Source organism: Mobula birostris, chromosome 4 (assembly GCF_030028105.1).
Source record: "Mobula birostris isolate sMobBir1 chromosome 4, sMobBir1.hap1, whole genome shotgun sequence".
NCBI classification, from domain to species: Eukaryota; Metazoa; Chordata; class Chondrichthyes; order Myliobatiformes; family Myliobatidae; genus Mobula; species Mobula birostris.
In genome coordinates, this window is record NC_092373.1 from 69,659,033 (window position 1) to 70,734,446 (window position 1,075,414).

Genomic DNA, 1,075,414 nt, shown 5'->3' on the forward strand with positions numbered 1-1,075,414 from the left:
TCTGTACCTACTCCCACGCACCTTAAAACTGTGCCCTCTTGTGCTAGCCATTTCAGCCCTGGGGAAAAACCTCTGACTATCCACACGATCAATGCCTCTCATCATCTTATACACCTCTATCAGGTCACCTCATCCTCCGTCGCTCCAAGTAGAAAAGACTGACTTCACTCAACCTATTCTCATAAGCCATGCTCGCCAATCCAGGACACATCCTTAGGGAGGCTCAGCAATCTCCTCCCTCACCTCCCACAGTAGCCTGGGGTATATCTCATCTGGTCCTGGTGACTTATCCAACTTGATGCTTTCCAAAAGCTCCAGCACATCCTCTTTCTTAATATCTACATGCTCAAGCTTTTCAGTGTGCTGTAAGTCATCCCTTCAATCACCAAGGTCCTTTTCCGTAGTGAATACTGAAGCAAAGTACTCACTAAGTACCTCTGCTATCTCCTCCCGTTTCATACACACTTTCCCACTGTCACACTTGATTGGCCTTATTCTCTCACGTTTTATCCTCTTGCTCTTCACATACTTGTAGAATACCTTGGGGATTTCCTTAATCCTGTTCGCCAAGGCCTTCCTGCTAGCCTTATAATCTTCTAGATCTTTATCAGTATCTAGTTTTTTTGAACCTTTCCTAAGTTCTTCTTTTCTTCTTGACTAGACTTACAGCAGCCTTTGCACACCACAGTTCCTGTACCTTACCCTCCTTTCCTTGACTGATTGGAACGTACCTATGCAGACTTCCACGCATATATCCCCTGGACATTTGCCACATTTCTTCTGTACATTTTCCTGAGAAAGTCTGTTCCCAATTTATGCTTCCAAGCTCCTCTTTGATAGCCTCATATTTCTCCTTACTCCATTTAAACGCTTTCCTAACTTGTCTGTTCCTATCCCTCTCCAATGCTATGGTAATGATAGAATTGTGTTCACCATCTTCAAAATGCTCTCCCACTGAGAGATCTGACACCTGACCAGGTTCTGGCACTTGAAGTAACCATTCCTGTCCCTGAGCCATCCAAGTCTCTGTAATGGCCACAACATCATAGCTCCAACTACTGATCCACGCTATAAGCTCATCCACTTTGTTCATAATACTCCTTGCATTAAAATAGACACATCTCAAACCATCGGTCTGAGCGCGTCCCTTTTGCATTGTCTCCAAGCTTTCTCTATTTGTGAGCCAACTGCCTCTTCCTCTGTCTCTTCAGTTTGGTTCCTACCCCCCAGCAATCCTGGTTTAAGCTCTCCCCAATAGCCTTAGCAAACCTCCCCACCTGGATATTGGTCCCAGCAATTCAAGTGCAACCCGTCCTTTTTGTACAGGTCAGACCTGCCTCAAAAGAAGTCCCAATGATCCAGAAATCTGAATCCCTGCCCCCTGCTCCAATCCCTCAGCCATGCATTTATCCTTCACCTCACTCTATACAATGCAGATTTTTTACATGCCTGTTCTTTTAATGCAGGCATCACTCCCAGTTTGTACTCCCTATGTAAGACATAAACCACAGTGTTCAGTGGCTGTGACCCTCAGCAGAGTCACAATTTTAGAAGTGACTAATACAGGTTAAAACTAGACTCATTGCATAAAGCCAACCTACATTTCTTTATGGGTAGGGACAGGGTGGGACATTCGAGGATAGTACCACGTTATGGAACATTGGTCCTGATCCTGCACTCAAAGAATAGCATGCAGAGAAAAAAGATGTACCTTTGTGCATCGGGTGGGCATAGAACGAGCAAACCTCCAGAAGCAGAAACAGAGAGAAGATGCAGTATGTGCAGAGCTGATTGCATGAGCTTTGACTCCTTACAGGAGATGATTACAAGTACAATGATCTTACCTCTATGATCAATGTCAGTGAATGTATCTTCAGAGGTCATAACCTCGCCCCAGTGATAACTTCAGTGTATGTGAAAAAGTCAATAAATACAAGTGACAAGAGTAATCACTAAAAAGTCAGGAGAACAGCCGAGCCAAAACATTTCATCACTGTGGATGTAACTGCTACTGGGTGATAGTCACTGAGGAAGATTACCACATTCTTCTTAGGCACCAGCACTATTGAAATAGGTGGGTAATATAACACATACCTGGCCATGCCAGCTTCCGGGGTTTAGACACTTTAACTCTCTGGTATTTGGATAGTTGGCATGGCCCCTTTGAAGACTCAGGGTCAACCCACTAAATGGCGGCCATGTTTTGGTGCCAGGATTTTAATATTTAAAGAGCATCTGAGCTGAGGTTCGGTGCTCAATCACCAGCTCAACTTTGAATTCTTGTCCGGAGTCTGCTTTAGAATCCTATCTTTGTTTCAGTCTCAGATTGTGTCTCGATTCTAGTCTCGGATGCTCCAGCACTTGGGTCCTTACTATCCTCGCCTAGGCCTCTCATCACAGTATGACTGAGTCTCACATGGACACAGCAGGGTATCAGAGGCAGCCACAGTGAGAAAATTTCAAGGCAGCGCCAGGAGATACATGGCCTCCATATCACCATGCACCAACTGCCAATAGGAGGAAGCCAATTGTTGGTCCCTCTGCAGAGTCAGTCCATCCTGTGATTGCGGGAAGAGATTTGGTGGTGACCTGGACTCTTATCATGGCTTCCTCACTCAGTGATTATTAGCGTTTGAGCTCCAGATGTCCCAGTTCTCTACAGAGCTTGGGAAGGTGTCTTTCATGATCTCTCTCCTGAACAGGAGTGCCCTGGCCTGGGCCACCATGCATTGCAAGCAGAAGTTGGAGATCTGCTTGGATTTGGAGGCATTCACAGCCACCATGAAGATGGTGTTTCATATCCGGCTGCAGCAAACAGAGCCTCGGACTGTCTAACAAAGGTGTGTTAGGGCAGTCAGTCAGCAGCCGACTACACTATTGAGTTTCAGACTTTGGCCGAGCAGAGTGGCTGGAACAGGGAAGCCTGGGCCACTCTATGCCACTACAGACTCTGAGGCGAACTAAAGGGATTCCTTGCCTTGTGAAAGCTGGTAGAGGACTCAGAGGCTCTGCTCAAGCAGTTCAACCTGGTGGATCGGAAGTGGCATACCCCAGGAGGTCGAAGGCGGCTACCCTGAGCTTGGCCTCAAAGCATCGTAGTTCCACTTCCCGACCTTGGACAATGACGAACCCATCTGTTGCTCAAGATCCTGTCAAGCCCCTGCACAGGACTCTCCACTGATGAGAGGTCCCGGCTTAGAGCCAAGACTGCTCCTGTTACTGTGGGTCACCTACAGGCCGGATACCCGAAGCTGCAGCTGAAGGAAGAACTGCTGGGATTATCCAGAATGGGGAGGACTGTGACGATAGCAGCCACTACTCCCAAAACTGCTGATTCTGGTGTCATGCTGAAGGCGGAGATCTCCTGGGGAAAAACCGGTGAGGGGTGAATGCTTTTGTGGACTCTGGGGCAGCTGGTAATTTCCTGGACTTGGGAACCTCCTGTTGGCTCCAGATACTGCTGCAGGTGTTGAGGCAGCCGATGCCTACAACAGCCCTGGATGGTCATCCTCATGTTTCTGGTCGGATCCAGAAGTATACATCGGTTTTGTAGATAGAGGAACATGTGGAGGACACTTGTTTCTATATCCTTGCTTCTCCTCACATACCCCTGATCCTCGGGCACCCTTGGCTGTCCCAGCATAACTCGTCTGTGAACTGGAAGGAAGGGAGGATCATTGCATGGTCCAGTCAATGCAAGAGGGAATGTTTTTGGCTTGGTGTTCTGACCCTTAGACTCTCCTGAAATCAGTGGATGACGAGGAGGCAGACTTTTGTTCGGGGTAATCTGGAGCCTTTAGGAGACCCAGTCCTGACTCCAAGGGCAAACAAGCCAGATAGCTGAAATTGTCCCTCACCAGGTCTTCAGGATCCATGGACATGGTTTTGGATAGTGGCCCTCAATTCGTGTCACATTTTTGGAGGTGTACTGGAGGAACAGAGAATCCTTCCTCTGGGTTTCACCCACTGTCCAATGGCTAGACGGTATGGATGAACCAGGATATGGAACAAATTCTAAGATGCCTGGCCTTAGTAAAAACATATCAGTGGTGTGACCATTTGAGGAGAGCAGAGGTCACCCACAACACTTTACAGCATTCTGCTCATGGGACATCCCCGTTGAATTGCCAGTTTGGGTATTCTCCACCACTTTTCCCTGAGCAGGAGGCCAAGGTTGGGGTTCCTGTGGTCAAAGATCTCGGCCAACTCTGCAAGGAAAAATTGTCTAGGGTAAGGGAGATTTTGTCAGCCTTTACTCAGAAGGTTGAAATAAAGGCTAACCACAAGAGAAGACAGGAGCCAGCTTTGCAGCCTGGGCAACAGGTCTGGCTGTCTACTCAGGCAGTTGGCACCCAAGTTCATTGGACCCTTCAAGGTTCCAAAGTAAGTAAACCTGAAGGCTTACACCTTGCAGCTCCCCAAGACCTTCAAGATCAATTCCACCTTCCACATTTCCAAATTAAAACCTGCGAACACCAGTCCATTACCTCCATGACCATCAGTCCCACTACCACCCAGGATTGGTGATGGGGAACAGGTCTTCACCATAAAAAGAATGTTGAATTCGCAAACTGTTTCGGGTGTTCAGCAGTACCTTGTGGACTGGGAAGGATTCAGACCCAAGGAACGGTGCTGGATTTCTGAAAGGGACGTCTTGGATCTGGTTCTACAAGCAGCCAGGATCATCAGGAGTTGGCTGTCGGTGAGGGGGTCCTGTTACAACATGCACCCAACCATGCCAGCCTCCGGAATTTAGACGCTCTAACTCTCTGGAATATGGATAGCTGGCGTAGACCCTTTAAAGATTCAGGCCCACCCTGCTGCTTGGCAGCCATGTTTTGGCACAAGGATTTTAATATTTAAAGAGCACCTGAACTGAAGTTCAGTGCTCAATTGTCAACTTAACTTTGGATTCTCATCTAGTGTCTAGTTTAGAAGCCTGTCTTCATTTCAGTCTTGTATCATTTCTCAGTTCTATTAACCATCCTTGCCTTGGTATCTCACCACAAGTGGGTACCTCAGACTGCCGAAATGAGAGGTTAAAGATCTCAGTGAACACTCCAGCCAGTTGATCAGCACAGGTACTTCATCTGGACCTGTTGATGGTGTGAGTTTATCCTCGTGAAAGATGCTCTCACATCTGCCTCAGACTGAAATCACAGGATCATCAGAGGCAACACACATCAAGGTTGCTGGTAAACACAGCAGGCCAGGCAGCATCTCTAGGAGGAGGTACAGTTGACGTTTCGGGCCGAGACCCTTCGTCAGGACTAATTGAAGGAAGAGCTAGTAAGAGATTTGAAAGTCGGTGTGGGGGGGGGAAGATCCAAAATGATAGGAGAAGACAGGAGGGGGAGGGATGGAGCCAAGAGCTGGACAGGTGATTGGCTAAAGGGATACGAGAGGATCATGGGACAGGAGGCCCAGGGAGAAAGAAAAGGGGGAGGGGGGGAAACCCAGAGGATGGGCAAGGGGTATAGTCAGAGGGACAGAGGGAGAAAAAGGAGAGTGAGAGAAAGAATGTGTGTATAGAAATAAATAATGGATGGGGTACGAGGGGGAGGTGGGGCATCAGAGGCTGTGGGATTTTGTGATGGCTCCTCCATGCTTTCATGGTCAAAGTGAGCATAGAAGGCATTGAGCACAACTGGAAGTGAAGCCCTTTTGTCAGCTATGTCACTGAATTTCACTTTATAAGGTGTGATAGCATTCAAGCCCTGCCACAGCTGTCAAGTATCCTTCTATTGATTCAAGTTTACAGTACAGCAACTCGAAATGGAACGTCTGTGGTGACCTAGGAATGCAGCTTAGATACAACAAGTACTGTTGTTTCATTTGTCAATGGGACAGCCTTGCTAAACAATTTCATTACCTAAAAAGGATTGTCCACTCCAAAAGCAGTTGGTTCCAGGGCAGAAAAGTATGGCAGATAAGCCACTTGTAGTCCCAACAAAATATTTTTGCCACTTCAGAGAAAACTGGGGCTTATGAAAATTTTATGAAAGCAATAAACAAGGAAGATGAAACTTTTGACATTTGAGACAGATGTTTCCCAGAATTACTAATGCCAAGATAATGGAAGGCACATTTTGTTGGTCCACAAATCAAACCTGCCATCAATGACAGGCAATTTGAAGAAATTCTGGTGGGACCGGAGAAAATCACGTGAAAGGTTGTTGAAAATTTTCTTTGCATCTACAGAGCACCAAAAAATGTGCAGCTGGTTGACAACATGCTTCAAACATACAAAACCATGAGGTAACCATGTCATTAAAGATTCATTTTATGCATTCCCATTTAGACTTCTTCCCTGCAAATCATGGCATTGTCAGTGAGGAGCAAGGTGAAGTTTCACCACAACATTTGATAAGTGTGTAACGCTCAGGTCTATTGGCTCATGTTTGTCTAGGAGAAACCCCGTCCGCCCGCCAAACCATGTCTCACGTTTGCGTAGTTGCTGCGTAAGGCACACTGGTACAAACTCACACATAAAATATCAGACAGCACACAATGTACAATTTACAGATTACACTTTATAAATCTTACTGGAACTATGTAATTAATAGAGATACAGGTTTCCCCCGCCACCCGAAGGTAGAGCATTCCTATGAAACGTTTTGTAAGCCAAAATGTCATAAAGCGAAGAAGCAATTACCATTTATTTATATGGGAAAAATTTGTGAGCGTTCGCAGACCCAAAAATAACCTACCAAATCATGCCAAATAACACATAAAACCTAACAGTAACATATAGTAAAAGCAGGAATGATATGATAAATACACAGCTGATATAAAGTAGAAATAATGTACGTACAGTGTAGTATCACTTACTGGAATTGGGACAACGCCGAGCACACTGATGATGGTGTGTTAGACTGAGTCATAGGAGTTTGGGTGGTGCAGTGGCCCCCACCCTCCAGGCCGCCAACTGATACATTGCCGCGAAGCACACAGGGGTCCAACGGTAGCCGGGAGGCACACAGCACATCTTTAAGAAAAAAAGCCAAAATAAACAAGCTAATTAATTAGGTGCCGCCCGGCACGTAATTGTCGGCCCAGATCAGTGCCGATTTTCGATTGCATCGTCTCTGATCTGGGCCGACAATTACGTGTCGGGCGGCACCTAATTAACTAGCATGTGTATTTCGTTTTTTTTCTTAAAGATGTGCTGTGTGCCTCCCGGCTACCGCTGCATTCTCCGCGAATCATGGGGTGATGGGACACTGGGGTGTCATCTCATCGTCGTCTGTTTCCATTACAGCAGGCGGCTCATCTTCTCCTATGACTGCCCGCGTTGATGTCGAAGGTCGAGGTTCGTCGTCTGCTGTGGCTGATGTGGAAGGCTTGTTTGACTGCTGAGCCTCACGCATTTTTCCATCATACAGTTCTTTGTAAGCACTCAAACCATCCTGCAAATATCCTCTAAACTGATGTACCCTTTCAAAATTAAAGCCGTACTTTATCATTACTCATTCGGTTTCGATGGTTATCCTTTCCTCTTCCAATTGCATCAGCTCTTCATCTATTAGTTCTTGGTCATGGGATGCCAAAACCTCTTCAACATCATCTTCGTCAACTTCCACAAGCCAAACTCACTTTGCCCTTACTTCGTTCACCACGATCAAAACGCTTAATTGTGTCTAGTTTTACGCTAAATGTAACACCCTTACAAGCTCTTTTAAGCTTTTCCGATACCTTAGAACTCATCTTGCAAACGGCTGCTCACAGGCATGTGTTAAAGCAATGCCGGCGAGAATTCAGTTCCGAATCCAGAGGAGAGCGGCTGCTCAGGGCGCGCGCTGATTTTCCCTGCGCACTGCTTTTTTTTGTAACAGTGAAAACACCTTCTGAAAGCGAAAACAGGGTACTAATGTAGGACTTTCATAACAGTGAGGTTTCGTAAAGTGAGTGTTTGAAAAGCGGGGGACATCTGTACAAATATAAAAGGAAAGTAAAAGGCGCCAAAGTTATCAGACTTCTTTTCAATATTTTTATTGATATACAATTTGCATGAATACAAATACAAAATTCATAAGGATGCGAGTAAATAATATGAATTACATTACATTTAAATCACAGTAATATGATCACAGTATCCCATATTCCAAATCAACCATGTAGAAAAAAGATTGAATTATGAAATGAAATAAAATAAAATAATTGTATTTTATTAAAAATATCTACCCCCACTACCAAAATGAGCTAGTAGGTAAAAAAAAAGAAGAAAGAAAAATACCTTACCATATGATATAATAATAATAATGGCTCAGATCCATACTTCAATAACAGTTCAAAGATTATGAAAATAATTCAGAAAGGGTCCCCATAACATTAAAAAATCATGTTTAGAATCAGAATTCAGACAACGAATCTTCTCTAGATCAATGTACAACATAACGTCAGATAGCCATTGAACATGAGTGGGCGGGCGGCCTCCTTCCATTTGAGCAAGGTCGCTCTCCTGGCCATAAGAGACATAAAGGCCAATACCCGCAAATTGGATGGCTTCAATTTTGTAGCACTATCCTCAACAATATCAAACATGGCAGTCAGAGGATTGGGCTTAAAACTGACATTGAAGAGTACAGAAAAAGTTTGAAACCGCAAACACAAGGAAATCTGAAGATGCTGGAATGTCAAGCAGCACTCATAAAAATTGCTGGTGAACACATCTTTCCAAAATTTTTCAAGGTTCGGACATGTCCAAAACATATGAATTAGTGAGCCACTCCATTAGTACAAATATCACAGTAAGGGGAAATATCTGCATAGAAGCAAGAGAGCTTGTCTTTAGACATATGAACTCTATATACTACTTTGAATTGTAATAAAGAATGACGAGCACATAATGATGAAGAATTAATCAATTTTAAAATAATCTTCCAGCTCTCTTCAGATATGAAAATCTGTAAATCCTTTTCCCAGTCTCCTTTAATTTTATCTAAAGAGGCCTTTTTCAGTCCTAACAGTAGACCATAAATGTAAGATATTGAACTGTTATCAAAGGGTTTCAGATTAAAAATTGTATCTATTATATTCTTATCTGGACGTGTAGGAAATGTATGTAATTGAGATCTGAAAAAATTTCTGATCTGTAAGTATCGAAAATAGTCAGTATTGGAAAGGTTAAATTTCATTGAAAGTTGCACAAAAGAAGAGAGATTCCCTCCACCAAATAAATCCTGAAATCGTTTAATACCCAATCTATCCCATTCTTTAAAAGATAAGTCAATTAAGGATGGTTTAAAAAAACAATTAGAAAAGATGGGACTTGAGAGGGAGAATCTCAATAAACCAAAATGTTTTCTAAACTATAACCAAATCCTCAAAGTATGTTTGACCACCACATTGTCAGTTAGTTTATTTAAAGATAAAGGAAGCGAGGATCCAAGTAAAGAAATAATGGATAATTTCATAACAGAGTTGACTTCCAAAGAAACCCATATAGGGCAATTCTCATGGTTAACGTAATAATATCCAGAATGTAATATTTTGTATATTAACTGCCCAATAACATAACCAAAACTTGCGAAAGGCAAAGTCTCTGTTCTGTTTGGTTTTTTGAAGGTGAGCTGTATTTATACGAGGTTTTCTATTCTTCCATATATAGGAAGAAAGAATTGAATCCAAAGAGTCAAAAAAAATTTGGAATAAAAACAGGCACAACTTGAAAGAGGTATATAAATTTAGGTAAGATATTTATTTTAATAGAATTAATTCAGCCAATCAGTGACAAAGAGTAGGTGACCAATTAGAGTGTTTTTTTAACATAATTCATTAAACTTTAAAAATTTTCCTTAAATAAATCTTTATAATTCTTAGTCATTGTTACTCCTAAATACATAAATTGTTTTCTTAAAATTTTAAAAGGATGGTTAATATCAGTTGGTATTAAATTGTTTAAAGGAAACTGTTCACTGTTATGTAAATTTAATTTATATCCTGAGAACTGACTAAAATTAGTCAGTAAATGGAACACAAGTGGTAAGGAGGTTGTAAGATTAGATATAAAAAGCAATAAGTCGTCGGCATAGAGCGACACTTTATAAATAGTACCTCTCCTTAAAATACCAATAATCTCTTTAGACGCTCGAAAAGCAATTGCTAAGGGTTCTAATACCAAATCAAAAAGCAGAGGGCTCAAAGGGCAACCTTGTCTAGTTCCACATTGGAGTTTAAAGGGTTTAGAATTCTGAAAATTAGTAAGAACTAGTAAGTTCTTACTTATTAGATAAAGTAATTTAATCCAATGAATAAAATTAGGTCTAAAATTAAATTTTTCTAAGAATGTAAATAGATAGTTCCATTCAACTCTGTCTGCATCCAAAGGTATCACACATTCCGATATTTCCTTAGATGGAGAGTGCATAACATTTATCAAATGCTGTATATTAAAGTGGGAATATTGATTTTTAATAAATCCTGTCTGATCATCCAAAACTATGGAAGATAGAATATTTTCAAGTCTGCGAGCCAACACTTTAGATAAAATTTTAGTATCAAAATTGAGAAAAGAGATAGGTCTATACTAAGAACATTCAGTAGGATTCTTATTCTTTTTGAGAATGAGTGAAATGGAAGCTTCGTAAAAAGACTGCGGTAATCTCCCTACCTTAAAGGAATCTGTAAAGGTACAACAAAGTGTGGTATAAGCAAGGAGGGAAAAGCCTTATAAAACTCTCCAGAGAATCCATCGGGTCCTGGGGATTTCCCAGAATGCAATTCTCGAATAGCCTGAGCAATTTCCTCCTGGGAAATGGGTTGATCCAAAAGCTACGATCATCTATCAAAAGATTAGGAATATTTAATTGATCTAAAAAATTATTCATTGCAATATTATCATTAACAGAGTCAGAACTATATAATTTAGAATAAAATTCCCTAGAAGTGTCATTAATTTCAAGGTGGTCAGTTGTCGTGTCCCCATTAATTTTACGTATTTCTTTAATTTGCCGCTTGGCTATAAATGGCTTCACTTGGTTAGCCAGTAGCTTACCAGTTTTACCTCCATGGATATAAAATTGACTTCTATCTTTTAAAAGTTGGCTTTCAAATGGATATGTTAAAAGAAGATCATATTTAGTTTTAGTTTCAATATATCCCTTACGTGTTTCAGGATCGGGTACCGAAGCATACTTATAGTCCAGTTGTTTTAACTGATTAGCTAGTTCATTTCTCTCTGTGTTAACTTTTTTAATGATGTTTGCAGTATAAGAAATAATTTGACCCCAGATGTATGCTTTAAAAGTATCCCATGTAATAAGACTAGATATTTCTTCCAATGTATTTTCTTCAAAAAAAAATTTGATTCTCCATAAATTTTTAAAAGTCCTCATCAGATTACAGAGTTAAATTAAATCGCCAAAGTCTACTCATTGGGATAGGACCAGGAAGATGTAAGATAGAAGTACAGGAGAGTGGTCAGAAATAGCAATCTCTTTATATTCGATTGATCGAACCAATGGAATCATTTGACTGTCAGTAAAAAAATAATCAGTCCTGGTATAAGAATGATGAGCATGAGAGAAAAAAGAATACTCCCTGTCCGTCGGATGGAGAAAACGCCAAGCATCAACTATACCACATTTAGTTAGAAAGGATTGGATAAACAAAGCTGATTTATTAAGTGTGGCTAGTTTGACAGACAAGCAATCTAACACTGGATCTAACCAGCAGTTAAAATCTCCTCCCATCACAAGAGAGTAAGTACACAAATCTGGCAAAAATGAAAATAGACATGCAAAAAATACTGGATCGTCTACGTTGGGTGCATATACGTTAGCAAAAACAATCAATTTACTGTCTAAGCTCCCTGATACAATAACAAAGCGACCATTAGGGTTCGAAACAACTGAACAAAGGAAACTGTATTTTCTACAAAAATCGAAACTCCACATGATTTTGCATTAAACAAAGAATGGAATTGCATATCTTTCCACCAAGTTAAAAAAAACGTAAGCTATCACAGCTGTGTATATGCGTTTCTTGCGAGAAAATAATGGGTGCTTTTAATTTTTTAATATAAGCAAACACTTTGTTCCGTTTAATGGGGTGATTCAGCTCTTTTACATTCAAACTAAATAAGCTAATTTTTCGAACCATTTTAAATACCAATCAACATGTAATTAAAAGATCTGCCCATAAGTTATTAAAACTAGAAAGCAAACCGTAAGGTAAGGTAATCAAACAAGCAATCATATAATCAACCCAGCAGAGCTCCCAGAGAGAAATAGGCCCTACCCCCTCCCCCAGCCAAAGCGGGAAAGCTGACCAATAGGCAGTCAGCGAGCTAAGAACTAAGTTCCCTCCCCAAAAAATCCTGTTGACAAAAACTCCGGTCCTACAAGGTCATTATGTCCCTACCAAGACACAACATAAAATGAAAAATAACTCAGTATTCAAAAATATAAAAGGATCAGTTTAAACAAATTCAAAGAAAGCTGTATTAAAATAAAGCCTCAGAAAAGGATACAATAAAAAAGTATCAAAAAAAACCAAAAGACAATATATGAACAGCCAAAACGTAAGCTTATTGAAACCTTATTTCAAATTCATATTAACAGAAGAAAAAAATGATCAAATAAGAAATATAACAGTTTTAGACTTCATCCTTCAGAAACTCTTTTGCTTCTTCAACCGACTTTATTCTTTTTCGCAATCCGTTCTTCAAAACAATACTCAGACGGGTGGGAAACCAAAGGGATGGTTTATATCCTTTATTGTAAAATTCAAATATAACTTCTTTATATTTCAGGCAATCATCCAAAACTTCAGGTGAATAGTCTTCCGCAAATCTAACCTTATAACTTTGGAAATAGATCATTCCTTGTCGATGGGTCTGGTGAATTAAAAGGTCGTTAATACGAAATTCATAAAAACTTAGAATGACTGATCTGGGTCTTGCCGCTGCCGACAATGGCTTCGAAGTCAGCGAGCAATACACTCGATCGAGCTTCGGCTCGGAAGTGAATAAAGCAGGGAATAGCTGTTTCAGAAAGTTTGCAAAAAACTTCGTAGGGTCAGCACCTTCAGTTGATTCTTCAAGATCCAGGATTCGCAAGTTATTTCTCCTATTTCTATTTTCTAGACTGATAATCCTTTTCACCATTTTATCATTGGATAAAGATAACTCTCTGCAATTTAATTGTATCATCAACGTCCTCTTCAAGTGTCAGCAGCTGCACAATATGTTCCTGAATTTGGTGCTCATGCTCAGATAAAGTTTGTTGATTTGTATCCAATTTTCCATTAAGTCATTGAAACTCCTCAGAAAATTCTGATTTTTGCCGTTTAAGCAAGTTATTGATTGAATCCATAGTGACTGGGGATTTGTCTTCTGTTTCTCTTTCTTTTGCAGAAGCTTTTGTTCTTTTCCCAGCCATAGCAGAGCAGTATTAAAGTATTATAATAAGGTTTCAAAATAAAAGACTGGTAGGAGACAATTAAGTAAACAGGGTAGGAGCGATCTAAAATGATGTTACTCCATCAGCTGCCAACAGAGCTCTGATCAGACTTCTACCACTTCGTGCACAACAGTTGGAGCTCAATTAACGAGGTCTTCTTACCACCATTCGATCTACTCCGACCTCCTCGACCCGCCGTCTGGGACCAACCACGGTGGTCGACCAGAGTGTGTCCAGCATGTCCTTCCCCTTCGGTTCTCCTCCCGAAAAGTCCACACACTGACTCAGGTTCCCACACATACAGATAGAATAACATAGCTTCCATTGGTTAGTTCCTTTGTTATCTATAACTATAACCCAAACATTTCAGCTACAGAGAACATTATCTCATAGTTAACATCACAAAGAAGCCATTTCATTATAACACTTCAGGGAAGTCATTTTATAATTAGCAGTTAACTGTTAACATTACAGTTAATATTACTGAGAACCCTACAAATGGTATCAGGGCAATTGGAATCCATCAATAATGGCTGATTATTGGTCAACACTTAAGCAAGAAGCCTCAGACACGGATTACAAATGAAAATCTTCAAAAAAATATTTTTAGCTTAGTTGAATTATTGCAAAGAAAGGAAATTATAGGCCAATTAGTCTGATCTCAGTGTTGGGAAGATGTTGGAGTCGATTATTAAGGATGAGGTCTTAGGGTAGCTGGAGGCACATGATAAAATAAGCCGTAGTCAACAAAGTTTCCTCAAAGGAAAATCTTGCCTGATGAATCTGTTGGAATTCTTTAAAGAAATAACTAGCAGGATAGACAAAGGAAAATCAGTTGATGTTGTGAACTTGATTTTCAGAAGGCCTTTGACAAGGTGCTACTCATGAGGTTGCTTAACAAGCTACAAGTGCATGGCATTAAGGAAAGATTCTAGCATGGATAAAGCAGAAGCTGATTGGCAGGAGGCAAAGAGTGGGAATAAAGGAAGCCTTTTCTGGCTGACTGCCGATGACTGGTAGTATTCCACAGGGGTCTCTGTTGGGACCGATACATTTTACGTTATATGTCAATGATCTAGATGATGGAATTGATGGCAATGTTGCAAAGGTTGCAAAGTTTGCAGATGATATGAAGGTAAGTGGAAGGGCAGGTAGTTTTGAGGAAATAGGGAGGCTAGAGAAGGACTTAGACAGATTAGGAGAATGGGCAAAGAAGTGGCAGATGGAATACAGTGTCGGGAAGTGTATGGTCATGCACTTTGATAGAAGAAATGAAAGGGTTGACTATTTTCTAAATGGAAAGAGTGTACAAAAATCTGATGCGCAAAGATAGTTAGGAGTCCTTGTGCAGTATTCTCTGAAGGTTAATTTGCAGATTGAGACTGTGGTAAGGAAGGCAATGCAATGTTAGCATTCATTTCAAGAGGGCAGAATATAAAAGCAAAGATGTAATGTTGAGAATTTATACAGCACCAGCGAGGCCTCACTTGAAGTACTGTGAGCAGTTTTGGGCCCATTATCTTTGAAAAGATGTGCCGAAACTGGAGAGGATTCAAAGGAGGTTCACAAAAATGATTCCAGGATTAAATGGCTTGTCGTATGAAGAGTGTTTGATGGCTCTGGGCCTATATCCATGGGAATTTTGATGATTGAAGGGTGACCTCATTGAAATCTATCAAATGGTGAAAGGCCTTGACAGAGTGGATGTGGCAAGGATGTTCCCTATGGTGGGAGAGTCTAAAACCAGAGGACACAGCCTGAGAATAGAGGGCCGTCCTTTTAGAACGGAGATAAGGAGGAAATTCTTTAGACAGAGGGTGATGAATCTGTGGAACTCCTTGCCACAGACACCTGTGGAGGCCACGACTCTATGTACGTTTAAAGTAGAGATTAATAAAGTCTTGATTGTTCATGGCATGAAGGGATATGTGGGAAAACAAGAGATTGGGCTGAGAAGAAAAATGGATCAACCATGATGGAATAGCAGGGCAAACTCGATGGGACAAAAGGCCTAAATTTTCCCCTGTATTTTATAGTCTTATGGTCAAATCATCAGCACCTTTACATACTGGAACACATTATATTCAATAAAAGTTAATTTCCTGTTTTGCCAAATTCCTATGTGGTACAAGTAGGCTGAAATTATGTTTGTATTCAGCTTCAAGCTGTTTGTCATATTCACAAAATAATTCTGAGGATCCGACACTTTTGAAAAGAATTGATGTGCAAAGAATGTAGTTGGAAGTCTAGCTTACTCAAGAACAATACTTTGATCCCTACAAGATTTAGCTGCTATTTTAAAAAGCTGAACTTGGCAGAAAAGGTCCCATGCCCTGGACAGTGAATATTGAATAAATGAGAAATGTCATATTTTTAAACAGTCACCTTAAATACTAAGTTCTTCATACAGAAAAAGGGTCTCAGCCCAAAACATCAACTATTTACTCTTTTCCACAGATGGTGCCTGGCCTGCTGAATTCCTCCAGCATTTTGTGCGTGAAACTCTCTCTACATTCATTATGTCAGAAAACCCAGGATCTCATACATTTCTATGGCCCTCTGTCATTCTTCTAAACTCCACAGACACAAATCTAAATTGTCCAACATTTTATCATAAGTCAACCTGCCCTTTCAGTTTCGTAAATCTTCTCTGAGCTGCTTCCAAAACATTTACATCCTCCATAAATAAGATAAACACTATACACAGAACTCCAGATCTGGACTCACCAACCCTTTCTATAAATGAAGCTTAACCTCCCCATCTGTACATTGAGATCTCCAAGCAGTAAAAAGCACCATATGTTATTTTTCAGATCACTTGCTGTATGTTTGTGCATACTAGCTTTTTCTGCATCATGAGCCAAGAAACCAAGATCCCTCTGCCTTCCTGTGCTCTATAATTTCTCACCATTGAGTTAATATGTTTCATGATTATATTTTGCTTACCGGTATGGAGAATTTTACACCTTACCATATTATATTCCACTTTCCAGATTTTAGTTCATTCCACTTCCCTTTGTAACCACCTTTTCTTCTTCACAACTGCTTTCCCTTCTTATTTCTAAGTCATCAGTAAATATTGCTCCGTAGAGGGTGCAGAGCTATGATGATGTAATGGGCTATGGTGGATAAGCTAAGTGACTATCTATATGGTGCCAAGTTTGAGATGGGGACAGACAACAATGCATTAACTTATTTCCTGACCTTGGTAAAATTGGATGCCACAGGCCATCGGTAGTTGTCTGCCTATGACTTCAGCCTGAAGTACTGGCCAGGGAGTTGGAACTTGGACGCCGATGTGTTGTTCCAATGTGCACATGAAGGGCTGGACAGGGACAGAGAGTGGATGAGCGTTCCTGCCCCGGGAGTGAAAGCCATGTGCCAGTTTTCCATCACAGGGAAGGCACGGGAAAGGCAAGGGCAAAACTGAGCGGAAGATCATTTGGGAGCTTCAGATGACACCATTCCACAAGCTCACTGCAACCCGACTGCTCTGAAGACAAAGCAGTTGCCAGAATTGAGCCCTGGAGAAGTGGCAGCTGCTCAGTGAGATTGGTACTGTTTGGTCAGCGGTTGTGAAAGGGATCATGGCACAAGCAGACAAGTTGAAACACTCTGTGGTGTCCCTACTATTGAGAGAATAGCCCAGATTGGAGTTGAGGAACCAGATCTGTGTTGCCCTTAAGGCATTTATTTGACTTTGTTGGTTCTAGGTTTTAAATAATTTGTTTATACAGGTGTCCCCAGCTTTTCAAATGTTCGCTTTACGAAACCTCACTGTTACGAAGGACCTACATTAGTACCCTGTTTTCGCTAACAGAAGGTGTTTTCACTGTTACGAAAAAAGCAGCGTGCGAAAAAATCAGCGCGCGATAAAAGGCAGCACGCGCCCCGAGCAGCCGCTTTCCCATGGATTCGGAACGGCATTCTCGCCGGCATTGCTTAAACATGTGCCGGTGAGCAGCCGTTTGCAAGATGAGTTCTATGGTATCAGAAGAGCCTGAAAGAGCTTGTAAGGATGTTACACTTAGCGTAAAACTAGCATAATTAAGCGTTTCGATCATGGTGAATGAAGTAAGGACTAAGTGAGTTTGGCTTGTGGAAGCTGACGAACGTGATGTTGAAGAGGTTTTGGCATCCCATGACCAAGAACTGATAGATGAAGAGCTGATGCAATTGGAAGAGGAAAGGATAACAATCAAAACCGAATGAGTACAGGTTTCCCCCACCATCCGAAGGTGAGCGTTCCTATGAAATGGTTCGTAAGCCGAATTGTCATATAGCGAAGAAGGAATTACCATTTATTTATATGGGAAAATTTTGTGAGCGTTCACAGACCCAAAAATAACCTACCAAATCATGCCAAATAACACATAGAACCAAAAATAACAATACATATAGTAAAAGCAAGAATGATATGATAAATACACAGCCTATATAAAGTAGAAATACTTTCCCACAATCATTACTGCACTGTTCTCCGTAGCGAAAATCTCACGCAAGCGCTGTCGGCAGAAAATCTCACGCAAGCTTTGTTGGCAAAAACACGGCGCAAGTGCTCTCCAGTAACCTTTAAGCTAAGAAGCTGCCAAATCATATCAAATAACACGTAAAAATACATAGCCGATATAAAGTAGAAATAATGTATGTACAGTGTAGTATCACTTACCGGAATCGGGATAGCGCCGAGCACTCTGATGATGGTGTGTTAGACTGAGTCGTCGCAGGTTGGGGTGGTGCAGTGGCCCCCACGCTCCGGGCCACCAACCGATACCGATCCACGAAACATTCAGGGGTGCAGCAGTACACGGTACATCTTTAAGAAAAAAGCCGGAACAAACATGCTAATTAATTAGGTGCCACCCGGCACGTAATTGTCGGTCCAGATCAGTGCCGATTTCCAATTGCATCGTCTCTGATCTGGGCCAAAAATTATGTGTCGGGCGGCACCTAATTAATTAGCATGTTTATTTCGTTTTTTTTCTTAAAGATGTGCTGTGTGCCTCCCGGCTACTGCTGCATTCTCCGCGAATCAGTATCTGTCCGTGGCCTGGGGGTTGAGGTGGTGGGACACTGGACTGTCATCTCGTCATCGTCTGCTTCCATTAGAGTAGGCAGCTCATCTCCTTCTATCTGCCTGCCTTGATGTCGAAGGTTGAGGTTCGTCGTCCTCTGTGGCTGATGTGGAAGGCTTGCTTGACTGCTGAGCCTTGCACATTTTCCTATCACACAGTTCTTTATAAGGACTCAAACCATCTTGCAACATAGTCGCAGCTGCCCTGATCACCGGAGACTGCGGCCCGGATGGGGTCTATGGGTTACCTTGTCAGCATTTTCCAGCAGAGTGGGCTACACACAAGCAAGATTGTGGTCGAGTAGAGATAAACCCAGGTAAAATAGAGGAGGGTCTGTATAAACCCCCTAAGCAGGACCCTATAGAAACTGACACACTGACTGCTGTTCAGGGTATAGCGAAGGAACTAAAACACCAGGGAATACTCAGAGAGACCGCAGACACTCCAGAACATAAAGTTTTCCCAGTTCCTCCAAGGGCAGACATTACTGTGAAGAAGGCAGCAAAGGAACAAGAGGCAACTGAAATTGCAAGTGTGCAGGAGGAAATGACAGAAGCCAGCTTAGTAAAATTATATGAAGAGGTAGAGGCAGAAGAGAAAGAAAAATAGAGGAGAAAAGGAGCAAAGGAGGGACCAGGTGGGTGCTGGACACACAGGGAGGAAAGAGTTGCAGTGGCCCCACCCTGTATTAGACAGATACTACTGAAGTTATATCATGGGGCGATGCATCGGGGAAGGAAGAGCATGATCACAACCCTCCGGCAGGACTGGTAGTGACCAGGGATGGGTGGGGATGTTGAGAAATTCTGCCACCATTGTATCATTTGTGCCCAGCATAACCCTGCTAAAGGCAGAAAGCTACAGCTGGCAAATCAGCCTCGGCCGAGGGGACCCTGGGAAAACATCCAGATAGACTTCACAGGGCCCCTGTCAAAAAGCAGGGGGAAAAGTTACTGTCTAGTAATTATGGATCACTTCACCCGGTGGGTAGAGGCTTTCCCAACAAGGGACTGCACAGCCCGCACCGCTGCATGGATCCTAGTTCAGGAAATCCTCCCAAGGTGGGGAACCCCAGTTCAGGTGGATTCAGATCTGGGAGCACATTTCACAGGGAAAGTGTTGAAGGAAATGCGTCGACTGTGAGGGATTCGACAATGGTTCCACATACCCTACCACCCCCAGGGTTCAGGGATGTTAGAAAGGATGAACCGAACAATCAAGAATGCGTTAGCCAAAGCTATAGCTGAGACAGGAAAGATATGGGTTGATGTATTACCAGAAATCCTGATGAGACTGCGCGCAACCCCGAACCGCAAGTTGGGTCTCAGCCCCTACAGAGTATTGATGAGGCAAGCAATGCGACTCCCGTATAGGGTAATTACGGGTTGCAGGGAACCTGGGGCTTACAGGGATAGAATGACCCATTATGTGAAAGACCTTTGTAACCAACTTAAAAGTGTTGAAGGATCGAGCGAAACAACAGCAGTGAATCGCTGATCAGAGAGAGCCAGAGGAAAAGGGGACAGTCCTTACACAGCCTGGCGACCAAGTCATGGTGAGGGTGATGCCAGAAAGGCTGAGTTTTGCCCCCGAGGGAATAGGACCACAGACGGTACTATTAACCAATGATACGTGTGTCTGGTACAGACTCGGCGAGGCAACCAGTGGAAATACTGGATTCAGGTTAAAGCATACAACTCACCCTCTTGTTGCTCCCACAGACAGATCAGGGGATCAAGTTTACCCAGTAACCATGTAATTACAGAGAACCTAAGAGAGGAACACCAGCCAGCCATGCCAGACCTGACCACAGCTGATGAAAACACCCGGAGAAAATGCAAAGGCAGAAAACGCAAAGAACATGGCAGAATGCACTGAGAACGTGTTGGAAAACCATGAATAGCCTGCTAAACTGTGATGATGATGGCATTCTGTAAAGAAGGCTGGTGCTGAAGGTAGATGATTAATTTTATAGCATAGTATAGAAATTTATTGGGAAACAGATGGGGAGGAATTTTTGAGTTAAAGCAGATATGGCAAGTTCCACCACTTCGATGGCATTTCAGACTGCACACGGCATCTGGAAGCAGTCACCCCTAGTCTGAGGAGCTGGGCCCTTTTCAGCAGTTGGATCAGTGATCAACCAAACAGTTCGGAAGGGGGTGCCACAGGAGAGAGGTACTTGCAGACATTTACATAGGGGCCGCCCCAACCACTTTCTGTACATCGATGAGAAGGCCCATGGGTGCTCCTGGAAGGAGAGTTTCAGCGACCAGAGGATAAAGGGCTGAAGACAAAAGAATGTGATTAAGCTGCAGTCAGCCTGCAGGGAAAGAGTGACAGGCACACGAAAGGAGCCGCATTTCTAAAGACTTGGAACAGCCTCTCTGTTTAACATTTGGTAGGTAATGCTAGAATAGATGGAGGTACATAAAACTGGCGGGGGGAATTTCGAGACAGGGCATTTTTGCGGCCCTATTTGAGCAGATCCTCCTAGGTTGGCTTTCCTGATACAAATTTAATATTTGTCCAGGAGGGCCAAGAGGAGGAACTGTTAGAGTGAGTTTTTTTGGGTAGATGATTCATTTACACTTAAATGACTTTGGCCACCAGACTTCTATTTGACAAAGTACTGTGGATTGAGTCCACAACAATGTGCTTCCTAAAAAGATGTGAACACCAGATGCTTCTGGCACCGTAGTTTGACCAGATGCTGTAGTTTCGAAGACAGTATTATCTATACTTTATAAATATTAATTGTCTTCTATGTTAGCACATAAAATGCCTAATAAATGTATTGTGGATTTAACTTGCATTCCTAAAGGCTGTGGATACCAACCCAGACATGTTGGTGTCGGAAGGAAAGGTTGAAGTTAGGAGGTGTGATGTTTTGTATGTAACTTCAAAAGGCAGCATTGTCTATGCATTGTCTATAACTTTTTAAGTAGCAATTGCCTTTGTGTTTAGCATATAAATATTGAGCTTACATTGGGCTAGCAGACCTTTCTACCAAATGCGTCTCTGTCCGTATGATACCCGCTGTACCTTGTTGTGTCGAATAAAGAAGCTGCTTTGTATCTACCAGTGACTCTGTCTCTCCGGTGATTTCATCCACCCTACAACAACGACCTGTCAAGATTTTCCATTTGAACCACCTTCTACCTCTGGGACAAAAGGTGCTTGTTGACCTAGAGCCTGACCTCGAACTTACACATAGTAAGAGGACTCTACAGTGACGTGGGGAGACTAAAGGACCAGCAGCAGGGAAGATTAGACCGGCCTCCGATTTGGAGGATGAGGAGATGAGGGTGTGGTATATGTTGCCTTTCTCTAACTCCCAACTAATTGAGGAAGAGATTCCCAACCCTTCTCACACTGAGATATGTGAAATGGGGTGGGGGGGGGGACTAGCAGTGGACAGGCTGGTGTGGACAGGCTGCAGCTGGACCATGAAGAGGGGTTAGGCTCTAAAGTATGTGGGAATGAAGTTGAGCTCAGCCAAGTGGCAGAGTGACCTGAGTTGCCAGGAGGCACAAGTAGAAGACAGGGGGAAGTCTCGTCATGTCGACCAGAAGTATCCCAAGGAGTGTCTGAAACTGAAGACGTAGATGATGGGATAAGGATGTATCAAAGAGTCAGGAGACCCCCAGATAGGCTGGACAATGTAGCCCCGGGGGAACAGAGAATTACAACTGTCCCCTAGTGAGATATGTCACTATTATTTACAAATGGATTAAAGGTTCTGACATCACAAAATTCCTTTAAAAACAGTGTTATTAATGATGTGATGACAAATTATTTACCAGTCATGAGGACATGACTATTTGTGGTGAGGGGGGACTGTGTTATGCCCTGGTTCATATTTTTACTGTTACGCTGTAGGTATTTCATTTAGCTGTTCTGTAAGAGCAGTCTGTTCTGCTGTCAGCTTTTTGTGTTATTGTTGAAGATAAGGGATGATGAGGAATGTGTGCCATTCAATTAGGGTGGTAGAATTAGGGGGAGGTTTTCTTGGTGAGGGATGCTAAGGTTGGTCTTGGGGGTTTTGTTTGGTTCGGCGGGAGATGAACAGGTCGTAGGATACGACCCAGTGGGAGCCCATTTGTCCGAGTTGGATTGCGAGTGACATTCGGAAGGTGGTGTGTGCTTTCACGCTGACCAAGGGCCCAGCGTCGGTGTGACAAAGGAGTTCAAGATGAGCTCCAACTTTTGCCCATTTGACTGTTTAATTAAAATGGGCCCTATTCTTTTTGTTTTTCTTCACTAACTCTATAGTTAAGTTCAAATTCATAAATATAATTCCTTTAATCGCAAGCAGTGTGCTGTCTGTTATTTTGTGGCACTGAGTTGTAATAGGGTAGCAAATTACACAGCATCCACACAAACCAGGGTTTGGGGCGGAAGAGCCGTCTCAACCTCACGGGATTGGTGGGACCAAAGAGTGTTTCCCTAGACTTACGCAGCCAAGGAAATCAGAGAGTTTCATATATATGTAGAAACTCCTACTATGCATTTTAAATTTCCTAGTAGGCATTATTTCTAATTTATATCTCCTAAGCAGGAAACTAAACATTTTTCATTAGCAAAACATTTAAGGAAATGAAAAAGTATCAGGAGGAGCAAGACAGATGGCATCCTAAGCTTTTATAAAATTTTGCCTGATAGCTGAAAGCCAGATGGAGACAGCGATTGTTTAAAGTCAGACCGTTAAACGGCCAGAGGCTAGAAGAGCAGAATATTTTGAAATTAGCCAAAGATTGAGACATCAGCTGTGGAAAGCGAAACAGTATTAATACTTTGGCATGATGAACTTTCATCAGAACAGGACCATAAGATATGAGAGCAGAATTAGGCCATTCAGCCCATTGAGTCTCCTCCACCATTCTATCATTGTTGGTCCATTATCCCTCTCAACCTCATCTCCTGCTTTCTCCCCATAACATTTGACACCTTTACTAATGAAGAAACTATTAACCTCTGCTTTAAATGTAGCCAGTGACTTGGCCTCCATAGCCATCCATGGCATTGGTGATGGATAATCACTGCCCAGGTCTGGGGCGGCGGGGGGGGGGGGGGGTTCCTTTTTGCCAAGCTCAGCTTTTCGGCAGCAGTTGACACTTCTAGAGATCAATGAGTCGTTTTTGAGTAACATAAACTTCCTATCAATATTCTTTGGTCAGCTTCTTGTTATAAACAGGAACCATTCTTCAGTTCTTAATGTAAATTTCAATCAATAACAGCCAAAAGTTAACAAGACAGACCTACAAACAAATGGCACTGTCTATAGAGCACAGACTACTGGCCCACAGCACCGGGATTACTGCTCAAGAGCTGCAGTGTAAGACAATGAGTTTACCTTAATTGGGCTGGTATCAAATCGGACAACACTGATTTGGGCAGGGTTAAGATGGCACTGAGAGGCTGCCTCTTTGAGCTCATCTGCAGCAACAGCTTAAATTTCTCTCTTTAATGTCTCTTTTTTTTCCCAAGGTGGTTGGGGTTCTATTGAGGTTCTGATCTGCGAGCGTCGCTCAAACTGTGGTTTATTTATGCTGGGTGAGTTCTCGTTCCCGAAACTCATTGGCTGACCGTTTTCTGACATTCTCCAGGCATGGCTTGGAAGATGGTGCCTCTGGGTGTGACCCTGTGCATACCTGATTCCAGGTCAGTTTTGCCAACTGAGGCAGCGAGAGAGATGGAACATCAGGAATTCACTGCGGCGGGTGTATGGATTGAGATCATTGTAGTCGAGCAGTTGCAAACTCTCTCTCTCTTTCTCTCGATGGAAGGAAGGTCTGCTGCCAATTCTCGGGTCAGGAATCTCAGCATAAAAAGTGTCATTGCAGACTGTAACACCGTAACAGCGACTGTTAGTCTCCCCTTTCATTGTAAAAGTGTGAAATTGGGTGATATCTCTCTGTCCCTTGTTAGTGAGAGAGAGAGAGACAGTTAGTTAGTTAGTTTGTGGCATGTTGAACTGTCAGGTAAACAGGAGTTTTTGTTGACTGCTGATCATGGTCTCTCCTTAAGTGCTTTGCTACTGCTGGATGGGTGGTGGGTGCAGATGCTTTTTGCTGAAACAGGCAGAAGTTGATGCTTTGATGTTTGCTATTGATTGTGCGGGGGAGAGGAGAGGGGATTTGGGGTTCTGACGTTTTCTGTCATTCATTCTTTTGGGCTTTTTTTTGTGGATGTGTGCAAAGACAAAAATCACATGTGTGTGATAGAATCATTTAGTACATCAAAGAGCTGATCTATTAATAATTGCAAGATTTGTGTACTCACAGTCAGCATTCACAGCATTAATCTTGAGTGTCAGGGATATCTGTCCCCAGAAGTTTTTAGATCATCTATATGAAAAGTTAATCTGAAAAAAAATCACATGCATCTGAAGTCGCCAAGTGGCAAAAAAATAGTGTAAATATGACAAAGCAGTCAGGCTTGTAAGGAAAGGTCAAGAAACATCAAGAAGAATGACAGAAAGATGAGGTGAACTAGAATCCATTCCTCTGCCTTTGATCTTTGAAATGGACTCATTCATCTGCAACTTGTTAGTATGTCATTTTAGCTTATAGGAATTGTACCTGTGTTTTGGAAATCCTTTGTGTTTTAGAAATCATTTGCAATTTGAAAATCTTTTATGTTTTTTTTTGGACTTCCGGGTCATCAAGGGAATGGCGGCGTAAGGAAAAGGTCTCTCGACAAAAAAGAAGGTAAACTGCCCCAAAATCGAATTTAGATAAATACTTAATATTGCATAACTATATTAATAAAAGGGGCAAGGATGATGTCTAAGAACAAGATTAAAAAGTCCGCTCCGAAGGCTGATAAACATAAAGAGACGCAGAAAGGCGACGGGCCTAGCTCCCCCACGGCAAGCCAGGACGGAGATAATGAGGGGGAATCGGTGACTCTGTCTTTGATTCTCAGAGAGATTCGCGAGTTCCGACAAGATAACAGCAAACAGCTGGAATATATTAAAGGAGAAATAGTAAAAACTAACTCGCGGATAGATGAAGCCGAAGTGAGGATTGTTGGAATTGAAGAGAAGCTACAAAACACAGAGGAGGTGATAGCAGAAATGCTGAAGCTACAAGACCAGCTCCAGTGGAAACTAATAGATCAAGAAGGCTGCTCGAGAAGGGAAAATGTGAGGATCTACGGAGTTCCCGAAGGAACCGAAGGTAAACCCGGATTGATGATTCCCTTCGTGGAGAAGCTGCTTAGAGAGAACCTTGATATACCGGCCGCAAAAGACCTACAGATAGAAAGGGCTCACCGCGCGTTGGCACCACAGCCCCCGGCAGGCGCCCAGCCCAGATCAATTCTAGTCAGATTTCTCAGCTACAGAACGAAGGAAGAGGTGCTTAAAAGGACATGGCAAAATAAAGGTTTCATGTGGAACAACTGTAAAATCAGTTTAGACCACGACTACGCACCGGGGATTCTTGCCAGACAGAAGGAATATACGGAAACACGGAGAGTCCTGAAGGAAAACAACATCAGATTCCAGACCCTGTATCCAGCTCGGCTGAGAATCTTTTATGACGAAGGGACAAAAACTTACGCTACGGTGGAGGAGGCAACGTTGGACCTGGCGGACCGGGGACTACCTATTAAAGTTATCACCCAACCGGAGTCGCTACTGGAGAGGGTTCGGCAGAAGTCGTGGCAGTCAGTGAGGCGAGGACGCTCCACTCGAACCAGAGTGTCAAACTACAAGGAAAAGCTGCAAATATTCAAACACGAATGTACAGAGAATACAGATTAATTAAGAGAAATGACTGAAAAGAGTAAATCGGACTTAAAAGTAAAATGAAAACCGGTAACTGAAAATAAACTAGGCGGAATAACTTGAATGATAGCAATTTGGTTGAGACATAAATAGGAGAAAATTCTCTATGATTATTCAAACTGCAGGGCCCTCTAACACAGGGTGAAGATAGAGGTTATCCCTCTGAACTGAGGCGGGTCGGTGCTCAGGCCTCACTGTGGGAAGTCGGGAAAACTTTTCAAATGTTACACATTCAAAAATGTCTAGGGTGTGGTTATATGTCTTGGTTTACTGTTGAGAAGGGATTGCTTACTGTTTGGTTAGAAAAGGAGAGTGTTTTTTTTTCTACTAGAGAAAAATGCAAACTGAATTGGTAAAAATAATTTCCTATAATGTTAATGGAGTTTTGAATCCAATTGAAAGAAATAAGATTATGTCTAAATTGAAAAAAGAGAGGGCACAAATAGCTTTCCTCCAGGAAACACATATGAGCCAATCCGAACATGGAAAATTAAAAAGAATGGGCTTTAAGCATGTATTTTATTCATCATATAAATTGAGTCACAAAAAAGGGGTAGCTACTTTAATATCAAGTACTCTTAATTATGAACATATTTCAGAGACTAGAGACAAAGAAGGACGGTTTGTAAAAATCACAGGAAGAATAGAAGGTACAGAAATAACATTGCTGAATGTTTATGCTCCTCCAGGTTGTGAATGGTCATTTTATAGACACATTTTTGACCTAATGGTCAGTTCTCAAGGGGTAGTAATTTGTGGAGGGGATTTTAATATTAGATTAAATCCTATATTAGATTCTTCAAGAATAGTTACTCAGAATAAACCTCTGACTCGGAAAGTGAATTCATTGATGGAGGAGTTGGGAATTATAGATGTCTGGAGGGAATTACACCCTACTAGTAAAGATTATACATATTACTCTTTCCCTCATTCAGCCTATTCAAGGATAGACTATTTCTTTATCTTTAATACAGATAGACTCAGGATAAAAAACTGTATTATTGCAACAATTGATCTGTCGGATCATAGCCCAGTCTCTATGTCTCTAATCCTGGAAAGGAAAATGAGGAAAACACTATGGAGGCTAAACTCACATATACTCAATAACCCGAAAGTAATGGAGAGATTAAGGGGAGAAATCAAAGAATATCTAGACCTTAATGACACGGGAGAAACATCACCAGTGATTTTATGGGATACATTGAAAACTGTACTGAGAGGGAAAATTATTTCCATTACTACTCACATGAAAAAAATCAATGCACAAAAATTAGCAGACCTTCAAGGAAAATTAAAACAACTTCAAGTTGTAGATAGCAACAAAAGTAATTCAAATCGAAAACAGGAAATTAGGAAATTGCAAAGTGAAATTGACGATATTTATACGTTGGAAACTCAAAGAAACTTTCTTTACCTGAGACAAAAGAATTATGAAGTAGGAGGTAAATCAGCTAGATTATTAGCATATAAATTACGAAAACAACAAGCAGACAATACAATTCATAAAATAAAGAATCCAAAGACAAAGCTTGTGGAGAGTACAATAGGGAAAATTCAAGAGAGTTTTGAAACATATTATCGAGAGCTGTACTCCCAACCCCGGGCCCCCAATGAGCCCTATATAGACAGTGTATTGAATTTTTTAGATCTACCTAAACTTACAGATTTACAAAATGAAAGTTCATTAGAACCAGTAACTGTCAAAGAACTGAACGTGGCCATCTCTAGGTTAAAGGCTGGAAAGTCCCCGGGTTCTGATGGGTTTACCTCAGAGTGGTACAAGTCCCTGAAGACACAGTTAGCCCCATTACTACTTAACACCTTTAATTGGATCTTGCAGAGAGGAGAAACTCCACCTTCCTGAAGAGAAGCGATTATTTCAGTTATGCCTAAAGAGGGTAAAGATAAACTAGAATGTGGCAATTATTGGCCAATTAGTGTTCTTAATTTAGATTACAAACTATTTACATCTATATTAGCGCGCAGATTGGAAAAGCTTTTACCTGGCCTAATCCACTTAGACCAGACTGGATTTATTCAACGAAGACAAACACAGGACAACATAAGGAGAACTCTGCACATATTAGAACAGGTTAATAAGAACGAGACAGAGACAATGGTAGTAGGATTGGACGCTGAGAAAGCTTTTGATTCGGTTAGTTGGGCATTCCTATATAGAGTGTTAGGAAGATTCGGCTTTCAAGAAAGGTTTATTAAAGTAATTCAGACTCTATATGACAGCCCTACAGCCCGAATTAAGATAAATGGGGACCTCTCTGACTCCTTCATCTTAGAGAGAGGCACTAGACAGGGATGCCCAATTTCTCCTCTCCTTTTTGCGCTATATATTGAACCACTTGCCCAACTAATAAGACAGAACGAGATCGTAAAAGGTATCAAGGTGGCAGGGATTGAACAGAAAGTGGCGTTATTCGCAGATGATGTTTTGGTCTATCTGAGTGAACCAGAAAAATCATTTATAGGATTGTTTACACTGTTGGATGACTTTGGGAAAATATCAGGTTATAAAATAAATGTAAAGAAAACGCAGGTTATGTCCCTTTCATCTTGCTGATCATTGAATTAAGGCTAACTGGATTCCCTTCTTAAAGAGTGGATTGACATTTGCAATTTTCCCAGCTTCTGGAGCTATTCCAGAATCTAGTGATTTTTGAAATATCACTAGTAATGTTTCCACAATCTCTTCAGCTATCTCTTTCAATAACCCTGGGGTGTAGTCCATCTGGTCCAGGTGACTTATCTTCCTCCAGACGTTGCAATTGGCACAGATACTTCTTAAATTTATGAGAATATATGCCTTCATAGTCTTCTGGAACAGTGTGTTTCAGACTTCAACCATTCTCAGAGTGTAAAATAAATCCTCCTTTCTAAGCCTCTCACTGCTCACTTAAGCCTATGCTCATGCATCTTCCACATCACTGTGAGGGAATGTTTCTTACTACGTCCTCCGTAATTGCTTCTCAGAGTTTTGTACACCTCTGTCAGGACCCCCCCCCCCAGCCTCCCCTGCTTCACAGAAAACAAACTCAGGCTACCCAGTCCCTCCAGGCAACACTCTGGCAAGTCTTTAAATGGATTAAGTGTATTACATATGAATGCACGGAGTATAAGAAATAAAGTGGATGAGCTTGAGACTCAGTTGGAAATTGGCAAGTATGATGTTGTGGGAATAACAGAGGCACGGCTGCAAGAGGACCAGGGCTGGGAAATGAATATTCTGGGATATACATCCTATCAAAGGACAGACAGGTTGGCAGAGGGGTGGGGTCGCTCTGTTGGTGAGGAATGAAGTTCAGTCACTTGCGAGGGGGGACATAGAATCAGGAGATGTAAAGTCAGTATGGATAGAACTGAGAAACTGTAAGGGCAAAAAGACCCTAATGGGAGTTATCTACAGGCCCCCAAACAGTAGCCTGGATATAGGGTGCAAGTTAAATCAAGAGTTAAAACTGGCATGTCCCAAAGGTAATACTACAGTTGTTATGGGGGATTTCAAAATGCAGGCAGACTGTGAAAATCAGGTTGGTACTGGACCCCAAGAAAGGGAGCTTGTGGAATGCCTCAGAGATGGATTCTTAGAGCAGCTTATATTAGAGCCTACCAGGGAGAAGGCAATTCTGGATTTAGTGTTGTGTAATGAGCCAGATTTGATAAGGGAACTCGAGGTAAAGGAGCCATTCGGAGGCCATGACCATTATATGATAAGTTTTAATCTACAATTTGAGAGGGAGAAGAGAAAATTGGAAGTGTCAGTATTACAGTTGAACAAAGGGGACTATGGACACATGAGGGAGGAGCTGGCCAAAGTTGACTGGAAAGACACCCTAGCAGGGATGACAGTGGAGCAACAATGGCAGGTATTTTTGGGAATAATACAGAAGGTGCAAGATCAGTTCATTCCAAAGAGGAAAAAAGATCCTAAGGGGAGTAAGAGGCGACCGTGGATGAAAAGGGAAGTCAAGGACAGTATAAAAATAAAAGAGAGGAAGTATAACATAACAAGGATGAGCAGGAAGCCAGAGGATTGGGAGATTTTTAAGCAGCAACAGAAGATAACTAAAAAGGCAATACGGGGGGAAAAGATGAGGTATGAAAGTAAACTAGCCAAGAAGATAAAGGAGGATAGTTAAAGCTTCTTTAGGTATGTGAAGAGGAAAAAATTAGTTAAGACCGAAGTCGGGCCCTTGAAGAGAGAAACGGGTGAAATTATTATGGGGAACAAGGAAATGGCAGACGAGCTGAACGGGTACTTTGGATCTGTCTTCACTAGGGAAGACACAAACAATTTCCCAGATGTAATAGTGACCAGAGGACTTAGGGTAATGGAGGAACTGAAGGAAATTCGCATCAGGCACAAAATGGTGTTGGATAAACTGATGGGACTGAAAGCTGATAAATCCCCAGGGCCTGATGGTCTGCATCCCAGGGTACTTAAGGAGGTAGCTCGAGAAATCGTGGACGCATTGGTAATCATTTTCCAATGTTCTATAGATTCAGGATCAGTTCCTGCAGATTGGAGGGTAGCTAATGTTATCCCACTTTTTAAGAAAGGAGGGAGAGAGAAAGCAGGTAATTATAGACCAGTTAGTCTGACATCGGTGGTGGGGAAGATGCTGGAATCAATTATAAAAGATGAAATAGCGGCATATTTGGATAGCAGTAGCAGGATAGGTCCGAGTCAGCATGGATTTATGAAGGGGAAATCATGCTTGACTAATCTTCTGGAATTTTTTGAGTACGTCACTATGAAAATGGACATGAGAAAGTCAGTAGATGTAGTGTACATGGACTTACAGAAAGCCTTTGATAAGGTCCCACATAGGAGGTTAGTGGGCAAAATTAGAGCACGTGGTATTGGGGGTAGGGTACTGACATGGATAGAAAATTGGTTGGCAGACAGGAAACAAAGAGTACGGATTAACGGGTCCTTTTCAGAATGGCAGGCAGTGACTAGTGGGTTACTGCAAGGCTCGGTGCTGGGACCGCAGCTATTTACAATAGACATTAAGGATTTAAATGAAGGGATTAAAAGTAACATTAGCAAATTTGCAGATGACACAAAGCTGGGTGACAGTGTGAAATGTGAGGAGGATATTATGAGAATGCAGGGTGACTTGGACAGGTTGGGTAAGTGGGCAGATGCAGTTTAATGTAGATAAATGTGAGGTTATCCATTTTGGTGGCAAGAACAGGAAGGCAGATTACTATCTGAATGGTGTCAAGTTAGGAGAAGGGGAAGTACAACGAGATCTAGGTGTCCTTGTTCATTAGTCACTGAAAGTAAGCATACAGGTACAGCAGGCAGTGAAGAAAGCTAATGGCATGTTGGCCTTCATAACAAGGGGAGTTAAGTACAGGAGCAAAGAGGTCCTTCTGCAGTTGTACAGGGCCCTGGTGAGACCCCACCTGGAGTATTGTGTGCAGTTTTGGTCTCCAAATTTGAGGAAGGACATTCTTGCTATGGAGGGAGTGCAATATAGGTTCACTGGTTAATTCCAGGGATGGCAGAATATGTTATAAATTGAAAGATTGGAGCGACTGGGCTTGTATACACTGGAATTTAGAAGGATGAGAGGGGATCTGATTGAAACATATAAGATTATTAAGGGATTGGACATGCTAGAAACATTGGTAGGAAACATGTTCCCAATGTTGGGGGAATCCAGAACCAGAGGCCACAGTTTAAGAATAAGGGGTAGACCATTTAGAATGGAGTTGAGGAAAAACTTTTTCACATCAAGGGTTGTGGATCTGTGGAATGCTCTGCCTCAGAAGGCAGTGGAGGCCAATTCTCTGAATTCTTTCAAGAAAGAGTTAGATAGAACTCTTAAAGATAGCGGAGTCAAGGGATATGGGGAGAAGGCAGGAACAGGGTACTGATTGTGGATGATCAGCCATGATCACAGTGAATGGCGGTGCTGGCTCAAAGGGCCAAATGGCCTACTCCTGCACCTATTGTCTATTGTCTCCTCTGTACCCTCTCTTGTGTAATCACTTCCTTCCTATAGCATGTCAAATGGAAATGCACCAATATTCCAGCTGTGGCCTAACTAATATTTTATAAATTTATAGCAAGGCTTCCCTGCTCTTATGTTCTATGTCTTGCTAAAGAAGAAAACCATCCCATATACCTTCATCACCACCCTATCTGTTTTCCCATGTTCGGGAATCCTTCAACTTTTACACCTAGGCCCCTTTGTTCTTTAATACTCCCTTGGGCCCTAACCTTCATGATGTATATCCTACTATTATTTGACCCTTTAAACTGCATCAGCTCACACTTTTCAGTATTGAAAACAGTGCAGAAGTAAAAGATTAGCTATGTTCTTTTCGAATGACTGTGCTGAATAGATCACTTCTTCCATTTAATATTATCATGTTGCTCCTCTTTTTCCTGACGTTTCATATTCCTTGTGATTTGAATATTTTAGGTCTCTTTATGAATTGCATAAAGATAGTATGTTACATTAAAGACAGTGTATGAATTGCGTGCTGAGTGTTTATTATTTTGCAAGATATCCACATTTCTGTATGATTGCATTGAAAATCAAAATGACACGGATTATTAAAGTCTGAAAATTTAAAAGTAGCATTGTGGACTTGAATTAAAATGCCTCGAAGTTTTTTAATGGAATAAATGAATTCAATTCTATTTGAGGAACCACACAGCTAATCAACAACTACCTCATCCCTATCTGAAACAGGTAGTACCACAGCAAGTTATGTTAAAGGAAGAGTTTGCAAAGACTTTGATAAGAAAACATACAGCCCTGCACAATGAGGTCAAAACTGAAAACATAATGACTACAGAGGCAGAGTTTCAGCAACTGACATAGATTCATTAGGTATGGGCAATGGGGTTTCAGTGGTCCCAATAGCTTTTCAGTTGACTAATCAGTTTTCCATTTGCACTGCTCCCTTCATAGTAGGACTCAATTATGAATGAAACAGACATTTTATGACAATCTAATAATAAAAGAATTGACAATCTATAATCATGTTATCAATGCAGAACTTAATAAAATGATCGTACCCTACAGTTTTCTACAAATGCACAGTAGTAACAAATGTTTCTAATCACTAAAAGCTAATTAAGGTGCATACTGGCTGGAATATCCGTTTTCAACATCTGGAAGTTACACTGCAATGGACTATGGAAGCATTAAGCTCTCTATAGATTTCTTAAGAGTATTTGACAAATCTCAATGACAAGCTTCTTACAACTCTCACCTAATTTGGTTGCTGTATCTATACTATGCCCCAGATACTGACAAAACTGACAATTCAATGCAAATGAAGAGCAAAGCAAATGGGCTTTGGACAGGATTACTTCATGCTATAAATTCAACTATTATTTGCCCTTGGATCTGTAAATCTAAGTTATCACCCAATAAGCCTTCGGTATCTCAGAATTTTAGCTAATTAATAAATTCACTGTTATATAATATAAATCATTAGTGTAGTGTTGTGATGCTGAAAATGTCTTGGCTCATTGTATTCCTGATGCTTCTATCCTTCTTTAGAAGTCTCTTTGTCTCTCTTGGGACTGGTCTCTTCTTAGTTGGGAAATTCTCTATATTTGTTCTCTTTTTGATATAATTGTTAGAAGAAAAAGATGATTGGGAGGAGTGTGTAACCTGAGAAGCAAGAGTAACATGACAGCAAACCAAATCCTTTCACAGATACAGAATCCGAAGTGCTTAAATTGGAGGAATGTAGTGTGATGGATTTTCACTTCTTGGCCTGTGGGCCCCTTGGTATTTCGCAAAGCTTGCTTTCTAAACGCAGCAGTCACCACCTGTAAGTTAAAACATATGTAAGTAAACTTCCAACTAAAAGTTTGTTTAAACTTTTGGTCATAAATAGGGCTGAGTGATCGGGCTAAGATGGGGTAGTTGGTTTACAGAGATAGTGTGTAGTCAGATTGCTAGCAAAGTGAGTCTGATGACTGGACAAAATTGCATTGAACAGAATGGGCTGCAATGTAAAAGGGGGATCAAATTGAAAATGGCGATGAATACAGCACTGGGGCTGCTATAATTGAATGACACATTGTACAGAATAAAGTAGATGAACTTGGAGCATAGTTAAAGATTGGCAGGTATGACATTGTGGGCATCACTGAATCATGGGTGAAAAAAAGATTATAGCTGGCAGCTTAATCTCCAAGAATACACATTATATTGAAAGGACAGGCAGTTGTTGACTTCAGAAGGAGTAGCGGACCGCATGACCCAATCTACATCGGTGGTGTGCAAGTGAAAACAGGTCAAAAGCTTTAAGTTCCTCGGGGTCAATATCACAAATGACCTGACTTGTTCCAACCAAGCAGAGTTCACTGCCAGGAAGGCCCACCAGCGCCTTTACTTCCTGAGAAAACTAAAGAAATTTGGCCTGTCCCTTAAAACCCTCACTAATTTTTATAGATGCACCGTAGAAAGCATTCTTCTAGGGTGTATCACAACCTAGTATGGAAGCTGTCCTGTCTAAGACCGAAAAAAGCTGCAGAAGATCGTGAACACGGCGCAGCACATCACACAAACCAATCTTCCATCCTTGGACTCACTTTATACGGCACGCTGTCAGAGCAGTGCTGCCAGGATAATCAAGGACACGGCCCACCCAGCCAACACACTTTTCGTCCCTCTTCCCTTCGGGAGAAGGCTCAGGAGCTTGAAGACTCATACGGCCAGATTTGGGAACAGCTTCTTTCCAACAGTGATAAAGCTGCTGAATGGATCCTGACCCGGATCTGGGCCGTACCCTCCAAATATCCGGACCCGCCTCTTGTTTTTTTTGCACTACCTTACTTTCCATTTTTCTATTTTATATTTATGATTTATAATTTAAATTTTTCATATTTACTAAATTTTACTATTCTTAATATTTAATATTTGTATCCCTGGGAGTGAGAAGCGCAGAATCAAATATCGCTGTGATGATTGTACGTTCTAGTATCAATTGTTTGGCGACAATAAAGTTTAAGTATAAAGTATGCCAAGGGGGTGATGTGGCTCTGTTGGTAAAAAAACAAAATCAAATCATTAGAAAGAGGTAGGATAAGATCAGAAAGTGTAGAATCGTTATGGGTACAGCTAAGAAACTGCAAGTGTAAAAAGACACTGATGGGTGTTGAATGCAGTCCTCCAAACAGTAGTATAGATGTAATCTACAAATTACAATAGGAGGTAGAAAATACATGTCAAAAGGTAATGTTATGATGGTCATGGGGGATTTCAGTAAGCAGATAGATTGGGAAAATCAGGTTGGTGCTGGATCCCAAGAGCGGAAATCTGTAGAATGCCTGAGTTGACTTTTTAGAGCAACTTGTGGTTGATCTTACTAGGGGATCAGCTATTCTAGATTGGGTGTTGTGCAATGAACCAGAACTGATTAGAGAGTTTAAGGTAAAGGAACCCTTAGGAGAGTTATCATGATGTGATCGAATTCTCCCTGAAATTTGAGAAGGAGAAGGAAAAGCTATCAGTTTTACACTACGGTAAAAGGAATTACAAAGGCACAAGAAAGGAGCAGGCCAAAATTGATTGGAAGGGAACACTAGCAGGGAGGAAAGGAAAGCAGAGCAGCAATTGCTGGAATTTCTGGGAGCAATTCGGAAGGTGAAGGATAGATACATCCCAAAGAAGAAGTATTCTGAATGCATCATGAAGCAAACATAGCTGACGAGGGAAGTCAACATAAAAGCCAAAGACAGGGCATATAATAAAGCAAAAATTACTAAGCATTAGAAGATTGAGAAGCTTTTAAAAACTAGAAGAAGGCAACTAAAAAAATCACTAAGAAGGAAAAGGTGGAATACAAAGGTAAGCTAGCTAATAATATTAAAGAGGATAGAAAAAAATTCTTCAGATATATAAAGTGTAAAATCTTTAAGGCCTTCTGATGGGGGAATAGAAGTGTATAGGAACTGAACATCCATTGTAAAAATGAGGCGGTCAGGGAATTGAAAGTTAGTGAGGAAGTCAAGAGCATGTAGGTTCGAAGGAACTGAACCAAGGGGGACAGAATGGAGTAAAGGTATGAGGATGTGAGTTCAGTAGCACAATGCTATGCCTCAAATTACTTAACCCAAACAGAACAGAAATTTACTACTTTAGAACAATCTTACAATGGTATTCTGTACACTTATTGCGGTAAGGCTATTGTAAGGGGACAAAGCAATTATGATACAAACAGCTTGTGGCTTTGAAAAGTGATGGCAAATTATTTTACAATATAACACCTTAAAGTGGAAATACGTTCCTAAGAGCTGTGAGTTACAACCCTTGCCTGTCATAGAAGATGCAGGACCATCTTCTCCAGGACCACATGAATAAGAAAAATAATGATCATGTTAATAGGATTATGTTATAGACAACCCAACAGTTTGCAGGATTTAAAAGATAAATTTGTAGAGAGATCACAGACTGTTGCAAGAAACAAAAGGTTGTGGTAGTAGGTGATATTAACTTTCCACATATTGACTGGGACTCCCATACTGTAAAAGGGCTGGATGGGAAAGAGTTTGTCAGATATGTTCAGTAAAGTTTCCTTAATCACTACAGAGAAGTCTCAACTAGAGCGAGTGTGATACAAGATCTCCCATTAGGGAATGACACAGGGTAAGTGACAGAAGTTTGTGTAGAGGAACACTTTGCATCTAGTGATCATAATGCCATTAGTTTCAATGTAATTATGGACAAGGATAGGTCTGGTCCTCAGGCTGTTATTCTAAATTGGAGAAAGGTCAATTTTGATGGCATCAGAAAGATTTTGGCATGTGCCAGCCACTGATTGTAAGGAGTTTTTACATTCTCCCTGCAACTGTGTGAATTTTTTCCAGGTGTTCTGGTTTTCTCCCACAGTCCAAGCACTTATCAGTTGGTAGGTTATTTGGTGATTGGAAATTGTCCTGTGATTAGGTTAGGGTTAAATCTGGGGTTGCTGGACAGCGTGGCTTAAAGGACCAGAAGGGCCTATTCTGTGCAGCATCTTAATAATAAAGAAATAAAAGTGTGGATTGGGACAGACTGTAAGTGGGAGGCCTACATAAGTGAAATTTTGAGTGCACACAGTTTTTAATTTCCTGTCAGAATGAAAGGCAAGGTTAACAGGTTTAGTGAACCTTGGTCTTTGGGAGCTATTGAGGCCCTGGTTAAGAAAAAGAAGAAGGTACAGAGCAGGTATAAACAGGCAGGAACAAATGAGGTACTTAAGGAGTATAAAACACAAGAGAACGCTTCAGCAGGAAATCAGGAGGACTAAAATAAGACTTGAGGTTGCTCTAGCTGACAAGGTGAAGCAGAATCCTAAGGGATTCTACAGAGATATTAAGAGCAAAAGGATAGCAAGGGACAAAATTGGTCCTCAGGAAGATCAGAGTGGTAATCTATTTCTGGAGCTGAAAGAGGTGGGGGAGAAATCATTGATTTTTTGCATCTGTATTTACTCAGGAGATGACACAGAGTCTATAGAATTGAGGCAATGACGCAGCAAGGTTTTGGACACTATGCAGATTACAGAGGAGGGGATGTTTGCTGTCTTGAGGCAAATTAGGCTCGGTAAGTTTATTTATTTGTTTATTTAGAGACGTGTAACGCAGAGCAGTCTCTTCTTGCCTCGCTGCCCAGCAATCCGCTAATTTCAATCCTAGTCTAATCACAGGACAATTTGCAATGAACAATGAACCTACCAACCAGTACATCTTTGGACTGTGGGAGGAAAGCGGAGCATCCAGAGGAAACCCATGGGGTCCCAGGGAGAATGTACACATTCCTTACAGGCAGTGGTAGGAATTGAACCCAGGTCACTGGTACTGTAAGGCGTTGTGCTAACTAGTACAATACCGTGCCACTCCAGCACCTGACAACCTGTTCCCCTGGAACCTGTGATAGGCTAATACAAAACGTAGGGACCAAAGCAGATATATTTAAAACATTGTTAGCCACAGGTGAGGTGCCAGAGGATTGGAGGATAGCTCATGTCTTCCTTTGATTAAGAAATGCTGGAAATAGGAAAGCCATAGGAAAGTATTTTAAGGGACTGGCTACATAAATATTTGTGTAGACATGGACTGATTTGGTCAGCCAATATGGCTTTGTGTGTGGGAGGTTGTGTCTAACCAATCTTATAGTATTTTTTCAAAGAAGTTATCAGGAAAGATGATGAAGACAAGGCAGTGGATATTGTCTACGTGCACTTTAACAAGATCTCACATGGGAGGTGGTCGAGAAGGTTCAGTTGCTTGGCATTCAAGGTGAGGTAGTAAATAGGATTGGACATTGTTTCACAGGAGAAGCTAGAGTGGCAGTAGATGGTTGCTTCTCTGACTGGAGGCATGTGACTAGTGGTGTGCCACATTCATCACTGCTGGGTTTTAATGCTGTTTATCAATGATCTGGATGCTGATGTGGTGAACTGAATCAGCAAGTTTGCTGATGACACCAAGATTGAGGATGTAGTGGACAGCGAGGAGGACTTTTAAAGATTGCAGTGGGATCTGGACCAGCTGGGAAAATAGGCTGAAGAATGGCAGATGGAATTTAATACAGACAAGTGTGAGGTGTTGCACCTTGGGACTACAAACAGGCAGGTCTTTCATGGTGAGCAGTTGTTGCACTGAGGAGTGCAGGAGAACAGAGGCATCTGAGAAAACAGATCCATAATTTCTTGAAGGTGATGTCACAGGTAGATAGATCGTAAAGAAAACTTTTGGCACATTGGCCTTCATAAATCAAAGTATTGAGAACAAGAGTTGGGATGTTATGTTGAAATTGTTTAAGGAATTGGTGAGGCCTAATTTGGAGTATTGTGTGTAGCTTTGGCCACCTACCTACAGGAAAGACATAAATGAGATTGAAAGAATGCAGATAAAATTGATAAGGTTGTTGCAAAAGGTTGAATAGATGGGACTTAATAGGTCCTATAGGGGTGAGTGGGATCTGGGATCAGCCATGATGGAATGGCGGAGTACACTCGATGGGCTGAATAGTCTAATTCTGCTCCTATTTCTTATGATCTTATGGACTTTATTTCCTAGAATGTAGAAGGGGAGATTTAATAGAGGTATACAAAATTATGAGGGGTAGACATTGGATAAATGCAAACAGGCTTTTTTCATTGAGGTTGGGTAAGAGAACAACTAGAGGTCATGGGTTACGAGTGAAAGATAATGCTTAAGGGCAACATGAAGGAGAGCTTCTTCACTCAGAGGGTGGTGAGAGTGTGGAACGAGCTGTCAGTGCAAGTGGTGGTGTGGGTTTAATTTCAACATTTAAGAGAAATTTGGATAGATACACGGAGGAGAGGGGTGTGGAGGGCTGTGGTCCTGGTGGAAGTTGATGAGACTAGACAGATTACTGGTCTGGCATGGACTAGATGGGCCGTAGAGCTTACTTCTGTGCTGTATTGTTCTATGACTCTATGACTACGTGCCCTAATATAGCATGACATCCTTCAGAGAACTAGTTTCAAAAATCCATTCAGAATGAATAATTAATTCAATTATATTCCCTGCTCCTGATTATAAAAGAAAATTATGATCAGAAAGGGAATTCAAACCACATTAATTGCAAGTACATCCTTTAGGGAATCATACTGCTCAATTTGCAGAGGCTAAAGCCCTAGAATTATGTCGAAAGCAAGTAAATGCAATAAAACCAGTCTTGATATGTACTGACTGAAATTAATGTTAGGAATGCGGTAGAAAGAGATCTTCCATCTGGTAAACTGCTTCTGCAATTGTCCACGTGGAAGAACATTTATGAATTATTATTGACTAGACCATTAGTAGAGGTGTTACATGTCCTGGGACTTGCTGCAGGCCACTTACACAGCCATGGTAATAAACAAGTAAAACAAGCTGCTGGGATGGACCTTACTACGGTAAGGGAGGCCAGGGTTTTGGTAGTAACTAAGTAACAAATAAGAAATAACCAGGATGATGTTTTATGAATTCTCTTTGATACTATTTCCAAAGGCTTTCCAACACAGTACAAATATGAAGCTGATGGTGAAGGCCAGGTTTAGGTATGCTGCTCTAAAAATACATCCTGCCCACAAACAGGACACGCTGATTCAAGAAGGCCAACAAGATTTGGATATAATCATGATGGCAGACAAGCTGCTCATGTGAAATTAGCTATGTTATATTTGTGACCTTACATATTGAATGATTGTAAGCAATTCACTGCAAATAGTAAAGACTATCTGGCCCCTTTACAAAAGAACAGTCACAAGACAACCTCCTATGAGACAAACAAAACCATCTGCACCAATGCAGGTGTGGAACTTAATTATATAGACCTATTTCTGGCATCCTGAGGCAACCTAGTTTATTGGAAACTGAGTTAGTATATTCTTGTGATAATTGATCTTTGTCTGGGATTACACATGGTTGGTCTCCACAACTTCTTGTAGTGCAACCACAACTGGCATAGCACTCCAAAACTCAATATTCCCATATGCTGGCACTCCTTCCTGTCCACATGCTGACCAAGGATCTTCTTTCAGTGGAAAAGGCTTTCAAAACTTGTGTGAACGATCAGGCGTACAAGTGGAGTAGACCACTCCATTCTAGACCCAATTAAGTAGCATGATGGAGCGAAGGAATCGAGAGATTTGGAGGCCTGGCAAATCTGGTCTACTTTAGAGGCAAAGTAGGCTACACTTGTTCCTGAAGTTCCAATTGTGAAAATAGAAGTACAGAAGAATGCCACATTTTATTTCTTAATGTAAAATGTCCACCAACGGTAAATACACCCCTAATCACTAACTCAGGCTGGCCATCATGTACACTCAATACAACTTTCCTCAAGGAATTGAGAGAGTTTATGGCAATTTAAAAGAAAGCTAGACAGTTTGGAGGCCACAGAAAGGGGACTGGATCCAAGAAAAATAATTCCAACCCCAGTTTCCATCCTAAATGGAAACTTCTTGGCTCATTACCCAGGTTATAAATGACAGAAACGGTAATAGAGACTGGAAGAAAAAACAAGACTGTAAATAAAATTGTCACAATAGATCACATCAAATCTTTCCCAGCAGGATTTATCCCCCTCCCCAGAATGAGTGAAACCCTTATATTAGACTGGTACATGGGTCCACCATGGAACTCCTACACCCCTATAGAAGGGAGGGGGGTGGCTCCGGAGGGTTCCTGTCCTGTGGAAGATGTCCTGCCTCGTCCCTGTGCCGAAGACGCTGTGCCCCAGCGGCCTCAATGACTACAGATCGGTGGCATTGACCTCCCACATCATGAAGACCCTGGAGAGACTTATTCTGGAGCTGCTCCAGCCTATGGTCAGGCCACACTTAGATCCCCTCCAGTTCGCCTACCAGCCCCGACTAGGAGTTGAGGATGCCATTGTCTACCTGCTGAACCGTGTCTACGCCCACCTGGACAAGCCAGCGAGCACTGTGAGGGTCATGTTTTTTGACTTCTCCAGTGCGTTCAACACCATCCGCCCTGCTCTGCTGGGGGAGAAGCTGACAGCGATGCAGGTGGATGCTTCCCTGGTGTCATGGGTTCTTGATTACCTGACTGGCAGACCACAGTACGTGTGCTTGCAACACTGTGTGTCTGACAGAGTGATCAGCAGCACTGGGGCTCCACAGGGGACTGTCTTGTCTCCCTTTCTCTTCACCATTTACACCTCGGACTTCAACTACTGCACAGAGTCTTGTCATCTTCAGAAGTTTTCTGATGACTCTGCCATAGTTGGATGCATCAGCAAGGGAGATGAGGCTGAGTACAGGGCTACGGTAGGAAACTTTGTCACATGGTGGGTGCAGAATTATCTGCAGCTTAATGTGAAAAAGACTAAGGAGCTGGTGGTAGACCTGAGGAGAGCTAAAGTACCAGTGACCCCTGTTTCCATCCAGGGGGTCAGCATGGACATGGTGGAGGATTAAAAAATACCTGGGGATACGAATTGACAATAAACTGGACTGGTCAAAGAACACTGAGGCTGTCTACAAGAAGGGTCAGAGCCGTCTGGAGGAATCTAAGGTGGGGGCTTATATGGGAGGCAGGGTTTGAGGGTCGGCACAACATTGTGGGCTGAAGGGCCTGTACTGTGCTGTACTATTCTATGTTCTATGTTCTATGTCTCTAGTTCCTGAGGAGACTGAGGTCCTTTAACATCTGCCGGACAATGCTGAGGATGTTCTACTAGTCTGTGGTGGCCAGTGCGATCATGTTTGCTGTTGTGCGCTGGGGCAGCAGGCTGAGGGTAGCAGACACCAACAGAATCAACAAACTCATTCGTAAGGCCAGTGATGTTGTGGGGATGGAACTAGACCCTCTGACGGTGGTGTTTGAAAAGAGGATGCTGTCCAATTTGCATGCCATCTTGGACAATGTCTCCCATCCACTACATAATGTACTGGCTGGGCACAGGAGTACATTCAGCCAGAGACTCATTCCACTGAGATGCAACACAGAGTGTCATAGGAAGTCATTCCTGCCTGTGGCCATCAAACTTTACAACTCCTCCCTTGGAAGGTCTGACACCCTGAGCCGATAGGCTGGTCCTGAACTTATTTCCTGGCATAATTTACATATTACTATTTAATTATTTATGGTGCAACTGTAATGAAAACCAATTTCCCCCGGGATCAATAAAATATGACTATGACTATGACTATGGTAGTGTGGTCTAATTACAAGACAAAACATGTTTAGATATAAAAAGCAACAAGAAAATTCCTGTTCACTTGAGGAAGAACTCATGGATACATTGCCAAGAATGCATTGTTGTTTTCAGAGTAAGACAAACTCCAGGAAGAAATGTTGCTTTTAGACCATAAGACCATAGGATATAGGAACAGAATTAAGCTATTTGGCCCATCGAGTCTGCTTCGTCATTTCAAAATGGCTGGTTTAATATTCCTCTCAACCTCAATCTCCTGCCTTCTCCCTGTATCCCTTCATGTCCTGACCAATCAAGAATCTATCAAACTCTGTCTTAAATATACATAAAGACTAGGCCTCCACAGCTGCTACCAGCAACAATTCCAAAGATTCACTACTTTCTGGCGAAAGAAATTCCTACTCATCTATATTATAAAAGGACATCCTTCTATTCTGAGGCTGCGTCCTTTGGCCTTTCACTCTCCTACATAGAGAAGCATCCTCTCCATATCCAATCTATCAAGGTCTTGAATCATTTGATGGGTTTCAATGAGGTCATCCCCCATTCTTCTGAATTCCAATGAATACAGGCCTGGAGTCATCAAATGTTCTTCATATGACAAGCCATTCAATCCTGGAATCATTTTTGTGAACTTCCTTTGAATATCCTTTCTAAGATAAGGAACACAAAACTGCTCACAATACTCCAATTGGTACCTCACTAGTGCTTTATAAAGTATCAACATTACATCATTCCTTTTATATTCTAGTCCTCTTGAAATGAACGCTAACATCATATTTGCTTTCCTCACCACAGTCTCATCCTGTAAATTAACCTTGAAGGAATCCTGCACAAGGACTCCAAGTCCCTTTGCACCTCAGTTTTTTGTATTTTCTCTCCATTTAGAAAATAGTTAATCCTTTCATGTCTTCTACAAAAGTGCATGTCGACACTATACTCCATCTGCCATTTCTTTGCCCATTCTCCTACATTGTCTGTCCTTCTGTAGCCTCTCTACCTCCTCAAATCTACCTGCTCCTCCCCCATCTTCATATCGTCTGCAAACTTTGCTTCAAAGTCATCAATTCCAACATCCAATTCATTGACATATGATGTAAAAAGAATTAGTCCAACACAAGCCCTTGTGGAACTAGTCACTGGCAGCCAACCAGCCAGAAAAAGCTCCTTTTATTCCCACTTTTTGCCTCCTGCCAATTAGACACTGTTTTATCCATGCTAGAATCTTTCCTGTAATACCATGGGCTTGTAGCTTGTTAAACAACCTCAGGGTGGTACTTTGTAAAAGGCCTTCTGAAGATCCAAGTACACAACATCAACTGATTCTCCATTTTCTACCTGCTTGTTATTTCTTCAAAGAATTCTACCAGATTTGTCAGCCTGGATTTTCTCTTGAGGAAACCATGCTAACTATGGCCTATTGTATCATGTGCCTCCAAGTACCTTGAGACCTCATCCTTAATAATAACTGACTCCAACATCTTCCCAACCACTGGCTGAATGACTGGCTTATGGTTTCCTTTCTTCTGTCTCTCTCCCTTCTTGAAGAGTGAGTGACATTTGAAATTTTCCAGTCTACTGGAACCATTCAAGAATCTAGTGATTCATGAAAGATCATTACCAATGCCTCCACAATCTCTTTAGCCACCTCTTTAGAAACTTGGACTATACATCATCTGGTCCAGATCTTTTTACCTTCAGACCTTTCAGTTTCCCAAGAACCTTCTCTCTATTAATGGTAACTTCATACACTTTATGATCCCTGACATCTGGAACTTCCATTATATTGCCAGTGTCTTCCACAGAGAAGACCGATACAAGATACTTCAATTCATCAGCCATTTTGTTGCCTTCCATTACTACATCTCCAGCATAATTTTTTAGGCTTCCAATATCCACCCTCACCTCATTTACACTTTATGTATCTGAAGAAATTTCTGGTATCCTCTTTAATATTTTTGGCTCGTTTACTTTTGTATTCCATCCTTACCTTCTTAATGATTTTTTTTAGTTGTCTTCTGTTGGTTTTCAAAATCTTCCCAATCCTCTAACTTTGCACTAATTTTAGCTCTATTATATACCCTGTTTGGTTTTTGCCGTATTTTACTTTTCGTATGTGTGCTTATAATAATATTGTTCACTTCTGCCTTACTTAACATTTGCTTTTTCACAGATGAAGTTTCATTTACTAAGATAATTGTCTCATCTAGCTCGGACACCCCTAGTACTTAATGACTCAGTGAATATTAGATTAAAGGGATCTGTAAATAATGATGACTCTAAGTATCACTGAATTGCCCCTACCTCTTGGTCCTATGTGAACTAATACGTTGAAACCCTTAGTCCTTGCCTCTGGTAAAGCGAATGTTTCTGTTCACATATACATTCACTCTGACATCATTGCAGATAAAATGTACATAGACACGTTGGAAGGCACCTGCAGAAATGATTAATAGTATCCTAGCAAAATGGAAAGATTCTAGCCTAGATATTGAAGGTAGACTAATGGAGGAGTCCCTTGACACAGATCCTTCTGCACTCGAGGAAAAGTAGACACTGTCATGTCATTGAATGATCCCACTCATGGAAACAGGACATTGAAATCAATAGACTAGAACATTATGAAAAACCTAATTTTTAATAAGGACTTCTACATTAGACAGATATCTTATTGCACTTTCCCTTTATGGCCAACATATATAACATATTTACTATGAAGATGTTACATGTTCCATCTCTCAAATTATGGCCACTATTCCATCCATTGTTCAATGTCAATTTAACAGGACAATTATGTGTTTTTCTGGGTTATGTTCTAAATGGGTCAATGAAGCCTTGATCTGGTTTTTGCTTGAGAAGATAAGATGGAAAGATGCATTGAAGCAGAAGCGAAGATAAAATGTGTTTTTTTTTTCTCCCTGGTCAACTAAAGCTGATAACTCCAAGCAATACATACAACATGCTGAAGGAACTCAGCAGGCCAGGCAGCATCTACGGAAAAGAGTGCAGTCAAAGTTTGGGGCTGAGCTCCTTCAGCAGAACTGGGGGAGAAAAATGAGGAGTAGCGTTAAAAGGTGGGGGTAGGGCAGGAAGAAACACAAAGCAATAGGTGAAACCAGGAGAGGGAGGGATGAAGTAAAGAGCTGAGGAGTTGATTGGTGAAAAAGATACAGGTCTGGAGAAGGTGGAATCTAATAGGAGAGGACAGGAGACCATGGAAAAAAGAAAAGGGGACAGGAGCACCAGAGGGAGGTGATGAGCAGGCATGGAGATAAGGTGAGAGAGGGAAAAGGGGATGGGGAATGTTGAAGGAGGGGATAATTACTGGAAGTTTGAGAAATCAATGTTCAAGCCATCAGGTTGGAGGCTCCCCAGACTGAATGTAAGGTGTTGTTCCTCATCACGACAGTAGAGCAGGCTATAGATAGACATATCGGAATGGGAATGGGAAGTGGAATTAAAATGGGTGGCCACTGGGAGATCGCGCTATTTATGGTGGACGGTGAAGCAGTCTCCCAATCTACATCGGGTCTCACTGATATATGTACAGGAGGCCACACTGGGAGCACCAGACACAGTATATAACCCCAACAGACTCTCAGGTGAAGTGTCACCTCAGCTGGAAGGACTGTTTGGGGCCCTGAATGGTCGTGAGGGAGGAGGTGTAGGAGCAGGTGTAGCACTTCTTTCATTTGCAAGGGTAAGTGCCAGGAGGGAGATCAGTGGGGAGGGACAAATGGACAAGTGAGTCATGTAGGGAATGATCCCTGTGGAAAGCAGAAAGCAGGGGAAAGGGAAAGATATGCTTGGTTGTTGGTTCCCATTGCAGATGGCAGAAGTTGTCGAGGATTATGTGCTGGACGCGGAGGCTGGTGGGGTGGTAGCTGAGGACAGGAGGAAACCTCTCCTGATAAGGTGGCGAGAGAATAGGGTGAGAGCAGACATGTATGAAATAGAAGAGATGATGTTGAGGTCAGAGTTGATGGTGGAGGAAGGAAAGCCCCTTTTTTTGAAGAAGGATATCTCCTTCATTCTGGAATGAAAAACCTCATCCTGCGAGCAGATGCAGCAGAGTCGGAGGAATTGAGAGAAGGGGATGGTGTTTTTACAAGTAACAGGGTGGGAGGAGGTATAGTCCAGGTAGCTGTTAAAGTTTCTGGGTTTATAATAGACATCAGGAGATATGCTCTCTCCAAAGACAGTGACAGAGAGATCTAGTAAGGGGAGAGAGGTATCGGAAATGGACCAGGTAAATTTGAGGGTGGGGGAAGTTGGAGGCAAAGTGGATGAAGTTGATGAGTTCTGTAAGGGTGCAGGAAGCAGCACCAATGCAGTTATCGATGTAGCATAGGAAAAGTGGAGGACAGCCACCAGTGTAGGTTTGGAAGCACCTCCTCCCTCACTACCACTCAGGGCACCAAACAAATGACTCTTGGAAGAATTTGACAATTTAATCCATGTTGCATATTTCAAAATAGAAATGCAGGTCCAGTTTTAAGGAACAATTTATGATGAATGCAACAAAGAATGCTCTAGAAGAACCTGATGTTCCTAAACAATAGTTAGAAGAAACTCAGTTGAATTAAAACAATATTCTCTATACATTTTTAGAGTAAATGATACAATCAGACGAGTACGGCATCTCCTTTCACAAGTTTCCTTTGCAGACCCATACCAAGCTCCTACCGGGCTTAACACTGCAGATGAAACAATAGCCAAGACCTTTTCAGCTGTTGCAACTTAAAGCTCCACAGCAGCTAATACAGTTGCTGGTGAATTGGTAAACTAGGCCATTGGAATTAATTGTTTTTGTAGTACTCTTGCTGTCGAGACATTGAGGTCTACAAGGATGGAAGTTTGGTGACTTCTGTTTTTTGTATAATGGCTCCACTTGGAAGACTCCCATACCTAACCTGCACTACTATGAATTATCTCTCATATAACCGCTTTGCCGTACATTGCCTCCTACTCGCCCCTTTACCCATTCTTTTTTGACTGTTTTGTTGTACGTTGCCTCATTCTCATCTCTTTATCAGGTTCGTCCTTAAACCTGGAAGAGTGAAGAGCAGGGACTGCTCCGATCATGCTGTCCTTGCTCCTCTACTTTTCCTAGTCATGATTGCTAATGTTGCATGTGAGTATTTTCATTCTTGCTCATCCTGAGGGGTGTTGGAATGTGTCCATTAAGAATAATTTGTCTAATAACACAATCCCACAGAAAGACAACAATCACTTATCTAATTGGTTTTTACATATTTAGTTTCTAACATGAGTAATGTTTTATTATCGTGGTTCTGAAGATTTTATATAACGTTCTTCGTAAATATGTTGTTTACTTCTAATGATGGCATTATACTATCATAGTTTATAGCTTTGACTTTTAAAGCCAACCTGTCTTACTATTTTTTTTTGTGTTTTATTATACAATGAAGGACTTACCAGGAGGATAGAGATGGCTACCCCAGTGGAAAGCTATTCTCCTGTTAACCTTTTTACCTGTTCTGTTATGATTTCTTTGAAAATGGTGATGTATTCCTAGGACTTCAGAGGCTTACTAAGTGTTACATGGTTCCAAGGTAGAACTGTTTGAATGTATTTTACTCACAATTTGTGTATGAACAGATATTGTATATCTGGCACTCCTGCAATGCAACAAATAGGACCACAAAGCCTGCTAATATTGCTATTTGTGTTATATTTACTGTTAGTTACTGGAACAATTATATATATGGTTGATAAAATCCCATGCTTAGTTTTCTGGGAAAATACAAAAGTTGGGAAGATATGTCAATTCTTCTCAGTTAGGTGCAATCCTTAACAAAGTAAACAGACAGTTAGACCAAGAGTTCAGAATCACTAAAGAGGAAGAAACTTATGCAGGTGGTATGGTTGGTATCAGACTGTTAGGTTACAGCACACCAATAGGTACTCACTCCCTTGTGAAGGACTTTACCAATCCTTATGTTCTGATATCTGTTATGCTTTGTAACCCCATAACATAAAACTAATTAAAAGCAAAAACACAGAAACATGTCTCATTTCATTTTTACTTTAACACACATAGGACCTGGTAGTATCATGATGTATGCAATTGGCTTATTTTTACTTATAACCTGTAATGAATTATTTAAATGAACAGGAATGCTTTATCAAACAATATATTTACAAGAGCGTCTTGATGAAGGGTCTCGGCCCAAAACATCAACTGTACTCTTTTCCATAGATGCTACCTGGCCTGTTAAGTTCCTCCAGCATTTTGTGCGTGTTGCCAATATGTTTACAATATTACTCAAATACCACTGAAATATTAAATACAAAACACTCCTCCCTGCTTAACTATAAACTCCAACTCAATATAGAATGCATCTCAACAATATACATACACAGTTTACTATTGAATTCAAATTCTTGACAGACATCCACAGCATAGTAAATTCTAAATTGTCCCATTCAGGCCTAAAGATTTAATTGCAGTGGAGGCTTTCTTACTCTTGTGAAATACTGTCTTTCCTGACAAGGAATTTCACTTTGCTTGGCATGTGATACTTCTGGTTGTTAGACAATCTCAGGTGCTGGGGGCTCCTGCATAGTGATTGTAGGGATTGACCTGGGGACTGCAGGAGGTGGTTCTGACAGCTCTAGACACTGCTTTTCCAACAATTGATGCTCCACTCTTCAACTATTTGATGTGTTGTCTCCAGATGATACCAGATGCAATCTCCACTGTAGAGAAGAGGTCCAGTTCTGTTCTTAATTTTGCTCAGTACCCACTTTTGATCTCCTCTGTGGTCTCTCACCAGGACTGCTTGTCCAGGATTGAAACATCAAACCACCCTTCCCCCTTGTTTGAGGAGCCTTCAATTTGTCTCAGCTGTTTGCCCTGCATTCTCCTTCTGAGACTGGGTTTGAGGAGATCCAAGTGTGAATGCAAGGAACAACCAAGGAACAGCATAGATGATGCGTTGTTGGTTGTGGAATGTACTGCATTGTAATATGCAAGGAGGAAATTGGCAAGCTTCTGATTCAATGTCAATGCAGTATGTTCTGTTGACACTGTTCACAATGCATTCTTTAGATGCTGGATAAACCTTTCTGCCAACCCATTTATAGCTTGATGGCATGGTGCAGATGTAATAGGTCTTATTACAATTATTTTCAGGAATGACTGAAACTGTTTCGTAACAAACTTGGTCCATTGTTGCGAAGTGTTCTGGATACTAGTCCTTGAGAAGAGGCTTCTTAACACATCAGTGTGCAAGGCTCTAGTGGAGGTTACTGAGAATACTTATGTCCACTTTGTAGCTGCATCCACTACTACCAAGAAATTTGTGCCCATAAATGGCCTGACAAAATTGGCATGAATCCTTTGCCAGGGCAATGCAGACCATTCCCAGGGATGTAGAGGTGCTCTTCTTGGCATCTTCTGGACGTGTTGTATCCCAGCAGTACATGGCAAGTCACATTGAGCCAGCATTGTGGGGTTCCGAGTTACTGAACCAATTGACTGGAGATCCATCCACCATTTTCATCCCACATCCACTGCAAAAGAGTCAACTGAAAGCAAGTTAAGAAAGGTACTGGATGATACCACAGCAGTGCTTATGGATGGCACTGGAAAACACAAATATATCAAGGGTAAAGTTGTCTTAAATGCAAATCCCATACCCAATTTTTGCAAAGTCTGTCCGGCTACTTTATCCAGCCTGTGAGCGAGGTTGCATGAACATGAAGGCTGAAGGAATTCATACCAAGGTTCAGTGGAGCCCATGGCCAATGTCAGTGGACGCAATAACCAAGAAGAATAGGTCTGTCAGGATCTGTGGTGATTTTAAAAGTCACCATCAATTTAGTACTGAAAGCAGATCAATAATCCTCTGCCCAGGACAGAGGATGTCTTTGCAAATCTTTCTAAAGGGAAACACTTCAGCAAAACAGACTTAGCTGAGGCTTCCCTACAGATGGAGATGGAAGGGTGCAAAGCTTTTCTCACCATGAACACTCACATAAGGTTTTATTGCTATAATAGGATTATTTTTGGAGCAACATCAGCACCTGCACTCTGGCAGAAAGCTGTGGGCCGGTTGCTGCAAGGTTGCCCAGGCCTTCAGTATAACCCGGATGACATCATTGTTACATGTACCGATGACAAGGTCACCTTCAAAATCTCAAGACAATGTAAAAAAAGTGTAAAAGAAGATTATGGGCTTAGAGCACAATGTTTCAAGTGTGAATTCTTTAATGCAAGCATCACTTAATGTGGTCACAATGACACAGAAGAATTACACAAGTGTGATGAGAAAATTCAAGCAGTGGTGGATGTCCCAAAGCCAAAGGACACGTCACAGTTTTGTCAATGACTATAATAGGTTAGTGCCATTGCACCAGTGAATTTGTCCTTTTTCTGCTTTTTTTAAAAAAAACTTAATCATCTCGGTTGCCTTTACTAAAGAGACACATGTTGTGCTGCATCTTTTTAACTTGAACCGCTCGCTGTACTTCATTAGCTAGGTAGTTATCTTGTGTTCATTTAAATCTTACTCATCACTACTGATATGCTTTGTAACTCCAGAACAAAGCGAATTAAAAGTGAAAACACAGCTGGAAACAATGTGTCTAGTTTTGTTTTTACTTTAAGAGAGGCAAGCCTGTGTGATGTGGTAGCGTCATGACATATGCAATTCACTTCTATTTACATATAAACCATAATGAATTATTTAAATGAACAAGAATGCTTAATCAAACAATGTATTTACAATGGCACACAGATATTAAATACAAAACATCTTTTTCTAGGTAGCCTGGAATTAAAGGTTTAGGCATAACCCTCAGCAGGAGAACTATATTTTTCCTTACTTTTGTAGATAATTCATTTTTACATATATTATTATATTGTGAAATCATATAATTGATAGATATAATTTTCTGTAACTAAATTATAAGATTACTAAGCCTTAGGCAAAAAAGGCAGCAATGCACAATCAGTAATTTGTTTAGAAGACTTGTTTTCAGGAAAGCTGAGCAAAATCATGAACTTTCTTGAAAGAAATATGAACACCCCATGAAAGAAAGGAACTATCTTCAGCTTATTGAGAGACATTGCCAGTTCGCCTGATGAACTAATGGCGACAGAGAGTGATTCGAACTTGCATTAAGGAAATGGCAAGAACTGTTTTGGGGAAGAAGATTTTAAAGATGTACTAATAATGATTTGTAATATAGACATTGACATGTCATTGTCGTGTCTTTATGGAAAATTATAATGGTGATATTCCCATGAGGTGTGGAAATGTGTGCAGTTGAGACTGAGGAAATGAGCACTGTAAAGAGAAAGTCATACAGAAACTCCTACAGGGAGAAGTGCTCAATGAGTTCTTTGAGCATCTGATCAGTGGGCCCCGTTCGAGCACTGGTAAACCTACAGAAACAGATGGAAGAGAAATAGTCTGTTCCCAAGATGACTTTTGGCAGGAGTCTTGATCTCAAAGCTGTTGTCCATAGGAAGAAGCTTGGTTATAAATCTTAACTTAGCAAGAGAGGTGTGTGATGGATATTCACTTCTTGGCCAGTGGGCCCCTTGGATTTTGTAAAGATCATTTTCTAAGCACAGTAGCTGCCACTTGTAAGATAACATGGTTGTAAGTAAACTTCCAAATAATGGTTTCTTTAACTTCTGATCATACACAAATGGGAGTCAGTCTTCAGTTTTTAAAATGTTAATGGAAAGCATTAATTGTAATCAGTTTGAAGTCAAAACTAAGTATTGTCATTAGAGTAGCTTTGTGTATGCTCTGTCTATAGTACCAAATGCTAGCTCACAACACCTGCTTTATTGCTGCTCAAGAGTAGTGTATAAGACAATGGGTTGTTTAATTTGGCTTTTATAAACAGACAATCTGACTATAATTTGCCTAGTTCAAAGAAGCTTGCGGACCAGATAGATAATATTGTTTAGTATATCAAATAAGTGATCTATTAATGTCAAGGAAGTTTGCTTTACAGCATTAGCTTGTAACTATGCCTTCATAATTATTTCAGACCATTTGCATTAAAAATGGCTTTCGAGGGAACATTTTATGTGTGTGAAGTCACCCAAGTGGAAAGAAAAGGTATAAATATAGACAGCAGTTCAGGCTTATTAGCAATGTGTAAGGAACATCAAAAAGCAATGGAAGAATCATGAGGTGAACTAGGGAACATTCCTCTGGCTTTGATTTCTGTGACAGATGATTTATTTGTCTGCAACTCGTTGGTTCAGCATGTTTCTTTAGTATAGAAATTATGCCTGTGTTTTGGAAATCCTTTATGCTTTGTGTATTGGAAATCCTTTCTGGTTTGTGTTTTAACAATGAGTTGTGATTTGGAGATGTTTAAGATAGAAATCCTCTGTGTGATTTAAATGTGTTTTAAGAGTGCTGTTTCGATGTAAATGTGTATTGCTGAAAATAAATGAACTGCGTTTTAAACTACTTTGTTAGTTGGAAATATCTTCTCATTGGTAGAAAAAGGAGACCCACTGCTCAAATAGTGGGTACTGGCAGCTAAAATCTCCATGGAGAATAATGGGAAGCGAACTGGTCTTTGAAGATAGGGTAGTTAGAGAATAATCTCCCTTTAATGAGAGTGCTTGTGGCTATTTACTATATCTGATAGGGCATAAGGTCTTTATTTGAGTTTAGGACTTCATGGTCAGCAAACACAGTACTATCAGAGGAGTTTCTTGCTGTCACCACACTTGCTATCTGCTGCACATCACCAGAGGGACTTTGCCATACTTTCATGTAATTCAAATCTCTGCACGCATTTTCCTTCTCCTGACAGGAGCTTTGAAATCTTTGCCCCACTGTCAACAGTCTATCTTTTTTGTAATTTGCTCAGCTGAATTGTTCTTTAACTCCTGTAACACGAAGAATGCATTTGTGATTATAACCATTGCAGTAGACTTTGTACTCTAGACTCCATACAGGTATATCTGATATGATGATTGCAATGCTTTCATGAACTCTGACAATTTATTGATAATGGAGTGAAGCAAGCATGAAATAGCTTATCTAAGATAACAGGCATTATCAGATTTCCTATAAACATTTCTATATAATCAAAAATTGAAAAATACAAAAACAGTAATTAAATTTTATCATCTTATCAGTAATCTCAAAGACCATAAACAAATAAATGAAGTTAATGACATGAAGAGCCATCACCTAATATCATGGATGGTCTGGTTTCCATATTACAAAAAATAAATCCAGGCTTTGGAGAAGACAAATAAAAAAGCTTGCAAGGATGATACCAGAGTAGAGAAGGATTACAACTATTAGAGAAGATGGGGCATTCCAGGACGTGTTACTTTGAGGAATAGATGGCCGAGAGGAGACTTGATGAACAGGGATATTTGTGGAGAAAGCATTTCTCCTTCCTGAATAATTCAAATCTAAAATTTGGGCATTAAAAGGTAGATAGTAGCTAAAATCTAGTAATATGCATCATAAAAAGTTCAAAAGAAACACTCTATCCAGAAAGTAACTGTTGTCGTTCCTTTTTATTTATTCATTTTCAGGATCAGAGTGTCAATAAGAAACCCATTACTACTGCAAATGCAGAATTTCCCTTCAGAAACTGATAGTGAGCCATCTTCTTGAACTACTGCAATCTTTCTGATGAACATGGTAGGGGATGGAATTGCAGGACTTGCTGAGGAAAGTGTGTGACTTGGAGGGGAATCTGCAAGGGGGCATGTTCTCAAAGGTCTGGTGCCTTTGTCCTTTTTGGTGGGGGAAGTCACAGTTTCGGAAAATGCTCTGAGATCCTAGATGACTAATTACTGTTGATTTTATAGCTGGTACACACTTCAGTTACTGAGAGCCAGTGGTGGGGGAATGAATGTTTGGAATAGTGAGTAGAGTTCAGACAAGTGGGCTACTTTGTTCTGGATCATGTCAAACTTCTTGGATGTTGTTAGATGAGCATTCATTTTTCTTTGCGGAGATAGAAAGATTTTGGAGTGTAATGGAAAATATACCAAAGCATGGAATATCTAGGCCAATAGTATGAATGCTGGATTAATCAGACTAAATTATTCAAGTGTTCAGGAGATGTGGCAATAAGCATACAATCACAACAAAGTAACTTAAGTCTAATTTATTATCATAAAATAGCACAAATAAACTACATAAAATACTTCATAGCAAGTCACAAAGTTTTCCTGGGTCATAGTTTCTTCATCACTTGATTATTGCTGTTGGGGGACACTGATTTCTGACTCATGAAACGACCCCTGAAACCCCAGAACTGATTGTGATCCCATTCTGGGTGAAGTCCAAAGAAAATTCAAAAAGTAGCCCAAAATATCTACAAGCTTCAAGAGTACAGACACGGACAATTCTTTGTTTTTGTCCATCAGCACAGTCTGGTTTCTTTTATTCAAACGACACATGTCTATTAGGACAGTATTCAGCATACCCTCATATCAATTACACATCTTTATGGTTACTTCTCATCATCTTGTAGCCCACAACAATCCTTAATCTCTCAGTATCTGGACAGATAATATTCCTTGGACTTACAAAGTACATTAATGTTTACATATAAACAATCAACCCGAGAAGAAAGAATCCATCAATCCAACTAACAAATATTCTGTGTTTACTTACCAACAGCAATTTAGTCTCTAACAGACCTAGAAACTTCTTGTGCTAGGAGTCAGAAAGAGCTAAATTGTCATTCAACCTGACAGACATTCATTCATTATTTACAGATCTCGTATGCTACAAATGCAATCAAAGTAAAGCTACACAGGTGTATTTGGGTTAAAGGAATAGAAGAACTTACTTAATGATTCATAAGTCAGTTAGAAAAAGGCTGATATGGTGTACATAAACAGTCAGAATCAGAATCTGACTCAGGTTTATTATCACTTCCTAATAATTTATTATCACTTACTATATTATATGCTCCCTTTTGTTTTATGCTGTTTTTAACTTCTCTTGTCGGCCATAGTTGTTTCATCCTTCCTTTAGAATATCTCTTCATTTTTGAATTGTATCTTTCCTGTGGCTTCCGAATTGCTTCCAGAAACTCCAGCCATTGCTGTTTTGCCATCATACCCACTAGTGTCCCCTTCCAATCAACTTTCCAGCTTTCCTCTCATGCTAGCTTCTCTCTTGCCTCAAATTCCCTTTACTGCACTGTAATACTGATACATCTAATTTCATTTTCTCCTTCAGAAAATGCATAGTGAATTCTATCATATTATGATCACTGTCTCCTTTGCTGTTCCTTTACTGTAAACTCCTGAATCAAATCAAGATAATTGCATAACACCCAGTTAAGATTTGCTGTTCCCGTAGTAGGGCTCTGAAAAGCCAACTTGAAAGCATTCTACAAATTTGACATCTTCTGATCATATGTCAACTCTTCCTAAGGATTTGATTTCATTTTTACCAGCAATGCCACTCCATCTCCATTGCCCACCTGCCCATCTTGTTGATACAATATGTACCCTGGATGTTAAGCTCTCAACTGTGATCTTCTTTCAGCTGTGACTCAGTGATGTCCACAACATCACACCTGCCAAACTAACTTTGCTACAAGGTCTAACCTTATACAGTATACAGTGCCCATTCAAATATAACACCTTAAGTAATGTAGTCATCACCCTTTTCAATTCTGCCACCCCGTTAGATCTTAACTCATCCCACTGACTGCAATTTTGCTCTATCATCAGCCTGCCCTTCCTCACAGTATCATTGCATACTGCATCTATTAATATATCAACTGCCCCATCCTCAGCCCTATTACTCTAGTTCCCATCCCCCTGACAAATTAGTTTGAACCCTCTCCAACCCCAGCAGACCTGCCCACAAGAATATGGGTTCCCCTCATGTATTGTGTTTAGGTGTAACCTGTCCTTTCTGTACATATCACATATCCCCAAGATCTAATGATCCAAAAACCTGAAACCCTGCCCCCTGCATCAATTCATCAGCCATGCATTCATCTGCGAAATTATCCTTTTCTTACCCTCACTGATACACAGCACAGCAGCAATCCAGAGATAACAACCCTGGAGATTCTGCATTTCAGCTTTCTACCTAACTTCCTATATTTTCTTTTCAGGACCTCCTTCCTTTTCCTGCCTATGTCGTTGGTGCCAACATTTACCGGGATTTCCAGCTGTTCACTATCCCCACTTAGAATGCTGTGGACCCAATCCGAGACATCCCTGACCCTGCTATCTGGGAGGCAACATATCATCTTAGTGTCTCTTTCACATCCAAAGAATCTGCTGCTTGCTCCTCTAATTATGGAACCCCCAACACCACCACACTCCTCTCTCTCCTTCCCTTCCGAGCCACAGAAACAGACTCGTGACATACATCAAGTTGCTGTGGCTTTGCCCTGATAGATCGTCCCTCCTAATGGAATTCAAGGTGGTATACTTATTATTGAGGGGAACTCTACACTGGCTGACTATTCCCTTTCATAGTCATAGTCACACTTTATTGATCCCGGGGGAAATTGGTTTTCGTTACTGTTGCACCATAAATAATTAAATAGTAATAAAACCATAAATAGTTAAATAATAATATGTAAATTATGCCAGGAAATAAGTCCAGGACCAGCCTATTGGCTCAGGGTGTCTGACCTTCCAAGGGAGGAGTTGTAATGTTTGATGGCCACAGGCAGGAATGACTTCCTATGACGCTCAGTGTTGCATCTCAGTAGAATGAGTCTCTGGCTGAATGTACTCCTGTGCCCAACCAGTACATTATGTAGTGGATGGGAGACATTGTCCAAGTTGGCATGCAACTTGGACAGCATCCTCTTTTCAGACACCACTGTCAGAGAGTCCAGTTCCATCCCCACAACATCACTGGCCTTACGAATGAATTTGTTGATTCTGTTGGTGTCTGCTGCCCTCAACCTGCTGCCCCAGCACACAACAGCAAACATGATCGCACTGGCCACCACAGACTCGTAGAACATCCTCAGCATCGTCCAGCAGATGTTAAAGGACCTCAGTCTCCTCAAAAAATAGGGACGGCTCTGACCCTTCTTGTAAACAGCCTCAGTGTTCTTTGACCATCCAGTTTATTGTCAATTTGTATCCCCAGGTATTTGTAAATCCTCCACCATGTCCACACTGACCCCCTGGATGGAAACAGGGGTCACCGGTACCTTAGCTCTCCTCAGGTCTACCACCAGCTCCTTAGTCTTTTTCACATTAAGCTGCAGATAATTCTGCTCACACCATGTGACAAGTTTCCTACCGTAGCCCTGTACTCAGCCTCATCTCCCTTGCTGATGCATCCAACTATGGCAGAGTCATCAGAAAACTTCTGAAGATGACAAGACTCTGTGCAGTAGTTGAAGTCTGAGGTGTAAATGGTGAAGAGAAAGGGAGACAAGACAGTCCTGTGTGGAGCTCCAGTGCTGCTGATCACTCTGTCAGACACAGTGTTGCAAGCACACGTACTGTGGTCTGCCAGTCAGGTAATCAAGAATCCATGACACCAGGAAAGCATCCACCTGCATCGCTGTCAGCTTCTCCCCCAGCAGAGCAGGGTGGATGGTGTTGAGCGCACTGGAGAAGTCAAAAAACATGACTCTCACAGTGCTCGCTGGCTTGTCCAGGTGGGCGTAGCAGGTAGACGATGGCATCCTCAACTCCTAGTCGGGGCTGGTAGGCGAACTGGAGGGGATCTACGTGTGGCCTGACCATAGGCCGGAGCAGCTCCAAAACAAGTCTCTCCAGGGTCTTCATGATGTGGGAGGTCAATGCCACCGGTCTCCTGATAGTCATCCAGGTACCAGCCTCCTGCAACTTAGGAGTAGCTATCTCTCTGTAGTTCCTATCTATCACCTCCTTATTTTCCCGTGTAAGCCGAAGGTCATCCAGCTGCAGCTCAGAGTACTTCGTGCAGATACAGTTATCAGGGAGATTGGAGGTTTCACAATGTTCCCACATCTTACACAAGGAAGATACCACTAACTCTGGACCCATTTTCAGTGCACTAGCTATGTACTAACAGAGAAAAAAAACTCACTAGAAACTTAGAGCTTCCACCTGTGCTACCGAAGCTCATTCTCACACAAGTCTGTTGGCCAAACCCTGACTACTCTAACACCGCCCACTCACACAATGGCCACTCCCACAGTGGCTGGTCCACTTACACCTCACTTCTTTTTGTTGGTCCCTTTTGAGTGCCTAACAGATCGCCATGATTGAAGTCCACTGTGAAGTCCCGAAAGCACTTGAGCTCTTCATTAAGCCTCACACTTCATCAGCAACAAACAAACTCTCACACTGATTGCACCCCATCAAAAATTTAGATGTATCAATACGTTGGGCCCAGGATAGATCCTCAGAGAAGTCGACAACCAGGAACTTTAAACTGCTCACCCTTTCCACTTCTTTTCCCTCAATGAGGACTAGTGTGTGTTCTGTTGACTTCTCCTTTCTGAAGTCCACAATCAATTCCTTAGTCTTCCTGACATTGAGTGTAAGGTGGTTGCTGCAACATCTCTCAACCAGCTTATCTATCTCACTCCAGTATGCCTCCTCATCACCATCTGAAAATCTGAATTAGCTGTTCCTAAAACACGGGTCTTCAACCTCCTGTACTTCACCCTGATGGCAGTAATGAGAAGAGGGCATGTCCTGAATGGTGATGGACCTTACTGCAGCCTTCTTTAGGTGCAGCCTCTTGAAAACATCCTTGTTGGTGGGGAGGCTTGTGTCTATGATAGAGGTGGCTGTGGTCACAATCTTCTGGAGCCTCTTTCAGTCCTATACATATCAGGTAACGATGCAATCAGTCAGGATGCTCTCCACGGTATATCTGTAAAAAATTTGCTAGAAACTTTGACATAACAAACCTTCTCAAATTCCTCATTAAGCAGAACGGCAATCATGTCTTCTTTATGATTGCATTAATGTGTTGAGACTAAAATAGGTTTCCTGAAATGTTGATGCCCAGGAACTTGAAGCTTATCAGCCTCGATCTCCTTAAATTCATAATGAAATGAGATTGGATCAATCAAGGCAAATGTCCTGTTCCTCTGATATAACCTTTAGGCCATCTTATTAAATGACTAAATTACTATGCTCGTATTTATTGACATGCAAAGCTGAAGTCAATAGCAATCATGGGGCAAATGCTCCTTTAGCTGAGAAAGCTCTGAAAAAGTTTACCAAAATAAACAACAAACAGTGAACAGTATTTTCACAGCTGGACCTTCCCCTATTCACCACTTTGACTATACAAATCTCTCTCAATTGGATTCCAATCCAATCACTGTCAAATATGATATGCTTAGACCGCTCCACAGATTGGAAATTCTAATTCAGATACAGATTCAAATTTATTTGTCTTGTGTGCATCAAAATACACTGTACAGTGAAATGTGTCAATTGTATTAACAACCAACATATTCAAGAATGTGCTGTTGGCAGTCCATAAGTGACATTATACACTTTGGTGCCAACATAGCATGCCCACAAAATCCAGCAGAACACAAGCATTGAATACAGCAACAACAACAGTGCAAGACAACAAATGCAAAAAAATCCCCTTCCCACTTTCTCAACTACCCACCCACACACACACTGATAAGCTTCTAACCCCAGGACAGGCTGCCTCTGGGCCTCCAGTCCATGGCCCCAGACACTGACTCACCGATCTTGGATTTGATCTTCAGGCCTCGACCCCAAGATCTACCAATCATGGGATGACCACCAGACGGCATGGACCTCCGGCCCCGGTGACTTTGGAGTGAGGAGCATCACCAATCCTCATGACTCCTGCCTGTACAAAAATCTGACCCAGGGCAAGTTTGTCAACAGACTGCATGGTCCACAAATATCTGCTCAGCAAATCCAAACAACAAGGTGTTCGCCAACCCAGACTATGCCGATGAAGGTAATCTGGTAGATATGTTGCTTGAAGACATGATGAAAATTTAATGAAAATTTCCCCTTTGGCCTATATGTAAATTCAGTTAAAGCCTGACAACTTAACTGAAAAACAGATACATAGCAAAATGTCAAAGTGGTAAAGTCATTCACTTCCCTTGGCTGTAACCTACAGCATATAGTAAGGCAGAAATTGATAAAAATGAATATCAGTTGCGTGTGGCTGCATTGAAAACTTGAATCAATACATCTTGTGATCTAGTTTCACCACAGCAACAAAGATCAGCATGTACAACATGCACATCCTTTTGGCTTTGTTGTTCAAGGTCCAGGTCAACGATAGTGCCTCTGAGCAGAAATCTGTATACTTTCAACTTATAGTGTCTGTGACAAATAAAGCAGATTCACTTCAAAGAGCACGTCACCAAAACAGAATTTCATCAGCAAATACTGTGTCTGGCAGTGTCTGGAACAGTCAGGGATTTGGACACAATGTCTGATGATCACCCCAGAGCCCTGTACAGCGTTACCATAATCCTGCCATACAATTGGAGCTACCCACAGGGCAATATATAGTTAATATGGGCACACGCAATTGAGGCTGCCTCCACAACACTGTACTGCGAAGAAAGAGTTGCCTGACTCTATTGGGAATGCTATGCTGTGGAATCATACTGGGCAGGAAGGAAGATAAGACAAGACAATAAGACAAGCTTTGGTTATTCCACAAGACATTGGAACCTTGATGCCATTCGGCCTCAGATTCCACCATTTGATTATGGCTGATCCACTTCCCTCTCAACGCAATTCATCTGCGTTCTCCCTATAATCTTCCATGCCCTGACTTCAAAAACCTGTTAACGACTGCCTTAAATACCCTCAATACTTCACAGATGCCTATGATAAAACAAATTCTACATATTCACCACGATCTAGTTAAAGATATTCTTCCTCATCTCTGTTCTAAATGGCCATCCCTTTATTCTGAGGTTATGCTCTCTGGTCCTAGCCTTCTCCACTATAGGAAACATCCTCTCCTCATATTCTTTTGAGGTCTTTCAACATTTGATAGGTTTCAATGAGATCTCCCCCCCCCCCCCCATTCTTCTAAATTCCGGCAAGTACAGGCCCAACGTGGCCAAATTCTCCTCATATGATTTCCTTATTCAGCCTTTCAATCCCAGAACCATTTTTGTAAAAATCCTTTGAACCCTCTCCAATGTCTGCACACCTTTTCCTAGATAAGGAGCCCCAAACCGTCTCACCAGTACCTTAAAGCCTTAGCATTCCATCTTTGTTTTTAAATTCTAGGCCTCTCTAGCATACATTTGTCTTGCTCACCACTGACTCAACCTGCAAGTTAACCTTCAAGGACTATCAAGTCCCTTTGAACTTCAGATTTTTTAATTTTCTCTCTGCTTAGAAAATAGTATAAGCTTTTATTCCTACCACCAAAGTGCATGACCATACACTTCCTGATACTCTGTCCAACTGCTATTTCTTTGCCCATTCTCCTTCTGTAGCCTCCCTGCTTCAGCATGACTTGCCCCACCATCTGGCGTACTGCTAGTGTCATCCACTGTGAAGACTGATGCAAGATACTTATTCAGTTTATCCGCTATTTCCTTGTCCCCCATTACCACCTCTCCAGCATCATGTTCCAGCAGTCAATATGTACTCTCACCTCTCTTTTACTCTTTATATATCTGAAAAATATTATTGGCATCCTCTTTGATATTACTGGCTGGCATACCATCATATTTCATCTTTTTGCTCCTCATGGAATTTTTAGTTGCCTTCTGTTGGTTTTAAAAACTTCCCAATCCTTTAACTTCCCACTAATTTTTGCTCTATTATATGCCCTCTGGATTTATGTTGGCTTTGACTTCCATTGTCAGCCACGGTCATGTCATCCTACCTTTAGAATACTTCTTTGGGATGTATCTGTCCTGCAACTACTGAATTGTTCCCAGAAATGGCAGCTATTGCTGCTGTGCCATCATCCCTAGCAGTGTTCACTTCCAATCAACTTTGGCCAACTCCTCTCTCATACCTCTGTAATCCCCTTACTCCACTGCAATACAGATACACCAGACATTAACTCCTCCCTCTCAAACTGCCAGGTGAACTCTATCATATTACAATTATGGCTCCTAAAGGTTCCTTTACCTTAAGCTCCCTATTCAAATCTGGTTCATTACTAGACTGGGTGTTCTGTATAAATGATCCCCAAGAGGGCTTAACCACAAGCTGCTCTAAAAAAACCATCTCACAGACAATCTCCAAATTCTCTCTTGGGATCCAAAATCAGCACAACCTGATTTTTCCAATCTACATACATACTGAAATTCCCCATGACTATTGTAACCTATTTTAAATTGTATCCCACATCCTGGCTACTATTCAGGGGTCTGTACCATCGGCCCTTCTTATCTGTGGGGGATTGGTTCCCGGACCCCCTGCTGATACCAAAAAATGCGGATGCTCAAGTCCATTATACAAAATGGCGTAGTATTTTCATATAACCTACACACACCTTCCTGTATATGTTACAAGGAGGGCTTTGATGGCAGACCCAAGTGCAAGACACAGACACTGAAGTACTAGGAACAGGACAAGGTTTATCAAGAAAGCAAGGGGAGTCAGGAAGAAATGATGCTGGATATGGACACAGGCCCTGGACGAGACAAGGACACCGGGCCAGGGCTAGGACTAAGATTAGGAAAGCGGGACCAGGACAAAGAACTTGGAACTGGGAGCCTGGGCTAGGACTCTGAGCCAGAGATGGGACAGGGTCCCAGAACCTGGGTCTTGACTCAGGCTCAGACCCCAGATCTAGGCGAGGACAAGACGTGGCTACAGCACTGGATGTGGCTAGGCTACAGGACTGGGCGTGGAACTCTGCACAGGATGAGAACACAAAGCCGTGGCTTGGGCTGGGCGAGGTTCTGGAACATGGCTTGGGCTGGGCAAGGGAACCTCCAGCACAGGATGTGGCTCTTGAGCTAGATTTGGCTTGGCTCTTGGACTCGGCTTGGTTAGGCCCTAGGGTGCAGGGCCAGGACCCTTCCTAGGACACAGGGCCGGGTGGACTGGACGAGGTGGACTGGATGAGGGAAACTGGAACTTGGAACACAGGAACACAGAACTCAGAGCTGGGATCCCTCCTTGGGAACAGGACTTAGGGCCACTGCTTTACACAGAGTCAGGATCCCTCCTTGGGAACAGGACCCAGGGCCGGAACTCTTCTTTGACACGGACACTAAACACAGGGACACAAAGAGATAGTCCTAAACTCAGTAATAGATAGTTCCTTATCTTGGCGTGGCAAGGCTCTGGTCTCACTCCGGCTGTTGAACTTGATGGGGATGTAGGCGAGGCTTCAGAAGGAAAGGGAAGGGAGCAGTCCAGCCAGGATCCTTGGTTTGCAGAGATATTTATGTGCCAGCACAAAATGAGAATCAGGTGCCTCAATTAAGGCACCCAATGGAACAAGGGAAAACAGGAAACCCTAGAATAAGGATCGATGAACCGGACCATGAACCAGAATGCGGATTTCACAGAGCAGACCATGGCAGTATACTTTAAGTTATCTCCAGATTACTTATAATACCTAATACAATGTAAATGCTATGTAAATAGTTGTAATACTGTATTATTTAGGGAATAATGACAAGAAAAAATGCTCAAACAATGAGTACTGGAAAGAGAACTTGCGGGTTTTCCCGATTCGTGGTTGGTTGAATCTGCGCATGCGGAACCCACGGATAAGGAGGGCCGACTGTATATAACTCCCATCTTTTTAACCTTGCAGTTTATTGACTCTACCCACAGCAATTCTATACCTTCCAATCCTACGTCACGTCTGTCTAAGGATTTGATTTTTTTTTTACCAATCGAGCCATGCCACCCCTGCCTACCCACCTGTCCATTCAATACAATGTGTATGCAGTACATGGATGTTAAGCTCCCAACTATGATCTTTTCTCAGCCACAACTCAGTGATGCCCACAGTGTCATACCTGCCAATCTCTAACTGCACTACAAGATCAACTACCTTATCATGCATACTGCGTGCATTCAAATATAACACCTTCAATCCTGCATTCATCACATTATTCAATTTTGTCCCCTTGTTACACTGCAACTAATTCCACTGACTATAATTTTGCACCATCTCACTACACACTGCCTAGAATCATAGAATCATAGAAAACCTACAGCACAATTCAGGACCTTTGGCCCACAAAGTTGTGCCAGACATGTCCCTACCTTAGAAATTACTAGGCTTACCTATAGTCCTCTATTTTTCTAAGCTCCATGTACCTATCCAAAAGTTTCTTAAAAGACGCTATCATTTCCACCACCGTTGCCAACAGCCCATTCCACACACTCACCACTCTGAGTAAAAAACTTACCCTTGACATCTCCTCTGTACCTACTCCCCAGCACCTTAAACCTGTGTCCTCTTGTGGCAACCACTTCGGCCCTGGGAAAAAGCCTCTCACTATCCACACGATCAATGTCTCTTATCATCTTATTCACCTCTGTCAGGACACCTCTCATCCTCCGTTGCTCCAAAGAGAAAAGGCCGAGTTCACTCAACCCATTCTCATGAGGCATGCTCCCCAATCCAGGCAACATCCTTGTAAATCTCCTCTGCACCCTTCTATGGCTTCCACATCCTTCCTGTAGTGAGGCGACCAGAACTGAGCACAGTACTCCAAGTGGGGTCTGACCAGGGTCCTATATAGCTACAACATTACCTCTTGGCTCCTAAATTCAATTCTACGATTGATGAAGGCCAATACACCGTACACCTTCTTAACCACAGAGTCAACCGGTGCAGCTGCTTTGAGTGTCCTATGGACTTGGACCCCAAGATCCCTCTGATCCTCCACACTGCCAAGAGTCTTACCATTAATACTATATTCTGCCATCATATTTAACCTACCAAAATGAACAACTCGACACTTATCTGGGTTGAACTCCATCTGCCACTTCTCAGCCCAGTTTTGCATCCTATCAATGTCCCACTGTAACCTCTGACAGCCCTCCACACTATCCACCATACCTCCAACCTTTGTGTCATCAGCAAACTTACTAACTCATCCCTCCACTTCCTCATCCAGGTCATCTATAAAAATCACAAAGAGTAAGGGTCCTAGAACAGATCCCTGAGGCACTCCACTGGTGACTGTCCTCCATGCAGGATATGACCCATCTACAACCACTCTGCCTTCTGTGCAGAAGCCATCTGGATCCACAAAACAATGTCCTCTTGGATCCCATGCCTCCTTATTTATTCAATAAGCTTTGCATGGGGTACCTTGTCATATATCTTGCTGAAATCCATATACACCACATCTACTGCTCTTCCTTCATCAATATGCTTAGTCACATCCTCAAAAAATTCAATCTGGCTCGTAAGGCATGACCTGCCCTTGATAAAGCCATGCTGACTATTCCTTATCATATTATACTTCTCCAAATGTTCATAATTCCTGCCTCTGAGGATCTTCTCCATCAACTTATCAACCACTGAAGTAAGACTCACTGGTCTATAATTTCCTGGGCTCCCTTTCTTAAATAAAGGAGCAACATCCACAACCCTCCAATCCTCCAGGACCTCTCCCATCCCCATTGATGATGCAAAGATCATCGCCAAAGGCTCAGCAATCTCCTCCCTTGTCTCCCACGGGAGCCTGGGGTACATCTCATCCGGTCCCGGCAACTTATCCAACTTGATGCTTTCCAAAAGCTCCAGCACATCCGCTTTCTTAATATCTACATGCTCTAACTTTTCAGTCTGCTGCAAGTCATCACTACAATCACCAAGATCCTTTTCCATAGTGAATACTGAAGTATTCATTAAGTACCTCTGCTATTTCCTCTGGTTCCATATGTACTTTCCCTCTGTCACACTTGATAGGTTCTATTCTCTCACATCTTATCAGTGCCTCTGCATGTATACCAACTGTCCCATCCTCATCCCTATCACTCAGTTTCCCATCTGCCTGCCAAATTAGTTTATACCCTTCCCAACAGTTCTATCAAACCACAATGATATTGGTTCCCCCTCGAATACAGTGTAACAGAAAGCTTTTGTAAAGGTCATACCTTCCCCAGAAGAGATACCAATGATCCAGAAATCTGAAATCCTGTCCCCTACACCATTTCCTTAGCCATACGTTCATCTGCCAAGTCATCCTACTCTTACCCTCACTGGTGCATGGCAGAGGCAGCAATCCGGAGATAACTACCCTGCCACTCCTGCTTTTCAGCTTTCTACCTAGCTCCCTAAATTTCCTCTTCGGAACCATCTCCCTTTTCCTACCTATGTCTTTGTGATAAAATATGTACCAAGACTTATTGCCTTTCGTCCATTGTTTAAGAAGGGCACCAAGGACAAACAAGGAAATTAAAGGCCAATAAACCTCATATCAGCGTTAAGGAAATTATTGGAGAAGTTTCTAAGGATAAGATTTACTCTCATCTAGAAAAGTATAGATTTATTATTGATTTTTGGTGGCTCAGGCATGAGGAGTGTGTTGGAATCAGAGCCCTATGGAAGTCAGGTGAGAGAAGATAAGAGAAGAGAATTTGGATAAGGGCACTCTTTCTGGGCTGCATAGGCATGGAAAGTATCAGCTGCAAATAAAAGCAGGGGAGGCTCAAGTGGAGTGGCTATTGTAGGAGTGGCCATTGCTAGAGTGCATCAGTGATAGAAGATGAAGGCTTTGGCATGAACAGGCGGAGACATGGTTAAGAAGAGGCAAGCCTTTTTCTTTTTGGCACAGAGTAGTCAGGATGTAATGTTCCTCCTGTCAAACGTGGGAATTCAGGACACTTGACGGTTTCCCTGATGACTACATCTGCGGGAAGCGCACTCAACTGACCAGATCAAGGAGTTGGAACTGGAGTCAGATGTATTCAGGATCATTCAGGAGGTGGAAGATATTATAGTTAAGATTTTTGAAGAAGTGGTCACACCCAGAGTACAGGCTTTAGACATTAGCTGGGTGACCACCAGGAGAGGCAAGGGAAGTAAGAAGTCAGAGCAGGGTTCACCTGTGGCCATTACCCTCAGCAAAAAGTATATCCCTTTGGATACTATTGGGAGGGGGGGGGATGACCCATCAGCTCACGACAGAAGCTGCCAGGCTAATGACACCGTGGCCAACTCTAAGGCTCAACAGGGAAGGGTAAAATCAGGCAGTGTGGCAGTTATAGAGGTCTCAAGAGTTAAGGGGACAGAAAGGAGATTATGTGGCTGCAAAAGAAACACCAGCATGGTCTGTTGTCTCCTGGGTGCTGGGATCCATGATATATCAGAGCAACTGCAGGATATTCTCAAAGAGGAGGGTACCAAGCAGAGATACAGCCAGTGGTCCATATTGGCAGAAAAGGGGAAGAGGTCCTACACAGTGAGCATATAGATTTAGGGAAGAGACTGAAGAGAAGGACATCCATGGTTGTAAATTCTAGCTTTCTCCCTGTGCCATGGGCTGATAGCACAGATGAATGAGTGGCCACAGAAATGGTGAAAGGGGCAGGGTTTCAAGTTCTTGGATCACTGGAACTTTTTCTGGGGAGGGGGTGACCTGTACGAAAGGGACAGGTTGCACCTGAACTGGAGAGGAACCAATATCATGGCCGTGAGGTTTGCTGATACGACTCAGGAGAGTTTAAACTAGTCTTGCAGGGGGCTGGGAACTGGAGCCCCGGGTCAGTAATGGAAGGATCAGATGTCAAAGAATTTATTGAAAGGCAAAATTGAAATAACAGGTATAATGGGTCAGATAATTTGAAGTGTGTATATTTTAACGCTAGGAGTGTCATGGGTAAGGATAATGAACTTAAAGCATAGATCAGTACATGGAACTATGATGTTATGGCCATTACTGAGACTTGGTTGAAAGACGGGCAGGAATGGGAGATTAATGTACCATGTTTTTGAAGTTTGAGAAAAGATGGAGGAGGGAGGTTGCATTTTTAATCAGGGACAATATCACTGCTACACTCAGAGGAGACGTAATGGAGGGATTAGACACTGAGTCAATTTGGGTGGAACTCAGGAATAGGAAGGATGCAATCACACTGATGGGGTTGTACTAAAGATCCCCGTGTCATGGGGGGGGGGTCACTGGGAGTGGACCCAAATGCAAGGCACAGACACTGAAGAACTAGGAACAGGACTCAACTAGAGAGCTGGGACAAGAACACAGACTTGGGCTAGGAAATTGGCTAGGCAAGTGGGACCAGGACAAGGAACTGGGAACTAGGAGCCTGGGCTTGGACTCCGAGCCAGTGACTGGACAAGGACCCAGAACCTGGGTCTTGACTTGGGCTCAGACCCCAGAACTAGGTGAGGACACAATGTGGCTACAAGACTGGACAAGGCTTGGGTTCTTCAAGGAGAGGACATGACAAGGCTTGGGTTCTTCAAGACATGGCTACAGGACTGGACATGGCTTGTGTTCATCGAGGCAAGGCATGACAAGGCTTGGGTTCAGACACCGAGCCAGAGACTGGACAAGGACCCAGAACCTGGGTCTTGACTCAGGCTCAGACTCCAAAACTAGACAAAGACATGACATGGTCTTGGGAGACAGGAACCTCAGAACACAAAGCCAGATGCCTTGGCCTGGTCTTGGGGAGGACAGGAACACAGAGCCTTGGTCTAGAGCACAGGAACACAGAGCCTTGGACTTGAGAGATAGGAACACAGGGACATGGAACACAGAGCCAGGACCCCTCCTTGGGACCAGGACTTGGGACCAGAGCTCTACACAGAGTGCTGAACACAACAAGATGATTTCCAAGACTAGGTAGCAGCAAACAGCCAGACCTACCTAGCAAAGGCGTGGACACAGAGACAGTTCCAACTTAACAATAGACAGTTCCTTATCTTGACACAGTAAGGCTTCATTCTCACTCCAGTGGTTGAACTTGACAAGGTTACAGGCAGAAAGTGACAGGAAGGGAACAGTCCAGCAAATGAAGTTGAGCCAAGGAGCTATTTATGTAGCCAGCCCAAAATGTGAATCAGGTGCCTCAATTAGAGCACCCAACAGAACAAGGGAAAACCGAAAAACCTGGAATAAGGAACAATGGACCGGACCGTGAACCGGAATGCGGACTTCACGGACCGGATCATGACACCCTGATATCCACAGGAACATTGAGGAGCAGATATGTCATCAGATTAAGGAAATGTGTAAAAATAATAGGGTTGTTGTCATGGGGGATTTCATTTTCTCAAATAAACTGCTCCCCAACTTTTCCTTCGGTACATTGACGACTACATTGGTGCTGCTTCCTGCACCCATGCTGAGCTCGTCAATTTCATCGACTTTACTTCAAACTTCCACCCAGCCCTCAAATTCACTTGGTCTATCTCGGACACTTCTCTCCCCTTTCTCGATCTCTCGGTCTCCATCTCTGGAGACAGACTGTCCACTGACAGCTTCTACAAGCCCACTGACTTTCATAACTACCTTGACTATACCTCTTCCCACCCCACCACATGCAAAAATGCCATTCCCTAAACCCAGTTCCTCCATCTCCGCCGTATCTGCTCCCAGTATGAGGCTTTCCGTTCCAGGACATCTCAAATGTCCTCTTTCTTTAAGGATCGTGGTTTCCCTTCTGTCGTCATCAATGATGCCCTCAACTGCATCTCCTCCATTTCCCACACTTCGGCAATCACCCCATCCTCCCACCACCACCACAGGGACAGAGTTCTCCTTGTCCTTACCTACCACCCCACCAGCCTCTGGATCCAGCACATTATCCTTCGCAACTTCCGCCACCTTCAACAGGACCCCACCACTAAGCACACCTTTCCCTCTCCAACCCTCTTCACTTTCCGCAGGGATCGGTCCCTCCGCAACTCCCTGATCCACACGTCCCTCCCCACGGATCTCCCATCCGGCACTTATCCCTGTAAGCGTAAGTGCTACACCTGTCCTCCCTACACCTCCTCTCTTGCCACCACTCAGGGCCCCAAACAGTCCTTCCAAGTGAGGCAACACTTCACTTGTGAATCTATTGGGGTCATCTATTGCATCCGGTGCTCCCGCTGCAGCCTCCTCTACATCGGAGAAACCAGCCGCAGATTGGGGGACTGCTTCGCCGAGCACCTCCTCTCCATCCGCCACAACAGACAGGATCTCCCAGTAGCCAGCCACTTCAACTTTGCTTCCCATTCCCATTCGGTTATGTCCATACATGGCCTCCTCTACTGCCATGATGAGGCTAAACTCAGGTCGGAGGAACAACACCTCATATACCGTCTAGGTAGTCTCCAGCCCTTTGACATGAACATAGAGTTCTCCAACTTCTGGTAATTCCCTCCCTCTCCCTTCCTATGTCACTCTGCCTCCTCCCCCAGCTGCCCATCACCTCCCTCATGGTACCGCCTCCTTCTACTACCCATTGTGTTTTTCCCTATTCCTTCCTCACCTTTCCTGCCTATCCCCTCCCTGCTTCCCCTCCCTCACCCCTTTATCTTTCCCCTTACTGGTTTTTCATCTGGAACCTACCAGACTTCTCCTTCCCACCCTCCCCCCACCTTCTTTATAGGGGCTCTGCCCCTTCCCTCTACAGCCCTGACGAAGAGTTCCGGCCCGAAACGTCGACCCATCATTTCCACGGATGCTGCCCGAACTGCTGAGCTCCTCCAGCGTGTTGTAAGTGTTGAATAAACAGGAATCTTCTTTGTGTAAGGGGTTTAGATGGAGCTAAATTTGTTAAGTGAGTCCAGTAAGATTTTTTAAATCAATATGTGGATAGTCCAACGAAAGGAGGGGCCGTACTGGACCCGGTGCTGGATAATGAGCTTGCCCAGGTTCACTAACCTTTCAGTGGGTGAACAGTTAGGGAATAGTGACCACAACTCCTTAACTTTCAGGATAGCTGTTGATAAAGATAGGTGTGGTCCTTGTGGGAGTGTTTTAAATTGAAAAGGGCAAATTACAAGGGCATTAGGCAGGAACTAACAACCGTTAAACACCTTTTGCAAGTCCACATCAGACATGTGGAGAGTGTTTAAAGCTCAATTGCACAGAGTACAGGAAAGATCTGCTCCTGTTAGAAGAAAGGACAGGGATGGAAAGATAAGAGAACCTTGGACATCCAGAGAGGTGATGAATTTAGTCAGGAAGGAAAAGGAAAAGTATGTAAAGCTTCAGAATTTAGGATCAAATGAAGCACACGAGGAGTATAAAGAAGCCAGAAAAGAATAAAAGAGGGGAATTATGAAAGCCAAGAGGGTCCATGAAAAGTTCTTTGCTAGTTGGATTAAGGTAAATCCCAAAGCAGTCTATACATACATCAAGAGCAGGAGGATAACTAGGGAGCGGGTGCAACCAGTCAAGGATAAAGGGGGCAACTTTTGCTTGGATACAGAGAATGTGAGTGAGGTACTTAATGAAAACAAGGAAAAGGATGTGGAGGATCAGGAGATCAGTGCTTAGGGGTTTTCAGCCTCCTAATGAGTGTTAAGGTGGGTAAGTCCCCAGGATCTGATGGGATTTATCCAATATTATTGAAGGAGGCAAGAAACAAGATTGCTGGACTCCTGATCAGTATCTTTATGCCCTCTCTATCCACTGGCAAGGTCCTGGAAGACTGGTGAGTGGCTAATATTGTACCTCTATTTCAGAAGGGAACAAGGGGAAATCCTGGGAACTGTAGACCAGTGAGTCTCACATCAGTTGTAGAGATACCGCTGGCGAAAATTCTTAGGGATTGGATATATTCACATTTGGAGACTCACAGCCTAATTAGGGAGAGCCAGCATGGCTTTCTACATGGCAGGTCATACCTCACCAACATGATTGAGTTTTTTGACAAGGTGGTGGGAGGGATTGATGAGGGTAGGGCAGTGGATGTTGTCTTCATAGATTTTAGTTAGGCATTTGATGAAGTCCCTCATGGGAGGCTAATCCAGAAGATGCATGGGATACATGATGAATTAGCGGTTTGGATCAGAACTGGCTTGTGCATAGAAGACAGAGGGTAGTGGTTGAAAGGACTTATTTGAGCTGGAGATCTGTAATTAGTGGAGTTCCACAGGGATCTGTTCTGGGACCTCTGCTGTTTATAATGTATATAAAGGACCTGGGTGAAAATGTAGATGCATGGGTTAGCAATTTTTTTTTATTTAAAAGAATTAAATTTGTGGATGATACCAAGATTGGTGGAGCTGGGGATAGTGTAGAAGACTAACAAAGAATACAACGTGCTATAGATCAATTGCAGATAAGGGCTGAGAACTGGCAGATGGAGTTTAACCCAGACAAATGTGAGGTGCTACACCTCGGTACGGAAAATACAAGGAGACAGTACACTGTTAGGGGCAAGTACCTTCACAGTGTTGCTGAGCAGAGAGATCTTGGGATCCAAGTTCATAGCACCTTGAAAGTAGCTACACAGATCGGTAAGGTCATTCAGAGTGCTTATGGAATGCTTATTTTTATTAATCAAAGCACTGAGTTCTAAAGTCAGGAGGTTATATTGCATCTTTATAAAACTCTAATAAGGCCACATCTGGAGTATTGCACACAGTTCCGGTCACCCCACTATAGGAAGGATGTTGAGGCTTTGGAGAGGATGTAGAAGAGTTTACCAGGATTCTGCTTGGTTTAGAGGACATTTGCTATCACAAGAGGCCGGAAAAACTTGAGTTAATTTCTCTGGAATATCAGAAGCTGAGGTGAGCTCGGGTTTGCAAGATTAGTAGAGTCCTAGATAGAGTGGACAGAGAGTGTCTGTTTCCAAGGTTTGAAATGTCTAATAGCAGAAAGCATGCATTAAAAGTGAGAGAGGGCAGGTTCAAGGGGGATATGAGGGGTACACTTTTTACTCAGAGTTGTGGATGCCTGAAACATGCTGCCTGGTACAGTGGTAAAGGCAAATATATGAGAGGCTTTTAAGAGATATTTGCATAAGCACATCGATATAAGGAAGATGCAGGGCTATGGACATGGTGTGGGTAGGAGGAGTTAGCGTTTGGGTGTTTTTGACTCGCTTTTTAGCTGGTTCGGCAAAATGCTGTAGTCAAGTGGACTTTTCCTGTGCTGCACTCTTCTGTGTTCTGTATTCTGTGTTCAGATAGTCAGCATAGCTCTATGCAGGGAAGGTCTTATAAATTGATTGAATTTTTTTGTGGAGGTAATGAAGATGATTGATGAAGATAGGGTAATGAATGTTGTTTACATGGGCTCTAGTAAAGCATTCAAAAGTGTCCTTCATGGCAGCCTGATTCAAAATATTGATGCTCGTGTGAGCAATGGAGCCTTACCAGATGTACTCTTGAATGCTTTGGCCGCAAAAGACAGAGGGTAGTGGTGGAGGTCTGTAACTAGAGGCATTCTGCAGGGATTAGTGCTCTATGTTTATTTTTGTAATAAAATGATTTGGATGAAAGCGCAGGTGGGTTGATTAGTAAGTTTGTAGATAACAGGAAATTCGGTGGATTTACAGAGAGTGAGTAAGGTTGTTGAATTTAAAGTATGGGCAGAGAAATGGCAGATGGAGTCTAATCTTCCATGCTGTATGAGTTTGTGACTCTATTACTCGATTGACAAATTGAGATGTTTCACTTTGGGAGGTCAAATATAAGAGGAAGTGTAGAGTAGATAACGTTAATGCAGAGAGATTATAGGTGCAATTTCGTAGCTCCTTGAAAGTAGCAACATAAATAGGTAGGCTGATTAAGATTCCACAGTTTCACTACTCTCTGTCTGAAATAAATTCCTCCTTACCTCTGTTCTAAAGATCGCCCCTCAATTTTGAGGCTGTGCCCTCTAGTTCTGCACACCCCCACCATAGGAAACATCCTCTCCACATTCACCTTATCTAGTCCTTTCAACATTTGGTAAGTTTCAATGAGATCCCCCCTGCATTCTTCGAAATTCCAGTGAGTACAAGCCCAAAACTGCTGAATGCACTTCATACGTTAATTCATGGCATCATACTTGTGAACCTCCTCTGGACTCTCTCCAATGACAGCACATCCTTTCTGAGATAGGGAACCCAAAACTGTTGACAATACCCCAAGTGTGGCCTAACTAGTCTCTTACAAAGCCTCAGCATTAATTGCTTGTTTTTATATTCTATTCCCCTTGAAATGAATGCCTACATTGCATTTGTCTTCTTTATCACAGAGGCAACTTGTAAATTAACTTTCTGGGAGTCTTGCACGAGGACCTTTAAGTCCCTTTGAACCTCTGATGTTTGAATTTTCCCATCATTTAGATAACAGTCTGCACTTTTGTTTCTCTTACCAAAATGCATGATCATACATTTCCCAACACTATATTCCATCTGCTACTTTTTTGCCCATTCTTCCAAATTGTCTTAGTCCTTCTGCAATTATATTGCTTTCTCAGCACTACTTATCTTTATATCATCTGCAACATGTTCCAAGGCACTTCACAGAAACTTTATTAAGGAGATTTGACTTTAGCTTACATAAGAAGATATTAGAACAGGTTACAAAGTCTTGGCAGAGAGGTAGGCATTAAGGAGTGTGGTGGAGGAAAAATCAACATACACAAAATTGGAGCAAAACTCATCAGGTCAGGTAGTATCTACGGAGGAAAATAGATAGTCAACAACTTGAGATCGTTCAAGACTGGAAAAGAAGAGAGCAGTAGCCAGAATAAAAGGGGAGGGGGAAGGGCAGGAGGACAAGCTGGCAGGCAATAGGTCATCCAGGCGGGGGTGCGGGGGAGGTAGGCAAGAAGTTGGGTGGAAAATAGAAAGGCAATGATATGAGCAGCTGTAAGGTGATTAGTGAGAGAGGTAAATGGCAGAAGAAGAAGGAATCTGATTGGATAAGACAGTAAACCAAGGAAAGGAGGTACGGAACCAAAGGCAAGGAGGTGAAGGTTATGGGCAGGTTGTGAGGGCAGGAAAGGGGAAAGAGATGGAATAATAGGTCCATGGGGATAAGAGAAAACAGTAGGGGGAAAAGAGGGAAGTCTCTACCTCCAGAGACAGGGTATCTACCTACATCCTTTACAAACCCACTGGTCCCACTGTTACTTTGCCAATACCTCTTCCCACCCTGTCACTTACAAAGATTCTATTTCTTTCTCTCAGTTTCTTCATCTCCATCGCTCTTGATATCATGATGGAACTTTCCATTCTAGCACATCTAAGATAAGCTGTTTTTTTTCAGAAAGTGGTGTTTCCCCTCTCCTGCTACCAATGCTGCTATCAACTTCATCTCCTCCATTTCTTGCATGTTTGTCCTCTCACCATTCCTTTCTCCCTCACATTACTGGGATAAGATTCCCATAGATGCTGCCTGACCTGCTGAGTTCCTCCAGTATTTTGTCTATATTGATAAGGTTCCCACGTTCCCATCTACCACCTCACTAACCTCCGCATCCAACTCATCATTCTCAGCAAGTTCCGCCATTTCCAATGGGGTTCCACTACTAAGCACATTTTCCCCTCCCCTTCCCTCTCTGCTTTTTGCAGGTAGTGTTCTCTCCATGACTCTCTCATCCTTCCGCATCGATCACTCTCCAGTCATTTATCCCTGCAACCATACTAACTGTCACACTTGCCCCTACACCTGCTCCCTCGCCACTATTCAGGGCTCCAAACAGTTCTTCCAGATGAGGCAGTGTTTCATATGCAAAGCCATTGGTGTAATTTATTGTATTCGGTGCTTCTAGTGTGGCCCCCTCGACATCAATGAGACTTGACGCAGATTGGGAGAGTGCTTTGTGAAGCACTTTCATCCCATCAGCTGCAAACTGCAGTCTCTCACAGTGGCCAAACATTTTAATTCCACTTCTCATTCCTGCACTGACTAGTCTGTCTACATCTTCCTCCAGATGCATGTTGGAATAAGAGGCCATATTCTCTTTCAATAGTCTCCAAACTGATGGCATCAACATCAATTTCTCTAATTTCCAGTAATCATTCCCCTCTAGATCCACTGTGCCCTCCCCTCCTCACCCCACCCCTGGCACCACCATTTTTCCGAATCCCTGTTTTCCTGAATGCATCTGCACATTCACCTGTGTCTCTGTGGAGGAAGATCTGAGATCAGAGTTTCTGTACTTAAGACACTTGGCACTGAAAGCCACCCAAGATGGAGTACTTAAGGACTACTGAAAGGCTGGATGTGGAGAAGTGTAGATATCTGAGATGACTCTAGGCCTGAGTTGATTGCAGATGCAGGGAATGGTAAGTCTATCGGAAGAGATGAAACCAAGAGAGAGTAATCTAAAAATAGAAGCTTTGCTTAACTGTCACCCAATGAAAGTCATTAAACAAACAGCTGATGATTAAACAAGAAATACAAATTAGGACACGGGCAATCACCTGAAATTTATGGCAGATACAATGAGGAAAGCTAGCAAGAAGTTCATTGCAACAGGTCATTCTAGAAATACTTGATGAGTACATTATCTAGGCAAGAGCAGAGATGTGTGAAATAATAGAGATGGTCTAACTGAAAGTGTAAACACAAGAGATCTTCTGGAAATCCAGAGCAACACACACAAAAAGCTGGAGGAACTCAGCAGGTCAAACAGCATCTATGGAGAGACACAAACAGTGAAAAATTTGGGCTATAACCTTTCAGCCCAAAGCATCTAATGTTTATTCCTCTCCATAGATGCAGCCTGGACTGCTGAGTTCCTCCAGCACTGTGTGTGTGTGTGTGTGTGTGTGTGTGTGTGTGTGTGTGTGTTGTACCTGAAGATTTTCTCTTGTTTGTTATGCATAAGTGGACCTGGGAGTAAGCAGGAACTGATGCTTTGTCATTGGATGATTTTGTTGTAAGACTGCATATAGATGAGAAATGGAATTTGGTCAAGGATAGATTCTGGAGGGATACCGTAGCCACATAAGTACAAGTGAATCTAAAGATATAATTGGATAGATAAAGTATTGCACTAAGCAGATACTGTACCACACAGCAAGACAACATAGGGAGTCAGCATTTTTGTAAAATATATCAGCACCTATCAGGCATGGTTCCATTAAAATAATGATCTGCAAGAATAATCCACAATAAATCCATTCACGGAAGAATTACAGACCTGTGAGCCTCACACTTGTTATTTTGAAATTCCTTGCATCCATAATTAAGGACTGAATATCTTGAAGCTTTTCAGCTGCACTCTGAGATCCAGCATGAAGTTTTAAGGGTAAGTGACAGGTGACAATCCTGATTGATTCTTAAAAAAAATATATGTGAAGATTTTTGATTAAATACTTCAGAAGAGATTATCAGCTAAATTTGCTTATAAATCTGTAGGGAAATTATTGACATGTTTCAAAAATTGGCTGAGTGATGTTACGTACCCCGTAACTGGGTTGCCAAACCAGCAGAAATGGATCATTCAGTTGGAGTCTGGATTACTAGAACTAAGAAAGTTTTATTAAAGAAACAAGCAACACAGTACTCTAATCAAAAGGGTAATGAATGCAACAGTTCAGCAATGATAAACATACATGTACACAGAATTAAGATAACAGGATCAATCAAGCTCTATCGTTGTCTAGGGCTAAATGACCAGTTTCAAAGTGACGCAAAGTTCAGTTCAATTTAGTTCAGTTCTGTTCGCAGACAGTGGGGGGAAGGAGAGAGAGAGCAAAACGAATGAATATTCAAAACGGCTTCCACACAGACCTTCGATATTCTTCGCAGTCAGCTTTCGTGCGAGCCCTTTGTGATGTCATCTGAGGTCACCGACCATGACCCCTCCGTTTCCAGATACGATCGTTTCTCTGCGGTGAACCTGGCACCCAGGCAAGGGCGGACACACACCAGGTCCCCGCCGATCGTGCCTTTCCACCCTGTGCGTCTATGGCCTGGTCCCGCGATCAGCCGTCCAAAACTTCCCACCGACTTGTGGGAGACGCACCGCTTCCAGGGTCTTGTTACCTTGGGTGTCGTGTGTGTCCCGCCTTAGCGAACCTGTCCCTTTTTATCCCCCTGCTGGAGTATCACCTGTCCATCACTTCAAACAGTTCAGGGTTCAAAGGGGGAGCCGATCTTGACAGCTCTCCTTCCGTTACTCTCATCCGTCCCTTCATTAACATCTCCAAATGCTGCGCCATTGTTTTCCTTCTCTCTCTCTCTCCTGAAGACAGGTGGCAGACCAACTGCTGATCCCACTGGTGCCAGCACAGGACAGCTAACATCTTAATCTATGTGTATTCTCGTCACAGTGACAAAAGACAAAAATTAATGATAACTGTCAATTATTTTAATTAACAACATATGACAATTGACCTCCCAATGGAACCTGTAGTATGGGCTCATCTAATCACCATATTTATTAATGACCTGGATGATGAGTTAGAGAATCCATAAATAAGTTTGCTAATGATGAAAGACAGAAATAGAAGATGAATACATAAATATATGGGTTGATATCAATGTCTTTGTTTTGCCTTCTCCATAATTACTTCCATCTCATTTGTTGACTCCCTATTTTCTGTTGAGATATTGATAGTATCCTCTTTGCTTATAAAAGCAAAGTGCTAACTAAATATTTCTGCCTTGCTTTTGCCTCTATGCATAAATTACTTTCTTGACCCTAAGTAGTCCTCAATTGCCTTAATTAATATTTACATGCCTATAGAAGGCTTATGTATTTCCTGCTTATATTAGCCATGACTTATTCACACATTCACTCTTTGCTTATCAATTTCCTTTTCACCTTTACTTTCAGCTTACTATAGTCATCCTGATTCTCAGCTGAATTATTCATAAGATATGCATTTTAACTATCCATTTCTTGGCATCACCACATTCTCTACCATGTTTGTCATTCAGAGAGCTCATGTTTTCTTTTCCCATTTCACCTTGGGATGCTCCATTATCAACTCATTGAAGCTAGCCCTCCTCCAATAAAGATTGACTCTTCTTCTTCTACTTTATAGTCTAAACATTACAGTATGAAGATTACTGTTCCTCACTGACATTTGGTCCACATGGGCAATTTCATTTTCCAGGACACTAAGCAATGTCTCCTTCCTTGTTAAGCTAAAATATACTGATTAAAGAGGTTCTGCTGACCACTCTTCAGGAATTCCTCCCATTCATTTCTGTTGACCATAGCAATATCATATCAACACCGGGGTAATTGAAGTTCCAGTCTTTATGATTTCCCTGCTGATGTGCCCCTCTTTCTTGTGAGCTCTAGGACACCCCTAGTTATGTGTTTCTAACTTCTTATTATCAGTCAGCTTGATTTGTCCTTGTCCAAATTAGGAGAGTTACGTTCTGTAACTTTACTAGTACTTCACCCCACCTCCGTTAGTCTTCCCTGTGTTTTCTGAACATCTGGTATTCATTAATATACTCTACATAGTCATTCCTGCCTGTTTTTAAACCATGTTTCAGCTATTTCTTGTTTTCATGAGGAATAATCTCATTTGTGGTGTCCCCAGTGGGATATAGATGGCCAGTCATAGTTTCCATCTTGAGTTCCGACTGCATGGATTTAATGGTCAGCCAATGAGAATCAAGAAAGGAAGAACTCACGGGATGCTATTCTTTTTGAGATATTCCTGTTATGTATACAACATCACAAACAGACAGCACAATCAATAATCCTCCTGATCCAGGGCTGAGTGCAGCATTAATGAATGAATCACTTTCAATGTCAGTGAGCAGTCAATAGATAGAGCTATGTTGCTAGATTCAAATGCATACAGAAGTAAACAACTTGAGTTTGAACATGATGATTTCAATTTAGATTTAGAGAAATGCTACCTATTTACAATCTAATTATTAGTCATTAACCTGACAATAATGTACACCTTTAAAATTGCTGTAGCCTATCAAGTTGATAGGTTTACTTCACTTTAATCCCTTATGTTACTGCCAAAAATATGACTCAACAATTGCCTATGATTTGAATTCTATTATTTTCCAGTATCATTATTGGCTTTGCATCTTCTTCAAAAGGAGGTGATATTGAATCCTTACACGCGTCCACTGTGTTACATTATGAATGAATTATAGATATTATGTCATAGCAATTTAGGGCTGACTTCTGTAGTTTCTCCCTCATCATGTAAGGTAAAATAATCATTCACACCAGGATGCATCACCAAGGAAATAGTCTTTGTAAGTTTAACCTGTGTTTCCAGACAGAATAAAAACTATTTGTCCTCTGCCATCATTGTGAAGAACTTAAATCAAGATGAGTCAGTTCAAAACCATCATCTAGCCATTAAGGTTCACATATTTGGCTATTGTAATTTGCTACATTTTGTTCTTGACAGTTGACTTAATATAAAAGAAACCAGCGCTACAAGGTATGCTGCTAAGCAAATAAATCAAACTTCTGATTTTATATCAGTCTCCACTATTTGAGTAAAAGCCATCCATCATCAAATTATGAATGACAGATTTTGCTATCAACTAGAAGAAGTGTACAACTTCACCCCATTAAGCAACTCCATTCATATTTGTTCAATCTGGCAGGACCATCTACTATCTTGCATGATGGTTAGATAATTCAATGAATCATATAATCATTCTAACGCAGAAGGAGACCTTCGTTTTGTAAAAGCAATCACAATGCAATAAAACTTCAATAATTTGACTGCTGTATTCTTTGACAATGCCAGCCCTGCAGAATTTTCAGACAGTTGAATATTATTTCCATTCATATTCCAACACACTTTTAGTTTACTCATTTTAGCTGTTAAAACTATTATAATATTTTTTCTGGTAAATCAGCTTAATTTAAAGGGAGGGCGGAAATAGAATCCCAGTGATTCTGAAGTTACAAGGGACAATAGGTAACCTGGCCTTGGTGAGACACATCATGAAACACTGGGATATCAGAAAAAAATACAATTACTGAAGTTTTACTGTAAACACAATCTTTTGCTCTTTTTCCCTTCCCCTTCATTTCTTCTTCAAGTGTTAATGATTTCTGATGTGGGAGATGCATGGATCCTGGGGCCTGTTAGTATACCCCCACACTGAATATCCCTCCCAATGCCCAAGAAAAACACATTGTAATAGATCAATCAAACTTACCTGATAGGGATTGATGCTTGAGAATTTCTGATATGTGAGAGAATGCAAAGAAAACATCTTGCTCCCAACTTTGGACCTACTGTGTGATTTATGCACACAATACCCAGGACTACACATTGCAATGATATTTCCTCACAATCTTTGTAAAACTTTGTAAAACCAGAAGATAGCACCACTTCAATGCACATTTTTATGTTAAACACTTTTTGGCCTATTTTTGACATATATGCAGTTACATAATCATTTAGAGATTGATTTGTATACATTTTCACAACCCAAACGTAGGAAATTTCATTATTCAAAAAAGCAATAGTAATCAAAGTACTGTTTTTTGTTATAATAATCAATCTGTTGTAGGAGTTCAATGGGTTGAGTTTGTTGCTCCAAATTACAGCATTTGCAGTCCCTTGTGTGACATGGTTTTAGTTCTTGTTTTCTGCTCATACACAAGAAAATGTCAGCAGCTTTCTGCAAAACTCAGGACCAATGGAAGTAAAGGGAATATTTACGTTATTGAGTGGTGAAGAGTCCAAGGCCTTGTATTTCACAAAAAAAAACAAATGTAACATGAAGAAAAACTGTTTGACTTTGGTAATTAAGTAATTAGGATCTGAAGCACTTCTGAAATCACAATGACAGAGGCTTGAGAAAGAACCTTCTGCCATTGACCAAAATGAGAGAAACTTTAACCAGGCTGAACACACATGTTCATCATTGGATTTATATTCATTAAAAATGTAAAGTTGACCAGGAGCAAGATCCAACCCATCAATTTCTATTTAAATTGAGCACGTTTTAAATTCCATCCTTAAATCTTCCTGTCTGACAGTCTCTCTTTACTCTTTTACAATGCCTTCTTGTAAGCTGCCTCTGACCATACTTCGGTTATCTGTCCCTCCATTTCAGTTGCTCGATGTAAAACTTTGGTATAACTGTTGTAAGACTACATGGGATACTTTCTAGGATAATGATGGAAAATAACTATATGCTCCTTTTAGAATATTGAATGTCATGTGAAGCTGAGTGTTCCAATTGTTCAACAATATCTGATGAAATGGCAATGTTGGACAGCTGAGTTGGAGGCCTACATGAGACATATTCATCCTACCAAATTCCAAAATGTAATATTTTTTGGTAATTTTGATCGAAAAATTGGAGCTATTCTTTATCATATCCTATAAATGTTCCCAGTGTAAGCTACAACTAGGTAAATACCTCAGCAAACTTGTAATGTTGGCTGAAATCTTTCACAGTCTCTAATGTTTTTGACTCCATCAGTAGAAGTAAAATATGCTACTGAAGAAAACTTGATTTGAATTTCTTGATTCCCTGCCTCTGATAATAGACTGGCCAAAATACAAATTATCTTTGCTTTCGGTTTTCTACTTTACTATCTGGTGTGGCACCTTGTGTCACAAGGTAATGTGCAGATGAGAATGCAATTGATGGCATAGTGTATTGTGGGGAAACTTGCAATTCTAGCAAAAAGATGCACTGTTTCTGGTAAGAGGAAAAAATGTTGTTTGTTCTCTTTGAATATTGACCTATTCAATGCAACAGTGATAGCAAACTGGAATATTGTAAATAGTGTCTGCTCAGGCCTGAGTGAAACCCAATGCATACAAAGCGTATTTATAAAAGGCATCAACAGAAGCCTGATAGTGTTTTTCATCTGAAATGTTAACTCTATTTTTCACTATCCAGAGATCCTGCTAGACATTTTGAATATTTCTTGTATTTTCTGGTTATATTTTAAATTTACAGCATCTACATTTTACTTACCGAGACAGCCACTGGCACTGAGGTTAATTTCCTGATGTGAGGTTCAGTTTAGACATAGCTCTACTGATCTACTCCACTTGCAGGCAGCAGAATTCAGTGAAGATGTTATTAAAGAAGTGTAAATACTGTGCTTCACTGAGGCTCATGATGGACAATTCTTCTCTAAGTAATCTATTCAAAAACTAGGACCCCACTTTGAACTATTATAACCCCTCCCATCCCCATCACACTGACCCTCTGCCTTCCAGCTGCTTATTGTGTCTATCCTCCCAGTACTTCTCCAAAAAAACCTTACTAATGCATATAAGTCTGAGAGAATTGATTTGTACAGATGCCTTGATGTTGGCCCAATTTCCTTCAGTAATTGATACAATACTCCTCTTAGACCTGCAACAACCTGAAACAACTGCTACAAGCTCTAAAGAATTATAACCACAGTGGGAACAAAGCAACTAGTGTCTATCCATTGGATAACATAAATTCCTTAAGTTGTGCTGGTGAGCAGATCCTTCCTGCTGCTGAATGTCACAGCAGGGAAGGTTAAGTGAGTTCATTAGCTAGAGCATTGAGTTCGAAAATGGTAGTGACAGTGCCAGATCAGTGTTGCATTCTGAATAACACTGTGATCTATCGAGTATGCTTCTAATGGGTATATATTGTTAGTGTGTATGTTAATGCGTTCACATAATGTGTCTTCTGGTGCTATTTCACCACAAGCTAGTTCATACAACAGGTGCCAGTGTTGTTAATTTCTTTTTACTAATCACCCATTGTTATCCAGATAGAAGATACATAAAATCATGAGGCCTCAAGAAAAAGAAATTATTACAATTTTCATGCTTGTGGAAACTTCAATGGACTGTCAAATTTGATCACATCTGTCAGAATATTTAAGCAAGGGATTCAGAATGGGTTATTGCTTTCCAAAAGCCTTTTTCAACTGTGATACAAGCAAGAACATTTCTTGATCTAGGTCCAAGCTACCAAAACTATTAACTGTATTAACACTAAATTCTCTACTTCTTCAGAGATGTTACTTATACATATAATTACAAGTTATTTAAAACATGCTAGGAGAAGAATCCTTTAAGCGGACCACAACCTTGTCATAGGGTTTGGAGGCTTGAATGACCTGGAGAGCTATGCTGGCTGGAGTAAGAGCCTTGTGCTTTGGCTCTAGGTAGGGTCACCCATGTCAAACAGGCCAAATGGTGGAGGCCAGACTAAGATTGGTCCATTGGTCCTCCAGGTTTGGGGGTTCAGCTCAGGGCTAACAACACTGACTGGTCAAAAGAATTGTTACAGAAACAGCAATGAAAAATCCTTCCATATCTGTGTGCAACGGCATGGACAGACAGAGACAGAGGACTTTCATTGCTGCCTTAAATACCAGCGGTGTAACTGGAAGTAAATAAGTAAGGAGAAAAATCTCAGAAGATAACCCCCATCATAGAAAAAAAAGTGAACTAATGACTCTGCCTTTGATCAGTTTCTATGTCCTAAGCCATGATTAGATGTTCACCATTTATTTTAGTCTATAATTAAGCAGTATCAAAGACAAAATATTTTAGATGCTAGTAGTGCAGAAAATAAACAGAAGATGCCAATAATACTTAGCAGGATAGGCAGTAACTGTAAAAAGACTAACGGAATTATACAGTTGATCTTGTCACTAAATGTCATCAGTTCCATGGTGAATTATATCCTATTAAGTGGCAATGTGTTCAAGATTACTGTGTATGTGCATGCAATTGCAGAGGTCATATGCTTGTTGACAGATTTCAGCTGGTTAATCTATCAGCACACTCCTTTGCTGGTCTCCACACGGAGGCTAATGTCAGAAAACAAATTCACTAAGATCTCCCAGCACTTAGTCAAGGGAATCAGATCACAGTCCCTGTGCCAGGCTAAACTTAGTGCAGCATCCCTAAGCCCATTAATTACAATGAAGATTTTATCCTGTGAGGAGGAAAGATAAGTTATATTTTAATCATTTATGTGTGCAGTAGTGCTTTTTTTTAATTATTTAAGTGTTTTAAAAGATTTTATATTGCTAAAGCAATATTTTTAGAGAAGTAATGTCTTCTTTCAATTTTAATAGATTTGATTGCCTCTGGCACTCCATTGGGTGCCATGAAAGCATAGCGGTTAGTGCCTTGCTATTGCAGCTCAGAGCCTTCTGTAGTTCAGAGCTCAATTCCAGCACCATCCTGCAAGGGATTTGTACAGCACATTCTTCCCAGAGAATGTGTAGGTTTCCCCCAGGTACTCCGGTTTCCTCTCACAGTCTAATCACGTACCGGTTAGTAGATTCACTGGTCATTGTAAACTGTCCTGTGATTAGGCTAGGGTTAATTTGGGGTTGCTATGACACTGTCTCAAAGTGCTGTAAGGGCATACTCCACACTGCATTGCTAGATTAAAACAAATAAACAACTGACAGATTGCAGAGATGGTGGTGGGGAGAGGAGGGCATGGGAGCATTGTTTTGTCATCTGTCTTAGACTTTTTCATCAGTTTTTGGGAAGGGCATATTCTGATGAATAGACCTTTAAACTTCCCTCAATTTCCCTAGCTTACCTCTTACCCTTGGCATGTTTTAAAATGTATGATTTAATTACCAATCGTTATCTAGTAGCCTTGCTTTGACTCTTTTTCAGTTCCCCTTTGTACTTTATACAATTTTACTGGATATTAACAAAATCTTGCTCCTAATATTTGCCATACTAAATTAGGGGACTAACCTATCCCCTAAAACCCTCACTAATTTTTATAGCTGCACCGTAGAAAGCATTCTTCTAGGGTGCATCACAACCTGGTATGGAAGTTGTCCTGTCCAAGACTGGAAGGAGCTGCAGAAGATCGTGAACACAGCCCAGCACATCACACAAACCAATCTTCCGTCCTTGGACTCACTTTACACTGCACGCTGTTGGAGCAGTGCTGCCAGGATAATCAAGGACATGACCCACCCAGCCAACACACTTTTCGTCCCTCTTCCCTCCGGGAGAAGGCTCAGGAGCTTGAAGACTCGTACGGCCAGATTTGGGAACAGCTTCTTTCCAACTGTGATAAAACTGTTGAACGGATCCTGACCCGGATCTGGGCCGTACCCTCCAAATATCCGGACCTGCCTCTCAGTTTTTTTTGCACTACCTTACTTTCCCTTTTCTATTTTCTATTTATGATTTATAATTTAAATTTTTACTATTTACTATCGATTTGTACTCCAGGGAGCGCGAAGCGCGGAATCAAATATCGCTGTGATGATTGTACGCTCTAGTATCAATTGTTTGGCGACAATAAAGTAAAGTGAAGTAAAGTACTCTTCTTTCTGTAACACACTACTTGCAATTTCTTTGTAATTAACAATGCACTAACTTGACATCGCAATTCAGAGGCAGTCAAGCCCATTACATTAACTGCTTCTATGGTCAGGGACAAGAGGGTGTGACTGTGAGTGAGGCAGGTAAGGGGATGCAAGAGGTAGTGCTGGAGGAGAACCTGCCCTTGAATTTGTCCGATAGTTCTATGATTTTTGCTCCCTGTGCAGGTAAAACTGGTAGCTGTAAGAATAATGAGCAGCCTAACTATGACATTGTGGTTAAGGGAGTCAATTAAGAGGGAGGAGAGAAGAGAAATGTAGTTGCAATTGAGAAAAAGACTTAACTCTTTGTCATGGGGATTAAGAGTCCCAAAGGCTGTGTTACTTGCTTAGTGCTTGGGTTTGGAGTGTCTTATATGACTTGCAGAGGAATTTGGAGTGAGAGGGGAAAGATAAACACGAGTGTCCTGTGGGGGGCGGGGGGGGTTGTTAGCTTATTCTGGTTATCCTGATAACTGAAAGTTATTTCCGTTGTGATTGGTTAGAAATTGCAACTGCTTTTATAATTAGATAGCAGCCTGGCATCACTTTCAAATATCCTGGGTATGTAGAGAATAAGTGTGGGAAGTTCTGTCTCTCTTCTTTTGTTTAAAGCAGGGGTGCACATGACCATTTGGAAGGTATGCTCTGCATACACTTTTAACTACGTATGTTTGTTGAATATTCAGCTTCGTAGTTTCTGTAACTTGGGGAACATGGATGTTTGGTTGTATTAAATGTTTGTAAATAAATGACTAATATATTTATTTGAAGTCAGTGCATTTTCTATCACTTGCAAGGAGACAGGTAGCTGGGTGACCGTCAGGAGAAGGAAGGGGAATAGACAGAATGAGCAGAGCATCCCTGTGGCCATTCCCATCAATAATAAGTATACCGTTTTGGATACTGTTGGTGGGGACGACCTACCAGGGACAAGTTGCAGTGGTTGCGTCTCTGGCACCGAGACTGCACCCTCAGCTCAGAAGGGAAGGAGGGAAAACAGGAGAGCAGTAGTGATAAGGGATTCGATAGTTAGGGGAACAGATAAGAGGATCTGTGGAAGAGATCGAGAATCCCGGATAAGCTTTAGTATTTAGTTCTTTTTTCTTTTTCTTTTGGGGGTTTTTCTTTGTTTATGTATATATTTTTTCTTTTTATTTCTTTTTTCTCTTTACAACTAATTTCATTATGAGTTTGGAAGTCTATTATACCTATGTTACTTAAAATCTTTTTTGTATATGTTTATTAAGATTATTCCAATCTCTTTGTATCAACATTGTTATTGTGTTTATAATTTTGAAAACTAATAAAAAGATTTAAAAAGAAAGAAGGAGAATCCCGGATGGTCTGTTGCCTCCCTGGTGCCAGGGTCCGCGATATCTTGGACCGAGTTCTTGGTATTCTCAAGAGGGAAGGTAAGCAGCCAGATGTCGTGATCCATGTAGGGACCAATGACATGAATAGGAAGTAGGAGGAAGTCTTGCAAAGAGAGTTTAGGGAGTTAGGTGCAAAGTTGAAGGACAGGGCCTCCAGGGTTGCAATCTCAGGATTGCTACCAGTGCCACGTGCTAGTGAGGCTAGAAATAGGAAGATAATGCAGCTAAATACGTGGCTAAGGAGATGGTGCAGGAGGGTGGGCTTCATGTTTCTGGACAATTGGGATTTGTTCCAGGGAAGGTGGGACCTGTTCTGACAGGATGGGTAGCACCTGAACTAGAGGGGGACTAGCATCCTTGCGGGGAAGTTTGCTAGTGCTGCTTCGGGGGGTTTAAACTAGATTTGCAGTGGGCGGGGAGCCAGAGTGTTAGAGCAGATAGTGAGATGGAGGAGGATAAAGGTCATGAGAGAACTGCAAGTATAGTACATGGAGTAAAGCCAGATCTAACATATAAGGAGGCTTTGAGGAAAGGGAAGCAGAATAAAGGGTGCAAAGGTAGTAAGGTAGAAAGGCTAAAGTGTGTGTACTTCAATGCAAGAAGCATCAGGAACAAAGGTGATGAACTGAGAGCTTGGATACATACATGGAATTATGATGTAGTGGCCATGACAGAGACTTGGCTGGCACCAGGGCAGGAATGGATTCTCAATATTCCTGGATTTTAGTGATTTAAAAGGGATAGAGAGGGGGGAAAAGGGGAGGAGGGGTGGCATTACTGGTCAGGGATACTATTACAGCTACAGGAAGGGTGGGTAATGTAGCAGGATCCTCTTTTGAGTCAGTGTGGGTAATGTAGCAGGATCCTCTTTTGAGTCAGTGTGGGTAGAAGTCAGGAACCGGAAGGGAGCAGTTACTCTGTTGGGAGTATTCTATAGGCCCCCTGGTAGCAGAGATACCGAGGAGCAGATTGGGAGGCAGATTTTGGAAAGGTGCAAAAATAACAGGGTTGTTATCATGGGTGATTTTAACTTCCCTGATATTGATTGGCACCTGATTAGTTCCAAGGGTTTAGATGGGGCAGAATTTGTTAAGTGTATCCAGGATGGAATCCTGTCACAGTATGTTGACAGGCCGACTAGGGAAAATGCTACACTAGATCTAGTATTAGGTAACAAACTGGTTCAGGACACGGTCACAGATCTCTCAGTGGGTGAGCATCTGGGGCACAGTGACCACCGCTCCCTGGCCTTTAGCACTATCATGGAAAAGGATAGAATCAGAGAGGACAGGAAAATTTTTAATTGGGGAAGGGCAAATTATCAGGCAATAAGGCTAGAACTTGCGGGTGTGAATTGGGATGATGTTTTTGCAGGGAAATGTACTATGGACATGTGGTCGATGTTTAGGGATCTTTTCCAGGATGTTAGGGATAAATTTGTCCCAGTGAGGAAGATAAAGAATTGTAGGGTAAAGGAACCATGGGTGACAAGTGAGGTGGAGAATCTAGTCAGGTGGAAGAAGGCAGCATACATGAGGTTTAGGAAGCCAGGATCAGATGGGTCTATTGAGGAATATAGGGTAGTAAGAAAGAAGCTTAAGAAGGTGCTGAGGAGAACAAGAAGGGGGCATGAGAAGGCCTTGGTGAGTAGGATAAAGGAAAATCCCAAGGCATTCTTCAATTATGTGAAGAACAAAAGGATGACAGGAGTGAAGATAGGACCGATTAGGGATAAAGGTGGGAAGATGTGCCTGGAGGCTGTGGAAGTGAGCGAGGTCCTCAATGAATACTTCTGTTCAATATTCACCAATGAGAGGGAACTTGATGATGGTGAGGACAATATGAGTGAGGTTGATGTTCTGGAGCATGTTGATATTAAGGGAGAGGAGGTGTTGGAGTTGTTAAAATACATTAGGACAGATAAGTCCCTGGGGCCTGACGGAATATTCCCCAGGCTGCTCCACGAGGCGAGGGAAGAGATTGCTGAGCCTCTGGCTAGGACCTTTATGTCCTCGTTGTCCACAGGAATGGTACCGGAGGATTGGAGGAAGGCGAATGTTGTCCCCTTGTTCGAAAAAGCTAGTTGGGATAGTCTGAGTAATTATAGACCAGTGAGTCTTACGTCTGTGGTGGGAAAGCTGTTGGAAAAGATTCATAGAGATAGGCTCTATGGGCATTTAGAGAAACATGGTCTGATCAGGGACAGTCAGCATGGTTTTGTGAAGGACAGACCATGTCTAGCAAGCCTGATAGAGTTCTTTGAGGAGGTGACCAGGCATATAGATGAGGGTAGTGCAGTGGATGTGATCTATATGGATTTGAGTAAGACATTTGAAAAGGTTCCACATGGTAGGCTTATTCAGAAAGTCAGAAGGCATGGGATCCAGGGAAGTTTGGCCAGGTGGATTCAGAATTGGCTTGCCTGCAGAAGGCAGAGGGTCATGGTGGAGGGAGTACATTCAGATTGGAGGATTGTGACTAGTGGTGTCGCATAAGGATCTGTTCTGGGACCTCTACTTTTCGTGATTTTTATTAACAACCTGGATGTGGGGGTAGAAGGGGGGGTTGGCAAGTTTGCAGATGACACGAAGGTTGGTGGTGTTGTAGATAGTGTAGAGGATTGTCAAAGATTCCAGAGAGACATTGATAAGATGCAGAAGTGGGCTGAGAAGTGGCGGATGGAGTTCAACCCAGAGAGCTTTGACACTTTGGAAGGACAAACTCCAAGGCAGAGTACAAAGTAAATGGCAAGATACTTGGAAGTGTGGAGGTGCAGAGGGATCTGGAGGTACAAGTGCACAGATCCCTGAAAGTTGCCTAACAGGTAGATAGGGTAGTTAAGAAAGCTTATGGGGTGTTAGCTTTCAGAAGTCGAGGGATAGAGTTTAAGAGTCATGGGGTAATGATGCAGCTCTATAAAACTCTGGTTAGGCCACACTTGGAGTATTGTGTCCAGTTCTAGTCGCCTCACTATAGGAAGGATGTGGAAGCATTGGAAAGGGTACAGAGGAGATTTTACAGGATGCTGCCTGGTTTAGAGAGTATGCATTATGATTAGGGATTAAGGGAGCTAGGGCTTTACTCTCCGGAGAGTAGGAAGATGAGAGGAGACATAATAGAGGTATACAAGATATTAAGAGGAATAGATAGAGTGGACAACCAGCGCCACTTCCCTAGGACACCACTGCTCAGTACAAGAAGACATAGCTCTAAGTTAAGGAGGAAGTTCAAGGGGGATATTAGAGGAAGGGTTTTTACTCAGAGAGTGGTTGGTGCATGGAATGCACTGCCTGAGTCAGTAGTGGAGGCAGATACACTAGTGAAATTTAAGAGACTACTAGACAGGTATATGGAGGAGTCTAAGGTGGGGGCTTATATGGGAGGCAGGGTTTAGGGGTTGGCACAACATTGTGGGCCAAAGGGCCTGTACTGTGCTGTACCGTTCTATGTTCTATGTTCTATCGACAAACCTGATTCAATATTACATTTGGTGCTGCTTTGAGCAGGATCTGGATTTTTGAGTAAAAATGCATTTCTTTAAAAGGTTTTTTTGGAAAGATAGGAGCCTCCGTTTGGGAGATACAGAATCTCAGGTTAGACAGATAACAGTGAGGGCTTTGGAAGTCTCGCTATAAACCTACTGATGGTTTATGGAATGCCAGACCTGTTAGATTTTGCCAGGGTTGAAATAGGACATCAAATTGTTTTCATGCATAAATCGTTGGGTTTTCCCAGGAGAAAGAGTAGTCATCAGGATGCTTTCTGGGTGCTTGCAGCAGTTATAGGACATCAGTATAAAACAATAACGAGTCTTAGGAATGAATGGAAAATCTCAGTCAGCATAATATTATGCTGAGAGATTCACTATTGATGGCTCAGAGTAGGGCTTCAAAGATAGAGGATATGAATATGCAGATAGCTTGTCAACTAATGAAGCTGCAGCACTTAGATGCTGCACGACAAATTGGTTGGCAGCCCTCCCCTGTTAAAGTTTGAGCCATGATGAGGTGGGCCAGTGATTCTGCTGTGGGGCTGGGGGAAGAGGATGTCTGGCTGGATATTGAAAAGAGGGAGAGAGGATAGTGCAGACCCCTCAGTTTAATCCTTGAAATTATAGCTCTCTCCCTCATTTTGTGTTTTGTGTTCAAATCTGTTACTTAGTTTCTTGTGTTTATTTAGTTAGTTACTTTGTTTTTTGTTTTTTTTTGTTATTCTGTTACATGTCTATTGTGTCTTAATCTGTTGCTTTGTTGCTTGTTTCCCAATGCAATCGGATTTAGGGATGACTCACTTTTCATACTGCCCATGTGAAATTTGAGTTGAAATTTGGTAGAAATTTAGGCAATGTTATTCCAAATATGAGATGCTCATAATTCAGAGAGAATTGAGTATTTGGGGAATAATTCCAGTAGTTCTGTTCTTTCTTTGTTTTCAAAATATCTAGTGATTAATCAAGGACAAATGCATTTGTATCTCACTGCATTACAGAATGGCTAAGTGGCAGATGCTGACTTGTGGTGGGAGATCCTGTGATACATCCCTGGGGATATCATTTGAATTTGCACTGTGTTGCCCTTAAGGCATTTATTTGACTTTGTTGGGTCTACGCTTTAAATGATTTGTTTATAACTATTTTCTAGTTAAAGTTAAAGGTTGATAATTATGTTACAGATTAACAAAGGTAAATTCATTGTCTATGGTATATCGCGGTGTGTGATGACGTCACCTCCAGTTTTGCCGCGTCTTATGTGTAACCTCCGGTTCCGAGAAGGTGACAAGGTGGGTGCCATGCGTGCAGCATGATCCTGAAGAGCTCCATTTCTACCCACAAAGAAACGTAATAGAAGCAACACCGTAAGTTCCTATGAAAGTATTTGAAGTAAAAATATTAATGCAGTTTCTGTTAAGGAAGCGGCAGTTGGGGTGGCGCACGTGCCGGCTTTTCAATTTCAAATGCGGGGTCAGCTCAAGCCCGATGGTGGTTTGACGGGACCCCCCCCTCGCCCGCTACTCGGGCGGCTGGAGACACTCACTAAAAGAAGAGAGCGCGCGCGGTTTCCAGAATGAAACAGATGCTGTATATGTTTGTATTTTTTTATCAACAGTTTTCACCATACAGTGTTAATGTGGAAGAGTGAACAGTAAATGGTTAACCTTACTACGACTCTTGTCTTCATCGGCTCTGGTTTAACTTGGTGTTTAGTCAGAGTTTCAACACACTGCACGAGAACACTACATGAACATTGGACTATGTCAGATTTCTGAATTTGTATGAGGACTTCCTTCTATGTCATGGAGGAGATGCCACTGATATTGATCCCTTTGATGATATCCAACTTTTTGGGTTTGGGCATTCTGTTTAGGGGAGCTGGGAGGGAGTAGTATATTCTAGTCAACCACAACAAACTGTATGTTAACAGATTTAAGGGATTTTAGCCTTAATAGCCCCAGTGGATCAAGTGTTTTCAGGGCCGGTATTTCCCTACTTACCATTTGTTTAATTGGAAGGTGGAGAATATTTGTGATTTCCCCACCTGATAGAGAGTGTTGGTGTAGATGACATGTTGAGTACAGGTACAATGTGCAAGGTGGATGGCAAGTGTGAGTAGAAACAGTATCTTGAATGGTTGTCTCTATGTCAAATGGGGTTGTAAAAGTGAGCATATGTTGGACACTGAATGGCACTTACTGGATATGTAGTACCTAATCCGTGGTTTCCACAGGGTGGTGCAGTTGACATGTGGTGCCATACATATGCCACCCCAGTGCCCTAGAAGAACACCTCACTCATGCTCATTGGTCAAAGGAAGAAAGATTTTTAATTATAGCATTTCTCAACACGGTATGGCCAGATTGTCACAGGAACTGATTTTAATAGCCTTGGATAACCTGCTCACAAAAGAAGGTGGCAATTGTACTGTTATTGACCAAGAATACTGCAACTAAAGTTCTGATGTGTCAGGTAACACCATGCACCTGGTTGATTTTATCTCAGAATCAGTGTATAAGTTTAACTGGAGGACCAGCTCATACACTATTACACTCCGGGGTGGGACTGGTGGCTTTTTGGGGCACATGGAGGCTAGTAGACTACTGGGAGATGATGACTGGGTTTACAATATTGTACTTTTGTGTTTTATATGTAACTTAGGGAGTTTGCAAGAGTCATACTAGTCTGAGGGATTTTTGCAACTTTCGAGGGGTGCAGTGTCCTGTGGGGGGGGGTGGGGGTCATGGCTCATTCTGCTTATTGAAAGTCACTTACATCGTGTTTGGTAAGTTTAGTTGCCTGGTGTTCAGTTTCAAGTATCCTAGGTACATAGAAAGCACATATGGGAGGTTCTGTCTCTCTTCTTTTGTATAAGGCAAGTGGTACACATAACCATTGAAAGGTATGCTTTGTATACATTTTAGCTATGTATGTTTGTTGAATATTCAGCTTTTAGTGTCTATTACTCTCCACAACTTTTGTCATCTTCAAAGGGATCCTACCAACAGAAATATCTTATATGAATAGTTACGTGAACAGAAAATCTAAGCAGAGAGACATGCTAAAGTGAAGTACAGAAGTTTCACAGCAGGAGAGAGAGAGTACTTGTCTGGAATTACATCTTCTGAACAACGTGGATACCTGTGAAGGTGGTGGCACAAAGTGGTCCTGTGTTGTACGCACCAGGAACTAGTAACGCCTTCTGGAGAAGGCACGTTGATCAGCTGTCGCCCACTTCTGAGGCTACTGAAAACCAACACAAACTCACCAGGCTAGATCTCGTTGTAGAAATGGAACTTGATTCTGAGACAACAACGACAGAACCTCCATTAAGACAAAATGACACAATCAGTGCTTCCCCATCACCCGTACTTTCTGAACTGTCCCCTACTGAAAATGCAGTATCCAAGCTAAGATCTATACATACACCACCCAGAGATAGCCTCACAGGAACATGGAGCAGAATGAATCCTAGGGTTTTGTGTGGGAATACAGGCAGTCTACCTCCCTCTCCGTAGCTTAGAAAAATTATTTTTGTTTTTGGTTGAGTTTGATAATTACTCTATTGAATGTTAAGAGTTCAGCAGCTCATCTGTGTATGGGAATGGGGAAAATATTTTAAAATAAAGGGGAGGGATATGTTATGTACTCATGCATATTTTGACCCTTACGGATTGCTGTTGAGCTTCCTTGTATGTTATGTACCGAATGTAATGTGAAAGGGCATTCTGGGGAGATGACTTACAGGCAAAATAAACAGCAGTACATTTGTTCCTTACCTCTCTGAATGCTTGAAAATAATGCTGGAGAGGTAGTAATGGGAAATAATGAAATGGCGGTTGGACTAAATAAGTATTTTGGATTAGTCTTAACTGTGGAATACACTAGCAGTATACCAGAAATTCAAGAGAGCAAGATCAGAAATGATTGTAGTGGCTACTAGTGAGGGGAAGGTCCTTGGGAAGCTAGAAGGTCTGAAGCTGGATAAGTCGATAAGTCACCTGTACCAGATGGATCACAAATGCAGGGTTCTGAAAGAGTAACTGAGAGATTGTGGAGGTGTCAGTCGTGATCTTTCAAGAGTCACTAAATTCCAGAATGTTTCCAGAGGACTGGAAAAATCATAAATATTAATCCACTCTTAAGAAGGGCAAGATGTGAAAGACATGAATTTATAGGTAAGTTAACCCAATTTAGTAGTTGGTTATATTTTACAGTCCAGTTTTGGGGCACCTGGAGGCACAAGGTAAAATATTTTGAAGTCAGCTTGGCTTCCTTCAAGGGAATCTTGTCTGACAGATCTGTTGGAATTCTTTCAAGATGTAGCAAGCATGTCAGACAAAGAAGTGTCAGTGGATGTAGTTTATTTGTATTTTCAGAAGTCCTTTGGCCTCACATTAACTACTAAACAAGATAGAAGCCCATGGTATTAAGGGAAAGGTAGTATCATAGACTGAATATTGGCTGATGGACAGAAGGCAATGAATGGGGGCTTTTCACTTGTCTTCCAATAACTAATGGTTTTCCATGAGGATCCGTGTTGGGACCACTACCTTTTATGTTATATGTTAATGATTTGGGTGACAAAACCGATGGCTTCAGGTAGTACAAAGATATTTGGAGGGGTAGGTAGTATTGAGGAATCAGGGAGTCTGCAGAAGGACTTGGGTAGGTTGGGAAAATGGCCGGAGAAGTGGCGGATGGAGTATAGTGTAGAAAAGTAAATGGTCATGTACCATGGTAGAAGCAACAGAGGCAGAAATTACTGTATTTTATAAATAGAGAGAGAGTTATGAAATCAGCGGTGCAGAGTTGGAATATTGAGAGCAGTTTTGAAACCCATATCTGAGGAAGAATGTGCTGGCTTTGAAGAGGGACAAGACAAAGTTTATGAGAATGATGCTAGAGATGAGAGGGTTAACGTATGTAACACCCTGGGAAAGGTTTCACTGCTAATGCAATTATTTTTCTGTAGAAGCAATGTTTGGATTATGGTTAAAGATAACGGGTGCTTTGGAATGTGAGCCATCCAATGAGGGGAATGTATTTCGTGCTGTGCTCCTGACACTGGGGTGATCTGCGTCTTTGGTGGGAGATGAAGGGAGAAGCTGCCAGAGGGAGAGGTCATAGTACTCAACCTGGAGTGGTGCCATTATCCGACGAAGGCCAGGGAGATCGAAGGAGGATCGGTGAAGGGAAAACTGTGAGCTCCAACTTGTGCACATTAGACTGTTTCATTAAAATGGGCCCTTTTCTTTTTTTACTTTTTCTTTACAAATTCTCTAGACAAATTAATAATTATAGATGTAAATCGTGTAATTGTGTATAGTGTACTGTGTATGGTGTGGTGTCTGCTATTTCATGGTACTGATTTGTAACAGGGGAACAAATCACACAGCATCTAGCCAACCTCACCTCAATCTCACATGTTTGGTAGGCCCAGAGATTGTCTTCCCTAGACTTATGCAGCCGACAGAACCGGAGTGTTTCACATATAAGGATTATTTGATGTTTCTAGGCTTAACAGGATTGAAACCTACTAAATATGATACACTTGGGCAGAGTGGATGTGGACAGGATACTTCCAGTAGTGGGAGAGTCTAGAGCCAGTGGGCCTAGCCTCAGAATAAAAGGTTGTTGCTTTAGAACAGAGATGAGGAGGAATATATTTAGCTAGAAGGTGGTGAATCTGTGGAATTCATTGCCACAGAAGGCCGAACGGGATATCATTAGGTTTCCTTAAAGTGGGGGTTGATAAGTTCTTGATTAGTAAGGATGTCAAAGGTTATGAGGAGAATAGGGTTGAGAAGGAAAAACAAATCAGCCATAATCAAATGGAGGAGCAAATTTGATGGGATGAATGACCTAATTTTGCTCCTACGTTTTATGATCTAAACTTTAGACGTTTGCTTTTACTTGTTGAAGAAGTTTACTTACTTCGTATCTGAACTCTCTCTTCCCTGAAAGCCCATCCTGCAATCACTATCTTCCGTCTATCTCTGCTACAAAACTCTTAAATAATGTTTGTTCTAATTTCCTGTGTTTACTTCAAATATTTTCCGGCTTCCAAAGGGACATCCAAATTAGGGGCAGGGGTAGGCGGCCTGGAGAATAGAAGGTGGGAACTTGAAAAAGTAATCTTTGCTCTGCCTAGGAGAGGGAGAGAAGGGCTACGGGAAATAGATGAGATGATACCAAGGGAGCCATACATCATGTGGAAAAAAATGCTAGAAACATTTGGCAGGTCGCCAGTGGAAACAAAATAAATAGTAAATAGGAATAGATCACGGAAAAATGTTAACAGGCTACATTTAAAGGCAGTATATGTATGTCAAAATGTTCACAGTAAGTGCAAGAATGTGATGGAAAAGTGACATAAAGGGCTATAAATGGTTATGATCTACTTGCTTTTAGAGAAATGTGGCTGTAGCGTGACCAAATCTGGGGACCAAATGTTCTAAGATTACATATTTAAGCAATACAGGCAAAAAATGGATGAGGAGGTAATGTACTAGAGACCTTTTAATGAAGGAGTTGCATGAAGATGATATAGTAAGGGTCTTGGAATATCAGAAAATGATATAGAATTGTACTGTGGTTGATGTGATGGAGGTAAGAGACAGTATGGAGCAGAAAACTTTATGAGGAGCTGTCTATGGGTTCCTTAATGGTAATTATGATGCAGGACACAATATAAATATCATGTAATGGGATAATGTCGTAATCATGAGAGACCTTAATTCACCAATAAACTAGCCAAGTCAAGCTCATTCTAATGATGCAGGGATGAATTCTTGGTATGAACATGAGATCAAATCCTAGGTGAGAATGTTAATGAACTGACTAGGAAAGATACGGTTTTAGACCATAAGGCACAAGAGCCGAATTAGGTGATCTGGTCCATCGAGTCTGCTCCGCCACTCAATCATGGCTAATCTTTTTTTCTTCTCCTCCTCAACCCCAGTTCCCGGCCTTCTCCCTGTAACCTTTAATACCATGTCCAATAAAGAACCTATCAATCTCTGCCTTAAATACACCCAATGATCTGGCCTCCACAAATGCATGTGGCAACAAATTCCACAAATTCACTACACTTTAGCTAAAGAAATTTTTCTGCATCTCTGTTCTGAAAGGGCGCCTCTCTAACCTGAGGCTGTGCCCTCTTGCCCTAGACTTCTCCACAATGGAAAACATCCTTTCCACATCTACTCTGTCTAGGCCTTTCAACATTTGAAAGGTTTCAATAAGATTCCCCCTCGTCCTTCCGAATTCCAGCAAGTACAGACACAGAGCCATCAAACTTTCCTCATATGGTAACCCTTTCATTCCTGGAATCATCCTTGTGAACCTTCTCCAAAGCCAGCACATCTTTTCTAAGATGAAGGGCCCAAAACTGTTCACAATACTCAAGGTGAGGCCTCACCAGTGCCTTATAAAGCCTCAGCATCACATCTTTGCTCTTGTATTCTAGACCTCCTGAAATGAATGTGGAAAGCGGCCAGTGCGTGAGTGGGCCAGTGAAGGAGTGAAGCTTTGAGGCTTTGACTTGAGAGGCTTCGACGAGAAGAGGCGGAGGACAAGCTAGCTCGCAGTTAGTCTTTACAATGCCTCCTGAGACGGTGATGTGCCTCTCTTGTGAGATGTGGTAGTCTTGGGGGAACGCCTCTCTCCCACAGAGTCACATCTGCCAGAAGTGCATACGGCTGGGTGATCTGGAAGACCATGTAAGGAATTTGGAGCAGCAGCTGGATGACCTTCCACTTATAAGGGAGAATGAGGCAGTCATAGATGAGAGCTACAGGAAGGTAGTCACACCTAGGCTGTTGGAAGCAGGTCGTTGGTTGACAGTCAGAGGGGGGAAAGCGAAGGCAAGCAGACAGGTAGTGCAGAGCACCCCTGTAGCCATTCCCCTAAATAATAAGTTTACCGTCCTGGATACTGTTCGCGGGGACGACCGACCAGGTGTGAGCCACGGTGGCAGGGCCTCCGGCACTGAGTCTGACCCTGTGGTGCAGAAGGGTGGGACAGAGGAGAGGAGAGCTGTCATCATTGGAGACTCTATAGTCAGGGAAGCAGACAGGAGATTTTGTGGACGTGAGAAGGACACTCGCATGGTTTGTTGCCTCCCGGGTGCCAGGGTCTGGGATGTCTCTGGCCGGGTGCACGATGTCCTGGTACAAGAGGGAAAGCAGCCAGAACTCCTGATACATGTTGGTACCAATGACATAGGTAGGAAGAGGGATGAGGTCCTGAAGTGTGAGTTTCGGGAACTAGGCAGAAGGCTGAAGAACAGGACCTCAGGGGTGGCGTTCTCAGGATTGCTGCCAGTGCTACGTGACAGAGATGGTAAGAATTGGAGGAGATGGCAGTTGAATGCGTGGCTGAGGAGTTGGTGCAGGGAGCAGGGTTTTAGATTTTTAGATCATTGGGATCTCTTCTGGGGAAGGTGGGACCTGTACAGATTGGATGCGTTGCACCTGAACTCGAGGGGGAGCAATATCCTTGCAGGTAGGTTTGCTAGCATGGTTCAGGATGGTTTAAACTAATTTGCAAGGGTGATGGGACCCGGAGCGATAGAGTAGTGAAAGAAGTGCATGGAGTAAAACCAGATCTAACATATAGAGAGGCTTTGAGGAAAGAGAAGCAGAATAAACAGTGTAAAGGTAGTAAGGTAGAAGGGCTGAAATGTGTGTACCTCAATGCAAGAAGCATCAGGAACAAAGGTGATGCACTGAGAGCTTGGACACATACATGGAATTATGATGTAGTGGTCATTACAGAGACTTGGCTGGCACCAGGGCAGGAATGGATTCTCAATATTCCTGGATTTCAGTGCTTTAAAAGGGATAGAGAGGGTGGAAAAAGGGGAGGAGGGGTGGTATTACTGGTCAGGGATACTATTACAGCTACAGAAAGGGTGGGTAATGTAGCAGGATCCTCTTTTGAGTCAGTATGGGTGGAAGTCAGGAACAGGAAGGGAGCAGTTACTCTATTGGGGGTATTCTATAGACCCCCTGGTAGCAGCAGAGAAACAAAGGAGCAAATTGGGAGGCAGATTTTGGAAAGGTGCAAAAATAACAAGGTTGTTATCATGGGTGACTTTAACTGCCCTGATATTGATTGGTACCTGATTAGTTCCAAGGGTTTAGATGGAGCAGAGTTTGTTAAGTGTGTCCAGGACGGATTCCTGTCACGGTATGTGGACAGGCTGACTGGGGGAATGCCATACTAGATCTAGTACTAGGTAATGAACCGGGTCAGGGCACAGATCTCTCAGTGGGTGAGCATCTGGGGGACAGTGACCACCGCTCCCTGGCCTTTAGCATTATCATGGAAAAGGATAGAATCAGAGAGGACAGGAAAATTTTTAATTGGGGAAGGGCAAATTATCAGGCAATAAGGCTAGAACTTGCGGGTGTGAATTGGGATGATGTTTTTGCAGGGAAATGTACTATGGACATGTGGTCGATGTTTAGAGATCTCTTGCAGGATGTTAGGGATAAATTTGTTCTGGTGTGGAAGATAAAGAATGGTAGGGTGAAGGAACCATGGGTGACAGGTGAGGTGGAAAATCTAGTCAGGTGGAAGAAGGCAGCATACATGAGGTTTTGGAAGCAAGGATCAGATGAATCTATTGAGGAATATAGGGAACCAAGAAAGGAGCTTAAGAAGGGGCTGAGAAGAGCAAGAAGGGGGCATGAGAAGGTCTTGGTGAGTAGGGTAAAGGAAAACCCCAAGGCATTTTTCAATTATATGAAGAACAGAAGGATGACAAGAGTGAAGGTAGAACCAATTAGAGATAAAGGTGGTAAGGTGTGCCTGGAGGCTGTGGAAGTGAGCGAGGTCCTCAATGAATACTTCTCTTCAGTATTCACCAATGAGAGGGAACTTGATGATGGTGAGGACAATATGAGTGAGGTTGATTCTCTGGAGCATGTTGATATTAAGGAAGAGGAGATGTTGGATTTGTTAAAATACATTCAGACAGAAAAGTCCCTGGGGCCTGACGGAATATTCCCCAGGCTGCTCGATGAGGCGAGGGAAGAGATTGCTGAGCCTCTGGCTAGGATCTTTATGTCCTCGTTGTCCAAGGGAATAGTACCGGAGGATTGGAGGGAGGCAAATGTTGTCCCCTTGTTCAAAAAAGGTAGTAAGGATAATCCGGGTAATTACAGACCAGTGAGCCTTACGTCTATGGTGGGAAAGCTGTTGGAAAAGATTCTTAGAGATAGGCTCTATGGAAATTTAGAGAAACATGGTCTGATCAGGGACAGTCAGCATGGCTTTGTGAAGGGCAGATCATGTCTAACAAGCCTGATAGAGTTCTTTGAGGAGGTGACCAGGCATATAGATGAGGGCAGTGCAGTAGATGTGATCTATATGGATTCTAGTAAGGCATTTGACAAGGATCCACACAGTAGGCTTATTCAGAAAGTCAGAAGGCATGGGATCCAGGGAAATTTGGCCAGGTGGATTCAGAATTGGCTTGCCTGCAGAAGGCAGAGTGTCGTGGTGGAGGGAGTACATTCAGATTGGAGGATTATGACTAGTGGTGTCCCACAAGGATCTGTGCTGGGACCTCTACTTTTCATGATTTTTATTAACAACCTGGAAGTGGGGGTAGAGAGGTGGGTTGGCAAGTTTGCAGACTACACAAAGGTTGGTGGTGTTGTAGATAGAGTAGAGGATTGTCAAGGATTGCAGAGAGACATTGATAAGATGCAGAAGTGGGCTGAGAAGTGGCAGGTGGAGTTCAACCCGGAGAAGTGTGAGGTGGTACACTTTGGAAGGACAAACTCCAAGGCAGAGTCCAAAGTAAATGGCTGGATACTTGGTAGTGTGGAGGAGCAGGGGGATCTGAGGGCACATGTTCACAGATCCCTCAAAGTTGCTTCACAGGTAGATAGGGTAGTTAAGAAAGCTCTTGGGGTGTTAGCTTTCATAAGTCAAGGGATAGAGTTTAAGAGTCACGATGTAATGATGCAGCTCTATAAAACTCTGGTTAGGCCACACTTGGAGTACTGTGTCCAGTTCTGGTTGCCTCACTATAGGAAGGATGTGGAAACATTGGAAAGGGTACAGAGGAGATTTACCAGGATGCTGCCTGGTTTAGAGAGTATGCATTATGATCAGAGATTAAGGGAGCTAGTGCTTTACTCTTTGGAGAGAAGGAGAATGAGAGGAGACATGATAGAGGTGTACAAGATAATAAGAGGAATAGATAGAGTTGTCATGTGTGATGCCAAGCAGAGCTGCAAGACAGATGATGCTAATGAGAGAGATAACGTAAGGTAATGGAGAAACATTCAAAATGTTAATAAAAGAGAAGAGAGAGATTAACGAGAAAGAAACACAATTCCGACGTTGGCGTCTGCGACAGGCTATTTGCTTTGAACCTGAACTGTTTGAAGTTTGTTGGGCAGGTGATACCCCAGCAGGGGGATAAAAATAGCAGGTTTGTTAAGGCACGGGATACACACACCTCGAGACCCTGAAAAGAGCAGTGTGCCCCGTAAGGTGGTGGGAGTTTGGAGGACCAGTTGACGGGAATCGGTCAGAGGCTCACAGGGTGTAAAGGTGCGATCGGTGGGAACCTGGTGTGTGTCCGCCCTTGCCTGTGTGCCGGGTTCACCACGGAAGAACGATCGCATCTGGAATGGAGGGGTCACAGTCAGTGACCACAGCTGGATCAGAAGGCATCGAAAAGGTTTGCTTGAAACCAACTGCATCTCTCACTCTCTCTCTCTCTCTCCCCCCGACGGTACAACAACAGCGATTACTTCGAACTGCACTAGACTGAACTGAACTCTGCTTCACTTAAGACTGATCATTTTACCCGTCGACTGCAATAGAGCTTGGTTAATTCCTATTAACCTATTTCTGTGTATATGTGTATACTATCATTGCTAACCTATTACGGTTATATCCTTGCGATTAGTGTACTGTATTACTTATTTCTTTAAAAAAACTTTATTAGTCCCTAGTAATCACAGACTCCAACACGTGTTCCATTTCTGCTGGTTTGACAACCCAGTTACGGGGTACGTAACATAAGTCCGGGCATTTGAACACCAAAATTGGGACTAATAAATTGATTGGGTTAAAATTCCCGAAAGAAAAAAAGGGGCAAACAGCAGAAATGGAGATTGAGGAATTTCCAAAGGCGCCAACCTTGGAGGCATTAGAGGATGCCAGGAAATCAGAATTGGCGACTGTTGCAAAACGGTTGAATCTTTTTAAGGAGAAGCTGACAATAAGGAGAATGGAGATGCACAGAGCTATTGTTGAGCGTTATGTATCTAAAGGTGTGTTTCCCCACAGGGTGCTGGAGATGAGCAAACCTGGTGGAGCAGCAGTGCAGCTGCAGATGGAAAAATTAAGGCTCGAACATGAGTTCGGAATGAAGCAGTTAGAACGGGAAGAGAGAGTAAAGCAATTAAAACGAGAAGAAGGAGAGAAGGAAAGGGAGTTTGAGCTGGAGAAGTTAAGGATGGCACTAGAGAGGGGCCAAATGCCGGACCAAGGTGGAGGGTTCAGGGCGACCCAGGAGGTTAGGTTGGTTCCCCCATTTGAGGAGGCCGATGTTGATCGGTACTTTCTACATTTCGAAAAAGTCGCCGCAAGTCAGGACTGGCCAAGGGATAAGTGGGCTGTTTTGCTTCAGAGCGTGCTTAAGGGGAAGGCTCAGCTAGCTTACTCAGCATTGTCAGCAGAAGATGCCCAGAGGTATGATGTGGTGAAAGAGGCTATACTCAGGATTTATGAGTTGGTCCCGGAGGCATACCGGCAAAGGTTCCGGAATGTGAGGAAGCAGTGGGGCTGCACGTATTTAGAGTTTGCCCGTGAGATGCAGATGTATTGTGAGCGTTGGTGCACCTCGAAAGGGGTCAGTGGGGATTATGACAGACTGCTACAGCTAATACTGATTGAGCAGTTTAAAGGTTGTGTCCCTGAAGGTATGAGGCCCTATCTAGATGAGAAAGAGGCAGAAACCTTAGCCGCAACTGCTAAGTTAGCGAATGAGTACGTGTTAACTCACAAAGCAAAGTTTACTCCGAGTAACAGCTACCAGAAGGGTAGTCGAGAGGGCGGAGAAAGTCCGCCGGCAAAGCCAGATAGTAAGCCGAGGACTAGTGAGAAGGATAAGGAAGACAGGAAGCAGTTTGGTAGGAAGTCTCCTGGGGTTGTATGCTATAATTGTGGGAAAGCTGGTCACATTGCATCCAGGTGCTTTGCCCCAAAGAAGGAGACGGGGAAAGGAAAAACGACGAATCCGACTGGCTGTATTGAGTCGGGAAACAAACTGCTAGGGGAGAAGAGGTCTGATAGAATTCAGGAAGGGTGCGAGAAGTTTATTTTGGCCGGATTGGTGTCGGTGAAGGAGGGGTCAACCCCAGTTCCAGTACGGATCTGGAGAGACACTGGGGCTTGTCGGTCATTGATCTTAAGGAGGGTGTTAGACTTTAGTGCAGAGACCGAGACTGGGGAGGTCAGTGTGATAAAAGGCATTGGGAAAGGGACTGAAGCAGTACCTTTGCACCAGATACATCTGAAAAGTGACTTGGTCTCCGGACCGGTCACGATAGGGGTGAGGCCCGAATTACCGATAGAAGACGTGGAGGTCTTACTCGGTTATGACCTTGCAGGTGGAGATGTGTACCCAGCAGTAAAGCTGATGAGCAAGCCTGCCAGGACTGAGGACCCGTCCATGGACTCACAGGTTTATCCCGTTTGCGCGGTAACTCGACGCATGTTGAGAAAGGCTGCTGAAGCGAATGTGGATTTAGCTGAGACGTTTTTACTAGCCTTGTACCAGGAGGGGTTAGAAAGTGAGAAGAAGGAGCATAATGGAGCGGAAGGAAGTGAGGGATTTGAGGTAGATTTATCATTAGCAAGGAAGGAATTTATACAGGCACAGGAACGAGACGAGGAGCTAATGGTTTTGACGGAGACAGCTCTCTCCGAAGCAGAATTAAAAAGGGAGCAAGTGGGCTATTATGTGAAGGAGGGAGTACTAATGAGGAAATGGAGACCAAGTCCCGTGCCTGCAGATGAGGAATTGGGGGTGGTGCACCATGTGGTAGTGCCGAAAATTTATAGGGGCGAGATGTTTAACCTGGCCCACAAGATACCCCTCGGTGGACATTTTGGGGTGTGGAAGACAATCGATAGAATTATGAAAGAGTTCTACAGGCCGAACATGAGGAAGGATATTGTTGACTATTGTAGGTGATGTCATTTATGTCAGGTGGCAGGAAAGCCACATCAGGTCCTGCCTAAAGCACCCCTTCGATCAATACCCGCCTTCGGGGAACCTTTTTCCCGAATAATTGTGGATTTTGTCGGTCCCCTGCCCAGGACTGCAAGTGGGCGAGAGTACGTGATGACTATTATGTGCACCGCTACCAGGTTTCCGGAGGCGGTGCCCCTGGCAGGCATCAAGACTCCCGCAGTGGTAAAGGCACTTGTGAAATTTTTCACTACGGTGGGGCTGCCCAGGGAAATCCAGTCAGATCAGGGGAGAGTCTTCACATCTCACACATTCTGACGGATGTTGGATGAGATGGGAGCAAAGCAGGTTTTGGCCTCCGCGTACCACCCGAGTCCCAAGGGGCGTTGGAACGATTCCACGCAACATTAAAGACTATGATTAAAATTTACTGTCAAGAGAACGCTAGAGACTGGGATGATGCCGTGCCTCTCTTGTTATTTGCCATAAGGGACACGGTTCAGGAATCATTGGGGTTCAGCCCATTCGAGCTCGTCTTCGGTCATCGGCCCAGAGGACCCCTGACTCTACTGAAAGAGCAATGGTCCAGTCTGACAGTACAAATCAATATGATTGATTATGTTTTAAAATTTCGTGAGTGGCTTAAAAGGATCTGTGACTTTACCAAAGAAAATCTACAAAACTCCCAAACAAAAATGAAACAGTGGCATGATAGACGTGCCCACGAACAAGTGTTTCAAGTGGGCGATAGGGTCTTAGTTCTGTTTCCAGTGGTAACCAACCGCCTCCAGGCAAGATTCCATGGTCCGTACAAAGTGATTAAAAAGATAGACTATTTGAATTATGCTATTGAAATGCCGGACAGACGTAAGCTGACCCAATTAGTGCATATTAATATGTTAAAAGCTTACCACAATAAGAAAGCAAAACTAGTCGGTGTTATCACAAAAATAAATGAGGCTGGGGTGCCAAATGATAAGGGGAAAACCCATCTTGAAAAGTTAAATATGGTGCCGAGCAGATTGGAGAACTCTATGTTTTGGCCAACTTTGCTGATAAGGTCTCTCACTTCATCCCTGAACAGAGCAAGCCACTGATAAAGCTAATTAACCGGCATGCAGATGTATGTCCAGATGTCCCGAGGCGATGCAAGGAGATGGTACATGATGTCGTTGTTACATCAGATCAGCCTATTAAGCAACACCCCTATGGGATGAACTTGGAGAAGGGCAAGCTAGTGGAGAAAGAAATTGAACACATGCTAGCCACAGGTATTATTAGGCCATCCAAATCGGAATGGGCTTCTTCCTGTGTGGTTGTCCCGAAACCCGATGGGAGCATACAATTCTGTACAGATTACAGAAAGGTGAACGCCATCACAAAAACTGATGCTTACCCCATCCCAAGGGTAGACGATTGCATCGATAAAGTGGGGAGAGCTAAGTACATCACAAAGATCGATTTGCTGAAAGGGTACTGGTGTGTTCCTTTAACTGACTGGGCTAGAGAAATCTCAGCATTTGTCACTCCATCCGGGTTATACGAGTACAACGTCTTACCTTTTGGCATAAAGAACACCCCAGGGACCTTCCAAAGGATGATTAATTCAGTGTTAAAAGGGTTAAAGAAGCGTATATTGATGATTTAGTGGTCTGGAGTGACACGTGGGAGGAGCACATTGTGGCAGTAGAGAAACTGTTTAAATGGCTGTCTGAAGCCAACCTGACAGTGAACCTCGCGAAAAGTGAGTTCGGCGACGCTAAGGTCACTTATCTGGGGTATGTGGTAGGACAGGGGCAGCTGGCAGCGATGCAGGCTAAGGTGCAGGCTATCTCTGAAGTTCCCATCCCGACGGACAAGAGAGCCCTGAGAAGGTTCTTGGGGATGGTGGGGTACTATCGGAAGTTTTGCAAAAGCTTTGCGGATATTACCCTCCCTCTTACTAAGCTCTTGCCGAAGAATGAGAAGTTTGTGTGGAACGACCTTTGTCAACAAGCCTTCGAGAGTCTGAAGGTGATACTGTGTCACCACCCTGTATTGAATGTGCCTGACTTTTCAAAACCCTTCTCCCTAGCAACAGATGTTAGCGACGAAATGGCAGGGGCGGTGCTGTTGCGGACAGACAAAGAGGAATTTGAACACCCGGTGGCTTATTTTTCTAAGAAGTTTAATGTCCATCAGAGAAATTATTCCACTGTGGAGAAGGAATTATTGGCAATCATTCTGGCATTACTACATTTTGAGGTTTATATTTGTCCGGCATGGAAACCACTGATAGTTTACACTGATCACAATCCATTAGTGTTTTTGGCCACAATGAAGGATAAAAATAAACGCTTGTTAAGTTGGAGCCTGGTATTACAGGAATTTGATATTAAGATAAAACATATAAAAGGAACTGAAAAATTTGATTGCTGATTGCCTGTCCAGATGTTAAAACTTAAAATTCTCTGTATTAGCCGAATAGCTGATGACTACCTGTAAATTAGCGTGTATCTTATAATGTGCATTCATGCCCATAATTTTTACGCCGGTAAAAATCCTTTTAAGGGTTGGGGTGTCATATGTGATGCCAAGCAGAGCTGCAGGACGGATGATGCTAATGAGAGAGATAATGGAAGACAATGGAGAAACATTCAAAATGCTAATAAGAGAGAAGACAGAGAATAACGAGAAAGAGACATAATTCTGATGTTGGCGTCTGCGACAGACCGTTTGCTTTGAACCTGAACTGTTTGAAGTTTGATGGACAGGTGATACCCCAGCAGGGGGATAAAAATAGCAGGTTTACTAAGGTACGGGACACACATGCCTTGAGACCCTGAAGAGAGCAATGTGCCCCACAAGGTAGTGGGAGTTTGGAGGACCGGTTTGCGGGAATCGGTCAGAGGCTCACAGGATGTAAAGGTGCGATCGGTGGGAACCTGGTGTGTGTCCACCCTTGCCTGGGTGCCGGGTTCACCACAGAAGAACGATCACATCCGGAACGGAAGGGTCACAGTCAGTGACCACAGCTGGATCAGAAGGCATCGAAAAGGTTTGCCTGAAACCAACTGCATCTCTCACTCTCTCTCTCTCTCTCCCCGACAGTACAACAACAGCGATTACTTCGAACTGCACTAGACTGAACTGAACTCTGCTTCACTTAAGACTGATCACTTTACCCCTAGACTGCAATAGAGCTTGGTTGATTCCTATTACCCTATTTCTGTGTATATGTGTATACTATCATTGCTAACCTGTTACATTTATATCCTTGCGATTAGTGTACTGTATTACTTATTTCTTTAATAAAACTTTATTAGTTCCTAGTTATCACAGACTCCAACACGTGTTCCATTTCTGCTGGTTTGGCAACCCAGTTACGGGGTACGTAACAGGGTGGATAGCCAGCGACTCTTCCCCAGTGCACCACTGCTCAATACAAGAGGACGTGGCTTTAAGGTAAGGGGTGGGAAGTTCAAGGGGGATATTAGAGGAAGGTTTTTTACTCAGGGAGTGGTTGGTGCATGGAATGCATTGCCTGAGTCAGTGGTGGAAGCAGATACACTCGTGAAGTTTAAGAGACTATTAGATAGGTATATGGAGGAATTTAAGGTGGCGGGGTTATATGGGAGGCAGGGTTTGAGGGTCAGCACAACATCATGGGCCGAAGGGCCTGTAATGTGCTGTACTATTCTATGTTCTATGTTCTATGTTCTAACATGGCATTTGCCTTCTTCACTGCCGATCAACTTGAAGTTAACCTTTAGGGTATTCTGCACAAGGGCTCCCAAGTCCCTTTGCATCTCAGAATTTTGGATTTTCCTCCTGTTTAGTAAATAGTCTGCACATTTATTTTTACTACCAGAGTGCATGACCATGCATGTTTTTTCCAATATTGTATTTCATTTGCTGCTTTCTTGCCCATTCTCCAAATCTGTCTAAGTCCTTCTGCATCCTACCTGTTTCCTCAACACGACCTGCCCCTCCATCAATCTTTGTGTCATCTGCAAACTTGGCAAAAAAGCCATCTATCCATCATCTAAATCATTTATATACAGCATAAAAAGATGTGGTCCCAACATCGACCCCTGCGAAACACCACTACTCACTGGCAGCCAACCAGAAAAAGATCCTTTTATTCCCGCCTGCTGCCTCCTACCAATCAGCCAATACTCTAACCATGTTACTAACTTTCCTGTAATACCATGGGCTCTTAGTTTGGTAAGCAGCCTCATGTGTGGCACCTTGTCAAAGGCCTTCTGAAAGTCCAAATATACAACATCCACTGCATCCCTTTTATCTATCCTACCTGTAATCGCCTCTCAGAATTCCAATATATTTGTCAGGCAGGATTATCCTTGAAGAAACCATGCTGACTTTGTACTATCTTGTCCTGTGTCACCAAGCACCCCATAACTATTAACTCTAACATCTTCAAACCACTGAGGTCAAGATAACTTGTCTATAATTTCCTTTCTGCTGCTTTCCTCCTTTCTTAAAGATTGGAGTGACGTTTGCATGTTTTAAATTTAATACTGTAGAAAAAGAAGGGATTAACTAATTGAAATTAATTATCAAAATAGAATGAAACTTTGATTGAAAGTAAAGTAGTGTGATGATATCCCGAGTTATTCATTATGGACTGTGCTTTTAAAAAGAGAGAGAGAGAGCATGCAGCTGTACAGCACAAACAACTTGTTGCTGAGAGAGAGAGGGGCAAGGACTGCTCACAGTTTGTTTGGGATTTTTGCAAGGACACTGCCAGCTTCTGAGTTCCTACAGAGAGAGAAGGGAGGAGCTACTTGATGGACAGCTGGTGTTCAGCACAACAGTATTTAAACCAGTGTAATTGCTTGTTCACAGGACATGCATACGCACTAAGGTGTGGTGAAGTTACCACTACCCTGTTCAGGTGCCCACGAGTGTGGGACTGAGGATCGATTATGAGGTATCGATCTGTGATTATTAGTGTGTGAAAGAGCGACCCTGTGGAGTCTACAGTGTGTCTAACCTTTGCCTGGGTTGGTAGACTATCACTTGAAGATGGTGCTCCTAAGTTGGTTAAGTTTGGCTAACTTGGAAGTTTCGGAGGACAACGGGAAGAATTGACAGCATTAGCTTACTCGGACAACCACAACACCTCTCTCTCCATCACTACTCAACTCAGTACCATGAAGTGAACTGATTTCATTTACTCATCATCGTAAGACTGTATCCATTTATCTCCTAAGCTTGAAGAAGCTTAGCTTTTATATATTTCCATACTTATATATACAATCACTGCTAACCTGTTTGATATATCTGAATTAATATTACTGTATTGCGTAGTTACTAATAAACGAGCATTAATTAACAGCAATACCAGACTCCAAAGTATTTTCCATTTCTGCTGTTCTTTAACCCGTTACGGGGTACGTAACAGTAGAGATTCAATATTCAAAAGAAGCAATGAAGGATGGAAGTAGTTTGGCTTTAGTAGACCAGGAAGATACAGAATTCCATATGAGTAGGAAGAGACAATCTATTCCCTCAAGCCTTCTCCACTATTCAGTAGGATCATGACTGGTCTGGCATTCTTAGATCAAATTTCCCGCCTTTCCCACCTAACCCTTGATTTGCTTACATATTGGAAACCTGCCTATCCCAACATTCAATATATCTGAGAAAATCTGCATCCACAGCACTCCAAGACAAAGTGTTCCAATGACTCACAAACCTCTGAGGTAAGAAATTGTTGTTCTTCTTAGTTTTAAATGGTACCTCCTTATTGTGGGACCATGCACTCTAGTTCCTGGTCCTCTCATAAGAAGAAACATTCTCTCAGAGGTTAAGGGAAATTAATAAACTGAAGGGGCTGAAATTTGAAATTGAAACAGAAAATGCTAGCGTCACATCTAAGTGACAAAAAAGCCATCTGTCCCCTAATTATTGAATCTCTGACTCTCAATTTTCTCTCATTGTTGTTGGTCTACAACAGCTGATATACTAAAAGTGTCAGATTCTTGGGTATGGTTGCACTTTTCTGAGTATAAAGATTAAAAATTAGCAGTGAGCAATATAACACATACAAAGTGCTGGAGGATCTCAGCAGGTCAGGCAACATCTATGGAGGGGCATGACCAGTCAACATTTCAGGCCAAGGCACTTCATGAGAACTCAGGTCTTGGTCTGAAACATTCTCCATTCCTATTCCTTCACAGATGCTGCCTAACCTGCTGATTCCCTCCAGCATTTTGCATGTGTCGATGCAGATTTCCAACATCTTCAGACTCTCTTCTGTTTCTAATGAACAATGCTAGGGCATATTCTAAAGATGTGGTATATAACAATTATTAATTTCAACAGCAACCAGTCTTCAGATCTGAATGTGGACTGTAGATTGAATTCAAAATGCAGATATGTACAGTGGTCTTCCAGGAGCTGTAGATTGGGGTTGATTGCACACCAGGAAACATACATTCACTTGAGATGTCTGGATATGCATGAATGCAGCTGGAGAGACAATGCTTATAAACATTAAATCTAGGGTGTCTGGAAAGTGGATGTGAGGATGGAGGTGTTGTTAAATTATAGTTAATTCAAAGGAAGCATTGTGGATATATTGTAACTGTAGAATTGTTCTGCTGTTACCTTTGACCTTTAGTATATAAACAAATATCAAGTAATGTTGGGTCAGGCCAGCCTCTTCTTCTAAAAGTATCTTGAGTATAATGCCTGCTGCTTGGTTAGCTGAATGAAGATTGCTATATCCACCAGCTTCAGTGTCTCTCCGGTGACTTCATTCACAGTCACAACTAGCAACATAGGGTATTTGCCTTCCCGCTGCTTCTAATTACCTTTTCCCTCCCAGTCTGTGAACTCTGAAGCTGCCGTAGGTGTGCCTTCCTGACCAGAAAGTCCTCAGCTTCAGAAGTGAGCCACTGTGACTCCAGAGAGAAGCAAGATGGAAAATACTATGCAATGCTGTACTGTGGAATAAATAAAGATGCCTGAGTAAGTAGGTTTCTGGCCAAATATGTGATGTGAATACGTAAAATGTTTGAGGAACTCAGCATTAGGCAGTATCCGTAGAAAAGAGTAAATATTGACGTTTTGGGCCGAGATCTCTCATCAGGACAGATGAAGGGTCTTGGCCCAGAACATCAACTGTTTCCTCTTTTCCAAGATCCTGCCTGGCCTGCTGAGTTCCTCCAGACTTTTGTGCGTGTTGCATGGATTTCCAGTATCTGCAGATTTTCTCTTGTTTGTACTGATGCAAATAATGAAGCTGGTTGAGAGTAAGCTTTACATTGTATATTGAGCTGACAGTGCGAAATAAACCAGCACAGATGCACATGGGGATAACTCATTGGCCTCAAGGGCAGAGAAATGTACCAGATCATAAAGCCCTCAAGTGAGACCCTAAAGAATGCATTAAATGCATTACAAGCACATTGCTACCTACTCAGAAATTAATCAGTAGACTGTTGTTTCTTTTCTACAATCAGGATGTGAAAATTTTCTGATACTTCTTTAACAGAGCTAAGGCTGTGAGCAAAGACCTGCAGCTTTGCAAATTTGTGGAACAATCTTACTTGAGATCAATTTTTTTTGTATTGTGATCAAGAAGCCTTAGTTCCCCTGTCTCAGCTGGCACTGCCACCAACTGTGCTTTGTGTTCAGCCTTGCCACAGACATTTCCTTCATTCTCTCCATTTCTCTCACTTTCTGCAACTTAATTTTTATTTTTGATCTCTAACAGTTTCCATTTCTAATGAAAGTTCATTGATCTGAAATCTTAACTCAGTTTCTATCTCTACACATACTGCCTGACATGTGGCTATTTTCTATTTTTATTTCAGATTTCCAGGATCGGTAGGCTTTTGAATTTCAAATGAGACCTTAGCTCTGCTTTTCATTCCATACCTATGCTGACCTTTTCCAGCCTTTCCTGTTTTAAAATAAATATTTTTGATGAGAACCATGTTGAGTAAAAGTAAGAATGATGTTCCTGAAGTTCCTGAGTGCTGGTAGGAACTGAGAGACTGTTATGCAGGAAGCCTGGTACAAGGGGCAGAAGCAGACAGCAAGCTCAGTTACATCTGATCTAGCCTCTGACTTTGCTTCTCCCTCTAAAATCACTGCCTCATCACCTAAGTAATTCCAGCAATTTATTTCAGATTTCCTGTTCCTTCAGAATTCCTTAATAAAATAAGAGCTGGAAAATGCGAAGAAAGCATCACATCTTTAATTGGACTCACACCACTTGCCTGAGCAAAAATTAAATTCAATGTCAGAATTCTTTCATTAGGTACGAGCAGGGATGTGTGCAGAGACCTTTACTTCTATTTCCCTCCTTCTTCCTTTCTTAAGAGCCAGCTGCATAAAATAAGCGAAGTTCTTGTTTTATTGACTATGTTCCTGAGCTATTTTTCCGGCTGGTCAGAAAAAAAAACAATTGGTTGTACTTACTGTTTTTGTTGTGAATTATTATAATGCCAAATCGTCTTACCTAGTATTAAATGTTTAATAATCATGCCACCTCAGCATAAAATTAGAAATCCAGAAGTCTTAAAATGACTTTTCCTTCCCGAGTTCTCTTATGTAATGTTTAATCCCTCTTGTCTTGAAAGAAAAAAGATTTTTTTTCTCTCTGAGAGTTCTGATGGAGCTTTCCTCTGAGGAAAAGCCAGAGAAAGAAGTGTTTGCCTTAGGCAAATAAGGATGAATCTGAGTCTTGGTGATGCATTATTGACAGCAAAACATTAAAGATAATACGCTGTCTCTTTGGAAACAACCACTGGGAGCTAAAGATTGAAGGTTCCTAATGTAATGCTTTTATTCTACATGATGTGCAATACAAATACATTTACTGTAATTTAAATCACTGTTCATTCTCTAAGGACAAACACTTTTATCGTGATACCACAGCACATATTCAGTGATGCCGGGCATAGAAATGCCACATATAAGAACCACTTAAGTCCACATTCAACTGTTCACTTTCTCTTGAAAATTTGGTGGCAGACCTGGTCATTGCACGTTAGTTCCTGCAAGGAAAGAAAAATAAATCAAAATACAATTATTCCACATGACTAAAATAGCGAATTCACAGGACCAGGGTTGGCTCTGATGATGCCAGACAGCCTCAAATACCACACGATAGATTTCCATCTGAGCAAGGTATTGTTTTGACTTCTGGTGCAAATGCAATATGTTCCTTAAGGGGAGAACAATAAGTAGAGGAAAATCCAAAGATAAAGTATAACCTACAAAAGAAAATTTGCAGAATTAGTTTTAGCACACAGTTTGGGAAATTGGCTAAACAAGGAGACAAGAAGTTCTAATTGAAGACTGGGTGGAACAAAATTTAGGAGTGTGGGGTGGGGGGGTAAAGTATCAGGAGGGCTCAGAAGAGTCATGAGTGGGATTTGTGCGACTCTAAGCAGCCGAGGCAAGGTTGCTTTCTGGGACCTAAAGAAATGCCTCTACTGCTTCAAAAATGTAAAGTAATCACTGACATTTTTGGACTGATGACCCTGGCCAGAGATTACCCCATTCAGTCTGTGGCCCCATCACTAGGGTCCAATGTGGTTAAAAGAACGGAACTCCTTCAGTCTCAGAAAAATTTGTTTGGTCAGTTGAAAAAGTGGTGTTCGAGTAAGGCTGAAATAGTACAATGGGAAATTAACTATATTTACCACTTATATTTTAAGTCCCTGCCCGATTTTTGTTAGGAAGTGTTTTTTTTCACTTTCGCACTTACCACTTCATTACCATGGACACAGGCCATTCTCATCTTGCAAGCCCTTTTAATAAATACATCAAAGCCCACCATGCCATCCCACAGTTAAAATCTGCAAGCAATTGCCACACCATTTATGGGCACATAAGCCAGCTGCAGAACAAATTTGGCTGCTGTCCTCCAGTAAAATACTTTGATAAAACTCATTTTTGTATTCTTCTCATAGCCCACGTGTCCCATTCATCTGTCATACAGCCACCAAATGATACGTCGATTAATGCTAAAATTACAATGATCTTATACTATCATTTTAGTGACATGTAATAAAGAAAGTATCCAAAAGAGCTCTTATGGCTGGACTGAAATATATATTACACCAGTTTAATTCTATTAATCTGAATTTTTATATTAAAGTCACCCTTGTGCCACAGAAGAAATTCACTTCAGCTTCTACGAGTGTTTGACATGAAGCAGTAGGGGGTGCTGGTAAGAAGGTGGTAAGAATGGTTGGTAAGGATATCCAGGCAAAACTAGCAGGGCTGTTTATTTTACATTACAAGTTTCTTCACTGTTCTTAGAATATGGTGTTGGGTTTCCAGATGAAACCATGTTTGCCAAGTGATCCACTGTTGTGTCAACTGCAATCAAGTCTAAATGAAATTCATAGTCCCAACAAACACTTACTTAACTAATGATATAGAGGGGCTGCATCAAAAAAGAAGCAGAAAGCAGAACTGCAGCATTGCGTTCTTTACATACACGTGCAGGCAACAACACATTGTGACACCCTGCTGTGTTCTATACTCAAACTAGAAGCTTGGGACGTTAACATGAAAGCAATTATTCATACAGATTTCATCAAATTATCAGTTTTTATTGTCAATTAGATCCCAGATTTCACTTAAATAATAATTAATCACATTACTGGCACAGCTTAAATGAGGGCACAGTGTGACCTACCAGGTGCAGTTCATCACCCTCAATCCAGTGCTTCCAGCCTCTGTTGGGCTTCTCACCCTTCTGAACGCAGACCAGCTTGTCCCCATCCCATTGCACCAGTGTCTGCAGAAAAACACATACACTTGTTAAGGACTATTGACCAATGAACTCAATTGCTTACTATAACTGGGCAATCCAAGCCAGATAGGCCAGGGTTTAAAATGAACCAGATAATCTCAGATGGATTAATACAATTGACCACTTTCTTCCTGGGGATCAGCCAGGTTGTCTGTTCCTGCCTGGTTGGTATCCTTCAGTGCAACCAAGCACCTAATCATTGGTGAGGATTTAAACAGAATCAGATCTGATGTCCTCCATTCAAGTAGTCCTTGATCATTCATGTAACTCCCTCTGATACTTTGGCTATTTAGATGGAGACACAGCACTCATAAGACCATATCTCATCATCCCTAGAGCAAAGCCCAAGAAATTATTTTCCAGAATATTCAGATTTCTGAATGATACAAAACTAATCTAATTCAATCCATTATTAATTTGGCTCAGGGTTTCATTTACTGCAGTACTGCTAAAAATTATGCACACATGTATTCAACATAGCTTTACTTGGTCAGAAAAATCCATGTCAATTTCTAGATACAGGTATTGATATATAAAATATTGGTAATGATCAAATCATTGAATATGTTTGGAATTAGTTTTGTCATCCCCATTAAAAAGCCGAGAGGTAATGTTACAGCTATATAGACCCTGGTCAGAACCCACTTGGGGTCCTGTGCTCAGTTCTGGTCACCTCACTACAGGAAGGATATAGAAAATATAGAAAGGGTGCAAAGGAGATTTACAAGGACGTTGCCTGGATTGGGGAGCATGCCTTATGTGAGCTTGACCTTTTTTACTTGGAGCGACGGAGGATGAGAGCTGACCTGATAGAGGTGTATAAGATGATAAGAGGCATTGACCGTGTGGATTAGAAACATAGAAAACCTACAGCACAATACAGGCCCTTCAGCCCACGAAGCTGTGCTGCACATGTCCTTACCTTAGAAATTACCTAGGGTTACCCATAGCCCTCTATTTTTCTAAGCTCCATGTACCTATCCAGGAGACTCTATTGTATCTGCCTCCACCACTCTCGCCAGCAGCCCATTCCATACACTCATCACTCTCTGTGTAAAAAAACTTACCCCTGACAACTCCTCTGTACCTACTTCCAAGCACCTTAAAACTGTACTCTTTAGTGCTAGCCATTTCAGCCCTGGGAAAAAGCCTCTGACTATCCACACGATCAATGCCTTTCAAGCACAGAAATGGAATATCAAAAGCACCGTATTGACCAAATTACTCTATCAAAGTAATATGTCATTTGCACTGGGTACATACATACTGAAGGGAAAAGATCGTAACTACTTACATTAGTAGAAAACATTAAAAAAATTAAAGAAGTATAAGGTGATATGAATTCTGCATTAGTCATTAGCAGACTCTTGCAGAGTTTGTCTTCTGGAGTTTTATGCGTGGATCCTGAAAAGCAACTATAACCAGTGCTGATGTTCCCATTGTGGCAATGGGAGCCTGCCATAAATAGGCATGGCATGTATGAAAACTAAACACTCCTGGAATAATCTGGGAACATTTATATTTCATTATCAAGGGATAAGTGCTCTGTTGGGAATTTTACCTCATATGGAGTTGAAGTCTGGAAAATTTTTTCAATTTCTCAGCTGACATTTGTTTGGTTTTCAATACTTATCTAAAATTGGTAAATTGGTTTACTATTGCCTCATGTAATGAGGCACAGTGAAAAACTTCATTTTGCATGCATTCATACAGATAATTTCATCACTTCGGTATATTGAGACGGTAGAGATAAAATAATAACAGAATGCAAAATAAAGTGTTCCAGTTACAGAGATATTGCAAGTCAGACAGACAATAGGGTGTAAGGCCATGACAAGGTAGATTGCAAGGTCCATAAGACCAAAAGATATAGCAGCAGAATTAGGCCATTCGGCCCATGGAGTCTGCTTCTCCATTCTATCATTGCTGATTTATTACCCCTCTCAACCTCACTCTTCTGCCTTCTCCACGTAACCTTTGATGCCCTGTAAAATCAAGAAGCTATCAACCTCCTCCTTTAATATAGCCAATTATTTGGCCAGCACAACTGTCTGTGGCAATGAATACCACAGATTCACCACCCTATGGCTAAAGAAATTTTTCCTCATCTCTTTTCAAAATGGATGACCCTGAATTCTGAGGCTGTGCCTTCTGGTCCTAGACTACCCCACTGTTGGAAACATTCTCTCCACATCCACTCTATCTAGGTCTTTCAGTATTTGATAGGTTTCAATGAGATCCTCCCTCATTACTCTGAACTCTAGCAAGTATAGTCCCAGAGCTCCTTGTATGTTAACCCTTTCACTCATGAGATTAATCCTTGTGAGCATGCTCTCCAATGCCAGCACATCTTTTCTTAGATTATTGGCCCAAACTGCTCACAATACTCCATACTGTCTAACCAATGCCTTATAAAGCCTCAGCATTACATCCTTGCTTGAAGGGCGTCCATTTAGAACAGAGATGAGGTCAAGAATTCATTCTTATCATTTTCTATTTGGGGAATGACATGATGGCCAAGCAATATCCTCACACAACTCCAAAGAAACGTACAATTAAAAATAGGCTTAATCTGACAATGTCTGGACCTCGACTGACTTCTAACAGATTTCTGACAGGATTTTCAACAACTGTAGAAGTTACGAGAGTATTTAAACCAATCCAGGTTCCCATAAATTTTGCTGTTTAAAGTATGACCTTGACCTTGCATCTGTGGCATCCTCAAGCACATGTGATGGAACTGCTTTGTCCGTGTAGCTCACAATCATGATCAATATTAGCTCAGAGGCAATAGGATCATTTCAGTTTGCTACTGGTCTCTGCCATATTTGACTAGTGCACACTACTGCTTTCAGGATGTTATCCAAGCTCCATACTCAAACAGAGAAGGCAAGTGGTGGAGCAGGCACAGGGATTTCCCACCACAGTAATCTATTCAAAATTCAGGCATTGATTGAATGCATTTATAGAGTATTACTAAATATTCTAGACTAAACTCCCTGACAACTTCCTCTCAAAAGCACATGATATCTCCAAAACCCCCTTCACAAACAATGTGCCTCATATGGGCACTGTTCTTCTCTAAGAAAATACAAAAATGCCAGAAATGCTTAGCAGTTCTGGTGCAACCATGGAAAGAGAAGCTGAAACATTAACTTCAACCCGTCCTCTTTCCAGAGATAATGCCCAACCCACTAAATATTTCCAAAATTTCCTGATTTTGTTTCAGATTTCCAGCAGGTTTTTGTTTGAATTTTCATTTTGCAGTCGCTCTCCACAGAAGGACTGACTTTGAATGGTCACTCTCCTCATCGCTGACGGAGGATACTTCTGAAATTCTGAGATTTATGCAATACTTGGTGTGAACTGTAGTCTCCTTCAGTTTTCCATGTTTTCTTTCTTGTTGCCGATTGGTGGGTTAGGGGTTCGGGGTTTGAGGATCTGATGGTCCTTGTTCCCATTTTCTGAGTGGGCAACAAGTTCGTTTTTTTGTTTGAGGGAAGGTTTGGGGATTTAGGGTCTGATGCTTTTTCCGTATGGGTGATCTGTTAGTTTTTGTGTGCAAGAAAGTGTATTGGGGGTTTGATGTTCTTGTCACTGTTTATTTTTGCACGGGAGTGGGTTGAGGGTGTTGGGGGTTTGGGGTTTGATGTTCGAGCTGATGTTTTCCAGGTGAGCAATCTGTCATTATTTGTGTGAGGGAGGGGTTGGGAGGTTTGGGGTTTGAAAGTTTTTTGTTTCTTTTTCTTTTTGTGTGGGGTTGATGTCTTTTCCTTTCTTTCAATGACTTCCATGGCTATCTGGAGAAGACAAATCTCAGAGTTGTATTCTGCATACATGCATTGATATAGAATGAACCTTTAAAACTTTGAACCTTTCTCCAGCCAAAGAGCTTCCTTTGATATTCTGGGAACACTTTCCCTTCCTACCTGTGTACCTGTAGCAACCATTCTTAAAATGGTACAATTTCCTAATAATCAGAATTTGAAATATCAGGATGTCTCATTAAAGTTTGTTTGATACAGCAACAGCTGCAGGTATAAGTGCTGGCCCTAATAAGATCTTGCAAAGAATAATTCCCATATTGTCTGGGGAATGCAATACATCAGTGTTACATGAGGACGCTGTTCTGGAAACCAGCCAGTTGAAATCCTCATTGGAAATTGAAAACAAATTTCTAGGAATTAATTTGGACACTCCACAGTACAAAGAGTTGATTGAAAGATAAATTAGTGGCAGCCTGGAAACTGGCCATGCAACTTTTCTTTTAGTTTCATGGTGGTAGGCCAAGCAAATTAAGTGCAGAATGCAGCAAGAAAAACACAGAGCCATGGAAATATCTCTGTGAAAAAGAAATTGACATGCACTTACCTTTACCACTCTATTATCTAATCCTTTCGTGTGTTCCTCAAATTCTTCTCCAATTTTGAAATCCACATTGTAGTTTCTGAATGTACTTAGAGTTTTAGTGAAAAAGCTGTCTCCTTCCTGCTTGATTTCTTTTGTTTGAGTGAGATGAATTGCAATCTTTCTGGTGGCAAAATCTACGTCTGCATTGAGGAGAGGAGAGTCAATTCAGTATGAAAATTCTGAAGAGTTTTTGTTACAGTTTAATTCAAGCTCATTGTCTGCTTGAAATGTTATTGCTTGTTATCAGGATGAAGCATTTATATCTGAGCTTTAAACCTAGTGATGGCATTATATACAAATAGGAATGGCATTTCAGGCCTGCAGAGCTAAGTTTTTTTCCCCTGAGGGAAGTGATTAAGATTGCATTTTGTGAGAACATTATTATACAGTTGAGGTCCCTTCAGCATAATGTGACAGTTACAGCTGGAAAATTGCAGCCAATATTTGTTTCAATTTATCTGTGAGCTTTTCGATAGGAAGCATTTTTGCCCAGCCTGACACTATGATCGGTTCCATGAATGTCTATACCATGAAATTTACAGAGAAGTGGTTGTGTTTAAGGCCTTAGCTGATATTACATTGAAGAGTGTCACCAGCAGATGTCAGACATTTGGCAATAATGAAAAAAACAACTATCTTAAATGCTGAAGGTTGTTATTCAATCATACTTGGTAGTCTAATTGAAGACTATAATAATTGGGAATCTTGTGCCTCTCGGCTATAATTATGATTGTGTGCAACTGTCTACTAATTAACCTACTGCTGTTGGTACAGCAGAACTGGAAACATGCTGTGCTGATTGACATTTGAACTGCAGGAATATATAAACATAACAAAATAAAAATTGTTACCCTGAATCCATACAATGAAATTTACCTGATGGCCAAGATGTTCTAATAAAAAATATCCCCAAAACTCAGTTGCTTCTGAAATCCATTTTCAAACCACTTGGTTTAAAAGAAGTTAAAAACTCAAAAATATTTTTATTAAATAAAACAAATAAAACTGATAAATTATTACAAAACCAAAGTCCAAGCTATATTAGATATTAAGATTAAAGTATATGCTGCATATATTGAAAGCAGATTATCAAAGTCTTTAGTCTTGTCCATAATTGTTTTAAATCTAGAGTTTTATTTTTCATTGAAATTTTATTTTGATCTAATCAACGTTTTGTGTCAGTTGATTATATTTTGGTAATGCGCGATGCTTTAAGGAATGAACAATTAGGTAAGAATAAAGAATCCTACCTCAGCTTGTCATTTCTTATTAGGAAATTCTATGGCAAGTCTATCTCACAGCAGAATAAATCATGATCACTTCTGGTTCAGTTGTCAGTAAAATAAAAAGCACAGAAATCCATTGCCTAATTACTGAGCAAAGGCTCTCCAGACATTGCCCTTCACATCAATGCCATTGCTGTAATTTTCAATGCTTGCTTTAAATACACAGTAAAATATTATTGTCTCACAGTGTTTCCTCATGCAAAATTGGTTGATTCTTTCTCTTTGTATATTTAGCTTCATGATGAAAAGATTTACTCAGTGAACTAATGGGCAGAAATATAATTTACTGGCTAGAAGCAGGAGGGCTTTTGGGTACAGGAGATATGAAATTCTCTTTAATTTTTTTCAGAATTAATTCAGCCATATCCATTAATATATAATTTCCAAGTTCCTAGACTGATTAGGTTAAGCATGCAGCACAACAATGCAAGCAATCCTATTTCAGACCTACAATTTGATGTCTTGCTGCAAAGCATTATATTCAAAGGACACTGAAGCTGACTGCACCTGAAAGGAAGAGAGAGGACTAGACAGCAAATAAGCTAACTCTGTTCCATGATTCAGTGATTCTGGATATTGTCATGCTATGAGATATAAGACCCCTCAGGCAGTGTTTTTTCTTCTCTTTTGATAGTAACTTGTCAGTAGGCACAGAAGGCTGCTTTATGAATGTACTCCCTGCTTCTGAACCCAGCACTGCAAGCAGTTTATTGACTTTATCAGATCAGGAAAGGTAATTGTTGTGTATTTAATATTTCAGTAAGATTTGAGTAGTTTTGTATATATATTGTTAGATTAAGCATGTTTGTTCAGTTAAATAATACATTATGAGTTATATGTATAAATATGTGAATTGCATACATCATCACGCAACCACGTGATACGTGCACACATCACCTAAAGTAAACCTGGTTAGACCCACATTTTGGATTCCTTTGAATTAGTTTAATGTGTTGAACTTAAAAAAAACCTAACAGTAATCACAGCAACCAGTCACCTACATCTACTGTGTGCACAACCCCTCTCCTCACACCCTGCTCTTTTAAATCTAGTCCGGCACATGGCTCCTCGCATTCACTTACTTTGTTAATTGCTAATCACTCTTTATTGATGCACTTGGTCACATCTGCCATTGCTCGGTGACATTTGACTTCATCACTACATAATCTTTTGATTCTTCCTCATAATCGTCATCAACAAATATCCTGCATTACACTCAGCTTATGCACGTGCTCACTTAATATCAATTCCATCTTCACTGGGATAACAGCTTCAGCCATTTGATGTCCCACTGCTAGCAGCAGTTTACTGTTTTCAGAGAAGTTTGAAAGAACCATGAAATGGTGATGATGAGCGTGGAATTAGCACTCTGATCAATGTCTCTCAGATCCTTTCTCACCAGTTACCCTCTCCCCGCTCAGTCAGAATCCCACATCCTGGTGAGTATCTTGAGACCCTGCACAGCTGCATTGGCTGTTTCAGGTCAAAACCCTGCATCAGGTTGCTGTTGATGTTGATCATCGTCATCAAATGCCTGCTGCACTGCTGGCACTTACAGTAGCAATGAAGATCCTCCACCTCTGTCTGTCCTGAGCCATCTTCTCTATTGTGCCCAGGTGTGGTTCAAGGTCCTCATTTCTGCCTCTACAGTACAGCGCCAGGTTGTCTTTGGAATTCTGCCTTTCCTTCAGGGGTCCAATGAAGTACTGCCATGAAGATGGAGTTGTCCTCTCTTCTCATATCTTAGCAGTGTTCAGAGCTTCCTTCATCATGCCAATAGCTTCCTCTTGGTTTTCACCACTGTCAGTCATACAAATCCTGGTGGAGACTCAGGAACACTGTCACACAAATATAGGATTCTTCATTGTTGTTTCTGTGACAATTTTTTTCTTTTAATCATTCAGGGTTGTTAGCTGAACCCCAGAACCTGGAGGGCCAGTGGACACTTCTTAGTCTGGCCTCTACCCTTTGACCTGTTTGACGTGGGTGACCCTACCAAGAGTCAAAGCACAAGGCCCTGACTCCAGACAACACAGCTGCCAGGTAATTGAGGCAGGCAACTCTCCAAATCCTGTGACCAGGCTGTGGTCCTCTTGGAAGCGTTCTTAATGAGCAACTACTATAATGGAATTGCTTGGGTATTTCATAACTGCAGTGTTATCGGCTTAGGTTTCAGCAAGTTCATAGGTTATTTCCAGTACTCAACATGTTATCAGCTTTTGTGGATACAAATTCCCACCTGTTCCAAAAAATAGCCAACCAGCCCTTAAAATCCTAACCCCACCATACGTACTATAGTTCTTTCCAACCAGGTACTTTATGGTGATGTAATCTTCAGCTAAGCTGCAGTGATGATTTATCACTGCTGCATAGTCTTCTCATTTTGACATTTGAAACAGTGACTTCCATTTGTCACCAGCACTGTCCACTTCAGTACACTAATAAATTTACCTCTGACCATGAGGTGCTGGGATAGTTCCTTAAATTGGTGGAGAAATTGGTGATGATTCAGCACAGTGATATTGTTGTCACAGTGCTGATTGAGGATTGATTAAAGAATGCAAAGAAAATGAGATCAAAGGCACCTCATGATTTAATCTTCTTTCTCTACTCCCTTAAGGTCATTGAATCTTTATTGGTGTACAGTTCCAGATAAATACTAAAGGCTTTCTTCATTCTGTCTGTGTAAATACTTTTTCAATCGTATTTCGTGAAAACTTAAGAAATAAAAGTAGGATTAGGCAGTCCTGCCCCTTGTGTCTGACTTTTCATTTAGTGAAATCTTTTGACTAGGTGTTAATTTCATGCACAAAATCTTTTTTCCTTTGCTGGAGAGGCAGGAATAGGAGCCAACAAAAACAGTGGACGAACTTAACAAGTATTCTGTGTCAGTCTTCACTGTGGAAGATGCCAGCAGTGTGCCAGAAATTCAAGAGTTTCAAGGGACAGAAGTGAGTGTAGTTGTTATTACCAAGGAGAAGGTGCTTGGGAAGCTGAACAGTCTGAAGGTAGATAAGTCTACAGCCCAAGGTTCTGAAAAAGATAAATGAAGAGTTTGTGGAGGCATCAGTAATAAACTGTCAAGAATCATTTGATTCTGTAATTGTTCCGGAGGACTGGAAAATTGTAAATGTCACTTCACTCTAGCGGCTTTTCTTTGCCACACATTGAGGCTGCTTCACAAACTACAAGTCCATGGTATTACAGGAAAGATTCTAGCATGGAAAAAGAAGTGTCTGATTGGCAGGAGGTAAAGAGTGGGTATAAAGAGAGCTTTTTCTGGTGACTAGTGATGTTCCACAGGAGTCTCTATTGGGACCGATTCCTTTTACATTATATGACAATGATTTGGATCATGGGATTGATAGGTTTGTTGCAAAGTTTGTTAAAGAGGACTAGAATGTAAAAGCAAGGATGCAATGTTGAAACTTTATAAGGAACTGTTGAGGCCTCACTTGGAGTACTGTGAGCAGTTCTGTTCTCATTATCTTAGAAAGAATGTGCTGAAAATCCTGGAGAGGGTTCAAAGGAGGTTCATGAAATAATTCCAGGATTAAACAGCTTGCCATATGAAGAGCATTTGATGGTTCTAGGCCTGTATTTACTGGAATTCAGAAGAATGAGGGTTGACCTCATTGAAACCTATCGAATGGTGAAAAGTCTTGATGCAGTGGATGTGGCGAGGATATCCAGAGGATTTTCAGAAGGTCTTTGTCAAAGTGCCACACGTGAGACTACTTAACAAGATATAAGCTGATGGTATTACAGGGAAGATACTAGCATGGATAGAAGACTGGCTGACCAACAAGAGACAAAGACTGAGAATAAAGGAGGCATTTCTAGTTGACTGCCAGTGATTAGTGGTGCTTTGCAGTGGTCAGTGTTGGGGCAATTTCTTTTCAAATATTATGTTAATGACCTGGATGAAAAGAATGATGGCATTGTAGCCAGGTCTGCAGATGATACAATTACAGGTGAAGGGGCAGGTAGTGTTGCAAAAGCAGGAAGTCTGTAGACAGATTAGGAGAGTTGGAAAAGAAGTGGCAGATAGAATATTGTTGTGGAAGTGTATGGTCATGCACTTTGGTGGAAGGAATAAGCATAGGCTGTTTTCTAAATGAGGAGAAGATTCAGAAATCAGAGGTGAAAGGGGACTTGGGAGTCCTCAGGCATGATTACATAGAAACATAGAAAACCTTCAGCGCAATACAGGCCCTTTGGCCCACAAAGCTGTTCCGAACATGTCCTTACCTTAGAAATTACCTAGGATTACCCATAGCCCTCTATTTTTCTGAGCTCCATGTACCTGTCCAGGAGTCTCTTAAAAGACCCTACCGTATCTGCCTCCATCACCATTGCCGGCAGCCCATTCCACGCACTCACCACTCTCTGCGGAAAAAAGTACCCTTGACATCTCCTCTGTACCAACTTCCAAGCACCTTAAAACTGTGCCCTCTCATGCTAGCCATTTCAGCCCTAGGAAAAAGCGTCTAATTATCCACGTGATCAATACCTCTCATCATCTTATACACCTTTATCAGGTCACCTCTCGTCCTCCGTCACTCCAAAGAAAAAAGGCAGAGTTCACACAACCTATTCTCATAAGGCATGCTCCCCAATCCAGGCAACATCCTTGTAAACCTCCTCTGCACCCTTTCTATGGTTTCCATATCCTTCCTGTAGTGAGGCGACCAGAACTGAGCACAATACTCCAAGTGGGGTCTGACCAGGGTCCTATATAGCTGCAGCACTACCTCTTGAATCTTTAACTCAATCCCATGATTGATGAAGGCCAATACATCATATGCCTTCTTAACCACAGAGTCAACCTGGTAAGGCTAACATTACCTGACGGTTAACTTGCAGGCTGAGTCAGTGGTAGGGAAGGCAAAAGCAATGTTAGCACTCATTTTGAGAGGATTAGAATATAAAAACAAGGATGTAATGCTGAGGCTTTATAATGCATCTGTTAGACTGCACTTGGAGTACTTTGAGCTGTTTTGGGCCCCTTATCAAAGAAAGGATGTGCAGGCCTTGGAGAGGGTTCAGAGGAGGTTCATGAGAATGATATCAGGAATGAATGGGTTAACATATGAGGAGTGTTTGGTGTACAGGCTCTGAGCCTGTACTTGCTGGAGTATAGAAGAATGAGGGGAGAATTAGATTAGATTATGAGGACACGCGGTCCTCTTTTATTGTCATTTTGTAATGCATGAATTAAAAAATGATACAATGTTCCTCCGGTGTGATATCACAGAAAACACAAGACAGACCAAGACTGAAAAACTGACAAAAACCACATAATTATAACATATAGTTACAACAGTGCAAGCAATACCGTAACTTGATGAAGAACAGGCCATGGGCACGGTAAAAAAAAATTCAAAGTCTCTCGAAAGTCCCATCATCTCGCACAGACGGGCGAAGGAAGAAAACTCTCTTCCTGCCATGAGCTTCCAGCGCCGCAAACTTGCCGATGCAGCATCCTGGAAGCACCCGACCACAGTCCGACTCTGAGTCATCCAAAAACTTCGAGCCTCCGACCAGCCCTCCGACACCGAGCACTGAGCACCATCTCTGCCAAGTGCTTCAACCTCAGCCCCGGCTGCCAGCAACAGGAAAAGCCAAGGATTTGGGGCCTTCCCTCCAGAGATTCTCGATCGCACAGTAGCAGCGGCAGCGGACCGGGCATTTCAGAAGTTTCTCCAGATGTTCCTCCGTGCTTCTCACATCTGTCTCCATCAAATCAGAATTGTGCATAGCCCCTATTTAACAAATATGATATCGTTTCATCGGAGGAGCCGTGTGCGCTGCGTCGCGCAGCCATCTTCTCCCCCGCCATTTCATGAAACCTATCAAATTTTGGAACACCTAGATAACGTAGACATGGAGCGGATGTTTCTTATAGTGGGGGAGTCAAGGACAAGTAGGTACAGCCTTAGTATAGAAGTATGTCCCTTTAAAACAGAGATGATGAGGAATTTCTTTATCCAGATGGAGGTGAATCTGTGGAATTCATTGCCACTGATGGTTACGCGGGCCAAGTCATTGGATATATTTAAAACAGAGTTTGATAGGTTCTTGATTATTCTGGGTATCAAATGTTACAGGGAGAAGGCAGGAGGAATAATAAATCAGCCATGATGTAGCCATGGTGGAGCAGGCTCATTCGGCTAAATGGCCTAATTCTGCTCCAATGTCTTATGACCTGATTCACTTAATATACCTAAGTTAATATTTAGTGAACCCACTTTTTGGATGGAGATAATCATGTCAGGTTATCCATTCAGAATAATTTGTTATAGAGATGTATCCTATCCTGTTGTTATGGAGTACATGTATCCTGTTCTTCCCTTCTTTAACCTGGTAAATATATAAGGACAAAATAGTAAACAAGCATCTTTCTGTAAAGCACATTATCACAAAACGTTGTGCATCTAATGGGAGTTTTACAGATCCTAGCAGTAACAATCATAGCAATAAATACTTGCATTTTTAAGAAAAAAAAATTAAGAAATAATTTGCTGATGACATAACTGCTGATGGAAAAATCTCCGATTGTGACATGGAGGACTGAGATAGATTGGCTGGTTAAGTAGTATTGCAAAAATAACTTTGCACTTAACGTCAGTAAGACGAATCAACTATGGACTTCAGGAAGGGCAAGTTGAGAGAACACATACCAGTTTCATTGAGGAGTCAGCATCGGAAAGGGTGAGCAGTTTCAAGTTCCTGGGTGTCAACAGCTCAGAGGATCAACCCTGGGCTCAACATATTGATACAATCACAAAGAAGGCAGACCAGCAGCTCTGCTTTGTTAGGAATTGGAGGAGAGTTGGTATGGCACCAACGCCTACAGACGCAAATTTCTACAGACACACCAAGGAGAGCATTCTGACTGGTTGCATCACCACCTGGTAAGGGGGCGCCAATTCACAGGATCTGTAAAAAAGCTGCAGAATTTTCAGGCTGAGCCATCATGGACACTAGTACCCCTCCATCAAGGACATCTTCGGAAAGTGATGCTTCTAGAAGGTAGCATCCACCATGAAGATCCCTTACCATGTGGGATTTGCTCTCTTTTCATTGCTACTATCAGAGAACAGGTACAGGAGCCTAAGGGGAGATATTCAACATTTTGAGAAAGCTTTTTCCTTTACGCTGTTAGATTTCTGAATAGTCCATGAACTTCTGAGCACTACCTCTCTCCTTCACTGTCATTTTGCACTATATATATTTTTTATTATATATTATCATTGTAAATTTAAATTTTTTTTAATGTATTACGCACTACTGCCACCGCAAAACATTCTCCTCGTGACCACGTGTATTTCCTCCGGGTACTCCAGTTTTCTCCCACAGTCCAAAGACGTAAAGGTTGGTAGGTTAATTGGTCATTGTAAATTGTCCTGTGATTAGGCTAGGGTTAAATCCGGGGTTGTGGAGCAGTGTAGCTCAAAGAGACAGAATAAAATATGAATTCATGACATATCTCAGTGATAATAAAGCTGACTCTGAGTCTGATTCTGCCATTCAACATTAAAAATACACCCTCCAAAGGTAAGTAATCGAAATACTCTGATCCTTAAAAGAATGACAATTTGTGAAATGTACTTTACTGGGGTAAATTGTTAAGCTCTGTTCTGAGTTCATTACCCCTCAGTAGATGATTAGCATTCAGCTTCCTGCTGTTATTAACAGTGTTAGTTAGCCTATTTATCAATACAAGGACTTGCACGCTTAACATTTTGCTAGCATTGAGAAAGGCAGAGGAGAGCAAAGCAAAATAAAGGGAGGAAAGGCTGAAGCAAAATCTCTGGAATAAAGAACTTTAGTTGTGGAAATCAATCTGCTACAATTTACAAACAGAACAAAATATAACAGTGAAAGAAAAAAAATATTCCACTCAAAATTCCAGCTTCTGCAGATTTTCTCATGTCTATGATCTCTATGGCCTTTATATCTACCAATAATACCCACAGGATGATTTTTACCTTTAAGGATCTGAGTGGTTAAACAGAGTTTGAAGGACAATTTTTCACAGAAATCTTGAATTTTCACAGAAAGCAAATTAAGAAATGTTGTTAAAATAAGATGATGCCAGGTCTACCATAGATCTGGCATTTTCAGCATTTTCATTGATTTTTTCCTAATTACTTCAATTTCCAGAAGAAAAATAGCTAAAAAGATGAAGTTATTCATCATTTCTGCCCGACTCCTTCTGTAATTGAATGAAATTCTGTATTACCAAAAGAAGTCACAGTTTGTGCTTTGTTGTTATTGCCATACTGTCTACTTACATTGTCTCGGATATCTTTATCTTCAACAGGGCAAAGATCTATATAAGATTCAGGGCAAAGAAAATACGGATATTCACATCTCCACGTTTATCTGGACATCACCTTCTTCATTTTCTGAGAAAACCGAGTCACAGCATTTGATCTATTCAACCTCCTAATCTTTGAGCAACTTGAATACAGGATATATCCAATGTGTATCATATTTTTAAAGGGAAATATAACAAAAACTGAAGTGCCAGAGTGAAATTTGGATCAGTTATGACAACTTTGAAAGAAAACAGTGTACTGTAGTTGGGTGATTTCTACACAACCACAAGGTATAGAAGGCTGGGCACTCTTTGCACAGGTGGACAAAATCACAAGTATGGGTGCTTGGAGGTCATTTATTTTATACTGCATTCAGTGTTGAATTTTACTTCTATAAATTTTCCTGAGCTTTATTTCGACCAAGAGATGCATCTTCTCGATGGAACTGATGCTGAACTGGTTCCATATATAGCATATTGTACACATGCCAACATTTAAGGCCTGACTTACACTGATTGCTAAACTGGTGAGAAAATGACCTCATTTAACTGAAGGACACTTAGTAAGCAGATTGGGTGGTCAACATGTATCATTAATCAGAACTCACAGCTGCTAAATTGTAGCTCAATGTTCCAATTAGTATCTTCTTTTAATCTTTTATGGCTGAACATACTTTAGCAGCTGGAAGAACATGACTCCATCCTTTTCCCCTCCAGCACTATTTAGATGTTATTTGTCCGTCAATTTCCAATGCCTAGTGTTCCAATTTGACAACATACTTTTAACTGATTATGTAAGTTCCAAAAAGGACTGAAGTGAAGAATTTGAACTCTATTTCAAGAGTCATGCTCAACACAGACATGCATGCATTAATAGGTATTCCTTTCATATTAGACTCCTTCTTTGTATGACATTTACCTCTTCCACCTATCATCTTCCACATCTCTCCCCTTTCCCCTCCACCCACCTTCCCCCTCACTTGGTTTTACCTATCACCGCCAGCTTGTAATTCCAATCCCTACCCTCCACCTTCTTATTCTGGCTCTTCCTCCTTCCTTTCCAGTCCTACTGAAGGGTCTCAACCTGAAATTTTGATTGTTCATTTTCCTCCATTGATACTGCCTGACCTGCAGAGTTCCTCCAGCATTTTCTGTGTATTGCTTAATAGGTATTAATTCCTTTTGATGTAGAGTAATCTGGGAGACTTGGTAGAATGCATGCAGGTAAAGACAATGTTTCTATAAGTTTCTGGGAAATTTCTAAAATATCAAAAGCAATAGAGCTTTCAGTTTAAGATGGTGATACCAAACCTGTGTGACAGCTCATTGGTAGTTCAAAAGGCAAGAAATTTGACTATATTACTAATAAGACCTTTTCTGAAGTAAATTGTAGTAAATTAGCACCGCAAACAATGAAGAGGTGAGCGAAGGTGAAGTGAATTCAAGGATGAACCATGCTGGTACGTTGCAGAATCAATGCAGATGGAGTGAGCCATTTAGAGAGGAGAAGTCGAGGCAGAGGAGCTCTGATGCACGTGTAACTGGCCTGAGTGCGAGGTTGAATCGCTCTGAGTGACGAGCCAATTTAGAGAAATCGAGAGCGCTTCGGGCTGGATGGCAAAATCTGGGCCTGGACAACATGTTTTAGGCCCGAAGCCTTTCGCTGCAATGGTGCCTGGATCCTAGTGTGAGGTACGATGCACTGTTTGGACAATTTAAACAACCTTCTAGAAAGACAGGGCTTCAGGATCGGAGGTGAGAGCCGAATTTGCTCGCTCTCCTGTGATGTTCACTCCTTTCTCCATGGCGCTGAGACTATGAAGACTGCCCCTGGCTGCTGAACTCTGTACCCCCTAATGTGATGGACTGATACCAAGGCTTTGAGCCTACTCTGGGCTGCACCAGGGTTTGGATCTATGGACTCATTTGGTTGGGAATGTTGATGCTTGCTTCTATTGTTTGCATGATTTGTGTAGGCAAGAATAAAATTTCTAAAATGCAGTGAGTCCATTTCACTAGCCCAAGATTTAACATTGCCAAAGTTGATAGCTTATTGAATAACAATAAATATTCTTTAGTGAAATCAAGGAAATGCCAGTGATATTTAAATGCATAAAATGCAATGGGGGACTATTAGTGACCAAGAAGGAAATCTGTACATGATGACAGAAAACAGGTGCATGACTCTAAGTTCTGTGCTCCAACCATCTTCAAGAGGTATAGATGATGCAGACATTGCACCTAAGGTATAAATATAAAATGCAGGTATCACAGATGTAAAGGGAGGAAATAATAATGAGCTCTGTGAAATTAAATGTTTTTTTCATTTAGTTTATTCATTTTCCAGGATGAAAATGCCAATGGCAAAACCAACATTTATTGTCCATCTTTAACTATGCTTGCAACAACTTTTTATATTGTTCTGTTCCAAAAACATAGGAGTTAGCATTCCACAAAACAGTTTTTAGGCAATCTCAGAGACCATCATATTTCTGTGGACCCAGGGTCAGACATAGTCTAGATTAGCTGAGGACAGCTTTCTCAAGTAATGACTTTTGATGAATCAAATGATTTTTCTTAACCTCAATCCAGTAATTCCCAGTCATCAGCTAGCCAATGCTGTTATTTAAAAGAAAAGCTCCCAATCATTTTTAAATGAGTTTAAGATTCCATTGTTGCTAGGGTGGGATTTGAACTTTCAGCTCTGAATAGTTAGTCCACACCTTTGAGTTACAATCCAGTAATTTAGCCACCTCATGATGAAATTGTAATTTATGGATGAGAGGTTAATAGAAATAAAAATATGGTAGACATCTAGCCAGCATTCTAGAGGACTGACACAAGTCAGGAAAGTGCAAAATTTCTCTCCACTTGCAGAAATGGATGCAGTGTCAACAAAATCCAAGACAAAAGCTTCTCACTTTTAATGGAACCTCATCTGCCATCTTAAACATTAATTCCCTTCACCACTAGTGAGTCAGTGTGTACCATGCATAGATCCACTACATTTGCTTTCTTCTGCCTTGTGACCTGTACAAAGGCAGCCCTTTGGGAACACCATCACTTGCAGATTCCCCTCCAAGTGACACACCCTTTATCTGTATGTGATACTTGAATTGTTGTTAAGTGTGTGACCTATTAGTAGTCCTGCATCCATGACCTCAAGTTTGGCTCCTGCCTTGAGCCATTCTGTTTTATCCTCCCGCTGCCTTGTATTTACCTGTCTGACATGCCTTCTGGTTTCCTGTCAATGAACGACAGTTCACATTCTTTATCTTCTTCACCAAAGTGCCAGCTTAGAGCAATAAAACCCTCTCTCTCCCAAGATGTGCCTTTCTTTGATGGCTCTCAGTATGATTTCCACGATATATTCCACCCTTTTTAGGAAATGCAGGTTGTTTTAAAAAGTACTATTAGCCACCCAACAGCTGTTTAGTACACAATATTAATGTAAACAAGCAGCCAACATGAACTTCTGATTCTGCTGCCTTTGTCATCAATAGGCAGGAATTAAGTGCATCACTATTTCCAATTTCAGGTGCTACACCCCATGATTCACAAGGTGAAGACAAAGTGTAACTGATCCAGATGGGAAAAAAAAGATTCTCCAGGAAATTGAAGTGTTACAATTGTCCTCAGTAATCAGGTACGAAGAGGCAAAAGTGAAGCAAGATTTCCATTTCAGATGTTCTTGCTAAAAATAAGCGAATAAAGACTTTCCCTGATCAAATCACTAAAACTCTTAATAGTGTAGAAGCAGAGAAGGTATAGCTGGTAGGCACAGAACCACACTCAAAGAGGGGTAGGCACAGAACCACACTCAAAGAGGGATCAGTTCTTCTGGCTAATCTGAAGGGAATAAATTGGTAAGAAGATACTTCTTTGACTGGAATACAAATCACTATCTTTGAAGGCTGTGTGGATTAAATTTTAAAATTAAGATTCAATTAATATGTTTTTTTATGCATGAGCAAACCACTCTTAATCCAGTAAATAAAATGCTGAGAAAATCAATGATAGCAGTTACCCTATTGCTTTGATTTTCCTGGCAGAGATATTGTGCTCATTTCAATACTAGTTGCTCTTGGACCTCCAAGATGAAATACAATGCATTCAAATTTAACTTGATGCCAATTTCAACCACACATGCCTTGTGGAATAGGTTTGCAGCAGCATTAGTTCAGATGGACTTCACTCCCTTTTGGCTGTAAATGATGCCAAGTCTTCTTTCAAAATCATGTTTTTCAGCGTGGATTCCTCTGGCTTTAATTAAAAAAAGTAAAGCAGTAATATTTCAACTACATGCAAATCAAAGAAACACAAGTACCCCAGCTTCTCTGCAGCTGAAACCTTAATCAATGATATTATTTTCTTTTAAATGTACTCCTCTGATCACCTTCCCATCTGATACATTCCATAAACTCAAAATCATCCAAAGTTTTGATGATACTTCCTAAAGTCACACCAAATTTCACGCACCATTCGACTCTTTGCTTAATGACATAACGCAATGGATCGATTGTAAAATTCACCTCCATGTTTGGAAATCTTTTTAATGGCCTCACCTCTCTCTGTCTCTGTAATCTTCAACAACCATGCAAGCGTTCAGATCTGAGAACTCCTCCAGTTCTTGCACATCCTTGGTATTAATTACATCATCGACACTTGCCAAGTCCCCCTGGTGAAGTTTTTCTTCTCTCTGCCTTCAAGATACTCCTTAAATCTTATCTCTTTGGCCACTTTTGGTCACATCTTCTGAATGGAGTCAGTATTAAATTTTATCTCATAATATCACTGTGAGATTTTTGAGCTGTTTTACTGCATTAAAAGTAAGTACTGAATCCAAGTTGCTCTTTGTTATAAATAAACTGAATAAATGGTAAAGTGCCTCATTTTAAGAAGAGAATCAATAGCAATTGGGACAAGACAGATTGGATGGATTATTGTTATTCTTAAATCAACACCAACTCTGATTTAAAGTGCTAAGAGCTACACTGATGTAAGTACCACAATTTATTGAGGGCTAAACAAGATAATACTGTGTTAGATATGGAAACATGCAATTCCAAATGTCTCCCCGTCATTCCAAGTGTATCTTGTGATTTAGTGAATTCTGTTATTCCTAAATGTATCTATTTATCTTGTTGATTGTTCAGACCATGTATACAAGCTCATTGACCAATTTATTAGATAGACCTGTACATATACAAGTATCTAATCAGCCAATTGTGTGGCAGCAACTCAAAGCATAAAAGCATGCAGATATAGTCAAGAGGTTTAGTTGATGCTCCGACCAAACATCAGAATGGGGAAGGAATGTGATCTAAATGGTTTTGACCATAGAATGTTGTTGGTGGTTTGAGTATCTCAAAAATTGCTGATCTCCTGGGAGTTTCACACACAACACTCTCTAGAGTTTATGGAGAATAGTGCCAAAAACAAAAAACAACAAAACAAAACAAAGTCCAGTGAGCAGCAGTTCTGTGGGTGAAAACCTTGTTAATGAGAGGTCAGAGGAGAATGGCCAAACAGATTGAAGCTGACATGAAGGCAGCAGTAACACAAATAACCATATGTTACAACAGTGGTGTGCAGAGAGCCACTATGAATGTGCAACACTTTGAATCTTGAATGGATGGGCTACAGCAGCAGAAAACCACAAACATACACTCAGAGGCCACTTTATTAGGTACAGAATAAAGAGGCTACTGAGCGTATAAGTTGTATCATTAAATTTCCAGGAATCTAACTTCAAAAGAATTAAGTGTTAAATATTGGTGTTGAGAAATGTTGTGATTAATAAAATAGCCACTGATTCTGCAGAGGTACAGTTGACTTTAGCTTCATATTTATAAGAGATTTTTTTTCAGCTTGCACAGTGTCAATATTGCGAATAGTCCAACGCTGCAAACTTTCAGCCATGTGCCAGCAACTTATCATGATTTTTGATCTTGAGAATCTATGCAAGGTAACTAACAATGTGGTAGTTATAATCAGCATTTTTCCTCCGTTATTAAAAACAGTTCAAACTAAAGGTTTACTGACATGAGTGTCCTTGACAGCTCCTCTACTTCAGGATTCGGTGTGGAGAGTATCCTGACTGGTTGCATCACAGCCTGGTATGGAAACACCAATGCCCAGGAACAGAAAAGTTTACAAAAAGTAGTTGATACAGCACAGTCCATCATAAGCAAAGCCCTCATCATCAGTGAGCATGGTTACAGGGAGTGCAGCCACAAGAAATCAGCATCCATCAACAAGGACCCTCTCTCCACCCCCCTCCACCCAACCATCCAGGCCATGATTTTTTTCTGGCTGCTGCCATTAGGAGGAAGGTACAGGAGCCTCAGAACCCACACCACCAGGATCAGGAACAGTTACTACCCTTCAACCATCAGGCTCCTGAGCCAGTGTGGATAGCTTCACTCACCCCAGCACTGAACTGTCTCCACAAGCTGTAGGTTCACTTTCAAGAACTCTACAACTCACGTTCCAGTATTATTTATTTACATTTTTAAATTTACTATTTGCCTGATCTATCCTCTTTTGCACATTGGTTGGCAGTCAGTCTTTGTTATGTATGATCTTTCATGAATTCTATTGTAAATTTTTTTATTTTCCTGTGAATGCCTGAAAGAAAATAAATCTTGGTGACATATATGTATATTGTTAAGACATTTACTTTAAACTTTGAACTTTGATTTTTCATTGGTTTACATACTGTGTGAGTGAGGCTTACACATAGAGGGTATTCTTTAAGAGGTGGATAGATTTGCTATCTTGAGTGCTATCAGCCCCAATGGTAAAAACTGCTTCAACATTTACACATTTTTTTTGCATATCACCAAGTGTAGGAATAAACCAGGAATGTCAAATGAATCAGGAATGAGCATAATTAAGCAAAGTTTTAGAATGACTTTTTTTTTATTTTTCCTTGAAAACTACTTAAAATATTTGAGATAGCTTGGTAGTGTTTAATTTCAAATGGCTGAAAATAGGTGCAGTGAAAAAATAACTGTACTGATGTTCATTGGAATTTATCCACTTAAATTTGTGATGTATTTAGTTCCAATTCCCAATTGTGAACCCCCAAAATTGATTAAATTTACCTTCAAAAATTGTTGGCTAGTTTTTCCCCATTTTGGTGAGTGAAAGTGTGGCCTACATGAATCCATTGGCAGTTGGCTGTGGAGATTGCAATGGCCTCATTGATCCTATAAGACATCTTTGGCAGCAAGTTGTAAACTTAAAGTATTCTCTCCATGAAAGACACAACAACTATACAAGAGACTGCTGTGGAGAGAAGAGAAAAAAGAAACAGAACTGGCTGGTGGGCATAAGTCTGATCTATTTTTTAAAATAATATTTTGTTCATAAAATTTTGAAATACAATAAAACTGAGATGGTCCAACACCCTCAGGACTTTCATGTCCTGGACAAGCAGATATTCCAGACTGTTGGATATCACTTCAACATCTACTCAAACACACTTTTAATTTACTTCTATTTTGATGTTATACAGTTGTAGAATGAATGTTCAGGCTTAGCAGATTAGTTTAAGGGGAGCATGGTAATGAAGTCCAGTGAATCTGAAAGGTACATGGAAATGAAGCCCAATAAGTTTCAAAGGAGAGTGGGAATGGGAACCCAGGAATGAAGGAACCATGGCTATCAAGACATGGGAAACAGAACTAGGTGACCAGATATTAATCAATCCAGATTTCCAAACAATAAGATGATGAATTATCAGGATGTGTAATGCATTTCATACATTTTCATATATCAGCATTTTCAGTACAAGCCATGTCATTCCACTGACATAAGCCGTCAGCATGCTATTGATTTTTCCTTTACAGACACCATGTTTCAGTGTGTTCCTCAGCATGTGGTCCGGGAATTTGGAAATGTTTTGATGTGGACTGATGCATAAACAACAAGATTCAGGCAGTCCAGAGGGTGCTTTGAGCTGACAATGCTGTTATTTATCACACTATGCACCCTGGTGCTACACATCTCTGCATGATGAACCTCCACAATAAACACTGCACCATTTCCAGATCAATGTTCCAGAAAGAGATAGCTGGCTATCTCATTCCCACATTGCTATTCTAAGGGCAGCGGGAAGAGCAACAAGACTCTGGCTGTACATGAAAGATCCGATGAGGAAGACCGATCTCATCATCAGTCAAACAGATCGTAAGTTCTTTCATTGATGTTTCAAAGGAGGTTCAGGAAAATGATTCCAGGATTAAATGACTTGTCATATGAAGAGTGTTTGATGGCTCTGGGCCTATATTCACTAGAATTCAAAAGAATGAGCGGTAACCTCATTGAAATCTATCGAATACTGAAAGGCCTTGATAGAGTGCATGTGGACACAGCCTCAGATAGAGGGGCACTCTTTTAAGATAGAGATGACAAGGAATTTCTGTAGCTGGAGGATGGTGAATCTGCAGAATTCTGTTGCCACAGGCTGCTGTGGAGGCCAAGTCTTTATGTATATTTGAAGCGGAGGTTGATAGGTTCTTGATTGGTCAGAGCATGAAACGATATGGGGAGAAGGTAGGAGATTGGGGCTGAGAAGAAAATTACATCAGCTATGATGAAATGGCGGAGCAGACTCAATGGACTGAATGGCCCAATTCAGCTCTAATATCTTGTCGTCTTATGATGTATTCTACTTCCAGCTTAAAATGGTGCTACCGAAGATGTACAACAGCTCACTGGTAAATCAGAAGGCAAGACATTTGACTAAAAACATTACTTATAACATCTTTCTTGAAGCAAACTGTGGTGAACTATTGCCGCAGACAGTGAGGAGGCAGGTGGAGGCGAGGTTGGTTTGAGGGATGAGCCGTGCTGGGGTATTGCAAGGTGCAACATGTTTGAGCCACAGGCAGAGATAGAACTTGGAACACATCTGGAGATGGAGTGAGCAATTTGGAGAGGAGTGGATGCGGAAGAATTTCAATGCCCATTCACCTAACCTGGTTGTGGGGTTGTATCTTTCCAAGCACCGAGCCAATTTGGTGAACTCAAGAACAGCTTCAGGCTGGGCAGCTCAGGTGTATCAGGGTGCCTGGATCCGAGTCCTGGAACGTGGCACTACTTGGTGCTTGAACAATTTAAATACCTGCACAGATAGACTGGAAGTCTGAGTGTCGGGTATGAAGGCGACGTTCGGGCTGATTTCGCTTGCTCTCCCACAAAAGTTTATTCCTTTCTCATCGGTGCCAAGGCTGTGAACTGATCTGGCTGCTGTGCATTGCTGCTCCACTGGTACGAAAAATGGCAACTGAAGCTTGACCTGGGCCTACTGTGGCTGCTCTGGAATACAGTCTGGTTTGGGATGCTGTTGGCTTGCTTGTATTGTTTGCATGATGCGTGTTTCTCTCTCTCTCTCTCTCTCTCTCTTTCTCTGCGCAGTGGTTTTTGGTCTTTTTTTAATTGGGTTATTAGAGTTTCTTGCTTTGTAGTTGCCAATAAGCAGTCACATTTTAAGGTGTATAATTTTTCCATTCTTTGATAATAAATGTGCTTTGAATTTGAATTCAATTGAAATGACTTTGACAATCTATTTGGAGAACTATCCAACTATCTCCTTTTCATGCGGGTCTCAAGCATCCTGTACAAAGCATGGCCTGATTTCCTTGTAGAGAAAGGGTGCTTCTGCACAAGGGTCAGGTGGAGCAGTGCAAACCTTCATTGGCAATGCTGCCTGACCCATCTCTCACTGCACCTCAGCACATGTTGGTATTTGTGAACCCAGACTGTGTCCCAGAGCAGCCAGAGTAGGCCCAGGTCAAGCTTCAGTCACCATTTTTCATACCAGTGTAGCACAACATGAATCGAGCACACACACACGGACATCCAGCAGGACAATGGCCACAATGGGTGCATTTCTTCCTTCCTCACCCTCCACCTCTTTTCTGTAGATGTGCATATATTGTCTCAGGCAACATGATCCATTTTCCATTACTAGGTTAGATGCGAGATAGATCCGATAGCAGCAACAGCATGATGGGGCACACAACCATTACATCAGCAATGCTGATGTCCAGATTCCTTCTCATAACTGAGATGAAGCATCACTTTCACAATCCCCAGACCTGATTCACCCTGGATATACCATCCTCTAGCTAATTAGTCCTGTCTCCTCTAAACAGTATCCTGGCACCTGATTTGATGGTGAAGAGAACAAGGAACATCTCTAAAGAGCAGAGATGCAATTGTATCCCTAAGAAAAAAGGTAAGAGATAGACACAAGATTACACCATTCAGCTCTTCGACCCTGGTTCACCATTCAACAAGATCATGGCTGAACTCCAGCTCCATAGCTTTTTTCCTGCATGTTAGACATATTCATTGATTCTTCTAATATCCAGAAACCCATCAGTCTTAATTTTCATTGCAGTCAATAACTACTTCTTCACACCACTCTGAGGCTAGATCTTGAGTCAGTTTACCATGTATATCCAGACGGTTATGATCCAATGAGAATGCTTTGTACCGTTAATAGTTGACCAATGAGATCATAGTATGTAATGACGTCCTTTAGAACTTTAGTCTAGCATGGTAGTGCAGCAATTAGCATAATGCTGTTACCACATCATTGACCAGGGTTCAATTCCTGCCACTACCTGTGAGCAGTTTGTATGTTTTCCCTATGATCACATAGGTTCCTCTGTGAGCTTTGGTTTCCTGCCACATTCCAAAGATGTACAGGTTAGTAAGTTTATTAGCCATTTGGGTGTAATTGGGTGGTGAGGGCTCATGGGAAGGAAGGGCCTGTTACTTTGCTGTATCTCAATAAAATACAATGGAATGGATTCAGTTCTCCAGAGGTGTACTAATGGTACAGCCTTGCATGGTAGCAGCCTGCAAAGGCGATGCACCAATTGCAATTTCAGTGTTTTTGTTCTTATATTTATTTACTCCTGAGTAATTTATTGACAAACAATTGAGTTTATTTCCAAAGTAGCAGGCTATTTGTTGAATTTTATACTCGGTTTTCTTTAAATTCAATTCTGCTTTAGTAGCAGCTGCACAATCTCCTCTGTTTCCAAAGTTTGGTTATGTTAGCCTTGGTATATAGTTTTGTTCTACATGGCAGGTGCTGCTGTACAACAGGTTTAACACTACTCTGTGGGACTGAATTGCAAGACACGGATGCACCACAAGGATGCATGTTTAGCCCCCTGGTCTACTTGCTTTACACCTATAACTGTATGGCTAAGTACAGTTCCAATGGCATTTCTAAGTTTGCAGCTGCAACCACCATTTTTGGCCAAATCAAAGATAGTGATGAATTGACGTATAGGAGGGAGATTGAAAATCTGCTGGGATGTTGCCACAACAACAAACTCTCACTCAATGGCAGCAAGCCCAAAGAGCAGATAATTGACTACAGGAGGAAGAAACTGGAGGATCGTGAGCCAGTCTCTTATTAGGATATTGGCAGTGCAGAGGGTCAGGAACTTTAAAATCCTTGGTGTTATCATATCAGGGGTTCTTTCCTGGGACCAGAACATAAGTACCTTCACAAACAAGGCATGATAGCCCTCTAATTTCTTAGACGTTTGTGCAGATTTGGTATTGACAAGGTATAGCCAGGTATGGAAACTCCAAAGCCCAAGAACGGAAAAGTCTCCGAAGACTGGTGGATACAACCCCATTTCATCACAGACGAAGCTCTCCTCACCATTGGGCACATCTACAAGGAGCACTGTCACAAAAAAAGCAGCATCCATCATCCAGGCCATGCTCTATTCTTGTTGCTGCCATCAGGGAGGAGCCTTAGGCCTCAAACCTCCAGGTTCAGGAGCAGTTATTGCTCTTCAACCATCAAGCTCCTGAACCAGTGTGGACTCTACAACTCATGTTCTCAGTATTATTCGTTTATTTATGTATTTATTACAGTTTTCCTTCTTTTGCTCAGGGGTTGTTTTTGTTTGTGAGTAAGTTTTCATTGTCTCTATCATATTTTTGTTCTACTGTGAATGCCTGCAAGAAATGAATCTCAAAGTAGTATATGGTGATGTATACGTAATTTGATAATTAATTAACCTTGAACTTTGGACTTTTATTTTCTTATTCAGTATCATCTACCAATGCTAACATTGAACTTCTATTTGTTTCTTTCCCTTGCACTTACTCCAATTACTCCAATTACTGTATGGAGTGTCTGTTGTCTATCCATCCTGATAGTTCAATGTGTAAGAGACCTACACCTAATTCACTAAAAAAAAAATGAAGATATCCCTCAGATCAAGCAAATCTGCAAGTCAAAATGTACTAATATTATAATGTACAGTTCAATCCATTAAGGAGAGCTGCATTGCAGCTGGTTTAAAATAAATAAAGCATATATAAGTAAATTGCCTGACAGTGTACTCTTAAGTTGTTTCAATGACAATATTCATCAGTAGATGCTGCAACTTCAATACTCTTTCACTGCATGTTCTTTATAAAGTATAGTGCTAGTTATTTGTACGATTGTCATTTGAAATGCACTATTATCCAGAGAGAGTGAAACTCACATGCCTTATTAAGTGACTAAATTACTTGGTTTGCTGTATTCGTCTTGAAAGAAACAGGTTTCTGGAAAACCACAGAGAACTACAGGGTAGAATTGTGTTGACATTGTCAGTTGGAAACATGCATAGGATAAATCAGAAATAAATGACTGATTATAAATTCTGATTTAAATTAATGCCATCCTGCTTTGAAGTTTGACATTTTTTCTTCTGGAGCATGTACTTCAGAGCAGTGGGAATCATACAGCCAGCAGCAACCCCAGAATAATTTATCAGACTTGCTAACACTCTCTGCTAGGGAAGCATTTATTTCATTTAATAAGCTTGCTGGCCAGCCTTAGCAAATTCAGCAATTTATTCATATCTTAAGGTACAATAGCTCAAAAATCTCACTAAAGGTTTTGTCCTAAGTCTTTCCCAGCCACATTCGCTGAAATCATCTGTGATTAAAGTGAATGTCTTACTTGCCTAGGAAGGACAGCAGACGTTCATCAGAGTAAATGTTATTCATTATTTTACTAAATCAATAGCGAATTCTGACAGCTCTGGGATGGAGTTATAGTCATAAAATTTCCTTGAACGTCAAGAAGGTCTTCAATAGGTCCCTCACCTAGAAAACACGGTAATTCTGTGGCATAAGGCCGTAATTTTTTCATTAAGTGATTGGGTAGAATTAGTGGAATGATAAACAGACCTACCATTTGCTCTGCTGTTGCCTGACTTGCTGGCATTTTCTGTTTTTGTTTCAGATTTCTCACTTCTGTTGTTTGTCAAGAATTTCATGTTAAGTGATTATTTGAAAATGGGCAGTTATAGAGTAACTAATGAAGTTATGGGATGAGGTGAAATTGGTGGGTGTAGAGCAGTCATCATGTGGGGAATGGTTATAAAGTTGGGGCAATGGTACCTAGCTGCTCCTCTAGGCCTATAACTAAGACCAAAAGACTTTAGATGTAGGAGCAGAATTAGGCCATTCACTCATAAATTCTGTTCTGCCATTCTCTGCATACCACTAGCTCCTGTGAAAAATGTAACCGAGGATGCACCAGGTTATTCTGTGTATAATCATGAGCTTTGGGTCTATGTGTAACTCACATTCCCACTATTCCACAAATGGATCAATGTCATCAGGACTAGTCTCAAGATACTAAAAATGACTCCCTAAACTCCTTTTCTGTACTTGTTTATATTCTGACCTATGACTTAACTCTTTGTTCATGCTTTTGGATACTCTTTCTAATATTTCTTCCATTGTCTCCTTACCAATTTTCATCTGATTATTTCTGTATGGATAACTCCAGGTCATTTTGTCTACATGAAGTAAAAGGCTTCTTTAGGGGGAGGGGGAGACGTGGCTTTATTGGTAAGAAATGATATTAAATCATTAGAAAGAGGTGATATAGGATCGGAAGGTGCAGAATCTTTATGGGTTGAGCTAAGGAATAGCAGGGGTAAGAGGACCTTGATGGCAGTTATTTATAGGCCTCCAAACAGCTGCAGGGATGTGGACTACAAATTACAACTGGAAATAGAAAAGGCTTGTCAGGAGGGCAGTGTTATGATAATTGTGGGGGATTTTAACATGCGAGTAGATTGGAAAAATCAGGTCGGCACTGGATCTCAAGAGAGAGAATTTGTAGAATGTCTGCAAGATGGCTTTTTAGAACAGCTTGTTGTTGAGCCCACTAGGGGATCAGCTGTACTGGATTGGGTATTGTGTAATGAACCGGAGGTGATTGGAGAGATTGAGGTGAAGAAACCCTTAGGAGGCAGTGATCATAACATGATTGAGTTCACTGTGAAATTAGAAAAAGAGAAGCCGAAATCTGATGTGTCGGTGTTTCAGTGGAGTAAAGGAAACTACAGTGGCATGAGAGAGGAACTGGCCAAAGTTGACTGGATAGAGACACTGGCGGGAAAGACGGCAGAGCAGCAGTGGCTGGAGTTTATGCGAGAAATGAGGAATGTGCAAGACAGGTATATTCCAAAAAAGAAGAAATTTTCGAGTGGAAAAAGGATGCAACCGTGGTTGACAAGAGAAGTCAAAGCCAAAGTTAAAGCTAAGGAGAGGGCATACAAGGAAGCAAAAATTAGTGGGAAGACAGAGGATTGGGAAGTCTTTAAAACTTTACAAAAGGAAACCAAGAAGGTCATTAAGAGAGAAAAGATTAACTATGAAAGGAAACTAGCAAATAATATCGAAGAGGATACTAAAAGCTTTTTCAAGTATATAAAGAGTAAAAGACAGGTGAGAGTAGATATAGGACCGATAGAAAATGATACTGGAGAAATTGTAATGGGAGATGAGGAGATGGCAGAGGAACTGAACAAGTATTTTGCATCAGTCTTCACTGAGGAAGACAGCAGGATACCGGACACTCAAGGGTGGCAGGGAAGAGAAGTGTGCGCAGTCACAATTACGACAGAGAAAGTACTCAGGAAGCTGAATAGGCTAAAGGTCGATAAATCTCCTGGACCAGATGGAATGCACCCTCGTGTTCTGAAGGAAGTAGCTGTGGGCATTGCGGAGGCATTAACGATGATCTTTCAAAAGTCGATAGATTTTGGCATGGTTCCGGAGGACTGGAAGATTGCAAATGTCACTCCGCTATTTAAGAAGGGGGCAAGGAAGCAAAAAGGAAATTATAGACCTGTTAGCTTGATGTCGGTGGTTGGGAAGTTGTTGGAGTCGATTGTCAAGGATGAGGTTACAGAGTACCTGGAGGCATACGACAAGATAGGCAGAACTCAGCATGGATTCCTTAAAGGAAAATCCTGCCTGACAAACCTATTACAATTTTTTGAGGAAATTACCAGTAGGCTAGACAAGGGAGATGCAGTGGATGTTGTATATTTGGATTTTCAGAAGGCCTTTGACAAGGTGCCACACATGAGGCTGCTTAACAAGATAAGAGCCCATGGAATTACAGGAAAGTTACATACGTGGATAGAGCATTGGCTGATTGGCAGGAAGCAGAGAGTGGGAATAAAGGGATCCTATTCTGGTTGGCTGCCGGTTACCAGTGGTGTTCCACAGGGATCAGTGTTGGGGCCGCTTCTTTTTACATTGTACATCAACGATTTGGATTATGGAATAGAGGGCTTTGTGGCTAAGTTTGCTGACAATACGAAGATAGGTGGAGGGGCCGGTAGTGCTGAGGAAATGGAGAGTCTGCAGAGAGTCTTGGATAGATTGGAAGAATGGGCAAAGAAGTGGCAAATGAAATACAATGTTGGGAAGTGTATGGTTATGCACTTTGGCAGAAAAAATAAACGAGCAGACTATTATTTAAATGGGGAAAGAATTCAAAGTTCTGAGATGCAACGGGACTTGGGAGTCGTCATACAGGATTCCCTTAAAGTTAACCTCCAGGTTGAGTCAGTAGTGAAGAAGGCGAATGCAATGTTGGCATTCGTTTCTAGAGGAATAGAGTATAGGAGCAGGGATGTGATGAGGCTCTATAAGGCACTGGTGAGACCTCACTTGGAGTACTGTGGGCAGTTTTGGTCTCCTTATTTAAGAAAGGATGTGCTGACGTTGGAGAGGGTACAGAGAAGATTCACTAGAATGATTCCGGGAATGAGAGGGTTAACATATGAGGAACGTTTGTCTGCTCTTGGACTGTATTCCTTGGAGTTTAGAAGAATGAGGGGAGACCTCATAGAAACATTTCGAATGTTAAAAGGCATGGACAGAGTGGATGTGGCAAAGTTGTTTCCCATGATGGGGGAGTCTAGTACGAGAGGGCATGACTTCAGGATTGAAGGGTGCCCTTTCAGAACAGAAATGCGAAAAAATTTTTTTAGTCAGAGGGTGGTGAATCTATGGAATTTGTTGCCACGGGCAGCAGTGGAGGCCAAGTCATTAGGTGTCTTTAAGGCAGAGATTGATAGGTATCTGAGTAGCCAGGGCATCAAAGGTTATGGTGAGAAGGCGGGGCAGTGGGACTAAATAGGATAAAATGGATCAGCTCATGATAAAATGGCGGAGCAGACTCGATGGGCCGAATGGCCTACTTCTGCTCCTTTGCCTTATGGTCTTATCGTCTTTAGTGGCCAAATTATAAGTGTTGGTTTAACATGGTGGGTTACAGTTGACTCTAACAACACATTTTGCACTTAAAAATAGATACTAGCTCATATTATTTAGACCCGTCTGGCTGAAATATAGGTTCATTAAGGTTCCCATAACCATGTACTCATCACATTGAATACTTAATGCCCAGCTCATTTATAAGTGGAAGGAGTACTTTTAATCTAGTTGGGGAGGCACTTCGATATGGATGTGGAATGTTGCCATGCTTGGCCACAGCAATTCTTCGCAAGTTTAACACCTAGCAGTTTCTTTTCTTGCTTATATTTGGGCTGTCCAAGCTCTATAGATATCTACTCAAGACTGGGTCTCCCAAAAGTAATTTTATCTCCTCTATAAACCTTAGATGTTCAGATATTTGATCAGGTGCCCATTCAATTGGCACAAAAACAGAAAATATTTCCCTGTTTTACATTCACTTAACATATTGCTGCTCTGTAAGTGTGGGTTCTCTCTGTTGGTAGTGGATAGAACCCACAATATGGCAATGAGACGATATCCGGTGTACCTTATCCTGACGCACCAGAGTGGAAGTGATTGAGTAAAATGGGTTACTTCACTCATGTTTCATTTCTAAGATGCCCCCAATATAGTTGTATGCTGGATGCAAAGATCTTTCATATATTTTCCATATTGCTATGACTTAATTATGACCTTATTTGCGAGATTATTATTAATGCAGTTTAATATGAAATTCCCTTCTCACTATTAAGTGGATAATGATTGCAAAAACTTGTGACCTGCCACTGATTGTTCAAATTTGCCCTTTAATCAGCAATTTAGGCACAGTTCACTTTAGTCTGTGCAAGACTTCCCTGGATGGAAAGATTCTCATTAAACAAGAATTTTTTTTGTAGATTAAGTGAAATCACCCTCTTTTACTTTTGAACAGATTTCCCTGGCTACTGTTCATTGTGCTACATTTCAAATTGCAACTTATATAATGTTAATTTTCATATTAATGAGAAGGTCAAATTAGTATTTTATGAGGAATAAAGGGAAATGACATTAATGGGGGAAAAAATTAAACATATTCTTAATATTTGCTCTCAGAAGTCACTCAACCTTGCAGCGGTACAATAAACTTCAAAGTAATCTGGCTAATGAAGGAAGCCAATCCAATATTTGTTCGCTTCCATGAGTGACCATAGCAAAGGATTAGGGTTCAAGGCCATACTTCATTTTGGCAACTCAATACTGGGATATTCAAACTGTAGTCATTATGGATGTGACACTGGAATAGGAAAACACTCATCTCCACCTTGATCCCATGCTTCCCACAGATCTCAACCAAATGACATGGGAATGAGACATAACATGAGACCTGATGTGTTAAGTTGTGTGCTAACTCAACTCTAAAAATGCTATGGAAAAAAAATAGGCATCTTTATGCAATAAAAATAAAAGAATTGTATATGCTGGAAAAATAAAATGAAAACAAAATTGCTGGAACCACTCAGTACATTGGACTAGATTGGTGGAAAGAGATGCAAAGTCAATGCTTCATGTTGAAAAAAGTTCATCAGAAGTCATGAAAAATCTTCATTGTTTCCACTTCTGACAAGGCACTTTCAACCTGAAATCTTATCTCTGTTTCTCTTTCCATTGATGCTGTATGGCCAGCTGAATGGCTCTAACTGGGTAAATGTTCATGCAAAAGCTCAGAAAAATGTCTTTAAACCACTTGTGTGGTGTTAGATTAAATTGCTATGACATTACATGATATTAATAACATTGTGAACTTTCCCATCAGTGCAATTATAGTTATGACACTGAGATAATGAGTCTACGTATCACATGAGAAAAGAAGCAAGTTATGGATCATAAAAATAGGATCCATTGATTAATCATGAATAGATCTTGACAATTATGGGCTCGTCTTTCAACCATTGATTAAATAAAGACAGAATTGTTGTTTTGTTATACTGTATCTTTATTGGGAAGATATGTGGCAAATAAAACATTTTGGAAAATTTTTTGTTCATGTATTTTCAATCCTTATAAGTTGAAATCAGGTTGAGAACTCCTTTACTAGCTAGCAACTTGTCACTGTTGACACAAATTATCACACCTCCACATACATGCAGTCTTCACAGACTTCTCCTGTGAAATAGGTCTGCTGCCACTAGAGCTTCTAAAAGGCTTAGCATGCTCATAGTATAATGTACATTACAGCAGGGGAGAAATGAGCGTGGAGAAAAGGAACTCACCATGTCCCTTTTCAAATGATGATCTGATTCCACTTCTGCTCAATGTTCATCGCAGACAAAAGATGAAAAAGTACGATCGATTTACTTATAAATATACATTTGATTGAGCAATTTATTGTCATTAGAGAACATTTAGGAGATGAAGCAGTAGTTAGTGAATACTTTTTGCATTGTAACTATAATGTCAAGTCTATCAATACAACTTGGCTCCCTGTTTGAAATCAGTTAATCCAAAGAGATAAGCAATGCAAAATGGGACATTTTAGTCAATAGAAGCATTGTGTGTATTCAGAACAAATTCTCTTCTCAAATTAGCATAGGTTAACACTTTTAATTTACCTTAAATACATAAACAGAACAAAATTTAAAACAGCTTATTTTCATAATGGGAAACTGATAGAATTATTTGCATTCAGCACACACAAAATGCTGGAGGAATTCAACAGTGGTCTCAGCCCAAAACATCGACTGTACTTTTTCCCATAGATGCCACCTGGCCTATGAGTTCTCCCAACATTTGTGTGCGTTGCTTGGATTTCCAGCATCTGCAGATTTTCTCTTGTTTGTGATTGGAACATTTGCATTTGTATTCTGATGGGTTAGGATGAACATTGACTAATCAACTTAGACATGTTACAAGATTGACATGAAGTTGAATGTTTAGGCCAAAAATCTGCAAAAACAACCTAAAGTGGTGCCTTAAAGCAGACACAGTCTTGAATTGATGACTGTTCAAGTTTAGAATCAGAAATAGGTTTAATATCAATGGCACATATTTGTGAAATTCGCTGTTTGGCAACGACACTACAATGCAATATATAATAAAAAGTGTGAATTATAACGAATATATATATATATAAAGAAAATTGAATTAAGTAATTAGTACAAAAAGAGAGGGTAAAATATTGAAGTAGTCTTCATGGATTCATTATCTATTCAGAAATCTGATGGAGGAGGGGAAGAAGAAGAAGAATTTTGAGTGTGTGTCTTCAAGCTCCTGTACCTCCTCCTTAGCAATGAGAAGAGGGAATGTCCTGGATCAGGGGTCCCTAACCTTTTTTGCACTGCGGACCGGTTTAATATTGACAATATTCTTGCGGACTGGCCGACCCGGGGGGGGTGGGGTGGGGGCGGATAGGGTTGCCAACACACAAGAGTAGCAGTCAAATACGTTTTGTTTATCCTGAAAGACTACAATGACCATGAAGCCTTGCGCGGGCACCAGTGCGCATGCACATCGTGACCTGCTGATTTTTCTCCCTGCAAATTCTTTTTGGTGATTCTGTTCGGGAGGGGGGGGGATGTTAGTCATGACCAGAATATAAGTGATAAGTGGCTAATACACTCAATTTTGTTTCTAAAAGGGTTTATCTAACCAATTTAATATTAAACACACAGCGCATATTTTCCTCGCATGAATATAGTGATAAATCAATTATCAGGGGAGGACAGGGGAGCTTGAAGTAAGTGTTGAACGAACTTCCAGTAGAAGTGGCAGAAGCAGGTTCGATATTATCATTTAAAGAAAAATTGGATAGGTATATGGACGGGAAAGGAATGGAAGGTTATGGGCTGAGTGCAGGTCAGCGGGACTAGGCGAGAGTAGCGTTCGGCACGGACTAGAAGGATAGAGATGGCCTGTTTCCGTGCTGTAATTGTTGTATGGTTATATAAGTAAGTCAATAGCATCATAACATTTTAAGTAACGTTTGGATATTAAACACACAGCGCATATTTGGACTGGTATGTATTCCCTCAACTTCTCTTTACCTAAAGTCCACTATCAATTCCTAGGTCTTACCGATGTTGAAGGTAAGGTTTTTGCTGGAACACCATCAGCTGATCTATCTTGTTCCTGTGTTGTATGCCTCCTCGTCACCACCTGAAGTTCTGCCTGCAGTAGCTGTGTCATTGTTAAATATATTGATAGCATTTGAGCTGTGCCTAGCTAGACATTTGTGGGTGCAGAGAGAGTAGAGGAGTGGACTAAGCAAGCCTCCCTGAGGTTAATGCTATATCATGCAAAACAATAGTTACAGATCTTCAGTAACCAACAAATACATAATAACTTCACTTCAGTAAATTAGATGAAGTTAAAACTGGATCCACATAATGGGGGCACGGTATTGATAGTAGTCTTTTCAGGTTACTCAGGCCAGGACTCCCAGATTATTTTGTATTTCATTAATTTAATTATACTGTAAGAATTTCTCCTTATTTAAAAAGTGTTAACATTATATTTGTACCTTCAGCAGATTAAACACGCCATCACTTGCAAAATGTTTAGCTCAGCATTAATTTTTCCTTATCTACCATACCCTGAAGCTTTATACTTCAGCCTCAATTCTCAAGCATAATGTACGTATCTATCTACAGACAAGAGAAAATCTGTAGATGCTGGAAATCCAAGCAGCACATACAAAATGCTGGAGGAACTCAGCAGACAAGGTCGCATCTATGGAAAAGAGTACAGTCGACATTTAGGGCCAAGACCCTTCAGCAGAACTGGAGAAAAGAAGATGAGGAGTAGATTTAAAAGGTGAGGGGATAGGGCTATCTAACTACCTTGCCACAGATCCATTTCTTAAATATCATCACATCCAACTCCCCAGCTTTATTGCAGGCACACACGCAATTTCTCTGACCTCAAAATAATAATCTTCCCTTTTCCCCTCATTTTCATCAGGATCACGTTCTTCCCCTTCAAGCAGAAATTACTTGTAGTCTGAACTCAAGCAGCAGTGAAAAGGAAAGCATATTCTCACTTCGCAGAGGGCTGTGTACGGATTTGTTTACCAAATGCTAAGAATTGAGCTATATTTATTTGGTGTTGAGTTAATTTTTTGTCAGAATATCTTTTACTTTGCTGGAAAACACGGAAAGCAATGTACACCAGCATGTTTCAACAAACAGTAAGTGATATAAATAATATATAGATGCATAATCTCAAATCCAATTTAAACCCTAACAAACATATTACAGAAACCAAATAACATACCTGCTATTACGTGTGTTACCTTTCAAAATCACAAACCATTATCCCTCCACTATCAAATGCAAAAACTAAGGGAACTTTTATTATAGGCATTAAGTAAAGTTGGTGTCAGACATCACTTATATTCACATGCAGGTCCTGGGTTATTCTGCTCCTGCTTTATAATAGCTTATATCTTACAGTTCCATTATTGCATGCATATATCTTATGCAAAAAAATAAAAAAGTCATTGCCAATAAATGATTATAGAGCAGTTAAAACTTACCCAGAGCTTTCATGTAACCTTCAAAATTCTTATTTTCTGTCATCTCCCATGTACCATTGTAATCTGCAGGCATTTTGGCAGTATTCCTCCAAAAAAAGAGATTCAAGGAAAAGAAAATTTTCAGAGGATCTATCTGTAAACTATAGTATGTGCTCTTGCTCTTATATTGTTCATAGTTTTATCATGAAAGTCCATAGTTCAACAGATTAGATAATATTATCACATAAAAAAGCAAAACGACTTTTACCTGTTGCATAATCTCTTTTAGTTTTTGATTAAATAGCAAATTGATTAACTAGCCCTACTAACAAAGGCAGACCTAAAAATTAAATCTGAAGAGTTGTTCTGTTTTCAGCAGTTAGGATTTGTAATGGTTCTATGAGGAAAGACTACAACTTAAGAGACTCCTAACATTGCACACTGAAGGTCTGGAAGCTGTGTAAAACTCTCTCAGACTTTGCTCATGGAATGTTGATGACAAATAAATTAGGCTGACATAATGTAAATCTTGTCAGCAGGTACAAATAAATGTCTTGCACCATGAAAGGTGACGTTTGAATCCACTGTGTCATGTATTTGCAAATTTTGTTTTAAAAAAAACTTTTCTGGATAAGAAAATACAATCCAGTGCTGTATTTACAACTTAGCAGAGGCTCTTTATTTAAGGACAAGAAAATTCATCCTCCTTTTCTTGAACAGCAGGCAGCACACAACTAATGAATTGGCCAAGTTATCAAGCTTTTCTTGAGCTCAGAGACTGAGGATAAGACACGAATCAAGATGAATGTGAAGAAGAAAGGCAGCCACATCAGAAAGTGACAGGGGTCTTTTAATTTTGTGGTGGCTAGCTGTACCTGCCATCTATCAGCTGCTGCACTGGAACTGCAGAGTGGCATTTGTTGGGGAGAATGTACCCACTGAATCCTGGGCTCCTCAGTCCTCCTATTACCAGAGAGGGCAATTACAACATGCGGGTGAGACAAGTGGGAACTGTGGAAGCAGCCTTCAGGTTCCTCAAGAGGAGTTTCAGGTGATCAGTCAGATCAAGGAACATCCTGTAGTACACTTTAGAGAGACTTTACTGTACTGCAGTCTCCACATTTTCAACAATTGTAAGGGCCAGCACTTGACTGTTACTTGGCAGCACTGGAGAAATTGGCAGAAGAAGAGAAAAGCAGGCACACTCTGTTAAAGGCACACTCTGAGGTGCTGATAGGACATGCCTATGTAACCTGGGAATACACTCTATGGAACATAGGCCCAATGAGACAAACACTGCCCAAGTCTGATAAGACCTTTCCAGTATTCAGATTTGGCAACTTGTCACAAACCATCCAAGATGCCCCAACAATTTCTTCTTTGAAAATAAACAACATCACTAAAGCCTAGCCCGCACAGTTAGCTTCCTGCGTGCCTGCAATGAGTGGGAAACTACCCGAATCTGACAATAAAATATCTTATCTGTGATATCACAGGATGTGTCCTTCCGACCAATGCTTTCACCTTTCCTCTATGAGAGCAGTTTGAAACACACAGGGCGAAGCATCACATGTGGCTGACAGCAGCAGCCTCTGTCACCAGCTCTCACTTCTTTCCAACATGTGTGCAAAGTGGCATCCTCAAAGCCACTGCTAGCATTGGAACAACCTCCATGTCTACAGCATAAAGTAAAACACTGCAACCAACTCACTGTTTTACAACTTCAAGGTGAATTACAAGCATATGTCATTTCTGATTCAGAAATATGCATTGGCGTATAAGGTTAATGACAGGATTCTTTGCAGTGTGGAGGATCAGAGTGAACTTGGGATCTACATCCACAGATCTCTCAAAGTTGACGGGCAAATTGATAAAGTGTTGAAGAATATTGGCTTTCATTGGAGGGGGGGGGAGTTGAGTCCAAGAGCTACAAGCTAACATTATAGGTCTATAAATCTCTGCTTAGACTGCACCTGGGTATCGTGTTCAGATCTGGTTTCCTCATTATAGGAAGGATGTGGAAACTTTAGAGAAAATGTAGAGGAGATTTGCCAAAATATTGCCTGGATTAACAAACATGTCTTAAATGAGAAAACGTTGAGTAAGCTTAGACATTTCTAATTGGAGCAGAAGAAGATGAGTAGTGACTTGAAAGAGGTGGATATGTTGATAAGAAGCAATGATGGAGTGGACAGCCAGAGACTTCTCCCCAGGATGGAACTGGCTAATAAAAGAGGACATAATTTTAAAGTGATTGGTGGGAAGTACCGGGACAATGTCAGAGATAGTTTTTTTTTACAGAGTAGTAGGTGTGTGGAATGCCCTGCCAGGTCTCATGGTAGAGGCAGATGCATTAGGGACATTTAAGAGACAATTAAAAAGGCACATGGATTAAATAAAAAGTGAAGGGTTTCGTAGAAGGGAAGTATCAGATTGATCTTAGAGTAGGTTGACAACATCATGGGCTGGAGGGTTTGTACCATGTTGTACTGAGGAATGACTCAAGCAGTTCTGGGTACAGCTTCAGATAACTCATCATCAGTAGCTGGCTGAGTAGTGCTGAGGTGAAGGAGGTCGGGAGTAGGGAAGTTTAACTGCAACGAGGACTGAGCGTGCACTACTTGTGTCTTTAACTGTCGAGCAAGATCTTGAAATTCCAACCTAAAGCCTTTCTTCCACTATATTTTGTTTTCTCACTTTGACACTCCTTGAAACATATACTTTTGACCAAGTTTACGATCTTCTGGTTTTGGTAATGCTCCTGTGAATATCCTTGGAAGATTTTACAATGCTGACGGTGCACTATCAATGCAAGTAGATGTGGAAGGATGTATGAAATTTTCTGTTCTCCAATCCTTTGGTTACACCTTCCCTCCCAATTCTGGCGAGTCGAAGAGAATTGGAGGAAATCGACTGGTAGTTATTTTGATGAGGAGGGCTTCATTAATCTGTTCAAAAGTACACTAAAGACTTAGATCTACTGCAGGTATTCCTTGAGGAAGCTGCAGAGAGGAGTGAACATATTGGCAATAACTGGCTCAACAGGTTTTGTTGCCGAAGATTGCAAAAGACTGCACCTTCATGGCTAAAAGTAAACTGAGTCCAGGTTCACCTTTGATTTAAACCCTATGGGTTGAATACAGCTTCCACCAGCAACTCCCACATACCCCTCCCCTCCCTCCTCTACTGCTGTTCTTCCTGAATGTTGAGGCTAGTGTTGGCCTTTGAGTGTCTCACTCTCGTCATCCAATCTAAAGTGGCTATAATGGCACTTGCAATAAGTTCTTCGTGCTTAGTCATGGTACATAAAACAAAAACACACCAGAATGAACAATCTGGAAGCTAGAACTTCTCCCAGCAGACTAAACAGCAGAACTGCTCTCATATCCTTATTGTTCACTATACTGGCTCTTTAATTAATCCTTCCAGAGTCTTTGAAACTAACGTAAGCTCAGTTTTATATACAGCAAGTGCACTATTGTAATTTTGAATTCCTGTCACACTACAGACCTGATGGCAACATTGTGCTCAAAATTTGCATGTATTCCAGAGGGCTGTACATTGGTTCTGTTGGGCATCCTGGTTGATTAAACAAAGATCCAAACAGAAAATGAAAGTCAGCAGGAAATCTGTGGGAACAAAAGCTAAATACTCAGAAGCAATTTTTGTAGCAGTTCCAGCTCCATGCTTGTTGGTTCAACTGGGTGAAACTCACGCTTTTAGAACTGCTTGTTTCAATATAAAGACAGTAAACGTATTCATCTTGAGCATATGAATTGATTTTTGTTTCTTATTGGGCGCTCTTGCTTTATGTGCAATAAATCTGCCCTCTTCAATTTGATTTTCTCGTGAAGTATTGCATGAAAAACTGGTCTACAAACATCTGTATTAACTAAAAAGTTGTACCACGTGGTTAATTCCTTGAGCTCAATATATCCAGAGATTTCTTTAATTCCTAGGAAACTTTTAAACTATAAAAGTTAAATTAGAATTTGTTGGGAAAAATTGATAACCAGAGATCAAATTGAAGATCAATTTGCAACATCATGACAAAATCTTGTTTACCAATTCCATAGAGACTATGGTGCAATGCGAGAATTCCATTTATGTAAGCATTGATTTTACTCTTGAAACAGCTTATATATCTTACTCCCATTTTGGGCTATTTACATGTAGACATTACAACGCTATCAACATATCAATTTGTTGTTCTCAATGTGACATATTTTGCTGATGCAATAAAAATTTTAGCAGCAATAAGCCATACTATACTTTAAACCTCCTCTACCATGAATGCCATTCGAGCTTTTCAACATTAACACACTTTTCTGCCATATTCCCATGTACCTTGTTTACACCTAGTGCTCTCAGTTGTAAACCCAGTAACAAAGCATCCCAGGTGGAGCTTCCCAAAAATTTACAAGACCCCAAGTAAATAAGTTTTGCCTCATTTTGGTCCTGGTTTTAACTTAATAGGCTTATGGATAGGCACAACCAGAGATCGTTAACGTCATTGAGTGAATATGCATCATTGAGGTTATGTGAGGACTTCAGAAAGGGTAAGTCAAGAAAACACGAAAGATTCTGGCAGAGGGATCAGAAGTAGAGTCTCGGAGTGAGATATACCAGCTAGTGGCGTGGTGTCACAGCAACATCCTTGCACTCAACGTCAGAAAAACCAAAGAGCTGATAGTAGACTTCAGAAAGAGTAAGACAAGGGAAAACACACCAATCCTCATGGAGGGATCAGAATTGGAGAGAGTGAGCAATTTCAAGTTTCAAAGTGTTAATATATTTGAGGACCTAATCTGGCCCCAACATATCAATGCAGCTATAAAAAAGGCAAGGCAGCGGTTATATTTCATAAGGAGTTTGAGGAAATTTGGTATGTCACCTAAAACCATCGAAAATTTCTGCAGATGTACCATGGAGAGCATTCTTAACAGCTGTATTACTGTCTGGTATGGAGGTTATTGCACAGGATCAAAGTAAACTGCAGAGAGTTTTGAAATTAGTCACTTCCATCATGGGTACTAGACTCCATAGTATCCAAAGACATCTTCAAAGACCGGTGCCTCAAAATAGAGGCTCATCCTTAAGAATCCGTACCACCCAAGACATGACCTCTTCACGTTGTTACTATTGGAGAGGAGGTACAGAAACCTGAAGGCACATACTTAGCATCCAGGAACAGCTTCTTCCCCTTTGCCATCAGATTTCTGAATGGACATAGGAACCACAAACACTACCTCATTATTTATTTTATTTCTGTATTTGTACTACTTATTTAATGTAACTACTTGATATACTTATATATTCTTACTGTAATTCACAGTTTTTTCTATATTATCAAGTATTGCATTGTACTGTTGCTGCAAAGTTAACAAATTTCATGACAAAAGCCGACGATATTAAACCCAATTCCAACAACCTTTCATTTTCTTGCTTTTCAAGAAGCTTAAACAATGACAGTTTCAAGGAGTGGAAACATACACTGTATCCTTATTTTTAAACAATTCTTCAGTTCTAGATTCCCATACAAGACAATGAATTCTTTCCACATCCACCATGTCAAGACCCTCGGAATATTATAGGTTTCAGTCAAGTAAATTTTGATTTTTCAGGACTCCAGCACAGACAATCCAGGCCTTTCCAATCATTTTTTTTTGACATAACCCATTCATTCCATGTTTTAGTTGAATAAATATGTTTCCAGCTTATTTATTTAAATAAAGAGACGAATAGTCATATGCCATATTCCAGTTGAGCTCTTACCAGTATGCTATACAACTGCAGTATAACCTACCAATTTTTGTATTTAATTCTCCTTGCAACATAAATAAAATTCTATTAGATTTCTTAATTTTTTTTGCTGTACTGAAAAGGTCCTTTTGCAATACTATTTCAAAGAGAGGCTGCCATGTGATTTGCAGATTTCTGTATATGGGATCATTGGTAAGCTTCTAACTACAATATAAAGAAGGATACAGTTTTGCAACATCAAAGATAATATCTAGTTCCTGGAACAGTGTTTGGTAATCAAAAGAAAAGAAACTGGGGTAGTTTCCATGACCTGCTACCAATATAAATCAGGAGTTAGTGAGGATGAGAAGAGTGTAGAAGCAAAAAGAAAATATAGAGGCTCCCTTGATTTGGATTACTTTGATCATTGCCAACTGAAGATAAGAAATTTTGACATAGCCGCATTGCCAACAGTGGTAGAAAAACAAAGCTAAAGTTCAGTTCAACAAAAACGACTGCAGTAAATATGTAACTTCTATGGACTTTAAACCAAGCAGTATTGAGTTCTGCCCTTAATCCTTGCATAAATTAGTAAGACATTTTTTTTGTGATAGTTTTATACAGGGTTTTGGAGAAAGCAACTTCAATAAATTAATTTAAGACAATTACTTGTAGTTTGGGTTCACTACAAACCCCATCACATTGAAACAGATCCGTCAAAACACTTGATCAATTCACTTAATATCACTTACTGTTTTCCGAAAGTTATTATCAAATGGGATTAATAATTGACTACAGATAAATGTGCAGATCTGGTTTAAGCATAAAATTTCAATGCACTAAACCATTTACTGTCATTATATACAATTCCCATTTCATCAGATTACTTCAATATGCAATTCCAATCAAAGAATAAAGTGTTCCCTGGTTATTCACAATTTCAGATTTTAATTGACTAGAACCAAGTTTACCATTCATGCAGGTCAGACCAGATTTAATTTTATGTCTCCTGTCAATAGTAGGTCCCTGCAAATCCATTCAGTGGGTTCAGTGTGGATTTAGTGCTACTGCAGGATAGTTTCATTCAGATTTAATCTTCTACCAGTAGACTTCAATTTGCTTCAATGCATTACTGAACTTCTTCGCAATGTTACTTCACGTGTGCCACAGTTTTATTGCCAGCAATGTTGGAAAGCAAGTAATTCCAAACTATTAATTCACTCTTGGGATCGACATGATGTGATGTGGTTTGCAAGTAAGATTTTTGTTACTCCTGTGCGTACATGTACTTGTGCCTATGACATTAAACTCAACCTTGACCTTGACAGAATAAAGACCTTGCATCGTTTCTGCCCTGGATTTACTTTTACTAGAATTTACCAAAATAAAATGCTCATTTGAAAAGACAAAAGCATGCATTGTGTTGAAAGCTTATTACTAACATTTTCCCTGCAAGGCTGGTGACATTTTGTTCTACTCCTGGTCTCTTCTATATTTGTACATAATACAATATAATAACCTTGTTTTTCCTTCTGAGACCACAATTAACATAATGTTTTGTGGTGGATTATAAAATTGGTGGCTTGAAGCATACAGCATTTGGCAGTGATCATAAAATGCAAATGCAATGAAGGTTTTCGAAGAGCTGCCTATAGAAAGATGAACTTTTATGATTCAGTTGGATTAAGGCACAATTCCATATATTAGTTGTCTATAAATGACTAAGAGTAATTCTGAGCAAATATTATACTACCTTGATATAGATGGTAGCAACATTCAATAAGTTCAAAATTCAGGTGCTGAACTAATGCTATTGAAATATGCTGACCAGTAACATACAGTATATTTAATCACAATGTATTTATCTTGTAAGGTTAAAGTCACAGAAATAGGGGAAATCCAGCTGTAAGGATAAAGTGCACTGCATTGGCACATAGGGGTGAAGATCATCTTTCCCAATAATGTAATTCTAGTAAATGATCTACATTAACTGGAACAGAGTGAGGAGAACTACACCAAGATATAGGAAAAATATTGAATGCGATAGAAAAGGAAGCATATAAAAAAGTGACAGAAATATAGAAAAGAAGATGAAAGAAAATAACGAAAGGACATACAGCACAGAAAAATAGCTGCAACTGCAAACTTCTGAGCTGGTTGCTGTAAGTGAACTACTAGCTATAGAAGGACAAAATTAGATTCAAAATACATACAGTGCTAAGTCATCAAACAAAGAGAAATACTGTAGGAAATGACTCTACTGATACAAAAATTTATTTGAGTGGTTTGTACTCAATATCTCATTTTTTGTAACATTTGAACAGGTATAAGATTATTGTTTCCACTGACAATATCAACAGACTTAGCCTTTAGAATTTAGGTCTCTGAGGTGTTGAGGTCTCTGGCTTAAGGCAATATCTCCTCTTTCATTTTTGCCTCTGGTCAAGTTCTTCATTCCACTTTCTTAAAGACTTGTTTACTTTTGACACCTTCAACGTGTAGCTCCTGGAAGGAAAACAGAGCAGGAGAGAAAATAAAAAGGTTAAATTAATTGAGGCACAAGAGACTACAGAAGCTGGGATCTGGAACAACGAACAAAATGCCAGAGGAACTCGGCAAATCAGGCAACATCTGTGGAGGGGAACAGACTGTCAAATTTTTGGGTCAGTCCATATGATGAGTCTCAACCTGAAATGTCAGCTGATCATTTTTCTCCAGAGATGCTGTCTGACCCACTGAGTTCCTCCAGCATTTTGTTTGCTGCTGCAGCTGAATTCATTGATTTATTTGAGGATTTATAAAGCATATTTGGAAGATCTTTCAATATAGAATATTGCAGATGCTTTTTAATTACATTATTTTAGGCTGTTTCATAAGCGCCCAAGAGAATGAACTCATTGCCTGATGCCCTTATGAAGAGAATTCAGGATCCATAATTTGTGCAAAGATCAAAGTAAATGTATTATCAGAGTATAGATATGTCATGCTGAGATTCATTTGCTTGCAGGCATTCACAGTAGAACATGGAGGTACAATAGATTCAATGAAAACTTACACATAAACAAGGACTGACTAACTATCAATGTGCAAACAGACAAACTGTGAAAATACAAACCAACAAACAAACACATAAATAAATATTGAGAACATGAATTCTAGAGTCCTTGAAAATTAGTCCATAGATTGTGGAATCTGTTCAAGTTGAGCTGAATGAATTTATTCATGCTGGTTCAGAGGTCTGTTGGTTGAAGGGTAATAACTGTTCCTGAACTTCCTGGTGTGGGACCCAAGGCTCCTGTACCTCCTTCCCAATGACAGCAACGAGAAGAAAGCATTGCCTGGATGGTGGGGGTCTTTGATGATGGGTGATGCTTCCTTGCACAGCACAACTTGTAGATGTGCTCAGTGATGAGAAGAGCTTTTCCTGTGATGGATTGGGCTGTATCCACCACATTTTGTAAGTTTTCTCGTTCCTGAGCATTGGTATTTCTACACCAGGCTGTGATGCATTGAAATCCATTGTTAGTAGCAAATAGAGTAGTGAAAACAGAAAGTGAGTGGGGGCTTTGACAAATGACTTAATGAGGGAACAATATGATAATAATAGAATCTGGTTATATTTAGACAGTTCAAGTGGGTCATAGTTTTGTTTCTAGCTCTCTGCTTAATAATTTAATTACAACAAGCCTTATTTCCCTTTCCCCTGAGATGAGGAAAAAGAAAGAAGATATAATGAGGCTGTGTACTTGCTCCTAATCTGAACCCAGTTATTCTGGGATACTACATCTACAGGCACTTTGTGAACAAAGATTTAGTCTCAAATCATGTAAATTTTGAAGCTAATTAAGAACTCCTTGATATGGCATCTTATAAATGTCAGAATTATCTACTGGTGTTAGGGACAGAGCAGAAAATGGGAAAAAAATTAAATGCATTTTGCAATATCAAACATAAAGGTCAATAAAATGTTTATGGATACAAATATTAAAATAATATATCTGGCTCCAGTTTTAGTTTCAGTCATGATTTAGATGAATGGATAATGAGATGAACTGGATATTCATCTGCTGCTCCAGAAATAACATCTGATCTTATTCATGATCCTTTCACTGAATCTAATTTGAAAAAAATTGTAAGAAATCACTTAGGTCATCCTACTGTCACTGTACTCTTCAACAATATATAAACTTTCCGGCGCAGCCCTCCGGTGAAAAATGATATCGTATCCGTTAAATAGGGGCCGTGGAAAATTCTGATTTGATGGAGACAGACGTGAAAGCACAGAGGAACATCTGGAGAAATTTCTGAAACACCAGTCGCTGCTGTTGTTACTGCACGGTCGGGAATCTTCCGGAAGGAAGGCCTCAAAATCCCCGGCTTTGACTGCTGTTGGCGACCGAGATTGAGGTCGAATTGTTCGGACAGAGATGGCGCTCAGTACTTGGTGCCGGAGAGCTGATCGGAGGCTCGAAGTTTTCGGATGACTCAGATTCGGACTGTGGTCGGGCATGGCAGGGAGAGTTTTTCTTCCTTCTCCCATCTGCGTGAGATGTGGAACATTTGAGAGGCTTTGAACTTTTTACTGTGCTCATGGACTTCTTCATCAAGTTATGGTATTGTTGCACTGTTGTAACTATATGTTATTATTATGTGCCTTTGTTAGTTTTTTCAGTCTTGGTCTGTCTTGTGTTTTGTGATATCACACCGGAGGAAATACTGTATCATTTCTTAATGCATTCATTACTAAATGACAATAAAAGAGGACTGCGTGTCTTCATAATCATAATCTAATATTCAACTTGCTTAGATTAATTTTCAGGATCTGAAAACTGTTGCCAAGGCCAACGTTTTATTTCCACTCCCTATTTGCCTTTGAGACTTCTCAACAGAACTATTTGCCTTTCGGACTTGTAACACTCAGTTATATTGGCTCGTATTTATCTCGGGGAAACTCCGCCTGCCTGGTCTCCCGGTTGTGTCAGTTGCTGTACAACTGCCACCGAATTCAGCTTCAAATTTCAATCATCAGCCAGTACACATTGTACGTTTTACCAATTACACTTTATAGATATTACTAAGTCTATGAGATTAATATTAGTTCAATACAAAAGAAGGAATGGAAAAGGCGCCAGACTTATCAAAGTTCAATTTCTTCGTGCGCACTTTGGAGCTCGGGTACCTCTTCGGGACCACCCGGACCCCATCGACTCGCAGCTGGGGGCCACCTGGAGTGATTGACCTGGGCCGCCCCACACGTCCGTCGTCCTCACGGTCTCTCCTCTGACTCCCTACCAAAAGCCCCTGGTTCCCAGTCATATGAGACAGCATATCACCCCAAGAAATAATGACATGGACACCCATTGGCTGATAGTACGCCTGCTTCGGTTATAACCCAAGCAAATTGCTAGCTGGAGACTTTCTCAACATTTAACATAACATAGAAGCCATTTTAATTCACATACACTGCAGTTTAAAAGATTCACATAACAAAGAAGCCATTTAAATTTTAACATAACAAAGGAGAAATCCTGTACAGACTTCTTAGCAGAAAGGCCACAGTCAGTTTGTGTGAGCAGCAACATTACACTGAGCACTGCCACTCCCAGGGTCTGTGTGCTCTGCCCATTGCTGTTCAGGCTGCTGATGCATGACTGTGTCACAGGATTCAGGCCAATCATGTCATCAAGTTTGTGGATGACACAACATTGGCATCAACAACGATGATGAACTGGAGTACAGCGAGGAAGTGGAGCGACTGGCGGATTGGTGTGAGAAGAACAACATGGAGAAAACCAAAGAAATCATTTTGGACTTCAGGAAGTTGCAAGCGAACCATCCCCTCTGCAAATACATGACTCCTCCGTAGAGAGAGTTAAATGCACCAAGTTCCTGAGAGTTCATATCAATGATAACTTCACCTGGTCCCTCAAAAACACTTCCCTGAACAAGAAGGTGCAGCAGCACCTCCATTTCCACAGGAGATTGAGGCAAGCAAGGCACCCCCACCCCAGCCCCCCATCTTGACTGAATTTTACAGGAGCACTATTGAGAATGTCCTGACAAACTTCATCTCCATCTGGCTTGGGAGCAGCCAAGCATAGAACCGGAAGTCCCTACAAGGGAATGTGAGAATGGCTCCCTGCCATCCATCGGGGACATTTATCAGGAGTGCTGCACACCCAGTGCCATTTGTATAATCAAGGAACCCATCCATCCAGCCAGCATCCCCTTTGACTTTCTACCATCAGGCAGGAGACCACAATGCATGAAAACGAGAGCAGTCTCTTCCCTCAGGTCATTAGGATTCTGAACTCCCTGCCCATCGCATTTGAAGTGTCACCAGTTAATCTGTTCTGTACCTTACAATATTTAATTTATGCACTTTACTATGTACATTTATGTGTAATTCATTTTTAGATTTTATCCTTACTTTCCTAAGCTATTGTGTTATGTGCACTACTGTGCTTTACACCCTGGTTTGGAGAAACATGCCTCATTTGACAATATGCATGTATATAATTAAATGATAATAAACTTGATTCGCGAAGGTGGACATCTTGAACCACTGTAGTTTTCTGCTGGAAGTATTCCCACAATACCTCTGGGAGCTGCACGATTTAGCCTCAACAATAATGAAAAACTGACAATATACAAATCTAGTCAGGGAGGTGAATAACTAGGAGGAAACTACAAGGTGATGGTGTTCTTATGTGCTTGTTGTCCTCGACCTCACCCCAGCATCACCCAGCCTCTCACCTGCTTTTGTAGCCATGGTAATTTTGTGCCTGCTCTAGATGAGTTTCTGTTCAGTAGTATCCTACATAAGATACTGATGAACCATTAAATATTGAGGGTGCGTGGTTAGATTGTCTCTTGACAGAAGTAGTAATTTTGGTGGCATGAGAATTACTTGCTTCTAATTAGCTTGTGTTTGCACAGGTCTCTGAGGAATTCTGAATGGAATGGAATCATCAATAAATATCTAAACGTCCCCACTCCTGAGTTCCTGATGAGGCAGATGAGGATGTTTGGCGGAAGACACTGTCCTGAGAAAGCACTGAGAGATATCCCTGGCAGAGACGATTGATCTCATACAACCACAACCATCTTCCTCTGTTCGGATTCAGATTCAGATTAATTTATTTATCACATGTACATTGAAACATACAATGTTTGTGTTAACAACCAACATAAGCTAAGGATGTGCTGTGGGCAGCTGCAAGTGTCACCACACATTCTGGCACCAACTGAATATGGCCACAATATTCAGCAGAGTAACAGCAGCAAAAAAGCCCATTCCCACCCTGCCATCTACCCTCCCCCTCGATCACACACACAGGCAGTTCTCTAACCCAGTACAGGCCACCTCTGGCACCTTTATTATGCAAGCATTGACTCCAGCCATTTGAATGTTTTTTTCCTTTTATATCTGTTGATCTACTGTGTTCCTTCTCCACAATTCCATCCACCTATTTTACTTGAGAGCTGCATAGTCAGGCAAACACAATATTGTGGATGAGGCTTAATAAGAGACTGAACATGTAGATGTAAAGGAGGACCATTCTAGCTTTAGATAAGTGACCATGCTCCTTACTAAAAGTTGGTTCAAATTCAGCAGTGGGAGTTGTTGGTAGTTTTCTTATCAGAAGTAATGATTAATTTTAACTGCTGATTCAGGGAGTTTAGGACAAGTGGGTGCAGTTAAAGTTGCCGTTTCATGCTTTTTTTTCAAGGTCCCATTAATCTCAGGGGTTTCTAAACTAGGCTATGTTTAAGATTACAACTTGTTCAAAAACATTTGACCATATGCCAGGTCCAAGACATTTCTCTTGGACTGACTAATATATGAAGACAAAAATACTTATTTTCTGCATCATTAACAGCCATTATGATGTATTAATGTGATTAGAATTCTATATCAATCTTAAATTCCTGTTGAAAGATTATAAAAATTGAAATATAAAAATGGCTTTATTTGTAATATTTAGTGTTGACAGACAAGATAACTGTTCCCTTTACTGGCAATGAAGAATTCATGTAATAACTTTTAGTCTCTAAACGTAAAAGGGAAAATGATCTGTCCATTATTTTACTGCAGCTCTGAACACTAACAAGGTTATTTTATAGTTGAGAGTGCTATATTCAAAATTGTAACATTTCAAACTCTTTGAAAATACAAATAGTCTGCAAATATCAATTAGTTGCCTACCAGGTGTAGCTCATCACCCTCTATCCAGTGAGTCCAACCGCGACCTTCTTTCTCTCCTTTTTGTACACACACAAGTCTATCTCCATCCCAATTCACAGTAGTCTAAGAAAATAAAATCAAAGGCATGGAATAAAAATAAGATAGGTTTCACATTGAGATGATTCAAATGCTGGTGGAAAAAGAGACATTTTTCCTCATTAATTTATTCCATAATGGATTCTGCATGCATTTATATCACTAATTACAAAATCATGAATCATAATCTGCTGAAGTACCCAATATTTTAATTCAGTTAATAATCAAACAACATTTTCGCAATGTTAAAACAGCTACAGTGGAACTCCAGTAATGAATGAATCATGAGTTGCAAATAGTATGAATCTTGAAAAATTAATTAGGTACTTAAATACACCCTTTGTTATAAGCAGTCATTTGTAAATATTTTCCAGATGTTCTTAACTTTATCTGGATTTTCTACCTTTTATCTCATTCCAACAACAAAGCAGATTTTAATGATACTTAAACAATCATTATCATGGAATGTAACATTCTGAGTTCCATTGAAATTCAATTTCCACACAACTCAAATGCTTATAATTGTAAGAGGCAGGTGAACAAAAGCTTTTTACCCAACCATATGACTGTAGAACTTAGGGCCAGCATTATCAATTTAAAAAGAGGGATTTGGTTGATACAATCTACAAAGTAAATCTCTTCATAACCTGGTGGCGGTAGATATATAGGTCAGATGTTCTAACTAAAGGTCAACACCTGAAATGTTACACGAGGAAATCTGCAGATGCTGGAAATTCAAGCAACACACACAAAAAATTCTGGTGGAAAGCAGAAGGCCAAGCAGCATCTATATGTAGGAAGAGGTACAGTCGACATTTTGGGCCGGGGCCTTTTGTCAGGACTAACTGAAAGAAGAGATAGAAAGAGATTTAAAAGTAAGAGGGGGAGGAGGAGATCCGAAGTGATAGGAGAAGACAGGAGGGGAAGGGTGGATCTAAGAGCTGGAAAGTTGATTGGCAAAAGGAATACCAGGCTGGAGAAAGGAGAGGATGATGGGACGGGAAGCAGAAGCTGGGGAGAGAGGAGCCCGGAGGGTGGAGAGCAGGCAAGGAGTTATAGTGAGAGGGACAGAGGGAGAAAAAAAAGAGAGAGAGAGAAAAAGGGTAAAAATATATATATTAAATAAATAAATAAGGGATGGGGTGTGAAGGGGAGGAGGGGCATCAACGGAAGTTAGAGAAGTCAATATTCATGCCATCAGGTCGGAGGCTACCCAGACGGAATATAAGGTGTTGTTACTCCAACCTGAGTGTGGCTTCATCTTAGTCATAGTCATAGTCATACTTTATTCATCCCGGGGGAAATTGATTTTCATTACAGTTGCACCATAAATAATAAATAGTAATAGAACCATAGATAGTTTAATAGTAATATGTAAATTATGCCAGTAAATTATGAAATAAGTCCAGGACCAGCCTATTGGCTCAGGGTGTCTGACCCTCCAAGGGAGGAGTTGTAAAGTATGATGGCCACAGGCAGGAATGACTTCCTATGACGCTCTGTGTTGCACCTCGGGGGAATGAGTCTCTGGCTGAATGTACTCCTGTGCCCACCCAGTACATTATATAGTGGATGGGAGACATTGTCCAAGATGGCATGCAACTTGAACAGCATCCTCTTTTCAGACACCACCGTGAGAGAGTTCAGTTCCATCTCCACAACATCACTGGCCTTACGAATGAATTTGTTGATTCTGCTGGTGTCTACTACCCTCAGCCTGCTGTCCAAGCACACAACAGCAAAAATGATAGCACTGGCCACCACAGACTCGTAGAACAGCCTCAGCATCGTCCGGCAGATGTTAAAGGACCTCAGTCTCCTCAGGAAATAGAGACAGCTCTGTCCCTTCTTGTAGACAGCCTCAGTGTTCTTTGACCAGTCCAGCTTATTGTCAATTCGTATCCCCAGGTATTTGTAATCCTCCACCATGTCCACACTGACCCCCTGGATGGAAACAGGGGTCACCAGTACCTTAGCTCTCCTCAGGTCTACCACCAGCTCCTTAGTCTTTTTCACATTAAGCTGCAGATAATTCTGCTCACACCATGTGATAAAGTTTCCTACAGTAGCCCTGTACTCAGTCTCATCTCCCTTGCTGATGCATCCAACTAGGGCAGTCATCAGAAAACTTCTGAAGATGACAAGACTCTGTGCAGTAGTTGAAGTCTGAGGTGTAAATGGTGAAGAGAAAGGGAGACAAGACAGTTCCCTGTGGAGCCCCAGTGCTGCTGATCACTCTGTCAGACACACAATGTTGCAAGCACATGTACTGTGGTCTGCCAGTCAGGTAATCAAGAATCCATGACACCAGGGAAGCGTCCACCTGCATTGCTGTCAGCTTCTCCCCTCCTCTACTTGACAGTAGAGGAGGCCGTGAATAGACATATCAAAATGGGAATGGGACGTGGAAGAACGGTGCGGCCTTCTATATATTGGCGAGACCCGATGCAGGCTGGGAGACCTTATCACTGAACACCTACGCTCTGTCTGCCAGAGAAAGCAAGATCTCCCAGTGGCCACACATTCTAATTCCATGTCCCATTCCCATTCTGATATGTCTATCCATGGCCTCCTCTACTGTAAAGATGAAGCCACACAAAGGCTGGAGGAACAACACCTTCTATTCCGTCTGGGTCGCTTCCAACCTGATGGCATAAATATTGACCTCTAACTTCAGTTAATACCCCTTCTCCCCTTTACACTCCATCCCTTATTTATTTATTTAATATATTTTTAATTTTTCCCCCTTCTTTTTCTCTCCTTTTCTCCCTCTGTCCCTCTCACTATAACTCCTTGCCTGCTCTCCACCCTCCGGGCTCCCCTCCCCCCTTCTCTCTCTCCCCATGCTTCCCGTCCCAAGATCCTCTCCCTTCTCCAGTCTGGTATCCCTTTTCAGCTTAGATCCACCCCTCTCCTCCTATCATTTTGGGGACTCTCCCCCTCTGCCTCCTACTTTCAAATCTCTTACTATCTCTTCTCTCAGTTAGTCCTGGCGAAGGGTCCCGGCCCGAAACATCGACTGTACCTCTTCCTATAGATGCTGCCTGGCCTGTTGTGTTCCACCTGAAGTGTCAACTTAGTTCCTTTTTTCATGGGCACCGCTTAGATGTTGAATGTTTTAGAATGTGTTCTGTGTTTTTAATTTCTAATATCCTTTTGATATTTTTCCAGACTTTCAAGTACTTTTTGAATAGTTGAAGCGTTCCTGTGGGAGGGAAGAAAAAATCCCTTCTTAATGCAAACTCAGATTTCAAGAAATGTTCAAAGTCTGAAATTAAAGGGATAGACTGATAAGACACAAGAAAGTTGTAAGCTTCGTCGGCTCATTGTGGGTACTACCCTCCCCACCATCCAGGACATCTTCAAGGAGCAATGCCTCAAAAAGTTGGCATCCATCATTAAGGACCCTCATCACCTTGGACATCCCTCTTCTCATTGCTGCCATCAGGGAGGAGGTACAGGAGGTACAGGAGCCTGAAAGCACACACTCAACAATTCAGAAACAGCTTCTTCCTCTCTGTCATATGACTTCTGAATGGACATTGAACCCATGAAATCTACCTCACTGTTGTTTTTCACTACTTAATTAATTTAACACACACACACACATATATACATATTACTGTAATTCACAGTTTTTATTATTATTTATTGCAATATACTGCTGCCACATAACAACAAATTTCATCACCTATGCCAGTTATATTAAACCTGATTCTGATTTTGACTGGAATAGAAATAGGTATTTAACGCAGTTGCAGGAAAGGAATATTTGTCCATAACGAGTCACAGTTCCTTGGGGGAATATCTATAAACAATGTGAAATATGTCTCGCTTCAGCACAACCTCACTGAATCTGAGGACTTTTCATCTTAATGCTGACTGACCTCCAGAAATGAAAAACATCTAAAATCATCTGTGCCAGAAGGGTGATTTATTAGCATTGTTTGTATGCCAAATTCAGCATCTACAATTCATTACAATCAATGGACCAAAATTTCAAGTAAAATACAACACGTATACATTACCATATTTATTAAATATTGAGGGCAAATGACAGCCCCGGGTTGCCTCACTGCCCAGCATCCTACAACTTAATGAGAACCAGCATCACCTAATCAATTTTAAAATACAAGCTAAGTTAAAAGCTATTACACAGTACTTTCACACATAACAAATCCAACAACAGTAACTGATATTAGTTGATAAATTATTAACTTAGTGAAATGACAGCAGTATTCCGTCACCAGTTCAGGCACACACGTACAGTTACAATTGTAACCATCGGCTTACAGGAGCTTATATGAAATTAAAAAATACTGCAGTTGCTGGAAATGATAGATATACGCAGCAACCCAGGTAACAAAAAAAAACAGAGATAATTTTCCAGGCTGAAGAACCTTTGTCAGAATTACACAATGCCTTTCACACTCTTACCGATTCCACCACTTTATTTCTGGAGTCACTTCTGTAATGCAGAAAAAAAATTGCAACTAATTTTCATACAACAAGTTTCTCCTAACAGCAATGAAACAAACAATCCCTTGAACTGCTGTAACTTTATCAGTTAAATGTAGGTGAGGACACTGGCCTTTGAAAACTGCCAGTGGACATTTTAAGTGTACATTTGTGAGAAGATTCAGTTCAGATGTAGTGACAGTACAGCACACAGTCAGGACTATACAGGAGTGCCATATGATGGGCTGAATGGCCTAACTCTGCTTCTATGTCTATGGTCTTAAGGGACATTATGCTGTATGCTTAAGCTCTTTCACTCTTCATCTTTAAACAACTGTATACACTACTTTTCTGAAAGTTTGTTGATAACAGCAGAATATGAGAAAAAGGACACCAGAGGCCTAATGAATGGTCTCAGCCCAAAATGTCGACTGTTCATCTTCCTTCATAGGTGGTTCCTCCAGCAGTTTGTGTGTGTACCTCTAAGATCTGAATGTGCAGGGTGGCTCCATAATGAAGCTAAGAACTGGGAAATGCAGAACCAGAACAGTGTACAGGGGGCATAAATTAATTTACAAGTTGGGCACTAACACAAAATGGAGACAAATAGAGCTTATATTAAGTAAGTGAGAAAAAATAAATATTCATTTTTAAAAAATTTGACATTTCCAAATTTCCAGTAATGAGCAGCTGGAGGAAGCATTAGAGGCAAGTACTATAGTATCATTTAAAAAGCACTTGGATAGTGCATGCAGGGGTGAGGCTTAGAGTTATATGGACCAAATGCATGAAAATGGGACTAGATAGATAGGAACCATTGTCGACAGAGATTCAATGGACCAAAGGGCCTGTATCCATGCTGAATTGCTCTATAATTCTGAGCAATTTGAAAACTTTATGACTGAAACTCAATATCCAAATTCCAGTGCCAAAGGCATAGATTGGCATACATTAACATGAATCATGGTGTGAAAGAGGACATAAAGGAATCATTACACATCATAAATCATTACATTGAATTTTATACATATCTATCCATCAAATAAAATTCTCATATAATTACAAGCTTGTCTAGGAACTTGTTAACAGTAGAATGCAGACTTTTCAGATATTTCTATTTAACTTTGCACCTGCCCTTGTTTAAAACATCAGTACTATTTGCACATAGTCATTATTGCCAAAAATTAGAAATGTAATCAGAAACAAAAAAGTAAAAGGCAACATGTTGGAAAAATTTATCAAGTCGTGTAGTACATGTGGAAGAATATACAGTTACTGCTTTGGATCAGGAACCTTTATCAAAACTTTATCTGAGAAGCCCTCTGTAGGTTAGAGTCAAACATGGATATTGTGTCCTCACTGTCTACATTCAGCCAATACACAAACCAAGTCAGTGTGAAGGAACATCAAAGACCAATATGGTTTGGTACCAGCAATGTCACAGGAGCTGCCAGTCAGCGCTGAACTCAAATGGCTCTGCTTTTGGGACTCCAGCTCTGGATATTTTCTTGGAGTTACACCCAAAGCCTTCTCCTTGAGTGGGCATAGCCACAAGGCAGTGTAAGTTTGAGATCAGAATTTTTCTTCTCCTAGATGAGCTACCAACCATGGCTAAAAAGTGCCATCTGCCTGAAGCGACTGGTTTTAATGCACCAGTAACCTACCTTTGTCCCTTCTCCTTTCAGTGGAAATGGCTCCACTGAGCTTTGTAGATAAACCACACATGAAGGTCAGGAGCTGGACTATGTAGTCAAAGGCTATCTGAGATGCATACCATTTAATAGGCAGTGGAAGCTTATCCCCACTGACATCTCCCACCTCCCACCCCTGGCTATGACAGACTTATGGAACCAAAACTCTATCTACTCTATCAATTTCTCTCATTCTTTAACCTTAACTTTCTAAATTTCAAGGAGAAAAAGAAAAACCGAGTTGGTGCAATCTCATACTTTAAATCTTGGAGTCCAGGACCTATCATGTTGTTTTCTCTTTGATCTAGCCTTTCTATTATGTGATGCCTTTTCTGAAAGTAAATTTTCTACTTTTCCATGATATTTTCATAAACGTAGCTTGTTCCTTCCTTTTCTTTGAGGGCACTGTTTTCAGCTTTACGTTGATTAAAGACAAATATGAATTGTCATTTATTTTTGTGGGTGAACTCAATGTCTCTTCCCCCAGTAAAATGTATTTTCTACGGTTTTGCCCATTTATTTAAAAAAATTACAATATTTTGCTTTCATCTGCTCTCATTGAGGTCCCTCTTTGTATATTTAGTAAACTTAGCACCTTAATTCATCATCTGAATTGTTTGTCAATGAGGTGATTCTACAGCTCCAGTTTGAGGAACTATCCATCTTTTGCTATTTTCTAATTCCTACACCAGCTAATTTCCTAATTAGTTCAATTTGTTCTTATTTCAAAATATTTTCAGTTCATTTGATTCTTTATTGGCATCACTGAATTCCTTCTGGAAATTCATGAAAATAATTCCCATAAGTATACCTTCTTCATGACCTTGGTTACATCTCAAAAAAAAATTCTATCTAAGCATGACTTACTCTTTATAAATCCTTCTGATCAGATGACATTCACGCAACACACATCAAAGTTGCTGGTGAACGCAGCAGGCCAGGCAGCATCTCTAGGAAGAGGTACAGTCGACGATTCGGGCCGAGACCCTTCATCAGGACATTCACCCTTATTTACAGGATCTCTTATTTTTCAAACAGCAAATGTTAAGCTAACAGATCTATAACTCTTTTGTTACTCTCTCTCATCTTTGTTAAATAGTTGAGGGAAATGCATTTTTCCAATCTTAGGGCATGATTACTGAATTGATGCAACATTTAAGGACTTAGGTAAGGTATTTGCAGTATTGAAACCTGTTTCCTTTAAAATTCTGAGATTAAAACTCTCTGGCCTTGGGACTTGTTATCTTTCAGAGACTCCATTTTCTTCATTTGCTTATATTACTTGGTGAGTTCTCATCCCTGATTCAATATCAATTTCCTTTTCTTCTTCTGTAAATAATATTGCAAAGTGACTCGACATGTCTCTTATTTGCTTATTTTCAATATGATATTATCATAATTTTTTTGCAATTTATATGCCTTTAATTTTAGTTTAAACCATCTTTGGTTGTTTTGGATGCAAGTAAAAGTTCTTTCCTAAGGAACCTAATTTGATTCCAAATTACATAAAATTCTTTCAAGAACTCCCACTAATACTCTGTTAAATTGCCCATCAGCCATTTTTCCCAGTTTCCAGCAGGTCATCTCAGTTGAAGTTATCTCTGTGCAGAACTTACGTTAGCTAATGTTCACCATTTTCTCTTTTGAATGCAATATGGAATCTGATCATATTACTCTTTGATAAATGTTTTGCTTCATTAACTTGTTAGCAATATTTGTCTCATTATTCATTGTTAAATCAAATATTGCCTGTCACTCTAACTGTTTTTACAGAAAATTATGCTGAACATCCAACACACCAATGTGAGCTAGTCAGAACATCCCAAACCACACGAAGGTTTAAGTCCCTAAATATAATGATTCCAACTTGTGATATGCCCCCTTAATTCCAACAGTAATACATCCTGCCACTTCAAACTTCTGCCAAGGGTTCCAGTTACAACTTGCATTTTTCTATTTCTTAGTTCCATCATCGTATGCTTAGCTCTCAATATATCTTTTTTGTTGAAGTTGAAGGTATCTTTAATGATTAAAATACTCATTATTCCTCTCTGTTTTCCTTTCTTTGTTTCCCAGTGTTTCCCAGGCTCTGACCTAGTTTTAGCTGTATCTGATAAAAGCTACAAAGCCACATAGTTAAATCTGTGCTAGTAATTATTTCTGTTTCTTATCATATACATGCTAAACCCATTCTAGTATTTGCCACTCACATATGTCTTACTTCTTCTTATTTAATTCCTTTAAAGTATCCCCTTATTTAAAGATAGGATTGTGCTCATGCAATAGTTAATCCTGCTGTATCCAACGCTGACTCTAACCTCAGATTTTGTTGTTGAATGTTCTTTCCATCAGTGCATTTCTGTCAGATGCTCTGGTTTCCTCCTACATCCCAAACATGTGTGGATAGATTATTTTGCTGCTTTACATGATCCCTTGATGTAGATTGATGGTAAAAGGAATCAAAGGTGAGTTGACGGGCATGTGCAATGGAGGGTATTGTAAAGGGTTAATCTTTATGCTTGTTGAATGTCTCAGCAGCACAGTGGCCTTGAATGTAACAGAACTGGCTTTGATTTCTACTGTGGGAACAGCATGAAAATTAGCTCAACACAGAGATGGGGCTTGGGTAGAGTGGTAACAAGTGATGAAAGGTTCTAATTCGGTGGGTTGAGATGGTGCTATGTATTGGCTCACCTACTGCAGCATTTCATGTCAGTGGAAAGAGTATCAGGGGGCTTGGGCTAGTTCTTCAAGGCCCCATTGGTAGGATGGTCATGAACAGTGCTGTGGATCAGGAGGTGTGCTTCAATGAGGGGGCCGGTGCATGCTTGGATAGGTATTTTAATGCTTGCTCTTGTCTGTCCTTATAAATGTAGTTTTGTAGTTCTAAGTAGATAATTGGTGCTGGGAGTTTTTCTGTCTCATCAAGATCGATCCGAGAATCTATTGTTTTAATAAAACAGAGAGATATAGGGAGGCTATGAAAAGCAATTGAATTAATGGAATTACTCCTCTGGGAGCCATCATGGAACCACAGGGCCAAATGGCCTCTCCTATGTCAAAAAATCCTCTTTCAGTTTTCCCCTCTTCTCCAGAGATTCGAACAAAATGTTATTGTCTACATGGCACTAATTGGCCAGTGCTTAATTCTCACAACCATTCTAATATTTATTCACAACAATTAGCTGCAAATCCATCCTGATCAGGAGCTTAACAAGATCCTCTTAGACCATGTGATACCATGATTGCACAATGCTTACCATACATTTGCGATCGTCTATTCCAGATAAATCCTCAGGAAACTCCTTGCCAATATCGAATTCCATGATATAATTACGAAGGCTGCTGATGGTTTTAATGACCATGTGGTCTCCCTTATGAATAATATCTTTGTCTGCTTTCAGCAGTACTGCAATTTTTCTCAAAGCAATGTTTACATCTGTAGCCAAAGAAAACATTGTTTGTATTGAACCAGAACAAGATGGACACTCTTCTTCCTTTCTTCTCTGTGTATTATTCATAATGCAAGGTGAAAATTAATTTAACATGAAAAGATTAATTAACTCTCAATGAATATTCTCGCATATTATATTTTATCTGGACTTAATGCAATCACATTCGACTGTACTGTATCGCTGGCCAGCAGTGTAATAATGACTGAAATATCCACTTCATATAAATATCAGGATCTAAGATCCAGCATTGCTATTAACTTAATGTTCTGCACTCCTTTAGAGCCATAGAGTCTTAGAGTAATATAACATGGAAACAGATCCTGTAGCCCAAATGGTTCTGGCCGATTACAGCATCCTCCTGGCTAACCCTAGTTGCCCACATTCATTCCTTAACTCTCCAAGCCCCTCTCCTCCAAAAGGCTATAGGACCTGTAGCCTAAACAAAAGGCTCTTAAATGTTGTAATTGTGCCTGCCTCAAACACTTCCTCTGGCACCTGTTCCAAGTACTCACTGTCTTCTGGGTGAAGAAGTTGCCTCTCAGGATTCTTTAAGTCTCTCCCCTCTCGTTTTGTACCTAGATGTCTTTCCAATGCCTTTCCTATGTCTTTTATACAACTCTCCAGGTGTGGCCTCACAATTTATATAACTGCAATATAACATCCCAGCTCCTAAAACTAATGCCCTGACTGATGAAGACCAGCATGCTGAAAGCTTTCTTTACACCCTGACTTCTTGCACAGCTGCCTTCACCCAACTGTGCACTCGTACTCCTCTACCACAACACTCATTAGTGTACTACCATTCACCATACAAGTCCGACTCTGGCTTTACTGTCCAAAATACATCAACTCACACTCACCTCAGTTGAAATCCATTTGCCATTCCTCAGCCCAAGTCCCTCACCAATCACAATCTCTTTGCAATTCATTGTAACCTGCCTCACTATCAACAACATCCCCTAATTTAGTATCCTCAGCAAACTTGCTAATTGTATTAAGTAAATTCACATTCAAATCATTTACATAAATAATTTAAAAAGAGATCCCAACACTAACCTCTGTATCACCCCACTAGTTATAGGTTTCCAGTCATAGAATTGACACTCAATCATCAATCCCTGTTTCCTATCATTAAGCCAATTCTGAATCCCATGTAATCTAAATTTCCAGATCAGCCTGCTATGTGAGACCTTGTCAAAGGCCTTACATATACCACATAGAAAATATCCACTGCCTTACCTTCAACTATCCCTCAGTTACTTCTTTTGAAAACTTCAATAGATTCACCAAACGTGGCCACCCATGGGCAAAACCGCGCTGATTATTCTGACCATCCAAGTGATGGTAGATTTCATCCCCCAGAATTCCCCCCAATAAGTTACCTACACTTGGAATCAGGCTCACCGACGTATAGTTCCCTGTCCTATCCTTGCTACACTCCTCGCACAATGGAACACAGAGCCACTTTCTAGTCTTCTGGAGCTTTGCTGGTGATTAACGATGAAGCAGAACTCTCTGCAAGTGCCTCCACAATTTCTTCCCTGGCTCGTGTAAGATCCAGGCATAGACTTGTTTAGGGCCTGAGAGTGTGCCCACCTTAATGCCCTTCAATACTACAAATATCTCTTTCCTTATAATATGCACATGATCCAAGACCTCGCTATCTATTACCCTCATTTATTTGGTATCCCTGTTAGTTTTTTTTGTAAATAAAGAGAAGAAATAAACAATAGAAGTCTCAGCTATCTCCTGTGGCTCCATACATGGGTAACCCTGATGGCCCTTAAGAGGACCTGGTCTCTCCTTGGTCATCTTTTTACTGTTAATATAACTGAAGAACTTGTTGGAATTATCTTTAACTCTGCCCGTCAAATCTATCTCATACCATTTTTTTCCTCTTGATTTACCTCATAAGCCTGATCTTAAATATTCTATATTCGTTGAGGGATTTATTTGTATCCAGCTGCCTATATTCAATATATGCTTTCAATTTTTTACCTTAACAGAGTCTCAATATCTCTCATCAGCCAGTGTTCCTGAATTAACATTGTAATTTCACTACCTTGGTCTGTTTTAAAAACACTCTACGAACAATGAAATAGTTTTAATTGGTTTAACAAGACTTTTATGAAATGCCATCAAAAACCTCCTTCTCAAAATATAAACCTCATTTAAACTGGCAATTACGGGTGCTCACATAATGAACAAGCTTGCACATTATTGAAAAATTACAATGATTTCAAATGAATCAAATTATTAATTCTAAAAGGATCAATTTAATCTACCAAGTACAAAACTTCAAACTTCTGGCTAAAATTTTTACCTAGTGCTTTCAGGTATTCCTCAAAATTCTCATTTGCTATCATTTTCCAGTATCCGCTGAAATCAATTGGCATTTCCAACTCCTTAGAAACAGACGGCAGTCTAAGTTAGACTTCAGTTTGCAAGCCCGTCTCTGTGTTCAAAAACTTGCAGCAACTGTTATCACTGACCTATATTAGTTTGTTTAAGAATGAGAGCTGTTTGATCCGATTATTTGAAAAACGCGAGAATGAATGCTCAGGACAGGCTAAGAAATCTCTTTAGCTGAAATCAATTGCATTTATTAAATAACTTCTTTTTATGGTCCTCATATTTTAAAACAAACTGAGTTCACACTTTGATTACCTACCTCCACTCCCCTTGAAAGTGGAAGGTTTTAACTGTTATTTAATGAAGGATTCCAGATGGCCTGCAAAATCATAAAAGTGCGATACAACAACAAAACAAAATGAGAGCCAATCTAAGGTATTTCTGTTGAGTTGGCAGGCTCTTCCATTTCACTGTCAACAAGTCTAATTTAGGTACATTAAGCATATTTCCATTAATTTACATGTTAATTTCTGATGGTAATTTTCATGGAGAAAAGGGGGATTTGAACAATTTGTCCTCTTTACTCACAGTTTTGATTGTAAAGTTAACTAACCTGAAATGGAGCTCAGATTGTAAATTAGCAAGTTGCAAAGTGTTGCCCAATTTGCATACTCTAATTTATAATTTTCTTTCTAAAATATGCAAATTATGGTAATATTATGGAAATAGGTTTTGCTTTGTTTAACTTATAAGGAGCCTTCATTTTAAAACTTCTCATCTACAGCACCTCGATATTATCAGACTGACAAAAAGAAATTGTCAAAGTTTTTTTCCTCTTAATAACTCAAGCCTCATTTGTTATACCTTGACAAATCTTTACTGCATTCTTTGTCCATTGATCTTACTCAGAAGGCCCACAATGAACAAATTAACACAGAAATCAGAAGCAGTCACTCAAATCCTTGAGCTTGTCCTGCTTTTGAAATGGATCATAGACAATCAGTAATAATAATGACATCTATCCATGATCCTTAAAACCATTATGAAGTTTTAATATTTCCAGTTTTAGTATTTTCAACAGAACATTTTGCACCAATACAGCATTGCACACAATACAAATGCAGATACACATGTCTTGTTTTTAATTATTAGACCTACAGATTGATATTGAGGGTAAATTTAAGCAGAACAGAAAATTATCGACAGTGAGTCTTACTTCAGTGGTTGCTAAGTTGATGGAGAAGATCCTGAGAGGCAGGATTTATGAGCATTTGGAGAGGCATAATATGATTAGGAATAGTCAGCATGGCTTTGTCAAAGGCAGGTCATGCCTTACGAGCCTGATTGAATTTTTTGAGGATGTGACTAAACACATTGATGAAGGTAGAGTCATAGATGTAGTGTATATGGATTTCAGCAAGGCATTTGATAAGGTACCCCATGCAAGGCTTATTGAGAAAGTAAGGAGGCATGGGATCCAAGGGGACAATACTTTGTGGATCCAGAACTGGCTTGCCCACAGAAGGCAAAGAGTGGTTGTAGACTGGTCATATTCTGCATGGAGGTCGGTGACCAGTGGTGTGCCTTAGGGATCTGTTCTGGGATTCCTACTCTTTGTGATTTTTATAAATGACCTGAATGAAGAAGTGGAGGGATGGGTTATTAAATTTGCTGATGACACAAAGGTTGGGGGTGTTGTGGATAGTGTGGAGGGCTGTCAGAGGTTACAGCGAGACATTGATAGGATGCAAAACTGGTCTGAGAAGTGGCAGATGGAGTTCAACCCAGATAAGTGTGAGGTAGTTCATTTTGGTAGGTCAAGTATGATAGCAGAATATAGTATTAATGGTAAGACTCTTGGCAGTGTGGAGGATCAGAGGGATCTTGGGGTCCGAATCCATAGGACACTCAAAGCTGCAGCGCAGGTTGATTCTGTGGTTAAGAAGGCATATGGTGCATTGGCCTTCATCAACCCTGGGATTGAGTTTAAGAGCTGAGAGGTACTGTTGCAGTTATATAGGACCCTGGTCAGTCCCCACTTGGAGTACTGTGTTCAGTTCTGGCTACAGGAAGGACATGGAAACCATAGAAAGGGTGCAGAGGAGATCTACAAGGATGTTGCCTGGATTGGGCAGCATGCCCTATGAGAATAGGTTGAGTAAACTTGGCCTTTTCTCCTTGGAGCGACGGAGGATGAGAGGTGACCTGATAGAGGTATACAAGGTAATGAGGGACATTGATCGTGTGGCTAGTCAGAGGCTTTTTCCCAGGGCTGAAATGGTTGCCACAAGAGGACATAGGTTTAAGGTGCTGGGGAGTGGGTACAGAGGAGATGTCAGGGGTAAGTTTTTTTAGGCAGAGAGTGGTGAGTGTGTGGAATGGGCTGCTGGCAGCAGCGGTGGCGGCAGAGACGATAGGGTGTTTTAAGAGACTCCTGGATAGGTGCATGGAGCTTTGAAAAATAGAGGGCTATGGGTAAGCCTAGGTAGTTCTACAGTAAGGACATGTTAGGCACAACTTTACGGGCCAAAGGGCCTGTGTTGTGCTGTAGGCTTTCTATGTTTCTATGTTTCTAATTGGGGCTTAAATTGTGAAAACCATTTTTACAAATTTGCTCCTCAATGCCTTGATCTGCATTTTTGCTGATATTACACATCTGTTAGCTAGCAACCTAATTTACCTGAGGAGCTGAGGAAATATACATTAATGTATTCAGGTTTCTTGGCAGGACTGTACACAAACAGTAGCTAATGTAAGTGAAAGGACTGAGGCAACTTGCCAGGTGACCGACCTTTCAGTGGGTGAACAATGAGGGAATTGTAATCACAACTTCTTAAGTTTTAAGATACAGTAGCTATAATAAGGGCAAGTATGGACCTTGCAGGAGTGTCTTAAATTGGATCAGGGCAAATTGTGAGAGCATTAGGCAGGAACTAGGATTAATTGGTGACAGCTTGTTATGTTTGTGGTACTAGGAAGTCGGGTGGCCGTGAATAACACACACGAGAGATGGAGAGATGAGGGCCAAATGAGCCGTTGTTTATTTTGTTTGCAGATTCATCTACTCAGAATGCCCTTTCACATTACGTTCAATACATATCACACAGGAAAGTTTGACAGCAAACCTTAAGGGTCAAAATATTCATGAATACGTAACACGGGTGCTTTAGTGGAAGGTGTTAGAAGTCTAACTACACAGAGTAGAGGACAGTAATGTTCCCTTCAGAAGGAGGGACAAGGATGGCAAGGTAAGAGAATCTTGGGTATCAACTTTGGTGGTGAATTCAGTCAAGAAGGAAAAGGAAAATTATGTAAGGCTTAGGAAACTAAAATCAAGCAGAACCCTTAAGGATCGTAAAGAAGCCAAAAAGGAACTCTAGAAAATAATTAGGAAACCCAGGAAAGTCCAGGAAATGTCCTTGGCAAGTAGGATTATAGAGAATTCCAGGGCATTCTATACATACAAGAAGAGCAAGAGGATGACCAGGGAGAGATTGGGGCCACTGAAAGATAAAGGAAGGAGCATTTGCTTGGACATGAAGGATGTTGGTGAGGTTTTAATGAGTACTTTACAACAGTATTTACCATGAAGAAGGACGTGGAGGACCGGGAGATAAGCGCCTAGTATATTAATATGCTAGGGCATTTTGAGATAAAGAGGAGGTATTTTGGGGTCTCTTTAAAGAGCATTAAGGTGGATACATCCCCAGGGTCTGATGCTATATATACCAGGTTATTCAGAGATGCAAGAGAAGAAACTGCTGAGGCCTTGACCAATATCTTTGTGTCCTCCCTAGCCACAGGTGAATAGCTAATGTTGGTCCATTATTCAAGAAGGGAACCAGGGATAACCCTGGAAACCAAAGACCAGTGACTCTCACATCAGTAATAGGAAGTTGCTTGGAAACAATTTTAGGGATAGCATTTATGAATATTTGGAAAATCATGGCCTAATAATGGAGAGCTAACATGGCTTTGCACAAGGCAAGTTGTGTCTTACTAACTTTATTGAATTCTAGGACATTAGCTGTTTGTGATGTATGTAAATAACTGGGATGAAAATATAGATGGGTAGGTTAGTAAGTCTGCAGATGATATGAAGATTGGTGGTGTTTTTGGATCATGTAGAAGCCTGGTAAAGGATACAATTGGATATATACCAGTTGGAGATATGGGTAGAGAAAAGGCAGATGGAATTTAACTTGGCCAAATGTGAAGTGTTGCACCTTGATAGGTCAAGTGTGAAGAGACAGTACACTGTTAAGGGCAAGATCCTTAACAGTGGTGATGAGCAGAGGGATCATAGGGGCCAAGTTCATAGCTCACTGAAAATGTCTGCACAGGTAGATATGGTGGCGAAAAAAGCATATGGCATGCTTACCTTTACTATCATGCTTACCTGGCCATCAAACTTTACAACTCCTCTCTTGGAGGGTCAGACACCCTGAGCCAATAGGCTGGTTCTGGACTTATTACATAATTTACTGACATAACTTACATATTCTATTTAACTATTTATGGTTCTATTACTATTTATTATTTATGGTGCAACTGTAACGAAAACCAGTTTCCCCCGGGATCAATAAAGTATGACTATGACTATGACTATGACTACGACTACTAGTCGAGGCATTGAGTTCAAATGTCAGAAAGTTATTTTGCAGTTTTAAAAAACACTAGTTAGGCTGCATCTGGAAAATTGTATACATTTCTGGTCACCCCACTATAAGAAGGATGTCAAAGATTTAGAGAGAGTGCAGAGGAGGTTTACCAGGATTTTTCCTGGATCAGAGAACTTGTGCTATAATGAGAGGTTGGACAAACTTAGGTCATTTTCTCTGAAGTGGCAAAGGCTGAGGGGAGATCAGGTAGAGGTCTATAAGGTTATTAGAGGCACAGATAGAGTACACAGACAATATCTGTACCAAAAGTTGAAATAACTAATACCAGAGGTCATGCACTTAAGGTGAAGGGGTTATTTCAAAGGAGATGTGAGGAGTAAGTTTTTCTTTAAAATACAGGGAGTGGTGGGTGACTGGAATGTGCTGCTTGGGATGGTGGTAGAAGTAGAGACTTTAAGTAACTTTTAGATAAACACATGAATGTAAGGAATATTGTGTAGATATGGACATTGTGTAGGCAGAAGTGATTAGATTAGTTAGTCATAGATAGATAGATACTTTATTTGTTCCCAAAGGAAATTACGATATCACAGTTGTAATAAAAGTGCACAGATATAAAGTATTAGAAGAGAAGTAAGAAAGAATAAAAAATATGTTACCACAAACAGTCTAACAGGAAGGGAGTCATCACTTCCCCGCTATAGATTGACTCATTATAGAGCCTGATGGCAGTGGGTAAGAATGACCTTATATAATGCTTTTTGGAGCTGTGCCGTTGTCTTAGTCTATTACTAAAAGTTCAGCCAAGGTGGCATGCGGAGGATGAGAAACATTATCCAGAATTACCAAGGTTTTTTGTGGGGTCCTTTGTTCTACCACAGCCTCCAGTGTGTCCAGTTTGACTCCTATAACAGTGCCAGCCTTTTTAATCAGTTTATTGAGCCCATTGGCATTACCTGTGTTGATGCACTTGCCCCAGCACACCAAGGATTACATACTTAATTGATTCAGCACAACATTGTGTGTCAAAGCAACACACACAAAATGCTGGAGGAACTCAGCAGGCCAGGTAGCATCTATGGAAAAGAGCAAACCATCAATGTTTTGGGCCGAGGCTCTTCATCAGGAGGTCCAATTAAATAAGTTCCTCCAGCATTTTTTGAGTATTACTTTGATATACAGCATCGGCAGATTTTCTCTGGCCATCAAGTTATTGTGAAATTACCCTGGAGGGCAGTTTGAATAGGACTCCATCCAGAAAGTTCAATCATTGTGTGTAAATCCATATATGATTTTGCTGTTGGGTGATCTCTGCAAAAGTAGTCATTTACACTGACACTCCTCCATTTTCAACGCTTTCAAAGTGGTCTTGGTCTGTGAGGATTCAGGGCAATTGGAAGCCATATCTCACTATGCCCAACTGTATTCTCTCTTTTTGTCATTTTGTTATTTTGCCATTTTTTGCACTGTCAATGTTTTTCTAAAAGTTTTTCACCCCTGGCACATCAGAAACAGCTTTGCACTGAATGTGCTATTGTGGCCTGCCGTCTGATTTTTAAAGTCCTCACCTTCAGAAAGGCACACGACCATCATCAAAACCCATAATGCGACATGAACACAACATGAAAACAATTATAATAATTATCCAGACTAAAAATCCAGAAGTTGCAACCTTTAGCAAAATCAAAGATACCCCTGTCAAATACTTGTAGTGAGTGAGTAGAGCAGAGGATGTTGGAAACAATGAAGTCAGAACCTGTAGAAATGACAATTGAAGAAGCTTGGACAATGGCAAATTCTTCCCTATACAAGAGGCTGACATAAGAAGGAGAGAAGGGGTCAGTCCCACAAGAGTCCTCTGGGAGCCACATTCTTACATCTGCCTGTTCAAAGAGTCAGCAGGTCACCTCCAGCCAGTGTATAACCACACACACTGTTAGAAATGAAGGCATTATTGTTGCAAACTTTTTATTCAAGAGATCATTTGAGGGGGCAGTGACTAATGCCTCATAGTTGGAATTTACAGCTGGATACATGAGAATTGCACTAGGTAGCACAGACATGCAGATCTGGCCTGACTTCTGGCTTGACAAAAGATGAGTGAGTAACAAATAACACCCTCATAGTGCTCAAGAGCTTCAATGTCAACCTAGAGTCTTTAATCAATTGAAAAGTCTATCATTCCCTTAATATGCAGATACTGTGTGAGCATTCAAACGGTCAATTTATGCGTATGGAACCAATTATGACTTTTTTATCCTAAGGCATTTTGGTGTTGTGAAATTGCTGCTAATTACAAAATGCTGCATTATTGAAGGACACGGGTGTCCATACCCAAGCAAAATTAGCATGGAAACAAGTTATTAAGAAGACAAAAGGAATGTTAGCCTTTGTTTATAGAAACAAATAAAACTGGAGCTATTGGAAAATGAAACAAAAGTGGAAAATGCTGGAAGAACTCATGCAGGCAGGTAGCATCTGTGGTAAGAGAAACCAGTTCACGCTAGAGGTCAGGGATCCCACCTCATAACTCAAATGAGGATGTCTTGTACATGGCTCTGATGAAACTACAATTGGACAACGTTAACTGCTGCAGTTTTAGTTTCCTATTTAGAGAGGAATAAACTTTGCCTTTTAGGTAGTTCAGAGAAAGTTCAATCTGAAATACAGGTTGTGCTGTGTGAAAAGTTTGCACCGTTGGGCAAATACTCTAAATATGAACTTCTGAGAGCCTTGATAGGACAGATACCAAGACTTGTGAAGGAATTAAGCACTTAGGAATGCATCTTTGGAATAAAGACTGTTCATTAAGGAGGAAGCTCTTCTCTCAGGGATATGAATCTTTGGAATTCTCTAACCCAGAGAGTTTGGAAACTGAATAATTATATTCATGGCCACAAAAGGGTGAATTTTGGATCAGATTTTGGAGTCAAGATCAATGGAAAATAGGCAATGAATTGGATCTGCAACTGAGATTAGACTAACCATTATGTTATTGAATGGGTGACAAAATTCAACAGGTCATTTGCCCTGCTCCTGCTATTTCTGATGTCATACTCTTATATTTCACCAAAGCAGGGGGAGAGGTGAGGGAGTAGGGAGTGGTAATCAGATCCTTAGGATATAGGATTGGAAAAGTCCTTGTGGACAGTGTTAAGAAACTACAAGGGTAAAAAGATCCTGATGGGCATTATATACAGGCTTCCAAATAGCAACCCAGATGTGGGATACAAATTACTATGGGAGATAGAAAGGGCATGTAAAATGGGCAATCTAATGTCAGAAATGGGGGAAATTCAATAAGCAGGTAGATTGGAAAAATCATGTTGGTGCTGACCCCAAAAGACGAGATTTGTAGAATGTCTATGGTGTTCTTTAGCCTGTTATTATCATTTCACTTGAGTTAATAAAGAGGTCCTTTTCTGATGCTTGGGTATATGGATTTGGTTGGTGGTTTGATGTCTTTTTTTTATGGAAGCTTGTATGGCGCATAGCTCTGGGTTTGTGCTCCAAATGGTTTTTTTCCCCCCTTTTTCAGTTATTAGGGGTTTTTATCTGTTTTAGTTAGTAGGGGTTCTTTTTTTCTTTCTTTCCTTTTTTCCAAACAAAAAGCTTTAATACTTTGTTTTTTGATTATTATTGATATACTGGTCAGCCTGGTTAATAGTATTACTCTTGTTCTACATATGGATATGTTATCTTGATTATTTTGATGTATTTTTCTCTGTTGTTGATTTTCAATAATAATTAATAAAAAGATTTTTTTTTAAAAGAATGTCTGTGAAGTGAATTTTGAGAGTAGCCTGTGGTTGAACCCGTTAGGCAAATAGCAATTCTAGATTGGGTGTTGTGAAATGAACCAGATTTGATTAGGGAGCTGAAGTTAAAGGAACTCTTAGGAGGCAGTGATTATACTATGATAGAATTAACCATACAGTTTGTGAAGGAAAAGATAAAATCAGATATATCAGTATTACACTGGAGTAAAGGGAATTACAGGGGCATGAATGAGGATTTGATTGGAAGGGGAAACTAGCAGGAATGATGGCAGAACTGCAATGGCTGGAGTTTCACAGAGCAATTGAGAAGGTGCAGGATAGAGACATCCCAGAAATGAAGAAGTATTGTAAAATGCGATTGAGGAAACCGTGGCTGACAAGTGAGGTCAAAGACAGTATAAAAGCAAAAGAAAGAGCATATAATATAGCAAAAATTAGTGGGAAGGTGTGGGAAGCTTTAAAAACCAACAGAAGGCAACTAAATAGCCATGAAGAGAGAAAAGATGAAATACGGAAGTAAGCTAGGCAATAATATCAAAGAGGATACCAAAAGTTTTTTTTTCAAATATATAAAGAATAAAAAAGAGACAGGTGTAGATATCAGACCTCTGGAAAATGATGCTGGAACAGTAGCAATTGGGGACAAAGAAATGGCAGATAAACCTGATAAGTATTTTGTATTAGTCTTTACAATGGAAGACTCTAGCAGTATACCAGAAATTCAAGAGAGTCAAGAGGCAGAAGTGAGTGTTGCTGCTATTTGTAAAGAGAAAGTGTACAGGAAGCTGAAATGTCTAAAGGCACCAGAAGGACTACACCCCAGAGTTCTGAAAAAGGTAACTGAAGAGATTGTGGAGGCACTAGTAATAATCTTTCACAAATCCAGAGGACTGGAAAATTGAAAATGCCACTCAACTCTTTAAGAAAGGAGTGAGGCAGAAGAAAGGAAATAATAGGCCATTTAGCCTGACTTCAGTGGTTGGGAAGATATTGAAATCCATTATTAAAGTTGAGGTTTTGGGGTAACTGAAGGCACATGATAAAGTAGGCTAAAGTCAGCATGGTTTCCCTAAGGGGAAATCTTGCCTGATAAATCTGTTGGAATTCATTGATAGAGTAACAGACAAGATAGACAAATACGAGTCAGTGAAATTTAACTTGGATTTTCAGAAGGTCTTTGACAAGGTGCCACATAAGAGGCTGCTTAACAAGTTATGAGCCTATGGTATTACAGGAAAGATGGCAGCGTGGATAGGATATTGACTAACTGGCAGGTAGCTAACAGTGAGATTAAAGGGAGCTTTTTCTGGTTGGCTATCAGTGGTGTTCCACAGGTCAGTTGGGACTGCTTCTTTACACATTCTATGTCAATGATTTGAATGATAGACTCGATGGCCTTGTGGCAAGATTTTCAGACAATATGAAGATAGATGGAGAGGCTATAGCACTGAGGAAGCAGGGATCTGCAGAAAGAATTGGACAGATTGGGAGATAGAATATGGTCATGCACTTTGGTAGAAGGAATAAAGGCACAGACTATTTTCTAAATGGGGAGAAAATTCAAAAATCACTGGTGCAAAGGAACTTGGAAGTCCTTATGCAGGATTTCCTAAATGTTACCTTGCAGGTTAAGTTGGTGGTAAGGATGGCAAATGCAATGTTAGCACACATTTAGAGTGCTAACATGGAGTATAAGAGCAAGGATGTAATGCTGAGGCTTTATAAGGCATTGATCAGACCGCACGGAGTATTATGAGCAGTTTTGAGCCCTATCAAATATTGAAAGTTCAGGATGGATGGATGTTGGGGGAATATTTCCTATAGTGAGTGAGTCTAGGACCAGAGGCACAGTCTCAGATTGGAGGGATGTCCAATTAGAACAGAGATAAGGAGGAATTTATTTAGCCCGATGATAGTGAATCTGCGGAATTTATTGTCACACGTAACTGGAAACCCAAGTCAATGAATATACTTAAAGCGAGGGTTGATAGTTTCTTGATTGGTCTAAGCATCAACAGGAGAATGGGGTTAAGAAGGATAATAAATCAACCAGAATGGAATAGCACAGCAAACTTGATGGGCCGAATGGCATAGTTCTACTCTTATGTCTTATGATCTAAATAATTAAACACGCAATGAGTAGTAGAGGTTTGGAAATTTTAAAAAAACATATAGAAATATTCTACATTTTCAAAAGTTCTGACAATCAGTGAAGTTGGTGTAGTGAGCTGTCTATGATCCAGTATATCTTTTCTTTTAATGGCCCTTTTCCCCATGAAGCTATTGCATCAAGGTTTTGTCACTCTGCATGTGTTGTTATTAACAGATGGAGACAACTTCTTTATGCAAGGTTTAGAGGCATCTTAAGCAAATATCACTACTAATCATAAATTCTTTTGCAGTTAGATAATCTCTCTGAATGCCATCAAATAGGACGTCTAGAAGCATAAAAAAGAAAAGACAATATATTTCTGAATCTCATGGTCAAATCCATAGTGCAAGTAACTGTATTTTCCAGCCTCACTGATCCATAGCTTAAAGCAGTCTAGAATTTAGACAAACACAGGAGTGGTTGCATCACATTTGCTCTGCTGCTTTTCTTTCTATCCATTTCTCTTGTAGTCAGTATTGAGACAAAACTCTCTAATTGGACCCAATAGATTTTAATAGACTGCCCAGATAAAAAACAGATAAGAAATTTGAATTAAAATGCAATGTAGTTTCTTCAACACCTTCATGACATTGCTTTTTATCATGAATAACAATGTATTTGTTGACCTCACAAATTAAATTATTTTATGATAATTACTGTATCTCTTTCATCATTTAGCATTCACTATCATGCTGCTCTGGGATTTTGGTAGCTGTAAGATTTAATTAATATTCTTCTTCCTTTCTGCAGTATAAATATTGTGCTCTGCAGTGTACTCATTGACATTTTCTCGGAGCAGATATTCTACACTATCTCCTTTCTGCAAAGCACGGTGTGCTTCACTATGTAAATGTCGTGTTTATATTTAAAGATGTTTTCAGATTCATAAGTAAATCCCTATAGGTCTATATCCCTGCAGCTAATACAAACCAGAGCAAATTTCTCAATGGTTTCTTCAATGTGTTCATCCTTCCACAGATTAGAAATGTGAAACATTTTTGAAACATCTGCTCCACAAAGTAATTTAAACCTTGTACAGCTACAGGCAGATAAGCACAATATTCAACTCAAAAACGAATGTGTCAAATGTGTGTGATGAAAAGCTTTATCTGGAAGCCAATCTGTTAAAGGCTGATAAGCAGGTTCTATTACAACACATTATATTATACAACACTATGAAACAAATAAAAGCAATGACTAATGTACGGTATGTGGTTAATGATTTCACCAAGGCTTCCCGGGAGCTGACTTATCACAATGTTCTCAATGTGCAACGATTCCTTAAGAGATCAATTAACGAAGAACTTGACGTGATTTCTTGGGTGGGTTACTTAAGTTGTGGAGTGGGTCATTTCCACAGAAGTGTGTCCCCTGTCCACCTGGTCTCCTCAGCTGCGTTGGGCATTTCTGCCAAAAATATCAGTGTAAAATAGCAAAGCCGCCTATCTGTATTGTCTGGCACATTGCAAATAAAGTGAATAAGCCATCTAACCTATCTTCCGTCAATTGTGTCAAAAAAGCATCAAATTTTTGAGCCCCTGCAGCACCTCATATGACCAGAGGCAATAGAAGGCCAGGTACCTTTGAAGGAGCAGCACACATCAAAGTTGCTGGTGAATGCAGCAGGCCAAGCAGTATCTCTAGGAAGAGGTGCAGTCGACATTTCAGGCCGAGACCCTTCGTCAGAAGGGTCCTGACGAAGGGTCTCGGCCTGAAACGTCAACTGCACCTCTTCCTAGAGATGCTGCCTGACCTGCTGCGTTCACCAGCAACTTTGATATGTGTTGCTTGAATTTCCAGCATCTGCAGAATTCCTGTTGTTTGCGTTTTGAAGGAGCAGTGCTGGATTCAATTGAGAACCTTCTAATTTCAATCCTTCCTGAAGAATTTTGCAAAGTAGCAGAGAGGCTGCTAGCCAAAGTACACTACAGCACACTGCTGCTCTGTTGGATCCTATCCTACAGAAATTGCTCTGGCCCTGTAGTCTGCTGAGGTTAATGGAGTTTCTTCAACTCTGAAAATTCCCACAGAAAAGAGATGCTGGTGCATGAGTGAATTAGATGGGTGAGAAAGATGTCAGGATTAATCCATTCAGTGTTGTACAACTGAGTTAGATGGAGGTACTTTCTCAGCCAATTCAGATTGTGTTATCATATTAAGAGATTGTGGGTATCTTCTAATTCAACTCTATATACCTGTTCTTGACTTATATCACCTAATAGATTGGTAAAAAAGACACTACAACAACAACCAGTGTATGCAGAAAACAAATAAAACAGTTATTCACTTTTGGAAGATTACAGAAATCATAATGGAAGTCTTTCATCTTTTGAAAATTTAAATACACCAAAGTCCCAACCAGTGAAACACTTTATTTATGTAAAGACTATGACACTGAAAACTTCAGATCTCTTTCTCAGTGTTAGAAATGACAAACTTTGTAACTAGAATGAAGACATATTCACATTAGCCTCTGTAATATATTCACTTGATTCAACAGTGACTAAAGGGACTGCTGCTGGTGAGTCCAAAAGAACCATTTTGATCCAGGTACATATCCTTGAAATTGTAATTATTATTGATTGAGCATCACATACATCCTCAGCAAAAGCTTTTTAATTTCATCCATCACCTGCCTGATTTTCCTTCATCCTGGAATATCTGAACCTCATCCTATTGTGCTCCCACCAAGTATTTGCCTGTCATCCATAGCTCATGATTTTTTCCCCAAATTGATGTTCACACTTCAAGCACAAGGTTAAGGACAAATATTATTTATACCCCATGCGAAACATGGGCTTCACGGATGGTAAAATATCGAACTAGTTGTTCAGGATTGTATCCCTTCACCATATCTAAGTCAAGAGTAGAAGTGGACTAAGCCTTGGTTTGGATGCTCCAGTTCTGATCATTTTTCCATTGCCACTTCCATTATTTCACTTTTTTACACCCTCCCCACTGTTCCTGATCCACTGTGTACTTTTGAATGATACTGCATCTTCAAAACCTAGAAATGATTACAGAAGCTAGACTAATGACAGGTTTTGGCCCAAAACATCAACTGTAAATGAATGGCAACCAGGGAAAAAAAATCATGGTTCAGCAGAGAGTAGAACATAAAATAGCAGCAGAAACACTGCACAAAAACTGTTCTTCAGCCCAGTCAGCCCAAATTCATATATATGTATATTCAAGTCAGGTCTCCTCCCATAGTTTCTTATTAAATTCATCATTATAATTCTCCATTCCAGTCTGATATTTTACTTATCTTGCTTACTTTTAAATAAATTTATGTGATTCACCAGAACCACCACTTGGACATCAGAAAAATGAAGTCATTCTCAGCATGAAGGAAATGGTGTCCTGATATGCACTGGACATGACTGAGCTCAACTGTGCATGAGCAAGCACCTTTATCTGTTGGCATACTATTGTAGCGGTGTGCTACACACAGTGCTAAAATAACCACACGTAGTCAGTGAGTTGGAATTGCGATGAGAGAGATTTGTTCAAACTTCGCAGCCTGCTTTAAAGCCTTCCCGTTCCCGCCCTCCCTGGGTGGGACTGCTGTGTGGAATGCATATTCCCAGACCCTTCCCGCGTGCGGGATTTTCCCCCTGCTGGTGAAGATGTCCGGGCGCCCTTTTTGGGGCCGGCCCTCTGCCTGCGCACGCCGTTTCGTGAGCCGGGTCGTGTGTGCTAGAAAGTGGGTCGCCACACTATAGTTTAGGAGCAATACGGTGATCTTCACAACCCGTGTATTAAGTATTGATAGCATTCTGATAAAAATTTTAACATGTAACACACAAATACTACTTGTTATGTGATGGATAAAGCCCAGAGAAAGATTTAGAAATTTCATCAAAACCTTTCATAATGTCATATATCTCGATTACATCACTATCTGCTACTTTCCTTTTCAACAGAAAAGCATCCCAATCTGCTTATCTATTTCTCAAAAAGTTATAACCTCACATTTCCTGCATCATCCACATGAATCTTCTTTACATCCTCTTGAACAGATTGAAGAAACTGCATCATATTGTTACTTAAGAAATGCCTGTGTAGAAAATTTCATGATGATTTCCACATAGAGATTTTCAATAAGAGATCTTCACAGTACGTTCTAATATAAAATTGTTGTTTGATTTTTTTCTCTCCCAGGTTGAAATCAAAATTGACCATATGAAGCATGTGGGTCAAGGAAATACAACCATCAAGCTATGCAGTGTTAGTGTGTTAGCTCTTAAAAATTCCTCAAGAAGGTACAGCTAAAATAATTGCTTACAATGCACTTTGTCTTAACACTATCTCAAACACGTTATAAACTAAATTATGGTTTGGAGCAATTGCTGTTTGTTACACAGCATTCTGCACAATCAATACACCCATAAAATGAATAAACAGATCAGGAAGGAGCACAGTGCTGGGCCAAAATTTATTCTTCTTCAGATAATCCAACAGAATTGTGAATGTTCACTTGAGCCAGTAAATTTCTCCTGGATTACAAACTCATCTAAACGAAAAAGTACTTTATAAGACTGGAAAGGCAGCTCAACGTATAAACACAGGTTCTAGGGAAATAAATAAAAGCAGGAAATGCTGGAAACTGTAGCAGATGAGCAACTAGTGAGGCAGTCTTAGATCTTAAATGTTAACTTTTTCTATTTCCACAGTTTCTGCCTGATCTGCTAGTTGTTTCATAATCTTCTGATTGCATTTCAAGTTTTCATAATCTGCAGTTGTTCCAGCTTTTGTTCTAGAGTCACGCCCGTCCTTCTTTTAGAGGTTGGTGGGGGTGGAAGTGAGTGAGAGAGGCAGAGAGAGGGAAAGGAGTATGAGAGATAGAAAGAGAGAGACGAAGACAGAGAGAAAAAGAAGAATCCTATTTAATATTCAAGCAAGGTACCCAGAGTGAAGGAAGGAGAACTAAAGAGAAGGACACTCTACTTATCCATGGATAACTACCTGACAGCAAACTCATGCTCACTGCTCAGACAAGGAATATCCATGACATTAAATGTGCTGTCTGTGCAGGAAAGGAGAAATGACAAAAGGTACTGGAGGCACAAAAAAGGAAACATTTGAGATTTCATCCATAGGAAATCCTGTGGTGAAAATAATTTGGAAATGATACATCAACAAACAATTTGCCAAAGCAAGTCACAGTTGACTGAACCTGTGGAAGGAAAGGAATTGACGATGTTTTGGGTCACAATGCTACATCAGGATTGAGAGTCGAGAGTTGAGATGACCACAGCTCCACCCCTGCTCCCCTCCACTCCCCTACCTGGTACAATCTGCCTGTTATTTTTCTATGAGGTTTGAGGTTGCATAAGCAGTTATTTGCGGAAGAGATATACAACAGATTTAAAAAGTGAGTGGGCCCCATTGAAACTTTCTGTAGAGTTTGAGATCTCATGGGTTATTAAGCAATTAGCAAGGTCCAGTAGAAAGATGTTAGGTTTAAGCAGAGCAACCATTGTCACAGTGGGCCTGGGTAGGACGGTGGGTGAGTGGGTAGGTTCCTACGTCCATCTCTCCCTTCCTTCCTTCCTATTAGCAGCAGCAATGACAATCAAAATAATGAAGTGGTCCTCTTCTGGGATGTGGGAAGACAGTGAGGCCTTCCGTATCCCTGATGACTACACCTGCGAGAAGTACATCCAGCTTCTTACAAACTGTTAGGAACTGGATGACCTTCAGCTCATTTGGAAAATAGAGGGGCTGATTTACAGGAAATAGAGAGAGGTAGTTAAACTTAAGGTGCATTGCACAGGTAACTGGGTGACTGTCATGAGAAGGAAAGAGGATAAGCAGCTGGTTCAGGGCACCCTGTGGCCACAACACGTGATAACAAGTATATTGTTCTGGATATTATTGGGGTGGGTAGAAAGCCTAGCAGAGGAAAGCCACAGCAGTCGGGTCTCTGGCACTGAATCTGTCTCTGTGACACAGGAGGTAAGGGGAGAAAAGAGGTGAGAATTATTGATGAGGGATTCATTGGTTAGGGGAAAAGACAGGAGGTTCTGTGACGAGAATGAGATTGCCAGATGATGTGTTGCCTCCTGGGTGCCAGACTCAGGAACTTCTTGGATTGAGTCCACGGCATCCTTAAGTAGGAGGGCGAGCATCCAAAGGTCATGGTTGATGACGGTATCAATGACAATGACAGGAAGTGATGAGGTCCTGAAAAGTGAGTTCAGGGAATTAAGAGCTAAGTTAACGGACAGGACATCCAGGGTTGTGATTTCAGGATTGTTCCCTATGCCACATGTCAGTGAGGCTAGGAATAGGAAGATAACACAGTTTATGACGTGACTAAGGAGATTGTGTAGGTGGGAGGGCTTTAGATGTTTGGATCATTGGTCTCCCTCCTTCCAGGGAAGATGGGATGTACAAAAGGGATAGTTCGTACCTGAACTGAAGAGGAGCTAAGTCCTTAGGTAGGTTTGCTAATGCTGCTCTGGGGTTGGGGGGGGGGTGCACGAGGTTTGGGAGGGTGGGTGGTTCAACTACTGTTGCAAGTGGAAGGAATCCAGAGTGCCAGGGAAGACAGTGGAGTACTTGTGGAGAAGGATATTGCTAAGCCTACGTAGAAAGACAGGAAGTGAAAGGTTGAACATTGTGCATCTTTTTCAATGGAGGAGTATAGTAGGCAAAGCAGATGTGCTCAGAACATTGATAAGCACGTGGATGTATGATATTGTAACCATTAGTTAGACTTGATGGCAGGAGGGGCAATTCTGGCAGCTCAATGTTCAGGAGTTCCTTTGTTTTAGATAGATGGGAAGGGTTGGTATTATTCATCAGGGAAAAATTCATGGCAGTACTCAGACAGGACAGACTAGAGAGCCCATCTACTGAGGCTATATGGGTGGACCTGAGAAATGGGAAAGAAATGATCACTGTCAGTGGGATTTAAAGGAGCAGGTTTCTGGAGAGATAGCAGGCAGATGCAAGATAAAAAGGTTGTAATAGTAAGTGATTTTAACTTTCCAAATATTGACTGGAACTCCCAGACTTGAAAAGGACTGAATTGCATTTAGTTTGTCAAATGTCTTCAAGAAAGTTTCCTTAAAAACATAGAGAGGTTCCAAATAGAGAGAGTTCCATCAGGAAATCTAATCACTTGGCTGTCCTCCTCCTACCTGCATAAAGGCAGAGGCTAAACAATGAGGCTCCAGAAGTAAGGACAACAAAAAGGGGATTGCAGGAAGCCGAGGAGTGGCTATGGTATTGCTTCTAGTCAGTGGACTGGACCATGTTCAAGAACTCATTAAAAAGGATCTGAATGAAGATACCACGGTTGTCATGGACATTATAAAAATGAGTAAGTCCCCACAAAATCATTCAGAGTCCGCCTTAACCAGAATCCCTGGATGAACCATGAGATCCACAACCTGCTGAGGTCAAGATCAGTGGCATTTAGGTCTGATGACCAAGTTAAATATAAGAGGTCCTAATACGATCTCCAGAAAGGCATCTCATATGTGAAGTTGCAATTCGGCACCAAACTTGAATTACTGAAGGATTCTCAACACCTGTGGTCGGATTTAAGTAACATCCTACAAAGTAAAACCAAGCAACACAGGTGACAACAAGTTTTTGCTCCCAGCTGAGCTCAAAGCCTTTTATGCTCACTTTAACCACCAAAAGTCTGAGGCAACTTCATGCACTCCCACAGTCCCGATGACCCTATGATTTCAGTCTCTGAGGCCGATGTGAGAGCATCCTTCAGGAGAGTGGACCCACAGAAAGAATCTGGCCCAGACAGGGTGCCTGGCCGAGTGAGAAAGATCTGTGCTGATCAACTGGCTGGAGTGTGCCAACCTCTTGACTCAGCAATCTGAAGTACCCACCTGCTTCAGGAAGACTTCAATTAAACCAGTGCCTATGAGGAACATGGTAACCTGCCTCAGTGACTATTGTCAGTAGCACTTACATCCACTGTGATGAAACGCCTTGAGAGGATTGTTATGAAACATATCAACTCCTGCCCGAGAAGTGACTTGGAACCACTTCAATTTGCCTACTGCCACCACAGGTCAATCGCAGGTACCATTTCATTGGCTCTTCACTCAATCCTGGGATTGTACGTGGCCTATCAGCGGTGCCAACAGAGCTCTAGCAGGAGGCATTTCTCGCAAGTCGGCGGCGTTTATTTAAAAAGAGAGCTTCGGGAGCGATTGTTCATTGTATGTGGCCTATCAGTGGTGTCAACAGAGCTCTACGAACTAAATAAAAGTACAGAAGGGATAAGCGGAGCAGCCATTGTCGGGGCAAGCATTGTACATGAGTAGACCAGTGGCCAGAGTAGAAGCAACAGGCTTTGGCTCAAAGGAGGCTTCAGCTCGGAAGAGGCGTCGGCTCTGTGTGAAGCGTCTGTAAAGGTTTCCTTTTTGTTTTTCTCCCCCTCTCTTACTGAACCAGTTAAGTGGCTGCAGTGTGCTCTTCATACAGGATGTTGGAGAACTGGGAGACCCAGAGTCTCCTGGGGAACTACAAAAGTGTGAAGTGCATCCGGCTGCAGCTCCCTGAAGACCATGTTAGGGATCTGAAGCAATAACTGGATGACCTTTGGCTTGTACAGGAGAGCGAGGATATAATTGATCAAAGTTACAGGGAAGTAGTCACCCCAAAGGTGCGGGATGCAAGTAGCTCGGTGACCATCAGGAGAAATGGAAATAGACAGTTAGAGCAGAGCACCCCTGCGGCCATTCCCTTCAAATATAAGTATACCGCTTTGGATACTTATGTGGGGGATGACCTCCCAGGAGAACGCCACAGCACAGGTTACAGGCACTGCACATGGGTCCATGGTGCAGAAGGGAAAGAGAGAGAAGGGAGTGGTAGTGATAGAGGACTCGGTAGTGAGAGGAACAGACAGGAGATACTGTGGACGTGAACGGGACAGCAGGATGGTATGTTGCCTCCCAAGTGCCAGGGTCACGGTTGCCTCAGATCATGTCCACAACATTTTGGAGAAGGAAAGGGAGCAGCCAGGCGTCTTGGTACATATTTGTACAAATGACATAGGAAGGAAATGCAATGAGGTCTTAAAAAGAAAATTTAGAGAGCTAGGTAGAAAGCTGAGAAGCAGGACCTCCCAGGTAGCATTTTTGGATTGCTGCCTATGCCATGCGCCAGTGAGGGTAGAAACTGGATGATTTGGCAGATAAATGCGTGGCTGAGAAGCTGGTGCAGGGAGCAGGGCTTCAGGTTCTTAGATCATTGGGATCTCTTCTGGGGGAGATATGACCTGTTCAAAAGTCACGGATTGCACCTGAACCCGAGGGGGCCAATATTCTCACGGGCAGGTTTGTTAGAGCTGTTGGGAAGGGTTTAAACTAACTTGGCGGTGGGGGGGGGGGGTGGGAGCTAGAGCGAAGGGACTCAAGATAGGACGGATGGTAAAAAAGAAGTAAAGGTAGCATGCAGTCAGATTGTCAGGAAGGGCGGGCAGGTGATGGGACTTAGTTGCAGCCAACAGGCTGAGTATCAAATCATTAGGGATGCAGAGTCAGAAAGAATAGCAAATATGGTACTCAAGGTGTTGTATCTAAATGCACGTAGTATAAGAAATAAGGTGGATGATCTTGTTACAATATTACAGATCGCCAGGTATGATGCTGTGGCCATCACTGAATCGTGGCTGAAGGATGGTTGTAGTTGGGAGCTGAATGTCCTAAGTTACACGTTACATCAGAGGGATAGGAAGGTAGGCAGAGGGGGTGGTGTGGCTCTACTGGAAAAGAATGGCATCAAATCAGTAGAAAGATGTGACATAGGATCAGAAGATATTGAATCCTTGTGAGTTGAGTTAAGAAACTGCAAGGGTAAAAGGACGTTGATGGCAGTTATATACAGGCCTCCCAACAGAAGCTGGGAGATTGACCACAGGTTACAGCAGGAAATAGAAAAGGCGAGTCAAAAGGTCAATTTTATGATAGTTATGGGAGATTTTAACATGCTGGTTGATTAGGAAAATCAGGCTGGTAATGGATCTCAAGAGAGTGAGTTTGTTGAATGCCAAAGAGATAACTTTTTGGAGTAGTTTGTTGTTGAGTCTACTAGGGGATCAGCTATACTGGAGTGGGTGTTATGTAATGCACCGGAGGTGATTCGGGAGCTTAAGGTAAAAGAACCCTTAGGCATCAGTGATCACAATATAATTGTGTTCAACTTGAAATTTGATAGGGAGAAAGTAAAGTCTGACATAGCAGTATTTCAGTGGAGTAAGGGAAATTACAGTGGTATGAGAGAGGAGCTGGCCAAAGTAAATTGGAAGGAGCTGCTGGCAGGAATGTCAGCAGAGCAGCAATGTGTGTGTTTTTGGGAAAAATAAGAAAGATGCAGGGCATGTGTATTCCAAAAATATAGAACTACACAAATGGTTAAATTGTACAACCGTGGCTGACCAGGGAAATCAAAGCTATTGTAAAAGCAAACGAAAAGGCATTGAACAAAGCAAAAATTAGTGGGAAGATAGAGGATTGGGAAGTTTTAAAAACCTTCAGAGAACAACTAAAAATATTATTAGAAGGGAAAAGATGAAATGTGAGAGCAAGCTAGCAAATAATACCAAAGTGGGTAGTAAAAGTTTTCCAAGTATGTTAAAAATAAGAGAGAAATGAGAGTGGATATAGGACCACTAGAAAATGAGACAGGAGAAATAATAACTGGGGACAAGGAGATCGCTGATGAACTAAATGAGTATTTTGCGTCATTCTTCACTGTGGAAGACACAGGCAGTGTGCCTGATGTTGTAGTGTGTGAAGGAAGGGAAGTGGGTGCAGTTACTGTTACAAGAGAAAAGATGCTCAAAAAGCTGAAAGACATAAATGTGTTTAAGTCACCCAGACCAGAGGAACTGCATCCTAGGGTTCTGAAAGAGGTAGTGTTGGAGACTGTGGCAGCATTAGAAATGATCTTTCAAATATTATTGGACTCTGGCATGGTGCCAGAAGACTGGAAAATTGTCAATCTTACTCCACTCTCTAAGAAAGGAGGAAGGCAGCAGAAAGGAAATTATAGACCAGTTAGCCTGATCTCAGTGGTTGGGAAGATGTTGGAGTCAATTGTTTAGAATGAGGTGATGGAGTACTTGGTGACACAGGACAAAATAGTGCAAAGTCGGCATGGTTTTCTTCAGGGAAAATCCTGCCTGACAAACCCGTAGGAATTCTTTGAGAAGATTACAAGTAGGATAGATAAAAGGGATGCAGTGGATGTTGTATATTTGGATTTTCAGAAGGCCTTCGACAAGGTGCCACACATAAGGCTGCTTACCAAGTTAAGAGCCCATGGTATTACAGGAACATTACGAACATTGGCTGATTGGCAGGAGGCAGCGAGTGAGAATAAAAGGATCTTTTTCTCATTGGTTGCCAGTGACTAGTGGTGTTCCCCAGGGGTCGGTGTTGGGACCATTTCTTTTTATGCTGTATATGAATGATTCAGATAATGGAATAGATGGCTTTGATGCCAAGTTTACAGATGATACGAAGATTGGTGGAGGGGCAGGTAGTGTTGAGGAAACAGGTAGGATACAGAAGGATTTAGACGGATTAGGAGAATAAGCAAGAAAATAGCAAACGAAATACAATGTTGGAAAATGTATGGTCATGCACTTTTTTAGTAGAAAAAAAGGACTGTTTTGTAAACAGGGAGAAAATCCAGGCATCTCAGATGCAGAGGGATTTGGGAGTCCTTGTGCAGAACACCTTGAAGGTTAACTTGCATGTTGAGTCAATGGTGGGGAAGGCAAATGCCATGTTAGCATTCATTTCAAGAGGTCTAGAATACAAGAGCAAGGATGTGAAGCTGAGGATTTGTAAGGCACAAGTGAGGCCCCACTTTAAGTATTGTGAACAGTTTTGGGTCCCTCATCTTAGGAGAGAAATCCTGGCATTGCAGAGGATCCAGAGGAGGTTCACAGGGATAATTCCAGGAATGAAAGGGTTATCATACGAGGAACATTTGATGGCTCTGGGTTTGTACTTGCTGGAATTCAGAAGGATGGGGGAGGGATCTCATTTAAACCTTTTGAATGTTAAAAGGCCTAGACAGAGTTGGTGTGGAAAGGATATTTCCCATGGTGGGAGAGTCTAAGGCAAGAGGGCACAGCCTCAGGATAGAATGGCGCCCTTCCAAAACAGCGATGAGGAGAAATTTCTATAGCCAGAGGGTGGTGAATTTGTGGAATTTGTTGCCACATGCAGCTGTGGAGGCCCGGTCTTCGGGTGTATTTAAGGCAGAGATTGATAGGCTGTTGTTTGGACATGGCATCAAAGGTTAGGAGGGAAAGTCCGGGAAGTGGGGTTGAGAAGGGGATAAGAAAAAAGGATCGGCCATGATTGAATGGCAGAGCAGACTCGATGGGCCAGATGGCCATTCTGCTCCTATGTCTTGTGATTTTATGGACATCTGGATGGCAAAGATGTTGTCAAACCGTTACATTGACTAGAGCTCAGCATTCGATACCGCCATGCCCTCAAAACTAATCAATATGCTTCAAGACCTAGGCCTCAATGTCTCCTTGTGCAATTGGATCCTTGATTTCCTCACTTGCAGACCCCAGTCAGTTTGGATTGGCAACAACCTCTCCTCCACGATCTCCGTCAGCACAGGTACACCGCAAGGCTGTGAGCTTAGCCCCTGCCCTACTCACAATGATGACTGTGAGACTAAGCACAGCTCCAATGCCATACTTAAGTTTACTGATGACACCACTGTCGTTGGCTGAATCAAAGGTGAATCAGCACATAGGTGGGAGATTGAAAGTCTGGCTGAGTGGTGCCAGAAAAACAACCTCTCACTCAGTGTCAGCATAATCCAGCAGATGATTATTGACTTCAGAGGAGGATGCCAGAGGTCCATGAGCCAGTACTTTTTGGAAGATCAGAGGTGGAGAGGGTCAGCAACTTTAAATTCCTTGGCGTTATCATTTCAGAGGATCTATTCTGGCTTCTGCATGTAAGTGCCATTATGAAGAAAGCACAACAGCACTTCTGCTTTCTTAGAAGTTTGAGAAGATTCACCATGTTATCTAAAACTTTGACAAACTTCTGTAGTTGTGTGATGGAGTGCATATTCAGTGGCTGCATCACGGCCTGGTATGGGAACAACAATACCCTTGTACAGCCCAGTCCATCACAGGTTAAGCCCTCCCCACCATTGAGCTCAACTATATGGAGCAACCTTGCAGGAAAGCAGCATCCATCATCAAGCACTCCCACCATCCAAGCCATGTTCTCTTCTCACTGCTGCCATCAGGAAGAAGGTACAGGATCCTAAGGACCTACACCACCTGGCTCAAGAACAGTTATTACCCCTCAGCCATTTTGAACCAGAGGGGAAAACTTCACTCAACTTCATCCATTGTGGGTAAATTTTTGGTGAGTATTCTAAGTGACTGGATATATACAAGTATTTGGATACACAGGGCTTGATTAGGAACAGTCAACAAGGCTTTATGTGCAATGGATTGTGTCTAAACTAGCATATAAAGTTTTTTCTAGGAGTTTACCAGGAACGTTGATGGAGGAAGGGCAGTGGACATTTCTACATGGACTTCAGCAAGGCTTCTGATGATTTCCCACATGGGAGGCTTGTCCAGAAGGTTTAGTCACCTGGCATTCAGGATGATGTGGTAAATTGGATTCAATATTGGCTTAGTAGGAGAAGACAGAGAGTGGTAGTAGATAGTTGCTTCTCTGGTTGGAAGTGTGTGACTAGTTGTGTGCCAGAGATCAATGCTGGATCTGTTGCTGTTTATCATCTACATTAATGATTTGGATGTTAATGATGTCATAAACTGCAATAGCAAATTTATGGATGACACCATGATTGGAAGAATAGTGCAGAGCAAGAAAGCTTATCAAAGCTTGTAGCAGGACCTGGACCTGCTGGTGAAATTGGCAGAAAATGGTAGATTGAATTTATTGCAGACTAATGTGAGATGTTGCACTTTGTGAGGACAAGCCAGGGTAGGACTTATGTAGTGAATGGTAGGGCACTGAGGAGCGCAGTAGAATAGTGGGATATGGGAGTACAGATCCATAAGACCTTAAAAGTGGAATCACAAGTAGATAGAGTCATAAAGAAGAGCTTTTGACACTTTGGCCTTTACAAATCAGAGTACTGAGTACAGGAGTTCTACTGTTATGTCGAAGTTGTAAGGCAAAATTTGGAGTATTGTGTGCAATTTTGGACATTACATGCAGATGAGTACAAAGAAAGTTTGAAAGTATTTTGTCGGGACCTGATGGCCTGAGTTATATGGAAATGTTGAATAGGTTAGGACCTTATTCCCTAAAGCATTGGTGAATGAGGGGAGATTTGGAAGAGATGTACAAAATTATGAGGAGTATAGATAGGATAAATGCAAGCAGGCTTTTTGCACTAAGATTGGGTGAGAGTAGAACTAGAGGTCATAGATAAAGTGAAATGTGAAATATTTAAAAGGAATATGAGGGGAAACTTCTTCACTCGGAGGATGGTGTGAGTGTGGAACGAGCTGCCAGTGGAATAGTAAGTGTCTGAGCTAAAGCTAACATGATTTGATGAGTTAGTTTAAATAACTGAAATAGTTTTCTAAGGTTTACATCTCTTTGATTATCTCAATGTTTAGCAGCAAAACTAAATGTCAATTTACTAAAGAGCAGTGAACCTGTAACGTCTTTGGATATGCAGAAGATTAGATTGTTGAGGAAATCAATTCCAGTGGTTTCTAATGGACCATTCTAATAAGATAATATAACGAGCCTTGCGCTGATTTCATTTAACTTCTCTACAATATGTTTAGTTCACTATTTGTCTTGTATATATGGAAGATAATTAGGTGAAAGTTATGGTTGCTACCTATGTTTGATCAAGTGACAGCTGGTGGTGGTATAGATAGTAAGGAAATTTGACTAAGACTACAAACATGATATGAACTGCATTTATTTTAATGCAATAAATCTGATAGGGAAGGTAGAGGATCGCAGGGCATGGATTGGTATGTGGGACTGTAATATTATGGCTGAGGGAAGACAGGATTGGCAGCTCAATGTTCCAGATTACAGATGCTACAGGCATGATGGAAGTGGAAATACGTGAGAAAGGAAAGTCACGTGTTTGAATAGGGAGAACATCACAGCAGCACTTAGGGAGGACATTCTTAGTTGTGTGTCCAGTGAAGGTATATGGGTGGAACTTGGAAATAAGAAGGCAATAACCACTTTAAAGGGATTGTATTGCAGACCTCCCAGTAGTTTATGGAAATTAGAGCAGGGAAAAGATTGATGATTTTTTATTGTAATTGATTTCTATTTCTTCATATTAACTAGGACCGCTTTAGTACAAAGGGCTTGGGTGGCTTGGCACTTGTAAAATGTGTCCAAGAAAGTTTTCTTAAACAATGCATAGATTACCCTAGAGGAGTCTGAACTGAATCTCATTTTGGAAGTTGAGGCAGGCCAAGTGTCTAAAGTGTCAGTTGAGTAACCATTTGGGACCAATGACTGTAATTCTATTAATTTTAAAATAGTTGTGGAAAAAGAAAGAAATGGTCCAAAAAGTTCTAAATTAGAGCAAGATAAACTTTTAAAACACTAGATTTGCAGCAAAGATTGATTGGGGAAGACTGTTAGCAGGTGAAGGAACATCTATAAAGTGGAAGGCTTTTAAAAGTTAGATAGGGAGAACTTAGGGCTAGAGTCCTCGAGCTAGACTGAAGGTCAAGGCAGCAGAATTTAGGGATATGAGGATAATAAGGAATATTGAGGCATTGCTAAAAAGAGGCATATGTCAGGCATCTGTAACTAGAATCAAACAAATCTCTTGAAGAGTATAAGAGATATAGAAGTACTCTTCAGAAAAGAATCAGATGAGCAAGAAGGGGACATAAGATAGCTTTGGCCAATAAAATGAAAGAGAATTCTAAGATATTCTTCATGTAAAGAGCAAAAGGGGAACTAGAGAGAGAGTTAAAGATCAATGTGCTCATTATCATGTGGAGTTACAGGACATGGAGGAGTTGTTAAATAATTGTTAATAAATAATTATTTTTATCTGCATTTACTATTGGGAAGGTCATGTGGGCTAAGGAATGAAGGAAATGGATTAATGGTGTATTGGAATATGCCCACATTACAAAAAAAAAAAAGGAGGTGCTGGTGGTTCTGAGGCATATTAAGGTGGATAAATCCCCAGACCCTGACTGTCTATTCGAGGAAAGAAATTGCAGGCACCCTGGCAGGGATTTTTGCATCATCCCTACTCATAAGTGAGGCACCAGACGACAAGAGGATGGCAGGTGTTGTGCCCTCTTTAGACATCTGTAAGGACAAGTCAGGGAATCAAACACCAGTCAGGGGAAAGTTACTGGAGAGGATCCTTAGGGATAAGATCTACTAGTATTCGGAAAGGAAGGAGTGATTATTGTCAGCGTGGTTTTGTGCATAAGGAATCATGTCTCACAAATTTGAGTTGAGGTTTTTGAAGAAGCAATGAAGAGGAGTAACAAAAGAAGGGCAGTTGACTTTGTCTGTATGGACATTAACATTATCTTTGACAAGGTCCTACATGGTAGACTAGTTGAACGGTTAGTTCAGAAGAGTTCCAGGGTGAACTTGTCAACTGAATACAAAATTGGCTTAGTGGAAATAGTTATAGGGTAGTAATGGAGGACTGTTTTTCAGATTATTACCAGTGAAATGTGGCAGGAATCAGTGCTAAGTCCACTATTGCTTATCAGCTAAATTAACAGTTTGGTTGACACTGTTGTTCGTGGATGACATCAAATTGGTGGTGTAGTGGAAAGCAAAGAAATTTATCTAAGATTACAACAGTATGTAGATTAACTGAGGAAGTGGGCCAAGGATACAACTCATTTGGTATTGCATTTTAATCAGTTAAATCAGGGCAGGACTTAAACAGAAAATGGTAGAAATCATTGGTGAGATGACAATTGATGGAGGCAGACACTCTCACAACATTTAAGAAGCATCAAGATAAAAACTTCAATCACTGGGTACAGAATGGACCAAATTTGGGAATATGGGATTGGTTTTGATGGAGGAGGTGGGCCAATGAGTTCAATTCTGTACTCCATGATTTTGTAACTCTACTTCAGTCTGTATATTATACAAGGTGCTAATACTCAGAAACATCATTTTAAGATTATATTTTCCCACATTATGTGCAAAAACATCTAACTTCACAATGTTGATCTATTGCATCATTAGACCTGCTAACCAGTACGTCTTTGGAATGAGGGAGGAAACTGGAACCTCCAGAGGAAACCCATGTCTACCCCTCATTTCTTCTGATGAGCAAGGACCGATGAGCCAAACTCTCCTCAGCCAAGAGACATTTCACAGCACAGAATGGATCCCAACCATCAAGAAGACCCTAACACACTTAAAAAACTATTGAAATAATGCTATCCAATTGTAAAATTAGATTAGAACACCATGATAGTGTAGGAGTTAGCACGATGCTGATACAGCTCAGGACATTGGAGTTCAGTGTTCAGTCTGTAAGGATTTTGTAAATCCACCCCATAAACATGTGGGCTTCTTTCAGATGCTTCAGTTTCCAAAGGCACATTGGTTAACAGGTTAATTGGTCATTGTAAATTGGCCTGTGATTAGGTTAGGGATAAATAAGTATGTTGCTGGATGGTGCGGCCCATCGGGCCGTAAGGGTCAGTTCCACGTTGTATCTCAAAATACAAACGTAAAATAAATAAAAAATAAATGGAAACAATTAATAGTGGCCAGCCATAAAAAGGAGAACTGACTTGAAGGATTGAGAGACATGTTCTTATTTTCTCTTCAACTAAAAATACTTTAAAAGTAAAATGAAATAAAATATGTCAAGCACTTAGCTGCACTTTGAATATTTTCCATGGGCTGCCATCATACACCTGCCCTGGTATAAAGCAGCTGGCTAGGCTCAAGGTGCACTGAGTTGCATTTCAAATATTTTCCATGGAGTTGCCATCATACACCTGCCCTGGTATAAGCAGCTGGCTCGACTCATCTGCACATCTAGCAAGAAAGTTGCCACTTTCTGAACTCCTGCGCCTCTCAGATACATGTGGACATTGAGGGACTAATGGCTGTTAGTTCTCTTTGGAACCACAGGCCATTTGGCAACACAACTTGAACTATGACAGTATTGTCACAAAACAAAGTAAGTGAAGCTCATGTCAATAAAGCAATGGATCTAGCTGCTGGCTAGGTTCCCTGTTCTGATCATTTACTTTTCCTTTACAAAACTGCAAACTGCAAAGACAGCTGACTTTTAAAACTGATTTGCTAATGTGCTGTAAATACAGAAGTTAATCTCCGGCCAACTCTGGCAATTCAACTGCAACATGATCTTTTTCTCAGTTATGAATAAAGTACAGAAAATGAGCTTGGGAATCAAAGCACTCGAATGCAGAAGTGTGTGACCTGGAAAGTAATTCACTCCTCACGTGAATACAGATGGAATACAGTGTCGGGAAATGTATGGTCATGCACTTTGGTAGATGGATCAAAAGCAGAGATTTGTTTCTAAATGGACAGAAAATTCAAAAATTTGTTGTGCTAAGGGACAAATCCTTGTGCAGGATTCCCTGAAGGTTAACTTGCACGTTGAGTTAATTGTCAGGAAAGTAAGTGCAATGTTAGCATTCATTCTGAGAGAACTAAAATATCAAGTCTAGTCTAGTTTATTGTCAGTTAATTACATACATGAATATAACGTATATAATGTATATAGAAATGAGACGTTTCTTCAAACCAGGGTATAAAGCACATAACTCACATAACACATGATAACTTATGAAGGTAATGGTACAGATAAATCATACATAAAGAACAAATTAAAGTGCATTATAATGAACGGAACAGAAGTGACACTTTGAATACTATGCAGCCGGGAGTTCAGAAACCTAACGGCCTGGGGGAGGAGGGAGGTCATCCTGACCGTTCTTGTTCTTATGCATCGTAGTCTCCTGCCTGATGGTCAAAAGTCAAAGAGGATGCTGGATGGATGGGTGCAATCCTTAATAATACTAAGACTCTGTGTATGCAGTGCTCCTGATAAATATCCCTGATGGATGGTAGGATGGCCCTTATGAATCTCTTCACTGTTCTCACAGTCCTTTGTAGGGACTTCTGGTCCGATGCTTGACTGCTCTCATACCAGATGGAGATGCAACTTGTCAGGATGCTCTCAATGGTGCTCCTGTATAACACAGTTAAGATGGGGGGTGGAAGCTTTGCTTGCTTCATTCTTCTTAGGAAGTAGAGGATATAAGAGCATGGATGTAATACTGAGGCCTTTTAAGATGCTGGTGAGGCTTCACTTGGAGTATTTTGAGCAGTTCTGAACCCTTTATTTAAAAAAAGGATGCGCTGAAATTGGAGGGGGTTCAGAAGAGATTCACAAGCATGATCCCAGAAATGAATGGGTTATCGTATGAAGAGCCATTTTGAGTTGCCATCTAGACCAGTGACGGTGTGGGCTCTTTTCTGATTTCCCTTTGGATCATCTCTGCCATAATAGGGAGAGTTTCGACTTGCAATAGGGAGAATACATGAAGAGGAGCATCCTCTTTTGTAAATTTTTCAGATCTTTCTTTTTCCACGGAACAATCCATCAGCATTTCCATGATTAGTTGTTCTTGTGAATTCAATCTGTCCTCTAAGAAACAGAGTCCATCTCTGCAGTTATGCTGCTACTGTTAGAGGAACACCCTTCTGTGGATCGAAAATGGACATTAGTGGTTGATGATCAGTAATGAGGGCAAACTCACTCTCAAAAAGTACAGGTTGAAATATTTTACACCCCGAATCAGACTCCAGTCCTCTTTGTCGATATGTGCATATTTTTTCTCTGCAGCAGTTGGAGAACATGATGCAAAGACTTTAGGGCATTCACTTCTATCACTCATAATATGTGATATGACCACACCTATATCATAAGGTAAAACATCACAGGCAAGCTTCACTGGGAGAAATGGATCAAAATGTGTGTGTACAGTGTCTGGTACCACCATTTCCTTAGACTTTTAGAAATCTACCTCCTACTGCTTTGTCCATTGCCATTTCTTCCCAATATGTAATAATGAGTTCAAGCAGTGGAGTACAGATTTGGCGGGAACCTTTTATAGTAATTAACAAATCTTATAAAGGACTGCAACTGTGACATGTCCTTTGGCCTTGGAGCATCCATCACTGCTTGAACTTTCTCAGCATACTTGTGTAAAGCTTGTGCGTCAATGGTGTGACCACAGTTTAAAGCATTCACACTTGTTGTGTTGTGCTCTGAGCCAATAATCTTACAATCTTTTTTAACACTGACTTGAGATTTTGAAGATGTTCTTTGTCATCCTTACTGGTAACAATGATGACATCCAGGTAACACTGAGTGCCTGGGCAGCCTTACAACACTTGGTCCATAGTTTTCTGCCAGAGTGCAGGTGCAGATGCAATTCCAAAAACAAGCTTATTATACCAATACGGCCCTTTGTGAGTGTTTATGGTGAGAAACACTTTGGGATTCTTCTTCCATCTCCATCTGTAAGCAGGGCTCAGCTAAGTCCACTTTGCTGAAGTGTTTCCCTCTAGAACAGTTTGTAAAGACATCCTCTATCCTGGGTAAAGGAATTGATCTACTTTCAGTACTGGGTTGATGGTGACTTTAAAATCACCAATTTGTAAAACTTAGCTGTGGCATTTTCATTTAACACTATTCTCCCCATGATATATTTGAGTTTTCCAATGCCATCCCTGAACATTTTTGTAGCATCATCCAGTACCTTTCTTAATTCATGACTGTGATGATTTGTAACTCCAAAACATAAAACTAATCAAAATGTTAGTTTGATTAGTTGGGAAACTTCTTTTTTACTTTTAGTGAGGCACACGCCTATTACATGGTGGCATGATGCCAATCATGTACTTATACATATAATCTGTAATGTGTTATGTAAACAACAAGAATGCTTAATCAAACAATATATTTAAAATATTACTCAAATATTAATTACTGAAATGTTAAATACACAATAATAACCAATCAAATCTTCTCTCCAAATAGGAACAGTTACACTTTGCCATTTCTAGTTTCAACATTCCTTTGTCCTATTCCAATTTATTTCAAATGTTTTGAAATGGCTATATGATCATTTTAAAATTATTTTGTTTTTAATGTTTAAATTATGCTTCTGAGTTTTTCTTAAGTAATAACAAAGAAATGACTACAGACGGCTATAATTTGCCCTCTAATTAAAGGCTAAGAATCCACATGGCTAGATTAAAAGATCCTAGACTCGTGAAAATTTACAAGTATTAAACTTCTCAATTGCTAAGTAAAAAGAGAATACGTACAAAGAAAAAGAGCAAACATATAAAACTTATGGAAAACACAACAAAATAAGAACCATGGTAACTGGTTTTAGCTTAATAAAACCTGTGACAAGAAGAAACATGGCAACTGAATCAAAGACAGTCAAGTTCTAAAGATAAGGCCAAACTAATATTTTATCAACATAAAGAAATGAATGCACTGATTGAAGATAGAGTGTCAAGGACAGGAAAACAGAAAGGTAAGAAATATAAATGTTATTTTTCTGGCCTATCATGGGAATCGTAGTCATAGTCAAATGATTGCAGCTCTGATACATACGTTGTTCTGAGACATTCTTAGGAATAAAATGGAACAAAATAAAAGAAATGATACTAGACGTAAATGAAATGAAATCTGTAATGACTTTCTAAGATGGATATCCAAATAAGAAATGATCCAATAATAAAATGTGACAATGTTTATTTTGGATCATTTTGTATCACTCTTGAAAATCGATTGGGTATTTCTGGATTAAAATCATCCTTATGCCTTTACCCAATTTCCTGATCAGGATGCATGGAAAGACATTATTTCCAGAACAATGCTCATTTCTATGAAGCATTGCAAGGGGAATATGGACCATGCTGCCTAAGGTTTGACCATTTTTGGGCAATGCTTGGACAACTTGGCCTTCCCATGGTAGCACTGGATGGAAATATCTAGCAGCCAAGTTAACAACTAACCTTCACACCACAGAAAGTGGACACTATTTTCCCTATTCTACTAATACACCACAAACCACACAGATCCCAGTTCCAAATTTCCAGTCTTGTGATTGTATGTCACAGGCTTGTCATTGCTCCCATCTGAAAAGCAAGCTTGATTCCTCCTTTGAAATCCACCAAATAAGCAAACTTCTCCAGACACCACAAGAGAACCAGCTGACAACGTGGTGCTGAAATGAACATCGTCTCTTCAATGATCTTAGCTTCAGGTGGTATTACAGTTTTCAATAATGGGTCAGAGATCTAACAATCACTGGGCTCATGAAAACATTCTTTGTGAACTTTCATTTGTAAGGATCATTAACATTAATCGATTGAGGATACATGTTGCTGTTTGTCCCTGTTATCAAAGAGAGTGTTAATACTCTTTGACAGATAGCTGCTATTCATAGACATTGGGTCAAACCTAGCTGAAGACGCATTCAGTTTTAAGGCCAGCTTTTCCTCTGGAAGGACAGTGTAGTGGTACTTCTAATAGCATTGTCATAAACACTGAAAACAATGTCAAGTAGTGATGGCTCACTCACCTCCTGCTAAATTCTAGTTGACAGCATTGTCATTCAGGCGCAGGCAGCTGGGTCACTGCTAAAGATCATTCTTGGTAGAAGATATCAGGTATGGCAGCATAATTATTAAGTTACTGGACCAGTACGTAGAGGCTTAAATAATTCAGCTGAAGACATGACCTGGAATCCAACCAATAGTAATAACAGATCAACATTTTTTAAATTCTTCTTCTATTGACTTCAGTGACGATCATGATAAATTTTGCTGTGCTGATTCCTGATCCTGTAATCAATTCCAGTTGTAGAACCCCCTCAGGTTCTCTATGGTCTGCAGCATAGGCTTTTGTGTTCCCCATTTCCTTTATTTCATTCAAGATAGCCATTGATTTGGACTTCTAACCCCAAACAAAGGAATTCCCCCATTATTGTATTCATTCTCCTCCATCCTCAAGGCAGCCCTTAAAATCTAATTTTTTCTGATCTTGCTGTTGGCACCTTCTTCCCATTTTAAATTTGCTCCTGTGAGGAACTTTGGTGACAGCTTTGCAAAAATGTACCTAGAAATTATCTTAACATTTCTAATCCAATTATATACACCAGAGTGCTTTGACATTATTTTCTGTGGACGTACATGCTTTGGCATTTGCCACAGGCAAATTTACTTGGCTGCTTTCTTACTTGCCAAGTGGTGAGTATTCAACTTTTCAAATCTCTTTCTGCTGATTAGTGAGCCCAAGACACAATTTATATCACTCAACAGCTTATGGACAAGTACCATTCACAAACCAAAAATTATTGACTCCTTCATAGAACATAGAACAATACAGCACACAAACAGGTCTTCTGGCCTGCAATATTGTGTCAATTCAATTAAATTAGTAATCAAAAGGCCAACTAAACTAATCTCTTCAGCTACACAATGTCCATATTGTCACAAACTCCGTGACGGGTTGAAAAGGACCAGCAGAAATGGAGCACACCTGGAGTCTGGTTTACTATGAAATGAGAGTATATTTATTACTACTATGAATTAATGTCATTAAACCGAATAATACAATACAGGTTATAAACTATTTTTAATATATATATATCCATAAATGTGTGTGTGGATACAAAAAAAAATAATAGTTCAGGAGGTAGATATCAGTCTTACGGTGTCAGGAAAGTTTAAACAGTTCAGTTCACTTTGTGTTGCATCGAGTTGAATTGATGGAGAGAGAGAGAGTTAATTGAGTTGATGTTCAAGTTGGCAGCTTTAGTTGTTCCTGCTTCCGAAGTATTCAGAGTCATTTCGTGTGACCCCCACACAGACAGAGATGGACAGAGCCCCTTCTAGGGAATGGTCTACTAACCCACGGCATGGGTTCACCACCAGCAGACCCCCACAGGCAAGCTCTTACCTGCACTGGTAATCACGGGTCAAAATTAATCGGTCCGTGGCCTCCACCCTCGTGGTGGTCTTAAACTCCACCAGTGGTTTCTCCGGGTAGCTTCCCCAGTTCTCGCATGTCGTGTCTCCTCTGTCGTTATCAGACCGAAGGATCAACTTTTTATAATCCATCCAAAATTCCAGCGTCCGTTAGCTCAACTGCACTGAGCTGTTACCATGGTGACTTCCCAGCTCGTGTCTCAGCTCGCGTCATACTCTCTCTCTCTTTTAATGCCTCCTTGTTCATTAGACTGCTGAACTTTCTAGCAGATTCTCACCTGCGTGACAATATCCATCCATTTCCTATCTAAACACTACTTAAAAGTCTCTAATGTATCTGCTTCACCAACCACCACGGGCATTCCAGGCACCCACAACTCTGTGTAAACAAACTTGCCTCGCCCATCTCCTTCTAGCTTACCTCCCCTCACTTTAAATGCATACCCTCTGGTATTAGACATTTCAACCCTGGGAAAAAAGTTGCTGTCTGCCCACTCAATTTATGCCTATCATAATCTTATAAACCTTCGTTAGACCTTTCCTCAGGCTCTGCCACTCCAGATAAAACAACCCAAGTTTGCCCAAACTCACACTATTGTATGTGCCCTCTAAACCAGGCAGCATCCTGGGAAAACTCTTCTGCACCCTCTCCAAAGCCTCAACATCCTTCCTGTATGCAATACTCCAGATGCAGCCTAACTAGAGCTTTATAAAGCAGCAACATAATCTCTTGACTTTTAAACTCAACACCCCAACTAATATGCCATATGCCTTCTTGGCTACCCTAGCAAACTGCGTAGCCATTTTCAGGGAGCTATGAACTTGGACCCCAAGATCCCTCTGCTCATCAACACTGATAAGGATCTTGCCCTTATGTAATGTCTCTTCACATTAAACCTACTAAGGTGTGCCACTTCACATTTAGCTGGGTTAAACACCATCTGCCCTTTCTCTGCCCATATCTGCAATTGATCTATATCTCACAGTCTTCTTAGCTATCAGCAATAACACCAGTCTTTGTATCATTCGCATACTTACTAACCCACCTATCTATATTTTCATCCAGATCATTTATATACGTCACAAACAGCAGACATCCTATTAAAGATCCCTGCAGAACACCAATAACTACAGACCTTCAGCTAGGATAAGTCCCATCAACCACTAACCTTTGTCTTCTGAATCCAAACAACCAGTTCACCACAGATAACATGCACCTCAATCTTCTGGATGAGCCTCCCATGAAGGACCTTGTCCAACACCTTACTAAAATCAATGTATATAATATCCACAGCTGTACTTTGATCAATCATTTTCATCAGCTCGTCAAAAATCTCGATCAAGTTAGTAAGACATGATTTCCCTCACATAAAGCCAAGCTGGCTCTCCCTAATTAGGGCATGGTTTTCCAAATGCTCATAAATCCTATCGCTAAGAATTCTCTCCAGTAACTTCCCGACCACAGATGTGAGACTCACTGATCTGTAGTTTCTTGGATTACCCCTGGTTCCCTTTTTTATTAATGGAACAACATTAGCTACTCTCTAGTACTCTGGGACCTCACTTCTGGCTTGAGAAGACTTGATAACCTCACAACTTATCCACCATAATACTCTTTAAGAGACCCAATACTATCTCCTCCTTTACCTAAAAATGCCCTAGCATAGCCATATGCTCAGCACTGATCTTCCTATCCTCTACATCCTTCTGCTCGGTAAATACTGATGTAAACTACTCATTAAGGACCACACATACATCCTATGCATCCAAGCCAATTTTCTCCCTTTATCCTTAGGTGGTCCTTCCCTCTCCCTAGTTCTGCTCTTGCTCTTGTTGTATGTATCAAATTCCTTGGGATTCACTTTAAACCTACTTGCTAAGGACTTGACATGGCTCCTCCTGGCTTTCCTAATTTCCTTCTTGAATTCCTTCCTGACTTCTTTATAATCCTGAAGGGCTCTGTTTGATTCTAGCTTCCTAAGCTTTACATACTTTTCCGTTTTCTTCTTGACTAAATTCATCACCTCTCTCGATTCTGTTACCTTGCCATCCTTGTCATTTCTGTGCAGTTGGTCCTTAAGCACCCTCCAAATAGTAGATATAGACTTCTCCAAAACAGCTGTTCCCAATTAATTCTCCCCAGTTTCTATTAATACTCTTGTAGTTTACCCTGCTCCAATTTAATACTCCTCTGCAAGGTCCATACTTACTCTTCTCTATAGCTATCTTACAACTTAAGGATTTGTGGTCACTATTCCTAACTGCTCACTCGTTGAATGGTCCGCGAACCTGGCCAGGCTCACTTCACAATGCCAGATCCAGTACAGTCCCTCTTTTTGTTGGACTATCTACATATTGATTTAAGAAAACCTAACAAATTCTACCCCATCTATGCCTCTTGCACTAAGAAGATCCCAGTTTATATTATGGAAGTTGATGTCCTCCATGACAACAAAGCTTATTACACCTTTACTTAATCTGACTGCATTCTATCCCTCAATGTCTTGGTGCTATTAGGAGATCTGTAGTACAATCCCATTAGAGTGATTACACCTTTCCTATTTTTAAGTTATAACTATATAGACTCAGTGGACAAGCCTTCCAATTATGTCCCCTCGGAGTGCAGCTGCGATATTGTCCCTGATAAGTAGTGTAATCCCCCCACCCCTTTTGATTTCCTCTATCTTTTCTAAAGCATCAAAACCTTGGGACATTAAGCACCCATTCCTCTCTCTCTCTCTCTCTCTCTCTCTCTCTCTCAATTAAGTCTATATAATGGCCACAACATCATAGTTTCACATATTGATCCATGCACCAAATTCATCATCTTTACCCATAATACTCCTATCATTAAAATACATACACTTCACACTGTCTATCCCATCATATCTGTTACTTTGCTCCTGCCTGTTTTTACTGGCACTGGCAGCTACTTTCCTCCCCATCCTTCCACTTTCTGGCCTGGTGCTCTGCTTCCCATCCCCCTGCCAATCCAGTTTAAGACTTCCTGATTAGCACAATTGATCCTCTTGGCCAGGATATTGCCTCCCCTCTAGCTTCTCTTCAATAGCAGCTCTGTTTTGAAGTGTTATAATTTGATATGTTAATTGTACAAAAAACCTTGAGAAGTGTTGATGAACATTTCAGATGATAATTACAACATTTTCTTGAGCAGAAGTCAACACAGTCAATATGAAATAGACTAAGCACATGTTGAACTCAGATTAACCAAAAGGTAAGAGACAGGCCACTAATTGTTGAGCACATAGTGTAAAGATTTGCTGTATGGTTTAGATTCAGTAAAGCAGTAGACTGAGTACAACAGTAGAAAAATTAGTCTGCTTTAAATTATTTATTATTCATCATTATTTATTGAAAACTTTATTCTTCAGTGAAAAGCCAGTCAGTAAATGGGCTACATATGTCTTTGCGATTGAGCTTGAAGACAGAATCAGGACTGCTTTTTATTTGAATAGACAAAGTAATTCAAAACATTTGGGAGGCAAGTAATATTTTAGTAGCAAGGATTATCATGAAATGGAAAATGGAGAGATATTAATTTCAAATATTAGGAACATTTATGTTTTAACCGATTCCACTGACTTACCACAATGCATCTTACATTATTAACTAGACTACATATGGTTAGAAAAGCACTATAGATGAAAATTTAAAAATAGGCTGGAAAATTGAACAGGCAGTAAAACTCAACATAGTTTGAATAATTGAAAGCAGAGAACAGTGTGGTTATTTGCTGAAGCTTGTCATCTACACTGGAAGGAACATTAACCTGCTGCAGAAATTCATTCAAGTTAGCTGAAGCTTCAAGACAAATGTAAGCAAAAGACACAATCTGCAATTTGTCTCCACAAAGTCTATGTCTTGATGATACAAAGTACCAATTGCTGCACGATCGTACTGTATAGCAATTGTACAATTGGTATCAGCCATCGTATCAGGAATGACAGAAAAAATGATGGCAGTGCATATCGGATGCATGCAGACCTTCGTATCAACATTAGGCAACGGTGATTTAACACCAAGGCAAAATGGACTGTGCGCGCCAGCTATTCCGCTTGTAAAAACAACCCATTGTTTGGTAGTATCAGCAAAGGTGACATCATCCTCACTTGCTTATTTGAGACTGGTTGAAATAAAGTATGAGTTAGCCTTTTGCTCGACATTGGATGTTCTGTTGATCTAAACTGGTGGATTTTTCAGAATGAGTACACATGAGTATTGAACCTGACCTCAGGTACTGTCTGTGTGCAACTTTGCATATTCTCCCCATGGTTGCATGGATTTTATCCAGATTCCCTGGTTTTCTCCCACATCCCAAAGCCCTTGCAGATTGGTAGGTTAAATAGCTATTGTAAGTAGTTCCTAACGCGTATGGTGAATGGTACAATCTGTTTGAAGCTGTTCTGAATATGGCGAGAATGATCCGCTTTTATGCTGTCTATTGTGAATCTGCAAAAGGCGGCTGAAATTGAGGAAAGTGAGGGCAAAGTTCTGTTGGGTTATAGCCCAGAAAATTGAATAAAAGTGTGAAAACGTGCATAGCAGTGGTGTTATTCAGCATGGGGATTTAGAGAGTATTTCTATCTTCCATTCAACTCAGTATGGTGCCAAGAATGAGGGGATGATACTTTACTATGGTGGTGCTGATGGATTCATGTTAAATGTGGCTGCCACAGACTAGGGCTTGAACTGCATTGCCAATGATTGCAGAGGCCAGAACACTGTCAGGATGGCACTGCACACTGTTGCATGGAATGGTGGGGGTGAGAGGGGATGATAAATGTTTGTCACAGTGGAAGAGAAGAAATCAATTTTTTGCCTTGGAGTCTGCAGGTAGTTTGCTAACCTTTTGTTGCCCAGTGTTACCGATTGCACTCACGTTTTGTATATTTGAACACACAACTTCAAACAGATGCAATTACTTCTACTTCTTAACATGGTCAACAACATAACCACAGTATTAAAATGGTCACTGTTCAGTACCCTACCATGAGCAGCAATAGAGTATTTTGACCAATTTAATGTGTGCCTCATCTTTGAGTCACTACACCAGGCCAAAAGGATGGTTAGTGTCAGACAAAGGCTGACTTTGTGTCTGCCTGCTCTCCTCTCTAGTGAAAAAGCCTCATGTAAAAACAGCATGTGGGCTACAGCAAAAGCAGTGCTACCATTTGCATCTGCCTTTCTACAAAGTAAAAGAAATTTCTATTGCTTGGATTGCCATGTGGTGCCTTGAAGAATACAAAGGAGTGAATTTTCCTTTCTCATGGCGTCCTTTTGCAGCCTGCCAAGAGTGAGAATTCAACTCAGGAGCCAACAGTTGTAGATGGAGCATAAAGGGGAACTTGGTGATGGAGGGCTTGGATTGGAAGAAAGAGATGGCAGTATATTGAAGGAAAGGAAGAAGAGAGGAGACAACATTCGGATCATCTTTTTGGCCAGGCTGTCACAGACTGACAGATTGCACTGCCATTTCAAGGATCATTTTCCTTTCCTCTGCAGCTGATCACTTTGGTATCCATGCCCACAATGGTAAATTAAAAACCAAATCTCCTTTCTAATGTATCAGCTAGCTACTTGTGTGCCAGTCTTCTGCATGTCACTATCTGTTCTACAGTCTCTTTTCAGAACAATTGTAAAAGGTCATTGAATTTGTTGTAACAGTACATCCACATCTTAGCTTTGTGAACTGAGTACAGCTGCAATCTCCCCTCAGAGAGTAGAGTGTAGGATAGGAGAAAGAATGTAAGAACCCTTTTCTCCTCACCACATTGTCTACTAAAGAATCCAGTGTTGCATCAGAAATCTGGATGAGCCATAATCATAACAAGTTCCCAAAGCTCCAATGACTGTGCTAAACAATACATCCTCAAACGTAGCAGGCAGATATTGATCAGTGCTGTCTAACTTCAATTACAGCGAGCCACACATAAAACTGATCTCACTCAAGAATCTCAGGTAACACAGTTAGTATTGACAGATTACTTAAATCAAAGACACGAACACTATGTGCATCCTGTAAAGCCATAAAACATAGCAGCAGAATTAGGCCATTTGGCCCGTTGACTCAACCTGCAAGCTAATCTTTATGGAATCCTGCACTAGGATTCCCAAGTCCATTGGCACTTCCAATTCCTGCTCCCAATTTAGAAAATAGCTGACTCCTTTATTCCTTCTACTAAGCACATGACCATACATTGCATTCCATCTGCTATTTTGTTCCCCATTCTCTTAATCTGAGTAAGTCCTTCTGCAGACTCCCAGCTTCCTCATTACTACCTGCCCCTCCACCTATCTTTGTATCATCTGCAGATTTGACCACAGATCCTGCATCTGTGCTCACTCATTCCCATGTGGAAATAATTCAGCAATCTGGCGAACAAGAGGTGTTACAATGTACTATCTCCGAGTTGTCGGAGATTTTGCAGCATTTCACTATTAGCAATGGAAACATGAGTGCTCATCCCTGTGAGTTCAGGAAAATACTACTTAGTGTTTTTAAGTACAGTAACAGAATTTCCTTAATGTGGACATTAATGTTTCTGCAATGTTTTTGCTCTCACTGCTCTGGATAGGGAACAGCAATTTGTACTTCGGGACCACCTTGTCAGAAGTTGTAAAAGCACAGATTTATTGATAAGGATTTGTGAAATTAAATATCTTTAATGGATATTTTCCTCCTTTTCCATTGTTTTAAAATCATATTGCAGTTTTTCTTCTCCATTTACTTACATAAATTTATATTCTCTTGTTTTCCTTTTCCTAATCTTTAAATCTCCAAATCTCTTTTTCAAAATTCAAAGTATATTTATTATCAAAATATATATACATTATACAGCCTTGAAGTTCGTCTTCTTACAGGCAGCCGCAAAACAAAGAAACCTAAAGAACCCTTTTTAAAAAAGACCAACAAAGACGCAAAGTGCAGAGAAAAGAACACGAATCGTGCAAACAGTAAAAGTAAGCAAATAGCATTCAGAACTGAAGTTTACCAAGGAGAACCTGTCCACAAACACAAAGCCACAGCTTCAGTTTAGCGCAGACTAGGGTAAAAGTTGCAGAGCAGCGAGCTGAACTGGCCCATCCCTCACCTCCGGCTCCGGCACACTGACCTTTTCAATCTGGCCTGGCGCTGAAATTTTCATCTATATACCAGATGCCCTTTTATTTCTATCAGCATGGACTTTTAGCAGCTTATGCTTTGATACCTTTTTGATTTGTAGAAGAAAATAAATCAACTCACAAGGCAAGGTCAAGCAAACCTGAGCTCATGTTTGCTCAGAGAAAAAAATATCAATATTCCATTCAAAATGTGTTAAATGTAGTTCTAATCAGTGTGGGCACATGGTCAAGTGGTTAAGGAATTCGACTAGCGACCTGAAGGTCGTTAGTTCGAGCCCCAGCTGAGGCAGCATGCTGTGTCCTTGAGCAAGGCACTTAACCACAGTGCTCTGCGACAACACTGGTGCCAAGCTGTATCGGCCCTTGCCTTCCCTTGGACAACATCGGTGTCGTGGAGAGGGGAGACTTGCAGCATGGGCGACTGCCAGTCTTGCATACAACCTTGCCCAGGCCTGCGCACTGGAGAATGAAGACTTTCCAGGCTCAGATCCATGGTCTCGCAAGACTAACAGATGCCTTTTTTCAATCAGTAGAAAACTAAACTGTTACAACCAGGTCTTGCACCAGTGATTTTAGCATGCACTTCAGTGTGAAAAGGGAGACACATGTTTCTACTTCTCATTGAATAATGTCAGCTACTGCTTTATCAATTATTAATTTTGACATCTGATATTGATAGCCTTACTTTAATCAAAGATATTAACTAATATGGTGCAAAGTACATGCATGTACAATTAGGTCACAAATCAGAAATCATACAATGTCAGTGGCCACCATTTGTATTCCATTCATGCAAGTCTGGTCTGAAAAAATGAAGTCTTCAGTGTATGTTTAAATTGGGTAACTATTCTTGTTACTTGTGTAACTCATCCTCATTGGGACTCAACACACCTTTCTGCATTTTGATCTTGGACTTCTTGACGGAAAGACCCAGTCAGAGCAAACTGGCAACTACACCTCAACTCCATCATACTGAGCACTGGTGCCCCCAAGGATGTGTACTCAGCCTGCCACTGTTCACACTGCTGACTCAGGACTGCACTGCCAGATCCAGCTCAAAAGGTATCATCAAGTTTGAAGGTGGTACTACAGTGGTTGACCTCAACAGCAACAATGAGAGAAGGTAGATAGGCTTTTCAAATGGTGTGAGAAAAACTGAGTCTCAACATGGACGAGACAAGAGAGATGATCAGTCTCCATTGCACATCAAGGGCTCTGCCCTGGAGAGAGTGAGGAGCACAAATTTCCTTGGCACGCAGATAACAGATATCTATCCTAGACCTACCCCTTTCAATTAGGCAAGAAGGCACAACATAATTCTTAATAGAGGCTTTGTACTCCACACAGAATTCTATCAACAAGCACATCAAAATGAACCCAGTTTACATCCCACTTCAGTGTCAAGTCGCTAATCCAGAGTCAAGAGTCATTTCACACCTGATTACACGCATCAATCAATGAGGACAACGTTAATCCTACATGACGGTCGACTAACTCAGCCTGGACAACAATTATCACCTAATTGGCTTTTAATGAACCAATCACGGATTACATAATCGGTAACCAACAGAAATGGCACATATACCCACACACACAAAAACAGACTAATCACAGGATGCATAAAAGACAAACAATTACCAATATTTCATTCGAAGTTGCACTAATGATGTTGCCTAGCTGGGTAACGAAAAATCTGCAAGCTAACAAACCAGTTCAGCGAGCTACTCAACAACAGCAATGTCTACAGTTTCTGGGGAGACTGAGACATGCAAGACCCCCCACCCCCATTCTAACCACTTTCTACAGGAGCACCACTGACAGTGTGTTCTGTCTGGTTGCATCATCGTGTGGTATGGAAGCTGCAAGGCATCAGACTGCAAGACCCTACAGAGGACAATAAAAACTGGCAAGAGGTTCACCGGGGTTTCCCTCCCCCTTATTTGTGACATTTACCGTGAGTGTTGTATACGGCAGGCCTGAAGCTTTGTTGAGGACCCCTGTCACAATATCCTTGACCCACTACCATTAGGAAGGAGGTACAGGAGCATCAAGACTAGGAGTACCAGACTGGGCAACAGCTTCTTCTGTCAGGCTGTGAGACTAATGAATACACTGCCATCACCGAAATCTTGTCACTAGAATAGCGAGCTATTTACATTTCTGTTTACTATTTTACTGTTAACCTATGCTGCACACTATATGCACTTTGAATTATATTTCATTAACTTATTTGTGGTAATATTTTGTTTTATGTGTTGTATGTGATATATGTTTTGTCAATGCATTGTGACCTGGAGGAAATTTGTTATGTTTGGTTGTACAAAAGTCTGAGGCACACATATATAGCTGGGGTGCTTAAGACTTTGCACAGTACTGTAGTAATGTTATGTATTGCACTGTAATACTGCTGCAAAAAAAAAAATAAATTTCATGACATATGTGACTGATGATAAACCTGATTCAGATATGGGTCACTATTGTGGAATGAGAGTGGAAGGGGCCTGGGAGAGGTGAATCATGGCTGAGAAAAGGGGAAGGGAGAGGAGTGGGAGCGGGAAGGAAGAGACACATTTGGTAATGATTAATAAACTAATTGTTTGGAATCGAATGACCTTGCCTAATGTCTCAAGGTTGGGTGTGTCTGCAACTGCGCCACCCCCTGTCCGTGGTACTTCCTCTCTACCACCTGGCCCACACCCATCGTGTGGCACTCCACCCTCACTAGTCCCAACATCCTTTGCTCCTGCCAGATTTACAAACTCACTCTCCGTTCCACATCGACAAATACAGTACTGTGCAAAAATCTTAGGCACCCTAGCTATGTACATATATGTGCCTCAGACCTTAGCACAGTACGAGGTGTGCCGTCAGATGACAATAAACTTGAACTTGAACAAATAATAGTTCCTATCATTGACTTGGGTGGATCTGTCAATGACTGGTAAATACAATTTCCACCATTCCCATTCAAAATGTGATCATTAACAAGTAGCAGAAAATGGAGAACTAAAAAAACTCTGTCTTTAGGAAACTGATTCTGTTCCGGTTTCTCATGGAAGTTTTACCACCTTTCCCCTCTGAACATGGCTCCCTCTAGTTTTCTCATTCACACCAATTGCTTGATGCTCACTGGCAATCACACCTGAATACCTTAGTAACATAACATATTAGTAACCAAACTGAAACCTCAGTCAAATGGGTATTTACCCTTTCCAGTCCTGATAAAGGGTCTCGGCCCAAAACATTGACTGTTTACTCTTTTCCATAGATGCTGCCTGGCCTGCTGAGCTCCTCCAGCATTTTGTGTGTGTCACATTTACTTTTTTTTGTGTTTGGTTCAGCGAGGGGGGTGCCCTTACAGTTTTCATTTGTGAAAATCACATATTTCGTTTTCCATTCAAGAAATGCATCAACTTTTAGTTTCAACAAAACTGTTATAAATTGTTTTTATTATAACAGTTGATTTCAACTAAATCAACTGTTATAATAAAAACAATAACAAACTGGTTCTGGGTTGACTTCCATTATTCCTGCAACAATATATTTTATTTCCTTCCTATCATTTCTGACATCTTTTGTTTTTAATCTTCATTTCTTACTTACTTTACCAATTTTAACAAAAAAAACCCCAAGCCTACTAATAAGCTTGATTTACACTTTTGTCAAATTATCTTTATTTAGAATGCTAGTGGAAACAAAACTAATTTTCTGTTCTGCATTTCATTAATAATAACAAAAGCCTGGATTTTATGACCAGGGGCTCATTGCCCATACTTACCCACTCATCCAAATATAGTTCAGCACATCTTGGGCCAGAGTGCCTGTTCTTGTGCTATACTGTCCACTCCGGCAAAGCCCTCAGTTGCAGCAGGACCTTCGAAGACATAATGGAGTGAAAGTCCACAGAACACTTCAGGAAGTCTTTTAGCAACTGGTAATGTCCAGCTCCAACTCTGACATTTAGAAACATTTTACAACTAAAATACAAGAGCAGTTTTTGAAAAATTCAAAAACATCAAATGATTCAGAAATAATTAAAATGGAACTTAATTTATTTTCTTTTCTATCCTATAACCCTGCATCGCCAATGGAATCAATGGCTTGCAGATCTTGCACTAGGCCCAACCTTGCAGAAGATCTGAGCACACATTTCCCAATGTCATTACTGGAAATCTCAAAGAGATCCAGCTCCGTCATCGGCTTCACAGGGAGTGCAGGCAGCACATGGACTGCCAGCAGTCAGCCATAAGTTTTATAACTTCCCTTTAGTGCAGCAATGCTAAAGCTGATTGGCACTTAAGGGAGTGCATATTGCCAGCAAAATCCAAACCAATTTATCTATTACCTTTCCAAAATGGACTTAGAACAAAGAACAGTACAACAAGCCCTTTCACCCACAATATCTGTGCTAAACATAAGGTATATATAGGAGCAGAATTAGGCCATGTGGCCCAACATGTCTGCTTCATCATTTCATCATGGCTGATCGATTTTCCCTCTCAGCCCCAGTCTCCTGCCTTCTCCCTATATCCCTTCATGCCCTGACCAATCAAGAATTTAACAGCCTCTGTCTTAAATATACCCAATGACTCGGCCTCCACATCCGCATGTGACAATGAATTCCCCAGATTCACTATTCTCTGGCTAAAGATAATGCCAAATTAAACTAAAGTTCTTCTTGTCTGCATGTAATTCATATCCCTCCATCCCTGCATATTCATATGCCTATCTAAAAGCCTCTTATTGTATCTGCTTCCATTACAGTTCAAGGTGCTTGCTACTCTGTGAAAAAAACTTGCTCTCCACACCTTCTTTAAATGTTCTCCTTTCACCTCAAATGCATGTCTTCTAGACTAAGTTACTAACACTCCACTTATGCAAAAGCCTAGTTTTATTTCTTTTAATTATATGTAGAATTTATGTCATACTGTTCAGGTCTAGCTTAAAAAAAAACATTATTCCATGATTAATTTAATTCATGGGGAAATTTTCTCTTTATACATCATATGATGTCCTATTCATAAGCAGAAAATATCTATGGGAATAAGCCGTGGTAATATACACTTACAACATAGTAAATCATCCCAAGTCACCAAAGTAGAAAAATATGCAACAGAATAAAATTCTGGGCAGGTGACAAAAGGACTGGTCTCAGAGGGTTTTTGTGGAATGTTTTCAAGGATGGAGGGAATTCCAGAGTTTAGATCATGGACGCGATTAGTGGGGTAATTAAAATGTTCAGGCTTATTTTCAGTTTTTATTTGACACTGTCAGAATTCTATTTTTCTGATGACAAGCAGCAGATTACTCTAATGATAATTCTAATACTCTCTTTTGTTTGCAAACAGTGTCATCAGTTAAACAAAGTGATAAAGCCTTTGGCTAATTATGGAAGCAACTATATTTCTCTTCGCCTCCGAAGAATTCTGATTTAAATGGCTTGCTCTCTTGGTGCACTGCCAAAGTAAAGCATCCGACAGATATCTCAAGGCTGCACGCGATTGATTATTCACACCTTCCGTTGCACTGCTCGTGTCACTGCTTGTTTCAAATTCTCCCTGTGCCATGGAAACTGGAATAACCTGCCCCTAAGCTTTCCTGCTTGGTACTAATTCAGCAATTCTTTGAACCTCTGAACCAATAAAACTTTAATTTGCATTTGGATCAAAACTTGGTTCTGCAGTTCCAGTTTTCTCATTCAAAATGAAAAAGCAGCTCATAAAATATAATCACTAAACACAAGCAAATGTGTTTATCACCTCATTCAAAGGCCAGGATTCCAATCTAGTGTCTGAACCAACACCACCAGCCGGGGAAAAAAAAGTTTACTCAGCTTAACAGTACATTAATAGTCAGAAAGTCAATAAACAAATCATAAAACATTTAAATCCTAGCTCCATATGGAACATCATGTTTATCGTATGCGCAGAGGTGGATTCATTGTGGCACTACAGTCGAAATTTAACTGCCATTTTTAAAATGGCAATGCAGCAATGCTGGAAATGTTACAACAGCCAAATTTCCATTCTATAATCGTACAGTCCTGATCCAGAAACAAAAACATTCCAATTACACGAGTGCTCATTAATGAACATAATTAAATGTCACTCTTGAATAAAGCATCACCTCAGTTTTTTTAATACTTTATTTTCAAAATTTTCAAAACAAACAATGAAGTCAACAAGAACATACCATGAGAGCCATAAGAAATCAGCTGGGGGGGAAATTGCTCATCCGTCCCCGGACTCATCCAGGTAGGCAAGAAATGGATCCCAGTTAGTCAAAATTTTTTAATTGAATTGGTTATCAAGAACCTAAGTTTCTCCATCTGTATGACTGAGATCATATCAGCCATCCATCTCTGAAAGGAAGGGGGAGAAGGTGATTTCCATTCCCTCAAGATAAGTTTTTGGCAACAATCATCCCCAGCATCAGAGACTGTAGTGTGGCTGCAGGGAAACAATCAGTAGATTGCGAGCAGCCAAATCTAGTGAGACCAGCTTCCAAGGGGAAGGATCTTTTATAGGCCTTTGAGTACCACCCTCAGTTTTAAGGTGTTGCTATTGGAATGAGTCAATGAAGTCAACATTCTTCCAGAACTATAATTTTCTCCCAGATTAGGTGGTGAGTTTCTGATGCTGCTGGACAACGCACATAAAAAAAGGCTCTGAATTCATATAAAACCTTTCACAATCTCAGACCATTTAAACCATGAAAGACGGATGCAGAGCAGTGGTTCAACATTATCCTCCACAGGAGAAAAAACATTGGAGATAAAGTAACACTAGACTAATTCAAGTCAATCAGAACATATAACATAGAACAGTACAGGGTCCTCGGCCCACGATGTTATGCAAACCTATTTACATACTGCAAGATAAATCTAACCCTTCCCTCCCACACTGTCCTCCAGTTTACTTTCATCTACTTGCCTATCTAAGCCTCTTGAATGTCCCCAATGTAACTGCCTCTACAACACCCAATGGCAGTGCATTTCATGCACTCACCACTCTGTGTAAAAAATGTATCTCTCACATCTCCTTATTCTTTTCTTCAATCACCTTAGAATTATGCCTTCTCATCTTAGCCATTTCCAGCCTGAGGAAAAGATTCTGGCTGTCCTCTCCATCTTTGCCTCTTAACTTATACATCCTTATCAAGTTACCTCTCATCCTCTTTCACTCCGAAGAGAAAAAGCATATCTCTGTCAACCTTTCCCCATAAGACATGCTTTCTAATCCAGACAGCATCTCGATAAGTCTCCATTGCACTCTCTCTAAAGCTTCCACATCTTTCCTATAATGAGGCCAACAGCATTGAACACAATACTGCAGGTGTGGTCTAAATAGGGTTCTATAGAGCTATAATATTAACTCTCACTCTTGAACACAGTCCCCCAACTAATGAAGGCCAACAGTCCTTATGCCTTCTTAATCACCCTATCAACTTGTATGGCAACTTTGAAAGTTCTTGGCAAGGACCCCAAGATCCCTCCTCCACACTACAAAAAATTCTGCTATTAACTCTGTACTCTGTCTTCAAGTTTAACCTTACGAAGTGTATCACTCTACACTTTACTGGATTGAACTCCATCTGCCACTTCTCAGCCCAGCTCTGCATCCTATCAATGTCTGTGGATGCTTTTGACAACCTTCTACACAGTCGACAGCACCACCAACCTTTGTATCATCTGCAAACTCACTAACCCATACTTCTACTTCCTGATCCAAGTGATTTTTAAAAGCCAAAAAGATCATCCTACCATCCTTTCCCTGCCTCAATGAGATAAACCAATTCAGAACCGCATGCAAACAAACCCTAAAAAGCGTTCAGATGTGTATTTCCCTAAGTACATCTGTTCCCAATTTATGGTCCCAAGTTCCAGCCTAATAACATTATAAATCACCAACCTCCATTAAATAATTTTCTATACCATTTGCACCTATACCTGTCTAAGGCTGTGGAAAAGGTTAGGGTCACTAAAATGCTCACACTGTGGCAAGAATGGCTTGAACCCAAATTCTGGAGTTTCTGAGGCTAGGATTGAGACAGGGTTTCAAACTGGATCAAGAATCTGAGCACAAAACAAACACTAGACAAAATCATGAGTAGGCTTATGGTTGAACACCGACCCTCGGTTCAGGTGCTCCTTAAATACTCAATGCTTGGCACCCAAAACATGGTTGCCAATTAGCGGGACTGTTCTGAATATTTAAAGGGGCCGCACCAGCTATTGGTACTCCGGGGATTTAGAGTGTCTAAACCTCGGAAACTGGCACGGATGGGTGTGTGTCATAACAGGAACTCCTCCTCTATGGCTGACTCCTGATGGCCCTGGCTCCTCAGAAAGATGATGATTGAGTCGTGGATGAGAGTCAGATCCAAGATGCCCCTTTCAGGAACGCAGCACTTCTCCTCCGGTCTCAATCTTTCTCAGTCCACAAGATATTGCCAAACACCTCAAATAGTATGCGAGTCCAAAATTCTTCTCAGAGTGAAAACAGTCTATTCCCCATCAACAAACCTGGGTGTCAGGGGGGCTGATGATGGGCTAATGGGCTGGTGTTCACAGGCTTTAACCTGGTAAATGGAAAGTGGGATTGACCTTGTGGGTTTTGGGGAGCTGCAGGGTTAGGCCATTGGGTTTACTTTCCTGAGAATCCTGAAGAGTCTAATAAATTTTGGCACCAATTTCCTGGGCTCCACTCAGACAGGCAAATCCTGAGTCGACAGCCAAACCTGTTGCCCAGGCTGCAAAACTGGTCCCTGTCTTCTCTTTCAGGTAGCCTTTATTTCAGCCTTTCGGGTAGAGGCTAACAAAGTCTCCCTTGCCCTAGTCCATCTCTCCCTGCGACATCGGACACAATCTTCAGCCGCAGGTACCCTAACCTCTGCCTCATGCTCAGGGATGAGTGGTGGAGAACACCCAAACTGGCATTCAAAAGGAGACATCCCATGTGCCCAATGCCATAACGTGTTGTGGGCGATCTCTGCCCACATCAAATGGCTGTGCCACTCGTCCAGAATTCCACAGGCCAGGCTTTCCATATATTGGTTCACCTGCTCCGTCTGGCTGTTGGACTGCAGGTGGAACCTAAAGGAAAGACTTGCTGTTGCCCCAATCAGCTTGCAAAACTCTCTCCAGAAATGTGATGCAAATTGCGGACAGCTATCCGACGAAACATCCGCTGGAAAACCATGGATCCTGAATACCTGCTGCAGGACAATCTCAGCTGACTCCTCCACAAATGGAAGTCTGCCCAAGGCGATGTATTTACAGGCCTTCAAAAACTGACCCACAATTACCACAATAACAGTCTATCCCTTGGAAGGAGGAGTCCAGGGAGATGTGAGTCCATGGTCTTTCTGGAACAGGCAGTGGGTGAAGGAGCCCTTGAGGGTGTGTGCAGGGGTCCTTGTTCCGGGCACACATCTCGCATGCCTACACATATTGACAGACCCTCCTCGCCATTCCAGGCCACCAGTATCTTCTCTTATTGAACTCGAGGGTTCTGGCAATCCCTGAGTGAGATGTCAATCTTGGTGCATGTCCCCATTGAAGAAACTGAGACTGGATAGGACTAGGAATGAACAGACTACCCAAAGGGTTGTTCTGAGGAATCTCCCCTTGTACCTAGGCATTGCAAACAAGTGTGTTGATCCCCCAATAAACTGGCGCTATCACCTTGGCTTGGGGCAAAATGATGGTAGGCTGCTTTTCTCGTTCCGGTTCGTCAAACTGACAGGACAAGGCATCTGACTTCTGGTTCTTAGATCCTAGTCAATAAGTCAGGATGAAATTAAAATGGTTAAAGAAAAGAGAACACCTGGCCTGCCTGGAATTTAGTCTCTTGGTCTCCTGAATATAAGCCAAGTTCTTATCGTCTGTCCATATGATAAAAGGGTTCTTGGCCCCCTTGAGCCAGTGACACCATTCCTCCAGAGTCAGCTTGGCCACGAGAGTTCTCTATTCTCAATGTCATAATTCACCTCTAACAGAGATAGTCTCCTGGAAAAGAACACCCACGGGTACAGTCTATTGTCCGAAGGTGTCCATCGAGACAACACTGCACCCACTACTACATCCAAGGCGTCCACTTCCACGACGAAGGGAAGGTCTGGGTTAGGTGTAACCAAAATGGGGGCTGCCATAAACTTCTGTCTGAGCTCTGCAAAAGCAGCCTCCGCCTTGGTAGTCCAAACACAAGGGCCCGTGGATTCCTTGGTTAATGCCATCAGCAGAGTCGCTCCTGAGCTGAAGTTCTTGATAAACCTTTGATAAAAGTTGACAAACCCCAGAAATCAATGGAGTTGCTTCACACCAGATGGTTGTGACCAATCTCCGACTGCTTGGGTCTTAATAGGGTCCATTGTGAGATTACCTTTAGAAATGATGCAGCCTAAAAAAAGAAATAGTGGTTACGTGGAATTTGGACTTCTCCAGCTTGATGTAAATTCCATGATCAAGAAGCCTCTTTAGGATGTCTCTTATGTGAGCAATGAGGATATTAGGATGTCATCCAAGTAAACAAAGGCATACTTATGGACAGCATCCTGGAGCTCATCATTTATAAAGGCCTGGAAAACTGCTGGCACGTTCAAAAGTGTGAAGGACTTGACCATGTACTCATAGTGTCCTGACAGTGTGTTGAATGCCATCTTCCACTCATCACCCTCCTTTATGTAAACCTGGTTGTATGCATTCTGCAAGTCTAGCTTCGAAAATATGCTTGCCCCTTGGAGAATCTTGAATGTTCAAGAGTGGAAAGGGGAAACAATTCTTGACCATTACGCGATTCAGCCTTGTATATTCAATGCAAGGCCGCGGACCCCCATTCTTCTATATGAAAAAGAAACCAGCACCAGCTGGGGAGGTTGATGCCGAATGAATCCCAGGGCAAGAGGCTTCTAAATATACTCTCACTTCTTTCTGGGCCTGAGAGCACGAATAATTGACCCCACGGAGGACAGGTACCTGGCAGTAGATCTATTGCATGGTCGTTGGATCAGTGCCATGGAAGAGTCAAGACCTTTCCCATACTGAAAACCTCTTCCGAACCCTTGCAGACAGAAGAGATTTCTATTGGCTTGTGTGCTGCAATTACCCCTGAACCTTCCTCTGAGGATGATTCCTGAGACTCCGTTGGTAGCGGGAGGTGCTTCGCCTGATCCCAGAGCCTCCTCCATAGGTCCACAAGAGTCTTTAGTGAAAACAGAAGCCAAATCACAGTCCAAGTTCTCGACCCCCTCTTCAAACATTGGCAGTGAGCTGCAACAAATGGTCCTTCTGCTCCTGGGACCAGGTTCCAAGGATATCCATTTTGGAACCTTCCCCTTGGATGGTACCTGGCAACTGGAGCCCTTTGGCTTATTCACTAGAGCTCCACACTGCTTAGGCACCTCCTTGGTTTACTCTTGATCTCGAGATCTCATTTCAGCGCACTCCTGACTGGATCAGGACTCGTACAAGCCTATTGGCTGGAGCCAGCTTGTCTTCCCTTGAAGGTAGGACTGAGATTCCTGAAGGCTCCAGGTTACCCTGAGCGGAAGTCTGTCCCCTCGTTGGCTGTTGATCTTGGGAGAGTCTGGGGGGGTGGGTCAGAATACCAAGCCAAAAACAAACCCTCTTACAATTGCTGGGCCAAGCAGTGATTCTCCCTTCCCTCCAGTCCAGAGATGGATTATGCTGAGACAGCCAAAGGTACCCAGGGTTCTGGGGTATGAGTGGAGAGTCAATAATGTAGAAACTAATGTCTTCCACATGATCCCCTATCCTCATCTGCATCACCTCAGTCTGTTGCTGGATCTGACTGGAAACTAGCGGACGACTGTCCAAGACACTTGTGGGCAAGGACCGACTCAACTCTTGCAGCTGTATGTTGAACTGACAGGCAGTTCCTCTATCCAGAAAATTACCCACTGCCCCAGAGTCCACAATAGCCTTCAGCTGCCTCAGGTTCTTAGCCCAGGTAAACACTGCCTTGAGCACAAAACCAGATTCCATGGGGTTGGGAGTAGTGGCTGCTACTGTCACAGTCCACACAACATTGGACAGTCTCAGCTGTTCCCTAGGTGGCTGCAGCTTTGGACACTCGGCCTGCAGGTAGCCTGTTTCCCCACAGTGAAAGCAGCAGTTTTGACTCTGGCACTGGACCTCTGATCAACAGAGTCTAGTGCAACTGATCTGCATTGGTTCAACTGGATCTTGAGCAGGTGACAGGCTGATCATGGTCCTAAGTTGGGGAGTGGAACAATGATGCATTGAGTCCGGACTCAGGCTGGCCATCCTCAACCTCATAATGTAGTCCCACTGACACTCTGCCAGATGATTATTGAGATGGATGGAATGGTTGATGAGAACCTTTAAGTTCTCTTCTAGCTCTCCCAAGGCGAGGGCATCCTTCAGTTTATCTTGGAGCCTGTGGCAATATAGCACAGCCTTCCCGTTCCAACCATTTACCTGGGCCAAGGTCCGAAATTCAATCACATGACCACCACCCATCCTCCTCGTCGAACCTTCGTCCGATCTGAGGCTCAGCTTGCTCCAGCGGGGTAATGAAACACGTCCCTCATGGTGGCCATGATTCCTCCAAGTCCAAGCAAATCTCCAACCTGCGTTTGCAATGAAAGCCACTCTTCTGTGCTCCAATGGGAACCAGCATGGCTGGAGCTCAAACTCTAGGGAGCACTGGATGACAAAGCCGTGGCAGGAACCCAAATTACCGTCGAGTCTCCAGGGTTGGAAGATGTACTGGCTCCAGAGTGGGACAAGCTGGTTCTCCCAAATGACTCTGGACTCCTCCTTGCAAAAGTTGACCAACTGTTACCTGGAGATCATATATCTCCAGGCTCTGTCAGAAAATACCTTTGCTGTGGCAGGTGAAAGGCTCTGATACCCCACTGGATCCATACTGGGCTCAATCGTACTGAGAGGAGTCCTTGATGAGAATGTCTTGGACTCAGATGCTGGAGTATCCTAGGCTAGGGTTGAGACATGGTTTCAAACTGGACCAAGTAAACACTAGACAAAATCACAAGTGGGCTTACAATTGAGCACCGAACCTCAGTTCAGGAGCTCCTTAAATGCTCAATCCTTGGTGCCCAAAACATGATTTCCATTTAGCAGGGCTGTCCTGATTCTTTAAAGGAGCCATGCCAGCTATCTGTTCTCCGAAGGGTTAGAGCATCTAAAGCTGTAACACATGCACCAAGAGATCTGTCAACTGACTGGGTTTATCGCCTAGCATCAGATCGAATATGACCTCTCCTCCAGTTGGCTTGTCTATATATTGTGACAGGAATCTTTCCCAGACACATCTAACAAATTCCTTTTGCACCCAAAATCTGTCAATCAATATTAGGGAAGTTGAAGTCACCTATGACAATAGCCCTGTAATTTATATACCTTTCCAAGATCTGCCACCCAGTCTGCTCCATTTGTGCCTATTGCTATTCAGGGGTCTATAGAATATTCCCAATAGAGAAATTGCTCCCTTCCTGTTTCTGATTTTCACCCACACTCTCAGTAAATGATCCCTCTATGAAATTCTCCCTTTCTGCAGCTGTGAGACTGCCCCTTGTTAGCAATGCCATACCCCCACCTTTCACCTCTTGCTCTGACCCTCTTGAAACATCAAAACTCCAGAACATCCAGCAGTCATTCCTGCCATTCTGATAGCCAAGTCTCTTCAATGGGCAGACTTCATTGTACCATGTACTGATCTATGCTCTAAATTCAACACAATTGTTCCTAATACTCATTAGAATAGACACATTTCAACCAAACCAGCTGACTGCAATTACTGTCTATTATTCCTCAGTCTCTCTAAACATTGCATCTACCTTTATACCTATTGCTCCATCCTCTAATTGAATCCTCTCATTCCCATTTATCTGCCAATCTAGTTTAAACCTGCCCCAATGAACCTAGCAAACCTACCCACAAGGACATTGGTCCTCCTTAAGTTAGGGCATAATCTATCAATTTTGTGAAGGTTATACCTTCCACAGAAGAGATTCCAATGATCCAAAAATCTGAAACCTTGTGTAAGAGGGTTCTTCTTTTCTGTTACTGTGTAGGCTAATTTAAGTGGCTTCTTTGTTATGTTACAATTGAAATGGCTTCTTTGTTATGTTAACTGCTGAGAAAGTCCTCCCGCTAGTAGTTTGTTTGGATTATGTTATTGATAAAAGAAGGAACGAACCAATTGGGATAGATGTTATTCTTTCTGTATGTCTGTAAGTTATTGTGATGCGTGGGTTTTTGGGCAGAAGGTGCGAGAGAGAGAGTGAGGATGGACAAGGTGCTGTGAGTTGGCTAACGGGGTCGGACCCCGAGCAGAAGTCCGAGGCCCAGGGTGTTTGGCGAGGAAAGGAGAGGAGACAGACTCGTGTGGAACGTCTGGTCGACCACCGTTGTTGGCCCCAGGCAGCAGGTTGGGGTGGTCCGAGGGGATCACAGGGTGAAGAAGGAGGGTCCCGAGCTCCAACTGTTTGTGCATGAAGAGATTGAACTTTGATAAGTGTGGCGCCTTTTATTTTCCTTCTATATTTTATCTCTATTAGTTATATAGTTCCAGTAATATCTATAAACTGTAATTCATTTAATCGTATTTGGCGTATTGTCTGTTATTTGGGCGGGGAGGGGTACATCACACAGCATCCACACAAACTAATTACCCAGTTTATCTGGGCCGAGGGCTGTTTCCCTAGATGACAGCGAGCTGAGCGACCCTGAGGCTGGCTGGGGGGCTACATTTGGGGGCTTTTGTCCGGGATTGGATTCAGTGGTCCCCTGCATCAATTCTTCAGCCACACATTCATCTGCCATATCATCTTATTCTTACCCTCAAAGGCACATGGCACAGGCAGCAATCCAGAGATTACTGCCCTTGAGGTCCTGCTTTTTAGTTTCTGCCCTAGCTTCCTATAATCACTCTACAAGTCTTCATCCCTTTTCCCACCTATGTCATTGATACCGATGTGTATCATGACTTCTGGCTGCTCACCCTTTGCCTTAAGATTGCTGTGGACCCAATATGAGATGCACCTGGCCCTGGCATCTGGGAGTCTCTTTCATGCTCACTGAATCTCTTGTCTGTTCCTCTAACTAGCCATAATACCATAAGACATAAAAGAGGAGTTACACTATTCAGCCCATCGAGTCTGCTTTGCCTTTCTATCATGGCTGATTTATTATCCTTCTCCACCCTATTCTCTTGCCTTCTCCACATATTCTTTGATACCCTTACTAATCAAGAACCTACCAAACTCCATTTTAAATATACCTCATGAGTTGGCCCTTACAGCCTCTGTGGCGATGAGTTTCACAGATTCACCACTATCTGATTAAAGAAATTCCTCCTTACCTGTGTTCTAAACGTATGTCCTTCTATTTTTGAGGCTGTACCCGCTGGTCATAGAATTCCCCCACTAAAGGAAATATCCTCTCCACGTCCAGTCTATCTAGGCCTTTCAATATTTGATAGGTTTCAATGAGATCCCCTCCTCATCCTTCTAAACTTCAGCAAGTACAGGTTCAGAGCCATCAAATACTCTTACGTTATTCCTTTCGTTCTTGGGATCATTCTTCTGAACCTCCTCTGGACCCTCTCCAATGCCAGCACATACTTTCTAAGAAAAGGAGCCCAAGTGTGGCCTGAGCAATGCCTTATAAAACCATTACATTACATCCTTGATTTTATATTCTCGTCCTCGTGGAGTGAATGGTAATATTGTATTTGTCCTCCTTACCACTGACTCAATCTGCAAATTAACTTTTGGAGAATCCTGCATGAGGACTCCCAAATCCACTTGCACCTTTGATTTCTGAATTTGTTCTCTGTTTAGAAAATAGTCTAGGCCCTTAATTCTTCTACCAAAGTGCATGACCATTCAATTCCCGACATTGTATTCCATCTGCCACTTCTTTGTCCATACTACTGATCAGTCTATATCCTTCTGCAAACTCCCAGCTTCCTCATCACTACCTGCCCCTCCACCTATCTTTATATCATCTGCAAACCTTGCCATAAAGCCACCAATTCCATCTTTCACATCATTGAACTATAACGTGAAAAGATGTTGTTCCAATGCCGACCCTTGTGCAACACCACTAGTCAATTGGAAAAGCCCTCCTTTATTCCCATTTTTTGCTTCCTGCCAGTCAGCTAATCTCTTGTCCATGCCTGGATCCTTCCTGTAAAACCATGGGTCCTTGCAACACACACAAAATTGCTGGAGGAACTCAGCAGGCCAGGCAGCATCTATGGAAAAAAGTACAGTCGATATTTTGGGCCGAGACCCTTCAGCAGGACAAAAGAAAAAAAAAGATGAGGAGTAGATTTAAAGGGTGGGGGAGGGGAGAGAGAGAAACACAAGGTGGTAGGTGAAACTGGGAAGGGGGAGAGGTGAAGTAAAGAGCTGGGATGTAGATTGGTGAAAAAGATCCAAGGCTGGAGAAGGGGGAGAGCGATAGGAGAGAACAGGAGGCCATGGAAGAAAGAAAAGGGGGAGGAGCACCAGAGAGAGGCGATGGGCAGGCAGGAGAAATGGTGAGAGAGGGAAAAGGGGATACAGAATGGTGAAGGAGAGGGCAGGGGGAATTACCGGAAGTTAGAGAAATCGATGTTCATGCCATCAGGTTGGAGGCTATCCAGACGGAATGTAATGTGTTGTTCCACCAACTTGAGTGTGGCCTCATCGCGACAGTAGAGGAGGCCATGGACAGACATATCAGAATAGGCCTTGGAAGTGGAATTAAAATGGGTGGTCACTGGGAAATACTGCTTCCTCTGGCAGACAGAGCGTAGGTGCTCAGCAAAATGATCTCCGAATCCATGTTGGGTCTCACCGATGTACAGGAAGCCACACCGGGAGCACCGGACACAGTATATAGGCCCAACAAACTCACAGGTGAGAAGTCACCTCACCTGGAAGAACTGTTTGGGACCCTGATTGGTAGAGAGGAAGGAACCATGATTTCCTTTCTTGTCTAGCAGCCTCATATGCAGCACCTTGTGAAAGGCCTTCTAAAAATCCAAGTAAACAACATCCTCTACTCTACCTATACTGCATGTTATTTCCTCAAAGAATTCCAACAGATTAGTCAGTCAAGGTATCTTTGTCAGGAACCCACGCTGATTTCAGCATTTTTTATCATGTGCCTCCTTAATAATGGACATCAACATCTTACAAACCACTGAAGTCAGGCTGACTGGCGGATAAATTTCTGTCTTTTGCCTCCCCCTTTCTTAAAAAGACTGTAATGACATCTGCAATTTTTGGTCTTCTGGATCAATTTCAGAACCTTGCATTTGTAATCTTGTTTCATCCATGACTCAGTGATGCCCATAATGTTACACCTGTCAATTTATAACTGCGCTACAAGATCAACTTCCTTATTCTGTATACTGCATGCATTCAAATATAACACTTTCAATCCTGCATTCATCAACCTTTTCAATTTTGCCTCCATGTTACCATCAAATGACATTCTTATCACGTTTGGAACTGTTCAAAATTTATTCTGGACACTTTTGTAACCTCTCCTACATTCCCTTATTAGTATCACCTTTCCTTTCTCCTCCCTTCTCTTCTGAGCCACAGAGCCATACTCAGTGGCAGGAACCTGGTATGACATTCATATCAACAGTCTCCAAAGTGGTACACTTGTTCTTGAGTGGAATAGACACAGGGGTACTCTGCACTGATTGCCTATTTTCATCCCCTCTTCTGACAGTCACCCAGTTAATAGCTTCCTCCTGTAGCTCTTCTCTATCAACTCCACATTCTCCCAGATAATCCGTAGGTGATTCATTTCCAGCTCTAGATCCCTAAAATGGTTTGCAACAAGTTGCAACCTGATATACTTTTTACTGATGCAGCATTTAGGAACACTGGAGATCTCCCAGATCTTCCACATCATGCAAAAGGGCCACACCACTGCCTTTGGATTTGTTCATGGTTCTCCAGCTGGGCACTAATAAAGAAAGAAACAGAAACTTGCAGGCTCTTCTTGCTGAAGCCTCTTGAGCCAAAGCCTCATTTTCCCACTCTAATTCTGTCTGCTCACTCTATGGCCACTCTGCCTAAACCTAACTTCATTTTGTTGACTCCAGTAAATTATCTAATAACCCAAATTACAAACTATGTTGAGGATTTCATGGCACTGGAATACCACACAGCAGGAAAAGGGATACAAGATATAGAAAATGAAGTATAAGGGGTGAATTTCAAAAATAAATCTAAATTTTCTCCCCTCACATCACAGAAGTTGGTAATCCTAAATGTTAATATTTTAAGGACAACAAGCATTTTGCCCAAGTTGACATCCAAGGCCAACTGTTAAATCTACACTAACAGAACCATAATCAAATCTTTAATGCTGCATTTTATATTTCTTAGCCACCAGTTCCATGTCTTTCTCCCTAAACCATATACGTCTGAACTAGGTCCTTCACAACCTTGTTATTAAATATTCTGTAATGATGGGCTCCAAACTCATGTCTGCTTCATCACAAAGACTATCTCCTCCATGACATAACCCAAGTTCACACTTCACTGCTGCTGGAAACCTCAGCCACGACTTTGTCATCCCTTGGTTTGTTCCACAGTCACTCTCTCACCCTCATTAATATTTCTTTGTCATTAACTTGAGATCATACAACGTCCTCCTTACCATGCACTGCCTTGAGTTTCCCATACTCTGTCTCACACAAAATCCCATTCATTCATCATTGTTTTACTTTCTGACCTTCAATGACAACATGTAGGGCAACATAATATTCTTAAATTCTCCTCTTTATTTTCTGTTCCTTTCCTAGGGTTGTCCTCTATTACCGTAAACAAGAATCCTCCATAATTTCTGCTCTCCTCCTATTCTGGCTTCTTAAAACTCCTGCTCCCCAACCCTAATACAATCCCTAGTAGCAGCAGGAGTTTACTTCTAGGGATTGTGCTTTCCTAATGAAGGATAAACCATTGTATAATTCCCTTCCTATATACTGTACGTCCTCTCTCCCTTTCAGTCTCTCATTTTCTTATGGACATTTTTAAACCTTTCTCCTTGCCAAGATTTTTGCTCATTTTCCCATTATGCATAATGCATATGGTGTCAACCTTGTTAACATTCCTGTGAAAAGACTTGGAATATCTTAGTACATAGAAAGCACTATATATACTAGAGCCAGTCATTGCTCTGTCTAGGGTGCAATTTCAAGGAAGTGAAATTATAGGCATATGAGAGAGAATAAAAATAAGTGGGGGTGGTGGGACTGATAGGCATGCTCTGAAATTTTCCATAGACCTATTGGGCAAAATGGCCTCTTCCTATGTTGTAAGAAAACACGAGGATATGAAAAAAATGTGAGGTTGACTTTCCATGTGCCATTAATTAGGCTAACACTTGTGGATTAATTCAATTTCTGAAGACAAAGAAAGGATAATGAGCCTTGAAAGGATGTAATACAGAGAACCAAAGATAGTTATAAAGATACGCTATGTAATTGATCTTCTTACAGTGAAGCATGGGAGATCGAGGGGAGAATCCAATAAAATGAAGGTCATCACTTTAAGACAGAGCAAGATGTTAGATAACCTCATCCTCACAAAGGCTTCATAGAACATATATTACAATAAAACCAATAACTATTTGAAAAGTGTAAAACAAAATCACATTAGTATGTGATAAAAACATCATTCAAGGATACTGGGATACATAGGTTAAGGATACATAGGCCAGAGGAGGTAGTACATATTAGCAGATCATAGTCATGGACATTCAGCACAGAAATAGGCCTTGCGCCCGCCCCCCATGCTCATGCTAGCCATCAGGCACCCACGTATGCCAATCCTATTTTTCCTCTTGCACCTTCAACAATGGTATAAACACACACAAGCACAGAGAACCTTTACACTGTGAGTAGTTTACAGTAGCCAATTAAGCTAACAACCAGCTCATCTTCAGCATTGAGAAGGAATCTAGTGAACCCTGGAAAGATCCATTGTTTGCAGGGAAATGTGCAACCTCCAGATAGACAGTGCCTAGGGTCAGGATCGAGTCCATGTCTCTGGAGCGGTGAGGCAGCACCACTAATTGTGATGTTGCTTTGCTGTCCATACTGCCACTTCTATGGTTTCATTGTCTAGATTAACAGGTGCATTACACTTTGAAAATGCCCAGGAAGGGCTCGAAGAAACTATTTTGTGAAACCGGTTACTCATGGTTTTCAAGTACAGGTCGACCTTCACTAATCCGACTATCTCTAATCAAGTTCCTTCAATAATCTGGCACTGATTATGCTTAATGTGTTCCTTCTGTAATTCGGCATTTTCACTAATCCGGCACTCTTCAGGTCCCAGTGGTGCCGGATTAGTGAAGGTCGACCTATACTAGTATTTTATACACTACTTTTATTATAATTTAATTTTAAGTTTAGATTTTGTATTATGTTTGTACAACAGAAAAGCTCAGAAAATTTCAAAATAACAACTGCTTAAGACTCATCACTGCAATGCACTGTAGTAACTACTACAAATGTCAACAACAGATGCTTGAATCAAGTATGTACATAACATTAGAATGAGCAAGCCATTATATGCTGAGATCTACGTAAAATTGCTATTCAGCCCTGTCGGAGTTTCTACACTGTATCAGACTTACAGGTCTGAATGTTAATATTCAGTTGTTAAATTTCAGAGACTGTCACCTTTTTTAATTTGCTTCTCCCTTTATAAAATTAAAGTACAATCTGTCATAATGCATATAAATTAATCTGGAAGAGTCAAAATATATACTAGAAAGTGGAAATGCATATCATTGTAAAGTTGTTGATAAATGAAGTATAACTGCTACTTTCTGAGATCTCATGCAATAATGTCCTATACTATTTTATTGTAGATTGATCTGTAACTCAATCAGCTAATTGAAAGCACAGCACAATTCCAAAATAAAACAGGGTGAAGTGTGAACTTTACCTCAATGTTATAAAAACCTCCACTCACCTAAGGTTCTGCTATTATCAGTTCAGACATCTCCAAAGCACACTAAGCCATCACAATATAATACTTCACTCCCACCAATCCTTTCTTCCCATATCTGTCAATTACTGGGGAAAATATGCCCCTAATGACTTAGCAGACCACTGAAGTCATGAAATTGAGTTTGTGCCATGCATTGAATGTGTCCCCAAAACTTAGAATCACTTAGCTTTTAGTTGATTAATTCTCTGAGTGTGCTTTATGATGAAGCAAGTTTTCATATTTTAATTTTGTTCATCTCATCCATCTTTGTAGCAGTATGAAAGAGTAAGTATTATTTTCAGCCCATTTAGCACTTCTGAAGTTCTTCTGAGAAGTATTGTTTTATAAAGGCAGTAGCATTGCAGTAAGTAAATCACAATTGGGACACATACATCCAAGACATCCAAACTCCATCACTGAAATCATAACCTTTTGAAGATGTCTCATCTGATAAGTAATAAATAGAAACGTGGACATCATAATAATCCTTGACCTCATTCGACTTTACCCATCTAACCTGATCTCACTACTTAGGTAATTTCCTTTTGTGTTTTACCATCATGATGATATCAAAAAGGCCATGAGGTACCGTAAGTGATACTGCAGAAAGGAAACATAACTCATTGCTCATTTGGTGATTCCAAGACTATGGTTTTATTTCATTGATCCTTCTATACGTTGCATAAGATGGAGAAAAACCCCAAATCCAGCACAACTTTGGTCTCAACTGTTCTATACTGTTAGATATGAGACTTAAGAGAATTGCAGGAATGCAATCTCTCATACTGTGCTTGTTTCCACATGCAATATTTCTCTTCTTTACCAAGAAGAAAGGCAAATAATTCTGTACATTTCCTTAAATTCAGCTGCATGCACAGCTCAGGGGAATTTACTCATATATTTTCCATAGCATTTACTTCAGGATTTTTTATTTTATTATTTTTTATTTATTTAGAAATGCGGTGTGGCACAGGCTCTTCCAGCCAAACCAGCCACACAGCCCAGCAATCCACCTAGAACAAACAAGAGAAAACCTGCAGAGGCTGGAAATCCGAGCAACACACACAAAATGCTGGAGGAACTCAGCAGGCCAGGCAACATCTATGGAAAAGAGTATAGTCAAAGATTTAGGCCAAGACCTTTCCTCAAGACTGGAGAGAAAAATGATGAAGAATGAGAATTAGAAGGTGGGGGGAGGGGAGTAAGAAATAGAAGGTGATTTGTGAAACCGGGAGGGAGGAGGGGTGAAGTAAAGAACTGAGAAGTTGATTGGTGGAAAAGATACAAGTCTGGAGAAGGGGGAATCTAATAGGAGAGGACAGAAGGCCATCGAACTTCCAGTATTGATGAACCACACCCCTCCCTTCACCATTTGCATTGCCTTTTCCCTCTCTCACCTTATCTCCTTGCCTGCACTCTCTGATGCTTCTCCCCCTTTTGTCATAAGACGGTGGCTGGGCACAGACCCAAGTGCAAGACACAGACACTGAAGTACTAGGGACAGGACTAGGATACAGGGCGATGGCAAGGACATCAATTGTACTCTTTCCCATACATGTTTCCTGGCCTGCTGAGCTTTTCCAGCATATTGCGTGTATTACTGAACCCTAGCATAGTCACAGGACAATTTACTATGACCAATTAACCAACTAACCAATACGTCTCTGGACTGTAAAATGAAACTGATGCACACAGAGGAAACCCGCACGCTTCACGGGAAGGACATATGAATTTCTTACAGATAGAGTCAGAATTGAAATCCAAACTCCAACGTTCAAGCTGTAACAATGTCGGGCTAACCACTATGCTACTGTGGTGTCCATATTCTATTGAAAAATTGTAAGCATGCTCCTGCTGTCTAGCACCCATCCCCTGTCAATTTGCTCATACATCTTGAATGAAACTGAAGATCTCACACATAAGGAATGTGTCTACAAACTGACATACCAGCACAAACACAGCTTGCGGACAAGAATGCACATGAAATATCCATCCTAATTAATGTTTTATTTTTCATTTTTTTCAGGGAACCATTTTAAAAATGTGCCTCCATATGGGCAGTCATGTAAACATGTAAATTTATCTAAATTAAACCTGGTTCACTGAAAGTACAAATAAATCACAACTGTATTTGAATAAAATTTCCCCTCTATTTAAACTGTAAAAGTGTAGGTCCTGATTCAGTATCAACCATCACACTTGAGGTTGGGAACATAACAATGAGTCAAAAAGAGCAAATTTATCTTCTTGCGCTGTTGAGTATTGCCATTAAATGTAAATATCACAACATGATTGCTTTACCTTTTGGACAGGAACAGTACTGCATATTGACTCCACTTATTGAAAATGAAAAACCAACCAAGTGTAACTTTGCCATTAACATTAAAAACAAAACAATCAATAGAATGGGGAAAAATCTACTAAAAAGCAGAAACCAACCATCAGTGCATGAGCAATAAATACTTAAATGTTAAAATCAAATCATCAAATTGTGAATTATGAGAGAAGAAGTTCATTATCATTGCTAGTTTCTCATTTCTTCACACCGAGCTTTCAATATGATCCTGCAGGTAAGTCAGAGTAGCCTGGTGTTCAAGGCATATCCCAACTGATGCACTGCAGAAAATATCTCAAGATTTCATCATGATGCTTCATAGAACACAAGCTAAAAAAAAAGGTGCTGGGAGTGAATACAAAATCAGAAAATGCAGGAAATTCATAGCAGTCTGCAGCTATGAAAGAAAAAGAAATCAGTCAATATTTTGTATATAACATCATCTTCTCACTATCTTTTTATCCAATTCTATTGGGAAAAAATCCTATCATTCAGTTTTGAGTTCTGACAGTGTTAGATCTAAATCATCTGTCTGTTTCTTATCTTTATAAATGTTTGCTGACCTGTTGTGCATTTATTATGCTTCATGCTTTTGTGAAAAGTGAATGGCTAGTTCAAAGAAAAGTCATTTTTATCCATCACTGAACTCATGTTGCAGGATATGAACTAGACAGCTCCCTACTGCTGATCACTTGGTTATGAATTGCACACTTGGGTAAAGTAACTTATTAAAATCGGTCGGCAAGTGCTTAGGGCTGGAAATCACTAGTGAAATATAATACTTGTACCTCTGGCTTCACATTATTTTTGAACCAAAGGGGAAAAAAACATTTTACTGCCTTCATGTACGACAGCAGTAGATAATAGTTTTCAAGTGGCCTTTGCTCTGGTGATTACAGACAGTTCCATCATTACATTGATAATGAACAGCACAGACTGGTTAGTTATGCTTGATGTGATATTTTGCTTCTATCTTTATGACCATGTTCATGTTGTAATGCTGTATAACTGAAGCATTCAAAAGATGGACATTGCAAAAACTGTTCTCTGGAGATTACACAGTGTAACCAGGGAGGGACTGGCTACATTATAAGATTCTCATGGGTATAGAAAGGAGAATGTTTAAGAAAAATAAACTATGGATGATTCACAAGGGACTTAGAGATATACACCAATTCTCCTTATCGCTAGTTTGTCATGAAAGCAATACTCCATCACAAAACAAATTCAATATTCTTTGCTAGGTATCTTTTCATCAACCTCCAAGGTTACCTGAAGTTCCCTGTTTGTGTTATCAATGCACAGAGAAAAACAACAGCTTTATGCCTCCTTAATTACAAAAATTGTGATAATGTTGCTGCCATTAATGTGGACACCATAAAGCATCTATATTCATATTTACTTCCCTATTTCTATATGTCTGTCCAAAGAAATGTAAGATTTATCAGGTAGTGAACACAAAAATTTGTTTTATAAATAGGTCATAGTTCAGGTTCCGAGAAGTCAGAAACATTCTCTTCAGCATCCAACTACAACTTTTGGGCCACAGTCATCATTTTGGTGCACAAGGTTAATTTAACATCATGAAAAGTACCAGAAAATTGCATTTTTCCCCAAAGTCATGGTTTAAATCATTGATAATGAAACTGCAATAAAAATTCTCTTCTGGCTGTAAAGAGTTGCATTCCCCAGTCGCTATTGAACTGTAGCCGATGGATGTTCTGAAGATTGTGATGATTTTTCATTTGCAGATCCTTGTATGATAGAATACAAGAATAAAGGTCTTGACAGAGGCTTGTATTCTGTGGCTGGATTGTGGCAAAACATCTCCAACGTTACTATCATTAGACTTGAAAGCAATTGCAATTTCTGGAGTTTGCATATGGTTAATTGGACATTAAAATTCAGAAGCTGAATTCACAGGGTGCATCATTTGAAGTCCTCACAAAATGAAATTAATTAAATTGTAACTTTCTGAGCTATTTTTGTATAAACCCTTTAAATACAAGTCCTTTAGAAAGAAGCACAATTGAAATTTTTATAGTGTACTCAGCCATTGTTACAGCTGAACATCTCACCAGCTCTCCAAAGCTGATCTTATGTAGTCCAATTACCTGAAGATAAATTTTTCAAAGTTTCTGTTGAAAATAATTGAATTTTTAAAAAAAATCAATGAGTTTTCAGTTTCTATCTGAATCTCATGTGTGGTTCCATTTTATTAAATTTCTTCTTAGATAATTAAAGATGCTCACTTTTCGATATGACTGCTGCTTAACCTGATTGATATCATCACTGCTGTTTGATGCTGACTCCGATGAAGGGAAAATCCAAGATTGTCATTGAGTGTCATGTTGGAGTCAAAGGATTCCTGAATATTTCAATGAAAGTGAGCCTTGCTAGTCAGGTAAATTGGGCTAGTTGGGTGGAGATTATATCAGGATGAGAGGCAAAAAGGCTTAAGTATTTGTCACATCCTATATTTTAAGTTACTTTAAAATTGGACAGATTCGGATTTGAACTCACATCTCTGAATTGTTAGCCCATTTCTCATTCAGTACCATAACCACTGCAGAACTGCTGTAACCCATGTAATACCACTTATGTAATGCCATCTCTGTCGGACACTACCTTAACCCTCTATATTGCCCAGCTATTTCCTTACATCTGTATTATCATTCCATCAGTCCCAATCCCAGTGGAAACCACCTCCACACCTTCATGCCTTCAACCGTCCAAGCATCAAGTGTCAAGGACTCACCTTACCGACCCCTGGAATCCCCTAGAAAAAGATAAATCACCTCATCCAGGACACCAATGTCAGACCCTTATCTCATATTCCCCCAGATCACCGAACAACACAGTTGTGGGATGTCAATTTAACTTCATAATGGAACTTTGCTGCTTGATGCTAATATCTCAGGAATATGCAAGCCAGATCAGCTAATTCTGTAATAAGTACATAAACTAGTCCTCTGCAGAGCCTGAAATCATTATTCAAAGTTTATGATAGGAAGCGTTACAAAGAAGCAAAGAAGCATTTTTTGATAGTTAAATAGGTTGACATAATGGTATCAATCCTCCATTTACAAAGATTCAGAAGCTGGTCAATGTACAAAATATTACCAATCTTCGACATTATGGTAACATTTTCACTTTACGTTTGGCATGTACAGCCCTACAAAACACAAAGGTAGGGTAAGTTACCACTGCACAAAGGGTGCAGAATTAAAATGGACATTCATGTCAAATGGTAAACATGGGGATTAGATTGATATTTACGCTGGTGATGTGAATTACAGGTGTCCCCCGCTTTTCGAACGTTCACTTTACGAAACCTCACTGTTACAAAAGACCTACATTAGTTACCTGTTTTCACTGTTACGAAAAAAGACAGCGCGTGAAAAAAAAATCAGCACGCGATAAAAGGCAGCGCACGCCCCGAGCGCCGCTCTCCCCCGGATTCGGAACTGCATTCTAGCCACCATTGCTTAAACACATGTCTGTGAGCAGCCGTTAGCAAGATGAGTTCTAAGGTATCGGAAAAGCCTAAAAGAACTCGTAAAGGTGTTACACTTAGCGTAAAACTAGACATAATTAAGCATTTCGATCTTGGTGAACGAAGTAAGGACAAAGTGAGTTTGGCTTGTGGAAGCTGACGAAAATGATGTTGAAGAGGTTTTGGCATGCCATGGCCTAGAACTGATTGATGAAGAACTGATGCAATTGGAAGAGGAAAGGATAACAATCGAAACCGAACGCAGTAGCGAACTGACCAAAAGTGACTGCGTGAGATTTTCGCTGCAATGACAAAGTACGACTTTAATTTTGAAAGAGTACATCGGTTTAGGGCATATTTGCAATATAGTTTGAGTGCTTACAAAGAACTGTATGATAGAAAAACGCGCGAGGCTCAGTAGGCAAGCAAGCCTTCCACGTCAGACAACGAACCTCGACCTTCAACATCAAGGTGGGCAGTCATCGGAGAAGATGAGCTGACTGCCCTAATGGAAACAGATGACAATGAGATGACACCCCAGTGTCCAACCACCCCAACCCCCAGGCCGCAGACAGATACCGATTCGTGGAGAATGCAGCGGTAGCCAGGAGGCACACAGCACATCTTTAAGAAAAAAGCCAAAATAAATATGCTAATTAATTGGGTGCCACCTGGCACGTAATTTTCGGCCCAGATCAAAGGCGATTGCTGATTGCATCGCCTCTGATCTGGGCCGACTATTATGTGCTGGGCGGCACCTAATTAATTAGTATGCTTATTTCGGCTTTTTTCTTAAAGATGTGCTGGATGCCTCCCGGCTACCGCTGTACCCCTGCATGCTTCGCTGATAGGTATCGGTTTGCTGCCCGGAGGGTGGGGGCCACTGCACCACCCCAACCTGCGACAACTCACCCTAACACACCATCAGTGTGCTCTGTGCTGTCTTCCAGATTCCAGCAAGTGATACTACATTGTACATACATTATTTCTACTTTATATAGGCTATGTATTTTTTCATGTTATTTGGTATGATTTGGCAGCTTCATAGCTTAAAGGTTACAGGAGAGAGTGTTTCTGCCGAGAGCGCTTGCGTGAGATTTTCTGCCGATGGCGCTTGTGCCGTGTTTTTGTGGAGAGCACTTGCCTGAGATTTTCACTATGGAGAACAGTTCAGGATGATTGTGGAAAAGTATTTCTACTTTATATAGGCTGTGTAATTATCATATCATTCCTGCTTTTACTATATGTTACTGTTATTTTGGGTTTTATGTGTTATTTGGCATGACTTGGTAGGTTATTTTTGGGTCTCCGACTTTCCCATATAAATAAATGGTAATTGCTTCTTCGCTTTACGACATTCTGGCTTACCAACCATTTCATAGGAACGCTCTACCTTCGGATGGTGAGGGAAACCTGTAATAATGTTGCATTAAACATGTTGGAATTCCCAAAGGGCAACTACTTTCTTTACAGAAAAATAATTTATCATATATTATAGTAACTCTGCTTCGATGGAACTCCAGGGTTCACTGCTGTGTAGCATCCCCATTTCTAATTCTTTTGTGGGGTTGGCGGGGGGAACAACTGCATAAAGTCAGCATTGCTAATAATTTTTTTTAGAAATTGGAATTATGAAATTTGGAAAGACGATGATTCAAGTGCAGAAAGAAAATGGTCAGAAAGTGATTAATAGTCCAACTAGAAATATTGGCTTACCAGCTATCTGGAGAGTAGAAGCGTAGATGGACAGTGATTTAGAACTTTTCAGTTTTCAAGGTGAATTCCTGGGAAAGAGAATGACAAATTCATACTTCCGAAATCTATACCTACAATGATTGTTCACCTTTTGAAAAATAAACGCCGTTATGTTATAATATGATTTTTGTAATGTTTTGTTAATTCTCATAATTTTCAGGTTTTATCTCCCCTTCAGTATGTAAAACTTAGACTTAATAAATAAATATATTTTTAAAATGCTGATAAACAGAAAACTTGAATAATATCAATGAAATATCAAAGTACTGGGAATGGCAAGCCTTAGATCATGTCTACACAATAAAACCTTAGATCATGTCTACACAAATGTGGCTGACACTTACAAAGCCACTACTCTTCCCCATCTGGGACAGTCTGACCATCTTTCATTGTTTCTGCTTCCCAAGTATAGCCCGGTCATTAAACGTGTGAAACCCACAATGAAGACTATTAAGATCTGGCTGGAGGGTGCTGACTCTGCTCTTCAGCACCAATTCCAGCACACAGACTGGAGTGTGTTTGCTGCCCATGCCACTACAGACTCTCAGATTAACATTCATTTATACACCAACTCTGTCCTTGAGCACATCAATGAGTGTGTAGATCGAGTGACAGCACAAAAACAAAAAAAGTTTTCCCTAATCAGAAACCATGGATGAACAGAGAAGTTCACCTCCTGCTCAAAGCCAGAGATTCAGCCTTCAGGTCTGGAGACTGGGTGGCTTACAGCACAGCCAGGTCCAACCTGAAGAGAGAAATCTCTCAGGCTAAACACATATGCAAACAGAGAGTCGAGGCGCATTTCAACTCCTCGGAACCCCGGCACATGTGGCATGGCATACAGGTCATTACAGACTTCAAAGCACCTAGTACTGTGCCCCCTTCCAGCTCTGCTTCCCTCCTTAATGAGCTCAGTTACTTCTACACTCGCTTTGACCGAGAGAACAAGGAGGCCACCCTCCCACCTGGTGAACTGCCTCTCTCACTTTCCACCTCTGATGTTTGCGCCACCCTGAGCAGGGTGAATGTACGGAAGGCAGCTGGTCCGGATGGACTACCTGGCCGTGTGCTCAGGGTCTGTGCAGGGCAGTTGGCCGGGATCTTCACGGACATTTTTAATCTGTCCCTGTCCCAGGGTGTTGTCCCCACAAGCTTCAAGATTGCCACCATCGTGCCAGTGCCAAAGCATTCCACTGCCACGGGCCTGAATGACTTCCGCCCAGTTGCACTCACCCCCATCATTGCAAGGTGCTTTGAGAGACTGGTTCTATCACATCTGAAATTCTGTCTGCCCACTACCCCAGACCCCCATCAATTTGCCTATCACACCAACAGGTCAACAGAGGATGCCATCTCCACGGCACTTCACTCTGCCCTGACCTGCCTGGACAGCCCCAAGCCTTATGTCAGAATGTTGTTCATTGACTTTAGTTCGGCATTCAATACTGTGATCCCCTCCAAGCTGATCGCCAAACTTCACCAGCTTGGTATCAGCTCACCCTCTGCAATTGGACCATGGACTTTCTGACTAACAGATCCCAATCAGTTAAGTTAGACAACCTCTCTGTCATAAGGGAGGTGCTGGGAGCGGACCCAAATGCAAGACACAGACACTGAAGTACTAGGAACAGGACTAGTTTTGTCAAGCAAGCAAGGGAAGTGGGGAAGAAACGATGCTGGACAAGACACAGGCCCTGGACGAGGCTAGGATACAGGGCCTGGGCTAGGACTAGACTAGGAAAGTGGGATCTGGACGAGGAACTAGGAACGTGGAACCCGGACAAGGACACTGAGCCAGAGACTGGACGGGGACCCGGAACCTGGGTCTTGACTCGGGCTCAGATCCTGGATCTAGGCGAGGAAAAGACATGGCTACAGGACGAGGAGTGGCAACAGGACTGGACGTGAGACTCCTGGACGGGACGAGGGAACCCCAGCACAGGACGAGGGAACCCCAGCACCAGGCTGGGCGAGGCACACGGACAGGATGATAAGACGAAGCCTTGACTTGGTCGAGGGAAACAGGAATGCAGGGCTTTGGTCGAGGGAGAACAGGAGTGCAGAGCCCTGGTCGAGGGAGAACAGGAACGCAGAGCCCTGCTCGAGGGAGAACAGGAACATGGAACACAGAGCCGGGACCCCCCTTGGGACATGGGGCCGGGGCTCTACGCAGAGTCACGACCCCTCATAGGGAGCAGGACGTAGGGCCATGACTTATACACAGAACACTGAGAGACAGATCTCCACTCAAGGTAGCAGCAAACAGCTGGACCTACCTAGCGAAGGCGTGGACACAGAGATAGTTCTCAACTCAAGGTAGCGGCAAATGGCCAGACCTACCTAGCGAAGGCATGGACACACAGAGACAGTTCCAAACAATGAAAAACAGTTCCTTACCTAGACACAGCAAGGCTCCGGTCTTGCTCCAGCAGTAGAACTTGACAGCGATACAGGCGAGGACACAGGCAAAAGTAAGAGGCGAGGCTTCAGGCAAAGGTAGCAGGCGAGACTACAGATGGAAGGGGAGGGAACAGTCCAGCAACTGAAGTTGAACCCAGGAGCTATTTATGTAGCCAGCCCAAAATGAGAATCATGTGCTTCAATTTAGACACCCAACAGAACAAGGGAAAACTGGAAAAACTGGAATAAGGATCGATGGACCAGTCTGTGAACCGGAATGCAGACTTCACGGACTGGACCATGACACTTTCCTTTTCCACTCTCACCCTGAACACCAGCATGCCTCAAGGCTGTGTGCTAAGCCCTCTTCTGTACTCCCTTTTCACCTATGACTGCGTTCCTGAACATGGTTCTAACTCCATAATCAAGTTTGCAGACGACACCACAGTGTTTGGCCTATTCAGAGGGGATGACGAGACGGCACCTGGCCGCGTGGTGTGCCAACAACAACCTGGCCCTTAACACCCAGAAGACCAAGGAGATCATTGTGGTCTTCAGGCGTGCTAGGAGCCACACTCACGTCCCCATCTACATCATCGGAGCTGTAGTGGAGCATGTATCAAGCTTAAAATTCCTCGGTGTTCACATTTCCGAGGATCATACCTGGTCCCTGAACTCTTCCATCCTGATCAAAATGACGCAACAGCTCCTTTATTTCCTGTGGAGCATCAAGAAAGCTCACCTCTGTCCCAGGATACTGACGGACTTTTACCGCTGTACCATTGAGAGCATGCTCACCAACTGCATCTCAGTGTGGTACAACGATTGTCCCGTATCGGACCGCAAAGCACTCCAGTGTGTGGTGAAAACTGCCCAGCAGATTATCGGCACCCAATTGCCCACCATTGAGAACATCTACCATAAATGCTGCCTGGGCAGGGCAAAAAGCATTATCAGGGATGCATCTCACCCTCACCATGGACCTTTTACTCTCCTCCCATCTGGTAGGCACTACAGGAGCCTCTGCCCTTCTTCCCTGAGGCTGTGACCCTGCTGAACCTCACATTACAGCACTAAGCAGTATTGCACCCATATTGTACTGTCTCAGTACTTTTATATTTGTGTGCTGTAGCACTTACTTTTTATTAGCAGTTATTTTGTAAATAACACTATTCTTTGCATTTCTGGTTAGATGCTAACTGCATTTCATTGGCTTTGTATCTGTACTCAGCACAATGACAATAAAGTTGAATCTAATCTAATCTAATCTAAATATCCATAGGGAATAAATGCTACCTTCTTACCATAGTATTATTCTGATGCTATCATTAGCAAAATACACCTGAAAGGTTGTTCAGCTATCCACTGAACGCCCAGTGGAATTAAAGTTTAAAGATGATTGTTTTACATCAAACAGATAAAGTAATTGGGTGCACTACATCAGAATCATTACAACAAACAAACTGAGAGGTAAATCGGAACACCTTTTCTTAATGATTGAAGGATAATCCAACAGAGACTTGTAAGATTATGACAGGTTTTAAAAAACACAGTACAGATACAGAAACTTTGGCATGAATTAATTGGGTCAAATGTTTGTACAATGCAAATGATTTGATTGGGTTTAAACCACTTCATCTTTTAAGGGATTAAATGGCAATTAATACCTAAAAGGTAGTAATTTGGACTGCAGCATTATTCTTTTAAATAGCTCAAGCTTGAGAAAAAGTTTACAGGTTTAGAAATGGTGCAAGGAGGAAAGTTAACAGAAACATGACAAAACTGAAGCAGGAAAATGGGAGGCACTGAATTGCAGTGTGTTCAAATAGTACATCTGATCACTGATAAAACTCCATTGATTTCCCACACATAAGATTTTAAAACTGATGATCATATTTGGAGAAAGCCTTCCGCAACATCTTGAGGAGCAGTGAAGGATGAGCATGAACTTTGCTAGTGGCACTTTCATCACTGGAAGATTAAAAATATAAACTAACAGTATTTTCATTGTTTTCGTCTACATTGGGATCATTATTTCCAGGTGGAAAGATCAGTTCAACTAATGAAATATTCAACTTTTTTGCTAAAGACCTTTTAAAAATTATTTTCCAATTAAAGTCACAATGAATAAGAATTAAATACCAATGATACCTATCAACACCTGATCTTCTTTTCCATTGACCAATGGAAATGTGTTAATAGAAAACTGAGCCTTTCAATTCTACATATCAGCCAGGAATACATTTAAACTCTGCAATAATGCTCATGATAAAAGATGGCACACCCTCACTTCACATTTGGGATATACTGTAGGTCTGATCCAGTTGTCAAATGAAACAAACAAACACTGTGGAACAGATCAACACACACAAAGTGCTGAAGGAACACAACAGGTCAGAGAGCATCTATGAAAATGAGTAAACAGTCAATGTTTTGGGCTGAGACCCTTCATCAATTAGAGGTCTAATGAAGGGTCTCAGTCTGAAATGTTGACTTTTTGTTCATTTCCACAGTTGATGCCTGACCTGCTGATTTCCTTCAGCATTTTGTGCATGTTGCTCTGGGTCTCCAGCATCTGCAGAATCTCTCATGCTGCGAACAGGTTTTACAGTATAATTAGGTCATCTTAGACTTATTGTAACCGACTCTTTGCAATATCATGTGTTGACCATTTACAATCATAGTTTGCTAATTAAGCTTCTTCAGTTGAAAATTTAACATGAACATATGTGCATTACACTCAGTCTTCCAACTAATAAGATCTTTCCATAAAATTCGGCCCTGGGAATTAATGCATGTACCAGCCAGGATCATGTACTTTTAGTCACTCATAAGTTATTAATTGCTTCCTTTTTTGAAAGTTAAATTAATTGCAAGCATCCTGATGAGAAATTCAATGGGTACCAGTATTCTGAGCTTGGCAGCCAAATACAACTTTACAGATCAAAAAAAATCTCTCTGTTGACATCATTTCTTGCCATTACATACTATACATTGGTGAGATATTTCCCATTTATTATGAGCCTTGGGTGGTATTTCATAATGTGAGACAATAGACAAATCGGGACAGTAATCCGCCTTTCCTGAAGAACACAGGTGAATAAATTGGATTATTACAAAAATTTAAAACTTCACTATGTTTTTGTTGCTAAATTACTAATGATTACTAGTAATTACTAATAATTACTAGTTTTTTTCACAATTGGTCATAATGGGGTTCAAACCCACAGCCACTGATTGTACAAGTCCCAGACCCTAACTACTCACTGCCATACCCTATATATGACAGGTAGTTTCAGGGTGTTCTGGACTGTAGCAGATCTTGGAAATCATGTTGAAGACATGATCTTTGTCGTTGTTAAGAAGCCCAAATAAAACCATTCAGTATAAAAGAAAGATGTGGAATCAGCACATAAAACAGCCCTGCATCATTAATAATCGTAGAACAGCTGGAATAGCCATATTCCTTTGACATGACAGTAATGGCACATGAATCGGAGAATGTGAAGAGATCTTTACTATCATCCTGTACTATACTCAAACTGAGAAGGACTGATAGCCTGCATACAAAATGCAGCACAGCATTAGTCTCTTCTGAGCTGTCATCTCTCATCAGACAAATACTAACTTACAATAGGTCATGAAATAATCAGTTAATTGTCATCTACTCAACACCCTCTGATTAAGGAGCACTCTCATTCAGTTTTCTCACATCCATATTCATTTTAAAAGCAACATCACTTTCAATTGAATCTTCTTGGAATGACATAAGAGAGGTTCAATATTTCATTTTGCCTTGCGGCCATTTTAAAACCACATCTATTACAGTATCACTTAAAGTTGCAACAACCCTTACCCTTTTGACGAAGATGATCACTGGCAAGTTCGAATGTGTGAATATGTGTATGTGGTGGTGTTGAAGAAGTCACCAGTGAGCAACACAACTAGAGTTCTGTTAATCATTTTAGCAAGCAAACCTGTAGTGGATTCACCATCATTAGAATTAAAGCTTAAAGGAAAGAAAATAGAGTAATTGAATTAATAGGGTGTACTTAATCCAAGTGGTTCTCAAGATGATTCAGAGGATGAAATTTAACATAGGAAGACATGCAAAATAAGAAAAAGTACACAGCAAGTTTAGGATAAAATTGAAAATATCTGCAGATAGGGTGGTGTGAATGTAAAACTGGGTAAAGCAGATTATAATGATATCACCTGTAGTGGTGATAGGTAATGGAGATGTTATTGTTCTTGAGTGTTTTTAAATTCTGCAGAGATCAAAGCATTTATTTACAATTCTAGAATTCAGATTGTAAATATTAGTTATACATTCTTTTCAAATAGTCGTCAAATCTTGCCTTAAGCATGCAATTGTGCTCGTTTCCAGTCCCCTTTCCTTAGCCAAGATTCCCAAGATCATTACAGACATGTGTTTAACAACTTCCCTAAGCACCTCTACCTGGGCTGTGATGCTCAATATATATAACTCACAGCAAAAGCAGAATGAGAATCAGGTTTATTATCACTGCGTGTTGTGAAATTTGTTAGCTTAGCAGCAGCAGTTCAATGCAATACATGATACAGAAGGGAAAAAATCAATCAATCAATTACAGTATATATCTATTAAATAGATTAAAAATCATGCAAAAACAGAAATAATAGATATTAAGACAGTAAGGTAGTATTCATGGGTTCAATGTCCATTTTGGAATCGATGGCAGAGGGGAAGAAGCAGTTCCTGAATCGCTGAATGTATACCTTCAGGCTTCTGAACATCCTACCTGATGGTAACAGTGAGAAAAGGGCATACCCTGAGTGCTGGGGGTCCTTAATGAACGCTGCCTTTCTGAGACACTGCTCCTTAAAGATGTGATTTATGGATTTGGTAGGATGAGGGGATTTGCTGGTTTCTGTGACACCTCACCTGATTTGTTGATGGTAGCTTGAGTTGGTGGTCTTAGTTTTGGGCACGAGCAAAGTTTGAGTATGAGAGCTGATGGGAGTGTTAGGAGGAAGCTGATGTAATATTGTATTTGGAGGTTAACTGGGAATTCAAGAATGTGCCTTTGGGTTGAGATTGTTTTGTTGTCTTGGGGAAGTCATGTCTGGAATGAAGGGAAAACGTGTGCTGGTTAAAGTGGGGGAGGGTGGGAAGCAACAGAGACATGAGTCAGTTTTGTGGGCTGGGTTTTGTGAAGGGGAGAACATTTGAAACTTGTTCATGGTACTTAATCTAAAACTGTCAGTGTTTTTTTATGTATTCGCTTTGTAGAACCCATAGAACTGAGCAGCCTATAGAACCCACTAAAGGCGTATATGATCCCATTATCAATCTTTTCAAGTTCCTTTACATTGTAACAGGGGTTCCCAACCTTTTTTACGCCATGGACCCCTATCATTAACTGAGGGGTCTGTGGACCCCTGATTTAGAGTAATCTGAGCAAGTTCAGAGAAATCAACATATTATTGGCTACTGAAATAACTCTTTTTTTAATGATTGGTAAAGGGAAGCTGTATCTTTATATAAGTCCCAAACCACCACCCTCATTCTTGAGACTAGGTTACCAATATTAATATGAATCAGAATCGAAATCAGAGTCAGAATCAGATTTATTATCATCGGCATGCGTCGTGAAATTTGTTAACTTAGTAGCAGTGGTTCAATGCAATACATAATAGAGAAGAAAAAATAAAAATAATAATCAAAAATAAATAAATAACAGTATATGTATATTGAACAGATAAAAAAAATTGTGCAAGAACAGAAATAATATATATTAAAAAGAAGTGAGGTAGTGTTCACTAGATCAATGTCCATTTATGAATTGGATGGCGGAGGGGAAGAAGCTGTTCCTGAATCGCTGAGTGTGTGCCTTCAGGCTTCTGTACCTCCTGCTTGATGGTAACAGTGAGAAAAGGGCATGCCTGAGTGCTAGAGGTCCTTAATAATGGACGCTGCCTTTCTGAGAAACCACTCCCTAAAGATGTCTTGGGTACTTCGTAGGCTAGTGATCATGATGGAGCCAACTAAAATTATGACCCTCTGCAGCTTCTTTCGGTCCTGTGCAGTAGGCCACCAAACCAGACAGTGATGCAGCTTGTCAGAATGCTCTCCACGGTACATCTATAGAAGTTTTTGAGTGTTTTTGTTGACATACCAAATCTCTTCAAACTCCTAATGAAGTATAGATGCTGTCTTGCCTTCTTTGTCCTGCATCAAAATGTTGGGACCAGGTTAGGTCCTCAGATATCTTGACACACAGGAACTTGAAGCTGCTCACTCTCTCCACTTCTGATCCCTCTATGAGGAGTGGTATGTGTTCCTTCGTCTTACCCTTCCTGAACTCCACAATCAGCCCTTTCGTCCTACTGATGTTACATGCAAGGTTGTTGCTGTGATACCCCTCCATTAGTTGGCATATCTCGCTCCTGTACACCCTCTCGTCTCCATATGAGATTCTACCAACAATTGTTGTATCATCAGCAAATTTATAGGTGGTATTTGAGCTATGCCTAGCCACACAGTCCTGTGTATACAGAGAGTAAAGCAGTGGGCTAAGCACACACCCCTGAGGTGCACTAGTGTTGGTCGTCAGCGAAGAGGAGATATTATCACCAATTCGCACAGTTTGTGGTCTTCTGGTTGGGAAGTCGAAGATGCAATTGCAGAGGGAGGTACAGAGGACCAGGTTCTATAAATTATCAATCAGGATTGTGGGAATGACAGTGTTAAATGCTGAGCAATAGAAGATGAACAGCATCCTGACATAGGTGTTTGCATTGTCCAGATGGTCTAAGGCATCTCCACCACGCGGAGAGCCATTGAGATTGCGTCTGCCGTTGACCTATTGTGGTGATAGGCAAAATGCAGTGGTTCAGGTCCTTGCTGAGGCATGAGTTCAGTCTGGTCATGACCAAACCTCTCAAAGCATTTCATCACTGTACAAGTGAATGCTACTGGGTGATAGTCATTCAGGCAGCTCACATCAATCTTCTTAGGCACTATTCATTCCAAAAAAAAGTCTCTTTAATGTTCTTCATAATTTCATCCATTTTGACAAAGGTATTCTGAGATGCACTATTTAAAACCATCTAATAACAAAAACAAGATATCATATAAATTTTAAAGACCAGCAGAGTGCAATGTAAGAATGGTGTCCCAGGAGTGCCCCATGATAGGCACTTCTGGGATAACATGGCCTAATTTTTCCACAAGAAATAACTACAATTGATGCAAGCATGATAGGGAAAAGATCAGTCGAATTTCCACAGTGACAAGAGGAAAGGTTGTTAAGGCATTTTTTTCCACAGTGATGTGAGGAGAGGTTGTAAAGGTATTTCTTTCTGGGGAAAAGTACATTCGCCGTCACTAAAATAAACTACACTATGCATTCCAATTTATGCTATGTGTAGTTAAAGCAATTCAGGGAGCAGCTTCCTCTCAGCCAAGCACCACAGGGGGAAGAAGTGGAGGAGGCAGAGGGTGAAAGTAGTGGTCATTGTAGGGGAACACTTGTGCAATACAACCTCAACTGTTTAGCGAAGAGGATTGCTGAGATTTTGTTTTATTCATGTTTTCAGCGACTGTTTCAGCAGGTGGACTAAAAGTCCTCTTGGTGCTGCCAAAATCACTCTCTGTTGCTAAAAATGTGACATCCTTGCTGCCAGTCAGAATTAGCCAACTTCAAGCCCCGAGGCACAGTAGCGTAGCGGTTAGTGTCAAACTTTCCAGCTCCAGCAATTGGGGTTCAATGTCCGCTGCTGTCTGTAATTCTCCCTGCAACCACATGGGTTTCCTCCCACATTCCAAAGACCAGTGGGTTAGTGTTAGTGAGTTGTGGCCATGTTATTTTGGCACTGGAAGCATGAGAACACGCAGCTGCCCCCAGCACATCCTCAGACTGTGTTGGTTGTTGACACAAACAACATATTTCATTGTATTCTTTGGCATTTCAATGTACTGAACATATGACAAATACAGCTAATCTTAGATGTTAATTTTAATGACTCCTCCCTTGCTGTTTGAGCTTATAAATGTATTGTTATGCCTCTCACGCTCACTTTTGGCTTTCAAGTTTGTGTGTTCAAGTCTCACCTCCGAGACTCAAACATAATGGAAGCTGATATTTCATTGCATGATTGAGAGAGTGCTGCAATGCCAGAGGTGCTGTCATTCATATGAAATATTAAAGTGAATTCTTGTCCTTTCTCAAGGGAAATTTAAAATCCCATGACACTGCTTGTAAAAGAGCATGAACATTCTCCTTGGCACTATAGCCAATATTAATCCTTAAATCATTCTCACCAAAAAGAAATGTTATCTAATTTCTTCAGTGTTTTTTGTTGCTTTCCCCCATTACAACAATGCTAGCACATTAGATGTGTTCTGTCGCTGCAAAGAGTTAAATGAAGAGTACTTCATCTTTTGGCTATTTTACTGAGGTGTATATAAGACCATAAGACCATAAGACAAAGGAGCAGAAGTCGGCCATTCGGCCCATCCCACTCCCCCGCCTTCTCACCATAACCTTTGATGCCCTGGCTACTCGGATACCTATCAATCTCTGCCTTAAATACACCCAATGACTTGGCCTCCACTACTGCCCGTGGCAACAAATTCCATAGATTCACCACCCTCTGACTAAAAAAATTTCTTCGCATTTCTGTTCTGAATGGGCGCTCTTCAATGCTTAAAGTCATGCCCTCTCGTACTAGACTCCCCCATCATGGAAAACAACTTTGCAATATCCACTCTGTCCATGCCTTTCAACATTCAAAATGTTTCTATGAGGTCTCCCCTCATTCTTCTAAACTCCAAGGAATACCGTCCAAGAGTGGACAAACGTCCCTCATATGTTAACCCTCTCATTCCCGGAATCATTCTAGTGAATCTTCTCTGTACCCTCTCCAACGTCAGCACATCCTTTCTTAAATAAGGAGACCAAAACTGCCCACAGTACTCCAAGTGAAGTCTCACCAGCGCCTTATAGAGCCTCAACATCACATCCCTGCTCCTATACTCTATTCCTCCAGAAATGAATGCCAACATTGCATTTGCCTTCTTCACTACTGAATCAACCTGGTGGTTATATGCCAGAAATGATCCTTTATCTTTTGAGTTCTTTTAACTGGCATAAATTGGTATGAAAAGACATTCTCAGTAGTTCTGGTTCTGAATTAGACAAGTAATCCTTATGTTCACATGACATGCTTGAGAAATGGCAGATGGAGTTTAACCCAGATAAATGTGAGGTGTTGCAATTTACAAGGGCAAGATCCTTAACAGTGTTGCTGAGCAGAGAGATCTTGGAATCCAAGTTCATAGCTCCTTGAAAGTGGCTCCACAAGTCGATAAGGTGGTTAAGAAGAATTATGGAATGCTTGCTTTTATCTGTTGAGGCATTGAGCTCTAAAGTCAGGAGGGAATACTGCAACTTTATAAAATTCTGGCCAGGCTTCATCTGGAGTATTGCATACAGTTCTGATCACCCACTACAGGAAGGATGTTGAGGCTTTGGAGGGGGTGCAGAAGAGTTTATCAGGATGCTGCCTTTTTTGGAGGGTGAGTGTTATCATGAGAGGCTGGACAAACTTGGGTTGCTTTCTCTGGAGACTGAGGGGAAATCTGATAGAGGTTTACAAGATTATGAGAGGCATAGATAGAGTGGACAGAGAGTATCTATTTCCTAGGGCTGAATTGTCTCATACCAGAGGGCATGCATTGAAGGGTGAGGGGGTAGGTTTAAAGGGGATGTGAGGGGTTAGTTTTTTACTCAGAGAGTGATGGGTGCTTGGAATGCGCTGCCTGGTGTGGTGGTAGAAGCAAATACATTAGAGCCTTTTAAGAGATGCTTGGATAGGCACATGGACATCAGGAAGATGGAGGGATATGGATATTGTGTAGGTCAGAGGGATTAGTGTTTGGGTGTTTTTGATTTGCTTTTTAGCTGGTTTGGCCCACATAGTGGGCAGAATAGCCTGTTCCTGTACTGTACTCGTCGATACTCTATGCTCATTCTGCCAGTCACCCACGTCCAAGGAACAACTATTAATGGCCAGCTAAACGAACAATCTTCCATAAGATTGTAACCAACAGCTGTTTATAAATGTAAACACAACTTCACTTTGTCCTTCAGCTCCTTATAAAAGACAACAGCATTTTTGCTTTCAGTGCTGTTGTTTATATCCACTAGCCATTTTTGCAGAAGAATTAAAAACATTTCCAAGAAAGAAGGAAAGAAATATTGAGTTGGGATAAAAATATGTTCTGATATAATGCCAAATATTGTAACAGCATTAACTGGGAAAAAATGTAAAATCTACATGGTCATTTACATAGGGGGCACAGTGATACAAATTGGAGAGTTGTTGTTTCACTGTGCCAGTGTCCTCAGTTCCATCCTGATCTCTTGTGCTGTCTGTATGCATGTTGTCCCAATGACCATAAAGGTTTCCTCTGAATAATCTAATTTTCTCCAAAATCTCAAGAACATCTGGTTTGGTAGGATAACCAACCATTGTGAATCATACCTAGTAAGTGTTAGATTCTGTGTAGAGTTGATCGGGGATTTGGAGAAAATTGACCTCAGGGAAAATCAGCAGGAAAACAGGATTTCTTTGAATTTACATTAACTCAAATGGCAGAATGGCCTTCTATATTGTAAGGAAGTTTGGGAATTGAATAACAAGAAAGACAAGTCATATATTCGAAGTGTTATAATTATTCTAGGGCATGCAGTTAGGTATTTTTCAAAACAGCAAGATGACAGATTGACAAGGAAAGTGGCTGGTTAATCAATGTTGAACAGTTCTGACTAAGGGAGCAATGTTAATTGTGACAATTAATCACCTGGAATTAGAACTCATCACCTAGGCTGTATCAAAAAGTCCTGGTGGATCATCTTGTCCAACAAAACAATCCCAAGGTCAGACCCAAGGCAAGAATTCTTAACCTACAACAAATGAAATGGTTAAGGCGTTCTGAAGCTAAATTTTCTCTCTAGAGACAAGTGATTGAACATGGACTGTGGGTGAGATTAGATTTCCAGTTTTGTCTCCCCTGATGTGAGTCCTGTTCTACACTACATTTAATAAGCTGCCAAATTCAGCTGGGCTCATGTTTTAGTTCAGTGTTATTACAGTATCAGACATAAGCAAATGTAACAAGAAAGAAATGAAGGCCACGAAAGGATGATTGTAAACATCATTCTGAAATCCATTGCTCCACTAGTTTAACAAACACATTTTATTTAAACTGGTTCAGATGTGAGCTAATCTTGCAGTATGAACTTCCAAAAGGAATCAATAAATGTTCATCTACTTTTCCCACAGGATAATTTCAAAGTTTATGAGAAATTGCTGCTATTATCAAAGGACTTACAGTTACTTTTCTGTTTCATTTGTAACTGACACTGGTAGCTCAGATGCATGAGGTCTGGGAGCCAGAAGGTCTTTTGCTTTGAATATGAGATCTCTGAGGACCTAACCTGGTCCCAACATATTGATGCAACTGTAAAGAAGGTAAGATAACGACTATACTCCATCTCACCAGAATCTTAAACCTACCTCCCACACCAACCATCTTCGAGCTGCCCAAACCACAAGCTCCTACATGCCCTGCCTTCCTTCAGTCACCAGTTGAAAATGCAGTCCACCAACTGTTCAGCTCTAATCCATACTCCTCTGCACACGAACCAGCTACACCCCTCAAGCCCAATCCACCTTTTCTCCCACAACCTCATGCTTTAGCAGCATAGCCCCACCAACCACTTCCTACCTATTCTAGTTCACCGATTCCTGTTTGCCCACCAGCATCCCCAGCTCCATCCCATCACTCTCCACCCACAGCTCCCTTTATCCTTCTCATGGACCCACCAATTCACTGACCTTTGCTGCATATTTCCCCTTATCGCACCTAACCCTTCCTTCCTGGGCACCGGCAAAGCTACCTTTCCTTCCTTTCTGGGTTGCCAGTGCCTCCTAAAACTTCCAGATGCCCTCCAACATCCTTCTCACTCCCCTCACACCTGTCCCTCCACACATTCCCTCCTCCTCCATCTCCCTTCCCCTTCACCCCTTCCCTTCCCGCTTTCCCCTCATACCTCAACCTCTCTCCCCTCCCCACTCCCTTACATCTCTCCCCGCTTCCCCTTGCCACCCTTCTTCCCTTCCCAGAAGCCACCCATCACTTCTCCTCTCCCATACCTGCCCTATCACCTTTCCCTCCTAGACATTTTCTCCTCACCACCCTCCACCCCAGGATACTCTCCATCTACCCTCAGCATTCTTCCTCAGCCCTCTGCTGGTGAGGTAGTAATGGGGGATAAAGAAAAAGCAGATGAATTTGATGGGTATTTTGCATCTGTCTTCGCTGTGGAAGACACTAGCAGTGTGCCAGAAGTCCATAAGTGTCAGGGAGCAGGAGTGAGTGCCATTGCTATTACAAAGGAAAAAGTGCTAGGCAAACTCAAAGGTCTTAATGTGGACAGGTCACCTGGGCCGAATGGACTACATCCCAGAGTCCTGACAGAGGTTGCTGAAGAGGTAGCGGATGTATTGATCATGATCTTTCAAGAATCACTTGATTCTGGCATGGTCCCAAAGGAACGGAAGATTGTAAATGTCACTCCACTCTTTAAGAAGGGAGGAAGTCAAAAAAAAAGGAAATTATAGGCTAGTTTGCCTAACCTCAGTGGTTGGGGAAGTGTTGGAGTTATAAAATAATCCAAGAGTTTTAATGAGTCAGAAATTGGTTGCAAAATGAAGGAGGCCCATTTGGCTCATCAACTCCATACCTGATCCATGTTAAAGCAACCCAGCTTTATTCTTTTATTTCAGATACATTTATAACTCCTTTCAATTGCTCAATTGAACTAACTCCTATGGCATGTTTCAGACATCACCCATTTGCAAGTGAGCAAAAGGAGCACTGGTAATAGAGTGCCTGGGAGCAAAACTTGCATGGGAAATGAAGTTCCACCGAGTTTGAAAGGTGTGGAAACAGAGTTACTTTGAATTTAAATGGAGTAGAGAAGGCAGTCCCAGTGAGCAAATGTGGGATGGGAACACAGTTCCGTTCAGTTTAAAGGCAGTGTGGGAAAATGAACATCACTGAAAATGGAAATAAAGTAACATTGAATTTAAAATGGCCATGAAAATGTCATAGGCTTTATTTGGGAGTGAGGGAGCAAGGGAAATGCAATCCCCGTGAGTAAAGGAAGTGCAGGAAAACAAGTCCCTTTTCGCAATGCTGGAAAAAGCATTGCTGATGAATAAACAGAGAGCAGAAAAGAAATTTGCTATGATAAAACACAGCCCTTGGTCAGAAAAAGAAGCGCACCAAGCAAAAAGTTGGTGAATTTAAATGAGTTATCGAATCAGATTTGCCATTTTTTTTAATTTATTGAGATTCAGTGCGGAATAGGCTCTTCCAGGTCTTCAAGCAATGCCGTCCAGCATTCCCCCGACATAATCCTAGTTTAATCATGGAGCAACTTACAATGACAAATTAACCTACCAACCGATAGGCCTTTGGACTTTGGTAGGAAGCCAGGGACCCTGGAGTAAAACCCATACAACTCAGACTCAGAATCAGAACCTGGTGTTATATCACCGGCATATGATGTAAAATTTGTTAACTTTACTGCAGCAGTGCAATGAAATACATGACAAAAAAATATAGTGAAAAAACATAATTACAGCATGCATGTATGAGGAGTGATTGATAAGTTCGTGGCCTAAGGTAGAAGGAGTCAATTTTAGAAAACCTAGCACATTTGTTTTTCAACATAGTCCCCTCCTACATTTACACATTTAGTCCAGCAGTTGTGGAGCATATGGATCTTGGACCTCCAGAAAGTGTCCACAGCAGGGGTGATTGATAAGTTTGTGGCCTATGGTAGAAGGAGATGAGTTATACAGCTTTCATTACATGCACATGCAGTTCAACTCTTTGAGTGATAATGCAGAAAGTTTGAAGTTAATAACTCATCTCCTTCTACATTAGGCCACGAACTTATCAATCACCCCTGATGATTTTGACATATCAACAGTTGGTCTTGTCTCGCTGAGAATTCTGGAAACATAGGGTTACCATGAGCTGGCCATCATTGCATGGTGATTTCATAGACTTTTGACAATGTCGGGTCATTCCTTGTTTCCCTTTGTATTTCAGAATTTGTTGCTGGCAATTGGTCCATCAATGCATTGTGGAACACTTCTGTTGGTCACAGTATGAAGACTTTTCTTCTTCAGTTGACAATAGTGGAAGGCGTGACAAGCCATCAGCATTTATGTGTTGTTTGGTACCTTTGAACTCTATGTCATAAGAATGGACTCCTTGGAATACTGCCTAACATTGTAACCAGGTAGTAGCCATCACTGGAATCCGATTCCTGAGGCTGATGATCTGTCATTAGCGTAAATTTTTGTCTGTAGAGGTAGTGGTCAAACTTCAATATTCCCAGTACTATACTAAGGGCCTCACAGTCAATCTATGCATAGTTATATTCTGTGCTCGTCAGTGATCTTGAAGTAAATGCAATCGGAAATTCAGATCCACCTCTCATAATGTGTGACAACATGTCTCCAAAGCCATAAGGGGACGCATTGTATGTCAGTCTGATGGGCAGCGATTGGTCATAATGGGTGAGAAGTTCATCAAATGTTATTAGTCTCTTTGCTTCCTTGAATGATTTTTCACATCTTTCTGAGCATTCCCACTTTGTTCCTGTCTGTAACAGTGCATTCACTGGATGCAGCACTGTCGCAAAGTTTAGGAAAATCCAGTGGTAGAAGTTTCCAAAGCCAAAGTATGATCTGAGTTGTGACACATTTTCCAGTTTGGGTAGCACTGCTTCAATCTTCTGTTGTGTTTGAAGTAAGCTATGCTTGTCAATGATATGTCCACAACATTTCTCTCTCTTTGCATGCAGACCATATTCACTTAGCCTGGTCAGCACTTTACCAAGGTTCGGGAGGTGCTCTTCATCATTTTTGCCAGTCAAGATGATGTCATCAAGGTAACATTGTGCTCCTCAGATATCTTCGAGCACTTGGTCCATTTCTGTTTGCAAAATTGCTGGAGTTTGTCTGACGCTAAAGATTGTACTGGTACAGTCCACTGTGAGTATTGATTGTGAGGAACTTCCTGCTTGACTCCTCAATCTCCATTTGCAGATACGCTTATGACAAGTCAATCTTTGAAAACCCCTCCCCACCTGCCCAAGATGCAAAATTGTCTTCGATTCATGGCAGGGGATAATGCACAGTATGTAACACCAGCTCACTTTGAAATCCCCACATATGCGAATGGCTCCAGCCTTCCCTTTCTTGATCTCTGGAACATTGGGTACAGCCCAATTGATCCATTTAACTTTGGAGAGAATTCCAGATGCCTCCAAGCTCTGTAGTTCAGCATTCACTTTAGGATGTAGTGTATAAGGCACTGGATGGGCTTTGTTGGAATTTTGGTGTTGCTTCTTCATTCAATTCAATTCTGGCCTTCATGCCTTTGAGTTTACCAATCCCCTTCTCAAACACCTTCTCATTAGCATTAAGCAGCTGTGCCAGTCTCTGGTTAGTGCTACCTTTTGGGCTGCCATTGCCTGTTGATGCCACACCAGGTGCTTTGATTGAGTGCCAGTCTAGTTGGATTTTTTCTCAACCATTCACGTCCAAAAAGTGCTGGCCTTCCACTATACAATACTTAACGTTCTAATTACTGTGTTTGGCCTCCATACATTACATTCACCTTCAGCTTGCTATTGGGGGACACTTTTTCACCTGTGTAGGTTTTTAGCATCACTGAGGTCTTCTCTAATGGTACGGTATCTTAGAAAACAGTCTGTTGTAGTCAGCCTCGGGAATTACAGACAAAGCTGACCCTGTATCCAGCTCCATTTTCAGTTGTACACCAGACACACATACTGTGATCTGCTCCTGTAATACTATGCTGTTCTAAGCATGACAGTTTGCCTTTGTCAGACTCTATATGGGAGGCAGGGTTTGAGAGTCGGCACAACATTGTGGGCTGAAGGCCCTGTACTGTGCTGTACTGTTCTATGTTCTATGTTCTATGTTGTCTGAAGCTGTCTTACATTTGATAACTTTATACATTTGCTTAGTTTTGTGCTTGAGACTTTTCACTCAATTGTGCTTTTTGTCTGCATTACATATTCTCTCTATGTGACCTTGTCCGTGACATGTTTTGCAGACTGTTTCCTTCGACCAACAGTCACTTATTTTCCACACCAATAACATCTTTTGCTTTTTGCACCATTCAGGCACATTTTGTGCATTTCACATTCTAACCTCCTTTTCTGTAGTTCTGCTGCATTCTCTAACAATATTGATGGGGTGGTAAATTGGATTACATAGAAACATAGAAACATAGAAAATAGGTGCAGGAGTAGGCCATTCGGCCCTTCAAGCCTGCACCGCCATTTATTATGATCATGGCTGATCATCCAACTCAGAACCCTGCACCAGCCTTCCCTCCATACCCCCTGACCCCCGTAGCCACAAGGGCCATATCTAACTCCCTCTTAAATATAGCCAAAGAACTGGCCTCAACTGTTTCCTGTGGCAGAGAATTCCACAGATTCACCACTCTCTGTGTGAAGAAGTTTTTCCTAATCTCGGTCCTAAAAGGCTTCCCCTTTATCCTCAAACTGTGACCCCTCGTTCTGGACTTCCCCAACATCGGGAACAATCTTCCTGCATCTAGCCTGTCCAATCCCTTTAGGATTTTATACGTTTCAATCAGATCCCCCCTCAATCTTCTAAATTCCAACGAGTACAAGCCCAGTTCATCCAGTCTTTCTTCATATGAAAGTCCTGCCATCCCAGGAATCAATCTGGTGAACCTTCTTTGTACTCCCTCTATGGCAAGGATGTCTTTCCTCAGATTAGGGGACCAAAACTGCACACAATACTCCAGGTGTGGTCTCACCAAGGCATTGTACAACTGCAGTAGTACCTCCCTGCTCCTGTACTCGAATCCTCTCGCTATAAATGCCAGCATACCATTCGCCTTTTTCACCGCCTGCTGTACCTGCATGCCCACTTTCAATGACTGGTGTATAATGACACCCAGATCTCGTTGCACCTCCCCTTTTCCTAATCGGCCACCATTCAGATAATAATCTATTTTCCTATTTTTGCCACCAAAGTGAATAACTTCACATTTATCCACATTAAATTGCATCTGCCATGAATTTGCCCACTCACCCAACCTATCCAAGTCACTCTGCATCCTCTTAGCATCCTCCTCACAGCTAACACTGCCACCCAGCTTCGTGTCATCCGCAAACTTGGAGATGCTGCATTTAATTCCCTCATCCAAGTCATTAATATATATTGTAAACAATTGGGGTCCCAGCACTGAGCCTTGCGGTACCCCACTAGTCACTGCCTGCCATTCTGAAAAGGTCCCGTTTATTCCCACTCTTTGCTTCTTGTCTGCTAACCAATTCTCCACCCACACCAATACCTTACCCCCAATACCGTGTGCTTTAAGTTTGCACACTAATCTCCTGTGTGGGACCTTGTCAAAAGCCTTTTGAAAATCCAAATATACCACATCCACTGGCTCTCCCCTATCCACTCTACTAGTTACATCCTCAAAAAATTCTATGAGATTCGTCAGACATGATTTTCCTTTCACAAATCCATGCTGACTTTGTCCGATGATTTCACCGCTTTCCAAATGTGCTGTTATCACATCTTTGATAACTGACTCCAGCAGTTTCCCCACCACTGACGTTAGGCTAACCGGTCTATATTTCCCCGGTTTCTCTCTCCCTCTTTTTTCAAAAAGTGGGGTTACATTAGCCACCCTCTAATCCTCAGGAACTAGTCCAGAATCTAACGAGTTTTGAAAAATTATCACTAATGCATCCACTATTTCTTGGGCTACTTCCTTAAGCACTCTGGGATGCAGACCATCTGGCCCTGGGGATTTATCTGCCTTCAATCCCTTCAATTTACCTAACACCACTTCCCTACTACCTACTAACATGTATTTCACTCAGTTCCTCCATCTCACTGGACCCTCTGTCCCCTACTATTTCTGGAAGATTATTTATGTCCTCCTTAGTGAAGACAGAAAGTAATTATTCAATTGGTCTGCCATGTCCTTGCTCCCCATAATTAGTAAGTATACAGATGATACTAAGATAGGTGGAGTTGTGGAAAATGAAGTAGGTTTTCAAAGCTTGCAGAGAGATTTAGGCCAGTTAGAAGAGTGGGCTGAAAGATGGCAGATGGAGTTTATTGCTGATAAATGTGAGGTACTACATTTTGGTAGGACTAATCAAAATAGGACATACATGGCAAATGGTAGGGCATTGAAGAATGCAGTAGAACAGAGGGATCTAGGAATAATAGTGCATAGTTCCCTGAAGGTGGAATCTCATGTGGATAGTGTGGTGAAAAAAGCTTTTGGTATGCTGGCCTTTATAAATCAGAGCATTGAGTATAGGAGCTGGAATGTAATGTTGAAATTGTACAAGGCATTGGTGAGGCCAAATTTGGAGTATTGTGTACAGTTTTGGTCACCGAATTATAGGAAAGATTTCAACAAAATAGAGAGAGTACAGAGAAGATTTACTAGAATGTTACCTAGGTTTCATCACCTAAGTTACAGAGAAAGGTTGAACAAGTTGGGTCTTTATTCTTTGGAATGTAGAAAGTTGAGGAGGGACGTGATAGAGGTATTTAAAATTATGAGGAGGATAGATAGAGTTGATGTGGGTAGGCTTTTTCCATTGAGAATAGGGGAGATTCAAACAAGAGGACATGAGTTGAGAGTTAAAGGGCAAAAGTTTAGGGGTAACATGAGGGGGAACTTCTTTACTCAGAGAGCGGTAACTGTGTGGAACGAGCTTCCAGCAGAAGTGGTTGAGACAGGTTCAATGTTGTTGTTTAAAGTTAAATTGGACGGCTAGATGGACAGGAAAGGAATGGAGGGTTATGGGCTGAGTGCAGGTCAGTGGGACTAGGTGAGAGTAAGAGTTCGGCACGGACTAGAAGGGCTGAGATGGCCTATTTCTGTGCTGTAATTGTTATATGGTTATATGGTTAACGTTGAAATAGTCAATGCCTGTTCTAAGGTTATGTCTCTTTCTGCCAGTAGCTTCATTTAAGTGCCTTAACGATGCATACCACAAACTAACATGTCCCTTAATGCATCAGAAAGTCCATCTCTAATGTCACAGCACTAGCAAAATTTGCACAGTTCTGCAATTATTCAGAAAGGCCTTCATCTTTTGTCTGGTCCCTTTTGTAAAATCTAAATCTCTCAGCTATTACCGATGGTTTAAGGCTTAAGTGATTCTGGAAAATTGTAACAATTTCATCAAATGTCTTGCTTGCTGGCTTTTCAGGTGTTACTAAGTTGTGTAAGAGACGGTACGTTCTTGGTCCCATTAAGCTAAGAAGTGTGGGGGCTTTCTTTTGCTCCTCCACATTGTTTGCATTACAATACAGTTCAATCCTCTCTATATAAAGACTCCCAAACTTCACTAATGCTATCAAATTCATCAACTTTCCTGACTGAAGCCATTGTCACATTACTTTCACTTTAAATTCAGCGTGCCTTTCACTGTTAGTCACGGGTCCTTCAAGTTTCTTGTGCTGTTTAACTCTTGCTGGTTTGTCCCGTAATTGTCAATGTAGTTTGTGATACTTTCTGACTTTCAGGCTCGTACTCATCGTTAATTTGTTGTATCTGTACACAACTATACACATATTAAGTAAAAGCAGACATTGCAGTGAGAGAGAGAGAACAATGCACATGCATGGACAACAGGTCAATGAGTAGGGCTAAGGAATAGATTCATACATTACATCACCTGTACTGTAAAGCATTGTGCTAATTGCTACATTACCATACTGCTGCTTAAAGAAATGCAAAAAAAACATGCAAAGAAATGCAGAAAAGTCCCAATGAGTGAAGGTATTTGGTTGAAATAAGATATGAACAATGCTTTTTAAAAAAAAACTTAATTTGAGGTAAGCAAAACAAAAATTTAATCCTGATAGTTGTTTAAGTACATTCTTTAACTGTTAATTGAATTAATCCAAGTAAGTAAAGACATGGCAGGGCTCATTGGAACCAGGCAATGGGCATTCCATACCTTGAGAGAGTGTTGGAGATGCAGGACGTGCCATCAGCTGGAAAAGCTCAAAATCTTGATTTTGGAGCTTGAGAAGCAGCTGGTATTACTGTGGTCCACCTGTGAGACAAAATGATGTGCGAATAGGAAGTAGTTGCTCTGCATTTCAAAAGAATGTAGACAGAGAGGGAGCATGTGACCTGACTATCAAGGAAGATCTGGCAGGTAGTACAGGAGGCCCTTGTGGGCACCTTGCTGTCTAACCAGTATCAAAGAGAAAATGCAGTCAGAGTTGAGTCCATTGCACTACAATTGTTTCAGCAGTGTAGGAGGAAAGGAGAAAGGTTACGGAGGACAATATTTATGGGAGATTCCACTTTAGGAGGAGGAGAACTGGTAGGTAGTTTCTGTGCTTGTGTATGTGACTCTGGAAAATCTACTGCCTATCTACAGTTGAAGATATCACCAGGTACTGCTGTAAACTTTGAAGTAAGTGATGAGCAAAGGGCCATTCTCTAAATTGAAAGCAATGACAAAGGTAGAAAAAAAAGAGATAAGATCTTGCAGACAGATTTTAAAATTTGGCAGAGAAAATAATAAGTAGGATCTCACCATATTACTCCCTCCAAGGATAACATATGGCTTCAGAAATGCTCCAGAAATCCTGGAAGACAGGGATCATTTCTGGGGCAGGAAGGAGCTCTGCGGGCTGACTAAATTGTACTCCAACAGAATTGGCATCTATATTTTGATGGGGAGTTGTGCCAGTATTGTGGAGAGAAGTTTGAACTAATTTGATCGAGGTAGGTAGAGGAAGATGGAATTGAAAAAGGAGAGCAGGCATAAAAAGGATTGGGAAAGATAAGTACACCAGAATATTTTTGTATATGTAGGATTCAGCCAAGATATCATAGGAAATCCATTTCAGGTTTACAGAAAGTGTATTTAAATCTAAGAAACATTTAACAAGGTTGATAACTCAAAAAAACCATCTGAAATTATTATTATGTTCTGGCTAAAAAAAAGAGACCTGCCTAAAAAAAGGGTTGGAATGTTTTTTAAGCATGCAGGACAAAGATTCTAGGGAAAGAGAGGAAATTATAGAAAGGTGTGGTAGCAATGATTAAAACGAATATCACAGTAGCAGAACAGGGAGATGTACTGCAAAGATTTAGGACATAAACTTCTTAGAACAGAGACAAAAAAAAATCGGGATGTGATTATACAACTGGGGCTAATGTATACAGTGCCAAGCAGTGGGAAAGATATTAGAACATAGAACATAGAACATGGAATAGTACAGCACAGTACAGGCCCTTCAGCCCACAATGTTGTGCCGACCCTTAAACCCTGCCTCCCATATAACCTGCCACCTTAAATTCCTCCATATACCTGTCCAGTAGACTCTTAAATTTAACTAGTGTACCTGCCTCCACCACTGACTCAGGCAGTGCATTCCACACACCAACCACTCTCTGAGTAAAAAACCTTCCTCTAATATCCCCCTTGAACTTCCCACCCCTTACCTTAAAGCCATGTCCTCTTGTACTGAGCAGTGGTGCCCTGGGGAAGAAGTGCTGGCTATCCACTCTATCTATTCCTCTTAATATCTTGTATACCTCTATCATGTCTCCTCTCATCCTCCCTCTCTCCAAAGAGTAAAGCCCTAGCTCCCTTAATCTCTGATCATAATGCATACTCTCTAAACCAGGCAGCATCCTGGTAAATCTCCTCTGTGCCCTTTCCAATGCTTCCACATCCTTCCTATAGTGAGGTGACCAGAACTGGACACAGTACTCCAAGTGTGGCCTAACCAGAGTTTTATAGAGCTGCATCACTACCTCGCGACTCTTAAACTCTATCCCTCGACTTATGAAAGCTAACACCCCATAAGCTTTCTTAATTACCCTATCTACCTGTGAGGCAACTTTCAGGGATCTGTGGATATGTACCCCCAGATCCCTCTGCTCCTCCACACTACCAATTATCCTGCCATTTACTTTTTACTCTGCCTTGGAGTTTGTCCTTCCAATGTGTACCACCTCACACTTATCCAGGTTGAACTCCATCTGCCACTTCTCAGCCCACTTCTGCATCCTATCAATGTCTCTCTGCAATCTTCGACAATCCTCTACACTATCTACAACACCACCAACCTTCGTGTCATCGGCAAACTTGCCAACCCACCCTTCTACCCCCACATCCAGGTCGTTAATAAAAATCACGAAAAGTAGAGGTTCCAGAACCGATCCTTGTGGGACACCACTAGTCACAACCCTCCAATCTGAATGTACTCCCTCCACCACCACCCTCTGCTCTCTGCAGGCAAGTCAATTCTGAATCCACCTTGCCAAACTTCCCTGGATCCCATGCCTTCTGATTTTCTGAATAAGCCTATTGTGTGGAACCTTGTCAAATGCCTTACCAAAATCTATGTAGATCATATCCACTGCACTAACCTCATCTATATGCCTGGTCACCTCCTCAAAGAACTCTATCAGACTTGTTAGACATGATCTGCCCTTCACAAAGCCATGCTGATTGTCCCTGATCAGACCATGATTCTCTAAATGCCCATAGATCCTATCTCTAAGAATCTTTTCCAACAGCTTTCCCACCACAGATGTAAGGCTCACTGGTCTATAATTACCTGGACTATCCCTATTACCTTTTTTGAACAAGGGGACAACATTCGCCTCCCTCCAGTCCTCCGGTACCATTCCCGTGGACAACGAGGACATAAGGATCCTAGCCAGAGGCTCAGCAATCTCTTCCCTCGCCTTGTGGAGCAGCCTGGGGAATATTCCGTCAGGCCCCGGGGACTTATCTGTCCTAATGTATTTTAACAACTCCAGCACCTCCTCTCCCTGAATATCAACATGCTCCAGATCATCAACCTCACACATATTGTCCTCATCGTCATCAAGTTCCCATCATCACCGTCATCGTGAGGAACAGTTTTGCAGGGAAATGATGTTGTTGTGCAAAAAGTCATATCGTGCTGGTGGGAGATTTTAACCATCTAAAAAGCGACGAGAAGGCATAGAAGGATGAGAGTTTCTGAAGTACATTTAAAAGAACCTTCTTGATCAGTGTATTTTGGACGTGATCAGGATGGAGGCATTGCAGGCCTTGGTTATAAGAGATGAGCCTGGCCAATTAGTTCTGACAAAAGGTCATCAACCCAATATATTGGTTGTTTCTCTTTGCACAGTTGCTGTGTGGCCTGTTGAGATTTTCCAGTTTTTTTCTTTTGTTGTTTCATATTTCCAGCATCTGCAGTCTCTTTTTAAAATTTCTGAAGAGATTATGGACCAGACCCCATCATGTTCAGTTTCCCATTAAATTCTGTGCCTGCTACAGGATGGCAAAGGCAGAAGTAAAACTACTTAGACATAGATGTCATTCAGAATCACTTTTCAGCTATTTCAACACTATTATTTATTTTTCTTTTTGATGTGCAATATTTCATCATTTCTACATTACATTTAAATTCCAATTATGCAGCTGGCTAACTGTTTAACCTATTCTTTAGTTTCTCAATGGCCCCATTTGATTTCACTGCACCTATAGATCAGTAAAATTTGAAAGTCTAGATGTCCATTACCTCCAAAATCTAAATTAGGTATAAATTGTTGGCCAGAAGAAACTACAGTCTGATCAAGGACAGGGGAAGCAGACGAGCCAGTTGCCTTTGTTTTCCCTCATTTTGTGGACTCTATTCTTGCTCTTGGATAATCTAATCAGAGCAACTGAATGTGGACACAGGGAGCTTCAGGTAATGATCTGCTAAACATGAAACCACTCTCAAACAAGTGGCCACTTGTTATATAAAGGGCTTGGACTCCGGGCTGATTCTTGACTCTGGGATGATCTAATCAGAGCAATAAACCTGAGACCATTCTCAGAAGTATAGCTACTTGTTATGTAAAATGGCAGACCTGCCAAAGAAGCAATCTGTAATCTCGTTAGCCTCTGTCTGTGTTGCCTCATTTAACTGGTCTGGACCAGTCAGAATGCAAAGGCACAAATACACAATGCTAGGTGGGAAGAGCCATGAAACAATGTTGGTTGTAGCCCTGTACAATGACCATTTAAGAAGGTGACCCAGGTAGGAACAGTATATGTCTCAGGAGCTCCAAATATGCAGGAGAAATAACTCTCCAGCAGCTAGAGGTCAACTATCGCAGATAAGGCAGACACGTGGAGATCGAGACTACGAGAAATGCCTGGCCAGCGTGGACTCCTTTCCCAGGTAACACCTCTTCTCTTCATTGACTCCTCCTGGAGGGACAGTGATTCTAGTAGGGTGCACACGGAGACATTTCGTGAACCCACGTGCTTTTAGCTGAAACAATAAAAGTTACTTACGGTAAATACAGATTCTCTGTACTTCTGTACATTATTACAAGGGGTGATTCTTGTAACAGAATTGGTGTCCCTGGGTGGACTTGAGGATAAATCTCTTTGTTCCGTGAGAGGCTCGAGTCAGACCACATGGGTGAGGTACAGAGAGATCTGGGGCTGGGTAGTTAGTGGTCAATGACCCAGGATGAAGAATTCAGGAAATTTTGCAAGACCAAAGGACTTGGATTGTTTTGATTGGAAGGGATACCTTCAGAAATACGTGTTGGGGAAGTGGCCACAACATGAGCAGTTTGTCAGTCACCCTGGTTGTGAAGGGAAGATTGCTGGTGATGCCCTGTGGTAAATCTGTCAAAGGAAGCTGTCAAGCAGGAAGTTTAACCGATCACAAAAACCAGTAGCAGATGGTTGTTTAATTGAGGATTTGATAGAATTATGACAAAATGCTAAGGCAGAACGACATAGATTAGAATTAGAAAACGAACATCGGCAAAAAGCTGACGCCGAGAGGGATAGGTTACAACAGGAAATCATAGAATATCGGCAAAAAGCTGATGCCGAGAGGGATAGGTTACAACAGGAAATCATAGAATATCGGCAAAAAGCTGACGCTGAGGGGGATAGGTTACAACAGGAAATCATAGAATATCGGCAAAAAGCTGACGCCGAGAGGGATAGGTTACAACAGGAAATCATAGAATATTGGCAAAAAGCTGATGCCGAGAGGGATAGGTTACAACAGGAAATCATAGAATATTGGCAAAAAGCTGACGCCGAGCAAGGTAGGTTACAACAGGAAATGCTAGAATATCAGCATAACGCAGAAGCCGAGCGAGATAGGTTAGGAGAACACAGAGGGCTCCAAAAGGAGGTAGAAACCTTTAGAGAAAGGGTTACTAATTTACAGGGTCAGAGAGGTGTGGACTTGATGCATATGAACCAGTTTCAGCTGAAGTGTGAGAAATTACTTAAAGAGTAAAGTAAACTAGACGAAGCAGCCGAACTAGCGAAGGCTGAAGTGGAAGCATTAAGGAAATAGTGCAGTGATGGCTATGATTATGATTCAGAAATCAGCACAGGAAAGGACGAGTAACATTGGCAATCATGCAGAGTGTTCAAAGCAGACACAAAAGCTGCAGGACCAATTTGCTACACAGCGAGGAATAATATGTGCTTTTTGATCTGAAAAAGGGGTGGAAGGTGAATATGGTGACATTGATTGGCATGATTTAGCAGATAAAGCTATTACATATGGTTATGGTAATTATGAAGCACCATTTCCCGGAGTAATTCCGACCGACACCCAACCAGCGGAAGCCGGTGCTACCGTCTGCACGATTGACACCCCCAGTTACTATCAGAGAGTGGGGGGCCGGGGGAGCAGATCAAAATCAGAATATAACACACACATCGTTCGGCGTACAGCAGCTTAGATATATTGTTCGGGATATCGGGGCTCAGAGACGACCCTCAAGAGCTTTTCCAAGCAACTAGTCATCAGAGAATAATACATGGCCTACGACTCTGAGGAAAGGAAACTGATTATGTGTTTACACCCAAATACACACTCAGCTTTTCCAGATATACAATGACATGGTGGGGAAACAAGTGAGGAACTGAAAAACACAATAATGACTGTAATGGGAGTTAACAGAGGGACCCAGTAGACGCGCTAGCCAAATATTAGCAGAGGAGATGTGAACATCCAACTGCATTTGCATCCTGATTATGGACTGTGTTCCAAGAGGTTTATGGGACACCATTTAGGACCAGAGGCATCAAATAGATGATTGAGGACACTGGTATCTCACTGTACCGATGAATCTAAAATGGCACTGGAAATGTTTGATTCTTCTGATCCCACACATACTGAGGCATGGGTACTGAGGAGAATGAGTAGGGAGTGTGGGAAAAGGAGGTACAAAGACCATCTGAACTCTTTAATGGGAAGGTGATGTCTACTAAAAGTCAGGCACCTGCCTGGAGGAATGAGGGAGGGGACCCGCCCTGAGGGCCTCCCTGCCACTCCGTCAAGGGGCAAGGCAGGGCAGAGGAAATGGAACAGGGCCAGGAACAGTGAGAACTGACGGTGGAGTAATTAAATGCTATAACTGTGGTCAGCAGGGGTGCAGTGAGAGAGAGTGTCCAAACCTAAGATGAGAAAGAGCAGAGCAATGTGGTTTGTCCGTGGAGGGGTCAGAAAGAGGAAGCCCATAAAATAACATGGTGGAGACACCACCATCCAGGGAATTATACCCTGAGCTTCAGCGACAGTGTCAGGCCTCAGCAACTTGGGTGTGTGACTCAAGGTGGGATGAAACCAGAAGACCTCTAGCGAGTGGTAGGGTCAGAGGCCCTACCTGTTACCTCTTTATGGGATACTGGAGGATCCCGAACCGCCGTCAACACTACTACTATAAATAACATAAATTGGGAGACACAAGATAAAATTATCCGAAGTGGATTCACAGGACATTCACAAGTGGGACATGTGAGTGTACCATTGGAAGTTAGAATAGGAGGCAAGACTGTGCCTGTCTGTAAATGGAGTAGCAGCAGTTTTTGTGCTGCTCCCAGTTTTGTTCCTTTCCCCAGTTTAAACTTCAAATTTAAAATTTTTATTTGCTGATTCTTGACAGGGAACAACCTGCCTACGTCTGCGAGGAGTGGGAAGAACTTGTCTGAACCTAGCGATAAAGATAATGGGAAAGGAAAGATGCAAAAAGAAAGATCTGATGAAATGCCACCACGGGCTGAAGATATGGTTCGGACACTGAATTCAATTAAAGATCAGAACAGGTCAATTAAGGACCAACCGGAAAAGAATAGTAATGAAATGAAGTAATTTCTGGGAAAACTTAAAGACCTGGAAACTCAAGTCATTACACACGAAGAGGAATTGAAGATAACTAAGCAAAAATTGTTTGAAACTACAACTCGTTTGGAAAGATATCGAAATAAGATTATAGACCTGGAAACTAGTCTCGCCGAAGCAATACATGAATTGTTGGGCTGCAAGAAGGAGCCGAAGATGGAGATTTAACTGCTTACTTTGGTAAGCTTTTTCATACCCTCTTTCCTACCATATTATCACAGCCGCCTACTATAGGAAGAGTGCACAGAGCTTTTACTTCAAAATCTAAAGATCCAAATAAACCAAGGTCTGTCTTGGTTTGTTTTCATCACTTTAAAATTAAAGATCAAATAATGTGACAGGCAAGAAAACAGAGAGTTTTTAGATTTAAGGAATCTGAGCTCCGGTTTTATGAGGATTATCCGAAGGAGGTAATGGGACAAAGATCAAAATTTGCTCTGGTAACGAAACAGGCATATGATAAGAAACTGTTCCCTTCCTTGCGTTACCCAACAAGAATTAAAGTTTTTCCTCCTAATTCTCCTCCTCGTACATTTTTTGAACCTAAAGTTGCACTGGCAGTTGTTCAAACTATACCTGCTGCAGCTGCTGAATGAACTGTCTTGGAAGGCTGCTTGGTTATCTGTATATTATTGGCATTTCGGAAAGAAGATTTATGATGATTACTTGGACACTTCATTGAGAGACGATTAGAACAAGATAAGGGGATTTGTTCATTATTGCGTATCATTGGTTTTTTTGGAAAGAAGATTTATGGTTCAAGTATGACTGTTTAAATGGTTATTCGGACATTCAACTGAGAAAAAGAAGATAAAGGGACTTGTTCCTTTAACCTTGTATCTGGTTTGATTTTTTTTTTGTTTCTTTCTTAATTAACTAATTGATAGTTTTTCCTACTAATGGGGCTATATATATATAAAATTTTCAAAAATACCAACTAGTAATATTGTATAAGTAATTGAACCCTCCCCTAAATACATATTATAATTATGTGGTTTTGTCAGTTTTTTCAGTCTTGGTCTGTCCTGTGTTTTGTGATATCACATCGGAGGAAATATTGTATCATTTCTTAATGCATGCATTACTAAATGACAATAAAAGAGGACTATGTGTCTTCATAATCTAAATCCCTTAAAAAAAGCTTTAAGTTTGGTTATAAGACGCTATAATAAAGCAGAAAAAAGTTGATAGCATATAACCCAACTAAATTTTCAAAAATACTAACTAGTAATATTGTATAAGTAATTGAACCCTCCCCTAAATATATATATTTATATATATAAAACAGACTAAAGTAGAATTATATAAGATTTCAAAACAAATTAAAGATAATATTTATGCAATCTCCCTTAACATTTATTTATTCAAACAAATGGTGGAACTTCAATCACAATATAATCTATTATTGACTCATCCTATTGAAAGCTACTTTTATATGTTTGGAGATAAAAATAACAAACTGCTTGCATCTCAGTTAAAAACGACCAGAGCCAAAAGGCAAAGTTCGAAAATCTGTAAGAAAGATAGTACCCTGGCTTGGGAATATGAAGAAATTAATAAGATTTTTCAAGATTTTTATACTGAACTTTATAAATCTCAATGTCCAGTAGATTCTTCTAAAATGAATGCTTTCTTACAAAAGATTGCCTTTCCTAAAACTTCTGTTGAGGATCAAAAAACTTTGATGCCCAAACTGCTGAAGCCGAAATTCATAAAGCTATTTTTTCAATACAGTCTGGTAAGGCCCCTGGACTTGATGGCTATCCTGTAGAATTTTATAAAAAATTTGGAAAATTGCTTTGTCCATATATGTTGGAATGTTTAAGGATTCTTTTGTGAAAGGTGATTTACCTTCTACTTTTTATGAGTTTTCTATTTCTTTAATTCTTAAAAGGATAAAGATCCTACTGAATGTGTCTCATATAGACCTATTTCATTATTGAATGTCGATGCTAAGATTCTGTCAAAGATAATAGCCAATTTGTTGGAGAATATTTTGGGTAAAATTATTTTTAAAGTTCAAACAGGCTTTATAAAGGCTCGTTATTCTTTTTCAAATGTTCGGAGATTATTTAACATTATATATTCGTCCTCTTTTAAAACTCCACAATGCGTTGTCTCTTTGGATGCTGAAAAAGCATTCAATCAAGTCGAATGGAAATATTTATTTAATTTTTTAGAGAAATTTAGCTTTAGTGTTAATTTTAATGATTGGATTAGAATGATATATAAGACCCCTATGCTACTGTTATTACTAATAACAGTAGATTCCCTTTTTTCAGCTTTCTCGGGGGACAAGACAAGGCTGTCTATTAAGTACTTTGTTATTTAATTTAATATTAGAACTCCTTGCTATTGCTGTTTGTGAAGCTAAAGATATTTTGGGGTTTTTGTGAATGAGACCATTCATAAGATTTCTCTTCATGCTGATGATTTACTGGTTTATATATCCAATCCCGAGGAATCTATTCCTGCCTTGCTAAAATTATTTAATGAATTTGGAGATTTTTCAGGATATAAAATAAATTTTAGTAAAAGTGAACTGTTTCCTTTAAATGAATCTGTTTCTATATATGATAATACTCCTTTCAAAGTCACGGATTCCTTTAGGTATTTAGGTGTTATAATCACTAAAAATATAAGGACCTTTATAAAGCTAATTTTTTTCCCTTGGTAGATTCTATGAAGTATTTATTTAGTAGATGGAACCCACTTACACTTGCTGGTCACATCCGTATAGTAGAAATGATGATTTTACCAACATTTTTATATTTATTTCAGAATATCCCTGTTTTTCTGACTAAGAAGTTTTTTGATCGGAGTGGTTCTATTATTTTATCTTATATTTGGAATAATAAAAGACCAAGAATTAGTAAATGTCACTTACAAATGTTGAAAAAGGATGGAGGTCTCGCTTTGCCTAATTTAAGAATGTATTACTGGGCTGTTAATGTGCGAGATATGTCCTTTTGGTTACACTGAGTTGATAAGAACGAACGGCCAATTTGGGTAGATTTGGAATTGAAAGCTGTGAAACAGTTTTATCTAGCCTCGTTATTGGGAGCTGCTTTACCTATACAATTAGCTAAAGTTGCTAATTTAAATTTATACCCTGTGATTAAGCATTCTTTACAAACTTGGCTCCAGTTCCATAATTTTTTTAATCTTCAAAAATTTAAACTTTGTAGTTTAATCTATCAAAATTACTTTTTTAAGCCTTCTTTGAGTGATCCATTTTTTTTACTTTGGAAAAATAAAGGTATTAACTCTTTTCTGGATTTATTTAAAGAAGATAGACTGATGTCTTTTGAACAATTAGTTGATAATTATTCTCTTTCATACCACACTTTTTACAATACCTTCAAGTTAGACATTTCTTACAAAAATATTGAAGTAATTTTCCTCACATATTGGATGCTGACCTGTTAGATACTATTACGAGTATGAACCTTTTGATGAAGGGATCCATTGGAAGAATTCATAATTTAATATTATAATAGATAGGCGTCCTTTCTTTAAGATTAAACAAGATTGGGAAAAGGAACTTAATTTGAATTTTATGACGGAAGACTGGACACGGATTCTGAAGTTGGTTAACTCTTCTTCGATGTGTGCTAGTCATTCACTGATTCAATTTAAAATTGTACATTGTTACTATTTGACGAAGGAGAAATTGTCTAAAATATTCCCTAATGTTGATAGTTGTTGCGATAGATGTAAAACTGAGACAGCTACACTGACACACATGTTTTGGTCCTGTTCTATACTGAAACAGTTCTGGAAGTCAGATTTTTCTACAATTTCTAAAGCACTTAAAATTAATTTACAACCTAACAAATTAACTGTGCTTTTTGGAATAATTCCTCAAAATATCCACGTATATCTTTGTCTGACCAACATGTTATTGCATTTGTTACGTTAATAGCTAGGAGGACCATTTTATTGAAGTGGAAGGACACATCGGCTCCTATTTTGTCACAATGGTTCTCTCAAGTGAGCAATGTCTTAGTTCAGAGAAAATTAGAAGTCAAACTTTTGAACCTATGTTTGATTTTGAGAAAAGATGAGGTTCATTTGCTCATTACTATCATTTGAGTTAATTGATAGATTTCTTCCATGATCTAGTTGTAAATTTTTGGTATCTTTTTCTTGCTGAAAGTTTGATGTTTAACTTTAGAAGCTTCTTGTATGATGCATGGCTCTGGGGTTGAACAGCTAATGGTTTTTTTCCTCACTTTTTCTTGCTTAGTAGTGTTTTTTTTTGTCACGAAAATTTTTTCAATCTTTGAAACAATGTTTTTTTTTCTTGAGATATTGTAAGTGTTGCCTACTTCGATGTACTCTTGTTAATTTTAGATAATAATAAGAAGAAGATTTGAAAAGAAAGGAAGTTAGAATAGGAGACATAGCATTGAAACATTCGATAGTGTTGGTGGAATTGCCCAGGGAGCAGGAACATATACTGAGGAGTGATTATATATCCAAAGCAGGGCTTTATTTTGACCGAGTTAATCGTATGATTTGGCAGATGCCAACTGGCATGAATAACATACACCACATGCAGATCCCAGTAAGAGAATATCAGGATAGAATATGCACAATGGGTGAAATGTGGATAAAATCAGAGGAGATGAGCAATGATCAGAAGGTGCAGCAAATTATTGCACAGAACTCATGGGCATTTGCAAGGCACAAGCACAAGCATGACTGCGGAAAGATGGCTGGTAGTGTATGCATACAAGGTCCAGACCCCAAACCACAGAAGCAATATGAGTTTCCCAAACAGGCAGAGGAAGATGTAGGTAAGGTAATACAGAGTTTGGAATAACAAGGGGTACTGAGGCTAGTAGTCTCCACTTACAACTCACCCATGTGGCCAATGAGGAAACCAGATAGTAGTTGGAGGTTGACAATAGACTACCGAGAGCTGAATAAAGTAATTCTGTTAACAGCCCCAACTATCGCAACTAACCCAGAGACAGTGGTCAAGCAGAATGAAAGAGTGCAATGGTTCACAGTTTTAGACATAAATAATGGATTTTGATCTATCCCACTAGGGCAAGAATGTCAATACAAATTTGCTTTTACCTTTCAGGGACAGCAGTATACATGGACTGCCCTACCACAGGGGTTCCATAATTCCCCATCTATATTTCACCAATGCTTAGGTGAAGAGTTAAAACGGTTTTCAAAACCTGAGTGCTTGGTACAATATGTAGATGATCTAGTCCTGCAGACTGAAACCAAACAGGAACATTATCAGCTATTGACAGAACTGTTGCAACTATTACTTGCATTGGAACTAAAGGTAAACCCTAAAAAAGCACAGGTGATGAAACAAGAAGTTAGTTATTTGGGAATGATCTTGACTCTGGGAAAAAGAGAAATTGATAAGCAAAGAGCAGAATTGGTTATGAAACTGCCTATTTCCTGAGACCTGAAAGGGCTGAGGTCCTTGCTGGGACTGGTAGGATAATGTAGAGATCACATTGATGGGTTTTCCACTAAAGCCGCTCCTCTAATGGAGTTACTGAAAAAGAATGTGGCGTGGGGATGGAAATCAGAACACACCCGGGCCATCACAGCTCTGAAGCAAGCGTTGGCCACTAGGCCTGCTCTAAAAACCCCAAATCCAAATGAACCATTCCCACTGGAGGTGACAACAACTGATACCACCCTCTCAGCAGTGCTCTTACAGCAGACGCATGGGAAGTTAAGACCAGTAGCGTATGCACCACTTATGCTCTCACCAGTAGAACAGGGGTATGTGAAAAACACTTGCATAGCGGTTTTCTGGGTGGTACAACATTTCGCCTACATAGTGGGACTTAGTCCATTTACAACACTGACAGAACACACCCCCATGCAATTACTGTTACGTGGAAGGATTAAAGATGGTTCTGTAAGCCAAAACAGAATTGCTAGATGGACATTACTGCTGCAAGGAAGAAATATTAGTACAAATGCGAGTAAACACTACCTCAATGTTAGCCGATAACCCAAGGATCCATTTGTATCAAAAGAAAAAGGAGGCTGTGGAAGCAGATCAGATAAAGTAGTGACTAGGAACAAAGAAACAAAGCAAAAAGAAAACCCTTGCTTTAAATTTTTTGTGGATGGACCCTCAGCAGTATAGGATGGTGAGAGGAGGACTGGGTGTGGCATATATAAGTAGAGGATGAACATGGCCAGGAAAGGTATAGTATAGCTTTAAAGTTACCCAAAACCATGAGTGCACATGCAGCAGAATTGGCAGCTGTAGCATATGTGGTTAGCCACCCAGAAAGTTTTCCGCCAGGGTCAGTCATGCACTCTGATAGTATGTATGTTTGTCACAGCCTTACAGGACATTTGCCTCTGTGGAAGACCAGAGGGTTCGTTTCAGCTGACGGGAAGCCCCTCCCATCTGCTGCTTTATTACAATATATATTTGAAGAAGCAAAGGGAAAAGAAGCCCACTCTAAATTATCTCCTGAGGGAAATAGAAAGGCTGACAAATTGACGAAGCAAGGTGCTTTATTTGGGCAGGAATGACAGCCACAGATTGGGGAGGTTGGGAGGCAGAAAGAACAACAGGTTAAGGTTATGGATTTAGCAGAGGAGCAGAAGAAGGATGAAGAGTTTAAAAAATTGATAGAAGGTGCAGGGTCTGAAATATGCGAAGAGCACAAGGGAGTCAAAGATGTCGAAGATGGAGTTGTCCTTCATGAAGGAGAACTTGTGGTTTCAGAGGGAGGATGAAACCAGATGATCCATTGGTACCATGATCTATGGATGATGTGGAACATTATGTCAAAAATTGCTTGATTTGCACACAATATAATCCTAATAGAAATGTAAAGAAAGGAGCCCTTTGACACACCAGACCAGTGGAAGGGCCTTGGAGTAAATTACAGATAGACTATGTTGGTCCCTTACCGCCCACCCCAGGAGGGTACAAGTATATTCTGGTAGTAATAGATACCTTTACGAAGTGGCTGGAAGCTTTCCCGGCTAAGACAAACACAGCAAAGCCCACTACAAAAATCTTATTGGAAAGGATATTCACTTGCTGGGGACTGCCCCATTATAACAAATCAGATCAAGACACACATTTCAGAGCCCAGATAAAAAAAAATATCATGGCACTTTTAGAGATCAAGCAGAGATTTCATATACCCTATAGAACACAGTCCAGTGGAATTTGGGAAGGATGAATCGAAAACTAAATAAAAGATTGCAGAAATGGTGCAACAACATGGAACGACATAGTAAGTAGTTTTGCTTTATGTCTTGATGAGGATAAGAAATGCAGTGGCATCTTCAACTGGTTACACCCTGTATGAACTCATGACCGGAAGGGACATGAGAGGGTTGGAGGAGTTGTCAGGATTAGATTTGTCAGAACCCAAAATCGATGGGATTGTGTCAGAAAAGTGGGTACAACAATTGGTAGAGACTGTTTAGGTTTTTGAGGTATTGTTTTTCCCTTTTTCATGATTTTTTTAGATATATTTTCTTGTTTTGTATATTACATCTGTATCCTGTATGATTGGGAGATTTAATACTTATGTGTCAACTGGGCTTATATTTAACTATGTTAACTATAACAATGTATTCCAAATAACTTTGTATCAATATTATGGTATGTTTATTATTATGAAACTAATAAAAAAGTTTGAAAAAGAACAATTGGTAGAGACAATGAACGAGCCCAGGTATGTGGCAGGCCACCAAACAGGAAAGAAAAAGCGACAGAGTAAAGCCTATTTTGACTCAACAGTCAGTCCCATAGAATTAAGCCCAGGACAAAGAGTGATGATTAGAAAACAGCTATCCACCTCATTTTTAAATCCAAGGTTTGCAGAGCCCTATGAAATTATAGACAAAGTAAGTCCTGCAGTGTACAAAGTACTGACTTCTTCAGATAAAAGTTAGTGGTACCATATCAACCAGCTTAAATTGGTGGGGGAAAAACAGGAATGTTATCACCATTGGCACATAACAATTGATGTACATGATAGCCCTGATATGGGAGACTCGAGGATGGAAACAATTTTTCCAAGAAGAAGGGAACAGATCCTCTCAAGGGGGTGATTTTCAGTACCCTCATCCTGAGAATCAGGGAAGTTTTGTCAAAAAAAAATCAAAGGAAAAGGAAGATAAGCCAGTGCTTGTCCCTCCTATCCTGAAATGAAACTGGGTGAGAAAAGATGGACGGCCTGAGTCCAAAGACATTTGGGAACCTAGACTAGGTGGGTTAGAAAAACAGATAGAAAATATGGACTTAAGATCATTTAAGATCTAAAATGGAAACAAGAGCAGATATTACCCTTGCGTGTTACAGACTTAATTCAACATGAAGAGAATGATGTATTTTGTAGCGATGGAATTTACCATGACTGGGCCATGGTAACTCTTGTTCCAGAGCCAGCACAGTGGACAAATGTGTCAACAGTAATATCATTGCTTGGAAACCACTCCGTGAGGGAACAAAAACATATCTTCACAACGGACGTGGGTAATATGGTCCAACAAAGAATAAATGGAAGACTGATATTTGTATTATATACAGTAGTGAAGGAGAACTTCAAGATCCAACACACTGATGCAGATGTATATCTGATTTGCCATCAGTTCCTCACTTGACTGCAGACTGGAGATGTGTTGTGGAGGAGGCAAAGGAGATCATTCATCAATGGACTAAACACACTAAAGTTAATAAAACACACGCTGGTAATGCAAATGAAATATTGAGTGACCCAGGCTTTTGCAGTAAGTTTTTGAATTGGGGGACAAATGTTCAAGTACATCCATGGGTAAAAATAGTATCACATGCTGCTGTAGTAGTAAATTTATGTACCCTGATAATTGTATTGCTCAATGTATATCAACTGAAAAGATGAAAGGCTGAAATAATGGAAAAATTCAAGGATAATGCTTTCATGAAACAGCAGATTGTTCATATAAATTGGGTGAATTTAGTTAGTAAATGTTAATACTTTTATAGAATGTAAGTGTTGCACACCTAATGGGGTTCCATGGCAGTCTTATGGGCAGTCAACTGAATGAGAGGACGATAATGATCCTAAGATAAATATGTTTGGATCAAGAGGAGGGAGATGTTGGCTAGAAGAAACTACTGAATGATCAAGGACAGGGGAAGCAGACAAACCAGTTATCTTTGTTTCCCTCCATTTTGTAGACTCTAAACTGATTCTTGCTCTTGGATAAGCTAATCAGAGCAACTGAATGTGGACACAGGGAGCTTCAGGTAATGATCTGCTAAACGTGAAAACATTCTCAAACAAGCGGCCATCTGTTATGTAAAGGGCATGGACTCTGAACTGATTCTTGACTCTAGGATGATCTAATCAGAGCAATAAACCTGAGACCATTCTCAGAGGGGTAGCAACTTGTTATGAAAAAATGGCAGACCTACCAAAGAAGCAATCTGTAATCTCATTAGACTCTGTCTGAGTTGCCTCATTTAACTGGTTTGGACCAGTTAGAGTGTAAAGGTACAAATGCACAAGGCGGGGCTGTGCAGAGCCATGAAAAACGTTGGTTGTAGCCCTGTACAATAACTAGTAAGAAGGTAACCCAGGTCGGTCGGGTGACCTTGAGCCAATGGGATGGAGATCCAACGGCTCAATTGATGAAGAACAGTATAAGACACAGGAGCTCCAAATATGCAGAGGTGATACCTCTCCAGCAACTAGAGACTGCCCACCGCAGATAGGGAGGACCCCACAGAGACGTGGAGATCAGGACCCCAATGACACATGGAGATCGGGGCCAGCGCAATACCTTTTCTCTTCATTGACTGTTCATGGAGTGTCAGGGTTTCTAGCAGGGAGCACATAGGGAAATAAGAGTGTGAACCCATGTGCTTCTTAGTTGAAATAATAGGAGTTACTTGTCGGTAAATACGGATTCTCTGTACCTCACTGATCATTATTACAAGGGGCGATTCGTGTAACAAAATCAAAAACAGTAGAGATCCCCACCCTGGGGCACCAAATCATGTCATTGTTACTCTGACCAGGATATCTGTTTATCTATCTTTGACTTATTTTTGAAAATTCATACGATGGCCTTTAGTTCTTACAGTTTAATTAGTAATCATTCATGTGGAACTTTAATAAATGGCTTTTGAAAGGCTGTATGTTGACTGCTGTTAACTAGATTGTTGTACAGATAAACCTCAGGTTTATTTTAATCAGCGGAATGGCAGTGAAACCAATTGATACATGGAAACCTGTTTCTCCCTTGTCATCTTTTCCAAGAAAGCAGCATATGCCTAATTCAGTGCTGTTGCACATTGACTCATTATTGTCAGTGCCCTTGCAATTTCCTCTTTTAATCTCTCGCTAGATTCTGGAAGTAAAAACAACAACATTTTTGATACATTTAAAGCATATGTTACTTTGCATTAATCCCCAGCATTTTTAAATTTTTTAATATTTTGGCATACTTACACTTTTTACTGTCAGTTCTCCCACTATACAGTACCATAAGAATATCTTCCATTACATTTCCCCTCTGCACATTGGTTTATTTTCAGGTCTCATGGCCTTTGATAGCATGTTCTTGAAAATAATTTCGAATACCACAAGACACAAAAGGAGAACGTTTGATTTATCACGCCTATCCTAGCTCTTTGCTAGAATTATTTGGTCTCCACGTAAATCTATGCAAATTCTTCGTCCTTATTTCAAACTCCTTTTGGAATTGGAATTGCTTTATTACTGTCACACACACCAAAGTACAGGGAAAAGCTCATCTTGCAAACTGTTCATACAGATCAATTCATTACACAGTGTTTCAAGGTAATACAAGAGAAAACAAAACTGAATGAAGAACAAAGTGCAACAGAAATAAAAAGCGCAGTGCAGGTAGAAAATAAGGTAGATTGTGTGGTCAAGAGTTCGTCTTATTTTACTAAGGAATCATTCCATAGGGGGTGGAACTTAGGAGATGATGGCACTTAAGGGCGACTCCTTTGTTTGCATCTTTGGAAACAGCTCTATTTCTATCTTTAATACCTTCTTTTTTCTTTCAGGGTTCTTTTGAAGACTCTGACCTGGAGTTACCCACTGACCGGTTCTTTGCGGGAATGGGACCCACTCTTGGGGGCTCACGACTGGCTGCTATTCGATATACCAAGGACATGGTCTAGAAGATTGGTGTGCCTTCAGGGTTCTGTGATTCTGTGGCTCTGGAGGTGGGCGGACTCAAGGTCGGTGCCTCTGCAGGAAATCGGTGTGTCATGGGAGACAGAAGGTCAAAAGCAGCAAGCTAGCTGCTGGCTGTGCGCCCAGAGACCTGAGGTCTTTGGGCACAGAGCTCAGAAAAAGCGATGCGTTGGACTTTTGACATCGTAAATCAGTGAGTTGTTTGTTATGTCTCCCCTCTCACTGCGAAATGGAGACATTTCTTTTTCCCTTATTAAAGAGGAAGAGAGCCTGTGGTATGTTGAATTACCGGGTGAACAATGTAGTCTTTGGGGTACTGCAAGTCTGTGTCTTTATTGATGCTTTGCTGCACGCTTGAGTACTTGGTGGGGGGGGGGGGTGCCAATGCTTTTTTTGCTGGTGGGGCAGGTGGGGATTGTTGCTTTGCTGCAGCTTACTCATGGGAGGGGGGAGCTGGGGGGGGGGACTTTGGGGTTCAAATATTTAACTGTCATTCATTCTTAAGGGCACTCCTCTGTATTCGTGGATGGTTGCAAAGAAAAAGAATTTCAGGATGTATATTATACACATTTCTCTGACATTATGTGTACCTCTGAAACCAATAGTCTTATAACAGCAGTGTAAAATCTGTCCTTGAGCCTGCTTTCAGACTTGAATATTCTGCCTAATGGCAGGGGGGAGAAGAGAGTATGCCCAGGGTGGATGGGGTCTTTGATTATGCTGGCTGCTTTACTGAGACAGCAAGAAGTATAGACAAGAGCCCATAGAGGGGAGTTAGTATTCTGTGATGTGCTGAGCTGTGTTCCAGGGTCTCTGCAGTCTCTAGCAGTCACATGAAAAGCAGTGGCCATTCCAAGCTACTATGCATCCAAACAGAATGCTTTCTACGGTACATTGATAAAAATTGGTAAAGGTCAATGGGAACATGCCAAATTTCTTTAACTTCTTGAGGAAGTAGAGGCATTGATAAGCTTTCTTGGTCATGGGTATCTACATTTGAAAGTTACTGTTGGAAGTGCTTTCGTTCACAATGTACAGACTCGCTTTCAAGAACTTTTTATAACCCATGCTGTCAGTATTATTTTTATTTGCAGTTTGTCCTCTTTTGCGCAATGGTTGTCTGTCAGTCTTTGTCTGCTTATGTATAGTTTTTCATAAAATTCAATTGTATTTCCTTTTTTCTCTAAATGCCTGCAATAAAATGAATCTCAAGGTAGTATATGATAGCTTATATGTACTTTGATAATAAATTTAATTTGAACTTTGACCATCTTCAAGAAGCACATTCCTAGCCATATACAAATTGTTTCCTAATGCTTCCTCTGATTCCTGTGTGAATCTTCTTGAATCTGTGGTAACACATCTTTCAACCACTGCATATGGTTTCTATTTAATTATGCTATTAAAAATCCAACTTTATTTTGAATACCTCTTTCAAATTTCCAGCTAATTTACTCTGCTTTCAGGACATCAACCCAGCATCTCCAGTCATTCCACATAATTTATCTCAGGTACTATTCCAATAAATTGTTTTTCTAAATAAGAATACAGGAAATAAAGAATAAATAATAATAAAGAATATTAAGTAAAGAATATAAGAAAAACAGGCAATCTGACCTATCAAGCTTGCTCCGTCAGTCAATAAGATCATAGCTGATCTGGCCGTGGACTCATTTCCACCTTTCCCCTATACAATGCAAAAATTCTATCTGTGTCTTACATACAAAGTACATGTTGTTAATGAGATAGCCTCTACTACTACCCTAGGCAAAGAATTCCACAGCTTCATCACTCACTGGAAAACGCAATTTCACTCATCTCCATGCTAAGTCTAAACTTTGGAATCTTGAAGTCATGTCTCCTAGTTTGAAAAACATCTACCAGTGGAAACAAGCTTTCCCTCTTCTCCCTTATCTATCCTTTTCATAATTTGATCTGTTTCTATAAGATCCCATTCTTCTGAATTCCCCAAGTGTAGTCTCAGGTGACTCAATATCTCCTCATATGCTAACCCTGTCATCTCCGGAATTAACTTGGTGAAATTCCGCTACACCACCACCAAGGCCAGGTATCTTCTCTCAGGTAAGGAGACCAGAACTGCACGCAATACTCCAGGTGCTTCCTCACCAGTACCTTCTACAATTACAGTATAACCTCCCTGCTCTTAAATTTAATATGTCTAGGAATGAAGGCCAATGTACCATTTGCCTTCTTGATATTCTGTTACACTTGCAAACCAAACCAAACTTTTGCAATTCATACACAAGCACTCCCAAGTCCCTCTGTACCATAGCATGCTGCAATCTTTCACTATTTAAATAATAATCTGATGTTTAATTTTTCTTTCCAAAGTGGATGACCTCACATTCACTAACATTGTACTCATTGGCCAGACCCTTGCCCAGTCACTTAACCTATCTATATCTGCCTGCAGATTATCTGTATCCTCTGCACAATTTGTTTTTGCATTCAATTTAATATCATCAGTAAACTTAGATATGCTGCTCTCTGTCCCCTCTTGTAAATTATTAATGCAGGCTGCGAACCATTTCAGACCACCTCTGATCCCTACTGGACTCTGCTCAAAACTGATTGCAACCGGAGAAACACCAACTCTTTGCCCTCTACAAATTAACCAATCCTCTATCCCTGCTAATGCATTATCCCTGACTCCATGCACCTTTATCTGAAGGACTATTCTTTTTTGTAGCACCTCACTGAATGCCTTCTGGAAATCCAAGTAAACAACATCCATCTGGTTTCCTTTATCCACTCTGCTCATTATGTCCTCAAAGAACTCCAGGAAGTTTGTCAAGCAGGACCTAACTTCCTGAATCCACATCATGGCTGCCTGATGGAACCACTTCCATCCAGATATCTCACTATTTCTTCCATAATGATAGCTTCAAGCTCACAACAGGTATTAAGTTAACTGGTCTATTGTTACCTGCCTTTTGTCTACATCTATTACATTTTTTTAAAAAAGTGGTATGATATTTTCTGTCTTTTAATCCACCACAGCTAGCTCAGAGTTTGGAGAAATTTGGCAAATGATCACACACACCTCCACTATCATTTCTGCCATTTCTTTCAGTACCCTAGAATGCATCCTATCAGGTCTACTTTAGACCTTTTAGTTTCCTTAACTCTTCTTCTTTAGTGATATCAAAGTCTTCATCTCCTATTGAACCAGTAATATTTCTCTTTGGCATGTTAGATGTGTCCTCCACCATAAAAACTGACATAAAATACTCATTCAAGGCCATGGCCATATTTTCAGTAATTTCCCTTACTGATCTTCCAAGGCACCCTTTTATACTTTATATAATTATAAAACCTTTTATCATAATTTTTTATTTGTGTTACTTTTTTCATAATCTATCTTCCCGTCCCTTATTCCTTGCATTGTGGTTCTTTATTGTTTTCTAAGGTTTTCCCAGTTTCCCACTAATCTTGGTAACTTTGCATGCACAAACTTTTAGTTTGATGCCTTCCTTTACTTCCTTTGTTATCCAAGGCTGGCTCTCCATACTTTTACATTCTGGAATATACTTTGTTGGGTACACTGTGAAAAATTTCTTTGAAAATCTTCCACTGTTCCACAACTGTCCCATCATTTAGATTGTGTTCTTGGTCTACGTTAGCCAACTCCTTCCTCATTCTGTTTTAGTCTCCTTTGTTTAAGCATACTGGTTTTAGATCAAACTATTGCACCCTCTACTTGTATGAGAAATTTAATCAAACTGGGATGACTCCATCCAAGAGGATCTCTAATAACTAGATTGCTTATTTTGCCTGTCTCATTGCACAGTACCAGATCTAACATGGTAGCTTCCCTTGTACATTCAGTAACTGTGATATATATCCATTCCTTGGTTTTCTGCTAAGCTTGCTTTCCAAATAGCAGCTGCCATTTGCAAGGTGACAAACAGATCTAAGTAACTTCCAAATAACATTTTGCTTGGTTTCTGGTCATAAAAGGAAGCCGATCTTCAGTTCTTAAAATGTAAATAAAGAGCAGTAATCAGCTCGAAGTTAGACCATAAGAGCATAAGATATAGGAGCAGAATTAGGCCATTTGGCCCATCGAGTCTGGTCTGCCATTCAATCATAGCCGATCCTTTTTTTTTCTCCTCCTCAACCCCAGTTCCTGCTTCTCCCTGTAACCTTCGATGCCATGTCTAATCAAGAACCTATCAATCTCTGCCTTAAATACACCCAATGACCTGGCCTCCACAGCTGCGTGTGGCATCAAATTCCACAAATTCACCATCCTTTAGCTAAAGACATTTCTCCACATGTCTGTTTTGAAAAGGCGTCCCTCTATCCTGAGGCTGTGACCTCTTGTCCTAGACTCTCCTACCATGGGAAACATCCTTTCCATATCTATTCTGTCTAGGCCTTTCAACATTTGAAAGGTTTCAATGAGATCCCTCCTCATCTTTCTGATTTCCAGTGAGTACAGACCCAGAGCCATCAAACGTTCCTCGTATGATAACCTTTCATTCCTGGAACCTTCTTTGGACCCTCTCCAATGTCAGCACATTTTTTATAAGATGAGGGACCCAAACTTTTCACTATATTCAAGGTGTGGCTTCACCAGTGCCTTATAAAACCTCAGCATCACATCCTTGCTCTTGTATTCTAGACCTCTTGAAATTAATGCTAACATGGCATTTGCCTTCCTCACCACCAACTCAACCTGCAAGTTAACCTTTAGGCTATTCTGTGTAAGGACTCCCAAGTCTCTCTGCATCTCAGATTCCTGGATTTTCTCCCTGTGTACAAAATAGTCCACACATTTATTTCTACTACCAAAGTGCATGTCTATATATTTTCCAACATTTCACTTGCTACTAGCATGCACATTCTCCTAATCTGTCTAAGTCCTTCTGCATCTTACCTGTTCCTTCAACACTACCTGCCCCTCCACCAATCTTCGTTATTATCAAGGCCCTCTATTCCATCATCTAAATCATTGATATACAGCATAAAAAGAAGTGGTCCCAACACAGACCCCTGCAGAACACCACTAGTCACTGGCAGCCAACCAGAAAAGGATCCTTTTGTTCCCACTCACTGCCTCCTACCAATAAGCCAATGTTTTTAACTTTCCTGTACACCATGGCTATTAATTTCATATGTAGCCTCATGTGTGGCACCTTGTCAAAGGCCTTCTGAAAGTCCAAATATACAACATCCACTACATCCCTTTTATCTATCCTTCTTGTAATCTCCTCAAAGTATTTCAACAGGTTTGTCAGGCAGGATTATCCCTAAAGAAAACCATGCTGACTTTGTACTATCTTGTCCTGTGTCACCAAGTACTCCATCACCTCAATCTTAACATTTAACTCTAACATCTTCCCACTGAGGTCAGGCTAACTGGTTTATAATTTCCTTTCTGCTGCCTTCCTCCTTTCTTAAAGAGTGGAGTGACATTTGCAATTTTCTAGTCCTCTGGCATCTTGCCAGAGTCCAGTGATTTTTGAAAGATCATTTCTAATGCCAGTACAATCTTTAACACTATGTCTTTCAGAATCCTAAGTTAAAAACACAGCTTTGCAACAAAGCTGTTTTGAAGATGCTCTATCTTTGTAGAAGCAAATGCCTAATACTGCACCTGCTTTACTGCTGGAAATATTGTAGTAGAAGACTATGGTTGTTCAGTTATGTTGTTTCAAACAGACAAGCTGACTCTTAAGTTGCTTAGTTCAAGGAAGTTTGCAGAAAAGATGGATTATATCATTTAGCATATCAATAACTGATGTGTTTATAGTTGACACTCATAGAAGTTATATTTAAAGCATTAATGGTAGCTAGCTAAGATCTTTATCTCCAAAAATGCTTTTAGACTACTTGTGCTAAAAGGATATCTGAGGAAATATCTTATATGTATGAAGTCACACAAGTGGTAGAAAAAGTGTATAAATGTAGAGAGCATTTCAGGATTATTAGGAATCAGGTTAGGAACATCAAGAACAATAGAAGAAATACAGGGTGAACAAGAAACTATTCCTCCAGCTTTAATTTCTGAGACAGGCAATTTGTTTGTCTACGACTTTTGGATGTGTCTTTTTAGATTACAGGGATTGTACCCATGTTTTGGAAATCCTTTGCATTTAAAAATGCTTTGTATTTTGAAAATGCATTGAGTTTTTGAAATGGTTTGTGTTTTGGAATTGATTTGTGTTTTGGAAAGTGTTTGTAATTTGGAAATGTTTTATAATGTTTCAAGATTCAAGATAATGATTTAATGATTCAAAATAAGATAGAAATCTGATGAGAATTCAGAAATGTTTAAGGTAGAAATGCTCTGAGTTTTAAATATGACTTTTGTTTTCCTTTACTACCATTCCTAATCTCTACCCAGATGGATTCAACATTCTGCTCCTTTGATCCTATATCGTCTCTCATTATCATCTGATCTTGGAACTGTGATTGACAGTTCCATTGATGTTCAAGAAGGATGAGGCCACTTGCTCCAGTCCATGTCAGTATTCATGTTTGACTCAAGCCTTCTGTCATTGCACAGCTAAATGTGTTGCAGACCATATTTGGAGTATCACATTTTGATATGGGCAATTTTAGGTTTATATCAGTGTAATGAAATTTGGCATTGGAGAGGAACCAAATGATCCAGAATGATGCCAGGGATGAAAGGGTTAATGTATGAGGAGCACTGATGGCTCTAGACCTGTACTTGTTGTAGTTTAGAAGGTTGAGGGGTGTGGGGAATATCATTGAAACCTACCTAATATTGAAAGGCCTGGATAAAGTGGACCTGGAGAAGATGTTTCTAGTTTCCAGTTATGGGAGAGTCAGTGACCAGAGGGTACAGCCTCAGAATAAAACGATGACTCTTTGGAACAGAGATGAGCAGGAAGGAGTTGCTTGAGCCAGTGGGTGGTGAATCAGTGGAATTCATTGCCACAGGAGGCTGTAATGGCCAAGTTTTGGGTGGATCTATTTAAACTGAAGGTTGATTGATAGGTTCTTGATTGGTAAGGATGTTAAAGCTTATGAGGAGAAGACAGGAGAATAGGGTTGAAATGAATTACTGAATTAATGATTGAATAGTGGGTCAGTTTAGATGGGCCAAATGGCATAATTCTGCTTCTAGGTCTTATGGAGTTGAATCTATCAGCCTAACTCTTGAATCCTTTTTCTACTTTGTACTTGTCCAGCTTTTGCCTAAGCACATCTATACTCCTTGCTTCAACTACTCCCCATAACAGCAATTCCAAAGTTTTTGGGTAATGAACTTTTGCTGCATTACCAATTAACGTTTGTAATGACTGTCTTATGTTGATGATCTCTGGAAACATTAGCTCTATATTAAGTCCATCAAAACTTTATCCTCTACTTCAAAGTGTATCTTCAAAAAGAAGCTCAGCTCTCCCAGATAAGGCGCAGATTTATGTGTACCTCTTATTAGCCCAGGAAGGGCATAGGAACAATTTGTCACTCTATTCTGCTGCTGGTCAGCAGGAGGAGTTCAACAGCAGAGCTTAGTCATGATGGGAGCCCTCAACATTTTGCCATTAAAAGTAGTTTATTAATCCCATGACAATCCCATGGGTTTGGAAATTGGTCATACTTATCTTCATTACTCTAAGTTTGCTGATGATTAATTGGGTGAGTCCACATTCTGGATGAAGGTTCTTAGCCTGGACATTAGGATGGAAAAGGTACTTGCCTTTTACCTACATTATTTTAATATTTTAAGTTATTTCCCATTGTTTTGAGATTTTAATTCTATTACTTACTTTGGAATTACTTAAAACAATCGTAATCCTTTTCACATGTCATTGAGTATCAGGCATTTAAAAACTGTAAGTAAAAAGTATCTCTCACTGGGCTTTCCCGGCAATGGCTCTCAGACTATTCCAGTGTCAGGATCTCAGCAAAATATTGCCTGAAGTCTACTCACAAGTGAAGCTTTGCTGCCTCTCCCCGCACATCAGTAGGTATGGAGAATCTCTCAATTGGCCCTGCACATTCATTCAAGGCAAGTGTGGGGAAATCAGAAGTTCAAAGTAAATTTATCATCAAAGTATATATATGTCAGTATATACTACCTTGAGATTCATTTTTCTGAAGGCACTTACAATAGAACAAAGAAACACAATAGAACTAATGAAAAACTACACACAAAGACTGATGAAACAACCAATGTGAGAAAGAAGACAAATTGTCCAAGTAGAATAGAATAATATTAATAAACTAATTAGTAAATAAATAATACTGAGAACATGAATTGTAGAGTCTTTGAAAGTGAACCCATAGGTTGTGGAATCAGTTCAGAGTTGAGGTGAGTGAAGCTATCCACACTGGTTCAGAAGCCTGATGGTTGAAGGGTAATAACTGTTCCTGAACCTGGTGGAGTGGAACCTAAGGCTCCTGTACCTCCTTTCTGAAGGCAGCAGCGAGAAGCTAGCATGACTTTGAAGGTGAAGGGTCCTTTATGATGAATGCTCCTTATAGATGAGCTCAGTGGAGGGGAGGTCAAATTGTGGATCAAATGAAGTTTGACCCAATATCTCTTTGTAATTTTGTTCATCTACCCTCACTACTTTAGTTGCCGTTTATCTCTAAGCAAGGAGCAAACCTGGATATGTAGCTTTACCTGCAATCATTCTAGCTGTAAATAATGGAGAAAATAACTAGATACAGCCTGTCTGATTGTTTATTATCCCTTCTCTTTATCTACAGCCCTCAACCAGTGCCTCATCAGGTCACGGCATCAGAATCAGAATCAGAATAAGATGTAATATCACTGGTATATGTTGTGAAATTTGTTGCCTTTGTGGCAATAGTACAATGCAAGACTTAGAGAAAAATAATATGAATTACAATAAGTATATATGTATTAAATAGTTAAAATAAATATGTAGTGCAAAATAAAAAATAAAAATTAAGTAGTAAAGTAGTGTTAATGTCCATTCAGAAATCGGATGGCAGAGGGGAAGAAGCTGTTCCTGAATCGCTGAGTGTGTGTCTTCTCACTTCTGTACCTCCTTCCTCATGGTAGCAATGAAAACAGGGCATGTCCTGGGTGATCGGGCATACTAAATCTCCTGAAGCTCATAAAGAAATATAGCTACTGTCGAATCCATGAGATCTTATTGAATATCTTCCCAATCCACACAAGCAGCAGCCTTATATTTTAGGCCCTACTAAGTCAATTATATAACACCGTACCTCTAAACTGAAGCTGATTTTCTCTGATTAACCAAACATTTCACTCATGTTGGCCATTCTATCTGTAAATATTGACTATAGTAATTTCCCAGAGTAGACATCAAGCTAATGGATTCATAAATCTGACTTTCATCACTTATATTCTTTAGGTAGCAGTAAGATATGTGCAATATAATAAATGACTTCAATTGAATGAATTTCATAGGCAGAATAATATTTTACTACCACTAAATAAGCATTCTAGTACCATAGTATGCATCACATGTATCAACGCTCATGCTGAGCAACTCGGCTTGTTGGGTTGAGTAGAATGAACTCTTTTCTTAAAATAAATTTCCTTCCCTTGAGTATTCTTTAAAGTACATTTGGTCTCTGCCTTCTGTTTATATCATAGTTGGTGTTTATTTTTAGCGTATTAAATTGGATAACATTTTAAAGCACAGGCATAGAGATTACAGCCTGTACTATTGATTAAAATGCAGTAATGTCTCTAACTTTTACTTGGCTTCTCATTTCAATGATTGCGACAGACAATTTTTGCTTTGTTTTCTACTTATTGTTTGCACGTATCAGTGCACCAAATATTATGCACCGTTACATATTTCAAGCAGATTAAACAGATTAGCTTTATTTGTCAGATATACATCGAAACATACAGTGAAATGTGTAATTTTCATCCAATCAAATCGAGTATTGTGCTGTGCAGCTCACAAGAGTGGTTACGTTTCCCATGCCAACATAGCAGTCCTCACACTCACTAATCCTAATCTGCATGTCTGTGAAATATGGGATGAAAGTGCAGCACCTGGAGGAAACTCGACACGGTCGCGGGGAGAAGATACAAACTCCTGACAGACAGTGCCGGGAATCAAAGCACAATCAATAATCACTGGCTTATTTATTTATTTAAATGAATAAATACATCTATTTAAAACTAGCTAGACATCTTAAAGGGAAGATGGAGTATGGGGAGACATATGCTATTGAGCAGGGATTCTCAACCTGGGGTGCATGGACCCATCAGTTAATGGTAGGGGTCCATGGCATTAAAATGTTTGCAAACCCCTGCTGTAGACTCTGAAGTACTAGTGGCACTCAAGATGCAAATACAGAGGTCATTAAGAGACAGCAGGCAAAATTAATCTCAGGAATATAGCACTAACAATCTGGATAGAATAGCCAAGGTCATTATATCTCAAGTGCCACATTTTATGAATAAAGACACCAATCTCAGTCTGAACTATTCCCTGCATAAAAACATGTATATTTTCTCAGGGAACTCTATTAACTGAGATTATACTCAATATTTATGAGACTTGCTTGTACGTTGCACTCCTGGTACTGCTGCACGACATCTCAAATCACAACAGCCCTATCATCCAAATGTACTGAATGCACAGCATTCACTGGCACGCTTACTACCTACAGAAAAAGCAGGTGCACAGTAGGATAATGCAGGAATTAATGAAGTGGGTGGAGAACAAGTCTGAATGCATTTAACCATAGATGCCTCAGCACCTGCTGTAGGGGTGAGGAACGTTGCTGACATAAGTATGCAATTATTAAAAATTGTGACAAAAACAAGGAGAAATGCTTCAGGTATCAGACTTGCAAATGGTTGTTGTCTATAAATAATGCTGGTTAGGAATCTTTGTGCCATTTAATATTGGCTGTGCAAGCTTAAGGATAGGACTGTGAGGGCATAGAGTTCACACCTTTTGACCCTGCATTCTATTTTGTCTGTGATCAGGCTAATTTTTCCTATCTCCCTCACATATCCATTTAACTGATTTGGGATCACTATTTAATGATCATCATACGCCTTTTTACTTGATTCATGAAGAATTTGAACCATCAATCTTTTTTTCCCAAAAATGCTCTCTGTTAGTATTATTTTGACAACTAATTGTCAGCTATTTCATAAGATTTTTAATTTAATCATTTCACAAATATTGGAAAGCTATTAATATTTGTATTTCTCATCCTTGAGAGTCAATGCAGTGTGGCAGAAATGTTTGTAGAAATTCTAAATCACTGAGTTACAGATGAACAACATGTAATGTGCGCTTCCTGTCTATCCTTTATTTATTTACTGTTATCTTCTTTAGCTTCAGTTCACCATTCTTTACCTACTCTTTCCAACTTGTACATTATCCTGATCAAGAATCCTCTGCAGCCATCATTTCCCTGTGACCTACATACTGTGAACAAGCTGTTCCCTGTGGCATTCAGGCTCATTTTTCTTCTTTCAGAATTATGTTTCCTTCTGTGGCATTAAACGGTGAATAGAATCAATTTATTGCAAGAATCTCATGGATATTCTTTGTGCATTTCTTAGAAATCTTTTTTCTTCTCTGTGATATGTACAATCAGTGCAATAACCCTTGTTTCCTCCCTACGAAGAATTTAAACAATAGCTTGGCATGGTGGAGTCTTGCCCTATTTCCCAGTGTTTTTAAAAGTCTACAGCTTATTGACTTATCATTGCTTTTTCATCACAAGCTCGAATATCACCAGCAAACTGATTCATATTTTTGGATATAGTAAGTACCTTTATTTAATGCCAAATGCTTTATTTTAATGCAAACATTTTATTTTAAAATGCTTTATTTTGAACAATACATTGCATGTACGTAGCAACATTAAGTTTAGGAAACTAAAAGGTGAAAGACTTCAGGAATGGCCTGAATTGGTGGATAGCTAACCCCTCAGAGAGGCTGCATGCAAATTAGAAATGCGGAAGGGCAGAGGATAGATACAGTATTTGGGAATGGGTATGGTGTTCACCAGATCTAATTGTGTGGGAGGAAGAAGACGAACATGTCAAGAGAAACACTTTCTACAAATAAGGTTCCACCACCAGACATATCTTCTCCTTTTTCAGCATTTCGTTCTTGATTCTCAGGTCTTCCATTCTGTCCCTAACAACCTCTCTCCATCTAATGGCACATTCCTGCACAAATGCACAAGATGCAGCACCTATCCTTTCACTTCCTCCTCTTGCATTATCCAGGGACCTAGAACAGTCTTCCCAGGTGAAGCAGCAACTCCCTTGCACTTCTTTCAATTTTGTATACTGCATTCAGTCCCTTCGATGTGGTTTCTCCTATGCTGGAGAACCCAGCTTCCAATGTGGCCACAGTTTTAAGAGACATCTGTGTTCAATCTGCAGGGATCACTCTGAATATCCGGTTGCTTGCTATTTTAAATCTCCATCCCATTCCCACTTTGACCAGTCTGTTTGCTGATATGAGACCAAGTGCAAGTTTGGAGAACAACAGCTCACCTTCCTTCTGGGCATGTTACTGATTTCTGAACTCAACATGGAACTCCACAGTTTCAGATAACTCTCTTTCTCTCAAGATTAAAAATAGCTTCATCCATATGTTATATTGTCTCAGTTCTCCTATATATTTATTACAGCCTGATTCGCTGCAAATGTTTTACAGACCACATTTTGCAATATTTTCCATTTCATTGCCTGGATCATCACTGTGAATGCTGCTATCAACTACAAGTCAACTACAAACCAATCCTGGCCTCAGCATTTCACAGATGATCCCTATATCCTACCCATTGCTCCCTATCATACACTCCCCACAACCCCACCCCACTTTCTCTGCACTTAAAACTAATTTGTCTTTCTCTTTTTTCCACTTCTGATGAAGGTTATTCAATTGGAAATGCTGGGGGGTGGAAGGAATTTGAGTCTTTCCCTTCCTTTTGTGTAACCAATGGAGGCTTCATCATCATGAATTTCCACTCAAAGATCGCTGATTGTCTCTCCTCTCCCTTCTTGTTTTCTGTCCTTCATGCAGCCTTCCATATGTAAAAGGGAGCCAAGAAACCAATAAGGTTAGCTTTTGATTAGGAAACTTGTTTAAAGTCAAATAGAGTAGAACCTTATGATGTTTCTGGAAATCCCCTCATCTGCAGGGCCCGTTTTCTCCAGTTAAATATTTTCTATAGTATTATGTCATTGTCTATGCTGCTCAGTTTTCAACTTACCTGCTTCAACTAAATATTCAACCGTAGAAAAGTGCATTCCAATTGGAAAGTTACTATTACATTTATAATAAATGTTGCTCATGGATAAAGATTGGCAGACTGAAAAAAATATGTTTAGGTTCCAAAATGTCAATATCAGTTCATTCAGCTTATTAATCTCTCAAAGAAAGGTCATTGTATTTGATTGACTGCCTGTGTGCAGATCTCTCTTTCCAGTATGCAACCAAAGAATTTTGATTTAATAAGTGATTGAATCAATAGCAGTTTAATAATTTCTGATTTGAAGCAAATGTACAGATTGTTTCCGAAGAAACAAAGAGCCAAAAGTTGTAACATACCTGAAATAATATATTAAAACATTGCTGACCAGGGGACCACCTCCAGTTTTTTTGCAAGGTTATGAACAGAATATTCTGTTTTGTACGAGGCCTGAGGTGAAGTGTGCACTTGAACAAGGTTTATATGCATAACCACCTGCAGGTCCTACCATTAGAAAGAGTGGAGCTTACTGTGTGGTGAGATAATGCAGAGAGGGAAGATTGAAGCGAAGTCAGTAGATGAAGTTTGGAGATGGGGATAGGAAATTGAGGGGAGAGAGGGAGAATTGGGGAAAGAAAGAGGATAATTTAGGGAGAGAAAAATGGGATTGAGAGGAAAGGGAAAGATGATTTGGTATGGGGGTAAAGGGGATTTGAGGAAGATTGAGGGACAAGAGTCAAGAAAGAGAGGAGTGGAGGAAAGAGGGAGTGAAAGGATTGGGGAAAGAAAAAATGAGAGGAGGAGGAGAGAAGGATTGAGGAAAGGTTTGAAAAATGAGTAGTTGAGAGTGAGAAGGGATGATAGAGGGATTATGGAAAGGTGTGGATTAGTGAAGATCATAGTCGAGCTTATTGTCATATGCACAAGTACATGCGCCTGCACAGGTATAAGAAAAATTACTTGCAGTAGCGTCACAGGCACATGGAGTCAGATACACAACATCCACAAGAAAAGCAAAATTAAACAGTTACCAGAAAGAGTACAATTAGAAAAACAGAAAAACAAACACTGTTCTAGTGCAAAGAGATCATGGTGTTGCAAATGTGTAGTAATCAGGGTTTTGCCAGTTGATTCAAGAAATGAATGGTAGAAGGGAAGCTGCTGTTCTTGAACCATCAGTACCTCTTGCCTGATGATAGCTGTGCATAGATGGCATGGCCCAGATGCAGGGGATCTTTAGTAAATTTTGCCTCCTTGAGGGAGAAAAGGTGGGAAAACAGAAAGGAAGGTAGGATTGGAGCGGTTGAGAGAGACAGCCAGACAGACAATAAGTGGGAGAGGGAATATTGGGAAGAAGAGGAAATAAGTGGAATGACGCATAGTGAGAGGATTGAGGGGGTAGAGATAGGCAAAGAGAGGATAAAGAGTTAGTGTGTAAGATGATCATGGTGGGAACACCACCAGGTATCAATCAGTGATAGAGAAAATGGCTATTAGAGAATGTTTGAATGGGGGGGTGAAATTAGGAGTAGGGGAAATCAGAATCAGGGATGATTTAGGGAGAGAAAACATGGGATTGGGAGGAAAGGGAAAGGTGATTTGGTATGGGGGTAAAGGGGATTTGAGGAAGATTGAGGGACAGGAGTCAAGAAAGAGAGGAATGGAGGAAAGAGGGATTGAAAGGATTGGGGAACCATAGAACCATAGAACACTACAGTACAGAAAATAGGCCATTTGGCCCTTCTAGTCTGTGCCAAAACATTATTCCACTATCCCATTGACCTGCACCCAGTCCATAACCCTCCTGACCTCTCCCATCCATGTACCTATCTAATTTATTCTTAAAACTTAAGAGTTAGCCCACATTTACCACGTCAGATGGCAACTCATTCCACACTCTCTGAATGAAGAAGTTCCCCCTAATGCTCCCCCTAAACCTTTCCCCTTTCACCCTAGCCATGTCCTCTCTAAGTCAAAATGATCAAGCATCATGTTTGAATGACATGAAGGCAGCCCTCAAATCTCTGGTTCAGGACTGCCTCACAATGGGAGGGCTGTGTTTATTTTACAGATCTCAACTGGATAGTAAGTTTTTGTGGGTAACGTTATAAGAAGCACTGATAAGCATTTAATATCCCTGAGTTCTCACAGCAGGCTCCATTGGTATTCCCATGAAGTCCATGGAGATCCCCAGACAAAAATCCAGAACTGTGTTACCAGCATGCTCACAATCAATAGAGATTTGGATGAAATTCTATCCGGTAGTTCATAAAGGAATGAAGCTTTATCTTAGAATTTTCAGGCCTGATTATTTGAGTAACACTCTGTTTGAGTATTAATTCATATTAAACAAATATAAGCCTGATGCATGTCATTGTGTAAGTATTAGTAAGGATAAGTTTTTTTACTAATGGGCATCAAAGAACCGATACTCTTATAATGGGTATATTTTATGCAAGAACGACTGTACTACCTTAGCTGTTTGGTAATTTTCTAGTTAAACTCATCCCAATCTGTTGTTGTATTTCAGTTTCCCTCAGGCAAACTCTTTGATATATTTCAGTTTCTATGATTTTGCTACACATACTTTATCATTTTCTATAAATTTTTGAGGATTAAGTAACTCATGAGAAAAGGGGATACAAGATGGAAAAATGGAAACCAAAATCAGAGCTCAATAAAATAAATTGATTAAGTTTTCATATGCATAGAGTATATACATATATGAATAAGTAAATAGGAGTTATTCTGGCTGGAGGTCTGTGACGTGGCATTCTGCAGGGGGCCATACTGGGACCTCTGCTGTTCATATATATAAATTGTTGTGTATTTAATATATCAATATATATTTGAATAATATTGTAAATACTGAACATTGTTTGACTAAGCATTCTTTATTGTTTAAATGATTATGGCTATATGTACTAAGTATGTGAATTGCTTACATCATGAGGCTACCATGTAATATGTGTGTACCTCACTTAACGTAAAAACAAACTTAGACTTACATTTCACAATCCTATGTTTCTTTCAATTGGTTTAAAGTTTTGGAGTTACAAAACAGTGACAGCGAGGTATCTTTGAAATGAACCTGAGACAACTTCCTACCTGTCAATTGCAGAAAGACACAGTCAGGTATGAAACAGCAGCACAGCACATATTTTTTCGGGAATGGACAAGAGACTGTTGAGTCAAAAAGAGGCAGAAAATGGAAGAATTTATGAGTTCACAAACAGCGGGTATCAAATAATAATAAATGTAAAATAAGGAGCAGAAATGGCTGGTTACATCAAAATGATTGACACCACAGATAAATGGATATTTATAGAAAATGGATTGAACAGTATTTTAAAGTAAATGGAATAGCCAATGAGAAAGAAGTAACAATTTTGCTGAGAGCATTGGATTAAAGGCATACAGTTCACTTAGAAGTTTGACCACTCCTACCAAATCGGCCAAAATGAACTTTGCTGATTTTGGGAGAGTAATGCAGGATCGTCTAGAACCAAAACCATTGTCGATTGTGCAATGAATTAGGTTTCACAAGTAGAATCAATAGGAAGAGAAGTCCAATTTAGTGTATGTGTTGCTGAATTGAGGAAGTTGTTTGAGCATTGTCAGTTCAGTAGTGGGCTTAATGATGCACTTAGACATCATTTAGTTTGTGGAATCTGACAGGGAAGCATTCAAAAAACAGCTGCTAATTGAAGCACAACTTACATTTAAAATAACAGTTGAAATAGCTGTATCAATGGAAACACAGACACGATAGAGTTGCAGTCAGGAGTGAAAGAGAGCATGAACTAAATTGCAACATCTAAATGTAAACCAGTCAGGCTGAACAAATTGTGTTACTGTTGCAGCAGGGGCTCTCATATATCAGACCAATGCATGTTTAAAGGTGAATCTCACAAAAAAATGCACTGAAACAGGACACACACAAAGGGTATGTCAGGCAGACAAAAATAAATAGACTGCATAGGGAAGGTAAAAAATCAAGTTGAAGTTTCAAAAGGAGCACTAATCTGAATACTGTTGATGAAATACCCAATAATGATAAGAGTGACACAGTACTGTGCAGCCTTAATTGGATTGATTGATCCATCCTCCGATCCTCCATTTGCATGCCACATCCCCTGCAATAGTCAATTGAAAGTGAATTAGGAAAGGTACTGGATAACATTGGAATACTCAAATATATCAAGGGTTAAATAGTGTTAAATGAAAATGTCTAACCTAATTTTTTCAAAGCCCATCCGGTTCCTTATAACATCTGTGATAAAGTAGTCTGTGCGCTGGATCACATGGTGGCTAAAGGATTTCTTTCCAAAGTTGAGTGAAGTCCACGGGCAATGCCCGTGGTCTCAGTAGCCAAGAAGAATGAATCTGTCAGGATCGGTGGTGATTTTAAGATCACCATCAATCTACACTGAAAGTAGATCAATACCCTCTACCCAGGATAGTGGATATCTTCAAAAACCTCTCTGGAAGAAAACACTTCAGCAAACTTGATTTAGCTGAGGCCTGTATACGGGTGGAAATTGAAGAGGAGTCCAAAGTGTTTCTCATCATAAACACTCACAAGGGACTTTATCGCTATAATAGGTTTATTTTTGGAGTAGCATCTGCACCTGCACTCTGGCAGAAATCTATGGACCAGGTGCTGCAAAGCTGCCCAGGCATTCAGAGTTACCTGGATGACATTATTGTTACCAGTAAGGAAGACAAAGAACATCTCTAAAATCTCAAGACAGCATTAAAAAGATTAGAAGATTATGAGAGCTCAACAGAACAAGCATGGATTGTTTAATCCAGGCATTACTTACTGTGGTCCCACCATCAACTCACAAGAATTACACGTGTGTTGAGAAGGTTCAGGCAGTGGTGGATGCCCCAAGTTCAAAGGACGTGTCACAGTTGCAGTCCTTTACAGGATTTGCTAATTACTATAAAAAGGTTCTTGCCAAATCTGCCCCTTGAATTCATTACTACAAATCGTGAAGAAATAACAATGGGCAAAGCAATGTGAGGTGGCTGTCAAAAAGGTAAAGGAAATGGTGATGTTGGACACTGTACTCACACATGATAATCCACATCATCCAGAGAAGCTTGCCTGTGATGCCTCACCTTATGGTATAGGTGCAGTCATGGCACACGTTATCAGTGATGGAAATGAACACCCCATAGTTTTGCATTACATTCCCTTACTGCTGTGGAGAAAAATTACACACAGGTTGATAGAGTCGTTGAGTCTGGTTTGTGGTGTAACTAGTACTTGTATAGGACAGAAGTTATCCTCATTTCTGATCATCAACCACTTGTTAAATCCACAGAAGTGTGTCCATCAATAACAGCAACATGAATGCAGAGATGGACTCTGTTTCTTGGAGGACACAATTACAAGATTGAGTTTAAGTGTTTGACTAATCATAGAAATACTGATGGATTGTCACATTTACCAAAGGAAAAGGAAATTACTGAAAAATTTCCAAAAGAGGATACTTTTCTTGATGTATTTCCATAACACAAGTCGAATATCTCCTTATTAGGGCAGAGATGATCCAGAGGCAAAGCAGAAGAGTCCCCATACTATCACATATTTACATGGCCGCCCAAAATGGCTGGTATATGCAACAGAATCTCCTGCTCCCTGATTTCTGCCTTGCCCTTCATTGTGGTTGCCTTATGTGGGGATTGAGTGTTCTTGTACCTCCCAAACTGAGATCTAAACTGTTGAAGGAACTACATGCCGGTCAGCTAGGCTTGGTTAAAATGAAAGTGTTGGCTCATAGCTATGCCTGGTGGCTTGGGACAGATCAGCAGATCAAGCAGCTTGCCATGCACTGTGTGGGATGTGAACATGTCCAGAAGTTGCCAAGAGCTCTCCATCCATGTGAATAGCCTGCATTGCCCTGGAAGGGACTTCATGTGGATTTTGCCTGATTATTGATGGGCACAAGTTTCTTGGTAGTAGTAGATGCAGCTGCAAAATGGCCAGAGGTGTCCCCAATAGCCTCCACAAGAGCCTCACACACTGTTGATGTGCTCAGAAACCTCTTTGTAATTTCTGGTGTTGCAGAACACTTTGTCAGTAACTATAAACACAGTTTGTGACAGAACAGTTTCAGTCATTCCTGAAAAAGAATGGAATAAGGCATATTACATCTACACCATATCACCCAGCTACAAACGGCTTGGTAGAAAGGCTTGTCCAGAGTTTGAAGAACACAGTGCAAGCAATGTCAGCAGAACACACTACATTAACACTAAAGCAGAAATTCACCAATTTCTTCCTTGCCTATCGTAACGTAGCACGCTCCATAACCAACCACTCATCAGCTATACTGTTCGTGGGTCACCTCTTGGGTTCACACTTGGATCTCCTCAAACCCAATCCCAGAGGGAGTAAACAGGACAGACAGCTGAGACAAATTGAGGGTTTCTCAAACAAGGAGTTTCGGTGTTTCATTCCTGGATAAGCAGTCCTGGCAAGGGATTACAGGTGTGATCAAAAGAGAATACTTGGAAAGATTAAGGACAGAAATGGAACATTCTCCTACACAGTGAAAATTGCGTCTGATATTATCTGGAGATGACACATTGATCAGTTGAAGAGAGCAGTGGCCATTGCTAGAGAAAAAAGTTGCCAGAACTGTGAAAAGCACTTCCTGCAGTCTCAGAGTCACTCCTACAACCACCACGGAGGAAGCCACAGAACCTGAGATTGTTTCACAGCCAGAAGTTTCACCCGTCAAGCCCGTGATTCCCCCTTGTCATGAAAGATGTTATCCCACAAGAGTAAGAAAGCCTCTACAATGATTAAATCTTTGGGCCTGAATGGGACAATTACAAAATTTACTATGCTGTGGATGTCTCTATTGTATTTGTATTATATAGTATACTGTATATAAGTTGAAATGCATACTATATTTTGTTGGAGTTTATGGCTGAGTAAGGAGATTTGTGTATTTAATATATCAGTAATATTTAAGTAATATTGTGAACACTGTAGATTGTTTAATTAAGCATTTTTAATTGCTTAAATGATTCATTATGGCTATATGTACTAAATATGTGATTTGCCTACATCATGACTCTATTAGACTCACATTTTGGACTCTCATCTTTTGCTTTCAATTTGTTTACGGTTTTAGAGTTGAAATAACCTTTGCTTGCTTTTGTTGTTCAAAGATTGGAGCTCAAGTGTTGCAGCTTTACAAGACTCTAGTTAGGCCGCATCTGGAGTATTGCGTTCAGTCCTGGTTACTCCATTATAGGAAGAAGGTGGACACCAACTGTTATTTCCTGTGCTCCAGAGAGAAGAAATGTTGTGGAAAGAAGAGATCCAGAATTGTGAACCCAGAACTAGGGATTGCTGTGTGAATCATCTAAACAGAGTAGTAAGCATTTTGGTGAGAATGAGAACCAGGATCTAAAGTGATGAATGTGCACAGTAACCGAGGGCAACACCACATGAATAAGCAACTAATCAAAATATTTCAGCAGATCTATTGATAATAAAATTAACAAATGACATATTTTTAATGTTAAGAGGTTCAATTTGTATTAAATGAAATTTCAGAGGAAGTTTTATTTATATAATAAACAGGACAAGGTTAAACCCACTGAATGAGATCTGATAAATATATGGACTTAATCAAAATGAAAGAGCAAATGAGCCTAGTTGCCTGGCTGAAATACCTGAATTGTTACTTGTTCTGGATAACTACATAAATGGTGTTTTCACATTTCTTAAACACTGGCTCAGGGCACCTGTGGTGGAAGAATAGCTGGATTTATTGCAGGATTTATGGAGGAATCAAGATTTGCTGGAGAGCTTGTTCCAAATAACAGTCATGAGCTATTACAGAGAATTCAGAAAAAAATGCATTTGGCTGTTTGCTACAATAGGAAGAGTCAATAAGGTAGAAATTAGTCAAGAATTCACTGAAAAGAAAAGTTATGTAAACCTGTATCATACCTTGGTTAGATGACATTTCATATATCAATGGTAAATTCATTCTTGGTCTCTATATTACAAGAGGGATATAGAGATGCTGGAGAGGACACAGAAAAAAATTACAAGGGATGTCTGAAATGAGAGATTACGTACAACAGGAAGTAATGAAGAGATTGAGTCCCTTAATTTCCTTGAGAAAAAAAAAACCTAGTGCCTTTACAATTGGGAATTTAATGGACTCCATGCAAAAAGAATGTTTCCACTTTTGGGAAATAGAAATACTAGAGCCACTGAGGAATTCAAAAGGGAATTCAGAACATGTTTTTTTTAATACAAAGTATGGTGAGAATGTTAAATTTGCTACCAAAAGAATGGGTAAAGCAAAGAGCATAGATACATTTAAGGAGAGGTTGGAGGCAAATGAGAAAGAAGGGAATAGAGGATTATGCTGATGGAATTAAATGAGGAATGACAGCAGGAGACTATTTAAATGCTGGCTTCGGCTGGTTAGATTCTGCAAGTTCTTGTGAAGTAACGTTCTATCATTTCTTTATTCAATTATTCAGAAATTCTGATGATTCTGTATTTGCCTCACTGGATGCACTCATTCTACACACCATTTAAAACATTGGCGACCTGGTTCTTGCATTTTCTTTAAACTCAGGAGGGTGCACATTCCCTTTACATTCCCTTTACATTCCTGTGATGGCCTAGGCTGTATCCACTACTGCAAAAATATAAAGGTAAGCATAAATAGTTGGACCAAAGAGAAATGTACAGATTCTCTCCTAAGGCTTATTTCTAGGGTTTCTGCTCCTTTTGATATTAATAATCTGGCCTTAAGTTTGAAAACGTGGGCACTTGGCCAAGTGGTTAAGGCATTGGACTAGCGATCTGAAGGTCGTGAGCTCAATCCCCAGCCAAGGCAGCGTGTTGTGTCCTTGAGCAAAGCACTTAACCACACAGTGTTCTGCGACCACACTGGTGCCAAGCTGTATCGGCCCTTGCCCTTCCCTTGGACAACATCGGTGCCGTGGAGAGGGGAGACTTGCAGCATGGGCAACTGCTGGTCTTCCATACAAGTTTGCCCAGGCCTGCGCCCTGCAGAGTGAAGACTTTCCAGGTGCAGATCCATGGCCTCGCAAGACCAACGGATGTCTTAAATTAAAAAGTTTGAAAATAACATGAAATTTGTAATTATGGAAATTCTAGGAAGTTTAGTGAAAAACTTCTGTAGGACATATGGTATTGTGAAATAGCAGATGTACAACAGATGAAACTGAGTAAACCAAAGAGATTTATTTTTGTAAGAAAACAGAAGCATTTTTAAATAAGTGATCTTATTTTCAAAAATTCATATGAACAGAGATCAGTGGGTGCATATATACTGTCTTAAATGTGCCAGGCCGAGTTCATAATATCTATGGAACCTTTGCCTTTATTAATAGAACTAAAGAATACAGGAAGTACTCATGATACTTTTATAAATTAACTGCAGTCTGGTGACCAGTCCTGCATGTCACACATTGATGAGACTTAGCGTGGTAGTATAACACTTAGTATTGCTGCTTCACACCTCTAAGGATACAAATTCGGTTCTGATCATGAATGCTGGAGTTTGCGTGTTACCAAGTGGGTTTCTGCAGGGTGCTCTGATCCCCTTCCACATTCCAAAGATGTTGGTGAGTTAACTAATGACTGATTTCCCCATCATGTAGAAAACTATCAAAGAGAAGCAAAAATGGAAGTTGGCAGGCAGGTGAGAAAGGACAAAGATGCAGGTCCACAGAGGAATAAAAGAAGGGGGTGGGGGTGGGGGTGATGGGATTGCTCTGCTTGGAGCCAGCAAACATTTAAAAGGCTGAAGAGCCATTTTCAGTATCATGATAGATTTGTGACACATGATAGCTCAGGACGTGGAAAAAGGTGCAGTAGAGGTTACCAGAGAAGTTCCAGCAACAAGAACCTTTATTTAAGTGGGAAAAAACAACACAAATTGTGACAGTTCTTAAAGAGGGGAAAGAATGCTTTAAATAGGAGGTTTCGAAATCTTGAATTGGATTGATAGAGAAATGAAGATAAAAGTTTTACCAGTGATTAAAGAGTTGTTTAACCAGTGATTGAAGGATCCATGAGGGGGAAAATGATGCATTACATTGCTGTGATCTGGACTATGTTAGAAGCAGATTCAAAAATTACTACATTAAAAAGAAATGCAAGGCCATGGAAAAGAGCTGGAGAGTAGAACAATGGATATTCACAAAACTAGAACCAGTATAATGGACCTAATGTCCTCTTCCTGCACTCCATTAAACGTAAGCATAGAATCAATAAGAAAGTAATGGTATTTTCTCGCTAAGAGTTGGAGAGGCACCCAGAATCAGATATTATTGATGCCTATAGGTGAATAATATTTGCCTTATTTAATTAAGTAGATGTTATCTAGCTCAGGGCATTATCTAAATGAGCAGTGATTCTAATTGTTTAGATAGAATCACCTGCTGCAGAATTTCCATCCAAGCTTTTTGCTGACTTAATCACCAGATAAACTTAATACCAGTAGTAGTCCTTAACCAACTGTTTGTTTCATAAGAAGTAGCTTTTTTTTACGTTCTTCTGGCAATTAACACTGGATTTGACTGCCATTAAAAGTCAGAAGAAGAAGACAATGACAGCTTAGCAAATCAGAAGCTAAGGGGTTGGTGGGGTTAAGAATTAGGGGATTATGGCAAGACCTGGGATAATGGGTACAAGGAGAAACACCTTTACAGAATACACAAAACTGTTTGATGGAAGAAGGGTGTAAAACAAGAAGGAAAGGAATCTTCTTGACTTGCCTTAGAATTGAGCATACTATGCTTAATTATTCCTATATCTTGTTGGAAAATATCACTGTGCATTGTGTAGGTTTTGTCATCATTATGAAAGAATTGAACACATTCTATTACAGTGTGAAGCATATAAGGTTGAAAGAAATCAAATGCATGCTTCACTACTGTCTTTGGGGGTTGATAGTTTTCACTTAAGAACTTTATTAAGTTACAGGAGTGACTTTGATTGAATTCATGATATTGTCTTTCACTATTTACAATCTATTGGGCTTTTTGGGGTTATTTAGTTTTCATTTGCTAAAGAACCAGTAAGGGTTTTATTTCCTAACTCTCTACACCACACTCCAGTCCAGTGGCAGTAATGCACCTTTAAGTTGGACTGCCAACCACCATTAAAAGTCAGAAGAAGAAGAAGACGACCACTGGATTCCGTGAGATTCCTGTGCACTTATGGCAATCTGACACTATACGCAGCCAGCATTATGTTGGCTCACTTCTACCGAGAACGGTTAGAAAGGAGGCAGAAAGTGGCTGCTGAAATCCAGAGCATCAAGTGATTCTCAGTACTTCAGAAAATGTGGGGAAGGAAGTTCCCTGATGGTTCTTGTGGTAGGGTAGAAAGGGAAAGGAACAATGGGATAATTTTTTTCAAGGGGATTGAATGAACCTGCACTGCGCACTCCAAAGCTGATCACTATTGCATTCATCACTGGATTTAAATAAACATTCCTAACTATAAAATCTTTATTATATTTATGTTGGCACTGCTGACAAGGGCAGCATTGATTGCTTATCCCTAATTCCCTTGAGAAAATGATGATGATTTTCCTCACTGCATCTTTGTATTTCTTTTGGGATAGGATCTTCCGTAGCATAGTACCCAGTAGAACCTGTGGTGAGTAACCTCTAGTGATGCATTTCCAAATCAGAGTAACGTGCAGTAATGTTGCTGCCCTTGTCCTTACCTAGTGGAAGTGTTCACAGAACTTGAAGATGATGTTGGAATATTTATGATGAGTAAAAACATTGCATGTGTAGGAAGTACATTGTCTAGTCACTGTATCCAATGTTTGGAGAGAATGAACAGTTATTGTAATTGATGGGGTGTCCATCAAATCAACTGCTTTGTGTGGTATGGTAAACAGATTCTTAAAAATTGGTGCTGCTGCACTCATCGTGGCAAGTAGAGAGTGTTCCTTCATACTCCAACATTGCAGATGGTGGAGAGGCCATGGTGTGTGATTTGATTAGCCACTTGTCACAGGATACTTAGCCCCTGATCTCTAGTTATAGTTAGAGTATTGAGTTTCTAGTGAATGTTGACCCCATACTTGGCTTAATCTTTCACATGGTGTACTGTAGCTTTATCTCATCCTTTTTATGTTTGTCTAGTGCATATCACAGCAAGCTCTTCTCCATGACTCACAGCGGCGGGAGGCACTTGCTGATCCATGAGGTTACACAATTTGGTGGTGTAGATTGCATTTGTTTTTGGTGGTTCACTGCCTTTTTGATACATCATTTTCAACTGCTGGGTCTGTTCGGAACCTACCCCATTTAGTACATTTGTAGTATCATTAATGTGAAAATGAGTCCTTGTCTTTACAAGGTCAGCATAGGCATGATGGGCCAAAGGGCCTGTTTCTTTGCTGCATGATAAAGACTCTACAGCTGTCACTTCTCCAAAGACATTGTGAACAAGTTTAGTCAAACCATGTGTAGCTGTCACAGTTTGAGCCTAGCTTGAGTTATAGCAGCTGCAAAATTCAACCCCAGCCTAAAATCGTGGAGTCATAGAAGTACAGACCTTCGACCACCAAGCCCACATCAACTACTAACCATCAACCCCATTCTGTATCCTTTCACATTCTTATCAGTTTTACCCAGAATCCACCCATGCAATACAGCAACTTGCAACAGCCTATTAATCTACCATCCCACATCTTTGGGATGTGTGAGAAAACCAGAGCATTTGGAGGAAGCCCACACAGTCATAAGGAAAACGTAAAAACTCCACACGAACAACATCTGACATCATCATTGAACCCAAGTTTTTAGCACTGCGAAGAGGCTCTATCAGCTCTGCCATTGTACTGTCCTAGTTTGAACAAAACCTTTCTGAAGTAAAAGCTTTTTTACGATGTTTAACCAAACATTTTTTTGAAATGGGTAGAATGTTGTAGCTGATATTATGTATCCAAAACATTCTATATTCTTGAAGGCAGAGTCAACCTGTTGCACGAAGTGACTGAGGAGAACCCAACTGCAGGACACAAGCACAGAGACTTGACACAGAGATGGATTTGGACATGACTTGGACTCGGAACTTGACTTGGACTCGACTTGGAACGCGGAACCAGGACTTGGTCTTGACTTGGAACTTGGAACCAGGACCTGGACTTGACTTGGAACTCGGAACCAGTACCCGGACTTGACTTGGAACTTGGAACCAGGACTGGAACGCGGAACCTGGAACTGGAACACGGAACAACAACACCAAACAAAGACAGACGATTCAGATCTTGGCTCAGAGGAGTGGCAAACAGCCAGCAATCCTCAGCTAGACACGAAGAGACAGAATTCTCAACTTGGAATAGCGGCAAACGGCCGGACCTACTCAGCTGGGAATGAGCTGACTAAACCAACCAATGACTGACAATACAAATCTTGACATGGAGTAGCTCATGAAGCACCAAACGACCAGCAATAAATTAGCTGGAAACGAAGAGACAGAATTCCCGACTCAGAGTAGCGGCAAACGGCCGGACTTACTCAGGTGGAAATGAGACGACAGAAACCAAACAATGACAGCCCATTCTATCTAGATATGGAGAAGCTCATGAAAATGGTCCCTTACTCTTGGCGGCTCGGAAGATGGTCCCTTATTCTTGGCAGCTCAGAGTGGCGACAATCAGCCAACAAATCTCAGCTGAACATGAAAACAACAGAATTCACATCTTAGCTCGGAGTAGCAGCAAAAGAGCTGGCAAGTGACTGAAATTGACTGAATTCACTAAGCAGCCACAAGCACCAAAGCAACTAGAGTCCACGATTCTCGGCTGCTCTGGGATAAGCATAGCCGCACTGGCTACGGTGATGAACCAGCTGTGAGTAGCTGTAAGCCGGAGTCTTTATGCTGCAGGTTTGAATGAGGATCAGATGCCCTAATCAGGAGCCCAGTGGAACACGAGGAAGAGGAAATTAACTGAAATGAGTAGTTAACGGACCGGACCATGACACAACCCTGGGGAAAGACAATTGGTTGCTCTCCATGCAATTTGAATCCAGTGGTTGTAGAAATGTAAGCGGAAACACCAGCATCTCCATTCACAGATCTCCCTCTCCCAGCGCAGAGTGCCCTCCTGCTTCAAACATCCACCATTGTTCCTATACCTAAAAAGACCAAGGTAACACGTCTGAACGACTGACATCCTGTCGCACTCACCTGAATAATAAGCAAATGCTTTGAAAGGCTGGTCAAAAACTACATCTGCAGCATGCTACCACTCACGCTTGGACCCCCTACAATTCGCTTACCAAAACAGCTGATCGACAGATGATGCAATAGCCACAGCTCTTCACACTGTCTTCACACCTGGAGAAGAGGGATGCTTATGTGAGAATGCTATTCTTGGTCTACAGTTCAGCATTCAACACCAGAATTCCGTCCAGGCTTGACAAGAAGCTCAGAGACCTCAGCCTTCACCCTGACTTGTGTAACTGGATCCTAGACTTCCTGTCAGATCACCAGCAGGTGGTAACAGTGGGGTCCCTCACCTCTGCCCCTCTGACCCTCAACACAGGTGCCCCTCAGTGCAGTGTCCTAAGCCCCTACTTTACTCTCTGTATATCCATAACAGTGTCGCCACCCACAGTTCCAATCTGCTAATTAAATTTGCTGATGATACTACACTAATTGGCCTAATCTCAAATAATAATGAGGCAATTTATAGAGAAGAAGTCATCAACCTGACACAGTGGTGTCAAAAAAACAACCTCTCCCACAACGTCGCAAAAATAAAGGATCTGGTTGTGGACTACAGGAAGAATGGACTCAGGTTAACCTCTATAGACATCAATGGATCTGGGGTTGAAAGGGTGAACAACTTTAAGTTCCTCGGCATAGACATAACTGAGGATCTCACGTGGTCAGTACATATCGGCTATGTGGTGATAATGACACAACAGCGCCTCTTTCATCTCAGACGGTTGAAGAAGTTTGGTATGGGCCTCCAAATCCCAAGAACTTACTACAGGAGCACAATTGAGAGCATCCTGGCTGACAGCATCACTGCCTGGTATGGGAACTGTACTTCCCTCAATCGCAGGATTCTGCAGAGAGAGGTATTTGTATTTCTGTATAATATTGATTGTCCTGTTGTACATAATCTTTATTATAAGTTACTATAAACTGTACTTCGCTCATTTCGACAGAGACGTAACATAAAGATTTTTACTCCATGTATCTGAAGGATGTAAGTAATAAAATCAATTAAGTTCAATAATCAATAAAAAGCAATAAAAATTATGTTTGATCAAGATCATTAGCAGAGGTATAGAGAACCAGGAAAGAACAACTTGATATAAAGTCAAATGAACACGGAGTTAAAATTAACGTGTCTCACACATATTTTTAACTAGTCACCATAACATCACAGAAAACTATTTGTTTTGTTGAGATAGGAACAGAAACTGAGGTTATATTTGTGATTTAATGAAAGTGGAATGAGGACCTCGACTGAAGTAAGAACAGGGTTGATTTTGAAAAGTAGCTGGAATTATAATAAGTATTATATAATAATATCACTAACCTGATAATGAATCTAGATATTTCATTTTAAAATAAGTAATGTAAAACATTGCTGCACCATAAGTTAACAAATTTCACAACGTATGCCAACGATATTAAACCTGATTCTGATTCTTATTTCCTGCATTTCCAGAACATCTGCAATCATAGTGTGAGTAGTCAGCTTATATAGTCACTTAAGACGATATATGCCTTAAGTGCTCCAAAATTTAGTCCACAGCATGTATGCAGATTTCTGATAAATTGCACCAGACATTATATTGGTGAGGGTGGTTTTAGGAAGGAGGAGTGGGAGCAGAGTAAATATGTGTCAGAAATATGCAGAGCAGGATAATGAGATCAATCTCTACATATTGATGAATTAAGACAATGCTGTAGATCAGTATTCCACTACTGCCCTCACTTGAGCTCTCATGGGAGAGCTTACACTAATCAGCAGGAAAGAAACACCCATTAGTGATTCCTGGGGAGCTGCTGATTGTTTGTTTCTGTAGCTAGCACAATTTTATAAGTGTTTCTCCGATTCTGTGAAATTGCTAAAATCTATGTGGAGTCTATAATGAAATGACTTTTTGCTGACTTCAAAGACTTCATGAAGGAGATCAAGCTGTCGAAAAAGAGAAGTGGACAGGAAAAAATCGTAGATGACAACATTTGTTTAGGATCTCAAAAAGCCATTCACCCAATTCAGTCTCAATAGGGAAAAAAAGACAAGATTACACTCAATGTGACCCATCCCTTCTGCTTGCCCCCTGTGCTATCCCATGCCACACACTATCCTTCAAATAGCTCTGAAGTTCTCTGTGACCTCTAGGCCATTGCTGCATGAGCAGTCAATGTTTCATGAGGTTCTATCTCTAGTGCGTCCCCAGAAGTCATTGACAGATCTACTTATCAATGGCATTTAAATCAATTCAATTGGAAAAGAGAAAACCTGATAAAATAAGTACATTAAAGTATGCTGAATTACTTTAACTTAATTAACAATATAAATATGTAGAGAAATAAACTTCTAACTATGTTTAACAACATCTTTTGAATGAAGCAGCCTCATTTGATGTATTATATCTTGCCCACAGCTCTGAACTTTATAGAATGTTTCTGGACTGAACCGAGAGTCTTGGGCAGAACAAGAAGTCAGCAACATAATCTGAACCCAGTGTAGGAAACATCTGCCTTCAGTAAGTATGCATTCTCAGTTATAACTGCTATCTGCTGCACCCACAACTGTAACTTTAGAACAGGGCAAAGATTGTCAAGTAGATTGTGGCAAATGAACTGCTATATACGGTACCTTACTCATTTTAGGCTAGAAGAAGAGATGTAAAGGGGACCTTTGGAATAAGTTTTCAACTCAGAAGTCAGTGGGTGTATGGAACAAGCTGTCAGCAAAAGTGGTAGAAGTGGGTACCCTTACATATGGAGCCCGAGGAAGTGGACAATGTACTAAACAAGTGATTGCATCGGTATTTGCTAAGGAGAAGAACATAGAATATAGTGAGATCAGGGAGGAGTATACTGATATTCCAGACCATGCTTTTTTTTAACCAGGAGGATGTATTAGGTCTCTTGAAGAAGATGGAGACATCCAAGTCCCAAGAACCCAATGGTATCTGTCCCAGATTATTGGAAAAGGCAAGAGAGGCGATTGCTGGGGCTTTGTATCCTCTTAAGCCAAAGGTAAAGTCCCAACTAGTATTGCTTCACTGTTTAAAATTCAAAGTAAACGTTATTATCAACGTACATATATATCAACATATACAAACCTGAGATGCATTTTCTTGTGGGCATACTCAATAAATCTAGAGAATAATAACCATAACAGCATCAATGATGGGCAACTGAAGTTATCCCCTTTGGTTCAAGAGCCTGATGGTTGAGTGGCCGTAACTGTTCCTGGTGGTGTGAGCCCTATGGTTCCTGTACCTTCTTCCTGATGGAAGCAGTAAGAAAACAGCATGTCCTGGGTGGTGGGAGTTCTTGATGATAGATGCTGCCTTCCTGTGACAGTGTTTTATGTAGATGTGCTCAGTGGTAGAGAGGGCTTTATCCGTGATGTACTGGGCCATATTCACTACTTTTTGTAGGATTTTCCATTCAAGGCTTTGATACTGCTATACCAGATTATAATACAGTATTTGTACTATATATCCTGATAAGATACACTCTTTAGCCCAGGCAGCATCCTCTTCAGCACCCTCTCTAAAGCTTCCCTTTCCTTCCTCTAATGAGTTGGCTAGAACTGATCACAATATTCCAAGTATAGTCTAACCAGAGCAACTTTGAGGGCTCCAATGTTGTAGACTCCCAACTCCCTCTGTTCCTTCCATACTGCTAAGAATCCTGCCATTAACCTTATACTGTGCCTTCGAATTCAACCCTCCAAAGCAATTACTTCACACTTTTCTGGAATGAATTCTATCTTCCACTTCTCAGCCCAGCTCTGCATCCTGTCAATGTTCTACTGGAACCTACAACAACCTTCCACATTATCCATAATTCCAGCAACCTTCATGTCATCTGCAAACTTACTAACCCACATTTCCACTTCCTCATCCAAGTCATTTCTAAAATTCGCAAAGACCAGTGGTCCCAGAACAGATCCCTGTGGAACACCACTGGTCACTAATCTCCAGGTAGTATACAGTTTATCTACAACTCTGGGTTCTATGAGCAAACCAATTCAGTATCCACACATCCAAGTTTCCTGGACCCCATGCTTCCTGATGTCTGAATGAGCCAATGAAAGAAACTTATCAAACACCTTATTAAAATCCATATACACCACATCCTCTACCTTCATCAATGTGCTTTGTCACATCCTCAAAGAATCCATTCAGGCTCATGAGGCATGACCTGCCCCTCACAAAGACATGTTGACTTTCACTCATTAAACTATGCTTCTCTAAACGCTTGTAAATTATGTCCCTGAGACTCTTCTTCAATAACTTGCCCAGCAGTGAAGTAAGACTCACTGGTCTATAATACCCAAAGTTAACCTCACTCCGTTTCTTGAACAAAAGAATAACATTTGCTAACCTCCAATCATCTGGATCTACTCCTGTAGTCAGCGAGGAGATGAGGATCATCACCAAAGGCACAGCAATTTCTTCCCTTGCTTTGCAGGGTGACCTGGGGTATATGTCATCCAGCCCCAAGGACTTACCTATACTAATATATGTAAGATGCCATTGTGATGTCTTTCTTTTGCAGCTTCATTTCAATTCCCAGAGCAAACTTACCATGTCGCAAGTTATTCCATCAAGTGTCATTTGGTAGCATCTGCACTGACCAGCCATCTAAATCCTGAACTACCAGACTGGATCTACAAAACATAGTGAGAGAGCCAATGCACAGAAAGACAATGTTGACCTCATCCTCTTCAATTTACCTTTTTTCAGTAATTTTGGTCCTAAAATTTACTGATATGGAACGCTACATCACAGAAACAGGCCTGTCAGCTCATGCCAAAAGGTTTTCTGTCTAGTCCCTTCTACCTGCACCCAGACCATAACCCTCCATACCTCTCCTATCCAAAACTATCTTAAATGTTGCATTTGAACCTGCATCCACCTCTTTTCACTGGCAATTCATCCTACACTCATACCACCCTCTAAGTGAAGAAGTTCTCTCACCTTTCACCGTACACCTAGTTTCTGTCTCATCCGACTTCAGTGTGAAAAACATGCCTGCATTTACCATGTTTATACTTTTGTCTGTTTCTCTAAGATGTCCCCTTACTTTCCCACATGCTACCTATGTATTCTCAAAAATGACTTTCCATATTGAAGATAACCTCAGCATGTTTGTGTGGCATGATTACTGTGCTAAATGGGATATATTCAGTACAGACTTGTCAACTCAAAACAGCTCCAGTGGCAGCATCAAAATCATACATATATAAACAATCTGTTCACTCGCTCCATTATTACTATTGAGCCAGAGGGTCAATCTCGTAAGTGTAGAAGGACATGTCAGCAAGTGCATCAGCCTTACATAAGAATGAGGTGTCAATGTGACAAAGATGTGATACATATGCATGCTAAAAAGTATAAGCGCTGTGCACTCAGCAGAGTTCAGTGACCTGGCAACCAACAGATTAAATCAAAACTCTGCAGTCTAGTCATGAATGGTGTTAGACAGATATACAGCTAAAGAGAAGAGAAACCTCAAACAAGAACATCCCAATCCTCAATGATGGTGAAGCTCAGCATATAAAAAAGGCAAAGACAAGAGTGAAACACCTATAATTATCTTCAGCTAGATATATTGAATGGAGAATCTATCTCAGGCACTTTCAAAATGTCCTCTTTCACATAAGTCAGTTTTGCAGTTCATTTAATTTACAGTAACTGAGAGCAGAAATAACTGAGTGTACAAGATATAGCAAAAGCCATACTAGTACCTTCAGCAAAAGGAAAAGCTATGAAATCTAGCCATCAATGTGGAAGACTGCCCAGGTATCTACTTGTTCACAAGCAGTATACATACAATTACCACCTGTCAGTGTACTCTCAATCATCAGCAAAATGATGACAGTATTCAAAGTTCAAAGTAAGTTTATTATCAAAGTACATATGTCACCATATACCACCCTGAGACTCATTTTCTTGCAGGCATTCACAGTACAACAATGAAATACAATAGAAAATGAAAAACTACACACAAAGACTGACAACCAACTAACGTGCAAAAGAAGGCAAGCTGTGCAAATACAAATAATAATAATAAATAGCAAGCACATAAATAGTACTGAGAACATCAGTTGTAGAATCCTTGGATGCAAGTACATACGTTGTGAAATAATTTTGGTGTTGAGATGAGTGAACTTAACCATGCTGATTCAGGAGCCTGATGCTTGAAGGGTAATAACTGTTCCTGAACTTGTGGTGTGGGACCCAGGCCTCCCATTGTCCCATTCAGGCCTTCCTGATGACAGCAGCAAGCAGAGAGCATGGCTTGGATGGTGGGGTTGGGCTCCTTGATGATGGATGCTGCTCCACGGAGGGGAGGGTTTCTCCTGTGATGGAGTGGACTGTATCCACCAGTTTTTGTAGGATTTTCAATTCTTGGGCTTTTCTTGCCAAGAATGAGTGTTTTCTTGCCAAGATGCAACCAGTCTTGACACTCTCCACTGTGCATCTATAGAAGTTTGTTAAAGTTTTAGATGACATACCAGATCTCCACAAACTTCTAAGAAAGTTGAGGCACTGCTATTCCTTCTTTGTCCAACACTTATGTGCTGGTCCCAGGACAGATCCTCTGAAGTGAATTTAAAGTTACTGACTTTCTCCACCTCTGATCCCCTAATGAGGGCTAGATTATAGAGATTCTTCAGATTCTTCCTCCTGTGGTCAATAATCAACTCTTTTGTTTTCCTGACATAGAATGAGAGGTTGTTGTTATGGCACCACCTAACCAGACTTCCAATCCCTCTCCTACAGTGGTTGATTCATCACCACTTTTGATTTGGCCAACAACAGTGGTGTTGTCTACAAACTTAAATATAGCATTAGAACTGTACCGAGCTTCACAGTCATAAGTATAAAGCAAGAAAAGCTGGGGACTAAGCACACAGTCCTGTAGTACTCCTGTGCTGATGGTTATTGCAGCAGAGATGTTGTTGTCAATCTGAACTGACTGTGATCTGCAAATGAGGAAATCAAGGATCTAGTTACACAAGGAGGTTTTGAGGGCTAAGTCTTGGAGCTTATTCATGAATTTAGAGGGGATGCTAATGTTGAATGCTGAGCTGTAGTTAATGAAAAGCATCCTGATGTATGCATCTTCACAAACCAGATGTTCCAAAGCTGAATGAAGAGCCAATGAAATGGCATGTGATTTTGACCTGTTGTGAAGGTAGACAAATTCACATCTCAGGCAGGGGTTGATAGCTGGTGAGTTGTTGGTTGTGGGAGGTTCTGCTTTGCAATATGCAAGGAGGAAATTGGCAAAATACTGTTTCAGTGTCAGTGTAGTGTGTTCTGCTGACATTGCTTGCGGTGTGAACTTCAGATTCTGGAAAAACATTACTGCCAAGCCATTTGTGGCTCAGTATACAGTGCAAATGTAATATGTCTTCTTCTATTCATTTTCAGTAATGGCTGAAACTGTTCTGCAACAAACTGTCGTCCATTGTCACTGTCTAAGTGTTCTGGAACGCCAGTCCTTGAGAAAAGACTTCTCAGCATGTCAGCAGTGTGCATGGCTTTAGGGGATGCTATTAGGAACACGTTTGGCTATTTTGTAGCTGCATTCACTACTACCAAGAAATTATTGCCCATGAATGGCCCAGCAAAATCCACATGTATCTTCTGCCAAGGCAAAGCAGGCTATTCCCAAGGATAGAGAGGTGCTGCTCTTGGTATCTTCTGGAGAAGTTGGTATCCCAATCAGTGCATTACAAGCTGCTTGATCTGTTGGTCTGTCCCAGGACACCAGACAGCACATCAAGCCAATGCTTTCATGTTGACCAAACCTAGGTGGCCATCATGTAGCTCCTCCAACACTTTAGCTCTCAGCTTGAATGTTACAACAACTCTCAATTCCCACCAAGGCAATTCCCATCAAGGGCAAGTTTATTCCGGTGTTGATAAAAATGGGGGAAACTGGAATTTCTGCTTCACAGTTCAGCCATTTTGGGTTGCCACGTCGAACTCAGACAATGTGAGGATCTTTTTTGGCTTCCTTTTACATTATCTCTGCCATAATAGGGAAACTTTCAATTTGAATTAGGGAGAATATGTCAAGAGGAGTGTCCACTTTTATAAAATTTTCTGGCATTTCCTTTTCCAAAGGTACACAGAACAATCCATCAACATTTTCATGATTTGATGAATTCATAACATTCATGAATTTGGTCTTGTAACTGTGCCCTCCAAGAAACAGAGCCCATCTCTGCATTTGTGCTGCTGCTGTTAGTCAAGCACCCTTCTGTGGATTCAAAATGGGCACCAGTGGCAGATGACCAGTAATGAAGGAAAACACTCTCCCATACAGGTACTGGTAGAAATGTTTTACAGCCTAAACCAGACTCAAGGCCTCTATGTCAATCTGAGTGTAAACTTCTTTACAGTGGTAAAGGGAACATGATGGAAAGACTATCATTTGATTCTAAGTTTTGGAATTCACTGGCCAACTGCACTGCAGAACTATTTTCATCTCAAAACAGTGGCTTACCTAAAAGGTGGCCCTTTGAAAACTACACTGTCCACTTGTTAAAATCTTCTTTCTAACGGCTGGCACAGGCTCAGTCTTACTTATAAATCTGAAATCGAATTTCAGTTGGGACACTGCTCAACAATTTGGGCTGTATGATACATGTTGGCTTCACTCCTGCTGACACCTCATAAATGCACAACAAAAATATTGGGTTTTGTTTCGAGCTCACAGACTAAAATAGATGTTTTAGTAATAAAACAATTTGCTCATCAAGAATGACTTTCTCATGCAATATTATCCTTAAAATACAAAATTAATAAAACAAAATTTACACTTTTGCTTAATACTACATGTATTTTATAAATGCAGCATGATATTAATATTAAGTGAAACTTTATTCATAATTGTGTTACCTATAAGGTCTATCAAAGCAATATTTATTTTCTAATTTGACTAGAATATCTGAAACAATGCATAGAATTCTGCATTAGAGTAGAAAATGTTGGAAACACTTTAATGTCCGGCAGCATCTGAGGAAATAGGACTAATGTTTTAGGTCAGAGACCCAAATCAGAATTGACAAAAGAGAGAAAACACAGTTGCAGAAAGGATAAGGTTTGGTATGGGAAGGACAAGAAGATCTCTGCAGGGTGAGGCATGGGTGGCTACACCAATAGGAATTTGAAGAATTCTTGGATTGTTAGGTTAATGAGGATAGTTACAGAGAATGAATGCAAATGAAGAAACTTACAAAAGCTATGAAATACAGAGGTGTGAGAATTGTCCTGCAGGTCAGAGTATAATAATATAGAGAGAAATAGTGACTTAATAATCCAATCGGATGTACCACTGCAGAACAAGCCAGTTATTATAGAGCTACTGTACATCCTAAGATTTTTTGTATCCTGGAAAAATGTGAAAAACAATATTCCTATTACTTTATGTTTTCATTTGTCAATTCCGTTGCTCTTCAGCATGGTTCTTCCTCCATGCTCTTCCCATATCTGCCAATGCTTATATGGTCTTAAGAATACAGAATCTTATTTTTTTTATTACATGTAAGTACTGAAAACTATAACTTTAATTGGCTTTAAATTTAATTACTTTTGAATGAACCTCAATTCATTAGTATTTTTGATTACAGAAAAAATTTTAACAATGTCCCCAATTTCAAAAAAAGAACATTGTTTTGCCAATTCAGAAACCATTTAAGGATGTGAAGGTCAGTGTTAGTTGGTCAAAAGTTTTTTTTTATATTAACTTCCAGTTTTAAGCCTACAATACTAGATGGATTTCATGGCTTGTATTTGAAGTAGTTTATATAAAAAAAGAGAAGAGTTGCTTCAAATAATTGCAATTGGCCAATGAGTCTAATAATTCTTCTTCAAGCCATAAATTACTTAATGATCTTTTACAAAAAAGTTGGAAATTGGCAATAGCAATTTGTAATTGGCTGCAATTGCACATTTAGTAAATTTGAGTAGACTTTGCAATCAGTGTACATTAAGTGAGATAGAAACAACATATGTCTTTCCTTATGTATTTGGCATTTTTCACTCAAATACTTTTGCAAAAAACTATATTTAATTTAATGTTTAGAGTGATCTCATTAACTGCTTTAAGTGATCATCGGCTTATTTTAAAACTGACTTTTTATTTTAAGAATTTATATCCTGTGAGATTTTTATGTGTTTGTGGAGAAGGTTGAGTTTTTACATTGTTATACATTATATTGAAAGATGGTTAGTGACGAGATTGTATCAAGGTCTTGGCATCTGTCTGGGGTTGCATATGAAGGTTTTGTTTGTACCTTGCCCAAGTCATCTTGTGCCACTGAATATGCCTTGCTCAAACATGGCCTTTTCTTGGCATGTTCTGCCCTCAATATACCCAGTTTCTTTCATTTGCTGGTGCGGGATATTAAGGGCAGATATTTGAAAGTGCGAGAGATCCGGGGCAGAGAAAGGGCCACGTGCCACAGATATAAGAGAATGTGTACTAGCATAAATGGTTACAACAGGAATTCTGCAGATGCTGGAAATTCAAGCAACACACATCAAAGTTGCTGGTGAACCTCTTCCTACAGATGCTGCTTGGCCTGCTGCATTCACCAGCAACTTTGATGTGTGTAGCATAAATGGTTATTGGTCTGAAATTGGTGGTGTGGAGGTGGGAAATAATGGGGTGCAGTGTCTTGGGGAGTTATTGAGTATGGAGATTGAAGGGCTGAGAGTATGTTGGCTGAGGATTTGAAAATGAGAAAAGAAGATTCAGGTAAGAAAACTAGTTACTGTACATGAATGAGATTCCCGATGCATAGACTCTAATTATGAATGTCATTCATTTAGAACAGAGATAAGAAAAAATTCCTTTAGCCAAGAGGTGGTGAACCAGTGGAATTTGTTGCCACAGTTGGCTGTGCAGGCCAAGTCATTGAATATACTTAAGGCGGAGGTTTATGGGTCATTGAGAAATCAGGGCATCAAAATTATGGGAAGAAGGCAAAAGAATGGGTTTGAAAGAGATCATAAATCAGCAATGTTGAGCAGACCTGGAGGAGCAAATGTCCTAATTCTGCTCATATGTCTTATGTCTTATGTCCTATTTAAAGCTCACAGTAAATCCTCTAAGTCATACTCAGAAATGCATTATACAGTGTTAGACATGATTATGCATGTTGGAATCACCTATGCATAAAGCCTAGAGTGATGGAGGTCCCTGAATGAAAATATAAGCTTTTATACAGCTTACTCAAAGACCCTGATTTTTATTGGTATATTGTTTTTCAATAAAATTACAATGCCTAACATTGCAAAACACTCTAGTTTTTAGGCCTTTGAAAGTATGAAGTTTGCTTCTGTCTTGAAGCATGATATTTTGGGAGAGTCTTATTCCTAAGCACTGGTTCCCTGGTTATGGTTTCCTGATGGTGAAGCTGATAACTTGGGAGACTTATCACATTTTGCGTTTTCAGTTGAGCCAAGTTCATGTACTCTGAGCAATACACACAAAACGTTGGAGGAACTCAGCAGGTCAGGAAGCATCTATGGAGGGGAATAAGCAGTTAACATTTTGGGTTGAGACCCTTCATCAGGACCGGAAAGGAAGGCGGCAGAAGCCAGAATAAGAATCTGAGCCATCTTGCTGACAGAAAGAGCCAGTGAAATCTTGTCAAAGTCACAGAGAATGTGATAATGAGGCTGTGAATGGGCAGCATCTGAACCATATTGATGTGGCAGGCTTGGAATATATATATCTCTCACAATTGGTAAAGTTTTGGTACTGAATAATTAGTGAATGCAAGTTAGATAGAATCTTATCTTTCTAATGCCAAAGTGTACATATTCCTTAATTAATTCACTTAAAAGCTTGATTCAATTATTCAATTCCTTTTACTTTGTCTCAATTTTCATTCCTGCTTCTTTACAGTTTTATAAATGTTGTTATTTTTCTGGCAAAGAAAATCATCAGATATTCAATCACAGAGGTTATAGCAGCTAAGAACAATATTGGCCTCCAGCTAAAGCAGATTCTGTGCCAGATCTGAGGAGATACAAGGAATATGGTACCATTGTTTTAATCTAAGTCAACAGCTGTGATGCTGAGATGCATCCTTGGCTGTGCTGAGACACATCATCGGTGATGTCTTGGGTCTCTCAATATCAAACGTGCTCACCCAGGCAACACAGCCAGAGTTGGTCAGGCCCTGATTTGTGTCCCAGTAGCACTGGTTCACAGGACACAACTTTTCATCCATAGCCATCTGGAGGCTAGCTGTGCAGCCTCTGCGATAGTCCTGATGGCTCTTTTCTTCGCATTCCCTGTAATGCCAAGGAGAGAGTAGATTCTGCACAGCAAACACCCCACGTCAATAGGCTCAGTTCATACCCTCCATCCCTGTCTACAGCACTGCTCTACCAGCTGCTGGTATTTGGCTTTCTTACATTCAAAAGTCTCCTCAATCAGGTCTACCCAAGCCTCAGTAGGAATTCTGGTCATCTTTTTTTAAAAAAATAGGTCACTCATTAGTTTTTTACATATTCTCGAATCCTTCCAAGGTTTTCTTTAGATGTTTTAAATATGTTAAAGAGACGTTAAAATATTTTGGCATGTTTTAGCTTGTTTAATTTTTAAAATGTTTTTGAATGTCTTAATAACATTAAGAAATATTTGAAGCATTTGAATAAGTTTTAATATTTTGATATTTGTGGCTGATTCTGGGGGTGTGACTTAGACAAATGCAAATCTCATTTTATAGGTATAAATAGTTTGGGTCATTTCATAAACTGTTCCTTACAACTCTGAAGGACCTTAAATGAGAAATATGTATAATCAGCTTGGCATTTCCACAGCTTCTCATGGGAAGATTGCAAATAGTCAAGATGGTTTTGTTTTTTCACAGGTGAAAGCCATCTGTTTGCTGTTGCCTGCAAAAGGTGCCATTTTCTGAACATTATAATAAAGTTCATCACAACTTGAAATCAAAATGGCTAGTGATTTTTTTTTCAAAGGGAACATTAACCAACATGAGCCCATCTTCAGAAACTAATCTGGCTTGTCACAAACCACTTGCAATATTTTGCATTTTGCCAATAGTTAAAGTCCAGTAAACTGCAGTCGATGAATTTTTCAGCGCTCCATCTGTGTCGAGTCATAGTAGCATTATAGCACAGAAGGAAGCCATCTGGCCCATCATATCTGCTTCGATCTCTACCTAGTGGCCTTTTCTCTGTTGCCTTACAAATTTTTCTTCACTCTACATATATTTATGTAATTATCTCTTGAAAATAATGTTTGGACCTGCCTCTACTACACATGCATTACAGATTCAAATCACAAACTACATCAAAAAGTTTTTTTTTTCCTCATGTCACTTTTAATTCTCTTCTCCTTTATTTTATACCTGTAACCTCTTATCTTTGACACTCCACCGAAGGGAACAATCTTACATTATCTACTCTGTTCAGATCCGTCATAATTTTATATTCTTCAACCAAGTGTTGCCTCAGCTCCAAAAATGTTGTCCAGCCTCTATAATCCACCTTTTTAAATGTTGTCTCTCTTCTCTGGAACCATGCTTGTAAATCTTTTCTGCACCTTGTCAATACCTTCACATCCTTCCTATAATGTTGCGACTAGAATTTAACACAGTATTCCATTTGAGGCCAAACCATTTCTTTTTGTAAATGAAGATCCAGCATAACCTCCCTTCTTTTATAATTCATGCCTCTATTGATAAAGCTCAGTATTAGTTACTTACTGCCAGTTACACCAATGGTGCTTAGGGGAGCAAGGAAGGTCCTCCATATCTGTCTGTCCTTGGCTGTCTTCCCTATTGTGCATAACATGTGGCTGGGGCCCTCATTTCTGCCTTTATGGAACAGTGCCAAGTAGTCTTTGGTCTCCTGCGTTTCCTCTTTCCTCTGCCCTTTAGGGACCAGTGAAGTACTGTTCTGATGATGGAGTTGGCCTCTCCTCATCACGTGCCCAATCCATCACCAATTTTTCCACATTATGATTGTAGCCATGTCCTCAGAGTCAGAATCAGAATCAGCATCAAGCTTATGTCATGAAACTTGTTAACTTTCCAGGAGTAGTACAATGTAATACATGATTTTATAGGGAAAAATCTGTGAATTACAGTAAGTACATACATGTATATCAAATAGTTAAATAAGTAGTGTAAAAACATAAATAAAAAATAGTGAACAGCAGGGAAGGGTCTCGGCCTGAAACGTCGTCTGTACCTCCTCCTAGAGATGCTGCCTGGCCTGCTGCGTTCACCAGCAACTTTGATGTGTGTTGCATAAAAAATAGTGAGGTAGTGTTCATGGGTTCAATGTCCTTTCAGAAATTGGATGGCAGAGGGAAAAAAGCTGTTCCTGAATCATAGAGTGTGTGCCTTCAGGCTTCTGTACCTCCTTCCTGATGGTAACAGTGAGAAGAGAGCTGACTAATTTTACAACTCTCTGCAGCTTACTTTAATCCTGTCCAGTAGCACACCTCTCCACCCCTGCCAGTAGCGGACAATGATGCAGCAAGTCAGAATGCTCTCCATGGTAGATCTGCAGAAATATTTTAGTGTTTTAGATGACATCACAAATCTCGTCAAACTCCTAACAAGATATAGCCGGTGTCTTGCCTTCTTTATAGCTGCATTGATTTGTTGGATCAGGTTAGGTCCTCAGAGATATTAACAACCAAGAACTTGAAATTGCTCACTCTCGCCACTTCTGCTTCCTCTATAAGGATTGGTGTGTTCACTCGTTTTACCCTTTCTGAAGTCCACAATCAGCTCTTTGGTCTTACTGATGTAGAGTGCAAGATTGTTGCTGTGACACCACTCAACTAGCTGGTTTATCTTTCTCCTGTATGCCCTCTCCTCACCATCTGATGTTCTGCCAACAATGTTTATATCATCAGCAAGTTTACAGATAGCACTTAAGGCTGCGTTTGGAGATTTTTCTTGGCCAGAAGATACGGAGGATCTTCCGGAGGCTTGTGATGCGAAATGACAACAGCTTGGCAAGGTCGCTCTCTGTCGTACACCAGCATTCTGAGTGTGGACAGAACACAGCTCTGGTACAGCTTCACCTTGTTGTGGATGCTGTACTAGATTAATCCCCATATGTTGCTCATTGTTCTGAAGATGTTTCAAGCTTTGCTGAGTCTGCACTGGATGTCACTCTTAGACCTGCCATCCTGCCGAATGATGCTGCCCAGACAGGTAAATCTACCAGAACTGGGTAAGCTGACTCAGTATGCCTTGACAGGAGGAGGAGACTCTGCTTTGAAGGTCATGGTCTCAGTCCTTCTCTGCTGACTCTGAATCCTACCCATCCAACAAAGGTACACAGGTGTTGAGTTTTCTCTTGCATGTGCTGATGCGTAAGTGATAGTAATGCAAGGTCATCATCAAAGTCAAGGTCTTCTAAAGTAGAGAATAGAGTCCACCTAATGCCTCTCTGCTTATCAATCACTAGGTTAAACAATATTACCAACATCACACAGCCTTGCCTGGCTCCTGTCTTGACTTCAAAGCTCAAGTTGCTGTCTCTAACTGTGCAAGTGAAGTTAGCATAGAAACTATGGACGAGCCGGAAGATTTTGGAAGGGATCTCCTATGATCTGAGAATTCGTCAGAGGCTTTCCCTGTGGCTGTTATAAAAAGCCTTTTCAAATTCCATGAAATTTACATACAGTTGTCTCTGCCACTCTGTGCACTGCCCTATGATGTGAAGATGTGGTCATCACAGCCTCTGTTCTTCCTGAAGCCAGCCTGCTCCTTCCTCAAGCACATATCAACAGCATTTGTATTCCATTGGACAATGACTTTGGCAAGAATCTTGCTGGACACTAACAGAAGTGTGAGGCCACACCAGTTGTTGCCATCACTTAGCACTCCTTTCTTGGGGATCCTAACAATGACTCCCTTTGTCTATTCCTTTGGTATTTGTGTCTGTTTCCATATCATAGTAAACAGTGGTTTCAGGATGGCTGCTGCAAATTTTGGTTCAACTTTGAACAGTTCAGCATTCAAACTGTTCTGGAGTTTTGCTGTTCCTTAGTGATTTGATTTAATCACAGCAACAATCTCTTCATTCTTGTGTTAAAGTCAAGGTTCTCTCGTATTAGGTTCTTCATCTGGTTGTGTTCTCCAAAATATTGCTCACAGGATTAATGGATCTGGCCTGTAACTTTCTACATACCAATTTTGAAATCTTGTTTACATTTCCCTGGCTACTTTCATTGGCAGCTTCTTCAATCTGAACTGCAAGGTCTTCCATGTAGACTCTCTTATCTTTTCTGATGATTCTCTTCACTTTCTTGTCAGCTTTATAATATCCTATTTGCAGTTTCACCTTAAGCACATTGAATTTGCCTCTAGTACTTCCTTCTTAGTTTTACACTTTTCTAAAGCTGTCCATGTTTCCCCCTGTATCCATTCTTTATTCTTCTTTCCAGCTCTATATTCTAGACAAGTCTTGCTGCTCTACTTAAAGACTGAGGTATTGTGTCGATCTTGTTGACTGACACATCCTCTTCAAAGTCTTGCAAGGCCTAAAATCTATTCTTAAGCTGAATGTAAATGCAGATCTCATACTGGTGGCTTTGAGATACTCAATATCAAAACATCTTTGCACATGCACTCTAATCTTAGTGCTTCTCAACTTCGTTTTCACCACTGCAACAAGAAGGAGATGATCACTCCTGTAACCTCAATATAGTGAATGTTTAACTGCTTCTCATGTTGCCTTGGAACTTTCAGTGATCCACAGCAGAGCCATCTCATTCACAGTTCACTCAACCCAGGAACACCTGGACAGCAAAAATGCATACATCAGGACACTCTTTATCAACAACAGCTCGGCATTCAATACCATCATTCCCTCAAAACAAATCAATGAGCTTCAAAACATTGGCCTCAATACTTCCTTGTGCAATTAAATCCTTGATTCCTCACTTGCAGACCCCAGTCAGTTTGGATTGGCAACAATATCTGCTTCACAATCTCCATTAACACAGGTGCACCTCATGGCTGTGTGCTTAATCCCCTGCTCTACTTTACACTTACGACTGTGTGGCTAAGCACAGCTTCAATGCCATATTTAAGTTTGCAGATGACACCACTGTCTTAGGCCAAATCAAACGTGATGAATCAGCATATAGGAGGGAGATTGAAAGTTAAGCTGAGAGGTGCTGTAACGACAAGCTCTCACTCAATGCCAGCCAGATCAAGGAGCTGATTACAGACTTCGGGAGAAGGAAACCAGAGGTCCATGATCAGAGGGTCAGCAACTTTAAATTCTTGGATGTTATTATTTGGGAGGATCTGTCCTGGGCTCAGCACATACCGGTAAGTGTAATTGTGAAGAAAGCAAAGTAACTCCTCTACTTCCTTAGGAGTATGCGGCAATTCGGCATGACATCAAAAATATTGACAAACTTTTATAGACAGATAGTGGAGAGTATATTGACTGGCTGCATCACAGCATGGTATAGAAACACCAATGCCCTTGAGTGGAAAATCCTACAAAAAGTAGTGGACACTGCCCAGTCCATCACGGGTAAAGCCCTCCCAACCATAGAGTACATCCACATAAAAAGCTGTCGTGAGAATGCAGCAATAATCATCAAGGGCCCGTCACCCAGGTCGTGCTCTCCTCTTGCTGCTGCAATCAGAAAGAAGGTATAAGAGACATATACCACCAGCTTCAAGAACAGTTATTACTCTACCACCATCAGGGTCTTGAGCCAAAGTGGGGGGATAACTTCACTAACCTTCAAATGACCCATCGTTGAAATGTTCCCTCAACCTATGGATTCACTTTCAGAGTCTCTTCATCTCATGTTCTCAATATTTATTTTTTATTTATTTACTATTATTGATATTTTTCTTTTTGTATTTGCACAGTTTGTTGTCTTCTGCACTCTAGTTCTACATCCTAGTTGAGTGGTCATCATTGATTCCAATATGGTTATTATTCTACAGATTTACTCAGCATGCTCATAAGAAAAGGAATCTCAGGATTGTATGTGATGATGTATATGTACTTTGATAATACTGTAAATTCATTCTGAACTTTATACGTGAATACCACCAGACTCCTCTGATCAAGCACCCTTTTAGGGCAGAGTTCTTTATGCTCTGTTGTGTCTCCCCATTCTTCCCACTAAAATGCATCATGTTACGTTTCTATGCATCAATTTATTCTACTAGTTTGTACAAAACTCTATTGTTACAGACACTAGCTCAAAAAAAGGAGAGCATTTTTTCTTCAGCAGTTTGATCGAGGCACGACTGCGCAGGCGTGTGGACGTCAGTGAGTTAGACCAGCGAGAAGAGTTTAAAAACAAGACAGCCTTATAGAGTGGGTGACAGATTAAAGGGAGTCAGGAGGGCCTTGGCTCAACGGGGCCTCGGCAATAATGCGTCAAGGCGAGGTAAGTTACTTGTGAAGAATAGGAATAGGAAGTATGTCTGCGAGGCCGGTGGGTGTCGGATGTGGGATGGCTGGGAGACTCCCACTCTCCCGGACTACCACATTTGCACCAGGTGCGTCGAGCTGGAGCTCCTTAGGGACCGGGTTAGGGAACCTTCGTCTGGTCAGGGAAAGTGAGGAGGTGATAGAGAGGAGCTATAGGCAAGTAGTCACACCAGAGCCTCTGGAGACAGGTAAGTGGGTAACAGTCAGGACAGGGAAGAGCAAGAGTCAGATACTAGAGAGTACCCCTGCGGTTGTCCCCCTTAACAATAATTACTCCTGTTTGGGTACTGTTGTGGGGGATTGGGGGGGAGCCTACCTGGGGGAAGAGACAGTGGCCGTGCCTCTGGCACAGAGTCTGGCCCTGTGGCTCAGAAAGGTAGGGAAAGGAAGGGGATGGCAGCAGTGATAGGGAACTCTATAGTTAAGGGGTCAGACAGGCGATTCTGTGGACGCAAGGAAGAAACACAAATGGTAGTTTGCTTCCCAGGTGCCAGGATCTAGGATGTTTCTGATCACGTCCACGATATCCTGAAGCGAGAAGGTGAACAACTAGAGGTCGTGGTACATACTGGTACCAACGATACAGGTAGGAAAATGGAAGAGGTCCTGAAAACAGACTACAGGGAGTTAGGGAAGAAGCTGAGAAGCAGGACCATAAAGATAGTCATCTCAGGATTACTGCCTGTGCCACGCAACAGTGGGTATAGGAATAGAAGGAGGTGGAGGATAAATGCGTGGCTGAGAGTTTGGAGCAGAAGGCAGGGATTCAGATTTCTGGATCATTGGGACCTCTTTTGGGGCAGGCGTGACTTGTACAATAAGGACGGGTTGCGCTTGAATCTGAGGGGGACCAAAATCCTGGCAGGGAGTTTGCTAAGGCTAGTGGGGAGAGTTTGAACTATACTTGCTTGGGGGTGGAACCAAACTGAAGAGACGGAGGAAGGGGTGGTTGGCTCACAAATAGAGAAAGCTTGAGGGCAGTGTTAGAGGGAAAATAGGGAGGTGATAGAGAAGGGATGTGCTCAGACTGATGTTTGAGATGTTTCTATTTTAATGCAAGGAGTATCATGAATAAAGTTGATGAGCTTAGAGTGTGGATCAGTACTTGGAGCTATGATGTTGTGGCCATTACAGAGACATGGATGGCTCAGGGGCAGGAATGGTTACACAGAGTGCCAGGCTTTAGATGTTTCAGAAAGGACAAGGAGGGAGGTAAAAGAGGTGGGGCACTGGTGATCAGAGATAGTGTCACGGCTGCAAAAAAGGAGGAAGACATGGAGGGATTGTCTACTGAGTCTCTGTGGGTGGAAGTTAGAAACAGGAAGGGGTCAATAACTCTACAGGGTGTTTTTCTATAGACCACCCAATTGTGACAGGAACATCAAGGAGCAGGTAGGGAGACAGATTCTGGAATGGTGCAATAATAACAGGGTTGTCGCGATGGGAGATTTTAATTTCTCCAATATTGGTTGGCATCTACCTAGAGCAAAGGGTTTAGATGGGGTGGGGTTTGTTAGGTGTGTTCAAGAAGGTTTCCTGACACAATATATAGATAAGCCTATAGGAGGACAGGCCGTACTTGATCTGGTATTGGGAAATGAACCTGGTCAGGTGTCAGGTCTCTCAGTGGGAGAGCATTTTGGAGATAGTGAACACAATTCTATCTCCTTTACTATAGCATTGGAGAGGGATAAGAGCAGACAAGTTAGGAAAACACTTAATTGGAGTAAGGGGAAATATGAAGCTATCAGGCAGGAACTTGGGAGCAAATGTTCTCAGGGAAGTGTATGGCAGAAATGTGCAAATGTTCAGGGGATATTTGCATTGCATTCTGCATAGGTATGTTCCAATGAGACAGGGAAAGGATGGTAGGGTACAGGAACCATGGTGTACAAAGACTGTTGAAAATCTAGTCAAGAAGAAAAGAAAAGCTTATGAAAGTTTCAAAGAACTAGGTAATGATAGAGATCTAGAAAATTATAAGGCCAGCAGGAAGGAGCTTAAGAGTGAAATTAGGAGAGCCAGAAGGGGCCATGAGAAGGCCTTGGTAGACAGGATTAAGGAAAACCCCAAGGCATTCCATAAGTATATGAAGAGCAAAAGGATAAGATGTAAGAGAATAGGATCAATCAAGTGTGACAGTGGAAGAGTGTGTATGGAACTGGAAGAGACAGCGGGGGTACTTAATAAATACTTTGCTTCAGTATTCACTACAGTAAAGGATCTTGGGGATTGTAGGGATGACTTACAGCGGGTTGAAAAGTTTGAGCATATAGACATTAGGAAAGAGGATGTGCTGGATCTTTTGGAAAGCATCAAGTTGGATAAGTCACCGGGACCGGATGAGATGTACCCCAGGCTACTGTGGGAGACGAGGGAGGAGATTGATGAGCCTCTGGCAATGATCTTTGCACCAACAATGGGGACAGGAGAGGTTCTGGAGGATTGGAGGGTTGCAGATGTTGTTCCCTTATTCAAGAAAGGGAGTAGAGATAGCCCAGGAAATTATAGCCTGGTGAGTCTTACTTCAATGGTTGGTAAGTTGATGGACAAGATCCTGGGAGGCAGGATTTATGAACATTTGGAGAAGCATAATGATTAGGAATAGTCAGCATGGCTTTGTCAAAGGCAGGTCATGCCTTAAGAGCCTGTCTGAATTTTCTGAGGATGTGACTAAACACATTGATTGAAGTAGAACAGCAGATGTAGTGTATATGGATTTCAGCAAGACATTTGATAAGGTACCCCATGCAAGGCTTATTGAGAAAATAAGGAGGCATGGGATCCAAGGGGACATTGTTTTGTGGACCCAGAATTGTCTTGCCCACAGAAGGCCAAGAGTGGTCGTAGATGGGTCATATTCTGCATAGAGGTCAGTGACCAGTGGTGTGCCTCAGGGATCTGTTCTGGGAACCCTTCTCTATGTGATTTTTATAAATGACCTGGATGAGGAAGTGGAGGGATGGGTTAGTAAATTTGCTGATGACACATAGGTTGGGGGTGTTGTGGATAGTGTGGTGGGCTGTCAGAGGTTACAGCAGGACATCGATAGGATGCAAAACTCGGCTAAGAAGTGGCAGATGGAGTTCAACTCAGATAAGTGTGAGGTGGTTCATTTTGGTAGGTCAAATATGATGGCAGAATATAGTATTAATGGTAGGACCCTTGGCAGTGTGGAGGATCAGAGGGATCTTGGGGTCTGAGTCCACAGGGCACTCAAAGCTGCTTATGAGAATAGGTTGAGTGAACTTGGCCTTTTCTCCTTCAAGTGACGGAGGATGAGAAGTGACCTGATAGAGGTGTACAAGATGATGAGTGGCATTGATAGTGTGATAGTGTGGCTAGTTAGGCTTGTTCCCAGGCCTGAAATGGCTAACATGAGATGGCACAGTTTTAAGGTGCTTGGAAGTAGGTACAGAGGAGATGTCAGGCATAAGTTTTTTTTATGTAGGGAGTGGTGAGTGTGTGGAATTGGCTGCCGGCAACAGTGGTGGATGCAGGTACAATATAGTCTTTTAAGAGACTCTTGGATAGGTACATGGAGCTTAGAAAAATAGAGGGCTATGGTAACCCTAGACAATTCTAAAGTAGGTACATGTTTGGCACAGCATTGTGGGCCAAAGGGCCTGTATTGGGCTGTAGGTTTTCTATTTTTCTATGTTTCTGACTAAGCTTTTTATAACAATTTTTGGCCACTAATGCATGGAGAGATGTACTGAAACAGTATGAAAATGAGAGAAAAGCAACTTTTGTCATACGGGGGTGGCTGGGACTGGACCCAAGTGCACGACACAGACACTGAAGTACTAGGGACAGGACTAGGATCAGGACTAGGATATAGGGTGAGGGCTAGGACATGGACATGAAAACCGGGAACCCAGAACAGGACTGGACAAGAGAGCTAGAAGCCCGGGCTTGGACTCCGAGCCAGAGACTGGACAAGGACCCAGAACATGGGTCTTGCCTCTGGCTCAGATCCCTGAACTAGGCAAGGACCTGACTAGGCTGGCAGGCAGGACGAGGCTGGAGTCTTCAGGCTTGAGACCAGAGACTTGAGGCTTGGGGTCTTAAAGCTTGGCTTGAGGCTCGGCTCGGCTAGAGACTTGAGGCTTGGCTCAGCTAGAGACTTGAGACTCGGCTCGACTAGAGACTTGAGACTCGGCTCGACTAGAGACTTGAGGTCTTGCAGCTCCTCTTGGGCAGGGCGCAGATCTCCACCCGACGGAGACAAGGGACTGGAAGGGACAGAACCCACCACAGTGTAACGGCAATCTGGCCTGACTTGCCTGATGAAGGCAAGGGACAGGAAGGGACAGGGCCCACCACAGGGTAATGACAATCTGGCCTGACTTACCCGATGGAGGCAAGGGACAGGAAGGGACATAGATACAGGGTGGCTCCAAGACAAGACTTCAGGCGAGGTGAGAGTTACTGGCAAAACAAGGCAAGGCTTCAGGCAATGCGAGCGAGACAAGAACTTCAGGTAAGACAAGAGTTACCGGTAAGACAAGGCAAGGCTTCAGGTGAGGAAACAGAAGGCAGGGGAAGGGATACGAGGAGCAAGGACAAGAACAATCCAGCAGCCACTCCCTGGTCTCTGAAAGTATTTATGCAGCCAGCCCCAACGAGCATCAGCTGCCTCAATTAGTGCTCACAGGAACAGAAACAGGGTAGGCAGGAAAACCTGGAGCAAGGGTCAATGGACTGGACCGTGAACCGGAATGCGGACTTCACGGACCGGACCATGACAACTTTATGCTCGGTTTGTGTTATTTGAGGAAGTATCTATAGTTTTGGGCATGGAAATTTGGCTTTTCATAGCATTCACAACTCAAAGTTAAGCTACAGCATTAAACTGTAGAAGCAGGTAACATGCTATCCTTAGTCCTTTTACCGGAAATTTCAGTTGCAGCTTGTTACCTAGTTGAAAGTAGTTACATGAGGATTGAAGCTAAACCTTATTCTGGACAACCCGTTTTCTCAACCCATCCTAGTTTCTCCACCTGCTCAATCCTAAGAAAATTTGTAACCTATAATATGTTCATTTCTATATTTTTCTTCTTTCACATTCTGTAGTTATTACATCTGAGGGTATTTGTTAAGTGGTTTAAGATCAATGCAGAGGTACAGTTATTTTTCTTTCAACACAATATGATAGTGTCAATGTAAGTGTAGTATTTTTCAAGAAGTGGTGATGTTCCTTTTCAGTTTGAGAGAGTATTTTTAGTGATTTCTGCTCAAGAAGTGTCTTAAGATCAAATTGTTAATGAGATCATCCTCCAATTGTGTACTTTGCTTAAGCAGCTTGTTCGGTTTGGGGTACATAGTTCAGGAAAGATACAGTGGATTTGGAAGGTTTTTAAATTTACAAAACAATTATTGCATTTAAATTATTAACTTAACAGGTCAAGTTGCATAAATCTGCTGGACTTTCCTTGAATATGAATGATTAAATATGATGTGATTGGTATGTAAATAGTAGTAAAGCAGGATCAGCAAGTTCAGAATCAGAATCAGGTTTATATCACTGGCATGTTTTGTGAAATTTGTTAACTTATTACTTTGTTAATCTGTTTTACACAGAGAAGGAATATACTCCAATAGGGATATCAATCTGTAATGAGGGGAGAAAATCTTAATATTAGAGAAGTAGCAAACAGGAGCACAGCCCCATTTTACTAATCCCTTGATTCTAGGTTTCCCATTCTGAAGTATCATCTTCATTGCATGCATCCCTTGGAAATATAAACCTAGTCTACTCTAAGTGTTTCTTTATAGGACAAAATCCTTATCCCCAGAATCAGTCAGGTGCACCATTAAGCATATCCTTATTTAGGTTAAGGAAATTAAAACTATACTTTGGAGATAGTTTCACTTAGGCCCAATCTAACTGGTCGTAGAGCAGCTTTTAAAAAGTTAAATAAAGGATGAATTTGCATCTCAACATGATTCAGTACAAAACACTTAGATTCAAAAATATAATAGTTTGATAGTTTTTGATGCAACAATTAAAATTAGCTTGATAATGCAAAGAACAACACTAAAAATGTAATATTGCTATTAGCAATCTAGACCCTTGCCACTGAGATTATTTGTGTGTATCCCATAACAGTGACATGTTGGCATCTAGCCAGATGTTCCCAGTCTCCCCTACAGGGATCACTTAATGTTCACTTTTTCCACTTGAATCCTAAATCAAAATTATTTTCTCTGTATTATACATGCAAATGAAATCCTTGTGCATGGTTACTGATGGATGACTGATGTATTGCTCATTGATGTTTGTGGTCTCCATTTAATCATTTATTAATGAAATGATATTTCAGAAAAGATAAAGCAGATGTAGTATTATAATATCACTGTTGTGACGATGAGAAGTTATTAGTCATTGCCAACAATTTGGGATTGTTACTTTGCTCCATACAGATGGTGAAAACATGTTCAAAATTTGCAACAGAAGCTAGCAGTCTGAAATCTGACAGATATTTAAAATATACTTTGGAGAAGCTCTTGCAACACTACGGATAGATAGACCAGTGTTTGAAGCAGACTTAAAAAAAAACTCCATCATATTCACACATATTGATGAAATTGATTAAAATGTGTGTTCTGAAATGCCTTTAGTAGAGAATTGCTTGCTTCTCTACTGAATGCCTTCTGTAGAGAAGCAAGCAGTTTCCCAAGCAGAGCCTATAATTTCATGGGAAATTGAACAAGGAAAGAGAATGCAAAGAATTAATGATCAAAAGAACTGTCAATTTTAATTAATGACCGTAACTTGATCAAATGAGACAAGCAGAGAGGATAGGACAGACATTAATTTTGTGCTAACGTGCGAGAAGGGCTGCATGTTGGGTTTAAAGATGTGCACTCACTTGTGAGAAAATCTTTTGGGAAAATAGACAAGTCTTAAAATCCCATCTTAGGACAACCTGTCTTGCTTACAGTATGTCTTTTTGCAAATTGATCCAGTAATGAGACAAAAGGGGTAAATTATGCTCATAGTGTAAGGAAACTGAACAAGAAGAGACAAGTGCATCGTAATTGCACTTGCCTAGAAAATGTACTTTACTTTTTTTTGGTACACTAATAAAGTGTTAATTGTTGTATCAATGTTAAATCAGGTCTAAGCAAAGATATGATGAAGATAGCAGCAATCAAGAAAGATGGGATTTTAGTATGATATTTATCAGTAGTCATAGGTTATGACCTTCTAATAATATAATGATAATCTTCTAATTTATTGCAGTTGCTGCCATTTGATCTGCCAGAACAGGAAGGTTTGTGGATCTTGGGTAGGAGGTAGAAACGGGAAATGTGGGGTGTGGGAACTATAAGGTTGGTAGCAGTGGATGGGAGATCCCCTGAGCAGATAAAGTCGGTGATGGTGTGGGAGACAATGGCCTGGTGCTCCTTAGAGGGGTCACGATCGAGGGGTAAGTAAGAGGAGGTATCGGCGAGTTGTCGCTGTGTCCCGGCAAGGTAGGGGTCAGTGCGCCAGGCTACAACAGCACCCCCTTTATCCGCAGGTTTTATAGTAAAGTTAGGATTAGTGTGGAAGGAGTGGAGAGCAGAGCGTTCGGAAGGAGTAAGGTTGGAATGGGAACAAGGTGCGATGAAGTCGAGACGGTTGATGTCCCATCTCCTATCCACTGCTACCAACCTTATAGTTTCCACACCCCACACTTCCCGTTTCTACCTCCTACCCAAGATCCACAAACCTGCCTATCCTGGCAGACCTATTGTCTCAGCTTGCTCCTGCCCCACCAAACTCATTTCTGCATACCTCGACACGGTTTTATCCCCCCTTGTTCAATCCCTTCCGACCTATGTTCGTGACATTTCTCACGCTCTTAAACTTTTCGATGATTTTAAGTTTCCTGGCCCCCACCACTTTATTTTCACCATGGATGTCCAGTCCCTAAATACTTCCATCCCCCATCAGGAAGGTCTCAAAGCTCTCCGCTTCTTTTTGGATTGCAGACCTAACCAGTTCTACCACCACTCTGCCACCACTCTGCTCCGTCTAGCGGAATTAGTCCTTACTCTTAATAATTTCTCCTTTGGCTCCTCCCACTTCCTCCAAACTAAAGGTGTAGCTATGGGCACCTGTATGGGTCCTAGCTATGCCTGCCTTTTTGCTGGCTTTGTGGAACAATCTATGTTCCAAACCTATACTGGTATCCGTCCCCCACTTTTCCTTTGCTACATCGATGACTGCATTGGTGCTGCTTCCTGCATGCATGCCGAGCTCGTTGACTTCATTAACTTTGCCTCCAACTTTCACCCTGCCCTCAAGTTTACCTGGTCCATTTCTGACACCTCCATCTCCTTTCTAGATCTTTCTGTCTCTATCTCTGGAGACAGCTTATCTACTGATGTCTACTATAAGCCTACTGACTCTTGCAGCTAGTTGGACTATTCCGCTTCTCACCCTGTCTCTTGCAAAAATGCCATCCCCTTCTCGCAATTCCTCCGTCTCTGCCACATCTGCTCTCAGGATGAGGCGTTTCATTCCAGGACGAGAGAGATGTCCTCATTTTTTAAAGAAAGGGACTTCCCTTCCTCCACCATCAACTCTGCTCTCAAATGCATCTCCCCCATTTCACGCACATCTGCTCTCACTCCATCCTCCTGCCACCCCACTAGAAATAGGGTTCCCCTTGTCCTCACCTACCACCCCACCAGCCTCCGGGTCCAACATATTATTCTCCGTAACTTCCGCCACCTCCAACAGGATCCCACCACCAAGCACATCTATTCCTCCCCCCAACTCTCTGCTTTCCACAGGGTTCGTTCCCTACGCGACTCCCTTGTCCACTCGTTCCCCCCCATCCCTCCCCACCGATCTCCCTCCTGGCACTTATCCTTGTAAATGGAACAAGTGCTACACATGCCCTTACACTTCCTCCCTTACCACCATTCAGGGCCCCAGACAGTCCTTCCAGGTGAGACAACGCTTCACCTGTGAGTCGGCTGGGGTGCTCCCGGTGTGGCCTTCTATATATCGGGGAGACCCAACGCAGACTGGGAGATAGTTTCGCTGAACACCTACGCTCTGTCCGCCAGAGAAAGCAGGATCTCCCAGTGGCCACACATTTTAATTCCACGTCCCATTCCCATTCTGATATGTCTATTCACGGCCTCCTCTACTGTAAAGATGAAGCCACACTCAGGTTGGAGGAACAACACCTTATATTCTGTCTGGGTATCCTCCAACCTGATGGCATGAACAATGACTTTTCAAACTTCTGCTAATGCCCCACCTCCCCCTCGTACCCCATCCGTTATTTATTTATATACACATATTCTTTTTTTCTCTGTTCTTTTTCTCCCTTTGTCCCTCTCACTATACCCCTTTCCCATCCTCTGGGTTTCCCCCCCTCCCCCTTTTCTTTCTCCCTGGGCCTCCTGTCCCATGATCCTCTCATATCCCTTTCACCAATCACCTGTCCAGCTCTTGGCTCCATCCCTCCCCGTCCTGTCTTCTCCTATCATTTTGGATCTCCCCTCCCCCTCCCACTTTCAAATCTCTTAATAGCTCTTCTTTCAGTTAGTCCTGACGAAGGGTTTCGGCCCGAAATGTCGACTGTACCTCTTCCTAGAGATGCTGCCTGGCCTGCTGCGTTCACCAGCAACTTTGATGTGTGTTGCTTGATTCTCCAAAATCTGTTAACTTGAGCAATGTGTGGGCACCTTGCAGGATCTGAACATTTTTCTTGGATGTTTGAGCTTGGGAGCTGTCCCAGTCTGAGCCAGGTAACACAATGGAATCTAGATGGAGGTTGCTCTCCTCTTGTAACTTTCTGTTTATGCGTTGTTCATTAACACTATTAGATGCATTTAAAATATTAGGAAAAAGGCCAGAGGACCTCATGTGTATTTTAACCAGAAGTGCCCAGACCAATTTAGTGATTGGTGCAATTTCGTCTGGACATGATTCAAAACATGATTCATACTAGGTTATATGGATATTGAAATACGCAACTCAAGAAAATCATTGCCATGCAACTTAATTCTGAGGCAATAATGTCAAAATTTTAAAAATGTATAAAAACGTAATGTTGCAGGTCTTCCATTGGTTGGATAGACACTGCAACTCACTGGTTGCCTGCCCTTAAACAAGACTTTCTTCCAGCATGTTCCAGGGTGCAGGCATCCTCATGGTGTTACATTTAGACCAATCTGCAAAATCCAATATTCTGGGAAGATTGATCTTTCATTCTCGCTGCCTGTCAAAATTCTGAATTAATCCTAAATCACTATTAAAGATTTTAATATTCACAATAAAAAGAAATGGCTTTTAAAAGATTGGTTTAATTATTGATTTGTACAATTGTAATATAACTTCCCAACTCTTGTACTCAATGCTTGGGCCAATGATGGCAAGTGTAACAAATACCTTCCTTACCATTTTCCTGTACAGTATTCCCATTTTCAGGGAACTATATATTTGTACCTCTAGGTCTCTCTGTTCAACAAATTTCCCCAGGCCCCTGCCTTTCAACTTTTATTCTCTATACATTACAACTAAATCAATATACTGTAAGTAGCAACTACAAACTACTTCAGGCTACATCTTAAATCATCTTTAAAAAAATTGTTTTCCTTTTATTCCAGCCCATTTCTGCCTGCTCTTTATTGTTCTGGTATTCTATATTAACAGTATATCACTAAAATTCTGCATGACTGTTATTTATCTGCACAGTTAAAGGGCAGATCTTCAGGGTTGTGATCTCAGGATTGCTTACCACGCCACATGTTTGTGGGCCAGAAGTAGGAAGACAGTTTAACAGCTGGCTAAGGAGTTGGTGTAAGAGGGAGGGCATAAGAATTTTGGATCATTTAGCTCTCTTCCAGGACTGAAGTTGGGACCAGTACAGAAGAGATGGTATGCCCCTGAACTGCAGGGGGACTAATATCCTAGTGAGAAGGTTTGCTGATGCTGCACAGTGGGGTTTAAATTAGAGTCGTAGGGGGATGGGAACCTGAGTGCCCAAACAATTATTGGAGAGATTGAGGAGACAGATTTTGGTAAGACCTTAGAGAAAGTTAGGAATCAAAAGGTTGAGCATTATACAACCGGTGTCCTGAGCTGTATATATTTCAATGCAAGAAGTATCGTAGGAAAGACAGATGAGCTCAGGGCATGGATCAACATCTGGAATTATGACATAGTGAGACTTAATTGCAAGACAGACAGAACTAACAGCTCAATATTAGAACATAGAACATCGAAAACCTACAGCACAATACAGGCCCTTTGGTCCATGATGCCGTGCCAAACATGTATTTATTTTAGAAATTACCTCGGGTTGCCCACAGCCCTCTATTTTTCTAAGCTCCATGTACCTATCCAAGAATCTCTTAAAAGACACTATGGTATCCACCTCCACCACTGTTGCTGGCAGCCCATTCCACGCACTCACCACCCTCTGTGTGAAAATCTGCCCCTGACATCTCCTCTGTACTTACTTCCAAGCACTTTAAAACTGTGCCCTCTTGTGGTAGCCATCTTGGCCCTAGGAAAAAGCCTCTGACTATCCACACGACCAATGCCTCTCCTATTCCGGGTTTCCATTGTTTTAGATGTGACAGAGAGGGAGTGATTTAAGGAGGATGGGTGGCATTACTAGTCGGGGAAAATATCACAGCAGTGCTCAGACAGTACAGACTGGAGAACTCGTCTATTGGGACATTATAAGTGGAACTGAGAAAAAAGGAAGATATGTCCATGTTAATAGGGCTATATTACATACCATCCAACGGTCCTAGGGATCTAGAGGAACAAATTTGTCGAGAGATCGCTGACTGCTGCAAGAAACATAAGGTTGTTATAGCAGATGATTTTAACTTTCCACATATGAACTGGGAATCCCATACTGTAAAAGGACTAGAGGGGATAGAGTTTGTCAAATGTTTTTGGGAAAGTTTCCTTCATCAGTATGTTGAAGTCTCAATGAGAGAATGTGCAATACGGGATCTGCTATTAGGGAACAAGGCAGCACCACCTGACAGAAGTTAGTGTAGGGGAACACTTTACATCCATGTTGCACCAAGCGAATGAAGTGAACCCAAGTGCAGGACACAGGCAAGGAGATTCAGTTAGGATGCTTACATGGACGTGAATGTTGAACAGCAAACAGGAGGAATCTGGACACGGAGCCTTGACACGGAGAGATGGAGTTTCATAGGTAGATCTTGATACTGGAGCAAAACTTAGAACACACGGTCCTAAGTGGCTGGGAAACGTTAATCACCACACAGGCGAAACCAACCATGAAGGCGGAAGACGTGATGAACAAGGAGGTCAGCTGTCTCACTGCAGGGAGTTTGGGAAGGGCTACGAAGAGCACAGCTTTGGAGAAGCAGTCCACCACAGTGAGTACGGCAGTGTTCCCATGTGAAGGGGGTAGTCCAGTGACGAAATCCAGAGTAATGTGAGGCCAAGGGCGACCAGGGACAGGTAGGGGACAAAGCAACCCAGCAGGTGGTTGATGGGAGGCTTTTCCGCGAGCACAAACAGAACAGGCAGAGACACAGGAGCGAGTGTCAGCATCCACGGAGGGCCACTAGAAATGTCTCTTCAGAAAGGACAGAGTCCGATCGATTCCGGGATGGCAGGCGAAACGAGAAGTATGCCCTCACTGGAGAACGTGAGACCGAACAGAGTCAGGCACAAAGAGGCGATTGGGAGGTCCATTGCCTGGATCAGTTTGAGTCCGTTGGCTTCTTTGACTATGGATACGATCTCCTAGGTGAGGACAGCCACCACACAGGATGGTGGAAGGATGTTCTCGGGGTTGCAAAGGCCCTCCTCAGAGATGTATTGATGGGAGAGAGCATTGGGCTTCCCGTTCTTAGACCAGGACAATAGGTGAGTGTGAATCTGAAACGGCCAAAAGAAAATGCCCAATGGGCTTGGCAGGAATTCAGGTGTTTAGCGGTTTTGACGTATGCCAGGTTCTTATGGTCCATCCAGACGATGAATGGATGTTCAGTTACCTCCACTCCTCCTAGGCAAGTTTGACGGCCAGCAACTCCCGGTTCCCAACGTTGTAGTTCCTTTCGGCGGGGGATAGACGGCGAGAGAAGAAGGCGCAGGGATGGAGCTTTTGGTTTGGGATGGAGCATTGGGAGACAATCGCTCCCATCCCAGAGCTGGAGGCGTCAACTTCCACAATGAATTGGGGAGAGGGGTCAGGTTGGACCAGGATGGGAGCGGAAGTGAAACATCTCTTCAGCTCCGAGAAGGCTGAGTCTGCTTCGGGAGTCCAGTGAAAAAGGGTCACAGGAGACGTGAGTCGAGTAAGGGGTGCTGCCAGCCGGCTGTAATCCCTGATGAAGCGACGGTAGGAGTTTGTGAACTCCAGAAATCGCTGGAGTTGTTTGAGCGCCGTGGGTTTTAGCCACTCCGTCACCGCCCAGATCTTTTCGGGATCCGCTCTCGCCTGCCCACTCTCAATGATGTACCTCAGGAAACTGACAGAACGGACATAAAACACACTTCTCTGCCCTAACGAAGGGCTTGTTCTCCAAAAGCCTCTGCAGAAGCTGACGGACATGGTGGGTGTGTTCCTGAAGACTGCGGGAGAAGATTAAGATGTCATCCAAATAAACAAAAATGAAACGACTAATAAAATCCCTAAGGACATCGTTTATCAGGGCTTGGAAGACGGCAGAAGCATTTGTGAGACCGAATAGCATGACCAGGGATTTGAAGTGACCAAGAGGGGTGTTAAAAGCTGTTTTCCACTCATCTCCTTCCCTTATCCTAACCAGGTGGTAGGCACTTTGTAGGTCCAATTTAGAGAAAATTGTGGCTCTGTGAAGGGGTTCAAAAGCAGAGTTGATAAGGGGCAGGGGATGCTTATTCTTTATGGTGATGCTGTTCAGGCCCCGATAGTCAGTGCAGGGGCACAGTGAGCCGTCTTTCTTCCCCACAAAGAAGAAACCTGCACCTACAGGGGAAGATGAGGGTTGGATAATGCCCGCTGCAAGAGAGTCATTAAGGTAAGCCTCCATTGCTTCCCTTTCTGGCCGGGACAGGTTATACAGCCGACTGGTGGGTAGAGGGGCTCCGTGGAGAAGGTCAACTGCACAATCATAAGGGCAGTGTGAGGGCAGGGAAAGAGCCCGTTGTTTGATAAACACTTCTCCCAGATCATGGTACTCTGCTGGAACCTTGGATAAGTCGGGGGTTTCAGCGGCAGACAAGATCGCAGTGACTTTCACAGGGGAAAGGGCCGATTGTAAACAAGCGGAGTGACAGAATAGACTCCAGCTGACTATCTTCCTGGTGGACCAGTCAATGTGGGGATTATGGCGGCTTAACCAGGGGTACCCAAGAACTATAGGAGCTTGAGGAGAGAAAATTAGGTTAAATCGTACCTGTTCCCTATGGTTCCTGGAGAGAATAGGAGACAGGTGTGGTGTGCAGTGTGTGACTCGGGCCAGGAGTCTACCATCCAGTGCCCGGGCTTCCAGAGGGGTACTCAACGGCTCCTGAGGAATTCCAGACCAGGAAGCTATGTTTTCACCCAAAAGGTTTCCCTCAGCGCCAGAGTCCACTACAGCTGACAGAGGCAGGGACTGTTGGTTGTAACGTAAAGTAGCTGGGATCTGCATTGGGGTTCAGGGGATGAAAGGGAATGTTGTCTGGCTCACCAGGGTCCCCCTCTCTACTGGTGAGCCTTCCCTTTTGGCCAAAGGGGACAGGTGGCACGGAAGTGGCCGGATTGGCCACAATATAGACTTTCACCTGCTCTCAATCTCCAGAGTAGCTCTTTGGGAGAAAGACAGTTCCATCCAGGCTGCATGGGTTCCTCTCCTGGCGCGGTGGAAATGGCCAGGCTGGGAGCTATTCTAGGAGCAGGAGGAGAAGAGAGGTTTGTGCTAGTGGGAGACGGTTATGAGTGCCATGGAGTGGCCAAAGGTGGTGGATGACCAGTTCTTTCCCTGTAGCATTCTCAAAGACAATTGTCCAACCTGGTGGCTAGGGAGATCAAGGAATCCAGGCTGTCGGTGTCGTCTCTTACCGCCAACTCGTCTTTCACCATGTCACTGAGACCATCCCAAAATACCCCTTGGAGTGCCTCATCGTTCCACCCTGAGTCAGCCACTAACGTCCGAAACTTCACGGAATACTCAACAACACTGCGTGAGCCCTGGCGGAGAGTGAGTAAGCGCTTAGTAGCATCTTCACCATGGACAGGGTGTCCAAAGATCTCTCTCATTTCTGTGATAAAGGTGGGGAAAGAAGAGCAGATCTCTGGTTGACTATCCCAAACAGCTGTAGCCCACACTAAGGCATGTCCCCGCAACAACCCCATGATATAAGCAATCTTTGACCTATCCGTGGAGTACGTGGATAACTGCTGTTCGAACACCAAGGAGCATTGCAGAAGGAAGATCTGACATTTCCCCAAATCCCCAGCATAGTGTTCTGGTTCAGGTACTTGTGGCTCTCTTGGCAGGGGTGTTGCTGACACATAGGGGGTTGCCGCTACAGGCTGTCTGGGCTGGTAAGACAGAGTTCCAGGAGCGTATGGGGTAAAATGAGTGGATACACAGTCCACCTGATCACCGATCTTCATTACGTTAGCAGACAGGGAATGGAGGTTCTCCATTACATCCCGGAGAAGTTGATCATGCAGACCTAGTAGGAAGCCCTGGCTGGCGAGGGCTTGTTGAAGGGTATTTGTGTCTGCTGGGTCCATTGTGGCCAGATCGTTCTGCTTCAGTGAGTGAATGAAGTGAACCCAAGTGCAGGACACAGGCACGGAACAGCAAACAAGAGGGATCTAGACATGGAGAATTGACACGGAGAGATGGAGTTTCATAGGTAGACCTTGAAACTGGAGCAAAACTTAGAACACATGGTCCTAAGTGGCCGGGAAACATTAATCACCACATAGGCAAAACCAATGATCTGGCGACTAGTGGTTGTAATGCCGGGGTTCTTATGCTGCAGTTGTTGATGGAAACCAGGTGTGTCATCATTAAGGAGAATTAGAAGCAAATAGGAAATTAATGGTTGGAACCGTGGCACAATCAAAGGAAATTAGGAGAAAGATAGTGAGTTAACAATCGGGACCATGACACACCCAGTGACCACAATGCCATTATTTTCAAAGTTAATACTGTATGCAAAAAGATAGGTCTGGTCTGCAGGTTGAGATTCTAAACTGAAGAAAGCCAACTTTGATCTGGCGAGTGTAGAATAGGACAGGCTGTTTTCTGGCAAAGGTGTACTTATAAGTAGGAGGCTTTCAAATGTAAAATTTTGAGAGTATGGGCCTGTCATAATAAAAGGTAAAGATAACCAGTGTAGAGAACCTTGTTTTGAAAAGATATTGAGGCCCTGGTTAAGAGAAAAAAGGAGGTGTACATGCAGGAATGACATAGGGACATTGTACATAGGGACAAATGAGTTGTTTACGGAATATAAGAAAAGCAATCAGGAGGGCTAAGAGAAGGCATGAAGTTGCTCAAGCCAACAAGGGAAAGGAGAATCCTAAGGGGTTTTAAATATACGCTAAAAGAAAATGATTACAAGGGACAAAGTTAGTCCTCCAGAAGATCAGAACGGTAATTCATATGTGTAGCCAAAACAGATGCCGGAGATCTTAAATTATTTGCATCTGTATTTAGCCAGGAGACATACACAGAATCTATAGAAGTGAGACAAAGTGGTATCGATTTCATGGACCCTGTACAGATTACAGAGGAAATGTTTGCTATCCTAAGGCTAGTTAAGGTGGATAAATCCCCAGGGACTGACACGGTGTTCCGTCGGTCCCAAGTGCAGAAATTTCCGGGGTACCAGCAGAAATATTTTAGTCATCCTTAGCAACAGCAGAGGTACTGGAGGATTGAAGGATAGCCAATGTTGGGCTGCTGGTTTAAAAAAGCTCTAAATATAAACCAAGAAATATAGGCCAGTGAGTCTGCCATCAGTTGTGGGAAAGTTATTGGAGGGTCTCCAAGTGACTGGATATACAAGTATTTGGATACACATAGACTGATTAAGAATAGTAAATATGGCTTTGTGCATGGTAGGTTATGTCTAAACAAACTTATATAGTTTTTTGAGGCAGTTACCAGGAGAGTGAATGAAGTCAAGGTAGTGGATGTTGTCTACATGGACTTTAGCAAGGCATTTGACAAGGCCCCGCTTGGGAGGTTGGTCAAGAAGGTTCAGTTGCTCAACTTTCAAGATGAAGTAGTAAATTGGATCAGACATTGGCATTATGGGAGAAGCCAGAGAGTGACAGCTGATAGTTACCCTTCCGACTGGAGACCTGTGACTAACGGTGAGCCGCTGGGATCGATACTGGGCCCTTTGTTGTTTATCAACTATATCAGCGATCTGAATGATAACGTGATTAACTGGATCTGCAAATCTGTGGATGACACCAGGATTGGGAATGTAGTAGACAGCAAGAAGGGCTATCATGGCTTGCGGAGGGATCTGCATTAGCTGAAAAAATAGGCTGAAAAATGGCAGATGGAATTTAATGCAGACAAGTGCAAGGTTTTGCACTTCAGTAGGCTCAATCAGGGTAGGACTTACACAGTGAACAGTGAACTGAGGAGTGTGGAAGAACAAAGGGAATATAGGTCCATAATTTATTGTAAGTGGCGTTATAGGTAGACATTCGTGAGGCCTAATTTGGAGCATTGTATGCAGTTTTTGTTCAACTACCTACAGGAAAGATGTAAACAAGGTTGAAAGAGTACAGAGGAAATTTAAAAATATGTTGCCAGGTCTAAAGCACCTGAGTTATAAGGAAAGATTGAATAGGTTAGAACTGTATTCTTTAAAATGTAGAAGATTGAGAGGAGATTTGATAGAGGTGTACAAAATTATGAGTGGTACTGATAAGGTAAATGCAAGCAGGTTTTTTCCACTGAGGTTGGATGGGACTACAGTCAGAGGTCATGGGTTAAGGGTGAAAGGTGAAAAGTGTAAGGGGAATGAGGGAAAGCTTCTTCATTCAGAGGACCATAAGAGTGTGGAATGAGCTTCCAGCACAATTGGTGCGTGTGAGCTCAATTTCAAAGTTTAAGAAAAGTTTGGATATGTTCATGGATGGAGGGCTATGGTCCCGGTACAGGTCAATGGCAGTAATGGTTTTGGCATGGACTAGATGGGCAAAATGGCCTGTTTCTACGTTGTACTTCTCTATGGCTCCATGATATAGAGGTTTGTTAATGGAAAAAGTATGCTTTACTCATGTAAATCAAAAAATTCAACTCATAATCCATCATATTCCTCACTCCACTAAGCCATGAAACCAAGGTTATAAAAATTCATAAAGCTTCTAGGAGTCCATGTCAGGAATACCACAATGTCTCCTTAAAATGGCGTGCGAACCTGCAAGAAAGAACTACAGGCATAACATTCAGAGCTGTGGAAACCCATACTAAATGCATTAGATCTAATCTCTGTTTATCTTCCACAGCCATTGTTGAGAGCTGGTGGGCAATTAAATAGAAAATGAATGAAAGAAGCCCCTTAAATACCCTCATCCTCAAAGATGGTGGAATCCAGCACTGGAGTTGAAAAGTTGATGATGAAGTATTTGGAAACAGGAAATGAACTATCATGGATTCTGCCTCTGCTCTTCAATGATTCTGATTTTTTGCTGGTTTGTTTAACACCGTGTGATAATAAGAGATAACGGTGCACTCTACAGAGTTAAGATGATGGGATTTAGCAATATTTCAAAGGTAGGGCAGAAAAACCACTGATAAAGATTGAGTCCAAATCGTATGCCACCCTTTCCCACCAATATTTAACATACTTCTCACACCTTTGATCTACTCAGTAACTTTCAATTCACTGACGCTGACTGATTCATCTTCACTGTGGATGTTCAGTCTCTTCCCAATTCTATCCCTATCAAGAAGGCCTCAAAGCTCTCTGTTTCTTTATGGACAACAGAACCAACCAGCCCCCTCCACCACCACCCTCCTGTCTTGCAGAACTGGTCCTCACCCTGAACAATTTTTCTTTTGGCTCCTCCCACTTTCTCCATACTCAAGGCATAGCCATGGGCACTCATATGGGCCCCAACTATACCAGCCTCTTTGTTGGCTATTTAGAAAGGTCATGTTCAAAGCCTTCTCCAGTTATACTTCCCTTCTTCCTCTGCTACATGGATTGGCACTGCTTCATGTACCCATGCTGAGCTAGTCAATTTTATCAACATGGCCTCGAACTTCCACCCTGCCCTTAAATTAGTTCGGTCCATCTCTGACATCTCCCTCCCCTTTCCAGATCTCTCTGTCTCCATCTCTGGAGACAAACTGTCAACCAACATCCATTATAAACTTACTGATTCCCACAGTTATCTTGACTATACCTTTACCACCCAATCTCCTATAAAAATGCTATTCCCTTTTCTCAGTTTCTTCAGCTCTGCTGCATCTGGAGAAAGGATGCGGCTTTCCATTCCAGGACATCAGAGAGGTCTTCCTTCTTTAAAGAACAGGGATTCCCTTCCTCCACTATTGGTCCCCTCCATTTCCTGTGCATTCGCGCTCACTCATCTTCCTGTTGCCTTAATAGTGATGGAATTCCTTTTATCCTTACCTACCACCCAATCAGCCTCCACATCCAGCACATTTTCTTCCGCAACTTCCACCACCTCTACAGGGATCTTACCACTAAACATACCTCTGCCTCCCTCCCCCCACAGGGATCGCTGCCTCTACGGATCCCTTGTCGGTTCGTCCCTCCCCACTCATCTCCCTCCAGACACTTATCTCTGCAAGCAGCCCAAGTGCTCCACTTGCCTATACATCTCCATTCAGGGCCCCAGGCAGTCCTTCCAGGTGAGGCAACACTTCACCTGCAAACCTGCTGGGGTCATCTGTTGTGTCCGGTACTCCCAATGCGGCCTCCTCTACAGTGGCCAGACCTGTCATAAATTGGGGGACCGCTTCATCGAGCACCTCCGCACCATCCACCATAAGTGAGACATCCTAGTGGGCAAAAATTTTAATTCCGATTCCCATTCCTGAATTGATGTGTCAGTCCATTGCCTCCTCTTGTGTCAAGAATAGGCTATCCTCAAGGTGGAGGAGTAACACTTAATATTCTGTCTGAGTAGCCTCCAATTTGATCGCATAAATATCGATTTCTCCCTTCGGTAAACATGTTCCTCCAGCATTTTGCATGTGTTGCTTTGTATCCAACTGTTTTAGTACAACTGAAACAATCCTATATTTCTGACAAAGTAGAAAACTGCCCACTTAAGAACTTTTCACACAGATCAGAATAAATCAAATCTGGTGAATTAGCATCCATTAGATTGTCCTCATCATCAGAGTGGTACCAACTGTCACCTCATTAACAAAAATAAACTGTTTACAGTTGCTAGGTTTGGGTTCTACCACTCAGCTCTGGACACACTTGGTGAAATATGGACTGAAGAGCTGAATTCCAGTGGTGAGCCAAGAATGACCTCACCACTGTTTGACAACAAGGCAACATTTGACTGAATGTGGAATCAAGCAACATGAATGAAATGGGCATCAAATGGGGAAGTCAACAGCTGGAATCATGTCATCCATATAGGAATTGGTGCAAGATTTCTTCAGGACTGTCTTAACCCCACCATCTTCAGCTTCAACAGTAATGCTGTCACCAACATAATGCCAGAAGTGGAGTTGGTGATTGCAGAGTGTTCATTTTAATTTGCTATTCTTCAGGTTATTAAACTGAGAAAATAGGAGTGTGCTTTTTGGTCCTCTGAGACTTTTCCACTATTCAAAATATTCGTGGTGATCATCTATCTCAATGTCATATTTCCACTTGCTTCCTATATCCTCTGTTGCCTTTTGCATATGGAAATGTATTCATCTCATTCTAATATATATTCAGTGACAATCTCCACTGCTGTCTGCAATACAGAGTTGTAGGTATCCCACCTTTGAGTAAAGAAATGCCTTCTCATCCTAGACATGCATCCCCTGTTGAGACTGTGAACCATTGTTCCTAACACCTCAGTCAAGGGAAATATTCTTCCCACATCTGGTCTGTCTGGCTCTGTCATAATTTTGTATGTTTCAATTAGATCACTCGTTCTAAATACCAGTGATCTCAAACTTAGTCATCTAAGTCTTGATGCACCGTTTGATCCAAAATGACAATGTTTCCTGACACCCCACCTCCCCCACTGATGCAGCTTGGTGCATTAAGCTCACCCAGCAGAGCTATTATCACTAGTCAGGTTATTGTCTCATCCTACAGCAGTGCTATCCCAGAATCAGTCCGGTGAATGATTGTTGTACTCCTGTTAGGTATATTTTATGTAAGGAGGCCTCAATAATAAGACAATATGGTCTCACAAAGGTCCTGAAGAACTGTAGCAAGGCATCTGTGTTTCTCTATTTAAATCCTCTTCCTATGAAGATCGTTGTACCATTTATCTTTTAACTGTTCATTATACCATATTGCCTGCTCTCTGAGGTTATTGCACAAGAACACTTTGTATCTTTGTACGTCAATACTTCCCAATCTAATGACATGTAAATAATGTACTGCATCTTTGTTCTTCCTAATTGTATGTATATTCACATTATTACTGTATTTGTGTGTGTTTGCTCACCTTGTCAATCTATGTGTCCTTGAAGCCTCTTTGTATCCTTGTCACAATTCATCATCTCATCTGCAAACTGGTTCCTTCTCTCAAATCATTGATTAATATTGTGAATAGCCAAGGCCAAAGCATTAACACCCATTAGTTACAGACTCCCATCTCAACATGTTTATTCCTTCTCTTTCTTTCCTAGTGATCAACCAATTTTCATTCCATGGCAAACATTAGCCCCAAAGCTCTGTGCTTTAACTTTGTATTCTGAAATTTACGTGGGGTTTTAATCAAATGTTCTGAGAAGAATGTACGCTATACCTACTGCTTCATCCTCATTTGTTCTGCTAAGCTTAAAAAAAAATCTTCAGTAGGTTTGTCAATAATGATCTTTCAAAATTTAAAATGGAAAACTCACCTTGCCCATATGCAACAAGATTCAAGTTGGACCGGTTAGTAACAAATAACAGTAGTAGCACACAACTCGATTGGCCATCATCAACAAGGGAGATTGACTACCATCCATTAACTTTGCCGTTAGATGAATGATACAACATTAAGAGCGTGGTGGGAAGGAGGTTGTTTGCTGGGACTGGTATCACCTCTGACCAGAAGGTTAATTGAATCAGATGTAAATATTTTAGCTGAAAGATCATGACAAAGGCAGGATATTCTACAGCAAATAGATACATCATTTACTTCTCAAAGCCACAGACGAGTCAGGAATGTGTGTGTAAAATACTACTGTCCCGTTTGTCTAAATGAGTACTACTCCAACACCAAACAGGGTACAACAATCCGTTTAATCACCCGCCTTCCTAAAACATTCATTCGCCTCATCTGTCGAACATCGTATTTGCAGTTGTAGCCCTGATACGATGAAATGTAGCAGGCAATCGAGACTTCTTCCACAAATCACCCCGAACCACGATTGCTGAAAATGATAAGGGGACCAAGAATTTGGAAACAGCATCATCCGCGTGTTCCTCTCCAAATAATGCACCAACCTGACTTGCAAATACAATGTCGATTCTTCATTGCTGCCAAATTCGTGAACGCACTGGTCGACAACTCACGGACTGTAATAGTTCAAGATGGTGGCTCACCATCTCCGCAAGAATAAAAAAGACCGTTGAAAGCCCCTGAATGAATGAAAGTAATCTAGAACCCGCTGGGACTCTTAGTCACTCCTAAAACTTCATTAGTCTGGAGCTATTTTGTTACCTGGTTGCGTTATTCTGAAGCCTTTCTAATGATGTACTCGGCAAGGGGCACTGTGAAAATATAAATTGCTGTAGCCTAGTCTTTGGAAACATCAACTTTCCAAAATGAATACTCTTCTCGGGAGCATTATAATTACAATTTCTCGGTTAGAACAGATTAATATTTAGCGTCAGAGATGCAGCCCAATGTAACAAAACAACGTTCTCCAACTTCAAACAAAATCTGTGCAGGAAATAGTCTGTGTGACAAGGGACAGAAGATTAATGCAGGTTTGATTCGGAGTTATTGTAGAGTTGAAGGCGAAGGAAATAACAGAACAAGTTTGAATGAAGAAGTAACGCTGCAAAGGGCTTGGGGAGTGCGGTAAATTACGAGACACCGACTACCCTATTGACTAGGACTGACAGGAGTTTGGAACTTGATGCTACCAATGAATATGCATGAACCTCCAGCTCTTTTCTCCGTGACGTCGCCGTGGTCCCGGGCTGCGCTGTGCTGTGCTTCGCTCTGCCTTTAATACAGCGGGTACTGGCCGGTTTTTAACATCGGCCAGCGCTGAGTTCTTGGTGATAACCTTAAGACAGCGTCCGTTTTCATATCGATTCAGCGTCAGATAAGGATCTTGGAGAAAAGGGGGGAAAAGTATCAACGTGTGACCGTCATGCTGCTGAGAATATCGTGCGCCCAGAAAAGCTCGTTTATTTTGGTGACCGCCTGGCTTTGCAGCGTCCTTGCAACCAGAGGTGGGTTAGCAGAACTCCCGGGCAGCGGGCACCGGGCAAGACCCTCGGTCGTACTGGTATAGCCAGGACAACTCGGCGCGAAAGAGTGCACCGTAACCTTGCAAATATTGATTTGCAGTTAATTTTTGTTTAAAAAAACTGTCGATAGCAGTAGCGATAATATCCGAGACGACTTGGTAGACATACTTTTGTTTAATTGTAGAATTGTTAAGTCCCCGCTATGAAACTCTAAGGGTGATATTTTATTACAAGGTTTGCTACCCGGAAACGTTCAAACTTACGTAATGCGCGTTATTGTATGTTACATTCTGACATGATAGACTAATCAGTCTCTTCCCGTGAACTCTTGCACAGAAGGGGATTATGAACATAAGCGCATTTCAGGTTGTTGTACATTGACACAGGGTGCTCGCCGGTTTCCCGGGACGAGATGAGCTCTCACCCCCACAGCAACCTAAAACACACCAACCGCTTCGCAAGCCGCGTTCCTCTTCCGATAAGTAGAACAACGGGTTATTTGGAGAGTATATAAATAAAACGTTGGTTGCGATTAAAATGTATGCAAAAATAAAACCATCGGGGGAAGAAATCGGGGCTTGTGAGATTGTTGCTGCGCTGAGTACAAAATGTGGCAGCGGCTTTTGCGCCCGTGATTTGGGATAATGAATCTCTTCATCTGATCTTGATTTTTCCTCGGGCTGTTAAGATATCTGGGAGACTGATTTGACGAGGGCGTCTTTTTTTGTCACATATGTTACAGTCATATTAGTTTTCCCCCACGCCCTTAACACTATACCGGACACCCAATGGGCAAAACAGTGAACAGCGTGTAGAGACTTGTCAGAGTTTAAATCTGTGTATGCTGAGGATTGCGTGGTGGATACTTGAAGTTGAATAGGTTGCATAAATACTGTAATACTAAACACGGAGGACGGCGTCATTGTGAAAGAGAGAAATGTATGGGTTAATTGGCGCATTTCCCGCGCCTCCCAGCTCTGCGCATCTCTAACTTCGGCTATCAGGGTGCTACAGGTAGACGCGAATGTTTGTTTCAGCGGTGCACCTCAACCTGTAATGGAATGTGGAAACTGCTGACAATCTGAGTGAGAAATAACGCGTGTACATAGGAAATAGTGGGGAATTTAGCATAATCGGGTGTACGGATCTAGCGCCGCCACGACCCACAGATATTGAACTGCGCACTTCCGTGTAGAAAATGCCAGAATAGGAGTTGAAAGTGGCAAGGATTGTCTTAAATTACTCTGAACCCTTCAGCTTTCTATTGCACCTTGGAAATGCAGGACAGGAAGCCAGTTTGACTAATGGACTTCTGCGTTAGTTTTCAATCACTTGCTAAAAAGAAAAGCCAGTAAAGGACGACAGGACCTGGTGATAATGTACATGTAATATTCATTGAACCATTTAAATTTGGTGTGAATTAACAAAATCTGGCACTTGGGTGTTCTGGATTGACTTCAGCGCCCCTCCAGGAACCGTAAGGACATTCTTGCGCCGGAACTGTCGCTATGCAAAAAGTGCCGTGTTAGGGAGAAGATTGGGAAGTCAGTTTAGTATTTGAAAACGATGGTCTGTATCAAAAATTCAGCTCTCTTACCTACAGATTATTTTTACGTTAAAGGCTAGCCGTTTTTAAAGGAAGATAATTATCCTACAGTCTTATTTCTCCTTGTGTATGCGCGCCGGCATCTGAGTGAGTGAATTGCTGCCATGATGCAATTTTCCACAATTTGCTTAATGTATATTTTACTTCAAGGGTTGTCTTTGAACTTCAAGACGGTTCTGCTTAAAAACATTAATGCGATACTACTTCGATTTGCATAAATATATGATTGGCGCAGTGAGGTAGCAGATATGAAGTTTAACAGACGAATAACAGCGTGAGGGTGAGTTGAAGTTGCACACCATTCAGATTACACTGGACAGTATCAGGATGACCACAAAACCTGTCTCACGGTTGTGATAGCAGCTGCTTCAGTCATTTTAATGGGGCATGATTTATGTACAGCCTCTGAAAACTGTACAGACGAAACATAGGTGCATAAATCCCACCTAAGAGAGCGCAGTCATACAATGCGGGTTTAATGATCGAAATCCAATAGACCATTTGGTTTTATGTTTCAAAGTTTTATTTCACTTCGCTTTAAACGCGCCAGATTGGGGGCGTTATATAAAAACAATCTGACGGTCGACTGATTTTTTCCTTTAAGTTTCCCATTTTTCTTCTGAAGATTTACGAAGTGATCGTAAATCAGAAACAAGGCGGAATTCATCACATGGGCTATTAAACTCCGCTGGTATGAGAGAGACAATCTGTGCATAGTCCCACTGGGTCACGGGACTCGATTTACAAGAGTGAGCAATGAATGAAATGAAGGTCCGCTGCCTTCTGAGTTGCCATTCCTTCGGATTTAACAATGGGATATTTTGGTTAAAGTTTAAACATTGGTCAGTTTCACGAAGACATTACTCGAGTGAAGGTTTCTGTTTGGTTGATGCGGGTTATAATTATTGATAACCTTCCACTGTGAGATAGATGGCGCGCGTCCGTTCTAGGGAAAATGCAATTTAATGTTTTGAACGAAAAAAAAGACGAGAAAAGCCAACCTGAATTTCTGAGACAAACGGTGAGCCATGGTAACACGCAAACTGATGAAAAATCTGCCTATTGGCTATTCTAAAAGCTACAGGGTAATGATATGACCTGGGAAGTACTGTAGTTCGTTTAATGTTGAATGCATGTGGATGATTAAATATTCGGTGATATTTCGAATTCCACCCCCTGCCCCGGCTCTACCTGTCTCCCGCAGTGTTCATTGCCGTCAGCTGCGTTACACATAACAGCGTTGGCCTTGTACGTTATTGTCTCAAACTATCTAAGAGGAGGCTGTTCCACATGGCTCAGCCTTGCTTTAGGTTAAGAACTGCATCTGCGATCTTCTGTACTATTTTCCCTGAATGTAATAAACTCAGAGAGGCCTCAGTGCTGCTTGCACGGGAGGTGTCATCACTAGGCTCCGCCCAGTCCAGGTGAAAGTCGAGACTTAGAACTTGGACTGGCCGGTTCCCTGCATAGATGCTACCCGACCCGCTGTCAGGCTGCGTCTTGTGCGCTGCCGTTGCTCCTCCTTCCGATGGTGCAGGAAGGTGGTTTCTAGATCGTACTGTCTCTTGCCCATCCCGACACATAAAGGACATGCTCCCTACGAAGTGCCATCTCCGATCGAAAGGCAGGGACCTCAACCGGCATTGACAACAAAAAAAAATGAGATGGAATGTGGAACGTCATTCTCCAATGTGGCCTCCATCAAATAAAAAAGCCTGCACTTTCCCAGGTGCATGCGCTGAGCTAAATTCTGTCATGGCAGTTTGCCAAGGAAAACAGTCAAACGTGTTCTTAAAATCCTTTCTGAAATAGTTGAACATTCCACCAACTGGTGGAAACCCTTGGGCTAAGTTCCCTCATATAGGGAACCATTTGACAGGAGTTTAGCATAAATAATGCAAGGATTTATCCACCTGCTGCCTTATGCATTATTTTGCTGGCCTGGTGGCAGAGTTTGTAGGTCTTGCGTTAGTCTCATTAGATTTTCGGAAGCCTCCAGAATTGGAATAAAGACAATTTAATGCCCAAAGGACTGCTTCAGAGCCAGAATCCATCCCATGCAAAATGATAAGACCACATACATTTCATTGTGCATTGACAAGTGACATTGCAAGCTATTGAGAATGCCTCAGTACGTGAATGGCAGTAACCACCCAATCAATATTTTAATCAAGATTTTAACCACATCTTTGGATTTCAGAGTTTTATTGGGGAATGGTTCACTCATTTTTAGTTTCCTTGCCCCAGATTATAATAATTTGTGACATATCAATTAGAGTGTATTTCAAAGTCCTTGTTGATAATCACTTGTGAGGATAGCCCTCTGAGTTGCGTAGCAACAACAGTAACTTGCTGAATAGCAGCAAAAGTTACTGTTAATAAAATTCTGCAGATGTTTGACATCTGAAGTAAAAACAGAAAATGCATGAACCTGACAGGTCATCTGTTGCAAAATTATCAAGTAACATTCCAGATCAATGGGCCTTCATTGGAAGCAAAAGTACAATACTAGGTAAACATATACTTCAAGAGGAGCTCTGTAAATGGCTTATAACAACATTGGTTGTTAACCTGATGCTCGATACAGGCTAAGAGTTGAAGTAATCTGGGACTTAAGCAATTCAGTTCAAGTAACTTCATGCCTCTTTGCTGAACAGCATTTGACCTGAAACATAATCTTATTTCTTTTTCCACATATGTTGCTTCTCCTGTTAAGTGTTTTGGTATTTATGCAATAATAAATAGTACTTACTTAATAAAATATCTAAGAGCCGAAGGGTTTTGGCCTGAGTCATCGACTGTACTCTTTTCCTAGATGTTGCCTGGCCTGCTAAGTTCCTCTGGGATTTTGTGTGTGTTGCTTGGATTTTCAGCATCCGCAGTTCTTCTCTTGTTTATCTAAGAGCTTGACCTGAGTGTGCACAAGCAAAACTTGAGACACACAAGGAAAACTGACAGTAGTTGACCATAATTCTGAATAAGATATCTTGAAGGCAGGTAGATGGAGAGGTTTTAGGAGAGAATGTGTAGATTGCCATAAATCAGGCATACCCAACTATTTTACCTTGCATCTCTCATTTCGTACTGCAGAGTTTTAGTTCATTTAAGGAATGGGTGACTGAATTAATATCACCAAAATTACTCATGATCATCCAAGGTGAAAACAAACTCCATGGATCTTAAATGGCCATTTCCATTACTGTCTATGCTGCCGATGGAAAGAAATCTTTGATAAATCGCACAGCAAAAAACATCAGGTAGCAACTAAAGAATAGCCATTTGTGAACCTCCGGGACCAAATAAGATAGATCAGCAGTTGTTCAACTTATCTTCAAGGGCTGAACAATCGGCTATGTTGCAGTTGGTTCTTGGTTCAATACCTGAGCAATCCTAGGATAACCATCTCTTGTTCAAAATTGCTATTGGCCTACTATAATTATTTCATACTTCTAGTGTGCCATTAGTAACGCTTCATGTTATCAACTGAAATTGCTTTTCCTCACAACTTTGCTGAAAATCCTCACGATTATATATTTTATGATTATTTATAATCAGACAAGTTGTAAATCAACTTTGCTTTTTATGTAAGCTGGCTCTGGCTTTACAGTAAAATAATTGTAACATTAGGTAAGCTAAATGAGTTTACCAAACATCACATGAACACTTTCCTCAGCATACCATGATCTTTTGCATTTCTTTGAAGATCTGACCTCATGTAAGAAGTCTACATTTCATGCAAAGATAATGGAAACCCTATAGAGTCAACCAGAACAGATGTTTGGTTGTTGAAACTCAAGGCACAGTTTTGTTGCATGTGTTTAATTATCATGCTCATTGTACCTTCATTATTTAGCTTTGGAAGAATATAATAATATATAAATGAGAAACTTACAAAACTTAAACAGAAAAATGGATCCCTCTCTGCTTTTCAATTCCTCTTTCAGTACACTTCTTAAAACCAATGCTGTCCAGCAGTTATTCAGTCATCTGCCCTTATATTTCATCACCTGCCACTACATTCATTTTTCTTTGAGAATGTTCCTGTAAAACACCTTGTTTTGCAACATAAAAGACTGTAAATGTAAGATGTTGTAAATATTGAAAAGGTTACTCTCTAAATTAGTAGTCATGTAGATTTTCACAGGTATGAGATGAATGAAATTTTCTCCTTGAGAATATAGTCGGCAGAGTTAACATTAATATATGATTATATGAAATGTTTTATTTACTGGGGAGGATAGAAACATTTTAAACATTTAAAGTATTAATGGACTCATTCTTCCCAGCTCCTCACCCAACAATTAGAATGTTATATTATAATTTACAATACATGTAGACAAGTATTTATTTTTAGATTTTTTAAAGCTATATTATTTCCTGGATTAGATCATTATTAACTAAACAGAGTGGTCATATATACAGACAACTTATCAGAATAAATCTATTGGTTTGAACTGGCTGCCATATTCCAAATATTTCATACATTTGCTGGATAAAACGAAGTTAAGCTACCATAATTGGGAAGAACTGACAAGTCCATTGGCAACATCGATGGTGTGAAGATGTGTATGCAAGCAAGATTGATGCTTTAGATAGTGGGCAGGGGCCAAAAAGGGCTAGAATTAGCAGAAGTGGTAACAGCCTGGATAATTAGGAGAATTAGATAATTGCGAGGCCCAAATGATAACTTGTATCCCGTCATTTATAACTACCTAGGTTAACCCTCTTAATGTGTTTTTATTGGATTTCAAATAGATCAAGGTAGAAAAATGGAGTGACCAGACTTGACAATTTTAAAAAGCTGCATTGGAGAAGATGGGGTTGCTCTGCTGAGAGTAAAAAAGGTTGCAAGGTTACTTGACTAAGATGTTATCAAAAAGGAATTCAACTAGTACTTGAGAGATGATGATCTGCAGGTTATGGGATGAGAGCAGGGGCATGGAGCTGATAGGATTGTTCTACTCAGAACTGACATGCTAAAAATCTATCCTCTATGCTATAGCTTCATTGTGTCAGGGAAATCCCACCTGAGCCCAGTAACATTGTGGAGAAGAATTTTCAAAATGGTTTATACATTCAGTGGAGACTCGAGGGTGGCCATGATAACCTTACTTGAATTCAGCTAATGGGGTTTTGGCTTTGAGATGAGTGGGAGGGATGATGTAGATGGCATAGTGGGGGTGCGGTTGGAGGCTGCAAAATCTCACTGTCGCAGGATCAGTAGTGGTGAGTCCATTGAAACCTCTGAATCTGGAACTTATAAGAAAACCCAGAACTATTAGTTTGGACATAAATGGCTCCCAAACATTAGCAAACAGAAAAGCCACCTTTCAGACGTCAACCACAATCAAGTTTACCAGCCTGGCTTGTGTTATTAAAAAATAAAGGATTTTGATTGAAATAGTCAAGATGATTTTGTTGCAATATGCAAAATTCTGTGTATGTGTAGAACTTACTATACTTGAAGCAGCATTATAGACACACAACATTAGAAGCACAACAATCAGATGGAAAAAAACATAAATTAGGCATAAATTATGGAAGAAAATACCAGAAATAAAAGCAGAAAATAGAGCCAAGTTCCTCATAATATAAAGTAGTCATAGCTGAGGTAATGATTAGTGTTGTGCAGATAGTTCAAGAACCAGCTGGTTGAAGGGAAATACAGATAGCTTTTCTTAAAGCTGATGGAGTGGGAAACAATAACAAACACAATTACATTATTTGTACATCCCTTACTACTACATTATGATCTCTGGAAAATATGTGTTGTATCTCTGCGTGGCATACAGCCTGCATTCTGAAGGGAAGTATGAATTAAGGGCCAGATTCGAATCTTATGGGCTAATGTAGTAATAGTGGTGGGAACAATGGATATGATCCAATGGCAGTGCTCTGGAGGAGTGAGATTCTCTACCATGTGAATGATGTTCTAAAGGTGACTCTTCAATTGAAAGCAACACTAACCTGTGGTAATTACATGTATGGATAGTGTGAAAGCTGGCTGTGGTGATTGCATGGTACTATTTCATTCAACATTTTTGATAAAGGCACAATGATGAATAGGGGTGTAGCTCTATTGTTTTCTGGAAGGGAGAATAAAACTGGATATTTTCAATGGTTTAAAGTAAGAGAGCTGGAGAATAAAAGTTCAGACAAGATCTTAGAAAATTTCCTTTTGCCTCTGGATTCATAGATAACATGCTACAAAGCCTGAGGCAGGTGCCAGGCAAGAAGTTTGACAACTTCCTTTTCAAGTTTTAGAAACACAGACAGTAAATGTAAATTCAAGTAAACAGATGAAAGTTTAGGTGACTAACCTCTTCTGGGAGATGGGCAGAAAGCTTTGATTGAGAAGGAGGAATTTGTGATCGCTGCAGATACAGCGAGAATGCAGGAAGCCACAAGTAGACTGATTAAAACACAGACTCCCAAACTATTCATTCAGCAAACCTTTGGGAACAGAATCAGGTTTGATGCAGTTAGACAGCAGAAACAAGAGAATGAAAACCTGACTGAAAAAGAACTCTCCGGCATCTGCCAGTAATCATTAGTTGACAGGTAAGCTCTCCGGTATCCAGATTCAGATTACATGGCAAGCGTTATCAGTGGGAGAAGATACTGAAATCAGAGGTATAAATGTAGAATGGAAATACCCAAAGGTGGAGTAAAAGTATGAATGTAAAGAAATAAATCAGAACTCCTCCGCCATTGATGATGATTGAGAGTTTGAGGACATATTGAATATTGGACCAACTCATCTTCATAGGGTGACTGGATATGACAGTTCCTGGAGAAATGAAGTTCTCAGTAAAGCAAAGGCACCATCATCAATCTCAAGCTAATACTGGATACAGGAACACAAAGTAATGGCATGCCACTCAGATTATCCCTAAATGTACTCCCTGGAAAAAGAGAAGTATCGATTTGCTAACTAAACCAGCAGATTAAGTGATAACACCAAGAATGAAGGCAATGTGCTACAGTATTTATGTACCTCTAGTAAGAAACAGAATAGACCTAATTTAAATGGACCCAGACTGCCATGTTGAAACATTTGAGTGCTTTGCATCTCACTTTACTGTGAACTTCCAAGTGAAACTGGTGGACATACCCATTGTATGAAGTACGAATGCCATTGAAAAGAAAGATCAAAAAAGAAAATCCAATAGAGAGCAGAAAGGGAAGGAAGCTGAAGCTATGGGGCACTCATTTGTTGAGGAAGAACTGAACGAACGTTGAATAATACATCCAGACCCAGAGACTTGAATTAAGAAGGGCTACTCCCCAACTATGGAAGAAATCAAGCCACAAGTGACAGAGGACAATGCTTGCAGCAAATGTGATATCAGAAGCAGTTAATAGAATGTGAAGTCTGAAGAAAGTCCATTGTTGATTTTATATAGCACATCATTTGTATGATACACACCTTAAACATCTAATTTTGGTTTTGGGGTGAGCCAGTACATGTTTCAGCAAAGGTAGACAAAACATAGGATATATAGGAAACATAGATGTACAGACAATGTCCTAATCTATGGAATGGATGACAGCCCAAAATTGTCATCTCCAAGAGTTGATAGATAAAGACAGAGAGGTTAGGTTTGAGCTCAATCCTGTGAATACATCAGGAAAGAGAAAGAACAGAGTTAAACCTGTCCCAGAAATATTTATTTGTTTATTTAGAGATACAGCACAGAACAGGCCCTTCTGCCCCAATGAGCTGCACTGCCTAGCAAACAAATTATTTAACCCCAGGCTGTCTCAGGATAATTTATAATGACCAATTAACCAAAGAACAATAAAGAACTGCAGCTGATCCAATCTCTAAATATTTTTGCTCCTAAATTTTCAGAACCTACCATACACGTGAGAGCACTAAAAAAGAAGATGCCAAATACTAGTATAAACTATCCTATGATGTATGTTGAGGTTCTGTGAACTGATACATTAGTAGACAGCCATCAATCCCAGGGGATCATGGGTTTGTGCCCCTGGTGGACTGTGTCCTCTCCAGGGTGCAAGCCTGGGCGGGAAAATTTGAGGAACTCGCTGTTGCCCATGCAGTGGGATCCCCCTCTCCACGTCACTGATGTTGACCAAGGGAAGGGCAAGCGCTGATACAGCTTGGCACCAGTGTGTTTGCAGAGGTTGCCAGAGTGAAGTTGTAACCAACATCAAACTGCCTTAGGGACCCCAGCTCCAGATATCTTCCTCGGGGTTTACTCCTGAAGTCTTGCCCGTGGGTGAATATAGCTGCAAGGTAGCGGAGGTTTAAAATCAGAGTTTTCCTTTTCCTAGGCGGGCTGCCGTCCAAGGCTGATGAGCCCCACTTGCTCAAAGCAAGTGGTTTTGAGGCGCCAGTGGTCCGCCTTTGCCCCTTCTCTTGTCAGTAGAAACAGTTCCGCCGGGCCTAGTATAGCAAAGCCACACCTGAAGGCCAAGAGTTGGAACTGGTTGTCAGAGGCTGTTAGAGTCATATGCCATTTGGAGCACCTTATAGGTAGTGGGAGATAATGCCCACTACCACCCCTGGCTATGACAACTTTAGGACAACTGACACAAGCCTCTATTAAATGCAGGTAGTACCTAGTTGGCTTGTGGATAGCTTTGCATCCAAAGCACTGTCACCACTAGAAATAAACAGAAGTTCTGCACATATCACTGCAGAAGGACATTTTGTAGTAGAAAGAGCGTGGAAGGTTGAGGGGGGATTTGATAGAGGTATTTAAAATTATGAGGGGGATAGATAGAGTTGACGTGGATAGGCTTTTTCCATTGAGAGTGGGGGAAATTCAAACAAGAGGACATGAGTTGAGAGTTAAAGGGCAAAAGTTTAGGGGTAACATGAGGGGGAACTTCTTTACTCAGACAGTGGTAGCTGTGTGGAACGAGCTTCCAGCAGAAGTGGTTGAGGCAGGTTCGATGTTGTCATTTAAAGTTAAATTGGATAGCTATATGGACAGAAAAGGAATGGAGGGTTATGGGCTGAGTGTAGGTCGGTGGGACTAGGTGAGAGTAAGAGTTCGGCGCGGACTAGAAGGGCTGAGATGGCCTGTTTCCATGCTGTAATTGTTATATGGTTATATTATCAACCTCTAGAGCAAACCCAGAGGGAAAACCTACACAGCACATCAGCAAGACTGCAGAAATTACTCTTAGGTCTGAGAGTTGTGATTACACTGCAGTACAAACCAGGAAAGTAAATGGGAGTTACCACCAACGTATCTTTCACCACAGAAGATATTTGTGATGAGAAATCTTGATGAGAAAATACATTATCTAGTAAAAGTGAATAAGATCAGAAACTGACAAAGATGAGAAGATACAGACACTTTATTAACATGTCATTCAGCGCTGTGCCAAGAAGAAGCAAGCGCAGCGGCAGTGTTATTATTGATTAAACATAGATTATAGATGATTATTCCAAGCTCCTATTCTGTGATGACTTCTCACTGGAAAATAGTTTTACTTGCTGGAATCAGAGTATTCATTCCCAAGGAGAATTGCTGTGGAACAAGCATGATGGCTGGATAGATGAAATGCCTTCAGAGAGTGAGAGCTGGATCAGTTGTATCCTGGGTTGACATCATCTGAGGTAGAGCGAGGATGTTGTCAATATGTTGTGAGCATCAGAAGTACAGCAATTCACAGTGGTAGGAGGAGGTAATGGCTGCTGAGTATTTTTTACCATCACTCTCCGGCGCGCTATATTCTGGATGGGAAAACAAATGTCCCTCAGAATAACATTGGTGTCGTCTGAAATTTGAGCCATAAGAAGCAACTAGATCTGGGAAGTCCATGAGGGTCAAGTTGGTGATCAGTAATTGAACAATCTTATCTGTTTTTGCCTTAGTTGGATTATCTGGGTTGAGGGAGTTCAGTTACTGTTCACTGGACTGATATTGTTCTTGTGTAATATGTTAACCAACAGAAATGGTGAGAATCTCCCAAATCCACATCATATACTCTCTTGGATTTGAGCTCTTTCACTGAAGCTTGAATATTCTGAATGCATATTGAACAGCCCAAGTATGGCTTCGCCCACAGAAACATGAGCACTCTTCAACGTGACCTCTTATTCACCTGAATATTAGTACCCATACTATTTACCTATTTAACCCACAGAAGCATATAGAGTCGTAGACCACTACAGCACAGAAATGGGCCACTTAGCCCGTTTAGTCCATGCTGGCCTGGTTTACGGCCTAGTAGCATTTATCTGAGCCTAGACCATAGTTCTCCATACCTCTCTTATCCAACTACCTATCCAAACCTCCCTTCATTGTTACAATTGAACCAGCATCTATCACTTCAGCTAGCAGTTTGTTCCATACTTGCACCACTTTCTCAGTGAAGAAGATCCCCCTCAGATTCCCTTTAACTATTTTGCCTTTCACCCTAAACCTATGATCTCTAGTTCTAGTCTCACACAATCTGAGGGCACAAAAAACTTGCATACATTCACCTGACTTATCCCTCATCATTTTGTAAACCCCTATACAAACTCCCCTCATTCTTCTTCACTCCAAAGGATAAAGGCCTAGCCTGTTCAACCTTTCCCCTGTACTCAGGTCTGCGAGTCATGGCAACAGCCGTGTACATTTTCCCTGCACTCTTTCAAGCTTATTGATATCATTTCTGTAGGTAGATAGCCAGAGCAGCACACAATAGATAAATTGTACTTGGCTCTTAATTCTGCAAAATTAAAGCCAATTCTAAATTGAGTAAAGAGATGGTGAGAAAGCTATATCATTTCCCCAGGGATAATTTAATCTCTAAGTATGCATTGCAAACTTATTCACTATCCCTGCACACTGAGTCTGCTGGGTTTTACTTTTTCTTACTACATCAGCTTGTTAGGATTTCTCTCTTAGTTTTCTGATTTGGAATCTATCTTCCTTGATAGGGCACAAATTCAGAATCGCTTGTCTGGCCTCTCAACTTGTAAAGTTCCCCTGTGGAAACCATGAATTACTGTTTATACCTGAAACATTATTTGCAAACAATGAATAGCAAAGCATAAAATATAACAATGCCTTGGTTGCTTATTCACTGAAGCATACTGTTTTGTTTATCTTGCAATTAAATATTTCTGAATAATAATCATGAATCATATTTCATCTGCTTCTCTGATTATTATTTAATGGGAATTATTATTTAATAATCAAATCAGGATTATTGTAAGTATCCATAAAGCTGAAGGTGCTCATACGTGAAGGAGATGGTAATATCCATTGAGAATAGGACAGATATATTTATTTATGAAAGTATCTAATGAATTATGTGGCCTTCATAGCCTGTTAGTGCTTCATTGGATGCTTTTCAAGCTTATAGTGTTACAATTTGGAGAAGTTGACTTCCTATTACCATAAAAAACATTTTTAATAAAATGTATTATTTCGCTTTGTTTAAATAATGGCCAGGAAATAGATATGACAACAAAAATTGATTTGAAGGGCACAAAGCTATCTGAATGCACTTTATTTTGCACAGCTCTATTCACAACAACTTCCTTTAATCAGCAGTAGAATAATAATTTAAGACAGGATATGTTTTCGCTATACCAAAGTGCCTTGAAAGTCAATGAAGTATCTTTGAAGTCTACCGTAGGTGACCAGGGCTGCTACCTTCAGTAAGCTTGATGTCACCTGTAGCAACATAACAAAATCATGTGATCTGTTCTTGTGTTGGAAGTCACATGTTGCCTCAGCATGGTAAAATTTTTTGATGTCCTTTGACTAATATCATGCGATCTTTTGAGCCCACAAAGGCAAATAAGGAGTCAGTGTTCATCTGAAAGAAAACACAGATAATGTGGAATTCTGGCATTACTGCTTTCATTTTACTTCATTATATACTCATTATATTCAAATTCAAAAGAGAGACTGAGGCAATGTGGCCAAACGCTTCAGGAACGCTGGTTACGCTTTCTGTTTCCAATGCATGTTAAAAAGCTTGCTCAATTCAATCTCGCTCTTTTTATTCCCTACTCTTTGAATTTAAATACTTTAGATACTTCATAAGTTTTCTTTATGTACCTTGTTTAATATTCTCTGAGTCTACCCTCAGTGGCCACTTTATTATGTACAAGGTTACCTAATAAACTGGGCACTGGGTGTATGTTTGTGGTCTTCCTCTACTGTAGCCCATCCACTTCAAGGTTTGACGTGTTGTACATCCTCAGATGCTCCCCGGCACTCCACTGTTGTGATGCATAGTTATTTGAGTTACTGCTGCCTTCCAGTCAGCTTGAACCAGTCTGGCCGCTCTATTCTGACATCTCTCATCAACAAGGCATGCTCACTCACAAGAGCTGCTGCTCACTGGATGTTTTTTGATTGGTTTTCACACCATTCTTTCTAAACTCTAGAGACTGTTATGCATGAAAATTCCTAGAGACCATTAGTTTCTGAATTACTCAAACCTCCCTCTCTAGCAGCAACAATCATTCCACCGTCAAAGTTACTTAGATCACATTTCTTCCCCATTGTGATGTTTGGTCTAAGCAACAACTGAACCTCTTGGCCACATCTGCATGGTTTTATGCATTGAGTTTCTGCCGTATGAGTAGCTGATTAGATATTTACACTGGTGTATAGGTGTACCTGTACTGACTGTATGCTCATATTTATTATCAATGTTAGCATCTTGCACCTTGAAAAAATTATATCATGTTTCAGAAATAAAACAGGCAATGCAGGAAATACTCAGCAGATTAGGAGTTAATATTTCAGGTTGGCAAATTCATCAGAACAGTTTAAAAGTTGCTTCCTCATCTGTTAACTGTGTTTCTGTCTTCCCAAGTGCTATCTGTTCTATTAGGTGTTTGCATTGCTTTCTTTTTTATTTGTGATTTTGATTGAAATCTTAATCCAATTAAATTCAATGGTTTTTTAACATTCTATTTGAAACATGAGATACAGTATTTTGCTATTGTCGTTACTAAGAATTATTTTAATTTAAGCAAGTGAGGAGCATGTTGTCTGAATCAGTGAGCTATTAAGCATGATTTGATAGTCCTGTAAATGTGCTTAAAATCTTTTTGCTTAATAGCACCCTATCAGCCCCGCAGTGTCTTAAATAATGAGCAGAGACCCACCTCCAGAAATGTCTTGCTCTCTAAGAATAAGTGTGGCAATCTGAGTTCATGTCTCTTGTGTTCATTGAAAAAAGGCGGAGAGAATTACTTGCATGGAAGGATTATTTTCTTTGAAGTCAGAATTTAATGTTTTTTTTACAATTCAGAGATCGGCAATTATTGGAAAACATTTGAAAGAAAAACATTTTTTTTTTCAAATGTTACAAATACACTGCTGCAGGAACCACTCCAGAAATTTAAATTGCTTTTGAAGACCTTCATACTTGTATAACCATTTCACATTCTTTCTCTCTTTTCTTTATTGTTCCATTGTGTTTAGACTAAATGCTTCGGTAAGCCACTTAAAATCAGGGACGTATTCCACCCGACCAGATCTGACAGGTGAATTGGTACCAATTTTTTCATTGAAAGGCAGTTTGTGTCATGATTGTTTTCCACAGTTTAATATTATACAGAATGTCTTTTAATACCATTTTATACGTTTGAGCATTTTCAGTGTCCCCAAGGTCTCACTCAACCTATTACTTTGTGGTTTCTCATCTACTTTTGTTCCAGCAATGCCTCCATTTTTACATGCATACTTTTGCTTTTAAGTCAATCCATGGCTTCCTTTCACAGTAAACCTTTAGAGTCTTCCAAGAACATTATGATGGTCTGAACATTCCAAGCGTCCTTCACTCTATCTCTGAGTTATGTCTTTAGTTATTTAGACAGTGATGTCTGAAAATTCATCCCATAGTCACTCTCCCTATCTTAGTTTTCTCTATTGAGTTGGTCCTTGAAACCTACTTCTTTGAATAAACTTAGGTTATGCATCTTAATATTTACTGTTGTTGCACAGTGTCACTTAGTTTGGTGATAGTCATGCGTAAATCCTTGAAATATAATACTGTTCAAGGTGCCACTGGTGATAAGGTGAACCTTGAAGATGGGCAAATAATCTATATTAGAACCAATGGCAAGTTGAACTGAACAAGAACAGTCATGGTTAACTGACTACGCTCAGTGGCCAATTTATTAGGTATAATGATACGCCTGCAAATATCTAATCACCAGATCAGTGCATAAATGCTTCTGACACCTGTGCACACCGCCTGCTGTCTTGATGTTTCAGTCCCCCGCGACGTTATAATCGGCAAAATCAGCAAAGAATTGGAATTCAGTTGTTTTTAAGACCAAGCATCAGAATGGGGAAGAAATATGATTGAAGTGACTTTGACTGTGAAATGATTGTTGGTGTCAGATGGGATGGTTTCAGTATCTCAAAAACTGCTGACATCCTGGGATTTTCATGCCTAATGGTCTCTAGAGTTTACAAAGAATGGTGTGAAAAACAAAAATGAAACACCCAGTCCTGTGGGTGAAAATGCCTTGTTGCTGAGAGAGGTCACAGAAGAATAGCCAAACTGGTTCAAGTTGATACCAAGGCAAGAGTAAATCAAATAACTACACATTAACAATAGTGGTGTGTAGAGAAGCACCTCTGAATGCACAACATGTCGAACCTTGAACTGGATGGGTTACAGCAACATAAGACTACGGACATACATTCAGTGGCCACTTTATTAGGTACCTCCCATACTTAATAAAGTGGCTACTGAGTGTTGCAGTAGAAAATGCTGAGTAGTTTTTTTTAAACTGATACTCAGGTGCATTTCTCAATACAAACATTTAAAACAATTCACTTTTGTGTAACATACAAAACATGCTGGAGGATCTCAACAGCTCAAAGAGCATCCAAGAAGGAGAATAAATGATCGATGTATTCGGCAGAGACCTGAGGTGTAAAACAGATTCTGATTCAGACTTGATTATTGGCAAATACACCAGAGTGCAATAAAACTCTGCTCGTGTGATGCTCACAGAGTGAACAATGTGTACACACACACACACACACACACACACACACACACACAGAGTGATACTTTATAGTGTCAACAACTTGACTTTGCCAATATTTAAAACTGCATCATTCAGCACTCAATACAATTAATACATTGTGCTTCTTTTGAAGTAGGTAATTAATCAGCTGGATTCCATACCTCTTAATTTCAAACAGATGTCAAATATGACCCCCTGATGTTTGCTGTTGACAATTGATGTGACTAGTCTGTGTTATTATTAAATTACAGCTGGTGTAAGTGAGTTTTACTAATTTAGAATCTCATTCAATCATTACATTTTGTTTTTTTTAACCATCTGGATGGCAAGCAAGGAGACAGAGCCATATATAAGGGTCAGTATCTGTTGAGTTTGTGATCATTTGGTAGAGCATCTGTTCAGTTTATTTACAGGTATTCCATTGCCACTAACCAGATATATGACAAATACTTTAAAAATTCCTGAGTTAAATTAAATAGAAATTTGGCCTGTTATGTGCCAGTAGCTGCATTGGAATCAAGGGTCAGACACTAGAGGACTAGTAACACAGGAGGACTAACAGCCAAGAGGAAGGCCTCTGGTGTTACTGAAGAGAAGTGACACACTTTTGTAGCTGATAATGTGCCCCCTGCAATCAAGATTTGATTTTCAGGGTATTGGGAAGGCAGTGGGCAGAAGGGGAAAGAAAGAGGGGACCGGAGGCCTTCAGTAGAGGCCTAAGGTAAAAGACAAGAGATAGTGTTCTGTGAGTGAGGATGGAGCCAGTGGGGCGGGGGGATAAGAGAGTGAAGGTGATCAAGCTGGTGGGTAATGTGAAAATTGAGGTTTTTGTCAGGGTCTTGAGCCTTAGGCCGTGATTTGGGGTAGGAAGTGAGATCAAGGGGTCATCGCCTGAACAACCAGGAGTGGGTTGTTCAGCACCTTGTAGTAGGAGAAGCTTGAAAGGCTTGCAGTAGAGTGGTCATATTTACAGTGCTGATTAGTATCAAGTGTACAAATATGAATCTTATCGAAAACAACCATGGAATAAGATAAGAATTGACCAGGAATGTTTGTAATTCCTTTTATTTCTGTGATAAACTGATTTCTGTCATCCAATGCTAATAAAAAATAAACATACTTCCAGGTAAACATACTTAACCAAAGAGAAAAGCCATCTTGGTTAATCTGAATTAGTAGCCTGGATGGGTATTTTGAAGTTTGTGGATAACATTTATTTTGTAAATGCAGTAAGAGGTGGGTATGGTAACTGGCATCAAGAAGATATGGACCACAGGACTGAACGGGCATGTTTGGAAGGGAACTTCAAAAGTATGAGAAACTACATGAGGAGATTGAAGTTGTTGTCTTTAAAGCAGGCAGGTGTTTTAGCTCATGAATAGGTTTGATATAGTAAAAAGAAAAGGAGAAATGAGAAGACACATAATAAAGACAAATTTATAATGTGCTTGGTATCCTTCACCTGAAAATTTGGCAAAACGAATTTTAAAGATGCCTTTAGAGGACAACTGGACAGATACTGGAAAGAAACTTGAGAAAGGGCAAGCAAGCGCAATAACTTGATAAATGTACTGAAGAGCTTGCAGAGGAAATGTGAATATGTTGCATTCTTTTCTGCAATGTCATTTGCTATGGTTGCATGATAATGCTTAGGGACATTTGGATTTCTGTGAGTATTTGCAAATCTGTGTTTGGGGATAATAAACTCCAATTGGCATGCATGCTTGGAAATAACAAGCCCTCATGGTTATCAAATTCCTTCCATTTCATCTGCCCATGAATAATTACAAGCTTGAAATCTAATTAAAAGGGCCATGTTATTCAAAAAGCTAACTATATTCACAAATTTAATTTGTATCTCACGAGACATTTGCCACATTGAAATTGCTACCAAATATGTTTGAGGTTATAACATAGGTGTAGGGAAAATCATCCATCAGTGGAGGAAGTAATTATCACAAGTTTCATGCCGTTGATGGCTGAGATCCATAGTTAAAGTTTAGCAAAAAGAAATATTATGCTGATGGTAGGCATGTTAAGTGTTGTTCCACAATACAAGGTTATTATGCCACATTAAGGTAAATACAATTTTCAGTGGATGGAAATTGATAGCAGTTTATTTTAGAAATAAAGATGGTTTAATTTGTTTTGGTAACTGCTGTTTGATATGTATGGTATTTAATTGTCATGATAAAGGTCAGCATTTGAAGATGAGCATTTGGAAACATTCTTTCAATTACATGAGGAAGCTGCATAATGTTTGGAGAATTAATCTAAAAGAGACAGAGGATACTGGAAATCATGGGTTCAAAAATCACTAGAAGGAGGAAAAGCAGAGAGTTTGTTCAGTATTGTCAAACCTTTGTTAAACCACACCTAAAGGTAACCTACACAGTCGTAGACTGCCCTAGGCAGTTCTCTGACTGACCAGTGTTTTATAAAGTGGAGCATATCTCCCCTGGTCTTATATTAATACACCAAGTAATGAAGGCAAGTGACCTATATGATATCTAAACTACTTAGGGTTAGAGGTTGGGAAAAATTATGTTTCTGTGATTGGTTTAACTGAGTTTCTGGTTAATGATAAATCCCTAATAGTTGATAGTGGGATACTTGATGATGCTTGATAAACTCAGTAAATATAGAGGGCAGCTGAAAAAACTGCCTGGCTAGAAATGGGCATTGCTTATCATATTTGTGGTGCAAATATTCTTTGCTTATATTAATTTATGCCCAAATACTCTTTAGGTATTGTGCATGAGGGCATGGGCTGCTTCATTCACTGAAATACATTTTAGATGTATTAACTTAATTTATATCTTAAATGAAGAGATGGTGCTACTTTTTCCTGGGGAGATTAGAAGTAGTATCTATAAGTATAATTGAGTCCCAAATAAAACCTTTGGAAATTCACATGAAACTGCTTTATCTAGATAATAGTTAGAATCTGGAATCATTTCTCAAAGAGTGGTTGAGGTAAAAAGCATGGATTTATGAAAGGTAAATATATCCTTGAGAGAGAAAGAGAAAGAAGTGTGTTTGATAAATTTGGGTAAGCGCAATGGTGAGAGGAAATACTGTAGATATCCAGCATCAGAAACCATGTTTCTGTACTCCAGATGATCCTGTGTAAACTATTGACAGTGTTTAAGTATCCAAAAATGTTTAATTCTGTGATACTCAAAATAAAGAATGTTAAAAAATGAAATATTTCTCTATGTACTGTGGGCTGTATTGACAACATGCACAGCATGTGGTACAGATCAAGTACCGTTTACTTTTTCATACAATCTTCCAAAAATCTGTTTTCATAGAGCACAGTATAATAGGGTAAGAAGACTGATTCATTGGTGGAGATGCTACAGGTATGTATTGGAGTCATTTGATGCAGGTTTCGAAACTCCTTCCCTCTGGACAGATTACTAGCTAAACCAATAAGTATTCTGTTTCATTCGAGAAACAAAGCATCTTCATCCTAATAAAATTTTTTTGATGGTTAAACAATGCTCCTCTGAGATATTTTTGGCTAATCTTGTCTACTTCCTGACAAAAATTACTAATTAAGCAAACTATCTGCATTTTGATGAGATGCGTGAATGGCAATTAATGTACGAAGGAAATTTTGAGATGAGAATTACCTGTTACCCATCATACTTAATTACAAAGATTGTCCAATCTTCACAACTACAAGGAGTAAATTAATGAACTTTCAAGATAATTTTTTATAATATTTCTACAGTCTAGGCAGCAAAGAAAAATGTTGTTAACTAAAGGAATATGTTAATAACTCTGTGAATGTTCCTGCTATTACCATTAATGGATATCCACTGAGATAAGCATGTTTTAACACTGGCCTGTTTGACAGGATGGAAAGGTGTTTTTTTCTGTTCATTTGAAGGAGATGGTTTAAAAGAATGGTACTTTGCAAATAAATAATTTAACAATAGTAGGTCTTTCCAGTATGTTTTGCCATTGATAACGATTGATGTCCACTTTTCCCCACAATCTGCATTCTTTTAATGACCAAGAATCAGCTGATTTCTGCCTTGAATGTTTGAAACAAGTGAGCATTCTCAGATCACAAGTAGAGAGTTTTAAAGATTCACAAGCCTTTGAGTGAAGGAGAGCAAAATGGCCTTGCTTCAGATTGAAATAGATCTCTTCATTTTGAGAGGTTTAATGATTTAGGCCATGACTGTCCATTTCAAATAAAGAGTTTTGCTATTGCATCACTTTAAAATTTGCTCCCTAACTTCATGAAAAGATGCGTAGAAATGTTTAATATTTTGTTAATTAAATAGGTACCTGCACTCTTAAGTTGCTTGCATTATGATATAATCTGTTGTATTGAAACTTTAGATGGTAAGAACTAGAGGCCATGGACCACACTACAACTTGAGGCTGCTGCACTATTTAATGCTATGGCTGGTCTGGTTGTTGGCTTCAAAGGTATTCTGTATGATTACCATTGCCCTCAATTCCCCATTGTCCAAAAAATCTATCAGTCTTGGCTTTGAATGTAATGATTCAATCCTCACATTTCTCTAGAAAAGAAAATCCCAAAGATTCTCAACTTTTGAAGAGAAAGAAGTCCACCTCATCTCAGTCTCTTATTGTGAACATGCTCTCTAGGGAAACATTCTGAGAGCATTTTACCTGTTAAGCCCCCTCACAATTTTATGACTGTCAATACAATAATTTCTTATTCTTTTGAACACTAGAAAGTAAGGCCCAGTTGACTCAAATATTTCTCAGAAGGCAACTATTTTCTCCCAGGAGTAAATCTGGTCAACTGTCTCTCTGTTGTTTCCAAGGCAACTGTAAATTCATTTAAGTGAAGAACCTAAGACTGTACCAGTGCTGCAGGTGCAGTCTTGCTGTTATAGTTGCATTTCTTTCTCACTTTTTTTTGTGTCATCCTTGCAATAAAGCTGACATTGCATTTCCTTTTTAATTGTTACTTGTACTTGCGTAATCACTTTCTTATGAGGTCATACAAAGTTCTCTGATCGCCAGCATTTAAATAAAATTCTGCTGAACAATTTGTCCTACCAAAGTGGATAACCTCATTAACTTCTATGATTGTCATGTTGTACTATTGAATCAGGTTTGAAGGTCCGGCAAGTGAGACAGTAAATGCACTGACTTTGAATAAGTATATTAATAATTTATTTACAAACAGTAGCATTCGACCAAACATTCATGTTCCCCAAGTTACAGACACTACACAGCTGAATATTCAATAAACATACCTATATTCAACAAACATACTTAGTTGAAAGTGTGTGCAGAGCATACCTTCAAATTGTCACGTGCATCCTTGCCTTAAACAAAGGAAGAAGAGAGCAAGCCCCTTCCATGTGCTATTTTATATACCCAGGATAGCTGAAACTGGACACCAGGCAGCTTTCCAGTAGGAAAAGCAGCTGCACTTTCAAACTAACCAATCACAGCGGAAGCGAATTTTGATGATCAGCATAAGGCACGCTAACACAGGACACGTGCACCAAGATACAATGGAAACATGTTTGTGTGCTGTGTAGGCAGATCATGCCATACAAAGGTACATTGAGATAGCAAAAAAGAAAGAAGTAATACAGAAGACAGTGTTACAACTACAGAGAAAGTTCAGTGCAGTTAGACAAAGTACAACAACAAGGTTGTTGGGAAGATGAATAATTCAGCTTTAACGTATGATGAAATAATCTGTTTTCCTTTTGTGTAATTTTTTCAGACCTCCACACAATGTACTTTGTCTCTAATCTAATATCACAAGGATTAATAAATATATCTTCTCTTCATTGAATTTACACCTGATAGTTGAATCACTGTATTGTATTCAGAAATGACGTGCAAGTACTGTATTTTTATCATTATGTTTGGGTGAGTTTACCAAAAAAAAAATCACTGTACAACAATCTATCTGCCAGTAAAGGAGTGCTGAAATTTGGAATTATCTTGCAAGGTGCTGATTATATCAACTGCACTGGGAGTCATGTTTGTCTGTTGTCATTTTCAGAAGAGCTAGATCATATATTTGGTTTAATCATGGAAGATCTATTAAAATCAACTTAATACTTAATATCATTGGCTGTTGTCATAGCTGCATACATCAGTTGATTAAAATCTAGAATGACCTTGAATTTACCAGTTAATATTGTTTTTAATCAGATATGATCTACCCCAATCTAAGCTGTGTATGTTTACCTGTCTGCTGTGTGCACATACAGGTATTTGCTACTGTACATAAATTTGCAGGTTAAAAATAAACATATATTATAGATTTGTTTTTAAAAAATGTCATTCACTAAGACTTGCAAATTCAAATTATAGATCTACAGTATATCTATTTAGTCCTTTAGTCCTTGGCATCTGATCTGAGTATGTTCTTTTTTAAATCCAAATATTGTGACTTTCAACTTGCCCTCTTATAAATGAGCAGTTTTACTTAGAGGCAATGACAAGAGTTCATTGTAGGTCCACACCTAAGATGAGAGAAAATACTAAGAATGCCTATTCTCTGTATTGCACAATAACAAAGAAATGTTGTGTTGCATCTACTAGAATTTAATCAAAATCATGGAAGTAACTGGGGATACAATTTTAAAACATTTAATAAAAGAATGGTAAGTGCAATGATTAAAATTTTCATGTACTGTAATAATATTAAATCATATTGGACACCGCGGTAGTGCAGCAGTTAGCCCGACACAATTACAGCTTTCGGCATCACAGAGTTTGGAGTTCACTTCCAGCACCATTCTATAAGGGTCTCTGTGCATCCTCCCCATGGCATGTGTGGATTACTTCCAGGTGTTCCAGTTTCCTCCCACAGTCCAAAGACGTATCAGGTTGGTTAATTGGTAAATTGTCCCATGATTAGGTTAGGGTAAATCTAGGTTGTGGGTTTGCTGGGGCGACATGGATCGAAGGATCAGAAGGGCATTTTCAATACCATATTGCTAAATAAATAAATAAATAAATCATAAACAGGATCTCAAATGACAACTCCACCAAAGTTGGCATTCGGTTTTTCAGCAACAAAGCACAGGCGTTTCTCTGAAATGGGTATTAATAATTCTACAATGATAGAATATTTTGAATTGCTTACTACATAGTAGTATCTGTTAATTTATCACAGAATATGGATGGCCACAGAAGTAATATTATTGATGCCATGACTCTTGCTTTGAGGTAAATTTAATTGCATGATTTGTTAGAGTGCCCAGATAAAAACAGGCCCAAGCTTAATGCATTAAAGCAAAATAAAAACATAACATTTTGCCACAACCTTTCAATATCTGTCATCAGTAACTAATTATTTCTCATTAAGTAGTAGACAGCAAATTTGTGATTCTGTAATGCTGTAGTTATTATTAAGTGAATGTTTCTTTGCTCCATTGGACTACGTATTATTCGGCATTGATATCTGGTAAACCATTTATTAATCCATTTACTTGTATTAATATTTAAAAGAAAATGTAGCTAGTCTTCATGGCTGAGTGAACTAATGAAGAATCTTCTCCCACCCCACCAACTTCAGGCTATATACAGGATATAGATATTGATCAACTTGAAAATTGGACAGTGGTGTTGAAAGTTAGATTGCAAAAAGTAACTAATGTGAAATCAATTTGCCAGAAGGTAATACCAAATATTGGAATACAGCCATTTAAACTGTATCTTTCTGCTCTTATTAATCTGTTGCTACTGAATCACATTCTTACAGGAATTATCAATGGCAATATATAGCACTAGTCATAGTAAAAACATTAATAATCCACTTTGGTATTAGCCTGGCAGACTTTCTGGACTATTGGATGTAACCCATCCACCTTTGCAGTTTTAGAGAGAGAGCACAGAAACAGGTCCATATCCACCAGCCACTTTTACTTAATCCCATGCTAACCTGCTTTATTCTTCCCACATGCATAACAAATCACCAGATTCTACCATTCATCTGGATCAGGAGTTCCCAAACATTTTTAATGCCATGGAGCCTTACCATAAACTGAGCGGTCTGTGGACCCCAGGTTAGAAACCCTTGATTGACACGTTAGAGGCAACTTGCAGTAACAAATTAACCTACTCACTCACTTCTGGTTTGTGGGAGGAAATTGAAGTACTCAGAAACACCATGCAGTCATGGAGTACATATGAACTTCACACAGATAGCATTGCAGTTGAGGACTGAATCTGGACCATTGGAGATGTGAGGCAGTAGCTCTACCAGCTGTGCCACTGTGCCACCCAAATACATTTATGGTTGATGTTACAATCTGTTGAACCTGATCATTTGGAAGGGGGCATAGCAAATATCACCTGGTAAGCCAGACGTTGAGCCATCAAGATTTTTGAATAGTTGGATAGTAGGTTATTTGACTTTGACTTTGACATGTATTGATTGATTTTAATTTTTGCGTTGTGATGACTGTACCCAAACTTGTGTGTAACTTGCACCATTTGCCATATAGAAAAGGATGGTAGTAATTATGTCACAGAGTATGCTGATTTGGGATGATAATAACTATACAATATTATGTTAATGACAGTGTCATCAAATTAGACCATACCCTACTTTTTTCTCTGGAATACCCAGTCACTGGCAATAGTATGCTTAGCATCTATACCTTCCACCAACACTTTCTGCCGCTGATCCAAAACCTGGGAAGCTTTTTACTTCTTATGGACAGAGGACCTCTTGGCTCCAATGAAAACCTAGTGGTCACTCTTTCCCCATTTTCCCCATTTTCAGCAAGATCTGAGGACTGATGCAATGACATTCACCACCAATTCTGTCTCTGAAACTACATCCCTTGTAGAGATGATCAGTGGCTCCAATCAGCATTGGGTACCTTGAACCAAAGGTTGCTGCTTATGAAGTTATAGTGATTCACAAAACCATGTGGTTATTGCTAAAAGTGGAGCAGGCATCCTGTTGTTTGGTTGTGTGCCATCTGCCTTGGTGCAAATGGCCATTGTCTAGTGACACATTATCATACCAATATCCATGTTCCAGCTTTTGTGGAAGGCCTTGGGACCAGATAGCATACAAGCACCATTGCCATAGATGATGTGAATGCAGGTACAGTAAATGCCCACATCCCAGCAGGTAAATATAAAATAATCATAGAGTCATACAGTCATGAATAAAACCATTTAGTCTGCATGCCACTGCCAATTAAAGCAGTGCACTGTCATTTCACATCCCAAGACTTGGACTCTAACAGATAAAATGTGGATTCAAGTATTTTTTTAAGATGTTGTATCTCACTGTCATAAGACTCTTGACTGGACCTCTTGTATGTTGAAGATGTGTTTTTGGCCTTGCAGTCTACCTCATCATTACCTTTGCATTTTACTGTCTACCTGAACTGCAGGCTGTCTGTAGCTGTGATACTATATTCAACATTCTAATATTGGTTTTCCTTCATGCTGTCTCAACAACCATCTGTATGGATGTCCTATAAAATATTTTTACTGCATCTTGGTGCACGTTACAATAATAAACTAATACCACTACTATAATCTTTCCAGCCTCAATCACCCATTTAGACAATGTGCTCCTGACTCCCACCACCCCATGGGTAAATATATTCCGCTCATTTCCTTTCACTCCTTTCAAGCAATTAACTTACATAAATGTTCCTTTATTATTGAGAGTGGAGAATATTTCCCACAAAGTCTGTATAGGCTTTTCATAATTTTGTATACCCAGTGTAATCTCTCCATATTTCTTGTCTTCCAAAGAAGATAACCCCAACCCATCCAGTCTTTACTGGTATCTAAACTTGGCAGCATCTTTGTAAATCCCCAATATATATCTCAATTGCAATCATTTTCTGCAATCCTGTGACCAGAACTCTAATTTATTCTTAAACATAGTCTAGAATTTTGCACAAATCTAACACATTCTCCCGGCTCTTGTAGGATGTGCTTTGGCAAACAAAAGTATCTTGTGTGCTTTTATAACCAACTGATCAACAAAAGCTGCATCACATTAATTTTAATGCATTTTAAGCTTTTAACATTTTCTTGATGTTACATTAGCACTTTTGGTCTTGCTTCATAAACCTAGTAACTAAACTGTCGGAAGATAATTTTTGAGATTCATTTTCTGTGAATTCGAAGTTGCTATTAGGTTATCGATTTTCAGGAAGAAATTGCTGCAGTTTGTTTTATCCATGGAATGATGAAATATACCATCTACACTGCCTTCCCCATCTCCCCCACAAAATCCCAATGCTAAACCATCTGTTTTGTGCTACTTGGAACTATAAAAGAAGAGAACTTAAAATTTAATGAGCTGTAATTTATGTCTACAAGAAACGTTTCAGACATTGGAATCTTTCAAATTGCTTCAAAAGATTAAATTGAGGATATTTTGTTTTTAGGCAGAATTAGGTTAAATCTGTGACTGAAAAGCTGATGTTTTAACAGAAAAGGTTGATATTTGTTACTATCCCTATTCTGGTAAGTATCTTAAATATTTTGTTTCTCTCAGTTGGCTGAACATGAGGTGTGGACCAGCCACACACTGGCAAGCTACCACACCGTTTATTTTCAGTTGAATTAAATCTATCTCTTTATTTTTATCTTTGCTTTACTAATCTTCAGCACTGTCTCCCTAGCGACAGAAGATTAGAAATTTTGGTTGTCTGCTTTCATACTCCATTGCTATATTTGATGCAGATGCTGGTTTTAATGAATGTGTTAACCTATTTATTTCACATAATGCATTTGTGAGCTTCAAGTAATCCTGTACAGCAGTTATACATAAAATTCACCATCTGAAAATTCTGGTACAGGTTTTGGTTTTCTTCCATGAAGTGCCAACAATGGTTTCTAGTACCTAGGATACAATTAAATCCTCTGCCTACTAAACTATAGAAAACATCAATTTTTGTTCTGCTCATACTTTGGTGACATATTTTGTTGGATTAAATTTTAAGTCATCAAAATAATTACAGGTTCTGACATGAAGCAGCTCTGTGGGATTTTTTCGCTTTTGTTCAGCTGTCCATCTCTCTCCTTTTCTTTCTAGCCTTCTACAACTTCTGCAGCAGTATCTGCCCTTCAGTCTTTCATCCCTTTCTAATCAACATTTTGTACCTTTCAACCTTTAGTACCCCACTAATGCACCTCACTTGCCCTTCATCCTCCCATTTCTACTTCCTTCTAAAGTGTCCTTCTCTTTAATCCTCTCTTCCTTCCAATCTTCTTGCACTTCCAGCTGTAACTGTTTGCCCCTTCTTTGCCTAATTATGGCAACCCTGGAAGTGGAAGCTACTTGAAAAGAGAGTGAAAAAAATGTAAGTGCTGTATGTGAAATGCCTGTCAAGAACGGGGTCTTTTGCCTAGGGGAGAACAAGTGGACCTGCCAAGCCCATCAGTGCCTGCCAGAACGCAGTTGTCTCCCGTAGGAATAAGAAAATCTGAAGAATACAGCAATGTAGAAAAGAATTTAATGATCTTGCAAGGTTTGCCCAATTGATCTGCACATGCTACTCACTTATAAAAGCACTCATACACATATCACATGCACATAGACATTCACTTACAGATAGTCACATACACAGACAGTTAAACATACAAACCATCCAAACATCCCACTATCTCCTTTAAAACCTCCCACCCTGCTTCCTTGAATGTTAAGATTTTACCTTCGACAACTTCACACAAATTTTAGAACTCACCAAGATCAAGATTATGAGAAGTTTAGTGGTTCTACTGAGTTAAAAACAGTAGGGAGTTGGAAAGAAATACCACACTGGGTGGGGGGGAGGTGTTGTAGTGGTGTGGAGAGGAAGGAGGGAGGTCTCCTGTGAATTCAGAATTCAGTTAATCACCAAGGATGGGGATGACTATACTATCCTCCTCCGAATGGTGAAAGTGCTCATAAAGGCTTAAACCCCTTCTTCGGCAGAGGTTGTCTTGCAATAATGCAACAATGCTTACAAATAAAGATTAATTGTGACCTCTGCACACCATTCTTATCAATAGGTGCCACCCTTACAACCTCCTGTGGTGTGGTAACACCTCAAAGGAGTTTTGGTATATTAGCACTGCTTCAAAAAATACAATACCTTTTTGTTTTGTTTCCTCATGCAATTTCTATATTGCAAAATTTGCTGCTCACCACGCATCAGCAAAGTCTCCCAACATCCTACCAGCAAATAAATATTCCCTCTTTTTTCTTTAATTGAGGAGGAGATGGTACCTCTAGCATTTGATTCTGACAGCGATGCATACATCCCATGAGATCAGGCACTCATTAGCTTCAGCTATCTGACTTCATGGGCTCCCTTTAAAACTTTCAAAATATGCTGCAGTTTCGCACAGGAATGACTATGAACACATCCACTCTGGACATTGGATTGCCTGGCACTAGGTGAAAATAGAATGGCATGCTTGAATTTCTAGGCTGATCTCTTTTGTTTCTTTGACTCTCTCATAAACCTTTCCACTGTCACTCTTCTGAGCCATCTTTTACTTGCACCAAAAATGTTTCAAGGCATCTGGTTTCTTTTCATTTGTGCTTGTTGCTTATCACCCATTTCCTTTTATCTTGTACCTCCTTAAGTGCTGTCTATTTCGTTCTTCTGGTCAGGACATTTACAGCAGCTGGTGTGTAAAAAGAGCCCAGAGGATCATCAAGGACACCAACCACAAATTGTTTCAGCTGCTTCTGTCTGGCAGACTGTACCACAGCATTAAGACCAAGACCAACAGGCTCCAGGACAGCCACATTCACCAGACCATCAGATTTATCAACACACATTGATCTGACTGTACATACATTTACACAAAACAATTACCTATACAATCCTAGGGTTTGGACAATATCCTCCCACATTTTAACCACGGTAGTGGTTCAAGAGGCAGCTCATCACCACCTTCTCAAGGGCAACTACGGATGGGCAATAAATGCTGGCTTAGCTGGCAACACCCACATCCTGTAAATGAATAAAAATGAAAATAAAAATTCCCTTCCTTACTGGTTGTACTTAGCAACAGAATGCAACATAAAGATTTTTACTCCCTCATGTTGTGAGATGGATGTAAGAAGTAACATTCTAAATCAAATTCTATTTGTAATATCTCCCGGTTTCTACAAATGAATTATACTTGGCACATTAATTCCTCTGCTATCTCCACGTTAGTTGTTCTGGGTTTCTAGCACTTTACCTTGTACATCCAATCTTCGCAGTTTCTTGTCATTGTTCTCCTTGGTCAGCTTGCCTGCTGTGACTTGAAGCCTTTGGGGCTGGTAGTCTGGACCTGCAGGTGCAGAAAATAGCTTGGCATGTCCTGTAAATCACCGTTGAAACTAAATAAATTTTTTTCAGAAGTTTAATTTTCCCATTTTCTCTCTCTGGTGATGTTTGATGCCCCGTCAGCACTAGATCGGCCCGTACAAGACAAGCACCAGTTGAAATACCAAAACAAAAAAAACAGTGATCATGGTTCACCATTTCTGCTTCTGACAAAGAAACAGGCATGTTTGAAGGATTATCTGTGAAGCAATCACAAATCAATATGTTTAACATGATTTACAAAACCTGTGGTCCTTCTAGAGATTTTATCTTCTGAAGAATATTTTGCTAACTCTTCCAGTGGTAGTTGTGTACTTCTTACAGCAATACTACCTAACTGCATTAAGCACCTGTTTTGTGATAAAATCGTATTAATTCCATTAAGCTCTACTAATACTTGTATCTGGTTCTGTGTAAAAGCAATAGATTGGCAGAGACTTGACTTTGTACTGGTGAACAATTTACATATTTTCCAGTATATGCACTAACTTGTGGAATCTGCAATGTGTTAATAAACTTTTTCAATATTTTTATTAATTTTCTACATAGGAGAATACAGAGTTCAAGAAAAAAGAAATATATCAAATACATTATACTGAATTAATTAATATTATGAATTAATCAATTTGTATGAATATAGGGTAAGGAGTTTCAATGTGTTAATAATCAATGTTGTAAAGAAAATCATTTGGTTAAATTTTCTACCAATTTGTTACAAGGGTGTCAAATCTCACGGTCTAGTTCAGACTGAGATGATTCATTAATTCACAGCAGACTTATTAAATTGAACTTGCTTCCCATTCATTCTGGGTATAAGAGAAGATTTTTCGAAAGTTCCTTCTTGAGAAGTGGGAGCTAACTCTTGATGTATAGGGGTTTCATGGTGGTTATGGTATGACCAAGACTTCAGAACTACAGACTTCCAATTTATCAAGAACAGGAAGGGAAGTGGAACTAAGGAATAGGTGGAAAGGTACCAATGGCTGTTGGAGAGGGGGCTGACCTCGTTACAGAAAGTGCACTGGCCAACCGAGATATACTTGCGGTTAGAAAGAACTGTTAAGAGTTTCTTTTAGTTGGGATTGTAAAGCGTTTGCACTCATATAAAAGAGATAACATTTGTTTAAAGTGAGATTTGCTTAACAGTATTTAAATAAAAACAACTGTATGTGCCCTTCCCTTTCAAACATACAGTATTTCAGCCATCCATCTGGAAGACGGGAGTAACCCTAATGAGGGTACAATTGAAGGTCACGACAACTAGTTCAGATCATTGAGGGTGCCTGTCCTTGATAACACAGTTGTAGATTGACTGACTTCTAAAGGTACTGTGCTCAGTGTGCCCATTTTACCCAAGAAGAATATTTAATGTAAATCTGAAAATAAATGTTGTCCTTTAAGGATTTCTCTTTACGGATGACGCTAATCTGCTTGCTGAATGTGAAGTATGCTGTGAGCGTGGTTTTGTTTATGCATCTGGGTAATCAGCAAAACCATTCAGACTTGTTTGGATTACCTGGAGGAGGTGGAAGGCATATATGTGATAGAATGCAAACCAGAGTTGTCCAGGTAACAATTTTGAAAACAGCAGTTAGAGACAGGGAGAAGGAATCATATTTAAACAAAGGTAAAACACCCTTCTGGGGAGAAGGAAAGGGTTCAATCCCTGAAAATTGTAAGTTCAGTATTAAGTCTTAAGAGGTGCAATATGCCCAGAGAGAGGATGAGGTGCTTATTTTGACCATTATTGGAGCATTTTTAGTGTATATTGTATTTGGTGCCCATAATGTGGTCTCCTCCTCATCAGAGAAAACAAATGTAGATTGGTTACCTGTTTTGTGGATTGTCTCAATTTAATCTGCAATGACAGTGAACTTTCAGTGACCTGTCATTTTAGTTCTCCATCCCACTCCCATCCTTTCCTCTCATTCTTCAACCTCCTAAAAAGCCCAAGCTTGAACAATAGCACCTCACTTTCTGTCCAAGCATATTGTAGCCTTAAAGGTATATAATATTATTTTAACAATTTCAAGTGAACATCTCTTGTCTCTTTGCATAGATGTGCTGGACCTTTCTGTTTCAACTTTTTCCTTTTCTATCTCCAGCTACGGGTTTTCAAGGTACCTGTCAACTAACAACATCAGTCCACACTGTATCACAGATACTCCTTCAATTCTTTCCTCAGTATTCTCTTGAATTTAAGACAAGCTTATTCAAATGAAGGGTCCTTGGCCTACAATATTGTTCATCTCTGTGTCTCTCCCCGCTGATCTGACTTGACATTTTGAGTGCTTGTACCATATTTTGTTTTTGTTAAAGATTTTCCACATGACATATTTCATTCACAAGTAAATCTCAAATAAAAAGAAGCAGAACATGAATATAATTGGATTCGCTTTTTAAATGTTGTAGGCTAAAGCAATGTTTGTCCTTGTATTTTACAAATTAGCTGTAAAGCAATACATCCTTTCATTCTGTATAGTTGCTTGAATAGCTTTATATACAACTTTTTATTTGCCTGACCATATTAAGGCAGTCAAGATCATTCACTTCTGCATTACTGGGAAACTTACAAATCTATACAAAAGCAATAGATTCATGATGTGATTAAATTTGACATGAATGCCCATGTGCATACATCTGATAACTGTTCAGGGTCAGAACATAATGGCTATGCATTGCCTTTTCGGTCTAATGTGTCTTTTTTTTGTACACAACGTATTACAGCTGCAAAATTTTGGAGCATAATTTGCTACAAGATGCAAAATGATACTTAAGGGAAACATGGTGCCAACAAAAAAAAATTAATCTTGGCTTGTTGAGATTCAGAGATTATTAAATGAATGGAGATTATTCCTTGGTTCTTCATTGTATTGGCAGCTACTTGACTTGTGAAGCTGATGATGCAAATAGACATTATGAGCTGAGTAAGTTATTCTGCTACGATAGGCTGATAGTGAACTATTAATTGATTCTGAGCATGACATTGTGTATAACCTTGCCTGAAACAGACACAACTAGCAATATCATACTCACTCTAAGATGTAAGTATATCCATGACAGAACTTTTTAGCCAAGGTTACCAAGAGTCAAGTTTGCCAAAGTAATGACTTCGATTTTTTTCATTGTTCCTCTTGGTGCTTGCAGTGTGTAGTTTATATTGAAGGAGAAAGAACAGTCTGATGCATTGTTACTAAGTAGGATTTCAACTGACTTGTCCGCTCAGGGTGAATTTGTGATCTCTTTTGCAGAGAGAAACATATGAGTTGCCCAAGGTGTAAAAGCAAATAATGCCAGTACTCAAGGTATACGTCAGGTAGCATAAAACTTCCCATGGGCAAAAAAAAAGGAGATGAAGCGTGAGGATAAATATTCAAGGAATGAAAGGAATCAGTCTTCCCAACTGGAAGGCATTTTGTTAAAATAGTGGTGGTCATTTTGTATCTGTATAGGGCTGTTTTAATTGCATCAAAGTTTTGCCTCTGGGTTTCAGAGCGGACTTCTGCATCTCGTTGATAATTCATTAGTTATTCTTCTGAAGTGAAATTGTTAGGGGTGAGAAGCTAAAATTTCTTCTTCACAGCTTAGTAAACCATTTTTAATTTTCACATTTGCACTGAAGGTTCTCTGCTTCCCTCGTTCCAATGTTATTAATTCATAAGAAGGAAGGTCATAACCGATCAACTCCTGAGTAAAACAGCTCTCCTCCAATCAACTCTCTTCCCTTTCCACTGATCCTACTTGACCTGCTGAGTGCTGCCAGCATTTTCTATTTTGTTTTAGATTTCCAACGTCTGCGGTTTTGGTTTTGCACCATATACCCTGTAGTCATAACTTGTTAGTAGTAAGGGGTCTGTAGCAATTCTCCTCGGATGAGTTCGTTCTCAGTAGAGGCAACCATAGCTGTTTGTATCAATCACTTCAGGCTACTCTTACATTATTTTCTAGCCATTGTATACTGAGCTGACAGAAACCTGGGAAGAGTCTTTTTGTTATCAGCTGTGCAAGAATATCGAAGCTGTATGGATGATTTATAAAAACATATAAGGCACTAGAAACCTCAAAAATATGAGAACATTATAATCATTGCTATTATCACTGCAAAGGATATGATCTGCAGAATATTTTCTTAATTTTCCTGTCCATTTCAGACAATGTATTTCTAAGGTCAGCCTCTCCTACTTTTTAATCCATTACTTTTACTTCTTTCACAAAGCCAGTATGAACTGATTTGGGTTTAAAATCATGGTTGATCCAGGTCAGTAAAGAGCTCAGCAGAACCCAGGTGTGTGGATTATTTATCACTTTAAATGTGCATATTGACATTTAAGCATGTGCATTCCAGAAAGATGTGTGGCCTTTTGAATTATCAAATCTTATTTCATTATGCAATAGTAGTAGCAGTTTGGTTTAGTAATTTAATGGTAGATAACATTTAGCTTTCTTTAATTTAATCTCACTGTTGTTACATTCAGAAGTGTATATTGGTTAATAATGAGTAACAGTCATTTCAACGCTGTTTGAAAGAATATGTTATGCTTTGCTTAGATATCCCCATTTTATAAAGTCTCTTTATACATTTGCTTCCTTCAGTTGTGCACAAAACATGCCGAGAATTCACCATAATTAATTGAACAATTCAAAAGTTGCAAGTTGTGGAGATGAGAAAGGGAAGAGGGTACTTGGTGAAAGTGTGGAACAGGGTGTAAAAGATTGGCAGTCTCTTCTAATTTTTGCTTTTATCAAGTCAAAAGAAAATGAATTTAGGACACTTCAGTGAGTGGCTGATAGTTAATACCTTGTACAGACTATTGTCACAAACAGGCTGTGCAGCACACCATGTCCATTTCCCCAATCAAGTGTTCATAAACTAATTCCCATTGCAGCACCTCATGTGGCAGGTCTAGTGCTTCCTGCTTACTTATGAAGTGTTATTGGGCAGTGTTCTCTATTGCAACCTCTAGCTAAAAAAAAAAATCCTTTAACCTTCTCTAACTCTTTATCTTAAATTTATGCTGGCTGGTTTTAGATGTCTCTTATGGGGTAAAATTTCTCACACTCCACCCATCTATGTATCTCATAATTTTGTATACTTTTGTCTGGCTTCTCCTTCAGACTCCTCCTCTGCCAAGGAAAACAATGGCAACACTCTAGTCACTCCTCATAATTGAAATGGTTCATCACAGGCAACATTGCGATAAATCTCCTTGCACTCTCTACAGTGCAATTTTATCCCTACTATTGTGCCATGATGAGATCTGCCTACAATGGTCCGTCCAGCTGTGGCCTAACAAAAGTCTTATAATGTTGTAATATGACATCCATACACTTATATTCTGTTCCCTGGGTCACCAAGGCCAATATTCTATATGTGCTTTTCACGACCTTAGCTACCTTTGCTGCCATCTTTAAGGATCTGTGAGCTTGTACACTGTGGTCTCTCCTGTTCTTCACTGCTTCCTTGAGCTCTACCATTTATAATGTATATGTTACGTTTATTAGACCTCCCAAGATGCTTCTCCTGAAAGTTGCTCCCTTTCACTCTGCAGTCCTTATTTTCTTTCTTGCAAAGTTTTGTAAAGCTATTTCTTATGGTTAGATACGCTAATTACGTTGGTAATCTGTTGTTTGACAGCTAGATACTAGAAAGCTCAAATCAAAATTTCCCCTCCCCCGACCTCCAATTTTGACTGCAACCTATTATTCTCCCTGTAGTTCCATCAATCTCTCCCAGTTTGTGCCACTCACCGGTAAAGCAGGGGTCATTTACAGTTGGCAAATAGACTACCAATTTTGCACATTGTTGGGGTGTGGGTGCAAACTGGTGTACCCAGGGAAAATCCATGTAATTACAGTGAGAATATGCAAACTCAACACAGTCAGCACCAGAGGTTAAGTTTTAAGCTGGACCACTGGGGTTGTCTTCTTCTAATACAGTTTTATCTGTACTGCTACTGTAAAAAGTAGGTCTGTCTTTTCAGTACCCAAGAATGATGGAATTAGCACGTTATTCTGCAACTGTAAAGCAACTTATTCTGTCACCAAATAATCCCATGGGTGAGTTATGATTTGGCTTTTTGCAACATGAAGCATAATGTATTGAATCTAAATTCTTGTAAGTGTCTGCATCCAGCTGGAAACTTTACTAGGTTGTTCAAATGAATCACCGAAGGGTGTCTGTCGCTGTCACTGAGTGAAGAATTTGCTGCCTTTGGATGGACAGTTTTAATTTTTCGCTTTGAGAAATATTAGGTGACCAACTATGAACAGAAAATACACAAGAAAATATGTAGTTGAAATAGAGAAACTTGTGCTGATCAGTGTAGAGATGTATTTATTGAAGACATTTAGTGAATATTTGAATATTTTAATACTCTGTGAAGTACTATATATGATTTGCAAGATGATGTGCAGCATAGCAAAAAAAAAACATTGGAAGTCTTGTTTTGAGATAAGCTTATCTTTGCTCTCCAGCCAAAAAGAAAAGTGTTTCGACACATTTTCCAGACATTTCATGGGGCTTTCTTCTTACTTCTAATTATGGTCTTGCCCTGTTAGTCAGCTGACCCTTGAGGTCCGAGTGCATGCCAGCTCAAACTGTTGATTACACCCCTTCAGATACCAACTTCCCTCCCGCTTCCCCCAAGCCAATTGCACAATGAATGGGAAGCCTTTGAATGTGTAAGGTTTGTAAAGTTGCAGATATGCCTTTGAATTATAGCGCATTAGAATTTTGCTGCAGTGTGTCTTTGCAAAAATGGATGTGTTGCATGTAATGCATTTAACTGCTCAAAACACTGAAGAATCTATAGGTATTTATCTCAAAATAATTAGTTTATTGTTCCTTGTGGAATGAGAAAATATTTCAAAGGCTATGCCTTGCATGACATAGATAGTCAGATGTAGACCATGGTTAGTTTGAGTTTATAGGTCAGAAGGAAGAAGAAGGACAACACATTGGAGCCAGGATCTAAATGGATGCTATAAGGTGGAGATCTGCCATACCAGGCAGGATGAAACTGATTACACTCAGTAGATAAAATGAAGCGGTGGTGGATGGTTCTTTCAAAAGATCATTATAATAAGATTTGAGGAGAAAAGTGAGGCAAGTTGATTGGCTTTTTTTTAATGAGAGAAGTGTGGATGTGGAGATGATGATTCCTATAGTGGGGGAGTCTAAAATCAGTGGACACCGCCTCAGAATAGAGGGGTATCCTTTTAGAACAGAGATGAGGAAACATTTCTTTAGCCTTAGAGTGGTGAACCTGTAGAATTCATTGCCACAGTGGCTGTGGAGGCCAAGTCATTAGGTATATTTAAGGCAGAGGTTGACAGATTCTTGATTAGTCAGGGCATGAAGGGATACAGGGGGAAGGCAAGATATTGGGGCTGAGAGGGAAAATGGATCAGCCATGATGAAATGTCAGAGCTGTCTCGATGAGCTAAATGGCCTAATTCTACCCCCATATCTTATGGTCTTAAGGCCTTATAAGCAAAGTATCATTTAGGATACAAAGTAAATGTCAAGGCAGTTATGATGCTGTACTTTAAAATAAGTTTGGAAAGAGTAGCTGTTTGGGCTAGGAGGACTATAATTGAAGCTCTCCTTGAATAATGTAGCAATCAATGTTCTGACTGACAGAAGGTAAGAGCAGGGATAAAGTTAGCTTGAAATGTTTTGAGGGCATCAAAATAACAAATGTCACTGGCAGGACCTTCACCAAGGATATTAGCATGGAAAACACGATCGGTCCAAGTAGCATCTGTCATATTTTAAGAAGGGGCGGCTAGCTGAGGTTTTAAAATCACAAATAATTTCATTGGTATAGATGGAAGGCTGAGAATTAATGCATTATGAAAACATGGTGAGGGAAGGTAGAATTTTCATTCATCTGACACCTTTCAATCATTTCACAATGTTTTAAAATGATTTACAGCCATGAATTATATTTCTAAGTATGATCTTTGTTGTAATATTGGGTAATCAGCTTGTCAGATGGTCACAGAATGATTGAATGCTTACAAGCATTCCCCCTCCCAGCATTCATCCCTGCAAGTGGTCCAAGTGCTACACCTGCCAATACACCTCGTCCCTCAGCTCCTTCAGGGCCCCAGGCAGCCCTTCCACATAAGGCATCTCTTCACCTGCGAATCTGCTGGGGTCATCTGTTGTCTCTGGTGCTCCCGAAGCGGCTTCATCTACATTGGTGAGAGCCATCATGAATTGGGGGACTGCTTTGTTGAGCACTTCCACTCCATCCTCCACAAGTGAAACATCCCGGAGGCCAAACATTTTAATTCCGATTCTTATTCCTGTTCCAACACGTCAGTCCATGGGCTTCTCTTGTGCCAAAATGAGGCCTCCCTCAGAGAGGAGAAGCAACACCTTATACTCCATCTGGATAGCCTCCAACCTGATGGCATAAATATTGATTTCTCCTTCTGGTAAACAGTTTTCTCTCCACACCCCTTCCTCTATTCCTCACTCTGACTTTTTACCTCTTCCCACTGGCCTGTTACTTCCCGTTGGGACCCCTCCTCCTTCCCTTTCTCCTATGGTCCACTATCTTTTTATCCTGGCATCTTCACCCTTCTCAGTCCTGAAGAATGGTCTTGGCTTAAAATAAAGTGTCAAAGAGAAGTAAAGCACAGAAATAGACCCATTTAGTCCATGCCAAAACCATTGAAACTGCCTACTCCCATCAACCTGCACCGGGACTATAGCTCTCCTTACCCCTACTATCTATGCACCTATCCAGACTTCTCTTAAACGTTGAAATTGAGCTCACATGAACCACTGTTCCACACACTCACAGCTCTCTGAGTGAAAAATTTTCCCCTCATGTTCCCCTTAAACTTTTCACCTTTCACCCTTAACCCATGACCTCTGATTGGAGGCTCACCCAATCTCAGTGCAAAATGCCTGCTTGCATTATCCCTATGTATACCCCTCATAATTTTGTAAATCTCTATCATTTTTTTCTCTATCTTCTACATTCTAAGGAAAACAGTCCTAACCTATTCAATCTTTCCTTATAACTGAAGTGCTCCAGACCCAGCAACATCCTTGTAAATTTTCTCTGCACTTTTTCGACCTTGTTTGTATCTTTCCTGTAGGTAGGTGATTAAAACTGCACACAATACTCCAAATTAGGCCTCACCAATGTCTTAAACAACTTCAACATAACATCCCATCTCCTGTACTCAATACATTAATTTATGAAGGCCAATGTGCTGAAAGCTTTCTGTATGACATATGTCACCTGTCAATTCATTTCCGTAAATGCTGCCTGATCTGCTGAGTTCCTCCAGCATTTTGAGTGTGCCGCTTTGGATTTCTAGTATCTGCAGACTTCAATGTTTACAACAATGAAGGAGCCACTTGGTCATTTGTTTCTAGACTGGCTTTAGATACTGCTTTCCAATCGGTCCTGTTGACCCTTTATTTCTCCACAGCACAACACTGATTGGTATTCCTTCAGAGATTATAAATGGCATGAGAGCAATCATATTACAGCACCAGCTACCCAGGTTCCATTGCTCTGCTGTCTATAAGGAGTCTATACATTCACCCCATGACCACGTGGGTTTCCTCTGGGTTCACCGGATTTCTCAAACATTCCAAAGATGTATGGGTCAGTAGGTTAATTGGTCACATGTGTGTATTTGGGCAGCCTGGGCTCGTTGGTATATTACTGCTATATCTCTAAATAAATAAATACATTCAGTTATTTGGAAGTCTCTGTTGGACTCACATCCTCCACGTTTCCAGACTGTGGACTCCAGATCGATCAGAACAATTTGCCGATTGTGTATATGTACAAGTACTTTACATTAGTGTCCTGTGCTTATTGACTCACTGAAATTGAAGTAGTTTTTCCTGATTTCGAGTTAACTTATCTCTGCACCATAGAGAACCATCTCAGATTTCAAACTCTCATCACTCCTCCTTACATCTGAAGTCACCTTCCAGTGATTCCCCTCATGCACTTAACAAGTCTGAGCATCTCCTAAAGATCGTGCTTAGAATTAAATAAAACTGGGTCTGAACGGAGTTTCACAAAGGCTTCATATAACTTCATTACTTGTGCACACCTTTCCCTCTGTTAAATAACTAAGGTGCTTTGATGTTACCTTCACAATTTACTCAGCTTGTTTTGCTGCCCTTTGAGTGTATAAATCCTCAGAAATCCCTATACTTGTAAGACACCCAAAAATATCTAATTACGTTTGTACAGTCTCTCCTCATACTTCTCAACTAAAGGTGGATTATAGAAATTTAATAGAATATGTGCAAAATAGTAGAAATTTACTTGAAGCAGAAACACAAAAAGATCATTAAAAACCAAATTATGATCATAAAAACCTTATTAGATTCATGATGCGTGACACACTTTAAATGGGCATAGTATTACCTGCACCTTTGACATGTACAAGGGAAACTGCATATTTACTTTAAATTATCTAGGTTGTACTATGCATACTGATTGTTGAACTCAATCATGGATAGTGAACTCTGTTGGTTCTCATGATTTGTTTTTGAATTTTCTGAAATATTTTTGCACTATTTACATTTACTAAGAACCTACTGTAGGATTTGTTAAGCTGGAGAAGCAAATTTTGGTAGTCACGTTCCAAAGATCAGGGAGACCTACTGGTCAATCAAATTTTGTCCAAGTGCTGAAGATGAAAATCTTCATCAAAGCTACAATATAATTGGCAAACAAGAGAGAATCTGCAGATGCTGGAAATCCAAGCAACACACAGAAATACTGGAAGAGCTCAGCAGGCCAGGCAGCACTTATGGAAAAAAAGTACAGTCCACATTTCAGGCTGAGATGCTTCAGCAGCACTGGAGATGATTGTGTACCTGATGCTGGGCCACGATGGTTCTCTGTTGTGGTCCTTGGTACAGTCCTCTGCTAAGTTCTACATTGAAGCGCATTGGTGTGGTGTAGACCAGTATAGTGCTTATACATGTGTATTTTGGCCTTCACAGCCGATGAAGTTCCCCAGCTATCAGAGCTGTTGCTGAAATTGAAAGTTTGTGAATATCTTTCGGTTTTGCATACATTCAAATATTTGAGAGCCATATGAGTTCCTTATGGTTGTTATAGCCAAGGGTAGTAATGGGCATATGCTCCCATTAACCTATTAAATGCTCCCAATGGTGTGTGCCTCAGGTAGCCTCTGACAACCAAGTTCAGTTCCTGGCCTTCATGTATGGCTTAGCCACTAAGCCTGGCAGAACTGTTTCTACTGACAGGAGAAGGGGCAGAGGAAGGTTACTGGCACCTTAAAACCAGTCACTTCGGGCAGGTGGGGCTCATTAGACATGGTTGGCAGCTCATCTAGGAGAAGGAAAACTCTGATTTCAGACCTCAGCTGCCTTGCAGCTATAGCTATTCATGGGGAAGGCTTCTGGAGTAAACCCCGAGGGAAAAATCTGGAGCTGGAGTCCCTAAGGCAGTCCTACATTGAGTTTAATGTTGACTAGCGACTCCTGCAATACTGCTGGTACCAAACTGTATTGATCACTGCCATTCCTTTGGGTTCATCAGATGCGTGGAGAGGGGAAACTTGCTACATGGGTGACAGCTTGCTGTCCATACCGTACTGCCCAGACTTGTGTATCTAGGCAGCTAGGATACAATCTCCATGGTCAACTCTGACCGACGGAGGCGCTCACCTCATTTGAAATAAAAATAAATGTTTTCTAAATTAGCGCATTATAAAACGAACAGATACTAAAACAAAATTAAAAATACCTCTTGCAATAGATTTCACTAATTTAATGGGACTGCTGTGTTTGCAATGGGAGAGCTGAAAATACTACAGAAATTTGTGCTGCCTGGTTGGGTTGCCATGAGGAATTTATCTGTGTATGTTAGGGCAGCTTACATGATAAGCATCAAGGCAGAATGTGTAAGGGCTGCCTTAGGGACCACCCCCCCCCCCCCACCAGTTGCCATTGGGACTTCCATAGCATTGGATTCTGATGTTTTTAACCCAATGTTCTTTTGGAAGTCAGGAAAGAGGCATAAAACTTGTTGCTTCAATGGAACGAAGGAAATTGAAAATGGACAGTAAGAAGGCAGAAGCTAGTTGTGGAAGAGAGAGAAGATGCACTAATGGCAGTGCCACATGGTTAGCTGCTTTTATACCCCATAGATGAGAAACACGCCATTTAAATTCATGGATATGAGTTAACCAATCAGATAGTCCCTATTCAAATAATGCAATGCCAGGAGAACTTTACGGAACTTGTAAAGAACTGTAACCACTAGGGGCACACTGAACAAATACATATACCTGTACATAGTGTAGCCACTAGGAAACATACCAAACAGTTCCATGTATATCAGTAGCTATAAAAAATACCAGCAGGCATATATTGTTAAACTGCAAAAAAACGACAATTAAATTGCCTAATCCAACAAGACCCCTTTGATTCTAAATCACACATATAGGTTCATTATATCTTAAAATTCAGATGCAGCACAACATGATATTTCTGTTAAGTATAAAATAATGAAAAACTACCTCAGTATTATAAAAGGCATATACAGTATTCTTCAAAGTATTCATGGGATTTTTTCATGGTTAGGTAGATTAGTAGCCACACGTTCGTGAGTTTGAAATATTCTGTTAATGATAGCCCTTCAACAAGTAAATCAGATATAAATTATGATAAGGCAAATTAGTACTAATTGTAATCAGAGGGAATTGGCAAAAATATAATGACAACTAATATTAGAATAAATTTCATAATGTCCAGTAGCTTTATCAACTTGTTTGAAGCCTTCTAGCTGGTTAGTGATTTGCTCATTGTAGCCCAGCAGCGCAGACACTGTGTCAGGGGTTACAATCAGGTTAACCACAACTGTTGTCCTTGTCAGGTACTACTTTAGCTCGCTTGTAGTGTTTGGCATGTATCCACTTACTTTTACCTTCTACCTTCACTGCTGAGTTAGTAATTAATAGCACTTGATGAGGACCTTGCCATCGAGCTCCCAGTGGTTCCTTAAAATACTTCCCAAAGAAAATTGAAAATGGACAGTAACCAGAGCAGAAGGGAGAGAAGAAGTAAACAGGTGGCAGAGCAGCGTGGTCAGCTCTTTTTATACCCTATAGTTAAAAAAAATCCATTCAAACTTGTAGATAAGAGCTAACCAATCAGATTGTCCTATTCATATAATGCAGCACCAGAGAAGCTTCCAGCATTTTCCAGAACGTTACAAAGAACTGTAGCAACTGGGGACGTACTGAACAACAGCATATACATACTGTGGCGTGAGGAAACATTAAACAGTTAAATGTACAGTATATAAGTAAGTATGTGAAAATACTAGCAGGTAATCCCAGTGGTTCCTCAATCAGGATCCATTCATCAGGAATCAAAATATGTCCTTCTGATGGATCACTCCAGGCAGCAGCAACCTGCTGAGAAGCAGACTGGACAGCTTAGGTTAATTTCACATGATAGTTAATTAAATTGTCTCCCCAATGGGTATTACAGCTTCTCTGAGATAGAGTGCTCCTGGCAGGGACATGGATGCCACCTCAAATAGTTTTCTTGTTTGGGGTTTCTCTGATGCAACATAAGACCACAGGAAAAGTCGCAGGCCATAGTATGCCTTCTTCATGTTGCTTAGTCAGTCGTTGGTTGATCGTTCCATTCATTTGTTTGACTTCAGCTGATGTGGACAGTGAAAAGACCATTCAATGTTCATTAGTCGACATAGGTCCTGACAAACACTCCCAGTGAGTTGTGTCCCTTGGTCAGATTCAATGTAACATGGCAGTCCCCATCTAGGAATATGGTCCTTGATCAGAGTTTATTGCTGTGTATGTGGCAGTAGCCATCCTTGCTGGATGAGCTTCCATCCATCTTGAAACTTGTCCACTATTAGCAGTGCATCTGAGTACTGTTGACACCTTGGTAAAGTTAGGTAAAAATGTGTGGCAGGAACACTTAATTGTGATAGCTTTTCCATTGCTCCAGGATTCATTTTCTGGCATGTCATGCAACTTCCAAGTGTTTTTCATGCATGTGCCCTGAACTTTGGATTCCACCACCATTAGAAGAATCTGTCGATCATCTTTTCTACTCCATTGTGTCCTAGGGAGTGTGTCTGCTGTGTCAGATAAGGAAGCAGTGTAAATGGAGCTACAAGTCTATGACTAGTGCCATATCTCCATGCTCCATCACTGCTTAACTTCCCACTATTCTCCATCCACAACCACTTATCCTAGTTAAAGCATCTCTCGATAATCTTGTATGTTCATCTGTGAGACAGGGTTCAACTTTGTTTTCATAATTCCAGTTAACAGGTTCAATGCACATTTACTTGGAATTTCTTCTTCTTTTGTTTCCTTCGTCATGCTGCTCTTGTTGCAATTTCATCTGTGAGTGCACTTCCACAGCTTTCTGTTGTAGCCATCTGGAGTGGCTTTTACATTTTAATACAGCAACTTCTGACAGCAATTGAATGACATCCATAAGTTCTTGTACTAGTTGGCCATTTTTGATTGAGCTTCCTACAATCATAAGATATCCTCTTTGGCTCCAAAAGGTTCGAAAACCATCAATAATTGCAAAAGCATATTGAGAATCAATATAGATATTAGCTGATCTTCCTTCAAGTTTGCAGACGACACAAAGGTTGGTGGTGTTGTAGGTAGTGTAGAGGGTTGTCAAAGATTGCAGAGAGATATTAATAGGATGCAGAAGTGGGCTGAGAAGTGGCAGTTGGAGTTCAACCCGGAGAAGTGTGAGGTGGTACACTTTGGAAGGACAAACTCCAAGGCAGAGTACAAAGTAAATGGCAGGATACTTGGTAGTGTGGAGGAGCAGAGGGATCTGGGGGTTCACAGATCCCTGAAAGTTGCCTCACAGGTGGATAAAGTAGTTAAGAAAGCTTATGGGGTGTTAGCTTTCATAAGTCGAGGGACAGAGTTTAAGAGTCATGATGTAATGATGCAGCTCTATAAAACTCTGGTTAGGCCACGCTTGGAGTACTGTGTCCAGTTCTAGTCGCCTCACTATAGGAAGGATGTGGAGGCATTGGAAGGGGTACAGAGGAGATTTACCAGGATGCTGCCTGGTTTAGAGAGTATGCATTATGATCAGAGATTAAGGGAGCTAGGGCTTTACTCTCTGGAGAGAAGGAGGATGAGAGGAGACATGATAGAGGTGTACAAGATAATTAGAGGAATAAATAGAGTGGATAGCTAGCACCTCTTCCCCAGGGCACCACTGCTCAATACAAGAGGACATGGCTTTAAGGTAAGGGGTGGGAAGTTCAAGGGGGATATCAGAGGAAGGATTTTTACTCAGAGAGTGGTTGGTACGTGGAATGCACTGCCTGAGTCAGTGGTGGAGGCAGATACACTAGTGAAGTTTAAGAGACTATTAGACAGGTATATGGAGGAATTTAAGGTGGGGGCTTATATGGGAGGCAGGGTTTGAGTGTCAGCACAACATTGTGGGCCGAAGGGCCTGTACTGTGCTGTACTATTCTATGTTCTGTCAACTTACAGGCTTCAAAACTTTTAAATCTGCCTGTTGCGCAGAGTTACCAGGAGCCATGCTTCCTGACGCCAGCACTTCGGGTACAGAAATAATGGCCCATCCAGCAATTCAAATTTCTCTCTCAATGGTTAAGGAGCCATCAGTGTACAGAATCATATTTGGGTTCCACAAAAACGTTTCTTTGTAATAATTTCCATCCTCATGGCATGTTATTGGTTTAGCACAGTCATGGCCATCATAGTCTTCCATGTCTAACAGTAACAGTGTAGCTGGGTCGCACACATTGATTACCAGATAGGTTGTCTGCACTGTCCATAAATGTATGCCCCATGCTCATGCTACATTATGCAATTTAGCAGAGTAATAACCAACAGGACATTGTAGGTCTCCATGGTCTTGAGTTCAGACTGCCATCATGTAGCATGTTTCTCAATCAATGCAGGTGTACTGTACAGTGTCACCTTTAAAGTTTGAAATGCTTTCAGCTGTTCTTCATTAAGAGTCACAGGGTCATCTGAGCACTTACTGCCCTTCAGCAGATTGTTGAGCAATTTCAGTACATGAGTCAACCCTGGCTCTGTTGTTGTTGCACAAACCCAGAAATAGTTGCTGGTCTGTTATAGGTGGCTTTGCTGACTTAACAGCTTTTGCATGATCCTCAGTGATTTCCCAAGGAAATTTTCTATTCCAAGAAAATTGCTTCTTGTTGTAACTGTACCTTGTGTCACTTAGCGTTGTGACCTTTGGAGGATAGATAATCAAGCAAATAAAGCACACTATGTTCAACTTGGTCTGCAGCTTTGAATGCCATCAGAACATAATCCACGTATTGTATGATGGTTGAATCAATGGCTGGTAAGTTCCGCAGAAGTTGTCTCAAAGCCATGTGATAGACAGTCGGACTGTTGTAGAGCCCTTGTGTTAGATACATGCACTGGTGTGTTCATTAACTGTAAAAGCCAACCATGGTTGATAGTCAGACACCAGTGGCACTGACCAGACCCACTGGCCATATCAATGCGGGTAAACCACTTGTGTAACAGTTTCAGAGCATTAGAAATGCTTGATAGATCTGTCGCCAAAGAGGCTAGACTGTCAATACCTTGATTAGCAACCTGGTAATCCACTGTTGGTCTCCAGGTACCATTCACTTTCTTACAAGCCAGAATGGACTATTGGATGGGCTGTGAGTCTTAACCAAATTCCCCTGCTCCTCCAGTTGGTTGACAATAGGTAAAATGAGTTCTGTAGCTGATCTGCTCTGAAGATACTGCTTGGTACAAAATGGTATCTTTCCAGCAATCTCAATAAGATTCACTTTCAGCAGGTTACAATCGTTCATTTTTTGACCATGTGGAATCAATGGCCAACTGCATGAAATTCCAAACTACTTTACTCTCTACCAATTCGGGGGTGGAGTTTAAAGTTAACAAGATATCCTTTCCAAGAGAAGGTTGTGAGATATCTCTTACCCAGAAATGTGTTTCTTGTAGTTGAGGATCAAGTTGTACCTTGACTGGTTTTCTTTTGATTACTATATTCCTCAAATCTCCTCCACCATATACACATTTACAGATGGTATTTTGCACCTCTGGGCAATAGATTTGGTTATACATGGTAGATCAGCACCTGTATCCTATAAGAATTCAGCAAATTCATTTCCAATCAATAAGTTAACATGTATTGTAAGCCATCTAATTTTTGCTCTTTCAAGGTAGGCAAGAACTGCAGGGAAGGGCCTAGTTATTATCTTGTCCATGACTGGACTCCTGGGATGGCAGGACTTTCATATGAGGAAAGACTGGATCGACTAGGCTTATACTCATTGGAATTTAGAAGATTGAGGGGGGATCCGATTGAAACGTATAAAATCCTAAAGGGATTGGACAGGCTAGATGCAGGAAGATTGTTCCCGGTGTTGGGGAAGTCCAGAACGAGGGGTCACAGTTTGAGGATAAAGGGGAAGCCTTTTAGGACCGAGATTAGGAAAAACTTCTTCACACAGAGAGTGGTGAATCTGTGGAATTCTGTGCCACAGGAAACAGTTGAGGCCAGTTCATTGGCTATATTTAAGAGGGAGTTAGATATGGCCCTTGTGGCTAAGGGGATCAGGGGGTATGGAGAGGTGGCCGGTACAGGGTTCTGAGTTGGATGATCAGCCATGATCATACTGAATGGTGGTGGAGGCTTGAAGGGCCAAATGGCCTACTCCTGCACCTATTTTCTATGTTTCTATGACGATGTATCCATTATATGTACCATTTTTTCTTGAAAATCGTGCCGTTGAATTCGAATTTTCCGTACTTTGAGAAGCAAGGGATTCTGGTTGTAGTCCCACGCAATTTCACTGGAGAAAGCCTGCTTCTATTTACCCAATGTATACCCCTCATGATTTTGTATGCCTTTATCAGGTCTCTATCTTCTATGTTCTAAGAAATAAATGGTTCAAAGATTCATTTGTTATCAAAGCATGTATCAATATAGTCGGCTGGGGTGATACACTGCGTCCGGTGCTCCCAATGCGGCCTTTTATATATTGGCGAGACCCGACGCAAACTGGGAGACCGTTTCGATGAACACCTACGCTCTGTCCCCCAGAGAAAGCAGGATCTCCCAGTGGCCACACATTTTAATTCCACATCCCATTCCCATTCTGACATGTCTATCCACGGCCTCCTGTACTGTAAAGATGAAGCCACACTCAGGTTGGAGGAACAACACCTTATATTCCGTCTGGGTAACCTCCAACCTGATGGTATGAACATTGACTTCTCTAACTTCCGTTAATGCCCCACCTCCCCCTCATACCCCATCTGTTATTGCCCATCTTCTGGGCTTCCCCCCTCCCCCTTTCTTTCTCCCTAGGCCTCCCTTCCCATGATCCTCTCATAGCCCCTTTGCCAATCAAATGTCCAGCTCTTGGCTCCATCCCTTTCCCTCCTGTCTTCTCCTATCATTTTGGATCTCCCCCTCCCCCTCCCACTTTCAAATCTCTTACTAGCTCTTCCTTCAGTTAGTCCTGACGAAGGGTCTCGGCCTGAAACGTCAACTGTACCTCTTCCTAGAGATGCTGCCTGGCCTGCTGTGTTCACCAGCAACTTTGATGTGTGTTGCTTGAATTTCCAGCATCTGCAGAATTCCTCGTGTTTGCGCAAGTACTTATATATCTGGTCCCTTAGAATACCTTCCAATAACTTTCCCACACTGACTCATCATCCTGTAATTTTCTGGTTATGTTTAGAGCCTTTCTGAAACAGCAGAACAGTATTGGCTATCCTCCAATCTTCTGGTACTTCTGCTGTCGCCAAGGATGATTTAAATATCCCTGCTAGGGCCCTGGCAATTTCTGCACTACCTCCTGTAGGATCTGAGGGAACGCCTGGTCAGGCCTGGGGATTTAACCCTCCTGATTTGCCACAGGTAGCAAACACCTCCTCCTCTTAATCTGTACAGGGTCCATAAAGTTGATGTCACCCATCAAGCTACATATAGATTGGGTGAACCAAATTGGTAAGGGTGCTGAGGAAGAAGATTTCTTGGAATGTATGCGTGATGGTTTTCTGAACCAACATGTCGAGGAACCAACTAGAGAGCAGGCCATTCTAGACTGGGTATTGAGCAATGTGGAAGGGTTAGTTAGCAATCTTGTCATGCGAGGCCCCTTGGGTAAAAGTGACCATAATATGGTGGAATTCTTCACTAAGATGGAGAGTGACATAGTTAATTCAGTAACAAAGGTTCTGAACTTAAAGGAGGGTAACTTTGAAGGTATGAGACGTGAATTAGCTAAGATAGACTGGCAAATGATACTTAAGGGGTTGATGGTGGATATGCAATGGCAAGCATTTAAAGATCGCATGGATGAACTACAACAATTGTTCATCCCAATTTGGCAAAAGAATAAACCAGAGAAGGTCGTGCACCTTTGGCTGACAAGAGAAATTAGGGATAGTATCAATTCCAAAGAAGAAAATGCGGCACATCTGAGGACTGGGAGAAATTCAGAGTCCTGCAGAGGAGGACAAAGGGCTTAATTAGGAAAGGGAAAAAAGATTATGAGAGAAAGCTGGCAGGGAACATAAAAACTGACTGTAAAAGCTTTTATAGATATGTGAAAAGGAAAAGATTGGTTAAGACAAATTACTCCTGCACCTATTTTCTATGTTCCTATGTCATTTTGCCTTACTTCTACAGGCTCTGTGCCCATCTCCTGGGTTAATGCAGATGCAAAAAAAAATATTTAAAATCTCCCCCATCTCTTTTGACTCCATACATGGATTTCCATTCTGATCTTACAGGGGACCAATCTCGTCCTTTGCAATCCTTTTGCTCATAACATATCTGTAGAATCCCTTTGGGCAACTTCATACCTTCGGTTAGCCCTCCTGATTTCTTCCATAAGTGTCTCTTGCATTTCTTGTACTCCATAAGCATCCCATTTGTTCCTACCTGCCTATACCTCTAGGCACCACCCTTTTATTCTTAACTAGGGCTTCAATATCTTGAAAACTAAGATTCCCTTACACAAGCTATCTTTACCTTTTTTCTGACAAGCATGTACAAGCTTTGTACCCTCATTAATTTCACTTTTGAAGGCCTCCCACTTACCAAGCACACCTTTTCCAGAAGACAGCCTGGCCCAATCCACAGTTGCCAGATCTTTTTCTGATAGCATCAGAAAGGCTCTCCAATTTAGAATCTCAACCCATGGACCAGACCTCTCTTTTTGCATATTTACTTCAAATCTAATGGCATTGTGATCACTGGAAGCAAAGTGTTCCCCTACACATAGTCCTGTTACCTGCCCTGTCTCATTCCCTAATAGCAGATCAAATATTGCATACTCACTTGTTAGGACTTCTATGTACTGATTAAGGAAACTTTCCTGAACACATTTGACAAACTCTATCCCATCTGATCTTTTATAGTATGGGAGTCCCAGTCAATATGTGGAAAGTTAAGATCACCAACTCTATCTATCTTATGCTTCTTGCAACTATCTGCGATCTCTATAAAATTTCTTCCTCTAAATCGCTAAGACTGTTGGGTGGTCTGTAATACTGCCCCATTAATGTGGTCATACCTTTCTTATTTCTCATTTCCACCCATGATGCCTCAATAGTTGAGTTCTCCAGTCTGTCCTGATGGAGCACTGCCGTGATATTTTCCCCGACTAGTAATACCACCTCTCCTCGTTTAGTCCCTTCTGTCACATCTAAGACAATGGAACCCCGGAATATTGAGCTGCCAGTCCTGCGCGCCCCCCCCAGCCAAGTATCACAATGTCATAATTGCAGGTGTTGATCCATGCCCTAAGTTCATTTGCCCTTCTTACAATACCTCTTGCATTGAAATATACGCAGCTAAGGACACGAGTCACACCATATGCAACCTTTTGATTCCTGACTTTGAAGTCTGACCGATATCTGTCTCCACAACATCTCCTCTAACTGTTCAGGCACTCTGGTTCCCATCTGCCAAATGCTGTTTTTGTAATTCATCTTGTCTTTTCTTTCCTGAATTGATGAGTTATTTACTTGCTTATTTAACTCACAAATTTGATTCTCAAGCTGACAGTGTGTTAGCTTGAGCTATTCTTCTGACCTAGTGCATTTATGCTTTTTTAACTGCTTTAAAATTGCCATCACCCAGGTGGTCTTTTTTGCTTGAAGTTATTTTCTGGATCTTATTCCATAGTTGCACATATTATCTAAGAACTATATTTCACTAGACTCAACATCGATGGTATATTTTGTCTGGAGTTTTTCATTAAATTTATCAAACTGGAATTCAAATAAGAACTCAAACCCTCAGTTATCTGTTCATATGTAATGGGAGATTCTGTAATTGGTTTCGGGACTTTGGCCGTTGTCACAATTCCATCTCATTATACTTAATTTGTACATACTGTTTATTGCTTTGACCGTGATCTCAAAGTATTAATAGGTTGTCCTGCAACCCAAAGTCTACTCACTCACTCCCCTAGCTTGTATGTATTGTGCCCCATGGCTTGTAAGTATTTAACTTCTTTCACACTCCACTGGTTTACACATATTCATGCTCCATCACTTCTGCATATTTGATTATCTTTGCGCTCCTCTGGCTCTTCTGATCAGTTTTTTTTTCAACATAGCAACCTCTCAAATAGCAACTTTTCAAAATCATCTCCTCAATTCTACTTCCATCCAATAATACATTGAAGCCAGGACTAGGCTTTCTCTCAGACAATTTTGAATTAGGAGACTCTCTTATCTCATTTGTTGCATACCGAATAAGTTGCACTTCCTTTGTGATTCTTCCACACCCTTAAGTCTTCGCAACTATCCTGCTGACTATGCCAACTTGTTGGATTTTGATACTTTTAATCCAAGGTTCTTTTGGAAGTTGACAAAGAGGCATAAAGCTTGTTGCTTCCTGATCATTTTATTAAGTGTTAATAGAACAAAGAAAATTGAAAACAGGCAGTAACAGGAGCAGAGTTTTTAAACAATCCTTTAGTTTTACATTTCCTTGTTTGTAGAAGTATAAGATTTTGGTCAACTTAAAACTACAGATACTTTGGGAATTGTGAAACCATGATTAAATATGCAGTTAATTTAGAATTCACAGAGTACACTGTCACAAAAGAATCAGTTATTGACCCTTTTGTTAATCTTTGTACCAATCTTTTTCTTCATTACTAATCTATTTTTGAAATGTGAATGAATGCCTCTGTTACATTACTGGACAGTGCATGCATTAAGAATATGCAGAGTATCTCTTTATTAATGTTGAATTATCTTCCAGCCTTGTAAGTCAAATGATGTACCGTGGAACAGACTGGATCTTCAGTGCACGTCATATCTCAAGCTTCAGCTAATTTTGTAATCCATTGGTCAAGTGTGTAGCCTCTTAACCAGCAGCATAATTTCAATTTGATTGAAATTAATAACTATATTAGTGCAAACCATTTTCATTTCCTTTGAAAGAAATTCTTTGAAGGAAGTGCAAAATCTGTAAATTCATTTTTTTACAAATGCTTTAGTGAAGAACAATCCACAGTGATAATGTTGAACAAACAGGAAAATTGATAACTTAGAGAGCCATTAACGGGTGGCTTCTTCTTTCTTTCCTTTCTTTTAATAATATCAAACAACTTTTAAAAGACAGCTGTAGACCCTAATGGGAGTTATCTACAGGCCCCAAAACAGTAGCCTGGATATAGGGTGCAAGTTGAATCAAGAGTTAAAATTAGCATGTCGCAAAAATAATGCTACGGTTGTTATGGGGGATTTCAACATGCAGGTGGACGGGGAAAATCAGGTTGGTACTGGACCCCAAGAAAGGGAGTTTGTGGAGTGCCTCTGAGATGGATTCTTAGAGCAGCTTGTATTAAAGCCTACCAGGGAGAAGGCAATTCTGGATTTACTGTTGTGTAGTGGACCGGATTTGATAAGGGAACTCGAGGTAAAGGAGCCATTAGGAGATAGTGACCATAATATAAGTTTTAATCTACAATTTAAGAGGGAGAAGGGAAAATCGGACATGTCAGTATTACAGTTGAACAAAGGGGACTATGGAGCCATGAGGGAGGAGCTGGCCAAAGTTGACTGGAAAGATACCCTAGCAGAGATGACAGTGGAACAACGATGGCAGGTATTTCTGGGAATAATACATAATGTGCAGGATCAGTTCATTCCAAAGAGGAAGGAAGATTCTAAGGGGAGTAAGGGACGAAAGTGGCTGACAAAGGAAGTCAAGTACAGTATAAAAATAAAAGAGAAGTATAACATAGCAAAGATGAGCAGGAAGCCAGAGGATTGGGAAACTTTTTAAGAGCAACAGAAGATAACTAAATAGGCAATATGGGAAAAAGAGATGAGGTACAAAGGTAAGCTAACCAAGAATATAAAGGAGGATAATAAAAGCTTCTTTAGGTATGTGAAGAGGAAAAAATATTACTTAGACCAAAGTTGGACCCTTGAAGACAGAAATGGGTGAACTTATTATGGGGAACAAAGAAATGGCAGACAAGTTGAACAAGTACTTTGGATCTGTCTTCACTAGGGAAGACACAAACAATCTCCCAGATGTAATAGTGGCTGGAGGACCTAGGGTAATGGAGGAACTGAAGGAAATTCACATTAGGTGGAAAATGGTGTTGGATAGACTGGTGGGACTGAAAGCTGATAAATACCCAGGGCCTGATGGTCTGCACCCCAGGGTACTTAAGGAGGTGGCTCTAGAAATCATGGATGCATTGGTAATCATTTTCCAATGTTCTATAGATTCAGTTTCATTTCCTGTGGATTGGAGGGTAGCAAATATTATCCCTCTTTTTAAGAAAGGAGGGAGAGAGAAAACGGAGAATTATAGACCTATTAGCCTGACATCAGTGGTCCGAGAGATGCTGGAGTCAGTTATTAAAAATGAAAGAGCGGCACATTTGGATAGCAGTAACAGGGTCGGTCCGAGTCAGCATGGATTTACGAAGGAAAAATCATGCTTGACTGATCTTCCGGAATTTTTTGAGGACGTAACTATGAAAATAGACAAGGGAGAGCCAGTGGATGTAGTGTACCTGGACTTTCAGAAAGCCTTTGATAAGGTCCCACGTAGGAGGTTAGTGGGCAAAATTAGAGCACGTGGTATTGGGGGTAGGGTACTTACATGGATAGAAAATTGGTTGGCAGACAGGAAACAAAGAGTAGGGATTAACGGGTCTCTTTCAGAATGGCAGGCAGTGACTAGTGGGGTACCGCAATGCTCGGTGCTGGGACACAGCTTTACAATATACATTAATGATTTAAATGAAGGGATTAAAAGTAACATTAGCAAATTTGCAGATGACACAAAGCTGGGTGCAGTGTGAAATGTGTGGAGTATGTTATGAGAATGCAGGGTGACTTGGACAGATTGGGTGAGCGGGGAGATGCATGGCAGATGCAGTTTAATGTGGATAAATGTGAGGTTATCCACTTTGGTGGCAAGAACAGGAAGGCAGATTATTATCTGAATGGGGTCAAGTTAGGAAAAGGGGAAGTACAACGAGATCTAGGTGTCCTTGTTCATCAGTCGCTGAAAGTAAGCATACAGGTACAACAGGCAGTGAAAAAAGCTAATGGCATGTTGGCCTTCATAACAAGGAGAGTTGAGTATAGGAGCAAAGAGGTCCTTTTGCAGTTGTACACGGCCCTGGTGAGACCACACCTGGAGTGTTGTGTGCAGTTTTGGTCTCCAAATTTGAGGAAGGATATTCTTACTATTGAGGGAGTGCAGCGTTAATTCCCAGGATGGCGGGACTATCATATGTTGAAAGATTGGAGCGACTGGGCTTGTATACACTGGAATTTAGAAGGATGAGAGGGGATCTGATCTATAAGATTATTAAGGGATTGGACACGCTAGAGGCAGGAAACATGTTCCCGATGTTGGGGGAGTCCAGAACCAGAGGCCACAGTTTAAGAATAAGGGGTAGGCCATTTAGAACGGAGTTGAGGAAAAACTTTCTCACCCAGAGAGTGGTGGATATATGGAATGCTCTGCCCCAGAAGGCAGTGGAGGCCAATTCTCTTGTTGCTTTCAAGAAAGAGTTAGATAAAGCTCTTGAAGATAGTGGAGTCAAGGGATATGGGGAGAAGGCGGGAACGGGGTACTGATTGTGGATGATCAGCTATGATCACAGTGAATGGCGGTGCTGGCTCAAAGGGCCGAATGGCCTACTCCTGCACCTATTGTCTATTGACAATACATGGATAGAAGGATATGGAGCAAATGCAGACAAGTGGGTCTAGTTTGGTTGGGCATCTTGGTTAGTATGGGCCATTTGGGCTGAAAGGCCTGTTTCCCGCTCAATAACGCTATGATAACTTAAGGAAGACTACTCAAATATCATGTTCTTTCTATGAATAAAGTAACATGATACAACTTTTTATAGAAATGAAGCAGTAAGGGCAAAGTGTGAGCATTTTACTGTGGACCTTTTACTTAAATGCACTGCAGATAGGAAGATTTCATAGTATGTTATACAATGGGGTCAACAGTTGAGCATTCAGTAATTTGGTGAGAAAATGCCACAAGAAAATATAATTGGGTATTCAGTGCTGTGATGCAGACTTATGGTTGATTAAGATAATTTTGAAGTATTTACATGAAGACTGTCAGCTGTTGAGGAGATTAGGATGTTGTGATGGCTTTAAATGGGATGAGCTATTACCTGATTTTCCAGTTCTGGTGCCGTCTGCAGTTTAGCATTTAATTCATACTCCTGCCCCACAACCACCTCACTAAAATTGGATTGCTTTTATCTGAGACGTAATAATATTTTAAAATGTTCTCGCTTTCTAGAGTGCCAGAACATTAGAGGCTAGCTCATATGGTCCATTTGAGAAAAATACTTATGACTGAAGAATAATCTGAGATGGACAATGCTTTATATTCAATGTGGTTTGAAGAAGAATATCCTTTAAGAGATTGAACCTGGCAGATTTGTAAGTGAGCAGTACTAAGCTTGTACTCGAGTACAGACTGAAGCTTTAAATGTTTCTTCCATTTAATTTGCTTTGAGCTTTATTGGTAGATTCAATTGGGAAGACTGAATTGTATTAACTTAAATTGAGCCTTGTGCTGTCATAGCAGCAGCTCTGCGACATTTCTGATATCTCTAGAATTTAATTTCTGTGCATTCGATACTTTGGGGGCTATGCATCAAAATAAAACTGCCATCAGCAAATAAAGTTTTTTAAACTGTGTGAAGGAGGCATGATAATTTACTTAGACAAATAATAATTGCAGTGAGAGTGTTGAAATTATGTTATTGCCAGGAGGCCTGAAGATGTGAAATATAAATTTGAATCTATTGTAAAAATCTGCAGTTCCGACAAAAGCTAATGTCCCTATTCAATTGACTTTCTTCCTTCAGGTCTTCATTTCATGCCACTGAGTGGTAAAATTCTTGTCTCCTATTTAGATGATAAGACTATAAGTCATAGGAGCAGAAACAGGCCATTCAGCCCATCAAGTATGTTCCATCATTCCATCATGGCTGATTTATTATCCGTATCAATCCTGTTCTCCTGTCTTCTCCTCAAAACCTTTGACACCCTTATTAATCAAGAACGTATCAACCTCCTCTATAAATTTACAGAATGACTTGGCCTCCACAGCTGTCTGTTGCAATGAATTCCACAGATTTGCCATCCTCTGGTTGAATAAATTCCTCCTTATCTCTGTTCTAAGGGGACATCCTTCTGAGGCTGTGCTCTCTATTCCTAGGCTCCCCAACTATAGGAAATATCCTCTTTACCTTCACTCTGTCTAGACTTTTCAATATTTGATATGCTTCAATGAGATACTCCCACATTCTTCTACACTCCAGTGAGTACAGGCCCAGAGCTGTCAAACGTTCTTCATACATTAACCCTTTCATTCTCTGGCATATTCATTGGGCCTTTTCCAATGACGGATTTTTCTTAAATAAGGGGTCCAAAACTACTCATAATACTCCATATGCAGTTTAGATGTCTGAGTGGATGAAGAGATGATCTACCCTTTTAGTTTCTTCCAAAAATATTGTTGATCCCTTTGCAAGCAAATGCAGTTGTCATCCTCGAGCAGGCAGAGGAATGCTCAGATTGGGTGTTGGGGCAGGATTCTAACATTCATTTCTTTTGTGGGCCTATCTGTAAATTGCTGTGGCAGTTTTGGGTGCTATTATTATATTTTACATTTACACAATGTAAAATATGCGGCTCTGATTGAGGCTGAGCATGACTGTTCACGGGAGAGATGGGTAGATATGCAAACGAGAGGAAGAGAAGGCCTGTGGATGCAGTTAAGTGTAAATTGCCAAGGAAGGTAGGGGGTTGTGAATTTTGGAGGGTGCATGTCTTTCACAACGATTAGATGGAGGATTGGGAATAGGATTTGGGGATAGTGATCGGATAAGAGTGAAGGATTGGAAGGAAGTGGTTGCTGTGAGGTACATGTGGAATAGTAGTTATGCATTCATCACAGAGTTGGTGTGACAGGATGTCAGGGATTGGATGAAGTGAAGAGTTAAGGTTCAGCATCATCAGAAATTCAGAGTTTGGGAGCCCTGGGCAGACAGAGGATTATGACCCTCTCCATCCACTCCGCAACCAAACCCCACCCACTTCGCCTTCCTTTGGTTCTGTACTTGATTAAACCAGTACTATCTGAAACGTTATGGTGTTGACGAAAGATTATCAAACTAAAATGTTAACTATCTCTTTACAGCTATTTCCTGACCTGTTGAATGTTTCCTGCATTTTCTTTCCCTAACACTAATAAACTAACTTGCTTATATGCTTTTTTGATTATGTATTTGAATTTCAATCAATTTTTTTCACATTTTTAATGCTGCTAATATGCAGTAAATTATTTCCACAACTTAAGAGTTTTGACAGTGACTGTTGGGCAGATATACAAGACCAGAACCTGTCACCACACAGATGACAGCAGTATCCCACGGAACCACCATCAGCACAATATGGTCTGGTTTTTTTTTGCACAGATGCTGACAGATTCAAAAATACTTGTATCTCACTTGGCTTTTATTTTTCCATTATTCAAAATATTTTTTTATTGAGTGTTGCAGTCTGCTTTCAGAATTAAACTCAGAGTCTGCCAGTTCCAGTTATTTATTGGAGGATGCTAAGAAAGTTTCTAACAGATGAGGAGGAATCTTCCTTACAGAGCGACGGGGTGTAAACCTCTTTCACTCAGGATGAGTGAAACTTACCCTTGGATGTCCAATGCAATTATCTTTAAAATGACAGCTTGAATCATGACAGTGGCCTCGGGATTATATGAGGCTTGGAAGTTAAAGAGAGGAAGAAAAATAATTTGAAAGAGAGCAGTGGAAAGATATTGCAGTGTTACTAACATGAGGATCAATGCACACTCTTGTATTGGAAACAAAAACCTCGACCTGAAATCCAATAAAGATGTGAACTATTTAATACGTGCTGGATTAGAGAGGTGACTAGTTTCAGTTGGAGATGAGAGTTGACAGGAAGGTAAATTGCATTTTAATGAAAAGACTTTGTGCAATAAATCCACCTCTAATATGTGTTATGCTGCTGAAAGGCCAACTTGAAGTCACCAGAGCCAGCTGTGCTGGGTCTGTTGTATATTCTATTATGGCAGAGATGTTGTGTTTGGATAAACTGTACACAGTTATCTATGGGCAAGTTAAACCAGCAAAATTTGGGTCACAGAGCAATGGGATCTTAAAAGTATAAGACCCTTCATGGAAATGAACCAAATGTTGGAGAAATTGCCAAATTTATTTTGTAATCAGGATGACATGTTCAGAAGATTTGTTAACTTTGTTTGAAGTGTTGCCACTTGTGTATTAATTTAGTGAGATAGTTATGATTCTAATAAAAATCAGATTTACAAAGTCATGTTGCAGTATGGATGCCAAGTGGAGTATGCTACTGGAAAGTAAATAAGCATGAATTTGTATCATTAGTGGATGCTCTTTTGGGGCTACATTTGCACTTTGAATCTGACGGAATTGTCTACAAATTGTGTTGATGTCACACTAGTGTGGACACATGCGAATGTCTACTGGAAGTATGTAGGACAGGTATATCATGATGTAGCACTGATTTGAAGCCAGTGTTTTCATTATGGAGCTCAACTATTAAGATAAAGTCCCATTTTAACCTTATACAGTTGAATACATACGAAGCAGCAAAAAAGATTGTTCTTCAGAGAACTTTAAAGGAATCATCAGCTCTTTTAGGTTCATTGCTGGTAAGCTTCTTCTGGCTGTTGGCACAATTCTACATGTTTGTTGTTTACTATTCTTGCTTCAAGCAGCTGAAATCTTCAGGGAGCAGTATGGCTGATGCTGAGGAACCATTTGCTCACTTCAAGGCTTCTGCACAAACAAGTTGCTCCTGGCAGGTGTGCATTTTTGAGTGTTCCAGGCAGCGTGACTGGGAGAATGAGGAGAGAGCATATAGAGCAGGTCAGGTTGCTGAAAATCAGCGGAGAAGGACCTTGATGACACTGAGCGTCCAGCGTACAATTTTCAAACGGAACCTTGGGAAGGAGTACATGAGGCATCTACGTTTCAATAAACTTTGCACTCTCTGTAGCCAAAATGGCAAAATCTGAGTGGGTTTGAATACAGCTATGGTTGGTGGGCTGTTGGTTTGTGGGTGGATGAATATTCATCTTTCCATGAGGGCGGCCAGTGAAGCCCTTTGTTCAAAGAATTATGAATTTATACAGTTTAGAAACAGGCCCTTCAGCCAGCTGAATCCATGTAACACACTTACAAATCCAAGACTAATTACATTTTCATTCTGTCCACATTCCCTTCAATCTCCTCCAGATTCTACTGCTCATCTTCGTACTAAGAGTTGCTGGAGTAAGTCCATACTGTCATGGGAGAATTGCTCGAACTCCATATGCACAGTACCTCAGGTCAAGATCGAGTCCAGTTTGCTGGAGCTGTGAAGAGCAGCTCTCTCAGCTGTGCCTCTGTGCTATGCGAGAAAATTGATTGTGTTTACCCTCACATCAAATTCCAGAATCTGCAGCCCTTTGCTGTCTCCACTTATCACATTCCACCCTCTGCCTCTACCTTCACACACTTTTCCCCCAACTAGCCCAAATGGCCATTGTCACTCTTCTCACCTGGTTCTGCCTGTCACCTGCCAGACCCTGCCTCATCTCTCCCTCTCCTCTCTATACTAGCTAGCTCCTCTCTCTGCTCTCAGTCCCGTTGCAGGGTCTTGACCCAAAATTCTCAACTATCCTCCTCCCACCACAGATGCTGCCTGATCTGTTGCATTCCTCCAGCAGTTTGTTTTTGGCTTCTGAAGTCATTCATTTTTTGTTGCTGGAGAAAAAGAGGTGAAGAGACTGCATGGTTTTGGAAAGATTGGCGTTCTTCTCCGGAGTGCAGCTGGTGGCATGTTCCTCACCTTTCCTTGTACCAGAGATGAAAAGAATTCTGTTCCAGGTTTACTGCAACTATAACTACTATCTTTTTGGCAGTCATGATGCTTTCTCCCCCATACCAGTCAGCTATACCTTCTACCCTGTAATAGGACTATTGAGTGGACCTATGTATGAGAAGATGGACTCTTGACCTCACAATCTAATTTATTGTGGCCTTGCAGCTTAATGCTTGCCTGCATGGCATGTGCTTTGTACCTGTAACACTATATTTTGCATTTTGCTATTGTTTCCATTTTGTACTACCTCAATGTAGTGATATGATGAAATGATCTTTGTGGATGGCATGCAAAATAGTTGTTCACTGTACCTTGGTACTAGTGACAGTAACAAGCCAATAAACAATCTGACTTTGTCCCAGGACATCAAGCCAAAAGATGAAGCAAGACACTTTCGCTGGTCTTAAATCTATTGGGGAACAGTGGGCAAGAGCAGACCTTTGGTAAGCTCAAAACTCCTATCCAATTCCTGGGATGCTGTGAAGGAGTTCTCCATCAAACTTCCCATTGGTTAAGTGTATGTGTGTGACTTCATACTCATAGGGTGTTTGCTATTCCTTTCCACCATTCGCACACTGAACTAAAGAGAAGGGAGAAAAGTAAGTGAAATTTGGCCAATTCCATTGGGTGATCAAGTTGTTGTCACTGCTCTCAGTAAATACAGCCTCTGTTTCCTATTGATCAGCTATTTCCAGTTTATCCCATAAATGAGAGTTGAACAAAGTGGTTGGAACGATCTGGTTATCTTGGTTGAATAACTGGCAGCAGATGAGAATTTTGGGTGTGAAGTTTTAAACAATTCATGTGTATGGTGGAATAATGAATGTTTGATGCAAGTGCTGATTGATAGAGGATTTTGATGGGTTATAATGGTGATAGAAGTGCTGAGTGATAGAGTTATGCACTTGGTTGGAAATGGTATTTGATGTTACATTCACTGCCCCTGAGCTCTTTGAAATTCTTGAAATGCAACATTCAGATCTTCGTGCCTTGTCTCCTGGCACTGACCACTGGAATTTGCTTCTTCTGCTGTCTCTGGGGGAATATCAGGAGTGGACTCATACACCTTGTGAACATTCCTTGACATCTCCACATTAGTGAAGCGCAGCATCCAAAAAAATGTGAAGCCTGTGCTCTTTTATCTTGCGCCCTGAATTCTTTGGCGAGACACAGCCAACTTGGTGATGACTCTTTCGATTTAGGATGTGCAGTCTAATTTGAAACAGTACATCTACCCTAAACTGATTCTAACCGCTCATTAAATTGGCCGCTTTTCTTACTGGTACATAAGCATCTGATGAGTTCGGTTAACAGTGTGTGGATGCTGATACTTCTACTATAAGCAGGTTATTGCCTGTGGGTCATGCAACAACATTTTTGCATGTTTTGTGAGATCATTAAATTTACCTGCTTTGATTTTAACTAATAAACTCTATGCAATATCTTCAGAATAGTTATCTTTGTAGATGTAATGGAAAGATGCAATGAACCTGATAGGATAAACCACTGACATGAAATTTGAAGCAATTTATTTTAATATTTTCATCACCCCTGGATAGATGCAGTTCAGCCTGAAACATTTAATTGGATGAAGTGTCTTTGTCAACATTTCAATTCTGGACAATATAGTGATCAGGTTCTTCAATGACATTTCTTCAGTGCATTCCTTCTATAATAATGTTTTAAACTGAACTGTGTATGGGTTAACTGTAAATTTAACAATATTATTAGAAAGTCAAATGAAAAGCTGTCAGTGGAATCTAATAGAAGATTAAATCTGACCTGGCCTGTGCATAAATTGAATATGGGAAGATGTCATGCAGCACAAATCCATGACTGAACATCAGTTGTCAGGCATTTACTGGCATTGTGCTAGTGTAAAAGAACAATCTTCGACAGGGAAATAAATTGACCTTGTGAAAAAGGCTGGTGGCACTCAATTGACCTGCAGGAAGAAATCTTCAGTCTTATTCTTGCAGGTATAATTATATTGGAACATTTTGGGTGCGTTGATGAGAATTTAGAAGTACGTTTGTTTATTGGTAAAGTTGTAAGAAGATCCTAATAGGGTGCAGAAAAGATAAATAAGCAATTTTGTATGGGTGTTGAGTCATGTGGCTGGTTGGTATTTTAACTTCTAGTCTGCTTAACAAGTTTCTTACAAGGTGCAGATGAGCGAAATTAACTCAATCTAAAGTGTTTGGCTGCAGTATCCAATGCTAAGAAAATAGAAAGGGGTAGTGGCCTGTTTTTCATCATCATTCAATAAAATGCTGGTGCAAAAAAGTCTTCCTCAAATGAAAATTGTGCACTTTGTGCAGTGCCATGTAATATGTGATTTTCTTTTCCCCTTTTCTCGGTCCGATATGTGTATAACACTCCCTAATGCTGGGTATATAGAATGGCATCCTAAGTGGTGCAGTACCTGGTGCAATGTCAGCTACAAACATAAAAGACATACAATCATCCAAATTTGGAGGAAGGGCACATGGTCTCAATCCTATTTTGCTTTTTTATTATTCCAACTATGCAGTCCACAAAGTTCAAAGGAAATTTATTATCAGAGTACATAAATGTCACAATACACTACCCTGAGATTCATTTTCTTGCAGGCATTCACAGTAGATACAAAGAAACATAATAGGATCAATGAAAATCTGCATGGAAACATAGACATCAAACAACCAACGTGCATAAGAAAGCAAACTGTGGAATTACAAAATACAAATAATATTGGGAACTTGAATTGTAGAGTCCTTGAAGTTGAGTCCATAGTTTGTAAAATAGTACAGTGTTGAGGTAATTATTCACACTATTTCTAGAGCCTAATAGTTGAAGGGTAGTAACTGTTCCTGAACCTGGTGGTGTGGGACCTAAGTCTTCTGCTGGCACCTTGGTAACCTTTCACCCATTGGTTATCATAAATCTATCTATCTCAGCTTCAGTTAATTCAATAACTCTGCCTCCACTGGCCCTTTTAAGGTTCAAAAGTCCAAAGATCCAATTTAATGTCAGAGAAATGTATACAATATACATCCTGAAATGCTTTTTCTTTGCAACCATCCATGAAAACAGAGAAGTGCCCCATAGAATGAACGACAGTTAAATGTGAGGACCCCAAATTCCACCCCCCGCATGTAAACGGCAGCGAGCATCAGCATCACCACCGAGCACAAATGTGAGCTAGGCAATAGCAAAGACACAGACTTGCAGTTAGCACAAGGACTTCGCATTTCATCCGGCATTCAACAAACCACAGGTTCTCTCTCTCCCTAATAAGGGAGAGGGAGGTGTCCCCCATTTTCACAGCGAGCGGGAGACATATCAACAACCCGCTAGTTTATGATGTTAAAAGTCCGTTTCGTCGCTTTTTACGAGCTCTGTGCCTGCAGATTGCAAAGTTCTCATGTCTTCGGGCCCACTGTGAAAGATTTTCTGGCCTCCCCGACGACACATGAGTCTCCTGCCATGACACCAAACCTCAATCTGCCTGTCTCCAGAGCTCTGAGATCTTAGGCTTCCAAATACGAGCGAGACTCTTAGGCTGAACCCTTGGCATGTCAGATAATGACCAGTCCTGAAACCCCGAGAACCGGTCCCATTCCCGCAAAGAACCAAAGTCTGCATGTAACTCCAGGTCAGGGTCTTCAAAAGAACCCTGAAAAGGAAAAATAAAGATATTAAATATGGAAATAGAGCTGATTCCGAAGATGCAAAGGAGCCGCCGTTTAGCACCATATTATCACTGCCTCCACATCCGGTTGCAAAGGAAGAAAAGTTTCAAAGAGTTGTAACCCTACACAGAAGAACTGTTGCCTCTTATTTGTCTTAATTTTGATTGTAATCTCTAGTTCTAAATTCTCCCACAACATGTTCTCTACATTTACCTGATTATGATTCATTCATATCTTGTAACTTTTCATCAAAAGACCTTTCACCTGTCTAATCTTTCTTCTTAGGGACACCTGCCCATACCAGGTTCAATGATCTGCTTGACTTGCATCTTTCCAATGTAGCCAGTCATTTCTGCTTTTTTAATTTATGATTATTATCACCCAGTGTGATTATAATCACCCAGTACTCACTGTTTATGAAGCTACAAACGTGTCTGTTTTCTGGCTTTTAAAAAACTCAAACGTCTTCTCCTCTTGCAAAGAAAGCACGCTGCTCTTTTTTTAAAAACTCGAATGCCTCAGTGCACTTTTTTTGAACTCAAACATTTCGATGTGCTTCAACAGGTAAGTTTAAAACATAGTTGTGGCATTTTCATTTAACACCATTTTACTCTTGATACATTTGAATTTTCCACTGCTACCCTTGAACAACACTGTGGCATCGTCCAGTAGCTTTCAATTGACTCTATTGCACCGGGTGTGGCAAGTCAATGGTGGATGGATCTTTAATCAAGTTGTAGTTGTCTCAGACACTCACAATGATGGCCCTTCTGTTTTTGCCACATACAAACGCAATGTGGCTTGTTGGTTTTTGTATTTTACAGTGACAAATGTCATTCCCACAGGAGTTATCTTCCCTCCAGTATGTTTCTAGTTGGATATCTGCAGGGTTCAGTACAATGAATGCTGCTCAAACTAATTTTGTGGAATGACTGAAACAGCCAAGCCAGTGTCCAAATCCATTTTAATTAATTTGCTGTTCACTTCTGGTGTAAACCATTTTGCTGCACAGTCCAGTGTCAGTCTCATCATTACCAGATTTTTCAACAACTACTACTACTACGTTGGCTCAGGCCTAGGGGTCCGGCATCGGGCACGATGACAGACTCTCCACTTCTCCCTCTCCTCATCAGTGTGTTCAGTTCATCTACATTTGCCGTGCCACTGTCTTCTAGGAGCATGTTGACCAGAGTCTTGGGAGGGCGCCCAGGGTCATTCCTCCCATGCTTGGACTCCCATATGATGACTAGGCTGGCAAGTAGCTCAGGGTGACATAGATGGTGCCCCGCTAGTTGCAGTCTTCTCGCCTCGATTTTAGTGGTGAGCATCGGTAAGTTGTTACAGAGCTCGACGTTCGTCATGTGCTGTTGCCAACTCACATCAAAAGCCGTCCAGAGCATTTGTGTATAGCAACCATCTAGAGACTTTCGCATCGTCTTGGTGAGTGTCCACGTCTCGCATCCGTACAACAACAGCATACAGATATTGGAGCTTAAATGTTTATATTTTTCTCTTCCTTGTACAGTCCATTTATTTTTGTCTGCCTAATATGCTCTTTGTGTGTGTCCTACATTGTTACATTTTCTGCAAGTTGTCCTTTAAATATGCATTAGTCTGGTGTATGTGAGCCCCTGTAACAATGGCAACTCAGTTCGTTCAGTCAGGCAGACCTCTACCTAGGCACTGCAATTTTGTTCAGGCACAGTTTCACTGCTGACTGCAACTCAATTGCATCTCTGTCTGCTGTTTCCATTTGTACAGCAATTTCCACTGCTCTTTTAAATGTGTATCGTGCTCCAGTTTTTGAATGGTTTCTTGTAAGATTCCACAAACTAAATGAAATCTTGGTGCTTCATTAAGTCTATCACTGAACTGACAAAGCTCAGACCATCTCTTCAATTCAACCATGTACACTGAACTAGAATCCCTTTTGATTCCATTTATGAAACCTAAAGCATTCTGCAATCTACAATGGTGTTGTTTCTAAATATTCCTGTGTTACTTTCAAAGCTCATTTCAGCTGGTTTGGTTGGAGCAATTATATTTCTAAGCAAGCTGTATGTCTTTAAATCCTGATGAAGGGTCTCAGTCCAAAACATCGACAATTTAATCTTTTCCATAGATGCTTCCTGGCCTACAGAGTTCCTCTGGCTTTCTTTGTGTGTTGCCTCAGATTTCCATCATTGTACCTTTAAATCCAGTACACTTCAGTAAAACTGATATTTGTTTCCCTTTGGCTATTTCATTTGCTTTCAGCCTTCTGGAGTGGGTCTTATCCAAGCAGACTGAAGAATGTCCTTTTCCTGTCCGGGCTACATAGTTGTCTGCAACTCCTCAGGCTTTGGGTGTCACTTTATTTTGCAACAGATTCTTGACAGAATGTCTGTAGGCCAACTGTAAATTATCCTTTAGTTTGCCTTTAGAGGCATCATTCAGTTCTTGGGCACTTTTGGTTGAGTCCAAAAATACTGTTACATTTTGCTAATTTTTTTTTGTCTCTCAGTCCAATACAATGCTAACTCTCGCTCTCCTAAAGCAGTAGCCCCAAGAATAGCAACCACACCAGATACTGGCAGACTTTCATTGCCACCGGAATAAATGGCAGTGTGAATTACCCTCTTCCATAAATAAAGACATTCTGGTTATGTACTAACTTCTCTTTCCTTTAATTATTCTATGAATGACATTCATTTCATAAGATTAGTGCTTCTTCATCTCGGGGAAAAAAAAACAAATACAACATGTTTAATATATAACTGGCATCTGGATAATTCCCGCTTCTAGTTCTATAATAAGGTTGCTGTACGGGTCTGGATATACTATTAACAGATTTCTAAATTAAGGATCATCTAAGTTGACTGACCCATTTTATATGCATGACTTCACATTTTTTCCAAAATGTATTTAGCTCTTGTTTTTAGTAAGTGGCTGTGCACTGCCTGATGAGGAATATCTATCTTGGGAAAATTACGAACAAGGTTCACTTGTTTGGTACTCAATGCTAAGAGGGCAACTCCCAAACTGGGCTGGTGGTTAGATTGCTGAACAGAAAGTTGCCCTTCTCTACTAATGATGTCCAGGCAAGTTCCCTGTTGAATTAAACTGGAGCATACTGGTGTAGTTTCCTGAAGATGACACCTGACAGGGATCTGATGGAAACATCAGGATAACTCTGATCTCATTGCCAATATCAGTTCAGGAAGTGGGTATGTGGGGACTGGTGGGTTATTGAGCATTGAAGGTGAAGATGCCTCTCTGAATTGAGGATGCAATGGAAAAAGGGGTAGATTAATGACAGGCAAAAGAGCTGCAAATGCTGGGAACCTGAAATTAACAACAAAAAAATGCTGGAAACTCTGAGCAAGCCAGGCAGCACCTATGGAAAACAAACATCAACAAATGTTTCAGGTCCAAGACCCCTCTTCAGAACTGGAAGGGAGAAAGAAACAACAAGTTGGTTTTTGGTAACTGCCTCCGCTGCTTAAAAGAGAAGAAAAATCTTTCACAGTTCTAACAAAGCAACTTGGACTTCAAGCATTATCTATTTCCTTTCCAAATATGTTGTATGAGTTACTAAGTGTATCTGTCACTTCCTGTTTTTTTTTCTTTTAGGCGTTAAGCAAATTTAGAGATGCAAGTAAGATGCTCATCAGTGTGCACTGCTGTAGCCATGACCTCCTGGAAGTCAAAATAGTATCAAACTAATTAAGTAACAACATGAATAAGAACTCAACCAATAATGCAGTGAAACAGCTACATCTGTTTATATTTGCTAACTCCCTTATATTTGCTTGCTCTTTCCAGCAGATTAAACATCTCACTTTCTACTACTGCTAGAATCATGGTCATAACTTAGATTAAAGTATGCATTTCAACAAATCAATAGGTGTGAAATAGAGGTATTTATAGCTATATTCTATTCTGTTCATTGTAAGGGAGATTACATGCTATTTCACAATGACATCCCATTTTATCAAGAACAAGCAAAGTAGTAATCTACTGCTAAAATGCAATTATAACTTATTTCATAGTCAGCATTCTAAATGAGTTCTACTTTTTATTAAATATGTAATTTTGTAGCCTAGATTTTCTGGTTAATTAATGGCTATCTCCATTGACCATGATGAAAGAGCCTCCGCAACATACCTTTTGTTCTCCTCACATGACATCCTATCAGGTGCCAACCAAGAAGGGTTTGTTTTATTTGACAAGCGATGTCAAGAAAGTATTCTGAAAGGCCAATCAGAATAAGTACTTTTCTCATATAGCAAATCAAAAAGTAAAAATAAATCCCAAACTACTTTCATGTTTTAATTATTTTGCAGAAAGTGAAACATAGATTGGGAATAAATGCTGAAATATAAGCAAAATTAAAAATGAAAAGTAAAGACTTATCATCTTCAAAATTAACAGTTTAAATTAGGTTTTAATGGTCAAATATATTACTCAGTAGTTACTAAAAGTTAGTTTGCAGTTTATAATCACTTGCATTTATTCAGCATTTTAATTGTTTATACAAGGAGATTTGTGTTTAAGAAGTTGAACATATTCTCTAATCATTGCTTCTCTGTTGCTTGAATTTGTGTATTTGACATTAGCTTGATAATTTAGCACATACCATTCACCTGCCGGGTAGTGCCCATTTCTAACATAAAAATGTCATTCCCGCCTATGCTTGACATTTAATAACACAGAAGCAGGCCCTTCAGCCCATCTAGTTTGTGCCAGCCTGGTCAATGGTCAAAGGATAATACTTTCTTACTTGCAGGTTTCCTTCTGAGCCGCAGAGTATTTCCATTTTCATGTCATTTGTGCTAAATCCTGAAATCCATTATGTAACAGCAGATAATTTTACTCTATAGAATACATGGAAGGCCGCCTGTCACATTGTACCATAAGGCATTTAGGGGTTCTTAATAAATGCTGGTCTTTGCCATTATTGCCCATTACTCCTGACTGAAGGAAAAGGTAGTGATATCCATGGAAAACCAGATACCACAAAGAGTAGACACTGGTTTTCCTATTTGCAGATGGCAGGAGTTGCTCGTTGTATTACTGTGGTGGTGAAGCTGAAGGTTTTGGCAACATTGTAATTTCAGAGAGACTTGTGCCCTTTCACTTGACAATGATAGTATAACAAAACCCTGCAAATTTTATAAAGGATTTTTAAAATGGTCACCATTCAAAGTGTGGTGAAGCAATACATAGTGTTATAAAACCTTCCACTCAGTTGTAATCAACACACATAAAATGCCAACGGAAATCAGCAGGTCAGACGGCATCTATGGAAATGGATAAACAATTGACGTTTGGGGCTGAGATCCTTCATCAAATCTGAAAAGGAAGGGGTAAGAAGCCAGAATAAGAAGGTGGGGGAGGGACAGTAGGACAAGCTTGAAGGTAATAGGGGAAGCCAGGTGGGTGGGGGAGCGGAGATGAAGTAAGAAGTTAGGTGGTAAGTGGAAAAGGCAAAGGATGGGAGAGGAAGGAATGTGATTGGAGAAGAGAGTGGATAATGGGAGAAAGAGAAGAAGGAGGAGCACCGGGAGAGGTGATAGGTAGGTGAGGAGAAGGGATAAGAAGCCACAGTGGGGAAATGAAGGAGAGGGAAAGGGGAAGAGAAAACATTACTGGAAGTTGGAGGAGTTGATGTTCATGCCATCAGGTTGGAGGCTGCCTTGACAGAATATGAAGTGTTGCTCCTCTAACCTGAGAACAGCCTCATCATGGCAGAGGAGGAGGCCATGGACCAACATGTTGGGATGGGAATGGAGATGGGAATTGAAATGGTTGGCCACCAGGAAATTCTGCTTTTTGCTGATGGAGCTGAGTTCTGATCTCAGGTGTATTGCATTGAAGATGGTGTGGAATGGCAGGATATGTTTTTTTCCAAAGTTATCAAGAGAATGAGCCATCACTAGGCTCATTCATGAGGAATTGGAGCAGGGGGCAGGGATTCAAGTTTTTGGATCATTGGGACCTCTTTTGGCGCAGGCGTGACCTGTACAAAAGGGACGGGTTACACTTGAATCCTAGGGGGATCAATATCCTGGCAGGGAGATTAGCGGGGGCTACTGAGGTGACTTTAAACTAGAATGGTTGGGGGGTGGGAATCAAATTAAAGAGGCTAGGCGTGAGGAGGTTAGTTCACAACAGGGGGATGGGAACCAGTGCAGAGAGACAGAGGGGTGTAAAGTGACGGTAGAAGCAACAAGTACTAAGGAGAAAAGTAAAAGTGGCAGGCCAACAAATCCAGGGCAAGCATTAAAAAGGGCCACTTTTCAGCATAATTATATAAGGGCTAAGAGAGTTGTAAAAGAGCGCCTGAAGGCTTTGTGTGTCAATGCAAGGAGCATTCGTAATAAGGTGGATGAATTGAAAGTGCAGATTGTTATTAATGATTATGATATAGTTGGGATCACAGAGACATGGCTCCAGGGTGACCAGGGATGGGAGCTCAACGTTCAGGGATATTCAATATTCAGGAGGGATAGACATGAAGGAAGGGGAGGTGGGGTGGCGTTGCTGGTTAAAGAAGATATTAACGCAATAGAAAGGAAGGACATAAGCCGGGAAGATGTGGAATCGATATGGGTAGAGCTGCGTAACACTAAGGGGCAGAAGACGCTGGTAGGAGTTGTGTACAGGCCACCTAACAGTAGTAGTGAGGTCGGAGATGGTATTAAACAGGAAATTAGAAATGCGTGCAATAAAGGAACAGCAGTTATAATGGGTGACTTCAATCTACATGTAGATTGGGTGAACCAAATTGGTAAAGGTGCTGAGGAAGAGGATTTCTTGGAATGTATGCGGGATGGTTTTTTGAACCAACATGTCGAGGAACCAACTAGAGAGCAGGCTATTCTGGACTGGGTTTTGAGCAATGAGGAAGGGTTAATTAGCAATCTTGTCGTGAGAGGCCCCTTGGGTAAGAGTGACCATAATATGGTGGAATTCTTCATTAAGATGGAGAGTGACATAGTTAATTCAGAAACAAAGGTTCTGAACTTAAAGAGGGGTAACTTTGAAGGTATGAGACGTGAATTAGCTAAGATAGACTGGCAAATGACACTTAAAGGATTGACGGTGGATATGCAATGGCAAGCATTTAAAGGTTGCATGGATGAACTACAACAATTGTTCATCCCAGTTTGGCAAAAGAATAAATCAAGGAAGGTAGTGCACCCGTGGCTGACAAGAGAAATTAGGGATAGTATCAATTCCAAGGAAGAAGCATACAAATTAGCCAGAGAAAGTGGCTCACCTGAGGACTGGGAGAAATTCAGAGTTCAGCAGAGGAGGACAAAGGGCTTAATTAGGAAGGGGAAAAAAGATTATGAGAGAAAACTGGCAGGGAACATAAAAACGGACTGTAAAAGCTTTTATAGATATGTAAAAAGGAAAAGACTGGTAAAGACAAATGTAGGTCCCCTGCAGACAGAAACGGGTGAATTGATTATGGGGAGCAAGGACATGGCAGACCAATTGAATAATTACTTTGGTTCTGTCTTCACTAAGGAGGACATAAATAATCTTCCAGAAATAGTAAGGGACAGAGGGTCCAGTGAGATGGAGGAACTGAGCGAAATACATGTTAGTAGGGAAGTGGTGTTAGGTAAATTGAAGGGATTGAAGGCAGATAAATCCCCAGGGCCAGATGGTCTGCATCCTAGAGTGCTTAAGGAAGTAGCCCAAGAAATAGTGGATGCATTAGTGATAATTTTTCAAAACTCGTTAGATTCTGGACTAGTTCCTGAGGATTGGAGGGTGGCTAATGTAACTCCACTTTTTAAAAAAGGAGGGAGAGAGAAACCGGGGAACTATAGACCGGTTAGCCTAACGTCAGTGGTGGGGAAACTGCTGGAGTCAGTTATCAAAGATGTGATAACAGCACATTTGGAAAGCGGTGAAATGATCGGACAAAGTCAGCATGGATTTGTGAAAGGAAAATCATGTCTGACGAATCTCATAGAATTTTTCGAGGATGTAACTAGTAGAGTGGATAGGGGAGAACCAGTGGATGTGGTATATTTGGATTTTCAAAAGGCTTTTGACAAGGTCCCACACGGGAGATTAGTGTGCAAACTTAAAGCACATGGTATTGGGGGTAATGTATTGATGTGGATAGAGAATTGGTTAGCAGACAGGAAGCAAAGAGTGGGAATAAACGAGACCTTTTCAGAATGGCAGGCAGTGACTAGTGGGGTACCGCAAGGCTCAGTGCTGGGACCCCAGTTGTTTACAATATATATTAATGACTTGGATGAGGGAATTAAATGCAGCATCTCCAAGTTTGCGGATGACACGAAGCTGGGTGGCAGTGTTAGCTGTGAGGAGGATACTAAGAGGATGCAGGATGACTTGGATAGGTTGGGTGAGTGGGCAAGTTCATGGCAGATGCAATTTAATGTGGATAAATGTGAAGTTATCCACTTTGGTGGCAAAAATAGATTATTATCTGAATGGTGGCCGATTAGGAAAAGGGGAGGTGCAACGAGACCTGGGTGTCATTATACACCAGTCATTGAAAGTGGGCATGCAGGTACAGCAGGTGGTGAAAAAGGCGAATGGTATGCTGGCATTTATAGCGAGAGGATTTGAGTACAGGAGCAGGGAGGTACTACTGCAGTTGTACAAGGCCTTGGTGAGACCACATCTGGAGTATTGTGTGCAGTTTTGGTCCCCTAATCTGAGGAAAGACATCCTTGCCATAGAGGGAGTACAAAGAAGGTTCACCAGATTGATTCCTGGGATGGCAGGACTTTCATATGAAGAGAGACTGGATGAACTGGGCTTGTACTCGTTGGAATTTAGAAGATTGAGGGGGGATCTGATTGAAACGTATAAGATCCTAAAGGGATTGGACAGGCTAGATGCAGGAAGATTATTCCCGATGTTGGGGAAGTCCAGAACGAGGGGCCACAGTTTGAGGATAGAGGGGAAGCCTTTTAGGACCGAGATTAGGAAAAACTTCTTCACACAGAGAGTGGTGAATCTGTGGAATTCTGTGCCACAGGAAACAGTTGAGGCCAGTTCATTGGCTATATTTAAGAGGGAGTTAGATATGGCCCTTGTGGCTACGGGGGTCAGGGGGTATGGAGGGAAGGCTGGGGCGGGGTTCTGAGTTGGATGATCAGCCATGATCATAATAAATGGCGGTGCAGGCTCGAAGGGCCGAATGGCCTACTCCTGCACCTATTTTCTATGTTTCTATAACAACTAGGTCAGAAGAAAAATTGCAAGATACGAAGAAAATTTTATTTAAATTGTTGCATCTATTTAAAGCAGTCTTCTTGATGTTTCTGCATGTTAGAATTCTTGAAGTAAAGGGACCGGGACATTTTTTAATAGTACTTATAAAAGGTCTTCAAATATCTACATGAACTACAGAAGGTGAGCAAAGTTACTTTGAACCATTAAACATTTTTCAAAAATATCTTGAACTTTATTGATATGTTTCACGTTTTGAATATTCAGGAAACCACATTAAATTTGCACTGCTGTGTGTTTAACTGATAAGGTCTTGAAGCATCGGATGTTAAGAGATTTAAAATGGAAAGTGAATTTCTGTTGGGCTTTTGCCTTAAATCTCAATTTTGTATGCTCCTAAGAGGTATATCATGAAGGTAATTGATAACTCATGTGTTTGCAAATGCACAGAATAGACTTGAACAATCATTTGAAATAAAAATAGATTTTTCAGCACGATCTTCAGAACTTGAAGGAGGCCTCCATGCAACCTGATTGGCTCTCCACTTGGCCTTGGATCACCTGGGCAATAGTAATACCTGTGTTGGGCGGCTGTTTATTGACTACAACTCAGCATTCAACACAAACATGCCCTCATGCAACTCAGGACATGCTCTCTTCTCATTATTAATATCAAGGAGAAGAGGAAGCTGAAGACACACAATGTTTTAGGAGTAACTTCTTTTCCCCTCTGCAATCTGATTTATGAATGGATGATGAACCCATGAAAACAAACCGGAGTATTTTTTTCCATTCTTCTGGGGCTACTCATTTAATTTATATATATATATGTGTGTGTGTGTGTGTGTGTGTGTGTGTATGTGTGTGTGTGTATTTAGGTATTTATTGTAATTTATAGATTTTATAATTATATATTGCAATATGCTGCTGCCACAAAACATCAAATTTCACAACATAAGCCAGTGATATTAAACCTGATCCTCATTCTGATGTGTGACAGGATAAAAAATGCATCAGAAAGTGCTTTGTTTAATTAAAATTTGCTGTTTTTGATTTTGACCCCAGAATTGTATTTGAACAATGTAATTGTCTGTAGTTTATTTATGTAATTACTTAGGTGAAATACATCATTCTTTAGCAACCAAGATTACAAGTTATAAATTGCCATATGGCATGTACAAAAATGGTATAAAGTTGAAAAGCTTAACTCTTAATATTAATTTTAACTGGCTTTGAACACATATCAAAAATGTCTTCCATCACAGGTGAATGCCTTTAGTTAGTCTGTGTGATGAAAAAATATCTAAGGCACTTAGCGTACATTATGCTAGTATGTGGTAAATGCCTTAGTTGGCAAAGCAATAGAATCACAATGGTGTGGCTCAGAGAAAGGTGCCGGTTTCCCAATTCGCCATAGGGAACAAGTACCTTGCATGGGCATAAGCAAAGCTCCTTCAAAGTTAAACTTAAACTAAAATTTATTATCAAAGTATGTTACCATATACTATCTTGAGATCCATTGTTTTTGCATTCATTTACAAAAATCTTTACATAACTAAGATGACAATCAATGTGCAAAAGAAGACAAAGTAAAAAATGTGCATATAAAAAAGAATACTGAGAAGATGAATTGTTAAAAGTCCTTGATAGTGAGTCTGTAGGCTGAGTTGTGGTGGGTAAAGTACTCCACACTGGTTCAGGAGCTTGATGGATAAAATGTGTTAACTTCCTGAACCTGGTGGTGTGGAATCTGAGGTTTTTGTATCTCCTGCCTGATAGTAGTAGCAAGAAAAGAGAAAGGTCAAGGTTGAACTGGGGTAGCTGGAACGACCTTCTGCATCTGACGCTTTCATATAGGGCAGTGATGTGGGACACACCGGAATGTGGCCACAAAAGTTTTGGACATGAACTGAGGTTTGCGATGTAAAGCTGGTGATGAACTAAGTGATACCATGAGACAATCGGCTTTCCATAGAAATGATTTTCAAAGAATTCAAAATAACTTCTCTTATTAGCTCAGTGCAATCTCTTTAAACATTAAGTTTGGTCTCAGTTATGATATAACTCAAAATTATTGTAGGCAGCTGTTATGACTGACGATGCACAGGGCCTGATGCTGCATGGTTTGGATTTGTGGCTCAAAGCATATTAAACCAATGATAAATCCACCTAAATGGTTAAATTTTGAGCTTGTGAACATTGAGCCATACATCTAGAATACCACATTACTCATTATTAGATTGACTGCTGTGGGAAACAGAAGCAAGAAATGCCAAGGTTCGCAGAAGGCATTTAATAAAGTGTAACATCAAAAGTTATTGCAGAAAAACAAAGTTTATGGTGTTGGAAGTAACATATTGGCATTGATAGGCTGGTGAGCAAGAAGTAGAAGAGGCTCAAGTAGGTCTTTTATCTGGCGGTCAACTGTAATGTGTTGTACCATAATGTTAGGCCTACAACTCTATAACTGATAGTGGATGCACAAGATATGATTGCTAAATTTGCTGATGACACTAACAAATGTGGTCAAGTTAACTGTGAGGAGAACATATTTGTGAATATTAATACAGATAAGTGAAATGTGTAGGCAAAAATCTATCAGATGAAGAATAATATGGGAACATATGAAATTGTCCCACATTTTGGCAGGAAAATAAAGGACAAGTATCTTCTAAATCATGAGAGTGCTGAGCTTTCTGAGGAATCTGTGTGCATGATTTATAAAAAAAAAAGCAAGTAATTAAGAAAGCTAACAGAATATTATTTATTGTAAAGGGAATTGAATTTAAGTCTTGAAGGTTATGCTGTATTGAACGAGGGCATTTTTGGGATATCTGGAGCACTGTGTACAATATTGTCTCTTTATTTAAGGAAGGATGTTAATAGATTAGAATCAATTCAGATAAGGTCTAGGAGACTGAAGCTTTCTTTATATTTCTTTCCCAGAGTGGTTATTGAAGTAAGTATGTAATTTTGTCCTAGAAATCAAAAGGAAATGAGCTAGGATGGAAATCAAATTTCCACTTTCTTTTTACAAAAGCAGGGCATGGCAAAACACATGTTATTATATTTCGAATGATGTATTCAATTAGTAGTACAGGAAATAACAGTCTATCCAATGTTACTTAATTGAAGCAATGAAAATGTAATTATTATTTATTTATACCATTGTTTCAAATGGGTGGTAGTTTTTAAATGAAAGATAAACTAACACAAATATAAATTGTTGTTTAATGAAAAAAGGCTAAGCTACTTTACATCACGGTAATTGTGAATAATTAAATATTTACCATTCTGAATATTAAAACAGGTTTCAAGACCAGGTTTGTGGGATAGCTAAGGTTATTATACAGTAGTTGTAAACAGTGAGTCATTATGCTGTGAAGTACATTTTCCTATAAAGTTGGCGTCCAGGACCATTCCTCTAAATGGTTATGAACATTTGGCAATAGACACTGGCAGATTGTAAACACTAGATTCTGAGGATACTGGAAATTTTGAGTATTGCACACAAAATGCTGGAACATCTCAATGAAGTCAGACAACGTTTATGGAGGGGAATAAACAGTCAACTGGAACAAGGTAACATAGACCTTAAGTGGGAAAAATAGTTCTAATACTAAAGAAGCAAATTAAACTAATGTAAGGAACCAAATAATCCATGTATTTTAATCATAACTATAATTAGAGTTTTGGAAATTATTTCAAGGTATTACTTCACACAGCTGTAGCTATGTCTTCGGCAGACTGCATTTTTATTTATTTTTATCCTGCTGCTTTAGATATCATCGTGTTTATGAGGTCAGCTGGTATAACAGAAGCTGCAATAACATAAACACACCAACTATGTATGTGAAAACTGTAAGGTTTGCTTCTTGGAATGTCTAAAGGCAAATCTCTTGCTTAATTATTTGGCCTCTTGGCAATACTACTATAGAGTGGGGCCTATAAACTCTGGAACAAATCCCGACCTAATGTTCAGTTATAGAATTGGGCTGTTGCTGCTAATTTTGGTTCTCCTTTTCCTGAGCAGAATATGGGACACTCATTCAACTGTGAATATGCTGGATGCCATTATTTCCAACATGCCATTGATTTAATGTTCATACAAACATTTCTCAGTCAAATGTGCAAAGCTCATACCTATTGTATGCCTGGATTCTCTAGATTATTATGGTGTCACTCAAAATTGAAGTTACAGAGTTGTATAGCATGGAGAGATGTCCTTCAGTGAGCTGAGTCCATACCAACCATCCAACAGGCTATCTTAAGCTAATTCTATCTTTTTACCACCATATTCTCTTTACCTCTCCCCTGGCTCTATCACTTGCCTACATACCATGAGCAATTTATAGTGACTGGTGAATTGACATGCCTCTATATCTTTAGCATGTGATAGGAAAATGGAGCACCTGGGGAATGCAGTCACAGACATGACATGCAAACTCCACATATGCAGCACCTGAGGTCAGAGTTCAATTCACATTGATACATAGATAGATAGATACTTTATTGATTCCAGAAAAAAATACAGTGTCACAGTAGCATTAAAAGTGTATTGATATACAAATATACAAATCTTAGGTGAGAAGTAAGAAAGAATGAAATTAAGTTACCTCAGTTTAAGGGGAGAGAGTTATCACTTCCCTAGCTAGAGGTTGACTCATTATAGAGCCTAATGGCTGAGGGTAAGAATGACCTCATTTAGCGCTCTTTGGAGCTGTGCAGTTGTCTTAGTCTATTACTAAAAGTGCTCCTCTGTTTAGCCAAGGCGGCATGCACAGGATGAAGAACATTGTCCAAAATTGCCAGGATTTTTCCGAAAGGTCCTTTCTTCTACCACAGCCTCCAGTGTGCCCAGTTTGACTCCTATAACAGAGCCAGCCTTTCAAATCAGTTTATTGAGTGTGTTAGCATCACCCGCATTGATACCATTGCCCCAGCACAGCACTGCATAGAAGATTGTACTGATGTCAACCATCAGGTAGAATATGTGAAGAAGAGGCCTGCGTACTCCAAAGGACCGCAGTCTCCTCAGGATCTTGTACACAGCCTTTGTGTTGGTGCTGCACTCAAGTCTGTCATCCAGGTGCACCCACAGGTGCATGTAGGTCCTCACCACATCCACATCCTCACTATCAATAGTAGCAGGGAGCTACATTGAGCTACAGATGCTTCAGTTGCATCATTTGACAAAGTCCTCTACCAGGGCCCTGTAATCATTCTCCCATCCTCCCTTTATACAACCAACTATTGCTGAGTCATCAGAGAATTTCTGTAGATGACATGACTCAGTGTTGTATATACTTGAGCTGTGAGACAGCAGCTCTGCAAGCTACATCACCGTGTAACAAAATCTCTAGAAATGGAAATCGGGATTTGGTATTTTTAAGAAATTGCCGCCAAAAACACCATCATGCTCACAGTCTCACCTCATTCTGTTAATTTAGATTTTTCTGTTTTCTGATTAGTCATTGTTGTACCTGTAGTAGCTTTCTGTTCCATCACCCAGCATGACAGCTCATTTAATTAAGATTAAATAAAGTTACCTAGAAAATCAAAGGGCGCAGTTAAGAAACTGCTAAAGTGCACCATATAATAGATTTTATTGTAGATAATTATTAAGCTGAAGCAGTTGTATCCTTACTAGTATATTGTTCTAGACCAGTATTTAATCAATAGTCCAACAGTGTTCATTAGTCTAATTTGGAATTGATTTCCTACCCTTGACAGCTTTTCCATTATGTGATACTGTCAGTTCTAACAATGCTGCAGATTACAGTGAATTACAAATAAATGATAGAATTAGTAAAGTGTGAAGAAATTTTGATAAAGGTCAAAGATGTTGGTTGGAACTTATTTGCATTTAATGTTGATGTGAGTTGTTCTGAAGCACTATACATTCAGAGAACACTGTAACCGCACAAGATGAGTTGTTTGCTAAAATGCTGCCTTTCATTGGCTTACTGTCTCTAGGAAGGAAGGTTGGGAAATTTATGCTGAACAGAGTCCAGATATTTACAGCTCTGAACTCTCCTATGCTGGAGGAGCAACAGTCTCAGGTGTGGCAACAGTTCAATGGCTTTAAGCAGCATCTATAAAAGTAGTCTTAAAGGAAGTCAGAAAGGTCAGTCTATGAATATCCACGTGGAACTGGTACATGTAATTGGGAAGGAAGAAGCAAGTGCACAATTTTTCATTATTTTTTTCTGATTTCAGAATCTGGATATCATTGTCAAGGCCATCACTCAATGGCCATTCCTAATACTCTCTGAACTGAGTGACTTATTGGGTTATTTTGGAGGGTAATTAAGTTTCAACCATGTTCATGAGCCAGGAGTCACATATAGGCCAAATCATGTGAGAGTAGAAGATATCCCCCAAGGAAAATTGGTGAATAAGATGGACCATAAAACTGTGCAGTACAAGAACAGTCCTTTTGGCCCATAACATCTATGTCGGGTACAGTATCAATCTAAAGTAATCCCATATGCCTGAGCAAGGTCCATATCAAGCTATTCCTAGCAGGTCAAATGTGGAATAGATGTTCTATCTAAGACTACCTCCTGAGATCTTCACAAAAGCCATTTTAATGGTAACCTGATAGATTTGTACTTTTCAATATAAATCAGCTCTTGAACCTTTTCCAGGTATAATAACTAAATTTAAATTTTGTGGTTACCAAGGAGGAACTGGGTTCTGCCTATGAGCCCATGAGTTACCAGGCCAGTACTCTTCCATGGGGCCACAGGAATATGAAATTTGGGGCAGGAGTATGGGAAAATACATGGGATTTTATCAAACTGGCAAGACTGATGAACTGAGAGCTCAATCTATTTAAGATTTGCTGAGGTGATTTTACATAGTATTGTCTCTTATGCTATGTCAACAATAGCATATAATTTTACTTAGCTTATTTCCACGGTTAACTAAGGACCTTCCAGTATCTTATAAGATGAGGTTAACAACTCTATGACTGTCGGATGTAGTCAAGGTAAGAGCCACTTCTCTTCCTTGAACTGTTGTTACAATAACTTCATTACCAACTCCACCACAGTACTTTACCCTTGGGAATCAACATTTCCACTTGCCAGGTATTTATAAGAGACCAACTGCTACTATCAGGGTGAAGATACAGCAGCTTTTATTTGTATAATACCTTTTAAGAGAGCAAAAATACCTCAAGTGCCACAAGGATTTTATCACTTCTCTTTTAATGATGCTGAGCTAACTGAGGTAAATGAGTAGCTGATCAAGAGGTGGTAGAGAAGATGTTTTAAACAACATTTCCAAGAGTGAAGAGAGGCAGAGATTAACGCGGCAAATGGTGAATCAGATAACTCCTAGGATGTTCAGTAGTCCAGAACCAGAGGAGATCTTTTGGCTGATGAAATTGTAGAGATAGAGTGAGAATAGTGATGAGAACTTTCAAATGGTTGTGTTGATTAATAAAAAAAAACAGCAAGGGTGATACGGGTAACTCCACTTTTGATCTCTACCAGAAGGAAAGAAGACCAGGAGTGGCTTGGAATAGTCAAGTTCCAGCAATACACTCAATGGCCACTTTATTAGGTACGCCTGTACTCCAGATCATTAATGCCAAACATGTTGCAGCAAATCAGTGCAAGGTCAGGAGGTTCAATTGTTGTTCAGACAAAACATCGGAAAAGGGAAAAATGTAATCTAAGTGATTTTGACCATGGAATGATCGTTGGTGCCAGATGGGGTGGTTTGAGTATCTCAAGAACTGCTGATCTCCTAGGATTTTCATGCATAACAATCTCTAACCTTTACAAAGAATGGTGCAAAAAAAAAAACAAATTACAATCCAGAGAGTGGCAGTTATGTGGACAAAAATGCCTTGTTAATGAGAGAGGTCATAAAAGAGCGGCCATGACAGATCAAGCTAACAGAAAGGTGATAGTAACTCAAATATCTATGTATTACAACAGTGCTGTGCAGAGGAGCAGCAGAAGAACATCTCTGAACAGACAGCAGGTCAAACCTTGAAGTGGATGGTCTACAGCAGCAGAAGGCCACAAACACACACTTATTGGCCACTTGATTAGGTACGGGAGGTATCTACTAAAGTGACCACGGAATCTAAGAAATGCCTACATGAGAGTTTCAGCTGCAGATGAGTTGAGGCAGTGGTGTATGTAGACAATGCTCTGAAGGAGGAATTGCTGTTGGCTCAGAAGCCATAATTGCTTGTGGAAATGAGGGTTAGGGACCTGAAAAGCAAGCTGCTTCGTGGAGTAGAGGAAGCTGCTGCTGTCTGTAGCATGGGAGTATGGGATCTCAGCTTTTTAAGCTCTCTTGCTATGAATGTTTAAATATGATCACGAAGTACAGATTGAATGGGGGATACTGTCTCAATGCATGTAGCTGGTTGGTTGAAGAGCCCACAGCATGTTACACAAAGTGTCTCATAGTGCTTTGTGAATATGACAAGAAGCAAATAAGAACTTCTCAGATCAATAATAACCACCAGAGTCTCTATGAATACAAACAGCAGAACAACACCGTCAGTTTGGAGCTGATTTGAAATAATTGGACAGAAATGTCATCATATGATAACGTTTCTCGGCCTGTATCAGTTGGTTCTAAACAAAGGCTGCAAACATCACAGTCAGTCGTGAGACTGCCAGTTCTGTCTCATTTATGGCTCCCTTTAAATCCTTGCAGGAGTGAATGCCAAACGTATAAATACAGTACTCCTGCTATTACTAATGTAATCTGACAAATTCTAATTCCTATGGGGGTATCAGCTACCATGCAGCAAGAGCCTCTGGGTCTCTGAAGCCCAAAGGGATCTTACTAGTCTGCCAATTTGTCTCATTTAGAGCAAGCCACTACCATTTACTCATTCACCTCTAATTTATAATTCAGAAATAAAACTATTCCCAGTAGGAAATGCATAGTCAGTGTGCTAAGCAATTCTTTGAGCAAAACTAATTAAAATAGCAACAAAGATTTGTCCCTTTGTTTTCAGTTCTTCATAGATTGCCCTGCAGAAAAAGAAATGCAAATAGTCCCCTCCAATATGTAGCACTGTTTCCACATTTTAAGGATGTTATTTATAGTGTATAGGTTTAAGGATGGTAAACCTGGGGAAATGGTCAAAAGATTGTTTGCACCCAATAGAATGCCTACCATTTTCAGCAGACCTTGAAGGGGCTTACAATTCTGTAGGAAGAAAATGCAGTGACAGTATTTTGGTGCAAATTTAGGAGAGTAGTTTTAAAGATCTTAATATTCTCCTCTTATTACCATAATTGTACCAAAATTGATGGTAACACAAGAAATTTCTCTCATTGAGGTTAAATTAGATATGGGATATTCTTATCTGCTCGGTCTTCAGTAGTCGGGAGGATTATACTGATCCATTACAAGCTGTATATATTTGACTATATCCATTTTTAACCTAGGTACTTTAAATGTCTCATTGGAATTCAGACCAGCTGTAAAAGCAGAGTGCAATTGTGAATTTAGCAATAATAGCTGAGATGAGCCAGGTTAAATTAATTTGTGGTGAATTAAATTTATTAAAAAAGGTAAAATTTTGCATAATTGAATTTGCATCATGCCAGAATTTAGAAATTGTCATAATGAGATCCCATTATATAAATTGCTTCATTTTTTACAGGACAGCTGTCCATGTTTGTTGTGACATGTGCTTAAAATTTTGCAACTGTATCATCACAGAAATTCATAATTATAACTTTGCTGTTTGCTGCGGCTCTATTCTTAAATCAGTACGAATGTTAAGTTTTATTGCACTGCTAAAGGAGTAAATGAGACTTCTATGGAACTGTCATGTATGGTCCCATGTACACCAGATTGTGATTGATTCCTCTATAGCTGTTCCTGGCTACTTGAAAAAGATAATGGGAAAAGACATCTTTTCAATTGGATGATGGTACGTTAATAAAATAGTAAACTGAGGTATGAGAATTCTGTTGACTGCAATTTAGGTGCAACTAGATTTAATCTCTTCAGTGTTCGGATGTTGTTATTTCACCATTGTGAGCAGTAGATGGAGAAACCTTGGCACAATCCCAAGCTAGCTACTGTATGTAAAGAATGTGTTTTTTGCTGTTAAGGATATCCAGGCCAGTCCTGCTTTTAAAAAGACTCCCAAAAGCTCAGCCCTAAGATCAGACAAGTGACAATTTTTCGTTGTAAATGAGAAGGTGAGCGCTGACCAATTATGTGGCCTATTGTGTCCTTTTTATGAATACATTACCTTTTTAAATTCTGCCATTCCTCTTGTGGATGTTGCTGGCAGCCCATCATTTATTGATTATTTTATTTGCCCTTAAAAGTGGAAGAGGACATTTTCTAAACCATTAGAAATCATCCGGTGATGGTGATTGTACAGTGCCATTGGTTGGGAAGTTCAAGTGACCATGAAGGAATGTTGATGTATTTCCAGATCAGTCTAGTGAAGAGTCATAAAGAAGCAAGAAGAGGAACCTTTATTAATCATGTCTTCCCCTTCATTATCTGATGCGAACTATAAATTTAGCATAAAACAGAACGAGGAGTCCATATCTAAAATTGAATATTACATTTTGTTAGTGAGCTAATTGTAGTCCGCGTAGAAAAAAATGAAACTCTTGCTGTGGTGATTTTCATCTAGAACCATGCCATAAAAGGGACCTGCACAATTCAAGAAAATGCCTCATCCAGTTTAATACAGCTGGAAGTGTTTGGTTGGGAGCAATCCTAGATCAGCATTAGCCACTAAACAGTGGACTCCCCCCCCCCCCCCACCCTTATCAGCTGGACAACAGTAACAGACATTATGGTTGCTGTGGAGAAGAGAGGCCAAAGGGAAAATGGAGAAAACCCATGTTTTTACTCAGAGGATCATAGGTTATCTATTAGTACTCCAAGTTGAGTTGATAGTTATGAACCAGCAATCCTGGTGGGTTTGGACTGCATGTGTGCTAGGTAAAAATGATCCTCATTCCCAAAAGGACATTACTGTACCACATAGGATGTATGACAATCATATACTATGCTTCATGAAAAAAGGCATTTCAGGCCATGGAATGTATGCAGGCTAACAGTTCTGTTTCCCTTCTATTTACCTGCATCCTATGCTCTCCCTCATAACTATCGACTCCACCCTGATTCTTCTAACACCGACCCACACCAGGGCTAATTACACTAGGGCTGGTGACAATGCACTGTTACTAGCAGGGAGGTTTGTACCTTACCATTATCAAGATTTACATCTTGTTCCAGATATATTGATTTACTTGAAATTAATTTTACTGTGATGGGATTCAAACTTGCATGTCTGGAACTTTGGTTTCTAGTCCAATCGATTAATGACTCAACCTTCGTACCTTTGGGTGAGGTAAAATGTGAATTCTCTTGAACATTATTTTTCACTATGTCAAGTGCATCTAGAGCACAATATAAAACTCAGTTAATAAATTTACAAAAATAGAATATGGATCTTTAACACTCCTTTTAAAAATCAGAGTGAAAATCATAACCATCATGGTATCTTCGAGTACATAATCCATTCACATTATTGTCCATGAAATTCAACTTCTTCAGCTTTGAGTGGGCAACCTATTTTCTGTTGAATAAAATTGGTGGTGTTTGTTGAACACTTTACCATATCAAATTCTTCTAAAAGTGGTGGTGAAAGTAGATTTGTATATAAGTTAACTGTTCAAATAAACATAGATATTTCTGCAATCTGACAGACAAAAAAGAAGGCTAAAATTCAGTGAGCCTCTTCTGCGAACTCGTAAACCTGGACCTTCAGGAAATGCTCCTCCAAAGCAATTGTCAATGTTGTTTTCTTTATATTCATTCTTGTGACTTTGATGACTATATAATGACCTCATTTATTGTCTATTCATACTTGAGGGTGGAGATAGTCCTTCTCAAGCTACTGGCTGGTCTGTAATTGAACCATGCATGAATTAAAGTATGATAATCATATATTTGCACCAAACTGCACGATGACTCTACTTCCACTGTGGTGCACTGCAGGGATAGATGAGATTTCGCTCATTGTAATTGTTGGTACTATAAACAATCCTGGTCATAGGCTGTGCCTGCCACTGTCTTCTGGACATAGATAATCCACATCTAATTGGAACAACAGCAGGCTGAATCAAAGCAATTATTTAAAAATCATAGTCTATCAGTTAATTGAACATAATTATCTGCATTTTATCCCGGGTAATAATTTAAAGAGAACTTTGCTGAATTGGCATATTTTAATTGCTGCATGCCAGTTACAAAAAGAAAAATCCTTCCCTGGTGCCAAGAGGTAATGCAAATTACATACGGACATTCTTTGCTATTTGGAAGTGAGAATAATCTTTTTGGAATCATCAACCATGCAGTTTAAAATTGAACAAGCAGAAATATTTTTCTGCATTGATGTACATTCATCTGTTGGGCTTGGATTTTAGACTGCCTGCAACTTGTGATCCATACTTTTGATTGACTTGCTTCTCGGCAAGTGAAATGGCTGAAAATATTATGCAAGCATACTACCACGTAGGTGGTGGCTATAGGAACCATTTTCCCTCACAGTTGCAACACAATTTCTATCCATATCAAAATAATACACGGTAAACATTTTTAAATAGAAAATGTGCAAAATTCCTGCATATTTGTATATATACAGGGATATGATTACAAACTTGAATTAAGAATGCAATTTACTGTTCATTGATTCAACATCACAAAATTAAAGAGGATTTATGAGATTGGGAATGAACTGGCCATTATGTTGCCCACTAAACGTAGTCTTATAATTGTCCTGTGAAATGAACTTGTAAACAGAAGGTGACCTCTGGGGAAAATGAATTCCAGTTCCTGAGCAATCAATAAATATTAATATGAAAGTACTTGTAAATTAGAAGAAGATGTAACTGTTGAAAATGAATCTGCTGCACATTCTTTTTCTCAGGCTTTCATGTCTTGTAAACTGACTTCAGCTATTGATTGTTAAGACCATATGAGCATGAGAGAACAGTGAACTGAGGATAGTAACAGAGCTGAGATCTGGTGCGCGGAAAACAGTACAACCATTAAACAGCATATAAAGAAGATTTGGTTCACATGATTTTGTGTCTGTACTTCAAATGTACCTGAGTTTTCTATAAAGATCCCAAGGCTGTGAACAAACAGTTTGCAACTGAAAATTATTTTCCTATGTTAGCATATTGGTATTAGTTTAGTATAGTTACATGTACCAAGAAACAGTGAAAAGCTCATCTTACATACTGTTCATACAAATCGAGTCATTGCATAGTGCACTAAGGTACAGTAAACATAGAAACATAGAAAATAGGTGCAGGAGTAGGCCATTTGGCCCTTCAAGCCTGCACCACCATTTATTATGATCATGGCTGATCATCCAACTCAGAACCCTGCACCAGCCTTCCCTCCATACCCCCTGATCCCCGTAGCCACAAGGGCCATATCTAACTCCCTCTTAAATATAGCCAATGAACTGGCCTCAATTGTTTCCTGTGGCAGAGAATTCCACAGATTCACCACTCTCTGTGTGAAGAAGTTTTTTTTAATCCCAGTCCTAAAAAGCTTCCCCCTTATCCTCAAACTGTGACCCCTCGATCTGGACTTCCCTAACATCGGGAACAATCTTCCTGCATCTAGCCTGTCCAATCCCTTTAGGATTTTATACGTTTCAATCAGATCCACCCTCAATCTTCTAAATTCCAACGAGTACAAGCCTAGTTCATCCAGTCTTTCTTCATATGAAAGTCCTGCCATCCCAGGAATCAATCTGGTGAACCTTCTTTGTACTCCCTCTATTGCAAGGATGTCTTTCCTCAGATTAGGGGACCAAAACTGCACACAATACTCCAGGTGTGGTCTCACCAAGGCCTTGTACAACTGCAGTAGTACCTCCCTGCTCCTGTACTCGAATCCTCTCATTATAAATGCCAGCATACCATTCGCCTTTTTCACCGCCTGCTGTACCTGCATGCCCACTTTCAATGACTGGTGTATAATGACACCCAGGTCTTGTTGCACCTCCCCTTTTCCTAATCGGCCACCATTCAGATAATAATCTGTTTTCCTATTTTTGCCACCAAAGTGGATAACTTCACATTTATCCACATTAAATTGCATCTGCCATGAATTTGCCCACTCACCCAATCTATCCAAGTCACCCTGCATCCTCTTAGCATTCTCCTCATAGCTAACACTGCCGCCCAGCTTCGTGTCATCCGCAAACTTGGAGATGCTGCATTTAATTCCCTCATCCAAGTCATTAATATATATTGTAAACAACTGGGGTCCCAGCACTGAGCCTTGCGGTACCCCACTAGTCACTGCCTGCCATTCTGAAAAGGTCCCGTTTATTCCCACTCTTTGCTTCCTGTCTGCTAACCAATTCTCTATCCACATCAATACCTTACCCCCAATACCATGTGCTTTAAGTTTGCACACTAATCTCCTGTGTGGGACCTTGTCAAAAGCCTTTTGAAAATCCAAATATATCATATCCACTGGTTCTCCCCTATCCACTCTACTAGTTACATCCTCAAAAAATTCTATGAGATTCGTCAGACATGATTTTCCTTTCACAAATCCATGCTGACTTTGTCTGATGATTTCACCGCTTTCCAAATGGGCTGTTATCACATCTTTGATAACTGACTCCAGCAGTTTCACCACCACCGACGTTAGGCTAACTGGTCTATAATTCCCCGGTTTCTCTCTCCCTCCTTTTTTAAAAAGTGGGGTTATATTAGCCACCCTCCAATCCTCAGGAACTAGTCCAGAATCTAACAAGTTTTGAAAAATTATCACTAATGCATCCACTATTTCTTGGGCTACTTCCTTAAGCACTCTGGGATGCAGACCATCTGGCCCTGGGGATTTATCTGCCTTTAATCCCTTCAATTTACCTAACACCACTTCCCTACTAACATGTATTTCGCTCAGTTCCTCCATCTCACTGGACCCTCTGTCCCCTACTATTTCTGGAAGATTATTTATGTCCTCCTTAGTGAAGACAGAACCAAAGTAATTATTCAATTGGTCTGCCATGTCCTTGCTCCCCATAATCAATTCACCTGTTTCTGTCTGTAGGGGACTTACATTTGTCTTTACCAGTCTTTTCCTTTTTACATATCTATAAAAGCTTTTACAGTCAGTTTTTATGTTCCCTGCCAGTTTCCTCTCATAATCTTTTTTCCTCTTCCTAATTAAGCCCTTTGTCCTCCTCTGCTGAACTCTGAATTTCTCCCAGTCCTCAGGTGAGTCACTTTTTCTGGCTAATTTGCATGCTTTTTCTTTGGAATTGATACTATCCCTAATTTCTCTTGTCAGCCACGGGTGCACTACCTTCCTTGATTTATCCTTTTGCCAAACTGGGATGAACAATTGTTGTAGTTCATCCATGCAATCTTTAAATGCTTGCCATTGCATATCCACCGTCAATCCTTTAAGTGTCATTTGCCAGTCTATCTTAGCTAATTCACGTCTCATACCTTCAAAGTTACCCCTCTTCAGAAACCTTTGTTTCTGAATTAACTATTTCACTCTCCATCTTAATGAAGAATTCCACCAGTAGAATAAGGTAAACCAGTAACAATGCAGAATAAAGTGTAAAGCAGTGCATGAACCAATAAAATGCAAGATCATAACGAGGTAAATTGCGAAGCCAACAGTTCCGCTAATTGTACAAAAGGTCTATTCAAGAGTTTAGAAGCTGTCCTTGAGCTGGGTAGTACATGCTTTAAGGCTTTTGTGTCTTTTGCCTCATGGGAGAGGAGAGAAGAGAGAATGCTCAGGGTGGGTACGGTTTTCAATTATAGTGTTTGCTCTACTGAGGCAGTGAAAAGTATTGATAGAGTCTATAGAAGGGAAACTGGTTTCTGTGATCTGCTAACCTTTGTCTACAGCTCTCTGTAGTTTATTGCAGTCGTGTGCAGAAAAGTTGTCATACTAAGCTGGTATGTAACCACATAGAATGCTTCCTGTGGTACATTGATAAAGATTTGTCAGGGTCAATGGGATCATGCCAAATTTCTTTAGCCTCCTGAGGAAATAGTAGCATTGGTGAACTTTCTTAACCATGGTGTGTACATGGTTGGATCAGGACCGGGTATTGGTGATGTTCACTCCTCAGAACATGAAGCTCTGAACCCTCACAACTTCAACATCACTGAGGTAGACAGGAGTATGTGCACCACCTCCCCTTCTGAAGTCAATACTCAGCTTTTTTATTTGGTTGACGTTGTGGGAAAGGTTGTTGCCATGACACCATATTATTAAGCCTTCTCTCTTCTTCCTGTCCTTCATTTCATTGTTATTTGAGATACAACTGACTAGTGATGTTATCTGCAAACATTTAGGTGGAGTTGGAGCAGAATATGGCCACATAGTCGTTGAATGTCCAGGAATTAGAGTAGGGAGCTGAGGACACATCCTTGTGGAGCAACAGTGTTAAGAATCATCATGGCTGTGGTGTTTCTACCTAGCCTTACTGACTGTGATCTGTTAGCCAAGAGGTCAAGGATCCAGTTGCAGAGGGAAGCATTGACTCCCAGGGTCTGGAGTTTGGTAATAAGATGGCTTGGAATTATAGTATTGAAAGCAGAGCTGTAGTCAATAAAGCATAGTCTGATGTAGGCGTCTTTATCGTCCAGACGCTCTGGAGAGAGGTGTAGGGTCAGGAAGATGGTGTTTGCTGTAGACTTGATTAGGTCGTAGGCAAATTGCAATGGGCCAAGGATGTCTGGAAAGCAGCAGTTGGTTCATACCAAGATCGGCCTCTTGAAGCAGTCTGTAATGGCAAATGACAAAGCCACTGGGCAGTGGTTTTTAAGGCACGTTATTTTATTTATCCTGTGTATTGGGATGTTACTGGTTGTCTTAAAGCAGGAGGGAACCACAACCGGAAGCAGGGAGAGGTTGAAAATGTCGGCAAATTAAATTTATTGTCAATATTGCAGTTGTAACCATAGAAGATGGATTCAATACCTTTGATTTTTTTAGTCTTAAATATTCATTTAGTCCACCTTAAATACTGCTTAGTAAGAATATTAACAATTATGAACATATAATTCTAATAAGTTTTGAGTAATGAATAATAATAAGCTGATGAAGCAGTTCACTTAGGTTATGATCTGCACTTATTCCAGTCAGTTATTACTAAAAGATACACATTTGTTATTCATGCATGAATATAGTTTTAATGCTTTTGGTTAGTCTATGCCCAGGGACTATTATGTGCATATTAGTTTCAGTTTAATCGGGCCATTGGAAATGTACATTTATTGAACATTAGGAAAATAATTAAAATAGGCTCTTGTTGGAACATTAAGATCCAGAATAGAATAAAGGAATTCTTTCCAGTCCACATAACTAAGTAAATCACACGAACTTCGAAAGTGTGCACACAATGGCCAGCATGTAGTCTTGAAAGTGAAATCCATGTATAAAGCTAGGAAGATAATGTGTACTTGACAGTCGTGGTGCAAATGACAGCACTCAAGGGAGAAATACCAAGAGTTCAATGCCATCATGTTCTTGTGATGGTAATAGCGGTAATAAGTGTCAGAAATCTTGGATGTTGAGGTTTATTGAAGATTGTAAAAAGAGCAAAAGGAGGTGTGTAACAGGTATAGGGAACTAATGATGAGTGGGCAGGGCATCAAGAGTGTAAGCTGTGTAGGGAAACGCTTAGGAAGTAAATTAGAAGAGGTAAGAGGGTTAATGAGAAATCACTGGCACATATAATTGAGGTCGATCTGAAAGCATTAAGAGCAGAAGAATATCCAGGGGAAATATAGAACCATTGGTGACATTCTTAGATTAGATTATGAGAACACTCAGTCCTCTTTTATTGTCATTTAGAAATGCATACATGCATTAAGAAATGATACAATGTTCCTTCAGAGTGTTATCACAGAAAAACAGGACAAACCAAAGACTAACACTGACAGAACCATATAATTATAACATATAGTTACAGCAGTGCAAAACAATACCATAGTTTGATAAGAACAGACCATGAGCACGTTAAGAAAAAGTCTCAAGTCCCGATTGACTCCCGAGTCCCCGATGGCAGGCGGCAAAAGGGAGGAACTCCCTGCCATAAACCTCCAGGCACCGACAACTGCCGATGCATTGGAAGCAGCCGACCACAGCCGACACCTAGTCCATCCATCCAAAAACTTCGAGCCTCCGACCAGCCCCTCTGATACACCCTCCCGAGCACCATCCTCTGCCAAGCGCCTTCAACCTAGCCCCAGCTGCCAAAGCAAGCAAAGCCGAGGATTCTGGGCCTTCTGCTCTGGAGATTCCGGTTATCACACAGTAGCAGCGGCAGTGAAGCAGGCATTTCAGAAGTTTCTCCAGATGTTCCTCTATACTCACATGTCTGTCTGAGATGTAAAGTCTGTGTGTAAAGTCAGAAATCATAGGTGAGGTCTGAAATGAATATTTTTCATCAGTACTCACAAAGGAAACGGATAAACAGACTTTGTAGTTGGAGGAACAAACAAGATGCTGGAGGAACTCAGTGGGTCAAGCAGCATCTATGGAGAAAATTGGACATTTGATAATATGGTTCAAGACTTGGTGCAAGAGTTGATGGATGTCTAATGGAGATCTCCATAAATAACGAGGAGGATAAAAATGGATAAAGCCCAGAAGCAAATGGACTCCAGACTGCTACACGAGGCAAGGAAAAAGATTACTGGAGCTCTGGCTGAGATACTTAAATCTGGCCACAAATGAGATATCATATGACCACAGCAAAAACATGCAGTTCCCTTTTCCAAGAAAGCTTGCAGAGAGAAGTCTAGTAACTGTGAGCTTACATCAATGGAGGGAAAGATACTGGAAAAATTCTGGAGAAGGGGATTAATGATCACTTAGAAAGGCAGGGACTAATCAGAGACAATCAGCAGAGCTTTGTCAAGGGCTGATCTTGTCTGATCAATGTCACTGAAGGTAATAAAATACATTGATGTGAATAAGGTAGTAGATGTGATAATGCTGGAGAGGGTGTAGAGGAAATTCACCAAGTTGCTAGCCAGTTGTGAGGAGAAATTGGAAAGGCTGGGTCAATTTTTCCTAGGTTAAAAAGTATGCACACAGTGGCCACTTAGTCAGGTATACCTGTACACCCGCTTGTTAATGCAATTATCTAATCAGCCGTACACAAGACAGCAACTCAACGCATAAAAGCACACAGACATCATCAAGAGGTTCAGTTGTTGTTCAAACCAAACATTGGAATGGGGAAGAAATATGATACATGTGACTTTGACCGTGGAATGATTGTTGGTGCCAGATGGGGCGGTTTGAGTATCTCAGAAACTGCTATCTCCTGGGATTTTCTATGCACAACAGTCTCTAGAGTTTTTGGAGAATGGTCTGAAAAACAAAAAAAGTTAAAACACATATAGTGAGTGGCAGTTCTGTGGACAAAAAGGCCTTGTTGATGAAAGAGATCAGAGGAGAAATGGCCAGACTGGTTCATGCTGACAGGAAGGTGTTAGTAACTCAAATAACCATGTGGTGCAACAATGTTGTGTAGAAGAGCATCTGTAAATGCACAGCAAGTTGAACCTTGAAATAAATGGCCACAGCAGCAGAAGATCACAAACATACAAACAGAGGCCACTTCATTGGGTGCAGGAGGTAGGTAATAAATTGCCTACTGAGTGTATAAAATAATGTGTGGTATAGGTAGAGTAGATTGCAGGAAACCTTTCTCCATATCAGGGCTAGACAGTGAAACTAAAAGACATAGATTTAATGTAAGGGGGAAGATATTCTGGAGGGGGGTCTTCTTCACCTGGTGAATGATGAGTATATGGAAGCACTGCCTGAGAGTGTGGCTGAAGCTCAGTCACAAACTGTGTGTAAAAAGTGTCCAGATAAGCACTTGACTCAATGGGCATAGAGGTCTATAGCCAAGGATGGGGCAACAGGATTAATACAGAAAGCTGCTCACTGGTCAGCGAGAACAATTTGAGAAAAATAACTTGCTTCCATGCTGTGTGATTCTATGATTCTTTGGGACGGTTATTGTTGTTTTTAAACTGGGATGATGAATTCAACAGTGTGGGTTGGACTTTGGAATAAATGAACACTGAGGATATTCAATTTAAGTGACTTCATTATGTCATTTTCCCATTCTGGGATATTTTTTTTCCGTGCAGGTTATAAATATAAAATGACACAATTGTGGGTAAGCAGTAAACTTTAATTTAGTCCCAAGGTACGTATGACGTCATGAGCAACACACACACAAAATGCTGGAGGAACTCAGCAGATCAGGCAGCATCTATGGAAAGGACTAATGTAACTCTGGGTTTCCAGCATCTGTGGAATCTCTTGTGTATATGACAACATGGTCAATTCAAGTAGTTTACAGATGTCATTGAAACACACAGATTAAATAACATCTTTACATACACAGAATGTTCCATCACTTATAAACAATGATCATACTTCAATGTAAATTTCTGTAATGACATAGACCCCGTTCTGCTGCAGATCTATGCATATCCACATACAATATTTTTTCTTGAGTAACGTTTCTTTCAAAATAAAAGCATTTTAATCTGATTTAAAAGCAGTTGACTAGTATTTGCTGAGCTACAGTATAAATTATCAGCTGTAAACTCAATTGCCTAGAAAATAGATTTTTTATGATTTTGTTTACAAGAGAAATACTGAAGGCAAGGGAAATTACAGAAAGTCCCTCTTGTTATTTCTGGGATAATGCATAGAGGAGCGTAAGTGTGAACACTGCCATCTGTAGTGTGTACTGCATGTCTAATCCCACTGGGATTTTCATCCATGTCTGGACTCTCCATGGACAGAACAAGCAACTCACGCAGCTACAGTTGTGCTCTGTCCTTCTGCGACCTGCCTCATTGTTGCCTGAAGCAAACTCGTTTAAGCCACGTTAGCACTGTGCCTTTTAAATAATGTGCTCATCCGCTCTGCTTTGCCCGTCAGCATAACTAACCTCTACAAGTAGTAGAACCCCAAGCTAGTCCCTTTTCCAAATTCCCTGTCCACAACCTTCCAACCTCCTAATCTGTCATATCCCAATGCAGATGATCACCACATAACTCCACTGCTGAACCCTTGCCTCCCACCCACCATCCGTCCCAAACAAAATCCTGGCTGGAATCTGTTTTGTTTTCCTGGCCCAAGGCCTAGATTGATTCCTGCCCAAAGACTCTTCACTTTCCAGTCTCCGATTCTCTGAAACCTGACACCAGACCCTCCTTCCCTACCCCCACTCACTTCCCCAGTCACTTCCTCAGTCACTTGTTAGCTCCCTTCACCTTGCAGACGAACCCTAGTCTTACTCAAGCTTCTTGGTGTGCCCCATAGCGGTAAAACTTGCAAAGCAAAGGTGTATTCAAGGGTTAGGACCCATGAACAGCAAATAGTATTTTGGAACCTGCACACCACCAAGTTATCTGGTGGTCAGCCCTCAAACAGAATACCGCAAATTGATGAATTGGTAAGTCTAAACAAGTAGCTTTTGAGTTTTTGCAATTACCTTAATCTACCTTTTCTATTAGTTGGATGAAATCATCCAATAACTAATAATGATTATGATTTGCAGCAATGTGAGGCCAGTATCTGGTGTTTCATTGAATCTTTTGACCTTGAAATTCTGTAGGATAGTGCAAAATTTAAATGTACGAGGCAGTAGAAGTTTGCAGGAAAACTGGAACTTGGTGTTTGCTTCACAATATTCACCATTTTCCTTCAGGGCTGCCTGAGCTGGTAACATGGGGTCACCTTTACTTGTAGCTGATAGTTCGAGCTTGAACGGGAATTTCTTGCATGACATTCATTTACCATTTAAAGGTGGCATGGGGCACTCGTAGAATTAAAGGTTCATGTTGTCTGTCTAAACCCAGGACTGCAAGAAAAATGTTTGTTTATTTATTGAGAGACATCATTTATTGAGGGCTCTCCCAACCCCTCGAGCCACCTGTCTATCAATTCCCTGATTTAATTCCCACAGTCCAAAGGTGTACCGGTGGATAGGTTTAATTGGTTATTGCAAATTGTCCTATCAACCGGTACATCTTTGGACTGTGGGAGGAAACCCACACAGTCATGGGGAGAATGTAGAAGCTCATTACAGGCAGTGGCAGGAATGAAACCCGGGTCGCTGATACTGTATAGCGGTAGTGCTAACCACTACGCTACCATGCTGTCCTGTATTGGACTACTAAGGTCACCCACTGGGAATGCTGGAGCTTCACTGCTTCACACTGCATGAGTCCAGTGTAAAAACTGCCACTTCACCAATTTATCACAATTTTACAGTCCTTCAGAAGTAGAAGAAACTAAGTCATACATCCTTGAGATATACAAACAAATGAAAATTCTGTTTTTTTATTGAGCATGGATTTCAAATAGACCTGAAACAGTGATAGCCAAGCAGAATACATAGAGTGAACAAGGGACAGGGATGGTCATGCTGCAGAGGCAATTAACCAAGGAATAACCCCATAGGCATAAACACAGAATTAGGCCATTCAGCCCTTCAAGATTCTTTGCCATTTGATTATGGCTGTTTTATTTTCCCTCTCAACTCCTTTCACCTTTCTCCTCCCTATAACGTTTGACGTCTTTGCTAATTAATACCAATCAACCTCAGCTTTAAACATACCCAAAGATATGGATTTCACACCATCTGTGGCCAATAAACTCCACAGACTTCTATCCCTCTGGCTAAAGAAATTTCACCTCATCTATGTTCTAAATGGACTTCCTTCTATTCTGAGGCTGTGCCCTCTGGTCCTAGAATTTCACACTACTGGAAACATCCACTGCACTTCCACACTCTGTAGGTCTTTCAATATTCGATAGGTTTCGATGAGATTTTCCCTCATTCTTCTAAACTCCAATGAGTACATGCTCAGAGGTATCAACCGCTCGGGAATGTGCAGCAGCAGTTGTTGACAGCGTGAAACCATGAGGACAGGGATGTTGGAAATGGACCAGCCAAACTGCAGCGATTGCCAGTTATCTTCGCTTTTCCCAGTCAGTATATCGAGTAGGGGGAAACAAGGCAGAGTGGTCGTGGATAGCAGGTAGAAGCACGGAAGCAGACCAAAAGGTAATCCATTTCAAGCAGACCTGAAGGGGACAATCCAAAGTTCAGCTCAAGCAGATCTGAAATGGTGATGGATTTGTGGACCGTGTAGGGTGAATCAGCAGCAGGATGGACAGCGCAAAGGGGCAACTAACTAAGCAAGTGTCCGCAGGGAGGGCAGTGTGATTTGAAATGGATTGAGAGAAAAAAGAGTTTGGCACAACATTGAGGGCTGAAAAGCTTGTTCTTGTGCTGTGCTGTTCAATGTTGTGGAAGAAGCATGCAATACCTGCTTCAGTGCAAGTTAAAGGCACGCTCTCCATGTAAGTCCCCAGTCAAGAGTCTCATAGTTGCATTCTAATTAACTTATCCCTCAGTGCAGCTCTGTCCCAGGTTGCCCAGCTGGACTGTGGCACTTGCAACACTAATCACTCCTCTTACCCTCAATGGTTGATCATGGTCCCCCACCACTCCTTGTCTTCCTGTTCTCAGTTGGCCTTGTAACACGGATCAAGCAGAAAAGAAATTTCCTTGACCCCACCAACTCTGTGAGCCTCATTTACCATGCCATTTCAGATACTGCAGAATTTAAAGGGTCATTATTTTGCTGTTTACATCCTCATGGGCTGCACAGTCATGTCACCTTGATGAAATTTGTTTAAAAATAGGAAATGAAATTATATAAAAAATGTTTGTAAATTAAGCAAATCATGGCTTCTACCTGGAATAAGGATTTACACAGCAATCTGAGTTGGAAGATTAATCCATATGTCACCTTTCAGATTTGGAATGCCAACAATTAATTGCTTTGCAAGGAATAATTGAAGGAAATAGGGAAATATGGGAGAGCAGTTCCATTCGAGAATTGAAGACTGGAGCATGATGAATGCTGCTGGGCTGTGTGGTTACCCTTTTAATCAGTTTTAGTTCTAAATTGTGTTAGTTGTTTCTTCTGGTTTCTGCACTCGGTGGAACCCTAACCCCCACTTTCACAAGGTAGTTTTTCTCACTCTTCCTTCAATAGGTTATACATTTGTGCTGTTTACCTTGACCTTTCCCATTCTGCCTGTCCACTCTCCAACCTGCCTTCAGAAAGCAGTTAATTGCTACATTTCTTTCCAGCACATGTCAATTTTAGTTTTACCTTGATACTATTTTGTTCTTGCTCTATCATCATTGCTGCTGGCCACACCAAGAATATTTGTTGGTGTACGTCTCACTTTGTTCCACCACAGAACCAGGAGCTGAAAATTTCATTGCTAGCAATGAGCACCGGGTTTACCTTCTTTTGACATTTTCCTCATCATTTTCTCCATTCTATATGCTATATTTTTAACTTTTCTTCTTTCTTGCTGCTTCTGTTACATCATTTCCATTCAGCGTTCATTGTATCAGGTGCAATGGGTGAAGGGAGGGAATAGGCCTTCAAGAAAGCAGAGACTGGGAAGATGTAGGCCTTTGAGTAATACATTTAGATGCACAGCCAAGGATTTTCTGCTGTCTTGGATCCTGGGAATTCCATTTCACACGTAGATTTTCCATTGTGGTCGCTGGAGTTGCAAACAGGCAGCCAGTCTTAACCTGGCACCAGTTTTGATCTATGACAAGTTACACATTGCCTGGAGTATTGTTGAGTGGTGTGTCCAGTCCTGAAAACTGTATTGCTGATGACCAGATAAATTCAGAATTTGGTCACTTATTTGCTGAGGAAGAAAATGTGGAAGTGAGCAGGCTTGCATTTGTACAAGTGAAATCTGATGACATTATTTGAAAGGAAATGAAAATCTTTCGATATGGGAATGGGCAGAGCAGATGGCTCTGATATCCTGTTAGTACAGCTGTCATTTTGATTGAATGGCACCAGCTGAATTGAAATTTCTGATTTAGTCATGTGTCTAGTGAGAGCTGTTGAGGAAAGGAAATAATTGTAGCAGTATTGCCGGATAAATTTGATTCATTTTCAAAATTTAACTTGATAAATTTTGTATTTATATGCTCACGATGGCTGTAGGCACTGTTATCAGAATCGTATATCATTGAATTGTTTCCAAGTAGAATATGATTAGAGAGAATACAAAGAATTAAACCCTGCAATGAGGAAGACCAATTGATTTCACAGAGACAATCAACATGCGGATTACATCTCTCTCTCACTCGCTCTCTATTTCTCCCTCTCTCTCTCACACTCACTCACTCATTCACTCACTCTCTCTCTCTCTCTCTCTCTCTCTCTCACACACACACACACACACACACACACACACACAAAAAACTGGTAATTGACAGTAAAAAGTGAAGATGACAATGACATAAGTGGAAGAAATTGAACCTGCCATTGGGAATGTAAAAGAGGTATTGAGTCTTTCACAGGAGAACTCCTACGTGATTGTTCAAGTTTCCATTCACGTAGGTCAATCACCGGTCCTGTTTGTTGTATGTCGCTGTGCCTTCGTTTCCTAGATTTGACATGCCTCTGTCAAAGAAATTAGTAGGCACTTCTTGAAGCAAAATTATGAGAGAATTTAAAATCTTGTTCTGTTGAATCCTTGCAGTGGCAGTTGGAGGATTTGTTATGTTAACTGTACTGAGATCCTGCTAATGCAGTGGATTAAATGCTTCCTCCACAGTGCACTATATGGGGAAAAAATCCACCTGCCAATCAATTAAACAAGTGAAGATGGGCTCACTGAGTTTTGTAATCCTCTTCAAATCCAGTCTGTATTCCCTGAGGACAGATGGGATCTACACAGACAGTGTGAAACAGTTACATTTAAATTAGACTTTCAAAAGAAATGTACATATCATGTTGTTATAAGCTATACTACTCTGTAACTGCAATTTAGAAGGCAATATGTTATTTTTCTGACTGGGTTTAGAGTCAGAAAAGTGATATGTTCCCTTGTGACCTGCAGTTGCAGGATAGTATAGTCTACAATATTTAATGTGATATGTAGATTTCTTTGAAATCCTTATCTATATGTAAATGGTTGCCTCATTATGGGAAAGATGTGAAAACTTCAGAGAAGATGTTGAGGAAATTTACCAGGATGCTACTTGGATTAGAGACCATACTTTATGAGGATTGGTTGAGCAAGCTGGCACATTTCAGTGGGAGCAAAGTAGGATGAGAGACATGTTGATAGAGGTATACCAGGTGATAAGAGGCATAGATCGAATGGATAGCCAGAGACTTTTTCCCAGGGCTGAAATGGCTATTAAGAGGGTGCATAGTTTTAAGATGATTAGAGGAAAGTGTAGGGGGAGATGTCAGAGATAAGAATTTTACACAGTGAGTGTTGGTGAATGGAGTTCCCTTCGAGGGGTTGTGGTTGTGGCAGATACGTTAGGGACATTTAAGAAACTCTGAGATGGGCACATGGACGATAGAAAAATGAAGGGCTATGTTAGAGGGAATGGTTAGATGGTTCCTAGAGTAGGTTTAATGGTCACCACAAGATCATGGGTTGAAGGGTCTGTAATGTGCTGTAGTGATCTATGTTGTGACTCACGGTAATTGCTATTTATCAATTACATTACTGTGCAAATGAATCTGAATCAAATATTGGAAACACTAAGAGATAGCTGCCTTCAAATTACAAACACATTTGCGATGAAAATACATATTTGATGAATTGCCCATTTGTATTGCATTGTCAGCCTTTTTTCCCTTCCATCTATCACCTCCCAGCTTCTGGCGCTGTTTCCTCCTCCACCTGCCTGTCACCCCTCCTCAGCTGGATCCACTTACCACTTGCTGGCTCCACCCCATCCCTCCACCTTTTCATTACTGGCTATCTACCCTCAAACATTTACTCCAAAAGAATAGTTTGGACCCAATGTGGCCAGTATCCATTTCCCTCTGTAGAAGCTGCGTGACAAACTGAGTTTCCCCAGCATTTTCGTGTTGTTCCAGACTCCAGCCTTATGTCAGCAATGAAATTTTGTAGATTATAACCAATACATTATTAGCATGTGATGGATCGGTTATTAAATGTTCTAATACGACTTCTTGTCATATTGTTGGTGTACCTCTCACTCTGTTCCCTGGCTACAACACTACAGAAACAAGAGCTGAATATGCCTTTGCTAGCAATGAACACTGGGATTACCTTACTTTGACATTTTTCTCATCATTTTCTTCTTTCTGTACATTCTATTTTTCAATTTTCTTCTTTCTCACTGCTTCTGTTACATCATTTCCATTCAGTGTTCATTGTATCAGGTACAGTGGGTGGAGGGAGAGAATGGGTCTTCAAAGAAGCAGAGACTGGGAGGATACAGGCTGTTGAATAATGCATTTGAATGCACAGCCAAGGACTTTCTGCTATACTGGATCCTGGGAAATCCTGTCATAGTGTTAAGAGGAAAATAATGCTTTCAATACAAGACAAAGCACTTAAGTTTATGTGGGAGTAACAGAATTTTTTATATTAAATCTGCAAGAATAGAACTTCTGTTCCCATGTGAATATACCTTTGTATCAATCCATACCTATGTGAAATCTGTTGATTATCATGATGCTGATAAAGGGAATCAACAACATCATAAACTCAGTAGGAGTTACTGAGAAACAAGAATCTAATTGGCTAAGTGCATAGAAGTTGATCTGAGTTGTTAAAGTTGCATGGCAAAGTCATTGTGACCATACCCATGACTTTAAATTACGATGAACTTCCTACTGCAAATTTTTTTCTGCTCCTGAGCTTTGAATGCTAATAATTTCTTATTGCAGAAAGTGTAAGGATAAGTTAGCCATTCAGGGGCTGGACCCAGTTATGCTTTGTGTGGGTGCGAGAGAGGCAGATGCAGGGAGACAGATTGGGGCCTGGGACAGGAGGGGGAGCAGAGAGGTGGAAAATTCTGCTGGCAAATCAAAACTTGCAGGGCTCTTGAGATTGGAACCACAGACAGGGTAGGTGGATAGAGGTTGGAACATCATTATGGTGAGGTATTGGGAGAGAGGGACCCCAAGAAGAGACAAAAATACAGACAAGCCAGATTCTATACTGTAAATAAGCATTTTCTCAACACGTGTAGGACTGAGAAAGTCAGTCAGAATTTCCAAACTATAATTTTCTGATAGTATGGATAAACAAAGTGAAATAAAAAAATCAAATCATATCGAAGTAAATTTATTATCAGAGGACATATATGTCACCATAGAAAACCCTGAGATTCATTTTCTTGTGGGCATACACAATAAATACAAGAAACACAATAGAATCAATGAACAGGATGGACAAAAAACCGATGTGCAAATAACAACAAATGGTGCAAACATGAAGCAGAAAACAAACAAACAAACAAACAAATAATCACCAATTTTGAGAACATGAGAAGAAGAGTCCTTGAAAGCGAATCTATAGGTTGTGGGAACAGTTCAGTTATGAGGTGAGTGAAGTTATCCACTCCAGTTCAAGATTCTAATGGTCGAAGGGTAACAACTGTTCCTGAACCTGGTGGGTGCAAAGTTGGATCACTGTAAGCGCTGAGCCAATCTGGAGCGATCGAGAAAGGCTTTGACCAGGCCAGTGAAATCTAGACCTAGACGGAACCGCTGAGAAGCGTGGTGTAGGCCCGATGTGATTTGCTGCACTGGGGCCTGGGTCCTGATGCACTGTTTGGACAATTTAAATGCCATTCCAGATCAACTGGAAAGGCAGGGTGTTGGGATCAGAGGCAAGAGTTGGGCCAAATTTACTCGCTCTCCCACGATATTCACTTCTCTCTCTGTGGAGTCTAGGCTGTGAAACTGCCCCTGGCTGCTGTTCTTTGTGACTGCAAGCTTCACGCCGATTTGCCTCGCGAATATGATGAACTGAATACCGAGCCTTTGCGCCTATTCTGGGTTGCTCTGGGGATTTGGACCTAAGGACTCAATTTCGTTCAGAATGCTTTGTTTGCTTCTATTGTTTGCGTAATTTGTGTTTTTTTTCTCTCTTTCTCTATGCATTGAAATTTTAATCTTTTGTTTGGGTCCTGAGGCTCCTGGACCTTCTTCCTGAAGGCACCAGCAAGAAGAGAGCATGCCCTGGGTGGTGGGGGTCCCTGATGATGGATGTTGGATGCTGGATGCTAATAAAAAAGGAATTTTTAAGTAGTAGCCTAAGTGTAAATAAAAATAAGAGTTAAAAACATATCTGGGTGAAATTAGGCTGCTATAGTAGCATCTTCGTGTTAGCAAATGCTATAGAACAGAATGAGTATTGATTCTTGAGGATGAAAACCCAGATAGGAAACTTAAAGTTCTCTCAACTTAACAGAAAATGCTGCTACTGGAATCTCCTTTCTTTTTGGTGTTAAAGAATATGGGAATAAAAATAATCTTACTGCAAGTTTTATCACTGCACGTTTAATGGACACACCAAAATGTTTTATGATCTACATTATAATGTATATGACTGAACTCAATAACCTATTTTGATTATATCTTGATAATAAAATTGGCTTGGATCTTTGTTGCCTTAAGTGCAATCAATTTCTTTTTCATGAGGTTTGAATACAGCTTTGTTTTGTCAAAGTATTATACAGTGGCTGAGGACATTTATCTATTAAATATTTCTTGGGTGTTGAAGTTTGTCTAAAACATGCCAAATATATCAATATGTACATGCTGATGCTGCATGAGCAGATTTAAAATATCTAAAGGTTAATTCTGCAAATATAAACAAGGCTAACTAAGTAGTAACATCAGGCAGACGGCAAAGAAATAACCTCTGGCCAATAAAACAATATTTGATACCATAAGTATTATTATTAGGTAGTGAGATGGACTTAACTGCACCATTTGCCTTTGGGTGAGTGGGTTTAGTTATTCATCAGTTGGAGGGACCTAGAACAAAGTATTGGTACACACCCTACACACACCTTATTCAGAGTCATTGGCACATCAGCTGCATGCATTGCAAATCAATTCTGCTCCTTGGCTGAATTAGTAAAAGGTTTTGTTGCTGTTTCCCATCCATCACAGTTATGTAAATAAATCTGTGGCGCTTTCTCAAACTGTAGCTGCACATTCAGTGCACCATAGCTGTCCTGCTCCCACATTCCAGAATGAGTCAAACTTATGCTCCACAGTGAATAAAATAATTTATTTTCTGTTTGAAGTGTGCAGCTTCTGGGAGAATGTTCTTGTTATGGCCAGGTCTTTCGTTATTCCAATTGGATGTCCTCAGTGGACACATTTAATTAATTCAATACATTTTAGCTTCCACTAAGACAGAAATCTGGTCAACCACCATAATAACCCTGGATCCTCTCTGGCTATTTAAAATCTCTAAATGGTTTTATTACATATAATACCTGCATATATACTGGTCTATAATATGATAGGAAGCATAGACAGAGTGGACAGCCAGCATCTTTTTTCCCAGAGTGGCAATGGCTAAAATCAGATGACATCCTTTTACGGTGTTTGGAGGAAAGCTATTGGGAGTTGTCAAAAGTAATTTGTTTTTATACAAAGGAAGGTAAGTGCCGAGAATGTACTGTTGGGTAGTGGTAGAAATTGGCACATTGAGAACACTTAAGAGACTCTTAGATCATAACATGGACGAAAAAAACCGGAAGGGCAGGTTAGGTTCATCCTGAAGAAGTTTAAACGGTTGGTACAACATTGTGGGTGAAACTGCATTATTCTATTCTATGTTCTGTTTGTTGCATTTTGTAAAACAACTAAGTCACCAGCTGACAAAGTGAAGCCATGCTTAAAGTAGTAGACCATTAACTCAATAAAGCCAAATTTAACTTGTGTCCGCCCATGTGTACATACAAAGGTCCTCTGGAGGCCAACGGCTTCTATTGAGAGAAATTTAATATTTCCTTAACAGTTGGCCTGGAGATGATCTTTCATCTGCCTTGAAGTGAAAGTCAAAAGAAAGCAACAGAAAATGCCTGGTTTATTCTGTTTTTCAAGAAGATATTTGGTTTCCAATTATATCAGTTAGCACGATGCTATTACAGCTCAGGGCATTCCAGAGTTTGGAGCTCAATTCTGGCGTCATCTATAAGGAGTCTGTACCTTCTCTCTGTGGAATGGATGAGTTTTCCCCAGGTGCTCTGGTGTCCTCCCACAGTTCAAAGATGTACTGAGTAGGCTAATTCATCATTGTTTAGGTTAGAGTCAATTGGGTTTGTTGGGCATGCTGGGATGGTGTGGTTCAAAGGGTCAGAAGAGGCTACTCCACGCTGTATTGCAAAGTAAATAAATAAAATATTAGGCCTTGAAGAACAATTCCTTCCTATCCTCCTGCCTACCCTATTCGTTCCTTTGAATCAGCACTGCAACTCTAAGCAGATCCTCTCACTTTACTGATCCTTCTGTGACACAAAATGGCAGGAATTATTGTCAGTCAGTCATTTTAAAGTCAAGAAATAAAACAGAGAGTTGAACAAGGAGCAGGAAAGGAACGCCTGTGGCTTAGATATGATCTGGATGGAAAGGAAAATCTGCCTTTGTCAAGTTAATTTCCCTCCTGGAAGTTGTCCCTGATCTGTACAGTCTCTACTCCTCCAGAGACAGGTACGGCACTGTGATGAGAGGAGGCAAAGAGAGGGGGATATGTTTTACTTGGTCTTGCTTTCTGGAGATTTCAAATTGTGTCCAATGCTAGGAGCGAATGTTGGCTCTTGCATAAAAAGATATCAAAAGGTAAGAATTAAAGTGTTAACTTCTCTTTCAATCACCCTACATGAGTCATTAAACAAGTGACCCCGTTTCTTCCTGGATGCTAACAGAGAGGCCCCCCACCACTTGTGATTCAAGCACAAGGAGAAACCTTGTTAGCAACACTCACAACACGCTGGAGGAACTCAGCAGGTCGGTCAGCATCCGTGGAAACGATGAGTCAACGTTTCAAAGGGCCAGAAGAGGCTACTCCACGCTGTATTGCAAAGTAAATAAATAAAATATTAGGCCTTGAAGAACAATTCCTTCCTTCTTCTTTATAGGGCCTCGTTATCCCCCACCTTCTTTATAGGGCCTCTGCCCCTTCCCTTTTCAGTCCTGACGAAGGGTTCCGGCCCGAAACGTTGACTCATCGTTTCCACGGATGCTGACCGACCTGCTGAGTTCCTCCAGCGTGTTGTGAGTGTTGCTTTGATCCCAGCATCTGCAGATTATTCTGTGTTTAAGAAACCTTGTTAGACCTGGATCAGTGCTACTTGGTATCCCTGCTAATGCTTAAAGCCATGCTTATTTAGTGCACTGCTTCCTCTTATTAAGTTCATATATCACAAGCACAGCTTCCACAAGTTCTCTGCTGCATATTCTGAGCATGCCCATCATATTCAGCAGTTTGAGATTGTTTGTAGCACAACCAGTTTTACAATTCCAGAGGAACCAGCCAACTTGGTGCTTATTGTGGTTGCTCACTGGATTGAAGTGTATATCAAAGTAAGTGGCCTAAGGCAACTCACTTCATCCCCAATACAAGTTTGGTCCTGCCAAGTAACCAGAATATATCTCTGCAATGCATATCTCCTGTAAGTTTCTTTCTATCAAAATATATAATGTTTTACTGAACTTACATGCAAATGTACTGAATGACTTATGTGCAATGGCTCTTCTTTAAAAAAATTCACAGATCTTATATAAATAGTCAGTCCCTTAATTTATGAGGAGGGTCTATTGATTTTGGTTCCTTTATTTACTCTGCATAGACTTCAGTGGAATTTGTTGTTGTAAAGGGAAGAAATCTGATAGTAGGATCTGGAAAGTATTATGAAATGTAATATGTTCTAGACATAATAATCGGTCAATGGAGAGAATTTAACATCTCCATATATACCCTTGATCCTCAAACAGTGCATTGCCATAAAAATGCAGAGAAAAACAATGCCTTTGCATAAAATCGCACTTTTTTGACCACAGTGTTGTATTGATATTGTTAATCAATACAGTTGCCAGCAAATTTTTTTTTACATTGTATCACACAATGCTGTTGCCTACCAAAGATGTGGATTTAAATAGATGTTGCCTGTTCTTTCTTGTATAACCTGAAAGGGACTAATTAAGCATGTATTGTAATCCTTGAAATCAAGTGTTACTGATCTGCTCTATTAAGTCAAAGCACCACTAAGGCTTTGATAATATAATTCTGCAATAAATTGTGCTGTATTAAATTATGCAGTTGATGGGTTTGAAATTACAATGGCTAATTTGTATTTTTACAGTTACACTGGCAGCCATTTTGATTAACTATATCATTGCTATTCTGTAAAGTGTATGATGGGAAACAGTTCATATATCTGCATTGTAAGTGCTATTAATTACCTTTCCTTTATAAAACAGTATCAATCACCATTAAGAACATCCTTACAGTACACATTATTTGAGAGATTCTTGTTCAGTAGTTTATTGTAGGAATATAACAGGGGTGTGGAAAGGGGAGAATGCTGTTTTGGGTTAGGTTTATGCTAATTAGAATGCTGCTTTGGAAAATGCTAACACACTTAATGTGGTTTGATTAACTACACTTCATCAAATCTCCAAATATGAAAAATAACTTTTTTAACAGGTATGGCAAATCTAAATTTTTTATGTCGCATTTTCTGAAGAGAGGAAACGTATTTTTGTGGATGATATTAGAATGAGAAAGTATAGGACAAATGACAGAAAATTATCTAGAAAAATGTTTATAATTTGACTTTCAAAGGTTACAGCAGAAATATAATTGCCCTATTATGCGAAATTAAATATCAGTCCAGATTATACGTTGTATGCTGGCCTTAAATGATTGTAAAACATGTTGTTTGAAAAGATTTTTCAAAACATTGTTCATATTGCCTTCTACGAGTTTTGGTCTTCATGTTTGTAAAATACTTATTTTAGACAAGTTATTGCTATCATAATCTCTTATAGCTCCTGAATATTAAAATAGGCTGTTTTGTTTGTGATCATATTAATATACGTTTATAATTATATAGTAACTGTAATTCTTCTTAATGAGATGTTGGGAGATTGGTGTTAAATGTATATATAGTTACACTACAGTGGTATGTTGAATATCATTATGCCAATAAATAAAATTAAAATTATGTTGATGAAAGGCCCATAAAGACCAAAAAGATGGATAAGAGTAGTTAACATCGTAAATAAGAGTGAAATACATGCTGTTTTTAAAAATTCAGCCATGATGAAAAGTTATCCTGAACAAGACTTCATTCTGGGTTCATCCTTCCGGAATTTGTGTGTGTGTGTGTGTGTGTGTTTTCTTCCACTCTGTATTTTGTATTACAGCGCCAACATGTTTTCCTTATTGCTATCAAGGTGGATTATACTGGGGTTGGCGGACTGCCTGTGATATCTATTCATTCCATATCTGGAAGTAGTAGGCCAGTGAGCTGGTCAAGTCCAGAAGCTGTCCGTCAATAATTGAGTCGAATCTTGTTAGTTGGATCAGGCTCAATGACGTCAGCAGATGACAGACAAGGCCATTCTGAGGGATGCTCTGCCCCAGAAATGCTTGGTGGCCTTTGGTAACTTCTTGGTTGTCAATATAAAAAAAAGTAGAAAGATGATTTAAAGTTCACATCATTAAAATTTTTCATAAAATGATATTTAAGATATGAACAAAATTTTCAAAAAATCAAAATAGCTCAGACACCTTCTTGTATTGCTATGCTATTGGAATGTATAGTCTGAATTGTGGACATATGTGCCAGTATGTGCTTGTTTCATGTTACTGCCGGGCTTGACATGAGCTAAGCCATAAAGGGCTGTATCCTGCAAAATTGTCATCTCCTTTCAAATCAATGTACAAAATCTGACTGAAGGGCAAAAGTATTTACATAAGCAAGTATATTTGTTAAAACTCCGCTCATTGATCTAATCCAATACAAAGCATAAGTAACTTATTTCTAATGTGGAAAAGTGACTATATTGTTCTTGGAGATAAGTTATTAAGAAGCTGCTATGTCTTGCCATTGATTCTCTCTGAGTGAATATTTTGTAAAAAGAAAAGGTTGGGTGATCATTGTAGTAATTTTGTTTGTGGGAGTTTCCTGTTCACATAATCATAATGCTAAATTATTTAATCTGGTTACGATACACAGTTAGAATAAGAATTGATGTATTAGTGTCACGTGTACCACAATACAGTGAAACACTTAATTTTGTATGCCATCCACGCAGATCATTTCAAAACATAAGTACGTCGAGGTAGTACAAAGAAAAAGCAATAATAGAATGCAAAATAAAACACAAGTGCATGTAAAAACACTCATTATGTCCTTACGGCAGTGAATAGTACTCATTATGTAGTGGGTGCAGTGGGTGGCTGAAGATCTGAGGTAACTAGCTGATAGCATTAGATATTTAATGCAAAACTAGTTTGTGATGTTTTCATTTCTGCCACAAATAGCATCAGTGCAAGATAATGTTAAATACAATTTTATTTGTTTCTATTTTGTTGGCATTGTGAATAAAGCTGTATTTATTGACATCAGTGGTTTTCCCTCCCTACCTTTGTGGCAATTGGTTTTTTGATGTCACGAGAACTGAGATACAATAAAAAGCTTTTGTGTGCATGCTATCCAGAGAGATTATTCCATAAATAAGTACATTGAGGTAGTAGAAAAGAGAAAAAATATCAGGATGCAGAATATCTGTTACAGATAAAGTACAGTGCAGGTAAGCAACAAGCAAGAGCAATGACAAGGTAGATTGTATGGTCTAAAGTTCATCATTAACATATAACATCTTATAGCATCAGGATAGAAGCTGTCCTTTAGCCTGGTGGTATGGGTTTTCAAGCTTTAGTAATGTCTGCCCCATGGAGGGGGAGGGGATAAAAAGAGAATGTTTGATGTGGGAGGAGCCTTAGTTTATGTTGACTGTTTTACTGAGGTATCGGGAAGTGTAAACAGAGTCCATAGAGTGGATGCTGTTTTTCTGAAGGGATCAGCTATGTTCACAAATCTCTGCAATTCCTTGGTCAGAGCAATTGCTATGCCAGCCTAAGATGCTTTATCTTATGTGTGGAAGTAGTGTTGCTAGTGTGCTTTCTTGGCCTTGATATCAATGTAGCTGGAGCAGGACAGGTTAATGCTGATGTTTATACCCAGGAACTTGTGGCTCCTAACCATTTCCACCTCATTACCATTGATACATACACAGCCAAGTGCTCTGCCCTGCTTCCTGAATTCAATAATCAGCTGTTTCGTTCTACTGTCATTGAGGGAAAGGTTGTTCTGATGACACCATGTCATTCAGTTCTTCACCTTTTTCCTGTACCCTATCTCATCATTATTTGAAATCTGACACACCATGGTTGTGTCATTTGTGAATTTTTATATAGTTGCTTAATCTATTAATTCTAGTCCCAGTTGAGCCATTTTACAGAGACAATGAATAATGGAAATAGTCAATGGCAATCTGTTAAATACCTTGCCACTAGTCATAGCCTGTTATGAACATTCGTGGGACAGCCAAAGTTTTTACATGATGGCACTAGCTGAAAAAGGGTAGAAGAAGAACTACAGTGGCTGCTCAAATATGAATCAACCTTTTTTGGCATGTCAGGCTATGTTTCATTCCACAGGTGGCAAATTGACTAATCCAATGTTTTCTGAGGCTTGCATACTTGAGCTTTCTAGGCAGTTGAGATTATAGTTATGTATTGATATGAAATCCAACTCTGATCCAGAGATGCAGAACTGAATCATATAGTTTTACTGTCTAGAACTGAATTTGCTTGTCTACACAGAAACTCATATCTTAAGGTAATCGGTGGGTGGAATCCTAGTGGGCTCTTGTCCAAATACAGCACCCCAGACAAAAAAAAAGACAAGTGGTACACTTGACTGATCTACAAGAAAGTCATGGTGCTTCTTACTAGCAGTCAGTTTACCATGATGATGTTAGCTGTTCAAATAGTTAACATGCTTTCTTCTGGGGTATTTTTATAGTATATCTAGTATATAGTATAGTATAGTATAGTATAGTAATACTTTATTGATCCCGGGGGAAATTGGTTTTCGTTACAGTAGTGCCATAAATAATAAATAGTGATAGAACCATAAATAGTTAAATAGTAATATGTAAATTATGCCAGGAAATTATGAAATAAGTCCAGGACCAGCCTATCGGCTCAGGGTGTCTGACCCTCCAAGGGAGGAGTTGTAAAGTTTGATGGCCACAGGCAGGAATGACTTCCTATGACGCTCTGTGCTGCATCTCGGAGGAATGAGTCTCTGGCTGAATGTACTCCTGTGCCCACCCAGTACATTATGTAGTGGATGGGAGATATTGTCCAAGATGGCATGCAACTTAGACAGCATCATCTTTTCAGACACCACCGTGAGAGAGTCCAGTTCCATCCCCACAACACCACAACATTTACAAATGAGTTTGTTGATTCTGTTGGTGTCTGCTACCCTCAGCCTGGTGCCCCAGCACACAACAGCAAACATGATAGCCCTGGCCACCACAGACTCATAGAACAACCTCAGCATTGTCCGGCAGATGTTAAGGGACCTCAGTCTCCTCAGGAAATAGAGACGGCTTTGACCCTTCTTGTAGACAGCCTCAGTGTTCTTTGACCAGTCCAGTTTATTGTCAATTCGTATCTCCAGGTATTTGTAATCCTCCACCATGTCCACACTGACCCCCTGGATGGAAACAGGGGTTACCGGTACCTTAGCTCTCCTCAGGTTTACCACCAGCTCCTTAGTCTTTTTCACATTAAGCTGCAGATAATTCTGCTCACACCATGTGACAAAGTTTCCTACCGTAGCCCTGTACTTAGCCTCATCTCCCTTGCTGATGCATCCAACTATGGCAGAGTCATCTGAAAACTTCTGAAGATGACAAGACTCTGTGCAGTAGTTGAAGTCCAAGGTGTCAATGGGAAGAGAAATGAAGACAAGACAGTCCCCTGTGGAGCCCCAGTGCTGCTGATCACTCTGTCGGACACACAGTGTTGCAAGCACACATACTGTGGTCTGCCTGAATCAAGAATCCATGATACCAGGGAAGCACCCACCTGCATCGCTGTCAGCTTCTCCCCCAGCAGAGCAGGGCGGATGGTGTTGAACGCACTGGAGAAGTCAAAAAACATGACCCTCACAGTGCTCGCTGGCTTGTCCAGGTGGGCGTAGACACGGTTCAGCAGGTAGACGATGGCATCCTCAACTCCTAGTCGGGGCTGGTAGGCGAACTGGAGGGGATCTAAGTGTGGCCTAACCATAGGCCGGAGCAGCTCCAGAACAAGTCTCTCCAGGGTCTTCATGATGTGGGAGGTCAATGCCACCGGTCTGTAGTCATTGAGGCCGTTGGGGCGTGGCGTCTTCGGCACAGGGACGAGGCAGGACGTCTTCCACAGTACAAGAACCTCCGGAGGCTCAGGCTCAGGTTGAATACATGGCGAAGCACTCCACATAGCTGAGGGGCACAGGCTTTGAGCACCCTGGTACTGACACCATCCGGTTCTGCAGCCTTGCTTAGGTTGAGACGTTTCAGCTTTCTTCTCACCTGTTCAGCTGTGAAGCCCACCGTGGTGATTTCGTGTGGGGGAGGGGTATAGTCATGAGAGCAGGATTTAGATTTTTCTAAAGTAATATCCAAAAAAATGTAGTTAAAAAGAGTATTGGATGACATAAACTGTTCATATGGCATTCTAGTACACTTACAATATTAAATGAAAAATTTATTGTGTAACTGCCCCAACAATGACTTCCAACCATTATTGTACCGTACAAGTAAAAGGATGAGAGAATTTTGACAAGAAAATGCATAGGTAGCTTGGCGATGCATTTTAAATATATTGTTAAAGTTACATTAATTCAGAACTGACTAAATGTTTCCATGGATTAATTCTAATGAATTTGTTTAACTCTTGCTTGACTGAACAATCAATATCACTTTTGCAACCTTCTCTTTTTTTTTATTGGAAGGGGCATACTGAAGGCCAATTGAAAACAGCTTTGCTCCATAAATTAACACCATTATTTACCATCGTAATTCCAGAAACTTTCCATTTACAAGTGTCAATGATGTATTAGCTTTCATCTGCTTCAAGTTTAGATGAATGTCGTGCATTTGTTGCAAAATTTATTGAATGCTGGAAGTTGCACAAACATTCACCTACAACCAATTTGGTAGGGGGATGGGAAGCTGAGGATGGGGCAGTTGATATACAACTAGGTGCAGTGTGTAATGAGGCTGTGAGGAAGAACAGACAGGTAACAGGGCAAGATTGCAGTCAGTGAGATGGGTTGAAGTGTAATAGGGAGCCAAGATCAAAAAGGGTGATGAATACAGGATTAAAGGTGTTATCTTTGAATGAACACAGTGTACGAAATAAGATAGACGATCTTGTAACATGGTTAGAGATTGGAAGGTGTGATACAGTGGGCATCGCTGAATTGCGGTTGAAAGATCATACTTAGGAGCTTAACATCTAAGGTACACATTGTATTGAAAGAATAGGCAAGTAGGCACAGGGGTGTGGGTTACCACTGTTGGTAAAAAAAAAACTGACATCAAATCTTTAGAAAGAGGTCACGTAGGATCAGAAGATGTAGAATCCTTGTAGGTAGAGTTAAGAAATGGCAAGAGAAGAGAGTTTTATACAGGCTTCCAAACAGTAGCCGATACGTTGGCTACAAATGGGAGATAGAAAAGCATGTAAAAAGGGCAGCGTTGCAATGGACATAGGGGAATTCAATATGCAGGTAGATTGGGAAAATCAGGTTGGTGCTGGATCCCAAACAAGGGAATTTGTAGAAATGCTTATGAGTTTTTTTTTTTAGAGCAGCTTATTGTTAAGCCCACTAGGGAACAGCGATCTAGATTTTTATGTAATGACCCAGATTTGATTAGAGAGCTTACGGTAAAGGAACCTGGGGAAGCAGTAATCATAATATGATAGAATTCTCCTTGCAGTTCAAGGAGAAAGTAAAATCGGATATAGCAGTATTACAGTGGAGTAATGTGAATTACAGAGACATGAGAGAGGAGCTAGCCAAATTTGATTGGAAGGGGACACTAGCAGGGATGATGGCAAGGTAGCAATCGCTAGAACATTTGGGTACAACTAGGAAGGCGCAGGAAAGATAGATCCCAAAGATGAACATGTATTCTAAAGGATGAGACAACCATGGCTGACAAGGAAGTCAAAAACAACATTAAAACAAAAAGAAGAGTGCATATAATATAGCAAAAATTAGTGGGGAGATAGACATTAGGACGTTTTTAAAAACCACCAGAAGGCAACTAAAAAAGCAGATGAAATATGTAGGTAAGCTAGCTAATAATATAAAAGAGGGTGCAGTTTTTTTACATATATAAAGAGCAAAAGAGAAACAAGTGGATACCAGACTGCTAGAAAATGATGCTGGAGAGATAATAATGCAGAGAGACACTAGCAGAATGCCAGAAATGCACGAGTGTCAGGGGGCAGAAGGGAGTGTTGTTGCGATTACTAAGGAGAAGGTGCTTGTGAAGCTAAGCAGCTTGAAGATAGATAAGTCACCTGGACCAGATGGACTACATCCCAGTGTTCTGAAAGAGGTAGCTGAAGAGATTGAGGAGACATTAGTAATGATCTGTCAGGAACCACAAGATGCTAGAATGGTTCCGGAGGACTGGAAAATTGTAAATGTCACCCAACTCTTTAAGAAAGGAGGAAGGCAAAAGAAATGAAATAACAGGCCAGCTATGCTGAAATCAATGGTTGAAGAAATGTTGCAGAATGAGGTTTTGGGGTACTTAGAGGCACAGGACAAGTCAGCTAAAGTCAGCATTGTTTCCTTAAAGGGAAATCTTGCCTGACAAATCTGTTGGAATTCTTTGAGGAAATAGTAGGCAGGGTAGACAAAGGAGAATCAGTGGATATTGTTCATTTGGACTTTCAGAAGGCCTTTGACAAGGTGCCATACCTGACACTGCTTAACAAAATAAGAAGCTATTTTATTACAGGAAAGATATTAGCATAGATAGAAGACTAGCTAACTGGCAGGAGGCAAAGTGTCGGTTGACTAGTGGAGTACCACAGGGTTGGTGTTGGGACCATTTCTTTTCATGTTAGGTGTCAATGATTTGGAAAACGGAATTAACGGCTTTGTGGGCAAGTTTTCAGATGATAGGAAGATAAGTGGAAGGGCATTGAGAAAGCAGGGTTTCTACAGAAGGTCTTACAGATTGGGAGAATGGGCAAAGAAGTGACAGATGGAATATAGTGTAGGGAAGTGCACAGCCATGCAGTTGGTAGAAAGAATAAAGGTGTGGACTATTTTCTAAATGAGATGAAAATTCAAAATTAGAAGTGTAAAGGGACTTGGGAGTCCTCATGCAGGATTCCCTACAGGTTAAGTTACAGGTTGAATCAGTGGTAAGAAAGGCAAATGCAATGTTAGCATTCATTTCAAGAGGACTAGAATACAAAAGCAGGATGTAATTCTGAGCACAAACAAGAAAAGATCTGCAAATGCTGGAAATCCAAGCAACACACACAAAATGCTGGAGGAACTCAGCAGGCCGGGCAGCATCTGTGGAAAAGAGGACTGGAGAAAAAAAGATGAGGAGCCAGAATAAGAAGGTTGGGGGAATGGAGGAAGAAACACAAGGTGATAGGTGAAACCAGCTTTAAGAGGCATTGGTTAGAGCGCACAGAGTATTGTGAGCAGTTTTGAGCTCCGAGTCTAAGAAAAGATGTGCTGGCATTGGAAAAGGTCCAGAGGAGGCTCACGAGAATTATCGCAGGATTGAAAGAGTTAACATAAGAGGAGTGTTTGATGGCTCTGGAATTGTACCCACTGGAGTTTAGAAGAATGAGGGGTGATCTCATTGAAACCTATCAAATTTTGTATGTCGTAAGTAGAAGAGGATGTTTCGAATAATGAAGGGGTCTAGGCCCGGAGGGCACAGCCTTAAAATTGAGGGACATTCTTTTAGAACACGGGTGAGGAAAAATTTCTTCAGCCAGAGGGTGAAGAATCTGTGGAATTTATTATGCAGACTGTTGTGGAAGCCAAGTCCCTTGGTATGTTTAAGGCGAAGGTTGATAGGTTCTGATTAATCAGGGTGTCAAAGGTAATGGGGAGAAGACAGGAGAATGGGGTTGACTGGGATGATAAGTCAGCCATAATAAAAAGGTAGAGCATATTTGATGAGCTGAATGGCCTAATTCTGCTCTTTCTTTCTTATGGTCTTATGTTCTTCAAATTAAAAAACAATGATGGACAGGCAGGAAGGCATAGGCAGCGATGTGGCTCTGTTAGTAAGGGATGGAATTACATCTTTAGAAAGAGGTGACATAAGGTCAGAGAATGTTGAATCTTTGTGAGTGGAGTTAAGAAAATGCGAGGGTAAAATAACCATTATGGTAATCATATATAGGCCTCCAAATAGTAGCCAAGATGTAGGGTTCAGATTGCAAAGGGAGCTGGAAAAGGCATGTAATAAGGGTAATGTCGCGATAGTAATGGGGGAATTCAATATGCAAGGGGATTGGGAAAATCAGGTTGGTGTTGGATCATGAGAGGGAATGCCTGCAAGATGGCATGTTGAATGCCTATGAGATGGCTTTTGAGAGCATCTTGAGCTTGAGCCTGCTCAGGGAAAGGCTTTCTTAGATTGGGTGTTGTGTATTACCCAGATCTTATTAGGGAGCTTAATGTAAAGGAACCCTTAGCAGACAGTGATCATAATATGATTGAAGTCGTACTGAAATTTGAGAGGGAGTAGCCATAACTCACATGTATCAGTATTACAATGGAATAAGGGGAATTACAGAGGCATAAGAGAGGAGCTTGCCCAGTTGGATTGGAGGAGGATACTAGCGGAGATGACGGCAGGGCAGAGATGGCTGAAGTTTCTAGGTATAGTTCACAAGGCACAGGATAGATATGTCCTACAGAAGAAGTTCTTCTCAAACGGCAGGGCTAAGCATCCGTGGCTGACAAGGGAAGTTAAGGACTGCATAAAAACCAAGGAAAGGGCATGTAAGGTAGCAAAAGTGAATGGGAAGTTGGATGATTGGGAAGCTTTTAAAATCCAACAAAAGGCAACTAAAAAAGCTATAAGAGGGAAAAAGATAAAACATGAGGGCAGACTAGCCAAAAATATAAAGCAGGATACTGAGAGTTTTTTCAGTTATATAAGGAGTAAAAAGGTGAGAGTTGATACTGGTGAGGTAGTAATGGGGGGACAAAGAAATGGCAGATGAACTTAATGGGTACTTTGCATCTGTCTTCACTGTGGAATTCACTAGCAGTGTGCCAGAGGTCTGTGAGTGTCAGGGAGCAGGAGTGAGTGCCATTGCTATTACAAAGGAAGAGTGCTAGGCAAGCTTGAAGGTCCTAAGGTGGAGAAGTCACCTGGGCCAGAGGGACCTCATCCCAGAGTCCTGACAGAGGTTGCTGAAGAGATAACAGATGCATTGCTCATGATCTTTCAAGAATCTCTTGATTCCAGCATGGTCCTGGAGGACTGGAAGATTGCAAATGTCACTTGACTCTATAAGAAGGGAGGAAGGCAAAAGAAAGGAAATTATATGCCAGTTTGCCTGAACTCAGTGGTTGGGAAAGTGTTGTAGTCTACTATTAAGGATGAGGTTTTGAGGTACTTGGAGACTAATGATAAAATAAGTCAAAGTCAGCATGGTTTCTGTAAAGGGAAATGTTTCCTGACAAATCTGTTAAATTTCTTTGAGGAAGTAACAAACAACGTGGACAGAGGGGAGGCAGTGGATGTCATTTACTTGCATTTTCAGAAGGCATTTGATAAGATGCCACACATGAGGCTACGGAACAAGATAAAATCCTATGACATTACAGGAAAGATACTTGAACAGATAATGGAATGGCTGACAGGCAGGAGGCAGTGAGTTGGAATGGCCTTTTCTAATTGGCTGCCAGCAATTAGTGGTGTTCCACAGGGGTCCGAGTTGGGACCGTGCTTTTCACATTGTTTGCCAGTGATTTAGATAATAGAATTGATGAATTTGTGGCAAAGTTTGAGGATGATAGGAAGATAGGTGGAGGAGTGTGTACTGCAGCAGGACTTAGACAAGTTGGAAGAATGGGCAAAAAATTGGCAGATGGCATACAATGTTGGGAAATGCATGATAATGCATTTTGGTAAAAGGAACAATAGTGCGGACTATTATCTAAATAGGGAGAAGGTTCAAATATCAGAGGTGCAGAAGGACTTGAGAGTTCTAGTACAATATGCCCAGGTTGAGCCTGTGGTAAAGAAGGCATTCATTCATTTTAAGAGGAATAGAATATAAAAGCAAGGAGATAATGCTGAACCTTTATAAGACACTAGTTAGGCCATTCTTGGAGTATTGTCAACAGCTCTCGGCTACATAATCTCAGAAAGGATGTATTGTCATTGGAGAGAATCCAGAGGAGGTTCACAAGGATGATTCGGGGAATGAAGGGGTTAACATATGAGGAGTGTTTGGCAGGTTTCGACCTGTACTCACTGGAATTTAGAAGAATGCGGGGGATCTCATTGAAACCTACCAAATGTTGAAAGGACTAGATAGGCTGGATGTGGAGAGGATGTTTCCTATGGTGGGGGTATCCAGACTAGAGGGCACAGCCTCAAAATTGAGGGATGATGCTTTAGAACAGAGTTAAGAAGGAACTTTTTTAGCCAGAGAGCAGTAAAGCTGTGGAAGGCTTTGCAAAGACTGCGGTGGAGGCCAAGTCCATGTGTATATTTAAGGCATATGTTGCTCATTTCCTGATTGGTCAGGGCATCATAGAGTATGGAGAGAAGACAGATGTATGGGGTTGAGTGGGATCTGGGATCAGCCATGACGGAATGGTGGAGCAGACTCGATGGGCTGAATGGCCTAATTCTGCTCCTATGTCTTATGGTAGTAGGGTGTGAAGGTTTAAAAAAAATCACTAAATATTACTCTGTTACAAATAAAATTTAAGCCAACGGGTCATTAGACCCACATAAATGCCTGGGAAATTTGTTTGTGCTCTATCGATAACCGTGATCTGGTATCGGATTGCACTGTTGAACAGAAACAAAGTAGCAGGGGAAATTGATGTCTGAGAGACTTCATCTAACCCATTACCACCAGTTAATTATTCGTTCTGTAATTATCTTGTCCTTTGAATTACTGAACTATAATTTTCCAAAGGCAATTTATACATTTGTGACATTTTAACTTAAGGATGAAAATTGTTAGTTGAATGTTTTCAAGATGATTTATAAAGGCAAATATGGGGGATTGCCTTGCTGTCAGTTATTCAAATTGCGCAATGAATAATTAATTAGACATCTTTCATTTTGCTGATCTAATTTAGTTGTGGTATGAAAGAGCACAACAAAAGAGGAAATGTCATTGCTCATTTTTCTCATAAAAAGAATGATTTGCATTTATGTGGCCCTTTATGCATGTACCACAGTTCTCTCCAACTAATGGAATGCTTTTGAAGTGTTATCACTATTATAGTTAAGGAAATGCATCTGCAACTTTGCACACAGCAAGATCTAGCAAGCATTAAAATAACATAGGTCAAATAATTTGTTTGGTGACGGTGGCTGAGAGAGAAATTTGCAGCAGGATCCACAAAGTAAAAATTCTATACTTTCCAGTGCCACTTAGTGATGGATATTTCCAATAACACATTGAACAAAATAAAAGCCACAAGTGTAGTAAAATATGCCTTGGGGGAGTTTGCAAAAACACCTTTGAGGAAAGTGATTAATGTGTATTCAGAATCTGTGAAAGAGAACTGAAACTATTGAAGGCTGAGTTGGAGTAATGCAGGAATGGTTGGGGGAATGTTGTCTGGGTAATGATCAAGGACTTTCTCTTCATTCCTACCCACCCCTACCATTTTTCTCACAGCCCACCCCATCATTCCAGTGTCTTCCCACTTAATTTGTTTTCAAACATACGAGGGATGATTGATACATCCGTGGCCTAAGGGGGAAGGAGTCAATTTTAGAAAACTTAGCACATTTATTTTTCCTACATTTACACACTTAGTCTAGCAGTCATGGAGCATACTGATCCCTTCTTTGTAGAAGTTGGTGTCTTGGACCTCCAGAAGTGGTCCACAACAGGGGTGATTGATAAGTTTGTGGCCTAAGGTAGAAGGAGATGAGGAAAAACTTCAAACTTCCTGCATTTACACTCAGAGTTGAACTGCACGTGCATGTAACAAGATACCTTAGGCCACGAACTTATCAATCACCCCTGCTGTGGACCACCTGGAGGTCCAAGACGCTCTCATTACATGCATGTGCAGTTCAACTCTGAGTGATAATGCAGAAAGTTTGAAGTTAATAACTCATCTCCTTCTACCTTAGGCCACAAACTTATCAATCACCCCTGCTGTGGACTACTTTTACAAAGAAGGGATCCGTATGCTCCATGACCACTGGACTAAATGTGTACATGTAGGAGGTGACTATGTTGAAAAATAAATGTACTAGATTTTCTAAAATTGACTCCTTCTACCTTAGGCCAGGAACTTATCAATCACCCCTCGTATTTGATTCCCATTGGACAGTTTTTTTTTAAACAAAAGAAATACTCAGCTCATGGGCTTTTTAGTCTACATCAGTGATAGAAGAAATCCACATATTTAATGATGAAACAAAGAAATAAATCAAGAGGTTTGAACTGAACGATTAAAATTTCAGTGTGTCACTAATGGATTCAGAGTTATGGCTGTGCAAAGTATTCATATCTGCTGATAGCTTGAGTTGTAATGCATGTTAATGGAACAATCAAATCATATCAAATCAGCAAATGTACGTATTCCTCTAATAAAGTCATAACCCCTACTCACATTCATGATGCACTCACATTCAGACATTTTTACTGTTCTTCGCTACTTCCAACATACTTAATGTTAGCCCTCGGGTGGTGAAGATGCTCTTTTGAATCAAATTTCTTCATTCAGAAGAAATGCATTTCTGCATTTAAGGAAAGCTGCTAGTAATGCATTCTGACAGTAGTCATACAGACCCTGTTAGGTTAAAAACCTTATTATTTAACTTAACATACTGTGGCATTGTTTCCAGAGCTTTTAGCAGTGCTCTGATTCAATGGTAATGGATTTTGGCTCTGTATGTTGCTGCAGGAACAGAACTCAAACAAAAAAATTGTGTATTGACATTCCTATTTTTAATGTGCCCATTGACTTCCAGTGGAATATGGATGAACAATTCAAAAGGACTAAAGGGAGTACTTCAGAACATTTTTAAATAGACTCCATCCTCACAGTAGGTTAAAGCCTAGGAGCTGAGAAGTCCCTTCAGTATTGTTCACCAGTTGCTTATCAAACACTTAGGGGAAAAAAATCACAAATGTGTTGTAGAAATTTTCAGCACTGAGGGAGATCGTTTAGTTAATTATGATATACTAGTTCAATATCTCACTCCTGTATTTAGATTGAAGTTGACATAATTCCTGGCCCATAACTAACTCTAGAATTCCCTTTTAAATAAGTTCTTTGGAATTAAGTTGATGCATCAACGACACTTTCGAAAGGTGATACCTCAAGGAGGTGGCATCCCCTATTGAGGACGCCCATGACTCGAAACATGCGCTCTTCTTAGGAGGTACTGGAGCTTCAAGACATACACTTTGTCTTAGGAACTGCTTCTTCCCTTCTGCCATCAGATTCCTGAACAATCCTCCTTTACACTATTTATTTATTTTTTATTGTCACAGGGTAATTTTAATGTACTGTACTGCTGCCACAAAAACAACAAAATTAATGACACACGTCAGTGATAATAAACTTGATTCTGATTTTGATTAATTTTATATACACATTTACATAACTGTTACTGAATGAATAAGGTTCTTCCTTTCTCGGCATTAGAGCAATATCTAACAATTTTAAATCCAAGACCCACTCATGAAACCAAAGAGATTTTCTCTTCTTTCTCTAACAGAACTTCTTGATGATTTCTATCAGGTCTTCTTTTAACCTTCTGCATTCCAAGGAGAATAGCTCTAACTTTTTCAATGTCTCATTACTGATGTCCCTCATCAGTTATAATATACTGGTAATCTTTTTCAGTGCATGAGAACCATTTTTTTTCTTGGACTAATAGTTATGCTCAATCATAATCCTCAGGTTGAGGCTTAATCAGTTCCAGAATGTTCTCGCCCAGGAATTCTAGTCCTACTGTGAAATGCAAGAAAGCTGTGGTACTAGGCAATCAAAGAGCATTTGCCTCTATTGCAAGCTTAATTGTGCCCTAGGGTGCAAATAAGCAGGCAATATGCATGTTCAACATTCAAAATTGGTCATAGGTTCAGTCATGGAGGTCTATAATGACTAACAGATGGTCAAAGTGTGGAGGAAGAAGAATACTAGCACAGATGCATGGTTAGGGAAAGAAATTTGAGGGATCAGAGGTGTTGGAGTATATTGCACATGGGTGTTGGTTTTTGTGGATATGGGGTCAGATGATGTCATCCAATGTACAAGTGTCTGGTTGAATGTCTGAAGTAACTTGGAATAGCCTGGAAACAGTTTTTGGTTTTTTGTCTAATTTGTGTGTGTGTGTGTGTATGTGTGTGTGCGCGCGCGCACACACATTTGCAGGTGGAGGGGGTTGATTTTGTTGATTTTCAATTGCATCAGGATGAATAAAAACATTCTGCATATATTTATAAACCTATTTAAATTTGTATGTACTGTTTTTCCCATTTTCCGGCAATTTTCCCTGCCACCTTCCAGAATGCATGTATTAGCAGTAATGTTTATCTTAACTCACTTTTCAAAGTTGTGCCATTGATAATGGATGAGCTGTCAAAATTAGACTCTCCAAAGTGTATCTGCATTGAACTTCCATTGTCAATTTCTGCCAGTTAGACAATCCCTCCTCTATCAACTGGAACTCTGTCACTATCCTCAGTATTATCTATTGCATTATAGAGTTTTGCATCATCAGCTGTTCCCTAAAAATGGCAGAGACAAATGTACCAAAACCTGACCTTGAGGGAAAAACAATATAAACAGCCTCCTGGAATGAAAAAAAAATCATTCTCTCAGTGCCATCGATAAGTTGTTTCTATGTTTATTATCTGCATGCTTCTTAATTAGTTTCTTGTGGCATTTCATTTGATGCCTCCTGCAAGTTCAGACATTGATCTACTATAATTTCAAGGTCAATCTCTATTGCATCATTCATTCTGCTACAGTATAACAATAACAGCAGCTGGGGAGAGGAGATAGAAGTTGCTTCACATTGCTTAGTTTTGCTAAAACAGTTAGTGGGTCACTGAAAGTTACTTGTGAAAGAGAAATGTATAGAGTAAAAAATTGAATTGTTTTAGTCATGAACAGCTTACTGGGTTTTGCTGTGTTATGTCATAATTTCAATAGACCATTCTTTACTGATGTGTTATATATGATTAGTAGATGTTACAATGCAATGGAGCATGTGCTGTCTTTTTGGAAGCTTTTAAAAGACACCTCTTCCTCTTCATAGGAAGTTCCTTGGGACCAAAGATGATGAGGCTATTGTGGAGACAATAGGCTCTTCCACATTTGGGGCAATGAGTGCCTGATGAGGCAGGTAGACAGAAAGAAGGGTGCTGTGAGGTGATGGGCTTCTTTCACTGTTTACCTTTGGCTCCTGAAAATGGTTTTGATATCAATACCCTCAAACAATCGTATTTCACTTTTTAAGTGGCCAGGGGTTTGCAAGAGTCAGTTGGGCGCATATTATTTTTGTCAAGGAGGCTTTAAAAACATCCTTGAATCTTCTATTCAGCCTGATTGGTAATCCCTTGTCTGTTTTGGGTGGCTGACTGATAAATAATGATGCCTGCTCAACCAAGCCAGCTGAGTGTAATTGAGTTATCAGTATGAGGAAAGCTTGCATTCTACCCAATATCATTGATCTTTAATTTTCCTTCTAGCCTCCTTCCCCAAGCATCTACTCATACTTGTGTTCAGCCTTCCTTCTGTCTCTTTGCCAATGCCCAAATTATTTCTCCTTTCTCCATTTTCTTGATTCCATTCCAAATTTCTTCTTAGCCCTCCACCTCCCTTTCCAATCCTTGTTCCCTTCCAACCTACTGTTCAATTAAATCCAGTGATCTACTTCCTGTCCCTCTTAGTCTACCATATAAAACAACCATTCTACCCCATGGTCACTGTGCTGTCCTGCCCTCCCTCCATTTGTGGTCAAAGTTTGTGTGTACCAGTTCCATTCTACCAAGCGTAACACTCTTTCTTCAGCCTCTCGTTAACATGCAAGAGAGCGGCCATGGAGAAATTCTAACCCAACCCCCCCCGCCAACTTAAAGATTTTCACTGAGCCTGTAGTTGTAATTATGTTTTACTTGTAGTAGAATATGGATAAGAAAAAATTGACTTGAAAAGTGATAGATAAGTGTACACTCATCTTACACTCCACATGTGCCCCGCCAAGCTGATTGTGTTAATTACTTCTTTAAAATTGAATATCACAATAATATTTGATATTAAGTTTAAGCTTGTATGCCTGTGCATGGTTGAATTTTCTCTTTTGATTTTAATAAGTTTACAAACTGAATTCTGATGCAAATTGATTTGTGTACATGTTATTCTAGGTAAACTGAGCCTATTCTTGTATTCAAAATGTGGAAAAAAGTCAGCAAATAATTAATTTTGACCTGAGTGTTACTTTTTTGATCCGTCATTTAGTCATCAAGTTACCTTTAAATTCCCAAATGAGGTAGAAGTCAATTAATCCTTCTCCACATTTCCAATTATTGCTGTTGAATTAGCTGGTGGGAAATATTGGAGAGCAAGCTCAAATGACGTGCTCTGAGTATGTACTTAACGTCAGAACATAATCTCTAATTGATACTACAACTGACACATTTGCTTGTATGGATTTTCACAGAGAGAATTGGCTAAATTAGTAAATTACTTCATTAAAACATTTTAACTCGTAAATTACTGACCATTCCAGGAAAATTACAATTACTGGAATGATTGCTGCTTTCAATTGGCTAAGGGAGTATGATAACCTCTTTACAAGTGTTATGGCATAATATCCTTTCAACATCATGGTTAGATTTTACAGTTTTTGACTATACATAAGATATAAAACTAAATGTCTGACCTAGAGTGCATTTTTAGTTTTTACTTCAGATTTTGGCACCTGCAGAACTTATCATAGATTTAAAATATCCAATCAAAAAGTGACATAAAAGCACAAAGTCAGTCCCTGTGTTATTTTACTCCTCTTCTCTTGTATGCGATTTCAATCAAACCTCGTTACTCTTTTCTACTAATTATATGAAACGGAGTGCCAATCTGAGCCAATCGTTTTTCTCTTGGATGGGTTAAATTAAAAAAAATATTACATCCCCATCTTTTTTTTTGCAAGTCACTCCCATTTCATTTTCCCTGACATTAATGCAGATATTAATATAGTGGGAGGGTAAAACTTCGTTTGTCTGAAGTAAAGAAGATTCAGCTATCTGATTCAAATTTGTTAGTTTCAAACTTCGGATAAAGTTCATCTTTAAAATGCTCCTCCAAGCTTTTATTGACTTGACGCCAACTCTAAAGGCTGATTTTGCAACCTTTTGAATTATGTACAAGGACAATTAATCAGGTCAGGTCAAATGTCAGTCTCTGAGGTAGTTTTACATCAAACCGTGGAGGATACCCTTTGGTGGCCCTTAATGGATCATACAGCATAAAAAAAAACTCATTGGATATTCAGCTTTTCTTGCAAAATGTAATTGTAGGGTAGTTTGATAAAGGTGTTTGTTTAAAATAATATCTTGAAATGCAAAATACTGCACTGAAAGCTATCACAATATACTTAAGAAAAGCTTTTAAGAGTGACCCCAGCTTCACTGGGTGTTTGCTGAGAGATAGTTTTTTCCTGATTAATACTTTGAATATCTGATTCTAATTTCTTTCCTTTTTGATAGCCTGATGAACACTCTTGGATTGTATGTTAAGTAACAGCCTTGGCTTGAATGTGTTATCTTATTCCACAAGGTCATCCTACCAGGTGGATTCTAATTTCACGCACCAGAAGCCCATTAGTGAAGAAGTAATGAGCATTTAGGTTAAAAAAAAGCTGGAAGAATACTATTCAGTCTCTAATAAGAAACATGGCAGTACTTACAAGATGTATGAGCCATGAGTACTAATTGGATACGATTTGTGGAATAGAAGGTTATATTATAATTGCTCAACTCTGAGGGAACTGGATATAAAACACATGGACACAGGAGGAAATCTGCAGATGCTGGAAATTCAAACAACACACACAAAATGCTGGTGGAACGCAGCAGGCCAGGCAGCATCCATAGGAAGAAGCACAGTCAACGTTTCGGGCCGAGACCCTTCGTCAGGACTAACTGAAAGAAGAGATAGTAAGAGATTTGAAAGTAGGAGGTGGAGGGGGAGATCTGAAATGATAGGAGAAGACAGGAGGGGAAGGGATGGAGCTAAGAGCTGGAAAGTTGATTGACAAAAGGGATACAAGGCTGGAGAAGGGAGAGGGTCATGGGATGGGAGGCCGAAGGAGAAAGAAAGGGGGAGGGGAGCACCAGGGGAAGATGGAGAGCAGACAAGGAGTGATTGTGAGAGGGACAGAGAGAGAAAAAAGAGAGGAAGAGGGAAAAAAAAGGGGAAATTTTAATTAATTAATTAATTAAAGGATGGGGTAAGAACGGGAGGAGCATTAACGGAATAATGTAAACATTGGCATGGGATCTAGGGACATTTAGCTATGTGAATTCATAATTGTTTTAGCCACAGAAAGAAGAGACTGGATGTAGATGGAGCTTATTCTGCTTGGAGGCCATGACCAGAGGTGTTCCAGAGGGATCTCTGCTCTTTGTGATTTTTATAAATGATTTTGATGGGGAAGTGGGAGGGTGAATTAGTGAGATTTCAGATGGCATGAAGGTTGTGAAGTTAATACAGACATTGATAAAGATGAAGAGCTGGGCTGAGAAGTGACAATAGTATTTGATCTGGAAAAGTGTGAATTGATTCACTTGGTAGATTGAATTTGAAGGTAGAGTACAAGGCGAATGGCAGGATTCTTAACACTGTGGATGAAGAGAGAAATGTTGGGGTTCACATCCATAGATCCCTCAAAGATGCCACACAAGTTGTTGGAGTGATTATGAAGACATACGTATGTGTTGGTCTTCATTAGTTGTGGGAGTAAGTTCAAGAGCCATGTAGGAAATTTACAGCTCTATAAAACTCTGGTTAGATCACACTTGGAATATTGTGTTCAGTTCTGGTCACCTCATTAGAGGAAGGATATGGAAGCTTTCATGAAGGTGCAGAGGAGATTTACCAGGATGCTGCCTGGAACATGTCTTGTGAAGATAGGTTGGTTGAGTGAGTTTGGGCTTTTCTCTTTGGATCAAAGGACGATGAGAGGTGACTTGATAGAGATGTATAAGATGATAATTGGCATAGACTGAGTGGACAATCAGAGACCTTCTCCAAAGGCAGATATTGCTAATATGAGTGGACATAGCTTTTAGGTGATTGGAGGACAGTATAGGGAGGATGTCGGAAGCAGGTTGTTTATTTGTTTCTTTGTATATTTATTTATTTATTACTAACAGTGCGGAGTAGTCCTATCCAGCCTTTGACTCATGCCACCCAGCAACCCCAATTTACCATAACCTAATCACGCGACAATTTACAATAATTAATTAATTTACCTGGTACATTTTTGGACTGGGGGAGGAAACCAGAGTGCCCAGGGAAAGCCTATGCTTTCCATGGGGAGGACATACTGAGGCTCCTTACAGAAAAATGAATAATTGAACTCCAAACTTGGGAACACCTTGAGCTGTAATAGCTGGTGGGTGGGTGCATGGAACATGCTGCTAGAAGTGATGGTAGAACCAGGGCATTTAAGAGACTCTTAGATTGGCATATGAATGGAAGAAAAATTAAGGGTTATATGGGAGGGGAGGGTTAGATTGATCTTGGAGTGGGTTAAAGGTCAGCACAATGTCATCAGCTGAAAGGCTTGTTCTATGTATGTTTTATTTGCAAACTTAATCTTCTTTCTGAAGTTATTATATGCCTACCTGCAAATTAATGGATGGAGTTATGTCAGATTGTACTTAAACTTGCTCATAGTGCTACTGATGAAAGTTCAGCTTGGGTCAAAGTTAGATTGACAGTCAGAATGCAAAACAATTGGACTATTAAGTGTTTCTAATTCAATACTGTGGACATTGCGCAGCATTTTACTTTGCATGCTTTTCCTATTTTCTCTGGAAATTTTCATTTTTCAAAAAACTACTTTAAAGTTACAGTACTTTTTTGATTAAATTGCTGTATTTGTGAATTATTAGCATCATGTTTTAATTGGGTTTATTTTTGTGTAATGGTGAAAAATTGTCCATGAAGAAATATAGAAAGAATGGATAAAATTTGACTAGTGTACAGATGAGGAAATAAAATAGTTCTGCATTTGTCCCACCGAGTTACATTGGAACTGCATCAATTAGGTATATATGGTGGTATGCATTTTGTGAAATTGGGAATATTAGCTTCCTAGTGCAGGTCAAAGATATGGGTTCTGTAGATAAAATGATATCTGTGTCCAATCACCACTCACCAAAGGAGCTCTTTTTGATAATGTCAATACCCCTCCCCCCCCAAAAAAAGTTTTCCCCTTTTCTGTGACAATTATGAAGTGAATTTATAGAAATGAATGGTATTAAATGTACTTTTATTCTTTCACATAACCTGGCTTCAGCTGCAACAGACTGTCATGCATCAAATGTTGCAGGATTATTTAACCCTTGCCATGAAACATCGTTTAGCCTATTTCTTGCTGAAGTACAGAAAAATTGCGCACACACCATTGTATCATCACCTGTAGATTCTTCCTGAACATCTCTGAGAATCTGCTTGAGCCACGTTCAGCTTTTTTTTGTAGCTCAAGAGAAGCAATTATGTCAAAAAGATCAGTATGACACTACGCCAGAGGAGTGCAATTTCAAGCAAAACAAGTAAATAGCTGTTCTTAGTTCTTCCAGCTTGACAACACTGGGGAGAGGTAGAAACCATATTAAGGTTACAGGCACCAAGAGATAATATTCTTGAAGCTGATGACAAAATCCGAAGTAGTCATGTAGAGGAACCAAGTCTAGATGATGAACCAGGTGACCATCAAGTTGTTCATAATGGATCCAGAGCAGATTTCGGGAAGTGAAAAATAATTGGAAGCCTGACTGACAAAGATACAGAATCTTCTCAGAGTTCACGTCTAGACCAAACAATCTAAAGGTTGGATTAAATTCAAAACTATAAAGATATCTGTCAGACTCTAAAGCAGGGGTCCCAACCTTCTTTATGCCATGGACCCATATAGAAACATAGAAACATAGAAAATAGGTGCAGGAGTAGGCCATTCGGCCCTTCGAGCCTGCACCGCCATTTATTATGATCATAGCTGATCATCCAACTCAGAACCCCGCCCCAGCCTTCCCTCCATACCCCCTGACCCCCGTAGCCACAAGGGCCATATCTAACTCCCTCTTAAATATAGCCAATGAACTGGCCTCAACTGTTTCCTGTGGCAGAGAATTCCACAGATTCACCACTCTCTGTGTGAAGAAGTTTTTCCTAATCTCGGTCCTAAAAGGCTTCCCCTCTATCCTCAAACTGTGGCCCCTCGTTCTGGACTTCCCCAACATCGGGAACAATCTTCCTGCATCTAGCCTGTCCAATTCCTTTAGGATCTTATACGTTTCAATCAGATCCCCCCTCAATCTTCTAAATTCCAATGAGTACAAGCCCAGTTCATCCAGTCTTTCTTCATATGAAAGTCCTGCCATCCCAGGAATCAATCTGGTGAACCTTCTTTGTACTCCCTCTATGGCAAGGATGTCTTTCCTCAGATTAGGGGACCAAAACTGCACACAATACTCCAGGTGTGGTCTCACCAAGGCCTTGTACAACTGCAGTAGTACCTCCCTGCTCCTGTACTCGAATCCTCTCGCTATAAATGCCAGCATACCATTCGCCTTTTTCACCGCCTGCTGTACCTGCATGCCCACTTTCAATGACTGATGTATAATGACACCCAGGTCTCGTTGCACCTCCCCTTTTCCTAATTGGCCACCATTCAGATAATAATCTATTTTCCTATTTTTGCCACCAAAGTGGATAACTTCACATTTATCCACATTAAATTGCATCTGCCATGAATTTGCCCACTCACCCAACCTATCCAAGTCACCCTGCATCCTCTTAGCATCCTCCTCACAGCTAACACTGCCACCCAGCTTCGTGTCATCTGCAAACTTGGAGATGCTGCATTTAATTCCCTCATCCAAGTCATTAATATATATTGTAAACAACTGGGGTCCCAGCACTGAGCCTTGCGGCACCCCACTAGTCACTGCCTGCCATTCTGAAAAGGTCCCGTTTATTCCCACTCTTTGCTTCCTGTCTGCTAACCAATTCTCCACCCACACCAATACCTTACCCCCAATACCGTGTGCTTTAAGTTTGCACACTAATCTCCTGTGTGGGACCTTGTCAAAAGCCTTTTGAAAATCCAAATATACCACATCCACTGGTTCTCCCCTATCCACTCTACTAGTTACATCCTCAAAAAATTCTATGAGATTCGTCAGACATGATTTTCCTTTCACAAATCCATGCTGACTGTGTCCGATCATTTCACCGCTTTCCAAATGTGCTGTTATCGCATCCTTGATAACTGACTCCAGCAGTTTCCCCACCACCGACGTTAGGCTAACCGGTCTATAATTCCCCGGTTTCTCTCTCCCTCCTTTTTTAAAAAGTGGAGTTACATTAGCCACCCTCCAATCCTCAGGAACTAGTCCAGAATCTAACGAGTTTTGAAAAATTATCACTAATGCATCCACTATTTCTTGGGCTACTTCCTTAAGCACTCCAGGATGCAGACCATCTGGCCCTGGGGATTTATCTGCCATCAATCCCTTCAATTTACCTAACACCACTTCTCTACTAACATGTATTTCGCTCAGTTCCTCCATCTCACTGGACCCTCTGTCCCCTACTATTTCTGGAAGATTATTTATGTCCTCCTTAGTGAAGACAGAACCAAAGTAATTATTCAGTTGGTCTGCCATGTCCTTGCTCCCCATAATCAATTCACCTGTTTCTGTCTGCAGGGGACCTACATTTGTCTTTACCAGTCTTTTCCTTTTTACATATCTATAAAAGCTTTTAGTCTGTTTTTATGTTCCCTGCCAGTTTTCTCTCATAATCTTTTTTCTTCTTCCTAATTAAGCCCTTTATCATTAACAAAGAGGTCCGTGGACCCCAGCTTGGGAACCCCTGCTCTAAAAACTTAATGACGGATTAGTATAATTCTTAGAAAGCACAATTATAGTTATGTAAATAGTATAAGAGTTTCAATTCCTTTATCTCAGCTGACTGCTCCGGTCAAAATTCCAATATTCATTAGTTCACTTTGTCAAAACATACCCATATATATTCTGTATATGCCATTATTATTGTTCTGTAGAATCAATCTTTATTTTTGGATTGTTGATGAAATCAGTCACAATGGATCAACAATTTGTTGAAGGAACACCACAGTCAGGCAGAGGCCATAGCCTCAGAATAGAAGGACATCCCTTTGCAACAGAGATAAGGAGAAATTTCTATAGCCAGAGGGTGGTGAATCTGTAAAATTCATTGCTACAAACAGCTGTGGAGGCTGTTATTGGGTATTGTGGGAGCCAGGTATCTGTTTTCTATCTGCAGTCATCCCACCCTGCAAAAACTCATTTCAGGAGGTAGCACCATCAATTTGCGGGAGACTCCCGGAACTTCCGGGACAGGTGGAATAGAGTAATAGAGTCTACAATAGAGTAGCTCCTTAGCAGCTGGCCAGCTAGTTTAAATAACATTAGCTATGCTAATGAATGAATGACACCTGTTAAACTCACCTCAACATGTCTTTTACAGTCTTAACCCACCATGGGCAATAGAAAAGTCATTGTTGCAAACAGTGCAGCGAGCAACACTGTCATTATTTTTGACCCCTATTAGGCAGAGGTACACTATAGTGTAGTCTGGGGTGACATACGTTTCATACTTTCTCTTTTTGGAACACTCGCTCTTGCTCTTGCTCTCGCTCTGTCTCTCTCGGTCTCGCGCGCTTGCTTTCTCGCTCCCGTTCACACTTTCTTTCGTGGTCACTCACTCGCGCTTGCTTTCCTGCTCTCGCTCTCTCTCTCATGGTTGCTGTCAGTTGCGCTTGCTTTCTTGCTCTCGCTTTCTCTCGCACTCGCTGTCTCGTGCTTACTTTCTTGCTCCTGCGCTCGCTCTCTCGCTCTTTCTCACGCGTTCTCTCACGCTCGCTCTCAAAAAAATCATTTTCTGGGACATTTTATATAATTTGCGGGCAGCGGTGAGCCACTATTAATATGCGGGAGATTCACGGAACTTCCGGGAGAGGTGGGATGTCTGTATCTGCTCTGTATTCTTTATAGCATGTTTACAATGTTTGTTATGGTATTTAGTCATGTGGCTGGGAGTGTGGTAAAAGCGAAGAGTTTAGTTAACGCGTTCATGCTTTGGTTAGAGTCATTTAGAGCTAGAGACAACCAGGTGTGATATCTTCTTGTTGACCACTTAATTCTGTTTAAGTATGCTTAACTTCACTAGTTTGAGTTTCATTAGTTTTATCGCTTCGAGATTGTTTTGCCAGTTGCTCAATAAAGGACCTTTCTTTGACTCTTCGGCATTATTATTTCATTGGATCAGAAGGCACATCGTACAGATTAACTTCCTGTGCTTGGTCTCAATCAGCGGCATTTATTTGTTCAAGTAGCCACCACAGATTTATTTAAAACAGAGGTTGATGAGGTTCTTGATTAGTAAGAGTGTCAAAGGTTGTAGGGTGAAGGCATGAGAATGAAATTGAGAGAAAAAATAAATCAGCCGTGATCAATTGGCAGAGCAGACTTGATGGGTCAAGTGGCCTAATTCTATTCCTATGTCTTATGGTCTTGTATATCAAAGTTACTTACATCACTTAAAAATGTCAAAGCTATATCAAGAAAATTGTTTCTGGTGTTAATTAAAAATATTAACAGAGTAGTGTAACTTTCTGTTACATTGTGCCTCGACTTATCAGAAAGAATGTTATAATATGCCTGCTTCTTAATTGTGACTGGAACACTTAGGCTTTTGCAGAAGCATACAAACTCATGTTATGTTTGCAAATTAACTATCTCTCTTGATTTGCAGACAGTACAATTACCAACAGATCATGAATTAACAACCAATTGCTGAAATGTCCAATGTGTCCACAGAGTTGAAAAATTCTGCGTAGTCAAAGCCTGACTGGGTGATGCTGGATCACTAGAGCTGCAAATGACATTGCTGTTTATTTATTCAATAGATTGATGAATCATTTTTTACTTGCATGTGTTTTCTGACAAATTCTGTAAGTTGAAGGTGTAGACAAATTGCCTAGAGGCTTCTCTTTACAGATGTTAAAGTACTTTTACAGTACATGACAAAACAAAGAGAGTTGGGACCAAGTAAATGTCTGAATACTCACACTCTATTACAATCACTGGATTCTGTCATCATGAGATGTCTGTCCAATGTTTGCAGGTTTTTCTGGCCTTGTGATCAAGTGTATTGTGGAAGGTTTCAGCTGACATTCCCCAGTGCTTATCTGTGAATGGGCTCCTTTGCAAAATTGTGTAATAATCTGGAAAATTAGGGAAAAGCTGGATGCTTACAAATGAATTAGCAACGGGTAACAAAGGGCAGCAGACATGTTGAGAAATTCAAACCATGAACTTTGAGGGTTGAAGCATGATGCTTAGAGAATCATAGAGTCATAGAAAAGTACAGCCCAGAAACAGGTTCTTCAACCATCTGTTCTGTGCTGAACCATTTGAACTGTCTATTCCCATCGACCTGCACCAGGACCATAGCTCTCCATAACCTTCCCCATCCATGTACCTGTCCAAGCTGCTCTTAAATGTTGAAATGAAGTTTGCCTGCACCATATGTGCTGGCAGCTCATTCCACACTCTTATGACCCTCTGAGTGAGGAAGGTTCCCCTCATGTTCCCCTTAAAATGTTCACCCTTCACCCTTAACCCATGACCTCTGGTTGTCGTCCCACACAAACTCAGTAGAATAAGCCTGCTTGTATTAACCCTATTTATACCCCTCATAATCTTGTATACCCCTATCAAATCTTCCTTTAGTCTTCCATGGTTCCAAGGAATAAAGTCCTAACCAATTTAATCTTTCCTTATAACTCAAGTCCTCCAGTCCCTGGAAGCATCCTTAAATCATAGATGTAACAAAAACAATAGGCTTTTGTTACTTATTGTTGTATGTCGAAGCAGAAATTTGTGAAATATTTCTCAGAACTTTGGGCTGGATCTGCTGTCATTTGGTGACACACATCTACAGTTAACGGCTGGCCAGTTTTGGTATACTATGGCTCCCGCACATGGACTGGAGTATACTGTGAGCTGAAGGTTATCGTGCTGTCCCAGGAATCACTGGATATACTTTACAGCTGGCCCCTCAGATTTACATGAGCCATGAATGAAAACCAGCAGGTGAGGGAGAAAAACCGAAGTAATTTCTCAGGTCCCGTCATTAGAACTGGTAAAACAGTTGAAAATAACAGGTCTTTTAAGTGGTAGAGAGGAGGCGGGTCGGAAAAAAGGAATGAAATGTCTGTGACAAGGGAAACAATATACAAGGGGTGTTGGCACTCTCTGAGAAAGGGTAGCAAAGACATGTTAACTGCAGTTGATCTATCTGAAAGTGCACTAAATAGCAGAGGACTGAGTTCAGAGAATAAAAGATACTGTGATTGAAATGGGAGATATGGAATACTACATCTTCCTGAAAAACAAGTAGTAGAAGAGAATGGTGAAGTACCCAGCAGATTAGGGAGCACATGTGGTAAGAGACAAACTAAATTAACTTGACAGTTTGATGAATTTACCTTGGAACTAGCCAGGCCCCATTCATTAATCTTTCTAATTGAAATTTTTAACTGCTTTAGTTTATTTTTCTACAATTCTCAATACATTTATCATTAATTAATGAATGATTGCTATGCTTTCAAAATTATACTTGGATTTAAATGTGTGAAATTGTATTTTCTTTAATTTTATCAAGTTCAATTCTTTGTAAATGCCTTAGATTATCCAATCAATTGGTTGGGGGAGTAAAGGAGCAAGCCAGGGCAAACTGTCTGAAGGGTGTTTGACTCCTCAGGGTGTGACAGCTGGGACCCTGATTGGCACTCGTGGCCTGCTTGCCACTTGTGAGTTGGTTGCAGAACTGCTTCTTAAGGTCATTGAGAGCGATGCAGCCACTGAGGATTGGTGCAGCAAAACTGCTAAATAGAGGTGTTGTGTCAGATCAGGCGGGATGGGAACCAAGACACACGAGACAGCAAATGCTGGAATCTGGAGCACCAAGCAATTTGCTGGCCAAACTCAGTGGGCCAGGCTGCATCTGTGAGAGGAAAGCAGCTGCTCACATTTCAGGTTGAGACCTTATATCAACAGTGAACCGATAGTTTCTTTGAGCTTTGGGGTTAGTACTATAGTTTGTACCAGTGAGTGATGCTTATTCCACAACATTACACTGATCACCCTGACTGACATTCTTTTGGCCACAGAGTCTTGTGGAAAAAGATTGATTCTTAAGGACAACAACCAATTCACCAAAGATAAAAATTAGCTTTATGTGTCACATGTACATGTGTACTGTATGTCGAAACATACAGTTGAAATATGTTGCTTGTGTCAAATCAAATCAGCAAGGGTTGTGCTGGGCAGCCCCACAAGTGTTGCCACACTTCAGGCACCAATACAGCGTGCTCAAATCTCACAAACCTTAACTGTGTATCTTTGGAATATGGGAGGAAATCAGAGCGCCAGGAGGAAATTCACATGGTCATGGGGAGAATGCGTAACTCCTTATAGATTGAACCCTGGTCTTAAAGTGGCCCTGTAACAGCATTAAGCTAACCACTATGCTACCAATTCAGACTTCAACAGCATCTCTCTTTGAGTGATAGTTGTTAAAACTAAGGAATATAAAATGCATGTTCTTGGAGGAAACACCTGTAAATTTGCAGCAATATTGCTTAATCAATTTCTACATGTAGATATTTGTATTTTCTTCCCAAGTAACCCTGTGTCAAAGCTCACAATAAAATGCCTGTTTCAGCAGCTTTGATTGGTTAATCAATAAAGATTGTGGCAAATGATTCATCCAACAGGTGGTCACGTAATATACCTGCCAAAACAAATTAGTGACCCTGGCTAATAGTGGCGCAGTGGTCCAGTTTAGTAGACTGTAATCCTGACTTACAGTTGCTGTCTTTGTGGCGTTTACTCTTGGTACTCCCATTTCATGCAATACCCTAAAAGATATGTGGTTTGGTAGGTTAATAAGCCAGCGTAAATTTCCTTGAGTATCTAAGTGAGTGATAGAATCTGTGGAAGAGATGGCAAGAATAATAAAAAGGGATTCATGTAAAATTGAAACAAATGGGTGGTTGTCAATTGGTATGGACGCAGTGGACTCAGAAGGTCCTGTTTCTGTATTGTGAGGCTCTATGATTCATGATGTACGTAAGACATTTGTTACAAAGTTATTGGTTCAGCACAGACTAGATGGGCTGAAGGACCTGTTTCTGTATTGTACTTTTCTGTGACACTATCATTATTAATCAATGAAAGCATATTGCCACAGACAGGTGAACGCTCATGAAAGCTAGGATCAAGCATGTGTGAAATGTGAAATCTGGTGAGAGCCCCATGTTCCCTGAACTGCTGAGGTTGGACAATGGGTATCATTGGAAGAGATGTTGTCATTTACTAAGGTAAATTCAATGCCAACTTGTCAATTACACTACTTATGAGAGGAATCTCTGTTCCTTACTTATTGCTAGCTAGGCATGAAAGCATTGTGGTTAAATTAAAAGCTTCTAGTTGAAATCCCATCGTGGCTGTTAAATAAATCCGGGTTAGATATCTAGTATCAGTTAATAGCATCTACAAAACCATTGGATTGTGATAAAAAAGTATTGTGCAGTTCATTAATGTACCTCACAGCAGTACAATCTGTTAATTTGTACAGAGAGTCAGGTACGCATTAATTGTTAATTGCTTCCCCAATTTGTGACAAGAGAGATGGGCAATAAATTGTAACTCTGCCAATAATGTCCATTTCGATGAATATAAAACATTTAAAACAAATATTTAATGTAATTCTAACTGCTGATTGCAAATACTAAGCTACTGTTAGCTTTAGATTTTCCAGGTCATCGAGTCTGTCATTGATGGGCAGTGAGGGCACACACAATTAACTGGGAATATGCAGACCTGATGTTGTCGGGGAGTAGCCGGGCCAACGTTGTGATGGAGTGGGTGGGAATAGATTGGGAGAGCGGGTACAATTAGAAGTTAAAAATAAAGCAAGATTAAAAATCTGAGGGGCGGATCACTAATATAAGGTGATGAGGAGGATGGGTGGGGGAAGAGCTCACAAGCAATGGGTGGATCCAAGGACAAGGGGTTAAGGGGGTCGAGTGGGGAAGGAAAGAGATAGTGACAGAGGGTAGGATCTGATAAGTAGAGGCAACAAAGAGCTGAAGCGTGTGAAAATGATAAGAGTGGAAGGTGATGAGTGAATGAGAGGGATGGGAGGTGGGGGCAGTAGTCTCCTTTGCGATAGGATTGTTCTGAAAGCAAAGTTGCTTGAGCAGTTGACGGAACAGTTGGTTAAGATTATCTCTGGGAAAAGATTCATAAAAGCACTAAGTAGATGCCTTACATGGTGAAAAAATACTTGGAGAAACAAGAACTCATATTCAAGGGATATGCAATATCCTATGAAAATAGTGAACAGATGTTGCATGATGTGATGTCGTAAGAATTCAAGGTCATAAGTAATAGAAGCAGGAATAATCCCTTCACCCCCTTGACCATGTTCTGCCATTTAATATGTTCATTTTATGCTCTCTTATTTTAACTTCACTTACCTACACTAATCCTATACGGTATCCTTTTAGTTCTTTGATATCAAAATATCTTTCAGTCTCTTTTTAAAATACTTACGGATTGAGCCTCCACAGTCCCTGAGTAGAAAATTCCAAAGATTCATTGGCTTTATGGTGAAGAAAGTTCTCCTCATCTCTACCATGAACTGCACACTCCTTTGAAACTGGCTCTAGACCCCAGGGGAAACATCCACCCTATCAAGCATTATGTGCTAGTGACACTCATGACAATATATCTCATTCAGATATGTCAGCCAGAAGATGGTGACCTACTTTAAAACAGCAACTGGTCCTCTCTTCATACCACATTACAGGGCTCAATCCTCTCCCCACGTTTTCTGAGTCTGTCTTGGGTTGCTATTCAGAGTGGTAATGAGAATTCTGAAATTGAGGGCTTTTGTCAAAGGTGATCTTTAACTTAGATGGTGAAACTGGCCACCTCAGACTGATCTGAGAAAACCAAAGGCAGCAGGCTGAGGTTTTGGGACTTTTCTTGAAGGAAACATTACCCAAAACTCAGATTAACACCAGTGTTTCTTCACAATCTCTTGGGACCAGATTCTGAAAAATGTTCATAGATTTATAGAACTAGTTCAAGGGAGAAGTAGTTTGGCCTTAGTATTATAACCTTTGACCCAACACCCGGCTCTTGAGTTCTACTTCCGATTCTGAACTCATACAAGTTCATGGATTCTTCTGAATGGTGAACTCTGCCATTCTGATGCCCTCCATTATTGGCCCTCTGACCTTTATGCAAATATAGCTCTCAATGTGACATCAAAGACCAGGGTTTTTTTTTTAAACTTAGATTTATATTGGCTGCAGTGTTTGCTTCATGATTAAGTCATTATGATGCACAAGCATGTCTCATTCCTTCTCCCCTCACCTGGAACATTTGATGGCCAAATGTAGCCTGTTCTATCTGCTGAAGGAATTCTCCACCATCATCCTTGTAGTAGTGTATATTCCACCACTGACCAATGTCAAGCTTGTACTGAAGGAGCCGAGTACCATGATCTGTAGTCATGACACAGCGTACCATGACGCCTTTCCGATCATCGCAGGAGACTTCAAACAGGCTTGCTTGAAAAAGTCTCTTGACAATCAAATACCATGTCACCTGTGGAACGAGAGGACCAACATGCTCCATCACAGTACACTACCATCATGCTTAGCATGTTACCTCACACCCACTCTCTAGTAAGTCTGATCACCTGGTTGTACTCTACACCCAGCAGAGAGGCAGAGACTGAGGATCACAGCACTTGTGGTGAGCACGACAAAGGTATGATCAAGGGATTCAGAGGAATGGTTACAAGACTGCTTTGAATCAGTAGATAGGTCCATTTTCAGGGGTTCATCTGTGGATCTTAATGAATATACCACAGATGTCACCGGCTTCATCAAGACCTGTGTCGATATGTGTATGTCTTGTGTCTTTGAGAATATACCAAGTCTTCCCAAATTAAAAGCCCTGGTTGAACCAGGAGATTCACAGTCTGTTGAAGGCTGGATCTGTGCTGTTTGAGACCTGTGATCCGGAACAAAACAAGTAGTCCAGGTACAACCTATGAAAGGTCATTGTGAGAAGCAAAAAGGCAATTCCATGTGAAGTTGGAGACATATTGTACATGCGTCAGCTGTGGCAGGGCTTGTGTGCCATTACTTCCTAAAAGTCAAAACCAAATAGTGTAAATGGCAGTGATGCTTCACTGTCCAGTGAACTCAATGCCTTTTAGCAGCTTTGGAAGGGAGAATAACACTGCATCTGTGAAAATCCTCATAGCATCTGACAACACTGTGATCTCGGTTTCAGGGGCTGAGATCAGAACATTCACAGAGAAGGTGAACCCTTGCAAAGCGACAGGTGACGATGGTTTACCTGGCATTGTACTGAAAATCTATGCTGACCAACTAGCTGCAGTGTTCAAGTATTTCTTCAGCCACTCACTGCAGTGGTCTAAGGTTTGCATCTGCTTCAAAAGGACAACAATCATACCGGTGCCCGAGAAGAGTAGGGGAAATGTCTCAATGACTATCACTTAGTAGCATTCACATCTAGTGTAGTGAAGTGCTCTGAGAGGGTGGTCATGGTTTAGATTAAAATTCCTGACTGATCAAAGATCTAGAGCTGCTGCAACTTGCCTGTCACCACAACAGGTCCACAGCGGATGATGCAATCTCACTGGCTCTCCACTCAGCCTTTATGAAGATTTTGCATGTCACCAAAGGCTATCAAATTTCTACAGATGTATCGTGAAGAATGTTCTGACTGGTTGCATTATGGCCTAGTATGGGGGGCTTCAATGCATAAAATCGCAAGAGGCTGCAGAGGGTTATTGATTCAGCCAGTCCCATCATGACACAACACTCCGACCATCAAGGACTTCTTCAGAAATTAAGCCTCAAGAAGATGGTATCCATCATGAAAGACACTTATGCCCTTTTCATGTTGTTACCATTGGGATGTGATACAGGAGTCTGAAGACTAGGGTTGCCAACTTTCTCACTCCCAAATAATGGACAAAAATAGCAGTCAAATACGGGACGCTTGTGTTTACCCCGAGAAAGACTACCGTGCCCATGAAGCCTTGCGTGGGCACCTGTGTGCGCATGCGTGTACGTGCCGATTTTTTTGCTACAAATCGGTTTTGGCAATTCTGTTCAGTGAAACTACACTGTACATACATGATTTCTACTTTATATAGGCTGTGTATTTATCATATCATTTCTATTTTTACTATATGTTAGTGTTATTTTAGGTTTTATGTGTTATTTGGTATGATTTGGTAGGTTATATTTTGGGTCTGGGAACACTCAAAAGTTTTTCCCATATAAATTAATGGTAATTGCTTCTTCGCTTTACGCCATTTCGGTACAAGAGGTTTCATAGGAGCGCTCTACCTTAGTGGGGGAAATATGGGACAAGGGCGGTCCCGTATGGGACAAACCAATTTAGCCCAATATACGGGATGTCCCGGCTAATACAGGACAGTTGGCAACCCTACTGAAGACCAACATTCAAAGTTTTAAGAACAACATCTTGCCCTCTAACATTAAGTTTCTGAATATTCCATGAACACTATCTTATTATTCATTTTTTACACTTTTTTGTATCTTTAGTAAATTTTATGTCTTGCAGTGTACTGCTGTGGTAAAACAGCAAATTTAATGTTACATAGCTCTGATAATAAACCTGACTCTGATTCTAATGCTGATCTGACTTTTTTTTCATTGCTCTGTATCCCTTGTTGCATACCCTTTTACTGGCCAACAATGGCATTGAAATCTAAGATTAATCAATAAATTCTGATTTGGTGTTGTTTTGCAACGGGCCACTGCATCTTGCAAGCACAGTAAAACTTAAGAGTGGCTGCATTTCAAATTACACCCTTGGGTTTGCCGAGCTTTGCAAAGTGCATTCAATAATATATTTTTTTCTGATTTTGCAGTAATATATATCATGATTTTGTTGCCTGACATCTTCTGTTTAGAAGGGCCTCTGTTAATTCCTCGGGTCTATGCTGCGTGTCTTCTCCCCTGACAGGCAGGCTTTGCTTCAATGCTTGTGACAATTAGGTCCAGCAGATCTTTTGAAGTAAATTTCCTACACAGCTTGGTACTTTAACTCACTGAACTCAGAGTGCTAATCAATAATTGCTTTGTATGTACACTGCACCAGAAGTCAGCCCCAGGCACACAATATCTGGTTAGCCCTTTCTTGAGTTTCAAGGTTTTGGGGATGTTGAAGGTCAATGGTATTTTAATTTTAATGTAATTCTTATACAATATAATTGGTTGCTGGATGATTATGTATTACGAGGTGTGCAATGAGTTTTGTTTTTCATTGCTGAGTTTCAACCATTTATGCATTTTAATTGACCTCTTGGATATCCTTTGTACTCTTAGCAATTGAGGTAGTTTAGCAGATTTAATCAGCTTTATTAAGACTTTGGCTTTTTTTTTCTTTAATTATACCTTTCAAGTTCATTAACTGCATTAGGCTGACATGAATATCATTAGGGTTCCAGAATTTGCTTTTCTGCCTCATACATGCAGGAAGTGAAGGTAGACTAAGTGAAACTAGGCATTACTGGAGTGCTCTTATATTTTAAAATGCCATCCATGAAACATGGACACTCAGAACAAAATGAGAATTATCCCAATTGACAAATGTTAACATAAACACAACAAATGCTCTGCAGAGTACATAATACTAATTTGAATGATAATATTCCAACAAATGCCCTCTCTCACCCATGCACAGCTGGAAAACCATTGAGTAACCGGAAGAAATCCCCACTAGTGCAAATTAAAGGGATTATCATCTACTTACTGTTTTATTGCTGAAGGATTTCTTTCTGTTCTTTCTACAAATTTACAAAATAGGCATGGTTTTCTGTAGCTGAGAATGTCTTTGGGAAATGCAAGCCTGGTGTAGAATTAATTACTGAAGGCTTGAAAGACTGCACATAATTGTTGCTTGCAGAATTTGGGTGTCCCCTTTGAAGAGAAAGGAGATTCAGCAGATAGCATGTGGATCAACATTTACTGCTGAAAGCAGGATGAGTTTGATGGGACTGTTAGCAGATTGTTATATTTGCCCATAGTAGTTGGGGAGAATTTTGGCTAGTTGATCCTTAGTGCAGACCAAGGTGTGAGGATATCTACAGTCCCAAGGCATTATTGCCTGAAATCTGCCAACTACAAGGCTAAACTTAGAGCATGCCAAAACTATTTGCCAATAGCTGCCATGGACTGTGTGACAATGATTGTGTGCCTTTGGCTGCAGAGCTGGGGATAGTATTTGCAATACCTCTATTGTGTAAAGGAGATCTTAAACGTACCCTGTTAAAGGGGGCGCAAACTCCATTTAACTTTTTCCAGATACACACTAGCTCACAGATCAACAAAATAATGAATCTCCCCACTGCAGAGTGCCTTTACACAGACACATATCTTAATGACTCTTATTCTGCATGTGGCCATTTACTCATTAATGTTACATCTGTACTGTTATTGCATGAATGAAGTGACTGGAAAAAAGTACTGGTAGGTATGAAGCAGCCTCTTTATTCAACAAAGCAAGATACAGCAGGCATCATATTGAGACCCCTTTCAGTGGAAGAAGATCTGGCTGGCCCAATGCTACCTGTATGTACCAAACATTAAAGGACAATTCCATATTTACAATATATCTACAATATTTTCTTTGAAACTACACATAAACTTCACACCTCCCGACTTGCACTCACACCACAGATATCTAAATGAATTTTAAACAGCATTGTCTAGCCTGTGATTCAAGGCTTTTAGGGACCAGTTGTACAGAGCTGCATTTTAAATTTAATCTACAATCTATTTTCAGATTTGAAGATTGGTGGCTGAAGTTATTTGCTATATGTGCTGAACACAAAAATTATTCTAACATGTACACCTACTTGTTAATACAAATATCTAATCAGCCAACCATGTAGCAGCAACTCCATGCATAAAAGCATGCAGACATGGTCAAGAGGTTCAGTTGTTGTTCATTCCAAACATCAGAATGAGAAGAAATATGATCTAAGTGACTTTAACCATGGAATGATTGTTGGTGCCAGATGGGGTGGTTTGAGTATCTCACAAACTGCTGATCTCCTGGAATTTTCATTCATAGTCTCTAGAGTTTATAGAGAATGGTGCTAAAAATCCAGTGAGTGACAGTTATGTGTGGGAAATTGGCTTGTTAATTAGAGTGGTCAGAGGCAAATGACCAGACTGGCTCAAGTGCCCATTACTTGAAGGCAACAGTATCTGAAATAATCTTGCATTACTACACTAGCATGCAGAAGAGAATCTCTGAACACCTAAAACATCAAATCATGATGTGGATGGGGTGCAGTAGCAGGAGACCACACTTAGTTCCACTCCTGTACCTAATAAAGTTGTCACTGAATGTATCAGAACTGAGGGTTTGCACTTATCATTGCTGAAATTGTGAATGACAACAAGCAACTCATTTTGCATGTTATTGCCGGGTCTCGTGGCTGCATTCAAGATGTCTTTATTAGCAGCATTTTATTGAAGCAATTTCATTTGAGTCAACAAAACAAATCAAAGCATTGACAGCGGACAACAAAGTCCTTGGGGCAATAACAAAGCCACAGCTTTGGTGAGCAAATCACAGACAAGGCCATGTTCAGAAGAAAATGATGAGAATGTGAAAGAGAAAGGTGCTTTTTCTTGTTATCTACCATTTCAAAATAGGAATATGAGTTAAATGCCAACATGTATATGAGGGTGAAGATTGGTTTGGATAATCAGATCATTTTCAAGGCCTCTAATATCAATAGTTTTCATTCTGACAATAGACAGCCTTGTATAGGAACTAAAGCATGTGGACATGTTTGTCCTGTTCTTCTTTGGTGTCTGGTTACACCCTGCTATGTCTTGTTCTGTGACTAAAATGTAAATTTATCAATAATCTTTGCACTGTGTCTGGTTGACTTCTGCAGGCCTTGTAAGTGGATTGCAGAGCTTGTGAAATTCTGAGTAATAAGATAACTAGTAGTCACACAGTTTCAATACAAACAGGGAAAAAAAACTTGAGTCCTATTCTACAGATATCTGTGAAAAATACCATATAATCAGTTGAAATGTCATCTATTTGAGGTGATTATATCTATGAAAAAATCTATTTACCTTTGTTCTTCAAGAACAAATTTGTATGATTACAGTTTATTTAGTCAAAATAAATTCCTCACTTTGACATTGTGCTTTTCTTTCCCCTATGCAGGGCACAATGATGGGACTAACCACAAATACAAAAGAGGTACCTTACTTTAACAAGCTTTCAAATGTGATGAAACAAATTACAGTATGTCTATGGAGACATTTTCAACATCATAATTATTTAATATGTATTCCATGCTTCTGGCAGTTTATGTCTTAGAGCAATGCTAGGGGTGAATTTTAATGAACTGGTTTCTTTGCCATAGATGTTCTGGTTTAAATATGTACAAAAAGCCATGTCCTCACATTACGTGGATGGTCTTAGATGATTATTGAGGAATTCCAATCCCTGTTGCCTCATTTCTTATATTCCTGATTTTTTCCTTATTGACTGCTGATACCATCACAGAGTTTAGCCTGTGCCTTTCACAGTAGGATCTGGTGACCATATTCCTCTGCTTATGCATAGTTATTACGTATAGTATGGCTAGTCACAGCAGGCTAGATTTCTCAAAAAATAACTATGAAATGTATTATTTTAGTCCTGCATTATACCCCAAGCCATGTCATTCAACTGAACCCATAGAAAGCATGAGAATTAGTAAGTTCTTATCAATCTTCTGGTGGTTTTACCAGACTTAGTTCCTATCCAGTTTCCAAAACATCTCCTACACAATCACTGTTGTAATCATCATCCTGTTTATAAAATACTTTATTATATTTGCTAGAACAAATTTAAATACTACTAAATATGACTAACATTAAATTGTTGATTAGCTCCCTTACTTATTTTCACAGACAGTAAAATATTTTGAAAACTTAATTAAATGTTTTATTTTGCTCTTTAATTGCAGAGAAGAATTGTTTATTTTTGTGGACCTGTGAAGCATATAAAATATTGTTTTGAGGACATTAATTGTTGCTTTAAGAATGTCACATCTTTAAGGATTGAGTCATTTGGCTAATAACTCTTCTAACAATAAGATCAGAGGCAGTCTGTGAAGAGCACTTGAATGAACTAAACAAATTTGTGTGAACACCTTGTGCCTCACCTTCAATAGTTTGCACACTTTGCAATGGATATTGTTGGATGTTTGAAACCCATTAAGCACATATGCTTTACATGGTTTATACAAAGAACCTATTAAAACCAAGCTGCAGATAATGTGCCCATCTTTTACCATGAATGTGAGAATATAATGCAAAGCATGGTCAAGATAACTTCTAAAAATGTTACCAAATGTGTGACAAAGATCTTCAATTGTTTTTATACAAATTTTAATGTTTGAACATTATAACTTGATTACACAAATCTGTTAATGTATGCTGTATATTTATTGCCATTGTAATTTAACAGCTTGTGGCCAAGTGGTTAAGGCATTGGACTAGCGATCTGGAGGTCGTGAGTTCGAGCCCCAGCTGAGGCAGCGTGTTGTGTCCTTGAGCAAGGCACTTAACCACACAGTGCTCTGCGACAACACTGGTGCCAAGCTGTATTGGCCTTTGCCCTTCCCTTGGACAACATCGATGTCGTGGAGAGGGGAGACTTGCAGCATGAGCAACTGCCGGTCTTCAATACAACCTTGCCCAGGCCTGCGCCCTGGAGTGTGAAGACTTTCCAGGTGCAGATCCATGGTCTTGCAAGACTAACGGATGCCTTAATTTAGGAGCAACTTAGTTAGTACATATGATATTCAAACTTGCTCTAAAAATTATAAGTATCCAGATAGATAAACACGCTGCTTGCTATTAACATACAGTATTTTAGAATACGGTGCTGTTGCTGCATTTAAGGGGAAAAGAAGGAAGGTCTACTGGTATTCTGTTTCACGGATTTGGTAAAAAAAATGAACATTATGGGAGTATACTCTCAATCTGTATGAGTGCACATGAAGAGCTAGACTTTTGTACATTTACCAACATACAGGTTGATTTATTGCAAATGATGAACTATTGGAGAGTGGCTAGTAAAATTTGAGTTCTTGCTTGAAAATTGCCTGTATGGTGATGCAGCAAGGTAACACCGGGTGGTATATTAGACAGATTAGAGTTTTATCATGGAAGATTTTGAATAAAGGCCCATTGCTGGTAAGTTGATAATCAAGATCAGCTCTAACATAGGAGTCCCACTTCAAAGCATGGGTGTGTAAAAGACGAAATGCCAGCTCAAACATATCAGTATCACAGTCGGCTTATATGAGTTGACAGCAATGGAGAATGAACTTCCAATTCAATACTGAGGATGTGTTGCTGTGACTAATGTTGCATCATTTAGATGAAATGTTAAACCAAACTCCTTTCTGCCCTTGCCAATGGACGTCAATGACTGCATATTACAAAGCAAACCGTCTATAACTGAAGGGTGTAGCAGTGTCAATAGACTAAAACTTAACATAGAACATAGAACATTACAGCACAGGAACAGGCCCTTCAGCCCATAATGTTATACCAGACTAATTAAATTAGTTATTAAATGGCAAACTAAACTAATATTTTCTGCCTACACAATGCCTGTATACTTCTATTTTTCTCACATTCTTCTGCCTATCTAAGCATCACTTAGGGGTCTCTAATGTATTTTCCTCTACCACCTTCCCAAGAAGTGCATTCCAGGTATCCACCACTCTCTGAGTAAAAAAACTTGCCCCTCACATCTCCTTTGAAATGACCCCCTCTCACTTTAAGTGCGTGCCATCTGGCATAAGATATTTCAACCCTGAGAAAATGTTCTCTGCCTACTCTATCTATGCCTCTCATAATCTTATAAACCTCTGTCAGATCTCCCCACTGGTTTCGATACTCCAGAGAAAACAACCCGAGTTTGTCCAATCTCTTGTTATAGGACATGCACTTTAATTCAGGCAACATCTTGGTAAACCTCTCCAAAGCCTCGATGTCCTTCCGATAATGGGGGTGACCAGAACTGTATGCAATACTCCACATACAGCATAACTAGAGTTTTATGAAGCTGAAATATAACTTCCTGACTCTTGAACTTAATACCTCAACTAATAAGGCTCAAGTGTGCCATATGAATTCTTAACCACCCCATCAACCTATGTACTGTAGCTGCTTTCAGGGTGCTATGAACTTGGACCACAAGATGCATCTGCTCAGCAACACTGTTAAGGGTCTTGCCCTTGACAATATATTGTCTCTATTCATTTGCTCTGCTGAGGTGCAACATTTCACATTTGCCTTTTTTCTGCATTTATATCCCATTGCATTCTTTTCCAGTCTTCTACACTATTCACAACACCATCAATCTTCGTATCATCTGCAAACTTAGTAACCCACCCGTATTCATTTTCATCCAGGTCATTTATATACATCACAAACAGCAAAGGTTCCAGTATATCTGAAGAACTCCACTAATAACAGACCTACAGCTGGAATAAGTCCCTTCCACCAATACTTTCTGTCTTTGATAGGCAAGCCAGTTCTGAATCTAAAGGGCCAGTTCACCATGGGTCCAATGCATCTTAGAACCTAGAAAGGTGTTCACTTTTGACTCATTTTCATCTGGTGTCTACCTGTAGTCCATCAGTCTAATGTTGCTCAAGAACAAGTCTGAGGCTTGGTGAACTGGTGCTCCTCTATCATGCCAAGAGTTTAAATGCTTCTTTTTTGTTTTAATAAATGAAACTACAGTACATAGGTATTCAAGGTAGTGAACAATTTAAGAATAATGTGCTCTTCATTATTACTGAAATAAAATTTTACAGTGTGCTACTTTTATTGTGAAAAGCCTATTAAAATTCTGAAACTTCAATAGTTGTTCAGAATGTTATTTAAGTATCATTTTTGAAATACTTTGTCCACATAATAAATACAAAATTTGTTCACAATGTGTGCAGCCTTCTGTGATATTCTGGAGAGATGTGATAATGAGCTACGTAATTGGCTTTCTATTAATGTTAGTAAATGTTCCTTTCCATATGCAATACCTGATTATATTAAGATCCAATTACTTAATGCAGTGCATTACTTTATTGTCTGATGTTTTGTTATAATCAGGAATTTTCTGAAGTTCACTTTGGTATCAACTATGAATGTCAGCAATCTGTGCTAAGCTTCAGGAGTTAGGTCAATGGTGTCAGTTACAAACAAAGGCAATCAATTACAGATTTGATGAAAATGACTACAATATTTATCACTTAGACCTCCAGCTAGAAAAGTCCCTTTGACCACTGCTGCCTATCTTCTATAGGCATGTGAGCTCTGAATGCAAACGGCCAATTCATTATGAATCCCATGCATTTTGATCTTCTGGAAGAGCATGCCATGAGGCACCTTGTCAAATGCCTTACTAATATGCATGTAGACAACATCTACAATGCTATCTTCATCAGTCACCCACATCACCTTGTAAGAAGGTTTGTACGACATGACTTAGCCCACTTAAAGGAGTATCCTTTGTTCCCATCTTGAATAATAGAACAATATTAGATATTCATCAGCCCCCTGGGACCTTGTCTGTGCCCAGAGAGAACATGTGGTTATTAGTCATAGTCCAAGCAATCTCTTCTCTTGAATCTTTTAATAACCTAGAATATTTCCTATCAGGGCCTCATGACTTATCCACCTCTTTAAGAGACCCAACACTTCCTCCTCCTTTACCTGAAAATGGCCCAGCATATCAATATGCTCGGCAATAATTTCCTTATCCTCAGCATCTTTGTCCCCGGTAAATACTGATGTACTTATAAAGGATCTCAGCCCCATCCTCAACATTTAAGTAAATATTTCCATCTTTATCTTTGAGGGGTCCTACCCTCTCCCTAGTTATCCACTTGCTGCTGATGTATGAATGAATTGCCTTGGGATTCTCTTTAATCCTACTTGCCAATGACTTTTCATGATCCCCTTGGCTTTCCTGATTCCTTTTTGAGTTCTGGCTTCTTTATAGACTTGAAGGGTTCTATTTTATTGAAGCTTTCTAAGCTTTACATACTTTTCCTTTTTCTTATTGACTAAATTCATCACTCCTCTTGACATCCAAGGTTCTGTTATCTTGTCATCCTTGTCCTTACTTCTCACTGGAACATACCTATCCAGTGCTCTGAGCAGTTGGCCTTTAATACCCTCCACATGTCAGATGTGGACTTGTCCAAAAATAGCTGTTCCTAATTAATTCTCCCTAGTTCCTGCCCAATGCTCTTGTAATTTCCCCTGCTTCAATTTAATGCTCCCCCGCAAGGCCCATACTTATCCTTGTCTATAGCTTTCTTAAAACTTAAGGAGTTGTGAAGAGTTGTCACTGTTACCTAACTGATCTTCTACTGAATATTTGGTCACCTGGCTGGGCTCATTACATAACACCAAGTCCTGTACAGTCCCTCCTCTTGTTGGACTAACTACATATTGATGAAAGGAACCCTCCTGGATGCATGTAAGAAATTCTGCTCCAACTAAACCACTTGTCCTAAGAAGGTCCCAGTTTATATTAGGGAAGTTGAAGTCCCCCATGACAACAGCCCTATTGTCTTTACACCTTTCCTTCATCTGCTCGCATATCTGTTCCTCAATGTCCCAGTGACTATTGGAGAGGTCTGTAATACAATCCCATTGATCATTAAACTCTTCCTATTTTTGAATTCTACCCATATAGACTCAGTGGGTAAGCCCTTCATTACATTCCCTCTGAGTGCAGCTGTGATATTGACTCAAATTAGTAGTTCAATTGCCCCATGTCTTCTACTTCACTTTCTATGTTTTCTAAATCATCAAAACCCTGGGATATTAAGATCCCAGTCATGTCTTCTCTAACCAAGTTTCTGTAATGATCACAACATCATAGTTCCATGTACTGATCCATGCTCTATGATCAACACCTCTACCCATAATACTCCTAGCACTAACATACAGATACTTCTGAGCCTTAGAGAGCCTTAATGCCACTGGCCTGGTTGATGTTGCTGTTGTGCCCTGATAGCTCATCCTCTCGACAGAATCCTAAGAGGTATTCATTGATGGCTGAATTGGTGCTGCTTCATGCAGCCATGCTAAGCTCGTCAATTTCATCAAATTTGCTTCCAGCTTCCACCCTGCCCTTAAATTCAGTTGCTCCATTTCTGACATCTCTCTTCCCTTTCTTGATCTCTTTGTCAGCAATTCTGGAGACGGGCTGTCTACCAATAGCTTTTACAAACCCAGTGATTCCCACTGCTATTTTGACAAGATCTATTTGCAACCTGTGTCGTGGAAGAAAATACCATTCCCTTTTCTCAGTTCTTTTATCTCCACTACATCTGTTCCCAGTATAAAGCTTCCCTTGCCAGAATATCAGCAATGTCTTCCTTCTTCAAAGAACAGGGTTTCCCTTCCTCCACCATTGATGCTGCCCTCACCCTTATCTCCTCCATCTCCTGGGCATTCGCTTTCACCTCAGCTTCTTGTCACCTTAACACAGATAGAGTTCCTCTTGTCCTCAACTATTTCTCCTTGAGACTCCGCATCCAACACATCATTCGTCGGAAATTCAGCCATCTTCAATAGGACTCTACGACCAAATACATCTTTATCTCCAACCGCCCCTCACCACCACCACCATGCAACTCTCCACCTTCCATAAACATCACTCCCTCTGTGATTCCCTTGTCCATTCTTCTCTCCCCACTTCTTTCGCTCCTGGTACTTAATCCTGCAAGCAGCTAAAGTGTTACACCTGGCCATTCACCTCCCCTCACACCTCCATTCAGGACCCCAATCAGACCTTCCAGCTGAGGCAACACTTCACCTGTGAATCTGTTGGATTGTCTACTGTATCTAGTGCTCCTGGTGCATCCTACATTGGTAAGATCTGACGTAGATTGGGGGACTGCTTTGTTGAGCACCGCAGCTCAATACTGATGAAGAGTCTTGGCCTGAAACTTCGACTGTTTGTTCAGTTCCATACATGCTACCTGACCTGCTGAGTTCCTCCAGAATTTTGTGTTTGTTCCTTGGGGTATACTTGTTGCTGAGGGTAATAGCCACAGGGGAACCCTGCACTGGCTACTTCCTCCCTTTACTTCTCCTGTTGGCACACATCTACTTTCTGAAGCCTGCACTCTGGGTGTAAAATTCTCATCTATGCCGTTTTCAGTCTCCCAGAAAAACCCAATTGCATCCAGCTCCAGCTCCAGTTCCTTGACCTTGTCTGTCAGGAGCAGAAGATGTAGTCATCCTGTAGATGTAGTCATCAAGGAGGCCATTAGGTACCCTGCAAATCCCAAGAGAAGCATTCCATTGCCTTTAACTACCATCCTGCCTGCACTTGCTATATCCCTGGCTCAAACTTTTTAAGCCTAAGTTCTCAAATCAACTAAATGATCCAAATGACTCAGCACCTTTAACTTCTTCCTGTTTTTGCTGAAGCCTGTTGAGCCAAAGCCTGACCACTCTAACACTGGCCCACTCCAACAATGGCCACTCCATTTACATCTTGCTTCTTTTTATTGACCCTTGTACAGTTACCAATAACCCAAGCAATCTCCAGCTCTGCAGTCAAGTCTTAACTAACCTCTGTCATTTTTTTAAACCTGGTGCCTACCGTCTACAAGGAGCTGCTTCCAAGTCACTCTGTGAACACTCCCTCCGCAGATGTCCAACAAACACCGGTTGCTTTTTAAACCTCGCACATAAAGTCACAAAGAACTCCAAATGCAATGGAGTGAAATCAGTCATTTGGCCCTCAAGCCTGACCTGCCACTTAAAAAGTCTGTGGCTGTTCTGACCATAACTGCAATTCTGTATTTCATTTGACCTAGAATAATTTTACACCACTTGCATTTCAAGTTTCTGTCTACCTCTGCATTTTAAGTATCTAGGAACTCTGGTTCTTCCATGGACCAAGACAGAATTTCAAAGATTCATAACAATCATGGAAACAAAAATCATCTCACTACTGTCATAAGTGGAGAAGCAAATAAATAGCAATGGTTATACCTGCATTCTCTAACAAGGGGAACATCCTGTCCACATTCACCTTGCCAAGACCTCTCTGAATTCTATGCTTCAATTCAGCCCTGCCTCACTCTTCTAAATTCCAGTGTATGTAAACCTCATCTGTCAACCTTTCCTTGTGTTTGTCTAGAGAGACTTCTTAAAGCTGCTTTCACTGTAAAACATTCTTCCTTAAGTAAGGAGATACTGTATAGATGTACTCTAGATGTGGTTTCACCATTGCCCTATTTAACAGCAGCATAATCTTCCTACATTTTATTCAATAAAAAATAACATTCTGCAAGCTTTCCTAATTGTGTGCAGTACCTGAATGCTAGCTTTCTGTGAATTACACATAGGAGAACCAGATCCCACAGTATCATGAAATCTAGTTGTTCACTATATACATAATTATGCTCTTTCTATAATTTTCATTCCAAAATACAGAATTTCTCATTTTCCCACATGATATTCATTTGTCAGATTATTGCCCACTCAATACATATCAATATTACTCCAGAGCCTCTTGTGTTTTCTTCATATCTTATTTTACTATCATTGTACTGATACCAAATTTAACAACTATACCTTTGGTGCTTTTATTATTCTATTCATGGAAATTCTGATGAATTAAAGGCTCATGTATCAATTCGTGTGCTGCAGCACTTAATGCCTTATCAATCAAAATAATGCCTGTTCTCTGTTTCCAGTTACCAGCCAATCTTTAGTCCACTGCAATATGTAATCTCGTATCATCTGATATTTTTACAATAAGTTTTGATGTTGCACCTAATCAACCGGCTTTTGTGCATCCCATAGTTCTCATGTATCCACAGCATATATTAATTCACCAAGAGTAAAATAAATTGGCCAAATATTATTTCCATTTTGCTAAATTTTGTCCGCATAATTTTCAGAAAATTGCAGGAGCTGAGAAACTTGGGAGGATAAATTATTAAAGGTATGATGAAGTGAGAGGAATTTTAACAGGCACACAGGATCTCTGCCTTTTGTACTCCCTGCCTCCATAATAAAGCCAAGGAAATTAAGTCTCAATAAAATACTAGATAGCTCTCAGCAGGAGTTTACAGCTCAATTCTAAGCACTCCTATTTAGGATGTACATCAGTGCTTTAGGGATGATTTAGCCGTGAATCATTGATATGGAGTGAGTGTAGGATGAAAGAATTAACTTGCATGGTGAGAACAGAGAAAATAAAATTGTTCTGTCTGTGACTAAGGAAGAAGTGTTGATAATGATGGTCAAAATCAGGGTGAGTTGTGAAAGACTAAAATAAGGAGAAACTGTCCACATTGACAGAAGTGTCAGTAACCAGCAGGCTTAGATTTAAGGTTGATCAGTTTAGTTGTTACATGAAAGCGGTACACCATCACCTTAGAGAGTGCTGGACATCTTTCAGTGGATATCTGCAATCATATTTGTCAGAAATTATTTGCCTTTGGATGAACCCCTTCAACAATGATACGCAGTACATCTTATATTTCAAGTTCTTACTGCGACCAAGTTACCTTTCGTAAAATAGATTCCATTTTATAATTTTATGTGTATAAACTTATTAGTCACATTTCAGCTATTCTAAATCCACTTTGTATATTGCAAAATGCTTTTAGCACTGCTCTGTTTTTTTCTTTTATGCAACTTACCCTGTTTGAATTTGTGGGAGGGAAGGGATATCTCAGATAAAGTTTTCTGTTTAGACTCTATTACCAGAATCAAAAAATTACCTTGTTTTGACATTTCATTATTCTGTGTCAAGGTTAGTTGCCATTTAAAAAGAGCTGATGTATCCACAATTAGTATGTCGATCCAATAATCCTATTGTGGAGTGGAACATCTATTTTATAACAACTGATATATCCTCTGTTTTCAAAGAATGAGGTTTCCCTTCCACCACCATGGATGCTGCTTTCACCTGCATTTCCTTAGTTTCCCACACATCTGCCCTCACACCGTTCTCCTGCTATTTCATCTTCACCTCCTCAATTTCCCACTCATCTGCCCTCACCCCATCCTCTTGCCATCATAACAGGGATAGGGTCCCCCTTACCCCTACCTGCCACCACGCGAGCCCCCATATACACCACATCATTCTCCATAACTTCCACCGCCTCCAGTGGGATCTTACCACTAAGCTTGTCTTCCCACCCCACTCCCTTCTCCACTCTCCATAGGGCTCTATACATGACTTCCTTGACTACTTGTCCCTCCACATTGACCTTCCTCCTGGCACTTACCTCTGCAAGTGTGCCAAGTGCTGCACCTGCCCCTACACTTACTCCTTCACTACCATTCAAGGCCCCAAACCTTCCTTCCAGGTGAGGCAGCACTTCACCTGTGAATCAGTGAGACGTGATGTAGATTGGGGAACCACATTATCACACACCTTTGTTGGCAATATCTCCCAGTGGCAACCTATTTCAACTCAATTCCCCATTTCCATTCTGACATACCAGTCCAAGGCCTCCACTACTGCCAAGATGAGGCCAAACACAGTTTGGAGGAGAAAAAGTCAAATATTGTCTGGGTAGCATCCAACTTGATGGCAAGGACATCAATTTCTCCAATTTCCAGTAATTTCATGCTCCTCCCTCCTTCTGTCTTTTTCCCTTCCCCTCCCCGTTCTTGTTACCCTCTCAACCCTTCTCACCTGTCCATCACCTCCTTCTGGCCTCCCACTTTCCTTTCTTCCATGGTCTCCTGTTAGATTTCATGTTCTTCAGCCATTTACCTAGTGCACTATCCCCTCCCAGCTTTATACTTCATACTCCACATAAAACTATCTTCTCCCTCAACTGGTCTCATTCGTCATCTGCCAGTTGGTATCGCTTCCCCTCCTCCCTCCATCTTATTCTGTGTTCTGCCCCCTTCATTTCCTGTACATCCAGCCTGTAACATGCAATTATTCCGCTCCATAGATGTTGTCCTACCTGCTGAGTTAGACCATAAGGCCATAAGATAGAGGAGCAGGGGGTACAGAAGCCTGAAGGCACAGACTCGGTGATTCAGGAACAACTTCTTCTGATTTCTAATTGAACCCATGAACGCTACCTCACCACTTTTTTATTTCTGTTTTTTTTTTCACTACTTATTTTAACAACTATTTTTAGACATATATATACTTGCTGCAATTCAGGTTTTTTTCTATATATTTATTTATCATGTATGTAATTATTCTGCTGCCACTAAGGTAACTAATTTTTATGACATATGCCAGTGATATTAAACCTGAATATGTTTTTGATTTTCTAGTCCTCTTGAAATGAATGCTAACATTTCATTTGTCTTCCTCACCACAGAATCAGCCTGCAAACTAACCTTAAGGGAATCCTGTACAAGGACTCCCAAGTCCCTCTCTTCCTCCGTTTTTGTACTTTCTCTCCCTTTAGAAAATAATCAGTTCTTTCATTTCTTCTACCAAAGTGCATGACCATACACTTCCTGACACTGTATTCTATCTGCCATTTCTTTGCCTATTGTCCTAATCTGTAAGTCTTTCTATAGCCTCTCTACTCCCTCAAAACTGCCTGCCCCTCCACCTATCTTCATATTGCCCGCAAACTTTGTAACAAAACCATCATTTTATCATCCAAACCATACACGTATAATGTAAAAAGAATCAGTCCCAACACAGACCCCTGTGGAACATCACGAGTAACCAACAGCCAACGAGAAAAGGTTCCCTTTATTCTCACTCTTTGCCTCCTGCCAATCAGCCACTGCTTTATCCATGTTAGAATCTTTCCTGTAATTCCATGGGCTTGTAGTTTGTTAAGTAGTCTCGTGTGTGGTACCCTTTTAAAAGTCTTCTGAAGATCCAAGTAAACAACATTAACCAATTCTGTTTTGTCTATTCTGCTTGTTATTTCTTCGTAGAATTCCAACAGATTTTTTAGGCTAACCATCCTGATTGTGGCCTATTTGGTCATGTGCCTCTAAGTAACCAGAAACCTCATCCTTAATAATTGACTCCAACGTCTTCCCAAACACTGACATCAGACTAACTGGCCTATAATTTTCTAGTCTTCCAGAACCATTTCAGAACCTAGTGATTTTTGAAAGATCATTACTAATGCTTCCCAAATCTCTTCAGCCACCTCTTTCAGAAGCCTGGGGTGTACTCCATCTGGTCCAGGTGACTAATCTACTTTCAGTCCTTTCAGTTTCCCAAGAACCTGCTCCCTGGTGATGGTAACTTCACACACTTCATGACTCTTGACAGCTGGTGTCTTCCACAGTGAAGACTGATGCAAAATACTTATCCAGTTATGTCTGCAGTTTCCTTGTCCCCCATTACTACCTTTCCAGCTCATTTTCTAGTGGTCCGATATCCACTCTCACCTCTTTTTAACACTTTGTATATCTGAAGAAACTTTTGTTATCCTCTTTAATATTGTTGGCTAGCTTATTTTTGTAATCCATCTTTACCCTCTTAATCATTCTTTTTAGTTGCCTTTTACTGGTTTTTAAAAGATTCGCTGTCCTCCAACTTCACACTACTTTTTGTTCTATAATATGCCCTCTCTTTGGCTTTTATGTTGGCTTTGACTTCTCTGTTCACCACAGTTGCGTTATCTTGCCCTTAGAATTCTTCTTCCTCTTTGTGATGTATATTTCCTGTGCTTTCTAAATTGCTTACAGAAACCCAACCTTTGCTGCTCTGCCATCTTCCCTATCAGTGTTCGTTTCCAATCAATTCTAACCAACTACTGCTTATGCCTTCGTAACTCCCTTTACTCATCTGAAATATTGATACTTCTGACCTTAGCTTCTCCTTTTCAAACTTTCAGATTGAATTTGATCTTGTTATGATCACTTTCTCCATTGGGCTCTTTTATCTTAAGGTCTCTAATTAATTCTGGTTCATTGCACAACACCCAATCCAGAATAGCTGATCCCCTAGTGGGCTCAATTGTGTGCTGCTCTAAAAAGCCATCTCATAGGCACTCTAGAAATTCTTCCTCCTGGAATCCAGCAGCAATCTGATTTTCCCAAGCTACCTGCATATTGAAATCCCCCATTTCTATTGTAGCATTGCCCTTTTCCATACATTTCCTATCTCCCATTGTAATATATAGACCACATCCTTCCTCTGTTTGGGGATCTGTATACAACTCCAACCAGGCAACTTGATTTTCCCAAGTACCTGGCCCCCCATGACTATTGTAGCATTGCCCTTTTAGCATACATTTTCTGTCCCCTATTGTAATATATAGACCGCATCCTTCCTCTGGGGGTCTGTATACAACTCCTATCATGCTCTATATACCCTTACAGTTCCTTAGCTCTATCCACAACGACTCAACACCTTCTGACTCTGTGTCACCTCTTTCTAATGATTTGATTTCATTTTTTACCAATAGAACAACACCACCCCTTCTGCCTTCTGTCTGTCCTTTCAATACAATGTGTATCCACGGACAGTAAGTTCCCAGGTATAATCTTCTTTCAGTCATGATTCAGTGATGCCTACAACATCAACGGAACTGTCGTGGAGTGTGTATCAAGCTTCAAGTTCCTTGGTGTCCACATTTCCGAGGATCTCACCTGGTCCCTGAACTCCTCCATCCTGATCAAAAAGGCGCAACAGCGCCTTTATTTCCTGTGGAGCATGAGGAAAGCTCACCTCTGTCTCAGGATACTGACGGACTTTTACCGCTGTACCATTGAGAGCATACAACTGCATCTCAGTGTGGTATGGCAATTGTGCCATATCGGACCGCAAAGCACTCCAGCGTGTGGTGAAAACTGCCCAGATTATCAGCACCCAATTGCCCACCATTGAGAACATCTACCATAAACGCTGCCTGGGCAGGGCGAAAAGCATTATCAGGGATGCATCTCACCCTAACCATGGACTTTTTACTCTCCTCCTAACCAGTAGGCGCTACCGGAGCCTCCGCTCCCTCACCAGCAGGCACAGGAAGCGCTTCTTCCCTGAGGCTGTGACACTGCTGAACCTCTCATCACAGCGCTGAGCAATATTGCATCCATATTGTACTGTCTCAGTACTTTTATATTTGTGTGCTGTAGCACTTACTTTTTATTCGCAGTTACTTTGTAAATAACACTATTCTTTGCTTTTCTGGTCAGATGCTAAATGCATTTCGTTAGCTTTGTATCTGTACTCAGCACCATGACAATAAAGTTGAATCTAATCTAATCATACATGTCTATCTGCAACTGTGGTACAAGTTCATTGACCTTATTCTATATACTGCAAGCATTCAAATATAACGCCTTCAGTTCTGTGTCCACTCTTTTCATGTTCTCCACCTTTTACATTGCAACTTATCCTGTTGACTGCCATTTTGCCCTATCAACAGCCTCTCCTCACTATACATTGCTTCTGTTTGTAAACCAGCTACCTCATCTTCAGCACTACCCTCCACCTTTCCTACGATACGTTTTGCATTGAAATATGTGCAGGTCAGGACACTAGTCACACCACGGTCAATCTTTTGATTCCTAAGTTTGTCTGAGGTCTTACCGACATCTGCCTCCGCAATCTCTCCACTCACTGTTCTGGCACTCTGGTTCCCATCCCCCTGCAACTCTAGTTTAAACCCCACCCTGCAGCATTAACAAACCTTCCTGCTAGTATATTTGTCCACCTCCAGTTCAAGTGCAAACCGTCCCTTCTGTACAGGTTCCACCTTCCCTAGAAGAGAGCCCAATTATTCAAAATTCTTATGCACTCTCTACTACACAAACTCCTTAGCCATGTATTAAACTCTATAATCTTCCTCGTTCTGGCCTCACTAGCATGTGGCAGGGGTAGCAATCCTCAGATCGCAACTGTGGATGTCCTGCCCTTTAACTTCACACCTAACTCCCTGAACTCCCTTTGCAGAGCCTCATCATGCATCCTACCCATGTCATTGATACCTACGTGGACCACGAATACTGGCTGTTCATCCTCCCACTTGAGAATGCTGAGGACTTGATCCAAGATATCACAGACCTTGGCACCCAGGAGGCAACATACCATCTGGGAATCTCGTTCTCACCCACAGAACCTCCTGTCTTTTCCCCTAACAAATTCCTTATCACCACAGCATGCCTCTTCTCCCCACCTTCCATTCTGAGTCACAGAGGCAGACTCAATGCCAGAGACCCAATCACTGTGACTTTCCTCCATTAGGTCATTCTCCCTGACAGCATCCAGTTTGGTATAGTTGTTGTTGAGGATGGCCACAGTGGTACTACTGGGTCCTTAACCCCTCTCCCCGTCCTGACTGTCACACCGTTTCCTGTGCCCTGCACCTTCGGTGTAATTACCTCTCTATATGTCTTATCTATTACACATTCAGCCTCCTGAATGACCCAGAGTTCACCCAGTTCCAGCTCCAACTTCTTAACGTGATTTGATAGAAGCTGCAGCTGGATGCACTTCGCAGTTGTAGTCATCACGGACACTAGATGTCTCCCTGCCTTCCCACATCCCGCAGGAGGAGCATTCAGTTATCCTGCCTGGTATCTCTACTGTCCCTATCATATGCTGAGCATACATATGGAAGGGAAGGAAAAAAATAACTTAATCAGGAATTTTTCTTCTCTTTGCTTTCTCTGACTGAAGCCTCTCGTCTCTGAAGCTTGGAAGAGCTAAGGCCTCAAGATCACCACAGATGATGGCTGCTGATCTAGCCCCTGCCTTTTTTTAAGTTGCTGTTGCTAATCAATCCCAAACGTCGATTGGTCACTGATTGAAGCTTTGCTTCGCTGTAGGGGACCCACTGCTGCCTTTTCTACTCGGGCAGTGGACCTGATTGAAACCCCCTCCTCTCTAAACTTCTGATATCTGGATTGATCACTGTTCCTCCAACAGTTTGTATGTATTGCTCATGTGTTCTTTTCTGCTTATTTTTTTACCAATACTTTGTACAATATTGAATCTGAGGGTCAGTTAAAAGACATCAGGTGAAGTGCCAATGTTTCCTATGCTTCTCAAAAACAGGTATAGTGTGTAAGCCTCCTGGATGAGTGCAGCTGCAAACATATCTTGAGATGTTGAACACTGTGACAAAATGGCCTTACTTGTTGGTCTTCCATACCTCATTACTTCTCCACCCTCCGGGATGTACTGTGTGGAGAAGCAACATGGCAGCTTGCCACATCTTCGTAGGTAGTACATCCTAAATCCCCAAACAAGATAAATAAGTGTGTCATTTGCATGAGAACTCCAGCACTTGCAAGGTTTTCTTCAAATCTCAGAATCCTTCATCTTCGCTTGGTCAGCTGAAGAACTTCTTGCCTTAAAGCACCACGTAAGTACATCACTACATTGCAGAATTTGAAGTAGGTGACCCAGAGGACACTTCCTTAAGGCAGATAGGGATAAAGATTAAGTAAATATTGCATATGTATATGAATAGAAGAAAATGCATATTATTACATTCAGATCCATTTCAAAACTTCAAAGAAAATAACAAATATGAAAATATTCGTAATTCTCTTAATACGGATAACAATATTTCCTAATATTTACATTTTCACTTTTTTAGAAAAGAAGACAATGTGTCACACAAATTGCACCATCAAGGAATATCCTGAGCAAACATTTTTTTTTAGAATTTAAAGACTATTTAATCTTACTTACTTTGGAAAGTTTCAGATAATATCAGTAATCAATCAGTTGTGCAGCTGACCTCAGTGACTTGAAAGATAGTTGTTGGAAGAACGCAGGAGTATTCAATATATTTACAAACAGACTTTCTCTTTAAAGGGTATAAAATTAAGACATCATAGGCTGGGAGTCAAACTTAGAAACTCCTGATTGATAGAAGTTACTAGCTCACCATCATCCACTCCACAACTGATAACTAACTCATGGATATTCAGTGTTTACTTTGTGGGTCGAAGCTTTTATTTTGTCTGCGTGTGTGTATGGATCTCTCTCTCTCCCTCTCCCTCTCGCTGCAATGTGAACACACCAGTTAAAGCCATCACCCACATGAGTGATTTTATTTAATTGATATGTAGTTGTGCACAGATACAACAATCAGTTCAGTTGGTTTTGCATGTTCTGTAACCACACAAGTCAAATGGCAAAAATTCTGTAAAGAATAACATTAACATATAATCACAGAACAAGGAGCAGAAGTAGGCCATCTGTCCCATTGAACCAGTCCTGCTATATATTATAATATGGATTAATATAGCTGATCATTCAGATTCTGTGCCCTGGATCTGTATTCTCCCTATATTGCTTCCTCCCTTCAGACATTAGTTTTATATTCACCTCCTTGAAAACATTTAGTCATTTGGCCTCAACTGTCTTTTGATGGACTTTCTTATCTTTAGGAAAATCTTTCCTTCATCTAGTCTGCTCACTTCTGTCAGTGTTGTAAAAGTTTGAATGAGATCGCTCATATTCTGTTAAGCTCTGGTGAATATAAGCCCATTAATTGCACAGTTATTCATAGATTTTCTCGGCTACCCAGGCATCATTTTGGAAAACCTTTCTTGTGCACCCGTAAAATGCCACATAGTACCTAAGGTCTTGTTTCACCAAGACACAGTAAAATGGCAGTAAGACATCCATGTTGCCCACTCCATTCATCTGGCAGTGAAAGGCAATGTGCCCTTTCCCTTATTAACTGCCTTTGTCACCTGCAGCTCATTTTCATTGATGCTGAAGGACACCCAAGTCTTGCTGTTTTTCCCTTTTTCCTGATCTCTTGGCATTCGTGCAAAAATCTGCTTTCCTGGTTTGGTGGATCATTTCTAATTTATCCACAATGCATTGCATCTGTCATGTATTTTCCCTCTCTCTCAACCTGTCCAAGCCACTCTGGGGCCTCTCTGCATCTGTTATATAGCATTGAGCACTGTATCATCTGCAAGCCTGCAAATAATATATTTATTTTCCAAATGTAGGTCACTAATACAGTATAGTGAAAAGCTAGAGTCCATACACTGAAATCTGAAGAGCCCCACTTGTCACTGTGTACCATGTGGGAAAAGAACCTGTTTATTTTTACTTTCTGTTCTTGTCTACCAATCAGCTCTCTCTCCATGAAGTACCGTTCACCAGTCCCATTTGCTTTAGTTCTGTACGCAAGTCTCTTATGTGTAAGTCTTTTAAACACTTTCTAAAAGTCCCCACACAGTACATCAGTGTCCTCCCTATCTGTTCTCTAAATTACCTCTTCATACAATTCCATAGTATGCTCAACAGATAAGCTGATGATGATTTGACTTCCTGAATTTTGTGAGATTGTATTTGAAACTAAAATCTACTGAACAAATTAAATAGCAATTAAATTAATTACATTACAAATGCAAGACTCGGTGAGATAAGGGGGCAGCAGAGATACAAAGGAGCAGCTTCCATTTTGACAACCTCCTTAGTAAAATGCTTCAGAAAAAGCTGATGACTCAAGGAAAACACTGTTTGACCGAGTATCTGTTATGAATAATGGCCATTAACAAAGAACGCTGCTCCTAAGACTTTTAATAACATCAATCCTTTTGTATATTTGGATTTTAATATTTTTATCTGATTTATAGATCAAATTGTGCAGTTATATTATTTCTCTGAAAGCTGCATGCCAATCCTTTTGAAGCAATGCAAAAATTAATTACAATTGAGTGTGAATTTGTCATGACTTAAGCTATCACCAAATCCAAGGTTTCATCTGTTTTATATAATAAAACTTAATAGCATTTTATTGTTGCAGACTTGAAAACATTTGAAGTGAGCTCACCTGATACATTTTGTGAGGATGGAGGAGGTGGTCCTGGAAACATGTTTCTCTAAATAACATTAGTCTATCGATTATTAACAGCTCTGCTAAATTTATAATTAATCACCGCCTACTATCATGCTGCCAGTCCCACAGCTGTTGTTTCTGTTTCCTTGCTCTTGCAGCTTTTATAACTCTTAAGTTTCTACCCATCTGCTCTTTAGCGAGAATGATGACTTACTTGGTTCTCTGTTCTGTTTCAAATCATGTCATTGACACTACTGAAGAGTCTGTCTCCATTCTTACATGACCACCACTTTTCCCACTTTATCTTCCAAACCTTTGGTGTAGCAATGATCCCGTAATAGACATTATACTTTCCTATAATCCCATCAAAGGACATATTTATAATTCTCTCTATCAGTGTGCAGAATGAATTATGAAAACTCAGCCAAATCATAAATACTAGTGATTTGTAAATTTTGGAATGGGTTTAAGTTCCAAAGTCAAGAACTTTGTGATCTGACTTGATAATGGATAAAAGGAACAAATATAGGAACATAATTTGTTTATTTTTTATTGACATACAGTGCAGAATAGGCCCTTCAAGGCATGCTGCCCAGCAATCTCCCAATTTAATCCTATCTTAATCATCAGACAATTTACAATGACCAATTAACCTACTAATTACTAATAAGAAAATCAAACCCCCCCACAATCTTATTTGGAGAAAAAAATCAATGATCTTTACTTCTGGGTGAAAAATATTTCTCATCTTCCAATTTCTTCTCAAAGGCCAGCCTCTTATTTTGAGACTACCACCTCTAGGTATCCCAGCCTGTCAATTCATAAATTCATTTACTCTACAAAATCTTGAGAAAAAATATGTTCCCATAAGATCTCCTCTCACTCTTTTTGAGCTCTAGAGAGCACAGGCCTAGTCTACTTCCTCTCTCTCCATGCAATAGTCTTGCCATTTCATGAATCAACATGGTGGGCCACCATTCCTCTGCCTACCTTACCACAAATGATCTTCCTTCAGGGGGGATATCAGACGTGCAGACAATAATCATGATGCAGATTCACCATGACTCTTTACATTTGCAGAAAGATCGTTCTATTTTTATGCTCAAATGCTCTTGGAGTGAAGACCAGCATATCATTTTGCTTCCTAATTGTTTGTTGTCCAAAGTCTCCCACCGTGAAACATTAACTGTCCACTTCTGTCTACGAATGTTGCCTGACCTCCTAAGTTCCTCCAGCAGTTTAGTTTTTGCTCCAGTTTTCAGTATCTGCACTCTCGTGTGGCCTGCTTGATGAACCTCTGTGTTAGCTTTTCAGTCAATTCAGTCATTTCGATTCAATGATAGTTCCCTGTGAACATCAAAATCGTTCAATCTCCCTCCAATTGAAAAATACATGACCTTATTTTTTCTATCAAAGTGGATCACCTCGATTTTTCCATCTATCATAGCCTTTTCAATTCATTTAGCGTATCTATTTGTTCAGAATCCTTCCTGAATTCTCCTTACAACCTACACTAACATTTGGCTTTTTGTACCTTCAACAATCTATTATATGTATTCCACTCATGCAAATTATTATTTACAGTTCACGAATAGCTGGGACCACAACATTGATACTTCAAAGGTCCACTGGTCACAATCTCCTATCCTTAGTCTTCAACTTTCTTTGTCCTTGCTAAACCTCAATCCATGCATTTTGTTAATATTATGTACCCTAATCATGTTTATTGTTCTGTTTTGTGACACACTATTGAAGACTTTCATCAAATCCAAATATACCAAATAAACTGTATTATCCTTATGTAAGCTGTTAGTTACAACCTCAGTTCCAACAGATCGGTCAAAGCAGATTACCATTTTCTAAATTCAAAAGGTTCTGCAGATATTGAATATCTGGTTGAGGCAGGTTTGATGTTGTCATTTGAAGTTAAATTGGGTAGATATACGGACAGGAAAGGAATGGAGGGTTACGGGCTGAGCGCAGGTCGGTGGGACTAGGTGAGAGTAAGAGTTCGGCACGGACTAGAAGGGCCAAGATGGCCTGTTTCTGTGCTGTAATTATTATATTTTGAGCAACACACATAAAATGCTCCTGACATTCCATTATGTGAATCTATTTTGACTGATCATTCCTATTATTACTTTCCAATTTACATAATTGGCAATAGAATCCAGCATTTTATCTACAATGGATATTGAGTGAGCTGATCAATTGCTCCCTGCTTCCTCTCTCATTCCTACCCTAAGTAATAGGATTACAACCGCTACCTTCCGATCTGTGGAACTGTTCCAAAACCTCTACCTTCATAGATCAGTTCCTGGATCATTATCAGACTTCAGTCCTGTTAATTTCTCCAGCATTAGTTTTCCATAAATACTAATTTACTCTAGCTCTTCATTTCCCCTAAACTATGACCCTCCACTCTGTTTAGGACATGTTCTGTGCCTCCCATGAAGTTGGGCACAAAGCATGTATTGGCACTTTTTTTTTGCTATTTCGTTAATCCCCAATATATTTTCTTCCCTCGCTGTCAGTGGCAGAGCCTCATTGACTTCTCTGTTTTACTTATTAACAGAAGGTTTTACATTCTACTTTTATGTTTTATCAGTAGACTGTATTTAGTGGCCTCATATTCTCTTTCAATGCCCTAGTCTTCCTTTGTGAATTCTTAAACTTTCCCTCCGGCTTACTGCATTAATTTGTCAGCATTTTAAATCTTTCCTTTGATATAATACTATTTTTGACTTTGCTTGATAACTGTAGCTGGATCAAGTTCCTATTTTACACTATAAGGACAAATGTTATCTGTGAACAATATATTAATTTAAAAAAATCATCAATGGTTTACTATCATACCTTTGAATTTAGTTCTCTAATCCAACACAGGCAACTTATGCTTCATGCTTTCATGGTTTGTTTTAGAAGGCCCTCATGTCAGATTAAACAGAATCACTTTCAGTCTTCGTGTAGAATTCTGTTATATTTATGATCATCATATCACCGTTATTTCAAGGGTCCTTGATCACCAAATCATCAACCCAATATATAATGCTAAATGGGGAATCAATAATCGTCTTCACCAGTTTGTTTCCCAATATAATGATCCAACAAACCATCTTTTATACTCTCTGTAATTTAATTCTGCACATTATCACTGCTCATTTGATATACACCTTTTATCTGCAAATTGAAGTCCTCCATGAGCATTGTATTACCCTTACTGCATGCATCTCCACCATCAGATTCACGTATACTATACCCTGAATAATCCATACTGTTTGGGTGGTTTTGTGCAACATCTGAGGATGGTTTCTATTCCTATCCATTTTTTCGTTCCCACATACTGCAGCTGCAACACTTTACCTGCCTTGCCATGCTTGTCATAGCGTAATTATTTTATTTAATCAATATATTTTATTCTGTCAACATCCCCCTTTCATCTCTAAAATGCCTTGCACAAAAAAGTCATCATGGACACTGCCATCAGAGTGTGATGTGCTGAAAGCACACTATCAGACAAATAACCTCCGTCTGGACGACTATTGAGATAAAATAGGTTAAGTGGAAATTGGGCCAATCAACAACTTGAAGAAGAAACAGTAACTTACCATATTCTTTAAAAATATTCAATAACTGAGTAAAAAGAGAAGCCATTAAGATTAAATGTTTGATAGGCACCATGTTTGCTATTCATGGCCCGTGCCTATTCTTGCTCTGTTTTCTGTATCTCAACATTATCAGCAGGAAACACAGCATCAATTTCAATCTGACACTCAGCTGTACCCCCACCATATGACTCCCGCACCGTCTCTAAATTATCAGATTTGTTGCCCAACATTTAAGGCAGAATGCCCAGAAATTTCTTTCAGATAAAGAGTGGGACAGCATCATCATTTTTGACTCCAATCACTATATATGCTCCTGACTGATCGCTCCAAAACAGACGTGTCACATTTAAACCTACAATAAATTCTGGACCATATACTTGTGCCATCATGAAGATCATTTACTTTCCCCACAACGCTGCTCAATTCTTAATCAGCATCAGCTCTCATACTGCTCATACCTCTGTTTATGACTTTGCTAGCTCTGGGCGTTTCGAAGGCATGCTGAGTAGACTACTGAAGTTCTGTATAAACTTGAAGTTATCCAAAATTCTCCTGGTTAACGGTGTACCATTATCCAAGTGATCACCTGAGTCATTCAGGGACTTGGACACCATCATTCTTTTCACATATCTTTTGTTTTTTCTGTTATCATAATTGTATATACTATATGTGTGCTGTGTGTGACTGTTGGTACTCTGTTTTACACCTTAGCCCCAGAAATACACTGTTTTGTTTGTCATTATGGTTGAATGACAATTAAACTTGAACTTGAAGTGATGCTTGCTATCTGGATATTATATTATGAAATCAATCTAGATGGCTAACTTCTAAGGATTCCTCACTTTGAGCCCAAATCATGATTTATTTTGTCATATGATGATTAGAAACTTCTACAATATTATTCCACTCTTCTGGGTATCTTCTTCGGCATGAGTAGAACAAACTGTTTTAGATTTGTCACAGTGGGAAATATTGAAATTGGAAGTTGTTTTCTGTCATTGAGCAACTTGAACTAATGGAACAATTTTTATTGCACTACAGAGATAACACTTCTATAAAATATAGATTCACATTAATGTATAGAACAACTATGCAGTTAAGATCTTTCGAATACCACTGATTTGAAAGGCTAATGATGGTTGTTGATGGGAGAATATTGACTACAACACTGGAAATCCAGTGCAGCGGATCATTGAATGGTGTAATTGCTGCTTGAGTCTGTGCAGAATCTGGCAGGCTCATAGAAAGGCACCATGCCTAACAACATTACAGTCCATCAGCGTTGAACTTGACTGTCATACTGAAGCTGCACTGTGAATGAAATGGGGAAAGAAGAAAACCTACACAAACATGCAGTAAAGAACAATGCTATGTAGAATGATTTTTAACAAAATAGGTCACATTTTCAAATCATCACTGTCAGCCTCAATGAGAGTGATTTTAGAGATAACTTGTTACGTGACTTCTTTATGTACTGCCATTAGAAGAGGGCCTGAATTAGAAAAGGTGTGCTTTAATAGGGAATTATTTAGATAAATGGGATTTTAAAAATGGCTCTAATAACAACCAAGATGATAGAGCAGGGCGCAGAGAGAAATTCCTAACTTTTGAATAGAAAACAAATCTTTGCTTTGCATTTATTTTTTTCTTGAATCTGGAAACAAACATACTGCAATAAATTAATGAAATTTAGTTACTTAATCAGTTAGTTTAATCAATAAAACTCATGCTCAATCTTCTGTAATAATGCTGCTAGACTGAAAAGATTGATATTTTCTACTTTCTTCCACACATGCTGTTTTAGAAAAAAAAGCAATGTGACTTATTCATGACTTCAGCCTTCCCAGAACATCTGGGCATTAAAAAAATCCTATCCATCTGAAGACAGCCTTGCGGAATGCTTAGGAATCGAACACAGGCACCAGGCATTCTCATCTTTCATAAATAAAAATAATAGAATTTTACCAGATCAGTTCCTCCCTCAGAAGAGATCAGATTGCAGACTTGCCTCTCAGATCCAGCATTTTGCAAAACAGTTCATACAACTAGATATGGAAATATGAATCTTTGAGCTAAGCAAGGGAAGATATGACAAGCCATTAACATCCTAGGGGGAGGAGTTGCAGGGAGCATCAACATTGACCAGAAACTTAATTAGAATTCCACATGAACAGAGGTGAAAAAAGCATGCCAGAGGCCAGGAACTCTGTGATGAATGCTACATTTCCTGATTCACCAGAGCATTTCCAATACCCACATTGCATTTCCTGAGAGAGATAGAATATGCTCTTCAACACTCACAACATGCTGGAGGAACTCAGCAAGTCGGGCAGCATCCGTGGAAAAGATCGGTCGACGTTTCGGGCCGGAACCCTTCGTCGATGAAGAGTTCAGGCCCGAAACGTCGACCGATCTTTTCCACGGATAGTGCCCGACCTGCTGAGTTCCTCCAGCATGTTGTGAGTGTTGCTTTGACCCCAGCATCTGCAGATTATTTTGTGTTTAGAATATTCTCTTCATGGGATGCGTGCAACTCCATAAAAAGATCATGAAGCTTAGCATGATCTAAGAGAAAACAGCTGCTTAATCAGCACCTATGCAACATAAAAAAGATTGATTGCCCCTTGGCACAAGTGATGTATGTTAAGATCATAAGACATAGGAGCAGAATTGTGTCATTCAGCTCATTGAATCTGCTGTTCCATTTCATCATGGCTGATTTACTGTTCCTCTAAAACCCATCCTCCTGCCTTCTTCATGTAAGCTTTGATGCCAGTTAACCTCTGCCTTAAACATATCCAATGAATTCCACAGATTCACCATCCTCTGGCCTAAGAATTTTTTCCTGATCTCTATTCTAAATGGATGTCCCCCAATTCTGAAGCTGTGCCTTCTGTTCCTAAACTCCCCCACTATAGTAAGCATTCTCGCCACATCTACTTTATTGAGATCTTTCAATATTCAATAGGTTGCTTTGAGGTCCCCCTCATTCTTTAGTGAGTGCAGGTCCAGGGCTTTCCAGTGCTCCTGATATGTTAAATCTTTTATTCCTGGGATCATTCTTGTGAACCTCCTCTGGACCCTCTCCAATACTAGCATGATCTAAGGGGCCAAAAATGCTCACTATACTCCTCGTGCCATCTGGCGAAGGTCTAACAAAGCCTAAGCGTTACATCCTTCCTTTTGTATTCCAGTCCTCTTGAACTGAATGCTAACATTGCATTTGCCTTCCTCACCACCGACTCTACCTGCAGGTTAAGCGTTAGGGAATCCTGCACGAGGACTCCCAGGTCTCTCTGTACCTCTAATTTTTGAACTATTTCCCCACTTGGAAAAAAGTCCATGCCTTAGTCCTTCTGCCAAAGAGCATGACCACACACTTCCTTGCATTATATTCCACCTGCCACATCTTTGCCCATTCCTGCAATTTTCTAAGTCCTTCTGCAGACACCCTGCTTTCTCAACATTGCCTGCTTCTCCACCTATCTTTGTATCATCCTCAAACGTAGCTACAGAGTCAATAATCCCTTCATTGAAATCATTGATATGCAATGTGAAAAGAAACGGTCCTAACACCAACCCCGTGGGACACTACTAGTCACCGGCAGCTAACCAGAAAAGGTTCCCTTTATTCCCATTCTTTGCCTCCTGCCAATTAGCCAATCTTCTATCTATGCTAGTAACGTTACTGTAATACCACGGGCTTTTATCTTTTTATATTGGAACTACGCACCATTGTTTCTGCCATCTACTTATTTTCCGTCTGTCTGTCTGCTTTCTATTTTGTGCTGTGTGTTTAATTATGAGTTATGATAATTTGTCTCATGGGTTTTGGGCATAGTAGAAGTAAATGAATATAGTCACGTATTCACCTCTTGTATCATGAGTTTAGTTAGATAGAGACTTAGTAGGGTATGGATATTTTTTGATGACCACATGCTATGCTAATTCTGCAAACTTTGTCAAGATCACTATTTTTGATTGTTTGTCTTTGTCACTCATCTTTAGTGGTGTCATAATAAAGGATCGGTCTACTTGTTTCAACTTGGAACTTGGTTATTTGAAAGCACGTCACATAGTGTTAATTCCCTCACTCAGTCTCTCAGCAGTTTTTCAAATAGTCGCTACAGTTTCTGTGCAACAATTCCCAGTCAGGGAAGGAGTTGACTGTTCAGCCCCTTAAATTTGCTGTGCTGTTCAGGAAAATCATGGCCAACCTTGCACTTTAATTTCATATACTATGCTATTATCCTTTAATTCCTTCAGGAGCCAAAAATGTATTAATTCTTATCTCAGTGTCATAGAGTAATATGGCACAGGAACAGCCCTTTGGCCCAACTCATCCATGTTGGTCATGGTGCTAACCAAATTAGTTTCATTTGCCTGTATCCCTCTAAATACCTCCTGTCCAAGTATGCAAATATACGTTTGTATTTTGAATGGTATTATGGTACCTGTCTCAAACACCTTGTCTGGCAGTTCATTTTGTTCCTGCATGAAGAAGTTGCCCTACAGTAAGGAATTCTGAGCAGCACACACAAAATCCTACAGTAACTCATCAGATCAGGCAACATCGATGAAAATGAATAAACAGTCAACATTTCAAGCTGATACCCTTCATCGGGACTGGAAAGGAAGGGGAAAATACCAGAATAAAAAAAAGCTGGGGATAGGGGAAGAAGGACAAGCAAAAAGATAATAGGTGAAGCTAGATAGACATCTGGAGAAGAAGGAGAGTGGACTATTGGAGAAAAGGATTAAGGGGAGGCACGAGGAGGAGGTGGAAAGCAGTGAATGAAAGAAGAAGGAAGGGGGAGGAGAAAAGCAAAAAAAAAATACCAGAAGGAGAAATCAATATCTGTGCATGAAGTTGGCGGCTACCTAGATGGAATATGAGAGTTGCTCTTCCACCCTGAGCTTGGCCTCATCGTGGCAGAAGAGGAGGCCATGAACGGAATGGGGACAGGAATTAAAATAGTTGGCCATTGGGAAGTATCTGCTTTTGGTGGATGGAGTGGAGGTGCTCAGCAAAGCTGTCAGACAATTTACGTCGGGTCTCACGAATGTAGAGGATTTCAAATTGACATTTGCAACTCTTTAAATTAAGACATTTTACCAGACCTCAGTCTAAAATGGACAGACATTTTTACAATGCAGTTGTACATTCAAAAATCTGAGAAAACTACAGCAAACTTAAATGATTTAATTACATCCTATTTTATTTTTCTTGACCCAGAGAGAAAATATTTCCTGTCTATTTAGTCACGCCTCATAGCACAAGCCCGTCTCTCAGAACTCACTTGTTCAACCTATGTAAGTCCTTTCCTCGGCTCATTGCATCATCCTTACTGCTTACCTATACAGTTAGCATTTTACCATCTATCTTGGATGATTTGCATGTATCTGTTAATCTAAAAAATTGGCGTAGAGCAGGATTTCCGAACCTGGGGTCCACAGACCGCTTGGTTAATGGGAGGGGTACATGGCATAAAAAAGGTTGGGTAATCTTGGCATAAATCTTGCCATGAATGAGTACAGATTTTGCTGCATTCCATTAAGTACATTAAGCCAAAAATAGTCTGCTTATTTCTACGCTGTTTTCTGGTCATTAAGCAAATAGTATTTTTTTTCTCCGACATAATATCACCAGTCCCGTGGAGCCGGCTCGTATCAAGTGAAGTCAAGTTTATTGCCATTTTGACCATAAGCTGCTGGTACAGTACACAGTAAAAATGAAACAACGTTCCTCCAGGTCCCTGGTGCTACATGAAACAACACAAAACTACACTAGACTATGTGAGACAACACAAGGCTACACTAGACTATGTAAACCAACATAAAAGCTGCACTAGACTACAGACCTGCACAGGACTACAGAAAGTGCACAAAACAGTGCAGGGCAGTGCAATACTTAACAACCAAGACAATAGACACAGTAGAGGACAAATTACAATATAATAATAAATGATGTAGATGTCAGTCTAGACTCTGGGTATTGAGGAGCCTGATGGTTTGGGGGAAGAAACTGTTGCACAGGCTGGTCATGAGAGCCTGAATGCTTCAGTACCTTTTGCCAGATGGCAGGAGGGAGGAGAGTTTGTATGAGGAGTACGTGGGGTCCTTCACAATACTGTTAGCTTTGCGGGTGCAGCTTGTAGTGTAAATGTCTGTAATAGCGGGAAGAGAGACCCTGATGATCTTCTCAACTGCCCTCACTATCCGCTGCAGGGTCTTGCGATCCGAGATGGTGCAGTTCCTGAACCAGGCAGTGATGCAGCTGTTCAGGATGCTCTCGATACAACCTCTGTAGAATGTGGTGAGGATAAAGGGTGGGAGATGGACTTTTCTCAGCCTTCGCAGAAAGTAGAGATGCTGCTGGGCTTTCTTGGCTATGGAGATGGTGTTGAGGGACCAGGTGAGATTCTCCGCCAGGTGAACGCCAAGAAATTTGGTGCTCCTAACAGATCTTATAACTTGTGTGCACCCAATTTGATACTTTTCAAAAGTCTAATTGCACAACATCCACTAGCTCACATATGTCCATTCCACAATAACAATTTCCATCCAACAAAGTTAAGAATTTCTGTTCTGAATTCTTGATGAAGGATCTCAGCCCGAAACATCAACTTCATTGACCATTATACATCCTGCCTGACCTGCTGGGTTCCTCCAGCGTTCAGTGTGTTTTACTCAAGATTTCCAGCATCTGCAGAATCTGTTCCATCTAGGAGTTTCTGTTGCTTTGTTACAACCCTCCTATTTTCCCACAACTGGCATCAGGTAAATCTGCCTTTAGTTTTGTGCTTTCTCTCACACAAGAATAAAATCTAAGTAATAAATAAGCCCAAAGACTCTATCAATATAAGGACAAGGACAACACAAAATCATCATCACCTTCAACACACACACACTATTCATGTTTGCGGAAAATGTTCCCTCTTTTTAAAATGGGACAAAATTTAAGGACTCTGGACCTAAAAGCGTTGTGCAATTATTCAATTTCCTGTGAGTGAATAGGGACATAGCTGCCCTTGTATCCTATGAAAGTTTTTTTTTTGTATGTATAAAGTTGTGGTCCTTCTCTTTGGAGAAATGGAACATTATCTGTGCCTTTGTTGCCACATCTGGCAATGTGTCATCTCTGCTTAGGAAATGCCATTTTGAGGCAAGTTACACGTAGCCCATTAGGATGCTGCATGTTCGAAAAGAATGGCTTAAAGGCAAGAATTCTTCGGCAGCTGGCTTGCGTGAGTCTAGCTTGATTTGTTCTGTGGATCTGAGAAGTGTGTAAAAGATTAGCTAATTCCTCTAGTGAACCAATCTGTTGCTAGCAGACACAGACTGAAGATAAACCAAAACAAGTAGAAGAGAGAAATAGTGACAAGTTCTTCAGTATTGTAATGCAGTGGATTTTGGTTAATTGGAGCAGCCGCTTATTTGGGATAACTCTTAAATAACAAAAACTAATTGAAAAAATAGCTGGGTTTCCCTTTGTTTATTTGGGACACTGTGTCACTTGATTGGGGCAGGAGACTTGCCGAACAGTTTCTAACTAACATCAGACGCATGCACTTGTATGGTCATTAGACACTACACCTTGCTTGGAGCGAACAGTTTTAAAATAGCATCAGTTGCAAGTACTTGTGTTCAAAATGCAGTGATTTTTGTCACTGAGAGTTGGCAAGAAATAAGCAGTAATACAATTCAGAACCATTTTGCTCACTGTGGTTTCAAACATTCAGGCTTGGAGATGCCAGAAACAGACAGGAGTGAAAATGAAATAATTTCACTACTTCAGCAAGTTAGAACTACAAAGAATTTTGTAAGTATCAACAATCATCTTGAATGTTAAAATGAAAATGAAGATTTGGAAAATGCAATCATCGATAGCATTGTGTGAAGGCAGTCCATTATCTAAACTAGGTGTCTGCGCTGATGTGGTTCATTTACAGTCATCAAAAGAACACAGCAGTATACAAGTACACAGGATTAATTCCTCCATCAATAACAATTAGGAACTAATACACAGTTTGATATTGATAGTATTCTAATTTGTTCTGTATTTCGTTAAATACATAATTTCTTACTCAGTTAAATGATAGTTGGTCTTTTTTATATCTTTTTAACTAATTCCATGAAACTTAGGCTGATTAGACCAAAATGTACAGCTCCTGATGTGTCCCAATTAATTAAAATCCATGGTATATCAAGAGAATAGCAGCTAGTCAGCTGTAATTCTCAGAAATACTGTTTACAAGAAAAATGGGGGAAAATTAAGAGAGTTGGATTAATTGCATAGTCTTTTCAAGGAGTTAGTGCAGGCAACCAAAATTGAATGAATTTCAGGTCTGTAAAAATCAATACATCTTTTGTATGAGTTGGTGCCATGAATTGATTTAACCTATTAAAAGTGTCACGTTACATTTGTTTTTTTAATCCAAAGTGTGTTCTTAGTAAAGATACTGAGAATTTCCTTGGGAGTTGTTGTGGTCATCCTTTGCACATTCAGCAAAAGGTTTAACTACATTGCTTTAAATTGTTGTTTCAGCTGATTGGCAAAACTGGCCTGAACTTAACCTCTTAAGGACATTCCTGAATATTTTAAACTTATACTGTTTTGTGCCAAAAAAAAGTATTCACATTCAACCATGATTTGCAGTCAAAAATCACTAAGACTAATATTTTTTGCTTATGGTGTAGCTTTAAATGCCAGTTAAACTCAATTGCCAAATATTTTCTGTCCATTTATGTCTCCCACCTCCTAATTAAGCTTCCTATCTGACTCATTTAAATAGAAAGACATGGAGGTACCTTATTTGCATACTAGTTACAACCAAAGCTGAAATTGAGTGAATTTCAATATAGATGCTATTTTAATATCACAATTGGAAGTATTAACTACTACCAGTGAACAACACTGCAACAAGACAAAAAAGATTGTGAATATTTGTATCTTTTTAACCTAGGTTTTAGTTCTTGTTAAATACTTCAGCTAATTATATGAAATCTGAAGATGCTGAATGTAAGTAGTCTGTTTTTTATCTTAGCATCCACTAATAACCAGCTAGTTTTTTGTTGTACAGTAGATTCCAGTTAAATGGGGCACACTGGGCCCAATATATTTTGGCCCAATTAAGTGGCTGCCCCAATTAGCGGAATTAGCTAAAAGGTTTAAAAAAGACAAACTATTGTTTAGCTGAGAAACAAGTTATGTATTTAAGTGAATAGAGAACAAATCAGAACTCTTATCCAAAAAAAGACAAACTATCATTTAGCTATATTATAAAACTGTATTATATAGTATACAATAGTATTATAAAACTGTATTAGTTTCTAATAGTTATTGACAGAGGAATTCATCCAGTATACCTCTGTGCTACAATGTTCTTTTGATGACTGTAGATGAACGAAATCACTGCAGACTGCTAGTGTAGATAATGGACTGCCTTTATACAATGCTATTGACAACAACAGCCCCCAAATCTTCATTTTCATTTTAACATTCAAGATGATTGTTGATACCTTCAAATTCTTTGCAGTTCCTAACCTGTTGAAGTTGTGAAATTGTTTCATAAGTGGCTGCCCCAATTAATTGGAATCCACTATATTTTCTTTTGAACTTGTACTTTTGGGCTATTTTGTGCAATTGATATCAGCTAGGTTTTGCTGACATGGAATATACTGTCCATGACAATAAAAGCTGATGAATGACCCATTATTTATTATTAATTCTGGCATCTCCAAATTGCAAGCAAGTGAGTGCCATCCAATAAGATTATTATTTTGGCTTGACAACATTGATCTCGTGTGATAATTTCTTGATGCTTCAAAGCCCAAGGGTGGATAATAAAATCACAAAGAAGTATTTCAATCGAACAAAATTTCTTTACTCATGAGTTGAGGGAGCAAAAAAAATGTGATTAATTGACAAGGAGTATTGCCAATATTAGTGCAGCAATTGAAATATAAGTTCCTTTATTACTGTATCACTACTGGTCACAATAAATACTTACTTACTTTACTTACTTTTATACTTTATTGTCGCCAAACAATTGATATTAGAATGTAGAATCATCACAGCGATATTTCATTCTGCGCTTTCCGTTCCTGGATTACAAATATTAAATATTAAAAATATTTAAAATAGTAAAAATTAATAAATATTAGTAAATATTAAACTTTTAAATTATAAATCATAAATAGAAAATAGAAAAATGGAAAGTAAGGTAGTGCAAAAAAAACTTGAGAGGCAGGTCTAGATATTTGGAGGGTACGGCCCAGATCCAGGTCAGGATCCGTTCAGCAGTCTTATCACAGTTGGAAAGAAGCTGTTCCCAAATCTGGCAGTATGAGTCTTCAAGCTCCTGAACCTTCTTCCGGAGAGAAGAGGGACGAAAAGTGTGTTGGCTGGGTGGGTCTTGACCTTGATTATCCTGGCAGCACTGCTCCGACAGCGTGAGGTATAAAGTGAGTCCACGGACGGAAGATTGGTTTGTGTGATGTGCTGTGTTGTGTTCACGATCTTCTGCAGCTTCTTTCGGTCTTGGACAGGACAACTTCCATACCAGGTTGTGATGCACCCTAAAAGAATGCTTTCTACGGTGCATCTATAAAAATTAGTGAGGGTTTTAAGGGACAGGCCAAATTTCTTTAATTTTCTCAGGAAGTAAAGGCACTGGTGGGCCTTTTTGGTAGTGAACGCTGCTTGGTTGGACCAAGTCAGGTCATTTGTGATATTGACCCCGAGGTACTTAAAGCTTTTGACCTGTTCCACTTGCGCACTACTGATGTAAATGGGGTCATGCGGTCCGCTACTCCTTCTGAAGTCAACAACCAATTCCTTCGTCTTGCTGACATTGAGGGATAGGTTATTGTCTTTGCACCATGCCACCAAGTTCTTAATTTCCTCTCTGTACTCAAACTCATCATTACCCGAGATACGGCCTACAATTGTTGTGTCATCAGCAAACTTATATATTGAGTTTGATGGAAACATGGCTACACAATCATGGGTGTACCGTGAGTACAGCAGGGGGCTGAGTACACAGCCTTGTGGGGCAGTGGTGCTCAGAGTGGTTGTAGAGGAGAGCTTGTCCCCTATTTTTACAGCCTGAGTCCTGTCTGTGAGGAAGTTGAAGATCCAGCTGCAGATCTGAGTGCTAAGGCCCAGGTTCCGGAGCTTAGGGATCAGTTTATGTATATATCTGTAGCGGTGTGCTACACACTGCGCTAGAATAACCACACGGAGTCGGTGAGTTAGAGTTGCGATGAAAGAGATTTATTCAAACTTCGCGGCCCGCTTTAAAGCCTTCCCGTTCCCGCCCTCCCTGGGGCGGGACTGCTGTGGGGAATGCATATTCCCAGACCCTTTCTGCGCGCGGGATTTTCCCCCTGCTGGTGAAGATAGCCTGGCGCCCTTTTTGGGGCCGGCCCTTTGACTGCGCGCGCTGTTGTGAGCCAGTTCGTGTGTGCCAGAAAGTGGGTCGCCACATAAACCCCCCCCAGAACCGGCGATACCTCCCCCACAGTCTGGATCGGCCTCTGTTTGGGAGGTCTGCCCCTGTGCCGCGGTGCCTGAGCCTGGACCGGCTGCGCCAAGTCCACATGGGCCGGTTTGAGTCGGTCCACCGTGAAAACCTCCTCTCTCCTCCCAATGTCCAGCACGAACGTGGACCCGTTGTTCCTGATCACCTTAAATGGTCCCTTGTAGGGCCGCTGTTGCGGTGCCTGGTGTCCGCCCCGTCGTACAAAAAGAAACTTACAGTTCTGCAGGTCTTTGGGTACGCAGGTCGGGCTCTGTCCGTGCTGTGAAGTGGGGATGGGGGCCAGGTTACTGAGCCTCTCCCGTAGTCTGTCCAGGACTGCTGTGGGTTCTTCCTCTTGCCCCCTTGGGGCTGGTATGAACTCCCCTGGGACGACCAGGGGCGCGCCGTACACCAACTCGGCCGACGAGGTGTGTAGATCCTCCTTGGGCGCCGTGTGGATTCCGAGCAGGACCCAGGGAAGTTCGTCCACCCAGTTAGGCCCCTCCAGGCGGGCCATGAGAGCCGATTTCAGGTGATGGTGGAAGCGCTCCACTAGTCCGTTCGACTGCAGGTGGTAGGCAGTTGTGTGGTGTAGCTGCGATCCTAAAAGGCTGGCCATAGCCGACCACAGGCTGGAGGTTGAACTGGGCCCCCCTGTCGGAGGTAATGTGGGCCGGTACCCCAAAGCGTGCTACCCAGGTTGCGATCAGTGCTTGGGCACAGGATTCGGAGGTGGTGTCGGTGAGTGGGACTGCCTCTGGCCATCTGGTGAAGCGGTCTATCATCGTTAGGAGGTACCGCGCTCCTCGCGACACTGGCAGGGGCCCCACGATATCCACATGGATGTGGTCGAACCTCCGGCGGGTGGGTTCGAACCACTGCGGCGGAGCCTTGGTGTACCGCTGCACCTTGGCCGTTTGGCACTGCATGCACGTTTTGGCCCATTCACTGACCTGTTTACGAAATCCATGCCACACGAACCTGTTGGCCACCAGCCGGACGGTTGTCCTGATGGAGGGGTGCGCTAAGTTGTGAATGGACTCGAAAACCCGCCGGCGCCAGGCTGCTGGGACGACAGGGCAGGGTTGGCCGGTTGCTATGTCACATAGTAGGGTCCTCTCACCTGGGCCTATGGGGAGGTCTTGAAGCTGTAAACCGGAGACTGCAGTCCTGTAACTGGGGATCTCAGCGTCTGCCTGCTGTGCCTCTGCCAGCGCTGCATAGTCCACCCCCTGGGACAGGGCCTGTACGGTAGGTCTGGAAAGTGCGTCCGCCACGACATTGTTCTTTCCAGAGACATGCCGGATGTCCGTTGAGTACTCGGAGATGTAGGACAGATGTCGCTGCTGGCGGGACGACCAGGGGTTGGACACCTTAGTGAACGCAAAGGTAAGCGGTTTGTGGTCTGTGAACGCGGTGAAGGGCCTACCTTCTAAAAAGTACCTGAAATGCCGGATTGCCAGGTATAGTGCCAATAGCTCCCGGTCAAAAGCACTGTATTTGAGTTCAGGTGGTCGTAGGTGTTTGCTGAAGAACGCCAGGGGTTGCCAGCGACCCTCGATGAGTTGTTCCAGCACTCCACTGACCGCTGTGTTGGATGCGTCCACCGCGAGGGCAGTAGGAACGTTGCTAAGGCTTCTTTGGTTTTAACGAAAGCGGTTGCGGCCTCTTCGTCCCAGGTAATGTCCTTGCCCTTACCCGACATCAGGGTGAACAGGGGGCGCATGGTTCGGGCTGCTGAGGGGAGGAAACGGTGGTAAAAATTCACCATACCCACGAATTCCTGCAAGCCTTTGATTGTGTTGGGTCAGGGGAAGTGGCGGACCGCGTCTACCTTGGCGGGCAGCGGGGTTACCCCGTCTTTAGTAATCCTGTGGCCCAGGAATTCGATGGTGTTGAGTCCGAACTGGCATTTGGCTGGATTGATTGTAAGGCCGAATTTGCTCAGGTGGGAGTAGAGCTGGCGGAGGTGGGACAGATGCTCCTGCCGACTGCTGCTGGCTATGAGGATGTCATCCATATAGATGAATGCAAAGTCCAGGTCGCGTCCCACCACGTCCATTAGCCACTGGAAAGTCTGTGCGGCATCCTTTAGACCAAACGGCATTCGGAGGAATTCGAAAAGTCCAACGGGGTGATAAGTGCTGTTTTGGGGATGTTGTCCGGATGTACAGGGATTTGATGGTATCCCCGGACGAGGTCTACCTTGGAAAAGATCCTTGCGCCGTGTAGGTTTGCTGCGAAGTCTTGAAAGTGCGGCACAGGGTAGTGGTCTGGCGTTGTAGCCTCGTTCAGTCTGCGGTAGTCACCGCATGGTCTCCAGCCCCCCATTGCCTTGGGCACCATGTGAAGGGGGGAGGCCCATGGGCTGTCGGACCGTCGTATGATCCCTAATTCCTCCATCTTCTTGAACTCCTCCTTCGCCAGTCGGAGCTTGTCCGGGGGAAGCCTTCGAGCACGGGCGTGGAGGGGTGGTCCCTGGGTCGGGATGTGGTGCTGTACTCCGTGTCTGGGCATGGCTGCCGTGAACTGCGGTGTCAGTACTGATGGGAAATCCGCCAGGACCCTGGTGAATTCATCGTCGGACAGCGTGATGGAGTCCAGGTGTGGGGCTGGCAACTGTGCTTCACCCAGGGAGAACGTTTGAAAAGTCTTGGCGTGGACTAATCGCTTCCCTTGCAGGTCGACCAGCAGGCTGTGGGCTTGTAGAAAATCCGCCCCCAGCCGTGGTTGGGCCACGGCGGCCAGGGTGAAGTCCCACGTGAACCGGCTGGAGCTGAACTGTAGCCGCACCGTGCAGGTGCCGTAGGTTCGTATTGTGCTGCCATTAGCGGCCCTCAGGGTGGTCCCGGTTCTCTGTTGCGGGTGTCGTAACTCGTTGGAGGTAAGACGCTGATCTCCGCCCCGGTGTCGACCAAAAAGCGGCGTCCCGACTGCTTGTCCCAGACGTACAGGAGGCTGTCCTGATGGCCAGCCACCGTAGCCATCAGCGGCGGCTGGCCCTGGCGTTTCCCGGGAATTTGCAGGGTGGTCTGCAGCGGCGGGCCTCTGTGCCCCACCGCTGGTGGTAGAAACACCATTGTTCGTTGGGCTTCTCACTCCCGTCGCCGGGTTTTGTAGGCTCTGCTGCCGGGCCTAGTCTGGTCTGTCGTTGGGCACGCGGCTTGGTGATCTGTGCGACGGATGCCCCTCTCTCTTTCCTGGCATTCCACAGCACATCTGCTCGGGCCGCCACCTCCCGGGGGTTGCTGAAATCTGCGTCGGACAGCAGCAGGCATATGTCTTCAGGCAGTTGCTCTAGGAACGCCTGCTCAAACATGAGGCAGGGTTTGTGTCCTTCAGCCAGGGCCAGCATCTCGTTCATTAATGCTGATGGCGGCCTGTCTCCCAAGCCATCCAGGTGCATTAAGTGGCGTGTTCGTTCGTGCCGTGAGAGTCCGAAAGTCCTTCTGAGCAGGGCTTTGAATGCTGTGTATTTGCCGTCCTCCGGGGACAACTGTATAAACTCCTCAACTTGTGCAGCAGTCTCCTGGTCGAGTGAGCTCAGCACGTAATAGTAGCGAGTGGACTCTGAGGTTATCTGCCGAATGTGGAATTGTGCTTCTGCTTGTTCGAACCATAATTGGGGTCGCAGCGTCCAGAAGCTTGGCAGTTTTAACGAAACTGCGTGAACAGATGCAGCGTCGGTCATCTCTGGTCCAAATATCGTTTGGGCCGTCGGGGTCACCAATTGTAGCGGTGTGCTACACACCGCGCTAGAATAACCACATGGAGTCGGTGAGTTAGAGTTGCGATGAAAGAGATTTATTCAAACTTCGCGGCCCGCTTTAAAGCCTTCCTGTTCCCGCCCTCCCTGGGCGGGATTGCTGTGGGGAATGCATACTCCCAGACCCTTTCTGCGCGCGGGATTTTCCCCCTGCTGGTGAAGATGGCCTGGCGCCCTTTTTGGGGCCGGCCCTCTGCCTGCGCGCGCTGTTGTGAGCCGGTTCGTGTGTGCCAGAAAGTGGGTCGCCACATATCCAAACAAACATTTCCAAAAATACACAGCAAATTATTCAGCATATTTTTATGCTGGTTATAACTATTTGGGATTCTTTTAAAACTAATCTAAATTGGTAATAACTTCCCAAAGGTAATTAGTAATTGGAATTTCTTAAAGTGTTTATAATTGGGGGTGAAAATCTATTGCTTTAAACAATCGAAATAAAATGTGTATAATTTAAACCAAAATAAATGTGAATTATTATATTGAAGTAAGCATTATTCTGGTCTTTATATGCCATGATATTCATGTATTCAAAGCAATGGTGTAAATTTTTAATCTCACAAATTTGCACCATTCCATTTTGCATGGCTTTATGCATTCTCAGAGAGCTACAGGGTTGTTCAAGGCAAGTAAGGTTTCAATTTCATATTAAGAGGGCATATTGAATTTTCCAGCTTCTTTCCTATGTCATAGATGAAGATTTTTCAATAGTTAAAGAGTATTATCCCCTCCCAGGAAGCTACCTGAAAAGTTAGTAGCCTTTGATTACAACGAATGCGCTCTCCTTCTTTGTAGATTTTGTCGAAGTAGCCTTTAGTGCTCTTTTTTTAATTAAAGAAGTTGGGATATTTGGCAATAATTACAATGCCTTGGAATTTACGCTTACAGTAGAGATGATATAGAAATCACGAGTCTATCTTTAAATAGCAGCGTGACAACTCAATTGGGTGTTCCAATGTCACATAAAATAAAATGCCCTAATCCAGGCCTGTCCCTGCATTAGGGAGAAACAACAGATAAAAAAAAGAATGATGAGTCTCTATATACATTAAAGCTGTTTCTGCGAGGCAAACTTGCGCTAAATATATTTTCTGTGTAAGGAGGTGATAAATATCCATGCTAGATCCATGCCTGTATTTGCAATGAATAAATGTAATGCCTCTATTCATCTGCATTGCTGAATACTCTGTGTTGCTTCTGGGAAAACAGACCTGATTTTAACTCTCATTGCCACTTTAGGGAGCTGTAGACTTTGACCTCAAAGATGGCTTTGTGCGCTGATGCTCCCAAGAGTCCTACCATTCACTGCATACTTTCTTCTTTCATTTGATCTCCAAAATGCAACACCTTACACTTGACTGTATTAAATACCATGTGTCATTTCATAGCCTAAAGTATATGGCCATCTGGTCTATATCCTGCTGAACCCTTTGAAAATCTTCCTCACTATCCACAACTCCAGCAATTTTTTTGCTTCATCTCCAAACTTAATCAGCCCACCAACAGTCTTACCCAGAGAATTTATATACATCACAAACAACAGAATTCCTAACACCGATATTTTTAATTAAAGAAGTTGGGATATTTGGCAATAATTACAATGCCTTGGAATTTACGCTTAAAGTAGAGATGATATAGATATCACGAGTCTATCTTTAAATAGCGGAGTGACAACTCAATTGGATGTTGCCATGTCACATAAAATAAAGTGCTGTAATCCAGGCTTGTCCCTGCCTTAGGAAGAAACAACAATCCATTTGCCTTGATTTACTATTGCTTGATTTAATCACTACTTTCCCCTCAACCACAATGTTGGATTAATATCACTATTGTTGTTCTGACTCTCAGGAATATTTCACACTTCTTTCACCACCTTCCTTACTGAATTCAGCAAACTTCCATGTCCTTCCTGATGCATATGTGTCTGCCTTGCAGACCAATTCCTTCCAGCAACTCACACTACACATCATGTGCAGACTCTTTCTGCCACACTTTCCTTGTTTAACATTGTGTGCATTTCTTTGACATTCAGCAGAACCACTGTGCTGCAGTTCTACATCTCATTACCTCCAAAAACACACGAGCCAGATGCCATACGAGGCAGAGGAGCAAAACATTGGAGGGATTCTTGTGACATTGCCGCATTATGAGAAAATTAGCACAATGGTCTAGGCAGATCTCTGAAATGTGGTTGCAGTCTGGAGCAGAACATCCACATATTTTTGTTGTCCTTTGTTCACTACAACAAAATGTGTCATTATTTCAATCTGTGCTTATGAGACAGCTATTTATAATGGATGGCCACTGCCTACTATCCTACTGTGTCTCTCTTCCTTTAATTTCAGGAGGATCTGTTCCTGGAAACCTCAGGAAAGTAAATTCCTTCTGTGGCTGCAATAATATTGCCACTTTGCACTATCATAGAGAGGGTTCAACACATGTGCTGGTGTCTTGCGTAAGTGGACAGGAATAAAAAGACTGAAGTGTGCTTGGCATTGGTCAGGTGCCCTCTCAGCTCTGTTGAGGAAGATAAACACTGAATACATGCACTGATGTCTAGACCCTTTATGCATAGAGAAGGCTCCTGGCATTACATGATGGTGATATCATGCATTGGAGTGTCTGCTGGCTGGAAATCTTCCAGTGCAAACACAATGGAGAAATGTATGGCACCACTTTATGTCATGAGTGTGCTTGCAAATATGTCGGGGGGTTGTCACAATTAAGAATTAGTATTAACTTCATTAGACTTCTTTGAAATGAAGTTTCCAACCACCTGCAGTGAACATTCCCTGATCAACAGCAAAGCAAAGGCAAAACAAAACAGCAATGTGATGCAACTTGTTAACTGCTGTTTCTTGCCACACATTTTACATGCTGTTTGTGTAGAGTTAGGGTTAACATACTGGCTAATGTACTGTGTTTAGATGCTAATGAAATGGAAATACATAGGGACTGTCTAATACCCTTGCAAAGCTGCTTAGCTGGTAATTACAAAGTAAATCTGTCTCATTTCTCACAGATACCTACGTTATGCAATTTTCGCTCGAAAGCAATACGATAGGCAAACCTGCAGTATGTTTGCAGTGGTTGCTTTTCAAAAGTTTCAATCTTCTGTCTATCTGAAATGAGTATATGCACAAATTATCTCTTAGTAGTTCAGTTGGTTCTTTGCAAGAGGATGATCACTGCATTAATAGCATGTTTGAAAATTGCGAAGTGTTACAGACAGCTGCAGGCTCCAGACAATCACAGCGAAAGGAATAGTAGGAAATTTGTTATCCCTCTGACAGCAGTTCACTGGCTAGAATGATTTGCGAACATTCTTGAGGGAAGTTAGTATTTCATTTAAATAGCAACTCCAATGTGTTTGATTAATTTGTTAAAGCTCCCATAAAGGCCAGGGAAAAACTGTAGGGAGAGGAGACCATGAACCGTGTGAAACACAATGGTGTGGGTGGCGCTTGATCTGTTAACACAGCGGTCCCCAACCACCGGGCCATGTGCCGGTGCCAGGCCGCAAAGCATGTGCTGCCGGGCCGCGAGGAAACGATATGATTTGGCGATATGAGTCAGCTGCACCTTTCCTCATTCCCTGCCACGCCCACTGTTGAGCTTGAACGCACGCGAGGTTGCTACCTGCGCGTCATCCATGTCAGCGCAGGAAGGAGATCAACTCCTCGAGCTTGTAAATGACGGCAGGCAGAAAAGTATGTTTGACATAACACCTCTGCCAGCATTCTGGATCAAAGTCAAGGCTGAATATCCCGAGATAGCCACGAAAGCACTGAAAACGTTGCTTCTATTTCCAACATATCTCTGCAATGAATGCAACGAAAACTAAATTGCGGAATAGACTGGACATAAGGAACTCCCTTTGAGTATCGCTGTCTCCCGTCACCCCTCGATGGCATCGCCTTGTTGCAGGGAAACAAGTATCCAGCCCAGGGCTCCCACTGATTCAGCGATATTGGTGTGTTGCAATGATTTTATATGTTCATACGGGGAAAATATGTGCTGTGTGTGTGTAATATGCAAACATTACTTAAAATGTTATGATGCTATTGACTTTCTAAGTGACTTATATAACCATATAACAATTACAGCACGGAAACAGGCCATCACTGCCCTTCTAGCCCGTGCCGAACGCTACTCTCACCTAGTCCCACCGACTTGCACTCAGCCCATAACCCTCCATTCCTTTCCTGTCCATATACCTATCCAATTTTTCTTTAAATGATAATATTGAACCTGCCTGTACGACTTCTACTGGAAGTTCGTTCAACACTTACTTCAAGCTCCCCTGTCCTCCCCTATCCTCCCCTGATAATTGACTTATCACTATATTCATGCGCGGAAAATATGCGCTGTGTGTTTAATATTAAATTCGTTATATAAACCCTTTTAGAAACAAGATTGAGTGTATTAGCCACTTATCACCTATATTCCGGTCGTGATTAACACCCCCCCCCCACCCGCCCCGGACAGAATTGCCAAAAACGATTTGTGGAGGAAAAAAACGGCAGGTACACGCATGCGCACTGGTGCCCGCAAGGCTTCATGGTCATTGTAGTCTTTCTCGGGGTAAACACAACGTATTTGACTGCTGCTCTTGTCCCTTGGCAACCCTACCCCCCCCCCCCCCCCGGGTTGGCCAGTCCGCAAGAATATTGTCAATATTAAACCGGTCCACAGTGTGAAGAAGGTTGGGGGCCCCTCTGTTAACACACAGAGAAGCTGTTGCAATACAACTAGTTTCTGGTTGTTTCTTTAAATAAAGTACTATTAATAAAACTAAATTTATTTCATGTATCTTATCCAACTTTTCCTGAATCTATTTGAAGCAGACTTTTGAACCAAATTCAGCAAATGCAAATCCATGTAAAGAATTGGGTTCTTCAGCATTCCTGATAGATTTAGTTGGCAGCTGAAAATGGATGGTGGGGCAGCAGATGTTTTAAGTGCAACTTCCTTGGACAGCTGAGTTATCTCAAGTCAGTATTTCCAGACCTTCTGCTGGGTACAGATACAGGCTGCCTCAATGAAAAAAGTACCTGCACTGCAAACATATTTTTGGAGTGTTGCAGCGTGGTTGTGTTTTTGAGCTTGAGAACAAAGGATTAGAACTTTTTTCAAAAAATTGGTCATTTGGAAGAAATGTTGGAGGTCAGTGTAAAAAATACTATTACACCCTTTAAGACAAAGTTAAAGTCAGATTCTGAACTATAGCTCATCTACATATGCACTGCGTGGAACCAGGGTCATCTCTGAAGGGATGAAATTACACTTACTGAATTAATAAAGATTTATTTTAAATATAGAAGGACCAATTGGCACAGAAATCAATACTGCATTGTATTATTTTTAATATTTTGTGTGGTCAATAATCAGTTATGAAGATTAATTTGGTCACAGCCGCCCTATTATTCTTGATTTGAGCTACTGATGGTAATTATCACCTCAGCCTGTTAATTTAGACTACCTAGTTGCAGCAGTGTGCAGTTCAAAGCAATGAAGGCAAAATGGGGATTAATTAATTGGTAAACTGCTTCACAAGAATATTATGAAGATCATAGAATATATCCTGGAATAAATTATTTGCATTACAGATGGAAAGTTATTATTTGCTAAGCCAAAGTTCTTAGTATATCACTAAAAAACAGCAATTTAAAAAGTTGAATAAAATTCAAAAGAAAATGCTGGAAATACTCAGTAATCAGACGGCATCTGTGCAAAGAAACACAAAGTGAACATATAATGTCTAATTATGAATTCTGTTATTTTTTTCACATTTGGCACCTGACCTTCTGTCTATATCCAGATTTTTTTTCAGGTTTCTAGTCTTTTCAGATTTTTTAAATTTTTAATAAAATTTAAATTAAATTGTTAATCAAAACATACAGTACATATTCCACAGTATTAATTTGGAGATTCCTTATTAGATTATAAAAAAATACACGTGTGCATTTCTTCAGCATAAATTGGCATAACAAATGTTTTCTGCAGGGTTTGAAGTATTTGCATCCATCTCTGGATCAAGAAAAAATTGGGCTTGGCAATTCCAATCACGATGCACCTCTTCATGCATGGACAACATCAAAATTGACCTGCAGACAGAAATTAGAGCAAACTTTTTATTTTTTTTATTCACAGTAAAACAAGGAGCAAACCACATAGCCTTAAGCATCATGCATGATTTGAAAGGTTCCAGCTGGGACATTGATTTTATTGGTGCCTTGGTAGCGTAGAGGTCAGCGCGACACTATTGCAGCTCAAGGCATCAGAGTTCAGAGTGCAACCCTGACATCATCTGCATGGAGTCTATAGTTTCCTCGCTGTGGAATGCATAAGTTTTCTCCGGGTGCTCTGGTTTCCTCCCACAGTCCAAAGATGTACCAGTTAATAAGTTAATTAGTCTTTTCAAATTGTTCTGTGATTGGGCTGGGGTTAAATCGAGGGTTGTTCAGATGGTGCGGCTCATAGGGCCTCTCGAGCCCAATCCACACTGCATGTCAAAAAATAAATAGATTTAAGAGATAGAAATATCCACTCAGCCTCTTGTGTCTACTCCCTACTGTACAATCATCCCTGATCATTTAACCTGGTGCTGCTTTCCTGCACTAATCATACATCTTTTGATTCCCTTGATAAATAAACATTTACAAATGTCTGCCTTGACTATACTGAAAGGCTGAAGCCTTATGGTCCTCTGTGTTAGATATTTGCAAAGATTTATTACTGTCTGTGAAATTTCTTCTCATCCTTGTCTAAATTTACAATGTTTTTTTTTCATGTTGAAGTGTCACTTGATTCTTGATGTCCCAGCCAGGGGAAACATCAACACAGAATCTGCCCTGTCTAACCCATGAAGAATTCTGTGTATTTCTTCAGAAGGGCTTCCCATACTGATTTCTCTGTGCTACTCTTTGGCAGACTGGCAGGACAAATGAAGACAGCAGTGTTTGTACATTTCAGTGCAAGGTGTTCCAATTTCCATCAACAGTAATTGTTCTTGCAGTGGTTGTTTGCAATGTCAACATCTGACTGTACCATTTAACCCTCCCTCTCTTTCACCCCTCCGTCTCCTATTGGCCCCCTCACCCTTAGCCTTTTTTATGAAGAGTGCATTTTAACAGCACTAACCAACTTTTGTTTTACATATCTAGAAAAGTTTATCTACATCACATATACACAAGGTACAGACAGTCAAGATTTACAAGAGAATAAGTATACTTAAATTAAAATATGGTTACTACCATCTGTAAAACAGTCAATACCCCAGGGAGGAGCAACGCTCCCCGATGTCCCCCAGTGTGTCCGTCGTGGCCGCATGCTTCCTCTGCAAGGACAGCCGGGCATGAATGTATCCTCAGAAAAGGGGCAGGCAGTCGCCTGGCTAGTGCCCTCCACTTTCTGCCACCTAGACCCGTGAATGGCCATTTTGGCCAGGCCCAGGACCAAGCCCACCAGGAAATCCTCCTCATGCCCCGCCCCACCCTTCCGAACTAGGTGCCCGTATACAAGGAGCGTGGGACTAAATTGCAGCCAGAACCTCAGGATCAGCCCCTTGAGAAACTCAAAGAGCGGCTGCAACCTCTCACACTCAGCGTACACGTGTTACACTGACTCCTCCCGCCCACAGAATAGACAACTGGATGGGGTGTCAGTGAACCTGCTCAAGAACCTGTTGTACGGTACTGCCTGATGCAACACCTTCAACCCCAGGTCCCCAATGTACAGGGGAAGCACCCCTGAGTAAAGAGAGTTCCACTGGGGCCTCCTCCGCTGCCAGATGGTAACACGGACCACCAAGGCAACCAACTTTCTAGCAGGCCACATCTGAAAGAGACTGCAGCTGTAGGCTCAGTTTGGTGCTGCCATCTGTGAAGGTGTGGACTGAGTCTCCTGCTTATAAATGGGATAAACCATGACAGCGATTTTATTTTTTGAAAGTTGTTATCACAATTTTGTGTATTTTGGACAAAATGTCATATCTTTAGTGTACCAAAAATGCATGAAATGAATTTTTAGGTATTACTTTCTGCAACAGCATGATCTTTTCATGGTATTAACATTAATATTTAACAATGTAGTAGGATGATAGACTTAAGAAATCTTGTGTTTTGTTTTACAAACAGGCCAGTCAGTCTTTTATACATGATCTGCTGTTCAATTGGAACAAGCCTGTCTGCAAACTTCATCTTTCTGCCTCTGTTCCATTACTGACCCTTCATCATCTTTTTCTCCTCAGTTTTTAGAAATTAAAGCAAAAATCATTAATGTTTATGTCTCATGGAGCTTGAGCTGTCAATTTAATCAACCGTGAGAATCTCTCAAAGGTTGGAGACTGAGATATTCACTACAATAGAGCAATAGCAATGAAAAAGAAAAGGATCATCTGAATAATTGATATATTGATGTTATATGTCTCTGAGCATATTTCTTTTGAGGATAAGTTGATACAGACACTGTTTCTTTGTCAATAGAAAATAGTAATAGGTAAATAAACTTTCCTGGATGAATAGTTCCTTATAATTAAGATCCTTTTCTGTACTATAAAATGATTAAAGCAAGGAATGTGAAAATAAAAGTTCACCTCACCTGAGACATAACTCTATATTAACTCATCTGAAGCATTTATACCAACTTGTGTTCCACTTCACAAATTTTCTGCCATTGACACTAATTGGAAGAATCTTTGTCCCATTTGTATCAAGCTAGCATGAAATACAGAAAATTGATTCAATTTATAGAATCATGGAGAGGTACCGCACAAGAAGAAACCCTTCAGCCCATCAGCTTCATGCTGACCATCAACCTTCCATTTAATTATTAATCCTATGTTAATTCCTTGAATTTAATTCTCCCCACGCCTCACCAAATCCTCCCAGGTTCTATACCGTTCAATTACGCACTCGGGGCAACTTACATTGGCAAATTAATCTAACACTCGCATGTCTGTGGGATGTGAGAGGAAAATGGAGCATCCAAACCAAATTGACATTATCACAGAATCAGAATCAGTTTTATTATCACCGGCATATGTTGTGAAATTTTTAAACTTAGAAACAGCAGTTCAATGCAATACATCATATAGAAGAAAAAAATAATAATATTAATAATAAATATATTTTGTTCAGTATGCTTAATACAGTATACATATATTGAATAGATTAAAAGTCCTGCAAAAAAACCAGAAATAATACATAATTTAAAAAAGTGAGGTAGTGTCCAAGGGTTCAATGTCCATTTAGGAATCGGATGTCAGAAGGGAAGAAGCTGTTCCTGAATCACTGAGTGTGTGCCTTCAGGCTTCTGTATCTCCTACCTGATGGTAACAGTGAGAAAAGGGCATGCCCTGGGTACTGGAGGTCCTTAATAATGGAGAGAACGTGTAAACTACACACAACATCTGAGGTAGGATTAAGCCCATGTTTCTGGCACTGAGATGTAGTATCTCGGCTGGCCATACCAACATGCAAGCTTTTAATTTCCTAAATAATTTGCACCTTAGCTTTGTAAACTTATGGTTTAAAAACAATAAAAGGTAAGTGTTGGAATGCTGTTGACAATGAGTGGATTGAAATGTGACTAGCATTGACCTTCCTGCCCTTAGTCCAGTCAGAATTACTCCATATCCTTCCAAAATGTGTTACATTTTGCCATAAATTTCTTGTGACTTCTACTCCATGGTTAGTATTTTACTCAGTCTGTTTTTCAATGTTCTTACTAATCACAGCTCGCCAGAATTAATGAGTTTATTCAGCAAATAGCTAAGCCATACAGTGAGTGATATTTCTGTTTTGCACTCAGAAATTCATCAATTGATAGCTGGCCTTTCCTGTGTTTGCTGATCTCAACTGAAGTTGCAAGGGAATACAGCAATAAATCTCAGTTCCCTCCTTTAGCATGGTGAAAGTGGTGGAGTTCTTGCCATTTGACTATCTTGGTTGGGAGATCCTTATTTCAAATGCTTGATGAACTAAGACCTAACCTGTTTCAGTCTGAGGTCCCCTGCAATCAAATAGATTTCTGTCATATCTTAAGAATAGCTACATTTGGGCAGATGGGGCTCGTTAGCTGAGGTTGGCAGCTCATCTAGGAGAAGGAAAACTCTAATCTCAAACCTCCACTGTCTTGTGGCTATACCCACTTATGGGGAAGGCTTCCAGAGTAAATCCTGAAGAAAAATCTGAGCTGGAGTCCCTAAGGCAGTCCTAAATTGAGTTCAAAGCTGTCTGGTAACTCCTGTGGCACCACTGGTGCCAGACTGTGTCGATCTGTGCCGTTCCTTTGGATTTATCAACTGCGTGAAGAGAGGGAGCTTGCTCTCCAAATCGTATTGTACTGGCTTGCGTATCATGTATGGCAGCTAGAATACAACAGCACCATTGTTTAGCAACTGACAGAGATGAAATTGTTCCTCAGTTAAAGACTGTTTTGAGGGTGAAGAGATCTCAACACCAGTCCACAGCCCTGCTAAACGGAGCTTAGAGTCTCACTTTGGCATCGATAATACAGTTCTGAAAATTCCAAAAGTCAGTCACATTTAACTGCGAGAGAGTCTCACAGAGACAATTTCACTCCTATGTGTCCTCACAGAAAGTGATTTGCATCTGAAATGCACTACCTGGAGATATAGGGGAGGAAGGTTTTTCATCATGTTCAAAAGGAGAACTGCTTAAGTACTTAAAAGAAGCCATTGGAATGTCTATGGGGAAGCTGATTCAAGGTGTTGGGGATGGGGAAAGATGAAAGAGCGAACTATCTGGATGCTCTTGCAAAGAACTGGCAGGAACATGGTGCACTGAATGCCTTCCTGTTCTCAAGTGTTCTTTGATTCAGTAAATGCTAGTATTTCCAGTCATACAGAATTTTCCTGAAGATTCAAAGAGGTAAATTTTCACTTCTGGGTCACTGCTGTGAGCAAATCACAGGAGTATTTTAAAAGCTTTTGTGGAGGTCGACTGTTGTTTTGAAGCCTCTTGGAACACTGCCCAGAAGAGAACTGAGTGTCGCATCAAGTCATTTCACAAGATTAAATGTCCACCACAGTTAAGGTACTGACAGATTTACTAACTTATGGAGCTAAGATATTGAAGTGATGTTTTGCAGTCTTGATGAAGAAACAGATAAGGCAGCAGCAGTTAGCAATTTTAGTGCTTCAGGGCAGATGAAGGGTCTCAGCTCAAATTGTCAACTGTTTACTCTTTCCTTAGACGCCGTCTGGCCCGCTGAGTTCCTCCAGTATTTTGTGTGTCTTGCTTGGATTTCCAGAATTTGCAGATTGTCTTGTGTTTGTGATCCACTACCAATGATCTTTGGGATGTTTTCAGTATTATTAACCCTTTAGGACTTAAATGATAATATAAACCTCAGTTCGATGGCATGAACTTAAAAATGCAGCAAGTAGAATAAATTTCCAGCATTTGCAGATTTTCTCTGGTTTTTAAGTAGAATGTTGAGAAGGCTTTGCTGTACATTTGTTACTAGACTGTAATTGACCAATCCTTCAAAAGTGAATTGAATATGCATTTTGAACAAAGAACTTGGTAAGGAAACACCAGTGCCCTTGAATGGAAAATCCTTCAGAAAGTAGTGGATACAGTCCAGTCTATCATGGGCCAAGCCCTCCCCATCATTGAGCACATTTACATGAAACACAGTCGCAGGAAAACAGCATCCTTCATCAGGGAGCCTACCATCCTGGACTGCTTTGCACTCTTGTATTGATTGTGTTATGGTAATTTGTCTATAGATTTATTGAGTATGCCCACAAGAAAATGAATCTCAAGGTTGTATATGGTGACATATATGTACTTTGAACTGATGAAATTGCTCTCCAATTGGTTGGCATTGATCCAAAGGCTGAATGACCACCTCTTGTGCAGCTCAATTTTGTGATTTTATAACCAATTAAAAATCAAAGGTAAAGAGTACTTTTCACTCTCTGCTATCTAAGTGGGACTCAGTAAATGATAATAATTTGAAAGATTCATTGGGAATAACTGTTATAGCAGAGAGTGCTCCACAGGCTGGATGCAGGGAGAATGTTTCTGGTTCATGACCTAGAATGAGAATTTCACAGTGTTAGGATATCAGGTTAAGACATTTAGGGCTGAAATGAGGAGAAATATCTTCACTCAGCAGGTGAACTGGTGGAATTATCGCATGTAGAAGGCAGTAAAAGCCAAGGGACTGAATATATTTAAGAAGGAGCTAAATAGATTTCCAGGCATAACAGAAATCAAGGTTGTTAAGGACAAATTTGGAAAAAGATGTTGAGATAGGCATTCAAATTGAATAAAAGAGCAGGCTCAAAGTGTTACTGTACTATGTTCCAAACAGACCAGGGCCCCTTTCCCTGCATTCACTTTTAACATACTGGGCGCACTAGAAAATTTGTTACAACTTTGTGGGACATCTTTATATAAAAGAAGTGTATGGTAACAGGAATAAAATCCTATTATCGAGGAAATCTGCTAGTTTAGCATCAGCAAACTAAAGATGCCAAACTGTTGAACTATTATTGTCACATAATATCTGTGATCCAGTTACACTCAGACATACTTATGGTTACACATGACACATATCTTACATATACATAGTTGATGTGAATTATTTTTGTGTTGCAGAGCTTTTTTTCTACCAATACCTTGCTCAGCTTGATGGAACTAATTTGAGTATATGCCATTTCTTATGCTACAAAGTTTGGATTGATGGAAGAGCAGAATTTGGCATTAGTGAGCTGAGCAAGGAGACAATATGTTGTGCAAAGTGAAGATCAAAAAAAGCTGCAGATGCTGAAAAACATGAAATAAAACTGGGAAATGCTGGAACCATTCAGCAGGTTAGGCAGTGTTTCACAGTGATTCAAGTGTGAAAAGTATTATATTGCAAAGTTGATATAAACACAGCAGAGTGGACAGCCTACCAAACATTCAAGACTTTGTTGTGTTTCGAAAGAAATAGGTTTATGTGAGGTTTTTGAAAACTTTTTAAATTTAACATGGACAGAAAGTAGAAACAAAGTGGATGTGTCTATTATGCTTGTTCTTGCATCAACTTGTTAATGAAAACTTCGGAAATGTGTGATGGCAGTGTAGGTGACTGGATATGGCAGATATTGAACAAAAGGTATTATTATACAACTACCATATAAAGTAGGCAGAATTGTCAGGGCAAAAATAAGGATAAGCTCTAAAATAAATAATGGGAAAAGAACAAAATTTATGAGGATTTAAAAACTGGGCTTTCTTACAAATGGAACAGTGGGAACTTGGTATGACTATATACTTGACTTTGAAAACTGCTTAATAATGTAACCAGAAGGGGATATCAGAGGATGAGGAGGGGGGTAAAAGTGAATCACAAGGAAGCTTGGAATACAGAGGATAGCAGTATAGGTATAAATAGCTGCGATACAAGCAGGAGGGTGGTGGCGAATGCAGTTCTAAAAAAAATCTACTTGTTTTTCAAATGGTTGGCCTAACTAAATTTAAAAGTACCATTTGAGAGTTCTGCTGATGACGCAAACACAGAAAGGCAAATTACTGTACTATGATAAGGTAATGTAACACAGCTAAATAAGAAGGAGGCAGTGAAGAATGGAGAAATGTAAACCAATTCATTTTACATAAGTTATAAGGAAAACCTTGGGATCCATAAGAGAAATAGTGGTAACAGGCATTCAATTTTCATGATAATCTGGAAAACCTACCTTTGATATACTTACATACTTTCTCCATATACTTTCCTCAATGAATGTCCTTTCATATTAGCCATTGCCATCCAGGGAAAAACTGTTAAGTGTCTACTCTATCTATATACAGTATCTTATCTGCAATGTTCAGTTATATTAGCTCGTGTATGTCTAGGGGAAATCCAGCCCAGCACCCGCCTCAACACTCCCCACAGGGTCGGTTGCCACCTGAATCAATCACAAACATCAACCATCAGCCAGCACACCCAGTAAATTTTAACAACTACACTTTATAGATATTACTAATTCTATGACATTAATATACATTTGATACAGAGAGGAAAGTAATGAAAAAAAAAGGCGCCAACACTTATCAAAGTCCAAGTTCTTTGCGCGCTACGTTGGAGCTCAATTCGACTTCAGATGACCACTCGAATTCCGTCGACTCACGGCTCGGGACCACCCTGAGTGATCGACCGGAGCCTCTCCACACGTCCGCGGTCTTCCTCGTCTCTCCTCCGACTCCCCGCCAAAACTCAGTCCACAGTCATATCATACAGCATGGTATCCGAAAACAAAACGATACATAACCACCCTTTGGCCAATAGAACCCTGTTATCTCATTTTAAAGTAAACAAACTGCTAGCGCAAACTCTGCTCAGCGTTAAAGCACAACAAAGCCGCATTCCCCAGATTAACATAACAAAGTCGCCATTTTAAATGTAACAAAAGAAAGACCCCGTACATATCTTATATAGGTCTGTGAAGTCTGTTCTCAACCTCCTTTGCTCCAAAGAGAAAAGCCCTGGATTGCTCAACATATCCTCATGAGACATTTTCCAGGCAGCATCCTGGTAAATTTTTGATGTACTCTCTCTAAAGCTTCTATCTCCACTAATGAGATAAACTGAACTGAATGCAATACTCCATATGTGGTCTAACCAGAGTTTTATAGAGCTGCAACATTGCCAGTGGTTCTTGAACTCCATTCTATAAGTAACATAGAAACGTAGAAAATAGGTGCAGGAGTAGGCCATTCGGCCCTTCAAGCCTGCACTGCCATTCAGTATGATCATGGCTGATCATCCAACTCAGAACCCTGTACCTACCTTCTCTCCATACCCCCTTAACCCTTTAGCCACAAGGGCCATATCTAACTCCCTCTTAAATATTAGCAATGAATTGGCCTCAACTGTTTCCTGTGGCAGAGAATTCCACAGATTCACCACTCTCTGTGTGAAGAAGTTTTTTCCTCATCTCAGTCCTAAAAGGCTTCCCCTTTATCCTTAAACTGTGACCCCTCATTCTGGACTTCACCAACATCGGGAACAATCTTCCTGCATCTAGCCTGTCCAATCCCTTTAGGATTTTATACGTTTCAATAATACCCCCCCCCCCCAATCTTCTAAATTCCAGCGAGTATAAGCCTAGTCGATCCAGTCTTTCATCATATGAAAGTCCTCCCTTTCCAGGAATCAATCTGGTGAACCTTCTTTGTACTCCCTCTATGGCAAGGATGTCTTTCCTCAGATTAGGGGACCAAAACTGCACCCAGTACTCCAGGTGTGGTCTCACCAAGGCCTTGTACAACTGCAGCAGAACCTCCCTGCTCCTGTACTCAAATCCTCTCGCTATAAATGCCAGCATACCATTCGCCTTTTTCACCGCCTGCTGTACCTGCATGCCCACTTTCAATGACTGGTGTATAATGACACCCAGGTCTCGTTGCACCTCCCCTTTTCCTGATCGGCCACCATTCAAATAATAATCTGTTTTCCTGTTCTAAAGAAAGTCGACACACCATATGCCTTATTAACCACTCGATCAACTCTGTGGTAACTATGGGATTCGAAGGACGTTCCAGCACACTGCTAATAATCCTGCCATTAACCTTGTGCCCCGACTTCAAGATTGACTTTCCAAAGTGTATTACTTCACACTATTCCAGATTGAACTCCATCTGCCTCTCCTTAGCCCAGCTCTGCATCTTATCAATATAGGACAATCTTCCACACTAACCAAAACACCACCTACTTTCATGTCATTTGCAGATTTACTAACTCACCCTTCCATTTCCTCAGCCAAAAATCACAAGAGCAGAGGTCCCAGCACTGATCCACACAACCAGGGTCAGGAACATTTATTAGCCCTCAGCCATCAGGCTGACGAACCAGAGGGAATAACTTCACTTGCCACATCACTGAACTGTTTCCATGTCCAATGGACTCACTTTCGAGGACTCTTCATCTCATTTTCACGATATTGATTGTATATTTCTTTATTGTTATTATAATTACTATTATTTCTTTATTTCATTCTGTTTGTATCTGCACAGTTTGTTGACTTTAGCACACTGATTGCTTGTCTATCCTGCTGAGTGTGGGCTTTCATTGGTTCTATTCTGTTTCTTATACTTACCGTGAATGTCCACAAGACAACAAATCTCAGGATTGTATATGGTGACATATATGTACTTTGATCATGAATTTCCGTTGAACTTTGAACCTGTTCTTTACATATGTGTAGAATGCCTTGGAGTTTTCCCTGATCCTACTCAATGCCTTCTCATGTCCTCTCTGAACTCTCCTGGATCCCTTTTTAAATTACTTCCTGAAAACTTATCCATGCTGTAAGTTTGTCACCCTTGTTCCTGATGCTTTCACATTAAGAAAACTTTCACATTAAGAAAACATCAACTGACTGCATTTATGCCCAATCCATTGCCTGTCCTTCCTCATAGTCTCTCTACATTTTGCACCTACATTTACACCAACTGCTTCCTCATCTGACCTATCACTCCAGTTTCCATCCCCTGGCAATCTAGTTTAACCCCTCCACTATAGCTCTAACAAACTTTCTCAAAACAACTTTGGTGCCTCTCAAATCTAGATTAATCATATCCCCTTTGTACAGGTCATATAGCACCTTCCCTAGAAGAAATACAAATAATCCACAAATGTGAAGCCCCACCCCTGCACAAATGCTTCAGCCACGCGTTCATTTGTCCAATCATCCTATCCTTACTGGCACATAGAACAGGAATCAATACCGAGATGACTATCCTTCAGGTCCTGCTTTTTACCTTCTTCTGTAGCTTCCTGTGTTCGCTCTTCAGGACCTATCCCTTTTCCTAGCTATGTCATTGCTACCAATATGTACCATGACTTTTGGCTGCTCTCCTTCCCCTTAAGGATGCCATGGACTCAGTCTGAGACATCCCTGACCCAGGCATCTGGGAGGTGATATACCATCTGGGAGTCTCACATCTAAGAAACTGCTGTTTCTTCCTGTAAGTATTGAATCCTCCATCACCACTACACTCCTCTTCTCCCCACTTCCCTTCAGAGCCACAGAGCCAGAATCAGTGACAGAACCGCTGGTCTCTGTGGCTTTCCCCTTAGGGGCCCCACCCCCAATATTATCCAAAGTGGCATACTTGTTACTGAGGGAACTATTCCCTTTCTCTCTCCTGACAGTCACCCAGCTACCTGCCTCTTGCAACTTGGGTGTGACAACTGTACCTCCAGTAGGTCCTATCTATCAACCTCATTCTCTCAATGATCCATAGATCATCCAGCTCCAGTTCCCTAACACGGTCTGCAACGAGCTGCAGCTGGATGTAGTTCTTGCCGGTGTAGTCATCAGGGACACTGGAGGTCACCCTGACTTTCATCGTCATGCAAGAGAAGCATACCACTGCTCTGAGTTCCATGCTCACTGCTCGACCTCCTCTTTTTCTCAAAGCCTCTTCTTGCTGAAGCCTCTTCAGCCATAGGCCATGTTTCCCACTCTAACCTGTCCACTCACACTATTGTCATGCCCACAATGACCATTCTGCTTAAACCAAACTTCTTTTTATTAGCCCAAGTGAGACTCACCAACAACGAGATTTGTCCCTTTCAGTGATTCCTGCTCTCACACAGACCCTGCTCTCGCTCGAGTTCATGATCTTCCGAAGGCACGTGGATGAAAGGAGTGTATGAAATGAAAGGGTTAGATTGAGCTTGGAGTAGGCCAAAACGTTGGTGCAACATCAGGGGCCGATGGGCCTGTACTGTGCGATACTGTTCTATGTTCTATGGATATTGCTGGGAAATTCTAGTACTCCTGTGCTAGCAGTTCTCAGCACAAGCATTATTCATTTTCTGGGAGATTCCTGCCTGAACTTGCTGAGCTCATTATGTCATTTCCCAGTTGCGTGCCACTGTTGGTCTCCCCATTCATTTAGAGAGTTTGATCTTAGAGGTTCCACAGAACTCAAGCTGGGGAACCTAGCTTCAAAAGCCATGCTATGTTTGACTTGATGGTTTGTGAAGGAAATTAAAGAAAATAGAAGCTCTGTTTAAAATTATTTATATTTGCTTTAACTTTTGAATTTTAAAAATGATGAGCAGTTTTAATGTGTTTTGTTTATATTGAAAAAAGATATTGAATATTAAATAATTTTTTAATGTTTCTGGAGGTCAGAACATCGTAGCCAGCAAAGGCTAATAAAAATACCACAAAAGTGTTGTTTGAGAGCACTGAGCATGTACACGATTCAATATTGCAATTCATTTAACACTCCTGGCCTATTGATGCTTCAAAAGCACAAAAGGTGCATTAGGCTGGAATAGTGTGCAGGTGGTGGTGGAGCTGTAGAATGATTATTGCTTGTTAAATTTTGTAATTCCAAAACATAAAATTACTTGAAAGCAAAAACATGGAGCTGGGATTGTGTGTCTTAGTTTTTTCTTTACGCGAAGTGCGAACATATGTCATAGTGGCATGATGAGGTATGCCAATCATGTGTTTTTACATATAACACAATCAATTATTTAAATGAACAAGAATGCTTAATCCAATAATATTACTCAAATATTATGGAAAAATTAAATTCACAACACAGCCCCCGCAACAGCAGAGTAAATTTTAAATTGTCCCATTCAGGCCTAAATATTTAATCGCTGTGGAGGATTTCTTACTCTTGTGGGATCATGTCTTTCCTGACTGGGGTGGGGGGGGGGTGGGGGAGGTTACTGCTTGGCAGGTGAGACTTGTGGCTGTGAGAAATCTCAGGTTCTGGGGCCTCTCCTGTGGTGGTTGTCAGAGTTGACTCTGGGACTGCACCAAGTGGTTCTGATAAGTCTGGACACCTTGCTTCTGGGTGGATTGGCATCCCGAACAGTGCATGGCAAGCTTCACTGAACTATGTGGATCATAATATATGAGTACGGTATCTAACATCACCATTTCCTTTAACTTTTGGAAAGACACATCATACTGCTTTGTTCATTGCCATTTCTTCACGATCCGCAGTAATGAGTTCAAGGGGTGGAGCACAGTTTCCACGTTTGGCAGCAACCTGCTATAGTAATTGACAAATCCTAAAAAGGACTGTAACTGTGACATGTCCCTTGGCTTTGGGGCATCCACCACTGCTTCAATGTTCTCAGCACACTTGTGAAATCCTTGTGTGTCAATAATGTGACCACAATAAGTAACGCTTAATTTAAAGAACTTGTTGCATCATGCTTTGAGCCCATAATCTATTAATTTTTTTTATCACTGTTTTGAGATTTTAGAGATGTTTCTTGTCATCCTTACCAGTAACAGTATTGTCATCCATGTAACACTGAGTGCTTGGGCAGGCCTGTAGCACCTGGTCCATGCTTTCAGCCAGAATGCAAGTGCAAGTCCTCCTCCAAAAGTAAACCTATCATAGCAATAAAGCCCTTTCAAAGATTCAGAGGTTCATTTATTATCAAAGTATGTATGCAGTATACAACTCTGAGATTCTTCTTCTCCAGGTAGTCATGAAACAAAAAACCATGGAAGTAAGTTCAAATGGAAACAGCAAACCCACCACCCCGCACAAAAAAAAGAATGGTAACACAACTCCCTCCCCCCCACATAAAACTGCAACAAGAACATCAACCCCCAAAACCACTTTCCCCTGCATAAAACACAACAAGAACTTCAATCTCCAAATCTCCCACTCCCACACAAAAAAACTAACAAAAACACAACAAGAATATTAACCCCCAAACCCCTCCCTGCACAAAAAAATGCAATAAACACAATGACACCCAAATTCCCTTCCCCTTGCACAAAAAACAATGAGAAAGAACGGGCAACAGTACAGAATATAAAAACCATAAGACTGAAAAACCGTATACCCTTTCTGAGTGGTGATGGTGAGAAACACTTTGGACTGTCTTCCATCGTAGTCTGTAGGTAGGCCTTAGCAAAGTCCACCTTGCTGAAGTGTTTCCCTCCAGAAAGGTTTGCAAAGATATCCACTATCCTGGGCTGAGGGTATTGATTGACTTTCATTACTGGGTTGATGGTGATCTTAAAATCACCTCAGATCCTGACAGATCCATTCTTATTGACTACTGGGACCACTGGCATTGCCCATGGGCTCCACTCCACCTTGATTCCTTCAACCTCCATGTATCTGGTTCAGTGGCTATTCTTTCACAGACAGCATTAGGAACCAGACAGGTTTTGTAAATCTTGCGTGTGGCATTTTAATTTAACATTGTTTTCCTGTTGATCTGTTTGAGTTCTCCAATACCATCCTTGAACTCAATAGTGGCATCATCCAGTCCCTTTCTTAATTTGCTTTCAGTTTACTCAATTGCAGGGGATATGATATGGAAATAGTGTATGGATCTCCAACCAGGTAGTAGTCATCTCAACAAATCATGACCCCACAATGCTGCCCCTCCTATTTTTACCACATACAAGCCCAATGAGGCTTGTTAGATGTTTTATTTCACTGTAACGAATGTCATTCTCACAGGAATTATCTTTTTTCCAGTATAATTTCTGAGTTGGCTATCTGCAGGCTTTGGTTTAGTATCTTACAAATGCCTTTCAAACTCATTTGTGAAATGACTGAAACAGTCAAGCCAGTGTCCAAATCCATTTTAATTAATTTGCCATTCTCTTCTGGTGTCAGCCATATTCCTTTTCTGTTGTTAGCTTTCCCATTGTAAATCTCAAAGCTACTCAGTCCTGTGTCACTCTTATCATTAGTGCTCTTTTTAAAACTGCAACTTGACTTTTTATTTTTTCTCTTCACTATGCAGTCCATTTATTTTTGCCTGCCTGACATGCTTTTGTATATGTCCTACTTTGTTGTACCTTTAAACCAGCACTGGTCTGGTATGTGTGAGCGACTGCCATGCCATTAACACAATGTGCTCAGCCAAGTAGATTTCACATTATACTTTATACTTTCACATTATACTTTATACTTTATTGTTGCCAAACAATTGGTACTAGAACGTACAATCATCGCAGCGATATTTGATTCTGCGCTTCACACTCCTTGAATTACAAATATTAAATATTAAAAATAGTTAAAATTAGCAAATATTAAAAATGTAGATTATAAATCATAAATAGAAAATAGAAAAATGGAAAGTAAGGTAGTGCAAAAAAACCAAGAGGCAGGTCCGGATATTTGGAGGGTACGGCCCAGATCCGGGTCAGGCTCCATTCAGCAGTCTTATCACAGTTGGAAGGAAGCTATTCCCAAATCTGGCCATATGAGTCTCCAAGCTCCTGAACCTTCTCCCGGAGGGAAGAGGGATGAAAAGTGTGTTGGCTGGGTGGATCGTGTCCTTGATTATCCTGGCAGCACTGCTCCGACAGTGTGTGGTGTAAAGTGAGTCCACGGACGGAAGATTGGTTTATGTGATGTACTGCGCTGTGTTCACGATCTTCTGCAACTTCGTTCGGTCTTGGACAGGATAACTTCCATACCAGGTTGTGATGCACCCTAGAGGAATGCTTTCTATGGTGCAGCTATAAAAATTAGCGAGGGTTTTAGGAGACAGGCCAAATTTCTTTAGTTTTCTCAGGAAGTAAAGGTGCTGGTGGGCCTTCTTTGCAGTGAACTCTGCTTGGTTAGACCAAGTCAGGTCATTTGTGGTATTGACCCCGAGGAACTTAAAGCTTTTGACCTGTTCCATTTGCGCACCACCGATGTAAATTGGGTCGTGCGGTCCACTACTCCTTCTGAAGTCAACGACCAATTCCTTTGTCTTGCTGTCGTTGAGGGATAGGTTATTGTCTTCGCACCATGCCACCAGGTTCTTAATTTCCTGTCTGTACTCAAACTCATCATTACCCGAGATACGGCCTACGATTGTTGTGTCATCAGCAAACTTATATATTGAGTTTGATGGAAACTTGGCTACACAATCATGGGTGTACGGTGAGTACAGCAGGGGGCTGAGTACACAGCCTTGTGGGGCACCGGTGCTCAAAGTGATTGTAGAGGAGAGCTTGTCCCCTATTTTTACAGCCTGGGTCCTGTCTGTGAGGAAGTTGAAGATCCAGCTGCAGACCTGAGTGCTAAGGCCCAGGTTCCGGAGCTTAGGGATCAGTTTATTTGGAATGATGGTATTAAAGGCCGAGCTGTAGTCAATGAAAAGGAGCCTTACGTATGCATCTTTATTCTCCAGGTGTTCTAAGGAGGAATGTAGGGCCAGAGAGATGGCATCTGCCGTTGACCTGTTGCTCCGGTAGGCCAATACCGGAGGGAATACCCGGATCATCTTGCGAGACACACAGTCCTCCGTGCATTTCCAAATAAAGTCCGTGACAGCTGAGGCATACTCATCGAGGTTAGCTGCCGAGTCCTTGAATACTAACTAGTCCACCAATTCAAAGCAGTCACGGAGGACCTATTTAGACATTGCGGTTTTGATACTCACTTTCATTCCTGACTACAACTCAATTGCATATCTCTCTGCTGTTTCCATTGATACAGTGATTTCAAATGCTCTTCGAAGTATAAGTTGTGTCTCAGTTAGGAGCTATTTTTGAATAGATTCCCCAAATTAACTGATCTGTTATTGTCTCATTAAGCCCATTGCTGAACTTACAATGCTCGAACAATCTCTTCAATTCAGCTACAGAAGATGAAATGGAATCTCCTTTTTTTTTGATTCTTCTTATTCCGTAATCAACAATGTTCTTTGTTTTGAGTGTTCCTACAGTACCTTCATGATATCAGCAACGCTCATTTCAGCTGTTTTGGGCGGAGCAGTTAATATAGAAACATAGAACATCTACAGCACAATACAGGCCCTTCGACCCACAAAGTTGTGTCGAACATGCCCCACCTTAGAAATTACTAGGCTTACACATAGCCCTCCATTTTTCTAAGCTCCATATACCTATCCAAAAGTCTTTTAAAAGACCCTATCATATCCACCTCCACCACCGTTGTCGGCAGCCCATTCCACGCACTCACCGCTCCCTGAGTAAAACTCTTACCCCTCACATCTCCTCTGTACCTACTCCCCAGCACCTTAAACCCGTGTCCTCTTGTGGCAACCATTTCAGCTCTGGTAAAAAGCCTCTGACTATCCACACTATCAATGCCTCTCATCATCGTATACACCTATATCAGGTCACCTCTCATCCTCTGTCGCTCCAAGGAGAAAAGGCCGAGTTCACTCAACCTATTCTCATAAGGCATGCTCCCCAATCCAGGCAACATCCTTGTAAATATCTTCTGCATCCTTTCTATAGCTTCCACATCTTTCCTGTAGTGAGACGACCAGAACTGAGCACAGTACTCCAAGTGGGATCTGACCAGGGTCCCATATAGCTGTAACATTACCTCTCAGCTCCTAAATTCAATTCCACGATTAATGAAGGCCAATACACTGTATGCCGCCTTCACCACAGAGTCAACCTGCGCAGCTGCTTTGGGCATCCTATGGACTCGGACCTCAAGATCACTCTGATCCTCCACACTGCCAAGAGTCTTACCATTAATACTATATTCTGCCATCATATTTAACCTACCAAAATGAACCACTTCACACTTATCTGGGTTGAACTCCATGTGCCACTTCTCAGCCCAGTTTTGCATCCTATCAATGTCCTGTTGTAACCTCCGACAGCCCTCCACACTATCCACAACACCTCCAACCTTTGTGTCATCAGCAAACTTACTAACCCATCCCTCCACTTCCTCATCCAGGTCATTTATAAAAGTCACGAAGAGTAAAGGCCAAAGAGCAGATCCCTGAGGCACACCACTGGTCACCGACCTCCATGCAGAATATGACCAGTCTACACCCACTCTTTGCCTTCTGTGGGCAATGCAGTTATGGATCCACAAAGCAATGTCCCCTTGGATCCCATGCCTCCTTACTTTCTCAATAAGCCTCATATGGGGTACCTTATCAAATGCCTTGCTGAAATCCATATACACGACATCTACTGCTCTTCCGTCATCAATGTGTTTAGTCACATCCTCAAAAAATTCAATCAGGCTCATAAGGTATGAACTGCCCTTGACAAAGCCATGCTGACTATTCCTAATCATATTATACCTCACCAAATGTTTGTAAATTCTGCCTCTCAGGATCTTCTCCATCAACTTACCAACCACTGAAGTAAGACTCAATGGCCTATAATTTCCTGGGCTATCTCCACTCCCTTTCTTGAATAAAGGAACAACACCTGCAACCTCTCCTGTCCCCACTGATGATTCAAAGATCCTTGTGAGAGGCTCAGCAATCTCCTCCCTCACCTCTCACAGTCCCTGGGGTACATCTCATCCGGTTCCGATGACTTATACAACTTTCCGGGAATGAGAGAGTTAACATATGAGGAACATTTGTCCGCTGTTGGACTGTATTCCTTGGAGTTTAGAAGAATGAGGAGAGACCTCATAGAAACATTTCGAATGTTGAAAGGCATGGACAGAGTGGATGTGGCAAAGTTGTTTTCCATGATGAGGGAGTCTAGTACAAGAGGCCATGACTTAAGGATTGAAGGGCACCCATTCAGAACAGAAATGCGAAGAAATTTTTTTTAGTCAGAGGGTGGTGAATCTATGGAATTTGTTGCCGTGGGCAGCAGTGGAGGCCAAGTCATTGGGTGTATTTAAGGCAGAGATTGATAGGTATCTGAATAGCCAGGGCATCAAAGGTTATGGTGAGAAGGCAGGGGAGTGGGACTAAATGGGAGAATGGATCAGCTCATGATAATATGGCGGAGCAGACTCGATGGGCCGAATGGCCAACTTCTGCTCCTTTGTCTTATGGTCTTTATGCTTTCCAAATGCTCCAGCATATCCTATTTCTTAATATCTACATACCCTGTCATAGGGAGGTGGCTGGAAACGGACCCAAGTGCAAAAAACACACTGAAGTACTAGGGACAGGACTAGGATACAGGGTGAGGGCAAGGACATGGACACGAAAACCGGGAACCCGGAACAGAACTGGACAAGAGAGCTGGGAGCCCGGGCTTGGACCCTGAGCCAGAGACTGGACAAGGACCCAGTACCTGTGTCTTGCCTCTGGCTCGGACCCCAGAACTAGGCAAGGACGAGGCTGGAGTCTTAAGGCTTGAGGCTAGAGACTAGAGGCGAGGCTAGGCAGGAGGCTAGAGTCTTCAGGCTGAGGCTAGAGACTAGAGGCGAGGCTTGGCAGGAGGCAGGAGGCTGGAGTCTTCAGGCTTGAGGCTAGAGACAAGAGGCGAGGCTTGGCAGGAGGCTGGAGGCTGGAGTCTTCAGGCTTGAGGCTAGAGACAAGAGGCGAGGCTTGGCAGGAGGCTGGAGGCTGGAGTCTTCAGGCTTGAGGCTAGAGACAAGAGGCGAGGCTTGGCAGGAGGCTGGAGGCTGGAGTCTTCAGGCTTGAGGCTAGAGGTTAGAGACTAGAAGTGATGCTTGGCAGGAGGCAGGAGGCTGGAATCTTCAGGCTGGCTAGGCAGGAGGCTGGAGTCCTCAGGCTTGAGGCTAGGCAGGCTCCTCCTGGGCAGGGCGTGGATCACCACCCGATGGAGGCATGGAACAGGAAGGGACAGAACCAATCGCAGGTAATGGCAAGATGGCCTGGCTTACCTGACGGAGGCAAGGGACAGGAAGGGACAGAAGCAACCGCAGGTAACGGCAAGACAGCCTGGCTTACCCAACAGAGGCAAAGGACAGGAAGGGACAGAACCAACCACAGGTAACGGTAAGATGGCCTGGCTTACCTGGGCGGAGGCAAGGGACAGGAAGGGAGCTAGGTACAGGGTGGTCCAGGACAAGACTGCCGGCAAGACGAGGCGAGAGTTACCAGCAAGACACGGCAAGGCTTCAGGCAATGCAAGGCGAGACAAGAACTTCAGTTGAGGCGAGAGTTACCGGCAAGACAAGGCAGAGCTTCAAGCCAGGAAACTGAAGGCAGGGGAAGAGATACAAGGAGTAAGGACAAGAACAATCCAGCAGCTATGCCCTGGTCTCTGGAGGTATTTATGCAGCCAGCCCCAGCGAGCATCAGCTGCCTCAATTAGAGATCAACAAGAAAAGAAACAGGGTAGACAGGAAAACCTGGAGCAAGGGTCGATGGACTGGACCGTGAACTGGAATACGGACTTCACGGACCAGACCATGACATACTCAAGCTTTTCAGACCACTGCAAGTCATCATAACAATCACCAAGATCCTTTTCCATAGTGAATACTGAAGTAAAGTATTCATTAAGTACTTCTGCTATTTCCTCTGGTTCCATACACATTTTCCCACTGTCACACTTGATAGGTCCTATTCTTTCAAGTTTTATCCTCTTGCTGTTCACATACTTGTAGAATGCCTTGGGGTTTTCCTGAATCCTGCCCACCAAGGCCTTTTCATGGTCCCTTCTGGCTCTCCTAATTTCCTTTTTAAGCTCTTTCCTGTTAGCATTATAATCTTCTAGATCTCAAACATTACCTAGCCCTCTGTACCTTTTGTAAGCTTTTCTTTTCTTCTTGACTAGATTTATTACAGCCTTTGTACACCACGGTTCCTCTACCCCACCATAACCTCCCTGTCTCATTGGAACGTACCTTTGCAGAAATCCATACAAATATCCCCTGAACATTCAACACATTCCTTCCATACTTTTCACTGAGAACGTCTGTTCCCAATTTAAGCTTCCAATTTCCTGCCTGATAGCCTCATAATTCCCCTTCTCCAATAAAACACTTTTCTAACTTGTTTGTTCCTATCTCTCTCCAATGCTATTGTAAAGGAGATAGAATTATGATCACTATCTCCAAAATGGTCTCCCGCTGAGAGATCTGACACCTGAGCAGGTTCATTTCCCAGTACCAAATCAATACAGTCTCCTCTTGTAGGCTTAGCTACAGTTTGTACATATTGTGTCAAGAAACCTTCCTGTACACACCTAACAAACTCCACCCTATCTAAACCCCTCGCTCTAGGGAGATGCCAATCAATATTTGGGAAATTAAAATCTCCCATCACGACAACTCTGTTATTATTACACTTTTCCAGGATCTGTTTCCCTATTTGCTCCTCGATATCCCTCTTATTATTGGGCGGCGTATAAAAAACACCCAATAAAGTTATTGATCCCTTCCTGTTCCTAACCTCCACCCACAGAGACTCCCGTAGACAATCCCTCCATGACGGACACCTTTTCTGCAGCCGTGACACCATCTCTGACCAACAGTGCCACGCCCCCACCTCTTTTGCCTCCCTCCATGTCCTTTCTGAAACATCTAAAACCCGGCAGTTGAAGTAACCATTCCTGTCCCTGGGCCATCCAAGTCTATGTAATGGCCACCACATCATAGCAGCAAGTGCTGATCCATGCTCTAAGCTCATCCGCTTTGTTCACAATACTCCTTGCGTTAAAATAGACACATCTCAAGCCGTCGATCTGAGCACGTCCCTCCTCAATCACCTGCCTATCCTCCCTCACACACTGTCTCCAAGCTTTCTCTATTTGTGAGCCAACAGCCTCTTCCCCAGTCGCTTCAGTTCAGTTCCCACCCCCCAACAATTCTAGTTTAAACTCTCCCCAGTTGCCTTAGCAAACCTCCCCGCCAGAATATTGGTCCCCCTGGGATTCAAGTGCAACCCATCCTTTTTGTGCAGGTCACATCTGCCCCAAAAGAGGTCCCAATGATCCAGAAATCTGAATCCCTGCCCCCTGCTCCAATCCCTCAGCCACGCATTTATCCTCCACCTCATTCTATTCCTATACTCACTGTCGCGTGGCACAGGCAGTAATCCTGAGATTACTACCTTTGAGGTCCTGTTTCTCAACTTCCTTCCGAACTCCCTGTAGTCTGTTTTCAGGACCTCCTCCCTTTTCCTACCTATGTCATTGGTACCAATATGTACCACAAATTCTAGCTGTTCTCCCTCCCACTGCAGGATACCATGGATGCAATCTGAAACATCCTGGACCCTGGCACCTGGGAGGCAAACTACCATCCGAGTTTCTTTCCTGCATCCATAGAAATGCCTATCTGACCCCTATCACTACTGCCTTCCTCTTCCTTTCCCTACCCTTCTGAGCCACAGGGCCAGACTCTGTGCCAGAGGCACGGCCACTGTTGCTTCCCCCAGGTAGGCTGTCCCCCTCAACAGTACTCAAACAGGAGTACTTATTGTCAAGGGGTACATCCACAGGGGTACTCTCTAGTACCTGACTCTTCCCCTTCCCTCTCCTGACTGTTACCCACTTTTCTGTCTCCCATGGCCCTGGTGTGACCACTTGCCTATAACTCCTTTCAATCACCTCCTCGCTCTCCCTGACCAGACGAAGGTCATCGAGCTGCATCTCCAGTTGCCTAACGCAGTCCCTTAGGAGCTGCAGCTTGACACACTTCTAAGCAAACTGTTTGCCTTTAAACACAAGGCACTCAGCAAAACTAATGCTCGCTTCTCATTGGGTGTTTCATTTGCTTCAAAATTCTGCTCAATTCACTCAATTATCTGTTGTACAATCAAATGCATCTATCTTTTTGATGTAGCTAACTCTGCTTTTTTATAAATTTATGATTATCGTCATCAATTATTCACTGTTTATGAAACCATGAATTTGTCCATTTTCTGCTTTTTTAAAGTCAAATGTCTTTGTTCCTTCCCGTAGAAGAATATTCTGCACTGTGTTTTTACTCAACCATTTCTTCCTACTTTTTTTTTGATTCGACCGTCTCACTGTGCTTTTTAAAAATTTGAACATCTTGCTGTGCTTCAACAGGTAGCTAGTTCTCAGGTTTGGTTAAACTTTCCTTGTTGCCATTATTATGTTTTAAAGCAAATCACGGAGCTGGGAATGTGTGTCTTATTTTTGTTTTTAGTTTAAGAGAGGCACACACATATGATGTGGTGGCATGATGATATACGTCATTGTCTTAATTTTACATAATGAGTTACTTAAAAACAAGAATGCTTAATCAAACAGTATACTTACAATATTACAGAAATATTTCTGAAATATTAAATACTCAACACTCCTGCTTAATACAGGGTCCATCACAACAAATAAAGCTTTACATGTGCAATCGCCTTTCCTCTGCTGCCTTTGGAATTTCAAAGGCAGTTAAAGAAAATGTTTAGTTTGGCTGAAAAATGCCTCTGCTGAGTTAGGTACCGGGAGTCATAATAGTGTCATGGTGGGTTGGTCTTGGGTATGGTCATAGTTGGTTGGGACTTCAAAGGGTAGGTCATAAAATTTGAGCAATAAATGCTAGATGTGCTGAGGATCAGGGACATGATGGGGTGTGTTTGAGATATCACTGGGCGAAGGGAAGTGGGATTTGGTGGTAAGGGCTGAAATACTATGATTGGGTGATGACAATGGACTTATGGGAATGCTCTTTGGTTAATGTGCAGTGGCAGTGATAGCAGAGGGGTGAGGAACAAATGATGTAAAGAATTGATCCGTCTGCAGCCTCTGGAGGAGGGAAAGAAGCAGTTGGGGTGGTGAGAGCATGGAGTGAGCTGGGGAGGACATCTGATACCTTGTACTCAGTGTCTCTGGGCCTGGTCAGGGTACTCTCCTTTAACCATGCAGAAGCAAACTTCAGCTCTCTTATTGAACTGTGGGGTGTAATCATTCAGATAAGTTTTGCAAAGTGACGTTGAGCACACCGAGGCGCAATGATTGCCATCACAACAGAGGAAATGGAACATATTTAACAAACTGTCCAACCACTTAACCTGTCTTCAGGTAACATTGCCTTTCATAATGTACGAATCGTTGTGCCAAGGCTCACTCAATCATTGTTCTGTAAGGAGAAACAGCAAATGAAGCTCAGCGAGTCAGAGAGGGGAAGACGTGCTCAGATTTTCCGGTGTTTTATCACTGTAACCTAATATTACGTATACTGTTGTTATGTTTTATGTTAATATATCCACCTTAAGAACATCTATTTTCCTTTGGGAACACTCTGCGGGGGTTGGTCTATGGATCAGGCAAAGCAATTAAGGAGTAACCATGCCTTCTTTTTATGGAGCACCACGCTGTGTGTTTAATCACCATTATATGAATTTGCATTACAAACCGATGATTGCTGAAGTGAAAGTATGATAATTGTTTCTCCTGATCCCATCTCTCATCATCAGATTCTAACGTGATCCTCAAAGGCTTGATCCTCAAAGGGATGAGTCTTGCACGTTATCACTTAGTTAACATGTTGATAGCATGGGGTGTGGAGAGGAGGTGACGGCAGAGGAATAAGTATATTTGCCAACAATTATAGATCCAGATTTGTGCACAAGTTGATGTTGTCAAGAGCAAAAGATCATTAAAGACAAAAATGTAATGTACCTAAAGATACAGCTGTCATAACATAAGTGAGGCTTGATTATTATTTTTAATATTTGTTTCTGTTGGCAATTTTCAGCTTTTTTGTCCTTGTTTGGCAAACTTGGGTATGTTGGTTGTTTTAGAAAATGATTTTTAGCAAATGAGGCAACTTTTAATAAACCGCAACTGAATAATGATGACATCCAGACCCCAAGCTGTGTATTGCATCCCCACTTTGCACTACTCTGGGTCTCTGGCTTCCATCTGTCAAATTATCTGAATCACACCACTGATTAGAAGATTCGCCTTAACCACTGTATTACATAATATTGTCAAAAAAATTGAAGCGTGTCTCTGGAGAGTGAGTTATGATGGAAAAATGCTCTAATCTGTGGTTAGTATCTTTTCCTCGTAGCACACTTTTGATAAAAATGAAAGCTTTTTAAAAACTTTAATAGGATATGACTTGGGAAGTAAAAATAATTGTATCCAATTAGGGAAGGACCCTGATTCAAGCTGACACTTCAGGTTGATTGCAATCTATAACCGCAGTATGGAAATGTCTTGATGTTGACAGAATCATGTTTAATGATAAACACAAGAGTTCTGCAGATGCTGGAAATCCAGAGTAAAACACAAAATGCTGGAGGAACTCAGCAGGTCAGACAGCAACTATGGAGAGGAATAAACAGTTGAAGTTTTGAACTAAGACCGTTCATCATGTTTAATGAATTGGTTTTTGTTTCATCCCTCATTGAACCTTGGAATTATTAGGGCCTGGAAGGATGGTATTTGGTTCACCAAGTTTGTACTAGCTCCAAGTAATGCAATCCCATTCACTAATCCTTATCCCTAGCCTTATAAATTATTTTACTTGAAAAACCTAACGTTCCCTTTTGAAGACACTGATTCCTTCCACTTCCCGTCAATAAACTGCTACATTTTAAAGAAGTTTCAAATATGATTCTAATGCCTCTGAAACCATGTCTCAATGTTAAACTATGACTTGAAGACTGGAGAGGGAAGGGTGTAGGAGCCATTCATTTGTTCTCTATTGACTTTGTATTCTGTATTGTGGGCTTATTATATTTATTATGGTAATTAGTCACATGAGTGGGGGCATGGTAAATTCAAAGGGAATAAATTATGTATTCTGCCTTATTTTGTGGCAGCTTGTAGCTTGGGATTGGAGGAGGTTGCTTCTATGCTGACCACTGAGATAACGCTCAATAACATTTAATTGTATGTTAGCTAATTGCTAATAAAGGATCGACGAAAGGATTTGGCTCTTTGGAACAATCACTTCATTGGAGCTGAGGGCACATTACACAAGTATGACAACTCCTCAGGGTCGCAGGCGAGCGGCAATTGTTAAATTTTCATTTTGGAATGGTTTTGCCTTGACAAAGGGTAATGCTGCTTTGTGTTCCCTGCAGTAGTGGACTACCTGGAAATTCTAGCAAATCCAAGGAAAGAGGCAACTGTAGGAACCACCATCTATTTGGTCATTGGTAACATTACATGCTCAAGGGCCCAGGTAACTGGACATTTCATATTTTAAAAATGGAAAATGTGCTGCTTGAGCATTTCTTCATTTGGAGGCCAAGCTTGGATGGTGGTAGCAGGAAATGGAGTGAAATTGGGACAGGGAGGTGTGAGTATGTGAAAAAGAGGCCAGCTTGTTGATCATGGGGGTGGGGGGGTGGGGGGCGGGTGGGCAGGGGTGTTGCATAATTGGAGACAGTTGTGTATGGGCTATTGGAAAATTGGTATCAGGAAGTACTCAGAAGAATTCTCACAAAAACATGGATCTCCCTGGAAATAGTTGTGAATGCATTTCACAAGAATAAAATAAATCTTCTGTTGCATAAAACTTAAAGAGAACACTTTGTGTGATCACATTTCCAGGCAACCATCTCTACAACAAAAATAGACTTGGGATTTCTGCACATGAATGGAAAATGTTATCTTATTTTTTCTGAACAAACTATACAGAGTGAAATATTCAGGATGCAGTAGTACAATAACGTTATGGTGCAAAAATGTTTGCTGGTACAGCCTTGCTGCTTAAACAACATAATTACAGAGTCAAGGGGCTTGGAGTTTGGATATTGGGTTTGTTCATTGCTAAGGATTAGTGGTGAACCAACATTTTAACCCCTGTGTTTTTCTGTGTGGCAAGGTACTCCTACAGTGACTTAAGGAAAGGCGTGTTCTAGGAACTTATCCCAAGTACAATAAATAATGTTTCCAAATTAGAATAATGTATGGGCTGGAAGGGAACTCTTATATAATGGTTTACCTAGGCATCTGAATCACTGTTTGCTAAATGACAGAAGCTGCACGTTTGAGGGGCACTGTTAAAGAGTTTTTTTCAATGGGCTGCAGCAATGCAGTTTGTATTCTTTTGGAAATCTCAATCTAGAATGGCAAAAGCAAAACGTGAAACTGAAACTCCAGCCAGTGTTCTACATTCATGATTGGAGTCCACTAAGGTGAGATGCTAATTGTTTTAGCTATGCTTTTTCAGCTGCACAATTTTTGCATAACAAGTGGTGTCTGCCAATAAATCTCAGTGTTATTTTGACAGGATGAGGAGTCCTAAATAGCCACTTACGAAGTAAAGGCTAAGGAGAACAGTTGTGAAAAATCATACATTTCATTATATTGTGGTAACATTAAGAGCTGGTGTGAATACATACACTTTAGCACCTTCAGTATTTTCTAGCAAGTTACATTTGAGCGGGACAGTAGGCAACTATAGATATACTAATCTGAATAGGTTGCTTTCACAATGACTTCTGTATGCCCAGCTGTTCAAACACAGTACTTGCAGACCTCCTTTGAGTTTTTCAAGTTTTGTAATCTAATCTGTTTATTTCAATGGTAATTTAAAATCATACCAGATATGCTGGGCAATTGTGTTTTCTTGTATTGCATACTGTCAGAATTAGAATCAGTTTTAATATCACTGGCATGTCATGAAATTTGTTGTTTTGTGGCAGCAGTACAGAGCAATACATAATAAAATATAAATTACAAGAAATATGTCTATAAAAATAAATAGTGCAAAAAGAGAGCAAAAAAGTGTAGTAGTGTACATAGATTCATTGTCAATTCATAAATCTGACGGTGGAGTGGAAGACGCTGTTCCTGAAATGTTCGGTGTGTGCCTTTAGGCCTCTGTACCTCCTTAACGGTAGCAATGAGAAGAGGGCATGTCCTGGGTGATGAAAGTTCTTAATGATGGATGCCACCTTTATTAAGCATTGTCTTTTGAAGATGTCCTCGATGCCTTATAACTTTCAACTTTAATTTAGAACATTTTATAATTCTCAACAAAAAAACTGTTTTAATCTGCAGTTCCGAAAGCTGTAACCATTTGTGGCCTTCGTCTTTAATTTTTCATTTGCTTCATGTTATTGATTGTGAGCTAGTCATCAACATTAAAATTGAAGGGGTTTTTTTGGTCTGGTAACAAAGGAGATTATTTAAATCAATTTTCTGCAAATTACTATATGTTTTGTGTCCAAATGCCTGACAGTATATCATGAAAGAAATGTCATCAACATGAAGTTCTTCACAGATTCCCCCAGGTTACGGCGTGGTTCCATTCATGAGAAATGTTTGTAACCCAAACAGTTTGCAAGGCTGAAAGTGGCCACTTGGCAAATTATTCATATAAGAACATTTGCCTGCCCAGGGCAATGTGTAATTAAACCTAGGCTTTTAATTCAACCATTCAGATATTGCAGCGAACCATGTTCCCATGTGGCAGAAGATGCCTGCAGCCTCTCAGCAACTTGTAATTTAATCCCGACAGTCTCCCAAGCACTCATTTGTATGTAAAGGTTGTGCATAAATTGGGTGGTCATAACTTGGAGGGGAGCTGAACTCCGATTATTTAGGTATTTAAAATAGGTTTTAAAATTAGGATTAGAGCAAGGCTAGGATATAGCCAGAAAGATGTTACTCTCAAATAACAACACTACATTATGCAGAAAGCCTCTGATGTTAATTTTCCCGTAATCTTAGAATGTCTTTGAGATAGAGAATAATATTCTGTGTATTTACTGTTGTGTGCTTTTTGTTTGCATTGTCATGGAGCTTGCAATAAAATGTAAGTCCTACCTGTACCTGTGTGTTAACAAGTCTCAGTTCAGGATACGTTCAGATATATTTTTGATTGAAGTTTCGGGTCATCCGTTCCGGAGCTTTATCAAAGTTAAGATCCTTTTTGTTCTTCTGGCACAGCTATTCAAAGTGTAGCTTTTGAACCAAAGGCAGTGTGTACAAGCTCACAGGTTTCTGAAGTTAACTGATGTTCGTGGTATGCAGATTAAATGTTTAAACTTACATCTAAGAACAAACGGGTATCAAGTAGTAGAGAATAGCTGGATTAATTCATCAAATTTATGCAAGTTGAATATGTCAGTGCCATGCTAGCGTTGATATCTAGTTCTGCAGATTTTCATTTATTTTTACTATAACTAAATGTTTATGATGTTGCTGATATTTATTTGTTTTGCTATTTTTAGGGAAGATATTGTTTCTATTGGCAATTGCCAGGTTCTTATCCCTTGCAGAATTATATACAGTACATGCAACAAAAAGAGTTGTATTCCTGCTTTATCAATAACAGTTTGGCATACCATCATCCCCTTGAAACTAATCAGTAAGCTCCAAGACCTGGGCCTGAATACCCCCTTGTATAATTGGATCCTTAATCTCCTCACTTGTAGACCACTGTCAGTTTGGATTGGCAACAACATGTCCTCCATGAATCCACCAGAACAGGAGCACCACAGGGATGTATGCTTAGCTTCCTGCTCTACTCACTTTACACCTATGACTGTGTACAGCTCCAACACTATATTCAAGTTTGCTGATAACACCACCATTGTAGGCCCTATCAAAGATGCTGATGAATCAACATACAGGAGGGAGATGGAAAATTTGGCTGAGTGGTGTCATAACAACAACCTCTCACTCAATGGCAGCAAGACCAAGGAAGTGATTGTAAACTTCATGAGAGGGAAACCAGAAGTCCATGAGCCAGTACTCGTCGGCAGATCAGAGGTGGAGAGGGTCAGCAACTTTAAATTCCTGGGTGTCACCATTTCAGAAGATCTGTCCTGGACCCCATCATATAAATGTAATTCCAAAGAAAGCACAACTGTGCCTCTTCTTCCTTAAGGGTCTGCGGAGATTTGGCATGTCATCAAAAACCTGGAGAAACTTTGATAGATGTGTACTGGAAAATGTATTGACTGGTTGCATGACGGCTTGGTATGGAAACACCAATGCCTTTGATCAGAAAATTCTGCAACAGATAGTCGATTTGGCCCAGTACCTCCCAAGTAAAGCCCTCCCAACCATTGAGCTTATCAACATGAAGTTCTGTTGCAGCTATTGAGATGTTCCCACACCAATGATCTCACTTTAAGGACTTTTATTTTGTTATTTCATGCTCTTATTATTTATTGCTGTTTATTTATATTTGCATTTGCTCAGTTTGTTGTCTTCTAAGCCCTTGTTCTCTTAATGATCCTGTTTACAGTTACTATCCTTTAGATTTGCTGAGTATGCCCACAGGATAAAGAATCTCATGGTTTTGGGTGGTGACATGTATGTACTTTTGAAAATTTATTATCAAAAGTACATGCATGTCACCACCCAAAACCATGAGATTCTTTTTCCTGTGGGCATACTCAACAAACTTTTGAAAGATTTACGCACATGGTACAAACACTAAGATTTACATGGGTTAGAAAGAACTAACACTGAAGTTCAATACACTGGAAGGAAATAGAATTCATACGGGGCTTAATTTATTGTGGCTAAGCCATGACTGAGTTCTGTTTTAAATTTGAGACATTATGTTGCCAATTGGAGGCATATAATTAAGACATAGGAGGAGATAAATATTGATCTGCAAATGTGAATATAAAGAGAAGCTGTTGCATACTCCTACTTGCTCATATTTCATCCTTGGGTTGTTTCAAAATAGCCATCAAGTTACTGTTTTTCACATCTATGTGGAAAGAGCTGGCGCTTCTATTCCTGGTCTGCCATTGCAGATGATTTTCCTGCAATAATTACACAGATAAGAAAAGAACCAGACAAGTGCAATGCAATGGAAAGAAGCCAAGGACTTTCACGATATGCATCAAAAGGAGGTGTCGCCTTCAGGAGAGCTGAGATAGAATTGGGAAGTGACCCTTCGAATGTTCTATGTCTGGAACCAAGCCTGACCCACAATGACTTAGTTCAAAGGGAAGCTCTCTGCAAGAGTGGGATCCTAGTCTTAAAATACCTCGTTCATTCTCTACTGGACCTTCATTCTTTACCTGTAACTAAATCTTTAAAGATGGAAATTTTCTGCCTCTAAAACAGGGATTCCGAACCATTTTATGTCACGGACCCCTACCATTAACCAAGGGGTCTGTGGACCCCAGGTTGGTAACACATGCTAGAAGTTCAATTTGATTGCTCTTACATAAGCCAATATGGCCTCCCTTTTGATTCTGTAGTCAGCATGTAACACCGGACTGATTTGCAACTGGATCCTTTGACAGATGATCCATTGCCATCCCAGTTTCCCAGAAAAGATTTCTATTCTTTATGATCTAGATTTTACCAAGCTTCCACACATTCTGTCAGACTGATTGAAAATAAGGAAAATATTTTAGTTTTCAATTGGAATGGAGGACAAAGCAATGCAAGAATTTTCTCAAATTAATGTAATTCGCTGTCTTGCTTGGAAAACAGTGCATTGAACAAAGATTTGTCATTTCAGAATTGACACCATGTCAGTCAGAACAGATTGATACTCTCAGTTATTAAAATGCTTGTTTCTGTTTTAAACTGAAAATTTTTGGGGAATCTCATTGAAATATTGTGGTTTCTTTCAGTGGAATAATTCAAATTTTCTCTGAAAACTCTCTTGGAAAAATGGTTATTGTGCTAACTTTAGTGATACTTTTAATGTGGTTGTCACATTAAAATGTCTCTCTTAACTGGTCCTGGGCTAAGTATCATTGTAGTAGTGGATCAGGCGTCACATATAGGCCAGGTGACAGTCTTCTTCTCTGAAGTACATGACTCAACCTGATGTTTTTGTTTACTGTATTCTGAACATCAAGGTTACTGTCACTGAGAATAGAATTTTTAAAAATTCTGATTTAATTATTTTCTTGAATTTAAGTTCCTAACCTACTACGAGAGGATTCAAACTCAAGTTACAGTGGTCACTAAACTAACTACCACACTATCATATCCCAGTCTATCCCTGGTTGTGAGCAGCAGCCAAACAGATCATTTGCTCCTATTCAGTTTAATCAGTAATGAATTATGTTAATATCTATAACCATCGCTCTCAAAGTTACTATTTCAATTAGCTTTGACTGTAGTATTTTGGTTATAAATGAGGCATAGTCTGGACACAATATTAATAATAATAAATTGTAAATGTTCATTTTCAAAAATCAAGTCCAAAGTGTACGTGCGCAGGTGTGTGTGAATGAGTGAGAGAGAGAGAGAAAGAGAGAATTTCCTTTTCCCCTCTTGCAATATATACAAATTTGAAGTGTTGCTGCTGTATAATTGAAGAACTATTAACTGATTTGAAACCTTTTCTGCCTTGTGGCTCTTATTAGAATTGACTTTCTGAATGTGCTTAAGATAGAGGCAATTGGAAGAATTTATCTCTTGTTTAGATACTTGCATGTCCAAGGTCAAATGTACTCTTCCTTCTATGTTGATAAGCTTTCTCTTTGAATCTCCAGATTGATGTTAACTCTCAGATTTATATCTTTATAAAAATGTATAGACAACATTTCCCCTTTGCATCCTTTTCGTGATATATTTATAAGAGTGATTAGTGATATTAGTGATTTTCAGAATTTGGAATTTCTAATTATTAAACTATTACAGTTTCAGTCCCAATTGCTCTGCACTTTAGAAAATCAATAACCTTAAATGCGTAATTTTAGCAGAAGATGTTAATTGGTTTTACTGTTGAGTTAAGAAGCAGTAGATGTACTGGCTGTTAAATTTCAACAGACTTTAAGCTATGGAATTTGCTCATTTTATATGGAATTAAGAAATGAGTTATGGAATTGACTTGAGTAGTACAACGTCCTCTATGACACTTCAGTCTATTATCAGAGACTGATAATAGACTGAACAACCTACCACATCAAGTCCCTGTGGAGTTTCTTCCTGTAATCTTTGTTAATATATTTCTCCAATCTAAATTTAATCTGACACAGGAAGTGCTTGTAATACTCTTTATATATGATGACACAAATAAAGTTCATTGAGCTGAAGCATTTGCTCTGTCTCTTTCCCCACAGGTATTGCCATGCCTGTTGAGTATTTCCCAAGTTTGCTGTTGACATTTGAAATTTGTAGTATCTGCAGTATTTTTTCAAAAGAGCCCCACATAATTGTGTAACACTTTCTATACTGTGTATGGAATCCCATGGTGAAGCATTGATCCAACATGTAGCAGTGATTGCACTTCAGAAGTAATTCACTGAAACGTTTTGAAATATAATACAGATATGTCTTTTTGTTTGAGTATAATATATATTGAAACTCTTCTCATGTGTGAAATAAGCTCCGTAAAGATAAGGAAACTTACAAAAATGAAGAATGCTAGAAATACTCAGCTGATCAGGTAACATCCATGAGGAAACAGAGTTCATGTTTCAGGCCAAAGACCCTTCATCCACACTGGGAAAGGTTCCTGGCAATACAACTTAATCTAATACCTTTCGTAACCTTAGAAGAGAAAGATATTTGTTAGGGATAACTTCCCTCTTTTTCAAAGGGTCTGCTTTGTCAATCCCTGACAATTTAACATCTCAGCATCTTCAAGTGCAGCACACCCTGAGTACCAAAATGGAGATGCAGCATTTTGTTCTCAGCTCAATGATGAAGAATTTTAATCCCTGACCTTCAGACTTGGAGGTGAAATTATCATCACTGAACAATTGTAATTCATGTTTAATTGCTGTTGATTATTTATAGATGACTTACATCAAGATATACATAGGCAAGACACATAACATTTATTCTAAGCTTATTAATTTTGAGAAGGTTTGCGGAGGTCCAACCAAAGCTGTCCACAAGTGACCAAATTGACTGATATCATCAGGATTTGCTTCACCTTCTTGATTACATTGGGCAGCAAATTCTTTCAAAAGTGTTGCTGCTTCAGATATTTTTTGTAGCTATGTTACACTGCTTGAAGCTGAATATAAGTATGATTTCAGATTACTTTTATTACTTAAGAATTTGGAGAAGCAAGAAATTAACTTTTACTGAATATAATGCATTTTAATTGCATAATGGTGCTGACACTTAGCAATAGTTCAGCTAAGCTAAAAATGATCTGTTGATGATTTTTGTTTGCACTCAGTGTCTGAGGCTTCTCGTTTAAATGTCCAACAATAGTCAGCCAGCACTGGTGGATTCCTGTTTTTCTACAACTGTAATGTCCTGGTGAAATCTTTCACCATGTTCGTTACTGACAGAGCCAGGGTTTGTGGGGAAGAAGTCCAAGTGGGAAAGCAGAACATGTACCTTTAGTGACATGTTGAACTTCATCGTTTTGTATGCTTGAAGCATGTTGTCAATCAGCTGCCCGTAACTTCGTGCTCTGTAGTTTCCAAGAAAACTTTCAGCAACCTCCTTGAATGCCTTCTATGCGATTTTCTCTGGGATCACTAAAAGTTATTCAAATTGCCTGTCACTGGTGACCTGTTTGATTTGTGGACCAACAAAAATGTCTTCCTTAATCTTAACATCAGTCATTCTGGGAAATGTCTGTCTCAAATATCAAAATTGGTCGTGGACATTTTTGTGCCTGGTGACAGTATCCTTGCGGTCTTGAACCCAGTAATTCTGCTTTTGCCTTTGACAAACCCAAGTCTCTGACCAGGTCATTCAACTCAGATTGAGTCATCAGATGAGTCTCACTTGACATAGAGGGTTCAAAATCTGTATCAGTATCAGTGTCATCTTGCATTCTTGGCTTGTGCATCGTGGCATCTTCCTCTGCCTCCTCTAGACTCCATGTCTCTGGAGGCTTCGGTACTGGAAGACCATCATCATGCGGCACAGGGGGTTGAAGGCTGAAGGGGGATTGGGACACTCAATGGATTTCTTTTTTTAGGCAGAGAAACCAGACACAATGGTCAGACAGAGGTAGCGGTCTATCACGTGATCCTTCTGCTGTTGCCAAATCATCCTAATGGCATAGCAAATGGGATTGACTTCCGTGTACATCTGACCCAAGCTCTAGGATCGACAGGATATGTTGCGCAACAAATGCAAGGAGCCCAGGCTTTGTGTTGCTCATCAATTTTACACCCAAAATAAAGCTCATAGGCTTTCTTATTAAGAGAAGTCACGTACTGTCTTTGAGATTTAAGCGCATACTCTCCACAATACAGAAAGTATTACAGCTGTTGCAAAATTGGCAAGATATTTTGCTATCAGAAATACTCCTGAAATATGCAATGAGTACACAAAGTTTGCTATGTGCACAGAGCATGTGCATCATTTTGATTGCAAAGTGACATACATGTAAACGCAATGCATAGCGTGATGCTTTTATAGCCTTTCTAAAACCTGTTCTGCCGTGCAGTATCCGCCCTACCTAAGCATGCCTGGACAAAATAGAAAGCTTTTCAGTTATATTGTGGGCAAGATTTTAATTGATTTGAATAATGAATTGAAATAACAAATGTAGGTGAATTTTTAAAAAATGGAGCACGATAGGGAAATTCTATGGTGATTTTTCATGGTCAGCAGTCCAAAATGTATAAGATACACCCCCAAAGTATCAGGAAGCAAGGTCTTCACTGCCCAGTGTTATTTACTTAAAAAGCTTTATTGATAGTTCTATGTGAAGAGGGGTATCTCGTTGAAACAGTTAGTATGCAAACTTCTCTGAAACCAAATCACAGAAAAATTATAGTCACCCAAAGCAGAAACAGGCCGTTTGGCCCAACTCATCCAATCTAACCAAGGTGCCCATCTAACGTTATTGCATCAGCCTACGTTTGACCCACATCCCTAAAAGTCTTTTCTACCCTGGTACCTGTACAAATGTATTTTAATTGTTGTTGGTTGAACCTGCCTCAACTCCTTCCCTTTCTTGCTTTCATTGATTTCAAGAATGTAGAGGAAATAATGTAGAAAAAAGAATAGAATTCAACCTGACGGCAAAATACAGTGGATGCTGGAAATTGGAAATAACAGCAAACATTAGGAAGTACGCGGCAAATCAGATAGGTTCTATGGACAGGGTTAAAGTTTCAGTCAATGACCTTTCATCAGCTGATGGGTTTATCTTCTGATCACTTCTGGGGAATTATGGTTTGCTGGAAAATATATTGAGATTAGTCTTTGTGATATTTCATGGGGGGGATTAGCTGGTATTGCTGCTGTGCAAGTGTTGTTTTCATTTGCGAAATATCAACATGAAGGAGCTGGGAAAAGATCAGCAGAGCTTTTGGAATTAATGATGTTTACTTAACAATATTTCTTTTAATCAGGCAGGCTTAAAGATTGATAATGTTGCAGAGGAGGGATCCTGATAAATTCTCTGGAGGAACATCTATTTTTATGAAAAAAAAATGAACCTAGATAACTCATAAATAATACGTTTTTGTTAACAGGAAGGCATTCCAGTAACCCAAAGGCTGATGATTCTGGATGATGTATATCCCTGAGGGAGGCATTGTACAGATCTAGTCTTGGTGCAGTTTGGCTAATGTGGAAGAAGGGAAAAGCAAAACTTTCTACAAGAACAATTAGTGACAGTCAGCCGCCTGGTCCTTGTTGTAAATCAAATATTACTGTTGATGTTTTCAAGTATGATCTGTGCATGATTCTGATCCCAGAATTCAGGTCCAAACAAATAAATCTATTTTATGTTCACTTCATTGCACAGAATTCTTGATTCCAAGCTTAGCATTTAAAGGTCAGCCCAGGCTTAAAATGCCTTGGAGTATTTGATTTTAAATGCCTCGTTTATTGAAAGTAGTTTGCCATCTTTGGCTGGAATCTTACAAAGGTTTTAATTAGTTTTTATGAAATGCAGGAACTTGCTTCCTATGATTTTTATTGTTTCTTTCGACTAAAATTCATAAACATGAAATGAAAGATTCAAAATATGTTTGGAGATCCGCCAGCTTTCTACTAGACTATAAGACACCAGGTTGCATTTGTAATGATTGTAGATGCAACACCAGGATAGACAGCAAATATATATCCCGGTAAGGTGTTGAGTTCAACTATTGGGCTGAACCTCACTGTGAAGTTCAGGTTGCTACCTGCACATTTTAAAACTTGACCCAGTCCCTAATTTAAAAAAGAGGTGATTCTTATTTGCTATTTCATAAATACATCAGTAAATCTAAGCCAGCACCTGAGAGATAATGAAATGTGGAATGGAGCTTCTGTAGCCTGGTTAATTTAGACAAGCAGAAATAGTACTTGGTTTGGAAGCAATAAATACCTGCAGATTGATGATTAGGAGGGTACAGCTGGGATTGATCTTGGGGCTGCAAAGTATATTAAGATGCAGCAGTCAGCTGAGGTTGACAAAGATAACAAAATAGAAGTGGCGATGCATAGCGGAAATGAGCAGGTAATTTGCATGAAGATTATAACAGGTTCAGAGATGAGTGAAAATATGCACAATGGTATTTAATCAAGAAAAGTGTAAGGTTCAAATGCTGAATGTAAGAAACAGAGGGCATCAAACAATGGTGAACAGTAGACAGGAAGCAATACAAGAGAGGTATCTGATGATTTTTTTTCCCTCAAAAACCATCAGAAAAATGTATGAGGGCACAGGATATTATGTTAAAAACTTGAGGGACAGAAGACATTTCTCAAAATGTGATATTTTAATACTGTAATCTTTGTCTCTAGTATTGCAAACAATTTCTATTCATGAAGAGAATTGCAGCTAAAAATTAACTGTAATATAGGTCTTTTGTCTTATCCTTTATCAGGTGAAAGTCATCTTTTGAAGAAACTACACTCCTAAATATGTTTCTGTGAGGGTCGTTGTTACTCTTACCAGGTTGTGCACTGATTACCTACATGAGGACAGGTAGAGAGCAGAGTTGCTTTCATAAATCTATCTTGGATATACAGCATATAACTGCACAGCTTAACAGCCTATGGCTGAAACCTCCTGAAGTCATCCAGTCTGAAAAGGATCACAGAGCAAAATGTTGACTCTTTCTCTTTCCATGCTGAATGACCTGCTGAGATTCTCCAACACTTTCTGCTTCTGTTTTGGATTTCCAGCACCGGTGTCATTTGTGATTTTCATTATTAATACCCCTTATTGGTCACAAGAGCAGCCAAACATGAAAACTTGGCATTAACCAACAATTGGGCTCAGTGCTTGCACGTAATGTTCATCTACTGCTCAGTAGCCTCAAATGGCAGAATAGTGCAACTGCCTCACATGCCAACAACCAAGCTGCAGGTTTCGTCTTTGTTCCCCCAGTGCTCCAGCTTCCACCTTTATCCCAAAGGTGTGAAGATTGGTAGGTTAAGTGCCATTGTAAGTTATTCCTAACGTGTAGCTGATTGTCACAGTCTGGGGAGAATTGGTGGGAGTTATGGGTGAATAAAATGAGCCAGATAGGTGGTAAGGACTTGGCGGGCAGCAGAGCCTGTCTCCATAGTGATCAATGACCTAAATGCCAGAAGTTCAGCTATGCACACAACATTACCTTACTGATCAAAGCAACAATGCTAGAGATAATGTTCATTGGTGACATAAACACTGAAAAACTTTCTGCAGATGAGGTGCCTTTGTTCCATTTTGCCATTGTGCCAGCTGAACGAGCTGACTAACTGAAAATGGGTTTCCTCATGTTGAAGGCACTTTTCCCATGAGCCTCATCTAGGATAATCAGGCAGCAATGTACATATGGTTCTCACATACCAGCTTTGTCTAACTAATTGCTCTAGAAAGTAAAAGCTCCCCCCACCCACAACCACAACCCAATCAAAGAAAGGAGAGGCCTTATTTTGACCCCTTGACAAGGTGCACCAGGGCAGATTTCAGTGGTGGACGCCCCAGTTGTGTCTCGGGTATGGATATGCTCTTTAACTTGCATGAAATTCCAGTTAAGCCCTGTTTTCATAATTGAGGATTATGTGCTTTTTTAAAAAAATATAAATACGTGCTTCACCATTGCAGCAAGCATAGGGTGCAAATTGACTGATGTTACTGCATTGCACATGCCTTGGTGGATTGCATGCAGAAGCCAAAATTCAGCATCAAATTGTGTGCAGAAAGTAAAGTCACATTTGGCAATTGATTTCAAAGTTCAAGTCAATCATGTAGTATGATTTTAAAAAGTACTTCATTTTTTATACCAAGTGAATGCATTATCTTCATCTAGGATTCATTCTTTAATCCATATCCATATAATATGGGACATCATTTCAGCAAACCTGCAAGTAAATCTGGTTGCAGCTCTCTGCAGTGTGATACATCAAAGATCCAAATTAATATTGAATGAGACCTACCTTTCTTTTACAATTGCAAAAAAACTATGGTTAAATTTATAGCTCCTTTAGTTAAAGTCTGTCACAAGCCTTGTGGCGCATCAGGCAGGTGTTTATGCCGGTTTCCGTGGCGTGAATCGACTGAAAGTACAAGGCTCCCCCCCACCCCCCGGATAGGATGCCAGTCTATGGCGAGGTTAACCCCCAGCATTTTTGCCAGTACCCATTCTCAAGCTTGGTAGATTGTAGCATTGTGTGGTTAAGTGCCTTGCTCAACCCACGACCTTCAGATCGCTAGTCCAACTCCCTAACCACTTGGCCACGCGCCACACACATAGTTTCTTTAGTCAAACATTAAATTGACTTCAAGGAACTTTCAGTGCACGGATATCAATTCCGCCAGCTGTGCTGAAGATGCGTAAGTGTTTCTTTGAAATGATACTCTGATATCCTGGGTTTTTAATGAATGTATGCTTACTGTTTTGAGCTTTAAGAATACGCTTTATGCACAAACTCATACTTGCTAACAATACCACAAGGCACATCTTTTATTAGATTGATAAACATGAGAAAGTCTGCAGATGCAGGAAATCCAAAACTACACAAAATGTTGGAGGAACTCAGTAGGTCAGGCAGCATCTTTGGAAATGAATAGGGAGTCAACATTTCAAGCCGAGACACTTCTGCAGGACTGAGAAGGAAGGAAGGGGTAAGATGTCAGAATGAAGAAGTAGGGGGAGCGGAATGAGGCTGGCTGGAAAGTGATAGGTGAAGCCAGTTTGGTGGGAAGTGTAAAGGGCTGGAAAAAAAGGAATCTGATAGGAAAAGAGAGTGGACCATAGGAGAAGGGAGAGGGGAGTAGACCCAGGGGGAAGCAGTAGGCAGATGAAAAGAGGTAAAAGGTCAGAGTGGGGAATAGGAAGGAGGGAATTTGTTTACCAGATGGAGAGATCAATATTCATGCCATCAGGTTGGGTGGCAATATTCTTGCCCCCCAGCTGATATTGCTCTTCCATCCTGAGGGTGGCCTCATCTTGACAGAAGAGGAGACCACAGACCGACACGTAACGGGAATGGAAATCGGAATTAAAATGTTTGACCACTAGGAGGTCCTGCTTGTGGTGGATGGAGCGGAGGTGTTCAACAAAGTGGTCTCCCAATTTACGACGGATCTCACCATTGCAGAGGAGGCCACATGGGGAGCACCGCACACGATAGACGACTCCCAACAGGTTTACAGGTGAAGTGTTGCCTCACCTGGGAGGACTGCCTGGGGCCCTGAATGGAGGCCAGGGAGGAGGTTTTTTTTTTAGCGTGTCGCACCAGACAGTCAGCCATTTTTGTCTGGTGCGTAGTGTAGGGAGCAGGTGTATGGGTAGCTGTGGCACTTGGGCCACTTCAATAGATTAGTGCTGGGAGGGAGATCAGCAGGGAGGGACGAATGGACAAGGGAATTGTGGAGGGAGCAATCCCTGTGGAAAGCAGAGGCGGGAGTGAAAGGTAAAGATATGTTTAGTGGTAGGGTCACTTTGGAAATGATGGAAGTTGCAGAGGATAATGTGTTGGATGCAGAGGCTGAAGGGGTGGTAGGCAAGAACAAGAACGCTATCATTTTAAGGTGGCACAAAAATGGGGTGAGCGTGGATGTATGGAAAATGGAGGAGATATAGGTGAGGGCATCATCAATAATGGAGGGAGGGAAACCCTGTTTCTTATGGAAGAAGGACATCTCTTATGTCCTGGAATATAAAGCCACACCCTGGGAACAGAGGTGGTGGATGTGAAGAAACTGAGAAAAGGGAATAGCATTGTTATAGGAGGTGGGGTGGGAAGAGGTATAGTCGAGATAACCATGCGAATCAGTAGGTTTATAAAAGATGTTGGTTGATATTTGTCTCCAGAGATGGAGACAGAGAGATCAAGAAAGGGATGGAGGTGTTAGAGATAGACCAAGTGAATTTAAAGACAGGGTGAAAGTTCGAGGTAAAGTTGATAAAATTGATGAGCTCAGATTAGGTGCATGAAGCAGTGCCAATGCAGTCATCAGTGCATTTGAGGAGTAGTTGGGGAGTATAACCGGGGAAGGCTTCAAACATGGACTGTTCTATGTAACCAATGAAGAGGCAGGCGTGGCTGGGAGTGCACATGGCTACCCCTTGAGTTTGGAGAAGGTGGGAACGACTGAAGGAAAACTTGTTCAGGGTGAGGATCATTTATGCCAGATGGAGGAGTGTGGTTCTGGAGGGGTTTTGGTTGTTTCTTTTGTTAAGAAAGAAGTGGAGAGCTGAACATCCATGGTTAAGGTGAGGCAATCAGAGCCAGGCAATTGAAAGTTACTGAGGAGATCAAAGGTGTGAGAAGTGGCACAGATGTAGATGGGCAGGGACTGAGCCAAAGGGGAGAGAATGGAACTGAGGTACGAGGACACAAGTTCAGTGGAGCAAGAGCTGGCAGGAACAATATGCCTACTCGGACATTCCAGTTTGTGGACCTTGGGTAGGAGGTGCATAAGAACATAAGAAATAGGAGCAGGAGTAGGCCATCTAGCCCATTGAGCCTTCTCCACCATTCAGTAAGATCATGTCTGATCTGGTCATAGACTCATCTCTGCCAACCTGCCTTCTTCCCCTACTATGCAAAAATCTATCCAACCTTATCTTAAATATACTTACTAAGGTAGCCTTCACTGCTTCATCGGGCAGAGAATTCCACAGATTCACCACTCTTTGGGAATAGCAGTTCCTCACCTCTGTCCTAAATCTACTCCCCCAAATCTTGAGGCTATAATGCCCTAGTTTTAGTCTCACCTACCAGTGGAAATAACTTTCCTGTCTCTCTTATTTATCCCTTTCATAATTTTATATGTTTCTATAAGCTCTCCTCTCATCCTTCTGAATTCCGGCATGTACAGTTCCAGGCGACTCAATCTCTCCTCATAGTCTAACCCCCTCGTCTCTGGAATCAACCTGGTGAACCTTCTCTGTACCATCTCAAAAGCCAGTATATCCTTCCTCAAGTAAGGAGACCAGAACTGCACACAGTACTCCAGATGCAGCCTCACCAGTACCCTGTATAGTTGCAGCATAACCCCACCCCCCCACTCTTAAATTCAATCGCTGTAGCAATGAAGGTCAACATTCCATTTGCCTTGCTAACCCGCTGCACCTGCAAACCAACCTTTTTCAATTCATGCACAAGCACTCCCAAGTCCTTATACACTGCAGCATTTTGCAATCTTTTACCATTTAAATAATAATCTGATCTTTCATTTTTCATTCCAAAGTGGCTGACCTCACATTTACCAACAACTGCCTGACCCTTGCCCTCTCACTTAATTTATCTATATCTCTCTGCAGACTCCCCATATCCTCCACATAATTTGCTTTTCCACTCAATTTAGTGTCATAGCAAACTTAGATACACTACATTTGGTCCCCTCTTGCAGATCGTTAAATGTATATCGTGAAGGTAGAGGTGAGAAGTGTGGGTTAAGGGAACTATAAGTTTTGTGGCAGTGGATAAAAACAGTGATGGTGTTGGAGACAGTTTTCTGAGTGTATGGAGCGTGGTGATCTTTGAGGGATAGGTAGGAAGAGGTGTCTGAGAGTTGCTACCTAACCTCAGCAAGGTAGAGGGCAGTGTGCCACACTACAACAGCACCTCCTTTGTCTGTGGGTTTGATGGTAAAGTTGGGATTGGTGTGGAGAGAGTTTTTGGCAGTGCATTCAGAGAGGGTAAGGTTGGAGGAGATGAGAGAAGTGCTGAAGTCGAGATGGTCAATGTCTTGTCGGCAATTCTAGATGAAAAGATCCAGAGCAGACAGAGAAGGGTCGAAGACAGCAGAGTGTGGAATCCTTGCCAAAGAAGTGGGCTTGGAGACGGAGCTGATGGAAGAACAGCTCGATGCCGTGGCGGGTGCAGAACTCACTGAGGTGAAGGTGAAGGGGGACAAAGGTGAGGCTGTTACTGAGGACAGAACATTCTGCCTCAAGGAGGGATTGGTTGGAGGGAATGGTAAAAGTACGGCAATGATTAGAGCTGGGATCAGGAGGGGGAAGAGAGCTGGTGGTGTCAGAGGGGAGAGTAGGGTTGAGGTGTTCAGGGAACATGTTGTGGGAGGAAGTCTGAGGACCCAAGAGCTGATGGTGGGGCCTGAGAGACACGAGTTGCAGAATGGTGGTGGAGGAAAGGGAGACTGGGGATCAAGTGGCAGTGTGCAAAGTTTCGGTCTGGAAGTGCTGTTGGTCCAGGCTGGAGCCAGAGCTAGAGGCCGTGCAATTAGTCTAAAGGTGTCTGGGGTCATAGGAACCAGTATCGATGGGAATGGAATCCATGTCCTAGATCCGTTCGGGGACTGATGGAGTTCTAGATGAGAGATTGGTAATTGGACTAGCTGCAGTTCATTTTGCTAGTTAAGTATCCTGCTATACACATTTGCATTTGAAGAATAACCTTTGGAAGAGGTACTTCAGGCAAAAATCCCCTGTTTGAGTATGATTGGTGGCTTCTGGATAGAGTGGAGAAAATAGTTAAAAGCAATTTACAGATGTGTGTGTAGTGTGGCTTTCTGTAGGCATTGTGTATATCACTAATTTGTCCAGAGGCCTGCCTTTGGTATTAAATAAATGAAAGTAAAATTCAAAACTATGAAGATTGTTTTGAATATCTTTCAATGCATCATTCTTGACTCACTGCTCTGAGAATTGTTCTCTAAATTCCAGTTTCACACTTATAAGAAAAAAAAACATGAAAGGACTCTTCCAGTAATTATTTGTTCCCTCAGATATTTAAACTAAGTATAATTTTACTCACACAGAAGCAGAAATGAAACAGAATGTGGAAAATATGTTCAACCTTGCTTCAACCTACTTTTCTGAGCAAAAGGAAGCCAAAATACAGAAAGCTTGGATGCAAACAAATTTATAGTTTTTGTTTGAAAGTTCATCTGTAAGTTTTTTTTTATCCTTTCGACCCTTAGGTATAGAATTCAAACATGGCTGGCTGATGGAGAGTTCTACAATTGTTTGGGTTGGAGTTATGTCTGTATGCATCAGATAATGTTTGAGAATAAGCACATTTACTTAATTACAAAATTCTATAAAATGTTAAAATTACAATATTACTGGAGGGAATTCTGTTAGAAGAATTGTCCTTTTTGGGATTTCAGTATGCTACTTTATATTCAAAACGTATATAATCCTTGTGAGGATGTGTTTTTATGGCTTTGTAGCAATTTTGTGCAAGTTTTCTTTTCAAAAGAATTCATTTAGTTTCTAGTTTATTCAAATGAATGTTTATTTAATGAAGCAGGGATGGAGGGCAAATGCAGCCAAAGATACAAGCCTCATTTCCTACAACAAAATGTGTCCTCTGATAAAATTATGAATATGCTATTGACCTCTCCTGGTATCGTCAGTTTAAAGTTCCAGTGCATGTCCCTGACTCTAAGTAGGGGTAGCACGAGCTGTCTAATGAAGACTCAAGTGTTACTTAAGGGGTGGCTTCTGGAGGATTGTTTGATTAAAAGAAGGCTGTCTTCCAAGCTGATTCCTTGTGAGGTTGTTCTTCTGATTCAACTTTCGAGAACAATGATTGTGAAGAGCAGGAATTGAAATAAGCAAGTCATGAGAATTCAAGTGACTGGGTGGGGTATCCTTGCTTATTCATGATCTACCACCACTGAAATTGTAATCACTAGATTTTGCAGTCAGTGATGAAGTAATGGCTGTTATGATGCTCACTGAGATCTAGTGATCACTGAGGCATTAATTTGTTTCTTTAGTATTGTCATTCACTTCAAGCAGATACGTGAGGAGAAGCTTGATAGGGAAAGGACCAAGAAGGTTTTCAAGAAGAAGATCAGTGGGTTCAATCCAAGTTCAGTGGTTTTGTGGAAATGAGCTGTGGAGAGAGGAGACTGATACAGGCAGGCATGGGCAATCACTGGGGACGAGACAGTAATGCATAAGCTGTCAGAAGAAAGCTCAGTACTTTGGATGACTTAGCATTGGCTCATGTAGGGATGTGCCTTACCCTTAATTCAAAGTTAACCTCCACATTTTAGTTAAAACCTGCTCCCATGTTTAATTCCTGTGCCACTTGGGAATAACAGATGATGTCAGTCACAAAATGTCAACATATTTAAAGTGTTTGGACTTACAAAAGGTTTATTTGATCAGTGCGTTCAACATTGCCTGAAAGAAGGCCTTTTGTCTTGTAAATAAATTCTCTATCCATTTCAATGGGAGGCATCCGATTTTATGTCCTCACAGTGTTGATAGTTGCCATGTTTTTAAACCATAGGGACTTGATTTTAAGCCATAGGGACTTATAGAATTGAATGGTACTTGAAAATATCTTGTCATGTTGTAATACATACAAAAAGCTGGAGGAACTCAATGGTTCAGGGAGTAATCTATGGAGGGAAATGCCCAGTCAACATTCTGCACTGAAACCCTTGGTCAGGATTTTTTAAAACAGGGGTTCCCAACCTGGGGTCCACGGACTCCTTGCTTAAGGGATTATTGCACGGCATAAAAAAGTTCGGGAACCCCTGCTGTAAAAAGAAATGGTGAGGTTTGGTTTAGTGCGGAGAGCAGTGTGTTTAGATGTGGCGAGTTAAGAATAGGTGAGGGGACTCGTAAAGTCAAGACGTTTGACGGCCCACTGGCATCAATCTGATGTCCCGATGAAGGGTCTCAGCCTAAAGCGTCACCTGTACATTTCCTTCCATAGATGCTGCCCGGCCTGCTGAGTTCCTCAGTTATTCCTGAGTTATTTATTTCACAGCACCTGCAAAATCTCTTCTGCCACCTTGTCACCCGTATTTTCATGTAGATCAATGTATGCCGAGTCTTGCCTCTTAATTGCAAACATAATGTAGGAAGGTTCCATGATAGAACAACTGTATTGCACAGAACAATCTCTAGATTTATAGCAAATTAGAACTAGATTTACAAATCACAACAAATATTGGTTGGAGGCACATAGAATCTAATGCTGATTGAGACCTAGAACAGAGAACATAGAATATTTCGGCACAGTACAGGTCCTGTGGTCCATGATGTTGAGTTGAACTTTTAACCTTTCCCTCCTACATAGGCCTCTATACTTCAATCATCCATGCATCTATCTAAGAATCTCTTAGATGTCCCTAATTTGTCTGCTTCTACACCGGTCTACAGGCATGTTCCAAACATCCACCATAGTATGTGTAAGGAAAATAACTTACCTCTGATTTTCACCCTATACTTTCATCCAATCATCTAAAAATCATGACCTCATATTAGCCATTTGCACCTGGGAAAAAGTCTCTAGATGTCCACTCACTCTATGCCTCTCATCGTCTTGTACATCTCCATCAAGTCACCTCTCATCCTTCTAGCTTACTCAACCTATCCCCATAAGATAGAGAGGGAGGTAGGAAGAAGTGGGGGAGTTACACTACAAATCAGGGACAATATCACAGCTGCTGCACTTCGAGGAGAAATTATGGAGGGCTTGTCCACTTAGTCTATAAAGGTAGAACTCAAAAATAGGAAGATTGCAATGACTCTGAAGGGATTGTACTACAGATTCCCACTATAGCCACTGGGACATTGAGGAATAGATATGCAAGCAGATTAAGGAAAGTTGTAAAAAAAAAAATAGGGCTGTTGTCCTGGGGTAATTCAACTTCCCTAATATAAACTGGGATCTAATATGTGGAGGGTGTTTAAAGTCCAACTGCATAGAATACGGGACAGGTATGTTGCAGTAAGGAGAAATGACAAGGATGGCAAGGTAAGAGAACTCTGGATGTTGACAGAAGTGATGAATTCAGTCAAGGAAATAAAGAAAAGGTATGCAAAGCTTCTGAAGCTGGAATCAAACAAAGCCCTTGATGATAATAAATAATTCAGAAAAGGATTAGGAACCCAGGAGGAGCCATGAAAAGTCATTGACAAATAGGATTAAAGAGAATCCCTAGGCAATTTAAACATACATCAAGAGGGAAATTAGGGAAAGGATTCGACCATCCAAGGATAAAGGAGTGCCTTGGGATTTTCTTGGATGTGGAGGATGGGAGTGAGGTCCTTAGTAAGTATATCATTCCATGGTCAAAGTCACTTAGATCACATTTTTCCCCATTCTGATGTTTGGTTTGAGTAACAGCTGAACCTCTTGACCATGTCTGCATGCTTTTATGCATTGAGTTGCTGCCTCATGATTGGCTGATTAGATGTTTGCATTAACGAGCAGGTGTACAAGTGTACCTAGTAACATGGTCACTGAGTAGATACTGATGAATTAATATGTCCAGGACAATTAGTTTATAGTGTTGAAATAAATCAAGATCTGCTTTTATTACATAAGACTGTGGGACTTATACTTGCAGTTTACTAACCTTATTTCACAATCTGGTCCAATCAGAATTAAAGCCGCCATTTTATGGTAATGGAAAAATCTCAAATTGCATTTGAATTACTTAGGATGCCATTATTTTGACCATTCTGTTAATTCCTTCTGTGAAAACTGCTGACAGCGGTTGTGAGTTCCTGGCATGGTGAAGGAGTAATTTGTACAATGAAGTCATTTATAATTTATACTGTGGAATGAGCAGACAACTAAAATTATGAAGCACTGGTAGCTGGTAATTTACCTTTTTTCCCCCTGAGTTTGGTTGACAGTATTTGATGGAGGGAATAAAACTGTCATGAGTAAAGTAAAGGCCAGCATAGTGAATCCAATCAGTAGTATTTAAAATATAAATGCAGACTTATGTACTTGTGGTTGAACAACAGGAATAGTGCCATGTTGGAAGAATAAAACAAAAGCATTATTTGCTCTGACTGAAGCCTTAAAATACATAATTTAATCTGAATACAGTAGGACTGACATTTGAAAGCAGAGCTGCGAAAACAATAGACCCTGATGTGATATGCCAAAATATGGTCACATGACATATAGAAAAGCATAACAGAGGGATTAAGCGCAGTTCCACAGATGCACTGTGGAGAGCATTCTAACTGGCTGCATCGTTGTCTAGTATGGGGGGGGGGATTCTACGGTACAGGATCAAAACAAGGTGCAGAGCATTGTAAACTTAGCCAGCTCCATCATGGGCACTAGCCTCTGTAGTATTCAGGACATCTTCAAGGAGCGATGTCTCAAATAGGCAGTATCCATCATTAAGGTCCCCTTTCACCCAGGTCATGCCATGTTCTCACTGCTACCATCAGGAAGGAGGTACAGAAGCCTGAAGGCACACACTCAACAATTCAGGAACAGCTACTTCCCCTCTGTCATCTGATTTCTGAATGGACATTGAAACCATGAACACTATTTCATTACTTCCTTATTTTTATTTTTGCACTACTTATTTAATTTAACAAGTTAATATATATACGTATCATAATTCAGGTTTTCTTGTCTATTATTATGTATTGCATTGTACCATTGTACTGCTGCTGCAAAGACAAACAAATCAGTGATACTAAGCCTGATCCTGATTCTGTTTCTAAAAGAATTTGAGAGAAAAACAAATACAATGCACTTAACCACAGTGGAAAATGGAACATTTATCCATTTTGCACTTTCCAAATCCTAACATTATTTGTTGCCCTGATAGTGTCAGATTCTCACAGTGCAAAGGTTTAATAACCACGGACTTATCCAGGTTTGATTACGTGAACTGAGAAATGATTAGATACAGACAAATAACTTGTGTTGTTTGCAATAATAATGAAGAACTCCTTGTTTATGGTAATATGTATTGCATTTAACATGTTCAAAGTTATTGACGGGTAACATGACAAGTTGGGCCAAATAGTCACCTTTTATGCTATTTCACTGCTACACTCCTGTCTTTCAGACGCTCTGTTTGTTTTGCTTTTGTGCTTAGTAAATCATGACTAATTGGAATCATTTGGGCAATGCACAATTCCTGTCAATTAGCAAACTGAACTGCCTGAACTTGAACAGGTGTTACACAACAGACAAAAGATTCAACAGACAGTCGAGGGTTAACAGATTTTGTCTTTGTCAAGCCTTCTAATTATCATAGCTGAATATTGCTGAATTCATATTGTACCAAATAGGTAATTAAGATACCAGTGAGCATACTTGTATGGAAGTAATTAGTAGTTATTTATCTTGAGATGGTTACTAGGTGGTATCATTTAAATGATAAAGGAGCATGAAAAGCAGAAATGAATTGAAATGAATATAAGCCCTTTTCAAAGGCAGATTTTGATTAATCCAAATTCATCTTCTTGTAATACCTAGTTCTATTCATGAAGTTTTCAAATTATTGTTACAAGGCATAAAGGAAATGGCGGCTGTTGCGTGACATGAAACAATGGGAAATACATACAAATTGATTTGACAAGCCAAGTGCTAAATGAAAAGTTCAGGAATCAATTTAAGTTTGCGGATTGCTTTCCAAGATGCCACTATTCATGCTATTCTGAACTGAGAATGACTGACCATTTTCATTGCTGTAAAATCACAAGGTCACTAAAGAGGAGAAACTGCTTCTTATATCTCTGAAATTGAATGGAATTGGTCCTGAAAAACAAACACATTCAGTATTACGCCTAACCGAGGAATAATGGTGTCCTTTTATGGATTTGCAGGATGTTTTCTGTAGTATCCATGTTGTTGAGTGAGACATACCTTAGGATAAAGCCACCTATTTGTGAGTGGGTGCTCACCAGCAGCCCTCCACAACCCTCTCACCTTGTAGACACCCATGCTCAGTTTAATCAGCTTGCTTCCCTCATCTGCTGAGCTCACCCAGCAAATCTCTCTCATTGCAGCTATCTGCTGCCCGATTAACCTTCAACACCTCAACTTACCTCAGCAACTCTCTGCTCTCATTCCCTCTCCTCCTCTGCAGCCCCTGCCCTCATCGCACCTCTTTGCCACTCCCATCAACCCTGTCATCTCCTTTATCCTCTCACCTCATTGTGTCAACCCTCCTAAACCCTCCTTTATCGTTGCTGTCTTCCACTCCAAGCAATCCTCTACCTTCATTGCGTCTAACTCACTTCAATACATATTTCCCCTCATTGCAACACTGTCCCACCCATATCTTGTATTATTACAGGACTGTCCCACCCATATCTTGTATCATTGCAACACTCTTGTCCCCTTACAAATTTTCTTTCTTCATCAAGACTTACCTCATCTCCAACAATTCTCTCTCCTTAATGTGGCTTGCTCTGTTATCAGGAACCCTGTTGTTCATAGCTAGCCAGCATTTCTGTCCCAGCAGCAATCCCTTTTACACCCTCAACTCCATCACTTGCACCACCCAGCTGATTCCCTCTGCCCAGTCACAATAGTAGGAGTTAATGAAGAAATGATCCTTGTTTGCATTTACGCGTATTTTGAATTACATCTGTTACTTAAGACCATGCCTGGGATGGAAATTAGAAAACCACTGCAATTTCTGGAAGTCAGAAATAAAAAGAGAAAGTGGCCAAATCACTGAGCAGATGAGGCAGCGTGCATGGAAGAGAAACAGAATAAAGATTTCAAGTCAAAGATTTCTTCCTCAGAAACATTAGCTCTTGTTTCCACAGATGCTGCCTGAGCCTGCAGCATTTTTTGTTTTTATATAATACTTTGGAATGAGTTTTTGATGAAAAATTGCATCAATCTTAATGTGACACCAATGCACATTTATGGGTATAATAGAATCTATTTTTGTGAATTTGTGTGATTATTTCTGGTTATATTTACATGCAGATTTATGATTGTTAATATTTCTAATATAGTTTGGTTAAATGTAAAAAAAAATGGAAAGACTGAAAAAAGAACACTGTTATCCTTCCATCATTTCATTCAAGTAAACTGGAATCTGATTTGGCTGTGAAAGAACAATAAATGGCTGATTAACTTTTCAAAATATTGCTTTGAGATTCATTTTCAGGAAATGCAATTTAATCTTGATAAAAAGGAGACTTGAAGCTTATTGCCTAGTTAGTCTTCATTTAGTTAATTATAAACTACAGGAATATATAAAAATCAAATTATTAAGCACTTGAAGGAAAATATATTGAGAAGGGACAGTGAGCACTTCCAGATATTTGGTAGTGTATGATAAACCTTATAGAAATCTTTAAAATTAACAGAAAAAAGTCAAATGTATTTTGAATCATGATTTATGTGGAGCATGCTTACATAGACTGAAATGTAAGTGGTAAACAGTATTTGATATTAAGACTGGGGAGTTGCATTTTATAGAGGATATAAATATGATCTGCAAATGGAAGTGCATTCACAGAGTAACACTGAAATGCTCTATCAATTTGTAGACACATAAAAAAACTGAAAATGTTATAACCGATGTCTTTGAGATTATGTAAGCATGAAATTGGCCATCCGTTAAGATAGTCTTATTATATTGGAATTAAGGTTACAAATAGAAAAAAAATCTTATTTGGTTAGTTTTTAAGTAAGCAGATGAGTGGAGGGCTGCAGGTATTGCAGTTAATTAAGTATGGCAGTTCAGGTAACTTAACCTGCAAATTGTAGATGTAATCTCTGGTTTTGTACCTGGAGGCACAAAATACAATGGGAATGTTGGTATATTAAATTGAGTTCAATGCTGACTGACTGCTCCAGCAACACCACTGGTGCCAAACTGTATCGGTCTCTGCTGTTCCTTTGTTTTTCATCACCTGCATGGAGAGTGGGAGCCTGCGACATGGCACCAGCTTGTTCTCCATATGGTACTGCCTTGGCTTTCATACTGGTTTATGTGTTGACTTTGACAGCTAGGACACAACATCTACAATCAAGCCCGATCAATGGAGGGCTATACTAGACATCCAAGCAGTGTAGAATCTTCAGCTCAGATAAACTTCAAATTTTCTACATTAATTTTGAAAAAGAAATGTGAAGGTTGATTAATAGCTGTGCGTATGAGCTTTTAATGGCAAACTAGTTACTGCTAGCAGACATATTGTGTTCTTTTAGTGGGGTGTCATTCCTACATTTGCTGAAATTCAGGAATTTTAATATTTCTTAATCTATATTATTTTTAATGTTGATATCATCTGTATGTATGCGTTATTTTGTTGCCTGTGAAAACTCTTCAATTGTTGGCTCATGATTTCAATGTTGCTGGTTGCCACTAATGGCGCCATTACATTGTAGTGAAGTAAATCGATACTCCAGAGGCTACAATAATAACATATAGGGACAGGTGGTACCAGCAACGTATCTACTTTCCTGTACATAAAACACAGAAACCAATTATTAAAAATTGCTAAAGAGGACCTGGTAACAAAAAGTGGTTCTGTTATTTTTACTTTGAGATATTGTACACCTTTTGTATGAATTTCATGGATTATTTTTATATTAAATTGCATTTAAATGTTGAAATTATTATTGTTTCATTCCTTAAGGATACCAGATAAAAATAAGGAATGGCAAAAGCCATGGCTGATTTTTTTTTTAATTGTCTTCCTAGTCTGAGAAAAGTGATGTTAAAAACCACTTCTAAGGCTGCCTCAGCTAACTGGTGATTGAATTGAGATCTTTCTGATCCATACTGCCCAGTAGCACGCCATGGAGTGCAGCCACAGAGCAATCTATTATTAGTGGCTTTTCACACACTGTGAATTGCGACATAGCAAATTAAAGCAAGATCCTGAAACTGTCACTTCAATTTTTTCAGTGAGACTGATGTTGTTGTCCTTGGAGAGACCATGACAGGTGAAACACTTCACTGCAGAATCAGTCAAACAAAAGCCCATTAGTCCTTAAAGTAGTGCAACCAGAATGTGTAACCAAAGGTTTTATCATATTGTCATTGCGAGGGCGCTGAAGACCATCAAGTAATGTTCTATCTGATAGGTGAAGGGTTTTCAAATACAGTACATATTCCATGTACAGAATGATGATTGTGACAACAGAATAAGACAGTCATTAATATAAAAAATGATGTCAACTGAAAATTTAATATGGATTTATTTTGTGGAGTAATACAAATTTTAGAGATAAAATGTAGTAAACAAGGGTTGCTTATGGATATGCCAATTTTTTCCAGGTTAACTTAAACAATTAATGTAAATTGAAAAATGTAAGGATCCCCATGAAGTATATGAGCTTTTAGTTGCAGTGCTTGATAATATTACTCAGAGTACAGTAACAGGCTAAAATCAAATCTGATATGTACTGCATGACTTATAATTTTTAGTAATAATCAACGAATTATTTTTAATTTATATATCTATCTTTGTCTGTTTGCATATAATGACTGGGCTGTCTTTCTATGGAGAGAAGAACCTAGAGTTGAATCAATCCTCAGGGGGATTGGAGGTGCAGAGGTTGGTATTTTTAAATTCCTGGGAGGATCTATCCTGCGACCATCACAAAGGAGTCATGAGAATGCCTCTACTATTTTTGAAGTTTTCGCAGATTTGCAACGTCCTATGAAACTTAGGCAAGCATCTATAGATGGACAGTGGAGAGTACCTTAACTGGTTGTAACATGGCATAGTACGGAAACACCAATGCCCATGAATGGAAAGTGGTTGTCACAGCAAAGCCCTTCCCACCATTGAGCACATTTACAAGGAGCACTGCCACAAGCAAGCAGCATCCATCATCAAGGATCCTTACCATGCTCTCTTCTTGCTGCTACCATCAGAAAGGAGGAATACTAGCCTTAAGTCCCACACCACCAGGTTCAGGAAAAGCTATAACCCTTCAACTATCAATCTCCTGAACCAGTGTGGATATCTTCACTTTCCTTAGCTCTGAACTGATCCCACGAACTATGGACTTAATTTCAAGGACTCTACAACTCATGTTCTCAATATGGTTTATTTTTTAAATTTTACACATTTTGTCTTCTTTTGCACATTGGTTGTTTGTCACCCTGTGTGTATAGTTTTTTTTATTGAATCTATTATGTTTCTTTGTTCTATAATGAATGTCTGCAAGAAAATGAATGCCAAGGTAGTATATGGGGACATATACATACTTTGATAATAAATTTACTTTGAACTTTGTGATGTCACTTATGTGTTGTTCCCAGACACATCCTCTGATATGTTAACAGCAAGGAATTTAAAGCTACTGATCCTCTCCATCTCTGATCCCCTAATAAGGACTTTCTCATGGTCCTTGACTACTTCTTCTTGTAGTTGATACTCAGCTCATTGGTTCTACTGATGTTGAGTGAGGACTACTGTAGTAGCACCACTCAACCAGGTTTTCAACCTCCCTCCCACCACTCAACCAGGTTTTCAACCTCACCTCCTTTGATTTGGCCAACATCAGCAAACTTAAAATACTGTATTGGAGCTATACTTTTGTAAGCATAAATTGAGTAGAGCAGGGGGCTAAGCACACAGCCCTGTAGTTAACCTGTGCTGATGAGTGAGGAGGAGATGTTGTTGCCAATATGTAATACTGTTGTCTGCAAGTGAGGAAATCAAGGATCCAGTTCCAAAGGGAGGTTTTGAAGGGATGAGAGTGTTAAATGCTGAGCTGTTGTCAATGAAGAGTGTCCTGACTTATACCTTCATTGTCCAGGTGGTTTTTAACACATCCCTTTCTTCTGTTTTAAATCTTCCTGGCTTTCTGGAGTATTAAGTGCTTGTTGTCAGCTTAGCTTCTCCTTTGTGCCTTATTGAATCATCACTGTACCTTGTTATCCATGGAAGTTCTACAACTCAGTGCAGACATGCTTGGTGCAATGGTCTTGGTTCTGATTACACACCCCAGCAAAAACCGTGCCCTTTTGTATTCAGAACTGAATGCTACCAACAGAGCAAGATTCACAAAGGAACAAGTCTCCGGAATTATATGCCAACACGAGGAAATCTGCAGATGCTGGAATTCCAAGCAACACACATAAAAGTTGCTGGTGAACGCAGCAGGCCAGGCAGCATCTCTAGGAAGAGGTACAGTCGATGTTTCCGGCCGAGACCCTTCGTCAGGACTAACTGAAAGAAGAGCTAGTAAGAGATTTGAAAGTGGGAGGGGGAGGGGGAGATCTGAAATGATTGGAGAAGACAGGAGGGGGAGGGATGGAGCCAAGAGCTGGACAATTGATTGGCAAAAGGGAGATGAGAGGATCATGGGACGGGAGGCTGAGGGTGAAAGAAAGGGGGATGGGGGAAGCCCAGAGGATGGGCAAGGAGTACAGTGAGAGGGACAGAGGGAGAAAAAGGAGAGAGAGAAAAAGAACATATATATATATATAGATAGATAAAATAAATAAATAACGGATGGGGTACGAGGGGGAGGTGGGGCATTAATGGAAATTAGAGAAGTCAATGTTCATGCCGTCAGGTTGGAGGCTAACCAGATGGAATATAAGGTGTTGTTCCTCCAACCTGAGCGTGGCTTCATCTTGACAATAGAGGAGGCCGTGGATAGACATATCAGAATGGGAATACGACGTGGAATTAAAATGTGTGGCCACTAGGAGATCCTGCTTTCTCTGGCAGACAGAGCGTAGGTGTTCAGCGAAATGGTCTCCCAGTCTGCATCGGGTCTCACCAACATACAGAAGGCCACATCGGGAGCACCGGACGCAGTATATCACCCCAGCCGACTCACAGGTGAAATGTCGCCTCACCTGGAAGGACTGTCTAGGGCCCTGAATGGTGGTAAGGGAGGAACATGTGTAGCACTTGTTCCGCTTACAAGGATAAGTGCCGGGAGGGTGATGGGTGGGTTGGGATGGGGGGGAATGAATGGTCAAGGGAGTCGCGTAGGGAGTGATCCCTGCGGAAAGCAGAGAGAGGGAGGGAGAGAAAGATGTGCTTAGTGGTGGGATCCCTTTGGAGGTGGCGGAAGTTACAGAGAATTATATTTTGGACCCAGAGGCTGGTGGGGTGGTAGGTGAGGACCAGGGGAACCCTATTCCTGGTGGGGTGGTGGAGGATGGGGTGAGAGCAGATGTGCGTGAAATGGGAGAGATGCGTTTGCGAGCAGAGTTGATGGTGGAGGAAGGGAAGCCCCTTTCTTTAAAAAAGGAGGACATCTCCTTCATTCTGGAATGAAAAGCCTCATCCTGAGAGCAGATGCGGCGGAGACAGAGGAATTGCGAGAAGGGAATGGCATTTTTGCAAGAGACAGGGTGAGAAGAGGAATAGTCCAGATAGCTGTGAGAGTCTGTAGGCTTATAGTAGACATCAATAGATAAGCTGTCTCTGGAGATAGAACTATATGCCAGCTTTTTCTCTGCCTACGTAGCAGTCACCCATCCCCTTTGACGTACTTTGTAGTGACCACTGCTGAAATGTGCTATCCAAGTGAAAAACAATCTTCTTGATGTCAGCTGTTAGTGTTCCTAAAGCCTCAGCTCAATCTTTACCAGCTGATGGTCCTCTTATGCATGATTGACCAGGATAGAATAGCATCCCAGAGATCCCATGTGATATAGGATGTGATCTGTGGTACCTCTATCAAGATTAATTCTTAAAGCAGATTTCATAGAGTTGAAGACCAAAGGCACTTGTCAGCAATCTACCAGACACCCCTTCGCATGCTGATATCACCTGACTATGTTCTTCTATGCCTTTCTAAGATATCACAGCTCAATTTTCCAAGCTCCTTTTGTTCCCTTTGCCTCGATTTATGTTGCTCCATCATTGTTTTCATCTCTCACTGCCTCCTGCTTGCCTCCGTAGGCCACTATTCGTTTTCTCAGCTCAAAGAACAGTCCCTTTTCCTTCACTGCACCAGCTCATCAAATTCCAAACCACAGTTCCAAACTATAACCGTTTCTGTCAAGTCTGGATGGAATGATGGTGTTGAATGCTGAACTGTAACCCAGAAGTAGCATTCTATTGTGTCTATTGCACTTCTCCAGGTGAGTGAGGACGGTGTGTAGTGCTGCGGCTATGGCTGGTTCAGTCGCTAGGTGAATTGTAGGGAGTCCAGTGTGGATGGTAGCATGCTGCAGATGTAGTCTTTAACCAGCCTCTCAAAGCATTTGCTTATAATTAAGGTGAGTGAGACAGGGTGGCAATCTTTCAGGCATGCTACCTTGGTTTTCGTAGGTACAGGGACAATGATGGTATCATTAACCTGATAGAAGTATTTAAAATTGGATAAATTCCCATTTTAACTGGGAATATAGTCAAATTCATTTTCCTAAAGTGAAAATGGCAAATATTTTAGAGTCTATGTTTAAAATCAGATGAGGAAAGATAAAGGATGTACGAGAGACTGTGTACGTACATCTATTGATGCCTCTGGACACATCTTCAGTGATGTTCCTGGAATCATCGGGTGTTTCGGGTCTTTCAACATCATACAACCTCCTCCAGGTGACCCAGCCGGGGCTGATCAGACCCCAGCTTGTGTCCAGATGGCTAGCTACTTATGACTCTGTGGCTCCTCTCTTTTGAGCCACAGCCATCTTGAGGCCCTCTCTGCCGCATCGGTGGTACTGCGGATGGCTCTCCTCTTCCTCTCTCCCTCGATGCCCAAAATGCTGAAGGCTCTAACTAAAGAATGGGCTACGAATCCCCTACAACCAGCCTCCACTGGGAGACACCTCACTCTCCATCCAGCCTGCTGACAGTTGCTGACCAGTCCTGCGTACTTGGAGAGCTTCCTTTCAAAGGCCTCTTCCAAGCTATCTTCCCATGGGACTGTCAGCTCCAGCAGCACCACTTGCTTAGTCGACTCAGACACTAGGACAATATCTGGTCACAGGGTGGTGGCTGCGATGTGGTTGGGGAACTTCAGCTGCCCTTCTGTAGTGCTGCGGCTATGGCTGGTTCAGTCGCTAGGTGAATTGTAGGGAGTCCAGTGTGGATGGTAGCATGCTGCAGATGTAGTCTTTAACCAACCTCTCAAAGCATTTATAATTAAGATGAGTGAGAAAGGGTGGCAATCTTTCAGGCATGCTACCTTGGTTTTCATAGGTACAGGGACAATGATGGTATCATTAACCTGATAGAAGTATTTAATTTTGGGAACATGGTCAAATTCATTTTCCTAAAGTTAAAATGGCAAATATTTTAGACTCTATGTTTAAAATCAGATGAGGAAAGATAAAAGGATGTACGAGAGACACAGCTTTCTACATGGTAAATGATAGGTTCCTGGATTGTGTTACCACAGTTAGGATGCATTTCAAAAGGCGTATGAACAGGTATAGAAAAGAGATGAGCAGACCATGTGCAAGGAGATGGAATTAGGTTGATTGGCATCACAGTGCGCTGGCTGGCCCTGTTGAAGGGCGTCAGCCCGAGACAAACTGTTTAATCATTTCCATAGATGCTGTCTGATCTGCTGAGTTCCTCCAGTATTTTGTGTGTGTTGCTCTGGATTTCCAGCATCTGCAGAAACTCCAATGTCTGAGCCTGTTCCTCTTCTGTGCTCTTTGTAATCTGCAGTCAGTCCATTTACTCCTCTGTTACACCTGGAGAATATATATACTCTTCTATGTCTGTAGGAAACAAAATAATGTATAACAATATAGTAATATAGTTGGACCATCAGAGGTAGATTTCCCGCTCACCTTGGTGAGTGTTGGTCTGGTAATCCTGATGATTTTACTAAAAATAAAATAATGAAACAAATTCAGTAATCACGGAATCTGAATGCTCCAATTTCATTTAATGGTGTTAAACTGAATTGGAGTTACAGTTATAAGCAGCATTGATATTTCCAAGTAAGCCTTAAGTAATTCGTTATTCCAAATCTGTATTACATGGGCACACAATGCAATTAAAATTAGATACTTTTGAATATTTTTGTGTTCATGTCTTGTTAGCAAACTACTTTTTGTTTCAATGAATAGAATACTTCATCTTAACAGTGGAGTGACAAGTTGTACAACTAGAGGTATTAGCGATTCCATGGAAGAAATAGTGTTTGCTTTTGCCTCTAAATTTCATTAGATTTGATTATTTTGCAAAGGCCTTAGAAAGGTCTGAGATAGTTTCCATCATGTATATGTTGGATTGGTATAACAAGAGCAGTAGTTTTAACTAATTTTTTGGATAACTATTTGCAGTTATATTGCCCAACTGATCACATTTACTTCAATGTATCATTCCCAAACTATATTCCATTACTACTCTTGGAAGTCATTTCAAGAAAACTGCTTTTGAATCTGAACAGGATTATTCCATACTTGACCAATCGTGCATTTATCATTTGAGCTGTATCTTTAAATCATGGATTAGTTGGTCTATTAATATTGTATGAAGGGCTGAAGGCTCATAAATTTCAAATGAATGAATCTTGATTTAATTAATTGACAAAAAAAAAGCGAAGCATCACTGGATGAACTTTATTAAGTGCTGTCAGCAACGTGTTGTAATCTTTGACAGGAAGATAGTAATGAGATCATTTTGGGTCAGACTAACAGTTTGACATAAAAAGCAACGTTCTTTTATCAGGATGAATAATATATAATCATAATTTTTCTACTGATTCTATTAAAAACAGCAGTGAAATGAGCATACAAATTTCCAAAAATTCGTTGAATTAACTTCTACCTACACAGCAATAGAAGTAACTGTCATGGTCCGGTCTGTGAAGTCCGTATTCCAGTTCACGGTCCGGCCCATTGACCCTTGCTCCAGGTTTTCCTGTCTACCCTGTTTCTGTTCTTGTTGTTCACTAATTGAGGGAGCTGATGCTCTTTGGGGCTGGCTGCATAAATACCTTCAGACACCAGGGCATGGCTGCTGGATTGTTCTTGTCCTTACTCCTTGTATCCCTTCCTCTGCCTTCTGTTTCCTCGCTTGAAGCCTTGCCGGTAACTCACGCCTCGCCTGAAGTTCTCATTTCGCCTTGCAATGCCTGAAGCCCTGCCTTGTCTTGCCAGTAACTCTCGCCTTGCCTGAAGTTCTGTCTTGCCTTGCATTGCCTGAAGCCTTGCCTTGTCTTGCTGGTAACTCTCGCCTCGCATGAAGTTCTCATCTCGCCTTGCTTTGCGAGAAGCCTTGCCTTGTCTTGCCGGTAACTCTCACCTCGTCTCGCCTGCAATCTTGTCCTGGAACCACCCCGCACGTAGCTCCCTTCCTGTCCCTTGCCTCCGTCGGGTAAGCCAGGCCGTATTGCCATTACCTACGGTTGGTTCTGTCCCTTCCTGTCCCTTGCCTCTGTCGGGTAAGCCAGGCTGCATTGCCGTTACCTGCATTTGTTTCTGTCCCTTCCTGTCCCATGCCTCCGTCGGCTGATGATCCGCGCCCTGCCTAGCCTCTAGCCTGAAGACTCCAGCCTCCTGCCTAGCCTCAAGCCTGAAGACTCCAGCCTCCTGCCTAGCCTCAAGCCTGAAGAATCTAGCCTCCTGCCTAGCCTCAAGCCTGAAGACTCCAGCTTCCTGCCTAGCCTCAAGCCTGAAGACTCCAGCCTCCTGCCCAGCCTCAAGGCTGAAGACTCCAGCCTCCTGCCTAGCATCAAGCCTGAAGACTCCAGCCTCCTACCTAGCCTCAAGCCTGAACACTCCAGCCTCCTGCCTCCTGCCAAGCCTCGTCTCAAGTCTCTAGCTTCTAGCCTGAAGACTCCAGCCTCCTGCCTCCTGCCAAGCTTCGCCTCTAGCCTCAAGCCTGAAGACTCCACCCTCCTGCCTCCTGCCAAGCCTCGTCCTTGCCTAGTTCTGGGGTCCGAGCCAGAGGCAAGACCCAGGTATTGGGTCCTTGTCCAATCTCTGGCTCCGAGTCCAAGCCTGGGCTCCTAGCTGTCTTGTCCAGTCCTGTTTTGGGTTCCCGGTTTTCGTGTCCATGTCCTTGCTCTCACCCTGTATCCTAGTCCTGTCCCTAGTCCTTCAGTGTCTGTGTCTTGCACTTGGGTCCGTTCCCAGCCACCTCCTTATGACAGAAGCAAAACAGGATGAGATTATGAAGTTATCAAAAAACAAAGTACAGGTTTCCCCCACCATCCGAAGGTAGAGCATTCCTATGAAATGGTTCGTAAGCCGAAATGTCGTAAAGCGAAGAAGCAATTACCATTTATTTATATGGGAAAAATTAGTGAGGGTTCGCAGACCCAAAAATAATCTGCCAAATCATGCCAAATAACACATAATACCTAAAATAACAGTAACATATAGTAAAAGCAAGAATGATATGATAAATACACAGCCTATATAAAATAGAAATACTTTTCCACAATCATTACTGAACTGTTCTCCGTAGCGAAAATCTCACGCAAGCGCCGTTGGCAGAAAATCTCACGCAAGCGCTGTTGGCAAACACACTCTCTCCAGTAACCTTTAAGCTATGAAGCTGCCAAATCATACCAAATAACACGTAAAAATACACAGCCTATATAAAGTCGAAATAATGTATGTACAGTGTAGTATCACTTACCGGAATTGGTTCAGTGCCGAGCACATTGATGATGGTGTGTTAGACTGCGTCGTCGCAGGTTGGGGTGGTACAGTGGCCCCCACCCTCCAGGTTGCCAACGGATACCGATCCGTGAAGCATGCAGGGGTGCAGCGGTAGCCAGGAGGCACACAACACATCTTTAAGGAAAAAGCCAAAATAAACATGCTAATTAATTAGGTGCCGCCCGGCACGTAATTGTCGGCCCAGATCAGTGCCGATTTCCAATTGGGTCGTCTCTGATCTGGGCCGACAATTATGTGTCGGGCGGCACCTAATTAGTTAGCATGTTTATTTCGGCTTTTTTCTTAAAGATGTACTGTGTGTCTCCCGGCTACCGCTACATTCTCCACGAATAGGTATCTGTCCACGGCCTGGGTGTTGGGGTGGTGGGACACTGGGGTGTCATCTCGTCGTCTGTTTCCATTAGAGCAGGCAGCGCATCTTCTCCTATGACTGCCTGCCTCGATGTCGAAGGTCGAGGTTCATCGTCTGCTGTGGCTGATGTGGAAGGCTTGCTTGACTGCTGAGCCTCGCGCATTTTTCTATCACACAGTTCTTTGTAAGGACTCAAACTATCTTGCAAATATCCCCTAAACCTACGTACCCTTTCAAAATTAAAGTCGTACTTTATCATTGCAGTGAAAATCTCACGCAGCTGCTTCAAGTTCAGTTGGCTACTGCATTCAGTTTCGATTGTTATCCTTTCTTCTTCCAATTGTATCAGCTCTTGATCTATCAGTTCTTGGTCATGGGATGCCAAAACCTCTTCAACATCATCTTCGTCAGCTTCCACAAGCCAAACTCACTTTGTCCTTGCTTTGTTCACCACGATCAAAACGCTTAATTATGTCTAGTTTTATGCTAAGTGTAACACCCTTACGAGCTCTTTTAGGCTTTTCCAATACCATAGAACTCATCTTGCAAACGGTTGCTCACAGGCACGTGTTTAAGCAATGCCGGTGAGAATGCAGGTTCCCGGGGAGAGCAGCTGCTCGGGGCGCGCGCTGCCTTTTATCGTGCGCTGATTTTTTCACGCGCTGCTTTTTTTCGTAACAGTGAAAACACCTTCTGAAAGCGAAAGCAGGGAGCTAATGTAGGTCTTTCGTAACAGTGAGGTTTCGTAAAGCGGACGTTCGAAAATGGGGGACACCTGTATTTCAGAAACATCCACCATTGTCGCTGTTCCTAAAAGACCAAGGTAACATATCTGAACGACTGGCATCCTGTTGCACTCACCTCAATAATAAGCAAATGCTTTGAGAGGCTGGTCAAGGACTACATCTGCAGCATGTTGCCATCCACACTGGACCCCCGACAATTTGCCTACTAACACAACCGATCGACAGATGACACAATAGCCACAGCTCTACACATTGCCCTTACACTTCTGGAGAAGAGGAATGCTTATGTGAGAATGCTGTTCTTGGACTGCAGTTCAGCATTCAACAGCATAATTCCCTCCATGCTCAAGAAGAAGCTCAAAGACCTCAGCCTTCACCCTGCCTTGTATAGCTGGATCCTGGGCTTCCTGTCAGTTCGCTGGTAGGTGGTAAGAGTGGGCTCCCTCACCTCTGCCCCTTTGACCCACAACACAAGTGCTTCTCAGAGCTGTGTCCTCTTTACTCTCTGTATACCCATGACTGTGTCGCCACCCACAGCTCCAATCTCCTAATTAAATTTGCTGACAACACTACACTGATTGGCCTTATCTCAAATAATAATGAGGCAGCCTATAGAGAAGAAGTCATCACCCTGACACGGTGGTGTCAAGAAAACAACCCCTCCCTCAATGTTACAAAAACGAGGGAGCTGGTTGTGGACTACAGGAGGAATGGAGACAGGCTAGCCTCTTGACATCAATGGATCTGGGGTTGAGAGGGTGAACATCTTTAAGTTCCTCAGCATAAACATCACTGAGGATCTCATGTGGTCTGTACATACCAGCTGTGTGGTGAAAAAGGCACAACAGCGCCTCTTTCACCTCAGACAGTTGAAGAAGTTTGGTATGGGCCCCCAAATCCTAAGAACTTTCTACAGGTACACAGTTGAGAGCGTCCTGACTGGCTGCATCACTGCCTGGTATGGGAACTGTACTTCCCTCAATCGCAGGATTAAGCAGAGAGTGGTGCAGACAGCCCAGCGCATCTGTGGATGTGAACTTCCCACTATTCAGGACATTTACAAAGACTGATGTGTGAAAAGGGCCCGAAGGATCATTGGAGACCCAAGTGACCCCCACCACAAACTGTTCCAGCTGCTACCATCCGGGAAATAGTACTGCAGCATAAAAGCCAGGACCAACAGGCTCCAGAGCAGCTTCTTCTGCCAGGCCATCAGACTGATTAGTTCATGTTGACGCAACTGTATTTCTGTGTTATATTGACTATTGGAGAGAGCAACCAGAGAACTGGAAATGAATACCAATGAATTGATCCACTTGACCCGAAATAGGAGTGTGTGGGCCATGGCAGTCAGAGCTCAGACTGGGCACGACACTTGATGATGATGATGATTTTGACTATCCTGTTGTACATACTATTTGTTATAAAGCTTTCAAAGGTACCTTTAATGACAGAGAAACGTATACAATATACATCTTGAAATGCTTTTTCTTCGCAACCATCCACAAAAACAGAGGAGTGTCCTAAAGAATGAATGACAGTTATATATTAGAACCCCAAAGTAACCCCCCCTCCCCAGCTCCCCTCCCTCCCACGTGTAAGCAGCAGCAAGTAACAATTCCCCCTCCCCCCCACCGGCAAAAAAGCATCAACACACACACCGAACACTCAAGCATGAGCAAAGCATCAGCAAAGACACAGACTTGCAATACTCTAAAGACTACTTGTTCACCCTGTATTCGTCGTACCACAGGCTCTCTCTCACCCTAATAAGGGAGAAAGAGATGTCTCCGTTTCATAGCAAGAGAGGAGACATAACAAACAAGTCGCTAGTTTATGATGTTAAACGTCCATTGCATCGCTTTTTCTGAGCTCTGTGCCCAAAGATCTCAGGTCTCTCGGCACATAGCCAAAGATTTTCCAGCTCCCACGACACACCGGTCCAGGACACCGACCTTCAATCCGCCCATCTCCAGAGCCCCAAGATCCTGCACCACCAAAGGCGAGCCAAGCTTTTAGGCCGTGCCCTTAGCATGTCAGGTAACGGCCAGTCGTGACACCCCGAGAGTGGGTTCCGTTCCCACAAAGAACCAAAGTCAGCATGTAATTCCAGGTTAGAGTCTTCAAAAGAACCCTGAAGAGGAAAAATAGAGATATTAAAGATGGAAATAGAGCTGTTTCTGAAGATGCAAGCAAAGGAATCTCCATTTAGCACCATCTTGACTAAGCTCCGCAGATTAGAAGGACTGCTTGGGGCCCTGAATGTAAGTAAGGGAGGAAGTGAATAGGCAGATGTAGCACTCAGGCCACTTGCAGGGGTAAGAGCTGGGAGGGAGGTTAGTGGGGAGGGGAGAATGGACAAGAGAATCATAGAGGGAGCGATAACTCCGGAAAGTGGAGGGGGTAGAGGTAAAAATATGTTTAGTGGCAGGATCCCTTTGGAGACGGCAGAAGTTGCGGATGATGAAGTGGTAGATAGGACCAGAGAACCTCTATCACTATAAAGGCAGCGGGAAGTTGGAGTGAGAATGGTTGTTCAGGAAATGAAGGAGATGCGACTGAGGGCAGCATCAATAGTGGAGGAAGGGAAACTGTTCTTTGAGGAAGGAGGACATCTTTGATATCTTGGAAAGGAAAGCAACATTCTGGAAACAGGTCCAGCAGAGGCAAAGGAACTGAGAAAAGGGATTGCCATTTTTACAGGCGATGGAATGGGAAGAGGTATAGTCAAGTTATCCATGGGAAGTGCAGGTTCATAAAAGATATCAGTTGACAGTTTGTCTCCAGAGATGGAGACTGAAAGATCGAGAAAGGGGAGGGGTGGGGGTGTCAGAAATGGATGAATTGAATTAAGGACAGTGTGGAAGTTAGAAGCAAAGTTGATGAAGTTGACTAGGTCAGCATGGGTGCGTGAAGCAGCACCAATGCAGTCAGCAATTTAGCGGAGGAAAATCTGGGGGGCAATACCGGGAAAGGCTTGGAATATAGGCTGTTTGACATAGCCTACTCAGCAAGTCTGGCAGCACCTGCGATGAAAGAAACTAAGTTAACTTTTAAGATTGATGGCCTTGCCTCAGAATTTGGAAAAGTTGGAAGTGAAAGTTGCAGAGAGGTGGGAGAATAAAGGGAATCTCTGACAGGGTGTAGGCTAAGAGAGACTGAATGAAAAGAAATGGTGCAGGTGCCTGTTGAAAGAAGGCAGTGAATGCTTGTCGATCAATGCTGATGCACTGGGCAGACAATTAACTATGAAACCAGTGCAGAGAAAGTGGTGGGAACAGGGCTGTGAAATGAAGTTACACACACCAAAGTTGCCGGTGAATACAGCAGGTCAGGCAGCATCTCTAGGAAGCGGTACAGTCGATGTTTCAGGCCGAGACCCTTCGTCAGGACTAACTGAAGGAAGAGCTAGTAAGAGATTTGACTAAGCACACTAAGCACATCTTTCCCTCTCCCCCTTCTACTTTCCACAGGGATCGCTCCCTACGCGACTCCCTTGTCCATTCGACCCCCCATCCCTCCCCACTGATCTCCCTCCTGGCACTTATCCTTGTAAGCGGAACAAGTGCTACACATGCCCTTACACTTCCTCCCTTACCACCATTCAGGGCCCCAGACAGTCCTTCCAGGTGAGGCGTCACTTCACCTGTGAGTCGGCTGGGGTGATATACTGCATCCGGTGCTCCCGATGTGGCCTTCTATATATTGGCGAGACCCGACGCAGACTGGGAGATCATTTTGCTGGACACCTACGCTCTGTCGGCTAGAGAAAGCAGGATCTCCCAGTGGCCACACAATTTAATTCCACATCCCATCCCCATTCTGACTTGCCTATCCATGGCCTCCTCTACTGTAAAGATGAATCCACACTCAGGTTGGAGGAACAACAACTTATATTCCGTCTGGGTAGCCTCCAACCTGATGGCATGAACATTGACTTCTCTAACTTCTGCTAATGCCCCACCTCCCCCTCGTACCCCATCCGTTATTTATTTATATACACACATTCATTCTCTCACTCTCCTTTTTCTCCCTCTGTCCCTCTGACTATACCCCTTGCCCATCCTTTGGGTTTCCCCCCCTCCCTCTGTTCTTTCTCCCTAGGCCTCCTGTCCCATGATCCTCTCATATCCCTTTTGCCAATCACCTGTCCAGCTCTTGGCTCCATCCCTCCCCCTCCTGTCTTCTCCTATCATTTTGGATCTCCTCCTCCCCCTCCCACTTTCACATCTCTTACTAGCTCTTCCTGCAGTTAGTCCTAACAAAGGGCCTCAGCCTGAAACGTCGACTGTACCTCTTCCTCGAGATGCTGCCTGGCCTGCTGTGTTCACCAGCAACTTTGAAGTGTGTTGCTTGAATTTCCAGCATCTGCAGAATTCCTTGTGTTTGGGAGGAGGTCTAGTCCAGTTACAGAAGTTGAGAAAGCAAACGAAGTGCAGAGGTGGGCCATGTGATAGGACAAGTGAAGTGGAGATTGGCAGTAAGAGTGACGCTTTGGAGGTCTGTACACATGGAAGAAGCAGTATCAGCACTGTCATTAATATGTTAAGAAAAGACATGAAGGATGGGAGGCACCTGACACTACACATGCTGGAATCCGGACTCAGTGGGTCTGGCAGCAGCTGTGGAGAAAAATGGGAAGTCAACCTTTCAGGTTTTAGACCTTCTTCTGGAGAGGACCTGAATAATATTCAAAGATTCAAGACGTTTATTATCTAAGTATTTACGCCGTATACAACCCTGAGATTTGTCTTCCTGACAGCCACGAAGCAAAGAAAACCATGGACCCCATTCAAAGTAAAACATCACCGGCCACCCCACACAAAAAAAAACAAATTGCATAAGCAACAACAAGAAAAAGAGTGAGAAACACAAAATTTAAAATACAAAATCGAAAGAGTCGAGGCATATTGAGTTCAGTTCCGTGTTCATTATTTGCAGGCTACACTGATTCAAAATTGCCAAAATAGCAACAAAAAAGGAGTGACCACAAACCAGAAACACTTCATAACGTGAACTACAGAATCCAATCCACAAGCTGCCTCAGTTAAACCTTGCCCAAGACCCAGAACTCTGGCATAATCCTCCAACATCATCAAACGAGAAGGAGACAGAGAGACCATTCAAATGTAGTGATCTTTCTCTGACAGCAGTGAACGAGAGGCTGATAGATGTTGCTGGACACTTGCTCGCCTTCCACTCTCATCAGTGATTTTCAATCTTCCTTGATGCTTTAATCAGTGAGATCAGCAAGAAATGGAGTCAGCAAGGGCTCATCTCCCGTCCCATGACCCGTCTCCAGAATTCTTGGCCTCATAGCTGCACACTTTGCTCGAAGCCTCACAGAACATCCTCGGAGACAGCAAAGTACCTGAGCCACCAAAATGTAGAAAAAAATGTACCACTAAAATATAGATCAGAGGCTCCAATTGTAGCAGAACCACATTTGAAAGAAAAAGGAAACAAAAAAAGTGAAAGTAGTTTTGTGAAGGATGAAGGATGTTGCCCTTGAACATTTTGTTCACTGCTACCTTTGTCTCCTGGATAAAAGGACAATTTAGCTGAACTATGAGGTTCCCATTACTGCACCTTTGATATGGAAAAAAGAGGGCAAGGTTAAAGGAGAAGGTGTTCAAGTGAGAATATAGACAAAGCCAGAAAAAGGAGGGTAGTGATGGAGGGGAATTATTTGATCCTCTTTATTTAAGAGATAAAGAACCATCAAACCATCTTGGTGTGCTATGTTGGTATATAAAGTTTTGATCTCCCTGCAAAATTAAGCCATATGGGACCAGGAACATGGAAAGGCTAAAATTAATTCACAGTGCCAGAAATGTCACAGATGTAACTTGAAAATGGCTGGAGAATAAGCAGAAGAATGGTACTTATCTTGCTTTGCTTATAATTGAACAGTTCTCAAAACTTGTCTTAGAATTGGGAAGTTACCATAGCAGTGTATTCAAGCATTTAGAAGATGCTTGAAACAGATGCTTGATCTCACTGAAACATACAAAATACCTGGATGATATTTCTCTTGGCCGGGTTGTCTGGAAACAGGAATCCCAATCTCAGAATAAGGACTGGTAATTCATGGCAGAGATGGAAAGATGTGTCTTCATTCCAGAATGTAGTAAATCTTTAGAATTTTCCACACCAGTAGACCATGAAGTGAGCATATTTGTGATGTAAGTGCATCTATATATTTAAACATTAAGGGCATCAAGTGTGCTATGACTTGTAACTTCCAAACATTAAGTAATTTAAAAGAAAATAAAGGTGTTTGAAATTCGAGTCTTTGTTCATGTTTTTTACTTTGAATGAGGTGCATATCTATGTTGTGGTAAAATCACGATGTATGCAACTCACCTACAGTATTGTTACATGTAACCCATAATGTATTATTTAAAAAACAAAGAATACTTAATTAAACAATATATTTACAAAACTACTGAAATATTAAATACACAGCACTCTTCACTGCGTAGCTATAAACTCCAACTAAATATTCAAGATTCAAGTATATTTATTATCAAAGAATGCATAAATTATACAACTGCTTACAGGTAGCCACAAAGCAAGAAACCGGAAAGAACCCAATTAAAGAAAAGAATAAATTTTTTAAAAAAACAACTCAATGTGTAAGAGAGAGAAAAAATGAATAACATATCATGCAAACAATTGAAGCGAACAACAGCATTCAGGACCAAAACTGAGTCCTCAGATCCAAACCCCGGAGTGGCCCAGAGTAGGCCCAAAGCCTCGTTTATCAGTTCATCATGTTAGCAGGCACAGAGCACAGCAGCCAAGGCAGTCTTCATGACCTCAGCACCATGGAGATGACCATCATGGTGAACGAGCAAATTGACTTTTGCCTCTGATCCCAACACACTGTCTTTTCAGTCTATCTGGGCCTGTATTTAAATTGACCCAATAACGGAACAGCGAAAGGCTCTGGTGATCGCAAAGAACTAGCGAAATTGGCTCTCACCTCTGATCTGGGGTTGAGTTGTCTAAACAGTGAATCATACCTCGCACTAGAACCCAGCTGCAGCAAAAGGCTCCAGGCATAGAACACATCGCCTAGCGACGTACTCCAGGTGTTGTTTTCGTCATCCAGCCTGAAGCTGCTCTCAAGCTCTTTGAATCAGCTTGACACCTAGAGCAGTCCAATCTTGCACCTGGACCGGTGGAATGAGCACCGAATCTTCTCTGCCCTGACTTATCATTTCGGCACCCAGAGCAATCCAGCCTCATTCCTGGGCCAACTGTGTGGACATTGGAACTCCATTTGCAGTGATTTTGCAACACACCACATTGTCTTGCCGTTGCTTGCCCCTTCACTGTTTGTGGCAATAATTTAACACAATTTACCTCAGAAAAGGTATTTTTAGTGACGTACTTTGTCAGATTCCTAAGCCTTTTGACTACCAGAAGCTATTACACATGTTCAGTAGCACCATCTTAACAGGAAGAAAAGAAAATGCATCTCAACTATATACAAAGTATGCTATATAATACAGCTACTATATAGACATCCACACTATAGTAGGTTTTAAATTGTCCCATTCATCCCCAAAGATTTAATTGCTGTAAAGGATTTCTTATTCTTGTGAGATTTTGTGCTCATGTTAATCTTTTTAACACTACCTTGGGATTTTGGAGATATTCTTTGACATCCTTACCAGGAACAATGAGGTCACCCAGGTAACATTGAGTGCCTGGCCAGCCTTACAACACCTAGTCCTTAGATTTCTGCCAAAGTGCAGGTGTAAATGCTGTTCCAAAAATAAGGCTATTATAGTGATAAAGCCCTTTGTCAATGTTTATGATGAGAAACAATTTGGATTCTTCTTCCACCTCCAGTTGTAGGTAGGCCTCAGTTAAGTCCACTTTGCTGAAGTATTTCCTTCCAGGAAAGTTTGCAAAGACATTCACTATCAGACCTATTCTTCTTGGCTACTGGTACCACTAACATTCCCCACGGACTCCACTCAGCCTTGAAAAGAATTCCTTCAGCTTCTACGTGATCTACCTCACTGGCTACTTTATCACAGATGGTTATAAGGAACTAGACAGTTTGCAAAACTTAGGTGTGACATATTGTTTAACACTATTTTACCCTTGATCTGTTTGAATATTCCAATATCATTCTTGAACACTGCGTGGTATCATCCAGGACCCTTCTTAAAGTACTTCAGTTGACTCTATTGCAGGCGATGTGACATGCAAATGGTGGATGGATCCCTAATCAAGTTGTAGTTGGCTCAACCAATGGAGCCCCACAATGCTAGTCCTCCTGTTTTTAGAACATAGAACATAGAAATCTACAGCATAATACAGGCCCTTTGGCCTACAATCTCATGCTGACCAAGTAACCTACTCTAGAAACTGCCTGGAATTACTCTACCACATAGCCCTTCATTTTTCTGAGCTCCATGTACCTAACTAAGAGTCTGTTAAAGACCCTATCCGCTTCCACCACCATTGCCAGCAGTGCATTCAATGAAAAACTTATACTCTTTTCCATATACAAGCCCATTGTGGCTTGTTGGTTGTTGTAAATTCAAGAATGTCATTACATGCGAGTTATCTTTTTTCCAGTATAAGTTCTTAGTTGGATATCTGCAGGCTATCTGTTTAGTATCTTTGAAATGCGTCTCAAATTCATTTTATGGATTGATTGAAACAGCTAAACCAACCTCCAATTCCATTTTAATAAATTTAATGCTTACTTTTGGTGTAAGTTATATTACTTACAGTATCTATTGCTAGTTTTCACATTGTAAATCACAAGGCTACTCATTCCTGTGTCAATCTCATCCTTATCAAATTTTTCATCAACAGCATACAGATTAGTGCTCTTTTTGAAATTATAATTTGAGTGCTTCTCTTTTTCTCTTCTCTGTCTGCCTAAAATGATATTTGTGTCATACTTTATTTCATTTTCTGCCAGTTTCACCATGAAACTTGTATTTATCTGGTGTACGTGAGCCTCTGCTACAATGGGAATACAATTTGATTAGCCAGGTCAGTTTATGCTTAGAAGTTGTAATTTTGTTATACTCATTTTCATTCCTAACTGCAACTCAGTTGTGTCTGTGTTTGCTGTTTCCAGGGATACAGCTATTTCAACTGCCCTTTTAAATGAAAGTTGTGCTTTGGTTAGGATCCATTCTTGATTTTTTTTGTAAGATTGCACAAACTAAGTGATCTCTCACTGAATCATTAAGCCCACCATTGAAGTGATAATGCTCAGTCAATCCCTTCAGTTCAGCCAAGTACGCTGAAATGGACTTGCCTGCTTTTTGATTACGCATATGAAACCTAAAGCACTCTGCAATCAACAATGGTTTCAGTTCCAGGTGTTCCTGCATTACTTTCATGATTCCAGCAAAGCTCATTTCTATTGTTTTGGTTGAAGCAGTAAAGTATCAAAGCAAAATATTTTCTTTTAAAACCAATGCACTCAGTAAAATTGCTGCTGATTTCTCATTTGCTATTCAATTTGCTTCAAAATACTGTTTCAATTAGCTCAGTATACATGAGCCAGTTACCTGTGGAGCAACTGAATGCATCTATCTTCCCAATGTACCCAGCCATATCTGATTTTTTTAATGATTATTATCACCCAAAACTCACTGTTTATGAACCTTCCATTTTTAAACTCAACCGTGTTTTTTCTTTCCCTCTGAAGAACACGTTCTGCATAGCTTTTAAAACTTGAACACTCCCCCGTGAGGGGGAATTTCTAGACTGCCTATGAGATGGCTTTTTAGAGCAACTCATGATTGAGCCAACTAGATAATTGACTACTCTGGATTGGGTGTTGTGCAATGAACTGGAATTGATTAGAGAGCTCAAGGTAAAAGAACCACAAGGGAAAGTGCTCCTAATAAGAGTGAATTCACCATGAAATTTGAGAAGGAGAAACTAGTCAGATGTATCAGTATTACAGTGGAGTAAAGGGGATTACAGAAGCATGAGAGAGGAGTTGGCCATAATTGATTGGGGAAAAAAAACACACTGGCAGGGATGACAGCAGAGCAGCAATGGCTAGAATTTATGAAAGCAATTCATAAGGCTTAGGATATGTACATTACAATGTGGAAGTAGTAGTCTAAAGGCAAAATGGCAGAACCATGGCTAACAAGAGTAGTCAAAACCAAAACAAACACCAGAGAGGGTATATAATAGAGGGAAAGTTACTGGGAAGTTAGAGGATTGAGATTTTAAAAAGCAACAGAAGACAACTAAAAAAGTCATTAAGAAGGTAAAGGTGGTATACACAAGTAAGCTAGCCAATAATATTAAAGAGGACACCCAAAGTTTCTTATGATACGTAAAGTATAAAGTGTATATGAGAGGCAAGAGTGGATATCGGACCACTAGAAAGTGATGCTGGAAATATTGTAATGGGTGACAATGAAATGGCAGACAAACTGAATAACTATTTGGCATCAATCTTCACTGTGGACCGACGCTAACAAAATGCTGGAATTTGGGAGTCTGTGATGAGGAAGGTAAATGCGATGTTCGCATTTGATTCAAGAGGACTAGAATATAAAAGCAAGGATGTAATGATAGGACTTTATAAAATACTGGTGAGGACTCACTTGGAGCACCGTGAGCAGATTTGGGCCTCTTATCTTAGAAAGGATGCACTGAAACTGGAGAAGGTTCAAAGGAGTTTCAAAAAATGATTTCAGGATTAAATGGCTTATCATATGAAGAGCGTTTGATGGCTCTGTGCATGTATTCATGAGAATTCAGGAGAATGAGGAGTGACCTCATTGAAACCTATCAAACGGTGAAAGGACTTGACAGAGTGGCTGTAGAGAGGTGTTTCCTATGGTGGGAGAGTCAAAGACCAGAGTATACAGCCTCAGAATAGAAGGGCTTTAGAATGGAGATGAGGAGGAATTTTTTCAGCCAGAGGGTGGTGAATCTATGGAATTCACAGGCAGCTGTGGAGGCCAAATCTTTATGTATATTTAAGGGAGAGGTTGATAGATTCTTGATTGGTCAGGGCATCAAGAAGTACAGGGAAAGGCAGGAGATTGGGGCTGAGAGGAAAATTGGATCAGCCATGATGAAATGGCGGAGCAGACTCAATGGGCCAAATGGCCTAATTCTGCTCCTCTATCTTATGGTCTTATAGTCTTATCTCACTGCACTTCAATAATTTGGTAGCTGTACTTGGTACATTTTAAAAATACCTCGTCCCTACTGTGATACTTTCTAATTTCAGAAGCTTAATGTAATTCGTAGGAAAACAAAGAGTCTGAAATGTGAGGCTTAGTTTGTATTCTTTATTTTAAGCGAGGTGTCTGCTTATGATGTGATAGCATAATGACGTATGCAATTCACATATTTTTAAATATAACCAGAATGCATTAATTAAACAAACAAGGAATGCTTAATCAAACAATATATTTATAATACTATTCAAATATTACTGAAATATTAAATACATGACAAAGGGATATGTAGATAATGCAGGAAGATGATGTGGAAGTAAAATGTCAGCCATGATTTTATTAAATTGTGGAGCAAGAACAAGAGAGCCACTAACCTTCAAATGCTTCAAGTCCCCTCATTATATGTTTCCATTCTACGATTCCAACTTGGTACAAAAGGTATCAATTATTCTCTGGTTCAAGATATTATTATGTCCCTGGCAAAAGGTGACAATGCTATAAATGATATTGTTGTCCTGGGATCTAGAATACCTCAGGTGCATTATAATTACAGCCATGTAGAATTTGCTTTAGTTTGTTAAATGATCTCAAGATGCCAAAGTATTAATTAATTAATTAACTAATTAATAAGTTGCGTGGAACTGAATTTAATATCAAATTTAAGATTAATCTCAGACAGAAACTTCTGAGATAATTATCACAGTTCAATAATTACGGTATGTTCCATATAACTTGTTCTAAATGAAATGGAGGAGGCGGGGTGGTGTATAGCGGAGAGGTATGGAGGAATTGTTAATAGTTTGGTTTGTAAGGATAAAAAGAACCTCTTCAGGTTGAATATTTTGCTTTTGCCATAGTTCCAAGCGAAGTTTTGTTTTAATGTCAGCAGCTGAATGGTAACTTAAAAAGCTTACTATATGTAGCCCTACAGTTTGAGTTTATATGTTGATTTAATTTCAGAGTAGTGTAAAGTGGTTGTGAAAACATCAGTTTCTGAAGTATGGATTATGAGCATATGTTATGCAGTAGTGTTGTATTTGTCAGTAAATAAATATACTAAAGATAATTGGGAATATGAAAGATTGTCAAATGTCTGGAATTTGGTCACTTCTAAATATTGATTCTGACAAGCTCATTATAGAACTTCATGCACCAATTATTAATTAGTGGTAATGGGCATACAGTCAGAGGGGAATGGTCCCTTCGAGCAATATGCTGTTTGTATGAGTTCCAAGTTCACGCATTTATACTTTGGCAGGGGCACAGTTTGCTGATCCTGACTGATCTACAGGCTAAATAAAGGTATTTAATTGTTCGACTTGCCATATTTCTCCAATTTGGATTCCTCATTAGTCGTAACTAAACATATCAAGATAATTTACCTTGGAGAAAACGGCAATTAAATTCACAGTTGGGATCACAGTGAATTGGCCACCTGTATTCAGAACTGGCTTACCCACCGAAGACAAAGAGTACTGGTTTATGGGATTTATTCTGGCTAGAGGTCTGTAACTAGTAGCATTCCACAGAGATCTGTACTGGGAACTTTGCTGATAGTGATATATATATATATATATATATATGTGTGTATGTGTGTGTGTGTGTGTGTGTAACCTGGATGGAAACATAGAGGGATGGGTTAGAAATGTTTGCAGTCAATACAAAGATTGGTGGTGCTGTGTATACTGTAGAATATTATGAAAGGATACAGTGGAATCAAGATTAATTGCACATATGGGTTAAGAAATGACAGATGGTGTTTAGCCCAGCCAAATATGAGGTGTTGCACTTTGGGAGATCAAATGTAAAGAGACAGTATACTGTTAATAGCAAAACACTACAGTGTTGATATGTGGAAGGATCTTGAGGTCCAAACCTATAGCTCCCTGGAAGTGGCTACGCAGGTTGCTAGGGTGGTAAGGAAGCCATATGGTGGCTTGTCTTTATGAGTTAGGGATCAGAGTTGAAGAATTGGGAAGCTATGCTGCAGTTTTATAGAACTCTAATTAAGCTGCATCTTGAATATTGTATTCATTTTTGTTAGCCCCTTTACAGGCAGAATGTGGATGGTTTGGAGAGAGTGCAGAAGATGCTCCTTGGATTAGAGGATATGTGCTGTAAAGCATGTTGGACAAACTTTGGTTGCTTTCTCTGAAGCAGTCAAGGCTGAGGGGAGAGATATGATAGACAGTATAAAATTATGAGAGACATAGATAAAATAAACATGCTGTATCTTTTTTCCCTAGGGTTTAAAATGTCTAATTCTAGAAGGCATTTAAGGTGAGAGGGAGTATGTTCAAAAGCTACATGAAGAGTAAATTTTTTTACACAGAGAGTGGTGGTTGGCTGGGGTGGTGGTGGAGGCCAATATGATAGATGACACTTGAATAGGCCCATGAATGTTCAGGAAATGGATGGATGTGGACATGTAGGTGGTTTAAGATGGCACCGCCGAAGGCGTGCAACAGCTTACTGTAGTTCAAAAGGTAAGAAATTCGACTAAAAACATTACTTATAACACCTTTTCTGAAGCAAATTGTGGTGAACTATTGCAGCAGACAGTGGGGGGCAGGCAGAGTTGAGGCTGGTTCAGGGAATGAATTGTGCTAGGGCACTACAAGGTGCAGCGTGTTCGAGCTGGGGTCGCAGGCAGAGTTGGTATTGCTGTTAGAGATGGAGTGAGTGATTAGGAGAGGAGTCAATGTGGAAGAGTTTCAATGGCTGTCCACCTAACCCATGTGTGAAGTTGGATCACTCCAAGCGCTGAACTGATTTGGTGAGATCAAGGATGGCTTTGGGTTGGGTGGCCCAAGCATATCATGACACCTGAGTCCAAGTCCTAGAGTTAGGCACTATCTGGTGTTTGGACAATTTAAACGCTGGCCCAGATAGACTGGAAGCATGAGTGTTGGGACCAGAGGTGAGGGTTGGGTTGATATTGCTTGCTCTCCCACAAATATTCATTCCTTTCTCCTTGGTGCTACGGCTGTGAACTGATCTGGCTGCTGTGCATTTTTGCCTTGCTAGTGTAATGAACTGGGACCGAGGCTTGGCCCTACTCTGGCTGCTCGAGGAGCGGATCTGGAGACTCACTCCAGTTCAGAATGCTGTTGGCTTGCTTCTATTCTTTGCATGATTTGTATTTTTTTTAATTCTTTCTCTGCACAGTTGATTTTGGTCTTTGTTTTTTTTAATTCGTTTATTCACGTTTCTAGCTTGGTGGATGCCTGTAAGCAGACAAATTTCAAGGTGTATAATTTATACATTCTTTGATAACAAATGTACTTTGAATCTTTATGTAGTTTATGTAGTTGGGCATTTGATTACATTGTTGTCTGAAAGATCTGCTCCTGTGCTATGTTCTATGAAATTAAAAAATTGAATTGATCACACACTCAATGTTGAAAATCCATGATATGAAGGAATGCGAAATACATAATCCAATTATAGTGCTAATTGAGTACAATATACTGTAATTGCAAGATAAAAAATATAGATGCTAGAAATCTGACAGAAGACAGAAAATGTTAGACATACTGCACAAGCTATGGTAAAAGGTTTTGGCTGGATGTGTTATCTCTGTTTCCTTCTCCACAGCTACTGCTTATCCTGCTGAGTCTTTCAGCTTTTTTCTTATATAACATACTGTCTGGTACTCCTAGATGCTGTGCCATTATTGTTGACGATGCTGTGTTCAATATTCTAAACTATTCCAAAGCAAGCAACTTCATGTAGAAAGCTCCCACTGAGAGATCAGAGGAAATGAAGTTGGATAAGGGAAGAAAAAGAGTTCAGTTTTGCTATTTTATGGCTGTTCATTCCTTATATCCTGTCAAAATGATTGTTGAGTACTTTCAAGTATTAATTTTATGCCACTTAATTCTGGCATATCTTTTAAAAATTGCTCTAGTCAGATTCATAACTGACACCATTTGTTGGAAATATCTTTTTCAGTAAACAAGCATAAGCCCTGGATCGAGACATCCTACCATGGTGTGATAACAGAGAACAATGACACGGTTTTTCTGGACCCACCACTGGTTGCACTGGATAAGGATGCACCGGTGCGCTATGCCGGTGAGTTGATATATGCTATTAGTCATCCCAAAGGCTGTGGCTTGTGCAGATCCTGTAATATTTCATTATGTCTGTGAGACTGTGAAGTTAATGACTCCTTTCACTGTTTTCACCTTTAGTTTGAAAGAAACAAACTGATTTCCAGCTGTTTTAAATGAAACTAAAAGTGTCCCCACTAAATAAAAAAGAATGTTTTTGAAAAGAACATTGTGGGATAGAAATCCTGCTTGTGGAAACAACAGTTTTTGCATTCAATTATATATATCTGCATGTGGAGCATTACTGAAAGGCCTTTGGTTCAATACCCTTGTGATAGTGGTAATGATACCATTGGAGTAGTTATTACAAAAGACATGATTTATGCTGGTGCGTGGAGATGGCTGTCTGATTCTAACTTAACAATAATTTGATAATAGGAAGAATAATTACAATTGCCGATTGCATCAATAATAATTTACACCATTAGCAGGTTTACCGATACTTAGACTTCTGGGTCGTTAGAGTATATTAGTCTTACAGAACCTTCTGATTCTCAATGGCAATCCAACCCTCTATCTTGGAACAATATTAATGGAAAGTTCTATTGATGCCAGTAGTCACTAAGTATCTGTCAGTTTACATGTTCATAACTTGGCTTTTCACATAAGCTCAATGAATGAGCATTTTTGTATTGAACTCTGAATTGGAGGCTCTGACTTCTAGGTAGATTCAAACAGTATTGATGCCCAGTTGAACAGTAGCTTTGACCCTTAATCATTGGTATATTTTAAAATTTAAAGCCAGGTGTTTTAAGCATTCATATCATTTCCCACCTGCTTGCTTCAGTTAATGAATGCTTATTAGATTACATTAGATTATGAGGACACGCAGTCCTTTTTTATTGTCATTTAGTAATGCATGCATTAAGAAATGATGCAATGTGTTTCCAGAATAATATCACAGAAACACATGACAAATTGACTTAAAAAACTGACAAAAAACACATAATTATAACATATAGTTACAACAGTACAAAGCAATACCGTAATTTGATAAGAACAGACCATGGGCAGGGTAAAAGTCTCAAAGTCTCTCGAAAGTCCCATCATCTCATGCAGGTGGTAAACCTCCAGCGCCACCAAACTTGCCGATGCAGCATCCTGGAAGCATCCGAGCACAGTCCAACTCCAAGTCCTTCCGAAAACTCTGAGCCTCCGACCAGCTCTCCAGCACCGAGCATCGAGCACCATCTCTGCCGAGCGCTTCAACCCCAGCCCCGGCAACAGGAAATAGGCAAAGCCGAGATTCTGGATTACATAGTAGCAGCGGCAGCGAAGCAGGTATTTCAGAAGTTACTCCATGTGTTCCTCCGTGCTTCTCACGGCTGTCTCCATCAAATCTGGATTGTGTACGGCCCCCTAGTTACACATATCGATATAATTTGGAACGGCTGCACGCGCTGCGTCACGCCGCCATCTTCTCCTCCCTCCCTTTATAACATTAAGAAAAAAATGAGGATCTCTTATCTTACCTTGCATTGAAAGAGAACTGATGAAATAATTTTAGATATTCTTTTTCAATAATGAATTGTAGTTTTAAAGAAAACTAAACATGAAGTACTTCTGCTGAGTAATTTATGTCGAATTTCTAATAGCTCCAGCTGGCTTTTGTCATCAAGGAGTAGGAAGTAAACCATTTGTTGCTCTAATACTTGACCCTTCTAGTGCTTCTTGCTAGGACATGTTTTTCCCTTCTCTCTTTTTTGCAAGCATGACTTTCACTGATTTCAGATTTGTCTGAAGGATTTTTTTGGTCTATCTGATTTTCTGAATATGATGCAAAATTACTATTTTGCTCAAGTTATGCAATCTTTCTGCATCTGCAGAAAGGAAAAACCAAACAATAAAGGATATAGCAGTCTGGTTTTAAAGTTTAACACAAAGAAGTTGTGAGATGTGCTGTTAAGCAATTGCGCATTTTACTGGAGGAAGGAAAATTTCATAAGGAATAATTTGAAGTCTTTTAGCTTGCATTTCTCATTCACATAAAGAATCCTCATGTGCTGCACATAAAATTAGGCATGTATTTAATTTCTGTATTTATATGAGCATTTTTATCATCAAGTTAAGTGCTACATGCAGCAAACCAAATACAGTACATTTAACTATACATGAAAATGTAATAAAATTCAGTATTTATAATAACACTGACTTAGCTATATTAATGTCAGTATTTAGAATAAGGGAGCTAGAAAAACCCAGGAGTAAAAAAATGCGAATGCTGGGTTCTGAATCTAGCAGCCTCTGTGGAGAGGGAGGCAGGGTTAACATTTAAAGTCAGCAGCCTTTCATTAGTTAGAAGTCAAGCAAGTTTTTAGTTTAGGAGAGGTGGAGATAGATCCACTGTGATTAACAACTATGATGAAGCCTTTACTGTGCAATTATTCTCCATTCGATCAGAGCATTGCTTTTGTGTTCTCCACCTTTTCCTTTGCAGCTTAGAACAATAGTTTGATAGTTCCATTTAACATGTTTGGTTTCTAAGATTTCCTAGTTCTAATGAAAGATTATCAGCCTGACCTACTAAGTATGTGTCAGTTTCTGTTCATATTCTACCCATTATCCAAATGGAAATAGAACAATGCTCTATAAATACCTGAGAAAGAAGTAAGTTTTCGCCACTAGCTTTATGCTTTAGAAGATTTCTGTAAGTTATTTTTATCAGCCTTAATACCCTACTCATATTTACTTGCACTAATTGAATTTAATGGATCAAATTGTACTTGATGCAACCCACCACCTGTAAAATGTTATGGATAATTCGAGGTTATTTCATTGGGCATTTGGATCCAGAAGCTGTTCAGTAAGGTGTAGTGGGGTTTCAGTTTGCATAGTTTCCTCATGTATTTCAATAAAATGGTGAATCCCAGCAAGGTTAGGCTTTGCCATTAGATTCCCTGTGAAGTCCAGCATTGTAGCAACAGATATGGGTCAGTAAGTCTTAAAGCTTTCACCCGCAAAATGACCAAATGCTCGCAATTCACTCTAGAAATGTCAACCGCCTCTAGTATTGTTTGAAGTAAACGTGCAAAGAAGAGTTTAGACCATGACAATACACTTGCATGCATTCAATGCCAGCAACCAATGATGAATTTCCAATCCAAAAGACATACACAAGAAACATTAGAAAAGATAGTTGAAAAATCAGTTGCCACATTCTGGAAATTGTGAGGTTGGCCAGGAAGGAGTAGGTATTCAGTTGGCTAGGGTAGTTGGTTGTAAGGAGAAGAAAACCTATTTGAAAAGTGTAAACCCTTTGCAATGAATAGGGATATCAGACTCCTTTAAACAAAACTAGTCTATGACAACTTTTTAAGGCATAGCAATGTGTTGCAGATGTTTTAATGACTCCCCTCAGTTGGAACAGATTGGCCCAATTAGGGAGGTAATAAAGATTTCCAAACCAAAGACGTATGAAGTGGAGCCACTGTTACTGAAGATATAAGAAAGAAATTTCTGGGATAAATTTTCCACTTGAGTGCAGTTGTTGAATCTGGAGTATTTTTCTTTGTTTGAGAAGTATTGTATTCCTTGAGTTGTACCTGAAGCTTTTGTGAATCAGCACAATACCTATATTAGCAAAGAGTTTGTGAAATACAATGCTGCTTCTAAAATTGGTAGTCTTTATAAAATAATATTCTAAGAAATATTCCTTTATTTATTTAGAAGTGATGATACTTCTTTCAGTTCATTGCTAAAAAAAAACTATTTTAATCAGTGTCAGTTACCACCTGTGAATAATTTGATGCTGATTCACTGAAAATGTTTCTGAAGAACTTGCTAAATTATGTTCTAGTTAGCTTGGGGTAGAGAACTAGCACTGTAGTAAATATTTTTAAAAAATCAAACCTCTTCACAATGTATTTGCACTCAAAAATTTCATTTAGATTTTCAGAGTGTTTTTGAAAGATCCACAGACAAGCCCAGTGGCTTAATTTCTCCAGGATGATTAAACTGAACTTGGGACATGGTGAATTTTTTGAGTGGTTCAGATTCTAACAAGCTGGCAAAATCTTGCTGATCTTTAACAAAATATTCTATATATAACTACTGGCCAACTACTGCTTGTTCTTCAGCTCTGACACCAGCTTTGCAGTCAGCTGGGTTGACTGGTGTAAATACTGTGAACTGTTCATTTAAATGAAGTTTGTGACATTGAATTGCGTGGTAAGAGTAGTTACTTTAATGTGTCTAATTTCTCAATATAATCACTCACTCCATTATTGGTAACTAAAATATTTAATTCTATCATTAGAAGTAATTAATTGGGTGTGGGCTAATTACAATGTTATGAGGCAGGTACATGGGGGCGTAAATTGGAAACTGTTGTTCACAGGGAAATACGCAGACATGTGGAAGTTGCTTCGGGGCCACTTGCATGGGGTTCTGAACAGGTTTGTTCCATGGGATAGGGAAAGAGTGATAGGGTAAAAGAACTGTGGCTGACAAGAGAGAAGGTACATTTATTCAAGAAGAAGAAGGAAGCATATTTTAAAGTTTAGAAACTGAAATATAGACAGGGTTCTAAAGGATTATAAAGTAGCCAGGAAGGAACGTAAGTAGGGACACAAGAAAGCTAGGAGACATGAGAAGCCCTTGGTGAGCAGGATTAAGAAAAACTCCAAGGTGTTCTAAATGCACATGAAGAATAGGAGGCTGAACAGAGTGAGGGTATGTGTATACATTAGAAACAAGATGGGGAGCATCAATCCAGTGGGGCTGTATTATAGAACTCTCAAAAGTCAACAGAAACTTGAGGAACAGGTGTGCAGAGAAATTGCTCATAGATGTAAGAATAACAGTTATTGACTGGGCCACACAGTGTTAAGGGCCTGGATGGGGTGGAATTTGTGAAATATGTCCAGCAAAGTTTCCTGAGTCAATATATAAAGGACTTACATGGAAGAGTGCAGATCTGGACATCCTCTTAGGGAATGAGGCAGAGTAAGTAACTGAAGTAGAAGTCAGAGAGCACTTTGGCTCAAGAGGGAGCAAATTTTTGGCATCTCCAGAAGTCATAAAGTTAAAGTTGAAACATTCTTTTCAACATTTTAAGCAAGATTAGTGTATTGTTTTTGTTTTGTACAATTTTAGAGTGAAAAAAAGGAAAGACGCATCATGCAAAAGGTTGGACACCCCCAAGAGATTTGAGCTCTCAGATAGCTTTTACCAAGGTCTCCGACCTTAGTTAGCTTGTTCACAACCATTGTTAGGAAAGGCCAGGTGATGCAAATTTCAAAGCTTTAAAAGTACCCTGATTCCCAAAACCTTGTCCCAAAAATCAGCAGCCATGGGCTCCTCTAAGTAGCTGCCTAGCACACTGAAAATTAAAATAAATGATGCCCACAAAGCAGGAGAAGGCTATAAGAAGATAGCAAAGTGTTTTCAGGTAGCTGTTTCCTCAGGTCGTAATGTAATTAAGAAATGGCAATTAACAGGAACAGTAGAGGTCAAGTTGAGATCTGGAAGACCAAGAAAATTTTCCGAGAGAACTGCTTGTAGGATTGCTAGAAAGGCAAATGAAAACCCCCGACTGACTGCAAAAGACCTTCAGAAAAATTTAGCAGACTCTGGAGTGGTGGTGCACTGTTCTACTATGCAGCGACACCTGCACAAATATGTTCCTTTGCAAACTTCTGATGCTGAATTTTGTGGTGAGGACGCAGAAAAGGACCTTCTAAACAAGCCTGATGCATTTTGGAAACAAGTCCTGTGGACTGATGAAGTTAAAATAGAACTTTCTGGCCGCAATGAGCAAAGGTATGTTTGGAGAAAAAATGGGGGGAAAATTTCATGAAAAGAACACGTCTCTGACAGTTAAGCACGGAGGTGGATCAATCATGCTTTGGGCTTGTGTTGCAGCCAGTGGCACGGGGAACGTTTCACTGGTAGAGGGAAGAATGAATTCAATTAAATACCAGCAAATTCTGGAAGCAAACATCACACCGTCTGTAAAAAAGAAAGCTGAGGATGAAAAGAGGATGGCTTCTACAACAGGATAATGATCCTAGAGACACCTCAAAATCCACAATGGACTACCTCAAGAGACGGAAGCTGAAGGTTTTGCCATGGCCCTCACAGTCCCCCGAAATAAACATCATCGAAAATCTGTGGATAGACCACAAAAGAGCAGTGCATGCGAGACAGCCCAAGAATCTCACAGAACGAGAAGCCTTTTACAAGGAAGAATGGGCGAAAATCCCCAAAACAAGAATGGAAGGATTCTTAGCTGGCTACAGAAAGCATTTACAAGCTGTGATACTTGCCAAAGGGGGTGTTACTAAGTACTGACAACGCAGAAGGCCCAAAATTTTGCTTTGGGCCCTTTTCCTTTTTTGTTATTTTGAAACTGTAAAAGATGGAAATAAAAAGTAATCTTGCTTAAAGTATTAAAGAAATATGTCATCTTTAACTTTATGCCTCTTGAAAATCCGATCATCTTTTACTCGCTTAGCTGTTCACAGTAACAGAAATTTTAACCGGGGCGCCCAAACTTTTGCATGCCACTGTATGTGTGTGTGTGTATATATATATAGTCACAGTCATAGTCATTTTTATTGATCCCGAGGGAAATTGGTTTTCTTTACAGTTGCACCATAAATAATTAAATAGTGATAAAACCATAAATAATTAAATAGTAATATGTAAATTATGCCAGGAAATAAGTCCAGGACCAGCCTATTGGCTCAGGGTGTCTGACCCTCCAAGGGAGGAGTTGTAAAGTTTGATGGCCACAGGCTTCCTATGACGCTCTGTGTTGCATCTCGGTGGAATGAGTCTCTGGCTGAATGTACTCCTGTGCCCAACCAGTCCATTATGTAGTGGATGGGAGACATTGTCCAAGATGGCATGCAACTTGGACAGCATCCTCTCTTCAGACACCACCGTCAGAGAGTCCAATTCCATCCCCACAACATCACTGGCTTTACGAATGAGTTTGTTGATTCTGTTGGTGTCTGCTACCCTCAGCCTGCTGCCCCAGCACATAACAGCAAACATGATAGCACTGGCCACCACAGACGTGTAGAACATCCTCAGCATTGTCCGGCAGATGTTAAAGGACCTCAGTCTCCTCAGGAAATAGAGACAGCTCTGACCCTTCTTGTAGACAGCCTCAGTGTTATATATATATATAGAGAGAGAAGGCGAACAGGACATATAAAAGAATGAGGGACAAACTTATGGTAATATTTAGAATTTTGAGAAGCATAGCTAAGTGAATGGTGACAATCTTTTCTTCAGGATAGGGAAGTCCAAAACTAGGAGCATGGAATTAGGTTGAGAGGGGAAATATTTAAAAGAGACCTGAGGTGTAACATTTTCACACAGAATGTGGTGAGTATGTGGAACAAGCTGCCAGTGGAAGTAGTTGAGACAGAAACAATGGCAAGAGACACTGACTGTTTTGTTTTCTGGGGAATTTATAAGGATTAGACTGACCTTGGTGAATATTCTCAATCCGACTTTATGACGGAAGGCACATCGTAAGTAAGGCAACTGAAGACTGTGGGACAAAGCTTGATGAACACGTGCAATGTTCCTGTGTAGCTGAAACGGGCTGAGATCGGACCCTATAAACTATATATTAGTTATGTTAGCATGGTTTGATTTCCACGAAGGCTGTGCAAGGATCACTCCATTGAACACTATTATGTATTCTGAATCCAATGTTCCCAAGACTGCTCCCTCCCATTAACAACCAATGCACAGTTAATTTATTGTGTCTGTCTAGCCAAAGGGACAGTACGTAACCAGTCCTGTTGGTGGAAGTTTATTGGTTGAAAGTTACATATTCTAAATGTAATTAGAACAGACTTTGTTGCATTCATCTCAATTCCTTCAGATATCTCCAGATGCTAGTGACAAGCTCTTCGCACAGCCTTTCTATTTGTTGAATTTCTTATGAAATGGTCAGTCCAGTTTTATTTCTATGATAGTGCTGGTGTCGTTCAAATAAGTGAGTTGTGAGGCTATATCAGTAGCATCTTGACTGTCAATCACATTCCTCTGGCTATATTACAAAGCCAGCCAGATTAGATAAGGACATGAACTTCCTTTCCTAAAAATTATTGTTTTTTATAACATTCTTGTATTCAATGTCACTGATGTTGGCCATTTTGATTCCACATCTTTATTAAATGAGCAGTTTACATTCCCCAGCTTTTGAACATGTGTATCAGGATTATTAGTTTGAGTGTATTTACCAGTTCAGTAAAATAACCACAACATTACTATCACCGTAATTACCTAAATACATATAAAAATGCAAAAGAAACAATTTGATCATAAACATCACAGCAGCAAACTATCATCCTTTCTGGGCATATAAATTTCATAGCAGGACTTAATGGTTAGCGTCTAGGAACAGAGTCCTTCAGTTATTTGCCCCCCTCTTTTATCAGCAGGCACAAAAGGCATTCTAAGTTTATTTGTCATTGTATTCACTTAGCACCAGGTAATGATTGATTTGAAATTTTAGTGATCTATCTCTGCTTTATCACTCCAAATGATATTTAAATTAAGTAAATCATCTAGAGAACTGCAGCAGTATATATTTTTGTATTAAATTCTATTGCTTTAACTAATTTTATATATATACTAACAGACCTCCAAATTCTTTCAGCTATTTTATAAGAGGGCAGGCAGGTTGAATCTCAATTGATTTTTTTTTGTTTCTTTTGAGCTGTTCAATAAGAATATGATATAATCATATTAATAGGAGTGAAATTAGATTGTTGAAAATTATTTTAAGTAGATATTCCCATTTTGAATATTTTTCTTACTTTTGCTTACTAAACTTTCTAAAATCCCCAATCATTTGCCACCTGGAAAATCACTTAGACAAAAACTGAATATTAATACAGGAATGCTCACAATAGTCCAATTGAGCATACAGTACTGCAGAACAAATATGAGGATTCAGAATGACCACTTTAGGTGCACCTGAATCATTAACTCATGCATTATATGTGAGAGTATAAATGTTGCACCTGAAATTAGCAAGCTGACAGAAAACATTAATTTGTATTTACTCGTATGTGAACTATACAATAATTGGCCCTGGAGTAATTTTGTTTTATGGTTCAGATGCAAGCAGAATCTTTGTTCTGCAAAATGCTGTTTGGTTCAAGAAAGAATCAGGTCTATTATTTGCAGGGTTACTTGTTCAGACTACAGATGAGGCAAAACAGTAATCACATCAGAATTTGATTAATGCAGAAAAGGAACCCTGCAGGGTATGAGTAAAGCAGAGCTAAGGACTCTTTGCTATAATAATAATAATTCATTATCCTTTCATTTAAGATTTTGCATTTTTGAGATAGGGAGGAAATAAAAGTGAAAAACATATTCCTTCCCATATTATTTAAAATGCTTATTGTTTTAAATTGCAGCATTAAATCAGTTGGTGTTCTTTTAAATTGCAAATGTTCTCCATTTATCTTTGTTGCATTGTTAGCTAATTTTGTAATATTGTGATGTGAAGTGTATAATTAATTTCTCAATGGAACCGGGTTCTTTTCTGATTCCCAAGCAAACTGAAAAGCACAATATCAATTTCAGTTAAACTTTTAATTCCCTCAAGATGAACATTATTGAATCATCCAACTAACCCAATGGTTGCATGGACATGGAGTTCCTGTTGCTCTTACAAACTAGAAAGGTCCTTGGTTTGTAACTAGGACTACTGTCATTCAGGGTCAATCTGAAACATCATTAGGAAGACAGTATGTTGTTCTAATGTTAGCTTCCTGCCTCAGGTTTCTGAAATATTGTTAATACATCAAGCATGTCTGGTTCTCTGACATAGCGGTAATAGCAGGAACCACATTCATTTAAGTGCTGTAATTTTTTCTCAAACAGATATGAAATGCAGCTTTTCAAAGGTCCTCCTGAATTTGATCAGGGTGAGATCTGCCAAACTGTGTAAATGGAACTTTTTGAGGTCAATCACCATCTGAAGAAAGGTCTTAGGCAGTTTCAAAATACAATGTTTGGAGAGAATCCGGGTATTATAGTAGAACATGTCGAGTATTATAGTAGAATAATTTAGGTGGCATCCGGAATTTTTCCAGGTAGCGGACGACTTCCTCCCACACCTTTCTGACGTAGTTGGAATTTGCGTACCAGGCAAGTTACCGCAGTGGTTTGCCATTGCCTTCTGCCGGGTGAGTTTTTTTTCAAAGAGACCACCAGCTCGTAACCCCACACGGATGGAAAGTGTGCTGGGGGGAGCCGGCTGGGTTTGAACTTTGGAACGTTCGCCCCACAGTCCAACGCTGATGCCACTACGCCACCAGCCAGCTACTCTATAGTAGAATATGGCTGAGTTAACAAGGGAACAAGAGAATTTTTTTGGAAACTTTAAGAAATGGGTCAAGCCCTTATTAGGTGTTTAAACAAGGTCGCTGCCATACTGCCTCACCCCTCCTCCTTACACCCCTGTACCAAAGAAGTACAGCTTCAATAAAGACATGTTTTATGACTTTTTACAGATTTCACAGTTGTATGAAATGTGCATTTGGTGAATAATACTGATTTGTTGCACATCCCATCAACCATTACAATTTTACCCACTATCTTATTGATGTTTAAGCATATTCACCTTATAAAGTTGATTTAAAAATTTCAGCTAATTTTAACATCACATTGATGGTGCACAAACTGGGAAGGTCAGACTTCTTGAATTGATTTTTGTTGAATAAGCACTAAAATTTTATTTTGATAAAAGGAATGGCAATTTAAATTTGAAAAAAATACTGCAGGTACTGTAAAATTTATAATTAAAGTAAAATTGCTGCAGCAACTCAGTAGGTCAGGCCACATCTATGGAAAAAGAAACAATTAACATTTCAGGCCATTGACCCTTCATTAGAATTCAGAAAGAGAGCGAGAAGCATATTATGTTGCGGGGAAGGTTGAGGCGGAATGGATGTGGCGGCGGGGGGGGGGGGGGGGGGGTGGTGCTTGAGGGAATTTCTGTGACAGGATGAAGCCAGGGTTGTCCTGGTGATCAATTACAGAGTTCCTCTAATGAAATTATTTCAGGAGAAGTTAGAGGTTGACGAAGCAAGCAGTGTTTTGTAATACATTGCAAATAACAGTGCTATAGTATATTCTCTGAAGATCAGGCTACGCTGATAGAGAAAGAAAATGTTGAACCTATATTGCAGGTGGGTATCACAGCAGAAATGGTCAGTAATCATACAGATAGAGAAAGCAGTTATTTGAAGTGGGGTAACTTGATATTGAGGCTGACCGTTGTGACATGTCCAGAGAGAAAATGGGTTACTACTCAAGTTTATTCTGGGCCTCATTTTAACAGGCAAGAAGTTGCACACAAGTTGGATTAACAATTAAAATGCATGACAATCGAAATCCCAGGATCACCTCTGTTCACTAAACATAGATGTTTTGCAGAGCGCCCATACTACTTGCATTTGTTTTTTCACAGCAGAGAGGACTATGTTATGAATGTGCTACAGCAAATTGGAAGAGAGTCATATTTCACAACAAAATAATGTTTAGGTTCCTGGATGGTGAGAAGAGGTAAGAAGGCAAGTGTTACATCTCCAGTAGCTCAAAAGAGAGGGCAAGCTGGTCTCTTAAAAACGTGGAATGTATGTGGCTCATGTCAGATCTTGTTGGAGCTGTCTAACATTGCAAAATAGTCCCTTGAATGTGGAGTGTGGCATGCAAGGTGAGGACAATGTGAACTTAGGAGGACCAGGTATATGAAAAAGGTGCAGGAAATAGATAAGACAGAAGAGATTCTGCAGGTAGCAAACCACATGAAGGACCTTGGCTATAAACGTTGACTGTACCTCTCCGTCCCTAGATGCTACCTGATCTGCTGAGTTCCTTCACCTTTCAATGAATCTCAAGGTAGTATATGGTGACATAAATGTACTTGGATAATAAATTTACTTGGAACTTTGAACTTTTTGTGTGTTTTGTCAAGAAATATATGAGATGCACTTGAGAAGTCAGTCCCCCTATGACAGAGAGAAGCCACAGTTCAGGAAAAAGATACTTTAAGGATGCTTCTGTGGAAAATCTCATATCAAATCCAATATGAGAGAACCAGAGGAATTACAGAATGGAATGTAGTCTGTACAGAAAGGAGGTACTGTATGAGAGGAAGTATCGGATAGCTGTGGGAGTCTGTCGGCCTATGGTGGATTCTTGTGGCTGGTCAATCACCTGAAATGAAGACCAAGAGCTCTGGAAAGGGAAGGAAAGATTCAGATGTGAACTGCATGAAGATGACAGCAAGATGAAAATTCACAACAGAAGTAATGAATCGTTTGAGTTCTATATGAGTTCAGGAAGCAGCACCCATACAGTCACTGATATTCTGTAAAAAGAGCTGAGGGAAGAGACACAAGTAGGACTGAAACAAAGACTGTTTGGCTTTATCTCACAAAAATGCTATCTGAGTGCTCATGGCTGCACCATTAGTCTGGAGCAAGTGAACACAGAGAAACTATTAGGGAATAATTATGAGTAGGAGACTATCAGAGACTGATTCTGAACAGGGAACTGTCAGGAACTGGTTCTGAACTGGTTGAAACAGGGACACCTCTTTTTCCCTTATTAGGGAGAGAGAGAGCATGTGGTATGCGGGTGAATGAGTAGTCTTTCGGGTACTGCAAATCTGTGTGTTTATTGATGCTTTGCTGCACGCTTGAGTGCTTAGGGGGTGTCAATGCTTTTTTTTTGCTCATGGGGAGGGGGATTCTTGTCTTGCTGCTGCTTGTGCATTGGTGGGAGGAGCTGGGGGGTCTTTGGGATTCTAACATTAAGTGTCATTAACTGTCATTCTTTCTTTGGGGCATTCCTCTGTTTTCGCGGATGTTTGGGAAGAAAAAGAATTTCAGAATGTATGTTGTATTCAGTTCTCTGAATTTAAATGAACCAGTTGAAACCTACTGAACCAGATACTGTCAGGCACTGATTCTGAACAAGAGCCAAAATGATATTAAGGTTCTTGTTGCTACAAGTGTTACCGGCAATGAACACTCAAGATAGTGTGCTTGTGTATTAGTTTCTTTCATTTTCAATTCTGAAAATCCCATGGGGATCCAGGGATGCACTGCAGTATCAATGATCTGTGTAACAATGATCCAGGAAAGTCTTTAGTTTAGTTGCAGTGTTAAATTACTCCAATGGTCTTTCTGACAAAGAGAACACTTTGTTTGTTTTGTTTCAAAGTACCTTGACAAGATTTGCTTCTTGGACTTGCATGAGCTGTTCACTGTTTTTGTGAAGGATACTTGGAATTCTACAACAGCCTATTGCCCTCACTTGAGAGTAAAGATAGGGTGTTGCGATGCAATTACCTTCTGTAAGAAGTATATAACTTTAGCGGATGCTCAACCATTATTTTTCTCTGTTATTGGTTTTATTCAGAAATAAAAATCCAAACTGTGTGTAATAAGCAGTACTAAAATTTGAGGCTATTTGATGCATTAAAAAGTTATACAGAGAATGATAAAAGCTTCAACAATTTTATTAGAGTATTAAAGTTTTCTTTTATGCACTTGAGTAGCGATTGGTGGATAATAGGATCTTGTGACTCATTCAGTAAAACCCTTAATGGTAACAATTTCACTCAACACATAAGTTGTAACATGGGAATTGGAACAGGAATCTTGGCCTTCATCCATCCTGTGTGCTGGTTTGCTAGCACTTCATGCATTGTTTGTCCTTTACTTGAATCCTGTTATCTTTTTTGAACATCCTTTCTTACTCCATTTATGGAAAACTACAGTTTTAAAATGTAATTTATGAACAATGCCTTGAATCTTTATTTTGGCCCAGCCCCAAACAAATCCCCATGCCAGTGACTCTGAAAAGTAGCATAAAATGGAAGCCAGAGAGTGTTAATCTCACAGGCAATGAGACAATAAATTGTAATCTGGAGCAGCATTTGGCTTGCTTGTTTTGTTGTCAGGGTCAGGGCAATGGTTACAACTGCAAATGTGCGTTCATGACAAGGTACCAACTCACTAGGGTAAGTACTTCAGAATGAGTGAGACCTCTCCAGAAAGAATAATTAGCAAATTAAAACCCAGTTGGAGTACCAAGGCAGTGAAAAGATTGTCTTGCATACTGTTCATGGAGACTAAATCATTACACAGTGCGTTATTGAAACTTAATGGCAAGACATGCATTTTCTAAAAAAACTCTTCTTTCTTTCATCAAGAAACACAGAATGTGGAGGGACTTTGGAATGTTTGAAATTTGAGTATTCCAGACTGGTCAGTGAAAATAGTTCTCTATTTTCTGCCACTTCCTAATGATCTTCCCTGCTCATGCAGGTTCAGCTGTGTACCTCATCCATGTTCTGCTGAAGAGGGTGAGCCAAGGGCTGGGTCTTGCAATATTTACCCTCTATGATGTGTCAGCAGATATTGATAGTGCAGATAAATGGACACCAGCAGAGACTAAAGTTCAGAAAGATGAGTGGAACATTGGTTTGGCAACTGGATCAACCACAATAGTTATCCAGTCCTAGGCACCATTTCTTCTCTGCCTGCTCCTTTTTAAACTTACTTGATTTTGGGAATCTGGGCATGACTGCTTAGGCTAGCATTAGTTATTTATTCTTTTTTGCCTGCTAAGAAAATAGTGATGAGCTATCTGACATGTCAGACCATTTTTAGAAGCATAAAGAGCCACTTGCAGGCTGAGATTTGAATTATGTGTTAGAGTGGGAGGCTTTGGTTCAGCAGGCTTCGGTGAGAACAGGCTTAGGCAAGCGCAGGTGGATCTTCTAAGTTTCCAGCAAGTTTGATTTTTTTCTTTCTTTGTCTATTAGGAGGTAGCCAGTGTGCGAAGAATGGGCCCAAAGTTAGTGGAATGCATTTTGTGTGAAATATGGGAACTCTGGGAGATTTCCATCCTCCATGATAACTACATCTGCATGATGTGCATTGAGCTACAGCACCTTAGAGGCTGCGCTAAGGAATTGGAGCTGCAGCTCAATGACCTTCATATCATAGAGGAGAATGAGGTGATAGTTATGAGCTACAAGGAAGTAGTCACCCTCAAAGATGCAGGATGCAGGTACCTGGCTGAATGTCAGGAGAGGGAAAGTGAACATGCAGCAATTCTGCTCAAGCATAAGTGTACCTCTTTGAAACTATTTCGGAGGATGACCTACCAAGTCTCTGGCACCACAGTTGGCTCTGTGGCTCAGAGAGAAGGGGGGAGAAGAGTAGAGATAGGGGATTCCGTAGTTACAGCAGAAAGCAGATTCTATGGACATGATAGAGACAGCCGGATGGTACTTTGCCTCCTAGGTACCAGGGTAACGATATCTCAGATGAGATCCACAGTATTCCTAATGAGGAGACTGAGCAGCCAGAAGCCATACATATTGGTACGAATGACATGGGTAGGAAAAGGAATGAAGTCCTGAGGAAAGAAAATTATAGGCTGGTGAGCCTGATGTCAGTAGTGGGAAAATTATTAGAAGGTATTCTAAGAGCTGAGTTGTATGAGTATTTGGATAGACATGGACTGATTAAGGATAGTCAGCATTGCTTCGTGCTTAGTAGATTGTGAGTAACCAATCTTAGAAACTTTTTGAGGAAGTTATCAGGAAAGTTAATGAAGGCAAGGCAGTGAATGTTGTCTACGTGGACATTAGCAAGGCATTTGACAAGGCTTTGCATGGGAGGTAGGTTAAGAAGTTTCAGTCGCGCAGTGCTCAAGATGAGGTAGTAATTTGCATTAGACATCGGCTTTGTGGGAGAAGCCAATGAGTGGTAGTACATGGTTGCCCCCTCTGACTGGAGGCAAGTGACTAGTGAAGTGCCACAGGAATCAGTGCTGAGTCTGTTGTTGTTTGTCATCTATATCAATGATCTGGATGATAATGTGGTTAAACGGATCAGCAAATTTGCTGATTACACCAGGATTAGGGATGTAGTGGACAGTAGGGAAGTCCATCATGGCTTGCAGCTGGATCTGGACCAGCTGGTAAAATGGACTGAGAAATGGCAGATGGAATTTACTGCAGACAAGTGCGAGCTGTTGCACTTCATTAGGACCAAGCAGGGTAGGGCACTAAGGAGTGTGGTAGAACAAAGGGAGGGGAGGGGAACGTCGACTCAGACCATGAGGCATGAGGTAGAACAAAGAAATCTGGGAATATAGATCCATTATTCATTAAAAGTGGTGTCATAGGTAGATACAGGCCGTAAAGAAAGGTTTTGGCACATTAGCCTTTGAAAATCAAAGTATTGAGTACAAGATGGAATATTATGTTGAAGTTATATAAGGCTTTGGTGAGGCCTAATTTAGAGTATTGTGTGCAGTTTTGGTCACCTACCTACAGGAAAGATATAAATAAGGTTGAAAGTGTACAACCAAGGATGTTGCCACATTTGGAGGACCTGAGTTATAAGGAAAGATTAAGTAGGTTAGGACTTTATTCCTTGGAATGTTGAAGATTGAGGGGAGGTTTGACAGAGGTATACCAAATTATGAGGGTAGAGATAGGCAGGCTTTTTCCACTGATGTTTGGTTGGACTACAACTAGAGGTCACATGTTAAGGGTGAAAGGTGAAAGGTTTAAGGGGAACATAAGGGGAAACGTCCTCACTCAGAGGGTCATTAGAGTCTAGAACGAGCTGCCAGCACAAGTGGTGCATGCGAGCTTGATTTCAATGTTTAAGAGAAGTTTAGATAGGCACATGGATGGTAGGGTATAGAGGGCTATGGTCCCGGTGTAGGTCGATGGGAGTAGGCAGTTTAAATGGTTTAGCATGGACTAGATAGGCAAAAAGGCTTGTTTCTGTGCTGTACTTTTCTATGACTCTATTACTCTATGACTCTAGGGAGCTAGGTAAAAAAACTGAAAAGCAGGATCTCCAGGATAGTAATCTCTGGATTACTGCCTGTGCCATGTGCAAGTGAGGGTGAGAATAGGTGTATTTGGCAAATGAATACTTGGCTGAGGAATTGATGCGGGGGGGGGCAGAGTTTCAGACTACTGGACTTTTGAGATGTCTTCTTGGGAAGGTATGACCTGTAGAAAAAGAATGGTTACCCCTGAAACTGAGGGGGGGGGGGCAATATCCTTGCAGAAAGGTTTGCTAGAGCTGTTGGGAATAGGTTAAACTAACTTGGCAGGGGGAATGGAACTGGTGTGATAGGTCTGAGAATGCAGTGTGCAGTGAGACAATGAGGAAAATCTGGCAGGTGATTGAGCAAAATTGCAATCAGTGGGATGAGTTGAAGTGCAACATGGGGGCAAAAATGTAAAAGGTGGTGAATACAGGACTGAAGGTGTTATATTTGAGTGCACACAGTATATGGAATAAGCAGATAATCTTGTACCACATTTAGAGATTGGTAGGTATGGCGTGGGCATCACCTAGTCATGGCTGAAAGAAGATCGTAGTTGGGAGCCTAACGTCCAAGGATTTGGAGGGGCCACTCCAAAAAAGCTGCAGAAAGTGGAAAACTCAGACAGCTTCATCATGCGCACTAGTCTCCTCAGCATCCGGGACATCTTCAAAAAGCGATGCCTCAAAAAGGTGTCATCCTTCATTGAGGACCCCCATCACCTAGGACATGCATTCTTCTCATTACTGCCATCAAGGAATAGGTACAGGAGTCTGAAGACACACACTCAACATTTTAGCAAAATCTTCATCCCCTCTGTGGATCTTTGAATGAACAATGAACCTGCCCCACTATTTTTTCAGTTTGAGATTTACCTAGAGATCCTCACGACTTATTTTTGCTCTCTTTTTATACTGTTATTTATTTTTAATATACGTTTCTTATTATAATATTTAGGTTTTTTAAAATTATGTATTGCACTGTACTGCTGCTACCAAACTTATATTTCATGACATATTCCAGTTCTGATGATGAAGTGGACTTGATGGACCGCACGATCTAATAATTCTGCTATGTCTTACGGTCTTATGAAAGTGATTTCAAACACCAACTTGCTCTGAACTCCATTCAACTTTGTATTAAACACTTGATAGAGGTGGAAAGAGGAGCAATTGATGTTTCAACGCATATTAGGGTAAGTTCAAAGTTCAAAGTACATTTATTATCGAAGTATATATACAATTACAATGTGAGGTTTGTCTTCTTACAGGCAGCCGCAAAGCAAAGAAACCCAAACAAAACCATTAACAAAAAAGACTGTCAAACAGCCAATGTGCAGAGAGAATAAAGAATCGTGCCAACAATAAAAGCAAGCAAACAGAGTTCTGAACTGAAGTCCATCCAAAGACACAAAGCCATAGCCTTAGTTCTGCACAGGGCCAAGTAAATGTTGCAGAGCAACGAGCTGAACTGGTCCATCCTCTGCCTCTGCCCCCAACACTCTGACCTTTTCAATCTAGCCCGGCACTTAAATCATCGCCCAAACATCAGGTTCTGTTACTTCGATACATTCTGAGAGTTTTGAGGCAAAGATGGTGCCACTAGGTGACAGCAGTAGAATAATCTTTCTGTTCTTCTTTGCTTTGATAATCACAAAATGACTACTATGTCATTATTACAATTTGAACATCACAGTGTAATTTTTATTGCCTATTCATAAAAATAATACCTTGTTATTCTCAAAAATGTATTCATTTACCTGCAATATTGCAGGTAGGGCCCTCATTTAATATCCTTTATTATCAAGTTCCAAAATGGACAGGCCATCTCACAATGCAATTAAGAGTTTATTGCATTTATCATACACCTAAACCAGATTAAATAATGATATTGCACTTCCTTCCCTAAAGAACAATATGACTCAGACAGATTTTATGTCAATTTCATTGTTGCCATTACTGATAGTAGATTTTTAAATTCCTAATTAGCTCAGTTGCTTGAATTTAAATTCTCCACCTGCCGTAGTGGGAATCAAGCTTATCTTTCAGGATCAATCGTCTAGACATGTGTTAAGCCAGAATATTAACTGCTGTGCACTGTAGCCTGACTCTATTCTTTGAATCAATTAGATATTCTGAATATAATAAGAATAATAATAGATGAAAAAATATGGTTGGAATGTTAATTAGTACATATTCTTGAAATTCTGTATGATTGGAGAATGTTATTTTTGTTTAAGTTCACTGACAATCTTCTTGGACAAAATCAAGGAGCTAGATATATAGCTGCAAATATGAAATGTTGCTGCACTATTAAAAATCTGGAAAACCCAGATACAGCAACTTTTCACAGGTTACTGAGTGATGCCTGACAGATAGCCATCTCCTTTATTTCTTCCCTGTAGCACTTTTTTTGTGTAAAACACCTCCATGTGATGTCACCAGTCGTACAACATAGAACATAGAATAGTACAGCACAGTACAGGACCCTCGGCCCACAATGTTGTGCTGACCCTCAAACCCTGCCTCCCATATAAGCCCCCACCGTAGATTCCTCCATATACCTGTCTAGTAGTCTCTTAAACTTCACTAGTGTACCTGCCTCCACCACTGACTCAGGCAGTGCATTCCACGCACCAACCACTCTCTGAGTAAAAAACCTTCCTCTAATATCCCCCTTGAACTTCCCACACCTTAGCTTAAAGCCATGTCCTCTTGTATTGAGCAGTGGTGCCCTGGGGAAGAGGCACTAGCTATCCACTCTATCTATTCCTCTTATTATCTTGTACACTTCTATCATGTCTCCTCTCATCCTCCTTCTCTCCAAAGAGTAAAGCCCTAGCTCCCTTAACCCCTGATCATAATGCATACTTTCTAAACCAGGCAGCATCCTGGTAAATCTCCTCTGTATCCTTTCCAATGCTTCCACATCCTTCCTATAGTTAGGTGACCAGAACTGGACACAATACTCCACGTGTGGCCTAACCAGAGTTCTATAGAGCTGCATCATTACATCGCGACTCTTAAACTCTATCCCTCGACTTATGAAAGCTAACACCCCATAAGCTTTCTTAACTACCCTATCCACCTGTGAGGCAACTTTCAGGGATCTGTGGACATGTACCCCCAGATCCCTCTGCTCCTCCACACTACCAAGTATCCTGCCATTTACTTTGTACTCTGCCTTGGAGTTTGTCCTTCCAAAGTGTACCACCTCACATTTCTCCGGGTTGAACTTCATCTGCCACTTCTCAGCCCACTTCTGCATCCTATCAATGTCTCTCTGCAATCTTTGACAATCCTCTACACTATCTACAACACCACCAACCTTGGTGTCGTCTGCAAACTTACCAACCCACCCTTCTACCCTCACATCCAGGTCGTTAATAAAAATCACGAAAAGTAGAGGTCCCAGAACAGATCCTTGTGGGACACCACTAGTCACAATCCTCCAATCTGAATGTACTCCCTCCACCACCACCCTCTGCCTTCTGCAGGCAAGCCAATTCTAAATCCACCTGGCCAAACTTCCCTGGATCCCATGCCTTCTAACTTTCTGAATAAGCCTACCGTGTGGAACCTTGTCAAATGCCTTACTAAAATCCATATAGATCACATCCACTGCACTATCCTCATCTATATGCCTGGTCACCTCCTCAAAGAACTCTATCAGGCTTGTTAGACACGATCTGCCCTTCACAAAGCCATGCTGACTGTCCCTGATCAGACCATGATTCTGTAAATGCCTATAGATCCTATCTCTAAGAATCTTTTCCAACAGCTTTTCCACGTAAGGCTCACTGGTCTATAATTACCCGAACTATCCCTGCTACCTTTTTTGAACAAGGGAACAACATTCGCCTCCCTCCAATCCTCCGGTACCATTCCTGTGGATAACGAGGACATAAAGATCCTAGCCAGAGGCTCAGCAATCTCTTCTCTCACCTCGTGAAGCAGCCTGGGGAATATTCCGTCAGGCCCCGGGGAGTTATCTGTCCTAATGTATTTTAACAACTCCAACACCTCCTCTCCCTTAGTATTAGCATGCTCCAGAACATCAACCTCACTCATATTGTCCTCACCATCATCAAGTTCCCTCTCATTGGTGAATACCGAAGAGAAGTATTCATTGAGGACCTCGCTCACTTCCACAGCCTCCAGGCACATCTTCCCACCTTTATCTCTAATTGGTCCTACCTTCACTTCTGTCATCCTTTTTTTCTTCACATAATTGAAGAATGCCTTGGGGTTTTCCTTCACCCTACTCGCCAAGGCCTTCTCATGCCCCCTTCTTGCTCCCTCATCCCCTTCTTAAGCTCCTTTCTTGCTTCCCTATATTCCTCAATAGACCCATCTGATCCTTGCTTCCTAAACCTCATGTATGCTGCCTTCTTCCTCCTGACCAGATTTTCCACCTCACTTGTCACCCATGGTTCCTTCACCCTACCATTCTTTATCTTCCTCACCGGGACAAATTTATCCCTTACATCCCGCAAGAGATCTCTAAACATTGACCACATGTGCATAGTACATTTCCCTGCAAAAACATCATCCCAATTCACACCCGCAAGTTCTAGCCTTATAGCCTCATAATTTGCCTTTCCCCAATTAAAAATTTTCCTGTCCTCTTTGATTCTATCCTTTCCCATGATAATTATAAAGGCCAGGGAGTGGTGGTCACTGTCCCCCAGATGCTCACCCACTGAGAGATCTGTGACCTGACCCGGTTCATTACCTAGTACTAGATCTAGTATGGCATTCCCCCTGGTCGGCCTGTCCACATACTGTGACAGGAATCCATCCTGGACACACTTAATAAATTCTGCCCCATCTAAACCCTTGGAACTAATCAGGTGCCAATCAATATTAGGGAAGTTAAAGTCACCCATGATAACAACCTTGTTATTTTTGCACCTTTCCAAAATCTGCCTCCCAGTCTGCTCCTCTGTATCTCTGCTGCTACCAGGGGGCCTGTAGAATACCCCTAGTAGAGTAACTGCTCCCTTCCTGTTCCTAACTTTCACCCATATTGACTCAAACGAGGATCCTGCTACATTATCCACCCTTTCTGTAGCTGTAATAGTATCCCTGACCAGTAATGCCACCCCTCCTCCCCTTTTTCCGCCCTCTCTATCCCTTTTAAAGCACTGAAATCCAGGAATATTGAGAATCCATTCCTGCCCTGGTGCCAGCCAAGTCTCTGTAATGGCCACTACATCATAATTCCATGTATGTACCCAAGCTCTCAGTTCATCACCTTTGTTCCTGATGCTTCTTGCATTGAGGTACACACATTTCAGCCCTTCTACCTTATTGTCTTTACACTGTTTATTCTGCTTCTCTTTCCTCAATGCCTCTCTGTATGTTAGATCTGGCTTTACTCCATGCACTTCTTTCACTGCTCTATCGCTCTGGGTCCCATCCCCCTTGCAAATTAGTTTAAACCCTCCCGAACCATGCTAGCAAACCTACCTGCAAGGATATTGCTCCCCCTCGAGTTCAGGTGCAACCCATCCAATCTGTACAGGTCCCATCTTCCCCAGAAGAGATCCCAATGATCCAAAAATCTAAAACCCTGCTCCCTGCACCAACTCCTCAGCCAGGCATTCAACTGCCATCTCCTCCAATTCTTACCATCTCTATCACGTAGCACTGGCAGCAATCCTGAGAACGTCACCCTTGAGGTCCTGTTCTTCAGCCTTCTGCCTAATTCTCGAAACTCACACTTCAGGACCTCATCCCTCTTCCTGCCTATGTCGTTGGTCCCAACATGTATCATGACTTCTGGTTGCTTTCCCTCTCGTACCAGGATGTCATGCACCGGGTCAGAGACATCCCGGACCCTGGCACCCGGGAGACAACAAACTATTTGTAGTGAGATCTTCATAACTATCAGTCCAAGATATTGCATTCTTATTTACTCACTGAAAAAAGTTGTCCTAACTCCATTTTCTCTACAATAGTGCTATTTAACAAGACTGCACTCGACTGCCGCCTATGTCATTTTTTGAGATTTATAAATCTCTATGGTGCCAGATAAAATCACATATATGCCCTAATTGCTTTTTTCATGAAGATCAGGGTCAAAGTCACTCTTTGATTCCTGGCATCAGGGTCATTCCATCTCCTCCATATCTCACAGTTTGATGCTCACTGCTCCTTTAGGAAAGTAGCCAACAGCACAAATTCATGGAGAGAAGACTTGCAGGAATAGCGTAGAAGTGATACAGGCATTTTTCTGTACTGCTGTCTTCCATAAAGTACAGGCATTCAGAGAGTGCAGTCATATCCTTGCACAGTTCTGCTTGATAACTTCCTGGAATGTTTTACTGTGGCTCTGTAGAGGCTCTTCATGTAGGAAGACCAGGCTTCTGGCAAGCACTAGTCTGTCCACATACCTGCTAACTATTGGGAATGTGCTCCCATCTCTTGCCCACCCCTCCTCCAACTAATATTTACCAGATCTATTCATTCATTAGCAACAATCCAAATAAGCTGAAAGAGTTGCCAATGCAATGAAGTTCTTATTAGTTGGACTTGCTCGCTAGTCTGGAACGTGAGCCAGGATATTCAGAGTTCAAGTCAGAGTTGTGGTCCAGAATATAGAGTGTTTGCTGCATGTGCTATTGATTGCCAATGGTTAGGGATGTGGGCTGGTGTGCAGCCTGTACCAGAGTCAAAAGTATTTGCATATTTCCCTCTCCCTTTAAACTCACTGAGTTTACTGGAAAGTGTATTATTCTCCAGAATAACATGTTCAAAAAAAGTGAAATAGATGTGTGTTTGGGTTGTAATAGGACATCCAATAGTTCAACCAACTCTTCGGCTCTCGTTTAAGAGAGTTTTTTTAGTTTTGTGAAAAACTTCTTTAAGAGATGCCTACATAGATGATGCTTAAATTACCTGTAATCTATCCTACACATTAAAGAACAGAGAAACTAGAGATGATGCCTAGCTTAAGACAGCTACTTTTGTACCTAGAGATTAGAAAAAAATTTTATTTAAATCTATAGATTATAATAAACCAATTAAAAATACTTATTCTGTATTGCAGTAAAATTTAACCTTAATGAAGTACAAAGATGTTTCCAGAATTATACTTTGCATAACCACCAGGTGCATATTAAACTCTTATTGCATATAAAGGCTGTTTAAAATACAAGCAGATAATTAATTGTTAAACTGAAAAGAAAATGACAAGAAAACAGTGGGATCCTAGAATTAAATGGTCCGATCCAACACGTGCTAAAACTGATATTCAGTTTTCAGGCAGCAAAACATAAAGGAACTTGACAAAGTGTGTTATTATTAGAACTCTGTTACAATGTCAACAACTTGTCAACAAGTTTCCCTGTGCTAGATAATATCTCAGTCAGGTCATGCAGTCAGTGATTGAGAAGTAGTGAAATTCAAAGTCTGAAGAAAATTTATCACCAATGTACATCTATATATGTCACCATGTACTTGCTACTTTGAGATTCATTTTCTTGCAGGCATACACATTAGAACAAAGAAATACAATAGAATCAATGAAAAACTACACACAAAAACTGGCAGACAACTAATGTGCAGAAGAAGACAATCTGTGCAAATACAAAGACAAACACATAAATAAATAATACTGTGAAGAAGAGTTGTAGAGTCCTTGAAGGTGAGTTCACAGGTTGTGGAATCAGATCAGATTTGAGGTAACTGAAGTTATATACGCTGGTTCAAGTGTCTAATGGTTGAATAGTAATAAATGTTACTGAAACTGGTGGTGTAAGAGTCCTTGAAAGTGAGTCTGTAGGTTGAAGAATCAGATCAGAGTTGGATTAAGTGTAATTATCCACGCCTGTTCAAAAACCTGGTGATTACAGGCCAATAACTGTTCCTGAGCCTGGTGGTATGAGACCTAAGGCTTTTGTACCCCTTGCCCGACATTAGTTGCAAGAAGGGAGCATCGATTGGATTGTGGGAGTCCTTAATGATGGATGCTGTTTTCTTGTGGCAATGATCGGGAGGCCTATGATAGACTGGGCTGTATCCACCATTTTTAGTACACTTTTCTGATTTTGTGCGTTGGTGATTCCATACCAGACCATGATGCCACCAGTTAAGATACTCTCCACTGTGCCTCTGTAGAAGTTTGTTAAAGTTTTTGTTGACATGCCAAATCTATGCAAACTTCTAAGATGGTAGAGGTGCTGTTGTGCCATCTTTGTGATGGCACTTACATATGTGCTGGTCCCTGGACAGATCCCCTGTTATGATGACTCCAGTGAATGTAAAGTTTGGTGCTATGTTAACCAATCCTGGTCAACGTTAACTTAGGGTGGCCTGGCATACTTCAGCATCACAGGAGTGAGTGTGATAGGTAATACAGATGAAACTACTTGCGTGTAGATGTCAGGAAAGAATAAATTCTGGCTTTGTTTTGTCATTTCTCTGATTCAACAGCCTGCCAATATGTGCATGATTGTTTTAAATCTGTAATGTTAATTTTGTCTTGCCTGACCTGTTTCCAGCATTTTTCTGTTTGTATTTGACACTTCCAGTATTTGCCATTTCTTTTATGAATTACATTATTTTGGGCATAGTTGAGAAAGAAGGGGAGAGGAAACCATTGATGAAAATACAACAATTGAAGAAATAATTTTCAGCATACAGTGGTACTGTTTTGATTGGAATGAAGTCCAATTAAAAGTGTCATGTCACATATAATACGTTAGTTCAACTGCACCACCTAATTTTCTTTCCTTTATTATGGTTTAATTGACATAGACACTGCACCATAATCAAATGTCCATTTTTTATATATAAATCAATACCAGACTTGGGTGACATGACTATACACAGAATTGCTTCAGCTGAAGTCTTCCCAATTATGGAGCTGTGTTCAGTATGCACTAATGTGAAAGACTGATACCGAGTCTTTGGGACGACTCCAGGCTGCTCTGGCGTTCGGATCTAAGGATTCATTTTGGTTCGGAATGTTATTGATCGCTTCTATTGTTTGCATGATTTGTGGTTTCCTCCCCTTCTTTGTGTATTGGGTGTTGCTCTTTATTTTTTAAATTGGGTTCTTTAGACTTTCTTGCTTTGTGGCTGCCTGTAAGCAAACAAATCTCAAGGTTCTATAATTTATACATTCTTTGACAATGTACTTTGAACTTGAGCTTGAATTTGAAGTTGTGCAAACACAGAACTGCATGATTTGCTCTATTTCAGGCATTAATTGAAAGAGATTTTAAGTCCTTAAGGGGTCGTGATATAAATATAATTCATCCTGTAATTTTACATATCTCAATATATTGATGCCATTGAATGGTAGGTGGCAATCCAACTTTTGACAAGTTCATTTGAGCAGCTGTTGTTTTCCACTCTCACAATCCCTTTCATACTAATATCTTCTGACCCTGTTGGTAATTGTTTGCACGAAACCTTTGCTACTGCTGAGCAATCTCAAGTATAGATGACTCAGAGGGTGAAAATGGAAGTCGTTACATTTTTAAGTGACAAAACCTGTAATTGCATTTTCTGAGCAAAAGTCAGAACTTAGTCTGAAGGAATGGAAAGGCTAATGAATATTTAAGTCTTCAAACAGAGAGCCTGAATTCTGTAATTAGTCCTTTGCTGCAAAAATTTAGATGCCTAATACTGACAAACATTTGCTGCAATATTTGACTGCATTGCCTTCAACTCGCATTTGATTGTATTTATGTTTTGTGTGTTAATTGTGTTGTAATTATCATATATATCTTATGCGTGAGCACGTATGTGTTTACGTGCACTTGGTTTGTTTCCCTGGACTAAAGCAAAGGGTTTCAAAAATCATATGCTTGTATTTTGTTGGCTTTTGCCACAGGGGGAATGACATAATCTTCCTCTCTCCTTGTGGTGTCCACCCATCTATGCTTGTCAATTGCCGTTCGGAGGACTGGCCAAGCCAGACCTTCCTGGGTTCAATTCCCAATGCCACCTGAAAAGAGTGTTTACATTCTCCCCATGACCGAGTGGGTTTCCTCCAGGTGCTCTGGTTTCCTCCCACAGTCCAAAGACATACTGGTTGGTAATATAATTGGTCAGTGTAAATTGTCCTGTGATTAGGCTGGGGTTAAATTGGTGGGTTGCTGTGCAGCATGGCTGCAGGGCCTACTCTGTGCTGTATCTCAGTAAATAAATAAATATCTTCCCATATTGGGACATGGGCATTGAACAGCTAATGCTCCAGTGGCAGAACAAGAGAATTATGGACTCATTGCTGTCCTTCAGTTTACCTCCAACTTCCACATTTCAATGTGCAGCAGCTAGAATAGAGCTAACCCATTAAGTGCTGTTTAATCTGCTGACTAGGATAAGCACTCGCTAATGTAATACCCATTTGAGGGCATTGAAAAGGACTGCTGAGAAAACTGGCAATGTATCCTAAAATCCCAACCTGGCAAAATCAGCTGATATACCAATCTGACATTAAATGCTAATGTTGCTCCCAACACTGATAATTCCTCCTTTTATAGTACCATAGCATGTTCAGCTTTGACTGCTTCTTGCTATCATTGTTAGTTTTATAATTGCAACAACTGCAGTCATGATTTCTTGCTTGTGTAGATAAGATTCATGAAGTGATGGAGCTGATGCCACTTAATTACGTGACTGATAATGGAATAAGCTGCTTAATGTCGTGGAAACTGAGAAATCAAATTATATTCCTATAAATAACAGTAGCACAGAAAATTTTCACAAAGAAAGCTGTAATGTTGCACAATTTGTTCATGTAATCACGCTGATAATAAGCAAATCCATTTTGAATTATTTTCAGGAACTTTGTTCAACATGCCCCAGCAAATTATTTGTACATTGTTTCCTTTCAGGTTGGATTTGTTGCCAATGGTTCCACTTGGCATACATTTTCAGGTTCCCTGCTGTCTCTCGTTTCCTGAGGTCCTGGATTTATTTTAACCTTCTTGTCTAAATTTAAGGTGTAGCTGCAATTTTAGGCACCTTGTAGGTACACTGTTACTGTTTCTGGATCAATAATCTATCATTTCACAATTTAATTTTAGAATTTGTGATAATAAGATTCATTTTACATTTCATCAATGTAATTTCTGAAATGAAAATAAATTTGGGCAGAATTTGTTATCCTGCAGCAAAATCAGATAGAAACTTAGAAAACGTACAGCACAATACAGGCCGTTCAACCCACAAAGCTGTGCCAGACATGTCCTTACCTTGGACATTACCTAGGGTTAATCATGGCCCTCAATTTTTCTAAGCTCTATGTACCTATCCAGGAGTCTCTTAAAGGACCGTATCATATCCGCCTCCACCACTGTCGCCGGCAGCCCATTCCATGCACTCACCACTCTCTGCGTAAAAAAACTTACCCCTGATATCTTTTCTGTACCTACTTCCAAACACTTTAAAACTGTGCCGTCTCATGGCAGCCATCTCAGCCCTGGGGAAAAGCATCTGACTATCCACATGATCAATGCCTCTCATCATCTTGTACACCTCTATTAGGTCACCTCCCATCCTCCGTCACTCCAAGGAGAAAAGGCCGAGTTCACTCAACCTGTTCTCATACGGGATGCTCCCCAATCCAGGCAACGTCCTTGTAAGTTTCCTCTGCACCCTTTCTATGGTTTCCACATCCTTCCTGTAGTGGGGTATCCAGAACTGAGCACAGTACACCAAGTGGGGACTGGCCAGCAATGCTCCCCCTAATTTTTAGTAGTCAGTGTGCGCGAAAATGTTATGTTGTGCAATTTTTTTTCCTGTGACAAAAGTATGTGCGCACTGAATGCACACCTGGGACAGTTTATGTAGGTTTACAAAATATTTGACATAAAACTGCACAGAATAACAACAAAATAACATACATATTTAAGTCACACACACAAAAAATGCTGGTGAACACAGCAGGCCAAGCAGCATCTCTAGGAAAAGGTACAGTCGATGTTTCAGGCTGAGACCCTTCGTCAGGACTAACTGAAAGAGATAGTAAGAGATTTGAAAGTGGGAGGGGGAGGGGGAGATCTGAAATGATAGGAGAAGACAGGAGGGGGAGGGATGGAGTTAAGAGCTGGAAAGTTGATTGGCAAAAGGGATACGAAGCTGGAGAAGGGAGAAGATCAAGGGATGGGAGGCCTAGGGAGAAAGAAATGGGGGAAGCCCAAAGGATGGGCAAGGAGTTATAATGAAAGGGACAGAGGGAGAAAAAAAGAGAGAAAAAAAGGAGAAAGAGAAAATAAAATCAAATAAATAAATAAGGGATTGTGTATGAAGGGAGGAGAGGCATTAATGGAAGTTAGAGAAGTCAATGTTCATGCCATCAGGTTGGAGATATTTAAATGTTCTCATATTTAAGTCATTCAGTTATTTTTTCTCTCTCCTGTATTTGGCATTTACCCATTCTTTTTAAACTCCATCTCGACTAATAGAACTTCCATCCCATTGATAGATTTTGATTCTCATTAACATACCCAAATGGCATTCACCTAAATGGTTTCTCAGTTTGTTTTTGAGTTGATTCATTAGGCTAAAACCTCATTCACAGTCCGCACTAGATGCAAAAATGGTTCCCCCAATGTCCGTCAACAGTGCAGGGTCACAAAACTGTTCATTTTGAAGTACAAATGCCACCATTTGAGCCAAGTTTGAAATCGGTTTAGATTTAATTTTTTCTTGTATGGAAAATTCAAAATCCTTAAACTGTCTAACTATTACAATGTTTTCAGCTAGAAAATCATGATATTTTAGACATAAGGCATTAACTTGTTCATCACCAAATGTGAAGTCACAATCTGCAATTCTTGTACCTCAACTTTGATCTCCTCTGGGTTTGATGATTTTCGCTCTCGCTCATCTGCACTCAACCGTAACATGCGTAGCACTCCTATAACGGGTAATGACGGGTTCTGTTGCCTGAGCTTTTGTACACCGTCCAAATGCAATTTACTTGCCAAATGACGCTTCAAAAGGTCAAGTTTCCAAATATCATCCCACTTCTTTCTACTAGCAAATTCTCCAGCAACTTTTGCATCACGACAATACAAACAGATAACTCCAGTTTCCGAATCCTACATAAATATTTCTCGTAGCTGAATGTTCATGACCTCATGAGCTTTCGGTGTAACAGTTTGTACTATTTTGTTAAGCCATTCAACTTTAAACAAATTTGCAGTTCTTTTGCACTTCACGCCCTTCGCTTCTTTTGAATTTGATATAGTGAATCAATATTTATTCCAATAAAAACTTAGTAAGCTATCTACAGGATTTGAAATAAATCTTTGTGAACTTTAGGATATGAACACTGTCCACCAAACATGGCTGCCGCCGTGATGCAGCCGTACAAACCAGAACAGGATAGGTGAGGTGACATAAGTTAGTGACGTGCATTGTGGTATTTGAAAAACTGACTAACTAGTTAAAAGAAACAGCTTGCTAAAAGGTTATTTTCAATAAGTACAATTATTAACCACTACTATATTATAGGTAACTAAACTTTTGTGTGCACATTAATTTCCTTTGTGCGCTGGTTGAAAAACGTGTATGCGCGCGCACACGCGCACAGCTTAGAGGGAACTATGCTGGCCAGGATCCTATATAGCTGCAACATTACCTCTCAGCTCTTAAACTCAGTCTCACGATTGATGAAGGCCAATGCATTGTATGCCTTCTTAACCACAGAGTCAATCTGCACAGCAGCTTTGAGTGTCCTATGGACTCGAACCCCAAGATCCCTCTGATCCTCCACACTGCTAAGAGTCTTACCATTAATACTATATTCTGCCATCATATTTACTGTACCAAAATGAACCACCTCACACTTATCTGGGTTGAACTCCATCTTCCACTTCTCAGCCCAGTTTTGCATCCTATCAATGTCCTGCTGTAGCCCTCCACACTATACCTAACCTCTGTGTCATCAGCAAGTTTACTAACCCATCACTCCACTTCCTCATCCAGGTCATTTATAAAAATCACAAAGAGTAGGGGTCTCAGAACAGATCCCTGAGGCACTCCACTGGTCACCAACCTCCATGCAGAATATGACCTGTCTACAACCACACTTTGCCTTCTGTGGGCAAGCCATTTCTGGATTCACAAAGCAATGTCCCCTTGGATCCCATGCCTGCTTACTTTCTCAATAAGCCTTTAATGGGGTACCTTATCAAATGCCTTGCTGAAATCCGTATACACTACATCTATTGCTGTATCTTCATCAATGTGTTTAGTCACATCCTCAAAAACTTCAATCCAGTTCACAAGGCATGACCTGCCTTTGATAAAGCCATGCTGACTATTCCTAATCACATCATGCCAGTCCAAATATTCATAAATCCTGCCTCTCAGGATCTTCTCCATCAACTTACCAACCACTGAAGTAAGACTCACTGGTTTATAATTTCCTGGGCTAACTCTACTCCCTTTCATGAATAAGGGAACAACATCCGAAACCCTCCAATCCTTCAGAACCTTTCCCATCCCCATTGATGATGCAAAGATCATTGTCAGAGGCTCAGCAATCTCCTCCCTCACCTCCCACAGGAACCTGGGGTACATCTCGTCCAGTCCTGGTGACTTATCCAACTTAATGCTTTCCAAAAGCTCCAGCACATCCTCTTCCTTAATATGTACATGCTCAATCTGTAAATCATCCCTACAATCGCCAAGATCCTTTTCCTTAGTGAATACTGAAGCAAAGTATTCATTAAGTACCTCTGCTATTTCCTCCGGTTCCATACACACTTTTCCACTGTCACACTTGATTGGTCCTATTCTCTCACGTTTTATCCTCTTGCTCTTAACATACTTGTAGAATGTCTTGGGGTGTTCCTTAATCCTGTCCGCCAAGGCCTTCTCATGGCCCCTTCTAGCTCTCCTAATTTCATTCTTAAGCTCCTTCCTGCTAGCCTTATAATTTTCTAGATCTTTATCATTACCTAGTTTTTTGAACCTTTCGTAAGCTCTTCTTTTCTTTTTGACTAGATTTACAACAGCTTTTGTACACCATGGTTCCTGTACCCTATCATCCTTTCCCTGTCTCCTTGAAACGTACCTATGCAGAACTCCACACAAATATCCCCTGAATATTTGCCACATTTCTTCCGTACGTTTCCCTGAGAACATCTGTTTCCAATTTATGCTTCCAAGTTCCTGCCTGATAGCTTCATATTTCCCCTTAATCCAATTACACGCTTTCATAATGAGTCTGTTCCTATCCCTCTCCAATGCTATGGTAAAGGAAATAGAATTGTGTTCACTATCTCCAAAATGCTCTCCCACTGAGAGATCTGACACCAGGTTCATTTCCCAATACCAAATCAAGTACAGCCTCTCCTCTTGTAGGCTTATCTACATATTGTGTCAAGAAACCTTCCTGAACACACCTAACAAACTCCATCCATCTAAACCCCTCGCTCTAGGGAGATGCCAATGGATATTTGGGAAATTAAAATCTCCCGCCACAACAACCCTGTTATTATTACACCTTTCCAGAATCTGTCTCCCTATCTTCTCCTTGATATTCCTGTTACTATTGGGTGGCTTATAAAAAACACCAGTAGAGTTACTGACCCCTTCCTGTTGCTAGCTTTCATCCACAGAGACTCCGTAGACAATCCCTCCATGATTTCCTCCTTTTCTGCAGCCGTGACACTATCTCTGATCAATACTGCCATGCCCCCACGTCTTTTGCCTCCCTCCCTGTCCTTTCTGAAACATCTGTAGCCTGGCACTCTAAGTAGCCATTCCTGCCCCTGAGACATCCAAGTCTCTGTAATGGCCACAACATCATAGCTCCAAGTACTGATCCACGCTCTAAGCTCATCTGTTTTCTTCATAGTACTCCTTGCATTAAAACAGACGCATCTCAAAACATCGGTCTGAGCGCGCCCCTTCTCTATCACCTGCCTATCCTTCCTCTCACACTGTCTCCAAGCTTTCTCTTTTTATGAGTCAACCACCCCTTCCTCTGTCTTTTCAGTTTGGGGCTCCCACCCTCCAGCAATTCTAGTTTAAACTCTCCCTAATAGCATTTGCAAACCTCCCAACCAGGATACCAGTCCCCCTGGGATTCACATGCAACCTGTCCTTATTGTACAGGTCACGCCTGCCCCAAAAGAGGTCCCAATGATCCAGAAATCTGAGTCCCTGCCCTCTGATCCAATCCCTCAGCCACGCATTTATCCTCCACCTCATTCTATTCCCATACTCACTGTCGCGTGGCACAGGCAGTAATCCTGAGATTACTACCTTTGAGGTCCTGCTTCTCAGCTTCCTTCCTAACTCCTTGTAGTCTGTTTTCAGGACCTCCTCCCTTTTCCTACCTATGTCGTTGGTACCAATATGTACCACGACCTCTGGCTATTCTCCTTCCCACTTCAGGATGTTGTGTACATGATCAGAAGCATCCCAGACCCTGGCACCTGGGACGCAAACTACCATACATATTTCTTTCCTGCATCCACAGAATCACCTGTCTGACCCCTAACTATAGAGTGCTCTATCAGTGCTGCCATCCTGTTCCTTTCCCTACCCTTCTGAGCCACAAGGCCAGACTGTGTGCCAGAGGCATGGCCACTGTTGCTTCCCCCAGGTAGGCTATCTCCCCCAACAGAACTCAAGCAGGAGTACTTATTGTAAGGAGTACAGCCACTGGGGTACTCTCTAGTATCTGACTCCTGCCCTTCCCTCTCCTGACCGTTACCCACTTATCTGTCTCATGAGGCCCCAGTGTGACTACTTGCCTATAGCTCCTCTCTATCACTCCTCATTTTGCCTGACCAGATGAAGGTCATCGAGCTGCATCTCCAGTTCCTTAACCCAGTCCCTAAGGAACTGCAGCTTGACGCACCTGGCGTAGGTGTGGTCGTCCGGGAGGCTGGGAGTCTCCAAGACTTCCCACATCTTGACACTGAGCACAGAACACTGGCCTCACACATATACTTCCTGTCTGTATTCTACACAGATAACCTACCTCACCTTGACCCATTATCGTCTAAGCCCCGTTGAAATAAAGCCTTCCTACTCTGTCACCCACTCTATAAAGCTGTCTCATTTTAAACTCTTCTCGCTGTTCTAACTGGCCGACGTCCACGTGCTTGTGCAGTCGTCTCCGATGAAACTGCTGAAGAAATGACATAACGTCGAGTGACTTGTCATAAAGATTCACATTTTCTCATGCACTTTCAGCCTGAACTGACTCATTTAGTCACCAGAATTACTTAGACAACCTAGTTACCTAGTTATTGGCATTCACTGTCCTCAGCTAGTGACTGTGAATTTTCAGGATATTCGTCCAAACTACGATGGAACTTGACAGTTCAAAATTCCCCCTGCACTATGCTCCTCCCCTATCATACTTACAATGTCACCATCTGCAGTGACGTCAGGCACTGCCATGGAGGTCCATGACCAGTGAAGAATTAGCAGAGGCCTGCAGAGCTGAGAATCCAAATTGACATATATGGATGTCAGCACTTTCAGAATCATTGATCTTATGAGTGCTTAAGGAAATTAAGGAAGATCTATAATTGGGGAGGTAGTGTGGATAGTTGTGAGGGTGGATAGTGATGGGAAGAAGACTGGGGAATTGAGAAGACTGAGAATGGCTTCAAAGAGGAGCAGGAAAGAGAGGTCAAAGGGAGAGCTGGATAATAGAGCTCAGAGCAGAGGAGAGAGTGGGTACCAAAGGGAGCGATGGAGAATGAGGCTCAGGAACAGTTAGGCCCAGATAAAGATTCTGCTGTAATGGAAAATGGGAGCCTGGGTAGAGAAATAAAGAATAAGGGCCAAGGGAGAGATGGGGAAATGGGATTGGAGAGTGATGAAGAATAGCAACAAGAATATGTGATGAAGAAAGAAAATCAAGGGGAGAAATGGAAATCATATGTTCGAGGAGAATTGAAGAATAGGGATCAGAGGGAAATATGGAAAATAGGGACTTGTGGCATGATAGAGAATTTGGCCTCAGAGGAGAGTTGCTCAATCAGAATTCAGGAGGAGGTATGTTATAGGGGTTTGGGAGGTCAGACATTCATGGGGGATTAAAGGTTGTGAGTGTATGAGAGGAATCATAATAATGAACAAGAAATTGGGACTGAGTGAGGATAGGGAAATCTCTTGGGATGTGGATGAGAATGGATCAGGTTTCCCTACAGAGCTGTGGGCATCTGGATTGTGAGTAGGAACAATGCTGAGAGACAAGCTCTGTTAAAGGGCAGTATAAAAGGGTGTTTACATGGGTGGGTGAGTCAGGTTCTAGAGAACCCACCCATGGCTTTGCTTGCAGCAACTAAGCGGAAAAAATGGAAAAAAAATTGTTTAACTGAAGCCCAAAAGGTGGCACCAAGATGACGACTGAGCAAGAGGCAAATCATAAATGTAAAGGGCAATGGTGTACACATTCAGGGGAGAAAATGGAATTTAATATTTAATGGATGGCGAGGTAATGGGAGTGTAGGAGAGAACACATGTGGTACCTCTCTCACAGAAAACACTGACAGGTCAAACGGCAGTATCTCAGTATGTTAGGGGGTTGTGGGGTGACTTCAGAAGATCTGAGGACAAAACTCTAAAACAACGTTTTGGAGGAGTGGTGAGGGAAAGTTGTTGAGGTGAGTGTGCTTTTTCTCCTGATAGTACAGTGAGTCTCTTTGATGACTTTAAGAGATGAGAAAGTGCAGAGTTACCCCTAATGATCTCACCAGTATTTCTCCCATTAATTGCGCTGACTGGCCACTTTATGAAGTACACCTGTACACATGCACATGAATACAAATACTACATCTAATCAGCCAATCACATGGCAGTAACTCAATGCATATAAGCATGCAGACATGGTCAAGAGATTCAGCTGTTGTTCAGACCAAGCATCAGAATGGAGAATAAATGTGATTTAAGTGATTCTATCCATGAAATGATTATTGGTGCCAGGTGGGCATATATGTATTTAACTGGTTAATTATCTCATTTGATGCAGATTTAGCCATGAATGGGGGGAAAGTGGTGACTGTGTTTCCCAAGTAATTTCCTGACTTTAATACATTTTAAACTATATCCTCAGGGCTTGTTAGGTGCAATATGTTTGCAAATTATATTTATTCCATTCAGCTGTGGAAGTTATTAAATCTGAGGCTGGCCTTGACTTATGTAACATGCAATTTACAGCCAGACTATGAACAGGATTTGGAATTTTGGCTAATTAAATTTAGAGTAGGTGTTTCCCCATGCCATAAACATGATGGTTTTATTGTCTTTGGGAACGTATTGCAAATTGTTTCAAGAGAGGGTTCAACAATATAAATTCAGTGATGCCACACACAGTTTCCACATACTGTAATAATGCAGTAAGTTTTTTTCCCCATTCCCCTGCATAATTCCTTTTTGCAAATAATGACACTTAGTCAAAAATAAGCTGAGAATGCTGGTCCTGCCCAGGTAATGCTGGCCTTCAACTCTGTTTATGCTGCATCCAATCTCCAAATCAGACCAAAGATCCAGGCTGCCAGAAGGGGCTGTATTTCATTTCTGTTATCATTCACAAACCAATAAGCTCGCAAATGGTTTGTGTCATTCTCTGATTTGATAACGCTCTCTGCTTGCAAGCCAGGACATGTACAGTTGTTTTAATTTGAATCCGCTTGCTGAATAATTTACCCTGCAGTGGAAAAGGAAGTTTCATAAAGGCATAGATGGTGTATAAATTACATTTTGGTGTTTTATTTTTTTCTGGGTGCTGTGCTCCATTGAGTGAGGGAGAGATTATCAATCACAACCTGCCCACAAAGCTCACCTGGTTAGGTAAACTGAACCTGAGACATTCAGGCAGTCACCCACTAACTGGTGAAAATGTTAACGTTGCCAACAGCCCAGCATCTCCCAGTGAGTTTTAGCAAAAACATTCTCATTAAGAGGGTTCACTGTCTTTATGACGGCAGCTCCAGTAGATAATATTGGGCTTGAGTATGAGATAGGCTGGAGTTTCACTTTTGTCTTGAAATTGAGATGTTGATTATCACAAGTTTCTCATTGTCTTGTTGAAAAAATGACAAGTAATTATTAACATGTCTGTGCACTTCATATACGGTAATTTATAGAAGACAAGCCATTACAGCTATATATTTTTCCTGCAAAGATACCAGATTTTCTTAGTCATTTCTTACAATAGTTTAAATCATATCACACGATTGTGGAATTCTACTGTAAGATTCATGAAAACTAGACAGTTAAGTCAGTGACAATGAAGTATTAACCCATCGAACCAAAGAGGCCACACTTAAGTTGGAGATGCAACACCTTGTATTCCATCTGGGTAGCCTCCAACCTGATGTCATGAACATTGATTTTCTCGAGCTTCCGGTAATTGTTTTAGCTGGAAACGTTCACCTCTCCCCCTCTCCCAGTTCCACATAGCACCTACCACCTTGTATGTCTTCCTCCCCTCCCTCCACCTTCTTACTCTAACCTGGTCTTTTTTTTCCAGTCCTGATGAAGGGTCTTGGCCCGAAACATCGACTGTTTACTCTTTTCCATGGTTGCTGCCTGGCCTGCTAAGTTCCTCCAGCATTTCGTGTATGTTACTTGGATTTCCAGGATCTGCAGATTTTCTTGTCTTTATTAACTCATCCTGCTCAGATTAATGAAGAACAAATTGACAGTTACAGGGGTGTGATTGAAATTACTGATATATTAATTAAACTGGTTTGCATTTAAAAGCTGTTTCAGAATGTGAGTTGCCTTGACGACTTAGCGTGCATGAAAGCAGGCCTGAGGAATGAAATAAATTTGTTGGGTAAATAAGAAAGAAGAAAAAACAACCCTGCTCCCCTGGAATATCTGGCAGTTGTGTCACCTGTTCATCTGGAGCCCAAGTACATTTCAGCCTGAGTTGACACTGGAGGCGGTGAAGACTGTGAAGTTCAGCACTGATAATCCACCTCACTGGCAATCAACACTGGTGTGCCTCAGGGATGTGTTTAGGTCGCTGCCTTAATCTCTCTACGCACGTGACTGTGTGGCAAGGCACTGCTCAAGTACCATCTGTAAATTTGCTGATGACGCAGAATTTCAGACGATGATGAGAAGGCATACAGGAGCAAGCTAGATTATCTAGTTGAGTGGTGTCGCAGCAGCAATCTTGCACTCAACCTCAGTAAGACCAAAGAATTGATTGTAGATTTCAGAAAGGGTAAGGCGAGGGAACACACATCAGTTCTCGTGGAGGGATCAGAGGTGGAAAGGATGAGCAATTTCAAGTTCCTGGGTGTCAGCATCGCTGAGGATCTATCCTGGACCCAGCATATCAATACAGATACAGGGAAGACACAACAGTGGCTATATTTCATTTGGAGGTTGACAGTTTTGGTATGCCATCAAAGGCACTTACAAATTTCTACAAACGTACTGGGGGGAGAATTCTAGTTGGCTAATCACCAACTGGTATGGGGGGGACACTGCAGAGGGTCAAATTAAGCTTCAGAAAGTTGCAAACTCAGTCAGTTCCATCATGGTCACTACCCTCCCCTTCATCCAGGACATTTTTGAGGAGTGTTACCTCAAAAAGACGAATCCGTCATGAAGGATTCCCATCACTCAGGACTTTTCTTCTCATTGCTACTATCAGGGAGGAAGTACAGGAGCCTGAAGGCACACACTCAACAATTCAAGAATAGTTTCTTCCTCTTTGCCATCAGATTTCTGAATGAACTTTAAACCCATGAACACTGCTTCACTACTTTTTTCTCTTTTTACACTATTTATTTAATTTTATATATACATGTTTACAGTTATTTACAGTTTTTATTATTATTATTGCAGTGTACTCCTGCTGCATAGCAAATTCAACAACTTCATCTAGATACACTCATCCTGTATGGTTGAGTGTGTGCCTTTTGAGAACCAAGTTTTCCCAAACAGAAGCCCTAGATGAACACGGTCTGCTGAGACCTAAATCTGTGGTGTTCAAGACTAGCAATCCAGTAGCCTACAGAAGTCCAGGTATGACCTATGGAATGGGAGTGAAACGATAGCTCCAAGCAAAGCTCGAGGGAGACTTCGACGCACGTCGGCTGTGGCAAGGTTTACGTGCCATTACTTCTAATAAGTTGAAACCTAATAGCATAAACGGCAGTGATGCTTCATTCCCCAATTAGCTCAATCCTTTATGCATGCCTGTGCGAATACCATGGCATCTGATGAAACGGTGATCTCTGTCCATATATTCCTTCAACAAGGTGAACCTTCACAAGGTATCTGGCTGCAATGCACAGGATTGCAAAGGGCTGTAGTGTGTTATAGACTCAACCAGCTCCGTCATGGGCTTAGTCCGCCCCATTTTAAAGAGCAGTGCCTCAAGAAGGCAGCATCCATCATTAAGGACCTACACTATCATAGAACCATAGAACACTACAGCACAGAAAACAGGCTATTCGGCCCTTCTAGTCTGTGCTGAAACATTATTCCGCTAGTCCTATTGACCTGCATCCAGTCCATGACCCTCCAGACCTCTCCCATCCATGTACCTACCAATGTATTCTTAAAACTTAAGAGTGAGCCCACATTTACCATGTTAGATGGCAGCTCGTTCCACACTCCCACCACTCTCTGATTGAAGAAGTTCCCAGTTATGTTCCCCCTAAACCTTTCCCCTTTCACCCTAAAGCCATGTCCTCTAGTATTTATCTCTCCTAATCTAAGTGGAAAGAGCCTATTCACATTTACTCTGTCTATCCCTCTCATAATTTTGTAAACCTTTATCAAATCTCCCCTTATTCTTCTACGCACCAAGGAATAAAGTCCTAACCTGTTCAATTTTTCCCTGTAACTCAACTCCTGAAGACCTGGCAACATCCTAGTAAATCTTCTCTGCACTCTTTCAATCTTACTGATATCCTTCCTATAGTTAGGTGTCCAGAACTGTACACAATACTCCAAATTTGGCCTCACCAATATCTTATACAACCTCCCCATAATATCCCAACTCCTATACCAATACTTTGATTTATGAATGCCAGGATGCCAAAAGCCTTCTTTGCAACCCTGTCTACCTGTGACGCCACTTTCAGGGAAATATGTATCTGAACTCCCAGATCTCTTTGTTCCTCCCCACTCCTCAGTGCCCTACCATTTACTGTGTATGTCCTACCTTGATTTGTCCTTCCAAAATGCAACACCTCACACTTGTCTGCATTAAATTCCATCTGCCATTTTCTGGCTCATTTTTCCAGTTGGTCCAGATCCCTCTGCGAGCTTTGAAAGCCTTCCTCACTGTCCACAACACCTCCAATCTTATTGTCATCAGCATACTTGCTGATCCAATTTACCACATTATTATCTAGATCATTGATATAGACAACAAGCAACAATGGTCCCAGCACAGATCCTTGAGGCACGCCACTAGTCACAGGCCTCCAGTCTGATAAGCAATCATCCACACTCTCTGTCTTCTCCCACACAGCAAATTTTGAATCCAATTTACAACCTCTCCATGGACACCTAGTGTCTGAACCTTCTGAACTAACCTCCTATGTGGGACCTTGTCAAAGGCCTTACTAAAGTCCATGTAGACAACATCCACAGCCTTTCCTTCATCAACTTCCTTGGTAACCTCCTCGAAAAACTCTACAAGATTTGTTAAACACAATCTACCATGCACAAAGCCATGCTGACTATCCTTAATCAGCCCTTGGCTGTCCAAATACTTGTATATCCGATCTCTCAGAATACCTTCCAATAATTTACCCACTACTGATGTCAGGCTCACTGGTCTGTAATTACCTGGTTTACTTTTGGAGCCTTTTTTAAGCAACGGAACAACATGAGCTACACTCCAATCCTCCAGCACCATACCCGTGGCTAAGAACATTTTAGATATTTCTGCGAAGGCCCCTGCAATTTCTACACTAGTCTGTCTCAAGGTCCGAGGAAATATCATGTCAGACTCGGGAGATTTATCTACCTTTATTTGCTGTAAGGCAGCAAGCACCTCCTCCTCTTTAATCTCTATATATTCCATGACACTGCTGCTTTCCTTCCATATACGCTGTGCCAGTTTCCTGAGTAAATACTGATGCAAAAAAATTGTTTAAGTTCCTCCCCATCTCATGAGGTTCCACACATAGACGACCACTTTGATCTTCTAGGGGACCAATTTTGTCCCTTACTATCCTTTTACTCTTAATATACTTGTAGAAACCCTTCGGGTTTACCTTCACATTGTCAGAGCTGTGGTATTCTCCATGACTATTAATGCCACTCCTCCCCCTTTCATCCCTCCCCCTCTGTCACATCTGAAACAACGGAACCCCGGAACATTAAGCTGTCAATCCTGCCCCTCCTGTAATCAAGTCTCACTAATAGCAATAATGTCATAATCCCATGTGTCAATCCACACCCAAAGCACATCTGCCTTACCTACAATACTCCTTGCATTGAAATAGATGCACCTGAGAACTTTATTTTTTGTAATTTATTTTTTATTGAATTTCATCATCAAATAAACATTTCCATAAGATATATTTCAGATACTGTACATATATATCATATAATCATATTTGTCACAAATCTCCACAGAATATTTATCTGAGGTGTACACTTATAGAAAGGAGAGGAAAGAAGGACCAATCGAAAGAAGAAAACTATGTACAGAGTAGGGAGTGATTTTTTTTTACAACATATTCATTGACTTGTGAGAATAAAATCAGGCCTATGAGGTGTTATGTAGTTAAACCATTTTTCCCAGTATGAATAAAATTGTTCCAACTTATGATTAACAGATGCTGTTATCTTCTCCATTTTGTAAGTGTCCATTGTAATTTCCATCCATACATTTAAAGTTGGGCTCTCCTGTGATAACTATTTCCTTGTAAGGGTCTTTTTACCAGCCACCAGCAGTACATTCATTAAATATTTATCTCTTTTCAACCATTCTTGAGGTATATACTCAAAATATATGGTCTTACTCTCGAAAGTTATTTCACATTTAAGGATGTCTTGTAGGGCATTATGTATCCCACTCCAATAGTCTTTGATAAGGGAGCATTCCCAGAAAATATGATAATGGTTTGCATTTTGATTTCCACAATTTCTCCAGCAAATGGGGGTTACTATCATAATGGGATTTCTGAGAGGGTGTAATAAAATATCTTATCAAGTTTTTCCACCCGAACTCCTTCCATTTCTGTGAACTGGTACACATCCTTTGATACCTCCATATTATTGTCCAGATATTATTATCCCTCCTTCCTTCTCCCATCTTGTTTTAATGTATGAAGTCGAATGTGCTTTAAGATTTGACAAACCCTTATACACTCTTGAAATTATTCTACTACCATTGTCTGAATTATATGCTTTTCTAAATAGCTCTATCAGACATGTACTTGCCTTGGTTACATTTTTAACTGTCCTATTAACATACTGTCGCAGCTGTAAATACTGGTAAAAATCTTGTTTTTCTCATAAGTGTTTCTCTTTGAGCATTTCAAAACTTCCTCCTTTCATTATATTGCAAACATCTCTTATTCCTTTAGTTATCCAGTCCTTAAATCTAGCATCCAGTTTATTCGGCGTAAAATCCAAGTTATATGCACACCATTTAAGAATTGCAATGTCTCTCTCTAGTTTATATTCCTTTATAATAGTTTTCCATATTTTAAGAGTCCATTTCACCCACGGGTTGTCAATATTATTTATGTAACTTTGTAGGTTGTTATCAGCCAAAATTGCCTGTATGGGGATGGAAAGTATCCTCTCCTCAATGTTTTTCCATTGAGTGTCATATGATGGGTTGCACCAGCATATCACAGCTCTCAACTGTGCTGCAAAATAATAATCCCTAAGAGAAGGTAAGCCCCATCCCCCCCCCTTTTCCTTGGCTAATTGCAAAGTTTTGAGATGAACCCTAGGCCTTGTACCTTGCCATATATATCTTGCCATATATATATATATATATAACCTTGCCATATATATCTTGCTATATATATATATAAAACCTTGCCGTATATATCTTGACAGCATCTTGTTCCATCCTGAGGACATTTCTATCACGTGCAAACCTTTGATTACTGTCTATACATGCATTCTTCACATTACCTTTATCCTCTTCCACCTCACTATCTGCTCTAACACTCTGGTTCCCCTCCCCCTGCAAATCTAGTTTAACCCCCCTGAGCAGAACTAGCAAACCTACCCGCAAGGATGTTAGTCCCCGTCCAGTTCAGGTGCAAACTATCCTTTCGGAACAGGCCCCACCTTCCCTGGAACAAAGTCCAATTGTCTAGAAACATGAAGCCCCACCTCCTGCACCATCTCCTTAGTCACGTATTTAGCTGCATTATCTTCCTATTTCTAGCCTCACTAGCACGTGGCACGGGTAGCAATCCTGAGATTGCAACCCTGGAGGTCCTGTCTTCCAAGTTTACACCTAACTCCCTATACTGTCTTTGCAGGACCTCCTTCTCCTTCCTGTCCACGTCATTGGTCCCTATATGGACCACGACATCTGGCTGCTCACCCTCTCTCTTGAGAATACCAAGAACTCGATCCAAGATATCGCGGACCCTGGCACCAGGGAGGCAACCGACCATCCGGGATTCTCGATCTCTTCCACAGAACCTCTTATCTGTCCCCCTAACTATCGAATCCCCTATCACTACTGCTCTCCTCTTTTCCCTCCTTCCTTTCTGAGCTGAGGGTCCAGTCTCAGTATCCAGAGACTGGACCATGCCTTGTTCTCATTACTCACATCAGGGAGGAGATACAGGAGCCTAAAGACCCATACAGAAGGTTTAACAAACAGCATCTTTCTCCCCACCACCAGATGTCTAAACGGACCATAAACCCATGACACATTATCTTCTGTGTATTATTTATTTATTCTTGCAGTTTATAGGTTTTCATGCCTTTGTACTGCCCTGCTGTCTCAAAGCAGTACTTTTCACACCATATGTCAGTGATGATAAAACTGAAAGTAATTCATTGAGTGAGTAATGGGGGAAAAAGCAATGCGTTTCCTTATTTTTTGGTTTACCTCCAAATCTATATTTATTACAGGTTTCCCCCGCCATCCAAACGTAGAGCGTTCCTATGAAACGGTTCGTAAGCCAAAATGTCATAAAGCGAAGAAGCAATTACCATTTATTTATATGGGTAAATTTTGTGAGCGTTCGCAGACCCAAAAATAACCTACCAAACCATGCCAAATAACACATAAAACCAAAAATAACAGTAACGTATAGTAAAAGCAGGAATGATATGATAAATACACAGCCTATATAAAGTAGAAATACTTCTCTACAATGATTGCCTGCACAGATCTCTGTAGCGAAAATCTCACGCAAGCGCTCTCGGCAGAAAATCTCACACAAGCGCTGTTGGCATAAACACTCTCTCCAGTAACCTTTAAACTATGAAGCTGCCAAATCTGCCAAATAACACGTAAAAATGCACAGCCTATATAAAGTAGAAATAATGTATGTACCGTGTAGTATCACTTACCGGAATTGAGAAAACAGCGCCGAGCACTGATGATGGTGTGTTAGACTGAGTTGTCGCAGGCTGGGTGGTGCAGTGGCCCCCACCCTCCGGGCCGCCGACCCAATACATTGCTGTGAAGAATGCAGCGGAAGCTGGGAAGCACCCAGCATATCTTTAAGAAAAAAGCTGAAATAAACATGCAAATTAATTAGGTGCTGCCCGGCACGTAAATGTTGGCGCAGATCAGAGGTGATTGCCGCTTGCATCGCCTCTGATCTGGGCTGACAATTACGTGCTAGGCGGCACCTAATTAATTAGCATGTTTATTTCGGCTTTTTTCTTAAAGATGTGCTGTGTTCCTCCCGGCTACCGCTGTGTTCTTCGCGAATCTGTACAGTATCTGTCCGGGACCCAGGTTTTGGGGTGGTGGGACACGGGGGTGTCATCTCATCGTCGATCAGGGCAGGCAGCTCATCTTCTCCTATGACTGCCCGCCTCGATGTCGAAGGTCGAGGTTCGTCGTCTGCTGTGGCTGATGTGGAAGGTTTGCTTGACTGCTGAGCCTCGCGCATCTTTCTATCACACAGTTGTTTGTAAGCACTCAAACCATCCTGCAAATATCCCCTAAACCTACGTACCTTTCAAAATTAAAGTCGTACTTTATCATTGCAGCGAAAATCTCATGCTGTTGCTGCACTTCCTGCATTCGGTTTCGATTGTTAGCCTTTCCTCTTCCAATTGCATCAGCTCTTTGTCTATCAGTTCTTGGTCATGGGATGCCAAAGCCTCTTCAACATCGTCTTCGTCAGCTTCCACAAGCCAAACTCACTTTATCCTTGCTTTGTTCACCACGATAGAAATGCTTAATTATGTCTAGTTTTACGCTAAGTGTAACACCCTTACTCTTTCAGGCTTTTATGACACCTTAGAACTCATCTTGCTAATGGCTGCTCAACGCAACGTGTTAAAGCAATGCCAGGGGAGAGTGGCTGCTCGAGGTGCGCGTTGCCTTTTATCGCGCGCTGATTTTTTATCTCACGCTGCCTTTCTTCGTAACAGTGAAAACACCTTCTGAAAGCAAAAACAGTGTACTAATGTAGCTCTTTCATAACAGTGAGGTTTCATAAAGCGAACGTTCGAAAAGCGGGGGACACCTGTACTTTTAATTAGTTTCAAGCACGGCGATAGTAAGAGCACAGCAGTTGTACAGACAAACTGGGTATAAGGAAGGGGCATTCAGTCAAGTTGTCCTATATATAGATTATACAGCAACTCTGCTAAAAGTATGCATGTGAGCTTGCAATGGAGGCTTAACGGAAGTCCATATCTTGTCTGATTTGGTAAGTTACAGTAACAGCTAATCAATTTGCTATAAAACATAATTATTGAAAAAGGAAATGCAAACGATTTTTGAGAATGTTACATTCCCTGATGCTGATAACTTTTCAAGCTAAAAACAAAAACTAATATAATTAAAAATTGAAATCTCTTCTTTCACATTGCAGTTTCTGATTTTGGGCATGTCTGCTGTGCTTGCTCCTTTGCCTTACATTTTCTTAACACAGTGGTGTATTTTTGGGAAGACAGGTAAGAGTAGACATACACAAAGAACAGCAGGACCTCAGGGAATACTGAGGAACAGAAAGATCTCAATGTACAAATCCATGGGTTCCTGAAGTGAAGTAGAAGAGAATAGAGTAGAAGACCATGAAGTTGGGGTACAAATATATAAAATACTGGCATACAGTTTTGGTTACCGTAGTGTACCAAAGGGGTGTTTTCACTGAAAATGGTGCAGAGGACACAGGTAATTTTGTCACACTTGGTGTCATAAAGTGTAAATCTTAGATTTGCAAGCCATCCATGCCTGATCGTTTCAAAACCTGAGTACTTTGAGACAGTTCAGGGGAAAGCTAATAATAGTATGCAGATTCACTGGGATCAAGCTTCTCAGTACAGAGATATATTGTTTATTTCCCTGCAGTGGAGGTAGCTGAGGGTTGCAAAGCTATGAGGGGCATAAGAGCAGATAGTAGGAAACTAATCTAGAGCAGAGGTTTGTAGAACTGCAGTGCATTTGTTTAAAGAAAGGAATAAAGAGGTTTAGATGGAATACAATGAAGAACATTTTCACTCAGAAGGTGGTTGAAGTGTAGAGCACATTACCTGACTGGGTGGTAAAGTCAGGTGCTTTCTCAATATTTAATAAGTATCTAGGCAAGGACTTGAATTACAAAAGCATAGAAGGCTGTGGACAAAGTGCCAGCAAAGGGGATTAGAACTGATAAGGTCTTGATGTTTAGCATGGACACATTTAGCCAATTGGCTTATTTCTCTGCTGAGTGACTCTATAACTATTTTCCGTACCTGGATTATTTTTGTAATGAGGATGTTGAATTTAACATTGCAGCTGTTGATATGTTATAGCTTTATAATAAGTAAATTTACCTAGTCAGAAAGTCAGGAGGCATGGGATACTGGGAAACTTGGATGTGTGGATTCAGAATTGGCTTGCTCACAGAAAGCAGAAGATGATAGTAGATGGAGTGTATTCTGCCTGGATGTCCATGACTAGTGGTGTTCCACAAGGGTCTGTTCTGTGACTCCTGCTCTTCGTGGTTTTTATAAATGACATATATAATGAAATGGAAGGATGCGTCAGTAACTTTGTAGATGTCATGAAGGTTGGTGGTGTTATGATAGTATAGAATGTTGTAGGTTACATTGAGACATTGATAGGATGCAAAGCTGGGCTGAAAAGTGTCAGATGGAATTCAATCTGGAGAAGAATGAAGTGATGCACTTTGGAAGGTTGAAACTTAAGGCAGAGTACAAGGTAAAAAGTAAAATTCTTAGCAGTGTGAAGGAACAGAGGGATCTTGAGGTCCACAACCAGAGACCCTTCAAAATTGCTGTGTAAGTTAATAAGGTGGTTAAGAAGGCATATAGCATGTTGGTCTTCATTAGTTAGGGGATTGAGTTCAAGAGTTGCAAGGTAATGTTGCCGCTCTATAAATCTCTGGTTAGACTTCACTTGAAGTATTATGTTTGCTTCTGATGCCTCATTGTAAGAAGGATGTGGAAGCTTTAGAGAGGCTGCAGAGGAGATTTACCAAGACGTTGCCTGGATTAGAGAGCATATTTTATGAGGAAAGATCGAGCAAGCTCTTGGAGTGAAGGACGATGTGAGCTGACTTGATAGTGAGGTATAAGTTAAGAGGCATAGTTATGGTGGATAGGCAGCACCTTTTTTTCTCAGGGCAGAAAGCCTAATATGAGAAGGCATAATTTTAATATGACTGGAGAAGAGTATGGGGGGAATGTTAGAGGTAGGTATTTTACACAGAGTAGTAATTGAACGGAACACGTTGCCAGCAGTGGGGGTGGTAAAGGTAAATACATTAGGGACATTTAAGAGAATCTTAGATAGCACTCTATTTTTCTTTATTCCATGTGCCTATGTCGGAGGGAAGGGCTAGGCTGATCTTGGAGCAGGTTTAAAGATCGGCACAATCTTATGGGTTGAAGGGCCTCTACGATGCTGCACTGTTCTGCGTTCTATGTTATATCTGCCTAATTAATATTAATATTAAATGTAGTTATAGCCAAAAGATTAACTTCATGTCCTCTTACAATCACCTTCACCAGCATGTGAAAGTTAGATTAATTTTGCAAAAAGAATTTATTTCTGAAAATTTGCTTGTCCTTTGAATGGACACGTACTCAATGGGGAGTATCCTAGTGTTATATTTCATGAAGATACCATCATTGGCTCCTGAATTATTCTGAGCTCTTTGATTTCAGTCAAAGGGATGATGGAATAAAAAAGTTCTCCTGGAAGGTTCTTAATCCTGATTGATTTCAGCTGGGGTTACTGGTACAAGTGAGATTGTTTCCGTCCAAGCTAGCCAACACGATTGATTAACCAATCTATTCTCACAGTGGAAGAGAAATTCATATGTTAAATGTTTAAGACTTTTATTCCATAATCACTTAGCATTTGAGCCAAGTGGAGTTAGGATCAAATTTAATGAGTCCTTCAGACTTTGATAGTGAATCCTGCAATTTATATTTGGATTGCAAAGATGTAACTAAGCCAATTTTGTTCATACCCGAGGTTTTAAATCTATTACAACTGGATTTCTTGCCCAATTGAACAAATTCAGAGAGTAAACAAAATATCTTAAATATTTACAGAAATATTTTTTACTGTATGTCCTTAAGTGGGTCAGCAAAAGTATTTACTGTACATCTATGCAAAAGTACTCTACCGATTGTGAAATTGTGATCATGAGGCCTTTGGAACAAATTGTAACCTGCCCTTGGCAAAGATTACAGTTATTCAAACTTCAACGGGTCATTTTAGAAGTAACCTACCCGTTTTAGTGTCTTGCATGCCTTATTTTGTGCTTACTTCAAACACCAAAATCATTTTTTTATTTTTGAGATACAGCACGATAACAGACCCTTTTGGGCCAATGAGCCCACACCATCCAACTACACCCATGTGACCTATTACTCTGGTACCCTGTATGTCTGTTGGAACGTGTGAGGAAACCAGAGCACCCGAAGGAAACTAATGCAGTCAATGGGGAAACGTACAAACTCCTTACTGACAGCAGTAGAATTGAACCTGGGTTGCTGGCACCATAATAGTGTTACACTCACCACTACACTACCATGCCAACCAAGTCTGCTGATACTTGCTTTAACTTTAATACAATTATTTGGGTCAAGCAGAAGAAAACGCTGAAAATTTAAGAAAGTTTAAAAGATTGGGATGAATTTTCTACTCCCAAAACCAGCATTAATGCTGGGAGTTAACTACCTTATTTCTGCAGTAACACACATCAAAGTTGCTGGTGAACGCAGCAGGCCAGGCAGCATCTCTAGGAAGAGGTACAGTCGACGTTTCAGGCCGAGACCCTTCGTCAGGACTAACTGAAGAAAGAGCTAGTAAGAGATTCCCCCTCCCACTTTTAAATCTCTTACTAGCTCTTTCTTCAGTTAGGCTTGAGAAGGGTCTCGGCCCAAAATATCGACTGCACCTCTTCCCAGAGATTCTGCCTGGCCTGCTGTGTTCACCAGCAACTTTGATGTGTGTTGCTTGAATTTCCAACATCTGCAGAATTCCTCGTGTTTGTGTATTTCTGCAGTAAGCCTGCTTTGGTCTAAGCATATGCTATGGCATATTCCACCAGCTCTTATGTCCTTGTGGTGTCCACTGGGGTAATGAGACTATCTGCTGATTACCCAACTCCTGGACAAGAAATCTGCTCATGATCTGTACCAAGTTAAACCTGAGGGAAGCATGGCCCCCATTCACCAGAAAGGGAGAAAGACAAATAGCTGTATTTTTAATGTGAACTTGAACATAAAAAAACACAAGAACGTGAGAAGAGAAGCAGTCCATGTGGTCTCCAAGCCTCTATGCCTGTTCAGTGGCTCATCTGTCCCAATCTGCATTCCTCTTCTGTGTCAGTACTCCATTGTGTTTAGTTCTGTCCACTTTAAATCCTCTCCACCTCAACCTACCCCAACACCTAATTTTCTAGATCCCATAATCCTCCAGGGACGAAAATCAATGTCTATCATCCAGTAGCACTTATATCCACCGTGATGAAATGCTTTGAGATGTTGGTGATGAAGCAAATCAACATGAGGAGTGATTTGGATCCACTGCAATTTGCCTACCACCACAACAGGTCAACAGCAGATGCCATCTCCTTGGCTGTCTACGTAACACTGGAACATCGGGACAGCGAAGATGCATACGTCAGGATGCTCTTCATTGACCACCGTTCTGCATTCAACACTATCATCTCCACAATACTAATCAATGAACTCAAAGGCCAAGACCTTAATACCTCCTTCTGCAACAGGATCCTCGATTTCCATACTTGCAGACCCCAGTCAGTTTGGGTTGGCAACAACATCTCCTCCACAATCACCATCAGCGTAGGTGCACCACAAGGCTATGTGTTCAGCTTGCTTTATTCTTCTAACTGTGAGACTAAGTATGGCTCTGATGCCATATTTAAGATGGCTGATGACACCACTGTTGTGGGCCATATCAAAGGTAACAACAAATAAGAATTAATCTGGCTGAGTGGTGCCACAACAATCACTTCTCATTCAAATCAGCAAAAGCCAAAGGGATAATTATTGACTACAGGAGGAGTAAATTGGAGGTCCATGAGGGGACCTCATCAGGGGATCAGAGGTGGAGAAAGACATCAACTTTAAAATTGTCAGTGTTACTGTTTCAGAGGATCTGTCCTGGGCCTAGCCATTATAAAGAATGTACAGCAATGCCTCTGCTTTCTTAGAAGTTTGCACAGATTTGTCATGTCATCTAAATCTTTGATAAACTTCTATAGATGTGTGGTGGAGAGTATACTGAGTGGATGTATTATGGCACGGAATGGAAACAGCAATGTCATTGAAAGGAAAAATCTACAAAAAGTAGTGGACACAGACAAGTCCTTCACAGGTAAAGTCCTTCCCAGTATTGAGCATATTGACAGGGAGTACTGTTGTAGGAAAGCAGCACCCACCATCAGGCATTCCCTGCATTCAAGCCATGCTGCCTTTGTGCTGCTGCCATCAGGAAGGAGGTACAGGAGCCTCAAATCCCACACCACCATGCTCAGGGACAGTATACCTCTCAACCACCAGCTTTTGAATCGGAGGAGACAACTTCACTCACCCAACACTGAATTGATTCCACAACTTATGGACCTTCTTTTAAGGACTCTACAGGTTGTGTTCTCAATATTTAGTGTTTATTTCTTTTCCTTTTTTTTGTATTTGCACTATTTGTTAAGTTTTGCACCTCGGTTGTTTGTCTATCTCTGTCGTGTGTGGTTTTTCATTGATTTGATTATGTTTCTTTCTAATTACTATGAAATCCCACAAGAAAATGAATCAGGGTAGTATATAGTGAAATATAGGTCCTTTCATAATAAATTTACTTTGGACTTGGAATTTGGAGTAGTTTATGTGATGCAAATTGATTTTGGGGTCATGGATGCACTTTTAGTGGTAATAAATATACAAAACAAATTATTTTTTTCAAAACTACACTTGTGATCCACGTTTCACTGAATGTTTGTGAATGCAGGGGATTTTCACCATCATTCAGTAGTGTTGGCCACACTATCAACTTTAACTGCCCTCTGATGCTTGGGTGTGGCCTCACTCCCTGTCAAAGCACCTCTGTGAATATTGCAGGGTTAATGATATTTATTATTCAGAAATACTGATTCACATCTCGGACAGCTTTAACCTGTAATTTCAGCATTATGTCACTTCTCGGCCTTTTGGATAAGGTCAAGCGCAATATTATGGTGGAAGAGAGACTTGTCTCAATCGATGGGCTGATAAGAGAACCTGGTGACATAGCGGTGGATCCTCATGCTGATTTGGAAATCAATCTAACATCACTTTTCAGCAATTGACACTCAGTTAGAATGGCTGCAGCTACCAGCGCATCAGCTGGAGGACCTTGGATCTGAAACCCCATCAGCGTGGCAGTTACGAGACTCAGTGAGGGAAATCCCTTCAGTGGAACAGAACTGCTTGAATGCTGCACATTTGAGGTGAAGGATATCCACTGAGTCCAAGACTTCAATAGCTATTTCAACATCAAGTACGCAGTGGGATGGCTGAGTTCCTGCAGGATTTCTGTGAGGAGGGGAATGAGAGACCGCTGTCTCTGCTGAAGGTGTGGCCACTTTCACCATCCCACCCCCCCCCAGCCCCGAAGGAGCGTGTGATCACAATGCGTATGTTCAACCAACATGCGCCCGCCCATTGTGGACATCCTCGCCTCCCTGGCCTGTTACATCAAGGGTGCAGGAAGCTGTGTAGATATCAAAGATATGTTCAGGATCTGGAGAACCAAGCATCTGGTGAAGGTCAAGAGACGGTGGATTCAGATGGCTCCATTATCCACTCGTCCTCGGCCTTTACCACTGGAGGTGAACAGTGGTTACGTGGTGCATGCTGGTCATCCCGGGCTATGCCAGAAGTACATCGCAGTGCAGTGATCTGCAAAAAAACTGCAAACAGGAAGGCCACCAGATGGAGGACTGGCAGAAGACCAAATGCTGTAAGCTCTGTGGAGGCGCAGGTCACTTCTGCAAAGCCTGCCCGAAATGTGCTGGCACCTATGCACAGGCACTTAGAGGGGAAGCTAGCACTGATTAGGCATCTGTTAGTCTCATGAGACCATGGATTTGCGCCTTGGAACGTTTCCAGGGGCGCAGACCTGGGCAAGGTTGTATGGAAGACCAGCAGTTGCCCTCTCCACACCACTGATGTTGTCCAAGGGAAGGTACTAGGGCTGATACAGCTTGGCACCGGTGTCATCGCAGAGCAATGTGTGGTTAAGTGCCTTGCTCAAGTACACAACATGCCACCTCAGGTGAGGCTCGAACTAGTGACCTTCAGATCACTAAACCGACGCCTTAACCACTTGGCCACATGCCAACACACTAGCACTGATAGTGCTCTGGCAAATGCCAACAAGTCTACCAGCAGCGCAGAGGCCAGAACAAAAAACAGAGACTGCTACTGAGGAAAGGCTGGCCACCTCAAGCTCCCACCCCCTGCAGCCGTAAAACCCCAGGCCCCTCCACAAAATGAGGAGGAGTCCATCCATGGAGGAGGGGAGGGCAGAGGGACAAGAAAAAGAAAGGCAGGTGGTGAAGAGGAGGAAGCCTCAGAAGAAAAATCCTAGAGGCAACGGGCTGCTGAAAATAAAATAAGCAGGAAGAATGGGGCAGGGTAGCAAACAGACGCCAGCAACCTTTCCTCGTCGGAGGATGAAGTAAATGAGTGAAACTGGCAGAACAGACAGTAGAATGTCTGTGAGATGGCTTTTTAGAACAGCTTGTTGTTGAGCCCACTAGGGGATCGGCTGTACTGGATTGGGTATTGTGTAATGAACCGGAGGTGATTGGAGAGATTGAGGTGAAGGAACCCTTAGGAAGCAGTGATCATAACATGATTGAGTTCACTGTGAAATTAGAAAAAGAGAAGCCGAAATCTGATGTGTCGGTGTTTCAGTGGAGTAAAGGAATCTACAATGGCATGAGAGAGGAACAGGCCAAAGTTGACTGGAAAGAGACACTGGCGGGAAAGACGGCAGAGCAGCAGTGGCTGGAGTTTATGCGAGAAATGAGGAATGTGCAAGACAGGTATATTCCAAAAAAGAAGAAATTTTCGAGTGGAAAAAGACTGCAACCGTGGTTGACAAGAGTTAAAGCTAAGGAGAGGGCATACAAGGAAGCAAAAATTAGTGGGAAGACAGAGGATTGGGAAGTCTTTAAAACTTTACAAAAGGAAACCAAGAAGGTCATTAAGAGAGAAAATATTAACTATGAAAGGAAACTAGCAAATAATATCAAAGAGGATACTAAAAGCTTTTTCAAGTATATAAAGAGAAAAAGACAGGTGAGAGTAGATATAGGACCGATAGAAAATGATACTGGAGAAATTGTAATGGGAGATAAGGAGATGGCAGAGGAACTGAACAAGTATTTTGCATCAGTCTTCACTGAGGAAGACAGCAGGATACCGGACACTCAAGGCTGGCAGGGAAGAGAAGTGTGCGCAGTCACAATTACGACAGAGAAAGTACTCAGGAAGCTGAATAAGCTAAAGGTCGATAAATCTCCTGGACCAGATGGAATGCACCCTCGTGTTCTGAAAGAAGTAGCTGTGGAGATTGTGGAGGCATTAGCGATGATCTTTCAAAAGTCGATAGATTCTGGCATGGTTCCAGAAGACTGGAAGATTGTAAATGTCACTCCGCTATTTAAGAAGGGGGCAAGGAAGCAAAAAGGAAATTATAGACCTGTTAGCTTGACGTCGGTGGTTGGGAAGTTGTTGGAGTCGATCGTCAAGGATGAGGTTACAGAGTACCTGGAGGCATATGACAAGATAGGCAGAACTCAGCATGGATTCCTTAAAGGAAAATCCTGCCTGACAAACCTATTACAATTTTTTGAGGAAATTACCAGTAGGCTAGACAAGGGAGATGCAGTGGATGTTGTATATTTGGATTTTTAGAAGGCCTTTGACAAGGTGCCACACATGAGGCTGCTTTACAACGTAAGAGCCCATGGAATTACAGGAAAGTTACATACGTGGATAGAGCGTTGGCTGATTGGCAGAAAACAGAGAGTGGGAATAAAGGGATCCTATTCTGGTTGGCTGCCGGTTACCAGTGGTGTTCCACAGGGATCAGTGTTGGGGCCGCTTCTTTTTACATTGTACATCAACGATTTGGATTATGGAATAGATGGCTTTGTGGCTAAGTTTGCTGACGATACGAAGATAGGTGGAGGGGCCGGTAGTGCTGAGGAAACGGAGAGTCTGCAGAGAGACTTGGATAGATTGGAAGAATGGGCAGAGAAGTGGCAAATGAAGTACAATGTTGGAAAGTGTATGGTTATGCACTTTGGCAGAAAAAATAAACAGGCAGACTATTATTTAAATGGGGAAAGAATTCAAAGTTCTGAGATGCAACGGGACTTGGGAGTCCTCGTACAGGATTCCCTTAAAGTTAACCTCCAAGTTGAGTCGGTAGCGAAGAAGGCGAATGCAATGTTGGCATTCATTTCTAGAGGAATAGAGTATAGGAGCAGGGATGTGATGTTGAGGCTCTATAAGGCGCTGGTGAGACCTCACTTGGAGTACTGTGGGCAGTTTTGGTCTCCTTATTTAAGAAAGGATGTGCTGACGTTGGAGAGGGTAGAGAGAAGATTCACTAGAATGATTCCGGGAATGAGAGGGTTAACATATGAGGAACGTTTATCCGCTCTTGGACTGTATTCCTTGGAGTTTAGAAGAATGAGGGGAGACTTCATAGAAACATTCGAATGTTAAAAGGCATGGACAGAGTGGATGTGGCAAAGTTGTTTCCCATGATGGGGGAGTCTAGTACGAGAGGGCATGACTTCAGGATTGAAGGGCGCCCTTTCAGAACAGAAATGCGAAAAATTTTTTTTAGTCAGAGGGTGGTGAATCTATGGAATTTGTTCCAACGGGCAGCAGTGGAGGCCAAGTCATTGGGCGTATTTAAGGCAGAGATTGATAGGTATCTGAGTAGCCAGGGCATCAAAGGTTATGGTGAGAAGGCGGGGCAGTGGGACTAAATAGGATAAAATGGATCAGCTCATGATAAAATGGTGGAGCAGACCTGATGGGCCGAATGGCCTACTTCTGCTCCTTTGTCTTATGGTCTTATGGAAGTGCCAACAGGAAAAGGAAATATGGAAAGCAGAAATAACAGATGCAGAAGGAATTCTGCTGACCATCCCAATCCCCCGCCCCACCAGCTCCAAGATGGGTTTGGCCCCATTGCCATGCAACATCCCGGTCAGCTGGACAGTGCTGGAATACCTACCCTGCATGGGGAAGTTCTTCTGTACCAATAGCTTTGATCACAAATCATTCAGGCAGTGACCAGCACAGAACGTTCTGCAGGAGAAGGACTCAAAGTTGAAAGTATATTTATTATCAAAGTATGTATATATTATACACCAGGGGTCCCCAACCTTTTTTGCACTGCGGACCGGTTTAATATTGACAATATTCTTGCCAACCCGGTGGGGTGGGGGGTGGTGGGTTGTTCAAGTAGGGTTAAACTCACCTCAACATGTCTTTTACAGTTAGGGTTGCCAATTTTCTCACTCCCAAATAAGGGACAAAAGTAGCAATCAAATCCCGAGACACTTTACCCCAGGAAAAACTACCATGACTGTGAAGCCTTGTGCGGGCACCTGTGTGCGCATGCGCGTACGTGCCGATTTTTTTCCCCACAAATTGGTTTTGCCTTCATCTTCCTGACTATACTGTACATACATTATTTCTACTTTATATAGGCTGTTTATTTATCATATCATTCCTGCTTTTACTGTATGTTAGTGTTATTTTAGGTTTTATGTGTTATTTGGTATGACTTGGTAAGTTATTTTTTGGGTCTGGGAACACTCAATAATTTTTCCCATATAAATTAATGGTAATTGCTTCTTCGCTTCACACCATTTTGGCACGAACAGTTTCATAGGAACGCTCTACCTTAGTGGGGGACATACGGGACAAGGGCGGTCCTGTATGGGACAAACCAATTTAGCCCAATATACGGGATGTCCCGGCAAATACGGGACAGTTGGCAACCCTATGTTCAAGTTCAACAGTGCCTGACAGGGAATGAGGAAAGGTGCAGCAACTTATATTGTTTCCTCACAGCCTGGTAGCACATGCTTTGCAGCCCGGTACCGGTCTGCGGCCCGGTGGTTGGGGACCGCTGTTATACAGCCTTGAGATTCATCTCCTTACAGGCAGCTACAAAACAAAGAAACACATATGAAACCATTAAAAAAAAGACCATCAAACACCCAATGTGCAGAGAGAAAAAAAATTGTGCAAAAATAAAGTAAGCAGACAGCATTCACAACAGAAGTGAGTCCATGGACACAAAACATGGGACAGGCCACGGCCTTGGCCTCAGTTCAGTGCAGTGCCAAGTAAATGTTGTGGAGTCCTCAGACACAGAGCCTGGAGCAGCACAGTTGGGTGGTTTCATCTGCAGACTGTCCAAGCCATCTGGCAGAATTCCTTATCTCCAGGCCCTCACCAAGTGACATCAAGACTTCACTTGGCTAGCAGTGAATGGGGCCCTCCCAGTCAGATCCTCCTGTATGCCTGAAGCTCATGGTGTGGCTGTATTGGGGAAGAGACAGTAGCTCACCTCTTTGCAGACTGTGGGTTTATGACAAAGGCATAGAGAAACATTAGAGGGCCTGTGTCTTGGTACATCTTGGTGAAAGACACTCTCTGGATTACCACTGCATTGACAGCAATGCTGGTGACTGACACATTCCATGCTTCAAAGTATGTGCTGTGGAATGCACTGCAGGCATCACAAGAGATCAATGGGGTAAAGACCACAGTGTAGGGTTCTTCTACTACTGGAGAGGGAGGGGCTGGATTGGAGAAGGGAGCCTTTGAATTATTATTGTTGCAGTCTACCCCCAGAGAGTGCCACATGGTTGGTAGCAGTGCTATTGATGTCTATCCACAAGCTACAAGCTGTGAGCCAATGGCATTACAGGAAAGATTTGAGCAATGGATAAAGCAGTGGCTGATTGGCAGGAGGCAAAGAGTGGGTATAAAGTGAGCCTTCTCTGTTCGGCTGCTGGTGACCTGTGGTGCTCCACAGGGGTTTATGTTGGGACAGATTCTTTTTACGTTATATGTCAATGATTTGGATGATGGAATTGATGGCTTTGTTGCGAAGCTTGCAGACGATATGAAGATAAGTGAAGGGACTGGTAGTTTGGCGGAAATAGAGAGGCCATAGAAGGATTTGGACAGATTAGAAGAATGGGCAAATAAGTAGCAGATGGAGTACAGTGTAGAGAAGTGTATGGTCATGCACTTTGAAAGAAGAAATGAAACAGTTGACCATTTTCTAAATGGAGAGAAAATACAAAAAAACTGAGGCGCAAATGGACTTAGGCGTGCTGTGCATGATTCCCTAAAGGTCAATTTGCAGGTTGAGTCTGTGGTGTGGAAGGCAAATCTGATGTTAGCATTCATTTCATGAGGACTAGAATATAAAAGCAAGGAGGAAATGTTGAGCCTACTTTATAAAGCATTGGTGAGACTTGACCAGTTTTGAGCTGATTATATTAGAAAGGAGTTGCTGAAACTGGAGTGTTCAAAGGAAGTTCACGAAAATGATTCCAAGATCGAATACCTTGTCATATGAAGAGCTTTTGATGGCTCTGGTCCTGTATCTGATGGCACTGCCTCTGGACTTCAGAAGGATGAGGGGTAACCTCATTGCAACTTATCAAATGGTGAAAGGCCTTAATAGAGTATATATGCAGAGGATATTTCCTATGCTGGGAGAGTCCAAGACCAGAGAACATAGCCTCAGAATAGAGGGGTGTCTTTTTAGAATGGAGATGAGGAGGAACTTCCTTAGCCAGAGAGTAGTGAATCTGTGGAATTCTTTGCCACAAGCAGCTGTGGAGGCCAAGTCTTTATGTATATTTAAGGCAGAAGTTGATAGATTCCTGATTGGTCAGGGCATGAAGTGATACGGGGAAAAGGTGAGAGGAAAATTGGATCAGCCATGATGAAATGGTAGAGCAAACTCAATGGGCCAAATGGCCTAACTCTGTTCTTGTATTTTATGGTCTTATGGTAAAAATGCAAAGGAACTGTAGGGAAAGCATTGACCGAGAATGCAAAGAACAGTGCATTCATGTAAATTTTTAAAATTATGAATAAAATTTATTTTGTTCAAATAAAAAAATACTTTGGTTTCAGAGCAAAGTTAGTTCAAAGGAGGTCTGCATCAAAGCAGCAAAAATGTCAGGAATTAATTTTAATTTTCTAAGAACTACAATCAATAGAACATCAAAGAAAAGGGAAATGTTCCTCATGTGGAACTGGGTTTATCAGCATAGGTAAGTTATTTTCATAATTACCTGATATTATATTGCAGCAGAGATTTAATCTGCTGAATTTAATATGCAATTTTGTATTTCGTACTCTGATTGTGACATATTAGAGTTTTGCTTTAATTTTCATATTAAAACTAAACTATAACATTCTCTCAAACACGAGTAAATCTGCAGATGATGGAATTTCAAGCAACACACAAAAAATGCTGGAGAACGCAGCAGGCCAGACAGCATCTATAGGAAGAGATAATGTCAACGTTTTGGGCCGTGACCCTTCATCCTGACCCAAAATGTTTGGGTCTCGGCCCGAAACGTCGACTGTACCTCTTCCTTTAGATGCTGCCTGGCCTGCTGCATTCACCAGCATTTTGTGTGTGTTGCTGTAACATTCTCTGTTATTTAGAATCTTTACCAACAATCATATGAAGAGAAATGTTGTCCATAAATAGACTTGCAGTGTCAGATTCACTGTAACCTCTAGTTCATTTGCATTGTTATTCTACCATTTGGTTCTTGTTGCTCATAAATGATGGTTGACAGGAACTCGCTGTCTGAGAACATAGATGTTCTTGCAATAAATAACAAACATCTGGACAAGGCATAGTAGGCAATGGACCAAGTGCTGCAATTAGTATAGTTGAAGTTTAATTATCATTGCACCATAAACGAATATAGCCAAATAAAACAGCATTCCTCTGGGGCCAAGTTGCAAGCACATTACCAGTAGCACATAGCACATATGGTTATGATTGCTGAAAAACATATATTCACAAATAAATAAATAATATAGCCCAAGTCCCTGAGTGCCATAACTGTAGATTGTTGGTAAGTGGTTCCAGTCCAGCTTGTTCTTCCATCAAGCGAACACTGGAGGGCAGCACCAATGGGAAGGACTAGCCCCAACCCAGTACAGATTTCAGTTGCCCACAAAGGACTCTGCTCTCTTCCATGCCACCTCTGGTGTCTCCTGTACTGGACATCTGCAACAAGCAACCCAACAGCGAAGGCCTAGTCCTTGCCACAACCAAGGCAACACAGCTTCTCTACCATTGGTCACGCTGATAAACCAGTGAATTGGGATTACAGTATTCAACATTACCATTGTCCACCAGGGTCTTGCAATCACAGCAAAATTGTCCAAGACAACCATTCACACCGTGCTCCATCTCTCCATCTCAGCATAACAATGATATGCAACAGGTCCAGGTGACAACAGAGCAATGGTATGCAATAAGTCCAGCTCCATCACTATCAAAAAATTTGCTGGTGGGAGTGTCCTGCAGTACTTGCTATTCTTAGTATCCAGCAGTGACTTGCGTTTGTAAAAAAGAAGCAAAGAGCAAACAACTACACCTTTGATTAGACCCAGAGTGGCCACTGTATCCAAGCGTTTCGGTCATTATCTTACTGAAAGTTAGATTGCTACCGACATGGAGGGTGAAGGGCCTATTTGGGATATTACTGAGCTCTAACTCCAAAGAATAGGCAATGTTTGTCTGTTTCAAAGGCATAGATTTGCTGTCAATTCTTCAGCATAATTAAGGTTAGGAATGATCATGTTACCTAGCATGTTACCTGGAAAAAGGTTCTGTGCCCAAAGGTCATTGGAGCATGGGTTTCCTCTACCCGTTCCCCCATTAGTGCCAACATCCTCAAAGAACTTGCCTATGTGGTCATTTTTCTGCACAGATCTACAAGAAATGGTAGGCTTTTGCAAATGCTATATACAGACAAGTCTGAACAAAAGAAATCAGTGGAAGCATTAGTTGCAGTATAAATTAGTGTTAAATTTTTTCTCTTCATAAATCTAAAGAAAATATCAGTTTAATCATGAATCAATTGTGATGGATATTCTTTGTTCTGGGCAAGGGGTTCGTGTTTTTTTTTGCCAAACTCAGCTTTCTAAAGACAGCAGCTGACACCTCTAAAGATCAAACAGTTGTAAGCTAAACCTCCTAACTAATATTCCTCATTTAGTTGCTGGTTATGAACAGGAGCCAGTTTTCTGTCCTTAGAATGTAAGTGACAAGCAGTAATCAGTTTCAAGTTATGAACACAACTTTACAAACAAACTCTGTCTAACAAGCTACGGAATGCTGGCCATGTGTTCATTGTTGAAGAGGTGCAGTATAAGACAATGGGTTATTTAATCTGGCTTGTTTTAAACTAGACAAAGTTGGCTAAGTTGTTTAGTTCAAGACAATTTGTAGATCAGATGGATATTGTCACTTAGCATATCAATAGCTGATCTATTAATAAGTTGGAAGATTTGTGTAATCGAAAGCAGAGACTTCACTGCATTAATTGTGGGTACTTAGGATCTTTGCCTCCAGAAGCTTTTGGAGCGCTTGTGTTAAAAGTTATCTAAAAGAATATCACATGTGTATGAAGTGCAGAGATACAGTATGAATGGATACAGAAGTTCAGGCTTATTAGGAATGTGGTACAGGATATCAAGAAGCATGATAGAAACATGAGGTGAACCAGGATTCATCCCACTGCCTTTGATTTCTGCGACAGATAACTGGTTCACCTGTAGCTTGTAGGTATTTCTTTTCAGCTTATCAAAATTGTACCTACGTTTGGAGTTCCTTTGTGTTTAAGGAATGGTTTGCAATTTGGAAGTCTCTTATAAGTTAGAAATCCTCTCTGTGTTTTAAGCAACACACATCAAAGTTGCTGGTGAACGCAGCAGGCCAGGCAGCGTCTTTAGGAAGAGGTACAGTCGACGTTTCAGGCCGAGACCCTTCGTCAGGACAGGTGTGTTTAAGTGTGTTTTAAAAGTGTTGTTTGGATTTAAACATGGATCACTGAAAATAAATGAATCATGTTTATACTACTTTTTTAGCTGCAAGTATCTTCTCATTGGTAGGCAGGGGGAGCTCACTGCTCAAATAGTGGCTATTGGCACCTTGGAGGATAAACAGGGACATGAACTAATCTTTGAAGATGCAGTATAACCTCTTTTTAATGAGGGTGCCCCTAGCTATTTATACTAGATAAAGCTTAAGTTCTTAGCTGTAGTTTCAAACTTTGCAGTCAGCAAGTTCAGTACCAACACACAAGAAATCCCATTTTAATGTTTTCATTAATTTGAGTGCAAAACATTTAATAAGAGAATCGTTTCTGACTAAGTGGGAATGTTAGGCACATGGATGTAAAGAAGATGGAAGGATATGAACATGGTGGAGGTAGGACAAATTAGTGCTTGGATGTTTTTGATTAGATCTTTAACTAGTTCGGCACAACTTTGTAGCTCCAATAGCCTATTCCTCTTCCATGGTCCATGTTCTAATCTTGGTAGATTTTAACACACCCAACAGGAAGCTAAATAAGCTTAAGGAAAAAGGAATAGACAAGTTTACTGATAGGGATGGATGAAGATATTTGGGGAAAATGTGGAACATACCTAATGGCATGGACCAGTGGGCCAATTGGCTTATCCTGATGGTGTAGCGACCAGTTTCTAGGAATGTCAACCAGCTATCAGATAACCAGTTTAAATTCAGTGCTGTACTGTTTATGAACAAGTTGCTGCAAACTGAAGTATCCATGAACCCACAAAAACTACTTCATTATTCCCTTTTCACACTATTGACTGTAGGGTCTTCAGTGTTAAATTAGTCCACAGTGCAGATTGAAAGCTTACCGGTAATTCAGGAGACTTAGACTGGGAGCAGAGTAGACACAAGTGGGGTGAAACGATGCCTTTTAAAACAAGGAAGCAGTAACATGAATTTCAAGGTGCTGCAGAGGATTAAGTGTCAATAAGCAAATCAAATATCTACCAAGGGAAAGTGGTTTTCAGCTTAATGCTGAGCTGCAGCCATTCTCTGCAGCAGGATGGTGATGCAGTCGGAGGTGGTCACAAGGTGTTTTTTCACTCTCGTGCCTTGTCACTGTTGCTGTGATTCATGCTTTTGTCCTCCACCTAAATGCAAGGAGGAGGATAAGCAAGGTTAGTCATGATATGGTCAACAGACCACATTGCCCAGTTGCAAGGAGTTAAGGGGAGCCCCTGTGCAAATTTGAGGCTGCTTACACTTTTCATCGGTTTGGGGGTCTGGTGCTTTCCTTTGATTACCACAAGAGGATCCAGCTCCATCTGTTTCTGTTGCTGCCTGAACCAACTGCTGGTTATAATTGTGATCAGCTTTGGATTGCTTGGTTTAAAAACTCAGCACAAAAGCAGCATGTGGAGCTATTTTAAATGTACATTTTGTTTTACAGTGGTGCATGATTAACATGTTGAAAAAGAGCACTGTGGTTTGCATCTCAATTAATTGCACACATTAATGGTGATTTAAATGACAGTATTAATAATTCTGTTTAAAAAACACAGCTCAGATTAAACAACCATCACTCTAGCAGCAAACAAGTTAAAAATGAGATCAGACAGACATATAATGTCAACAAGCTCTGCAGGGTAAAGTGAGAAGGATTCCACTGGGATCAATACAAAATTTGCAGAGACCTTAAACAGAAGATGGAACAGCAAATAGAGACTTGGAGTAAAACAATAAAAATTGCTGTGCCAAATCATTAAATGCTCCAAATAATAGCAATAATACTTTCTGTACTATTACAGCAGTCACCAAGCAGGTAACACTCATATTAAAAATGCTAACTATTCACGTTTACGGATGAGAATGAAATAGTGAATATCAACTTACCACATCCTGTATGGGAAGGTATGCCCTCACCAAGCAAATATGTCCTGAGACAGATCAAGTAGATGAATACAAATGGATCATATGAAGTTAATTTGTTAGACACAGCATCTGAGCTGAACACAAAAGCACCAGAAGGAAATGTGGTTCAAAATAAAAAGTCCCAAAGTACAGGTGAAGTTTAATTCACTTGTAAATGTCCTTTATTCACTAAAAAGATCAGGAAAAACATGGGCATACGTAATCAGCTCAGAAAACCTTCACAGTCAAAGTATTCCTTGACATACACAGCTCTCGCAGATACAGCATCATTGTCAAGAACTACAACATGTATTTTTATCACAAGGCACTTCACCGGCATCATCAAAGTATACTGGACACTGAAATGAACAAGGAAGTATTAGGACAGGTGACTATCGCTTAAAGGAGGGAGTAGATTTGGAAAAGTTGAACAGTTTATGGGCACTTGAAAGTACTGTTGCCAATAATGGAAGATTTGGGGTTCTAACGTTTAACTGTCATACATTTTTTGGGGACACTCCTCTGTTTTCGTGGATGTTTGCAAAGAAAAAGAATTCCAGGATGTAAATTGATACATTTCTCTGACATTAAATGTGCCTATTGAACCTATTGAATTGAAACCAGGAAGGGTACAAAACTAGAAATTGAGAGTGTTAGAATCGACACTTTGCTTAATGGGGAGCTGGTATGGATCAGGAGACATTGAATGGGATACAGTGTGGGCAGAAGAATTTTGGATGTCCTCGAGGTCATAGAGAGTAGAATGAAGGCGGCATTGGAATAATCAAGTGTAGAGGGACATTGGTGAGAATTTTGACAGTAGCTCAATTGAGAAATGAGTCAGGTAATATTGATATTGAAAAGGACTTTTTTTTAGTGTTGTCAGAGCTATATAGCTCATCTGTGGGTCAACTTCCAGCTGATTCTAGAGGATTGGGTAGCTTGTGAAAAAGACTTCAGTCTTCAGTCTTCCCTATATTTACTCAGAAGTAATTTCCGCTGCGTGCTCTGATCATTTTGATGTGATGAAGGGTTCAAGAGATATGGTGCTGAGGTATAGCTGGATGTCATCAGCATATAATTAGAAACTACCTCTGAACTTATACATAATATTGCATGGATATAACTGAGATTTTGTCAGTCTCTTTTCAATTACTTCCTTAGGAGTTTGTGAAGATTTGACATGACATCTAAAACCTTGACAAATCTCTTTGGTTATGTGGTGGAGATCATATTGACTGGGTGCATCACAGCCTGGTATGGAAACACCAATGCCCTCCAAATCCTCCCAAAATCCCCCAAAAAGTAGTGGGTACAACCCATTCCATCATGGGTAAAGCCCTCCCACCACTGAGCAAATATACATGGAGCATTGTCACAGCAAAGCAACATCCATCAGCAGGGACCCCCATTACCCAGATCATGCTCACCTCTTGCTGCTGCCATCAGGAAGAAGGTTCAGGAACCTCAGGACTCACAGCATCAGGCTCAGGAACAATGATTACCCCTCAATCATCAGACTCTTGAACCAGCAGGGATAAATGCACACAACTTCAATTGCCCCATCACTGAAATGTTCTCACAACCCATGGACTCACTTCCAAGGACTCCTCATGTTCTCAATAATTATTGTTTATTTATTATTATTATTAATTATTTATTTTTGTATTTGCAGTTTGATGTCTCTTGCACACTAGTTGAATGCCCAGTTGGTGCGATCTCTCATTGATTCTATTATGATTATTATTCTACTGTGGATTTATTGAGCATGCCCACAAGAAAATGAATGTCAGGGTTATATCTGCCAACCTGTATGTGCTGTGATAATCAATTTACCTTGAACTTTGCATTTTTATAACAAAAATCAACTCACAGAACTAGCCACAAAGTAACAACAACATTTAAAACAAATCATCTACTTTTAAGATTGAGCATGATTAAGTCAGATTTAGCAACTGCAGAGATGATGCAGTGGATTATATTGCATTAATTTACACCTGTTGTTGCCATATTTGTATTTACTTTGATTGTTAATTGTGTAGTCATTGTACAAGGTAAAGGAAAAACTGTTTTGCAAACATTGTTAGTCATTTGACTGAAATACAGAACTCGATTCACTGATTCCCTGGATTATAAGTGCACCTGGTCGACATTATACTCTAGTCACTCAGATCTTACATGAGGTCGAATGCAATGGAGATTCTCAATTTGTGAAATTGGCAAGGTAAATGATATTTTATTTTGAAATTTTGTTTAAATGTTATTTTTTATTAATTTGATATGGATCTTAGTTAAATTTTCATAACTTTAAAATTATTGGAATTCTGAATCAAGAATAGAGAATGCTAGAAACACGTCAATCCTAAGATGCTGCAGAACGCAGGTAGACCAAAGTTAATTTTGAATATTTAATTTTTACAGAACAATTAATGTACAGAACCCCCACATTATGGTAGTTTGTGCATTAGAAATCTGACCATATGGTATTCACAAATCATTCCCAAAACATCCGAGATACAAAATAAAAATTTGCTCTTCTGAAAAAAATTAACTAAATACATAAAAAAATTATTTATTTTCAACTTATGTTTATTGATGCATACACAAATGATGCGGTTTTGAGTTACGGTAAGTCATGGTACAGATTGTGTTCTCAGAATGCAACCCCTCTCCATAAAGCAGTGATCATTGTATAGTGAAAATCTCTTCCACAACATTACTCTCTCTTGCAATGCCTTTGTTAGCTCTGCAAGCTCAGAGAGAGAGCAATTTGAAGTTAACAATTATCTGATTTAACTGTGGTAAATTTTCTTTTGACACCAACCCATAGATGCTGCTGAAGATATAAACTTGCTTTTTTTAGCTGAAATGAACTTTGGTGAAAAAGCTGTCAGAAGTAAATTGATAATGGTTCAACAAGGGAAACCAGATACTTAAAATATATGATTGGCATGTGTCCGTAAACATTGACATTAAAGAACTGGTGGTATAGCCCAGTCCCTCACAAGCAAATCCCACTCCAACATTGAGCACATTAGCCTTGAGTACTGCTGCAAGGAAGCAGCATCCATCGTCAAGGATGGCCATCATCCAGCCCATGCTCTCTTCTTGATACTACCATTGAGCAAGAGGTACAGTAGCCTTACGTCCATCACCAGCAGGTTTAAGAATAGTTATTACCCTAAAACCATCAGGCTCCTGAACCAGTGTGGATAACTTTACTCATTTCAACTCTGAACTGACACCATAGCCTGAAGACTCATTTTCAAGGGCTCGTCAACTCATGTTCTCAGTATTATTTATTTACTATTTTGTTTATTATTTGCGTGATTTGTCTTCTTTTGTACATTGCTTTTGTCAGACTTTGTTAAGTACTGATTTTCATAAATTCTATTGTATTTATTTTTTCTGTATAAGCCTGCTAGAAAATGAATCTCAAGGTTGAACTTAGAACTGTAAGCCCAGGAAGGAATGAAGTTTATGAACATCGATAAATCCAGTATTAGTCAGAGGAAATTAAGAGAAGATAAAAAAGGTTCTATTAAAAGTGGGAATGAAGAACAAATAAATTTTTCTAAGTTAGGAAATTTCAAAACCTGATGACATGTGTCTTGCAATTGTAGGAGTTTTTTGTAGCTCAGGGTAATTACTAACAGTCATTAGAGGTCACCAAAAAGGGCTCATATATTTGTGAGACATGTGAATTTCTCTGACCTGCTGCTTTAGTGAAGATAATTGTGAAACAATGCATCTGACCCACAGCTTTTGGGATTGATATTTCCTGTAAATGTTCAGCTACTTTCCATGTGTGGATGCTGTATTATTTATCCTTAATGAACAGCACTTTCAGCCTCATACATTTCATATTCTAGCCATTATGGACTTCCATTGGTTGCCAGTGCACAGTACAAATTAATTACTTTCCGTCAGCTGAAATATTAAAATATTAGAAATGAAACTATATACTTTATTACTTTTGCTAACATCTTATTGTGAGCTCATTATGAAAATACATTTTATATCAATTAAATGGCATGATCTCATTAGTGCCAAAGTCATAGAAAACTATAGCACAGAAACTACTACGAGTCTAAACAAGAAAATAGCACAGAGAACTTTAAATGTGTTGAAATATTTGAAATTGGCACTTCGACAATTTTATGTTCCTTCTGAAATATGTATAATATTGGGTGAATAATTAATGTACATATCTAGTTTTGAAATGCTAATTCAAAGTTATGAACATCCTTAAATCCTTTGTGGTTCATTGTTGTGGCCTGAAACTCAGAGGAGTAGATTTATATATTAGCTCAATGGTTGAGGCAGATACAATTACAGCATTAAACAGACTTTTGTAAAGTTGCTTGTGAAAGAAAGGAAAAGAAGGACATAGAGTTAATCCTAGCAAAATGGGGTTGGTATTGATAGACATGATGATGATCATGGATGAGGAACCAACCAAGGAGCCTGTTTCTGTGCTCTACAATACTGTTTCTCTTCATACAGTTGCTGCCTGAGCAGCTGAGTTTTTTCCAACGTTACTGATTTTATTTTTGCTTAGAACACCCTCTAGTCGCACGTTCAAAGTAAGTCGTCATTTTTCCAGTGCCTTATGATTAATTGGACTCTAAAATTATGCTTTTCAGGTTCCAGGATTGGTCATATATTGGAACTTTTCTGGACACTGCTGCATCTATAGTGAATCTTTCCCACATTTCTTGTGCTTCTTCAGGCAATTGAGAAATAATTAGGAAGCTGACATCCATTTGCAGTGAATGTCTCACAGTGAATAATGAAGTAGAATACTCCAAAATTTACACAGATAGAAATAACTCTACAATGTTATATTCACCATCAGTATTTGGTGAATTATGCATCTGTTTCCACTCTCTGTGTATTTACTTTTATTCATTCACAGGATATGGACATTGCAGGCCAGGATATTTTTTACTGTGCCTACCTAATTGTACTTGAACTGACTGGCTTGCTCAGTCATTTAGAGGACAGTTTTGACTGAATTGCTTTGCTATGGAGCTTTAGTCATGTATTGGTAAGAATGGAAAATTACCCTGCTTACTTATTGGAATGAATGAACTTTAGTGGACCAATTGATTTATTGAGGGTAATTTGCAATATATATTTTGTTAACTTTTGTGCCAGGTGTGTAATATTCTGGATATTTCCCCAAATAGTTTGTTTACCCTCAAGAAGGGAACATCTTGCCAACCCTTAATGCAAGTAATAGTGCTACTTGTTGGATAATGAATTGAAAGCTGAGGCCAAGCTTCCTTTTGATGCCCCATATGACTGGTTTATCATTTTTGATTGTTAACCCTGTCAGTTTAAATATATTCTAAAGCATGTGTAATTGCACTAAAATTAATCTAATTAACTCAGCCTAAAGAAGATTGTGACCATGGAACAAGATTTATTCATAGTAACTAACAGCTGATGCCATCCTCAAAATCGTGCAATTTCTGGCAACTAATGCAGACATGAGAGACGGTAATTTTCTTTCATACCGTTTGTCTCCACTATATTTTAAATAACAAAACAGGATGATACAAATGAACTGGATTATAAAACTAGTGCACAGGACAATGTTCATTTAATCTACTTGTAGATCATTTCAGTGACCCAAGAGTTATACAGCTAATGGATATTTGTCACCCTACTTCAGTTTCAGTTTGGTGACTAATACTACTAGTCTGTGCATTTATACTGCAAGATGTGCCAAATATCATAGTGGGCAAAGCATTACCAATGATGATGCTAACAACCGGAAGTATCCAAACAAGCATATTTCAGTCATTCGGTGCTGGTAATTGACGATTAATGCTTCTGCCATTGGTAGTGTTTAAAAATGAGCAATTAATTTCAGAATGGTTGCTAATTTATGCTGGCTGTTGCTTTAATCAAGTAAAAATCTGGTACTTTCTGGACTTCCAATAAATGTTATACAAATGTGTTGCATGTTGACCAAAGATTTAAATTTAAATATTCCATTATATACCCTATTTTGAAAGGGCAGCAAAATGGAAAAGGATGTGGTGCAGCTCTGGTGAATGAAGAGTGAAATAAAGGGCTCACCCAGACTATAGACTTGAAATCGAACAGGATGTCACAATAGTTAGGGTCGGGATAAGTGGTAATTAAAAAGCAAGGGACCCACTGGTGGATGTAACTTGTAGTCCTATTGTAACACCTACACTGTAAGAGAAGGTATTAATCAAAGGTAATACAATGGTCATGAGGAGCTTTAATTTTTACGTACACTGGCAAAATCCAACTGACTGAAATAATTAGGAAGATGAGTTCATGGGATATACAGTATTCAGGACCGTTTCCTAAAACAATACATTATAAAACCAATAGGGGAATAGACTATTTCTGACCTTTTCTTCTATAATAAGATGAATTTTATAAGTAATTTCAGAGTAAGGAAGCCCTGGGGAGAAATGATCGTAATATAATAGGATTTTAAATTCATTTCCATAAGGCCATAGTGCAGTCTATGCAGGATACTTATAAAATAAAACCACTAAAAAGGTAAAACATCCAATTTTGGCCAAGGTGCATTGGAAAATTAGATTTGGAGTACTGGCAGTGAACAAGCAATGACAAATGTTAATAAATAATTTGTAATTCATGATAAGTATACATACGTTCCATCGTGAATAAAATTCCCATATGAAAAATTATCTGAGTGTGGTTTTGTAAGGGGTGAAGGGGAACATTCAACTGAAGAAAAGGCTTATAAATTTTCGAAATGAGGTTTATGATTTTTCTAAGCAGAGCAGTTTTAGGAATCAGCAAGAGATGTCCAAAGGTTAAATAAGGAGGAAGAGAAAACTAGCTAGAAATATATAGATATAAGATTTTTAGAAATTCAATGGCAATATAAGAAAAGCAAAAAAAAAATGTAGTTTCAGCAGTAAATATAAATCCTTAGAGGCAGAGACAGAAGAAATTACAGTGCGGAATAAAAAAGCAGCTGCCTCATTGTTCTTGTAGTATTTTAGAGCCTGTGATAAATTCTATATGTGGGTACCTTGATGCATTTTGTCCTGTCTGTACAGCAACACTGAATCACTGCACCTCCAGGACTTCCTGTCCTGAAATGCCATTCCATCCTCCACCACAGCTAGTGCTGAAATAGAATACCGTTTTCCTTCCTTCCAGATGTCCAGTTTGTCTGCAACTTAAAATTAACTTGCTTTTATATTTTCTAATGTTTGATAAGGGTCTTCAAGCTAAATTTACACTCAGTGACTACTTTATTAGGTATGGGAATGGAACCCAGTGTGGTGCTCTGCTTCTGTCGCCCATCCGCTTCAAGGTTTGCTGTGTTGTGCATTCAAAGGTGCTCTTCTGCACACTACTGTTGTAGCACATGGTTACTTAAGTTACTGTTGCCTTCCTGTCAGCTTGAGCCAGTCTAGCCATTCTCCTCTGAAGTCTGTCATTAACAAGGTGTTTTCACCAACAGAACTGCCACTCACAGCATTTTTTTGTTTTGTTTTGCTTCATTCTCTGTAAACTGAGTAGTCAGTCTGTGGAATGGTCTGCCATAGACTGCTGTGAAAGCCAAGTGCATATGTATGTTTAAGGCAGGTTGATCACTTCCTGATCTGTTGGAGCATCAAAGGATATGGCGAGAAGGCAGGTGTATGAGGTTGAGTGGGATACTGGATCAGCCATGATGGAATGGCAGAGCAGACTCGATGGGCTGAATGGCCTAATTCTCCTATGTCTTTGGGTCTTATGGTCTAACTCTAGAGACTGTTGTGTATAAACATCACAGGAAATCAGCAGTTTCTGAGATACTCAACTTTCCCTGTCTGGGACCAATAATCACTTCACAGTCTAAGTCACTTAGATCACATTTTTTCCCCCATTCTGATGTTTGGTCTGAACAACGACTGAACCTCTTGACCATATCTGCATGCTTTTACGTATTGAGTTACTGTCACCTGATTAGCTGCTTAGTTATTTGCATTAATGAGCAGGTGTACTTCCCTTTCCACAGATGCTGCCTGACCTGCCATCTGTATCCAACCCTTTCTGTTTTTATTTCAAATTTACAGCTTTTGTTCCTCAAAAGTAATTTGTATTGTTATCATGATGGGTGGAGTGTCATTTGTATGCAGATATGTGGATTTAAGGGCATTTGATAACATACCACACAAAACATCACTACATACTAAAAAAAGGAATGAGATGGGTAACTATATCAGCATTGAGTATTAGAAAAAGATTCAAAGTATATTTATTATCTTCCTGGAGACAGCCAAGAAACAAAGAAACACCATGAAATCCGTTCAAAGAAAACATCAAGCACTTACTGCGCAAAACTAAGAACAAATTGTAGGAACAGGAAAAAACGAGCGAAAATGCAGGATATAAAACATTAAACCATCAAAACAGTCTGGGAATGTCTATAAAGTTCAGTTCAGTTCAATTTAAAACTGTGTCATTTGCTGAAACAGAGTAATTTTCAAATCTATCTTTCAAGAAGTCAGGGTTCTTAATATATGAAATATCTGAAGGATTTCTGCTAGATTGTCAGTGTTCAGAATCTCTGTTAATAAATTGGAATAAGTCCAGCACTGTAGATGAGACAAAGTCAGATGAACAATGTGAACAGTGGACAATAGAGACATGAACTGGTTAAATTTCAGTTAAATGAGCAAGTGAAAAAGGTAGTGCTGTCTACATGGATTTAAGTAAGGTGTTTTACATAGTCCCTCATGGGAGGCTAATCCAGAAGATCAAAATGCATGGGATCCACTGCGAATTGGCTGTTTGGATTCAGAACTCGTTCGTGCATAAAAGACAGATGGTAGTGGTTGAAGGGTCTTATCCGAGCTGGAGCTCTGTAATTAGTAATGTTCTGCACAGATCTGTGCTGGGACCTCTGCTATTTGTGATGTATTTAAATGATCTGGATGAAAATGTAGATAGGTGGGTTAGTAAATTTGCAGATGATACCAAGATTGGTGGAATTGTGAATTATGTGGAAGACTGGCAAAGAATACAGCACAATATAGGCCAGTTGCAGATATGGGCTGAGAAATGGCAGATGGAGTTAACCCAAATAAACGTGAGGTGTTGCACCTTGATGAGGCAAATGCAAGAAGATAGTACACTGATAAAGGCAGGATCATTAATAGTGTTGCTACGCAGAGAGATCTTAGGATCGAAGTTCATATCTCCTTAAAAGTGGCTGTACAGATCAATGAGGTGGTTAAGAGGCTTATGGAATGCTTAATTGTATTAGTCGATACATTGAGTTCAAAAGTCAAGAGGTTATGTTGCAACTTTATAAAACTCAGGTTAGGCCACATCTGGCATACTGCTGCCTGGTATAGAACGGATGTGCTATCATAAGAGGCTGGATAAACTTGGGTTGATCTCTCTGGACTGTTAGAGGCTGAGGGGAGATCTCATAGAGATTCACAAGATTATGAGAGGCATGGGTAAGAGTGGACAGAGAGTACAGTATCTGTTTCTCAGGGTTGAAATGTCTAACACCAGAGGGTATGCATTGAACGTGAGAAGGGGTAGGTTCAAGGGGGATATGAGGGGTAAATTTTTTTACTCAGCGAGTGGTGGATGCCTGGAATGTGCTGCCTGGTATGGTGGTAGAGACAAATACATTATAGGCTTTTAAGAGACATTTAGATAGGCACGTGGATGTAACGAGGATAAAGGGATACAGGCACGGTGCAGGTAGGAGAGATTAGTGTTTGAATGTTATTTAATTTGCTGTTTAGCTGGTTTGACACAACATTGTGATCTGAATGGCCTGCTCCTGTGCTGGTGACAAAAAGGATATAATTTAGGAAAACATAAAGTTACTCACTTTAGTAGGGAGAACAGAAATAAATATTTTAATTTATAAGAATTGTTTATGAATAGTAGGACCTTGATGGGCTTGTTCACAAAAAAACAGAGAGTTAACAAGAAGGAGTGTATGCTATGTAGTTAGTAAGGAAAATTGTAAGTTGGCTTTTATTGTCAGGAGACTGGAGCAGTAAGAGTCTTTGATGAGATCATACTTGGAGTTAAAGAACATAGAACTTTGCAGCACATTACAGGCCCTTCAGCCCATAATGCTGTCTGTGCTGACCATGTAACCTACGCTAGAAACTGCCTAGAATTTCCCTAGCGCATAGCCCTCTATTTTTCTCAGCTCCATGTACTTAAGGGGTGCTTAAAAGACCCTATTCCACCACTGCCACCACAGTCATTCCACGCACCCACCACTCTCTGTGTGTAAAACTTAGCCCTAGCATCCCCTCGATACCTACTTCCAAGCACCTTAAAACTGTGCCCCCTTTTGCTAGCCATTTCAGCCCTGGGAAAAAGCCTCTGGCTATCTGCACGATCAATGCCTCTCATCATCTTATACACCTCTATCAGGTCACCACTCATCCTCCATTGCTCCAAAGCGAAAAGGCCAAGTACACTCAACCTATTCTCATAAAGTACACCCTTCAGTCCAGGCATCATCCTTGTAAATCTCCTCTGCACTCACTCTATGGTATCCACATCCTTCCTGTAATGAGGTGACCAGAACTGAGCACAGTACTCCAAGGTCTTATATAGCTGTAACATTACCTCATGGCTCTTGAACTCAATCCCACTGTTGATGAATGCCAACACACCATACACCTTCTTAACAACACGGTCAACCTGCGCAGCAGCTTTGAGTGTCCTATCAACACAGACCTCAAGATCTCTCAGATCCTCCACACTGCCAACAGTCTTACCATTTATATTATATTCTGTCTTCAAATTGGACCTACCAAAATGAACCACTTCATACTTAACTGGTTTGAAGTCCATCTGCCATTTCTCAGCCCAGTTCTACAACCATCTACAACCAACCTTTGCCTTCTGTAGGCAAACCAATTCTGGATCCACAAAGCAAGGTCCCCTTGGATCCCATGTCTCCTTACTTTCTGAAGGAGTCTTGCATGGGAACCTTATCAAATGCCTTACTGAAAACTAAATACACTACATCCACTTCCCTACTTTCATCAGTCTGTTTTGTTACATCCTCAAGGAATTCAATCAGGCTCATAAGGCACAACCTCCCCTTTACAAAGCCATGCTGACTATCCCTAATCAGGTTATGTCTCCCCAGATGCTCATAAATCCTGCCTCTCAGGATCTTCTCCAACAACTTGAGCACCACTGAAGTCAGATTCACTGGTCTATAATTTCCTGGATTATCTCTACTCCCTTTCTTGAACAAGGGAACAACATTTGCAACCTTCCCATCCTCTGGTACTTCTCCCGTCCCTATTGATGACTCAAAGATCATCACAAGAGGCTCAGCAATCTCTTCCCTCACTTCCCACAGTAGCCTGGGGTATATCTCATCCAGTCCCAGTGACTTATCTAACTTAATGCTTTTCAAAAGCTCCAGCACATCCTCTTTCTTAATGTCTACATGCTGAAGTGTTTCAGTCCACTGTAAGTCATCCCCACAATTGCTAGGATCTTTTTCCCCGGTGAATACTGAAGCAAAGTATTCATTAGGACCTCTGTCTCCATGCACATGTTTCCACTAACTCGCCTGATTGGTCCTATTCTCACATGGCTCATCCTCTTGCTCTTCACATACTTGTAGAATGCCTTGGGGTTTTCCTTAATCCTGCTCACCAAGGCCTTCTCATGGCACCTTCTGGCTCTCCTAATCCCATTCTTAAACTCCTTCCTAGTAACCTTGTGATTTTCTAGAACTCTAACAGTACCTAGTTTCATGAACCTTTAGTAAGCTTTTCTTTTCTTCTTAACTAGATTTTCTACAATTTTGTACACCATGGTTCTTTAACTCTATAATCCTTTCCCTGCCTCAATGGAACATACCTATGCAGAGCTCCATCTGCTCCCAATTTATGTTACAAGTTCCTGCCTAATAGTATTATATTTCCCCCTACACCAATTAAATGCTTTCCCAAATTGTCTGTTCCTATCCCTCTCCAGCGCTATGTTGAAGGAGATAGAGTTGTGGTCACTACCTCCAAAATTATCTCCCACCAAGAGATCTGACACATGACCAGGTTCATTTCCCAATACCAGATCAAGTATAGCCTCTCCCCTAGTTGGCTTATCTACATATTGCATCAGGAAACCTTCCTGAACACACCTAACAAACACCTGTCTCATCTAAACCCCTTGCACTAAGGAAATCAAAGTCAATATTAGGAAAGTTAAAATCTCCCATCACAACAACCCTATTATTATTGCACTGTTCCCGAATCTGCTTCCCCGTCTGCTCCTCGATATTCCTGTACTATTTGGGGGGGGTCTATAAAAACACCCAGTAGAGTTATTGCCCCTTTCCACTTCCACTCACACTGACTCAGTAGACCATCCCTCCATGACTTCCTCCTTTTCTGCAGCTGTGACATTGTCCCTAACTAGCAATGCCTCTTTTGCATCCTTCCCTGTTCCTTTCGAAACATCTAAAGCCTGGCACGCTCATGTGTGCACTTCTGGCCCCGTACTTAAGTAATTTGAAGTCAATATATGTGGATTCACAAGACTGATTCTTTGGATGAACAGGTTGGCCCATGAGGCGAGATTAAGATTAATGTACAATTAGAGTTTCGAAGAATGAGAGTTGATCTCACTTAAGCATAAAGGATTTTGAAAAAGGCTGACATTGCTAATTCTAAGAGCCTGTTTTTTTTGCCTGTTGTATTGAGAATTAGAGTACATAATTTCAGGATAAAGAATTAGCATTTAGGACTAAGATGAGAAGAATGCCCTTTCTTTTGTAAATCTTAGTATTTATCTTCCCCATCAAAATGAGGATGCTCAGTTGTCAGGTATATTGGAGCCTGGGACTGGTAGATTTTTGGACACTGAAAGAACTAAGGAAGAAGGGGATCACTTGGAAAGTAGACCTGAGGCATTGAACAAGCCATGATTTTATTGAATTATAGTACCAGATCTTCTGGTCAACTAAGGCCAACTCCTGCTTTTGTTCAAACTTTGCTTAAGCAACTGATCTTTAGTGAAGGAGTCTGCAGATGGCTGGGCCCAGGCTCCCCTCACTTGAGGCAGTGGCTCAGAGTTAGTCCTTCTATACAACCAACTGTGTTTCTATTTGTTACACTACAATCGGCCTGTTACCCCCTTTGGAGCTCTGGAGTCAGGGGCTCAGCTGCAATAACTTGTGCGCCTGACTTGGACGCCACTTGTGGTCTGGCTCCAGTTACGTTCTAGAGTTGATCCCATTTTAAAGGGATTGGCACTTAGTTTGCTGTCATTAGGCTTTGTAGTTACTCAGGAGGAAAGAGTTTGGTCTTCTCCGATCCAAGCCCACAGCATTATAAATTATTTGAAATCTAATAGATACAGTTAGGTCCTATTGTGCTGAATTAGTTAGCCAGGCTCTAAATCACTTGGCATTTCACTCTCACATTTTTCTTGCTCAATACCTTTGGCCTTTGTTAATACTTTTTGTCGTTCGTAGCTTGAGGATAATACTTCACATTGGAGTCCACCTACATTAGGCAAACAGCCTCTTGTAACTTATTTAAGTGGTTGTACTTTATCTATAAAACTGCATGCTCTTTGTTGACCTAATAGTGACTGTATGGAAGCATTGCTATCAAGCCTAATCCTTTAAATCTTGTTATTCCTGATGTCCTTACACAATCACTGACACACTAGAGCAGAAATCTTGACTGATGTTTTTTTTTCCTGACTATGTACAGCTCTCTATGACCAGTGTAAGTACTGTACCTCTAACATTTCTTCAGAAGGAAATAGAAGTTGGGATAGAAAAAGTGTTAGATAAGGCTACAGATGCTGCCTGACCCACTGAATTCCTCCAGCATCTTGTTCATTGCGCATCTGTCTGTCTTTGTACCACACTAGTATTCCTGCATTTTTCAAAGGTTAAAATCTTTCTTTTCACTTAAGGGATCATCAGCCAGACCTGTATTTGTTTCCCTACTTCCATATAATTGATTGTAATTTCCTGTCCACTTCCTTCTGTGTCTGTTTGCCACCAGCTTGTTGCTGCATTAAATCCTAGGTAAAATCTAGCAGCAATATTTCAGATAGGTGAAATGTAGCACAGCTTTGTTTTCAAATTCTGCACTGATTTAAATAAAAGTTATGCACAACACATCTGTTGGATTCAAGGGCATATCAGCATTTTTGTATTTTGTTGTATTATTGCATATTTGTTTTGCTTCAGAATATAATCATCATAGTTAAACTTGGAATTAATAAGAGATCAAGAAAATTCAATCAAGATATGGACTACAGAAGAGAATACACCTCCTTCGGCACAATTTAATTTCACAGTTAGTGATTCTCCATATTTAAATATTGTATAAAACAGCACAGCTGAGTGTACAAAATGCCTGAAGAAACGTGGTATCAACTAGTCCTGGATAATCTTACTGAAGTGTTTTCCTTTACAAGAAAACTAACCAATTCGTCAAACATTGTAGGTCTTAACATTATTCTCATACTTGTGTTTGACAGTGTTAAAGTCTTCATAACATTCAAGGAGAAGTGTTAACATTTACTGTAGTTTCTGAAAACTGATTCTAACTGACCTATGAAACATCCTGGCTCACATCAAAATCTGTTCTTCCATTATATTATTGAAAACTCTTTGCCTATAACCTCATGGTAAATAGGTTAGGAATGAATAGGACTTTAAAGTTGCTCGGTAACAGTGCAGAATAATACTGTCTAGCTATAATGCCATACTGAGTGTACCTCATCCTTGAAGATAATTATCCTCTTGCTGTCAGTAGCTTGTGTATTTATCAATTCATTTCATTTTATGCCAGGTGTTTCATATTAAAATGATATGTACCCAAATACATTCTTATATCAATCAGTGTAGTTTTTTTGCTGGAGGACTTTTCATGTTGTATTGAAAGCTCATTGAGTGTCAGGGAGCAGAGGCAGTGCTTAGTGCAGACAGATAACATAAGAAGATTTTCCCCCCTGAATTTGTCTTCCTTTTATGGTGTGACATGAATACATATGAATGAGGTAAATGTTGGTCTAATTAGCTAATATATGAATATGAGAGAGAGGTTAATGCTTTGGCTGCCACCTCTCAGTCAAATCATTACCCCAGATCTATTGCCATGACTTTTTTTCTAGTTTTGATAAAACAAACTTGAGCTTCTGCAGTTTTTCTTTCTGTCTCTGCAACATTATATGTAATCAGTAATAAAATGAGAAATTAAGGCCCAGTGAATTGAAATGGCTGTATGTGTAAAAGTTCCTGGTGGGAACATATATATTTATGATACTGCATATAGTTATGCACATATAGTTATGAGAGGCTTATAAGGTGTCCTATACCTAGCTTGAATGTCCAGAATCCAATGCACATTCTATTGAAATATTAAATTATACATGGCTTTAACATGAGCAATAAATTGCCATTTCAAATAAAAATACAGTGGACATGCATTTGATCTAAGGTATCTTTAAGGATAGCAGATAATGATACAAAATATTAAAAATATTTTGCGAATAAGCTTGCCAAAGAATGCAAGATGTTATTATTACAGCAAATTAGAAAAAACAAGATATTTTAAATATGCAAACACGAGGAAATTTTAAATATGTTTTGCACCTCAGAGGCTCAAAGAATCTTTACATGTTTGACCTAGCATGATGGTCTTATTTTAAGTTGGGGCACTGTGGGCATCACTGGTATAGGAATTGTCTTATTATTGTCTCTGATATAAAGTGAAGAGCTTTGGGTCGACATGCCATCCAGTCAGATCATGGCAGACATAATTACACTGAGGTAGTAAAAAGAAAACTGAATGCAGGTTACAGTTACAGAGAAAATGCAGTGCTGGTAGACAAATATGTTGACTGCTTTCCATAGGCAATGGCAAGTGTAGATAGAGGGGAGATTTCATGATGTACGGGGACACAATGCAATCTCTTGCTATCTTGGGTAGAGCAGTTGCCATCCAAGATTGTGATGAATCAGGTGCTTTCTATAATGTATATATAAAATATGTTACGAGTCATCACTAAATGAAAATTAGTGCAAAGAATGGTGAAACTACTTTCAAACATTCAAATCCATGTTTAGAAGGTATTCCCGTCGAATGTAGAGTGAAAAGCTGTAGATACTGGAAGTCTAAAATGGGAACAGAAATTCCTAGTAGCATTCAGTAGGTTAGGCAGCATCTGCCGAGAAAGAAATAGATTCAACATTTCAGGTCAAGTGTACTTCATCAGAATCGGCATATTAAGTTGAAGCGGAGGGGTATTGGCGAAGAAACAGAAGGAATGTCTCTGAAACTGTATATACCAATGTTGTCAAGGGAACAGTCACACATTGTGTTAATTCTTCACCTCACTCCCACTCTGATCCCTCTGCCTTCAGTCACAAAAAATTCAAGTTGAGTCGAGTTGGCATCTCATCTTTGGAGTACATTGAAGCACTCAGGACTTAGTGTCAAATTTAACCATTTCAGGTAACCGGTCTTCTTGCCCCCCTCTCCGCAGTGTGGTTCTAATTTTCTGTTTCAAATTTTCTGCCTCGAACTGCGGTCTTGTGACGGACTTGTTACCTGGACATTCCCTCTGTTCTTTTTGCCACTCACCGTCTCAACAACTTAAAGCATGCTTGTTTTCTCCTTTTTCCCGTTCTTCTCTGAAGATTTCACCTCACTTTCTCTCATCACTGATGCTGCCTGACCTGCAAAGGGCTTCCTGCACTTATGTTTTTCTTTAAGAATAAAAACAATGTATTGAGATCGAAAATTTTGACCTGGTGGCAACAAAAAAATTGTGAACAATTGCATCAAATCATGAAATGCCCCTGTTCTGCCCTCCAGGCGATTCATTCATTTTCTCTGTGATTAAGCACGTGCAGCTTTTATTTTAATGAGCAGTTTCTGGTCTGTATTAGGTCATTTCCTGTGCAACCAGGAAGTAGTAAGTATAAAAGTACACTGGCTAGTAGTAAGCCAAAGGTTTATGTTGGGAGTGAAAGGAGCTTCTATCTAAGGGCCTCCTGTTGTTTCCCCAGTAGAAGCATTGCCTTTTCACTCCTTATTCACTATGCCATGATGTCGAGTCTGCAATAAACACAAAGAGCTAGGAGGCTATACCCTGGCTTTCATGTCATTTTTGAATGGAGTTTGGTCCAGTTGATCTTACAACACCTCAGTGAGGGCAGTACAGCCCTCACCAGAACAAAAAATTATCACAAGGTACTGAGAAAAAAAGGAAATGACATGAGTATCTTAAGGAAGAAAGCAATATTTAAGAAGCACTTGAATGAGAGAAATGGAGAGTCGCTTTGAAAAGGAAATGAAGAGCTTAAATCTGTTACTGGAAGGTGTACGTATCATAAAGGCTAAGGTAGGTGAAATACTGATTCAGATTAATTTATTGACATATACATCAGAGTGTACAGAAATTCATGAAGTTCACAGTGTTAGCATACCTGTTAATAAATGCATCAATGAGCACAGAACTGCAAAATGGTGCAAAAATATTAGTGTGATCTGAGGTAGAACAAAAAGAAACGCTGAAGTGTCAATAATAGAAAACTCAGAGGTACAATGAAGAGTCTGAGAATATGGCAGCATCACTGGGAAGGGGATATGAATACCATGAGATATAGGAGCAGAATTAGACCATTAAGCCCATCGAGTCCTGCTCCGCCATTTTATCATGGCTGCAACAATTTTCCTCTCAGCCCCAACCTTCTGCCTTCTACCCGTATCTCTCGCCCAGACCGATCAAGAATCTATTTACCTCTACCTTAAATATACATAAAGCCAGCCTCTACTGTTGCCTAAGGCAAGGAATTCCACACATCAACTTTAACTATACATGAAGACTTGGCCTCCACAGCTGCTTGTGTCAAAGAATTTCACAGATTCACCACCCTCTGGCTAAAGAAATTCCTCTTCATCTCTGTTCTAAAAGGGTGCCCATCTATCCTGAGACTATGTCCTCTGGTCTCTGACTGTCCCACCATAGGAAACATCCTCTCCACATCCATTCTAAAGGGGTGACTGGTTCAGAAGTCTGAGAGCAGAGGGGATGAAGTTGTTCTTGAGCCTGATGTCAGGGCTTTTAAGCTCCTTATCTTCTCCCAGAAGGTAAAAAAGGGAAGGTGGAATGGCCAGGATGGCAGACGTCCTTGACAGTATTTCCTAGCTTTCCTGAAGCAATGCACCTGGAAGATGGAAAAGATGGAATGAAGTGAGGGGACTATGATAGACTGGGCAATGTTCATCGCTTGAAGGATTGTGAGGTGATTAGAGTTAAGGAATGTTAAGCAAGTGGAAGCATTGGAGAAGAAGAATTTTAATATAAGTGGTAATTGGTAGTTGGTTTATGATTATCATGCATACAGTGATAGGGTGAAAAGCTTTGTTTTGTGTGCCGTTTAGACAGGTCATTCCAAACATCGAAGTACTGTAGTACAAAAGTGAAAAGCAGTAACAGAGTGAACACCATCGTGTTCCATTTACGAAGAAAGTGCAGTGCAGGTAGGCAAGGATTTCAACAAGGTAGGTTGTGAGGTCAAGTGTTCAAAGTGTTGGTTAATTGGGAAACAATATAGTACTGCAAGTCCATTGATGAAGAGTGTTGGGTGAATTGCTATGAACAGAAGAATTTTTGGATGGACACAGGCTTATGGGGATTCGAATGAAAGAAGCTGACCAGAAGTGTAATTGAATTGTCAAGTGTGCGCTTCATGAGAGTTGGCCTCATGAGTTGCTGGTCAAGCTAGAATGAGTGAGATGTTGGGCCATGAGTAGACATTGTGGTGCAATACAATCTACTGTTGCAGATGAATGTTATCTCTGATTCTGATAAATTTTGTAATGGATTGATTCATCAGTGACAATCCAATTTTTGAGTGCAAGGTCATTTATGTCCTTTATCTGCATTATTTAATTTGGCGTCTACCCTGGCAGCTCTGTCCAAGATTTGGGTATTATTGCTACTAAACCATAGGTGAAGGGGGCTATTAACGTCCATCACGAAGAGTACCCCATGTTACCCATGGTGCTTAATTTAGATGATATTGAACATAGAGGAGCTGGTTCAGCATCTGAACATGAATGGGGTGGGTGGGATGCAAAAGCTGCTAATAATCATGTTTGGTCTTTGATTTGATGTTGTGAGGAATCACATCATTCAGAGCCAACCGTGAGGATGTGCAGGGCCAAACTCTGCCAAGCACAGGATGTCAGAGACGTATCTCAGAGGTTTTATCGTGGGCCCAATGTATTGATACAAGCACGAAGAAGGCACATCAGCAGTTATACTTCGCTCAGAGTTTGAGGAGATTTGGTATGTTAGCAAAGACCCGGGTGAATTTCTGCACTGTACTATTCTAACTATTTGCATTACCAGTTGGCATGGAGGCTCCAATACAAGGGATTGAAAGAGGCTATAGAGGGTTGTAGACCAGCCAGTCCATTGTGGGCACAAGTGTCCCCACCACTGAGGACATCTTCAAAAGGCAGGGCCTCAGGAAGGTACCATCCATCTTTAAGGATCCTTACTATCTGGGACATGCCCTATTCACATAACAATCATCAGGGAGGAGGTACATCAGCCTAAAAATGCACATTCAACATTTTAGGAACAACTTCTCCTGCCCCATCAAATATCTGAATGGTCCATTAACCCATGAACACTACCTCACTATTCGATTTTGCACTATTTATTTATTTTACTTTTTACTGTAACATACAGTAATATTTTTTGTCTTGCACTTACTGCTGCCACAAAACAACAAATTTCACAACATATGACAGTGATGATAAGCCCGATTCTGATTCTGAACTATAATCCTTAAGGTTCAACCCTTCACCAATGTATACGTCTGAAGCACCAGTCTACAGCTGTCAGCCTCCTTTACTCAATCAGCCATGTGCCTGAGGATAGTAATGCAGGAATATGGTTTATTTTCTGAAAGCGTTCAATCTGCAAGTTTGACAATTTTTTGAAGTTGTTTCTCACAGGAGTCCCAATTTTGATAAAAATGTTAATAAAGCAGAATCAGCTGGACCAGTTATTCCTTTGCCTTTGAACCTGTGACCTAGATTGATGCTGGTTGTCCCATCTGTTTTATACGTACATGGATGTGATATATAATGATACAATTGGATGGTTTGCAAGACCATTGTAGAAGGTGTTTATGATATGTTGTCGCATGTAAGTCCAATAAGGTAACCAATGGTAGATTTCCTTTTAAAGAACAATCTGCTATATAATAGTTGAAGAGTTGAGATAGAAATTAATTCTTGCTTATTTGTGCTAAATACACTATATAGACGTGAATGCATGTTTTATTCTTTTGCTGAGGTGTAGTTACTTAAGGAATGAATTTGGATGCGACAATTCATTGCCATCAAGCATGTAACATGTCCAAAAGAAGATGAAAATTCTTGCTTCTTCTAACTTTGCTGTCTCAAACTGGAATACAAACCAGAGTCAGTTTGTAATACCTCAATATTGTGACCACACTTGTAGCCGTATTTAGTATAAGAGATCTATTCCTACTGTATTGTCAAAGCTAAAATGATCCTGATTTGATTGGTGGAGTTGGTGGAGGATCTCCTATGATCTTCCTTTGTGATAGGGTAAGAGGTTGCTTCAATAAAGTGAGAATTAAGGTGGTGATTTCCTTCCAAGTGACACTGAACTTTTGTGAAACTTTCTTGTCAGAGGCATCTAGAACATTAAGGTCTGTGGTTGTTACCACTTTAGCCAGCCAAATGTTCCCAGGCACAATAAGGAGAAGCACAGCCATGTCAGCAGGCTTTTCAAGTCCAAGCTCACAGTGCACCTCAACCTATCAAATGTAATACACAGTCTTCCTCTCAGTCAGAGCATTCCAGCATCTATTGAGAAAAATTTATCATGTAACATTTTAAAAATTATTTTTCCTTAAATGAGAGTCAGTACCAAATCTATGTTTCATTGCCTCAGCTGAGCAATCATTTCAAGTAGATGTTGCTCATGAAGTCCATCTGCAGGGATTTTCATGGGACAAGGGGTGAAAAGAAATGCGCAATGGCCAAGCTTAATCATACCTTTTGGCACTGCATGAATACTCGCCCACTTTGGTACAGAGAGTTTGGATTCACAAATTTAGCCTTTTCCCCTCTTTCTCACGGTACCTCCAAGTGCAGGAGCTCTGGGACCTATGGAATTACCATTCTGCTTGCCTGGCTGAGACCAGCCGATCACAAGGATTTGAACCTTGTTGCTGTACGATTTTAATGATTTTGCATCACCACCACCATCTGTAGTGGGAAGTCCTGCAGTTTTTTTTTTCATCAGAAAATAATTTTCCTCTTGAAGTCACAAGCACCTATCTGCAATTTTATCACTGTGTTCTCTGATACTGTGGTCACAGTAATCTCTTTCTGGAAGCATTTCAGTGATAAAACAGATGGTGAAAATGGGCTCTGTGCCTGCACGTTATAAAAGATTACATTGCTAGGTGGTAATTGCTGTTCATAACTCTTTCTCTAGATTCAGTTAGAGTGGAAAATGCAATTATAGGAATCAGTTTTATTTACAGTACAGCCCAGCAATCTTTTCACTTCACACAAACTCTTTAATTTTTTTAAAAATTGGTCTCCTTAGTTCTGGGTGTTTAGGGTTGTGCTGAAAGCTCCCATTGACATTCACGAAGCATAGCATTGCATTTCTGCTTTCAACTCAAGTGACAATTTTATATGCTTCGCGAGTAATTCCTCTTTATTATAGTTTGCAATCTGTCAATATCAGAAAGGTAAGAATTCAATCAGAAGTTTAGAACAAATTAGTTTTGTATAAATACTGCCCATTATATTTTGGATGAACTCCTGCCTTAGGTAATAAATGTAATTGAGAGGACTGGTGATGGATATAATAAACTGTGTTTACTAAGTACCGCACAGTGAAAAAGCGAACCACATCCATTGACAGGCGTTGTACTAAATCACAATTAAATTGAGTTTAATCTGTTGGGAGATTTGTGCATGGGAAGAACTTGTGTTTGTGGCACTGAAGTGTTATTACCTGTTTATACATGTTGGAGCATTTGCCAGAAATATGTTACAAAATTGTCATGGAATTGTGAGGAAGTGAACTGATTAAGCTGTAAGCACAGCTATGTTCTGGGCTTGTAATTTCAAATCCTTGACAGATGATCCAGAGACAGGAATCCAATTTCAGCCATATAAATTCAGGTAATTAAATTTGAATAATTAAACAAATCTGTTATGTTAAGTTAACATCAATCATGGTAAGCATGATATTACTGGAATGTTTTCAAAAACTAATTATTTTAGGGAAGGAAATATGCCACCATTGTCTGGATTTGGTCCCGGTAAACTCTTTAACTATAAAAGTCCTTTAAAATGGTCTAGCAGGCTTCAAGGTTTACAATAAATTGCAGTATCTTTCCAGTCTGATAACCTGGGTGTTCAACCTTGTCCGCAATCCAATTAATATTTGCAGACAATGGGGTGAGAAATGGAGACAGTTACTTCCGTACTTGCATCAGAAAAGATAACAGAAGTAAAGAAGAGCTAAAATCATTAGCATAGCCTTTTATACAAATGTTTTCAGACTGAAATGAATAAAAAGCTAGTCTGGAACCACATCATCTAAGTTTGCATGATTAATAGCTTTCTTGCAAATACTTATATTCGGCCTGAAACTGCAGATGCCTTGAAAAATCCACATTGCATGTTTCAAAATTCAAAGTTCAAAATATTTATAAATTATACAACCTTGAGATTCTTCTCCTTACAGGCAACCACAAAACAAGAAACCTGAAAGACCTCATCTTAAAAAAAAGACTAGCAAATTCTCAATGCGCAGAGAGAAGAAAACGTAAATAGTGCAAACAATAAAACCAAGCAACAGCATTCAGAAGTAAAGTGAGTCCATAGACACGAAGCCTGGAGCAGCCGGAGAAAGCCCACAGCCTCAGCTTCAGTTTATTACACAGCAAAACAAAGCGGAGTTCACAGACACGAAGCCTGGAGCAGGCCATAGACTCAGCTTCAGTTCATCACACAGCAAAACAAAGCGGAGCTCACAGACACGAAGCCTGGAGCAGCCGGAGAAGGCCCACAGGAGCAGACCACAGACTCAGCCTTAGCTGAGGAGTAAACATCACAGAGCAGTGAGCAAAACTGGCTTAACCCTTGCCTCCAGTCCTGACACCCCACCTTTTTAATCTATTCAGCCTGGCACTTAAGTTATCTAAACAATGGGTTGTCCCTCGCACCAAGATCCGGGTCCTGTCACTTCGACACGCTATGGGCCTGGACCCTGCTGCCACATGCTGGCCTGTATCCGACCTTTCCAAATCAGTCCAGTGCTTAGATCAATTCAACCTCGCTTTTGATTTAGGTGGATGGGCTTGGAAAGTCCTCCACTCCGAATTTTCTCTGCTTCACATGCCCCGACTCAGCCTCGACCTGGCTGCAACCATTTCTCTTTAAGCGTGCCTTTGTCACTCAATGAGGACAAGGCCCAAGTGCAGGGTGAGAGACACTGAAGCAGCTTGATAGTTCACAGACTTTAATGCGAACAGTGTTAAAGGGAACAGAAATCAATAAATGCTAGGCCAACAGTGCCGTTACCTAAAACTCTCAAATAGAAAACGAAACAGAAACAAGAGTTCATACATAGGAATTCCAACGGAACATTGTTGCCTTGACAAATCACTCTGACCAATGAATTTCATGGCCAAGGTCAGCTGCTCTCTCTCTGCTGGGTCCATCTTTGTGTGGTCACGACTTGCCGTCACCAGGTTCGGATATGACCTAAGTGCAGAGTGAGAGACAGTGAAGCAGGTTGATAGTTCACAGACTTTAATGCGAACAGTGTTAAAAGGAAAAGAAAACAATAAATGCTAGGCCAAACAGAGCCAGTAACTGAAACTCACAAATGGAAAACAAAGCCTGCACTCCAGCTGAAAACAACAACTAAGAATAAAATGAATACCGCTAGTCTTCAGAGTCAGTTGACTCAACAGTCCAATTTCTCCGGCAAGGCAGAACGCAGGCAGCAAAGCGTTGCTGTGTCCAAGTCTCGACAAATATTATGACAATGAATGGAGTTAAATACTATCACAATGAAATAATAATTAGCTGACACCTGCATATTCACAAACGCAATTGCTGTATCTGCTGCGCTGCCGAATCCGTAGTTGTGACAGCCTTGAACTCACTCTGACTTTGCATCCCATCTACATGCCTCAAATTGCGAGGTAGCTTCGCCCTCACTCCCCTCTTCATTGTTTGTGGTGATGGTTTAACACAATTTTCCACAGAAAAGCTGTTATTAATACTTAGTTGAATTTAGGTTTCGATAAATACATTTAACGTCAGAGAAATGTATACAATATACATCCTGAAATTGTTTTTCTTCGCAAACATTGATGAAAACAGAGGAGTGCCCCAAAGAATGAATGACAGTTAAATGTTAGAACCCCAAAGCCCCCCCCAAACTCCCCTCACCCACACACAAGCAGCAGCAAGGCAACGCCCCTCTCCCACCCCCACCCCAGCAAAAAAGCATCAGCATCCCCCACCAAGCACTCAAGCATGCAGCAAAGTGTCAATAAAGACACAGACTTTCAGTACCCCAAAGGCTACTTGTTCACCCAGTACTCGACATACCACACACACACACTCTCTCTCTCTCCCGAATAAGGGAAAAAGAGGCGCCCTGTTTCACAGCGAGAGGGGAGACATAACAAAACAACTTGCTGATTTATGGTGTTAAATGTCTGCTACGTCGCTTTTCTCAAGCTCAGTGCCTCTGGGCACACAGCAGCAAGCAAGCTGCTTCTGATCTTCCTTGTTCTCCTGCGACGCATCAGTCGTCAGCAGTGACACCAGGCTTGAAATAGCCCGCCTCCAGAGCCATGAAAATCCGGCACCCTGAAGGCAAGCTAGCCTTGGTATACCGCATCCTTGGTATATCAAAAAGCAGCCAGTTGTGAGGCCCTGAGGGCAGGTCCCATTCCCACAAAGAGCCAAAGTTAGAGTGTAACTTCAGGTCTGGGCTTTCAAAAGAACCTTGAAAGGCAAAGAAAGAGATATCAAAGATAGAAATAAAGCAGTTTCTAAAGATGCAAGCAAAGGAGTCTCCATTTAGCGCCATCATCACTCAGCTCTGCCTCTTCTTTCTTGCTTTATGAACCACCAGTAAGCTGTCGCCCATCTTCAATAGCGCCACCTTAAACTGGAAGCTTCACATCCAATTAAAAAGTGCAACCCCAGGGCACACTTGCAGCTATCTGAACTCAAGGCGATCTGAGCTATAGACTGTATCAAAGCACACAGGGCTAGATGTCAGATGCACTCGTCCAGCTGCATGTGCATCTGGTCTGAGTAGAGCAGTTTACGGAAGTTACTTCGGAGAAAAGGATTATGATTGTAGGGCAGGCATTACATCTATAATTACTCAAACTTTGCTACAATAATTCCAGAGTCCATAAAGTTTCACCAGTTCCTGGAAACTCTGATCCACTCTGGAGGTTACTCAGGATGTTACTGAGAAATTGGTAGTTGAAGATAGGTGATAGAACCTAGGTGTATGAGGAAGCGCAAGAGTTTGAAAGTCTTGGAGCTTGATCAATGAGCTTGTGAGAAACAGGCCACAATAATTGGATCAGGTATAGCCAGACAATTCTGGACCATCGATAGCAATAAGAAAAGGGAAGGGGAGATCAGTTAATGGAAGAGGCAGAAAGAGAAATGGGAACAGTATCAATAATAAAGAGCCAAGTGCTGGGAAAGCAAAATGCTATTACAAATATCCTATGGAGTACAGTGAGAGTACACCTTCCTCCATGTAGCTTGCCTGATAGGGTGAGCAGCCAGAAGTCATGGTACATATGGGAACTAATGACACAGGTAAATTAATGATTTGGATGATGGAATAGATGGCTTTGTTGCCAAGTTTGCAGATGATACGAAGATTGGTGGAGGGGCAGGTAGTGTAAGGAAACAGGTAGGTTGCAGAATGACTTGGACAGATCAGGAGAATGGGCAAGGAAGTGGGAAATGAAATATAATGTTGGAAAATGCATGGTCATGCATTTTGGTAGTAGAAATAAATGTGCAGACTCTCTTCTAAATGGGGAGAAAATCCAAAAATCAAGGATGCAAAGGGGCTTGGGAGTCCTTGTGCAGAACACCCTAAAGGTTAACCTTGCAGGCTGAGTCAGTGTTGAGGAAGGCAACTGCAATGTTAACATTCATTTCAAGAGGTTACAAGTGCAGGGATGTGATGCTGAGGCTTTATAAGGCACTTGTGAGGCCTCATCTTGAGTACTGTGAACAATTTTGGGCTCCTCATCTAAAAAAAGATGTGCTGGCTTTGGAGAGGGGTCAGAGGCGGTTCATAAGGATGATTCTGGGAATGAAAGGGTTGTCATATGAGGAACGTTTGATGGCTCTGGGTCTGTACTGGCTGAAATTTAGAAGGATGCAGGGGATCTCATTGAAACTTTTCAAATGTTGAAAAACCTAGACATAGTAGATGTAGAAAGGATGTTTCCCATGTGCAGGAGTCTAAGATAAGAGGGCACAGCCTTAGGATAGAGGGGCGCCCATTTAAAACAGAGATGTGGAGAAATTTCTTTAGCCAGAGGGTGGTGAATTTGTGGAGTTTGTTACCATAGGCAGCTGTGGAGGCCAGGTCATTGGGTGTATTTAAGACAGAGATTAATGGGTTCTTAATTGGACACATCATCAAAGGTTACAGGGAACAGGTTTGCGGAGGACAAAAAAGGATCATCCATGATTGAATGGTGGAGCAGACTCGATGGGCCACATGGCCTAATTCAGCTCCTATGTTTTATGGCCTATGGTCTAATGGAAAAGGGAGGAGGTCTTGAAGAGAGAATATGTTAGATTAAAAAAAAGTTGAAAAGCAGAACCTCCAGAGTAGTAATCTCTGGATTGCTGTCTGTCCCATGTGCCAGTGAGGGTAGGAATAGGATGATTTGGCAGATAAATGCATTGCTGAGGAATTGGTGCAGGGGACAGTGTTTCAGATTTCTGGAACATTGAGATCTCTTCTGGGGAAGGTATGACCTATACAAAAAGAGTGTATTATACCTGAACTCGAGGGGCAACAATATCCATATGGGCAGATTTGGTTTGCTGTAGCTGTTGGGGAGGGTCTAAACTAATTTGGCAGGGGGATGGAAACTGGAGTGACAGGACTCAGGATGGGTGGGTGTTGGTTGGTGTATAAGTTGATGCAGTGTGTAGTAAGATCGTGAGGAAGAACAGGCAGATGATAAGGCAAAATGTAGTCACTGGGATGCATTGAAGTGTAACTTGGCAAAATTGAAAAGGGTAATACGTATAAGACTAATGACATTATATTTAAATGTGCTCAGTATGCAGAATGCACGGTAATTATGGGAAAGATTGAAGGGAAGAAAGCAAGAGGAAGACAAAGACAAATGATGATGGAGAGAGCAACCAGAGATCTGGAAATGAATGCCAATGAATTGGTCCACTTGACCCAAAACAGGAGTGTGTGGGCCATGGCAGTCAAAGCTCAAACTGGGTATGGCACATGATGATGCAGTATGAGGCAGATAATCTTGCAGCACAGTTAAAGATTGGCAGGTATAATTGAGTTGTGGCTGGAAGAAGATCATGGGAGCTTATCAACCATGGATACATATTTTATTGAAAGGACAGGCAGGTAGGCAGAAGGGGAGGGGTCGGTCTGTTAGTAAATTAAATCAAATCCTTAGTGGTGGAGTCTAGGATCAGTGGGCACAGCCACAGAATAAAGGGATGTCCATTTAGAACAGAAGTGAGTAAGAATATCTTTAGTCAGAAGATCTTTAGTGAATATGTGGAATGTATTGCCACAGATGGCTGTGGAGGCCAGTCATTGAGACGGAGGGTGATAGGTTCTTGTTTTATCAGATTGTCATAGGTTATGAGGAGAAGGCAGGAGAACAGGATTGAGAGGGACAAACAATCAGCCATGATGGAATGGTGAAGCAGACTCAATTCTGCTCCTCTCTCTTATGGTCTTCTGGAATCCCACTATTGAGTAGAGATGATGATGTCATTGATCTGCGACTTGGGTCTGGAGCCCTTCTGTCTTTTGCAGGAGTCTTACCTGTCACCTAAATCATGAAGTTTAACATCTAAGGAAGTAGGAATTTCACTGACACCTGAAATTCCTGCTTCCTTAGATGTTAAATTAATGATGTAGGTGATGGGCAAGACACCTGCAAAAGACAGAAGGGCTCCATATTCTAAAGCCCAGCCATTGTAGTGAAAATCAAAATTGAGCTGAGGGATCCAAAACCACAATATCTGAAGACAACTACTAGGTCAGAAGGCACAGTGAGCCTCCATGGTTATCTGCTCAAGTAATCTCTGCAAATTGACAATGAATCCCTGTACTTACTCTCTCTGTATTTTGTGCACTTTTTGTGTTACTTATTTATTTTAATTATATATAATCAGAATGTTGCTTGGCAATACTATTTTGCTAAATCTTGGCATTTGATAGAAGAGTCTATCTTTTAAGACATTGGCTATTGATTACGGATGGTGTTCTACAATCCTCGGCAGTCATGCAGATTGTTGCCAGCATGAAGTAGACCTGCAGATTTTGCATACAGATGCTAATGAAGTCTTCCTAACCATGTACTCTGCAAAGGAGTGTGTGAGAACTCAGAGAAAATTAGGATTTGGGCTTTCAGTGACAGATTCTCTGGATGTTGACAAACTTCGCAAAACATTGGTAATGATTCTGTAATGGGCTCCAAGTTGTAAGAATTTTGTTTTCTGTTTTCACTATTCTGAAGGATCAAAATAAATTATGTCAAAAAGGGTTTTATTCCTCCAAGTGTATACATTAAAAAAGATTTATTGGACTTAGTACTGAGACAGCAAGGGGCAGGAGATGAGGGAGAGAAGCAGTATTGTTTATTCAATAATCTACTAGGTTGTTTGATACTGAGAAATTTGACTAGATGCTCATCTTGAATCAAAACAAGAACTGGTCCATTCTGGTTTTAAACTGAGACATGAGTTTTGGCAATATTTGATATAAATAGTAGTCAGATACACTCAGTGTCCACTGTATTAGGTACACCTGTACTCCTGTTTGTCTAATCAGCCAGTCATGTACTAGCAATACTATTCATAAAAGCATGCAGACAGGGTCAAAAGATTCGGTTGTTCAGACCAAATATCTAGAATGAGGAAGAAATATGATCTAAGTGACTTTGACCGTGGAATGACTGTTGGTGCTGGACAGGGTGGTTTGAGTATCTCAGAAACTGCTAATCTCTGAGGACTTTACATCGTACAATCCCTGAAGTTTACAGAAAATGGTGCAAAAAAACAAAAAAAAAAATCCGTAGAATGGCAGTTCTGTTTCCGTTAAGGAGAGAGGTTCAAATTGACAGGAAAGTGACGGTCACTTAAATAAGCACGCATTAAAACAGTGGTGTGCAGAAAAGCACTCTGAGTGCGTAACACGTCAAACCTTTAAGTGGTTGGGCTACAGCAGCAGAAAACCACAAACATGCACTCAGTGACATGGAGGAGAGATACAGGAGATCCCTAATCAAGTGGCCACTGAGTGTCTAGTAGTTTACTTTGTTAAATGTGAGGTAATTAGAAAATAAAGCCATCTGGCATTATTTTGGCAATACCATTGCTAATATAGAAAACTATGCATTTTAGATTGTAGAATTCTAATGAGCAGTTTGTACTTTGCATGTAAATGGAGAAAATATGAGTTCCTATTGGTGATGAAAAGGGATAATTTGGGTGGATATTCCTTTAGTAATTTGTGTACATTATTTTCTTCATTACTTTTTATACCAACCAGACTTTGATAACTTAGTGGAAGAAATATAATCAACACCAGTAACACAGGTATTACCTGGACACAGTTGAAGGATATATTTGTTGATCTATGCAAAGATACCCTTTCGCTTGTTGGTTTTGAAAGATTCCAGAGTTAAAGCTGAAAGTTAAAACCCTGGAAAAGAATCAGAGTGATTGTGTGTGCTCTCATTTCAGAAAAGAACTTCAACAGTATTTTCAAACTCTCCTCATGACCTCTGAGTGAGATTGCTAGCTGAGCCAAGTTTTTGGTAGCTTTGTTCTTAAATTGTTTGAAGCTGTTCGAGCTCATGTAGAATAGGATCTTTACAGTTGATGGGAGAAGAAATGAATGTCCTTTAAGTCGTGGTTGGATTCATTTCTTCAACTCATACACTGTGCCTGGCCCCTCCATTATGCCCTTTTTGATTAATAATAAAATGCCTTCAGGAATCACTGTGCAGTATGTGAGAAGTATCAATTATTGTTTTCATATGTCTTTGTTATTTTCACTGGAAGCTTCATTTTATTAAGCTGGCAGGGTCTTTGAACATGATAATAATTGATATATAGTGGTATATACAGTACTGTGGACAAGTCTAGGGTGCCTAAGACTTTTGCACAGTACTGTAGTAATTTTATGTATTGCACTGTACTGCTGCCACAAAAAAAAACAAATTTCATGATATATGTGAGTGATGATAAACCTGATTTTGGTATGAGTCTCTATTGTGGACTGAGAGTGGGGGTGGCAGGGTGAGGGGAATCATGGCTGGGAAAAGAGGAAGGGAGAGGGGAGGGAGTGGGAAGCATCAGAGAGACATTCTGTAATGATCAATAAACTAGTTGTTTGGAATCAAATTCAGGCATCCTGGTGTCTCAGGGCTGAGTGTGTCTGCACTCATGCTATCCCCTGCACCTGACACTCCTTCTCTGCCACATGTCCCACAACCCTCCTGGAGCACTGCACTCTCGCCAGTCCCAACATCCTTTGCTCCGCTCCACGTTGACAAATACTGTACTGTGCAAAACTCGTTAGCTCTATATATTTATATATATCTCAGACTTTAGCAGGGTACTGTAATTTGTGTTATGTTTTTGCTTACTTTGCAGTGGCAGCGGAATGTTTTCCTTGTTTGAATTAGGGTAAAAATAAAACAGTCATCTTTTTTTAAGATAAGCAGTCTGTTGAAATGCTGTTTGGAAGGCTATTTCTAAACAATGTAGTGATGGTTGAATGTTTGAGTAATTAATTAACGATTTTTATTTTCTTAATTATATATCTGACATTCAGACAATGTACCAATAAAAATTGTAAAGAACACCCCACTGTTATAATTTGCAGTTATTATCATTTTTCTGACAATATGAATTCTCATTCTACTTATTCCAACAAAACCATCAATTCTTGTTAGCGAATAAAAACTGCATTTTCATCATTATATTTAGTTTATCAAGAATAGGTATGGGAGTGTTGGTTTTGAAGAGTGTTGTTCATGGTGTTGTTATTGAAGAGGGGATTAAAATATTTGTTGTTTTAGTTTCCAATGGAACTCAGATGCAAATTTAATTGCTTTTATGACTGATAATCTGTGATAATTTTTGTTAAAACCATACATGTATTTTCAACATTTGCACTGTAAATAGTGTATGAATTGTCAGGTAATCAGGCCATGGACTAAATAAGGAATTGGTCACTGACTCACTACCATGGATAAAACCAGTCTTTCTTTATGCCTTTCTCTACCCAATTCATACCATACGAAAAATTATTCTATATAAATGATGATGTAAAACTTTTAATAAAATACACAACCTTAGTGAGCAGTTTAGAACTTGAATGGCGTTGAAGGGATTTTTGTGTCCTACTAACTTACTATTCAGGAACAAATATTCACCAAATAGCTACCATTTCAACAATTGCCAGCATAAAGGAGATTGTGGAGGCAAATTCATGCCTTGCACACACTGAATAGTCTGTACGCAGAATACCTGAAACTGCCAGTTGCACATTACACAAAGCTTTGCCAGTGACTATGTATTCACCCGTTGATCAAATTACTTAATTACTATCTGTCTTAATTACCATCTACAAGAGTTTATTGTGTACACACCTGCCACGGGGTTATCAACTTAACCACAATGACAACACACTTTAAAACATAACTCAAAGGTGAATGGAAGACTGATGGATGCCAAATAAATGTCTTTCTTTTTTCTTTCAAATGCATCTCTGTGCTGCATGTATTCTGCTATTGTATTTCATGGTAATAAACTATGAGTGTTAGGCCCTATTGCATTCCTTTAGTTAAATACATTTGACACATATAATGGGCTTAAGAGGTCCGTCATAAACTGGGCAGAATTGTTATCCCATAATTTTATCTGAAAGATGAAGTTGTGAATTTTGATTTGAAGTCAGTTGTTTTCTTCCACGGCTCAGATGGTCTCCCTAACAAACTTCCAGATGCAGTCAATGACACCTCTTTCAAATTCTGCTCCTTCAGTGAGACCTTAAATTAAGTACTTCAGTCCACTGTTGATCATGGGATCATCACATGAGGCCAGTGAGATTCATGCATGCACAAGAATGGGTTGATAACCAAAATTGAGAGCATATTCTGGAGTTAGGGTATATAGTAAATACTAATTTCTCCAGCAACCAATCTTCAGATTTGAATGTGAATTACAGATTGAATTTCAGACGCAGCTCAGAAGAACTAGACTTCAGATGCCTGCATATGCATGAATGCAGCCTACAGTCAGTGGCGATTAACATTTAATTTGGGGTGTCTGGAGTGGGGGTGCAAAGGAGGAGGTGTGTGAAAACTATATGTATTTCAAAGGAAGCATTGTAGAAACATTGTAACTATAGAATTGTGCTTCTGTTAACTTTGATATTTAGCATACAAAAATGTCATGTAATATTGGGTTAAGCAGGCCTCTTCTTAGAAGAATGACTCAATGTAATGTCTCTTGCTCATTTTTGTTGAATAAAATACTTACATATCCACTAGCTTCAGTGTCTCTCCAATGACTTTGCTCACATCACAATACTACCATAATAAAAACAGAAAAAAACATAAATATTCAGCAGGTCAGGCAATATTTGTGGAAAGAGAAAAAGTGGTTGCATATCTGATTATAGTCAAGCTTATTGCTATATTTACAGGTACAATGAAAATGTTGTTTGCAGCAACCTCACAGGACCATAACAACATGTAGGCAACATTTACAAAAAAAACTTAAAGCATAATTTATGCACAATTTTTAAAAGACTGCTTGTCAGAGCTCAGAGGTGAGAAGGAGGGACAACAAGTTTGTATCAAGCTGCAGATAGGGCAGAGGAGTTATGGTGTTGGGACAAAAGGAATACATGTGATGTGGTGAGGCTAGAGTTTCTCTGGGGATAAGCTGTAAAGTAATTCATCAAATGTTATTCATCATCCACTGTGTAAGACACAGTGTCTTACTGTGTCTTACACAGTCCACTGTCACTGTAAGAGGAACACTTAACAGGTTCCTCTGTTTGCCAGAGGTGCAAAAAAGATTTGAAAGTTTGGTAAACAGGGTAAGTGTGAGTTTTTCTGTGGAAACAAAATAAAATTTAGTGTTTCAGATGGTCCAAATTTGACCAATTGTGACATGAGAGAGCGGTGATTCTTAGAAGAGTGGATTTGGAAACAATTTGGGAGAGGGACAGTGATGTCATAGTCATACTTTATTAATCCCGGGGGAAATTCGTTTTTGTTACAGTTGCTCCATAAATATTAAATAGTAATAGAACCATAAATAGTTAAATAGTAATATGTAAATTATGCCAGTAAATTATGAAATAAGTCCAGGACCAGCCTATTGGCTCAGGGTGTCTGACCTTCCAGGGGAGGAGTTGTAAAGTTTGATGGCCACAGGCAGGACTGACTTCCTATGACGCTCAGTGCTGCATCACAGTGGAATGAGTCTCTGGCTGAATGTACTCCTGTGCCCACCCAGTACATTATGTAATGGATGGGAGACATTGACCAAGATGGCATGCAACTTAAACAGCATCCTCCTTTCAGACACCACCGTGAGAGAGTCCAGTTCCACCCCCACAACATCACTGGCCTTACGAATGAGTTTGTTGATTCTGTTGGTGTCTGCCACCCTCAGCCTGCTGCCCCAGCATACAACAGCAAACATGATAGCACTGACCACCATAGACTCGTAGAACATCCTCAGCATCGTCTGGCAGATGTTAAAGGACCTCAGTCTCCTCAGGAAATAGAGACGGCTCTGACCCTTCTTGTAGACAGCCTCAGTTTTCTTAGACCAGTCCAGTTTATTGTCAATTCGTATCCTCAGGTATTTGTAATCCTCCACCGTGTCCACACTGACCCCCTGGATGGAAACAGGGGTCACCGGTACCTTAGCTCTCCTCAGGTCTACCACCAGCTCCTTAGTCTTATTCACATTAAGCTGCAGATGAAGGGCATTAGCCAGATAGATTGGATGTGGCGCGACCACAGAGGAGTTTCTCAGCTATAAGTTAAGTGTACATCCACTGGAGACTAGGGAACGCATTAAAGATAGAATGATACGTGATCAAATGTTGGTGTAAAAGTTGATTGCTACAATGGTTTTAGCAATAGGAGATCGCGGAAGAGAATATTAAATAACATAGCCTGGAAAATAAACCTAGAGCCTTCCAGTTAGCAGCACAATGTGAACTACCTTTAAACTCTAGGCATGAAATGAAACTTCTGCTAGAAAATGTATGGAATACACAGCAGGTTAAGCAACTACAGGGAAGAGAAAGGAAAAAGTAGGACTGGAATAGCTCTTCAGACGGCTTGGACTGTGATGTTATGAATCCAGGTTAAAATAACTTGTGTGTTCAAAAATTGTGGCATCTACCCAAAACATGTGCTCTTAATTGAAAATAGAATTCGTAATTAAGAGAATATGGGGAATTTGGAAATGCTGCAACAGGACATGGTTTCTTTTCCTTCCACAGTTGCTGCTTGACTGTTAAGCTCCTTCAGCAGATTGTTTTGTTTTTGCTCCATATTCCAGTATATGCTGTTCTTGTGTGTTTAGAATTAAGAGTAGTTTGTTGCATTTATTTACTAAAGATTTATAGTTCATACCACTTTTCAGCAGAGATGCATTCTTCAAGTTGCCTTATCTTGAACTTATGCAGCACATTGAAAAATTGCTCATGTTACATCGAACATTAACAGCTGGCTTAAAGTTAGGTTTTTTAAACCAATATAACTCTGATATGCACTTAAATCAGTGGTTGTGTTCCCTCTGAAGCTAACTTAAGAGCTGTGTATGGGAATTAAATATGGCAAAATTTTACTGGATAGTGCAATAGTCTGATCCACCTGGAGTTGCTAATTGTGTTTCAGCTTTTATGATTAACAGTAAGTCCATCAGGTTTGTTTTTATTTTCTATTTGCCCTTTCACTCTTGTACAGAAGTGTTGATCCATCTATACCCATGCAGAAATGTAGCTACCCAAGAACTTGATTAAGGCAACAGAGCCACCAAAACAACCTGCAGCTCAACAGATAAGTCACATCAACAAAGTTGAAATGCTTAACATTTATGCCGCGTTCTTCACAAACACAAGATGTTCCACAATTCTTGATTAATAAAAGATCTGGAGTCAACACATGGGCAAGTTAGACCCAAGGCTCTGTTTCCATGCTGTATGGCTCTGTGATTACAGTTTTTGACTTGGAGACACGTCTAATAACTATAAGCAGCTGGGTGGGCAACTAATCTGTTTTTGGTGGCGTTTGCTGGTGGCAAAATATTAGCCATCCAAAACTCTATCCATCTTCAGACGTTGCTCCAGGATTTTTTTTAATGGATGTGGAATAGCAGATAGAAGATACTCCTTTCAAACAGTGCTCTATCACTGTTGCATTGCAGGGAAGCCGGACCTCAGATTTCTGTTCGAGATCAGTTCAGATTTAGTCAGTTATGGCATGTGAATTGTGACATTAGTTTGTTCCAAGGAAGTTGTGGAAGAAGTTTTGCATTCATTTGCTTTCATATTAATGAAAATTTGTTTGGTCTTTCATCTCAGTTCCATTGTTGTATGATCTGAGATGGGGACGAAGTTAAAATTATATGTCCTTTTGTCTACTATTCACAGTCAACAGAATTTCTCTCTTGCATTTTAATAATCATCTCCTTTACACAATATATTTCTTTTATTTATGAAACTGTTACTTAATTATATGATTGTCCTGTTGAGTCAACCATCTTGGTACATGCTTTTGAAGTAGATTATTATCTAAGATATGATTAAGAGCAGCAGACACCATTGCTCAGAAGTTTTACGTAAAGCACTCATGGACTGAATCGAGGCTAATTGGTAAGTGCCTGCTGAGCAGACAATAACATTCTAAATAATCATTGTTTATTCTTAATTGCAAATATTCCCAATTAAGCAAGTAATTCATTATCTAGAATTCAAACAATTCCTGAAATCAAGCAAGCTGTCTTTTTGTTAAATTGGGTATTTATTTATTACTGGTACAGACTGAATGGACAATATTCTGCAATTTTCCTGTGAAAAGTCTTGCTTTTTTCCAGGGAAGGGGGTGATTTCTATTGTGTGTCCTCCAGAATATGTATGTTTCTGAGTGGTTTGTAAAAAAAAATGAGATCATTACCATAAAAAGGAAAGTGCAAGTACATTAAATTACTGTAAATAGGGATTCATTCTTCCCCCTAGTCCAGCATGTGTACATCAGGGATCAGTGGGGGGACTGTTGTTGTTTGTCATTTAAGACTTGGATGAGCATGTAAATGGATTGTCAGGAAAGTATGCTGATGGCACCAAAATTGGTGAAGTAATAGATACCAAAGCATGTTCTAAAATAGATCAGTTTGAAAGTTGGATGGAAGAGTAGCAGATGGAATCTTAACCCAGATAAGAATGAGGAAATGCGTTTTTGGAAGTCAGATGCTAACAGGACATGTACAGTAGATGGAAGGGACCCCAGGAGAGTTGATGAGCAGAGGGACATTGGGGTACAAGTTCATTCCTCCTTGAAAATGGTGATGAGGGTGGATAGGTTAATGAAGAAGGCATTCAGTGTGCTTGCCTTCATAGGCTGAGGCATTGACTGTAAGATTGGGCATGATATGCTGCAGCTGAACAAAACATTGGTCAGACCCTGGAGTGTAGGAGGCTAAGGAATGACCTTATAAAGATATATACACGAGGGTCAAAGAAAGGTTGAATGCATATAGATGTTTTTTCACGGTCCAAAACTTGAAGACATAGATTTGTGAGGAGGGAAAGATCTGATGATATATTTATGGTACCATTGTGTGTGGACTTCCAGGATTTAGATGTAATAATAAAGTTGAAAAGGCAATTTACTGCCAAAACAGGATAATATACAGCTTGATGGGTAACTGCATTTGATGATATTGCCATTTGTCTGATTCAGCTCACAGATACCGAGGTGCTATCAGATGAATCTGTGCAGTAAAAGCAGTGTGAAGGTACTCCAGCCAATTTGCAGAGTGATGGAAGGAATAATTATTGAATTTTCTAGAGGGGGTCTCCATCAGATGGATTGTTTTGCCCCTTTGATAAAGCTGCACCTTTCCAAGCAATTGGAGGAAACACCATCACTCTCCAATCTATTCTTTGTGGATGATGGGCTGCCTTTGAGATATCAGATGAGTAGGGCATAAGATCGTAAGGCATAGGAGCGGAATTAGGCCATCTGGCCCATCGAGTCTGCTCCACCATTCAATCATGACTGATCCTTTTATTTTCTCCTCCTCAACCCCAGTTCCCAGCCTTCTCCCTGTAACCTTTGATGCCATGTCCAATCAACAACCTATCAACCTCTGCCTTAAATATACCCAACGACCTGGCCCCCACAGCTGCATGTGGCAACAAATTCCATAAACTCACCACCCTCTCGCTAAAGAAATTTCTTCACAGCTCTGTTTTGAAAGAGCGCCCCTCTATCCTGAGGCTGTGCCCTCTTGTCCTAGACTCTCCCACCATGAGAAACATCTTTTCCACATCTACTCTGTTTAGGCCTTTCAACATTTGAAAAGTTTCAATGAGATCCCCCCTCATCCTTTTGAATTCCAGCGAGTACAGACCCAGGGCCATCAAACATTCCTCGTATGATAAACATTTCATTCCTGGAATCATTCTTGTGAGCCTCCTCTAGATCATCTCCAGAGCCAGCACATCTTTTCTAAGATGAGGGGCCCAAAACTGTTCACAATACTCAAGATGAAGCCTCACCAGTACCTTATAAAGCCTCAGCATCACATCCTTGGTCTTGTATTCTAGACCTCTTGAAATGAATGCTAACATGGCATTTGCCTTCCTCACCACCGTCTCTACCTGCAAGTTAACCTTTAGGGTATTCTGCACAAGGACTACCAAGTTACTCTGCATCTCAGATTTTTGGATATTCTCCCTGTTTAGAAGATAGCCTGCACATATTCCAAAGTGCATGATCATGCATTTTCCAACATTGTGTTTCATTTGCCACTTTCTTGCCCATTCTCCTAATCAGCTATGACCTTCTGCATCCTACCTGTTTCCTCAGCACTGCCTGCCCCTCCATGAATCCTTGCATCATCTGCAAACTTGGCAAAGAAGCCATCTATTCCATCATCTAAATCAATTATATACAGCATTAAAAAAAGTGGTCCCAACACCGACCTCTGCGGAAAACTACTCGACACTGGCAGCCAACCAGAAAAGGATCCTTTTATTCCCACTTGCTGCCTCCTACCAATCAGCCAATGCTCGTAACTTTCCTGTAATACCATGGGCTCTTAACTTGGTAAGCAGCCTCATGTGTCAAAGGCCTGCTGAAAGCCCAAATATGCAACATCCACCGCATCCCCTTTATCTATTCTACTTGTAATCTCCTCAAAGTACCACCACAGAGCCTCTGATCTATTCTTGTACTCATAAAGTTTTCAGGGCTGATCTAATTGAGTTTCTGCTGACTATCAGGATGCTGATGGTGGGAGATGCAGCAATGGTTATGCCATGGAATTTGACGGTAGGTAGTTAAAATTTTAGAAGTGGTCATTGTCTGACACTTTTGTGACATGAATGTTATTTGCCAATTATCAATTTATGCCTGAATGTTGTCTAAGTTCTGCTCTGTGCAGATGTGGATGGATTTTTTTGATGAAGAATTGTGAAAGTAAAGTATACAATGATCAGCAAACATCCCCAATTCTAATTTTATGATTCAGCTGAGTATGGACACTGACTCAGGCGTCTCTTGCACCAATGCCTTGGGACTGAAACAATTGACTTCCAGTAACCATAATCATTTCTATTGTGCAAGCATGACTCCAACCACAAGTGTTCTTACCTCTGTCCCCACAGATTCCAGTTTTATTAGTGCTCCTCAATGTCACACTCAGCCAACTACTGCCTTCATGTCAAGGTAAGTATTTTATTTATTTATATAGCAATAGAGGAATAGGCCACCCCATCCCAGCAACAGCTTAAACCCTAGCCTAATCACAGGACAATTTACAATGACCAATTAACCTACTAACTTGTGAATCTTTGGACTATGGGATGAAACTAGGGGACCTGGAGAAAACCCACGCATTCCACGGGGAGAATGTACACTCTGAGCTGTAACAGCATCGTGCTAACCATGACACTGCCATGGTGCCCACCTCTCAACTCTCCTGTGGAATTCATCTCTCTTGTTCATGCTCGGACCAGAGGTTTTCCTGTGCTCATGAAATACAAGTTGGCCACCAGTAAACAGATTATTGGAGTAGAAATTCATACCTCTATCTCTATCTATAGTAGAAATGACATTTGAAATGAACATCAAAGAGAACTTACATAATTTTTATCGAGAGTGCTGTCATGGTTAAGCAGTTCCCAAAAGTACTCTCTCCATTTGTCATTGATATCCTTGATCCTTTAGCAAGTTCTTCCCATCCTTTGAGTGCGAGAGATTTAATCTTAAATAACTTGGACTATAGACTGCCTTGGTGGCGCCAGAGCCTGCAAGTCTCTGGATTTCTAGGGTTTTCTCTATCCACCAAGAATTCATTAGCTCCCTCATTGTGGGATAGGTATTTGCCTTGGTTCTGGAGTAAGCTTCTCTTTTGGCCTTGCTGCTAATACCATCCTGCCAGGCAGAAAAGGCTTTCCTTTTCTTTGAGTTAAGTTCTATCTCTATGTCATTATCATCAAACCAATCTTGAAATACTCTGGATTTGTACCCAAGGATGCTTTTGAGGTAGTGAGGATAGTGGGTTTAAACACACCCCTGCATTCTTTGATATCCTCCAGATATTCCTATTGGAGGTTATCCCCAAATGAGATCTGAAGGTGCTGTTGGGTGGCAGTGTCAAGCAGGCTCTCAAGTTTAGTCATGCCCTGGTCTGCTTCTTATGAAACCTCATCAATTTCATGTGTCCAATGGAAATGGTGGAGTGGATCAGACGACGATCTGTAAAGCAGTCATCTGTATTAATCATGGTCCATGTGATCTTCACATCATGGTGGTCCCTAGCTGGACAATGAGATGCCACTTTTTAGATCAGGGTGTTGCCAAGGTGCCTTAAAATTGTTTTTTAGGTGGAAGAAAGTGTTTGTTATGATAAGATTGTGCTCAGCGAAGTGGTACTCCATTGGAGCTGGTCTTGCCAATGCCTTCCTTTCTCATAGTACTCTTCCAAAGTCTGAAGTCCCAACAAACCCTGGCATTGAAGTCCCCTAAGAGAATTATCTTATCCTCCTTTAGGATGCTCAACAGTGCCGTGTCTAGGCAAGCATAGAAGGCAACTTTTTCATACTCATGTGAGCCCAGAGTTCGTGCATAAGCACTGAAGATCATTGCCATCTATTTGTTGGCAAGCACCAAGCGGATCTTCATGAGACCTCTTGTTCACATGTCTAATGTTAAGCTATCAAAGCAGGAACTCAACTCTGATGAGTAGGTCTGATTACTAAGGCTATGATTGAAATGACTCAGCGATATTCATGAAGTATAAAATCTTCACTGAGTTAGAGTCATAGAGCACTATAGCACAAAACAAGTCTGTTAACTCATCTAGTCCATCCTAGCATTGTTTTCTGCCTAGTTCCGTCTACCTACACCTGGGCCATAGCCCTCCATATCTCTCTCACCCATGTAGCTACCCAAACCTCTCTTAAATGTTACAATTCTTTCCACATCCACTAGCAGCTCACCACCATTTGCCACCTTCTAAGTGTAAAGTTCCCTTGAAGTAGTTCACCTATCACCATGTGACTAGTTCTAGTCTCACCCAGCCTGAGGGGAAAAAGCCTGCATGCATGTATTCACATCTTTACCCCTCAGTAGAGCTACTAGGACTTGATGTTTCAATTCCTATGGTAAGTTGGCACTCTCGATGTTGGCAGTGGGTTTGGAATGGTGACAAGGAGGGAGGGTAGGTAGGTCATCGGGGTCATCAGGTGGGCACCCTCCTTCCTTGATGTTTCATTGATAAGCCCACGACATCTCCAGAGGGCTCAACGGTGCTACCTGGTGTCCCAGATACACCCCCCTCAGTTCCATACCCTCCTGTCTTCATCTTGCAGCTCAGTTGTTGTCTTTCCTTTTAATCCAAATTCAATTGCTGCCTTCTTCTGCTGCATTTGACAAGGACTTGAATGCTTGTTGGAGGGAGTGACCCCTCACCCCCATCTTCTTCAATAGCCTGGTCGTAGATGTAGCAACGAATCCCCTGCATCCCACTTCTACAGGGAAAATCTTGGTCTTCCAGCCATTCTGGGCAGCTTCAGTTGCCAGTTCAGAGTACTTGGTCTTTTTCCTCTCATAAGCTTTTTCGACACCATCTTCCCATGGTACTGTCAATTCCACAACATATGCCAGCTTGGCTGCCGTGGACCACAGGACCATGCCTGGCTGGAGTGTTGTAGCCGCAATGTCTGGGGGAAGTACAAGCTTTTTTTCCAAGTCCACGTCCATTTTCCAATCCTGAGCAACCTGCAGAATGCTTACATCTTTTGATGTTATATGGTGCTCTGGAGGTTGGCCTGCTGGTACAAATTGTGTAATGTGGACATTTCCTGCCAATGTTTGTGGGAGAACATTTGTGGTGATTCGCCTCTGTTCCAAGATTGATGCCAGCTGTCTGAGAACTTGGTTATGCCGCCAAGTGTACCGCCCCTGGGTGAGGCTCGTGGTGCATCCTGTTAAAATGTGCCTTAGTGATCCAGGTGCTTGACAAAGAGAGCAAACGGGGTCTCCTCCCCACCACTGGTTCAGGTTCTGGGGTGTGGGTAGGAGGTCATAAGTAGCTCAGATGTTACGCCAGCTAAGTTTCCTCTTTTCCAGGCTCTATCAATTAGTCCAGTGGCCCTGCTTGGCCCTGCTTGGTCATTGAGACGGCCCTGGCGTTTCGCTCTGCCTTCTCCTGTCTTCTCAACTCGTCCTCCACGAGCCATTTCTTCTGCACTGATGTTGCCTTGTGCCACCGAGGAGCTTTTGGGACGAGCCTGAGACTGGCTCTCCCATGTTGGACTTGGCCAACCACATCCCTGAAGTGAAGAGCAGACTTAGCACTCTGAACGGCTTCAGATGGGGTTCACTTCGTCCCTGTTACCACAAGGGGGGCCACTGTTCGAATAACAGTATCTTCACATTCAGTGAGGGTCCTGACCAACCTTGCTTTGGTGCGTTTGAATTCTTACACAAGACTTGCAATTGGTAATTCCAATTTGCTACTTCCGTACAGTCCAACAGGACTTGAGCATCGTGGAAGTCCAAGCCACTGTTTTACATGGGTGATGGTTTCCCACTCCTTGCTGCTAGACTTTGGCCATTTCACCAACGGCTTACGTCCTTGCATGGTCTCCACTTTATGATGTGCCTGGCTGTGTCTTGGACTGCTGCGTGTGCCTCAAACTTCTTCCACATCCCGTAGGGTGCTGACATAATTTTGTAAATCTCTATAAGATCTTCCCTCATTCTCCTGTGCTCCCAGGAATAAATTCACAACCTACTCAGCCTATCCCTGGAACTTAGGCCCTCAACTCCCGGCAACATCTTATGGGAATCTCCAGCTGATGACTGCTCAAAATGGAGAAGGAGAATTCAGGATGACACCAAGAACCCATGTCCCCTTGTCGGGACCACAAAGAACCCTGGTATGAATGGCAGAAGGATCACACAACTCCAAAATCACTTACCACCCACCCATCCCCTCAAAAACCTGCTACATCACCTTTTGGAAAGAGTGTACAGGACACACATTGACCTCATTAGCAACACCAGAATCTCCAGAGCAGGAGTGGAAGCGAGTTATCCTCTGCTTGGAGGGACTGACTTAGAAGAAGTGGAGAAACTGTACTTGCAACAACATTATTAGGAGAGCGGCTGTCAGCCACGGAAACTATTCAGATTAGATAAATTGTGATTCAGTGTCATCAATGTAAAATTAAAAGACAGCACTTCAGCCTTATTCTTCTTACATCTGAACCCATCCATTTGCAGTGTGGCTTCCACTGGTACTGCTGCAGTTCTATAAGTTCTTATGCTTCTAGAACATCAAGAAGATACATAGCTGAGAAGTATGTATGACCAGTACAGTAGGACTTTATCTTAACTTTAAAGTTTCTGTGTCGATTAATTGCACCAACAAAGGGGTAGATGCATCATGACTGAGAGAATGACCAGAGAGAATGCAGACAGAAGCATGGAGTCATTTTGCATGGATACAGACCCTTCAGCCTGACTCATCTAGGCTGATGTCTATCAAACAAACAAGCAAGAGGGAAGGGTTGAGAGTTTTGCTTGCAGGAGGCCAAATCTATCCAGTGTATTCAGAGAGCAATTCCCTCTTCTAAACTCTTCAGACCATCAACAAGCAACATCATAAATGTATTCTTAACAACATTCCTCACCTTTTGCATTACAGCTGCAACCTCCACACAGATAGTGGACTGCATTTCCATGGCCATTGTGGTCATGGTATTTTATGCACCTAGCTCTGCTCAGCAGGAGGGATATACATACAACAGATCCCAGCTTCTACTGTCTGCTCTCTGGTTTGCTAGTATCAGTGGAACAGCATGCTGCTCGGGCTGTAGGCAGTGGTGCTCAATGACTCACCTCATGAGTCACTGAGCTAACCTCCAAGTTATATGCCATGACAGTACCTGAACTGGTGGGTGAGAGCGTTAAGGCAAGAGGTGTTGCTTTATTATCATTGCTTTTTTTTATTGCCATTTCTTGACAATCTTAAAGAGAACAGCCGAAAATAGAGTGAAGAGGAGTAGATGATAGGAACAGATGCAAGCTTGTAGTTTGCACTTGCATACTGAAAAAAAATAGTGGAGTGGGAGAGTAGTTTGGTGTTAAGGAACTGTCATCTTAAGCACTTCAGTTTGGCTATGACCTCAGCAGCAAATGCTTTGTTTACGGCAAGAAGCAGTGCACTTCTTCCGCATTGTGCAGCTGTTCCTGTCCCTGTTGGTTTTCTGCTGCCATCTCCACTTATGCATCATTTTATCCTGCAAGAGCAAAGAAAGCAAGTCAGTGTCAGTTGTACATGTGTTTTAGTGATGTGCCTGAATGAATAATTATAGTACCTTTGAAAGCTAACAGTAGATGTGGCTGTAAGGTTTGGTGCAAAGCTAAGTGCATGAAGATAAGTTGGAATTATGCATGTTAGATGACCTCCAGGTTGATGGTAGTGATTGTGTCCAGGGGCATGTAAATCTGGTGCAGCTGGTGGCAGAATTTCAAGATGCATTTGCTGACCTTGGACTTGCACATCATTGAAATTCTGCATCCGCAGCCTAAATAATTTGCCATGGCTATCAGCAGTGATTGGCCTCACTTAGTTTGGAATATGCTGGCATTTTGCAAATTGAACTTCTCCTTCTCCTTAGTCCTGAGAGTGAGAATGTCAAAAAATTGAGGGCCACTCTCTTCTGCATATCCATTGCTCAAGGAATCACAAGTGGGGAGAAAAAAGCTCCCAGCAGCATTTTGGACCAGTGGAAATGGTCCAGAAGGGTTATATGGAAACTATTATTACCATTTTTCTTAACAACTAATTCCATTACTTAGCCTAATAGGTTAGATTTACCACAGTACATAATTATCTATTTAAATGTTTATTTTCCTTTTATATCATCTCAATGTGTACTTAAGAATGTATAAATAATTGTAGTTTTATACATATAAAAAAATGGAAAAGGTTATATGTGTGAAAAAAGTACATGATATTTGTGAATTCCTTATCCAAATAAAAATAAAATTAAAAAAAAAGAAATTTCCTTTTATAGGAGCAGCATGGTTTGACTGTAAGTGATGTTAGCTTTAGATGATTTTGGGCTGTCACAGTGGGTGTTGCCTGCAGGCAATCATTTTATATGCAAACTGACATGTTGCCTATATTGAAGGAAAGGAACAGGGGCTAGTTCTGCATCAAGATGCCTCTGCCTGTCCAAGACGATAAATACTTGCTCCTTAATGGAGCCATGTCAGGAAGGAGGGAGTGTGACAGGGGACAGCACTGTTAAGGCTATTGCCGTTGTTTAGATTAATTACAGTATCTCCAATGTCAGGTATATTAGCATGCAGCATAGTAGTCCCTGCCAATTTAATGCAACAATTTTCACCTAAATGTAAGAAATACTTGCACTATAAATATTAGTTTTCATAGTACACGATCTGTTGTGTGTCACCATATCTTCCATTTTTAATCTTGTTTGTAAAAGCAGATATTACTTCATAAATTTCATTTATAATCAGAATCTGTATGACTTTGTAAAATAACTGCTTGATTACCTAATTCACAAGATACATGTGAAATTACTTCAACAAAATAATATGTACTTTTGTTCCGGTGGATGATAAGGTCTTTCATAAATGTAAATTGAAATGGGGAAGTTTCTTAATTAGAAGCTTTTCTGTGTGACCCAAGGCAATCTGGGTATTCACCCATGGCCTTATTTTGGCTCAGTCAATGATATATTTTAATGTTTCTAACTGTCTTTTATGTACTTATGAATATCTCAGTTATCAAGATTTTTCCGTAGATTTTCCGCACTAAAGCAAAGAATAAGTCATGTGACTGAATCCCAATTCTGCTTCTCTCAACAGGATAAGACAAGGGATTGGAATATCTTTGAAAGAGGAATAAAACTATATGAAATATAACTGAGCTTGAATTTTTCCATGCTCTTTTATATGCCATGACAGTGTGAGATTAAGATCACCATGGAGCAGTTTAGTCAGAAATTGCTGTCATTGTTACCTCGGAGATGACCAAGACTCTGTGACATTTTCAGCAAGTGATTCAGCTACTGGGCAAGATACGATTTAATTTATCAAGCAGTTTATATTAAGAACCCTGACAACCATCTCATTTGCTTACACTTTGTATCTGAATTCGTTATGGGGATTTGCTTTCCTGAATGCAGCGAAAATGTTAGTTCTTAAATAAGAAGCAGAATTTCAATTTTGATGGGCTATAGCAAATTCAGTGAATTATTTCAAAGGTTTTACAGCAATAAGGTAGCATATGATAACCTAACTGAGGTGTAATTCCGAGATCCAGCTTCCAACTTATATAAAGGGTTATTTTTATTGATGATCTGCATTGATTCCCTGATTTACTTTTCATATGAGAAATAATACCTCGGACTTTAGATACGACACTGAGTCATATCATCTGCAGAAATTCTCTGATGACTCAGCAATAGTTGGGTGTATAAAGGGTGGATGGGAGGATGAATACAGGGCCCTGGTGGAGGACTTTGTGGAATGGTGTAAGCTGAATCATCTGCAGCTCAACGTCAATAAGGCAAAGGAGATGGTGATGGACTTTAGGCAGACTAAGCCTACATCGCTCCCGGTTACTCTTCATGGTGACAACATAGATGTGAGGACCTACACGTACCTGGGGGTGTACCTCGATGACAGACTTGAGTGGAGCACCAACACAGAGGCTATGTACAAGAAGGGCCAGAGTTGCCGCTACTTCCTGAGGAGACTGAGGTCCATTGGAGTATGCAGGCCTCTCCTTCGTATAGTCTGTTGTCGCCAGTACAATCTTCTATGCGGTGGTGTGCTGGGACAATGGGGTCTACACGTGTACTGCCAACAGGCTCAATAAACTGATTAGAAAGGTTGGCTCTGTTCTAGGAGTCAAACTGGACACACTGGAGGCTGTGGTAGAACAAAGGACCCTACAGAATATCCTGTCAATTCTTAATAATGTTTCTCACCGTCTTCCTGTCACCTTGGCTGAACAGAGGAGCACTTTTAGTAATAGACTAAGACAATTGTGCTGCTTCAATGAGCACTATATGAGGTCATTCTCGCCCTCAGCCATTAGGCTCTATAATGTGTCAACCTAAAGCTGGGATAGTGATGACCTCCTCCTCTTAGATTGCTTGAGGTAACTTATTTTTTATTCTTTCTTACTTCTCATCTAATATTGGTATATCTGTACATTTGTAATACTACCGTGACACAGTGATTTCCTTTGGGGATCAATAAAGTATCTATCTATCTAATTCCACCTTACTGATACAGGTCCACAATCCCTTATCCAAAATCCTTGGGGCCAGTTGCATTTCGGAATTCAGAATTTTTCGGATTTCAGAAAATTGATAATTATATTGATAATTAACCTGTCTCAATGAAGGTGGACTTTAGGACCCGGGGGAGCTCCGGACCTATGCACATCCTCCCATGTATTTTAAATCATCTGTAGATTACTTATAATACCTAATACAATGTAAATGCTATGTAAGTAGTTGTTATATTGTATTGTTTAGGGAATAATGACAAGAGAAAAAATCTGTGCATGCTCAAACAACGAGCGCTGGAGAGAGAACTTCCGGGTTTTCCCGATCCGCACTCTTTTACAAATACTATTACAGTTTATTTATAGAGTAATATACTGATAAATTAAATAGTGGGATCATTATAGACCATAAATACTCTAGTACATTTTATTTCCAACAAAAACATTCAATAAAACATAAAAATATACAGCTTCAAAAGAACCAAATCAAACACATGGTAAATGACTTACTGGAATAAATGTAGAAAGTAAATACTCCAGGACATGTACAGGTTCAAACTAAGCTAAATACATACAGGTACCTCTAGTTAAGTTGCATTTCATCTGACAAACAAAACTAAATACTCTACAGGTATCTGATGGGCCAGGAACAGGATTCTCAAGTTATAAAGCAGCACTACCACAGGCAGCATTTTTAAAGACTTCTTCAAGTGTCATCTGTCTCATCAACATAGGTTTATGACTAAGCAATCTCTGTGAAACATTTTCACAGTGAAATTAAACACAAACTCAACAGTGAACACAAAATATCAGTGAACAGCAAATGCACGTGTAACCAGTACGAGCGCTGAGCCACAACTGACGTCTGGCAGCCTCTGCTAGTGCTGCCACATCACACCTGAGTGTCGTCAGCTGTTGGCGCGCCAAACAAGCCTTGTTACGACACGCTCCACAAAGAAAACTTCGGTTTTCAGATTTCAGAATTTCGGATAAGGGATTGTGGACCTATAGTTGGTTCTGAAGTGGCATCTTACTTGATTGAGTTCAGTGGGAGGACTTAGAACATGCAACAGTACAGTGTTGTGCTGACCTTTTAACCTACTCCAAGATCAATCCAATGTTCCCACCAATATAGTACTCCATATTTCTTTTATCTATGTCCCTATCTTTAATCTGACTAATATATCTGCCACTACCACCACCCCTAGCAGTGCGTTCATGTATTTACTGTTCCCTGTGTAAATAAAAAACATATCTCTGACATATCCCCTATACTTTCCTTCATCCACAGTACAATTACTCCCCCTCATATTAGTCCTTTCTGCCCAGGGAGAAAAGGTGCCGGCTGTCCACTCTATCTATCTCTCTTATCATCTTGTATTCTAACATGAGAGCTCTCATGCTCTTTCACTCCAAAGTGTAAAGACTCCTGTAGCTTGTTCAACCCTTTCTCATAACACATGCTCTTCAGGCAGCATCCAGGTATATCTCTTCTGCACCTTCTCTAAATCTTCCACATCCTTCCTATAATGTTAAAGATTTTTTAAAGATAAGCTTTATTTGCCACATGTACAACTAAATATACAGCAAAATGTGTTGTTTGTATCAGTGGCCAGCACAGTCTGAGATGCGCTGGGGGCAGCCAGTCAGTGTTGACCCAGGGGAAACCTGTGCTGTCATGAGGAGAACATACAAACTCCTTACAGTATTGGACCTGTATGAGTAAAGCGAGGCCATTCTCATTGTTGCTGATGACAACAATAAGTAATAGGTAACTTTAATTTTAATAATTGAGTTTAGTTAATTGCTTTTAAATACTTCTGTTGAACTTGCATCTTAAATAATTACTTTAATTTTACAGTTTAAAGCATCTTTCATTATCAGTGATATTCCAAGTTTTCACAATTTTTAGCGGCTGCTTGCCCAGGAGTAGACATAGCAAGCTCAGAACTTGTTCCACCTGATATTTGAATGGGTCCTGTTCTGAGTCCTTCGTGTAGTTGCCAGTTAACTTCCCAGCAAACACCCAAATTGTGCATTCCCTGCAATACTGCCTCATCTTGCTGCATGGCCTACCATATACAAAATGTACTGCAGTTTTTGCTTTATATAGTTCTGGCTGCAGGAGATGATCAAGTGGATAGAGAAACAATTATTCAAGGTCTCTAATCTACAGTGAGATGTATGTGCCCATTTTAGAAAAGTGGGTCTGGGTGAACAAGGATGAAGAAGGTGTCCATCTGTATGTTGCAGAGTAAGAAGCTGGAATTGGATAACATTAACCCAAAATAGAATATATTCTATTTTAAATATCAATGAGCAGGTGGGAATGGACTGAAGAAATATCATAATGGGAGGATATTTGGGGCAGTTTCAGCTATTGAAGTACAGGTATTTTGGCCATGTATTTTGAGATTTTGAAGAGAGAGAGCGAGAGATCAGTTGAAGTTTCAGTGGAAGACAAAAAGAATTTGGTGAAAGTGAAGATCCATCATTGGTGGTGAGGGATGTTTAGTTGACACTGTAATTAAAAGAGGCCATTGAAGAGCTAGGGCAGGGGTGGTGGGGTTGCTTTGCTATTCTACCTCACACACAAACAGTCTTGTGATTAGAACTAGGCTGATCAAATCTCCTGGACTTCCAAATTCTTGGATGTCCATCCGGTAGAAGAAATTTAAATAATTCAGTCAATCTAAATAAGATGTTTTGTATTTAGTGATTAATAATGGCAGTAAAACTATTATCAATTCACTGTCAAAGGAATAAGGAAATTAAAATAATGTAGCTACGAATTTTAACAGATATTTGTGCATAATTAATGAATATTTATGCACCTTGTTAGGAAAAATTGACTCTGTTTTTGGTGGAGAAGAAACCCCCATGTGTGGACATGGGTGGAAATAGCTGTCGTTGTCTCAGTACTTCTCCACAGAAACTTACTGCATATTCATAGCTTTCTGGACCTTGATCAATAGCAATGGGAGACCTGTGCATTTCATTGTGTGCAAAGTATTGTGAGTTCAGCCCTTCTGCAAAACTATGACTGTCCATTGAGATGCAACTTTTTGAGAGAGAGAGCCAAAGCTTAGCGAATCCTTTTGAGCTAGCTATGCCTCAAACATTTTGTGTGTGAGAGGATGGGTAGGTGATAGGAACAGCCTTCACCTACATTCAACACCAATGCATAATGCCAGACGTTGAGACTAGGAACAAAAATTGCATAGTCTATTTCCCTGTAGCAGCTGCACATGAGAAATGACTCACTTGCAGCTCTCTTTACTGGCAAACTCCTGAAAGTAGTAAACATCAGGTGATCTTTAATTTAAATTAGATCAGGCCTTCAACCTCCAGGTAAAGTTCTGCTCCTATACTCAAAATGTATCCTGTTTCTGAAGTGCCTATTCATATTAATATTGGAGCAGCAGAATAATTTGTGCATAAACAGTGATTGATGTTACTGCTGTGTACCCAGCAGTCTCCATGCCTAAGCATACTATAGTACAATTTACCATAGTGTACTATGTAGTGAAATGAAAGTGATAATTACTTCCATCAATTAATTTTCAGTTCTAAAATTACCACCTTGTGTTATGCCATATAAAATCGCTGGTCCCTTAACTATTTAACAGGAACCAGTGGGCCATGACTAGGGCAGAATCTTACAATCTCAGAAGCAAGATTCCAGTTCCAACATGAGACAACAGTTTGTACATCAATACACTTTGCATGAGAAATAAACTATAACTAAAAAAGAAAATGCAACATTCGAAAATGGTTTGTATGTGGCCGAACAGCAACCAGATAAACATTTGATATTGCAAACAAGAGGAATTCTGCAGATGCTGGAAATTCAAGCAACACACATCAAAGTTTCTGGTGAACGCAGCAGGCCAGGCAGCATCTCTAGGAAGAGGTACAGTCGACATTTCAGGCTGAGACCCTTCATCAGGACTAATTGAAGGAAGAGTTAGTAAGAGATTTGAAAGTGGGAGGGGGAGGGGGAGATCCAAAATGATAGGAGAAGACTGGAGGGGGAGGGATGGAGCCAAGAGCTGGACAGGTGATTGGCAAAAGGGATATGAGAGGATCATGGGACAGGAGGCCCAGGGAGAAAGAAAAGGGGGAGGGGGGAAACCCAGAGGATTGGCAAGGGGTATAGTCAGAGGGACAGAGGGAGAAAAAGCAGAGTGAGAGAAAGAATGTGTGTATAAAAATAAATAGCGGATGGGGTACGAGGGGGAGGTGGGGCATTAGCAGAAGTTAGAGAAGTCAATGTTCATGCCATCAGGTTGGAAGCTACCCAGACAGAATATAAGGTGTTGTTCCTCCAACCTGAGTGTGGCTTCATCTTTACAGTAGAGGAGGCCGTGGATAGACATATCAGAATGGGAATGGGGTCATAGTCATACTTTATTGATCCCAGGGGAAATTGGTTTTCGTTACAGTTGCACCATAAATAATAAATAGTAATAGAACCATAAATAGTTAAATAGTAATATGTAAATTATGCCAGTAAATTATGAAATAAGTCCAGAACCAGCCTATCGGCTCAGGGTGCCTGACCCTCCAAGGGAGGAATTGTAAAGTTTGATGGCCACAGGCAGGAATGACTTCCTATGACGCTCTGTGCTGCATCTCGGAGGAATGAGTCTCTGGCTGAATGTACTCCTGTGCCCACCCAGTACATTATGTAGTGGACGGGAGACATTGACCAAGATAGCATGCAACTTAGACAGCATCCTCTTTTCAGACACCACCGTCAGAGAGTCCAGTTGCATCCCCACAACATCACTGGCCTTACAAATGAGTTTGTTGATTCTGTTGGTGTCTGCTACCCTCAGCCTGCTGCCCCAGCACACAACAGGAAACATGATAGCACTGGCCACCACAGACTCGTAGAACATCCTCAGCATCGTCCGGCAGATGTTAAAGGACCTCAGTCTCCTCAGGAAATAGAGACGGCTCTGTCCCTTCTTGTAGACAGCCTCAGTGTTCTTAGACCAGCCCAGTATATCGTCAATTCGTATCCCCAGGTATTTGTAATCCTCCACCATGTCCACACTGACCCCCTGGATGGAAACCGGGGTCACCGGTGCCTTAGCCCTCCTCAGGTCTACCACCAGCTCCTTAGTCTTTTTCACATTAAGCTGCAGATAATTCTGCTCACACCATGTGACAAACTTTCCTACCGTAGCCCTGTACTCAACCTCAGTTAATGTGGAATTAAAATGTGTGGCCACTAGGAGATCCTACTTTCTCTGGCGGACAGAGCATAGGTGTTCAGCAAAGCAGTCTCCCAGTCTGCGTCAGGTCTCGCCAATATATAGAAGGCCACATCGGGAGCACCAGACGCAGTATATCACCCCAGCCGACTCACAGGTGAAGTGTCGCCTCACCTGGAAGGACTGTTTGGGGTCCTGAATGGTGGTAAGGGAGGAAGTGTAAGGGCATGTGTAGCACTTGTTCCGCTTACAAGGATAAGTGCCAGGAGGGAGATCAGTGGGGAGAGATGGGGGGGACAAATGGACAAGGGAGTCGCGTAGGGAGCAATCCCTGCGGAAAGCGGGGGGGGGGCGAGGGAAAGATGTGCTTAGTGGTGGGATCCTGTTGGAGGTGGCGGAAGTTATGGAGAATAATATGTTGGACCCAAAGGCTGGTGGGGTGGCAGGTGAGGACCAGGGGAACCCTATTCCTAGTGGGGTGGCGGGAGGATGGAGTGAGAGCAGATGTGCGTGAAATGGGGGAGATGCGTTTGATATTTCCCTTTTGGTAGGGTAGATTTAACTTCTGAAGAAATTCAGTTGTATTTATCAGAAGACAGTATAAACTGTCCTTTCTGACAATGATTGAACTTGAATCAGGAAGCTATCTAAGTTTGTTCAATAACAATGAAGTGTTTGCAGTTTTCATATGTTTCAATTTCCTATTTTCAATTTCCCTTTTTTATATTTAATTTCTCATTCAAATTCAATTGAGGCACAAACTGTGGTCTGATGTATAAAAACACATAGGAAGTTCTTCTCCACAACTTCAAGTACTGTTATCTTTTAAGTTTGGGGTACTTACAGGAATGAGATAGACATGCAATTTAAAACAATATCAAGAAATGTCACAAATTCATTCAAATACATCACACTGCACTGAAAAAAATTGAGCTGTACTCCGGAGTTTGAGACAGAAGTGCAGCTAAATAAATGCACAAGTGGTATAAGTTAATATGTTGTTTGGATTTTGACCAAATTTTTTCATTCAGATCATTTGTAGATGTTTTGAAAAAGACTGGCATCTTGCCATTATTGGCAATATTTTCTAGGTCGTTAGCTGACAAGGTCATTGACTTGTCTATCTAAATCATCCTCATCAAGCGGCAGTGAATTATGAAGCCCAGTTCCAACTATTTTCTATGGCTGAGTGAACATCTTTTTATAACTAACTGCAAAACTATTTTATCGCAGCAGCTGAGATTGCCTGGTTAAACCTTTGACATTGCATTAAATAACTGCTTAAGAAATAAATCCAAAATGAATTTTGCAAAATGCACTCAACTTTGTAAAAGTATTGTGGAACCTGCTTCTATTACATTAAAATGCCACGATGTGCAGAAGACTAGCAGTTTTTGAAATATAAAAGCAAAATACTGAAAATACAGAGAAACTGGAATAAAACAATTAAAATACTTACCAGATGAAGCAACATCTGTGGAGGTAGACACAGAGCTCATGTTTCCATCCCTAATAAATGTCACCAGCCAGAAATTTTAATTCACTTTGTCTTGATGAATAGTTACATTATTTTCTGTATTTATTAATAGCAATTTTTTAGCTTCATTACAATTCATGTGGAAAAACAATCCTACTAAAATGAGCAACACACACAAACTGCTGGTGGAATGCAGCAGGCCAGGCAGCATCCATAGGAAGAAGCACAGTTGACGTTTTGGGCTGAGACCTTTCGTCAGGACTAACTGAAAGAAGAGATAGTAAGAGGTATAAAAGTGGGAGGGGGAGGGGGAGATCCGAAATGATAGGAAAACTCAAGAGGGGGAGGGATGGAGCTAAGAGCTGGAAAGTTGATTGGCAAAAGGGATACAAGGCTGGAGAAGGGAGAGGGTCATGGGACGGGAGGCCTAGGGAGAAAGAAAGGGGGAGGGGAGTGCCAGAGGAGGATAGAGAGCAGGCAAGGAGTAATTGTGAGAGGGACAGAGATGGAAAAAAGAGAGAGAAAAAAAGGGGGGAATTAATTAATTAATTAATTAAGGGATGGGCTGAGAACAGGAGGAGGGCATTAACGAAAATGACATTGCCTGCTGGCTGACTTAAAATGAACTAACAAGATAACATACTGAACTTCAACATTATTATTTAAACCTTGATTTTTTTTTAAATTTAAGGTTCTGAAGCAGAATAAATATTTTGACTTTTTTTGATTAATTTTGGAAAGTCAATGTTAGAATTCTGCGTTGTGTGCATTTATTGCTGTGAACATTCAGAGAAGTGGTGCAGCTTGCAAATGAAAGAGTGTGAGGAGAATGTTGTGGTACCTGATTTCTTAGGCACAACTAAATATTGTTGTGGTGGGACCACAAACAAATAGTCGTTTGATTGTAATTCAAAAACCAGCTCAGGAAATAGAGGTTTAGAAAGAGCCAAAAAAACTAGGGAAATAAACATTGGTTTAAGTATCTTATAGGTGCTAAAGCTATGATTATGAATGTAATTTGTGAAATCATAGATGAATGTAATATGATTAATAAAATAATCAAGTATGTCATTATTCTTCAAATTAATTAAATCTTTAATTATCATTCAAACCATACATGGATACAGCTGAATGAGGCAGCATTCCTCTGGAGCCAAAACATGTACCTGCATTCAGAATAGTGAGAAAAGAAAGGAAAACATAGTCACATACAAAAACAAGACTCCGGGTGACAAGTCCTGCAAATTGATGGTTTCCAGCAATCCAGCCTGTCATTCCACTGATCGAACACTGGAGGACAGCACCAATGGAGAGACCAACCCCCCCCGCCCATCTCCACACCCCCAGGCCCCAACTGAACACAGCTCCACGTTACACTGGCCTCTGGCACCTCCTCATCTGGACTGCAAAAGCAGGCAGGCTACCATGGCTTGAGGCCCAGTCATCATTACAACCAAGGCTTCACTGCAGCCTCGCCACCAAGCAAAGGAAACAGCCCTGTGGTAATCAATATCCAACAGGGTCTTATGATCACAAGAGAAACGTCTAAGACAGTAATTCATGATTTCCCTGCATGCCATCTTTGCGCACTAACTTTGGTGCTTTTGAGTAGCAGGCATCAGCACAGGCTGCACCCAGGTCACCTCCTCTGATCCCTGTCCAGCTCCTCCTGCAGTCTGCTGGCTGCAGTCCCATTCTCCGAACCGCTAGCCGGCTCCTCTGAACGATGAGCAGCTCACTGATATTGTAGACCTGCTGTACTCGAAGTTATTAGAGTACTATATAGTCTGTTGGTCATAAAAAAAACACACACTTAAGAAAGAAAAGAGCACCTTTGGTTAGCCCCCATATCTTAACTTAGACTGGGCTAAACAAATTTGTATAAATAATACACCTGAATAATAAGCTTGATATAAAAGCAAGGATGTAATGCTAAGACTTTATATGGCATTGGTCATATATTGTGAGCAGTTTTGGGTCCAATATCTGAAAAAAGGATATGCTGGCATTGGAGAGTATCCAGAGATCCTGGGAATGAAAAGGTTAATACTATATATGAGGACCGTTTGTTGGCTGTGGGCCTCTACCCAGTGTCGTTTAGAACAATTCAGAGGATCTCATTGAAACTTAGCAAATATTGAAAGGCCTAGATAGATTGGATGTGGAGAATATGTTTGAAATAGTAAGAGAGTCTATGACCAGAGCAAACAGTCTCAGAACAGAAGGATGTTCCTTTAGAACAGAGATGAGGAGGAATTTCTTGAGCTAGAAGGTGGTAAATCTGTGCAGTTCATTGCCACAGATGGCTGTGGATATTGGCTATATTTAAGGCAGAGGCTAATAGGTTCTTGATTAATAAGGGTATCAAAGGTTTTTGGGAGAAGGCAGGAGAATAAGGTTCAGAGGGAAATAAATCAGCCATAATCGAATGGTGTAGTAAGCTGGATGGACAAGTGGCCTAATTCTGTTCCTTGTCTTATGGCTCCACATCAATAAATTAAACAATCTACTGAGACAAATGTTTTTTTTCTATCTAGCACAATAAGACAAGGCTAACTTATACCCTTAAAGTAAAGCAGTCTCTGGGTAAGTGTGATCACATCATTAAAAAAATTATATTTGAGTATTAAGCAAACTGGTGCAAAACATCCTTGAATTTTGTATCTTAGTAGAGAAGTTGTCAAGGTAGGATATTTTCCAGGCAGGGTCAAAATTTCAGAAGATTACGTTGGCCAGTTAGGACTGAAATAAGAATATCCCTCTTTCAAAAGGAATGTGAATCTCTGGAATTTTCTATCCCAGTGGCCTGTAGATGCTCAGATGCTGAATATATTCATGGCAGAGATTGATAGATTTGTGAATGCTGATTCCATGAATGATAGTAATCGTGCAGAATGTACTGAGGTGGAAGATCAGCTCTGACATTGAATGGCAGTACATTTATGAAGAGTTGAATAATGCACTCCCATATTTAATTCTTTTGCTTTTACTGGAATCAAAAAATCTTCCCAAATTTATCAAGGACAAAAAAAATGTCAATTTGACACAAACAGTCCAGCGCTCCAACAGCTATCCAAATTGTTGAAGTTCATTGACCTGAAATATTAACTCTCTTTCTCTCTGCACAACCTGATGAGCAGTCCCATCACTCTTCATTTTTGTTTCAGTACTCTGATGACCATTTTTAGTATCTAGACTTTCTTGGCTATCCAAAATATATATTTTTTTTACAGTTCCAGTTCTCAGGTCACATTGTAGGAAATAGTTATTATTTGGAGGATAAAAATTATTCCCAGCATGTTTAAAACCCATTAAACCATTCTCACCCCAGAGCTTTGCTCTATTGATTTAAATCAAAGTAATATTGTAGATTTATTTTTTCAATTATTTTCAAACCAGACTCTTCACTCAGTCTTTCTTTTTCACTGTGTGGATAGTTTCTTTGAAAATTCTGTTAGCCTGATTGCACTTTAAAATATCCAACTGCTTAATGAAATCAGCGTTGGCACTACGAATACTCAGCAGCTCCATTAGTCAATCTTAATTAGTAATGTATGATGGTTCTGTGGTATTCTAAGACACAAATGGATCTGTTCTCTAGAACTGTGCAAGAACAGAAAGGAGGTTTAATTTTGCAAACACGAGGAAATCTTTAGATGCTGGAAATTCAAGCAACACACGCAAAATGCTGGTGGAATGCAGCAGGTCAGGCAGCATCCATAGGAAGAGGTACAGTCGATGTTTTGGGCCGAGACCCTTTGTCAGCACTAACTGAAGGAAGAGATAGTAAGAGATTTGAAAGTGGGAGGGAGAGGGGGAGATCTGAAATGATAGGAGAAGACAGGAGGGGGAGGGATATATGTCATATGGTAATCAATTGGAACAGATCAATTACCAGTTGTAGAAGAGGTGTAGTAGGTGGACTGGGCCATTTAAAAATCAAAAGTTGTGCTATGCATTCCATCTTACTACAGATATATACTTGTCATCAGTGGATTGCACACCAGTCCTCAATCTTGCTTTTGAGAGTTAAGTTATTTCTTTATGCATTCAAGAATTTGTACCCAATGGGAAAGTAATGGCAGCATGCTCACAAAGACCCAGTATCCTCTATGCTGAAATCATTCCTTTTCCAGTTTGTAGTGCTGGTGGGATAAAGGGATCAGAAGGATCTCTGACATTTTGCTGCAAGACACCAAGATTACTGAGGAACCAATCACATGGAGGGAATTCTCCATACAACAACCTAGAAAGCAAGATCTACAATTGTTTATAAACCTTTGAAACTTTATGGACAGTTATCAACCGCAGGCATAGATATCATTAAAAAAACTGAAACATTCATTTTAAAACATATCACATTTAAAAATATTTGAGTTTTGGAATTTTATTGCACAGATGAAGTTTGTGAGTAAGCAATTACAACTTGGGGTGTCATTAAAATTTCAACTGCAACTCATTTAATAAAAGGGAGAGCTTTTCTAATATATCTTATAGCAAGGCTCTGTCAAATACAATTTAAATTCATATCAATTCACAAATTAGCTCATAGATGCAACAGTAGAAACATATTTAGGACATGTTCATTTACAGTGACTTAACCCAAATACGATATCATTATAGTTTCTATTGAAATCTTTGATCACTTCACTGGATAATGGTCAATTTTGACTTTCTTTTTAATGGCTTTTATTCCTGACTCCATCAGGATCTCCCTGGAGTACACTAATATGTTTTTCTTCAGTGTTACCATTCTACAGTCTGTTAAGTTAAATGAATGCAATTTAATTTTATAGTCTCTATGACCATCCTCTAGAGTATTGGGGTGTTTCTTATTGTGATGGATGGTATGTTTTGTTATCAACCCAACAACCCTTTTTTCTGAAATATGCATTGTTTATTCTGTGGAAGTGTTAATGCTTTCAAAATTGCAGCACCTGGTGTTGTACTCATTTTATTGCCATGAGGATGCATAACTTCATATATTCACCACACAAACTATGGAAAACATAGCAAGGAAAGGAAATGCTCATGGTTGCAACTTTCATTTTGGTAAGAAATGTGATATTATTACACTTTATACCATGTTAGTATTTCTCTGTAGTCGTATTCACGTTTATTTTTGAATGTTTTATTGCTGTTACATGGAGTGCATCATATTCTTGAATCATAAATATTAAGGTAGCATAGGTTAACTGAAGTATATACCAGTTTTTCTTGGAATTAATTCACTTTAAAATTTGACAATTCATTTTAAAATTTGTTAGAACAAAAGCCTAGTATTTATAGTTTACTTCAATATTCAATATTGTGTATGATTCTGCTTGGCTCTGATAAAGCTGAATGTATATACAATCAAATGAAATAACCAGGATTACACACTAAACACCTTTAACATCTGCCTTGTTATTACTTACTGTTATAAAATTCAAAAGTCTGCAGCTGAGTAGTTGGGCTAGGAAAAATATTACTTGTCACTTTTTTACAGTCCTACCACAGAACATAAAGTGAAACGAAACAGTGAACAGCATTTGTGTAGCACCTTTCCTGACCCTTAGCTCTCCCAGAACTATATAGCCAGTAAAATATTTTAAAATGTTGTCACTATTATGCTTAAACATGGACAGACTCCCAAGATGAGAGATTAACCAGATGATCTTTATTTTGTGATGTTGATTGCCTCAAACTGTTCAGTCAGACTTGCCTGAGAGTCAGAGTCATTGAGCACGGATTGGGCTGTGTGGCTCAAGTTCAAGTGTAATTATTATCTAACCATACATGAATACAGCCAAATGAGCCGCCTTTCTCCAGGGCCAAGGTGCAAAACATATACAGCACCACACAGCACAAGGTATTCATAGTGCATTCAAGAGAACAAGCAAAAAAAAAATCTACACACACACACACATGTACAACCCAAGTCCCTGAGCAACGTGTCTCGCAAATTGATGGTACAGTTTCTGCAGTCAGCAGAGCAACACTTGCACGCAGTCCAGCTTGTTATTCTACGGATCGCACACTGGAAGGCAGCACTAATGGAGAGGCCAGCCCCCAAACAAACAAGGGTGCCACACTACGCGTCCTCTGACATCTTCCCTCCTCGACTGCAGCGGCAGGCAAGCCTGCGGCTTGAGGCCGAGTATTAATTACAACTGAGGCCATGCAGCTTCCCTGCCTGTCGCACCAACCAACAAGGGAAATGGGCCTGCAGCATCTTATATCATCAATATCCAAGAGGATCATGCAATGGCAAAAGTAACATCCAAGACAATCACCCGCCAGTACACTACACGCTGCCTTCATGCAACAACTCTGATGCCTTTGATGCCTTCCTGTAGCAGGCAGCAAGTCCATCTCCTCCGCCAACAAGCAGCTCGCTGATGGTGTAGACCTGCAATACCTGAAGTCCAGCATTGTCTCACGATTATAAAAGAGACATTTAAAAAAGACAAAAACACCTTTAGTTGTCCCCCAAGAAACTGTAGCGTGCAAGGGTGCCACTATCTTACCAGGAGTACCAGCTGGTCCACATTGACCAAAGCATCCTCCCTGCTAGTCCCATATTCCTATGTTTCACCCATAACCCTCCATGTACTTATCAGATTTCCTCCTAGCTTGTATTTTTACTCACCTCAACCTCTTCCTCTGGCAAATCATTCCAGATACTCTCTACCGTCTGGGTCAAGAAGTTGCTTCTCCAGTCACGTGGAAATTTCTCACTTTCTATGTTTTATCTGGACCTTCTAGTTTTGGACTGCCTAGCCCTGGGGCAAAGACTATGACAATTTACCTTATCCATCCCCTAGATAATTTTATAAACCAATATGAGTTCACCCTTCCTTGGGCTGAGCTCCAGGGTACGGAGATCCACCATAGCCAATCTCCTTTTATATCACAGACCTCCTAGTTCAGGCAGCATCCACATAAATCTCTTCTGCACCCTCTCTAGTATGATATCTTTTTTATAACTGGATGTCTTAAACTGTACACAATACTCCTCCAAGTGTAGTCTCACCACATCGACATATATAATTGCAATATAATGTCCGTTCTTCGAAACCCATTGCCTTGACTAATGAAAGCCAGCATACTCAATCTTATTCATTACCCTGTCTAATCGCATTGCTGCTTTCAGTGAACTGTGGACTTGTACTCCCAGGTCACTCTGTTCCACAATGATCGTCAGTGCACTGACATTTATTGTATAAGTGCTAATCTGGTTTGACTGCTTCAAATGCATCGCCTAGGTTGAAAACCATTTGCCATTCCTCAGCCATCTTCCTAATTTATCAACGTCACATATCAGTTCATTGTAACCTGTTTAACTGTCGACAAGGCCTTCTGATTTAGTACCATCAGCAAATTTGCTAATCATGCTGCATACATTCACATCCAAGTTGTATTAAAAATGCAAACTATGATTTAACTGAGGAACAAATTATGTATTTAAATGAAATACAGAACAAATTAGAACACTACCAATACTACTATAGTCCAAAAAACTGTGGATTAGTTCTGTACGTTGCTGTGTTTATTTAAATGTAAATGAAATAAAATCAGCACAGACACTTAGTGCAAATAATGGACTGCCTTTATATAATGCTTTTGATGATTGTCAATACCTTCAGCTTCTTTGTAGTTCCTAACTTGTAGAAGTTGTGAAATCCTTTTATTTTCCCTCCCAGCCGTTTCTGGCATCTCCAAGGCTGAATGTTTGAAACCGCAGTGAGCCGAACAATTCTGAATTGTCGTACTCCTTATTTCTTGCAAACTATCTGTGACCAAAAAAAATCATTGCTTTTTGAACGCAAACACATTTAACTGATGCTGTTTAAAAAGTATTTGCTCTAAGCACAGTGACCTGTCTAACGATCACGCAAGTGCATGCAACTGACTGACACTAGGTAGAAACTCTTCGGCAATAGTCTCACAGTGTCCCAAATAAATGAAGGGGATTATGGCTATTTCCTCAATTAGTTTTTGTTCTTTAAGAGTTGACTGAAATAAGCAACTGTCCCTATTAACCAAAGGCTCAATAATCTGGAATCCACTGTATTGCTTAGTAGAAATCATGAATCTTTTCTTGTTACTTTTCCTCTTTTGCAACAAATATTGTCTTGAATATTTATAGCACTGTATCATTGTTTCTGTGCTGCCATCAATCCTCTTTACCGTCTAGTCAATTTAACAAGTTGTAGCATTTGCGATACTTATAAAGAAAGACAGCAAATAATGGAATTTAACTAATTTGAATTATGCGTCCAAGGTTGTGTCCCTGTGAGTTGCATTGGTGTATTCCATCAAACTAAGGGGCCGCTTTGAAACTTAAGTGCATGTGTTCATTAAATTGAATGTTTAGATTCACTGGTACTGACAGATCTGTACTCATGAGGTAACTGGTTCAAAGAAAAAATGGCCTTTTCAAATCTCAAAATTAAAACCACTGATTAAGAAATGTAAGCAGCGATTAATCTGAACTTCATGCTTTCAGGATCTGGTTCGCAATGATTCAAAAGCTAGAGCAGTTTGAATACTTAAAAATTGTATATATCCACAATTCTAGTTTTAAAAAGATCTGTTCTACATGTATATATTTTCTCTTCTTTACTTTGCTATCGCATACACAAAATTTGGGATTTCAAATGAGGATGTGAAAAAATAAAGCCTATCAATTGAAATATGGGACAACTTTCTACAAAGAGTAAAAAGCCTATCAATTGAAATATGGGACAACTTTCTACAAAGAGTAAAAAGGAGAATTGCAGTTGTCTGTCTTATAAATGTTGACATTGTTCTTGGCAGCAATAATTTGTGCTTATACAGTGCAGTAAAATTTCTCAAGGCACCTACCCAGTTTGAATGTAAGTATGATTTAAATTAGTTCAATCTGTTAAAAGTTCAACCTGATGTTACTGGCACTGTACAGCTGAAAACTTATACTCTCTACTTAAGTTTGGTTCTATTTATGTCAGTGGAACTTCAATCACAGGGTATGGTGGGGAGAGGTGTAGAGGAACTGCAATGTAATGGTTAGTGCGATCACTTTACAGCACCATGATCATCAATTGGGGTTCAATTCTTACTGCTGTCTGTAAGGAGTTTGTACGTTCTCCCCAAGAATGTGTTTGCTCCAGGTGCTTCCGGTTTCTCCCACATTCTAAAGATGTACAACTGGGGTTAGTGAGTTGTGGGCATGCCGTGTTGACACTGTAAATGTAGCAACACTTGTGGACTGCCCCCAACAAATCCTCAGACTGTGTTAGTCATTGGCGCAAAGCGACAAATTTTGCTGCGTGTCTCGATGTACATGTGACAAATAAAGCTCATCTTTTATCTTTACACTAAGCAAGTCATAGTGCAATATTGCGTGAATGTAGACCCTTCACCCCAACGAGACCATGCGTGTGCCCGCCCAGTTAGTCCCAATTTCTTGCCATTGGCCCATATCTCCCTAAGGCCCAACCATCCTTGAACCTATCCAAATCTTCTTAAGTGATAATATTGTACCTGTTTCAACCACTTCTTCTGGCAGCTCAGTCCATAGATCCACCACTCTCTGCATGGAAAACGTTGTCCCTCAGGTCTCTCTTAAATCTCTCCCCTTACACCCTAAATCTGTGTGCTCTAGTTTTGGATTCGCCTACCCGAAGAAAACAACTGTTACCATCCACCCCAGCTATACCTCTCATAATCTTAAAATACTTCTGTAAGGTCACCCTTTATTGAGCCTAGAATAAAGGCCTACCCTGGCCAACCTTTCCTTATAACTCAGGTCCTGACAATGTCCTGTATCTCTTTCTGTACTCTTTTCTATAATAAGCAGATCAAAACTGTACATGATACTCCAAATGCAGCCTCACCAAAGACATACCACTGCGACATGATTCCACAGCTCCTATAATCAGCGCCCTGTTTGATAAAGGCCACCTTTTTCAACACCCTATCCACCTGTGATGTCACTTTCAATGAACTATGCACTTATTGTATGCTCCTTGGCCCCTCCGTTTCATTGCACTCCCTCGTGCCATCCGACTCTTTCCTTTCTAATGGGCTCTCCCAATCAACCTCTGCTACATCCTGCCTAATTATCGTATGCGGGTATGGCTTATTTGCCGGTCCAAAGCTGCTTCTGCAATGTCAATTGTTGATTGGCCAGTTTAAAAACTGCAGCCACTCTTCCCGTTGGTTGGCTTGCGTGCCATGGCACCTTGTGTCCAGTTTCAAGCACCTCGGGGTTGGTGGGGGGTGTATAAAGAATAGCACGTGTGGGAGGTTTGCTCTTACTCTCCTTTATCTCTAAAGAACACCACACAGAACCTTTGGTTCTCCACTTGCACTTTTTGCTGAATCTTTGTTGGATATTTAGTTCTGTAGTTTGTGTAACTTGGGGAAACTTAAATATTGGTCGAATTTTTTTACTGTTTGTAAATATCCATAGCCAGTGTTTTCTCCCTCACTCATCAAACCCATGAACCTGCTTCAATGTTACACGAATTCCCTCAAAATTATTCTTGCTCCAGTTTAGGAACCTAACCTGTGAAACTGTCCTATCCTTTTCCATCACTCTCTTAAAACTAATGAATTATGGTCACTAGAGCCACAGTGCTCCCTCACTTCCACTTTAGTTATTGTCCTGCCTCATTCTCTAAGAGAAGGTCCTGTGTTGCACCCTCCTGAGTAGGACCCTTTGTATATGGACTCAGGACACTTTCTAGACAATTTCACTAATTCCACTCAGTCCAGACTTTTAATACTGTGGATGGTTCACACGATACCAGAGAAATTGAAACTTCCCACTAATGCAGCCCCATTATTCTTACAACCCTGAGCAATTTTTCTACACACCTGTTCAAGTTCCCAGTGACTATTGGGTGGCCTCTAATGCAGTGTCCTAGAGTGACACTCCCTTTCTTGTCCATATGTCCTCCCCTAGATGTCCTGACTGGACACTCCCCAAGAATGTTATCTCTTAGTAATGCTGTTATGATTTCCCCATATCAAAAAGGCTGCACCCTCTCCTTGCTTATCTACACCTTTGTTTCATCTGTATCCTAAACAATGAGCTGACACCCCTTCCCTTGTCTCAGCCATGTTTCTGTTATGTCTGTTACATCCCAGTCAACAGAGCCAAACCATGCTTTGAGTCTGTCTGTTTTACATGCGAATCGTTATGCATTGAAATCAATTCAGTTTAAATGAGTATTCCTTTCCCTGCCTTTACTATGCCCCTGGCTATCCTGATTACTAGCCTTACTCTTGCTGCTGTTTTATCCCATGACTTGCTCCTGCTCAAAGTCTCACGCTCCAAGCAATCTAGTTTAAACCCTCCCATGTAGCACTAGCAAATTTCCCTGAAAGGATATGGTCCCTCTCTGTGCAACCCATCCCTCACATACAGATTCCCCTACCCCAGCAGAAATCCCAATGGACCATGAATCTGAATCCTTTTCCCCTGCAACAAGTGTTCAACCACTGATTAATCCAGGCTATTCTTCTACTTAGTCATAGTCATACTTTATTGATCTCGGGGGAAATTGGTTTTCCTTACAGTTGCACCATAAATAATTAAATAGTAATAAAACCATAAATAATTAAATAGTAATATGTAAATTATGCCAGGAAATAAGTCCAGGACCAGCCTATTGGCTCAGGGTGTCTGACCCTCCAAGGGAGGAGTTGTAAAGGTTGATGGCCACAGGCAGGAATGACTTCCTATGATGCTCTGCGCTGCATCTCGGTGGAATGAGTCTCTGGCTGAATGTACTCCTGTGCCCAACCAGTACATTATGTAGTGGATGGGAGACATTGTCCAAGATGGCATGCAACTTGGACAGCATCCTCTTTTCAGACATCACCGTCAGAGAGTCCAGTTCCATCCCCACAACATCACTGGCCTTACGAATGAGTTTGTTGATTCTGTTGGTGTCTGCTACCCTCAGCCTGCTGCCCCAGCACACAACAGCAAACATAATCGCACTGGCCACCACAGACTCGTAAAACATCCTCAGCATCGTCTGACAGACGTTAAAGGGCCTCAGTCTCCTCAGGAAATAGAGACGGCTCTGACCCTTCTTGTAGACAGCCTCAGTGTTCTTAGACCAGTCCAGTTTATTGTCAATTTGTATCCCCAGGTATGTGTAATCCTCCATCATGTCCACACTGACCCCCGGATGGAAACAGGGGTCACTGGTGCCTTAGCCCTCCTCAGGTCTACCACCAGCTCCTTAGTCTTTTTCACATTAAGCTGCAGATAATTCTGCTCACACCATGTGACAAAGTTTCCTACCATAGCCCTGTACTCAGCCTCATCTCCCTTGCTGATGCATCCAACTATGGCAGAGTCATTAGAAAACTTCTGAAGATGACAAGACTCTGTGCAGTAGTTGAAGTCTGAGGTGTAAATGGTGAAGAGAAAGGGAGACAAGACAGTCCCCTGTGGAGCCCCAGTGCTGCTGATCACTCTGTCGGACACACAGTGTTGCAAGCACACGTACTGTGGTCTGCCAGTCAGGTAATCAAGAATCCATGGCACCAGGAAAGCATCCACCTGCATCGCTGTCCGCTTCTCCCCCAGCACAGCAGGGCTAATGTTACCTCATTAGCATGTTCGTTCAGGAGTAAAAGATATCACTATCCTCAAGCTCTTGCCCCTTAAATTCTTACCTAATTCCCTATACTCATTCAGCTGGTTGCTTCCCTCCTTCTACCCATGTCATTTGTACCAACATCTACGATGGTCTCTGGCTAATCATCTTCTCCCTTGAGTATTTTCTGCAGCAGTTCAGAGACACCCTTGACCTTGGTACCTGGGAAGCAACACTCCATCCTAGTCTCTTCTGCAGCCACATAATTTCCTATCTATCTCCTTCAACGTGCACGTGCATAGGCACCATATATAACCAAGGATCAATCTAGTCTTCATGCAGTCATTACAGTGAAAATTGGATTTTTTTGCTTAAAAGGCACCAGTAGCCTGGTAATTATACTCCACAGGAAAAGCTATACCACATGTAAAAACTTCTACTTGTTCTCAGCTGCTATTGAAGTAAATGAAAATTGAGCATTGGTTGTTTGCACTATTGAGAATGAACTTAAGTGGTATAAGCAGAAAACTACAATGATATAGGTCATGAAAATAAAAAGACTAAGTAATCGTGCTCTGTCTTTGTCACCTGAATTTTAAGTGCGAGTTACTGAATAACAAAACAAGTCATTCTGCCATCCCAGAAAGGGGCGGGAGCAGTGCAGACAGGAGGTTTCTCCTAGGTCGGCGGCACTCATTTAAAAGGAGAGCTTTGCGGGTGTTCGCGTGTCATTCTGGTGGCCCAATCAGTGGCAGGAGCAGCACAGAGAGGCATTTCTTGCAGGTCAGTGGTGCTCATTTAAATGGAGAGCTTCATGGGCGTTCGGTGTCATTCTGGTGTCCCAATCAGCGGCGAGAGCAATGCAGAGAAGAGCAAATAAAAGTGATTGTTGCACACTTGGACACCAAAAGGGACTTCCAGGCGTGCAGAAGTTTAAAATGACATCTTTATTTTCCTTTCTGGAAATACAGGAACACAAGCGCCTCGGCTTACCATACATGCTGCCAGGCCGTCTCTGTCTACTCCATCACATGCGCACTCCCGTGCCCCCAGGACCCCTCAGCTGCCCCAAGTGCTTGTATAAGCTTTGCCCCTTGTAACCATCAATTAACCTCCTAAAATATTACTGTTGCTAATGCAACTGACCATTAATAAAATTGTGAATGAACAAAATAACAAACCAAAGCAATAAAAATAATATGAACATAAGAAAAGGGTAGCAAATACAGTACTCAGTGTTATATCTCAATGCACGGAGTACAAGAAATGAGGATGATCTTGTTGCACTTTTACAGATTGTCAGGTATGATGTGGTGGCCATCACTGAATCGTGGCTGAAGGATGGTTGTAGTTGGGAGCTGAATGTCCAAGGTTACACGTTATATCAGAGGAATAGGAAGGTAGGCAGAGGGGGTGGCGTGGCTCTGCTGGTAAAGAATGACGTTAAATCATTAGAAAGTTGTGACACAGGATCGGAAGATACTGAATCCTTGTGGGTTCAGTTAAGAAAGTGCAGTGGTAATAGGACCCTGATTGCAGTTACGTACAGGCCTGGAAACAGTAGCTGTGAAGTGGACTACAGATTACAATGCAAAATAGAAAAAGCATGTCAAAAGGTCAATGTTATGATAGTCATGGGAGATTTTAACATGCAGGTTGATTGGGAAAATTAATGTAATGGATCTCAAGGGAGTGAATTTGTTGAATGCCTATGAGATGGCTTTTTAGAGCAGCTTTTCTTTGAGCCTACTAGGAGATCAGCTAGACTGGATTGGGTGTCATGTAATGAATTGGAGGCGATAAGGGAGCTTTAGGCAAAGAAACCCTTTGGAGATAGTGATCATAATATGATTGACTTCAACTTGAAATTTGATAGTGAAAAAGTAAACTCTGATGTAGCAGTATTTCACTGGAGTAAAGGAAATTACAGTGGTATGAGAGAGGAGTTGGCCAAATAAATGTGAAGGTGATGCTGGCAGGGACGACAGCAGAGCAGCAATGGCATGAGTTTCCGGGAAAAATGAGGAAGGTGCAGGATAGATGTACTCCAAAAACAAAGAAATACAGTACTCAAATGACAAAATAGTACAACAGTGGCTGAGAAGGGAAGACAAAGCTAAAACAAAAGCCAAAGAGAGGGCATACAACAAAGCAAAAATTAGGGAGAAGGTAGAGTATCGGGAAGTTTTTAAAAACCCACGGTAAACAACTAAAAGAATCATTAGTAGGGAAAAGGTGAAATATGAAAGCAAGCTAGCAAATAATATCAAGATGGATAGAAGAAGTTTTTTTCAAGTACATAAAAAGGTGAGTTAAGAGTGGATATAGATCCATTAGAAAATGGAGCAGGAGAAACAATAATGGGGGACAAGGAAATAAGTGAAATAAGTAAGTATTTTGTGTCAGTGTGCCAGGTGTTGAAGGGTGTGAGGGAAGAGAAGTGAGTACAGTTACTATTACAAGGGAAAAGGGGAAAAGGTGCTCAGAAAGCTGAAAGACCTAAAGGTGCATAAGTCACCCAGACCAGATGAATTGCAGCCTAGGGTTCTGAAAGAGGTAGCAGTAGAGATTGTGGAGGCATTAGTAATAATCTTTCAAGAATCAATGGACTCTGGCATGGTATACCAGAGGACTGGAAAATTGCAAATATCACTCCATCCTAAGAAAGGAGGGAGGCAGCAGAAAGGAAATTGTAGACCAGTTAGCCTGACCTCAGTGGTTGGGAAGATGTTGGAGTTATTTGTTAAGGATGAGGTTATGGAGTACTTGGTGACAAAGGACAAGATAGGACAATGTCAGCGTGGTTTCCTTGAAAAATCTTGCCTGACAAACCTGTTGGAATCCTTTGAGGAGATTACAAGTAGGATGGATAAAGGGGATGCAGTGGATGTTGTATATTTGGATTTTCATAAGGCCTTTGACAAGGTGTCACACAAAAGGCTGCTTACCAAATTAGAGCTCATGGTATCAGGGGAAAGTTACTAACATGGTTAGAGCATTGACTGATTGGTAGGAGGCAGCAAGTGGAAATAAAAGGATCCTTTTCTGGCTGCCAGTGACTGGTGGTGTTCCGCAGGTGTTGGTGTTGGAACTGCTTTTTATACTGTATATCAGTAATTTAGATGATGGAATAGATGGCTTTGTTTCTAAGTTTGTAGATAATACAAAGATTATGTAAGGGATGAGGAAACAGGTCGGCTGTGGAAGGACTTATACAGGTTTGGAGAATGGGCAAGAAAGTGACAAATGAAATACAATGTTGGAAAATGCATGGTCATGCACTTTGGTAGAAGAAATAAATGTGCAGGCTATTTTCTAAACAGGGAGAAAATTCAAAAATATGAGATGCAAAGGACTCTGGAGTCCTTGAGCAGAACACCTTAAAAGTTAATTTGCAGGTAGAGTTAGGTGGCAAGGATGTCATGCGTTTTAGATATGGCCCAAGTGAGGACTGAGAGACATTGAAACAGGTGGATAGTTCAGAATTTAATGCTAGGCTAAACAGGGCCATTAACTAAAACTCTCAAGTGGAAAATTAAGCCTACACTGCAGATGAAAAGAACAAATATGAAACGAATACTGATAGTCTTCAGAATCAGTTGACTCGACAGTCTAATTTCTCAGGCAAAGCTGAATGCAAACAGGTAGTGAAGCATTGTTGTGCTGTGTCCAAGTCTCGACAAGCACTGCCATGAAAAGAATAGAGTTAAATACTATTGTTGCACGGGGCGACTGAGGAGAACCCAAGTGCAGGACACCGGCACGTCGACTGAGTTGGGGATGCTGGTGTAGACGTGAACATAGAACAGCAAACCGGAGGAATCTTGACAAGGAGACGGGATCTACAAGGACTATCTTGAAACTAGAGCAGAACTTGGAACTAAACTTAGAACTAACGGTTCTAAGCGGACGAGAGAATGAAGTATCACACAAGAATAGACCAACAAACTGGCGACCTGTGGAGTGACACCATCGTACTTATCCAAACCAGGTGTACTGTAATTAGGTAAACTAGCATCAATTGGAAATCTAATGGCTGTAATTAGGGCATAATCAGGGAGAAAGGAACGTTAAAGGGGAACAACCAAACAGAACCATGACAACTACAGGTGTCCCCTGCTTTTCGGACGTTCGCTTTACGAAACCTCTCTGTTACGAAAGACCTACATTAGTACCCTGTTTTCGCTTTCAGAAAGTGTTTTCACTGTTACGAAGAAAGGCAGCACGCGATAAAAAATCAGCGCGCAAAAAAATCAGCGCACGATAAAAGGCGGCGCGCACCCCGAGCAGCCGCTCTCCCCCGGATTCGGAACGGCATTGCTTAAACACGTTGCATTGAGCAGCTGTTAGTAAGATGAGTTCTAAGTTGTCGGAAAAGCCTGAAAGAGCTCGTAAGGGTGTTACACTTAGCGTAAAACTAGACATAATTAAGCGTTTTGATCATGGTGAACGAAGCAAGGACAAAGTGAGTTTGGCTTGTGGAAGCTGACGAAGATGATGTTGAAGAGGTTTTGGCATCCCATGACCAAGAACTGATAGAGCTGAAGCAATTGAAAGAGGAAAGGATAACAATCGAAACCGAATGCAGTAGCGAAAGTGAAGTCGTCCAGGAACTGAACATGAAGCAACTACGTGAGATTTTCGTTGCAATGATAAAGTAGGACTTTAATTTTGAAAGGGTACGTAGGTTTAGGGGATATTTGCAAGATGGTTTGAGTGCTTACAAAGAACTGTGTGATAGAAAAATGCGCGAGGCTCAGCAGTCAAGCAAGCCTTCCACATCAGCCACAGCAGACGACGAACCTCGACCTTCGACATCGAGGCAGGCAGTCATAGTAGAAGATGAGCTGCCTGCCCTGATCGATGATGAGATGACACCCCCCGTGTCTCATCACCCCAACCCCCGGGCCGCAGACAGATACTGTACCGATTGGCGGAGAATGCAGCGGTAGCCGGGAGGCACACAGCACATCTTTAAGAAAAAAGCCGAAATAAACATGCTAATTAATTAGGTACCGCCTAGCACGCAATTGTCGGCCCAGATCAGTGCCAGTGCAATCGGCAATCGCCTCCGATCTGCGCCGACATTTACGTGCCGGGCAGCACCTAATTAATTAGCATGTTTATTTCGGACTTTTTCTTTAAGATGTGCTGTGTGCTTCCCGGCTACCGCTGGACCCCGCGTGCTTCATAGCAATGTATCAGTCGGCGGCCTGGCGGGTGGGGGCCACTGCACCACCTCAACCTGCGACGACTCAGTCTAACACACCATCATCATGTGCTCGCTGTTCTCCCAATTCCGGTAAGTGATACTACACTGTACATACATTATTTCTACTTTATATAGGCTGTGTATTTTTACGTGTTATTTGGTAGATTTGCCAGCTTCATAGTTTAAAGGATACTGGAGGCGCGTTTATGCCAAAAGCGCTTGCGTGAGATTTTCGCTACGGAGATCTGTGCAGGCAATCATTGTAGAGAAGTATTTCTACTTTATATAGGCTGTGTATTTATCATATCATTCCTGCTTTTACTATATTTTACTGTTATTTTAGGTTTTATGCCTTATTTGGCATGATTTGGTAGGTTATTTTTGGGTCTGCGAACGCTCACAAAATTTTCCCATATAAATAAATGGTAATTGCTTCTTCGCTTTACGACATTTTGGCTTACGAACCGTTTCATAGGAACGCTCTGCCTTCGGATGGTGGGGGAAACCTGTATCACATTAAAATAATAATTAGCTGACATGTGCATATTCACGAGCGCAATTGCCCTGTCTGCTGCACTGCCAAATCCGTGGTTGTGACAAAGGAAGGCAAAAACAATGTTAGTATTCATTTCAAGAGGTGAAGAATACAAGAGCAGGTGAGGCTTTATTAGGCACTGGTGAGGACTCACCTTGAGTATCGTGAACAGTTTTGGAGTCCTTAACGAAGAAAAGATGTGCTGGGATTGGAGGGGGTTCAGAGGAGATTCACAAGGATGATTCCAGGAATGAAAAGGTTATCGTACAAGGAACGTTTGATGACTCTGCGCCTGTACTCGCTGGAATTTTTAAAGGCGGGGTGGATCTCATTGAAACCTTTCGAATGTTGAAAGGCCTAGACAGAGTGGATATGGGAAGGATGTTTCCCATGGTAGGAATGTCTAGGACAGGAGGGCACAGCCTCAGGATAGAGGGGCATCCAATTAAAACAGAGATGCAGAGAAATTTCTTTAGTCAGAGGGTGGTGAATTTGTAGAATGTGTTACCACTAGCAACTGTGGAGGCCAGGTTGTTAGATATATTTAAGGCAGAGTTTGACTGGTTCTTAATTGGTCATGGCATCAAAGGTTCTCGGGAGAAGGCCAGGGAGTGAGGCTGAGGAGGGGAAAAAAAGGATCAGCCAGGATTAAATGTTAGAGTAGACTTGATGGGTCAAAGGGCCTAATTCTGCTCCTATGTCCTATGGTCTATGGTCTTATGACACATTGCAAATATTTTCAGCTTAGATGTTCTTGTATGTAATTCATGGGAACTTTGATCATGGTGTAACCTTAATCAAAGCTTACCCTAAAAAGAAATGCAACTTTCATAAATAAATGTATAAAATAAATATGTGGAGATAATTAAGAATAATGCTTGTGCACTGAAGGATAAATTTGGCTCCGGGTACAACTGCATAATGCCTCTTTGATGAAATACTTTCTGCTCACTTAGTTCCCAGTTTTGATTAGCAGTTGCCTTTAGTAACTGGCTGGGGACATTGATTGTTTATTTGACTAAATAAAAATTAAATTGAAACTATTGTGTGTAACAGTTCTGTAAATTTCAATAAAATTTGTTTCATTGCACATATTTGGCAAAGAACAGCGAAGTCCAGTTTAGATTAAAACATGCTTTGAGCAAATTGTTGGGGGAAAAACATTTTTACAGAATGCTAAATGTATTTGTAATGTAGTTATATAAATACAATGTTTAAATTTATTTATAATATCTCAAATGCTTCTCCCTTTTTCCTCCCCACAATTATCACTCCCCCTTATATGTCCAACAATACATGCATTTACACTCAAGGTGTTAAGTGGCTCTTCACCCAAGAGTCTAAACTTCTTCTGTATCAACATATGAAATGGAATATGAAATGTATCCAGCCTCACAGCGCTGCGTAAATAAGGTTTACCTCGAAGTAATTGTAGTGCAATAGCAAGGCAGAGATCAGATATGCCTCTCCTGCCCGAAGGATTCTGAATTTCTGCACTGCAATGCACAGTCATGGAATCTGTCCACAGCACTTCTGAAAAGGGCACTGTCCAGACCAGAGTCTTGCATTGAAGAGGCTGAGGGAGCAGAGTTTTAAAAAATAAGAGAGGAAGAGAAAAAGAATACAAGGGCGGTAGGTTAATTGGTCATTGTAAATTGTCCCGTGATCAGGCTCAGTTAAATCGGGGGATGCGGGGCGGCGTGGCACAAAAGGCCAGAGGGACCTATTCCACTCCAGATCTCAATAAAATAAAAAGTAAAATCTGAGGAATAAAGAGGGTGTGTTAGATTGAAGAACAGGGAACAGTGCTACTAACAATTCTGATCTGTGTCTGATTCAATAATAAACATGTTGTATCTTACACCTGTAATTAAGCTTCATGAATATTAAATGATTTGTTATCAGTTATTAACAGGGATTTAGCAAAAGAGTCAGAAAACAATCCAACAGGAGAATTTACCAGACACTATAGTTTGTGACCTATTGCAACATGATTGTAGTCAGTGATGCTTCAGCAGCTCACTTGGGAATCTAGTTCGTTTTTCACCTATTTCCTGAGCACAAGCAGAATTCAATTGCTACAAAAATCTCAGTTATTAGCTTGCATCTTTTGTATACAATACTTTTCAACAACCTGTTTACCTTTCATCTGGCAAATGTAGATAATTTAGGTCTCAGGAATTGACTATCTCTTGTTATCATCTATATTTAATTTCCTTAAAAAGTGTGATTTTTTTCAAACCCTTTTCTTACTGTTACCATCAGGTAAGAGGTACAGAAGCCTGAAGGCACACACTCAGCGATTCAGGAACAGCTTCTTCCCCTCTGCCATCAGATTCCTAAATGGGCATTGAACCCGTGAACACTATCTCATTTTTCGCCATGACACGGAACACTTCTTTCTCCGTCTCCGAGCCTACTTCTTCGGCAAGGACTCTTCCACCCCCACAGATAACCCCTTCTCTCGTCTTCAACCCTCTTCTTCATGGACACCCCGCTCTGGTCTTCTGCCTGCCCTAGATCTCTTTATTGCTAACTGCCGACGGGACATCAACCGTCTCGACTTCACCGCACCTTGTCCCCATTCCAACCTCACTCCTTCGGAACGCTCTGCTCTCCACTCCCTCCGCACTAATCCTAACCTTATCATTAAACCCACTGATAAGGAGGGTGCTGTTGTAGTCTGTCGTACTGACCTCTACCTTGCCGAGGCACAGCGACAACTCGTGGATACCTCCTCTTATTTACCCCTCGATCGTGACCCCACTAAGGAGCACCAGACCATTGTCTCCCACACCATCACCGACTTTATCCGCTCAGGGGATCTCCCATCCACTGCCACCAACCTTATAGTTCCCACACCTTGCACTTCCCGTTTCTACCTCCTACCCAAGATCCACAAACCTGCCTGTCCTGGCAAACCTATTGTCTCAGCTTGCTCCTGCCCCACTGAACTCGTTTCTGCATACCCCGACACTGTTTTATCCCCCCTTGTTCAATCCTTTCCTACCTATGTTCGTGACACTTCTCACGCTCTTAAACTTTTTGATGATTTTAAGTTCCCTGGCCCCCACCGCTTTATTTTCACCCTGGATGATCAGTCCCTATATACTTCCATCCCCCATCAGGAAGGTCTCAAAGTTCTCCGCTTCTTTTTGGATTCCAGACCTAATCAGTTCCCCTCTACCACCACTCTGCTCCGTCTAGCGGAATTAGTCTTTACTCTTAATAATTTCTCCTTTGGCTCCTCCCACTTCCTCCAAACTAAAGGTGTAGCTATGGGCACCTGCATGGATCCAAGCTATGCCTGCCTTTTTGTTGGCTTTGTGGAACAATCTATGTTCCGTACCTATTCTGGTATCTGTCCCCCACTTTTCCTTCGCTACATTGACGACTGCATTGGTGCTGCTTCCTGCACACATGCTGAGCTCGTTGACTTCATTAACTTTGCCTCCAACTTTCATCCTGCCCTCAAGTTTACCTGGTCCATTTCTGACACCTCTCTCCCCTTCCTAGATCTTTCTGTCTCTATCTCTGGAGACAGCTTATCTACTGATGTCTACTGTAAGCCTACTGACTCTCACAGCTATCTGGACTATTCCTCTTCTCACCCTGTCTCTTGCAAAAACGCCATCCCCTTCTCGCAATTCCTCAGTCTCTGCCGTATCTGCTCTCAGGATGAGGCTTTTCATTCCAGGATGAGAGAGATGTCCTCCTTTTTTTAAAGAAAGGGACTTCCCTTCCTCCACCATCAACTCTGCTCTCAAACGCATCTCCCCCATTTCACGCACATCTGCTCTCACTCCATCCTCCCGCCACCCCACTAGGAATAGGGTTCCCCTGGTCCTCACCTACCACCCCACCAGCCTCCGGGTCCAACATATTATTCTCTGTAACTGCCGCCACCTCCAACGGGATCCCACCACTAAGCACATCTTTCCCTCCCCCCCCATCTGCATTCCGCAGGGATCGCTCCCTACGCGACTCCCTTGTCCATTCGTCCCTCCCATCCCTCCCCACTGATCTCCCTCCTGGCACTTATCCTTGTAAGCGGAACAACTGCTACACATGCCCTTACACTTCCTCCCTTACCACCGTTCAGGGCCCCAGACAGTCCTTTCAGGTGAGGCAACACTTCACCTGTGAGTCGGCTCAGGTGATATACTGCGTCCAGTGCTCCCGATGTGGCCTTCTATGTATTGGCAAGACCCAACGCAGACTGGGAGATCGTTTTGCTGAACACCTACGCTCTGTCCACCAGAGAAAGCAGGATCTCCCAGTGGCCACACATTTTAATTCCACATCCCATTCCCATTCTGACATGTCTATCCACGGCCTCCTCTACTGTAAAGATGAAGCCACACTCAGGTTAGAGGAACAACACCTTATATTCCGTCTGGGTAGCCTCCAACCTGATGGCATGAACATTGACTTCTCAAACTTCCGCTAATACCCCACCTCCCCCTCGTACCCCATCTGTTATTTATATACACACATTTTTTCTCTCACTCTCCTTTTTCTCCCTCTGTCCCTCTGAATATACCCCTTGCCCATCCTCTGGGCTTTCACCCCCCTCCCCCTTTTCCTTCTCCCTGGGCCTCCTGTCCCATGATCCTCTCATATCCCCTTTGCCAATCACCTGTCCAGCTCTAGGGTCCAACCCTCCCCCTCCCACGTTTAAATCTCTTACTAGCTCTTTCTTCAGTTAGCCCTGACGAAGGGTCTCAGCCTGAAATGTCGACTGTACCTCTTCCTGGAGATGCCGCCTGGCCTGCTGTGTTCACCAGCAACTTTTATGTTTGTTGCTTGAATTTCCAGCTTCTGCAGAATTCCTTGTGTTTGCATCTCATTTTTTAATATATGTTGTTTCTGTTTTTTTTGCACAATTTTAATCTATTCAATATCCTAATACTGCAAGTTGATTTACGTATTTACTATTATTATTATTATTATTATTATTACTTTTCTTCTTCTTCCATATTATATATTGCATTGGACTGCTGCTGCTAAGTTAACAAATTTCACAACACATGCCGGTGATAAATAAAGCTGATTCTGATGTGAAAACCAATGCTTAAAGTCTCTATCTGGACTTGTTACAGATGGAACAGTAAAGGTTTGTCCTTTCCCAACATTTTATTGTTTGTCTGCTCAGCCCTACACCACTTTCATGTATAGTATAAACCTCAATTGATTTTATGCATTGTTTAATAAACAGAAGATGTTGGAAATATTGGAGGGAAAAATACCAGAAATTAGGTACAAAATTGGAATGACCCATTATTGGAAGTCTGTGAATTTGTTGTTGGAATTGTTTGGAATGTAGTAAGTCAAATGAGGACACTTCCTCAAGTTTAAATCAAGATTCAATAGAACAGTTCAAGAAGTTACAGACTGAGAGTGTGACAGAGAACATACGCGATAAGCAATTGAAATTTCAGGATCAGTCGTGGTAGTGGGAGAAGGTATTTTGGAAAGTGGTCAATCTGGAGGAAGAGATATTATGATTCTTCATACAAGTGGCCCAAGGAGATGCGATCACTGAGTACCCACTGCTGCAGACCAGGTGAGCGACGTGGAAGCACTTACAGCTTGGCATCCAAGCTCGGCTGAGGCCTGGCCTCTCCTGTCAGTGCTGCCCTCCTGTGTTTGAACAGTGGAATGACAGGCTGGATTGTGTGCGTCTGCACACTGCTAGGAGATTGCCAGATATTGTCACTCAGGGTCTATATATATGGTTTTTTTTGAGTGAATATGCTTCTTTGCTTGCTATTTTGATTATGCTACTCATTATTTTTGGAATGTTTGCTTGCTATTTTGAATGTTTTGCACCTTGGCCCCAGAGGAACACTGTCTTATTCAGCTGTATCGATGTGCATCTTGATTGATAATTAAGCTTGTTTTGATTTTGATTTGATTTGAGTACGACAAAGATTGGTAGATTTTTGATGCTGAGCTAATCAAAATACATGGGTTAGAATTGGAAAGTGGTGTTAAGGTAAAATATCAGCCATGGCCTTCTTGAATGATGCAGCAAGTCTATGGGACTGCATGGCCTAAACAGTACACCAAGTGCAAAGGAAGTACAGGTAAGTTGCTGCATCCAATGGATGAATGTTTCAGTCCCAGTGTTACAGGGAAGGAGGAAATATAAGGTCAAATGTTGATTCCCCTGTACTCACATGGGAAGGTGCCATCATAAGCAGAGTGGGTAGATATACAATCATACTTGGTGTTCTCACCAGGATCTCTTGATAATGTTGTATCAATAAAATGCGCCCACAAATGTGTGTTTTATATGTCAATTTAGAAATCCATCTATGATTGATTCTGCTGTTGGAATCTAAAATATTAATGTTTTCTCCACTGACTTTCCTTTTGCACAAGCTTAATGTCCGGGTTTTTGACAGTTTGGATGTCCACAAGATAAAATGCTTTAATGGCGAACGCGTGCACAAAATCAAAAATGATTGTCTGCATTTGAATAAAGCCTACTTTAAATGCCATGAAAATTGGTGGCATTTCAAAGATGACAATCAACAATGGTATACTACAGGGATGTGTGCCTAGCCCACTGCTGTGCTCTCTCTGCACCCATGACTCTGTGGCTAGACATTGAAAAAATACCATCTATAAATTTGCTGTTAATACAACCATTGTTAACAGAATGTCAGATGATGACGAAAGGGCGTACAGGAGTGAGATATACCAGCTAGTTTAGTGGGGTCTCAGCAACATCCTTGCACTCAATGTCAGAAAGATCAAAGAGCTGATTGTGGACCTCAGAAAGGGTAAGATGAGGGAACACAATCCAACAATTCCAAGTTCCTGAGTGTCAATATCTCTGAAGACCGAACCGGGACACAAAATATTGATGCAGCTATAAAGAAGGCAATACAGTGGCTATGTTTCATGAGGAGTATGAGGAGATTTGATTTGTCAACTAAAACACTTGAAAACTTCTACAAATGTACCGTGAAGAGCATTATGATTGGCTGTATCATCATCTGGAATGGGAGTCAGGGGGCCACTACACAAGTTCGAAGTAAATTGGAGAAACTTGTTAAATTAATCATCTCCATCATGGGTATTAGCCTCCGTAATATCTAAGGTATCTTCAAGGAGCAGTGCCTTAGAAAGGTAGCATCTATCATTAAGGATTCCCACCACCCAGAACATGCCCTCTTCTTATTGTTACCATTGGGAAGGAGATACAGAAGCCTGAGGGCACACAGTCAGTGATTCAGGAACAGCTTCTTCCCCTCTGCCATCTGATTCCTAAATGGATATTGAACCCATGAGCACTACCTCACCATTCTTTTTATTTCTGTTGTTTTATTAGAGTTACCTATAGCCCTCTATGTTTCTAAGCTCCGTGTACCCATCAAAAAGTCTCGTAAAAGACCCTATCTTATCTGCCTCCACCACTGTTGCTGGCGGCCCATTCCACACACTCACCACTCTCTGCATAAAAAACTTAACCCTGACATCTCCTCTGCTCCCAAGCACCTTAAACCTGTGCCCTCTTGTGGCAGCCATTTCAGCCCTGGGAGAAAGTCTGTGACTATCCACACGATCAATGCCTCTCATCATCTTATATACCTCTATCAGGTCACCTCTCATCCTCCATTGCTCCAAGGAGAAAAGGCTGAGTTCACTCAACCTGTTATTTATTATGTATTTCATTGCACTGCTGCTGTAAAGTTAAATTTCATGATAAATGCTGGTGATAATAAATCTGATTCTGATATTATTTAGAATTTGCATAATTAGTCAGTTTGCCATATATACTGTAGAAGGAGCAGTGCTGCCAGGATAATCAAGGACACGACCCACCCAGCCAATACAATTTTCGTCCCTCTTCCCTCCAGGAGAAGGCTCAGGAGCTTGAAGACTCGTATGGCCAGATTTGGGAACAGCTTCTTTCCAACTGCGATAAGACTGCTGAACGGATCCTGACCCGGATCTGGGCCGTACCCTCCAAATATCTGGACCTGCATCTCGGTTTTTTTGCACTACCTTACTTTCCATTTTTCTATTTTCTATTTATGATTTATAATTTAAGTTTTTGATATTTACTATCGATTTGTAATCCAGGGAGCGGGAAACGGAGAATGAAATATCGCTGTGATGATTGTACGTTCTAGTATCGATTGTTTGGCGACAATAAAGTATGAAGTATAAGTATAGAGGGAACCCCCTATCCTGCAGTATACTGCAGTGTATCAAATGGGATACCACACAAAGAGATCTGTTAACTCAAACCTAGGTGTCCATGAGATGGACTATCATCAACGGAGAAGTACACTACCATAGTCTGTAGTCCTATGATCTGAAGCATCCCCCACTCTACCATTAGAAAAAAGCTAGATTATCAACCCTGGTACAATGAGAAGCACAGAATTGCAATGACCGAACTTCCCCCAACACCCAGCTTAAGGAATTCCGAAGTTTCATCACTCTCCACGCAAAGACATTTTCCAAATCTTAGTGCTAAATAGGCTACCCCTTTTTTTCTTATTCTAGTTTCTTCAGCCAATCGAGACATCCTTCTTGTATGTAGCCTGTTGAGCCCCTTATAATTTTGTAGGTTGTAATGATGTTTCCTCTGATTCTTCAGATATATAGATGACTACAATCCCATTCTCCTGAACTCTTTTCACATGGAAAACCTGCCATTTCTTGGAATCTTCACTGCATTCCTTCAACAACAGATATATCCTTCCTTGGGTAGCGAGAGCAGAATTGTACTCCATAGTCAATATGTGGCCTCACCAAGATCCTGTGCAACTGGAGTGAAGTATCTTTTCCCTTACCTTCATCATAAAGATTAATATACTGTATTGGTATTCTACTCATGTGCTGCTACTGCTTGTTGGTCCACAGTGACTTGTATACAAGTGCAGCTAAATCGTTTTGAACTTCAACATTACCCAAATACTTGCTTTTTAATCAATATTCTGATTTACAGTTTTGTGCACTGATGTGGGTGACCTCACATTTTTCCACATTTGATTCTATCTGCCATGCTCTCACCCTCTCACTCAGTCAATGTTCATTTGAAGACACTTTATATCTTCCTTCATGTTCATAATTACACTGGGTTTAGTATCAGTGGCCTTGCTAACTATGGCATTTGCTCTCCTCAGTCAAATCATTGAAATGGATTGTGAATACTTATTGTCCTGGATCCCTTGATCTCTGGTGTCCCACTAGTTATAGCCTGTCAGCCTAAATTGGATCCAATTGTTTCCACTCGTGGTTTCCTGTCCAGTAACCAATTCTCAATCATGTCAGTAAATTATCTCTGGTTCCTAGTACTCTAACTTTATTGACCAACCTCCTGTGGGGAAACAACTTGAAAGCCTGTTTTACTTGTCACAGACTCAAAAAGCTCCTGCGATCTATGATTTTCTTTTCATAAATCTGTGTTGACTTTTTGAAATCCTATTATTCTTTTCAAATTGCTTGCTTATTAAATCTCATGATTGATTCTAACGTTTGGATGCATCTTGTCATCTTCAGCAAGCAGGCTGCATCAGATTTCTGAATTGTAATAGAAAATGTTACTCATTAACTCTGCAATAGGCAAGCTAGAGTGTTACACCCATGACTTCCACATGCTGAGCTCTTCACCACAATTAGCCCATTAAACTAAAGTATTGCAGAAGTCTAGGGGCTCCTTTATAGGAAAAAAGGTTATGTCTTTGAAGTCCACTACCACATTTCCATCTGGCTATTTTTATAAGATCTCTGAAGTAGCTTTATACAGCTTCTTTTGGGAGAAATAATAGCATCTATTACTGTATTGTGCTGATTTGCCCATATAAAAAATATATCCAATTAAATTATTTGAGACCAGCAGCTAATACAAGCCATCAGCATCTGTACTAATTACCATTCTCTGGCAATCTCTGAATTATGATCATCACTTGCTCATTGGAAAACTCTGCTCCTAATCCATTGTCCAAACTGTTTTGATTTGTCTCACCTTGGTGGCATTTGAATTAATCTTCCAGTCATGTAAAGCTATAAATTTGCCTTTATGGTTCGGATGATTTGGAAGCTAGATTGCCTCATTGTGGCAATACTCTCACTCAGATTGCCTCATCTTAGCTATGTTCCCTTATGAATGGTTTCAGAAATAATGACGGGAATGCAGCACCATTTCAAAACTGTTTTTCTGTGTAGCTGTACTCTTAGTGATTCCTGATGAAATATTAAATCTTGGTATTGGTGCGAGTCTTTGCAGATCGAAGATGAAAATTCTGATATAGCTTTTTAAAAAAGTTTATTCCTACAGGTATGATTCAAGAAGCACTTGTCATGTTGCTGACCTTAATCAAGTAACGCCATTAGCTAAAATTAATAGGGAAACTATTATATTGTGCTGTTGATGGCACCTGCAAATCCACTGTCACAGGAGACTTTCTCTAGATCGTCCACAAAACTGTTTCTTTCACTTCCTTTATGTCTTCTTTTCCTTGCAAATGTGGTTCTGCTGCTGTTGGAGCCTGTGATCTGCACTTTGGTGGTGTGTTTTCAGGCCAATTGAGTGATCTGGCATTTTGCTGTCTCTGAGGGTGTCCTGAGAGGCCTGCAGCCTCAACGCCAAGAAGCCTGGAGATGGGGCGCAAGCCCATGATCAACTCCACTTCTCGCCAATCTTGCTGATTAAAGAGTTGAGGAAGATTGACTCTTCAAGACGAGTGTGGAAGGAGAGCAAGTGTTCAGCACCAACTATCAGCCTCTCACTGGCTGCTGCCAGAGGAGGTGACTGTGTGTAGCAGTCTCTCCTCTCTGTCTCTCTGTCTCTCTGTCTCTCTCTCTCCCCTTCGATGCTGCCGGAGGAAGCTGACTGCGTGTGGCAGTCTCTCTGTCTGTCTCTGTCTCTGTCTCTGTCTCTGTCTCTGTCTCTCTCTCCCTCTCTCTTTCTCTCCCTCTCTCCCTCTCTCCCTCTCTCCCTCTCTCCCTCTCTCCCTCTCTCCCTCTCTCCCCCTCTCCCCCTCTCCCCCTCTCCCCCTCTCCCCCTCTCCCCCTCTCCCCCTCTCCCCCTCTCCCCCTCTCCTCCTCTCCCCCTCTCCCCCTCTCTCCTTTGATGCTGTCAGAGGCTGGTACCAAAGTTCTTGGTCTGTGGTTTGTGGATCGGACTAACAAATACTGAGCTGAACTGAATAAGGACTTTTTTGATTTTGTGTTTTATTTTCTGAGATTTTGCTCGTTCTTTCGTGTGATTTGTTTTCTCGTGCAGGGGTGTGTTGTTTTTCTTTGGGTTTCCTGGTTTTCTTTGTTTCCTGGCTGTCTGCAGAGAAGATGAATCTCAGGGTTATATACTGTATATAGTACATACTTTGATAATAAATGTAGTTTGAATCCTTTGAGTGTATAATGCACCAACATGAAGAAAAGTGCTGTGGCAGTGACATCAGTCATCATTCAGTGCACCAAGGAAAACATGCTGTAACACTGGACTTTAGAATTTTGGATAGGAAACAGCATGAATCAGACAGGAAAGCAAGCTCTCTTTGTAGGACAATCCTTAACTGCTTTGTCCTTCGAGCAACCGGAGCAGGAGGCATCAATTCATTCAGCACGTGCCATGATGAATCAGATTTCCAAAACTGATTCAGTTGAGACTTTCTACTCTTAGAGTAGATGGGCCCTTCCGTCCAAATTATCGAAATACAATATCCTCTTTTGAATAATGGTCCTTCATTCACTCCCTCTTTTCCTACCATAATGTCGAAAGAGTTTTTAGAGAAGAGGATACCTGATCCTGAGTATTAAGTTAGTTTCTGTTCACTTCAGGTCATCCTAAGCTATAAAATATTTCCAGCAACTGTTTTCATTGGCAACCGCTGCTTTAAGAGCTCTATCCATGGGTGGAAATTCATGCACTGAACTCCCAGAATTATATGTGATTAATGTGCTCTAATCTGTAAAACGTCTGTGAGTGGGACTTCTTAGCTAACAATAACTTGTACCTTCTGTTGCTCCAAAAAATAATCTCCCCAGCAACCCTGGGAAATCTGTATCGTCTTAAGGTGATAACCTTTACGTTGTTTATTATTCATTAAGATGTTCATACTAAAGGGATAATGGGAAATCTTGCAGTAAGAATGAAATTTCCTTAGTATTGAATTCCTTTAGTTGGATCAAGAAAAACACTTGCCGATTTGTTGCAACACAGCTGGAAAACTTCATTGTGGAATGATTGATTGCTGAGTGCATTGGTTCTACAATATCTTATTCCTGAAGCATTGAGGAAAACAAATTGATTCAGTTTTAAAATTTTAAAGCATAGTGAGTAAAGCTTTATGTGTACCTTTAAGAACTGTGTGTGTGTTATGTGGTATGAGCCTTGATGCACCATTGTACCAGAAGCTGCCATTAATCAAGGGTATTTCTACTTTTAATAAAGGATATTCTTTTGATACCTGTAGCTCTGTTATTCAGTTTTGTCAGTAGCCAAACATAAAAGCCATTATATTATCACTAGTTTGGGGTGTTAATGCTTGAGGGAGCAACAGAGCAAATGGGCAGTGTGAAAAAAATTGAGAACAAGTTTCACTCAGTGAAGCAGGGATAATAGCAAGCAGTGGATGTAACAGATACATTGGCATGCCCAAAACAGATCTAGACATATATTTGCTATTTATTTAAACGAAGGAATTATTTTGAGGGTGAATGATAACTTTAGAATCCTAGGGACTTCATCATATGTGAAGATAAAGGAGGGTAGTGCAGTTGCTGGGGTTGAACTCAGGATGTGTAAGGAATTAATGAGGTTACTGGCAATGTCATTTACAAGAATATAGTGAAAATCTTGAATGGATGTTTCAATCTGACATTGAAAGAGATTTTTGAGATCTGTTTGATACTTGCAACTATGGAAGAAAGGTAGCAGTTGTTGAGACAATGGGAATAAAAATGGTGCAGATTTCAGACCTATTTCAATAAGGCATTATGGACCACTTTGAACATACTGTAGATCAGCAAGTGAGAAAATCGAGATAAAACCATGATTGTAATGCTGAACTCACATTTGAGAAAATTTGCAGAATAGCTGCCAGTTTGGAATAGGTTTAAAAATATGAGATAGTTAGGTAGTTTTACCACTCCCCAGTTCTCAGCTGTAAGCAGGGAACAAGCCCACAAATAAAGTAATTGTGGCCTCAGCATCTTTGGAGCTACATGGACGCCACAAGAGGAATCAACAAAAAATCGGGAAGTCACATAAATGCAAAAGATGAGAAGGTTGCATGTTATCAGGGGTCAAAGATCAAGAATCAACTATATTTGCTGTATATGTTATCATGTCTTAGGAATTTGCTGTGTTGTGTTGGCACAACATGCAAAAAAACGGCATCCAACAATTGTAAAGAATAAAGAGTTGTATAAAAATCAAGTTAGAGGTGAAAGTACAAACATGGAATAAATGTGCATATATACATATATCCCAGCATGTATTTACAATGTAAACAGTATTATAAAAATGGTTCAAAATGTTTAGAATACAGTACAGTTACTGGGGTAATACAGAGGGTGATGGAGGTGCTATCTAGAATGGTTAATCAGATTAATTGCCTGGGGAAAGAAATTTATAAGAGTGCATGAATATTTCTTCATAGTCAAAACAATTACTGAAGACATTTCTCATGTGAATTTGCTGTTTAGGTGTTTGGCAGTGCGGACTAGCCACACGTTCCTTTCATCACGTCCGTTAGTGAAGTAGGTGTCGCATCAGGATGGTAGTGAACTACTGAGACAGAAACCATCAATCACAGAGAATTAGACCAGATTGAGATGCCCCAGAGGAGCATGAAAGGCAGTCCTCCAGTCTAAGTGAGAGGTGACAATTTAAGAGTGACTTAACATTTTCAGAACAAGAGCAACAGTCACAAACTTCAGTGTGAAACAGTGGAGGAATTTGTGAGGTATTTGAGTACAATGAGAGCGAGCGAGTTTGCAAGAGTTTCAGGAAAATGGCTGCATAATCACAAGAGTTCACAAACAAGGTAAGAAGCTGTAGGTTCAGCACAGTGTGCCACAGACAGTACTGATGGGCAAGGAGGTACTAAAGGGCGGTATTCCAGCTCAGAGGTAGTTTTGCAGCTCTGAACATCTTTTATGATATGGATTTACTCACATCAGCCCATTACAATTCCAACAGTGTGCAGTGAGACAGAGTGACAACGGTCAGGGCAGGGTGAAAAGCATGGAAATGCTTATAAAGGGAAAGTCAGAGGAGATAGCCACATCACCTTGAAAGGGACAAATGAAAGAGGAAATGTCTTCTGCCAAAGTAGGGATTCTGAGGGCATAAAAGAAAACAACACAGCATGCAAGCAAAGGCAGAGAGAATGGAGAGTGACAGAAAGCAGCCAAAACAGATTAACTACTGTTTGACTGAGTCCATGGTGATGTACCGATAAAACACTATATAATGTTTTAACTGGTATAGAAGGCAATAAGAACCTGAGTCTTTATGAACTTTATGGTGATTGGTATGCAACTGATGCCAGGAAATGATGGTTAAGAATGCATTTGAAGACAGCTCTGTTACTACGACACTTGCAACACAGGATGCAATACCATTTGTGTATGAATCAATCTGCAGAAGTGATCCATTGGAATTAATAGGTTGTCAAGCAGAGCATCCAGTCTGGAATTCAGAGGGCAAAGAGATAAGTGGTTGAGCAAATATTTAATTGGTTTTAGTTACAACTGCATTAGTGTAGTTGACTCAAGTATAGTTTTATCTTTGCAAACAATACGCTTGAGTTTATTACACTTTTTAAGGAGAAACAATGTGGAGCACCGCTAAGAAGTGAACGCTTGATGAAAGCGGGACTTTTGATATATTATTGTACCAGATCCTGCTGTTGCTTGCCCTTCAGTAAAAAATATTCCGTTGATATCTCTATTCAGTCTTTGTCCCTTCCAAGCAAAGATTCTAAGTAAGCAGGAGATATAGCACAACATTAGCAATTTCAATAAGGGATGTTGAGATAAATCTTGTGACACAACTATTGTGCAGGAATATTAGAAATGATATTTTATATAAGCATACTCTCAGTGGCCACTTTATTATGTACTTCTGTTGCTTGTCAGTTCAAATATCTAATCTAATATGTAGCTGCAACTCAATGCATAAATGCATGCAAACATGGTCAAGCAGTTCACTTGTAAAGACCAAGTATCAGAATGATGAAGCAATGTAAGTAAATGGCTTGGACCGTAGAATGATGGTTGGTGGCAGGCAGGGTGGTTTAAGTATCTCACAAACTGCTGATCTCCTGGGATTTTCACACACAATAGTCTCTAGAGTTCACAAAGAAAGGTGCAAACAAAACAATAAAAATAAAAATCCAGAGAGCAGCTGTTGTGTGGGCAAAAGCGCCTTGTTAATGAGAGAAGTCGGAGGAGACTGGCCAGACTGCTTCAGGCTGACAGGCAGGTAACAGTAACTCAAATAACCCTATATTACAACTGTGGTGTGCAGAAGAGCAGCCCTGAATGCACAATACATCAAACCCTGACGTGGACAAGCTGCAGCAGCAGCAGAGCTGGTGGTTTATTCATTGATAACAATGAAAAGTTATGCCATACACAATGGAATTGGTTGATGGGTGAAAAGGATGCAGATTTTATGTGAAAACTCAAACATACATCAAACTGTGAGAAAACCTTTCCCTAGCGCAAGTACCAAATTTATAACACAGTAAGATTAATTATCATTCAAAATGCTTATTTAATAATATATTTTATCAAATGCTATTAAAAAAAGCTAAACCATTGTGAAATAGAACAAGGTACCTTGTGATCATTTCCTACAATTTGCTTACGTAACTGATATCTCAGCACAATTGGAATAAAAATAGAAGAATTGTTTAATTAAAAGTACTAAGCATATCTATTCAGAAGAAAAGCAATTCCAAATGAAATGCTGAGCCTTCTCTAAGAAAGTCAGTTGGTCAGTCAATTTCAACCTACTAAATTAGCATCATCATGATTCTTTGGGAATGAAAATCTTTAATAATGAAGGACAAGTTTTCAAGACCGTGAGGGTGTGAGTTTGTCACAGCAGAGCAACATTTGAATCTATGAACAAAACAACAAATCTTCATCCTTTCTGTATTCTTTTTCTGATGAAAGATCATTCATTTGAAATATTAAGTCTATTTCTTTCTCTAAAGCTGCTTGACCCATTGTGTTTCTGATAGTTTTTGGTTTTTAGTTCACTATTTTGATAAAATTGTTGTTGCGTACACACGCACACACACACACAGCTACATCAAGCTACACATTGTCACCACCAAGTAATGGCATTTTAAAGCCACTTGTTAAGATTGCTTTACTTAGATGGTCAGGATCTGTTCATCTGATAATCAGCACACAGTAGCATGCTACTTCTAATTGTGTTGCTATACACAGAAGAAGTATCTGGAATTGTCCTGAATTTCCTTAAATAAATCACTCTGTTGGAGGAAAAGTGAGCAAAACCCAAATGCTTCACCACAAGCGAAGGGAAAGAGTACTAATTCCTCTGCCCAATTACACCATTTTATTTCAAGTAATCTGTTTTGAAATGCAAGGAAAGAATGCAAAATACAGATTGATTGCAACAACAATTTGAGTGTTATTTTATCTACTACATGCCTGATGTGACGAAACTGTTGAATATCAAGAGAAATTGCAACAGGCAGTTTTCTGCCAGGCTGGACCAACTTTCCCATCAGATCACTTTGGATACTGTTTGGGTGGGTGGGGGGAGTGGGATGACTTAACAGAGGAAAGTCACAATAGTTGGGTCTCTGACACTGAGTCAGAAGGGAAGGGAACGGAAAAGAGGCACACTGTGGTGACAGAGGATTTAGTAGTTAGCCGAGCGGACAGGAGATTCTATGGGTAAGAACAAGATTCCTGGATTGTATGTAGCCTTCTGGATGCCAGAGTCCGGAATATCGAGTCCTCAAATTCTTAAGTGGGAGGGTGAGCAGCCGGAAATCATAGTCCAAGTAGGTGCCAATGACATGGGTAGGATGAGTGTCAAGGTACTGCATAGAGAGCTCAGGAAGTTGGGTGCTAAGTTAAGGTGCACGACACCAGGGTTGTGACCTCAGGATTGCAACTCATGCCACAGGCTAGCGAGGCCAGATCTAAGAAGATTATACAGTTTAATACTTGGCTAAAGATTTGGTGTAGGAGGGAGAGCATAAAATGTTTGCATCATTGGGCTCTCTTCTAGGAAAGGTGGGACCTGTACAGAAGGGACGGTTGGCACCTGAACTGGAGATGGATTAATATCTCAGCAGGAAGGTTTGGTAATGCTGCACACTGGGGATGAAACTAGAGTTGCAGGGGGGTGGGAACCAGACTGCCAGAACAGATAGTGGAGAGGTTGTGGAGGCAGATGTTGGTAAGCCTTCTGACAATGTTAGGGATCAAAAGGTTGACCATGCTGCCTATATTTCAATGCAAGAGGTATCGTAGGATAGGTGGATAATCGTGCTGAAGATGAGGTAGCTAGTTTACAAACAGAGGCAAGGTGCAGTGAGGAGCAGTTGTTGATAGGGCAAAATTGCAGTCAACTGCATGAGTTGCAATGTAAGTGGTGGAAGAATTTGAAAGGGGTGAATACAAAACTGATGGTGTTGTATTTGAATGTGCACTGTATATGGATTAAGGTAGCTGAACTTGCAGCACAGTTACAGATTGGCAGATATGATGTTGAAGGCATTATTGAAAGATGGCTGAATGATTATACATAGGAGCCCGACTTGCAAGGATACACATTGTATCAAAAGGGCAGGCAGGAAGGCAAGGTGCAGCGTTGCTCTGTCAAATAATTAGAAAGAGGTACATAGGGTCAAAAGGTGTTGCATCAGTGTGGATAGAGCTAAGGAACTGCAAATGTCAAAAAAACCCTGACAGGAGTTGTATTCAGACCCCCAGACAGTAGTAAGGATGTGGCCTACAAATTACAATGGGAGATTAAAAATTGCATGCCAAAAGGGCAATGTTACAACAGTCATGGGGCATTTCAATAGGTTGGGAAAATCAGGTTGGTGCTGGATTCCAGGAGGGGGAATTTCTAGACTGCCTATGAGATGGCTTTCTTAGAGCAGCTCATGGTTGAGCCCATTAGAGGATCAGTACAATGAACATGAATTGATTAGAGAACTTAAGGTAAAATAACCATTACAGGAAAGTGATTATAATATGATCAAATTCACCCTGAAATTTGAGAAGGAGAAGCTAAAGACAAAAGTATCAGTATTACAGTAGAGTAAAGGGAATTACAGAGGCACGAAAGTGGAGTTGTCTAGAATTGATCGGAAAAGAACACTGGCAGGGCTGACGACAGAGCAGCAATGGCTGGAATTTCTGGAAGCAATTCAGAAGGCACAGGATAGATACATGCCAAAGAGAAAGATGTATCCTAAAGGAAAAATTACATAATCATAGCTAACAAGTTAGGTCAAAGCCAAAATAAAAGCCTAAAAATGGCATATAATGGAGCAAAAATTAGTCAGAGGATTAGGAAGCTTTTGAAAACCAACAGAAGGCAACTAAAAATTTCATTAAGAAGCTAAAGATTGAATACAAAAGAATGCTAGCCAATAATATTAAAGTGAACACCAAAAGTTTCTTCAGATACATTAAAATGTAAAAGAGGGCCGAGAGTGGATATCGGACCACTGGAAAACAATGCTGGAGAAGTAGTAATGGGGGATAATGAAATGACAGACAAACTGAATAAGTATTTTGCATCAGTGTTACCCGTGGAAGACTGTAGCACTATGATTGAAGTTCCAAATGTCAGCGGCATGAAGTGGGTGAAATTACCATAACTAGAGAGTAGGTTCTTGGGGAAACTGAAATGTCTAAAGGTAGATAAGTCACCTGGACCAGACGGTGTACAGCCTAGGCTTCTGAAAGAGGTGACAGAAGAGATCATGGAGGCATTAGTAATGATCTTTCTACAATCTCTAGATTCTGGAGTGGTTCAAGAAGATTGGAAAATTGCAAATGTCACTCCATTCTTCAAAAAGGGAGAAAGGTGGAAGAGAGGAAACTACGGCCCAGTTAGTCTGACCTCAGTGGTTGGGAAGATGTTGGAGTCCATTATTAAGGATGATGTCTCGGGGTACATGATAAAATAGGCCATAGTCAGCATGATTTCCTCAAAGGAAAATCTTCCCTAACAAATCTGTTGGAATTCTTTGAAGATATAACAAGCAGGATAGACAAAGGAGAATTGGTTGATGTTTTAGTACTTGGATTTTCAGAAGGCCTTTGACAAGGTTCTACACATGAGACTTCTTAACAAGCTATAAGCCCATTGTATTACAGGAAAGATTCTAGCATGGATAAAGCTGTGGCTGATTGGCAGGAGATAGAGTTGGAATTTAGGGAACCTTTTGTGGCTGGCTGCCAGACACTGGTAGTATTGAATTGAATTGACTTTATTTCTTACATCCTTCACATACATGAGGAGTAAAAATATTTATGTTATGTCTCTGTCCAAATGTGCAATGTGCAATCATTGCCATTTTTAATAGTTTATAATAAATATAACAGTCAACGTAACAGAGAAATACACTCAAATCAGTGTGAGTTAATCAGTCCGATGGCCTGGTGGAAGAAGCTGTCCCGGAGTCTGTTGGTCCTGGATTTTATGCTGCAGTACCGTTTCCCGGATGGTAGCAGCTGGAATAGATTGTATTTGGGGTGACTCGGGTCCCCAATGATCATACTGGCCCTTTTCTCACACCTATCTTTGTAAATATCCTGAATTATAGGAAGTTCACAACTACAGATGCACTGGGCTGTCTGCACCACTCACTGCAGAATCCTGCATTTAGGGGAGGTACAGTTCCCATACCAGGCAGTGATGCAGCCAGTCAGGATGCTCTTAATTGTGCTCCTGTAGAAAGTCCTTAGGATTTGGGAGCCCATACCAACTTCCTCAACCGTTTGAGGTGAAAGAGGCGCTATTGTGCCTTTTTCACCACATAGCTGGTGTGTACAGACCACGTGAGGTCCTCGGTGATGTGGATGCCAAGGAACTTAGTCATAGTCATACTTTATTGATCCCGGGGGAAATTGGTTTTTGTTACAGTTGCACCATAAATAATAAATAGTAATAAAACCATAAATAGTTAAATAGTAATATGTAAATTATGAAATAAGTCCAGGACCAGCTTATTGGCTCAGGGTGTCTGACCCTCCAAGGGAAGAGTTGTAAAGTTTGATGGCTATAGGCAGGAATGACTTCCTATGACGCTCAGTGCTGCATCTCGGTGGAATGAGTCTCTGGCTGAATGTACTCCTGTGCCCACCCAGTACATTATGTAGTGGATGGGCTGTTTACCCTCTCAACCACAGATCCATTGATGTCAATAGGGGTTAGCCTGTCTCCATTCCTCCTGTAATCCAAAACCAGCTCCTTTGTTTTTGTGACATTGAGGCAGAGGTTGTTTTCTTGACATCACTGTGTCAGAGAGATGACTTCTTCCCTGTAGCCACCTCGTTATTGTTTGAGATTAGGCCAATTAGTGTAGTGTCATCAGCAAATTTAATTAGCAGATTAGAGCTGTGGGTGGCAATACAGTCATGGGTATACAGAGAGTAAAGGAGGGGGTTTAGGAGGGGCACCTGTGTTGAGGGTCAGAGGTGAGGGAGCCCATTCTTACCAGCTGCTGGCGATCTGACAGGAAGTCCAGGATCCAGCTGCACAGGGCTGGGTGAAGGCTAAGGTCTCTGACCTTCTTATCAAGCCTAGAGGGAATTATGGTGTTGAATGCTGAACTGTAGTCCAAGAACAGCATTCTCACATAAACATCCCTCTTCTCAGAAGTGTAAGGACAATGTGAAGAGCTGTGGCTATTGCATCATCTGTCAATCGGTTGTGTCAGTAGGCAAACTGTAGGATGTCCAGTGTGGATGGCAACATGCTGCAGATGTAGTCCTTGACCAGCCTCTCAAAGCATTTGCTTATTATTGAGGTGAGTGCAACAGGACGCCAGTCATTCAGACATGTTACTGTGGTCTTTTAGGTACAGGGACATTGGTGGATGTTTTGAAGCAGGAGGGCAGTCTACACTGAGAGAGGGAGAGATTAAAAATGTCTGTAAACCCACCTGCCAGCGTGCCATGCGCATCCCGAGTACCAGTCCTGAGATGCTGTCCAGTCGTGCAGCCTTGCGACTGTCCACTCGTTGGAAACACCTGCATACTTCAGCCTCAGAGATGACCAAGCTGCAGGTCGCATCAATGGCTCTCCTCAGGGGATCAGTGTTGGCGATATCAAATGGAGCATAAAAAATATTTAGCTTATCTGGGAGAGAGGCAGCAATGTTGGAAACACCATTGCGTTTAGCTTCGAAGTCTGCGACAGTGTGTAGATCTTGCCACAAGCCGCTTGTGTTGTTGGGTGTGGTTGACAGAGGTTGATAATTTCTTGATTGTTCAGGGTACAAAAGGATACGGGGAGAAGGCAGGAGATGAGGGCTGAGAAGAAAGTGGATTCAGCTATGATGTAATGGCAGAGCAGACTTGATTGGCCAAATGGCCTAATTCTGCTCCTATATCTTATGGTCTAATGAAGTACAAGCCTTTTTGTAATGCACTTATCCCCAACTTGACAGTAGGAAGAATAGGATAAGTGGAAATGGCCGAGGGGGAAAATCAAGATGGTGGAAGATATATTAGCAGCTCTCAATGACTAGTTTACGGAAGTGTAAGTCAGTGCTCCCCAACCTCCGTGCCGCGAAGAATGCAGCAGTGCAGCGGTAGCCAGAACGCACCCAGCACACTTTTAAGAAAAAAGCCGAAATAAACAAGCTAATTAATTAGGTGCCGCCCGGCACGTAAATGTCGGCCCCGATCAGAAGCAACGCAATCGGCAGTATCGGTCCGCGGCTCAGAGGTTGGGGACTACTGGTGTAAGTAGTCAGATAGGAGGAGGCCTACTGGATGAGAGTATGGGAGATGGGACAAACGGTCAATGGTACTGGATGATAATTGCTGGTCACCAAAGAAATAGACATGGAGGCAGAGATGCAGGAAGAAGAGTTCAACATTAGGTCAGGTTTAGAATTTATTAAGGAACAGACATGGGTTCTGAAGCTGCCACTGAGGACTTGAAGTGTAGGAGATAGGAGGGGATTTGTAGGGTATCTGTTCCCAGGATGAGGCTTTCCTTTCCAGGACATCAGAATGTCCTCCTTCTTCAAAGAATGGAGTTTCCCTTCCTCTGCCATTGATGATGCCCTCACCTGCATCTCCTCCATTTCCTGAACATCCACGCTCACACCATCTTCTCACACCTTAATTGTGATAGAGTTCCTCTTCTCCCCATGAGCCTTTGTATCCAACTGTCTTTCTCCGCATCTTCTGCCATCTCCAGTGGGATGCTACCATTAAACACGTTTTACCTCCCCGTTCCCTCCATGATTCCCTTGTCCATTCATTCCTCCCCACTAATCTTCCTCCTGGCACTCATTCCTGCAAGAGGCCAAAATGCTACACCTGCCAATTCACCTCCTCCCTCACCTCCATTCACGGCCACAAACAGTCCTTTTAGATGAGCAACACTTCACCTATGAATCTGCTGGGATCATCTTCTGTGTCTGGTGCTCCCGATGAAACCTCCTCTAGACTGGTGAAACCTATTATGAATTGGGTGACCTCTTTGTCGAGCTCCTCTGTTTGCAAGAATTGGAGCTTCCTGGTGCCCAAACATTTTAATTCCCATTCCCATTCCAACATATCAGTACATGGCCTCCTCTTGTGCCACGATAAGGCCACCCTCAGGGTGGAAGAGCAACACCTTATATTCCGTTTGGGCAGTCTCCAACCTGATGGCATGAATATCGATTTCTCCTTCCAGTAAAAATAAAATTCTCCCCTTCCTCTCTTCTATTCCACACTCTGGCCTCTTACCTGCCTATCATCTCCCACTGGCTCCCCTCCTCCTTCCCTTTCTCCCATGGTCCAATTCTATCGGATTCCTACCTCTCCTGCCCCTCACTTTTCCTACCATCCTGACTTCACCTATCACCTTTTAGCTATCCTCCTTCCTTTCACCCCATCTTCTTATCCTGGTGTCTTCTCCCTTCCTTTCCAGTCCTGAAGAAGGGTCTCGACACTGAGCATAAATTGGTTGTTTATTTCAACGGATGCTACCTGACCTTCTGAGTTCCTCCAACATTTTGTGTGTATTATTTTGGATTTCAAACATCTGCAGAATTTCTCCTGCATAGAGTACTTTCCCTCGGACCACAAGGATGAGCATATGTTTCTTGTTGCCTGACAGTCTATCCCATTCTGACCTGTCTGTTGTGAGGTGCATCGTAAACAAGGGGAACAAAACATATCTTTTGCTACACACATCAAAGTTGCTGGTGAACGCAACAGGCCAGGCAGCATCTCTAGGAAGAGGTATCTTTTGCTAGGCACCTTTCAAACTCTTGACTGAAAATTGAATTTTCTAGCTTCAGATAAACTGCTCTCCCATAGTTCTCTATTATCCTGCTTCTGCTTATATGTCTTTCTTAGCCAATTTCCATAAAATTCCTAGTTAGTGGTCAGTACTCATGCACCATATTACAAGCTCTATCTTAACTAAACTCCATGTTGTCCTTTGCCTTGAACGTTGCTTCCCTGCCTCCCATTACTCTGCTTTCCAAACAGACACCCCTCCACTCAGTCTTAATAATTGTTAGTTAATTGATTAATCCAATTAATTGGGCTTTTCTTTCACATATACTGTTTGACAGGCTGAGTTCTTCCAGCATTTTTGGTTTTGCACCCTGATCAAAATGAGGTGGCTTCCTAGAATACAGATCTCCCCCATAAATATGTTAAGGTTTTCCATTTTTCTTCAGGGTATTACAATAATACATAGCTATCCATTTGTTCAGCTTTGCCTTGGTGGTAATAACATGATGTCTGAGGTATACTTTATCCTGTTATTATTGTGTGAATTCTATCAAGACTTTACAAATACTGAGAATATTGGAACTCTGGGAATTGAACTACAAAAGGCAGTGGATGGTGAGTCAATTGAAATTCCTAACGTAGAGACAGACAGATTCCTGGTTAAGATGAATATTAAAGGATGTGAAGTAACTGGAGACAAGGCATAGAATAGCCATGATTACATTATCTAGTAGAACATGTTAGGAGGAAGGAAGTGCTGGTGTTCTGTTTGCCCAATTGGATGGGCATATTCATTCGTTCATCATTTCTGCTGGGAAGTATTGAGGATCTACCTGATTTTCTGCCTATCATTTTCGAGCACTCACCAAGTTGGAACAATAAGGAAAAAGAATATGAATGAGCATCAAGAATGAAGTAATAATTACTTAACCCTTGATGGTTGTACTTTTTGCTCAAACCTAATGTTTAATTACAATTAAAATTCTGTTCATAAATGTCTCACTTTATGTCAAAGTACAGTTTACGTAAAAGTTGTGTCTAATTCTGAGGGCTTAAATGTATGAATCATAAAGTGTCTTGACTGATTTTTACCTTTTCATTTTCAACAGATTTTTTTACTTCTGCTTTGCCACAGAGTAGTCCTAGGAGGATGTATAATTAATCCTACAAATGTTGTTTTCTCCAGTTGTAGGAGGGTGGGAGATGTTGGAAATAATTGGTAGCTCAGCAGTGAAGAAAATAGTGTTGCCAGTATCTTGTGCATGTTACAGCCTTTTACCTGATCCAGTGCATTTCCTTCTCCATCTTGAAACTTCAACCTGTCTTTCAGATGCCAACAAATTTGCTTTACAAATACACTTCGATAATGTTTCATTAATTTCCATTTTACAGATCATCGATGGTTTTGAAAGATTTATTTAGGTGAAGCTGTTTTTGTCAGGATTATTCATTTGGATGGCCTTAACTGAAGGTGATGAAGCTGTACTGTACATGCTACTGTGCAGATAATGAACCAAACAGCATTTCTTCATCTTGTGGGAAATGGTTTATTCCTCCGTGTCTCATTTACTTTTAAAATGAGACACTAAACTGAAAAAACCTCTGTCTTGCTGAATCAAAGGAACTCTAGGTCTTTATTTTTACCACGTGTACTATTTACTCTGTGAGTTTTATGTGAGCGAGGAATTTCGTTGTACCCTGGTGTATATGACAATAATCTAATCTGTACCTTCTCAAATGAATGCAAAAAAATGCATGACATTATTCAAGGAAGACCAAAGACATATTCTAGCATCCTGGTAAATATTCATCTCTTACCAGCACCACTCGAAGCAGATTACCCAACTCATCTATCTCATTGTTGTTTGTAGAACTTTTCTCTGCACAAACAGGTTGTCATATTTGCTTGTGCAAGTGATGACATTTCACAACTAGTTAATTCGCTGTGATGTCCTTAGGACGACTTAGAATGCAGAAGTTACCACTGGAAAAATATTAATACATGTTCTACTGTATTTCACCCTATAATAAAAAGTTAGTAGATTTTTCAGACAGGACAATAGTAAGGCAAAATGTTATAAGGCATTTCAGAAGAATGTTGTCAAAGAACTTTTTGGCGATATTAGAGTTATTGAACAAAAGATTGGTCTATGAGTTATAAGTATGTTAAAAAATTAAAAGAACTGTAGAGTTACAGCAAATGGAATTTTCAGAGGAACTCCCAGAGCTTGAAACATTGGCAAATGAAGGCATGTCACCAACGACAGCGAAATTAAAACAGCAGATGATCAATAGGCCAGAAATGGGAGGAGAGATGATTTTAATGGAGTTTATATTATCATTTAAGACCAGAAGTTACAGTTAAACAAAGCAATATAGTTGACCCAACACACATCAAATTTGCTGGTGAACGCAGCAGGCCAGACAGCATCTCTAGGAAGAGGTACAGTCGACGTTTCAGGCCGAGACCCTCTCGGCCTGAAACGTCGACTGTACCTCTTCCTAGAGATGCTGCCTGGCCTGCTGTGTTCACCAGCAACTTTGATGTGTGTTGCTTGAATTTCCAGCATCTGCAGAATTCCTGTTGTTTGCAATATAGTTGACCATTTACTTGCAACTTTCTGTGACCTTTCAGATGGCAGCTGCTATTTAGAAAGCAAGGTTAGCAAACAACCAAGAAAGAGAAAGAGGCCTACTGGCCAAGAAGTGAATATCCATCACACATTTTCTTGTGGGCACTCACAGTAAACACAGAGATACAAATAATAATAATAATAATAATAATAAATTAGCAATAAGTATCAAGAACATGAGATGAAGAGTCCTTGAAAGTGAGTCCATTGTTGTGAGAACAGTTCAGTGTCAAGATGAGTGAAGTTCCCCATCTGGTTCAAGAGCCTGATGGTTGATGGGTAATAACTGTTGCTGAACCTGGTACTGTGGGCCTTACTGCTCCTGTACTTCCTTCTTGATGTCAGCAGCGAGAAGGGAGTGTGGCTTGGGTGGTGTATGTCCTTGATGATGGATGCGACAGCACTCCACGTTAATGTGCTCAGTGGTGGAGAGGGCTTTACCTGTGATAGCCTGGGCCATGTCTATTACTTTTTGTTGGCTTTTCCATTCAAGGGCATTGGTGTTTCCATACCAGGCCATGGTGCAACCAGCCAATATACTCTCCACTACACATACATATAGAGAAGTCTGTCAGACTTTTAGATGACATGCTGAATCTTTGTAAATGTCCAAGAAAGTAGAAGTGTTGCCATTCTCTCTTTGTAATGGCACTTACAAGCTGGACCATGGACAGGTCCTCTGAAGTAAATCATCACCACCTCTGATTTGACCCACCACAGTGGTGTCGTCTGCAAACATAAGTATAGCATTGGGGCTATACTTAGCCTCACAGTCATAGGAATAAAGCAAATAGAGTGGGGGAAGGGGGAAATAAGCCACGGATAGATATGAAAGCAAAGATAAATATTTCAAAGTCAAGGCATAGCTTACTAAGCAAACAGTTTGGTTAGTGAGCACAGGGATGTTGGGCTACAATATTTTCTGAGAATTAGGCCATTGGGACAAAGTTTTGCTGACCTCAGGTTTACAAATTGAGGGAGGCTAGCCTTGAGTGATTTGAATATTTCAAGCTTTGAGCTAATAAAGATATTGACACACAACAAGGCATTCCGCTGTATTCAAGTTTTGATGTACATGTGACAAATAGAGCTACTACCCCTCAATGTGGCTTGGTGGACCAAAGGCCACCTTGATGCTATTCTTGATATAATTTCCTGTAATGTGAAGTTGTCAACAATTTTATGAAAGGTTTTAACAGTAGTACCCTTAATTTACATTAATAACAGGTGAATGTAGATAATATTAGCATCTTTACTCATGAATCTTTGCTCCATGTATAATAACTGGCCAAATTAAAAAGAATTGTACTGTAGAGATTAATTTGCAACCAATTCACACTATACATGACCCACTAAATCAGCCAATAAGCATATCCTTAACCCTGTAAGTTTCAGTCCCACTGTTTAATAGATTGAGCCATGTACGTGGTATAATAAATCAGGAGAGATCTGTTGTGAAGTTACTAAGAATTGCTGCTAAATTCAATGGTTGATGTTCCTTGTGTAATAGTTGACTCCATGCAACAGGGTCATTTTAAGGATTGTCATAAAGTGCTGACCTGTTTTGCTTTGTGCTTCAAAATATGTTAAACTGGATTGCCATCCTCTCCAGCTGTCAAAGTAGTCAGACTCCAGGATGAATAAAGAAACCTTAGGAGGCAATTTGACATCTGATTTCATTTGTGTTCCTTAATATTAAAGGATGTAAAATTCATGTTTTAACAAAATCGGGAATCTTTATTTTTTTTTTTTGGAACTACTATTGTACTAAGTAAAAAACATCCTCGGCAATTACACATTTCAAAGCTGTGCATACCCATGATTGTAGGTTCATGTCCAGAAGAGTTCATTGAGTATCAGTCAGGAGTTGTAACCCTGGTGACTGGAGTTTTGTTTCCTTTCTTTCTCTTTCCCCCACATGTTTCTCTCCTCACCCGGTGTTTTCTTGATGCTGTGCTATTACTTTGAGATGGTATTTAACCCCCAAATCATTGGGTGTATCTAAAGCTTTTGAACTATAAGCTGTTATCAGTTCAAAAATGTTCAAGACTATCTTAAAATATCGTTTAAAGAATTACTAAAACATGGTAACTAATTTATGTTTCTGTTCTCAGTCCAGTCCTCTTCTAATAGCCATCAAACTGCTGGTGAAGCAAATGGCTGAAAGACTATATGGGACAGTTTGAAAGATTTTAAATTATCTGCACTTGAAAGCATTTCAACAGAATGGCAGCTCCATAAGTGACAGAAGTACAGGATTAGTTGAAGCCAGAACTCACTTTTTAGTGAGATACTTGAAGCTCCTCCGATGATAGATAGAGCTCACCGAATCTTCCGCCTGAAGCCTTCCATTGAGATGAAAACTTGCCCGGTGATTTTATGTTTGCATTACTTTACTACTAAAGAAGCAATTCTTCGAGATGCTAGGAAACAGGGGAAGCTAATTTATAATGGAGTAGAGATTCGCATAGTTGAAGATTTTGCCCCAGAGGTTTATGCAGAAAGAAATAAATATTGAGAAGTGATGGCTGAAATTTATAAGAAGAACTGTCATCCCTCTTTGCATTATCCAGTTTGTTTGAGAATTTCCCCACCTAATGCTCGCCCAAAACGATTTTACTCCCCAGAAGAGGCTTGAAAATTTATAAAGGAGTTTAAGCCGGTCTTGCAAACAGCTTAAACACTTAATCCTCGGCTGGGAGTTGTTTGTAGCTGGATTGTTGAAAGTTTAATCTGTATTTTATGTCTGTCCAGACATCGTTTTGGCTGTTTTATTTTTTCCTTTAGGATTTGTAAGAGTTTAGCACTAGTAGTAACATATTATTTGGTTGGATCTATCTTTTTTGAATATATAATCAATTTTTATTAAATGAATTTAAGATGGCCACTGTTAACTGCGTTTTAACCTCTTTTAGACATAATATCAAAATATTTGGAATTTGTTTATTTCTTCATGCATGTGTTGTTGTATCTTTAGTCAGTGGTGTTAGCGTATAACTTTTTAAAAAGAGTCTGCCTGTTGGAGACAAGGGGGTAAGTGATTATAGTTTAGCATGCTGTCTGCCTATTGGATAGTTTTCGGGCTTTGGAGGGAGGGAATGGGGCCATTAGTTTAGGTTTTTTTGACTGGGCAATCTTCCTGTCAATCATGTTTTTTTTCTCTCTGATCGAATCCATAATTTGTTCTTCCCTGCGGGTGTGATTTGTCCAGGCACAGTAACTTATTTTATAAAATCTTGAATTGAAGCCTTATTATGGATGTTAATAAAATTAATATAATTTCTTGGAACCTGAATGGCTTGAACCAACCTATTAAGCGTAGAAAGATCTTTAAGAAGTTATAAGCATTCCAAGCTGGTATTATTTTTGTGCAAGAGACCCATATCCGTAGGGAGGATGAGAACTTTTAAAAAAAATTTTTGGAGGGCTCTCAGTTTCACTCTTCATCAGTAACTAAAATTAGAGGGGTATCTATTTTTATTAATTTTAAAATCCCTTTTGTACAATTTAATACTGTCACTGATTCAACTGGAAGATACTTAATTGTTACTGATTTGTTATGTGGTCAAAAGATGGCTTTGGTGTGTGTGTGTGTACCTAATGTAGATAGCTGTGAATTTTTTAAGAGGTTGTTTTCTGCGTTGCCAAATTTAAACGAATATAAGTTGATCTTGGGCGGTGACTTTAACTGTTGTCTCAACCCTTTGATTGATAGGTCATCAACCAATCTGTGGCTTCCTAATAAGGCTGTGACCTGTATTAATTCTTTTTTACTAGAATACGGTTTGGTCGACACTTGGGGATTTCTTCATCCTAAAGATAAGGATTTTTCTTTTTTTCACATGTACATCATAAATATTCAAGAATTGATTTTTTTTTTGTTGGATACACGATTGGTGCCTTTTGTTGATGACTGTGCGTATGACGCTATTGCGTTGTCGAATCATGCACCCTCGAAACTAATACTGAAGTTCCCTGATAATATACAGAATGCATCTCAGTAGAGATTTAATGCTACACTGCTGCATGATTCAGCATTTGTAAGTTTTATTAAAGAGCAAATTTCTCTATTTTTTGATTTAAATACAACTGAGAGTATGTCAAATTTGGCTATTTGGGATGCAACGACATCTTTTCTTAGGGGACAGATAATCTCATATTCAGTAGCTTTAAGAAGGAAATCTAAAGCAGAATTTTTAGTGATTACTGACAGGATTAAAGAAATAGATAAAGTTTATTCAGTAACACCTAGTGAAGATCTATATAAGGAAAGGGTGGAACTTCAAACACAGCATGATCTGCTTTTGACTTTTCCCATTGAGCAGCAACTTTTGAAATCTAAAAGTCAATTTTATATACATGGGGATAAGTCAGGTAAATTGTTGGCCGGTCAACTTAAAGCAGCTATGGCTAGAAGGCAGATTTTGACAATGCGAAGAACTGGTAGCGTCAGATTGTCAGGAAATTAATAAGGTATTTCTGGATTTTACTCTAACCTTTATAAATCTGATTTTCCAGACAATACTACTTTTATGAATAGATTCTTGCAAAGATTGAATATACCCAAAATTTCTATTCAAGATATGAATACATTAGATGCACCTATTAAACAAGAGGAAATATCAAGGGCTATATCCTCTTTTCAATCAGGTAAAGCTCTGGGACTGGATGGATTTACAGTAGAATTTTTTAAGACTTTTACAGAAATACTTACACCTCATTTATGCCAAATTTTCACTGATTCTATATCCTCTGGGGCCCTTCCAAAAACTTTCTATGAGGCATCAATTTTATTAATTCCCAAAAAAGAAAAAGATTTATCTGAATATGCCTCTTACAGATCAATTTCTTTATTAAATGTGGACTCTAAAGTTCTTTCTAAAATTTTGGCTAACAGGCTCGAGGATATTTTGCCTAAGGTTATTTCTAAGGATCAAACTGGATTTATTAAGAATAGATATTCATATTTTAATATTCAGAGATTATTGAACTTTATTCATTCCACTTCATCTAACGAACCCGAATGTGTTGTTTCCCTTGATGCAGAGAAAGCCTCTGCTAGGATAGAGTGGTCTTATTTATTCGAGGTTTCAGAAAGATTTAATTTTGGTCCAGGTTTTATTTCCTGGATTAAGCTGATCTATCAAGCTCCTATGGCGGCAGTTATAACTAACAATCAAAAATCTCCTTATTTTAGGCTATACAGAGGTACCCAGCAGGGTTGTCCTCTTAGTCTGCTGTTATTCAGCCTGGCTTTAGAACCTCTTGCTATTGCTCTTCGGGACTCCAACAATGTTCAAGGTATTAAGAGAGGAGATAAAGTGTATAAGGTTTTGTTGTGTGCAGATGACTTGTTAGTTTATAGTTCAGATCCTAAGAAATCTGTTCCTTCTATGTTATCTATATTTTCTGAATTTAGTTTTTCAGGGTATAAATTAAATTTGCACAACAGTGAGTTATTTCCTATTAATAACCACTTGGATGAATATGATCAAATTCCTTTTAGCATTGCTAAAAATAACTTCACTTATCTTGGTATTAAAATTACCAAAAATTTTAAGCACTTGTAGAAATATAACTTTCTTCCATTAACTGAATACACACAACAAATACTTTTGAAATGGTTTCCTATGACATTATCATTAATTGGTCAAATTAATGCTATTAAAATGATAGTGCTACCGAAGTTCTTAAATGTATTTCAAGCAATCCCTTCCTTTGTTCCTAAACTGTTTATTGATAGAATAGACTCTAGAATTTTATCTTATATTTAGAATAATAAAAATCCTAGATTGAGCAAACCTCTATTGCAGAAATTAAAAAAAACATGGTGGTATGGCTTTGCCAAATGTTAGAATGTATTACTGGGCAATTAATATTCAATATATTTTGTTTTGAATTCATTATTCAGACATACATGACTGTCCTTTATGGGTGGATTCGGAGAAAAAGCTCAGTGAAAGGGTATTCTTTGGCCTCTTTACTGGGAGCTCCTCTTCCTTTTTTGCTTTCTAATATTTGTAGTCGAGACCTCAATCCCATTATTAAACATACATTAAGAATTTGATTTCAGTTTCGTAGATTTTTCAAGTTTAATAACTTTGTTCTTTCTAGTAAAAATCCATATTAATTTTTTTTAAACCATCAATTTCCAATCAGACCTTTTTAATTTGGAAAACCAAAGGAATAATAACTTCTTTAGATTTGTTTATGGAGGATTGTTTAATGTCTTTCACTCAGTTAGTGGACAACCATGACTTATCTAATGCACACTTTTTTAGATATTTACAAATTAGAAATTTTTTTAAGTAGTTTACTTCCAAGTTTTCCCTCTGCTTATCCACCCAATATGATAGATACGCTTTTTCAGGTTAAATCATTTCAAAAAGGACTGATAGCTATAATTTATGAATGGTTATTGAATTTGCGAAAAGTATCTAATGATAAAATTAAAGGTGCGTGGGAATTGGAATTTTGAGAGTCACTTTCAGATAATCAATGGGATAAAATTTTTCATTTGTTAAATACCTCAGCTATTTGTGCCCGTCATTCCTTGATACAATTCAAGGTAGTACATAGGGCACGTGTCAAAGGATAAATTAGCCCGTATTTTTCCCAATATTAATCCTATTTGCGACAGATGTAATATTGAGGTGGCTACTTTAACTCATATGTTTTAGTCTTGTATCAAGATACATAATTTTTGGAAAGATGCTTTTAAAACTTTATCAAAAGTCTTGAATTTGGACCTACAACTGAATTTATTTACAGCAATTTTTGGGATCATTCCACTGGAAGCAGGATATATTCCTGTTTCCACTCAACGGATGATAGCTTTTACAACTTTATTGGCTAGGAGAGCCATTTTGCTTAAATGGAAGGACTCTAATCCACCTTCTGTTTTTTATTGGCTTTCCTCCATTATGTACTGTCTAAGTTTAGAGAAAATAAGAAGTTGGACATTTGATAAATCCTTTAAATTTGAAGAAACCTGGTGACCTTCTATTCAATATTTTCATATCATTTGATTTATTGCTCTTCCAGTTACTTTCTCGAAACTTTGGATTTGATCAGAAAGTTTCTCTTTTTTTCTTGCTTTTACTCTCAGTATGAGCTGCCCTGTCCCCGTTTTTCATTTTTTTTTCTTCTTATTTTTTTTTGTTTATAGAGAATAGTGGGGGTTTTATCCCATTGTTATTGATATAGATATTTGAGATAATCCTCCTTTTGTTTGTATATATGTGCTTTTTAAAAATTAATAAAAAGATTGATAAAGAAAAGAAAGAAGCCAGAAGATACACAGTGCTCTCACCTGGGAAGATCTCTGTTGTCCAGGCCCACTCTTTAAGAAGGTTCTGTGGGGGAAATAAAACAATTAGATTGGAAATGACTAGGTAATTCCCCTGTCAATCAAGATTATGACCACAAGGATGAGTGGGAAGCCAGAGGATTGGGAGACTTTTAAGGAGCAACAGGAGATAACAAAAAAGCCAATATTGGGGGGGGGAGGGAAAGATGAGGTATGAAGGTAAGCTAGCCAAGAATATAAAGGAGGATAGTAAAAGCTTCTTTAGGTATGTGAAGAGGAAAAAATTAGTTAGACCAAAGTTGGGCCCTTGAATACAGAAACGGGTGAAATTATTATGGGGAGCAAGGAAATGGCAGATGAGCTGAACAGGTATTTTGGTTCTTTCTTCACTAGGGAAGACACAAACAATCTCCCAGATGTAATAGTGGCCAGAGGACCTAAGGTAACAGAGGAACTGAAGGAAGTTCGCACCAGGCAGAAAATGTTGTTGGGTAAACTGATGGGACTTCAGTTAAATAAATAAATAAATAAATATTCAGATAAATCCCCAGGGCCTGATGGTCTGCATCCCAGGGTCCTTAAGGAGGTGGCTCTAGAAATCGTGGATGCATTAGTAATCATTTTCCAATGTTCTACAGACTCAGATTCATTTCCTGCAGATTGGAGGGTAGCTAATGTTATCCCACTTTTTAAGAAAGGAGGGAGAGAGAAACCAGGCAATTATAGACCAGTTAGTCTGATGTCAGTGGTGGGGAAGATGCTGGAATCAATTATAAAAGATGAAATAGCGGCATATTTGGATAGCAGTGGCAGGATAGGTCCGAGTCAGCATGGATTCATGCTTGACTAATCCTCTGGAATTTTTTGAGAATGTAACTATGAAAATGGACATGGAAAAGCCAGTGGATGTAGTGTACCTGGACTTTCAGAAAGCCTTTGATAAGGTCCCACATAGGAGGTTAGTGTGCAAACTTAGAGCAAATGGTATTGGGGGTAGGGTACTGACATGGATAGAAAATTGGTTGGCAGACAGGAAACAAAGAGTAGGGATTAATGGGTCCTTTTCAGAATGGCAGGCAGTGACTAGTGGGGTACCGCAAGGCTCAGTGCTGGGACCGCAGCTATTTACAATATACATTAATGATTTAGGTGAAGGGATTAAAAGTAACATTAACAAATTTGCAGATGACACAAAGCTGGGTGGCAGTGTGAAATGTGAGGAGGATGTTATGAGAATGCAGGGTGACTTGGACAGGTTGGGTGAGTGGGCAGATTCATGGCAGATGCAGTTTAATGTGTATAAATGTGAGGTTATCCACTCTGGTGGCAAGAACAGGAAGGCAGATTACTATCTGAATGGTGTCAAGTTAGGAAAAGGGGAAGTACAACGAGAGCTAGGTGTGCTTGTTCATCAGTCACTAAAAGTAAGCATGCAGGTACATCAGGCAGTGAAGAAAGCTAATGGCATGTTGGCCTTCATAACAAGGGGAGTTGAGTATAGGAGCAAAGAGGCCCTTCTGCAGTTGTACAGGGCCCTGGTGAGACCACGCTTGGAGTATTGTGTACGGTTTTGGTCTCCAAATTTGAGGAAGGACATTCTAGCTATTGAGGGAGTGCAGCATAGGTTCACGAGGTTAATTTCCGGGATGGCGGGACTGTCGTATGTTGGAGCGACTGGGGTTGTATACACTGGGATTTAGAAGGATGAGAGGGGATCTGATTGAAACATGTAAGATTATTAAGGGATTGGGCATGCTAGAGGCAGGAAACATGTTCCCGATGTTGGGGGAGTCCAGAACCAGAGGCCACAGTTTAAGAATAAGGGGTAGACAATTTAGAACAGAGTTGAGGAAAAACATTTTCACACAGAGGGTTGTGGTTCTGTTGAATGCTCTGCCTCAGAAGGTAGTGGAGGCCAATTCTCTGGATTCTTTCAAGTAAGAGTTAGATAGAGCTCTTAAAGATAGCGGAGTGAAGGGATATGGGGAGAAGGCAGGAAAAGGGTACTGATTGGATGATCAGCCATGATCACAGTGAATGGTGGTGCTGGCTCGAAGGGCTGAATGGCCTACTCCTGCACTTATTGTCTATTGACCACCTTGCAGAACCTTAGTGAGATTGATTTTATGCCTATAATTTATGTGTACCAATCCATCGCTCACTGTTATTTATTTCTGGAAAATTGCCCTTATTTCAATGGTGTAGTTGTAAATAGTTTTTTATTCTCTGTGCAGATTCTTTAATGAGTAAATGGATATTTTGCTGCAATTAATTGGGTGACACAGTGTTCACAGTTTATACACTGAGTTAGCAATGCCAAGAATGTTTGTTGTTCTACAATGTGACAAAGAGACTTGAGTTTTTTCACCTTCTAAGAGTCTCTGTTGTTTATGAAAATCATAAAAGAATCTAATGATGCAGTAAACAAGAAATAAGAACAGACAATCTGGGAGCAGACAGCATATGAGACAAATTCATTGTAAATTGAAACATTTAACTTTTAAGGTCCTGAACCTTTCATCAGAACCTAATGAGAACACAGAACCATTTTAGATTTTGATATATTTGAGCATATTTGAAAGAAAATAAGGTGCATAAGTTTGACTTAAAATAATGGGCAAAACAAACAAAAGTCTGGGTGGAACAAAACTTCATTGTGTAGTTAAATCACTTGGATTCTTTGACAAATGCTTCATTAGGTCTTGTCCATTTGCTGAAGCGTTTCATTGGGTTTTGTCCATTTGCTGAAGCGTTTCATTGGGCTTTGTCCATTTGCTGAAGCGTTTCATTGGGCTTTGTCCATTTGCTGAAGCGTTTCATTGGGTCTTGTCCATTTGCTGAAGCGTTTCATTGGGCTTTGCCCATTTGCTGAAGCGTTTCATTGGGCTTTGTCCATTTGCTGAAGTGTTTCATTGGGCTTTGTCCATTTGCTGAAGCGTTTCATTGGGCTTTGTCCATTTCTTGAAGTGCTTTTTGCAGCACACAGTTGCAGTTGAATTGGTGGAGGAAGCCTCATGCTAAAGCTCAGTGACCTTCAGCTCATATAAGAATACGAGGATGTGACAGAAGCTACAGGAAGCTAGTCACGCCTAAGTTGCAGGAGGTAGGTAAATGGGTGACTGTCAGGAGATAAAAGGGATATAGACAGCCAGTACAGGGTAACTTGTGGCTGTTGCCCTCAATAATAAGTTTACTGCTTTGTATACTGTTGATGGCGACAACCTATTGGGGGTAGGGAAAGCTGCAGCGACCAGGTCTCTGGCACTGTGGCTCAGAAGGGATGGGGAAAGAAGAGGACTGCAGTAGTGATAGGGGATTCCATAGTGAGTAGAGTAGACTTAAGATTCTGTGGATGTGATAGAGATACCAGGATGGTATGCTATCTCCCAGGTGCCAGGGTCAGGGACATCTCGGATCAGTTCATGACCTTCTAGGGGGGAGTGTGAGCAGACAGAAGTCCTGGTACATATCAACACCAGTGACGTGGGTAGGAAAAGCAAGGAGGTCCGGAAGAGAGAAATTAGGGAGTTAGGTTTGTGTTGGTTGTCCGATGATGCATAACCTGTGCAGGAGGAGTTTTATAGTGAAAAAGTCATTGCTCTGGGGCAGTTCCACTCTTGTGGCCTGAAAAATCTTCGTCCAGTGGTACAGAAAATTGTCACAACTGCTGACTTCTCCGGCTGCAGTGGATAGCCATGACGCCTTCTGGTCCTTTTCATGCCCTCTGCTCTCTACGAAGCATTGCAGCACCACCCTCTTGCCGTTGGACCTTGTAGTTGATCTCATCTGCCCAGTCCACCAGAACTGGCTTCACATGCTGGGGTAGGCATATTCCTGTCTCACCGGGTTTGGAGGTTCCTGGCTACCCTCACCTGGTTTAGCCCACCTGTCGTAGCAGTATACTTGGGTATGGCCACGGTCACATGCAAACAGTTACATGGAGCCACAGGTTGGATTGGGAAGTAGGTGGGGACAAAATGTGGATGAGCTGCCCCTGGACAGAGCAGGACATATCCACCACTAGAGGTGCTACCCCTCCATGAACACCCCATACACCCTAAGGATCTAGGTAGAGAGTTAAAAAGCAACACCTCCAGGGTAGCAGGATTGCTGCCTGTGCCATGCGTCAATGGGCAAGAAAGGGATGATTTGGCAGGTAAATGCATAGCTGAGAAGCTGGTGCAGGGGGCAGGGCTTCAGATTTCTGGATGATTGGGATCTCTTCTGGGGAAAGTATGACCTATACAAAAGGGATGGGTTACACATGAACCAGAGGGGGACCAATACCCTTGCCAGCAGGTATGTTAGAACTGTTGGGGAGGGTTTAAACTAATTTGGCAGGGAGATGGAAGCCTGAGGATAGGGCTGTTAACTTAAAGCAGAGGCAGTGTTCAGTGAGACTGTCAGGGAGATTATAGTGCAAACTTTCAGTCAGTGGGATAAGTTGCAGTGTAAAAGGAGGAAAAAATTTAAATGGTGATAGATACAGGACTGCAGGTATTGTATTTGAATGCACGCGGTATACAGAATAAGGCAGATGATCTTGTAGCACAGTTAGAGATTGGCAGGTATGATGCTGTGGGTATTACAGAGTCATAACTGAAAGAAGATTATAGTTGAGAGCTTAACATCCAAGGATATGCATTATATCAAAACACCAGGCAGCTAGGCAGACTATTTGCTGAGGCTCTGTTGGTAAAAAAAAGATGTAATCAAATCCTTAGGAAGACTTGTCTTAGGATCAGAAGATGTAGAATCCTTGTGGGTAGAGTTAAGAAAATACAAGGGTAAAAAGACTCTGTGAAGGGAGTTATACACAGGCCTTCAAACAGTAGCTGAGATGTAGGCTGCAAATTACAATGGGAGATAGAAAAGGCTTTTAGAAAGGGCAATATTATGATAGCCATGGGGGATTTCAATATGCAGGTAGACTGGTATCATCAGGCTGGTGCAGAGAATTTGTAGAATTGCTACAAGATGGCTTTTTAGAACAGCTTGTGGTTGAGCACACCAGATAATCAGCTATTCTGGATTGGGTGTTGTGTAGTGAACGGGATGTAATTAGGGAGCATAAGGTAAAGGAACCCTAGGAAGTCAGTGATCTTAATATGATAGGATACATCCTGCAACTTGAGAGTGAGAAGCTAAAGTCAGACATATCAGTGTTACACTGGGGTAAAGGAATTACAGAGGCATGATGGAAGATCTGGCCAACGGTGAGTGGAAAAGAACACTAGCAGGGACGATGGCAGAGCAGTAATGGCTGGAGTTCTGGGGTGCAATTCAGAATGTACAAGATAGGTACATCCCAAAGAAGAAGTAGTATTGTAAAGGCAGAAGTAGTGTAAAGTAGTGGCTGACAAGGGAGGTCAAAGACAGAAAAAAAGCAAAAGGGAGGACATATAATAGAGAAAAAATTAGAGGAAAGTTAGAGATTTGGTAAGCATTTAAGAACCAACGGAAGGCAACTAAAAACCCATGGGGGGTGGGGGGGGGGAAGTGGACTGTGAAGGTAAGCTAGTCAATAATATCAAAGAGGATATTAAAAGTTTTTTTTCAGAAATATAGTGAGGAAAAAGAGAGGTGAGAGTAGATATTGGACCGTTGTATAATTACACTGGCGAGGTGGTAATGAGGTCAAAGAAATGGTGGACGAACAAAGTAAGCATTTTGTGTCAGTCTTCACTGTGGAAGACATTCCAGAGAACTCAAAAATTGCAGATGTCACTCCACTCTTCAAGAAGGGTAAAGAATTTATAGTTCAGTTAGTCTGACCTTGGTATTTGGAAGGATGTTGGAGTCAATTATTATGGGTGGTGGTTTTGGAGTACTTGAAAGCACATGATAAAACAGGCCAATGTCAGCATGGTTTCTTTAAGGAAAAATCTTGCTTGACAAATCTGTTGGAATTTGTTGAGGAAATAACAAGTAAGATAGACAAAGGAGAATCAGTAGATGTTGTGTATTTAGATTTTCTGAAGGCCTTGACAAGGTGCTGCAGATGAGGCTTGTTAACAAGGTCCCATGGTATTAAAGGAAAGAAGCTATCATAGAGCATTGGCTGACTGGCAGAAGGCAAAATATGGGAATAACGGGAGCCTTTTCTGATTGGCAGCTGGTGACCAGTGTGTTCTGCAGGGACCAGTGTTGGAACTGTTTATTTTTACATTGTATATCAATGATTTGGATGATGAAACTAATGACTTTGTGGCCAAATTTGCGGTGATACAAAAATAGGTTGAGGACACCTCGTAATAAGGAAGCGGGGAGGTTGTAGAAGGACTTCGACAGACTCAGACAAGGAAGTGGCAGATGAAATATGGTGCCAGGAAGTGTGTGGTCATGCACTATGCTAGAAGGAATAAAAGCATAGATTATTTTCTAAATGGGGAGAAAATTTGCAAATCCAAGACTCAAAGGGACTTGGGAGTCCTCAGGTAGGATTCCCTAAAGTTTAATTTGCAGGTTGAGTCAGTGGTGAGGAAGGCAAATGCAAAGTTAGCATTCATCTTGAGAGGACTAGAATATAAAAGCAATGATGTAGTGCTGATGGTTTATAAGGCACCGGTAAGACCTCAGTTGGAGTATTGTAAGCAGTTTTGGGCCCCTTATTTAGGAAAGATATTCGGACACATTGGAGATGGTTCAGGGAAGGTCACGAAAATGACTCTAGGAATGAAAGGCTTATCATATAAGGAGCAATTGATGGCTCTGGTTCCAGGGTGTAGGCAGGAGTCTAGGGTTAAGAGGAAAATGGATCAGCCATGATGAAATGGCAGAGCAGACTCAATGGGCAAATGGGCTAATTCTGCTTCTATGACTTATGGTCTTATGGCAGATTAAGTGAATATAAATTAAAATTTCCCTCTTGATCAAGTAGATAAACAAGGAAAACGTGCCACAAAATTCTGGTACTTATTCCAGATGATCTGTATTGAGTTGACATTAATGGTCTATGGCATTTTTTTTTGGCTTTGAAATTTGAACTTTAATTTGATCAGGTAAATAGCTGCCTTGATGTCAAAGGCAGTGAATTTTATCTCACCTCTGGTATTCAGCTATTTGGTTCAAGGCTTAATGATCTTTGGAGCTGGGTAGTGTGGACAGAACTGAATCTGCCAGGCTCGGCATCAATGAGCAGTTATTGAAGATACGTGCTGTTTGAAAGTACTGTCAATAGCACCTTGCATTATTTTGCCAGAGTGCTAATCGATTGGTCAGTAATCCAAATTCTATTTGTTATGCTTTTAACAGACAGAACATTGCTGGGGCAGTTGCCATTCCATTGTGCTGAGTGCATATAACTATGCTACAATAGCTTATACAGCTAACAAGGTAAACACAAAATAATCTGCAGATGCTGGGGTCAAAGCAACACTCACAACACGCTGGAGGAACTCAGCAGGTCGGGCAGCATCCGTGGAAACGTCGACTGATCTTTTCCACGGATGCTGCCCGACCTGCTGAGTTCCTCCAGCGTGTTGTGAGTGTTACAGCTACCAAGGTAATTCTGAAGTGCAAGGCTTAAGTACAACAATCAGACTGCTGTCTTGGCCCATGGCTCATCTAGAACTGTCAAACATTTAATGATATCACCTGAAGTGAGTTAAATTGGATAAGCCTGACCTCTCGGATGGCAGGGTCCTCCGATACAAGTTCAGCTATACCTTATTTTGTATTTCAACCTGAATATGGTCAATTGCTAGACTGCCACAAAATTTCACAAGGATCTTCCCACTGATGTAGATATATTAAAATACCAAATTCAGTAGAAAAAAAGAATGCCAAAGTAACAAAGTAATAAGTATTTGACTTACAAACTGCGAATCATTAGGCAAACTTTTCTTCAAAAAGTGAGTGGCCGTTATCTTCCTTCTCCAATTTTTAATTTTTAATTTCTCACCACTCTTCCTTCCTTTTGTCCTAAGGCAGCATTTAATAGCAGTTGTGGATCTGCCCTTGTACAGGTGGCAGTAGCAGTAGTCTCTGTTGGTTTTTCCAGATTGCCCATTAATCCTACTTCCTCTGCGGCTAAAGAAATTCAGCATGTCCCCCACCAATTTTTATCGATGCACCATTGAGAGCATTCTGTCTGGATGCATGATGGTTTGGTATGGCAACAGCTTTGCATATGACCACAAGAAGCTGCAGAGAGTTGTGAACACAGCTCATTGCAAAGTATCACAGGAACCAGCCACGGCTCTATGGGTTCTGTCTCTACCTCTTGCTGCCTTAATAAAGCAGCCAGCAAAACCAAAGACCCCTACCCACTCTAGACATTCTCTCTGCCCCTCTCTCCTTCCATAGGGCAGAAGATACAAAAGCCTTACCACCAGGCTCAAGGACAGCTTCTATCCCTCTGTTATCAGACTTTTGAATGGACCTCTCACAATCTACACTGTTGAGATTTTGCACTTTATCATTTACCTAAAATGCACATTTCAGTGGCTGTTACACATTATTCTGCATTGTTATTGTTTTACATAATTTTAACTCAATGCACCATGTAGTGATTTGATCAATTTAAACAGTATGCATTATACTTTTTTCACTGTACCTTGCTTGGTACGTGTGAAAATAATAAACCAACACCAACACCTATTTTTTGTGTGTCAGGCTATTGGACAAAGAATCATATTGAATTACATCAATTCAACTCATGCATAATTCCATTGTGTGATCAGGTGATGGTAATTGACATTGGGGAAATCTTGAAGCTGTTCATCTAATTAAACAGATTGATTGAAACCGGCTTAAGTTCTGTTGTAAATTGAACCTCTAATTCATGGAGTATACAATAACCACTTTGTTTTAAACATCAGTTGGAATATATCTGCAATATATTAAAGAAAATAATATTATCTTAGTACTATATTCCTTTTTATGTATGCTTTTTAATAGCAGTTGATCATAAATGTAAATGAGGCAATTTTTTTTCCATTCTCTCTTTTTCCCCATATTATAAACACTGATTCGCTTTTGTGTAATGTTTTACAAAGCTTGTTTAAAGGCGTAACATTCTTTGATTTGAGTGACTGAAACAAAGGATCATAAGAGCATAAGAGATAGGAGCACCATTATACCATTCGGCCCATCGAGCCTGCTCCACCATTCAATCATGGCTCATTTATTTTCCCTCTTTTCCTGCCTTCTCCCCATAATTATTGATGCCCTTACTAATTAAGTCTATTAATCTCTACTTTAAATATACCCAATAACATGGCCTCCACAACAGTCTGTAGAAATAAATTCTACATATTCACCACCCTTTTTCTTCATCTCTGTTCTAAAATTATGTTCTTCTATCCTGAGGCTATGGCCTCTGGTTCTAGACTCACCCACAATTTGAAACATTCTTTCAATACCCACTCTATATAGTCCTTTTAATATTGGGTAGGTATCAATGAGAGATGTGGGCACGTGGCCAAGTGGTTAAGGCGTTCGACTAGCGATCTGAAGGTCATGAGTTCGAGCCCCAGCCGAGGCTGCAAGTTGTGTCCTTGAGCAAGGCACTTAATCACACATTGCTCTGCGACGACACTGGTGCCAAGCTGTAAGGGTCCTGATGCCCTTCCCTTGGACAACTTTGGTGTCGTAGAGAGGGAAGACTTGCAGCATGGGCAACTGCCAGTCTTCCATATAACCTTGCCTAGGCCTGTGCCCTGGAGAGTGAAGACTTTCCAGGCGCAGAGCCATGGTCTCACAAGACTAATGGATGCCTTTAATCAATGAGAGATCCCCACTTATTCTTCTAACTTCAGCAAGTATAAGCCCAAAGATATCAAATGCTGCTCAGACATTGACTCTGTCATTCAGAATTCAAGATTGTGTAATGTCATTTGCAGTACACAGGTATAATGCAGAATAAAATAATTGTTTTCCTGGATCCAATGCAGCACAAACAAAACCACAAGAAGATAAAGAACACAATAAATATAAATACATAAGTTAGTTGAAACATAAATTAATTGTATGTACATAAAGTGATACTTGGTACAGATCAAAGTTCAAAGTAAATTTATTAACGAAGTACATATATGTCACTATATACCAGCTGAGATTCATTTATTTGCAGGTGTACTCAATAAATCCGGTAACTATAATAGAATCAATGAAAGGCCACACCAGCAGGGCGTTCAACCAGTGTGAAAAAACAACAAACTGTGCAAATACAAAAAGAAATAAATAATAGTAAATAAATAAATAAGCAATTAATACCAAGAACATGAGATGAAGGGTCCTTGAAAGTGAGTCCATAGGTTTTGGGAACAATTCAGTGGTGGGCATGTGAAGCTGAGTGAAGTTATCCTATTTGGTTCAAGAGCCTGATGGTTGAGGGGTAGTAACTGTTCCTGAACCTGGTAGTCTGAGTCCTGAGGCCCTTCTACCTTCTTACTGATAGCAGCAGCATGAAGAGAGCATGTCCTGGGTGGTGGGCTGTTTTCCTGCGACAACACTCTGTGTATATGTGCTCAATGGCGGAGAGGGCTTTACCCATAATGGACTGGGCCGTATCCACAACTTATTGTAGGATTTTCCATTTAAGGGCATCGGCGTTTCCTTTGGTTGTGATGCAGCCAGTCAATATACTCTCTGCCATATATCTATAGAAGTTTGCTAAAGTTTTAGATGTCATGCCAAATCTTTGCAAGCTTCTAAGAAAGTAGAGGTGCTGTCATGCTTTCTTCATAACTGCACTTATGTGCTGTATATAAGCTGTGCAGGGATGGGTTAGTAGGTGGTGGTATTGATCAGACTTAGCTTTAGGAAAGTAACTGTTTTTTCAGTCTGGTGGTCCTGGCATGGACACTATGCAGCCTCTTCCCTAATGGGACTGGGAGAAACAATCCAGGAGCAGGGTGGGTAGGATCCTTCCTGATATTGCTGGACCTTTTTCTGACTCTATATATATATGTTTGTGTGTTTTTGTGTGTGTGTGTGTGTGTGTGTGTGTGTGTGCGTGTATATTATATCTCTTCAGCCTCCTTAGAAAGTAGAGGCTTTGGTGAGCTTTCCTGATCGTGTAGAGTCTAGAGCCAAGAGAGTTTGTACTCGCAGGAGTTTGAAACTGCTTGCAACTTCCATTGCTGTGCTGACGATGTAAAGAGTGGTGTGAGTGGTGAGTTCTCCTGAAGTCAGTAACCATTTTCTTTTTCTTGTAGATATTGACGAAAAGGTTATCCGCCTGGTTTCAGACCTCGAGCTTTTCCACATTTTCTCTATAGGCTGTCTGATCATTGTTAGTGATGAGCTCCACTAGTGTCATGTCACTGGTGAACTTGACAATGTGCTTACTCAGGTGTTTAAAGTTCAAAGTAAAATTTATTATCTGAGTACATACATTTTGTGACATGCAACCCTGAGGTTCTTCTTCTGGGGGCAATTCTATAAAACAGTAATTGTAAACAAAAGACAACAAACTGTGTAATTGCAGATATAACTAAATAGCAATAAATAATGAGTGTGAAATAACAAGATAGAAGAGTCCTTAAATGAATGTAGTTATCCCCTTTAGCTCTCCAGAGGCACATGTACGTTCTATCTGTTGGCAGCAGCGTTTTACCCATGAAATTATATGTGAGCACGTAGCCATAGGGGTCACCAGTGTTGAGGATGATGGCGAGGGAGAGCAGTTGTGCATCCTGGCTGTCTGGTTCCTGGGATCATTCTCGTAAACCTCTTCTAGAACTTCTGCAATGCCAGCACATCCTTTCTCAGATAAGGGGCCCAAAACCATTCAAAATGTTCCATATATGCTCAATCAAATGCTTTATAAAGTCTCAGCATTACATCCTTGTTCTTATGTTCTATTTCCTCTTGAAATGAATGCTAACATTGCATTTGTCTTCCTCACCACTGACTCAACCTGTAAGTTAACCTCTAGGGAATCCGTCATGAGGGTTCCCAAGTCCCTTTATACCCATTTAGAAAATAGACTGTGCCTTTATTCCTTCTACCGAAATGCATGACCACGCACTTCCCTACACTGTATTCCATCTGCCACTTCTTTTCCCATTCTCCCAATCTGTCCAAGTCCTTCTGCAGACTCCCTGCTTCTTCAACACTACTGCCCATCCACCTATCTTGGTATCATCTGCAAACTTGGCCAATTTGGTCACTCAGATCATTAAAACGTAATGTGAAACACGGTCCCAACACCAACCCTTGCAAAACACCACTAGTCACTGGCAGCCAGCCCGAAAAGAGACCTTTATTCCCACTCTTTGTCTCCTGCCAATCAGCAATGGTCTATCCATGCTAGTATCTTTCCTTGTATCGAGCTTGTATCTTGTTTAGCAGTGTGGCATCTTGTCAAAGACCTTCAGAAAATCCAAGTTATCAACATTCACTGACTTTCCTTTGTAAACCTACCTGTTATTTTTCAAAGAATTCCAACAGATTTAAAAGGCAAGATTTCCCCTGAATGAAACCATGCAGACATTGGCCTATATTATCGTATCCCTCCACATACCCTGAAACCTCACCCTTAACAATGGATTCTAACACCTTGCTAACAACTGATGTCTGCCTAACAGACCTATAATTTCCTATCTTTTGGCCTTCCTCACTTCTTAAAGTGTAGAGTGACATTTATGATTTTCCGGTCTTCTGGAAACATTCCAGAATCATGTAATTCTTGAAAGATCACTGCTAATGTCTCCACAATCTTTTCAGCTATCTCCTTAAACACCCTGGAGTGAAGTCCATCTGGTCCATGAGAGTTATATACTCTCAGACTTCTCAGCTTCCCTTAGAAATAGCAATTACACTCACTTATGCCCCCGAGACATTTGAATTTCTGCCTGCTTGCTGGTATCTTCCACTGAGAAAACTGCTTTAAAATATATACAGTATTCAGTTTGTCCACCATTTCTTTGTTCTCTATTACTATCTCTCCAGTGTCATTTTCCAGCAGTCCAATGACCACTTCTGTCTCTCTTTTATTCCTTATATATCTGAAGAAACTTCTGGTATCCTCTTTTATATTCTTTCTTAGTTTACCTTCATATTTAATTTTTTCTCTCCTTTTTGTTTTTTTAGTTGTTTTAATCTGGCTTTTAAAACCCTCATAATCCTCTAGCTTTCCACTATTTTTTGCTGTATTATATGCCCTCAGTTATGGGTAACTCACGGATCTTTCTGAGCACGATGGGCCTAAGGCTAATTTCATCTATTCCAGTGGTTTGGATGAACATGACAGATAGCTAGCTCTTTGCAACAATTGAATATCTGCTATCCTGCCTGGCACTCTTCTCAGCCAACTACACCAAAAAAACCTTTGTATATTTAGTGACAGTGAAATCATCCTCTTTGCATGCTAGCTGTCTTCTTTGTCTACAAAAAACATTTACTCTAATTGATATATTTGTTTTATGTTATGCTCCTCAGCTCCTCACATATTATGAGGTGTTATATAAATTCAATTCTCTTTCTACAATAACTAATGGAATATATTATTTCATTTCTCTTTTCCATACAGATATATACAGTACATATAGATTTTTCATTTATCATCTTCACGCAGATAGTCACAGATGTTGGCTTCTAATTGATAGCCATGGGATTTTATCAAGCTGCATTGGCGATACACTTCATTTAGTTTGAGACTGCTCTGATTATTATAATTTAATGAGATTTCCAACTGTCTGATCCCTTCGCAGTCAGCTGGTTTAATGTGTTTCATTGTCATTGTCTTTAAAAAGAAATTAAGTGCAGATGCATGACACTAGCTCCAGTAAACTGAAGTAAATAAGGCAAGTAACAAAATAGTATAATCTCTCAGGATTTGACAGACGTTTCCCTAGTCTAATATTCCTTAGGTATCAGGTTGCTAAGGTACAAAGTACAAGGAGAGAATTCAAATGAAATTCTTCATCTCCCAGAGGTACTAAAAAGCAAGGGGATGGTTGTATTGGTGTTAGACAAAAATACAACTCAAAGGCAATCTATGAAAAAGGGGCCAGTACTGTTAAAGCAACAATCGTGTAGGGAATCAAGCTCTTAAATCTGCCTTTAACCTTTTCCCTAGTATTCTTTTATCCTATACAGGTGTCTACTCCGAAACTGCAAAACATTCACACTGGTTAAGACTCTGTGAATGCCATTTTGGCTTTTTGCCACTGAAGCATTAAGGGAATGGAACCCTGCAAAGAAAATATAATCAAGACTTACATCTAGTAATAGCGTTAGGATTATTTTTCAGTTAAGTTATCCCATCTGTGGGTTGACAAGATTATGAAACAGCAGAATTGCTGAACGTTGTCACTGTGTACCAATACAATGGTAAACTGTATCAACATGATTGCAGCAGTTCATAAAAATTAGCAGTACACTGTAGCTTGCTGAATATGATCAATTGCTGAGTATGTTTTGGGTGTAATTGCTGTAATCTTAATTTGAAACAATCAAAAATATGGATGAGAACATGCAAAGGCTAAGAATTGGGAAGCTCTTTATTATATTTCTCCCTTTCATTAAAATGCTGTGCAAAGTTTCCCCAAATGAAACTTGCATTACATGTTGCTTTTTAGATCTTTCCATGCTCCCAGCAATTCAACAATGCCATTTAAAAACCCACCATCATTAGGAAAATCAGATCAGTTAACCCAACTATTCCCTGATATAACTTCAGTTCTTAAGTTTTGAGGAAACTTGAAGGTTCTTTTTTCTCTAATAATATGGTATCCTGCAAAAAATATATTTTTTAGCCCAGTGAAAATGTTGAAAATGATGTCTTCTCTTCGTATTTCATCATTTCCAGTTGTTTCTAATGTGATGGATATTGACTTTTCAGGGCCCAATAGGCCTATTGCTAGCCTTTGCTTTCAAAACCATGGCTTTTCCAAAGGGTCAGATTTGTCTGTGACAAAGTTAAACTTTTAACAAATATTCCTTGCTGAGCTTCTTCTTGTAAACAAGGACCAGTCTTCAGTTCTTAATGTAAATTGCAAGCAATAATCAGTCTGAAGTTAAAAGGACAGTTTTGCATACAGCACTGTCTATAGAGCACAGGCTGCTGGCCCATAAGCAATATGATTTACAAAGTGAAGCAACCATGCGGTGTCTGGTCTACATGTGCTAAACATTACACAATGGGGTAATGTTCATTGGCCTACATCAGAACAGACAATTATATCTAAGTTATTTGCATCATTGTGATAGAGACCAAGAACAGCTCCAAGAAAGACTTATTCTGTCACTTTGCACATCAAACGTGGTCAGGGGCATTTGTGTACTCGGAAGGTCAACCCTCACATTATTCCTTTTTGTGGTGCTGATCCCAGAAGCTTTTAAACCATCTGTGTGAATCACTATGTTCCACCAAAGCTATCTGAAAGACATCACTTGCAAGTAATGTCAACTAGCAGCAAATCAGTATAAATATTAGAAAGCATTAGGAATTGTGAAGAATGACAAGGAGAATGGCAGAACGACAGGCTGACAGAGAGAAGAACTAGAATTCATTCATCTATCTTCAGTTTCTGTGATGGATAACTTGTTCAACTGCAACTCATTGATATATTCCTTTAGATTGTAGGATTTTTACCTGTGTTTGGAATTCTTTGTAGTTTATAAATCTTTATGAAGTTGGAAATATTTTATATATCAGAAATCCTCTGTGACTTTTAAATGTTTTTATTTAAGTTCAAATGTGTACCTTTAAAAATAAAATAAACTGTGTTAAGACTATTTTGTTAGCTGGCACTGTCTCATTCTTGGTAGGGATTGGCTATTGGCAGCTACACCTCAATGCAGGGACTAAACAGGGAAGACTTTGAAGAGTAGGTTAATAAGGTATAAGCTCCCTATAGTGAGAGTGCCTGTAGATATCTATATTGGATAGGACTTAAGATCTCCTTTGGAGTTAGAGGGCTTTGCCGACAGTGAACCCAATAATAGGCAACACCTTTTAAAAAAAAGCAATAAGCAAAACAATCTATTTTGGCTTGAAGTCCATTCATTTGGTGTATATTTTGCAGGGAAAAGCCAACAGTTTTGTTGAAAAGTGGTGGTGAGTAATTCAGTTATGGTAATACTCTGTCAACTTAAGTGGGGAAACTACTTTAAACACTTGAAACAAGTTAAAACCTAGTGGAGGGACATGTTTTCCATTCATTTGAAAACAGAGGAATGGGTGCCAAAGTTAAGTTTTGACTTACATTAGACTTTAGTTTATTTACAGTAAATGTTTTCAGTGCTTCAGAAACTTTTCAAATGTTTTAATTTTTTAATATTTCAATAATTTGAATATTTTGTATAAAGATTTGAATGTCAGAAGCATGCAGAATGCTTAGGCAAGTTTGACAGGCAACTCAGCTGCAGGCATTGACTCACTGTCAATGCCTGTTCCATCAGTTCAGTTGCTGAAGTTGATTGTACCTACCACTTGGCGAGAATTAATGAGAAGCCTGTAATGTAAGTCTGCTGATCTTAGAACTGGCTTTTGCCTCACTGGTTTCACAAGATCTACAAAGTCAGGAATAGACTACAAGTGTCGATTGCTGATTGAAAATTCTGGTTCATTGTTTACTTTATGGAGTGAAGCGATATATTCCTTCCAATTCCCATTCTTTATGTAGTTCACCCATACCTACTGATGTGTATTAACTAATTTCAGTTCCCAGAAAGGCTTGATTTTAAATTCCTCGAGAGCTCTCCAAGTTTTTTCCTATGTAATTTTCTCTTTCATTACAACTACCTGCAGTATTTGCTTTAGTCTACTTCTAGCACCTCGACTACTCTTAAATGTAATTGTATTTATAACAAGGGTGATACCTTCAGTTGACAAGGAGTTTGCTGCTGGAATTACCTCCTTAAATCCCTTTATTTGTTCTCTCTTTATGTCAAATTGTGTTTGATAACCTGCTGGGATATATTACCCTGGTGGAACACTGATTCATCAGCTACAGGTGGATGGTAGGTGATAATGAAAAGGAGATTTCTTTGCCAGTATTTGATCCAACACTATGAGACTTCATGGGGTCTCAACTTAATGCAAAGGACTCCCTGTTCTTCTCTATTCTGCTTGTATCACCACCATATCTCATGAGTCTGTCCTATTAGTGGAACAGACCTTGTAATGGATTTTTCTGATACAAAGTTTCAATTTCAAACACTGACATTTCCTTTCCTCCCACAGATGCAGCTCAACCCATTGAATTCCTCCAGCAGATTGTTTGTTGTTTATAATGAAGCTGTCTGATACCTTGTCTATAATGTGTAATTCAATGATTCCTACTATATCAGGCTATTGCTTGACAAGATTATAGGACACCATCCTAATTTATCAACAAGTATTCACCCAGCGGCCACTGCTTGACCTTTCCCTCACCAATCCACTGATGGTAGAGGCATCTATATGTACGGTCCAAATATTGATAGGAACAACCACTGCACTATCCTCATGCCCTTGACATCATCCAATACATCATGAAGATTTTGGATGATAATTTTGCCATGTCTGAATTCCATGCCTTATTTGATCATGTGGATGACTTGACTGGGTTTTTAAGCTGTCACAACAAGCGACTTAAGATGTGAGGAATTGGATGTCAGAAGCAAAACCATTACAGCTTAAGACTATATTTCAGATTACTGTGACTAAATTACTTCCAATTAGGTATTGTAGAAACATTTGTAACCATGAAGTCTTGATGAATTTATAACTTCTATAAAATATAATGTGACAAAATGGAACCTGTGTGATCCCAAAGTGCTCTGCTGGTTTGCATGCATATGTTTTTTTTAATGGCAGGGTGTGTTTTGACAGCAGAGAAAAACAAGACACTGCTGCCATGGGGGGGGCGGGTGGAGAAGACTCAAAGACAAATGGGTTCATTAAAGACAGATGTAACTTATTTAAAACAGATGCAGATAAGAAACACATGCAATTAAGGTATGGAAAGACCTCAAAGTCATAATGGTGATGAATTACTGGACTGTATAAAAATCTGTTTTGAGCTGCAAGATTGAAGTTACCTACCAATAACTTAATGTATGGAGATAGACTTTCCCTTGCAAGTAATAAACATGCTTATGATTTGATCCACTCTAAGTTTTTTGTAGTCTGTTACTGTATATTACAAAACCTAGCTGAATGGTACCATCATAAATATTCATTCTCTCTGTCACTGGTGGCAGTGACTACATTGCGTAGTGTCTGTAAAATGCACTGCTGGTTTTCATCTGGTTTAGATTGACAACGACTTCCAAGTGCATAACCTCCAAACAATGAAAAGCAAGGGTAGCAGGCACATGGGAATAATGCCACCTCCTGTGGATTTCCTTCCCTGTTTTGCACTATCCTGGCACACTCTCTCCAACACTGTCCTGTAGTACCTTTATCAGAAGTACTCACCACCACCTTCTCAAGGGGAATTTGGAATGGTTAATAATTCTTGCAAAGCTCACATCCAGAAAAGTGAGTGAATTTTTTTAAGTTTAAGGCTATCCTATCTTGTCAAGATTCAAAATAGAGTGTCTGTGTGTGCTGTAAGACTAATCAGACCTCAGTTAAAGTGGTAGTGTTCAGACCCAGCATGACAGTCACTCTTCATGGAAGGACTGAGTTCGTGCGGCTGCTGTCCTCAATGCTGCCAGGAGGGTGTTTTCTAAATTCTGATATTTATGTGATTATCGAACAGTAGTTTAAATTGGTCTCTTTCAGTTTTTTGTATTTCCTTTCTCATTGCTGATTGGCGGGTGGGCGATATGTTACTTTTGTGCAAGGAAGAGGTTGGGGATTTGGGGTCCGATGTTCTTGTTGGTGTTTTCTGTGTGGACAATCTGTTATCTTTTTCGCAAGAGACGGGATTGGGGATTTGATGCTATTGTCGCTGTTCTTTTTTTGTGAGGGTGGATTGGGGTTTGATGTTATTCTCACTGCTGTTTAGTGAGAGTCCAGGTCTGTAGACTGTTAGCTTTTGTGTGAGGGAGAAGTTTGGGTTTGATGTTCTAGCTGCTGTTTTCCATGTGGAGGATCTGTTAGTTTTTTGTATGAAGGAATGTGTGGGGGTTCTGGGGTTTGCAAGTTTTATTTATTTTTCTTTATCATGCATGGGGGGAGTGATGTCTTTTCTTTCAACAACACCCATGGTTTTTCTGTATTTCATGGCTTTTTGTTGAAGACAAACATCAGACTTGTACATGTATACATTGACAATAAAATGAACCTTCGACACTTTAGACAAATAAAATGCCGTAGAGGCTGGGAATCTGAAATAAAAACAGAAAATTTTTGAACCATTCAACAGTTTGGGCAGCATTTGTAGAAGAAGAATCGGAGTTAATGTTTCAAATTGAAGATCCTTCATCAGAATTGGGAAGGAAACAAAATAGATTGATTCCGCAGCTAGCAAGGATTGTATTTGAACTCTTCACATAAAGAGGTTGTTAGTGAAGCAGGCTACTCTTACTAATGATAAACATGTAGTAAAAGTTTGGTTATTTGGGCTAATGTCACAAGTTGGTGCATCAGTCACCTACCTCATGTGATATATGGTGTATCCAGATGTGGGCATTAATTCTGTTGGTAAATAAAATGTAATAAATGACATCTTTGGCACTCTTTACATATAATATCCTGATGCTATTTTAACATTTTAAACAATTTTTGCTTGAACATAAAGCAGAATGTGCAGGGTTTTCTTGAACTGCATGAGTTCTTCATTTCTTACAGTTTCTGTAACAGTGGTATGCGATGGAGATGAGAACAGCAAACTTCAGCTGTAATGTTAAATGAAAAATGAAGCTGTCATTGCAGTCAGTTTGACTAATCTTCATATTCTCTTTGTGCTGAGAGAACAAAAAGAGTTCAGCCTAGACAATAACAAGCATCTCCAAGAGGCACATTGAGATAAATGGGATAAAGATCCAATCACATTTCAGGTGAAGAGCAAACACATCTGTGTATCTCAAGAGTATCCTGTGTGAGCAATTTTCAGAAACAACGCTTATAAGGTCAAAGTACCACACATAACCACTGAACAAACTAGACTACATTCAAGGCAGAATTCCAGATTCGTTGTAATTTATTTTTGTACCTGAACCATGTTTAATTGAAATCAGCGTATTTACAAAGCTATTGGATTTGTACTGGGGGTAGGAGATGGAGAGAAATTTGAGAATTGCTTTGGGAAATTGTGTAAAAATGTTATGTTCTTATGAAATGATCATCAGTCGTCATTAGGATCTTATCAAAAGAAGCTTAGATAGGCTATCACGAGGAAATCTGCTGATGCTGGAAATTCAAGCAGCACACACAAAATGCTGGTGGAACGTAGCAGGTCAGGCAGCATTTTAGGTAGGCTATCACTTGTTCTTCACCTGTTTGAAAGCAATTGACTGAAATACGACCAAGTGGCCATTACTCTAAATCATGTTTGAGCTGCTAATTTTCATTTCTGGTGAAGGTACTCTTTTTTTGTTTTTATGTATATTATATGTGGTTTACAAATTGATGTATAATTTTTTTGTTCTAGGCGAGATTTGTGCTTTCAAGATTCACAGTCAGGATGTGCCTTTCGAAGCTGTGGTGTTAAACAAAACATCTGGGGAAGGTTTGCTGCGGGCAAGAAGTCCAATCAACTGTGAGCTTCAGAAAGAATACACATTCATCATTCAAGCATATGACTGTGGAGCCAGGCCTAGTGGAACTTACTGGAAAAAATCACACAAGTGAGTAACCTGCCCCTGATATAGTTGGGCTCAGTTGCTACTTGTGAGACCGAATTGAGGCACAGAATATACTGATAGGAAATGGCCTGGAAATGTAGCCTATTTTTACTTAAACATTGCAATCTTCCAGTGACGTATTTCATACTTTATATCAATGCCAAATTTTATCTATCTCAAGTGATGTTCTGAAATTAAAGTTAAGTGACTGTGCCAAATAGGCAATGTTAAATTAGCAACACATTTTACATCCGTTGGTTAAATAACAATGATCAGCACTGTTCAAGGACATCAACGTAGAGTGCTTTGTGTCAACATTTAGTTTCGAACAGGATTTCCCAACCTGGGGTTCATAGACCGCTCATTTAATGGTGGGGATCCATGGCATAAAAAAGGTTGGGAATCCCCTAGTTTAGAAACACGTTGAATAGTACACAGTAATTAAAATTTCAGACTTTGGAACACAGATTCACTTGAAGTCAGGAGCTTTGAATCTATCGACTGAAAACAATCTGCATCCATAAAAATATTAAATGGAAAATCAATGCGTCTTGTGAACAAAAATAAGGCAGGGCTTTTCCCTCTTTAATGTACATCCTGATGCATAGAACTTCAGTGACGTTTTGCTGTGGAGGAATGATTGAACCTACTATTTTGAGAGAGCTAATATATGCGTAGATGCTGCAGAGTAATCACTGCAAAGTTAATGTTTAATTTACTTGTTCCTCCACAAATGGTGAATAGCCTGTGCAGTGGTTTCAACGGTTTCAGTTTCATCCATTTCTTAACTGTGTAGAGCCAGGTCCAGCAGCTATTTCCAACAAGCACCACATAACATGAAAATGTTAAGATAGATCGATAGTCATTTGTAGCTGTTCCGCTGATGGATGTGGATAATTCTTTGAGCCCATGGCATCATTAATTGATAGCTACCATAAACTTTTTTCACAATCTGGAAAAAAAAGCTTGAAATGCTCATTCAATCTTCATTTGCCGGTTTCTCCATTCTGCTTAGAATCTGCTGATTTCATTGATGGCAGTTAGTGAAAGTGTAAAAGCAAATTGGAATACTTAAATATAAACAGTTACGAAGAGAATTATCTGCTCTGTAGAATATTCCAACTCCACTTCCTCTAAAAGCTTTGCTCTAAAATGCTTAATGATCTCACCAGAGCAGATCAAAGCAAATAGTATTTTTGTTTGTTGAGTTATTCTAGCCCCTTAAGACGCTGTTTCCTTGTAATTGTTTGGAAACAAATATTCCATAAACATTTTGAATTTTCTCAATTGCTTTTTGGAAAATGCTTGTCAATTATATATGTGCATTTATTTTAAATGTACATACGTGACGTTTGTCCACCTCACTAAAGCGTTCGACACCGTGAGCAGGGAAGGTCTGTGGCAAATCATGGAATGACTGGAATGCCCCCCAAAGTTCCTCAGCATGGTCATCCAGCTACATGAAGATCAGCGTGGCCAAGTCAGACACCACAGTGACCTCTCAGAGCCCTTCCCAACAGGCAATGGAGTAAAGCAAGGCTGCATCTCGTGCCGACTCTCTTCACCATCTTCATCAGCATGATGCTCGAAAGGGCCACAGAAGACCTTGATAACGACGACGGTGTCTACATCCAACGATACCGCACCGATGGCAGCCTGTTGAACCTGAGGTGACTACAAGTCCCACGCCAAGACATCGGAGCAACTCATCCAAGAGCTACTCTTCGCTGACGATGCTGCCCTTGTTGCCCACACAGAGACAGCCCTGCAGCGTATAACATCCTGCCTCGCAGAGGCTGCTGAGCTCTTCAGACTGGAAGCCGGCTTGAAGAAGACAGAAGTTCTCCATCAGCCCGCACCTCAGGAAGATTACCACCCTCCCTGCATCACCATCGGTGAGGCAGAGCTGAAGACAGTCTACCAGTTCGGCTACCTGGGGTGCACCATCTTGTCAGATGCCAAGATTGACAAAGAGTTTGACAACAGACTGGCAAAGGCAAACAGCGCATTCGGCAGGCTGTACAAAAGAGTCTGGAACAACAAGCATTTGAAGAAAGGCACAAAGATCAGCGTGTACAGAGCCATTGTACTGACCACTCTCCTGTATGGCTCCAAACCATGGGTCACCTACCTCTCCACCTATGACTCCTTGAGCATTTCCACCAGCACTGCCTCCGCACCATCCTTACCATCCACTGGAGCGACTTCGTCACCAACATCGAGGTCCTTGAACAGGCGGAGGTCACCAGCATCAAGGCCATGCTGTTGAAGACGCAGCTGTGCTGGGCAGGGCACATCTCCAGGATGGAGGATCATCGCCTGCCCAAGATTGTGCTGTATGGTGAACTCTCCGCTGGTCACCGTGACAGAGGGGCACCGAAGAAGAGGTACAAGGACTCTCTGAAGAAATCCCTCGGTGCCTGTCACATTGACCACCTAATCTAGCCTCCGATCACGAGGCCTAGTTACACACCATTCACCGGTCTGTCTCCTCCTTCAGGAACGCACGCAGGGCTGGCATTGAGGTCAAAAGGAGAAGGAGGAAGAACTGTGACACAGCAGCACCAAACCCAGAACAGAATTTCTCTTGCAGCCGCCGTGGCTGGGTTTGCCTGTCCCGTATTGGCCTCGTCAGCCACCAGCGAGCCTGCAGCAGACGTGGGCAGCCCCCTTCTTAAATCTTCATTTGCGAAGCCAAGCCATGAATGAATGAATGAAAATGACAGATGTAATAGAAGCATCATAATAATATTTGTGTTAGTTGGAACATTGCTTATTTACAGAGCACTAAATTTGATGCCATCTTTTTCCAGGGCAGTGGTACACATTCAGGTGAATGATGTCAATGAATATGCACCAATGTTCAAAGAGACTGTGTACAAAGGTGTGATCACAGAAGGGAAGCTGTACGATAACATACTGCAGGTGGAAGCAGTGGATGAAGATTGCTCTCCTCAGTACAGCCAGATTTGTAATTATGAAATTGTTACACCTGATGTACCCTTTGCAGTTGATAGAAATGGTGAGTTCAAACAGAATGAAATTGGGTTAATTTAGCATTAATTTAAAAATGATTTAAATAATATTTATCATCTTTACTCAAACGTTCATATTACGGTTTTTGCTCCACCTCAGCATCCCACAGTAAATGGTGGAAGGCCTAGAAACAATAATAAAGGACAGAACTAGTAGTCAATTAGACATGTTGTGGTTGATGAGAGAAGGGCAGCAAAGATTTACAAATCGCACCTAACTAATGATAGTGTTTTTTTAATAAAGTAATACTGTGGTTTAATGAAGGAGATTGGATTGATCTACTACATATAAAATTCCAAAAAAGTACATGATATGATGACACACAATAGAGTTGAGATCACAGTTAAAGGTCACAGAATAAATGAGGCTGCAGAAGCATAGATCAGAAAATTGGCAAAGATGATTAATGAAAGGTTTTATTCTTGGAAGGGGGGGAGGCAAAGTTTGGAGTTTGTTACTAGGACAAATTACATTCTTAAAATATTGCCAATGTTTTAAACATTTAGAACAGGGCTTGTTTTCCAAAAAAACTGGGGAAGTCAAGAAATCAGGTGTAAACAGATAAAAAAGAACACAGCAGTAGCAGGCATATTGCCGAGATGGAAGGAGGAACGTCATTGATTAAACATCTTCAAGATGAAGGTAAAAATATCACATATTGGAAAAGTTGCAGATTAAAAAAAAGTCTTAATGAGTTGAGGGAGTTGCAGTCAAATCCAGCCCCCATACATGTGTTAATGGGTGTCTTCTTGAATCTTCCCACAGTTCTGTCAGAGAGTTACAGAGTTGACATCCAGTGATGAGTATATATTGAAAATATATTTCCCAGTTCAATAAAAATTTGATTTTGTTTCATAGAGGCATTGAGCCATACTGCATGGAAACCCATCCTTTGCCTGATTGGTCCATGCCAGACAAGGTTCCCAAATGAGCTAATCCACTGTCACTCATTTAACCCCTGTCCCTCCAGATATTTCTTACCCATGTACTTGTTCAAATGCCTGTTAAATGCAGTTAACGTACCTGCCTCAACCACTTCCTCTTGCAGCTTACTTTATGTACCGACCATGATCTGGGTGAAAAGTTCCCCCCCCCCACCCGCCCCAGTTTCCCATTAAAGCTCTCTCTCTCCTCACCTTAAACATATGCCATCTACTTCTTGATTCTGCAACCCTGGGAAAAATTCTGAGCGTATCCCCCCTATCTATGCCCATCACAATTTTATCCAGCTCTTTCAGATCACCCTTCATTCCCCTCTGCTCTGATGATTACAGTCCCAAACTGCTCAACCTTCGTCCCCCGAGGCCTGACAAACATTGCCATAAACCTCCTTTGTACTCTTGGGTAGAAGTGTCCAGGTGCCTAGTATCCAGTGGTTGAGCACCAGCGTTTGGGATGTGCTATCAGAATCTTCTATGTAAGTGCCATGTTTTTTTTTGATGGCGTTTAGGATGGGGGTACGTGCAATCAAGTGTGAGAGAACATCGCACTTTCAGTTAAATCCTAGATTCACGAGAGACTAGTTTTCTCACAAATTAAATTTAACACATCTGGTATGCAGGTTATTTGCAAATTTATGATGAGTTTCTCAACTAGTATTTTGTAAATATGAGGTAACAAACACAACAAGGGAACTATTGGTTCACTGATTTATTGGCAACAATTTCTTTCCTGACTTAAAATAATATGTTCGGAATTTTAAATTGTAACATAAAGTAACAATTATATTTGAAAAAAATGATGAACTGTCAATATTTATTCTATCGTACAAACAATAATTCCATTGTTTTTACCAGGTATTATTAGGAACACAGAGAAATTGAGCTATGACAATGAACACCAATACAAGTTCATGGTAACAGCATATGATTGTGGCCAAAAGGAAGCATCAGAAGATGTATTAGTCCACATTGAAATTAAGCCAGTTTGCAAGCCTGGCTGGCAAGGTAAGACTTCTAATGTGCTTTGCCATTACTCACACTGCATTCAAATGAAGAAAAGTACTAGTGGACAGAAATGTGACTCAAAATAAAGGGAAATCTATTTCTGCCAGACGCTATAATCATGTTTTTGAGGCACTGTCAACTGAGTTAACATTATTTTGGGCAATGAACTGCTCATTAGCACAATTCTTATTGAAATTGACCACAACTATTAAGAAAAAAATAAACACTATGCAAGAAATTGCATTTGCTGGACATCTGAAATAAAAATAGAAGGGTCTACAAATTACACAGACAGTGTCTGTGGAGGAACAAATAATTAACAATGGTCTTCAAAGACCTTTCATTAGAGCCAGCAAAACATAAAAACCACATATTTCAAGTTGCAGAGAATGAGTGCGACAGAAAAGACAAAGGAATTTTCTGTTATCGGGTAAAGACCAATAGAGAATGAATTACTCGGATGGTAAAAATACTGGTTGAGAGATAGTCATGAATGTTTGTTAATTGAAATTATAATTTATGTTTATATTATAGAATGGTCTGACAGGATTTATTTTCAGTTACTTCATTATTAATTGGAGTGTGTCTCGTCATGTTTTTTATTTGTGGAGACAGTCAGCAAGACTAGAATCCTACAATGAATTATTCACCTATGGTACTTTCTTCCTAATTTATCAATTATTGGCATTTATAGTGTAATAAACAGACAAGTAAAATATAGACTGTAAATCAATGTTTCAGTGTTTAATTGTATTGCTTTCTATTGCAAATAGACTGCATATGGGATTAAGTACTACTGTGGATTAAGCACTGGACAGAAAGTTCTCTGAGGATCTCTCTCTGAGGCTATTAAACTACATAATTTTCACTTTATTCTTGTATTTTATTCTTTATATTACAAATGCATAATAAAAATTTTGCATCATATGGAATGCTATAATTTGAGGAAAATTGATTACCTAATCAAATCCATTATCCTCAAAGGTCCCCTTCATTATGGCTGAAGGAGATAAAAGGATGAATACGTGAAGAAGAATTTGGCATGACTATTTGGAAACACTTGAAATGTTTCAATAAAATCATTTGAGTTTCTTCTCATTGGGAAGTTGGGCTTGTTTACATCCACTCAATTTTGAACATAAATAGTTCATTTACAGATTATTGATCAAAGCAACAGACCCATACTAAAACATACGAGTGAATAGTTTTCTCATGTGGTGAAGGGTCATAACAAAGTCTCTTGGACTGAAATGTCAACCTTTTATTCCTCTCCATAGATGCTGCCTGACCTGCTGAGTTCCTCCAGTAATTTGTGTGTGTTATTCTGAAATTCTCATATGCACGGTCCCAGAGAAATCTTAACCAGAATGCCTTTAAGGCCTTATTGCAAAGCAAGTGTCTGCTCATTAAAATGAATAAGATGTTATTTTTCAAAGGAAATTAGAACTTAAGTTTTTAGAATTTATTTTTAATTTTATATGAGAATGAGTTGGAGCCCTATTTTTTCCAGAATAGCTTTACAATTACCGTTTAAAAATGACTATAACTGTTTGACTTCAAGTATTAATGATATTGCAGTATTTCATTTTAATGCAGATGAGTATGAAGTGATACATTTTGGGAGCACTAATGAGGCTAGAGATATGCACCATAAATGATAAAATCTTGGGGAATATCGTGGAACAGAGAAACTTTAGAGTACAAGTCGATAGATCCTGGATAGTGGCAGTATGGATAATTAACTTGGTTAGGAAGGCATATGAGATTCTGGCTTTCATTAATCAGGGTATTGTGTACAGAAGCAAGTCAATTATGTTCCAACTTTATAAAACCTTGGTCAGACCCTAGAGTCTGACCAAGAAGCAGTCCAGTGGAGAAGTTATGTCTGTTCTCCCTAGAGTGGAGGAGGTTAAGAAGGGATATAAAAGAATTAGGGTAGACTGCGTGACACTTTTCCCAGTATAAAAGGCAGATAAAACTGAACGACGTAAGTTTAAGGTAAAGGTGATTGATATGAGGGCGATCTTCTTCACCCAGACAGCAGTAACTGCATGGAACGCACTGCCTGGGAGAGTGGTTGAAACTGGGTCACTGACAGTATTTAAGGGGAGTTTCAATAAGCTCTTGAATTGCTTTGGCATAGGGGCCAAGTGTTAGGTGAATGAATTAATACAGTACAATGCCCACCAGTCACTGTGAACAAGTTTGGTTAAATAACTTGTGGCCTTGCTGCATTATTTTATGATATATGTTCACAAATCACTTGGATTAATTTTACATAAGGGTAGCATTATTTTGGTAGATTTATTAAAATGCAAAAAAACTCAAGTTATTTTCTTTTTGACAGGCTGGAATAAACGTGTTGAATACAAGTCTGGCTCTGGCAGTAAAGTATTGCTTCCCAGCATCCACCTGGAGACCTGTGGTGAACCCGTATCATCTGTGCAGACCACAATAGAACTTCAGACCAGCCATATTGGAAAGGGATGTGATCGTGACACATATTCTGAGAAATCCTTACAAAAATTATGTGGTATGTGACAAATTAAGTACAATGTTGACCAGAGATGTCTGCATTCCTTTCTTGCTTCATCCCCAGCCCTGTTCTTAAATTTGTTACATGCTAATCAGCAGAACACCAGCTGGGCACCACATTGTGATATACAGATGAGAGAAAATCTGCAGATGCTGAAAATCCCAGCAGTACACACAGAATGCTGGAGAAACTCAGCAGGCCAGGCAGCATCTATGGAAAAAAGTAAACAGTCGACGTTGATTGTGATGTACAGTGGCACTGTGTGATATAATTTTCCTGCCTTAAAAATTCTAGGTTCATGGGCAGACATTTTCATGTTTCTTTAATGCCCCTGGTTAAGTGGAATTCAAGTCATTCACAGTCGAAACTACAGTTATCAAAAGAAGAACTGCACAACTCTTATCAACCATATTCCTCTATTGTTGAAAGAAGCTTTTTTTTCTTACTGTTCTAATATGATTTTTAACATATCATTTCATCTGCTGTGATATTTATCTTTTTTCTAACTGTGCTCCCAGATGCAGGATTGAGGGGGAAATATAGACTTACATTCACCAGTGGATATTAACTTACTTTCATAAATTTCTGTCACATCCTGTGTGTCAGAGCTGAAAATGGAATGTTTTTTTTATTACTGTCATCAGGAGATAGCATTAGTATTTTCCTAGAGATCTTGGTTAAAGATGCAAGCCTGAATTCCCACCATTTGCAGCAAAATGCTGCCTTTCAAATAGATCAGTATAGATCATAAATAGATCAATATGGATCCTTTCATATCTCACCAACAATCCTTAATCACTCTCTGAAACAGTATGCAAATTTATTCTGAATTAGCTGAATTATTGTGCCTTTGTAGCACACAACTGAAAAGCACTTGATTGAATTGCTCCAATCGTGATTTATTTCAGTCCTTTATAGATGTCATAGAGATACTGGCCTGTCCGAAGAATGAAATGTTAGAATTCCAACCACATCAAAAGGATTTCCAGGCCTGCGTCACCAGACAAATGGCACAGATGTGTTTAGAAATATCCTCTCATTAACCAGTGGGTTAATATACTGTACATGGCTTTATTTTAGGCCCTGTTTTGGTTCCACTGCTTCAAAGCAGTTCAACAGCAAAATGGAGAAGAGCTGCATTTTGAACGTTAACTTCTAACAGCAATAATTGGAAAATTCAACTCTTGTGCAAAAAGACTTCTTGGTTCTACTTGATTATTTTGAACAAACTAAAATACTTCCATTGCTGAAAATATTGACACCAGTTTTTATTTTGCAAATTGGGTGCTCACCATTAAATCAGAGGTGCACATTGACGAATTTACCTTGGGTGGCACCTTCCTTCAAATTCCACTGGCTTCTATCCTGGTGACCAGAGCCCCCAGCTGAAGCATATAGGAAGCTTGAACACACACAAATATCTGAGTTAAGTTGTACAATTAGGATTGTGCAGCTTTTACTTGGGTAGCCAATTCTCTCTACTGCTGACCAGCCCCAAGTGGCAGGATGGAATTCAATCATTTCCATGGGAAGCAAAAAATAAGACCGCATAATACTCTGGACAAATAATCACAGCTAACCTTCCAGAGTTTCATTCCTAAAGGCATTTAAGTTTAATGTTGTTGCCTCTGTTGGTTCTGCTGTATAGTCATTTTGCTTGTTCCCCTGAAGAACCTACTATTATTCCCTCCCTCCCTCCATGATTGCTGGTGTCATCTGTGAAATCAGAAGAGCCAATACTGTTATACCACCATCAAGAATATTTACAGTGCCATCCAGTACCCACACTTTTGAAAGTCCAATAACCTGACTGTACTTCTACTCCCAACTTATAGGCAGCTCCAGTGCTGAGGACCAGTAAGATATAGTCAAGGGAGCTTACAGGACTCCTTTGAGTCGGTGGACTGGACAATATGCCCAAGCAACACTCACAACACGCTGGAAGAACTCAGCAGGTTGGGCAGCATCTGTGGAAACGATCAGTCGACGTTCCTCCAGCGTGTTGCGAGTGTTGCTTTGACCCCGGCATCTGCAGATTATTTTGTGTTTACAATATGCCCAAGTTGTCACCGACTTCGTCAAGACCTTTGTGGATGAGTGTGTGCCTTCAAGAACACACTGGACACACCTGAATCAAAGGTCATTGATGAGCCAGGACATTTGTAGTGTGCTGACAGCCTGTTCCGTGACATTCAAGACCAGTAATCCCAAAGTATAGAAAAGTCTAGATACACTTATGAAAGGCGAAAAGTCAATTCTGATTGAGGTTAGAGAATGAATCAGATGCATGGCAGCCCTGGCAGAGTTTACAGGCCATTACTTTCTAAAGCTGAAACCTAATGTCATGGATGGCTGTGATGATTCATTCCCAGATGAACTCAATACCTTTTATGCATGCTTTCAAAGAGAGAATAAAACTACACCTGTGTGAATTCCTGCAACACTTGGTGGCCTTGTGATCTCTGTTTGAGGCCAATGTCAGATCATCTTTCAACAGTGTGAACCCTCGGAAGGCACCAGACTGGTGTACCTGGTAGGGCACTGAAAACCTGTACCAACCAACTGGTGGGAGCGTTCAAGGACATCTTCATTCACTCACTGTTACAGACAGAGGTTCCCACCTGCTTCAAAAGGGCGGCAGTGGTACTTACATATACTGTAATGATGTGCTTTGAGAGGTTGGTCATGGCTTGAACCAACTCTTGCCTAAGTAACGACCAGGATCCATTGCAATTTGCCTATTGCCACAATGACTACAGTGGATGAAATCTCACTGGCTTTGGATCACCTGGGCAATACATCAGGCTGCTGGTTATTGATTACAACTCAGCATTCATCACAATTACAAACTCAATTCTAATCAACAGGCTCCAAAACCTGGGCCTCTGTACGTCCCTCTGCAACTGGATCCTTGACTTCAGCATCCAGAGACCACAATCTGCATGGATCAGAAATAACATCTCCTCTTCTCTGACAGTCAACACTGTCGCACCTGCAAGGGTGTGTGCTTAGCCCACTGCTCTACTCTGTACACCTGTGACTGTGTGGCTAGGCACAGCTCAAATACCATCTATAAATTTGCCGAAGGCACAACTATTGTTGCAAAATTTCAGATGTTGACGAGTAGGCATACAGGAGTGAGAGATATCAGCTGGTTGAGAGATGTCACAGCAACGAACTTGACTCACATCAGTAAGACCAAGGAAATGATTTTGGACTTCAGGAAGCAGAATTGGAAGGAACACGGAACAGTCCTTATTGAGGGATCGGAAGTGGAAAGGATTTTCAAGTTCCTAGCTATCATTATCTCTGAGGATCTGCCCTAGGCCAACATATTGATGCAATTCCAAAGAAGGCATGACGGTGGCTGAATTTCATTAGGAGTTTGAGGAGAATTGGTCCATAGTCCCCTTTGTTCAACTGTAATACTGACTCTTCCGATTTTTCCTTCTCCCTCTCAAATTGTAGATTAAAACATCATATTATGGTCACTACCTCCTAATCCTAATGGCTCCTTTATCCCGAGTTCCCTTAACAAATCTGGCTCACTACACAACAGTAAATCCAGAATTGCCTTCTCCCTGGTAGGCTCTAATACAAGCTGCTGTAAGAATCCATCTCTGAGGCATTCCATAAACTCCCTTTCTTGGGGTCCAGTACCAACCTGATTTTCCCAGTCTACCTGCATGTTGAAATCCCCCATAACAACCATAGTATTACCTTTGCCTCATGCCAATTTTAACTTTTGATTTAACTTGCACCCTATATCCAGGCTACTGTTTGGGTGCCTGTAGATAACTCCCATTAGGGTCTTTTTGCCCTTACAGTTTCTCAATTCTATCCACACTGATTCTATGCCCCCCCTCGCAAGTGACTGAATTTCATTCCTCACCAACTGAGCCACCCCACCCCATTCGCTAACTTGTCTATCCTTTCGATAGGATGTATATCCCTGAATATTCATTTCCCAGCCCTGGTCCTCTTGCAGCCGTGTCTCTGTTATTCCCACAACATCATACTTACCAATTTCCAACTGAGCCTCAAGCTCATCCACTTTATTTCTTATACTCTGTGCATTCATATATAATACTTTTAATCCATTTAAAGTAATACTTTTACTCCCCTCACCTTTCACATCAATTCCTGTTGCACTTGGCCATACTCTCTGATCCCTTCCTGAGCTTTCTGCCCCTTTAATTCTGTTGTCTTTCTTAACTTTTCTTATTCTCTCTTTCCCTTTAACTCAATCCTTATATTTCCAGTTCATCCCCTCCCCCCCAACTACTTAGTTTAAACACACCCATGTAGCAGTGACAAACCTGCCTGCCAGAATGCTGGTCCCCCGTCTGTTAAGATGCAACCCGTTCCTTCTGTACAATTCATCCTTACCCTAAAGCAGATCCCAGTGGTCCAAGAATCTAAATCCCTGACTCCTGCACCAGCTCCTCAGCCACACATTCAGATCCTCTATCTCCCTGTTCCTGCCCTCACCAGCACAAAGAACTGGAAGCAAACCGGAGATAACTACCCTGGATGTCCTGCTTTTCAGCCGCCTTCCGAGTTCTCTGAAGTCACGCTGCAGAACTTCTTTCCTCTTCCTCCCGACGTCATTTGTGCCAACATGCACCACCACTTCTGGCTGTTCACTTTCACCCTTGAGGGTGCCCTGCCATCGGTCTGTGACGTCCTGGATCCTGGCACCAGAGAGGCAAAACACCATGCTTGAATCCCACCTGTTGCCGCAGAAACCCCTTTCTGTACCTCTCACTATGGAGTCCCCTACTACCACGGCTCTGCCTGACTTCTGTCTCCTCGGCTTTGCTTCAGCGCCAATTTTTGACTCGCAGACCTGTCTGCCTCTCAGACTGGCACTGTCTTCTGTCCCAACAGCTTCCAAGTGAGTGAACCTGTTTTCAAGAGGTACATCCCCTGGGGTCTCCTGTACTCCAAGCATCCATCCCTTCCTCATCGTCATCCTCCTTCTCTCTTCTGGTATCTTCGGTGTAATGATCTCGCTGTCCAGAAAGCTCGGTTTTCCGGATGAACTTGAGGTCATCCAGTTGCTTCTTCAGTGCCTCAACACGGTCCTTCAGGAGCTGAACCTGGATATACTTTCCACATTTGTAGCAGCCAGAGGCAACATCAACGTCCCTGATCTCCCACATCATGCAAGCAGCACGCTGAATCAGTTGACCTGTCATTTCTTCACCACTTCTCACCCTCTCCAACTGTGGTGTAGTCTCCTTCCTCAGCCTCCTCGCCGAAGACTCTCGAGACAAAGGCTCGCACTTTTCTCACAAGGCACTTCCCTCGACAAGGCCGCTCCCCTAGAGCAAACCTTGATTATATTGGCTGATATTTTGACTAATTCGCTTCACTTGTCGCACCTCGGCCAACCTCGAACGTTTGTCTTGCAGGCTGGTCTCGGCCGGTTTTTAAACCAACCGCTCCTTCTCAGCCAATGCCCTCACCCACTCCTTCAATTATCGCACCTCAGCCGACCTTGAACGTTTTCAAGAAAGAGTTAGATAGAGCTCTTAAAGATAGCGGAGTCAAGGGATATGGAGAGAAGGCAGGAACGGGGTACTGATTGTGAATGATCAGCCATGATCACAGTGAATGGCGTGTCTATTGTTCAGGTGTCTAAGACGTTTGCTTTATACAGTAGTAATTTTGTGTATTATGCTGTCCTGCTGCGAAAAAAAACCAAATTTCATGACATATGTGGGTGATGATAAACCTGATTCTGATATGGGTCTCCATTGTGGACTGAGAATGTGAAGGGGTCAGGAAGGGGAGATCATGATTGGAAAAAGGGGAAGAGAAAGAGGAGGGAGTGGGGAGCACTAGAGAGTCATTCTGTAATGATCAATAAACCAATTGTTTGGAATCAAATCACCTTGCCTGGTGTGTCAAGGCTGGGCAAGTCTACATCCATGCCACCCTCTGCCCCTGGCATTTCTCTGTCACCTGTCCCATCCTGTGATGCTCAACCCTTACCATTCTCAATGACCTTTGCTCCCATCAGACTTGCTGTCTGCTCCACTTTGACAAATACAGTACTGTGCAAAGGTCTTACGCACCTTAGCTATCTATATGTGGCCAAGACTTTTGTACAGAACTGAATGCCAATGATATTAAACCTGATTCTGATTCTATGTGGAAAAGAGGTGCCACTGCACAGGATCAGAAAAACATCAGAAAGTTGTAAGTTTGACTAGCCTCCCAAGCATCGAGGACACCTTCGAAAGGCCAATGCTTACGAAGGTGGCATCCATTACTCTGGACACGCCTGCTTCTTATTGCAACCATCAAGGAGAAGGTACAGGAGCCTGAAAACATGCACTCAGTGTTTCAGGAACAGCTCCTTCCTCTCTGCCATATTTTTCAGAATGGAAAATGAACCCATGAACACTACCTCACTCTTCTTTTCTCTTTTCTGCACTATTCTACTTAATTTAATTTTTTATATATATTTCTTATTGTAATTTGTAGTTTTTTGTATTATTATGCATTGCAATGTACTGCAGCCACAAAACAACAAATTTCATGACATATGCCAGCGATATTAAATCCAATTCTGATTTCTGATTCTGGTGCTGGCATTTCCTATTAAGCCAACTCACCTCAATTCATGCCACAGGTCAATGCCATTGGGTGCACTTATCATGCAGGCAGCTTGCTAGCTACAGGATATCAAGGACTGAGTATTAGGCAAGCCCCGCACGGTATTCAGGCCAGATGCTGTGCACACCTCACACTCCATCCAGTTGTTTGACTTTCAGCATTTGTATTGTATCCACTTGAAATGGTTGCCTGTCTTCTTTTGAAGTGATTATGGGAACTAAGGTTGTAACGTATAAAATATTTGAGATGTAGCTTGCTTTCAAGCCTGCCTGGAGAAAAACACGTTAATATTTTATAAGGAAAAAACAATTTAGAACCTCTGTAATTGAATAAATGATGATCCCGGAAAAGCAGAGGTTCTTACAACTTATGTTCAAGAATTTCAGTACGTCTCTACTAGTTAATATTTAATTTAATATATCAATCAGTCTTAGTATTGTAATAAATTATATCATTCTTTCACCTTGAACCACAGCAAATATTTAACTTCCAAAACAAGTAGTGAAAAGCAAATAATAAAAAAAACCTGCAGATGCTGGAAACCTGAGATACAATGGAAGTGCAGGAAACCCTCTGCAGACCAGCCAATGTCGTAATTAACTATATATGACTGAGCGCAATTGTATCACCTAGACAATTTTCATCTGCAGTTTGTTCCCTTTGTTCTCTTGACACCTTCCTTCCTTGCAACTTAGACACTTATGTACTCATTTTTTCAGTTGTGATGAAATATTGTTGACTTTAAACATTAACTATATCTTTGTTCATAGATTTTCCCTGACCAGTTGTGTGTATGGAGCATTTACTGTTGTTATTTCAACATGAACATTTTCCTTCATATACCAATATTCCTGTTTTATAATGAGGTGATAATATGTAGTGGAGTTACATACCATTACAACGCCAAGACCTGAACAAAAGCAATGATATAAAATACTGGGGATTTGTCATCATGGGAACTCAAGGGTGAAAAGTAGAGAGTGCTGAGCACGCAGGAATATCTCTACGGCTGTACCTGGGCTAATGGCAATCTGCTGGTATCTTACCAATGCAGCCCTGCGGCATTTATCCTTACAGCTAACAAGTTCTATCACGCTATCAGGCAGTTTTGCGATTGTGACCTGACGTACTGGTTTCCATTTGTTACCGTTCATATCCTAGGTTGGAAAGGGGACCAATGACATGGAATGCAATTAATTAGGATTATATTAAGTTGTCTGCAAATTTGAATTGCTATGGAAGACAATAAGTCAGCATGAAGAGCAGTGGAATTCTGCATTAAAAGCTGTTTCTGTGTTGGTTATGTTTTTGAGGCTCATTGACACGAAGGGAACAGACTGCATAAGCATATTGTATCAGTTACATTTACACACATATCTTGGCTGAATGCTACATGGGAATGCCAATGTATGGCAGTTTGTAGGTATTGACATTTTTAAGCATTCAGGATTGTGAAAAGAGTTGACATTTTAAAGTAAAGAAGTGCAGATGCCAGAAATTTAAAATAAAGCCGGAAATAGATGGAAGCACTCAACTAGAACATGGGAGGAAACCCACGCAGTCACAGGGAGAAAAATGCAAACTCCTTGCAGAGAACTGTGGGAATCGAACCTCAATTGGTGGTCGCTGGCGCTGTTAAGCAATTGTGATCATTCTATGCTACCATACCTCTTATCTCTGTTATCCTGATTCAAATCAAGAAATGTTGCACCCTGACACTGGCTGGGAGGCTGACTTTTCCAAAACCCTTTATTGTAATACTATGCCATACAGAATGTTGATGTGGCGCCTCGTCCAAAATGCATATGTTCTTACCAATTTTCCAAGCCAATATCTTTAATGGTTCTTCCACCACTACCCACACATCCAGTATTAACAACTGTAAAATGTTCAAGTGTAGTTACAGAGCTCTGGGACAAAGAGTGGGTCTGTGCTGAGAAGGGTGGAGGTGGTAGTTAACATGCAGAGAAAAATCAGGTGGTGAAAAATTAAGTTGAAGAAAAATTATATAATAAACAATGGAAAAAACAAACAGCAACAGTAATCAGAGGAAAATACATGAATTGCTTGCTGGCACAAATGTTAGTCAATCAAAATTTGGGGTTTCAAGGCTCACACAGTGATATGAGCAAATTTTAAAAAACCTAGCACATTTATTTTTCAATATAGCCCCCTCCTACATGTACACACTCAGTCCAGCGGCCGTGGAGCATACGGATCCCATCTTTGTAGAAGTGGTCCACAGCAGGGGTGATTGATAAGTTCATGGCTTAATGTAGAAGGAGATGAGTCATTAACTTCAAAACTTTTTGCATTATCACTCAAAGAGTTTAACTGCATGTGCATGTAATGAGAGCATCTTGGACGTCCAGGTTGTCGACAGCAGGGGTGATTGGTAAGTTCGTGGCCTTGGGTAGAAGGAGATGAGTTATACAACTCTCGTTACATGCACGTGCCGTTCAACTCTTTGAGTGAAAATGCAGCAAGTTTGAAGTTAATAACTCATCTCCTTCTACCTTAGGCCACGAACTTATCAATCAGCCCTGCTGTGGACCACTTTCTGGAGGTCCAAGACGCCAACTTCTACTAAGAAGGGATCCGTATGCTCCACGACCGCTGGACTAAGTGTGCAAATGTAGGAAAAATAAATGTGCTAGGTTTTCTAAAATTGACTGCTTCTACCTTAGGCCACAAACTTATCAATCACCCCTCGTATGTCCTGTGTAGATTAAAAGTTTGGTTCAATGTGAAATATAAATGTTCTGAAGGCACATAATTGTGCACTAGATTTTATTTTTATGATGTAAGCTGATTGTTGAGATAATGTGGTATGATTATTGCATTTATAACCTTATGCATGAATAAAACACAATATTTTCAGTTTATTATATATCAGTTTAGCCAGTTATGATCCCACGTCCTGATTAAACATAATCATACCAGCCTTAATCCATTCTAAATGTATGCATCAAACATAAGAATTTATTTCTCCGTCTATTGGGCAAGGACTTGTTACAGGTCCATTTAATCAGTTCCAAGAACAAGACTGCTGTGTGATTTAGATAACCACTGGATTCAGCTCAAAATAAGCCACATCATGTGTGTGTGTGTGTACACACTCCCTGCTCTGTCCCTTCCCCTTTTCCCAACCATTATTCCCCTCATATATATTTCCAATATTCATATTAGTAATGTACAGTAATGTGCATATTTCCAATTTAAGATGGCGCTACCAAAGATGTGTGACAGCTTACTGGTAAATCATAAGGCAAGAGATTAGACTAAAAATGTTACTTGTAACATCTTTCCTGAAGCATATTATGGTAAACTATCACCGCAGACAGTGAGGAGGCAGGCAGAGGCAAGGTTAGTTCGGAGGTTGAGCCATACTGGGGCATTGCGATGCACAACATGTTTGAGCTGCTGGGGAAGCAGGCAGAGTTTGTATCGCTGCTGGAGATGGAATCTGAGCAATTTGAAGAGGAGTTGATGCGGAAGAGCTTTGATGCTAGTCCACCGGACCAGGTTGTGATGTTGGATTGCTTCAAGCACCGAGCCGATTTGGTGAGATCAAAGATGGCTTCGGGCTGGGCAGCCAAAACGTATCAAGGCCCAGGGGTCTGGGTCCCAGAACATGACACTGCTCAGTGCTTGGACAACTTAAATGTCAGCCCAGATAAACTGGAATCCCAAGGGTCAGGACCAGAGACAAGTGCCGAGCTGATTTTGCTTGCTATCCCACGAATGTTCATTACTTTCTCTGTGCCACCAAGACTGTGAAATAACCCAGCTGCTGTGTGTTTCTGCTCCGTGATGTATTGGGGATCAAGATTTGGGACTATTCTGGCTGCTCCGGGAGTGGACCTGGGACTCAGTCTGGTTCGGGATGCTGTTGGCTTGCTTCTGCTGTCTGCACAATATGTGTGTGTTCTCTCTCCCTCTCTCCCTCTTCCTCTCCCTCTTCCTCTCCCTCTCCCTCTCCCTCTCCCTCTCCCTCTCCCTCTCCCTCTCTCTCCCTCTCTTTCCCTGCACAGTGGTTTTTGGTCTTTTTTTAAAATTGGGTTTTTTGGGTTTCTTGTTTTGTGGCTGCCTGTAAGCAGACAAATCTCAAGGTCTATAATTCATATATTCTTTGATGATAAATGCACTTTCAAATATGTATGTATATTGTTACATGCTCAAGGAGATCTGTTTTTTTTGTGAGAATGATGTAATGGTCTTTTGGATGTCACCTGATGTGATTTTCCCGTCGATGTGAGGTCATGTGATGACATGTGCCCCGTGACTATATAAGGGTCGACTTAGGTGACGCAGTAGGTTTTTGAGTTTGTAGATTTCCAGGTAGAACGTGTTGTGCCTCTGTTTCTGTTGTATGCTTGTTTTTGTGATGCAGTTTTATTTTTAAAACAGAAAGTGGGTTCTCTTACAAGATATTGTATTATTGGACTGGGATTTTGTGGCTGGAAGTGCCAATTTACTCAATTCCGACAGTTTTGAAGGGAGAGTGAAGAATTCATCGAAGTGAAGGATCGAGAGAAGTCAGCATCATTTGGCACTTTAATAAAGAATCGACCTTATTGAGCCTTTGTTGGAGAGAACCTGCATCGAGATAACTCTTGCAGAACGGCAATGAGTTCATGCAAAAAGGTGCTCTCTCTCTCTCTCTAAAGGAATTTAAGGTCAGTCGATTTAAACTGTTTATTTTTGGCATCATGAATCCTGTGGACAGAACCAGCAGTAAAGGTGCGTCTGTGAAGAAATCCTTCTCCAGAGAAGTCTCTCCCAATTGAATGTGTAAAACTGTTGGACTTTCGAAGTTATCGCTCTAAGAACTATATCTGACTGTATCGCTTTAAGAACTGTTTTCACATTTAACGCTTTAAGAACCAGAGCCGAGTGGAGTTGGTGCTTAACAAACACAGGTAACTGATGCTGAACAGGTTCTAACTAGCATCAGTCGTGAGCGTTGAGTGGCTGTTAGACACTACACCGTGTTCAGAGGGAACAGATTTTAAATAGCATAAATTATATGTGTTTATGTTCAAAAAGCAGTGGTTCTTTTGTCACTAAGAGTTGGCAAAATATAAGCAGAAAGATGATTCCAAACTGTTTCGCTAACTGCAGTTTCACTATTCTGGCTTGAAGATGCCAGAAGCAGACGGGAGGTGAAGGTGAAACCATTTCTCTAATTGAATTGACTTGAATTGACTTTATTACTTACATCCTTCATATACATGAGGAGTAAAAATCTTTACGTTACATCTCCGTCTAAATGTGCAATGTGCAATTTATAGTAATTTTAATAAATGGTATGTACAGCAGGATAGTCAATACAACATAGAAATACAGTTCTGTCAGCATGAGTTAATCAGTCTGATGGCCTGGTGGAAGAAGCTGTCCCGGAGCCTGTTGTTCCTGGCTTTTATGCTGTGGTACCATTTCCCTGATGGTAGCAGGTGGAGCAGTTTGTGGTTGGGGTGACTCGGGTCCCCAATAATCTTTCAGGCCCTTTTTACACACCTGTCTTTGTAAATGTCCAGAATAGTGGGAAGTTCATATCTGCAGATGTGCTGGGCTGTCCACACCACTCTCTGCAGAGCCCTGTGATTGAGGGAAGTACAGTTCCCATACCAGGCAGTGATGCAGCCAGTCAGGATGCTCTCAATTGTGCCCCTATAGAAAGTTCTTAGGATTTGGGGGCCCATACCAAACTTCTTCAACTGTCTGAGGTGAAAGAGGTGCTGTTGTGCCTTTTTCACCACACAGCCGGTATGTACAGACCACATGAGATCCTCAGTGATGTTTATGCGGAGGAACTTAAAGTTGATCACCCTCTCAACCCCAGATCCTTTGATGTCAATAGGGGCTAGCCTGTCTCAGTTCCTCCTGTAGTCCACAACCAGCAACTTTGTTTTTGTAACATAGAGGGAGAGGTTGTTTTCTTGACACCACAGTGTTAAGGCGATGACTTCTTCTGTGTCGGCTGCCTCGTTATTATTTGAGATTAGGTCAATCCATGTAGTGTTGTCAGCAAATTTATTGGCAGGTTGGAGCTGTGGGTGGCGACGCAGTCATGGGTATACAGGTAGTAAAGGAGCGGGCTTGGGACACAGCCCTGAGGGGCACCTGTGTTGAGGGTGGAGGGGCAGAGGTGAGGGAGCCCACTCTTACCACCTGCCGGCGATCTGACAGGAAGTCCAGGATCCAGCTACACAAGGCAGGGTGAAGACCGAGGTTTCTGAGCTTCTTGTCGAGCCTGGAGGAAATAATGGTGTTGAATGCTGAACTGTAGTCCAAGAACAGCATCCTCACATAAGCATCCCTCTTCTCCAGATGTGTAAGGATAGTGTGTAGAGCTATGGCTATTGCATCATCTGTCGATCAGCAGTGTCAGTAGATGAATTGTAGGGGCTCCATTGTGGGTGGCAGCATGCTGCAAATGCAGTCCTTGACCAGCCTCTCAAAGCATTTGCTTATTATTGAGGTGAGCGCGACAGGACGCCAGTCGTTCAGACATGTTACCTTGGGCTTTTTAGGTACCAGAACAATGGTGGATGTTTTGAGGTAGGAGGGCACTCTGCATTGGGAGAGGGAGAGATTAAAAATGTCTGTAAACACACCTGCCGGTTATGCCGTGCACATCCTGTGTACCTGCCCTGGGATGATGTCTGGTCCAACTGTCCACTTTGGATAGACCCTGACCAATTTCTGGGGGACAACATCCTCGATGCACTTTCAGATGAAACTCGTGATGCCACCCGTGAATTCAGAGACACCTTCTTCACAGAAGACATTCCAGTCAACGTCATCAAAGCAGTTCTGTAGCATGGAGGCCGATTGGTCATACAATTCATGGGTGGCTTTAACTATGGCTGCCACTTGTTTCAGCTTCTGCCTGTACTTCGGCAGCAGCAAGATGGAGGTGTGATCCGATTTTCCAAATGGGGAGATGAAGGAGCGCTTTATAAGCGTTGCAGAAGGGAGATTAGCAGTGGTTGAGTATGCTATCTCCCTGTGTGCCCACATGGATGTGTTGACAAAACTTCAGAAAGACTTTAGTCAGCAACACTCTATTTAAGACACCGGCAACGATAAAGGCAGCCTCCGGGTGTGCAGTCTCCAGGGTGCTGATGATCTCATACAGTTCCTTGAGAGCCAGGTCAGTATCAGCCTGCGGCAGATCATACACAGCTGTGAACTCCCTAGGCAGCCAGAAAGGTCTACACAGCAGCTCAAATTAGCTCCTTACTTCAACAAGGTAGGAGCTACGAAGTATTTGAAAATATCAACAATCATCTTTACTATTACAATGAAAATGGAGTTTTGGAAAATACAATTGTCAATAGCATTGTATGAAGGCCGTCCATCATCTGTTCAAGGTGTCTGTGCTAATTTTGTTTATTGCATTCACTGGATGAATTCCTCTGTCAATAACTATTGGGAACTAATGCACAGCTTTATAGTATGGTAGATCTATTGGTAGTGATCTAATTTGTTCTATATTTCATTTAAATATATAATTTATGCTCAGTTTGGTGTTTTTATACCATTTTAACTATTTCCATGAAACTTCAGCTCATTCGACTGCAGCAAAATACAGTTTGTTAAGTGTATCACATGAAGAGCTACAGTTTGATACCCTGCTGTTGAGCTAATCATGGAATGGCATCTAAAACAATCTAGTTGGAGGAGATGAGCAAAGAACAAAGTTCTTCTCATTCTCTGCTGATCCTTATTGAAAATACTCATCAAGACCGTAAAAGCATTGTAATTTGGGAGATGAGTGGGCTGATAAATTAATACTTTTCTAGAAATGGTTGTATGCCTGTGATTTAAATGCATGTCTTAAACCAACTTCAGGGCTACAATTAAGGTGAAATTTTAAGTATTAACTATTTAGCCTTTATCTATTGTTATTATTCCAATTCAGTGATTCTCAATGCAAAAAACATTTTACGGTCTTCGTATTACCTTGGCAATGTAAAGTTCCAGCAATCTAAAAATCCAGGTGCGCTAGATACTTATTCCACTAATATGTTCAGTGATGTGAGCTTTACAATTGTGGTTATGACAATATTTGGCATAGTTTCAAAGTGAATGCGAATATAATGTATCTGAATTCTACATAAGTTGTGCATATACAAAAGTATATGAAATACTAGTAATTTTATGATCTCAAAATTTTGTTCTGTGCACTAATTTTCTGTTGCAAGTTTATTATTACATCTCATGTAATATTTTCTGCCCATTAGTCTACAAGTTAAATCATGGAAAATTAAATTTCCGGGATTTCCAGTCGACTTTATAGAACTTATATCCGTCAAGGTAAACACATTAATTTTATGTTGGCCACTGAATGGTTAAATTTCTTTACTTTCTCTTCAATCTCCAGGTGCTTCCTCAGAGAGCATTGATTTACTCCCAGCACCCTATGGTTTATCAAATTGGACCTCCAGTCTTGTGATGGACAATGGACATGACAGTGACTTGATCTTTAAATTTGATGGGAAACACGCTGCAAAGATTCCTGATGGGGTGATGCCCAAAAATCTCTCCGATCAATTTACCATTGCAACATGGATGAAGCATGGACCCAGTTCAGGAGTGAGAGCGGAGAAGGAAACCATTCTCTGCAATTCAGATAAAACAGGTGGAATGTGTGTGATTCAAGCTAACTGTCTTGCCAATTGCTGAATGTCAATCCAATATTTCATTTATAGAGATAGTATCAAGTCAGATGTTTCTGAACTTATCTAAAACCTGGCCTGAAGTTTATTTTCTAAATCTGTAGTGAACAAACCCTGCCATATTTTTTGAGATAAGTTCCATATGTCCCCAAATCAAATAGTTGTAGAAACATGCTGGATTATGCCCTTTATTTTAAAGTTAAAAATAAAAATTATAGCACCTCAATGTCCAAATTAAAATCATATACTGGACAATTTTTTTTCATAAGTGTTGCTTCCTCTGTTTTTTTTTTGTTTATGATAGACTGCTGGAAGCTGAACACATATAATTTCAGATCACTTGTATCATGTAGGAATTTGGAGAAATTAACTTGTATTGAATATAATATGTTTAATTGCTTAATGGTGCAGAAGTGTTGCAGTAGTTCAACTAAGCTAAAAGTGTTTTGCTGATGATTTTCATTTATGCTCAGTCTGAGGCTTCTTGCTTAAATGTCCAACAATAATCAGCCAATGTTGATAGACTCCAATTGCCCTGATACCATTTCTTCATGACCGCAATGTCCTGGTGAAACCTTTCACCATGCTCATCACTGACAGCACCAAGATTTGCGGGGAAGAAGCCTAAATGGAAATGCAGGAAATGAATATTTAGTGAAATGTTGTACTTCATGGTTTTGCATTCTTGAGGCAATGTTGTCAACCAGGTGCACAGCATTTGGTGCTCTGTAGTTGTTAAGAAGACTATTAGCAACATCCTTGAATGCTTTCCATGCAATTGTGTCTAATCCTAATAGGTCTTTGTCATTGATGACTATAAAAATGCCTTCCTTAACCTGTCATCAGTTATCCTGACTGGAATTATGAATTGAAATAACAAATATAGGCAATTTCAAAACAATGCTGTATGATTGGGAAATTTCATGGTAATTTTCATGATCATCAGCGCAAAATCCATAACGTACCCCAAAAGTATTCAGGAAGCAAAATCATTGTTGTCCAGTGATATCAATCCCCATCAGAACAAAGAATACCTGAGTTATCAGTTTTGAACAATGCTTGGGCACGACTCTGAATCCAACTTGCTGAATTAACTACTGAAGCAATAAAAAAATCTCGTGCAATATTTAATTTGGGGTTTTTCATGCAAGATCTGTTGCTTCTCCGTTTTGTTTTTATATGTAGTGTTAGAGCATCCCTTGTACTGACTCTTCCTGACGGTTTCTGATATTTTTGAAAAGTTCACAGGCTAATTGCTTGTGAACACTATATACAGGCTATGTACTGTATATTGTTAAGTTTTTGTGAAGGTTCAGAAAGTGAAAGGAATGTTAGTCAGCACCATTTACATTACAGAGATGTCAACCTTATTGTAAATTGACTGGCACAATTGTTTAGACTGGAGATACTTGCAGCACAGTTGCTGACAGCAATTAGTTGCTTCAGTATTTAATTTTAACATATTAGCAATACTACATTGCCTGTTTAATATAAATTACTGTTAACACAGTGGCAACAAAATTGGTTCTCATCATTATTTGTCAAACCTCTGAGCCTAAAGAAAATGAAAGCTTTCTCCACAAAATATTAATGGTTTTGAAACTGTCTGTTCAATTTTCTTCACAACAAGTTAACCCAAAATAAGCAGCCAACATTACAATACTCTGTTCTAACCATCACGTTCGGCCTTGTGATCTATCACAGCCTAAACAACGCATGAATTTTACACAATTAATGCTATGATGATCAAGTTATTTTGTGCCTTTTCCATTGATTACTTTTAGTATGCAATCCACTGCCATGTACTTGATCAACTTTGATTCTGTTTTTCATTCTCCCATGTCCCATAGATAAGGAATTGCCCTCTCAAACTGAAAGGTTGATAGAATTAAAATGTTTACGTTATGTTGATTCAGTTTCACGATTTAGTGCTGAGCCCAAGAAGTCCACATGTTGCCCCTGCCAATCACTCATTCAAAATCAAGATTGTGTAATAGAAAGAGAAAGTGCAGGAAATATTGAGCAGGTCAGGCAATATCAGTGGAAAGAAAATAATTTAATATTTCATCTTGATATCCTTTCATTGGAGCTGGTGTAACTAAGGCATTGGGCTGGAAAGTTTGCTCTGCTTTACTCCTTGAGCTCCCTCCCCATAAGATTCCCAAAACTGCAATGTTGTGACCCTCGCTCTCCTAACAGCCTCCAGCTCTGCTGCTGTGGTCATCCCATGAAGTGATCCTGGATCACTGGCAGTAAAACTCCCTGATAATCAACGATATTGAAGGCAATTGAAATAGATTTAAATCCATCAAAAATAAAAAAAAATAAGCAGCAGTTGGATTGAATTAAATATTAAAAATAATACACTTAAAGTGCATTGAAGTCACAAATAATTATAAATATTAAATAAGTAAACAGACCACAACTGCACTTGAAAATCAAAAACAATTTGGATATCGAAAGCCTGAAATATAAACAGTAAATGTAGAACCACGAAACTTTTTCTTTCCCCTTTTTCTCATTTCTGTCAGGAAATACTAACTCTGCTTCTCTTACCACAAGCTGACCTGCTGGGTGTTTCTAGGACTTTTACAGCGATATTACTTACCGCACTTAGCTTTTTACTTGAAGCCAGTGACTCCATTCAAATGAATCAGGTGGTGCTGTTGAGGAGCTGGATGTGAATTATATCTGTCCCCTCAGCTCAGTATGGTTGAGCCCTGTCTCTGGAGCTGACTGTGCTAGTGCCGGATGTTCAGCTTGTTTTTGACTTCTACATTGCAGTGGGCAGATGTGGATGTCAAGGACAAGTTGACCTCACATTGCAGGCATTTGGCAGTTCCCTATGGTCCACAGTCTTTAGAGCAGTTTCCAGTTCAGGTTCCAATATCTATTGGACAGTATAAGAGGAATAATGATGATTTCAGCAGTGTGGGATTCTTGTTAACCAATGCCATTTTTGCCATCAGAAATGAATCGCCACCATTATGCGCTGTACGTCCACAATTGCCGGCTGGTGTTCTTGCTTCGCAGAGATTTTGACCAAGTTGACACATTTCGTCCAGCTGAATTCCATTGGAAACTGGAACAGGTGGGTAAGACTTTAGATCAGTCATTAGTGGAGCATAATTTAAGTTGAACTGGAAGAGGTTGTATTGTAGATTTATAGTACTTTGATTAAAATAACCTTTTTTTTTAAGCCACTATTCCGCTGTTATGTTATTGGGAACTGTGTGTGTGTGTGTGTGTGTGTGTGTGTGTGTGTGTGTGTGTGTGTGTCCAATCACAAAAAAGGTGATAGGTGAAACCAGGAGGGGTGAGGTAAAGAGCTGGGAAGCTGATAGGTGAACAAGATACAGGGCTGGAGAAGGGAGAATCTGATCTGATAGGAGAGGACAGAAGGCCATGGAAGAAAGAAAAGGGGAGGAGCACCAGAGGGAGGTGATGGGCAGATAAAGAAATAAAGTGAGAGAAGGAAAAGAGAATGGAGAATGGTGAAAGGGGTGGGCATTACCAGAAGTTTGAGAAATCGAAGTTCAAGCTATCAGGTTGGAGGCTACCCAGATGGAATATAAGGTGTTGCTTCTCGAAGCTGAATATGGCCTTGTCATGACAGTAGTGGTGACAATGGACTGACATGTCGGAATGGGAACGAGAAGTGGAATTAAAATGGGTGGCCACTGAGAGATCCCACTTGTTCTGGCGGACAGAGCACAAGTGCTCAGTGAGGTGGTCTCCCAATCCATGTTGAATCTCACCAATATACAGGACGCCACACCAGAAGCACCAGATACATTAAATGACCCCAACAGACTCAGAGGTGAAGTGTTACCTCGCCTGGAAGGACTGTTTGGGACCCTGAATAGTAACAAGGGAGGAGGTGCAGGGACAAGTGTAGCACTTGTTTCGCTTGCAAGGATAATTGCCAGGAGAGAGATCAGTGGGGAGGGACAAATGGACAAGGGAGTCACGTAGGGAGCGATCCCTGCCGAAAGGAGAAAGTTGGGGGGAAAGATGTGCTTGTTTGTGGAATCCAGTTGGAGATGGCAGAAGTTACTGAGAATTACCTATGTGCTGGACGTGGAAACTGGTGGGAAGGTAGGTGAGGAAAAGAAGAACCCTATCTCTGGTGGGGTGGCAGGAGGACGGAGTGAAGGCAGACATTTCCAAATGGAGGGGATGCAGGTGAGGACAGTGTTAATGCTGAAGGAAGGGATGCCTCTTTCATTGAAGAAGGAGGATAACTCCTTCATTCTGTAATGAAAAGCCTCATCCTGAGAGCAGATGCAGCAGAGAAGAAGGAATTCTTTACTCATTCTTCCTTCAGTTAGTCCTGACGAAGGGTCTCGGCCTGAAACGTCGACTGCACCTCTTCCTAGAGATGCTGCCTGGCCTGCTGCGTTCACCAGCAACTTTTATGTGTGTTGCTTGAAAGAAGAGGATGGCATTTTTACAAGTAACAGGGTGGGAAGAGGTATAGTCCAGGTAGCTGTGAGTCAGCAAGTTTATAATAGATCTCAGTAGATAAGCTTTTCATTAGCTGTGAGAGTCAGTGGGTTCATAGTAGACATCAGTGGATAAGCTCCTCAGTAGATAGAGACAGAGAGATCGGGAAAAGGGAGGGAGGTGGCAGAAATGGACCAGGTAAATTTGAGGGCGGGGTGAATCTGTGTGTATGTGATGTTTTCTGTGTATCATGTGTGCCTGTGCAGGAAGCTCATTTGTGTATGTGTGGTGTATGTAAGAAAGATTTTGTTTGTGATGTAGGTGGTATGTACAGTGCCTTGAAGAAGTACTCAGCCCCCATAACTAATCACATTTTACAGACCCATTTTCTTTTTTTTTTAATTTTATTTTTATTTGGATAAGGTATTCACGAGTAATACACAAACTCTTTTTTACATATATAACCTTTTCCATTTTTTATGTGAGTAAATCTATATTTATTTGTACATTCACAAGTGCACATTGAGATAATATAGAAAATAATCAGGCACTCAAATAGATGTGCAATTGTAATTCCACTCTATTAAACTAAATAATGATAATAGTTGTTATAAAAAATATTAATAATAGACAGAAAACAAACAACAGGAATTCTGCAGATGCTGGAAATTCAAGCAACACACATAAAAGTTGCTGGTGAACGCAGCAGGACAGGCAGCATCTCTAGGAAGAGGTGCAGTCGACGGTTCAGGCCGAGACCCTTCGTCAGGACTAACTGAAGGAAGAGTGAGTAAGGGATTTGAAAGTTGGAGGGGGAGGGGAAGATCCAAAATGATAGGAGAAGACAGGAGGGGGAGGGATGGAGCCAAGAGCTCATCAGTGCCGGGTCTTTACCATCCCCTCCGACCTTCAACTGTCGGAGGCAGAGCGCTCTGTCCTCAGTAAAGGCCTTACCTTTGTCCCCCTTCGCCCACACCTCAGCGAGTTCCGTGTTCACCATGATGCGGAACTTTTCTTCCGCCGTCTCCGTCTCCGAGCCTACTTCTTCGGCAAGGACTCTTCCACCCCCACCGATGACCCCTTCTCCCGTCTTCAACCTTCCTCTTCTTCATGGACACCCCGCTCTGGTCTTCTGCCTGCTCTGGATCTCTTTATCGCTAACTGCCGACGGGACATCAACTGTCTCGACTTCACCGCACCTTGTCCCCATTCCAACCTCACTCCTTCGGAACGCTCTGCTCTCCACTCCCTCCGCACTAATCCTAACCTTATTAATAAACCCGCCAATAAGGGGGGTGCTGTTGTAGTCTGGCGTACTGACCTCTACGTTGCCGACGCACAGTGACAACTCGCGGATACCTCCTCTTATTTACCCCTCGATCGTGACCCCACTAAGGAGCACCAGGCCATTGTCTCCCACACCATCACCGACTTTATCCGCTCAGGGGATCTCCCATCCACTGTTACCAACCTTATAGTTTCCACACCCCACACTTCCCATTTCTACCTCCTACCCAAGATCCACAAACCTGCCTGTCCTGGCCGACCTATTGTCTCAACTTGCTCCTGCCCCACCGAACTTATTTCTGCATACCTCGACACGGTTTTATCCCCCCCTTGTTCAATCCCTTCCTACCTATGTTCGTGACACTTCTCACGCTCTTAAACTTTTCGATGATTTTAAGTTCCCTGGCCCCCACCGCTTTATTTTCACCATGGATGTCCAGTCCCTATATACTTCCATCCCCCATCAGGAAGGTCTCAAAGCTCTCCGCTTCTTTTTGGATTCTAGACCTAACCAGTTCCCCTCTACCACCACTCTGCTCCATCTAGCAGAATTAGTCCTTACTCTTAATAATTTCTCCTTTGGCTCCTCCCACTTCCTCCAAACTAAAGGTGTAGCTATGGGCACCCGTATGGGTCCTAGCTAGGCCTGTCTTTTTTGTTGGCTTTGTGGAACAATCTATGTTCCGTGCCTATTCTGGTACCTGTCCCCGACTCTTCCTTCGCTACATCGACGACTGCATTGGCGCTGCTTCCTGCACGCATGCAGAGCTCGTTGACTTTATTAACTTTGGATCCAACTTTCACCCTGCCCTCAAGTTTACCTGGTCCATTTCTGACACCTCCCTCCCCTTCCTAGATCTTTCTGTCTCTGTCTCTGTCTCTGGAGACAGCTTATCCACTGATGTCTACTATAAGCCTACTGGCTCTCACAGCTATCTGGACTATTCCTCTTCTCATCCTGTCTCTTGCAAAAACGCCATCCCCTTCTCGCAATTCCTCTGTCTCCGCCGCATCTGCTCTCAGGATGAGGCTTTTCATTCTAGGACGAGGGAGATGTCTTCCTTTTTTAAAGAAAGTGGCTTCCCTTCCTCCACTATCAACTCTGCTCTTAAACGCATCTCTCCCATTTCACGTACATCTGCTCTCACTCCATCCTCCCACCACCCCACCAGCCTCCGGGTCCAACATATTATTCTCCGTAACTTCCGCCACCTCCAACGGGATCCCACCACTAAGCACATCTTTCCCTCACCCCCTCTCTCTGCATTCCGCAGGGATCGCTCCCTACATAACTCCCTTGTCCATTCGTCCCCCCCATCCCTCCCCACTGATCTCCCTCCTGGCACTTATCCCTGGAGTGGATAAGTGTGTAGCACTTGTAAGCGGAACAAGTGCTACACATGCCCTTACACCTTCTCCCTTACCACCATTCAGGGCCCCAAACAGTCCTTCCAGGTGAGGCAACACTTCACCTGTGAGTCGGCTGGGGTGATATACTGCATCCGGTGCTCCCGATGTGGCCTTTTATATATTGGCGAGACCCGACGCAGACTGGGAGACTGCTTTGCTGAACACCTATGCTCTGTCCGCCAGTGAAAGCAGGATCTCCCAGTGGCCACACATTTTAATTCCACATCCCATTCCCATTCTGACATGTCTATCCACGGCCTCCTCTACTGTAAAGATGAAGCCACACTCAGGTTGGAGGAACAACACCTTATATTCCGTCTGGGTAGCCTCCAACCTGATGGCATGAACATTGACTTCTCAAACTTCCGCTAGGCCCCACCTCCCCCTCGTATCCCATCTGTTACTTATTTTTATGCACACATTCTTTCTCTCACTCTCCTTTTTCTCCCTCTGTCCCTCTGAATATACCTCTTGCCCATCCTCTGGGTCCCCCCCCCTTGTCTTTCTTCCCAGACCTCCTGTCCCATGATCCTCTCGTATCCCCTTTTGCCTATCACCTGTCCAGCTCTTGGCTCCATCCCTCCCCCTCCTGCCTTCTTCTATCATTTTGGATCTTCCCCTCCCCCTCCAACTTTCAAATCCCTTACTCACTCTTCCTTCAGTTAGTCCTGACGAAGGGTCTCGGCCTGAAACGTCGACTGCACCTCTTCCTAGAGATGCTGCCTGGCCTGCTGCGTTCACCAGCAACTTTTATGTGTGTTGCTTAATAATAGACAGACCCATTTTCTAAATTTAAAATATATGGAAGTTGGATTTTTTTGGTCAAATCATTGTGCATTGTGTCATATCAAAAGAATAATTTCAAAACACTGGCAACAACTTACTAAAAATTAAAAATCAAAATTGTGGGGCTGAAAAAGTGTTTATCCCCTTTGCAATTACTATGCTAACTTACCTCAGATGCAATACTCTATATTACCTTACCAACTCACCCAATTTGTTGATGTAGAAATTGGAGGATCACCTGTTTTCAATGAATTCATAAGAATAAGTACCCCCTCTCCCTGTAAGGTCCAACAGTATGGTAGACTTTCAACAGACCACACCAAAATGAAGACAAAAGGGAGTTCAAGACAAATCAAGGAAATGATAATAGCGAATCACAAATCAGGGGAAGAGTACAAGACCATATCAAAGGCACTGAGCATACCTTGGAGCTCAGTACAGTCCATCACAAAAATGTGGAGAAAACATGAAACCACAGTCACTCTGCCTACGTCAGGCTGTCCCTCTAAACTTAAGTCACTGAAGAAGAATGACACTGAAAAGAGAGGCTACTGTGATGCCAACAGTCACTCTGAGTGAGCTGCAAAAATTAGTGGTTGCAACTGGCGATATAGTTCATGCCTCCACAATCCCCAAGGCCTTCCCCAAAAAGGATATTTATGAAAGAGTGGCAAAGAGGAAGCCCTGGCTACGAATAAAAGCATATCCTTGCTGTAAAGACTTTGCTTTACTTAGGAGATTCACTTAGAAGATTCTTATGGTCGAATGAGATTAAAGTGGAACTTCTTGGCCTCAACACCAAGCATTATGTGTGGCATAAATCTAATACTGCACAACACCATGCCTACTGTAAAGTATGGGGGAAGTAGCATCATGCTATGGGGATGCTTTTCAGCAGCAAGAACTGAATATTTGGTCAGGATTGATGGGAAGATGAATGCTGCTAAATTCAGTGAGATCCTGGATTAGAAACCTACTAGCCTGTGCCAGAAATCTTAACTGGGAAGGAGGTTCATCTTTCAGCAGGGCTATAACCCAAAGCACACTGCCAAAGCAAGCTTGGAGTGGCTTCAAATGAAGAAAATTGATGTCCTTGAGTGGCTTAACCCGATCAAACATCTCTGGCAAGACTTCTAGATTGCTGTCCACTGCTGGTCCCCAACTAACCTGGCACAGCTTGAGTAATTTTGCAAGGAGAAATGTGCAAATCTTGATTCATCATGATGTGAAAAGCTAATAGAGACGTATCTAAATAGACTACTGGCTGTATTAGCTGTCAGAGGTGGTTCCACTAAGTAATCAGCGAAGGGGGATGAATACTTTTGAACTGCTGACATTTCACTCATTAAATTTTTAGGTTTTCATGTTTACAAATTTCCCTGTTTTTTTTTGTGCTGTACTGTTAAAGAAGCATATGATTCACAAATAAAAATTCTCAGTTAATTTGATCAAAATTTGTGATTGTAATACTCGTTTAAAGGGTTGGGGGCTGAATACTTTTACAAGTGTGTGTTTTTTGTATCTGTGTATATGCCATGTATGGGTGTAATGGCTGTTGGTGCATTTTGCATGCATGAATATGTGTTGTAATCAGATGTTATGTGTTTGCTTTATATATGTGTATGTATGTTGTAAGTGAGTGCATTCTATGTGTATCTGTGTGCATGTGTATATGTGTATGATATGCATGTTTGTGTGTGTGTGCGCATGTGTATATGTTGCTGTGTTATGTATGTATACATGCAACCATGTTTGTATACCTGTTAGCTAATTCCAAAGCCTTCACTTATGCATTTGTTTGATGCATTTTTGGCAAGCTGTCGTATGGATCAGTGGTTGATGCTTTAAACTTCTATTCTGAGTTAGTTTCAGAAAAGAATTTTATCTATTATTTTCCTTAATTCTGGTCCATCACAGCGTATTGTTTCCCAGCCGGACAGAGCTTCAAATGATCTTTTCCCCCAGGTGGCTACTCATACTATACATGATTTGAAAGCTCTAGGATGATTCCAGCATCCTGGATTGAATCATCCTTTCATCATCCTGTAATTAAATTTCATCTTGTCTATCCACTGTCAAACACAATATGATAGAACAAGTGAGATCATAAGATCAATCATATACATGTTTCTATTCCATCCTATTTTCTGACAGAATATTGTTATCTCAACAATTGTGCCTGCATTTGTTTCTTTTAAGACTGTTGTTTTTGTGCATAATTGTTTCGTGGAGAAGTGCCCATTTAGCCCACAATTCCAGTGCTTCTCCTTTGAAGGTGTTAGATGCTTTATCACATTTCCTGTTCATTCCCCATACCTGAGCAAAATTTTCCTTCTCATTTAGAGAAATTGCCATTAAATAATTATTAGTGGGATAATGTACTATGTACAATGATTGAAATTTGAAGTGCTTTAGGAAAGAGATATAAAGGATGTAAATAGAACAAGATCATTTTTTTGAACTCAAGAGATCCTGCAAATGCTGAAAATATATATTTTATGGCACCCTTCATTTGAGCACTTTAATTAAGGTCGCTTTGCAACTCCTAAAAGCTGCTTTATGTGCATTTTTTTTTTTTACCTGTTTTCCAATTGTCTAGGTGCTATGCCTCAGGCTGGCTTTGCACTGTGAACAGAATAGTTACTCTAAGATCATGATCTTTTAGATAAAGCAAAAATCACTACTTTATGATAACAACCAGTACTTTATCTGATGAGCACCATTTTGAATAAGCATTTGTTTAGCTTCAACAGCTCCATGATTTTATTTCATTAGTAGCTGATCATGAAGATAGACTGGAGCTCCAGCAGATGATGGGGTCAGTTCTCACACTGATTGGCTGAAGTTTATACAAAATGAACATCATCCAGTGTATTTTATATAGTATAATATTTACAAGGCTCCAATAAATAGGTGCACCAATCACAGGTGGGCAGAGGGAAGGGTGGCAGAGACAGCAGATAGCTATAGGTCTGGAGTCATTCTGGATCATCCATTCACATTTTAAATGGGATATTTCCCAGAGTGATGTGGCCTTGCTTTTTCGCCTGATAATTAAGTCACTCAAGCACTGGATATTTTTTACAGATTTCAGATACCATCTAAAACGAATTCCTTGTTTGCATGAAATTCATGGAGTAAACATGGCAATGCTCACCATGCTGTGCTCCTTTCTGGAATATTGCAGGGGAACTTTGATCCAAAAGCTGCCATCATTTGGGCACCTAATTTTTAAAACTGTGATATGGACTGGTACTCTTCTAAGGTGTCCCATACCTAATGTCGACCCTGTGGGCCTTACACTTCCCATGACATCAGCACTCCCCCACTATCAACATCTCACAATCTCAATCCCCAGCCCCAAACCCTGCAGAACAATGTTCTAACCCTCTCTTTTCTGAGTGCACCAAGAATGCCCACCACTTCCTCTTTCGTTCCAGGAAGCCCCAACTCCAGGCTTTGATCAATGAAACTCTCTTCTGTTGCCCTCCTCTACTCTGTCAGCTTTCAATTATAAATACAGCATTGATCGTTAGTTTTGATGAAAGCCTTTGATATCGAGAAATGGTCAAGTCTGCAGTGGTGGGCTATCCTGTGAATTTGTTGCATGGACAAGAATTTCTAGGTGTTTTTTTAAGTTTGTCTTTTTTTGGATACAGCTTCCGTTGGGGGGAAGCCCAAAATTTCTTCATGGCACCTGATTTAATATACAATATATGTGAGGGCTCCACCTTCTCCTAGCAGTTGAACCAAAAGCATTATGGCCTGGATCTAGGTCAGAAACATAACTGAAACACTTCCCTTACTCTAACTTTAATGTGACTACCAGCATATTTCATCTTTCATCTTAAAGAATGGCAGCGACATGAATATTGCCTCCATCTTCTCATTATGTGTCTTTAAAACACCAAACTAAGCTGCATTTCAGATTTACTTTACAGGCAACACAGACCAGATCAAGCACAAATTCTGCAGATTGCTCTGATTCCAGTTTCCCTTAAATATGTGGAGGTGGGATTTAGAGCACCAGGGGCAGAGTGAACAAAACTATACTGTGTAAGATATGTCAATTCTGGTCAAAAGTTGAAGAAAGCACTGTCATTCTGACTTCTATGACAGGGAGTGCAGAGGGAGAAATTATTTCTCAGAAACAAAAGCACCAGCTTTGTTCATCTGAGAGTTCCAGTCAATGACATCACTGCTCTAAGCAAAAGCATTGTGAGGTAAGGGAAGATCCCATAGGATTGAGGCATGTGTACAGGAATATAAAATATAATTGCACACAACTGCAATGATTCCCTCACTCTACTAACCAGCTGATACTCATTTGGACAGACTCTCACATGAAGCAGGCTCACTTGGGCAAAGTACCCGAGAGAGTCGACAGTCATGTGGCCATTTATCTTGCTGTCTTCACGACAGAGTAGTGGTGGATAACTGTGTGTCAGATTGGAGGATGGTGTGTAGCGGTGTGCCTCAGGGATCTGTACTGGGTCCACTGTTGTTTGTCATATATATTAATGATCTGGATAATGGGGTGGTAAATTGGATGAGTAAGTATGCAGGTGATACTAAGATAGGTGGTGTTGTGGATGATGAGGTAGATTTTCAAAGCTTGCAGAGAGATTTAGGACAGTTAGAAGAGTGGGCTGAAAGATGGCAGATGGAGTTTAATGCTGAAAAATGTGAGGTGCTACATTTTGGTAGGACTAATCAAAATAGGGCATACATGGTAAATGGTAGGGCATTGAAGAATGCTGCAGAACAGAGGGATCTAGAAATAATGGTGCATAGTTCCCTGAAGGTGGAATCTCATGTGGATAGGGTGGTGAAGAAAGCTTTTGGTATGCTGGCCTTTATTAATCAGAGCATTGAGTATAGGAGTTGGGATGTAACGTTGAAATTGTATAGGGCATTAGTAAGGCCAAATTTGGAGTATTGTGTACAGTTCTGGTCACCGAATTATAGGAAAGATGTCAACAAAATTGAGAGAGTACAGAGGAGATTTACTAAAATGTTGCCTGTGTTTCATCTCCTAAATTACAGAGAAAGGTTGAACAAGTTAGGTCTTTATTCTTTGGAGTGTAGAAGTTTGAGGGGGGACTTGATAGAGGTGTTTAAAATTATGAAGGGGATTGATAGAGTTGATGTGGATAGGCTTTTTCCATTGAGAGTGGGGAAGATTCAAACAAGAGGACATGAGTTGAGAGTTAAAGGGCAAAAGTTTAGGCGTAACATGAGGGGGAACTTCTTTACTCAGAGAGTGGTAACTGTGTGGAACGAGCTTGCAGCAGAAGTGGTTGAGGCAGGTTCGATGTCATTTAAAGTTAAATTGGACAGCTATATGGACAGGAAAGGAATGGAGGTTTATGGGCTGAGTGCAGGTCGGTGGGACTAGGTGAGAGTAAGAGTTCGGCACGAACTAGAAGGGCCGAGATTGTTTGTTTCCATGCTGTAATTGTTATATGGTTATATGTTATATGGTTATATAGAAGCAATGTAAATTGTTGGTCATAGAAAGAGATTCAGTGCTCTATAACAAAAGTTAACATGATAGCCAAAACCAGTTTTTATTTTTGTTTTCATTCTGTATAAGATGCTTTCAGATCACCCTAATACAATTTTATGGCTGTAGTCTCCTTTGGGAAAGTAGCAATAAATTGTTACCTATTTGTTTCCTTTCAGAAAAATATTTTGTGTGAACTGGCTGTTGATAGATGTTAGCCACAGCTCAGCTACCGTTAAACTTGTGTCACACTTGCATACATTCCTTCCCTTGGACATTGCATGCTGTTCATTAGCAAATTTGTCAATCGCCAATCAAGTTGTATCTGGGGACTTGGGTACTGGTAGAGAAGGGAGGAGAATAGAGAGCTGGCAACTGGAGCCCATTGCATATAGCAGGAAGCCATCAGAGGATTAGATCCAGGGGAAGGGTCAACTAATAGAGGATTAAAACCTTGGTGGGGAGGGGTCTAGATTAGGCATTCAGAATTATAGGAGGACTAGAATCTTGAGAGTCATTGTGACAGATCAGAGGGGAGATCAGAAAGAAGGATTTTAAAGGGTGGGCAGACTGGGTGGATCGAGGACATGAATTTGTTGTGTTGGAGTGGGTTGAGAGTAGGGTTGATGCCAGAAACATAGAACAGATGAAGTCTTACTTTAGTGGAACTCTGTTCCAGTACTGTGTGATGGAAACATGTTGTCTGTCAAATAACATTGAGGAATGGAATCAGTTCATTGTTTCTGATGTGGGCTTCATTGAAGATGCAAGAACTTCTAGACTGAAGTTACATCTAAAGTGTGCTTATAGAAATGTAACACTGAAATAGGAAGTATTTGTATTTTAATTTCTTTACCAGTTTAATACATAAGTATGGTTTCTGTTAGGACTGTCTCAGAATAACGAAGTGTAACTAGTTATTTACATATAAGCAGGGATAAGGATGCATGACAATTAAATTACAGCAACTGAGGAATTTAACTGTAGTTATGAAATTAAATTAAAATACAAAAACAGGCATCAATAAAGTATACAGTATGTGAAACTATTGAATACTTGTAAAATCTCAGCTGAATTTCTGTTTACCTTAGGAGGGGATGCTGTTATCACTGTTTAGACTGAGCAGTGTATTTCATCATACCCACATCAATGAGGATGTCTTACTTATCCTAAATTATGAAGAGTGACTATAATTATCAATAGAGACTATGCCTCTTCAAGATGATGCCAGTGAACAACACAACCAATGGCGATGTCCTGCAAACAGTTCACAAAACTACTTGTTTTACTTCTATTTCTTCTTTAAGATATGATTCTATTATTTCTGAACTGCATTAAATTGAATACTACTGGACTGCTGGTTTGATGTTTGACACCTTATGAGTTGTTGGCTCGCTTTTTGTTGTTTGCCCAATTTGTTCTCTTTTTTCCCCATGGGTTCCATGGTGTTTCTTTGTTTCATGGTTGCCTGTGGGAGGACAAATCTCAGAGTTGTATTCTATATACATACTTCAATAATAAATGCACTTTGAATCTTTGTAATTATAAATATCATAATTATTTTAAAACCCAGTTTTCTTCTTCAAAAGAATCATACTATTTAATATAACCATTGGCAACAAACTTGAATATCTGCATGACATGTATCAGGCTGCATGCTTCTAAATGATAAAACCAACCTCAGCAGGTATTTCCTTTCTCTGTTGTAATATTTAGCACCTGCTTGCAGTGAACTGGTCTATCTATTGGCTGAGGGGAGGAACACTGGGAAATGCATTAACTTAACATAATGCATTAAAACAAACACAGTACGTATTAAAACACAGAAATCCTCATTTTTCTAGAAAAATAGTTTTGTAACTAACTTTTATATTAACTATTCTAGGAAGATCATGACATAGAAAATATAAACTATAAATTTAGTGTGGCCTATAAATTGAAATGTTTTGGATGCCCTGAGTGTAGTTCTCCTTTTGATCATAATGTTAACAGATACTCTATGGAAAATATTTGCTTGTGAGCAATTTAAATTTATGCTTCAGTTCCCAAAAAAAAACACTTCAATCTTCTAAAACTTAATTAACTACAAATCAGTGGAATACTTGAAGGCAATAGAAACTTCCTCAGATAAAATTCTTAATTCTATTCTGAACCAATTTTTTTCTATTAAAATTGCTTTCACTTTTAATCTCATAGTTGGAACATTATTCCAATTTTCTCTCAAGTGCTTGATGTCATCTTAAAAACAAATTTCTCTATCAAAAAATAGTACTGATTGGTGTATTATTCCATTGGTTAAAGGAGCCAGCAATGATTAATTATTCACATCTTTGATAATTGTGGGATTACCACAGCAGTTGAGTTAAAATCAGAATCCCATGTGAGATGTTGAAGGATTTTTGTTGGGCCATACCTGAATCAGGCTCAGATTGTCATAAGCTGTGTCCCCACCGGAGTTAGATTCAGAGCACAAAATTGTCTTGAATCCAAGATATAATAAGGCGACTGCAGTTCAGAGGACTCAAACAGAGAGATTAAATCATGGAGCTGATCCAATAGGCAAGCACAGCACAGGTAAACAACTGATTCTGACTAATGTAAGGCACAAGAGGTCAATCCTAAGGAAAAGCAAGCATTTTAATACCAATAAAAAAACATCCACAATTAATATTCTGAAAGAAAATCTGTTACCACATCATGAAGTGAATGAGTTTGAATTCACAGACATTTAAAAAATCTAGGCTTGTATCCATGTAAAAACATCATGTGCTAAATGCAATTAAAATAACTGTTGAGAATTGGAGACTTGATTAGAGATTGTTAATGCTGATAAAGAGGTGACTTGCCTCTTTCTTCTTTTCCCTCTATCAAGGTTTTGCTATTTAATGATTATGTAAATGAGACATAAGGAGAAACTAATGATAGTGAAACATGTATGAATAATTTTGTGAATAATTGCTTGAGGTTTTAAATTTATTGCAGTTCTGTAAGCTATATCTTGGAAATAACAAGATTTATTCTAATACACTGAATTAAGTTTGAAATTCATTAAATTTAGTGAAAGATTTTATCTATGGCACGTCAATTACATCCTTAAAAATAAAATCTCATTAGTGGGGAAAAAAAACAAGATGTTAAAGGGTATTATGCTGATAAGTCAAACTATTGACATAGTGATAATTCTGTCTTGTGAACAGCCTGCATAATTTTAAACAATAATAGCAATCCAACATGTGATGATTACAGTGAAAACTTCTATTTAAATTTAGCAAAAAGTAATAATGGGTTACTTTAGTGGAGGAATTGTAATACAATTCTTACCAATAATATCAATTTAATTGCTTCTATTCATCAATTTTAAATGTTAAAATAACTGTAGTGTGGAATAATTTTTAACTCCAGCCAAAATTATCCAAAGAATTTTACAAATAAAGCTTTAATAATTTCAGTACTGATTAAATCAACAGCTTCTGAGGTTGATCTAATTTGATATCTAATGAGTATATATTATAACAAGATTAGTTCGCTAGGATATTTTATATTTATATTAGATTGATATACTCTGATATTCTGGTGCTGCTGCAACTTATTTTCTGCTACTTATCTATTTAATACTGTTTTTCTATTACTGTCTTGTTTTTATCTACCGCTTTATGTAATTGCCTGAGAGGAAGCCAAACAGAATTTCATTGTACTGTACCTATGTATAATGACAATAAAGATCATTCAATTCAATTCAGTAAGTTGCATTAACAAAAGAGAATTGAAGTAGTTATTGCAAATAATAAAAACATAGTATATGTTTTAAAGAAGTAAACTATCCAAGCTGATTTTAGCACGTAAAATTTGACACTATGTGGCAAACAGGTATCTGGATATATGTTTAAAGGCTTGAACAAGAGATGGAGTTAGAGGAATAGAGAGGCAGAGTAGAATAGGCAAGAAATTCACAAATTTCACAAATTTCAATGTTTCAAAGTTCCAAAGTGTATTTATTATAAAAAAATATAAATTTTTAAAAACCTTGAGATTTGTTTGCTTACAGGCAGTCGCAAAGCAAGGAACGGAGAGAACCCAATTAAAAAATGTAGAGCCTTGACAGCTAAAGACTCAGTCACCAGTGTGACGCAATAAATACCAGGAGCTTAAAATGTCCGGTACTTGAGGAATGCAAAGATCTTGACGTCTGTATGGATGATGAAGGTTAGAGATCGGAAGAGTTCATGCTTTTGTCAGATTTGAAAACGGAGTTGGGTAACTTATAATCAGTGTTTCAGAGTCAGGTCTATTATCACTGACATAAGTAGTGAATTATGTTTTTTTTGTGGCAGCAGTTCAGAGCAAATCAAAAATTACTGAAGTAAGAAAATTAGATAAATTTTGAAAAAGACGAATAACAAGGTAGTGTTCATGGGTTCTTTGACAGTACAGAAATTTGATGTCGGAGGAGCAGAAGCTGTTCCAAAGATGTTGAGTGTAGGTCTTCAAGCAGCTGTACCTCCTCCCCGAAGACTGAGGATTATTTCATGTCATTTCCAGTAGACATGTAAAGGAGAACGAATAATTGTTACTGTGGCTCCAATGCAGCACAAAAAGAACACAGTAGGATAAGGAACACAATCATCATTTTAAAAAAGCAACACAAATTTGTAAGGAGATAGCAGATATTTGTAGTAAGCACAAGGTTGTGATTGTGGGAGATTTTAGTTTTCCACACATAGACTGGGAAGCCCATTCTGTAAAAGGGCTGGATGGTTTGGAGTTTGTCAAATGTGTGCAAGATAGTTTTTTGCAGCAATACATAAAGGTACCAACTAGAGAAGGGGCAGTGTTGGATCTCCTGTTAGGGAATGAGATAGGGCAGGTGACGGAGGTATGTGTTGGGGAGCACTTCGGGTCCAGTGATCATAATACCATTAGTTTCAATATAATTATGGAGAAGGATAGGACTGGACCCAGGGTTGAGATTTTTGATTGGAGAAAGGCTAACTTTGAGGAGATGCAAAAGGATTTAGAAGGAGTGGATTGGGACAATTTGTTTTATGGGAAGGATGTAATAGAGAAATGGAGGTCATTTAAGGGTGAAATTTTGAGGGTTCAGAATCTTTATGTTCCTGCTAGGTCGAAAGGAAAGGTTAAAAGTTTGAGAGAGCCATGGTTTTCAAGGGATATACAAAACTTGGTTCAGAAAAAGAGAGGGATCTACAATAAATATAGGCAGCTTGGAGTTAATCACGTGCTCACGGAATATAAAGAATGTAAAAAGAATCTTAAGAAAGAAATTAGAAAAGCTAAGAGAAGATACGAGGCTGCTTTGGCAAGTATGGTGAAAATAAATCCAAAGGGTTTCTACAGTTATATTAATAGCAAAAGGATAATGAGGGATAAAATTGGTCGCTCAGAGAATCAGAGTGGATGGCTATGTGCGGAGCCAAATGAGATGGGGGAGATTTTGAACAATTTCTTTTCTTCGGTATTCACTAAGGAGAAGGATATTGAATTGTGTAAGATAAAGGAAACAAGAAGGGTAGTTATGGAAAGTATGACAATTAAAGAAGAGGAAGTACTGGCACTTTTAAGGAATATAAAAGTGGATAAGTCTCTGGGTCCGGACAAAATATTCCCTAGGACCTTGAGGGAAGTTAGTGAGGAAATAACAGGGGCTCTGACAGAAATATTTCAAATGTCATTAGAAACGGGGATGGTGCTGGAGGATTGGTGTATTTCTCATGTGGTTCCATTGTTTAAGAAGGGTTCTAAGAGTAAACCTAGCAATTATCGGCCTGTGAGTTTGACGTCAGTGGTGGGTAAATTGATGGAAAGTATTCTTAGAGATGGTATATATAATTATCTGAATAGACAGGGTCTGATTAGGAACAGTCAACATGGATTTGTGCGTGGAAGGTCATGTTTGACAAATCTTACTTGAATTTTTTGATGAGGTTACTAGGAAAGTTGACGAGGGTAAAGCAGTGGATGTTGTCTGTATGGGACTTTGGTAAGGCCTTTGACAAGGTTCTACATGGAAGGTTGGTTAGGAAGGTTCAATCATTAGGCATTAATATCGAAGTAGTAAAACGGATTCAGCAGTGGCTGGATGGGAGACACCAGAGAGTACTGGTGGATAACTGTGTGTCAGATTAGAGGACGGTGTGTAGCGGTGTGCCTCAGGGATCTGTACTGGGTCCAATGTTGTTTGTCATGTATATTAATGATGTGGATGATGGGGTGGTAAATTGGATTAGTAGGTATGCAGATGATACTAAGATAGGTGGCGTTGTGGATAATGAAGTAGGTTTTCAAAGCTTGCAGACAGATTTAGGCCCATTAGAAGAGTGGGCTGAAAGATGGCAGATGGAGTTTAATGCTGAAAAATGTGAGGTGCTACATTTTGGTAGGACTAATCAAAATAAGACATACATGACAGATGGTAGGGCATTGAAGAATGCTGTAGAACAGAGGGATCTAGGAATAATGGTGCATAGTTCCCTGAAGGTGGAATCTCACGTGGATAGGGTGGTGAAGAAAGCTTTTGATATGCTGGCCTTTATTAATCAGAGCATTGAGTATAGAAATTGGGATGTAATGTTGAAATTGTATAAGGCATTGTTAAGGCCAAAGTTGGAGTATTGTGTACAGTTCTGGTCACCGAATTATGGGAAAGATGTCAATAAAATTGAGAGAGTACAGAGGAGATTTACTAGAATATTACCTGGGTTTCATCTCCTAAGTTACAGAGAAAGGTTGAACAAGTTGGGTCTTTATTCTTTGGAACATAGAAGGTTGAGGGGGGGGCTTGATAGAGGTATTTAAAATTATGAGGGGGATAGATAGAGCTGACGTGGATGGGCTTTTTCCATTGAGAGTGGGGGAGATTCAAACAAGAGGACATGGGTTGAGAGTTAAAGGGCAAAAGTTTAGGGGTAACATGAGGGGGAACTTCTTTACTCAGAGAGTGGTAGCTGTGTGGAACGAGCTTCCAGCAGAAGTAGTTGAGGCAGGTTCGATGTTGTCGTTTAAAGTTAAATTGGATAGATATATGGACAGGAAAGGAATGGAGGGTTATGGGCCGAATGCAGGTCAGTGGGACTAGGTGAGAATAAGAGTTCGGCACGGACTAGAAGGGCCAAGATGGCCTGTTTCCATGCTGTAATTGTTATATGGTTATATGGTTATAAATTTAAATGCTTAAGTTTGATTACATGCATAGATTGGTTGTTTGTCCATAATGAGACATTAGGCCCAGGAGTGTCTGCAAAAATGGTGACTGACAGAAAATGATAAAATAGTGGTAGTGGGGAGTGTGGAAGGGTGATTTTGTCAGTGGAGGTGTTGGTCAGCCTTACTGCTTGGGGAAAGTAACTGTTTCTGAGTCTGGTGGTCTTGATATGGATGCTACGTAGCTTCCTCCCTGAGTAGAAGTGGGACAAACAGTCCATAAGCAGGGTGGGTGGGATCCTTCCTTCATGATATTACTGACCCTTTCCGGCACATTTCTGTATACACACACACACACAGCACATTTCTGTATACAAACACACACACACACACACACACACACACACACACACACACACACACACACAGATCCTTGATTGCAGGTAGACTGGTGCCGGTGATGCACTGGGCAGCTTTGACTACCCATTGTAGAGCCTTCCTGTCTGCCTCCATGCAGTTTCTGGACCAGACAATGATGCAGCTTGTCGGGATGCTTTATCTTGCATATCTGTAGAATGACGCGAGTATAGATATGCGTGGTGCAGCTCTTTTCAGCCTCCTCAGAAAGTAGAAGCATTGGTAAGCTTTCCTGATTGTGTATAGTGTGTTCTGGCACCATACAAGTTTGTGCAAGAGGTTCTGCTCACAGTTTTCACAGCTTTGCTGCTAATTTAAAGGTAGTAATGAGAATAAGGCATGTCAGACCTGGATGGTGAGGGTCTTTTGATGATGAATGCCACCTTCTTGAAGCACCGCCTCTTAAAAATGTCCACAATGGTAAAGGGCGTTACACCCATGATGAAGCTGGCAGAACCTACAACCCTCTGTAGTCTCTTTGGATCCTCCACAATGGAGCCTCCTTACCAAGCAGTGATGCAACCAGTCCACCGTACATCTGTATAAGTTTTCTAAAGTCCTTGGTGGCATATCAGATTTCCTCAAACTCCTAATGAAATAGAGCCACCGTCTTCTTCATGCTTACAATGTGTTGAACCGAGGTTAGATCCTCCGAGATATTGACAACCAGCAACTCTCATGATGGCCCTTTGTCAGCCATACCTGGACTTCTTGTAGTATTCTGGATCAACAGATCTATCCTTCAGCAGACTGAAAATCTCTCGTTGATCCAGTGCTTATGGTTTGGATATGTTCAGTCTGTTCTCAAAAGCACACAGTCTTCCATCCAGATCTAGATGAAGATGATGATGACAGTGGCGTATTTATTCAGATCTGAAGGGAAATTCCCCAAATATGGCCCAGTCCAATAATTCAAAGCAGTCCTGTAAACATTCCTGCACCTCCCTTGACCATACTTTTGCGGTCCTCATTATTGGTGCTCTGGGCCTCAGTGTCTGCCTTCAGGGCAAGAGTAAACGTACAATCAGGTGATTGAACTTGCCGAAGTGCAGGAGTGGGATGGCACCGTAGATGTTCTTGAAGTGGTGTAGCCGTGATCAAATATGCTGACTCCACTGGTTCTGCAGATGACTCATCAGTGGTAGTTTGTCAGGCAATTCTTCAAGCTATTCTGGTTGAGGCCACCACGAGAATCAGAAAGGCATCAGGGCATTCTGTCTCATGGTGCTCAGTTCCTCTAGTTTCAGCTTGGCAGAAACAACAGACAACACTTAACTTCCAGATTGTGTAGGTTGGGGGAGTAGGTCCAAAAGCCGCTACTGAAGAAAAGATGGGGATAGGTAAACAGGACTTGGTGTTAGTATATCAATAGTTTTAACATCAACCAAGAACTTAGAGGACAGCTCAAAGTTAGCTCAAGCTTCCAGACAACAATAAACATTTAAACTTCAATAAGTACAATCAGAAGCCCAGAAGTCCTCATTGGCTTTTGAGATCTGATTTACCACAATGTTCTTCCTTCAGACTGTGCTCACCAATGTGAGCAATGCTGCCAAGTGTGTACTTATTTCATGATGTTCTAAGGAAATGCAGCGGACCTTCTGGTTGTTTACAAAATTGAGCATTTGACTTGTGAGGCCACTCAACTGAAGCAGCATGCAGGCTGGACCACAAACATTTGCTCCTCTGATGGATAATAGTTAAAACATTTTCAATTTCTGCATTAGATAATCAACTATGGACTCTAGTTCCTTGCAGTACTAGACTTGAAAACTTAACTTTTACACTTCAGCTTCACATTATTTCTTAACTTCAAGTTGACACTTGGGGACTATGCATACAATACAGTTTGTTTGCTTAGCAAAAATTGATGCATACACCATGAATGCAGGGGCATTATTTAAAACTTTATAAAACATTCTCTAGGCACCAATAATTACTGCATCCCAATTTGTCCAATACACTTTAGGATGGATGTGAAGGTCCTTGAGAAGCAGGAGAATTGTTACAGAATTGATGGATTTCAGCTACAAAGTTAGACTGGAGGAGATTGGGTTGTTATCCTTTCAGCAAAAAAAAGATTGACAGGAAAGCTGAGTGAGGTTTACAAGATCATGATTGGGTTTCACTGGGGTAAGTAGAGAGAAGCTGTTCCCATTAGCAGGTGGCTTGAGAACGAGAGACACATTTAAAGTGAAAGGCAAAGATGCAAGGGGAATGTTTCAAAGACTTCTTGGGTCAAACAGCATGGAAATAGGCCCCTTGGCACACTGTGCCTGTGCTGATCACCAAACAATTACTTACACTAACCCTAGTTGATTTTCTCCACATTCCCATTGAAAGCCCCCAGATTTCAACACTTACCCATGCACTAGGGGAAATTTACAGTTGATTTATATACTTGTGTGTGTATTTTGGATATGAGGGGAAAATGTAACCCCACAGGAAACATGTGATATCACAGGGAGAAAGTGTAAACTCCAGACATAAGCATCAGACATTAGGATTGAACCCAGATTGCTAAAGGTGTAAAGCAAAAGTTGTGCAAATCATGCCACACTGATGTACGATGCATATATTAAAAAGTGTGGAGAAACATTTCTTACTTGGAATGTGGCTATTATCTAGCACCCATTGTCTCTAAGGATAGTGGAAACAAGAAAAGAAATAGGATAGTTTTTTGAGAGAAAACAATGTAGGACTACAGGAAAGAGAAGGGTCATGAGAACAATTGAATTGCTTCACAAGAAGCTGTCATGAACTCAATGAGCCAAGTGGCCTTCTATGTCACATTGATTCTATTTCATGTATTATTCCTGGAGAGGTAGGCAATGCATGACTGAATAAGAAGAAACTGGATAAACATGAGACCATGTGGCAAACACAAGCATATTCAATTCAGATCAGTCACGAGGAAATCTGCAGATGCTGGAATTTCAAGCAACACACGCAAAATTCTGGTGAACGCAACAGGCCAGGCAGTATCTATAGGAAGAAGTACAGTTGATGTTTTGGGCTGAGACCCTTCGTCAGGACTAACTGAAAGAAGAGCTAGTAAGAGATCTGAAAGTGGGCGGGGGAGATGGGAAATGATAGGAGAAGATTGGAAGGGGAGGGATGAAGCTAAGAGCTGGAAAGTTAGGGAAGTCAATGCTCATGCCATCAGGTTGGAGGCTACCCAGATGGAATATAAGGTGTTGTTCCTCCAACCTGAGTGTGGCTCATCTTGACAGTCAAGATGAAATCACACTCAGGCTGGAGGAACAACACCTTATATTCCGTCTGGGTAACCTCCAACCTGATGGCATGAACATTGACTTCTCAAACTTCCATTAAAGCCCCTCCTCCCCTTCTTACCCCATCCCGTATGTATGTATGTATTTATTTATTTATTTGTTTGTTTGTTTATTTATTATGTTTTCCTTTTTTTTCCTCTCTCTCTCTTCTCTCTCTCTGTCCCTCTCACAATAACTCCTTGCCTGCTCTCCATCTTCCTCTGGTGCTCCCCTCCCTCTTTCTTTCTCCCTAGGCCTCCCATCCCATGATCCTCTCCCTTCTCCAGCCTTGTATCCCTTTTGCCAATCAACTTTCCAGCTCTTAGCTCCATCCCTCCCCCTCCTGTCTTGTCCTATCATTTCGGATCTCTCCGGCCCGAAACATCGACTGTACCTCTTCCTATAGATGCTGCCTGGCCTGCTGTGTTCCACCAGCATTTTGTGTGTGTTGCAATTCAGATCAGTGTACTGTTACTCCTCTTAATATTAAAGTCTGTCCCGAGCCTTATAAGCTCATCAGGCCGGTGCTTATGCCAGTTCCTGTGGCGTGAAGCGACTGAGAGTACGAGACTCTCCCCCTCCCCCCCCCAGATAGGACGCCAGTCTATCGCGAAGTTAACCCCCAGCATTTTGCTGGTACCCATTTTCAGCTGAGCGGACGAGAGCAATGTGTGGATAAGTGCCTCGCTCAAGGACACAATATGCTGCCTTGGCTGGGGCTCGAACTCACGACCTTCAGATCGCTAGCCCAACACCCTAACCACTTGGCCTCCTCTTAATATTGTCATTGTAAAATTAATTATTGGACAAAGTGGGTGCACTTCTGATAGAAAGACAGTCTGATTGTGTGTGTGGATGTCTGGTATCACTGAATCAGAGCGAATATCTAAAATGGCACTGAAACTTCATAAAACAGTTCTTGAAATAGTGTGTTTGGCAAAAATGAGATATATTACTCTGGTAAGCATTTGTCGTTTATGTAGTGAACTGACAGCACAAATTGTGGTGGGATACGATACTTATTTTGACAAGCTACAGTATTGTGGATGCATAAATGTGACTATATTTGGGATTTATACACATGTATAAATGTGCAGGTTGTGAACTTACTAGTTGTGCACTTGAATGGCAAATGGATCTGCATGGGAGCATTGAAGTACAAAGTTAGTCCAATTCCCCAATTACAGTAGAGTATCCAGTGAAAGAATCTGTGCCCTGTACTCCCCTTTTGATTTGACCCTCTTCTACCATCTTCACATCCTTTATGAAAAACGGAACTTTTATCCCATAAATACACACTGCAGAGCAGATGGGCATGAATAGTTTCATGCTTGGCACCATTGTACTCAACCATAGATATCAGATCTTTGGGATATTTGATAATAATCAGAACCTGGAAAGAACATTAGTCACTGAAATAAAGTGGACATCTCTAGCTCAGCTAAGTGAAGTCTGTGAATTATAAATTATTTCAGAGTAACAATGTTTAACCATACACACTGTTGAAGCAAGTCAGAAATTACTCACACCAATTGCTAATAAGGAAATGCTAACACTAGATAACAATCAGGACAATAGAAAACTGAAAAGAAACAGCTGAATTGGTAGTTTCCCAACAGCATAGAAGATCTCTCAGTTGAAGTGTTCATATCAGATTGTCCAAGATCATATTAGACATCTGAATGTGTTTTAGGTTTATGTCAGTTATTTATAAAGATGTTAGGGGGTAAAGTATCTAGTTAATAAATACTCATGGTAATATATACCTTTGCCATACCATAACCTCTTTTTGACCCCTTCATTACCATTGCTTGTCACATTGTTGTCCAATATCCATTCTTCAATAAGCATTACATTTTTCTATTGAACTAATGTGAAAAACACTCTTCATTCCATTATTTACAATCTTCATTTGAGCCACTGGTTTGACTTCCCCTCCTCACTGTGGTCTGATGCTGTCAAACTGTTAATAACCAAACCATCCCTTTGTGACTGAACTACCACCTCATTTTGGACTCTTGTAACATTCCCTTGTCTGTGGCATCCTCACCTCATTTGGTGCAGAAGTCTTAATTCATACCATTTTCAGCTTAGCATTGTCGCAGTATTCTCTTCACCAGCCATCCAGGAAGTGGATACACCTCATCCAATATTCTACTGCTGATGCACTAACTCCAATAAACCCACCTAGGTAATCAGCAGCATAGCACATCATTTGCCAGAGATAATAATTATACCGAGCACAGTACGAATTGAAGGAGTCTGTCATATCGTGTCAATGAGTGATTGACAGGAAAAGGGGATGTTTCTGTTGCAGAAGCTCCAGACAGTGCTAGCCTTTTCCTCTGTTCAACTGTCTATTACAATATAAAGGTGAAACACTGTGAATCTACAGAACCTGTCCAAGTTGGACAGGAGTTTGAATGATAGTCAGCTTTGGGAGTTTGTGACTGATTTCTTGTTTGAGTAAGAATGATGTGCAAGCAGTCAAGCTTAGTGTTATTATTTTTCACCACAAAAACTTGAAGTAGAGAGGTTTCCTGAGAGTACGAGGGATGGTTTAGTAGTGAGTAGTATTGTCTGATGTTGTACAGCATTATAAGAACAGTAAGCTCTCACCTTCGCCAAGAGAGAGCCGTTGGACCAATTTTCAAACCACTATCATTGGGCTCAGTACCTTTTTATCTCCATATTTATAGGATATGAACATTGCTGATGATGTTGGTATTGAATATTCATTGTTCTTGAACGGAGGAGGCAGTTATGAGTTCCCCACACTAGATTCACACTTTGCTCAGAATGGGCAGGAATAACACACTTTTTTTCATGGAGATGTGTTTTTACATTGCAGTAGTTTCATGGTTACCATTACTGACATCAGTTTTTTAAAGCTATATGCAGACTTTTGTTAAATGACCTGAATAATTTAAATGCTTGGGTGGCAGGATGGAGATACATCTCTACCAAAGGAGATGTAAGGCAGTACTTCCATCAGGTCACTCTTGGGCAAGGACTAGCACCAGGGTCACATGAAGCCATGGAAGCTGCTGGTGGATGATCATATGAACAAACGGTGCATATCACACTTCCTGGTTATGCAACCAAGAGTATTGATAATGGCGGAGGTCACCTATCATGTAAAGACACTGCCCAGAAGAAAAATCTGTAGAAATCTGTAGAAAAATGTGCAAAGGACAATTATGGTCAAAGACCATGATCACCCACATCTTACGACACCACACATAATGATGATGAAGTGAATTTAATTGCCATGGAGAGATCTGAGTACACGGCCATGGATCAATGTTCCAAAACTTTGGCAGGTAGTCCAGTAGCTTAACCAATAGCTTCTAAGCTAGAAATGATGAGACCATGGTCGTTGTCCCTGGCCCTGATCTGTGCTGATATCATTTGTATATATGTTAGGCCAAATAGTAGACTTGGCTCTGATGCCTCAATACAGTTCAGTAAGCTTACCTACACGTAAGACCTTGGCTTATACAAAAATTATCGGGCACAAAAAAGTAGTTTACAAGTTACCATGTGCTGATAGCTTGTAAAAGAAAAATAATGTTAATAAAGAAAGAACAACAAAAGAACAACTTTGATTTAGTTATTTAGGCTAGAAGTACCTACAGCAAAGAAAAAATCTGGTTAAGTAAGTAGTTAGTTGGTTGGAAATGAGTACATTTAAAATTCGTTTGCATAAATAACTAATCTTTCATCAAAGTACCCAAAGGAAAGAGTAAAGTTCAAAGAACATGTATTATCAAAATATGTATACTATATACAACCTTGAGATTCATCTCCTTACAGGCAGCCACAAAAACAAAGAAATGCAATGAACCCATTAAAGAAGACTGTGAAACACCTAATGTGCAAAACCAAGAACAAATCGTGCAAACAATAAAAATAAGCAAACAACATTCAGAACTAAAGTTCATGGAAGTGAGTTGACAGCCACAAAGCCAGTCATCACTACAGCCAATCCAGGAGCCTGTTTGTTGCAGGCCGCAGCCTCTGTTCAGCAGAGAGATGAGTAAACCCTGCTGAGCAGCAAGCTGAACACTGGCCTGATCCTTGCCCCCGGCCCTGGTACCCTGACCTTTACAATCTGGCCTTGCACTTAAATCGGCCAAACATTGCTCTGGGATCCAGGCCCTACCACATTGATACACTCTCAAGCCCAGACCCTTCTGCCTCAATTCAGACCATACCCAATCTTTCCAATCCGGCCCAGCGCATAAATCGGTCAGACATCAGCATGTTCCTCATTTTCAGTCCTGGGCCTCGCCACTTTAACTCTGCCTTCCCTCAGATCTGCCACTTTTAATCAGCTCCGTCTGATCCAGCAATTGGCTCATTCCTTACTCTCAGGCCAGGGCCCGGCTCCAAGATTCGGCTGTATTAAGCTGAATTACATCTTTGTTTTGATAATGTTCATAATAATTTTCACAAGTACTAGGTCCTAGGAGCATGATAAGTATTAAGCATTGTGACAAATCTCACTGTATCCCATTATTTCGCTCTTGGCTCACTTTGAAGTGAGGCTACCATTTTGATAGGAAAATTGAATGTCACTTGCTAACAAACAGAAGAACTTTACATGCTCAGGCACAAAATAATGTTGGAAGTAATCTGAGTTTGTACCTTTCATTTTGGTGTAAACACAATTTTCTGAGAGAGCTGCATTGTTATATTTCTCTAGAAGATTTGGTATGTAGAAAATGCAATTTATACCTTATGCAAATTGAGGAGCTCACTGTGGGAGTTCTAAGAGGTATATAAATTGCAAAAAGCACATTTCCTCTTGCCATTTCCCCTAATTTTCAAGAAATTTGTGAAAGGCATGTAAAAACATTTTCCACTCTAACGAGCAACACTGTGCAACATCATAGTGAAGTATGATCCTGTGCTTAGTAATATTGTCCTTTCATCAGTCAGAGACAAAAGAGCAAAACAAGTAGGAATTCATCCTCCACTATAGATGGTAAATCTGCAGTATGGCAAGACATGCCAGCTGAACTCTGCTTCTAGAAGTTCATTCCCATCAAGAGAACTTCTCCCACTCGTGTTAAATCATTCATGGTATAAACATCAAAAAGAAACAAACCATGTAATATTTATGCATGCATTCTATTTATGTGTGAACTGTTGCATTTATTTTCCATGCACAAGCTAAGATAGCTTCCAACAAAAAAGATGTACGAAGGGTGATTGATAAGTTCGTGGCCTGAGGTAGAAGGAGATGAGTTATTAACTTCAAACTTTCTGCATAATCACTCAAAGAGTTTAACTGTACATGCATGTAACAGGAGCTGTATAACTCATCTTATAGAAACATAGAAAATAGGTGCAGGAGTAGGGGCCCTTCAAGCCTGTACCGCCATTCAGTATGATCATAGCTGATCATCCAACTCAGAACCCTGTACCTGCCTTCTCTCCATACCCCCGACCTGGCCTCAACTGTTTCCTGTGGCAGAGAATTCCACAGGTTCACCACTCTCTGTGTGAAGAAGTTTTTCCTAATCTTGGTCCTAAAAGGCTTCCCCTTTATCCTCAAACTGTGAGCCCTCATTCTGGACTTCCCCAACATCAGGAACAATCTTCCTGCATCTAGCCTGTCCAATCCCTTTAGGATTTTATACGTTTCAATAAGATCCCCCCTCAATCTGATAAATGCCAACGAGTATAAGCCTAGTCGATCCAGTCTTTCATCATATGAAAGTCCTGCCATCCCAGGAATCTCCTTCTATCTTAGGGCATAAACTTATCAATCACCCCTGCTGTGGACCACTTTCTGGAGGTCCAAGACACAGACTTCTACAATCTGTATGCTGCACAACTGCTGGACTAAGTTTGTAAATGTAGGAGGGGACTATGTTGAAAAATAAATGTACTAGGTTTTCTAAAATTGATTCTACCTTAGGCCATGAACTTATCAATCATCCCTCATATTTCCTAAAGTGAATTTTTTTTTCCTCTGTGTTCATGTTAACAGCCAAACAATAAATTATAAGGGGAAAGTTCGCCGGTTTTAGTGGTACCTTTGTTTCTAAACTAGCCTTCTCGCCTTCAGGCTGTTTAATTCTGCAGTATCCCACAATTACCCAACTTCTTATGCTCCTGTTGGCCAATTCTTCTGTTCTACTTGTTGCATTACTTTTTTGATCTGATACCATCCATGACCCATTAATTTTAAATGCTCACAGCTAATCTTGTCTTTTCTGTTTCATTAAGTGCTATTGATGCTGTCTTGTCCTTGGCTGTAATGCCTTGTTTCTGCTCTTTGTTCCGAGTGCCTCATGGCCATCGAGCAGTTATCAGCAACACTCGTTTACCTCAGACACACTGTTAAAGGAAATAGATCCCATCATCTGTTCAGCTGCTTCTCAGCCTGCATGGAAATGAGACAGAACATTTTTAATTTGCATACATAATGCAAACTGTTCTCAAAATGATTTAATATATCTGATTTTCCCTGGAGCCGTTAAGTATATTACTTGGTATGAAGAGCAATTGAAATATATCTGCAACTATTTTTGTCAATAATTTAATATAATTTTCATTCTATTTTGTCTTGCCCCTGGAGCAAGCATAGCATCAAAATGCTTTTATGTGTAATTTGCAGATTATTAGATTATTAAAAGAGGTTTGTTTTTATTTGTATTTCAGTTTATCTATTCTAAAGGACTAAAAACAAGAGAAACTTCCCATGCAGTGTAACGTGCAGGCATATTTTGTGTTACCTTATCCTTCCGCAAAGTTGTACAAAATAAAAATAAACTTTGAACTTGGGTATTAAATAATTTGGGTTCTTCTATTTTGGTATTCTAAGACATGTGGGCTGCAAGGTTAGCAGTTGTTCTGTAGAACAACTGATTGTGCAAAGCTGGAAAGGTGCATTATATAACTGCCCTCAATGGCCTGGACTGTGAAATACACAGGCTATCAAAACCTGCTGATTGTACTGTGAACATTACCAGCAGATTCTTGGATGTAAATGTCATTGGGGTAGGTTGTGGTGGCCCTGTCATCATGCTTAAAAGGGCATGTGAATCTGCCGTTTACTTTTGAATGCGTTTCACTTATGCAAGAGAAAAATTGATTGCATCTTTGAATAACTGCAGTCACAACAAGGTAAGCAACCACAGATTGTCAGTAACATTGACGATGTACTGCTCAGTGAGCGGCAAAATCACTCGAGATCCTGAAAGCTCTCTATTGGGAAGCTGTTGGACATGTGCACGGTCTAAAGATGCTGCGTTGCTCTTATATGTTGTGGCTTGCAATCTATTTGCTTTCCAGACCTGAGCCTTCGTATTCTCATTATTTGTCAACCAGCAGTTTCTTTTACCAGTGAGCTCCCTGGCTGCAAATTCTGACAAAGTTTGAATCACATGGCTATGTTTAATTTCCAGCCCAGTTCTTCTGCCAAACACTTATTTGTTCAATGACCTTCCAGAAGGCATTTGTTTAATGTTTTAGTGATATTATTGCAAGAATAAGCAAGTGCAGTAATATAATTATGGTGTCTCTGCTTATGCTGATAAAACATTTTCAAGTAAATTGCGAAGATCAGAGAAGAACTCAACCCAACAGTAATATAACTGAAATATTAAACAAGTGCAACTATACATGTGTACTTATGGTACCTTGCACCAGTACACTATACGCTATGTAAAAACACATATTCTATAACTTGGCAGCACATGGCGATTAATTTCAAACCAATGACAGTGAGGGCTACTGATTGGAATCTTAAAATATGATTAAGAAACAAACAGTTGGAGGAACAAGATGGACTAGTGAATACATCTCCCTACCACGTGGAATAATGTGAATACTGATGAAAGAATTATCAAAATTAAAAGAAGAAGACAGCAGTAACACAGGGAGATTGTGCACCTGGAGTGCGTGAAAGATGGCTGCCATAATTGCTTTGCTATAACCTTTGATGAACCAGGAGGCTGTCAGGATTGTGGATGAATCTGGAAGATGTGAGTCAAAATGTAAACTGACATTCAACAGTTTGCTAAGTGAGAAAGAAGGTCATGGAGAAGATGAAGGATCGGACGTTCTCAGAGGGTGGGAAATAAATAACTCAGAGAACAGAAGTCCTGACAAGATTTATTAAAAATTCAGCATGCATTCTTGATCTCCTTTTATGGTTTAGAAACACAGCTAGTAGATGTAAATTGGAGGAAATGGAAGAACAGTTCATGGCCTAGAAAGGCAGAAAGCTTTGTTGGTGAAGAAGTTCACGATAGTACATGCTCTGGACACAACGAGAACGCAGGAAGCTGTTCTGATTAAGGCACTGACCATTCAACTGCCTTCACATCCAGCCTCCAGGGATTGGAATCAGACTTGATGCATTTAGCTGACAGAAAGAAAACAATGAAAACTTGACTGGAATAAACTTGCACAGCATCTGCCAGTAAGTCACAGGGTCCACAGGAAAAGAACTCCCCTGAATATGGACCAAGCTGCATACTTAACTGTGACCATTGGGAGAAATACTGGGAAAAGATATGGACCCTCAGAGTGTTATCTTGCCAATAACACCCATGCACCATCAATTTGTGGGACATGTTACTCAGAGACTTGGGCTATGAGTAACGTGTGTGTGTGTGTGTGTACGTGGGTGCATGTGCGTGCACGCGTGCTGTATGTGACTGTTAGTACTATGTTTTGGACCTTGGCCCCAGAGGAACACTGTTTTGTTTGGCTGTATTCATGGGTGTTCATGTATGCTTGAATGATAATTAAACTTGAACAAAACGGAAAGAGGAAGATGAAAGACCAGGGTGTGAACATACACAAAACAGCCGACGTAAGATCAGAGAAAATAATTATTCACACTAGGAAATATGAGGGGATGTTCAAAAGAGAAGTGTGAAGCAGGGAAAGTGGCAACTGCCTTCAGCCTGGTGCTAGAGGAAGTGGTGGAATAATGTTTAACAGATATTCAGATCAGGACAGAAAGTGGATGGATATGGATCATGTGCAGGCTGATGGGATTAGTTTGATTTTAAAAACGTAAACAACAGGAATTCTGCAGGAGTCCTGACGAAGGGTCTCGGCCTGAAACATTGACTGCACCTCTTCCTAGAGATGCTGCGTGGCCTGCTGTGTTCACCAGCAACTTTGATGTGTGTCGCTGGGATTAGTTTGATGGTCAGTACATACATTGTGAGTGAAAGTGCCTGTTCCTTTGCTGTACTGTACTGATCTCTTTGCTTAATTTGCCTTGTAATATGAAAGTAAATATAACGTGGACACAGATTTGAGTTTTAAAGTGTAATTAAGAAACAGAGTTTCATGAATGCAAGACATAATAATTTTTATTTGCTTGTAGATCATAATACCAAATAGATTGTTCAGTTTATCATCAAACAGCTTGAGCTTTACCAATAAGAAGTTTGCATCCAACAACAGGACAGTAATCAGCATGTGGCTTAATTTCAATTACAGTACTTTAAAGAGGGTTTTATATTGTTGTAAAAGAGGAAATGTTAAACTAATAGGTGCATTGTACAGTTTAACAAGTGGCATTTTTCCCCGGTTAAGAATTCCTAAACAAAGGAATGGGTTCTCCAGTGGGTTGAGAGAGGCATTTCCCCACAAGACTTGGCTCCATCTGAAGTCCAATGAGAGAAGGCAGAGCGCAGGTGTGACTCTGCCCATCAGTATGTCCAGAAGTGCAGAAAATGTGCCAATTTCTAAGACTTGCATCCATGCGAGCAGCAGATTGCTCTTCAGAAACCTTAGCATCGCCCAGCAGTGTTTGGATTGTTGTTTCATGTTGCTGCTGAGGTGCAGTTGAGTGTAACTGAAATAAAAACACACATCTGGAATTTTGAGCATGCCAGTTTCCACCTTTGAAAATAAATTGTGTGCATATTCCACTCATCTTTCATTGACAAATTGTGAGGGAGAGAAAAGAATGAGACAGTCAAGGTTTAAGTTGATACTGAAAAGGGAAATAGGGAGAAAATGTAAAAAGCAATGTCTTACTAGATGCAGGGCACAGGGTACTAACCATCATAAAATACTGCAAGATAATAGAAGAAACAAAGTACTGTGGTGCCTTTTTCAGGTCACATCATAATTGTTGGATAGTTGAAAATCCATCCACTTAGTTAAATCATGTACTTCTAGGGTAACTTTTTATTCTTAAGCTGTGAGCAGTCATGCATTAATTGTGACTGTCAAATTTCTCTGGTCTATTATCATTTCCTCACCCATCCATTCAACAATGGACAGGATTGTGCCCTAGTCCACGTACTTGTCTACCACAGATCTCAAATGCTTGTTGATCCGCTAGTAGTTCTCCTCAGTGTGTTCACATAACCATCAAACATTTGTGCTTCCTGACCTTTGGGACTAAACCAAGTGCTTTCTAACATCATAAATTAATTTAACTCTCCTCTATTGCTGGCAGTAAGGTGTCAATTTCATTTACTTGGGTAAAGCATATAAACAGCTGTGCAAATCCTGATTGCTAGAAATAATTCCACAGAATCAGAAAGGACATTCTCTTGGGAAATACTAGCTGATTGATTGTTTATATAAAGGAGCTTTAGAAATTTAAAATTTTAAATTAAAAGCAAAGTCACCTGGATTTTCCTGAAATGTAAGCAATGTTTCAATGCAGTCACTCTTATTTTTTTCATGGAAATCTGCTCAGTTAAAGCTGAGTATTCTTAGTCATTAATCAAAAAATAATATACATAATCCTAAATAAAAGAAGTGTGCTGTTGTGACTTTGAATGAGCCATATGGAGTGCAATCACTGTAGATGTAAAAGGTCTTCATTCCACCCAAGCGGATATTCAGGGGGAGACTTAATGGAAGACTCTTTCCTGGGTGAATTTCTCAGTGGAACTCAGAGTACTATTGGGTATTTATGCTCATAAGAATAAAGGTAACAGAAAGTGATTGAACATAATTTCAATTGTTACAATAGCATGGTTTACTTCAATATTTTGAGTGTAGACACATGATTCCATTGAATTTGATGTTTACAATGAGAGCATGTCTTCCCCTAACAAGACACCTCTGAATATTCAAACACCTTGGTTAAGACAAAGTAATTCCTGAGGATGGTCTAGAAGCTTCTGAGGACGATGATCCCAGGCATTCAAAGTTAGTGTTGTGAGAGACAAATCTATGCATACACAAGTACCCAACTGTTGTTTTTGGCTAAGCGTTAAATAATTGGGTTTGATATAGACCATAAGACATGGGAGCAGAGTTAGGCCATTTAGCCCATCGAGTCTGCCCTGCCACTCAATCACGGCTGATCCTTTTTTACCCTCCTCTGCCCCACTCCCCAGCCTTCTGTCCTTAACTTTTGATGCCATCTTCAATGAAGAACCTATCAAGCTCTGCCTTAAATATACCTGGCGACCTGTCCTCCAAAGCTGCCTTTGGTAATAAATTCCAGAAATTCACTACCCTCTGGATAAAGAAATTTCTCTGCATCTCTGTTTTAAATGGACGCTGCTCTATCCTGAGGCCGTGCCCTCTTGTCCTAGACTCCCCCACGATGGGAAATATCCTTTCCACATCTGCGCTGTCTAGGCCTTTCGACACTTGAAAGATTTCAATGAGATCCCCTCTCATCCTTCTAAATTCCAGGTCAAATTATAGGTCAATTAGCATAGCTGCATTGTCTTTACATTTGACCAATGCATACGAGAATGTCTTATGATTATGTGAGTTTATAAACCATACCACTTAAGTGGCCACCTACTGTCAGCCTGCAGCCAGATGTCTTCAGACGGTGCTGATTCATGCAGCTTTGCTTTTAATTTCACAATTGATTACTGCATTCAGTGTACGTTTTAAAATAGTTCATGGAGACTGGTTGTCATTTATATAAATGACTACTATATCTTAAACTTCATACCTTGACGATGGTTGCTTCACCCTAACACCTGCAATGACTTGTTACCGTAATCACCAACTTTAAATTTCATTTTCGAAAGCAAGTTAGCACTGTTGCTAATCACCAGCAATGCATTGAGCTTACTCGTGCAATGGTATTAAACTCAATGAATCGGAGCTGGCACCTTCATATTATGCACCAATAAAGCAAAGGATTTTTTTATGTTCTTCAGAAGGCCTTGGACTGAGAAATTAAGTAATTAGAATGTATTTTAAGCAAATCTAGCAAAGATTTGTTCTGTTTTAAATATGTTGCTGATGGAATGAAAAATAGAGCGGTTTTCTAAGGGCAATCAATTCTCATCTTTGAACAATAATGAAATTCTGGTGACTACATCTGCATTGAACAGAATCATTTACTATATTTTCTCAATCCCTACATGTAGGAATTTCAAATTGAAAAGAAATCAAAATAAAATTAAATACATTCATGAATTCAACATTTAAATACAGTTATCAGTTCTTTCAGATATTATATGTTTAAGCAGATACAGGCTTATTAAATTTGTATTGTGATCAAATTTCAGTCAGATCTTTCCTGCATTTACCAAGAACAGAGAAGAACGTGCAATCTCTATTAAATTATTCAAAATTAATAGTAGCTATAATATGCAATAAGTGTCACAATGTTTTAATATAATCTATTTTGCACAGCCAGTAATGCTGTTATTAAGCACTGAGAAGAAGCTTGGTGTTGAATGATGTAGCATTCACGTTATATAACAGGGTTTTGAATTACTTGAAAAGTAAAATCTGCAGATGATAGAAATCTGAACAGAAACCGGCGAATGTTGGGGAAAAAAATCATCAGGTCAGGCAGTACTTTTGAGAAAAAAATAAACATGTCAGGTCAGTGATCTCTAATTGGATCTCAAAATGTGAGAAATTAATCATGATTTAAGCTGTAGACTGGAGAAAGAGGGGTAGAAAGAAAAGAGGGAATAAATTTGATAAGATAGAGTCCAACTTGTGCAATCTTTGAGAGAAAAATTAATACTTGTTCATTGTAGCTCATCTTTCTGGAGGAATGAAAATTAGGAAAATAAATAAGGGCACTCGAGGAAAAAATACTGAAACCTAGATAAAGAATGTAGAATTGCTGGAAATCTAAAGTAAAAGGGAAAACTGCAAACACTCAGCAAATAGTGTAGTGTGGAAAGTGAAAAAAAAATAATAATCTCATTCCCTCAGATGACATCCAGCTTCATAACTTCCCAACCCTGCATGATCCAGAAGTAAGAATGTCCTGGAAAGCCCATTGTTTCAGTCTGCTCTTGTCCCGCCAAATGTATCTCTTCCTGCCTTACTTCTCCTTTTCTCAGTTTCTTCACTTCAATATCCCTGGCTCCTCTGATGCTTTTTGTCACCTTTCCCCAGGCAGCTCATCTTCATCCTCTACATTTCTAGGATGGATTGATGACAGTTCACTTCTTTTGAATTGAAGCCCATTCAGTTACTCTCCACCACTAAACTCCTAGTTGAATTTTTTCTTACAATGAACATTTTTTCCTATAAATCCACTCACCCTCCACAAGTAGCTGATGCAACAATGGGAGTTCGTGTTCACCAAAGCTCATTGTGATATATACAGAATAGTCCTGAAACAACTGGCACTCCTGTACACTGTTGATTGAATTGTTGCTGCTTCCTACACTATTACATTACAGTATTTTTGCAACCAGATCCCACCTTCCTCCCGTTTTTCATGTGGTCCATATCTGACTATTTTTCCTTTCTTGACTTCCTTACCTCCATTTCAACCAGTGCCTATAAAAAGCCCATTGACTTCCACAGCTATCACCCTTACTCCTGCTCCCACCCTGCTTCCAAAAAGGATTCAATTCCATTCTCCCAGTTTTCCTATCTCATGTGTTCTGATGTTGAGACTTTCCTCAGAAATGCTTAGCTTCCTCTCTCTTTCCCTTCCATGTCAGGGTGAGAGGGCACTCAGTCACATCCCCTCTATCTTCCACATCTCTACTCTCATGCTTACTCCCAGCCCGAGCATAGCTATGGTTTTCTTCTTCTTCTCATGTTGCAACCATAGCCCCATATTCCACAGATTATCAGAATCAGGTTTATTATCACTGATATTAAGTCAAGAAATATGTTGTTTTGTGGCAGCAGCTCAATGTAAAATCATAAATTTACTAAAAATTACAAGATAAGTATGTAAAACAACTTCAGTGAGATTCTACTACCAGGCACCTCTCACACCCTGCCCACTTCTCATATTTCATGCTGACTATTTCATTTGCAAATCTCTGTTTAATCATGTATCTTCTCCAAATGGTACCCTTCTCCCTTGTATTTTCCCATTCAACCACAGAAGGTGCAGTCCATGCCATTTCATCTATTTCCTTCACATTCGCAAGACTTGTACAATCCTATTAAGTGAAGCACCCTTTCCCTTGTACATCTGCCAGTTTAGTGTATTGTGCTTGGTGTTCATGATGTAGTGAAACTGAATGAAGGTCAGGAAACCACTTTGCTGAACATCTCAACTTGACTACCACAGTGATCCCGAGCTTCCAGTCACATGCTACTTTACTTTCCCTTCTGACTCTTACACTTTGACCCCGTGTACTCATCCAATGATGTCCAACATAAACATGAAGAACAACACTTCATCTTCCATCTAAGCACCTTGCAGCCACTGGGATTCAACATAGAATTTAAATATTACCATTACCCAGAAATTAGAAACGGTTGATTCTGATGTAACATCATTCTAATGTAACAGCTCAATTTTTCTCTCTCCACCAGATGTTACCTGATCTTTGGGGTATTTCCAGAATTATCTTTCCTTTCAGATTTCTAGCAACTGTTGCATCTTCATCTCACAGAGTTTTTGTTTCTTTCTATTGACTTCATTCATATACTTGTATGTAAGACTCGTTACATCTAGTGGCATGATCTCGGGGATGGCGCCTCCTCCCCAACCAAACTTTAGCACTCTTGTTTGGGTGTATGCTGCGTGTTGTGTCCCCTGTCTAACATCAGAATCCTGAAATAACATTCAGTCCACAATGTGCGATTAAACAATTAAGATTTGATATTTATGTATGTGGTTAATAGAGAAACAAAAGAAAAGGAAAACAAATAAAAGGCGCCAATAATCTCATAAACATGTCCAGTGCACAAATATTGGAGCTCATGGATTCCCTTTCACTGATCCTCCTTCGCGAGTCAGCCCCTGGGCTCCCGCCCCAACCCCAGGCCCAGCGGGTCCGGCCATCGTCTCCTCAAGCCAACTCTTCTCTCTTCATCCTCCTTGCGCCTTCTCCCCGAAGCCTGTGCAAACTAACAGCTTTCACACAGACAGAAAGAATAACATCTATCCCAATTGGTTAGCAAATGAATACAAGTCCCGTTATCACTAATTATAGCCCAAACATACTGCTATAGAGAACCACCGTCTCAGCAGTTAACAGTCCAGAGAAGCCATTTTATTCACCTTAGCAGTAACATAAAAGAAGAAAACCTTACATGTATTTGGCACCCTCCAGATCAACTATGATTTATAAGCATTTTTATCCCTCTCTTAGATGGCACTGAGAACAGATGTGTCATCAGGACAACCTAGGTCTTCATCCTATCATGTACATTCCCTTAGATCTCTTCATCCTTTCCTCTTATTCCAACTTAAAACCCACTTGATTTATCACTTTTCCAGTTCTGATGAAGGATCATCGAGTGAAATTTTAACTCTGTTCTTCACTCTAAAAATGCAGCTTGACTTACTGATATTGCATCATTTTCTGTTTTTACAATCAAATTATTTGTTGATCTCCTGCAAAACAGAAAGTTGAAGTGTATATGTGTGTTTTGACAGGAAATAAATCTGAAGTCTTTCTCCTTTGCAGATCTGCGACAAGGAATGGCACTATTACGTTATTAATGTTGAGTTTCCTGTAGTAACATTGTACGTGGATGGAGTGATTTATGACCCATACCTGGTGACAGATGACTGGCCCATCCACCCGTCACACATTGATATGCAGCTAACTGTTGGAGCTTGTTGGCAGGGTAAGGTCATTAACTGTGGAGAACAAGTAAATGTTGGGTAGATGCTTTGATTTCAAGAGAGATTCAATATGCTCACATAGCTGTACCAGCTCACCTCAACACATATTTAGATACAAAACAGCTGTTTTCTAAAATAATTGAAATCATTCATTTCTCCTGTTTTTTTTTAAATCACCATGGTCCATTGTGTTATATAATTCACTGTTCCTTTGGTACTATTATATTAAATGTATAATGATTATATAAGAACGTTGACAAACAAAGGCTTCCTATTGTAACCATATCTTGATTAAGTTTTGGTTGCTTGAATCTCCCTGATTCTTATTATTTACAAAATATGCAACAGGATGCAAATGAAATTATGCTAATCAGAAGTGATATTCCTCTGTATGAAAAGTTGCATAATAATGGTACAGGTTGGCCAGCTGGTGGCATAGTGGCATCAGCGCTGGACTTTGGGGCGGAAGGTCCCGAGTTCGAATCCAACCGGCTCCTGTGCACGCTTTCCATCCATGCTGGGTTGAGCGTCGAGCTAGCAACTCGACCTCGTAAAAAAGAAATTGCCTGCTACAGAAACATCAACAGCAAAAAGTTGATGGCCTATGCTGTCTCGTGAGTTTAAAGGCAATTTATCTTTCTCCTCTCTGGTACAGGTTGAACCAGGTCCCAGCAACAACATCCAGCATCCTACTTAAGTGGTGAATGGTGATGCCTAGTTTAATTGATTCAAGAGTAAAATGTTGAAGATTCGGTAAATCTGAAATAAAAATAAAAGCCTGTTAACATTTAATAGGCCAAAAAACAGCATTCATGAGGTGAACATAGTGACTGTTTCAGGTCCATAACCATTCCTCAGAACTTACATCCTGAACCATTTACCCATGATCACATTTTTAGTTTAACCAGTTCTTCCCTCTACCCCATTCAGGACTTTGGCAATTTGTTGTCCCCTGAGCATGCTTTTACTGAGTTTAACAAGCTACTTCACCTCAAAATTCAATCCTGTAGTGCAGACTTTTAAACCAAAGAGCCCTAGCACATCATGTACTGAAGGAAACTGCTTCCTCAGAGAGCTGGAAGAAGCTAATATTGATCTGTTTCATTGGGCTATTTTGCCACCAGTTTCTGAATCTTTAGAAATTCTAGCCTTTTACCTTTATATTTTTACAGATAGGTGACAGATCCAAACCTGAAACATTTTTTTTCGATATAAGATTTACTGCCTGATTTAGCAAATGTGTCCAGTATTTAATTTTTAATTAAATTGTATATAAATTGTAGATAAATTTTAACACTCTCCATTCCATTCTCTTTGAGATTACTTAAAGTTTCAGAGAAGTAATTATCGAATTGTTTGGTGTATCTGTTTGAAAACAGCACCAAATGGAAACAAGTTAGGCATGTGTCAAATAGTGGATTTCTTGTAATTTTAAGTGTAAGAAAAATTCTAGGGAAATAATATTTTTGTTTCCCATTCTCTGCTAATACCAGTCATTGCCTTTAGCTGAATTCAAACAATTATTCAAATTCTAGAGTATTTTAATTATTTTGAGAGAAAAATAAAGATTATTTGGAATGAATAGATCGTATTGACTTACAAAGTCTGTTGCTCAAATTTTCAGGAAGTAGTATGTAAAGTTTTTGAAGCTTTACTGATACAAATTATGGCAGCCTATCAGCAGACAAATTTCAAAGTGTATAATTTATACATTTTTGATCACAATTCTGCTTTGTATCTTTGAATCACTGCTTAAAATGGATATCCAGATATCATTGTCTGACTGGTATTTTATTTTTCTCCAGATGAATTAAACAGTGTTGTATTTTAAATAGACTGGACAATGATCAGACTATTGACTAGTACTTTCAAATATTGTGGGATTCCGTCCATGTTTAATTTATGATTATTTCCCCCCAAAAAATGTCCTATTTATATATCCGTGCTCTATTCGGGAAGATTGCCATATGTTTTTATTTTGTTTTATTGTTGGCCATATTTATTGCATATCCTTTCACACCATCACTTTTGTGTTAAGGGTATTTAAATATCATATGAGACAGCGCTACTGGAATGACAGAATCCAGCTACAGTGTTCATTTTAGACCTTCATTTTTAGGATCATTTAAATCAGTAGAGTAGACTTCACAAATTATGCTTCAGCCTGCTTTGGGGGCTAATTGATTGAACTTTTATTCGGTGTAAAGATTTCATGTTTTCTTATTTACACTTTAACTAATTGGTTGAATGATTAATGTAAATGAAGGAAAGTGTTGCCATAGTAACAGATAGTTAATCAGCGATACAGATCAATTCTAATAGCTGTTGGATTGTAAAGAAGCCACTTTTGAAGGAAACAGTCAAGATCTGCTGAATTTTAGATAACGTACAGCTTCAGTTATGGAGGGAGGATATTATGAGCATATTATTTTTATTCCACTGTGTATAACTACATGCTGAAATTTGGAGTAGAGCTTTAGGGCTATAATTAAATTAAGAGTTTTATGTTTAACCTTTGGGATTATTAAAGATTTACCAGGTGGAGTGCAGATACACTCCAGCTAACAATAAGCAAAGGCTTGTTCCTGGGTTAAGTCTTGAAATGTTAAATCTGAAAACAGTATCATGTCAAACCCCAACCCATCCCTGCATCTCCTTCCAGCCAAAATTAAAATGACCCTAGTGCAGAAATGGTGCAGATGAAGAAGCCTTTAAAGTATTATAACATATAATTATGTACAATTACAGCCATCAGAAATATCTACCAGGGCTATAAAATGCAGAAAGAGAAATAGATTAGAATAATAGGGTCAGTCAACATGCAGACAGGCCTGTTGGCCCTCTGGAACTATAGAGATCGTTGAGCACCCTTTTACTGTAATCCCAGGTTTAGTCTCCCTTTTGTTATCAGCTCCCTTTTGTTTCTACAATTACACTCAATAGGGGCAATTTACAGCAGCAAATTAACCTACCCAACTGCATGTCTTTGGGATGTAGGAGATCAAGAGAAAACCCACTAAGTCACAGAAAGACTTTGAAAACTCAACACAGAGAGCAGGAGAGGTTAAGAATAAACCCAGGTCACAGGAGCTGAGAGACAGTGACTCTGCTACCTGGACCACTCTGTTATTCACACTCCACTCATTATTTGGGCATCCGTTATAACTGGATGTGTAGTACCATTACTGAAGTGACCTCTTGATTGTGCACCACTGTGGGTGTTTTTGGAATTCACCTCTTTGCCCTTAGGTTAAGGAGGGATAAAAAATGAAAAATCACCAAGCTTCTCTTTGTGATTACTTTGTTTATGGATGAGGTAATAAGGGGACTGTGGGAGAAATTGTGACTGGAGAGCATGGTCATACCACTTGGACAAGAAATGGAGGAATGGTATCCCTTATGAAACTAACAAATAAGTGAGTAGGAAAATGGGTGAAGATAATCCAATGTAGAACAATCAGAAGATACGTACCTTGGGAAGGGTGAAGTTAATTAAATATAATTTACGTAAGGCATTAACTTTGATCTCCATTCTACCTGATGAACATAAATCAAGCACGCAATCTCTGTGGTTCAACAGCTCACTTATGGCAAGAGAGAATCCTAATAAACAATAAAAATAGCAATAATTAACATAACAATTCCATAAGTTTAACCAAATAATAAGTATAAAATTCATAGAAGTTCAACAAAAATATGGAAAAATATCCACATTCATCATCTTTCTAAACCTCACTGGCTGATTTTTCTGGGGTATTGATTGTTAAGTAATTAAAGAAATGTCACACATGTGCAGGAATATCGAATTTACAAACAATTCAGTCAAGAGTCAATTACTACATGAAACTTCTTCAAATAATGAATTTGTTATGTCTCTCTATTACTGTCACAAATCACCAATGCTCTTAAGTCATCTAAGTTGAGAATTTTTTCCATTAGATGTTATCGTATTTATTAGAAATATTGGGTCACCTGAGGGGGGCATGAATTCCATAACCACTTAACTCTGATTCAATCAGTTTGCTGTTTGCAGAATTCTGTTTGATTGTTGGTGCCTGCTATGGCGAGCCGCCACTGCAGCTAAAAATCCCTGCAAACAGATGTTATTGAACACAAATTATATTTAAGGGTTGTTTTAATCATACAGCTACAGAACTGGTTGAAATAAGTATGTGCATTTTTGTACAAACATTAACAGTATCAGTTAATGTTTTATTCTCACAGTATTACATTTAGCAAAACATTGGTTCTGCTCACTTTAATATCTGTCATAGTAAGATCTGACATTTGTAACAAGCTGTTAGTGGGAAAAAAAACAAATATAATTTGCAACTTTATGAATATTTTTGAATTCTCCCAATACAGTGAAGTGACACAGAGATTTATGCAGTCTGTAATCTATGTAACACACTCATCTTGACATAATATTATTTCAGGCAAACATTTGACAGTGCTCTAAAACTAGATGCCCAACCAGGGAGAAAAGAATAGAAAATAAATCTCAGAGGTCCATCAACAAAATAGAGAATGCTAAGTAATGTGCATCATGAAGTGATGGGCACAGCTGGAATAAGGTCAATAATGCTAATATGTCGGCAGGCTTGCAACCTTGTAATGATTTCTCATTGAGCACAAGGATTTGGAAATCTACTCTTGGGAGTATATTTTCAAGAGTATGTTGAGGTGCAGGTGATTAGATTAACAGGCCATAGATGAAGAGTGGATAAGGAGCAACTTGCGTTGTCAGTTCTACAGTTGATAAATCAATGAAAACATAAGATATTTATAATTCTCAATCACTTTACTAGGAGAGGGCACAAGTTCATTTTGAATGAGGGACAAGTCCTATGAGTGTAATGCACACTTGAGGTTCAAGATGTCATCTATGATAGTAGAGGCCTTACAACAGAAAAAAACACACATGCAAAAGAGTTTTATCCCCAAATTCCTGCTATTGTAGAGCAGAGATGGTGATGGAAAGGTTTTAGGAGCAGATTAGAAGAGGAACGGAGAGGAATGCAAGGTAGGGATGTTTTGAGGGAGCAAGGATTGAAGGTGGAATGGGAAAATTGAACATTGAAGGTGAACAGCGACCATTTGAGTAGGGACAGGAAATCATAGGGGTGGTCCTAATTAGGTCAGCAAGAAGTCAATGTGGGAATTTGGAGACAGCTATTTACAATGAAAAGTTAAAGAAGATGGATGGAAAACCTACATGGGAAAGATGGATGCCTCAGACTCCATACAGTGCTCAAGGTTAAGGACGGGCACTTTAACTATCCAAAAGAAGACTAAAGCTTGCTTCAGAGTTTGAGGTCTGTACTAATTGTGGGCCTCATTAGGTCATACAAATGCTGTCTGTTGGTACTGCACTTGCTCACTGGCACATCATAAGTAGATAACTAGACTAGAAGTTTATAGGAAGGTTTCTGGAGCACAACATGGATTTTTGATCAAATCCTTATTTTTAACATATAAGAGTATTATGCAACATAACAGAACTTCCTAAGATGAACAATGGAGCATATAGAATTCATAGGGAGCTGATTATCCCTGGTTTTTGGAAAGTGAGTCAGAAAAGTGGAATTATGCGATGAGAATAGAGTACTGAATGGTATTGCAGTATCGGGGAAGCTAGGAAGGGAAGTTGTAGATAGACTTGTTTGACAGTTAGTAGGTACTACATTGCCATATTAATTTGACTGGACACAAAGGTAACATGTCAAAGGCAATAGGTCACTACTGAGGCCGAACACTGGCAAATTGGACTAGCTTGGATGACCATCTTGGTCAGCATGAACCTGTAAGTCGAAGGGACTGTTTTTGTGCTGAATCGCTCTATAGGGTCACTCCGTAGCATCAATTATTTGGATCTGTGATTTATAATGGCCGCTGAGTCACTCATGCATATCTGTGGCACGCCAGTGGCTTCAAACACATCACTTGTAGATGGTGCATGTCAGCTGTGAATAAGTAACAGAGCCAGTGCCTCACAGCGCCTGAAACTGTGATTCCGGTCTGACTCCTGTTGCTGTCAGTGTGGAGTTTGGACATTTTAGCGGTCAGGAAACAGCAGAAGATAACACTTTCTATCTTTCATCCAAAAATATATTCTTTACTGACACCTAACATTGTGCTAATGTGTAAAGGATCTCTCAAGATTTAAAATTCAAGGTTGTTTATTGTCGTTCTTCAGCGCACAAGTGTATAGGAGAAATAAATGAATGCTACTCTGGATCCAATAAAACATAAAAATGCACAATAAGCATAAAGAACGCAATAAAGAAAACAAAAATACAATAAATAACTTAATTGAAGTCTCTTGCAATTATGAATAAACTATCCGGGTGCTTTTTTGTAACGAGCTGATGATACTATAAAGTTCTCCAGTGCAACCTTTTTCCACTCAATGGGCCAAAATACTAAAATTAAAAACAAAAATTGCTGGAAAAACTTGACATCAGTGGGGAGAGAAATAGGTCATGTTGCAGGCCCGTGACCTTTCGTATGAACATTTGCTTAGCCATGTGAGATAAAATAACAAATAGTTTATTCCAGCTAATGACCTTTAACAAAGCAGTAGATCATCTTGTAGCCATTTGAAATGAGCTGTGAAATGTGACACCAGCAAAGCAGTCTGGTTGTTTCAAGACACATCCTTCCAAATTCAAACAAAGTTCAAAGTAAATTTATTATCACTTACCACCCTGAGATTCATTTCCTTGTTGGCATACTCAATAAATCCATAGAATAGTAACTAAACAGAATCAATAAAAGATTGCCCAACTTGGGCATTCAACCAGAGTGCCAAAGACACCAAACTGCAAATACAAAACAAAGAAACAACAACAATAAATAAATAAGCAATAAATATTGAGAACATGAGATGAAATGTCCTTGAAAGCAAGTGCAATGGTTGTGGGAATATTTCAATGATGAGGCAAGTGAAGTTGAGTGAAGTTATGCCCTGATGGTTGTAGGGTAGGAACTGTTCCTGAACCCGGTGGTGTGAGTCCTGAGGCTCCTGTACCTTCTTCCTGATGGCAGCAGCAAAAATGTCCCTGATGATGGACAGCTTTCCTACGACAGTGTTTCATGCAGATGTGCTCAGTGGCTGGGAGGACTTTACCTGTGATGGACTGGGGTGTATCCACTACTTTTTGTAGGATTTTTCATTCAAGGGTATTAGTGTTACCCAATATACTCTGCATCAATCAACAGAAGTTTGTCAAAGTTTTAGATGTCATGCCAAATGTCCGCAAACTCCTAAGGAAGTAGAGGTGCTGCCATGCTTTCTTTGTAATTATCTTATAGTGCATGCTGGGTCAATGGCAGGTTCTTGAATTCTTGCTGCCCATTGCGGCAATTTAAATTTGAATCTGTGCAAATGTTTTGTTTGTTAAAGGACACCCCTTGCACATAACTGAATTACAGAAAAAATACCTGCTAGGGAACAAAAAAAAGCAAAAATCAGGAATGCAGTAGTACTTTTGTTTGCCCTGTAAGTTCTCAGGTTGTTATTACAGCTGTGGCAAGAATAGTGGTTCCAAGGGAGCTGGGATTAATGAGCCAATTTTAAACTAGACGACAAATTGGCTGCATACTTCTGGCCAGCAGTAGCAATTAATCGAAGTATTTCAGCTAGGGATCCAGTCACCACTGAAGTCCCTCAGGAATCTGTTGCGTCTGTCTTGAATAAAGATATTAAATGAGTAGTTTTAAAGATGGCTGTTGAAAGTGACATGACTCAGGGTGTGAGAAATGTAGAAACCAAAAAGTGCAGGCTAATTATACAATGCAGGTATAATGGTTATTGAGATATGATAGATGCCCTTTAGGATGGATAAATACAAAGTACTGACATTTCCAATTGCATACTTACAGGCAGATGGATGCCATCCATGGTAACCAACTTGCCGAGAGAAAATCTTGTCAGCTCATCATGTCTGCGCTGACTTTGATAAAGCTATCCAATTAATTACACTGCCTGCTCCTGCTCAGAGTATTTTTTTTCTTTTTTCAGATATCTATTCAGTTCATTTCTGCTTGCACCAAACTTTCAGGCAATGGATAAGCATGACCATCACCAGAGTGAAGGTTTCATTCTGTTCTTCCAAAAAAAATCTAAGGAACTATTTCACTGCAAGTTATGTCTTAAGACTTCAAGGTTTCTTTATTACATTTGATGCTAAACAAGGCATTCTGCAAGTTAGAGGAAGTTTCACAGCATAGGTCTACTGTAAGGGGCCTGAAAGACTCCTTTGCATGTTCTTTTATTTCATACAGTTCAGGACCTTTCTTATCCATGTAACTCCACATTGTAATACTAAAAACTTCAAAATTCCCCAATTTAGAAATACCGTAAATCGTATTACTGATGACTTGGGACCCTGATAATTTGGCATCTGACTTATCGATTAATACTTATTGTACTCTGTTTTCACTCACTGGGGCTCCAATTCATACATTCCCATCCACTCACCGTGGCACCGTGTTTTTTTGACTCCTCTGAGCCCCAGTTCCCTCTTTCCATTTCCATTTACCAGGACCACAATTCCCACATTCCTGTTCAACTCATCCAGATCCTGATTTCCATGATCCCCTTTGTCTCATCTAGGTCCCAGATCCCACATTCCCTTTGAACTCATTGGAGCCACAGTTCACCTAGGTTTCAATTTCTGCATTCCCATAAATTATCTAGTTCACTGGAAAATTTATTAAACTGCTGTGTAATATCTTAAAATTAATTAAAAGTTTGTGGGATATTAATAGAATTAACATCCAATAGTAAATAGTCCAGTAAATCTTGTCGACGAAAGTCCTGAGCCTTCTGAAGCATTAAGTTGTAGTGTAGATAGTTCACAATATTTTGAATTCTGACGCCATCTAGTGTTAGTAAGTAGCGATGTGCAGATTTTGTTCAGTGAATTCTAAGTAGACAAGTTTGCAAATTAAGAAAAACATTTATGATTTATAGCATTAAAAGCATTTAATTTTTCAATGTTTTCTTGTTTCAAAGTTGCATCTTTAATGATTATATAGCACCGAAAAAGATTTAAAGAGTACAGGGTACAAGTACTTGACTCAGTCTCACCATCGCTGCCTTTTCAAAATCAGAATCAGGTTTAATATCTCTGGCATATTTCGTGAAGTGTGTTGTTTTATGGCTTAATACAGTGCAACACATAATAAATACTATAAAGAAAAATAAAATTTAAATTAAATAAATAGTGCAAAAATAGAGCAAAAAAAAGAAAAAAATAGTGAGGTAGTGTACATGATTTCATTCCCCATTCAGAAATCTGATGGAAAAAGGGAAGAAGTGTTTCCTAAAATGTTTGGTATATGTATTAAGGCTTTTATAACTTCTACTTGAAAATAACAATGAGAAGAGGGCATGTCCTGGGTGATGGGCTCCTTAACGATGAATGCTAACTGTTTTGAGGCATCGCCTTTGGAAGATGAACTCCATGCTGCTGGTGAGCTTTGCAACTTTCTAAAGCTTTTACAATCTTGTGCGGTGGCCCCTCCATATCAAATAGTGATGCAGCCCGTTAGAATGCTTGCCAGGGTACCCCTGTAAAAATTGGCGAGAGTGTTTGGTGACATACCAAGTCTCCTCAAGTAACTAATGAAATATAGCCATTGTCATGCTTTCTTTGTAATTGCGTCAATATTTTGGGCCCAGCATAGATCTTCAGCGATGTTAACACCCAGTAACTTGAAACTGCTCACCCTTTCCACTGCTAATCCCTTGGAGAGGACTGATTTGTGTTCCCTTGACTTCCCCTTCCTGAAGCCCATAATCAATTCCGTGGTCTTACCGACATTAAGAGCAAGGTTGTTGTTGCAACGCTTCTCAATCAGCTGAACTACCTCACTCCTGTTTGTTTCCTCATCACCATTTGAAATTCATCTAACATTCATCAAATTTATAGATAGTGTTTGAGTTGTGTCTAGTCACACAGTTGTGGACGTAGAGAGAGTGGAGCAGTGGGTTAAGTCCACATCCTTGAGATGCGTCAGTGTTGCTTGTCAGCGAGGAGATGTTATTTCCAATCCGGACTGACTGTGGGCTCCTGATAGGAAGTCAAAGATCCAGATGCCAATATTGGCACAGAGGTCTAGGCTTTGGACCTTGTTGATTAGTATTGAGGGCATGATGTGGTTGAATGCTGAGCTGCAATAAAAAACAGCAGCCTGATATAGGTGTTGCTGTTGTCCAGATGACCCAAGGCTGAGTGCATAGCCAGTGAGTGTCCATTCACTGTATACCTATTGTGACAATGGGCAAATAGTAGGGGATCCAGGACCTTGCTCAGGCAGGAGTTGATTCTGGCCATGAACAAACTCTCAAAGCACTTCACCACAGTAGATGTGAGTGCAACTGGGCAATAAATGTTGAGGCAGTTCATTCTCCTCTTCTTGGCACTGGTATGATTGTCACCATTTTGAAGCAGGTGGGAAGCTCAGTGAGAGATTGAAGATGTCTTTGAAAACTCCCGTCAGTTGGTTGGCACAGGTTTTCAGAACCCTGCCAGGTACACCAACAGGGCCTGACACCTTGTGAGGGTTCACCCTCTTAAAAGAGGTTCAGGTGTCAGTCTCCGAAACAGAGATCACGGTGTTACCAGAGCTGCAGGGATTCACACAGGGGTAGTTTTATTCTCCCTTTCAAAGCATGCATAAAAGGCATTGAGCTCATCTGGGAGTGAAACATCACTGCCGTTCACGATGCTAGGTTTTGCCTTGTAGAAAGTAATGGCCTGCAAACTCTGGCAGAGAACTGACGATTCAGTCTCTGACTTCAATTGGAATTGTTTTCTTGCTCTTAAACTAGCTTTACTTAAGTCATACCTGGATCTTGTGTATAGTTCAGGATCACCAGTCTTGAGTACCATAGATCTAGCCCACAGCAGACTATGAATCTCCTGATTCATCCACAACCTTTGATTTGAATATGTCCAGTATGTTCTTAAAGGTACACCCCCGTCCACACAGGTCTTGATGAAGTCAGTGAAAACTGTGGCATATTCATTCCGATTCAGATATAAATCCCAGAATACTGTCCAGTCCATTGACTGAAAGCAGTTCTGTAAGTGCCCTTCTGCCTCCTTTGACTTTGCCTTCTTGGTCCTCACCACTGGTGCTGCAGTCTTTAGTCTCTGCATGTACGCCAAGAGCAGAGATGCAGTCGGGTGACTGGACTTTCCAAAGTGCAGGTGTAGGATGGCATGGTAAGCATTCTTGATGGTGGCATAGTAGTGGTGAAGTATGTTGATCCCTTTGGCTCCACAGGTGATATGTTGGTTGTAGTTGGTCAGAGACTTCTTCAAGCTGACCTGGTTAAAAATCCCTGCAATAATAGGGAAAACATCAGGTTTCACTGTTTTCTGTCTGCTGATCGCAGTGCTCAGCTCCTCCAGTGTCTGTCTAATGTTGGCCAGGGGTGGAATGTACACTGCTACCGCAGTAATAGTGGAAAACTCTCTCAGTAGATGAAATGGATGACACTTGACCACGAAGTGCTGCAGCTCAGGTAAGCAGGACTGCTACAGAACCACCATGACTGTGCACCATGATGAGTTAATCACGAAGCATGCTTCGCCATTAAATAACTTAGCTGTCCTGTCTTTGCAGTGGATGACAAAACACTCAGGCTGCCACACTGCATCCGAACTGGTGGGGGTGAGCCTTGTTTCCATGCAGCAGAGTACATAGCAGTCCCTGATGTCCCTCTGGTACTACAATCTTGCTCTGATTGATCTGGTTTTCTAGTTTTATTAACAAGGACTGTTCATTCACCAGTGGGATAGTGGGGAATGAGGGATCTCAGGGCTCTGCATTTTAATCATTCTTGCAGACCAGCACGCTTTGCTCATTTCCCTTTTCTTAAAGGGGAACTGCACTCGCAACACAGGTGTGCAGTACAGGGTCCCCCGATTTTTAAGGATCAATAGATATTTAAAGGTTTTAAAACGATGTTGATTATTGACTTATCCATGACTGTGTCTGTGGATTTCAGTTCAATAGGAATATTTAATGATTCCGTTCAGAGCTGCCTGCAAAGAGTCGCCTCTTATCAATGCCATCTTAGGAGTATACAGTCTTTTGTTAGCTATGTTGCCTCCATGAAGCCTTTACTGGTCAGAGAATCATAGAACACTACATGCAATCCATGCCAAACTGTTATTCTGCCTAATTCTATTGACCCACAGTGGACCATAGTCTCCATAACTCCTCTCTCCATGTATTTATTCAAACTTCTGTTAAGTGTTGCAATAGAACTTACTTTCAGCATTTCTTCTGGCAGCTCATTCCACACTGTCACCACCTTCTGGTGAAGAAGTTCCTCCTAATCATTTCACCTTTTACCCTTAACCCATGACCTCTAGTACTAGTCTCACCCAAACTCAATAGAAAAAGCCTGCATGCCTTATCCTATCTATACCACTGATAAATTTTTATGCCTCTTTCAAATCTCCCCTTATTCTCTGATTCTTCAGGGAGTAAACTCTCCTACACTTCAGGATTGCAGTTGTGAATTTCCAGTTTAAGATGGTGCTATTGAAGATGTACAACAGCTTACTAGTAAATCAATAAGGCAAGAGATTCGACTAAAAATATTACCTACAAGATAATTTCTGAAGAAAATTGTGGTGATCTATCACAGCAGACAGTGAGAAAGCAGGTGGGGACGGGACTGGTACAGGGATTGAGCCATGCTGGGGCATTGTGAAGCACAACCTGTTCAGACAGGGGTAGCAGATGGGATTTGTGTTGCTATTGGAGATGGAGTGAACAATTCGGAAAGGAGTCAATGCGGAAGGGTTTCAGTGCCCATTCACCTAATCTGGGTGTGAGGTTGGATCGCTCCCAGTGCCGAGCCAATTTGGTGAGATCGAGAGTGGCGTTGCAAGCATATCGGGGCGCCGGGAGCCAGTTCCTACAATGTGGCACTCAGTGCTTGGATAATTTAAATGCCGGCCCAGATAGATGGAGGTGAGTGTCAGACTGATTTCACTCATTGTCCCATGAATGTTTATTCTTTTCTTCATGGCACCAAGGCTGTGAACTGATCTGGCTGCTGTGTGTTTCTGCCCCACTGGTGTGATGAACTGGGCACCGTGCTTGGGCCTACTCCGACTGCTCTGGGAGTGGATCCGGAACTCCGTCTGGTTCGGAATGCTGTTGGCTTGTTTCTATTGTTTGCATGATTTATGTGTGTTTTTTTTCCTCTCTTTCTCTATGCTGTGGTTTTTTTGTCGTCTTATTGGGTTATTTGGGCCCCTTACTTTGTGGCTGCCTGTAAGCAGACAAATTTCAAGGTGTATAATTTATGCAATCTTTGATAATAAATGTGCTTTGAATCTTGAATCTTTGAATCTGTTCAACCTTTCCCTATAACTCAGATCCTCAAGTTCTGGCAATCTCCTTGAAAACCTTCCCAGTACTATTTCAATCGCTTTAATAAATTTCCTGTAGAAAGGTGAACGGAACACTACTTCAGATCTGGTCTCACCAATGTCTAATATAACTTTAAAGGAAGTTGGGATATGCACTCGCAGGTTCCTCTGTTCTAGCACAATTTTCAGTGCCCCACCATTCACTGTGTATGCCTTGCCCTGGTGCAATACCTCACACTTACGAGGGGTGTTTGACAAGTTTGTGGCCTAAGGTAGAAGGAGTCAATTTTGGAAAACCTAGCTCATTTATTTTTCAACATAGTCCCCTCCTACATTTACACACTTAGTCCAGCAGTCGTGGAGCATACAGATCCCTTCTTTGTAGAAGTCGGCATCTTGGACCTCCAAAAAGTGGTCCACCAAGGGTAATTGATAAGTTTGTGGCCTACGGTAGAAGGAGATCAGTTATTAACTTCAACTTTCTGCATAATGACTCAAAGAGTTGAACTGCACGTGCATGTAACAGGAGCCGTATAACTCATCTCCTTGTACCTTAGGCCACAAACTTATCAATCACCCCTGCTCTGGACCACTTACTGGAGGTCCAAAACACCGCCTTCTATGAAAAAAAGATCCGTATGCTCCACGACCGCTGGACTAAGTGTGTAAATGTAGGAGGGGACTATGCTGAAAAATAAATCTGCTAGGTTTTCTAAAGTCGACTCCTTCTACCATAGGCCACAAACTTATTAATCACCCCTCATATCTGCATTACGTTCCATCTGCCATTTTCAACCCACTTTCTCAGCTTGCTCAGATCATACTACAATTTTGGACAGGCTTCCTCACTATCCACTACCTCCTCAATCTTGGTGTCATTTGCAGATTTGTTGATCCACTTTACCACTACCTCATCCTGACTGCCAAAAGACTGTACCTTAATGACCAGCCTCCCATATGGAACTCTGTCAAAGGCTTTGCTAAAGTCCATGTAGACAACATCTACCTCCTTTCCTTCATCATCTTTCCTTTAAGAATCATTACATAATTGGTACTGGTGATTTTTTTAAAAATTACAACTTTTAAATTAAGCCTTTTGCTCAAGGTAACACAGATTGACTTCTGGAAACCTCACTGTCCATCCTTCCTCCCAGCAGCACATACTGTAGACACAATCCATGTTTAAGAGATGTAGACTAACTTTAAGTAGCTACCAGCCATATTGTGTGCAATCTATGAGCAATGTGATTCTTAGAGTATCCATCACAAATTTTGGATGTTATCTCTATCAGAAACAATTGTCAGAATCTCTTGTCTCCTCTCAGCACCTACAGAAATTAACACACTTTGTTTTTGAGATTAAAAGGAATATAATTGAAAAGATATTATAACACTGGCATAATAAGTGTGGAATTATATTTCATTCAATTAACATTCATAAAGGACCTCTGTCCTACAGAGGTTGTCCTACAGATATGACAACAGCATAAAGTACTTTTGTTTTAAAATGGATCCAGAATGCAATACCAAAGAAAGTATCATATTTTCATGAGTTAGCCACTTTTCTTTTTCTCCTTGTACTATGATTTTGCTGCAACCTTCTAAATGAGATATGCACTTTTATTAAACAAACTAGTATTTGATTCAACACACACAAAATGCTGGATGAACTAAGCAAGTCAGGCAGCATCCATGAAAATGAATAAACAGTTGACGTTTTGGGCTGAGACCTTTCTTCGGGACTGGAAAGGAAGGGGGAGACATCAGAATAAAAAAGTGGGGGGTGTGGGGGAAGGAGGATAGCTAGAAGATGATAGATGAATCCTGGTGGATAGGAAAGGTAAAGGGCTGGAGAGGAAGGAATCTGATAGGAAAGGAGAGTGGACCATGAGAGAAAGTGAACATCCAGGGGCTCCAGGGGGAGGTGATAGGCAACTGAGAAAAGGTAAGAGGCCAGAGTGGGAAATAGAAGAAGAGGGAAGGATGGGTGGGAAGTTTTTTTTTACTGGAAGGCCATCAAGGTGGAAGCTACACAGACTGAATATCAGGGAATAGAAATTAAAATGGTTGGGCACTGGGAAATTATGCTTTTGGCACAAGTTCATTTTCCATCTATGTAGCTTCTAATCTGATGGCATGGTCATCGATTTCTCCTTTTCGATGAAAAGTTATCCCTCTTTCTCCCATGCTCCACTCTCCTCTCTTATCAGATTCCTTCCTCTCCAGCTCTTTACCTTTCCCACTCACCTGGCTTCACCTATCATCTTCTCGCTATCCTCCTTCTCCCTCCACCCGCCTCTTTATTCTGGCATCTTCTCCCTTCCTTTTCATTCCTGATGAAGAGTCACTGCCCAAGAAGCCCACTGTTTATTCATTTTCATAGCTGCTGCCTGACTGGCTTGAGTTCCTCCAGCATTTTGTGTGAGTTCCTCCAGCATTTTGTGTGTATTGCTTTGGATTTCCAGCATCTGCAGAATTTCCTGTGTTTAGTATTTGCTTCAGTCATTTAATTTTGCAATTAAAATTGTTTTAATACCCTGATATTAAATTGTAAAATTATTAGTGTTAACACTGGGTGGTTATATGTTTTTGAATCTCCAGTTTTTCTTTGGTTTTATCAGTATGAGATGATTTTGAAATCAAGCTAAGGAATTTCTGGGACCAAAAGTTTAAGCATTTCCCTAAGGGTTTAGCTATTTGTGTTTCAGAGCTGCTTGGATGCTAGTGTGTCCATATATGATCACAATTATTCATGGAAACGTGTTTCTTCTTTGAAAGTTTCCAGTGATAATCATGATCATATACACACATATTACCATCCAAGCAGCCCTGAAGCACAAATGCTGTTGCTCAAGGTTACTAGCTAGGAAAAGATCAAGGTATTTTCCTGACAGGAAACCCTTTTAAAGTACTAGTAAGATTTATTTCATTCGTATATAATTAAATCTGATGTATATGTTCTTACTCTATTTTTCTGTTCAGTGGTTAAGATGATGTACAATAATTATGCCTCAAATCTATAAAGCCAGTTTATGTTCCATTCAAATCAATGGATTGGTAAAGGATCAGCTTCCATAATGGGGAGATAACCCTTCCACCTGATCATTGCCCAACCACTGATATTGGGTAAAACTCCTCTAGAGATAGTCAGCTATTGTCACAGTCAGAGAAGCCAATTGCATAGGAGCCATTGCTAGTCAGTTTATCGGAAGCATTATGAAATGAGAAACAAAACCAAAAGCCTGTCTATCTACTCCAAGATTGAAGTTGACATTCAAGATCTCTTTAAAAGAAAGCAGTGAACTCTCCTAGTAAACATTCCCTCACTGACTGTCAAAATTAACGATTAACTGATTATTCATCCATCTGTTTGTAGGCTTTTATTGTGAGCTTCTGCCCACATAGGCGCAGCAGACAGCATCATTCATTGTGAGCCAAATTGTGACTTTGTACAAGTGAGGAGATAAATACCAGTAGGAATATTTCTCTGAAGAATTGAATTACAATCCTTACATCTGACTCTGGTGAAAACTGAAATAGATACTTGCTGGAGCTACAGATTTTTGAAACTAAATGGCCTTTTCCTTTTGTCATAAAGCGTGGCTTTTGTGCTCAGTTGGAAAGGACAGCATGCATAGCCGATCTTAAAGAAAGATGTCCATGCAGACTTGAGATTTCTGTGCAACACAAAATTAAGATGCTGGAGGAGCTCAGTAGGTCAAGCAGCATCTTTGGAAAAGAGTAAACAGTCCACGTTTCGGGCCGAGACACTTCATCAGAACTGGAATAAAAAGATGAGAAGTCAGAGTAAAAAGGTGGGGGGGGGGCGGAGAGGGGAGGAAGAAATACAAGGTAGTAGGTGATAGGTGAAACCAGGAGATGGGAAGGGATGAAGTAAAGAACTGGGTAGTCAATTAGTGCAAGAGATAAATGGCTGGAGAAGGGGGAATCTGATGGGAGAGGACAGAATGCCATGGAAGAAAGGGAAAGGGGAGGAGCACCAGCGGTAGGTGATGGGCAGGTACGGAGATAAACTGAGAGAGGGAAATGGGAGTGAGCAGTGATGAGGCCATTACCAGAAGTTTGAGAAATCAATGCTCATGCCATCAGGTCGGAGGCTACCCTGTCGGAATATAAGGTGTTGCTCCTGCAACCTGAGTGTGGCCTCATCATTGAAGTAGAGGAGGCCATGGACTGACATGTCAGAATGAGAATGGGAAGTAGAATTAAAATTGGTTGCCACTGGAAGATCCCACTTTTTCTGGTGGACAGAGCATAGGTGCTCATCGAAGTGGTCTCTCAATCTATGTTGGGTCACATCAGGAACACCAGTTACAGTAGATGACCCGAACGGACTCACAGGTGAAGTGTCACCTCACCTGGAAGGACTATTTGGGACAATAGATGGTAGTGAGAGAGGAGGTGTAGGGGCAGGTGTGGAACTTGTTCCGCTTGCAAGGGTAAGTGCCAGAAGAGAGATCAGTGGGAGGGATGAATGGACAAGGGAGTCATATAGAGAGTAATCCCTGCTATAGACAGAAAGTGTGGTGGAGGAAAAGATGTGCTTGGGGGTGGGATCCCGTTGGAGATGGCGGAAGTTACGGAGAAATACGTGCTGGACTTGGAGGCTGGTGGGGTGGAAGGTCAGAACAAGAAGAACCCTATCCCTGGTGGGGTGGTGGGAGGATGCGATGAGGGCAGATTTGCGCAAAATAGGAAAGATGCAAGTGAGGACAGCATTGATGGTGGAGGAAGGGAGGCCCCTTTCTTGGAAAAAGGAGGCCACCTCCTTAGTTCTGGGATGAAAAGCCTCATCCTAAGAGCATATGCGGTGGAGACAGAACAATTGAGAGAAGGGGATGGTATTTTTACAAGTAACAGGGTGGGAAGAGGTATAGTCCAGGTAGCTGTGAGAATCAGTGAGTTTATAAAATATATCAGTAGATAAGCTGCCTCCAGAGATGGAGACAGAGAGATTGAGAAAGAGGAGGGAGGTCACAAACAAGAGAAAATCTGCAAGTGCTGAAACTCAAAGCAACACACACAAAATGCTGGAGGCACTCAGCAGGCCGGGCAGCATCTATGCAAAAGAGTACATTCAGTATCTTGGGCCGAAACCCCTTAGCAAGCCTGGAGAAAGAAAGATGAGGAGTCAGAGATAGAAGGTGTGGGAGGGGAGGGAGAAACATAAGGTGATAGGTGAAACCTGGAGGGGGAGGGGAGAAATAAAGAGTTGGAAAGTTGATTGGTGAAAGAGATACAGGGCTAGAGAAAGGTGAAATCTAATAGAAGAGGAAAGAAGGCCCTGGAAGAAACAAAAGGGGGGGGGGGAGGAGAACCAGAGATGGGCAGGCGAGGAGAAAAGGTGAGAGAGGGAAAAGGGGATGGGGAATGGTGAGGTGGCGATGGGTCAGTCACCAGAATTTCAAGATATCAATGTTCATGCCATCAGGTTGGAAGCTACCCAGATGGAATACAAGGTGTTGTCCTCCAAACTGAGAGTAGTCTCATCGCGACAGTAGAGTTGGCCATGGATAAACATATCGGAATGGGAATGGGAAGTGGAATTAAAATGGGTGGCCACTGGGAAATCCAGCCTTTTCTAGTGGATGGAGCATAGATGCTCAGTGAAGCGGTCTCACCGATATACAGGAGGTCACACCAAGAGCGTTGGATAGAGTAGGTGACCCCAGCAAACTCACAGGTGAAGTGTCTCCTCACCTGGAAGGACTGTCTGGGGCCTCTGTGGTATGGACAAGCCTGTTTTCTCTATGTTACCAGCAGGCTTTAGTTTGAGATCTTTAAGGTCCTGTAGCTTTTATGTCAGTTGGCTGAAGGGGCTGCTGTTGGATTAAAGAATTTCAATAGAAAGGAAGGAAAAAGTGACATAATTGTGTAACATACTTAGTGTGAAATATGGGGTTAAAGTACAAATAGGACAAGGAAAGAACCCAAAAATGTTATCAAATATATTATATAAAGGATGTTTAAAAAATAATTATTGTCATATTTGGAACTCTTTTAACAGAATATTACGAATGAATCATAACACACAAACACAATAACACCTCTCCCACTCTGCCACTTGCAAGGATGCTGTTCTGTTCTCTTCGTTCCTCTGCCCCTGCTGCTTCTGTTCCCATGACGCAGCTTTCCTTTCCAGGATATCTGAGATGCCCTGTTTTCTCAGAAAATGAAGTTTTCAGGTCTTCTCCCCACAGCTATTGAAGCAGTCTTCGTCTACATCTCTTCTGTTTCCTGCATGTCAGCCCTCATGCCATTCTCTGCCTCCCCTCCCCTGATATGAAGACCTATTAGAATTCCCCTTGTCTTTACTCACCACCCCATGAGCTTCCATATCCAATATATCCACAACTTCTGCCATCTCTAATGCGATACCACCAGCAGGCACATTTTGCACTCCCCTCCCCACTTTCCACAGGGATTACTTTCTCTGTGACTCACTTATCTGCTTGTCCTGCCTCTCCAGGTGCATATCCTTTCAGCTATATTAACTTACCTGGCCCAATAACCCTTTTCTTTCCCCTCCCAAACTTTTTCTCAATCTCTCCAGCATCCACACCTTCCTCCCTGTGTTTACTGTTCTCACCGCTTTCGCTTTATTCCATGGTCCACTGTCCTGTCAGATTCCACCTTCTTCATTCCCTTGTCACGACCACCTATCAACTCCCAGCTTTTTTCATCATGGCCACTACACCCCTCTCCCTCTTTCATCTGGATCCACCTCTCAATAGTCCACTCTTGCTCCATCCCTTTCCTTCAGCTTTTTATATTGACCATCTCCCTTCTTTCGTTCCTGTCCTGAAGAAGAACTCTTGACCTAAAGAGTCCATTTCCCTCCATATATGCTATCTATTCCAAGTTCCTCCAGTTTTTTGTGTGGTGTTTCAGGCTTCAACATCTGCAGTATCTCTTGTGAACCACAAAATTAGTTTTCTTCTAGGAAGAATTATGATTTTGTGCATGATAAATTTTTAAAAAATGATTCTCAGTATCATGTAATGAGGATCCCATTCAGGTATTTTATAATCTGTCCAGACTGTAAAATGCTTTGTTTTGCAGAAGGTACTGGACTTGATGTGCTTCATGTAATCCAAATGGCAAAAGTATTTTGGAGGGCAAGGATCACTGGTAGATGATAGGCCATAGGTATGAGCCACTTTTTAAATACCCTTCAATTACCCTTCTCCGCAATTTAGCATAGGTTGTGCTGACATATTTAAGACAATGTTAAATCACATCAGAGACATCAACCTTTGCAAAAAGGTGCCTCACATGATGTGGGAGATAGACCAAATTTTCCAGAGTCTTGGCATAAATCCTCGTAGTCAGAGGGTACTGTGGTGCAAGGGTGGCATGTTTGTGGAGAATCTTTGTTTTGCAGATGCTAAGTGTGAAGCATATCCTTTAGTATACTTCAGTGAAGTGCTTAATGATGGCTTGGAGCCTGGCATTGGAAATGTACTGCCAATGTTGTGTTCCCTAAACCCTCCTAGTAAAAGAATGAGCAACCAATTTTACCCAACATCACCAGCACTGAGGGCACAGTATTTGCCCAATACTAGACTCTTGAAACAATCAATATATTCTGAGCTTGTCAAGGAAGTGATTACCAAGTGGGCAGAGAAAAAAATATTCAAGGACGTTTGCAGAGCCTCTTTGAAGAAACACAACACTGACTCCTGGCAATCAAAGTAGAGAAGCAGAATTTCAGATGGTGCAGAGAGCATTGAGCTATTCATTGGGAGCATACAAATGTCAAGAGCTGAACATTATCTCACCAAATACTCACCTAATCCCAGGGGCACATCATGCCCCACCTGAGGATGAGTGTATGGTTTCCACATTGACCTCTTCAGCTGCCTCAGAACCTGCAAAACTGGAGTTGGAGAAAGCTATCCTTAATCCCAAGGAACTGCAGAAGGGATGAGAAATAAGAAGAGGGAAATAGAGGAGACTGAGCAATAAGAAGAAGAAGAGGAAGACCAGAACCAGCTAATCTGGTTTACCTGTTGTTGAATTGCAGACTCCCTCTCCATTGTCCTGGTCTTGGCCTGGGATCTCCCTCACTGTTGCCCTAGGCAAAGGTTCTCCCTGAATAACCAAGCTTTTACTGCATCTGATATGACTGTTCATTCATTAATTTTGTTTGATTAAGGTTGCAGCAGACTGCAAAATAATACCGCCTATAAATGAAAGTTGAATTTCTGACAGCAGTATCAAATTCCATATTAGAATGCAGGAATGCCAGAATTACAAACATTTACATAATGTCACATTAGTGAATATTGAAAGTTTTGCCACGATTGACAGCCATAAAATCTGGCCTGTTCCCGAAGCATCGTGTCTTTTGTTTGTTCTGGTGAAAATAACTCTTAAAGAGTAGAAATCTTTTGAGCATTTAAAAATCACTATATAAAATCACTCTGTATGACTGTGTGGCTAGGCATAGCTCAAATACCATCTATAAATCTGCTGACAATACATCTATTGTTGGTAGAATCTCAGGTGGTGGCAAAAGGGGGTATAGAAGTGAGATATGCCAACTAGTGGAGTGGTGCCACAGCAACAACCTGGTACTCAACATCAGTAAGATGAAAGAGCTCATTGTGGACTTCAGAAAGGGTAAGACAAAGAAACACATACCAATCCTCAGAGGGAGCAGAAGTGGAGAGAGTGAGCAGTTTCAAGTTCCTTTATGTCAACATCACTGAGGATCTAACCTGGTCCCAATATATTGATGTAGTTATAAAGAAGGCAAGACAGCAGCTATACTTTATCAGGAGTTTGAAGTGATTTGGCATGTCAACAATTACACTCAAAAACTTTTATAGTTGTACTGTGGAGAGCATTCTGACAGGCTGAATCACTGTCTGGTATGGAGGGGCTACTGCACAGGACCAAAAGAAGCTGCAGAAGGTTATAAATCTAGTCATCTCCATCTTGGGTACTAGCCTACAAAGTACCCAGGACACCTTTAGGTGTCTCAGAAAGGCAGTGTCCATTATTAAGGACCTCCAGCACCCAGGGCATGCCCTTTTCTCTCTGTTACCATCAGGTCGGAGATACAGAAGCCTGAAGGCACACACTCAGCGATTCAGGAACAGCTTTTTTCCCTCTGCCATCCAATTCCTAAATGGACATTGAATCTTTGGACACTACCTCACTTTTTTTAATGTATAGAATTTCTATTTTTGCACTTTTTAAAAATCTATTCAGTATATGTAATTGATTTACTTGTTTATTTATTATTATTGTTTTTATTTTATTTATTATTTTTTCTCTGCCAGATTATGTATTGCATTGTATTGCTGCTGCTGCTAAGTTAACAAATTTCACATCATAAACCTGATTCTGATTCTGTGTCACAAAAAACTGTGGGTCAGTCGTTTAAGAAAAATAACAAGATGGCTTGAGTCGCAAAACTAGATTGAGGTGCTTTTATCTCGTTTGTACCTCAAAACAAGACAAAAACTGGAAAAAAATATATATATATAGCTACCCTCAGACTAAACACAAAAGAAAACTAAACCCAAAGCCTCTCTCTCTCTCTCTGTATCTTGTTTTACGGCGGTTGGCATCCAGCTTAATGGTGCATTACCACCACAAACCCAAAGCCTTGGTAACCTGAGGCTTATAACTGCTAAGCCCCTTCCCCTAGACCAACCAAAAGCTAATTAACTCAATTATCCAATTAAAGATGGTATCCTCCACCATCAGCACCCCTGTGCAGGTTGCTGCTGCCTCTATACGAGACAGCTCCATGCAGCAGCTCTGGTTCAGACCCAGTCACTATTACTGCTGGGGATGAGAGTTTTACCGAGTGCACCATGTGCCGTCCGTAGTCAGTGTCGAGCCTTCGTCACATTCTGATTCAAATAAATCATTATATATAAATATATTTAATGTATTATAAGCTACAATAAATTAATTTAAGCTGCATGCACAAATTGCTGGATTCAAATAAAAAAATAGGCATCCATTAGTCTCGTGAGACCATGGATTTGCGCCTTGAAAGGTTTCCAGGGCGCAGGCCTGGGCAAGGCTGTATGGAAGACCAGCAGTCGCCCATGCTGCAAGTCTCCCCTCTCCACGCCACCGATGTTGTCCAAGGGAAGGGCATTAGGACCCATACAGCTTGGCACCAGTGTCGTCTCAGGGTACTGTGTGGTTAAGTGCTGGATGAACTCAGAGGAAAGAAACAGTTGACATTTTAAGCCTAGTCCCTTCAATGAGACTGGAAAGAAAGGTGGCAGAAGCCATAATGAGAAAATAAGCAGAGGGGAAGGAGTACAAGTTGGCAGGTGATAGGCGAGTCAGGTTAGGGGGAAGGTGGGGTGGTTCGGTGAGGGGGAGGATGTGAGAAGCTATGGGAAAAGGTGGAAGAGGGTAAGGACTGAAGAAGAAAGAATCTGATAGGAAAGGACAGCGGAACATAGGGAAGGAGGTCAGGAACTGGAGGTTGCCTCCCTCTATCCCACTGTCCCCTTCTATCAAATTTTAAATATACATAAAACTTACAATCATTTTCATTTGGCTGAACTGGAAAAAGTATAACTTATGGTCAATATTAAATGAACCTAAGTTAACACTGTTGTCTAATTCCTTTCATTTATTGACGTGTGATGAGTTTTAATTGGGCCATTGTCCTAGATATTAAAGAACAATAGCTCTCTTTTACAGGCAACTTTCTTTCACCAAACATGGCACGATCCCTCAGACAATCCATGTCCGATGGCATGTTTGAGGGATAAATATTGACAAGACATACTGTTGCTTATGTGAATAGTGCCATGGGATCTTTTACAAACATTTAGGATCATGAGTAAGGACTTTATCTCACATCACAGCTCAATATCAGCTGCTTCAGAAGAGCACCTCCATCATGACACTGCATTGAAGTGTCAACCAAATTAAATACACTGATATCTGGGGTGTAGTTTCATACAGCAGACAGCTTGTGTCATGAGGGCTGATTCATTGTATATCTTCAAAGGAAATAGTACCTCGTTCTGAGGCCATAAAAGTGGCAGGCACCATGTAATAAGTAGTGTGGTCTGGACTGTTTTAACCATCTTAATGGTTATCTTATTTTTCTCCATTTTTTTTTACCTAGATCATTGCCAGTCTCACAAGAGTGGCTAAATAGATATCCAATCATGATGCATAAGATGTAAGATAGAATAGGCAGTCTGTGTAGTCCAGTGATCTTTACTTGTGTGTGTTATTTTCACACATTCACATGCTGTCCATTGCCATTGGACTAAGAGGCAAACATAACCCTAGAAATACCAGGGGCAGGGTTTAGAATTAGGGCGGAAAAATATGGACATCAAGAACTTTGGTCAATATATAAAGGGACCTACTAGAAAACTAGAAGGAGTGCAACACTGTATCTCCCCCGAGGAATGAGGTTATGCAAGTGGTAATTTTGGGTCCATTTTTAAATAGTTCGGGAGAGGATACAGATGGTGCACAGTTTAAAGCGTGAACTGGGACAAACTCAGATTCTAGGCTGGATCTTACAGTGATTGACTGGGTGAAATTGTTTCTGGGGAAAGGAGTATCTGCCAAGTGGGAAGCCTTTAAAAGTGTGATGTTAAGACTTCAGGACCAGCATGCCCTTATTAGTGTAGAGGACAAGGCTGGCAGGTTCAGGGACTACTAGATGATGAAAGATATTGAGGCCAGTTTAGTAAAAAGGAAAGCCAACATACCAAGTAATTAACTGGGAACTAGTGAATTTCTTGATGAATACAAGAAGAAAAGGAGTAAATAGAGAGAGAAATTAGGAAGACAAAAAAAGGATATCAGAAGGATCTGATGGGCAAGGTGAAGTAAAATCCCAAGAGGTTCTGTAGGAGTAAAAGGTTAAAGAGTAAAAAGTTAGCTGAGAAAAGAATAATTCTCTTAAAGATCAGCAAAGTTGCCTCTGTGTGGAAGCAAAGAAAATGGGTGAGATTAGGATTTGGGGAGTTATGATGCAGTTATAGGCAGCATGGAGTATTGTGTACAGTTTTCATCATCCTGTTATAGGAAAGATGTTACTAAACTAATAAAGATTTTATTCCCTGGTACATAGGAAATTGAAGGGTGACCTGATGGAAATATACAAGATCATGAGGGAAATGGACAAGGTGAAAGGACATTGCCTTTGTCGCAGGGAAAGCACATTCTAAAAACCTGAGAGCATAGATTTAAGATTAGAGATGAGAAGCTCAAGGACAGTTTCCTCACATAACAGAGTTGCATGTTTAGAATGAGCTGCTGTAAGTATTGCAAACGCAAGAAAATCTGCAGATGCTGGAAATCTAAGCAACGCATACAAAATGCTGGAGGAACTCAGCAGGCCAGGCAACATCTATGGAAAAGAGTAAACAGTCAATGTTTCGGGCTGAGATCCTGCATCAGGCTCATGAAGGGTCTCGGCCCAAAACATTGACTATTTAATCTTTTCCATAGATGCTAACTAGCCTGCTGACTTTCTCCAGCATTTTGTGTGTGTTGCAATAAATATTGGGTGAGGTAGACATCTTAACAACATTTAAAAGTCATCTAAATAAGTACATGGAGAGGAGAGGTTTAGAGGACTATGGGCCAAACACAGGCAGATGGAACTTACTCACTGGGCAACACAGTTGGCATGGCCAAGTTGGGCTGCAGGGCCAGTTTCTATGTTGTATAACTCTGACTCTAAGACCATTCCATCCCATGGAAACCTGAGTTGATTAATTTTGAATTAGAGTTATACAAGACAGAAATAGGCCCTTCAGCTTATCCCTCCACTTGCAACCAAGGTGTCTTCCTGAGCTAATGACATCCACCTACGTTTGGCCTCTATCTCTCAAATGTTTTCCAGTGCATGTACTGTACTTGTCCAAGTGTCTCTTAAATATCTTTCCAAATAAACTAGATACAAGGAAGTGTTTAAGTGCAACAAGGAAAAGGACAAGTAACTTTACAAAGAGATGAATTTTGAATATGGAGTTTGAATTCTCATTTTGTTGCCATTTTTGCGCAGGGGATTGATATTCTTGTTGCTGTTGGTGCAATTTGTTTGTTTTTTTTTGCATGTTGGGAGGTGGGGGTTGATGTTTTTCTTTGAATGGGTTCCATGGTTTTCTTTGTTTCATGGCTGTCTATGGAGAAGATGAGTCTCAGGGCTGTATGCTGCAAACACACTTTGATAATAAATGTAGTTTGAATCCTTTTAATATGTGTTAAATATATGCTACTATATTGTGTGTAAGTCAGGGTGGCTGCGTTTGGATTAATTGATTCTTTTCATAGTCATGAAAACAGCGTCTGCTTTTTCCGTTACTTTGTCACCATTTTAGGTGTTTATGTAACAGTTTTAAATACTGTATTATTTGGTAATACATTAATAATCATTTACTACAGGACTATTTCAGTAGAATTAAGAAATGTCGCAATTGTTCTAAATAAATCACTGACATTGAGCAAAATAACTCTCTAGGAAGAGCCACTTAATGTAATAGTCAGCATTTTAAGCTGAGGAAGTAAGAAGGCTAAAAAAGCATATTTCAGACAAATACATTCAGTCTAAAACTTGAGCTAGTGGCAAGAAGTTCTTATCGATGGCAAAGATAGTAAGGCATTGGTTATTAAGAAAGAAAATTGAGCTTTAATTACACTTGCATTTAATCAACATTAATTATTTTAATTCTTTTATCTTTAGGTGGGGAAATTTTAAAGCCTCAATTTGCCCAGTTTTTCCATGGTAGCCTTGCAGGTTTATCTATTCGTCCAGGCAAGATTGAGAGTCAGAAAGTTATCTCCTGCTTGCAGACCTGCAAAGAAGGTTTGGATATTAATTCCTTGGAGAGCCTCGGCAAAGAAATCAAGGTGAGGGATTACAGTGACTCACTTCTATGCTGATGGATATGTTTCTATTAATTTTCATCATTGATCACTAAAGGTTAGTGTTTGTAGAATAATTTTGATAATGGTAAGTGCTGGAACCCCTGAAAAATCTAATTACGTTGTTCGTATTGACAAATAATGTCTTTATATTAATTTGCATTAAAAGGTATTTTTGTCAAACCCTTCCATATTTCAAAGTAATAATTCGAGCACCAGCTTGTTTGCAGAGTTATACAGAATTGTTCCAAGTTCACAGAGACTCTAGGTGAAACCAACAATTGTCCTATTTTGTGTAATATCTAGTTAAAAATGGAAATTTTATTTCACTGATACTTTAAATTAATACAACTCTTAAGAATTATACACAGTAATAAATTCATTTTGTTCTCTTTTGGTAGTTTCACTTTAATCCTGCCCAGTCAATCTTGGTCATGGAAGGGGAGGACATTGACACTATAAATCGAGCAATGCAGTCAGTAGCATATATTAACTCAAGACAATTTCCAACTCCTGGTATTCGACGCTACGCAGTATCCAGCCAAGTGCAGTAAGTTAATTGTAAACTGTACTCAAAATCAGCTTTGTTTTAGTCAGGGCCATTCAGCAAATGCCATTTTGAGTGCCATCCTTTCATCCACACAAAGTTAGGATGTATTCTTCTTTGTAACATACGTCCTCGTGCTAAACCAACCTGAGAACACATTATACTCGGCCCAATATTGTGCGTTGAGATGGGATTACTTAATTATTTCAAAGCCCCTAAAATCATTATCTAAATGAATTTTACAATTTTACAATATAATTAAAGACTGTACTTAAAGACAAAGTATATAATTGAGCAAATGAATATGGCAGGGCAGAATGTTATCTTATTATGAAGAAGAACTGGGAAAAGGATTAAGGAAGGGAAAAACTATGATAAAGGGAAGACTATGATAAAGCTAGCTGTAAGTATGCAAGCAAATGGTATGAATTCCTGAAGGTATTTGAAGTGACCATTGGTCAAACAGATAGTGAGTGAGGAATTGATATTATAAAACAAGGAAATAGCAGCTGAAACAATAATATGTTTTGTATCAATTTTTATCTTGAAGGTTCCAAGTAAATTGCAAAAATAGCTGTAAATGAGGAAGAGGAAGGGAGAGAGAAACTTTGGGAAATTGTAATCACCAGGGAAGTGGTACAGAGAAAGTTCTTGGAGATTTGGTCTACCAGTCCTTGGATACTGATCTGAATAATGAGATATTTGATGCATTAGTTTTAACTTTCCAAATTGCCCTAGATTTAGTGATGGTAGGAGGAGAGTATAAGTAACTCATTGATTTAAAAATGGAAGATACGTTTGTAGAAAGCAAATTTTTGCATACAAGTAAAGTTAATGCTTATCATATGAAAAATGTCAACAGTTATTATTAAAGATGTTATAGAAGATCAATTAGAAAATTTCAAGTAGTTAGGCACAGTCAAGTTTTGTGAAAGGGAAATAATATTTTATCAATTTATTGGAGTTATTTGAAGAAGTAAGATGCTATGGGATAGAGAGAACTGATGAATGTCCTACTTTTAGATTTCCAAAAGACATTTGATAAAGTGCTTCAACACGGGTTGTTGCACAGGCATAAATTATATCATTTTAGCATAAATAGAAGATTGGCTGCCTAACAAGAAACAGGGTGTAAGCAGAAATGGAACATCTGCTAAAAAGATATAACAACTGGTATTCCACAGGGATCAGTGATAAGGCTCAAGTTTTTACAGTTTATATAAATGACTGGAATCAAGGCACTGAAGATTCAGTTTCCAATTTTGCTGATAATACAAAAATAGGTAGGAAAGTGTGTTGTGATAAGAGCTTAAATACATTACAATGCAAAATCATTAAATTAACAGAGAAAGCTCTGAAAATAGAGTAATATGTAAGGAAATGGGGAATTATTCATTTTAGGAGAAAAAACAAGAAAAACAAAAGTATAATATATTAGTTTTGAAACATCACAGAGCTCTGATCTGGATGTTTTAGTGTATAATTTGCAGAAGACTAGTATACAGATACAACAAGTAATTAGGGAAGCCAACAAGACATTGTTCTCTATCCTTTATTGCCAGGACAATTGAGGTTATGCTGCTGCAAATTAGGGCATTGGTGAGACCTTATATAGACATATTGGACCCCTGTTTAAGGAAGGATGCTAATGTGTTGAAGTGGTTTCTTGCACAGACTGCCATGCAGAACTAATGTTACAATCTGATAAACCAGAGTAGCTTTGAACAGCCAAGTAATCTACTCTTTTATTTAGATGTGACTTTCTAATTAAGATTTCTACTGGTTCTTATCATGGATTTCAATAATTTTCTCGCCACTTAAATTAAACTAATTGGCTTGCAAGTGGTACAATATTACTAGTTCTCCAAGCCTTGCAAGATCTCCTAAAGCCAGAAAGGAATGAAAAATTGTATTCAAGCCTTCTGTCATTTTCTCCCTTGATTTTTTACACCCTGTGATATCTTTTATCTGGGTTTGGTGACTTATCTATTTATAAAGATGATAAACCTCTTTATAACTCCTCTTTCATTGTGTTTATCTCTTCCAATTTTTCCATAACACTGGGTTCTTGCTCTGTTGTGAAGACTGTCACAAAATATTGGTATTGGTTTATTGGTATTAGATCATTATTCTCATCCCAGCTATGGGTAAATAGCCCCACCACCTTGTGGGCGGCCTTGGGAGAGATGAAGGCTATGGGATTAACCCCTAATCCAGAGTGGAACTCCTAAAGCGGCTGGACATCATTGAACATCTTTCCGGCACTCCTGCAGCCAAGCTGGTGCCAAATGTATTGCTTCATATTCTTTCTTTTGGACTACACTGGTGAGGCTGAGAGGAGGATCTTGACGACTGGGCATCTCAGGATCTCCATACCTTCTGCCCAGGCTTGTGCTGATGATCATTGTCACCCATTGTCCTTCGAGAGGGACGGATACCAAGATACAGTGAAAAGCTGTCCTGTATACTGTTTACAAAAATCAAACCATTACACAGTGCTTTGAACTAAAATAAGATAAAGCAATAGCAAAGCAGAAAAAGTATAAAAGCTACTGAAAAGTGCAGTGCAGGTAACTAACATGCAAAATCATACAAGGTAGATTATGAGGACAAGAGTGCATCCTATTGTACAAAAGGGCCATTCAAGAGTCTGATAACAGTGGGAGAGAAGGTATCCCTGTGCTTGGCAGTAAATGCTTCCAGGCTTTTGTATCTTCTGCTTGATGGGAAAGGGGAGAAGAGATAATGTTTGGGGTGGGTGGGATCTTTGATTTATACTGACTGTTTTACTAAGTCAGTAGGTCGTGGAGACAGTATCCACAGAGGGGAGGCTGGTTCCTGAAAGTGCTCAGCTGTGTCCACAACTCTCTGCAGTTTGTTGTGGTCATCTGCAGAGCGGTTGTTATTACAAGCCATTATGCCTCCAAACAGAATCCATCAATAAAAATTGGTAAGTGTTAACCGGGCATTCCAAATTTCTTGAGCCTCCTGTGGAAGTAGAGGTGTTGGTGAGCTTTCTTGGTTGTGGCATCAATGTGGTTAGACCAGGACAGGCTATTAGTGATGTTCACACCTGGGATCTTGAAGATTTCAACCCTCTCAACCTCAATAGCAATTATGTGGACAGGAGCTTGTGTCTCCCACCTTTTTTTGAAGTCAATGACCAGCTCGTTTTCTTGAGAAATGTGATCCTTACGCACAACCATCCACAAGTTACCTTTTTGTTACAATAGGTACCGTTCCAATTAGTATTTGCTTGTTTTTTTATACATTTATGAAACATCTTTGGATTGTATTTGCCAAGATCTTTCATGTAGTGTACTTCCTTTCCTTTCCTAACTTCTCTTTGATTAAATTAGTTACACTTTATCTGCTTTCCCAGGGCTAAGTGCTTGATGTGTCCCAGAATGCTTCTCTTTTGTGCCTTATCTTCTTACATGAGGATTGTCTGAAACCCCTTTTGAAATGTCTGTCTTGCTCTGACTGTGACTTACCTCCAAGTTTGGTAAATCAGTCCTGCCTGGCTTTGAGTTTGAGATATTGCCATCTGTCTACTGATAAATCAAATCTATTGATAACAAACTTTATGGTGAAAGTAATACTGACTTAAAATAATGTAAAAGCAAAGCTTTGCTTTCGCCATTGATAACTTAAACCAGTGCATCGTGGCCTTTTTATTGTTAAGCTCATGCATGTAATCAGAAAATGAGATCCTAGAAAACGATAAATCTTTGTCACATTCATTTCCCTGGAAATGGAAAAGTACAGAAACCTGCAAATAAAAGATTTCAAAGGAGTAAATGAGTTGGGAAAATGTGCCTTCAGATTAATAACCAGGGTAGTTGGAAACATTTTTATCTCAAGATCATCACTACTGTGCAAAGCAACTATTTATAAATATAATTGATTTCTCCAGTGACTCATGCTTTTGACTGTAACATAGCCAGTGTTCGCTGAGGTTTTGCTTATCTCCTAAGGTGTTTCGGTGAGGACACTTGCATCAATGTCCCAGATATCGATGGATACATAGTGGTCCTTCAACCTGTTGAACCAAAGATTACAATTAGCGGATTGGATCATTTTTCCAGACCAGCATCGGAGTTCGAAAGCAACAGAGGCGTGGTTCTATTTCCTGGCCTCAGGATCATTAGCACTGTTAGAAGAGGGGGACGTGAAGATGGCAAAGGTTGGTTGATTTCACATTTTAGTAACAGAACTATGTCAAAGAAGGGAGGCAAAATTCTCCCAAAAAGGTGGAAAATTTGAAAAAATCAATTAAACCAAGTGAATAGCTCTGAAACACCAGCATAGGTTTTATTAAATTTATATTTTAACGACCTTCAACTTACAAACTGCAGTCCTTTGATAATAATTTTCTGATAATTAAATTTCCTAGTTATAACATATTGAAGATGCAACATAAATAAAAATGTAATGTTATTTCAGGATTGTTCTCTTCAGACTTTATTTATTTTCTTTTAATTTATTTCAAAGAACTAGAAGTTACCAATCTGTTGTCCAAACAGGTATTGAAGCAGCAATCCAAACTCGAGGATTAGTGACTATAGCTTCTCTGGGGATTTGTGTCAATTGGAAGGTGAATTAGATTTCAATATCACATTTTATTTGTGATACCTATTTGCACTTCTGTTTTATCCCATTCTTCTCAGCATCTAGTATTCTACTCTGACTTCCTTTACCTGAGGAAGGCCAAGTTCTCAAAGGATCAGCTACTTGCCCCCCCCCACAACAAAGAGATTAAGAATTAGCTGAGATTAATCCTGGATTGAATTGTAAATTAAATAACATACTAAAGGAAGTACAATCTTCCACATAGGCAAGGTGATAGAGGAAATAAGTAACTTGTCTCCTTACTTTAACACATGATAACATAAGAAATACAAGCAAACTGGCATATAAAAGGACCAAAGTATGAATATTAAAGTAATTGACTTGTGCTATTGGTATAAGCAAAGGAGAGAAACAGTATTATCATTAGCAAAGAGAGAAAGAAGGACATTGCTGATTTGACTGTTGTCTGACAGTGTGTGACAATTTTTAGAAGAGTTTCCTGGATATGAGACTAAAATTCTACTATTGAACAAATGTACATAGTTAACAATTAAGATGTTAAAAATAACATCAGATAAAAGCTTACAGTTGCCCTAGTGCCCTGGCCAATATTTACCCTTGATTTCATGGTATAAGTCTACTCTCCGATGTTTAGTGTCTTTGATGTGTGCTTGAGTAAGCTGTACTGTGTAAAGGCTGATTTATACTCCTGCGTCAAATTGACACCGTAGGTACGGCATAGCCACAAACCCTATGCAGTGTCTACGCGGATCCGTACGCCATAGCCTGATGCGCACCTCTCCCATGCGTCGTGGCAACACAGACCGCAACAACTGTGATTGGTTCCCTTGGTAACATCGCACTTCCTCCTACGCTGCAATAGCTTCCCATTGGGCGACTGAAGGGCAGGGAAGGAACTCTGGCTGCAATGCTTTCCATAAAGCTTTACAGACCTCCGAAATTATGGAGGACACATTTTGCTTTTACAAAAACAGACGCTCGCTTTATACTTGTTTATCCCGAGAAAGACTACCATGACCATGAAGCCTTGCACGGGCAGGTGTGTGCGCATGCGTGACGTGTGCGAATTGTAGAGTGAAGCAGACACACCAATGCAGAAGTATAAATGCTCACAACAGCGTTACCCACTTGCGTAGGCTACGGCGCAAGCTTGACGCACAAGTATAAATCAGCCTTAAGTCAGGAGTCAGCTGGAACCGTGCTCCTTTACTGATATTAATAAGGTCTAGTGTTGGTTCTTGATCTTACTGAGCTGAATGACCAGTCCATGTTCTTTACTACCACATCATTCATTTAATTGTTTCTGCTGACTTTCATTACAAAGGTAAGTTCAGGTAAGGGATTTTTTACCTATTTTTCTGCAGCATAACATATTTGTTTCTATAGTTCAGTGTATTTTAAATAAAGCTATTAGCTTTTATTGTGAATTACTTTGTAATTTAAAAGAAAACATTTACATCCATGGCTGGTTGGATAGGACAGAACATGCTACATTATCTCATCAGCAAATTTATCTTTGAGCTAGTTGGTGAAATTTTTCCTCCTGTCGTGATGGTAATCACTGTTGATTGTCGAGTACAGTGGGATGCCTTTGTGTGAAGGACCAATATAGATATATCTTCTTTCTTTTGGTAAGTGTCTTAATTTTGCCCTTGATAGGCTGATACAGAACTTAGAAAGTGTGCGTGGGTCAGCACAGTGTGAGGATATAGATAATGTTATGCATTTGAGGTATAAAATGAAAAGACCATAATGTGAGTTATGAACCATGGTCATCATTAGTATCGCTCTGGCAGAAAAATGTTATGAGCTCTTCCACCCAAATGGATATATTTCAGCTTAATGTGAAATTCTATCCAACCAGCCTGGGTAAGAACTGAAGAGTCAACCAACTGAATAAAAACAATTTGCTGTCCAAGGAGAGGTTGGTATTTTAGGACTTTTATGCCTGGATATTACTGCTTAAGCACCTATCAGATGAAATATAGCATATGTGATACTGGCCTTGCTGTTTAAGGTGGTACCTTTCAGGATTATATCAGGTGATTAACATGATATAGTTGCCTCTGTGGAAAAGGCCCAAATGAGAAACTGTCCTCACACCACAAGCTCTTTCATTTCACAAAGTATGTTGTTGTTAATCAGTCACTATATTTCAGCATCTTGGTGAGAAATACTGAGAGAATGTGCAGGAAATATCATGCAGTCAAAGAAGCCCACAGAAGAGCAAGTAGAGAAACCTGGGCCACTGGATTTCCAGTGAAAGACCTTGCCTGAAAAAAGCAGACCGTGGAAAGAAGTGTTCACAGTGAATATTTAACTGGACATGGCAAATAATACAAAAAAAACATTATTGTGGCACATTGGTTACAAGGAGAAAGTTATGAATCAAACCATGAAGCCATCAAATGAGGCTTTTGGAATTCCCTATCCCAGAGGTTCACTCGTTAGCTTATTCAATACAGAAATTGGCAGTTTTGAGGTTTTGGGAAAATGGGATTAAGGACAAATGTGACAATGAGGTAAATGATCAACTGTGATCATAGTGAATGACAGCGAGGATCTAGACCCACTGCATTTTGTTTATTGCCACAACTGAGCTACAGCAGAAACAGTCTCACTGGCTCCCCAAACAGCCTTGGATCACCTGGACAATAGTAATACCTACGTCAGACTACTGTTTATTAATTATAGCTCAGTGTTTAACACAATCATCTCTCAGTTCTCATCAACAAGCTGCAAATGCTGGGCCTCTATACTTCCCTCTGCACCTGGATCCTTGACTTCCTCACCAGGAGGCCACAATCTGTGCAGATTGGAAATAATATCGCCTCCTCGCTGACAATCAACAGTGACGTGCCTCAAAGATGCCTGCTTTAGCCCACTGCTCTCCTTTCTCTACACCCACAATTGTGTGGCTCGGCACAGCTCAAATGACATCTGTAAATTTTCCGACAACACAATTATTGGCAGAATTTCAGATGGTGTCATGGAGGCATACAGGTGCAAGATAGATCAGCTGGTTGAATGGTGTCACAACAACAACCTTGCACTCAATATCAGTAAGACCAAGGAACTGATTGTGGAAGGGGAAGTTGATGGAACACACACCAGGTTCTCATCAAGGGGTCAACAGTGGAAAGGATGAAGTTGAAGATCTGAAGCTATATCCTGGGCCCAACATATTGATGCAGTTGCAAAGGAGACTAAGAAGGCTATATTTCTATAGGAGTTTGAGGAGAATTGGTACGTCACCAAAAACACCCGCAAATTTCTACAGATGTACAGTGGAGAGCATTCCAACTGGTTGCAGCTCTGTCTAGTATGGAGGGCCCTTTGCACAGAAACAGAAAAAAGCTGCAGAATGTTGCGAACTCAGCCAACTCCATTATGGGCACTAGCCTCCCCAGCATCCAGGACACCTTCAAAAGGCAAAGCATCAAAAAGGTGACACCCATAATTAAGGACCACAATCCCCTAGGAAATGCCTTCTTCTCATTGCTACCATCGAGAAGGTACAGGAACCTGAAGGCACACACTCAACATTTCAGGAATAGCTCCTTCCCCTCTGCCATCAGATTCCTGAGCGGACAATGAACCCTTGAACATGTCCTCACTATTTTTTCCTCTAGTTTTTCACTACCTATTTAATTTTTTATATATTTACTTTTATTGTAATTTAATGATTTTATTACTCATTTAATGTGTACTGCTGCCTCAAAACAAGAAATTTCTCACCACACGATAATGATATTAAACCTGATTCTGATTTTGATTCATCATTAAAATAGGGTTATAGCGTATGTAATATTGGTTGCTGCTGTTTTGGGGATTCTAACATGTTAATTTCTCCAATTTCTGTCTCCTCTTTCTAGCCACTGAAAGAAATTATGTTCTGATATTATAAGTTTTTTTTTATTTAATGAAGTACTTTGTTGCAGGTTTGGGAATACCAACTACTTTCTGACATCTACTGAGATAATGGGGTTCATCAGCTATGACACCCAACTCAGAGATTAAGTAAAATGTCTTAATTTTTTATGGCAAATATGAGGTTTCTGTTTTGGTGTGATTTCATTTTTGATGTGAGATTCATTTATGTTCACCAGCATTTTGTAAAAAAAAATTTGTCTTGCAGCCCATCATCCTGGTGGACCTGAAGAAATTGTTCACAACCTGGATTACTGTGATATTTTAGTCACAGGGGATGAATTAAATTCTGAAACTGAATGTCTGGAACTAGAACCAATTGAGTTGCATGGGAAACATCTTGAATTCACTAATTCCACTGCAGGGATGTCGATTTACGGTAACTGCCAATTCTTGTATATTCATTTATTCATAGTTCAAAATTGATTTATTTCATTTATCAAGTTGACCAACATTTAACAGCATTTGTTGGTTTGACACAATGACTTTATTAAAAGTATTCCATAATAATATCAACTATTTTAGTTTTTTTTTTAATTATTGTGATAGCACAGAGTACTGTAGGCCTTTTAGGCCATTCAAGCTGTGCTGCCCAGTAACCGCTGATTTATCAGTAGCCTAATCACAGAACAATTTACAATGACCAATTAACTAACCAACCGGTACACTTTTGGTACGTGCCTAGAAGAAACCCATGCGGTCATGGGGAGAATGTACAAACTCGTACAGACAGTGGCAGGAATTATTTTAGAGCAAAGCACAATGTCTCTATGACCAATGTAATAGGCTTGTATTATAAATCATCAAGAACATAAGCTGCTGCAATTAATATACACATTTTCCCCGCTATCCGAATCTAGAGCGTTCCTATGAAACCGTTCATAAGCCAAAATGGCATAAAGCAAAGAAGCAATTACCATTAATTGATATGGGAACATTTTTTGAGCATTCCCAGACCCAAAAAATAACCTACCAAATCATACCAAATAGCACATAAAACCTAAAATAACACTAACATATGGTGAAAGTAGGAATGATATGATAAATACACAGCCTATATAAAGTAGAAATAATGTATGTACGGTGTAGTATTCAGTTACCAGAATTGGGAAATTTGAGCCAAAGTCGATTTGTTGAAAAAAATAGGCACGTACACGCATGTGCACGTCGTGAATTTGCACGTACATGAACAGCACGCATGCACACATACGTGCAGTCGCACGTCACGCATGCACACATACCTGCCCATGCAAGGCTTCGTGGTCATGGTAGTCTTTCTCAGGGTAAACACAAGTTTAAAGTGAGCGTCTTTTTTCGTAAAAGTGAAAATCCTCTTTCGGTTAACGAAAACAGGTACTGATGTAGGTCTTTTGTAAAAGCGAAATGTCATAAAGAGAATGTTCAGAAAGCTGGGAACACCTGTACAATCATTATACAACTATATGTTTTATTTTCAAAGAACATGAAAATTAGCAAATTGTTTTCATAATAGGTTGGGAAGTACAATATGCTAAAAAGAAACATTGTAATACAAATGATAATAGAATTTGTGACACTTCAAGTCTATGATTTTCTCTGCCACAGTTCTAGAAAATATTAGTTGGCACTTATGTAAATAGTGAATCCTTCCACCTGACAGTTGTAACCTGTGTGTTTTGTTAGGTGTGGACACCATGGCAAACTATGAGCATGTGCTTCGCAAACTCCGATATCGTCACTGGGAAACTGCATCCATTTTTGGTCGAAAGTTTAGGCTGACGTGCTCAGAACTCAATGGGCGTTACACAAGCAATGAATTTAACTTAGAGGTGAGAAGAAAAGACAGCTCTGGTATACATATTGAGAGGGTTGGTGTATTAAGGTCAGAAGGCAGAGTTGCTCAATGCATGATTGCTATATGTAATTTACTTGGTAAGCAATAATGCACTAACACTGTCACAGCTCAGGACTGTGAGAATTGATTTGACAGGATGATTATTGACCACCTTGCTTTTCTTTGTCTAGGTGAATGTTCTTCACAACATTAATCTTATGGACCATGTTAATCATGTGGTTGTTCAGCCTCAGTTTCTTCAGTCTATACATCATTCGCTGCCTGATCTCCCAGGTCACAACCTTAATTCTGCTCATAACTCAGGTAACAGAATAGCTTGCTTGAAAAGAAAAGACAAAGTGAGTAACTTTGGTTTAAAAAAATGGGAATGTTAATATTTACAGGCTAACATATCATGACACAAAAAATTAGCTCTGTAGCAGTCTATTTGAGCTGACTCTGATGTCCACATTGACAGATTCACCACTCTGATAGCTGATTTGTTATGCCTCTGTCATCTGTTGTTGATATAGATTGCTGTCTTCTTTGATTTTACAGCAGCGTAGTACATTAACTGGCAATCCGATCTTTTGGCATAAAGGGTGCCAATTCCTGCCATGTTACAACACTCATTTAATTGATTTATGACTACATTGCCGATGTTTCCTCAGCTTCTATTACCCTTTCTTTCTGCACAAGGATCACTATTGATGTGGAAGGGAGTTGGACAGAAACATCAAAGGTTCAAAAGTTCATTTTATTATCGGAGTAAGTTTGCAGAATACCACTCTGAGATTTGTCTTCTCCAGATAGCCATAAAACACAAAAACACAGAAATAGTTGAAAGAAAGATGTCAGTCCCCCCCCATATAAAAAGAAAAAGAAACAAAAACTTTCGAACACCAACCTCCCCTCCCCCCAACCCCCTTCGAACCGTCAACAAAGAGAGGCTTCACTCAGGGAAAGAAAAGCTCAAGTTTTTTCCTTCTCTTCTTTATATCTGCTCAGCTAGATAAAGACGACAGACAGAATACTGCAATGCTCCTTTTACAGGATGTGGGAAGGCAGGGAGATATCCAGTATCCCCAAACACTACAAATGTGAGAGGTGCATCCAACTGCAGCTTCTAACAAACTGCATTAAGGAGTTGGAACTGAAACTGGATGAACTTTTGGATGAATTCAGGAGGCTGAAGGGGGTGATAGGACAAATAGAGAGGTAGTTATACCCAAGGTGCAGGACACAGGACACTGGGTGACAGTCAGGAAGGGGAAAGGGGTTAAGAAGCCAGTGCAGAGTACCCCTGTGGCGATCTCCCTCAACAACAGGTATATTACTTTGGATACTGTCAGGGGAGTGGGATTTGACATAACAGAGGAAAGTCACAGTGGTCAGACTCTGGCACTGAGTCTGCCTCTGTGAATCAGATGGGAAGGGGGAAGAAGAGGCACAATGTGGTGAAAGGGGATTCATTAGGGGAACAGACAGGAGGTTCTGTGGGCGAGAATGAGATTCCCAGATGGGATGTTGTCTCCTGGGTGCCACGATCTGGGATATGTCAAATCAAGTCCTCAGCCTTCTTACGTGGGAGGATGAAGAGCCAGAAGGCATGGTCCATGTAGTTACCGATGACATGGGTAGGACAAGTGACAAGTTTCTACACAGGGAGTTCAGGGAGTTAGGTGCTAAGTTAAAGGGCAGGACCTCCAGGAGTGTGATCTCAGGATTGCTACCCATGCCATGTGATAGTGAGGCCAGGACTAGAAAGATTATACAATTTATCATGTGGCTATGGAGTTGGTGTAGGAAAGAGGGCATAAGATTTTTGGATCATTGGTCTCTCTTCCGGGGAAGGTGGGATGTGTACAAAAGGGACAGATTACACCTGAACTGGAGGGTGACTAATAACCTAACGGGAAGGTTTGTTAATGCTGCATGGTGGGGTTAAACTACAGTTGTGGGGATGGGAACTAGAGTGCCAGAACAGTAAGTGGAAAGATTGTGGAGGCAGATGTTGGTAAGATCTCAAACAAAGTTAGGAATCAAAAGGTTGAGCATGGTGCAATAAAATCGAAAAGGGTGAATACAGGACTGAAAGTGTTGTATCTGAATGCATGCAGTATATGGAATAAGGAAGATGAATTTGCAGCACAGTTGCAGGTTGGCAGATATGATGTTGTAGGCATCAATGAATTATGGCTGAAAGATTATAGCTGGGAACTTAATGTCTAAGGATACACATTGTACCAAAAGGACAGGAAGGAAGGCAGAGGGGGCAGTGTTGCTCTGTTGGTAAAACAGGAAATCAAATCACTAGAAGGAGGCGACATAGGGTCAGAAGGTGGTGAATCAATGTGGATAGAGCTAAGGAACTGCAAGGGTAAAAAGACCCTGATGGGAGTTGTATACAGTCCCCCCAAACAGTAGAAAGGATGTGGCCTACAAATTACAACAGGAAATAGAAAATGCATGCCAAAAGGGCAATGTTACAATGGTCATGGGGGACTTCAATATGCTGGTAGATTGGGAAAATCAGGTTGGAGCTGAATTAGAGGGGGGAAATTTTCTAGAGTCCCTACAAGATGGATTTTAAGAGCAGCTCATGGTTGAGCCCACTAGAGGATCAGATATTCTGGATTGGGCAATGAACCAGAATTGATTAGGCAGCTTATGGTAAAGGAATCTTTTGAGGCAAGTGATCATAATGATATCAAATTCACCCTGAAATTCAAGAAGGAGAAGCTAAAGTCAGATGTGTCAGTATTAGAGTGCAGTTGGTCAGAGTTGATTGGAAAAGAACACTGGCAGGGATGATGGCAGAACAGCAATGGCTAGAATTTCTGGAAGCAATTCAGAAGGCAAGGAATATATACATCCCAAAGAGGAAGAAGTAATCTAAAGAAAAGATCACACAACCATGGCTAACAAGAAAAGTCAAAGCCAACATAAAAGCTAAAGAGAGGGCATATAATAGAGCAAAGATTTGTGGGAAGCTAGAGGATTGGGAAACTTTTAAAAACGAATAGAAGGCAACTAAAAAAGTCATTGAGAGGTAAAGATGGAACACAAAAGTAAGCTAGACGATAATATGAAAGAGGATACCAAAAGTTTCATCAGATACATAAAGTGTAAAAGTGAGGCAAGAGTGGATATCAGACTGCTGGAAAATGATGCTGGAGAGGTAGTAATAGGGAAACAACAAAAAAGCAGATGAACTGAATAATATTTTCCATCAGTCTTTACTGTGGATGACACCAGCAGTATGGTGGAAGTCCCAGGTGTTAGGAGGCATAAAGTATGTGAAGTTACCATAACTAGACAGAAGTTTCTTGGGAAACCGGAAGACTGATGGTGGTTGTCACTTGGACCAGATGGTGTACACCCCAGAGTTCTGAAAGAGGTAGCTGAAGAGATCGTAGAGGCATTAATAATAATCTTTCTAGAATCACTAGATTCTCTAATGGTTCCTGAAAACTGGAAAATTGCAACTATCACTCCCCTCTTCAAAAAGGGAGAGAGGCAGGAGAAAGGAAATTATAGACCAGTTATTCTGATCACAATGGTTGGGAAGATATTGAAGTTGATTGTTAATGATGTAGGTTTGGGGTACTTGGAGACATATGATAAAAAATGCCATTATCAGCATGGTTTCCTCAAGGGAAAATCTTTCCTGACAAATGTGTTGGAATTCTTTGAAGATATAACAAGCAGGATAGACAAAGGAGAATCAGTTGATGTTGTGTACTTGGATTTTCAGAAGGCCTTTGACAAGATGCCATGCGTGAGGCTGCTTAACAAGCTACAAGCCCATGGTATTACAGGGAAGATTCTAGCATCGATAAAACAGTAGCTAATTGGCAGGAGGGGAAGAGTGGGAATAAAGGGAACTTTTTCTGGATGGCTGCTAATGACTAATGATGTTCCACAGTGGTCCTTGTTGGGACCAATACTTTTTACATCATGTGTCAATGATTTAGATGATGGTATTGATGGCTTTGTTGCAAAGTTTGCAGATGATATGAAGATAGATGAAATGGCAGGTAATTTTGAGAAAGTAGAGACTACAGAAGGGCTTAGACAGATTAGGGGAATGGGCAAAGAAGTGGCAGTTGGAATATAGTGTTGGAAAGTGTATAGTCATGCAATTTGGTAAAAGAAATGAAAAGGCTGACTATTTTGTAAATGGAGAGAAAAAGTAATAATCTGAGGTACAAAGGGACTTGGAAGTCTTTGTGCAGGATTCCCTAAAATTTAATTTGTAGGTTGAGTTTGTGGTGAGGAAGGTAAATGCAATGTTAGCATTCATTTCAAGTGGACTAGAATATAAAAGCAATGATGTAATGTTGAAACTTTATAAAGTACTGGTGAGACCTCACTTGCGTTGTGAGCAGGTTTATACCCCTTATCTAAGAAAAGATGTGCTGAAACTGGAGGGGGTTCAAAGGTAGTTCATGAAATGATTCCAGGACTGAATGGGTTGTCATATGAAGAGCGTCTGATGGCTCAGGGCTAGTATTCACGAGAGTTCAGAAGAATCAGTGGTGACCTCATTGAAACCTATCAAATGGTGAAGGGCCTTGATAGACTAGATGTGTGGAGAGGATATTTCCTATGGTGGGAGAGTCTTAGACCAGAGGGCACAGCCTCAGAATAGAGGGATGTCCTTCTTGCATGAGATAAGGAGGAAATTCTTTAGCCAGACAGTGGTGAATATGTGGAATTCTTTGCCACAGGCAGCTGTGGAGGCCAAGTCTTTATGCATATTTAAGGCAGAGGTAGATACATTCTTTGGTCAGGGCATGAAGAGATACAAGGAGAAGGCAAGAGATTGAGGCTAAGAGGAAAATGGATCAGCTATGATGAAATGGCAGAACAGACTCGATGGGCCAAATGGCCAAGTTCTGCTCCTACATCTTGTGTCTTATGGTCTAACCTCTCCCTCACACAAAAGCTAACAGATCACCCACATGAAGAAACAACAACAAGAACATCACACAAATATCGTTGTATTCACAAGGTTACTCTTACCTCACCAATCCCAAGGTCAATAATGAAATGGGTAGCAGAGAGCGATGCATATCAGTCTGACAATACATGTTGTTTTCTTCCCTTTCCAGATGATTCTCATAGTCCTGCAGCACAACCTGTTAAAATTCAGAAGTTGGAGGCCAAATTGACAGAATATTTAATGAAATGAAACCACTGAGTTAAAGAAAATAAAACTTTATGCATTCTACAATAATAACCTGTGCTACCTGGACTAATAGTTTCCCCCAAATTGTTTTTCTGTGTCCACCATTTTCCCCTTATAACTGCATGGAAATGCAGAGGGAAGGCTGCTCCTCATGGAGGAAGCAGAAAATAACCCCAAAGGTCAACTGCAAGCAGCTTTCAACTGGATGACCAACTGAGAATAGATCAAGTGACATTGGGATAACCAGTTCTGGGAAACATCTGAGAGACAGACTGTTGATCCACAGAACCTACAAATCCTAACCCTAAATATGGAAGAAAATTATAGGTTCTATATGGATCTGCTGTAGATATCAGTCATGTCGTATGAGGTGAAATTATCTGAACCTACGTAGGCAGTTCAACTGTTAAAATGATGGCATCTAATTCTATGGACTGTCAGTTAGAAGATGAAGGACCAACCAGTTTAGGTTACAGATTACTTTTGAAATTGTTGCCTCCACGACAATTTGAAAATTATACTATTTGGAAAATAGTCATATTTATCTCAAGTTCTGTAACAAGATATGTTAGTTCTTAGTCACTCACTCTGTTTTCAATCTTCTCATCTCTTAAGCCATCTGCACTCATCTTATCACTAATAGAATCATTTCCTATACCTACAACCCCAGTTTAGCCAACTACTAACCTCCAATATTGTCTGATAGTCCACAGAAATAGGCCCTTTGGTCCACCAAGTCCAGGCCAAGTATCAACGCTCCCATTTACTTTGATCCTAAGTGTGTTTTTCTCCTCAAGTTCATGCTAATTCAACCAGCCCCATCCCACCCACCCAGTTTCTAAAACACACACCACATGATAAAAGGGCAATTTACAATGACTACCTGCATGTCTTTGGGTTGTAGTAGGAAACTGGAAGACCAGGAAGGAACCTACAGTGTCACAAGGAAAACCTGAAAAATCCAGCACCTGGATTTATCCTGTGTCTTTGGACCCGCAAGCCAGTCGTTCCATCTGCTGCACCACAGTAGCCCTTGATCTACTAATGATTCATTCTGTGCTTTCCCCTTCAGATCCCTTGCCTCAGAAAAATTTAGCACTTCACATTTGTCATTCTTCTCCAAATTCCTAGAATAAATTATTTAACCCCAGATCCATTCTCATCGTCCCTCCACTCCATTTCTCCAACAGGATTTCCAAAAAAAGCTTGAATGTTACTAATTACAAATAACGTTACCCTGATGCCATCTCCTTCCGCATCATTCTGACTGACATAGCTGACCACAACAATTTTCTCTCCCAAGTCTTTCTTCCTTTGTCATGGCAGGTGAGATGATATCCAGTAGAAAAATATCAAAACTAAAGCTGCGGTGCTGGAGACCTATAATAGAAACAAGAAGTGCTGAAAATACTCAACAGGTCAGGCTTTCAACCCAGAACATCAGCAGGTTCCCTATCCGCATGTTTGGTTGACCTCCTGAGTACTTGCAGCATTTTCTGTTTTTATGTTATATTGGCAAAGCCTACTCACTTGATTCCGTCCTCGTGAGCCCCGACGTCTCCAGAGAGTTACTGCAGTGGCTTTTCTCTCCTGACAAGCGTTAAGTCGGCATCTGTTGAGTGAATTAGCAACAAGCTGGCAAGAAATTCAGGGCTCTTAACAGGTTTCATCAGCAATCCAATTCATCAGTCTCTGCCCCCCAGATTCCTCACCATGTCTGAAGTAAATCTAGCTGCTTGTTAAATATTCAACACAGTGTAAGCAGAAATATTCTCTAATTTTATTTTGTCTAAAAGCTGAACATTTTGCAATAATAACAAGCAGGCTTTCCAAATCATCATCTTCCTCTCCTTGGCACCTGTCATGCTAGAGTCCTTTTGTCCTTTGTCATTTCTGTACTTCATCAATTCTATCCACTATAATATGACAGATCTTTATTATTTAACAGTTGGTGACCTAACTTAGGTAATAAACTCTGTAAAACTCTACCTCCCTTTCCTCTTTTATAATACTCCTTAAAATTTACTTCAAATATCTCTTTATGGGTCTTGGTATCAAATGCAGTTTGATAGTTCTCTTGTGAAGGGTCTTAGGATGCCTAACTAAAGTAAGTCACTTAATAAGTATGAGTTTTCATTATAATTACTCACTTAAAAAGAAACTAAAATAAAGAGATGAATGTGTATTTAAAAATCTAATTATCCTATACAATTGCACGCCATGATAAAATAGTCAGAAATTAGGTTATCAATGGTCATCTACTGAGTGATCTTTTGCTGCCCGAGTCCACCACGGTAAAAGCAATTTAGGAAGTCCCAGTATATGCAATATCGTGGATACTTGTGAGTAGTGCTGTGATAGTCATTTTCAGTGATAAATGTAATGTATAGTTAACAGGCACAAAAATGATTGCAAAATCGCAGGTATAATTTGAGTCATATATTTCACAACTCTAAAAGACTGTAGCACTATAAATCAGAGAATTGTAAATTGTACCGTTTCCTCTCTTTAAATTGTGATTCTTTGTAATATATGACATCAAAATTTTACTTTGTACTGTCTTTTATTGAGCTTGTAATTCAAGTTCCTTAAGATCTTTCCTCAGTTCATTCCAAAGGGGCCTGGTAATTATAGGGTTTTTTTTTCTGAAACACTTGAAGACTTGTGTGAAACAAGCCTGACTGTTATATGCCTTTTAGCCTTTCATATCCATAGAAATCATCCCTGTCAGGCAGATAACTGGTGATAAACATTCTATCCCCATTCTAACTAGGTTTATACAGAGAAAAGGCAACTGAACTAATTAGTCTGTTTCAAGGAATAGTAGAGGGGAACTTTTCTCAAGCCTGTTTCCAAGTCTTCAATGATTATTTTTGGAAATGGTCAAAAGACACTTGATCACCGTCCCCATTTTGGCAACCCATCCTTGCAAGTGGTTACAGAGATACTGCATCCTCCTCCCAAACAACCCCATCCCATTAAGGGATCAAGCCATCAGACAATTTTCCCCTCCTTTCAAACACTTATACCGTGTCACTTATACTGGTACCTAAGAAGAACGTGGTAACCTGCCTCAATGACTATCGTCCAGTAGCACTTGCATTCACAGTGGTGAAATGTTTTGAGAGGTTCGTGATGAAACATATGAACTCCTGCCTGAGAAGCGACTTCAATCCACTCCAATTTGCCTACTGGTGCAATAGGTCCACAGCAGATGCCATCTCATTGGCTCTTCAGTTAATCCTGGAACATCTGAACAACAAAGACACACACATTAGGGTGCTCATTATCAACTATACCTTAGCATTCAATACCATCTTCTCCTCAGAATTAATAAGCTTCAAGACCTTGGCTTCAATACCTTCCTGTGCAATATGATCCTTGATTTCCTCACTTGCAGATTCCATTCAGTTTTGATTGGCACTTAGGAAAGTGTGGGGAAGCACAGCTCCAGTGCCATATTCAAGTTTTCTGATGACACCAGTGTTGTAGGCTGAATCAAAGGTGGTGGTGAAATAGCATATAGGAGGGACATTGAAAAGTTGGCAGAGTGGTGCCACAACAACAACCCCTTACTCAATATCAGCAAGCTCAAGGCACTGATTATTGACCGAAGGAGGAGGAAACCAGAGGTCCATGAGCCAGTTCTCATTGGAAGATCAGATGTGGGGAGGGTCAGCAACTTTAAATTCCTCAATGTTATCATTTCAAAGGACCAGTAAGTACAATTATGAAGAAAGCACATCAGTACATTACTTTCTTAGGAGTTCACAAAGATTCAGCATAAAATCTAAAACTTTGTCGAACTTCCATGGATGTGTGATGGAAAGTATATTGACTGGCTGAATCACAGCCTGGTATGAAAACACCAATGCCCTTGAATAGAAAACCCTACAAAAAGTAGTGGATGCAGCCCAGTCCATCAGGGGTAAAGCCTCCAATGAGCATATCTACATGGAGCATTGTTGCAGCATTCATCATTATGGACTCCCACTACCCAAGCAATGCCCTGTTCTCACTGCTGCCATCAGGAAGAGGGCACAGGAACCTTAGGAATCACATCACTGTTCAGGAGCAGTGATTACCCCTCAATCATTAGGCTCTTGAACCTAAGGGCATAACATCTCTCAACTTCATTTGCCCATCACTGAAATGTTCCTACAATCTATGGACTCACTTTCAAGGACTCATTTGGCTGAATGACCTAATTCTGATCCTATGCCTTATGTCTTATGGACTCTTCATCTCATGTTCTCAATATTTGTTCCTTATTTTTTATTATTATTATTTCTTTTTTTTTTGTATTGGCATATTTTGTTGTCTTTTGCACACTGTTTGAATGCCAACTTGGTGCGGTCTTCCACTGACTCTATTTTGGATTTATTGAGTATGCCCACAGGAAAATGAATATCAGGGTTGTATATGGTGACATACAGCATATGTACTTTGATAATAAATGTACTTTGAACTTTGAATGTCCCTCTTATTCATTCTCCTTTGATCAATCCCTACCATACTCCCTTTGTCTTGCACTGCCCTTTTCTCCTTCACCCCTTTGTTTCCTCCCTCTCCTCTTGCAATTGCTCTCTCTTTTCTTCCTTTGCTCATGACTTCCAGCATGAGTTTCTCTAAACATTTATATTATTACGAGAACCACAAAACCTCTACCTCTAATGCTGCCGCAAATTGTAATCTTTTCAAATGTCTAATTTGTCCGCCCATTAACAAAATAATGTCACATGATATTGATTTTTCTGCTATACGTCTCACTCATTTATTGTTTTACTTCACCGTTTAATGATTAAGATTCTTTAATTGATATCTAATCCAATTTTTTAAAATTGTTTTTTTAATAAACTCTTGCATCTATTCTTTGAAATTACAATGCTTTAAAGTACTTCACAGTCAAAGAAGCACATTTTGTTAGTTCTTTCATGATATTGCTGTCACTTGGTATTCATGCTCAGATGTCCTCCTGTTCACTTATTTCTTGTGTACATGTGGTATATCTGCCTGCTTATAATCTCACTCTCTTTACTCCGACATTCACAGTCATACTTACTCAACCTCACATACTTGTTCCTAGTCCTTTCCAAACACTTCTACAAATCAAGTGGAAATCCTGCACACAGCAACATTTTACACTTTGGAGGGTTTAATGTATTTTTATTGAGTTAGAAAATTTGGTGGATTTAACAATGCAGAACTAATTACAATGGCTGGTCTTTCCTGGAAAATGCTCCTGTTTGCTTTTGCGTGAACCACGCTCAGATCACCATGGCTGAGACTAAAGTGGGATTACAGAAAATCACCACATATTTGATAGACTGAACCTTACTAATGGATTGCAAACAAAAACAGCACTGTACCAACATTACCACAATACATGTTGCGTAAATTGCTTACCACATAAGAAGGTAAAATAGATTTTAAGAGTTTACTAATCCTAAATTCCTTAAGTTTATTACCTCGTGGTATTTACCCAGAACCAAGTTTCAGTGAGAGAGAGAATTTATCCAAGTTAAATGCAAGGATGGAATTGCATGGGATGTTGGTTGGAAAATTAGCAATTGTCTCATATGTTAACCTAGTAGTGCACAGTTGCAGTATATATTTTATAATTCATTATGAACGTATGAATTATAGGCCAGACCTTCTTTATCTCTTGCTTATGAAAAGACATAATTATCAAAGCCAGTTCCTACTAAAAAAGTCTGAATGTCTTCCTTCAACCCAGATGCAAGTTATCAACTGATTTAAGATTACAGCTTCTTTGATTTTAAAGTTTTCCATTTTTTCTTTTCTTTTTCTCTGTAACTGTTTTTTTTTAAATTTTAGCTATTCCAAGTGCTGCAACTATCGTCATAGTTGTGTGTATTAGCTTCCTAGTCTTAATAATTGTTCTGGGGGTCTTCAGGATCCGAACAGCTTTCCAGCGCACCAATCGTGAAAACGAGAGTGGGAAAGAAAATGAAATGGATTGGGATGACTCTGCTCTCACTATTACCGTCAATCCAATGGAGGTGAGTAATTTAAAATGATAGTTTAAAAATATTTACTTGCAAATTTAATCACATTCTGAAGATGGTGCTTGGGAGACCATAAGACGTAGGAGCAGAATTAGGCCACTTGGCCTATCATATTACTCTGCTATTTCATCGTGACTGATCCATTTTCCATCTCAGCTCCAATCACATGCCTTATCTTCATGGTGTGACTAATCAAGAATCTATCAAACTCTCCCTTAAATATACCCAATGACTTGGCCTCCAGAGCCTCCTGTGGCAACAATTTCCACAGATTCACTGCTCTCACTCCTCATCTCCATTGTAAAAGGTTGCCCTTCTATTCTGAGGCTGAGTTCCTCTGGTCTTCAACTATCTCACCATAGGAAACATCCTCTCCACATCCATTCTATCGAGACTTTTCAACATTCCATCGGTCACCCCCATTCCTCTGAATACTAGTGAGTACAGGCCTAGAGCCATCAAATGCTTTTCATATGGCAAGCCTTTCAGCCCCAGAAGCATTTTTGTGAACCTCCTTTGAACCCTCTCCAATGTCAGCACATCTATTCTTAGATAAGGGGACCAAAACTGCTTACAGTACTCCAAGTGAGGCCTCACCAGTGTCTTATAAACACTCAACATTACATCCTTGTTTTTATACTCCAGTCCTCTTGAAATGAATGCTAACATTGCATTTGCCTTCCTCACCACTGACTCAACCTGCGATTTACCTTTTAGGGAATCCTGCACAAAGACTCACAAGTCCATTTGCACCTCAGATTTTTGAATTTTCTCTCCACTTAGAAAATAGTCTGCCCTTTGTTTCTTCTATCAAAGTGCATGACTGTACACTTCCTGACACTGTATTCCACCTGCCACTTCTTTGCCCATTCTCCTAATCTGTCTGTCCTTCTGTAGCCTCTCTACTTCCTCAAACCTATCTGACCCTCCACCTACCTTTCTATCACCTGCAAACTTTGCCACAAAGCCATCAATTCTGTAATCCAAGTCATTGACATATATTGTAAAAAGAAGTTGTCCCAACACAGACCCCTGTAGAACAACCTTGGTCACCGACAGCCAACAAGAAAAGGCTTCCTATATTCCCACTCTTTGCCTCCTGCCAATCAGCCATTGCTTTATCCATGCTACTATCTTTTTTGCAGTATCACGGACTCTTAATTTGTTTAACAGCCTCATGTATGGCACCTTGTCAAAGGGCTCCTGAAAATCCAAGTACAGAACATCTACTGATTTTTCTTTACCTATCCTGCTTGTTAATTCTTCAAAGATTTATCAGGCCAGATTTTCCCTTAAAGAAACCACACTGACTATGGCATTTTTTATTATTTGCCTCCAAGTACCCTGAAACCACATCCTTAACAATCAACTCCAACATCTTCCCAACCATTGAGGTCAGACTAACTGACATATAATATCTTCTCTTCTGCCTCTCTCCCTTCTTGAAGAGTGGAGTGTCATTTGCAATTTTTCACTCCTGCAGAACTACGCCAGAATCAATTGGTTCTAGAAAGATCATTACTAATGCCTTCTCAATCTGTTCATCCACCTCTTTCAGAACCCTAGGGCATATACCATCTGCTCCAGGTGACTTATCCACCTTCAGACCTTCCAGTTTTCCAAGAGCTTTCTCCCTAGAAATGGCAACTTCACACACTTCTGCCCCCCGACGCTCCTGAACTTCCATCATACTGCTAGTATCTTCCACAGGAGGACTGGTGCAAAATACTTATTCAGTTTGTCCTCTCCTTCCTTGTTCCCCCATTACTACCTGTCAAACATCATTTCTCAGTGGACCGATATCCACTCTTGCCTCTCTTTTACACTTTATGTACCTGAAGAAACATTTGGTATCCTCTCTAATATTATAGGCTTGCTTCCCTTCATATAACATCTTTTCCATCCTAATTACTTTTTTAGTTGCCTTCTGTAGATTTTTAAAAGCCTCCCAATCCTCTAACTTCACACTGATTTTTGCTCTATTATATCCCGTCTCTTTAGCTTTTATGTTGGCTCTGACTTCTCTCATTAGCCACAGTTGTGTCATCTTGCCTTTAGAATACTTCTTCCTCTTTGGAATGTATATATCCTGCATGACAATACTTTGCAGGGACCAGACAAAACTACTAACAATTCTACTAAATAATACTTTGTTGGGACAACGATCACTGCAATCTGTACCTTCCCTCTGGGAAGTATACTTTTGAACCATCCATACAAACTGGTGTTTTTGTGATATCCTGAAATATTCCACAAACTGGATTCTCAAGAGTGCAGGTACAGCTGTGCCGGCCATTGCTGGAGCAGACTTGGGACCAGACTGAGGCGGTGGGGCCTAGGCCCAAGACTGGGTTGCAAATCAATATTTGACTGATTTAAGCATCAAGGCAGATTAAAAAGATTAAGGCATGGAGGCTGAAGGCAGAGGACAAACTGGTGTTCAGCTCACTACTCAGGGAGGCTTTAATAAACTGAGTCTGCAGCTGGGCCTGCAGCCATCAGCACTCGTCTCAGTGCTGAAATTGGCTCTGCCGCTACTGGCTGCAGCTGTCGTGCTCCTGGGCCCGTTGCAGCGCTGAACTGGATACATGGCTGTGGCCTTACATTTATGATGTCATTGTGGTGTGGTGTTTTCTCATGAATTCTATTGTGTTTCTTTGTTTCGTGGCCGCCTGCAAGAAGAGGAATCTCAAGGTTGTATATGGTTGTTCATACTTTGATAATAAATGTACTTCCAACTTTGAGGATTTGAACATAACATGCTCTGTCTTGGTGATGAGAAACTGAAAACAGAGTTAGCCCAGAGTAAATAAAGTTTGTAGCAATTTCCAAGTGATATCACACTCATTTTCAAATTCAGCCAAGCCATTCCATTTGTCAGTTTTGTAGCCCCAGTGCAATTGTGCAATTTCCACATCGGGAACCATGTGCTGATGTCATCGTTCATATGATATTCCTTGTAAAACTTTGCAGGGCGAGTGGACAATGTTGGTCTGCCACCTACATTAACGTTGTTTTAGTAGGCTCTTTAAAAATTCTAAGTAAGTGTACTGAGAGAACATAAGAACAAATGAAAACAATAAAAGAAAGCTGATTCTGGAAATCTGAAGTAAAAATAGTGAACACTGAAAACACTCGGCAGATTACACAATAACTGTGGAGAGAGAACCAAAGTTAACCTTGCAAATTGAGTACCCGGTTGAGTGTTTGCAGAAATTTTGGGTTTTACTTCGAATATAGAGGAACAATATAGCTTTAAGTACTTGGATACATATTGATCTCTTTTTAGCTGGAAGGCTGAAGAGAGACTTTAATATCTGGCATTATTCCCATAGCCTTGCAAACTTCCCTGTGAAAACTACAGAGAAACTGAATATAAAGTAATGAATTAAAATTATTCTAGGAACATAATAGCTCCTTCGCCAAAGGGGAAATGTTTTAATAGCGTTATTGATATATGTACCATTGTAATGTAGGAAGTATTAATGAGGCTATCACTGCTAAACCAACAGTACATTAGTATAGCTGAAATAACCTGAATGGCAGTGAATCCAGGTTATATTTTTATAAGTCAAGAACAAATGACAAACAACATTAAGTATTCCAATAATGTTTTTAAAATACCTGTTGACTCACAGGTATACTTGCCATAAAATATACTGAGATGGCTAAACCTATCCAGGAGCAGTGTAAAAATAAACTGAAAAGCCAAAAGAGAATTTGAATATTTGACTGACCTGCAGTAATCAAAACCTAATGATAGTGGTTTAAATTTTAGTAAGAAACTTGTAACCAAGTGAAACTTCAGGTTGAGGTATTAGGTCATTTTGCTGCCAAGTACAGTTCAAAGTTCCTTATGCTTGTAATACTATCCCTCACATTAAGTATAACCCCAATTTTAAAAGAACTCATCCCAATGCTGCAGGGCCATTGAAGTCCTTCTGGATTAATATGATGTATCACCATGTCATAAGCACCTCCAAGATGAAAATGATTATATAGAGGACAGTGATGAGTGAAGAACAGAGAGAACAATCCCTCCTATATTTTGAATAGTCAAATGAATAATAATTACAATAGAAGTAAGTCGCCATTTGTGATCAAAACTGAAGCATTTTGGGTTAATTGTTACTGCACATATCACCAGCTTCCAGTTAATTGGAACTATAATCATATTGATAGTCAGGAAACTAGTTCATTGATATATGTACACATCCTCATGACTAAAATTAGCTTATTTATATTAAACATTTGCTGATGGTAATTTCTTTTCGGGGTTGTTTCTAACATTCACTGGTAGTTTAAAATTAACCACATGAGATTAGTAAAAGTTGTTTTGCCCACTCCATGCCACAATCAAATTGCATTGATGTTTATTTTGCATGGTTAATTCACAGAAGCCACAGTTCTGTGTTAGCATGGAAATGCATTTGTAGAATGGGAGTGTAGTAAGTTACTTAAGATAAATTGGGAATGAACATGTTGATGCATTCGCTAAAAGTAGATTTGCAAGCCTATTACATTAAGACATATTTGAAATGATGAGTCTAATGTTTTCAATACAGATAGAACTAATTACTAGCTAATTAATAATTAATAGGATGGCAGTAACTAATGGCAAATCCTGCAGACAGTTCACAAAAGTACTTCTTCTTCTTGTTCTTGTACATATACTTCTACAACTAATCTCTGTGTGATTAGAGCCCATAATTCACATTTTGATATTGTGCTTTGGGGATAACTGAGCCCTCTGCTGCCTTTACTGTCTCCGTGAGAACTCGACGTGACTGAGAATGGACTGTGCGGCCTAATGGTGGAGCGTGAACCCATGATTGGCTCTATTTCCTGCCAATCTCACTGATTAAAGCATCAAGCAAGATTGAAATCAACGAGGACGAGGGTGGAAGGCGGATGATGGTGTTCAGCCCCGTCTGCCTGCATTAGACTGGTCTCCTTCTCCCTCTCACTCACGGCTGCTGGAGGAAGGGCCTTGTATTTGTCTGGGTTCTCTCTCTCTTGCTCGCTACTGCCGGAAGAAGGTGCAGGACTCTTGGGTCTTGGGCAAAGTGTAATCGATGCAGTTTGTGGATTGGACTCTGCATTTCATGTTATTTATGTTTCTGGTTTCTGATTACTCATTGTTTATTGGTAGTTTGTGTGATTTTGATCAGAATGGACTGGCTGTGCAGTCTGCAGTTAATGAACGACACAGCACTAAATTGAACTGAACTAAACTAAACAAAACATTCCTAGGCTGTTTCAAGATGTCTGTGGTTTAACTTTTAATATTCTGTGTTATTTGCTTGTTTTTTTTGCTTCTGGGGTGTTTGATGTTTCGTGGCTACCTGTGGGAAGAAAAATTGTACACTGCAGACATACATTGATAATAAATGTACTTTGACTTTGAGATCAAAATGTGCAGTCAGAATAATGATCAGCACTCACCGCTACAAAGTGCAAATCCAAGAACAGATTTAGGAATACTGTACTGTACAGTTAAGTGCAGGAATCCAAAATCAGCAGGCATCCATATATTAACAAGAGCTTAAGCTGTTTGCTAACTTTTTGAATACTAAAAATTCTAAAAGTGTAATGCTTTGTTGCATATGGTGTGGTTTTGTTTTCGATGGTGTACTGAATAACAGCCATTGCTTAACAACTTCACTGGCTCTGAAAGCTAGAGTTTAGATGCATGAATTTTTTGATTAAAATAAAATTTCATAGATTTAAAATATTTAATATTGAATATTGTTTGTGCTTAAGATTTTTACCTTAATTGCATGTATATGTTCTGATCTTTGTGTAGCTGTGTGCAATACTGAAAAGTTTCTTGAAAATTGGTGCTAGTTTCTAGTTTGTGATTTCCGTTAATTTTTTAATGGAATTGGCTTCTTAGTCTGTTTGATAGATTGGATGTACTTGAACTGACATGTGGCAGTAATGTTATTACAGAGGCTGAAATCCATCCTAAAATGAGCAATAAACATTTGTGTGTGGGTTCTTTCATGTTCAGTGCATTGTTGCCTTACTCTGACCACAAATTCTAAGCCATTAAAAACAGTTTATCCTTTTCCTCTAGGCATCACTAGCAATCTTTAATGACTCTTAGTTTGAACAACTAAATGGCTTGCTAGGACATTGCAGAAAGCATGTAAGAATTGAGGACTTAATGTTGCTATGGTTCTGGAGAAACTTCTGTAATTGATCAGTGCAAGGATGGCAGATTTTCTATCCTGATAGCAATCCCAATAGAGTACCAGTTTTTAATGAGACCCCCCCCCCCCACTTCCCTAGAATGCTTTTGAAAACTTTTAACGGCAAATAAGTCTGACCCATGGTTTTGCCAGTTGTCAAAGATTCAAGGGTGACTTAATATACTTAAATGTATCTGTCAGAGTTTGTTAATTACTATTCGGTTAGAAACAAATAAAAAGATTTTAAACAAACTCTGAATTCACCTGAAAAGATATAATCACAAATATGAAACTAAAGCAAAAGATCTTTTAAAAAGTAATTTGCCTTCTCTTTTACCTCCTAATTTGTGGCAACAATCTGCATTGAAATCAAAAGGTTCTCACGCTCTAAGTTCGACATGGTTGATGGTCCCAAAGCTTACTTCCCCAACGTAAATCCTAGGGAACTTCAGCAGGACAGAGTTTTGTTAGTAGAATCCTATGTTCAGTCCAGTAGCAGCACAAATTGACAGTTTCGACTTTCTGAATTTGTCTAAGTCTTTTATATTTGCCAGGGCATATGTGGAAGTTCCAACCTTACTTCTCTTTGAACAGGCATATACATCCAGTAGCCACTTTATTAGGTACCTCCTGTATCTGGAAGTCATGGAATCCATTCTCACGTACGGATGCGAGATGTGGACACTCACCAAGATGATGTGAAAGTCTCTAGATGGTTGCTATACACAGATGCTCCGGATGGCTCTTGACGTGAGTTGGCAACAGCACATGACGAACGTCGAGCTCTATAACAACCTACCGATGCTCACCACTAAAATCGAGGCGAGAAGACTGCAACTAGCAGGGCACTGTCTACGCCACCCCGAGCTACCTGCCTGCCTAGTCATCATATGGGAGCCCAAGCACGGGAGGGTGAACCCTGGGTGCCCTCCCAAGACTATGGTCAACATGCTCCTAGGAGACAGCGGCGCGGCTAATGTAGATGAACTGAACACATTAATGAGGGAGAGGGAGAAGTGGAGAGTCCATCATTGTGCCGGACGCCGGCCCCCTAGGCCTGAGTCAATGTAGTAGTAGTAGTAGTCCTGTATCTAATAAATTGGCCACTGAGTGTATTTCTGTATGTCCATGGTCTTATTCTGCTATAGCCCATCCACTTAAAGGTTTAATGTGTTGTGCATTCAGAGAGGCTGCTCTGCACATCACTGTTGTAACACATGGTTATTTAATTCACTGCCACCTTCCTGTCAGCTTAAACCAGTCTGGCCATTCTCCTCTGACTTCTTATTAACAAGGCATTTTCACCCACCGAACTGCCGCTCACTGGATGTTTTTTTCTGTTTTCTGCGTCAATCTCTGCAAACTCTGGAGATTTGTTGTGTGTGAAAATCCCAGGAGGTCAGCAGTTTCTGAGGTACTCAAACCACCCTGCTTGACACCAGAAATCATTCCATGGTCAAAATCACTATTCTTGCTCATTCTGATGTTTGGTCTGAACAACAACTGAATCTCATGACCATGTCTGCATGCTTTTATGTATTAACATCTTTGTATTAATGAGCAAATGTATCTAATAAAGTGGCCATTAAATGTATATGAAATTGATAAGGGACGTTATTTCGCCTACACATGAAACCTGTTCGAGTAGAATTTGCAATTTTTCACTGATACTGAATTTACTGAACATTTCCACAAGCTTAACTAAAATATGTGTTCTCCTGTTCATTATTTTGTTCAGAACTATGAAGATCTTGCACACAGTGAGCAGGAGAGTGAAGAGGAGGAGGAGGAGGAAGGTGAGGAGGATGACATTACAAGTGCTGATTCGGAGGAGAGCGAGGAAGAGGAAGAAGCCGAGCATGAGGAAGATCAGCAGAATGCTACCAGGAGGGAACAGCTAGAATGGGATGATTCAACACTTCCCTATTAAAAGGCCTCAGATCTCACAAATCAAAAATGAGATTTTGATGTCCAGCAAAGTGGTATAATCAGAATTATTTAGAATACTGTTGATGGTGAGTAGGGTATGAAGAACTTCCGAGTTGTTTACCAAATTATTAAGTGATTTGCAGTGGCATATCTGGGTCCAAGAGTTGACATTAGTTATACTGCCTGTATTTATTTTGTTATATCCGAGTGTTCATTGTGTGGTTACCCGAATGTTCTATATTTGCACCAAGAACTATTAACTTTGTGAAATCATGTATCAGTATCTGTAATTTGAAATTTTCTGAAGTACTTTATTTATTTATTTGAAATAAAAATAAACTTTCTCTGATGGGTCATGCTGAAATAGGGCAAAGAGAGAAAGTTAAAAATGAAAAGACAAATTTTATATTTCATGATGTAAATACCATGTTTAAATTAAGCAAAAGAAAGCAGTTGCTCAGATTATGTCTGCTCCAAGGTTTTATGTTGAGAAGAAGATTAAATAATGTTTAATTTGCATAATCTTTGAATCACAAACATGGTTTTTCCTCCAGTGACATCTCCACTGAGATGTAAATAAACCGTTGCTTGAGAAAGCAGACTTTCTTTATTAGGTTTAACAAGACATATTTTTCACAAAGAAAGTGCTGGACACATGTTTCATTTACAGGAGAGTGTAAACATATTTAATCTAAGGAAGTGATAAAAGTGTTTGTTTGACATATTTTATAACTTCAAGTAAAAAGTTTACCAAGTAGCTGCTTTTTCTTGTAATGTGCAAGGGTTAATCTCTTAACCTGATGATTTACATGAAGAAGAGCTAGAGTTGGATAATGATTGATAATATGCTAGTTCCGTTATTTCCCAAAATCCAATAAAATATAAGGTCTTAAACCAGCTCTTTTCACTTTGAAAATGAAGTTCAGTATCAAAACCTTCCTATAGCATACAATAGAACTTTGACTCCACACACTCAGCCAAAGGGACCTGACTCTATGTTAGGTTTTGGTTGTTTAGGTATTTAAAAAGTTCTTAGGCTAGATTTGGTTTGTATTCAGACATGGGCATGCCGAGATCAGGCTGGGTTTAAAACTTTATATCTGATCAGATCTGTGCCTTGCACTCTCCAAATTCAGTTGTATAATTTGAGCATCCATTTTATTAAGAACTGTGGATCTGACTTTTGTAACTTTGTTGCCAGTCCACCAGACTTTATGGTTGCTTTAATGATGCATGACATTAAAGAATTGATCTTGACAGACTCTAGGATCTGAGCTTTATAGCACTGTTAAGCTAATAAGCAGAAAAGTAACCAAAACATTGGGATAAAATATCAGTGGGGCTCAAGTAACCTTACCAAACAAGTTGAGCTTTGATTTATTTTTTAACTTCATCTGTTCTCACTCCAGCCCTTTACATGTTGATCAATGTATGATTCTTTTTCTCCTCCAACACCCCCCCCCCCTTTACATTGCAGTTCTCATTAAGCTTAGGAAATATTGCAAATGAATTTTCTTTGTTACAATCTGATTTCTTCGATACCAGGATCATTAAAATCTATGAAAAATAAGTATATATAGAATTATTATTGTTTAATTACTGAAGCAAAAGTTAAAGTATTAAACTGGAAAGTTATGTCAATGTAGACAACTGGAAATTAATCAGAAATATATCATAACATATTATTTCCCATTTAGTTCACTTGGATGGAAGAACCTGAGTTAGCATGTTTTGCACATTCTATGAAGTGTGTGTTTGTAGTTTTGTCAAATATATTCAATGTACATAATCAAGATTCACCATGGTCATTGTTCATTGATATTACCGAAGGATTCATCTTGTGATTTATTTTCCTAAGTCCCAGAACGTTAAGTGTCACATGACTGTGAAAGAATAATTCATTGTTTGTCAGTAAACACTGTAACATTAGCCGATACTGTTGAAATTACTGTTCAGTAAAGAAAATGAGGGAGAAAAGGATGTTGATTATAAATCCTCCAACAACACTACAAATTGCAGTAGAGATAAAAATGTTAACTTTCAAATGACAATTATACATTACACTAAGGAACAGCTGCTATTCATGGAGGCAAATTCAGTTTATTGTTGTACTGGTAAAACATTCTGTCAAATAGCTTCTTATTACCTGGGAGATCTTTTGGTCCCAAGATTATGCTGACTCTCAGAGCATTCCCATCAATCACATTTCCCTGTGATCCCACATGCTCCATCAACACCTACCTGATTCTCCCACTGCCCACCAATGCCAATTTACATCAGCCAATTAACCCACCTACTGTCGTATCTTGGGACATAGAGGAGAGAGGGTCCTGGGTACCGAGTGGGGGGGGGGGGGGAGGAGTTGCGGAGGGCAGTAACCCATAGAGTCATAGGAAGAATATGCAAACCTTACTATAGGTTAGCATTACACTCAAGTCTCTAGAGCTTTTCAGTGGCAATACTAAATGCAGCACCACTATGCTACTTTTCTGTTCTTTTGTAGTCCCTCAGGATTGAGATAACATTGCAGTTCCATGGTTTCAAGGTGGATCCATACACTGTCACAGATGGCACTGGGGATGCTTGACAAAGCAGCTAAGTGGATAATATGTGTCCTTTTGTTGAGCTCGATTAAAGTTTGATACTAAGAATGTTGGCCTGGGAGAGGACATTGACATTGATACACCTCTCCTGCCAATGAAATGGAGGATTTGTGGAGACAGTAGTGGAGGTTTTTTTTCCCAAGTGCTCACTTGCTGAAGCATACAGGAGGGCGGAGGATCAATGTTTCTTCATAGATCTCATGCTTGACATCAGTCTTGCGAGTATTGATATTCAGCACAGTTTTTTCTTGGTTGGTTATAAATAAAATAAGATAAAATAAATATTCTAGGGCCTCTGAGTGGATCTAGATTGTGTGAGAGGACAGTGTGTACAATAAGGGCAGGCTGGTCGAAGACCTCTATCTTTCTGGTGTTTAGTGCAGGTTGATTTTCTTAGACCTCAGTACCTAAGTATCTATCCTATTTAGATCTGTGACTGAGGATAGAAAGACCTTAGCTTTGGAGCGGAGTCAATAAAAAACGAGGTGTGCAGGTCAGGCAGCATCCACGGAGGGAAAAGAACAATCAATGTTTCGGGACAAGACTCTCCATTGATCTGAAAGATGGAGAGGAGACAGCCGGTATGAAAAAGGAGGAGGGAAGAGGTAGAGCAGGACCAGCAAGTGGCTAACTGGATCCATATGAGGTGGGGGTGGGGGGAGGGAAGAGTGGGAATGGTGTCAGAAGCCAGGAGGTAATAGGTGAAAGTGATAATGGGCTAAGAATGATAGAACCTACTAGGAGATGGGAAGGGGAACTGGTGGAAGGAGTGTGTACTTATGAGCAGATGGAGAGGCTAGGGGAGGGTAAAGATCAAGCTGAATCATGTAATCTTACTTGCAGACTGAAACTGTGATAACAGCTAAAGAGTAACTTCATGTAAACTATTTTGAGACAGCTTTATTAATCTTTTTTTAATTATTACCAAGATCTGTGAAATGATGCATTTACCAAATTATTACTTTAATTGCACAGGACTTCATATCAATTTAGTTCTCTATAAATTTACTGTGATTAGTGAGTAGTGTCACCACAGAAATACCTTGAAATGAAACAATTGCAGGAATAGAAAGCAAGACTTTTGTTAATAGCTCAGTAAATAGAGAAATTTGCATAAGAGCCATTAAAGTACTGAGAAAGTTTAGTAGTATATATTATTCTGTGTAGGAGAAAGCTAATTTATTCACTTTGAACTAAAGAGGGAGTAACCAAAATATTTTCTAAATGGTGTGAAAGAGTTAAGGAGAAAAGTTATTTCAGAGTCCAAGAAAGCTTTGAAGGCTCAAAGGAAGGTATCAAATAATCTGAAAGATAAAATATTATCATTTATCACTAGAGCTGTGATACAAAATGGAAATCACACAAAATATAAGAGCCTGTGCTGTGCTTTGCAATATCTGGGAGAACTGTGTTCACTTCTGACAGTTGCACTCAGAAAGGAGTCACTAGAACCACAAGGAGTACAGCACAAGTTTACCATGAATGGTATCAGCAAAGGAGTCAAATTTTAAAGACAATTGCATCAACTTTGTGTGTTTCCTTGAGCACAAAAGATTAGAATGTTTAAGATGGTTATAGGAGGCCAGAAGGTTGATGGAGAGAAATGTCAGCCAAGACGTTAATCACCTAGCCCTGTTTATTTCAGCAGTTATGTGTTTATAGCAAAACTTTGAATAGAATGAAATGTGATAACCACAACTTCTGGGCTTTTAGGGAAATTCAATTGATCTTGTCTTTGGGTGTCAACTTTCTCTTTCTGATGCTGCTTTAAATTTATCAGAGTAACCATCCTGACTATTTTCATAGACAGTTCCATTCTGGAATCCCTCTCAGATAATGCCTTATGCTGGTGTACTGTATCGTAAGTAACCAGCATCCCAAACCCAGTGATCTACACAACTGATTCCCCTGGGTCCTGCCTATCTGTGTCGCTTCACTAGTTCACCATGCAAATTAATGTTCAGAACCACTCACGCACAACTAGTCACCAATATAATTAGGCACGCATATCAAAAAATTGTGAGAAGGATGAGATAGAATTGAGGAGCAGCACAAACATTGTAACAGCTCTATGTGTCAAGGACAGCCTGAGTTTCATAAGCAGCATGCCAGCTCAGGGTTCGGACTGTGTGGCAAACAGAGTGGCTAACACTGAGCATATGCCAGCAAGTGTGGGCACTGGAGAGTATTACAGTCATACTGTGTGGGTTGAGTGGTTCCAAGTGTGAGTGCAGCAGCAAATGACCTGAACAAATCTCATAATAGAAGATTAGACAGATACAGCATAAGCAAACGGCAACATAGGGAATGTGTAGGTATTGGAAATGGGGTGCTCCCGATACTGCTAACAGTGCAGGAATGTAATGAATAAGAATTATGGCCATTAATCTGAGTACCTGTATGATAGGAAAACATTACACACTCTGGCATGACATTCCCTAGTTGGTAGGGAGAAAAGTACAGATTTGGCGACTCAGGTCTTGCTAAATATATTGGAAATTCTGGTGTATGATCAGATGTGTGAATCATTAAGTTCATACAAAGATAATAGTGCAGTAGTAAATGGTAATTTTGAAAATACACAGGCAGAGAATGATGCTATTATAGAAGCACAGGAAGATCATTCTTCTCACCGAGAAGGGTTCAATTCACACCATAAACTGATTTCAGAGAAGTAGTTTAGAATCTAGTTAGATTATCTCAATCACAAACCATCAGAATTTGGTGAGAACTGCAAAGCTTGGAACTGGGAGTCGGAAGCATTCAAAGAAGATTGTTAATAAACTACACTGTCATGTCGAAAGATTTGCAGCGTTAACATTTGTCTAGACTCGGTGCTGTGGTGCTGCTTGACAGATATATTAAATACAAAGAATTTCACATTTGGTCTTGTGTGCATAAATGTCAATACATAAATGCTAAAGAAGATAGTTCAATGCACGGTTCTAATATATTCGTGGGTTGTAGTCATAGAACTATGCCAAAGCTAATAGATTCAAATCGGAGGCCAAAGAGAATGGTGAGGCAGGGACAAATGTGGAAGGACCAGGTAAAGCAAGCTTTGAGTAAATTAGAACAGAATGCAGTTATAGAAAAGAAAATTTAGTGACAAACAATACCAACTGTAATTGTCCCAAAGCAGAGGATTATAAAGTGACGTTGAGCCAAACAGTTGATGATGGACATTCCAACTTACTGATCCATGGCTTCCCCTACTGCCACAATGAGGACAGACTCAGGATGGAGAAGCAGCACCTTATACTCCATCTGGATAGTCTCTGACCTGATGGCATGAACATTAATTTCTCTAACTTCAAGTAATTTCTCCCCCTGTACCCTTCCCTCCTTTTTCTATACCCCATTCTAGCTCCCCTCTCACCCTTCCCTTCTTGGCTGCCCATCACTTCCCTCTGGAGCCCCTCCTATTTCTCTTTCTCCCATGGTGCACTCTTCTCTCCTATCAAAATTCCTTTTGCTTCAGCCCTTTAACTCTTCCACCTATCACCCCCCCCCCAGCTTCTTACTTTATCCCCCTACCCCACTCACCCACCTTCCCCCACACCTGGATTCACCTATCACCTGCCAGATTGTACTCCTTCCCCTCCACCCACCATCTTATTCTGGTTTCTTCTGCCTTCGTCTCCAGTCCTGGTGAAAAGTCTTGGAAAAAAATGTTGACTGTTTATTCCTCATCATGCTGAGCTCTTCCAGCAATATGTGTGTGTTCCTCAAGATTTCCAGCACTGCAGAATCTCTGGTGTTTATGATGATGAAGAGTACGCTGTCTGCTGAGTTGGTAGGAGCCAAGCTAGATCTGTCAGATGCACATTTAGATAACTGTAGACAAGGAAATATTTTACAACTGGTGTTCACAAGCATCCTACACAAATTACCTTTTGATGTGAAATTAATAATGAAGGCTTATCATGCTATGGTTGGCATGGTAATAGAAGATATAGATCATCATCTTTGCAATCAAGTACAAATAGCCATTAATACAGAGGAGAATCTCCAAACATTGGAAATTATCAGGTATCTTCACAATACAAGCCTCAAATGAAACTAGTGTACTTCCAGTAACTTATCTTGGATTGAAAGTCTGTACAATAGATGGCAACAATCAAAAAACACTATCAAACACAAGGTTGCTCAAGGGGGACAAAAAGACAGTAATGAGCAAAGCTTAATTCAACTATAGAAGAGCACCATGTTCTATGGCAGGTTATATTGCTACATAGAAGATTCAGAATGAATAACTGAGCTTTGATCTTAAGGATAATGAAAAATTTTAATAGTTACGGACAAAATCAAAGTTGTGGGGGGGGGCACTTGAAATAGCTTGATAACATTTGTTTGTTAACATCAAGCACTTATAAAGTTGGGAAGGGGATGTTGGAGGAATAGCTGAACTGTGTGGTGCAGGAGATTAAATTGGACATATACACTTAAATCCCAAAAGATGAATGTGAAGGTAGAATACAATGGAGTATGTTTCAGAAGTTCATCCAATGGAGACTGAAGGAAATGACACAGGTTCTATGGAAGTGATTCAAGATGCAAAACTTAAGTCAAGAAGTGGATTCAACAGTGACAATACATGTTACCTTAAGAAGATGAAAAATACCATGGAAGCCAGTGAGGAGGTTATTTCTGGAATTAGTATGAATATGTGAACCAGTCTTTCCAAAAAAAAACAGGGAGCAAATTGTAGCTAAAGTAAAAGGATGTTTGAGGTATGGGATGATATGCAGCAGCAGAGAAGGGTAGGAGTACTTCTCCATTTTGCACAACTTCTTCTAAGTGATTCACAGTTCTATCAATATGATACACATATATCACAGCCATTATCCCTGCCCTTCCTCCCCAATCCCAACGCAAAGCTTTGTGCCTCAGGTACTAATAGGATTCACAGCATCAACTCTGTCCTGCTCCATTCCTGCACCAAGTGTGCTTTGCAAAGCCCATGTAGCCTATCTCTAATTTCTTGGCTTGTAGCTATTAGTGAAGAAGTCAATGAAAGGAATAAATTTAAAATTAGAGCTAGACTAAGTTGTTAGAGATTATGGTAAAGATTTTCTTCATAAAAGGTAATGGAAATCTTGAATTTCATCCCACCACAAAATGTTAGGTCACTTCAAAAGACAGGTACAGAATGGAGACATAAACATTTTTGTTTGAGAGTAGTATTAAATGACAAGAAGTTAGGTTGTGGATAGCATTGATCTAATCGACTGAAGTCAAATAACCTGTCCCTAAGATTCTGCTGTGAATGTCATCAATGTAGTTTTGTATCTTGGAATACCTGTCTATAACTTGCACAGGCTTTGTGCACCATTTGTCTAATGAACAACAGCTTCTGTTCCTCAGTACAGTGCTCTACAGGTTGATATGAAACTGGGACACTAAAGAACCACGAAGTATCACAATGGGCAGAGCTGACAATTTTTACTCAGTATTCATTAAACTTTAATGTAAAAGTTATGGTAGGATGTTGTGATGCTATAATTGACAATTAAAGTACCTTCTTTGTGCTGCTTTAAAGAGACATCTATGGATTTAAAGTTGAATCAGTATTGTTTTTAATACAGTACTGGTTATACATGTTAGAAACAATCAATCCTTATATAGAAACAACTTTTTGCATTCATTTCATTTAATTAAAGTTTCAGATCACTTGATCCAGTATATCTGCATCTGCCACTTTATGCACACAACCTGTTCCTGAAGCAACTGCTTTAAAAATCAGATGCAATGACAACATAGTCTTGAGTAAGCACAATCCTAAAACCAAACCTTAGACTGAGGGTCAAAAAATGAACAGATTTGCTTGTGTTTGACTAATCAAATACCAATTGATTACATCAGTACTTCACTAAAGCTAAATCAAATAATTGTTGCTTGTGTGTACTTTGTGTATATGCAGAAAAAATGATTTCTTGATACTGCTGTTATAGCTTCCTAGTATTGTGCCTGTTGTCATTTTATGTTTATTTTTTAGCAGCTTGAGACTTGCCATCCTGTACAGCATAAAATGGATGCCTGTTATTGTACTGCTGCAGTTTTCTATGCTAAAATAAATTTGTGAAAAATATCTGACTTGTCATCAACATTGCCTGCAAGTGACAGTCTATCGATCTGACAAGAAGCATCTCAGCGAATGCCAGATCTTAGTTTCCCCTTTCTTTGTAAAATCCCTCTAGTGACTACACAATTTATCAAATGTAGAGCAAAGTGACTAAAAAATGCCAAAGAGGCTACAGTCATAGCACACCAATACTTCAACAAAAAACTGTAAAGTGCGAATAAGTTTGAAATAAAAATATTCACCCAGATTTGTTTTCTCTACGTTTTTGTGCACGAGGGCAGTATGTGAATGATGGCTTCTGGTGATATTTAACTGTTGATTAAAATGGAATGAGAATTAATGCTCAAATGCTGGCAAAGAAGAAAGGATTTTGAAAAAAAAAGGTACTGTTCTATAGTAATCAGACAGCCAGTGCATACTTTTACTGCAAGTGAAAATAGGGTAGCTAACACTGAGAATAATTACAGTTTTTAAATTTTACTCTCAACTATAGTTGGCTATTTTTATGCTCTATTTTGCTCTCAGTGATGTTTTACAACTGTTTGGATAGCTGAAATTCACCTTTACAGGATCCACAAACCACTACCCAAAACTGAGATATGGAATAAAATTCACTGTCAAGGAAACTTATGCCAAAAAGTGGAAATATCAATAAATCTTTCTTTCAAGTCACGTTTCTGGATGCATACGAAGATGATGCGACTTTCTGTTATGGAAAATCACAATATGAACCTTTATAGGAACGTGGCCTTCCTGTAATGTAGGGGTCACCAATAAAATTAAAACAACACCAGCAACATTCGGAAATAGAGTTGATATGCTAATGAGGTTCTATGAGGCTTTTTGTATTGTCAGTTCTGCAGAACAATTCTGCCACACTACTTGCAGAATTTTTGATGAATTTAATGGATTTTACGTTGATTATTGCTACAGCATGAAAACAGCATATTCAGCCCATCAATTCCACACTGACAATAAGAGATTAATATTTTTTAAATATATTACATTAAACCTATCCGCCACACATTCCCATCAACTTTCCCCAGATTCTACCATACATCTAGAAGCAATTTTCAAAGGCAAATTACCCAACTAACCAACATTTCTTTGGGATGTGCGAGAAAACTAGGGCACCCAGATGAAACCCACAAGGTTGTAGGAGGAAGATGCAAACTCCCCACAGACAGCAAGGGAGGTCAAGGTCAAATCTGGGTTGCTGGAACTGTAAAGCAAGCAGCTGTGCTAACTGCATGACAGTATCTCAGTGGCTGTAATTCAATAAAATTATTGAAAAAAACTTCAAACTAAATGCTTATGTGCTTATGTAAGTATTTTTCAATTGAACTTTATATAGTAGTGAGAAAGTCCAAACCCAAAGATGCAACCTTAAAGCCAAAGGGGGAAGGAGAAAAACATATTCACACAAATAGATGAATGGAATCAGTTCCAAGCAAAAGTTATAGAAACAATCCAATGAATCAAACTCTGTATGGAAATGAGATGGTGTCAGGTAGCCAGGGATGGGGAAAGAGTGCAGAGAAGGTGAGAGGGAATTGAAACGAGGTCATGTTGAGTGGAGGCGTCTCCAAACAACCATGTAAAAATAATCAGAAATACATTAAAATGCATTAAATATGGTTCACCTTGCTACTAACAACATGGATAGAGTGGGGATGAGGTCCTGAGATTTGAATTTTGTGATTTAAGTAGTAGATTGAAAAGTTGGAGTTCTAAAGGTTGTAATCCCTGGATTAGATCTGGTGCTCTGTGTGTGAAAATGCAGAAATAGGAGCTTGGGTCAGATGACCGTGTAGCTGAAGATGTAGTGCAGGAGGGAAGTTTTTAGATTTCTGGATCACATAGACCATTTCTAGACCTGTGCAAGATGGCTGGATTACATCTAAACCTGATTGATCTGAAGTCCTTAAGAAAGCTTTCTAGTTGGGAAAGATGCTTAAACTAACTAAGCAGGGGAATACAACACCAAATAGTAGGCAGATTAAAAAATAAGACAACCAGCCAAATATAGAGAAAAATTTAACTCAATTTAATAGGAAGGCCTTAGACAGGCTTGACATGACACATAGTAGAACTGTAAGACTGCACAGCATCGATTTTAATACAAAGTGTGATAATAGGACAGATGAGCTGATAGCATTGGTTAACACATATTATTTTTATTTAGTGATTCCGGTCCTTTGGGCTGTGCTGTCCCAGCAACTCGCGACAACCTTGATTTGACCTTAACCAAATCAAGGGTCAATTTACAATGACCACTTAACCTACTGGGTTCATCTTTGGACTATGGGAGGAAACACACACATTTCACAGGGAGGACTGACAGAGACACTTCACAGAAGATGCCAGAACTGAACACTGAACTCTGACGCCCTGAACTGTAATACAGTCGCGCTAATCGCTATGCTACCGAGGCACCCCATATATATTATGATATTGTTAACATGAAAGACAGATTCTTGAAAGATGGAAAGGACAAATTTCTCAAAATTCCAGTGTATATAATCTTAGTAAAACGTAGAGAAGGTGGTGGTATTATTAATCAATGAGTCCATTATCACAGTAAGGAGGGATATCCTCAAAAGTTCTTCAAATTATGCCCTGTGGGTGTATATTAGAAATTTTTTTAATGGTTGTGGAGCAAACACTGTTTGAGGTGATGTAGTACACCCCCACTCCAATCCCTGCAATTACTGGCAGACTGGACACAGATACATCGGCAAATCACACAAAACAAAAAGAATTAGGTAATGATAGTAGGAAATTTCAACTGCCACACTATCAACTGGGTTTGCCTTAGTGTGAAAGACATAGAGAGTACCCAGGAGGGTACTTAGTGTTCCCAGGAGGTAGAACATGGATTGCCCTACTAGAGAAGGCATATTACTGGATCTAATCCGTGGGAATGTAGCTGGGTAAGAAGAGTCAGTGGTAACTAGAATGCACTTCAATGAGAGCAACCGTAATGCTACGGAAAACACAACTCTGCAATGCAGCAAAGGACAAGGAGAGGATGGTGTGATGACAAACCAAGTTATCAGAAGATTGATGCTGATGAGAGAGATAAGGAAGACAATGGAGAAACATTCAAAATGCTAATAAGAGAGAAGAGAGATTAACGAGAAAGAAACACATTTCAGAATATTGACAGACCGGTTGCTTTGAACCCGAACTGTTTGAAGTTTGATGGACAGGCGATAGCCCAGCAGGGGGATAAAAAGAACAGGTTCACTAAGGCACAACACACACCACGAGATCACGAGATAACGAGACCCTGGAAGAGCGGTGTGTCCCTACATGTTGGTGGGAGTTGGAGGTCTGGTTCGAGGGAACCAACCATAGACTGACAGGGTGAAAAGGGACGATCGGCGGGAACCTGGTGTGTGTGTCCGCCCTTGCCTGGGTGCCGGGTTCACCGCAGAAGGACAGTCGTATCCAGAGCGGAGGGGTCATAATCGGTGACCACAGAAAACATAACAAAGCATCTGCCCGAGAGCTAACTGCGAAGTTCATCAAAGGTCTGCTGAATCAGATTTGCATATCTCTATCTCTCTCTCTCTCTCTCTCTCTTCAACGGCACAGCAGCGATTACTGCGAGCTGTACTAAGCTGAACTGAACTCTGCGTCACTTGAGACTGATCATTTTACCCCTAGACTGCAATAGAGCTTGGTTGATTCCTATTACCCTAGTTCTGTGTACATGTGTGTTTTATCATTGCTAACCTGTTGCATTTATATCCCTACGATTAGAGTACTGTGTTAATTATTTCTTTAATAAAACTTTATTAGCTTCTGTTAAACCAGACTCCAACTAAGTGGTCCATTTCTGCTGGTTTGGCAACCCAGTTACGGGGTACGTAACAATGGAAACTGGAGACCTGACTTCAGGGAAAGCCAATTTCAATAGCATAAGCCAGGACCTAGCAAAAAGTAGAGTGGGAACACATACCTGTAGAAGTCTGCATGAAAGTAGTGGGAGTCATTCAAAAATGAAAGAGAGAACATCTAGGTTCCTGAAATATTGAGAGGCAAGGCTAAAGAACCTATGATGTCAATTGATAATATATAAAATAGTAAAGAAAATGAGTAGTGGAAAAATCAGAAATAAAAAAAGAAGTGAGGTCGTTTTCGTGAGTTCAATGTCCATTTAGAAAGCCAAGGCAGAGGGGAAGAAGCTGTTGCTGAATTGCGGAGTGTGTGCATTCAGGCTACTGTACCTCTGTCCTGATGGTAGCAACGAGAACAAGGCATGGCCTGGGCGAAGGGAGTCTTAATGATGCATGCCACCTATCTGAGACATTTCTCCTTGAAGATGCCTAGGATACAACAGAGGATGGTCCCCATCATGGAGCTATGGAGCTGAATAATTTTACAAGTTTCTGCAACTTACTTTTATCTTGTGCAACAGCAAGCCGCGCCCTCCCCCAATCCTCCATATCAGATGGCAAGGCAGCCAGTCTGAACTCTCTCCACAGTAGAAGCTTTTGAGTGTTTTAGTGAACAAACCAAATCTTCTCAAACTTCTAATGAAATATAATCACTGTCTTGCCTTATATATAGCTGCATCCAGGTTAGGTCGTCAGAGATATTGACACCCAGGAACTTGATATTGCTCACTCTCTCCACTTCTGGTCCCTTTATGTCTTCCTTTGTCTTACTTTTTCTGAAGTCCACTATCAGCTCTTTGGACTTGCTGGCACTGAGTGCAAGGTTGTTGCAGTGACACCACTCAACTAATTTGTATATATGTCACTCTGGTACGTCCTTTCAACACCACCTGAAATTCTGCCAACAATGGTTGTATCATCAGCAAATTTACAGATGCCATTTGAGCTATGCCTAGCCACACAGTCATGGGCATAGAGAGAGTAGAACACATCTCTGTGGTACATCCATGTTGATTGTCAGTGAGGTGGAAATGTTATTTCCAATCTGCACAAATGTGGTCTACTGGTTAGGAAGTCAAGGATCCAATTGCAGAGAGAGGTACAGATTCTGTAGCTTTTCCAGGACTGTAGGAGTGATTGTGTTAAATGCTGATCTATAGCAAAAAAACAGCATCCTGCCATAAGTATTTGCATTGTCCAGGAGATCCAAGGCTGTGTGAAGAGTCATTGAAATCATGTCAGCTGTAGACCTATTGTGGTGATAGACAGATTGCAGTGGGTCCAGGTCCTTCCTGAAACAGGTGTTGATTCTAGCCATGACTAACTTCTCAAAGCATTTCATCACCATAGATGAAGAGTGCAAATGGATGGTTGTCGTTTAGGCAGCTCACACTGCTCTTCTTGGGCACTGGTATAATTATTGACCTTTTGAAGCAAGTGGGGGCTTCCAAAGGTAGCAGCGAGAGATTGAAAATGTCTTTGAATAACCCCACAGTAACATATGGGAACTAAAAACAGGAAGGGCTCACTGAAATATAAAAGTATGTAATGGGTTAAAGTAGAACTATAATTAAGAGGCAGAGTAGTAACACAACATAGTGCTGACAGGCAAGATTAAGGAGAACAAAGATCTATTTTGAACATTAAGAGCAAGAAGGCAACCAAGATAAGAGTGGGGACCATTAGAGACCAAGGTACAAAACTGTGCCAGAAGCCAATGGATAAGACAAGATCTTAAATGATTACTTCTCATCTGTATTAACAATGCAGAAGCATATTATGATTGGGGAATTTAGGGAATCAGATAGTATTATTGTAGATCAAAATGCCATTAAAAAGGTGGCAACATATGAAGAATTAAAAGGATCTAATGCTTTCCCAGTGTATATGACAAGTAAACTCTTCTCGGGTACAGGTATCAATTATCACCGACGTTTCATAGAAATATAAAAGCGTAGAAACATAGAAAACCTGCAGCACAATACAGGCCCTTCGGCCCACAAAGTTGTGCCGAATGTGTCCCTACCTTAGAAATTACTAGGGTTACCCATAATCGACTATTTTTCTAAGCTCCATGTACCTATCCAAAAGTCTCTTCAAAAACCCTATCATATCTCCCTCCACCACCGTTGCCAGCAGCCTATTCCACGCACTCACCACTCTCTGAGTAAAAAACTTACCCCTGAACATCTCCTGTACTTACTCCCAAGCACCTTAAACATGTGTCCTCTTGTGGCAACCATTTCAGCCCTGGGAAAAAGCCTCTGACTGTCCACACGATCAAAGCCTCTCATCATCCTATACACCTCTATCAGGTCATCTCTCATCCTCCGTCACTTCAAGGAGAAAAGGCCGAGTTCACTCAACCTGTTTTCAAAAGGCATGCTCCCCAATCCAGGCAACATCCTTGTAAGTCTCCTCTGCACCCTTTCTATCGTTTCCACATCCTTACTCTACAGAGGTGACCAGAACTGAGCACAGTACTCCAAATGGGGTCTGACCAGGGTCCTATATAAGACCATAAGACAAAGGAGCAGAAGTCGGCCATTCAGCCCATTGAGTCTGCTCCGCCATTTTATCATGAGCTGATCCATTCTCCCATTTAGTCCCACTCCCCCCGCCTTCTCACCATAACCTTTGATGCCCTGGCTACTCAGACACCTATCAATCTCTGCCTTAAATACACCCAATGACTTGGCCTCCACTGCTGCCCATGGCAACAAATTCCATAGATTCACCACCCTCCGGCTAAAAAAATTTCTTTGCATTTCTGTTCTGAATGGGCACCCTTCAAACCTTAAGTCATGCCCTCTCGTACTAGACTCCCCCATCATGGGAAACAACTTTGCCACATCCACTCTGTCCATGTCTTTCAACATTCAAAATGTTTCTATGAGGTCTCCCCTCATTCTTCTGAACTCCAAGGAATACAGTCCAAGAGCAGACAAACGTTCTTCATATGTTAACCCTCTCATTCCCAGAATCATTCTAGTGAATCTTCTCTGTACCCTCTCCAAAGTCAGCACATCCTTTCTTAAATAAGGAGACCAAAACTGCCCACAGTACTCCAAGTGAGGTCTCACCAGCGCCTTATAGAGCCACAACATCACATATACTCTAGAAATGAATGCCAACATTGCATTCGCCTTCTTCACCACTGACTCAACCTGGAGGTTAACCTTAAGGGTATCTTGTACGAGGACTCCCAAGTCCTGTTGCACCTCAGAACTTTGAATTCTTTTACCATTTAAATAATAGTCTGCCCGTTTATTTTTTCTGCCAAAGTGCATAACCATACACTTTCCAACATTGTATTTCATTTGCCACTTCTTTGCCCATTCTTCCAATCTATCCAAGTCTCTCTGCAGACTCTCTGTTTCCTCAGCACTACCGGCTCCTCCACCTATCTTCGTATCGTCAGCAAACTTAGCCACAAAACCATCTATTCCATAATCTGCAACATTACCTCTTGGCTCCTAAATTCAATTCCACAATTAATGAAGGCCAATACACCGTATGCCTTCTTAACCACAGAGTCAACCTGCACAGCTGCTTTGAGCATCCTATGGACTCGAACCCCAAGATCCCTCTGATCCTCCACACTGCCAAGAGTCTTACCATTAATACTATATTCTGCCATCATATTTGACCTACCAAAATGAACCACTTCACACTTACCTACCTCTCAGGATCTTCCCCATCAACTTACCAACCATTGAAGTAAGACTCACTGGTCTATAATTTCCAGGGCTATCTCTACTCCCTTTCTTGAACAAGGGGACAACATCCACAACCCTCCAATCCTCCGGAATCCCTCCAGTCCCCATTGATGATGCAAATATCATTGCCAGAGGCTCAGCAATCTCCTCCCTCACCTCCCACAATAGCCTGGGGGACATCTCATCTGGTCCCAGCGACTTATCCAACTTGATGCTTTCCAAAAGCTCCAGCACATCCTCTTTCTTAATATCTACATGCTCACACTTTTCAGTCAGCTGCAAGACATCACTACAATCACCAAGATCCGGATGACAAATTCTGCCATCTTCATCAGGAACGATCCCTGGGCATATCTAGTACAGTGATTATATATACCCCCATCGTCCATCCCTCCTGATTGGTTAATCTTCATCCAATCAGGTATCCACTTTCCCACCTTGTTTATAATCAAATTCTAGTTCTTACTTAGAATGAGACCTTTGTTTTTGTTAAAAATTCTTTTCCTCTAGTTTTATGTCAATGGCTTCCGTTACCAGGTCGTCCCAAAAGCCAATGGTGTGCACAGTAGTTCTGAGACAGGGAAGTTATAATGGATTTCAGTATGAACTCCAACAAACACACTGGTTAAAATCTGGAACACATTATCTGAGTGAAGTTTTTAAATGAGAACTTGAGGAAACCATGAGATGAATAGTCTGAGCTGAATGCTGAAAAACAGGAAGTGTGAACATTGATATCAAATGAGTCCAATGCTACTCCATCGAACTGTCATAGAATCACCAACAGTTCATGTTACCATTCTTTCCCCAAGAAAGATATTGGGCTGGATGATGTTTTCCTGCATATTCCATGTATTGGGCACTAGACACAATTTCAGTTGTAGCTTTTAGTTTTCATTCACAAATGCTGAATGTTGTTTAACAGATATTAAATGTATCATCTAATTAACTTTTTCAGTCATGAATTTTGAACGTGGATGCATTTTTTTCAAATCATCAAAAAGAAACATTAAGAATGGTGGCAAGAGTTAACCAGTCAGCCTTTCAAGTCCGATCAGCTATTCAATGAGATCTGCAACCTCAACACCATTTTCCTGCCCTGTCTCTGGATTTCTGTTACACCCCATAACATCTACTGAGTTCTGTTTTAAATGTAACAAATAGCTAAGCCTCTGTAGCCTTATTGAGTAAAAATCCCAGAGATTCGCCAGCCCCTGAGAGAAGAAATCTATTCTCACTGCAGAAAAGGTGGGCATCATGGAGGGATTGTCTACGGAGTCTCCGTGGGTGGAGGTTAGGAACAGGAAGGGATCAATAACTCTACTAGGTGTTTTTTTATAGGCCGCCCAATAATAACAGGGATTTCGAGAAGCAAATAGGGAAACAGATCCTGGAAAAGTGTGATAATAACAGAGTTGTTGTGGTGGGAGATTTTAATTTCCCAAATATCGATTGGCATCTCCCTAGAGCGAGGGGTTTAGATGGGTGTTGTTTGTTAGGTGTGTTCAGGAAGGTTTCTTGACACAATATGTAGATAAGCCTACAAGGGGAGAGACTGTACTTGATCTGGTCAGGTGTCAGATCTCTCAGTGGGAGAGCATTTTGGAAATAGTGATCATAATTCTATCTCCTTTACAATAGCATTGGAGAGAGATAGGAACAGATAAGTTAGAAAAGTGTTTAATTGGAGTAAGGGAAATTATGAGGCTATCAGACAGGAAATTGGAAGCTTAAGTTCCCAGATGTTCTCAGGGAAAGTATGGAAGAAATGTGGCAAATGTTCAGAGGATATTTGTGTGGAGTTCTGCATAGGTACATTCCAATGAGACAGGGAAGTTCTGGTAGGGTACAGGAACTGTGGTGTACAAAGGCTGTAGTAAATCTAGTCAAGAAGAAAAGAAAACCTTTCAAAAGGTTCAGAGAGCTAAGTAATTTTAGAGATCTAGAAGATTATAAGGCTCACAGGAAGGAGCTTAAGAAGAAAACTAGGAGAGCCAGAAGGGGCCATGAAAAGGCCTTGGCAGGCAGGATTAAGGAAACCCCAAGGCATTCTACAAGTATGTGAAGAGCAAGAGGATAAGATGTGAAAGAATAGGACCTAGCGAGTGTGACAGTGGGAAAGTGTGTATGGAACCGCAGGAAATAGCAGAGGTACTTAATGACTTAATGAATACTTTACTTCTGTATTCACTATGGAAAAGGATCTTGGTGATTGTAGTGATGACTTTCAGCGGTCTGAAAAGCTGGAGCATGTAGATATTAAGAAAGAGGATGTGCTGGAGCTTTTGGAAAGCATCAAGTTGGATAAGTCACCGGGATTGGATGAGATGTACCCCAGTCTACTGTGGGAGGTGAGGGAACAGATTGCTGAGCCTCTGGCAATGATATTTGCATCATCAATAGGGACTGGATGGATTCCGGAGGATTGGAGGGTTGTGGATGTTGTTCCCTTATTCAAGAAAGGGAGTAGAGATAGCCCAGGAAATTATAGACCAGTGATTCTTACTTCAGTGGTTGGTTGTCATAGTCCAGTCCATGAAGTCCATATTCCAGTTTACGGTGCGGTCCATCGACCCTTGCTCCAGGTTTTCCTTTCTACCCTGTTTCTGTCCTTGTTGAGCTAATTGAGGCAGCTGATGCTAATTGGAACTGGCTGCATAAATACCTTCAGAGACCCAGGTGTGGTTGCTGGATTGCTCTTGTCCCCACTTCTTCTATCCCTTGCTCTGCCTTCTGTTTCCTCTCCCATAACCCTCGCCTCGTCTTGCCTGCAGTCTTGTTCTGGAGCCACCCTGTTCCTAGCTCCTTTCCTGTCCCTTGCCTGCATCCAGGTAAGCCAGGCTGTCTTGCCGTTACCTGGGGTTGGTTCTGTCCCTTCCTGTCCCTTCCTGTCCCTTGTCTCTGTTGGGTGGTGATCCGTGCCCTGCCCAGGAGTAACACTCCCTGCCCAGGAGTAACGTGCCCTGCCCAGGAGGAGCCTGCCAAGCCTCGCCTCAAGTCTCCAGTCTCCAGCCTCCAGCCTCGTCCTGCCTCGAGTCTCCAGCATCCAGCCTCGCCCTGCCTCGAGTCTCCAGCATCCAGCCTCGCCCTGCCTCGAGTCTCCAGCATCCAGCCTTGCCCTGCCTCGAGTCTCCAGCATCCAGCCTCGCCCTGCCTCGAGCCTCCAGCCTCAGCCTCGCCTCAAGTCCCCTGCCTGCAGCCTCCAGCCTTGCCTCAATCCTCGTCCTCGTCCTGGGTCCTTGTCCAGTCTCCGGCTTTGGGTCCAAGCCCGGGCTCCTAGCTCCCTTGTTCAGTCCTGTTCCAGTTTCCTGGTTTTCCCGTCCATGTCCTTGCCATCGCCCTGTATCCTAGTCCTGTCCCTAGTACTTCAATGTCTGTGTCTTGCACTTGGGTCCGTTCCCAGCCACCGCCCTTATGATGTTGGTAAGTTGATGGAGAAGATCCTGAGAGGCAGGATTTATGAACATTTGGAGAGGTATAATATGATTAGGAATAGTCAGCATGGATTTGTCAAGGGCAGGTTGTGCCTTATGCGCCTGATTGAATTTTTTGCAGATGAAGGAAGAGCAGTAGATGCAGTGTATATGGATTTCAGCAAGGCATTTGATAAGGTACCCCATGCAAGGCTTATTGAGAGAGTAAGGAGGCATGGGATCCAAGGGGACATTGCTTTGTGGATCCAGAACTGGCTTGCCCACAGAAGGCAATGAGCGGTTGTAGGAGGGTCATATTCTGTATGGAGGTCGGTGAGCAGTGGGGTGCCTCAGGGATCTGTTCTGGGACCCCTACTCTTGGTGATTTTTATGAGTGACCTGGATGAGGAAGTGGAGGGATGGATTAGTAAGTTTGCTGATGACATGAAGGTTGGGGTTGTTGTGGATAGTGTGGAGGGCTATCAGAGGTTACAGCGGGACATTGATAAGATGCAAAACTGGGCTGAGAAGTGGCAGATGGAGTTCAACTCAGATAAGTGTGAAGTGGCTCATTTTGGTAGGTCATATATGATGGCAGGATATAGTATTAACGGTAAGACTCTTGGCAGTGTGGAGGATCAGAGGGATCTTGGGGTCCGAGTCCATAGGACACTCAAAGCAGCTGCGTAGGTTGACTCTGTAGTTAGGAAGACGTACGGTGTATTGGCCTTCATCAATCGTGGAATTGAATTTAGGAGACGAGAGGTAACGTTGCAGCTATATAGGACCCTGGTCAGACCCCATTTGGAGTACTGTGCTCAGTTCTGGTCGCCCTCCTAGAAATGATAGAAAGGGTGCAGAGGAGATTTACAAGGATTTTGCCTGGATTGGGGAGCATGCCTTATAAAAATAGGTTGTGTGAACTCAGCCTTTTTTCCTTGGAGCGACGGAGGATGAGAGGTGACCTAATAGAGGTGTATAAGATGATGAGAGGCATTGATTGTATCGATAGTCAGAGGCTTTTTACCAGGGCTAAAATGGCTGCCACATGAGGGCACAGGTTCAAGGTGCCTGTGAGTCGGTACAGAGGAGATGTCAGGAGTAAGTTTTTTATGTATTGAGTGGCGAGTGTGTGGAATAGGCTGCTGGCAACAGTGGTGGAGGCGGATACGATAGGGTCTTTTAAGAGACTTTTGGATAGATACATGGAGCTTAGAAAAATAGAGGGCTATATTACCCTAGTAATTTCTAAGGTAGAGACATGTTAGGCACAACTTTGTGGGCCAAAGGCCTATATTATGCTGTAAGTTTTCTATGATTCTATGTTTCAATCCAAAATGGCCTTATTCTAACACTCTACTACCTGTTTCTAGACTCTATCTAGAAGAAACATCTTCCCAAAACTTAACCTGTCAAGTTATCTCAGTACCAGTATAATTGCATTGTTTTACAATTGTGCAGAGCTGACAATTATTGTGAAGTCATCTGTCAGGTACCCTGCAGTAATTAATATAACAGAATCATAGCAGTCTACACCACAGAGGCAGCTGTTTGTGGCAACGTAGCCAGATCAATCTATGAAAGTTATCCAGCTTAATCCTATTTAACAACTTGCAGGACACAGCATGACTTGTGCACATCCAGGAACTTATTAAACATAATGAGAATTTCTGCCTCACCACCCTTTCCAGACAATGAGTACCCAGTGCACTGAGCCAATAGAAAAATATTCCTCAGCTCTTCTTTAACCCTTTTATAACCCTTCTACTAATTAACTTACATTTATATATTTCCTTCTTTCTGGCCTCTGCTAAAATAAATCTTTGTTAAGAATTCAGTCTAAGCCACTAATAATTTAACACACTCTAATAACGCCTCCCCTTTCCTCTCTCCAAAAGAATCAAAAATTAATGTTGGGACTACGCATTTCAAAATAAGAGCTATTGAGTCATCTGCTAGGCATGAAAGATAGGATTTGCCATTTTGGATTGAGTGGATTTGCCTTCTCCTTACAGCTTTCAGAAATAGTTAGTCTCACAGCACAATGGAGCAATTGAACTTTCAGAAGTTGTTAATCTCATTTCTGCTGAGACTTAGCTCTGTCCACAGCAGCTTCACTGCCTGCAGCTTCAGGTTTTAAATTCAAATGGTCCCTAACACAAATGATTATATGCAACATTTTATTTTCTCCTTATCTCTTTGTATTCAAATAGCTGGCAGTGAGCACAGCAGAGGGGGAAAAAAGCTCATTTGATGGAATTCTCATGTCCGGTGAGAGAGAAAAGTAAGCCAGTCCAAACAATTGAAAAATCATGATCAATGTATCATTTCAGATAAGCATTTGTGTCTAGTGAATCTAGTGTTTCTGTAATCCTGTTTGGTACTATTTCTATTCATGTATTGCAAAGTAATGACTACATCATTTACTGTCCAAACAAAAAGACATCAAAAAAGACATTTTTTTAAGAGTGAACAGGAAAAGAAAGGATTTTTAAATTAATTAAAATTATTTTCAAATAGTTTTAAACAGAAATCAAGAAATCTTGGAAGCACTTTTATTCTAGATGTCCAAGCAATAGGGTTATGAAAATACTCTATAGCAGATGGAGAAATAGTCACATGTAAAAAGTTAGGTATCTTCCAGACATCATACTATGTGTGTGTGTGTGTATATATATATATATATATATATATATATATGTGTGTGTGTGTGTATAAAAATCTAAATCACTTTGGCATATCAGCTAGGATGCAAGTACTTTCAGCATTGAACATCTTCATCTTTCAATCTTGCTAAAACCTTTTCCATATACCGTGAACAGTTTGCCTCTTGAAGGACATTTGAAGTTTCTTGATTTTAATACTCTCCTATAGAAATGAATCTTCAAAGAGATCCTAATGAAACTTAAGGGGAAACTTTATCTTGTACTCTCCAACATGAACAAAGAACTTGATAACCCAATGGATTACTTTTTGATTTAGGTTTTCTTCACATCTATCTTTTTTTTTCATTTCATGAAGAAGCATTTAGATAAGGATTGTCTGTTATGGCTCAGATATCAGCTTCTTCCCCATATCAAGAGCTACCTCGCCTATCTCCATCAATAGCTCAGTAATGTCCACTCAACCACATCCATACTGAAGATTGGCTTCTGTCAGTTGGCTCTTTTTGATATGAAGGATGCAGATAGGCTGCTCTAACAACTAAAACAATGAATGATTTTCAAAAAGGGAATTGGAACACATGATATTTCAGATGTGTCTCAACTGGACTGAAAGAAATAGAAGAATGCTTGCCATGAGGTTTAAACTGCTATCATTGGAATTTGAAGTAAAGCTGACTAGGCTGTCAATCATGCCATTTCAGGAGAAACTATAGTATGTTTAAAGTAACTTGATAAATACTAAGTAAATATTTGTGTTTTATATCTCTCCCCTCATTTTAGACTTCCCAAAGATTGGAAGTGGAATTCTACAGTATTGAAATCATTCTTGGTTTTAGGAGCCACCATCAAGTCATTTTCATTAAAGTCTCTTCTGGAATGCACATGGCTCAGCATTTTCAAATTGTTGCACACACCTGGACAAAACACTTGCCGAGTGTTGTCACGCGAGCAACTGTAAGTAGTCAATAAAAGGAAAAAGAAATTAGCCATGACTGCAATGTACTGAGCTGTAATTTGTCATCAAATTAACATTGATTCTCATAGCACTTCCTGTTATTTACATTTCAAAGGTACAGTCATCTCAGGCATGGCCCAAATCAGGGTTTTAAGCAAAGCTGGTAATCTGGCAACTTCAGGATTTTGATAGTTCTCGGCTAGCAGATTTCCTAGACTATTGGATGTTACTCCTATTAGTATCTAAACAAACAAATAAAACATAGTAGAATAATTTATTTCCTAGTGAATGCAGTTTAAGGGAGTAGGATGTATATATGTATACTGGATCCAGACACAGATCCTGGCCCTTGTCCTATAGCCCAATTGATTCTGCACCCCCACTTGCATTCTCAATGAGAGGAGAGGAGAAGATGGCGGCATGCCGCAACCTGCAGCAGCCACTCCGCTGGTGATGTCTGTTATTTGTCAAGTAGGGTGCCGTGCACAATCCTGATTTGATGGAGGCAGACGTGAGAGCACAGAGGAAAATCTGGTGAAACTTCTGAAATGCCTGTTTCGCTGCCGCTGCTACTGTGTGGTCTGGAATCTCTGGAAGGGAAGGCCCCGAGTCCTCGGCTTTGCTTGTTGCTCGGCAGCTGGGGCGGGGTCGAAGCGCTGAGCAGAGATGGTGCTTGGTGCTCGATGTCAGAGGGCTGGTCGGAGACTCAAAGATTTTGGACGGATTCAGAGTCGGCTGTGGTCAGGTGCTTCCTGGTGCTGCATCGGCAAGTTTGCGACGCTTAGAGGTTCCTGACAGGGAGAGTTTCTCCCTTCTACCGTCTGCGTGAGATGATGGGGCTATCGGGACTTGAGATTTTTTTTTTACCATACCAATGGTCTGCTCTTCATCAAATGACGGTATTGCTTTGCACTGTTGTAACTATATGTTATAATTATGTGGTTTTGTCAGTTTAGTCTTGGTTTGTCTTGTGTTTCTGTGATATCTTTCTGGAGCAACATTGTATCATTTTTTAATGCATGCATTTCTAAATGACAATAAACGAGGACTGAGTGTCCTATAGCCTAATCTAATCTACTTCTCAACTAATGAGCAAGAAAAATGTTGGACTCCTCTGAATTTACAAATAATCAAATGCTGGATTATTGGAGCTTTACTGCATTAGTTCATTGATACAAACCTGTGTGGCAAATTAAGAAGTGAAGAGACTGCAGTAAGTGTGAAGATATGTACAGTAGGTCCAGTAATTGAACAAGAACAACAAGCTTGTAGATAGAATATTGAGTGAGAAAAGGGGGGATTATTCACTCTGGTAAGATAAATATGAAAACAATTGTTTTCAGATGATGAAAAACTAGGAAATATTAGAAACATAGAAAACCTACAGCACAATGCAGGCCCTTCAGCCACAAAGCTGTGCCGAACATGTCCCTACCTTAGAAATACCTAGGCCTTACCCATAGCCCTCTATTTTTCCAAGCTCCATGTAGCCATCCAGGAGTCTCTTAAAAGACCCTATTGTTTCTGCCTCCATCACCGCTGTCAGCAGCCCATTCCGCGCACTCACCACTCTCTGCTTAAAAAACTTACCCCTGACATCTCCTCTGTACCTACCTCCAAGCACCTTAAAACCATATTCTCTCATGCTAGCCATTCCAGCCTTGGGGAAAAGCCTTTGACTATCCACATGATCAATGCGTCTCATTATCTTGAACACCTCTATCAGGTCACCTCTCATCCTCTGCCACTCCAAGGAGAAAAGGCTGAGTTCGCTCGACTTACTCTCATAAGGCATGCTCCCCAATCCAGGCAACATCCTTGTAAACAACAGGAATTCTGCAGATGCTGGAAATTCAGGCAACACACATCAAAGTTGCTGGTGAATGCAGCAGGCCAGGCAGCATCTCTAGGAAGAGGTACAGTCGACGTTTCAGGCTGAGACCCTTTGTCAGGACTAACTCTTCCTTCAGTTAGTCCTGATGAAGGATTTCAGCCTGAAACTTCGACTGTACCTCTTCCTAGAGATGCTGCCTGGCCTGCTGCGTTCATCAGCAACTTTGAAACATCTTTGTAAATCTCCTCTGCACCCTTTCTATGATTTCCACGTCTTTCCTGTAGTGAGGGGAACAGAATTGAGCACAGTACTCCAAGTGGGGTCTGACCAGGGTCCTATATAGCTGAAACATTTACCTCTCGGCTCTTAAACTCACTCCCACGATTGATGAGGCCAATGCACGATGTGCCTTCTTAACCACAGAGTCAACCTGCGCAGCTGCTTTGAGTGTCTTATGGACTCAGACCCCAAGAACCCTCTGATCTTCCACACTGCCAAGAGTCTTACAATTAATACTATTATCTGCCATCATATTTGATCTACCAAAATGAACCACCTCACACTTACCTGGGTTGAACTCCATCTGCCACTTCTCAGTGCAGTTTGGCATCCTATCAATGTCCCGTTGTAACCTCTGACAGCCCTTCACACTATCCACAACACTCCCAACCTTTGTGTCATCAGCAAATTTACTAACCCATCCCTCCACTTCCTCATCCAGATCATTTATAAAAATCTCTTAAGAGGAGGGGTCCCAGAACAGATCCCTGAGGCACCCCACTGCTCACCGACCTCCATGCAGGATATGACCCACCTACAAACCCTCGTTGCCTTCTGTGGGCAAGCCAGTTCTAGATCCACAAAGCAATGTCCCCTTGGTTCCCATGCTTCCTTACTTTCTCAATAAGCCTTGCATGGGGTACCTTATCAAATGCCTTGCTAAAATCCATATACTCTACATCTACGGCTCTACCTTCATCAATGTGTTTAGTTACATCCTTAAAAAATTCAATCAGGCTCGTAAGGCATGACCTGCCTTTGACAAAGCCATGCTGACTATTCCTAATCATATTATGCCTTTCCAAATGTTCATAAATCCTGCCTCTCAGGATCTTCTCTATTTACTTACTAACCACTGAGGTAAGGCTCACTGACCTATAATTTCCTGGGCTACCCCTACTCCCTTTCTTGAATAAGGGAACAACATCCACAACCTTCCAATCCTCTGGAACTTCTCCTGTCCTCATTGATGATGTAAAGATCATTGCCGGAGGCACAGCAATCTCCTCACTCGTTTCCCACAGTAGCCAGGGGTACATCCTGTCTGGTCCTGATGACTTATCCAACTTGATGCTTTCCAAAAGCTCCAGCACATCCTCTTCCTTAATATCTATGTGCTCAAGCTTTTCAGTCCACTGCAAGTCATCCCTACAATTGTCAAGATCCTTTTCCATAGTGAATACTGAAGCAAAGTATGTTCAGATAGATCTTGGTTGACAGATATATTAAGGGCAGGAACATATAGATCTAGTTAGGAATTGTGAATGTAAATAATACTTCCACAATTAAGAAAAAAAATAATGTTTTTATTGCAAGGAGTCTAACTGTTGGGAATTTTTGTTGTAATTGAACAGGTCTTTGAAATATTCCACCTTAAACAGTGAATACAGTTTTGGTTTGAATACCAAATGATTATGTTGGCCTTGGAAGCAGTGCATCATGAATTGGCAAGGAGAGTGTATATGTGCAAATATACATAGGTATACTGTATGTGCTGAGTATGGGTGTGTGTGTGTTTGTATACAGACTTGCTATACCCAATGCAACGAGTCTATACACATTGTGATTTAATAGAATGAAAGTGATCAGTGAGACATGAAAGGGACTGAATGGCCAAAAGCCAAGAATCTGTTTACATGGACTGGAGAGCATAGTATTACAGGAGCAACAGACAAAATGCTGGAGGAACTCAATGGGTCAGGCGGCATCTGTGGGAGGAAATGAGTAGTCAGTATTTTGGGTCAAAACTCTTTACCAGGGCTGTTTGATTGTCCATTTCCCTCAATCGATACTACTTGATCCACTGGGTTCCTCCAGAGTATTACACTAAACTATTTCATTTAGCTGTAGGTACATCACCAATAGAGGGGAAATTCTCACCATCTTATCCTAGTTAGGCCCCTCATAATTTTGAGTGCCTCTTTCAGGTCCCTCACTCAACCTCCTCCACTCCAAGAGAAACAAACTCAGTCCATTCAGTCTCTTCTTATCACTGAAAAACACCACGCCAAGCTACAATCTGTTGAATCTCTGCACTGTCTCCAGAGCAATCATATCCATCCTATCATGTGGCAACCAGGACTCCCATGGAACTCCAGTTGCGGTCCAACCAATTTAATAAAGTGGTATGACATTTTCCTTGCTCTCATATTTTATATCCCTGTTCTCCTTCTCAACTTCATTCTCCTGCCATCTCCCCATAACCTTTGATGCCCTTACTAATAAAGAACCTAGTAACCTCCACTTAAGTTATATCTATTGTCTTAGCCTCCACAGCCATTTGTGGCCATGAATTCCACAGATTCACCACCCTCTGGATAAAGAAATCCCTCCTTATCTCTGTTCAAAAAATGTCCTTCTATTCTGAGGTTGTGCCCTCTGGTCCTAGACTCTCCCATGTGTTCCTTCATCTTACCCTTCCTGAAGTCCACAATCAGCCCTTTCATCTTACTGACATTGAGTGCCAGGTTGTTGCTGCGGCACCACTCCACTAGTTGGCATATCTCACTTCTGTACGCCCTCTCTTCACCACCTGAGATTCTACCAACAATGGTTGTATCGTCAGCAAATTTATAGATGCTATTTGAGCTATGCCTAGCCACACAGTCATGGATATACAGAGAGTAGAGCAGTGAGCTAAGCACACACCCCTGAGGTGTGCTAGTGTTGATAGTCAGCGAGGAAGAGATATTATCACCAATCCGCACAGACTGTGGTCTTCCAGTTAGGAAGCTGAAGATCCAATTGCAGAGGGAGGTACAGAGGCCCAGGTTCTGCAACTTCTCAATCAGGATTGTGGGAATGATGGTATTAAATGCAGGGCTATAGTCGATGAACAGCATCCTGACATAGGTGTTTGTGTTGTCCAGGTGGTCTAAAGCCGTGTGGAGAACCATTAAGATTTCATGTGCCATTGACCTATTGTGACGATAGGCAAATTGCAATGGGTCCAGGTCCTTGCTAAGGCAGGAGTTCAAGTTAGGCATGACCAACCTCTCAAAGCATTTCATCACTGTTGATGTGAGTGCTAATGGGCGATAGTCATTAAGGCAGCTCATATTATTCTTCTTAGGCAGTGGTATAATTTTTGCCTTTTTGAAGCAAGTGGGAACTTCCACCCGTAGTAGTGAAAGGTTGAAAATGACCTTGAATATGCCTGCCAGTTGGTTGGCACAGGTTTTCAGAGCCTTATCAGGTATGCCGTAGGGCCTTCTGCCTTGCGAGGGTTCACTCTCTTTAAAGACAGCCCAACATCGCCTCTGAGACAGAGATCACAGGGTCATCAGGTGTACCAGGGATCTTCATAGCTGTAGTTGTGTCCTCACTTTCAAAGTGGGCATAGAAGGTGTAGAGTTCATCTGGTAGTGAAGCATTGCTGCCATTCATGCTATTAGGTTTTGTTTTGTAGGAAGTGATGTCTTGCAAACTCTGCCAGAGTTGCTGTGCATCCGATGTCACCTCCAACCCCCTGGCTACTGTTTGGAGGCCTGCATATAACTCTCATCAGGCTCTTTTTACCCTTGCAGTTTCTTAACTCTACCCACAACGATTCTACATCTTCCCATCCTGAGGCATTTATTCCTAGGATTTGATTTCATTTTTTACCAGCAAAGCCACCGCAACCCCTTCTTGTCCTTTTAATACAATGTGTATCCTTATATGTTAAACTCCCAATGATGATCTTTCAACTGCAACTCTGTGATGTTCACAATATCATACCTGCCAGTTTCTAACTGCGCTACAAGATCATTTCCCTTATTTTGTTTGCTGTGTGCATACAAATATAACACCTTCAGTCTTGTATTCATCACCCTTCTTTTCAATTTTATCTCCATATTGCCTAAATTTATACATTTTCCTTTTTCTGAACTTTTTATTTTTGTCCTGGAGACTTCAGTAACCTCTTCTGCACTTTCTGTCCCATTTACTTCATTCATACCTTTCCATGCTGTTGAACCCAGCCCTCTACTATATTGTTTCAAACCCTATCCACAACCCTAGTTATCTGATCACCAGGAACCTGATCCTAGCATGGCTGAGGTGGAGTCTATCCTATCGGAACAGCTCCCTCCTTCCCCATTACTGCTGCCAAAGCCCCATGAATTCAAACCTACTTCTCGCACACCAATTTTGAGCCATACATTTAACTCCCTGATTATACTAAGCCTGTGCCAATTTGCACATAGCTCAGATAGTAATCCAGAGTATATTACCTCTGAGTTTAAATTTAGTACCAAGTTCTGCAAATTTCCTCAGCAGAACCTCTTTCCTTGTTCTTCCTACATCATAGATACCCACATGGATCACAACAACTGGATCATTCCCCAGCCACTCCAAATTCCTCTGAAGGTTAGATGAGAGGTCCCAAATCTGTGCATCAGGCAGCCAAGGTAGCCTTCGGGCTCTCGAACTTTGTGACAGAACAGTGTCTATTCCTCCTACTATTCTTTCCCCATTTGCAATTGCAATTCTCATCTCTCCCTCTTCTTGAATAGCCTCCTGAATCACAGTGTCATGGTTTAGTTGCTCATCTTTCCTATAGCCCCTACTGTCATCCTCAAAGGGAACAACAATCTCAAGCCTGTTGGAATCAATAATCTGGCCCAGAAAGACTTGTCAATTAGTGCAGAGAAGAGTTCATGCAGCTTCTGTCAGTGTAGACTGTTTCACATAAACTGTAGAGTGGAGTATCATTATTTGAAGATATTTTAGAAGTATTTTCTTTATCTTCTGCTTTTTCTTTTTATATTTAGAAAGTTAATCCACTCCCCTATTTTGCTTTATTTAAACAGCTGAAAGAATATGATGGATCATATTCTTACCCAGAGGGAAAACACTTATCCCGTTTCCTTCAGCAGAATTAAATGAATATAGCTCACTGACTTTTGGGAGTTTTTAAAAATCTGAAAATAATAATAAAGTCCCAGATTTTCTTGGTTAATTCATTGGTATCACCAGAATGTTTGATAAAAAGCTGCACAGTTGTAAGAGCAACTCCCAGTGACAAATCCAGAGAGGAATGTAACAATTTGTTTTTTTCTCTATTCAACATTAGTTGTTCTAAGGGGACTGCATTGGAGTACATTGAAAACTGAGATTTTCAGAAAGATGAAAGACCTCAGCTACATCTTAATGGCAAGGTGTGCAGGAGATTGGTTGGAACATATTTTTTTCATATAAGAAGTGTTAAACCCAAAAGTATAACATGGGTTGAAAAAAGTGTTAAGTAGAAAATGATGAAAGGGCAAATGAGATAGATAAGGTGTTGAAATGCCTGAAGGTAACATCAAAAAGGCCCTTCTAGACTAATTACATTCAGGTCAAGGCCAATAGATTTCTTTTGCACTAGACTTGAACCAGTCACCTTAAAATAATGTGAAAAGGAATGAGAGATTGAAAACTCTGATTATGAGGGAGTTAGCCATAAAAAGAAATTGAATCCTTAGAGTATTTTCTTACAGCTAACAGCCTACTATAGGAGTGAGCCAAATTGTGTGCAGAATTTTAAATTACACAAATAAAATATCATATCTGAAAGGATTGGCACTTCTTGATGCTTTGCTAACAGATTATTGATCCAATACTGGATTGCTCTTCTGCAGCCCAAGGCTTTAATTCCTCATTTCATTCTCGTGATTTCATAATGGATTCATGGCCCTTTTATTGTGCTCTGCTCGAATGGAGCAAGGGTACTTGGAAGGGTCTTTGAACATTTATAGAACACAAAGGAGTACAGCACAGGAACAAACCCTTTAGCTCAGAACATTGTGCCAACCACTTTCTTTTCTTCCCCCCCCCCCCCCGCAGTCCATTTCTAATCTCCCTGCTGCTGATTACTTATTTGCCGCTTTGCATTGTCCACCCTGCTGCCCTACATGGCTCACTTAAACATCGCCCTTTCAATTTCAGTCAGTCATCACCTTATCAAGGTCTGTCTGAGCTCCACACTACCATCAATCTTTTATCATGCTGCCTTGAGCTCCACCGTGCTATCACCCATTCAGGACCACTTCTACACCACCGGCTACCTCTGTGCCTTAATGTAGTTCACTCTCACTTCGCTCTGTCTTTACGCCCAGGAGCATTTTTTTAAGATGACTTGCTTGAAGAACAAACCTGCAAACTCATTATGTTCTTGTAATGAAAATGCTACATGGTGGATGTATATGGTGCTATCAGTCACGGGCCATCTTGTATCCCCACTCTTAATCAAACAAAGTGTGTGTGATTCACTGCACTTCTATGAGACCAGAGCTAAAATATTTGCATGAATATATGAAAAGGTCTGTTCATCAAGAGTTATTAACATATTAGCACAGAATATAAACGGGCTGGATCAAATTAGAGCTGCAACGAGTATAGCAAGTAATTAAATAAACTGGATCATATTGCTTTGTGTCCTGAAGTGCTTCCCGGCTCAAAGTCAGATCCAAGAAAGATCATTTGGGAAATAAATTGAAGTGGCTGAAAATGCAACTGAAAGTTAGGTCTTGAAGTTTTCAGAGAAAGATGCAATAAAAAAGTTTGCAGACAGGATTCTGAAGTGAGTGGTGGGAATGCAGGAAGTGAGTGTGGGAGGGATAGCTGAAAACCAACAGGATGGTAGTGTACAATGGATAAGAGCTGGGTGATTGCCAGCTGAGCAAAGGGCTGTAGGGATGAGAAAGACTTAGCAAGGTAGAATGAGGCCACACAGTTGAATCATAGAGTTGTTAACAAATCGGGTTTTTTTCTAAGGCCTAGATATAATGGTTGTGGAGAGGAAGTTCTCTGTAGTGGGGGAGACCAGGTCCAGGGCGCACAGCTCAGAACAGAAGGGAGTCCCCATAGAGATGAGAAGGAATACGTTCAGTCAAAGAGTGGTGGAACTGTGGAATCCATTGCCATGGAGGCCTGTGGAACTCAAGTCATTGAATATTTTTAAAAATGGAATTTGATGGGTTCTTAATTAGTAAAGGTGTCAAAGGTTAGGCGGAGAAAACATTAGAGTGGAATTGTGAGGGATAAGAAATCACTCGTGATGGAATGGCAGAGCAGACTCAATGGGCCAAATGGAAAAATTCTGTTTCTATATCTTATGACCTCTGAGATGTATATCCCTTCTGAAAGAGCTACCTGATTTGTTTCCATCATCCTAACAGGAAAATCTGGTCTTAGCTCAGGTTTTTTCTCTACTAGAAACATCTGACATAATGGGCATGTCACACAGCACTGCATTGTGCAATGTTTTGCAATCCTTTGCCTATATTATTACTCTATAACGGTCAGATTAATCTATCAACTTCTACCTTGGTAAAATCGGTTTGTTATTATCACAATTACCAACCTAAAGTGGAAAAGCTGTCTTGCATATTGTTCATCGAGATCAATTCATTCCATGAGTACGTTGAGGTGCTGTAGGACAAGGTAAAACAATAACAGAATGCAGAATATTATGCTACAGTTACCTAAATACCATAACACCATATGACATAGGAGCAGAATTAGGCCATTCAGCCCATCAGGTCGGCTCTGTCATTCCATCATAACTGATTTATTATCCCTCTCAACCCCACAGAGAAAATGCAGTGCAAGTAGATAATAAGGTGCAAGATAATATTGTGGTAGATTGTGAACTTAAGACTTCATACTATTAACTGTTCAATAGTCTTATAACAGCAATGTAGAAGATATCCTTGTATCAAAGGGGATATAGTAAATTTCTTCAGCCTCCTGAGAAAATAGAGTTGTTGGTGAATTTTCTTGACTGTGTCATCAATATGATTGGGCCATGACAAACTACTAGTAATATTTACTGTTAGGGGCATAAAGCTCAAAACCCTTTCACTCACAGTACCATTTACATAATCAAGAGAATTTGCAATGTCCCACACCCCAGTCCTGGAGTTAATGTACAGCCCTTTTGTTCTGCTTATATAGAGGGAAAGGATGTTGACTCCACATTCATGATTATGTGGCTAGGCGCAGCTCAAACGACATTTATAAATTCACTGATGGCATCACTGTTCTTGGCAGAATCTCGGATGACAATGAAGAGGCATGAGACAGACTGTCTGGCATGGAGCCTTCACACACGGAAGAGGTTGCAGAGGGTTATAGACTCAGCTGGTTCCATTACTGGTACAATCGTCCCCACCATCAAGGACATGGGCAAGAGGTGGTGCCTCCAGAAGGTGCTATCTAATAACCCTCGGCCTCTGGGACATGCCCTCTTATGATTATTACAATTGAGGAGGTGGTAAAGAAGCCTGAAGAACCACATTAAATGTTTTCAGAACTGCTTCTTCCCCTCCACTATCAGATTTCTGCATGGTCTATGAACCTGCGGTCACTACAATTATTATTCATCGTTTTTTCGTAACAAAGTAATTTTCAAGCCATGCACTGCTGCTGCAAGACAACAGATTCCATGAGATATGTCAATAATAGTAAACCTGATTCTGATCCTGACACCACGTTGCTAGGCTCTCTATCTCCTTCCTATAGTTAGACTTCTCACTATTTCAGATACAGCCCACCACGGTTGAGTTGAATCCTAGGTCTCAGAATTTGGAGAGGTACTTGCTTGGAATGGTAGTATTGAAGGTGGAGCTGTATACTGTAAACAATAGCCTAACATGTGTACCTTTACATGCTTCAGTGATGATTGTAGGGCCAGAGTGTCAGACGTGGAGGCATGCATTCCTAGTAAAGTACATAAGAGTGAAAACAAGAAATCAATCAAGGACAACAGGAATATTCGATAACAATCTGTATGAAATTCTGTATTGAAGAGTTCAGAAATATTAATGAAATAAAGTGTATTAGTGGACAGTTAAAATTAATTATCCTGAGCATACATCATGCACCCGGACTGTATCATCAGTAACTGCATATAAATGAGGAATAGCAAAGAAGTGAAAATAAAGTCTTGGAGCCCATCAGAGATTCTGTAAGAAACTTATAGTTTAAATAGAGATATTTTAAGATTCAACTTCTAAGTGCAGCCCCCCCGGCCACCCTCAGGGTCGCTCGGCTCGCTGTCGTCTAGGGAAACAGCCTCGGCCCCGCCAAACCAGGTAATTCGTTTGTGTGGATGCTGTGTGAGGTACCCACCCCGCCCAAATAACAGACATTACACCAGATGCAATTAAATGATTTATAGTTTATAGATATTACTGGAACTATATAATTAAAAGAGAATAAAATATAAAAGGAAAATAAAAGGTGCCACACTTATCAAAGTTCAATCTCTTCGTGCACAAAAACCATTGGAACTCAAGGACCTTCTTCTTCACCCTGCGACCCCCTCGGACCACCTCGACCGGCCGCCTGGGACCAACAACGGTGGTCGACCAGACGCTCCACACGAGTCCGTCTCCGTCTCCTCGCCGAACGTCCCGCTCGGGGTCCAACCCCGTTAGCGGACTCACAGCACCTGGTCCATCCTCTGTCTCGGTCTCCCGCCTTCTGCCCCAAAACCCCGCGCATACAGTATCTTCAAATACACCAAAACCATAACAACTATCCCAATTGGTTAATAGCACTCTCTTATCACACTCTAAACCACAATAAGCTGCTAGCGCAAACTTTCTCAGCGTTTAACATATCAAAGCCGCATTCCCCAGATTAACATAACAAAAACGCCATTTTAATTAGCCTCCGCAGTAACATAAAAATCGAAACCCCCTTACATAAGAAGAAGGATCTAGATTGAGAGAGATATAAAGGAAGATTGCTTGGATTGCCTTGCTGACGTAAGGAGAGTGGGAGAGTTACAGTTCACAGTGTCTTTGACCACTTACAAAGCAAACAGTGACATAGAATTCAGAAAAATCTGAGAGAGTTTGACACAAAGTACAGATGTTGTCATTTCTCACAAGAAAATAGTTTATATCTTCAGTCCTGTATTCATCACCCTTTTCAATTTTGTCCCCATGTTACACTCAACTCATCCCACTGACTGCAATTTTGCCCTATTATCGCCTTTCTTTCTTCATAGTCTCACTACACACTGCATCTACTTGTATTCCAAATGCCCCATCCTGGCAGCCCTGCTAAATTATTTTAAACCCACCCCATCAGCTTCAGCAATCCTGCCCACAAGGATATTGATTTCCCCCCCCCCCCCCCCCCCGACACACACACTCAGTTTCAAACATAAATCTTAATTTCTCTCCAGGTCATACCTTTCACAGAAGAGATCACAATGATTCAGAAAACTCTGCCCTCTGCACCAATTTCTCAGCCAGGCATTCATCTGCTAAATCATCCTATTTTTACCCTCTCTGGCACGTGGCACAAATAACAATCCAGAGATTACTACATGCTTTTCAACTTTATCCCTAATTCCTTATAGTCTCTCTTTAGGATTGCCTCCTTTTTCCTGCTTATGTTGTTAGTACCAATCTGTACCAGGACTACCAACTGCTCACTCTCCCTCTTTAGAATGCCATGGAACCGATCCGAGATGTCCCTGACTCATGCATGTGGAAGGCAACTTACCGTCTGGGTATTGTTTTCACACCCACACAATCTGCAGTCCACTCCTCTAACAAGGGAATTGCCTATCACTACTGTACTTCCCTTCTCCCCACTCCCCTTCTGAACCACAGAGCCAGACTCAGTGCTAGAGACCTAACCACTGTGTATTTCCCCTACCAGCTCATACCCCTACCCTCCAACAGTATCCAAAGTGGCATACTTATTGTTGAGGGGAATGGCCATAGGCGTGTTCTGACTGGCTACCTACCCCCTTTCCCTGCTCCTGATGGTCACCCAGTTACATGTGTCCTGTAGCCTGGGGGTAACTACCTCGCTGTAGGCCCTGTTGATCAACCCCTCAGCCTCCAGAATGATCCGGAGTTCATCCAGTTCCAGCTCCAATTCCTTAACATGACCTGAAAAAAGCAGCAGTTGGAAGCACTTCTTGCAAGTGTAGTCATCAGGGGTACTGGAGGTCTCCCTGCCTTCACACATACATTAAAAGGAGCATTACAGTATCCTGCCTATCATCCCCACTACTCCTGCTGTGCAATAAGAAATAAAAATAAATAAAATTTAAATAAAAAACTCCTCCTACAGCCTTTGCCTCTCCTTGCCAAAGCCTGAACTCCCCACTCTAACTCTGGCCCACTTACACAATGGCCACTTCACTTAAAGCTAACTTTGTTGTATTGGCCTTTGTCAACTGCCTAATTATGCTCAATCTAACATCTCCTCAGGATCATAGCACACAAAATGTCCTGATTGCCCCCGCTTGCTTATTTTGAACTTTCCCTCCCACTACACAGTCTAACTGTCACAGTCCGGTCCATGAATTCCATATTCCGGTTCACGGTCCGGTCCATCGACCCTTGCTCCAGGTTTTCCTATCTACCCTGTTTCTGTTCTTGTTGAGCTAATTGAGACAGCTGATGCTCGTTGGGTCTGGCTGCATAAATACCTTCAGAGACCCAGGTGTGGCTGCTGGATTGTTCTTGTCCTTACTCCTTGTATCCCTTGCTCTGCCTTCTGTTTCCTCGCCTGAATCCCTGCCTTGTCTTGCCAGTACCTTTCGCCTCACCTGAAATTCTTGTCTTGCCTTACCTGTAAGCCTTGCCTTGTCTTGCTGTCCGGTCCTGAAGCCACCCTGTACCCAGCTCCCTTCTTGTCCCTTGCCTCTGCCCAGGTAAGCCAGGCCATCTTGCCGTTATCTGGGGTTGGTTCTGTCCCTTGTCTCTGTCGGGTAGTGATCCGCGCCCTGCCCAGGAGGAGCCAAGCCTCGCCTCCAGCCTCCAACCACAAGTCTCCTGCCTCCAGCCTCTTCTCAAGTCTCCTGCCTCCAGCCTCGTCTCAAGTCTCCTGCCTCCAGCCTCACCTCACCTCAAGTCTCCTGCCTCCAGCCCCGCCTCACCTCCTGCCTCGCCTCGCTTCCTGCTTCCTGCCTGCCTCGCCTCGCCTCAAGTCTTAAGCCTCCAGCCTCCAGCCTCACCTTGTCTCTTGCCTAGCCTTGAGCCTGAAGACCCCGGCCTCCTGCTCCAGCTCGCAGGCTGAGGACCCCGGCCTCCTGCTCCAGCTCGCGGCCTGAGGACCCCGGCCTCCTGCTCCAGCTCGCGGCCTGAGGACCCCGGCCTCCTGCTCCAGCTCGCGGCCTGAGGACCCCGGCCTCCTGCTCCAGCTCGCGGCCTGAGGACCCCGGCCTCCTGCTCCAGCTCGCGGCCTGAGGACCCCGGCCTCCTGCTCCAGCTCGCGGCCTGAGGACCCCGGCCTCCTGCTCCAGCTCGCGGCCTGAGGACCCCGGCCTCCTGCTCCAGCTCGCGGCCTGAGGACCCCGGCCTCCTGCTCCAGCTCGCGGCCTGAGGACCCCGGCCTCCTGCTCCAGCTCGCGGCCTGAGGACCCCGGCCTCCTGCTCCAGCTCGCGGCCTGAGGACCCCGGCCTCTAGCCTCTAGCTTCTTGCCAAACCAAGCCAAGTCTCTAGCTTCTAGCCTCAAGCTTCAAGCCTGTAGATTTCTGCCTCATCCTGCCTGCCTGCCAAGCCTCATCCTTGCCTAGTTCTGGGGTCTGAGCCAGTGGCAAGATCCAGGTACTGGGTCCTTGTCCAGTCTCTGGCTCGGAGTCCAAGCCCGGGCTCCTAGCTCTTTTGTCCAGTCCTGTTCCAGGTTCCTGGTTTTCCTGTCCATGTCCTTGCCATCGAACTGTATCCTAGTCCTGTCCCTAGTACATCAGAGTCTGTGTCTTGCACTTGGATCTGCTCCCAGCCATGCCCTTATGACATAACATCTCCTTGGGAATATTGACTAACCTCTCATTCTTTAGACTTCTGCACTGACCGTTTGAGACCCAATGCAAACTAGTGGAACACAACTTCATATTTCACCTTTATAGTTACAACCCAATGGTATGAACATCAAATCAAACATCAACGTTAAGGATGCATACAGCTCCTCTCCCTTCCCCCCCACTGGGAAGGTCAGATCACAACCTGGTGCATCTAAAACCCTGCTATGTGCCTCTGGTGAAGAGTAAACCTGCAACCTCGAGGACAGTGAGGAAATGTTCAGAGGAGGCTTATGAGGTGCTCCAGGGTTGTTTTGAGGTTACAGACTGGCAGGCACTCTGTGAGCCACATGGAGAGGATACTGATGGGCTCACAGAGTGCATCACTGATTACATCAGCTTCTGTGTGGGCTACAATGTTCCGACAAGAACTGTCCTTTGTTATTCAAATAACAAGCCATGGGTGACAAAGGACATTAAGGACATCCTGAACGCTAAAAAGAGGGCGTTTAGAGATGGAAATAGGGAGGAGCTGAGAGCAATACAGAGGGACCTGAAAGCTAGGATCAGGGAGGCTAAAGACAGGTACAGGAGGAAGCTTGAGTGGAAACTCCAGCAGAACAACATGAGAGAGGTCTGGAGGGGGATGAGGACCATCATTGGGTTCCAGCAAACTAGCAACAGAGGAGCTGAGGGCAGTGTGGTCAGGGCCAATGAACTTAACCTGTTCTTTAACAGATTTGACATTGTGACCCCTGCCTATCCCCCACATGAGCCATCTGTTGTCGGCCCCCAATCAACACATGTTCCACTCTCCCCTCACAGTCCCCCACCCTGCTCTCATGACTATACCCCTCCCTCACACAAAACCACCACGGTGGGCTTCACGGCTGAACAGGTGAGAAGACAGCTGAAACGTCTCAACCCAAGCAAGGCTCCAGGACCAGATGGTGTCAGTACCAGGGTGCTCAAAGCCTGTGCCCCTCAGCTATGTGGAGTACTTCGCCATGTATTCAACATGAGCCTGAGGGTTCCTGTACTGTGGAAAACGTCCTGCCTCGTCCCTGTGCCGAAGATGCCGCGCCCCAGCGGCCTCAATGATTACAGACCGGTGGCATTGACCTCCCACATCATGAAGACCCTGGAGAGACTTGTTCTGGACCTGCTCCAGCCTACGGTCAGACCACACTTAGATCCCTTCCAGTTTGCCTACCAGCCCCGACTGGGAGTTGAGGATGCCATCGACCACCTGCCGAACCGTGTCTACGCACACCTGAACAAGCCAGCGAGCACTGTGAGGGTCATGTTTTTTGACTTCTCCAGTGCGTTCAACACCATCTGCCCTGCTCTGCTGGGGGAGAAGCTGACAGCAATGCAGGTGGATGCTTTCCTGGTGTCATGGATTCTTGATTACCTGACTGGCAGACCACAGTACGTGTGCTTGCAACACTGTGTGTCTGACAGTGATCAGCAGCACTGGGGCTCCACAGGGGACTGTCTTGTCTCCCTTTCTCTTCACCATTTACACCTCAGACTTCAACTACTGCACAGAGTCTTGTCATCTTCAGAAGTTTTCGGATGACTCTGCCATAGTTGGATGCATCAGCAAGGGAGATGAGGTTGAGTACAGGGCTACTGTAGGAAACTTTGTCACATGGTGTGAGCAGAATTATCTGCAGCTTAATGTGAAAAAGACTAAGGAGCTGGTGGTAGACCTGAGGAGAGCTAAGGTACCGGTGACCCCTGTTTCCATCCAGGGGGTCAGTGTGGACATGGTGGAGGATTACAAATATCTGGGGATATGAATTGACAATAAACTGGACTGGTCAAAGAACACTGAGGCTGTCTTGCAGCACAGAGCGTCATAGGAAGTCATTCCTGCCTTTGGCCATCAAACTTTACCACTCCTCCCTTGGAGGGTCAGACACTCTGTTCTGACAGGCTGGTCCTGGACTTATTTCATAATTTACATATTACTATTTAACTATTTATGGTTCTATTACTATTTATTATTTATGGTGCAACTGTAACGAAAGCCAATTTCCCCCGGGATCAATAAAGTATGACTATGACTATGACTTCACTAACTTCATGTCATCAATCATCTGAGCTCGAATGAGCTATTAATATTTTTAAAATACTGATCCATCTGCTTAGATTCACTTTAAGGGCTCAGGAAGAGATTTAATTATTACTTCAGAGCATTGCTAAAAGCTCTGTAGAATGTAAAACCATAATCATGACATGGCATTAGAATTTTGTAAAATCTGCAACAAATAATTAAATAAATACAAAATAATTTACAAGCATGCTGAGGAATATATGTAAAATATCACTACAATGGAGAGCAAATAACTCACTCAAAATTAGAATGAAGAGTAGGCCTAAAATAAGGCCAATAATTCAGATACGGTAAAAATCATAAATTTCTTTATTTTACTATAGTAAAAACAAATTTCATTAACAATATTTGAGAGTACATCAGTACTTCAACTATTCACTACTTCTTTGCTTCTTCACCTTCCAATGAAACAGATGTTCTTGGCGCTGTGATGTCAGCCTCTCACCATCAGGCTGAATCCCACTCAGAGAGAGTCTCAGATCCCCATATTCAGTAATTTGCAGTCTGTTTCATTGCTTTGAAAGAATTTGGGCGACGGCACGGAGACCACACTCTACTAAATATGATGTTGGAAAGGCAATAAAGAACATCTTGACCTTTTTCCACTGTGCAGAATAGTGCTCAGAAATTTGTTTCTGCAACCAAAAATCTTGATACGATTCTTTGATCCCCAGTTTCAGTTCAGTATTTTGCAGCAAGATCAGTTCTTCCTCCAACCTTCCTGTTAATTTCTTATTACAAGTGTTCCAGAATGAATTTATCACTATGGTACTTCGGAGGGGTGGAGCAAAGTCATGATGGCGGTAAACTCCTTTGCTTGCATCTTCAGAAACAGCTCTATTTCTATCTTTGATTTTCGTTTTTTTTTCCTTTTCAGGGTTCTTTTGAAGACCCTGACCTGGAGTTACAGTCTGACTTTGGTTCTTTGCAGGATTGGGACCCACTCTCAGGGCCTCACGATCAGCCGCTTCTTGATATCCCAAAGACGCAGCCCGGAAGACTGGTGTGCTTTCAGGGTTCTGGATTTTCGTGGCTGTGGAGATGTGTTGATTCTAGGCTGGTGCCCCTGACTGAGGTGTCGCAGGAGAACATGAAACATCGGGAGCAGTGGGTTTGCTGCCTTGATGCTTTTTGCTGGTGGGGAGAGGGGGTTGGGTCGTTACTTTGCTGCTGTTTGTGTGTGGGGGGGGAGCTGGGGGGGTGGCTTTGGGGTTCTAACATTTAACTGTTATTTATTCTTTGGGCACTCCTCTGTTTTTGTGGATGTTTGTGAAGAAAAACAATTTCAGGAAGTTTACAGGTGTCCCCCGCTTTTCGAATGTTCGCTTTACGACACCTCGCTGTTACAAAAGACCTACATTAGTTACCTGTTTTCACTAACAGAAGGTGTTTTCACTGTTACGAAAAAAGGCAGCGCGCGCCCCAAGCAGCCAAGTTCCTCCCCCGGATTGCCGATTGTATTGCCTCTGATCTGGGCCGACATTTACGTGCCGGGCAGCACCTAATTAATTAGCTTGTTTATGATGACTTTTTTCTTAAAGATGTGCTGGTGCATCCCGGCCACTGCTGCACCCCTGCGTGCTTCGCGGATTGGTACCGGTTCACTGCCTGGAGGGTGGGGACCACTGCACCAACCCAGCCTCCGACGACTCAGCTAATAAACCATCATCAGTGTGCTCGACGCTGTCTTCCCAATTCCGGTAAGTGATACTACACTGTACATACATTATTTCTACTTTATATAGGCTGTGTATTTTTACATGTTATTTGGTATGATTTGACAGCTTCATAGCTTAAAGGTTACTGGAGAGAGTGTTTCTGCTGAGAGCGCTTGCGTGAGATTTTCGCTACGGAGAACAGTGCGGCAATGATTGTAGAAAAGTATCTCTACTTTATATAGGCTGTGTATTTATCATATCATTCCTGTTTTTACTATATGTTACTGTTATTTTAGGTTTTATGTGTTATTTGGCATGGTTTGGTAGGTTATTTTTGGGTCTGCGAATGCTCACAAATGTTTCCCATATAAATAAATGGTAATTGCTTCTTCACTTTATGACATACCGGCTTACGAACCGTATCATAGGAACGCTCTACCTTCGGATGGGGGGGGGGGGGGGTGGGCGGAGCCTGTATTGTATACATTTCTCTGACATTAAATGTACCTATTGAAACATAATTTGGAATTTGGATCAAGAGAAGATCCGAAATCTGTCTGACATGTCTTTATGCAGCTTACACAGGTGGGTGCAGTATATTGAAGTTCATCATCTTTTCTTTCTCTTACAACTCAGAGAGGCTTGGAAGGTGGAAAAGGTCATGATGGCCAATGTTGCACTTAAATAGAGTTAACTTGGACAGAAATGTGGAGACAGCTGATCTCACTTCAAATTAAATTCACAAAATATCCTTGAAATTGAAGATTGATTTCATTAAACTTTGCAAATATTCTGACAGTATGTCATGCCTAATATTCTTGAGTTGATTATTGAATGAAGCATTCAAGTCTTCAAAGAATTTTATCACAACTTCAAAAAGTGCATTAAAACATCTCAAGCGGTTTCTTTTTGAGAGCTATCTGATTTCTCTGTGCAACAGCAAGTGTTTGAACTGTTTATCATTCTCAATAAAAAGCTCTTGAAATAGTCAAGAATTGAGAGCATGGGACTTGATTTTATTTATTTACCTCTATAACAGTATTTAATTGTGTGGGCAGCCGATCACTTGTGTTTTTTTTAACAAAGTGTTCACTGTGAATTACACAGTGAATGATAAGTATGTTAGGAACAATTTTTTTCCAAGAAAGCAGTAACCCCATGGTGTCATCCTGTCCTAAGTAGTGCCGCATCGTAGCACAAGCAAGAATACTGGTGAGTAGAATGTCCTTTTCTTTGAAAAATTGCTCAATCATCCTAAATATTGATTCCCCCTTTGTATCTGTTTATAATCCACTTGGTTAATGTTGCATTTGCCTTTTTAGCTACCAGCTCAACTTGCAAATTAACCTTTAGAGAATCCTGCACAAGAATCCCCAAGTCCCTTTGCACCTCCGATTCTTGAATTTTCTCACATTTAGAATACACCCTATGCCTTTATTCCTTCTACCAAAGTGTATGACTGTTACATTTTGTAACTCCAAAACATAAAAACTAGTTAGAAGAAAAGGAAAGGGGTCTGGAATGTGAGTCTATCTTCATTTTTACTTTAAGTGAGGTGCCCACAAGTGACGTGGTGGTGCAATAATGTATGCCATTTACTACTTTACATATACCATGAAATGTATTATTTAAATGAACAAGAATGCTTTATCAAAAAATATATTTACAATATTACTGAAATATTAAGTACAAAACACACCTCCCTGCTTAGCTATAAACTCCAACTCAATATAGCATACAACTCAACATGTATACATATATACATGTATATATAAGTAAATTTTAAATTGTTTCTTTCAGGCCTAAAGATTTCCTGACCAAAGGCGAGAAGTGAGATCACTCTGCTTGGCAGGTGAGACTTGTGGCTGTGAAATAATCTCAGGTTTTGGGGTCTCCTCTGTGGTATTTGTAAGCATTAACTCAGGGACTGAAGGAAGTCCTGACATCTCTGGAGACCTTTCTTCTCCTTGCTTCAAGATGTCAATTAGCACTTCCATAATTAGTTGCCCTCTTGAACTCTATCTTGTTATTGTGAGTTCCAAGAAACAGCCCATCTCTGCATTTGTGTTACTGCTGTTCATAGAATATCCTTCTGTGAATTGAAAATGGACACCAGTAGTTGATGATTAGAAATAAGAGTAAACTCTGTCCCTTACAAGTACCGTTGAACCCTTTTACACCCAAGACCCCGCTGTCAATCTGTGCTTATTTTTACCATGCAGCAGTAAGGGAAATGATGCAAAAGCTATGGGACATTCATTTTCATCTCTCATGAGACATGACTGCACCAATAGCATAAGGTGAGGCATCACAGCAAGCTTCATTGGACAATGTGGATCATACTGTCTGACTACAGTGTCTGACATCACCATTTCCTTTGTCTTTTGGAAAGCCATTTCACACTATTTTATCCACTGGCATTTCTTCTCAATCTACAGTAATGAGTTCAAACAGTAGACTGCAGTAGCCAGGTTTGGCAGGAATCCATTATAGTAATTGACAAAGCCTAAAAAAGACTGCAGCTGTGACATGTGCTTTGGCTTTGGGGCATCCACCATTGGTCCTCTGTTTTTACCACATACAAGCCCAGTGGTGGTGGCATTTCATTGTTGTGAATGTCATTGTCACAGGAGTTATCTTTTCTCCAGTATAAGTTTTTAATTGGATATCTGCAGGCTTCAGATTAGTATCTTTGAAATCCCATTCAACTTAATTTTGTGGAATGACTGATACAGCTGAACAATTGTCCAATTCCATTTTAATGAATTTGCCATTCTCTTCTGGTGTCAGCTATACGCTTGACTATTGTTGATTTTCACACTGTAGATCTCAAGGCTATTTTTGAAACACCTACTTGACCTCTTATCTTTTTCTCTTCTCTACAAAGTCCATTTATTTTTGTCTTCCCGACATGATCTTTGTACTTGTCCTACTTTGTGGCATTTTCTGCAAGTTTTGCCTTTAATTCTGCTTTGGTCAGATGTATGGTAACAAAATGTGTTTAGCCAGGTATGTTTCTGTTTGGACGTTGCAATTTTGTTAATGCTCACTTTAATTTCTGAACTGCAATTCAATTATGTCTCTCTGCTGTTTCCATTAATACAGCTATTTCAACTGCTCTTCTAAATGTAAGCTGTGCTTCATTTAGGAGCTGTTTTTGAATGATTTTTTGTATGATTCCACAAACTAAAAGTTCTCTCAGTGCATCATTAAGCCCATCACAGAACAGACAATGTTCAGACTATATCATTAATTCAGCCACAGCATGTACGCTAAAATGATCTCCCCTTCCTTTTAATTCCACTTATTAAACATAAACCATTCTGCAATAAATAATGGTTTTGGTTCTTAATATTCCTACATTAGTTTCACAATATCAGCAAAGCTCATTTCAGCTTGTTTAGTGGGTGCAGTCAAACTTCTAAGCAAACTGTATGCCTTTAAATCCAATGCACAGCAAAAATGACACTTGTTTTTCATTGGCTATTTTATTTGCTTTAAAATACTGCTCAATACACTCAGTATAAAATATCCAATCATATCCCGTACAATTGAAAGTGTCTATCTTTCTGATGTTGCCGCCACTTTCTGCTTTTTTTTTTGATTTATGATTACTATCACCCAGTACTCACTGTTTATAAACCTGTGAACTTGTCTGTTTTCTACCTTGTTTATACCCCAATGGCCTTTACTTTTCCAAAGAAACACATGCTGCGCTATTTTTTTAATGCAAACATCTCACTGCACTTCAACAAGTAGGTGGTCATCTTGGGATCCTTTCAAACTTCCTCATTGCCACATAAGTTTTGTATCTCCAGAACTTTAAAACCTAATTGGAAGAAAAATGTGGGAGCCAGGGATGTGAGTCTAACTTCATTTGTACTTTCAATGAGGTGTGCACGTATGATGTGGGATCATAATGAAATAAGCCATTTGCATAATTTTACATATAACCTGTAATTAATTATTTAATGAACAAGAATGTTTAATCAAACACTATAGTTACAATATTACTCAAATATTATTGACATATTAAATACACAGCAGTCCAAGTACTAACCCCTACAGCCAATCAAAATAGACCCCATTTATTCCCATCCTTTATCTCCTACCAATCAGCCAATCTTCTATCCATGTTAGTATCGTTCCTGTAATATCATGCACTCTTACCTTGTTAAGTATCCTCATGTGTGGTACCTTGTCAAATGCTTTCTGAAAATTCAAGCAAATGATATTCTTTGTCCATTCTGCCTGTTATTTCCTCAAAGAATTCCAACAGATTAGTCAGGTAAGATTTCCCCTTAAGAAAATCATGCTGCCTTTTGCCTACTTTATCATGCACCTCCAAGTACCCCATCCTTGATAATGGACTTTAGCATCTTCCCTACCACTGCAGTCAGACTAAATGGTCCATAATTTCCTTTCTTTTGCCTCCTCCCCTTTTTAAAGAGTGGTGGATTCTTGAAAGATTATTATGAATGGCTCCACAATCTCTCCAGTTGCTTCTTTCAGAACCTTGGAATGTAGTCCATCTAGTCCAGATGACTTATCTATCTTCAGGCCTTTCAGCTTCCCAACACCTTCTCCATAGTTATAGTAACTTCTATCCCCCGACACTCCTGAATTTCTGGCATACTGCTATTGTCTTCCATAGTGAAGACTGATACAAAATACTTACTAAGTTCATCACCCATTTCTTTGTCCCCTTTTACTACCTCTCCAGCATAATTTGCCAGTGGTCCAATATCCACTCTCAGCTCTCCTGTACTCGATATACAGTATCTGAAAAGCTTTTGCTATCCTCCTTGTTGTTTTTGGCTAGCTTACCTTCATATTTCATCTTTTCTCTCCTTGCATTTTTTTAGTTGATTTCTGGTGATTTTTTTTAAAAATTCCCAAATCCAGGATAACTACCCATTAATTTTTCCTATATTATATGCCCTGTCTTTCTGAAATACAGCTTTTATGCTGCCTTTGTTCTCCTTTGTCAACCATGGTTGCCTGACCCTCCCTCTAGAATTCTTCTTTGTCTTTGGGATGTATCTATTCTGCGCCTTCCAAATTGCCCACAGAAACTCCAGCCTTTGCTGTACTGCCATCATCCCTGATAGTGACCTCTTCCAATCTACTCTGACCAGCTCCTCTCTCTTGCCTCTGTACATTCCTTTACTCCACTGTAATACTGATTCGTCTTACTTGATAGATGTGTGCAAAATGATAAGCGGCATAGATAGAGTGTAGAGCTAGAAACTTTCTCCTGGGGTGGAAATGTCTAGCATGAGGAGTCATTATAAAGTCATTGAATGAAATTAAAGGTGGGGAGGGGGTGTCAGTGGTAGAGTTTTTATTTTTACACAGAGTGTGGTGGGTGTGTGGAACTTGCTGCCAAGAGTGGTGGTAGAAGCAGCTACATTAGGGATATTTAGGAGATCATTATATGGAAGAAAGAAAAATAGAGGGCTATGGGGGAGCAAGAGTTAGATTAATAGGATTAGGCTAATATGTAATAGGCCTGTACTGTGCTCTACTATTCTAAAATAAAAACTCAGAGTGGGATGTAACCTTTGATTAAATGATGAGATGTTGCTAAGCTCTGAGTTGCAGAAAAATCTGGGCGTTACAATGCATGAGTTGCAAAAGGCTATGGAAGTACAGCAAGTCATTAGGAAAGCCTGCAGTGTATTACTGTTTACTTCAAGGGGAACTGAACTTCAAACTTGGGGAGATTATGATTCATTATACAAAACATTAGTGAAAATGCATTTGGAGTACAATGTGCAGTGATCAATTTTCTTCTTTAAACAAGGAATTTAATGTACTGGAGGTAGTTCAGGGAAGGTTTATTCAGCTGATACAAAGAAGGGGCTTGTTGACAAGGAAAGGTTAGATGGGGTAAGCTTGTATCCACAGGTGCTTAAAAAACAATGGAAATTACTTGATTGGAACAACTAAGATCCCAAGGGTCTCAACAGGTTGAATATGGAGAGGATTAGTCTTAATAGTTTTTACAACAACTTTGAAAGATAAGGGGTCCTCCATTTAGAACAAGTATGAAATATAGATTCATTAAGCTAAGAGAATGCAAGATTGCTAGGAGTGGGTGTGCATCGAGCTGAAATTACAATAAATCCATAGCAGAATATCCTTAAGTTTCTGAATGGCCAACACTCAATCCTAAAATGGAGATACTTGTCAATTAACAACTCTGTACATTTCATGTCCTCAGATACCTCTTTCTTTCTTTTTCAATCTTTTTATTAATTTCATAGAATGAAAACATAACATAGCAATAATACAAATGGTAGGAGATACATTGTTGCACTTAAAATGAGTAATTGTAAGACCAAGTAGTATAAATTGACAAAGCTCCCAATCGTGTAGAATAACAATGAATAATACAGGGCAAAAAAAACTGAAGAAAAATCATGAAAAAGAAAAAAATTGAAAAAAAGAACCCATCCCAAAAAAAACTAAACTAAACAGAATTAGTCAACTAAACTAAAAGACTTGGGCAATACTAACAACTTAAAAATGGGAAAGAAGAAAACCTTAGTGTCGACGACTCCATTCCTCTCAACCAACAGTACAGAGAAATAAAACAAGTTTGGAAATGGTCAAATTACATCAAATGAAAATGCTGAATGAATGGTCTCCAAGTTTTTTCAAACTTAATGGAAGGGTCATAAACCGCACTTCTAATTTTTTCCAAATTCAAACACACCATAGTTTGTGAAAACCAATGAAATACAGTAGGAGAGTTAATCTCTTTCCAATTCAGCAAAATGGATCTTCTAGCCATTAACGTAAGAAATGCAATCATCCTACATGCTGAAGAGATTAAATAATTTGAAATATCATTGGTAATAGAAAGTAGGTGCAGAAGTAGGCCATTCGGCCCTTCGAGCCTGCACCGCCATTCAGTATGATCATGGCTGATCATCCAACTTAGAACCCTGTACCGGCCTTCCCTCTATACCCAGTGATCCCTTTAGCCACAGGGGCCATATCTAACTCCCTCTTAAATACAGCCAATGAACTGGCCTCAACTGTTCCCTGTGGCAGAGAATTCCACAGATTCACCACTCTCTGTGTGAAGAAGTTTTTCCTAATCTCGGTCCTAAAAAGCTTCTCCTTTATCCTCAAACTGTGACCCCTCACTCTGGACTTCCCCAACATTGGGAACAATCTTCCTGCATCTAGCCTGTCCAATCCCTTTAGGATTTTATACGTTTCAATAAGATCCCCCCTCAATCTTCTAAATTCCAACGAGTATAAGCCTAATCAATCCGGTCTTTCATCATATGAAAGTCCTGCCATCCCTTCAGTACCAAGTTCTCATGATATACCAAATACTGCAGCGTCACATTGCTTTTCAACACCTATAACGTGCTCCGAGTAAAGTCTAAGGGAACAAAGGGTTAACAAGAGATGAGGTGATTACATGAGGCAATGGATCAAATGCTTATAATAATTAATTTATTAATTTAATTAAGCCAGTACCATGCAAAGATAGCAGTAATTGGATGAGGTTGTAAGTCTATATTCAAAACCGTTGAAATAACGTCAAAAATATCTTTCCAATATTGTTCCAACAAAGGACATGACCAAAACATGTGAGTTAAAGAAGCTATCTCAAAATGACATCTATCACATATTGGATTAATATAAGAATAATAACGAGATAGTTTATCTTTGGACATATGAGCCCTGTGCACTGCTTTAAACTGTATCAACACATGTTTAGCACATATAGAGGATAAATTAACCAATTGAAGAATTTTTTCCTATTTTTCAATCAGTATAAATTCTCTTTCCCAATCAGCTTTAATTTTATTAGAAACATCAGGACATAAATTCATAATTATATTATATATAATTGCTACAACACTTTTCTGAGAAAGATTTAAATCTAAAATTTTTTCCAAAGTATCCATTGGATATGGGTGTGGAAAATTAGGAGAAACAGTAATTAAAAAGTTTCTAATCTGTAGATATGTAAAAAAGTGAGATCTGGGTAAGTTATATTTATTAGAAAGTTGATCAAAAGACATGAAACAATTATCCAAAAATATATATCTAATTTCCTTTTTTAACCTTCCACTATGGGTCAAGCTTACTTTGATTGGAAAACCAAAGGTATAATACGTTTTCCAGATACCTCTTTCAATCTATTTTTATATAATTAATTACCCTTAGTGTATATTTTGAGAATGTTTATAATTCTAAAAGCTCTAGGGTTAAATCTGATGCCCTCCCGAACATCAAGAGTTTAGTTTGAATAACAATTAACTCAGATCTGTGGGCTCCAAAGCAAACTCCACAAGTAGTTTTTTCAACATCTTCCTTTGTACGAATGGTGTGAGCGTCTGTGATCTTCACTGACCATACTCTGTATTGACAGCATTTTCAGAAGGCAGCCCCTAAAGCTAACCTACAAGTAATTTACTTAATATAGCCTATTCTTCCTAAGGAATAGGTGTACTGTAGTTGATATCAACACTGGGAGTTTACTTCAAAGCTTTGAATAGCAGCATTTCAATGGAGAGAGAGCATGTCATATTTCCTTATGGTTCAGTGAAAACCTTGACACATACTGTTGCTCTTCAAAGATGCCTCACGCCATCATCATACATATTGTTCAGTACTCACTCAAACAGATTTTCTTGTTGGCTGCACATGTCAGTGCACAATGGGGGGGGGCAGCAGACATGTTCTATATGGGATTGGGAACCACCTGTTGAGGAGATATGGCTGTCCACTAGTGGTGGCTATTGCTGAATCACTGGGTGGTGGAAAATCTGAGATGATACAAGATAAAAACATCCTCAAATCCTTTTTCCTTTATCTCACTATATTTCCTCATTTACAAGCTATATGTAGATGATTAAGCAGGCATACATTACACATTCTCTCTCCCTCACTGCTTACCCACTTGGCAAGCTATTTAAGCAGCTGTAACGAGTATGAAGAAGGAGAAGAAAAATACATCCTGATAGCCAGCCAAACACTAGCTTAGATAGTGACTCAATTTCTCGCTGATTAAGGCATCGAGGAAGATTGAAACAGTGAGGTGAATGTGGAGAAGAGCAAGTGTTTGGCACTGATTACCTGACTCTTGCTTGCTGCTGTGATGATCTCTTGTCTGATCTGAGAAGATTTTTGTTGTTGCCAATTGGTGCATCGGGGATTGGTGGTTTGGGGTTTGATGTCCTTGTTGCCGTTTCCATGTGGAGTGATCTGTTACTTTTCTGTGCGAGAGAAAGTGTTGAGGAATTTGGGGTTTGCAAGATTTGTTCTTTTTGTGCGGGGAGGGGTTGATGTTTTTGCTTGAATGACATCCATGGTTTTCTTTGTCTCAAGGCTATCTGGAAAAGACAAATCTCAGAGTTGTATACTGCATACATACTTCGATAATTAATGAACCTTTGAACTTCTGAATCTTTGAAACTGCTGGCAGTTTATGGATTGGCTTGGGGATTGAAATGAAAACATATTTCTTTAAAAATAATGTATCTGTAACCTCCTTCAGCAATGGCAGCGGGCAGCGAACTTGTAGTGGTCAGCTGGAGGCGCAGTGAGATCAGCGCCAGACTCCGGAGCGAAGGTTCCCAAGTTCGAATCCAGGTCGGACCACTGTCAAGCATGCTTTCCATCTGTGCCGGGTTGAGTGTCGAGCTAGACACTCGGCCTCGTAAAAAATACAAGGGTTGACTCAGGAATGTTCATAACGTGACCCGGTTAATCCTGACACCCTGTGCCAGACAAGAACGGCTGTATGTTTGGTACGACACACTTAAAAAAAAAAGTGAACCGGTTATTTTTTCTTGGAAAGTGCAACAAATCATATTCGAGAAGTCAATGTGCCAAATCCTTTCTGCTGCATATTGTTTTTGATGATCTTTTAATGAACAGATACTTGTTGAAGCTTAAAAATTTCACACACTGTTGTTCAGTATTGTACGAGAATTGCCCCAAATGGTCATGGCCTCTGAGTCAATGTAATATTTCCCTATCCACTTCCCTCCTCAAAATCTTCACGTAATGTGCCTTGCTCTGTGTGTCCTTTTTTCAAAGGGTACACAGTTGTATTCCCCCTGTTGTATTCCAAATGGAATGCTTAATAATGTACCTGTTGCAAAAATAATTAAATTTGTTCATCATAAATGGAGACTTCAACCAGGCCAACTTGAAGAATGTGCTACCAAAATACAATCAACACAATTACTGTCTGAGCCAGGGTCCAAGCACACTCAACTGCTACTACACAGCCAACAATAGTTACTACTTCATCTCCCATCTGTATTTTGTGTGTGTGTGTTGGGGGGGGGGCATGTTGGCAAAGAAACTGAAATACAAGTGTAAAAGGTCATACAGAGCTGACCCTGGGAAATAGATGATATTCAAAGACTAAGCACCCAATCTAAGTAAGTATTTAATCGGGAAGTCTGTAGAGGACTGTGTAGCAAAGAAGGCAAGCACTCCATTCCACAACCGAAAACCTTAAGCAAAAAAGGGATGTAGTCCATATTGAAGTCTAGGTCTGTGGCATTCAAGCTGGGGGGCCCTGACCCAATCTCAGTCCAATCTTCACAAAGCCATCAGGAGTGCCAAAAGACAATACCAAACTAGAGTCGGAATCAGATCACGTTTATTATCATTGACATAAATTTTGAAATTTGTTATTTTGTGGTGGCAGTATAGTGCAAGCATTATAAGTCATTATAACTTACAATAAAAAGGTAAATAAATAAAATGCAAATGACGAATAGTGAGGTAGTCTTCATGAACCTTTCAAAAATCTAAAGGCAGAAGGGCAAAAACTGTTCCTAAAATGTTGAATGTATGTCTCAGGCTCTTGTGCCTCCTCTCTGGTAGTAGTAATGAGAAGAGGGCATGTCCCAGATGGAGAGGTTCCTTAATGACAGATGGTGCTTTCATGAGGCATTGTCTTTGGAAGATATCCTCAGTGGTGGAAAGGCCTGATGGAGATGGCTAAGTCTACAGCCCTCCGAAGATCCTGTGCAATGGAGCCTCCATACTGGGCAGTGATGCAACCAGTCATAATGTTCTCCACCGTACATCAGTAGGGATTTGCTGACATTCCGAATCTCCTCAAATTCCCAATGAAGTATAGCCACTGATGTGCCTTTGTCAAGATTGCATCGGTATGGTTGGCCCAGGATAGATCCTATATTCTGTATTCTGTTTTCCTTTCACTACCTTGATGGGATCGTGATCTGTCTGGCTGGTACGCCCAAAAAAAAAAGCATTTCACTGTATCTTGATAAAGCAATGCCTTGAATATGAAAAATATAAATGGTGAAGATAAGAAAGGAAATGAGAAATAGCTTTTCTTTAACAGAAAGCAAAAATAGAAAATAATCTGCACAGCTACAAGTGCAGGGGAAATAGATGGAGTGCTTGCTCAGTTAGAAGATGGCACATATTGAATGAATGATCCGCCTCCTACTGTTCCTAACAAATTTATGATTTCATCATTGAATACTAAAGTTCATCCCTAGGTACAATCCCTTTCCTGGTAGACTGGTCAGTTTGGAGAACTCCAGAAAGTACAAAAATCTCGTAAAATCTTGACAAGGTAAACCTATCAGTAGCCAACCATCAAGTCCAGTTCAATAGCATGTGCACAGAGGTGGCTGAGAACTGGAGAGAGGTTGGATGGACATGCACTAGGATTTTATTTGGGAGCAAATAAATTATTCACACTATACAATAATCACATACCAAGATTAAAATCTGCGGGCAAGTGAAAACCACTCCAATTACCCTTCTTAATCTTTTTATTGTTACATTTTAAATCTATGACCTCTGATCATAATGTACTCTGATTATTTCTAGCCAATGGCCAGAGAGAATAACTTTTCATCCCCTCAATTATCTAGGATATTATTTAAATCATTTTAAAAACTTTATGTTGCAATAACTGTTTTCCTTTACAGTCTCATCTTATTACTGTGACCTCTTAAAACTGGTAACATCCAAGTAAACTGCCTATATACAGTTCCCAACTTTATTACAAAATATTTCCTCAAATGATGTTAATCTCATTCTAATGTGTATCTAGACCTGTTAACAGTTCATCCCTATTCTTTTTGTTTCTGTTTATATTCACAAATAAAATAGCTTTTTTGCACCATCTGATCAACAAATCCTGAAAGATCACGGAGTATAAGGAATTCATCACTTATCTATGTATATAAGGTAAGCACAGTTCTAACATTTACAGCAAACAAGGGATACCTGGGCTGCTCCAATACTTTTGCACTTAATAAAAAGGGAAAGCCTCACTTGATAATTTATCCAGCAAATCGTAGAATCATGTGAACAAAGGGCTGCTTTATAATGAGCTTCGTCCAGCTGGCTAACAATAGCTCCCCTACAAATACACTTTCTGTCCTGTATTTGAAAGGGAACAATAAACCTGCTTCTTTCTTCCGATACTGTGCAGTAAACCCTGCTGGAATGCATGTTTGTACACACTGAGTGAGAAATGGTTCTGCTTCATTGTTCTGCCATGCTACATTTGAAAAGTCTCTGACTACGTACTACGTCTAAATTAGGAAGGGCACTCACTGTGAAGCACTGGGAGGTTACAAGAAGCCCGCAGGAAGTCAACAAGGAAAGGACAGCTAGGATGAAAGTTGTTGTTCAAATACAAAAAACTGGACCTGCCTGAAAAAGCAAAAGGGATACAGCTTTTTATTCCGTCACACACCCTCCTCCTTCCACAGGAGGAAAGTAGGATTCAGGATGCCATGAAATTTGCTCTAAATATTATGCTCGGTTCAGCTACTGTCCCTGAATGCAAATTAAAAGTTTTCTCACTAAGTGTTTCATTTTCCCTCCAAAAGTTTAAAAATAAGAATATCCATCTCAGATTAAAGATTCTTAAACAATCACACAGTTAGGTATTGAGCAGTACCTTAATATAAATACTCTGATGACTTACGAAAATGACCTGCCGTACTTGAGGAAGTGTCTAAAGCAGGTTGAGAATTTATAATAGGCATTTTATCACCTGCCTCAGACATGCTTCAAGAAGTTTTATTTATGATGAATTAACCTAACATGCAGTGATTTTTATGCCATGCACTATGAATCATTGCACAAAAGACTGGGAATAGCAAAGAACAGCATAATCTGGCTTTCAGAAAAATAAGATTACGACTCATAAATCATGCAGTTAGTCATCTTTTCAGATATCCAGTATGGTTACTATTTAAATGTTAATTGTATTTCATAATTTAGTCTTTAGCTTAGACAAATAGTTGCTATAAATGCTTTTAAAACTGTAATACAGTAAGTATTACATTGACCACCAAACCTAATTGATAGGTGTCCACTACGGTGAGATATATCCAAGGAACTCACTGTGCGATAACAAAGAGGAAATCTACTAACAGTTCCTTTAACTGTTTGATGCATCACTTCAGCATGCTGGGCCTTTCATTTCAAAAATCCAACTATTTTATCAGATTGATTTTTTTTTTTGCGTATTATCATTCTGCATAGGTCAATGCTGCAGCTCAGTTTGTTGACTACAGCTTTTTAATTGTTTCCTCAGCAAAACTATGTTTGCTAGCTTTTACAACAATTATAATTGGACTAATGAAAAGTTCCAGCAGTTTCTCTGTTTATCTGGAGATTTTGCCAATCAGCCAAGTCTTCCCTGTCACAGTCAGCTGCTGCTTTCTTGTTAATCACCATTGGATGTTTAAAAACTGAAGGTGCTCAAAATATGAAAAAGAAATGGGAAACATTTAGCAGGTCAGGAATTAATACTGGGAAGAGAAACAGAGTTAAGCTTTCAGGTCAAAGATTCTTTTTAAGTTTGGCAAAAAGAAGAAAAAATAAAATATAAAATGCAGTGGATGCATTTGTTTTGCAGCGTATAATAGGTTGTTTGTATCCAAAAAAAATTAGAAAAAAGAGTCAGAGTGAAAAAGGAGGCGATTGTGGTCCTATAAGATTCCATTGTCAAAATGTGCATCACAGTGACTATTAGGATGTATCTATCTCAATCCAACATTTGCAATTTTTTCTTGTAGAATATCACCAGTCTTAGATGCCTGAAGGGCTATTTCTCATACCTGTTTGAGAATGCCAGGCAGATGCTGAGCTATGATGCTTCTCAAATAATAAATATATGAAAAGCTCCATTGTAGACCACAAATGCTGCACATCTGTTAGGATCCCTCCAGCTGTCATGATCAATCCAATGGCTTGACACAATGCAGACAATCCAACTAAAGTGATGAATATATATTGCAAACAGAACTTGGCTCTGTACCTACTGAAATGTCTTTGAGAATGAAATCTCACTTTGAAAGAAAATATTCACTCTCCTTTCTGAGAAAGCCAAGAATTTCAATGCCGTGATCAGTTTGGATGTCTACAAGCTGTCCCAGTTCAGCAGGTTCTATAGCAATGAGGACAGATGTTTGTCAAAGCATATTTTACTGAAACAAGCGAATGATAATAGTTCACACTATGCACTTTATTTCTCTATCGGAAGACATTTTAACGAATTAATATCTGAATTCATCAAAGCTACTTGTGTCTCTCCATTGTCAGGGTTTACCATGAATGTTGCATCCCAGCTGTCAACTTGACACACAAGCCAATATGCCAGCCAAGGCAATACGATATGGGAAACAAGCAGTAGTTGTCCATGTAGCAGGCTCCCCCTCTCTACGTAGGTGATGACTCCAAAGCTACAGCAGAGACTGATGCAGTTTAGCACCAGCAATGTCGCAGGAGTTGCCAGAGAGCATTGAACTCAATGAAGGACTGCCTTAGCGACTCCAACTCCAGAATTTTTCTCAGGGTTTAGTACTATAGCCTTCCCCTTAAGTGTGTAAAGCCACAAAGCAGCTGAGGTTTGAGACCAGAGTTTCCCTTCTCCTAGATGAGCTGCCAACCATGATGAACCCCATCTGCCTGAAGCAACTGGTTTAAAGGAACCAGTAACTGGCCTTTGCCAGGAGCTGCTCATGGTTGTCAGAAGCTGTTAGAGATGCACGCCATTAGGAGCATTTAATAGGTAGTGGAAGCTTCTCCTACTATAACTCCTGCCTATAACAACCTTAAGGAACCATCATCACAAAAGAAAGAAATGTTTATTGTCACCTCTAGTGTTGCATATGAGGAGCTGTGTTTCAGTAAATCTGAATACTTTAAACTTAATTCTTCTGTGATCAGATTTGCAATTATCAGACTTAATCATCTGCATTTGAATATGAAATCCCATGTTTTCTCTTGAAGCTCGACTTATTTGAATTATTTGTTTATTTATTTTCTCTATGTCCCCAGTCTCAGTCAAGGAGGAAGGGACTGATTTTCTTTTTGTTAAAGCTGAAGATGAATCTGAATTGTATCACCTACCATTATCTGAAAATGTTCATTTCTTTGGGACATTAAATTATGCTCCCTCTCTTTTGTATTGAAACATGAGTGAGATATGATGATTTTCTTAATACTTCTATGTAAAGCTGATACAGTAACAGATTTTAACCAGGAAGGACATTGTTATTATCATTAACCAGCTATGTAGTGATCCATCAGAGTGTTCATCTCTCTGTTACAGAATGTGTTGAATTAACTTGGATGACATGTGAAGTTGTTTAACAAATGGCTGACATTCCCACTGCTAGGTGGGTAAATTCTCACTTTGAAAGTTAATATATGGATCACAAATAAGGAACTTAGAAGGAATGAAAGCCATATTTAATCAAATGTAAAAGAATAATGCCTGCTTCCAATCTGGCCTAAATTTTGTCCAAGAAAAAACAACTCTTGTTAAATTATGGAAATGAATTTCTCATTTGAAATTATTTATGACAGGACTATTCTACATTGCTCTAGAATTGAACTGATTTTTTTCACTGATTCTTTTAAAATCAACATTAATGTTTTGGATATGGTAATTAGATATAATCCTCCAAAGCCTATAGAGAAAGACTCCAAGCCTCTACAAAAAGGGAAAGTTAAAGACTGACAAATTACAAATCTTTTCCTGTATGTTTCTTTTTCTTAGTCTTACCACGTCAATATTATCCTATAAGCTTGCTCTCAGATGGCAAAATGTTTTAAGTTAAATCACTTTAAAAAATGTTGACCTGCAAGTCTTACTTTTTGCTCTTTGGAAATTACATCACGATAGCAAGGTTAATTTTTTTTCCAGATAGAAAAGCCAGTAAAAGGTATATTACAGATATCTGAATAGGTTGTGTTTTGCAAACTTGAGAGATCTGTATTGAGTCAGTAACCAAATTAAAATTTTCAAAACTACTTACAACCTGTGAAGTGAAACTGATTTTGTTCTATGACAATCATTTCAACAACTCATGTTAGTGATGTTATGATGTCTCATGAAGACCAGTAGCTCCCTCAATTAACACAGTGAGAATTATATTTTAAACTTATAGAGACACAAAAGGAGGCCATTTGTTCACAGGAGAGCAATCCCATCTGTCCCTGTACTGCTCTCCTTATTTTTCTGACTCTCTGAAATGTATTCACTTTCCTACATGCACATAGATTGCATTTTGATTCTTTTTGCAATTAACCCATACGAAGAGATAATTGGAAGCAGCAAATTAACCAAAGGCCTCATTTTTAGGAAGAAGCTAAACCACCTGGAAAAAAATACCCCCCAACCACTGTGAAAATGTCAATACTCTGCACAAACAGCATCAAATTGGGATCCCTGGATCTGTGAGGCAGTAATTAGAATCAGAATCAGGTTTATTATCACTGGCATGTGTCATGAAATTTGTTAACTTAGCAGCAGCAGTTCAATGCAATACATAATATAGAAGAAGAAAAAATAATGAAATAATAATAATGAATAAGTAAATCAATTACAGTATGCATATATTGAATAGATCAAAAATTATGCAAAAAAATAGGAATAATATATACTAAACAAGTGAGGTAGTGTTTATGCGTTCAATGTCCATTTAGGAATCAGATGGCAGAGAGGAAGAAGCTGCTCCTGAATCCCTGAGTGTGTGCCTTCAGGCTTCTGTACCTCTTACCTGATGGTAACAGTGAGAAAAGGGCATGCCCTGTTTGCTGGATGTCCTTAATAATGGGTGCTGTCTTTCTGAGACACCACTCCTTGAAGAAGTCCTGGGTACTTTGTAGGCTAGTATCCAAGATGGAGCTGACTAAATTTACTACCCTCTGCAACTTCTTTCGGTCCTATTCAGTAGCCCCCCCCCCCAATACCAGACAGTGATGTGGCCTGTCAGAATACTCTCCACAGTACACCTGTCGAAGTTTTTGAGTGTATTTGTTGACATACCAAATCTCTTCAAACTCCTACTGAAGTACAATCGTTGTCTAGCCTTCTTTACAACTGCATCAATAAGTTGGGACCAGTTTAGGTCCTCAGAGATCCTGACACCCAGGAACTTGAAGCTGCTCACTCTCTCCACTTCTGATCCCTCTATGAGGATTGGCATGAGTTCCTTCATCTCACCCTTCCTGAAATCCACAACCAGCTCTTTCATCTTACTGATGTTGAGTGCAAGGTTATTGTTGCGACACCACTCCACTAGCTAGCATAATCTCACTCCTGCACGCCCTCTCGTATCCATCTGAAATGCTACCAACAAATGTTGTATCATCAGTAAATTTATAGGTGGTATTTGAGCTATGCCTACCCACACTAACTGCTACACCCATTGATGCCTTCTACGTTCTACAAAAAACTTGATGCTCACCCAAGCAGTAGTCTGGATCTCAGGGAGCATAGAAGGTGAGATTATAGAAAGCTTGAGACTGGAATCACCATGAATCTTAGCTTAATCATTCCACTGCCATTGTGGAGCCTTGGAATGTGAAGTAGTCCTTGCTGATGTCTTCAACCAAACAGATCAATGCTGAATAGGTAGCTTATACCTCTACTGGTGGCCTTCCTTTAGCTATTGTGGAGCTTTATATATATATATATATATATAAAAAAACTATACCCCCCAGCTAAAGAGAATGTCAGATTCTGGGCCAAAAAAAATCATCAAATTGAGCTGAGTATTTCTTTAAAACGGAAGATTGCTTCAAAAAGTATAATATAGAAAGTGCTTGGAGCTAGCAGGTTAACTGGCAGATACTGATAAAAATACTGGTGTGGGATTAAAGAGCCCAATAACCCATTCTGTGATTGCTTCAAGGTTTTTACAACTGAATAATCATCATCTAATTTTCAACAGAAACTATTTTCCTTTTCAGAAGCTACAGAACTTCGAATTGATTTTTATATTGCTTTCTTAGAAAGATAGACTTGTTGGCCTTTATTTCACAACTGCAAGCTTATTCCTGAGAAGAACACCTCATTTCTCCAGACAGCCTAGTTTTATGCTTGCCATAGATTCAAGTGTCACTGTTTTAGTGCTCACTTAAAAATGATTGCTGCTTCCAGGTCCTTCCACTTTCTGCTGTATCTTCATATTTGACCATAAGTCAAGTAAATAACAAAAAATTTTTATTTTTCCTGGAACAAAGAAAGCAGCATAAAGAAAACTTGACAAAAAAAAGCATGGAACCACAGTGGAGTTTCCATAACCTTAGTGATGCAGTATGTTAGGGTGCTCTCAAATGCACATCTGTAAAAGGTCATGTGCATAGTCCAGCTCCTTCAGCCTCCTCAAAAAGAAGAGGTGTTGAGGAGCTTTCTTGACTGTGGAGGACGTGTTCTGGGACCATGAGAGGTTGTGCGAGATCTGCATTGAGGAAACGGTTATTTGCCTGATGCCAGGACTCGAGCTCTTTCACCCCCTCTCTGTAGGCCATTTCATTGTTGTTGGTGATGGGCTTCACCAATGTTGTGTCATCAATGACCTTGCTTGCTTGGGTATTAAGTCTGGCCAGTTGTGCGTGAGCAGAGTGTACAGTAGTGCCTCAGCACACAACCCTGGGGACATCTGTGTTGAGGATTGGGGTGAGGGAGGAACAGCTACTCATCTTGACGGTCTAAGGACTGTTGGTTAGGAAATCCAATACCCAGTTGCACGGTGGTGTGTTTAAACCGAGGAGTAGGAATTTGTTCACCGAAGTCTGTGGGACGATAGTGTTGAACGCTGAACAGAAATCCAGAAACAGCATTCAGACATATCTATCCTTGTTTTCTAGGTGTGACAGGACCAGGTGCATCATAGAAGTTATGACATCTGTCATAGAGTGGCAAAATAGTCTTTGTGGGAAGGGTTTTCCCCTCAGATTCCTTCAGGTACTCCATTAGGTGTCTATAATCTTATCAAATACCAGCTAGATAAACTTATTCAGGTCCTTACTGCACCAGTATTGCAAACACACATCTGCATGGACTCTCTGGTCCTGTAGAGTAGGACATTAATTGTACTGCACAGGCAAGGCCTACAAACAAAGCAAAGCAGCAGCTAGGTTCAAGTTTGTTTCAACATTGTTTGAAGGTGGGGACTACTGGAGAGGCAAAACATCCACCTTCTTCCAGAGGTGTTTCTTTTCCATCCCCACAACCATCTGACTTCACTGTAACTGTCATCAGCTCCCCTACATATAATCATTTCCACAGTCAATACACACTTCTTTCTGTACCTCAACTTGTTTCTTTTGCCGCATTTCTATTGCTCCAATCTCATTACTTTCTAATTCACTATCCAACTCATTTTCTCCTTAAGCACTACACTCTGCTCAACTTGTAAACAACTTTTCTGCAATCTTTATCATGCAAGGCCTGTTCTATCAGTGGTGCAATGCAGTGGATGTGGTCGACAATAGAATATCATAGCTGATATTCAATGCTTGGTGCTTTCTAGAATTACTGTTCACTGCCAATGACTTAAAGCAAAAACGTCCTGTTTTTCTTCTATTTTTGTAGCTTTTCCTTTTCAACTCCCTCAGGTGTTTTTTATGTGTAGGTTTTCATTAAAGTTACCAGCAGTATAATTTGTCATGCTATGGTTCCAACATTTGCCTGTCCACCTACACGCTACTAATCACTAAGATCACAATCACAGCCATTCCATCAGTTACAACATACTGAATTTTAAAAAGAACGTTGTACTTGTGTTTCATCATAAATCAATCTGCTAACATACGGTTGCTACTCAACTTTGTGATAATGGAATAATAGTTCTACTAAATAAATAAATATACTCAGCAGTGAGTTGTATAATGTTATAGTAACATTGTATCATGTGCATTGAAATGTTACCCACTGATAACACATGAAAAATACCTCACGCTTCTTACCAAATGTTAATCAAAAAAAATCCACAGAAGCTGGAAATCTGAGATTAAATAAAAAGAAAATGCTAGACATGCTCAGCAAGTCAGGCTTCATCTGTGCTGAAAAAGGTCTTCAACATGTAAGGTTTATTCTTTATCTCTCTCTACAGATTTTCCTGGCCAGCTGAGCGTTTGCAGCATTTTTGTTTACATTTAACAAATGTTAATATGGCTCCATCTGCCATTTAACCTCATTTTTCTTGCACATTTTTGAATACAGAAGATAAAATGGCACCAGTTATCTTTCTAATTTTTATTTGAAAATATTCAAAGAAATTACTTTATGAAATCCCAACATGCCAACAAAACTTTGTATTTGAGACCATCCTGGTCCAAACATACTTGAAAGTACAGCTCAAGTAGTGGCAAAGTCTAAGAATTAGATGAGCAGATAGATTAACTGCAGTGGTACAAAATGCACACATTGGTTCAGTTTTTTTCTAGTGAGGTAGTTCAAGGGTGGGGAAAGGAATTCTATGTCATTGAGTCCTGATGACAGTAAAAAGAACTGTACAGTGGTTTATTTTCAGAGTAAAGCTTCCTCTATTCTACATCAGAAAAATTGATTCTTGCTTCAGAAGATCTAAATTTCCTGCACAATATAATTTTCCTTTTTCCAAATTATTGTGGATATGATCATTTAATATCATCAATTACTCTTTATTTTTGGATAGCATTGTGGCATTATCATGTATCCATTTACAATTTGGCCTTAAATGATGGATTTCACTTAAGACTGTATCGGAAGCACAGATACATTTTCTTCAAACTGGACTAGATCTAAAGAACCTCATTCCAAATCTGGTAAAATAGTAAGCATAAGCAGTCCCACTGTACCACCCAGATGCTAGTTTAGAAAGGTTCAATCATGTCCTTATACTATGGAATTTGGACTTTATATTCAAAGATATACATTATTATTCATATGCTTTGATCCTGATGTTCAAGTCTGCTATTCCTTGGCCCCAGTGGTGAAATTGATGTCAATGATCTGTGTGTTAACATAACTACCTTAAATATCTTATTCAAAATTTAGTCGAAGCACTAATCTCCCCAGAGTGGCTTTCATATTAATGATTCTAGTGTGTTTAACACTTAACTCACTTATCATCTTTTTCCTGCCAACTACTCAATGCCCTCATTTTTAAAATGGATGTTCCATTGGTCATGAAGCGTTAAGTCATAAGACAAAGGAGCAGAATTAGGCCATTTGATCCATTTCATTTGCTCCACTTTTTGATCACGACTGATTTATTATCACTCTCAACCCCATTCTCCTGCCATCTCCCATAACCTTCAATACTATTACTAAACAAATACCTATCAAACTCCACTTTAAAAACATGCAATAATTTGGCCTCCATGATCTTCTATAGTGATGAATTCCACAGGTTCACCACCCTCTAAAGAAATTCCTCCTCATAACTGTTCTAAAAAAATGTCCTCATATTCTGAGGCTATGCCCGCTGGACCCAGACTCCCCAACTATTGGAAACATCCTAGCCACATCCACTCTATCCAGAACTTTCAGCATTCGAAAGGTTTCGTTGAGATGTGTCCTCATTCTTGTAAACTCCAGCGGGTACAAGCCCTTCAAATACTCATCATTCTCTGCATGATTTTCATGAGCCTCCTCTGGACCCCTTCCATTGCCAGCACATTCTTTCTCAGTGTTCTTCTGTCTCTAGCTTCCATCTCAGCCCTCTTCTCATTGTTACCATCAGGAAGGAGGTACAGAAGCCTGAGGGCCAACACTCAGTGATTCAGGAAGAGCTTCTTCCTCTCTGGCATCTGATTCCTACATGGACATTGAACCCATGAACACTACCTCACTTTTATTATTTCTGATTTTGCACTAATTTTAATTTAACTATTTACTACATGTATATACACTTACTGTAATTGATTTACTTGAGTTGGCACGTGGCCAAGTGGTTAAGGCGTTTTTCTCGTGATCTGAAGGTCACTAGTTCGAGCCTTGGCTGAGGCAGCGTTTTGTGTCCTTGAGCAAGGCACTTAATCACACATTGCTCTGTGACGACACCGGTGCCAAGCTGTATGGGTCCTAATATCCTTCCCTTGGACAACATCAGTGGCGAGGAGAGGGGAGACTTGCTGCCGGTCTTCCATACAACCTTGCCCAGGCCTGCACCCTGGAAACCTTCCAAGGCGCAAATCCATGGTCTCATGAGAATAACGGATACCTATATAAAAAAAAGATTTACTTATTTTTTTCTATATTATCATGCATTGCTCGTACTTTGCCACTAAATTAACAAATTTCACAACATATGCCAATGATATTAAACCGGATTCTGATGAGGGCCCTGAATTACTCACAATACTCCAGGTCCAGTCTGATCAATGACTTATAAAGACTCAGCATTACATCTTTGCTTTTATATTCTAGTTGAATGTTTGTACTTATTCAGCTGAACAGTTAAATAGGTTGCTTCTTGCTCCCAAGGGATGTCTGTAACTATCCACTGCAAGGTCATTTGAACAACTTCATCTACTACTTGCAGCTTTAAAATCAAATTTTACTACTGGAGTCAAAAGATTCATGGGGTAATCTAGATAGAGCATCTCTTTGAGCAGAAGCACCACTGCCCAAAGAATTTGCGATCCTGTTAACAACCTTTTATTCTTCTTGCTGGTTGATCAATGTGGTTCACTATAACTCAGGACTATGTCTATGTTCACTATAACCCAGAGTACCTTGCATTGTATCTGGCTCAATGCTCCAGACTTACAATTTACATCTTGGAGGGATAGTGAGCACATGGGGGCAGGTGGGGAGGGGGAGTGTTGAGAGATAAGCAGGTAGGTGAAAGGTGGAACTAGATATTTAGGCTTATTGGACAGATGGGAACAGATAGGAGGAGGGATAAGGAAGGTGAATCAATGGAGAAGAGTTATGAGGTGATGGCCAGTTTGTACCTATAGGGAGCAGTTGAAGAACTGGGGGTCAGGGTTGTGGGGACAGAGATGGAAAAGGTGCACAAAAGAACAAAAGAAGAAATAAACAACAGAAAATTTGCAGATGCTGGAAATCTGAGCAACACACACAGCAATTATGGAATAAAAGTACAGTCGACATTTTGGCTGGAAATGTCAACTGTACATATTTCCATGGATGCTGCCTGGCCTGCTGAGTTCATCCAGCATTTTGTGTGTGTTGCAAGGAAGGGATAACAGCAGTTACATGAGGTATGACCACCAGTATATATGTAATACTGACTTGCACCAGACTATGGATTTTTCTGAACCAAAGCTTTAGTTTGTGTACACCTCTGACAAGAACAGGGTGCACTTCCCTATAATTCTTTACTGTCGCGTCCATGGAAATTGCAGTCCCATGTACTTCGTCAAACTGAGGCTTATTTTTAAAGTAGGACAGCTTAGGCGGGATCTCTCTTACAACATGAATGAACCTGTCCCTGAATGCACAATCTAGAGATCCTCAAATTAAAACAATACAATCAATCACAGTTTATTCCAGCTCTTAGCAGTAGATGCCAAAATTACTCCTTTTATTTTATCTCTCCAACTATGGTTTAAAATTCTCTTTCAATCTCTGAACTACCTTTGCAACTATGATACTGTCACCTTCTGGTGGACTGACTTACTAAGGTAGTAAGTGTATAATAGATGTCAGAACCAATTCCGTATTATGATGATTCCTTGCTGCAGTATTTTTGTGTTTAAAAGCCATCCCCTTCCTCTCCACACAGGATGTGAGTGAGTCACACATTTCATTATAGACCTTCAGGCTGCCTGTGAAATCGATTTGGACCTATGCTGCCATTTTCCTGTTTTTTTCCACTAAAGCACTGTCATGGTGTTTAAGACCCTTGTGAATTTGGATTTTTAACACTCACTTTGCTCCATTAATGTGGACACTTGCTCTCTTCCTTGCTATAGTTTTGCTTCAAAATTTTTGCTAACACCGAATAGCTAAAATTACCCTTCCACAGTTGAATGCTGCTGCCTAATTTTCTCCAAGTTTGCCTTTGATCACATAAACTATGGAACACATAAAGCTGACTTACTCAGCCTGCAGTCAGCAGATGTTAACATTAGGGCTCATTTTCTCCCATTTTTCCCCATTTTACATGCAACAAAGTTGTTTACACATAAACCCCAAGACTTTTGTATGAACGATCTGTCTAGTTTGCATGTAAACAAAAATTCTTCACTGTATCTCGGTACATGTGACAATAATAAACCACTAACTTCTTGGAAATCATGACAATGAATATTTTCCCACTTTCCCTTTTTCCAATTTTAGTTATAACTGTACCGATTCCATCGCCAATTATAATGTTTCTTAAAATTGACTTTCACACTGCTGGAAGTTTAATCAATTCTCACCTATAATAACAATTACAGGAGCTTCAAACAGGTTGCAAAAAAAAAAAAAAATTGGTGCTTACATGACAAATCTACACATGATGGCATCACTGCATGCTCTGACCCCACATGGTTTATATACATACTACACACGATAACCATATTGAAAAGTAATTACTCAATTTAGCCAGATCAACTCGGACATATATCGTAACCAAAAAGACCATTTCACAAATTGCACTAAAGTCTTCTTTGTTTTTGTAGCATAATAATCCTCCTGAATGTTGTTTTCTTTTCATAATGAGAACTGTTTTCTTATGCAAAAATGCTCCCTTCCTTGCTGTGCAAAGTTATGTGGAGAATGAAAACTTCCAAGTCCAGTGAAATTGTATAGATGTATAATCCAAACAAATTCTCCAGGATTCTGATATATTATTTCCATCCTAGATAAACTATAGCCCATAACAAAGAGGTATCATGAGACAGTTGTCACATAAGATTAATCCAGCCTGCCTTATAAACAAAGGCAACCATAAAAAAGCAGCAAGTCTTGCTGTTTTCCAGTTTAATTGTGTGTCTCAACAACAATAGCTCAATAGTTCTTGATAAATTCTGCATTCTTCCTACATTCAGGAAGACATTCAAATGATAATAAGATCAGAAGATGATTTCCAACCACCTATGTCTTGGCATTGTAACCAATCCTGTCACTGTATCAATGGCAGATTGATTCAGCAGTTTGCCAAAAGCAGCATTTAGTCAATATACTGACTCTGGCTCCTTGAGTGGAACACAAAAAATACGAAGCATTTTGTTGCTAGGGTTTTGGCCTGGCTCCATCTTGTGGATTGATAACTTGTTTGCCATCGCTCCTCAGTGAGAAGACTCTCAATGCAAAAGCTAACCTGATAAAAAGGTGTGTGCAAAATACATAATTAACTTTTTGCTCCAAAAGTTGATTAATCGGATTGGATTTCATTTTGATTGAAACCATTAATTTTGGTGTTTGTTCAATGTTATAGTTCAGATTAAGTTTAATATTGATTATTGCAATCCTTGTCCCTTCCATTAGAGAAAAGCATTGAGTTTGCCACTATAGAGCCAATTTCCAGCTATTCATCAAATCTGTGAAAACAAAATAATTAAGTTAAATATCTATTTTGTTTTAGCCTTCTTTTCAGCTTTAGTCCTTGATTTCTAACAAGATCAACAGATATTTTTGTGTTATAATTTTGAAGAAATTGTTCTTTGCTTCTATTGTGTTAATTGCTCTACCTACAGAAACATTGTATGCTTAAGCAACACACATAAAAGTTGCTGGTGAACGCAGCAGGCCAGGCAGCATCTCTAGGAAGAGGTACAGTAGACGTTTCAGGCCGAGACCCTTCGTCAGGACTAACTGAAAGAAGAGATAGTAAGAAATTTGGAAGTGGGAGGGGGAGGGGGAGATCCAAAATGATAGGAGAAGACAGGAGGGGGAGGGATGGAGCTGAGAGCTGGACAGGTGATTGCCAAAAGAGATACAAGGCTGGAGAAGGGAGTGGATCATGGGATGGGAGGCCTAGGGAGAAAGAAAGGGGGAGGGGGGAAGCCCAGAGGATGGGCAAGTAGTATAGTGATGGGCAAGGAGTTCAGTGATGCCTACACTGAAGAAGTTTAAATCCTCTTTTTGACGGGAGTTTAGTGAAACCATCTCTCACTGCTCCCCATCTATAATTTCTTCGGCCCTTCAACTTTTCGACCACATTTTGACTCAGAATCACTATTACAGCCATATATCCTTTCTTGGAACGTGTCTTCGCCACCAACTTCCTCCAGTTTGCTTTAGGGTTCATTTCTGAGCCTCTCAATTTGGACCTTCTGAGGATCCCAGGTACTCACATTTTATTGACTCTGCCTCTCGCCGCTTCTCCCGTCAAGCTCTGAAGGCGACTCTCTCCACCATGAGGAGGTACTTGGTGTCCCTATCCCAGGCCCTTCCACACCTTCGGGACACTTTCTTCGCCATCTGTAATGGTCCTACCCGTTATTTCATCCTCCGTCGGATTCACGCCTGCAATCGCTGTTTTTTTGACTTAGGCAAGGATCACAGGAACTTCCATCTGCTGACCCCAGAGCCTGCCGGCCCTGACGCCAGCAGGCATGAACTTCAGATTGCGGCCCCTGCCATTGATCTCGCCGGCTCCGACACCTCAGGGCATATTCAAAACCCGGACTCCAGCAACGACCATGGACACCTTCAAAGCGATTGTGCAACCACCAACTGCGACTCCAGCCTTGAACTCCAGGCCAGGTCTTTTTGTGCTGTTATTGTGACTCCCGTCTCCCCTTCCCCCACCACCAGTCTGCAACCCCGTCTCCCTCAGATCCCACCGTCAGCTCCTGGGCCCTCAGAGGCTCCATCTTCCTCTCACCCCAACCCTCCCCCACCAATGACACCACCAGCCTCCCTCCCCCTCCCACCTCTGATCCCACTTCTCATCTGTGCCGGGACTTTACCATCCCCTCTGACCTTCAACTGTCTGAGGCAGAGCTCTCTGTCCTCAGTAAGGGCCTCACCTTTGTCCCCCTTCGCCCACACCTCAGTGAGTTCCACATTCGCCATGACACTGAACTCTTCTTCTGCTGGCTCCGACTTCGAGCCTACCTCCTCAGCAAGGACTCTTCCACCCCCACCGATAACCCCCTTCTCCCGTCTTCAACACTCCTCTTCTTCATGGACACCCCGCTCTGGTCTTCTGCCTGCTCTGGATCTCTTTATCGCTAACTGCTGACAGGACATCAATTATTTCGACTTCACCGCACCTTGTTCCCATTCCAACCTCACTCCTTCCGAACGCTCTGCTCTCCTCTCCCTCCGCACTAATCCTAACCTTACTATAAAACCCGCCGATGGGGGGGTGCTGTTGTAGTCTGGCGTACTGACCTCTACCTTGCTGAGGCACAGCAACATCTCACGGATACCTCCTCTTATTTACCCCCCGATCATGACCCCACTAAGGAGTACCAGGCCATTGTCTCCCACACCATCACCAACTTTATCCGCTCAGGGGATCTCTCATCCACTGGTACCAACTTTACAGTTTCCAAGCCCTGCACTTCCCATTTCTACCTCCTACCCAAGATCCACAAACCTGCCTGTCCAGGTAGACCTATTGTCTCAGCTTGCTCCTGCCCCACTGAACTCATTCCTGCATACCCCAACACTGTTTTATCCCCCCTTGTTCAATCCCTTCCGACCTATGTTCGTGACATTTCTCATGCTCTGAATTTTTTTGATGATTTTAAGTTCCCCGGCCCCCACCGCTTTATTTTCACCATAGATGTCCAGTCCCTATATACTTCCATCCCCCACCAGGAAGGTCTCAAAGCACTCTGCTTCTTTTTGGATTCCAGACCTAACCTGTTCCCCTCTACCACCACTCTCCTCCGTCTAGCGGAATTAGTCCTTACTCTTAATAATTTCTCCTTTGGCTCCTCCCACTTCCTCCAAACTAAAGTTGTAGCCATGGGCACCCGTATGGGTCCTAGCTATGCCTGCCTTTTTGTTGGCTTTGTGGAACAATCCATGTTCCAACCCTATACTGGTATCTGTCCCCCACTTTTCCTTTGCTACATTAACGTCTGCATTGGCACTGCTTCCTGCACGCATGCTGAGCTCGTTGACTTCATTAACTTTGCCTCCAACTTTCACCATGCCCTCAAGTTTACCTGGTCCATTTCTGACACCTCCCTCCCCTTTCTTGATCTTTCTGTCTCTAGAGACAGCTTATCTACTGATGTCTACTATAAGCCTACGGACTCTCACAGCTACCTGGACTATTCCTCTTCTTACCCTGTCTCTTGCAAAAATGCCATCCTCTTCTCGCAATTCCTCAGTTTCCGCTGCATCTGCTCTCAGGATGAGGCTTTTCACTCCAGGACGAAGGAGATGTCTTCCTTTTTTAAAGAAAGGAGCTTCGCTTCCTCCACCATCAACTCTGCACTCAAACGCATGTCTCCCATTTCACGCACATCTGCTCTCACCCCATTCTCCCGCCACCCCACTAGGAATAGGGTTCCCCTTGTCCTCACCTACCACTCCACCAGCCTCCGGGTCCAACATATAATTCTCCGTAACTTCCGCCACCTCCAACGGGATCCCACCACTAAGCACATCTTTCCCTCCCCCCCCCCCCCCGCTTTCCGCAGGGATCGCTCCCTACGTGACTTTCTTGTCCATTCGTCCCCCCCCATCCCTTCCCACCGATCTCCCTCCTGGCACTTATCCTTGTAAGCGGAACAAGTGCTACACATGGCCTTACCCTTCCTCCCTCACCACCATTCAGGGCCCCAGACAGTCCTTCCAGGTGAGGCGACACTTCACCTGTGAGTCGGCTGGGGTGATATACTGCATCCGGTGCTCCCGATGCGGCCTTCTATATATTGGCGAGACCCGACGCAGGCTGGGAAACTGTTTTGCTGAACACCTACGCTCTGTCTGCCAGAGAAAGCAGGATCTCCCAGCGGCCACACATTTTAATTCCACGTCCCATTCCCATTTTGATATGTCTATTCACGGCCTCCTTTACTCCTCTACTGTCAAGATGAAGCCACACTCAGGTTGGAGGAACAACACCTTATATTCCATGTGGGTAGGCTCCAACCTGATAGCACGAACATTGACTTCTCTAACTTCTGTTAATGCCCCACCTCCCCTTCGTACCCCATCCATTATTTATTTATTTATTTATTTATTTATTATTATTATTATTATTATTATTAATTTTCTCTCTCTCTCTCTCTCTCTCTCTCTCTCTCTGTCCCTCTCACCATACTCCTTGCCCATTCTCTGGGCTCCCCCCCCTTTCTTTCTCCCTGGGCCCCCCGTCCCATGATCCTCTCATATCCCTTTTGACAATCAACTTTCCAGCTCTTAGCTCTATCCCTCCCCCTCCTGTCTTCTCCTATCATTTTGGATCTCCCCCTCCACCTCCCACTTTCAAATCTCTTACTATCTCTTCTTTCAGTTAGTCCTGACGAAGGGTCTCGGCCCGAAATGTCGACTGTACTTCTTCCTATCGATGCTGTCTGGCCTGCTGTGTTCACCAGCAATTTTTATGTGTGTTGCTTGAAATTCCAGCATCTGCAGATTTCCTCATGTTAACATTGTATGCTTAATCATTTTGTTATCTTTCTTGTGGATGTGAATGGATGCTAGTTCTTCTGCCTGCTTTCATTTAGCACAATGTATTTAGATACAAACCTCTGTGAGGTATGTACATTTTCAGTAAGAAATGGAGTAACATAGAAATTTTTGCTTGTACTGCTAAAACATATATTTGTAATGCAGCTCTACGTTAAAATAAATGCAGGGAAAGAAAAATATAATTTGAAGTTTTTGCTTGCCTGGGGCTAAATACCAACTTGTTTTATAGTTTGCTTCCATGCAATCATACTATTAGAAGATCATATATTCTATCAATACATAAGAAGACCATTCAGCCTATCATAGAAACATGCAAACATGGGAAACCTACAGCACAATACAGGCCCTTTGGCTCACAATGCTGTTCCAGTCGTATATACTTTACAAAGTACTTTAGGTTACCCATAGCCCTCTATTATCCTCAGCTCCATGTACCTACCCAAGAATCTCTTAAAAGACCCTATTGTATCTACCTCCACCACCATCGCTGGCAACCCATTCCACACACTCACCACTCACTGCGTAAAAAACTTACCCCTGACATCTCCTCTGTACCTACTTCCAAACACCTCTCATGTTAGTCTCTGGGAAAAAACCTCTGACTATCCACACGATCAATGCCTCTCATCATCTTATACACCTCTATCAGGTCACCTCTCATCCTTTGTTGCTCCAAGGAGAAAAGGCCAAGTTCACTCAACTATTCTCATAGGCATACTCCCCAATCCAGGTAACATCCTTGTAAATCTCCTTTGCACCCTTTCTATAGTTTCCACATCCTTCCTGTAGTGAGGTGACCAGAACTGAGCACAGTGCTCCAAGTGGGGTCTGACCAGGGTATATAGCTGTAACATTACCTCTCGGCTCCCAAACTCAATCCCTTGCCTGATCCTAGACCATCTCCATCAGTCCCATTCCTCCAATTATTTCCCTGTGATCCATTTTGTTTCACATGCCCATTAATTTTCCTCCACATCTCCTCAAACCTTTTCCTACCACTCCCCTACACGAAGGGCAATTTACCCTAGCTGATGAGCCCACAGGCATATCTTTGGGAAGAGGTGGGAAACTGAAGCACTTGCAGAAACCCATCCTAGTCCAAAGCAGAATGTGCGGACACCACACAGACACTACCCAAGGCAAGGGTCAAATTTTGGTCACTGGAGCTGAGTTATTTTTAACAGCTTTACTTGTTGCATCACTTTGCATCCTAATGTAAAGTTACTCAGAGTATAATTACACATATAACAGTGTTCCTGCCATCTATCCTACTGTTGTGAGCACAATTAGTTAAATGTAATCAGGTTTGATTCAATTGAATAAAAGTTGTTATTGTTAAAGTGCACTTACGTATTCTCCCTGGCTGTCTGTGCCTTTAAGAGAAACGGTGATATCATTATGCACGTGTGGAGTAGAAAGAAGAATTGCAATGTTCTAGAATGACGTTGAGTTCTAGTGGTATGGTGAGGAAAGGTGAATACTATTTGATAATGCCCAAGTAAATTTGTTTATACTTGTTTGTAGATCTAGAGTATTGGTAATTTGATATGTTTTACCTGTGGCTGGTTAAGATTTGTTCGGGTAAGGTATCAGTGCTGGATATCGTGGTTGTGCAAAGTTCCTTACTGGACAACTACCTTCAGTGAGGAGAACTCATTTCAGGGTCTAAACTATACATGTTTGGAAGTTAAACACGTGTGTGCCAAAGTGAGTATACTTCTTAGTTAAGATGAGATGTATTTATTCATATTTTTGATGTTGTGTATAAAGTATGGGGTTGGTGGATTTCTAATGTTGTTTGTATTATTTTTTTAGAATTGCCACTACCGTTTTGTATACAGGTGGCCCCCATTTTCCGAACATTCGCTTTACGACACCTCGCTGTTACAAAAGACCTATATTAGTTATCTGCTTTCGCTAACAGAAGGTGTTTTCACTATTATGAAAAAAGGCAGCATGTGAAAAAAGACAGCGCATACCCGAACAGCCAAGCTCCTCCATCAGAACGGCATTCTAGCCGGCATTGCTTAAACATGTGCTTTATCTCGAATTATTTTGTGCATCCGTTAGCAAGATGAGTTCTGAGGTATTGGGAAAGCCTGAAAGAGCTTGTATGGATGTTACACTGAGCGTAAAACTAGACATAAGCGTTTCAATTGTGGTGAACGAAGTAAGGAAATTATCCGTGCATTGGATTTGCCTGCGTCCACCATTCACACCATTTATTAGCAGAGAGAAAGAATTTTGAAAGCTGCCAAGGTTACTGTTGGTTCTGGTTGTAGCAAGGTGTTCTCTCTTAGTCGGCATCCAATGATGGATAAAATGGAAAGTCTATTGCTTGAGTGGATTGCTGGGTGTACAAAGCATGGTTTTCCGTTAAGTTTTCTTATACTTAAAGAAAAATCAGTCAGTCTTTTTAATAAGCTGAAACAGAAAGCACTGGACGATGGTGATGAAAGTGTTGCAAAAGTGAAATTTAAAGATAGTCATGGGTGGTTTGATCGGTTTCTGAGGCGAGGGCAGCTTCATAGTTTAAGCAGTGGTCCCCAACCTCCGGGCCGTGGACCGATACGTTGCCACGCAGGGGTGCAGCGGTAGTCGGAACGCACCCAACACATCTTTAGGAAAAAAGCCGAAATAGACAAGCTAATTAATTAGGTGCCACCCAGCATGTAAACATTGGTCTAGCTCTGAGGCAGTTGCCGATTACGTCAGGTGGTTATTCGTACAAATAAGTGTTTAACTGTGACAAAACTGCATTTATTGGAGACTTCCCGATTCAGGTAAGTGAAACTACACTGTACATACATATTTCTACATTATATAGGCTGTGTATTTTTATGTGTTATTTGGTATGATTTGGCAGCTTCATAGCTTAAAGGTTACTGGAGAGAGTGTCTCTGCTGAGAGTGCTGCCGTGAGATTTTCGCTGCGCTAGACAGTGCTGCAGAAAAGTATTTCTACTTTATATAGGCTGTGAATTTATCATATCATTCCTGCTTTTACTATATGTTACTCTTATTTTAGGTTTTATGTGTTATTTGGCATGATTTTGTAGGTTATTTTTTGGGTCTGGGAATGCTCAAAATTTTTTCCCATATTAATAAGTGGTAATTGCTTATTCACTTTACGACATTCCAGTTTACGAACCATTTCATAAGAATGCCCTACCTTCGGATAGCAGGGGAAGCCTGTATTTTGTTTTATTTATTTTCATACTGCTTGCGTAACAAGTGTGTGGACCAAAACTGTAAAAGGTGGAAATAAAAAAGTAATCTTGCTTAAAATATTAAAGAACTGTGTCATCTTTAACTTTATGCCTTTTGGAAATCAGGTCATCTTTTACTCGCTTAGCTATTCACAGTAACAGAAAGTTTTACTGGGGTGCCCAAACTTTTGCATGCCACTGTAGAAGTGGTTAAATATGCTAGGATATGATGTCATAGACATCTGCTCCTTTCTAATTTATCTGACGCCATTCTTTAGATGTGATTCTAAGAAGATTATTCGATTTATAGTTCATAAAAATGTGTACAGATGTATATGTTCCTAGACTTGCAATCTGAAGTTCAAAGTAAATGTATTATCAGTTTCTTGTGGGCATACACAGTAAATCCAAGAAATGTAATAAAGTCAGTGAAAGACTGCACCCAAAAGGACAGACAAACAATGTGAAAAAAAAATTATAATAAACAATAAACAATAAATATTGAAAATAGTCCTTGAAGGTGAGTCCATAGTTCTGTAATGGGACAAATGAAGTTATGTGAAGTTATCCCCACTGGTTCAAAAGCCTGATGGTTGAGAGGTTATAATTGTTCCTGAATGTGGTGGTGTGGGTCCTGAGGCTCCTGTAACTTCTTCCTGAGGCAACAAAAAGAGAGCATGACCTGGATGGTGGAGCCCTTGACGATGGATGCTGCTTTCCTGTGACAGCACATCTAGACAGCCCTAGTGTTTCGTCCTTTTCTCTGTATTAAATGAGCACCCCTTTATTTTGAGACTGTGGTTCTGGTTCGAGACACCTCAGCCAAGGGAAACATCAGCCATGCATCTGTCCTATCAAGCCCTGTATTAATTTTGTATAATTCAGTGACAACATTTCTCATTCTTCCAAACGAAAGAGAGAGTAGGTCCATTCTACTTGACTTTTGTTCCTACGTTGAACACACCATCCCGAGAATCAGTCTGATGAACCTTCCGTGCATTCCTTCAATCATAAGAATATCCTACACAAGGGAGGAAAACCAGGTAATATATTAGATACATTCTCTTTCAGAATGCTACTCATTGGAGAAAGGCATCTCTCCTCTTCTATTTATGTAAATACTTTGCAAACTGCAAAGTTTCAAGAACCTCAAATACCTTAGGCACAGTCCTTGCCAGAAACACCCATAAGACAATGGGAAAAGGCACTTGTATTGGTGGATCTGCAATGAACTAGTTGGGTCATTTTTCAAATGCATTGATAAAATAAAATGAACATTATTGGGAGAGTGGAAATTTACAGCCAAATGGAACTTAAACGGCCACAGATAATTAAAGCCAATTGTCTGTGCAGAAGACAGAGAATTAAAATTTGTTCTTAACTACTTTCATATTATGTATACTATAGAGACAGCTGCACATTGTTCCACTTCTGATGAAGGGTCCCGGCCTGAAACGTCAACTGTTTATTCATTTCCATTGGTGCTACCTGACCTGTTGAGTTCTCCAGCATTTTGTGTGTGTTCCACTTCTGAAGTTTGGTTTGGTTTAAATTAAGAGGCATTTTAATGTAGAATATAAATATTTAGATCCTACTATAAATGTGTCAGCTGCAGTTATCCATAGGGTCAGACCACCAACTACTAATATGTAAGCTCAAAATAAAGTTGAGGAAGCCCAAACCTTTCAGCAGAGTACCAAAATATGCTCTTCGAAATATTCCAGCAGAATTCAGTGATGGCCTGAATAATCATATCATTTTGCTGCTCTAAACACAACCAATAGGACACCGGAGGGATTGTGGGAAAGTATCAAGAATGCTGTACACGAATAGTGTGAAAAGATTCTGCATAAGACAAAAACACAGAAGACCAAAATAGATGAGTGAAGAAACTCTGAAAATCACATAAGAAAGAAGAGAAGTCGAAACTAAGGGAAAAAAGAGTAGCAGTCACAATTCTCAATTGAGCTTTCCAATGTTCCTCTAGGTGAAACAAAGAAAACTACAATAATAACATGTGTGAAGAAGTAGAAACAGAAAATAAGAAAGGAAGTACAAGATCAGTCTTCTTAAAGCTACAAGAACTGAGGAGAAAGTTCCAGCCTCGCATAGGAAGTCTGAAAGATGCACAAGGTGCTATGGTCAACAATTCTGAGAAGATCAAACAATGATGGAAGTAAAACTGTGAGTCATACAGAAAGATCAACTGGATCAGGAGTATCATCCTCTATCTTATAATTAGGAGCTGACGGTAATGAAGGAAGAAGTTGAAGCAGCATTAAAAGCCCTACCAAAGAACAAAGCATCTGGCTTTGATGGAATTCCAGTTGACATACTATAACAATTAGATGCTGCTGTTGCAATACTGTCAATGCTCTGTCAGCTGATCTGGAAGACAATATCATGGCCAAGTGAATGGAGGAAATCAGTGTTTTTACCAGTATTAAAGGAGCGTGATCCAACTGCGTGTGAAAATTATCGTACAATCACCCTCATTCCTCACGCTAGCAAGATTATACTAAAGATCATTCAGAAAAAACTTCAACGTTATTTAGAGTGGGAGCTTCCTGAAGTGCAAGCAGGTTTTGGGAAAAGAAGGGACAAGAGACATCATTACAGATGTGAGACAGATTCTCAAGAAGACAAACGAATACCAGAAGGACATCTATATGTGCTTTATTGACTCCAGCAAGGCCTTCGACTGCATCAATCATGACAAGCTATGGATCACATTAAGACACGTGGCTGTACCGGAACATTTAATTGTCCTTATGCACAATCTTTACATTAATCAAGAAGAAACAGTTCGAATGGAACAATGAGAAACAGAGTGGTTCAACATCTGTAAAGGGGTACATCAAGGCTGTATTCTCTCTCACTGCCTGTTTAGTTTATACGCCGAAAAAATCTTCAGGGAAGCAGAAGTATATGACAAGAATCAAGGGGTGAGAATTGATGGCAGAATCATCAATAACCTTCATTATGCTGATGATATGACAATACTGGCTGAAAATGAAGAAGATCTGAAGCAAGTGCTAACCAACATCAAGGAAGTTAGCCTCAGTTGGGTCTGCACCTTAATCTGAAAAAAGACTAAGATTATAACTACTGGCAGCAAAACTAATTTCAATCTCACTAGAGAGGAAATTGAAGTGGTTGACCATTTCAAGTTACTTGCATCAATGACTAACACCGAAGCGGTAAGCAGTCAAGAAATCCAATGAAGAATCGCCCACGGCTGAACACCCATGAAGGATTTAGAGAAAATCCTCAGGAACAGGGTTCTATCTCTGCATACAATGATTCGACTTGTGCAGGCAATTATATGGATGTGAAAGTTGAATGGTAAAGAAGAAGGATAGGAGGTGTATCGATGCCTTTGAACTGTGGTGCTGGAGAGAAATACTATGCTTGTTGTGGACCTCTCACAGGCCAAACAAATCGGTCCTCAACAAGATCAAACCAAATCTCTTTCTGGAGGCTGACAAGACTCTGCCTATCGTACTTTGGGCACATCATGCAAAGAAACAGCTCCCTTGAAAAGGATATCATGCTGGACAAGGTGGGAGGACAATGGAAGAGAGAAAGGGCACCAATCAGATGGATAGGCACAATTATCAACAATGAGCCGCCTTTGCGAGGATCGAAACTCATTTAGGGCAACTATCCATATCATCGCCATGAGTTGATGACGCAGCGTCACCTTCAGTTAGACTTGATGAAGGGTCTCGGCCTGAAACGTCGACTGTACCTCTTCCTAGAGATGCTGCCTGGCCTGCTGCGTTCACCAGCAACTTTTATGTGTGTTGCTTGAATTTCCAGCATCTGCAGAATTCCTGTTGTTTGCGGCAATAGAAGCGTATTTGGCTCAGGTGGCAGAGGATAAGTTTTTACTCTGATGTATTTAGAAGAGTTGGCTTAGGTCTGAAAGGGTTTCAACTTGTTAATATTTTTGAGATTGTATGAGTAAGGATAATGAAAGTGGCAGGGGAAAAAGTAAAGCGGTTACAATTGTTAAGGACAGGCACAATTCTGTAGGAAATGGTAGGGAACGCAACCATCTGATCTACAATAATTTGGCATCTCCTTTTCCCCTCTCACAGTCCAAATGAAGATCTTAGCCCAAAATGCCAACAGCCTATTTCCCTCTGCTGATGATGGAGGGCCTGCCAACTTCTTCAAACAACTTGTGGTTTGTTGCTAGCACCTTGGCTAATGGCTACTGCGAATGAAGTTCTGCTGCTTGTGGTAGGTTCTGGGCAGTGTGTTAGTCCAGTGAGATGTCTCTTAGAGAGATTTAGATTGTTTATTTTAATGGCTATTTTTGACCTGAGTGAAATGCTATGAAAGAATAATCAACTTCATTTAAGACCCCTGCAATAAGATTATTTTGATTTATGCCAGTTCTAGTGGCTTCAGGCTGCTGGAAGAATTACTCACAAGTAAGGCAGTATATTTGTTCTTTACATACATGTCCAGATATTTTGTTTCAAATAGCAGAATTGATTCTTTCTCTGTTTAAGATTGTCAACTTAAAGATCTTAGATAAAGAATCAGTTAAGGTTAAACTCTTGAAGGTATACATTGAATTTAAAGTGAACAAAGGAAAACAAAATTAATTTTCCTGTCTGGTTACAGACATGGTGCCAGAGGGCTGAAAGACAGCTAACGTGATGCTATTGTTTAAAACGAGAGAAAGCTGAGTAATTAAAAACCAATCAGATGAATATCAGAGGTGGACAAATATTGGAAACATTTCCGAGAGGCACTATTAATTGTCTTTAAGAAAAATACAGATTAATCAATGACAGTCAGCATGGATTCATTAATGGAAGGTCATGTCAGACAAAGCAAATGAAAGTTCTGTGCAACAGCAAGCAGGATTGATGAGGACAGCATGGTTAATGCACATCACATGAGTTTTAACAAAGCTCTTGGAATACACACATTTCTCAGAGCAATAATAAGGAAAACTAGTAATATGATCCAAATTTTCATGGGAGCTAAAATCCAGATAGTCATGAACAAATATTTTACAGATCAGAAAGCCATATCCAGTGGAGTTTCTCAGGAGTCAGATGGTGGTCTCTTCCTTATGAAGTAAATAGTATTGATTTGGAAGTCAGGGTCACAATTAAGAAGTCTGTCAATGATACAGAAATTATTCATGAGTTTGATTATAAGAAATGAGGATGTGGAATACAGAAGGATTTCAATGGATTGGACCAATAGTGGCAAATATAATTCTCCTCAAGGTAAGAGTGACAGAGTAGTGGTAGAATAATGATAGATATGAAGAAACTGTTACTGCCTGTTACACCATTGTTATGTAGGGCAGCAGTGAAGGTCCTCCATCTCTGGCGGTGTTCAGGGCTTCCTTCATCGTGTCAATAGCTTCCTCTTGGATTTCACTGCTGTCAGTCATGCAAATCTCAAGTAGAGATTCAGGAATACCATGGCACTCAGATGTAGAAGGATTCCTCATTGCTGTTTTGGTAATAATTTTGTCTTACCATCAAGGTTGTTGGCCCTGAGCTGAACCCCCGAACCTGGAGGACTGGTGGATCACTCTTAGTCTGGCCTCTACCCTTTGACCCGTTTGGCATGGGTGACCCTACCAAGAGCCAAAGCATAAAGCCCTGACTCCGACCAACATAGATCTGTGGGTCATTGGGGCATGCGAACTTCCAAACCACAACAGGTTGTGGTCCCCTTGGAGGTATGATGAAACAGAGGAACCGAAGTCTACAGATCCCTGGAGATAGCGGAACAGGTAATTATTACGTTTGAGAAGGTAATCCATGTTTTCCTGTATGGATTAATGTGTAAATTTGATCAGGGGATCGCAGTAGGACAGTATAAAAGGTTATTTCGGCCCCAACTAAAGTACTCTGCACATTTCTGATTGGCATTACAATGAGGGTGTAATAGCACAAGAAAATGTGTATGGCAGTTACAAGAAACTTGTTAGAACTGGAGCATTTTAGCCATGAAAACTGGTCAGGTTATCTTTGAAAGGTTTAATTGGGTATAAAAATATGGGAGTTCTAATTAAAATAGATTGGAAGGACCATTTCCCGAAGCAGAAGTGCTTTTTACTAGGAGACATAGAATTAAAGTAGTAAGTAAAACTGTTCAGTAAAATAAGGGAGTGAGGAAGGGAAACTGTTTTGAAGGAGGTCATCAAGCCTGGAAGGATGGTGGGGCAGAAAACCTCTCTGGTGAGTACTTGACATGTTAGAATTTATGAAGCTCCAGACCAAGGGGTCAAAAGTGAGATACTGAATGATTTCTTTTAATCTAGTATGAATGCTACTGGCCAAATTATCTCCTTATGTGCAGCAACATCCATTGTGTAAATCAAGGAAACAATACTTTCATTAATAATTTCTGTGGGGGTTCTCATCTCCTATCAGAGAGATCCCAGTAAGCAGTATGTTACAATATGTGAGTTTTGATTGAAGAATGGATGGAGTCGCTTAGCACTTTCGTGCAAGGGTGTTTATTCGGTGCATCAAATAATCAAACTTACAGAAATTTGTGAAAGTAGCAAAAAGAGAACTGCCAATATTTACAAAAGGATATCTACCAGAAAACACAATAAGTAGCTCCATAGTATTTCCAGAGTGAACTCCTGACAGTCTCTCTGTCTCTCTTTTTTTTTTATTTAGGCACCAGGACATACTATCTTTAATTACTCCACAAAGTTAACTTAAGACTGCACATGAATTAGAATATGATGCACTCGACAATGAAGTTACAATCATATTACAAAATAAGCTACCTTAAATACAGAACACAAACGATATACACACATTTACACATCCCCATTACTCAAGAAGTGAAATATTCCACAGTGTATGGCCAGAAAGGCACCACAAAGCCAACCATTATAAGAATATACCGGGGGGTGGGGAGACATTGAATTGTACACACTCAGTGCAATGACAGCAGAATGACTTGGCAATGTTTGTGTGTGTGCAAATACACGTGTACAGAGTGCATTTACCAAGACCTCTGTCACATAGTATAGACTTGGTAAGCATAACATATAAAGTTATTTACCCTTTGTTCAAAGACCTTCAATGTCAAGTTGGCACAAGGTTAAAAGTGAGCAATACCTGTTGTGGCTAGGCCACAGGGAACCTTCACAGAGTCTATAGTAACAGTAGATGTCAGTCCATCGAATCTCTTCTATTCCTGCCTCAGAGTTTAGCACATAAAAAGCCATCCACCTAAAAAGTGATGAGAATACTGAACATAAACCTTTACACAGCCTTCCTTATCTCACCACCAAAATATATTCTCCATTAACCCAGCAAGGAGCTGTGAATTAAAGGCTACCTACATAGATATTGACGCTTTGATGCATACATCTGCCTGTCTGTCCTCATTTCTAATCTTGTTAAATCTCAAAATGTGTATCACAGAATCTAAAATTATTGTACAGCAGAGCTATGCTGCAAGTCTCTCACTCAGTTTGCTCCTCTGGGTGGCATTGATGCTCTTGTGGTTGGGGTACTCATCTGTGAGGATGAGCAGGAGGGAGGGTGCATGGGGGTTGGAAACATTGTGACCAGTCAAATGCCCACCCTTCCCTCGTGCTTGCACTCATTTCCATGGCAACCATTTACTCAGCTTCTTTGCTGCCATGGAGACTGCTCACTAATGGCTCTGACTCACATTCCATGGACTTAGCAGCAAAGATGCGGCAGCTGCGATCTCCGCAGGTAGTCACTGCTGGAAACCATGCAGGTTGCATTTTAACACATCCCACCAGGGTAAAAGTCTTGCTAATGATTTATTGTTTAACTCAATGCATTCTGAATTTCATCATTTTTGTTTGGGGTCCCCAGTTGAGTGCTTTAACCCATCAATTAAGAGTTGAAATCCAATTTCAAAATAAGGAAGTCATAATCCATTGGAGTATAGACCAAATTCTGGAGAATGGTATCAAGTTGAATATTAGCTTGCATGTATACAATAAGCCAAACTGCCTCCTGCCTTGGAGTAAATTTCTAAGATGCTATGATCCGCCAATTATTTGGTGGGGTTCTATTCATCTCTGTTTATTGTGCAACATACAAAATTTGTCTGCAGTCAATATTCAACCTCACTAGTCAGAAAAATGAAAGTTTTTAGTTTCTAATAGAAAATTAACTTTACTAATCCTGCTTAACATGAAATTATTTGACCTAAAAGACCCATACTCAAACTGCAATCATTGTCCCACTGACAGCTTTGACATCCTACAGCCTCAAGTATAGCCTCACGTTGGTGAGCTTATTTACTCAAGGGGATGAGATCGTAGTCACCGTTATCTTCCGGCCCTCAGGGTAGTTCCAGGCTGCTGCTGTTCTCTGCCGTCTCTCACAGCTTGCTGCTCGCTGCAGCATCACAGACTAATCAGGGGCTGCATGATAGTAAGCAATCTGCTATTCTAACCAACGGGTCCATTGCAGACAAGATTCTTGCATGGATTTAGTTCACGTAAGTCTGCTTCATCACCCCAACAGCTCTCAGTCTTACTCACTGCAATACTGCTTCCCAGTTAGCTCATAAAAAAAAACAGAAGGCAAGTAAAAAAGCCAAAAGGCATAAAAGATTCAATATGAAGGTCAGCTTGCCATAATATTAAAGAGAATACAAAAAGTTTTTTTTTCAGCTTTATAAGGAGGAAAAGAGAGATGAGAGTGGATATCGGTCTGCTGGAAAATGACATTGGAGGGGTAGTAATGGGGGATGAAGAAATGGTGGATGCTTAATAAGTATTTTGCATCAATATTCACTGTGGAAGACACTAGCAGAACGTCAGAAATGTGAGAATGTCAGGTGGCAGAAATTAGTGTTGTTGCTGTTACTAAGGGGACACTTCTTGGGAAGCTGAAAAGTCTGAAGGTAGATAAATCACCTGGACCAGATGGGCTACACCCCAGGGTTCTGAAAGAGCTGGCTGAAGAGATTGTGGAGGCATTAGTAATGATCTTTCAAGAATCACTAGATTCTGGAAAGGTTTCGAAGGACTGAAAAATTGCAAATGTCACACCACTCTTTAAGAAAGGAGGGAGGTAGTGGAAAGGAAATTATAAGCCAGTTAAACTGACTTCAGTGTTTGGAAGGATGATGGAGTCTATTGTTTAGGATGTGATTTCAGGGTACTTGAAGGCAAATGACAAAATAGGCCTTGCCTATTTTATTATGTGCCTCAAAGGGGAAATCTTGCCTGCCAACTGTTGGAATTCTTTGAGGAATTAACAAAAGGATAGACAAAGGAGAGTCAGTAGATTTTGTTTACTTGGATTTTCAGAATCTTTTGACAAGGTGCCGCACGTGAGTCTGCTTAACAAGATAAGAGCCCATGGTATTACAGGAAAGGTATTAACGTGGATTGAAGATTGACTGACTGGCAGGAGACAAAGTGTGGGAATAAAGGGGGTATTTTCTGGTTGGCTGCCAGTGACTAGTGGTTTGCTGCAAGGTTTGGTGTTGGGGCTGCTGCTCTTCATGTTGTATGTCAATAATTTGGATGAAGGACTTGATGGCACTGTGGCCAATATGAAGATGGGTGGAGGGGCAGGTGGTGTTGAGGAAGCTGGATGTCTGCAAAAAGTCTTAGATGGATTGGGGGAATGGGCAAAGAAGTGGCATATGGAATATAGTGTAGGGAAGTGTATGGTCATGCACTTTGGCGAAGTAATAGAGGAGTGGACTATTTTCTAAATGGGGGGAAAATTTAAAATTCAGAGGTGCAGTGGGACTTGGGAGTCCTCATGCAAGATTCTGTAAAGGTTAGCTTGCAGATTGAGTTGATAGTACAGAAGGCAAATGCAATGTTTGCATTCATTTCGAGGACTAGGATATAAAAGCCTGGATGTAATAATGAGCTCTTTTTAAGGCATTGATCAGACCGTACTTGGAGTATTGTGAATAGTTTCTTGGCCCTTTATCTAAGAAAAGATGTGCTGGCATTGGAGAGGGTCTAGAGGAAGTTCATGAGGATGATCCCAGGACTGAAATGGTTAACATAAGAGGAGCATTTGATGGCTCTGGGCCTGTACTTGCTGGAACTTAAATGAATGGGAGGAGATCTCATTGAAACTTATTGAATATTGAAAGGCCGAGAGAGAATGAATATGAAGCGGATGCTCCCCATAGTGGGGGAGCCCAGGACCAGAGGAAACAACCTCAGAATTGAGGGATGTCCCTTCACAACAGAAGTGAGGAAAATCTTCTTTTGCCAGAGGGTGGTGAATCTGTGCAATTATTTGACACAGATAGCTGTGCAGGCCGAGCCATTGGGCACATATAAGACAGATTTTGATAAGTTCTTGATTAATCAGGTTACGGGGAGAAGGCAAGAAGATGGGGTTGAGAGGGATAATAAATCAGCCATGATGGAATGGCAGAGCAGACTCAATGGGGAAAATGGCCTAATTCTGCTTCTTTGTCATAAGGAATAGTAGACTGAATGGAGAATTATTAATACTCTGTTCCAGAATTAAACTCTCCCCAATTGCAATCATCAAACTACAGTTTCCAAATGACATGCTTACATTCAGAGCTTGATCTCCAACATAGCATTGATTCGTTCACTGAAACTTAAGAGGGAATGGGCTTGACGCTAAATATCTTCAAGATACGGTCTATTACTAACACATCTCTGTTGGATAAATTTGTTTCCTGCATCCTCTCTCCTCCTCCTGCCATTGATCGAGGTTAGGATAAGACCTAGATCTGCATCCCATATTTCCAGGTGGCCAAAGGCTTAGAACATAGAATAGTACAGCACTGTACAGGCCCTTCAGTCCACAATGTTGTGCTGACCCTCAAACCCTGCCTCCCATATAAGCCCCCACCTTAGATTCCTCCATATACCTGTCTAGTAGTCTCTTAAACTTCACTAGTGTATCTGCCTCCACCACTGACTCAGGCAGTGCATTCCACGCACCAACCACTCTGAGTAAAAAACCTTCCTCTAATATCCCCCTTGAACTTCCCACCCCTTACCTTAAAGCCATGTCCTCTTGTATTGAGAAGTGGTGCCCTGGGGAAGAGGCGCCTACCACCCCACCAGCCTCCGGGTCCAACATATTATTCTCCGTAACTTCCGCCACCTCCAACGGGATCCCACCACTAAGCACATCTTTCCCTCCCCCCCTCTCTCTGCATTCCGCAAGGATCGCTCCCTACACAACTCCCTTGTCCATTCGTCCCCCCCATCCCTCCCCACTGATCTCCCTCCTGGCACTTATCCGTGTAAGCAGAACAAGTGCTACACATGCCCTTACACTTCCTCCCTTACCACCATTCAGGGCCCCAAACAGTCCTTCCAGGTGAGGCAACACTTCACCTGTGAGTTGACGGGGGTGATATACTGCGTCCGGTGCTCCCGATGTGGCCTTTTATATATTGGCGAGACCCGACGCAGACTGGGAGACCGCTTTGCTGAACATCTACGCTCTGTCTGCCAGAGAAAGCAGGATCTCCCAGTGGCCACACATTTTAATTCCACATCCCATTCCCATTCTGACATGTCTATCCACAGCCTCCTCTACTGTAAAGATGAAGCCACACTCAGGTTGGAGGAACAACACGTTATATTTCGTCTGGGTAGCCTCCAACCTGATGGCATGAACATCGACTTCTCTAACTTCCACTAGGCCCCACCTCCCCCTCGTACCCCATCTGTTACTTATTTTTATGCACACATTCTTTCTCTCACTCTCCTTTTTCTCCCTCTAAATATACCTCTTGCCCATCCTCTGGGTCCCCCCCCCCTTGTCTTTCTTCCCGGACCTCCTGTCCCATGATCCTCTCGTATCCCCTTTTGCCAATCACCTGTCCAGCTCTTGGCTCCATCCCTCCCCCTCCTGTCTTCTCCTATCATTTTGGATCTCCCCCTCCCCCTCCAACTTTCAAATCCCTTACTCACTCTTCCTTCAGTTAGTCCTGACGAAGGGTCTCGGCCTGAAACGTCGACTGTACCTCTTCCTATAGATGCTGCCTGGCCTGCTGCGTTCACCAGCAACTTTGATGTGTGTTGTTTCCTATAGTGAGGTGACCAGAACTGGACACAATACTCCAAGTGTGGCCTAACCAGAGTTTTATAGAGCTGCATCATTACCTCGCGACTCTTAAACTCTATCCCTCGACTTATGAAAGCTAACACCCCATAAGCTTTCTTAACTACCCTATCCACCTGTGAGGCAACTTTCAGGGATCTGTGGACATGTACCCCCAGATCCCTCTGCTCCTCCACACTACCAAGTATCCTGCCATTTACTTTGTACTCTGCCTTGGAGTTTGTCCTTCCAAAGTGTACCACCTCACACTTCTCCGAGTTGAACTCCATCTGCCACTTCTCAGCCCACTTCTGCATCCTATCAATATCTCCCTGCAATCTTTGACAATTCTCTACACTATCTACAACACCACCAACCTTTGTGTTGTCTGCAAACTTGCCAACCCACCCTTCTACCCCCACATCCAGGTCGTTAATAAAAATCACGAAAAGTAGAGGTCCCAGAATAGATCCTTGTGGGACACCACTACTCACAATCCTCCAATCTGAATGTACTCCCTCCACCACCACCCTCTGCCTTCTGCAGGCAAGCCAATTCTGAATCCACCTGGCCAAACTTCCCTGGATCCCATGCCTTCTAACTTTCTGAATAAGCCTACCACGTGGAACCTTGTCAAATGCCTTACTAAAATCCATATAGATCACATCCACTGCACTACCCTCATCTATATGCCTGGTCACCTCCTCAAAGAACTCTATCAGGCTTGTTAGACACGATCTGCCCTTCACAAAGCCATGCTGACTGTCCCTGATCAGACCATGATTCTCTAAATGCCTATAGATCCTATCTCTAAGAATCTTTTCCAACAGCTTTCCCACCACAGACGTAAGGCTCACTGGTCTATAATTACCCGGACTATCCCTGCTACCTTTTTTGAACAAAGGAACAACATTCGCCTCCCTCCAATCCTCCAGTACCATTCCCGTGGACAACGAGGACATAAAGATCCTGCTGCTGCTCCAGATTCCTCACACGGTCTTCCAGATCGCCCAGCCGTATGCACTTCTGGCAGATGTGACTCTGCGGGAGAGGGGCGTTCCCCCAAGAATGCCACATCTCACATGAGAGGCACATCACCGTCTCAGGAGACAATGTGAAAGCTAACTGCGAGCAAGCTTGTCCTCTGCCTCTTCTCGTCAAAGCCTCTCGAGTCAAAGCTCCACTCCGTCACTGGCCGCTTTGCTTGAGCTATCCCTCTATTTATCTGTTTGAGCTTTTCAAAATGTTTGGTCACCTGACCTCGACTGCCCAATCAGCTGCTTTCTGCTGAGTCTGAGCTATTCAAATCTTGATTGTCTAATTAACGGCTTTCTGCTGATCTATTCAAATCTTGATTGACTTGATTGCACAGACCAACTGGCAAAACTGCCAGAATCTCTCGAGTCAAAGCTTCAAAGCTCCACTCCTTCACTGGCCCACTCACGCTCTGGCCGCTTGTTGAGACATTTTCATCATCAGTGATGAATTTCATCATCAGAGTCTAAATTGACTAATATTTATTTCAGAATAAGGCTCTTTGCCTACTGGACAGCAGAAATTCCCAAACCCTTTGTGCTTCAGGGACATGGACCTCCCACAACAGGCTGATGTGTCATTGGAGAAATGTCACCATTTCTTGCCACCTGCAGGCCTGCAGAAGTGCCCAAGTTCTAAACTGACGAGTGATAAGCCAGCATCAGCCAACTCTCCAGCACCATGGCTCTAATTACATTTAGTCCCTCTGATGGTCAGACTATATCATTCATCTGCTTGATATGTGCATGCGCATCTTAGAACAGCCGCATTACTCTAAGCTCTGCCATGGCAAATGATTATGAGGGAAAATAAATTAATGCAAGTGTGAAAAAGGATCTAGTGCTTTCCCGGTGTATATGATGAATAGATGCTTCTCAGCCTTCCAGCCGGGTACCGTATCAACTTTAACCAAACTCTGCCATCTTCATCAGGGTGGCATTTATATCCCCCTCATCCGTCCCTCCTGATTGGTTAGTCCTTGTCCAATCAGGTTTCTGCTGTCCTATGACCATTGTGAATACAATGTTCTGCTATTGCCAATTTCTCTGGGTAACCCAAACAGATACACCTCCTGTGCTCCTTCATGCGGTTTTCCTTCATGCGGCCCGTCTGGTTGATATATGCTGCTCCACGTTCGCAGGGAATCCTTAAAATGCCATTGGCTTTTGGGACTGCCTGGTGAAGGAAGCCATTGAAATAAAACTAGAGGAAAAGAATTTTAACAAAGATAAAGGTCTTGCTCTAAGTAACAACTGGAATTTGATTGGAAGCAAGGTGGGACAACAAAAACCTGATTGGACGAGGACTAATCAATCAGGAGGGATGGACAATGGGGGTATAAACACCACTGGATTAGACATGTCTAGGCATCATCCCTGTTGAAGATGGCAGAGTTTATCATCGAAACTTCAGTTAAAATTGTAAACTGGTTGGAAGCCTGAGAAGCACTTATTTGTAATGCAAGGATATTCTCAGAGCCTCCTTGAAAAGGTGTAAAATTTTCTTTAACTCTTGGGGAACCTTACTCCAAAATTCCTCAGAATGGAAAGGAAGCATCTGGAATGATAGTGACAGCAATGAGAGTCTTGGGATCATAGGGAAACACAAAGAAAATGGTGGAGAGAGGGAACCATCTCTCAGACAACTCACCTGCCCGCCACAGACAGCATCTCCTAACCCACCTGTGGTAGAATCCCATACTGAAAACTGACAAAACCAGAGTTTTCATCAGACATTTCAAAACTGACAGAACAGGAGTGGAAGTAAGTCATTCTCAACTCCAAGAAAGCACCTTGGTAGAAGAGTCTGATCCTCAAGCTGCATCTTAGAGCCTTCATCTACTGTTTTTTCAGGTCACTGAAACATCTGGAGTGGGCACAGGCATTTGCCTCTATTACAGGCTTCCAAAAATACAGGCATTTATAGACTGCATATATGGTATGTTCTTGCAAGAATCTTCTTTTGGAAATGACCTGCTATAGCCCTGGAAGATCTCTGTAATCCCCCTCCACAAAGTGCATGCTTCCTGAACTCACTGCCCAAGTCATGTGATCTCCTGAGATCACTCTCCCATGTTTGCTAAGAGGATGCAGGGTGCCTTGGATAGGTTAGGTGAGTGGGCAAATTCACGGCAGATGCAATTTAATGTGGATAAATGTGAGGTTATACACTTTGGTGGCAAGAACAGGAAAACAGATTATTATCTGAATGGTGGCCAATTAGGAAAAGGGGGGTGCAACGAGACCTGGGTGTCATTATACACCAGTCATTGAAAGTGGGCATGCAGGTACAGCAGGTGGTGAAAAAGGCGAATGGTATGCTGGCATTCATAGCAAGAAGATTCGAGTACAGGAGCAGGGAGGTTCTACTGCAGTTGTACAAGGCCTTGGTGAGACCACACCTGGAGTTCTGTGTGCAGTTTTGGTCCCCTAATCTGAGGAAAGACATTCTTGCTATAGAGGGAGTACAAAGAAGGTTCACCAGATTGATTCCTGGGAAGGCAGGACTTTCATATGTTGAAAGCCTGGATGAACTAGGTTTATACTCGTTGGAATTTAGAAGATTGAGGGGAGACCTTATTGAAACGTATAAAATCCTAAAGGGATTGGACAGGCTAGATGCAGGAAGATTGTTCCCGATGTTGGGGAAGTCCAGAACGAGGGGTCACAGTTTGAGGATAAAGGGGAAGCCTCTTAGGACCGAGATGAGGAAAACCTTCTTCACACAGAGAGTGGTGAATCTGTGGAATTCTCTACCACAGGAAACAGTTGAGGCCAGTTCATTGGCTATATTTAAGAGGGAGTTAGATATGGCCGTTGTGGCCAAAGGGATCAGGGGGTATGGAGAGAAGGCAGGTATCGGGTTCTGAGTTGGATGATCAGCCATGATCATACTGAATGGCGGTGCAGGTTTGAAGGGCCAAATGGCCTACTCCTGCACCTATTTTCTATGTTTCTATGTTTAACACCAGTCTTCCCCTTCAATCATTTGCTGCATCCATTTATTTAGTAGCACCACTTCCTAGTAGCTGGTTGAATGCTGATTGCAATATAGTATGTCCCTTTCAATGAGATGGCATCAGCTGTGCTACATACTGCAACCTGCAAGAAGCTGTTACACAACAATAGAGAATATGGCACTGAACATTTACAATGCAACATTTCAAAGGCAAACACAACAATCTTGTTCTACGAAGCAAGCAGTTGAAGTTCTCCAATGGGATCCCACCATCAAGAAAATCTTTCCCTTCCCTTCAATTTCTGCTTTCCGCAGAGGTTGCTCCCTACATGATTCCCTTGTCCATTCGTCCCTCCCCACTGACCTGCCTCCTGGCACTTATTCTTGCAAGCGGAACAAGTGCTACAGCTGCTCCTACACCTCCTCCCTCACTACCAGCCACGGGCCTAAAAGTCTTTCCAGGAGAGGCGACACTTCATCTGTGAGTCTGTTGCAGTCATATACTCAGTGCTCCCAGTGTTGCCTCCTGTACATCATTGGGACCCGACATAGATTAGGAGACTGCTTAGCCAAGCATCTACGCTCCGTTCGCCAGAACAAGCCAGATCTCCCAGTGGCCACCCATTTTAATTCCACTTCCCATTCCCACTCTGTTATGTTCATCCATGGCCTCCTCCACTGTCGGGATGAGGCCACACTTATCTTCTGTTTGGGTAGCCTCCATCCCGATGGCATGAACATTGATCTCTCAAACTTCTGGTAATGCCCCCCAACACCCCCCCCCCCTTCTCCATTTCCCATCCCTTTTTCCCTCTTTCACCTTATGTCCTTGCCCACCCAGTGCCTCCTTCTGGTGCTCCTTTCCCATTTTTCTTTCTTCCATGGTTTCCCGTCTCTTCCCAGTCAACTTCCCAGCTCTTTACTTCATCCCTCCCCCTCCCGATTTCACCTATCGCCTGCTGCTACTCTCCTTCTGCCCACTTTTTAAATCTACACCTCAGCTTTTTCTCCAGTCCTACCAAAGAGGTTCGGCCTCAGACATCGACAGTATTTTTTTGCCATAGATGCTGCCTGGCCGGCAGAGTTCCTCCAGCATTTTATGTGTGCTGCTCGGATTTCCAGCATCTGCAGATGTTCTCTTGTTTGTGAATTGAAGTTCATTTTGTAGTTTGGGTAAACAACATATTAAAATGTGCAGTGGTGTAGTGATATCATAGAAATAATGTGAAGCAACTCTGATATTCAGTATTTTTTACTGTACTCCCAGTGTGGGCTAAATAAATCTCTATATGTTTAAGAGTTCACTTGCTGTTTTTCAATTTTGTTCCTTAGAAATGAAATGGTGGATTATTTGTATGATTGTGACATTATCTTGCAGATATTCATGTAGCATTCATGTATCAATAGTCTCCTCTGTTACCAGTTCTCCCTGTCCAGGCATATTTCAGAAATATTTCATGGAATGTTGCACATCTGAAGGAGACTCTTCGTTATCTTGCGTTTATTCCACTTTCAATGAGAACAATTTACTAATAATATGTAGAAGTAGAGTAACCAATACATGCAGTATAGTAATAGATCAGTTAGTTATTACAAAACAATTCTGCAAGTCTACTATTTTTTTCCTGTCTATTTTTGCAACTCTCTCTATTTTCTAGGACTTCAATTGGTATAAATGCAAAATACAGCACTCTTGGGTTCCTGTTGACGTACGTTCTACCTGATTCTTTTTTGTCTGCCATGATGCACATCATCATCCCCTTAAGCACCTTTTCTATGGCTTGTTCCACATTTTAGAATGGAGCGTAAAATATTTATTGTAGATTGTAAGTCTTTTATTCTCACAAGTCAATGAATATGTTGTAAAAAAAATCACTCCCTACTCTGTACATAGTTTATTTCTTTCAATTGTTCTTTCTTTCCTCTCCTTTCTATAAGTGTATACCTCAGATAAATATTATGTGGAGATTTGTGACAAATATGATTATATGATATACATGTACAGTATCTGAAATACATCTTATAGAAATGTTTGTTTGATGATGAAATTCAATAAAAAAATAAATTACAACAAAAGGAAGGGTAAACCTGGATGTGTTTCTGTAGAACACCTTAAACTGGCCCACCAAGACCAGGATGGTGTCACTACTATACCCCTGCATCTCAACATGACTGTGTGTGTCAGCATAGCCCTGAACGAACTGGAGGATATAGGACCCGAACCGTAAGAGTTCCAGGCAGACTCACAATGCAGGTTTTGGTGAATTCTGGGGAGGAGGTCCTGTGAAAGGTGGTATAATAGGTGACAGATGATACGTATTGTTCTTATTGTTACTGTCAGGAAGGAGGTACAGAAGCTTGAAGGCACACACTTAGTGATTCAGGAGCAGCTTCATCCCCTCTGCCATCCAGTTTCTAAATGAACATTGAACCCATGAATATTACCTCCCTACTTTTTTTATTTCTCTTTTTTTGCACTACTTATTTTAAGTTAACTATTTAATATATATATGTTGTTGTTCGTCCATCGTTGACGTCGATGAGGACCTCAACACCATTATTGATGGTGTCGAGACTAGCGCGTGATTTGGATTTAAGTGAGGGAGAGTTGCGCAGCGTCAGCCTCACTCTCTCTTCCCAATTCCCATCTGGATCCAGTGGCAAGATAGAGTCGAGACGGCTGGAGATGGGACTAGGTGCAGTGGATGACCGGGACGTCTTCTGTGTCTTGTCCTGCTCTACACGTTCCATGACACTTGCAGAGACCGCCTTCTTGACCGTTGGACCTTCCATTGGTCTCGTCTGCTCAATCCGCCGGAGTCTGTCTTCACATGCTGGGATAGACAACTCCCTATCTCATCGAGGGTTTGAGACCCGTCGGCTACCCTCACCTGATTTAGCCGGCTTGTTGAGGCTGTTGCCCGGGGTGTGGCCGCTGTCGCATGCAAACAGCTACGGGGAGCCACAGGTGAGAGCTGAGCGCCAGGTGGGGACCAAAGGTGGACTAACCGCGCTGAAAAGGACGCGACATGTTCCCCCACCAGAGGTGCTACCCTTCCCTGACATCCCATATACCCTTACTGTATATATATATATACACTTACTGTAATTCAGTTTTTTCTATATATTTATTTATCATGTATTTTGTTGTATTGTTGCGGTAAAGATGAAGAATTTCATGACATATGCCAGTGATATTAAACCTGATTCTGTTTCTGATTAATAGAAACTACGTGATTCACCAACACCATTACTGAGTCATCGTGTTCACTTTAAGAGACGGTGCCTGATATAATAACATCAGTGTAAGGTTTGTTGATTTTGGTTTTTTTTGGTAACAGAAGTAAAGGCCTGCAGCTTTTGTTAAGCACATAAAATAACTTCTGCATGTTTTATTCATAAAATCCTACAACTTTCCCACCACTGATGTAAGGCTCTCGGGCCTGCAGTTCCCTGGTTAATTCTGTTGCCCTTCTTAAAGAAAGGCACATTAGCTATAAATGTTCTGTTCACCAACAATAGTACTGAACATTTGGAGGTGCAAATACCTGCAATAAAATTATATATTTTACTTAATAAAGAATAAATTGAAACAATAACAAAATTTATAGGTGACTACAATTCTAATATGCTTTACAATATTTTAATTTAACTATAATCCTAGCACTAACTTAATATTGGAAGATGCTTGTTAATCGATCATGAGGAGGTTGTATGGAGTTTTCTGAGGAAAATGAGAGCTGAGGTTCTGGTTCAAACCTCCTGATGTATTTTTCATCAGGAAATTGCACAGTGGCCTTTGTCTTCTGTTCATGCATTTCCTGTAGAATGACTGACACTCATTGTCACTTATACAGATCCTAGTGAAACTTAAAGAATCGGGGTCTTGTTTCACATTTATGGCCAGGCCAGCTTATATCAGGAAAAACTGCTCTCCCACTTGTTTTGTGTAAATTTCTGAAGTTCTTCCGGGTGGCCTCCTTCCACCTCCTGGAGGCCATCTTGACTTCGAATGTCATCCTGTTTGCGTTTGGCAGCTTTTGTGCGTGAGATTGCAGTAAAGTCTTATCTTCATTGGTTTCAATTTCGGTTCAAGTTGTTTGCCTGGTTGCATGGATCAAAAAGTAAACTCCTGGAAGATTTCAGTCAGCTGAACGGCATCTGTGGAGGCAATGGGGTTGCCAACATCGGATGTTCAGACTCTGAAGCAAGACTGGGAGTGCCGAGGAAAGGTATGTAGAAATGAGAGGGAGGGATGAGGCAGAGACTGGTCGTGATAGTTGGAAATAGAGATGGAAAACAAAAATTTGGCAGATGGAACCATGCGTGGGTTGGTGGTGGGAGGGAGGGAGGGGGAGGGTGAAGATACCCAGGTAGATTAGTATGTGGGTGATGGACAGATGGAACCAGGTGAGGGAGGTAATGAGTCTTGGTAATAAGGGGGCAGAATGGAAAAGGTGAACAAATGGAGAAAGGATTGGTGAGAGTGGGATAGGAACACAGGGCTTGTGGGTTGCCTGGAACTGGGAAAGTCAGTTTACATACCATTGGGTGGTGGGTTGTCCAAATGGATATAAAGTGCTGTTCTTCTGGTTTGTACTTTGCCTCGCTGTCATAGCGGAGAAAGCTTGGGATAGACAAGTTGGTGTGAGAATGGGAAAGAATGTTGAAATGGCCTGCAAATGGAAGCTCAAGATGGTTCACAGACAGAGTGCAGCACAGCTCAGCAAAATGACCCGTCTATGTTATCACCAATGTACAAGAGGCTATATCACAAACAGTAAGTGTAATAGACAAGAGTAGAGGTGTGGTGATGAATCTATTCTTCACCTGGAAAACATGAATGGAGGTAAGGGAGGCGGTAAAGGGACAGATGCTGCCTGGAGTACCAATGGATAGGGAGGAATGCCTGGGATGGGATGAGCAGACCAAGGAGTCACAGAGGAGGTGGTCCCAGCAGAAAGTAGAATTGGTGAGAGAGTGGGAATACGGTTAGTTTTGGGATCCCATTAGATCTGATGGAAATAATGAGGTGATAATAGATAGAATGTGGAAGCCATTGCAATGAAAGACGAGGACCAGGAGAACTCAGTCTCTGTTCTGAGAGCAGATCTGTGAGCGATGGAGGAAATGTGTGTGAGGGCTCCAGCAACTACAGCAGAACGGAGGACACATTGCCTGAAGAAGGAGGACATTTTTGAAATACTGGAACAGGAAAAGCTCATCTTGAGAGCGGATGCGGCAGAGATGGAGAAACTGAGAGAAGCCATGGTGTCCTTCCATGAATTGGAATTAGAATTAGAATTTTACTTCTTACATCCATCTCACAACAAGAGGCAGTAAAAATCTTTGTGTTGCATCTCCATCGCTACGTACAAGCCATAAAGAAGGGAAGTGTGGGAGGATATCGCCCAAACACTAAGATTGTATACATAATTGTTTTGTATACATGTATGTACAGTCAGATACGCAATCAGATCAATGTGTATTGATAAATCTGATGCCCTGGTGAAAGAAGCTGCCCCGGAGCCTATTTGTCCTGGCCTTAATGCTGCAGTACCATTGGCCAAATGAAAGTAGCTGAAACAGTTGTGGCTGAGGTGGCTGAAGTCCCTGATGATCCTTTGGGCCCTTTTTACACACCTGCTACTGTAAATGTCCTGAATAGAGAGGAAACTTCACACCCACAGATGCCCTGGGCTGTTGGCACCACTCTCTGCAGTGCCCTTCAGTTGATGGTGGTACAGTTCCCATACCAGGTGATGACACAGCCAGTCAGGATGCTCTTGGTGGTACCCCTGTAGAAAGTCTTGAGGGTTTGGGGACTCATGCTAAATTTCTTCAGCCATCTGAGCCAGCATTGCTGGGAGGAGGTGTAGCCATTGTATCCATGGTTTATTGTAGATATCAGTGGGTAGTTTGTCTCCTGAGATGAAGACAGAGAGATCCAGAAAAGAGGCAGAAGTAGTCCAGGTGAACTTGAAGTCAGGAGGAAGCTTATGTAAAAGTGATAAAGTTGACAAGTTCCACGCAGGAAGCAGCAGCAGTGTATTAATAGATGAAGCAAAATAAAGTTGGGGAGGAGTGTGAGCAATTTCAGAATTAAATTAAAACTGCTCCATATAGCCAACAAAAAGATAGCTGTAGTTAGGTTCATATCTAAATCCATGATTGGGAGAAAATGGGAGAAATCGGAAGGGAGTTTGTTGAGGGTAAGAATTTGTTCTACCAAACAGATGAGAAGATTTGTGAAGCTTGGGTCTTTGATCTAGATAGAAGCATTTGGCTCTAATGCCCTAATTTAAGATGGAGGAGTAACTTGGAGAGAATGGAGAGAATCGCTTCATGTTAATTTGTGAGGTCATCGTCCAGAAGGTGGGAGAATGTGCTTGCCACGTAATCAGATAGCTGCATTGTAAGAACTATCATAACTAGCTTCTTATTAAATGCTTGGTGTGACCCAGATAGCGTGCCCACCCTCAGATCCATTTGCTCTCTGGATCCGGATTACCTTATGCTGCTATGTCGACCTTTCTGACTGCCTAGAGAATTCACGTCTGTTATTATTACCTGTGTACATCCCACCACAGCCTGATGCCAACCTGGCTCTCAAATAACTTTGCAAAACCATCGATATCCATGAAACCACACACCCAAAGGCTGCTTTCATCATCACTGGAGACTTTAACCAAGAGTTGCTGACCAGTGCTGACCTGAAGTTCTGCCAACACATTGAGGGGATCACACAGGGAGGAAGCTACTCTCCCTTCCACAGTGCCTACAAAGCACTTCTTTGCCCTCCGTTTGGAAAGTCTGAACATTCCTCTATCTTGCTCCTACCAACCTACAGGGAGAAATTGAAGCAGGAAGCGAGCATAGTGAAAACAATCCACTGCTGGTCCAACCAGTCAGACTCAATGTTACAAGACTGCTTTGATAGCATCACCTGGGAGGTATTTGGAGCTGAGAACATCTCCAAGTACATGAGGTGGTCATAAACTTCATGTGGAAATGCATTGAAGACATAGTTCCCCAAAAATCGGTCTGGGTCTACCCAAATCAGAAGCCTTTGATAAATAGTTTGGTGTGTGTTGCTCTCAGCGCAAGAGATAAAGCCTTCACCTCTGGAGACCAACAAGAGCTCAAGAGATGACACTATGATTTACGTAGAGCCATCAAGACGGCAAATTGGCAATATGGGGACAAAATATAGTCACAACTCTGTGACAATGACACATGCAGCGTATGGCAAGGACTGCACACCTTTGCAGACTTCAAAAGGAAACGCAGCAGTACAGCCAACATTGCCGTCTCCCTCCCAGATGAGCCAACTGTTTTTTACACTCGATTTGAGGTTGATGGGACTGAACCTCCGAGGAGAGCCACCAATGAGACCTGCACCTTGGTCATTTCTGAGGCTGAGGTATGTAAAACACTCCAACTTGTCGACAGCCGCAAGGCAGCGAGGCCGGACAGCTTCCCAGGGTGCGTCCTCAAAGTGTGTGCTGAACAGCTGGCTGGTGTGTTTGCAGACATTTTTAATCTCTCTCTCTCCCAGTGTGTAGTTCCCTCCTGTTTCAAATCATCTACCATTGTCCCTGTACCTAGGAAAACCAAGGTAGCATGCCTGAACGATTGCCACCCTGTCTCACTCACCTCAATTATAAGCAAATGTCTTGATTCAGAATCAGAATCAGGCTGGTCAAAGACTACATCTGCAGCATGCTACCATCCACATTGGACCGATGCAACCAGTCTACCGATGACGCCATAGCCATAGCACTACACACCGTCCTCACTCACCTGGAGAAGAGGGATACATACGTTAGAATGCTGTTCCCAGACTACAGTTCAGCATTCAACACCATAATTCCCTCCAGACCTGATAGGAAGCTCAGAGACCTCGGCCTGCACCCCACCTTGTAGGGCTGGATCCTAGACTTCCTATCAGATCACCGACAGATGGTAAAGATAGGCTCCCTCACCTCTGACCCTCTGACCCACAACACAGATACCTTCCCCGGGGCTGTGCTCTGAGTCCCTTTCTCTACTCCCTTTACACCCACGACCTTACTGCCACACACAGCTCCAATCTGCTGATCAAATTCGCAGATGACAGGACTTTGATTGTCCTTTCTTCTAGCGGTAATGAGACAGCCTACAGAGGAGAGGTTGACACCCTGACACAGTGGTGCCAGGATGACAACCTCTCCCTCACTGTCCAAAATAGAAAAGAGCCAATGGTGGGTTACAGGATGAATGGAGACAGGCTCAGCCCGATCAACATCAATGGGTCTACATTTGAGAGGGTGAGTAGTTTCAAGTTCCTCAATATACACATCACCAATGATCTCGCCTGGACTTCGTGGCAAAAAAAAGCACAACAGCCTCTCTTCCACCTCAGGCGACTGAAGAAGTTCGGCATGGGCCCCCAAATCCTCAAGACCTTCTACAGAGGCATCATTGAGAACATACTTACTGGCTGTGTCACCACATGGTACAGGAACTGCACCAACCTTGATCGCTGGACACTGCAGAGAGTGGTACGGACAGCCCAGTATCTGTGGATGTGAACTTTGCTCCATTTATAGCAGCAGGTGCATACAGACACCTGGAAGATCACTGGGGACACCAGTCACCTCAACCATAAACTGCTTCAGCTGTTTCTGTCCGGCAAATACTACTGCAGCATTAAAGCCAGGACCAACAGGCTACAGGGCAGCTTCTTTCTACAAGCCATTAGGCTTTTAAATTCACATGTCTGTACTTTGCAACAGAATTATAATGCAAATATTTTTACTCCCGCACGTTGTGGGATGGATGTGAGATTTAAATAAATTCTAATTTACCTTCTCCCACTGCTGTGGTGATTAGCTCTGCATTAATCAGACACATCTGACTGTGAAGGCTTCAGCTCTTAAAAATGTATGCAGTGTGCAAAGTGGGAAGGACAAATTGGATCTGTTCTTTTCCAATTGGGTCTGCTCAACCAACTTGGGCCTGCTCAACAGCCTGGTCATTTTAACCTGTAAAAACACACCAACATCTGAAGTATGATAAGAGCAATGTGATTAAATCAGCATAATGCCAATGTGTTATAGCAGATAAATGGCACTTATATAGAGTGTGAGCCTTTGACAACATAAGTGGATTTAGACAGACCTTCAATATTAATGTTTTGCAGATAATTACAAACATAAGTCCAATGATTCAAGCTAATTTCTGTTCACATACAGTTTTCTACATGAAAAGGAAGAAAGGAATATTGCACCTCTTCCATCACCACAGAGATTTCTTGCAAAACATGGTAGTTTGTTTTTCAGGATACTCCCTATGCTGGCAATGCAAACCCTGAAATGACCAGTGCATTAAAAAGTAGTCTTTGGAAAAGCAGAAAAAAAAATCAAACAGGAATTTCTTAGTGAGAACAAGAGTGTTACTACTATGCAGTATCCCTGACACTTACCAATAGCTAGCTTCACTGTTACTGATTCCTTTAAATTGTGAGGCTCTTGAAACTGAGTAAACAGAGTTAAAAAGATGTATTTAAAACAGGTCAAATTAAATAATATCAGAGCTACAGCACAATCATCTATTGATCACAACAGTGGAGATGTTTCCATCTTTTCAGGAAAAGAACAATACAGTTGGAAAAAAGCATAATACTCGAGCCTAAAAAAAGTAGAAAAACAATTAGAATGTGAGCTGAAACTCCTGCTGAGCTTAGAAAAGTTTTTAAAAAGTCTTTGTCAGAGCTCATAAACTCCATGTCCAACATGTTGACGGATTTATTTAAAATTCTTCACACTTACCATATTCTCTTTTTCATTACACAATGCCTTGTCTTGTCCAAACTGCACCAACAATGTGTGGTTAAGTGCCTTGCTCAAGGTACACACATCTTTCCCCTTTAATGAAAAACCAAACACAATACCATATCATCATAAACCTCAAAGAAACAATAATGCTTTCCTACAAAGATATTTACTTTAACTTTGATTGTAATGAGCAAATACAGTCCCTTATTCATTTTTCAACTCTCAATCAGTCTCTAAGGTGGTTTAATGAACCCTTTTGGTCTGCTATTTGTCTTCACAGAAATATTGTTTTCATTTGCTGTGTTAATATTAGTGTATTTTTGAGAACTCAAGACAACAAATTTATTTTTCAAATCTGCTGGCTCCTTTGTTGTACTGACAGGTGACGTGTCATAGCTATGGGTTAGATCTTGTTGTCGTAGATCCACACAGTTCCTTGTCAGAGGTGTTCCTTGCTCCATCTAGATCCAGTAGGAATGTGGAGTAACTTCCTCTTGCATATATCTTTGCATGGACAATGTGCTGGAATCATGATCTCGGATTTGCACTTGATCTGCAGGTTTGGGACTGGTATGCTTTTCACAGTCTTCTCATGGTACTGTTTCCATTTTTCTTTCCCTTCCTCTTCAGCCAATTTGACCTTGTGAGCTCCTTTAGGTGTCAACAAGTTTTCATGAACTGGAAGATTAGTGCATGTAGTGACTCATCAGCACTTAGGCTGATGAAAGACCATTCTGTGTGGTGCACTTCTCTACATCATCAGGCTTTTGTGGAAGTCCTCTTATCCATCTTGCACCTTCTTCATGGTGCCCTTCACGACCTTGAATGAAGTCTCTGTGGGCTATTAGTTTTTGGGTGATGTGGACTTGAAGTTATATGTTGAAACCCCCACCATTGGCAAAAGACTTGAATTCACAACTTGAAAATGTGGACCATTGTCTGATACCACTTCAAATGGAACTCCATGCCTCGCAAACACAGCTTTCAAGAAGGTGATGACCGCTTTGCTGGATGTTGATTGCAGTGTTGCAGCCTCTGAGTAACTGGAAAAATAGTCTGTTACAACAATATGACTCTTCCCAGTAGAATCAAACAAATCCACTCCGACTTTGAAATACAGCCTGTCTGGTACAGGGTGTGATGTAAGCAGTTCCGCTTGCTGCTTTGGTCTGTAGGTAAGACATATCTCACATGAAGCAGTGGTCTGGGTGATGTCTTGGTTCATTCTTGGCCAGTACATCACTTCACAAGCTCTTTGTTTACGTTTTTCCTCACCAAGATGCCATTCTGGAGCATCTCCTTGCATAGCAACACTGAAATCACAAACATGTTCCCTTTGAAGACCATACCTTCCACTACTGACAGTACAGCTCTGCATGCCCAATAATCCCGAACACACATTGGACAGTCATTCCTGGCTGCTGGGCCATCCTTTTTGTATTGTCTCTTTCAGTACTTCCATTGTTTTATCTGTCCACACTGCTGTCGCAATCTTCTCAGTTCTGTTGGGAGATACTGGAATGGAGGTGACAATCATGTCAACATAGGCCTGTATATCAGCATCAATCTCTTGATCACTCTTTTCTTTCTTGTTGACTGCTCGAGACAGCGCATCAGCAGCAAACACGTTTTCCCAGTGCATAGATCATGTTCACATCATACTTCTAACACGCACTGCATCCTCACTCATGGGACAGTCATTCAGAGGTTTTGACATAATTGAGGCCAGTAGTTTATGGTCTGTCTCCACTTCAAACACTTGTCCGTAGATATACTGATGGAAAAATTTGTATCCATGTGTGCTGGTAAGATGCTCTTCCTCTATCTATGCATACGAGGGATGATTGATAAGTTTGTGGCCTAAGGTAGACGGAGTCAATTTTAGAAAACCTAGCACATTTATTTTTCCTACATTTACACACTTAGTCCAGCAGCTGTGGAGCATACAGATCACTTCTTTGTACAAGTCGGCGTCTTGGACCTCCAGAAAGTGGTTCACAACAGGGGTGATTGATAAGTCCGTGGCCTAAGGTAGAAGGAGATGAGGAGAAACTCCAAACTTTCTGCATTTTTCACTCAGACAGTTGAACTGCATGTGCATGTAACAAGAGATGTATAACTCATCTCCTTCTACCTTAGGCCACGAACTTATCAATCACCCCTGCTGTAGACCAACTCTACAAAGAAGGGATCCGTATGCTCTACAACCGCTGGACTAAGTGTGTACATGTAGGAGGGGACTATGTTGAAAAATAAATGTGCTAGATTTTCTAAAATTGACTCCTTCTACCTTAGGCCACGAACTTATCAATCACACTTCATAGTTCATTTCTGCACTTGTTGCCCAAGGTTGCCATGTGTCATCATGCTGCTGCGGTGGTACTGCTCCAAGGCCGTACTGGGATGCATCTGCCGAGTTCCTAGTTCTGGATCATAACACCTCAGCATAGGCTCTTCAGTTAGGATTCTTTTCAGCCTCTGGAAACATTCTTCTTGCTCGCAAGACAAAATCCACTCATTTCACTGCTCAAGGAGTGACCTAAGTGGAGCTGACACTGTAAACAGTTGGTGGATGAACTTACAAGCAAGAGAAAATCAACAGCTGCTGGAAATCCTGATGAAGGGTTTTGGCCCGAAACATCAACTGCACTCTTTTCCAGAGACTCTGCCTGGCCTGCTGAGTTCCTTGAGTTTTGTGTTCTGAGGGATTAACTTAGCCAGATAAATCACTATCCCCTGGAAATATCTCACCTCCTCTTTGTTTTCAGGGCTCTCTATGTTCTCAATGCCTGATGTCTTTCTTGGGTCAGGCTTCACTCCTTCTTCTGATATGACATCACATATGAAAGGCAGTGTCTTAACACCATACTCACATTTCTCTTTACTTAATTTCAAATTAACATTCTGTGTCATGTCTAGCATCTGTCTTAGTGGTGCATCATGTTCTTCTTTGGTGGACCCCCAAACAATGATGTCCTCCATCATGGTCTCAACACCAGGTATGCCCTCAAAGATCACGTGGATGGTGTTATGGTAGACTTCCATAAATGCAGACAGAATACCATACAGTAACCAAAGAAAGCAATATCTTCCTTCTGATATGATAAAAGTACAGAGTCTCGAACTTGTCTCATCAAGCTTCATCGGCCAAAACCCAGAAAATGCATGGAGTTTGCTAAACCACCCAGCACCTGCAAACCAGGATATGATCTCCTCCCGTGTTGGCAATTTAAAATGCTCTCTCTTGATGGCTTGATTGAGATCACTTGGATCCAGACATATCCTCACGTTCCATTTTTCTTTTGCATGATGACCAGTGAGCTCATCCAATCTGTTGGTTCTTCAGTTTTCTGTATGACATTTATCCGTTCCATGCATGCTCATTCTTGTTTGAGTTTGTCTCTAAGCGCAAATGGAACTTTTCTGCATGCATGGACAACAGGAGAAACTGTCTCATTTTTGTGAATTTTGTTTTCACCGGCCAAGCGTCCAAGCCCCTCAAAGACATTTGCATAACCATTCATGAATAAAGTGCAGTCACCTTTGGTTTCTGAAGACACTACAAAAACTCTTCTCACCAGCTTGAGCTTTTAACATGCACTCATTGGTCTAATATTGGTCTCTCTTTCCGCAATCAGTAACTGTGCCTTTAACTGCTGCCCCTTTTGCTTGAAGGTCACTATGCAGACCCCTTTTACTGGAACATTCTCTCCAGCATAGCCTGTCACTTTTAATTTCACTGGGTAAATCTTGCTCTTTACTTTGAGAGTCTTGTATTCACCCACTGATCACAGATTCACATGGGCTCTGGTGTCAAGCTTGAATGGAATTATTGTGTCTCATTCACAGTCACTGGAACAATCAGTTCTGTTTTACTAGCACCAGCCATCCACAGAGAATCCAGAAAGTCTTCCTTCATTTCCTCATCAACCGTGTGCACCCTTCTCCTGGTAGCCCCAGCTTTCCAGCTGTGGTAAATCATATACATCTGTTGTAACTTGGTTACCTGTCTGGACACGACCCTCTGCTGACTGCCCCTGTGGCTCCTCCCACAGGCCCCTGAATAAAGGTGATTTCGCCCTGCTCCTCCTCCTCAGTCCAGGGCCAGACACTCAGCGTGATGGAAGTCACATTTTACTGCGAATAAAAGCCTTTCAGTATTTACCCTACTTCCAGTCTTTTGGGATTATTGATGGTGTATCACCAGCCCTTTGCAAAATGATTCTTCTTCCCACAATTATTCCAAGACTTTCCATAAGGAGGACATGTTTTTGGGATGTGCCGACACATCTGCTGCATTTGCTGTTTGAGCCTACCTCTTTGCTATGCTGTTGTTTTGGGAACCACCTTGGCTATGCCCCTCTGTTTTCACAAGGTACACTGTTGTTTCAGCCCAGTGCAGCTCCTTAGCTTGCGATCATGTTGACTCTGCTGCCCGACACATATCCACAGCCTTTTCCTGTGTCAAAGCTTTTTCACAGAGAGGCTTTCTCTAAGTCCATTATCTGGGATTCCACAAACTATTTTGTCTCTAACTAGCGAGTCTCTCAAATCTCCAAACTCACCGGACTTACTTAATGTGTGAAGTTCAGCTTAGTATTGGTCAAGGCTAACTCCTTGTTTCTGGTCAAAGGAAAAGAACTTATATCTCACAGATGTGATGTTTTTACTTGGGGCAAAATAGTCCTCAAATTTTGTCATCAGATGTCCAATGTCAAGGCTGTCTTATTGATTTGGAAGCTGTTATAGACACCCAAAATATCTTCACCAATTATGTGTAAAAAGATAGATGCTTTCAATTCTACATCTGTGCTTTCAGCAGTACTCACTACTAAATCTACATTGAATGGCTGTTTGAAGCATTTCCAGTTATCACTTAGATTGCTGTTAAACTACATAGCTGCAGGACTTAGGTTATCCATTACAGGCTCTCACCTGAATCTCTCTTGGTGAATTTCAGTGAACAATGGCAGCTTCAGGACACAATGTGCTCCCTGGCAGGCAGCTTCTCTCCATCGGAACCTCACAATCTATCTCAGTGGTGCACTTACACTCTCCATGTTTAAACCTCAAGCCGACTTCTGACACCATGTTTACTTACAGGACACTTCAGTCATGGCTTCAGCTCGACCTGAGCCTGTGCTACCAGCTCACCAGCGCCACTTCCGGTTCTGGGTGAACCAGTCACATTGCACATTGGGAACTGGGAACCTTATTACATAATCACACAACTCTCATCTTCTTGGCAAAGTAGTTATGACAAATGTGTGAGGTTGCATCTGAGGTCAAATGTATCAGCAAAGACAAGGTGTACAGTCCGTTGACTTTCAAGTAATGTGGCTTTGAGAAAAAAAGAATTTCTTAAAACTCCTAGTTCTGCAGTAAACTGTAGAATTCCACTACAGAATTATTCTGTGTATTAGCAAACAAGGATAGGGAGAGCAATCTTCCTTTCCAAATATGAGAAGATGAATTTCCTAATAACATGGAGATACTCAGAAAAGTGTGAAAATTGATCCAACCTTCATCAACTGATTTTCCATAGCACAAGGCTTCTTTTTGTGGGAATTGTGTGAGCATGTTTCAAGTTCCCAACATCTTCAGTACATTGTTATTGAATTTAAATAATTAATTGACTTAGAATTAATGCAAACATTATTTCCTGGAATACCCAATTATAATCTAATCAGTTCTTAAGCAAACAGAAGACTTTTCATGTCTCCGGAATAAGTAAAGTTGATTGGCACACATTAGAAAATGAATCAGCTCTCTGGGACAACAATATTCCATTCTGAAGGTCATTTGTTTTATCTTTCTCTGTCAATTCAACTTTGAAAAAGCTTGGTCAATTTAATCTTTCTTCCATAGGGATATTAAGTGGGAACTATTGCCACATGGGTCATTGAATGAAAAAATTAACACAGGAGCTCTTGAACTTCACAATGGAATTTAAACATGAATTAATTAAGATCAGAATCAGAACAGGTTTATTGTTACTGACGTGCTGTGAAATTTGTTACTTTGTGGCAGCAGTAAAGACATTAAAAAGTTATCATAATGTACAATTTATAAAATAAATTAAATAAGTAAATAGATAACTAAATAAATAAACAGTGTGAAAGATGAATAATGAGGCAGTGTTCATGGGTTTATCGACCATAAAGAAGGCAAGACAGCGGCTATACTTTCTTAGGAGTTTGAAGCAATTTAGCATGTCAACAAATACACTCAGAAACTTCTATAGTTGTACTGTGGAGAGCATTCTGACAGGCTGCATCACTGTCTGGTATGGAGGAGTTACTGCACAGGACTGAAAGAAGCTGCAGAGGGTTGTAAATCTAGTCAGCTCCATCTTGGGTACTAGCCTACAAAGTATCCAGGACATCTTTAGGAAGCAGTGTCTCAGAAAGTTGGTGTCCATTATTAAAGAACTCCAGCACTCAGGGCATGCACTTTTCTCGCTGTTACCATCAGGCAGGAGATACAGAAGCCTGAAGGCACACACTCAGCGATTCAGGAACAGCTTCTTCCCCTCTGCCATCTGATTCCTAAATGGACATTGAAGCTTGGGACACTACCTCACTTTTTTTAATATACAGTATTTCTGTTTTTTTTCACTTTTTAAAAAAAATCTATTCAATATATGTAATTGATTTACTTGTTTATCTATTGTGTTTTATTTTATTTTTTTCTCTCTCTCTGCTAGATTATGTATTGTATTGAACTGCTGCTGCTAAGTTAACAAATTTCACGTCACATGCCAGTGATAATAAACCTGATTCTGATTCTGATTCATTAAAGAATCTGATGGCAGAGCAGAAGAAGCTATTCCAAAAACACCGAATGTAGGTCCTGTACTTCCTCCCTGATGGCACTTATGAGAAGAGAGAATGTCCCAGTGGTGAGGGTCCTGTATGAAACACGCCATCTTCTGGAGGTACTGCTTTTGAAGATGTTCTCTAAAGTGGGGAGGATTGTACCTGTGATGGAGCTGGCGAAGCCTACAACTCACAGTGCCTCTTTCAATCCTGTGCATTGCGGAGAGCATAATTTTAGGTTGCATCACCTCCTTACCGTAGAAATTTGCTCCAGTCTTTGGTGACAAACAAAATCTCTTCAAACACCTATTGAAGCATCGCCTCTGGCATACCTCCTTTGAGATTGCATCAAAGTGTTGGGCTCTGGACAAATCCTCTGAAATTCTGATGCTCGGGAAAGTGAAGCTGCTCACACTTTCCACTGCTGACTCCTCAATGAAAACTGTTATGTATTCTCCTGACTTCTCCTTCCTGAAGTCCACAATCAATTCCTTGCTATTGCTTGACCTCAAACCCACCTTGTGAAATTGGGTTCTGGATTTCCTCACTTGTACACCCTAGTCAGGTTAGATTGGCAACAACCTCTCCTCCATGATCTCCATCAGCCTCAGTGCACTACAAGGCTGTGAGCTTAGCCTCCTGCTCTACCCAGTTTAAACCAATGATTGTGCGGCTAACCACAGCTCCAACATCATATTCAAGTCTGCTGATGACATTACTGTTGTGGTCTGAATCAAAGGTGGTGATGAATCAGTCTGCAGGAGGGAGACTGAAAATTTGACTGAGTGGTATCATAACAACTTCTCACTCAATGTCAGCAAGACCAGAGAATTGATTGTAGACTTCAGGAGAGCAAAACCAGAGGACAATAAGCCAGTCCTTATTGGAGGATCAGAAGCGGAGAGAGTTAGCAACTTTAAATTTTTGGGTGTTACTATTTTGGTGGACCAATCCTGGACCCAGCATGTATGTGCAATTGCAAAGAAAATATGGCAGCAGCTTTACTTCCTGTGAATATTCAGCATGATATCTAAAACTTTGACAAACTTCTACTGATGTACAGCGGAGAGTCCTTTCGACCATTGAACACATCTACGTGAAATGCTGTCGTAGGAAAGCAGCATCCATCATCAGAGATCCTCACCACCCGGGTCAATCTCTTTTCTTGCTGCTGCCATCAGATAGAAGGTACAAGAGCCTCAGGACTCACACCACCAGCTTCAAGAACAATTGCTACCTCACAACCATCAGGTTCTTGAACAAAGGGGATAACTACACTCACTTGCACATCCATTGAGATATTCCCACAACCAATGATCTCACTTTAAGAAATCTTTATGTTGTTATTTCATGTTCTCATTATTTATTATTATTTATATTTGCATTTACACCATTTGTTATCTTCTGCAATCTGATTGATCCTGCTATAGTTACTATTCTATAGACTTGCTGAGTACGCCCAAAGGAAATTGGATCTTGGGGTTGTATATGGTGACAAATATGTACTTTGATAATAAAATTTACTTTGAACTTTGTTGAGTCCAAGATTGTTGTTGCAACACCACTCAACTAGCCAATCTATTTCGTGCTCCTGTATGCCTCTTTTTTTGCCATCTGAGATTCTGCCAACAATAGTGGTGTCACTGGCAAATTTATAAATGGCACTTGAGCTGTGCCCAGCCACTCAGTCAACAGAGTAGAGAGAGCAGAGCAGTGAGCTAAGCATGCATCCTTGACATTCACCTCTTTTGATTGTCTACGAGGAGATATTATTACTGATCTGCACTTAATTATGGGCATGACCAACCTTTTAAAGCACTTCATTACAGTTGATGTGAATACTATTGATCAATAGTCATTAAGGCAGCTCATCTGGCTCTTCTTGGGCACCAGTATAATTGATTCCCTTTTGAAGCAGGTAGGGACCTCTGACTGCAGCAGTGGAAGTTTGAAAATGTCCTTAATCTATCCATCTATTTGGTCAGCACAGCTTTTCAGTGTCCTTCCAGGTACACAAAATGGTGCCTGACACCTAGTAAGGGTTCTCCTTCTTGGAGGATATTCCCGGTTGAAGTCCCCTGCAACAAGTGGGAGTGTTGACATATGACTAAAGATCACAGTGCTCAGCTGCTCCAGTGCCTGTTGAATAAATGTCAGGAATAGAACAATGATGATGGCAGAGAAATCCCCTGGCAGATGGAATTACTGACACTTGATTTCCAGATGTTCCAGGCCATGGGTACAGGACTGAGACAGAACTGCCACATTTGTGCATCACAAAAATGTAATCAAGAAGCAACTGCCACTGACTTTGCCGTTACCTGACACTACTGTCCGGTCAATGTGGTGGAACTGAAACCCTTGGGTTGGAGTGCTGTGTTCAGAGAGATAGGGGTGAGGCATGTCTACATAAAGCAGAGTAAACAACAGTCCCTAATATCAATACAGTGGATTCCAGTTAATTGGGACATAAAGGGACAAGCACATTTTGGCCCAATTAGACAAAGTTTCATGGAAATAATTAAAAAGGTTTTCAAATTGAGTATCAAATTATGCATTAAATGAAATGCAGAACAAAATAGAACACTACCAATAATACTACAGTACCAAAAATCTCTGTTTTCATTCCTGATAGTTAGTAATGTCAGTAAGACGAAAGAACTGATTGTGGATTTCAGGAAGGGTAAGATGAGGGAACACATATCAATCTTCATAGAGGGATCAGAAGTGGAGAGAGTGAACAATTTCAAGTTCCTGGGTGTCAAGATCTCTAAGGATCTAACCTGGTCCCAACATATCAACGCAGCTATAAAGAAGGCAAGACAGCAGCTATATTTCGTTAGGAGTTTGAAGAGATTTAATTTGTCAACTAAAACACTCAAAATCTTCTATAGGTGTACTGTGGAGAGCATTTTGACAGGCTGCATTACTGTCTGGAATGGGGGGTGGTTACGGCACAAGACAAAAAGAGGCTGCAGAAAGTTATAAAATTAGTCAGCTCCATCTTGGGTACTAGCCTCTATAGTACCCAAGACACCTTCAAGGAGCAGTGCCTCAGAAAGGCAATGCCCATTATTAAGGACCCCCGTCACCCAGGGTATGCCTTCTTCTCACTATTACCATTGGGAAGGAGGTACAGAAGCCTGAAGGCACATACTCAGCGATTCAGGAACGGCTTCTTGCCCTCTGCCATATGATTCCTAAATGGGCACGAACACTACCTCACTTTTTAAAAATTACTTACTGTAATTGATGTACTTTTTCTCTTATGTCTATATTATCATGTATTGCATTGCACTGCTGCAGCCTGTCTTAATAAATTTCACGACAAATGCTGATGATAATAAACCTGATTCTGGTTCCGATTCTAAACCTGATTATGATTCAACAGAGGAATTTGTCTAGAGTGTATCGCGAACAAAAACAGCACAGACGTGTAGAGCAGGTGATGAGCTACCTTCAAACAATGCTATCAATAAGGGCTTCCTCCAGATCTTCATTTTCATTGCAACATTCAAGATGATTTATCAATATGTCCAAATTCTTCATCGTTTCAAACTTGTTGAAGTAGAGAAATCAATATATTTTCACTCCCAGCCTGAATACTTGAAATTGCAGTGAGCAGAACAGTTCGGATTTGTCTTACTGCTTGTTTCTCACCAACTATCAGTGACAAAAATCACTGGTTTATGAACACAAATACACTCAACTGATGCTATTAACAAACTGTTTGCTCTAAGTACAGATTTCTGTCTAATGGCCACACAAGCACGTGAGACTGACGCTGGTTAGAACCTGTTCAGAAACAGATTCCTGCCCCAATTAAGGGCAGTGGCCCAAAGAAACAAGGAGAGTCCCAGCAATATTCTCGATCAGTTTTTGTTTTTTTTTGTCCCAAATAAGCAGTTGTCCTGATTAACCAATGGCCAATTAACTGGGATCCATTATATCATCCATTAGCATCTCCCTATCAGACTCTTCTGGAAATATTTGTTGGTTAGAATCCAACATACCTGGGAATCAGCCTTGCACTGACAAGGCATTATGAATATATTTCTTAGTCAACTATCCATATGTGGTCACATTACTTGAATACTATGTCCCACTCTTATATAACCCACAAAAGTGTGCCACTTTATGCTTCTGGTAATGGCAGTCTTTGGCAACAAATTGCACCTTTTATCATATATATTTCATTGCCATTCACTTCTGCACACTCGTCTCCATCTCTCCTTCTGAGATTTGCTAACAGTGAAAGGCATAATTGTGGTCAGGTTCCCTCAAAGATCAACCCTGATACAACATTGAAACTTAGCAACGTCTATTACAACCTGGCTGTCCTTGAGACTTCATTTATTGCTCAACCTTAGCAAAATCTCTTCCTGTTAGTTAATCAATGGTATGAGCTTGCTAATTGCTCATGACTGAGGCAGCAAACTGTCAGTGTATCACATCCAAGCCTATAATCAATCAAAAATTATATGCCTGTGCATAAAGGATGACTTTCTGATGATACTGCCTTGTGTGCATTTGCCAAGGTTGTAGAAGGCTTTGAGAAAGAAGTTAAAACACTCTTGAACCTTGGTAATGTGTTAAGATACTTGCTGTCCCTCCTGCAAAGAAAGTTGTTGAACATATACTCTCAGGATGCAGTCACCAATTTATCCCAAGGCCAAAGCAGTATAACTGTAAATGCACTTCACCGGAGATTGGCACTGCAGAAAGGACCACAGCAAGAACAACTTTAATATGGAGAACACAGGAGGCCACACTCTTCCTTTAGGCAATCTACTCTCTGACTAGCCACAATATTTCTGTAGAATCTCTTGGGATCTTGCTTCACATGCCTTCTCATATCCCACTTTTGCCCTTCTAACTTCTCTCTTAAATGTACTCCTGCACCTCTTGTAATCATCAAGAAATTCACTAGTTCCCAATTGCTTACGTTATGTGCAGTGTATACTTGGCTCTTTTTCTTAACTACAGCTGCAAAATCTTTCATCAACCTGAGTTCACTAAACCTACCAGCCTTGTCCGTCACCCTAACAGGAACATGCAGGTTCTAAACTATTGACATTATATGCTTAAAGGTCTCCCGCTTGTTTCCCTGGAAACAATCTCACTGAATCAACCACGGCAAGATCAAATCTCTTCCTGTAAGCTAAAACTATCCTCTTCACTATCAATTATTCTATCAATATTTGAATAACATTTAAGGTAAAAAGCATTTGATAACAATGATTAGTTATTTATATGAAAGTTTGACCAGGAATGGAATTCAGCAGATATATTAAGTACTGTGATATGATACAGTCATGTGCACACACACCATAAGTTCTATGCCCATTGTGCACAGTTCATCAGGAAAAATAATTTCTTTGGTTTTAATATGTTAGACTAGACATTAGTTCCCAAAATGGCTTTTTCTGGTGAAATAACAAACATGTTGGAAAAGTCATAATTTATTCAAAAAAGACCTAATATATTTTCTTATTAGTTCTTTGCAATATTTGCATTTTCAATTTGTTTGAAAAGTGCTTAAATAGGCTGAGTACACCTTATCCAAAAATCCAAAATCCAAAATATTTTTGTGTGCTGACATGATGTCACGAATGGAAAATTCCGCAAGGGACAGGGAAGGTTCCCAGGTGATGCGTGGGTCACTGCACACTACGGACAATTCTGAAAAATAACCTCACAAATGTAATGAACAGAAGTTAATGAAAAATATAAAAACACTACATAAAATGGAAAATCTCAGTTCTAGTTTGAAAGAGTGGATTGAAAGGCGGGAGGAGAAGATAGCAGCGCGTGCAACTCTGCGGTGAAAATGATATCGTATCCATTAAATAGGGGCCATGGACAATTCTGATTTGTTGGAGACAGACGTGAAAGCACAGAGGAACATCTGGAGAAATTTCTGAAATGCCCGTTCACTGCTGTTGTTACTGCGCGATCGAGAATCTTCGGAGGGTAGGCCCCAAAATCCCCGGCTTTGCCTGCTGCTTGCGACCGAGATTGAGATTGAATCGCTCGGATAGAGATGGTGCTCGGTACTCGGTGTCAGTGTTGGTGTCGGAAGGCTGATCGGAGGCTCGAAGTTTTCGGACGACTCAGAGTCGGACTGTGGTCGGGCAAGGCAGGGAGAGTTTTCTTCCTTCTCCCATCTGCGTGAGATGTGGGACATTCGAGAGACTTTGAACTTTTTACTGTGCCATGGTCTGTTCTTCATCAAGTTATGGTATTGTTGCACTGTTGTAACTATATGTTATAATTATGTGTTTTTTTTTAGTTTTTTCAGTCTTGGTCTGTCCTGTGTTTTGTGATATCACATCAGAGGAATAATGTATCATTTCTTAATGCATGCATTACTAAATGACAATAAAAGAGGACTGCATGTCCTCATAATCTAATCTAATCTAATCAGTGTCAAAATATACATAGGTCACTTCACAATCTGCTGATCATGAAACAAGCAAAGATCAGTCACAACATGCGAAAATTGAAAGTAATTGTGAATATTCAGTGGGCTAATTGAAGAAATTTAAGAAAAACATGGCACTAAATTTCCAAAGCATCTGCTAATCACAAAGCAACACAGAAATTCATTGATGAGTTTGCCAAGATTGTCGCTAGTGAAAATCTAACAGCAGAGCAAATCTATGTGCTGATTGTTTCTATACATGTCATGGTCCAGTCCACGAAGTCCGTATTCCGGTTCACGGTCCGGTCCATGGACTCAGGACTCTGGCTCTTCCAGCTGTCCCTTGTTTGACTAAATCAAAGGCACCTGATTCCCATCTTTGGGCTTGCAATATAAGTAGCCTTGGGATTGAATGTGGGCTGTTGGTTTGTATTGTCAGTCCCTCTTGGAGTAACCTGCTGATGGAAGGCTAGTGAAACCATTTGTGATCTCTAGGCCTGGTTGGAGGACCACTGCTTCATGGAGCCTTGTTGCCACTTGTAAGAGTAGTCTTTGCGGTATGGATTTGGCTGTTTCCTGGGCCAGCTGAGTGGCTACCAGCCACTCTGAGCTAGGTAGGGATCCGGCTGTTTCTGTAACCAGCTGAGGTTGCTGGCTGAACTGAGACTTGGAGCTACTGTGAGCAGAGATGGAACTGTCTGTTGCTCTTTGCTGTTTGTCTCTTCTTGTCCTTGCCTCTGTGGGGTAAGCCAGGCTGTTTTGCTGTTGCCCTGTGGGGGGATCTGTCTTGCCTTTCCCTTGCCTCTGTGGGGTAAGTCAGTCCCTTTTTCTTGTTGCCCTGTAGGGGGATCTGCCTTGTCTTGTCTTGTCCTTGCCTCCGTGGGGTAAACCAGGCCATTTTGCCATTGCCCTGTGGGGGGACCTGTCTTGTCTTGTCCTTACCCCTGTTGGGTAAGTCCAGCTGTTCTGCTGTTACCTGATGGAGAGACCTGTCCCACCTTGGTGTGGAGATGAAGTTGAGTCCTGGCTTGTTGTAGGATAAGTCCCAGCTCTGTTTATGTTCTGTCCTGTCTCATGTTTGTATTGTGTTAAAGATGAGTCCTGGCTTGTTGAAGGATAAGTCCCAGCTCCATTTTGATGTTCAGTTTCCAGTCTGTCTCTCAGCTCCAGTCTCCAAGTTATCAGCCTCTGCATTTTAAGATAAAGATCCTGAGCCTTGAGGATCCCAAGCCAAGCTCCAGACCCAAAACCCCAGCCTGCAGCCAAGCTCAAGACTCAAGACTCTTTTGTGACAATACATTACATAAAACCTAAAAAAAAAGTAAAATTCAAATAGTGTACTGTAACCTTTCAATCAAAACCTGACATTATAGGTGGAGGCTGAAAGCCTGCCATTGTTTGTTGTTCAATGGCTGATTCAGGTATTCTCCTGATGCTACTGCACTGCACACGTTATATTTTCATTCTAATAATGGTATATCATAATTTTTTCTGTTAATTACATATATGTGATGAACAAGTAAGATAAAGACTGTTTGCCTGTAGCACATAAATTCAGAGTTGGAAATTATGGCAATCTCAAGCTATCATATTATATACCACAATCTGGGGGAAAAAATATCTGAAATCCAAAATAGTTCCAGCCCCAAGCATTTTGGTTAGGGGTACTCAACCTGTATTAAATATTTAAAGGTATTGCATAAATAGACCTTATTTCTACTTGCCCTGCTATCTGCGCACTTTTAAGTTTTCTTTTGAAGAAATTGCCTTCAATGGCTAGGCCAGCATGTGCAATTCCCCTTGAGAAATCAACAGTGAGTCCGCTTCTTGCACCACTTCAGTCGAAATAGCGAAGGTACTCTTGCTGTGGCACTGGGTGTTAGTTACAGCAATACGCAATGACTGATGATCTGTAAAATAGTGCGTGACTTGGACGGAAACTTGCAGTTCAGGGTGTTCTCATGAGCCTGCTGCCATTCTCTTTGCAGGCAGAAAACCCGCATTTGAGAACAGCCTAGGCAAATATTTGCGGTGCACTTTGTAGAAGGCGCACAAGGCAGAATTGCGTCCATGGCAGAAAGATTGGACACTCAGGGTGATGGATGGACGGCCAGTCATGCTCACTGAATTGTCCTGAATGCCTTGGAGCTTTTTGAGTTTTGTTAATTTTGCACTCATTGAGGGAAGTGGAGGGTATTGCATCATTTGTTCTGTGTGGATGTTGGAAATGCTTTGCAGTTTCAGGAGGTAAGCCACACAGTACAGGATATCCAGTTAAGATCTGCCCTTAAACCCTTAGCACGTGTGTGGTTTGTCCTGGAGACAAGCAGATAGTGAGACTCAGACATGGTAATCCCATTGAGTGTCAGGTTAGGTGGTTAGACTCTTTTACTGGAGATGGTCATTCTTTGGCATGTGTATGCAGCATAAATGTTACCTGACAACTGTGAACCCACTCCTGAATTGACTTCGCTTCTTGCTGTATGTAAACACAGATTGCTTCTTTTTCTGATGAACAACAAATTGGATCAAACTTTGAGCAATTATCAGTGAACATCCCATCTAGGATGTTATGGAAGGACAGGCATTCATGAGGTATCTTATGAAGGTTGACAATGGGATAATGGCCTTGAGAAACTCTTGGAATCATTTCCTAGTGCCGGTTGATCTTCAACAATGGCAAGCATCTTGTATTATGTAAGGTATAATTCCAAACACTGATCCCTATTGACTTCAGTTTAGCCTTGATACCACAATCAAACGCTACTTCACATCAAGGGCATTTATTCTTGCCTTACCACTGTATAGTCCAAGACTATGATGAAGTCTTGAGCCAAGATGCTGTGGCAAAACCCTAAATGTACGCCAGTGATCAGTTTACTAGTGGGTATATGTTACTTGAGAGCACTGTCAATGCCATCTTCCATCGCGTTGCTGATGGGCAATAATAACTTCAATTGAATTTGTTCTGCCTCTTGTAGACAGGACAACTTTTCAATATATTCAATTAAATGCAAGAGCTGTAACTAGACCAGAGTAGTCTGAGTGGAAGCACTACTAAGTTGTCTGGTCTCATGGTTTTTGCCTTATTCAATTATATTCTTGATAACATGTGGGTCTAATGGCATGGAAAAAAAAAACTCCTGAGTCACCATTTTAAAAAGGGGGTTAATTTATTTCAAAAAATAAACAATGCAACCTTTCATTTAAAAAAAAAAAGTAAAAGAGCAATAGATCAGAATGCTTTTTGTTTAACTGAATTAACCCACTGCATATGCAGCAGTCAGGACAGCTTTATAATATCACTCAGGAGCAATTAAGCATTTCGTGTTTGAATGAAATGTAATCCACTACGCTATTTCACAAAGTGCTCAAAAATATACATCACAATGCAGAATATATTTTTAAAATTGAAAACATTTGACTTAAATTTGGTGGCAATATTCTGTAGATGAAGAGTGTGCTGTCAGGAGTGAATTATCAATTCAGATTAAAAACAAACCTTCCAATCACCCCAGAGACTGAAATGCTCTTTCAATTGACCTTAATTCTGACTGAAATCCGATTTACACTACTACACATAAATTATCCTAGATTCCTATTGGGCAGTTGGTCACACGTACCAGCCATTTACAACAAATAAAGTGAGTTGTGTGCATTTAACTTTAATCTGTGGTAGGAATAATGTATACAAATAAAAACATGGTCTAAATACAGAAGCTATGAAGGTCTTTGTTACAACACACGGTGCTTAAACATCACGGGCAATACTTGTTGTGCTTGTTTGAAAGGTTGCTGAATTGACAGATGAAATGAAGTAACATTATTCAGACAGACAAAAGGGAGTTTGAGCACATTGGCATCTGATGAGGGTTATTTTCAAAACTGAGATAACTCCTTATGGAGCTATCCATGGAGTAGTGTATATATAGAGAGAAACACTTCCTGCGTATCTTCATTGTTGATGTGTAAATATTGAATAGCAACCTTTTGTGTCAAAGTATCAAAGGTTTGTCAGTGTGACTCATGAACATTTCAGAATTTACAGATAAACATGCAGCATCCTCTATTTAATCAAAACTATTCCTGACATACACTAATTATCTAGCTGGATAAGCCAAACATTAATTACATGCCAGAAGACCATAAGAGAAAGAGGCAGAATTAGACCATTCAGCGATTGAGTCTGCTCTGCCATTCTATCATGGCTGATTTATTTTCTCTCTCAATTGCTTTTCCTGTCTTCTCCCCATAACCTTTGACACCCTTACTAATGAAGAACCTATCACCCTCTTATTTAAATATACTTAGTGACTTGGCCTCCACAGCCATCTGCTGGCAATGAATTCCACAGATTCCCCAGCCTCTCTCTAAAGAAGTTCTGACTCATCTCTGTTGTAAATGGATGCCCTTGTATCTTAAGGCTGTGCCCCTGATCCTAGACACTCCACTAAGAAAACTTCCTCTCCACATCCATTCTCTCTAGACCTTTCAAAATCCAATAGGTTTCAATGAGACTCCCCCCTCATTCTTCTAAACTCCAGCAACTACAGGCCCAGAACCATCAAACACCTCATACATTAATACCTAAATTACTGGATAATTCTTGTGAACCTCCTCCAATGCCAACAGACCCTTTCTCAGAAAAGGGGCTCTAAATTGCTCACAATATACTGTGTCGTTTGACCAATCCCTTACAAAGCCACATCTATAGGGCATGCCATCCATATGACTATTTTAAGGAGAGGAATGCAGTCTGAGGCAGATCTGACATGCTTACATTGAATAGTAGAGCAGGTTTGAAGGCTACTCCTACTTTACATTCTTATATCCCTCAATAATGCCAAAATAGGATATATTGGTCTAAGATGGATACCATCTGCCTAGACCTTTAGAGCATCTGGACAGTGAAGACATCTACATTAGATTATTGTTTATTGAGTACACTCTGATGATATTGGGTTTGCTGACTGTGAAGTTCTAAACTCAAAAACTTTAAGCCCTATCCAATATAAATGGCCATGAGTACTCTCACTAAAGGGAGGTTATACTGTAATGACCCAATTTTCAAATACTAGTTTACAATCCCAGTTTATTCTCTATGGCGATATTTAGCTGCCAATACCCACTATTCGAGTGGTGGGTCCCTTCCCCCTACCAAAGAGAAGATACTTTTAAAATACAGTTTATTTATGCCCGCATGCAGTTGAACAAGGCATCCATCACAGACACCACAGCTGGAGGAATGGATTTCAGTTCGCCCTATGTTTTTTCCAGATTTCTTCTTGATATTCCTTACCCCGTTCCTAATAAGCCTTAACACCCTTTTTCTCCCACTTGAGTGACTTCACTCACTCTTGACATTTCCTCAGATACCCTTTCAACATATGCAGCCTAAAAGCATCTTTTAGAAACATAGATCACAGCTAAATGTTCAACAGTTTACAGTACTGTAAAGCTAACCTCTCTGAGTATATAAATTTTCCAACAATAAACACATCACTAATTTATATGCCAAATCATATTATCCATTTTCTTCAATCTTCCTTGAACTAAGCAACATAGAGTCAGCTTGTCTGTTTTAAAACAAGCCAAATTAAACAATCCAAGTTGGTATACTGATTCTTTGTGCAGCAATAAAGCGGGTGCATTTGCATCCCGCAGACAGAGCAAGTGTACCATAAACAGAGTTTGTTTGCAAAGCTGCTCTATAGATAATACTTTGTTTTAAACTTCAAACTGATTACTGCTTTCGAATTACACTTTAAGAACTGAAGATTGATTCCCATTATGACCAGAAGTTAAAGAATGATATTAGTTAGAAATTTACTTTCAATTGTTTTTGATCTTGCAAGTGGTAGCTGCTTGAGCAAGCTTAGCAAACATGAGAGCACCTGTCCCAGGACAGTGAACATCCATCACACCACCACTTTCAAGCCTATAATTCTAAGCAAACTCATCACTGAACTCTGAAACCTGGGGCATCAACATCTCCCTCTGCAACTGGATCCTTGACTTCCTGACAAACTGACTGCAATTAGTAAAGATAGGCAGCAACATCTCCACGACCGTTATTCTGACACTGGAGCTCCTCAAGGGTGCATCCTCCACCTCCTACTTTACTCCCTGTGCACTCATGACTGTGAGGACAGTATCTGCTCGAACCCTATTAACAGTTCTGCAGATGATACCACCATAGTGAACTGTAGCTCAATTAGTGAAGAGCCAGAGTATAGGAAGGAGACAGGGAGCTTAGTAATATGGTGCCATGACAACCTTTCCATCAATGTCAGCAAAACAAAAGGGCTGGTTATAGAATTCAGGAAGGGTTGGGGGCCGTGCACTTGTCAACATCAACGGTTCCTAGGAGTGAATGTCAGCAATAGTTTGTCTTGGTCCAACCATGTAAACGCCGCGGCCAAAATAGCTCACCAATGTCTCTACTTCCTCAGGAGGCTAAAGAAATGGTTCATGTCCCAGTCAAGCCTCACCGATGTTTATTGATGCATTATAGAAAGCATCCTATCCAGATGCATCATGGCTTGGCATGACAACAGCCCAGCACATCACAATAACCAGCCTCCCCTCCAAGGGCCCTGTCTATACTTCACACTGCCTCAATAAAACAGAGAGCATAATCAAAGACCCCACCCATCCTGACATTCTCTCTTCTCCCCTCTCCCATCAGGCTGAAGATACAAAAGCCTGAAACACATACCAGCAGGCTCAAGGACATCTTCTACCCTACTGTTAAAAGCTATTGAATGTTTCCCTAGTACAACAGAATGGACGCTTCACCTCTCAATCTACCACATTATGGCCTTGCACCTGATTGTCAACTCACACTGCACTTTGTCTGGAACGGTTGCATTTCAGCTCAATGCATTGTGTAATGAATGGATCTGTATGAACTGTATGCAGGTCCAAGACAAGATTTTTACTGTATATGACAGTAATAAACCAATTCCAATATATGCCTCAATTTGCAGACATCGTAAAACATAACAAATTCTCAACCTGCCCCTCCATCACTACCATTCAGTGCTCCAAACAGTCCATCCAGGTGAGGCAACGTTGGGGTCATCTACTGTATCTGGTGCTCCAGGTGTGGCCTCCTGTACATCGGTGAGAACCGACCTAGATTGGGAAGCTACTTCACTGAGCACCAATGGTCCGTCCACCAGAAAAGGTGATATCTCCCAGTGGCCACCCACTTTAATTCTACTTCCCACTCTCATCCCAACATGTCAGTCCATGGTCTCCTCTACTGCCGATGAGGCCACAATGCATGTTGAAGGAGCAATAACTTATATTCCATCTGGGTACCCACCAACCTGATGGCATGAATATCGATTTCTTGAACTTACAGTAATGCCCCCACCTCCTTCTTCATTCCCATTCCCATTTCCCTCTCTCACCTTTATCTGCCTTCACCTCTGTCAGATGTTCCTCCCCTTCTCTTTCTTCAGTTGCCTTCTATCCTCTCCTATCAGATTTCCCCTTCTCCAGCCATTTAGCTCTTTCAGCAATCAACTTCCCAGCTCTTTACTTTACCATCCCCCCTTCCCTATTTCACTTATCACCTACTACCTTGTATTTCTTCCTCCCCTCCCCCCACCTTCTTACTCTGACTTCTCATCTTTTTTCTCCAGTCCTGATGAAGGGTCTTGGCCCAAACCATCAACTATTTACTCCTTTCCGTAGATGCTGCCTGGCCTTTGGCATTTGGTGTGTGTTGCTTGGATTTTCAGCATCTTCAGATTTTCTCTTGTCTGTCATAAAGCATTTTGCTATTTCTACTTTTTGATAACATATTACCACTATAAACTGGACAAAACTAGCTAAATTTTAATTTTATTTAAAGGCTGTTAGCTTATTTCATTTATACAGGAGAGAAGAAATACAACCGTTCATTCTCTACCATATTTCCTGTTGGTATTTTGTAACTATATGGGCCAAAATGAATTAATTCCACTGATTCTTGAGCTGATATTTCCAGTCACTTTGAGCCTCTTTAATGCTTTAACTCTTGACTTTATCCATCCAGTATCTCCTCCGTCTTTCTGAGATTCTCTTTCAATATACATTGCAGTATGTTTCTGATGTCCCCTGCACCAGCATGAAACGTTATAAACGTGAGGAAATGAATCCCTATGACCTTCCAGCCTGCAGAACTACTCCACATTTGCAGATATAACTGCAGCATGTAGGTTATGTTGATCAATTACTTCTTGATGAGATGGTGCTCCCTGATGAATGTATTAGGAAAAGTCCTTCACAAGCACTATTGAAAAGGGCTTCCTGTTCCTCCATTGCTCCACTCATTCTCCTTTTTTCAGAGAGAGCCTTCTGTCATTTTCACAACCTCCCTCCAATGCTCCACTGCAACTGAAATTGTTACTTATTATTTTTCAAGGTTGAAACCAACATTCTTTTTCCCTTTCTGAAAAAAAATATAAGAATAAGTAATGCAACAAAATGGACACACAGTCTGGTAAATGTCTAACTCCAGCTAGTATTCTCTAAATAAATCACCAACAAGCCTGCTAATAAATAGTTCCTTCTAAGTAAGCCTAGGCACACTTCCACCTCTTCTAAATGTTAGGGTTCCTTGTGTGACTTGAATACATAACAAGCCAATGTGATAGAAATGACATCAAATTAGTATTGTGCGCCACTTGTTATGTTTGTCTGGCTGCTCTGTCCCCTATCAGCATCACTGAAGATTATGTGCACTCTTTGTAACATAGGGGTGCTGCAGTAGAAACGCGCGTATGGGTATTTCTCAGCAAAGGAACATGCACTTCAAGGTAAACTTTTCAATGACTAAATTCCTTCATTTGAGCACCATTTAATATCTTTTAATAAAAACTGCATCTGACATTATTATTAACTCCTGGTGTTAGGAAATGGAGGACTTTAATATCCATTTATATATACACCAAAGTGTAATACATGGGTTGTGTAATAACTGATAAACATTATAAACTGCCCTGGGGTTCTCTTTTCATATTGGTTTCATAATTATTGTTATAAACTGGACAAAGTCAACCAATTTTTAACTTGCAACTATTAGCTTATATCACTTACACAGTGAAAAAGAGATGCAAATTTGAACATAATCTCCCTGACATCTCCAGTCTGTGAACTCTTACTACTTATTTCATGCAGCTCAGAGGAGTGTTGGATCTGAATAAATTCATTCTGCTCTTATCTGAACTACCGGATCCCTCACTTTTTCAGTGAAAATAATCTCTAAGCATTATTCATCGGTGCTGTCTTGATTTTCCTCATCTTCTTTTTCCCTTGCATCAATTTTTGAAGGGCCAAACAGATATTCTAACTGTTTGCCTTTTGAAATACAATCAAATCCTTACAGTCATCTTGAATGTTTGCAAGAGCATTATTTGTGTTCAAAATTACTTCTATTACATTTCATGTGCTGCATTTACATTAAATTGATCATTAATTAGGATATAAATGTATGCTTTTCCAAGACGTGTAAGTTAAATATTGCAAGTCAATGCAGTTAAATAAAATCTGTATATAGAACATTATTAATGAATGTTGTTTAATAATTAATTAGTATTGTCATAAATATTAAAATATCAGTTATAATGCAGTACTATTCAGTTATGCATTTTATTTTTTAATCAAAAAATGAATAATATTGCCTATGACATGGAAGTCAAAAATAACCAACAAATCATCAGCAATTAGGATTATGTTTTCATTATCTCACAAGATATACAGAAGCCAGTCAAATTTTGAAATGTAATTAAGTAGCAGCTCCAGTGTTATTTTCAAATGAAACATTTGAGGAAATCTTATACAACATGATATTTCACAATTTTTTTTCAAAGTACACACTTATTCCATTTATGTTTCAACTTTTTGGCAAATTATTATTGTCAACCATTCAATTAAAATTAAATCGAAGAAATGTATGTGGGACTTGAGACAATTATCACTTCACTTTTTAAAATGACCTTCAATTCACAAAAGGTTCTGTTGACCTTAATCCTGATGGAAATCCAGTTTGCATGCCTGAGCATACACATATTATCCTTCGTTACATGCAGTAGATGATAACTACTTATAATTGGTTTTACAAAATATAGGGTGGATTGTAGGTGTTTGTTTTAGATCGTTAAGAGAAGGAACACACACACAAAGAACAGTAAAGTTGTGTTTAATATGGCTCCAAACATGGCCTTAAAAATTACAGGAGGTTCTGAAGTGCTGTGGATTAACCATATAAAAATGGCCGTGCACATAGGTAGTGATGTGATTCAGACAGACAAAAGGAGATTGAAAATCCTGCTGATAAGCAAGTCATTTTCAAAACTGCTCCACAGGACATACATATATAAAAGTTGTGGTAACCATTGAGCAGGTTCCTCTTGAGTTCCTGTGAAAAACGGGATTATAGAAACTGAGCTGGAGAGTAGAGGATCACCATTTCACACCGATCTTTATAAAAATCTATTTATAAAGATTTGCTCATTACTGTATCTTAAAATATGTCTTAGAATATGGATATTATTGGCTTTTAACCCATAATTTTGGTCAATGTGTTTGGGGTGAATGTTCTGGGCTTGATTCAGTTTCATGCATTGGTTCTGTATTGAAATGAAGAACCAGAATCAAGAGTCAAAGGATCATGTGAGAGGGAAATGTTCAATTGATCTTAGAGCTGGTTAAAATGTTGACATAAATCAGACATCCCACCCTGCAAAAACTCATTTCAGGGAGGTAGCACCATCAATTTGCAGGAGACTTTCGGGAGAGGTGGGATGTCTGCAATAGAGTAGCTCCTTAGCAGCTGGCCAGCTAGTTTAAATGACGTTAGCTATGCTAATGAACGAATGACACCCGTTAAACTCACCGCAACATGTCTTTTACAGTCTTAACCCACCACGGGCAATAGAAAAGTCACTGTTGCAAACAGTGCAGTGAGCAACACTGTCATTATTTTTGACCCCTATTAGGCAGGGGTACACTTTAGTGTAGTCTGGGGTGATGTACTTTTTATATTTTCTTTTTTTGGAACACTCTGCCACTCTGACTTTTTTAGGAACTCTTTCGCTCTTGCTCTTGTACTCGCTCTCTCTCTATCACGCGCGCATGCTCTCTCGGTCATGGTCGCTCTGTCCCACGCTCGCTTTCTCGCTCTCGCTCTCTCTCTCGCTCTCATGCTTTCTCTCTCGTGTTCGGTCTCACTCGTGCTCACTCTCTCGTGCTCGTTCTCAAAAAAATCAATTTCCGGGACATTGTATATAATTTGCGGGCATCAGGGAGCCACTATTAATTTGCAGGAGACTCCCGGAACTTCCGGGAGAGGTGGGATGTCTGCATAAATTGTGGGCCAAAGGACCAGAATCTAATTCAGAGAATAGCCTTTGTTTCCCAGTATCCTTTCTTTGGTCCAGAATGTTGACTTGAAACTGGAGAGCACAACAAAGTGATGCAAAATGAAAACATCATGACTGTTGCCTGGATAATGACCATTATCCCAAGGATGTGGTCAATGGCCAGCTGTGTTTGCTGAACTTCTCTGAATTCAAACACCATGCCTTCGGTAAGAGTACTTATGCATTCAATGCTCCCAGCAACAGGAAGAGCATATTCCTGGTGAATTCATGCCCTCTTGCTGCCAAATGGCCATGGCTAAGGATAAAGGAAATGAATTACACTTTTTTGAATCAGAAAACATCCGTGAACTTTATGAAACAAAGATATGCTACAAACTGCAAGATGCTGCTGTTATCCCCTGTACCATCTTGGAGAAATCCAGAAATATTGAAGTGATGGCAACTTCTATTCACAGTTGTAATTATGACTGCAATTAAAAGTATCTTAGTGGAGCCTCTTACTTCAGTGACTTCCACAAACCCAAGTCCTCCATAAATACTTTTATCAGAATAAGGACTTTAGCTGAAGACTAATTACCTGCTAGTCATCCTCCCCTCACCCCCAGGAGATAGCTCTGCTCTCTGTGAACTCCTAGCATTCTCTCTGCCATGCTGCATTGTTGGTGAGATTGACACCACAATATGTACAGTAGCATTCTGTTGATACTTGAGGCCAATGTAGAGACATTTTCTACCGGAAAGACTGCAAATGAACCAAATTGACGAACATTCTATGAAAATAACTAGCCAGCAATTAAGTGCAACTGAAGTTCTCTAAAGACACATACCAATGAATGATTGATACTCCCTTTATATTTATCAAGTGTCTCCAACCACCACTTCACGCTGAGGCCTCTGAAAAGGTTGAGCACATTGCGTTAGTCACAGGATTGAGGTCCAATTTGGCTGTGTACACACCAATTTAGTTTGCACAGTCATCCATAAGTAATTCTGCTTGCTTCTCTGGAGTGTGAGCAATGCATGTCGTCTTCTATCCTTCCCGATATATGGAAATGCTGCAAATGATGCTGCTGTTCTGCATAACGGGAAATTGGCACCCATAGTTCATGAAGAAGCAGGATTACAGATATGAGTTCCTAAAACTTAAAATGTTGTAAGTTAAACAAAGTTGAAATGGAAGAAAATAATATCCAAACATTTTTAAAATTAAAGTACAGCATAGTTAGTACAATTGGCAAACTAATGATTATTATTTTATGGTTATAGTTTCTATTGGTTTCATAAAACATTACCACAAAATTAACAGAGGCAACCAAATTTAAATGTGCTGAAAAAATTTAGTTTGTTTTACATATATAAGGATTCAAACATACTAAAGTACTCAGCCACCATCATTCCTGAACCAAAAAATTCTAAACCTTCAAAACTAAATGAAAACTGTCAGTGGCACTCCTGCCAGTCATCATGAGGTGTTTTGGTAATGACACACATCAAAAGCTCCATTCCTGCCACATTAGACACCCTCCAATCTGTTTACCAATAGAGCCGTTCTATGACATAGTATCTGCCATGCCCCTTGCCCTGACACACTTAGAAAACAAGGACACTTACATTCAAATGCTGCTTCTGGCTTTCAATTCAACATTCAACACTACCCATTGTGTTTTCCCCTATTCCTTCTTCACCTTTCCTGCCTATCCCCTCCCTGCTTCCCCTCCCCCACCCCTTTATTTTTCCCCTTACTGGTTTTTCACCTGGAACCTACCAGCCTTCTCCTTCCCACCCTTCCCCCACCTTCTTTATAGGGCCTCTGTCCCTTCCCTCTTCAGTCCTGATAAAGGGTTCCGGCCCGAAACATTAACTGATCGTTTCCACGGATGCTGCCCGACCTGCTGAGTTCCTCCAGCTTATTGTGAGTGTTGCTTCAACACTATTTTCCCACAGACCTTGATGAGCAAACTTCTACTCCTTAGTCTAAGTACATCACTGTGCAACTGGGTGTTACACTTCCTAACCAAAAGACCTCAGATAGTCAGGATGCAAAACCACTTGTCCCTCTCCATCATCATGAACGTGGGTGCCACCCCCGCGCCAGAACTGTGTGCTGAGCCATTGCTGTACACTCTGCTCACACAACACTGCAGGGCCAAACGCCCGAGTAACCACATTGTCAACTTCACCGATGACATGACGGAGGTGGGGCATATCACCAACTATGATGAGATGGCCTACAGACAAGGCGTGGAAGAGTTCAAGGCCTGTTGCCAGGCAAATAGTCTTCTTCTCAATGTCAACAAAGCAAAGGAGATGGTGATCAACTTCAGCAGAACTTGAACCACACACACCCCTCTTTACATCTCCTAGGAGTGCACATCTCGCAGAACCTCTCATGGTCCCAGAACATATTGTACACAACCTGGAAAGCTCACCAACACCCCTACATTATGAGGAGGCTGAAGAGAGCTGAACGATGCACATCTATACTCACATCCTTCTACAGATGCATAGTAGAGAGCTGCATCACTGCATGGTAGCAGAGAGGAAGACTAGATAACAGGTAGTCAAACCTGCCCAGCACATTACCAGCATGAGCTTACCCATCTTCAAGGACATATATATGGAACAGTGTCAGAAAACAGCCAGTAGCATCATGAATGATCCCACCCACCCTGCCATAGACTGTTCGTTCCTCTCCCATTTGGGAGGAGGCTGCATGGGATGCCAGGCCCACCAGACTCAAAAACAGTAAAGCTAAACAACACCTCCACCCATTAACCCACCCCCCCCTTGCACAACCCTAACTACCATTACTTTATCATTTCTTGTCAGTCACCTTACGTACAGACATTCCTGCGCCTTGCATCACTTTATGGACATACAATCAATCTATGTAATATAAGCTATATTGCATAGGTATATTTATTGTGTTTTTTATCATTATTGTGCTCTTTATCTTTTTATGTTTCTTTTCGTGCCGTATCGGGTCCAGAGTTTAGTTCTCTGTTACACTTGTGTACTGGAAATGACATTAAACAATATATAATCTTGAATTTTGCATCATCATATTTCATATTTACAGTTTGTATACTTGCACTGATTTAGTTAAGCTGCAATCACAGGGCAAACTGAATTTTTCCATTCTGATCGAGCCTGACTACTTTGGTTACTTGAGGTTTTTTCCCTCTCGGAAGGGTCACTCTTGACTGTATTTATTCTTAACAGCTTCCTTAATTTATCCTTAACAGCTTCCTTTCTACCCCACGTATCTCAGAGCACAGACAGATAATCTTATATTCCTGTTGTTTGCATCCTTTAGCTGCAAACACGTTTTACTACACGTGATGGAATGAGACCTGAGGGAGGATCTCTGTCCAAAACATTGATCATCCCTTTGCCTCCACTGATGCTGTTGATCCGCAGAGCTCCTCCAACAACTTAATCTTTTGTGCTAAATTATAGTTGTTTTCTCTCCTGGATTTTCAGGAAAAGAATCGCTTTTTGCCTTAGTATTTATTAAGTATTCTTTAATATTACATCTCTGAGTCTTGATAGAATCTTTCATTTGCCAACTTTTTCTGATTTTTCATTTATTTCATCAATACATTCATAGAGGAGCAATCATCAGTTCATAAATACATATACTTTTATTTTCTTTAACAAAAGAATTGGTGATCTTTTGTATTTTGCTTCACCTTTCACAAGCAGCAGGAGCAAATTTAACCTGTCCACATATTTCATCAGGCTCTATTTCGGTTTTGTTTCATTGTCACAATTCCACCAGCTGCAGCTGCAGTGTATAATGGTGCTGCCACCATGTGGGCAAAAAGTGAAGTACTGGGAGACAACATCCAATTTCTGTTACAGTACAGTTGTCTCATTCCTCCTTCCCCAAAATTGTACAGCAATCCTCTTGCCTGTGAGGGGAACCAAACACCAAATCTTAATGCACCTTGCAAAGTCTTCACATTGATACAATTTCTTTTTTTAGAGATGCAGCACAGTTACGGGCCCTTCCTACCCATAAGCCCACACTGCCCAATTACAACATGTGACCAATTAACCTGCGAACCCCTACGGCTTTGGAATGTGGGAGAAAACTGGGGAGAACATTCAAACTCCTTACAGGCAGCAATGGGAATTGAACCGAGCAAACCCCTTTTCAGTGATTTCTGAGCTAACACACCCACAATCAAAAAATCAGCGCGTTGGAAGATTATTCCAATTGTATTGAAAATATTTATTTATACTAAAATAGTTTTTGAGCTTTTGCACCTATTTTTTTTTACTTATTCTGATGTTGCAGCTTAACTTGATGTTACTCTGGAATTGTTTGTTTTGTATACAAAACTATCAATTCTTCAGTGATCTCCAGTTCTATCAAACCTGGCTCTTTTCATTGCATCCTTGTCACCAGATACAAAGATTGTAGGTCAAAGCCTATTCCACTTAAAAATCTGGAAGTGTGTGTAGGGGAGTGTCATACTTCTGAAAGTACTACCCTTTGGGCGAGTTCAGGAAGAAGATAGCACTAGTGAACAATACTACCAAAGGTGACATCATGAAGACGGTTCACGGAGCAATTCCTTCCACTTCTTTTTATTTCAGATATGGTTCTGCTACTGTTAGAGTCTATTATTTATATTCTGAAGGTGTGATTTCGGCCTGACTGGGTCTGAAGGTGTGATTTCGGCCTGATTGGGTCTGAAGGTGTGATTTCAGCCTGACTGGGTGATGTGGCACTTCACTGTCCCTGACAGCTTTCCACAAGGCTGCGAGTTATGCGTGCAGAATGGAATCCAGGAAGGCCGGAGGAGGGGTGAGGGCCCATGATCAATTCCATCTCTCACCAATCTCACTGATTAAAGCACCGTGGAACATTGAAATCATCGAGGTGGATTTGGAGAGCAGGCAAGTGTTCAGTGCCATCTACTAACCATCTCTCTCACTGCTGCCTCTTACTCTCTTTGCTCACTAGTCCTGGGGGTAGGTCCTTGCTTTCGAATGGTCTCTCCTTCCCTTGGTGCTGTTGGCAGAACAAGGTTCAATCAAGGCCAGTTGTAGATTTGAACTCTAATTCAGGATAATTATGTGTTCCAGTTTCTAGTTCTAATTCTGGTTGCTCATTTTGCTTACAACTTTTGGGCAAGTTTTGAATTGGGGCAGCCTACAGATAATGAACACTGAGCTGAACTGTAGTGAAAAATATCTTTTGATACTGTATTTTAGATTCTGTGTTTTTACTCATTTTTTGGTGCTGTTTATGAAATTTTTTTGTATGTGGGGGGGGAGGCGTGTTGATAGTCAATGGTTTTTTTTGTTTGAATGGGTTGGTTCCATGGTTCTTCTTTGTTTCATAGTTGTCTGTGAGGAAGATGAATTTCAGGGTTGTATGCTGCATACTTAGATAATAAATGTACTTTGAATCCTGAATATGTTGAAATATATCACTGTCTGCACTGATAGGTGGGCATGTAAATCTCAGCACACTACACTGAAAAACACAGGGCAAAATCTATCTCCACACCCCAGGGGCACTCTGCATATAAAGTGTTGCCACCTGCTTCATGTCCTTTTCATGCTGCTGCTCTGTGAGAGAGTCTTACAGATAAGGTTCAGCACAAGTACTTATATTGATAAGTGATTTAATTAACCTTGTACATCCTTATGGTATTACTGAGGGGCAGTTTAAGGGCTTGTGGGAGCTATATTGACTGCCTATTGTCCTCTCCAAAAACATATTGTTTCCTGCTTCATATTCATCATTGTCCTTCCAGCTTTTACTTCTGTGAACATATCAGAAACTCTTACTCTGCCAGAGGTTACACCAGTCATAGATCCATAGTGTTAGAGCATGGAAACAGGTCCTTCTGACCAATTTATCCCTGCATCTAAGTTGCCCACAATTGAATTGAATTGAATTGAATTGACTTTATTACTTACATCCTTCATATACATGAGGAGTAAAAATCTTTACATTACATCTCCGCCTAAATGTGCAATGTGCAGTTTATAGTAATTTACAATAAATAGTATGTACAACAATATAACATAGAAATCCAGTGCAATCTGTTCCAGCTTGGCCCATAGCCATCCAAACCTTTCCTATCCATAAACTTATCTAGTTGGTTTTAAATGTAGCTACTGCGTCTGTCTCACCCCTTGCCTGAAGAAGCTTCCCCTAACATTCCTTTTAAAACTCTCATCTCTGATCTTAAACCTATGATCTATAGTTTTTTGCACCTCCTTTCTGAGAAAAAGAGACTATGTACTTTCACTCTCATTATCTTATATACCTCTATCAGGTCTCCCTTCAATCTCCTACATTCCAGGGAATAAACTTCTAGTCTACATAATCTCTCCTTGTAATTTGTGCCTCCAAGACCAGTCAAAATCCTGGTAAATCTTTTCTGCAATCTATCCTGTAGTGGACTGACCAAAATTGCACACAAAATCTCCAAGAGTGGCCTCACCAATGTCTTATACAATATAACAGTATTACTGCTTCCCAGCTCCTATCCTCAGTGCCCTGATTGATGAAGACCAGCATGTCAAACAGTTTCTTCACCACCCTATCTACCTGTGATGCCACTTTCAGTGAACAATGCACTTGCATGCCTGCATCCCTCCATTCCATTACACTCCCCAGGGCCCTACCTGTTACTGTACAAATCCAACCCTGATTTAATCTCCCAAAGTGTAATACCTCATATTTATCTGGTCTAAAAGCCATTTGCCAATTGTTAGCCGACAGGCCTAACTAATCAAGATCCCCCCCATAATTTTTCTTAGGCTTCTATACCATCACTACTATATTAGTACCACCGGCAACTTACTGAGCATGCCTTGTACCTTCACATCCAAATTATTTATATAAATTACAAGCACAAAGGTCCTTGCATCATCAGTCTGAAAAATAACCATCACCCTCTGCTTTCTACCACCCAGCCAATTATCAATCCACTTTGCCATATCCCCCTGGATCCCATGCAATCTAACTTTCCAGATTAGAATGCTATGAGGGAACTTGTCAAAGGCCTTGTTAAAGTCCATGTAGACAACATCGCTGCCTTACTCTCACCTACCCTCTTTGTTACCTCCTCAAAGAACTCAAGGAGATTAGTTAGACGTAACTTCTCACACACAATCTATCCTGAATTGGACTCCATTTCTCCAAATGTCAGTAGATCCTGTCTCTCAGAATCTCTTCCAGCAATTTACACATCAACAATGTCAGACTCACTGGTCTGTCGTTTTCTGGCTAGTTTTTGCCACCCTTCTTTTTAAAAACAATGGTACTATATTAGCTTCTTTAGTTCTATGGCCAGAGATGAAGGACAGGTCAATGTCAGACTCACTGGTCTGTAGTTTTCTGGCTAGTTTTTGCCACATTTTTTTTTAAAAAAACAGTGGTATTATATTAGCCTCTTTAGTTCTACGGCCAGTAATGAAGGACAGATCAATGTAAGGATCTCCGCAATTTCTCCTCCAGCTCCCACTGTATCTAAGAAGGCATGAGGTCAGGCCCTGAGGATTTGACCACCTTAATGCACTTTAAGGCCTCCAATACGTCCTCCCTACTAACTTGTTTGTGATCCAGGCCAACATCACTCATGGATTTCTCTGTTTATCAGTGAAAATAAGTAAAAGAGGGACAATGGGGGTATCACCAAACCATCTTGAATAATCTGTGGAATCTGAATAATCCAGCAGCAAAAAACAGCAGGATTAATCTACTTGAAAACTGAATAAATGCTGAAAAGCAGGTCCTTAAGGGTAGTAACCTCTGGATTGCTTTCTGTACCACGTGCCAGAGAGGATGATTTGGCAGATGAATGCGAGTCTGAGAAGGGCAGCGTTTCAGATTTCTATTTCATTGGGATTTCTTCTGGGGAAGGTAGAACCTACAAGTTTGCTAGAGCAAAGGTTCCCAAAAATGAAGAAGTATTCTAAAGGGAGGATAAGGGAATAAAAGAAAAAGGGAGAGTATACAATATAGAAAAAAATTAGTGGGAAGTTAGAGGATAGGGAAGCTTTTTAAAACCAACAGCAGGCATACAAAAAAGCCATAATGTGAGAAAAGAAGAAAAAAACAAGGTAAGCTGGTCAATAATATAAAAAAGGATATAAAATATTTTTTCAGATATATAAAGAGTAAAAGAGAGGTGGAAGTGAATATCAGACTGCTGAAGAGGTAGTAATGGGGGACAAAGAAATAGGAGACAAACTTAATATGTATTTTGTGTCAGCCTTCACTGTGGAAGACATTAGCAGTATGCCAGAAATTCAAGAGCATGAGAAGGCAGAACTGAGTGTACTTGATATTACCCAGGTGCTTGAGAACCTGAAAGCTCTGAAGGTAGGTAAGTCACCTGGACCAGATTGACTACACTGCAGTGAGAGGTAGTTGAAGAGATTGTGGAGGAATTACTAGTGATCTTTCAAGAATAACTAGATTCTGCAATGGTTCTGGAGGAGTGGAAAATTGCAAATGTCACTCCACTTTTTAAAAAGGAGGGAAGTAGAAAAAAGAAAAGTTTAGCCAGCTGGCCTGACTTCCATGGTTGGGAAGATGTTGGAGTCATTTATTAAGGATGAGATTTCAGAGTACTTGGAGGTACATGATAGAATAGGCCAAAGTCAGCATGGTTTTCTAAGGGGAAATCTTGCCTGACAATGGTTATATAAAAAGCAATAGACAAAGGAGAGTCCGTGGATGTTGTTTACTTGGATATTCAGAAGGCCTTTGACAAGGTGCCACACATGAGACTGCTTAACAAGAGCCCATGGTATTACAGGAAAGTACTTAACATGGATTGGAAGATTGGCTGACTGGCAGGAAACAAAGATGGGAACAATGGATTCTTTTCCTGGTTGGCTTCCAGTGACTAATGGTGTTCTGCAGGAGTCAGTGTTTGTACCACTTCTTCTCACTTTATATATCAGTAATTGAATATTAGAATTGATGGCTTTGTGGCCATGTTTGCAAATGATACGAAAATAGATTGTAGGACCATAAGATATAGGAACAGAATTAGGCCATTTGGCCCATCGAGTCTGCTCTGCCATTTCATCATGGCTAATCCATATTTCCTCCCAGCACAATCTCCTGCCTTCCCCCTGTATCCCTTCGTGCCCTGACCAATCAAGAATCTATCAACCTCTGCCTTAAATATACGTAAAGACGTGGCCTCCACAGTTGTCTGTGGCAAAGAATTCCTTTAGCCAGTGTCTGTGGGTGTGGAGACCAAGTCATTAGGTATATTTAAAGCGGAGGTTGGTAGGTTCAAGGATGGTGTCAAAGGTTACGGGAGAAGGCAAGAGAATGGGGCTGAGAGAGATAATGAACCAACCATGATGGAATAGTGGACCAGATTCAATTGGTCAACTTGCCTAATTCTGCTCCTATGTGTGATGGTCTTATGACACAAAGTTGCCTCCACCTCACCGACAATGTGAAAAGATTTAATCAGCGAAACACCAGCCCTTTCATTTTCTCTATGCCTATGATTTTCTGTATCTGATTTTCCTAGTCTCCCCATTGCTGATTCCATTCTCATAACTGCATACTTTCCCCACTAACCTGCAAATATAATTCAAAATGTATTGGCATTCGTGAGAATACTTGTTAGCCGGAAATCATTTTCATTCTGCAACACTTGCACTGGCATTTTGCATCTAAAACTGCACATCTGCAAACACTGTTGGGAGCTAATGTTTAAATGCTCAAATACATGAATTGTACTCCAATGTCCAAGTGTAATTAACACTGAACTATATAAAAATGCAGCTGTTGTCTTTAACCTTCTCCCTCATTACAATTTCCAGTCCTTAGCTTTGGACTTGTTTCCAGTATCTCTAGCGATCCTTGGCAGTTGAAAGGATTATTCCTCCTGTTTACCTAACCTAACTCTGATTTTCTATTGTCCTTTAGATTACTGTACATAAATCTCTATTTGATGCGCTATTTTGCTAATAGAGTCTCTTTCCAAATCACTAATTAGGTTATCTTTTTATTAATTTTCTTGTCTCCCATTGACTCTGTATGACAGAGTTTTGCTGAACCTCCTTTGTTTAGAACCTAGTGCAGATATCGATCAATTATTCTCACAAGTTCTTACTCTAGTTTTCTGCCTGTGCCAGTGTCTCAATATTTATCAATCTTTGGATAAAATTATGAACAACTAATGATCATTTATACACAAGGGTCCTAAACCTCTAGCACCATTTATAAGTTTCCAAATTTAGTTCAAGGAATTGTAGATTTAATTTTAAACCATGGTATCTATCCCTAAATTTTGTAACAACCATAATGTCCACCTCAAACTTTGAAAAACAAAGCCAACAATACATCTACATTCGAAACCATTTATTGAGATTCACCCATGACTAAAGCTGCACAAATGTCATGTTAATCACTCCTGCACTCCAGCAGAGCTAGTTTCTACTCTGCTGGTTTCACTCAATATCTTTAAACTGTGGTTAAACTGCCACTTAACTTTCTAAATTCCAGAGACTATAACCTTAGTTTGTGTGATTCCTCCTTATAATTTAAACCTTGGAGAGCAATTAAGCGAGAAGCAAAACCAACATACCCTTTCTAAGGCATGCTGCTCTAAACTAACACACTATTCTCTGACTCGAATCATGTTCAACTGCAGCTTAACTTTTACTATTTGGATTCCTGCCACCCTGATAAAAAGACCCTTTATGAATATATTCTGCACAAACCCATGATATTTTAATGAAATATTTTAATAAACTGCAAATGCTTATTTTAATTTTTCCATGAGATAGAGACATTGTTCAGAAAGCTGGCGTCCATTGTCTAACAGCCCCCCCAGAAAGATATTGCTAAGTTGTTTTTCTGAACGGTTGAAATCATGTTAGTGACACATCAATAATAAAGGGTTTGCTGTCTTTTGCCATGCTAGGATCATTCTTGATTTGGGAAACTTTAGATGATGCTGTAAAGGAGTTTAAGGCTGCAGTTTTTCAAGCATCTTGAAGAATACATGCACACCAGCCATGCTGCAGCAGTGAAAGGAGAAGATTTACAATAACCTTTGAAAGGAGTGACAATCATATAGGCAGTTTTTGACCTAGATGGTGAAAATTTCTTGAGAGTCATTGGACATGCAACTTCCCAGCCAAATAGGCCATATTCTATTTCATTTATACCTTGTAAATGACAAGAGTTAGATTACTCAATAGAACACATTCATTTCTGATCAAATCTGATCCATACTTATCAAAAACAACCTGCTCCAGGAGCCACTTTATTTTTATAACTGGTCCAGTGAAGATTCTGGTCAGAGATCACTCCCGGGTAATGATAGGGAATTGATCTGTGGTACTCCTATTCAATGCAAGGTAGTGATCGTTAGACATATTCTTGTTGGAGATGCAAATACTGTATCCTCACACTTGTGAGGCACAAATATTATTTGCCATATGAGACCAAGCCTAAATATTGTCCAGGTATGAGGTGTATATCCAGGCATAGACTGCCTCATTAATTCAGGAGTTGTGAAAATGAATGAACTCTGTGCAATTGCTGGTGAATATCCCAACTTTTGGCATAACAATGGAAGGAAGGGCATTGATAAAAATGGCTGGGCCAACATAACTGCCCCTACGAACTCTTGCAGCTACAGTATGTACTGCTCCTTTCTCTCACAAACCTATGTCCTGTTGTTCTTGATTCCTTCACCTTCACCCAATCTGTATCTCTTGTAATTTTATATGCCTCTTATCAGGTCACCTCGCAGCTCTTTCACCTCATCTTATCTAATCACTCCCCAGAATTAATGAACCTCCAATCCAGGCAACATCTTGTTGAATCTCTTTTATACCTCTTCATGACAATCACATCTTTCCTATAGAGTGGTGACCAGCACTGCACATCATATCAAATGCAATTTAAACAGTGTTTTGACAAATTGCAACATGACATCCCAGAGACATCCCAGATCTCTGTCTGCCAAAGAAAGCAGGATCTCCCAGTGGCCACACATTTTAATTCCAGGTCCCATTCCCATTCTGATATGTCTATCCACGGCCTCCTCTACTGTAAAGATGAAGCCATACTCAGGTTGGAGGAACAACACCTTATATTCCATCTGGGTAGCCTCCAACCTGATGGCGTAAACATTGACTTCTCTAACTTCCGCTAGTGCCCCACCTCCCCCTCGTACCCCATCCGTTATTTATTTATATACACACATTCCTTCGCTCTCTCTCCTTTTTCTCCCTCTGTCCCTCTGACTATACCCCTTGCCCATCCTCTGGGTTTCCCCTCCCTCCCCCTTTTCCTTCTCCCTGGGCCTCCTGTCCCATGATCCTTTCATATCCCTTTTGCCAATCAACTGTCCAGCTCTTGGCTCCATCCCTCCCCCTCCAGTCTTCTCCTATCATTTTGGATCTCCCCCCTCCCTCTCCCACTTTCAAATCTCTTACTAGCTCTTCCTTCAGTTAGTCCTGACGAAGGGTCTCGGCCCCAAACGTCGACTGTACCTCTTCCTAAAGATGCTGCCTGGCCTTCTGTGTTCACCAGCAACTTTGACATGTGTTGCTTGAATTTCCAGCATCTGCAGAATTCTTCGTGATGACACCCCAGTATTTAGATTCTATGCTCTGACCTATAAATGCAAGCATGCCATATACCTTATTTATCACACTATCTTTACCTGTACTTTCAAGAAACTTGTGGACTTGAACACCATTCCTTAGCTGCCTACTAGTTATTGTATATGTCCTACCTGTGTTTGGCTTCCCAGAATGCATCAGCCTGGTATGAAAACACCAATGCCCAAGAAAGGAAAAGCCTACAAAAAATGGTGGATACAGACCAGTACATCACAGGCAAAGTCCACCCCATCATTGAGCACATCTACAAGGCAGGTTGTCACAAGAAAACAGCATTCATTATCAAGGACCCCCACCAACCAGGCCATGCTCTCTTCTCACTGCTGCCATTGGGACACAGCAATAGGAGCCTTATGTCCCACTTCACCTGGTTCAGGAAGAGTTATTACCTTTCAACCATCAGGCTCCTGAACCAACATGGATAACTTCACTCACCTCAGCACTGAACTGATTCCACAACCTACAGACTCACTTTCAAAGACTCATGTTCACATTATTTATTTATTACTTTTTTCTACAGTTTGTCTTTTGCACATTGGCTATTTGTCAGTCTTCGTTTGTGTGAAGTTTTCCATCAGTTCTATTGTGTTTCTCTATTCTATTGTGAATGCCAGCAAGGAAAAAAAATCTCACAGTAGTCTATGATGATGTATATGTACTTTGATAATACATTTACCAAGAACTTGAACTTACACTTTTTGGAATTAAATACCACTGCTAGCGCTCCACCAAACATTCCATCAATCTATCTCTTCTGAAAACTTAGACAATCTTCTTCACTGTCAAATTCCATGTCACCTGCATACTTAAAAATTGTTCCTTCAAAATCCACATCCAAGCCCTTAATATAGGAAAGGAATGGAGGGTTATGGGCTGAGTGCAGGTAGATGGGACTAGGTGAGAGTAAGTTTTCGGCACGGACTAGAAGGGCCGTGATGGGCTGTTTCCGTGCTGTAATTGTTATATGGTTATATATACCACAAACAGAAAATCAGGCAACAATCTCTGCAGTACACCACTGATACAGACTTCCAATCAGAAAAGCAGTCTATACCCTTATTCTGTCTCCTAATACAAAGCCAGTTTTGGAACCAAGCAGTCAGCTCACCTTGAATCACCGTGGACCAATCTATCATGATGAATCTTGTCAAATACCTATAGTCCACATTGCCTTAATCAATATTACTGTTTATCTATCAAAATGCCTAATCAGATTAATGAGACGGGACTCCCCCTCCCCCCCACACACACAAACACACACCACACAAAGACATACTGATCAGCCTTTGCTTCTTCAAAGGTAAATGAATCCAATGTTTTCTCCAGTAATGGTCCTACTACTGATGTAAATCTCATTAGCCCATAGTTACATTGCTTTATTTCCGCTGCCAAAATTAAACAAAGGAACAAAATTTGCTATTCTCCACTCTTCTGCTCTTCTGGCAACTCAGCCAAAATCTTTGACAAGACCCTGGTTA

At 40.7% G+C, this 1,075,414-nt stretch overlaps 3 protein-coding genes across 4 annotated transcripts; 1 reads left to right on the top strand and 2 right to left on the bottom strand.

The window, feature by feature from the left end:
- Positions 1–114,934: 114,934 nt before the first annotated feature.
- Positions 114,935–153,453, bottom strand: LOC140195936 (retinol-binding protein 2-like). Of its 2 annotated transcripts, XM_072254626.1 has the most exons (5): positions 153,300–153,453; positions 153,053–153,138; positions 121,303–121,481; positions 116,815–116,916; positions 114,935–115,159 (listed from the first exon to the last, which is right to left on the bottom strand). In XM_072254626.1, exons 2-5 carry the CDS (start codon positions 153,123–153,125, stop codon positions 115,109–115,111), a joined length of 405 nt encoding a protein of 134 aa, XP_072110727.1. In that variant the 5' UTR covers positions 153,126–153,138; positions 153,300–153,453; the 3' UTR covers positions 114,935–115,108. The 2 variants fall into 2 exon arrangements, with proteins under 2 accessions (XP_072110727.1, XP_072110726.1); XM_072254625.1 differs by lacking the exon at positions 153,300–153,453 and having other exon boundaries at positions 153,053–153,213.
- Positions 153,454–161,224: 7,771 nt separating this feature from the next.
- On the bottom strand, positions 161,225–179,057 carry LOC140195937 (retinol-binding protein 1-like). Its single transcript, XM_072254627.1, has 4 exons — positions 178,985–179,057; positions 176,467–176,645; positions 166,983–167,084; positions 161,225–161,278 (listed from the first exon to the last, which is right to left on the bottom strand). Exons 1-4 carry the CDS (start codon positions 179,055–179,057, stop codon positions 161,225–161,227), a joined length of 408 nt encoding a protein of 135 aa, XP_072110728.1.
- Positions 179,058–359,558: 180,501 nt separating this feature from the next.
- On the top strand, positions 359,559–938,122 carry clstn2a (calsyntenin 2a). The gene is made up of 18 exons (XM_072254628.1): positions 359,559–359,814; positions 504,040–504,075; positions 624,929–625,051; positions 814,953–815,148; positions 817,959–818,167; positions 819,978–820,127; positions 822,475–822,660; positions 837,683–837,940; positions 840,947–841,068; positions 878,084–878,246; positions 905,371–905,537; positions 905,954–906,102; positions 910,077–910,285; positions 914,831–915,001; positions 916,285–916,430; positions 916,627–916,759; positions 927,468–927,652; positions 935,591–938,122. The coding sequence occupies exons 1-18, from the start codon at positions 359,733–359,735 to the stop codon at positions 935,780–935,782; spliced, it is 2,877 nt and encodes a 958-aa protein (XP_072110729.1). The 5' UTR covers positions 359,559–359,732; the 3' UTR covers positions 935,783–938,122.
- Positions 938,123–1,075,414: the final 137,292 nt, after the last annotated feature.

What these genes read in the sequence shown, in the direction of transcription:
- LOC140195936 (XM_072254626.1), bottom strand. Translation starts at nt 153,125, where the DNA reads ATGCCTGCAGATTACAATGGTACATGGGAGATGACAGAAAATAAGAAT. An exon ending in TAGATAATAGAGTGGTAAAG is followed by an intron (nt 116,917 to 121,302) that starts GTAAGTGCATGT and finishes GTTTTTCTGCAG; the next exon opens with ACACTGGTGCAATGGGATGG. An exon ending in AGGGTGATGAACTGCACCTG is followed by an intron (nt 115,160 to 116,814) that starts GTAGGTCACACT and finishes CTTTCCTTGCAG; the next exon opens with GAACTAACGTGCAATGACCA.
- LOC140195937 (XM_072254627.1), bottom strand. Translation starts at nt 179,057, where the DNA reads ATGCCAATTGATTTCAGCGGATACTGGAAAATGATAGCAAATGAGAAT. An exon ending in GGAATACCTGAAAGCACTAG is followed by an intron (nt 176,646 to 178,984) that starts GTAAAAATTTTA and finishes CTTTGGCTACAG; the next exon opens with ATGTAAACATTGCTTTGAGA. An exon ending in TAGACGATCGCAAATGTATG is followed by an intron (nt 167,085 to 176,466) that starts GTAAGCATTGTG and finishes TTATTTTCTTAG; the next exon opens with ACTACTGTGAATTGGGATGG.
- clstn2a (XM_072254628.1), top strand. Translation starts at nt 359,733, where the DNA reads ATGCTGCTGAGAATATCGTGCGCCCAGAAAAGCTCGTTTATTTTGGTG. An exon ending in CTGCAATTCAGATAAAACAG is followed by an intron (nt 837,941 to 840,946) that starts GTGGAATGTGTG and finishes TTTTGCCATCAG; the next exon opens with AAATGAATCGCCACCATTAT. An exon ending in TTACCGTCAATCCAATGGAG is followed by an intron (nt 927,653 to 935,590) that starts GTGAGTAATTTA and finishes TATTTTGTTCAG; the next exon opens with AACTATGAAGATCTTGCACA.